The 1,153,433-nt window shown below is 46.2% G+C and overlaps 2 protein-coding genes, 1 long non-coding RNA gene and 1 other non-coding gene across 8 annotated transcripts; all 4 read right to left on the bottom strand.

Moving 5' to 3' along the window:
• Positions 1-40,388: 40,388 nt before the first annotated feature.
• Positions 40,389-45,646, bottom strand: LOC144724937 (uncharacterized). Of its 2 annotated transcripts, none has more exons than XR_013586597.1 (3): positions 45,537-45,646; positions 43,192-43,277; positions 40,389-40,561 (listed from the first exon to the last, which is right to left on the bottom strand). It is a non-coding gene; the product is annotated as an uncharacterized LOC144724937 (long non-coding RNA). The 2 variants fall into 2 exon arrangements; XR_013586598.1 differs by lacking the exon at positions 40,389-40,561 and adding an exon at positions 40,658-42,912.
• Positions 45,647-232,354: 186,708 nt separating this feature from the next.
• LOC144724936 (CUB and sushi domain-containing protein 1-like) lies at positions 232,355-916,548 on the bottom strand. Its single transcript, XM_078604260.1, has 70 exons — positions 915,816-916,548; positions 821,855-822,071; positions 754,263-754,375; positions 695,103-695,297; positions 668,094-668,301; positions 644,902-645,014; positions 620,992-621,069; positions 619,628-619,715; positions 618,762-618,886; positions 602,207-602,328; positions 600,975-601,078; positions 580,519-580,631; positions 573,517-573,699; positions 567,496-567,822; positions 564,919-565,113; positions 559,997-560,135; positions 547,670-547,857; positions 540,187-540,375; positions 533,973-534,089; positions 517,700-517,918; positions 515,801-515,989; positions 511,588-511,757; positions 510,049-510,205; positions 490,623-490,814; positions 483,098-483,224; positions 472,540-472,742; positions 457,714-457,908; positions 455,863-456,001; positions 448,318-448,505; positions 446,002-446,196; positions 441,455-441,571; positions 439,166-439,279; positions 436,892-436,987; positions 417,273-417,476; positions 411,510-411,676; positions 402,533-402,629; positions 397,176-397,280; positions 391,128-391,246; positions 390,308-390,377; positions 383,076-383,192; positions 380,235-380,444; positions 374,197-374,385; positions 346,082-346,259; positions 341,896-342,041; positions 336,106-336,186; positions 335,315-335,428; positions 331,526-331,714; positions 330,362-330,508; positions 327,616-327,804; positions 324,459-324,644; positions 321,832-322,026; positions 318,424-318,597; positions 315,944-316,117; positions 305,718-305,891; positions 303,247-303,432; positions 301,535-301,708; positions 293,731-293,913; positions 292,053-292,232; positions 289,554-289,733; positions 273,184-273,357; positions 270,510-270,683; positions 269,083-269,156; positions 268,197-268,308; positions 257,280-257,459; positions 254,604-254,669; positions 252,337-252,495; positions 250,791-250,897; positions 248,958-249,039; positions 240,915-241,053; positions 232,355-235,013 (listed from the first exon to the last, which is right to left on the bottom strand). The coding sequence occupies exons 1-70, from the start codon at positions 916,546-916,548 to the stop codon at positions 234,854-234,856; spliced, it is 11,403 nt and encodes a 3,800-aa protein (XP_078460386.1). The 3' UTR covers positions 232,355-234,853.
• Positions 646,948-647,029, bottom strand: TRNAS-GCU (transfer RNA serine (anticodon GCU)). The gene has a single exon. It is a non-coding gene; the product is annotated as a tRNA-Ser (tRNA).
• Positions 916,549-1,111,474: 194,926 nt separating the features above from the next.
• ATRAID (all-trans retinoic acid induced differentiation factor) lies at positions 1,111,475-1,151,699 on the bottom strand. Of its 4 annotated transcripts, XM_078604255.1 has the most exons (9): positions 1,151,543-1,151,695; positions 1,136,078-1,136,214; positions 1,134,178-1,134,249; positions 1,133,532-1,133,709; positions 1,132,617-1,132,668; positions 1,124,523-1,124,594; positions 1,119,837-1,119,940; positions 1,113,817-1,113,923; positions 1,111,475-1,113,068 (listed from the first exon to the last, which is right to left on the bottom strand). In XM_078604255.1, exons 1-9 carry the CDS (start codon positions 1,151,645-1,151,647, stop codon positions 1,113,023-1,113,025), a joined length of 873 nt encoding a protein of 290 aa, XP_078460381.1. In that variant the 5' UTR covers positions 1,151,648-1,151,695; the 3' UTR covers positions 1,111,475-1,113,022. The 4 variants fall into 4 exon arrangements, with proteins under 4 accessions (XP_078460381.1, XP_078460382.1, XP_078460383.1 ...); XM_078604256.1 differs by lacking the exon at positions 1,113,817-1,113,923 and having other exon boundaries at positions 1,151,543-1,151,699; XM_078604257.1 differs by lacking the exons at positions 1,132,617-1,132,668; positions 1,133,532-1,133,709 and having other exon boundaries at positions 1,151,543-1,151,691.
• Between the last annotated feature and the right edge of the window lie 1,734 nt (positions 1,151,700-1,153,433).

The raw sequence follows: 1,153,433 nt of genomic DNA, 5'->3' as shown, positions 1-1,153,433 counted from the left end.
TCGGTAAGGGGTACGCGTCCGCTACCGAAATTTTGTTCAACCGGCGTAAATCAACGCAAAACCTCGTACCACCATCTTTTTTCTTAACCAGAACGACGGGCGCGCCCCAAGGGCTGTTGGACGGCGAAATAATATCCGCCGCCAGCAATTCATCTACTGCCCCGCGCACGTGTTCCCTTTCCGCCGGGCTCATGCGGTGAGGGTGCATACAGATGGGAGGTGCCGCACCGGTGTCAATATGGTGTGACAAAAGCGACGTGCGGCCGAGGTCCAAATCATTTCTGCTGAAAACATCAGCGTATCGTAGCAATAGTGAACGCAGGGCGTTCCTATGTTCATTCGACAAAGAAGAATTCTCTCCGCATAAACCTGTGATCCAGCATTCCTGTGAACGATCGTGCGGAGATCCACCTACGGGCATCCGAGCGCGCGGCGTTTTGTCACAAGAGGCGAAATCAGTAGTGGCGTGAGCCAGCACCGATCGCTCCAGAACAACAACGCTGTCAGGTCCCCCATTCAACACCTGTATGAAAGGTGCCTGAGCTGGTCGCACGATCGTTTGTGCCGCCGCCAAAGAAAAAGATTTAGATACCGAATTCGATGGGGATAATAGCACGCCCTTCGCATCCCTTCCCATTTGAAGGGGTTTTCGGTAACGCAGCGGAATGAGTATTTGCGCTCCCGACGGAACCTCCACCGTAGCAGCAACTACGGCGGTAACTGCGTTACCTGTAGGCGCATTGGCCAGCAGGGAAGGCAGGAACGCCATCCTACGACCCCCCGGCATTTCCAAACAGTCCTGGTCGACCCGTATTCTCAGCGGCATCCGGCGCAGGAAATCAGTACCAAGCAAGCATGGAACAGCTAGCGAGCGAGAGATTAACACAGGTCCTGCGGCGGTAATATTTCCGATAGCGATGCTCACATCTACCTGACCACAGATACCCATGCTACCCCCATTTGCGGCAACACACGCATCATTAACCCTGCGTATCCGCGACGTAGGAATGGACAACAAATGAAAAATAACATCTGAAATGATGGTAGCAGACGCGCCCGTGTCTACCAAGATACGGACGTAGACGAGCCCGACGCCGCAGCCACAACCCTGCGAGCCAATTTCTTCCACTGTGTAGCAGAACGTGTAAATGGAGCAGGAGAAGTAAAATTATCCTTAGGAGTGTAAGAATGAGTGCGAGTGGATGAGTGATGTGACAAGACCTGCTGGGTGTCCGATTTGTGCCGACTCGCCCGAGGTTGTTGCAGCTCCGCAGCAGGTGGAGGAGATGGAGGTCCCCTTGGCGGAAGAGGCGACGGCAGAGGTCGGCGCGGCAGTCACGGGCGAAATGGCCCCATCTGCCGCACTTGAAACACGCGGCCGACGTCGGCCGGCAATCGGACGACCCGGCCCTTGCGCGTGGACGGCCCGTGTAGTCGCCACGCTGGTCGCGCAGCCGCCGTCCCGGAATCCTATGCGGAACAGCAGCAGCCAGCATGTCGTCGCCCGAGTCGTCGGAGCAGTGGACAACCAGTCGCGGAGACCACCCCAAAGGCGGCCCGTCGATTTCAGGTTTCCCCGTCCACGCCGCCATCTGGTCCCAACGCTTAATATTACACTTAGCGTCCAGGCAGCGCGCCACCCATCATGATGTAAGCGGTTTGTGGCCGCACACTGGTAGAGAAATGTTGAGCTCCTGAGACAACTCCAGCATACGGGAAAGGATGAGAGGATCCAAATGATCGTCCGTCGCGTCGGGGTAGGCAGCCATGGCCAGCGCCATCAATGCCCCCCGATAAGCCAACGGCGATTCCTCCGATGCTCGGCGACGGGACATACATTTTCTGGTGGCTGACGTCGGTGGGTCATAAAATTCCGCCATCTCTGCGAACGCATCCCGCAGTGTCTTCTTCTTGGACGCCGGGATGGAGCAGAAGACCCCCAGAGAAACATCATCAAGCAGTGTAGGTAGCGCTCCCAGCGCTTCATCCTCCGTCCAGTTCACGGATCTAAAAGCTGACTCGAAGCGCCACGTAAAAGCACTCCAATCGCCCCCGGCGATAAATTCTTTAATTTGTGGAAGGCGATGTCCGCGGTGGCAAGCGCGTGCCGCGGGCGTCTCCGACTGCCGTTCCCGCTCTCCACCCGTTGCAGGCAAAATGGCGTCCGGCGGCCGCGTGGTGGTAGGCGCGCCCAAAATGGCGGCCGACGGCTCCGGCGCAGCCGCCCCACCCAAAACGACAGCGTCCTCCCGCGTGGCAGGAGCAATGGCGGACTCAGATTCCTTTGCAGGACCCCTTCCCGCGGCGTCCAGCTGATCGGCGATCTGCCGACCCACGGCTGGTGAGGACGCCACCGCGGTCACCAGGCTTAGCAGAATAGCGCGTAGCGACTCGATCTGCTCCGCCATCAGCCGCCATTCGTCTTTTGTTCCTGCGGTGATCGCATCTTCCCCCGGTCGACGCTGAGAGGCGTCGAGGAGAGTATTATCAGCAGGCGGCATCGGGGCTGTAGCTCCCAACAGCTCATCTTCATCCGTCTCGACCTCTTCCTCCGATAGAGGCACGGGCAGGTTATTTTTTCTGGGGTGTTTAGACATCTTGACGATCGTCCAAACAGTCGCAGAAGCACTTCTGACACCAGTGTAATAATCCTTCTTGAGACGGCTTCGGAATCAGTCCTTTTTATCTCCACTTCCACAAATACACTTTACTCACACACTCTCCGTTGCTGGCAGACAACGGAGAGAGGGCAGACTTCACACCAAGTCCCCACCGCGCACGTGGCACCCAGAGCCCCCGTACGCGCGTGACCCTGCTCTTGTCATTCCCAAGTCTGCTCTCGATCATTCCCCCTCTTTCTCTCTTAATCCCTTCGTCACGTGGTACCCCCCAGCCAATCCTCCATGGACAGCCTTGACCGTTCTCGATGGTTCCCTGTCAATCCCGGGACCACGCCTCTGATCCGGCTCCCCATTAGCTGGGGCCCCGAATGGCCAGGCCAATCACCCCTGCTGACATGCCGTGATCACGCCGGGGCCATGCTCCCTGTCTCAACCCTTATTGGCTACAAAGCAGGACCGGCAAGCCAATCCCCACGTGAACCCTCTATGGCTGTTATTACAACCGTAAAACAATTGCAAATGACAGATTCATGTAACAGGGACAAATTTCTCAAAAAGATTATTTAGATTGGCTACTATAACATCAACATGACAAGCCACTTCGTTGGGCTATCATTTGTGGCCAGGTCGCTTCTGACGAAGAAGCTAATGATTCAGTGGGCTTTACCTGGCCAAATATAATAGTTTATTTTTATTTTATTTTTCATTTAATGTTGTTTTAACTTTCTGACCCGCCCCTACTGGTCGTCTGAGTAAAGGAGCTTTATAGCTCATCTCATTCTTCAGCAGTAAGACTCCTTCCACATAATGAGGCAGAGATGACTAGACACGAGGTTGCCAAAATAATTGAGAATAGTAAAGTACCAAAAGTAAATATTAGCTCGAACGAGGCAAAAGCCTTAAGAGAGCTTCGTCTAAATAAAGATATTCAAATCCTAGCAGCTGATAAGGACCGCACTACTGTAGTGATGTCACGAGCCGATTATGACAATAAAATTAAAGATGTATTAGATGAAAGTACCTACATTAAAATTAAACGAGATCCAACTAATACTTTGGAACGTAAGACTACTGCAATCATTGCAAATTCATTAATCCCAAAAAATGAGCAATTCCTAATTAAGCCAAGGGCTTCAAAACCACCTAGACTATATGGGCTACCAAAGATCCATGAAATCGGCATCCCTTTACGACCCATAGTCAGTACAATTGGCTCTGCCACATATAAATTAGCAAAATATGTAACTTAACAAATACAGCCCTACATCGGTAGGACATCATCTTTTATAAGAAATTCAGAACATCTTGTGAATATGATCAAATATATTAAACTTAACCCTAATGATATTTTGGTGAGTTTTGATGTGATTTCGCTATTCACTAAGGTTCCAGTGAGCGAGTCGCTTAAATTACTTGATACACTGGTAAAGAATACAGGTTTACCAAAAAATATTCCGAAACTCGCTGACCATTGTTTAAATAACACTTACTTCTTACGGAGAGGCAAATTCTTTAAACAAAGGGAGGGAGCAGCAATGGGCTCTCCTTTATCTCCTGCTATAGCAAATTTGTACATGGAAAACTTTGAAACCAGAGCACTTGCCTCGAGCACATTAAAACCATCCTTTTGGTTTAGATATGTGGATGACACTTTGGTTGTCTGGCCACATGGTAAAGATACACTTAACGATTTTCTAAATCATCTCAATGCACAAAACCCGGCCATTCAGTTCACCATGGAAATGGAGGTGAATAACACACTCCTAGATATTTTACTTGGGCATGGCCTAAATGGTAAAATAACACACAGCGTTTACAGAAAGCAAACACACACTGATGCCTATCTGAATGCAGATTCACATCATCACCCAGCTCAGAAATCCTCTCTTATCAAGACGCTCATACATCGGGCTAAAACAGTGTCAGATGGTGAAAGTCTAGTGAGAGAGATTAAACATGTTAAAGAAGCACTAAGACAGAATGGCTACAATAATGCTCAAATTAACAGAGCACTAAATGCCAAATCACGATCGCAAAGCAACACTGCTGAAAGCGATCAGATTATCACAACAATAAAAATACCATTTATCTCAGGAGTAACTGACAAATTAGCAGGTGTTTTACAAAAGCAAAACATTACAGTAAAATTTGGTACAGTGCACAAAATTCAACAACTGGTAACGTGCACTAAAGACGAATTACCTAAATTATCAACAGAAGGTGTATATGGGATTACTTGTGTATGTGGCAGATGCTATATTGGACAGACAGGGCGTAACGTTAGTGTAAGACTAAAAGAACACCAGAAAAATATTAAACTATCGCAAACACAATTGTTGGCAGTGGCAGAACATGCATGCCAACAGGGACACTGAATTGATTTTGATAACGTTGAAGTATTGTGTAAAACTAGTTACTACTGGCAAATCCATTGAAATTGAGAGAAACAGAAATAACTTTAATCGCTCAGACAGCTACAGGCTTAGTGCGGCCTGGAAGCGTATTATTAAAAGATACATTACAATTCCTTATAAGGGAAACAAACACTAACTGATTACTAATGTAGCATAATCACAATAAAACACATGCCAAATGATTACTAATCTACAACTCGCATCGTAACAATAGCCTGATTACTAATCTAGTGTAATAAACGACTGGACCACGATGTCTGGCTCAGTGTCCTTTATTCGGTTCGTGCTGTACACCCACACGGCTGTCTTTACTCTGTAGCTTCTCCACGGTGCTGACTCCAATGTCGGCCCGATCCACAACAGCAGCCCCGCTGCTGTTTCTCTCACACAGCCCCCCTTGGCTGTACTCGCTGCAACTCCTCTCTCTCCACAGCTCTGACAGCCTCGTGCTGTCTCCCTCTCTCCCTCCGCAGCTCTGACAGCCTCGTGCTGTCTCTCTCTCTCTCCGCAGCTCCTCCTGGCAGCCACACCGCTGCCTCTAACACGCAGCCCTTCTGGCTGTCTCCTCTGCAGCTGCACCCCACTCCGCAGCTTCCTCTTGTCTTCGGGGTTGGCTCCCGATGGCCGTCGGCGCCCCCCCCTCTTCTCACTCGCCCGCGTGGCCTCACTCTTTTCCGCTCACACCCCGACTGACTTCCCCTTCCGGTTTACCCGCTTAAGGACCCGAACCTTCCACCCACGTCACATGACTCCACCCCCCGTGACGTCACATCCGGAAGGTCGCTTACGCCCGCATTACACTAGTATATAATTACAATAACCCCCCCTCAAATCTTTGCACCTGACGAATTAATGAGTTAATGATGACGTCACCCTGCTGCTGCTCTATATAAGAACGGGAGACACAGCAGAGCCTCACCATTCTGGCGAATTGCCCGATGAGGGGGAAACTGCCCTGGCTCGCCAGGGGAGACACCAGGAGCATCGAGGTGATCCTTCCAGCCCGTCCGGATCTCAAGTGAGACCTAGCCACCAGCCCCGAGGCCTGCGAGGGCCCTGACCGTGTGGCCAGGGATGACCACGCTGCCAAGAAGCGGGGACTGCTGGAGAATGGAGACGGAAATCGCAACAGACGAAGAGGGGAAACGGCGAGAGTCAAAGACCACGAGGGCCACCCGAGTTGCTGAAGGAGACCGGGATGACCGTGCCGCCCAGCTTATGCTTGCAGCAGATGAAAAGGAAGCAGGGAGAGCGCCAAGAGAAATGAATGCCACCTGCACTGCTGAGGGAGCCAGGGACGACAGAGTCGGCCAGACGGTGACTGCAGGAGACAAGAAGAAGACGTGGCGAAAGCAGAGGGCCACCGACACCACCTGTGCCGCCGGAGGGGACTGGGGCAACCAGACCGACCCGCTGGCAGCAGGGGGATGCGTGGAGGAGGCACGGAGACGGATGGAGGGGAACGTGGCGGAGGCACGGCAGAAGGAGAGGATGGAGGAACTGGATGGGATGGTGGGAGCTGATGGAGTGGGTGAGGGAGGCCGAGGATAAAAAGGTATGGCGTCCGGAAGCAGAGAGGCGGGCGCCCCCGAGCGGAGGGTGGGGAACGAAGCCAGGGAGACGCCAGCAACCCTGGGGCAGGGGGAGGCCCGGAGGGAGAACGCGACAGTGGACGCTGGACCGGTGGGAGCTGGGAGGCCCCGGGAACGAGACGGGAAATGGCGAGGCGGGGCAGGGGTGAGTGACACCACCTAATGTCAAACGACATAATTGCGTCAGAGTAATGATGAAGGACGAGGTAGCAGAAGAAGTGACCATCGACCGAGCAACCTTTGTACGGTCAATAATGATGGGCTTGCTACAAATAGAGCCGACAGACTTGTACTGTTTGATAACTCTGCCGGGAGGGAGGGCGTTTGATGTAAGCTTCAACTCAAGCCCACTGCTACAAAGATTTATGACCCGCTTCGAGGAAAAGGCGGAGGAGAAGCCATTGATATCAATGAAGCTACAACTGTTATCAGAGCTGGACACGAAGGTGGTGACTATTTTCCTATACAATGAAGCCCTACATGACCACGACGTGGAGGTCTGGCTAAGACAGCACTGCTCGGTACTGTCGGGCTGTAAAAAGGTGAGGGACTCAGTGGGGATATGGACAGGGGCAAGACAATGGAGGGTGCGGCTGAAAACAGAGGGAGGGACCTTGAGACACATCCCGAGTGCCCTGAACATAGGAGGCAACCGGGGATATGTTGTGTATGCCGGACAACCTAAACTGTGTAGGAGGTGTGGGGGCAGCGGTCACCTGGCCGCAGTGTGCAAGACAAAAGTCTGCTATAGATGCAAGGCACTGGACCACGAGGTAGAAGAATGCAGTGTTCCGGCACAATGTAACCTCTGTGGTAGCCGAGAACATCTGTACAAGAATTGTCCGGAGTCGTACGCCAACAAGGTTAGGGCGTATAGGGTAGGAGGAGCGAGGGATGAGGAAGGGGGTGGGACCAAACTGGACCCGGATAAGGAACTGGTGAGGGAAGGACGTGGGGAGGCGGCTGAGCAGCAGCCACCAGCAACGGACGGAGGGGGAGAAGGGGAGAGGCATGCAAAAAGAGCAGAATCGACATCGAGCGAGCAGGAAGAGGGGCTGGCGGGGGAGGGAAGCGACGGCATGGGCAGCATCTCCGAGACGACCGTGGAAGACTGAGCGGAGGCGGTGGAGGAGGATGAAGGAAAAGGGGAACGACAGCAGGAGGAAGGCGGTAGCGAGACATGGGAGGGACCAATCGGAAAAAAAAGGAGGATACGGAGAGCCCCAAAAAGAGGCGCCCCTTCAGGCAGCACAGAATCCTCGGACTCCTCGCCGGACGCAGAGGCCTCGAGGGAGGGGATGGAGGAAAGGGTGGAGAGCCGGCGCAGGGGGAAACCCTTGAGAACAAGGGGCAAAATGAAATTGCGGGAACTGGCGAATGAAGACGGTTACGGAGGGCGAGCGGAGAAGGCCACTTCGGACTGAGACACATCCCAACATGGAACTTTCCGTGGCGTCCGTAAATGTGAGGAGCTTGAAGGGAAAGGGGAGGAGAGGAGCAATAATACAACTGCTACAGGCTACCAAGTGGGAGGTGGTCTTCCTCCAGGAATGCCACCTACCATACACCCTGGGCCGGGAGGAGCTGTTGGAGAGCTGGGATGGCTACTACTTTTGGTCCGGGAGTAATGAAAATCGATGCACGGGGGTGGTTACCCTCCTAGGCAGGAGGGGTATACAGATAGTCGGGTCCCAAGAGGTGATCCCGGGCCACCTCCATTATGTGGACGTGTCTTACGGAGAGGCAGACCTGAGACTAATAAATGCGTACGCCCCCACGACGTGCACAGAAAGAGTGGACCTATGGAATAATGTAGCGACCCTACTCGTGACGAGACGGCAAGTCATAATGGGGGGTGATTTTAACTGCCCGTTGTGCCTGGCAGACCTATTATCGGTGGCTGGGAGGAGGAGGCTCGACCCTTCCTCTAGGAAGTTGAAGGAGCTGATAGAGGATTTTAAAATGACTGACACCTTCAGAAAGGTACACCCGGTGAGACCGGGATACACGTGGTCGGATAAGGGCGGTAGAAGGCAATCACGAATAGATTTCATCTTTGTGTCTGCCAATATGAAGGTGGATGGAGCAGACCTGGAACCCTTCCCCTTGTCAGATCACAATTTGGTGAAGGCAAAGCTCGGTATTCCAGGTGGCCTGAAGATGGGGAAGGGAACCTGGAAAATGAATGTGAGCCTCTTGGAAGACAGAAGGGTTGTGGAAGACTTTGTAAGGAAGTACGAAGACTGGACGACCCTGCAGGAATGCTTTGCCACGAGGGTGGAGTGGTGGACCATGGTGAAGGGCCGGATAAAGGCCCTCTTCCAGACACATAGTAGAAGGAGGAGTGTAAACAGGGAACTGCAGCTGTGTAACGCTAGAATCGAGAAGAAGCACAGGTTACTTGAGCTGGTATTCCCGGTGGGTGAGGATATACGGAGATTGAAGGGAAGGTTATCCTTGGTATTGGAGAAAAGAGTCAAACAAATGGCATACAGGGCAAGGGTCAGGGCAACGGAACAGGGAGATAAATGTACGAGTCTCTTCTTTAAGAAATGCAAGGCAGGAGACAACACACTTAGGGAATTGGTGAGTCCGGTCAAAGGCAACGACAGAGGGTATGATAGAGATAGCGGAGGAGTACTATGGGGAGTTGTATGGGAGGAAGGGAACAGATAAGGGAATAAGGGAGGCACTACTAGGGGAGCTAAGACATGAGGTTAAGAACCCAGAGGTACTGGGAGGGAGGATCCAGATGGAGGAAGTGGAGGAGGCAGTGAGGAGGCAGAATAAGAATAGGACGCCAGGACTGGATGGAATTCCAGCAGAATTATATATTACATTCTGGGATTTAATGAAAGGGGACATGCTGCAGATGTATAGGGAAATGCTGGAGGGCGGACTGGTGCCAGAAGAAATGTGAGGGGCTCATCATACTGATGTATAAGAAGGGGGACCGGAGAGAGTTGGGAAACTGGCGTCCAGTTACGCTCCTGAACTCAGACTACAAGATTATGGCAAAAATAGCTGCGACGCGCCTGGGGAAGGTGGTGGAGGGAGTAGTCGAACCCGACCAGACGTGTGCGGTGCCAGGAAGAAGGATTTCGGACTCCCTGATTTTATTAAGGGAGGCAATAGAGGTAGAAGGAGAGAGGGGATGCCCCCTAGGGCTTCTTAGCGTGGATCTTGAGAAGGCTTTCGACCGCCTCTCGCACGAGTATATGTTCGCAGTGTTGGAAAAAATAGGAGTGAGGGGACCCTTGGTCGATTGGGTGAGGCGTCTTTACCAAGGGCTCAAGACCAGACTACTGATAAATGGGGAGCTCTCGGGGACAATTCCAGTAGAGTCAGGGGTGAGACAGGGGTGCCCGATGTCTGCGGTTCTATTTGTAATGTGTATGGAACCCCTTGCACAGGCAATGAGAAACAATGAGGAGATTAAGGGAGTGACCATCCCCGGGAATAAGGAACAGGGGAAGGTGGCGCTATATATGGATGCCGTAGTCGTGCTCTGTAGGGACGTGGCATCAGTGTGGGGGGCCATGAAGGAGACAAACCGCTTCGGCCTGGCCTCCGGCTTGAAGGTGAACGCGAGGAAGAGTGAATTGATGGCCTTCGGGGACCCGAGACTATTTGAGGGCCGGCCGCCTGAGTTGGGGATAAAGACGGAGGAAGTCAAGGTCTTGGGAGTGTCCTTTTGCCGAGAGAGGTCGGTGGAACGAAACTGGGACGGGAAGATAAAGCAGGTAAAGGGACAGTTAGGCAAGTGGGCCGGGAGACGGCTCACGATGGAAGGGAGGATTCTGGTAGTGAGGGTGGTGGTTTTACCAACACTCAACTACCTCGCATATGTGTACCCGCCAGGTAGGAGGGAGGCAAGAATCCTGGAATCGCTGTTGTTTCAATTCATTTGGGGAGGCGGGATGGATAGAGTGAAGAGGGTGGTGATGTGTAAACGCGTCGAGAACGGGGGGAAGGGTGCCCCAAATATTGCACGTGTGCTGTCCTCAATTTTTGTGTGCAACACTTTGAGGTTATTCTTTTCCGAAGAGCCCCGGGGGAAGGCCGCTTGTTATTTAAGGTATCGCCTGATGTGGCTCCTGAGGGGGCTTGGGATAACCCAATTACCGGCGGGCACGCCCTTGGCATGGCCACAAGGATGGCTGAATGCGGCGGTGGATGACTACATAAAAGAGTACAATTTGAGTCAGAGAGGGGGACCGTGGAACTCCAAGGAGGTATTGGCCAAAGTAAACGAAGGGGAGGCCTGCGAGGGGGTGATGGGCGCGAAGAGGACTATGTACCGTCAAGTGTGGAGGAACACTTCATCAACGGCGCTCACAAAAGAACAGAGAGATCTGTCCTGGTTGGCGGTGTGGGATAGATTGGAGACGAGGGGCTTCATGTTTTCTCGCCGAATGGCACGTTCGCCCAAATGCCCGAGGGGCTGCAACACAGATGAGGACGCGGTGCACGTCATGGTGAGGTGTCCCTTCGCACAGGAGGTGTGGAGACTGAGCAGTCCGCTGTTGTCCTGGTTATACCCGTCGAAGGTGATAAGTCGGGACATTATGTGGGGAGTCTTAAGGGAGGTGCGGGGAGATGACAGAGATCGAACGTGGGCCATAATAGGCGCGACAAAGGAGGCCTTGTGGGGAGCTCGCAGAAAAGAGTTGGATGGGTCCCCTATATCACCATTGGAGGTGTGCTACTGGGCGAGGAGGTTGCTAGAAAGGGTGATGGAAGTAGACCGGGTTAGGCTGGGATACAAGGCCGCAGGTGTGAAGTGGAAGTGGCCCCTACCAGGGGTGGGGTAGCGAGGGGACCGGCGGGTATAGGGAAGGGATAGTGAAGGATGGCCACGCACATTTTAGCCGGCCTGCTAAGTCGTGTGGGCGAGGAATGTACGTGTTCGATCGGGGGAAGGCGATGTGATGGAGCAGCGCATGGGTGAATGGTGGTGATGAATGTGAATAAGGGGAACGGGGCGGTGTGCTTTATGGCGGCGAGCTTTTTTTGTTGCATTGTATGTGGGTGGAGTCCGCGGATGTGACGGAGACTCGAAGGGGCCAACCGGGGCGCCCGGGAAGGAGTGGTTTTCAGTACTCTCTTTGGTTTTCCTTGTACCCGCTGAGAAGTTAATAAAACCTTTAAATCGCAATTACCAGCGAAACGTCGTACTCAAATTGTAAATTGTGGTTTCACGCTTCAACACACCGGTGGGCTAAAGCAGTAAACTATTTGTCTTTTGTCAACGTGACACTTTTTTACTGATTGGCCGTGTCGGGTGGTGGAGGGTTACGACACATTTATAAATAACGCGATCTAAACCCAAAAACGTTGATTATGGATTATGAAAGATTCTGATTATGAAAAAGGATGACCACATTATTTGGATCCCCAAAGTATTACTTATTGAACAAGGTGGGATGATGTGCTGGTTTAATCCCAACCAGGACTTGAACTCATGAGCACACATACGGCGAGTTGAGCATGATGGAAATGTATGTTTTATATTATTTGGGTCTATTGGTAAAGCCACGTAGATAGAAAAATAATAAAATATCACGACGTTTTGATCGCAACACAAGCAATCGTCATCAGGTGAAAAAAATTAGCGGGAGAGCTACTTACGCACGAAAAAAATATAGTGGGAGAGCTGCTGAGGCAGGATGTTATAAAGGTTTGAGATGGATGTAGCCCAAGGGTCATAAGCGAAGTGGGCGGGACTAGAGATGAAATTTGCATGTAAATGTAAGATCAGAGAGCTGAGCTACCTCCATGACGACGAAGCTGTAGAGGTGGCCATTGTAATGTGAGAGATTAGCATGTCAATGTAAGAAAAACGAAAACCACCGCCACATCGAGGAAAACGAGCAACGGTGGATGTGTTAGTGAGATATTTAGCCTGTTAATGTTAAGATAATTAACCTGGTAATGTAACTTAGAGTCGAAAACAACTGATAACATTGGCAGGTAGGATGGGAATAGTGTCCTTCCATTGATTGCTCAGTTTGTACCCATCTTCTCGGTTGAAATTGTGTCTGTGTTTATATATCTGGATGGCTTCATGAACGAATCTTCGCTGATAGCCAGTGGGTTTGCAGAGTACCTTCGTCTTGGACAAATCAATTTCGTGTGTGCCCACAGCGTTAAAACAATGATCAGCCATGGCTGAGGTATTGGTCCTACCGTGTTCAGATCTGCCTTATGTTCATGAATACGGTCCGAGACATGTCGCTTAGTTTCCCCAATGTAACTACTGCCGCAGACACAGCTTAGTTTGTAGACACAGGGGTATTGCATGTCAAGGATCACATCCTTCACAGATGGGATCAGATGATGAATTTCATGTACTGTGTTGAATCAAAACTGGATCTTGTTTGCTCATGATTTTAGAAATCTCTTTGGCAACCCCTGCTATGTATGGCAAGGTGATGGCTGTGATTGGGTCCTCAGATTATTCTTTCCCAACGGTTGGGGTGATAGCTTTACGGATTGTGTAGTCTGAATATCTATTCATCTTGAGGGCTTGGTGTACGTGCTCCAGTTCACTGGCTAGGTGGTGATGGTCTGAAATACAATGAGCTCTATGGTGTAGAGTTTTGATGAGGGAATTATTCTGGGATGGATGGTGGTGGGAGTCAGGTTTTAGTAGGCATCCATATGGGTGGCTTTCCTGTAGACCAGGCATGTCCAAAGTCCGGCCCGCGGGCCAGTCACGGCCCGCGGTCAGATTTAAAACGGCCCGCAGCTTCGGTCTTATAATGTGTTATTTATGGCTCGCTAGTGCTGTCAGAATAAAAAAATCATCAAACTTTAAAGATGTAATTCCTCCTTTCACCACACGGTGGCAGCACCATTCTAATGTTCTCTGGCTCTGCATCCGTGCCGCGAACCCTTCTCGAATCATTTCTGCCATGGCGACTGCAAAAAAAATAGAAAAGTTGACAGTGAGGGCTGCCGCTTACAGGAGCGGTGGGAATTACAATACTTCTTCACTGAAAATGGAGGCAATTGTGTTTGTCTAATTTGTAAAGAGACGGTTGCCTTGTTTAAGGATTTCAATGTAAAGAGACACTACGAGACTAAACATGCTACAACATATGACAAGCTTACAGGGAATGACCTGCGCTGAAAAAGTGAAGCAACTCCAAGCTGCTCTGGCATCGCAACAGCGATTCTTCAAGCGGGCCTGTGAGTCAAAGGAAAACATCACCAAAGCCAGCTACGAAGTGGCCATGTTAATAGCTAAACATGGCAAACCTTTTACTGAAAGTGCGTTTATCAAATACTGTGTCATGAAAATGCTGGAGAACATTTGCCCCGAGAAGAAGCAAGAATTTATGAATGTTTGCCTGGCATGTAACACTGTGGCATGGAGAGTTGAGGACATATCGTCAGATATTCAGAGACAACTGGGGGACAGCTTTTGACTATTTCTCATTAGCCTGCGATGAAAGCACCGATGCATCTGACACTGCACAACTACTTATTTTTTAAGAGGAGCTGATGACAACATGAACGTGACAGAGGAGCTGCTTGACCTCAAAAGCCATAAAGGGCAAACCAGAAGAACCGATGTATGTTTCTGTTTGTGAAGCTGTTGATGATATGAAACTACCATGGAGTAAAGTTTCTGGGATCATTACCGGTGGTGCGCCTGCCATGGCTGGTGAGCGAAGTGGATTGTCCACACTGATCTGCAATAAAGTCAGCGAAGAAGCAGGTAACGCTATTCAACTTCACTGTATCATTCACCAGCAGGCTCTCTGCGCCAAACAACTCAAATTTGACGATGATATGAAACCAGTGACAAAGGCAATCAATTATATTCGCTCTAAAGCTCTATCCCACCGACAGTTTCAGCAGTTCTTGCGTGACATCCAGGCTGAATACGGTGACGTAATATATCACAACAATGTGAGGTGGCTAAGTCGGGGGTCCACACTGCAGCGATTTTTTTCTCTCAAAGAGGAAATTGGAAATTTTTTGGGTGAGAAGAGACAACCAATGGAAGAACTGTCCGATCCTGTATGGCTGTCAAATCTGTTTTTTTTGGTTGACATAACGAAGCATCTGAATGCGCTGAATGTTAATATTCAAGGAAAAGATGCACTGGTGAGCCAGCTATACGCTCACATCAAGGCCTTTGGAACCAAACTGCAACTTTTCCAGACACTTGTCCCAAACAGAGCCCTGCACCGCGCACTTCCCAGCTTTGAAAGAGGTCATTGACAGTTTCCCACAGGACAACATCGGTGCGAAAATGAAGAGTTATGCAACAGCTATCACATCTCTTTCTGTGGAATTTAACAAATGCTTTCGGGACTTTGCAGTTATTGAAAAGGACGTGTTGCTTTTCTCTTCTCCCTTCTCCGTGGACCCTGATGATGCTCCTCCACAGCTGCAGCTGGAGCTCATTGAGCTGCAGCGTGATGATGAGTGCCGCAGAAAACACCAGCAGTGTTCTCTTGTTGACTTTTAACGGCAGCTGGACAAAAGCAGGTTTCCAGAAATGCGGTCATTCGCTAAGAAAATGCTGAACTTATTCGGCTCCACATATTTGTGTGAGCAAACATTCTCAGTCATGAACTTAAACAAGAACCGATGGAGGTCAAAGATGAGTGACTCCTACTTGCGTGACATTTTACGCATCTCAACTACTGCCCTCAAGCCAGACCTGGTCTCTTTACTGAAATCTAGATCTCAGTATCACCCTTCTCATTAGTGTCAGCAAGTTATCTGTTCCTTGATCAATCTGAAATTTAGTGTTTTGAACGGTAACATCTGTCACTATTAACAGTGAAAAGCCTAAAGCACACTAATGCCTTTGGACTTATGGCACTTGTTTGATTAAACTCTTGAACAAGATTTGGTTATAACTATTGATGTTATGTACATATAGATGTGACACAAACTATGGCTTTCTGAAAGATCTTGTAAAAGACAAGGGCAAAATTCACTTGTTTTAAAGTTTAATGATAACAGACCACTTTGCATTACTTATAACTCCTGTTTAAAATGTTCATGAGGCAAAGATATTTAACTCATGAAAATTTAAGGTATTCTATACAGTTTGTTCAATGTTATCCGACTGAATGAAAGGCAGAATTGTGTTTTTAGAGTTGTTCACGTCTGCCTGAGTGGCTTATATTTGGTTATGTAGTGGTGGTGTTGACGCGCGCCGACTGTGACAGTGATGGATCACGGGGCGGCACGGGGTGCGGGGTTGGGCACGCGTTGTGGGCGTGGTATGGACGCGCGCGCCGGGAGTGACGGATGACGGGGCGGCGCGGCGTGGGTGGTGAGGCACGCTGAGATGTGGGAAAACAGGATCGTAGCCAGCGCCCAGTGATTGGTCAAATAGGATGGGTGCTCTCAGCGACGTCCGCAGGTGGGGTATAAAGGGGGACGCGCGAGAGCACTCGGGGTGGTTAACCAGTTGAAGATCGAAGACGGAGTTGAAGACATAGTGCCCCGAGACCCCTAGTCCCGCTGTCCTTGTAGGGACCGGGGCCCTGTGCGGCTCGGAGGCGAGACTGTGGGACCCGTAGTTCGACGCCCACGTGGGTCGGGACTGGGGGACCCACAGTCGAGACGGACACCCCGGCAGGGTGTGTCCCGAGTAGCTCAGTGGGCGTTAGTCGCCAGAGTAGCTCAGTGGGCGTTAGTCGCCAGAGTAGCTCAGTGGGCGTTAGTCGCCAGAGTAGCTAAGTGGGTGTTGGTCACCCGAGTAGCTCAGTGGGTGTTTGTCACCCGAGTAGCTCAGTGGGCGTTAGTCGCCAGAGTAGCTCAGTGGGCGTTAGTCGCCAGAGTAGCTCAGTGGGCGTTAGTCGCCAGAGTAGCTAAGAGGGTGTTGGTCACCCGAGTAGCTCAGTGGGTGTTAGTCACCCGAGTAGCTAAGTGGGTGTTAGTCACCCGGGTAACCAAGTGGGTGTTAGTCACCCGAGTAACCAAGTGGGTGTTAGTCACCCGAGATACTACAGTGGGTGTTAGTCGCCTGTGAACCGAAGTTGGTGAAATAAAGAGTGTGCTACCCGTGAAGTCGTCTCCCGCCGAGTTACTACATTACAGTTACATTGTCATTTGAAAAATAAAGGTAATTGTGACAATGAAAATTGTTTTATAACAGTGTGTATTTTCACGTAACTTTTGTGGTTAAAAAAATGTCAGAAGGAACTATTGGCCCCCGGGCATCTTCACTTTATCAAATTTGGCCCTCTTTGCAAAAAGTTTGGACACCCCTGCTGTAGACAGTGTCCCATTGAGCCATATGGTCTCTTTTCGATTAAAACATTCAAGAATGGTAACTTGCCATTCTTTTCCACCTCCATGGTGAATATGATGGCTGGGTGACTAGCTTCTTTGCCCGTCCTAGGACGGAAGCTGTAATATTTACGGGAACAAATTAGCAAGAGTATAATTGTATCTTGTGTAAATTGAATGGCAGTGAATCTTGCACGAAAGTAAGTCATAAAACACTTCACTGCATTTCACTGTAGCAATGTATATAACTGACCTTCAATTTGTTCTAATTCACGGCTCAGATACTTTATTCTCTTCTGCTTTCGGTCGCTGGGGTTCAAATAATTGGATTGCAATACAATATCTGGAAAATCACCGAGAAATGTCGATTTAACCAAAATGTAGAAGCATAAATTAGACTTATCTTTTGTCTCAAGTGCTGAAGAACAAAAAGAAAAAACCCAAATCCACGTTGTTGCTGCGTAGAATTATTTATTAGATTCACTTTCAATAAAGAAGCATGAAACTTAAAGCGAATTTGCGAAAAAATATTTCCGCTCGGCCATCTTAATGACTGAGGGTGCGGCATGTGGAGTGACGTCATGCGTGGGACACAAACCCCCTCATTAATAATCATGAGCTGATGACGTCACTCATGTGCACCACACCCCCCACCCTGAAAAATCGAGAGCGGATGACGGAATTCCACATGGAGCCCCCCCTCATCAATAATCATGAGCTGATGACGTCACTCATGTGGACCCCGCCACCACCCCCTCATTAATAATCATGAGCGGACGACGTCACTCCACAGAGCACCATCAATAACTATGGGATGATGACGTCACTCATGTGGACCCCGCCCCCACCCCCTCATTAATAATCATGAGTGGGTCATTCTTTTGGATTGAATATTTCAGATGAACTGCAATACACCCGTCCTAGGGCGGGATATAGGCTACTTTTATCATAATTTAGAAGCAAAAAACACACTTACCTTTTGTTTCAAGTACTGAAGAAATAAATAAAGACACAAAATACAATTTGTTGCTGCGTAAAAATATTTATTTGATTACATTTCAATAAAGAAACGTAAAATTTAAAGAGAATTTGCGTAAAAATGTTTCTTTCCGATCGATCTGCGGGAGTGTAAAAATGCACCCGCTCATGATTATTAATGAGGGGGGGGGGAGTCTCTTTTGCAGTGACGTCACGTACGGATGTAGCACTGTGCTGCGTCGATTTATTTTGCACTTTATGTAAAGAAATGTCATATTTGAAGCGACTTTACGAAAAAAAATTATCCTTCTGCTCGACCTTCTTCCGCGTGAGTGTAAAAATCCACCCGCTCACGATTATTTTATTATTAATGACGGGGGGAAGGGGGTGCGGCATGTGGAGTGACATCACGCATGTTACACACATTTCTGGGCTATTATAGTAGTTAACATTAAATTAACAACATGCACATTAGACGTGTATTTATACCAGGCTACATGCTTTCAAAGTTATCCATAGAAACTATAACAAAAAACTGCCCCAAATATTGTATTGGAGGAATGAAGGCACAAACATAGATTGATATTTGCTCACATTATCGTCATTTTGTGTAAGTGCAAAACTAATAAGTGCAGAATATTTAAAAAGTATATCCATCAAGATTGCTGCGGAAAGTGTTGTTAGCAAGCACTTATTTTAAGGCCTATGTGCATGAGAGGGAGGTGTTGCCAACAACATGTCTAGGCACCTTATTTTCCAAGTGTTGATGTTCACACACTGAGCCAAATTCTAATTTAAAGACGTTAGCCATGCCTGGGAACTAAACTAGTTAACAGGGTTCATAGCGTAAATCACTTCACCTCTGCTTCCTACAAACATAACACACATACACACAGGAAGGCATATGCACACACAAACAAACAGGAAGGCATATGCACACACAAACAAACATGCACAAGAGCAAGCAGATTACAATTGTAGTCCTATTAAAGGGAAAATATGGCACAAATGTGGATAACTTAATTCAGATGAGGTTGGAAGTTCCATTGTTTATACAACCGGAGGGTCATTATGGCTTTCATAATCAATGTAAAATCAACATATGGTGGCTACTGCCAACTGCTCACATAATGGAGTGATAATATATAACCAGTGGCAGGGTTTCAAAGATGTGGACAAAGTAATTTGTTTCGCGTGTTGTTAAGTGACCTCACATGTCCAAGTACTGTGCGAGCCGCTCGCAGAGCCTGGCCTAGAGGAATAGAATATTGCCACATCAATTGATTGAGACACATATTTTTCCCCATGTAAATTGCCAAGATCCATAGAGGCATCAAAAAAGAGTATTAAAAGCTGAAGGCGTAACCCCCCCACCATCACCCCCACATCGCCTCCACCACCAACCTCATTGCTTAACTGCATGTTGCCGCAATTATCTTATCAACATCAACCAAGGGTTTACCGCTGGGGCTCAAGGTGAAAGGCCTTGGAGCGTACACTGCTACCAGCGTTGAGGAGGGTACCGACTGCAGGTCAGCCGGTGACAAAGAGAGTGACCCGCCCTGAAATCCAGTGCATCTTCTCTGCCACTACAGCTCTGGATTGCTCACGTCAGTGTTGTGTGCCGCAGCGAGTTGCAAGACGTGAGTAGACATTCTCAAGAGAGCTATGAAACTCGCAGTGTGGTATAGCGCGCGTGTGTGTTTTGACATGTTTGTTCGGATCTACATTAATTCGCCTACCTCGCGACTTTATTGTGACGATTTGGATTTAAAAAATGTATCTGAAAATCGATAGTTTTTTTCAATACTGGATATGAATCGAGCACCCCATGTGACTGTAAGGGTCATGCGAACACACTACACCACATTGGGATGGAAATGGATAGATTTTTACACAATTGAACAAACGTAACAAAAACAAAATATCCCATCTCATTTGAGTAATAAGTGAAATCGGACCGCTATATGGAAATTGATGATTACATTATGAGGTCAAATTGGTGGTAAGTACCGCTCATTTGTAAAGGTATAAAAAGGAAGATAGTAATAACACCGAAGTCAAAATGTTTCCATGTTATTAAAATGAGTGATAGCCGGTGAGTTGTGTTTTAAGAACATCAATGCAGTTGTCTTTTCCCCCATTATCTTGTCATATAATTTATATTGGCATCGACTTTGGAGTGAATTTCGCTCACTTTCAGATTTAAAATTTTCAGTCATTTGCTTGGAATTACACGGAGAGGCTGGAAGATGCCCACACTCCCCCTGGACCAAACACAAAGCGGTGACATCTTCATAGTGACTGTGAAGGAAGTAAGTGGGCCTGAGCAAGACATCATCGGTTGAAGGGACGATGGCCCAGGAACAAGCATGCTGATGGAATGGTAACCACAGCAAAAACTATGCCTGGCAGGGTGACCGCCATGGAGATTAAGTTATCACAACAGTTCATATGCAGGAATAAGATTAACTGTGGACTGCAGGAGTTCAATTCTGGAAATTGCCTAATCATACTCCACATCAGTACCAGCGAAACGTTGTACCCTCATTGTTAAATGTTGCAGATTGCTCTCTATCCGTGTGCTGAAGAAAAAACAAATTGGCATGTTTTTCACGTGACAACCTTATTTATTTGGCTGTGTCGTGTGGAGGGTGTATGGCACTCATTGGCATTGTGCTTGCTTAGACAGATACTGCTTAATAATATTGGCTGATGAACTAAACAGGTACAGTATATATATTACTCTTTGGATCTTTCGGCAAAGTCACGTAGAAAGAAAGTAAAATAAATAACAAAATACGTTTCGATTGCAACACAAACAACCACCATCAGGTGTGAATGAATGCAAGCTTGGAGAGAGACACATGCAGAGAGAGAAACAAACACAGACACAGAGAGAGACACACATGGTGGAGAGACACACACGCAGAGAGAAAGACACACAGAGACACAGAGAAACAACGCCTCTGTGACAAGGCATTATATAGAGAGAGGGGGGGGGGGCGCAGAGAAATTAGCATGTCAATGAGAGTGGCAGGGGGAGAGAAATTGGAAGTATGAGAAAACAAACCTAGTAAATTTAGAAATGTAATGCAACAAAGAGAGTTGGCTAACACAACAGTTAACACTTTACCTGGTTTATTACGTTCTTCCAAACATTGATAAATTTGAAGTTAAGTATGAGTTGTGTGGAAATCCTCCCCGTAGAGGTGGTTCAAACTTGATTTGTCTCTCTCCTTGGAAGCCTCACGTGCCTCTGAGACCCGTTGAAGGGTAAATCGCATGGGTTCCGGAATAGTGACCCTCGGCTTCCTCGGCCCCGTGTTCAGCTGGATGTCAATGGGGGGGGGGGGGGTTATGTTTTCTACCATACATTAACAAGGTAAGTAGCCGGTGGAAGCGTGAGGGGCCATTCTATAGGCTGCAAGCACCCCTGGAACATGCAAGTCCCAGTCGTTCTGGGATTCACCGACCTGCTGACTCAGCATGGAGGTCAGAATTCTGTGGAGTCGCTCCACCATACCGTCCGTCTGGGGATGGTAGGGTGACGTGGGAACCTTTTTCGTGCACAAAAGGTCGCACACCTCCTGCAATAGTTTGGATGAAAAAAATTCCCTTGGTCAGTAAGGAGGCGTTGTGGGGCCCCCTTATTTAGCACATATCCGCGAAGGAATGTATTGGCGATGGCCGCGGCTGATTGGTTGGGGAGCGGCCAAGCCATCGGCCAGCGGGAGAAATACTCCATGCCCACCAGCAAATATTTATTCCCTCGGGCTGTGACGGGAAAGGGCCCGAGTGATACTTCAATTGCAAGGGCGGACAGCACTTAGTAGAAGGTGGTTTCCGGCGAGCACACTGCGTGCAGCCTTTAAGTACATTTTTGACATCCCCTTCCATTCCAGACCAGAAAAAATCAAGTTTCAGAGTAGCTAAGGTCTTAAGTACCTCAAGGTACATCAGTCGCTCGTGTACCACCAGGATAACTCTGAGGCCCATAGGCACCACAACACTGTAGCGACGCAAGCTGCCGTCCCAACACATCAAAAGGTCGTCTTTAAGAATGACAGTGGCCACCCCGCATCGGGCCAACACGTTTCCCGCATCACTGACATGGCGCCATAGCTTCAAAAGGGAGGCGTCCTCTGCCTGGACGCATCCCCATTCATCGTGGCTCAACCCAAGGGTGGAATCACGCGCGACGAGATCGTCAGGGCTATCCGGTGTGGAAGCCCCCGCCGACGCTACAACTGAAGGGGCTGCGGTAGCCAATTTGCAGGGGCCCGCAAAAGCGCGTGCAGCGCAGACCTCTGGGCGTCGGTCAAGTCCAAATTTTCAGAGCAGAGGGCATCCACCCAGCTGTCGACCTGCCCTGGGTCCGTGGCTGACGCGAGCCCCACTCCCCCCACAAATGTTACCGTCCTTCGCAGCTGACGTGTGGGTGAGCACCGTGCCCGCCTGTATGACCGACGCGTACGGCCCGACATTGAGGATTTAAATTAATGACTGTTGGTCCCTAGAGACCAACGTCTGAGCCCCCACGAGAATCATCCCCCAAACTGCCCTGTGAGAAGGTCCCAACACGACCCCTCCCACGGTTGCCTCCCAATCGAGCGGTTTCCGCAGCCGCAGGGGAACAAGCATTTGCGTTCCGGGGGGGAATCTTAACTGTAACGCTAGCTAGCGCCTGGACAGTCGCGTTAGCTGTGCGCAATCGAGTGGGAGAAGATAATAACGTGATGCGATGGCCCGAAGGCAATTCCAAACATCCTTGATCTATCAAGATCTTCAAGGGCATTTCACTCAATCGGTCCCTAACAGGCAGGGCACGGCCAGGGAGGTGCAAACTAGGACCGGCCCTGTCAACTTAATGTCGCCAATGGATACCTCCACCGACATCTGGCCAATAATGCCTAACGAACCTCCGTTAGCGGCAAAGTACGGAACCATGACAAGGTGTAAGGAACGACATCCTCGGGGTAAAATATAAAAATCAATTAGGAAATAATAGTGGCGGATGCCCCCATGTCGATGAGCACCTCTACCCGCTGTATCGTTCCGATGACCGCCGACGATCCCGCCACCGCAGCAACAACACAGTAGGCCAACTGCGACCAGAGTGGCCAGCCATCACCCGACACGACCGACCCGTCACGCGCCACGATCCGGTGAGGGTGAACAACAACCGGACGCGAACCGACACGAGAATGAGATAGGTGAGGTGGGAACAAAGTTCGAGTGTGTGGTGTGCCGTGACTCGCCTTAGGGCCACTTGAAGTTGAAGGCATCTGGGAAGGCGACGACACCAGCCCAGAGTCCTCGACGTGCAGCGTGGCACCCTGACGAGACGTGTCATGGCAGGCCGCAGTTGTAGCAGATGATGGGGCTGCTGCGAGGATGAGGGAAAGTCCCTTGATGACGATCGCGTCTCCCTCGCCACTCTGAATCGCGTCTCTGCCAACCTCCATCGTCGACCGCGGCGCAGGCATAGGCGGGCTTGTCCTCTTCCGATGCACCGAGCAACTCCGCGGGTGCTGTGCATGCCACCAACCCCGTACGACGCTTGAGATTCAGGTGAGCTTAAATACACCGGGCAATCTTGAGGGACGATGGGTCATCCTCCGTAGCTGGCAAGGCGATGTTCAACTGTTCACCAGTGCCAGCAACCGCTCAAGGACCAAAGAGTCAACTCCTGCCTGCTCCATCTTTGGGTACGCTGCTGCGCCAGGGACATCAGAGCAGTGCAGAAGGAGAGGGGCGTCTCGGCCTCCCCCTGCGAATTTGTGTCGAACGCACGACGGTGTGTTGTAGACCGCAGCCATCTTGTGCAAAGGCCTGCAATAGCGTGGTCCTCTCTCCCGGTGGGATCGCATAAAATGCCACCAAAGCATCGTCGTCGAGGGTGGTGGGAAGCACCTTTAACGCCTCCGCCTCCGTCCAGCCCGCCAGCGAGCAGTTTGTGGAGAAGCGTCGTTTGAACGCCTCCCAATTCCCGCCAGCCGCCGCAAACTCCCTGACGAATGGGAGTCGACGTTGCAGCGCCGCAATCTCCCGCGGCGAATTTGATGGGAAGGAGGAAATGTGCGGGCTCCGCTTCCTGCGCCCCCACAAAAATGGCCGCCGCGCGGACGGGCGGACGGCAGCCGCAGCGAGGTCGGCGCCACCAGGCTCCGGGGCTGCATCCTCCGTTGCTGGCTTCCCCGCTTTGAGCTCGGTGACCAGCACGGCCGCGGCACTCAGCAGCTTGGCGAGGCAGGCGCGGACAGGGCGGCGATCTCCCCACGATGGCGGCAACACGGCTGCTTGATTCACGCGGCAAAGCCTCGCCTGAACCTTCCGACAAAGCTATCCCCGTGGCTGTCGGAGGGATGGTCTCTTCATCGTCTTTGTCGCCCTAGGACGTTTTGGTGGGTTGTCTGCGACGCGTAAGCATACTTGCTCACTGATACAAAGCCTACAACTTAGAAAAGTTTTTACCACTTCTAACACCAGTTGTAATGGGTTCGATTGAGGCGCACACTCAAACTGAAGGCAACACTATTCATAAACAACGTAACAAACAACTTGAACACTATACATAAGGTGGTGACCACCATTCCTAATTTAACTAACACTCAGGGGGAATACTACATAACATGACCAGGGCAGGTTAACAGGCTGCCTGGTCATGGACGAAGATCGGAGACTCAAGGACCGCTGATGGCGTCTTCATCCTGGGGTTGAACAGCCATGTTCTCTCTTCACACCCTGCTTATAACTGCTGCGGCGTGGCCGGCCACGCCCTCGGCCACGTCCCCCCCCCCCTTCCCGATCCTTCGGGAAGGTCCAGGCCCCTTACCACGTGACCACCAAGCTCCTCCCTGGGGCCCCTGGCCCCCCTTTTGTCCGGTCATGTGTCCTGTCGGGTTCACGCAGAGTGTCACGGCCTGACACGACCTCAGTGACACCCCGCCTACAGTACCCGTACAGACCCAATACAGTAGTGACGTTATATGTCACTACACAGATATATGGAGTGCATGTGGAATATAAAACAAATGCAATGAGGTACTATTGAAAAAACTAAAGAATAATGTATAGAGACGTCTCAATCCACTGTAGTATGAAGGCTCCCCATGCTGCGTTGGTCATGGGGAGGGTGGTATTTGACTTCATGTTGGTCAGTACAGGTTGGTGAAGCGGGGCCCGGGACAGGTAAATCTAATAACTTGACTCCACAGGGGAAGCCTTGCCAGGCCTGTTAAACGGAGAGGATTGACATATTGAGAGCTCTTGTTCGATTCCACAGGTGGGGAGTGCATGGCTGTCTGGAGCTGGTGGAGCGATATGTCTGGTCCATTGTGGAATATGTTATGGGGTCAATAATAAAACCGCGTTTTCTCTCTTAACCCCACCGCTTGCAGTTGAATTGAACAGGGGAATGTAATTAAAACGTGCGGTTAGCGTGCCTGTCTTTTATCCAGCTTTAATTTAAAAAATCCAGCGCTGTATAGGATAGCAACTCAATGGTTGGACTTGGCCTGAAACAAAACAGTCCTTGTCACTCGAAAAATGTGACTCATGATGAAAATGTTTAGTTAATTTAATTTTATATATATATATCATAATTCATGCAAACTGCATCTTACAATCACTGAGGAATCACAAACACGCTGAAAAGGTTGCCGGGCGTTGAGCAGACATGAACAAATGCACATGCTGTGCGGTCCTCTATAGTTTAAGATGTTTTAAGCCAACTAATGAGTATGTGTGTATACATGTGGGAGGAAACCGTATTAACTGGAGAAAACCCCCGTGTGCGAGGGGCCAACACTATATCCCCATACATTAGGGACAGATGACATTTGTCCACGTTTTGTTGTACCACTATCTCCTGGCAGGCCAGAGTATGGCACCTCGTCGCCCATCGGAATGGAGCTTTGCAGCATCTATGCAATCCACTAATCTTCACCTCCACAGTTCTGGAGATATATATATATGGCATTTGCATTGAATGAGGATTGCCCAAAACGTCACTTACCATATTTATTTCCTCTTTTAAGGAAGTGTTATTGATGTTTTTTTTTATTATTAATTGTGCTTGTGCACCAGTGCCAACGCAGAATTATCAAATAATTTGGCTCTACACTTAGCTGCTCCGTGCATCCTGGCCATTTTCAGGCGAGGTGAGGAACGTGCTCTCCAGGTAGTTTGGCCAGATGCATCGGCCCTTGCCGTCTACATGCCATGCTGAAATCGAGGTGGAATTTGGACAATTCTGCATTCTAGGCAGCGTATTTCATTGGTATTTACGGCTATTCTAATTCGACCACATTAACCATTCTAGCCAGCGAATGCACAAATCATCCATGGCAGAATACCTGGAATCCCATTCAACCGAACGGAGACTTTAACGTGTGTAATTTTCCCAGGGAAGAATAATTGTGAATGCGGCAGGAATTGTCTGTGGTGGAAATAAAAGCATCCAATGTGATTGCTGCAGGAGGAAATATGCACCTCTACTTGTGGGCGGCCAGAGTCGTTGTGTGAAGAGACTGGGCCCTGCCACAGTGATTTACAACTGACACAAGTGGCCCAGAGAGATGCTATCCAGTAAAGGCAATAAAAAATGATTGTAACTTGTAAGGTGCACAGTCTTCGCTCACTCATTCCATGTGCTATCGTTTGTCTGAAACGTATTGTATTATGTATTGCTATTCTTAAATAAATAAATAATGATTCACATGCCTTGCTCTTTCAACTTCATTGATGAGCAATTACTAAAACAAAATTACGTCTTTATGTACCTTAAGAGTGTCTCAATGAGACTCAATACCGTTTTCCAAGGAGGTTCTTACTTGAGATATCTGCCCAATTTTTATTTGGCTATTCGTGTGTGTGGGAATCGAAGTGTGCGAGCAAAGATCACACAGAGGGAGGCAACAGACAAACCTATCATCAACCTACCTTCTGTCTTACGTCCCTAAAGAAACTTAGGTGCACTACAGAGGTTGACATTCAAGGTTGTGGTCTCACAATTGTATGCCACCATATCTGGAATTTCTAAAATAATAAACACAGTGTGTGTGTGTACGAGGCAGGAACCCTTTTATGATATTCTTTTATGGGGGGGGGGGGGGAGGACAATTAATCTAAAAAAGGTTGTTGTCACAGTCTTGAGTTAATTAGCGATAGGGTGCAGTGGCAGTGTTTGGAAAGTTGTACAAGTTGCAAGAGCGATATCCATTGTTTAAGTAATACCCCTTAATACACAGCACGCAACATTAACCGCACCACCGAAAATAAGTGTCGAATATTTTAAAGTATGAATAACACCCACAGTTATTTTTGGGTTTCTTATTTATTATGGCTGCTGTAAAGTTGAGTCATCATTTTTTTTAATTATCACCCTTGTGTGCATTTCTCCCCAACATGCATTTGAGATCAACACAGGTACAAGCTGTAAGTATTGTCATTATATATATTTTTTTATTATGCCGTATATATGTGTAATGTAGTTATCAATTGTGAACTTAAAATTGGCTAAGTGCAAACCTAAAAGTTCTGTAATGGAGAGTTTGTTCTTGGTTCTATCACGGAAATAAGTCACGTCGTTTTTTTAATTGCTTAAAAAAATTGTATTTCTTACATTTTTACAACAAAATGCAATGAACTACTTACTATTAAATTATAGTTAAACATATTGATTAAATACAGTACAATTGTGTTATAGAATATCACAGACATACATTTTCAATGTAAAAATCGTGTAACATGTATAAATACATAAAACATGTTTTTTTTGTGAAATGCTTTTCATTTGTGTAGATACAAGGAGTAGTAAATAATACAACATGCAAGTACAGGTCCTACTTTCTACTACCTGCTATTATTACAATGCAATACAATTTGAAATTGACAATATTATAATTACTACTGCTCCTGAATGGACAACATCGAATACAGGCAAAATCGTAATTCACGTGTCCATAAAAGTGTTAAAGTGAGAGAGAGTGTTAGCGCCCTGAGACTGGCTGACCTATGGGCAGAAGGTGGCATATTGCCTTATGAGGCTCATGCGACCAAGTGAGTGATGATGATGGGCTTTTCCATAATCAACTCTGTTGTTTACAGTAAAAAAAGATTAGGATCTTTTATTCGGAACGGCAAAGAAAAATGACCGTGTATCTAGTGGCGTTGTGACACGGAAAGCATCGCGAGTGATGCATCCGCGCACGAGGACACAGAGACGAAACACACCTGCATACAAAAAACAGACTGAAAAAAACACATCCACCAACAGACATCACAGACGCAACAATAACCGCCGTTTGCCACTAAGTGGAGGTGACGTCACCACGGTGCTTGTGCCAGGCTAGGTGTAGTTTGAGCCCACATGAAGGGTCGCTGGCAGGAGGTCAGGGAACAGACCTAGGTGCCATAGGCTGACTGACTGAGATGACTGGCAGATGCATCAACTCTGCTCCCCACTGAGCCAACTTGCACACATGCACAAAGAATGCTCCTGGCCATCTACATCAGTTTCAAGTGGTATGTGAATCAGTCTTGGACTACCAAGACTGATTCATTACCTTGCCTGGTATACAGGAGGTCGCGGGTTCGATCTCGACTATGGTGCCTGTATATTTGGACTATTCATGTTCTTCCCGTGGTCGCCTGGATTCTTTTCTCGGTTCTCCGGTTTTCCCCCCCCCACATTTAAAAACATGTATTATAGAGGTTTTTGGGTTATAACCCAAAAATATTTACGTAAATATTTACGCCATCTAACCCAAAAACCTCTATTATGGATGATATTGGTCGCGAAAGCCTACGTGTTAAAAACATGTGTTTAGTGTATTTGGCCGCTATGCATTTCCACGTGATAAGCCACTTTAATGAGCTATCATTTGTGGCCAGGTCGCTTCTATAAATAAAGCGCTATATAGCTCAGTGGGCTTTACCTGGCAAACTTAAAAATAATTTCGTTTCAGTTTTGTTTCAGCTACAAATCATGAATTAGCTTGTAAAAAATTAACACTCGGGAAACAAAGTTATCACCGATCCTCGTGTGTCCTGTTTTGCTCGCCTCGCGAACAGCATTTGCACCTGAAGGCCGCAGGGCAACATTGTGTAGAACACACTACTCGAACCGACAACATGTACGCAAGCCAGCAGACACAAATTATTTGGAAATGTGTTTTGGTTTTCACGATGAAGTAATTTTTTAAGTGATGTTTTGTTCGACAGAAAATTGTCTTTACAGGATAAAACCAACATGCTTGCAATTATCTTTGAATTACCGCTGTATGATATGTTTAGCATCAACTAAATTAGCGCACGACAGAATTAGAAAGACTATGATTCAAGATGCCAGTCGTATTTATTTCAAAATGTGTTTGGTTCATGGCTTGAAATCGTGTGATAAAATATGCAGGACATCGCTCGTCATAGGAACTCAAAGTTAAGTATATTTAGTTATTTTTTAATAATTATTATTATTACTATATTCAGCCATTTCCAATCCACTAATGGGTGAAGACCTCCCTGGAAGCGTGTTGTTCACCTCACTGGTCTGCGTGTTGTCATAGCCAGGGATCGAACTCAAGTCGCCAGGTTGTAAGCCCGCTGTGCTAAACCACTGTGCTACTGCTTCCATATAATTGCTTTAAATATAAATATCTGTATATTCTAATAACGTTGACTTACCCTTATGTCAATCAGTACAGGAATTATACGTTTATTTTTTGTCCAGTGCAATTACAATTCTCTCTGTTAGAATACCATGCAACTATTTGGAATGCCCTTCCTTCCGATATTAGTACGCCACTGGAGCTATGCACTGTAAATTGAGATTGAAAACTAATATCTTTAGAACTGATCTTTGTGTTTAGTTTGTTGTCCTTCACCCACACCAAAGATAATCACAATTGGCTACGTATGGTGCAAAATAAGTTCAAGATACATATATTTACGTGTTTATGAAATAAAATATGTTCATACTCTTTAGCTATTTCGTTAAAGTCACGTAGGTAGAAATAAAATAAATTAAATCACAAAGCAAGTGTGATTTGTTTTATTTTATTTCTACCTATGTGACTGTACCGAAATAACCAAAGAGTATGGATTCCTGCAGTCACGAAAGCTTCAAATCAAGATTCAAATATGTTTAAACGACTGACATGGCATGGTGAGGCATTCATTCAGTAGCAGAATGACAAAGAGCATCAAATTATTTAGCAATTTATTAACTCTAATGCATATCCATTACATATGCGTAGCCTATGACCATATGTTAATGTATGTTTTTCACAAGTGGCCTTTCAGAGACGTTTTAGTAGTGGCACTGGCAGGAAAAGCCAAGTCAAAAATAATATTTCCTTCTCGAACAACATTGAACGTAGCCAGGTGTTAAACAAGTAAATGTTACTAATCACTCCGTAAACATTGTTGACAATGCAAAATTAAATTCTGCCTCGGTTGATTAAAGTTATAAATCACAATCTTTGAGCCATGTCACAATTTTATGCCAGCATTCAATTCATGAGCGTTATCGTAATTATGATCAATTACTTTCCATTTGCTTTGCTGAAACAACTGCATTAGCCTGGGGTGAAATGCGGAGAGGCCTCTTAAACGTGGTGAAAAATGAACAGTTTTGGCTGCACACGTTCATTGCATCATGGTGATATTTACATGGCGCAATCACAAGGAAATGTAGAGATTCAATAATGCATTTTGGAATCTGAATGACATTTCTCGCCAAAATGTGTTATTTGTTTCCCCAAAAACAAATGAGCCTATGCAAAGGAAACATGTTGGGCATATTATATTTTAATTCGCTTCAAGTCACGTGAACGTGTCCTGAGGTTCAATCAATTTTGAGGTGGTCCTCGTCTAAACTGGAAGCCCTGAACCAGTGGTGTAAATTCCACGTTTCTATGTTGGAGGCGATTCACCCCACTGTGAACCCCACATGAAGTGATAGTTTAATCGAATGTGAGGATGATTGTAACACTGTTTGCTCTGTATCGAGTTTGTAAACTACGTATAAGATGATGACGTTTTAATGATACTTTTAAAAATTTACGTAACATATCCAAAGTGTTTTTGTAGTCTTAACGTTTGAAACTGTTGAATGCCTACAACATACCATTTTGAAGGTGATATTAATGGTATTGGAGCATTCATTATACATCTGCAGATCTTCAGAGCTAAGAGATTGCCTGCAGATTGCAGTACAAGGATAACCTCTAGATTTGAAGCTTTCGTGACTGCAAGGATTCATACTCTTAGGTTGTTTCGGTAAAGTCACGAAGGTAAAAATAAACATGAATAATAAAAATAATAGAAATAGTAATATAACTTAATTTTAGAACTTTCGTGACTGCAGGAATTATTATTTGGTTCTTTCGGTTAAGTCACGTCTAAAGATAAAATAATAAATTAAATTAAATAATAGAATACGACGTTTCGATTGCAACACAAGCAATCATCATCAGGTATAATGAAATAGCGACATAAAATCTAACCAGAAAACTATAGCCAGACATATTAGCAGACAGATATCACCAAGATACATAGAGAGAGCAACACAGGTAACAGAGAGAGGTGGTCGTCTCTGTGGGGTGGCCTTAAATAGACAGAGGAGGGCGGACGCAGAGAGAGGGAGGGGGGTTAGAGACAAAAATTAGCATATCAATGAGTGGACAACAAAACGTGGTGCTGCAAGTGCGATGACACGGCAAGCAAGCCTGAAAATCATGAGAACGACACACTAAAATTAAATAACCTAGTAAAATATCGAAATGTAATGTAATACAACACAGAGGGTCGGTCAACACACAATTAACGCATAGCCTGGTTGATTACGTATTTCAAAGATTGCTAAGTTAGAATTTAAGTGTGAACATTCCAAAGAGAGGACACAGGCAGAGAGAACAAGTAGTCAGAGAGAGAGAAAAAAGAAGATAAGTTTAAAACTTCCCCGTAGAAGTGGTTCAATCTTAATTTTAGAACTTTCGTGACTGCAGGAATTATTATTTGGTTCTTTCGGTTAAGTCACGTCTAAAGATAAAATAATAAATTAAATTAAATAATAGAATACGACGTTTCGATTGCAACACAAGCAATCATCATCAAGTTCTAAAATTAAGATTGAACCACTTCTACGGGGAAGTTTTAAACTTATCTTCTTTTTTCTCTCTCTCTGACTACTTGTTCTCTCTGCCTGTGTCCTCTCTTTGGAATGTTCACACTTAAATTCTAACTTAGCAATCTTTGAAATACGTAATCAACCAGGCTATGCGTTAATTGTGTGTTGACCGACCCTCTGTGTTGTATTACATTACATTTCGATATTTTACTAGGTTATTTAATTTTAGTGTGTCCTTCTCCTGATTTTCAGGCTTGCTTGCCGTGTCATCGCACTTGCAGCACCACGTTTTGTTGTCCACTCATTGATATGCTAATTTTTGTCTCTAACCCCCCTCCCTCTCTCTGCGTCCGCCCTCTGTCTATTTAAGGCCACCCCACAGAGACGATCACCTCTCTCTGTTACCTGTGTTGCTCTCTCTATGTATCTTGGTGATATCTGTCTGCTAATATGTCTGTCTATAGTTTTCTGGTTAGATTTTATGTCGCTATTTCATTATACCTGATGATGATTGCTTGTGTTGCAATCGAAACGTCGTATTCTATTCTATTATTTAATTTAATTCATTATTTTATCTTTAGACGTGACTTAACCGAAAGAACCAAATAGTAATATAACTATTTTTTATTTTTACCTACGCGACTTTACCGAAAAAACCTAAGAGTAAGGATAACCTCGCCAAACGCGGGGGTTATGTTCCGAGAAAATTCCGTGTTGGTTGAAACCGCGTGGGCCATTATGGGAAACAGGGTTGCATTCCAGGGTCCGAAATTGTTACCCTACCTGTTTGTTCAACTAATTCTACATTGTAATAAAGGATGTGTTGTTGCCGCTCTCCATTTCTTGGGTGTACACTCTTTATGTTTCCACACAAACCCCCGTCTCAATTCCTCCTCGCGGTACACATGTAGTGGTGATACGCGCTGGGTGTATATGTCGTGTGCCAGCGCGTATGTACGGGTGTGTGTGTGGTGACGCGCGCTGACGGGGAGGAGCAGGCGTCAGTGCGCGGGTGGGGGTAGTGCTGCTGATTGGCTGTGTGCCGGTGACGCGCCCAGAGGGAGTGATCGGGTAGCAGCGCGGTGTGATTGGTCGGGGAGTGGAAACACGCGCTGAGCGGAACCGGATCGTAGGGATAGCGCGTGGGGATTGGGTAACTGAGGAGCGGTGCCGACGTTGAGGTCCGCATCCGCTCCGTCTCCCGGGAAGAAGGGGTATATAAGGTGATGCACAGAGGAGCAGGGGCGGAAGTGGAACCATCTAAGAATGAAGACGAAGGTGCAGAGATAGAGCCCGGAGAGGAGAGTAATGGAGAGTAGAGGAGAGTAAGGTATAAGTGTGTAGCCAGCGAGAGAGAACGGTCTACACGAGCTGAGTAATGTATAGTGTGTAGCCAGCGAGAGAGAACGGTCTACACGAGCTGAGTAATGTATAGTGTGTAGCCAGCGAGAGAGAACGGTCTACACGAGCTGAGTAATGTATAGTGTGTAGCCAGCGAGAGAGAACGGTCTACACGAGCTGAGTATGCATACGGTGTAGCCAGCGAGAGAGAAAGGTCTACACGAGCCGAGTATGCATACGGTGTAGCCAGAGAGAGAGATGCAAAGTCTACACGAGGCGAGTGGAGAGTGTAGCAGAGGCGCAGAGTCTACACGAGGCGAGAGAGGAGTGTAGCCGAGGCGCGGAGTCTACACGAGGCACAGAGAGCCGGCAGCACAGAATCCAGAGTCAAGAGAAGCGCATTGTGAAGAAGAGAGGCCACGCGTTGTATTGTTACAAGTCAAGATTTAATAAAAGAAGTGTGTTCCCGTCAAGGAGTTTCCTGCCGTCATTTTCCAATACTTCATCTGGCGTCAGAAGTGAAACGGGCTTCCAAGTATGGAGACGAGGAAGACCCGTAGGACCCACGGGATTGACCGCGAGGAAGACCTGGACGACTCGGGGCCGCTGGTGGCGGGGGGTGAGGAAGAGGACTTGCCCACGCTGCAGGGTCCGTCGACGGCGCCGGCCGAGCGACCGGGGACAGACGCCGGGCTTCGTGAGGCGCACTCCCGACTGGCGGAGCTGCTGCTCGCCGCCGCGTCCATCTTGGCGGAGATCAGCTCGTCGGGAGGAGCGGGGACGGTGGGGGACATTTTACAAGGTCGCCCCGCAGATTCCCGCCAAAACGAATGGGGGATTCCCGCCATTGCGCCTGGGCCTACTTTTGGCGGGAACGGCGAGCGCCACGTGGTGGTGGGTTCCCAAGCGCGCGCATCGACGTCATCAGCGCGCGAGGGGGTCCGCCATCTTACGTCTGCTGCTGGAGCCGCCATCTTAGACACCGACGGACAGGCGGAGAGGAACCACGAGGCGGATGACTTCATTTTTCAGCAGCGCCTGCCCACGTTGTCAGCCTTCAAGGCGGAAGGCGGAGACTGGGGCCAATTTCAGCGAAGGTTTTTGGCCCATCAAGAGATGTCAGCGTGGTCCGAAGCTACGGCGCTGCGGGCATTGCCCGCCATGCTGGACGACGATGCGCTCGCGGCCTTCAGGGCTGCACGGAAGTCGGACCGCTCCACGCTGAAGGATGCGCTGGGGTTGTTGGCCAGGGTCTACGGGCCTCCCTCTACGTGCCGCCATCAGTTCTACGCAAGACGGAAAGCGGCCACGGAGACCGCGCTGGCCTATCGCACGGCGTTGTTGGCTCTTGCTGATGCTGCGTTCCCTCGGATGGACGAGGAGGGCCAAGACGCGATGGTTTTGGAGCAGCTGCTCAAGTTGGCGCAGGACCTGGGGGTCCCTATCAACACAGCTGACGAGATTGATATTTCTTCTTTGAGAGTCGCCACGAGTATTCAAGCGCACGAGGCCCTACAACGGAAGCAAGGCGTTGGTTGCAACGCTGCTGTCGTCGCAGCCCCGGGTTTGGTGGTCGCCGAACCCCAAGTCGTCAGCCCACGAGAGGAGGCGTTCGCCACGGGACGACCAGGGGACTGGAGGCCGGGGGCCCGGTCGCCTCTGCGATCGGGCCGAAAGTCGGAGCAACCAAGATCTACTCCGACCCTCGTCACGTGCTATAACTGCGGCCTCCGGGGCCACGTGGCGTCCGGGTGCCGCGCTCCGCGGCAGCGCGCCATGGGAGCTCGGCTGGACGACGACCGAGAGCCCAAGTCATCTCTACAATCCCCGGCAAGTCGCGGCACCTCACACGCTCGGCCTGTTTATTCGGCACACATGGGACGCCGCGTTGCGGCGGAGGAGGGCCGGTTAAGGTTCGGGGATTCGGTTCGGCGAGGGGGGTTCGGCCGGGACCAGGGAGACATTGAATGGGCGGAATTGGGGCATAGAATTGTGGCTGCTTCGGCGGGTTCGTCCGTTGTTACGGGATCTATTGATGGGGTTGAGATTAGGGTGTTAGTGGACACGGGGGCATCGGCAACTATTATATCGGACCTCATTTATAATATTCTTCCGGTCCAATGTCGTCCGCTGCTTCCAGTGGATGTGCCATTTTACGCCGCTAATGGGGGATCGTTGGGCATTATCGGTCAGGTTAGGGCGTCCATTTGCATTGGAGATATCAAATTGTCGGGACCCGTTTTCGTTTCGTCTTCTTTGGCAGTTCCGTGTCTTTTGGGCACTGACTTTTTGGCTAAAATGCCCATTAAAATTCTTATCGATCAACGATGCATTGAACTGCCATCGGGTCGCCGGATTTCATTTTTGACGGGCCCTACTGACATTCGGACGGCGTGCGCTACGATACAAGCGGTGGCGACGCAGACAGTGCAAGTGCCCCCGGGTTCACAGATGTTGATTCCCCTCCGGTTGCGGAAACCATGGGTGAGGGAGGCTTCGGGACAGAGTATGCTTTTGGGTCCTTCTAACAAGGCTGTCGGGGGTCTTGATTTATCGGTGGCTCACACTTTGGTGCGGGCTGACAGGGATCCGTTTGTGATGGTTTTGAACGCGGGGTCGCGACCAGCTGTCATTCCGCAGGGCACCGTGCTGGCTCACGCGGCGCAGGTCCCTGGGGATGATGGGTTGGTTGCGCAGGTGGGCTCGAGCCCCGCGCGGAACGTTGAGCCAAGGGAAGACCTTGAGTGGGTCCATTCGTTATGTGCCGCCTCGGACGATTTGTCGGCGGCGCAGTTGGGTGCGCTGCGCGAGTTGCTCATTGAATTCTCTGATGTATTCAGTAAACATAAGTATGACATTGGGTGCACGGATTTGTTGCACCATCACATTGAAACGGGCGATGCGGCGCCGGTCAGGCTAAATCCCTTCCGACTGAGTCCCGTGGAGAAGGAACATGTTCAGTCGGCTGTTAACGATATGCTAGAAGCCGATATTATTTCGCCCTCCTCTAGCCCGTGGGGAGCGCCTATTGTGCTGGTTAAGAAGCAGGACGGGTCCCTGCGATTCTGCGTTGATTTCCGTCGCCTGAATAAGATCTCTGTGGCTGACGCGTATCCGCTCCCCAGGATGGATGAGTCCCTCGATGCATTGTCTGGTGCGCGATATTTTTCGACTCTTGATTTGTTATCGGGGTTTTGGCAGTTGCCGCTCGACGAAGAGTCGAAACCTAAGACAGCATTTCGGACTCCAGGGGGGCTGTTCCAGTTTAACCGGTTACCCATGGGACTTCACTCCTCTCCAGCGACGTTTCAGCGACTTATGGAGCTGGTTTTGTCGGGCTTGCAGTGGGATACATGCTTGATTTATATGGACGATGTCATTGTTTTCAGTAAAACGTTTGAGGAACACCTCCGGCGATTGAGAGGGGTGTTCTTGCGAATGCGATCGGCTAAGTTGAAATTTAAACCGGCCAAATGTCACCTCCTTCGTAGGTCCGTTAGATACTTGGGTCACATTGTCGATTCTTCGGGGATCTCCACCGATCCCGCGAAGACGGATTGTGTCGGTTCGTGGCCGACACCTACGTCCGTTTCCGACGTGCGTAGTTTCATCGGGTTTGCTTCTTATTATCGGCGGTTCGTTGAGCACTTCGCCACTATTGCAAAACCCTTGCACGCTCTAACGGCGAAGGGAGTGAAGTTCAAATGGGGACCGGAGGAGGAGGCCGTGTTTCGCTCCCTCCGGGACGCCTTGGTGGGTGCCCCACCCTTGTGTTATCCCGATTTTGCCAGTCCCTTTTTGCTGGACACGGATGCTAGCAACACGGGCATTGGGGGGGTGCTATCCCAAGTCGTTGGGGGTGTCGAAAGAGTTGTCGCCTACGGTAGTAGGGTGTTGTCTCCGGCGGAGCAGCGCTACTGTGTCACCCGTCGCGAGCTGCTTGCCATTGTTTTTTTTGTGCAGCAGTTTAGGCCATATCTTTATGGTCGTCACTTTACAGTCCGAACGGACCACGCGGCGCTACAGTATTCATTGAGGGTCGCCCAGCCCTCGGGCCAGTTGTCGCGTTGGTTGGAAGTCCTCCAGGACTATCAGTTTACGACTACGTACCGTAAGGGGTTGCGACACACGAATGCCGATTGCTTGTCGCGGTTGTTGCCTTGTGATGAATGCGCGTGTTTGTCGGGATCGGCGCGCTGTAAACCGACGCTTGCGGGGGAGATGGGGGCACTGGCTGCGACAGCGGGCGCACCGATCGGGGATGATTCCACTGCCTCTCAGGGTCGGGACTCGCTGCTCTCGCTGTCGCTCAGCGAATGGGGCCGCCTCCAGATGGCGGACAGCTCGCTGCTAGCATTGCGCCGCAAGGTTGGGGGTCCCGAGGGGGACCAGGAGCGTACCGGCTCCTATGTACTTGAGCGGGGCGTGTTATTGAAATGGGACAGTTTGTCCCGGCGGAACGCACTCGTGGTGCCTTCCGCTGTGAGGGGGAGGGTTGTCTTGGCGGCACACGAACGCCTCTTGCACTTGGGAGTTAACAAGACGCTTGCCCTGCTTCAGCGTGACTATTACTGGCCGGGAATGGGAAGTGATGTGGTGCATATTCTGAAGGGGTGCGTTGAGTGCGCCAGGCGTAAACCACCGGCCGTGGCAGCTAATCCACCGCTGCAATCTATTCAGGTCTCGCGTACCAACGAGCTCGTTGCACTCGATATTTTGGGGCCCTTCCCAGTCACGCCGAGAGGGAATAAATATTTGTTAGTGGGGGTCGAATACTTTACCCGATGGCCTATGGCGTGGCCTCTCGCTAACCAGTCGGCAGCGGCTGTGACGGATGCCTTCGTCCAGGGCTATGTCCTGGACAAGGGGGCTCCCGAACGCCTGCTGACCGACCAAGGTAAAAAATTTTCGAGTAAATTGTTGCAAGAGGTGTGCGATCTGTTGGGTACCAAGAAGGTGCGTACCTCCCCGTACCACCCGCAGACTGACGGGATGGTGGAGAGACTCCACAAAACCTTGACTTCCATGCTGTGCCAGCAGGTGTGCGAGGCACATGTAGATTGGGACCTGCAGGTCCCGGGAGTCCTTGCCGCGTATAGAATGGCCCCCCATGCAGCTACGGGGTTTTCCCCATTCTATTTGATGTACGGTCGGGAAGCTGACCCGCCAATAGAAACGCAACTTGGCCTGTCCGCTCCACGAACTAATTCTAATTTGGCAGAACATATTAAGTTTAATATTCACAAGCTGACAGAGGCGAGGGAGGCCGCGCGGCTTAATTCGCGGGCTCGCCAAATTGCTAATGAACGGTTGCGGGCATGGAAGGTGTCCATGCACGAATGGAAACCAGGTGACAAGGCCTGGCTGCATTGCCCTCAGGCACCCTTGGCTACGTCGCCTAAATTGTTGAGACCGTGGAGGGGACCCGTGGAGGTCGTGCGCGTTGCACGGCCCCAGTGCGTTCAGATAAAGTGGGGAAAGCGCCGGTGGTACGTTCACCCCTCCCGACTGAAACCGTTCTCGCCTCCATATGGCCTCCCCTTGTGTCGTGATGGCCGGGCGTGTGACGTGACCGGCGACCCAGGGGGGGAAATGTCTCTGCCTGATCCACACGTATTTTCGCCTGATCTGCTCCCAGGTGTCTCGGAACTGACAGCTGCCGATCACCGGCGGCCGGATCTCCGCGGCGGGGCCGGCCCTTTCAGGCCCGTTCCGCGCCGTCTGGAGCAGCCGGAACCGCCGGACGGTCGTCAGTGTCCCGCCCCATACGATGGACCAGCCAGATGGACTCGCGCCAGGTCGTGCTACTTTGCATGACCTGCCTCGTGAGGAGTCGGGGCAGTTGGAGCGCCTCGTCACTGCGTGTAGTCGCAGGGACGTGGGGCGCGTTCGTTTCGAATTTGCTCGTATCGTGTTATTGTTGACTTTTCGGGTTCATTGTCAATCTGTACATAGTTATTCTTGTTGTTGTTGTTGTTGTGTTATGTTACGGGGCACACTCGGGGGGTTACGGGGTTTTTTTTTGGTTGTCGTTTTATCGTCGCGGTTGGTTGTTGTTAGCAGCCGGGCCGGCTGCGAGCTATGTGGGAGGGGGTGATGTAGTGGTGATACGCGCTGGGTGTATATGTCGTGTGCCAGCGCGTATGTACGGGTGTGTGTGTGGTGACGCGCGCTGACGGGGAGGAGCAGGCGTCAGTGCGCGGGTGGGGGTAGTGCTGCTGATTGGCTGTGTGCCGGTGACGCGCCCAGAGGGAGTGATCGGGTAGCAGCGCGGTGTGATTGGTCGGGGAGTGGAAACACGCGCTGAGCGGAACCGGATCGTAGGGATAGCGCGTGGGGATTGGGTAACTGAGGAGCGGTGCCGACGTTGAGGTCCGCATCCGCTCCGTCTCCCGGGAAGAAGGGGTATATAAGGTGATGCACAGAGGAGCAGGGGCGGAAGTGGAACCATCTAAGAATGAAGACGAAGGTGCAGAGATAGAGCCCGGAGAGGAGAGTAATGGAGAGTAGAGGAGAGTAAGGTATAAGTGTGTAGCCAGCGAGAGAGAACGGTCTACACGAGCTGAGTAATGTATAGTGTGTAGCCAGCGAGAGAGAACGGTCTACACGAGCTGAGTAATGTATAGTGTGTAGCCAGCGAGAGAGAACGGTCTACACGAGCTGAGTAATGTATAGTGTGTAGCCAGCGAGAGAGAACGGTCTACACGAGCTGAGTAGGCATACGGTGTAGCCAGCGAGAGAGAAAGGTCTACACGAGCCGAGTATGCATACGGTGTAGCCAGAGAGAGAGATGCAAAGTCTACACGAGGCGAGTGGAGAGTGTAGCAGAGGCGCAGAGTCTACACGAGGCGAGAGAGGAGTGTAGCCGAGGCGCGGAGTCTACACGAGGCACAGAGAGCCGGCAGCACAGAATCCAGAGTCAAGAGAAGCGCATTGTGAAGAAGAGAGGCCACGCGTTGTATTGTTACAAGTCAAGATTTAATAAAAGAAGTGTGTTCCCGTCAAGGAGTTTCCTGCCGTCATTTTCCAATACTTCACACACTCCGATGCTCGCCCCTGACACAGAATCTTCCATACTCACTCCCCATTCGTCCATATCGAGATGAGCCGATCAAACGGCCCGAGTTTGGCGTCTGTCCGGAAACCTGTCACTCGAACGTCAATCCTTCGACCATCTCGGCGTCCGTATGACTGACGTCCTCAATGAGTGGACGGCTAGATGCATGCAGCAATGTGTGAGCATTTGCGTTGTGCGTGAACACACACACACACAACACCCTTAGTGGTAAATAAACTGTTCTCAGAGTCGATTTAGTCACATCTTGCCCAGCACGCAGCACACTTCAAATCGCGGTATAGCCAAAACATAACCCCCACATTTCGAAAAACAGACCTCATTAGCTAAACTGTGTAAAACCACGCTACTCACCTTTCTGTACATATTTTGGCTGACGCCCATTCTACATCCCTGGGGCATACTCGAGAAGGCTGAGGCCCATTCGTTAATGAGTCCCGAAAATATTGACGGGGACCTGCGGCCCTTCGCCAGCGAGTCCCAGGGACAACCAGTGCAACAAGTAATCTAGAATGAACAAGTAATGAGTTCCACCACAGCCCTGGTAGCAGACAAGACAGACAGGGCCGGTGGTTTTGGGGACTGAGGATGCCGAGGTTAGGCAAGGGTCAGAAGATAACACGGGGGTTAGACCAAGAGATGGAGAGGGAGGTAGAGGGGATGAGCAAAGGAAGTTTGGATCAGGCAGTGGGAATATCATCGGTGCACAGCTACAGTATGTAAACCCAATTGGAGGTCAGGGGTGGGATATAGGTAAAACTGGAAAGTGACCATCTTACTGCCTCTCTATATGATGATTCTTTTTTTTTAAACAGGCTGAACTGTCAAATTCCTTTATCAGTACACTGGTGCCTGTACAAAGAAATAGAAGAATATTTAAAGGTCAAAATTACTGAGAATTTCGTGGAAATGTTGCTGTTACGCCTGATGTTCGGAATCTCAGGACATTGGGTAAATGTGGGCACTATGTAGCCTGATATGTCTTCTATTACTTCAGACTGTTGTCAGCAATACAATTGCAGTATCATAGGATAAGTTGAATGTGTTATTTAATACTATTAAAATGACAGCTCAGGCATTTATCATATCAAACATCACACTGGCATTAGCATCTACAAATGCTCAAGGCTGATATGCTTTATGATAACCTTTATATGACTTTGCCAAACAAAATTTCACAAAATTCAAAAGACCATTCTGAAATTCCCCAAAACACTTTTACATTGTCGAATCTGTTAATGTACAAAATAACTTTCTTTCATCTCGTGTTTAGCATTCCAAGTTGTATGTGCGTACCAACACGAATATTGTTGATGAACGTATTTCAAATACACGTCATTAAAAATACATAGCTGAATTATATGATGGGGGAAACCAATGTAATATTCGACAATTATCTTAACATTAAAGCATATATTTTTGTGCCCTAAAGTTTCATTGTAATGGAATATGCTCCCAGTGTTGATCTATTTGTGTGATAGCATTTCCAATCATCGTTTCTTTGCGGCGCAATTTTAGTGTCAGTCTAATAATGATTTATTATGAAGCATTCACTCGCTGCAATTTCACGGAAGAACATGGGAATTCGGAACATAATGACGGGAAAGCATGAGATAGATGTAATCATGAAAATAAGATTGAGATGAGGGGAACGTGTGTGTAAGATGGAGTAGGACAGAGGTTACCATGACAGTCATTGGTGGGATTGTGAGGTCGGAAGACCTGGAGTGAGTCGGTGTGATGCTACAAGAACAGACCTTGGAGGTTACGTTGTTTACTTTGCAACAGTTGCAGAATGTGGCTTGAAGAGTGTGGGGGAATCAATGGCATTGGCTCTGGTTACTTTTTTGATCATGATTCTAATCACACACCCATCGTTACCAACAGTGCATATTAATAGAAGACAATTATGCAGCCGTAGGCGAACGGTTTAGGGGAAATGGCTGTTCTTCCGAGAAAGCATTTCAATGTAAGCATAATAATTAACCACCAGTATGAAATCTAGTTTTTGTTTTGTTTCATCATCATCAGTAGCAACAGCAATAGCGTTGATAATGAGTTTAACCCGAAACTTCTACACACAACTCAGTGAGAAGTTCTTTGTCAATGTAAAAAAATATCAGCCTTCACTGGTTCACAATTATGAAGAGAGTTTTTCACACCAATGGCTTGATATTTTCTTTGAAGTTTTTGAAAGTCAAACTTACTTTTTTCCTTCGTCACAAGCATGGACAATAGATTTTCTCATTTATAACAAGCAGAGACTACTCAATACAAATTATAGTAATTTTGGTTATGCTTTAATCTTTTGCCATTATTTCTTCACCTAATGCTGCATTTTTATAAGTTAAATCCAGATTACACCAGTGACCTAATTATACATTGGAAAGTAAATGTCTACTTGCTCAAACGAGTGATTGAGCAGCAGTGGTGGCCCTCAGCAGTGGGAATTCCACATTCCCGTGGCGAAGGGCAGCTTCTCCACAATTTTCTGAGGATTATAAAATGAACCACTATTTTATGGGATTTCAGAGGAATGTGCAATTTACACAAACTGACTAAAAACCATCCACTGAAAGCGAACAACTCTCGTTCAATTGTGCAGTCTTGAACGAGTTGCTCCTAAATGTTTCTTGACAATGTTAACACATTCCGCAATTTTGTCAGAGCAAAACTTAGTCAAAATCCAAGTAAGTATATATATGTATTTTCGTGAAAGCACAACAAGGCGATGTAAATAATTGTATTGGGCATTCTATTTAACCCTTACCATGGTAATCCAAATCAGCTGGGTAGTACTTCTTCTTCTTTCGTATGGATCCCTGGGTTTGATCGTCCACGAAGCTCATGGTCTACCTAAACCGCATCCGCACAAACCATGGCAGAAGCGAATACCTGATGCATGAATGGAATATTTAAAACGCTTCAGTAGTGTGCGACTGTGGTCATCCAGAACAGACCGCACAACACATATGGACGCAATGCCCAATTCAGAAATACGAAGGAGACATCGTCTCAGCGACAACACTCCGCTGCTCCTGACACGGTTATCTGGTTTGACCACCTAAATGTGAAATTGTAGTTGTTGCTCTCAATCTGCATCAGCCGTACGATATAAGCTGGGTTGCACTCTGATTTGAGCACTTGACTCACGGTAAAATTCGGCTTAGCCCTGCATTCAAAGTTGATATGAGAAAAAAGAAATACAATTTTGTATTAAGTATGTAAAGACTGAGAGAAGGAGTGGTCCAATGGTTGGCGCACATTCCATGATCGCGGCCACCTGAGTTCGATGCCCACTCAAGCCTCTTGATGTGAGTGGTGAGTGATATCTGAATCAGTTATTTCGTCCTCCCTTTTGCAACCGGCGCTCACCAGTGTGGTGAAGCGTGGTCAAATAACCAATAGGACCGACATGACTATTGGAAAGCCTTCATTCAGCAGTGGATTGACTAACAGCTGTAAACAATATTCTATATCTAGTATATAATGATTAACACGGTTGGCTACTACGGTGAGAAAGAAGTTCAACATACATACGTCAAGAGAGAAGGCTGGCCCCTACCATCGGCATGTGGAATGTCCAACCCTGCTCACGGACACCTTTGGAGATGAGTACTTCCCAAGTACTAATTTATAATTGGAGACACTCTAATTATACTGAAGTGCAATGGCGCAAATTTTCCCAATAAAAAAAGGAAAGGAAAAATAAAATCACCATAATGCAGTATATTAACATTGAGCTTGATAGGGTAGGACGTCTGATTCACTATTTACCAAACTCCTGCTATGCCGGCATTGATGTGTGAATAATGCAATCATTATTTAGTCGAAAAAAAAAATCACAGCGATACATGTTTTCAAGTTTACAATGTTTTCGCCGTTTACATGTTTTACTGCGTTGTCTTGTGGGCTAGGTCTCTCATTAAAATGAGACCCATGTTCTATGGATATTTCGGTAAAGCCACGTAGATAGAAAAATAATACAAATATAACGACGTTTCGATCGCGACACAAGTAATCGTCTTCAGGTGAGAGAAGACGATTGCTTGTGTTGCGATCGAAACATCGTGATATTTGTATTATTTTTCTATCTACGTGGCTTCACCGAAAGACCCATAGGATATGTATTCCTGCAGTCACGAAAGCTTTAAGTCAAGATGAGACCCATGGTTTCAGTGGGATTTTCACGTGGGTACACATAAAGGAAATATGCATGCATACATCGAACACATTATAGAGTTGCACTCGATACACACACAGTGCTTGCCGCAAACTAACCACAATTACCTTGCCGTATGTGTGTATGTTGAACTGTGCTAATGGGAGGTGCGGAGAAAGGACAAACTATTACTGGAACTCCGGTCATCCTCGCAGCGGCTTTTGGCTGACCATCGAACAAACACGGTCCCCGCTCAGCGCGCTTTCAGATGCGCTTCTGCGGCCGTATGGAATTGTCTCCCTTCTGATATTAGGAAGCCGCTGGAGGTATCAACTTTTTAATCATCTGGATTGAAATCTCATGTCTTTAGAACTGCTTTTTGTGTTTCGGTTGTTATCCTTGCCCAGCACCTCCGATTAGCGCGGTTGGCTGTATACAATGCAAAATAAGTTCAACATACATACATGAGCTCACCTCTTCTCCATTGCTCATTCTCTTCCTCTGCCCTCCCTTCACCCCCTACACCTCTTCTTGTTCCTTCCCTACCCTTCCGGAACCCCAAAGTACCTCTTTTATTGCGGTCACTTATTCCTCAGCCCTTGCAATCCCATGCCATTTGAATAATTATGATATTATGCCGTTTTTTAACTACGTTCAAGCACCTTGAGCAAAGGCGTGCTATACATATGTAGTGTCTTTACAAATTACTCACACCAACACGTGGTAAAAAGTCACCTGCTTACACTTTATTACTCCTGTTGACGCGCCAGTTGTAAGCACTCCTATATCTATCTTTACTGTTACATACGCTTAACATCTCTCCGCTCTCACCTATTCTGCACCTCACCTATCCTGCACTCAGCAACTTCGCACTCAGCGGCTCTGCACACAACAACTCCGCGAACCCTGCATCTCCACCATTGCCCTACCTACGTTGCCTCATACCCGCTCACCCGTCTGTCCCGGATGGGAGGTTCAGCCAACACCCGCCCGGCGACGGTGTGAGGGTTAAGGCTTCGTTGATGGCTTGAGCGGCAGCGATGAAATGTCTTCACTCTTGGTTCCCAGGCAACTTCCCCCGCTCACGCACACTCCCGCTTATATCCCCTGCTCATTCAAAGTCCTCACGTGCTTCCCCTTATGCAGCCACCTGCCTGGCGTCTGGTGTCCTCATTAATCCCTTATCATCACCCCCATCTCCCGTCACCCCGACGCCAACCTCCGGCCTCAACATTCCCACCTGTTCGACCTCATTTGCATCCACTTCTCTCCTTAATTACTGTCGTTTAGTCGGTGCAAACATCATGTTGCAAAGCGCACACCTGTTTGTCCTCAGTCACACCCGCTTAACTGTGTGCACCGCATATATCTCTCTACACATATAAAATAAGAATGTTTTATATTCTTTGGGTCTTTCGGTAAAGTCACATAGATAGGTTCAAAGAAAATAACAAAAAATAACAAAAAACTACGACGTTTCGATCACAACACAAGCGATCGTCATCAGGAGGAAAACAAGGGGGAAAGCTGCTGAGTCAGACTGTTTTAAAGGTTTAAAATGGGTGTAACCCAAGGTACATAAACGAAGTGGGTGAGGCTAGTGATGTTAATGTGAGAAATTAGCATGTTAATGTAAGATCAGAAAGCGGCCTCCACAGATCGCATATTTTTTTAGGCCCAATTCTGAGTTAATTTCTTACAATCTCCAGATTTCCCATTGCAGTCCAGACATCCACGCTATTCAAAGACACCCTGTTCATTCTTATATACTGCAGAAAAAGAGTGCTGTAAGGGAGCACCTATGAAGGTCAACACAGTACACGAAGGTCAACACAGTACACGGGGGAAGGGTATGGCCATTCGCCACTAAGTGATGGTGACGTCACTACGGTGTCTGTGCCAGGCCAGGTGCACTTTGAGGTCACGTGAAGTGTCGAACGCTCGCTGGCAGGAGGTCACGGGACAAACCCAGGTGCCATGGATTGAATGACTGAGATGGTTGGCCGATGCGCCACCTTTGCCCCCTACTGTGCCAACTTGCTGTATTTTAGCCACCCAGCACTCCACTCGTTGTTGTGATCATCGCTCATCTGCCCTCTGTTGTTGCTGGAGGGTGACTGCCTCCAACTACCCAGCAGCATCCATCACGAGCCTCCTCTACAGAGGCCAATCTTGACACCGCTCGTACCAATCTTCAGCAAGTCCACTCAACTCCACATACTCCCGTACCGCATCAGTCCATCCTTCTACAGCCCATGCCGTGCCCGTTTCGCCCCCTCTATTTGGTCAAACAGAAGCTGCTTGGGCATGCGGTGGCTGGGCATGCAGGCTCCATGATCCAGCCAGCGCAGTATTGCCTGCTGAAGGAGCTCACTGAAGGAAAATGTGTCCACCGCGCTCCCACACACACACAAAATACTTAATGGGCTGTTGGGGCAAGTGCTGTGAGCGAGCATCTATTAAGGATGGTATGACACACAAGGGAGTGGGTGGCCAGCACCACTCCTGGCCGGCTTGGTCTCCCAAGTCTTGATATTTGCACACCACACCAGGTACTCATATGAGGCTGAATCGACATAAAGGAGGCTCAGGACCGGTTCAGATAACCGTCACTGGTATTGGCTGTGAGTGGGACTCAAAACGCGGGTTGCCGGGTTTGCAGTGCTGTGCACTAACCGCTGAGTCACCTCTCCCCACCCACACGCACGCACACGCATGCACACACTTACATCTGTAAATAAACCAACGCATATGCCCAAGTGCAGAAAAAAAGCTAAATTGGATCCAGTGATGTTGCTGACCATAGTGATTAGATGCAAGGTCAAGCCTTTAACCTGCAATAACCTGAGTGGGCTCAACATAAATTAGGGTGTTCGAGCCTCATCAGTCACCTGGCCAAATCTTTGAAAGGATGAGGCAAGGTCACATGCATCACTATGTCGCCAAAGAAAGGCCACATCAACACGTGCCCTGACAGGCCAATGAAGACGAATGGAAGGCCAGAGTCCCTTCACAACCCTGTTACCTGAACTTTCATTGGCTACAAGACAATGCTTTGTGGATGTAAGTTTTGTGTGTGTGTGAAAGCTTGTATAGTCACAATGGAGGATACAGACTGCTTGCGATCAGTCATGTGAAGGCCAATTTAAAAGTCTGCCATCTGCCATAGAAAGCAATGACTGACATCATGAGGAAACGTTTTTTTCTGAATAAAACCCTTCAAGTGCAATGCACTGCAAAATTGGACTCGTAGATGTCCCAGAGATTTCACCTTCAAGCAGAATAACCATTTGTCTTGATCCTCAATGTACGTATGTATATTGAACTTCTTTCGCACCGAACGTAGCCAACCGTGCTAATCTGAGCTGCGGGGTAAGGACATCAAACCAAGCACAACCAGCAATTCTAAAGAAATTAGTTTTCAATCTAGATTTAAAAGTGCACAGCTCCAGTAGCTTCCTAATATCAGGAGGAAGAGCATTCCAGATGGCTGCAGAAGCACATCTGATGTAGTAACCGTCTTTGTTCAATGACAAGCCAAAACCCGCTGCGAAGATGGTGCATAACATCATCCTCCAACTGTGTATGTTATAGATACTGTATATATATAAACACTGTAAATGGCAAGTACAGACATGTATTAATTCGGTTACGGCAAACATAACTTTATTGTCAATGTAAATTGTGTTCCCCCCTCTCCAAAGTGATTATTTCTGGATGAAGGCCTCACCAAATTGTCACCATCATTCAGGATGCTGCGATGTAACAAACCACTGAGCACCTGCACACGAGGTGATCTCATAGCTCATCTCCTCAGAGGACTCTTAGGACATGTTCACTCTATCGGCTGCGTCTTCCATATTTAGTTTCGGCCACTGGCCATCATCCCCTTCGTTTCTGCCCAAGCCCATTCATCTCAACCTTATCCCATTCCGATGACGTACACGTCCATGCACGTCTTCGGAATGTCATCGGAAGTAAAAGACCATGCGGGAGAGTGCGTGTGGTAGAGTTTGACACCAGCTATCATGGAGTGCGGTCATGTCGCTACAGTTCTCTGCGGTGAGTACAATGTCTGTAAAAACAGCAGCACTACGCCTCTAAATAAAATTAACACTAACGGCTTACAGGTTCCGAGATTGGGCGGTGAGCGGGACTGGAAAGGGTTAACAGTTACGATGATGTGAATCTGTTTTTTATTGGTACGCTTTTCTTTCTGAAACTGCTAACATGCTAATTCTTCCAGCTTCTTAATGCACTTTTAAGTTAATGTTCCATCTCCTTCATCAGTGTCCATGTCACTGATATGTATGTCATAGCAGGTTGTAGGTATTGATTAAGAACTTATTTAAGAACTTAGTTATTTCGGCAGAGCCTGCTATTGTCAGCTCTTTGGCGAGATTGTATCTACCTCGTCTGGTATACAGAAGGGCGTGGGTTAAATCCCAACCCTGATGCCTGTCAATTTGGAGTTTGCATGTTCTCCTCATGGTTGCATGGATTTTCTCGAGGTCCTGTGCCCCTACTGTTCCCTCCACATTTAGAAACATACGTTAAGATTACATTAATTTCCACATGATAAGCCACGTCGTTGAGCTATCATTTGCGATAGACAAGTCGCTTCTGAAAAAGAGCTATAAAGCTCGGTGGGCCTTTCCTGGTAAAATAAATAAAGTAGTTTAGTTTATAGTTATATAGTTTATCTCTGCCTGCAAGAACCACCCGAGGTGCCAGGCAGCATCCAACCTCTTTATAACAATCCAGTGTACCAAAGTTTCAAGACTGAATAATCATAGTCATCGGAATGCTCTGCAATTCTGGGAAGTTTCAGTGAAATTGAAAGTTTTTTCACTGTTTCATATCGGAGGAGATTAATATTCTTCCACCTGCAATGTGCATTGCACCAGCAGCATCAAACGCGAAACAGGTTGCCACACAAACACACAGATAATTGTTTTGTTTTGCTTTCATTTCAATTTTCATTGCCACATATGCCTCTGATAATAAAATTCCCAAAACACAAGGCCACTGCAAATTGTTTAAACAATGCCTCAGACGTGAAAATAAATATTTACAAAGGCGTTGACGTCACGGTTTAGAAGTATTTTCGTTGTACGAACTAAAAGGTTCAGCTTCATGTCCGATGTTGTTTCATTGCTATGAATAAAACATAATTTAAACTTATAAAGCGCACAGTATTCACTGGCTCCCGATGACAGAGAGAGAGAATGACTCGGAAGCCTGAGGACCCACGGACGAGCGGGAAGGCAACCAAGCAATGAGCCCGCGCCAACAATTGCCCAACCTCTGCGGTTCTCTATGCGTTGAGGTGATATCGGACAATGAAGGGGTGTTTACATGCGGGAGGAAACACGGAACACCCAGACAAACCCCATACGTGCTAGAGGGCAACACTATCCCAGATAGGTGGATCAGGTGGAGTCCGCAGTTGCTATACCGCCTCCTTCTGATGAGCCAGGAGAACACACTCTCATGCCCAATGATGAATATATATCGGACCAACCTGAGGTACAATGTACTTTAGAATATCGCTGGGCTCTTCGAAGTTTTAAGTAATCGGTTGCTGTACTAATTATCGGTTCGATCGCGAAAACAGTTGAAAATATTTTTCTCACTCGTGTTCCCAGTGTGCCGCTGGATGGGAGGTGATGGGCGGAGTTTGGTGACGGACAGTGCCGACATCATCGGTCACGTTGCGCCGCGAGCAGACAGGTCCTGCTCTGTGCTTGTCTGACCGTGGTGATGCTGACTCTGGTTTTTCAAAAACTTGCGCAACGCACACGTAGTGATTTCATCGAAACACCACTGCCATCCACTACGCCCATGATGGCATCTGCATGCCCCCCCCACCCCGGGACATTTTTTTTTTAAGTTAACCTGGTGGTTCGCGTTTTGAATTGCATGCTAAGGCGGGCACCGACACGTGCGATAATAAAACATGAAAACTTTGACTGCTCGTATCTTAAATGTAGCAGATGGAGATGTCCCAAATATCATAAGTGTTACAGAGAGCAGATGGAGAGCAGGAAGGAATCTCGACAGTGGAAGGGAAGATTTTGTCACGATATATATTTTTTACCATAGAACGTACTGCATATCAGAAAGCGAATGTCACAGAAGGCAGGCTATTTTTTTGTATATGTAATAAACGACTGGACCACGATGTCTGGCTCAGTGTCCTTTATTCGGTTCGTGCTGTACACCCACACGGCTGTCTTTACTCTGTAGCTTCTCCACGGTGCTGACTCCAATGTCGGCCCGATCCACAACAGCAGCTCCGCTGCTGTTTCTCTCACACAGCCCCCCTTGGCTGTACTCGCTGCAACTCCTCTCCCTCCGCAGCTCTGACAGCCTCTTGCTGTCTCTCTCTCTCCCCGCAGCTCCTCCTGGCAGCCACACCGCTGCCTCTAACACGCAGCCCTCTCTCTCTCTCTCTCTCCGCAGCTCCTCCTGGCAGCCACACCGCTGCCTCTAACACGCAGCCCTTCTGGCTGTCTCCTCTGCAGCTGCACACCACTCCGCAGCTTCCTCTTATCTTCGGGGTTGGCTCCCGATGGCCGTCGGCGCCCCCCCCTCTCCACACTCGCCCGCGTGGCCTCACTCTTTTCCGCTCACACCCCGACTGCCTTCCCCTTCCGGTTTACCCGCTTAAGGACCCGAACCTTCCCCCCACGTCACATGACTCCACCCCCCGTGACGTCACATCCGGAAGGTCGCTTACGCCCGCATTACACCACCCTCCCCCGTAGAAAAATCCCAGCCGACCTCGGCTGACCAATAGCAAATCGTAATGCGGCGAACCGAGCTTCCCCCCCTAAAGGACACTAAGCATACAATGTAACAGCAAGAACAACAACAACAACGCAATTAACATCAACGAACGTACAAAAAGCATGCAATAAATACAACTGTAAGAAAAAAATAACAAGACAACAACAATCAACGAAACGTAAGCGATTTGGAACGTGTGCGGGTCGCCGGCCCGTCCCGGACGGTCGGCGGCCCACTCGCAGAACGGGAACGCGATGAAAGTCGAGGAATGACAGGGGGTAATCCCCCTGTCGCAGCTGGAAGTCCACCGCCGTCCCGTGTCTCTAAAGAGTTAGTCTTGGGCTTGTCCTGTGACCGTGCCCGCAGCTGGGTCGGAAGGGCTGCAGGGCTCGAAGGTCCCGCAGACCTGGCAGGCGTCCTCCGAGCAGGGCCCCTCGTCCCCCGCAATGTCACGGCCGGCCTGTCTGGAACAGGTACGACAGGCGCTCTAGCAAGATCAATGGACGCAGGCAGGGGAGAGTCAGCAGCAACAGACCCCGGCAAGGCAACATTGGGGGATGACGCATCATGTAAGGGAGCAACATATGGTTTCAAGCGCGACGTATGCACAACCCAGCGACGAGACCCAATCTGGACGCGTGCTGACTGTGGGTTGGGAACCGCAATGAGGCGTACGGGACCATGCCAGGGTTTGTGCAATTTCGGCGAGGTCCCCGGACGTACCTGTGGACAATGAAGCCAGGCTAGGTCCCCAACCTTCCAAGGGCACTCCCCCTCAGACCGTCGCGCATATCGCTCGTTCCGGGCCTGGGCTTTGGCCGTAGCCACGCGGGCATTCTCCCGCGCCTCCGTGACTCGGCGAACCGTGTCCTGAATGTATTCAGGAAGTGGTTTACGAGGTCCCTTCACCCCAGTTCCCAATTGCACATCCACCGGCGGCACGTTTTCCCGACCATACATAAGGTAAAACGGCGAATATCCTGTAGCCGCATGAGGCGTCATCCTGTACGCCGAAAGCACCCCGGGGATGTGCAGATCCCAATCTGATTGTTGTTCACTCACGGTATGGCAAAGCATGGCAGACAATGTCCTGTTCAGCCGTTCAACCATACCATCCGTCTGCGGATGGTATGGGGATGTCCGTACTTTCTTAGTCCCAAGGCCCGCGCACACTTCCGCCAACAATTTAGAAGAGAAATTCCTGCCCTGGTCCGTGAGGAGTCTCTCAGGCGCCCCCTTATCCATAATATACCCAAACAAAAAGGCGTCGGTAATGGCCGCGGCCGACTGATCGGGCAACGGCCAGGCCATCGGCCAACGGGAGAGGTACTCAACCCCTACCAGCAAATATTTATTACCCCTCGCCGATGGTGGAAAAGGTCCCAATATGTCCAGTGCCACCAATTCATTGACTCGAGACACCTGAATCGACTGGAGAGGCGGCACGTAAGGATGTTTCGGCGGCTTACGTCGTGCACACGCAGGGCACGCGCGCACGTGCCCTACGACATCTGTCGCCATGCCGTGCCAAAAATAATGACGTTGCAACGTCAACAAGGTCTTCTGCACCCCTAAATGTAAGAGAGTGTCACAATGGAGGGTTCTAATCAACTCGAATCGCAAGGACGTTGGTACCACCAGGCGCCAACGTTCCTGGAACCCCTCCCGCCACATAAGCAGACCATCTCGGAGAGCGGTTTGCGGCCCCACAGCCGTACTCGGACTCCCATTGTCCTTAGCAGACCGCTTCCGCAAGGACACCAATGACTCATCCATCATCTGTTCCCGGATCCAGACAGACCGCGGCAGATTCAAAACCCCGTCAGCCGGTCCCGGTTCCATCGGAGTGTCCGACTTCTCGACGGCCAACGTAAGCGGCTGAGGGGGGTTTGGAATCGGCGAACACCTATGCGTCCCCGACTCACATTTACAAGGGGCGCGCCGCGGTAATCTGGAAAGTGCGTCAGCGTTCGCATGGCGCACTCCCTTCCGATGTTGAATTTGGAAGGAAAATTCCTGTAGCGTGTCCAACCAACGTGCCAACTGTCCGGATGGCTGGTCAATTTTAAGGGCATATTGCAAGGCCGCATGATCCGTACGCACAATAAAAGAACGACCGTAGAGGTATGGTCGAAATTGCCGTAGGAAAAAAACAACCGCCAATAGTTCTCTGCGAGTGACACAGTAGCGGGTTTCCGCAGGAGACAAGACTCGGCTACCATACGCCACGACACGCTCTACACCCCCTTTAGACTGTGATAACACCGCCCCAATACCTGTGTCACTCGCGTCCGTATCAAGAATGAATGGGTGATCGAAATCGGGATAATCCAATGTTGGGGCCGTGGCCAATAGATCACGCAGACTCCGAAAGGCCGCCTCCTCCGGCTGTCCCCAAACAAACTTCCGTCCTTTACCCGTAAGGAGATGCAAGGGCCTCGCAATCGTCGCAAAACCCGGCACAAATCTTCGGTAATACGAGGCAAATCCCAAAAACCGCCGAACATCCCCCACGGTGGCCGGAGTCGGCCAATCCCGGACGCACGCCGTCTTTTCCGGATCCGTGGACACTCCCTCAGCACTCACAATGTGCCCCAAATAGCGGACGGACCGTTGCAGTAGGTGACATTTCTTTGGTTTGAATTTCAATTTGGCAGAACGCATCCTCGTGAACACTGTCTCCAGCCGCGTCAAATGTTCATCAAATGTGCGGCTGAAGACAATGATATCGTCCAAATATATAAGACATGTCTCCCACTGCAACCCCGTCAAAACGAGCTCCATCAATCTTTGAAATGTAGCAGGGGCCGCATTCAATCCCATCGGGAGACAGTTGAATTGAAATAACCCCTGCGGCGTACGGAATGCGGTTTTCTCCCGTGAGGACTCGTCAAGGGGAAGCTGCCAAAATCCCGAAGAGAGGTCCAGTGTGGAAAAGAACTTAGCCCCCGACAATGCGTCGAGGGAGTCATCCATACGCGGCAGGGGGTACGCATCTGCCACCGATATCTTATTCAATTTGCGGAAATCAACACAAAATCGCAATTTGCCATCCTTCTTCTTAACCAAGACGACTGGAGCGCCCCATGGGCTGTTAGATGGCGATATAATGTCCGCAGCCAACATGTCTTCCACTGCCCCCCGTACGTGTTCTCGCTCCGCAGGACTCATCCGATGCGAATTTAATCGAATAGGGGCAGCATCGCCCGTCTCAATGTGATGGTAAAGCAACGAAGTGCGGCCCAAATCCAAATCATCGGAGCTGAACACATCGGAATATGTCAACAACAATTTACGCAGCGCACCACGTTGCTCCATGGACAGGGAAGAATTTTCGTCACATAAATGAGCAACCCAACGATCATCCGAACTCCTTGGCTCGGAAACCCCAGCAACAACTCCCCGGCTATGTGGACAATCATGGGTCGCAAACGCCGTAGTGGCATGTGCCACAACCGTACCGGCCGGGACACGGACGTTTTCTCCCCCCGCATTAAGCACCTGTAAAAACGGTAATTGATCCGGCCGGACGATGGTCTGTGCCCCCACTAACGCCAACCCGGTTGTTATCGCGGCGGACGGTGACAACAAGACCCCTACTGCTCCTAGCCAATCAGGCAGGGGCTTCCGATACCGCAAGGGTATAAGCATCTGTGTACCAGGTGGGATGTCCACAGATGCGACGGACAGCGCCTGCACTTGTACGGCCGAAGCAGGTCGCCCCCAGGGCGACGGCAGAAACGAGATTTGACGGCCCCCCGGGAGTTCAATACAATTCTCATTGATTTTGATCAAAATGGGCATCTTAGCCAAAAAATCGGTGCCTAACAAACAAGGAACCGCCAAAGATCTCGATATCAACACAACACCCGAGGCCGACACATCCCCAATAGATATCTTAGCATCCACCTGACCCACGATACCCATGCTACCCCCGTTGGCAGCGACGCACGACCCATAAACCGGACGCACAGCCCCCGGCGGGATGCCCAACAGATGAAAAATGACATCCGAAATAATAGTCGCAGACGCGCCGGAGTCGACCAAAATGCGTACGTCCACCCCTTGTATAGACCCCGGTACAGTGGACGAGCCCGTAGCGGCCGCGACGACTCTCCGTGCCAACTTGCGCCATTGCGTGACCGAGCGACAAGGCCCCGTCGAAGGGCATGCTTTAACCACAACGTTAGGATGGCGCAACGACGGTGATGGGTGAGGTGTAAAGCCTTGCCGAGTGTCTGGTGCGTGCCGACATGCCTGTTTCGGAGGATCATTAGCCGACTTGACCGGTGCCGAGGCCTCCTGCTGCGGCGGAGCCGGGAAGCGGGCCCAGCAGTCTCTGGCGTAGTGGCCCCTACGCCCGCAGCGGAAACATTCGGCCTCGTTGCGCCGAAGCGCAGGCCTCGCCTCCTGACGGCCCCGTTCTGGTAGCGCCGCGCGCGGTCTCGGCCCGCCGCGTCCCGTCCATGGAGCGGAGGCGGCCGTCAGTTGTTGAGGGCCCCGGTCATCCGGAACATAGACAGCCTGCGCAGGGTTCCACCCCAGCGCATCCCCTTCTTTGACGGGCCCCCCCGTCCACGCCGTCACTTGTTTCCAGCGACGGAGGTTGAATTGCGCATCGAGACACTTAGCAGCCGTCCGGGAAGTTAGCTTCTCATGCCCACACACAGGCATGGGGATCCCTAGATCCCGAGACAGCTCCAACATTTTCCCTAATATGAGAGGCTCGAGCAGGTCCTGTGGCGTCTCAGGATAAGCTGCCATGGCCAGCTCCAGCACCGCACCCCTGAACGCCACGGGCGACTCCTCTGGTGCTCGTTGTCGTTGAGCGAATCGCCGATGCGCATCATCTGGTGGCTCATAAGCATCGGCCATTTCTTGAAAAACACCACATAAAGTTGCCTTCTTATCGGTCGTTATGGAACGGAAGAATCGGACAGATTCGTCGTCCAGGAGAGTCGGCAACACCTCCAAAGCCTCCGCATCGGTCCATCTTGCTGTGCGTACCGCCGCCAAGAAGCGGCAGGCGAACGCGCTCCAGTCCCCACCGACGGAAAATTCTTTAACCGTTGTAAGGTGGCGACTCCGACTCCTCTTCCCGCCGTCTTCCAATGGTGGTGGTTGTGATGGCAAATTCAAAATGGCGTCGGCCCGCGGCGTGGCCAAGATGGCGGTTTGGCGCCACGGAGCGCGCAAAATGGCGGCCTCTTGCCGCGTGGGCAATGGCGGCGGCAGGACAGGCAACGTGGCGGCCCGCGGAGCACCACTTGCATCATCCATCGTCCCTGGCGCGACGAGATGGCATAGATGCGCCAGGACGTCCTTAAGTGCCTCCAGTTGTACCGCCATCGCTTGCCATCGTTGATCCGCGTCTGATGATGTCGACGGACCCGCCACCGCGCCAACATCCTCCACTCCCGTTCCCGTGGTCGCCTCAGCCGGGCTCTCCTCCACCACCCCAACAGGATCCGTGGTTGGAGGGAGTTCGTCGTCGTCGGACGAAGAAGCCGATGCAGGCGCCGGATTAACTTTCTTCCTCACTTGTTTCGACATGCCGTTGCACTTCCGACACCAGTGTAATAAACGACTGGACCACGATGTCTGGCTCAGTGTCCTTTATTCGGTTCGTGCTGTACACCCACACGGCTGTCTTTACTCTGTAGCTTCTCCACGGTGCTGACTCCAATGTCGGCCCGATCCACAACAGCAGCTCCGCTGCTGTTTCTCTCACACAGCCCCCCTTGGCTGTACTCTCTGCAACTCCTCTCCCTCCGCAGCTCTGACAGCCTCTTGCTGTCTCTCTCTCTCCCCGCAGCTCCTCCTGGCAGCCACACCGCTGCCTCTAACACGCAGCCCTCTCTCTCTCTCTCTCCGCAGCTCCTCCTGGCAGCCACACCGCTGCCTCTAACACGCAGCCCTCTGGCTGTCTCCTCTGCAGCTGCACACCACTCCGCAGCTTCCTCTTATCTTCGGGGTTGGCTCCCGATGGCCGTCGGCGCCCCCCCCTCTCCACACTCGCCCGCGTGGCCTCACTCTTTTCCGCTCACACCCCGACTGCCTTCCCCTTCCGGTTTACCCGCTTAAGGACCCGAACCTTCCCCCCACGTCACATGACTCCACCCCCCGTGACGTCACATCCGGAAGGTCGCTTACGCCCGCATTACATATAACTGAAATTGAAGCATTGATTTAAAAGAACACAGTGCTGTACCCAGTGGTGGAAATTCCACATCCCCATGGTGCCGGCCAGTCTGTCCAGAGCACAGATGGGAACAGCCACTTCTGGCTTCACACGTGGTATTCATTTATCATCAGCAGATAGAAGATGAAGTCTAACTCAAGCCAGGCATTGAACTGGTGACCTTCAGGAATATAATAAAATTGACCTTTGTCCATCGACTGCTGGATACAGGACTCCCCAAGCGTTGTTTTCACGAAAATTTCTTGTCCATACTTCACCATGCTGGTCATATTTAGAGACGTTAAGTTGTTGTAGAAATGTACAAAAATAGTTTTTCCATTCGCAGGGTCAAGGTGTCTATTATATTTGTAGCAGAGGTGGGACAAAGTCATTGTTATGCAAGTCCAAGTCGAGTCGCAAGTCATCAAATTCATGACTCGAGTCTGACTCGAGTCCAAGTCACATGACTCGAGTCCACATCTCATAGGTGGGACAAAGTCATTGTTATGCAAGTCCAAGTCGAGTCGCAAGTCATCAAATTCATGACTCGAGTCTGACTCGAGTCCAAGTCACATGACTCGAGTCCACACCTCTGATTTGTAGATGTTTATGCTGCCCATACTTGAACATGTGAAGGTGAATTATCGTAATTTACTAAAGTGTGCCCTATTATAAGCCATCGTAAAAAGGCCAAAGTAAGTGCCACATCACAATAACGCAATGACAAAATGAATACGAAATGTTAGCAAGTCAATCAAATCTGAGTGTTTATCAAGTGTATTATTTTTATAATATTTATTGCATGTAATAGATTCCCCCCCACCTCCCCTCTCACATCTCTGAGTGTAAAACTGTGGTAATTTCAGTCATGAAAAAAAAACCTCTTTTTCTTTTGTATTCCACAAACTGATTGTCCTTTAATCTCCCAAAAAGAGATGTATGTTGAACTTCTTTAGCACCATACGTAGCCAACTCTGCTACGTACAGTGCGAAAGAAGTGCGGGGGAAGGACAACAAATTAAAAAGCAGGTTCTAAAGAAATTATTTTCAATCGAAATTTAAAAGTGCATAGCTCCAGGGGCTTCTGAATTATCAGAAGGGAGAGCGTTCCAGACGGCCGAGGAAGCGATAACATTAGTTGATCATCCCGATCAGGATTTAAAATTCACAATCGTTGCTAATAGTGAGGTGACCACTCTTAGCACATCACAATATATACGTTTAGACAGCCACGATAACCTACCTGTGAAATTCTACATCAGAGTGCTGGCTTGACAGTAATCGTGGCGAATGAGTGTATATGACACATCGTGACCTATTCCTATTTTTTATTAGACGATTCACTGTGGAAACTGACCAAGCCAATTACTTTTCAACTGTGACAATCGTACCACAGACTCAATTTAAACAGTCTGAAATGTTTTTAATTATTATGATTATTGGGGGAAATATATATTACCATTTCGTATAAAAAAAGTGCTCAGTCAGACAAACCGTGTTATTGCAATGCTTGATATATGCATTGTGATGATGTACTATCCAATTTCAATACATTATGCAACTGAATTTCAAAAGCAGCATTATCTAAAGTGATGGATTACTTTGAAAGAGAAACAGTTTTGGCATATCGGATTCTGAACATAAAGCGCATAAACCGTTCTGGATAAAATTATCTGCCCTATTGTTATATCCAAACCATTAACCTTTCACTTGGTGATTTAAAATTATGGAATTATCTTTGCATACATTAACCAGTCATCCTCTGTGTTAGACTGGGCGCCAATTATAGCAATGTGGAATTTCCACGTTTGGCTCAGGGTCAGCAATGCATATAAACATCACCCCATTTAATAAGCAGTGAAACACCTATATTGCCTTGATAATATAATAGGGACCTTCACAAATTAATATATACAACAAAAATTAACTTGACATTACGTTTAATAGTTTGAGTTGTTAACTACCTTGCCTGGTATATAGGAGGTCGTGGCTTTGATCCCGACCTTGACGCCTGCTGTATATTTGGAGTTTACATGTTTCCTCGTGGTCGCATATAGTTTTCACTGGGTCCTCGAGTTTTTTTCTCCATATTTATAAACATACGTTTAGAGAATGTGGTTGCTATAATATTTCCATGTGATAAGCCACTTTGTTGAGCTATAATTTGTGGCCAGGTGGCTTCTGAGAAAGAAGCTCATCGCTCAGTGGGCTTTACCTGATAAAGTCAATATATATGTTGATTTCATAGTTTAATCGCATAATACGAATACCATTTGCCACCCAATTGTAATAAAAGACTCCGTCAGGCACTGCTGGTCTCCGTCTGTCTTTATTCGGGTTCTTCTCCGCACCCCCACTGGCCTCCTCTCGGACCAGTGTCGTCTCACATGCGCCCCGCGCACGCTCCCTCTCACGTGCCATGCATGCTCCTCCATTAGCTCCTCTATTCCCGCACTCCGCACACCGCTGGCCGACGGCGTGCAGAGGTCCTTTGGCCACGTGGCCGATGGCGCGGATCTTTCCTCACCACCCAACGTGGCTCAGCCTCTTAACTTCCCCGACTCGCCATTCTCTTCCCCCGCCTCCCACTTATATACATTCCCCCCACGTGACCCTGACTCCTCCCCTTCCGGATCCTCAGATCCGGCCTTCCCATACTACCCCGCTGGCTCCGCCCCCATTCACCTCGCCTCCCATTGGAGCCGAGGTGAACGGTGGCCCCTCCCACACGCCCCGCAGACCAGGCTCTGCCCCCCAATATCCCGCCCGTGTGATTGGACCCGAGCCCAGCAACAACCCCATTTATGCTCTCATTGCACAATTATACGCCTACTTTTGCAATGCAGATTAATTGGCATCATAAGTAATTCAATCACATTCTTTGGTTCTTTCGGTAAAATCACGTAGATCGAAAATACAAATTAAATAAAAAATAAAATTAAACATAAAAGCAAAAATCCCACGACGTCTCGATCGAAACACAAGCGGTCTTCATCAGGCAGAGAAAAAAGAAGGGGCAAGCCTCCAAATGCAACTGCTTATAAGGGCTTCCAAATTTGTGAGTGGGTGGAGGACTATAGTTGCGAGGCAGCAGCAAGGAAAGCTGTGCGGCGTAAACAGCATGGGCAGGGCAGCCAATGCTAATGTCGGAGTAAAGCGCGAGGTAGAGGTGGAGCTGAAGGTGAGGGGCGCAGTCCAATTGTGTTATACAATGGGGGGAGGGAGGGGGTAGAGATACGGGGAGAGAGAGCGGTAGAGATAGGGGTAGAGAAGGGGAGAAAGTGTGAGATGGAGGTGGAGGGGAAGGGGAGGGGCGAAGTCCAAGTGTGTTAGACAATCGGGGGAGGAAGAGGGTAGAGGTTGACAAGAAAACATAAATCAAGTTATGACCCAAAGTGGTTGATGACATCTTTCCAATGATTTTTTTATTTTTATTGAATTTTATTTTTATTTTCTATCTACGTGACTTTACCGAAGAACCAAAGAATATGAATTCCTGCAGTCACGAAAGTTAAGTCGAAATTTTATTTAATCATGTTTATCAACAGCAAACATTGGTATCCATGCCATATATTGGGTTAAACCACACATCCGCATGCATTGTATAGACTGAATTGAAATTTGGGCGGTTAAGCCATCTGTCACTGTAATGCAATCTCCAAAAGTTCCAATGGTCTGTTCACTTTACAAAGATCCTGCACAGCAATGAAAGTTGAGATTTTGATTAAGCAAGGCGACTTGAGACGCCTTATGCTTCCACTGAAGAGATTCAAGGCGTAAAAAAAAAATGCCCTTTTTCCATCAAATGGCGTTCGTTATTAAACATTCAATGTAACTGACAGGCATTCAAAATTCATGCAGATAACAGGAAATAAAAACTTACTCCAAAGATTAAAATAAAATAAGAAAAAATCGACGCCTATCGTCATGACTATAGTGGTAAAGGAGGATATTTCAGCACTTGCAGGGTGGTCATCCCACAGACGTTAATTAATGAAACCTATTAGTTTATTATAAATACATTTTCGGAAGCTCAAAGGGCTTTGTTGTAATCTTTGTAGCTGGTTCACTCTAAGTGCCCGACTCGCAATCAACAAGTTGTGAGTTCAATACCCAGTTAAGGATCTTCCCAATAAGCATGGAACGTTCGGCCTACGCTTCCCACAAGAATGCCAACGTTGACACAACTTTGCATAATAAACCATGTATCAAAATTAACCGTGGCCATTACATAAAAATAATCGCTCGCCCCCATCAAAGCAATGGAGAAATGCCCAACACTGGCCCACGATTTACTCTTTAATGAAAACAATCCTCCATATGACCAAATAATCTTGTCAGTTTTCAGAAGCTAAGCGGGTGCGAGGCTGGATAATGCCTGGATGAGGGACGACCATGCAAACGAACATTGTGGAGAGCATAGGGGAGTATGGTAAACATTTGTTGTTGTACTGCATTATGTTGCCAGGTCTATGCTCCCAGCTTTTACCACTTTGCAATGACCAGCGTGGTGGAGTAAAGGCAAATAACTCTCAACGGTGGATTGGCAAAGGGCTGTCCATGTGTAATAAAAGACCCCGTCAGGCGATGCTGGTCTCCATTTGTCTTTTATTCAGGTTCTTCTCCGCACCCCCACTGGCCTCCTCTCGGACCAGTGTCGTTCCGCGCGTGCTGCGCACGCGATCTCTCTCGCGTGCTGCGCACGCGATCTCTCTCGCGTGCTGCGCACGCGATCTCTCTCGCGTGCTGCGCACGCGATCTCTCTCGCGTGCCGCGCACGCGATCTCTCTCGCGTGCCGCGCACGCGATCTCTCTCGCGTGCCGCGCACGCGATCTCTCTCGCGTGCCGCGCACGCGATCTCTCTCGCGTGCCGCGCACGCGATCTCTCTCGCGTGCCGCGCCCGCGATCTCTCTCGCGTGCCGCGCCCGCGATCTCTCTCGCGTGCCGCGCCCGCGATCTCTCTCGCGTGCCGCGCCCGCGATCTCTCTCGCGTGCCGCGCACGCGATCTCTCTCGCGTGCCGCGCACGCGATCTCTCTCGCGTGCCGCGCACGCGATCTCTCTCGCGTGCCGCGCACGCGATCTCTCTCGCGTGCCGCGCACGCGATCTCTCTCGCGTGCCGCGCACGCGATCTCTCTCGCGTGCCCCGCACGCTCCTCCATTAGCTCCTCTATTCCCGCACTCCGCACACCGCTGGCCGATGGCGCGGCTCTTTCCTCACCACCCAACGTGGCTCAACCTCTTAACTTCCCCGACTCCCCAATCTCTTCCGGGCTCCCACTTATATACATTCCCCCCAAGTGACCCTGACTCCTCTCCTCCCGGATCGTCAGATCCGGCCTTCCCATACTACCCCGCTGGCTCCGCCCCCATTCACCTCGCCTCTCATTGGAGCCGACGTGAACGGTGGCCCCTCCCACACGCCCCGCAGACCAGGCTCCGCCCCCCAATACCCCGGGCCGTGTGATTGGACCCGAGCCCAGCAACAACCCCATTTACGCTCGCATTACACATGTACAAATGGCATGTGATCTACGAACCGAGTGGAGTTGTGGGAAAACAAAACACAAATAAACTTGAAAACCAAACAAATCTACTTGTCCATAAATTATGATGTTGTTTATAATAGAGAAAAAAAGCAACAGCCAAAGCTCAAGGCTCACCTGTTCAGCCTCACTCATCCAGCCTCGCACCCATCCAGTCTCCCACCCGTGCATGCGCTCACCCGTTCAGGCACTCGCACACCCAGACTCTCACCTGTTTCAGGCTCTCATCTGGTAAGGCTCTTATCTGATCAGGCTCTCTCTAGTTCAGGATCTCATCTGGTCAGGCTCTCACCTGTCCATGCTCTCATCTATCCAGGCTCTCTCACCTGGTCAAGGTCTTACATGGTCAGGCTCTCACCTGTTGATGCTCTCCTCTTTTCAGGCTCTCAATTGTTCAGACAGGCATATGAGGGACTTTGAGATCTAATTCTATGCCTCTGAGTAATCGATCAAACAATGAGTCCAATCCATAAAATATGTGCACTGTAGAAATTGTGTTTATGAATATGATTGTTAAGTGTATGAAAACTGTGTGTGGGGAGGTGATAATATGAGGATTATTGACTTTTCCGCGGATATCCCTTCGTTTAACGGCGTAGAGCTGCACACAGCAACGTGCCACCAATACACACAGCAAAGGCCATTTTCAGGTCAGGTTTGTACAACAAAACCAGACAGAATCTCACAAGGTGGAACTGTATAACCCAATTGACTGGTGATGATGACGACGACGATGATGACATTCACAATGAGCTCCATGGGGACAACAGCTGTCATTTAGCCACAAGGATAATCAGGTCCAAAAGGATACGATGACGCTGCTGCTTGCTGCTGCTTGATGCTGCTGCTGCTGCGACTGATATTTTCAGGTCTGTGTTCAGATCCCTTAGCAGCCTGGTGATCAGTGCCATTGTCGACGCGGATCTCGTGGGGAAAGGAAGCTACTGCGTGTGGCGGCGGCGACAACAGCGACGCCCCAAGGAAGGGTCACTGTGACATTTTTACAGAATTCATGTGGTTTTCTCGAAAGCTTGAAAGACACTACGATAACAACAATAATAATAATAATTTAGAGGCCCTTGTCATTGCAATGCTGGATGATGATGATAATAATCATAATGATTTGTTTTGGATACAGCCGCCCTCCTTTACACCGGGGCTTCTCAGAGCGCTTGTCCACGCTGAAATGGCGCCCACCCCATCACCCTCCCCCCACAGCTGCCCCTGTGGGAATAAGGTGGGCGCCACTGTGGTAAGATGCTGACGACCACACCTGGTATACACGAGGTCGTGGGTTCGATCCCGACCCTGATGCCTGTATATTTGGAGTTTGCATGTCTCTCTCGCCTTGTGGTACGTGGATTTTTCTCCAGATCCCGCAGGTTTTCCCTCCACTTGGAAACATTGCGTTTAAAGCAGTGGTTCTTGACCTTTAACTGCAGCCTTGCACCCCTTTGGTTCTCAATAGTAATTCAAAAAAACGAATAATGCTAATAAATACATAGGTTTGATGAATCAAAGCAGTTGTACTTACGTGCCCGTTGGCCTGCTGGGTTCTAATCGAGAACGCCTCCAAAAAGTGGCAAATGCGCTGCCGCTGGGTGATGGATGAAGGCCTTCTGACGCCTTTGTTGTCACCATATTGGTAAGCGCGGTTTGGCGAAGGGGTGACTCGGAACCGATTCAGATGTCACTCATCACTGGTGGTTTGGCTCACAAGTGAGACCATCACATTCACCCCCCCTCTATTTAAGACCGAAACATGAGGAGGATTTCTCCACGAATATGACTGTCGCCTGATGAGGCCGGTTGTAATTACCAGTGAAACGTCGTACTCTAATTGTAAATGTCGCGGGTTAACTCTCCAAGACACTGTTGTGTTGAACTAGTAATGAATTGACATGTTTTTGTTTACGTGACAAACCTTATTAATTGGCTGTGTCAGGTAGAAGCGGGTTTAACGACACATTTATATTAACACGATCTAACCCCAAAAAACCTCTAAACTGATGTTAGCCATTGCCAATAATTGATACACACTAATCATACATACTTATTTCAAATAAGAATATTGTGTGTAGAGGAGTAGTGTGAGCAACCTTGAGGGGGCGAACAGAGGGAGGTGCGAGGGAGTTGACAGTTAAGGATCACGACATGTCACGGGGGGTGTACGAGGTACCTTCAGGAACAAGGGCAGGTCCGAGCTAGGGGGAGGAGCCACCAAAAGGGTACTTAAGGGGGACCCCTGACGAGGGCGTGGTCATTGTGGGAAGCCAGCGCAAGGATCGGCTGCAAGGTCTCTCTCCCTGCTCGTCACTGGGCAGTGTTGGATGAACCCCCGTTCCGGGTAGACAAGTGGGAGAGCTAAGGGAATAGCCGAGAGTGGGGTCCGGAGTATTCAGTAGGGATTGGCTGAGAGAGGGTTTCTCTCTCCTCGTCGCCAGACGGTGTTGGATTAACTCATGATCCGGGCAGACGAGTGATAGAGCCCTAAAAGGATAGCCGAAAGCAGGACCAGATACTGTTCAGAGTTCGAGGTAAAGGACCCAGAAAGAGAGCACCTACATCTGGTGTGAGTTAAGAGTGTTGAGTTCAATAGTGTTTAATAAACGGCAACAGCCCTTACAGCATTCCTCGTCTCCACGTGGTTCTACAGCACAACATATGCAAAGAAAGTTCCTGGTTTGGAACAACTCGCTAATTTATTTTTTGTATGTGAGAGGAATTGGATATTCCCAGTAAAATCCCCCGCGAGGGAAGAAAAACGCTAAATAAAGTATTACCCAGGATACAATATTAGAACCAAAAATCCCTTAAACTCGGTGTCCAAATTACCTTTAATTCGCATTCGAATTTCTACATTTGTCGGGCTGGCGCTAGTCCAAGCATGAGTTGTTATGTTACCTACTGTATCCTACTTCCATATGTAATTTAGTGCATAATAAAACGAGTGAACACGAGTAATAATAGAACCAAATGTTTAAGCAAAATGACAAAAAATAGTGAAAATTAATTAAATAAACCTCAATGAGCCTCAAGACTTTGTCACGAGGGCTGTGCCTTAGGATGTTTTGTCCACTATCCTTGACGGATGTTGGGTTTGCAGGAGGAAGCAAACATCAAAGCCACTGTTCTGAGATCCGACAAGATCTGGCACATTTTAGGATTAACTCGTTATCGGAAATACTTTAAGCAGCACTTTAAAAAGAAACCTAACTGTACAGAGTAATGTTTCCTTAATGCGTTCAAATGTGATGGGTATTTAATGATCAAAATATCAATTTAAATGTCCAAAGGAACGCACTAATATTCTGCAATATATTAACTTATAGTTACGGCAATTTGTATTTCAATTGTCATGTCCTTCAGCAACCTTGTGTCCTTACAGCGTGTACCTTTGTCATTCAGCATACTGTGCGTCATCGTACAGTGAATGGCACTACATTGTCCAAGTTGTAAGTCTGCCAATGTCAAAACATGGATTTTTCTGACGAAGTTTAAACGCAGTTTGAAGTGCAAGGTCACACGGTCTGGGCAAGTGTGTTTGTTTTTTAATCAAGTATTATCAATGTGTCTGAAAAAATGCATCTCTTATTAATACGTTTAAAATTAAGGTGATGATCCATTTAGTTACGAGCATAGAAAAAAACAAAAAAAATAAGATCACAGCAAATTCGTGTACAAGTATAAATCAAATTATTGTGTGAGCACGCTGCACAGCTCCATTATTTATTTGGTAATATTCCATTAGCCTCAGGAAACATAATTAGATATTTCTATGCAGAATGTTCAACAACAAAAAACATAATGATGTTAAATTAAACAAATTATATTGGCCTCTGTCTTGCTGGAAACTTTTAACGGTGCGCAAATTTATTTGATGTATAAATACATCTGCAGGAAATTTTTATGTGCAATATAACGTGCTCGACCAATGTCGGTGTCTCCAGGCTCGACTGAACATGGGGTGGTGCTCATTTCTTCGTCTTTTATTACACATTGTGCCATTGGTGTTATCTCATTAGACTAAATGTCCATACAGACATTTTTTGCAGAGCAGTGCATGTGCTCGTGTTAGAGAATGGCCCTTTGGTAGCGTATTGAATACAACTGCTATTTTTAACCACGCACTTGCTGCAACTTTACTTTTTTTTCAATTTATGGTCGACCCAAACTGTTTCATTCTCGGAGCTGCAATGAGGGAAAACGTAGGTGCACACCCAAATAAAGTATACTGTTTAGATCATTTGGTTACTTTGACTTGCCAAACAATGATGGTCCGCTTCGATGAGCTATGTGTGGCTAGGTCACGTCTGAAAAATGACTAATATCTCGGTGAGCTTTACCTGGTAAATATAACGGTTTAGCAGTGTATTTGATTGTGGTGGTAATTGTTGAAGATGCAAGTCTGCCAATGTCAATATCTGCATTTTTACGACAAAGTTGAGTGTACTAATTCAGAGACACTAGTAGGAGGAACTCTCTCTTGTTTATTTCTACCTTCACAGCCATAGGAGATAACTACATACTGGGTCAGGACAGCCAACATGCTTTCAGACCCACAGCTAGAAGAGGCGAAGACGAGTTCCACTCCAGATGGCATTAGCCCCGACTGTGAGTCAGAGCTCGCCGTTTATCCTTCCCAGCGTGGCCAGGCTCCGCCCACGGTCACGCCCCCTTCTGGATCCCCCAGAAGGCTCCAGCCTCGTCCACCTATCCCACTGGTTAGACTGGGCTGCTCCCCATAATCCTGTTCTACCAGTCCCCAGCACAACGCGCTCCAGTGACTCATTTTATGCCAATACACCAGGATAAAGTGTAAGACTATACAGTATTGATAACATTTTGAAAATAAAGGCACATAGATATATCTAAAAATATGCGTTCCCAGTGAATACATTATACATTAAAGCAATAATTACTTTACTTGAGGACCCAGTTAAAGCACGGGTGGCTGCTCTCACCGACACACGTGATCTCTGTTGTGCAGTGGAAGTGCTCTGACCTCTCTGTATTACCCGAACTTATCTCTTGGTGGCCATGAATCCAGCAGTGGGCAGTCTATATATGGAAAACCTGGCCCTCCAATTAGAAGAGGGCCAAGTTTGGTGCAGCCTCATCTCCGGACTGCCCAAGGTGTCCTCCGGGTGTAATACACCATGACGAAAATGCTTTCTGGTCATGTCCGACTATTGCCGAGTTATTCTTATATATAAAAGTCTCCGCGCGCTCGCGCTCGTGGGGGATTTGGCTCTCGGACGGTGGCCTTCACGTAGAAAAAGATTTGCCGGGCGGCACGCCCCAAGCCCCGCGGTGGGAATAGGCTATTCTGTTTTCCCATCAGTAAGCATTAAAGTAGTTTAATTAACAAATTTGTGCCGTTTTTATTATTAATTATTTACTTATTGCACGCCGTCGACCGTACCAACTGACGCCAATTGCTTGGGGGGAGCGGACCCTATCAAGTGAAGCGTGTTCGCTCCACCTCACGGAGGACATTTCTTTTTACGCGTTTAACATGGAATAAATATCCACATCACGCTGCCGATTTCTCTTTCCCCCCCACCACCACCCCAATGCGTGAAGTTACTGCTATAAAGTTTTTAGATATTAACTTAATATTCTTACATAGTATTATTCTGCCTCAGGCGGGGGGATGGTGGGGGGGCGAGGGTAGCGGCCCAGCTCGCAGCCTGGCAACGTCTCACCTCCTCCGGCTTGCCAATCTAGACGAGGCCGCGGGCTCTACACGGGACGAGGCGTCACCACGCCAATGTAAAGTACAATTTTATTGCATCTTTCGCTAAGAATTGAGGTTTATTGTTTACTATTATTAAACAAATAAGTTTACAAATTTACAATTATAATGTTCGTGTGCAGAAACTACATGTGTGTTCCTAAAGTCGATGTCTGTGTGAGTCCATATGTGTTTATGTGCGTGTAAGTCGATGGGTTTCTACGTGTGTGGGTCCATGCCTGTGTGTAAGTCCATGTGTGTGTGTCTTTTTCGAACGGACAACGCCCCATGTGTGCGTGTACGTACAAGTGTGTGTGTCAGTCCATTTGTGTGCGTATGAGTCGCTGTGTGTGTGTTAGTCCACATGTGTGTGTAAGTCCATACATGTGTGTGTGTCACTCGATGTGTGTGTGTAAGTCAATGCGTGTGTGTGAGTCTATGTGCCTGTTAATCCATGTGTATCTAAAGTACATGTCTGTGTGTCACAGTCCATGTGTATGTGTGTGTAGGGCAATGTGTGAGTCAGTCTATGTATGTGTGTGTAAGTCCATGTGTGTGTGTCTTAGTCTATGTGTGTGTGTGTAAGTACATGTGTGTTTACGTCAATGTGTGTGAGTGCACATATGTCTCTGTGTGAGTCGATGTATGTGTGTGAGTCGCTGTATGTGTGCACGTCCATATATGTGTGTGCAACTCCATGTGTGTATATCTCAAGTGGATGCCTGTGTGACAGTCCACATGTGTATGTGTGTGTACGGAAATGTGTGTGTCACTCTATGTATGTTTGTGTGTCGCTGTATGTGTGTACGTCGATATGTGTGTGTAACTCCATGTGTGCGTATCTTAAGTGCATGTCTATGTGTGTGTGAGTCCATATGTGTGTGTGTGTCTGTAAGTCGATGTGTTTGTGTGTCAGTCCATATGTGTGTGTGTGTGTTTCTCAGTCCATGTGCGTGTATGTTAGTCGCTGTGTGTGCATGCCTCCATGTTAGTCAGTGTAACTCCATTTCTTTGCGTGTCTGTAGGTCCATATTTGCATCTTAGTCCATGCGTGTGCTTTATTGACCTGCTCAAGGCCTATGATACCATCAGTAGGCCTGGCCTCTGGGTTGCTCTTCGTGCTTTCCGAGTCCCGAACCCACTCATAATCATCCTTAAGGACCTTCATGATGGTGAGCGGCCCCGCGTCTTAACTACGTGGCCGTGAGTCACAGCCATTCCCTTTACATCTTGCGGTGCAACAGGGATGTCCTCTGGCTCCCACATTGGAACACGTAGTTCGTCGAGCCTTCAATGCCTGTACCGGAATAATTCCCATCTGCTACAGATACAATGGGAGGCTGATCGATGCCCGGGTGCGGTCAAGGGATGGCTCCCTATTGCTCAACGACGTTATGTATGCCGATGATCTGCTAATGGCTGCTCACTCGGAGGAGGAGTTCGAGGTGCTGCTGCTGAACCTGGAGCTTGCCACCAACAGGTGGGGCCTTACCATCAGCCCAAACAAAACTAAGCACCTGCCTGCCTATTTTGTACCATCAGACACTCCACCACCACAACTCCCAATTGATGATGGGGCAGTTGTCGAGACAGTGGAGAGTTTCCCATACCTTGCCAGTGTGCTAATGACCGGCTCCGGTATAACAGCAAAGGTCTCACTCCAAATTAGTCGAGCTGCAGTATCTTTTCATTGGCTGCGTAACGCTGTGTGGAACCTACCTGGTCTATCACTCCGCACGAAGCTTCAGGTCTTCTCGGCCACAGTCATTACCTCCCTTCTCTACGCTTGCGAAACTTGGACCCCATAATGGAACATCTTCGCCGGTTAGAAACATTTAAGATGGCCTGCCTACGATCCATCCTGAGTTTAACCAGGCTGCATTGTGTGAGGAGCTCACAAATCCTTTAAAGATGTGGACAAAGTCCCATCGGTGACCTCCGGCAGGCAAGGCTGCATTGCCTGAGTCATGTAGCCCGCATGGCCAGCCACCGCATGCCTAAACAGCTTTTGTTCCGCCGGATCGAGGGGGCTAAACGGGCGTGGCACGGGCTGGAGAAGACATGGAGTGATGTGCTACATGAGAACTTGGAGCTGAGTCCACTTGCGGATGACTGGTACCAGCCGTGTCAAGATCGGCCACTATGGAGGAGGCTCCTGAAGGACGCTACTGGCCAGTTGGAGGCAGTCACCCTCCAACAACAACGGAGGGAGGAGGAGCGACGCTCACAACAACGAGCGGAGCGCCGGGTGGCTAAAGCACAGAAAGTTGCCACAGTAGGGGCCTCAGGTGGTGCATCAGCCAGTCGTCTCAGTCAGTCAACCTGTGCCATCTGGGTTTGCCCCGTGACCTCTTGCCAGCGGGCGTTCGACACTTCACGTGGCCTCAAGGTGCACATAGCCTGGCACAAGCGTTGTTGTGACGTCACCGCCACTTAGTGGCGAATGGCGATTGTTGCTGTTCAGTCTATGTATGTATGTATGTGCGAGTCCATTTGTGTGTGTAACTCTACGTGTGTGTGTCAGTCCATTTGCGTGTGTAACTACATGTGTGTCTGCCTTTTTCGCCCGGGCAACGCCGGGTAATAACCGCTAGTATGAACATATAATGGGTGTATTCAATAAGATTAAGAATACATCTGTAAAAATAATTGTGAAAACTACCCTGTGGGACCGAAGAGAAGTGGGAGTAACTGGAGAACAGAACATTTTGTTAAGGTATTTAAATATAGCAACCGTAAAAACACATATTGAGTATGTTGAAGAATAACGAACCCTCCTCCCATACTCGATGGTTGCATTTATTAGGCCCAATCTCAGCACTGGAGCATCTGAGCTATGATCTCAGAGACAAGGAAGAAGAATGCAACACTTACATGGGGTTCATTCTTAAACTCTAGAACATCCTTAAATACCTGAGCCCAGAATGGCAATGACCTGGCTACCCCCCTCCCCCAAATAAAATCTCCCCCCCCCCAGCTTGTTGTGATGAGTCCGGTGTGCCTGATATCGTTGATGCAACTGGTAATACCGTCCAGAATGCCAGGATGTTGCAATGTATGATATGAGGGAGGACGTGGAATAGACATATTTTATCTAAAAAAAGAAGTGTAATGTCTTTATAAATAAAGCGTGGATACAATCTGTGCTCCATTGAGTCTTTATCCTGATTGAACTTGGAACCGTCATATAATGAGTGGATGGTTCTAACTGTGTACTAGCACGGCAGACCCATACACCCCATATATCTTTCCATGTCAAGGGTTAATTGAAAAATGCTTTCGTTGTTTGAATTTAGATTTAAAAAAATTGAAATAAGTCTAACAGCAAGAAGGAATACAATAAAAAATGATTCATAAAATAACCGGGTATTTTTTGTTCTAATCCTGTGATTAAAACTAAAATGTAAATGCAGCATTGTTTCAGTGAAATTTCAGTTTAACATAGTCTGATATCTACAACTTAATTTTTTTAAAATATTTTAACAGCAAATAACATTTCGCAGCAAAGCTGCGATTTAAATACCCCCAGCATATTAAATCGCTGTATTCATAGCAGCTTGCATCAACATAAAAGGTCAGCTGCAGATAATAGCATTTTCAGTTTCAATTAAAGAGAAACAAACTTTCAAAGAGCAGCACAAATCAACGCAGCCTCAGTATTGTGTCAAACGTAGTCATCCGCCCTCAACACCACCAAAGACAAAAGTATCCCATATAGGCTACATATAGATTAGAGTCAAGTGCTGTTCTCAAACTAATTTACTATTTCACGAAGGGTCCGGCTTTATTTATATAGCTCTCTTTTTTCAGAAACGACCTGGTTACAAATGATTGCTCAACGAAGTGGCTTATCAAGTGAAAATTTAGAGCAACCAAAAACTCGAAAATCATGTGTTTTTTTTATGTAGACGGAATAAGTGGAGGACCCGGAGAAAAATATACACGACCACGGGAAGAAAGATGCAAACTCCAAATATACAAGCGTCAGGGTCGGGATGGAACCCCAGTCAAGGTTGTTAACATCTCGCCACCGTGGCACACAGAGGGGTGGTGTGGTCAGCACTAAACTCGACGTCATTTGTAGTTCTAGTGCTGATGTTTACACAACTGCACCAGGTACTCATTCAATGCTGAGTAGACAGAGAGAGAGGCCCAGGACTGATTCAAATATTTGCCGTTGATGTTAGTCGTGGTCGGATAATGAACCCAGGTCTCAGCACAGTGCACAAACTAGCTATTAAGCCGCCACATTAACCAACACCACAACCACCTCCCGCATTTTCTGAAATTCAGATACAATCGACACTTTTTGAATCCAGCTTAGTAGCGCTGCTCCGTCATCCCATAATGGGATAACGGCACAATCCTGTTACTGTAGTTCCATTAAATTTTTCAGAACTGTCTCGTAAATTGGTCTTGCTTGCTACCACGGTGTCAACACTTTGCGTACTTATTTTAACACACACACACTTGGAAACGAGGTTCTGAACAAAAATAAAAACACACGAAAAAATCTAACAATTGTGGACAAACTATCGTTTTTACTCTCACCAACTAAAACAAAAGCATGCTACAATTGATTGTCTTGTGCCATATTAGAGGTAAAGGTGCAGCCCAGCAATTGCTTGCTCATGCCACAACTAATGGCGCAAGGGCCTCCACTAGACCGAGCTTGAGAGAGCCCCTCTACAGACAAGGAAACTGAATTCAAGCAAGCCTGACCATGCTGATGAGACACTGTCTGTCGAAAACCGGTCCAGAATTTGCTCGTCTTGAATCGATGCTGCCAAAATGATGTACTTCCAGAAGGCCGTGCAACCCATGGGTTGTGTCAGATATCCTTTATCTTTTGTGTCGAGAGGGAGACATGAATGATACATCGTCGGTTTATTTTGTTACGTGCTGTAAAGAAGGACCGATGCTCAGAACATCACCTATTATATATTTGTATATTTCAGATCGGTATTATTGATGAACGCGTTGCGTTTTTTTTTACTATTTGTGCTTGTGCACCACTGCCCACGCAATATTACCAAGTAATTTGCCGGATGAAAGCCTCCAACAAACTTCCTAACTCACGATCCTATGATATGATAATGCAGCTCGCACGATCTGCTCTGGCCTATTTCCCTCCCACCATTGCAGCCCACACCCCATCCAGGGTACTTCGTTCATGAAGGATGGAGCTGCTCATTCAGGGACCGAAATTAAACGCGAGACAGTGGGTGCGCGTGACTTCGCATCTGCAGCTCCCACGGTGTGGAATTCACTCCCACTCCATAATCATCAAAATTAAATCCCTTTCCTCTATTTAAGTCCCATTTTTCTTGTAATAATAATAAAAGGTCGTGCTCACTACAGCCTTTAATTGAGTTGACATTGGTTTGAGTGTGCTATATTGTTTTATTTCTGCGAAGGGCAATATGGAAAAAAATATTGTTTATTGTTGTCTTGCGTTGTGAGATGCAGTTTTGCATGGACGACGTATTTATCTCCTCGGTGAAAGTAATCTCGAATACATTCCAGTTCTTGGCTGGGAGAAAGCTCCGTCTATGACCAAATCACCCGGAATACACCCGGTCTTGTAAGATCTCAGAAGCTGAGTAGTGTTTGAATCGGTTGATTGCCAAACACAACAGGATGTGTTATAGCCTGCTGTGATGCTACGTGGTGGGCAATAGATGGCAGTGCAGCTAAATCATTTGTTGTGCCGTACTCCCATGTGCATGCTATCCATCTTTACCAACCCAGACTGGTGAGCATGCTTCAGTATGGTGAGATAGTACACCCCACTACCAACATGGTATGCCCTAGATTTACAAAAACAGCCGTATATGCGCATGCAAAAATACAAAATCTCAGTAGACAATCGATACACATTTGCTTTACAAAGACTTATCTTAATGCTCTACTGCAGTAAAGTTTAAGATATGGGCTCAACTATACGTCGAAGTATATCTGTGTTTGTAAAAGTGTGGAACTGCAATCGTCGCCACTGGCATTCCGGAGCCATTGGTGGAAATTCCACATCCATATGGCAAGAAGCCAGTGTATCCACAAGACAATGTTGACCAATTAAAAATATAATGTTGTCATAACAATCACACGTTAGGCACCTTCTTTCCTTTGGCTGTGTTATATAACAAAACCATCTTGCCATGGAAGTTCACACACTAGGAATGGAAGTGGCATTAGTTAAAAGTGCAAAATACCTATACACTTCTGGAATACGGAGGATTATATGGGTTAAAAAATCTATTTCACGGCAGGAAGAACCCTTTTGTTACTGCTAGGAGAATGTCTATAGCCCTAAATTTCACTTAATGTGCCATTACAGAGGAAATTGTCAAATTGCAAGAAAGCGGAACGGACTATTGTCAAGATCATCCAAGGCAATGATTTAATAGACGCTTCTCTGCTCATATACAAGTGAGATTCAAAAGAAGGCTAGAAAAAGCGTTTATTTATAAGCATTATGCAACACCCTAAAGTGGTAGGTATGTTGGACTTATTTCGCACCGTACATAGGCAACCGTGCTAATCGGGGTGCATTACAATGTTCACATAAATAGATTAATATAGATAATGATTAATTAAATGATCTATTCTGTCAAAATCGAGTTACAATGCTTCTCAACTAAAGTGGCATAGAGAGCACTCATATTTTGTTTAGAGCCCTCAGCCAGTGGTGGAAGTGTTGCATTTCCATGGTAGCAGCCATATGATAACCACTTATTTTGAACAACAAAAACACACAATCAGTGCTTTGTGAGAAAATAGAATAAAACAGTAATAATACCACTGCTCAAAATCAGTAGCGGATCAGTCCATAAATATATGAATAGATTGTAAGTTCTTAGTCGATAGTGGAAATTATAGATTTTTGTGGCATTTACAAAGTGGCACTCTTTTAATTTTCCATGCAAGCATGATTATCTGTGTTGACCCCTGACCCTGGATTTAAACTTTCAACCTTCTGACTTTCAAATGGGAGTTCATGCCTAAAACTGGCAGGCAATGCATCACATCTAAAACGGGTACTGGCTGTGTATTTCGTAGACATTCAGTGATGGACAGGGCCCACTTACTGGGGCACTATTTGAATTAGAGCCAAGAGCGCTGCCTAGACAAAGTTTGGGATCCAATCTGCAAAACCCCGCGATAAAACTACCAAGTTTAAATGCCTCCCCAGGGTGAACCGCCAGGATGGACACACGAGTGTACCCGTTGCTGCTCTTCAAGGTTTTACCAATTTGATGACTCAATGGAGCAAAACAAAGAAGGACACGCCACGCATGGTTAAGTATGATGGTGTCAAACACGTAGGGCATTATGGGGGGGGGGGGGGGGCAACTGCCCACTAATTTGACCACACTCTGGCCACTTGCCCTCAACTCCATTTCTTTTTACAGTGTACCAATTTAAATTACTCTTACCATATGTATTCTTTTTAACTGCTGCCGATTGCACGGGCATGTGGGGGAAATGTCTAATCTTATCTAATTTGAAATTTATAAAGCGCCTTCACTTAAGGCACTTGTCAAAGTTTTAAAACGGTGACAGAATGAAATAATTTAGATGGCAGGGGCATACAATGGTTGAAGAATGAGTGACAGCGATGGCAGGGTACTCGGAGATCGTGAATGGGTAGGGGAAGGACAGGAAGGAGTGGATGGGTTAGGGGAGGGAAGAGGAACAGAACGGGAAATATAGAAGAGGTGAGGATTAGAAAGAGAAATGGAAGGAGGTTAACGAGGGGAACTGCTTGATGTACAGGGGCAGTATTGAGTCTAGGGTGCAGTGTTGAGTCTATGAGAAGTGCTGAGTCTATGCGCAGTGGTTCCTAATGGACAAGGGAAGTTGATTCCAGGGGAGGGGTGCAAGGAGGAAGGACTGAAAACAGGCTTGGGCACAGGGAGAATGACGTTCAGGGCTCTAGAGACAATGCAACATAGAAGGAGATGAGAAAGACAAGATGATGTGGGGCAAGGCGATGGAGAGATTTAAAGACGATGTGTAAGATATGTGAAAGGACAGCGGTATAGTAAGTGTGAAGCCAGTGGAGTTGAAGGAGGAGAGGTGAAGTATTTTGAATCCGTTGGAGGGGAGACCAAGAATAAGATAATTGCAAAAGTACAGATGGGTAAACATCAGAGCATGAACCAGGAGTTTGGTGGCAGAAACTGAAACAAGTGGTCTGGATTTTCCTGATGTTGAATAGATGAAAGTGGCAGATGCGAGTCGTAGCGAAAATGTGGGTAAAAAAAAGTGAGGCCAGTGTTTCACGGATGCGTCCAACATGACTGTTATATGTGGTGATGGTCAGGTCGTTGGTGTATCAAAACTACCGTGATGTTGTGTCTGGCATGTCACTCATGCAGATGGTAAAGAGCGATGCTGCCAGTGCAGCACCCCTGGGGTAGGCCGTTGTTCAGAAACCAGGGGCGGCTGACATAATTTCCAAAGTGGACGTGGTATTTTCCGTTGGTCAGGATGCTTTCCCCATCAGGTGCAAGATAGAGCAGCCTGGAATGACCTTGGCAAGTGTGATACTAACGCCACTGGAATGCTGATAACAGTTGGGAGTGCATTATATGTCTGTCGCAATATAAACGATATGTTCGACACCAAAGCAAGTTAACGTCAAAGTGCTTTCATGTTCAAAAAAGTGTGGTGTTGCACATCTCTGTTAAGATGCCTAGAGGCCAGTCTTGGAAATTCTGCATTCCCATGGTGGGTGCCACTCTCGTCATTGTAGAAACACAATTGACTTCCCACTATATCGTACCCATCTTATTGACCCCGGTGAGATGATGGACTGAGTAGAACCCACAGATAGGGATTTGAACTTCTGATTATGATTCGAACACTCTAACCACAGTGACTCCCATTCAGATCTAGTTATAGTATCAGGGTTGAAATGTCATGTTATAGCCTGGAAGATGTGTTTCTTTGTAGGGTAGAATCAGCCACACTCTGTGAATCCAGGCTTAGTTGCAGGAGGCTTAGGCTCATAGAAAATCACTCACATAATGTTAGTAAAAAATATCAATCAATCAATTAATATTGGCCCACTTTTATGAACTGAATTGGGTCGTGGGGGCAGCGACTTCACCAAGGCCTTCCATCTTGCCCTATCCTCTGCCAGCTGCATCAATGGTGGCTCCCTGATCGCCAGTCTCTCCTCAGCCAGGCACACCACCTGGTCTTTTCAGCACGATTGCAGGTGTCCTCTATGTCTTTTGCCTGGATGACGTCCTTCGAACGTCTCCCTAGGGAGTCTTTCTTTAGGCATCCTTCACAAATGACCCATCCACTGTAGCTGGCTTCACTCCACGCTCAATAGTGCCGACTGGACATTGAGCCTCTGGCGGATAGCCGTGCTTCTTACCTGATCAGAGAGAGCCCTGCCATCCTGAGCAGGAAGCCTATTTATGTTGCTTGCACCCTTGAGTGTGTTCTTTCCATCAGGATCCAGATATCAGAGCCGTAGGTCAGGAACGAATATTGACCAATAGATCAAGAGCTTTGCCTGAAAGCTCAGCTCCTGTCTTGGAACCACAGATCTGTTCATCGTCTGCATCGCTGTGGTCGCCGCTCTGATCCGGGCTTCGATCTCCTTATCCTCCTTCCATCCCTTGAGAAATGTACCCCGAGGTACTGGAAGTCTTCAACCTCCACCACTACTTCCCCATTGTTGAAGATGGGTTAGGCCACTCTGATATGCCCCCATAGCTATGGTCTTAGTTTTGGAGGTGCTGATGCGCATATCGACACCCTCGAATTCCGCCGCGAAGCTGTTCAGCGCATTCTGGAGGTAGGAAGTGCATTGGGGCTAGGAGGACAATGTCGTCTGCATGAAGCAGGGCTGATACCTACCTTCCGCCAACGCTGATGCCCGTCGCCACCATGCACCATCTCATCAATTGATCCACAAACGGGATAAAGAATGATGGTGATAGCACGCAGACTTGACGAAATCCGACCCGGACTGGGAAGGGTCTGTTAGATATCCGAAATGTTGGCCCCGGCTCTCCGTTTTCTTGTACAGCGACCTGATTGTGCGTAGCAACGAGTCCGAAACGCTACATTTGAGCATCACCTGCCAACTCAATGCGCGACGTACTCAGTCATAAGCCTTCTCCAGGTCCACGAAGCACATGTGGACAGGTTGGGCATACTCCAATGACTTTTTGAGGAGTTGGTGGGGTGAAGAGCTGATCCAAAGTCCCCCACCCCGGACAGATACATCCTTGCTCTTCCATAACTCTTTCCTCAACCACTTTCTGGAGCCTCTTGTTCAGCACCGCAGCATAGACCTTCCCAGGTAGGGAGAGGAGGTTCATGCCCTGGTAATTGCGGCACTGCCGCCTGTCGCCTTGCTTGAAGGGTATGATGCCAGTATGCAATAGAAAATATGTGATTCATAATTATGAATGCTGCATGTATCAATGGTCATTTGATGTAATTATAGGTGTGATACTGTGTATAGAGATACCTCCTTGAACACTGGACTTGCAATGCAGAGATCACCGGTTCAATCTCCTTATGCAGCAGTCCATAAATCCCCCCCCCCCCTCCACTGCTGTCCACCTACAAGTTTATATGGGTGCACCACAGTTAGTCGATCAGTAGGTCTCGTGTGGTGGGGTAAAGCATGGGTACTCACCTCTTCCAATATGTCTAAGCAGCATGGAAGAGTAGGCTAAATTACCTCTAGATGGGCTCCCTCTAATGGAGGCCCTTTCGTCGGCAGGGGCATAAGCAAGAAATTGCAGGGCTTCACCATTACCTTACCCTGTGTATGGCTTTACTATTATTATTGACTGTCCTCATCTGCGCATTTTTTACTTTGCCTGTAAATAAAATGTTCTCCACACCAAGCCGAGATCCGCCATAATTTAATACGACATATGTCATCGATGTTTTTACCGTGAGCTCTTTCCGACTTGCTTCAAAGCACCGAATAATTCCAAATCATTTTATATTATAATTTTCTCACACTGGTCAGATAATATAGTGGAGAAAGGAATTTACCAAGTATTGAATTTTATTCACAGGCTAACACATACATACGATATAAAATTATTCCATTTATCTCACCACAAAGATTGAGAAAATGGCTTTTATAACCGAAGAATATTTAGGCTCTAAGCTATAACATTAAATACGAAATTGTACCAACTTTTGGAGGCTACGTAAAAATACACATTTTACATATTTAATTAAAGGTTTTGGCAGTATATTTTGCAGCTCATGAGAAAATTTAACTTTCGTGAACTTTAAAAATATTATTACACTTTAACCTTTAAGATAATTGTAATCAAATAAGCATAATCTCCATTTATAAAGTGGGCATTGTAATAATCTTAGAAGCATTCAGTTACATTCAGTTAAATAAATAAATACAATACATGATGTGCCATGGGTAAATTAAACGATTCAATGATATAATCGATGAAAAGAGCAAAATTTATTTTAAAAAATACGTGAACAAGAAAGGAGAGAGAGAGAAGATAAATACTTGGAAGTTAGAGGAAAGGGATGAAAAAGGAGTGGAAGACCGGGAACAAAGGGTTAGGAGGAACGGTGATCGGGAGGACGAGGCTACATCAGGGCCTCAATGCTGCTGCACTGAGGAGCGGTGTCTGTTTTTATAGGGGGCGGGGAGAGGTTCAGAGTGGGGGTGGCTACACAGAAGTCACGTGATTTTCGAAAGGCTTGCACTGATTTAGATACATAGATTAGCACACCTTTTTGAAACTTTGTGTGGAGTCGAATTTGCTGACTTATGCACAGATTGACAATTTCCTTACGAATGTAGCATTGCCATCACTGGCTCAGGGCCACCAATGGAGGTGATCCCTACTCGGTTGTGTTTAAGCAGGAAGACACAATGGCTTTTTAATAGGCACTCCTTCATGTAGGTCTATGAACTATCACGAGGCCTTTAAACACAGAGGGTTCAGTATATAATGGCAATAATCTTGAGCTAGTAAAACTAAATTTATATTTTAATAAGTAGATTAGATAATAATTTGGCTTACTTGAATATAACATGTATTTGTATAAGTTGAATAAATTACCGTTTTTTATGTGGAATAATTTATAGGTGGCTTTTGCTTTTTTTACATTATCTTGCAAATTATAACTGTATGTAGGTGAAAAAATTATGTCACGTGAAGAGCTTTCAAATAGAAAATGTATTCCTAAAAGCATATATTAGATTAAATATAGAGGAATATATAGAGAATATTAAATATATACGAAATATTAAAACATCAATGTTCATCCTCTTTATGAGTCGGATACTTTTTGGAGGGACTTTTTTAATGACAAGTACTAAAGATGTGAATTGGAAACCCAGGAAAAAAACAATTCAAATGTTTGCATCATCTCAATTTGTCGATTTTATGGTCACACACTTTACATGTAGAACTTTCAAACGTTGCTATTATTTGAAACAATATTGATCGGGCACGAGTATCTCTAAACTGTCTCAAAACACTGTACACTGTGCTGTGAGTGCGTGTGATTGGTAGATCGTAGCCTTCTTACTCATCTGAGTCGACGGACTGAAAAGTATATGGCCAATGCCAATTATTCTACGGTGTTAGTAATGTATGAGGAATCATATTAATATATAATATTATGGAGCCACATCATTTTGCTATTTATCGAAATAGACGGCTTAGTCCTTTGCTGTATTATCTAATTATTGGCATGAGTAACGTGTTTAATTACCTGAGCATAGTATGCAAACTTAATTTGTTTCGAGATATTAGCCAGTGCATTACAGTATAGTATAGGGAATGTTTTTTTTTATGGCGGATGCATTGAAATACTGTAATAATTCTTCCACAGTATTACTCCAAAACAGTAGCTTAAATATTAAGATTTGTCAAGCAATTCGGCATCATGCTATATAGTTAATTGTCTGGATTCCTTAAATACGGTATATTGCTTGGTATCATAGAGACGTTTCTTTGCCACTCATGTATTTCTTTGGCACACAGACGCAGAAACAAATATCCCTAATTGAGCCCTATAGATAATGAGGGTGAGTGTCGTTAGCCAATTTATCCATTATAAAATCACGTTCACCTAAAATAAATTGGCACTTTTATTGGCCCCAAATGTGATGATAGAATAACTTCTTTAGCCCAAAAAGGATTTGAACTCACAACCTTTCAATTACAAGACAAACGCTTTAGCCACAGTATCGCCCATCGTAACTTACGGGTAGAGTGTACTATTGTCTAGAGGCCAATGGAAGCCTTACTGTGTCACAGTAATATTTCAGGTGGGTACTGCCTCTGGTGTTCAGCACACAATCCAGCGTGACTATATACCTGGGCGAAACCCAGGAGGTCTTGGAGAAAACTCGCCCCATATGACGTAGTAATACTCAAACTTCATGAATATATGTCAGAAATGTACTCGATGTACTGCCTTATAAAATTCAAACTTACTGGCCTACATATTAGTGGCTTGCGACAATTATGGTTCCATCTATGCATGATCCACCAATGGTACATTGAATTTGCTGAGATGCAACTGCATATAAAAATACAGCGATGCTAATCCTTCAATAGTTAACATGTCTTTAACAACTTTATGCAATGCATTATCTGTGTAGGTTATGTGAATGTGGGGTTAGGTATGCTGGTCAGGCCTTCTGCACAAAAAGTAATGTCATTATACATTCAAAAGCGTATCCATCAACCAAACAGATTCGTCAATATTGGTTTATCAAACACACTTTTCCAATTTACAAAGTCTGGGCTCTTTGTTTACGAGTAGCATTCAGCAATACTTTGGGAGCACTGACCAATGTACGCAACCTTCCGATGCAAGAACGAGGCAGTGAAAGAGGAAGCAAGTGGCAGCACAACCTGGTGCTGTGTGTGATGTGAAAACAAAGCATATTACATATGTAGCGGATTCAGCTGAGTCGCAGACTTTCTCTTTGGAGACGACACGTATATATTTTTCACCAACAGATGACACCGAAGGGTTACTGCCCTTCCACCAGATAACCTATGGTGGTGGACCACCAGGCTAATTACGTTAACACACGGGGAGTTTAGCTATCACGAACGAGACCCGGGCTTGGGTCCTCGCCACGTGTTGGTGACTTCTTCTTGGACGACGTAGAACATAGATCGTATATATTCAGATGACACTACCAACGCTGAACCCCAGTCCCCCCTGGGATCCCGCTTATATGCTCCCGGGCCGTGGCCGGCCCCGCCCTTGGACACGCCCACCTTCGAGAGAGCTCTAGCTCTCTCAAGCTTTCCCGTCGGATCTTACCCAGTCACGCGAGCACCCCCTAGCCCCCACTTGGGGCCTCTGTGTAGATTTTACTTGTCACGTGACTTCCAGGGTCAACCAGAGTGCCATGGCCCAGGGTAACATCTACTCATCGCTGACACTCTCTCACTCCTTTCGATAGGAGTCAGCACAGCACGCCACGCGCGGTGCCCATGCACTATCCCAGCACTCACCGAGCCGCCTCTAGGGTTGGTACTACACCCACCTACGGGGTGTCTGCGATGTAAGTACATCGCAGGCCGTGCCCCTCTAGGGCCGGCATCATGTAGTGATAACCACTATCGACTTCCCAACAAAGTGATATCTGTTTTATCAACACAAAGATTCATCTTCTTGGTTCTTTCGGTAAAGTCACGTAGAAGGGAAGTAATAAAATAATAAAAAATAAAACATAATAAAATAATATACTATAATAAAATAATAATATTAACACAAAGATTGGCGAAGGGCTAAGCCAGCTCCATGAGATTTCAACGTTTAACCTTCCAATCCAGAAGTCGACAGTTCGAACCACAGAGCAAGTGAATAACTAAGTGAATAGATACTCTAAAAGATGTACAGTTAATGTATTGCTTCAACAACACGTTGCCATTGTGTGAATTAGATGCGTAAGGAATACAAGTGTTTGTGATGAATACATAAGCTTTAATCTCGTAGAATATTTAACTACACAAGCAAGTTTCGATTTAAAGCTTTCGTGACTGCAGGGATTCATCATCTTGGTTCTTTCGGTAAAGTCACATAGAAGGGAAGTAATACAATAATAAAAATAAAACATAATAAAATAATTCGCACGACGTTTTGGCCACAACGCAAGCAGCCGTCCTCCGGTGAAAACCAGGTCTGTCGAGGCGACAGTGTCTGAATGAAACAGCACCATGCTTGGAGCATATATTTAAGCTGGGTTGGAAGGGAGGGAAAGGGCGCCTTGACGAAAGAATTTGCATATCAAGAGGAATTTAGCATATTTATGGGAAATGCAGGTATGTGATTAGTACTACTTATGCCCGTGCATTATGCAGGATTAGCAGCATCAAAGGGAGGGGATATGGGAAATGCAGGTATGTGATTAGTACTACTTATGCCCGTGCATTATGCAGGATTAGCAGCATCAAAGGGAGGGGATAGGGGTAGCATTAATAAAGGGAAGGAGTGTTAATAGTATGTAGCTGCAGTAACTAACAGTAACTAAAACCACCACGTAAACAACTAAAGTATAAACTACATAGTATCATCAGTATACTAAATATACTCTACAATAAGCTGAGTTACTAACAGTAAGTAATACATTACAATTCTACGTCGTAAAAAATATGATATGCTTCCATCTACACTTTATTCTCTTACATCACACGAGTCTACACCGTACTATATACTACCATAGACAAACCCAACATTAAATTATATACTGTATTGCTATAAACCACCTTATACATTGTAATATTGCACGATGTATTATTCTACCCACCCTAATGTATATCATACTGCTGGATATTCACTATACAATTACAATACCATATATGTACAAAGTAATATATAGTATCGTAATTGTGTAACGGGTTTCGGAGACACTTGTAGAGGTAACTTCTTTATTACAATCCAACACTCCAATTCTCCAACTCTCCAACACTCCTGATACTCTGTTACAGCCTAGGTACACAGCCTAGGTACACAGCCTAGATACTCTACTCTGGCTACGCTCTGGAACTCGCCCTCACAAGATCGTAGAGTCGGGAGTTCCAGAGTCCCACCACTCGCTCTCACAACATCCCAGGGTCTTCAGATGGCTGGTCGTGGGTCTTGGGTCTTGAGTTACAACTCGCCCTGATCGTCCAGGGAGCTCCCCTTTTATGCCTAGTCCAACGAGGGGTGGAGCCGTGTGCGCCACCAGACATCCCACAGAGCACACACAGCCCCCCCCCCCCCCCCCCCGTTGGCTGCGCCAAGAGGCTTAAGCGCCTGGGAACCCAACGCCTGGCGCCAAGAGGCTTAAGTGCCTGGCTCTCCCAGGGTCCCAGAGCCCCCAGCAGCCCCTCCCTTCTTATGTCACTACATTACCCCCCTCTACGTAGCCTCCACCCGACCAGGCTGGCAAAAAAAATACAATTGTACAATAAATTATTTGTTAACCATCAGAATGAGTGTGTGACAAAAAGATATTTTTTTTTTTTTAAGAAAGCGCCTCTCCCCCTCCTGTGGTCACCGATGCAGAACACAACTGTATAAACACATATATGCAGGATGAACGCACGCCCCAATCGCCCACTATACATGATGGCAAGGTGAGTGGCATCGCGTTGGGACGAGAGTTCGTGGGCGGGGGTCATCAAAATCGTTTGAGTTGAGCGAGTCCGAGTGGCAGGTCCATCGGTCGCGACGGAGGCGGGAGGGGACTGACGACCCGCTGTTGCGCTTGTGTCCTGGGTCACTGATCCTGCGGGCAAGCTTGTTCCCGCTGGCTCGGCCGTGGCGGGTTTCATTCCCAAGGCACCTGAGGGCGGGACAGCGGGACCTGCCCGAGAGTTAGAAGCAGCATCATCGCGGCGCGGCTCATCACACATGTCGCGCTCTCGGCCCCGGAGAAGTGAAGGAGGTGTGTAGGGTTGAATGTAAGGTTTTAGACGTGATGGGTGCACAAACCAACGCTGCTTGCCATGCTGGATCCTGACACACTGCGGGCGGAGAACGCGAATAATAACAACCGCGCCTCTCCAAGGCTTAAGCAGTTTTGAGGAAGTAGCCAATGGTACCTGCGGGCAGTGGAGCCAGGCGCGGTCCCCTTCTACCCAAACGTGGCGGGACGTGCGGAGATTCCGCAACCGCTCGTTGGCAAGCTGACGGGCTTCTGAGTTATTTTGAGCAGCCTCCCGGGCATCCACGAGACGACGCACATTAGCACGGATGTGGTCGGCAATCTTAGCCTTAGGTGCGGGCTGTTTAATGTGCAATTGTACGTCGATTGGGGGGCAAACCTCCCTACCATACATAAGATAGAATGGCGAGTACCCCGTGGCAGCATGGGGCGCCATTCTATAGGCGGCCAAGACACCAGGTATGTGGAGATCCCAATCAGTCTGTGACTCAGACACCTGGTGGCTTAGCATGGAGGTAAGTGTCCTATGTAATTGCTCGACCATACCGTCAGTCTGGGGGTGATATGGCGAGGTGCGAATTTTGTGTGTCCCTAGCAGGTTGCACACATCCCGCAACAGGGTGGAAGAGAAATTTTTCCCTTGGTCGGTCAGCAGGCGTTCGGGAGCACCCTTATCCAGGACGTAGCCCTGGAAAAAGGCCTCCGTAATGGCTGCTGCAGACTGGTTGGGGAGTGGCCAGGCCATGGCCCATCGGGTAAAATATTCGACCCCAACCAAAAGGTACTTACTACCCCGAGGAGTAGCGGGAAACCGACCCAAAATATCCAATGCGACGATCTCATTGACCCGGGAAACCTTAATGGATTGGAGCGGCGGGCAGGACGGCCTAGCAGGTGGTTTCCGCCTTGCACATTCTGTGCAACCTTGCACAAGGTCAGCCACATCGTTTGCCATGCCCGGCCAGAAAAATTCCAATTGGATTTTAGCTAGTGTTTTCTGAACACCCAAGTGCAAGAGGCGACTGTGGGTTTCCCACACAAGTCGCCCCCACAGGGAGGTGGGCACCACCAACGTGTGGGATTGGGACCCCCCATCCCAATGCATGAGGACGCCTTCCCGGATGATATATGATACGGGGCCCCCCTGCCCCCTGTGACCCTCGGCATCCCTAGTGCGGCGTCTCAATTTGAGGAGGGAGACGTCTTCCATCTGAAGCAGTCCCCAGTCGTCCAACCCGAGGCCCAGCAATGTGTCCTGCGGAACTTGCGTGGAGGGAGCCCCGTGGTCCCCGACACCATCCCCGGCCGCGGCCGCAAGGGATGGGGGCGGTACCCCGTCAGGCTGCCTACAACGCCCCGCACCCAAAAAACAAGCACAGCGCCCATTGTTCGGCAGTCACGACAACCCGTCGGCGTTCCCGTGTTGAATCCCCTTGCGGTAAATGACAGTGAACGCAAAGTCCTGGAGGATCTCGAGCCAACGCGAGAGCTGTCCAGATGGTTGGTCCACTCGCAAGGCGTATTGTAGCGTCGCGTGGTCGGAGCGTACTGTGAAATGCCTGCCATACAGGTAGGGTCTGTACTGCTTTATGAAAAAAACGATAGCAAGCAATTCGCGGCGCGTCACGCAGTAACGTTGCTCCGCGGGCGACAGCACCCTGCTGCCATAGGTGACGACGCGCTCCACTCCATTGACAATTTGCGACAGCACCCCTCCAATTCCGGTGTTGCTGGCGTCTGTATCCAGAATGAACGGAGTGGTAAAATCTGGATAAGACAGGGTAGGAGCATCGACCAGTGCTTTTTGGACGGCATTGAACGATGCCTGTTCTAACTCTCCCCAACGGAATGTTACCCCTTTGGCCGTTAATGCGTGGAGGGGCTTCGCGATGGATGCGAATCCCGCAACAAATCGTCGAAAATATGAGGCGAAGCCGATAAAACTCCGCACCTCCCCAACAGAGGTAGGAGTTGGCCATGAGCGCACGCAATTTGTCTTTTCGGGGTCCGTGGCAATTCCCGAGCGGCTGACAATATGGCCCAAGTAACGAACAGAGTCCCTCATGAGGTGGCACTTTTGCGGTTTGAATTTGAGGTTAGCCGCTCGCATTTTAAAGAAAACTGCCTTCAAATCGCGTGAGGTGTTCATCAAAAGTTTTGCTGAACACGATTACATCGTCGAGGTAGATTAGGCAAGAATCCCACTGGAGCCCAGCGAGGACCAGCTCCATCAGGCGCTGGAACGTCGCCGGGGCCGAGTGAAGACCCATGGGAAGTCTGTTGAATTGGAACAGTCCCTGCGGCGTGCGAAAGGCCGTCTTTGGTTTGGATGCGTCATCAAGGGGTAGCTGCCAAAACCCCGAGAGGAGATCCAAGGTGGAGAAGTAGTGCGCACCTGCTAAGGCACCGAGCGACTCGTCCATCCTGGGAAGCGGGTAGGCGTCGGCCACAGAAATCTTATTAAGTTTCCTGAAGTCAACACAAAAGCGGAGGCTCCCGTCGTGCTTCTTAACAAGAATGATCGGCGCCCCCCATGGGCTATTTGATGGTGCAATGACATCGGCCGCCAACATAGCGTTGACGACCACCCGTACATGTTCCTTTTCGGCCGGGCTCAACCGGAATGGGTTTTGACGAATTGGAGCGGCATCACCCGTGTCGATGTGGTGGCTTAGCAATTTAGTGCAGCCAATGTCGAATTTGCTTTGACTGAAAACATCGGCGAAATCGCTCAGCAGCGTGCGTAATTTAGCATGCTGTAATGGTGACAAATCGGCAGAAGTGGAGAAAAGCGCGTCGAGCCATCCTGTGTCAGGACCTGGCTTGGCAACGGAAGAGGACTCGCCCCCTACGTGACCCACGATCACATCTTCTAGCGGGGCTGGCGTCGTATGAGCAAGCACCATTCCCTGACAGATAACGGCCGTTTCCAATCCCAAGTTAAGGACCTGGATAAAGGGGTCGTGGTCGCTTCGCACGAGCGTTTGTGCACACATGAGGTCCGACACCCGCTCAGCTGAATGCGAAGGCCCGTTCACAGCACCCCCCATGAACGCGTCATAGTCAAGGGGTTTACGAAACCGGAGGGGAACTAACATCTGAGAGCCGGGAGGAATGTGAATTGTGCAGGCCGCCAACGCCTGCACCGTTGTAGATGCGGAGTGCAACCGAGTTGGTGTGGGTAGGAAGGCCATGCGTCGGCCGGAGGGGAGCTCAATATATCCTTTGTTAATGAGAATTTTAATGGGCATCTTCCCTAAGAAATCTGTTCCGAGGAGGCACGGAACGGTGAGGGTTTATGAGACCAAAATGGGTCCAACTAATTGGACGTCAGCAATGCGGATCTGAGCATTGATCCGTCCGGTGATGCCCAACGAACCCCCATTTGCGGCATAGCATGGCACATCAACTGGCTGCAAGGGACGGCATGTATCGGGCAGAATGTTATAAATTATGTCTGAAATGATGGTCGCCGACGCACCCGTATCGATCAAAATACGAACATCAACGCCCTCGATGGAACCCACTACGGCAGAGAACCCTGCCACCGCGGCAACGACCCTATGGGCCAACTCGGACCATTGACCTGGTCCGAGCGCCCGGTTGTTCAATGATGGGCCCGAATCCCCCTCCTCCGAAGCATGACCCCCCTGTGTGGTGTGAGGGTGTGTGCTTGTTGTAAGTGGGGGCCGAGAGTGTGAGGTGTCGTGACTCGCCTGGGTATGCCGAGGATACGGTGGTGGCTGAGGCGCCGGAGGTCCTGAAGTCTGGCGTCGGGGGACCCGGCAGCCGGACGCCACATGGCCCCGAAGGCCACAGTTGTGGCAGACGATGGACGCCTCGTCCTGGCGCGAGGTTGGCCGGTCCCGCTGGTGGTGATCTCGCTGGGATCGCCAGTTGGACGATCCGCGACTTTCTGTTGCCGCGAAGGCCTGATGAGGCCCTGGATGCACGTCATAGGCTTGTGCATCAGGTGGGCCTGCGCAGGCGGCGATGGTCGTGTCCTCATCGCAATGTAGGTGTGCTTGGATGCACCTGGCAGCACGTAGCGACGTGAAGTCGTCGTCGTCATCGGCTGTCGGCATGGCAACTCGAAGCTGGCGGGCCAAGCTCATGAGCTTCTGCAGCACGAGTGACTCCACAGCATCTTCATCCATGCGAGGGCAGGCAACCCGCGCCATGGCCAGCAGCGCGCTGCGGTACCCCATCGCCGACTCGGAGGCCTTCTTCCTCCTCTCATCGAAGCGGTGACATGCTTCGGACGGGGGTCCATAAATCAGCCGCATCTGATGAAGGGCATCCGTGAGCGTGGCACATTTCGCTCGTGGCACCGCAAGAAGTGCTGCGAGGGCGTCGTCGTCGAGCATGGCCGGGAGGCCCTGGAGCGCTTCATACTCCGACCAGCCGGACGTCTCTATAAGAGAGACGAACCGGCATTCGAACGCTGCCCACTCACCCCCCTCTGAAGAAAATGCCTTGAGTTCCGGCAGGCGTTGCTGGACCTGAGCCCCACGCTCGTTGCCTGGCATCCCGGCTAAAGCTGGCTTCGCGTTTGCAGCGCTGTCACTCAGCGGTGAGGGACGCAGCGCTGATGACGCAGCGTTGCTAGGTTGCAAACGGCTGTCACCCGGCGGTGAGGGACGCAGCGCTGATGACGCGGCGTCGTTTGGTTGGCCCACGCTGGGCCCGGAAGTGACGTCGCTCCCAGCGGTCATTGCTCCCCCGGCAGAAGTGACGACACACCCGGATGTATTTGCGGCGGGAACGGCTGCCATCTTTGTGCTGGAGCCGGCGGAATGGTGCGGCCGCTGCGCCGCCCCTCTCCCTCCTGCCTCCGCCTGTGAGCGACGCATGTCGTCCAGAATGGAGACGGTGGAGTGGAGCAGCTCAGTGAGGCGGAGCAGCGCCTCCTCCATCGCTGCTCCCGACTCTGGAGAGGAGACGGTCGGCGGAGCAGACAGCTGTTCAGCCGGCGGTGCAGCGTCGCTGTCGGCCGGCGTTGGCCGCCCCATCGCTGCTTGTTCCTCGACATCGCCGTCAGGACTGAAGGTACGTGGCTTACTTCTTGTCTCCATAGCCACTTCTGACGCCAAATGTAACGGATTCCGGAGACACTTGTAGAGGTAACTTCTTTATTACAATCCACTCCAATTCTCCAACTCTCCAACTCTCCAACACTCCAGATATTCTGTTACAGCCTAGGTACACAGCCTAGATACTTTACTCTGGCTATGCTCTGGAACTCGCCCTCACAATATCGTAGAGTCGGGAGTTCCAGAGTTCCACCAATCGCTCTCACAACATCCCAGGGTCTTCAGATGGCTGGTCATGGGTCTTGAGTTACAACTCGACCTGATCGTCCAGGGAGCTCCCCTTTTATGCCTAGTCCAACGAGGGGTGGGGCCGTGTGCGCCACCAGACATCCCACAGAGCACACACAGCCCCCCCCCCCCCTGGTGCCAAGAGGCTTAAGCGATCTCCCAGGGTCCCAGAGCCCCCAGCAGCCCCTCCCTTCTTATGTCACTACAATTATATAGTGAATATACAAAACTGTGATATACATTAGGGTGGGTAGAATAATACATAGTGTAATATTACAATGTATAAGGTGGTTTATAGCAATACAGTATATAGTTTAATGTTGGGTTTGTCTATGACAGTATATAGTACGGTGTAGACTCGTGTGATATAAGAGAATAAAGTTTAGATGGAAGCATATCATATTTTTTACGACGTAGAATTGTAATGTATTACTTACTGTTAGTAACTCAGCTTATTGTAGAGTACATTTAGTATACTGATGATACTATGTAGTTTATACTTTAGTTGTTTACGTGGTGGTTTTAGTTACTGCAGCTACATACTATTAACAGTCCTTCCCTTTATTAATGCTACCCCTATCCCCTCCCTTTGATGCTGCTAATCCTGCATAATGCACGGGCATAAGTAGTACTAATCACATACCTGCATTTCCCATATTCCCTCCCTTTGATGCTGCTAATCCTGCATAATGCACGGGCATAAGTAGTACTAATCACATACCTGCATTTCCAATAAATATGCTAAATTCATCTTGATATGCAAATTATTTCGTCAAGGCGCCCTTTCACCCCCTTCCAACCCAGCTTAAATATATGCTCCAAGCATGGTGCTGTTTCATTCAGACGCTGTCGCATCGACAGTCCTGGTTTTCACCTGAGGACGGCTGCTTGCGTTGTGGCCAAAACGTCGTGCAAATTATTTTATTATGTTTTATTTTTATTATTTTATTACTTCCCTTCTACGTGACTTTACCGAAAGAACAAAAAAGACACATAAGCAAGGTTACAATTAAAATAGCTCACCACATGATTAGTGAATAGATGTTTGCAAAGGCTTTAAATGGGAAATTTAGGCTACCAAGCTTGGTGGTGCTCATTTAGACGCTGTCTTTCCGACAGACCTGTTCTTCACCTGAGGATGGCTGCTTGCGTTGTGGCCGAAACGTCGTGAGAATTGTGTTTTTTATGTTTTATTTTTATTATTTTATTCTTTCCCTTCTACGTGACTTTACCGAAAGTACCAAGAAGATGAATCCATGCAGTCACGAAAGCTTTAAATCTCAAATTTAAAGGGCACACAGTTTAGTTAACATTTTCAATCAAAAATATACTTTGGTGATGACATTCAATCTTGCCATGGCATCTACACCAGCCATCACATCCACTGTAGGTGGTCCTCAGATCAGTCATGGGTTGTTTACTTTTTTCAGTCCACGTCTCCCCAATTGGCCACCTCCATCAATAGTCACTGGATAAATTATTGCACCTATGTCAATTGTACTCTACTCTAACCTCCACTCGGGGACCCACTCAATCTCGAAAATTGTTCCAAAACCTTACACATTACAAATTTACTTTTAAATCCTGAGCTGTTGCACCGGGAAGCATCTCACTATGGCGTCACTCTCTCAAAATCTACTCATTTTTCGCTCCCCCCATCAATACCTCAGTTTACTTGAAAATCCTTGCAATCACCTTGGCCTCTAAATTCTCACTTCAAGGCCTTTTTGTCACAATCCGCCCAATGTTGCCTTCAGCACCAGCAAACACTCTAACTTCTAGCATTGTTGGCACTCGTATTGATTATTGCAATGCCATCCTTACTCAGATATCAGAAAAACAATCTCAACAAATTACAGTTGTTCCAAAACAACCTGTAATGCACTGGTGCTTTTTCTGGAAGACTTTGCTGTTTTTTCCCCATATTTTTCTGTTTGCGCGTAGTCACTTTAAGATGTTTCTTGTTCATGTTTTTGTTTATTGTGGTTGCACTCGATTCAAGAGCCGAATGGCTCACATGGCTATACCAAATAAATGAAACTGAAAAATGAAACTGTAAACTGTGTTTGGTATTAGGCACGGTCACATGGGTTTCACAATTTCACTACAAACCTTGCACTGGCTCCCCCATCATGTCAAGGATATCCATAATATAGTTATTTTTTGGATTACATCACATAAATTTAAATGTGTCGTTAAACCCGCCACCACCGGACACAGCCAATTAGTAAGGTTTGTCACTACACTAGTAATTCGTTACTAGTGTAGTGACTGACTTGGAGACGTAACTCGTGGAGGCAATTCTTTAATTAAACACCAAGCAAACTGTTACACACTCTTTGCTGTTACACAACGCTCTGTCTCTCTCGCTTAAACGCAACTCTATACTGGTTGTTAGCGTACAACACAACGCTAGCCGTCTGACACTGACGGAGCTGAACTAAGACAGCCAACTACTGCTAGCAGCGCAATTATAAAGTGGATGATGACAGCGACGAAGGCACAAGATGACAGCGGCGAAGGCGACAACAGCGATGACGACGAGGGGATTCCAATCCAAACGACGGCTCCAATCCCCTGTTAACATGACCTTGCTCCGTCTCGGCCACGCCCCCCTTCTGGAACGTACGAACGGGCTCTCTACCCGTCCCCTCCGAAATCCTTTACCCTAGATCCCTTTCAGGTCTGTTACGTGGCCTGCTATCAATCAAGGCTGCTTCACTCTGCAGATCCCCTTCCCTGCCAGCAGCAAGCGCTCTGCTGTGTAGTGGCCAATTCTATGTCACTACACTAGTACAGCACACCAGTGTGTTGGAGAGCAATTCCACAATCCTTACTTATTGGCTGTGTTGGATGGTGGCGGGTTTAACGACGCATTAATATTTACGCGATCTAACCCAAAAAAACTATATTATGGATGATATTGGTCACGAAAGCCTACATGTTAAATTGACGAACCTCTATAGGGCGGGTACTTTCTTCATTTTGCTATCCGGTGCCACTAAGCTCTCTGTCAAGGTCTCCCGTTCTCACTCCACTGACCAGAGAAAACTGCCGCTGCCGCCGCTGGGCTCATCGCTCACGGGGCAGGGACTGTCGCCTAACGGTTCCCCTCCCTGGGCCCCCCCACCTCGGGTTCGCGAGAGAGGCATGGCTCATCGCCGGCTCCCGAACACCTGTTAACACGGCGTTGCCTATCCTTTAATCAAACGCGATACCTCCCCGCGCACTGCCCCGCGCAGCACTCGCACGCTGTGAGCGTACGTACACACAGCACCGACAATCCAAACGCGATACCTCCCTCACACAGCTCCGCGCAACACTCACACGCTGTGAGCGTACGTACACACAGCACCGACAATCCAAACGCGATACCTCCTCTCTCACAGCCCTGCGCAACACTCACACGCTGTGAGCGTACGTACACACAGCACCGACAATCCAAACGCGATACCTCCTCTCGCACCGCCCCGCGCAGCACTCACACGCTGCGGGCGTACGTACACACAGCACCGCGCGCGTTCACACTTCTCGTCGAAACCACACGAGGCTACGATTAGTTATTAATGATTTATTATCGGCTGCCTGCGATTTGCTGTTAAATCAGTGTGGATCGACAAGGCTGACTGACCTACGCTAACATCCCAAGGGTCTATTCCCGGTTTATCTAATTCGATATGCTCTAAGCGGATTTGGATACTCCTTTACCTCTTTACTCATGGTTGGATGCGCTCGGCGTTCCGTTGGTCTCCTCGCCGCTCACCTCGACGCGTCGCACGGACGTTGGGGTGGCCGAGCTGGAAGCCGTCTTGAGTGCTGACTTTTTGGAGTCAGAGAGCATTTTACCTCTCTGCGTCCTCTTTTTATCCCCCATCTACATCAAAGAATGCCGACCCTAGCGCCTTCTCGGCCAATCAGGTCGCCACGCTCGTTCAGCCCCATTCCCGATTGCTCTAACAATGGGTCCCCCGCCGATTGCGGCGCCGATCCACGGGCGCCTTTGTTATGCCAATCAGCCGCGGTTTCCGTAACAAAGGCTCGCCGCGGCTGCTGCGCTGCGACTGTCCCTGCGCACATCGTCCCCGCTAATCAGCCGCATTCCAAGGTTTCTCTAACAATGAGTCTGCTGGCTTGACTGCGGCGTTGGCGGCGGTCCACGGCGCCTTTGTTCTGCCAATCAGCCGCCCCCCCCCTGGCTTCTCCCTTCGTTCGTGGCTGCGGACCCCTGTCTGTCTTGTCGATACGTGTGTGTGGGGGTGCGTTTCAACCGTGGTGGCTGGACAACCCCCGCCGTGACCATGCAATCTCAACCCAGGTCACAGCGCCGCGGTGCGAAGCAGCATCGGGGGAGGTCGCCCAATTCCCTGGCCGCGGGAAACCATGAAGATTATCCCTATGAGGGCTTTCGGGTAAAAACCGGTCAGCCAGGTGACCGCCCCTCGGAGCTCTATGGGGGGGGAAATGCGTGAGGGTGTGTTTATGTGGGGGGCGGTGAGGGGGAAGCGGGGTCGGCCCCGTCGCTTGGTGGTGGCGAGGTCGTAGATGGGGCGCTCGCCGAGCGGCTTCGCGGCGGCGGCATCACATATTATAGTATTATAGTGTCATATTGTAACACATAATTGATTGCATAAACAGTGAATTATTTATCATATAGGAGTTATGGGTCAATACAGCCCATAATTCCTCTTGGGCAGATAACATGTATAACATATTGTGGAAAATCAACAGTGATTGTGCATTCTTATTTATGAATGCAGAATCATAGCTCCCTGAAGAATGGTCAACCAACATTGTGTTGGTTATTGAGATTGAAAAGGGATTTGGCACAAAGTTTCGAGTTGTCCATAATTAAGGTTTCTGGGTTAGATCGCGTAAGTATAAATGTGTCGTAACCCTCCACCACCCGACACAGCTAGTAAGGTTTGTCACGTAAACAACGCCCAATTGTTTACGTGACAAATGTACCAATTGTTTACGTGACAACCTAACTGGCTGTGTCGGGTGATGGAGGGTTATAACACATTTATAGTTACGCGATCTAACCCAAAAATCTTAATTATGAATATTGGTCGCGAAAGCCTATGTGTTAAACGTTCGAGTTGTCATGAATTGTTCTCCATACTTATTATCCATTTCACTATATATTATGAAGAGCAACAATTTTATGATAACGAAGCAGTATAACACTGCCTTTGTTAATAAAAAAAAATCAGTGAAGGTTTGTTGATCGCTTTACAGGGTGTGCTGAGGCCTGAAATTCTATAGTTAAATGCCTAATAAATAAACACACCACAGCCTTGGCTAATGTTCATTTTTATGTCTTTGTCTCCACACATTACTTATCACTGATGGAAATTTTGTTTGGCTGGAGAGTTTCGTAACTCTTAGCAGGAAGGCTAATACTCTATATAAATTGTATAATAAAAATAATTATGTAATTTCACTGATGGGATAGGTTTTGCTAGCACGTTATGGTAATGCCGTTGCTGCTGATGATGATGATGTTTTATGAATAGCAATGAAACAAACAAAAAATACACATTGGCGATCCATTGCCAAGAAAACATGGTCAGAAAATGATAAATAGTTTTACTGTGAGTAGCCAATGAGGGATGAGCATAAGGAATTGCGAGTTGGTGGAGAGTTATGCGAGGCCAAGGATGATGTTACGTAGGGGGACTTTCGGAAAGCACTTTCGGGAAAGTGGGCGGGGCCGAGCTGCTGGGGGGAGGAGCTGCTGAGAGGGTTCTTAAGGGGGACCGCGTGACGGACACGTGGTCGTCGTTGGGGAGCCAGGGTAAGGATCGGCTGGAAGAAGTCTCTCTCTCCTTGTCGCAGGGCGGTGTTGGCTGATCCCCCGCCCCGGGCAGACGGGTGAGAGAACCTAGGGGTAGCTGAAGTAGGCCCGACGTATACAGGTATCCCAGGTCCAAGTGAGGATGGAAAATAGAGTGCACCTACACTGGTGTGAGTGTAGGATGCAGTGTGAGAATGTGTATTAATAAAAGGCAACCAGCCCTTGTAGTATTTCTCGTCTCCGCGTGGTTGGACTGCACTACACAGGGAATGTTGTTCCACATTTTGTAAACGTGAATAGGCATCAGCAGTGAGTAGGCGCATCAGCAGTGAGTAGGCACATAAGTTACGAGCTGAAAGATGTACTTGTTTTTGGTCTCATTGGCAACTGTGCAACCTTGTAAATGTGGTCACACATCGGCAGAAGTTGCAGAGATGTTGCAGAGGACAAGTTTAATATTCAGCATGAGACACTTACAGACTCTTAAATCAAAGGTATCCCAGCTCAAACGAGCAGCAGGCCAGTGTTCATCTCCACTGGTGGATCAGCGCCAGTAGCGATGGATATTGTACATTTTATCCTGTCTCCACATACAGTGCCAGGAAAAGGTTTGTGAACCCCAATGATAATTATGGAAATTCCATAGTTTTTCCATGTAGCCTTCTTGAATTAAACCCGGTATTTTCTTAAATATCCAATAGGCTTTATGTCAACCAATCCCATGTCTTTTGAAACAAAATGATGTATGAATTAAACAAAAAATGAGTAATTATGGTTCAGGGTATGTGAAAAAGTAAGTGAACCCCTTGTTTCATTAGCTCAATTAAGGGGATAATTAGAATCAGGTGTTTCAATAATTTGGTAGATCTTAAGGGGCGAGTTTCGGAGGCTCCACCCTATATAAAGATAATAAACTTTGTTTGGTCTTCACCATATGGGTGTGTATAAACAAGTCATGCCACGATCAAAATCAATTTCCGAGGACCTCAGAAAAATAGTTATTGATGCTCATCAGTCCGAGAAGGGTTAAAAAACAATTTCTAAGGATTCGGAGCTCAACCAATCCACTGTCAGACAGATAGTCTACAAATGGAGAAGGTTCAAAAGCACAGCCACTCTGCTCAGGAGCGGTCGTCCTACCAAAATATATCCAAGCAGAAACCATAAAAGTATCAAGGAAGTCACAAAGAACCCCAGAGAAACATCCAAGGATCTGCAGGCTACTCTCACCTTGGCTAATGCTAATGTGAGTGTTCATGACTCAACTATCAGAAAAAGACTGAACAAGAATGATGTTCATGGACGAATAGCAAGGAGAAAACCACTGCTCTCCAAAAAGAACACTGCTGCCCGTCTGAAGTTCGCCAAAGAGCACAGTGATGATCCATAAGACTTCTGGAACAATGTTCTCTGGACAGACAAATCAAAGGAAGAACTGTTTGGCCTCAATGAGAAACGTTATGTTTGGCGAAAAAACAAACACTGCTTTTGAACAAAAGAACCTAATCCCAACCGTCTAGCATGATGGTGGTAATGTCATGGTTGGGGCTGTTTTGCTGCCTCAGGACCTGGGCGGCTTGCCATCATTGACACAACCACGAATGCTGCATTGTATCAGATGATTCTAGAGGATAATGTCAGGCCATTCGTCCATGAGCTGAAAGCTGAAACAAAAGTATGTCTTGCACCAAGAAAATGATCCTAAAAATACAAGCAGATCTTTAAAATAATGGCTACAGGAGAATACATTCCGTGTTTTGCAATGGCATAGTCAAATTCTGGATCTAAACCCCATTGAAATGTTGTGGCAGAACCTAAAGCAAACTGGCAATGCAAAGCAATCAAATGTCACCGAGTTGTAGGAGTTCTGTAAGGACGAATGGGCCAAAATTCCTCAAATCCGATGTGATAGACTGACCAACGGTTACATGAAACGCTTAGTTGCAGGCATTGCTGCTCAAAGCGGTTATAACCAGTAAAACACGTTCCTTCGGAGTGGGCAGGTAGAAACTTGGTGGGACAGCGCATTTGTGCGATCCGTGTCACGCGGCGCAAGCTGTGTGGGGCGGTGCAAGCTGCGTGGGGCGGCGCGTCACGTGGTGCTGAGCCCGCCCGAAGCGCTCTATGAAATCCAAATCGAGGGCGTGGCTATGCACGACAGACCGACAAATAAATCCCTGGTGGGCAGTGTGGAACTGTTGTTCCTACCTATATTAATCGAAAGGTTCACATACTTTTCCACACGTGGTTATTGAATGTAGAATCATTTGAGGATAAATACATGTTCAAAGAGTACGATGTTGTTGTGTCATTTGTTTAATCAGGTTATCTTTATCAAAAATGTACACTTAGATCAACATGCAATAAAATGTTATGTTTGAAGTATGTAAAATATGTGAAAATCATAAGGGGTTCACAAACTTTTTTCTCGGCACTAGAAATTTACTATATGCATCAGTTCATGAGACTATTAGCTCTTTCAGACAAATATCAACCATGAAATATTTGTTTGAGAAAGAAAACGCTTTAGATATAAACATATAGAGAGCAGTGATTGTTAAGAGATGGAAGGCCAGCGATGTGGTCCCCTGACAGTGACTTTAACTTAAACCTGGTGATTCTGAGTCGAGCCCTCGAATTATATGAGTGCATGTCCACTTCAAAGTTTTGGAGGATTAATAAAAATTATATTTGATGTCGACAACAGTGTTCCCAACATTAGCCGGTGTCGTATTTTCTTCTAGATCACCAATGTGGTTAGAGTGCTTGGATGGGCAATATTAAGGCACGAGTTTATAGTCCAGTCAGGGTAAAACCAGTCCATCATCCACTTCTTGCCCCTTGGAATCAGATTGTGAAGTTTTGACTTCTGACTAAAGACCACAGATGGAGATAGGTGCCACCCCTTTCGTCATTTGAATCAAAATCATAATATGAATTTGTACTGGAGGAATCCGATGCTATACAGCTCTTTTCCCATAGATGTCCATGAAGACTAATACTTTGGCTTCATCTGAAAATTAATCCATGGGACTTATATGAAAAGTTTGTGTTTAAGGTGTGGGATTTTTGCTCAACAAATATATGAACGAATATCAATATATGCTGCATAGCTTTCAATCTGATAATTATCATCCCATTAAAAAAACGTATTCATATGGTTGTATTTAATGTCCTAAACAACATTGTATTTCAAATGGTGAGAAGGTGTTATTCTTTAAAACAATACGTTTTTGTGGTCTCTATGCACTGGAGCCCATTTTAATAAGGAGCATGTGAAATTTAGTACACGCATATACCTTATTAGAGCTAGCCCAGACTGCTCCCAGTGTGAGTGGGAAAACTAGGGTGCATATTTTCAATTAAATGACTGACTTTACGATATTAGCCTCTTCATCAAAGTATTATTGTCACGATAAGTCCATTTTAGAAAGTGTAATGTAGTTTGTGTGCTCTCCCGTGTCGGTAGAATTAAGATAATGGTTAACTTTGCTACACACACTCTGCAGTTTAAACATTTGCCAACACATCACCGTGCACTTGAATCCTAAAAACAAGGCAAAACATATTTAACGTTTGCAATTACTGAGCTTAGGAATTATTTTGATCAATAACATCGTAAACGGAGGCTTGTTATGTAAATAGCGAATCTTTCGTGCATCGTCCTCTGCTTTTAATAGTTCAAGAAGCATTCTATAATCACATGTTCACAACATCTAAGGTGTGTCAATAATTATTCACAATGAACGAACATCCCACTTTGCACCTTAAAACTGGTTCAGGATCGCGCGAGAGATTTACCTAATGTGCACTTATTTTAGATTAGAAGCAAATGAGAGCAGGTTTAGATTGCTTTTTGAAATCTCAACTATGATAATTAAAAGTAACGTAGCCACGTGACTGAAGCAGGTTTTTAAACGGTGAGGATGACTGCCTGTTATTAAACATGGTACAAAAACATGGTCATTAATATGGGGGAGGGGGGGGGACCAAACGCTTTAAAGTCCACAAAGCAGGAAGGCCATGTGCATGCTTTTAGCTTTGTGAAGGGATACCTTAAGTAATTCATTAATAAACAACAACTGGCGGACACAGCCACGGGGGGGGGGGGGGGGGCGTGGGATTGGTTGATGACTTGGAGAGAGAGAGTTTTGGCAGAAAAGAAAAAGGAATGGGAGAGAGGGGACAGTTAGTGGAAGAGAACAGAGATACATGGACAGGGTTGCTGAAAATGAGGAGGGGGAGAGTGAGGGAATGTGCTGGAAGGTTCTCGAAGAGATGGGGAGGGGGATACGTTAACGGGTGTGCGACCTGAGTACGGGGCTTGGCTGAGAGAAAGTTTCCTACGAGACTGTGTGTGTGTTGAGTTGGGGAGCGGTGGCTTCTAGTTTATAACAGCCGGGTGGTGGTGGCGATACACGTGGCCTGTAACGCAGCACTGTGGAGGCAGTAAAGGTTGGTGGATCACCACACAAAGGTCGTGAAACTCCCTTGTCGTGAGCATCGAGGAGGTGCCGTACCCTCGCTCGCCAGGAGAAAGTGGTCCAACAAGTGGACTAATCGCCATCTGTTTTCATCTGTACGGGGATAGGTGTTGCCTCCTCACGCGCGTGGGTTTTCGCCCGGTGGTGACAATTAGACTGCTACAGCCGACGTTGTTTGTCAGTTGTTGTATATCTGTATGTTGAGAACTTCTTTTGCACCGCACGTAGCCAACCATGCTAATGGCAGGTGGGGGGGGGGGCAACAAACGAATCACAAAAAGCAGCTGTAAAGAAATTCGTTTTCAATCTAGATGATTTAAAAGTGTATAGCCCCAGTTGCTTCCTAATATCGGAATGAAGTTGTTGACTGCAATATACAATTGTGGGCTCTGGCAGAAGGGAGCACTGGCAATGAAGGGGCATTTAGAACATGGGCCGCGATGACCTCTTAACCTTGATATTATGTACGTGTGTTGAACTTCTTTCGCACGTAGCCAGAGGTGCGGGGTAAGGCCAACAAACTACACACAAAAAACTGTTCTGCACAAGACGCTTGTCGCATCACGCGTGGCGGATACGACCGTGACGCACCGCACATCCATTGCCGTCTACGTTTCCACCACGAAATAAACATTGATTAACTTTAGTCTTCTTCTTTCATACGGCTGCTGATGTAGATGCAGAGCAACCACTACAATTTCACATTCAGGTGGGTCAAGCCCAGATAACCGAGTCAGTGTATCGCTGTGATGTCTCCTTCGTATTTGTGGATCGGGCATTGCGTCGTTATACTTTGTACGGTTCCTTCTGGATGACCACGGTTGCACACTGTAGAGTTTTTAATGTTGCATTTGTGCATCAGATATCTGCATCTGCCATGGTTTGTGCGTATGTGTTTTAGGGTGATTCCCATACAGAATTGTTTCTCATTAGTGGCTACTGCTGGTGCCACGTGACTGTGATTTACAGATCGTTTTTAGTATGTTTTTTTATTTAAGCTCTCGGTAATTGGATGTAAGCCATTGTAAGTACCTTCTTTTTTATTTAAATTCATCCTGCACAACCAGTATGTTTTCCCTGTTCGTGAGTAGGATACATTTTCTTTCTCAGAAGAATGTACACATGTCTATTCATCCAGTAAAATTTCCAAGCGTATTTTATAAACATAAGCGGCATTTATCGAAATAAGAAAGTGAAATGTAAAAACTCGATATTCTAAGCTTTCCGGCTACAACAGCTGAGCACCGCCGTTGCCAAGCACCGTTGCCAAACACTGTTGCCAAGCAACATCAGTGACCTCTCTCCAGCAGCAGGAGCAGCAGAGAGAGCCTGGCTATTGACACGAGTGTTCAATTAAAAGTATTTTGCAGTTGCAAAAAAGAAGCGAATTATGCAGGTGCTGAACAACCTTACCGCCAGGGATAGACAGGTCCATGACATTATTGAGGTTGGGCAGCAGGGTGGCGCAGTGGCAAAGTTCGTACCCTCACAGCCAGAAGGACCTGGGTTCGATTCGTGAGTCGGGCGCCTTTATGTGTGGAGTTTGTATGTTCTCCCTCTCTTCTGTTTCTGTTCTCCCTCTGTTCTGCATAGATTTCCTCCAGGTTCTCCGGTGTCCTTTCACAGCTAAAATAATACACAATGTAAACTGCTATAGGCTAACATCGCAAGTCAAACATCACATTTATTCTATTGAGGTTACATTTAGCAAGCATCTCCTCCTACTGCAAAACAAACTTGGCAGGACCCTCCTCAAAGATAACATTGAGACTCAGTGTTGATCTCCTGGGTAAACAAGTGCAATAATAAATAATGATGTGGAGATGACGGTTTAGGTACAGACTGTCCATAGCCTTGGCGTCCACCGGTTTGGCTTTGTGAGCAACGAGGAGATGGCGGAGCGCATCGGTCTGGGCGACATGCCTGGCCCGATCGCTGGGAGGTGCCAGGCTTTGTTTGGACATTTTGGCACGCCACTTTTATGCTGCTGTCAACCTCTGCATCCCTATCCGTTGGCGAGATGTTAACTACCTCGCCTGGTATGGAGGAGGTCGTTGATTCGATCCCGACCTCGTTGTCTGTGTATTTGGCGTTTGCACGTTCTCCCCGTGGTCACGTGGATTTTTCTCTGGGTCCTCCAATTTTTATCTCCACTTTTCAAAACATGGGTTTAGAGTATTTGGCTGCAAGAAATTTCCACGCGAAAAGCCACTTCGTTGGGCTATCATTTGTGGCCAGGTCGCTTCTGAAAAGAGCTATGGAGCTCAGTGGGCCTTACCTGGTAAATAAAAAAAAAACACGTAGTTTTATTTTTAGTTAGAGATTCCATTACCCTCGCTTTTGCAAGTAAGTCGACATGGAGGGGATGCTACGACACTGTGTCGATCAAGCGTTGTCGGCGAGCAAGACGAGGCTGCTGGCTAAAAAGAAAAGGAAATAACAGGCGTCGGATTGTAATGAAATGAGTTATTTCGTGAATGCAGCATCGGCACCGAATGGCTGGTCCATCACAAATATTCACGATAAATATTGGTGCGGCATCGGCGCTACCGGCTTCCTGCAAGTGAGCGACAATGCCATAATTTCATCATAGTTTCCAGTTTCAGTTTTCAGTTTGATTTATTAGGTTTAATCCTGTGAGCCATGCGGCTCTTGACTCGAGTGCAACCGCAACAAAACAAAAACATGAACAAGAAACATCTTAAAGTGACTACACGCAACAGAAAAATACAGGAAAAAACAGCAAAGTCTTCCACAAAAAACACCGTATCTCAACGCTGTTTGCAAAAATTCCGAGTCGAATGCAAGTCAAACAATAACAACCATAAGACAATGTATATTAAAGTTATCAGGCCAACTCTGTACTACAACAAACATATATGGCTAAACCAAAACGTTTTCAAAATCACCAAAATAAAGCTATAAAAACAATGTAACAGTGATCATAGGAACTGTGATTTCAAATTTAACAATAAACGATATACATAACATGTACGACCAAACTTTGCAGCCATAGCTGGCTGCATGAGTCACTCCAAAACAGCATGAGTATCAGTAGCAGAATCAACATTTTTCAATACACCTTTAAAGATCAGACACCATTATTGGTAACATCACATACCTGTCAACCCCTTATCAGTGCCTACCTTATTACAGACCAATTCAGACCTTTATGGTCACACCGCGCCCTTATATATCTCAACATTCATTCTCCTAAGTCCCATAACAAGGGAGAAACACAAACAAATAGACATGATTTTTTTGCCAGTATTGAAACGGCTGTACGCCGTATGGAGCTGAAAACTCAATATCCCTTTACAAGAATACGAGTAAACCGTATGGGTGGACAGGAATGACATCACCATCAGCCAATAAAGAGATGCCATGTTTCATAACATATATAATTAGCGCTGTCGTGAGTACACTGGGAGTCAGTGTACAAGTAGTCAGACGTTGCAAGCTCCCGGGCACCCGAGTTATTTTGTTTGTAATTGAGTCAGTATATCTGCTGCAAAATGGTTGTTAAAAAAAACAGTGAGACTCTTCAATGGATTGTACCACTGTGCATATGAGTGATCGTCCAAATCCCACATTTTGAACACGGGTTACTGGGTTCATCGCGAAGTCTTCTAACGGTGTCGTTACTGTCGCCCGAGTGTTGATGTGTTGATCGCACGTGGTTGTCAAGAAATTATTATCCGCTACAGTTGGTTCATATCCCTGCGCATAGTGTCAATAGTGCATAACGAATCAAGGCATAGTTGATACATTCCAAATATTGTCTTCTGGATCGAGTTATTATCCTTCGTTCTTTCGCCGTTAAAGCAAACGTTTAAAAAAACGCATTGGTGTCCTATACAAATTTTGAGGAAATTGCTTGGGAGAGAAAATGGATCCCAACTCCTCACTCTCCCATCTTCAAAATGAGCAACCCTCACACGAACCATCAAGCCACTGATCCATCACTGGCATGTTTTAGTAATTGGACCGATACTGTAAAACAAAAAACACGTGTGGTAGTGTTGTGCAAAGACAAAGTGACAATTGCAATTCATTAACCAGAACGGCATAATAGGGATGACAAGCAAAAATATAGAAATATCTTACGATATAATTTAACGGACTTTTGTTCATACAAGAGTACGCAAATTTGTGAGGGTGGGGCTGGTGGGGGAGGGGGGGCGTTACATCTGTGGGATGCGGTTGAGGTCATCGCGCAGATGTGCATGGTAACATCACCAAAATCGCGTATTTGCCCGCCCATGCGACAGCCAGCCCAGCAAAACTTGTGTTGTATTTTCTAATAATATAATACGATTCTAATATGATAACTGTATTATACCATGAAGGTCATTAAACTTTGTTCTCATAGATTAAAAAAATTGCTTTTGGATAAGCTATATGTGTATCCGAATCGTTTATTCTTTGTATTTCATGGCCTCAAGATGTGTTTACAGCTTGTCGCTGAACGGATATTAATACATACTAATTTACAATTCCATAATTTAGACATCGAGGTTTAGACATTACCATCAGCCATAACCAATCCACTGCTGGACCATGATCAATCCATCATTATCTCCATCATCATCAACGCCACCTTCATCATCATAATTACCATCATTAATCCATAGGAGGCCACAGATCATCATCATAATTATAATCAGCCATGGTATATCCACTGGTGGATGAAGGCTTACCCAAGCTATTACCATTGCTCACAGTTATCCGATGCAACACATCTAAGATATTAGATCACATTCATATGTAATATCCAATGTTATTCATCCACACACAAAAATAACCATGAAATGCGTAGCATAATTCAATAAATAATTGTGCTCTCGACAAAGAGATACTGGCCACGGGTTAAAATTATTCACAGATAATAGTGTTGAGGTTAAGAGCACAATGTATGGGTGCTGTAGTGTAATTGGATGCAACACATTTGTTTGAAACTATCTACTTTGTGTCCAGATTTCAAGTACCACAAACTAAAATTCGATGGCCCCATTAAGAGCAATCAATAACATGTGTTTGAATATGGCCAGTGTGATGAGGTTATTCCAGGTTATAACAATACAATCGAGAAATCGAGATTCTTAGGGCTACACACCCTTTGATATAGGAATTTATTTCAGCCCGTGCACAAGAAATAAAAAAGTAGCTGCAACGCATATGCAGTATATAAAATAGAAAAGTAGGTTTCTGCCTGGCTATATTCATTTCAAAATAGAATTGGATGGCAAGAAGCCACAATGCCAGATTTACATCTTCATGGAAGGTCAATAGTAAGGACATCACAAACGTTGGAAGCACATACAGAAAGCTGAATAGCCTAGCGATCAGAACATTTGGCACCGAGTCGTTTTACAATAAATATTGTTGCGATGTTGCTTTGTTGGCTGTTTCTCCTGGTGGCGAGATATTAACTGTCTCGCCTGGTATGCACAAGGTCGTGGGTTCAATCCTGACCCTGACGCCTGCTGTATATTTGGAGTTTGCATGTCTCTCTTCCTGTGGTCGTGTGGATTTTTCTCCGGGTCCTCCGGTTATTCCCTCCACATTTAGAAGCATGCATTGAGAGTATTTGGCTGCTATATATTTCTACATAATCCGCTTAGTTGAGCTATCATTTGTGGCCAGGTCGCTTCTAAAAAAGAGCTATAATAGATCAGTGGGCCTACCTGGTAAAATTAGAAAAAAAAGTTTAGTTTTAGTTTAATGGATGCCCTTCCTCTACATAATCCATAAACTTCATCTCCAAGAAAATTATTTTCAGATGAGTTACACACCACCTGCAAACAATTAATTGTCATGACGATGAAAATGTTGTGACTGAGGAAATGATGTAAAGACCAGCTTCCTGCCCTGGAAATGTGGAATTCCCAATGCTGGCTTGGTATGGCCACCACGTAAACAGTTTGCCCCCCTTGCTGGTTTCAGAATGCGCCACAGTCTCAATGAAATGAGTAACATTTTATCGGAATTTAACCATTGATTGTCCCTCACAATGAGAATGTGCACCACTGGTTTATGATCAGCAATAGAGATGAGCACTGCCCCACAATCATATTAAAAATAAAATACTAGATTTTTGTTTTCTTCCAAATGAAATGTGGTTCTCATGTCTCCAATACAAAAGTAATACTTCCAAGTGAAAAAAAAGATTGCTTGCACAACGGATGAAATTTTGAATCGTGTTAATTCCATAATATCCCAAATGTTCGAGTGCATTGACCGAACTATGAATCAGATTACTTTAGATGCTCCATACACTGCTTTGCTTCATTAACTCAACCAACACTTCAACCAAATAATGATATCCTTTCATTACAATTTCACGTCTATCTTGCACTGATAACTAAGTTGGCGAATTCCAACTGCGCTTGAAGCAAACATTTTCACGCAATACTTCCTGTAGGAAAGAACAATTTGTCCAGGACGTTGGCAGAAACATGTGACAGTTACTAAGTGACGGATCCCAGAGCATTATACATGGTTGCTTTTAAAGACCATGGTCTTGTGATGTGCAGAATGTTCACGCGTAAAACTACACTTAAGTGCTGACATTGTGTCAGCACACGGTGAACAGATACACCCCTGGTTGGATTTTTTATCTTAATTTGGAGCTTTCGTGACTGCAGGAATTACTCTTTGGTTATTTCGGTAAAGTCACGTATAAAGATAAAATAATGAATTAAATAATAGCATACGACGTTTCGATTGCAACACAAGCAATCATCATCAGGTATAAATGAAATAGCAACAAAAATCGAACCAGAAAACTATAGACAGACATATAAGCAGACAGATATCACCAAGATACATAGGCCTCGTCACAGAGACGTTCTCTCTCTGTGTGCCTATGTGTTGCTCTCTCTATGTATCTTGGTGATATCTGTCTGCTTATATGTCTGTCTATAGTTTTCTGGTTCGATTTTTGTTGCTATTTCATTTATACCTGATGATGATTGCTTGTGTTGCAATCGAAACGTCGTATGCTGTTATTTAATGTATTATTTTATCTTTATACGTGACTTTACCGAAAGAAACAAAGAGTGGATTTTTAATGTCAGGAGGGTTTCCGCTTTGGGATTAGGATAATCTTCGGAGGAGTATTGCAGTGGCACTCACAGTATCTGTCTATGAGCAGATCTTGCTCAAACTATGGACACGTCAATGAGTCAAAGAGTCTTAGCCCTTCAAAATGAGTAATGCGGTAGTGTTCACCTTTGTTGGGCGCTCTCAATTGTTGGTAGAAATTCCACATTCCCATGGTAAAAACAGGTACATCCACAGATCAACCATTGTTGATGTTCCCACAATATGATATGCATTCTATCAACGCAGAGAAATAACAGGTTAAGTCAGTCTCCAACAAGGATTTTAACTAAAGGTTCTGTCAGATACCTACTTGTTCCACTGCCTTGTTAAGCCACCTCAATTTACTTATACAATTAACTCAAGACATGCGTCAAGAACACGTTTTCATTTTAAGCCAGCGTTTTTGACGAATGTTTAGTTCTTTGTTAATGTTTTATTGTGCATTAATGCCAACCAGTGGCGTCACTGGGTGGGTGCGGGGGGTGCGGACCGTACCGGGTGACACGATCAGAGGGGGTGACGCCAAAATGACTGTCGATACAATTTTTGTGCAGTGTTTCAGCAGAAATGTATTCTATTTTTTTTATAAAAATATCCCTGTAGTTAGTTATAATAACAACAAAAATTTCGTAAGCCCAGCTTACATGTACAATATACCTACAAGCAGAGGTGTGGACTCGAGTCATGTGACTTGGACTCGAGTCAGACTCGAGTCATGAATTTGATGACTTGCGACTCGACTTGGACTTGCATAACAATGACTTTGTCCCACCTATGAGATGTGGACTCGAGTCATGTGACTTGGACTCGAGTCAGACTCGAGTCATGAATTTGATGACTTGCGACTCGACTTGGACTTGCATAACAATGACTTTGTCCCACCTCTGCCTACAAGGCTAAAACTCTATGCTAATTTACTTTTTGAACTTTCTAATGCGCTCCGGTCAGAGCTGTCATTATTACCCAATTACAATGACGCTTCGAGTCACGTGATTTTGTCTGCACGCGCTGCAAGCACGTGCTGTTGTGTTCGTCTCTGCTGGTGTTTTTATAGTCGCTGGTTTTGTCAAATGTTCTGGTGTTTTAGCTACAATATTGTGGTAATTAGTATTTGTGAACATATATCAATAACAGTTTTGAGACTCAAGTAGTAATTAAAGGAAATAGTCATTTAACGAATTTTTATTTTGTTAGTTGTCCATGCCACTACTATTGCCATTATATTCAGTGATATACGGGAATTACGATTTACGAGTAACATTAGTACAAAACCATTACTAAGGATCATGTATGGTCTAGTACGGGTGGAGGTCCATGAGGGGTGACACCATGAGTTACCGCACTGGGTGACACCAACCCTAGTAACGCCACTGCTGCCAACGCAGCATCACCAAATAATCATATGATTTGCGTGTGATTGTTTTCATCTTTGCATGATCTTATCTTACGGTAATTTATATAGTGGCCTTGACTATGGCGCTTTACAGATAATTAACAATGGTACATGTGGATGTAATGGTGAAGATGTGGTGAATGAAATAGATGAGAGGCAGTAATGAACGAACCTGCAAAGCGTAAATTAGGTTAAGGCAAAATTGATGAGAGCAAACGGTGATTCATCGATTGGATGGATGCGGAATGAGTGACAGCCATGGAGATAGATTGTGAAGAAGGAGCAGGAACCGTGGTAGTGGCTATAGGGGAGAAATGAAGGGGTCGTTGGGTGAGCTTGGAAACAAAAAGTGAGTTTTCAGGGAGGAGTGGAAACTCGTGAGCGAAGATGACTGTTTAACGTGGAGGGGAAGTTTGTTCCAGCAAAGGGGGGCGGGAATAGAGAAAGAGCGGTAGAGTTGGTTGAGCACAAAAAGGAGGAGGAACAAAGAGAGACAGCAAAGGTTGAGTGAGGAATTTGAACAGGAAAAAGTAGTATACAGGGAGGCAATGCAGTTGAGTGAGGAGAGACGAGGTATGAGAAGTGTAGGGATGGTTGAATTAGCACAGTCGGCTCGTACGTGCGAAAGAAGTTTAGCACACAACTCTGCCTCAACATTGCTCACCTTTCATCACGTATCACTTCTGTACCAAAGATAAAACCATAAACAAAATTGTTTTAAGTTACCTCTGGGTTACACCGTGTCAGATGGATGTCTATAAAATACATCTCATTTGAAAATGCAGTCATGTATGTATCTAAGTGGGTCACATGCATAAAATAAAACACGTGTATTTAAAAACATAAATATTCACGTGTATTAATGAGTCCGAAAACGTATTTCCAGGAGGGTCCATCATTGCAACTTTGGCCAGTAACTTGTACGGGTATGCTTTCAGAAGGAAGCCAACGTGGCTGGAGAAAAGGCACACATGTGAGGAAATAGCATGTAAACTATCTATATAGTACTATATCATGGGACCTGTTTGCGGTGAGTTTCAAAGGCCCCTGTTTGCACGTGCAAGTGATTTGACACTGGTTCCGCTTTCGATTGCGCTGGGTCGTGCCTTCCGTAATGGGCCAACAAAAGGGAAGAGAGGTCAAAAGAAGCTAACCTGTTGCAGATTGTCACGTCAAGCCCTCCAGCAGCCTAATCGTTTGTAAAAAGTGCACCTAAATGGGCCTGTGTGCAATGAGCACAGACAACACTTTGAAAGTGGGGGGCTCAGTGGTCACGTGCACGCCACCGCGCTCGTCCCCGTAATTACCCCTTCAATGCTTCAATGCCGCGTTATGAATCGATAAGCCACCGCCCCCCCCGATAGATTATTTTCTTGCAGACCAGCCAATGTGAAGTCAAATGTGAAATTGTGCAATATTTACCAATGGATATTTGAATAACAATGGCTCGTGGAGCTCAGCATGCTTGTGCTCTCACCGCAGGGTCCGTCAGTATTGACCTGGGCCAGTTCCCATTGCTGCCCGATAGACTTTGGACTGGAAAATATACGGACACCTTTAAAAAAAATGTGACCAAGTGTGGCCTCAAAAGGGGTTATGGGTCGCATCGTACTCCAATCACAAATTTAACCCGAAGTCTTCCGTACCGCGCTGGATAGAACCTGTGAAGTAGATGTTGAAAACATATTTGTGTCCTTCGCAAGAATAGTCTATTGAGTGCAGTTTCTATATAAAAAAAATATCCCAATCATCAACATAAAAATCGTACAGTATTCCTTTATTTACCATACATACCCTAACCAAAATCTAAATGTTTATTTATCCTGGAGGAATCCGATGAGCTATGAAGCTATTTTTCACAGATGCCCAGTAGGGATGAGTCAGCAAGTTACAACAACAAACAATACAAAAAACAATAGGCGTGGTAATCTTCCTTAAACAAGAATGCATTATTCTAATCATGCATAGCCCACTGCCAATCCAGCAACGGATGAATGGCTCCCCATGCCGAGATGGTCACGGAAGTTGTTTGCTTATACTTCACCACACCGGTCAGTAATGAAGAAGATGAAGGCTGAGGACCGGTCCAGATATCACAAGGCACTCACGTTATCCGTGGTTCGGAATCTAACTCGGGTGGGCAGGTTCACAGCAGTGTGCTAATCAATGCGCCATCACTTCCCCAATTTTTTGAAACTAACTTCCTGTTAAAAATAGATTTTTAGTTTAAATGAATGATCATGAAGACAATTTATGCAATACATGAGAAATAATTATTTCCAATGGACCTCCCATAACGGACTGCCTCGTTATCCGAGTCAACATAATTTGTTGCTAAAGTACACGGTATATGAGCAAAAGTGTTGCAAAAATTGCACTTATGATTTGGATGACGCAGTTCCAAAGATTGGAAAGTGTCTCGGAGAACGACCGCTGAAAAGACGGAGCATTGAAATCAATTAATGTAGAGGTGCTAGGTGGATAACGACATCGCAGGATGAGGGTTAGCAGCAACTTGTAGGTCTTCATCCGGCAGTGGAGTGACCATGGCTGACGACGATAATGCTGGTACCGAAAAATATATGAAGCCCATAAGCTGTTTCATTGAAACGTACTTTATTTTGTGAAAGGTAATGATTTATTCAAAATCTCCAGCCCTATCTCCGGCCCTGATTCAGCATGCCCTATTGGACATCAGCCATCAATCAATCACTCAGCCACTCTTCCCCAGGGATACGCATCCCATAGATCAACGTCTAAGCATTACATGTGCGCCTGTGTGCGTGCGTGCATTGTGTATGAATGTGCACGAGTGCAAAGTGTATGCGTAAACCAAGATCGCGAACAATAGACCCTCACCGTCAATGCCATCGGCGTCGCTGCACCTCGCCGTTGCTTCCGTCTGTGTGAACGTGCAAATGTCGCAAAGTGTGGTCCTGACCTCCAACGTCTGTTCTTATTCCACTCTATGCTCCTTGGTCATCCCTTTAATCTGTCTTGATGAACTGCTCTATTCGGTCTTGCACATGTGCTCCAACCCATTGCAACCTCCATTTCCCGATTACATTGTTTGTAGTGGCTAGCTGTGGAGCACACCCGTAATGCAGCTCTGTGTAGGGGGGAGGTTTTCAGATCGCACAAAAAGTTGTTCAACTTCCTTCCCCATGGGCGTCGAGGCGCCATACCCTGGCTCACCAGGATAAGGGGATACAGCGAGTGGGTTGATCGCCATCTGTTTCAATCTGTATGGGGGTAGAGTGTTGCCCCCTTGCATGCGTGGGTTTTCTCTGGATGCTCCGGTTTTTTCCCAATAGTAAAAGTACTTGATTGGCATTTGTTGTTATCAAAGCCTAATGCGGGACCCTCCTGAAAAAGAGTCATACAACTCAGTGCGGAAATCCTGGATACATAACTCGATTATTACTACGTTTAGAATGCCTTTTCTGCCACGTTCCAGTTAGTCCACGAGCCAGCGCAGAAATTGGCACCACCTAAGATATCAAAATTGTATTACTTCATTGTATGCACAGTGTTATATCCATTTATTTACGTGACTAATCCGAGTGGATTACATGACAACTCACTAATTTCAAGTGGCTATCACAAAATTAACTGTTACTGACCACATTAAGAAATTGGAATCGCGAAATTAATGCCACCCTCAGGTGGTACTGACAAGTAATGTATATGGTCTTGGCTGATGGATTAATGCTGTGCGCACGCATGAGTATGGTATATATTTTTTTTATATTCACATGAATGGCATGCTTAAGCATGTGTGTGTGTGAGAGAGAGGAATATGCAAACATCACCCGTATAACCATGTAGACTGATGGGGCAACTGTTGTTAGTGAGCACCTATTAATTAAGGCCCACAGAGAGGGGATAATGCATACACTGCGCCACAAACTCGGCGATCAGAGTTCAATTAAATTCCGCTGTGTTGACTCAGCATTAAAATCAGTACATGGTGCAGTATGTCATATTCTGCATCGAATAAAAGCTATTAAACGATTTTTACCAGCTTAGGGCCACTGAGTTATATAGCTCTTTCTCAGAAGCGACCTGGCCACACATGATAGCTCAACGAAGTGGATTATTGTGTGGAAATGTATCGCAGCCAAATACTCAAAATGCCACGGGGAGACCATGCAAACTCCAAAATATATAGGTTTTGTCAGGGTCGGGATCAAACCCACGACGTCCTCCATTCCAGGCGAGGTAGCTAACATCTCGTCACTGTGGCACCCGAAGACAAAGCTTGTCCAGCATTATTCTAACCACACCAGAGCTGCTTTCTCACAGAAAATTGCCGAAAAGGTCTGTAAAGTTATAACTGTATGTGTGTTTCCTGTGTAAGAGAGAGCTATGCTGTGGTCTTCGTGGCAGGATTTTAATTATCCTTGTCCAATGCATAATAACACTCTTGGCATTTGGTGTATAGAGATAGCATGTGTCTGTACCGAATTTTCACTTAATATCTAATTATACAATTATGTAATTACAATAATATTCCATTAACAGGGTGGGTGGCAATTACGACAAGAGCTTTCAACTCATAATCGGAAAGTCTTAGGTTCAAAATCAAGTCTGAGGTATATTTGACCCAAGATCCCTCTGTGGTCAATCCAATGCGTACCACATTGTTTTAAGTCAGTGGTGGGCAATGCAATTAATTGACCGGCCCCTTTTTGTAATTACCACGAGCAATCATTGCCCCCGGGCTGTCAGACTAATCCCCAATTGTAGGCCAGTTCCTCGTCACCTTGTGCTGCACAGGAACAGCTGCCACTGGGAGTGCCCTTCGAATATTTGATACGAGACGAGAGGTAACTTTGAGTTGCCGAGGCATGTGAGTGTCATATGAATGCAGATATTCGTATCGAGATAATTGTGTAATGTTTACCACTGTCCTCCCGATGGGGATACGCGTCACTTATTGCCAATTTCATTGTGTGGAGGCACAATGAAATTGGCAATGCTCATTCATTATCCCTGCACTGTTGAGTTTTAATGAGCAGAAAAATAAATAGTACACAACTGCACACGTCGCACATTTACTCAGTGTACGGGTCATTTCTTGGGAGACCTAATTGCAGAAATTACTAAGTAATTAGGTTAATTAAATTATGAATGTGTTTATTTTGCCGACCTTACAAGACTCGGGTGCCATCAGAACACAAACAATGGAGTAGTTTGTTCAACCATGCTTCGCAATCATTGAAAACATCAGTTGCGAGACAATATTGGAAACAAAAGGCGATTTCAATTAACAAAAGGTCATAGCTTCAATTACTGTGTCCTATCATGCCTGCCACGTGCTGAGGTATTACTGTAATTGATGACTAAATAAGTAAACACATTCATTCCAAGCTACTTTCCTGCAAGTGAAGTATCCAGCAAAGCATTTGTTATTTTCAATATGAAATAATGGTAATTTATTATTTAAAATAACGGCAAACAGCATTTTTTTACATTGCATATTAAATGCTATAAATAAGTTAACAGGCTAGAGACGAATATAAGCAAAAATAAATAAGTTATGCACAGCTAGCTCGCTGAATAGAAAATTATGTTTTGAGCGACACAATTGGAAGACAGACCAGAGTATGATAAAGTGTACATCTGGGCACGACAGAAAATGCTGGCCTTAGACTCTCAGGCTCGTTTATCCCAACTAGTGTCAGTAGCGGGCTGCGACACCCTGCTCCCTTCCTCATGGGGAATGAGACCAGGCCCTTCCACTGCCTCCGATTGGTTATCTGCAGGCAGTGCCTTAGCCTTCGCACTACCTGCGAATCATAATTGGCCAGACGGCCTGAGTGGCAATTACTTGATGGAATGCGACAAAGCAGTGAGGTTGATTGATTATCCAACACTTATACACTCCAGTTGCTCGTTCCCTGGCGGTCCATCACCTCCTTATCGCTCTTCTTTCGCTAATACCATGGCTACTGTTCCCGTGAACTTTACTCATTGATTTCACAGCCCATGCGGAGTACTCGGTGTACTAGACTGTTTCATCTAATACATGCGGTGTTCAACCACCACGCCGCTTCTACCTTCGCACCGATCGACTTTAGAATTCCCTCCAATCTTCTCCTCTAAAAAGCTCTCATAACCTTGTTGAATTAATGAAATACGCCAACTCGTATCAGGAGTGCAACTACCTATTTCAACGGGGGTGGGTATGCAAGATACGACTATGCCCCCCCCTTCTCCCGACTCACTTTTACTGAAATAGCTACGGATGTTTTTAACCCGTCTACAAAAATATGTAGGCTACAACTATATGATTATTTCTTTCTTTGGTCTCATTGTTTAAATTAGATTGCATTATATTGTTTTATGTATCTGTCGTTTCGGGGGCCCCTTGTGGCCGACTGGGCCCTATGCGTCTCATACATTGCTGCATACCCCAACGTTGCGTACTTGACTCTTATCAATTACAACGTTATTGACGCTGCTTTTTTACTGCATGGCCAATTGACAGTTTGGGCCTTCGGGCGTACGCTTAGAAAGTTGTTTTTAAAAAAGAAATGCCACATCTAATGCAAAATTAAGGGGTAGGTAGGAAGCTTGTCACCAGACTTGGAACACCCTTCACGGCTTCTCTGCACCAGTGGGCATTGATTTTGAAAATCGTTCATTCCGGCATTTAGGTCCCCCCCAACTCCCCCTCTTCCCCCCATCCGTCCTTCTCTTAGACGGTTATCCGAGTTAAAGAAGTATACACCAGAGATGTAGAATTTATTGCAATGCATGGCAAAGGCAGGTTCAAAATATAAAACGTTGATAATTATCAGTGTACTTCACATTGTGTCTATACAGTACCGGTGCCTATTCCCATACAAGCCCCTCTGTGTGTACCTGAATTGTTTGTTCAATAAAAAATACTTTTAGAAAAAATGAATAAAAGTACTACACTCATCCTGCTGGTGCCGCACCCGTTCTTGATTCGCATTTGGTGCCAAGCGTGTGATTTTTAGTGCCAGTGGCGGTCCTGGCTGGCAGAAAAAAAACCCCACGGCGATTGTGAATCACAGCCAGTGTGTGTACAGAGGGCAGCAATAATGGTTAGAAATGCTTTTGAAGAACAAACTGAACTTGATAATGAAAAGAGCCAAGTCAATGCGGCGAAAGAGTACAGATTTCAATCACTGCGTTGCACCTGCTCGCATGTGGAATTGAACTATGGACATCGGCAAAGAAAACGGAACAAAAACGAAGTGCACACTGAGGCGTGGAGAGGTGCCCGCTGACAAATACAAGCAACAAAGAGGGAAAAACATGCATCAGTAAAAAAAGAAAAAAATTGATGTCATTATAACTGCCATTAGGGTTGAATAGGACACATCGCGAAAGCAGTTGATGGTTGATTGACAAGACTTGTTATGCAATGGAAGGCAAAATAGGGAACGTGCCCCAGACTACCAATGCGATGGGTTGATTCGATTATTTCTTGTGCATAAGTGAAATGGACTGTGGCATTGTATGACGGCAGTAAGATGGTGAAGGCGTGGAGAGGCCTCCATCCAGCAGTGTAGCTGAGGATGAGTCATGCTGTAAATGAGCAAAAGCACTGGTTTGTTTAGGTTAAGTAAAAGTGTATGCATTTAATCAAAATGTATCAATCACGTGGTCATATGCTCTACAATTGTTTGTTTTTAATACCTGCACGATTTTTCTCCAGGCGACATTTACCCATTGATTTTTCACAGGGTCACTGTGAACTTGGCAGACTCGCAGAGCAACACAATGCCATTACACTTTGTATTTATGTTTACCATTCATGACCACATATTACGCAATCGCTTGGAAAATTGTTTTCTTTCCTTTCTCAAACGATGCAGGAAATAAAATGTAAGCGGTACTCAATGAGCTGGAAAGCACTGCCTTCCAAAATAACTTGAATACATTTTTCAAGAGGTAGGTTTACAAATTGCTCCTGCGCACGAAATTTTGGGAATCAAAATTGTATCTGGCGGCAACGTTTGAGATGTTTGTAACATCTGTACTAAGTGTACAAGATCACTCTAGCGAAATAACTTTTGTAGACTAGTCTACCGTATGTACGAAAAGCCTGACACAGAGTCTCATATTTTGACTTCATTGAGATCTACGGATGGAACGCACATTGTAAATGTAAATTATGTTAATTATAATTATAGCATTGCACCTCTCCCCTCCTTTTATTCCTTCGCCCCTGTGATCAAATTCTCCTGGATGGAAGGCACTTCCGGTCGAGTCGGTAAAGATAGAAAACCCCTTTGCTTCCTCCAGTAGATTTCGCATAATAAACACAGAAAACCTTCTTTATTAAGGGGCGCCATAGTGGCGAGATGTTACCTACCTCACCTGGTATACAGGAAGTCGTGGATTCGATCTCAACCCTTACGCCTATATATTAGGAGTTTGCATGTTCTTCCCGTGGTCGCATGGATTTTTCTCCGGGGCCTCCGGTTTTTCCCTCCACATTTAGAAACGTGCGTTTGGAGTATTTGGCTGCTATAAATTTCCACGTGATAAGCAACTTCGTTGAGCTATCATTTGTGGCCAGGTCGCTTCTGATAAAAGAGCGCATTAGCTCAGTGGGCCTTTTCTGGCAAAGTAAAAAAAAATAATCTAATTGAGTAAATAAGCAATCCTGCAGATGCGGAAGAATTTTTCAGTGGCAGAAGACATCTTATGGAAAAAAAAGAGAAGGAATGAGGCTTTAAGGTGGTGCTACCTCTTCAACTCTGCCCAGTACTGTGTTAGTGACCTGTGAGCCTTGAAACTTCCTCCACCTTGTCATTCACAGGTCAAGGGCCCCCACGTGCCTCTGCAATGCTGCCTGGATATTGTGATCCGGTGATTTTCTGCGACGTCTTGTTTTTTCTTCCCACTTCAAGGTCTGGCAAAACTGGAATCTTCAGTCCTGTGTTCAATTAAGTGGTCAATCAAATTAAACAAGATTTAGTTGGGTAAAAAAAGCCTCACCTCCGTTGTATGAAAAATGTGTTGAACTTTCTTTGCACTGTACGTAGCCAACTGTACTACTCAGAGGTGCGGGGTAAGAACAACTAAACACAAAAACGAAATTCTTAAGAAATTAGTTCGTCAACCTAGATGATTTTCAAGTGCATAGCTCCTGTGGCTTCCTAACATCGGAAGGAAGTGCGTTCCAGCCGCTGGACAGGAGGAGGTGAGTGGGGCTTGGTGACAATTGTAAAACGGGCTGCCTCCCGCTGCCTCGCACCTCCTTTAATAGGTACTCACAAACTCTTTAGCACATGCTCATTAATAACACCTGCCCAAACCACGGCCTATACTACATGGAGACTCGAACGCCTGTCTTCACAGCAGCACCTATGCTTCCTCTAAACGTAGATTATTATTCATCCGTGTCATTGCACATTTTCCTTACCATTTCTGTCCAATGCAGCATTGTATTATTCTAGCAGCTCAAATGAGCAAATTACCTTATGCCAGGCTGAATATTGAACTTATTTGTCCAACGTATTCATAGTGAGTCGCGGAGCATTACATTTCCATGACTCAAGCTCTGATTAATTTTCCCTCAGTGATGAGTAAAACTGGAGAGGAGATATGGGAAGGGCATGCTAATAGGAACTCATTTTGTTCAATGAATATAGCCTTCAAAGAATGAGGAGCGTGCGATGACCTGTGTACTTGGGCGGCAAGGTTTCATCTCGGTGTTGACTCGCACGTAAGCACTTGGAGCCGGTGACCGCTGATGGTTACAAAATAAATGTACTTTCTCGGTGCGTCTAACAGTACTGCTATGAGGTGTGACTCAAAGTCAATCGTGAAACATAGCACCTCGGTATATTCAAGCAAAAAAATGTTCGTAATGTTTTTAACCACCAGTGGCAGCCATTTGTCATATTCATAAAGGCACAGAGCTAGAGCATAATACATAATAAAAGGTATAACCCTCTCTGTCAATAATACAGGTGAAAGGATACCACCACAACTGATAATTCAACGAAGTGGTTTATCAAGTGGACATCTAACAAAGCCAAATACTCGAAATGCACGTTTTGTAAATGTGGAGAGAAAAACCAGAGGACCCAGGAAAAAATCCACGCAGTGATAAGAAGAAACACACGCAAACTCCAAATATACAAGCGTCAGGGTCGGGTTAAAACTCACAACCCCCTGTATACCAGGTGAGGTAATTCACATCTCACCACTGTGGCGCCCCTTATATCAACAACATATTTTCAGTTCGGCCCTAAATGACATCACATTGATCTTATAAAATTAATTTGACAGCCATTTTAACAGTGAAAATTTCAACCGGTTCTCACACCAAATGCAAGGTTATCATAACCTCCGTCTCCACTGGGAAATATTGCAACAGCTATATCTGCTGATATATTCCATATTACAGGTGAAGTACCGTTGATGACTCTTGGACACCGTTGGTGAGGCACACGTATTTATTCCGTACAAGTAGTCACAACTGTGGACATACAATACTAGAGGGGGTATCGGCCCCCTCACCCGGCTAGCTGGGAATACACTGCTAGCTATCTCTGACCTACCTCCTAGTCCTCCACTAACGGGCTAGGGGAGGCTGTCTGGCCCGACACTGGTAAGTTGGACTACGGTACCCGGAGTCCCAGAGCACTAGCTCTGGTTCTCGGGACCACGCCGCTGGCTCGGTCCTGCGCAGCCCTGACAAGGGCGGCGTCCCAGGGGAGTCCAGGGCTCTAGCTAGACGATCTTCGGTCTTCACTGGTTTAGCTTTAACATTCTGCCCCGAGCCCTCTGACACATCCCCCTTTATACTCCACCCCCGCTGAGGGGTGGGGCCCCGGGCTGCCTGGTGCGGACGTCGTTGAGAGCACCCCCCCCGTGCACTCACGTAGCCCCGCCCACTGTGTTTGTTTCCCATAAGCTGCCATGCATAACGGCTCTCTCTCTAACACCCCTACACAGGCAAGCAAACATTATTGATGTTAAATTGTGACACTAGGTAAGTAAATAGCAATTTGGCAGCACTCAAAGTAGTCTAATTTTCATTTGTGGGCTCTCTGGTTAAGAACTTGTGTGTGAGCAACAAAGTAGAAGAAATATATATAACAGCTCCAACCAGCAGCTGGCGAATGCACAACAATCCCGCAACCACTAAACGTCTCCATAGCCGGACCGGGCATCTGGAACTCTCTCCCTCCCACCGCACCAACGCAGAATCCAAAGCATCGTCTACCTTTAAGCAACAGCTCAAGGCTTGTATGTTCCGGCTCAGCTGTTCAGGCTCAGCTGTTCAGGCTCAGCTCTTCTGATGAACAGTGAGTTCTGGCTCCACGCCTCTGAGTTATTGGTTGAACAATGCATCCGATTCGTGAAATATGCACATGTTAGAAAAAACATTTTCTATATATATTTATAAAACTGTATTGGCAGTTACATAGAACCACGTTCAAACAAACCTCGCAAGTATTTGCATTAAACACAGCCATTTGACTCTTGTAGTGATCTTGTGTTCTTGGTTATGGCTCTTGTTCAAAGTGGCAAGAGAAGTAGCTGGTGGCAGAGTCCTTGACAGTCAGAACGTTTGTGAGTTCAAGTGCTAGTCACAGTAAACTCAGTGCATCCATCATCCCTTTGAGGTCAATAAAATGATTACTGCACCATGGGATCTTCATGTTAATAATTATAGTTAATAATTATAATTAGGGGTCACACCCTATATACGCACAATTATTATATCATGATTATCATAATCATCATAATCATGATTATAATCATTGTGCATATGTAATGCGGGCGAAAGCGACCTTCCGGATGTGACGTCACAAGGAGGCGGAGCCAGGTGACGTGGGTGAAAGGTTGGGGTCCTTAAGTGGGTAAACCGGAAAGAGAAGGCAGTCGGGTTGTGAATGGAAAAGGGTGAGGCCACGAGGGCGAACGAGAGGAGGGGGGCACCGCCGGCGAGCGGGAGCCGACCCCAGAGTACAGCCAGGAAGGCTGTGTGTTAGAGGCAGCGGTGTGGCTGCAGAGAGTCGCAGGAGCGACGAAGAGAGAGGAGAGTACAGCCAGGAAGGCTGTGTGTTAGAGGCAGCGGTGTGGCTGCAGAGAGTCGCAGGAGCGACGAAGAGAGAGAGAGACAGCACGAGGCTGTCAGCGCTGCGGAGTGAGCAGCAGCGATTACAGCCAAGGGGGCTGTGGGGGCTGCAAGAGCGACAAAGAACAGCAGCGGGGCTGCTGATGGTGACTGGAGTGACATCGGAACCAGCACTGAGAGAATAAGAAGAGACAGCCGTGTGGGTAATACAGTACGGACCAAATAAAGGACACTGAGCCAGAGATCGTGGTCAAGTCTTTTATTACACATATATAGGGTGTGGCCCCATAATTATAATCATTGTGCATATATAGGGTGTGGCCCCTAATGTACTAATATTTACTTCAATCAATGGCTCAGGGACTGTCAATGCATATGAGCACCACCTTAAATGCTCATTTGTATCGGTGCAACAATTTCGATTAAAAATAGCAAATACACAGTACACTGCATAGATTAATGGGGAGGGGACGGTGGTGCAGCGGTTAGCACACTGCACCATTAATCCGGCATCCCAACCTGCACTGACCGGCGTGGTAAAGTTGATTAAAAATGTACCATGACTGACTGTGTTACAAATAGCTGTAGTATATTGTATGCTTTAATGTGCTCTAACAAATCATCAAATAATCGACGTGTAATATTACATTTATATGAGAGCGCCTAAAAGCTTTACTGTTCAAAAGCACCTTGACATTTCACATTTAGATGCTTTGTATTACTTTGCACAGTAATAACTGTGCCCAAGTCCTAAAGGTTGGGAATAAAGAAACGCTTCCATTTATTCTGTGGCAGTCAGACTATAATCATAGAAATTATATTTTTTTACAAGTGTGAAAGAGTGCAGATGTACCCTGTTGCATATGTGTAATGACATGTTGACACCTGTTGGCTGGAAAAGGTAAGCAAGGGTACAGGCACCGCAAAGACAACATGCTATCTGAAAGGGAGAGGTATCTGGGGCAAAGGTAATAGTCGGGGTTGGCCGAGATGCTCCGGGAACCTGCTCAAAGGTTCCACGATAGGGCGTGGCCAGAGGCGGAGCCTTGCGGGGATGGACCAGGGCTCGGGGTTCGTGGAGTCTTGGGTTTGGACTGTGTCACTGCTCCCCGTCATCTCTCTCCATCATCCGGCCACGTGGAAGATCTCCTGCGGGCTTTCATCACCATCCTCGTCACGCCGCCAGCCAGTGGCATAACCGAGTGTTGACGGTGGAACCACGCCGAGTGATCGGCCATGTGTGTGTAGCCAGTAGAGACGCTAATATCGAAGTGTTGTACTCAGAGTGAGGAAGATAAGGTTGGCCTGTGTTGTTTTGTAAAAATAAAAGTACCCTCTTCACCACATCTCGCAGAAGTCGCTCATTACATTGGAGTCAGAAGTGGTTGAAAAGAAAAATAAGATTGAACAGAAGAACTTGTGTTTTAACAGCGAAGATTTCAGTATGTCCAAATATCAGAAGAAACGGAACCCACCTGTGGCGTCTTCCGATGGTGACGAAAATGTGACCCAAGACCTCCTGCCGACCCCGAGAACCGTGGTCCCGGTTATTGAAACCATGGCGGAAGAGGTTGCTGCGCCTGAGGCGATCAATCGAGATGTAACATCTCCACACCAGCAGCCCGAAAACGCCTGGAGGAAGGTATCAGAGCAGCTGGACTTGTTGCGGGCGGTGGTCATACAGCTGGTGTCGCTCATCATGGAGAATATGGTGGCGGGGCCCTCTGCGCTGACATCGCCGGGGAAAAATGATCAGGAGTCCGCGGTCGACATCCTGGCGGGAGCGTCCGCAAGCGCGACGGCCGCCATTACACGGGGTGAGAAGGACGCACAGCCGGATGCCGCCATTTTGGGCGGCACGGGAGAGGCGCGGACAGAGTCCGCCATTTTACGAAGTAAGCGTGATACGCAAGACACGGCACCCGCTGCTAAGAACGTGGTGAGTGGAGCCGATCACACTCGCAGATTACCTCCAATTACGGAATTCATAACAGCAGGAAGCGATTGGAGCACATTTACTTGGTGATTTACAGCGGTTCTCTGATCAGTACATTGGATGGAAGAGGAGGCACCGATCGCTCTGCCGACTGTTTTGGACGACGACGCTCTTGCTGTCTTCAGAGCTATTCCTGCTGCTAAAAAATCTATACTTTAAGGTGCTTATGCTGAGATGGCGGATGTGTATGAACCGCCTTCCTACACGCGCAGCAAATTTCTTCAGCGTAGGCAAGAGAAAACCAAGACGCCTCCCGCCTACCACAGTGCGCTGTTGGCATTGGCGGGAGCGGCTTACCCTGGGGTGAATCCGGAGGCCCTTGACTCACTCGTCATAGAACGAATGTTGGGACTGGCTAGATAAATTGGTGTGGTCTTACCTGTGTGTGACGAATAATCTGCAGCGATGGGCTCAAATGGCGGCATGGACTGGGGACCCCAACCGAGACAAGGAACCAAAGGGATGGTCGCCACGGAAGGTTGTAGTGATTCCGCCTGACGATACGACTTAGGAGGAGGACGTCGCTGCTGCGCTCCCGTTGTGGAACCAGAGAAGAGGGGACGCTGCGTACCGTCAGTGGAACTGGGGACCGCGTCAGCAGGAGGATTGGGTGGCACAGAGGCCATCTCTTGCCTGTTTTCGCTGCAGTCAGCCAGAGCACTTCGCACGAGGATGCCGGAATCGTCCTTGAACACCGACCACGGCTCCGGTGCCTGCTGCTCCTCCGACGGCTCAACCTCAACCCCAACAGGTGAGTCGAGACACAGACACCCGGCCCAATTTGAAATCTCAGACATCTAATGACTCAGGGTTCATCCACACTCAGCATAACACACACATTGACACCGGGCAACGTAATCTGGTTGCTCATGGTTGGACTAGTTCAGGGACGCAGTGGAGAAAATTGGCGCATCGCGTAATTGCGGTGGCTACGGGTTCCTCGGCGGTATCCGGCTCTATTCGGGGTATTGCGTTACGTGTCTTGGTAGACACGGGAGCCTTGGCTACCATTATTTCTGATGTTATTTTTCGATTGTTGTCGATCTCTGCTCGACAAGTGCGACCTGTTGTTAATGTTTGTGTCGCGGCGAATGATGGAAGCATTGACATCATTGGTCAGGTGGATGCCCGCATCGAAATTGGCGACGTCGCTGTGGTCGGACCCATACTGATTTCAAAGACGCTGGCTGTACCCTGCTTTTTGGGTACCGATTTTCTAAACAGGATGCCTATTCAAATCCTGGTTGATCAAGGTTGTGTGGAAATGCCGTCGGGTCGCAAGTTGTTTTTTTTGCCATCTTCGCACGATCGTACGGCAGCGGGTGTCATGGTCCAAGCTCTTGTTAAGAACTTGGTTGAGATCCCGCCAGGGTCACAGAGGCTTGTGCCATTACGCTATCGCAAAGAATTGAGAAATGTTGACCTGACGGCTGGAGTCCTCCTGACTCCGTCGATTACCGTGACTCGCGGATTGGCGCTGGTTGGCGTACAAACAGTCCTTCGCTCCGACCAAGCTCCGTTCTTGCAAGTGCTTAACATGGGTCCGGGTACGGTTGTGGTTCAGGCAGGTACGGTGTTGGCTCACGCCATGGCTGCATTTTATGAAAATGATGTCGTTGCGTCAAAAGGTGTGGTTGGTGCAGTAGAGCAAACTGGATTTGTGAACGGGATGTGGGCGGAAGCGCTGTGTTGGGGGAATTTGCAGTTGTCTTTGGAGCAGCGAAGTGATTTGTGTTCACTCCTGTGCGAGTTCTCCGACGTGTTCAGCAAAAGTGAATTTGATATTGGTCATACCTCCCTGTTGCAACATCGTATCGACACAGGAACGTGTGCAACAGGCGTTCGAAGACATGTTGGTCGTCGATATTATTTATCCATCTACTAGCCCTTGCGGAGCGCCCGTCGTGCTTATAAAAAAAAAAGGACACCAGTCTTAGGTTTTGTGGAGACTTCCGTAAATTGAACAAGGTTTCTGTGGCCGACGCGTTCCCGCTTCCGCGCATGGACGACTCTCTGGATGCCTTGCCGGTGCGCGTTTTTTCTCTACTCTCGACTTGTCATCGGAGTTTTGGCAGCTTCCCTTGACAAGTCATCGAAGCAAAAACTCCAGGGACTCGCCGGAAGCGGGGAGGTGCCTGCTGCCGCTGAGCCTACTGCACCTGTGCCGCCTGTGTTGCTACCCGCTTCTCTGGGGGTTCCGGTGGTGTGCACTCCGCCCGAGCAGGTGAGGAAGATCGTCCCTGTTGACGGACCGGCATCATGAACTCGGTATAAAAGCTTGTGATTCTATTGATCTCATTGTTCTGCGCATTGTTCGGAAATGGCAGAGGAGTTGTAGTTGGTTGTTGCATTGTATTCTCTTTCCTCCGTCTTGTTTCTTTGCACAGTTCGTTCTCTCCTTATTCCATCTTAATTAGGTGCTTTAATTGTTCTGCGGATTGCACTGCCTTTTCATGAAAAATACCCGGAGTCCTGCCTTCATAACTATTTTCATACTTAACTTGTGCATGGGTGCACTTACCTGTTATCTTAGTATTAACTGGGACGGCTATTTTTTTTATTACGCTAAGACAACATCCAATCTGAAAGGAAGAGGTATCTGGGGCAAAGATAATAGGCGGGGTTGGCCGAGATGCTCTGGGAACCTGCTCGAAGGTTCCACGATAGGGCGTAGTCAGAGGCGGAGCGTACCAGGGCTCGGGATTCATATGTGGAGTCTTGGGTCCGGACTGCATCGCTGCTCGCCGTCATCTCTCTCCATCGTCCTCGTCCGGCCACGTGGAAGATCTCTTGCGGGCTTCCATCACCATCCTCGTCACGCCGCCAATCAGCGGCGTAGCCGAGTGTTGATGGTGGAACCGCGCCAAGTGATCGGCCATGTGTGTGTAGCCAGTAGAGATGCTGATATCTAAGTGTTGTACTCAGAGTGAGGAAGATAAGGTTGGCCTGTGTTGTGCCCGTGTAAGAATATAAGAAGAAGTTCCGTCTACACGACGTGTCACGGAAGTCGCTCATTACATATGGGCATGTGGGTAATGGTGGAAGCTTCATGGCAGGATAGATTATTATGATTATTGGGCTGCTATACATTTCCACACGATAAGCCACTTCACTGAGCGATCATTTGTGTCTCCAACACGTGGACCCGGGCCAAAGTCGTTGGTCCCGGTCCATGTAGCAGTTACGTAGTAACTAGTGTAGTTGTCCGGGTGGTCACAACCTTAGGTTGTTATACTGTTTAGGGGAAGTTACCCCTTGTTGGAACTGAATAAATGTGTTGCCTCCAAGTCTACGTCTGCGACTCAGTTGAACCCATTACACATGTGTAGTGTTGTAAGGACGGACTTCTAAACGTCTTTTATGGCACACACCATTTATTATCTTAATAACACAGTTCCTATCACACTAAGGGGTATATGGTCCCCTCACCCGTTTCCCTCGGAAGGTACAAGCCTCCTGACCTTGCAGGCTATCTAATCTCCCTGCTCTCCCAGCGTCCTCTGGCTGGACCTAGGGGATCTATCCCTCTGAGCCCGAGCCCTGATAAGGGCTGGAGGGCTTGGTCCAGGGTCCTAGACGTCTTCGGCCGACTTGGGTCTTCGTGTAGCAGAACTCCTCCAGAGCTCTCAGCAGAGGTGGGACAAAGTCATTGTTATGCAAGTCCAAGTCGAGTCGCAAGTCATCAAATTCATGACTCGAGTCTGACTCGAGTCCAAGTCACATGACTCGAGTCCACATCTCATAGGTGGGACAAAGTCATTGTTATGCAAGTCCAAGTCGAGTCGCAAGTCATCAAATTCATGACTCGAGTCTGACTCGAGTCCAAGTCACATGACTCGAGTCCACACCTCTGGCTCTCAGCGCTCTGGCTTTTATCCTGTTCGTGGCAGGGTTGTCCAATCCCCGGCCACCTTGTGGGACCCTCTGATTGGTCCTTCCCAATCTGGTTTTGGATCCTACCTCACCCCATTTGACCCTGACCGTTTGATTGAGCGGGACAACCTTGTTTACGATCTGCTCTCACAGTTTGTGAACAGCGAGTAGTTAACACCACTACACATGTAAAGCAAAAAAACACATTGCACAGTGGAGTACTACCCTAAAAGAACATCAGCCTTGGATACATTAATACATGAGCACATACATGCAATTACACAATATACCCAATATACAGTCAGCAATTGTCTATTGCAAGAAATGTCCATGGAGGTGTTAATGTAATTTAATATAGTACAATAAACAGTGAATGAACGTGTAAAAACCGTGTTTTTTTTCCCACAAAGCATTTGTGGGATGATTTGCTTTTTGTTGAGCATGGGCAACTCTCATTAACTGTCGCCGTCAATGGTCATATCATAATGTCCTTCTCTGTATTGTCACACCAATAAGCAAAGTCAACCATTTGCAAATCACTCACATGTGCTATTGCCAACTCATTACGCACCATAAGTCCATTCAGAGTACGTTTTAAAATACCAGAATATAGCCATGCCAGCCCATTTACTTTAAATCGTTTTACTTTCTCATTTACAGACGGCGGAAGTCAGATACTAAACACATGCAATGTCACACTAGAAGAAAATATGCTTTTAGACTTGCACACTGTTGTTTAGAAAGCAATGACTACAGTAGAGGCAAGGCATCACAGCATACCTGACCACCTTTGTCTTTATTTTCACCGACGTTTTTCTCATTTAAGATAAAGTTAATGCAGGCGAGGCCCAGGACACGTTCAGATTGCACTCGCCACTGATTTTAGCCATTGCTGGGAATCAAAGCCAGGTATAGCGGTCACGTTATGGTTCTGTAAGCTAACAACTGCACAAAGACAAACACACACACGCGTAAAAACACCCGTAAAAGCATTGCAATTAATGAAGCAATAAAGAAATGTGCCTTTTTGTTAATTGATCTAGACTGAAAGCGGTACAGTCAAACGTTTTACAGGATGGTCCAGATGTATTGTGACGCCCAATTTATCGACCCCTAACATGTTTTCCTTGTGCATATTCATTTCTGTTTAAAATATATCTTACTTTTAAAAAAGTATTACGTTTAGAGAATGAAATGGGGGTCACAAGCCATCTGGACCACCTTGTAGAATTTTTCAGTCCCCTTTATGAAGCAGAATTTGTAAATTCTCTCTGCCCTGTTCTATCTTAGTATACATATTATTATGACTAATTAAATTTGGGACTCACAATGGCAAACTTTTCACCGCAAACTACCTGGAAAGGCTGCATATTCATAGAATAAAAACAACACACACTGGTCGACCATGATGAATAACCTGACATTATTCATTCAATAAAAATCAAAGTGCCTCCCTGCTCAAATGAGCGATGTTGTTGCCACTCATCTCCATGGGCGACTGAGTTCATCATCATCAAACATGGTCAATAGACTGCTGGATGACGGCATCCCCCCCCCCAAGCTTCTGAAATCACTCACACCAGTGCAACAGTTCACCCAGTACCTGCACACGAGCCGATTTAATCTCTCCATCTCCTCTATACATACCATAATCACGTTTATTCACACTGGAGAAGTACGATGAGCTATACAGCTCTTTTTCACAGATGCATTCCATTCCTTGGCCGACAGTCCATCATTAGCACTGACCATCGGCCATCATGCCTTCTAGCCATGACATGGCCGGTGGAAGCCCACTTACTTTTCTTAACAGTTTAGGAATGACGTCTTTAACCTGCGAATGCTCTTTCTGTCCCTCAATCCAATTCCAGGCATGCATCTCTCCACGCTTCTTTGGACACTTTTCCGGTTTCCTGTATTATTCATTCATGACCACGTTTCTCAACCGTACACCACAGCAGATGTGTCCCACCAATTAAATGTATTTTCTTTCAGGAACAGTAACCATCAAGAAATTATCGAGTAATTGTCAAGATCTGACTCATTGGTGGGAATTCAACATTCACACGCAGGGGCTAGTTTCTCTACAGGATGACATCTATTGATATCCCACAAAATTATATACTAATTTTATTGCCTCCAGAGGAATGATGGCCCTGTTTTAACTTATGACTTTCCAAATATGAGTCAAGCACTGTTACCAGTATCATCCAATTGTAATTAATGCAGTATTATTGAAATCAACTAAATAATTATAAACAACATGCATCCACAACCAAAGAAAACAACTTACCATTAATATTGGCGTATATTTCTCCGACCTCAATGCTGGAGTTGTAGACTGGTCCATATTTTTCAACACTACTCATTTTTCATCTCAATAAAATGTACACGTAGTCTACAATAGCTGCTCTTGCGAGTCTTTCACTGAGCATAATCTGCCTCACACCTATTGTGGATAAGCGCGAGTTGTTGTAAATCGATCCAATAGGGCCCCAATGCACTCGCAACGGATCTGAAAGCCAATTTGATTTGGGGCGTAGATGCTTTTCCCTACTCCATAGCTTGGATACCCAGGTGCTCATAGCTGTAGTTCTCGTGATTCCTGTTCTGCAATGTCCACACTGTTCTCCCTGAGTTGTTAGTCCATGAGCCCAGACCACATACAATATTTAACTTATCGGTACCACCTGAGGTGGGGTGGCTTGAGTCGATCCAATTTCTTTTACTCGGTCAAGAGTGAATGATGGGATAATCTTTTGAAATGAGTGGGTTACTAAATCATGCACTCTTATTAGCCGTACGATAAAAATAAGTACGAAAACAGTTTTGCGATTTTAGTTGGTCCCAATTTCTGCTCTGAACCATTGACTATTACATTTGTCCTGCCCCAAAACAATGTGCTCCACTTGGCGATAATTCAAAAATTTACATCCTCGGCTATGAAGGGACTGGCAGTGTGCTTTGAGTGTTTAATTCACAGGTTGTAACTCCAATCCCAGGCAGGGGTTGTCTTGTCTCCAGAATGGACTTCATACGATTGCTCATTTCTGCCACACTGAGATGATTTGCAAGCCATCTTTTCAGGTGAATACTAAAATTGTATTCTCAGAAAAAAAATATTCGCTTTGGTATTTTGTCCCCATGTTCAAGTAAAGCTTAAGGGAAATGCCCATCTTTACTGGTCACCCTGTCTTTTCCATCAATATGCTTAAATGCATTTTCCATCAATATGCTTAATTTTCCATCAATATGCTTAAATGCATTTTCCATCAATATGCTTAATTCCACTGTTGATATGTAAACTCCTTTGTCAAGGCGCTCTCCTCCTCCCGACCCAGCTTAAATATACGCTGCCAAGCTTGGCAGTGTTCATTGGGATGCTGTCTTTCCGACAGCTCTGTTTCTTCACCTGAGGACGGCTGCTTGTGTTGTGGTCGAAACGTCGTGATTATTTATTTTATTATGTTGTATTTTTATTATTTTATTATTTCCCTTCTACGTGACTTTACCGAAAGAACCAAGAAGATGAATCCCTGCAGTCACGAAAGCTTTAAATCGAAAATGGTCACCCTGTGTTAGTGATGGATCTTTTTTGTACTTTCCGATTATGGAGGGAGGTGACTCGAAATAGTTAAATTAACAAGTTTGAAATACATTGCATTGGTACATTGTAATGGTTCACATCGAGCGTGTGTGACTGACAGTATGTGAGATAGTATTCAAGTGAAACATTCTGAGGGATTGTTTTCCAAGAATCCCCATGCCCCCATCAAACATTTTGCAGTGTCACTCGATTTAAAAGAAGACAAAAATAGCTTTGTAAATCGACACGAAGATCATTTTATACCAACGTTTTTTCATGATCTGGACACTCAGGATGCTCTCAAACTATTATTTCTTCTAATGTATGTTGACACTGTTTTCACTGTCCACATAATTGCATGATCATCTGTCCTATCTTTTTTGTTTTATTATCACATGGACATCCAGACAAATGTAATGAAATCAAAATAGGGGACGAAAATGAAGGATGACTAGAGGAGGGCTATTGAAAAGCAGGCATTCATGATGTTAGCCTGATGGATAGATTGGAGTTCAGGGGGCTCAGATGATTGGTTGGATAAGAAATTAATCAGCTGACGGTGCAGACATTGACTGAGATCAGGGTTAGAAGTCAATGTACAGGGAATTATTATGGGGGTCAAAACTTAAGGATGAACACATTCGTAACCACACATCTACGAGGTTGTCACCTCATCATGGTGGGGTAACATATCATGGTGAGGCTACTGCTTATTTCGAGGCTAAGACCAAGGGGTCATCGTGACCAATGTTATGGATGCCACAAAACCATGCGATTGCTTGTGTGCTTCTGCTTATTCCTGAAGCTCTCCTGGTTTCGTGCGACTTGCTTACGCAGTCAAACATGCACTTCCCGACATCATTCCACATGCGCCAACATTCAGAAGGCAGAAGATTATTTTTTGTCATCTATTAAAAACAAAACTATTAGACTTGCACCTAGATGTGTTTTTATTGATGATATGACACCATACGTAGATAATTAAAAGGTGATTGAATGTGTAAATGAAACAGATGGCCCAGCGGCGTGTCAACACAAATTAATTTTGATTAAAATTACACGAATTTTGAAAAAACAAATAGAAATATACAAAAGTTTTAAGATGTGCAAAAGGGGACATAAAATGCCCAGCTGAACTATAGGAATGTTCTATGATCTGTGCCTTCTTGTGATCCACACTGGCCCTGCTGCTTGAAATTTTCTGAATTCACATGAACTGTAACACAGGTAGTAACGCAGTACATAAAGGAATAGTATTTACTGGCAAGTTTGTTTTTACTTGCTGGAACTGCTAATGGTGTTCATGTGTTTAAGGCATCACTAAATTGGGTATACATGGATGCAGTAAAGTTCTTAAACAGGCAGGTGGCAGTAGTTCAATCGCTCGGCTCACACTCATAAACCTAGGAGTTCAGATCCTGGGTGAAGTGAACTTAGCCCATCACTATCCCTCCAAGGTTCATTAAAAACATAATGAGTACCTCTTTTGTAGGACGTGCTATGGAGAGATGGGCACTCGCCATGGGAATGTGACATTTCCACCCCTGACTCACCAATGGATACGAGCAGTGGCCCGCTGCTCATATTGTCACTGGAAAACTGTGCCATTTGACCATTTCCCTTAATTCACATTAGTTTTTCTTTCGAAAATAATTTATTGTTGCATAAATAAATTTCAATGAAAGCTTATGTAATTATAGATTTGAATGAAGACCAATCTTCTCAGAAAAATAAACGATGTAGATGGCACTATAAAATCAACTATTAATAATACACTTAAACACTGATTTATTTCATTGACTCAACGACATATTGATAGCTAAACATTTGTTATTATTTAATGTGTTTTAAAATCATGAATTTAGTCGCATAATAAACGCAAATTGGATCGTCACATGTCTTTCTATTCAATTGCACACAATGCAACAGGTCATTATGCACACATTATAATCAGCACACAATAGTGCTCAAATGAAGAACATTGATTGCCACATTACTGTATTTTCAGCATAATAGTGCGTGCTTTATAATGTTTAAAAACAAAGGGTGCCTGTTTCGTGTAGAGTTTGATTTCACACTGTCACAGAATCCCAGCATTAGCTGGATAAATGGATGCAGTAAGATGTAACTCCCTCGCCTTGTATACAGGGGTCGTGGGTTAGATCCCAACCCTGATACCTGCTGTATATTTGGAGTTTGCATCTCTCTCTCCCTGTGGGCATGCACATTTTTCTCCGGGTCCTCCGGTATTTCCTTGCAGTTTTAGAGACATGCGTTGAGAGTATTTGTCTGCTATAAATTTCCACGTGATAAGCCACTTCGTTGACCTATCAATTGTGGCCAAATTGCTTCTGAAGAGCTATGTAGCTCAGTGGGCCTAAACCTGGTGAAATAAAAAAGCACGCATTTTCACGTACTGTGCGGAATGGGTGGACCCTAATGCCTCGCACAAAACTACGCAACCAACAAGTCATTGGGCATATGGGCCGAGGGGAATCGGGGCTATGCGTGAGTAATCAAAAAGCTAGCCTCGCCAATCGATCCCGCTCACTTTGGGCAATTCTACATTTGCAGCATGAGTAGTGGCAGTATATGTGCCTTTTTTGCTTACTGCACGCTAATGCAAAAATGGAGAATGAGGCTGATTTCATGTAAAAATGGTCATAAGTCTGTCAAAAAGTGGCAGACTGACAGACAAAACAGCAACTTAATAATAAATCACGGTTGCTGAGCACAGGCCCAAAGGCCCATAATGCCAAGTGGTCAGCAACAATCGAAGGTGTAACAGATACGATTCCTTGAACATCTTAACATATTTTTTATTGCCAGAAAGGGTAAAACCTAATACTACTTTTCACACGTAATAGAAAAGAGTTAATACGTTATTTTAATTGAGCAGGGTTATAATGACTTGGGGAAAAACAGATTGATGGCAGCGAAACACAGGACCCACAGTGTCTAAGAGTGAGCAGAACATCCAGTGCAAAAAAAATCACAAGGCGCTCAAAGTCATAAGACGGTGAGAGGGAAACCCCCACTGCTCAAATGGAATTCTCAGCATATAATTAGCTGCACCTGTGAGGTTTCACAAAGACTGCTGTGGTGCCAACAGGAGGGGACAATGATTAAGTGCACAAAGCAGAAAGCATTCATCACTCTGCCGCCCCCTGTACTTTGGTTAGGCCCATGATATTAAGTGAGTGACTTGTGAATGCCACTCAGTATTTAAAAATGGGCCAGGCATCAAATTATACCTGTACCCATGTGCATATGCATATGTTCGTGAAGATAATTGTTTGATTCACCATTTACATGCAAAACTTATGACCAAACGAATTATATTCTTATAATGATGTCCTTGACTTATCCAAAAAGTTTGGCTGGGTGGTGCTGGCGTTAGAAAAGTGGACTCACAATTGGATCGTCCAATATCAAGGTCAATAGGTCATAACGGCCAATGTTAATCTAACTATACCATCTGTTCTTGCGACGTTGCTTCATCGAGCTTTAAGTCTTCCCCTCTTTGCTGATTTCTGTGTGTCAATCCGATGATTGTCTCAGCAACCTGCCCTCCTCTTTCCTTCCTTTCTCGTCAGAGCGTCTTCTTCTTCCTCGATATCGATACCAATACCACTGAAATGTTATTTATTCAGGAAGCTGACCAGGTGGCACTTTGGTAGCTAAGTTCCTCATTGTAAAATCGTTATTAAAATTCCGATCAACAACAATGATGATTTGACGCATAAAAAAATCCCGTCGATTTTTTTTTATTATAATGTAATATATATGGTAATGAAATAAGCTGAAACATGATTGACCCCAACTATGTATTCATTAATTAGGCAGAATTTAAGTGATCGTGGATAATTACATCCTGCGAAGTTTTGGAATCGAATTATATTGGCTGAGGCACATGAAGAGAACTGGCTTTACCAGCCGCTATATTTACAGTGTGGTAATGCTTGCCCTTACTCTCTTGCTTTCCTGTCCCAGGGGAAAATGGCTGATTAGGGGAGAAAATGAATTAAATACACTGACCACAGTTAGCTGACACATCCCACAGAAAACCAATAGAGCCCACAGCCATTTGAATTCCATACTGACTTGAATATTTTTTTTCAATATCTTCTGATCGTTTGAGAAAATCTTTGTTTCATATCATTTACTTATCCATCTTTTTTTGTATTATTCATTTTCATTTTATTGTTCATAGTTTATGCCTGCATTTGCCCATGGAATAATCAAATTGATTTTACAAACCAGAAGATGGTTAAAATATTAATTTGCACGGACACATCGCACCTCTGAAACAGACTAAACTCAATAATAAATAAAAATATGAAGCATACAGAAAAAAGTGCAAATATACATACAATTGCTCTTAAGTAATAAATACTTTATAACACTGCCGTTGTTCGTCAGCAAAATACCCAAACATAGAAGTAGCATTCTATTTTGAATTATCCAGGCTGGGCAGGTATCTTAATGGTCATACCATTACGTAACTTTGAATTGAGTAATGGTCAGCACTCCTTAGATCACCAGTTAATTCTCCCGGCGCTGCAGTTGAAACAATGGGAAAAGTTACTTAAATACCCTCGTGTCTCTCCACCCAGCAATATCAATGGATACAGCATGGTTAGTCAATGGGCAGGTCGGGTGTAGTGTGGTAACATGCGGGTACTCCCATCTCTTCAAAGACATCTGACCTAGTGTGTAGAAGATTAGGCCAATATCCTCTCGCGGAGCGAAAATTAAAGTTCCCACCAGTGGAGGCCTTTCTGTCAGCAGTGGTGTGAGGAAACAATTGCAAAGCCTGCACCTTAAAGATCCCTTATATAGCCTTAACAGACCGTTCGACCAAATGCTGTTGGCGAGCACCTATGAAGGCCGGTACGGCACGCGAGCCAGCGCCATATGCCTTTGTCCCACGAGTGGCGACGTTTACACACCACTGAGTCGTCCTGGGGTAGCCCCAGGACCGGTTCAGATAATCGTCACTGGTGTTGGCCGTGAGCGGGAATCGAACTCGGTTAGCCCGGTTTGTAGCGCTGCGCGTTGACCGCTGCGCCACCGCTCCCCACACTCCACCTTCCTGCCATCCACCCATATGGTACAGGACCACCAGGAGGCCTCCACCCGCCACCCACCGAAAAGCACGCGGTTCACGCAGCACAGCACAGCTACGAAGCAAATAGCTGCGGGATGTGGTACGCCCCCTGCCGCCACGGGACGCATTTGATTGATCGGTCTCCGCTATGCGAACATTTGCTTGTTTTGCGAACAAATTGGGCTAAATTCGAATTGCTCTATATGGCAAATTCTCGTAATAAAAATGCCCGTTAAGCATGACATGCCTATAGAGTACACCGTATCCACAGATCCATTAGCCTCGAGTCATGAGTAATGTCTGCCTTGCTGTGCAGGTCAGAGAGTTGGACTTTTACAAAGCAACTGGAAAATAATCTTACGACCTTTCCAATGCATATGCCTGCAGGATGCTACACATGTAATAACAGGAAACGCTGTGAAGCGTTTAAGTTTGGTCTAGGTAATGAAAGGTCTAGGCAATGAAAGGAGTGATGGAGATGAATATTGTAATCAGGAAAAGAAGGTTGTGATGGGTGGGGGGGGGGGCACGTGTGCAGGATGTAGGAGGACAGGAGACCAATGCAGGCATTGGAATAGCACCTAGGGAGTAGTGACAAAAGAGGAAGACCTAAAACCATGGAGGACACTTTGAGAACACAATTTTGGAGGTATCGTGCCTACTGTGCAGTAATTGTGAAATCTGGCAGAAGGAGGTGATGGCAAAGGTCAGTGGCATCAACATGATTGGCTATAGAGGGCGACCCCCTTCACCTTGAAAAGCTTTAATATAAATATCTGCAAGTGCAGAACAATGAAGATTTTTTTCCCCCAATGCATGTGTTTACTTCCAATCTCCAAGAATAAATGACGAGTAGGGTTGACTTTCGAATAAAAAAAGGATTTACGTTTTTTAAAGACAATTTCGTATTTTTTTTGTACTTTCGCCTCATTTCTATTATGTACTGATGTAAAATGTCTTCGTGCTATTAATAGTGATGCAATGTGACCACCTTTCGGTGGAAGAACAGGGAAGTATTGTGACGTTCATACCACCCAAACATCTGTGAAAAGGAGCTTTATAGCTCATTTTATTCCTCCAGCATGAATAAATATTCTGATATCAGTGACGCCACTTCCCATTTTCAGATTAATTCGGAAGAATTGTTTTTTCGGATCATCTGAAATTTCGTATTTAGTCCTGATTTAGAGATTTTTATGGTAAATCTGAAAGTCAGGAGCACATGCATATAAGAAATTCCGTTGCTATTTGACAAAACACACTTTGATCTCTAAAAACATACAACCTAAATGAAAAACTGAAATATATAAAAAAGTGAAATTGTTCATGGTAACCATTTCTGTTGACGGCCCTGAATGAATGATTTAAATTCCACATTTATGTGGCGGAGCGCCAGTCTATCTAGATAGTCTAATTTGATATCTAGAAAAGTGATACATATTGTATCGACCGATGAGGGAGGCTACTCACCTGTTTTAACCAGTGCCATCTGGCCAGATGAAGTCAAGATATTGAATTGAATATTCTATTTAATAACACTTTCATTTAATTATTCTCTGACAATTTCTGAAGAGAGAGAGAAAAAGATTCTAACAATTACAGCAGATGGCAGCATTCCTCTTATAATGACTTTCAGTTAGCTTGCAAACAAAATGCCGAAATATAATAAAATACAGCCTTGGGTAGAAACAAATCCCTTGGTGTGTTACCATCGTCGAGTTAGAGCCGAAAATAATAATAATAAAAAACATTCCTCGTAACCACCTGGCTTGTTCATTATAGGACAGCTCATTTTGTATGACGAAAGTTCCATCATTTTTAGCATGTGCATAGTGTCGTGTGCTAATTCACAGACACTAGAAGGAGGTACTCTCTCTCTTTTATTCCAGCCTCCACAGCCTTAGGGGATAACTACATGCCGGGTCAGGACAGCCAACACGCTGCCAGACCCACAGCTTGGAGGGCGACGATCACGACGACGACGATCACAACGACGACGATCACAACGAGTTCCACTCCAGATCGCAGCAGCCCTGACTGTGAGTCGGAGCTCGCCTTTTATCCTGCCCAGCGTGGCCAGGCTCAGCCCTCGGCCCCGCACCCCTCTGGATCCCCCAGAAGACTCCGTCCCTTGCCCACAGGTCCAACTAGTCTACCAATCTCCCAACGGCACGCATAACAGTGACTCATTCAATGTCCCTGCAATAGCAACAAAGAAATACCAGAGTGCATTTACAACGCTCGATAGATGTTTGTGCACGCAAAGTAATATTAATGCAAAAACCCAGCAATGTTTTGTACATCACTGCAAACGAGACGTAGTATTTCATTATAATTTCACAACTTACGGGTTCTACTCAACTCAACAACATCCACTCTGGGGGTCAATACAAAAAACGAGTATCACTTTGTAGAAAGTCAGCAACGGTCATATATACAATTGAGACAGCATGAGCATGCCATTTTCCATCACTAGCTCAACACAGCATTGTTGTTCATTTCACAAAGGAGACTCTTTGGCTTTTGACCCAGTGCTTCATATCAGAAACTGTGCTTTGTGCAATAACAAGCAAAATCATATTTTCTGTTGCCTTCTTATGCATGACTCATATTGTCCGTGGGAGTATACTGGATTGCTCTGGCAATAATATAGATTTGAAAAGTTGGTTAAAACGTCAAACGAACACCTATTACAGGGCATCAAGTCTACATTTACCACATGTAGATGAGTACATATATTCCTTGACAGTGTATGCAATATCCTTGAAACTGATTGGCCTATACCAGAGACAGCCTCCTTAATGGCTTTGTGTCACTGGTGCTAGAGACCAAAGTATACCGAAAGGAAAACGGCACAAGGATGATGCAAACATCAAAACATTAATAGCTTGGGTTAGGTAGTTTTATACTGGTAGGAACCTCCTGGTTACACCAGCCCACAGGGGATTATTATGTCCGTCGTGCAGGGAGGGGCTGGGTGAAGAGAGAGGGGCTGGGTGGGGAGGTGGAGGGCGGGGCGGGGCTAGGCGGGGATGGTGGGGCTGGGTGGGGAGCGGAGGGTGGGGAGGTGCTGGGTGGGGAGGGTGGGGAGGGGCTGGGTGGGGAGGGTGGGGCTGAGTGGGGGGTGGGAGGGGTGGGACTGGGTGGGGAGGGGCTGGTCACCCCGCGGTGCCCTTATAAAACTCAACGTTTAACCTACTCACGCCGGCTTGTGCCCGCCCTCACAGTCGGGCATATTTGCGAAATACACCACGCCGCCGTTTACCAAGCAACCCAAAGTTCCTACCAGCTCCCTCCGCAGGAATTAGTTACATGAGATCCTTTTTGCCAGGATTAAGATGATAACAAAAAAATATGCTTTCAACTTTCTGCCAATAAGATGATAAAGCCTTTTCTTATTTTTTTATCGTCTCAATACTGGAATAAAATGGTCCCATGTAGTGCACTTCCTAATAAACTAAAATTCTAGAATACGTGAAATAACTTGGGAAAAAACTGCAATTCAAATGGCCAACGTAAAGGCGAGATGTTTATTGATACCTTTGTCCTATTACCCACAATCATGTAGATAATTATCGACAAAATTATAATCATTTACATATGAAGGGAGATTTCATTCCTCGTAATAGAATGGAATTGTCTTCTTGGTTCTTTCGGTAAAGTCACGTAGAAGGGAAGTAATAAAATAATAAAAATAAAACATAATAAAATAATTCTCACGACGTTTCGGCCACAACACAAGCAGCCGTCCTCAGGTGAAGACCAGGTCTGTCGAGGCGACAGCGTCTAATTCAGCACATCGGTGTGTACGATATTTCACCGGATTAATTGCTCCTGTGGAAAATGGTATGTTGGTCAGACAGAACGAATAATAAGCATGAGACTAACAGAACACCAAATAAATATTAAATACTCCCAAACGCAATTGTCATCAGCGACAGAGCACACGTGCCAACAAGGACAGCGAATTATTATTATCCATGATTATTCACAAATATTTCCCATGAATAAGCGGTGTAAATCCCACAGATAATGTAATCAACTCTACGGTATTGGTAAGGGGAGGTCACCCATACTACCAATAAAGGGCAGGTTTATTCACGGCACCACAGTCGCGAGATGTTAACTACCTCGCCTGGTATACAGAAGGTCATGGATCCTCTGGGTTTTTTTTCCTTACACATTTAGAAACATGCGTTTAGAGTTATTGGCTGCGATAAATGTCTACTTGATAAGCTACTTCGTTGAGATGCTCTCTATAGGAGCTCAGTAGAGCTCCCTCCATTGGTGGCCTTCTTGTAAGCAGTGGTGTGAGCAGGCAATTGCAGGGCTACACCGCTACCAATTTATAAAACTATGGGAATATATCTTCTTGGTTCTTTCGGTAAAGTCACGTAGAAGGGAAGTAATAAAATAATACAAATAAAACATAATATAATAATTCTCACGACGTTTCGGCCACAACGCAAGCAGCCGTCCTCAGGTGAAGAATATGTCTGTCGATAAGACAGAGTCTGAATGACACGTCCTAGGCTTGCAGCGTCTATTTAAGGGAGGAGGACGAGCGCCTTGACAAAAGAATTTGCATATGTCAAGGCGCTCTTCCTCCTCCCTCCCAGCTTAAATAGATGCTCCAAGCCTAGGACGTGTCATTCAGACTCTGTCTTAGCGACAGACATGTTCTTCACCTGAGGACGGCTGCTTGCGTTGTGGCCGAAACGTCGTGAGAATTATTATATTATGTTTTATTTTTATTATTTTATTACTTCCCTTCTAAGTGACTTTACCGAAAGAACCAAGAAGATGAATCCCTGCAGTCACGAAAGCTTTAAATCGAAATATGGGAATATACTTTGAATTGTCATACACCTATTACTATTATAGAGCTAGTTACTGTATATTATTATCCACAGCACGTCTATTTAATTTAGACCCAGCACGAGGTTTCCTCACCAAAGTATGACCGTTAAACATTGGAATTTTTGTTTCAAACATCTGCCTGGACCCACAAGAGTTGCTGCAGATTTCACAGGTGCAGACCTTAGCATAATTATTGCAGTTATTTTTATAATGTATCCTGTCTTATACACAGCCTGTGACCCACCCTCCCGTGACTATTCACCAGTGCACACACTCATCTTCTTGGTTCTTTCGGTAAAGTCACGTAGAATGGAAATAATAAAAATAAAACATAATAAAATAATTCTCACGACGTTTCGGCCACAACGCAAGCAGCCGTCCTCAGGTGAAGAACAGGTCTGTCGATAAGACAGAGTCTGAATGACACGTCCTGGGCTCGGAGCGTCTATTTAAGCTGGGAGGGAGGAGGAAGAGCGCCTTGACAAAATAATTTGCATATCAAGAGAAATTTTAGAAGATGAATTCCTGCAGTCACGAAAGCTTTAAATCGAAATATAGTGAGACAACTTTGTGAACATCTACTCGCCATCACTTATTGTAATCTTCTTGCCACACGAGCTTGACAAATTGTCTAGCACTCTCACAGCGACGCTTCTGGATAACGTGCCCCCGCGTCTTTCGAATTTCGCAATGATATAAGCAGCTACTGTGGTGTATGCAGATGGTGCTCACGAACAAGTTAAAGTATCCATCTGTAATATACTTGTGGAACTTTTGACTTCTTCTGCTGAACTCCGGCAGCATTCCAAAGAAGAGCTGTGTATCGTCTGCCCTTACTCGCAATATTGATGCATCATATTTAAAGCTCCAGCACATGTATATGTGAATGTCAGTGATAAGTGTTTTTAAAACTGGATACTGCAAGTGCACACACGCATGCAGAGTACTACTGAAATAGAATAATTTATGTTTCAATGTTGACAATAATGTTGTGTAAACGACACGATATAAAACTAACCATAAGATTTTTTTAGATTATAATATTAAACACTTCTCTCACACACTCGCCAGCCGACACCTGCAGTGCGCGCTACAGAGTCAGGAACCCCTAAATGAGCATTGTTTTACATATTGGGCTCAGTCAATCACCGACCAGGACTTGAACTATCAACCTTCTAATTTGAGGCGCTCACATTATTGCTGAGCCACCTGGCCAATTTATCTAAGTTTAGCATCGTTTTAGAGTATTGTCTGCAGCCTTCTGAAATGCACCAGCTATACTTTTCTGAGTTTTACATACGGTGACTTTGCCAGTCTCAAGTCTCCACTGGTCTCAAAGTTATCCACGAAACTTTAGTTTGGTGTGGCCAATTCTGGGTAACATGCCAGCTCAAGCCAACTGAGCTATATAGCTCTTTTTCAGAAGCGACCTGGCCACAAATAATAGCTCAACGAAGTGGCTTGTCATTTGGAAATGTATAGCAGCCAAATACTCGAAACGCACATGTCTAAATGTGGAGGGGAAAACCGGAAGAACCCGGAGAAAAATCCACACGACCACGGGAAGAGAGGCATGCAAACTTCAAATATACAGCAGGCGTCAGGGTCGGGATCGAAGCCACGGCCTCCTATATGCCAGGCGAGGTAGTTAATAAAATAGTTATCTTACAAGGACAACCACTGCCCGAGACCTTTATCAGTGACAACAGATTTAGAGCAGTGCAGGGTGAGATTCTGCAAACTTACTCAAAAACTAAATTTCCACGAAAACTGTATTGTACTGTAACATACACACTGTTCCTGTAAGAGACGATCTCCCCATTGTCAGTTGGAAGCTGCATAAGGAGAATTATAGACTCACTGACTACTAGTTCTTAAAGCTCGTTAACAGCTGTGCATTGATCAATACGTTCAAAGGCTTTTGAGAAGTTTTTTTGCTGTGGCGATTGCATCGTGGTAAGTGTGTTTAATCCTTTCAGGATCCTTCCGAGTCAGTTGCAGAGCTAGTTAACTGATGATGAACCATTTCTCTTGATGGAGAATAACCTTATGTACAGTTATATATCCACTGGAATTCAGTGGTTCTAGTCTGACAGATAGTACTATGCTTTACAGCTATGCTAAAGAGATGGAATGCATATACAGATCATCGAATTATCCGGTGTCTTATTTTTTTTTGCACTCTCTTGTATAGTATTATATTTTAGGTGTTGCTGAACGTCTTTTTGTGTTTTAAATGTCATGGGACCTCATTTGACAGTACCAAAATATGATAATAGGGTTTCCCCTTTTTCCTGGCAACAAAACAGGTGTTAAGATGTTAAAACGCCAAACTTAAACATTTGGCAATAGATCATGTATGCATTAACCACGATGCTTGTGGTCAGAATGCAAACACAATCCATACTCTGATAACATATGCAATAGCGTCCTCTGGTCTAACACCGTTTGAGACGAGGCTCAAAAGAAAGCTGTCTCTGGTGTGGACCAATCAGTTTCAAGGACAATGCATATATTATCAGAATATGTTTTTTGTTTGCATTCTGACCACAAGCATCGTGGTTAATGCAGATATGATTCCTTGTAAAAGGTTTCAGTTTGATGTTTTAACATCTTAACACCTCAAACTTGATTTGAAGCTTTCGTAAATGCAGGAATTATTCTTTGTGTGTCTATGTTGTGTGTCTTTCTCTACGTGTATCTGTGTTGTCTCTCTCTGCTTGTGCGTCTGTCTGTGTGTCCCCGTATCTGTGTTTTGTCTCTCTTTCAAATGTAGCAATTTTTGGAAGAAAGTAATCAACCAGGTAAGGTGCTGACTGTGGTCTTAGCCGACTCACTGTGTTGGATTGCATTGTATTCCTAAGTTCACTAAGTTTGTTTTCTACCTGATTGCTTGTGTTGCAATCGAAACGTCGTATTCTATAATTTAATTCATTTTCTTTCTACATGACTTTACTGAAAGAACCAAAGAGTAATCTTAAAACCTTTTTTGTTGCCAGAAAAATGGGAAAAACCTATTATCATGTTTTAAATGTGTTCACGATATGAAATTGGCATAAAAAACACGCACAAATAGACAAAACAAAATATTTAACTTTAAAAAAGTTACCGTATTTTTCTGTACCATTTCATACCACTTCAATCTTGACGACTGCATCACTGGGTGTTGTATATACGTGCAGTATTTTCATTGTTTAAGTTGTATGTAGTGTATAACGTACTGTATATAATATTTAACACTAAAATCAAGCTTCGCTACTTTTTTTGTCATGCACATAGTGCCGATCGCCGGACTGGTTATAACCTTTGGAGCGGTTTCATCAGATCAACCCGAGACAGCCGGATACTGTTGGAAGCAGCCGGTTAATCGAGGCGGTGCTGGATAATCGATGATCAACTGTAATGACAAGCTTGGTGGAAGTTTATTTAGGGGGAGAGGTGTTTAACACGTGCGGTTTCCCATAATTGCCAGAAAGGTTTCCGTTCATTCAAATATGAGTTAAGAGGCTTGGATATATTTTCTGTAGATTCCTTAATCACTCCGATGAGAACTTTCCAAATTCCACAACCGAGATGCATGTTTGGAAAATTATTCAAATGACCTGGTAATAATTAGTGGGAAAAATAATATGCCGAGTATGCTATTTGAATACATATTGAGAGTGGTCAGGGATGTGCAAACATTTGTAATGCGGGCGTAAACGGCTTCGCGGATATGACGTCATGGGGGGGAGGAGTTAGGTCACGTGTGAGAGAGGGGTGAGGTCTTAAGGGAGAGATACCGGAAGAGACGGGAGCGTGTGGGAGATAGAGTTAGAGTGAGGCCACGCAGGGCGGAGGTTGGAGAGTGGCGAGATCGCCACACACGCAGAGTAAGACTCGGCACCGTCGGCCAGCGGTGACCGAGCGCGGAGGAACGAGGAGCAGCGGTGGAGCTGCAGTGAGGGCAGCCGGAGGACTGCACCAGGGATCTGCAGCGGAGCTGCAGGAGAGAGGAGGCTACGTGAGCGAAGGCAGCTGTGGAGTTGCCAAGCGGAGGGGCTCTGAGCGAGGGCCGTGTGGGACAAGTGTAAGAACCCAAATAAAGGACAACGGAGACAGACCCAGTGATCGAGTCCTTTATTACACATTGACTGACACTTTTGCTGGTTTTGAGTGGAGTTTGGCTGTCATGTGTGTAAATAGTAGGCATTGAGGAACATCGACAAAAAGTGTGTCCTTTGATGTCAATTAAGGAGGTTTTTCGAGAGCAATCCATTTATCTGATCCTCTTTGGTAAATGTAGTTTGCACATTCTAAATCCTGTTATTGGCTTCCCAAATACAAATCATATTTTGGGTTGTCACCATTTTTATATCCTTGCCCCTGTTCATGAGTGATGATTTTAATTGTGTTGGTAATCCAAAACTGATTCCACTTCTGCTTTTATTAATTTGAGTGGAAAGGTTCCTAGAATACTTGGCAAGGTTGAGGAATTGAACAAGAAAAAAATGTTGCTTAGAATTTTTACTTCAGCAGTTGTTGGCAGTTCAGCAAAATTGGCCAAGCATACGACTAACACACATTCAGCCAAACACATAGTTAACACACACACTTAGCCAGTCACAAGCTCCACGGTGGCGAGATGTTAACTGCCTCGCCTGGTATACAGGAGGTCGTGGGTTCGATCTCGACCCTGACGCCTGCTGTATATATGGGGTGTAAGTGTTCTCCCCGTGGTCGCGTGGAATTTTCTCAGGATCCTCTGGTTTTTCTCTTCACATTTAGAAACATGCGTTTAGAGTACACTATTTGGCAGATATTCATTTCCACACGGTGACACGCCACTTAGTTAAGCTTTCATTTGTAGACAGGTCGTTTCTGAAAACGAGCTACGTAGCTCAGTGGGCCTTACCTGATAAAATAAGAATTGTAGTAGTAGTAGTAACACACAAACACACACACTTCGCCAAGCACACAACACAGAGCTAAGCGCACAGTTAACACACACAAACGTACAATTAGCCAAGCACACAGTTCCCATAGGTGTAATGGTACTCGATGGGGCTGTGTTTCCTGATCAAAAGTCATCGTGAACATTCTAATATATTAAATTACATAAAGTAACGTACAATTGGAGGGATACGATTGGAAAGGCCATCAATTATCGAAGGTGAAATGAGTGCAAAATTATTATGATATACAGGTAGTCCTCTACTTACGATGGAGATGCATTACGACGACCCCATCGTAAGTCAAAAATATCGTAAGTCGAAGATAGCCTAGCCTACCCAGGAGTCTTAAAGAATGGTGTTAATTTAGCAAAACAGAGCAATTTACAGTACCGTACTGTATAAATGATATACTGTATGTATTTATTAATTACAATACTGTATTGCACAATAAGATGTAAAGAAAAAATACACGTGCTAACACCGAGACAACTTAACTCCGTCGACCGCTGGTGAGAGTGAGGCATCACCACACAAAGCGGGAGATGCGTACAGTACATCCCGGCAGCGTCCCAACGTGCAGTATCGTACCTCGTACGCTGCTGCGTTTGCCTGGCGCGCGAAATTTAAAATATGTTACCATTTTGTCGTATCGCTATCGCCATCGTAAGATCGAAATATCGTAAGTCGGAGCATCGTAACTCGGGGACTATCTGTATATAAAAAAGACAAGTACGTTTGCAATCACTGTACATGTACCTGCAATTGGAATTGATCAGAAACGTGTATATTGACAGAGGATGTAAAAACAAAGGGGTAAAATTGTGCAGAATAAAAGGAGGTACATACTCGGAATCACAAAGAGATAGCACGCATAAGATAGCAAATGCTCGACAGAGACGTTACATTGACGCAAGTAAATGGGATAAGGCAAGACGCAATAAGAGAAGGGATGATGGTGCATGGGCGAGGCTAATGACAGAGAAGGACGTCTGCCGTAGAGATCGAGTGATCAGATAGGCTCGTGTGCAGGTACTGGATAGATTGTTGCTTCGCGAGACAGCGAGAGCAATGCCGATGGCTTGGAGAGGTCTTCATCCAGTAGAGGATAGCGCACAGCTGATGATAATTATGACATCCGCCCGCTTCTGCACGAGCATTTAGCACTCAGGCCGCCGTTGGAGTGAATGCGCTGATCAATGGAAGCGTCGCCTCGAGCAACGTCTGAATGTGCACGCTCGTAATTCACGAGTTGACTTTCGCTGTGGCCTTAAATTCTTAATTTACAGTTATTTTTTTCCCAAGTCCGTGCGCATAAAAATGGCATTGTTTGAGGTGAGATGTGACAAATAAAACCACCGGTACAGTGAGATTATATATGTGAATGTCAACTCTAACAGCAGTTATTCAACCCGAACGAGTATTTGTATATGTTACATTTTATTTGGCTTCCTTCGAAGACTACTACTGGAGGTGCACAGACGCACAGTAATTGCATTCACACAGTTGATGTGCCCGTGAATGGACACGTGTATGCATTCGCTGGTGACACCAATTCACTTAATTCTAGAGAGAGCCTTTGCATATATATCTCGCAGAATATGAAAATTGGCCACCTGATTTAAAGAGGGCATTAGAGACTGCAGCAGCACACTGTGGTGACCAAGTCACTGGGAAAGCTCATAATGCCCATGAAAGTGAACTGATCAAACACTGCTGAGGTCATGGCTTTGAAATTGGACTAGTACTAGACATCCGAGATATAAAACCAACACTTAAAGTGTAGGAAATGAGCCTGGTCATCCGTGGACTGCCCCCAGAAAAATAGTTTTCATGCTCAACTGATGACATTCATCTCTGTTGGTCCAGGTTTAGTGTTGTTATTGAAGGTTAACTGAAAACGAAAAATTAATTCCGAAATGTAAAAAAACATAACATCCAATCCTAAGCAGCATAGATCCAAAAGCGGTAAGGAACTAACAGCAGATTTAAATACTGCAAATGGTAATCACGTGAGAAAGCAGGAGATTAATGAATGTCAGACATCACCAAAGCACAGTTTAAAGGAGGAGGCACTTTGAATGGCGGGTTGACAAGGAGATACACTTCGCGCAGCATGATGATGAGAGGCAAGTAAACAGGTAGGTTACCAGACACTTGGAATCATAATAATAAAGAAGTGAGATACTTTGGAAGATCTCTCACCATAGTAGCAGTGATAAAAGAGAGGTGCAATGAAGTGATGATCTGATAAAGAGGCATGAGAGGCAAACAGGGCTAATGGGGCCTGGCTCTTCCCAAGGACAGGTACTGCTGACTGCGCACCAAGAAGTGCTCATTACATCGACCCAGGTTGATGATGCGCGTTATGACACCATGAGTAGAGTTGCCCTATCTCCGAGATGAAGTTCCACAGGAAAATGCTCCTTTTCCCAAAGGTTGAGGGTTGGGTGTATTGTGAAGACGCTCCCGTTGGAAATATAAGTTTGCTCAAATGTCAATGCCATTTCATTCAAAGATAGGCACAGAGTAAAGCCTTGTTAACATTTTGCCACTAAAACACTTTGGGAACAAGAAGGAAATTAATTGCTGTGTAACCCCAATTGTGCTATCAACATATACGAATGCAGTACTTTTCAATTCACGAACCCATTGCAACACGAAATAATTAAATGTATAAATAACTAAGTTCATAGAATATATTTGTCCGATTTTCCCTCTACCTATGAACCTCACTGTATCTGTCCATGATTGACCGGTTTGCCCTGTGCCTGTCTGTTGAATAATCCTTCGGAGCTAGACAAGCTCTGAATTGGGTTCAGAACTATATTCATACGTAGCTCTTAGTAACAGCATTGAAGCCATTACGCTCACTACACATGAGAACCTGGCTTAATCGCGTGTGTTAGCCTTGGATTTGAACCCAGAATCTCAGTGGTGCCACCTCATTTCATTGAATTGGTATTATAGTCTCTTAAGCCACCTAGCCCAGGAGCATTATCTGGCCCGTGCACACAATTACATCATGAATAGTGAATACAATTACATAATACATTTAGTTTGACGGTAGCCCCAGTCGATATAGACATCACATCTATAAATACAAACTCGAATTAATGCCTCTGATTATACAGATTTACATGTGCAACTTTCTGCAAATGTATCCGGTTAATTCAAATTAACCGATATTAATAGCCAATCCCATTGATAAACATTTATTTGTCGTCTTACACAATTATGTCTCCTTAAACAAGCAATGTATAAATTACGTTTCATTAATATTTAAACATGCAATATAAGGCAATAGAACGATGCTGTAATGTGTTTTGTAAAGTTGCAAGGTTAATCATCGATGGTGTTGATACCATTGCATGGGAGGGCCAATTTCTTTTAAGATCATCTTGCCTAAGCTTGGAGGCAATGTTACCCACACTGAGCCCCACCACAAAAAAAATCGGCATTTCATTCATGTCTATAATTAGTGGCATTATATTTGAGGAATATCATGATTTGATTGCCAGGATTAGGGGTCGTGATAATATAGATAAAAAATGTCCGATTGTTGGCCATTACCTAAAATGCATATAATCTGCATGCATTTTGCATATAAACCACATGTACTCAATGCAATTGCAATGCCGGTATCATGATACATTTTCATTGAAAGAGGCATCATTACGTATATTCCATTCCTTAAATTTGAACATTGAGTTGGAATTAATAGCTACCTAATAATGATGTTTTAGTTGATAATATAAATTAAGGTTTGGTAATGATTACAATTGTATGTTTAACTCTTGCCTGGATGTGTCATGATTACTAAACACTGACTCATCATATACACTAATATTTTAAGTGGTGGGATTTTGTCATTTCAGAATAATAATTGGAAGAGAAAATTAAGCGACATGACTGGTGTAAACATTACACAATGTTGTGAAATTGTTGTCTTGATAAGATCGTGACATTGAATATTACAATCGGGATGAGAATATTTTCTCTGAGCAGAAAATGTGTGTCTTCAAAAGTATTTCCTCCCTACATGCTAAAAAGTGTCATCTTGATAAAAACGTGTCCCTGTTGGTGGCGCTGAACCAGTGGCGAAATGTTCCACATTCCGATGGCAGATGCCAGTTTCTCCAAAGTTCAACATCCGATGATTTGCCACAAAGTGGTACTCATTTTGTAAACCCCAGAGGGATTCATCTAACACATAGGCTTTCGCGACCAATGTTATTCATTTGCCAGAATTGTGGCAAATTATTTGATTAAACTGGTTGTAATCACCAGCGAAACGTCGTACTCAAATTGTAAATACAGTATTGTGGGTTTACTCTCTATCACACCGATGTGCTGAAGTAGTAGCTAATTGGCACGTTTTGTTCACGTGACAAACCTTGCTAATTGGCTGTGTCAGGTGGAAGATGGTTAACGACACATTTATATCATGCGATATATCCCCAAAAAAAACCAGAGGGATCATCATCTGAGGTGATGCCCAAACGAGATTGGAACGTGGAACATTCCATCTTTGAGTCAAGCATGGAAACAACAGTCAATGCAATTTTACTTTTGCATGGCAGAACTGAAAGTAATTACAACTTATGAACACAACTATAGAGAGAGGTTTCAATGGATTAGGAAGGATGATTTTATATTACAAAACTGTAGCATATTTGGGAGTAAGATGGATTGAAGAGGCAGTCGCATCAATAAGGAAAGGTCCTTCATCCATCAGTCGATTCCTAATGGCTGATGCTGATACATAGAACATTCACAACACTGCAATTAACCTCGCAGGGTGTACAAGCATTGGAAACGCGATCAAGAAACGCATGGGCGAATACATAAGTTAATAAACATCTTTGAATGCCTTTGGTATGAAAATTGCAATTTGAATTTGTAACCAATTTGCATTAGCGTTCCTTTTATGTTGTCTTTCAATACCGGTTGCAATGCATTTCTCATTTCCATATTTATTTCCATGACGCGTTAAGACGACCAACATGTAATCAATTTCCATGCATGCAAGGCTCACTGGATTCAATTTTGAGACGTAAAAAGACACCGGCTGCAGATAATAGAGTTCACATGGCCCGAGACACCTTTAACACAAGCAATACCTTGGTAGGATTATATATATTTACATTAAAAAACACAACCATTATTACATCATTCATAGTGTGGGGCAGTAAAAAGCCAAAAGCGCCGAATTAAGGAAATTTGTAATTGCCTTTTTAAAGTAACCTTTAAAGTGGAATATGAACCCACACACTGCTCCCATCACAGTAAAGCTATAAACATTACCAGCATATCACATGCAAGTAAATACCAGAACGCATTGCGAATTAAAATATATCATTGATGAATGTAATCGTGGGCATTTCTTACCTCTGTTGGAGGCTACGGGCCAGTGTTAGATATTACATATTGCTATCGTGGGAGTCAGTTAATCAGATTTCATTTTATCAACCATGAAGGGATGACAGACTGAGTCGATCTCCAACCAAGATTGTAACTCACAGCCTTGCAAATGTGAGTTTTAGTACTTTGGTACACCACTCGGACACACTCTTTGCACACACACGTACATAGGGCCACAGCGATGATCTTGGTCAGCAATAATCGGTCTCAACTATAGGAATATGGAACTTCCACTGCTGGCTAATGCACCACCAAATATGACCACAGTTGCTATTACTCTTTGGTTATTTCGGTAAAGTCACGTAGAAATAAATTAAATTAAATAATAATAGAATACGACGTTTCGATTGCAACACAAGCAACCATTATCAGGTACAAATGAATGAGAAAACAAACATAATAAACTTGGAAGTATAATGCAATACAACACAGAAAGTCAGCCAACAAAACACTCAACACCCTACCTGGTCGATTACGTTCTTCCAAAGATTTCAAAATTTGAGAGAGACAAAACATAGACACGGAGACACACAGACAGACACATAAGCAGCGAGAGACTCACACATAGACAGACAGAGAGACACACAGGCACACAGAAAGACAACTTCTCTGTGTCGAGGCCTTGAATAGAGATAGAGGGGGGGGGGGGGTTAGGCAGAGGGTGAGATGTGTGGAAGATATTCTCCGTGTCTATGTTTTGTCTCTCTCTCAAATTTAGCAATCTTTGGAAGAACGTAATCAACCAGGTAGGGTGTTGAGTGTTTTGTTGGCTGACTCTCTGTGTTGTATTGCATTATACTTCCAAGTTTATTATGTTTGTTTTCTCATTCATTTGTACCTGATAATGGTTGCTTGTGTTGCAATCGAAACGTCGTATTCTATTATTATTTAATTTAATTTATTTCTACGTGACTTTACCGAAATAACCAAAGAGTAATCCTGCAGTCACGAAAGCTTCGAATCACAGTTGCGATGTTTATTGAAACAGAGTAGCATTTTTTTTACTCCACTTGATAGATTGCAAAGATAAAATATTGCAATATCTACATTAGAATGCAAAGAGTTTAAGGGTTGTATCACAATGGAGCAGCATTTATAACACATTGAGTTCTACAATTATCACATGCAGACTTTCATTTAACTTTTATCAAAAGCTGTGCATGATGGCATTCTCTAGGATCCATTGACCTTGAAGCGTCTCGCCATTCCTGCAATCGCTCCGCAAAATAAAAACGAATTCTATTCAATGTTTAGTACAGCGATTGTGCATCCGGTGAATGGTGTATACAACAGCATGTTAGCCATTGTATTGCATCTTCTTTTTTTTAGCAAATGTTAAATGTACGTGGATTCGTTTATATATTGCATTTGAACCACTGAAGCTACATTATACCAGTGGTTATGTAATAGTTGTGAAATTTGAGTTTTGTGAGTCTAACAAGCAGCCTAACGATTTAAAAAACGCCTCTAATTTCCACATTAACAGCAATATTTTTTAAAAACCCTTTTGTGTATTTTTAGATCTGGATATCGAGTAAAAAATGCTAAAAAATATTTCAACATAGACCCATAATGCAGATTTCCACCATTTGGGATTTCGAAAAACTCATAACCTCAAAATCCGCAATTCATCACTGATTAATGGAGCCATTAGTTACAGTACGTGCCTACGCATACCCTGGAATATGAAATTTGGGGTGCCACGATGGTGAGATATTAACTGCCTTGCCTGGTATACAGGGTTCGATCCCGACCTTGACGCATGTATATTTTGATTTTGCGTGTTCTACTTGTGATCATGTGAATTTTCTCCAGGTCCTCCAGTTTCTCTCTTCATCTTTAGAAACGTGCGTTTCAGAGTATTTGGCTGTTGTATATTTTTACGTGATAAACCACTTCGTTTGAGCTATCATTTGTGGCCAGGTCGCTTCTGAAAATGAGCTATATAGCTCAGTGGGCCTTACCTGGTAAAATAAAAATAATTTAGTTTCGTTCTCGGATTCATGGAGTAAGATTCCTCCTGTAATACAGCGCATACCACGTCAGGGGCGAATTGCTTTGTGATTTGGTCACACATAATCCCCATGGATTTGTGGAGTCCTGCTGTCGTAACATGTACGTATGCAATTTGTATTTAAATACATTCTTACTTTATTTTCATTTAATGACTTGCTTCGCCTTCCTATACTTTGCACTCATATAGATTTTTGTATTGTTTGTGATCCGCCCCGACAGGACACCTGTGATAGCTCATCAGATTCTTCTAGTTCGAATTTTAATTATTATTCTCTCATGTACTGTTGAAAAATAGTTCCTTTGTAACTGTTAGAGAAAGTGCTGTAAATGCACCCCTATTAATTGGTGTGATCAGACTCATGCTAAGCCCCCCTTTGTGTCCCCATAAGCAGTGTTCACACACCATACTGTGCTTACATTAGGATGCATTGACTTGGACAGATTAGGGACAAGTTTTTATATATAACTCGCCACTGATGTTAGCCGTGATTGGGAATGGAATTTGCGTCACCGTAGCAGAGTGTGCTTACTACAGCGCCACTACTCACCATTCATCAACACACATCAACACACATCTACAATCACAGTTGAAGACAAAGATCCCCCATCAATCCATAAAGATCTTATGGAATACATATTACGGTTTGGGAATCATTGGAGGGGTTGTGTTGTGTTCTTTACTCTTAGTGTTCATGTTGACAACTATTCCAGTTTACTAGGGGGAGGCCCAGAACAGGTACAGAAACCACTTATCATTGATGCCGTGGCTGGTTAGGAATAGAACCCAGGTCACCAGGATTGTAGAGCAATGTGTGATACCACACAGATGTGCAAATACAAATATGTTCCTTATTGCCTTAAAAGACTGATTGGGCAAGTGCTGTTAGTGTAGTATCTTCAAAAATTACTCACACCGACACAAGTCACCTGCTTACACTTTATTCACCTGTTCTTGCGTCAGTTATAGGCACTCCTATAACTATGTGTACGGTCACATATACTTGACTTCTCCCCACTCCTATCAATTCTGCAATCAGCAGCTCTGCACTCAGCGACTCCGCACACAGCGTCTTCACACTCAGCGACTCCACACTCAGCATCTTCACATTCAGCGACTCCACACAGAGCGTCTTCGCATGCAACGACTACGCACACAGCGTCTTCGCACTCAGCGACTCTGCATCTCCACCGCTGTCCTCACCTACGTTCCCTCATACCCGCTCACCCGTCTGTTCTGGGTGGGGGGTTCAGCCAACACCCGCCCGGCGACGGTGTGAGGGTTGAGGTCCCATTGACGGCTGAAGCGGCAACGGCGAGATGTCTTCACTCTTGGTTCCCCGGCAACAACTCCCCTCGCTCACACACACTCCCGCTTATATCCCCCTGCTCATTCCGAGTCCCCGCGTGGTTTTATTTAAGCTGCTGCCAGGCCGTCGCCAGTTGTCCCATTAATCCCTTATCATAACCTCCCATCCAACCTCTGGTCACAGCGTAGCATCTGTTCGATTTCAGTTGCACCCGCTTCTCCCCTTAATTACTGTCGGTTTTTCTGTGCAAACCTCATGTTGCAACGCGCACACCTGTTTGCCCTCAGTTGCACCCGCTTAACTGTGTGCGCTGCATATTTCTCTCCTTTACATTAGTGAGAACCTATGTATGTATGTTAAACTTCTTTCACACCGCATGTAGCCCACTCTACCTATCCACCTATGAAGGCTGGCACATAAAATGAGGGGAATTAATATGGTGGCCAACACCACACCCAGCCACCTTTGTCTGCTAATGTTTACACTGCACGAGGTAATAATTTAAGGCTGAGTCAACCTAGGGGGAGCCTCAGTACCGCTTCAGAAAATCATCACTGGTGTTGGCTGTGAGCGAGATTCGAACTCGGGTCGCTGGGTTCATCGCGCAGTGCGGAAACCCGGAAACCGCTTACTCTGCTGCTCTCCACGTGTGCACATACACACACGCGCGCACACAGTGTGCTCTTCAGATTCAAAGAACTAGATTTATGAACTCGGTGCGCTCATGCTACTCCTTCCCCTATAGATAACCGGACACTAATTCTCAACCTTGACCCCAGCTCGCACTATCAACGAGGCCACAAGCCGATTGACTGATGCTTGTGCCCCAAGACACCCATGTGACCCAGGCCAAAGATTTAATTTAGCAATCACCAATCAGTTGGCTCTTTACGCTGCCTAACAGCTGTTGGATTTGCCCCTAATGTTTCAAATAACCTCGGCTAAACGTGGCACTCTGCCCAGGGTATCCATCACTCGCTCAATTCGTGGGATGGGTAGGATAGAATTTAATCAAATACCGGGGCTGGACAGCGTTTCACGCGCAGTAAGGTTTACGCATTGCATTCTAGCGTTACTCTTTTCCCCTTATTTAGATCTATGGAATCGTTTTCTCGGAGAAAAATTGGTAATTGAGGTATTAATTTTGCTTACATTTTTCATTGTCAATACATGTTCGGTTAAATCCAGATATATTTTTTTCTGTTTCAGAACATATTTTTTATCCTCCTAGCTTTGGTATTTCTTGTACAAATTGCATTATTAGACTCCACGTTTTAAATGACTCGATCCCATTGCACCAGAGTATCCAGTATAATTGCTTTTTAACTGGTCACAAACGTGCTGGTGGAATTGTTGATAAATAAAAAGGTACTATAAAATATTACCCTTGGAAACCTGCAGGCTGATTAATTAAATGTTATTCCTTTTATGAATAAAAAAAACAGTTAAATTACAAACCAATAAAAAAAATGCATCCCTGATCAAATGAGCAATAGGGCCATAGGTCATCCCGATGGCGACCTTGAAAAAAGGTGGAGATGCCACATTCGTGCAGGCTTATCCATAGGGTACACACTGCTGTAGGACTGCGTAAAGCAGATATAACGAGAACATGTGTGCGTGTGTAGTATCTGATTGGAACTGGGACAGGTTGCAAGGAACATAAATATACTCGGTTAAAGAAGGAATATTAAAAAAAGTTTCGAGTTGAGAAGAGGGCTATTGAGCCCATCTCACTCATTCGATTATGAGTAGCCAATTGATTCTGGAATCTCATTGAGTTGTTTCTTGAATATTTCCGGTTAATTAGCTTCCACAATGTGTAAACTCACACTTGCATAGCAATTTGCGTGTAAAGCGCTCTGTATGTATGTATGTAGAACTTTTTTGCACCGTACGTAGCCATCCGTGCTAATCGGAGGTGCTCTGAGACGCACGGTGCAATCAGTTTCAAAGACAATGCATATTATATTATGCATCTTAGCACCTGTTTAATTGCCAGAAAGGGTAAAACCTATTGTTATTATTATTATTCTTATATATAAAAGTCTCCGCGCGCTCGCGCTTGCGGGGGATTTGGCTCTCGGACGGTGGGGTTTAAGACCGAAATAATTTGCCAGCCGGCACGCCCTAAGCCCCGTGGTGGGAATAGGCTATTCCGTTTTCCCGTCGGTAAACTTTAAAGTAGTTTAATTAACACATTTGTGCCGTTTCTATTATTCATTATTTACTTATTGCACGACATCGACCGTACCAACTGACGATAATTGCGTGGGGTGGACGGACCCTACAAAGTGCTGCGTGTTCACTCGAGCTCACGGGGACATTTTCTTTTACGCGTTTTACAGCCAACACATACACACAAAACACTGCGGACATTTCTTCACAGTGGCATGTCCTCTTCGCCCCCCCCCCAACACAATGCGTCCAGGTTATACTACAGACTCCGTAGATAATAATTTTTTACTGCTTACATACCATTAATCTTGCACGGGCAGGGGATGCTGGGGAGGCGGGGTAGCGGCCTAGCCCCTAGCCTGGCAACCTGCCAACTCCGCCGCCTCGCCAATGTAGGCCAGGACGGGGGGCTACGCATGGCACAAGGCCTCAATACGCCTATGGTAAGTAAAAATGTCCTTGCTTCTTACGCTAACAACTCAAGCCCATTGTTTACTATTGTTAAACACATTATTTGACGAACATTACAATCATAATGTTTGTGCGCTGATCAAAAATATGCTTCATTGCTTACTATTATGAAACAAATACGTCGCCAGATATTACAATATTTATCTTTGTGTGCACATACCAACTCTGATTCATTCTTTACGATTATTAAAGTAATCACTTGCCAAATCTTACTATTATAATGTTTGTGTGCAGATTACAACTCAGCTTCATTGTTTATCATTATTAAACAAGTTCACAGATGTTACAATAATTATGTTTACGTGAAGATAACAACTCAGGTTCATTATTTACCATTATGAAACAAGTTGACAGATGTTACAATAATTATGTTTGTGTGCACAAAACTCTTTTTGCATTTTTCCGTTGCTCAATTTCCCCTTTTTTTGCTGCGCTTTTATGCCGCTGCCACGGTCTACTGCCAGTCTGTGATTTCTGCTTATTTCTTAAATGCATTTCTATTCTTTCCATCGCTCACGTCACGCTATTTACTCATACGTAGTACTGCGATACTCATAGCTGTGCCATCAACGGGGATTGCTGTGCCCGTCGATGTGTGTGTGTGAGTCCATGTGTGTGTCTTTGAGTCAATATGTGTGTGCATGTACAGCCATGCGTGTCTTTAACTATATGTGAGTGTCTTTTTCAAACAGACAACGCCCCATGTGTGTGTGTACGTCAAAGTATTTATGTGTGTGTCAGTCCATATGTGTGTGTTAGTCCACATGTGTGTGTAAGTCTATACATGTGTCTGTCACTCGATGTGTGTGTGTAAGTCAATGCGTCTGTGTGTGAGTCCATATGGGTGTTAATCCATGTCTGTGTATCTAAAGTAGATGTCTGTGTGTCACAGTTCGTATGTGTGTGTAGGGCTATGTGTGTGCCAGTCTATGTATGTGTAAGTTCATGTGTGTGTGTCTTAGTCCATATGTGTGTGTGTAAGTACATGTGTGTTTACGTCAATGTGTGTTTGAGTCCACGTATTGTTGTGTGTGAGTCGGTGTGTGTGTGTAAGTCGCTGTATGTGTGTACGTCCATATATGTGTGTGTAACTCCATGTATGTATATCTAAAACGGATGTCTATGTGTGACAGTCCACATGTGTATGTGTGTGTACGGCAATGTGTGTGTCACTCTATGTATGTGTGTGAGTCGCTGTATGTGTGTACATCGATATGTGTGTGTAACGCCATGTGTGTGTATCTCAAGTGCATGTCTATGTGTGTGTCAGTCCATATGTGTGTGTGTAAGTCGATGTGTTTGTGTGTGTCAGTCGATATGTGTGTGTGTCTCAGTCCATGTGCGTGTGTGTTAGTCGCTGTGTGTGCATGCCTCCATGTTAGTCAGTATAACTCTATTTCATTACGTCTTTGTAGGTCCATGTGTGCGTCTTAGTCCATGCAAGTGTTTTATTGACCTGCTCAATGTCTATGATACCATCAGTAGGCCTGCCCTCTGGGTTGCTCTTCGTGCTTTCCGACTCCCTGACCCACTGCTCACCATCCTTAAGGACCTTCATGATGGTGAGCGGCACCGCGTCAAACTATGTGGCCGTGAGTCAGAGCCATTCCCTGTACACCTTGGGGTGCAACAGGGATGTCCTCTGGTTCCCACATTATTTTACATATATTTCGACCACGTAGTTCGTGAAGCCTTCATGCCTGTACCGGAAGAATTCCCATCTCGTACAGATACAATGGGAGGCTGATCGATGTCCGGGTGCGGTCAAGGGATGGCTCCCTATTGCTCAACCACGTTGTGTATGCCGATGATCTGCTAATTGCTGCTCACTCGGAGGAAGAGTCCGAGGTGCTGCTGCTGAACCTGGAGCTTGACACTAAGAGGTGGGACCTTACCATCAGCCCCACCAAAATTAAGCACCTGCCTGCCTATTTTGTACCATCGGACACTCCACCCCCACAACTCCAAATTGGTGATGGGGCAGTTGTGGAGGCAGTGCAGAGTTTCCCATACCTTGCCAGTGTGCTAATGACCGGCTCCGGTTTAACAGCAGAGGTCTCACTCCGAATCAGTTGAGCCGCATTATCTTTTCATTGCCTGCTTAACGCTGTGTGGAATCTACCTAGTCTATCACTCCGCAGGAAGCTTCAGGTCTTCTCGGCCACGGTCATTCCCTCCCTTCTCTACGCTTGCGAAACTTGGACCCCCCTAATGGAACATCTTCGCCGGTTAGAACATTTAGGATGGCCTGCCTACAATCCATCCTGGGTTTAACCAGCCTGCATTGTCTGAGCTCACAATTCCTTGAAAGATGTGGACAAAATCCCATTGGTGACCTCCGGCAGGCAAGGCTGCGTTGCCTGAGTCATGTAGCCCACATGGTCACCCACCGCATGCCTAAACAGCTTTTGTTCAGCCGGATCGAGGGGGCTAAACAGGCGTGGCACGGGCTGGAGAAGACATGGAGTAATGTGGTACAGGAACACTTGGAGCTGAGTCCACTTGCAGATGACTGCTACCAGCCGTGTCAAGATCGGCCTCTGTGGAGGAGGCTCCTGAAGGATGCTACTGGCCAGTTGGAGGCAGTCGCCCTCCAACAACAACGGAGGGCAGAGGAGCGACGCTCACAACAACGAGCGGAGTGCCGGGTGGTTAAAGCACAGCAAGTTGGCACAGTAGGGGCCACAGGTGGTGCATCAGCCAGTCGACTCAGTCAGTCGACTCAGTCAGTCGACCTGTGCCATCTGGGTTTGCCCCGTCACCTGCCAGCGGGCGTTCGACACTTCACGTGGCCTCAAGGTGCACATGGCCTGGCACAAGCGTTGTCGTGACATCACCACCACATAGTGGCCAATGGTGGTTGTTGTTGTTCAGTCGATATATGTGTGAGTCCATTTGTGTGTAACTCTACGTGTGTGTGTCAGTCCATTTGCGTGTGTAACTACATGTGTGTCTGCCTTTTTCGCCCGGGCAACGCCGGGCACTAACCGCTAGTATGAAATAATATTTTACGGGGGATCTCAAACGCAGCTGTTCTCCTACAGGTGCGGTGACGCGCTGCCCAATGAGAGTTTCGAACGGATTCTCCGTCTCGCGACACGATGTTAACAGCGCCACAATGATGCAGTTTGGAAAAGAAAAATTATAACCGCGCATCATGGAGAAAAATAAAGATCTCATAATATTACACGCGCAATTTTTTGTTTAAACATTCAACGCCAAAATAAACCAAGACCCTTAAGAATAGCACGACGTAGTTATGTTTATCCATTAAAAAGGGTAGATTTAATGTTCCCTTGGGACCGAACACTTTAAACGGCAATGTTGCTCTCCCCCTGTGTACGCCTCTACTGCTACCCATGAGACAGATCTGTCTGATGAGCTCAGAGCACTCTCAACAAATCACCGTTATAAGTGGACATCAATGGAAATGGCTCCTGCCCTCCTTATTTGAATGCCATTGGCACACAAGCATTCAGGTTATAAGTTGTTGTGTTAACCTTATAAGTGTGAGTGTATGCACACGTGTACGAACCTACTTCGCAGTTGCAGGCAGTCACCTTCCAGCAACAACGGTGGGCAAATAAGGGACGCTCACAACAATGAGCAGAGTGCACGGTGGATAAAACATTGCAAGTTGGCACTGTGGGGAGCACAGAGCCACGAGTCATGGGTCAGTAAACCTGTGGCACCTGGGTCTGTCCTGTGACCTTCTTAGCAGCGAGCCTTGAACGCTTCACGTGGCCTCAAAGTGCACACAGCCTGGCACAAAGCACGGTGGTGACGTCTCCGCCACTTAGTGATGAACCGCGGTTGTTGTTGTTCCATTTATATCAGGGGTGGGGAACCTTTTTTCTGCCAAGGGCCATTTGGATATTTATAACATCATTCGCGGGCCATACAACATTTTCAACTTAAAAATTTGCCTGTTATATTTGGTAAAACATTTAATTAACTCACCCCTAATGCGATGGCTGGAACTGCTTCTCTTTGGTGAGACGTGTGATGTTAGCTGGTATTGATGATGTTGCTACTCGCAACTGCTTTTCCAGGTTTGCTCTAAGATTTATTGAATTTCGAGTCACGCCTGCGGTTGCCTTGGCAGGGCCAGACCAAATGATTTCGCGGGCCTTATACAGACCGCGGGCCGGACGTTCTCCACCTCTGATGTATATGATCGTCACGGGCAACATCAGCGGCGAATGTCTGATCCGTGTTGGTGATGTTTACAAACCACCAATACCCTCTCATGCACCAAACCGGCCTTCATAGGTGCTTGCTCAACAGCACTTGCCACAGCAAGGCTATAATGGAGTACGTTTGTCTTTAAATATTGGGATGTGTGTGTGCGTTTGCGCGCTGTAATAGCATCGTGGTTAACACACTCTCCTAGGATTTTGGTGTCGTGGCCATGCACAACGTTAGAAGCCTCTCCTGTTGACTCAACCTTACATGAGTACCTGGAGCAGTGTGTGGCCATCAGCGCCATGGAACACAAACGTGGTGATGTGTGTATGCTGTTGACTACCTCACTCATGTTCATTGCCATGTCAGCCCGCGGTGGCGAGATATTGACTACCTCGCCTGATATGCAGGCGGTCGTTGGTTCGATCCCAACCTTGACGCCTGATGTATATTTGGAGTTTCACCGTGGCTGCCTGTATGTGTGGAGTTTGTATGCCTCTCTCCCCGTGGTCGTGTGGATCACTGCACAGCTCTTAATGAGCTTCAAGAACTTGTAGTCAGGGAGTCTATATTTCTCCTTATGCAGCATCCCTCTGAGAGTGGGGAGACCGTCTATTACAGTGCAATAGTTTTCGTAGAAATGTAGTTTTGGAGTTAAGTTTGCAGAATCTCACCCTGCACTGCTCTGTATCTGCTGTCACTGCCAACGGTATTGTACTGCGGTTGTACTCGTAAGATAACTATTTTGTTAACTACCTCGCCTGGTGTACAGGAGATTCTGGCTTCGATCCCGAAACTGACGCCTGCTCTATATTTGGAGTTTGCGGTGTCTCTCTCTCCCCCTGTGGTCGCATGGATATTTCTCCGGGTCCTCCGGTTTTTTCCCCTCCACGTTTAGAAACATGCGTTTAGAGTATTTGGCTGCTATACACTTCCACGTAATAAGCCCCTTCATTGAGCTATCATTTGTGGTGGCCAGGTCGCTTCTGAAAATTAGCTATATAGCTCAGTGAGCCTTACCTGGTAAAAAAATAAAAAGACCAAAATAAATCGGTGCTCGCAAACAGCCGCTGCCCCAACAGTCTAAAAAGGAAAATACGGGGATCCTTGTCTTCATATACACGTGTATAAAATAACAATGATAAAACACCTCATGATGTTTGATGTAATCTCGAGTGAAACACTATATAAATTGTCAAAATGCCGCTCGCTTTTTTCACATTCCTCCTCCGGTTTTGCTGATAAACCAAATAAATTTGCACATTTCCCCCATTACGTATGACAACTTGATTTGATTGGCTCTGTCAGGCGGTGGATGTTTTGTCGTTACAAATTGGTATCACACCTCCACGACCTAACCCCAAAGAAGTGAATTACGAGTAATAAAAACAAACCCACGTGCAGCAATAATGGCATAAATAAAATGTACGCTTGTTTACAGGCTTCAATTTGTGTCATATTAAAGGATTAGCTATTGATAGGCATGCATAAAAGCGACAAATTAGTAAGCACTTTATTATCTGCATAGCAGATGATAGCAAAGTCTAGTACGGTAGTAGTGTAGGAATTATAATGATAAAAGACTTATCGTTTAAAATCTGGACTGTTTGTATATTAAGATGCGATGCATTTGTACTGTCGGTAATTGCAGTAAACAGCGGTGCTATACCCCAAAAATTATAAAGTTCCCCAATATCACCTGCAAGACTGTTGGCACTAATGCTGTTAGTAAACACGTATTAAGACTGGCACAGCACACGAGGAAGTGATGGGTCCAAGCCCACGCCGAGCCACCTTTGTTTCCCCAGTGTTGATGTTTACACACCGCACCAGGGTATTCGTTATGAATCGAACTACGGGGAGGCCCAAGAGAGATCTGGCCACCAATTTCCGATGTCACCGGTTTTATAAGACCAGTACACTGATCACTGCGTCACGGCTCCTCTGAACACCGACGCGCATTTATGCTTTTATACTCTTCGTGAGCGAACACTTATATGGCACGAAAGAAGTGGGTCGCGTGGTTTGCACCGTGACTGGCAGCCCATGGTCCCCGGTGCTGATATTCACGCGCCACGCCACGTACTCGTATGAGCTTCATCTGTCCTCGGGGAGGTCCCAGGATGGGTTCAGACAGCGCTTGCCACTGATGGTATGCACGGCCGTGAATCAAACCCAGCTTGCCGGGATCACAGTGCAATGTGCAAACCACTGCACCGCTGCTCCCAACACACACACATGGTATATATGTACACAGAGGACAAAGATCCCCCCAATAGCCTTAAAGATTGTTGGGACAAGTGCTGTGAGCGAGCAGCTATGAAGGCCAGCATCCCACGTGACGGGGTGGGTGGCTTGACCTATGCTGGGCCGCCTTTGTCTTCCCAGTGCTGATGTTTACACACCACCGATTGTATTATATGCACACATTTACACACACAGATTGTAATTATATACATGCAGTATATTTTAAGAGGAAACATAGGACAGTTTTTTTTTATGTAACAAAAAACAGACGTACAGAAAATGTACTTATATTGTCCATCCCCTCGGTGAAGATTCATGCTAAGGTTTTAAAACATAATAAAAACGAACGTGTCTGCGTTCATAGCAATCATTTATAATGTGACTATGTGACAAATAACACAATGCCTAATTCATGAGGAGATTTTCAGTGGTATTCTGCTTCACACAACACAGCAGATGGTATGTTAAAACTGCAATGTTCCTGCATCATATTATATTCAGAGCATAATTTCAAATTTGTAAACTGTGGATGTAAAGCGTAGTAAATGGACAACACGAATAACTAGCTACTTTAATGAACAGCTGCGGCGTATTTCCATTCTTATTAGAGTTACTGTTCAACAGATAATGCTGACACCGTCTCAAGATGTAAGCGAGGATTGCTGACATATGAAAACAGTCCGGGTAGTTTAAGTCAGAATTCAAAATGTCTCCATGCTCATCTGCATTTGGGGATACTAAGACAGCGGCGGAAATTCCACAATGCTATATGATGGGGGCCAGCCTCTCTTTGGGACAACCGGCGCTGAATTCCCACAGAGTGGAAGCCATTTTCGTAGATCAAAGGGGGAGTCTGACAATGGGCTGAGTCAACCCTGACTGCGATTTGAATTCATAGCTTTCGGACAGTGAGTTGAGTGTTCTGCCATGAAGATTATATTTGTATGTAAAATGACTTATACGTTACAACGCTTGATGCAAAAGCGAATTGCGCATACATACATTTATAGCCAGTGAAGGCCTTGATGAATGGCATTGACATTATTTCCACGGGATGTGTTTTTTTTACGATTTAAATAACCATGGTGAGTGCTGCACGCGGCGCATTGGCAGATGTCATCGTTTGACACCCATCTGTAGCAGCGCGAACCTGAATGAACTGCTTGAGCTCATCCGTGGGCTGTTACAGCTGGTGCCATGCCCACGCGCTCACACATCAAGCCAGCCATTCATCATCGGCTCGGAAATAGCAAGTCAAGGAGAACCCACCCCATGGCCATTCATTTTACACGACATGCTCAGAGCAATTCACGGCAATGCTAGCACATGCTGGTTGACTTCGTATAAAACTGGGGAAGAGGCGGTTGGATGTCAGAGCCACTTTGCCACTACGATTCGTTGCCGGCATATACCTCGTTGCTCCTGTCACCCCGCACTGCAGCCATTGGTCAAACTCTACACAGCACGACTCACAACCTCTTCCTCTCTGCACCAAAGACCAAGACCACCACTGCCCGGCGTCGTTTCTCCGTGGCAGCCCCGGCCATCTGGAACTTGGTCACCATCATCGTCGTCGTTCCCACTGCATATTCGAAGCAGCAGCAGCATTCATTCTACACCGACTTTTAAGAGACACATAATGGCCCAACCTCTTTCACCTAGCCTTCGAGTGACATTGTGCTTGTCTCCGTGCTTTAGAGTCAGGGTCATTTATGTCTTTGACTTATTGTGAATGTTACAAATTGCATGTTTTGGTATTAAGCGAACCGGCATTGATGATATCCTGAATGTGAATCCAAGTTTGCATGCTCAGTAAATTTGTTGTCGCAGTCTGGCCATCAGGAACTGAACAAATACATACACAATGATTTATGAGCTATTTATATTGTATTTTAAAAGGTAAGGCCCACTTAGCGATATAGCTGTTTTTCAGAAGCGACCTGGCCACAAATGATAACTCAACGAAGTGGCTTATCATGCGGAAATGTATAACAGCCAAATACTCTAAACGTATGTTTCTAAATCTGGAGGGGACAAAAAGCAGAGGGCCCAGAGAAAAATTTATGCAACCACGGGGAAAGTCCAAATGTACAGCAGGCGTCAGGGTTGAGATCAAACCCACGACCTGGTATACCAGGCTAAATAGTTAACATCTCACTACCATGGGGTCCCAAAAGGTTAACCTATGCTTTTACAGAAAATTGTAAAATAATGTAGAGTGGTTGTGAAAACATCTGGCCACCTGGCCTGATTGCTTCTCGTCCAGCTCACCATGGCTGACGCACACTTGAGCCTCCTGGGCCACGCAACCATTATCTCTCCGTGTATTATTTTTATAAAGTGCGCTCACGTCCTTGAGAGATCCCTGCACCTCAATTGTGCAACGGTAAATAACCCACATGGATAATCTAAACCCATAGCGATTTAAAAGGAAGTCTCAGATTCATTTGGGTGGCACAGCAATAGACATGGATACTAGTGAAGCCCATTTGCCAATCCTCCAAATGCCGAGCAGGCAGAGTACTTTGTTGACTCCAGTGAACCTCCAGTAGGGTGCTTTGTTGACTTCAGTGAACCTCCAGTAGAGTGCTTTGTAGACTCCAGTGAACCTCCAGTAGAGTACTTTGTAGACTCCAGTGAACCTCCAGTAAAGTACTTTGTTGACTCCAGTGAACCTCCAGTAGCGTACTTTGTAGACTCCAGTGAACCTCCAGTAGAGTACTTTGTTGACTCCAGTGAACCTCCAGTAGAGTACTCTGTTGATTCCAGTGAACCTCCAGTAGGGTACTTTATTGACTCCAGTGAACCTCCAGTAGGGTACTTTGTTTACTCCAGTGAACCTCCAGTAGAGTACTTTGTTTACTCCAGTGAACCTCCAGTAGGGTACTTTGTTAACTCCTGTGAACCTCCAGTAGGGTACTTTGTTGACTCCAGTGAACCTCCAGTAGAGTACTTTGTTGACTCCAGTGAACCTCCAGTAGGGTACTTGTCGACTCCAGTGAACCTCCAGGAGGGTACTTTGTCGACTCCAGTGAACCTCCAGTAGGGTACTTTGTTGACTCCAGTGAACTTCCAGTAGGGTACTTTATTGACTCCAGTAAACCTCCAGTAGGGTACTTTGTAGACTCCAGTGAACCTCCAGTAGGGTACTTTGTCGACTCCAGTGAACATCCAGTAGAGTACTTTGTAGACTCCAGTGAGCCTCCAGTAGCGTACTTTGTTTACTCCAGTGAGCCTCCAGTAGAATACTTTGTTGACTCATGTGAACCTCCAGTAGGGTACTTTGTAGATTCCAGTGAACCTCCAGTAGGGTACTTTGTTGACTCACGTGAACTTCCAGTAGGGTACTTTGTCGACTCCAGTCCATTCAGAATGAAGGTGCTTGGGTCCTCACCCAAACTCCTTGTTCAGAACAGATCACCTCTGTTCCTTAATCACTTTGCCCGTTTCCAATAAATTCCACAGTAGAATTCAAGTTCCTCCTCGCATTCAAGGGCCTGGATGACCTCGCACCTCCATATATTTGGAAGTTGTTGCGCCCTTTACGTTCAAAAGAGAACTCTGAGGTTAGCAGAATTGTTAAGTTGTTGAGCCACCGGGCCAGGATTGGGAAAACCCTAAGCCCACTTTTTAACCCAGGCAACTGCAGAGCACAGACTTGTGTTCATAACTCAACAATAAAACTAACAATAGCATTCAACGATCACAGTTAATAGACTAACAACATATATGCATATACTATTATAAACTAATATTGATTTGAAGCTTTCGTGACTGCAGGAATCCATACTCTTTGGTTCTTTCTGTAAAGTCACGTAGTCTCTCATTTGTACCTGATGATGATTGCTTGTGTTGAAATCGAAACGTCGTATGCTATTATTTAATTTATTATTTTCTCTTTCTACGTGACTTTACCGAAAGAACCAAAGAGTATTTCCTGCAGTAACGAAAGCGCCAAATCAAGTTTGAACCACCTCTATGGGGAGGTTTCTAAGTTGGTTTTCTCTCTCTCTCTTTGTGTGTCTCTGTGTTGTCTCTCTCTGCTCGTGTGTTTGTTTTTGCGTCTCCGTGTCAATTTCACTAAGTTTGTTTGATTTAGTGTGGTTTCTCTCTTTCTGTCTCCAATCGTATGTTTCGGCCTTATTCCCTGCAGTTACGCAAATTTGAACTACCTCTAAGGGGAGGTTTTAAGTTATTTTCTCTCTTTCTCTGTGTCTCTGTGTTGTCTCTCTCTCTGCCCGTGTGTCTGTATTTGTGTCTCCGTGTCTGTGTCGGTCTTTGTGTCTCCATGTCTGTGTCTTGTCTCTCTCTCAAATTTCACACTTAACTTCTAATTTAGCAATCCTTGGAAGTTGGAAGAACGTAATCCACCAGGCCATGCATTAATTGTATGTTGACCGACTTTCTGTGTTGCATTGCATTACATTTCCAAATTTTACTAAGTTTGTTTAATTTAGTGTGGTTTATCTCTGTCTTTGTCTCCGCTCGTTTTGCTGCTTTATTTCCTGCTGTTGCGTCAGGTCTCTCATTGACATGCTAATTTCTCTACCCCCCATCTCTCTCTGCCCCCCTCTCTATTTAAGGCCTCGACACAGAGGCGTTGTTTCTCTGTGTCCCTATGTGTTTGTCTCTCTCTCTCTCTCGGTGTTATCTCTCTCTGCTTACGTGTCTGTCTATGTGTCTCCAGTTCTGTTTTAATCTCTCTCTTAAATTTAGCAATCTTTGGAAGAACGTAATCAACCAGGTAGGGTGGTGACTGTTATGTTAGCCGACTATCTGTGTTGTATTGCAATATATTTCTAAGTTTACTAGGTTTTGTTTTCTCTCTCATTTGTACCTGATGATGATTGCTTGTGTTGCAATCGAAACGTCGTATGCTATTATTTAATTGATTATTTTCTCTTTCTACGTGACTGTACCAAAATAGCCACAGAGTAATTCCTGCAGTCACGAAAGCGCCAAATCAAAGTCACGTCGGTCTAATTTTATTTTATTTTTTCAATTTAAAATCCGTTCTTTGGATGACATCAATCTGGACAAAAGAATGTAAATGTTCCCTCCAAATGATAAGAAAACAACTGATGCAATACAGTATTGCGTATATATAGAGCGTAAACAGAGACTTGAATTTACTTACCTTCAAAAAGGCCCAAAGGACTAACTCAGAATTTTAAAGTAAGCTCCATGATGGTGTGATCGGACTCTCCTGATGTCAAATGGAAGGCCGCGCTCACAAGCACAATCCCCTATGACTTGGGGAATATACTACCCCGACCTTGAGGGGTCACAGACAATCCTGGGGATTGGCCGGAGCGCTCGCCACAAACCACAATGACGTGGCCTTGGGTGCACACGCGGATGTTTTGTACGTATGTATGTTCAACTTCTTTCGCACCGTACATAGCCAGCCGTGCTAATCGGAGGTGTGGGGGAGAGACACACAACTAAACACATAAAGCAGTTTTAAAGAAATGTTTTTTCAATCTACTGTAGATTTAAAAGTGCATAGCTCCAGTGGCTTCCTAATATCAGAAGGAAGAGCGTTCCAGAAGCACATGTGAAAGCGCACATTGCTTTGACCATCTTTATTCGATGCCAGCCAAAAGTGATGCTGTGAGGATGATGGTCGCAGTTGCAATCATTCACGCGTCACGTTCATAGTGTCGCCCAGTTGGATACTTTTGACGTTTCGTCATTCGCAGTCACGTCCGTTTTGACAAAGGAAGGCAGAAAAAACTAACAGTTGCTAAAGCCCCGTAGAACAAATGGGGGCTTCTCAAAAAGGCCGAAAAATGCTCTAGCAATCTGCAACAACATCAACGGTTAAAGTGCCGTTATGCTCATCTCCATTGGTGAAGCCAAACAGATGGTGGACATGCCACATGAACATGGTGGTGGTCAGTCCCTCCATAGGATGCCCACTGTTGACCTGACACAGAGTGGCACCCATTTATTTATCTTAACGGCATTATGGGATGAGTCGATCTCTGTAAGCACTGAATAATTTACCAAAGTGCAACCAGCTTTTTTATATTTGAACGGACGATTATATATGATTAAAAATCATTCATTGTTGCGTGTTATTTTTGCAGTGGGATTGGATTTTTTATTAAGGCCATAATATATATTTTTTAATTAAAATGTGATACAGTTATCCCGTGAAATAAGATCATGATGATGATGAGTTATTATAGACCAATATATGTATTCTTCTGTTAATATAAAACGTTAACGATCACTTTGTTCATTACTTACAAGCTGCACTGGCCGTTTTCATTGCATTTTGCAATTGCCATTAATGTTAATATTAGTTCAGTTTGTTACGGCCGTTACAATCCAACCGAGTGAGACTGTGGCTAGAGCACTCAACTCACGGTCACTGGGTTACGAGTCAAAATGCCGGCCGTGGGTCAATCACCCAACCACCCCTCAGAGAGGCCGCAGATTGAGAATCCAACACTGGTCAACATATTAATAGATTGATCAATGTCATGGGAATGTGCAAATCCACCACGAGCCCAGATCCACCAATGTACATGAATACCACCCTATTACTTATGAGCGGGCAGATAGTTTTGACCGGACTTTGCTATCGCACACACGTTGCATGAGAACGCAATCGCTAGGCGAGGACTGCAGAGTTGTTATCCGCCAAAACGCCCACCTAAGTGCCCCATCGCCCCCTCGCTCCTCCCCAGAGATCTGGCGCTGCCCCCTTCTATGAAATCTCTCATCTCGCTGCGAGTAAATAACACGACTGTGCATTATTTATCAGTGACCTCACAGCCAGCGAAGGGCTGCGAGGTGAAATCCCAAGCTACTCTTTTGCACTTGGAACACCCAAAAAAAGATAAAAAGAAAAATAACCTCACGGCAACTGCAAAACAACAGTGCGACTTGTCCACAAATACGAATGCACAATGAAACTGTTTCCATATCTCTCCATTTTGACAAGGTTTATATTGCCTTCGGCGAGCGAGCGAGTTTGTGTTTGTTCTTCCTATTTTCATCCACGACTGCTCTGGGTCACCTTGTGTCATTGTTTCGTTATGTCAACACCTGTCACTTTCCGACTGCCATTTACTAATGACACATGTCACAAGGTGGCTTGAACCGTGAGAACAGAACTAAGTGACACGGAACATATTGGTCACGACAAGGTACAAAGGTTCAACTTATTATCATCTCGCCATTCACTTTTTGTGAGCTCATTCCACTTAAAAAATTACATTTATAAAAGAACAGATGTAACCCAACAAACTGTCATTGATTGGGACAACTTTTGTTTTGAATAATGCGTATATATAAAGAAAAAAACCTATTCCAGGTTTATCCAGGCTTTAGTCTCAACCAAATTGAAAATGCTGATGCAATTTCTGCTAAATTGAATATTTGAATAATGTATAAATGTTTCATTTATGTTTGGCCTTGTGCCAGTATGTTGCTCTATGAAGCCTCCCCGTGCCATTTCGTTATTGGGGCTTCTTTGACCATACTTCACCAATGCGGGTTAGTTCAGATATTATTCAGCACCGATTTTTAAAAATATAATTAAATGTAATTAAGCCTTACAATTCTACTTCATTGACATTTAAATTAGAATATTTTTTAAATATCACATTCCTCTCTATATTGCATTTTTTATTCTGCTGTTATCTCGCTATTTTTTTTTCAAGTCATTTGATAAGAATTTCACGCGTTTTGTTTCAATTTGGAATCAATATTTTTTTTCATTTAGCGATCTTGATTGTATGGGTTTATTTTTTAACACATTTTCACAGCTAATCAGAATCAAAATTTGTATTTTACCCGGAGGAATCTGATGAGCTATGAAGCTATTTTTTCACAGATGTCCAGTAGGGGCACGGGGTCAGCAAGTTACAGCAACAAACAATACAAAAACACACGCTAGGACTGAAAAAAAGGAACAGGTAAAACAAGTCACAAAAAGTACGCAAATATAAATGAAGTATATAGGTACAAAGAACATAACGACACACATACCTGCTGATATTTCAATACTAAATGTGAGCTAGGGCAAGGCAGCAAAAAGAAAACAGTCCTAAACCACACCAAGACAGCACACAATCCCTCAACAAAATTGCACATTCAATTTGAACTATCGATACACGGGTAAGAATCAAAGTTAACAAATCACACATACGTCCTGTGCAAAGTCACTGTCCTCTGTTACACAGCACACACACGTACTGCGCAAAGTCACCGTCCTCTGTTACACAGCAAACATACAAACACGCACTGCGTTGACCGGCATATTTAGCCTCGGCCGTCTCACCGCATGCCCCCTCTCGCGACCCCCGATCGACCCCGCGTCTCTCGCGCCAGGCGAGGGGAACGTCGCTTCTCCGACGCAGCTCCGCCCGCTTGTAATTCACTCCCTCCTCTCTCACCGCACCGCACGTCGGCGTCGTCCTTCTGTCAAGACACTGAAGACGTGTCACTGTTTTTAATTCAGAATCAAAATCAGAATATGTATTTATACTGGAGGAATCTGATGAGCTATAAAGCTCTTTTTCACAGATGTCCAGTTGGGGCACGGTGTCAGAACGTTACAACAACAAACACTATATATAAAAAAAAACATTCTTCCGCGCCTCTGAAAGTACATTTTGTGTTCATGTTGTGCACGTTACAAATTGATTAATGATTCAATGAAATTGTATAATCCATAATAGAGGTTTTTTTGGGTTAGATCGCGTAAATATATAAATTTGTCGATAAAATCCGCCACCACCCGACACAGCCAACTAGTTGTCACGTAAACAGAACGTGCCAATTCGTCACTCGTACAGCACACCGGTGTGTTGGAGAGCCAAGCCACAACATTTACAATCTGACTACGACGTTTCGCCAGTAATTACAACTAGCTTCATCAGGCGACCGCTAGATTTGTGGAGAAGTCTAACTGTTTAGTTCCTTATATAGAGGCATAGATGTGGTGATCACGCTTCTGCGCTCTGGCGCCAAGTGGAGTAGGTAATTAATGAAGTCAACGTACATTATGCATGCACATTATGCGAGCCCTTTGATATTGTCTTTCCTGTCTATTGTGTGTATTAAAATAGCCGTACCAACGGTAATCCCTATTGAAGTATGCTGCCCTTTATAGGCATTCATTTAAATAATGTATTATTTGATTATTCGCTTCCGCACAGCACTAAGGCGGTAGCTATCCGAACAGTTAAATGATCTTTATTTATTTCAATAGATTATCTAATTAGTCTTGGCCAGCAGTATATAGTTTTGCACAGAACTTCAACTTTATCAAATTAAATTGAGTGTCCTTTTTGGCATGCGTGTTCTGCTACTGCTGACAGTGGCATTTGGGAGAATGTAATAACACGAGCCTTGGAATTAGTGCATAGTAATCTATTCTTGGCACGCAGTGGTCCATTCTCTAGCGCTGGAAACGCATGGTGCAGTACGCCCGCACGATTTATACCTGGCCATCTTTGTCTCACCAATGCTGATATCAACCACAAGACGTCACATCTTTATGGGAATATGGCTGTTTGTGAGCACCTTTTTACGGCCGTCACACGTTGCACAGGGGGGTGGTATTTCGCGTGGACCCTGCCCAACAAACCTTTGTCTTCACAATACTGATGTTAATTTTACACACCAGGGCACTCAATTAAGGCTGAGCCGACTTAAGGGAAGCCCAGCACAGATTCATACGTATCTTACCACTGATGTTGAGCGTGGATAAATATTGAATCTGGAGCACGTGGATAATAGAGCAGCTAGCCACCACTAACCGCATATTTAATTTACATGTTAATGCGCGTGCACACAGATACACGGGCAACGTTGCCCCGAGGTTTAACGCAACAGAAAAATGCACCGCGATTGATGTTTAACTTTCAGTGCAAATTCAGAATTCATGACAGGCTTCACTTAAGCGTGCAACTCGATTTTGTAAATTAACTCACGTAGAGCTATTCTCAGCGGAGACTGGGTTGAAGCCATCAAATGTACTTTCTTAGACAGAGCTGGCAAAAGCTCTTTTTCACACTTGTTCTCTATGGAGCTTAAGAGCCGGCGTTGCAGAGGTGCTGGCTCAGTCTCCTGACATAGGCATTAAACATCCCTATGAAAGTGAGCCCTCTTTCTGCCAGCTTATGCTCACTCTCCATAAATAATGCATTCCAAAACCTGTGCTAAATAATCCTATAGGATTTATACAACTTCTCGTGGAATCTCAAAGCTGTGTGTATTGTGCATCAGCCATTGATATTTACCAACCATGCTGTAAGATGAACCAAAATACCGTGCACAAAATCTCTCCGAGCATACAAAAAGATGTGTTGGGGCTGTATATTCCTATATGTAGCTGAAAATAGTTTTGTCCATATAGGTTAAGGGGTCTTAATTCACAGAAGTTATTTTATGAAGTATTGAATTTTGAATTTCCACCACTTTTTTGGGTTGCCCAACCAGGCTGAGCTGAAAGCAAATGGTCTTAGGAAAGAGTGATCGGCAAACGTTCTGCTTCCAGTAAGTTTCAAGTTTATTTCGTTGATGCCAGGTGAGAACTCACGAGACCAGAATGAGTCTCATTTCTTTTCAAAACAACTAAAACAAAGTGCAGCGACTAAGCGAACAGAAATCAAACAAAAAAACAACAACTGTGAAACGAGTGATACATTTTTTTATTCATTTAGCGAATGCTTTTACACGTGTCTTTCGCAGAGAGAACAAGATACACAAAATAAATAATTCATTAATCATGGCATACATATTCTTAGGTTTTTTCGGTAAAGTCACGTAGGTAAAAATAAAAATTAATAAAAGTAAAATTTAAATAAAATAAAAATCACGACGTTTCGGAGGCAACACAAGCTTCCGTCTTCAGGTGGAACCGTCACAGCACGAAAGCTGTATAAAGTAAGAGAAATTCCAAGAAAACAGTCCTTGTGTAATAAGAGCCTATGTCAGATTCACGTGGTGATCGGCTTGGCCGGTCCCGCTTTACAGCCAATGGGGGGAGAGCCTGGGAGCATGGTCCCGGCGTGATCACGGGATGTCAGCTAGGTGATTGGTTTCGGTGGTCTTGGCCTCAGCCAATGGGAAGACAAGTCGGGGGCGTGGTACCGGGAGTTGATGGGGAATCTGGAACATTCAGCGCAGGCTATTGAGGATTGGCTGGAGTGTACCACGTGACCCAGGCATTAAATAAGGGGAGAGAGAAGAGACACGGGGTCAGACAGAACTAAGAGAGGGAGAGGCCACGCGTGAGTGGGGCACCTGGGTGCCACGTGGTGGTGGGTCTCTGGTGACTGTCTGCCCACTTCCCGTTGCCTGCCAGCAACGGGGAGTGTTTGTGAACTGCAAAGAAAGTGAATAAAAGGACCGATTGTACAAGCCGTCTCCAGCGTGTTATTACACTTGTATATATACTGGTTGAGGGTGGGAGGAGCCAAGGTAGGCCCTGGATATTATTATTGTGAGGTTCGGTGCGGCTGAAGCACGCTGTTAGGAATGAGCCTTTGTTGTGTAGACTGGTTGAACTCGGAGGTTCCAAGAGTTGTTAAGGTGCGGCTGATGTAAAGGTGCGTGTAAATGGGACTGAGCCTGTTATGTAGAGGTGGTGCGGCTGAAACCGCTGCCAGGAATGAGTCTTTGTTGTGTAGACTGGTTGAACTGGGAGGTTCTAAGAGTTGTTAAGGTGCGGCTGATGTTAAGGTGCGCCTGCTGTGAATGGGACTGAGCCTTTGTTATGTAGATGAAACATCACTTTGCTACGTTGCTGGGATTAATTCTAGATTTGCCAAATATGTGTGGTAAAACTTAAAGTAGGAAAACCAGGGTGTGAAAAAAAAAGAAGAAACTATACAGTAACTGAAGAATAGTGCCTGTCAAATAAGATGGTCCAAATATGCGTAGTTAAATATTTTTTGCATGGTTAATAACATCTTTCCAATGCTTACTAAGTTTGTACCAATCATCACGGTTGAAATTATGTCTCACAATAATAATATCCAGGGCCTACCTTGGCTCCTCCCACCCTCAACCAGTATATATACAAGGACTGTTTTCTTGGAATTTTTCTTACTTGATACAGCTATCGTGCTGTGACGGTTCCACCTGAAGACGGAAACTTGTGTTGCCCCCGAAACGTCGTGAATTTAATTTTTATTTTACTTTTATTAATTTTATTTTTTTACCTACGTGACTTTACCGAAAAAACCTAAGAATATACATCCTTGCAGTCACGAAAGCTTCAAATCTAGAATGGCATACGTACCCACAGAGAAGCTCCCTTAAAAAAAAATACCTTCATTTTTTAAATAAAATCTCCGACAAATCTATCATAACCTAACTACTCTAAAACAAAATAAATAAATAACGCACTCTCCGTGGTATAATGGCTATCAACCTGGACTTTCATTTCCTCGTTTGTAGTTCGATTAAATCTCCTAGCACGGCAGTTTAAACAACTGGGCAAGGTTTATTAAATTGCCCCCCCCCCCCACACGCCTCTGTCCACCCATTATTGTGTTAAACGGGTTCAACGCACTTCGTCGATTGGCAGGTTCTTGTGTGCAAGAGAGTCAAATAGAGGCGTTTGTCTCGCGTCGGGCAGTTGGCGTCCAAATATTATGTGAGGTGGCTCTCTACAGCTTCCTCTAGCCGAGGCCCTTGTATGTATTTTGAACTTTTTTCGCACCATACGTAACCAACCGTGCTAATCAGAGGTGCGCGGGAAGGACATGACCGGAGTTTGCGTGATGGATGAAAACGAGCAATTTCAGGGCTGCGCCTTCACCTTTCACCTTTACCAGAAGGGTATTGATGGGGAAAGATGTGGGCGGGCAGGCGGTGTAAGCATGGGTGGGGAGGGGGGGCTGTAGAGGGGAAAACCCACGGGGCCTCACGAACCACCGGGATGGGGAACCCACCTCACTGGGGTCTCCTCCTGGGCCAGGGACGGAACTAATTACTCGAGGCTGGGTGAGCCCGGATTTTGGGGAGTTGTGGAAGTGCAGCAAAAGGGGCCCACAAACGTAGAGCTTTGGGGAAAGCATAGTGCATGCGTGCATGAGCCTTAGCAAGCCTATCGTATTGCATCAGGTTGAATAAGGTTAGACAGATGAAAGAAGGGAATGTATACAACTGAGACGCAGAGCAACAACTACAATTTCACATTCGGGTGGTCAAGCCAGATAACCGAGTCAGGAGCAGCGTAGTTTAGTATTGCTGTGATGTCTCCCGCGTATTTGTGAACCGAGCATTGTGTCGTTACGTGTTGCACGGTCTGTTCTGGACGATCACAGTCGCACATTGGAAAGCTTACATTTTATATTTGTGCATCAGGTATCCGCATCTGCCATGGTTTGTACGGATGCGGTTTAGGATGGACCATGAGGTTCGTAGAAGATGACAAAGAGGAAATGTTCCAACCTGCATTGAGGCAACTGATCACAGTATGGATGAGTGCAGTTGGCCAGCTGTTTAACCGCGTCTTGAGAGATTAGACGTAGAATCAACACACAGCTCCGGAGAGAAAATGATAATGCGTAATCATCGACGAGGGGAAAATATGATGGAAATGAGTGGCCAATGTAAGTAGAGTGAGGAGAGAAACAAGAACGTGACAGACTGATGATAAGTGTGGCTGTGACAAATGTGATAGTAGGAGTAACAGAGAGATAAGAAGGCAACGTACCCACAATGAGAGAGTGGATGAAGTGAATCAGTAATTGTAGAATCATCGGTCAGGTAGAAAGCTTTATGCTGAATACTTTTTACGAGATACAGATAAATATGAAAAAAACGATTAATAATCTGGGTGAAATTGAGATCGAAGGTTATGATGACACGTTTATTTGGTCATCAAAATTAACACCATCGTGATTTCCCACTCAAATAAGCAATGGGGCAGTGCTCATCTCCCATTCACAGCCCTGACCAAGTGGTGGATATTTGCATTATTATCGAACCCCCGAGGGATTAACGGCTGAGTCGACCTCCCCTGAACTTGCAACCCATACCAATTGGGAGCTGCCCACTCTAAACATTGTGCAGGCATGGCCGTGGCCTGCCTCCATTGCACACAATGAAGAGGATAAATTATTGCCAGATTCAAGGTATAATTAATTAAATCAGTCGTACCGCGTATACAATGCAGCGCATTACCAGCGGCCCCAAGAGTGAAGAGTTGTGATAAAACAACAGGGCAGTGGCATAACGTGGCAGCATGCTTGATCCTCATTCTGAATATTGTATTATGTTTTGTTGAACTTTTTTGCACCGTACGTAGCCAACCGTGATAATCGGAGGCCCGAGGGAAAGTCCTAACGAAATGAGTTTTCAATCTCGATTTAAAAGTGCATAGCTCCAGTGACTTCATACTATCGGAAGGTAGAACGTTCCAGACGGCCACAGAAGCGCATTTGAATGCGTGCGATGACAAAGGTGGGCACCTGTCAAGGCACTACAGATGTAACAGTAAAGAACAAAATCTACATTACATATACAGTGTTAGAGTTAGCCTACTTAACTTTAACTACGTGCAATGTATGTTCTTTACGTTTGGTTCTGCAATTATTTTGGTAAAGCTCAGAGCTGAGAGAGAGTGATCGACATGTATGTAGGCAGCGAGAAAAACACGCGACTTATATGCTCAGCTGCTGTGTAATAGGACGTCTCAATGTCCATGGCAGTTAGCGTGTGTCTCCATGGCAGTTAGAGTGTGTCTCCATGGCAGAGTGTGTCTCCATGGCAGGAGAGTGAGTCTCCATGGCAGTTAGCGTGTGTCTCTATGGCAGAGTGTGTCTCCATGGCAGAGTGTGTCTCCATGGCAGTTAGAGTGTGTCTCCATGGCATAGTGTGTCTCCATGGCAGAGTGTGTCTCCATGGCAGTTAGAGTGTGTCTCCATGGCAGTTAGAGTGTGTCTCCATGGCAGTAGAGTGTGTGTCCATGGCAGTTAGAGTGTGTCTCCATGGCAGTTAGCGTGTGTCTCCATGGCAGAGTGTGTCTCCATGGCGTTAGAGTGTGTCTCCATGGCAGAGTGTGTCTCCATGGCAGAGTGTCTCCATGGCAGTTAGAGTGTGTCTCCATGGCAGTTAGAGTGTGTCTCCATGGCAGTAGAGTGTGTGTCCATGGCAGTTAGAGTGTGTCTCCATGGCAGAGTGTGTCTCCATGGCAATTAGGGTGTGTCTCCATGGCAGAGTGTGTCTCCATGGCAATTAGAGTGTGTCTCCATGACAGTTAAAGTGTGTCTCCATGGCAGTTAGAGTGTGTCTCCATGGCAGAGTGTGTCTCCATGGCAGTTAGTGTGTGTCTCCATGGCAGATAGAGTGTATCTCCATGGCAGAGTGTGTCTCCATGGCAGTAGAGTGAGTCTCCATGGCAGTTAGCGTGTGTCTCCATGGCAGAGTGTGTCTCCATGGCAGTTAGAGTGTGTCTCCATGGCAGAGTGTGTCTCCATGGCAGAGTGTCTCCATGGCAGTTAGAGTGTGTCTCCATGGCAGTTAGAGTGTGTCTCCATGGCAGTAGAGTGTGTGTCCATGGCAGTTAGAGTGTGTCTCCATGGCAGCTAGAGTGTGTCTCCATGGCAGTAGAGTGTGTGTCCATGACAGTTAGAGTGTGTCTCCATGGCAGTTAGCGTGTGTCTCTATGGCAGCTAGAGTGTGTCTCCATGGCAGTTAGAGTGTGTCTCCATGGCAGTTAGAGTGTTTCCCCATGGCAGAGTGTGTCTCCATGGCAGTTAGAGTGTGTCTCCATGGCAGTAAGAGTGTTTCCCCATGGCAGAGTGTGTCTCCATGGCAGTTAAAGTGTGTCTCCAGAGCAGCTAGAGTGTGTCTCCATGGCAGTTAGAGCGTGTCTCTATGGCAGTTAGAGTGTGTCTCCATGCCAGATAGAGTGTGTCTCCATGGCAGTTAGAGCGTGTCTCCATGGCAGTTAGAGTGTGTCTCCATGCCAGATAGAGTGTGTCTCCATGGCAGTGAGAGTGTGTCTCCATGGCAGTTAGGGTGTGTCTCCATGGCAGAGTGTGTCTCCATGGCAGTTAGAGTGAGTCTCCATGGCAGTTAAAGTGTGTCTCCATGGCAGTTAGAGTGTGTCTCCATGGCAGTTAGTGTGTGTCTCCATGGCAGTTAGAGTGTGTCTCCATGGCAGAGTGTGTCTCCATGGCAGTAGAGTGTGTCTCCATGGCAGTTAGTGTGTGTCTCCATGGCAGTTAGAGTGTGTCTCCATGGCAGAATGTGTCTCCATGGCAGTTAGAGTGTGTCTCCATGGCAGAGTGTGTCTCCATGGCAATTAGGGTGTGTCTCCATGCCAGATAGAGTGTGTCTCCATGGTAGTTAGAGTGTGTCTCCATGGCAGAGTGTGTCTCCATGCCAGATAGAGTGTGTCTCCATGGTAGTTAGAGTGTGTCTCCATGGCAGAGTGTGTCTCCATGGCAGTTAGAGTGTGTCTCCAAGCCAGATAGAGTGTGTCTCCATGGTAGTTGGAGTGAGTCTCCATGGCAGTGAGAGTGTGTCTCCATGGCAGTTAGCGTGTGTCTCCATGGCAGAGTGTTTCTCCATGGCAATTAGGGTGTGTCTCCATGGCCGTTAGAGTGTGTCTCCATGCCAGATAGAGTGTGTCTCCATGGCAGTTAGCGTGTGTCTCCATGGCAGAGTGTGTCTCCATGGCAGTTAGCGTGTGTCTCCATGGCAGTTAGTGAGTGTCTCCATGACAGTTAAAGTGTGTCTCCATGGCAGTTAGAGTGTGTCTCCATGGCAGTTAGCATGTGTCTCCATGGCAGAGTGTGTCTCCATGGCAGTTAGAGTGTGTCTCCATGGCAGAGTGTGTCTCCATGGCAGTTAGTGTGTCTCCATGACAGTTAAAGTGTGTTTCCATGGCAGTTAGCGTGTGTCTCGATGGCAGAGTGTCTCCATGGCAGAGTGTGTCTCCATGGCAGTTAGTGTGTGTCTCCATGACAGTTAAAGTGTGTCTCCATGGCAGTTAGAGTGTGTCTCCATGGCAGAGTGTGTCTCCATGGCAATTAGGGTGTGTCTCCATGGCAGTTAGAGTGTGTCTCCATGACAGTTAGAGTGTGTCTCCATGGCAGAGTGTGTCTCCATGGCAGTTAGTGTGTGTCTCCATGGCAGGTAGCATGTGTCTCCATGGCAGGTAGCATGTGTCTCCATGGCAGAGTGCGTCTCCATGGCAATTAGGGTGTGTCTCCATGGCAGTTAGCATGTGTCTCCATGGCAGTTAGAGTGTGTCTCCATGGCAGTTAGAGTGTGTCTCCATGGCAGAGTGTGTCTCCATGGCAGTTAGCGTGTGTCTCCATGGCAGTTAGTGTGTGTCTCCATGACAGTTAACGTGTGTCTCCATGGCAGTTAGAGTGTGTCTCCATGGCAGTTAGCATGTGTCTCCATGGCAGATAGCGTGTGTCTCCATGGCAGAGTGTGTCTCCATGGCAGTTAGTGTGTGTCTCCATGGCAGCTAAAGTGTGTTTCCATGGCAGTTAGCGTGTGTCTCCATGGCAGAGTGTGTCTCCATGGCAGTTAGAGTGTGTCTCCATTGCAGTTAGAGTGTGTCTCCATGGCAGAGTGTGTCTTCATGGCAGTTAGCGTGTGTCTCCATGGCAGTTAGCGTGTGTCTCCATGGCAGTTAGTGTGTGTCTCCATGACAGTTAAAGTGTGTCTCCATGGCAGTTAGAGTGTGTCTCCATGGCAGTTAGCATGTGTCTCCATGGCAGAGTGTGTCTCCATGGCAGTTAGAGTGTGTCTCCATGACAGTTAAAGTGTGTCTCCATGGCAGTTAGAGTGTGTCTCCATGGCAGTTAGCATGTGTCTCCATGGCAGAGTGTGTCTCCATGGCAGTTAGAGTGTGTCTCCATGGCAGAGTGTGTCTCCATGGCAGTTAGTGTGTCTCCATGACAGTTAAAGTGTGTTTCCATGGCAGTTAGCGTGTGTCTCGATGGCAGAGTGTCTCCATGGCAGAGTGTGTCTCCATGGCAGTTAGTGTGTGTCTCCATGACAGTTAAAGTGTGTCTCCATGGCAGTTAGAGTGTGTCTCCATGGCAGAGTGTGTCTCCATGGCAATTAGGGTGTGTCTCCATGGCAGTTAGAGTGTGTCTCCATGACAGTTAGAGTGTGTCTCCATGGCAGAGTGTGTCTCCATGGCAGTTAGTGTGTGTCTCCATGGCAGGTAGCATGTGTCTTTATGGCAGGTAGCATGTGTCTCCATGGCAGAGTGCGTCTCCATGGCAATTAGGGTGTGTCTCCATGGCAGTTAGCATGTGTCTCCATGGCAGTTAGAGTGTGTCTCCATGGCAGTTAGAGTGTGTCTCCATGGCAGAGTGTGTCTCCATGGCAGTTAGCGTGTGTCTCCATGGCAGTTAGTGTGTGTCTCCATGACAGTTAACGTGTGTCTCCATGGCAGTTAGAGTGTGTCTCCATGGCAGTTAGCATGTGTCTCCATGGCAGATAGCGTGTGTCTCCATGGCAGAGTGTGTCTCCATGGCAGTTAGTGTGTGTCTCCATGGCAGCTAAAGTGTGTTTCCATGGCAGTTAGCGTGTGTCTCCATGGCAGAGTGTGTCTCCATGGCAGTTAGAGTGTGTCTCCATTGCAGTTAGAGTGTGTCTCCATGGCAGAGTGTGTCTTCATGGCAGTTAGCGTGTGTCTCCATGGCAGTTAGCGTGTGTCTCCATGGCAGTTAGTGTGTGTCTCCATGACAGTTAAAGTGTGTCTCCATGGCAGTTAGAGTGTGTCTCCATGGCAGTTAGCATGTGTCTCCATGGCAGAGTGTGTCTCCATGGCAGTTAGAGTGTGTCTCCATGGCAGTTAGAGTGTGTCTCCATGGCAGTAGAGTGTGTGTCCATGGCAGTTAGAGTGTGTCTCCATGGCAGAGTGTGTCTCCATGGCAATTAGGGTGTGTCTCCATGGCAGAGTGTGTCTCCATGGCAATTAGAGTGTGTCTCCATGACAGTTAAAGTGTGTCTCCATGGCAGTTAGAGTGTGTCTCCATGGCAGAGTGTGTCTCCATGGCAGTTAGTGTGTGTCTCCATGGCAGATAGAGTGTATCTCCATGGCAGAGTGTGTCTCCATGGCAGTAGAGTGAGTCTCCATGGCAGTTAGCGTGTGTCTCCATGGCAGAGTGTGTCTCCATGGCAGATAGAGTGTGTCTCCATGGCAGAGTGTGTCTCCATGGCAGAGTGTCTCCATGGCAGTTAGAGTGTGTCTCCATGGCAGTTAGAGTGTGTCTCCATGGCAGTAGAGTGTGTGTCCATGGCAGTTAGAGTGTGTCTCCATGGCAGCTAGAGTGTGTCTCCATGGCAGTAGAGTGTGTGTCCATGACAGTTAGAGTGTGTCTCCATGGCAGTTAGCGTGTGTCTCTATGGCAGCTAGAGTGTGTCTCCATGGCAGTTAGAGTGTGTCTCCATGGCAGTTAGAGTGTTTCCCCATGGCAGAGTGTGTCTCCATGGCAGTTAGAGTGTGTCTCCATGGCAGTAAGAGTGTTTCCCCATGGCAGAGTGTGTCTCCATGGCAGTTAAAGTGTGTCTCCAGAGCAGCTAGAGTGTGTCTCCATGGCAGTTAGAGCGTGTCTCTATGGCAGTTAGAGTGTGTCTCCATGCCAGATAGAGTGTGTCTCCATGGCAGTTAGAGCGTGTCTCCATGGCAGTTAGAGTGTGTCTCCATGCCAGATAGAGTGTGTCTCCATGGCAGTGAGAGTGTGTCTCCATGGCAGTTAGGGTGTGTCTCCATGGCAGAGTGTGTCTCCATGGCAGTTAGCGTGTGTCTCCATGGCAGTTAGCGTGTGTCTCCATGGCAGTTAGTGTGTGTCTCCATGACAGTTAAAGTGTGTCTCCATGGCAGTTAGAGTGTGTCTCCATGGCAGTTAGCATGTGTCTCCATGGCAGAGTGTGTCTCCATGGCAGTTAGAGTGTGTCTCCATGGCAGTTAGAGTGTGTCTCCATGGCAGTAGAGTGTGTGTCCATGGCAGTTAGAGTGTGTCTCCATGGCAGAGTGTGTCTCCATGGCAATTAGGGTGTGTCTCCATGGCAGAGTGTGTCTCCATGGCAATTAGAGTGTGTCTCCATGACAGTTAAAGTGTGTCTCCATGGCAGTTAGAGTGTGTCTCCATGGCAGAGTGTGTCTCCATGGCAGTTAGTGTGTGTCTCCATGGCAGATAGAGTGTATCTCCATGGCAGAGTGTGTCTCCATGGCAGTAGAGTGAGTCTCCATGGCAGTTAGCGTGTGTCTCCATGGCAGAGTGTGTCTCCATGGCAGTTAGAGTGTGTCTCCATGGCAGAGTGTGTCTCCATGGCAGAGTGTCTCCATGGCAGTTAGAGTGTGTCTCCATGGCAGTTAGAGTGTGTCTCCATGGCAGTAGAGTGTGTGTCCATGGCAGTTAGAGTGTGTCTCCATGGCAGCTAGAGTGTGTCTCCATGGCAGTAGAGTGTGTGTCCATGACAGTTAGAGTGTGTCTCCATGGCAGTTAGCGTGTGTCTCTATGACAGCTAGAGTGTGTCTCCATGGCAGTTAGAGTGTGTCTCCATGGCAGTTAGAGTGTTTCCCCATGGCAGAGTGTGTCTCCATGGCAGTTAGAGTGTGTCTCCATGGCAGTAAGAGTGTTTCCCCATGGCAGAGTGTGTCTCCATGGCAGTTAAAGTGTGTCTCCAGAGCAGCTAGAGTGTGTCTCCATGGCAGTTAGAGCGTGTCTCTATGGCAGTTAGAGTGTGTCTCCATGCCAGATAGAGTGTGTCTCCATGGCAGTTAGAGCGTGTCTCCATGGCAGTTAGAGTGTGTCTCCATGCCAGATAGAGTGTGTCTCCATGGCAGTGAGAGTGTGTCTCCATGGCAGTTAGGGTGTGTCTCCATGGCAGAGTGTGTCTCCATGGCAGTTAGAGTGAGTCTCCATGGCAGTTAAAGTGTGTCTCCATGGCAGTTAAAGTGTGTCTCTATGGCAGTTAGTGTGTGTCTCCATGGCAGTTAGAGTGTGTCTCCATGGCAGAGTGTGTCTCCATGGCAGTAGAGTGTGTCTCCATGGCAGTTAGTGTGTGTCTCCATGGCAGTTAGAGTGTGTCTCCATGGAAGAATGTGTCTCCATGGCAGTTAGAGTGTGTCTCCATGGCAGAGTGTGTCTCCATGGCAATTAGGGTGTGTCTCCATGCCAGATAGAGTGTGTCTCCATGGTAGTTAGAGTGTGTCTCCATGGCAGAGTGTGTCTCCATGCCAGATAGAGTGTGTCTCCATGGTAGTTAGAGTGTGTCTCCATGGCAGAGTGTGTCTCCATGGCAGTTAGAGTGTGTCTCCAAGCCAGATAGAGTGTGTCTCCATGGTAGTTGGAGTGAGTCTCCATGGCAGTGAGAGTGTGTCTCCATGGCAGTTAGCGTGTGTCTCCATGGCAGAGTGTTTCTCCATGGCAATTAGGGTGTGTCTCCATGGCCGTTAGAGTGTGTCTCCATGCCAGATAGAGTGTGTCTCCATGGCAGTTAGAGTGTGTCTCCATGGCAGAGTGTGTCTCCATGGCAGAGTGTCTCCATGGCAGTTAGAGTGTGTCTCCATGGCAGTTAGAGTGTGTCTCCATGGCAGTAGAGTGTGTGTCCATGGCAGTTAGAGTGTGTCTCCATGGCAGCTAGAGTGTGTCTCCATGGCAGTAGAGTGTGTGTCCATGACAGTTAGAGTGTGTCTCCATGGCAGTTAGCGTGTGTCTCTATGACAGCTAGAGTGTGTCTCCATGGCAGTTAGAGTGTGTCTCCATGGCAGTTAGAGTGTTTCCCCATGGCAGAGTGTGTCTCCATGGCAGTTAGAGTGTGTCTCCATGGCAGTAAGAGTGTTTCCCCATGGCAGAGTGTGTCTCCATGGCAGTTAAAGTGTGTCTCCAGAGCAGCTAGAGTGTGTCTCCATGGCAGTTAGAGCGTGTCTCTATGGCAGTTAGAGTGTGTCTCCATGCCAGATAGAGTGTGTCTCCATGGCAGTTAGAGCGTGTCTCCATGGCAGTTAGAGTGTGTCTCCATGCCAGATAGAGTGTGTCTCCATGGCAGTGAGAGTGTGTCTCCATGGCAGTTAGGGTGTGTCTCCATGGCAGAGTGTGTCTCCATGGCAGTTAGAGTGAGTCTCCATGGCAGTTAAAGTGTGTCTCCATGGCAGTTAAAGTGTGTCTCTATGGCAGTTAGTGTGTGTCTCCATGGCAGTTAGAGTGTGTCTCCATGGCAGAGTGTGTCTCCATGGCAGTAGAGTGTGTCTCCATGGCAGTTAGTGTGTGTCTCCATGGCAGTTAGAGTGTGTCTCCATGGAAGAATGTGTCTCCATGGCAGTTAGAGTGTGTCTCCATGGCAGAGTGTGTCTCCATGGCAATTAGGGTGTGTCTCCATGCCAGATAGAGTGTGTCTCCATGGTAGTTAGAGTGTGTCTCCATGGCAGAGTGTGTCTCCATGCCAGATAGAGTGTGTCTCCATGGTAGTTAGAGTGTGTCTCCATGGCAGAGTGTGTCTCCATGGCAGTTAGAGTGTGTCTCCAAGCCAGATAGAGTGTGTCTCCATGGTAGTTGGAGTGAGTCTCCATGGCAGTGAGAGTGTGTCTCCATGGCAGTTAGCGTGTGTCTCCATGGCAGAGTGTTTCTCCATGGCAATTAGGGTGTGTCTCCATGGCCGTTAGAGTGTGTCTCCATGCCAGATAGAGTGTGTCTCCATGGCAGGTAGCATGTGTCTCCATGGCAGGTAGCATGTGTCTCCATGGCAGAGTGCGTCTCCATGGCAATTAGGGTGTGTCTCCATGGCAGTTAGCATGTGTCTCCATGGCAGTTAGAGTGTGTCTCCATGGCAGTTAGAGTGTGTCTCCATGGCAGAGTGTGTCTCCATGGCAGTTAGCGTGTGTCTCCATGGCAGTTAGTGTGTGTCTCCATGACAGTTAACGTGTGTCTCCATGGCAGTTAGAGTGTGTCTCCATGGCAGTTAGCATGTGTCTCCATGGCAGATAGCGTGTGTCTCCATGGCAGAGTGTGTCTCCATGGCAGTTAGTGTGTGTCTCCATGGCAGCTAAAGTGTGTTTCCATGGCAGTTAGCGTGTGTCTCCATGGCAGAGTGTGTCTCCATGGCAGTTAGAGTGTGTCTCCATTGCAGTTAGAGTGTGTCTCCATGGCAGAGTGTGTCTTCATGGCAGTTAGCGTGTGTCTCCATGGCAGTTAGCGTGTGTCTCCATGGCAGTTAGTGTGTGTCTCCATGACAGTTAAAGTGTGTCTCCATGGCAGTTAGAGTGTGTCTCCATGGCAGTTAGCATGTGTCTCCATGGCAGAGTGTGTCTCCATGGCAGTTAGAGTGTGTCTCCATGACAGTTAAAGTGTGTCTCCATGGCAGTTAGAGTGTGTCTCCATGGCAGTTAGCATGTGTCTCCATGGCAGAGTGTGTCTCCATGGCAGTTAGAGTGTGTCTCCATGGCAGAGTGTGTCTCCATGGCAGTTAGTGTGTCTCCATGACAGTTAAAGTGTGTTTCCATGGCAGTTAGCGTGTGTCTCGATGGCAGAGTGTCTCCATGGCAGAGTGTGTCTCCATGGCAGTTAGTGTGTGTCTCCATGACAGTTAAAGTGTGTCTCCATGGCAGTTAGAGTGTGTCTCCATGGCAGAGTGTGTCTCCATGGCAATTAGGGTGTGTCTCCATGGCAGTTAGAGTGTGTCTCCATGACAGTTAGAGTGTGTCTCCATGGCAGAGTGTGTCTCCATGGCAGTTAGTGTGTGTCTCCATGGCAGGTAGCATGTGTCTTTATGGCAGGTAGCATGTGTCTCCATGGCAGAGTGCGTCTCCATGGCAATTAGGGTGTGTCTCCATGGCAGTTAGCATGTGTCTCCATGGCAGTTAGAGTGTGTCTCCATGGCAGTTAGAGTGTGTCTCCATGGCAGAGTGTGTCTCCATGGCAGTTAGCGTGTGTCTCCATGGCAGTTAGTGTGTGTCTCCATGACAGTTAACGTGTGTCTCCATGGCAGTTAGAGTGTGTCTCCATGGCAGTTAGCATGTGTCTCCATGGCAGATAGCGTGTGTCTCCATGGCAGAGTGTGTCTCCATGGCAGTTAGTGTGTGTCTCCATGGCAGCTAAAGTGTGTTTCCATGGCAGTTAGCGTGTGTCTCCATGGCAGAGTGTGTCTCCATGGCAGTTAGAGTGTGTCTCCATTGCAGTTGGAGTGTGTCTCCATGGCAGAGTGTGTCTTCATGGCAGTTAGCGTGTGTCTCCATGGCAGTTAGCGTGTGTCTCCATGGCAGTTAGTGTGTGTCTCCATGACAGTTAAAGTGTGTCTCCATGGCAGTTAGAGTGTGTCTCCATGGCAGTTAGCATGTGTCTCCATGGCAGAGTGTGTCTCCATGGCAGTTAGAGTGTGTCTCCATGGCAGTTAGAGTGTGTCTCCATGGCAGTAGAGTGTGTGTCCATGGCAGTTAGAGTGTGTCTCCATGGCAGAGTGTGTCTCCATGGCAATTAGGGTGTGTCTCCATGGCAGAGTGTGTCTCCATGGCAATTAGAGTGTGTCTCCATGACAGTTAAAGTGTGTCTCCATGGCAGTTAGAGTGTGTCTCCATGGCAGAGTGTGTCTCCATGGCAGTTAGTGTGTGTCTCCATGGCAGATAGAGTGTATCTCCATGGCAGAGTGTGTCTCCATGGCAGTAGAGTGAGTCTCCATGGCAGTTAGCGTGTGTCTCCATGGCAGAGTGTGTCTCCATGGCAGTTAGAGTGTGTCTCCATGGCAGAGTGTGTCTCCATGGCAGAGTGTCTCCATGGCAGTTAGAGTGTGTCTCCATGGCAGTTAGAGTGTGTCTCCATGGCAGTAGAGTGTGTGTCCATGGCAGTTAGAGTGTGTCTCCATGGCAGCTAGAGTGTGTCTCCATGGCAGTAGAGTGTGTGTCCATGACAGTTAGAGTGTGTCTCCATGGCAGTTAGCGTGTGTCTCTATGGCAGCTAGAGTGTGTCTCCATGGCAGTTAGAGTGTGTCTCCATGGCAGTTAGAGTGTTTCCCCATGGCAGAGTGTGTCTCCATGGCAGTTAGAGTGTGTCTCCATGGCAGTAAGAGTGTTTCCCCATGGCAGAGTGTGTCTCCATGGCAGTTAAAGTGTGTCTCCAGAGCAGCTAGAGTGTGTCTCCATGGCAGTTAGAGCGTGTCTCTATGGCAGTTAGAGTGTGTCTCCATGCCAGATAGAGTGTGTCTCCATGGCAGTTAGAGCGTGTCTCCATGGCAGTTAGAGTGTGTCTCCATGCCAGATAGAGTGTGTCTCCATGGCAGTGAGAGTGTGTCTCCATGGCAGTTAGGGTGTGTCTCCATGGCAGAGTGTGTCTCCATGGCAGTTAGCGTGTGTCTCCATGGCAGTTAGCGTGTGTCTCCATGGCAGTTAGTGTGTGTCTCCATGACAGTTAAAGTGTGTCTCCATGGCAGTTAGAGTGTGTCTCCATGGCAGTTAGCATGTGTCTCCATGGCAGAGTGTGTCTCCATGGCAGTTAGAGTGTGTCTCCATGGCAGTTAGAGTGTGTCTCCATGGCAGTAGAGTGTGTGTCCATGGCAGTTAGAGTGTGTCTCCATGGCAGAGTGTGTCTCCATGGCAATTAGGGTGTGTCTCCATGGCAGAGTGTGTCTCCATGGCAATTAGAGTGTGTCTCCATGACAGTTAAAGTGTGTCTCCATGGCAGTTAGAGTGTGTCTCCATGGCAGAGTGTGTCTCCATGGCAGTTAGTGTGTGTCTCCATGGCAGATAGAGTGTATCTCCATGGCAGAGTGTGTCTCCATGGCAGTAGAGTGAGTCTCCATGGCAGTTAGCGTGTGTCTCCATGGCAGAGTGTGTCTCCATGGCAGTTAGAGTGTGTCTCCATGGCAGAGTGTGTCTCCATGGCAGAGTGTCTCCATGGCAGTTAGAGTGTGTCTCCATGGCAGTTAGAGTGTGTCTCCATGGCAGTAGAGTGTGTGTCCATGGCAGTTAGAGTGTGTCTCCATGGCAGCTAGAGTGTGTCTCCATGGCAGTAGAGTGTGTGTCCATGACAGTTAGAGTGTGTCTCCATGGCAGTTAGCGTGTGTCTCTATGACAGCTAGAGTGTGTCTCCATGGCAGTTAGAGTGTGTCTCCATGGCAGTTAGAGTGTTTCCCCATGGCAGAGTGTGTCTCCATGGCAGTTAGAGTGTGTCTCCATGGCAGTAAGAGTGTTTCCCCATGGCAGAGTGTGTCTCCATGGCAGTTAAAGTGTGTCTCCAGAGCAGCTAGAGTGTGTCTCCATGGCAGTTAGAGCGTGTCTCTATGGCAGTTAGAGTGTGTCTCCATGCCAGATAGAGTGTGTCTCCATGGCAGTTAGAGCGTGTCTCCATGGCAGTTAGAGTGTGTCTCCATGCCAGATAGAGTGTGTCTCCATGGCAGTGAGAGTGTGTCTCCATGGCAGTTAGGGTGTGTCTCCATGGCAGAGTGTGTCTCCATGGCAGTTAGAGTGAGTCTCCATGGCAGTTAAAGTGTGTCTCCATGGCAGTTAAAGTGTGTCTCTATGGCAGTTAGTGTGTGTCTCCATGGCAGTTAGAGTGTGTCTCCATGGCAGAGTGTGTCTCCATGGCAGTAGAGTGTGTCTCCATGGCAGTTAGTGTGTGTCTCCATGGCAGTTAGAGTGTGTCTCCATGGAAGAATGTGTCTCCATGGCAGTTAGAGTGTGTCTCCATGGCAGAGTGTGTCTCCATGGCAATTAGGGTGTGTCTCCATGCCAGATAGAGTGTGTCTCCATGGTAGTTAGAGTGTGTCTCCATGGCAGAGTGTGTCTCCATGCCAGATAGAGTGTGTCTCCATGGTAGTTAGAGTGTGTCTCCATGGCAGAGTGTGTCTCCATGGCAGTTAGAGTGTGTCTCCAAGCCAGATAGAGTGTGTCTCCATGGTAGTTGGAGTGAGTCTCCATGGCAGTGAGAGTGTGTCTCCATGGCAGTTAGCGTGTGTCTCCATGGCAGAGTGTTTCTCCATGGCAATTAGGGTGTGTCTCCATGGCCGTTAGAGTGTGTCTCCATGCCAGATAGAGTGTGTCTCCATGGCAGTTAGCGTGTGTCTCCATGGCAGAGTGTGTCTCCATGGCAGTTAGCGTGTGTCTCCATGGCAGTTAGTGTGTGTCTCCATGACAGTTAAAGTGTGTCTCCATGGCAGTTAGAGTGTGTCTCCATGGCAGTTAGCATGTGTCTCCATGGCAGAGTGTGTCTCCATGGCAGTTAGAGTGTGTCTCCATGGCAGAGTGTGTCTCCATGGCAGTTAGTGTGTCTCCATGACAGTTAAAGTGTGTTTCCATGGCAGTTAGCGTGTGTCTCGATGGCAGAGTGTCTCCATGGCAGAGTGTGTCTCCATGGCAGTTAGTGTGTGTCTCCATGACAGTTAAAGTGTGTCTCCATGGCAGTTAGAGTGTGTCTCCATGGCAGAGTGTGTCTCCATGGCAATTAGGGTGTGTCTCCATGGCAGTTAGAGTGTGTCTCCATGACAGTTAGAGTGTGTCTCCATGGCAGAGTGTGTCTCCATGGCAGTTAGTGTGTGTCTCCATGGCAGGTAGCATGTGTCTCCATGGCAGGTAGCATGTGTCTCCATGGCAGAGTGCGTCTCCATGGCAATTAGGGTGTGTCTCCATGGCAGTTAGCATGTGTCTCCATGGCAGTTAGAGTGTGTCTCCATGGCAGTTAGAGTGTGTCTCCATGGCAGAGTGTGTCTCCATGGCAGTTAGCGTGTGTCTCCATGGCAGTTAGTGTGTGTCTCCATGACAGTTAACGTGTGTCTCCATGGCAGTTAGAGTGTGTCTCCATGGCAGTTAGCATGTGTCTCCATGGCAGATAGCGTGTGTCTCCATGGCAGAGTGTGTCTCCATGGCAGTTAGTGTGTGTCTCCATGGCAGCTAAAGTGTGTTTCCATGGCAGTTAGCGTGTGTCTCCATGGCAGAGTGTGTCTCCATGGCAGTTAGAGTGTGTCTCCATTGCAGTTAGAGTGTGTCTCCATGGCAGAGTGTGTCTTCATGGCAGTTAGCGTGTGTCTCCATGGCAGTTAGCGTGTGTCTCCATGGCAGTTAGTGTGTGTCTCCATGACAGTTAAAGTGTGTCTCCATGGCAGTTAGAGTGTGTCTCCATGGCAGTTAGCATGTGTCTCCATGGCAGAGTGTGTCTCCATGACAGTTAGAGTTTGTCTCCATGGCAGTTAGAGTGAGTCTCCATGGCAGTTAGAGTGAGTCTCCATGGCAGTTAGAGTGTGTCTCCATGGCAGAGTGTGTCTCCATGGCAGTTAGCGTGTGTCTCAATGGCAGTTAGTGTGTGTCTCCATGACAGTTAAAGTGTGTCTCCATGGCAGTTAGAGTGTGTCTCCATGGCAGTTAGTGTGTGTCTCTATGGCAGTTAGAGTGTGTCTCCATGGCAGAGTGTGTCTCCATGGCAGTAGAGTGTGTCTCCATGGCAGTTAGTGTGTGTCTCCATGGCAGTTAGAGTGTGTCTCCATGGCAGAATGTGTCTGCATGGCAGTTAGAGTTTGTCTCCATGGCAGAGTGTGTCTCCATGGCAATTAGGGTGTGTCTCCATGGCAGTTAGAGTGTGTCTCCATGCCAGATAGAGTGTGTCTCCATGGCAGTTAGAGTGAGTCTCCATGGCAGTGAGAGTGTGTCTCCATGGCAGTTAGCGTGTGTCTCCATGGCAGAGTGTTTCTCCATGGCAATTAGGGTGTGTCTCCATGGCAGTTAGTGTGTGTCTCCATGGCAGGTAGCGTGTGTCTCCATGACAGAGTGTGTCTCCATGGCAGTTAGAGTGTGTCTCCATGGCATTTAGAGTGTGTCTCCATGGCAGAGTGTGTCTCCATGGCAGTTATTGTGTGTCTCCATGACAGTTAAAGTGTGTCTCCATGGCAGTTAGAGTGTGTCTCCATGGCAGTTAGCATGTGTCTCCATGGCAGAGTGTGTCTCCATGGCAGTTAGAGTGTGTCTCCATGGCAGAGTGTGTCTCCATGGCAGTTAGTGTGTGTCTCCATGACAGTTAAAGTGTATCTCCATGGCAGTTAGCATGTGTCTCCATGGCAGAGTGTGTCTCCATGGCAGTTAGTGTGTGTCTCCATGTCAGTTAGAGTGTGTCTCCATGGCAGTTAGCGTGTGTCTCCATGGCAGAGTGTGTCTCCATGGCAGTTAGTGTGTGTCTCCATGGCAGCAAGAGTGTGTCTCCATGGCAGTTAAAGTGTGTCTCCATGGCAGTTAAAGTGTGTCTCTATGGCAGTTAGTGTGTGTCTCCATGGCAGTTAGAGTGTGTCTCCATGGCAGAGTGTGTCTCCATGGCAGTAGAGTGTGTCTCCATGGCAGTTAGTGTGTGTCTCCATGGCAGTTAGAGTGTGTCTCCATGGAAGAATGTGTCTCCATGGCAGTTAGAGTGTGTCTCCATGGCAGAGTGTGTCTCCATGGCAATTAGGGTGTGTCTCCATGCCAGATAGAGTGTGTCTCCATGGTAGTTAGAGTGTGTCTCCATGGCAGAGTGTGTCTCCATGCCAGATAGAGTGTGTCTCCATGGTAGTTAGAGTGTGTCTCCATGGCAGAGTGTGTCTCCATGGCAGTTAGAGTGTGTCTCCAAGCCAGATAGAGTGTGTCTCCATGGTAGTTGGAGTGAGTCTCCATGGCAGTGAGAGTGTGTCTCCATGGCAGTTAGCGTGTGTCTCCATGGCAGAGTGTTTCTCCATGGCAATTAGGGTGTGTCTCCATGGCCGTTAGAGTGTGTCTCCATGCCAGATAGAGTGTGTCTCCATGGCAGTTAGCGTGTGTCTCCATGGCAGAGTGTGTCTCCATGGCAGTTAGCGTGTGTCTCCATGGCAGTTAGTGTGTGTCTCCATGACAGTTAAAGTGTGTCTCCATGGCAGTTAGAGTGTGTCTCCATGGCAGTTAGCATGTGTCTCCATGGCAGAGTGTGTCTCCATGGCAGTTAGAGTGTGTCTCCATGGCAGAGTGTGTCTCCATGGCAGTTAGTGTGTCTCCATGACAGTTAAAGTGTGTTTCCATGGCAGTTAGCGTGTGTCTCGATGGCAGAGTGTCTCCATGGCAGAGTGTGTCTCCATGGCAGTTAGTGTGTGTCTCCATGACAGTTAAAGTGTGTCTCCATGGCAGTTAGAGTGTGTCTCCATGGCAGAGTGTGTCTCCATGGCAATTAGGGTGTGTCTCCATGGCAGTTAGAGTGTGTCTCCATGACAGTTAGAGTGTGTCTCCATGGCAGAGTGTGTCTCCATGGCAGTTAGTGTGTGTCTCCATGGCAGGTAGCATGTGTCTCCATGGCAGGTAGCATGTGTCTCCATGGCAGAGTGCGTCTCCATGGCAATTAGGGTGTGTCTCCATGGCAGTTAGCATGTGTCTCCATGGCAGTTAGAGTGTGTCTCCATGGCAGTTAGAGTGTGTCTCCATGGCAGAGTGTGTCTCCATGGCAGTTAGCGTGTGTCTCCATGGCAGTTAGTGTGTGTCTCCATGACAGTTAACGTGTGTCTCCATGGCAGTTAGAGTGTGTCTCCATGGCAGTTAGCATGTGTCTCCATGGCAGATAGCGTGTGTCTCCATGGCAGAGTGTGTCTCCATGGCAGTTAGTGTGTGTCTCCATGGCAGCTAAAGTGTGTTTCCATGGCAGTTAGCGTGTGTCTCCATGGCAGAGTGTGTCTCCATGGCAGTTAGAGTGTGTCTCCATTGCAGTTAGAGTGTGTCTCCATGGCAGAGTGTGTCTTCATGGCAGTTAGCGTGTGTCTCCATGGCAGTTAGCGTGTGTCTCCATGGCAGTTAGTGTGTGTCTCCATGACAGTTAAAGTGTGTCTCCATGGCAGTTAGAGTGTGTCTCCATGGCAGTTAGCATGTGTCTCCATGGCAGAGTGTGTCTCCATGACAGTTAGAGTTTGTCTCCATGGCAGTTAGAGTGAGTCTCCATGGCAGTTAGAGTGAGTCTCCATGGCAGTTAGAGTGTGTCTCCATGGCAGAGTGTGTCTCCATGGCAGTTAGCGTGTGTCTCAATGGCAGTTAGTGTGTGTCTCCATGACAGTTAAAGTGTGTCTCCATGGCAGTTACAGTGTGTCTCCATGGCAGTTAGTGTGTGTCTCTATGGCAGTTAGAGTGTGTCTCCATGGCAGAGTGTGTCTCCATGGCAGTAGAGTGTGTCTCCATGGCAGTTAGTGTGTGTCTCCATGGCAGTTAGAGTGTGTCTCCATGGCAGAATGTGTCTGCATGGCAGTTAGAGTTTGTCTCCATGGCAGAGTGTGTCTCCATGGCAATTAGGGTGTGTCTCCATGGCAGTTAGAGTGTGTCTCCATGCCAGATAGAGTGTGTCTCCATGGCAGTTAGAGTGAGTCTCCATGGCAGTGAGAGTGTGTCTCCATGGCAGTTAGCGTGTGTCTCCATGGCAGAGTGTTTCTCCATGGCAATTAGGGTGTGTCTCCATGGCAGTTAGTGTGTGTCTCCATGGCAGGTAGCGTGTGTCTCCATGACAGAGTGTGTCTCCATGGCAGTTAGAGTGTGTCTCCATGGCATTTAGAGTGTGTCTCCATGGCAGAGTGTGTCTCCATGGCAGTTATTGTGTGTCTCCATGACAGTTAAAGTGTGTCTCCATGGCAGTTAGAGTGTGTCTCCATGGCAGTTAGCATGTGTCTCCATGGCAGAGTGTGTCTCCATGGCAGTTAGAGTGTGTCTCCATGGCAGAGTGTGTCTCCATGGCAGTTAGTGTGTGTCTCCATGACAGTTAAAGTGTATCTCCATGGCAGTTAGCATGTGTCTCCATGGCAGAGTGTGTCTCCATGGCAGTTAGTGTGTGTCTCCATGTCAGTTAGAGTGTGTCTCCATGGCAGTTAGCGTGTGTCTCCATGGCAGAGTGTGTCTCCATGGCAGTTAGTGTGTGTCTCCATGGCAGCAAGAGTGTGTCTCCATGGCAGTTAGCGTGTGTCTCCATGGCAGAGTGTGTCTCCATGGCAGTTAGAGTGTGTCTCCATGGCAGAGTGTGTCTCCATGGCAGTTAGCGTTTGTCTCCATGGCAGTTAGCGTGTGTCTCCATGGCAGTTAGTGTGTGTCTCCATGACAGTTAAAGTGTGTCTCCATGGCAGTTAGAGTGTGTCTCCATGGCAGAGTGTGTCTCCATGGCAATTAGGGTGTGTCTCCATGGCAGTTAGAGTGTGTCTCCATGACAGTTAGAGTGTGTCTCCATGGCAGAGTGTCTCCATGGCAGTTAGTGTGTGTCTCCATGGCAGGTAGCATGTGTCTCCATGGCAGGTAGCATGTGTGTCCATGGCAGAGTGCGTCTCCATGGCAATTAGGGTGTGTCTCCATGGCAGTTAGCATGTGTCTCCATGGCAGTTAGAGTGTGTCTCCATGGCAGTTAGAGTGTGTCTCCATGGCAGAGTGTGTCTCCATGGCAGTTAGCGTGTGTCTCCATGGCAGTTAGTGTGTGTCTCCATGACAGTTAACGTGTGTCTCCATGGCAGTTAGAGTGTGTCTCCATGGCAGTTAGCATGTGTCTCCATGGCAGATAGCGTGTGTCTCCATGGCAGAGTGTGTCTCCATGGCAGTTAGTGTGTGTCTCCATGGCAGCTAGAGTGTGTTTCCATGGCAGTTAGCGTGTGTCTCCATGGCAGAGTGTGTCTCCATGGCAGTTAGAGTGTGTCTCCATGGCAGTTAGAGTGTGTCTCCATGGCAGAGTGTGTCTTCATGGCAGTTAGCGTGTGTCTCCATGGCAGTTAGCGTGTGTCTCCATGGCAGTTAGTGTGTGTCTCCATGACAGTTAAAGTGTGTCTCCATGGCAGTTAGAGTGTGTCTCCATGGCAGTTAGCATGTGTCTCCATGGCAGAGTGTGTCTCCATGACAGTTAGAGTTTGGCTCCATGGCAGTTAGAGTGAGTCTCCATGGCAGTTAGAGTGAGTCTCCATGGCAGTTAGAGTGTGTCTCCATGGCAGAGTGTGTCTCCATGGCAGTTAGCGTGTGTCTCAATGGCAGTTAGTGTGTGTCTCCATGACAGTTAAAGTGTGTCTCCATGGCAGTTAGAGTGTGTCTCCATGGCAGTTAGTGTGTGTCTCTATGGCAGTTAGAGTGTGTCTCCATGGCAGAGTGTGTCTCCATGGCAGTAGAGTGTGTCTCCATGGCAGTTAGTGTGTGTCTCCATGGCAGTTAGAGTGTGTCTCCATGGCAGAATGTGTCTGCATGGCAGTTAGAGTTTGTCTCCATGGCAGAGTGTGTCTCCATGGCAATTAGGGTGTGTCTCCATGGCAGTTAGAGTGTGTCTCCATGGCAGAGTGTGTCTCCATGGCAGTAGAGTGTGTCTCCATGGTAGTTAGTGTGTGTCTCCATGGCAGTTAGAGTGTGTCTCCATGGCAGAATGTGTCTGCATGGCAGTTAGAGTTTGTCTCCATGGCAGAGTGTGTCTCCATGGCAATTAGGGTGTGTCTCCATGGCAGTTAGAGTGTGTCTCCATGGCAGAGTGTGTCTTCATGGCAGTTAGCGTGTGTCTCCATGGCAGTTAGCGTGTGTCTCCATGGCAGTTAGCGTGTGTCTCCATGGCAGTTAGTGTGTGTCTCCATGACAGTTAAAGTGTGTCTCCATGGCAGTTAGAGTGTGTCTCCATGGCAGTTAGCATGTGTCTCCATGGCAGAGTGTGTCTCCATGGCAGTTAGAGTGAGTCTCCATGGCAGTTAGAGTGAGTCTCCATGGCAGTTAGAGTGTGTCTCCATGGCAGAGTGTGTCTCCATGGCAGTTAGCGTGTGTCTCAATGGCAGTTAGTGTGTGTCTCCATGACAGTTAAAGTGTGTCTCCATGGCAGTTAGAGTGTGTCTCCATGGCAGTTAGTGTGTGTCTCCATGGCAGTTAGAGTGTGTCTCCATGGCAGAGTGTGTCTCCATAGCAGTAGAGTGTGTCTCCATGGCAGTTAGTGTGTGTCTCTATGGCAGTTAGAGTGTGTCTCCATGGCAGAGTGTGTCTCCATGGCAGTAGAGTGTGTCTCCATGGCAGTTAGTGTGTGTCTCCATGGCAGTTGGAGTGTGTCTCCATGGCAGAATGTGTCTGCATGGCAGTTAGAGTTTGTCTCCATGGCAGAGTGTGTCTCCATGGCAATTAGGGTGTGTCTCCATGCCAGATAGAGTGTGTCTCCATGGCAGTTAGAGTGAGTCTCCATGGCAGTGAGAGTGTCTCCATGGCAGTTAGCGTGTGTCTCCATGGCAGAGTGTTTCTCCATGGCAATTAGGGTGTGTCTCCATGGCAGTTAGTGTGTGTCTCCATGGCAGGTAGCGTGTGTCTCCATGACAGAGTGTGTCTCCATGGCAGTTAGAGTGTGTCTCCATGGCAGTTAGAGTGTGTCTCCATGGCAGAGTGTGTCTCCATGGCAGTTATTGTGTGTCTCCATGACAGTTAAAGTGTGTCTCCATGGCAGTTAGAGTGTGTCTCCATGGCAGTTAGCATGTGTCTCCATGGCAGAGTGTGTCTCCATGGCAGTTAGAGTGTGTCTCCATGGCAGAGTGTGTCTCCATGGCAGTTAGTGTGTGTCTCCATGACAGTTAAAGTGTATCTCCATGGCAGTTAGCATGTGTCTCCATGGCAGTTAGCGTGTGTCTCCATGGCAGAGTGTGTCTCCATGGCAGTTAGTGTGTGTCTCCATGGCAGCTAGAGTGTGTCTCTATGGCAGTTAGCGTGTGTCTCCATGGCAGAGTGTGTCTCCATGGCAGTTAGAGTGTGTCTCCATGGCAGTTAGAGTGTGTCTCCATGGCAGAGTGTGTCTCCATGGCAGTTAGCGTTTGTCTCCATGGCAGTTAGCGTGTGTCTCCATGGCAGTTAGTGTGTGTCTCCATGACAGTTAAAGTGTGTCTCCATGGCAGTTAGAGTGTGTCTCCATGGCAGTTAGCATGTGTCTCCATGGCAGAGTGTGTCTCCATGACAGTTAGAGTTTGTCTCCATGGCAGTTAGAGTGAGTCTCCATGGCAGTTAGAGTGAGTCTCCATGGCAGAGTGTGTCTCCATGGCAGTTAGTGTGTGTCTCCATGGCAGCTAGAGTGTGTCTCCATGGCAGTTAGCGTGTGTCTCCATGGCAGAGTGTGTCTCCATGGCAGTTAGAGTGTGTCTCCATGGCAGAGTGTGTCTCCATGGCAGTTAGCGTTTGTCTCCATGGCAGTTAGCGTGTGTCTCCATGGCAGTTAGAGTGTGTCTCCATGACAGTTAGAGTGTGTCTCCATGGCAGAGTGTCTCCATGGCAGTTAGTGTGTGTCTCCATGGCAGGTAGCATGTGTCTCCATGGCAGGTAGCATGTGTCTCCATGGCAGAGTGCGTCTCCATGGCAATTAGGGTGTGTCTCCATGGCAGTTAGCATGTGTCTCCATGGCAGTTAGAGTGTGTCTCCATGGCAGTTAGAGTGTGTCTCCATGGCAGAGTGTGTCTCCATGGCAGTTAGCGTGTGTCTCCATGGCAGTTAGTGTGTGTCTCCATGACAGTTAACGTGTGTCTCCATGGCAGTTAGAGTGTGTCTCCATGGCAGTTAGCATGTGTCTCCATGGCAGATAGCGTGTGTCTCCATGGCAGAGTGTGTCTCCATGGCAGTTAGTCTGTGTCTCCATGGCAGCTAGAGTGTGTTTCCATGGCAGTTAGCGTGTGTCTCCATGGCAGAGTGTGTCTCCATGGCAGTTAGAGTGTGTCTCCATGGCAGTTAGAGTGTGTCTCCATGGCAGAGTGTGTCTTCATGGCAGTTAGCGTGTGTCTCCATGGCAGTTAGCGTGTGTCTCCATGGCAGTTAGTGTGTGTCTCCATGACAGTTAAAGTGTGTCTCCATGGCAGTTAGTGTGTGTCTCTATGGCAGTTAGAGTGTGTCTCCATGGCAGAGTGTGTCTCCATGGCAGTTAGCGTGTGTCTCAATGGCAGTTAGTGTGTGTCTCCATGACAGTTAAAGTGTGTCTCCATGGCAGTTAGAGTGTGTCTCCATGGCAGTTAGTGTGTGTCTCTATGGCAGTTAGAGTGTGTCTCCATGGCAGAGTGTGTCTCCATGGCAGTAGAGTGTGTCTCCATGGCAGTTAGTGTGTGTCTCCATGGCAGTTAGAGTGTGTCTCCATGGCAGAATGTGTCTGCATGGCAGTTAGAGTTTGTCTCCATGGCAGAGTGTGTCTCCATGGCAATTAGGGTGTGTCTCCATGGCAGTTAGAGTGTGTCTCCATGGCAGAGTGTGTCTCCATGGCAGTAGAGTGTTTCTCCATGGTAGTTAGTGTGTGTCTCCATGGCAGTTAGAGTGTGTCTCCATGGCAGAATGTGTCTGCATGACAGTTAGAGTTTGTCTCCATGGCAGAGTGTGTCTCCATGGCAATTAGGGTGTGTCTCCATGGCAGAGTGTGTCTCCATGGCAGAGTGTGTCTTCATGGCAGTTAGCGTGTGTCTCCATGGCAGTTAATGTGTGTCTCCATGACAGTTAAAGTGTGTCTCCATGGCAGTTAGAGTGTGTCTCCATGGCAGTTAGCATGTGTCTCCATGGCAGAGTGTGTCTCCATGACAGTTAGAGTTTGTCTCCATGGCAGTTAGAGTGAGTCTCCATGGCAGTTAAAGTGAGTTTCCATGGCAGTTAGAGTGTGTCTCCATGGCAGAGTGTGTCTCCATGGCAGTTAGCGTGTGTCTCAATGGCAGTTAGTGTGTGTCTCCATGACAGTTAAAGTGTGTCTCCATGGCAGTTAGAGTGTGTCTCCATGGCAGTTAGTGTGTGTCTCCATGGCAGTTAGAGTGTGTCTCCATGGCAGAGTGTTTCTCCATAGCAGTAGAGTGTGTCTCCATGGCAGTTAGTGTGTGTCTCTATGGCAGTTAGAGTGTGTCTCCATGGCAGAGTGTGTCTCCATGGCAGTAGAGTGTGTCACCATGGCAGTTAGTGTGTGTCTCCATGGCAGTTAGAGTGTGTCTCCATGGCAGAATGTGTCTGCATGGCAGTTAGAGTTTGTCTCCATGGCAGAGTGTGTCTCCATGGCAATTAGGGTGTGTCTCCATGGCAGTTAGAGTGTGTCTCCATGCCAGATAGAGTGTGTCTCCATGGCAGTTAGAGTGAGTCTCCATGGCAGTGAGAGTGTGTCTCCATGGCAGTTAGCGTGTGTCTCCATGGCAGAGTGTTTCTCCATGGCAATTAGGGTGTGTCTCCATGGCAGTTAGTGTGTGTCTCCATGGCAGGTAGCGTGTGTCTCCATGACAGAGTGTGTCTCCATGGCAGTTAGAGTGTGTCTCCATGGCAGTTAGAGTGTGTCTCCATGGCAGAGTGTGTCTCCATGGCAGTTATTGTGTGTCTCCATGACAGTTAAAGTGTGTCTCCATGGCAGTTAGCATGTGTCTCCATGGCAGAGTGTGTCTCCATGGCAGTTAGAGTGTGTCTCCATGGCAGAGTGTGTCTCCATGGCAGTTAGTGTGTGTCTCCATGACAGTTAAAGTGTATCTCCATGGCAGTTAGCGTGTGTCTCCATGGCAGAGTGTGTCTCCATGGCAGTTAGTGTGTGTCTCCATGGCAGCTAGAGTGTGTCTCCATGGCAGTTAGCGTGTGTCTCCATGGCAGAGTGTGTCTCCATGGCAGTTAGAGTGTGTCTCCATGGCAGTTAGAGTGTGTCTCCATGGCAGAGTGTGTCTCCATGGCAGTTAGCGTTTGTCTCCATGGCAGTTAGCGTGTGTCTCCATGGCAGTTAGTGTGTGTCTCCATGACAGTTAAAGTGTGTTTCCATGGCAGTTAGAGTGTGTCTCCATGGCAGTTAGCATGTGTCTCCATGGCAGAGTGTGTCTCCATGACAGTTAGAGTTTGTCTCCATGGCAGTTAGAGTGAGTCTCCATGGCAGTTAGAGTGAGTCTCCATGGCAGTTAGCGTGTGTCTCCATGGCAGTTAGAGTGTGTCTCCATGACAGTTAGAGTGTGTATCCATGGCAGTTAGAGTGTGTCTCCATGGCAGTTAGCGTGTGTCTCCATAGCAGTTAGAGTGTGTCTCCATGGCAGTTAGAGTGTGTCTCCATGCTAAAGGAATTGTTGAGCGAAGCCCTTAGCAAGTGGTGGAACAAATTCTCATCACGGGGCCCCCTCTCTCCATACTATAAAAATGATGGGCAGAGTCAAACCTCTGATGTATTTGAACTCGGATTGAGATTGAATGCTCTAAACTAGTGCCACCCAGCAGGATAATAGAAAGTGCAGGAATATAAACGAGGCTTGATATTGCAAGCAATCACAGGAGCTATTTTTAGTTTTCTTTTTTTTAAGATATCACTCAGAGTTTGACTTAGGCCTTAATCTCTCCGTTACATTTAGCTGTAGAAATCTTGGTCCCTGGCATGGGGACGTGGAATTTTTCATCGAAGCCACAGACGGCAACAAGCACTTTAGACAAGCAATCATCACGGTCAAGGTGCAGCCCCTGTCAATTCTTGCTCACACCATTCCCGAAACTTTTTAATTTAATTTTACCAGGTAAAGCCCACTGAGCTGTATAGCTCTTTTTCAGAAGCGACCTGGCAAACAAATGATAGCTCAAAGGAGTGGCTTATCCCGAGGAAATGGATAACAGTCACATACTCTAAGCGCATGTCGATTCTAAATGTGGAGGGGAAAACTTAAGGACCCGGAGAAAAATCTATGCCCCCACTGGGAGAAACATGCAAACTCCAAATATACAGCAGGATTCAGAGTCGGAATGGAACCCACACGCTCCTCCATACCAGGCAAAGTCGAGAACATCTCGCCACCATGTCGCCCCTGATAAAGGGCTTCTACGGGTGAAAGCTATCGAGAGGCCCCCTTTTAGAGGACATTTGGCCTACTTTTCCACGCTGGTCCGATGCCTTGGAAGAGGTGGTAGTACTCACACTTTACCCCACCGTACACGACTCCCAGATCCGCTTAACCCTTTACCCGGTGACCAACTCAATCCAGATCTTTCTCCCATACCTACCCCCGCCTCACGCGATACGCTCAAGCTATATTAAAATCTATTTTTTTTAGAACTGCTTTTTGTGCTGTTTGTTGTTCTTTCCCCCGCACCTCCGATTAGCACGATTGGTTACGTACGGTGCGAAAGAATTTCAGCATACATTTTCGTACATACACTACAGTGGGAAGTAAGCAGTGATTATCATATTAAATTGCATTTTTAAAAAATTGGCTAAAGATCTCCATCAGAGATGACCTCCCCCAAATGCTCGTGTCTACTTCTCTACACCACGTAAGTGCAATTCGGATGCAGCAGTATGAGCACACTGTGCTATAAACTTGGCCAATAGAGTTCAATTACTAGTCATGGGCCCACGTCAATGGCGAGTGATTTATGAACTGATCCACGTACCCCCTGTCCCCCTCCACCAACTTGCACTGACCAGAGTGGTGACGTAAGCAAGCAACCCTCGTGGCTTATAAGACGGTTATGTGGATACCTTCATCCAACAATGGATTGTAAAAGGCTCTGAAAAGTCGTATTAATATCATTAAGTTACTGTACATTCAAATTAAACGTTTTAGACACGTGCATTCAATTTTTCTCCGTCACTTTCACGAAAAAAAAATACATTACATTATTTTACCCATGCGTTTATAATTATTTGCGTGCAAATAGCCTGTTTGGTATACCAAGAGTCTCGACTCATTGCCTTCCCGAGCAGGAGCAGTGCATTTCAGCGGCTGCCTCAAGTCCACTTTTGTGGAATTTAACGGCTTATAAATAAACTCGGCGCATCATGAAAATGAGAGGCAGATAAATTGTTGGCTGTCGGTCCCATTCTTGCAATGGCACACTCATTGTAGCTGACTGGCACTTGCATGCAAATCATCGTCCCCCCAGCCAAGCCTTTAGTACCAATAAATACTCAAATGTTGTCAGGTTGTGTCTGTTTATTTCGGTGCTGTGAGTTACACGGCATTCGCGACGTGTTGCTTTTGTATGCGAGGACAATGTAATCCTTTGCGGGATAAATTCGCATCTGTTCGCGAAATAAATTGGTGTCATATTTTGAACGTTAAAGTGCCGTAATTAAAATGCCATGTTCGTCACCATCATTCTACAGATGAACTTGTGGTCTCAGTGGTGGCTGGTGTACGCGTGCTTTGGAAAATTCCACATATTTGATAATGGAAAAAAATACAACTTCAAATTCAGGTCTTTTCACTTTTTCCCACCCAAAAAAAACACCTCAGGGACCACATTTCAAACATCACAATTCTGCGACAAAAATCATCCACAAAGAAGTATTTACAACTTTACTCGGGCAAATCTATGTTAGCAACAAAAAGTATTTCGCAGATTAACTGAACATGTAAAAATAATGGTTTTAAGCTGTTTTTTCTTGTTTTGTTTAAAAGTCTTGTTCGGAGTGAATAATAATAGACAGGGCAGCACGATGAACGTTGCACCGATGGACTAATTGAGTTTTGGAAACACATGTATCTGGTACAACATCGAATTAATCCGTATGTGAAAAAGTAAAAAACGGAGTATATTCCTGCTCAAATTACCAAAGAGTGATGCTCGTCACTATCGCGAGCCTAGAGCCAGTCGTGGAAATGTCAACATTTCCTATGGTGGGGTTCATTTTCCTTCCGTATGATAATTACTCCAGTGTTGTTCTTTTTTATTAACTCTGCAGAAATGATACGTTGAGTTGATCCTGACGAAGAGTGGATTTCACAAACTTTTTACTGTGAGTCGAGCTGTGTGACACATTACCACCTTTGTTCATGAAGAAGTTGGTGAGAGTTTTGTGTTGTCGTTCCCCCCTCCCCACACAAGTTGTATCCTAGTTGGACTTCCGGTGTTATGTCATGAGACAAAGTATATTTCTTGTAAATCTCTCCCAGAGCAGTGCAACCTGTAATGTTAGCGAATAGCCCGCAAAAGTAGATATCACAGAGCTACCTCTAAGATCCCTTCAAGTGACGTCTGGTCTACGCAGTCGAGAGCTGCATGTTACTACCGGTTGTGCGCGGACGATTGATATTTGTTGCTTGACAGTCAAACAGATTTATAGATTTTTATTCTTAGAGCTGGATTTTAGTCAAAGCTCAGAACAAATGATTGGGTTGAGACCATCAGTCAACTCACTAAACTTGACAGTTGCTTGGATTTTAATCCGGGATCTCAGAGATGCCAGCTAGCTCAGTGCCCTGACCACCAGGCAAGATTGGCGTTTTGTTTTTTCCAGTTATATTTCAAACGTGCTCATGGCATCACGTCAAAAGGGGAAAGACAATGCCAATTCGAAACTCTGCAGCCAGCAGTGAATCACCCTATGTCAGAGTGCAGTCCTGGAATCAGACATCAGAATGACATCCGAAGTCGCTCCCATTGGTCTATTCACGGTAGGAATTAAATATTGTGATACCCTTACAAAAAATGTTCACTGCAAATAAATACAAAATACTCAAACATAGAATAATACACGAATTGAGTGGAAAAAAGCTCATTTGTTTTCGTGCAATCACACCACTTGAGAACCCAGTTTAATTACCGGCTACTGAAATGTGGATTGGAGCCCATGATCTCAGCGATGGCAGCTCAAGTGGTCTGACGCCTGAGCCTCCCAGACACCTTTTTGCCCACCTTTTTCTTTAAAGTGGGCTCTTTAAGCCCTAAATGTTATGTTTCGTGGCATTAACCGGCATTAAATTGTTCCAAAATAAAGTATAGCTTGTGAGTCATTGCAGAATTTTTAACAGATCACTATAGGTTTGTGATCCTTAATATAAGCATGAAAAAATATATATAAATACCGTAGTAACATAAAAATATATATTAATTACAATGCACTGTTCATTTATATACATAATGTGGCCAATAGGGTCATAGCATTCGACTCGTAATGGGAAGGTGTCCAGTTCAAATCTGGGCAAGTGGTCGACTCAGCCTACCAATCTTCTATAGTATATAACATTAGTACCACGTTGTATTATGTCACAAAGTGGTATTCGTTTAAGCCGAGAGACACTTCTATTTGACTTTGACACAACTGCAGGCTCTGTGAATTAAAAACACAGTTCCACGGGGGAATTACTTGGCTCAATATATGTATGGCTCTGATAAGCCTGAGCCTGTAAATCAATGTTGTCAATTTTAGGAGTGTTTTCTATCAATATGATTATAATGTGTTTATCTTAAAAACATTTTTACATCCATGGCCAAGTAAAATTGAGGGCTGCTCTTTTATGATAATTGGCCCACAGACAAGACATTATAATTGCGGCGACTTTGCACGATCCAGTAAATCATCGTCCAGAATACCAAAGTCACCTTCAAACAACGGCTTTCTGATTTTATAGGCTACGGTTACAGGAGACTCAATGTCCTCAGGGCTTCTTAGATGTTGTAGTTCTGTGCCTCCCTCCAGAGACGTACCTCCAAGCACAGAAAATCCCTGCTAGGGTCACAGTTACTGAATTGAAAAAGCAGGGGAAAGAAATGTAAATATGGCATATGCCAGATACGTCTGTCTTTCTGTCTCGCTTTGGTAGATCACACAGAGGTAATCGTTTGCTGTGGGACTTTCAAGCATGCTGAGCTGCACAGAACAGCAATATAAGCTGCTGATCTGTCTGGACTGTCGTTGCTTCGAGAGCTGCCCCTTAATATGATCAGATTTTCTCCAGGAACTCTGGTTTTAATGTGTTATGTGCAAAGAGTTGTTGTACTCTGATTACCAATCATGTGACAAAAAATAATTTATGTTAATGACTGACGGTAGTCCTAGACTACAACTAAAAAAATCCAGGATATCCTAACATAACAAAACCAAGACAAAGATCCGCCATGTAGGCTTAACCAGACTGTTGGGGCAAGCACCTCTGTAGGCCGGTACGGCACACGAGGTCATGGCCAGCACCACTCCCGGCCGCCTTTGTCTCTCCAGTGGCGATGTTTACACACTGCACCAGGTACTAATTTGAGGCTGAGTCGACCTAGGGGAGGCCCGAGACTGGTTCAGATCATTGTCACTGGTGTTGGCCGCGAGCACCAATTACGGCCATCAAGGCACAGGGGCTTGGTGAGTCCAGCACAATGCTGGACAGATGTTGTCTTGTCATTGCTTATGTGCATGCGCCACACGAGGCACTTCGATGACATCAGATTTAGTTGAATCCATCTGTTGGTTGAACGACAACTTGCCAGTGTGTGACCACATTCGCCAATCCATTCTTTTCTGCGCTGTGAACTGCCCGGGTTGAATGCAAATCAAAGTGTTTAAAATTGGGAAATTCCACATCCCTACGGTGGAGGTCAGCCTCTCCGCTGTTGTTGAGATCCCGCGGCGTTGGTGCTCGTTGGTTCCAGAGAAAGGATTGCCTGAGCAAACACCTGCCCAAGATATGCGAGTTGAGTAATGGTTACCCAGTAGACAGACTTACTTCCACCATAGAAATGTGGAACTTCCCATTTTCGAGACACTATATTTTAGCTGACAATGGTTCCACATATGGTACCAGAATTACAAGATGCTGTAATAAAAAAGGCAAATATTTGTCAAACATTTAAAACTTGTATTTGATGATGGCAGTTTAACATTTATATTTAAGCAACACTATTTGTCGTGCTGGATATAGACATCATAACAACACTTTCCATTCCGTGCCCTATTCCCTTCACTGTGCACACGAGACCCTTGACCTTCACAACATTGAGACAGTGGAGAGCTCTGTTGATGGTCATAGGTTATACACTGGGCTACATTTTATATTCTAGCCTGTGGCATATCCACGGGTTATGAATTAACAGTGCGGAATTCTTACCTTCTGAGTACGTGTCAAGGGTAAAGTAAAAAGAGAGCACTCTTCTTCCTCCAATAAGGTTGGGCTGTAGTCTCGTTACATTATTGCATAGGCATCAAACTAAGTTTTACCGTAAGAGAGTGAATGGAGATGTGATGTGGAATGCATGATTATTATTATTATTATTTCACAAGTCAAAGTCGAAGCATCTCCAATTATCCCGTTATGCTGCAGTGGCAAGCTCTGTGGTCTTGAGTTGGTGGTGGAAATTCCACATTCCTTTTGGTGGAGGCTGCTTTTTCCCCCCCACAGGATGACCACTGTTGACTTGACATGAAGTGTAAAAAGAGGATAACAGTCTTGCGATCCTCACTCTTGCCACTGCCATCAGCAGAGCGTCCACTGTTCAGGCGGTTACACAGCCGTCCGTCGATAGGGGAATGTTAGACAGAGGGCTTGGAAGAGGTGGGAACAGCCACACTTTACCCCACCACATGCGACCTACTGCTGATTGACTGATAGGTGATAGGTGAACCCTCTGTCCCCACCCTCTACACGCCAACCAACAACAATACAAATCCCATGTGTTGGGGAAGACATGGGGGGGGGGGGGTAAGAAATGTTGTACCATTGTTAAATTGCCATGTCGGAAATGTAAAATCGAACCTAGATACATATAAACTCATCTCTTGAGAACTGTGTTTTGTGTTAAGTTTGTTGCCCCCCCCCCGCACCTCCGATTAGCAAGGTTGGATACGTATGGTGCGAAAGAAGTTCAACGTCGGTACGTACGAAACGCGACCTTTGGATGGCAAGTCGAGCGTGCTGAAACATTACACCACAGCAGCAGCACCCATCAAGTGGTATATACTCATTTTAATAACTCTGAAGGGATGATGGCGCCACGATTAAATTTGAACTTGATACCTTCCGATTGTGCACTAAGCTCTCGAGACACAGCTCTGCAAACAAAAAAAATTATATACAAAGAAGACGAAATTGTGTTTTTTTTCATATCTCGCATATTCCAAATGTACTGAAATTGCATTTAGTGGCAGCTGTTCAAACGTTCACGCATGCATTAGGTCCGCTGGTACACAGTTTAAATCCCGTGTTAACAATTTCCCTTTAATAGTTCATTTCCAAGCTTTACTACCTCAGATAGATCCGCAAGCCCAATTCAACATAACGCCATATTGATTTTAATTCCATTGAGGATTTTCAGCTCGGGGTAATCTATGTGAACACAATTACTCCGTGCCGGCTCCCTCCGCCGTGGAAAATGGCTCCTCAAAGTTACAGAGGCGTACATTTGCGTCCATGACAGCATTTTCTGGAGACTCTTTTTCTGTTTGAAAACGTATAAGACGATTAAATTCGAATTTGAGAATTATGCTCTGATAAGTGACACCTGTGATAAAAGTGCTCGGCTCACAATTAGACTATTGTTCAGATCCCCTCCAGGAGGACACTCTCTGGATCAATAATAATTGAATGTGGAAATTCGACAGACGTGAGCCATTCAGAGAAACTGGCCTCCACCGTGGGAATGTGGAATTTGCACCACTGGATTTGGGCCACCAAGAAGAGTTGAGCGCTGCCCTGTTAGTCTATGGGCTTAGCCAAAATAACTTATTAATCCCACCTGAGATCCATACCAACATCTTTCAATCACCAATAAAAGTGCTTTATGCAATGAGGTCTTTATTCAAAAAAAGATTTTCAGTCGGGGGCGATGTTGCAACGTCTTATCTCAATTGAGTTATTTGCAGGTAAAATACATTTCAACATTTTGCTCAATACTAGTTATATTGTGTGTGGTTATTTTAACCTTAGGAAATATTCCAAGTACCCGGAGGAAACCCATGCAGAACAGTAAAACTCCACACACAAAGGCATCCGAGTCAAGAATCGAACCCAGACCCTTCTTCCTGTGCCACCCTACCTCAATAAGTATGTTATCATATCATCAACTTGTTTCAGCCAAACACAGAAGCTGGCATTGACATTAAGTGTTGCCACCTCTAATAGTATCGAATTCTGCTCTGTATGTGTGCATGCATGTTGAACTTCTTTCACACCGTACGCAGCCAACTGTGCAAATCGGTGTAGCGGGGAAAGGATTACAAACTAAAAAGCTAACCGTGTTAATCTCTGGCCCACGTACTATCACACAGGCAAGTGGTGAGGCATTTGACTTTACTTGAGAATGTAGAAAATAACAAAGTTACGTATTAATTCAAACGAAAGGTACACACCGTGCAGAACAAGCACAGACTCACCACTATTGCATAAAAAAGAGAGACATTCAAAGTAGCACATCTTTGTGGAATTGTCTCTTTTTCACAGTATAGAAGATTGAGGCAGAATTTTACAATATCAAAGAATCTAACACGGGTGTGACCACTCTTACAAGTCCCCATGTATGGGTGCATAAAAACGTGTCACGTGATATCATGCAAGATACTTTAATGCACAATTGGAAGGTTATGAGTGGTGGTAGTGGTGGCTACGCACACCTGTAATCCAGCAATTTAGAGGCGAGGGTTGGTGGATTATACTAAATGCGAAACTCCCTTCCCGTACGAGTCGAGGTGCCATGCCCTAGCTTGCCATTTGTTGCATCTCTACGGGGATACAGAGTGTGTCCTCGTTGCACACACGATTTTTCTCCGGGTGCTCCGGTTTCCTCCCACATGTAAGCACTCATTAATTGGCCGAAAACACCTTCACATATATCGAGGATGGCAGAGCTTGTGGGGTTTGTTTATGAGTGCTGACAGCTCATTGCCTGACCTTTGGATTTTTCTGTTTGCACGCAGTCACTTTAAGATGGTTTCTTGTTCATGTTTTTGTTTGTTGCGGTTGCACCCGATTGAAGAGCCGAATGGCTCACAGGGCTATACCAAACAAATGAAAACTGAAAACTTACTCACACACTTCTTTCCCTCTCGTCTGTGCGGTCCTTACTCGCGCTTCTCGCTTCGAGAGCGAGTGAATACCGTGCGTCTCATTTAAGCCTCAATTATTATTGTGTACCAGGGGCGGTTTCTTCATTAGGGCGATTGGGCGACGCACCACCAATGTCATTCAACCACAGAGTCACGCTAGCCGTCACTGTGCCTCTGGATATAGTCCAATCAGCGTCATGCTACGTTCTGTGGAGTACCGCCTTTTTTTGGGCGATTTCCCTCCAGCTGAGAATCGCCCCGAGTGGTCCCATAGACTTACATTCAAAGATGTTTTTTTTCGAACGGGGGCGATGCAATGCATTCTCTATGGCTTCCGGGAGGGCTCGCACTAACGTGCTAACGTCATCATACGTAAGCACGTTTCATCCAACAATATAATTTGTCGCCACCTAGTGGAATCTTTAATAAAAGAAACTTGAGTGGTTTGTTTTAATAGTGAGTATAGAAACAAACAAGATGTATTGTAAGAGTCACTTTATTTTTCATTAATATTAAAGAAGTGAAGTTGCCTTTAGATGCTTAAGCTGTTAATTTATCCATTGCATGGGTGGACCTTATCCTTATCAATCATCCAGACATTTGCCCCCCCTGAGAGATTTTGCAGGAGCCGCCACTGTTGTGTATACTTCTTCGAGGGGGGGGGGGGGGCGGGATGACTGACTTTTTTTCACTCGCTATATTACGTTGTAACCGTAACATATGGCACTCCCAACATATTTGAATACAGCCAATTGTAATCAATGGAGTTGCCTTCATCATCATCGGCCAGCACCATCTGCTAACGAGTTGCATTCACTGTGGGGAATTACTCAAGTGTGTGGCCTTCTGTAAAGTGATAACACACCTGCAAAGTAATTCCCAAGAGAAAGCGAGTACCTTTGGATGATTTCACGGTCTATGCTTGAATAATGCCTTCAACAATCAACTTGGAAAGAGAAAACAAAACTTTTCTATTTTGAAGCCCGAACGAAATTTTCTAGTTATTGTATTCATTGAAAGAGCACATCATGGCTTCATTGCACAGTGTTGCTAACAAGACATCCTATGAAAATAGAATAAATGCATACATACATCATAATACTCATGAATAACGTATGTTTTGCCGAATATCGTGGGTTTGCGGTCTGCGATATGAAAAGCAAGCGCTTAGTATCACGCAGCTCATTTGTGTGGCAAGTCAACTCCTTGAAGCGAATTGGTGGTGGAGATTCCCACCTTCCCATGAAGGGGGCCAGTCTCTCCATCAAACAACCACGGTTGAATTCCCACAAAGCGGTGCTTGTTTTATTATTGACTTCAGAGAAAAGAATGGCCGAGTCTGCCTCCAACCGTGAACTCCACAGCCATCTGATGGAGAGATGAATGCTCTAGCCACAGCCATCTACAGTATTACATCCTCTTATCAATGTACTGGGAGTGTACGGCCACGAATCCCAAACCGTTGGTCACATCGTAAACACTCCGCTGCTGCTGCATTCACTCATTTAAATGAGAAATGGACGAGATCCACTCTGCTTCTGATCAAACGACTGCGTGGATAACAAATGTAAAAATTATATCTTTAATCTGCTGTTATTAATCATACCAAAGAAGAAGAAGACTGCTGGATGAAGACCTACCCACTCCTCATTATTGGCCATTGGGGTTTAACCATCATTCACCAGGCTGGTCAGTGAGAGTTGAAAAAAGAAGAGGTTTAGGGGGTGGAGTGGGTGGTTCAGATATTACCACCAGGACAGTTCAGGTGTTAAATTTATTGTCCTTCCCCCGCACCTCCGATTAGCACGGTTGGCTACGTATGGTGCGAAAGAAGTTCAACATACGTACACCAGTGATGTTTAGCTGTCGTCGTAAATTAAACTCAGATATACGGGTTGCTATGATTCACTGCAATTCTCATGAGAAACCTAAACCAATATACATCACTGTGTGCTTGCATCCTGTCCAATACCTGCTGAAATGTTTACAATTAAAATCGAATGTAAATTTCAACTGCTGTATCACACATACATACATATAGAGTAAGTTTAAGGCCAATAATTTGTAAATAATTTCCATGATTATACATTTCTTGTGGTCTGACCAAAGTAAAGTGATGTACAACAACCACAATATACCACCTTTAATATTATCGCATTTATCTACAACCATGCACATCAGTAAACCTGCATATATACCTGAGGGAAATCACTATGAAAGAGTTTTGCAACTGAATTGAAATGAGGTATAAAAAAAACTAACAACAACACTGTACCTCTATAAACCATACCAGTCGTTTTTACGTCATTTTTTTAAATGATGATTTTGTTGTTTTAAGACTTGCCTAGAGTGTGACTCCAGTCATGTGGAACGGTATTCTATTGAACCCAGTGTGCCTCAAAGGTTGATGAGCATTCATCTTGCCTGGGCCCTCTTCTCGAGTACATCTTTGTGGATCCTTACCTCTGGGCAGCGTTTTTTTTTAAAACACTCCGTGAAGAAGACGTAAAAAGGTTCCATTTCGTGACACGTTTACCAAAGATACCGCCAGCGCACGTGGCAACTTTAAAATGTGACTATCTTTGGCATGTGTTGCAAAAAAAAGACAAAAACAAAGGGTATGGGCGAGATTAATTCAAATTCTTTGGTTCTTAATCTAAGTTTAGATAGGTGTGCACATGCACACAAAGTCAACGCTAATGTGCACGCAACCGCACTTACAGCGCAGTTGCACATAAGTGCACGAATAAACTCGCACAGTCACGTAGAATAGAGATAATAAAATAATAAAAATAAAACATAATAAAATAATTCTCACGACGTTTCGGCCACAACGCAAGCAGCCGTCCTCAGGTGGAGAACAGGTCTGTCGAGAAGACAGAGTCTGAAGTTTCGGCCACAACGCAAGCAGCCGTCCTCAGGTGGAGAACATGTCTGTCGAGAAGACAGAGTCTGAAGTTCTTCAGACTCTGTATTCTCGACAGGCCCTGTCTTCTCGACAGACCTGTTCTCCACCTGAGGACAGCTGCTTGCGTTGTGGCCGAAACGTCGTGAGAATGATTTTATTATGTTTTATTTTTATTATTTTATTATTTCCATTCTACGTGACTTTAACGAAAGAACCAAGAAGATGAATCCCTGCAGTAATGAAAGCTTTAAATCGAAATTTAAACTCGCACAGGTTAACATGTACACACTGTACTCTACACATTCACCGTGGGGCCAGAGCAGAAATGCTACCTAAGGTGGACATTTATTTACATCGATAATCAAAGTGAATTTCCTGTTGACCATATAGGAAAATTGGACAATTGAAGTGATCCTAACCTAAGGCGGTACCGACAAGTGGGATTTCTGCTCTGGGATCATGAACCAAATCGCGTTTCCCCTGTAATTGTCTTGGAGGCACAGACACACAAACAGAGACAAACAAAAACAAAGATCCCCCGTATAGCCTTAACAAACGGTTAAGGCTATACTATGCGCTAATCTCTCATAGCACCACTGCCGCACACTCAATATACATGAGCACACAGATGCACAGCTTGTGGCTATGCATTTGTGTGCTTATAGCATAGATGCACAGATGCATACAAAGTCGCATCGGCGTGCCTTTATATACGTAGTCGAGTCGCACCGTTCCTCTGATTTTATAACTTAATAAAGTGCAATAATTGCATCCAATGGATAGCACGAGTTGCATGCATTTGCCGACGTTGGAAATACGACACGCACGCTTAATTGAACTTGATTTCGGCAAACATTGAAAATCGTAAGGCTAACGAAAAATAAATCAGAAATTGTGTCAAATGCAGCACCGTTGTATTGTTGGAAAAAGGAAAATGGTAACCCCCCCACGTGTATTCGACTGTGTGCCCTGGAGTCAGGCGGGTCAGCTCCACATTATACATCCCAGCCCATATTTTTTTAAAGCAAGCCGAATGGGGAAGTCATTCCGGTGGGATCCAGCTTAAAGGATAATCTTCCCACAATACGGCACTGTGCATTTCCATAATAAAACCCTGGCTTCCCCGCCCGTGTAGAATGCCTGTGTGTGTCCTTGTACGTGTGCGGGGAGCGGTAGTGTCACGGTTAGCACGCTGCGCTATTAATCCGGCCACCCGAGTTCGATTCCTGCTCACAGCCAACACCAGTGAAGATTATGGGTCTCCCTTGGTTCGACTCAGCCTCAAATGTGTACCTGGTGCGGTGTGTAAACATCACCGCTGGGGCGACAAAGGCGGCCGAGCGTGGTGATGGCCACCCACCCCCTTGTGTGCCGTGCCGGCCTTCATAGGTGCTCGCTAACGGCACTTGTCCCAACAATCTGTTCAGGCTATATGGTGGATCGTTGTCTTTGTTGTACGTGTGCACAAGTGCGTGCGTGAGTGGCATCGCAGTGTGCAAGTGCACTGCACTAAGAACCATAGATCACATAAGTGGGAAGCTGTATCTGAGCCCTATGGATTTCCAGTCCTCAAATGAGGACCTGGTTTATTATATGTAAACATCAACAATATGAGGATAATTGCAGCCAGATATAGTGGTATGCTTTGTTGTTGGCCGGAGGATTATAAGATCTTGTTCGTGTTGCACCAGCCCGAATAAGTTGCTCACGAGCAGCACTTGCTCTGTCGATAAATGCGTCGTCTGGGTGTATGAAAAGTCTCAGCAAAAACAAACATATTCAGTATCGTCTTGCCTAGCATTCTGAGAAGCCCACAGAACAGCCTTGTGGATTATGTCAGGGGCAGCCCTGTACAAAAGGCATATTCTCTGTTTGCTACAGAAGAGGTATAGGCAATTTCAACAGTACCTACAAAGTCTTCTTCATTGATTTTTCTTTGAAGAATTTGGGGTCTCAGTCCCCATAATAATCTTCCCTTGTCCCCATGTTCGTGATCATTAGCAACTTTAACAACGGTTGGTGAGCACAAGTAAAGCTCTGTGGCCAAACGTCAAAGCCAATCCCTATGAACCAGGGAGTCTCCTGGAGGTGCGACAGAGATATCCTCTGACTCATCACCTGTTTAATGCATTTTTTGTATAAATTGAAAAGCCTTCCATGGTTTTAATGATAGTATTTTCAGCGAAAAGATATATAATTCGAGACAGATTGATGCCCAGGTATGTTCATGAGATTGCTACCTTCTGATTTATGATGACCTTATTTTTCAAAGTATTATGAATACAGAACTCATATTATCCGCGGTGATATGGAGGGGGGGGGGGGCAATATTGTGGATCGTATTATCCGTGGAATTATGCATGATTTGAATCCTCTTAACCAGGGGTAAATATTTGCAGATAACCCGTGCAGATTATATAAAAAATAGGGCTGCGTATAACTGGAGTTTTTATGGACCCTACATTTGCCCGTGGATAATCGGAAGTAATAATGCCCGGATAATTGGAGCTCTTCTGTATTATTATCATCATTGCTTTCTATACGTTTCCCTACATATTCTACATCCCAAATAAATGTGTACAAAATAACAAACTCAGAAATGACAATTGTGAACAAAATTAGCTATTATCTATTCGATGAATTGTTATGCAAAATGTTTTCCGGAGTAATTGACACGCACCGATTGTTGAGACGTCGTCCGTGTGTTGGCATTGGGCATGAGTGGGGGTAAAACGGCAAGAATCGAATGCTCTAAGAGGAGGTCCTCAGAGCTACAACAGTCCTGGGCTCCTTTCACGTTGATCTGGCCCCTGAGTTGTAGGGGGGCTGCAGCTGAGTGGGCCTTGCAACGAGGTGTTTGTGTGTATCTAGACCCGCCCAGGTAGCGTAGCGGATAGCAAACCCGGCCATCCGGGTTCATTTCCCGCTCATGACCAACACCAGTGACGATTATCTGAACCAGTCCTGGGCTTTCCCTAGGTCGACTCAGCCTCAAATGAGTACCTAAGTGCGGTGTGTAGACATCGCCACTGGGGAGACAAAGGTGACCGGGCATGGTGCTGGCCCCCTAACTCCCTCGTGTGCCGTGCCGGCCTCTATAGAAAAAAATACTCGCGAACAGCACTTGCTCCAGCAGGCTGTTACAGGCGATAAGGGGGATCTTTGTCTTTGTTTTAGACCCCTGTGCAGGGTGAAGGAGTGGGGGGCTTGTGAACGTTGCACATAGGGGGGTGCAGACAGCTGCCCTCCAGTAAAAACAGTAGGTGGACAACAGTGAGGTGGCAACATCAGGGTTTAAATCAACTGAGCCTTTAATTAGTGATTGATATAATGTAGTCTATCAAACATCAGCATTGGGGAGGATACAAATGTGGCCGGGCATGATGCTGGCCTCACCGAGAGCTCAGGCGTCACTACATGCTTAATAGGTGCTTGCTGACATTCTGTATGGCTATGCATATGGTCTTTTATCTTTGGCTTAATTTGTGTATGTAACTATGTATGTGGGGAGCAATGGTGTAGCGGTTAGATTCTCGCTCACGGTTAAGATGAATGACGATTATCTGAACCGGACCTGGGTCTCCTCTAGGTCAACTCAGCCTCAAGTTGGTACCTGGTGCGATGTGTAAACATCGCCACTCGGGAGACAAAGGTGGCCGGGCGTGGTGCTGGCCACCCACCCCCTTCGTGTGCCGTTCCGGCCTTCATAGGTACTCGCAAACAGCGCTTGCTCCTCTAGTCTGTTAAGGCTACACGGGATATCTCTGTGTTTGTATATGCATATAGCTATGGAAGTATGTACAATATTTTTGCTTGATAAGATACAAGTCTCATATATTTTTTGTATTTAATTCAATTCGATTCACATGAATAATACAGAGAGTGCCGCAGGAATACTGATGACAGTGTCATTCCAAAGTTCTATTCTTTTCTCCCCAGGGTACTGAATACTCACTATGAAGAGCTGACTGCAATCACCTTCCCCACAATATTGCACACAGTGCGTACCAGTAAGTGAAGTCGTATATAAATAATATATATATGCAAATGTGGCCATAAAGTAAAACAGAAAAGCTCTTCAAGATGGGCATTTTGTTGTTTTATCCAAATTCAGGATGTAACCTTGTCTCCCCATTCAAATCAGTGGAAGCGGTGCTCACATCCATTAGTGGCCTTGAGCAAGCGATGGAAATTCCACGTTGCTATGGCAAGGCCAGTTTTTTCTTTATAAAACTGAACCTTATGGCGGGACCCCGGGGTCCCATAAGCCCCCGGCTCTCGCATAAACTGTGTTGCGACGTAATTTTATGTCTGTTGAAGGCGAACGATACGGCAATCTATTCCTCTCGACGAGCTCTTCGCGATGCGCTAATCAATGTTTTGTTTTCTCTGCACATTCGTCCTCGCTGCTGCGCTTGGACGACACGACAACAGAATGATCCGCGCCAGGCGGGTCGCGGTGTTCATGTGGGACAGAGTCGCCAAAAATAAATTAACTAATTACGATTTTTTTTTTTGTTTATTTGGGACCCCGGGGTGCCGCCATAAGGTTCAACTGTTGACTTCCCACAAATCTGTGCAGGTTTTTTGTAATCAACCTTGGAGGTATGATGGGCTTGAGTCACCTAACTCCTGACTGGCATTTGAAATCTTGACTCTACATCTTTATTGGCAGTACTGCCCCAGCGAGGGGACTTAGCCCTATGATAGAGGACCCATTCATTTATTGGACAATGGCATTAAATACACATGCGTAACGACCGAAGTTCTGGAGCACTCACCCGAAGCAATTGTGCAGCCAAACAGACTTCCATGACGTAGGCAAAGGCCTCCTTTTTGCGAGAAGAAGAGGTCCCCGTGATGATTGGCCGGGAGGCAAAGTTTGAAGGGATTGGAGGGAGAGGTTCGAACGGGAAAAAGGCATTACGCAGAAGCTGAACCTGGAGGCGACGGTTGAGAACCGTTAAGGGAGAGAGGACGGGGATTGGCTGGAGGAAAGACAATGACAGCAGGTTCTAGAGAGAAAAGGGGGCTCGAGAGGGATACAAGGGGAGAGAGCACAAAGAGGGGGGGGTCGTTCGTGAGAGAGTGCGAGCTTCAAGCAACAACCAAGAAGCCGGGCCAAGAGTTGGTGCTGTGTTTAATCAAGAGGATCCCGAGTACAACGTGTGTCGGTGTCGTTACACGTGTATTATGTGAGGATTTCAAATCCCAGTTGGGGGTCAACTCGTTCAAACATACCTCCTGGGCAAACAAAATAAGCACCGCTTCGTGTGAAGTGAAAAGTGTTTGTCCTGCGAATAAACTGGCCCTCACCCGATGAATATGGAATTTTAATCGCCAGCTCTGGGCCACCGATGGGGATGAGCGCCACCACAATGCTCTTTTTGGCATTTGGGCATTGGCGATACCGTGAATGAGATTATTATTATTTCCTGTACGACTATCATCACCATAATCAACGATGGTTTTAAAATGTATGCATTTAAACTAAACTATTTTATTTTTATTTTACCAGGGAATTCCCACTGAGCGACAAAGCTCTTTTTCAGAAATGACCTAGTCACAAAGAATAGCTCAACGAAGTGGCTTATCAACGTGGATATTTACAGTGGCCAAATACTTTAAATGCATGTTTCTAAACGTGGAGGAGGACCCGGAGAAAAATCCACGCATCTACAGGGAGAACATGCAAACTCCAAATATAAAACAGGTGTCAGGGTTGAGATGGAACTCACTTACCCCCTGCACACCAGACGAGGTAGTTAACATCTCGCCATGGTACTCCATTTGATATAAACAAATAGTTTTGGCTCAAGCAGTGCACAGGGTGTATTGTGGAGCATGTTTAATCTCAAAAATAAATCATTAGACTGCCAGTGTCCCTTGATCAACCAGACTCCAGGTTATTTCTCTGTGTGTTGACTGCATTAAGCATGTCCCACGGATGGATACCACATTGAAACAAATCAATGTATTATTCGTGTTGCCTCCAAAATAAGCCTGCCGCTGGAAAATGTAGCTCGGAATAACACGGCACATTATAAATATGCGTGCGTGCGTGCATGCAATTTCATTTTTTATTTTGCAGTGTTTAACTTTGTCCATGAAAATGCCGGCAGGTGAATTTAGAGAGTGGCTACTATTGTGTTTTCTAATGCCGGGAAAAAAAAGAGATGTGTGGCATTTATGTCACGTGAAAATGACTCTCTTTAAAGTCGGTGTTGCTCGCTGATAGCAGCTGACTTCAAAAGGGCTCAGTAGACAATTTAATCATTGAGTTATTCTCCAATGGAAGCTTAGTAATTGGGTTTGCAGAGCATGCAGAACACTATAACATACACTATCGCATGCGCGTGATGTATCGGTTACAACATTGCACTGCAATCCTGGAAAACCTGGGTTAAATTCCCAACATGATCTGAGACTCACCCAGTGGTGGATTCTGGAGGGGTAGTGAAGAGCAATGAGGCCAATTGCCACCCACACCCCCACCTCTCACACCCCTGGGTCCCCCTTGAGACCCCGAACACTGGTGTTATCAATATTTACCTGCGAAAATGCATTGTTGCTTTGTTACATAAAGTAGGGGCTATTTAAATAGCGTGGAGTTTAGGATTGTCCGCCGCCGCCCTCACCGGACGAGATGTTTCTAAATTCAACCCTGTGACCTGGTCTGAACTACAGTCCATGCACACACGTAATGTAAAAAATGTAAGAGAATCAAGCTTTGGAGGAGTCCCTATGTTTACATGGTCTGAAATTAATATAACTGCACTGACATCAGAGCATAAGAACAGGAGGGAAAACCTCAGTAAGCGGTACTGGTTCGACCACTCCCTTATGCATCACGCCAACCTTCATAGGTGCTCACTAACACCGCTTTAATTAGCTGTCTAATCTAGCTTTTAAAAAAATACATTCGAGTTTGATGTGTCCGCAATGCAATTATGTCAGATGTGGACAACATTACAATCACTGCACCACCATTATCATCAAATATGCCTTTACAATGTATTCTAACTTCATTTAAACCCCTTTGAAAACCTAATATACAATATGAATGCAAAGGAATAACTGCAAGAACATAATTTAAATATAAAGACTTTCTTTACAACCATTTCACAAATTATTCAATAGCATCAAACAATACAAATGTGAAATTCTGAATTTTATCAGGCTCAAACAGCCAACTGAAACGTGTGTAGTGTAATAGCGCCGTCTGTTGTCCAGCAACGGCAACTGCGGTGGACGAGTAGTACACACGCCGGTGAGCACTTACGAGGGTGTGTCGGCAGGCGGAGGACCTGGGTAAAGGGTCACAGAGACCCTGTCTGGAAGCCCCTGGAATCCGCTAGTGGGTTCGAGAAGGGAGGCGCGGCCAGGGCGGAGCCAGGCCGCACCGAGTAGGATAAAAGGAGTGGAGAGCAAGAGCTCGTGGCTGCCGGTTCTAGGAAGTGGACTCGTCTCGTCGTCGCTGTCGTCTGCGCCGCCTTCGTCGCTGCTGTCTTTGCTAGACAATTGCGCGGCCGGATAGTTGTTGGCTGTCTCAGTCAGCGCCGTCAGTGTAACACGGTCAGGGTTGTGTCTAAGCTAGGCTATATGACTTTGGAGAAGCGAGGATGAACCTGTGAACCTGAAGGTGTTAAATAAAGAAGGTGCCTCCTCAAGAAACCTGTCTCCCGCTCCATTGACACTACACGTGCATAGAATGAGGGTTGTAAAATATCCCCAATCAGGTTAAGTCACTTTGCAAACGGTAGAGAATGTGGTGTGAGCATGTGACGAAAACCAGAGTGCACCCTGCTCAAGTGAATGTTGACCCGTTGACAATCACAAGGCAGTGGTGAAAAATCCGCATTCGTGTAATGGATAAAGCGCCCCATTATTTACTTCAAAGGACAACACACTGCTGACTTTCTGCAAAGTTTTTCTTATTCAATCCCAAAGGGAAGATGATCTGAGTCGACAACCCAACCAGGATTTTAAATCAAAAGCATTGAATGGGACAAAAATATAGACAAAATCTTGACGATCACTTGTGTTGTGCTTGTGTTGTGGTCGAAACGTCGTAGTTTTTTTGTTATTTTGTTGTTATTTTATTTGAACCTATCGACGTGACTTTACCGAAAGACCCAAAAAATATAATACAGACAAAACTCTGGCAAATCGTTATATAACACTTCATTTACATAACTTAATATAACTGGTTAAGGCTTGGTATGTGTAAGAAAAAGGCTTCAAAATAAAAATTCGCTCATGTTGGGAAGATCCTCCAAACTTTCTAAAGTTTCTGCAACTGCAGTTTGATTTAATGGACTGATAGATAAAAATCCAATTACCCAAAACTTCACAGTTACCTGAACAGTGATTTGATCATTGAAATGTCAACACAGGGCCCAAAGAAACCCAAAGCCACTTCAACTTCTACTCAGTCTCTTTATGAATCTATTAAAATGGCAAAAAGGTTACAAAGTTCAGTTAAATATTCATGTAGGCTTTTTTTAACAAGAAGAATAATAGATCACTTACTGAGGGCCTTGTCTTACATAAGCTGCACTGTTGCTTTGCACCATTTATATCAGGTTCAGCCATTGTTTTTCCTACGAATAAATATCAATGCCTGCACGCTGCTCATTGCAAAGTTGCAGGCTGTCATGCTGCCTTCCAACCGATCAATAGACAAATTATAATTGCGAAAGCAATTATATTGAGCGTGCTGCGGTGGTTCACACTTTGGAGGTGGGGGTTGGTAGATCGCTCAGAGATCACCATATATGCGAGGAGTATGTGGCGGCAGTACAGCGAGTAGGCTGCTGACCTGGTAGTGCAGACCGTTTGAGTGTTTTCATCTGGCGTGTGAGGGCGTTCGCTGCCTAACAACATGCAAAAATAATTAACGACAAAATTAGCTCAACATCATAAATTGAACCTCTTAAAAAGTCTTGGCATGCTCCCTCTGAGCTGTCTAAATAATAGACTACAGTAGAGTCAAACTCGATTTACTTCTCCGCCTTTTACGTCGTTTCGAAAATACATCGTCGCGTTATTAACACCGCTACCCGATTGGCGTCACCTCGACCCAACACTCACTTTCCTGTCTCGTTATCCATCGCCTCCTCAGCCTTTGCCTCCTCCACCTACCCTGTGAATTGCTTTTGATTCACGTCGTTATGATATTCGTCGTCGCGCCTTTCAGGAACGCATCCGCGATGCAAACCGGTGTATTACTGCATTATGTTATCTGAATTGTCATATGCTCCAGAACAGCCTTCAATACATGGTGGCTGGTTATAGTATTTTGGAGTAAATCAGAGACGTGGGGGGCAGTGGGGGGTGGGGGCAGTGGTGTAGTTGTTGAGGGAGCCGGTGGTGACCCGCGTTCAATTCCAGCTCACCGCCAACACCAGTAACGATCATCCTGGGCCTCCCCGAGGTTGACTCAGCCTCAAATGACACAGGTGCTGGCCACCCACTGCCTCGGGTGCCGTGCCGGCCTTCATAGGTGCTCGCTAACAGCCCTTGCCCCAACATTTGGGTTAAGGCTATACCGGGCGGATCTTTGTCTTTGTAATAAAGTTTGGTCCCGGGCGTCCCTTTACCAACCCGCACTGACCAGCGTGCTCTACGGTCAAACAGCCCCAATGACTGACACGGTGTGTAGGAAGGCCTTCATGCAGCAGTGTATTAACAAAGGGCTGTGAATTATAACGACAAATTAGTTACAAACACGTTCGTTTAAGACACACACATATGCAGTAGTTAAAAAAAAACAGTAAAAAACATTTAAGATCGACACAATGCGACGATAGCCATCACAACAATTAATTAACAGCGATATGCAAGTGAACACATTTAATTAAATAAAAGCCATATTTTGCAATAATTACAAATATCTCCACAAACATCACTTTCATCTATGCAGTGATCTTTAGCCACTGTTTCACGGAGCTAAAGAAGGAACACATGCATCCGTCCGTGTGAGGCCTTATATTTTCGGAATTAATTGTGCTGCACTCTCAGCCATTAAAATGTATTTTACTCAAATTATTATCCTCTCGTACAATGGTCTCGCTAACTTGAATCTACCCAGCAGCATCTGCAGAAACTTTGAAATCACACAAGCTTAAAGGTCGACTAATTCGCTGACAACTTGCAGTGTGTACCACAACATTTAAATACAATGATGCAGATGTTTTTTTACAAATCTTTGTTCGTATCGTAATTTCTATTTAAATTATTTTTTAATGCATTTACAAGACCTTTAAGGCTTGTGCACACATTGCAAAAGCATTGTGCTTTTATAGCCCTGTACTTTCCGGAATGCTTGCACCTGAAAGAGACAAGAATATAAGATTAAACTCCTATCCTACACCAGTGCCATGCTTGACCTATCTGCTCTCAAATTAGATATGTTTTCGGTCCTGCACCATTTTCTCGGCCCAAACTCAATACGTTTTGCTGCCGGCAGTGGTTTGTGACCTATATGATTTATAGACATTTGTTCCAGAATATTTTTTGTTTCTCTGGTTGTTTTTTTTGTCCCCTCGTCTCTGACGTTCGCAGTTTTGAAAGATGGCCATGAATTGTTTCCTTCTGATTTTGGACACCGTTTATATATATGTCTATATCGATAGAGTAACACATCACACCGAATTTTTAACTTTTCATTTCCCAGTTCACATTGTCTTCTTGTATACAGTAACATACATGCAACGACAGAACTCTCCGTAACCCTGAAATAACCTCGGGACGGGTGCTGTTCGTGAACACCTATTAAGGCAGGCACTGTACATGAGAACTAGTTGTGCCTCAGGCTTGTTCCATCTGGGCCGGCTTTCTCACTGCTACCGTAGGCGCACACCAGGCTCAACATCCCTGGTGAGTCGGTCCAGTCAGCAGCTGCCAACGCCGAACCCCGGGCGGTGGTTAACTAACCCGGCAAACTCAGCTTGTCTGAGTCTGGGCATGTGAAACCCCTGGTGGAGGAAATTACACCAAAAGGGACTTTGGACCTTCCACTGCAACCAGGACCATCTCCAGTCGTCTTGACTACGTCTTTCCACTGGTTACAGATGGGGCTGGTCGAGAGAGTGAGGTTAACGCTGTGCAAATCACACTCACTTAAATCCAAGTTCTCTGCGCAAGTCATGGCACTTTACCATCGTCATTATCCAAGTCCTGTGGCGATAGGTGAGCGACGAGGCAGCAGGTACGGATATGCTGGAAGCTGTAGCCACAAATCATGCAGGTGGCTCAGGATATCGGTCGTTCCCTCACTGGACCGAAGCAGCAGTGAAATCTGGCAGCACCCTGAGCGACTGAGCAGCCCTATTCACGATCACACTGCTCACCTTCATAGTGAGGAAAGGGTTAGAAAAGGTACCCTAAACATTGTCTGCTTCAAAACATCCTGGCCAGCCTACCGCAGCTGGTGGGATCCCATACCTGCGGTCGAAAAACAAATAAAATGAAAAAGACCAAAGTGATACCACTCATTGTTGGCACCTGGAATGTGCGCACTTTGATGGACACATCCGGATCAAAAAGACCTGAGAGACGCACCGCCCTCGTGGGGAGAGAGCTAGCCAGATACAATGTGGATGTTGCTGCCCTTAGTGAGACCCGACTGGCCAATACTGTACAGGTGACTGAAGTGGGTGCAGGTTACACATTCTTCTGGAGCAGACGAGGCTAGGAGGAGAGACGTGATGCTGGTGTTGGTTTTACAGTAAAAAAAGGAGGCCACCATCATCAGTGCCTATGCCCCTACCATGACCAACTCTGACGAGATGAAAACCAAGTTTTATAATGACCTGGGAGTTATTATTGCTGCCACAGCCAGCTCTAACAAACTCCTGATACTTGGTGACTTCAATGCCAGAGTTGGAAGTGACCATCAATCATGGAATGGAGTCGTAGGTGCAAATGGCATTGGAAAATGTAACAGCAACGGCCTTCTGCTGTTGAAAACATGCTCTGAGTTTGACCTGCTCATCACCAACACGATATTCCAACTACCAAAGCGCAAGAAAACTTCATGGATGCATCCACGTTCACACCACTGGCACTTGATTGACTACGACATCGTGAAGAGGAGAGACCGGCACAATGTCAGGGTGACCAAGGCAATGTGTGGTGCTGAATGTTGGACTGACCATCGTCTCATCATTTCCAAACTTAACATCCAGATTAAGCCTCCCAGACGCCCATAAGGAAAAAAACGCGTCAAGCGTCTTAACATCACTCGCCGACAACAGGAACACACCAGACTGGCCTTTGTTGAGGCTCTAGACCAGTGGTGGGGAGCCTTTTTTCTGCCAAGGGCCATTTTGATAAATATAACAACATTCGCGGGCCATACAAAATGATAAACTTAAAAATGTGCCGGTTATATTTTGACAAACATTTAATTAACTCTCCCCTAATGTGATGGCTGGAACTGCTTCTCTTTGGTGAAGCGTGTGATGTTATCTAGTATTGATGATGTTGCTACTCGCAACTGCTTCTGCAGGTTTGCTCCTGGATTTATTGAATTTCGAGTCCCGCCTGTGGTTGCCTTGGCAGGGCCAGACCAAATGATTTTGCGGGCATTATACGGCCTGCAAGCCGGATGTTCTCCACCCCTGCTCTAGACCATCACCTGGAGTCTCTAAGCTTCGAGCATACAGACGCTGAGGCAGACTAGATTTTCCTCAAGACCGTGCTGCATTCTACAGCCCTTGAATCACTTGGTGTTCCCATACATACACATCATGATTGGTTTGATGAGAACGATGCAGAAATCCAAACACTCCTTGACGAAAAAGATCGCCTGCATAAAGCATACTTGAATGACAGCAGCTCAAGCTTAAAGAAAACTGTCTTCCTCAACATCCGCAGGGTTGTCCAGCAGAGACTCAGAGTCATGCAAGACACCTGGCTGTGCGCAAAAGCTGAGGAGATTCAGTCATGCGCTGACAGTAACAACACCAAGTGCCTCTATGATGCACTCAAGCAGGTCTATGGTCCGCATCACTCAGGAACTTCACCTCTCCTGAATGCAGATAGAACAACACTCCTCACAGAGAAGGAAAAAATACTTGCCAAGGTGGGCTGAACACTTCAGCGCAGTCCTCAAACAGCCATCATGCATAAACGAGACTGAAGTCCTGTACCAAACTGCTCCTGGGAATCCCTACACTGAGCCCATTGTGGCCAAAACGTCGTGAGAATTTCATTTTATTATGTTTAATTTGTATTATTTATTATTTCCCTTCTACATGACTTTACCGAAAGAACCAATTATATGAATCCCTGCAGTCACGAAAGCTTTAAATCGAAATTTAATGAGCCCACCATCTCTGTGAATGGGCACAAGCTTTCAGCCGTTGACAAGTTTACTTACCTTGGTAGTACTCTGTCTCGCGCTGTGCACATAGATGATGAAGTTAACATCAGGTTTGTTTAGGCCAGTGCAGCCTTTGGACGTCTACGTGACTCGGTATGGGAAAGGACTGGCATCAAGCAGGAGACAAAACTGGAAGTCTACCGGGCTGTTGTCTTACCAACTCTTCTGTATGGGAGCGAAGCCTGGACAGTCTACCAGTGCCATGCCAATACATTGAACCATTTCTACCAGAGCTGTCTGAGGAAACTGCTGAGGATCAAATGGCAGGACAGAATCCCTGACACTGAAGTCCTCAGCAAGGCCAATATCCCCAGCATCCACACCTTGCTTGCGAAGGAACAACTTAGATGGACTGGCCACGTGACCATAATGCCCTGCGCGAGACTGCCAAAACAAGTCTTCTTTGGCGAGCTGAAAAATGGCAAGCGAGCGCAAGGTGGCCCCAAAAAGCGCCACAAGGACACCCTGAAAGCTTCCTTGAAGAGCTTTGGATTCGACCTGAAAAGCTGGGAACCCCTAGCTCAAGACCGACCTGCCTGAAGAAGAAAAGTACAGGATGGTGCAGTCCTCTGTGAGAGCAGGAGAAGCTCCTGTGCTATCTTGAAGAGGCAGCAGCGCAAATCTACCAAGGAAGGACTTGTGGCTGCACCTCAGAGCTCTACATCCTCCCTGACCTGTCCAGTGTGCCACAGAGAATTCCGGGATCGGATTGGCCTGTTCAGCCATCTGCGCACTCATCAAAACCCAACAAAATGACAAACGTGCCATGGTCATCATTAACTATGATGGACGAACAAGAGAGAGAGAGAGACATGAGAGGACAGTCCGACCAGAGCCACATTTGTATCTCCAGCACGAATGTACACACTTCGGGTATGCATTTAAGCCTGAGTTCACCTAATTCAGGTTTTCAAATGCAAATAAGTTGCAGGAGTTGAACTTTGTCAGACGAAGAAACTTGGTCTGCTAGGGATCTGATGTAGTGGCGACCACTACACCACCGCTCACCACACCTTGCCCACACTTTATCACACGTAAATTGTAAGCACCCATACTAATTTACAGCCCTTGAGCCAGTGGTGGATATTTCACGTTTCTATGTGCGGTGTCAAACTCATAATAGAGTTGTTTGTTTTAGATCACGGAAGTATAAATGTATCGTTAACCCGCCACCACCCGACACAGCCAACCATTAAAGATTGTCTCGTATACAAAACGTGCCAAACCTTACTAGTCGGCTGTGTCGGGTGGTGGCGGGTAAATAACATATTTATGCTTACGCAATATAACCCAAAAACCTTAATTGTGAATAATATCGGTGGCAAAAGCCTACATGTTAAACCGGTGTCAAACTCTCCGTAATGCGCTGCCGACTTCCTGCACAATGGTGCTCATCTTAGCAATTGCAGATGATCGGCTTATTTCACCACCTGCTTACGCACTGAGGAATAAACAAAAATGCAGCGGTGCTGGTGTCTAAGCCAGAAAACTGAGCCAGCACCTCTGAGAAGGTGTATGTCCAAATGAGCCAACATATGATCGAAGTGTCCACAAACACATTTCCCAGCTAAGCAGAGCTGGTGGTTTCAGCCTGGTTATTATTGACTGAATTTGGCGATTGAACTTAATTTTATTAAGATCAACTCTGAATGGCAAATTGAATGCTATTAAATTTCGATTTAAAGCTTTCGTGACTGCAGGGATTCATCTTCTTGGTTCTTTCGGTAAAGTCACGTAGAAGGGAAGTAATAAAATAATACAAATAAAACATAATAAAACAATTCTCAGTGAGAATTGTTTTATTATGTTTTATTTTTATTAAAATAATACAAATAAAACATAATAAAACAATTCTCAGTGAGAATTGTTTTATTATGTTTTATTTTTATTATTTTATTTCTTGTGACTTTACCGAAAGAACCAAGAAGATGAATGCTATTAGTCAAGCAAAAGATATCAGAGCACTGTGACAATAAGCTGTTGTGAAATAAAATATGCTTTCTGTAACAGTGTAACAATTCTGAAAAACACGTTTGGGATGTACTGACAAATGGAGCAAAACGTGAGCAATATGGAATGAGCTTTGAACAGACCCGCGGCATCCATTGTCTTCGGCCCCAGTGTGATTCAGCTTAATGACCTCGATGAAGACTTTCGTTTTTGCATTGCCCCAGCAGCGCGTTGATTTATGCGATCACTTAGCAGCACCAACTGTAGGGACGGAGGAAACAGCAGGAGGTGCCGGTGCGTCCGGAGGTGAGGTGTGATGGACAGAGCGTTGTGGTCAGAACACCAGACGGAGGAACAGGCGTGGTGAGAGATAGTTGGCGAGCATTAGAGAATTCGTCAAACGACTCACACAGGGACCTTCTAAAAAAAGTATTTAGGCTCATATGAGCACATTCTCGACAAGTTCCGTTAAAAATATAGTATGTATGCGTCTATGTATGTTGAACTTCTTTCACTCCGTACGTAGCCAAACGTGCTAATCGAAGGTGTGATCATTGCACATCTCCATTAACAGCTCCGAACCAATGGTGAACATTTCAGAAATTTCATTGTGGGGCCAATATTGACTTTCCACAGTGGGACTCACTAATTAACCTCAGAAGTGTGACTGACCAAGTCAACCCAATTCAACCCTCGACCAGATTTTGAACTCATAATATCTCGTTTGAGTCGAGCGCTTTCATAACAGAGCTACCGACCTATAACTCACATGTTTTAAATACAGTTCTTTACTATTCGTGTAATCCATCGTTAAATATATCAACTAACTAGTATATCAACTCATTATTTAAAAAATGATTAAGCAACGTCTCTTTCACGTGTCCGTCTCTCAATCTAAACAATAACATTATTACTTGGACAACCCATCAGCCACATGGTGCATAATTTAAGAAGCATTTATTCAAACAAGACAAGCAAACTGTGGACTGGTTTCGACACACAGTGTCGCTTCTGCAGAGCCAGGCTTGCTTGAATCAATGCTGCACTGTCGATCTTACAGGCAAGGACTCTCTCCGTACGATATGGGGCCTAGTTTGGCGCGAAATGATATCATGCACAAAACGTATTATCAGTTGTTGCTGAAGAGCTCTTGCCATTAACGTCTAGAAACTGTGCAGCATTTGTTTCAAATGCCTAAACAGTAACAACCCCCATGAGTGGCATAACGTGGAGAGGCTTTCAACCAGCAATGGATGGACAACGTTAAATATTGTCTTTTTTATGGGGCAGCGAGTCCGTTCCCCATCTTTCTATCCCTTACTTTTCATAACCGGGTTGGCTTGTGTTGACGGTGTGTGTACGTGCGTCACAACGTGATGTAACGGGCCTGCACATTGCCTCAATTAAAAACACGTATTGTACTCTTTTTACCATTGTGGGGAATGTAGCACCGTCTAGTGCCTGCAATGGTTACATTAACCGTTTGAATACAACATATACAAATCTAAAAACACCAAAGACCTTTGATATATCGTAAAAATGCCAAGGACTGCAAATCAATTTAAATGTAGGAGTCATTTTTCGTGTGTAAATTGCTTCAGAAAATACCCTGTTGAAATGTTTGTCATTTGTACTTCATTTTATTACTTTTACAAAACATCAAGATAAGTACCATGGAAATGCCTCTTGCTTTTCACACTGCCCACAGGAGAACCCCTCTTATCCGCAGCATCATTATCTGTGAATCCTATTATCCGTTGTAGTTCTGGGATCCAAAAAACATTTATTATCCACGGGCCCTATTTTTCCTATGATCCGCGACATTTCCCATAAGTCCAAGGTTGTCTGTGATTTGTACCCGTGGATGAGTCAAGAGTAAAATGGTGGATAACCTGACAGGTATGATGATGCTCTGCGATAGTGGTTCCCCGCATTACCACGGGTAAGAGGAGTTATCTTATATTGTAGTGTGCCACATTTGGCGTTCCAGCCAGAAAATCGAGGGATGAGGATTTTTTTTGTTACAATGAGCTATGGTTGTGCTGTGCTTTTGGTTTATGAAATGCCACGTGATTATTTTGGATGTGCGATGCGGTGTATTGGTTTATATTGATGAGTTGCATGGATTTGATTGTGTATAGCCCGTGTAAGAGGTTACACATAGTCTAGTGTTATGTAAATAATTTAATAGTAGTGTGGTAGTCGGGATTTTGTTTTACAACCGACAAATGTTTACTGAAGTGTGTCCAACAGACACATCTATTTCCTCATTCTGGCCAACAGATTTGGAATTGGACAGGTTATTTTTTTATTGGTTGAGAAACAGGATATAGAGGGGCACCTGGAGATGAGAGTGGTTTTGGTATTGGCAAACAGCTGTTAATATAGCGTTAAACTGCTGTCAAGTGGTTGTACCATGGGGATGGCATTGTACATACAGGTATCCCTTGATTTACGAAAGGGATACGTTCTTCAAAAAGAAAGAAAACAAGCGGACAACTAAATGTCGTAAATGGGAACGGATTTTTTCCCATAAAGTAAATGCAAAAAGACAGGGACGTGCTTTGGACATTCATTCCAACTATACGCCTAACCTAAAAATATACACCTAAATCACTTTTCACGATACACAAAAAATAATAGAGAACATAAATATTGAAACTATTGAATAAATATTAATAAAAAAAATTGTAAACAAAATTTCAGGGGACTCGCTAAAAGATCTGCATGTTGGAATGACTGGAAGGGTGATGAGGAGGCGTTACTGCCGTCACTGCAGGGATGCCGTGACGCTGTTGCGGAGGGATGACGCAGCCTCCCAGGTGTTTTGTTTTAATTTTGCGGTGTGTACCGTGTGAATTTCGGTAAAAAGTGGCCACAATTTTGGCAATTGCGTGAACATGAAATGCTGTAATCCGAACTTTCGTAAACTGTGGGACCTGTATTGTAAAGTCAACCTCGACAGCTTTTCTACGTGTTGTGAAGAAGGGCCATTGCTCAAAACGTCGCCTATACTTGTTCTTTTATGGGCAGTGTTGTTGACAAATGTCTTGATTTTTTTATCTGCCCTTGTGCACAGCATCACCAAATAATGTTCTATTTTCATGAGTTGGTACGAATCGATATTTTTTTTTAAAAAAATTTCTCCCAACGTGGCTCGCTATAGTAAGCAGGCTGGAAAAAAGCCCATATGGTTAAGACAACGTATTAGACCAAAGAATAATTGAGTCTACGTAAATTCTGTGTTTAAATGTTACAATACCTTGCACGTTAAAATTAGTTTACTCTTCAGACTAACATTAAATATAAGACTGAATATTAGATGAGAGAAGCAGTTATCCCCCCCCCCCCCATTTTTCCATGGAAAAAAGTGAACAATACATGAGAGAATTTAAAAACCTTTTATTACAAGTGCTCAGTACAAAACCATTTCTGTACAGCAAATGTCAAATTCTTAATCAGCTCAAAACAGCATGTCAAATATATCTTACTTTGTTGCAGCAAGTTACTCTTCTATATTAAAGAAATAATCAAACCCACAGATCATCTTTTAAGTTGTATAAATATATGACAATTGAGCTATAACCATTAAAGACAATACAAGGGTTTGTTTCAGAAAATCCAAAACAATTAAACAAAGTTCCAAAGTGTGACTTTTTGTTTCACCTTCTATCAATCCAACACAAATGCGTTTTATGTTTCCGTGCATGTCGAAGAATGATCATCATAAATGAAGCTGTTATTAGTGAGAATTTTGGCACATTATAGACACAGTACAAACCAGTGTTCATTATACAGGCAAAGCCGCAATTGTTTTCTTATCATTTTAAATCATTTAACATATATATTCATTTCTTATGAAGCAACTGACAAGAGCGATTATACAATATTTCATAAAAATATAATCTTTTCTTCGTAACTTTGTCAACCTCATTAAAAAAAGCAACATTCTGTACAAGTAACATTGTGGTGTGGAAATAAGTTAGGGTTTCTCATTGTCTCGAATTGCTCACAAAAACGAAGTGGCAAGTTGCTAATAGGTGTGGCTCACATAAAGTGAGCGCGAAATCAAAATATTTTTTTTTCTTCCACTGACAGTGTGACTGCTAAAAAGTATGCCCTTTGGGGAAATGCATGCACAAGGTGTGTCAAACATTTTTTTCATAAAATTTCCGATTGGTTGCAGAAAAACAAATCATTAAAACTACAACAAAACAAAAGGCCAAGAATATTAACATCGGTGGCGGGTGGAAATATATATTGTTGGGGGGTGGGTGCCTGAATTCAACCCTTGGGGTGCTGAATATATATATTTCTTAAAAGTATACTTTCAAAAGAAATGTTTGTTTCAAGTCCAATTCGTGCACAAAAAAATCTGAGACAGCATTGTTTGCTGCTAGCAGAGCACACGATAGATCAAGGGCACGCAGCTTCACCGATCGCATCAATACCCCTCGCGGTCCACTCATGGACAGTTTGTGGGCGACAGCAGAAATTGGCACAGCTTAAAGTAGCAACGCTTGTGTAGTACCGATGTGTCTATATGGCCGATGAGACTGAGTTATATATTTTTTAACGAATTTCTTTAGAACTGCTTTTTGTGTTTAATTTGTTGTCCTTCCGCTCACACCTACAATTAGCGTACATACATAAGCCCGCTAATTTCGAATGGTTATCACGTAAATCACTGTTGTTGGTCACATGAATACATTGGAAACCACGAGAGTTATGCCCACCTCAGGTGGCACCGACAATTCAGATACCTGTTCTGGACTCATGCACGACGAGGTGACCTTGTAGTCCCTCGCGAAGTCTGGCATCAATATGTGCTCGCGTGCAGGTTGCGTTTGAATGCTAAAGCTGCTAAATAGTGTTTAGACCTAGCAACCCACCGTTTATGATAACAAATGTACACGTTGATTTAGTTTTATGTTAACTATGGTACATATTAAAAAAAACTAAAATATAAAGCAAATTTCACTACAGTGACTTATTCAATAGTTGATGTAATTAAATTATTTTAAATCGTGGCGAATTTTTAACACTGACAATGTAAAAATCAAACATTTATTTTCAATAATTACTTTTTTCGTAAAATACATATCGCTACAAATCTGTAGACGTTACAGTGTAACATGGCAGTGCTTGTGTGTTTCAACGTATCGCATTGTATTTACTGATGCGTTAATTCTGCCCTTAAGTTATAAATTACCTTTAACTTTTTAAGCATTTCCATATCCTTCAAATGAAATCATTTCCATCCGAACAAGTGAAAAAAATGCGATGATTTAAAAAACAAGCTATCAATATATGAAGCAATCATCGCAAATAATGTTCAACATCAACATATATTAATATCTCAACCGAAAAAAATGACATTATAACGTTACATCGACCACTCCTGCGTCTGTCGCAATTAACTCATGAAGATTGTCCGGTGTATATATATATTTGTAATATTAAATAAACAGTTCCTAAACTGTGAAAACCACGACAAAATAACGAGAACAGCATAAAACAAAGCACATTAAAAAAGCAATGTGTACAAAAAAATAAAAAATAGACATTATTTACAAAATAAAATTATAGTGTTGGCAAAAATCTTTAGATATACATGTGCAGATACGTACACATATATGTGATATACACGAATGTACATATCCTCCACGTGGTGGCATAAATTAGCTACATATGTGTATACATACATACACATACATATTATGCATATACACACATGTGTATATAAGTATACTCCATATATACCCGCTTACATATATATACACACACAAATAAGAAAGATAAACATAAAATATAAAAATGATTCATTGCATACAATATAATTATACTTCCTTCACAAAATATATCTATGGCTCCACTCAGTTCCCCCTATACCATTGTGCACACGGTGTTGAGGCTCGGGTCAAAGCGTACAACCTTGGCTTCCCCTGGCCTCAGGTTCGTGTCGTACATCGGATTCTCAAACGCCGCCTGCCCATTCGTGTTCTCGTGTGCCGAGCAGCCGCTGTATCTGGCTTTCGGTCGTGTTCTGCGGGGAAACAAAGGACGTTCAATAATATTTGCGACCACAAGCATCAGCGCCATCATCATCGTTATCATCTTCACCATCATGTAATGGTTGGCACACTACATTTGCATTCCACTGTCGCCAGTTGAAATAACAAGAGCAAATTTCTTAAATCCCCCGCCACTACCTCTGTCGACCCAGCAATACCCATTGATCATGCAACGTCGAGGCAACGTTCAGCTAATGGTTCCCATCACATGTCAACGTTGGCCCAACCTTTGCATGATTTCTGGGTGTAAATGGGTACACCGCAGTTAGTTGACAGGCAGGTCGCGTCTGTGGGGTAGAGTGAGTGCATCTGACAAGACCTCTTTGAGGACATCTGTCTCGGGCTATGTTTAGATGAGGCCCATTCTACAGCTATGGCGTGAGCCGGAAATTGGACCTTTACTTTCGACATTTGAAACATCCGCAGCGTCATCACGATCAGTAATGTGCATTAGTACCCAAGCGATTATTGGTTTTTTTCAATTCCTTATTATAATATCATGCACCAATACGTAGGTGCTATGGCAGTCAGGGAAAAAATGCATAAACACATTTGTCCCTTGATTCGAATACTATTTTAGGACCCGTATTTCTAGCGGTATACAAGCACGGACCAAAAGGTCCTCAAACTCACTCTCATCATTCAATGGTTGATTAACAAAACGTCTCCCTGCTCAGACCAGCAGGGGTTATCTGTTGTGGTGGCCACAACCCAGTGGTAAAAGTCCCAACTTGCCTTGGCAGAAATCAGTTCAATAGTACTTCATTAGAAATATGTTCATAAACATTATTTAAAGATATTAGTTTCCATGTATTATGGTTGATATGTTGGTAAGGAAAATTCAATCAATTCTGGCTACTTAAGAATCCTAATGCTTTGATGATGATTATTATTGCTATGACACTTGTTTAACCAGAGACGCCACCCTGAGTCACAAGACTACTTTTCAGGAGGGTTCTGCTACAATTTCGCAGTACGAGTCAACATTTTGCTATGCATTACCAATCAAGTAATTCGCTTGCAATTCTTCAAATTTGACAAAAATTGGGCCATGACGCCAGCCCACAGTGGCCAACTCTTCTTGGAATAATGTCACGGGATCTTTAACGTCCACTGTGATGCAGAGGCTGCATGTGTTTTCGTGATTAACACGCACCCACCGCGATTAACCAGGGCGGCCTACCAAACTCGAACCATGACCCTCTGTGAGGTTCGGATGCCCTAGCGCCGAACGTCCATAAGTCGGTCTTAATGGATCTAAAGTTGGCTCTGTAATCGAGTGAACTGTTTTGTTCAGGGTGACTGGTCACAGTGACTCACATGCTTGCAAACCATATCCACCAACCCCCCCCCCCCCCCCTTTTAAAGCAAGCTTGCTGCGGCTGCAGTTCATTTTTTCGCTGAGGCTACTAAGTTGCTGAAGCCTCGTGATAAAACCACGTTACAAGGACGAATAAAGTCTGAGGCTGGCCAATCTGTTTCCGTTGCACCCAGAAACATGTCTTAACGTGTGGACGAGGAGACTCCAACGTATTTGTTTTTAAAATCTATATCGTTGGAAAAATGTTTCAGGATTCATCGCTTCACTATAAAAGCGCTCAGGTTTGGAAGCACCGTTTTAGCAGGGGATAGCTACATTCCTCTGGGATCAATTTAAAGTTGAGTTATTCTCCACAGTGATGTATACAATTTGATAAAACGCATTTCAATACCTCCCTCGTGGTTTTTGCGGTGGTTACTGCTATGTTCTTTTGGGACAAACTGTTGATCTGTAATGTGTCACAGGACTAAGTTTTGAAAAAATATATATAATTGGCGTTAAATTACATACTGCAGGGTTTTCCCCAGGATTTACGATCTTGACATTTTTCTTAGAATATAATGATTACTTATTGTACATATCTACGTGTTTTATACATTTGTCATTATTACTGACAATTCACATTTAATAAATACAAAATGTCTACCAATGCTAGCGTGACATTGCATTGTATTGTGCATTTTAAAATAAAATAAGAATCAATGATAAAAAAAGCACACATGAGAATACTTCTTATCTACTGGAAAAATGATCCTTTAAAAAAATAAATGGGGTCAGTACTCATCTGTAGGGCATCCACGAAATTAGTGGTGAAAATCCACATTCAACTGTTGGGGGCCAATGTCTAGATATGATAGCACTGTTATTTGTTGCACTGTAAAACCTCTAGAAGACAAACTCGCAAAACCTAGAATTTAGAATAAGCCACAAAGATAGGAATATTTTATGTATATATATATATAAAAAGAAACATTAAAAAAGAGAGATTTAGCCAAAATTATGTTTGTGTGCTAATTAACGCCGCCGCGTATTATGAGATGGTGTGTGAACGTGCTATCCTAGATGTTCCCTCATTATTTTACGTAAATATTTGTTTACTTTACATATAACAATCGTAGGAAAAAGCACAATTTCTAACGCGTGCATATTCTGCAAAATCGGACGCATTGTTCGATCGAGAAGAGGCGTAGAGCCAGAGCTCATTCCCTCGTGTACACCAGCCGGAACCAATAAACAAAATAAGTTCTCCAAGCAATTAAAAAAATATCTCCGGCACTGCATGGTGATGGTTAAGCATACGCGCATTGCAAACTGTATGCTTGTGTTCGGCAATTGTAAATGTTTAATAGTAAATGTTTAGTTAATTGTCACGTTCTTAAACTTCACTTGCAAATGTAATTTAAATGTAGTGATTATGCATTATGCCAATACTTGCAGTCTGCCAAAACGAGAAATTAAGTGGTGATGGAGTGGGGCGCTAAAATGCTCGTAACGACGATCCAATACGAACGAGCCTGTGGTGTAATGCCATGTCGCTATCAGAGACTTGGGCTCTGAAAAGCCGGACACACCGATCAACGGTTTCATCATAACTTGGGAGACACAAACTGGAGCAAACAAAAAAGGACCCTGATTTGCAATGCACAACATAATTTGGCCCCGACAGCTACCCGGGGTGGGAGACGGCAGCCCCTTCTCGGGGTGGCCCCACCTGTCACGCGATCTTGTGTCACCCGACACACAACCGATATCGTCGTGTGGGCGAAATGGACAGCTACTCGTCCGTCGGCTTGCGTACCATCAATTAGATGATTCACAAGACGCTCACATGTTGGCAAACCGTTGTGTAATCCATAATTTGTACTATTTTTGGAGTGTGGAAGAAAAAAAAACAGAGTACCCAGATAAAACCTACCCTCATAAAAGTATACCACACAACACCTTTGCATGTGTATGTGATAAACCTACTTGATGTACTATCCTCTAATGGTGCCTTATTACCATACAAATGGATATGGCTCCATATTTACATTATCCACCGACCCCAACTTTAAAAGCTTGTGCCATCAAACCCTTCATTTATACAGTATATTAGTATACATTTGAAACAATTCTACCTCTACACAATATGCGTATGCTAATGCAGACAGAAGTAGGCTTGGAATGCATTGATGCACATATCGTCATTAATTTTCAAAGCATCACTTGGACTGAGAGATCTCTATACTGACACCATGGTCTATGGCCCTGTAGAGCTGCAATACATCCCAGCCCGATTAAGTGCCCAAGTTGTATCATCCCCAGTCATCTACTGTCATTCCTCTGTTCACATTCCGTCCCATTCAATCACTGGATTTGTCCAAAAACTGCCCATCCTTTTTGTGACATGTCAAACCCACGACCATTTTTTTTTTTATAATGATAGTGACATCCCAGATTCTTGTTTCATATTCTGTACATTTCTTATCTGCCCTCTCCCAGATATTCCACGTATACATCAATCTTTGTTCTTTGATGTAGTTGTTTTTTTATCATAGTATTTATTATTTCGTTGGTCGTGTTGTTGTGAATGAATAGGTTCATTATCCAGGAATGCTAGCCGTATGAACTGATTGAAGAATGTCATCTTAAAGTTCAATCATGACATGTTTATCTTCACGACTTCATATGATGCCTAAACATTGTCTATTACTTTGTATCGTTGTTACTCAAGTCAAAGTGACTCCCGGCATAAGCAACTGTGGAGTAGCAATCACCTCCAGTGGTGGCCCTGAGACAACGGTGGAAACTCCACATTACCAGTGCGAGGACCAAGTCACTCCGAAGTAAAGCTACAACGCACGTATTCAACGTGCTTATTGGAAGAGTCCAGTCTCTCTGCAGGACAACCACTGTTGACTTTGCATTACGTCGCAGATTCAAGTTAACAAGAGGAAGAGTGATTTGCTGCTCAAGTGAGCGTGGGGCAGTGACAGTGATGGCACGCGAGGTCTGAGCAGACGAGGCAAAAGCTTAGTGCCCCAAGTAGCTAAAGGGGCCACGGCTTTATGAAGACATAGGGGATGCACCAAATATCATATTCGAAATCATATCTAATAATAAAAACCATTAAACGACAATTCATATCTTCTTGGTTCTTTCGGTAAAGTCACGTAGAATGGAAATAATAAAATAATAAAAATAAAACATAATAAAATAATTCTCACGACGTTTCGACCACAATGCAAGCAGCCATCCTCAGGTGGAGAACAGGTCTGTCGAGAAGACAGAGTCTGAGTGTCGTGAGAATTATTTTATTATGTTTTATTTTTATTATTTTATTATTTCCATTCTACGTGACTTTACCGAAAGAACCAAGAATATGAATCCCTGCAGTCACAAAAGCTTTAAATCGAGAATATTCATATCTCGAATCTGTCTTCTCTCATCTCAATGATTCTCTTTCTCTTGTCCTCTGCTAATGTCGTAACCTGCACCTCTCTCTCCTTTCATCTCGTTACCCTTCCATCTATTTGTAAAAAAAAAAAAACCCATATTGCTACACCTCTATCTCGTGTCCATATCCCTTCTGTTATCTCGGCAGGCGTTCATAAATTTGAGTTGAGGGGGGGGGGGCAAAATAATTTATTCCGGACTGGCACTATCACTGGGTGGTGCTCATCTCCTGTTTACAGCACGGAGCCAGTGGTCAACATTCCACATTCCAACAGTGGGGGTGAGTTTATATGTGAGAATCGCTGTTGACTGCCCCAAAAAAGTGATTCTCATTTTATTAATCCCAGAGGCCAAGTCTACCCCCTGCCGGCATCTGAACTCGTGAACTCCTGTACTGCTGGTGCCTGCACCCAACATGTTTATGGGTAGAGGTAATTCCGTAATTTGATTATGATTTTAACATTGCATGGCATTACTGTTGCTTCTTATGAATGATAACTTTATGCATTCAGTAAAAAGAAAATTGGAATTGGAAAATTATATGTTAAAATGTAGAAATTATCAAGCAGGCAGCTTAGGTTGTGACAAGGACAGCAGCTCAATGCTTTTATTTCGGAAGTCAAATATACAAACACATGCTGATACTAAGAAAGTAATAATAATAGTGATGTGTATCAAATTGCATTGCTTCGAAAAAAATCTAAATATGCGATTACATTATCTGTAATTTCGAATCATCAGTAATCGACCACCGATTACTTTTCGAACGTAACCCTTCCAACACTGTGCATGGTCACGGACGATAGATGCACTCAGTTTAATAACAGATGAACGGCACAAACATCTTGGCAGGCTGACACTGAACTAATACCCGGGGCCCTCCCTGGCGATCATGCTAAGCCCATACATCGCACCAAACAGGTCATTAGTCCATCTAATTTACTCTCAGATTATATTTAATCACGTTTTAAGGCCTTACCAGGGAAGCCACAGAGTGAAACATTTTGCGTACAACTGCTAAACGAGTTTGTTAAATTATAAGGTGGATACTGCCACTGACGGACTCTACCAATGTCAGGAAATGTGCCGGAGGGGGTGTGTGTGGGGGGAGGAGTACCGTTGTTTGTAAAGGTAGAAGGCGAATCCAGCGAAGATGAGCGCAAAGAAAGGCACGAGGATGGCGATGGCCACCGAGCTACTGCTGGTGCCCACGTGGGAACCCGGAGGTCGCCGAGTTCCACCGGCCCCACTCATTCCTGTCCGGGAGAGACACGCGGAGAATGTGTGCCACAACGCACGTCACTATTGCCACATCAAAGTCAACATCAAACGCTTATTTTTTCCCACTGGCACATCCGAGTTGTGCCGCATGAACCTCGTGGTATGGGTGGAGTTGTTTTGATACTATTGTAGAGGAGTAGAGGAGAGTGGTGGCGTCGCGTGCGCTGTCCGGTGCTGTGACATCACGGGACGTGGGGTCGCACGCGCCGGGCAGTGCACGTGACGTCTCGCCTCAGGGTATTTAAGGGAGACCCCGTGACGTAAGCGGGGTCACTGGAGGAACGGGGATAGTGGAAGGGGTGAAGAGGGAACCCTTATAGTGATACCTGTTAATAAACCCTGGCGGAAGCCCCTAACTCACCTCCGTCTCCGAGTACCTCCGTCTACAACAGCAACAACTACTTAACACTATTGTTATTTATTGTTTTTCAAGAGCTACAGTCATGAATATCAGATAGAGGGCGAGACGGAATGTAACAAAACGTGCGATTGGCATAGTGAGTCACTACACCCTAGTGATTAGGGAAGGGATGAGCAAGAGCACCTGGGCTCGCCGGCAACGGTTGGGGACACAAAGTATTTCCAGGGAGAGGGAAGGAAATGGTGGAAAAAGAACGGGGGGGGGGGGGGGGGACAATGTAACAGAATAAGACGCAAAATAAAATAACATAAACGCAATGTCTAGGTTTGTCAGTTTTTTTGTATCTTCCAGGAGCAACGATCACTATGTGAAGGGGATGGTGGAATAGCGGTCCGGGTGGTTTTTACGCTGGATATTTTTTGCCAAAAAAACGAACCTGCGAAACTCTGGCCTACTTCACCACGCTGGTTCAGTGTGGGTCGGTAAAGGCGGGGGAGCGTCGATATTCCAGAATGGTACATTACAACAATGGATTTTACTCAACTGCCCTCTCATTCAACATTCCCGTGGTGGGGGTTGGTTTATCAAAGAGAAAACCACTATGAACAGACCAAACGGTTTTCCTTAAAGCCTTCTACTGCTAGACCACCCAGATTATATGGCTTAGCAAAAGTTCATAAAGAAAGTACACCCTTTCGTCCCATCGTCTCCACCATTGGCTCACCCACCTATGCACTGGTCCGATATCTGTCTGAGACCTTGCAGCTATTCACTGGTAAGACCACCTCTTCTGTACTTAACTAAGCTCACCTGGTATCGTCAATTAAAGACATCTCACTGTCCCGAGGTGATTTGCTCGTTAGTTTCGATGTGGTTTCTTTGCTCACCAAAGTTCCTGTGCCCGATACCATTGCAATCATTGAAAATTTGGTCCAACAAGGAATTAATGCTGATGTACCGACCCTGGTGAGACACTGCCTCACCAATACATACTTCACCTAAAATGAAACATTCTATAAACAAACTGAAGGCACCCCAATGGGTTCTCCCTTATCTCCGGTTGTAACCAATATTTTTCTGAAAAAATTTGAGACAGACGCCATCCAGGCATCCACTCTACGCCCGTTCTTGTGGAAGAGGTACGTGGATGACACGTTTGTCATCTGGCCACATGGCTGAACGGCTCTGAACCAATTCCTCAACCACATCAATTCCATACACCCAGCCATCAAATTCACCATGGAGGTAGAAAAGAATGGCATGCTACCTTTCTTGGATGTCCAAATCAAAAAGAGGCCAGATGGCTCAATGAGCCATTTCGTCTACAGGAAAGTAACCAACACTGATGCCTACCTAAAACCTGATTCCCAACACCATCCATCCCAGAAGAATTCCCTCATCAAAACGCTACACCAAAGAGCTCAATGTATCTCTGACCATGAACACCTAACCAGTGAACACAAACACGTACACCAAGCTCTCAAGGCGAATGGATATTCTGACTACACAATCCGCAAAGCCATCACCCCAACCGTGAGGAAGGAACCATCTGAGGATCCTATCAAAAACATCACCTTGCCATACATAGCAGGGGTAACCAAAAATATTTCCAAAATCATGAACAAATACAAGATTCAGGTCCGATTTAACACAGTACATTAAATTTGTGATCTGATCCCATCTGTGAACGACAAGATTCCTGACATGCAATATTCCGGCATCTACAAGCTAAGCTGTATCTGCGGCAGCAGTTACATTGGGGAAACTAAGCGATATGTCTCGGACCGTGTTCGTGAGCATAAGGCAGATTTGAAACACGGTAGGACCAATACTTCTACCGTGGCCGATTATAATTTTAATGCGGCTGGCTCACGATGGTACTTTGCAAGTCTACTTGGCCATCAACAAAGATTTGTTCATGAAGCCATCCATATATACAGACACAGATACAATTTCAACCGAGAGGACGGTTATGAACTCAGCAATCATTGGAAAGATGTCATAAACCACTTTGGGTCATGACTTCATTTGTGTTTTCTTGTCAACCTCCACCGTCAGCAGTCTGGGTGTGTGGAGCAAGGTACAATGATTGCTTGGCAGCCCTTTGGTGTAGACCCACTGCCCGTGTCGTTGCTTTCTCCTACATTAACATTAGCTGCCCCGCCCATGCTGCTGACACACTTGGGTTACGCCTATCTCTAAACCTTGAAAACAGTTTGCCTTTAGAGGCTAACCCCCGTTTTCTTGATGACGACCACTTTTGTTGCGACCGAAACGTCGTGTTTTTTTGGTTTTAATATTTTATTCACTTAATTTATTAGTATTATTTTTCCATCTACGTGACTTTACCGAAAGAACCAAAGAATATGCAGTGGCACGCTTCAATATTTAGACGTGTGTTAATGAAGTCGTAATTTAAGGTCACGATTCAGTCTTATAGACACACTTGTGTTTACTGTCTGTGTTGTTAGTTCTGTCTTTTTCATTTGCGTTGTCTGTCTCATTCACGTTGTCTGCATCATCGATATTGTCACGTTTCTACTGCGTCTCATATGTTGTCTTTGCATGTATGTCTTGTCTATAATGTATCATTTTTAGTGTCTTTAACTGCCTTCTCTGTATTGTTTGTCTCATGAATAATGTTTATCTTATCTCTACTGTCCCCATTCATATGTCTAGTTTATTCTGACCAACAGCCTAAATAAATTATGTTTCATGAATTGAAAAAATCAGTTCCCATGAGTGCGCTTACTGGAAATATATTAAATATATTCGGAAGCCACTGGAAAAAAATATGCACTTTTAAATATAGATGAAAAACTCATTTAGAACTGCTTTTTGTGTTTGATTTGTTGTCCTTCCCCTGCACCTCCGATTAGCACAGTTGGCTACGTACGGTGTGAAAGAAGTTCAACATAATACATATATACAAACATTCAGAGCAGAATTCGGTACCATTAGAGGTGGGAAATACTTAATGTAAACATCAGCTTCTGTATATGGCTAAGACAAGTTGATGATTTGATAACATACTTTTAAAAATCATAAACACTCGGGTCTCTTTAACAACTGGACAATCGCATTCCATTTCGAGTGCCCAACCTACACTCAGAACGTTGTACGTTTGAGTCTGTCGGTGGTCAACTCAGTTCGTCGTTCTTCAGGGGTTTCATAAAATCAGTATCAATTTGTATCGCAAGCCAACAGTAGATATCCCACGGACAGACGAGCCTTGGCCATGGGCATGCGGATCTTCAACTACTGGCTCAGGGATGTCAATGGAGATGACCACTGCCCTAGCATTTAGGATTTGTTTCTATTTTACTTAAAACTTCTAACGCACCAATATATGTAAAGGTCACGTCAAATACAGGAATCCCCCGCTATAGGTTGCCGAATTATGCGTTGGAACACATCTCCTTATATGCGTAATGCGAAACATTACACTAATAAGGAAAGCGGACTATTTGGCGATGTAATATAGCACTGTACACACATCGTGCATACCGCCGAATATCCCTCCGCCTCCCACCTGCCAGCACACCATTTCGTGTGGTCATTGCGCACGTGTTAGGTGGAAGTAGAGTCTAGCATTAGGTGATACGTTTTAAACAAATACGAATGATGATGGTGCCTCTGGAAAAAAGGCAAAGGAAAAGTATTCATCTAGAGGTTAAATGAGAAGTTTTACAGCGTTTTCAAGCGGGTGATATTGCAAGAATGCTTGGCCTACCGACGACCTCCGTGATGACTATTTATGTTAAAGCAGGAAAATAATCTCGAATGTGCTCAAAATGTTGCACCTTTAACTGCCACTAAAATGACTCGTATGGCAGTTGTGGAATTCTAGAAAATGTGGAAAGACGTTTAAGTGTCTGGATTGAAAATCTAAATCAGCGTAGCTATTCAACCATCTCTGATGAGTTTAATCACATTATTTGCATATTTAAACTTATAATCACATCCATATTTGTACACTTCATAACATTTAGTCAAACTTTTTTCTCTCTATAGAAATGTCAGCTAGGAACGCAACCCCCGACTTTAACATTATGTCTTTGGGATATTAGAGTTCGCTTTAAGTAATTTAGAATTAAGTCGCATTTCCCAGCAACGCATCCCTGACGCGGGGTGATTCCTTGTACCCAAACGCATTTTTAGCGAGGTTAAACTTTGCTGTGGGCAGCAGAGGGCAGTGAAGCACAACCCATTATTGTATTGTAATTCTATACTTCCACATCAGGGTGAAGTACGTGAGAATGATCTTATCCATCATCAGGTTGGCAAAAATAGGCCAAATATATGTTGTGGTCACCATGGTGCACATTTGCATGATGTGGCCTGGTCCATGCATGTCGAGCTGGTTTCTTTTTGTATTTCATATTCTTTTTACTATTTTGTGTATCTACAATTGTAATGATGTAATGTTATGTCTACATGTGAAGCGCTCTGTGATGATGTTATTGCGAAGGGCACTATATTAAATCAAGTTTGATTGATTGTCTCCTATTGCTGTCACATTGCATCAGGTCGTCATTTTAGTCTCAATTGACCTAGGTGAAGCCCAGGTCACATTAACATACCGAGCCCTGGCAGTATGAGTTGGCAGAAATAACTAAGTCATCAACTTCCACACACATAAATATCCCCTACATATATATACGGTACATATACATTTATGCTACTGCAAACCACTTTTTTTCTGAATCTGAGACCACTACTCGTTTTCAATGAGACGTCAGTCTAACAAAACACATGGTTGCTTTTTCACAACAATGCTATTGTGCTATGCTTATTCTCTATCCATCGAGCGGAGATGTCTTGTTTTGTCCAAATTATGTTCCAAAGTGAATAAGAACAAATCACCTCTAGACACGCAGACATGCACGATTAGTTAAGGGCGAGAATGTTAGTATATAAGTTTACACGGCGATTGTCACATTCAAAACGTTAAGTCAAATTGTATCCCTGGTGAAATGAATATTCTGGTGTTGCTCGTCTTCACCAGAGGTCCTGAGCTGGCAACAGAAATTCCACATTATTTTGGCAGGGGCCAGTCAAGCCTTAGGACTGCTGTTGACTTCACACAGGTGGTAGTTTTATCATGCTTTGAGGGGTTCATATTTTATTTTACTGGAGAGAAATGAGACTTGCGCCCAAAACCAGGCATGTAATTTCTGTAAAAAATGAAGCCATGTGGATATACATTAAATGTGGTGGTTTAAAATATATCTATATTTTGTCTGAAATCGAATGAAGTTAAATCGATCCACTGAGGTGCATACATATCATTTTACAGGACATCCAGTCCTCTCAGGGGATGAATTATACTTTACTAATTATTCGCATCGGAGTAATTTGGCCAAACAGGAGATGTTATTGAAGTCTCATGGGATTCTTGCCAGGACAATTGATACATCAGTAAGACACATACATGTCCCATTTCACTTAAATAAAAAATAACCCTTGAAATTAAGTCGGTCACTAATTTTTACAATTATTTTTTTACGAGATTACACAGTCACACACTCTGACCTTCAATGCTCCACGTTATTTTCGTCGCTGCATTCATGAAGCACTGAAGGAAAACCATGTTGCAAGTATTTCCAGAGTGGCAATCACAACTATGTGTAATATTAAAACGCATCTATAGTACAGTAAATATGCCAGATGGCAATGTGGCAGAGCACCTGTTATTTCAATCAAGGATCATTCCAGCCCATCATCATTTACAGGTCAATCAAATGAAAGTCAGCAGTGCTTGCACGATAGAGATACTGGATCTATAATTAAAATAATTGGCTCGGTATCATTAACGATGAGGAGCACTTATCCGGGTTGCATCAGGACGACAACAATGATAAAACGGAGAGGAGGTCCCGGCACATGCGGATAGAGATCTTCAGTCAGACGTTTGAGGTTAACTGCCGCGCCTGATATACAGGAGGTCGTGGGTGCGATCCGAACACTGACGCCTATATATGTGAAATTTGCACGTCTCTCTCCTCGTGGCTGTGTGGATTTGCCTCCGAGTCCTCCGGGTTTTCCCCTACACATTTAGAATCAACGTGCATTTAGAGTATTTGGCTGCTATAAATTTCCACGTGATAAGCCACTTCGTTGAGCTATCATTTGTGGCCAGGTCGCTTCTGAAAAGGAGCTATATATCTCAGTGGGCCTTACCTGGTAAAAAAACAATAATAGTGTACTTTATTGTTTTAATGTGACCACGCTTAGACAACAGAGTGAGGAGGCTCCCTCCCCATTAATGGCCATGCATCTATTTTGTGCCCCAATGCCGCTCGCTCTCCGGCAGCTTCTCCCAGCCGTTGCACTTTCAAATTCCCCGGGCATTCACCCTCAAAACCCTTCAGCCAATCTGCCAATCCCTTCATCAGCCTGCGAGCACGTTCGTGGCAGCTCTTACGGCCAAACAGGAACCCGTTCCAGATCGGCGGGCCAACCAATGAGTGAGCTGGAGTGCCCCGATTCAAACTGCCGAGGCGTTACGCAGGTGACGGCTCCATTAATTGATTTATAAGGATCGCCTCTCGACTTGACTGCACTATTTTATCGAGAAAGCATCGTTGAGTTAAGACTTATTTTTTCAAAAGGGCTCCCTGCATTAAAATATTTGGCCAATTCGTTTTTCAGCCAGTGTTTTTCTTGTGGGAGGAAACCCACTGTTCCGTGCCGCTCTCTAATGGCCATCTTGCAGCACATGATGGTGTTTCGATATCGTACTTTGGCTGCAGATGATGTTTCAGTTTTGGAATAGGCCACCGGAGCACATTGAAACCACTCATGTGAACGATGTCACAGGCATCTCAAGTGTTCCCTTGATAGTACATGTCAAGCATCAGGAATTCCCTACAGAAATTACGAGGCCGAAGCTGACAAAAAATAATTGACTAGGTGCAAACTGTCCCAGTTTTAAGCGCTGACCCCTTGGGTATCCAGCTGCTTAAGACTTAATTATTAATTAAAATTAATACACAATGCAGTATTTTTTGCTTGCATGAACAGTTACACAGCACATACACTCTCATGTGAATGATTGCATTACTTGAGGTCTGATGATACTGGTAGGAACCTCCTGGTTACACCAGCCCACAGGGGATTATTGTGTCCGTCCGTCCGTCGTGCAGGGAGGGGCTGGGTGGGGAGGGAGGGGCTGGGTGGGGAGGGTGGGGCTGGGTGGGGAGGGGAGGGGAGGGTGAGGAGTGGCTGGGTGGGGAGAAGCTGGGTGGGGAGGGGCTGGGTGGAGGTGGGAAGGGTGGGGCTGGGTGGGGAGGGGCTGGTCACCCCGTGGTGCCTTTATAAAACTCAACGTTTAACCTACTCACGCCGGCTTGTGCCCGCACTCACAGTCGGGCATATTTGCGGAATACACCACGCCGCCGTTGACTCTGGCCATTGACCGAGCAACCCAACGTTCCTACTGGCTCCCTCCGCAGGAATGTTTTTTTTATAATATTGTGTGTAAGGTAATAATCTTCAATCATAATTGTACTTTACCAAGTCTCTGTACTCCAAACTGTCCAAATCCGTTGGCTTGAATGGACCCTTGATAGACAAAGCTTTCATGTTCAGCAGATACCTGCAAAATACATACATTTCACATGCAATGCAACATTAATAGTAATTCACGAACACACCCCAGATTGCCAGATATGTCTCTATCTTGACCAAATTCAACAGCAAGTAATCGCAGACTGTTGTCATGCAAGTTACACTTCCACGTGGCTAAGGAGGGGACAAGGATACATATATGAAACGGCAATACAGTTGACAATTCAATTATAGAGTGCTTAATAGCCACGGTGCGAGGGGGAGTGTGGAGGGAGTGTCTGTCTGCACATGACGCAGAATAGGCAAATTGTAATTGGCTGCGGGACCCCCTTTTGAGAACGCCCAAGCCACACATTCCAATAGCCACACGGGTAATGGGATGCGTTGGTTCAATTACAAGCAAACGCTTGGCCAAGTTTTGACATTCGGTCTCTCATCAGCAGGCAAGTTTGCTTGCACCACTTGCTGGTGAACTGCCAGATGTGCGTAGGCAAAGAGCTTCTCCGTTTAATATGAGTCCGAATTCGGCGAAAAACTAAATAATGCACAGCACAGTCGGGTAAAGTGGTAGCACATGACGAATTAACCCCAAGTGTGCCTTGACAGCACCCCCATACAGGGATAGTGTACATTTTATCCGTACGTAGTATACATACAAATAAACTAAAATGTATACATACATCAAGAGACGTGCACACTGTAACCCTTGCATGTGAGTCACATATCCTGGCAAGCAGTGTGTGATGAATGCACAGTGCTCTTTTTTTCTTGGCAGGCGATTATGCCGTTGATGGCACTATTTTTATAAGAATTTACATAACACATCCCCATAGTCTCGCATTTAATCTGGAACATATTCAAGGGATTTACATAATGCCGCAGAAGAAATCCCAAGTCATATTATTTCGCTTTCCATTGTCGTGAAAAAAAACATTTCATGCAATGGAATGAACCCATGGATCCAACAATACAACCGCATGCTTAATCGTTTCATGTCTACAGTGCTTCATCATCCTCATCATCGTCAGCCATGGTCAATCCAATCCTGGATAACGGCCTCCTGAAACTGCAACAATCCATCCGGCACCTCCATGGTGGGGGGAAGCACCTCGCAGGTGTCTTCTCTCCTTATGCTGCCACTCCATTATTAGTTTTGACCACCGGCCATTATCCATTCTAGCAACATCTCCTGCCGAATTATATATAAATGTTAAATCCAGGAAGGCCAGACTGAGTCGTCAAGACTCTTTTTCAGGAAGGTCCTGGATTGGGTTTTTATTTCAAGATGCTTTCAGCCAACTAACAGGTGGGAGGAAACCCACGCGTGGAAGGGGGCAACACTCTATCCCTGTGCTAATGAAAACGGATGATGATTAGTCTCGCTTGCTGTACTGCTTTCTTTTCCCGGCGAGCCAGGGTATGGAACCTCGACTCCCAGAGGCAGGGAGTGTCACAACATTTGTGTGATTCACCAACCCTCACCTCCATAGCATTGGATTACAGGCCATGTGCATAGCTAACACCAGCCATTATCCAATGTTGCCAAAGGCCCTGCCCAAGCTCACTTACTCAACTTATTAAACTAAAAGAAATGCCATTGTGATTATAATGCATTGCGTTATGTCGCCTACTTCCTCATAGAAACCACGGTGTTTTCGTTTTTATTCTGTCACTTCATCAAAGTTGTGATATCGGGGTGTTTATATCATGATATAAATATAAATGTTTTCATCATCAATTTACTCAGTAGAGTTGCAGTGCTGCAGTCGGGTTACTCACATATCCATCCATGATCCAGTTGCTGCCCTTGAATTTTGCAGCTGGTGTCTGGCTTGTGATTTGCCAGATCTGCAGGGACAGTCTGGCCTCTTGCCTCTTGTAATTGCCTGGAGGCGATGTGCACCCATCGCATGCGTTAGCGGTATTTAAGAAATCCACTCATTTTGACAAACCATCTCTGTTGTTAACGATCACGTGTGTACGTGAAACAAACGGAAATGTATTGATCGTTATTACAGAAGCTCATGTCATGCTAATCTCTCTCCCTAATCTCTCTCTCCCTAATCTCCCCCATTAACACAACTGACGTGCTTGCGTCCGGGGATGAAATTCCTTTCCAGCTCAGACCCCGCCTGCTTGCCCTTCGCCACATATATAACCTCTCGTTGTAACAGCTCTCTCGCTGGTTCAGCAGTTCCGCTGCTGGAATTTTTTTACACCTGAGGACGACCGCTTGTGTTGCGATCGAAACGTCGTGGTATATTATTTTTTATTTTATTTTATTTTTCTACCTACGTAACTTTACTGAAAGAACCAAAAAGTATGGATTCCTGCAGTCACGAAAGCTTCAAATCAAGATCGTTATTGCTCCTGTGGCTATGTGTGTTGGGTCGCCCTCTCGTTAGTGCCCACCCTATATTCTGAAGGTTATGAGTGCAATACCTCATTGGACTCGACTAATCCCATCATTACGACAACGTTAATACAATTACCACATATTTGTTTTAAGAAATGGAGGGAATAGGACTGCGGAATGGAAATGACTGTTGTAATGTGCCCATCCTAAAATTATTTTGTTAATATATAAGCAATGCAGGAATACCATCGATATTTTAATGAGCAATGCAACTACATTCATAATTGTATATTAATTAGTAATTCCAGCACCACATATCGCAGTTAAGAAGTAACCATTATTGTCAGAGTAAAGTCAGAATGGCTCCATGCTATGGTAAACAGAGTGATTAATGATCGGAGCTGGCATGACTAGTCGGGACGCGTTCCTGGTTTTTGGATTAATCCAAAATGTGGGTCTATAAATTACATTTTGATAATTGGATTTATGTTTGGTGTCAGATTTATCAAAAAATATAATGGTACAGTGAAATAATTTTCATGGCAACACTTCTGTGCGTTTTCCTGCAGAAACGCCATCACGTGATGCAATTTCGATAATACTTGCCATCACTTTTGCTAAAATTATTAACATGTAAAAAATGTTTGCACTCATATGTAAGTTTCACGAATGGATCACTTCGGTTATCACTGACCACTGATGCTAGTCGTGGCTGGGATTTGAACTCAGGTCACCTGGTTCATAGCGTAGTGCGCTACACACTTTGCCAATGGTCGCCCGACACGATAAAAATAATAATTAACGAGTGTTCCAACACACAAACCGTTTTCAACCATGGCCGTCAATCGACATGGGCATGTGCTTTGCACGTCCTTCCAGGTGTCATTATTTACAATCCAAGGAATGCACACATATATATTTCATGGCCCCTATCTGGTCGTATGGAAAAAAAGTTTAGGGACAAAGTACCTGCAAGTTTGAGCATCACACTGTTGTCTGAGAAGGTTATGTTGACCCTTCCAGTGGCCATATTAAAGCCGTTCACCACAAGCGTCATGGGATTTTTCTGTCCGAGGTGATCGTAAAACCCCTTCCACGTGTAATTCTCTGCAAAGACGGTGTCGGGCACTGTGGAGGAAAGTTCCGCGGGTTATGAATTAGTAAACAGAGTGGTGCGGTCACCACTCAAGATTAGCGACAATTTTCTGTGAAGAGGTGACACCCTGCTTGAGGCTTAAGAGATGTACTTTTGGAAATGCCTTTGGATGAGTTTGCGTAGGGGGACCTATCAGTGAGGTCCAAATAGGACTCTCAGTTATCTCTGGCCGGCCCCACATTAGCACACAGACACACCATAGTGCTCACGTGCGAATCGACCGGGTATAAAAGGGCCCGAAATTCTAGAGCGTGATAACTAGAAACGGTGTTCCCAGGTCAAATAATTATCATTCTCTTCTAGTAGCTGATTGGCGCGGCTAAGGCACACACATCGATGGATAAATATCCTCTGTGGGTCGTTTCGAAGTGGTCAGACTCGTGAGATTGGGGGCCGTATGAACTGAGGAATCTGACCCACAGGCCGTAAGGTTCCTCACCCCCTGCTTTAGGATGTCGAAAACTTTATTTGAAAATCATCATTTGTGTAAATGCAAATTCTACCAACGATAATTCTGCAGATAATAACCTATTATTGTTGAGAGAATGTAGGCCAAGGCCAGGAGCATATTACAAATGCCACTGATTTTGTGCACGGTCAATAATTTGGTTGCATGAATTTTAGTGCAGTCTATGCATTTACTTTACATGTACAATAGCCATACGCACACACATGAATTAATTTCAATTCTGAAAGATATACAACAGCATTGCTTATTGAATGTGAATCATGTAGTGATAGTATATCTGTTATAATATGTCGTGGGATCTGCTTTCTGATCAAACGATATATCGAAAACAAAGGTCTGAGCTCACATGAGCATTGCAAATATTTGCAATTATTTTCTATATTATGTTGTTAAGATCATATTTTTTTCATTTTTTTCACGTTCTATTTTTCTCATATGCAGAAAGTGATGTGCGTTTCAGAGGGCTCTTTTCTGTCTTTTTATGCGCTCTCTATCTTTCCACAATTATGATAGGTGAATGTTTACCAGGATGAGGATTTTTTCCTGCCACCCAGAGAACAAACCGAGGCACACAATGACACTTGTAAAAAAAAAACATATATTTGAATCACAAAACGTTCTGAAACTGCAGTCCACAACACAAACCCTTTGCCATCACAGACACAGGGCCTTACAAATGGATTAAAATATACGCTAGAAAATATCAAAATGCAGCTTGCTGCTAAGAAACAAATGTCAATCTGCAAATAGACATGGCTCGGGTTTCCAGGCAGGTGAGTGGGACGTCTGTGGCATGACAAAGGAAGTAGTGCAGCGACGGAGGGTGAATTTCCAGGTAAAAAAGATGACGATTTTAAAGCAAGATCACTAATTTTCACAGATATGGAAGAACTCTGTAATTTTACAGGTATAACAAAAAAATCGAGTCAAACGATCAACAGCAAAATAATCCAATGAAACAATGAACATAAAACAGACGAATGATACCTGGCTCCCAGTGACTTACACAAGTCTCTACAGATAAAAGATTCCACATGCAAGGAAAACAATTTCCTAGTAACAAGTGACATGTGCAATGAATGCATGGTCGTAAGAGCCAAATAAGTAGGTCTTATGGGTGGCGATGAACACCTTGGTACGCCCATCTTGCAAGTACAGTACTCTTCAAGAGCACCATGTGAAAATGTTACCATTTATATAAGTTCAGGCATTGGATTCTACAGCAGGCCACACGCTTTTTGTTTACCGCTCGTATATCTGTGAGGCCTACAGGACTTGCTGCCAAAGACCAAACAATTCCCCATTAGACAAACGGCAAGAAATAAATTTAGTACCACGAGGTTACACCGGTAATATATTTATGGGCCCTGAGCACAATCAACTGTACCTCGGCTGTAAGTTAGACGTTCTGCGTGAAGCATGCATGCAATTGTGTTTCAATTATTGATTTTCTATAATTATTTGTCACAGCAGTGTGCAGGCAAAAAGGTTCGGTGGAGCATGCAGTGTCAAATAAGGTTCTGTGAAAATGTTGGACTTAGTTATATGGCTGATATTAAAAGACCTATACATATTGCTGTTTTCATCATGGAATAATGTATGTTGACATACCTGGAGGTTTTGGATTAAAGTGTCCAAGGTCTGAAGGAGTCACTTTGTCTCTGTACTTCTTTCCAGCTGAAATGTAAACAAAAATGAACAAAAAATGTGATCCGGGAGGCTTTTCATAAAAAATATATACAAAAATTTCACCAGAATGTTGCTATCATTGTTACATCAAGTGACAAAGAATCCACTCGGATCTTTCACAGAGCAGAGCAACACGTGGTGCTAGAGAATGCCCCACTGACCTCTTCGAGTGACCTCTGGTCCACAGTATGGGGCAACACTCCCCCCATCCCGCTTTGCCACTGAGAGTAACGTTGGTCCCATGACAGTCAAATCAATAGATTGTTTTAATTGCCTGAGCTGCAATTTAGTAAATTGAAGTGCAGAACCAAATCTTATAGTGTCTTTGTGCCATCATTGTTGACCAAGCTGAGACCACCAACTCACTCATCACAGGAGACTTTTCTGGATTGTAACCAGGATTTCAGCGGTGCCAGCCAAGCGCTGAGACCTCTCGGGCCACCCGGGCACCTCTCGGTATTTTTTTAAATATTTATCTCATACGTGTTTTCTCTATTGATAGACTTGGCTCCACCATGCAAACATGCAATTTCCATCACTGGCTTATGTCCACTTTTGCAAATGAGTGTTGTTCTCATCGAGCAAGGAGACACTGACTTTTTCTGTAAAATGTGCCTGCTATGTGATTGCTTTAAACAGATCAAGTGATATTTTGTATTATTGTAGTGGGTCCAACTGAGTCGCAGACATTGTTCCTCTTAGAGGCAACACTTTTATTTGCTACGAAGGGTCGATCCCTCACTCGGGTCTCCGACCACGTGGTTGCCTCGTAAGACGGAGAGGTTCAGCTCGAGACGTAGAGATTCCCGCTTGTTGATGTTGTGCTTCCCACTTGTAGAATGCAGCGACCCCAGTCCCTCTCCAGGACCTGCCTTATATCCCCCTACGTTTGGGCCGCTCCGACCTCGGCCCCGCCCGCCTTCCCGAACATTCTCGTTCTCTCTCGATCCTTCTCAAGAGCTCTTTCTGGACACGTGATCACCCCCGAATCCCCCCACCTGGGGCCCCCTGTATAGACATTCCGGATCACGTGTCTACGGGGTCAACCAAAGTGCCATGGCCCAGGGCAACCCTGCCCCTGGGCTGACACTCACCCCTCCCCCTCGGGGGAGCCCCCATCACACGCCGTGCGTGGTGCCCGCACTATCCCAGTGCTCGCCAAGCCCCGCTAGGGTTGGTATTACACACAGCCACCCACACGGTGCTGTCCACGATGTAGGAACATCGAACAGCACGACCCATCCGGGCCGGCACCATACAGTGACATCCCTGATGTCACTACACTATCACCTGCTATTTTAAGCACGCGTGCAAACTGTTATATTCACACATTGAACAGGTGGCAAACACATTATTTAGTAAGATAAACTTATTTTTCAAGTGTTCAGGCAAACTTCATTATTTTATTCTGTTACACTCTGATCTCCCCTCTCCTCCCTGCTCTATATTCTGAAAGAAACCATGTGCGATGGGAACAGATGCCGGGTGTGTGCCACAACACTGTGCACATTTCTATACATCCCATTTGCCCATTACACAGTTACGAGAGCATTAGGCAATCATGAGATAGCAGCCAGCAACGTCCTTTGGACGTATCTGTCCATCCATCCCTCGATCCCTCCATCCAGCCGGCCAACAAGCCAGCAAAACTTTTGTCTTGTATCGTAAAAATATGAGAGTACGATAGGCTATCCCGTGCATTTGTGTGGGATCCACAGCCGGAGTAGGGAGGAGGTGTGATGAGAGTGCAACACACGCACAACTTGCACACCAACCAGCCAGGCAGACAGGAGACCAGGAAGGAGGGCCAGCTAGCAAAACTTATTATCCTAATGCAGCGTAACTAAGGATGAAAATATGCCCAGATCAATAGTTCCAATGTTATAAATTAATCGCTTGTCCACTCCGTGCGAACCACACTCAGTGAAAAGGCAATTATTTTTGCATCTGTAATATACTGCCTTGTTGCAATGGTTAGCTAGCTCGACTCGTAATCGAGAGCTCACCGGTTCAATCTCCCGGCGTAACAGTTGAAATAACGATGCAAGTTTTCTAAATCCTCCTTGATCTCTATCCGCCAAGCAGTATAAATGTATAAACTGGCAGGTAGTGTGTGATAAAGTTAAGCACACGGTTACTCTCACCTGATCCAAGATGCCTGATCAGCATAGAAGAGTAGACCAAAACACCTCCTAGAGGTGCTCTATAAGGCTCTCAACAGCTCCTTCTGTTGGAGGCCTTTGTACTGGCAGTGGCACGATCAGGCAAGTGCAGGGCTGCACCTTTGCCTATACATGTACGTATGCACGTTGAACATATTTCGCACTGTATATAGCCAAGCGTGCTAATCGGAGGTGCAGGGGAAGGACAACAAACTAAACACAAAAATCAGTTCTAAAGAAATGCATTTTAAATCTAGATTATTTAAAGTGCATAGCTCCAGTGGCTTCCTAATATTGGAAGGGCGTTCCAGACGGCTGCCGAAGCGCATCTGACAGCGTGCGATGCAGTGACCCATATTTGTTCGATGGCTAGTCAAAAGTCACGAGGGTGACCGGCGTCCTAATACGATCACGTGAACATATCCAAGCACCTCACCATTGCAGACTGGGGGCTTTCCGGTCCAGGTGCCGTTGGGCCCACAGGTGCGGTGCTCCGACCCCCCGGCCAGGAAGAAGTCCTTCTGGCAGGTGTACACGAGCGTGTAGCCCAACGTCGAGATGTCCAGACCAAGGACGTCCACGTGGGCCGGCGTCTCGGGCTGCCCGCACCTGTGGTCTGTCGCACGGGAACGCTGGATGTAAAATCTTTAGCAAAACGTCGAGCCAAAAATTGTGAAAGAATTTCTGCTCGCCTTACGACAGTCTGGTATTGCTGAGAAATCGAATCAATTGGCATATCGGCCCCATGTGACATCTTGGTTTGATTGGCCATCTCGGGTGGTCGAGGGTTATAGTTGAAAAAATTGTCGTTGTAACAACACGATTGAACCCACGATAAATGAATTATTAATCATATTGGTCGACGAAAGATTACGATTCATAATCTTTCAAATCAAATCAGCACATTTGGTACTCCATTTCGTAATGTGCAAGGCTGTCACAAAGGTGCAATATTTCACAGACGATCTATAGTCTGCAGCAATTTCAGAGTAGTAAGGCGATGTTTCTAATGTGGCTTTATTTGCAGCAAATTTTCACCATTTGGCAAAATTTGGACCGTGATGCCTGCACACATGGATTACCCACTTTATAATGACGTCACGGCATGCATTTTTTTTTGGTCATTACGCCAGCAGTATTATCCAGGGTGACTGCTTGGCTCGAACCGGGAACCACCGTGACAAGTGGCAAACGTGCCATCCATCAGCCGTGTCACGGTCCATATTCATTGCCATGAAAAAAAAAACCTGCCACTTAAACAATGGTGAGTGACCTGGGAGAGACAATTTTTGAGTAAAGATCACAGATTGTGAAAAGAGCTTTGACTGCACACACAGGTGTAACAAGACACGCAAACCTGTAAATAGTACACAGTGTCTGTGCATATGCAAAATAACCATTCGCCTATTTTTAAGAAGTGCATTGTGGTCCATGTCAACATGAATTTGAGACGATGCGACGGACTGACAACAGCAGTGATCTAGGACTCATCAGCACGGTGTGGTCACCAATGCACACTGCTGCAGTGTATGCCTCTGAGATCTATATATAAAGAGTGCTGACACCCACACTATGGGGGCCATCAGCTTGGCTATTGCCAACAAAAATCAATAAGATAGCAGACTGTAAAACTATAAGTTTAAAAAACGACTATTGTTACGATTATTTTTTTACTATAGAGACTATTATTCTATTATGATGGGATGTTGTCATAATTTACAGATTTGGCAGACACACAAGTATAATTTAGTTTTTCTATTTCACTGATATAGTTTATGCGCACCCAAATATCTCACATAGTAATTTTACATTGATGAGACTTCATATTGGATACCTTACATGTATTGTTTGTGCTTGTATTTCGAATGCACTGTTTTTTATGCATTTATGTTGAACTTCTTTCGCGCCGTACGTAGCCAACGATGCTATTATGGTTCACCAGTCCTGTGCAAATGGCTTTGCTCCAGTACCCTGAAATATGTTACGGATTTTTTTGCACTTAAATCATAAAACTGGACGATGATTATGATATGCAGCACGGAATGCGGAAGAGGGGCATATGGTATATGACATAGACACAGAGAAATGCAAGATTAATTGCCACCAGTAATCCACTAATGACAGTCGATCAACCCATAAGCATGTGTACCATGTACATTTGACAAGATTAACACGTTATTTGCAACAGTGCATGCATGTATGGTCAGTAAAGCTATATGGTAGGATCTTGTTTTGTGTGTGTGAGCAGCATTTCAGTGGTTTACACATTGCACTGACAATCACAACACCCTGGGTTCGATTCCTGGCCATACATAACATCAGTGACCAGTGGTGTCAGCACTGCTTCTGGGCCTCTTCTCGGTCAACTCAGCCATACATCTGTACCTGGTGTGATGTGTAAACATTAGCACTCAGGCGACAAAAGTAGCCAGGTGTGTTTCCGGTCACACTAGCATCTCAGGTTTTGTGATATGCCTTAATATTAAAGCACTCTGTGGAGGCAGTGAGGGTTGATGGATCACCGCACACATGTTGTGAAACTCCCTTCCCGCTGGTGTGGATGTGCCATACCCTGGCACATCAAGTGAAGGCAGTACAGCAAGTAGACTAATGACCATATGTTTCCATTTGTACGGGGATAGAGCGTTGCCCTCTCGCACTCATGGGCTTTCTCTGGGTGAAACGGTTTCCTCCCATATGTATGATACACGCTCATCATACTTGTAGGAACCACCTGGTTCCACCAGCCCACAGGGGATTATTGTGTCCGTCCATCGTGCATCCAAAAATGGGTGGGGTGGGGCTGGGTGGAGAGGGGAGGGTGGGGAGCGGCTGGGTGGGGAGGGGCTGGGTGGGTGGGGGTGGGAGGGGTGGATCTGGGTGGGGAGGGGCTGGCCATATTTGCGGAATACACAACGCCGCCGTTGACTCTGGCCATTGACCGAGCAACCCAACGTTCCTACCAGCTCCCTCCGCAGGAATGTGTTTAAATGGCTGAAAGCATCTTAAAATAAAGTACCCAATACAGGACCTTCCTAAAAAAAGTCATGCGATGTAGTGTGGCTCCGCTCGATAGGTAATTAAATTGTAATTAAATTGTTAGCATTACGAGCTGCTCATTGGCAGAACTTGCTCCTTTGGTCTCGAAAAACTGGACAAGGTTCTGTCTTGTATATTAAAAAAATATATAAAACACAACACTGTAAGATTGAAAAAAGAAAAATATAATAACAATTGTAATTCATGTAACAATTATAAACTTTGCACAAGTGTCTGATTGTTAAATTTTACGTACATGAAAGTAGATTTCGTTTCTGTTAATGATCTTAAAACTCAAGACACAAGCAGGTAAACAAAAGACTTGATTAAATCCCGGCAGTAGGCTTTTTCAATGCACTCATTCCCCCCATAAACAATTCCATTCTTCAAAGTTCAATCAACCAACTGTCCCCGTTCCAATTGTTATTCCAGTAACAATGGAAGCGCAATTATTAACATTCGCCCATTGTTGTAGAAGCAGATGCCTACACACAGGCACACGTTTAAAAAAAATTGTAATTAATCATAGCACAGTAAGCTTGTTCAGTCGTAAACATGTTTATATGGATATGGGATCAACACGTAATGACTGCATTATTAACCACATTAAACATGTTGTTGTTGCTTCTAAGTGTTACCACTTCACCACCCCTGCCATCCGAAATATATGCATGCATTTAGAATACATCGTGTAATATATATTAAAATATGTAAACATAAAAACATTATCCATGTGTAATGACAGCAGAGTCAACCTACGGTGTGAGTGGACTGGTGGCCACGGGAGGTAATGACAGGGGAGTCAGCCTGCGGTGTGAGTGGACTGGTGGCCACAGGAAGTAATGACAGGGGAGTCAGCCTGCGGTGTGAGTGGACTGGTGGCAAAGGAAGGTAATGACAGGGGCATCAGTTGTGAGTGCAAAGGGACTGGTGGCTACAGGAATGATCGAGAAGGGAGCGTGGTCAGGTGACGGAAGAGGACGGTGGAGTCTGCCGGTGGAGTTTGCCGGTGGAGCGAGCATCCAGAGTCAGCGAGAAGGTTCAGGAAGGGGGGCGTGGCCTCAGTTGGTATAAAAGGGAGATGCGCGAGAGACTTGGGGCTGTTGCAGTGGAGTCTCCATCTGTGTCAAGTGAACGCGTCTTCAATAAAGTGCCATCTCAAGATAAGTGTGTCAAGTTGTCATTGCACATGGATTACAGCACACACGCAGGTCATATTGACTGTTAAGAAGAGTGGGCTTTGGGACACGTCACCAGAAGGGACAATGAACCAATGGTCAAGAATCGTCAAGGTGTGGCAGCCAAGGAATGGAATACATATGAGGGACGGCCGCCTTGGAGATGGAGCGATGAAATCAGTTCACGTTCGGGTGTTAGATGGATTATTACATCACAGGTGGATCATGAGAGGTGGTGGCTTAGGGTGAACTTCATCCAGCAGTGGATTGAATGTGTCGCTAGAAGAGATGCTGATGATACGTATTGACAAATGATCCGTCATAACGATATGCACGAACGTATTAACATGTATGGGGGAATGTGTGTTGGTGCAGGTATGTGCATGTGTGTGTTGTAGGGAGCTGTACTGTAGTAGTTAGCATGCTGCGCTACAAAACCGGCGGCCTGAGTTTGATTCCTGCTGACGGCCAACACCAGTGACGATTATCTGAACTGGTCCTTGACCTTCCCAAGGTTGACTCAGCCTCAAATGAGTACCTAGTGCGATGCATGAACATCACTACTCAGGAGACAATGGCGGCTGGGCATGGTGTTGGCCACCCACCCCCTCATGTGCTAGCCTTCATAGGTGCTCGCCAACAGTACTTGTCCCAACAGTCTGTTAAGGCTATAATGGGGATCTCTCTGTGGATGTGTAAATATACGTGTGACGGAGCGATGAGATCAGTTCATGTGCAGGAGTGAGATGGATTGTGGTGTCGTGGAACCGTGAACGATGGGAACAGTGTGGGGAGGTTTTACTCGGCAGCGGTGTGAATCAAAGTGCACCGCTGAGTCGGGCAGTTTAAATCGGGTGAGGCCCATCGAGCTTAAGAAGTAATTTTTTTCCCAATGGCAAACCGGCCAAATTAGCTGATATGGTATGCTGTAGATGCGCAAGACTCCGTGACATAATTTACAAGAGTAAGCAATCGTCTGCCAGGTTGCGTACTTGTCAACCCCTTATCAGTGCCTAAAATGGGGGCCAATCTGAACAGTCTGTTCAGGCTATATGGGAGATGTTTGTATTTTTGTGTGTGGAGCAATTGGGAAGCAGTGCCGCAGTAGTTTGTGCACTGTTTTTACAAACCCAACGATGCAGTTTCATTCCCATCCACAGATAACAACGGTGGGGAATTACACGGAGACCTCTTCCCTAGGCGAACTCAGCCTCAAATGAATATCTGGTGCAGTGCGAGAGCATCGACACTGGAGGGCAAAATTGGTCAGATGTGATGCTCAGCACACATCATTTGTACATGTGTTCAATTCCAGCCTTAAGAGGCGCTTGCTAACAGCACTTGCCCCAACAGTCTATAAGGCTAAACAGGATGCCTTTGTGTACGTGCGCGTGCGTGGGTGCAATCGGTGTCCCACCTGTTCATGTGCGTTTTCTGCCTCTGCTGAGCTGTATAAATCACAGTACTATCCCAGGGATGTAAAATCTCATTTACAAGGTAATTCTGGTAGTGACATCGAGTCAAATTCCATTTGCAATAAGATGTATATTACATATTCACTGTGTAATGCATTATCGTGAGAAATAATAAAAAAAAATAAAAGGATGGATACCCATGACATTGTAAATAACCTGTAGGGGGGAAATTGCTTATATTTAATTCCATTCTACTGAAAGAGGCAGCTTTCAATGTTGAGACCAATTGATCAAAAATTCAAGGTAGTTTAATTCATCGCAGGCTCTATCCACTGTTTGATAGTATCATCCAATTTTTAAGCACATTTGATTGTATTCCATTTGGAACAAAATACCTTTTGCACTTTGCACTGATTTTCATCTACGTTTTGAGCAACTTTCCTTTAATAACTAACCATGTCTTCCAAAATCAAACCCTTCGTCCCTGTCATAGTAATTGGTTGACATAAGGAGCAAGAGTCATCTGACAGCAGTGGGTTAAGGGCTCGTGGCACTCCTGCTGCAGTGTAGCGACCGAAGGCAGATGAGGAAAATAGCATGAGGAAAATAGCACTCACATCTCGGGCAGTGTGTCTAGGTACGGAAAGATTCATCATCCCAGGGATTCGATGAATAGTCACAATTCCGGGTTGTGAATTGTTTCAAGAATAACTTAGTTTATGTATAATTTTCATCATCGCATTTGTATTGTTTCTAATTCTTATCTGTCACGTTTATACAGCTGTATGTGCTTCATTAGCTTAAATGTCACATTTGAATATCGTTTCAAGATAATATTCAGAATTCAACGTGTGCATCATGAGTGCAAGTGCATTGCTACGTGTCTATTGGTGTCACAACCACAGCTAAAGTGTCGCCCTACTCAAAGGAGCAACTAAGTGGAACGCATCTCAATCGGTGGCTTTCAGCCAGTGGTGGGAATTCCATATTCCTAAGATGGGGGCCAGTCTCTTCCTTAAGACTTCTTACATGGCGGGAAAAAATAATTCCTATTTTTCGACTATTTATTTTTATTTTTTACAAGGTAAAGCCCACTGAGCTATATAGCTCTTTTTTAGAAGCAACCTCACCACAAATGATAGCTCAACAAAGTGGCTTATCATGTGGAAATGTATAGCAGCCAATACTCTAAATGTATATTTCGAAATGTAAAGGCAAAAACTGGAGGACCTGGAGAAAAAGCCAGTACACCACGGGGAGAGAGACATGCAGACTCCAAATATACAGGTAGCAGGGTCAAGATATAACCCATGACCTCCTGTATACCAAGTGAGGTAGTTGACGTTTCACCATCGCGGTGCCCTCTAATTGCATCCTCCCATCCAGACGATGAGCTGTGTTGATCCACCGGGAGGGATTTGGACTCATCACCTGACAATGTAAAACATTCTCAAACTCCGAGTCGATATCATGGTAATCACCAACAACTTTAGAGGTCGATTATATTGTGGTAAAGGTAACGGTGCATCCATCCCTGCAATTTCTTGCTGGTGACAGAAGGCCCCCCCCCCCACTGGAGTGGGCTTTGAAAAACCCCCTGAGGGTGCATTTTGTCTCTCCACAGTGGAAGAGGTTGGAGTATTCACAATTTACTACATGGGACCTGCCAGACGATTCACTGTGGTGAACCCATTTACAAGGAGCATAAACCATCACGCGAACTCCGGTCATCCTCGCTGCGGCTTCTGGCTGGCCATCGAATAAAGATGGTCGCTGCATAACACGATTTCAGATGCACTTCTGTGACTGTCTGGGACGCTCTTCCTTCCTATTTCAGGAAGCCACTGGAGCTATGCACTTTAAAATCTAGATTGAAAACTAATTTCGTTAGAATTGCTTTTTGTATTCAGTAATGTTGTGCTTCCCCCACACCTCCGATTAGCATGGTTGGCTACATACGGTGCGAAATAAGTTGAACATACATACAATATACACATGTACAGCGCATTGCTTGGCATCGTATCTTACGTTTTGCTGCACATGCGGAGAGCTTCAGGAAATGGGCAGAAGTCATATTAAGCAATGTGAGGAAGGGTTAAATTTAGAGGAGTTTGTGTGAGTTTTAAATAAAAAATAATAATTTACAGCCATTTGTCAATCCACTGCTGAATAAACACCTGCCCACGTTTTGTTGGTGATGAAGATTTTCGACCATACTTCACCACACTGGTCAATGTGGGGGATTTGAGACACTTGCCAAATGTGGTTAACCGCTGCACCAGGAGATCGAAACGGCGTGCCAAACCGTTACACAGCAGGCATGCATTAAATAGTGAACCTTTTCTCAAATACGTCACAACCTACAAAATGTACAAATCTAAATAATGGTGGGGCAGGAATGTTTAAAAACAAAGTGCAGCTCAATTCGTGAATGTGAATTATGAGCAGGTGACCAGAAAACATCATCCAGCTCCTGTGGGAAAGGCATTGATAAGATAAAAGTGGAGAGAGTTAATTAGGTTATTTGTACAGGGAACCTTGGGTATTTGTGTTGAGTGGCATGAATCGTCAAGGTCTGAGGAAGGAGAAATTACTTATTAATGGAAAAATATATTTTATTTGTTTTATTGTGGAGCTCTCAAAACACACCCTACCTCATTTTGACAATTTCCAAATTACCAATCACAGTAAACGTGATTTCCTGCTCAAACATGCATTGAGGTGGTACTCAACTTCTGTGTACATCATGAGCCAGTGAGCAAATTTCAAGTTCATATGGCGGGGGCAAATCTGTCCATAGGGCGACCAACGTTGACTTCTTAACAAAGTGATACCTATTTTGTCGACCCCAGGGAGATGATGAGCAGAGTCAACCCCCAAACAGAATTTGAATTTAGTGATTGCGAGCCGCTCACTCTACCACTGAGAAACCTGGCCGTATAAATTACTAATAATATGTAACTAATTATAGTGATGTAATCTGGCTGCAAATTGCTGAAGCATTGCGCGTGACTTACAATTGGAAGGTGATGAGTACAAATCCCAGTTGGGCATTGACTCTATCCATCATCCCACTGGCTAAGAAAAGATCACTAACAATTTGCAGGTCAACAATGGTCATCCTTTGGAGATATTTATCCCTGATGCTCTAAGAATGTGTCGTTTCCACCACTCAGGCCTACCAACACAGTAGACCTGGAGAAGCATCTTTGCATACGATGGGAAACAATGACATGGGATAGTTTAATGTCTAGATGAACGTACTTATATATTTGTACAGCAGGGTGACACACTCTTAACACTTGTGCCTCACAGCAAGAAGATACTAAGTTTAATTCCCAATTCAGGCACCTTTCTGTATCGAGTGTGCATGTTCTCCCCATGTTCTGCATCAGTTTCCTCCAGATCCTCTGGTTTCCTTCCATCGCTAAAAATAAACATTCACTCTAAACTGGTATGGGCCAAAAAAACACATCTCAATGCTGAAAGATTACTTGCAAATTACTCAATTGGGATGGCACACAGCAGCAGTAACATCACCCACTGCGCTGCAAAACCTTGGCAGGACCGGTGCTTTCCCGAACAAACAAGCGAAACCAAGAACAACAATAAATAATGAGGCACCTTGCTATATATCCTCTCACCGGCACCTCATTGCCATGTAGTTGAGTGTGCCGTGCAAACGTTGCCCATTTCCATCTGTGGACAATCCAACAACGCTGCCCCTTAAACCCCCGATTTTCGTCTTTTCGTCGCGATGGCCACTCCAATGGGCGCATCGACGTACCCCCCTGAACCCTGCGTCATTTTAAACCACGTACGCAGCTTAATGAAGCCATCCTATAACAAAACTTCCCCCCCCCCTCTCCGTAATAAATATAAAATGTACATATCATCATTTGCTCGTGCTTATTAGCATTTTAATTGCTTTCACGCCTTTTTTCTGCAACCTCACAGTGGACCGGCGGTAACGGCAGCGGCGGCAGCTGATGCAAGTTATTTTCCCTCCGTCACCCCATTAAGGCAAATGCGATCCGGGCGTCATGCAGTCACAGGAAGAAGGAGGAGAAAGGCGTTTGCCTGCACATTATTTAATACGAGTACTAATTAGATACGTTATTATAGTATTTTCAAAGGATTTCTCTTGGCGGGAGGGTCTGTGTGATATGGAAATTTCCCCCCTTCCATGTAATTGTGTTGGCGGTACTTGTGGACGATGAGGGTGAAAAAGGTGAGTGATAATTCTCCATAATACATCTTTGCCATAATTAAACCCGTAAAAATCGTGTTTTTTATTAACCATAAATTATTTTACGTATTCATGTATTCCTTAGGAATGTCATCATTAATACCTATGAATTCAGAATGTTCAAAGTAAAACTTCTTATAGAGAGAAGAGGGGTTTTTGTTTGTTTGTCTTGTACAAATACATCATTGCTTCACTCGCATGAAAACCACGCTTAACAAAGAATGTCCATCGTCGAACACTCATGAGTGGCCTTGAGCCAGCGGTGACAACTCAATTTATATGGTTGTGGCAAACAACGGCCTGTCAGACTTTTAAAAGAGTGCAAACTCACCGAGTACGAGTTGACCCCTGACTGAGATTTTTTGAAATCACAACCTTCGCTTCCCGGCGTCAATTGCTTTATGCCAACAAAGCTGGGGCTTTTTCACTGAAAATAAAGGCCCATTTTAATGCTTGCATTATTTTCTTTGCCCCCCCCCCCCCTCCTCCAACCATTAATTCTCACAACAGCCAAAGCCAACGATAAAAGAGTAGTACAACGTGACTTAATTTCAGGCTGCACAGTAAAAAAAACACCCTGCCAGATGGACCCCAGATTGACAGATTTTCCATTACGCTGGAGCCAGGTCAGCTTGTTCAGAATGCAGCTGTTAAAGATTGCTTGCGCAGTTCTACGAGCACATCTCACACTTGTTCTCTAGTCACTGCCCTCGCTACCAATCAAGTTTCAAGTGGGCTATAAGATCCTGCTGCTGAACTACAAGGCTATTAATTGGTTGCTCCACAATATTTGCAGGAACTGATCCGTGTTTACTCTCCAACAAGGTCACCGAGATCCTGGGATCGCCTTCTAAGTACTCCGATGTCAAGGGTCTGCTCTTGGGGTGATCGGGCTTTTGCCAACATAGCTCCCAAACTATGGAATGCTTTGCCTTTGTTAATCAGGCAGAGTCACTAGAGTTATTAACATCTGTCTTGACAACTCACCTCTTTACATAGGCCTTCACCCCACAGTTATGCCCGTTTGGTTATGCTCTATTTCCTGATTTCCATTGATGGTGAATTGCGATCTTTGGATGAAATGTGACTTATTAATGAAAAAAAGTATATTTAATGCCAAACAATAGTAAATTATATAGCATATTTTGCAGACTCTATCCTTTGTAATGTTTTGGATCATGCACGTAATAAAATGTGCCACATGTTACATTGTGCATAATATGTTGGCTGCGTATGGTGAGAAAGAAGTTCAACATACAAACAAAGCGCATTAAATGAGTGGTGTGGAATGGTGTCGAGGAGGATAGGGGAGGGTAATGGGGGAGGGGTGGTAGGGGCGTGGGGAGGGGCACGTCCCCTTAGACTGGCAGACGTCACTACAGTACAGCACACATACCACAAGTAACCTGGCACACACATACATACATGTGTGCGTAAAATACACATGCATGTGGGCGTTTTACTCTACTCACAAATGCACACGGGCTGCATGCCACTCCACGTCAGGTCCTCTTGACAGCTGCGTGTGGTGGAGCCCTGGATGTGGAATCCCTTTCTGCAACTGAACTGCAGCAGGCTGCCGACCTGTTTTGGACGCACGCACGCACATCAGTGCACAGGCAGCATAGAGCAGAGTGATTACCCTCCATTGAGGTAACCTCATCATCAAGGGACCATTTCCCCAATACCGTTGTCCCATTGAAAATGTACAGGGTATTCGTTTTTTTGTAAAGGAAGCCAGTCACACAACTCGCTCTTTGCACTGGAAAGTGAAGTCAAGATTATTATGCGTTATTATAAAATGTTCACCTCTTTAATGTCAAGCTGCTGCTGAATTAAAGCATCCCCCTCCCCCCCATGCCGTGTCAGTTGTTTGACCTAACTTCATCACCACGCTGGCTAGTTTAACTTGTTGAAGGGGCAGAGGGCCACAACCGGTTTACTGCACCTATCGCTCGGCAATGATGACGTCTGTGGCTGGGATTCAAACTCGAATCACCCGGTTCACAGTACAATGCACTGACCACTGCACCAGTTTGACCACATGCATCGGCGTAAATGATGTCAACAACTCCTTTGATGATGACCCCCAAGTGGCACCCCCAATGCTGTGTCGGTGACTGCCCCACCTCCCTCCATCCTGCACACGCGCCTTATCCACCTCATCAACCTCATTGATCTGGTCGTGCCTACAATGTTTCCCAGCCAAACCTCTAAGTTGCTTCTGCTATCCAACAAATCGTTTCCCAGTTTCCTTTGTATGCACATACACACTATTCAAAATATCCATCAATGTACGTACATTTGCACTGCACAGCTTTTGGTACAGATGATTATATAAACCACTGCTGCACTTACCTGGTATCCCATTGTGTAATTTTGTTCTCCATTCACTGGTGTTCCTGGGTCTGTACAAGTAGTATGAGTTGGATCTGCAGAAGCAAAACATGACAAAAGTGCAACAACACAAATAAAAACATGTTTTTAGCTTATTGCAAATGAGCGAACACCATTCGTTAGACAGGCAAAGAGGAATCGTTTTGATAATTGTTTTTTTACCCTTTTATCTGGCAACAAAACTGACACCTTTTTTACAAGGAGTCATGTTTGCATTGACCACAACACCTGCAGTCGTAATGCAAACAAAAAAACACAACTCTGATAATGTATGCACTGTCCTTAAAATTGATTGGTCCACACCCGAGACAGCTTTCCTTAGAGCCTAGTCTCACATGGTGTTGGACCAGATGACGCCAAAAGGCACACAACTCAAAGACAATGCACCATCAGAGTATGAGGGCTCGGGGTAAGTATTTACACCATTGAAACCTCCTTTGCCAGTAGCAAAATATGATGAATCGTTTTCTCTTGACTTTCCAGCAGAGATAACGTAAATGCATAATGTTTGCCTTATCTCTGCCGAGCAACATTATAAGTGAGAATCTGACACTCCTTGGAATTCATCACACGAGCCTAGAAGTTAACTATCGTGGTCAACTTCGACAAAATGTTACTTATTTTATTGACCTCGAAGGGATGATGGAATGGGGACATGCAATTTCTATTACCTATTACTAGGACAGTCTTCTTGAACCCATCATTCTTTTGGGGTCTGTAAAATGAATACGACTTTGTTGGATGTTACTAATGGTTGTCCCATGGAGAAAAAAAAAAACTCACCTTCATCACAGGGGTGTGAAACGTCCACCTATGACTGGCTCAAGGACATCAACAGAGATGAACACCGCCCTACGCGCTCACTGCAGCCATACATTCTCTACTTAAGTGATGTGCTCTTTCTAAGGTTTTGCTGATTGCACACAAAGTGCTCGCCAGAGTTTTACCACAATACCTTGCTGTTCTCGTCAAGGAGCAAAAATCATCACGTGAACTCGGGTCATCATCACAGCAGCTGCTTTTGGCTCACCATTGAACATAGAAGGTCACTGAATCGCGTGCTTTCAGATGTGCTTCTTCGGCCGTCTGGAACCCTCTTCCTTCCAATATTAGCAATCTACTGGAGATGTGCACTTTTAAATCGAAATTGACAACTAATTTCTTCCGAACTTCTTTTTGTGTTTAGTTTGTTGTCCTTCCCCCTGCACCACCGATTAACATGGTTGGCTACATGCTGTGCGAAAGAAGTTATTATTCACTTCGAAAAATATGTTGAAATGATATGTATGTTGAACTACTTTCACACTGTACGTAGCCAACGATGCTGATCGGAGGTGCGGGGGAAGGACAAGATATGATAATAAGGCAAAAGGAGAATTAATATTTACCGATGCACCGTGGCTGGGAGTCGCTCCATCTCCCACTGGCGTTGCAGACCTGTGTCACGGTGCCCACGAGGACGTAGGGAGGGTTGCAGCTGAACGTCACTTCTGACTGGAAGGTGAAGCTTTTGCCCACCCTCTGCCCGTTCGCAGGAATGCCCGGGTCACCACAGAACATGGCTGCAAGGGAACACACGTCCGCGGGGTTTGGGAGCTCATGGGCAGCTCGATTGCGCCCAATGGGCGAAGCTTTGAACTGTCGAAACTAAAACGATTACAAACTATTTTTTTATTTAACCAGGTAAGGCCCACTTGAGCTATGTAGCTCTTTTTTCAGAAGCGACCCTGGCCACAAATTATATCTGAACGAAGTGGCCTATGATGTGGAAATGTATAGTAGCCAAATACTGTAAACCCATGTTTCTGAATGTGGAGGGAAAAACAGGAGGACCCAGAGAAAAATCCACGCAACCACAGGGAGAACACGCAAACACAAAATATGCAGGCGTCAGGGTCAGGGTCAGGATCGAACCTGCGACCTACTGCATACGAGGAGAGGAAGTTAACATCTCACCACTGTGCCATCCCTGCTGTCAAAACACAACCCAATGGGAATCTATGGTATTTTATGCATGTGATGGCTTGTTTAAATTCATGTATTGTATCCTTGCGAATGACAATATATTGAGGAGCTAGAGATGATGGCAATATGTTCCAGAGCTAGACATGGTAATATGTTCAGAATGACTGCAAGCCACAAGAGAGCTTCAGGAGAAAGTTTGTACAGGTTTGTTATTCCTCTTTGAAGGAGTGCAGACCACAGTGGTTTGCTTTCTAGCCCATACACTGAGTTGCATGGCCATCGTTGCAAAAGTGGTCTGTGTCTTTAATTTTCATACTTTGATGGAAATGTGCACATCGGCCTGTTGATGTTCTGATGCGATTCAGTGTTATCACCAGTGGCAGACACTGATGATAACCACCAGCTCAAAACAGCCAGGATTGTGGCATTGTTTAATACAGTCAAATAATATGTACCCACATATATTTTACTCCATTTATTATGTTTGCTTACCAAGGAAAGCCTCACACCGAGTCAGCTGACCCTTTTCAGAAGGGTACGATGATTGCTCTGTAGATTCCAATGTGTATGTGTGTGTACATATATAATTTGTTTCGGGGCTAAACACATTTTTTTAGTTGCTGAATCGCCACTTCGGCTGAAGAGAGTTTCTGACTTTGGCCAATGATTTATCCATCCATTAAATTAAAAATAATTGACTGCAGCTCTTGAATGTGGCATAAAGTATTCATCGAGAAGTGAATGATAAATGGTACGCATACAAAGAATGTTCTCTGCTGAAGGGCTTTTATCTGATTAAAAAGCAAATTGATTAATTGATTTATTTATTGATGGGAACTTATGAAATTAAATTAAATTCTGCTATGTATATACCCGTTCTTTTTTTCCTAAGTTTGACTGATTTGTTCAAACAAAGTATGGTGTGCAAACTAAAAATAAATGTATATAAATGTAAAAACATGAAGTTACCCATTGAGCTGAACAGAAAATGCACGGCTATTGCGATTACTTTGGTGAGAGTTGTAATGCCGATGAATATGCACCTACGATTAGCACGGTTGGCTACTTACAGTGCTGAAGAAGTTCAACATACACAGACACTGTATGTTAATAATGACCAATAAGTCAAAGCATTTACAGGTTAAATAGTATTCATTTAAAATAGATCATAACTTCGTAAATATATCGCTGGATGAAGGCCTCATCATGTCATGCCAGGCATGGGAGTTTAACCATACTTTTCCATGTGGGTCAGTGTCTATTGGCAGAGGGCCACCCGGGACTGGTTAAGACCTCGCTGACTGCTGATGTTAGGTGTAGGCCGAGAATCAAACTCTCGTAGTCCACTCATTGCCATATTTTACAAAACTCAAAATAATAAATGGGCTGTTTCCATTGCAATATGAGGCAAAAATTTAATTAATGAGCATATTAATGATTTGGTTAATTCCAAATGCTTCAAAATTCCTTAATGTTAATTATTCCCATAGTTTTAATTTCCAAAAAAGAAAAAAAGGTAAGAGCGAGATTCAATTAATTTTATACGTAGGCTTTCATGACCAAAATTATAATTGGTAATTCGTTTGTTGTGGGTTAGATAATGGTGTGGGTATAATCTAATATTTGCAAATTGATTTAACACAAAAGAGACTAATATGCAATTACATTATTTTAAACATATCTAGAAGTACTTTTTCCAATAAAATTTTCTCCTGAAAGTGATTCATTGGTTAACTTACTCCAATATTAAAGCAATGTATTTAATTTTCCCCCAGTCATTCTTTTGGTATCACTATGAATGACCACGATCTCAAACCGTTTAGACCTCTCAATATATGTAAAATAATACCAATTAAATAATGTACAGCCTTATCTCAAATCTACTGCTGGATGAAGGCCTCAATATGCCATGTTCGCCCTGGAATTGTTCTTATTTGTTTCACCACACTTCACCACACAGGCCAGTGTGGCTCGATGAAGGAGAGCATGGACCAGCTCAGGAAATCGCTCACCACTGATGTTTGCCATTGCTGGGGCTCAAACGTAGCTCATTGGATCATCGTGATGTGCGCACACGGCCGGCAGGCAGGGACTCACGCAGGCACTGCGGGAGGTCGCCGACCCACGTCCCCCTTCCGTCGCAGGAGAGCAGCGCGTTGTGCGAGAGCTGGTAGCCGGGGGCACAGCCGTAGGCCACGGACGCCCCCCAGTCAAACACCGTGCCCTCGACCCGCCCGTTGAGCACCGCCGGAGGCTGCCCGCAGGTGATGACTGGAGGTAGGGAGCCGCAGAGTCGCGATGTCATTGCGCACACGGCGGGCAGCATGCATAAAACATATCCACTTGGCAACGTTACTTTAAGAGCTTTGAATTTTGGACACAGATTGAACATGGGGTTTTGCTTAGGCGCCTGAGTTTTTGTAACGCCGCTCAGACGTGTTTGCAGTGGCGGCAGTGGAGGAAGCGGCAGCAGCAACATCGTCATTATTAACGCCACTCTCGTCATCATTAGCAGCAATAGTAGAATCATCATCGCCGTCGTCATCGTTATCATCCTCATCATCTTCTTGGTTCTTTCGGTAAAGTCACGTAGAAGGGAAGTAATAAAATAATAAAAATAAAACATAATAAAATGAAATAATTATCACGACGTTTCGGCTACAACGCAAGCAGCCGTCTTCACCTGAAGACGGCTGCTCATTTTATTATGTTTTATTTTTATTATTTAATTACTTCCCTTCTACGTGACTTTACCGAAAGAACCAAGAAGATGAATCCCTGCAGTCACGAAAGCTTTAAATCGAAATCCTCATCATCATCGGAAGCAGCAGCATCAAGAGTTACATCATCATTGTCGTCGCCATCATCAACATTAGCAGTCACAATTTTAAAATATTATATCGTTATTAATGATTTCACCACAAGCAATGTAATGTATACATCTCAATGAATGCTCATGTATGTATTTACAAATTAACATGGCACTAAATCCGACAATATTTGCACCTGACTGACCCATAATACGTAACACTGCACAACAAAGTGGCATAACTTGTACAGACACATGCAGCAGATCAGACTGGTTTAAGTAAAGTGGTCCAGGGTTTTTCTTGAGGAAGAAAACAGGACCACTCTACAAACTATTTATCTGTACAGCCTATGGCTCGATGGATGATATGGTATTTCGTTTTGTTGATAAAACTAAACCCTTGCATTCTTCATCCGTATTTATTATTTGATATAGACTACATGGAGAGTGCTCTCCTCATAAGCAACTTGTGGAAACTTGCTCAACAGTGTTTAATAAAATTGCCCTTGCATAGCTCAAATTAACATAAATGATAAAGACAATGCTTCTCAGACTCTGGTCAACCCAACGGATGATCTTTTTACCATACCCTACCATGCTGCTCGATGTGGTAATGGGGGAGGACCCAGGACCGGTTCAGATACCACTCACCACTGATGTCAGTCATCACCGGGAATGAAACTCTGGTCTCTGGATTCAGAGCACAGTGCACGTAACCAGTGTGCTACTGCCCTCTCCCTGCTTACAAATACGAGAGAAGAATTGCAATTCCAGGCCAGGGGCCAGCGATAACAGCACCACTGTTTAATCTTCAATCATAATCTGGCCCTTGCCATAAAAATGTGCAATTTATTACGCTGCCTGCTAATTAATTTGCATTTAGGCAGCGCGACGAGTAATACGTGTTTTCCCAATTCAGTAAATTTGTGTGTGACTTTTTTTTTTATTAAATCTGGCAAATTTGGACCGTGATGATGGCACACAATGGTCGACTCTACTTCGAATGACATCACGGGATCTTTAACATCTGCTGTGAAGCAGGCTACGTGCATTTGATTGTGAACACACCTGTGGTGTTGATACACCTGCAGTGTTGATATACCTCCAATATGAACCAGGTCTCGCTACGTTACAGGGTCGCGCTCAAAGTGCTTGACACAAAATTAACAGCAATACCTTGTATTCTTGGTTCTTTCGGTAAAGTCACGTAGAAGGGAAATAATAAAATAATAAAAATAAAGCAATAAAATTCTCACGTTTCGATTGCAACACAAGCAATCATCATCAGGTGTGAAAACCACAGCAAGAAAATGTGAAAAAAAGTTATTGTTTCATTTTTATTATTTCATTATTTCCCTTCTACGTAACTTTTCCGAAAGAACCAAGAATATGAATCCTTGCAGTCACGAAAGCTTTAAAGCAATACCTTGCTTGTCTCGCCAAGGAGCATGAACCACCCCACGACCTCTGGACACCCTCGCAGCGGCTGCTGTTGGCGAGCCATCGGACAAAGGCGGCCACTGCTGAGTGCGCTTTCAGATGCGCTTCTGCGGTCTGGAACTCTCCTCCTTCCGATGTTAGGAAGCCACTGGAGTTGTGCACTTTTAAATCGAGATTGAAAACTCATTTCTTTAAAACTGATACAGTATGTGTGTTTAGTTTGTTGTCCTTCTCCTGCACCTCCAATTAGCACGGTTGCCTAAGTACGGTGCGAAATAAGTTCAACGTACATACATATAGGGAAGCCTGCGGATCTCTGTAACAAGCGGGGAACATATTACAGCTCGACTATGTCACTGCCCCAGTTTTGACTTGAGTTTTGACTTCCCATATGGACCCAATGTCAGATAAACAAACCCTTACCATGGCAAAAATGAAGAGAAATAAGAATAAATACAATAAAACGTATATTGTAAATCAGGGTTTTCCAAACTCCAGTTCTCCCAACCCACCACCACGCTACGTTTACTCCCGATACAAAAACAAAATAACTATCGGTATTAATAGAGCAGATTCACATTGAGATTGACATCTCAGTGTGTGTGTGCATGCACGCGTTCCACATGTATGTGTTACACGTGACGCAGACAGCGTTAATTGCTTGGCGCATCACGTGGGATGCGTTTAACAATCATCAGGCATGTGCAGCGTGAGTGTAATTTGTATTCGAACGGGGAGAAGTAAATTGGTAAACGCGGAAAGGCAGAGGGTGGTGATGCGTCGCAAGGGCTGGAGTTTGGGAAACCCTGATGTATGGCTTTGGTTTTAATAATTATTATTTCTATTATCACTGTCATGCACAGTAGAGAGGATTCAGCATACGGAATTATATGCTACAAATTCTTATTAATGTGTGAATGCTAATTTGGCACCCAAAGGTCACTGGAACTCCATCGCGGGTCACCCTGTGGCTAATGCGGCTGAATATGACTACAGTTACTACACGTGCTTTTCCTTTATTGAACACAGAATATGATATGCTCGTAATTTGAACCTTGACCTAGTAGCTGTATATTTTAAATTATTGTAATAATATTATGCAAAGACAAAATGCCTCGCGAAGCCTCAATACTTTTTTTCCAGTAAAGTTCTAATGATGAGATTTTTAAACATTCACATCAATGGATGCTTAGGCGTATTGGAGGAAACCACGGCACAACACGAAAACCCCCCACACACATACGAGGGGCACCACTCTCCATTGCTATACTCTGGGCACCTCACAGCCCCATGCTTGCAAGTAGTGGATATACTAACTGGATTACTATAGCTGGGGCCAGCTTCTTCGTAAGATGACCGTTAATGGGCTGAAAAAAAATCTCAATATATATTCGACAACTACAGAGCTTTGGAAATTGTTGGTGCCGGCTCATGCCTGGTTTCCTATCCGCTTGGCTGTGGTTCGTATGTATGTATGTATGTTGTACTTCTTTCCCATGCTAATTGGAGGTGCGGGGGAAGGACAACAACACGAAACACAAAAAGCAGTTCTAAAGATATTATATTACAATCTATTTCAGAAAGCCTCAGAAGCGCATCTGGTTGCGAGATGCCCTTTGCATGAACAACGTGATATAAAACTAAACATTATTACAGACTTTGGCATTGATTGATGTTGGTCTTCATTCTTTTTTAAAGGCAATCTGAATTCACTACAGCCATTCATATCCGATCTGATGCCACTACTACCACCAGTGATTGCTACAGGGAGGAACTGAATCCCTGCTACTGCTACCATCGCAATCGTTGCTGTCTAGAAACGTGTTCCTAAATTCCGCCTCGGATTTCTAGAATGCAGTCTAAATGGTTGATTGGAGGCATGGGCCTCAACAGAAATTACCCTCTGGATAGTATAGTCCCTGTCATGGTAATGTAGAGTTTAACTACTGCCTCAGGATTTGCAAAGGTAAATGATCAGCACCAAATAGAGTACGCACTTGAGCATTGAGACACTTTAATTTCTGTTTGATGTTGAATAGTTTTGCCAAATAAGAGTCAAAATATCTCTCTCTCTACAAATGAACACGAGGCAAGGATTATTCTAGTTTATCACCCTGAACCAATGGCAGAAATTGTACATTCCTATAGCAGGGGCCAGCACACCCACATGGTTTCTACGCCATCGCAAAAAATCGAATTTTCAGAAGTACCAAACAAAAAAGCATTCATGTAAAAAAAATCCAGTGTCTGCAGTATTTTCTCCCCACTTTTCTTGCACTTAATTTCTGAAAAAGCATGCAGATGTTTTGTTTTTTCAAGTAAAGCTTATCAAGATGTTCGAATGGACAGATTGCAAACACTGAATACGCATTTATTTGCAGCTACAGTTAGTGTCAGTACACATAACGACTATTGACACATCGCACCGTGTGGACTTCGAGTAATACGGAATAATTTTTAAACAGTATTATTCCAGTATTTACTTACTCTTTGGTTCTTTCGGTAAAGGTACGTAGATATAAAATAAAATAAATTAAATCACTGATGTTTATAATCACTGATTTAATTTATTTTGATTTAATTTATTTTATTTTATACCTATGTGACTTTACCGAAAGAACAAAAGAGTATGGATCTCTGCAGTCACGAAAACTTCACATCAGTATTTACTTACTCTACACTTCCAGACGTGAACAGTGCAAGAAACAATGCTCCTCCTAAGATAAGTATTGGGTTTACAGAGAATGTACCATCATCTACAGCAAGTGTAACAAGACCTCGAATTATGGAATAGGGTCAAACATTTCCAGCGGGTGAACCACCAAAGGAATTGCCTTTTCACTGCTTGGGTTCGGGTTTTATCACCAGCCAAGTGGGGCACATGCTGCAAACGACTGCCAGTTTAAATTGTAATTCTTGTCATTGTATAACAGTGCTACACACACACACACAAAGACAAAGATCCCCCGTATAAAGCCTTAACAAATTGTTGAAGCAATTGCTGTTAGCGAGCACCTATGAAGGTCGGCACAGAACACGAGGGGGTGGGTGGCCAGCACCACGCTCGACCGCCTTTGTCTCCCGAGTGGCAATGTTTACACACCGCACAAGATACTCATTTGAGGCTGAGTCGATCTAGGGGAGGCCCAGGACCGGTTCAGATAATCATCAATGGTATTGGCCGTGAGCGGGAATCGAACTCGGGTCGCCGGGTTTATAGTGCAGCGCACTAACCGCTACACTACAGCCACACACACGCGCGCATATGTAGTGGTGGTATTGACGTGCGCCGACTGTGCCAGTGATGGATCACGGGGCGGCGCGGGGTGCGGGGTTGGGCACGCGTTGTGGGCGTGGTGTGGACGCGCGCGCCGGGAGTGACAGATGACGAGGCGGCGCGGAGTGAGTGGTGAGGCACGATGAGATGTGGGAAAAGAGGATCGTAGCCAGCACCCGGCGATTGGTCGAATAAGTGGGTGCTCGCAGCGACGTCCGCAGGTGGGGTATAAAGGGGGACGCGCGAGAGCACTCGAGGAGAGTTACCCAGTTGAAGACCCGAAGACGGAGCTGAAGACCTAGTGAAGCCGAGTAGCTCAGTGGCGTTAGTCGCCGAGTAGCTAAGTGGATGTTGGTCATCCGAGTAGCTCAGTGGCGTTAGTCGCCGAGTAGCTAAGTGGATGTTGGTCATCCGAGTAGCTCAGTGGGCGTTAGTCGCCAAGTAGCTAAGTGGGTGTTTGTCACCCGAGTACTAAGTGGATGTTGGTCATCCGAGTAGCTCAGTGGCGTTAGTCGCCAAGTAGCTAAGAGGATGTTGGTCATCCGAGTAGCTCAGTGGGCGTTAGTCGCCAAGTAGCTAAGTGGGTGTTTGTCACCCGAGTACTAAGTGGATGTTGGTCATCCGAGTAACTCAGTGGGCGTTAGTCGCCAAGTAGCTAAGTGGGTGTTTGTCACCCGAGTACTAAGTGGATGTTGGTCATCCGAGTAACTCAGTGGGCGTTAGTCGCCAAGTAGCGAAGTGGGTGTTTGTCACCCGAGATACAAAGTAGGTGTTAGTCACCTGTAACCAAGTTTGATAAAATAAAGAGTGTGTTACCCGTGAAGTCGTCTCCCGTGGAGTTACTACATTACAACTGGCGTCAGAAGTAAACCTGTCTTCAAGAAGTATGGACACAAGGAAGACTACCCGTACCCACGAGCGAGGTCGGGATGACGACTGCGTACCGGGGACACCGACCTCGGGAGTAGAGGACGAGGAGTTGCCGCCGATGCAGCACTTCGCGGTGATGGCCGACGCTCCGCTTGCCTCCGACACCGGCCTCCAGGACGCGCACGCCCGCTTGGCGGAGTTGCTACTCGCCGCCGCCGCTGTCTTGGCCGACATCTCCGTTCCGGCGAGCGGAAAAAACGGCTGCGGGGGTCGTGGAGGAAGCGACGGTGGAGGATTCCCGCCAAAGGGCGCTTCGCGCCAAAAGCCTGGAGGTTGCCGCCGTTTTTGGGGGGCCGCCACCGATTGGCGGGAAAGACGGACGCCACGTGGCCGGACACCTCCGCGCAGCGCAGCCCACGTCATCGGCGCGCGCCGGAGGCCTCCATTTTGCGCCTGACAACCGAGCCGACATTTTACAAAACTCCAGCGGAGCGCGGGAAAATCTCTCCGACGTCGACGACGATCGGGTCCTCCAGCAAAGATTGCCCGCGCTGTCGGCGTTCAAGGCGGATGGGGGCGACTGGGGAGCCTTCCAACGAAGGTTCCTCGCTCATCAGGAGATGTCGGGGTGGTCCGACACCACTGCCCTGCGTGCGTTGCCAGCGATGCTTGACGACGACGCGCTTGCAGCCTTCACATCTGCTGCAAGGTCGTCCCGCTCTACGCTCCAGGCCGCACTACACCTGATGGCGAAGGTGTTCGGGCCGCCCTCCACGTGCCGCCACCAGTTCTACGATCGGCGGAAGGTGGCTGGGGAAACGACGCTAGCCTACCGCACGGCACTGCTCGCCTTGGCGGACGGGGCTTTTCCCCGCATGGATAAGGAGGGGAAGGACGCCATGGTGACGGAGCAGCTGCTGGTGTTGGCCCACGAGTTGGGGGTCCCCATCAACGTGGCAGACGAGATGGAGATCTGCTCCCTGGCGATCGCCACGAGCATTCACGCGTACGAGGTCCTCAAACGCAGGCCGGGGGTCGTCTGCAAATGGCCGGGGAATGCGGCACTGGCCGCCACGATCGCCGAACCTCAGCCAGCTGCGGTGCAGGAGCGGGCCTTCGCTGCACCGTGTCCGGGGGAGTGGAGAGTGGGAGGTCGTTCGCCCACACGTTCGCCCCGCAAGCTGGAGCAACCGAAACCTACGACGTCCGTCGTCTGCTACAACTGCGGCCTTCGGGGTCACGTCGCAGCCGGGTGCCGGGCCCCGCGTCCGCGCACCGCAGGACCACGTCGGGACGACGACCAGGGCCACAAGTCATCCCAACAAAACCCGGCAAGTCGCGGCACCTCACACGTTCGGTCCACAAACACGGCACATTCGGGTCGCCGCTTCGCGGTGGGGGGTTCGCGGCTGGGTGCCGGGGGTTCAATTCGGCGGGGGGGGTCCGTACGCGGCCCGCAAGCAGTCGAGTGGTCCGAATTGGCCCACAGGATCGTGGCTGCGTCAGCCGGGTCGTCCGTGGTAACGGGGTTCATTGACGGGGTTGAGGTCCGGGTGCTTGTTGACACGGGTGCGTCGGCCACCATCATCTCGGACCTTATTTATAACATCCTTCCCGTCCAAAGTAGACCCCTTCTGCCGGTAGACGTGCCATTTTATGCGGCGAATGGGGGATCCCTGGGGATCATCGGCCAGATTCGGGCGACTATTTGCATTGGGGACATTAAATTAGCGGGCCCTATTTTTGTATCATCATCGCTGGCCGTTCCCTGTTTGCTAGGTACGGACTTTTTGTCAAAAATGCCCATCAAAATTCTTATTGATCAGGCCTGCATAGAGCTTCCGTCAGGTCGGCGGGTTGCCTTCTTGTCGAGCCCTATCAAAGTGCGCACGGTTTGTGCGACGGTGCAGGCGCTGGCGACTCACACTGTACGGGTACCCCCGGGATCGCAAATGTTAGTACCCCTTCGGTTCAGGAAGCCACTCGAGGTGGGTGCGGAGGCACAGGGGGTGCTGTTGGGGCCGTCAAACAGGGCCAGTAAGGGCCTCGACTTAGCGGTTGCTCAAACCATGGTGAGAGGGGACAGTGAGCCGTTCGTAATGGTCCTGAATACGGGGTCGCGGCCGGCCGTAATTGCGCAGGGAACGGTGCTGGCTCACGCCGCGCCGCTGCCCGTTGAGGAACGGCTCGTGGCTCAAGCAGATTTTACTGTCGAGTCGCATCCTCAAAGTGATGAGGGGACTGAGTGGTTGGACTCGCTGTGTGCGGGTTCTGCTAACTTGTCCGGGGTGCAATTGGGAGCATTGAGGGGTTTGCTCATCGAGTTTGCTGACGTGTTCAGCAAACATAAGTACGATATCGGCTGCACTGACCTGTTGCGCCACCACATAGCTACAGGGGACGCGGCCCCTATTCGTCAGAATCCTTTCCGGCTCAGCCCGGCCGAGAAGGAACATGTGCAATCGGCGGTTAATGATATGTTGGCGGCCGATATCATTTCGCCCTCTTCTAGTCCGTGGGGTGCTCCTATTGTCCTAGTAAAGAAACAGGACGGGTCCTTGCGGTTTTGTGTCGATTTCCGCCGCTTAAACAAAATCTCGATGGCGGATGCGTATCCGCTCCCCAGGATGGATGAGTCGCTGGATGCCTTGGCGGGAGCGCAGTTTTTTTCCACACTCGATCTGCTTTCTGGATTTTGGCAATTGCCACTCGATAACGAGTCTAAACCTAAAACTGCTTTCCGCACACCTGGGGGCCTTTTTGAATTCAACCGTTTGCCCATGGGCTTACATTCCGCCCCCGCCACGTTCCAGAGACTCATGGAATTGGTTTTGTCAGGCCTCCAATGGGATACCTGTTTGATTTATCTTGACGATATTATCGTCTTTAGTCGGACTTTCGAGGAGCACCTCCAGCGACTGAGAGCGGTGTTCCTCAGGATGCGTTCCGCTAAGCTGAAATTTAAACCGGCTAAATGTTTTCTGCTTCGGGAATCTGTCAGGTATTTGGGCCATATCGTGAGTCGTTCAGGGATCTCGACGGACCCTGCTAAGACGCATTGCGTCAGCTCATGGCCAACGCCAACCTCGGTCACGGAGGTTCGTAGTTTCATTGGTTTTGCCTCCTATTACCGTCGTTTTGTCAAGCAATTTGCCACCATAGCCAAGCCCCTGCACGCTTTGACGGCTAAGGGTGTGAGATTTCACTGGGGGGCAGAGGAGCAGGATGCGTTCTGCTCCCTCCGTGACGCTTTGGTGCAGGCTCCCCCCTTGTGTTACCCCGATTTCACACAACCGTTTTTGCTTGACACGGACGCCAGCAATACGGGTATCGGGGGGGTGCTCTCACAGTTGGTCGGGGGGGTTGAACGGGTGGTCGCCTACGGTAGTAGGGTTCTTTCCCCCGCAGAACAACGCTATTGCGTAACTCGTCGTGAATTGTTAGCCATTGTGTTTTTTACACAGCAATTCAGGCCGTATCTTTACGGCCGTCATTTTACGGTCCGGACGGACCATGCGGCTCTACAATACGCTATGCGCGTGGCGCAGCCATCGGGCCAATTGTCCCGATGGTTGGAGGTCCTTCAAGACTACCAATTCACGACGATTTACCGAAAAGGGTTGCGCCACTCAAACGCGGACGCCTTGTCGCGGTTGCCGCCGTGCACGGACTGCACATGTTTGTTGGGATCAGCGCGGTGCAAACCCCCGGTCGCCGGCGCCCCGGGAGTTGCGCTCGCCGCCACTGACACCCCGGGAAAGGACGCCCCCACGGGGAGGGATTCGCTGTTGTCGTTGCCCCTCATTGAGTGGGGCCGCCTCCAGATGTCCGACAGCTCCCTACTTACGCTGCGTCGGAAAGTTGGCGCTCCCGAACAAGGGGAGGCGCGGGTCGGTTCCTGGGTGTGCAGACAGGGCCTGTTGATGAGGTGGGACAACATGTCCCGGCGTCACGTGCTCGTGGTGCCTGTTGCTATGCGGGGTAGGATTGTTCTGGCAGCTCATGAACGGCTCATGCATCTGGGTTTTCACAAAACGCTCGCCCTAATCCAGCGAGACTATTATTGGCCGGGGATGGGTAACGACGTGGCGAATATTCTTAAGGGATGCGTAGAGTGCGCCAAAAGGAAACCGCCACCATTGGCGGCTAATCCACCGCTGCAATCCATTCAGGTTTCGCGTATAAACGAATTGGTAGCGTTGGACATCTTGGGGCCCTTTCCGGTTACACCAAGGGGAAATAGGTTCCTGCTGGTTGGCGTGGAATACTTCACCCGATGGCCTATGGCATGGCCGCTCGCCAACCAGTCGGCTGCGGCGGTGGCGGACGCCTTTGTCCAGGGTTATGTGTTGGACAAGGGCGCCCCCGAACGCTTGCTGACGGATCAAGGGAAGAATTTTTCGAGCGTTTTGTTGCGCGAGGTGTGCGACCTGTTGGGTACAAAGAAAGTGCGTACTTCCCCCTACCACCCGCAGACTGACGGGATGGTTGAGCGTCTGAACAGAACGATTACGTCTATGTTGTGCCAACAGGTCTGCGACGATCAGGTTGATTGGGACTTACAGGTGCCGGGGGTACTCGCGGCCTATCGAATGGCCCCTCATGCGGCGACAGGGTTTTCCCCATTTTTTCTTATGTATGGGCGGGAGGCCGATCCGGCCATGGACGTCCAACTGGGGATTTCCCAGCCACGTGCAAAATCTAAATTGGCAGACCACATCAAATTTAATATCGCCAAATTGACTGAAGCGCGGGAGGGGGCAAGGTTGAATTCGCGGTCGCGGCAAATTGCAAACGAGAAATTGCATGAGCGGAGGGTGCATACGCATGATTGGAAACCAGGCGATAAGGCCTGGCTGCATTGTCCACATGCACCGTTGGCTACGTCCCCCAAGTTGTTGAGACCTTGGAGGGGACCGGTGGAAATTGTGCGGGTTGCACGGCCCCAGAGTATACAGATTAAATGGGGGAAACGCCGTTGGTATGTGCACCCCTCCCGACTGAAGCCCTATGCGGCACCGTGTGACCCCGTTCTGTGCCGTGACGACCGGGCGTGTGATGTGACCGTCGACTCGGGGAGGGAGGTGTCGCAGGCTGATCCTCACGTGTCTCCACCTGACCCACCCCCAGGTGCCTCGGGCTTGACGGCTGCTGACCATCGAGAGCCTGAACCCCGGGGCACGCACGAGTCCTCGATGCCTGGCCGATGTCTTCCTGAACCGCCGGCACCACCGGACGTTCAACCGCGTCTGGTGCCGTACGACGGACCGGCAAGGCGGACTCGGGCTAGGTCTCAACAATTTTCATGAGGACGGGTTTTTTTGTGCTCTACACCGAGCTCGCCCGGTGTTCCCCTCTGCCGGGATAATGTCCCGTTGTAGGGACGCTCGGAAGAAAAGGGGACACTGCACGAGTCGAAAGAAAAAAAAAAAAATTTCCATTTATTTTTTTTGTATACACATTGCTATTGTCACTCGCCGGTTTGTATATATTGTTCTGTTGTCGCGGTGGCATTGGTTGAGGGTTGCGGATGGTGGTGTTCGCGTCGTGTTGTGTTGTTAGCTTAGTTGTTGTTCTGGTTGTTGTGTTGTGTTACGGGGCACACAGGGAGGGTTTGTAATTTTTGTAGCAGCCGGGGCGGCTGCGAGCTATGTGGTAGGGGGTGATGTAGTGGTGGTATTGACGTGCGCCGACTGTGACAGTGATGGATCACGGGGCGGCGCGGGGTGCGGGGTTGGGCACGCGTTGTGGGCGTGGTGTGGACGCGCGCGCCGGGAGTGACAGATGACGAGGCGGCGCGGAGTGAGTGGTGAGGCACGATGAGATGTGGGAAAAGAGGATCGTAGCCAGCACCCGGCGATTGGTCGAATAAGTGGGTGCTCGCAGCGACGTCCGCAGGTGGGGTATAAAGGGGGACGCGCGAGAGCACTCGAGGAGAGTTACCCAGTTGAAGACCCGAAGACGGAGCTGAAGACCTAGTGAAGCCGAGTAGCTCAGTGGCGTTAGTCGCCGAGTAGCTAAGTGGATGTTGGTCATCCGAGTAGCTCAGTGGCGTTAGTCGCCGAGTAGCTAAGTGGATGTTGGTCATCCGAGTAGCTCAGTGGGCGTTAGTCGCCAAGTAGCTAAGTGGGTGTTTGTCACCCGAGTACTAAGTGGATGTTGGTCATCCGAGTAGCTCAGTGGCGTTAGTCGCCAAGTAGCTAAGAGGATGTTGGTCATCCGAGTAGCTCAGTGGGCGTTAGTCGCCAAGTAGCTAAGTGGGTGTTTGTCACCCGAGTACTAAGTGGATGTTGGTCATCCGAGTAACTCAGTGGGCGTTAGTCGCCAAGTAGCTAAGTGGGTGTTTGTCACCCGAGTACTAAGTGGATGTTGGTCATCCGAGTAACTCAGTGGGCGTTAGTCGCCAAGTAGCGAAGTGGGTGTTTGTCACCCGAGATACAAAGTAGGTGTTAGTCACCTGTAACCAAGTTTGATAAAATAAAGAGTGTGTTACCCGTGAAGTCGTCTCCCGTGGAGTTACTACATTACACATACACACGCACACGCGCATAAACGCACACACACAATGCAAATGCCGCAACGATGCAGTGAGATTCTGCTTGGGCAGAAAAATGAGGGCCAGACCAAAGGAAAAATAGGGCACATGGCAAACACTGATAAGAGCACTCTCCGTTGTGTGAATTTGAGCCTGGCAGTTTGTGTAATTTGCTTTCAATATTTATAATCCAAGCTTTGTGAGTCCGATTGTCCATTTGTGCATTGGGCTCTATGTTACCATTGAGCATGAGGTGTATATCAGCAATTCGTGCACCACCTTCAAAATACGGGAACCCCCATCGAAATGTCAGGGAGGAGTTCCTGGGACATGTTACTTAACTCTAAACTACTTAAAAAGAACTCTAATTTCTCTCAGATATAATGTTAAAATCAGGGGTTGTGTTCCTAGTCAATATTTACGGATAGGAAATGCATGATCAAATGTCATGAAGTGTACAAAAATGCTTACGATTATTGGTTAACATACATTTCAACTAATAATAAATACATATAATTAAATAAAACTTTCCAGAGATGGTTGAAGAGCTATGCTGATTTTGATCTTCAATCCAGACACTTAAAAGTATTTCCATATTTTTTAGAATTCCACATTTGCTGTAAGAGTTATTTTAGTGGCAGTTAAAGGTGCCACGTTTTGAGCACATTCTAGAAAAAATTATTCCGCATTAACTTAAATAGTTCTCACCGAAGCTGTCAATAGGCCAATATTTATTGCAATATCACCTACTTGAAAACTTCTTATTTAACCTCTAAATGAATACTTTTCCTTTGCGTTTTTTACTTTTACCAGGGGCACTATCATAATTTATAAAACGTAGCACCTTACGCTACATCCACCTAACGCGTGCGCAGTGCCCACACGAAATGGAAGTGGAGCTGCATGGCATAGACATTTTCGGCGGTATGCACTACGCATGTATTACATTGCAAAATAGAGCTGGGCCCAACCGGCTTACGAGGCGTTTAAGTACCTCGGGGTCTCTTTTGCGAGTAATGGTAAGTTGGAGCGGGAGATCGGCTGGCGGATTGGTGCGGTGTCCGCAGTGTTGCGGGCGCTGTACCGTTCCGTGGTAGTGAAGGGCGAGCTGAGTTCTCGAACAAAGCTCTTCGTTTACAGGTCGATCTATGTTCCTGGTCAGGATGCCCCCCAGTAGACTCCCCCTGGAACTCTACCGGGCAGCAGCACGGCCTACTGGGCGAAGACCCCGGGGCCAGCCCAGGACACGCTGTCGCTCGGCTGGCCCGGGAACGCCTGGGAATTCCCCATGATGAGCTAGATAGAGTTTGACGCCAGGGAAAGGGAAGTCTAGACCGCCGTGCACAACATGCTGCCGCCGCGACCCTTACCAGGACAAGCGGATTGAGAAACGAACGTTCCTGGGTAAAAAAAATAGCGAAAAAAATGCGCAATAACAAAAACGCATTTGCAAAACATTACACTTAGAAGAAAATATGTTCCCGAATTAATCAGCAACGTATACGTGATTCCTGTACATTCAAAAGAAAATGTTTATGTAGGCCAAGCAAGTGCATATTTTAACTATTCCTTTTAACGTCAATATGGAAATTCCACAAACCTATGTTAGGCGTGAGTATATCCATGAGGGAACAATAACCTACTTCCCATAATGCAATGGTACCTATTTTATTGACCCTGCAAGACATGTAATAGAGTGATGAGATGAGCATGTGACCCACGGTCAGGATGTGAATTTGAACCCTTCCAATTTTGAGCCACACACTCACCAGAAGGATACCATTGAGAGAGAAATCCAGAGTAACCTTTCTCTGGGGGGTCACTGTAATGTACACAAGGCATACCTATGCATGTACACACAACAACACACATAATGAAACAAATAATAACCATCATTTGGCACTCGGTGAAGCAATATCACCACAAATATGTGTCAAGCTGTGTGCAATTTGAGGCCATGCAGGGTGGCCAATGGCTTGCATACAGAAAATGTGGTCTTGGGACAGGCGTTTGGCGCAACAGTCCACAGCCCAGTAAACATGGGACGTTGAGCCAATGTTAGTCCAACCAAATGCCAATACTGGCCCAACGTTGCATGTTTTACTGAGAGTGACTGGCAGATGGACCACCTATGCGCCTCACTGTGCCAACTTGCTGCGTTTTATCTACTCGACACACTGCTGTTGTCGTCAGGTTCTTTTTCTACACATCCCAGTGTTGCTGGAGGGCCGTTGGCCGCTGCCCAGTAGCATATTTCGTGAGCTCAATCTATAAAGTCTGATTTTAACGCCGCTGGTAACTCGTCCACTAAGGTCTCAGGATGTTCTGTTTTGCATCTGCCAATCTCTTCTCTCGCCTGTGCTGTATTTGTTTTATCATCATAATAATAATAATTACGTCACGTACATCCATTGCAAATCGAAGATCAGAATTATGAAGCAGGTTTAGTCTGTTTAGTGTTTCATTGGTAGCTGATCTGTAAGCAGCATCACAGTCGTACAAAAATGGGTAGAATGATAGCTTAAAAAAATTCCAGGTGCAATCGAATGGGAAAACAATGTTTGTTTCCTTATGAAAAAACACCTTGTATTTCATGAGATTTTCTTTGAGATGTGATAAATATGAGGTTGGAATGTAATTTTTTAATCAATTTGAAACACTCCGTTTGTTCAATGATGTTGTTTCTGATATTCGTAGTTGGTGAAGGGAATGAAACTGGAATATTGTCGAAGAAAAGAGCACGATTTCGTTTTTTGGGGGATTTAGAAGCAATTTCAGTGATGGTAATTCATACTGAATTAAGTCGAAAAATCATGTTGGAGATTTTGTTTGACTTCACTTGGAAATTTACCCGATACTAGCATGACAATGTCATCAGCAAAGAAATGTAATTCTGAGTGATTTAAGTTTAATCCAAAGTTGTTGAGATATCAGGAGAACAGAATTTGACCCAGCATAGAACCCTGTGGACGAGATGTAATCACTATGTACCTTTTGAGAACAGTCTGAAAGGTAACTGTTAAATCACTTTATTTTACTGTCTGAAAACTGAAAATGTTACTTGACCCAAGTCTTGTGAATAGAATTACATGGTCAACAGGATCAAAGGCTTTGGCAGGTAGAGAAATAATGCACAGGAGTAGTGAACTTTATCCATGTTACTGAACAGGAAAAGTAATACATCCATCATTACTGCCGTGGTGCAGTAATCCTCTCAAACAGTTATCGTCTCAAATAGCTGACTGTTTGCTATGCAGGAGATTGTGGCTTTTTCGGTAGCAGTTTATTCATGATTTAAGTATTTTTGGAATATTTTAGCAACTGGTGAAAGAATAGAGATTGGCCTATAATTACAAAGTTTTCTTTGCAGACATTTTTATATATTGTTGACCGATGATAGGCTAAGGGAAACTTGAGAAATCACACGGCATTGATCTTGGCTTTAAATACTGTGTCACCACAGTATGAACAGGACAAACAAACCACAAGCGCACACACACACACACGAAAACTCCGACATAGCTCAAGATGCATACCTTTGCAGACGGCCAGGCTGCCACTCCATCTCCCCTCTTTAGTGCACAAGCGGTGGTTTGGAGTAGCCGGGTCCAGTGCGTAGCCAGGATGACACTGATAGCTCACGTTGTGGCCAAACGTGAAGTCAACACCGATCCTTATCGCGCTGGCAGGTGTGCCGGGGTCACCGCAGCTCACCACTAAAAGCACAGAAGCAAATTCGGAGATAAATTAATCAGGGCCCATGTCAAGAGCTCATTAGAGTGGCCCACCATCTGGCTGTAGCTCATCACCTTGGATACCAACCTCTGGGTGCCACTCCAATGTCCGTCTCTCTCCTCCTTCCACTCATCACAACCGATTTTACGATCACATCTACGACGCCCTCATGGCACGCATCATTCGGAACTTGCCAGTTGTTTCACCCACCCTACCACGATCTCTGCAGCATTCTCCACATGCAACTGCATTCGAGAGACAAATTACATTGGTCATGGTCAACCCATGGTCAACCCACTGCTGGATGAAGGCCTCCCCTAGCCGCCGCCACTTCTCACAATTCTGCAATGTACTCACCCCCACCTGGCATCGCGCAGCAAAGAACTAAATACATAAAAGCAACAAACACTTTTCTAACTGAAAATGGGCACTAGTAATACACTATTACTCCAAGTGATGTATTATATTTAGGTAGAAAAATTGAAAAAACATAATCAAGCATGGCAGTCATTAAGTTATAAATGACCCGCATTAAGAATGGTCCCACCTAATGATAAATTACAATAATATATTGGCAATTAAATGCAATGCTAACACTGTTCATGTTGACTCTTGACCAACCATGATGTATTTCTACACTATCGATATGTATAGAAATATTGTGTGTATACTTTTTTTTAAAGTATATTTTTAATGCTTAGGGGCTGGTTTTCTATTCAATATCAACATTATTATGATCGGCATACATGGTCTACCCAATGATGGATGAAGGCCTCCCACCCTAAGCGGTCACCATCTCTCACAATGTCTCGCATAGCAACAATCCATGCAGCTCTGGCACACGAGCTAATTCAATAACTCCATTTTTGCTGTGGAGCAGGTATCCTCCTTTGGCTACAACTCCATCGACTCACGATTCTCAGCAGTCAATGCGATGTGTCTAACTTGTATATGTCCTCTACTGGGGGAGATGTTAACTACCTTGCCTCGTGTACAGGAGGTCGTGGGTTCGATCCCAATCCCGACGCCTGCATATTTGGAATTTGCACGTTCTCCCCGTAGTCGCGTGGATTTTTCTAGGGTTCCTTTTTGTTTCCTTCACGTTTAGAAACATGCGTTTACAGTATTTGACTCCTATAAAATTCAACACGATGAGCCACTTTGTTGAGCTATCATTTGTGACCAGGTCACTTCTGAAAAAGAGCAATATCGCTCAGTGGGCTTAACGTGGTACATTTAAAAATAGTTTAGTTTTAAGTAGTACTCCATGAATTTAGCTTCCTCAGTGCAATTCCATCCACGCTTCTGGTGCAAGTTTCAGCTTTTCTTCTATATTCTCCGTCGATGTCCATGTTCCAGATCCATATGACATGGCAGGTAATATGCACTTGTTAAATATCAGCTAATGGAACAGTGTACAAAAGGTAATCTATATTAAAATTTGCATGTGTTTTCAAGGCTCCACAATCGAAAAGGCAGTCTATAACGACAAGTCAATCCAGGTGTATTTTTATCTGCCCTTGCCATTAACTGAAACGTTCGCCGAAGATATATACTTCTGTTATGAGGCAGGCAGTGTGTTTAATGATGCAGGTGGTGAGTATTTTGTTGTTGATGTCTCAAGTTTGTTGTTGATGTATCTTTCCCCCCATTGTGCCATCAGTGTCATCGGCATGAGACAAAGCATCCAATAGTATCTCTCACACAGCCATGCAACCCGATGGAAAATAAGAATAGATTTTACCCTCTCTGGCAATAATTCAGGTGTTAAGATGTTCAAACACCCAACAGATACATTCGCAGCAGAGACAGCCTTCTTTATGGACTAGTCTCACCAGTGTCAGACCAGAGAATGCCAAAGGGCGAACACTACAAAGACAATGCCACACGTATCAGAGCATTTATAGCTCGGGGTGAGCAACCATATCATCATGCTAAAGAATGGTTCACCGAAGTTATATATCACAGAGCTAACCCTGTGATCCCTTCAAGTGACTGCTGTTCGAAACACCCCTTTCCCACCCCACTCTTCATATGAGAGAAACATTCATCGCATACAATTAAACCCGACATTCCAACTTTCAGAGCTAGAATGCATTCAACTAGTTAAGTGCGGGGCATTTTTAAGTTACGGTGCTTTGTGGAGTCATTGGTGACTGGGCTGAGACTCAAGAACGCGGTTTAATCGCAGGCAGCAGCCTGGGTTCAAACCGATGATCTCAGCGGTGCCAGCCCATCCCTCTGAAACTCGGGAGCCAATTAACCATTGCAGTACACCGTTGACCTGTGGTTTTTCTCACCGATGCAGCTCGGCAGGACGCCGGTCCAGGTCCCGTTGAAGGTACAGGTGCGAGTGCGTGGCCCCAGCAGCTGGTGACCCTCCCGGCAAGCGTACGACACGGAGGCGCCGAACTGGGTGTTCCCAACTGCCTGCACGATGGCTCCGTTTTGGGGCACGCCGGGGTTCCTACAGGACACGGCTGGCAGCCCACGGAAAAGAGTGACACACACAACAATGACAAAGATTTTTCCCCCCGTATAGCCCATTACAGACTGTTGGGGCATGTGCTGCTAGCGAGTTGGCATCTATGAAAGCTGCCACGGTACACGTGGGGGTGGGTGGCCAGCACCATGCCCTTTGTCTCCCCAGTGTTCGTGTTTTATACACACTGCACCATGTACTCATGTAAGGCTGAGTCGACCTAAGGGAGGCCCAGGACCGATGCCAATATTCGTCACTGCGATTTGGTTGTGAACGGAAGTTGAAACCAGGTTGGTAAGGCGGCGCGCTAACCACTGCACTACGGCTCCCCACATACACAGTCACTTTATACCGGGTGAGACACATTGAACTGAGAAGCTCTTTTTCAATGGCGACATGGCCAAAGTGGCTGATACTGCAGCAGGCAAGTCAACTGGGAAGGGAGGGTTTATAGAGGCTGTATTGAACTAAAGTAGGGAATGTTTTTAAACATGATTAATATTTAATAGAATAAAAATGTTAAACAATCATAACTGCATACCGTGGAAATCTAGTAAGCGATCCACAATAAAGGTATTCATGACACTCGTGAGAGGAACTGGCATATGGCATTTTGCAATGGCATTTATAACACATCCCCAGTTTAGCCTCACGTGGTAGATAAAGGCGCAGCCCTGCAAGTGCTTGCTCACACCACTTTTGGCAGAAGGGCCTCCACTGGGGGAAGCTCTAAAGAGCCCCTTTACATGGTATTTGGCCTCCTGTTCCATGCTGACCAAACATTCGAAGAGGCGAGATTACCCACTTAACCCGTGCTTTAATCATTCATGCCCAGCCGTGATGGAACCTATCAGCAGGTATCCCCATTTGGCAGTCGGATCCCACCCACATAACGTTGATATATGTTTTGGGGTTAGGCCATGTGGTAGTTTTTAAGTCAAAATTACTGTAATGAACCCTCCACCACCTCACAAGATTACGTGGCCAATGTTTTAATTAAAATCTGACGGATAAAGTTCCTCATCGCCGGCGGCCTAAGGCTTCTCATGGCCAAAGTTGACGTCAACATATGGCGACGTTTCACTCAAACCGCTGAGCTTCGACAGGTGGCGAGCTAGGAAACTCACGCACAACTTCCAAAATACGAATCGTTGCATTGGCTGTGAAAAGTCAACGTTTCAGGTCAACATTAAGGTTTTTTTTTTTTTACCAGGTAAGGCCCCCTGAGCTATATAGCTCTTTTTTAGAAGCGACCTGGCCACAAATGATAGCTCAACGAAGTGGGCCATCATGTGGAAATGTATTGCAGCCAAAGACTCTTAAACTCATGTTTCTTAATATGGAGGGAAAAACCGAAGGACCCGGAGAAATATTAACGCAACAACGGGAAAAACATGCAAACTCCAAATATACAGGCGTCAGGGTTGGGATCGAACCCATGACCGCCTGCATTCCAGGCGAGGTATTTAACATCTCGCCATTGTGACGATCTTTACCTTTGCACTCAGGCTGAAATCCAGTCCAGCTTCCATTGGCCAGGCAGATGCGCTGCTCTGGTCCCTTGAGCAGGTAACCCTCCTCGCAGGTGAAGCGCAGGACGCTCTTGGCCTTGAACTCGGCCCCATACCTCGAGCCGTGGACAGGAATGCCCGGGTCTCCACAGAATCCAGGGCTCGTGCCTTCCGCACGCAACGCACCAGCAGGCGGTCACTCTCTGAAACCATCGCCAACCTCGCACAAAGGTCAACGTTCAAAAGCAAAGTTGTCTGCATGCTCAAGGCAGTTCAAGGCGATGCGCGTCTCGCCTGGTGAAGAGAGAGGTTGCGCAGTGGTTAAGCGAGCTGCGCTACAAATCCAGCGAGTTCGATTGCCGCTCATGACCAACAATAGTGATGATTATCTGAACCGGTCCTGGGGCTCTCCCAGGTAAACTCGGCCTCAAGTGAGTACCTGGTGTGGTGTGAAAACATTATCACTGGGGGAGACAAAGGCGACCGGGCGTGGTGCTGGCCACCCAACCCCTCGTGTGCTGTGCCGGCTTTCATAGCTGCTACTCGCGAACAGCACTTGCCCAAATAGTCTGTTCAGGCTATGTGGGAATCTTTGTCTTATGTCCCACGTAGTGGCCCTGAGTTCGTGGAGGAAACTGCAAATTCTCAAGACGGGGCTAAGTCTATCCATAGTCAACAATTTTTACTTGCCACAAAATGGTACTCTGTGATTTATCAACCCAGGGGGATGATGGGCTGAGTTAAGTGTCAAACAGAAATATTTAATATACATTGCCATACAAGCCACATAAAAGTCGACAGTAAAATGAAAAGTTAAATGTTCTCAATGGAGCAAGAGAGCAATTTTCCATTTCCGTTGGATGGCCCTTATGAAGTGGTGAAATAACCATAAGCCAAGCAATGCTAACCTTTCTCAAAGTTAAAATATTCATTTCATAAACTCTGCAGGGATGGCGAGTGACTGACAGAGACGCTCAGCTGAGATATCATTCTGGACTCTGATGTGCGAATTAAACTTGTTAACTTGGAATTGCACTCGGGGACGGAGAGAGGTTGCACGTGGATCGGAAAACAAGTTCGTAAATATATTGATCTGCCTGAGGATGCCTCCAACGTGGGAGGCGATACGTCACAAAGGAGAAAGGAGCAGTGCTCGTCACGGCTATCCTGAAAGAGCAGCTTTCAAGAGAATTTCCCAATATATTGACCGTAAATAAAATTAACCCTTTCCCATTCCAAGAAATCTGCAAGTTGCAGGGTGAGTCCCGTTCACTCAATCTCGGAAAGTGCAAGTGGTTGGCATAAATTTTATTGAGAGGCATAGCACCGTTGTGAAAGACACTGTACTCACCGCAGAGAACCGTAGCGACACGGCCACACTCTATAATAGTTGGTGCCAAACTGTGCCACATTCCCCCCCGCACGGCCTTTTGGGAGCCTCAGCACCGAGAAAGTTATTTTATTTTTTCTGATGAAGTACACGTATGTCGTTCTAATGAACGTACCTCATCAGAATGGAAAAGGGTTAAGTGGGCTTGGGCAGGACAACATCGCTTAGAGAGACGATTTATTGTGGTCGAGACTAATAATGGCGTGGCAGCCAAAGTAGAGTTACACATCCCAGAGGCCATAAGAACATGGAGCTATGAAATCAGCTTACGCATAGGACCTAGATAAACTGTTGTATCGCAATATGATTTAAACTCAATCATTTGTGGATCATGAGTAGTTCCCTAGCTGGCATTTGGTAAGTACCGAGCCCTTGTATTGGCTTTGAAAGAGGGGGCCCAACTATTTCAGCGGCGATCGCTTCCATTTGACATCGCCGTCAACCTCCACTCGCGCATTATAAAATGCTCTGGAGATTCACGCTCGGCAAATTCCTTGAAACAGGTTTCTATTTGGTGTTTGAACATCTTAACACCTGTTTTTATTGCCAGAACGGGTATAACCCACTGTTATTTTTTCATAAGTTCCGCAGTGTTTAACGTAAACGCACGTTTGCTACTCACCGTTATAATGCTGTGCATCGTAACGTCAAGGCTCGTGGCCGTGTACAAAAAAAATGCCACTCCGCATTCTGTTTATTTTTTTGTGCCGGGGCTTGGCCGTTAAACTTATGCTCCTTCAAACATGACTGCAGCTCAAGGCTGGGATTTATGAATTTAAACGTGTTTTAGGCAAAAGGAATGCCAATTGGCAGACGATTGCAACTGTGACAGGGACTTTAATGGGCTCTGCATGTTAGGCAGTTACAACTTTGAGCGACAAGCAAAAGCTTGCATGCAGATTTTAAATGAAAGGCTGTTTCGACGTCTTAAAATAAAAGCACAATTGCAGGATTCTCTTGTCAACACACGTGTTCAAGGCAACGCTCTCAAGATGTCCACTAATTGTTAAAGCTTTCGTGACTGCAGGAACACATATTCTTTGGGTCTTTCGATAAAGTCAAGTAGATAGGTTCAAAGAAAGTAATAAAATAACAAAAAAACTTCGACGTTTCGATCGCAACACAAGCGATTGAAAATGTTGGAATTGAAACGACCGCTTGTGTTGCGATCGAAACGTCGTGGTTTTTTGTTATTTTGTTATTTTCTTTGAACCTATCTACGTGACTTTACCAAAAGGCCCAAAGAATGTTGAGGAAAACTTCACCGAGTTTCAAGACGTTTTCACGAGGGTCGAAATGTTGGAATGTTTCGTAAATGAGCTATTGAATGATGTGCATGAGAGGTAACCGTGTTACTCATAACCAAACCGTCGGGTGATACATTGGCTGCATACACAAAAAGACAACTGAATTTATATTTCTGCCATTTAGCATTAAACATAACACAATTACCGCTACCACAAAAGTTTGTTTTCTTCTTCAATAGCTTCCCCCTTTATAATGCGAGAAATCTCACAATATTCACTGAACCACAACGCTGAGGTCACATTATGCCCTTTTCTCAGAACACGATGTTCACGTTACGGCAATATTTGAAAAACAGATGAAGTGGTTATCGTGGTGCTTATATTGTATGATATATCTTAGTATCACCATACCATGGCAACCCCAGTAAGTAGAAAGTAGATAAATGAATAGTGTATTGCCATTACTATTTAATCACATTTCATGTTTGATTTTTAATCATTATGTCCATCTCCTGTATGCCAAAGCTTTTTTAATATTATTGCACGACTTAATTACATGTCATAAATGTAAATTGGACTCCTGACTACTTCATTTGTACACCAACTGATGAATTGCATTTTCTATTGACCCAGCGTCATCTTCACCGGTGAACCCTTTACAAACAGCGTGCACTTGCACATACGGCCAAACAACATGTGAATAAAAGCGCCTACTGTGTGGGAAGCTGCTTGCCGGGCCATAGGTTCACGGGCAATTGGAAGCCATTATTTATACGAGACCATACGTTCTGAATAACAAGAGTGCACTTACACAAATGTTAGTGTGTGAGTTGTGCATGTGTCATTGTGGGGAGCGGTAGTGTAACGATTGGCGCGCTGCGCTACGAAACCAGAGACCTGAGTTCGATTCCTGCTCATGAGCAACACCAGCCACGATTATCTAAATCGGTCCAGGGCCTCCCCTAGGTCGACTCATCCTCAAATAAGTAACTGGTGCGTGGTGTGTAAACATTGCCACTGCGGAGACAAAGTCGGCCGGCAGTGGTGCTGGCCACCCACCCCCTAGTGTGATGTGCCAGCCTTTCAGAGGTGCTCGCTAACAGCACTTGCCCCAATAGTCTGTTCAGGCTATAGGGGGATGTTTGTATAGTTATTGTGGAGAGGGGTGACACAGTGGTTAATGCATAGTGGAGTAAGCAACACAACTTAAATTTGATTCCTGGCCACTGATAACATCATTCATATAAGAACTTGGCCTGGGGCCTCCCTTAGGCGACTCAACCTTAAATGAGTACCAGATGTAGTAAACTGTGTACATTTTATACATTTATTTATTATATTTATTTATTATATTTCAGCACTGTGAGAGATTGCCAAGGATTGCAAAGGCCTTAATTCAGCAATGCATTAACCATGGCTGATGAAGACAATGACAATGATGGTGATGAGGCAAAGCTTAATTACCATGCACACAGTTTTTAAACCAGAGTTGTATTTTTATATTTGCGGAAGCTTTTACAAAAAATAGCGAATTATATTTTAGCATTGTCCGGCTTTGAGTGGTATTACTGTGTCCACAGCTGTCCTGTGCCTTCCTTCAGTTGACTCACCCGTAAATGTGCACAAGCACACAAGAATAACAACTCAACACTGCCGTGTTGGCGGTAACACTGCCTTGAAATGAAAAATATACATGAGAGAACGTGTTGGCCAATGGTCCATAATTAAGGCACATAAATAATGTGTTTTATGTGCAATTAAGGATGTCTATTGCCCAATACGTCATCTGTTATATACATATGTTTCATTTTAAGCCCACAGTCTTATTGACGAATGTGTTTGTGGGTTTTTTGTTGAAATTGTGCCTGGTTTGTGATGTGAACATCACCGCTGGGCATACGGAAACAAACGGGGGATTGGTTAGTTTAACATGTAGGCTTTCGCACACAATAACACACACACTGCCACCTGTCAATTCTTTCCCAGGACATTAAAATGTAAGTTTTTTTGTCAGTTGCTTATGAGTAATACACCAGTTTAACATGTAGGATTTCGCGACCAATATCATCCATAATAGTTTTTTGGGGGGGTTAGATCAAGTAAGTATAAATGTGTTGTTAAACCCGCCACCACCCGACACAACCAAAGAGTAAGGTTTGGCATGTAAACAGAACGTGCAAATTCGTTACTAGTACAGCACACCGGTGTGTTGGAGAGCAATGGGTGCTTGCGAACAGCACACGTCTCTCTTGTAAATAGGGCTACAATGGGTAGTTCGTGTTTGTGTGCGTATGAGTCTATATGTATGAGTGCGGTGGTGCGGTGATTAGCGCGAAATTCAGCGCTCCGAGTTCGATCAGGGCCAAACACGAGTGATAATTTTCTGAACCAATCTTGGGCCCCTCCTAGGTCGACACAACCGTAAATTAGTACCTGGTGTGATGTGTAAACATCGCCACAAGGGAGACAAAAGCAGCCGCGCTTAATGTTGGCCACCAACCCCCCTCGTGTGCTGTGCTGGCCTTCATGGGTGCTCGCTAACAGCACTTGCAAGAACAGTCCGTTGAGACTAATGCAGGGAATCTTCTTTGTCCTTTGCATGAGTGCATTTGTTACTGAACTTCATGAGCTATTCATGTGGAGTGAGGAGGGCGGAGGGGGGAGTCATTAACGTGTGAATGAAAGCACCAAAAACAAGCACGCAGCTTTGGGTCCATCCATGCGTACGGATGCACTCCCCGTACATTATCCCCAATGTTATGAGCTGACAATTTTGACTTTGAAAGTGTGCTCTGTATTAGCGTTGGCCTTGTAATTTAATGAGCCCTAAGAACACAGCAATTCGCCGTTTCAAGGCTGGTCGCAAGCATTCATGCATGCCACCGACCAAGTTGACAAGCTGCTTTGAGAGACGCAACAATGAGAGGGTGGTTTCAGATTTGCGGTGCCACTGCTGAACGTGATGTGGCAGAACTAAAGTGTGCATTGTGATTGAGCTCCGTTGTCAAAGGGAAGGTCATGAGTGTTTGTTTCATTTGTCCTTGCAGTGCGGGTTTATACATGCGGTTTTGGGGTATGGGCTTAAAAAAAAAGAATTCCAACAAAGTATGCGCATTTCAAGTGCTCGGTTGCGCCTGTGGGAATAAGATCAATGGGCGAGTGAAACGCTCAGGCTGGACCCTGGGCCTGCGCTCAGGGGAAGGGGGCTTTGTGTGCTGCAAGGTCGATGGTCTCGGTGCAGTCACCGATGGCTATGATGCATTTAAGTTGTAGTGAATAATAACAAAAGACAACTGGCAAGTGCGTATAACCTGGCTGGATACATAATCACTCTGTCAACGTCAGTGGTTCTTTGTTCTCGGCACACAGTGAAGCTTTCAGCCATGGTGGAAATTCCACGTTTACTTTTGAAGTGCCATTTTTAGATGTTAGATATCACCGTTGGCTTGTGCATTTCATTGACTTTTGAGGGATGATGAGATGTCAACTCTCAATTGAGATATAAGGCAATAGTGGACATTCCACATTACTATGACAGGGAACATCTCTATATGAGTTTACATTTAAAATATGTCCAACATAGTACATCATAAATAATATAACCGTGCATTGCTGTGGACAGAAAACTTGATTTAAAATTACAAGTTGCAAGTTGAATACACAGTAAATATGTATGTTTAATTTAATTTGCACTGTATGTAGCCAACCATGCTAATCGGAGGTGCGGAGGAAGGACAACAAACGAAACACAAAAAGCGGTTCCAAAGAAATTAGTTTTCAATCTAGATTTAAAAGTGCATAGCTCCAGTGGCTTCCTAATATCGTAAGAGTGTTCCAGACAGCCGTGGAAGCGAATATGAAAGCGCACGATGCAGCAGACAGTCTTTGTATGATGGCTAGCCAACTCAGCTCATGTCTCCAGGGCAAATAAAATAGAAAAATGTTTTCGGGGTGAAGTTAAAATTGTCCGAGGGAGACATTTTGATTGTGCTATTTCCATCACTGCCTTACAAATGCCAATGAGAATGAGTGTTGCCCCATGCTGATTTGAGCATGATGGCACGACGGCTTTTGAGAAGTGAACAAGTGAAGTGCTCCTGCAAATATACTTCAAAAGCAACAATACTTCAACACGTAGGCTTTCTCAACCAATATAATGATTCCTAATTGTTTTTTGGGTCAGGCTGGAGGACATTTTCCCAAGTCTAGCAACTGCCCGATGATACTGGTTGTAACTACCAGATAAATGTCCACACCCGATTGTAAAATGTATGTGGATTGATCTCCAACACATTCATGTGCTGAAGCAGTAATACATTGGCACGTTTAATTATCTTATACCTTTTTAACCCTTTCCTGTTCAGAGACGTCTGCAAATTGTATGTGTGGGTGGCCCGTTCTCCTCTGAATCTCGGAACGTGCAAGCGGCTCAGCCTTAACTTTATTTAGAGAGACGTAGCGTCACTGTTTGTAAAATAAATTATACTCACCGCAGAGAACTGTAACGACATGACCGCACTCTATGATAGCTTGCGCCAAAATATGCCACATGCCCCTCCCGCATGGTCTTGTGGGAACCTCGATACTGATAAAGTTATTTTATTTACATGTTTCTTCCGGTTTTGTTTTAATGACATGCACGTACCTCATCAGAATGGAATTGGAATGGGAAAGGTTTAATTGGCAAGTCAATTGGAGGAGGATTTCCAACTTACGTTTTACTACAAGACCTGACCCAAAAATAAATTATTAAGCAACAGCACTGTCTTAACGAATCACACCAAAATCAGTTTCCAGCAGTGCTTTTTTTCAAACTGAAATTCAAACAGTGGAAAAGGTTTCTAACTTAAAACACGCTTAAAACAACACAAAAGACTGACGTTGAAAAAGGTCAACAGTGAGCTTGGAGGCGCCGCTGAATGAGAAACACGCGTTTGGAGTATATGATTGCTATACATTTCCACGTGATAAACCACTTTGTTGAACCATCATTTGTGGCCAGGTCGCTTCTGGAAAAAAAGAGCTATGTAGCTCAGTGGGGCTTACTGGTAAAATAAACAGAAGTTTATACATTTTTTAGTAAGGCATCGAACCGCAACACCCGTATTATGCTCCGACCCTCTCCCCCCCTGGATAGGTCGGAGAGCGTTACCAGAGCAGTGGGGCGGCGATCCGGACCAATCGCCGTCCACTTGGCAGAGGCGCGTGGGCGAGCCGACGAGACGGTGGGCTCCCGTGCACGCGTAGCTCGCCGTCGCACCGTATGTGAAGCGCGCCGCGCTCAGCACGGAGAAAGGAGGCGCGCCCGGGTGGCTGCAGTTCACAACTGGCGGGGGGGGGGGGGGCAGAAGTGCGGCAACGGTCAACGCGCAATGGAGTTCACGTCCACACGCGTGAGCGTACGTGTGTGCATGTCAAAAACGTCAAAACGCTCGGACGAGTGAAATATTCACATTAATTTGTGCATATTTCACATTCTGATGATGGGGAAAAATTCACACTCGTCAACAACGCTGTGTTAAAATATATATATTTTTTTATAATCGGTGGCGTTTTTGTCAATGGCCATTCTTCATAGCACATACAGCAATGGTGTGTCATTCATTTGATTGATACAAGAAGGAGGAGAAGCCATATTGGCTCACGACTGAAAATAAAACTCATGACCTTCTGTTGTGAATTCGATGCTCCGAGCACAATGCCAGAATCGCCTAATTCATGTTGGGCAACATTTTGTCATATGGAACATTTCAAGGCTTTTAATGTTAGAATTGTTCAGGTAATAACAACACGTTGCCATTATTGTAAACCATAGTGTATGGCCAGTATGTGCTAATGCAGTAGATTGTGGACAACAAATGTGATTGAATAGAAATGTTTCCCTTGACATCTGCAAAAAAAATATGTTTAAGATGATCCACAAATGGGCCATCTAGATTAATAATATAAGAGGAAAACTCTGGACCAGCTTTGACTTATCTGAGTTTCATCAGCAGGGTGTAGCCTGCAAAAACAAATATTCCTGGGTTGCCTGGAGTAATGGGCAGCAGCCCTTCGTGAACACCTTGGAGCTGTAAGCAACATTCCAACAAAATGATAGTTGAGGGATTTAAATGTATATTTTAAATTGTGGTTGAAATATACACTTTCTTCATCAACATATTTAATTACTTATTTTCAACAATTCACCAAGTCAGGAATCAATGAAATTGTAGAACTTTGTGAATTGAATGTGTAACTTGGAGCCTTACAGTATTTGACATTTGAACCTTATGGAGGTACCCCAGGGCTCCATAGTTCCCCGGCTCTCGCATCATGTCCGTGATGCAGTAATTTTTAGTCTGTTGATGGTCGGCGATGCGGCCATCGACTCATCTCGACGAGCTGTACACGATGCACCACTATGATGCATACGAGCGTTCAGGGTTTCAGCGTTTCTACACTGTGGAGTAGCACTGATTTCGGATTTATTGGTACCCCAGTCGTGGAGTTAAGTACACCCCTGGAAAAAATAGTGCCCCAAAAATAAAATACTTAATTGCCTCGGCCATTTTGTATTATTTGGTAACCCGGGGTACCGCCATAAGGAACCTTTGGTCTTGCCATTAACAGGTAACCCCCAGCAGCATTTGTTAAACAAGTCACACCCAGCTGTTGAGAAACAAAGAAGCGAACACTGGTCTAACAATTCTTCAAATGGAGGGTCCTACTAATTACCGCGACCACTACCAAAAAATCAGCAAACACATATCATGTCGGTGTCAAAGTAAATTTAAATACAACGCGTGCACTGCATTATCTACAGCCGGAGTGATCAGCGGCGCTTACTGATGCCACGTCGCGTCGCGCTTCCGAGTCACTCACTGATGCACTGTGGCAGTGGCCGGTCCCAGCGACCATTGGGCTGGCAGACGAGGGCCGAGGAGCCCAGGAGCTGGTAGCCCGGCTTGCAGTGGTACAGCACGGACGTGGCGAACATGAAGTTCTCATTCTTGCTCTTCACCTGCCGGAGCGAGTTTTCCACCTGCCCCGGTTCCGTGCAGTTGATGACTGCGTGGCCACGATAGATGGGGAAAGAGAGAGGGGGATGGATGCAGGGAAGGATATGGTAACCCGAGTCAGGGCTCCAACTGGCATTTTAAAACGTGCAAGGTGTTTACTTGTCACGACAGTGCACCGAGTTGCTCCTGAAGTGTGACAGCGTTAAACATTTAAAATGATCCAATTCGTCATATGGCAAATATCGAAACGTCGTACTCTATTATTTAATTAAAAAAAATTCTACGTGACTTTACCGAAAGAACCAGAGTATGAAATATGTATCAATTTTTCGTGGAAATTAGTGGCAACGGAGAGCGTTCCATTCACGGAACGAAGGATGCAAGTTAAAATTGCAGTTGCAGTTAAATTCACCTCATCCATAATTTTGCTAGTGTTATTATTTTGCTTCTTTACCTAGTAAAGCACGGACATGGGCCCAGACTAAATTACATGCTTTTTGCACCACCTGTTTTGGTAACACTTGAGTCATACTCATAAATTTACATGTACAATAAATTGGGCGATGCTACGGAAGCAAACTTGAGAATCTGGAGGATACCCATGCAGAACAGGTTGAGAATATACAAACTGCGCAGAGAATGGCACCCGAGTCGGACATCGAACCTAGGCCACACTTGCTGCGTGGCACGAGTGGCACCACTCTGCCACCCAAATGGTAAATCAAAGTGGCAACAATAGTAAGGATCACCATCCAGCAATTCGGTGTGCAGTGACTTTATCTCGTGACTGAAAATAATTAGTTTACCACGTAGGCTTTCGCGACCAATATCATCCATAAAAGAGGTTTTTGGGTTACTTTGCGTAAATATATATGTTTCGTTAAAATCCGCCATGATGAAGCGAATCATCATGTAAGTTTTTTTAAATGCATGCCTACAAAGGGCAGCGTACTTCAATAGGGATTACCGTTGGTAGGGCTATTTTAATAAACACAACAGGCAGGAAGGACAAGTTCAAAGGGCACGCATAATGCACATGCATAATGTACGTTGCCTCAGTAATCCCCCCCCCCCCACATTGTGCAAGAGCGAAGGGTGCTCAACACATCTACGCCTCTATATAAGGAACGAAACAGGTGGACATCTCCACAAATCTGGCTGTCACCTGATGAAGCTAGTTGTAATTACTGGCGAAACGTCGTACTCAGATTGTGGCTTGGCTCTCCAACACATCGGATAGTGCTGGACTAGTGACGAATTGGCATGTTCTGTTTACGTGACAACCCTTAATAGTTGGCTGTGTCGAGTGGTGGCGGATTTATATATTTACGCGATCTAACCCAAAAAACTCTATTATGGATGAAAATAATTAGTCACGAATACATTTTCATTGGTGCTCGTTGCTATTGGCAGCCTTGAGCCAGCCATGCAGATTCCAACCTCTATTCATTTCGTAAAAAAGTGGTACTAATTGTATAAACACCAGCGACACGGATGATGTGGTGAATTTACCTTCAGCATTTAAAATCCACGAGGGCGCTGCATGTGGGGTAGAAGGTGGTGCAGTGGTAATATTTGTGCCTCACAGCAAGAACAGCATGGGTTCGAATTCCGACTCAGGTGTCCCTTTGCAGGGGTTGCCTCTGGCTTCTCTGGTTTTGTCCCGTATATATACAAATTTCCCATCGCCAAAAAAAGTACAAGGTAACTGACAGTGGCTAATCATGAAAACGCAGAACCCTCCTGCAAAACGAGTCTTCATTTTCAATGTGTCTCTCGTGGACATGTGATCTGTAACTTTGATCATTGCCTGTGTATCGATAGTTCAATGTTAATGTGGGATTTTATTGAGGGACTACTGCTGTGCGGTGTTATCTTGGTGTCGTCTGGGACTGTTTTGTGTTTGCTGTCTTGCCCAATCTTTATATATCAGACTTACGGAATCTATATATATAAATTAGTCACTTACAATATTCTCTATTTTGCATTCCTATCGTGTTTTTTGTATTGTTTGCTGTTGTAACTTGCCGATCCACCCATACTGGTCATCTGTGAAAAAGAGCTTCATAGTTCATCGGATTCCTCCAGTATAAATAAAAGATTCCGATTCTGCCAATAATATTCCATACAGGTTTTTTGGGTTAGATTGCGTAAATATATAAATGTGTCGTTAAACCTGCCACCACCTGCCACAGCAAATAATTAATAATAATATTAACAATAATACATTGTGATAATAATGTAACATAATAATACATTATTTGTTTTTTTATTATTATGATCGAGGTACGAGTGGCAGCGATGATGTGACGTCGGCAAGGCCCCCCGGCTCACTCGTGCACGTGGGGAGAGGGGCACTCCACTGGCCGCTGGGCAGGCACTGGATGCGCGCGGGACCCTGGCGTGCGTGGCCCACGTCGCACGAGAAGTCCACCACATCGTTGAGGTTGTAGCCGTGGCCGTGGAGCGTGCCGTGGGCAGGGCTGCCTGGGTGGCCGCAGCTGATGGCTGAGATGGGAGGGGAGGCGGGGGGGTTAAGGGGGAGAGCCCGACGCACAGAGAGGGAGGAGGAGCACACACCCACACAGAGGAATAGAGGTGTTACGGCTAGTCGTTGCTTAACGTGCGTGGTGTGTTCACACTACGAAGCGTTTTCGCTGTAGCGCGGTCCTGCCATTAGGGACCACTTTTCGCAGAATGCGGAACGCTCCCCCTCTACTCACCCCCCCATTACGCGGAACGTGCGCTGCTATATGCGCTCAACGACGAACTACTTTCTTGAGTTGGGTGGCTGAGCGGTGTGATACAGAAGGTGGAATGATACAGTGACGCAGCAGCCTACCCTCAGTTATTTGTCATGCCATCTCACCGTAAGTATACATACATCGTTATCTCGTTAAACTTTATCGTGACATTATTTTTTGGGGAAATTGTTTACGCCTGACGTGCTTTTTGCTGAACGGGGCACTTTTCAAGAACGCATCTACTGCGTTAAACGAGGAACTACGGTACATACGGAGGAGGTATTTAACCGTTTCTAGCCAAGGGAGGCGAGCGTGATATACAGTAGTAGCGTTCAGAATATCTAGTCAAATTTTCTCCATACTCGAAGGGAAATCGCGTGGTCCTGGTTGCCCAGAGCCAGAAGTGCAAATTCCACATTTGCATGGCAGGAGTAATCTTTTACCACTTGGCAGCCACTCTTGCCTTTGTGCAAGTGATATTTTATTTTATCCACCCCAGAGCGATGTTGGGCCATTTTTTTTCCCCCAAGTATATTAAATTATGACCTGATTAAGTCAAGTGCCCAATCACATCATCACCCGTGCGCATTTTTATCTCCAATTATTTGACGATTTACCTTTATGTCCTGTAAAATACTTCAACATCATGAGTTGTATATTTTTAGAAACGTTATATTACATGTATGCAAGCATTTGCTGTTCCCTTATACATTGCATTACCTACATTCGTACCGCTGAGGACAAATGCATTCTAGATTTTAATACAGGTAGGAACAATGTTCCACACTGCCCACCAGGGATTTATTGTCTGTCTGTCTGACTGTCAGTTTGTGTGTCGTGCATAAATAAATATATAACATAAACAGCTCTTTGATTGGTGGAGACCTACTTCCGGGTACGGAGAGGGGAGGTGCCTAAGGGAGGAGGGTCAGGGGAGGGGCCTAAGGATATGGGGGGGGGTGTTCAGGGGAGGGGCCTAAGGGAAGGGGGGTCAGGGGAGGGGCCTAAGGGAGGGGGGGGGTCAGGGGAGGGGCCTAAGGGAGGGGGGGGCGATAGTTAAGGGGGCTGTCTGCCTGGCTACCTAAAGTCAAGTTATTTTTTATACATACAGGTAGGAACAACAGGTTCCACACTGCCCACCAGGGATTATTTGTCTGTCTGTCGTGCATCTTATTCGCTGCGTTAACTCTCCCATGCCACTCGAGGCCATCTTGGTGCCAGTCCTTTCCCACCCCACCACCTCTGTGCTCTCTCCCTCCCCCACCGATGGTGCTTCAAACAATGGCGAATAGGCTTCAACGTAAATATTAAGAGTCTTCAAGGCGGTACGTGAGTCCACAGATATTTGCTTTATCACTAAAAACACCATGAGTATATTGATAAGCTTTTTTCTCGTATCTCTTGACGCAGAATAAGCTGCCTATGCACATATAATATCGTATTGTAAGTTAGAGTACTGGCGAAGCGTACTCAGTGTTTTGTATATCCTGCACTTTTATTATCGATTTGTACCGTTTGCTTATGGAATATTGTATTGATTCCTAAGTCATGGAATCTATAATCTTCTACTTTTTGAGTACTTTATCAAACTGCTTGGCGCATGGCACGCATTTTTACAGACGCATGTTGCAATGGCATTGTTCTGATCATTATAGATACAATATAAACAATATAATAAACGTACACCACTTGGTCAAGCCACTGCTAGATGAAGGCCTAACCACGCCATGTCAGTCATTGAGCTTGTTTTGACCATATTTCACTCCGGTCATTGTGGGTGTGCTGAAGATTGGTAATGCTTTTTTTAATAGGCTTTTGTGCATGCAATTATCGCAACACCCTTAAAAATTCAATGAACATCCATAACTGGACATGTGTGCATGGTGGCAATGGCTGCCTGTGGCCATGTTTACGATTCAACTGGAGTCCCCCCCCCACTCCCAGCACACTTTCCAGTTTTTCAATTAATTGTGATAGATTTACAGTCATTATTTAATTTTTTTTTTCATTTTGACCATCTCTATTTTAATTCATACAGTTATTTTTTGGTTACTTTACTTTCTCCTCAATGCAACATTGCAAAAATGCAAGTAGAGTTTTAATTAGGCTTGGCCAAGACATATCGTGACTAAAAGGGATAATAGCAAGTGGACAGAACTTGGGATGGAATGTCAATCGATGGAGAAAACACGTGTGAGAAAATAACCACCACAGAGATGAAGCAATGAGATCATCTCATGCGCATGAGCTGGGTGGACAAGATCATGAGGGATGGTGACAATATCGGGGAAAATATTGGGGAACCTTTTCTCCCAGCAGTAGATTGAGCATGGCTGATGATGATGAACATTGGCATGTAATGTACATGCATTGTAAATAATCTAATCTCACGTGACTTGTTTATTTGTCAGGAGCATAATCAATTTCAGTTGATGAATTTATTTTACGTGCCTACTCAACGCTTTGGGTAGTTGCTACATTTGTGGGTAAGACACGAGGTTGCCATTTCTTAATTTGAAAAAAATAGGTTTGGCATTTCTTATTTATAAATTATTCTGACATGATACATACATCGTGAGTGTGAAAAAGGATAATTGACAGTATTTTATTATAATACAGCTATTATTGACAGTATTTGAATCTTATACAGGGAGGAACAACAGGTTCCACACTGCCCACCAGGGATTATTTGGCTGTCTGTCGTGCATATTTGTCTGTCGTGCACTCTGCGCAACCGACGTTCAGATTGTCATCGGCAACATTCTCGACAGTACGGCTTGTACACACCTGGCTCCTGCTGTACGCGAGTGGTGCGACGGGATTGTCGCACAAGACAGCAACGTCGCGCGCCCGCGCGCTGCCGACCTGAATGTGCCGGATGCGATGACCCACTACGGCGAGTTCGTCGCCGTGGGGCAACGCAAGTCCGCCCTGTCGCAGCACCACAAACATGGATTTTCCTGCGAAAAGCTACCGAAGGGCCTGTATATGTGCCGCTTGTGCATGCCACGTGGCGTTCATGAGGAGCATACCTGCCCTCTCATGATTGCTATGCACAAGCGCCCGGAGCACAAGGACAATCAGCGTGCCATTCTGGTCGGCCTGCCCGTCGATCAAGCAACGCTGGACATGATTGACGACCCGTACGACCCGTTGGGTGGCCAGCTCATCCGCCCGCATCCTGTTGGCCCGATCGTATGGGAAATGCGGCGCCCTGCGACCGATGCGATGCTTGTAGAATCGAACCTGATCACGACCAGTCTGGTCGGTTGCCACAACAACTCGTCCGTCATTAGCGGTCAGGATGCCGGCGAAGCCGTCGAGGAGTACGAGGCGGCGTATATGACGAAAGAGGGCGCTCCTTTGCGCCAGGCCGCTGCTGTGCTCCTGTCCGCCCTGGACGACATTGCGCAACACCCAAGCGTGGCCGACGACACAGGCACGGCACACCGCACGGGGAAGCACTTGGCGTCGCGGACGGTCAACGCGTTCACCGGCGCCCACCAATGGTCCATGCCCTTGATGGTACATGCCCTGCTGGGCGCCACGTCAGAAGTCCAGACGGAAACATTCCGGTACGTCTTCCCACACGCAGCTGTCGCTTACGTCGATCGGCAATTGGATCGCGCCATCGACAAGGACGGCGAAAACGACGATCCTCCGGCGCCTGACGTTGACCCGCCTGTCGATGACGACCAGTTCGTCGACGAGGCCCTGGACGCCCTGGTGTTCGCTGTCCATCCTGATGATAAGGGCGATGGCAGCGTCGGCGGCGCGACGGCGTACAAGCTGCCGTCCGGCAAAGTCGTCTTCATGTCGCAGGCCGAATCGTATGATAACCGCGGGATTCGCTTTGCCGAATACTCGGCGCTCGAGTTCGAGAGCATCGTCGAGCTGGTCCCTAACAAGCAGCGCCTTGCTGCGGCTCAGCCTGCCGGGGCGGGTCGACCTGATCGGCACGTGTTTGATCTGGGGCCCAAACATCCTCTGTTCGCTGAGTATAACGCGGTCATTCGCCTCAAGATGCGTACCGCTGTTCTCGCCGGCCGACCGCCGCCGTCGTTTCCGGGGAACAAACCCGACGATCCCGCTCGAGTCTCTGCATGGAGGCGCGATCTCGAACCATTCGCCAAATACGTCCTGGATCTGCTCGTACCATGGCAGAGTGCCGACGAGCCACGGTTCGCCCGCAACAGCGACGGTCTCGCCGAGATGATTCATGCATGGGATCGGCGCTCGGAGTCCGTCGTCAATCGACAGCACTTCCGATCTCTTTACCACCTGATGTCGAAGTGGCATCGGAGCAGTCGTAACGAGCTGATCACCAGTCTCTGGAGGCAGCGCAATACCGACTACTGGGCCACTGTCCGCATTGGCAAGTCCAGGGGCCCTGGCCTGCGACCTGACAACGCCGACGGGGACGGGGATGCCGAGCACGCGGGTCGTCTCTGTCCATCGGAGATGTACGAGCTAACCGCAGCAGCAGCCAGCCCCGATGTTCAGCGACGAGCGTCCCATGTGGAGCTGACGGCTTCGTGCGATGAGCTCTTCAACGATGCCGTTCTCGTGAGTGCCCACCAACTCGCGGCTTGCCACGGACCGGTGCCGTCGGTGCCGGTGTACGCCCCGCCCGACAACTACGATTTGCTGCACGGCGAGGGGGCCGTTGATGACGTCCGACTGTCGCTGAGCGACATGCGCAAACAGATCCATGCCCTCGAACCGCACCAAACCGATCACGGCGACGTTGGTGCCGCCAGTGGCCATGGAAGAAACGGCGGCCCTGTAGATCCGATGTTCCATGACGAGGCCATGGTCAAAATCGGGCCGTGCTTTCTGACCGATGGCCAGTACTGTGTCGCATCGGAAATCGTCGACGTGCTCGGACAGAAGTTGCTCATGATGCACGACGGTGGTGGCGTCGGGAAGAGCGTCTGCATCCACAAAACCGCCGATGAAATCGCCTCACGCGGCGGCACAACGGCCTGCTGCTGCTACACCGGCGTCGGCGCCTGCCCGCTGCCCCAGGGGCAGACTTTTGCTGCCATGTGGAAGTCGTTCGTCAAGGACCTGAACGCCGGCCAGCTGGTGGACTTGATTTTCAACGTCATCGGCGGCGACAGTTTGCGCCTCGTCGTCATCGACGAGGTCAGCATGCTGCCGGCTGCCTTCCTCGTACTGTTGGACCAGCGCCTGCGCTCAATGTACAATCCGCGTGTGGTTTTCGGGGGCATCTCCATCCTCCTGGTGGGCGACTTCATACAGCTGCCGGTTACATGCGGCCACGATTTATATCGCGTCATGTACGGCGCCGTGTCATCGGAAGACCTGATTGCGCGCTCCCTATTCGAGCGATTCCATGTTTTCGAGATGACTGAGCATCTCCGGGCCGCTGGCTGTCCGGATCATTGCCGGCGCCTCCAGGGGATGCGGGCGCTACCGCGGCGTTACCCGACGGGGACCCGCTGGACGGATGCCGACTGCACCTTCCGCCCCATCACCGACGACATAATCGATGGCCTGACGGCACCGATTACCAAGATCGAGATCGCCGCAGATCCGGCCTGGCTCACGGAATCCACGTGCCTGACGACAAGCAATCGCGATCGGGCCGTCATCAATGCTGCACGTGCTGTACACGTCGCCGTCGCCACGGGTCGACACGTTCTGCGGTGGTGTCGGCGCCTGAAGCGCGACGTTCCTGTCTCGCTGCAGTCACTGCTCTACCAGGAGAAAGACAATTCCGAGCTGTTCGGGTACTTCGTCGCTGGCTGCCCTGCCCAGATCCTCGACAATGGCAACGGCAACGTCGTCTACAATGTCGCGAATGGCACGCCCTGCACACTGGTATCCGTCGCGTGGGACAATGCGGACGAACGCCGCACCACCATCGCCGCCATACGTGCTCAAAGCGACAGCGGCAACGATGGCGTCCGCCGTGTCATTGACGTGCCGATGCCGCCTGACCATATCGTCTCCGGGCATGGGGTCGATGTGGCCGCATGGCCGCGTCATCTCAACGTCGCCCCGCGCAATGCTGACGGTGGTGTCTACGCGGTCCACATCCCGATCGGACTGATCAAACGCAAGCCGAAGACAATCCGGATCGGCAAGGTCACGGTCACCTACGAGATGCACGCGGTCGACCTGTCATTCGCAATCACCACATGGAAATGCCAGGGCGCGACGTTCGCGTGCATCATCGCCCTGCTGGAGCCAAGTCGCGCCAGCCCCAATCTGTCATTCGAGTTGCTGTACGTGATGTTCAGCCCCGTACGGCAGGCGTGTCGATTCCGTTGTTTTCCTTTGGCGCTCTCGTTCCGGAAGGCGCACCTCAAGACGTTGCGGCCAAATATACATTCGACGAAATGGCGAATGGACATTGCCAAAAACGGCATGTGGCAACCACGTGCGGGACCACAGGCTCGCAAGCCACTCGTCCCGCGCGGGAAACGGTCGCGGCCGGAGGAGCCAGCTCCGACGCCGCAAGAGTCTGCTGTGGCGGTGAAGCGGCGACCAAGCCCGCCTCCAACCGGCGTCACTCCACGTTGTCCGTCCCCTGTCTCGGTCGAACACGTTGTCTTCGTTCCGGGGTACGGAATGCTGTTCCCGAACGACTTCCGCTGCTTACAACCTGGCCAGTGGTTGAACGACACCATCATCAACCTGTTCGGGCAGTTCTACTGCCTGCCGCGAGCGGCATACGTCCACCTGTTCAACACGTTCCTGTACACAAAGTTCTTGGCGGGCCATCTCGACGACTTGAATTGCGTCTTCGATGGCGTGTCTTTCAGGCCGGTGTGGATCATACCGATCCACGACCAGTCGCACTGGCAGATCTTGGTCATCGTCAACGCCACGTGCCCACCAAGGTCGACTGCCATGCTGTTAGACTCAATGGCAGCGTGCGGGCAGTCGCGCAACGCCAAAAACATCGCGGCCTTCGCCAGCACGGTGGTGGACTGGGTCGTGCGCGCCGAATCAGTGAGCATGCCGGTGGCGATCACCACCGTGGCAATCACCACGGTGCTTGTGCCGCAGCAACCGAACGGCTACGACTGCGGCGTCTACGCCCTGCTCAACATCATGCACCTGGTGCGCCATTACGACAACATCGTGGCCGTTCAAGGACCAGGTCAGGTGGATTGGCGCGCGTGGTACACGCAGGAGGCGGCGTCACAGCACAGGCGCGACCTGCTGCAACAGCTACATGAACTTAAAGACCTACACCAATAAATCAACAATCATCATCTGATGCAATAGTAACAGCTACAACTTCCAACACGACTACGGCATCCAACACGGATCGCACGAATGCGCTGTCCAACCAAGTTCCTACCTGCCCACTCCGAAGGAACGTGTTTAATATTCCTTCTGCCACGATGTCTCGACATTTTGCAAGGTATAGATAATTTGAGCATTAGATGTTCACTGCATGTTGCCGGTTATCTCTCCGGAGGCATTGAGTCAGTGGATTTTTATGGTCGTTTCACTGAATACTTTTTTTCCACAGGGCATTCAGCGTGCACGGACGTTTTTGCATTTGGACACGACTCAAAAAAGAATAAATTGTAAATTATAATCAACGTCAGACATGAGTGGCATTCTCACATGATTGCCATTCGCTTTATTAAATGCAAGGCTGCTGCTTGATTTTTGTCGAAATGAAATTTCTCGTCTTTTATCTCGAAATGTCTCATCCATGAATGTGTCATTGCACCCGTGTTGCTAATTTAGGTAAAAGTGTTTCCATGCTCACACACATGGGATTTGGACGGTTTTAATCTCCAGTAAATGCATTAAGACCGCAATGTAAATTGCACATTACTATGGCAGTTGCAAGTCTATAGTTAGATGACTGCTGGTGACGACGTCGTACGGATTAAATTAATCCAGGAGGAAAAGTGGCCTCCTAAAGCATCAACCTGTCGACGATATATTGGGGCCTATTGTGATTTGAACATCTAACTGTAATGATTAAATAACAGTTACAATTTAAATAACTTTGAAAGTATACTTCTAGATGAAAGCCATACCATAGAGACAACGTAACACATTCGTCAATAACAATGTGGCCTTAAAAATGAACATTTTAAATAGGTGACGTTTTGGGAAATGGCCCTTCATTGAACATAAATAGAGATGCCACAGAGACAGTGGATGATAAGAGTTTGAGACTGCACTCTCTACAGTGGCACCTGATGAGAATTACACACTATTTTACAATTTTTTATTTTACCAGATGAGGCGCACTGAGCTATATAGCTATTTTTCAAAAGCGACCTGGCTATCACACATGATAGCTGAACGAAGTTGCTCATCAAGTGGAAATTTATAGCAGCCAAATACTTTCAACGCATGTTTCCAAATGTGGAGGGAAAAAGCGGAGGACCCGGAGAAACATCCATGCGGTCACGGTGAGAACATGCAAACTCCAAATATACAGGTGTCAGGATCGGTATTGAACTCAGGACCTCCTGCATAACAGGCGAGTTAGTTAACACCTTGCCACGGTGGCACCCTTACTTCACCACGGTGCTAAGTGGTAGAATAGGAGCCCTCAGGAACAGTTTGGATGTCACTCGCCACTCACATTAATTGTGGCCGGGAAATAAATTCCGGTCTCTTCTTACTAATTAGCATACGTAATTATCTGATATTTAGTTAGGTCAGGATTATTCTGTGACCAATGTTACACATAGCATCTTGTCACCATTAACTACACAGTGATAGGGCAATTAGACATTGCTACCAGGAAAATGTGAAATAATTGCCCAGGCATTACCATGGTTCAACCTTGGAAGAACAGAAATATTTTAATGAATAAAAAAAAGTTGACATCATTACATTTAAATATTTTCTCAATTAATCACTGTGTTATACCTCCAGCTTTGTAACATTGCAAAAATAAGTGTCAGTACACAGTCATAGTGCACTATTGAGTGATAGACACAACAGTCGTGAGTCTGCACCCCCCTTTACCATGAGTAAAAGAGCATGAGGAGCCTTCATCTAGCAGTATAGCAGTAGAATTACTAATATTATCAAGTCGACAGCACAATGGTTCATACAATTCCTCAGTGAGGACTACCCGAATCCAAGAATAAAAAATGTGCCTCATAAAGCATACGTGCAGGTGCACGCTATGGCTGTACACTTTCTTGTCTACATCATGAACCAACAGCAGGAGCGAGAGGTCACCGTGGCCAATGCTTGTCGATGCCACCACAAACCTGCCATCGCTTCCTTCTGCCAGATCCTACAGCTATTCATGAAGCTGACACCTGAACCACCAACGCCTGTCCCTTACAGTCGCATCACCACAGACGGGCATTCTAGTCTCCTCTCTCGGCCACCTGCCCTCCTCTAACCTGCACGTGTGTCTTGCCCATCGCAACCTTCGCAACCAAATCCGTCACAGGCACATTTGTAAAACATAATTTAAATCATAATTTTAAATTGTACGTATGCATGTATGTCGACACACTGTCGTAGACAGCTATGAAATGACATCACGAGCGCGTGCGAGTTATACATTCTCACGGAATAAATGACGCAGCGCGAGGGTTACAGCGCTCCACTCGTGATCAATCGTAATGTTGTGAGTTCACACACCATAGGGATTGTGCAATTTCTTACCATGGCTTTGGGCTGCCAACATTGGTGAACACCACTACTGCCCCTCGCCCCATTGCGTGTGGAGACACTGACCTTGGTTTTCGTGGCGATGGGTTCCACAATACGAGGAGCAGACACAATTGTTTTTTGCATTAGCATGGTAGGGGGGGGGAAGTGCAGACTGGCACTGCCACTTACGCACGCAAGCTGGGAAGTGCCCGGACCACTTGTGGTCCTGCTGGCAAATGCGCACGGATGAGCCCACGAGCCGGAAGCCCGGGTTGCACTGGTAAAGCACCGTGTCACGATAGCCGTAGCTCTCGCCGATCACCTGGCCATTCACGATTGGCTCCGGCGCGCCGCAGTGGCCCGCTGCGACGACAACAAAAGGGACGTCATCGCAATCGACGGAAGTCGTGAAGCATGTTTGTGTGTGTGTAAGTTTTACTGCTTTCGCACCGTACGTAGCCAACCATGCTAATCAGAGGTGCAGGGGAAGGGCAACAAACTAAACACAATCCCGCAAGAGACTTGCCAAATAACTCGTCTTTAGTGGCCACTCACCTACGCTGGGTGCAGCAGTGGTGCTGGCCTATTGGGGGTCCTAAGCAAAGCTCATTTTTGAGGGGCCCCCTTTTCAATTCATTAACTCCCAGTGAGGTGACAGAGAGTGCTGAGACAACAGAGATATATATATATATAAATGATATAACAAAGGGCATGCAGACCACAGAGATGCATTGAGACGAGACAAGAGAAGCAGATGAGAGACATGTAGAGATGAAAGGTGAGAGACATGCAAACAGAATCAGACCAAACTCTGTTCTTTAGACTGGATGAATCCGATGAGCTATGAAGCTCTTTTTCACAGACGTCCACAACAAATGACATAGATATATAGATGAGAGAAGACCGTGGACAGCGTACAGATGGAGTGAAATAAGATACGTAGGATGGAGACGTAGTGATAAATGGTGCGATAACATGAATATTTGATGCACGTCACCGATGCAGTATCTGGTGCATACCTACTTTTTGCGTTACAATTCGAGGCCCTTGAGTTGCTTGGGACTCTAAACGTTAGATGTTCTCATACCTAAGGCCACCACTAGCTGAGCATCATGGACTACCCAGCATTAATTAGAATATTCATTATGGTGAGATAAAAAAAACCTCAAAATCAAAGTTGGGCGCTCCATCAAGGTGCTCTAGTAAAGTAATTGCGTCCGCGTTGCACACCGGTGTGACGAGACACACGCTGCTTGAAGACAGCTTTTGAGGTTAATGTTCTCATTTGGACTTTTGAAACCTGAGCAAGAGAGCAGCAGACGCACAGTCGAGGTATGGTTCCACAAGATTTAGTATTCTTATATGAGTTGTCATCTTTCAATCCACTTGTCAAGTGCTTATGTCAGAACATGCTGGGCTGAAAGGACAAAGGAGGTGGTAAGATGTAAATTTCCTTCCAAATGCACGACTACTGAATAAATGAAACCCCTGCTCACAGAGACTACAGAGCGCCGACTGACACAACAAGAGGAGGGTGGCAGCCATTTCCTCCGGCAAGCCAAAATTCAGCGGTGGGAATTCCAAATTCCAGGACTGCCATGGCAAGGTCTACCCTCGCCATTCGATGACCCCCCACTGTTGATGTCTCACAAAATGGTTCTCGCCCATCCGACCAGGGCTGCACTGTGGCTCGAGCATGGAAGGCCGGTGCTTCGCTCGACCGCACGACACCAATTGGATGGTCTGCGAGATCAAATCCCTTGGTCGGATCCAACTCATTGCTCCCTTCCGCGTCAATGGAGTTCGTTCGCGGCAGTTTGTGAGAAGTGGCGGTGGTCGCCTACTTGTATGGCGAGATTGACCCCACGGTGGGATAGTTGCTATTTCCAACACTGTGCAAGTTGTACTTTTGAGTAAATTTGACATGACACAACCAAATATTTATCTCGCAGAGATTGGATTGCTACCTCCGAGGTACAGAAAATTGGAATATATAACGGGAACAAGAATATCTCACAATGCCGGAAGAGGGGAGAACCACACGTCTAGGTGTCATTCTTCAAAGTAATCATTCTGAAATGTAAACATTTCCCAGGGCGACCACACCTCAAAGATAATAAATTATTTAGCGATGCTGCTGCTGCTGCGCTGGCAGTGGTGCACAAGCACAATTAACAAATGAACTCAACGCATCAGTCAATAACACTGTCCTGAACAGGAAACAATGTATACATTTCATATAAAATATATAATAAGCGATATTTCGGACAATAATGGGCCATTGTCCCAAAATATCACCGACTAAATATTTGGTTTCTCCTAAGGCCATGGTGTTATCGTATGTGTGTTGAACTTCTTTCGCAGCGTACGCAGCACCTCCGATTAGCACAGCTCACTACGCACGGTGCGAAAGAAGTAAAATATACATATACACACAATCGCGATAATTGGAGATGTGTTGAGCGTTCCTCAAAACGAGCCACAATCTTGGGAAAACAAAGACAAGTGGTAACCCAAAGCGCGGCGCCGTCTCCGCGTCACCAACCGCACGGGCAGCTGCGTGCAGTCGCAAGGCCGGGGGGCAGCGACCGGCCGGCCGGCCGGCACACGAGAAAGGGCGAGGCCCCCCACCCCACCACCACTCTCTCCCGTCGTCAGGCGCTCATTACCGATGCACGAGGCGTCCACGCCACTCCAGAGGCCGCTGGCGAGGCACTCACGCCCGGGCGAGCCCACCAGCGTGAAGGCCGAGTTGCACGTGAAAATGGCCGTGGAGCCAAACCAGGTCTGGGTGCCGATTTTGTTTCCGTTGGGAGGCGTCGGCAGCTCGCCGCACGATATTACTGCGTTCAGGGGAAGGCGACAGTGGGAGAAGAAAAAAGACAAGAGCTGGAGCGGACGGGGGGGGGGGGACGTGTAACGTTGCGTCGCTTCGTGTCGAGTGCGTTAGTGAAGTACGCTCGACCGTTTTGGGAGTACGCGTTAAAGGGCCCCCCGGTTCTTTGCGCGCCGGTTGAGTGACCTAAGGAGGCTCACAGTAGCCGTGTGAGAGCTGTGAGCCCGGCATTGCCGAGGGGCTCCTGCATTGATTTGTGCACTGTGCTCTGATCCCAGTTACCCGAGTTCGATTTCCAGTAATGAAAAACAGCAGCGGCACGTGGTTATCAGATCCTGTTGTAGACCTACAACTAAGTCCGCCTCGCCTTAAATTAGTAGCGGTGCGGTGTGTGAATAGCAGCATTGAGAGACAAAGGTGGCCGGGAATAGTGCTGGCCACACAATACAGTTGCCCCTACGCAAGGATCTTTGTCTTCATGTGTATGCACACGAAAAGACAATTATGGGGAGTAAATGCATTACTGCAATCAGATTGATGAATACAGGAAATGGTCATCTGTTACTTAGCGTCGGACTGGGTGATTATTTACGATTGATTAAGTCATTGGTTTTAATTTGAAGTGATTCAACAACCAAAAAACGTTAACATTTTGTAAACGATGGTGCGACCGGTTTGGGTGACAATGAGGACGGCGGTGGCAAACGCATCGGGCAGAAGCGCCTAAAATAATACCACGGGTGTTGTTATCTTTGAGAATAAGTCAACCGAATGAATGTGTATTTAAAGAATATAATCCGAGAAGTAATCAAGCGAACAAATTTCATTACTTAGAAGAAAAAACCCAAATTTCGCATGATATTGAATTAATTAATCATAAAACAATTATATAAAAAATCGTGCTTCGAAAACTGCACGTGCATGTATTCAGTGTATAATTAGATTTATATATGTGATGTGCATATTCATACGTATGTATGTACAACTATTCATGTACTTACACGTTAGCATATGCCATACACAGTGCATAACGGTTTCTCCCGAAACTAAAGCAAAAGCGTGCCGTTTATCCTTACAACAATAATACACAGAAGTGAGTGACGGGGGGGGGGGTTAGTGTCCTTCATTGGGGAGCCCATGAATGGCTTTAATGGATAAAGACATCAGAATACCAATCACAGCCATCAATCTCGAACGAAGCCGCATGGCTGTGATAACACTCCGCAACAAAAAAAAAACCACTGCACTGCCTGCAATTGCAGCCCTGAATCTTAATTTCTTCACGGTGGCCCTTTCGCCGTTGAATGCAAGTCGGATTTTACGCGGCGTCTAAAAAAGAACCGCATCTGAAGGCGCTGCACGGGAACAGTGGTCATGATTCATTCCACAGAGAGGCAGAGAGAGGGGGTGAGGGGGTGAGGGGTGGCTGCCAGTCATGAACTTGAACATGGGGAGCCCCCCCCCCCCCATAGGACAGATAACTGCAGGAAGGGATTCCCAGACTAAGGGTGGGGGGAGAAGCAGAGGGGAACGAGCACCAAGTTAAACGCGTTTAATTTTGCAGCCTTTTACGCAGATTAAGGTGGTGAGCCAGTTGCATGTATCACAGTGTGGCTAGGGATGACAGTCGGCTTGATAGTCTTAACAATGTAAGCTCAAACTTAAAGTGTCTTTAACGCTCACGTCAGCATGCAATAATTCTCATCTGAACTAAACAATTTTTATATGACCTGGTAAGGTCCACCGAGCTATGTAGCTCTTTTTCAGAAGTAACCTGGCAATAAATGATAGCTTAACGAAGTGGCTAATCATTTCTAGCAGCCAAATACTTTAAACACGTGATTCTACATGTGCAGGGAAAAACCGGAGGACCCAGAGAAAAATCAACGCGACCACGGGGAGGACACACAAACTCCCAATGTCAGTCGGAATCGAACCAACAATCTCCTGCATACCAGGCAAGAGAGTTAACATCTCACCACCGCAGCACCCAGACATCTGCATTGGCGACCCCAAGTGAATGGGCTCAGTGTTGGCTGAAGACAACCACCGTTGACCTACCACAAATGTGTACATGTAATAGAAATCCTGACGGAGTGATGGGCTGAGTCAACCCATGATTGTCAGTCATTTGTCTCCAGGTAGCTTCTCAAAAAAGAGCTATATAACTCAGTGGGTCTTACCTGGCAGAAAAAAATGTTTGTCTTAGATTCACATGTTTTGAAGGATATTACAGGTAGTCCTCTACTTACGATGGAGATGCGTTACGATGACCCCATCGTAAGTCGAAAATATCGTAAGTCGAAAATGGCCTAGTCTACCCAGGAGTCTTAAAGAATGGTGATAATTTAGCAAAACAGAGCAATTTACAGTACCGTACTGTATAAACTATATACTGTATGTATTTATTAATTACAATACTGTATTGCACAGTAAAATGTAAAATAAAAAAAAACAAGGTCAATTCTTAGCCTACCTATATGAACTGCAATTTAACAGAAAGTTTTTTCAGAAAACAATTCTATCTGCTATAAAAGCTTTTAACATGCATTGGACGTATCGTATCGTGGTAGCCTTAAAATGAAATCGCTGAAGCTACATATCATACAAGCATTGAACGTATCATAACGTATCATATTGTACTGTACTCACCAAGATTCTGTCCGTCGTCTGCATACTTGAACGTTGTTAGGTTGTTGATGGCAATTTTTTCGTATCGCTATCGCCATCGTAAGATCGAAATATCGTAAGTCGGACCATCGTAACTCAGGGACTACCTGTGTACGTACGATTGCAACAGCCCATGTTGGCAGGTACGTCTACACTGACCCATGCGGTGATTTCTCCTGTGTCATTAAAATGAGATGTCAACAGTGATTGTCACGTAGGGATGCCGGCTTCCATCATGCAAATGTGAACTGCCACCAGTGGCTCAAGGCCACCAAGGGAGATGAGGACTGCCGCATTCATCAATCGAGCAGAGGTGCTGAGATTTACTTGACTCTTTTAATCTTCACGCGGCAACTTTAGGCTCCAGTCGATTAAGTGAGATGGGCACGCACATTTTGCAAACGTAAATCATTGGCGATGCGTTCGTGGCATGGGGTACACACTCACGGTAATTACAACCCCACTGTGGCTGCAATATGCTGCCCTCCTTTACATTTTAATAAGCACAGGCGAGTGACACTCCACGACGCTGACAGGCAAGCGGCGTGATCAAGGAAGGGGCAGCACTTACTTTCGCAGTACGGCCTGTCGTTGTCCCAGTTCCAGGACCCATTCATTCCACAGGTGATGACTCTGGGTCCCTTCAGGTGGTATCCGGCTTTGCAGGTGAACAGGATTTGTGTCCCGTAGGAATTCCTGCTCTCGCCCAAATATCTCCACTCTCCATTCTTGAGAGAAAAGCTGTCGAGCCTTTGGCACATTGTCACTGTAACGGGAGAAGGGGGGGGGGTAGATGATTAGCACACACTCGTGTTAGTCGTGCACCTCGGAGATAAACCATGCCATTTGAGGCAGACGGGGTCAATGAATGTGACTCGGAACAAGGTGGTTACGTAACAGGCCAAACTGTGCTGATGAGGATTACCTAAGTTGAACCCGGTCTAGGGTTTCTCTCGTTGACATAAAGCTACCGGAACACAGCCCCAGCTGTATCATGGGTACACCGCAGTAAGATGACCCGCCCATACTGGACATCAATGAAAAAAGAGCATCATAGCTCATCAAATTCCTGCAGTCTAAATAACGATTATGATTGTGATAGTTGATCGACAGGTCGCGTGTAGTGGAGTAAAGTACGGACCGCTCCCATCTCTTCTTCCAAGAGGTCTGGCAGGGAAGAGCAGGCCAAATATCCCCCCTAGAGAGGCTTTCTCAGGGTGTCCTTTAGAGGGAGGCATTGATTTAGAAAGAAACACCATTGGCCGTTGCATAACTGGCAATTAATAATTTCATGTTGGCCACGAGTTACAAAAATTCAGCTCAGGGATGCCGCCGTCGAAGAGAGCTCGACTCACATTCAGAAGGTTGTGAGTTCAAATCCTGGTTGTGGGTTGACTGCCCATCATCACTCAGGTTTGGATCAAGTGAGCAACACTCACGATTCATAACGTTTCTTTTTAGTAAAAATCGTGCAGGTAAAACGTCTATAATCCTGCACCATCCAACGCGGGCAAAGAGTGCCACTTGATTTGGTTTTTCAGCAATGTTGAAAAGGTTAGAAAAATGTTGACAACTTTGTATGACGTTTTCGATCGAGATTACAACCAGCGTCATCAGGTGTGAGCAAAAGTTCAGCTATCACGTGAGATCCAACCCATTGGAGACTGATCATGAATAATATCGGTGATGAGAGCCTGCGAATAAAATTAAGTCACAAATATTTTGGGAATAAAACTATTCAACCATAGAGGCAATGGTTTTTAGTGAGCACCTATTAAGGCCCCATTAGCTTTGTAACCGTAATAGATATTTTACGCATTTTAAGGCTGGGTCACACTAGCAGAGGCTCGAGATCAGGGGTCCCCAATCCCCAGGCCGCGGACCGATACCGGTCTGTGGCCTGTTAGGAACCGGGCCGCACAGCAGGAGGTGAGAGCGGTGAGTCCGCGTGCGGCCCGCCCCCATTATTTTATTTACCACTTCCATCCACGCTTCTTTCCCGCACTGTGCACTTGTCTCAGTCACGGTTTTGGTAAGCCCACAAGCTAACCCCTAGCCAAAATGAGTAAAAAACAACGTCGCTGGAGAGCTTCTTTGAAAAGGGGGAAAGACCCAATGTCTTCCACGAAACCGGTCCCTGGTGCCAAAAAGGTTGGGGACCGCTGCCCTAGATAGATGCAGATACCACTGTCCACCGATTATGTGCATGACTGGAGATTAACCCCAAGTGGCTGGGCTCGTAGCGCAGTGCCTGAGCCAATGCGTCACTGCCACTCGAGATACTGAAGCACACAATCACAACACATTAGGATTGGCACCTGTCAATTCTTTCCCAGCACATTAAAATTTCAGTTTTTTTGTCAGTTGCTTATGAGTAATACACCAGTTTAACACGTAGGCTTTCGTGACCAATATCATCCAAAATGCAGTTTTTTTGGGTTAGATCGCGTAAATATATAAATGTTTCGTTAAATCCGCCACCACCCGACACAGCCAATTAGTTAAGTTTGTCACGTAAACAGAACATGCCAATTCATTACTAGTACAACACACCAGTGTGTTGGGGAGCAAAGCCACAACATTTACAATCTGAGTACGACGTGTCGCTAGTAATTACAAATATCTTCATTGGGTGGTGGCAGGTTTAACGACACGTTTATATATTTATGCAATCTAACTCAAAAATCCTGTATTATGGAGTAAAGCACCACTAAGGCCGATGCATTTCGTCTTCTATTACTGTGAGATAATCTTATTCCCAGAAAATGTTCCAGTTGCTTTTGTACCTTGGAGGTGGGCAAGCTTCAACGCACACACTCAACCGCATGCACAGCTGTACACACGAGTTGACGAGGGGGGTGGTCTCGTGGCTGGCTTTAGTTTAGATTATATTAGTGCTATAAACGTCCAAAGGATGGGGCAATTTGTTGGGCTATCATTTATGGCGAGGTCGCTTCTGAAAAATAAATTAATACCTCAGTGGGCTTTGCCTGGTATGATGGGGATGGTTTAGTTTCATTTGTATGTCTTTGGGTGATTTGTTTACCTTTCTTGTACTTTGCGCTATCATGTTTTTGTACTGATTGTAGCTGTAACATTCTTTCTCACCCCGACTGGACATCAGTTAAAAATAGCTTAATAGCTCATGGCATTCTTCCAGTATGAATACATATTCTGATTCTGATTAGTGCATCACACCTCTGCAGCTCGGAGGCTGGTTCAAGTTGCTCCACTTGCCCGAGCTCTGGCACACAGCGAACGCCGTTTCACCTGGAGCCAGGCTGTAGCCCGGTCGGCATCGGTACTCCACGCGAGCGCCAACCACCAGCTCACGGCCCACCACTGTGCCATCTGCTGGGGGCCGTGGCACCCTGCATGAAATGGCTGCAACCCGGGAAATGAACGACAAACGACGGCAAATTCAAAAAGTTCCACTCCTTCATCATCTACACCACGACTTTTAGTAATAATAACCACACTCTTTATCTCAACCACTACCACAACACCTTGCTGATCTCGTCAAGGAGCATAAACCATCACGCGAGCTCCGGTCATCCTCGCAACGGATTTTGGCTGGCCATTGAACAAAGACGGCCAATGCGTCGCGCGCTTTCAGATGCGCTTCCGTGGCCGTCTGGAACGCCCTTTCTAACGATGTTATGAAGCCAATGGCAGCTTTACACTTTTAAATCTAGATTGAAAACGAATTTCTTGAGAACTGCATTTTGTGTTTTCGTTTTTTGTCCTTCCCCCCGCGTCTCCATTTAGCACGGTTGACGAAAGAAGTTCAACATACATACATGCATATTATAGGATAAGATCGTTCTGCAGGAGTGCTGTGAGGGTGTGGAGACATTGCACGTGGGGCAGTAAATATAAGGCAAATGTGCAGCCCTGCAGTTGCTCGCTCATGCCATGGCTTATGGAAGGGCCTCCACTAGAGGGAGCTCTTGAGAGTCAAACTCTTGAAAGCTCCCTCAAGCTTAGTGGTCTTCATTGCAAGGCCCCGTGGGCCATTGGCGGCCCCCTGTTGCCTTTTAGTGCGGGCCCCTGACGTGCGCCACCGCGCCCCCTACAATGCACAAATGTGAAACACATCCCCCCATCATCATTATCGTGTTGCTGTAAAAACCCACAATGGTTTCAAATGTGTGCCGGCCCTCGCACTGATGATGTCTTATTGGCTAAAGTGCCCCCCCCCCTGCCTCTGAAAATTCGTAAAGAACACTAAAGCCCAATACAAGTTATGAATTAATAAAAGCGTGATTTGGATTAAGCATGATGTGCTAATAATCATTGTACCAATACATACCACGTTATTTTCCCACGTACCATTGGTTATATTGGCTATCAAGTGCAACAAATTTGCACACGATAAAAAAAACTACTCAAAGCCAAGTTATATAATAACTTGAGGAAAATATACATGCAAATTAACACAGCACATAAATCATCCTAATATCGAAGTAACTATCATGAATTGCTCACCTCTTCTCTACAAGTACAAATACGTAAAACAAGAATGTTGTGAAATGGAAGAGCCGCATGCGCACGTTAATTTATGCAGACTGAGCGGGCCTCTCAGTGCTCTGTCCCCCGGGCCATGCCCCCAAAATCACAATCCCGCACAGTCGCAGGAACTCTGTCATCACTGGATCCACTCACGCACCACAGCCCACATTTGGACATCCAACAATCGTGGCAAGGGAAGTGGTGGAATGGGCGAGTTTTTGTCGGGAATCGGCTGCATACAATTTACAAAAAATATATATATTTTTTTTATATTCCAATTTTGAATGAAAATCGTGTTGATAAAAAAGTGGCCGAGTGAAGACAAAATAATTTCACGAGAGTAGAGGAATGCCTTTCTCAGGGAAGACCGCTTGGAGAAGCGTTACGCTACTTTTGGTCAAACACATCATAGCATATTTAAAATATATCAACACAACTGCTTACATACTTTCGATTTTACTTTCAACAAAATAACTTTAAATTCGCAAGTAAACTTAAGCCTTGATGAGAACAAACTCTAAACCATTATTATAAGAGAGTCTTTAATAATTCCAAGGTCAGGGTTAATGGGAAAATTTCTCTGTACGCCGAAACGTAAAACAGATCGCATACCGAATTTTTCTCACCATGATGCAAATCTAATTAATATTAAAAGCTAATTAAGCACATAATCAGCTTTGTAAATATTATATTACTCAGCATATTAGGAACGCGACAATGATGCATTGCTTCATGGCATTTCACGTTGCTTGAGAAATAATTACTTCTCAAATATGAAACTCTGATAGAGAATGCAGGGAGATGAATGCTCTAAATAAATCTAACAGACAGCTCATGAACTGGAGGGATTTAAACAAGACATGGTACAACACAGATTAACAATTAGCTGTTGAGCTACGGCTGTAAATGAAAGTGAAAATGTCAAATCTCTCTCTGCTCACATGAGCACAGGTACAGCACTCATATCTATTGGTATCTCATAACCAGAAGTGGAAATGCCACATTCCTATGAGAGGTTGGTAGAGTTTTCCAGATGGAAACTGTTGACAGTCCACTAAATAGCACCTATTTTATTGACCCAGGAGGGAGGATTGGCCCAGTCGGCTGCAAACCGGTATTGAAATTGCAATCATTCGATTGTGAGTAACAATGCATTCCTGTATTAAACCACTTGAAGTTAGTTCGGGCTGGCAAAGTGATGCAGAAGTCAGAGCACTGACGCTTGTGATAAACCGGGTCATCAAATTGTAGAATCTTGATGGTTAGAGCTCGGCCACAAAATGGCTGCACAAATATTAAAATATTAGATTTTCACCGAATTTGTATTTCACTATCATACACAGTATGATAGGAGAAACTGCGACCCCGACTGTGGATTTTTTGGGAACGGTTCCTGTGGAAACTCTTCTGCGTCATTCTATGAAACACAGGGCGCACTGCTCTGCGACATGTCTCAATGGAGGATCCCTTTGTCTCATGACGTTGTTGATACCGACAATTGGAATAGGTTAGAACAAGTTGAAACAAAAGATATTCTCATAAAAAGGTCCAAATTCATTGAACAGTTTTCATACTTGCGGGTCAACACCATGGGTAAATCGAACAAACCAATGAGGTAGGTCGGTTAGGGTGCGTGAACTCCGGCACTTTCTATCCAATCATTAAAAAAAATTATAATCTATATCTAAACAAATGAAAACAAAAATGTTGGAAAAAAAATCACAGTTCAATGTCCCCCTGCACGTCCATATTTTGCATGCGCATTACACTTACATGGAACGGCCAACCGCGATCCAAACGAGTCGCGCGTTGACTTCTGGAGCGCACCTCGCCCATCACTTACCCTGACACGCAGGCACCGGCGCGTCCCACAGGTGCCAGCCGGCTGGCGATCGGCGACAGGTGGCGGCACTTTGGCCAATCATGCGGTACCCAGGGTGGCAGGCCCAGCGCACGACGGCGCCCGCATGTCCCCCCGTCTGGCTCTGCACACTCCCTTGCCGCGGTGCAGCTGGTGTGCTGCAGTACGCAGCTAGTGCACACACACAAAGACAAAGATTCCCTGTATAGCCTGAACAGACTGTTGGGGCAAGTGCTATTAGCAAGTAGCACCTATGAAGGCCGGCACGGCACACGAGAGGGTGGGTGGCCAGCACCACGCCCGGCCGCCTTTGTCTCCCGAGAGGCGATGTTTACTACACACCGCACCAGGTACTCATTTGAGGCTGAGTCGACCTAGTGCACACACATACACACAAAGATCCCCCGTGTAGTCGTACAGAGCGCTGCAGCAAGGATTGTTATAGTAAGCGTCTATTGCAGCCGGCACGGCGCACAAAGCAGTAGTGTGGCCGGAAAACATCATCGGGACAGCTTTGTCCCCCCCCCAAGTCTACCACAGCAGGCACACATTTAAGGCTGAGCTGAGCTAGAGGAAGCCCAGAACCGTTTTAGACACCGCTCGTGAAATGATGGTCGCCGTGACAATGGGTCACTGAGATCGTAGCACAATTTGTGAACTGCTTTGCCCAACGTTCCACGCAATGCTAACCCATCCAGCACAGTGATCAAAACAGACATGGATATGAAGAAATTATTTTAAACATTGCTTTGCGTGTCCCCTCGATATCCGCTGTCTATTGCTTGCTGGAGTATATAAGCCTGCTGACGGCAGTGTCGGGTGGCGTGAGGGAATAGACGCGTGACAGAAATGAGAATGAAGCTTCACAAAATCCCTACACACCCGACTGTTTAACGGCTCACAGCTCACCAGGGAAACTTAAATGTTCTAGCTCTGCTATGTCATTTTTAAAGCATGTCTCCCACGTGGCGGGTAAAATTAAAATCATGCCCCACTTCCGAGTGAGTTTTATGCACTAATGTGAAACGCCTACAGATTTCGGTGTAAGAAACGTATTAGAATAACTAGGTTAACTAAAATGATTAGGTCAAAAGGCAGTGTTCGCTCATACAAAACAATCTTTTCTGCACATTAGCCTGAGCCAGAACAGAAATGTCACGTTCTTTTAGGCTGCGACCAGTCTTTCCTCATGACAACCAGTGCTATTTTGCTAAATCATAAATATGCAATTTTGCTCGAAGTACCTCAAGGTATTGCATGGCGGTAACAAGATACTTCAGGTAACTTATTCTTGTTATTTAAACATTGCATACTCGAGGTAAAACATCCGTACCTCTAAATGCCTTAGAAGAAATAAAAGAAAATAACTGGAAAGTCCACGAGCATAGATTTACACACTTGATTTACTATCAGCGTCGCATACATTTAAGAACATACATAAAGGTGTGCATTGCATTTGTAGTGACATCGCCTGATGTCAACATGCTGGGTGCAGAGCCGGCCCTAGAGGGGTATGGCGTGCGGTGTAGCGACATCGCGGATACCACAGTGGTGTGGGTGCAGTACCGGCCCTAGAGGGGCCCGGTGAGCGCTGAATGATAGCGCTGGATGGCACCACGCTTTGCGTGCAGTGCCAACCCTACAGGACAGGGTGTGTGAGTGGCGGCCGAAGGATGAGGTTACTCGAGGCCATGGCACTCTGGTTGACCTGAGAAGACACGTGACCAGGTAAGTCTACAAAGGGGCCCCAAGTGGGGGCTAGGGGTGGTCACGTGGTTGGGACCCAGATCCTTCCCGAGGAGTCTGGAAGGTGGACGTGGCCAAGGGCGGAGCCAGCCACGCCACAGAGAATATAAGCCGGGTCCCGAGAGGGACCAGGGTTGTTGTTCATCCTGGAAGAAACCTTCGTCTACGTTCTCCGTTGACCGAGTCTCCAACACGTGGACCTGGGACAAAGCTGTTGGTCCCGGTCCATAGTAGCAGTTACGTTGTAATTAGTGTAGTTAGCCTGGTGGTCACCACCATAGGTTGCTATTCTGTTAAGGGGAAAGTTACCCCGTGTGTTGGAACTGAATACATGTTTTGCCTCAAAGTCTACATCTGCGACTCAGTTGAATCCATTACACATTTCCAAAAGGCTCTCAGCCTTATCCAGACAACCAGCTAAAAATAACTGAACATGTGGACAGTAAAAACAAAGACAACTGTATACCGGGTTTTCCCTCATTCATGACCCATCAACACAGTGCAGTCATGAACGTTCGTTGCTGTCGGTTGGGATGGCTCCGTTTGAGAAGTTCCCGACTCGTCGCGTTGGTGGGCTAAAGAAGCTGGTGGTCTGGATAAGACTGCCTAGCCTACCGTACGTGCAGTGATGCACACCTTTGTGTGTGTGTGTTGTTAAAGGTTTCCAGCCTGCATTTTTCAGAATGCCTAAGGCTGACGTCCAGTGTACTAACCATTAGACCATGGTAGTATCTTGATATATATATTTTTTTATCAGTGGGTATATGTCGTCCCTTGCTGCATATATTATGATGATGCAGCATTTATGTGTTTCTCTGCTGCAACTGCTGTATTTCTGCTTTCAGGTCACACTGCGTACCCTGCAGAATATCGTAAGTCCCAGCCAGTCACGGGCAGCCGTAGAATACGACCGGAGCATTACACAGAACGAAACCGAGACGCATATTTTGCCTCCTTTAATTAACATATGTCACGTCTGTACCTCCGTATTGTAATTTAAATCCCCGTCTGCTTGTGGCTTGGTCTGTGGACCAGCGCACATGAACCTGGTGGCCCCTGCTCCTCACGCTAATTGGGGATGAGATGTTGCCACTCAGGGTTAGGAGACGTGGACTTTGATTGGTAGGTCCTGCACACAGGCACACGCAGACACACACACGCACAAGACAAAGATCTCCCTTATAGTCTTCACAGAATTTTGCATGTATTTAGAACTTCTTTTACTCCGTACGTAGGCAACCGCACTAATCAGAGGTGCGGGGAAAGGACAACAATCTAAACACAAAAAGCAGTTCTGAAGAAATGAGATTTAAATCTAGATTTAAAAGTGCAGAGCTCCAGTGGCTTCCGAATATCGGAAGGAAAAACCTTACAGAAGGCCACAGAAGCGCATTCGTCAAGCAAACGTTTTCAATGAATATAATAATAATTTACCTGAAATGATTATTTAACAATTTGTATCTATGATCAGACACTAACTACTTAAAACATTTGTATTTTTCCGCCAAAAAAATAGAATTGTTGACGACTTGTTTCAACTTGTTATATTTAAAGACGTACCCATCGGAAACCGCTCAAATTAAAGATTCTGATCTTTTTTATGAGAAAGAACTAAAATTTTAATTTTAATTAATTAACTTAATACTCTTCAAGGGGAAACTCCTATTTTTGACCGTTTTTTATTATTCAGATTCGAACATCATAAAATGCCAATTTTTTCATTCAAACTGCTTTGATCCGAAATATCTCAAAAACAATAAAAGATAAAACAATTGCTTTCGCTTGAATTTTAATTGCTGTTTAACGAAAAACCTGAAATCATATATATTTTAAGGATTCTGAAGGACACGCACAAACATGTTTATGGGGCACTTAAAATCTTGGAGGCCTTACAATGAAAAATCTTGGATTTTCAGATTGTTCCTGTTGTTGGCTTCCTAAAAGCTACCTGTGTACCAAATTTCAGCTTTCTACCTTATTGGGAAGTACCACAGAGGTTTTTGAGATATACATAGATATATACATACAGATTAAGGTCTCTATCTATACAGAAGATAGTGATTTTCATTTTACATATTATGATAATACTAATGAAAAAAACTAGTTAAAACTTTCAATGCCTCATTTTTTTTTAGCAAGTACTCACCATCAAACATCTCCAGCTCATCGTACTGCTTCTCACTCTCGAAGAAGTCAATCAGCAGAGACAAGTTGTACCCCTTCTCCACGACGATAGTCCAAGTGCAGGTCTGGTAGTTCGGGTAGCTGGCTGGGAAGTCCGGGCTCAAGATCACACCCGTGGAATCCTTTCGAAATTCACCCTGCGGACATTGCGCTACAGCGAAGACACGCGTTATTTTGCGTTACATATTCTTGGTTCTTTCGGTAAAGTCACGTAGAAGGGAAATAATAAAATAATAAAAATAAAACATCATAAAATAAAAGTCTCACGACGTTTCGGCCACAACGCAAGCAGCCGTCCGACAGCTCTGTTCTTCACCTGAGGACGACTGCTTGTGTTGTGGCCGAAACGTCGTGAGCATTTAATTTAATGTAAAATTTGTATTATTTCATTATTTCCCTTCTAGGTGACGTTACCGAAAGAACCAAGAATATGAATCCCTGCAAGTCACGAAAGCTTTAAATCGAAATAGTTGCGTTACATGTTCACACACGTACGGCAGGTGAACATGCATGAGAACAAAAATAGTCGAGTCAACGTCTTAGCGTCTCTCACTGCTCCATTGGCAGCCCTGAGACAGTGGTGGAAATTCCTCATTCCCACGATGGGACGCTGTGGACCTCCGTAGGTGGAGCACTGCTGACCTCCCACTAAGTGCTACTCGTTTTGATTGATGGGCTGAAGTCGATCCTCAACATAGATTTGAAATGTTCACCTTCCCATTGTGAGTTAAGCACACTTAACCAGAGCACTCCGTAACATTACACAATTGTTTGTAGTAAGAATTATGTACAAACAACAAACGTATCACGGCTTTTTTTTGTACAGCATTGCTTATAATGTCTGAGCAGATTCGCAGCTGTCTTTGAATTCGAAAAACAAATTGGAAGGCCTAGAAAATTCACAATGCATGATGGTATACAATTCAAACGTAGCACCAACCTACTTGCTGCACTGCCCCACGGGAAATGCCTTGCTTCATCCATTGGAGGGAAAACCGACAACGGGGAAATCATGCAAACTACAAATATAATTCATAATAAAGTTTTTTGAGTTAGATCGTGTAAGTATAAATGTGTCGTAACCCTCCACCACCCGACACAGCCAGTAAGGTTTGTCACGTAAACAACGCGCCAATTAGTTACTACTTCAGCCCACCGGTGTGTTGGAGAGTAAATCCACAACATTTATAATCTCTCCCCTCAGACTTTCACCATCTGACACTGTTTTAGCCCGATATATGTGTCTTGATGAGAGATGATTTCTGTGCGGGGTGATGATGTGAATCTGCATTCAGATAGGCATCAAGTGTGCGTTTATTTTCAGTAAACGCTGTGTGTTATTTTTTTTCAGAGGAAGACTCAAGGTGGTAGAAATCACAGAGAAGATGAGAGAGAAAAAGGCTGGTGTGGTTCGGTCATTTGGAGAGACAACAGGAACATTATGTAGGTTAGAAGGGGCAAGTGATGCAAGTGGAAGGAAAAAGATCAAGAGGAAGGCAGAAAAAGAGGTGGGGGCAATGTGGTGCCATCGGACACGGTGGCCCGAGGAGCGGTAAGAGAGATGGCGCAGGACAGGGCAGTGTGGAGAAGGTTGGCAAGGACAGCGTGGAAGAAGAAGACATTTTACAATGACAATTCCTTATAGAGGAAACACATCCACGACTGCCTGCGTACCAGACGAGATGTTGCCTCCGCAACATCTGACATTCAGTTGAAAAAGGAGACACTTTGGCTTCAATTTTTTTTGTTTCTGCAATTATGGGCGACTCAAACCAAAATGGGAAATGAACGCACATTTGTGAACATGGATATGAAGACAGGTTCCCTGTGATGCTGCCTCTCAGCTCTGACAAGGCAATTGTTACCCCACTAAAGCGCAGAGCCACGTATTAACCGCATGAAAGCAGGATAAGGACTCAATCAACCTCATGCAAACTGCTCCATTGTGGAGCACACCCAATTCCTTCGCTGTCCTAAAGGTTTATTTTGTTATCTTATCAACACAATATAGATCCACAGCGATGTGGCAGTTGATTTGCGCCTCTGTAAATACAAAATTAAATGATTAAACCTCTAAAATTACGACCGCTGACTATAAGAGGGTGTGTGCTGCCATTATGACCTTAAAAATTATCTGCGGTGTAACGGGTCAGCACACTAAACACGCCATCCGGAGGCAGCTGGCTCATTGACCAGGCACAGCAGTCAACACAATTTGTGAGTTTCTTAAACGCACCGTCTCTGTCCGCCCAGCATGATGAATGAGAACACCACAGTCTATCGCCAGCCCACCTGTAGTGGGGCGGAGTGTGGGCACTCCCATCTCTTCGAAGATGCCTAATCAGTGTGAAAGGGTCAGTCAAATGCCCTTCACTAGAGGCAATGCTCTAGAGCTCCCTCGAGTTGAGGCCGTTCTGCCAACAGTAATGAAGGCAAAGTATTGCAGGGCTCCAACTTTGCCATGGCCTTTAACATTTTTATTTCAAGCTAACCTGAACATTTTTTTTTATTTTACCAGGTAAGGCCCACTGAGCTATATAGTTCTTTTTCAGAAGCGCGATCTGACCACAAATGATAGCTCAACCAAGTGGCTTATCATCACGTGGACATTTAGAACTCTAAAAGGCATGTTGATTCTAAATGTGAAGGGAAAAACCGGAGGACCCGCAGAAAAATCCACACGATCACGGAGAGAGAGGACATGCAAACTCCAATATACAGGAGTCAGGATCGAACCCACGACCTCCTGCATATCAGGCACCCTACGGTCAAGCAGCAGCTCCCAGAATGCACCGTGATGTATCCAGGGTCAAGGGTCGGCCACCTTGTGCCAGGAGATGATTTACTTCGCCTGTGATGTCACCAGGGCAGCACCACTGCGTTGCGCCACAAAGCCGTGTGACCGTGACCTTTAATTATATTGAATCCGTAATCACGCTTCAATCTCACGTTGCTCATTACGCGGAGCCTAGATGAGGTTCTTCACTTCGTGGATTGAGATTTGCCTTAGAAGAACAACGTGGAATATTTCCACGGTTTTATATTACAGACCGCAGACGTGGCCATTACTAAGAAATAATACGAGAGCTACGGGCTTTGTCTTCAATCTACACATAAAAGTATTGTTCGGGTTAAGTCAAAGAGGTAGGTTTGGGCATGAAGAATGAAAAAACTCATCGATGCTGCTGTTAATTAAAAAAAAAGTAAATCTAGCATAAATGGTTAGGGCACGACGTGAGAACAACTGCAGAGGAATGAGAGACAAATCTAGCAGCGGACTGGAGACCAAGGCAGAAGGGAAGAGAAGCAGAGGAAGAGAGCGGAGGAGATCTTATCTTATGCAGATTTATACATAGCGCCTGACTGCAAGACGCTTTACAACAATTATAACATTTTACATGAGATGATGGGGGTTGAAATAACGAGTGGGGGTTATTTAAAGTGGCGGGTGCAGCCGTGGTAAGAGCAGCGAGACGACCTCACGGGGTTCTGAGGCCTGCACCTAGGCAGGTGCAACTGGGGAGAGGACGGATCAGAAGAGAAAATGGGGGGGGGGGGGGCGTTTGCCCTCCAGTGGGACGTTACAGACTGGCAACAACAACAAGTTACAGGTTGATAACAACAACCATAACTACAACCATAACAACAACGATAACAACAACGATAACAACAACGACACAAGATGGGTGTCTCCACAACACTCGCTGTTTTGTGTGCCCCAAGAGGAGGCGTCGTGAAGACACTCGCTCACCTTGACAGGCGGGAGGAGCGCTGTTCGCTTGCAGGCGGGTATCCAGTCGGCACGTCAACGTTTCATTTCCGATGAGCGTGAAACCAGCATGGCACGTGTACTTGACAATATTACCTGCATCATCGGGAGAGACAGAGAGACGTGTGTGTGTGTGTGCGTATAGCACTTGTATATAAAATACAACCAGAAAATAGGTTTAAGAGGCTTTCGGGGCAAGTTCCATTAGCGAGCGCCTGTGAAGGCCGGCACGATGCAGGTGATGGGGTGGGCAGCAACCACGACGAGCAGCCTTCGTCACACGAATGGCGATGGTTACACACGACGCCAGGTACTCATTTTTAGGCTGAGTCGATTTCAGCGAGGCTCAGGACCGGTTCAGATAATAAGTCCGTGAGCGGAAATTGAACTCGGACAGCCGCGTTCGGAGCACAGCGCACTTTTCGCTGCACGAACGCTCCCCACTGTGTGCATCAAAGATCCAAGAACAGAAGTGCACACGAATACCTAAAATGCATAAAGAGGCATCCCTAACATTAAGCCAATTGTCTCCGGTATAGGCTCACAAAGCACGAGGCATTCATTTGGGTTGAGGTAACCCTAGGCAATATCTGCGATAGGCTCAGACACCACTTGACACACATGCTGTTCATAGCCCCGGTATCAAACTAAGGCAGGAAGGATCAGAGTGCAGTATACAGGCCACTGTGTCACCTCTCCCAGGGTATTGTGAATCAGCACGTTCAAGCATCCCAAGACGTGTACAAAACAACGGTGATAAACAATCCATTTACCAATCATGAAGTTTTCACTCTCCATTTGCGTCTCTGCATTTGGCACCTCCGCGGGTGTCTGACAGGCCCTGAGTGGATAAGCTAAGCAAGGAGAGAACGCCACAGTCACTTGGATAATCATGACACGTTATACGCAGATTGCCAGGCAGCAGCTGCAACTTTAAATTAGTCCACCAAGGTCACGCAATAATACGTGACCACATTTATAAGCAGACTTCGGCACACACACAACAACATAAACACACACATTAAAAGTCTCCCATTTAGCCATATATATCGGAGGGGCATGGACAATTAACAAAACAACCGACCAATGCATCAGAAAGGGGGAAAAGTGAGGCTAGCAGTACACCCAGCTCTCTGTGTCTCCCCCAAGTCGAGGTCCATACAACACACAAGGAAATTGTGGAGTTAACTATGGGCAAGAACATATTCCGATACCACTCGCGACTGATGTTGTACATGGCCATGAGTCTCAAACAGGGGTTAAAGGGAGCGTAGAAGCAGTGCGCAAACCATTAAAACACCGCAACGCAAACACTAAAGATAAAAATCCCCCATATAGCTTGTAGCAGACTATTTGGCAAATTTTGTTAGCGAGTACGCATGAAGGATGACACGGCACACAAGGGGTTGGGTGGCCAATGCCATGCCCGGCCGTCTTTGTCTCCCCGGTGTTGATGTTTACACACAGTACTAGGTTCTCATTTGAGGCTGAGTCGACCAAGGGAATGCCCAGGGAAATTTCAGATATTCATCACTGATTTTGGTCATGAGTGAATTGAACACGGGTAGCCGGCTTTGTAGCACTGCGTGATTCCCACTGCGCCACCACTCCCCAAACACAAAGACAAAGATAAAGATCCCCCGTATAGCCTTAACAGGCTGTAGGGGCAAGTGCTGTTAGCGAGCACCTATGAAGGCCGGAACGGTACACGAACGAGGGGGTGTATGGCCAGCACCACGCCCGACCGCCTTTGTCTCCCTAGTGGCAATGTTTACACACCGCACCAGGTACTCATTTGAGGCTGAGTCGACCTAGGGGAAGCCCGGGACCGGTTCAGATAATCGTCACTGGTGTTGGCCGTGAGCGGGAATCGAACTCGTGTCGCCGGGTTCATAGTGCAGCGCGCTAACCGCTGCACTATCGCTCCCCAAACACAACACATATACACACACACATAAAATATTTACACACACGTAAAAACACATTCACACACGTGCACACACGCCAACACAACACACACGGGCACACACACAACACACACGCACCATGATCATACAAAGACCAAGGACAAAGATCGCCCATTTAGCCTTTTAGACTCTTGGGGCAAGTGCTGTCAACAAACACCTAAGGCCGGCAACGGCACAGGAGTGGTGTCGCCAGGACAAGGCCACACACCCTCTCTTCGTCTTCCAAGTGCTGATGTGTACACAGCACACCAAGGTAATTATTTAAGGTTGCATTGACTCAGGGAAGGCCCTGAACAGGTTCACACATCGTCTACCAATGATGTGAGATACACAATAAGGTTTGCATTAATATCCCTCCCTTAGTGTGGAGGCTTCCTCACATGACTTGGAACAGAGTTTCAGAGGCAGGGGAGCATACGAACTAAAGGAACCATGGCCCTCCTGATTCTAGACGACTTCTAGTAACTTCCAATAAATATGAATGGAGTAAGACCATAAGTCGTGATCAGAATTGTTGAATCAATGGAAGCTAGTGCAGTAGTCTGAAAACTTGAGTGACATGTTGTGAATGGTGAATGTGAGTAAGCACCCTGGTGGCAGATCTTTTTAAACAAGCTGAAGCCGACATAATATAATATATTGAAATGGAACAAGCCAGAAGAGGCAACGTCAGCAAAAGTAGCAGCAGAGGGGAGTTGGGCTCCAATCGCCTCTATTTTATCAGTGCAAAATGGCCAGGAATTGAACTCTTGTCGCTGTATTTGCAACACAGTGCATGAACTACGGCAGCACTGCTCCCGACAAGACCAAGACAAAGATCCCCCGTATAGCCTTTAAAAGATCATTGGGGCAAGTGCTGAGTGGCGAGCACCTTTGAAGGTCGGCACCACACACGAAGGGGTGGGTGGCCAGCACCACATCTGACCGCCTTTGTCTCCTGAGTGGCGATGTGTACACACAGCACCTGGTACTCATTTAAGGCTGAATATTAGTCATGAGGGGGAATTTAACCCGAGTTAACGGGTTCGTAATGCATTGTGCTAACCAGTGCACCACTGCACGTGAACACACGTGCATGTGAACACACACACACGGATATATACTTCTAGATTTGAAGCTTTCGTGACTGCAAGGAATCATCTTCTTAGGTTTTTTCGGTAAAGTCACGTAGAAAGTAAAATAAAATAAAAACAAAAAATCACGACGTTTCGGAGGCAACACAAGTCTCCGTCATCAGGTGGGACCGTCACAGTGACGGTCCCACCTGATGAAACGTCGTGATTTTTTGTTTTTATTTTATTTTACTTTCTACGTGACTTTACCGAAAAAACCTAAGAAGACGGATATATACTATCATTTATGTCAAGGTTCGGTAAAGCAATAGTTGAGAACTTGGTATGACTTTAGATAGTAGTCTTGACGATGTGTTCTAGTAATTAAAAATGTTTGCACGCTCATTAATCAATTGCCTACTTGCTCATGTTATGTATCCAAGTGCACGATGCAGTCAAAGTCAAGTAAAAATGTCTCCCAAACTCAAATGACCATCTCCACATTGAAACGAGCATGGGGCATTGCTCACCTCCAAATGACAACCACAAAGCACGGTGCTGATGGATGGGGACAGGACAAATTTACTGTTGACCAAAATTTCTACTGGTGACCTTCCAATTCTCTCAATATTCCAATGTCACCCAGGTAAGAATAATTTTATTCATTTAGACACAAATACGTGTCCTACAGTCGCTGTGGCACACACTAGGGATTCCCAAACGTAACCAATTGCAACAGTGAAACACGTTATGCAGAGCACTATCAAGTGCACATTTAAATGCGTCGTTACCTAATGTGCTATTTCACACATTCCTGGCATTCGGCAGGGGAATTGGGGCTCAGTGATCCACACCCACTCACATCCATATCCATTAGTATGGACAAGCCTGAGACTTAATACTCGAAAATTGGCAATTCTTCACCTTGTAAACATTTCACGTTCTCACTTGCCCTGCCGGGAATTACCATTAAGTTGTGATTGCAACAAATACATTTTTGTGTGACGGTCCTGATAAATGTATTATGCCTGGCTTTACATTCTGTATGCCTATCTTGCCATTCACTATGTGTGGACAACTCTAGATGTTTCACAATAACTTTAAAAAAATGTCCTCTGTTGACTGCAATAAAATGCACATAAGCTCACATTACAGATGGGAAAAGCCTCCAGGAATCACGTTTGATTTCCATGATTCCACCTGGAATGATTCCTGCACAAATCATAATTCTTCCTTGGCCAATTCCTTTGTAAAAGCATACATTTGAATGGGATTTTAACAGTGCTTCTGCTATAGAGCTTCAAACAATAGAATTACAAATTGTATTGCAAATCTATTTCAGCCAAGCTTTCCTGAATGTATCCAGCCAGAATGGTGATTCTGGCCAATTTTAAGCAGCCAGAATTCCGATTCAAACATATGACTGGTTCCGAGTGTGCAGAATTGGCCTGATTTCAGCACGGATAGTCAGGCAAAATAGGTACCGTATTCTCATTCATATGTCTCAGTATTTTGTACCTCAGAGTTAGCAACCCAAGTTTAGGTGGTGTTTCCACGAGGCCAGGAGTCGACAACCAAAATAACAAGAAGAGACATTTTTGTTTCAAGAGCCGCAATGCACTGTGGTGAAAATAAGACAGTGGTCCTTAATAAACGTCACGAAGCAGTTCTTAAAGATCCGCATGCGGCTCCGGAGCCACAGGTTGCTGATCCCTGCACTAGGCCAAACAGGCTTGCCAGGCCCTTCCTTACCTAACACTATTCTGCGTGCAGCCCAGTCCTCTTATGATAAACATATATTTTGCGGGTTTCACCACCCAGCTGGGAATCAAGTTGTATTCGACGAGGGGACTCATGATTCCATATCAGCAATCAGGAGAATACCCCCCGCTGTAGCTCACATACGAATGGTCAATGCCAATTACGGGTCTAAAGAAATTAAATGTGTTAACTGTATTTCGAATTCTTACCATGACTCGGTAGCATATTCTCTTGATTTATACTGATTGACTACGCATGATTGTGGGGATGCTCCTGCAGTGTAAGCGTTATCAAGCTGCACTTGAAATGCAGAGGTCACGGTATGATCTCCAGGCACAGCAGTTGAAATAATTGGCAACTTTGTCAAATCCGTCCCCCCTAACTACTGCCTCCGTACACGCAGCAGCATAAACGAGTTCACCACAGTTCGTAGATAGGTAGGTCACGTGTGTGGTGGAATTATGTGCAACTACTGCCATATCTAAAAACAAGTAAACAAAAAAAATACGCAGGCATAGAAGAGTAGGCCAAATACCCTCTCCAGGGGAGCTCTCGAGAGCTTCCTCTTGTGCAGGTCTTTCGGCCCGCAGCGGGGTGAGTCAGCAACTGCAGGGCTGCACCTTCACCATTCCACGATTATATTGTGACTAAGCCACCCCTCCCGCCCCCCACCGTACGTTCTGATGCCCTGAGTGATTGTGTGATCGTATCGTCCCATTTGTCAATGGATGACAGAAAAATAATTGTAACAATGTATTTTTTGTGTTTCATTTGCTCTCGGCTTGCTGCGTGTGACCTAATTGATGACTGAGCTAAGATAGCTAAACTTTCCACACTTTATAACTTCCCAAACAGGAGCACGGGGTTACATTCTCTGACACTGGAATGCCCATTATTTATCTCAATTTACCTACTCACATACTCTTTGGTTCTTTCGGTAAAGTTACGTAGGTATAAGATAAAATAATATAAATCACGACGTTTCGGGCACAACACAAGCGTCCGTCATCAGGTGGGAAAGCATGCGACTTTATCGAAAGAACCAAAGAGTATGGATTCCTGCAGTCACGAAAGCTTCAAATCAAGATTTACCTACTCACCTACTGCAATCTTAAATGATAACCCAAATAAAAATTAAAGGACTACATGGCCAGCATTGTACAGGCACAAACTAACTCACTGCTATTTATCATCGATTCTGGGCAATGCCCGTTCTCCATATCGTGTTCTCTATGTTGCACTCCTATCGTTTTTGCATTGTTTGCTGTTGTAACTTGCTGACCCGCCCATACCAGACATCTGCGAAAACGAGCTTCATAGCTCATCGGATTCCACCAGTCTAAATAAAGATTCTGATTCTGAAATAACGAGGAGACAGACTGACCGGTTGATTAAAAAACAAAATATATTTTTTCAGAAGCGTGACCTGGCCACAAATGATAGCTCAACAAAGTTGCTTATCACATGGAAATGTATAGCAGACAAATACTATAAACGCATGTTTTTAAATGTGGAGGGAAAAACTGGAGGACCTGGAGAAAAATCCACACGACCACAGGGAGAACATGCAAACTCCAACCATACAGGCATCAGGGATCGAACCCACAACCTCCTGCATAAAAAGCGAGGGAGTTAACAACTCTCCACCATCTTGCCCCCACAATGATTTTTCGCTCAAGGTCACTTGCATCCACTTGTTCGTTCTACGGGACGAAACAATGTTGGTATTAATTTTGTCTCGTCGCAGTCCACCACGTTGGTCACAGCTTCTTGCCACACTGACCGTTGTAGTTGAGAACAAAAAATCCGCTGGTGGAGAAGTCGCTGTGGAACTTGATGAGCACCTGGTCGGACGTGCTGTACACAGACTCCAGCGCCGTATTGCCACTGAAGTGGCCCAACTTAGGCGAATCCTGATCGGGGCCGTCCCTGAAACACACGAGCACCGCCACCGGGGATAAATCAGTTAACGGTGTAATGATTCGGTGATCCATTGATCGGTATCGGTGGTTACGCTAGTGGTGCACGATTTGAATTGCGTGTGAAACATTCGTTTTGTTCCACTTGTATGCAAATGATTTGCTAATTTTACAGATTAGGCTAGCGGAGTAAAAATAAATTGCACAAATGAAGAACGATGAAAGTGATGTTTGAAAAAGAAGACAAAAATTATTGATTCTTAAATTAAATCACAACACTTAATCACATCAATTGTATAGATTTTTTGGCAGGATGAATCGTTACCTGCTTAATAATTAGCCAGCAAATAGGTTATGTGAGGTCAATTGATTGAATTTCCAGGTACTTATTCTGAAAAAAATATATTTCAGCTTTTTTCACCCCACAACAATTACAATGCATCCCAGCTAGGTTCTTCCCACAATGTGTAATTAATTATCATAGACCCGAAGATTATACGAGTCTCAGCTAACGATATGAGTCTCATATTCTTGGTTATTTCGGTAAAGTCACGTAGAAGGGAAATAATACAATAATAAAAATAAAACATTATAAAATACAATTCTCACGACGTTTCGGCCACAATGCAAGCAGCCGTCCTCAGGTGAAGAAACAGATAATTTAATTTTATTATGTTATTTTTATTTCCCTTCTACGTGACTTTACCGAAAGAACCAATAATATGAATCACTAGTCACGAAAGCTTTAAATCGATATATGAGTCTCAGTTAACCAACAACCAGGGTTTCAACTCAAAGCTCTTCCGGTTGCCAATTGGGCAATGTATCCCAATGCCACCAAACCACATAATGGAAAAAAAGTCAAAAGTGTCCATCGACAAATGAGTGCAGGACACTGCTCATCACGTCTATGGTGAGCCCAGACCAAGTAGTGGGAGAACGACACAACTCCCTACTGCTAGCACATTGGGCGAGAATGCAGAGAATTGTCTAAAGCATCTCTCATGATGCCCACAGGCTGTGATCGAACGTCACGCGAAACAAGTGACCGTCACACATTCCATAGACGTCCATGAACCTCGGCTCAAGGCCTTGCCTCAATGAAACAAAAGTGTGAACCTGCAAAGTGGCACCATATCGTCAATGGCTACTCCATAGCGAACATCAGCTGATAAGATATATATGTATCCTCATTAAAATTTGAATAACAAAATCTTTACCTTCGAGCGACATATTTGTGTTTGTACAATCAGTCTGTTGGGAAGAGGGTGGGATGCCACGAAAATAATTGAAAGGAAGACCGATTGATTGAAATTGTATAATTCCAGGAAAAATATATAAATTGGTATTTTATTGAGAATCCCGATTATAATGACTTTGATAAATGCATCAAGGTCAGATGGCATGGACGCTGCTTTGCATTCTATAATGAAAATAATGTTGCACAAGTAAATTTGAGCACAGGCTGTTAGCATTTAGATTAAATACAATTATGAAGTTGCACGGCATCAGTGGCCTTTTATACCAGATCCAAAGTCCACACGTAAACACAAACCCTCTGTTCCACCTCAAATAACTGTGAGGGCAAGTGCTGTTAGTGAGCACCTATTAAGGGTTGGTCTGCGTGGGAGGGGATGGTGTGTTGCCAGCATCATGCTCTCCACTGCTCACCCACTGCACGTAAAGCACATGACTGCAATTTATGGCTGAGTCGAGCTAGGGGTATGCAGGCCATGTTTAGATACCGCCAGCTCCTGAAGCCAGAAGTCAAATCTAACTCGCCAGGATTGCAGTGCAGTGTATGATACACACATTCACAGAGACAAAATTCCCCCATGTTGTCGTACTATTAAGGGCAACACAGAACACAAGGCTCCATGCCCGTTTGACTTCGCATCTCAAATTGCACACGAGGGGGGCGGGGGTGGTCAGAACCACCCACAGCTGCCTTTGTCTACCCAGTGGCGATGTTTACATATCGTACCAGGTACCCGTTTGAGGCTGAGTCAACCTAGGGGAGGCCCAGAACATATTTAGATAATCGTCACTGGTGTTGGCCGTGAGCGGGAATCGAACTCGGGTGGCCAGGTTCGTAGCACAGCACGCTAACCATTGCACTACCGCTCACTATCGCACTACCCACAAACACATATGTACATATTCTTAGGTTTTTTCGGTAAAGTCACATAGGTAAAACATCAAAATTAATGAAAATAAAATAAAAACAAAAATCACGACGTTTCGGAGGCAACACAAATCTCCATCATCAGGTGGGACCGTCACAGCCAGATTAGCTGCATCAAGTGAGGCAATGATTCAAGATGTAATCCCTTAAAAGCGAGTTGAGGGGGGAGGAGAGGGAGGGGGGAGCTCATCAGAATATGGTAGCCAATGAATGGAACGTATTGGGAGGGAGGGGGGCGGGGCCAAAAGGGTGGGCGACGGCGTGGAAGCGATTGTGCGCAAGCGACAAACTACTGCACACGCCAACACAATGGACAGAGAGGGGGAGGGGAGGTCTGATACACATGATAGACAAAAGAACGAAAATGCCCATGTTTATACCAATGCTGGCTGAACAATGAAGAGAGTACTGTTAAAAAATAACTGGAGATGTTAACACTCGGTAAAATAAGTAAAATAGTGCCTGTCAGATAAGATGGTCTAAAAAATTGTAATTAAGTCTTTTTTGCGTGGTTGATAACATCTTTCCAATGATTACTAAGTTTGAACCCATCATCACGGTTGAAATTATGTCTGTGTTTGTATATTTGTATTGCTTCGTGTACAAAACTTTGATGGTAGCCGGGAGGTTTGCAGAGAACCTTGGTCTCGGAAAAGACAATTTCATGAGAGCCCACCGAGTTGTAGCAATGATCGGCAACGGCAGAAGAATCAGTTCTGCCGTGTTTCAGATCTGACTTGTGCTCGCGGACACGATCAGAAACATGACGTTTCGTTTCTCCAATGTAGCAATCACCACAAATGCAACTCAATTTGTAGACTCCAGGATACTGTAAGTCAGGAACGACATCCTTCACAGATGGAATCAGATCACGGATTTTATGCACTGTACTGAATCGGACTTGGATCTTATGTTTGTTTAGAATTTTGGAGATCTTTTTGGTCACGCCAGCTATGTATGGTAACGTGATGGTTTTGGTCGGAGTTTCATGTGGCTGTTTCTGTGTGGTGGGAGAGACAGCTTGGCGGATAGTACGGTCAGAGTATCCGTTCATCCTGAGGGCCCGATGTACATGTCTTAATTCACCGGTCAGGTGGTGTTTGTCAAAAATGCCATGGGCTCTGTGGTATAGCGTTTTGATGAGAGAATTCTTTTGAGATGGGTGGTGGTGGGAATCCGGTTTCAAGTAGGAATCTGTGTGGGTGGCTTTCCTGTAGACAGAATGTCCCAAGGATCCGTCAGGCCTCCTCTCAAACAGAATATCCAAGAATGGTAGTTTACCGTCTTTCTCCACTTCCATGGTGAATCTGATGGATGGGTGTCTAGAATTGATGTGGTCCAAGAAGTGGTTCAATGCTGGGAGGCCATGTGGCCAGATGACGCAAGTGTCATCCACATACCTCTTCCACAGGGAAGGACGCAGGGTGGATGTCTGGATGGCGTCTGATTCAAACTTTTCCATGAACATGTTGGCTATAACTGGTGACAAAGGGGAGACCATAGGGGTACCCTCATTCTGTTTGTAGAAGGTGCCATTCCAGGTAAAATAGGTGTTGGTGAGGCAATGCCTAACCAGCGCAGGTGCATCAGAATTCAATCCATGTTGGACTAAGTCCTCAATTATTGTTAGGGTGTCCGATACTGGGACATATGTACATACAGAGAGACATACGCGCAAGAATCCACCAAATTACACTCTCAAAAGCAAATTTTTCTTTGAACATTGTCAGCGTTTAAAAAGTGACTTTCAAATCAAGCACGATGAAAAAAAAAAGTTGAGTTTTAAATACATTCCCATCAATTCAAGATAAATAGGGGCTTCTTGGCACTGAAAGCCTTCGAATGGGTCAATTCTCTCTACTTACCAGACGGTGATGAAGTCATACACGGGTTCCGTTTTCAGCTGTGTGAAGTTTATATAAATTCCATTCCCCGGTGGAACGTGGATGTGCCAGAAGCAATCTTGGAAGTCGGGGTAGTCATCGGGATACGCTGGCGAATAAATTGTCCCATTCAGCGCCGTGATGTTCTGCCCGCAAGGAGCTGCAATGCATAACAGCATACATATTAAATGTCGGCCAGGGATTGAAACTGGTTCGTATGAATTCTAATGAAGTGCGCTAACCGCTACGACACCATGTCATACACAGCACAGGCAAACATACAGCTGTCATTGTGCACAACAAGAGCTGAAATTCACGCGTGTCACTGCAATCGTGTGTGCCAGGCTAGGTGCACTTTGAGGTCAAGTGATCCGTTGAAAGTTTGCTGGCAGAAGGTCAAGGGACAGGCCCATGTGTTAGGAGTTCATCACCGGCATTGTCCCCTCAGCCATTCGTTTGAATGTACCACAGGAACCCACCTCTTCTCTAGCTTACACCATGCCCTTTGAAGTCACCTCTATCTATACAATCAAAACCTGCTTGGGCATGTGAAGACTGGGTATGCGGTCTACATGACCAAAAATGCCCAATCCTTATTTACATGCACACGTACATATTGTGTGTACGCACATACATATTTTACTTAAAAGTTTCTGCTATTTGGCACATTCCTTTCAAATATTCTTGGAAGTCCGGGTACAAAAAAAAAACTTTAACGGCAAATATGGTAAGAAGTGCAATGTTATACATCCACCGTCGATTGATCTGTGGGACATCCAGCTGCTGTGAGTACACAACACACACCTGTGCAGTCATTCCCCTGCATCCTGGGTAGCCTGGTCCCCTCCCACATTCAACATTCTTCATGCGAGATCTTCTAACCAAGAAGTATGGAGGCTCATTGAGGTTTTCCCCTCAGTAGTGTAAACAAATATTTGACATTGCCAGAGGATGCATAGAGAAATATCTCACGCTGAAAATAGCATTGCTAACTTAGAATCGGAGGGAGAATTTACCATGTTGGTGACTTAGGCCGTCGTGCCATTTGCACGTCGACGCCTGCCAATCAGTGCATTTGTTATTAAAATTCGGCTGGAATCGATAACCGGTCCGCTGCTTCCAGAACCGGTAACCGATTATAACAGCGGTTACCGGTTCACCGGTTGTCGTTTAGCAACCCTATCCTCAACATTACTGTATTGTGCTACACCTTGCAAGTAAACGGTCCTCCTCTCTGATATAGACCATGAATTAAGTTATACGGGTGTACTTCCATCACCCCCAAATCAGCACGCAAAAAAAACCTTGCTGTGTGACAACCTCCATTTTATTCATCATAAAACTTCACTTCTCAGAATTTAAATGTGTGAAATCGCCGTGCAAATTGGCTGGCTGGCGAGAGTTCACAACGGCTACGGAACAGCAAGAGAACAATGATCCAGCACTGCTGCTGGGACGCTGAGTTACATTTCAAATTCCCAGCGTATGCCAATAAACCGTGCACTCTCGTGCAGTGAGTTCATAACCTAGTTCGATATAAAAAAAAAACTTGAAAGTTGATTCATATTCTAAAACCAAAACTTAAAGCCAATGCACATGTTGTGTTCATCCCTGGCTGTTGTTTTTGCAAGACTTTCGCACATGTTCTCACATGATTGCGCAGTCTGAGCCTGTTCCAGTGGCATTCAACATACACAGAACCTGATTGAAATGGATTGCCAGATTCAAGATGTAACATGTCTTCGTGATTTGAATGTTAAAAATGGAATTGAAGTGGCGGTGTAGCTATGGTGCATTGTCTATAATAAATTAATCTATACTCTTTGGTTCTTTCGGTAAAGTCATGTAGGTATAAAATAAAATAAATCACGACGTTTCGGGCACAACACAAGCGTCCATCATCAGGTGGGAAAGCATTGACATTTTGCAATAACTGCAGAAACTTTTGTTTTTTTTTTACCAATTACGAGGTTTTTACTTCAGGGATTAAAGTATTGTTTTCATATATTGCAAAGTACACCATACTTTGTGTTCACGAACGAAGGCGTTGCAACACTCCTCGTACGGAATCTAAATTGGCCAGTTGGCAGTCTGTATGGCTGAGGCAGTCATGTCACTATGATGGAAAGCGAATGGCCAACACTTTGCCTATTCATATATTATTTTTATTTTAAGGCAGTGTTCTTGACGAATGTTGTTATTTTCGCACTTGTGCACCGCTGCCAACGCCACATCAGCAATAGCGGCAGCATCAACAAACAATATGTATGGGTTTATTATTGCTGAATCCTACCACTGTCCAGTCGTGCCATTACCCAGCAGTGAAATATGAATCACCTCCACACTCCTGTGTTACATCCTATGTGTAAATACGTTTATAAATACTGATATCGACCCATATGCTCCTCATGCACAGCACAATATGGTTAAAATGATTCCCTTCCAGCCAGTTTCAAATGGACAATTGCCCTCATCAATTTGAATGCAAGCGCTTTGAACAATACCTCATTTAAAAGTGTATCTTCCTGAGATTTAAATATCAACAATAATAATATTTGTTTAACCAGGAGAGCTTCGGTTATTTTTAAGACTCCTTTGCAGGAAGGAGTATTGGAATGTTTGGCTTATGCTGTTCACGAGCGTTTGGCTTGCGTGAGGAAATCGAGTCGCGCGATTTAACTGCACCCGGATAGATTCGACAGTTTACGTTTAAAATAGTTTACGAATAAATCAATCAAAGATCAATTTGAAAACAGTATACGCAACTTAATTGTTTTCTGATGGTTGAATATTTACTGTAAGTCTCTGTGTTTTGATTATGATTATCACACTTTTCACTGTCGTTTTTTGTTTACTTTCCTATTTCGCATATACTCTAAATTGATTTCGTGAGCCAGGCGTCACCCTTGAAAAATTAAGCATTTTTAATCTGAGGGTTCTCTCCAGATGTTTGCATGCACTACTACTGCTGCTGACTACGACAACTGCACATAAAAGCACAACCTGTGGCGCTAAATAGGGGTGGCCACAAATCACCGTGAACTAGATTGACAAGTGTAGGCCATGTTCCAGGATGTTGGTCCAAATTCTAATTTGAAAGCTGAGGAGGCCAATGTGGCTCGGGAGGCGGAGGGGGGGCCCAAAACAACATGTGAGAACTGAGTCACATCCACGAGATGGAATGTGGATAACAGTCACCGTGGGTTCAAATTGGGTTCCCAAGTGTAGCTAACGGTTTCCATCTCGCCACCAATGACTGGACACAAATCTAATAATATTACTTTTTGGTTGATTTTGACTCCTTCGAGCTCCGAGACTTTCGCATGTTGATCGATTTGCACACGATTACCACTATTTGTAGGACATCTAATTGAATGGTGTGCACAAAGGGGGCGAATGAAGTAATTTATGATGACGCTGTTCTGTGACACCATCCTCCTGGGTAAGTCCTCGACATTTTGGTGCAACTGCTAGCTACGAGTTAAGAATGGAAATAAATTTGTCTCGTGGCCTCATACCAATAGTAAAAATAAAATAAAATTGGGCGATTTTTTTCTAATCTTTATCTAGTAGCAACCGAAAACAGAACTCGAGTTTTCTTGCAAAACGCATTTCATTGGGTCGCATATATTTTAAATTATTAAATTATTCACGTTGAGATGTCATTGTAATGTGGTATATTGTGAGCAGATGTAAAAAAAACCTCTAGCTTTCAGAGCTCCATAAGGATCATTTTTTATGCAAAGAAAGCAACAGTAGCATGGATGGAATATAATGACTTTTGCTTTGCATGGCAATTGCATTCATCGTGCTTTAATAATGTCACGTGTTATAAAAATACAAATCATATTCTAGATTTGAAGCTTTCGTGACAGCAATGATTCATATTCTTAGGTTTTTTTCGGTAAAGTCACGTAGGTAAAAAATAGAATAAAATAAAAATAATCTTCTTGGTTTTTTCGGTAAAGTCACGTAGAAGGGAAGTAATAAAATAATAAAAATAAAACATAATAAAATGAAACAATTCTCACGACGTTTCGGCCACAACGCAAGCAGCCGTCCTCAGGTGAAGAATGCGACACTTCAAGCTAGGAACTTACATATAAGCTGGGTTGGGGGTGGTAGAAGAGCGCCTTAACAAAAAGAATGTGCATATCAAGATGAGTTTAGCATATACATGGGAAATGCGCATATCAAGATGAGTTTATATGCTAAACTCATCTTGATATGCACATTCTTTTTGTTAAGGCGCTCTTCTACCACCCCCAACCCAGCTTATATGTAAGTTCCTAGCTTGAAGTGTCTCATTCTTCACCTGAGGACGGCTGCTTGCGTTGTGGCCGAAACGTCGTGAGAATTGTTTCATTTTATTATGTTTTATTTTTATTATTTTATTACTTCCCTTCTACGTGACTTTACCGAAAAAACCAAGAAGATGAATCCCTGCAGTCACGAAAGCTTTAAATCGAAAAATAAAAATAACTAAATTAAATGACGACGTTTCGGAGGCACCACAAGTCTCCGTCTTCAGGTGGAACCGTCACAGCCACAGTGAATTTGGCTGTGACGGTCCCACCTGAAGACGGAGACTTGTGTTGCCTCCGAAACGTTGTGATTTAATTTATTTGTTTTTACCTACGTGACTTTACCGAAAAAACCTAAGAGTATACAAATCATACTTGATTTACACACTATCCAGCCTCGTGGCACTGCGGCATAGCGACAGCTCACAAATCAGAAGGTCACAAGTTCACATCCTGGTTGGAGATCGACTTAATCCATCGACCTCTTGAAGGTTAACAACACCGTGAGAAGTTAACATTGTTCAAGTTCTCAAGTTTACTAACCAGGTTTAAAACTCAAGAGACCAGGATCGTCTCAATTGCAAGAGTAACCCGGCTCGCAAATATTCCAAAGGAATAATAAAAAAAAGTAAGTACAACGATGAAACGGATCAAAAACAACACATGAAAATTAACAGATTCGTCAATAATAAAACTGTGGCTTTTAAAGAAAAAACTAATAATAGGTGATGTTTTGGGCAATGATCCTGATTCAGAGCACATAGAAATAGAGCAGTGGAAATTTCGAATGGGACTATGGCATGTCAGAAGCCACTGATGGCGATGAGCAATGCCCCCACACTCGTCTGAACAGGGGAACTGTGCCTTTGGCACTGTGAAAACGCCACAAGCTCACCTTCCTTCAACGACTGGAACATAATGTAATTTTGGACCTGTCGTTTTATGACTACGTGACGTAGATATAATGACAAAGCGTACACACGGGGGATATAATTTAAACGTGTTTATTCTCTTGCGATCGAGGCATGCATAAGATATATCTAAATGAGGAAAAATTATTTTATTCAAATGTAACAATTGACTATTTAGTCTCTGCCCTTCTATCCCATGACACTTACAACAAAGCAACGGCAAGACCATCGCTACATAAAGTAAATTGTCTGAACATGTGAGAACACCACTCCCGATCAGATGTTTTTAAAGTGATCTTGAAATGTAAATCACTGACGGCGCAGCTCGAAATAAATTCCGAAGTCCCGTTAATATATTCACTCGCTCGTTCGTTTACGCACACAGCCAAGTTAGATGTTCGCGAGCCAGCAAGTGTCGAGCAGTGGAGGCCTGTGCCTACAGAAACAACGCCAGCGAACATTTGCTGCGAAGTGGAGGTGCTGCCACCACAGTGCTTGTGTCAGGCTATGTACACCTTAAGGCAAGTTGCTACAGAAAGATTTACATGTTAACCTTATACTGCTTTCAGTGTTCAGTTTTTGTCCTTCCCCCGCACCTCTGATTAGCACGGCTGGCTACGTACGGTGCAAAATAAGTTCAATATACATACAAAGAGGAAAGCGCTACTCAAAAGTCAGTCACTCTCTGCTCAATTAAGCATTATACAGCTAAAACAAATTCTTGATCATGGTTCTAAGGTGGCAGCGCTGAGCCGGGGATGGTTATTTCCACTATCCTGTGGCATAGGCAAGTCTCTGCAAAGGGAAACTGTTGTTTATTTCCAACAAGATTTATATCAACGCTGGAGGGATGTTGGGCTAAGCCATTTCCACTACTTAGAATTGTACCAGCGATCTTCCAACTGTCAGTCCAGTGCTCTGCGCACAGCGCCACACTATCGGCAGGCTTTTGACTCTACTGACCGCTGGATGAATTCGTATGACTCCACCACATTCTCGCTGGTGAAGCGGTGGAGTGTGTAAGCTGCCTCTATCAAACAGAGTCACACACTTTACAAGCACTGCATAATCCCTGCCGACGTTTCAACACAAGGACCACCTGTTCTGCACCAAGATTGTAAAGCTCTGACTTCCCACCCTCCTGCCTCAGACATTCCCCATGACCAAATGTAGGCCTTTATCCGTGTCAGGGCAACACGTGTTTGCAGTCAGCATTTCGGAGGTAATGTTAGTGGGACAAGCAGATATGGTTGTGTGCTGTGAGATTGCCAGAAGGTGGTAGCAGAGTAAGTGGGTTTTAAATCTTAATCTTTGCAGATTTTTGGGTGACTTCTCCGAGTACTGTACCCCGTTTGATTTTCACGTGCAAAAATAAAACCAGACAGTTTGGACCAAGCTTTCTGAAACAAGTATTGAGACTTGGTAATGCTTTATTCATTATTATAATCAATTATATTATTTGATTAAGTTTCTATACATGTTTTCATATCCATAAGAGGTTTCTTGGGTTCAGATCGTGTATATATAAATGTGTCGTTAAACCCGTCACCACCAGACAAAGTCAATTAGTAAGGTTTGTCACATAAACAAAAACAAATTATTGGAATTTCTCTCACTTGATACAGCTATCGTGCTGTGACAGTTCCGCCTGAAGACGGAAGCTTGTGTTGCCTCCGAAACGTCGTGATTTTTATTTTTATTTTATTTTACTTTTATTAATTTTAATTTTTTACCTACGTGACTTTACCGAAAAAAACCTAAGAATATGAATCCTTGCAGTCACGAAAGCTTCAAATCTAGAACATAAACAAAACATGCCAGTTGGTTACTAGTGTAGAGGTGTAATTGTGTAGATGTATGGGCACGGATGGGTAACAAACACAAGGGGCGTGGTTAGGGCCGTACACAGAGGAGGTGCTCACACCGACGTCCGCACCTGCATCCCCCACGGGCTCCTCACGGGGGCCGAGTGCTATAAAAGGTGGTGAGCCGGAGGGCTCGAGGTCGAGTGTTAGCTTTAACCAGCGAAGAGTGAAGACCAGCTAGAATAGGCCCCGGAGCTCCCCTGGCTCGCTGTCCTTGTCAGGACCGACCAGGGCAAGCCGGTGGCGTGGCCCCGAGAGCCCAGACTGACGTTCTTATAAGAGCCGGTCTGGAGACTCAGGGTGCCGGGATCCAAGCTTGACCAGGGCTGGGATAGGTAGCCTCCCCTAGCTCCGTAGTGGAGGACTCTGCGTAGGTTAGCGGGGTTAGACGTTGTGTCTCCCTGTTAGACGAGTGAAGGGGACGATACCCCTTCAAGTGCTGTGTGTACCCGTTACTGTACACAAGTTGGTATTAATAAATAAGTGTGCCTCCAACCACGTCGTCCAAGCCTCCTGCAACTTACTACATCTGGGGTCAGAAGTGATCGTGCAACAATGGACACACGAGGGACGACACGTACCAGGGAGTCGGAGATGGAGGACACCTCGGCCGACTCGGCACCAGAGATGGCCGAGGTTGGATCCGAGCAGCCGGGGCCGAGTACACCCGCGCCGCTACGACAGGAAGGGGGGGATGCGTCGGCCGAGGGACTTCGGCTGGCTCACTCCCACCTGGCGGAGTTGCTCTACGCTGCGGCCGCCACGTTGGAGGAGATCACGCGGCTGGGGGCTGGGGGGGCTGCGCGGGACGACGACGGCAGCCGATGTGCGGCGCCGTTTCCCGCCACCCCGACGCGGCTCGCAGTCAAATTTCCCGCCATCGCTACAGTGGGAGCAGAGGGCGGGGCCGGCCTGCTTCAGATGACCGCCGAGGGCCAAGCAGAAGCCGTGACATCATCAACACCGGCCAGGGCGTCGACAACGGAGCGACCGGCGATGCCATACGCGCAGCCCACCCGCACTGTACAGAGCGCCGGGAACAACGGAGCGCGATCCACAGCCACGGACGTCGCGTTACAGCAGCGACTGCCGCCTCTCAAAGAGTTGGTGGGCGCGGACGGGGACTGGGGCGGCTTCAAGAGACGGTTCCTCGCTCATCAGGAGATGGCGAACTGGACGGACGGCGAAGCACTACGCGCGCTGCCGGCGATGCTGGACAACGACGCCCTGGCTACCCTCACCTTGGCGCCTAAGGAAAAGCGCGCCACGCTGCACTTGGCGCTGCAGCTGCTGTCCGCTGTCTACGGCCCACCTTCGGACTGCAGGCAGCTGTTCCACGATCGCCATCGAGGTGCCAACGAATCGCCTCTGGCTTTCCGGACGGCTCTCCTGGCCCTGGCGAAGGCAGCTTTTCCGCGGATGGACGAGGAGGGAGTGGACGCTATGGTGGCGTAAAAGCTGTTGCTACTCGCGGACGAGCTGGACGTCGCCGTTTTGGCTCAAGACGACACAGAGATGTCTTCCTTGCTGGTCGCGCGGTCCCTGCGTCGCAAGGCCGCCAAGGGGGTGGCTGGCCATGCCATGGCGGCTCCCACCCTCCCATCGGAGGAGGTCTGCGGGGTGGAGCGGCGGGGGGAATGGAGATCTGCGGGACCACAGGCTCGGAACGGACCGAGCCGCCAGGAGCAGCCCAGGCCATCTGGGGCGCTCACACGCTGCTACAACTGTGGCCTTCAAGGCCACGTGGCTTCGGGATGCCGGCCTCCTCGTCAGCGCGGGGCGACACCTCGTCAGGACGCCGCGCCGCCTCCACCCAAGCTCCAGCAGAGAAATACGGCGAGTCGTGGCACCTCACACGTTTGGCCCATGCACACATCTGTCACACACTCACTCGCTGAAACAAACAGGGCTCGAAAATCGCCGGGCGTTGCGTCAGATTGTTCTGAAATGCGGCGAGCGCTCCAACCGGGCCAGTGGTCGGAGCTCGCCCATCGTGTCGTTGCAGCATCGGCGGGGTCGTCGGTCATGGTTGGTCACATTGATGGGGTTGAGGTGCAGATTTTAATTGACACGGGAGCATCGGCGACCATTATATCTGATTTGATTTATAACATCCTTCCCGTTCAAAGCCGTCCTTTGCTCCCCGTTGACGTGCCATGCTATGCTGCTAACGGAGGCTCACTGGGCATCATTGGGCAGATCTGCGCCAAAATTTGCATTGGGGACATTAAATTATCCGGGCCTGTATTGGTTTCCTCTTCGCTGGCGGTTCCGTGCCTGTTGGGGACGGATTTCTTGGCCAAAATGCCTATCCGTATATTGATCGACCAGGGGTGCATCGAACTCCCGTCGGGCCGACGTGTAACATTTTTGTCTTCCCCCGCCACGGAGCGTCGGGCATTTGCGACCGTGCAGGCGCTCGTGGCGAGAACTGTACGCGTACCCCCGGGAGCTCAGATGCTCGTCCCTCTTAGGTTGCGTCGGCCGTTTGCTGAGGGGGTTGCGGATCGGGGGGTCTTGTTGGGACCATCTCGAGCCGGGGTCAATGGACCCGATTTACTAGCGGCTCAGACCATGGTGAAAGGGGATGGGGACCCCTTCATTGCAGTCCTTAATGTGGAATCGCGAACGGCCGTGGTTCCTCAAGGGACCGTGCTTGCACACGCAACGCCGGCACCCTATGAGGAACCGCTCGTGGGTCAGGTGAGCACCGATCCTCCGTCGTGACCGCATTCGGACTGTGATGACGGATGGCTGGATGCGCTTTGCGCGGGATCGGTGGACCTGTCCGACTCACAGCGTGAGAGGCTGCGAGTTCTCCTGAAAGAGTTTGCCGACTTTTTTAGTCAACACAAATTTGATATTGGTTGTACTAAATTGCTGCGACACCACATTGACACGGGTGACAGCGCGCCAATCCGCCAAAATCCCTTTCGGTTGAGTCCCGCCGAAAAGGATCATGTCAAATCGGCCGTTGACGACATGCTAACCGCCGATATCATATCCCCTTCCAACAGCCCATGGGGCGCACCGATCGTTTTGGTGAAAAAATACGACGGCTCACTGCGGTTTTGTGTCGACTTTCGGCGGTTGAACAACATTTCAGTAGCCGACGCGTACCCGCTTCCTCGAATGGATGAGTCACTTGATGCCTTGGCGGGGGCGCGATTCTTTTCCACCCTGGATTTACTTTCTGGATTCTGGCAGCTTCCTCTGGATGACGAATCTAAACCTAAGACTGCTTTCCGTACACCGCACGGCCTTTTCCAATGTAACCGCTTGCCGATGGGCTTACATTCTGCGCCGGCAACTTTTCAGCGGTTAATGGAACTGGTCTTGGCGGGCTTGCAATGGGATTCGTGTTTAATTTACTTGGACGATGTCATCGTCTTTAGCAAAACATTCGATGAACACCTCCAGAGGTTGTGTGCTGTTTTTCTCAAAATGCGGGCTGCCAATTTGAAATTTTAACCGCAGAAGTGCCATTTGCTCCGCGAATCGGTGCGGTATTTGGGTCATATTGTTGGACGCTTGGGGATATCCACTGATCCCGCCAAAACGAAATGCGTCAGCTCCTGGCCGACTCCCACCTCGGTGGGGGAGGTCAGGAGTTTCATTGGGTTTGCGTCGTACTACCGACGGTTTGTGGCTGACTTCGCTACGATCGTGAAAGCCTTGCATGCCTTGACGTCCAAGGGAGTCAGGTTTCGTTGGGGGCCGGAGGAGGAGGCTGCTTTTCGCTCCCTCCGGGATGCCCTGGTGGCGGCTCCGCCATTGAATTATCCCGATTTCTCACAACCCTTCTTGCTCGATACAGACGCAAGTAACACGGGCATTGGGGGCGTGCTGTCCCAGCTCATTGGTGGCGTCGAGCATGTGGTGGCTTACGGTAGTCGGGTGTTGTCTCCGGCGGAACAACGGTACTGCGTTACCCGTCGTGAACTATTGGCGATCGTTTATTTCATTCAGCAGTACCGCCCGTATCTGTACGGTCGACGTTTCACCGTCCGTACAGATCATGCGGCGCTGCAGTACGCCCTGCGGATTCAACAACCATCGGGACAGTTGTCTCGATGGTTGGAGATTCTCCAAGACTACGACTTTGTCACCACATATCATAAGGGCGTCCGCCACACGAACGCTGATGCTCTGTCGCGGTTGCCGCCCACTTCAGAGTGCGCTTGCCTCTTGGGTTCGGGGCGTTGTAGGCCCCCGAACGTGACCACGGATTCGGTCCTTGTGGCCGCCGCCGATGCGCCTTCAGCTTCGGGTCCTATCGAGCAAGAAGGGAGGGATTCCTTGCTGGGGTTGTCCGTTGCGGAGTGGGGACGCCTCCAAATGGAGGACACCTCCCTCCTCGCTCTGCGCCGTCGCATCGGGGGGGGTTGGTCAGGGGGCGGCGAACGTTGACTCGTGGGGGTTGTTCCAGGGGCTTTTAATGCACTGGGACGGGAAATCCCGCCGCCAACGGCTGGTGGTGCCTGCAGCATTGAGGGGTAAAGTGGTGTGGGCTGCGAATGAGCGGCTCGTGCACTTGGGGACTCACAAGACCCTTGCCATGCTCCAGCTCGATTTCTTCTGGCCGGGCATGGCAAAGGACGTGGGGGATCTCCTGGGGTCGTGCACTCAATGCGCGCAGTGGAAGCAACCAGCGAGGGGGTCCAACCCTCCGCTGCAGTCCATAAAGGTTTCCCGGATTAACGAGCTCGTTGCTCTGGATATTCTCGGGCCATTTCCCGCTACACCCAGGGGAAATAGGTACTTATTGACAGGGGTCGAATACTTCACGAGATGGCCCATGGTCTGGCCCCTGGCCAACCAGTCGGCAGCAGCCGTCGCAGAGGCCTTTGTCCAGGGCTACGTCCTCGACAAGGGTGCTCCGGAACGGCTGCTGACTGACCAGGGTAAACATTTTTCGGGGAAACTCCTCCGCGAGGTGTGCGACCTCTTGGGTACGGAGAAAATTCGGACCTCCCCATATCACCCACAAACTGACGGGATGGTGGAACGGCTGCATCGGACTATCACGTACATGCTGTCCCAGCAGGTATCGGAATCCCAGACAGATTGGGACCTTCGCATTGCGGGTGTGTTGCAAGCCTACAGGATGGCTCCCCATGCGGCCACCGGATTTTCACCTTTCTTCTTAATGTATGGCCGCGAGGCTAACCCGCCTGTGACGACTCAGCTGAAGCTTTCGGCGCCTTAGGCGAAGTCTAAATTGTGCGACCACGTTAAATTTAACATCGGGAAATTAACAGAGGCGCGGGAAGCGGCCGTGCAAAATTCTGAACTCCGCCAAAAGGCGAATGAGAGGCTTAGGCTGGGGTGGGCACATGTGTTCCAATGGAAACCGGGGGACAGGGCATGGTTGCACTGTCCCCAGGTGCCACTGGCGACCTCGTCGAAGCTGGTGCGGCCGTGGCGGGGGCCCGTGGAGGTCATACAGGTCTTGCGGCCGCAATGTGTACGTGTCAAGTGGGGGAAGCGTCTGTGGTACGTGCACCCCTCCAGGTTGAAACCGTTCATTGCGCCGCCCCGGGGTTCTCACACACACACGCATGGCCAAACGTGTGAGGGGTCCGCCGACTCCCCGGCTTCGCTGCTTTCGCCTAACCTGACACCGACTGTTCCATCTCCAGGTGCACCAGGAGTGACGGGTCCACGACCGGCAACCCCTTCCGGGGGGGTCGGGGGTCACTCAGCAGCGAAGCCAGACACTCTCGCACCCGGACTGTCGACACCCGCCACTGGGCGAGCTGGGGCGGCCCGCCGCGAGAATGCGCGCCAAAACGCGCAGACTTTTGTGAGGTCGGCCGTTGGGGGGCCCTTGCGGAAGGAGGGGGGGGCGTCCGGAGTGCGTGTATATATGTTGGTTTTGCGGAATGGGGTATTTATTCAGGGGGGGTGCGTCGGGTTATTTTTTTTTCTGTTTCCTGTTGTTATTATTGTTGTTCTTGTTAAAATGACGCGAGGCACACACGGTTTTGGGGGGGTGATGCACCTTTATTGTGATTTTGTTGCAGCCGGGGATGGCTGCGGGCTGTACGGGGGGGGGGGGGGGGTGATGTAGAGGTGTAATTGTGTAGATGTATGGGCACGGATGGGTAACAAACACAAGGGGCGTGGTTAGGGCCGTACACAGAGGAGATGCTCACACCGACGTCCGCACCTGCATCCCCCACGGGCCCCTCCCGGGGGCCGAGTGCTATAAAAGGTGGTGAGCCGGAGGGCTCGAGGTCGAGTGTTAGCTTTAACCAGCGAAGAGTGAAGACCAGCTAGAATAGGCCCCGGAGCTCCCCTGGCTCGCTGTCCTTGTCAGGACCGACCAGGGCAAGCCGGTGGCGTGGCCCCGAGAGCCCAGACTGACGTTCTTATAAGAGCCGGTCTGGAGACTCAGGGTGCCGGGATCCCAGCTTGACCAGGGCTGGGAGAGGTAGCCTCCCCTAGCTCCGTAGTGGAGGACTCGGCGTAGGTTAGCAGGGTTAGACGTTGTGTCTCCCTGTTAGACGAGTGAAGGGGACGATACCCCTTCAAGTGCTGTGTGTACCCGTTACTGTACACAAGTTGGTATTAATAAATAAGTGTGCCTCCAACCACGTCGTCCAAGCCACCTGCAACTTACTACACTAGTACAGCACACCCGTGTGTTGGAGAGCAAACGCAGAGCATTTACAATTCGAGTGCGACGGTTCGCTCGTAATTACATCCAGCCTCATCAGGCGACAGCCAGATTTGTGGAGAGATCCTCATGTTTCGGTCTTAAAGAGAGGGGATAAATGTGATGTCGTCACCTGTGAGCCAATCAGGTGCGAAGGCCAGAGAGGGGAGGGGGGTAATGTATTAATACAAATTACAATGGATATAAATTTCCGTTTGTGTTTTCATATACACATATTTACATTCACATGGACAAAAACATACACGAGTGTATACCTGCCATGTAAATAGACACTAAAGTGTTACCTCTCTCAAAATGACCAATTGGAGGTATCCCAATTCCATTGAGAGCTCTGAGCTTTCAATGTGGCAGCAATGCCACATTCCTATAACTTCAGCGACCCATGCAAAATTACGACTGCGCTTTCTGCTCAAGAGACTGACACACCGCTTGTGAGAATTACTCTGAGCTGAAAAACAAGCACGTTTTAGAGCAGAAAAGATTTTTCAAATGGCGCGTAGCACGCAAACAAATAAATATAAAGACCACCGCAGAGAATTCCACCTTCATGACGATGACTTCTGGAGAGCCTTAATTGTGTTTGATGACAAGGTCTATTGGCAATGATAGAGGAGTAAAACTAAAACGTATACCCAAGCACAGTATGAACACCGGAATCACTCAACAGCAATGTACGGTGCAGGGGAACTTGTGGGAAGCAGACTTAGCAATGGGTCTGGTCAGTTGGGAGTGCAGCGAGGCTGCCCAACTTCACTGGTGTGTTTTCAACTTTTACTTCAAACAAATTACTTCGGATGCCCCGAGGTTATTGAAAGGTACAGTGTCTATTGGAGGCAGGGCCCTTAGGCACTTCTGTTTCGTAGGCCTTCAGTGAAACTCTCTGCAGTTGGTGCTGCTGCTGCAGCATGATGTTATTATCGCCGCTCTCACTCCGCTTGCTTCACACGTAGGAAGCAGCGCCTTGTCTTCCCTTGAACTACTCTCCATTGAGAAGGGGATTGTGCGAAAAACACCATTTGAAGATGTTGCTAATTTTGCAATGAAAAAATCTCGAAAAGTGTATCTCCTGTGTTATTGTCTCTCACCTTATGAACAACAACAACAAAAACCGCTTGACATTAGACTGCCCCTTTGTATATACACTGTGCCTATCCTTACCATATAAATATATTAATGAAATAAAATATCTTAGTTAAATGTTTCATTATACGAACAAAAAAACGTGGTCAAACGTTTTTTCGGTAGGCCCTTTGGTTTTCGTAGGCCCTGTGGGGAATGGTATTACTTGCGATATTAGGTTCACACGTGGCACAGATATGATTGCAGTAACAACAGATCTAATGTCCACGATTGAACAGATTATTTGGTGATGCTGCTGCTACTGCTGCTGGCAGTGGTACACGAGCACGATTAATGAAACAGCTCAACGCATTCCTTATGATCGCAAAGAACTTGGCCATTCCTACGGCATTGGAAAACAAAAAGTTAATGATAACAGCAAAAAATGGATACAGCCCCATAACTGGAATCTACATAGGTGGGGAGCAGTCGATTAGAGTAACTCTTTCAAATGCTTCGGGGAAACCATCACTGACGATGGAAGATTAGACAACGAGAGTTAAGAAACGACTAGCTGTTGCAACTGAAAGATTAGCAAACCTTAAAGGGTATGGGCAGACAAGAGTTTATCATCCGCACACACAATCCGACTGCTACAAGCAAGAGTTATTCTGCAGCGTTGTATCCATGGATGTCAAGCAAGAACACTTACAACAGAGGCAGAAAAAACAATACGAGCATTTGAGATGAGATGCCGTAAAATATGAATGCCACGCAAGTACAAAGATCCCCTCTATAGCCTTAAAAGCATCTTGATACAAGTGCTGTTCACGAGCACATTTGAAGGCCGGCACCATGTTTGGCCACCCTACTGGCAATTTTTACACACCGCACCACTTACTCATTTGATACCGAGTCAACATACGGGAGGCCCAGGATTCGTTCAGATAATTGTAACCGCTGTGAGCGAAAATCAAATGTGGGTTGCCAGGTTCGTAGCCCAGCGCGCTAACCACTACACTTCCACTCACTTATTTCCATTCTAGATGAGATTGCCGTAAAATAGTGATTATGAATGCCACACGCAGTTCACTGCAGAAACACGCGTGTTCACTCTGAAACCGCCAGTGGTGGGAGAACGTGACCCACCGTTTGTCAAACAGTGGCAGGAAACTGCAGTTGGATTGGACACGCGACAAGAAAAGGGGGACAATCAAACACCGTCCTGCAGGGAGTGGTATAAGACAAACTAGGGAGCGAACTACCCAAGATCGATTGGATGACAAATGTGATGACATATACTGATAAGCCCGGGCAGCACCTGACAAACACTGAGAATCACAGGAAACAGAGCAGAGAGTGGACAGCCGAGGCAGCATCAGCGTTCAGAATCAGAATCTTTCTTGAGACTGCAAGAGGAATCCGACGCGCTATTCAGTTCTTTTTCACAGATGACCAGGATGGGCGGGTCAGCGAGTTGTATCGTGGTTAGGGAATGGAAGCCACGCGGAGCCTCATAGGCTCTCGTGTGTGACAGGCGCTGTTAGTGAGCACCTATTAAGGCTGGCGCAGCACACGAGGGGGTGGGTGACCAGCACCACGCCCGGCTGCCTTTGCACCCTCTCTTCACCCCCCCTCCCCATATATATTTAAGCCCAAAAAAGTAATATTTGTTATTTGTTTATTAATATAACATAGGTAGCATTTACTTATTAATATAGTTACATTTTATTTTAATGATATTAATTCACGTGTTAAACGTTGCGTGTTACAGCGAACGTGTGATTATGTTTGCACGTTGCTTATTGTTCGGGCACGGTTTCTGGAGCGGCATTTTATCGGTAAATATGTAATATGTATTACAATGTCTGCTCTTTATTTCCCAATGGATATTTGCAAACAAATGTATCCCCACTTAAATACCGGCCGTTCATTATATTTAATTTTCCACATATTGACTGATTATGTATGGTATCTGTCCTTAGAAGTTGCTTGAAAATGTTTTAATTTCATATATTATTCTTATTTTAACACGCAAATTGCCTGCAAAGCTGTGGCACTTCACCAGATAAAGCCTTGCATTGTTTTTTTTTTATTAAGGCACGATGCAGCAGATCAGGGGAGTGCCTGATGTTAAACATAATTGCCTCCTGGGCTTTTGAGGAACATTGCAGGCAGCGTATTTAATTTGCTTGTGAATGTGCTACATGTCATTCACAAACATTCATGGACGATTCTAGAATATCTCCAGGAAATTCGAAACATCTCCACTTATACCATTATGGTCATGGGCAAATGGCTACATATGTAGCTGATTCGGTTGTGATTTCAAATCCCTCTGGACATCAACACAACCATCGGTTTTCATCGACGTTCAAGCATTGTTCGAGTGTCCGGCGCAACAGCCCACAGCAATCAACGCCAGTGTAGCCAGTGCCACACTTAATATACACCACTACCACGGAAACATTGAACATCCGACGTCTGAGACGCCGCTGTACTCCCTGCGATATTACAATGAGATCACGGCCGATGTTGACTCACGGATGCATTGATAACATCAAGGCATCAAACTACTGCCACCACCCCAGCTGCGTAAAGTCGAGGGAGATCTTGCTGGACCCATCCGTCAAGTCCTGTGTCAGCCAGGAAAGGCATCAATAGCCGCTGAAGAGACAAGTGGTTAACCTGCGATGCCCCTAAACTAACCTGGCATCTCCTTATATTGAAGACATTGGACTGCACCTTAATCATGTTAAGAGGTGAACGTGGGAGGTGTGGACACCTCCCTAGTAAGTGGTGAATTAAGGAGTCACCTAATTGTGACTATGGCGAAGTGTGATCCGTCACTCACAGCACCGATCATTGCCGAGTACACCCTTTCGCCAGAGGTACAAATGGATATCCATCTGGTGACCCCCAGATGTCATCGAATGGCTTTCCAAGTTCAACATACAGTTTTAAACTCGTCAAGTACCTTCCAAAGGCCATACCAAAGAAAATGACATGGGAATGGCCCCATCATAGGAATGTAGATTTTCCACTACTCATTCAGGGTCACCAGTGGAGATAAATACTGCCCCAGGAGTATGATGCGATTTTAATTATTTTCCTAACATTATTGCTGATTGAATATCAGTTATTAAATACAAATGTTAAATTACCCTATGGATAATTGTTAATGCAGATGCATTGCAGAAGACGGTAAAAGCGTCTTCACGCTCAAATGAGCATGGGCCAATGCTCATCTTTGCAGTGAGTCTATAGCCAGTAGTGGAAAGTCCACATTTCCAGAGTGATAGATAAGTCTCTCACTATTAAATTTTCACAAAAGCAGTACTTATTTGATCAATGTCAATTGGGATGACCCACCGAGACGAACGACAATGACGCAAGTGTAAATTCTGCAACAACAACAACCACCACCACCACAATAAATAACTCTGCAGCAGATCATTCAAATTTCAACTTGCCTCAAGCGTGGCTTTAACCTGTGGACCCATGTCGCACAGAGATAGCAACTGCTGTCAACGCCCCAAATGAATCACCGCTCGCGCATGTGACCCCCCCCCCCTTCCCAACTCCCTCTCACAGCCATTTAATAAATGCCCCCATTCACTGCTGCCTTTGAGTTCAACAGACGCAGCCTCTGGTGATGAAAAGGTGCTATTTCGCTGACAGGTGGTGACATGGATGTCTCTTGATTCTATAGTACACTGGCCGTGTAATAAATTTATGTCGTCAAAAAATGTCAAAATTCCACTATGGGCAGTGCTTCAGAAAGCTGTTGGGGTCTTCCAGCCATTCACCCACCGACGTGAACACTACTTGAGGAAAATGTACATCCAGGCAGTAAATTACGCAGTTGCCTTGAGGCCGTTGAGTAATTTCAATAAAATAGTGTACAACTTTTCAATGGAAAATTATGGGATATGCATTAACTAGAGCCTCACATTCAAAATCCGACGTTCATTTCCATTATTGTACCAAAGCGTAGTTTCACAACTGCTATTCTCCATGAGAATGAATATCTCGGTGAGAATCTTTCAAAAACATTTGATTCCAAACGAGATTTAAAAGCAGAGATTCGTGGTCCACATTACTTAACTCCTCCTCATCAAGGGCCTGGTGGTCATGCGACAATTCCTCTATCACGCATGAGTCGGCTTTTTCTCAAATTGGGCAACAATGCTGCTCCGTGTATTATTATATTGTAACCTTTAAAAGTGATATTATTTGTTTTCGAAAGGTTTGCCTGTTACTTAATAGCCACTATTACGTAAGTATTCATATGCCAATTAAAAAAGTTTAGCCATCAAAAAACATTTCAAAATAATATTTGTCATCATCAGAATCTGTATTTATCCTGGAGAAATCCGATGAGCTACGGGGCATCACGCCTCACGTTGTCACGCGCAGTCTCCAACTCTTCTCGTCCACTCTATCATCTTCTCCACTCTATCTTCTTGTCCACTCTATCTCTCTGGCTTCTCGACGTGCTATGAAGACGGGCCATTGCTCAAAACGTCACCGATTATAGATTTTATTATTTTATTTTCAGGCACTGCGTTTTTGACAAATGTATTGGGATTCTTGTTATTTGTGCTTGTGCACCACTGCCAACACAGCGCCATGAAACAATGCGTTACATTTAAACGTCAGATGTCATTTGTGTTTTTTTATTCATAAAATACCCAGTAAGCAGCTTATCTGCAGCTAGGACCACAGGAAAGAGGAGGTTTTTTTTACAACTGGAATAGAGCCATCCATGAAAATTGATACTGCACGTGTCTGAGGAAGGATAGCGACACTGAGTTTATTTGATTTGTTACACGGATGATCACCGTTCATTCAGTTGCCCGGCTATGGTGTGTGAGCACAGCTGCTGCAGCAACAACAACAAAGACAAACATATCAACATTGCAAAGAAAAAGTACAGTGGTCTTTGACTTTGTTCTCTTATTACCAAGTGAACGAACTGTTGTTCTGAAGTACACCTGCTCATGTTAAAAATGTAGCATCTGTTTATTTCCGCGGCGGTAGAAACCAGAGTGTGTGGAATAAAACCAATGCATTAGAAGAGAGAAAGAAATTGTTTGAAATCTGCATACACACACACGCGCACACCAGCATACGTCACACCCTGCAATCTCAAATCCACCTCTTGACCTTGAACATTATTTGGTGGTTCAGCGTCCGCAGTGGTGCACAAAAAAACAACATATCTTCACACATCCGTCAATAACACTCGATTAAAAACAAATATTTTAGGAAACGTTTGGTGTAATAGCCCTTCAAGAGGTAGCGCCCTGGCCTCTATGTGCTGTGAAGGGTCATTGCCCTGAAACATCACCTACTGTTTACTGTACTTATTTAGAATGCAGTGCTCTTGATGGAAGTGTTCCAGATGTTTTCGTCACGTCGCAGGTGGAATTCACGCAGAAAAAAATAATAATAATCTGTATGCGTGTGTTGATCTGCCAGATATTCCACTAAAGTGCTTTGACATTTTCAGCCCTGGCTTAAAGAGTAACTATTTTAGTGAGAGAAATGCACCTCGGCGATTCCCTTTGAGACGAATATCCTTTTCACCACCAGAATTTGCAGTGATAAGCCCAATGGTTGAAATGATGTATGAGAGCAGAATGTTATAAGCATATGGATTTCAAAACTAGATTGTATCAATCGTCTGTGTTCTTTAGAAAGAGCTCATTTTTTATGTAAATTAGATTATATTTCTCGCCCAATTTATTCCTGGATGTTAATGTAGTCTTGGATGTATGCAGATTACATGATATGTTCTGTACTGCCCGTGCGGTGATTACAAAGGCACTTTTCTGAGTAATGGAAGCAAGTTGCAAGATTAAGTCAGGGTATACGGGGACATGGATGCCTTAGGATAGACCAACAATCACTCCACAAATGTGTGAAGCAATGTTTGCCCATCTCAGTCCATCAATATCAGCTGAAAAAGGGGTGCTACGCATTGCATTTTATCAAACTGGTTTACATGGTTGCCTTGTCATAGTTTGTCATATTTGCCAAAACAAACGTGCACAATTAAATCTAACACATCGACGCATTGTTTATCATATTTCATTTGCAAAAATTGAGTACGATCGTTCGGTCAAGTTAAGTATAATCAAGTGTATCCCTGCTCAGCAAACGGGTGGTTGCTGTTTTCAGTTGGTGGCACTGAGATTGTGATGGCAATTCCACATTCCCATGGGAGGGACCAGCATTAAGTGTACAAAAATATTGAATTTCCTTCAAGTGGCACCCATTTATTTCTTACGAAAAGGGTTATCGGCCTCTCACTGTCTACGGTTTGACTAGTGATTTGGGAAATGATGTCGTCCAGGTTCACGGTCTTATAATTTGTTATTCATTCAGAACCTTGTAAATCCACTTACATAAAACTGAAACAACTTAAGTTTCACGTCTGGCCATGGTGCACATCAGTGGCCCCTTATTCTGGGACTCTCCCATAGGGCGACTCCATGGGTGCCATGATGCAGGGTGCTCTGTCAAGGTTAAGGGCTGGTGGGTAACCACCAGACAGGGATTGGTGTTATTTGGGTGGATTATGGGTTGGTGGCTCAACCCATAACCATCATCATTACCTGCATTTACCACAACAATCGATATAACCATCAACTTAATTTATCATTACCACCATCATCATCTTCGTTTCTCTTTATAAGAGCCACTGTCATCCTATCATCATCACCGTCGTCATCATTATTATTATCAAGTAGCAACAAAGGCGTCTTTGGCAAAGCGCTATGAATCTGCACCTCAGCGCAGGAAGAAGCAAGACTCGCGTACATATCAGCACGCGTGTTTGTGTGTGCACGCGTGCGAGACTGACGAGGGCTGATTGGTCAGCAGAGACCACGGAGGGCCGAGCGTGTTGATGCCAGTACGTACGGCCCAGATTCCGATCAGCGCTCACGGAGCTACTGATTGTTTGCTAGATTTTTTTCTTTTTGGAAGGATGCCCCAAGGCATCCTTCCAAAAAGTGGGTTCGGCAGTTACAGGACATTGCGTGGCAGGAATGTGCAAATTTTAGCAAGAGCAAAAAACATTTTATTTGCAAAAAACCCACACCAAAAGTGACTGCCAAAACAGGATAAACAATAAGCAGTGATTAAATACGAATTAAAAACAATGGCATGGAAACCAAGACAATCACTGCTGCAAGAACAAGGCCGAACTGCATTTGCAGTAGCTCCAGTTAACAGCAGAATTCTGTCAAGGGCTTAAAATCAAACTGGTCGTGACTCGGGATTTTCATGACATTTCTTCAACGTGCAACAATGGTATGCACTTGCCGTTTGTCTTGTGTATATTTTACACAAATCAAAATCAAGCCTCTTGGCATCGCGGCTCCAGCCCTTCACTCAGATGTGGAGTTTGGATCATTTGAAGCGCTCAATTAACACCAATTAACCTTCCTGGCTGAATAAACTGAGTTGCCACGTAGCTCTTCGACGTGTTATTGGGTCATGCTGCCCGTCACGATGTCCGACGTTCCCCTCCACGTACTGGGAGCTTGTTAAAATGCCCTTCCTAAAGGTGCACCCAGCACGTGGAGGATAATCTCAAGACACTGCACTGAACGGCACGTGGTACAAGCTGGACACGCATCTTAAAGTTGTACAGTGCAACGGCGAAGACTCACGCAAGCTGTGAGCCGAGTATCACTTTGTTGGAAGTCAGGTCGTCTCAAGAAGGGACTGGTACCTGCCAATGGGAATGTGTAATTTCACCGCAGGCTAGGGACCGTCTAGGACAGTGGTCTGCAACCAAAGTAACAAGAAGAGGCACATTTTTTTCCGAATTCGTTAAAGACAACTCAATATATCAATTGCCACAATGCATGTAAATACGGAGATGGCCGTCCTTATACTGGTAGGAACGAAGTAGACCAGACCACCAATAGATTAATGTGTCCGTCCGTCCGTCCGTCTGTCCGACAAGATGGCCGCCCGCTCCCCCTGCAATCTGTGAACTAAACAAGATGGCCGTCGCTTCCGGCGCCTCACGGCGAAACATTAAACTTCGCTTCAAAATTACTTTACTGAAACGCAACACGTTTTAAAAAAAAATTACTTTACTGAAACGCAGCACGTTTTTTTAACACAGAGACAAGAAACATTTATTAACACAGAGACGAGATACATTTAATCGCCTTATTTGTGCACGAAAAGCACGGCACGAGGCCTAGTGCGGCAGGCTTCGCGAGGCCTAGTGCGGCAGGCTTATTAACACAGAGACGAGAAACATTTAATCGCCTTATTTGTGCACGAAAAGCGCGGCTTCGCGAGGCCTACTGCAGAGGCTTCGCGAGGCCTAGTGCAGAAGGCTTCGCTAAGTCTACTGCAGAGAAGGCTTCGCGAGGCCTAGTACAGCAGGCTTCACGAGGCCTAGTGCAGCAGGCTTCGCGAGGCCTAGTGCGGCAGGCTTATTAACACAGAGACGAGATACATTTAATCGCCTTATTGGTGCACGAAAAGCGCGGCTTCGCGAGGCCTACTGCAGAGGCTTCGCGAGGCCTAGTGCGTCAGGCTTTGCGAGGCCTACTGCAGAAAAGGCATCGCGAGGCCTACTGCAGAGAAGGCTTCGCGAGGCCTACTGCAGAGAAGGCTTCGCGAGGCCTAGTGCGGCAGGCTTCACGAGGCCTAGTGCGGGAGGCTTCGCGAGGCCTAGTGCAGAAGGTGGTGGTCAATTAATCTCAGATGTGATCGTTTGGAAATGAAAGACTACGAGTCTTTAAATCTCACAGCGTTTCTTGTCAAAACAAACACTTTTAATTAACGTTACATTAGAATACAGTATTTTTTTCTTTAACTCCTCTATACCCGGTCGATATCCCTGTACCGGTACTAAGTATTATTCCAGACCAGCCCACCCGCAGGGTCCTGTTTAAATGACGTCACAAAGCGGTCCAATGGAGAGCCGCACGCGGCTCCGAAGCCGCAGTTTGCCCGACCCCTGGCCTCAGAAGATGAGGACCAAGCCATCGCTAGGGTGAGCCGAGAGACGCTGACTTACAACTTGACTTGTGTGTGTGTGAAATAGATAGTGTATTTCAGTAGGGTTTTACATGGTTATAGATAAAGGACAGATTTACTGGCTGATTGATTAACATGGGGTGCAGAGATGAGTATTTGTATCAAGTCTCAGATCAGTGAACCTGTGGCCTTTGGCACAAATGCACTGAGTCACTGAAACATGTGGCCACATCATTTGATTGATGGAAGCGATTTTGGTCTATGCTCCCTTTAGCAGAAACAGTACATAGCGGCCGTGGTGTGTGTGCTTGCATTTCATGTGTGTCTGTGTGTTTGGGCGTGTTTGTGCCAATGTGCGTGTATGAGGAGAACGGTGGTGCAGCAGTTAGCACGCCGCGCGACAAACCGGGTGACCCGAGTTCGATTCCCGCTCATGGCCATCACCAGTGACTATTATCTGAACCGGTTCCTGGGCCTCCCCTAGGTCGACTCGGCCTCTAATGAGTACCTGGTGCGGTGTGTAAACATCACTACTGGGTAGACAGAGGCGGCCGGGCGTGGTGCTGGCTACCCACCCCCTCGTGTGCAGTGTCGGCCTTTACAGGTGCTCACTAACAGCACTTGCTCCAAACGATCTGGTATGTCTATATGGGATATATTTACGTTATGAAGAGCAATTGCAGAGTGGTCAGCACAATTAACTACAAACCCAGTAGACCAGGTTCGATTCATGGTTATCGCTTAGCCTCCCCTGGGTTATCATAGAACGTTCCTCAAATTCCGCATTGGGCATTTTGCTAAAAGAATGATAATGTAAAGCTTATTGGCAAAACACTGCTTCATTAGAGCCTCACTGTGCTGTGTCAGTCATGGCGGTTGCATGACCATACTTAACCACGCTGGTCAGTGCTGTTGCCAAGACCAATTAAGACATCGATTTTACTGATATGAGCCATGGTTGGGAGTTGAAACCAGGTCACCAGCCTCACAGTGCAGTGGAATAGGAGCTGGTAAAATGTAATAACCAACGGAAGATGACGAACAATGAGATCCAGTAATATTTTCATTTTAAAGCTAGAGTGTACGTATCTCATCTCCAGTGATGGAAATGATAGATTGCGGTGGCATGGGCCAGGCTCTCCATAGGACGAACACTGTTGATGTCCCACAACATGGTACTCGTTTCAATAACCTCAGTGAGATGATGAGTCAACCCTCATAATCTGGATTTCAGCTTTCAATTGTCCCATTGAGAGTCAAGCAGTCTAACCACAGCACTGCATCATCTGACACAAACATACACACACTTGGAGTATTTACACAGCATATTACTGGTACATTCATAATCTCAAGAAAACAAATGTAAACATTCAACTTTGTTCAAGCACAATTTTCAACAGGTAATCCCAAGGTGCTTTACAATATGAAAAAAACCAGTAAAGCTACAATTATTTGTAAAATAACGAATTAAATAATCAAACATCTTTTTGTAAACAACATATTTATAATTAAAGTAGGGTTTTTTTCCACAGATATACGTTGATGGAAAGTCCTATGTCCCTAAAAATGTGTTTAACTTAGAAGAACGAAATTCAAAGGTCGGACATTGGCCACACGGCAGTAGTAGATTGGCTGGTCCACGTCGCGTAACGGGGTAAAGTGTCGGTACTCTGACTTCTTCCAACGCATCAGAGCAGCATGGAAGAGTAGGCTTTGTGCTTTTTGTTTTGGTGCCTTTTGTTAAATCGTTCTTTCATTTTTATTTTGCTTGGTAGTAGTATGGGTTTCATTCGCTTGGTAGTGGCTGTACACGGGAATTGGTCCCCTTATATATAATTAACATACAGCGTTATGGGATTCTATTAGCATGAATGACGCGATATAAAATTTAAGTAGGATTAGTATGCCAAAATAAACTATAGGGGATGTTCTCTCGAGCTCCCTCTAGAGTGGCGGTGAGCGAGAATTGCAGGGCTGCACCTATACATTTTATACTAATCCATGAGTGTCAATGCACTGTGTACATACAAGATTTAAACAAAACTATGAAAACAATCTTCTTGGTTCTTTCGGTAAAGTCACGTAGAAGGGAAGTAATAAAATAATAAAAATAAAACATAATAAAATAATTCTCACGACGTTTCGGCCACAACACAAGCAGCCGTCCTCAGGTGAAGACCAGGTCTGTCGAGGCGACAGCGTCTAAATGAAACACCACCACGCTTGGAGCGTCTATTTAAGCTGGGTTGGAAGGGGGGGGAAATGCGCCTTGACAAAATAATCTGCATATCAAGAGGAATTTAACATATTTATGGAAAATGCAGGAATGCGACTAGTGCTACTTGTGAAATGCGTAGGAGGTGGGCGGGGGGTTTTCAAAGTCATATTATGCCCATGCATTATGCAGGATTAGCAGCATCAAAGGGAGGGAATAGGGGTAGCATTAATAAAGGGAAGGAATGTTAATAGTATGTAGCTGCAGTAACTAAACAACCACGTAAAAAGCTAAAGTATAAACTACATAGTATCATCAGTATGCTAAATATACACTCAATAAGCTGAGCTACTAACCCTAAGTAATACATTACAATTCTAGGCCGCAAAAAATATAATATTCTTCCAGCTAAACTTTTAAACTTTTTCCTTACATCACACGGGTCTATCCCGTACTATATGCTGCCATAGACAAACCCAACATTAAATTGCATACTGTATTACTATACACTACCCTATGTCTTAGAATAATGCATAATGGTAGCCAGATGGCTTGCAGAGATTCTCTGCAAGCCATCTGGCTACCATGGGAGATTCGTTCATGAGGCGATCCACATATACAAACACAGAGACAATTTCAACCGAGAAGATGGATTCCGGCTTAGTAATCATTGGAAGGACGTAATAAACCATTTCGGATCTTAACTGATTGTGTCCACGTTTACGGTGACTTTCAGACCGCGTTCCACTCACTGACATTGACTATATATCTTGTATTCTCCGCAGGGAATGGATTCTTTGCCCCGCTGCAAGCTTCCTATCACCACTCTCCCATTGACATATTTCGTTGCTTCCTCGTAGTACCTTTCACGCGACGGTCAATGGTATAGTGTATAGCATATTGTATAATAATAAATAGTATTAAAGTGTAATGTTTAATACAATGTATAAGGTAATATATAGTATCGTAATTGTATAGTGAATATACAGCAGTGTGGTATACAGTTGGGTGGGTAGAATAATACATAGTGTAATATTACACTATGTATTATTCTAAGACATAGGGTAGTGTATAGTAATACAGTATACAATTTAATGTTGGGTTTGTCTATGGCAGCATATAGTACGGGATAGACCCGTCTGATGTAAGGAAAAAGTTTAAAAGTTTAGCTGGAAGCAAATTATATTTTTTGCGACCTAGAATTCTAATGTATTACTTAGGGTTAGCATACTGATGATACTATGTAGTTTATACTTTAGCTTTTTACGTGGTTGTTTAGTTACTGCAGCTACATACTATTAACATTCCTTCCCTTTATTAATGCTACCCCTATTCCCTCCCTTTGATGCTGCTAATCCTGCATAATGCATGGGCATAATATGACTTTGAAAAACCCCCGCCCACCTCCTACGCATTTCACAAGTAGCACTAGTCGCATTCCTGCATTTCCCATAAATATGCTAAATTCCTCTCGATATGCAGATTATTTTGTCAAGGCGCATTTTCCCCCCCCTTCCAACCCAGCTTAAATAGACGCTCCAAGCGTGGTGGTGTTTCATTTAGACGCTGTCGCCTCGACAGACCTGGTCTTCACCTGAGGACGGCTGCTTGTGTTGTGGCCGAAACGTCGTGAGAATTATTTTATTATGTTTTATTTTTATTATTTTATTACTTCCCTTCTACGTGATTTTACCGAAAGAACCAAGAAGATGAATCCCTGCAGTCACGAACGCTTTAAATTGATATAAAAACAATGTTTTATTTTACCACTGAGCTATATTGCTCTTGTTCAAGATACCTGGCCACAAATGATAGCTCAACGAAGTGGCTTATCACGTGGATATGTATAGCAACCACGTAACTCTAAACGCATTTTGATTCTAAATGTGGAAGGAAAAACCGGAGGCCCCAGAGATGAATCAAAACCTCGCATATACAACAGACATCAGGGTTGGGATCGAACCCACGACCTCCTGTACATAAAGCGAGGTAGTTAACATCTCACCACCGTGGTACCCCTTCAGGAGGATGGCTGCGTCTCACCTTCACACTCGGGGATGGCGTGGTCCCAGTTCCTGCTGTAGCCATGCAGGCAGGTGAGGACAGTGTGCCCGATGAGCGTGTAGCCCGGGAAGCACTCGAAGGACACCGATTTGCCAACACCAAAGTCGTTGCCGATCACCAAGCCATTGCGGAATGGGTTAGGGTTGGGGCAGGAGCTCAGCTGGTACGCTGCAACAAGCCAAGACAGTCGTTAAAACAATGCCTTATGTACGGAATGCACATGGTGTATTTACAATATAAATATGGAAACAAAAATCCCCCATATAGCCTTGACAGACTGTAGAGGTAGGTGCTGATAGCGAGCCCCAATGAAGGCCTGCACGGCACACGAGGGGGTGGGTGGCAAGCACCATGGCAGGCCGCCTTTGTCTCACTAGTGATGATGTTTACACACCGCACCAGGTATTCATTTTTGAGGCTGAGACGATCTAGGGGAGGTCTACGACTGGTTCAGCTAATCGTCATTGGTGTTTTCCATGAACGGGAATATAACTCGAGTGGGCCGGGTTTGTAGCGCAGCGCGCTAACCATTACGCTGCCGCTCCACCACAACATAAATAGGCGCATACATACACAGATTTGTGTACTTGAAAGTGCAATCTCCCCAGCGAAGTTCATCTCTCTGCTCTTTCTCTACTTTGAAGAGGGCCATTTCCTGAATTGTAATTGTACCATGAGTGTCATGATAATTATCATTTGATATGTGAACAACATCGAGAGGCCTGTTTGTGAGCTGTGAAGGTGCCATTGCCAAAGCTGTATCGCAAACTAACGTGTTATAATCAGGGATTGGTGAAGGGTGCGGTGTTTTGTTTCTTGTGCGTGTCTAACATTGCTAACACAGTCCCATGCATTAGTTTTTTTTCTATTATTTTAAAATATTAGAAATGCACATAGATGAACACACAAATACACGTGCGAACACATGAGCACACATACATACGAGAACACGTGCACTACTCACCCATATAATCTATATAAACCAGTGGGGCAAGTAGTGTTTGCGAGCACCTATTAACCATGTCATGGTGCATGGTCAGAACCATGTCTGGCTGCCTTCACATATTTTCATTGCTGATGATTACATCCTGCAAAGTTTTATTCATTAAGAAGCAGAGTCGACCCAGGGAAGATCCCATGGTTAAGTTCAGCTATCACGTGCCACCAATGCTGTCTAATGGCTGGGAATTTAACTCGTGTCGCTGTGTTGGTGGTGCAGTTGTGCTAAACATAGTGCAACTACTCCCCATACGTAAAATGCACTCATAAACACAAACATTGAGCATGCATGGACACGTATACAAGTGTAGTGACATAAAATCGGTCACTTAGCAGCATAGCGCTGGCTGCTGGCAGGGAAGGGGATCTGCAGCTTGTAGCGGCCTAGACCAGGGGTCGGCAACCAAAATAACAAGAAGAGCCATTTCTTTCCAATTCGGTTCAAAATTCAGTATTTCAAGAGCCGCAATGCATCTGAGTACATACTGTACATACGTACATATCGTCAAGAAGCAGCCCGTAAAGAGCCGCATGCGGCTCCGGAGCCGTAGGTTGCCGACCCCTGGCCTAGACTGACAGCAGACCACGTGATAGACCTGAGAGGGATCTGGGGCAAAGGTTATGGAAGGGACACGTCAAGAGCCCGCTTGTAGGTTCCAGAAGGGGGGCGTGGCCGGGAGTGGAGCCAGGCCACGCTGACAGTATAAGAGGGGGCCTGGGAGGGGACCTCGGGGCTATCGCTTGGAGTGGGATCCCATCGTGCTGCTGAAGATCGTCACCATCATCGCTGTCATCTCGCCGCCTTCGTCGCTGTCGTCGTCACTTGATATTGCGCTGCTAGACGTCTTAGTTCAGCGCCGTCATAGTTCAGCGCCGTCAGTGTCAGATGGCTATTGTTGTGTGTAGCCGAGCAACCAGTGTAGAGTTGCGTATAAGCAAGAGACAGCAGAGTGTGTAACAGTGTAGGGTGTGTATTGTACAAAGTTTCCTCGGTGTTAATTAAAGAACTGCCTCTAAGAACTTACGTCTACAAGTTAGTCACTACGCAAACATGCACGGCTTACACAAATGAGACCCAGAGGCAAAGATTCAACATTTTGTTTCAAGAAGCTGTATCAGTCAGCTAGCCGGCACATGTATTCAATCCGGGATTGCACATGAAGGGGTGGTATGGTGTTATACAAACCATATAATAAAGACTTTACAAAATATATATATATGTATGGGAACTTGGCAGTGGTTTTCACAAATGATCCAAAAAGCATCTGGGGTCACTTCCGTGTTTCAATAACTGACCGAACCTTGAGGCAATAAAAAAATCTATAACGTTTATTATGAATTAGTATGAATGCATGCTTGACCAACCAGGTGCAGACATATGACCTTCTCACGAGCTCTGCGAGGCCATGTTTACAGAATGCGTTAAATTTCAAGATAAATGTTTGTTCATTTGCCATTGTGAAAAGGAGAAAGGTAATGAAACGATGCTGAAATATAGCACAAAGCAAATGGCACAAGCATTATGCTTAAAGGACAAGACGAGGAGGCTTTGTCGGTCACCGCGCAGATGTCAAGAATATTGATTTGGAGAGAAAAAAATGCATTGAATTTAGCCATCAAACGATATCTCACACCACATTTAAGGAACACGCTGGGCAATGTCAAGAGAATTGCTCGGACACTGATGAGAAAATTAAGATAAAGGGGCAAGATAAATAAATAAGTAGCCAATAATATTGCATTGAGTTATTTTGCATCCGTATAGGCTGTATACGGAATTATTACTGGCTGTATGAATGCTTAAGCTTCTGTTTAACATTAAGAACTTAAAGTTACGACCGACATTAGTCTTTCTGAATGACAGGGACAAATATATTGGAATAAAATAATTAATTAATCAGGGGGCCTCTTGCTGCATACGATGACCACTGTTGGCGTTTCACAAACTGGTACTCTATTTTATACATGTCACAGGGAGCGATAGTGGGCCGAAAAGTCCCATGGTCGGTAATTTCACATGGCGACCCATGAGTTGCGAGGTGAGAATTCTATCAACAGTTGGCATCCAGCTAGAATTTACTGCCACCAAAACAAATCCATTGTAGTTTTCCACACAAACAAGTGGACTTGCTCAAATGCTTAGGTGGCCTTGAACGGGCGGTATAAATTCCACATTCGCATGGTAGGATACAGCCTCAAAATGATGACTCACAATGTGGTACCACATTTATCAACCCTATAAAGATGATAGGCTGGGTTGTGGACCCCTTAACGAGGATTTGATCTTATTGTGGTCCTCTAAATGCATTTTGAGCAAACTGACAATGCCATCTCAACCTGATTTTTGCAAGTATGTAAAATACAAATTAAGCAGGTTGATTATTGTGTTGAATTCCAAAGCCTTAGGAAATGGGTAACAACCATTGCCTGGTCGTTTAGAGAATGATTTATTTTACAAAATAATGGGTTGTTTGAGTGTATCCATATGTAAGGGTCGCTGAAGCCCCTTAAATAAATGTTGCTATAGGACAGCTGTCTGGGGAGAAGCACGGGATTGGTTAAGCGAAGAGGGCAGCAAAAGGGAACAAGGAAATGAAGGACGGTTAGAGTTGGTTAAGCCAGGTTTGGTAAGAAGGAGGAAGAGGAGACACTTGTAGAACCTTCCAGGAGGGATGAGAAGAGACTGGGAGACATGATGAAAATGGGGGTGTAACTTGAGCGTGGCGCTCCTGGAGAGACGGTTTCCTACGAGTGTGTGTACATGTGTGCGTCCGGGCGTGGTGTTGGCCACCCACCCGTCGTGTGTCGGCCTTCATCAGTGCTCGCTAACAGCATTTTCCCTAAAAGTCTGTTAAGGCTATATGGGAGATCTTTGTCTTTGTGTCTATTAAGGACCCAGTCAACGCCTATGATACCACAAATAGGCCAGGATACTGGGTTATTCTTTATACTTTCAGAGTCCCTGACCCTCTGCTCACAACCATTAAGGACCATCATGATGGTGGCCAGGCCCGGGTAAAGCCGTTTGGGTGAGAGCTAGAGCAATTTTCTGTTCACATTGGGGTGTGACAGGGATGTCCTCTGGCCCAAGTAGTTGAAACAGCTTTCCGTGGATGTATTTTCATCGGACACAGATACAACGGTAGGCTGATCGATGCCCAGGTGCAATAAAGGGATGGCTTCCTATTGGTCAGCCATGTTATGTATGCAGATAATTTGGTAATTGCGGCCCACTCTGAGAAGGAGTCAGAGGCGCTGCTACTTGATCTGGAGAGCGTGCTACTGAGAGATGGGGCCTTACCATCAGCAGCACAAAAACAAGCACCTGCCTGGGTATTTTACGTAATCAAATGCACCCTCCACTCGACTTAAATGATGGGGTAGTTGTGGAAAGAGTGGAGATGTTTCAGTACCTGGGCAGTCTGCTTATAAACAGATCTGGTTTGGCAGCAGAGGTCTCAACTCTAAATTAGTTGAGCAGTATTATATTTGCATTAGCTGCGTAATGCTGTGTGGAAGCTATCTTGTCTATCGCTCCACACGAAGCTCCGGGTCTTCTCGACCACAGTTATGCCCCCCCTTCTCTATGCTTGCAGAACGTGGAGTATTTTAAATTAACATCTGCGTTGCTTTGAAATATTTAGGCTGTCTGCCTATAATCCATCCAGATTGGATTGTTAGAGCTCACAGATCCTAGAGAGATATTCATACAGTCTCATCAGTGAGCTCCTCTGGCAGGCAAGGCTGCCCACATTCCCAGCTACCACGTACCCACACAGCTTCTGTTTGACTGAATAAATAGGGCTAAACGGGTGTGGCATAGGCTAGAGAAGAGATGGACTGATGTGGTACAGAAGGATGTGGAGCTGATTGGACTTGCCAATGACCAGTACCAGCGGTGTCAAGATCATTCTCTTTTGGGGGATGCTCATGGAGAACGCTACTGAGCAGTTGGAGGCAGTCGCCCTCCAGCAACAGTGGAGGGTGGAAGAGTGATGCCCACAACAATGAGCGGAGTGCCAGGTGGCTAAAGCGCAGCAAGTTGGCACAGTTGGGGGCACAGGCGGTGCATCTACCAGTCATATCAGTCAATCAACCCATGGCACCTGGGTCTGTTTCATGACCTCCTGACTGCGAGCCTTCAATACTTCACGTAGCCTCAAAGTGTACCTAGCCTGGCACAAGCACCATGTTGACGTTACCGTCACTTATTGGCAAACGGCAGTTGTACGCGAGGGAAAGGAATAAAGCCGTTACCCGAAGTTCACCCTTATGTGAACTCAGTTAATCTATGCGCATGTATTTTCCATGAAATCCTCTTAGAGCACTCAACCAATTGCAATGAATCTGTCACGTTTATCATACATTGATAATGTGAACACGGTTTAAAATACACGCAAAAAAGACAATTGACCCAATAATTTGTCTTATTGGCCCGGGGAACTGCTGATCTGCTCTACACTTGACAATTACCTGGTCCTATCAAGGCTGTATTTCAAAAGAAAATTCAGCCATGGTGTAAGGGTGTGTGTGATGACGGGTGAAGCCACTAATTCTCGACGGCCACCATCTTTTATAAACTGGTGCGTGGTGAGTGTCATGTAAGTTGATGTCTGACGAGGGGCATTGAGTGCCATGTGTCTCATCACACTGCCCATAGGATGGGCCACCATCTTGCATAATATACACAACATACTGGTGGATCAGTAATTTGTAGTGCAGTGTGCTAGTATGACGGCGACTCGAGTCCAATTCCCAGTAGTGACTATCTAAACCAGTCTTGGTCCTTCCCGCATGTCAACATGGCCATAAACGAGTGGCCGGTGCGGCGATGTGTTAACATCAACACTGGGGATACACGAGCTGGTTCGGGAGTGGTGTTGGTCACATTACCCCCATTCTGGCCATCCCAGGTGACCACTGACAGCGATTTCCCCCAACAGCATGTATAGGCTACATGGAGTGAAGGATCCGCGTGATTTATTTCGTGCCCTCCAGGAGGCGGTGAGTGCACGTACCCTGGTACGCGAGCCGGAAGCCCTGCTTGTTCTGCGAGTAGTCGCTCTGGAAGTGCACGACGGTCTCGTGCGTCGTGCTGAGTGTGGAGGCCGGTGCTTTGGTGCCGCTGAATCGGCCGATGACCCCGCTGACCTCCGAGGGACCACTCAGGATCTCCACAAAGTCGTGCAGGGGTTCCATGGAGAAGTTGGCAAACTGGAAGTATGCCCCTGCGAGACAACGCAGTGGCAACCCGGGCGCTTCCACAGTGCCTCCACGCACACTTGACGCCCAGAAAGGCGGAAATGTTTCCGTGTGGCCGGCTGCACCTTAAGATGCATTACGATTAAGGGGGCACCTGATTCGTATGTTGCAGAGTGGAAACCCATTCAATGTACGTATGTTGGATGTTCTTTCGCCACCACACGTAGTCAACTGTGCCAATCAAAGGTGCGGGGGAAGGGCAACAAGCTAAACACAAAAAGGAGTTCTTAAAAATAAGTTTTTAATCTCGATTTAAAAGTGCATAGCTCCCTGTGGCTTCCTAATAAATCCAACGGCAAGACGAAGCATTTGCCTACTCCAACATCAGCCCTGGGGGGATGATGGTCTGAGTCAAGCCTATGCTACTATTTTTTTATTACTACAATCCTGGCAATAAAAAAAATATTCACAAACTTTCCTATACTAAACTGAGCAATGTCCTTTGAGGGTCCTGAGACATTTGTGAAAGTTCCATTTCACTTGGGACTAGTATATCATGGGTAAAATGAAGATTAGAATTTAGAAATGTTACTCAACAATCATTAATGTCAAAAGCAGCTTCTATTGCAGGCGGACCTCAGCTAAATATACATTAATATTTATGTTTTGCAAATGTACTAAGCAGTGGAAAATAAATCAATGCGAAGCAACATCAGATTGCATAATAATAGAACAACTGTGCTTGGAAATTCAATTAATGGAAGAAAAAAAGCCATGCCGTATAATTAGGTTTATTGTTCCCTGAATATACAACATACCCTGAATGCAGGGTTTCTCAACTGTTGTCCCCTGAGCCACACGATACAATTAGCAAACGGCTGGCAGGCCGTGTGGCGTCACATTTACGCACGTTATGACGTCAGATGGCAACGTGACGTCTACGTGACCACGTACCTCTCGTCTCTGGTCTCTCGTCTCTCTTTTTTATGTCGCTTTAATCTCACACATCTGTATGTGTTATCAGCAGCCCTCTCATCTATATCTGTTGTTTACCTCTATCTCTCTATCTCTCTCTGACCTCACTAATCTGTATCTATTTATGTCTCGTGAACAACAATCCTCAACGTGCCGCTCCAGTAGTATTTACAAAGGGCCACCATTGGCCTTGCGTGCCGTCAGTTGAACAACATTGCCTGAATTAATGAACAAGTTCAAGCGTCATCATATGTCAGCAAGCATCCGGAGGTGTTCTAATATCATTGGTGGCCCTGAGCCAGGAGCCAGTGGTGGAAATTCCACGATTAAATCACATCGACCATTCGCTCTTTCTATTGTATAACCACAGTTGGCATTCTACAATGTATGGAACTAGTCTTAATTTTTGGAGCTTTCGTGACTGCAGGAATTATTCTTTGGTTATTTCGGTTAAGTCACGTCTAAAGATAAAATAATGAATTAAAATAATAGCGACGTTTCGATTTCAACACAAGCAATCATCATCAGGCATAAGAGAAATAGCAACAAAAATCTAACTAGAAAACTATAGACAGACATACAAGCAGACAGACATCACAAGGACACACAGAGAGAGGACACATATCGGCACAGAGAGAGGGGTCGTTTCTGTGACGGTCCCTTAAATATAGGGAGGGGGGCAGGGACGGAGAGAGGGAGGGGGCAGAGAAAATTAGCATATCAATGAGTGGACGGCAACGTGTTGCTGCTGCGCAAGTAAGATGACGACGTGGCACGGCACGCAAGCTTGAAAATTAGGAGAAAGACACACTAAAATTAAATAACCTCACAAAATATCGAAATGTGATGTAATGCAACACAGAGAGTCGGTCAACACACAATTAACGCATAGCCTGGTTGATTACGTATTTCAAAGATTGCTAAGTTAGAATTTAAGTGTGAAAATTCCAAAGAGAGGACACAGGCAGAGAGAACAACTTAAATTCTAACTTAGCAATCTTTGAAATACGTAATCAACCAGGCTATGCGTTAATTGTGTGTTGACCGACTCTCTGTGTTGCATTACATCACATTTCGATATTTTGCGAGGTTATTTAATTTTAGTGTGTCTTTCTCCTAATTTTCAAGCTTGCGTGCCGTGCCACGCCGTCATCTTACTTGCGCAGCAGCAACACGTTGCCGTCCACTCATTGATATGCTAATTTTCTCTGCCCCCTCCCTCTCTCCGTCCCCGCCCCCCTCCCTATATTTAAGGGACCGCCACAGAAACGACCCCTCTCTCTGTGCCGATATGTGTCCTCTCTCTGTGTGTCCTTGTGATGTCTGTCTGCTTGTATGTCTGTCTATAGTTTTCTAGTTAGATTTTTGTTGCTATTTCTCTTATGCCTGATGATGATTGCTTGTGTTGCAATCGAAACGTCGCTATTATTTTAATTCATTATTTTATCTTTAGACGTGACTTAACCGAAAGAACCAAAGTATGGAACTAGCTTAACATAACCCAGAGAGATGACAAGCAGAGTTAACATCCCTCTTTTTGAACTGACAACCTTCGGATTGCACATTGAGACTAACTGTAGCACCATGACAGGCAGAATGTTACCATACACAACGGTGACATATATCTCGTTAATTGTGAATTTCGCACACGTGCTCAGAAACGTACACTGCCCATAACTCACCGAACCCGACGGGAAGCTTTATTCGCCACACACAGTCCTGGTTGCTGGGGTAGTTCCCGGGAAAGCCAGGGCTCAAAATCACGCCACCCATGCCAGTCAGTGTCCCTCCACACTGGGCTAAGACACAGGGGAACATACACGCAATGTACACCACAGAATAGGGGTCGATATGCAATCGGAATATATCAGTTCAGGGGAACCTGCCTCTCTGAACCAGTCTTGGGCCTTCCTGCATGTTGCGGTGATAATATGTTAACTTCCCCGCTTGATATGCAAGAGTTCGTGGGTTCGATCCCGACCCTGACGCCTGTATATTTGGAGTTTGCATGTACTCCCCGTGGTCACGTGGATTTTTCTCTGGGTTCTCCGGTTTTCCCCTCCACAATTATAATCGTCATGCGCTTAGAGTATTTGGCTACTATAAATCTCCACGTGATAAGCAACTTCGTTGAGCTATCATTTGTGGCCAGGTTGCTTCTGAAAAAGAGATATATAGCTAAGTGGGCCTTACCTGGTAAAATACAAAGTTTTTTTTTGTTTAGTAAAACCTTCGTACTTCTGTGACTCAGACTTGAGATCAACTCAAGTCTGAGTCGCAGTGTCTCCCTATTCAGCTGAGTGTCAGGTGCCCCTCATGTCGATTGTTGGCCCTGAGCCAGAAGTGGAAAATCCAACATTCATCTAACAGGGTCATCTAATTCATTACCCTTTGTACATAAATGACCTGCGTCCACTTGTTTGGACAGTGCGAGCAGAACACGTAAATTGGCATCATGGGTGATTTTCGCAAGAGAGTCAATCAGACAGGGTTATTGCGAGACAAAGAGATCAGCACGTGCTGTGGAACTCTATCCGTGCTGGGCTGTGAGGAGCCCAGCTGATGGAAGTGCAAAATTAGGTTCTTGACTTGTCTGTGCACACTTCTGAGTGTAATTCTCTGAGACGCGTGCAATTTTCTTTAAGCATTACTGTTTCTTCCCATGACCAAACTGTCCATGAAATTACGAACCAAACATCCTAGTGGAGGATCCCTTCATGAAAAAAAGCATTTTGACACTCAACGAGGTTTTACTGGAGGAATAAAAAGTCAAATTGAAATCATCTCCATGCCCAAATGAGCATGGGGCAGATGGCCCATTCCCTATGGTGGTGGTCAGTCTGAACATTGGACATCTGTGAAATTACTGGACATGTGTGAAAAAAAATGTGATAGCTCATCGGATCCCGCCAGTATAAATACATTTCCTGATTTTGATTCTCACATATTCTGATTCTGACAAGCGCTGTTGGCTAACTACAAGCATTTTCAATGCATCAGAAATCATTGTCTGAGTAAAATCCAAACTCAAGTTTTGCCGTGCACAGAATATTTGTGGGAACTGTAACGTCATCGTGGCATGCAGGGCATTCTTGTCCATAAAACACGTTTTTTGGGTTAGATCTAGTAAATATGTAAATGTGTCGTTAAACACGCCACCACCCAACACAGCCAATTAGTAAGGTTTGTCACGTAAACAGAACGTGCCAGTTCGTTACTAGTACAGCACACCGGTGTGTTGGAGAGAAAAGCCACAACATTTACAATCTGAGTACGAGGTTTCGCCAGTAAATACAACTAGCTTTATCAGGCGACAGCCAATATCATCCATAATAAAAACCCTGTATTATGGATATTTGTTGCGATAGCCTACGTGTTAAACAGAGCATTCTCAGATGTCCTGTTTTGATGTTGAAGGCAACTCGTTGCGTGCCCATCACGACTGGGATTTGAAGTCTGAACCATGCAACCTTAAGTTGAGCGGCACAACCACGGATCCCACCAGCCGAATAATGTTATAGCATGCACAGGTTATGTTGTCACATTACATTCTAAGATTTTATTAAAAGCTCAACAGCACATCGCCCGATCGAACGCTTAATCAAAAAAGCAAGCGAGCCATTAAATTAAAAAAGACAAAGTACCCCCGTATAGCCTTAACAGACTGTAGGGGCAAGTGCTGTTAGCGTGCACCTATAAAGGCCGGCACGGCATGGCACGGCACACGAGGGGGTGGGTGGTCAACACCACGTCCGGCCAACACCACGTCCGGCCAACACCACGTCCGGCCAACACCACGTCCGGCCAACACCACGTCCGGCCAACACCACGTCCGGCCAACACCACGTCCGGCCAACACCACGTCCGGCCAACACCACGTCCGGCCAACACCACGTCCGGCCGCATTTGTCTCCCGGTGTTGGCCGTGAGCGGGAATCGAACCCGGGCCCACCAGGTTCATAGCGCAGCGTGCTAACCATTACACTACCCCTCCCGGTCACACACTCATACACGCACATAGGTGCAGACACAATTGAACACAGCCCACCTTTCTGCTATGGCCTCCAGCGTGTTGGGCACAGCCTTACAGCCAGCAAATGTATCTCTCTATTGATTAACTTTGAGTTGCCTTTGCCTCCGTAGATACGCTGAAGATCCACTGGCTTCAGGAGTTGTGGCTGGACACTCGCAAGTGCGACATATTTATTTATATATTCGCTTTACCCTCCGTCCTGCCACTTTTATTAACGCAACTTTGGTCGGGGGTTTCTGGCGTCTTCCCTCCGGCCCTGACAGCGTAGCTCACAGTGCAATTTGTCAACGGTGTCACCAGCCGGCAATACTGCCGGCAAGAAGCAGCAATCATTGTCCTCCTACTCCCTCTTTTAGTGTGAAGGCGCGAAGGAAGCGCACAGCCGCGGCTGTCATACCGCAATTGATTGTTGAGCACAGCGGAATGTGAAGTATGAAACAACACCTCATTTGAACCCCGGGCTTTGAAATCTCGTATCTGGCCGGGCGCTTCTGCAGTTAAATAGCGATGTGGTCACAGTCGTAAGCGCGCGAGTTAAGGCTCCCCAGTCAGAGGTCCACTCAGCCTGTTATCACAATAATAATAATGTTCGACTTGTATCTCGCCGCCGCTCAGTGTTCGCTCACTCTCAAATAAGGGGAAAAGACTCGGAGATGCGAGGAGCCACAGTCAAGTGGAAGGGCAGCAGCCAGCCGGCACCAACAATTGCCCAACACTCTGTTGAGATGTTTCCAGCGAATTCTCTTTCCATTAATGAGTGCTCGTACATTAAACGAGCTTCTCAATTATAGAGAGATGATGGCATTGGACTCTTCCGGTGAACGCACGTGATTTGAAATGAAGCGTCAGCATTGGTGTTACTGCGGCGAGAGAACTCGAATCACAGATTTGCCCATTACTGCATCACAGATTCGCCCATTACTTCCTCTCATCTAGTTTATTCACCTGGGCTTCACATTCATATGCACCATTCTTAATGATCTGTTAAGCGCCTTTGTCAAGGCGTATATGACTTAAGTTAAGATAAGAAGAAACGATACGTTGGGAGGTTCAAATCCTGGTTGCTGACCGAATTGGCTCAATGGTCCCTGCCATGGTAATGGCTCAGGGCTGCCAATGAAGATCAGTGTTGCTGAAATACTAGTTTGAGCATGACTGTGCGTTGATAGCTGAATTAATTTTAACTGTATAAGGGCACAACATTTCCCACGAGAGGCAAAGTATATAATACGAAGGTGTTACAGGCCAATTAACGAGCTGGAGAAATCTACATCACCCAGAGAAAACTCACGCGTGAGAGGGGGAAAGACTCTATCCCATACAGGTGCTACAGGTGGAGTCCACATTTTGCTGCACCGCCTTCTCCTGTCGAGCCAGGGGTATGGAACCTCCTTGACGCCCATCAAACCCTCACTGCTGCCTCCACGGAGTGGGTTCACAGGCCAGGAGCATAGCCACCACTGCCTGGTCGGTTTCATAATAGTTGTTCTATAGATAAACATGCCCCCCCACCTTCCATGATAATTTGGAATATCTCTCGCTGGTTCAGCTGGGTCGGGAGGGAAGTGCACAACCAGAGAAAAGCACTCCAAAAATACCACTTTAAGTATGGCACAATTTAATTAATTACATTGGTCTTAAAATTAATTGACTCCGTTTTTGAGTATTCACAGTTTTAAACTGTAAAATATACCATCTAGCAAATGCACCCCGAGTCTCCCTTTACAAAAAAAAAACTGTGTTTCAATGATTCCTCAAAGGCGTCTATGTGAAAATTAACAAAATTAGAGAAAAGCACTCCAAAAATACCACTTTAAGTATGGCACAATTTAATGAATTACATTGGCAAGCCTGCGAAACACTTCGTTAAAAGGCGACTCACTACATTTTTCTTTCCTCGTCATTTTATTAGTTAATTGCGAAAACTTTTGAGCCACCCATTCCCACAAACGTTTAGGTCTTTACACACATTTTATGCGAATACAAAACAAGCCACCAGAACGTACAATAAAATTCGCACCAAACAGAAAGTAATCAGGAGCCCCCTGCACATATTGAATTAATCTTACATGAGTGCGAACAAATCCAAAAATTCTCCACAAGTTTAAGATTCCCCAAATTACTTTCCTGCCTTTTAACAAAATGCATTTCATGTTTTTTTTAATATGTGATGTTAATAACCGCTGCAAAGTTTGGATTTGAAACAGGAGAATACTAAATAGCAAAAATAAAATAGAATGTAAATATAATACCCCTCCCCACCCCCACTCCCATGTATTCCGAATGTGCTATCGGCAAGTTTGTCATGGGATGACGAATATATATTCAGAACACTCACAGAGAGCAGCCGCACCAAGTGTCGGAGAAGAACGACCCACATAACGAAAGTTTCACGGGAGTTCAAACAAATCCTTTAAGTGGTCTTTTAATTGTTTCCACAACAACGGTAACCATTGCCACAAGCTCTGTCATGAGATTATCAGTTGCATGATAGTCAAACTGATATTTATTGTTCAAAAAAATATCTTCGAGCTCCAATTTTGCCGACATTATGAATCAAAAACCAAATTAAACGTTATGGGTCTTTTGTGCAGTCATCAATTCGCCACACTTGAGAACCCGGTTTAATCACGGGTGGCTAAAAACACAGATTCAATCACGAAATATCAACGGTGCCGGTTCAGCGCTCTTGACCTGAGCTACACAGCCACCTGCGTAAGAATACGGTATTTTCGCACCACAAGACTGCCTTTACAAAATAACCGGCTGATCCACATTTAATTGCCAACACTTACATGGCTTCATAAGACCTGGTTGTCAGATGAACAATTGTAAGCACTGATTGTGGACTGAACCATTTTTTTTGCATTGGCGAGGGGGGCAGGAGGAGATTTATAATTTGGTCACCACCACAGAAATGTGAATTTTCACCCCCAGCTCAGAACCACCAACAGGGGATAACCATTGAAACGCTTGGATTTTCTGTTGATATTTTTTGTTGTTATTTACACGTTCAATATATAGGTTAGATAAAAGTAAAAGGCAAAAAAGCCCAAGTGTCTCCATGCTCGATTGAGCATGGAGTTGTTGCACTCATCTCCAAGAGCATCCCTGAACAAGTGGTGGGAATTCTGCATTCATAAATTCGAAGCCAGTTTCTCCAAAAGGTAGCAAAACTGTTGAACAAACTGTATTGGGATAGAGTGTTTCACCGTCGCACGTGTGGGATTTCACAGGGTGCTATGGATTTCCACCCACGTGTATTAACATTCCTTAATGTATTAAAAACATCTTAATATGAAGAGGACCACAGGAGCCTGGAGAATTGTTAGGTGGCAGCTCCCACGTATCTGTTGTTCCTCGCCGATTGGGGAGATGCACTTTGCATGAACGGCATCATATGAAACTAAACATTTATTATTTAAAGTTGTACTTATTTCATCAATTGCCAATGATGAAATCATGCCTGGCTGCCGGGATTTTGTCTCACATAATGTGCTCTGTGGGCACCCTATTTAATGTGGCACCCACATTCAAAAACACTTGTTTCATATACCGATTTCAAATATAAAATATTCCAAAGGTTCCAGATTATGCAAACCAGTTGTCAAATTAATTAGTACACATGTAAAGCTCGCTCGTGCAATTATTAATAAAATAGTTACTTTGTAAAGTATGTAAATACAGTACTTTTCCAATTATGAAATTTTGCAACATTTCTGAGCAGGTTATACAAGTAAAAAATTGGTCCGGTGAACCAAAACAATTTTTTATTCCAGCACAAAAATAAATGAACCACCAAAAATTGTTTACTTTGGGGAGGTTTTTTGCTGGCCCCATGCGCCCATGTCAACATGCAGCATCCAATGATGTACCATAATGGGAAGATACACCATACGATGTGCCAGTGTCCCCGGGGACTCGAGTCTGAATTTGTCCGATACACAACTAATCCTTACTCCCAGCTGTCACTTTGTCTATAATCCAGCTACTCACAAATTGGGCTAAGCGAGGGTACCCAAGCACACACTTCGACATATCCATAATACTGGTAGCAACCTCCTGGTTACACAGGGGATTATTGTGTCCGTCCGTCCGTCGTGCATCCAAAAATGGGAGGGGTGGGGCTTTTGTGGAGAGGAGAGGGTGGGGAGGGGTTGGGTGGGGAGGGTGGGGAGGAGCTGGGTGGGGAGGGGAGGGTGGGGAGGGGCTGGGTGGGGAGGGTGGGGAGGGGCTGGGTCGGGAGACTGGGTCGGGGAGGGTGGGGAGGGTGGGGCTGGGTGGGGGGTGGGAGGGGTGGGGCTGGGGAGGGGCTGGTCACCCCGTGGTGCCCTTATAAAACTCAACGCTTAACCTACTCACGCCGGCTTGTGCCCGCCCTCACAGTCGGGCATATTTGCGGAATACACCACGCCGCTGTTGACCCTGCAGGCCATTGACCGAGCAACCCAACGTTCCTACCAGCTCCCTCCTCCGCAGCAGGAATGTGTTTTGATCCATTCACACTCGCAGACAGCTGTGGCGAGTGACGTTAGCGAGCTCCCATTACGAATGGCATGGATAAAACAAGGGGTGATATGGTGAGCGCCACTCACGCTCAGACACCTTTCTTCCTACCTTCCTAGTGTGATACCAGGTACTCATTTTAGGCTAGGACTAAGGTCCAGGCCAAAGCCAGATTCGAAACTGATACTGGAATTAAGCTCAAGCTGGAAACAAACCGAGGTCACTTGGAACATTGCACAGTACTCGATTGCACCTCCATAGCAATTCGACTCACGGACCTTCCGCTTGCGAGACAAGAACTACAATACTGCAAGACTTGCGTGGATGCAGAGAAATGAATACAATAATAGCACAAACACAGAGGTGTAAACGTACCTATGCAGAGTGGAGGAGGGTAGTTCCATCTCCTTACTGGGCCAGGCATACACGCGATATGCGAATGACCCTGAAAAAAACAAAGCGCAGCAGCAACGCTTGCTCATTCGCACTGCATTCGTTCTCAATATTGGCACTTCATAACTCCGGGTATTAAAGCTACACTTAAGGTGAGAGTGTATCTGATTGCAAGTGCTTACATTAAACGTTGGGGATACATTGCAGTGTTGAATGTTTCTATTTTAAAAAACTTACTATTGGAATGCAGATGATTTTCATTATGAATCAGAGTCCAATTCTTTCCAGGTTGATTGGAGTGTATATTGTTTTCTAATCTACATATACATCTCCAAGCCAATGATGGAGACCAGTCTCTCTATGAGTCAATCACTTTCGACTTCCCACATAGTGCTGCTTGTTTTTTGATTCACCAGAGAGATGGCCTGAGTCAACCCATGACCACGATTTTAACTCATGCCATCTGATAGTGAGTTGAAGACCCGAACCCCTGTGTTACCTAACCAGATGTATCTGACCTGGATGATTTATGATTGCATTAAATGGATAATTTGAAGAAAAAAATACTGTAATAAAAGATTATATCATTCGACCTCCCAAGAGTAAACTGATTAATTAAAGACACAGTGGCAAGAAAAAAAACTTTGGTTTATTTTGTTTGCTCTTCCACCGCACGTCCAATTAGCACGTTTACCTATGTACAACAAAAACACCTGATCATTTAATACGAACGAAATACGATTTTACAGGGCAATGCACTTGATTCGTTTCTTTTTTGTGATAAAATGTCTGGATTTATTACCTGTAACGTGTATCCCAGTTCACACTGAAATGTCACGACATCGTTCACGAGATATCTCTCACCCAAACGGATTCCGTTTGAAGGAATTTCCGGCTCGGGGCACGAAGCCAGACCGACGGCTGAGGGAAACACCAAACACAACAAATGTGTTAGCACTAAAATGTTACGTACATTTTGAATCGGTGCTCATATGCAAGTGAATTCTTTGCAGAAACTAAGCTGGAGAAAGGTTGTTGCTGCAGGTGAAAAGACAAATTGGAACCATTGAACATTTGTGGCGGAAAACAAATCTAAGTTTAACCTCAATTAGAATGCAATATCCCAAGTCCAGTTATAACGCATCAGCCAGTAATAACCGCCAAACATCCCAGTGCAAGTAGTTTCTGAAGAAATAACTTTGAGGATTGAGTGAGTAAATGAATCACACAAATCAGTGCCTGTCAACCTCAAAGGTGCATTGAGTAGCTGCTCATTCCTTACAAGACCACATCCGTACAAAAGATACTTTGCGTTCAATTGCACAACCGTTGTTGGTTTCCTTTAAAGGAGTACGAATTGTATTAGCCCTACACAGCGATGGGCTGAGTAGACCTCCGACTGGGATTTGAACTGAAAAGCTCCTGATTGTTGGTAGAGTGCTCTGCAGCAGCAGCAGCATTTCCAAGCCAGATTAATTTCGAATACATATCGACTGTAATTTCTGGTTAAAATAACATCGCAACACAATGAAGGTGTACATTTTTTTTCCATGGGTGCATACTAGATTTTTTGCACGAAATTTTCAACACACATACATGGGGAAAACACACGTGGAAAAGCACAACTCCAGCGTTTTTTTACGTGAATAAATATGAAACATTCTTTCCCTAATGTAATCTGTGTTTCAACGAGCATTTAAGTACATGTGCAGAGATCCCCAGACAAAAAATGCGATACTTTTGTTCCAACAGACAGCTAATTTCGTTCATACGTATGCACATTGCAATTGCATTCATCCCATAGTCATTTCGTGCTGTCTCGAAGGACGGTGAGCGAATTAGTATCTCAATCATATATCTAAATTTACGAAACACGCTGTCAGATTTAGTTGCAAATTGCAACAATTTCTCCGTGAAAAAATATTCAGCATTACAGAAAGGTTAAATGCCCCTAAATAACCAATGAATCTACCCACCATAATACATTATTGCCCATTTTCCACCCATGCCTATTTTGCCTTTCGCTATCGCCCCACAATGAATCCACTGTGTTCCATTGGCGCGTGCGCTATCTTTAACGAGCCACCTTGAAGAAGGAATATTTCATTAAGAGCACATGGAGCGACTTGATTAGGGCTGCCAGAGTCAGCTTCAAAAAAAAAGTAGCCCGCATCGAATAGGAGGCTGGTAATCCGTGATAATTCTATGGGAACTTAAGTGAACTCAACCCAGTTTGGTGATGGGAAAAATATGATAATGGTCTACTCCGTTGCTGGGCTGACAGTGAATGTAAACGCGTTACCCATCCGTACGCGAGGTGGCAATGTCTACATTATCAATGACCGAACCCACATTCTGGCATGAGGTGTGGGTGAAATATCTAAGAGTTATTAGTTCGAGGTCTGACTGACTTGTCTGACTGACTCAAAATCTAAGCAGGACTTTTGAGCCTGGTTTAATGCTTCGATGAGTGACTATCAGGGCTGTTGAGGTAAGCATGGGGGCTGGCTGCAAGGTGGACAGGAGGTGTCAGTGCTGCGTGTCAGCTGCTCACACGCACAATGCCCTAATTCTTCCATGTCAAACACCTCTAAATTGGATTGGCCAAACATCCCAAAGCAAACCCTCTTGACTCTACAAGGTTTTCCTCGGTAAACAATTGGAATTTTGTATTACATATCAATGTGCAGTTCTGAGTAAGCATTAAGTTGCACATGTCTATGTTCTGGGCCAGTTAACTCCTTTTAGACAACCACTGTTAACGTTTGAAAAAGTGGTACAATTTTATTCACCATGAAAGATGATGGGCCCAGGCGATATCTGACCTGAATTCAGAGCCACGACTTGCTGATTGCAATGTAAGCATCAAACAATATTATTATATAGAATGGTACTCACTTTATCTATCACAGAAATATCATGGGCTAAGTTCACCCCCAGTTCCGGATTTTAACTCATGCAATCTGTACTCTTTGGTTTTTTCGGTAAAGTCACGTAGGTATAAAATAAAATAAATTGTGATTTAATTTAAATAAAATAAATTGTGATTTAATTTATTTTATAATATACCTACGTGACTTTACCGAAATAACCAAATAATATGGATCCCTGCAGTCACGAACATTTTTAATCTAGATTAATGCAATCTGATTGAGAGTTGAGTGCTGTATCCACTGTACCACCTGGGTTAGATTCAGTAACGTTAATAATAATGCATTATTACTGCGGCTGCAGAGTGCGGTGCTGAATACATACAGGCACATATTAGGAGCTACATTTGCTGGGCTGGCAAATGTGTTTGTGGAAATGCATGTAGGACTGTGTCAGGAATATTTAACGCATTGGCTCTATCACATACAACACAGACAGCAACGAAATCGCTTTACGTAATTGAAGAATATATATATTTTTACAAATGGAATTTCTCACAACAAGGCTATTGTATATGGATTAACCTCTAAAGTAAGCAACACATATCAAAGTTGACTCTTTTTTTATAAGACAGCAGATAATGTACCCAAGGTTAAGAATTATTAATTAACTCAAGTGGACTCAAGAGGGATGCTGTGAATGCAAATTTAATCTCCTAAGGAATTCACAGTCAAATTAGCATGTAAATGAATGCCAACATCTATGAAAAATATCCTAAGTGAAATCAAATAAAAGTATCACCTTGCGCAAACAAGTGTGGGGCATTGCTCGTTTCCACGAAGAGCTCTGAGTGTGCAGTGGGAATGATGCATTCCCATGGCAGAGGCCACGTGGACAACAGCTATACACTTCCCAGGATACGGTAGACGAGGCCATTAACCGGTGATAAATAAATGGGCAGAGTTGATCCAAACCTTTATTTGAAATGACAATATTCTGATGGTGGATCAAGCGTTCTGGTCAAAATGTCACCTGGCTAAACTGGGAAATAGTTGGTGAAAAACAAATACAAAATATACATCTAAAAATCTAAAACAAACCCCAGGTATTCTGCATATGCAAAAAAATCGAATTGTCAATGTTTTTTTTTTAAGAACACAAATATTGACTGGCCTTCGAATGATAATGTACACTTGTAAGGCGCATTTTATCCATAGATCCCAATCCACCGGCAACGTTACGCTTCAGTAAGTCACCAAGCCACAAGGCAATGAGCCCAGGCGTGCAGACGGTGCGCTGTTTTTCGCGGAGAGAGATAGCCAACGTCCCGTGCAAATGCACTCAAGCCACACCAATATTGAAGCGGTCCATGAAGCGGACACTTGAAGGCACAACACGGTGCACCTTGCAAGTGCTCTCGGGAAAACGGCAGTGTTTAAAATGTTGACCCCCTCCCCCTGCAGAATACAAACAAGGCGCTGACCCACGCCAGATAGGAGATGGCCTGGAGGATATTATGTCAGCCTCGCGCAACCACCGCACGTCCGTCCGTCTCTTGCGGGATGTCTTCACGTCCTTTCCCGTGGCAACAGGGGGGTTTGGAAGCGCATGCACCGTTCCCAGAGTTGGAACTCAAAAGTGAAAGTGTGTCTCCCCCTCCACTATTGAGCACTGGCCAATGATCCCCTCTGTTGGTGACTGGGACAGAGGTGGAAATGTCCACATTCCTATCGTGGGAGCCGGTCTCTCTGGAGGACAACTACTGTCTGCCTTCTCATGAAGTAGTGCTCACTTTTCCTATTTACATTGTTAGAATCGTCAGCAGGACACAGGCGTCATATTATCTACTCATGACGCAAATGTTCACAAATTGTATGATCTCCCATTTCACGAGCGCATGTCAGCATGTGCACGGTACTGTGACTGAGATGACAGAATTATGACAGTCTTGATAAAAAAAATAATTACCAATGTCGCACAACTTAAGCCAAAACAAATGCAACTATTCCCACAAAAACCCACTGAAAGTGTGACACAATGGAGCTTAGAAGAGTTCACCAAACACACCCACCGATTATCGTATGGATATTAAGCTAAAGTTTGCATTAATACATTACCCTACAGTTTAATTCTTAAATTAGGTGACTGCCTTTTCACCTGCAAAATATGCTATTTTTGAAAGCCAATTAATACAATTCACTGAACATACATACATTATTTCAATATTGGCAGGTGTTCCTTGTAGCCAGAACAAAGCAAACGTAATGCATTACAGCTTCTAACGCAGGACTCATGCAACTGCAATTCTAGGTAGCCAATTAATGAATGTTTCACCACTTGATAACGAACACACAAATTAGCAGAGCATTGTACTGCTTCAAAGATACAATGCACCGCACCACCTAATTCACTATCGTAATAACTAGGTTGAAACCGTACTGTGAGGGTGTTTTACACAAAGCTGCGGGATACTGTCCTACATCTATTGCAGCCCAAATGCTTGTGACATCATCATAAAATCTGGCGAGAGGAGACAAAACCTCAATCACAAATGTGGATCTCCCAGGTTGACAGGGATTAAGGTGCAATCCGTCACAGGACATGCCCCTATAATCTGTCTAGATTTCAGTCCGGGGAAAGAGAAAAACATTCTTAATGCTGCTTCACGGTTGTACAATGGAAGGCCATGAACATCACTGGGATTTCACAAGATAAGGAAAGAGAGCCGCTTATTTTTTCTCCCTCTGCATGTGCACAAAATACATATATAGCGCTCTGTAAAATGTTGTTGCTCAAAGTCTATTCAAAGTCAAGTCACCTTGTCTCCTTGCTCAAGCGGAGCAATGGGATGCTACTCATTTCCATTTGGGAGCTAAGAGGTAGTGGTATAAATTCCACATTCTAATGGCAGGAGACAGTAACCTCTTCACAGCAGAGTGACTACTTGACATCTGTGAAGAAACTACTGGACATCTGCAAGGAAAATAGCTTTGTAGCTCATCGGATTCCTCCAGTACAAATAAAGATTCTGATTCTGAACTGTTCACTTGAGTCCAGGGGAGTGCGGGGCCGAGTCCAAGGCTCGTGAGGTAACCGCTCTGATCACAGCGCCACCCGTGCGGACGAGGGACTCCTCCACGCCATGCAGGTCATGGGGGTTGTTCGACCGCACTTAGCCTCGTTGCGTCAGTGCGGGTGGGTTGGTGAAGGCGGCGCGGAACATAGACGTGGGAGCGTAGAATCGCAGGGCGGTACAACGGTGCATTTTGCTGCACTGCCCTTCTGCTGACCGCGAATTGTCGCTCGAAAATGGCTGGTAGGTAAACGTACTGGGCAGGCTTCCCTTGCGTAATGTGTGTCCGCCCCCCCCCCCCCCCAGCACGAATTCGCAGTTATGTGATTAATCTTTTAGGGACGTACTTTACACTTACGCTGTGCGCTTCACAGTTACGCGCAAAAGAAAATGAATCATACTAAAATTAATTGTAAAACTAAATGTTTCCAAATTTAAAATCTATTTTCAACGATAGAAATACAAAGTAAAAAAAAGTATTTCTCGTGGTGTCACTGCCGCATCATGGCAGTGCCCAGCGTCACGGGCTGGGCATGTTCATAATATTATCATTACTAAGTATTGCATGTATACGTATTTCGTAAATCCATGGCTAAAATTACTATTCTTCGGGAACGCATCCCGCTGCATAACATGTATGTCTATAGGAAATTAGACATCATAAAGCGCAATTTGACTTACGCTCCGTTTTTCAGGAACGCGTGCCGCGTGTTACCCGAGGGACCCATGTACATTGAAAAGTGGCTCGTGAAATCACGTGACGAAAATATCCATACAAATCAAATGCACAACAGTCGTGTTTGTAAACAGCTGTGAAAACCTCTGTCGCGAATAGTTATTTTTCAAGAGTGTCAATGCTTGCGTTATGTTAAGAGGTACGCGTGACAAATGTGATATTTTTTAAACCTGTGTACTCCAAGTGGAAGCCGGCTGCCGAGACACTGATGTCGGAATGGAAATGTAAGAACAGCTGGTTCGACGTGCTGTTAATTAGGGCTGGGATGGATGTACCTGTGGGTGTAAAAAAAAATCACGTGTTATTAAATTACAGTGAGAAGGCATTTCATCTTTCAACATGGACGAAATACGAGTGGAATGCTGCCCCGTGGTATAATGGTTCGTACATTGGACTTGCAATCCGGAGACCCCCACATTCACATCTCGTTTCCATCCATTTGTATCAAGGGGGTACACCGCAATTAGCGAAACGGCAGTTTGCGTGTAGAGGGGTAGAGTTTTGGTAACTCCCACCTCTTCGAAGACGTCTGCCCAGCGTTGAGTGGGTTGGCCAAGTTCCCTATCCAGGAGATCTGTATAGCTTCCTCTAGCGCAGTGGTTCTTAACTTTCACTGCAGAACTGCACCCGTTTGGTTCTCAATCGTAATTTGTTGTTTAAATGTTAATACATAGAGGGTTTGATTAAACAAAGTAGTTGTGCTTCATTTGCGTTTCGATGATTTACCTTCGAAAAAAATCTGGCCATGTCTCGCACCCCCAGAGGATGCATGCACGCCAGGTTAAGAACTACCGCAGTCTAGCGGAAACCCTTCCACAAGTATAAAGTGTTCTGTCTAGATGGGATAGAGTGTTGCCCCCTCGCACATGTCTATTTTTGCTAGGTGCTCCGCTTTCCTCCCACACGTAAACACTAATTTCATTGTCTGATAACACCTTCACATGTAGAGGACCACAGAGCTTGGGGAAGGGGAGCGGGGAAGGATTTGGAGCCTGATTACCACCTTGCTTGCTGCCTTCCCCGCTTCCCTGTGGCTAATTACGCATTTGAGTCGTTCGCTCTCGTTACGAGTGGACGAAAACTATGTGGCGCGTCACAAGTTGTTAACATTTATATTATTACGATTATTATTCAGAGGAGAGAGTGTAAATGTCACGATAGTACATTTCCACAGATGGATAACTACAGCAGGCCCAGGGGAGATGCTGCCAAAGCAAAATTAACTCTCAGCTCTCAGAGACTTGATAGTCGTATAAATGGTGTGCCTGACATAGCTATTTTTCAGAAGCGACCTGGCCACAAATGATAGCTCAACGAAGTGGCTAATCACGTGAACATTTATTGTAGTCAAATAATACTCATGTTTGTAAACGTGGAGGGAAAAACCGGAGGACCCGGAGTAAAATACACGTGGCCACGGGGAAAAAGACATACAATCTCCAAATGTACAGGCGTCAGATTCGGGATCGCACCCACGACCTCCTCCATACCAGGCGAGGGAGTTAACATCTCGCCACCGCAGCGCTCCTCACACAAACATGTACTAAAACAATGGTCCACAATAAAGCCTGTGTAGACTATTGGGGCAACTTGGGACAGCATAGCACCCGAGGGAGTGAAGTGGCCAGCACCATTCATGCCCAACTATATCTTCCAAGTGCGAATATTTACACACCGCACCAGCTACTCAATTTAGGCTGAGTTTAACTCGCGGAAGCCTAAGGACTAGCTCAGATATATGCAGCATAGATGTTCCCCATGGCTGGGGATGGAACTCAGGTAATAAGGTTTGTAGCACAGGGTGCCAACAACTGCACCACTGTCCAAACGTGAACATATTCTTGGTTCTTTTGGTAAAGTCATGTAGAAGGGAAACAACAAAAAATTCTCACGACGTTTCCATTGAAACACAAGCAATCATCATCAGGTGATGATTTTTATTATTTTTATTGTTTCCCTTCTACGTGACTTTACCGAAAGAACCAAGAATATGAATCCCTGCAGTCACCAAAGCTTTAAATAAAAAATTCACGTGAGCATGTTAAAGAGGATCTATCACGCACACTAAAACGTATTTCCGCACACATTTTAAAATAGCAATTGTTTTGCGTCTTCAGTGTCCGCAAGAACTGGCATCATGGTTCAGTCCAACTCGGCCCAGCATCCATTCTAATCTTTAGGGCACATTACAGAATAGATATCAGCAAGTGCATTCAGATGCTAACCATTACGCTCTGCATCGTTGCAAACAGCTCTAATCGGAGTGGTATGCTTAAACGATGAACAGAGCCTATGCACTTAGGATACATACCCTGGGCAAGAAGCAGTTATGGTAATGATTATCGGAGGTTTGAATCTGCAGTGTCTGAACGCTAGACACAAAGAAAAGCCACGTTCGGCTATATACAACAAAAAATCACATGTTTAAAATTCATGTCATGTTCCCCCCTCTCCCTGTTCCAGTTTCATGTAATTCTAACAAAAGAAGCAATTTGTGTGCGCGTGTGTGTATGTGTGTGCGTGCGTGCGTAGGAAATGGCATCTCAAAACCTGATCTGGGCTTCCCCTAGGTTGACTCAGCCTTACATCAGTAAACTTGGAGCTCAATGTGAAAAACGGCACTGGAGGTGACAAAATCGGTCAGGGCGTGGCGCTGGCGACATCGTTCCTTTGTGCGTTGCTTAAGGGCTCGCAGGTGCTTACTTCCCAACAGCACTTGCCGAACACTTTTCTGCAGTGGTCTCCAATGCTACAGAGCGGGGGGGGGGGGGGCTTTTGTGCTTTGTGCTGTGCCCATGGTCCCTCTGAAGCAGACAGGCGGCCCACCTTGCACGTGGGACTGAAGGGCCCAACCCAGATCCCCGTGGCAGATCTACTGGGCCATAGCGACTTGTGGGCAGAGAGTGCTTTTCCGACTTCAGAATGCGTATAAATATGAACGTGAGGTCAAGGTGCAGCCCTGCAATGGCGTGCTTAACCAACTGCTGGTGGAAGGGCATCCACTAGAGCAGTGTTCTTCACTAATTATTACGGGGCGGGGGGTGTGGGACTTTCGCCGATAAGACATCATCAGTGTGAGGGCCGCCACACATTTGAAAACATTGGGGTTTGACAGCAGCACGATGATGATGGGGGTGTTTTCACGTGCTGCGTATTGTCGGGGGCTGCACGTCAGGGGCCGCACTAAAGGCCACCAGGGGCTGCCAGTGGCCCGCCGGCCTTGCAATGAAGACCGCTGCTTTAGAGGGAAGGTCAAGGCAGCCCCTCAGCAGAGTATTTGGCCTACTCTTCAATGCTGGCAAGACATCTAGGAAGTGGTGGGGGATACCCACGCTTTACCCCACCACACACGAGACCTGCCCGTCGACAAACTGTGGTGCGCCTATTTATACTGCTGCGGGAGGACAGAGATGGGGGGATTTAATACATTGTCACCTTGGTTTGTTCCTGCTGTGCTGGTAGATCCAACCGTGATCTCTGGATTGCAAGTCCAGTTTGTTGACCATTTATCCCATGGCAACATCGCAATATTTTGAGTATAAGTATAGTTTAGAAATGTGAGTATGGCTGGATGTGTATGTGTGCGTTTCTATGAAGGCCTAGTGCATGTCCTGCGTGTGAAGATATGTGTGACATATGTGTTGCATAAATAGGTATGCATGGCTGTGTGTGTGTACGCGTAAGTGTTCCCAAAGATTCACTATTTGGCCTCTGACTGAATAGTGGATCTTTGGGGAGCAGTAGTGTAGCGGTTAGCGCTACGCTACGCTACGAACCCGGCGACCCGAGTTCAATTCCCAGTCACGGCCACGAACACCAGTGACGATTATCTGAACTGGTCCTGGGTCTCCCCTAGGTCGACTCAGCCTCAAATGAGTACCTGGTGCGATGTGTAAACATCACCACTAGGGAGACAAAGGCAGCTAGGCGTGGTGTTGGCCACCCACCACCTCGTGTGCCGTGCCAGCCTTTCTAGGTGCTCGCTAACAGCACTTGCCCCCGTAGTCTGTTAAGGCTACACGGGGGATCTTTGTTTCGTCCCAAAGACCCACTATAGAGCCTAGGACTGTTGGGGAAAGTGCTCTTAATGAGAACCCATTAGGGCTGGTACAATACACAACTGGGCAGTGACAGCAGAATTAGAATGCGCACCAGGCTGCCTTGCCACTTGTTTATGTGGAGCACATTGCAAAAGAAACGTTTTCATTTTTACACTGAGTTGACCTATGGGAGATCCAGGACAGGTTAATCAATTGTTACTGATGTTGCCTATCATACCAAACAACACAATAAATCGATGGGAATAACAAAATACAGTATTCTTACCCATAAAACACCACTCAAAATAAAAAAATGCATGCATAAAAACTTTAAAAGATGCGTTTCACTTTCAAAATGTATGCTTTCCACATATAAATTGCGTGATGTTGTAATATTAACAGCATATTTTTCGACGTGTACTAATCCCATGGCAGAAATTTCACATTCAGAGGGTTCCCTTTCCAATACTTTATTGGGAATACAACCTAATTGATAATAAACACCAATGTGGGGCAACAGCAGCCAAAATGAAGGCGTTTCAATACTCAGCGGAGCAATGGAGTGACTCTCTTGGTGACCCTGAGCCAGTGTTAGAAATCACACGTTCCTATGGCAAGGGGGATTTTAATTGTACGATTACCACCATTTACTTCCCATAAAGAGATAATCTCATCGTACTAACTACATAAAGCTGCGTGAACTCTTGCGCAGGACTGTAACACGAGGAATCAACAACAGACTTAATTTACTAAAACCCAGCCAAAGAAAACATTGCCACCGAACAATCATGAACACAATCCATAGAGATAAATACACTTGCTTCTGTCTGTCTTAAACATCTGCAATTCAATTGCCGAACAATTTAATATTTAGTTTAGGTGTCCAGTAGCACAATGGCTGACCTGGAACGTGGAATGGAGGGCTTCACCCTACGCTGATTTGAGAGTTCACATCACAAAGGAATGCGCGTTATATGATTTAACCAAAAATACCAAATTACGTGCCAATTTATGGAATTATCAAACAAATAAAGGGTGTACAGCAATGTGGCAGGTGAAACCTGATTCTGCAATTCGAAAATTCAAGTGTCAAATCGCAGATCCTGGCTACAGCAGCGTGTTACAATCACGGCTTTCACTCCACAGACCCACGTGCACGCACTCCCACAATGCACTGCATATCGTGCCGTGGCTGCGATTTTGGGTGTCTAACACGAAGGCTCTTTTGCGACCAACATTATATTGCATTGCGATATTTGTGGTAAACTGACTCTGGTGTGGGTGTGACGTCACGAGTGGGCAGTATTGGCAGTGAGCACGGAAGTCAAAGCGCTATCCTAAATCTCATCAGCCTGCGATGCACAACTTTGGTATGAACAACTGATTAAACTAATGAGTCGTCAACTTTTGTTTTTATATATTGTATTGCGAGTTCCTTTAGGTTAATAAAAAACCCTGAGAGCGTAGCAAAAATGTGTTGCTCTTACCGGAGAAGCTCCCGAGACGTGGAGAATTGGCATCTGGGCCATCATATATCTCTAGAGCATCCCAGTTTTGTTCAGTAGCAAAACTGTGCACGTGTACCTGTGGGAAACAAAGTGGCAGCAGGCAAAATAGAAGTCAATGCCTGGAAATGTCTGTGCAGTGCAGGAAGGATTAGAGAATGTGTGAGTCACCAGTGAGTCTGGGGATGAAGCGCACAGGGATGGCATTGAACACCGAGCTCTCCACAGTACAAATATATCGTTGGTGGGGGTAATAAGATTATCAATAAGGACATTTGTTCTGCCACTAGATCAATCGCAGTTTACTGCTCCTTGTTAAACCAGATGAGAGCCCGCAGGAGGAGTTCTGTTTCTTAAACTGAAATGCAAGTGTATGTTCTTAATGATTGTCTCTGCATGTTATTTATTGGGTCTGCAAGTTATAAAATGTGTCATTTTGGCTATGAGACTAGCCCACTATGACTTGTGCTTGTGAACAATATAGCAGAGTTTAACTGCCCACTTTGGCAATAACAGCGGAGGGAAATGACAAGTCGAATTGACGTTACAATGTATTCATGCTGCACTGACTATGAAGGAGTGCTAATGTCTGACAGTGGCCCTGAGACAGTGAGGCAAATTAAACATTCACATGGCAGGGTCCAGTTTAACTACAACTCTTGACTAATTGCCAAAGTAATATGAATGTTATTGATCCTGGAGGCATGAAGGGCTGATTCAAGTCATGACTGGAATTTTAAATCAAAGCCCTCCTAATGTGAGTTGAACAATATAACCATGGAAACAGAGTAAGTGTCCTAACTACATTTAAAACACATCTTAAAAAAAAAACTTTCCACGCAATCCATTGTTGCAATCAAATCGAATTTTTAGATATCAATGCATTGTTGAGAATGTTTCTGCCCCCATCCTTGGAGTTACTCCAGCTGGCAGGGTTGCCTCTCACGAGAGCAATGCACAGTGAGGAAATTGCCAAACATCTCAGCGCAGGAACCTCCCGAAAACGAGTCTTGAGACTCAACTAGGCCTACGTACGTTTTGGTTATTATTTATCTGCGCATAGTTTCGTTGACGTTTATCCAGGTCTACTTTTCAAACGTGAAATATCATTTATACATCTCTACAAATTAAATCGCCCACGTATGTGCTCCGTGCTTTTCCTTCATATGAAGGTGTCCCCATGCTCCACTCAGCACGAGGCAATGCTCAGCTTGATTTGCAGCACTGAGCCAGACGGGCTCTGGACTGCAGACCAAGTGACGTCACACAGTTATCCTTCGATCAGATTGGAACGTGGCAGCCTTCGAATTGACAAAACCCCCTCCCCCTATTCCAGCTGTATTGACTGTCAACGCAAGTGTTTCTAGCTCTGCATACTTAAGGCACGCAACATTACAAAGATGTCCATATCTCATTCGGCTTCACGACACATCGGGAGAAGTGCTGTTGGTGAACATGCTAGGCCAGCATCGCATATGAGGGTGTGCAGTGGCAAGCTCCATTCGCAGCCACCCATGTCTTCCCAGTCATAATGTTTACATATCATGCCGGGCACTCCGCCTCAGAGCAGAAGTAACACGCCACGAAGGAGCATGTCCAGGAATTAAACTATTGTCTGTTAACGAGTGTGCCACGGCTCCACACAAACAGATCTGCCACGATAGCCATTCATGGACTGCTGGGGCAAGTGCTGTTAGCGAGCACATATGTAATAAACGACTGGACCACGATGTCTGGCTCAGTGTCCTTTATTCGGTTCGTGCTGTACACCCACACGGCTGTCTTTACTCTGTAGCTTCTCCACGGTGCTGACTCCAATGTCGGCCCGATCCACAACAGCAGCTCCGCTGCTGTTTCTCTCACACAGCCCCCCTTGGCTGTACTCGCTGCAACTCCTCTCCCTCCGCAGCTCTGACAGCCTCTTGCTGTCTCTCTCTCTCTCCGCAGCTCCTCCTGGCAGCCACACCGCTGCCTCTAACATGCAGCCCTCTCTCTCTCTCTCTCCGCAGCTCCTCCTGGCAGCCACACCGCTGCCTCTAACACGCAGCCCTTCTGGCTGTCTCCTCTGCAGCTGCACACCACTCCGCAGCTTCCTCTTATCTTCGGGGTTGGCTCCCGATGGCCGTCGGCGCCCCCCCCCCTCTCCACACTCGCCCGCGTGGCCTCACTCTTTTCCGCTCACACCCCGACTGCCTTCCCCTTCCGGTTTACCCGCTTAAGGCCCCGAACCTTCCACCCACGTCACATGACTCCACCCCCCGTGACGTCACATCCGGAAGGTCGCTTACGCCCGCATTACACCACCCTCCCCCGTAGAAAAATCCCAGCCGACCTCGGCTGACCAATAGCAAATCGTAATGCGGCGAACCGAGCTTCCCCCCCTAAAGGACACTAAGCATACAATGTAACAGCAAGAACAACAACAACGCAATTAACATCAACGAACGTACACAAGCATGCAATAAATACAACTGTAAGAAAAAAAATAACAAGACAGCAACAATCAACGAAACGTAAGCGATTTGGAACGTGTGCGGGTCGCCGGCCCGTCCCGGACGGTCGGCGGCCCACTCGCAGAACGGGAACGCGATGAAAGTCGAGGAATGACAGGGGGTAATCCCCCTGTCGCAGCTGGAAGTCCACCGACGTCCCGTGTCCCTAAAGAGTTAGTCTTGGGCTTGTCCTGTGACCGTGCCCGCAGCTGGGTCGGAAGGGTTGCAGGGCTCGAAGGTCCCGCAGACCTGGCAGGCGTCCTCCGAGCAGGGCCCCAAGTCCCCCGCAATGTCACGGCCGGCCTGTCTGGAACAGGTACGACAGGCGCTCTAGCAAGATCAATGGACGCAGGCAGGGGAGAGTCAGCAGCAACAGACCCCGGCAAGGCAACATTGGGGGATGACGCATCATGTAAGGGAGCAACATATGGTTTCAAGCGCGACGTATGCACAACCCAGCGACGAGACCCAATCTGGACGCGTGCTGACTGTGGGTTGGGAACCGCAATGAGGCGTACGGGACCATGCCAGGGTTTGTGCAATTTCGGCGAGGTCCCCGGACGTACCTGTGGACAATGAAGCCAAGCTAGGTCCCCAACCTTCCAAGGGCACTCCCCCTCAGACCGTCGCGCATATCGCTCGTTCCGGGCCTGGGCTTTGGCCGTAGCCACGCGGGCATTCTCCCGCGCCTCCGTGACTCGGCGAACCGTGTCCTGGATGTATTCAGGAAGTGGTTTACGAGGTCCCTTCACCCCAGTTCCCAATTGCACATCCACCGGCGGCACGTTTTCCCGACCATACATAAGGTAAAACGGCGAATATCCTGTAGCCGCATGAGGCGTCATCCTGTACGCCGAAAGCACCCCGGGGATGTGCAGATCCCAATCTGATTGTTGTTCACTCACGGTATGGCAAAGCATGGCAGACAGTGTCCTGTTCAGCCGTTCAACCATACCATCCGTCTGCGGATGGTATGGGGATGTCCGTACTTTCTTAGTCCCAAGGCCCGCGCACACTTCCGCCAATAATTTAGAAGAGAAATTCCTGCCCTGGTCCGTGAGGAGTCTCTCAGGCGCCCCCTTATCCATAATATACCCAAACAAAAAGGCGTCGGTAATGGCCGCGGCCGACTGATCGGGCAACGGCCAGGCCATCGGCCAACGGGAGAGGTACTCAACCCCTACCAGCAAATATTTATTACCCCTCGCCGATGGTGGAAAAGGTCCCAATATGTCCAGTGCCACCAATTCATTGACTCGAGACACCTGAATGGACTGGAGAGGCGGCACGTAAGGATGTTTCGGCGGCTTACGTCGTGCACACGCAGGGCACGCGCGCACGTGCCCTACGACATCTGTCGCCATGCCGTGCCAAAAATAATGACGTTGCAACGTCAACAAGGTCTTCTGCACCCCTAAATGTAAGAGAGTGTCACAATGGAGGGTTCTAATCAACTCGAATCGCAAGGACGTTGGTACCACCAGGCGCCAACGTTCCTGGAACCCCTCCCGCCACATAAGCAGACCATCTCGGAGAGCGGTTTGCGGCCCCATAGCCGTACTCGGACTCCCATTGTCCCTAGCAGACCGCTTCCGCAAGGACACCAATGACTCATCCATCATCTGTTCCCGGATCCAGACAGACCTCGGCAGATTCAAAACCCCGTCAGCCGGTCACGGTTCCATCGGAGTGTCCGACTTCTCGACGGCCAACGTAAGCGGCTGAGGGGGGTTTGGAATCGGCGAACACCTATGCGTCCCCGACTCACATTTACAAGGGGCGCGCCGCGGTAATCTGGAAAGTGCGTCAGCGTTCGCATGGCGCACTCCCTTCCGATGTTGAATTTGGAAGGAAAATTCCTGTAGCGTGTCCAACCAACGTGCCAACTGTCCGGATGGCTGGTCAATTTTAAGGGCATATTGCAAGGCCGCATGATCCGTACGCACAATAAAAGAACGACCGTAGAGGTATGGTCGAAATTGCCGTAGGAAAAAAACAACCGCCAATAGTTCTCTGCGAGTGACACAGTAGCGGGTTTCCGCAGGAGACAAGACTCGGCTACCATACGCCACGACACGCTCTACACCCCCTTTAGACTGTGATAACACCGCCCCAATACCTGTGTCACTCGCGTCCGTATCAAGAATGAATGGGTGATCGAAATCGGGATAATCCAATGTTGGGGCCGTGGCCAATAGATCACGCAGACTCCGAAAGGCCGCCTCCTCCGGCTGTCCCCAAACAAACTTCCGTCCTTTACCCGTAAGGAGATGCAAGGGCCTCGCAATCGTCGCAAAACCCGGCACAAATCTTCGGTAATACGAGGCAAATCCCAAAAAACGCCGAACATCCCCCACGGTGGCCGGAGTCGGCCAATCCCGGACGCACGCCGTCTTTTCCGGATCTGTGGACACTCCCTCAGCACTCACAATGTGCCCCAAATAGCGGACGGACCGTTGCAGTAGGTGACATTTCTTTGGTTTGAATTTCAATTTGGCAGAACGCATCCTCGTGAACACTGTCTCCAGCCGCGTCAAATGTTCATCAAATGTGCGGCTGAAGACAATGATATCGTCCAAATATATAAGACATGTCTCCCACTGCAACCCCGTCAAAACGAGCTCCATCAATCTTTGAAATGTAGCAGGGGCCGCATTCAATCCCATCGGGAGACAGTTGAATTGAAATAACCCCTGCGGCGTACGGAATGCGGTTTTCTCCCGTGAGGACTCGTCAAGGGGAAGCTGCCAAAATCCCGAAGAGAGGTCCAGTGTGGAAAAGAACTTAGCCCCCGACAATGCGTCGAGGGAGTCATCCATACGCGGCAGGGGGTACGCATCTGCCACCGATATCTTATTCAATTTGCGGAAATCAACACAAAATCGCAATTTGCCATCCTTCTTCTTAACCAAGACGACTGGAGGGCCCCATGGGCTGTTAGATGGCGATATAATGTCCGCAGCCAACATGTCTTCCACTGCCCCCCGTACGTGTTCTCGCTCCGCAGGACTCATCCGATGCGAATTTAATCGAATAGGGGCAGCATCGCCCGTCTCAATGTGATGGTAAAGCAACGAAGTGCGGCCCAAATCCAAATCATCGGAGCTGAACACATCGGAATATGTCAACAACAATTTACGCAGCGCACCACGTTGCTCCATGGACAGGGAAGAATTTTCGTCACATAAATGAGCAACCCAACGATCATCCGAACTCCTTGGCTCGGAAACCCCAGCAACAACTCCCCGGCTATGTGGACAATCATGGGTCGCAAACGCCGTAGTGGCATGTGCCACAACCGTACCGGCCGGGACACGGACGTTTTCTCCCCCCGCATTAAGCACCTGTAAAAACGGTAATTGATCCGGCCGGACGATGGTCTGTGCCCCCACTAACGCCAACCCGGTTGTTATCGTGGCGGACGGTGACAACAAGACCCCTACTGCTCCTAGCCGATCAGGCAGGGGCTTCCGATACCGCAAGGGTATAAGCATCTGTGTACCAGGTGGGATGTCCACAGATGCGACGGACAGCGCCTGCACTTGTACGGCCGAAGCAGGTCGCCCCCAGGGCGACGGCAGAAACGAGATTTGACGGCCCCCCGGCAGTTCAATACAATTCTCATTGATTTTGATCAAAATGGGCATCTTAGCCAAAAAATCGGTGCCTAACAAACAAGGAACCGCCAAAGATCTCGATATCAACAAAACACCCGAGGCCGACACATCCCCAATAGATATCTTAGCATCCACCTGACCCACGATACCCATGCTACCCCCGTTCGCAGCGACGCACGACCCATAAACCGGACGCACAGCCCCCGGCGGAATGCCCAACAGATGGAAAATGACATCCGATATAATAGTCGCAGACGCCCCCGAGTCGACCAAAATGCGCACGTCCACACCTTGTATGGACCCCGGTACAGTGGACGAACCCGTAGCGGCCGCGACAACTCTCCGTGCCAATTTGCGCCACTGCGTAACTGAATGACAAGGCCCCGTCGATGGCCTTTCTTTAACAACAACAATAGGATCGCGCAACACAGGTGGTGGGTGAGGTGGAAAGCCTTGCCGAGTGTCTGGTGCGTGCCGACATGCCTGTTTCGGAGGATCTTTAGCCGACTTGACCGGTGCCGAGGCCTCCTGCTGCGGCGGAGCCGGGAAGCGGGCCCAGCAGTCCCTGGCGTAGTGGCCCCTACGCCCGCAGCGGAAACATTCGGCCTCGTTGCGCCGAAGCGCAGGCCTCGCCTCCTGACGGCCCCGTTCTGGTAGCGCCGCGCGCGGTCTCGGCCCGCCGCGTCCCGTCCATGGAGCGGAGGCGGCCGTCAGTTGTTGAGGGCCCCGGTCATCCGGAACATAGACAGCCTGCGCAGGGTTCCACCCCAGCGCATCCTCTTCTTTGACGGGCCCCCCCGTCCACGCCGTCACTTGTTTCCAGCGACGGAGGTTGAATTGCGCATCGAGACACTTAGCAGCCGTCCGGGAAGTGAGCTTCTCATGCCCACACACAGGCATGGGGATCCCTAGATCCCGAGACAGCTCCAACATTTTCCCTAATATGAGAGGCTCGAGCAGGTCCTGTGGCGTCTCAGGATAAGCTGCCATGGCCAGCTCCAGCACCGCACCCCTGAACGCCACGGGCGACTCCTCTGGTGCTCGTTGTCGTTGAGCGAATCGCCGATGCGCATCATCTGGTGGCTCATAAGCATCGGCCATTTCTTGAAAAACACCACATAAAGTTGCCTTCTTATCGGTCGTTATGGAACGGAAGAATCGGACAGATTTGTCGTCCAGGAGAGTCGGCAACACCTCCAAAGCCTCCGCATCGGTCCATCTTGCTGTGCGTACCGCCGCCAAGAAGCGGCAGGCGAACGCGCTCCAGTCCCCACCGACGGAAAATTCTTTAACCGTTGTAAGGTGGCGACTCCGACTCCTCTTCCCGCCGTCTTCCAATGGTGGTGGTTGTGGTGGCAAATTCAAAATGGCGTCGGCCCGCGGCGTGGCCAAGATGGCGGTTTGGCGCCACGGAGCGCGCAAAATGGCGGCCTCCTGCCGCGTGGGCAATGGCGGCGGCAGGACAGGCAACGTGGCGGCCCGCGGAGCACCAATTGCATCATCCATCGTCCCTGGCGCGACGAGATGGCATAGATGCGCCAGGACGTCCTTAAGTGCCTCCAGTTGTACCGCCATCGCTTGCCATCGTTGATCCGCGTGTGATGATGTCGACGGACCCACCACCGCGCCAACATCCTCCACTCCTGTTCCCGTGGTCGCCTCAGCCGGGCTCTCCTCCACCACCCCAACAGGATCCGTGGTTGGAGGGAGTTCGTCGTCGTCGGACGAAGAAGCCGATGCAGGCGCCGGAGTAACTTTCTTCCTCACTTGTTTCGACATGCCGTTGCACTTCCGACACCAGTGTAATAAACGACTGGACCACGATGTCTGGCTCAGTGTCCTTTATTCGGTTCGTGCTGTACACCCACACGGCTGTCTTTACTCTGTAGCTTCTCCACGGTGCTGACTCCAATGTCGGCCCGATCCACAACAGCAGCTCCGCTGCTGTTTCTCTCACACAGCCCCCCTTGGCTGTACTCGCTGCAACTCCTCTCCCTCCGCAGCTCTGACAGCCTCTTGCTGTCTCTCTCTCTCTCCGCAGCTCCTCCTGGCAGCCACACCGCTGCCTCTAACATGCAGTCCTCTCTCTCTCTCTCTCCGCAGCTCCTCCTGGCAGCCACACCGCTGCCTCTAACACGCAGCCCTTCTGGCTGTCTCCTCTGCAGCTGCACACCACTCCGCAGCTTCCTCTTATCTTCGGGGTTGGCTCCCGATGGCCGTCGGCGCCCCCCCCCTCTCCACACTCGCCCGCGTGGCCTCACTCTTTTCCGCTCACACCCCGACTGCCTTCCCCTTCCGGTTTACCCGCTTAAGGCCCCGAACCTTCCACCCACGTCACATGACTCCACCCCCCGTGACGTCACATCCGGAAGGTCGCTTACGCCCGCATTACACATATACCGAGACTGGCATGGCACACCAGGGGGGAGCTGGTACCCGTGCACATATTTGGCATCGATGTTAGCCATGGCCAGGAACAATGCTCAGGTGGCTTGGTTTATATTGCACTGTGATAACCATTAAACCACTGGTCCACGCACTCACAAGCTCATACGTGCACACACGGTTACTTTAAGTAACGTATGAAATGGTCAATTATAGAAATCGGCCATCATTATGTCAATGTCAGAGCATATTAAGCCGAGCTCTCAAACATAAGTTAAACTACACTTTTTTCGCTAATAATTTTTTTTATCACCTCTGGGCACTGCCGTTTTTAGGATAATTATGCCTACGACCATCTGCGAGATCGGAGATTGTGTTACACGGGATTGGCGGATTCACGGTTAATGTGGCAATTCCAATTCCGTTATACAAATTAGATGGGAGACTTCTTCGGAGAGATCTTACCTGCACCCCTGAGCCCTCGGGCACAGTAATTTTCCAAACACAATTCAAATTGTTATCGTACGGTTCTGGGAAACCAGCGGAAAGAATGGCGCCTCTTTGATCTGTGAGGTTTCCTCCGCAAGGCACTGCAACACATAGTTGGTCCATTAGACAAGCGTGCCAAGCAGCTGGTGTGGACAGAAAACACAGCACAAGTGAGACGAGGCACCGGGGAAGCAAAAACACAAACATTTACTTTCTTGATTTTGATTTACTTTCTCGGCAGCATTTCAACCGCAACACTACCACCATGCTTTGCTATTATTAGTATTGTTAATTCACCTGTTCAATCGCCCCCCAACAAACAAAATACATGAGCGAGTGCACAGAAAAAAACAACTAACCGTTGTCGTCATTCAAAAGTCCAAAGTTAGCAAGTGCTCCATCTTGCTCGAATAAGCTTATGTCTGTTAATTAGCCCAAGCTCGTAGAGGAAATTTCACATTGTCATGTTTTTTTAAAGATTGTATTTGAAATGTAATATTACCCCCCCCCGCTACGCCGACTCAAAGGGGGCATGAACACGTTGGTGGGGGCACAGTCGGTCCAGCGGACGACCAGGATCAGTGTGGGGCTGCCTACTGTACGTGAGACAAAAAAAATGTGGAGACTGACGCTGCAGTTAAGAGGCGCTGAGCTCTCAAAAAGGAATGTTCAGAATTAAATTGCAGGGGGCCAGGATCATCATCGCCTCTCTGGGGTCGATAAAATTGGCACTACTTTCTCATAATTCTCTACAGGACATAGTATGTATGGAGAGACGGATCCCTTACCAGAGGAATGTGGTACTTTTCCACTACAGGTTCAGGAATACTAAGAGAAAAATGTTCTCTCCCACACTAGTATATTGCTTAAAAATGTAAATACAATATTTATAAATTTTTTACTTAGAAAATTACAAGAGAAAATTATACAAACGGCTAATGCAGAGCAGAGTAAACCATCCTTCACAATGCCACATTAGCCTCCTGCATACATTTATATCAGCATTAATGACAACAGAGGTGAGTTGTTTTCAATCTGTGCTTGCATACAATTCCGATTATACGATAAGATATCTGCTATTTACACATTTATTTATGTTTGTAAATCAGATGTGCTCATGGAAAATATTGATAACCCACATTTATATAGTTTACATAACCCATGCAAGCTTCATTGGAATAATACAACTTTTCCACACATCTCCCCACAGACGACCTAATAATGAACTAATCATTCACTTTTTCTCAGGCACTTCATCTGTTAACTCTGAACAAAAGGCTCCTTTCAGTGCAAAGAAACGTGTGTATTATCAATATTTGCCAAGGCACTCGTCAAAATGCTAAACGTTCACACGTATTGTAATACTCATACACAAAGATATGTTTAAAAATATATCACAATACTGGAAGCAGCTTAAAAAATGCTTTTTAGATCCTGACATTTACATCCCTGCTGAATCATTGGCATGGAGAAAGAGTGCGAACCATCATATGGCATGACTGTGGATTGCTGCATTGTACCAGAGCCGCACGTCTTAATGGGATACAACCTGTACATTGTTAGTCCTCAAGGTTCTATCTTACACAACCACCTGATTACGTAAGAAGTTGGACAGAAAGCGCCGGACAAATTCTGTCAAAGTCCAAAGTGAAATGTTTCCCACCATGCTCAAATGTGCAATGGGATGAGGTCAACAGTGGAAATTCTACATTCCAACAAAACCCATCCTGGCAGGCGTGGTGAAGTTTGGCCAAACAACCCCTGTGGTGAACACGGCACGGGGAGGCCTTCAGCCAGCAGTGGGTTGACAATAAGTGTACTTTGTATTATAGACGATTAAGTAATTCACTCAGTGTCTGTCAGCCAAAACAAGGTGAAGCCCCACCTTCAGAGTTATAGGATTCAACACACTACATCATCAACAGCCGTGATCTCTCTACAGCTGCATGGTCCTCCCACTTTGTCACCATCCCTCGTGGTGTTGCGATGCATAATCCATCTCCACTGCTGCACATATCTCATTGCTCAATGTCAGTGGTGGTCATCCTCTTGTAGATGTTCCCTCCATTAGCCGCCGTTCTATCTCCAGTCTCATACATCACCCGTTACCCCTTATAACGATGCATTTTTCTTTCCCCCAATTCCCACTTACTGTTTTTAACCGTCAAAATTACTTATCTGACCCGTGTGTTCTTTATTCTGTCTGTTACTGTAATTCCCAAAACACATTTCGGTTTTTTATTTAATGTTTTGTTGTTGTCAGTGACCGTGTTTGTCGATCCACATACCATGGCGGGAAATAGACACAAAATGAAAGCACTCTTCTTGAGGCACATTGGTATAATGAGAATAGGTTTTCCCCTTTTTTCTGGCAACAAAACAGGTGTTAAGATGTTAAAACACCAAACTGAAACCTTTTACAAGGAATCATGTCTGCATTAACCACAATACTCGTGGTCAGAACGCAAACCAAAAACGTACTCTGATAATATCTGCATTGTCTTTGAAACTGATTGGTCCACACAAGAGACAGCTTTCTTTTCGAGCCGAGTCTCAAAACGGTGTTAGACCAGAGGACGCCAAAAGGCGTACATCACAAAGACAATGCATATATTATCATAGTAATGAGGGCTCGGGTGAGCATCTACATCATGGGACCTCCTTTGCCAGTACCAAAATATGAGAATAGGCTTTCCCCTTTTATCTGGCAACAAAACAGGTGTTAAGATGTTATAATGTTTTTCACTATCAATATGTTATATTATTATTATTATTATTCTTCCAAAGCACTGCAACATGCCCTGGATCTCACCTACTTTGTTCACCACAGCGATCCCAGTCCACCTTCAATGATTGATTGTTTTTCCAACTATGTCCACCCCCGGGGGAATTGTTTTCTCTCTTTCAGATAACTGGATCTCTTCGTGGCATTTGTTTTGCTCAAATTCATCTTTAAGCCAAACTATGCAGCCTTTCTTGTTAGGTTCTTGAATATTTTTTCGTAGCCCTATTCCATTTGTTGTCATCATGACTATGACATCAACACACCGGAGACGATTTATACTTTTTCTATACTTCTATAATTTTATTTCTCCAACACAATCTATGGAAAACATCATTAATATTACTTCAACTAGTGTTGAAGACAGCGTGCATCCTATCTTGACATTTGTTCTGATTTGTATCATTTTGGAGTATGCTTATGTCAGAATTCCTATGAATATTTCAGTTAGGCCATTGATTTAATATAGCTGGAATGAAAACGTTTTTTTTTACTGAATCAAATGCCTTCTCATAGACCCCGCATGCCTGTAATCCAGCACTGTGAAGTCAAGGGTTGGTGGATCACTCAAATTTCGTGAAAGTCTCTTTCTGTGGGCGTCGAGGTGTCATACATTGTGGCTTGCCATCAGGTGTGGACTAATCTCCATTTGTTCTATTTATATGGGATAGAGTGTTGCCCCTCACACGGGTCAGTTTTATCTGTATGATCTGGTTTCCTCCCATATATAAAAACTCATGCATTGGCCGGTAACACTTTAATAGATCGAGGACTGCAGAGTTTTGGGGGATGATTCTGCATGGTGCCGGCTCACAACCTGGCTGCCTTTCCCACTCGTCTGTGTTTCCCCTTTGCATCTCAGAATCGTTTTCTCTCTTCGAGAGTGAGTTGAATGCTGTATGGATGTTACAAGCTGAAATTATTATTTTAAGGCCAAGCAGAATGTTAATGACGTCCATTTTTCATTTGTAGAACGTGAATGGGAGTATGCGTCAATAGTAGAAAAAAACATTTTCCAAATACAACTACTTTTTAAATCCTTTATATTAAGTTTGCTTGCTAGCTTAGGACCGTGCAAATCTTTCGGTCGTTTTTTAACCCACTTCCCGTGATCCAATTCGCTGCGATATTTTCCACACAGACTCGTTGTGCGTGAGAATTAATGTTCGTGAAAATTTTTTTCCAAAATTTTACACTTTTTAGGACAAAAATATTATATTTAATTACCAATTGCTTAATGGTGCAATGCAATCATCTGACCCATAGGTGGCAGCCATCTCAAGCCAGAGGACGAGAGGACTCTAGCCGCCACGCATATAAAGGATTTATAGTGAAAAACTTTGTTTTTACGGGTTATACTTATCATGGTTTAGTTGGCCTCTAATATACGTTTAATAAACGGATAATACGTCTGTTCTTTCTTCAAATCAGTTTGGTCTCAAAATAGATACAAAAGCGAATTTATAACGGTGTGTTAATTAATCTCACCATAATCAGGGACCAGGCTTAGACCATCAATCACTCTAGTTCACCAGGAAATCCTGGTTTATTCGTGGTTCTAATAAGCCAGATGAGAACCCATGCTTTAATAAGTGCTGGCCCAAAGCTTATAGATGCCCATCATGAGTGCCATGGGCCTAACCTTCACCTGATGTATTTGTAATAGAGTTGAGTGAACTGGATTTTACATCAATAAAATACTAATTCCATCGGACAGCATGAGAATACTTTATTCTCACAAACATGTATTAAGCTGCTTCCATTAATTAATGAATTTATTATCTTCTTACTTGAATTCAGTGACCATAATACTTGCACATTGCATTATGTTGAATGCCAATTAAATACTGGAAGGGCAATTAGTAGCTAGCCCCCAGCCAGTGGTCAGAAATCCAAATTCCTAGGGTGGGGTCAATCCATCCATGACAATTAACTACTGCTTAAAATGTTTTCTCACTTTCAGTTGTGACCATAGAATGCTTAAGCACTAATTATCACCGGAAGAAATATATTAACGTGGTATTTCCAAAGTGGTGAAGACACATTTTCAACGTAAGAATTCCCAAATGTTGCCGTTAAAGAACTAATGTTCTTTCATTCGTACACAGTTGATGAATATGTTTACAATTTAGAAATTTAAAGGCATTCTGACGTAAAAAAACAGTCACGTGATAATGTTCACTCTCTGTTCAGACGAACAATGGGGGGAGAAATCACCTTCAATGTCAGCCTTGAGCCCAGATTGAAAATTCTACCTCATCATAGCAGGGCCTGGTCACTTCAGGGAATGATCACCGCTGACGTCCCACAGCATGATACTGATATTATTGACCCCTCTTGAGTCACTGGCTGAGTCATCCCCCCAACCAGGATTTCAATATGCAACCTTCTGATTGCAAGTCAAGTGCTTTAGCCACTGAACCAACGAAACAAGCCTGGACAATCACAAAGGGCGATCGGAAATGCTATGGCCTGGATGGAAATGCAATGACTGATATTTATAACATTGGCTCCAACAAAAAAACTAATCTGACAGTGATGCTTTAACTGTGTATTGATGTGTCACTATCCTGGGCAGTGTTAGATGGGCAGCGGCGGGGGTTCTGCATTTCCCAGGATTATCTCTCTTTTGTTAATCTCTCCAAATTTCTCTGGACTTTTGATCTTTCCAAAAGTTTCAGTGAACACACAAACAAGATGCATTTTGCACCTGTGTAAGACATTACAGGGTAGATCTACTGCTGTGGAATGTGTTAATGCTTTTAAGAAGCAAAGCAGTTGTGACTAGTACATTGGAATAAAAATATGTATCCTGGAGTAATCGAATGAGCTAAGCTCTTTCATCACGACAATTTAACGTCAGGCCACTGAATTTCCGACTACCCATCGTAAATGAAGATTAACATAGAGAGAACGTGAGAGAAGTAGAAATGGAATTAAATCAAACGAGAACTTACCAACACAGGCGGGCAGGGAGCCATTCCACTGAGCAAGGGCGTTTGGCACCCTTTGGCACACGATAGCCTTCGCACCTTGAAGAATATATCCAGAGTTGCATTCGAATCTGAGCAAAGCTCCAGCACTAAAATTGCTGCCCATCCGTCGGCCAAACTTAGGCTCAGGAACGGAGTTGCATTGGGTGGCGCTGGTCCGGGGCACAGCTGTTTAGATACAAAAAAACGGGCACACGGGTTGTGATAGCGGCAGGGAAGTCCTTTGCACAATGTATTACAACACAGCCAACCTAGGTTTGACTCCTGGCAGTGGACAAGATCAGTTGCTCATGTTATATGAACCCACGCGTGTAATTGTTGATCATGTGTGTTCAGGATTACCAAGAACAACATGCATCCTTCGTCATCCACGTCAGGTCCATGAACTTTATGTCCATGATAGTCATCAATTTGATAATGCTCAACTCGCCATGAAATACAATGTCTATACCTAGCTCATTAATATACATACATTCCTTGCTATGCGGCTTGTACAAGCACACGTGTTTGAGATGGTCAGGTGGCTCGGGGAGCTCGCACGATGTCAAGGTAATGAGCTGGCACCGCTAAGATTCTGGAAATCAAACCAGTTGAAGGTGAACTCCATCCATGCGTGTCTGATCAAGGAGATAATCTGACTTATTACTATCTGGTCCACACAACCAGGGGCAGAATTTTCCCACAGACTATGAGCACAGAGCAACGTTCATTGCATGATAGTCAAACCGATATATATTTTTTTTATTCTCAGAGCTGAAATTCATCCAAATGCAATGCTGAGCTTCAATGTGATGGATTGTTGGACACAGTCATTGATAGTCAGGCTTAGGCAATCAAATCACGGAACTTGAGAGACCTATTTAATTACAGGTGGCTGCTTGGATTCAAACCCAAGAATTCAGCCCTGCCATATCAACACTTGGTTATTCGACATTATTATTATAATGAAACCAAGTTGGTCACGCCAATTTCATTTCACCCGATTTCGAATTTGAAATAACATTGCAGTTGAACAGTTGTTTTTAATGGAATTTTGATGACATAAAAAACACTTTTCAGGTTCCCAAAAAAAAGTTAAACTAGAAGTGCAAGCACACATATATATTATTTAAATGCCATGGTTACTTTTGTTGGTACGGAAAGGAATTAGACACAGTGGGATAGCTGTTGTTTTTTAGAGAGACATGTTTTTTTTTCCTTTACAATTTTTTTTCCCACAAAGAAAATCACAGTCGATAAAGAACACAGCGTGTTCAGCGTTTTCTGAATTGTTTTTTTTTTTCCCCGTGGCGCCTGGAGGGGTAATTTCACACTTCCCGACATGTGGAGACCATGTGCAGTCACATTGCTCTCCTCCCATTCTGGAACTTACAAATTGCCGTGTTGTGATTAATCAGAACTTTGTGAGACGATGAGGCTGGCTGGGTGGCTCATGGCCATGTCGGCACAATGAGGCCAGTTCAGAGTTCACCGTAAACCACACCCACTTTACACACCGTTTCAGATTGCGGGTACCTGGTGCACGAATATAAATAAATAACACTCTCCAGTAATGTGCGACTGTCCTTGTCCAGGACAGACCGTACAACATATAACGACGCAATGCCCGATCCACAAATATGAAGGAGACATCGTGGTGATAAACTCCACTGCTCTTTTTTATGGCCACATATTTACTTGCCAATGGACCAACCTTCCTACCGCACAATTCACCCACTACCTACTTACCTGTAGTAGCCACTCTCCTCACCAACACACGGAGACAGGTAAGGGTTCGAGTCGCTTAATTCTACATTTACCACACATAGCGCCCTCTTTCACCCACAGCTCTCTCTCCTTCACTCACAGCTCCCTCCTTCCACCGTCACTCCTGCCGACGTCCCCTCTTATTCCCACGGCTCCCTCTCCCATTCCCTACCCCTCCCCTCATCCATGTCTTCTCATCTCCAGCTACCAATCCCCTTTCTTCATACCTCGAGGTTACTGCAAATTAACTCAGTGCAAGGATTGACGTCAGTGATGTTGTGGGGACCGTTATGGAGGACTGTTACATGCCTACCCCGAAGGCTGCCTACCTACTCACCCACCTACCAATCTGTTCACCTGGCTACCTACCAACATCCCTACCTAAAAAACGCACCCACCTACCTAGACACCCACCTATCTATCTATCTATCCACCTACCAACCTACTCACCCATTAGTCTACCCACCCATCACCCACTTGTTGCATGCTGTTGGTGCAGGTTAATTCATGATAAGTTCATACAATGCTCATGTATCCAAAATAAAGGTTTTTTGGTGAGATCGCGTAAATATAAATGTGCCCTTGAACAAATTCCACCACCCGACACAGCCAATTAGTAAGGTTTGTCACGTGAACAAAACGTGTCAAATAGTTATTAGTTCAGCACACCAGTGTGTTGGAGAGTAAACCCACAGCATTTACAACCAAAATGAGACCAGTTGAAGCTGGTTGCAATTACCGTGTGTCAAGTGGTGGCGGATTAAACGACACATTTATATTCACACGATCTAACCCAAAAACCTTCATGGATAATATTGGTCGCTACAGCCTACATGTCAGATACTCATATATTCCACTGACAACACAACTCAATTGTATAATGGGGGCTTACTTTGATATTCGTTTTGGCTTTGTTGACTTATCCGCATTCCCCCAGAGCAAATGCCACACACACTATTCTATAATGGGCCACCGATGTCACCTTCATCAAAGCTCCGACAATCAGAAACACGTTGGCTATGTACGCCTTCAAAAGCGATTACTCGCCCGCTGCTATTATCGGCCATGGCAGGGTTGACTTTGCAGGGGCAATTTATCTGTTCTTCTTTTTTCTCACAGACTTGTCAGGTCTGCGTGCCCTGACGCCTGCAATTGATGCTCCCAAACCATGTAGGCGCACCTCTAATGAAGACGGTTGGCTACGTACGGTGCAAAAGAAGGTCAACATACATAAGGCACACAGAAATATTGGTGGTATTTGTCATTAATAGAGGGTGTGACTGGGTTGCACCCCCATCTATCATCACCAATCATCCGAGGTGAACCCCTATGCAACTGATTGCAATGCGATCCGAGTGCAATACTGCCGCAGAGAATGGGCATTGGAGCTATGCAGTTTTAAATCATCTAGATTTAAAACTAATTTCTTTAGAACAATTGTTTATGTTCAATTTATTGTCCTTCCCCCACACCTCCAATTAGTATGGTAGATTGATGAGCATTGTTCAGAATAAGTTTAACATACACACACACTGTACATATGTAATGCGGGCGTAAACGACCTTCCGGATGTGACGTCATGGGGGGAATTACCGGAGGGGCGTAAAATTACATTTCTGCCGTCGCCCTGGGGGCGACCTTCTCCTGTCGCCCAGGTGCAGGCGCTGTCCGAAGTATCTGTTGATATTCCACCAGGCTCACATATGCTCATTCCCTTGCGATATCGGAAGCCTGTGCCTGGTCGTCAAGGAGCTATTGGGGTTTTGTTGTCGCCGTCCACCACCATCACGGGCGGATCGGCGCTCGTTGGGGTGCAAACTATTGTCCGGCCGGACCAGCAGCCATTTTTGCAGGTGCTTAACGCAAGTACCGAAAGTGTGTGTGTACCGGCTGGTACGGTTGTGGCACATGCCACTACTGCGTTTACGGCTCATGATCATCTGGCCAGCCAGGTTATGGTTGGTGGTGTTTCAGGCCCTGAGGCTGCAGATGATCGCTGGATCGCCGAATTGTGTGGGGAGAATTCTGCCCTTTCCGGGGAACAACGTTGTGCGATTCGTAAATTATTATTGAGTTATTCTGATGTGTTTAGCTCCGACGATTTGGACTTGGGACGCACCTCGTTGCTTTACCATCATATTGACACAGGGGACGCTGCCCCTATTCGGTTGAACTCGCATCGGATGAGTCCGGCTGAGCGAGAGCACGTTCGTGGGGCAGTGGATGACATGTTGGCTGCGGACATAATATCTCCATCTAACAGCCCATGGGGCGCGCCTGTTGTTTTGGTTAAGAAAAAGGACGGCAAATTGCGATTTTGTGTAGATTTCCGCAAATTAAATAAAGTGTCGGTGGCAGATGCGTACCCCCTGCCGCGTATGGACGACTCTCTCGATGCCTTGTCGGGGGCTAAGTTCTTTTCAACGCTGGATCTCTCTTCGGGCTTCTGGCAGCTTCCCCTTGACGAGTCCTCGCGGGAGAAGACTGCTTTCCGTACGCCGCAGGGGTTATTCCAATTTAACTGTCTTCCGATGGGGTTGAATGCGGCCCCTGCCACTTTTCAAAGGTTGATGGAGTTGGTATTAACGGGGTTGCAGTGGGAGACATGTCTGATATATTTAGACGATATTATCGTCTTCAGCCGCACATTTGACGAGCATTTACTGCAACACTCCGTGCGTTACTTGGGGCACATCGTTAGTGCGGACGGGGTGGCCACGGATCCAGAAAAAACAGCGTGCGTCCGTGACTGGCCAACCCCGGCCACGGTGGGGGATGTGCGTCGGTTTTTGGGGTTTGCCTCATATTATCGGAGGTTTGTTCCGAATTTTGCGACGATCGCGAAGCCCTTGCACCTCCATACGGGTAAAGGACACAAATTTGCTTGGGGACCGCCAGAAGAGGCGGCATTTCTGGGCCTGCGCGATCTATTGGCTACGGCGCCGACGTTGGATTATCCAGATTTTGAACATCCTTTCATTCTGGATACGGTCGCGAGCGACACGGGCATTGGGGCGGTGTTGTCTCAGTCCAAAGGTGGTGTGGAATGCGTTGTGGCGTACGGTAGCCGGGTTTTGTCTCCCGCGGAAACCCGCTACTGCGTCACTCGCAAGGAACTGTTTGGCTATTGTTTGTTTTCTCTGCCAATTTCGACCGTATCTGTACGGCCGTTCGTTTATTGTACGCACGGATCATGCGGCCTTGCAGTATGCTCTTAAGATGGACCAGCCATCCGGCCAGCTGGCGCGGTGGTTGGACACGCTGCAAGAATTTTCCTTCCAAATTCACCATTGGAAGGGGGTGCGTCACGCCAATGCGGACGCGCTTTCCAGGCTGCCACAGCGATCCCCTTGTGCGTGCGCGTCTGGAACGCATAGATGTGGGCCGATTCAGCACCCCCCTCAGCCTGTCGCGCTGGCGGTCGAAGTGCCTGAAGCTCCGAATGAGCCGGGGCCGGCTGATGGGGGACCGGCTGATGGGATTTTGCATCTCCCGAGGTCTGTGTGGATTCGGGAACAAATGTTGGACAATTCATTGGTGACTTTACGTAAGCGGCCTGTGAAGGAGGGTGGGGGACCGGGTACGGGGGATGTGTCGGAAACCGCTCTCCGTGATGGTCTGCTGATGTGGAGGGAAGGGATACAGGAACGCTGGCGTCTGGTTGTACCGGCATCTTTGCGGTACGAATTGATTAGGACTCTGCATTGCGACACTCTTTTACATCTGGGGGTGCAGAAGACCCTATTGACGCTGCAGCGAGATTACTATTGGCACGGCATGACGACAGACGTCGTCGGTCACGTTCGCGCGTGTCCCGATTGTGCCCGCCGGAAGCCACCTAAACATCCATATGTGCCGCCGATACAGTCTATTCAGGTGTCTCGAGTTAATGAATTGGTGGCGTTAGATATTTTGGGACCCTTTCCGCCATCTGCTAAGGGAAATAAATATTTGCTAGTTGGCGTGGAGTACCTCTCCCGCTGGCCGATGGCCTGGCCCTTGCCCGACCAGTCAGCGGCGTCCATTACAGACGCCTTTCTATTTGGGTACGTTATGGACAAGGGGGCGCTGGAGAGGCTCCTCATGGATCAGGGCCGAAATTTTTCTTCTAAATTGTTGGGGGAAGTGTGTGCAGCTCTCGGAACTAAGAAAATACGGACATCTCCCTACCACCCACAAACGGATGGTATGGTTGAACGGCTAAATCGGACCTTGTCCGCCATGTTGTGTCACACGGTGAGTGAAAAACAATCAGATTGGGATTTGCATATCCCTGGCGTACTTTCGGCGTACCGGATGACGCCGCATGCGGCTACAGGATATTCGCCGTTTTTTCTTATGTACGGTCGTGAAAACGTGCCGCCGATTAATGTGCAGTTGGGAACTGGAGTGAGGGGACCTGTTAAGCCTCTTCCTGATTATATTCAGGACACCGTTCGCCATGTTACTGTGGCGCGGGAAGGGGCCCGCATGGCTACGGCCAAAGCCCAGGCCCGGAACGAGCGGTGTGCTCGACGCTCTAAGGGGGAGTGCCCCTGGAAAGTGGGGGACCTGGCCTGGCTCCATTGCCCACAAGTGCGGCCAGGTACCTCTCCTAAATTACATAAACCATGGCAAGGGCCGGTTCGCCTCATCGAGGTTCCCAACCCACAGTCAGCGCGTGTTCGGTTTGGATCCCGGCGTTGGTTCGTTCACACATCTCGCTTGAAACCATACGTGGCCCCTCGACCTGATGCGTCATCTCCTGATGTTGTCTTGCCGGGGTCTGTTGCTGCCGACTCGCCCTTGCCTGTGCCTGTTGACCTTGCAAGAGCGCCTGTCGTGCCTTTTACAGACAAGCCGGCCGTGACGCCGCAGGACAAAGGAGGCTCTGCTCGGGGTGTGCCTACTACGGCTGCGAAAACTCTGAGACCCGCAGCCCTTCCGACCCCGCCGCAGACCCGATCGCGGGACACCTCTGACGCTGGGCCTTCGGGAATACGGGACCGGGACGTTGGCGGGCCTCCAATAGCGACAGATGAACTTTGTTCTGTCGCTCCTAAAACCCTGTCACGTTCCCGCTCGGCGGGTGGGCCGCCGACCGTCCGGGACGGGCCGGCGACCCGCACCCGCTCAAAATCCCTCACATTTCGTTGAATGTTGTGTTGTGTTCTTGTTTTACTGTTATATTATTGTATGCTTCGTATCTTTTAACGTGTTCGGTCGTGTTCGCTCGCATTACTTGTTGGAGTTGTTGTTCAGCCGAGGTCGGCTGGATTTTCTCTACGGGGGAGGGTGGTGTAATTCGGGCGTAAACGACCTTCCTGATGTGACGTCATGGGGGGAGGAGTTACGTCACGTGGGGGAGAGGGTTCAGGTCTAAAAGGGGAGAAACCGGAAGAGGAGAGGAGGTTGTTGGAGACTGGGCTAGAGTAAGGCCACGCAGGGCGAAGGCTGGGGAGAGTGGCGAGATCGCCACACACACAGAGTACGGATAGGGCACCGTCGGCCAGCGGTGACCGACCCCGGAGAAGCAGGGAGCAGCGGTGAGGCTGCAGCAAGGGCAGCTGGGAGGCTGCACGAAGAGAACAGCAGCGGGACTGCTTCGGAGAAGAGAGAGCAGCGGTGGGGCTGCAGCGAGGGCAGCTGGAGAGGCTGCACGAGGAGATTAGCAGTGAGGCTGCTACGGGACAGAGAAAGAGCCATGTGGGAAAAGTATACGAACCCGAATAAAGGACACCAAGCCAGATACCGTGTCGAGTCCTTTATTACACATAGATATACATACATGCATAGCCAAACATATATACACATGTATTATACATATGTAATGACAATAGAGCCTACATGCGGTGTGAGTGAACTAGTGGCCACGGGAGGTAATGACAACTTACAGTGCGAAATGCACTAGTGGCCACAGTAGGTAATGACAAGGGAGTCAGCCTGCAGTGCGAGTGCACTAGTAGCCACAGGAGGTAATGACAGGGGTATCAGTTGTGAGTGCCAAGGGACTGGTGGCTACGGGAATGATCGAGAAGGGAGCGTGGTCAGGTGACGGAAGAGGACGGTAGAGTTTGCCGGTGGAGTGAACCTCCAGAGTCAGCGAGAAGGTTCAGGAAGGGGGGCGTGGCCTCAGTTGGTATATAAGGGAGATGCGCGGGAGACTTGGAACTGTTGCAGTGGGGTCTCCGCCGATGTCAAGTGAACGCGTCTTCAATAATGTGCCATCTCAAGCGAAGTGTGTCAAGTCGTCATTACACATAGATACACGTGGACACATAGCCACGCACACACATTCACATGCACGAAAAACAATGACAAAGATCCCCCATATAGCATTAACAGACTGGTGGAGCAAGTGCTGTTCGCGAGCACCTATGAAAGCCGGCACGACACACGAGGGGGTGGGTGGACAGCACAACCGGCCACCTTTGTCTCCCAAGTGGTGATGTTTACACATCACACGAGGTAATTATTTGAGGCTGAGATGGACCTCACACATACACACAATCATACATGTGAACAGGGGCGGTTTCTTCATTAGGGCGATTGGGCGACGCACCACCAAAGTGTGAAAGGGACTTTTTCAATCACATTAACAATCTCATTCAACCACAGAGTTACGCTCGCCGTTACTGTGCCTCTGGATATAGTCCAATCAGCGTCATGTCACGTTCTGTGGAGTACCGCCTCTTTTTGGGCGATTTCACTCTGGCTGAGAATCGCCCAGATTCTTCCCATAGACTTACATTCAAAGATGTTTTTTTTCGAAAGGCAGGCGCTGCAATGCATTCTCTATGGCTTCGGGGAGGGCTCGCACTAACGTGCTTACGTCATCATACGTAAGCACGTTTCAGTCAACAATGTTATTTGTCGCCATGTCTGTCATTTATGAGAGTCCAGAATTCAAGGGCTGCTGTGGTGCATGAGCGCTGTACCAGGTTTTGCTGAAGTACAACCTGCAGGATACTTTTTCAGAGACTGTTGCTCTGTTGAACATCCTCATAACCACTCCCATGACAACTGCTGAAGCTGAGAGGTGTTTCTCAACCTTAAAGAGAATCAAGACATTCCTGAGAAATGTAATGGGACAGGAACGTCTGAATGCAATGGCTATGCTCTCCATGGAGAGGGAACTAGTCAGGAACATGCCTGCTTTCAATGAGAGAGTAATTGATCACTTTGCTACTTTGAAAGAGAGAAGAGCAAAATTTCAGTATAAGTAAGCAGTGTATTAAGCGAGTAATGTGATGTAAGTAGTGTAATAATAGTGAGTATAGAAACAAACAAGGAGATGTATTGTAAGAGTCACTTTATTTTTCATTAATATTAAAGTAGTGAAGTTGCCTTTACATGCTTAAGCTGTTAATTTATCCATTGCATGGGTGGACCTTATCCTTATCAAGCATCCAAACATTTGCCCCCCCCTGAGAGATTTTGCAGGAGCCGCCACTGCATGTGAACAAAAAGCAAAGACTTTCCAAATCGCCATACAGACTGTTGAGCCAAATGCTGTTAGCAAGCACCCTTGAAGGTTGGCATGGCGCGTGGGGGGCTGGTGTGTTCATCATCAAACCCGGCTGCTTTTGTCTCCCCAGTGCTGATGTTAACCACATGATACACTCAAGGCCGATTTATCCATGGCTGGTTCGTAGTGCAGTGCACTCACCATTATGCCACTGCTCCCCATAACACATAGACGGTGCTAAAATCACACGTATGCATGCGCGCGCACACACACGTACACGTACACACCATCTATGCCGTCAAATGTTTCACCAATTGAATAAGTGATTTCTTGTGGCCGTGCTTGATTGCAAAAAAATTGAGAAGGCAGCTCGATAGGGGCGCGACAGGGCACGAGCGTATCGGGACATATGGCGCGGCGCAATAGCAGCGGGGTAGTGCGTCAATAGGGATGTGATTCCAGCCCTCAGCAGGCTCACACCTCATCAACTGCACCGAAATTGCATCGTGCACCTAGGGGCCGTCCATAAATGACGTCACGCACCTAGCGGGGGGGGGGGGGGGGTCAGACATTTGTGACGATGTGTGACGATGGGGGATCGGGGTTTGAGAAATGTGACGTCACATCAAAATGCGCAACGTTAAATAAATATAGTCAACACGTTCTACTTAATTAAATAGACGTTTTAATAAGTTTTTCTCCTACAACATCAGAGTGCAGCGCCACATTAAATACGCACTACAATAACAATAGTTTCAAGTGATTTTAAGCATGTTTTTTTTTGGGGGGGGCAGAGCTTTGTGAGGTCATATTTGAGGGGGGGGGGTCTGACTTTTTGTGACGCCGTGTGACGAAGGGGGGGGGGAGGGTAAAAAATCGTCCAAAATCGCGTGACGTCATTTATGGATGGCCCCCTAGGCCTTCAGTCACGACCGCCTTATCTTATATGTTTCTATCGCGCTTTTATTGAAGGCGCTTTTACAAGGGTTATGAGTGGTACCATGAGGGTAGCTAAAATTGATACGGTGAATATGGATGCGGTATGGGGAGGGAGAGAGGTTAGTGGGTGCGGGAATTATGAGGGTACCTAGGGATGGATGGAGTGATGTGCCAGGGAGAAGGGGTGGGTGTTGAAGGAGGAGCGGAAACTAGACAGGGAGGGTGCTTCTTGCTTAATGTGCAGGGGAAGTTTGTTCCAGTGCAAAGTGGGCGAGTCGGGAAAAGGAGCGTAAACGGGGATTGTGCACAAGGAGAGGGGGGGACGGAACGGTGAGGAGTAGTGGGAGAGATTGAGAGCGGAGCGGGCAAGAGGGGACATAAAACCAGACAAGAGAAGCGGGGTACGGTGGAGCAAGGCCATGAAGAGATTTAAATACCAGCGTGAGGAGCTTGAACAGACACCGGTAGTAGATGGAGAGCCAGTGCAATTCTATAGGGTGGGTGGAGGTGCGGGAGCAGTGTTATAGGTCGTAAAATGAAGGGTGCAGGTGCATTTTGGATATGTTGTAGTGGAATTAATGGATCGGCTGGCATACCGAGTAGGAAAGAGTTACATACGTACATAGGCTCCCAGGTCTATGAACATACGTATGTTGAACTTCTTTCGCAACCGTGCGTTGCCAACCGTGCTATTTTTTTTTACGTGACTCTACCGAAATAACCAAAGAGTATGGATCCTTTCTGTTTGCGCATCGTCACTTCAATATGTTTCTTATTAATGTTTTTGTTTGTTGCGGTTGCACCCGATTCAAGAGCCGAATGGCTCACAGGACTATACCTAATAAATGAACTGAACTGAACTGAAAAAATGTGATAATAGGTTTTTCCCCTTTTTTATGGCAACAAAACAGGTGTTAAGATGTTAAAACACCAAACATCTTAACACCTGTTTTGTTGCCAGAAAAAAAGGGGGAAAAACCTATTATCATATTTTTGTACTGGCAAAGGAGGTCCCATGATGTTAAATGTGGGAGAGAACGAGTGCAGGGTCCTCAAGGAATAATGGTACAAATATAGTCAGTCTGTAGTGGCAGTGGTTCCCAACCTGTGGTCTGTGGTGATTCTTAGAGAGCAACACAAAACAGCAATGAGTGCTTGTCGCACACATCGCTCTCTATTCAAACCAGAGACTGGCCGTGTCATGCAAAGCACCCCACTGAGCCTAGAGGTGATGATGACAGCACTTCTTGTGATGTCACTTCCTGGTAATGTGAACGAACAGCCAAAAGGGTGGTGGAATATCACATCATACTTTGTCTCTAATTGGTTATTCGACAATGACATGCCTTTACTGTCAAAAGTTAAGTAGAAAATCTATATTCCCATGGCAGGCACCAGTCTATTCTTTGGAGAATTGATGCTGACTCATATTACCATTTTAATGATGTCTGACCTCAAAAGAACGATGAGCCGAATCAATCCTCAACCAAATGGGAAATTTACATACAAGTTCAAACGGGAAATTACATACAAATTAAAAATGAATCACCCACCCAATATCTTACTCGACGTCCTGGTGTCACATAGGCCAAAAGAGCAATCGGGCAGTGTTCATAGTCATTAGCAGCTCTGAGTCAATGCTGTACATTCCATATGACAGGAACTGGCCTCTCCATAGGATGACCCATAGATCTGGTTTTAACTTCAGTTAGTCTAATCAGCAAGAATGTTATGGATTAAGTAAAACCAAATGTTGCACGTATGGTTCTGATCCATAGCATCATGGTACACGGTAACAGTAGCTTACAACCTCTAAGTAAGTAACCAGTTCAAGGTTCCACAAAGTAACCAGTTTAAGGTTACTTTGCTTTTTTATATATTTAGAAACATTTCTCCAAATTAAGCTCGATTGTGCTGCTGGTACTATTTCATGAGACGAAGTGTCCAATCGTATCTCTTACACAACAGTGGAATTATTCGGGCCATGGAAGCGGATATCACAGAACTACTGCTGAGATCCATTCAAGTGACCTCTGGTCCACACAATCATGGACAGCATTTTCCCACCGACTATGGACACAAGAGCAACGTTCATTGTGCAATGGTCAAACCAATATTTGTTTATTCTCAGAGCTGAAATTCAACCAAATGTCAATGTGATGGGATTGTTGGACACAGTCATTGATGATCAGGCTGAGGCAATCAAATCACTGGACTTGAGAGCCCGATTTAATCACAGGTGGCTGCCTGGATTCAAACCCAAGAATTAATCCCTGCCATTTTAGCACTGTGACCTCCGAGCCATCTGGCCACCTTCATCTAGCCAAAGCAACAATGAATAGAAATTGGCTCACAACACTTCTGTACGCAAATTTTTTTTCCTATCACTGACAATATACCTTAAGTCAAGCAGGTAACTGGCATAATCACTATGGGCAAATCCTACATGCTCGATCGCAAGCATCCTCTTATGCATATGTAGTGACATAGAACGGTCACTACTGTGTCGGCCCGTACGAAGGCTGGGGGCCCCAAGGGGGTGCCTGGGGGGTCACGTGGTGAAGGGATCCGGACCTTCCCAGAGGTGGGGGAAGTGAGGCGTGTCCTGGGAAGGGAGGCGTGGCCTGAAGAGAGCCAGCCACGCCGGGGCGGAGCCAGCCACGCGCAAAGCAGATATAAGCGTGGTGTGAACGCAGAGCGGGGCTGTTGTACTGTACTCCGAAGTGAAGACATCATGGGTCGTCGTCCTGGGCCAGGCAGGCCGTTGCCTGCCTGGTCCAGTCTGTGTCGCGTTCCAGAGTGTTAGTGAGTTGAGGAAGGTGGTCACCACCTCATGTACAGAGTTATGTTACTTACCGTTAATAAATAGTGTTGCCACCAAGCTGCGTGTGTGTGCACCTAATTCGAACCTACTACATTTGGCGTCAGAAGTTGTGGAAAAATAAATATTGCTAGGTGTTATCCTAGGGAAGTAAAATGGGCACACGAAAAACAAATACAAAACTCACCTGGACGCCTTCGTACGACGGGGACGGTGTGACGACCATCCTTCGGACAGCCCCGGGGATGGCAGCCCCGGTGACAGAGAGAGAGAGATGGCGCTGCACGCGGAGCGGTGGGACTTGCATTGCACTACTGCTTCGCCGCCATCGGGAACGGAGCGACGGAGCCGCGGGGAGAGGACACCATCGTCGCTGCGGGGGCTGGCGGGGGAGGCCCGGGCATGCGGGCCACGCGGTGGGACCGCCATTTCGGCGGCGGGTCGGGGCGCTGTTCCCGCCAAAGCGCTGCTCCCGCCATTTCGGCGGCGGGTCGGGGCGCTGTTCCCGCCAAAGCGCCGCTCCCGCCATTTCGGCGGCGGGTCGGGGCGCTGTTCCCGCCAAAGCGCCGCTCCCGCCATTTCGGCGGCGGGTCGGTGCGCTGTTTCCGCCAAAACGCCGCTCCTGCTGCCGAAATGCCGCTCCCGCCGACATCAACGCCTGTGGAGGGGGAGTTCCACACGTGCAGGTGGCGCCCCCATCTTGTGGATGGGGGTTCGCAAGAGCAGGCCGTGTTCACCATGCAAGATTCTTCGGGGTGTCCCAGTGCTCCACCTTGCCGCCCTCCGCTATTCACAGTTTGCCAGGCGAGTCGTGACATGACAAGCACCCGGCCTGAAGAAAAATAATAATAACTTCACCCATCTTGCGTGTGCCGGGTTGCGATCGCGGGTGTTTTTTTTTAACTCGCTGGTTTGCGGAGCATGTTCGTCCGGTTGTGTGCGTGATAAAGTGACGCGGCGACCATGCGGGTTTCTGCTTGTAACAGTGTTGTTGTTAATTACGGCGTCGAGATCGGTATCTTCTGGGTGTAGTTAATGATTAATTCGTTGTTGGTGTCCCGGGCTCCGTTGATATCCTGTATGTTGCCGTGTTAATGACTCGTGTTGTTACATCGTTGTGTTGCGAAATCGCCCTTGTTATTGTGTATACTGTATGGAGTTTCGCTCGTGATTGTCACTTGTAACTGTTAGAAACTTTGATCGTCATTGTTGCCAATGTACAGACCGTATGGAGCTTTGCTTGAAATTGTTAACAGTGTATGGACTGTTGGGTACTTGCTTGTGATTATTTACTATGTACGGATTGTCTGGAGTATTGATTGTGTGTGTTGCCATGTGGGGACTGGATGGAGCATTGCGCCAAATGATTGACTGTACGAACTTCGTATACTGCATATACTGTATTAATCAATTCGGCGATTTTGGACGTTTGTGTCTAGTTTTTTTTTTTGCTCTCAAAATTCGAATGCCCTGAGTCCCATGGTTAATGTTGAAGGGGATTTTGAAATGACAGGTTCGGTTTGTTTCAAACTCACTGGTTGGTTCCTGTCCGTTGTTGCACAGATGATGTCTTTTGTGCGGGAATGCTCCTTGTGTTCTACATGGATCGGGGGTGCGTTTCCGTTAATTGCCGTCAAATTGCGTTGCTCTCTCCACTCGGTTGGTACAGCTGCATGCTGCAATGCGAGTCTCGGAGATGATGTGTACGGATACGGGATGTGAGGTGTATTGTTGTGACCATTGAATATTCGGGATCGTCACAAATTGTGCGTACCTGTTCGGCATTGGATCAGTTCTGTGGGGGATCATAATTCAAATTGTATGTGTTGTGATGGTGTTAAATTGTGATGGTGACATGCTGCCAGGGATTTGGAATTGTGGTGCTGGCTGTCACTTATCTTGGGGCACAGATCCTGACCAGGATGGCCCAGTGAGTGTTGCGTGTCTAATATGAACGTTGTGGTCCCGTCATGCTATGGCTGACGGCTTGACCTGACAGCCCGGAGATTGAAACACTCCATGGTATGTCTAGCCTAGTGGGCTGTGCGCTCACAGGGCTCGGAGAGTGTGGTCCTGTCATGCAATGGCTGACGGCTTGACCTGACAGCCTGGAGATTGAAACACTCCGTGGCATGTCTAGCCTAGTGGGCTGTGTGCTCACATGGCTCGGAGAGTGTGGTCCCGTCATGCTGTGTCTGACGGCTTGACCTGACAGCCCGGAGATCGAGACACTCCGTGGCTTGTCTAGCCTAGTGGGCTGTGCGCTCACATGGCTCGGAGAGTGTGGTCCCGTCATGCTGTGTCTGACGGCTTGACCTGACAGCCCGGAGATCGAGACACTCTGTGGCTTGTCTAGCCTTGTGGGCTGTGCGCTCACATGGCTCAGGGAGTGTGGTCCCGTCATGCTATGGCTGACAGCTTGACCTGACGGCTCGGAGGTTGAGACCCTCCGAGGCGCGTTGAAACAGTGGGCTGGAGATTCGTAAGGTTCAGGTGGAGTTGTCCTGTTACGTTGAGACTGTATCCCTCAGTTGTTAGGGTGCATGTTGTGCAGTGAGTGAACGATGGGTCGTCTCAGCTCGGTCGGTACAGCTATATGCTGCGATGCGAGTCATGGAGAGAGACTGGGTCGTCTCAGCTCGGTCAGTACAGCTATATGCTGCGATGCGAGTCTTGGAGAGAGACTGGGTCGTCTCAGCTCGGTCGGTACAGCTATATGCTGCGATGCGAGTCTTGGAGAGAGACTGGGTTAAAATCCCACCGATATGGCCGACGCGTGCTACTGGTTGTGACGCCACGTCGGAAAGGCGGGGGGGTGCTAACGGGTGACTGTCATGTCCGAAGAGCGGAGGCGAGTGTTCGTTGAGTGATGCCTCAGGAGGGTTTGGTTCTCGTCACAGGAGGCAGTATCTACCTGGCACCTTGGAGTCGCCGGTTATGCCGACCGGCTATGGACTGGGGGGGGAGTGGAGCATGCGTCAGCTACTCCTGCTCCTCCTGTTCTGACTCCTGGGGGGAGGGGTCGTGCCCTTTGGGCCGCTTCTGGTTCCCCAGGCCCGGCCACATGGACTCGTTGAAGACTGGCTGCTCTACATGCCCCTCAGACTCCTTGCTCATTGCCTACGCCGTCGTTCCAATGGCCACACTCACATGTCAGTGCATGCGTGATTCTCACGGGGGGGGGGGGGGGGGGGCTGTGCTGGAGCGTAAGTGGGTTAGCCAGTTTTCACGTATATTTGTTGTTAATTCCCCGTTTTCTATGCGGTTCCCTTGTACCCTCGTCGATTCTGTATATATTACGTGATTGTATTTCTTATTGGTCGCCGGTCATTTATTGATGTTGCTGGTTCGGAGGCACACCTTTTCGATGTTTCACAGTTGTGTTACAGCCGGGGACGGCTGTGTGTTTATACAGGGGGGGTGATGTAGTGACATAGAACGGTCACTACTGTGTCGGCCCGTACGAAGGCTGGGGGCCCCAAGGGGGTGCCTGGGGGTCACGTGGTGAAGAGATCCGGACCTTCCCAGAGGTGGGGGAAGTGAGGCGTGTCCTGGGAAGGGAGGCGTGGCCTGAAGAGAGCCAGCCACGCCGGGGCGGAGCCAGCCACGCGCAAAGCAGATATAAGTGTGGTGTGAACGCAGAGCGGGGCTGTTGTACTGTACTCCGAAGTGAAGACATCATGGGTCGTCGTCCTGGGCCAGGCAGGCCGTTGCCTGCCTGGTCCAGTCTGTGTCGCGTTCCAGAGTGTTAGTGAGTTGAGGAAGGTGGTCACCACCTCATGTACAGCGTTATGTTACTTACCGTTAATAAATAGTGTTGCCTCCAAGCTGCGTGTGTGTGCACCTAATTCGAACCTACTACACATATTCGATGGGAAGTCTAAGTGAATATTTTGATAATTATTACATGTCCAGCATGTTGCCAACTGGTGCCATGATGAGTTAATGGTATCGGCCCAGTCACCACTGACTGTACGAGTGTAACTATTATGTTACATTGGCAGGAGCACTCGTGACATCCCGCAATTTGGTGATTGTTCTATTAGCCCTAAAGAGAAGAGCTACTGAGATGGTTTCGTGATAGATTTTCCCAGTTTCAAAGACAATGCATATATATTATCAGAGTACTTTCTTTTGCATTCTGACCACAAGTATTGTGGTTAATGCAGACATGATTCCTTGTAAAAGGTTTCAGTTTGGTGTTTTAACATCTTAACAACTGTTTTGTTGCTAGAAAAAAATGGGAAAACCTTTTCTCATATTTTGGTACTGGCAAAGGAGGTCCCATGATGATGATGGTGGTTGACCATTGTTCAGCCTGTTGTGTAGGTGGCGATATCTTAACTACCTTGCCTGGTATACAGGAGGTCGTGGGTTTGGTCACAACCCTTGACAGCTGTATATTTGGAGTGTGCGTGTTCTCACCATGATCGTGTGGATCTTTCTCCGGGTCCCGCGGTTTTTCCCTCCACATTTAGAAATATGCGTTTAGAGTATTTAGCTGTAATACATTTCCATGTGATAAGCCACTTCGTTGAGCTATCGTTTGTGGCCAGTCGCTTCTGAAAAGAGCGACATAGCTCAGTGGGCCTTGCCTGGTAAAATATAAATTCATAATTTGGTTTGTTATTGTTTCTTAACTGCACTCCCCTGTGCTTTGCACTTCGATTTCTATGCAGAATTGTCTCCCACTGTTATGCCTTGCAAGAGGAATTTAAATCTCAACAGCCTGTTATAAATGTAAGTATCTTCATACGTGGCGCTATCTCAAATTTGGAAGGTCATGAGTTCAAATGCACATCAACATCCTTCCAGATGCAGATCCATCCCATGGCTCAATAAACAACTACTTTAAGGAAAAGTCAACAGTGAGCATGCTGTGGAAAGACTGGCCTCTGCCAAAAAACAACAAGGAAATTTAACATCACCACCACCACCAGCTATGGCTACCAATGGAGATGACTTCCACCCTAATGCTCAAGCAAGGGTGGAGGCCTGTGACATTTTTAATTTCAAGTGCAAATCTGTTCTAACAATTACGTCCCTTGGCTGTACACAGATGTGTTTTTAATAGGAAGGGGCCAAAGTAATTTCATGCTCACACAAGCATATAGGGTGGTCCTCAAATCCAGTTTACAGCCTTGAGTCAATCATGACACGTCCACATCCCTATGGCAGAATTGAGTTGATTCATAGGTCAACTACTGTTGCCTTTCCACACGCTGGGACAAATATTTATTGACCATGACCTGGGTAAACCCCTAGCGAGAATATAAATTTGAGACCTGCCCATTGCGAGATATGTGCTCTAACCTCTACACCACCTTACCAGGTTTATATTTTATTGGTATTAAAAGTGTGTCCATGTCATATGATATTACAAAAAATATATTTTCTGGCTGGATTCCTGCCCGGCTTCCTGGCTACCATGATACACAACAACAGCGGTGACGTCAGCACCGCACACGTCTGCGAAGATGACGTCACCATCATCCACACATCGTCGATCGCTGTTCGTGCATTGCGCCGACGTCATCACGCCTCTTCCCCCACCCACCCTGCACCCCAGCCGTGAATTCCACGCGATAGAGATAGATACGGAGTGTAGAGAGTGACAGGGAGTGAAATGGAGAGGAAAAGGGAGAGCAAAACGGAAGTAGGGGAGCGAGTGACAGCAACAAGCAGTGCGAGGGAGCAATTAGGGAGAGGCAAGAGAGACTGAGCTGTGAAAGGGAGAGTTGAAAATAAGGAGAGCGAGGGTGAGAGAGGGATTCGGGGGAGGGAAGTGGGTGAGATGCAGAAAGACGAGAGGAATTTCGGGGGAGGAGAGGAAGAGAGATACAGAGACGGACAAAGTAAGAGATCGAGATGACTTGGGATTTACGGCACAGAGAGAAAGGTAGAGAGAGAGAGACAGAGTTCTATATCAACGTAAACGTTCTGCTGGCTGGCTAGGAGGGACGGACGGACGGATCATGTCAAAAGGTTGCTAATTATTGTACAAAGTACTTTTTTCTTATAATACAAATTTTGTTACCGCCAAATCTCCAGCCCAAGTGTTCCCTGTAATTGTGCAGTTTAAAAAAGAAAGTGCTCTAATTGAAGCCCCTTTTCAAAGTAGTGACACGCACACACGTCTAATATGCACCATCACAAACCTGCTTTCAGACTAACAGCAAAGAGCGATGGAGTTTGGAGTGGAGTTGAAGTGATCTTTTCATTGCAGAAGTTTTCACAGGAAATAATGCATTTATACACTTTCATCTTTCAACAATGCTTTCACTCTCTTTTGTAAGATTTAAAAAGTTAGCGATATTTTCTCTCTCACAACTTTGCCACGTAAATGGACAACAACAAAAAGAACAACCAAGCAATGTGCTGGGTACGTTGGGCAATGCATCGTTACGTGTACAAAAGACTTTGTGCACGTTCTATAAATGCAGCGGCTTCATTTATCACAACCAAATATGCACATTGTAATGCAAGAAGGCATGTGTGCACATTTACACAGTCGTTCGTTGATATTTATATATCTAGCATGCATATTCATGTAAAAAAAAACCCATGGCGTTTGAGAGCAGTCATACTTTTAAACACATCTACAATCTTATGCAAATAGACTGTGTTTACCTTGATAGACAAAGTGGAATCCTTTGCCAGTTGAGTCTTTAGTGGATTTGAATTTTAATGAAATTTGATTTGTGGAACTCAATGGCAGGGTTTCACCTGCGGTGAGAGACAAGGAAAACGCAAAACAACGTTACATTAAAAATAGATTAAATTCACACGGGGTGTATGTAATGTATTTAAACGTGCTTGCACTGGTCTCGATTCACATTCAAGATCGAGAGGTCATCTCGGCAAATGCGATTGACGCACCACTCCTCGTAATCACTTCCCTTGTTCTGTTGCATATCTACAATGTCCACGAATCCCGACCTACGAGGCCAGTATTCCACCACCGCGCTTTGGGGTTTGTGTAACATAGCCGTGGTGGGATCTTATGGCGGTATAGCGTGAGAAGCAACACGAAAGTTCAGAAAAGAATGTCGCGGACGTATTCAGCAAAGGGAAGGACGCATACAATGAGTGGGGCACCATGTGCAGAATGGCGGACGGGTTGCTGAGGTCGGCATACCAATGGGAACCTATGGATTAGTAATGAAGGGGAAGACCTAGAGTGAGAGAAGACCTTTGTGGTCCGGTGTCTACTGTGCAATAGTTACAGGTTGTCAAGACACCACACAGCCAGTTCTGCGAGAACGCATCTTTTCACAATGCGAATTGGACATAACGCGATGAATGTATTGGGGGACACACGTTTTATAACGTGGATGCAAATTGGATATAACGCGAGTAAGTGAACGGAACGGCGTCGCGCGTAGTAGGAATAAGCGGTTGTGCGGCTGCCTCGGCGTAGCGTCACACGGGGCGGGATGCTGCTGGATGCTTCTAGATGCTACCCACGCGTTTTGTCCAGCCTGCGTATGCATCTCATGCTTTGTCGCGGACCGTGCTTTATCCCGTATTATATATTATTTATATTATCACGCGATTTTTTGAGAAAGCGGGTGTTGTTCAGGAACGCAACTACCGTGTTATAGAAAACACTGCGCTACGCACAGATACAATTATACCTGTAGACATAAAGACAGTCAGATGCCTGATCAATCATATGTATCCATCTTTGTGGCTGTGTTGGTATCCGTTTATCTCTCTAAAGCAATGGCAACAATATCCAAACTAGATCAATAGTGTACAACGCAGGCTCATGTAGACGAAGAGACATAAACCTTTAGACTAAAAAGCTGAAGAATTGATAGGCAGCCATCATGGGAAGACACACGCATACACAGGTACGCAATCGACATTAATCTGCAGAGACAGATGAACAGACAGTGACAAAATGCAGAAACGCGTACGCAAAACATTCGAATGTTCAGATCAACACGACTTAACCTGTAACCTTCGTTACGTAAAGTTGATGAAATTATATTGGGCAAAGTTGAAATTAAATCTAACTGATGTACGGCACTGCTCCTGTCAAGGCGACAAAATATGTCTGCAGCTGTCACTCAGGGTCACTAACGGTCACTCACGGTCATTAATGGTCACTCACCATCACTAACGGTCACTAACGGTCACTCACGGTCACTCACCGTCACTCACCATCACTAATAGTCACTCACGGTCATTAACAGTCACTCAGGGTCACTAACGGTCACTCACGGTCACTAACGGTCACTCACGGTCACTCACCATCACTCACAATCATTAATGGTCACTCACGGTCATTAACGGTCACTCAGGGTCACTAACGGTCACTCACGGTCACTCAGGGTCACTCTCCATCACTCACGGTCACTCACCATCACTCACGGTCACTAATGGTCACTCAAGGTCATTAACGGTCACTCACGGTCACTAACGGTCACTCCCCATCACTCACGGTCACTAACGGTCATTCATGGTCACTAACGGTCACTAACGGTCACTCCCCATCACTCACGGTCATTAACGGTCACTCACGGTCACTAACGGTCACTCCCCATCACTCACGGTCACTAACGGTCATTCATGGTCACTAACGGTCACTAACGGTCACTCCCCATCACTCACGGTCACTCACGGTCACTAACGGTCACTCCCCATCACTCACGGTCACTCACGGTCACTAACGGTCACTCCCCATCATTCACGGTCATTAACGGTCACTCAGGGTCACTAACGGTCACTCAGGGTCACTAACGGTCACTCACCATCACTCACGGTCACTCAGGGTCACTCACCATCACTCACGGTTACTCACGGTCACTCACCATCACTAACGGTCACTCAGGGTCACTAACGGTCACTCAGGGTCACTAACGATCACGTGCACACGGTGTGCGGCGTCTAGGATACCGGAGTGGGCGCCGGAGAACGAGCTGAGGAGCACGGCCTGCTGGCTCGACCCGTCGAACACCTCCACCACGTCGTTCAGGGCCGTTTGGAAAAACTTGAACTGACCGAAGACAACTGCAACAAAGGGGTGAATCAAAGAACGCCGGAATCGTTAGCCGGAGTCGGACTGCGGGCTGTGACACTTTATACCGACTCATGAACGCGTGGCCATGAACTTGTAAATTGTTTGTTTTCAGGAGTATGTACGCTGAACTTCTTTCTGCACCATGCGTAGCAAGCCTCGTTTCATGTTGCGTGCGATTTATTTATTGGCATTTCCGGTTCACATTCCAATGTCAAACACGCGGCATCCCAGCAGCGTTAAGGTCGCTGTTCTTATTCACGGGGCTCATTTGTTGGGAATGTTTTTTTTTTACAGGGGGTTGGTGATTCTCGTCTTTAAAAAACAACACACGGTGGGAAGGAGGGAGGAGGAGCGGCTTAGCGTTGGAGGGCTACGAGCTACGCGTGTATTGGCCCTGCGGGAGGGGAAACTCACAATTAACAAGTTGTGGTGCATCTTTCGTGACACCTGAGTCCCAGCATCGCAGGAGGTGAGGGGAGTTCAAATGAGTTATTCACGAATGGCCCCCCAAGTTATTTTAAGTCTGCCTCCTTTCCTTGGCAATTATAAAAAAAAATAACTTTTTTTATTGTTTTACCAGGTAAGGCTCACTGAGCTGTGTATCTATTTTTCATAAGCGACCTGGCTACAAATGATAGCTCAACGAAGCGGATTATAACTCTAAACGCACGTTGATTCTAAATGTGGAGGGAAAAACCGGAGGACCCGGAGAAAAATCCACGCGACCACGGGGAGAGAGACATGCAAACTCCAAACATACAGGCGCCACGGTCGGGATCGAACCCACACTCTCATGCAGAACCGGCCCTAGACCTTTGGGGGCCCTAAGCAAAATTTGGTTGGAGGCCCCTTTGATGTATGATTTTTTTCACCCACGAGCTAGCAGTGACTCTAGGGGGCCCTCTGCTGGCCACGGGGCCCTTTGCAATTGCAAGGGTCGCTTAGTGGCTGGGCCGGCTCTGCTCTCATGTATACCAGGCGAGATAGTTAACACGTCGTCCCCGCGGTGCCCTTAAGCATGTATCCCAGATGGTCCATAGAGGCCGCAGCTGACGTAGGGAAATTGTCCCATGTCACGAAGGATAGGGTGCCCTTTTCGTTAAGGAGACAAGCGAAAGTGTCTCTTACACTCAGACGTATGTTGGTGCCCTTCAAACAATTGTGGAAATGCAATATTCACATGGCGGGGGGGGGGGGCAGTCTTTCCATAGGTTGACCACCGTTGAGATGTCCCACAAAATGGTGCATATCCTAATGAATGGACCGAGTCTACCCACAGCCTGGAATTGAACCCCGTAAGCTGAGCACGCACAGCAGTAAAGTATTTGCCTGGCATAGGGTGTTTAATTCCAATGCAATCTTCTAGCTTGACTGAGATTTCTGGGCTTTAATGCAACTTTCAGCCACTGGTGAATACTGTGCGCTGTATTTTCATGGAAGCATTAAGCAATAGTAATGAGTTTTTGTGAGCGTGTATATGTATTTCAAATGATTTTCTGTCATATGCCGAGCATGGAAACAGGTGCCTGCAATTCCAGCACACTGCTGGAAAGATTGAACAATCACGCAGAGATCAACAGATTTTCAACCTGCAGGGTAATGAGTCGGTTAATACATGGAAGTACAGCAACTAGGCGACGTACCAGCCTGCACTCACATTTTGGCATTGTCTCCCATGTGTGCATGGCTAATCGTTGTGTATTACGGTTGCCGTGGACATTTAAGGAGCCGGCCAATACATTCCAATGTAGGACCCTTCCTGTAAACGATTCTTGAGATTCGGCAACGCTTTTCTGGAGAGATTAAGTTGTTTCTCACCTCGAATTTGCAACGATGACCCCATAGATGAGGACATGCCACATTACTGTGGCAGGGGTCAGTCTCTCCATAGGGGAAATTATGGTTGTACTATTTTTATCAACCCTAGAGACACGATGAAGATGATCACGGGCTGATAAGGATGATTAACTTGCAACAATGGCCTCAATGCCATCCAGAACAAGTTAATCCGTAAGCGAATAACTACCCGTCAGTATTATCACGAAACATGCGGACGGCATTCATGGGCCATTTAAAACACACACAGTCACGGCAGTATGAGACGGTCGGCACGCCAAACAAGGTGCGCGGTGGACGCATTAATTGGGATGCGCGTGTCACCGTACCGTATTCCTTGGGAACGACCACGGTGTAGGCGCACGTCTGGATGCTGGAGTAATTGGACGGGAATCCTGGGGAGAGCACCGCTCCCTCCTGGCCCACAGAACGGCCTCCGCACGGAGCTGCGTGGTGGCAACAGTGACGGCGTTAGCGGCGCAAGACAATCACCGCCGCCCCGGAGCTAAGCCGCAGTGGGCCTGGCAGTGCAGCAGCATATTCACGGGGCTCTATTTACAGAGTGGCTCCAGTAGCTTGGCTCCAGCTCTAGGCTGGCTCCCTGCTACAAGCGAAGGGCTGGCTCCACCAGGACCTCGCTCCAGCAGCCCCCTGGCTCCAACTCAAGAGCAACTTCATGTGAATGCTCCTCTTCCCAGAGTCACAAACACCGATCGTGAGTCATGTATTTTCCTGATGCTAACCAGATGAAGGTGTCATCATGGCCAAAGCCGTTGATGCCAACCACCACCATGTTACCAACTCTATCTACCCTCCTCCAGATCCCGCAGCTGCTGGACTGTCGACACAGCGACCTCCAAGTCCTGTCCCACCATCTTTCCCTCGGTCGCCGGATTCGTGGAGTTCACTCAGGTTGGCCCAACACCAGCAGTGCCATCAAGCTACGTGCATGCATGCATCTTTTTTTGTTATGCAGTGCAATCAGGTTAAAATGTGTGTTCTAATTTGCGGATGAGAGAACAACATCAGGTTTTGAAATTAAGAACAACGATTTGCTCGGGCCCATCGGTGGGTATGTCACCCGTGCTGAGCTTTGCCACACTAACAGACACAGATGTAGTGTAACACACTTAGGTGACAAAAGGGACGTATTGATTTGTTGCTTGATGTAAATCCTTAAAGTTAAGATACGTGGATCAAACGCGGTGTGTTAAGATTGAGCAGTCTAACGATGCACAGTGTCCACAGGAAATGCATTGAATCGCATTTTTAAGAAATATTTTCATTCAGTGTGCAACTGACATACTCCGTCGCTATTACACTAACGAGCAACCAACTATACAAACAAAACAAACGAAATATTTAAAAAATACGTATAAAAGTGTACAAATATATGACATTAATATAATTGTGCAATATAACTCCAGTTGGCTTCATGTTCAATCATCAGGAAGCCTTAGTTGGTTACACATTTGATCCTTATGGCGGTACCCCGGGTTACCAAATAATACAAAATGGCCGAGGCAATTAAATACTTTATTTCTGGGACACTATTTTCCCCAGGGGTGTTACTTAACTCCGCCATTGGGGCACCAATCAATCCGAAATCAGTGCTACTCCGCGATGTCGAAACGCCAAACATTAGCATTAAAAATCCGGTATCGAAAAATTCAACTTTGAATAGTGCATCGTGTACAGCTCGTCGAGATGAGTCGACTGCCGCATCGCCGGCCATCAACAGACTAAAAATGACTGCATCACGGACATTATGCGAGAGCCGGGGTACCATGGTACCCCGGGATACCGCCATAAGGTTCAATTGCCAAAGCGTGTAATGGTTACATCTTAACATGCAGATATCAATAATGAGATTCCTGGGGCCAATTTGAAAAACATTTTTACTTAATTAATAAGGCAGATTTGTATGCTCATTATACGCACCCAATTGCCACAATACATTATTTATTACTGGCTCAAAAGTGGTTAAGGAAAAATGCAGATTTCCTTTTAATTACAACTGACAATGGGAGTGTCATTCAAACAATTTGGGGATTGAACCAATTTTATATATATTTTTACCTCGACAGGTTGATACCGAATGGTTACCCTTACAGAAAACATGCCAAATGGTCTTTGTATATCAGAAGAGTTATAACATTGTGAGAACAATACTCTAGGAGGAGTATAGCTAATTAAGCTCCCAGCCGTGTGGAGTGAAAGTCAGACATCATTCCGAACAAAGCACGGCACAATCCCGACACACATCGCAGATCAATAGAGCCGAACCGTAAAAAAACACCTATGCAATCGCCTCCCCTGCTCAATTAAGCATCAACGGTGGCACATTAACACCACCGCCGGCGAGATGCCAGTCTCCGTAGGACTGCCACAACGTGGAGCCGCAGTCATCATGACTGCAGAAAGAAGAGGGAAGAGAACCGCCGCCGCCACCAGCAGCGAGATTTGAACTGGCGACATCGAGCTCTCCGTTAACAACAGCGTCCCACCAAGGCGTCGTGTGCAATCCGTACGGCGCATCGCGCAACGTGCCAGCACACAGCCCGCAAGGCTCGGAGGTGTTTTCTTTTTTTGTTTTACATCGGCAGTGTTCACGAAAAAAAAAGTACACTGTCGACTCCACTTAATCGCACACATTCCCTACTTAACATTGGTAAATGCTTAGTATTCACGTGATCGTTGACGTATATTCTCCAGGAGAAGCTAATGTGCGTAGATTTGTTGGGTTGTAAAGGCTGGCTGTTGTTATATGGGCAAGACTATATTGCTATGCGATGGGTTGAAGAGTGATCTGTTTTATGAATTGGCACGATTCAGGGCAATAATGTGATTCGTTTGTTTTTGTTCGCACTGCTAACTTGTTTGTCCTGGGTAGTCCGTAAATTGAATTTGCTCTTAATGAAAATGTCATGTTAACTTACAATTTGCATATATCATAAATAATAATGCATCATCCCTTCGTGCACTATTTGTGAACGTTAAAATTGTACTTTAATTAGCGCATTTAAACTTGACTACGATTCAGCTTTCACCGGAACTGGCCTTTGTTCAGAAGTTGTTAGTCCACAGCTGCTGATGGAAATGAACATGCACCGCCCACACTGCATTAGCACGCACAGACGATTGCGCTTATCACTGGGAACTCTGAGCCAGTGGTGAACATTCCACATTCCTATGGCAGGGGTCAGTCTTGAATAGCACTGAATGCTATTGTAATATTCTATCAAGCACAGGCATTATTAATAAGTTAATGAGTTACAGTCTACTCCTCTGCAGTATGTACTCTCTTCCTGGTCCGTGACACGATGTGGATACATTGAGACTATCTTTTTAATAACACTGCAGGCAAAGCAAACAGAACATGAGAGGACATTCCATTGTTCAGCTTTGTTATTCATGTAATAATAAAATGGGTAATGGCTCAACACTGCAGTTTCTTACTCGCGGGCCTCCACTCTAGAAAGTGGAGGCCCTTCCCACTGGCAGAGGCTGGCCGAACGCCTTTGAAGAGGTGGGAGGACCCACACCTTACCCGACCACACCTGGCCTGCCTATTGACTAGCTGTGGTTGAACCATATTCACACTACTGGGTGGACCGATTAATAACGATCGTCATTGTTTCAACTGCCGCGCCGGGAGATAAAACTGGTGACATCTGGATTGTTCATCCAGTCTGTGAGCAATTCACCATGGCAGTATCCCATACACGTAATGATAATGATTAACGGTTATAAAGCACGTGCAGCATGTTCTCAATCCACTGCTGGTTAAAGGCCTTCCCATGTCATTGGGTTTGTCTGACCATACTTCATCACGCTGGGCAGTGCAGGTTAGTGAAGGGGATGGTTCTGATATCACTCGGCACTGTTCTAAGCCTCGGCCAGGAATCAAACCTCAAGTCGCCAACATCTTTACATTAAGATATTGAAAATGTGTTGATGGTGTTCACTTAGTTTGCTGTAGTAGATTTTGGATTATTCGTTGAAAGTTTGCATCTGTTAGGTAATAGTACAAAGTCAATGTTATGTCTGACGTTAAATCAGCTTGATGTGTTGAAATTCAAATACAGTAATAAGAAAAACAGTCCATCAATCAGATTGATTTGTTACCTCTAAAAGCCAGAGTAATCTTGCAAAGCAAAATAGAACACAATTTTGATTTATATACCATCTAATGCTATCTCAACATACCACACAGAACAGTGTAACATGGAAATCACGTGGGGAAGGGTGCTTATATCTTTATTCATTGTCATCGGAAGAGACAAACAGGAAGGACTTGAGCCTAGACTAGAATATATATGTAAGTATGTTGAACTTCTTTCACACCGTACGTAGCCAGCCGTGCTAATCGTAGGAGCGGGGGAAGGACAACAAACTGAACACAAAAAACAGTTCTAAAGAACAAAAAAGAGTTTTAAAGAACATCAGGGGAGCCTCGTCTCAAACAGTGTTAGACCAGAGGACGCCAAAAGGCGCCTTTTGGCATCCTCTGGTCTAACACTGTTTGAGACGAGGCTCAAAAGAAAGATGTCTCTGGTGTGGACCAATCAGTTTCAAGGGCAATGCATATATTACCAGAGTATGTTTTTTGTTTGCATTCTGACCACAAGCATTGTGGTTAATGCAGACATGATTCCTTGTAAAATGTTTCAATTTGGTGTTTTAACATATTAACACCTGTTTTTGTTGCCAGAAAAAAGGGGAAAAACCTATTATCAGTTCTGAAGATATTAAAATGGGCCAACAGGTCAAGAGCGCGGACGGCTGGGGGGGGGGGGGATAGTTGCAAGCAATGGGGGCAGCGAAGGAGAATGAGCGACGGCGTCAATATCCAACCAACAGCAGGTGTACATACCTCTGCAGAGGGGCACAGGCTTGTTCCACGTGGGCCTTCCATCGTCACCCATAATACAAGTCAACGTTGAATGTCCATGCACCATGTATCCAGTGTCACAGCCATAGGTGACGGTGGAGCCCAACTTGAAATCGCCGCCCAGGCGACTGCCATTCTTAACGTTGCCAGGGTCGAAGCAGGATTCCCGTGGCTTTTCTGTCACAGAAGGTGGCGACAAAAGTTAGGTTTATTGTCACAGCTCGTGAATTTGTGAACAGAGCAAGAAAAAGGAGAGAGGGAATTGTGACAGGACGCGTTTATTCCTCTCGAGTCAACGTAAAACTGTCTCCCTGCTCCAAGAGGCACCAGGGGGTGATGCTTATTTTCTCCGGCAGTCCTCAGTCAATCATGGAAATTCCACAGTCTTATGGTGGTTCCCAGTCTGCCTATTGCATTACCATACCGACTTTCGACAAAGTGGAACTCGTTGAATTAGTCTTGCAGGGATGATCTCCCTAATCAGGATTTGACCTCGAAACCTTCAAATCGTGATTCAAGTGCTCCACTACCAGCATTGCACTGCCAGCAGTTGTACGTTAAATTATTACTTAGATCATTATTCGAATTTTGGTGGCTTAATAGTGGTTGGAAGTTATAGAAAAATATATATTTAAAGGGCCAGTCATTTATCCTGCAAAGCTCCGGAGCTTTAGTTGTCATTATCATAGATCACTAAAGGGATATTGCACTACATTATTAAACATTGTGCATGCCAAACCTAAAATTTGGGTGCCGCGGTGGCAATATATTAATTACCTAGCCTGGTATACAGGAGGTTGTGGGTTCGATCCCGACCCTGACGCCTGTTTATTTGGAGTTTGCATGTTCTCCCCATAGTCCTGTGGATTTTATCTGGGTCCTCTGGTTTTTTTCCTCCACATTTAGAGTATATGGCTACTATAAATTTCCACATGACAAGCCACTTCATTGGGCTATCATTTGTGATAGCCAGACCGCTTGTGAAAAACAGCTATATAGCTCAGTGGGCCTTACCTGGTTAAATAAATAATAGTTTATAATTTGAAGGTCAAGTTCTAACGACACGAAAGTAAAAGGTTCCCTAATGCAGGTTTTTTTGGGTTAGATCACATAAATATATAAATGTGTCGTTAAAGCCACAAACCACCCGACACAGCTAATTAGTAAGGTTTGTCACGTAAACAGAACATGTCAATTCGTTACGAGTGTAGTGGCATAGCGCTGGCTGCTGGCAGAAAGGGAGATCTGTGCCGTACGGCAGTCCTGAGTTCAGCAGGCCAGGATATACACGAGAGGGGGATCGAGGGGAAAGGTCACAGAAGGAGCACACCAAGAACCCGCTGGTAGGTTCTAGAAAGGGGGCGTGGCCGGTGGCTGGGGGCGGGGCGAGGCCACGCTGACAGTATAAGAGGGGCCCCTGTGGGGGACCTCGGGGCTGTTGTTGGAGGGGGATCCCCGTCGTGCTGCTGAAGTCTTCATCACCATTCTTCTCGTCGTGTTCACCATTCTTCTCGTCGTTTTCTCCGACTCTACCATCTCGGGGTGCCACCAGTCAGGCAACCTACCAACTGTCCTGACTGAGTAGTGTCACCGACAATAGACGGATTAAATATTAAGAGTGTTAACCCCGATGGTGCATGTCAATAAAGAAGTGCCTCCAAGTCTTACTGTCTCCGAGTTAGTCACTACACTAGTACAGCACACCAGTGTGTTGGAGAGCAAAGCCACAACATTTACAATCTGAGTACGACGTGTTGCCAGTAATTAGACCTAGCTTCATCAGGCGACAGAAAGATTTGTGGAGAAATCCTCCTATTTCGTTCCTTAAATAGAGGGGTAGTTTCCCTGTTCAAATGTGCATCGGGGCAGTGCTCATCGCCACTGGTGTCCATATTGCCAAGGTGAGGATAACCACTCTGAACTTCTCCCACGGTTGTTCTATGTTTGTATCTATTCCCCCAAGGTTATACCGACGGTGCTGTCGGGGTCATATTATGAAATGAAATAGCTATTCAGATCTCTCAGAGCCATGCAACCCTTTGTGTACGTGGACACAGATATCACAGAGCTACTTCCGAGATCCATTTAGGTGACCACCTCTGGTTCAGACAGTAGGGCGGCAGCACTTTCCCAGCCACTCTGCTACAGAGAGTCGTGTTCTTCGCATGCCAGTCAAAGCAAGACTATTTTTAAATTGTCACAGCTGGAAATTAGCTAAATTACGTGCAGAACTAAAGTATAAAAGCTACGCATTTTTTTTAGCGTGTTCGTGATTGTGCAGTCGTCATTATGGATCACCTCGGAATTCGATGTGGAAGCCTCCCAGGCTGACGGTGCTGTCACTGGCGAAGGACAGGAACAAGCTGTTGCCACTGCTCTCCACGCGGCTGGGCAGCTGCGGGCCATGGTAAGAGCCAATCAGAGCGGCACTGCCATCCAGCCCGTCGTGCACGCTCAGGAAATCATAGTTGGCTTCAAGGCTAAAGCTGTAAAGAACGATAGAACGCGTTAAAGCTTACGCAGTACGCACATGCACAGACAGTAGAAAATATAAATGTGCAGCACTGAATTTGTTCCTGCTCACTCCGTTACTGGCTGAAGGACCTCCACGAGAGGGAGGGTACACAGCAGAGAATACCGCTAGAGAGTATTTTGGCCAATTTTTGGAGGAAGTGTGAGTTCCCACAGCCTGGCCCACCGTTCGCGACCACGGGATCGACTGCGGTGGACTCACGCACACTGCTGGGTGGACACAAACCGTTGGGAGGTGGGGGGAGGGAATAAAAAAAAAACTTGCCCCAATATTTCAACTGCCCCGCCGGGAGAACAAATCGGTAACGTCTGGATTCCAAGTCGCATTTGCTCACCACTACCACCATGGCAGGATCCCACAGTGCACGCACACACACACGTGAACGCTATTCTATCCCAATTAGCCAAGTAGCCACTGAGACAAAACGATGTTTCTAGGGAAACCTGGGGCACTGTGTGATACACAACAATGCACACTATGTATATACATATGGTACAATGAGGGAAATCCAGACAGATCTTCGTGTAATATTTATATATGTGCAATAAGAGTCCATGGGGTCGGTAATGCTTCAAATTAGTTTGGTCTCCCTCTTTGAATAAAATGATTCAGGGCAAAATTCCACAAGTTAAATATTTCACTTCTGAGGAAATATTTAGGCGGCAGATGTTAAAACAGAAATGCAACTTGCTTCACCAATAAACACCAAACAGTATCGAGATTTTGTCACAGTGCCATCATGCTCCCGTCGATTAATTCTAACGAGGTGTTTTAATTATTTCGATTAAAAGTCAAGCGCCAAACCTAGTATGAGGGTGAGGCCTTTGTATCATTCGATATCTTGATACTAGCGAACTGCTCAACCCGAGCTGATAATGCTTCGGTGTTTGCATTGTCCTTGTACTGCTCATCATTTGGCAACCTTAGGTCTCGCACTGGTCAGAAGCAATGCTATAAAAGAGGATGTCTCTGGTGCAGGCGAATCAGTCTCAAGGACAGTGCATAACTTGTCAAATAATTTTTTTGCGCGAGCAAGTACGTGTGATTAAGCAGACATTGATGCCTTGTAATTGATGTCTGTATGGTGTCTGAACATCTTAACACCTTTATTTACTCTCGACAGGGCAAAGGCTTTTAATCGTTTCCATATGAAAAAAAACATGACTGAGCTGCAGCGTGTGCAACATTATTTGGCACGTCTCGTGACGGGTACCGCAAGATGCGACCATGTCCGTCCAGTGGTCGCTGAGCTGTATTGGCTTCCCGTTGCCGAACGAATATATTATGAGGTCGCACTTATTACACACACAGAGTGCTTGTTACAAATGAGTTACGACACCTTGCTGATTTTGTCAAGGAGCATAAACCATCACGTGAACTCCGGTCATCCTCGCAGCGGCTTTTGGCTGGCCATCGAACAAAAACGGTCACCGCATCGTGCGCTTTCAGATGCGCTTCTGCGGCCGTCTGGAATGCCCTTCCTTCCGGTAGTAGGAAAATAACTGGAGCTGTGCACTTTTACATCTAGATTTTTGTTGCGTTTATTTTGTAGTCCTTCCCCTGCACCTCCGATTTAGCACGGTACGTTGCGAAGAAAGTTCACCATACATACAACTAGCAAATTCATCCAGATGCATTAATAAACACGCATATCATGTGAAAAAAAAATCCACCATGATCTTCTTTACCACACATTGCCATGGAAACCGTTAACTCCATGCAGCCTCATTTAGCCAATAACCACACTTTCTCCTGCAATATGGAAAAAAAGCTATATATAATACAAATGTATATTTTTGAGGAAGAAAAGGGAAAATCGACTTCATTTCCCCGGTGTTGAAAGCCCCTTGTCAAATGCGGGAACAGAGATCGAAGAAAAAAATTAAGCGACAAAAGCGTAACTCCGGGCCTCATCCTAACGACCTATGATGTGCTGATTTTTATAAATATAAAAAATGAACTCGACGCCTGCTTCACACAACTGGCCTCAATTATTTTGCTGAAATATGCTGCATAATTTGCATGCGGGTTGGACGGGCTACTCATGAATGTAAAATATTGGCAAGCATTTAAATATGTCGCACGGTTCATATGGAATGTAATTGCCTCGCATAACAAGAATGATATATTGACTCCCGAGTGATTGCCTGAGTGTGCATGCTTGTATTTGTAAACCGTACAAACATCACGACTGCATAAAGAAATATAAAATAAAGACCATGTTTATTCCTAAGCAGTCAAAACTAAAATTGTGCACTTTTTGTAATGACCTTAATTGATATTCAATGTAAATGTTCTACTTGCATAATTGGCTTCTTTGAATTACAATATAGATTGTGTGCAGTAAATCCTCCTTCAGGGTTATTTTAATGGGGTTGCATTGCTACACTTACAGAAATTAAACAATGATATGATATGCTAAATGAGGCAATTGAAATGTGGTACTGTATTAAGCATGTGGCTTCCGAATAAATTAGCACATATGAATAAACAGTATCTGGTGGGCAGATGATATCTTTCTATAAACACATGATGATAGATCCCTCATTAACCTCATATCCTCTTTAAGTAAGCACTTTTCGTGCCATCTGTTATGTGAAGTAATGACATCTACAAGGCACAAGTGTGGCCTGCATTACCACCAGCCACCTTTGTCTCCCCAGTGCTGAAGTTTCCCACCACATCAGCTTCTCAATGCGGAGCGAGTCAAGCTGGGGGAGGACTTCATATGGGTTCTGATATCACTCTGGGCCATTAATCAATTAGTGGCATTAGCTGTGGTGAAACAAGTGTGGTTTGTACAAAATCACTGGCACAGAAAGAGCAGATTTTGGAATGGGGCAATTTTCTTGCAGGAAAATCGCCCCATTCAGCCAACAAGGTGGGGAAATTATAGGCAAAGTGGCCAAATGTTTGCGACTATTTTCGTCTCCGTTGACAGCCCTGAACTAGTGTTGACATCAGTTGATAGCCAGTCTCTTCATCAGAACAGCCATTGTTGACTTCCCACAACGTGATGACGGGCTGAGTTGAGACCCGAGCCAGATTTCAACTCGCAACCTTTTAAACTGCAAGTTGAGTGATCCAACTGCAGTGCAACCTGACTGCGGATCACATGCGCGGAGGGAATTATTGAAAAGACATAAGACGAGTGAAATTGAAGATGTAGGGATTATGGTGACGATGAAGATGAATGACACTTTTAATGACAACACCACAGTTACCAGGTTCCACCCAGCCAACAGGTTAAACTGAACTCAGCCACATCATCATCATCATAACCACCGCTGTTTGATATTTAAATCATCTCAAAAGGGTTTTACGTGTTGAAATGGGATGTCAGCTCAGTAATTACGTGAAAAGCGCACGTACCAACCGTCAACGTTGTAACACCGATGCTTTTATATACGAAAGACGGGACACTCGCTTCCTCTACGGCGCCACGGTGGTGAGATGTGAACTACCTCGCCTGGTATGCAGGAGGTTGTGGGTTCGATTCCGACCCTGACGCCTATATATTTGAAGTTTGCATGTTCTCCTTGTGGTTGCATGGATTTTCCTTTGGGTCCTCCGGTTTTTCCCTGCATGTTTAGAAACATGCGTTTAAAGTATTTGGCTGCTGTACATTTCCACATGACAAGTTACTTTGTTGAGCTATCATTTGTGGCCAGGTCGCTTCTGAAAAGAGCTACATAACTGAGTGGGCCTTAGCTGGTAAAATAAAATAAAATATTTCTAGTTTACTATGAATCTAAATCCCTAATGTGACATCTAACAACATCTAATCAGAAAGCTTGCTGGTGAATGAGCATCGACCCGAGGACCTCTACAGTTGACGTACACCAGCCACGACAACACACCTCTTGTGGATACGCGTCAAATGGCAAAGTGCCCACAAGTAACACACAGCGGACAAATTTCGCAGAGAACACATTCGCGTCAAGTTATTTTACCGCAATAGGAACAAAAAAAACTACTTAAAGCTAACCGATATCCTGCAGACGTGATGAGAAATTTGACACCGGCTGAAAACGGTGGTCTGAGTCTGTGCATCTCTTTGATGAAATAAGCACTGCTCCAGCAACTAATCTCTGCTAATAGCACCCTGAACCTAAGCTGGAAATGCAAACATACTCTTTGGTGGGGCTCAGTCTGTCCATACACAGAACGACCAATGCTTAAAGCGATATTTCAACAGACTGCAAAATGTACATTTCATTAAAAGTATTCATCCATGCAACTATTTACGATGTTTCTGAAGCTTGTTTAACATAGGTCTTCACATCGTGGCTTACTACAGATCATGGCCCACTCTTAAATCTCCTTTGACCATGGCAGACTTCTATTTGCTACCATTCCCACCTTTGTTTTCCCCAATTGTTGAAAAGCAATTTGTGATAAATAATCTCTGGATCATCATCATCAATATCTCCCTTTCCAGATGTAACTGATGATCCAAGTTCCTGATTGCAGGGAGATCTTTCCATCCAAACACAAAGGCAGTAAACTAATTTTCCAACCAAACAAGAACACGGTGGTATACATTTACAGCGAGGGAAAAAAGTATTTGATCCCCTGCTGATTTTGTACGTTTGCCCACTGACAAAGAAATGATCAGTCAATCATATTAATGGTAGGTTTATTTGAACAGTGAGAGAAATAATAACAACAACAAAATCCAGAAAAACGCATGTCAAAAATGTTATAAATTGATTTGCATTTTAATGAGGGAAATAAGTATTTGACCCCTCTGCAAAACATGACTTAGTACTTGGTGGCAAAACCCTTGTTGGCAATCACAGAGGTCAGACGTTTCTTGTAGTTGGCCACCAGGTTTGCACACATCTCAGGAGGGATTTGTTGAACTCTTCTTTGCAGATCTTCTGCAAGTCATTAAGGTTTCGAGGCTGACGTTTGGCAACTCGAACCTTCAGCTCCCTCCACAGATTTTCTATGAGATTAAGGTCTGGAGACTGGCTAGGCCACTCCAGGACCTTAATGTGCTTCTTCTCGAGCCACACCTTTATTGCCTTAGTCGTGTGTTTTGGGTCATTGCCATGCTGGAATACTCATCCACGACCCCTTTTAAATGCCCTGGCTGAGGTAAGGAGGTTCTCACCCAAGATTTGACGGTACATGGCCCCGTCCATCGTCCCTTTGATGCGGTGAAGTTGTCCTGTCCCCTTAGCAGAAAAACACCCCCAAAGCATAATGTTTCCACCTCCATGTTTGACAGTGGAGATGGTGTTCTTGGGGTGATAGGCAGCATTCCTCCTCCTTCAAACACGGCGAGTTGAGTTGATGCCAAAGAGCTCCATTTTGGTCTCATCTGACCACAACACTTTCACCCAGTTGTCCTCTGAATCATTCAGATGTTTATTGGCAAAATTCAGACGGGCATGTATATGTGCTTTCTTGAGCAGGGGGACCTTGTGGGTGCTGCAGGATTTCATTCCTTCACGGCGTAGTGTGTTACCAACTGTTTTCTTGGTGACTATGGTCCCAGCTGCCTTGAGATCATTGACACGATCCTCCCGTCTAGTTCTGGGCTGATTCCTCACCGTTCTCATGATCATTGCAACTCCACGAGGTAAGATCTTGCATGGAGCCCCAGGCCGAGGGAGATTGACAGTTCGTTTGTGTTTCTTCCATTTGCGAATAATCGCACCAACTGTTGTCACCTTCTCACCACGCTGCTTGGCGATGGTCTTGTAGCCCATTCCAGCCTTGTGTAGGTCTACAATCTTGTCCCTGACATCCTTGGAGAGCTCTTTGGTCTTGGCCATGGTGGAGAGTTTGGAATCTGATTGATTGATTTCTTCTGTGAACAGGTGTCTTTTATACAGGTAACAAGCTGAGATTAGGAGCACTCCCTTTAAAAGTGTGGTCCTAATCTCAGCTCGTTACCTGTATAAAAGATACCTGGGAGCCAGAAATCTTTCTGATTGAGAGGGGGTCAAATACTTATTTTCCTCATTAAAATGCAAATAAATTTATATCATTTTTGACATGCGTTTTTCTGGATTTTGTTGTTGTTATTCTGTCTCTCACTGTTCAAATAAACCTACCATTAGAATTATAGACTGATCATTTCTTTGTCAGTGGGCAAACATACAAAATCAGCAGGGGATCAAATACTTTTTTTCCCTCTCTGTATGCTGGATTCCCTCAATTAGCAATCTTTATAATCCTGTATCTCTAGAAAGCAACCCGTTATTTGGTGGTGCTGTTTCTAAATTGGCAGTGGTGCACAAACACAAGTAACAACAACTCAACGCAGTCGTCAATAACACTGTGGCCTTGAAAGGAAAAAAAAACACAACATATATCAACATATATTTTTTTAAAAATACAATCGGTGACGTTTTGGGCAATGTCCCCATTATGTTTTTCCACAACGTCGACCCCCACCTAGGATTTTAGCACACAGACCTCTTACAAGTCAAGCACTCTGACATAGTACTGCTCGGTCATAGAAAACGCACACACAGAACTAGGAGCAGGATACAAAATGTGATGTCTTTAGAACTGCTTTTTGTGTTTAGTTTGGTGTCCTTCCCCCGCAACTCCAATTAGCGTGGTTGGCTACGTGTGGTGCGAAGAAGTTCAACATACTTGCACTGCACTATGTTACATTAACGTCCCTCCGTATTGCCCCCAACTAGTGCAAATTATCAGGTGTTTCCTTGTTTTCTAATTATTTTTGTATTAATTCAACATACATAAAGACCCGATGTTGCCATTCGGCAATGGTGAGCACACTGGACTTGAAACCCAGATATCGCCGGTTTTTTATGGAGATATCCCGGGCATGGCAGTTAAAACATTGAGCAAGTTTCCTACATCCCCCCACCTCTGTCCACCCATAAAAAAAACAAATGGTTGAACCACAGTCGGTTTATGGGCAGATCGCATGCAGTGGGTTAAAGTGTGGGTAACTCCCGCCTCATCCAAGATGTCGTCGTGGAAGCATAGGCCAAACGTCCTCTCGATTGGCTCTCCGGAGCTCTCTCTCTAACAGAGGCTCTTCTGCTGCCAGCAGTCGCTTGAGCAAGCAATTGCAGGACTGGATATTTAATTTTACCTTTTGTAAAATGAAATTGTAAGTGCGAGGCAATCTTAGTTCCTACTCAAAGCGGCAGTGAGGCAGGCTTGAACCAGTGGCAAAAAAAACAACTCTACAATCCATTTTCAAAGCAGAGGTGTCAATTTAAATGTCTCATTTAGGGGGCCCACTTGACATTTACGAACCTCAGATGGTGAATTTAATTAAAAAGTGTCACAAAAGAATTGTACGATCAGACACTTACCTTAGAAAATTCAACGCCACCACGTAATCGGAATTCACCACCACCAGCCAGTCACAATCCTTGCCTGGCGGGTACGGTTGTGGGTAATTGGGTGAGAGTATAAATCCAGCTGGCCCTGTTAAATTTCCTCCACATGGGGCTGTGAAAAAATAATTTAAAATAAAATAACATGGTTAATTAAATCAATGCAGCTAAGCTTGCGCTTCAAGACGGCCTATCAGGTTTTATTCATGATTAGCCAGCAGTGCTTACCTATAGCAACACTAAACAGAGAAGACGCACGTATGACTTCCTGGGCTGTATCAGGCACATATGGCATTCACTACAACCTTGCCCGCAACGTTAAATTATTGATAGTCGGGGGAACCCGCTTGGAAGAAAGTTGGAGGGAAGTAAAACGATAAAGGAGCATTTTATTTGGAATATACAAATTTTCATTCGCATTCACAATAGTGCAACGAATCTCGTACAAAAGGCAAATGAATTGGCATGTCTTGACAACTGCCTGGCATCTCATAATTGTGTGTGCTTAGTGCAGTGGAGGGTGTGGGGAGCGGTAGCAAAGAGATTAGCATACTGCGCTACGAAGCTGGCGACTAGAGTTGGATTACCGCATTGTCAGCTTGTGTGAAAATATGTGTGCGTACGTGTATGTGTTTACACATTTTTGTGCACGTGTATGGATATGTAGAATACAACGTGGATTCATAAAACATTGAAATGAAGCCACATCTAAAGATGCCGGTAGAGACTAGGACGCCATGTGCACTGAGATAACTTCGGAAAGAAGAACAATATTTTTTATTTTCATTTTTTATAGTTTAGCAAATGTTCCATCTTAATATTTAGTATCGTTTGCACAGATTACCGTAAATACAGCATTTCCATATCATTTGCATCACGTATAACTAATCCAGTCTCAGACGTACAATTTGGTGCACGTGTTTGCGAGTGTTTCTATGCACGTTCATTGGCAATGTGTGCATGTGCACGTTAGTTACGGCTGCCGCCCAAACAGAATGAGTGTGGATGCTTCCTATTGAATAAATAGGTATCCTCACCACTGTGTTCACTCTTTAATCGCTTGCGCAATTTGACGCTGTTGCCCCAAAGAAATATTTATTTTTCTCCAGGATATACGACTTGAAAGTGGCGGGGCGACGTTATCGGCGAAGGGAGAGGAGCTCAACGACTTCGATCGTTGTGCTGTACTCCTATGCTCCCCGCCCTTTACCAAGACGCGATAAACGGCGTGGTAGACAAAGACTTAGTCAAATGAAAGAAGACATGAAGACGAAAGATATAGATGCAGTGAGATCAGTGAAACGGAGACAAACATAGAGATGTTAGTGAGGTGAGAGAAGAGAGATACTGACACAATGGAGATGAGGTTAATTGCCATTTTATGATAGTAGCATTTATTATGATTTGAATTTGTGCTGCTTGTGGCCCTATGCGGTATGTGACAGCAGGTTAGGGGTAAAGTGTCCCTCTTTTCAAACAACGTGAGCATGCTCATTGTACGTGATGGTCCTGGACCAGTGATAAAAACTTAACATTCATATGGCAGGGCCAGTCTTACCAAAGAATGACCACTATATACATTGACTTCCACGTTGTGTTTATTAGGGATTGAATTAGAGCTGATGTTTGATGCACCGATATATTTCACGAATCAACTTCATCAGTGAACTTGAGCCCCTTGAGACACCCAAGATTTCGCTAGGTTTTGTTTACGCCTAACGCCGCTACTATTCACGCGCCTAGCGCTACCACTATTCACATGCTTATTGTCACCGCTTTGTTTACATCCAGAGGCGGTGGCGACCGGGCAACAGCGGCGGTGCTCACCGAGGCATGACGGGGGACTCGGCGTCCAGAAGAAGCGGCTGCCGTCCTGCACGCACGCGATGCGCGCCGCGCCCTGCAGCTCGTAGCCCGGCTGGCACTGGTAGCTCACCGTGTCGCCGGGCCGCCGGCCCAGTGCCCCGCTACGCGTGCCGTTCATGGGCACGCCGGGGTCGCGGCACTCGGACGCCATCGTGGCTGCGAGCGGGCACGGTGAAGGGGGAGGGAGGGAGGGGAGTGGTTAGCCTTCAAAGATTGCTATTTCGCGTCAAGAAGCATAAACCATCACGTGAACTCCGGTCATTCTCGCAAGCGGCTAATGGCTCGCGATCGAACAAAGATGGTCACTGCATTGCGCGCTTTAGGATGCACTTCTGCGGCCGACTGGAATGCTCTCCCTTCTGATATTAGGAAGCCACTGGAGCCATGCACTTTTATGGCCACAACGCTCCCTTTGAAGCCAGGAGAAAACAACTAAAACTGATCAAGATGTGAATATTCACATTCAATGCCATTTAAACATTGCGTAAAGGCAATAGTTAAAATGAGCACGTGTTTGCAGTCTTGTACAGAATGTGAAATGCTGGTATTCAGGTTAAAGACGCCTTCATGGGGAAACATAATCAATAACAGTTAGAGTTATGACCTCAGCAGCCACAGGACAGAATGCGCTTTTCAATGTCTCAACAGACTGCATTCAAGGTTGCAATTCTTTATTAAACCTGTTTCTTCACCTGTTCTGCACCGGTAAATAGGACACATTCAACTGCTCTGTGCAAGTAATGGGATGTTGCGGCATTACACATAATAAAACACGTGGGGCTATTTTATACATAGGCTTTCAGGACCAATGTTACAATTCGTAATTTTTTGTTATTTTTTTCAACTATAACCCTCCACCACCCACATAGCCAATCAAATAAAGTCGTCACGTGATGGGCAAATACACCGATTGATGTTAGGGTTCTCAGAAAAAGCGGAGGAATGTTGAAACCATAAGCACATTTTTTGGTAAAAAAATCTAACCCAAAAGAAATGGTTATGAATCTTAAAAATGTATGCTTGGCTTGCGACGTGGCACTGTTGGTTGAGCAGCACCGAACGGAAGGGTTGTAAGTTGTCTCGTCGGCGGATTTCAACTTTGGGAAGGCAAAGTGAAGGTCGTTTAGAAAGATTTGCCCTTCTGCCATAGGAACGTGGAATTTTCACCACTGAGGTAGGGGTGGTGGCAATTGGAGATTAGTACCATGCCACAATTACATGAGCAGAGACAACATTTCCCTTCATAAGCTGTGCAATATTGCGTATCATCATGGCTTGGCTTCGCGAACGAAGATCTAGGAAGGACATCCACATCTTCTGCAGGCACGCTGGTGGCTGAAGAGGCCTATGCGGGACAAGCAGGTCCTGCCACAACAGCTGCAAGTATAGGTCTCATCTGGGATGGGTGCTGAGGGATCATGATTCTTCCTCCTTCTCCTTTTGTCCTCCATACGGGCCCTGCGGGTATCTTCGAAGAAGGAGGTGGCCTGGTGGACTGTGTGCCGCCAGGAGTTGCGATCAGCTGCTTGTGTTGCCCACTGACGGTGATCGATGCAGCAAGCAGTGAGGGACTTCTTCAGGGAGTCTTCGTATCACTTTCGTGGTGCCCCTATGTCGCGATGGCCAGAGGACAATTCCACATACAGCACAATCTTAGGTAAGCGGTGGTTCTCCATCCTGGCGATGTGCCCTGCCCAACGAAGCTGTGTCTTGAGGACCATGGCCTCGATGCTGATGACCTTCGCTGACTTGAGGACTTCAGTGTTTTCGACGAAGTCACTCCAGTGAATATTGAAGATTGTGCGGAGGCAGCGCTGATGGAAACGCTCGAGGAGACTCAGGTGACGACGGTACGTGACCCAGGACTCAGCGCCATACAGGAGAGTGGTCAGCACAACAGCTTTGTAGACGTTGACCTTTGTGGCTCTTTTAAGGTTTCTATTGTTCCAGACACGTTTGTATAGTCTGCCAAATGCACTGTTTGCCTTGGCCAGCCTGTTGTCGACTTCGTTGTCGATCTTGGCGTCAGACGAGATCACGCATCCCAAGTAGCTGAACTGGTGGACAGCTTTCAGTTCTGTTTGTTCAATGAAGATGCTTGGTGGATGGTGCTCCTCATGGGGTGCGGGCTGATGAAGAACTTCAGTCTTCCTCAGGCTGACTTCAAGGCAGAAGATCTGAGCTGTTTTCGCGAAACAGGACGTAATTCGCTGCATAGCTGCCTCTGTGTGAGCAAGGAGGGCGGCATCGTCAGCAAAAAGCAGCTCCCTGATCAGTTGCTCCATGGTCTTTGTGTGGGCATGCAAACGCCTCAGGTTGAACACGCTCCCGTCGAGATGAAAACGGATGTATACGCCATCAGCGTCGTCGAGGTCCTCTGTGACCTGCTGGAGCATCATGCTGAACAAAATGGTGAACAGCGTGGGAGCAAGAACACAGCCCTGTTTCACGCCGTTTGCAATAGGGAAGGGCTGCGAGAGATTGTTGCTATGTCTGACTTGTCCAAGCTGGTCTTCATGAAGCTGGACGATCATGGTGAGGAACTTCGGTGGGCAGCCTAGCTTGTCCAGGATTTTCCAAAGTCCCTGCCTGCTCACGGTGTCAAACGCTTTTGTCAGGTCCACAAAGGTGACGTACAGCACTTTGTTTTGCTCCCGGCACTTTTCCTGAATCTGCCTCAGGACAAACACCATGTCTGTGGTTCCCCGGTTGGCTCTAAAGCCACACTGGGTCTCTGGGAGGTGATCTTCAGCTATTGCGGGTACCAGTCTATTCAGCAGTACTCTTGCGAGGATTTTGCCGGCGACGGACAGAAGTGTTATGCCACGATAATTGGAACAGTCTGATTTCTCCCCTTTGTTCTTGTACAGGGTGATGATGACTGCATCTTTGAGATCTTGAGGGAGTTTACCCTGCTCCCAGCAGCAGACGAATAATTCATGGAGTTTGGTGTGCAGTGCTGGGCCTCCGTTCTTCCATACTTTAGGAGGGATGCCATCAACTCCTGCAGCTTTACCACTCTTCAGCCTGTTAATGGCTTCCTCAGTCTCTTGTAATGTTGGTGCCACATCCAGTTCGGTTTTCACTGGTTGTTGTGGGATGCGGTCAATCGCTAATTCTTGGACTGAGTGGCTAGCATTGAAGAGCGTGTAGAAGTGCTCAGACCAGCGGTTCAGGATTGAGTCCTTTTCAGTGAGCAGTTCTTTCCCGTCTGCACTCCGCAGGGGGCTCAGGATTTGGTACGAGGGGCCATATACCGCTTTTAGAGCTTCGTAGAATCCCCTGTAGTCGCCAGTATCAGCGCAAACCTGAGTTTTTACTGCGAGGTTGGTCCACCACTCGTTCTGAATCTCTCGAAGCTTGCGCTGGATGGTGCTGCATTCCAGGCGGAAGGCTGCTTTTTTGTGCGGGCAGGATGGTCGGGCCAGGTGGGCCTGGTGTGCTGATCTCTTCTTTGACAGCAGCTCCTGGACTTCTAAGTTGTTCTCATCGAACCAATCTCTGTTTTTCTTCGTGGAGAATCCGAGGGTATCTTCAGATGTTTGCAGAACAACAGTTTTGATGCGGTCCCACAGCACTTCAGGAACCGGAGGCGAGTCTCCTAGGCAGCTCGGTTCCTCTAGCCTAGATCGTAGGCTTTTCTGGAAAGCTGCTTTGACCGCGGCAGACTGAAGGCTGCAGACTTTGAGCTTCTTCCTCGGGGCGCCACCGTTCCTTGGTCTGGGTTTAAAGTGAAAGCTGAGTTTGCAGCGGACAAGACGGTGGTCTGTGTGACACTCGGCGCTGGGCATTACCCTGGTGTGAAAGACATCTTTTAGGTCACACTGGCGCACAAGAATGTAGTCTAGGAGATGCCAATGTTTTGACCGAGGGTGCATCCAGGTTGTCTTCAAACTGTCTATCTGCTGGAAGATGGTGTTGGTAATGGAAAGCTGCTGTTCCGCACAGAGTTCAAGTAACAAGCGTCCATTGTCGTTGCAGCTGCCCACGCCGTGCCTTCCAAGTACGCCTCTCCAGGTTTCCGAGTCTCTGCCCACTCTGGCGTTGAAGTCGCCAAGGATGACAATCTTGTCGTCAGCTGGGATATCCTGCAGAAGGCTGCGTAGGTCGGAGTAAAACTTGTCTTTATCAGCGGGATCTGCCTGGAGAGTTGGAGCGTACACACTGAGCAGCGTTGCGTGTTGTTGGTCACGAAGTGGTAGACGCATTGAGATGATGCGGTCAGAGTGACCAGTTGGCAGGCTTGCAAGCTTGGTAGCGATAGAGTCCCTGATCATGAAGCCGACACCTGAACAGCGTCTCTCTGTCGCTGGTTTACCTGACCAGTAGAGAGTGTAACCTGAGCCATGCTCCCTCAGACTGCCTTCCTCTGAAAAGCGGATTTCGCTGAGGGCGGCGATGTCAACATCCAGCCGAGCGAGTTCGTGTGCAATTAAAGCAGATCGTCGCTCAGGTCTAGCATGGTTCTGATGTTCCAGCATGCGAGTTTGAGTCCTTTCCCACCTTTTAAGGTGAGTGGGATGCGCCGTCGATTCTTTGATGTAATTCGACCGCATATGAAGATGCCCGTTGACCGCGGTAAGCCAACTGAGGGAGGAGGAGACGAGCTTTGTTTAGGCCACCTTTTCTAGGCCCCTCTCCGTGTGGAGCAAGCAGTGCTGTCCCTAAAAAAGGCTGCTTGGTCGCTCAGGGTGCTGCCGGGTGATGATGTCGTTTCCAGGTCATCATCAGACGACCACTTGCGCCTGAGCCGCCTGCATGCAGGATTGAGACTGCGGCTGCCAGTGTCATCTTACACCTGCCGAGTTCGCCCCTTTCCCATCGCTACGGGACTTAGTGAGACCGGGGGCGGGGGGGGTAGACGTGAAGATTTCCTTCTTGCCTGCGCAAAGGAGCTTTCAAGTGGAGTGCAGTGTGCGCAGAACTGACCCCACCCTTTAAACCCGGGGTTCGTCTGCCATGGCCTAGCAAGCTGGGACGGTGACAGCGAGGTCCTCGTGCCATAGGTTTTACATCAGAGTTTCCTTCTCCTAGGTAGACGGCCTTCCAAGGCTGAAGAGATCCACCTTCCCTGCAATATTGCGTATAATGAACACAGAAATGGCCACAATAGTTTTCTTTAAAAAATGCTGACGAGTACATTTCTGTGGAGTTCTAAAGGGAGAATGCTGGAAAATCACCTCGGGTTGACAAAATGACAAATGATGAATTCTTACAAAGAGCAAAGTAAACTCAGCAGCTTACGAAGGTTGCGGCGAAAATAAAGGACGTGGTATTTTGGGGGGAAATGTGATGAGACGACAGGGCTTGGGGGCACCTGTGCATTGCTGCGAATAATGAGGAAAAAGAGATGGAAAAGAGAGACAAAAAGTAGATTTGAAGTTTTCGTGACTGCAGGGATCCATACTCTTTGGTTCAATCGGTAAAGTCACGTAGGTAATCTTAGGTTTTTTCGGTAAAGTCACGTCGTGATTTATTATTTTATTTCTATTATTATTTTTATTTTTATTTTATTTTTTATTATTTTATTTTTTACCTACGTGACTTTACCGAAAAAACCTAAGAGTATGAATCCTTGCAGTCACGAAAGCTTCAAATCTACTTTTTGTCTCTCTTTTCCATCTCTTTTTCCTCATTATTCGCAGCAATGCACAGGTGCCCCCAAGCCCTGTCGTCTCATCAGTCAAGTAGGTATAAAATAAAATAAATTAAATCTTGTGTTGTGCCCGAAACGTCGTGATTTAATTTATTTTATAAATATGTGACTTTACCGAAAGAACCAAAGAGTAGAGACAAAGTAGTAAGTACCTGGACAACCTACTGAGGTGGTTTCCTTCACAAGGACAGATGTAAGTGCGGCACTGTACTCCTACAAGGATCCACCAATTGGCGATAACGTGCCAACGAGTGCAACGTCGTAAGTTGGCACATACGATATGCATAAAATGTAATTGCTTGCATGAAAATTAATGATGTTACGATGAATACACACTTGTACGCTTATGCAGTTACATTTAAATAAACGGAGGGAAGAAAACTGTACAAATGAGACGTAATAAAATTAAGCGGAGATTTCTCCTTCAAAACCTGGGTATCTCCCACGTGCACAGCACTCTTTCAAAACGAGCATGGCCAAACATTAGCGCGCTGGACTCTCCTGAGAGCGAATCTTGAGATTTCTGTGAGAGGATTAATGGACACGGAATGAAAAATTATCTCCACTAAAACTTTTTTTGCAGCTAGGAAACACGATAAAGGAGGAATTACACTCGATTATGACTAAGTAATTTCCCACGGATCAATAAAGGAGGGGTAGAAACTCATAAACATCTGTCAAAAATTAACTGTATTGCTGTGTTGTCATAGAATTACTTAGTTTAAATGCACCATATATTTTCATATCTGGAAAGCTAAGCAGAATTATTGAGCCTGGTTAATAATTGGGTGGATCACCAACATGGATTGAAGGTGTTGTAAAATATTTATTTTAACAGGTAAGGCCCACTAGAGCAGAACAGCTCTTTTTCAGAAGTGACCTGGTTACGAATGATAGCTCAACGAAGTGGCTAATCATGTGGAAACATACAGCAGCCAAACATTCTAAGGGCATGTTTCTAAACATGGCGGGAAAAACCGGAGGACCCGGAGAAAAATCCACGCAACCACAGGGAGAATATGCAAACTCCAAATATACAGCAGGCGTCAGGGTCGGGATTGGACCCATGACCTCATGTATACCAGGCGAGGTAGTTAACATCTCACCACTGCGGCGCCATTGTAGGCTTGGGCCTGCGAGGTAGCCAGGAGGTGACAGTGCCGAGTGTTATGCCCTGGTATGCGTATGTTGCATCTGGTGACTAAAATGTCCTTCAATAACTCACACACACTTCATCAACGGCCATTGGCTACTTATTGCAATGGAAGACCCAGTGATTAATTCCTGGGTAAGTGATTAACGTTACGAAAAACTCAACACATTAATCAACAAGAATATGAAAAATGTATAAGACGCAACGTCTCAGGCAATGGCACGTTTCATTCATAGCACATTCATAGCACATGCACAGCAAAGGAATGGCCGTTGCCCTGAACGTCGCCTTTGATATATTTTTCATTTTAAGCTCGTGTTATTGACGAATGTGTTGAGTTCATTTGTTAATTTTGCTTGTGCGCCACTGCCAACACAGCAGCAGCACCACCAAATAATTGCAATTATTATTATTACCGCTTTCAGGAAAGCAAGGTGAGTGTGAATAATTCTAGCCCACCTTATATCTCGTTCGCCTAAAGCACTGTTTCACGCACATAGACACAGTGCCTGAGTATATGAATAAAGCAAACCCATAATGCCGCTGTGTTCCTTTAATTTGGAAAGAGCCCGAAATAAGTTCACAGGATACCCATGATGAATGGACACTCTAAATAAGGCATTCTAGATGATCAAATGAATATATGAATAAAGATAAATAATTCACCATTAGCAGTTTTCAGTATGGAAGTGTGTTATTGTATATGTGTGTGTACGTGTATGTACAGGTGTAATTGTGCGGCTGTGTTGAATGTGTGTGTGCATGCGTGGAAAACGGTGGTGCAGGGGTTAGTGCTACGAACCTGGGTTTGATTCTAGGTGACAGCTGACATCAGTGGCAATCATATCTGATCGGTCATGAGCCTCCACTAAATAGATCAATTCAACCTTAAATAAGAATGTGGTGTGATTTATAATAAATCAGGACTGGGGAAACAATGGTGGCCAGGCGTGTACTGCATGTGCCTTAATAGATGCTCACAAACAGAACGTACTCGAAACGTCCATTCATGGACAGGCAAATCGTTGTCTATTTGTGCACACGCTTGTCTCGTTATCATCAACAGCCAGTGGCTATTGTGAGGAACGTTGCCTTCATATTTTGTGCGCGTGGGATTTGTGTGTGCGACATTCATCTATAATAGAGGAACAATACAAATATTGGTGGAATCAACTTGCAAAATAATACAGTGTACATAAAACGATTAATTATTTATGGATCATAAGCTCAAAGATTACATAATAAATATAAGTTGTATTATGTCACAAAGCAATTCAGTGTCTTCATAATGGCTGTGGGTGACATGCAAGTATATATGCTGAACTTATTTCGCACCGTGCGAAGCTAACCGTACTAAACGGGGGCACGTATCAGTCGCGTGTGTGTAGGTGTGTGCGTACACGCCGCTACAGCTCATTAAGAAGCTGCATATTACGCGTTAATAGACACGATGCACAAGCAATGAAGGATTGGTTTGACAACGTACAATCTATCGCCCCTCTATCATGACTCGGTCAATACTCTGCATTGACAAGAGGTATTGTAAAATGGTAAAATAGATGTATAGTTCCACCCTGTCTGTGTAACGATGTGGATGGTTTTCTTACTGGCAGTATGCATCACAAATGACAGTATTTGTAAACTAGATGAAATAACGCATTATTAAGCAGTCCCATTAAAAAAAAAGCACGTGAAATCAAAACTCAAAGTGCCTTCTTAGATCCTGACCCTGACAGGCATCAGAATCTGGATCGAACCCACTATTTCTCTTGTATATCAGGCGAGGTAGTTAACATCTCGTCACCGAATCCATAGTGATGCATCATTCATCCTTGACCATATCCTTCACACTAACGTAACATGACCATTTTTTAAGGTAAAATCACTTATCAATGTATATCCCTTGTGTAACCAGTGAGTATACCAAAACGCTTTTGCATGAATCGATGTGATGAAAATACTCTCACTGCCATTAGAATGTTGAATTCCCACCGATGGCTCAGGAACACCAATGCCTCCCCAGTGCTCGTATGAGCGGAGAGAATGTTTGGCATTTTAGAAAGCTTTTATTAAATTAGTACTCTCTCTAGGCGTGCAGGCATGCGCACTGTAATTTTGTATAATGTATAAAATATATAGTGCCTGAAACATATACTTGCCATGCATTATCTAACAGTCGATTACATTACATATGAAGGATGTGCTTATGCATCCTAGCAAAGCTTGGATCAGGTGCAATGTAATATCTAATCGCAAAATGAAATCGCAGATGCCACAGGTTGCCTTTGCAACATCTACCGGGTTTGATGTTGGTTTACTTACAATGCAAGACAATCCTCCCGTAAGGAATTGGACCAACATCCGAAGCAAAATTGAAGATTACACGGTCAAGCCAACCATGTGGCACTGTTGTTGGATCACTTGACCCACAATAAAATCATGTTGTAAGTTCAAATGTCAGTCAGGGGTCAACTTAGACCATCATTCTTGAAAGAGCGATAAAGTGTGTACGATTTTGAGGTAAGTCAACATCGCTTATCAATTCCGATTTAAATGGCCTCTGCCATGTAAATAATGGAATCCCCACCACTGAATCAACGGCAGAGTTGAGCTTGCTTGAATACACCGACAGACAACTTTACCTTTCATCAATCTTGTGAGTATCAGTATAACATCAAGTGCATTGGCGTCATAATATTTTCATAGTTTTTTTTCCCATTCACGTGCATGAATAAATATGTTCAGATACTACACCATTGCAGTGTTTTAAATTGCTCTTCAGGAGCCTACATTACAATGACATTCCATATTTTGTGCATAATAGCCTACGTTGGAATAAAATACATGTCGTCATGAGTTTACCCTGGTGAAATAAATGTCACGTGATATGACAACTGCTTTTACATGATCCAGAGCTGCTGGGAGCTATGGGTCGCAGTTTGCGTGCATCGGCCATGGAGGATATTTCACCATACTTCACCACGCTGGTCAGTGTGGCAAGCGAAGGGAGCACATTTTCACCTTTCCTCTCACTGAGTACGTGATCGGTATGGGTGCCCCTATCTCGTATAGCTCCTCAGGGGGGGGGAGCTCCTGAACATTACCACAAAGTGCCATAAAATACAACAAATGCACCACAAATTGACACAAACCACGGCAAATTTACCACAAAGTACGGCAAATGCCTCCCCATCTCACCTTAACCAACCCTGCCAGCCGCCGCTTCTCACTCCCCCCCACCAAGTGCCGGAGTAAGCTAGTGCGGGGCCTGTAGCATATGTTATAAAGGAGCCCTAAATAAAAAAAACACGCAAATATTAAAACACGAAATTTTTACTTGCATAGTAAAGTAATTGTATTTTTTCATTTGCTATACAGCAATATAATATGACAACTCTCTAACCTTAAATACCCAATCGTTCATAAAAGTTGAAGGCAGTATAATACTATAGTAATAGAGCAAGTGCAGAATCACTGAACCGGAATTTATAGCTTGAAAGCATTTAGCGCGGGGCCCGGAGCATATGCTACTTTTGCTACGAGGATAATCCGGCACTGCCCCCACCCCACTCCGGGATGCCCCCCGCCCCAATTCCCTTGCGCCCCCATACATGGGCTGGGTTCCTATGAGCCCCCCACCCCCGCACGCCCACCAGCCCGCGTTCTGATTCGCCGAAGAGCACGCGTGGGGGTTCACCTTAAAGAGTATCAAAAACTGTTGATGTCGTCGATGGTTTTCGGCGAAAATATCCTTCATGCCATCGGTTTATCTCGTGCGGTATCGACAGGTTACATTTTTACAGTCGCCCATCACTCGGCTCAACCCTCTAAAGTCGAGCAAACGAGTAAATGCTTCCCCCCCCCTCTCTAAGCCCTTAACAGCGGTCTCAATACAATCAGGGCTCGAGTTTTCCCATTAATATTGACAGCACCGTCACAGCGAGAAACACTCGACTCGAAATCGTCCTTCCAGGCGCGAGAGATAGAAGTAAAAAAAAAAACCTCAAGAGAAGAAAAAAACTCCGCACGACATAACGGAAATGGGCGACAATTACTGGTATCAGGTCTAAGCCAGGCCACCGGTGCTTGTTCAGCTGATTGCTCAGAAATGTGTGCTGGCAGAGAGCATTGATTGAAGCCTGGTCAAGCTCATGATGGGGTTGCCGACCTACAACTCTTCGAGCTGCCTATGATCTGTTTTGGTTTCCCACGATGCAGTGGGTGAGATGGGTCAGTGTGGAGGAATGGAGGGCTTCTTCCACGCCTGCAGCAGTGGTTGCAAGGGTAAATACGAAGAAAATACAAGTGGAAAGACATTTTATGAACGCCAGTGACCACGATTTATCCACAGCCTTTACCTCCGATGAGGTTTGCTGCAATATAACTTTTGCAATTTTATATGATATCAAATTTCACGATAATACGATATATCACATTGCCAGTTTCCTGGAACTTTATGAATGTATTTCACATTTGTATTGTATTGCTCTTGCGCCTTGGCTGCACTTCTCATGTTAATAAAGAATATTTTGAAGTTGTTCGCCTGCAGTTCAACTAAGAGTAACCCTCCCTAATAAAAAAAAAAAATTTAGGTTAGATCGCGCAAATATGAATGTGTCGTTAAACCTGCCACCACCGGACACAGGCGATTAGCAAGGTTTGTTCCGTAAAACTAGTAGAGCACACCGGTGTGTTGGAGAGAAAATCCACAACATTTATAAATAATTTGCAAGGATGTTGTGGGTTTACTCTCCAACACACCGGGGTTTGCTGTACGAGTAACGAATTGGCATGTTTTGCTTATGTGACAAACCTTACTCATTGGCTGTGTTGGGTGGTGGCAAGTTTAACGACAAATATATATTTACGTGATCTAACCATAATACACGTAAAAAAACGTGTATCATGGATGATATAGGTCACGAAAGCCTACGTTTTAAAATAACCCTGCGTTCATAATTCCGCCGGTTACGGTGTCATACGACTTGCACTTTCCGTCAATTACTCGCGACAAAACGCGCGAGTCGAGCAGCGGACAACCCAAATAGATTTTCCACGTTCGTCTTTTGAGCATGGAAGACGCTCTGACTTCCATTACGCTAACCATCGAACGACAGCGTGACTTATTTTATGCTACACTTTATCAAAAGGTGTCGGTTCTGGCCTGACCCTCTAATGGGGTGAGGGTATTACTTTGATCAATTAAAGAAACAGATACTGTATCACCACTGTGCCGCATAGAATTAAAAATAAACGTGAGGTTGTGTCAGTTGAAAAGGCAATGAATAAAATTAAAGCGTCAATTAATTGATTTATCTTTTTTTACCAAACGCTAAAGACAAAAGTATTTTTTATTAAAATTATAGATAAACAAAGCAATATCTTGAATGGTATTCAAGGTTATAAAATCAAGATGAGAATATCTCACAATTACAATATTTCCTTTCGACCGATGCTGAAGCTTTTGCACCCTCAGGGCACAAGCCTACAAGGTCTACAAGGTTTCCTACCAGCTTGGAATCTTCCAACCCTTGATCACCAACCTTCACTGCCTCAATAATAGCCATCTCTGTAACTAGCCCTCCGGCCCATCCGTCATACATTCTCTACCCGTCACAACCTCCTTATTCCCATTATTAGCAATGCTATCCGGCCAGTTCACATATTTCATTCCCTGAAATTAGAAAACGAGCCTCCACACAAGAAGCAGTGAAGTGGCTGCTGTTCAGCGAACTACCGGTGACTACCTGCCACGTTGACATGTGCTCTGATAACATGTCCTACATCAGCCCAGGTGTCACCAAAATTCACGCCGTATATTCAGTCCAGTCAGGTACTAAGGTGGTTATATATATGCAAAACGTGTGTTTGCAGACGGTGATTAAGGAAACATAAAATTATGAAACACCATTTCTAACAAAGATCTTGGATTGCCAACAAAGGCCAGACCAAGCGCATGGCAGTGGGAAGGGCAAAACTTGCCACTAGGCAGGTGAAGAAGGGCAAGCACGCTGGCCGGTGTGCGTACACACCAACTGACGTTCCTTATCATCTAGCAAGTGGTACGCCGTGAAACAACCCAATAAATATAAATTCACCAATGTCAAAGAAAATGATCTAGGAGCGGTGTTTCCCAAACATGTTTGGCCGCCGGACCACTCAGCCGGTTCAAACATTTCCGTGGACCACCCACCCAGCCCCCTACTCCTGGTGAAGGAACGTATTCACTTATCTCTCTCAAATACCACTCACACATAAATTATCCATATTACCGGAACATTTAGATCTTTGGCTAAGGGTAGTTTAATCAGGCAAGTTTACCTAAATTCATTTTTTAAAATTAAATAGAAGTCAAATATAAATTAATGTTCGAAATAAAATGTGTAATGAACATTGTCGTTATTATCCGAATATGAAACTGCGACATTTGCATCACAGTGCCCCCGGGACCTACCTGGAGGACCGTCGTGGACCCCCTGGCTGGTACCGGGGACGACACTGAGAGCCACTGCTCTAGACCGGTCATAAAAAAATTCACTGGCTTGGGAGCTTTGACATTGCACTCGAAACGATGGTTGTGTGAGAAAAATGTGGAACTTTAAGATATTAAATCAATTAAGTGTGTCAGTTCAACACGTAGGCTTTCGCGACCAATATCATCCATAATACAGGGGTTCTTTTTGGGAGGGGGGGTTAGATAACGTAAATATAAATGTGTCGTAAAGCCCGCGACCACCCGACACAGCCAATTAGTAAGGTTTGTCACGTAAACAGAACATGCCAATGCGTTACTATTACAGCACACCGGTGTGTTGGAGAGCAAAGCCACATTTACAAAGTTAATATTGGATAGACGTATAAACAGCTTCTCTTAAGTGGACATTGAATAGCAGAAAAATCCCTTAATAGGTCAAACATATATATGTAGTATAAACTGGTTTAAATGAAAAGGATTGATGAGTTGAGTGCACCCATTGTAATGACGTACTCTTTGATCAAATGTCGCCAGGTTTTATAACGATTACCGCAGGGAATAAATTACAACCAAAACATCAATGCATTTAAAACCTCTTTAAGGAAAGCATCTTGATGCATTGTTCCTCGAATCAATTGGGAACTGTGTGGTCAGTGCAATAATCGCCTCCTGCACACGAACAGCTAAGGCCACATTAACATATTGATGAAACAGCTGAATTGCATCACCTTGGGGATTTGCCTGATTGTTGGTAATTGAGACATCAGCAAGTTTTCATCAAAAAGTGAACAAAGGAACAGAGTCCACACGTGAATAGGACCCTCGATGTGCATACATTATTACTTGCTGAAATTTGAATCCTAAACTATTCCAAACGTGCATTTCAAAATGTTGCACGTATCTAATATGGTAGTTATTTTTTAAGTATTTTTTTATATTATGATGGCGGAAAATAACATACGCCAATTTGTCAATGCACTGCTGGTTGAAGGCCGCCCCATGTTGTGCTGGTCAGTGCGGGTCGGTGGAGGGGGTGGGGGCAGGTCAGTGGCATTGCCTGTAGCCATCAATTGGTGCATCAACCACTGCACCAGCACTCTCCCACATTTCAAAATATAAAAATGTATCTCATTAAATAAGGTGTATGTCGGATTTCTCATCAACATATTACCAAAATGATGGGCATTGTTCTACAAGACCACGTTTATTAAATCCCTCCACTGCCTCTGTCCATCCAGCAGTATAAATAGATTCAGCACAGTGATTTGATCAGCAGGTCGCGTGCGGTGGAATCAAGTGTGCGTACTCCAACCTCGTCTGAGACGTCTGGCCTGCGTGGCCTGGGTTGGCCAAATCGCCTCGAGAGGGGCTCTCTAGAACTCCCTGTAGTGATGCCCATCCACTGACAGTGGTTGTGAGCGAGCAATTGCAACAGCTGCTGGTGAAACAAAGGCGATGCGTGAACGACGAGACTCCGCGCGCGCGCCTTGCGGCATGGCTCACTGGAGAAGTGGATGACGAAGCCGGACTTGCTGATGAAGAAGTCGGTGTCGAACTGCACGGCGATGGCGTTGAGCGTGCTGTGCACGGGGCTCGGCAGCACGGAGCCGCTGAGCTCCTTGAGCAGCAGCTGCCCCTCGGTGACGCCGTCCCACACACGCACCACGTCGTGCGACGCCTCCGTGTCGAACGCGCTGAACTGCAGGCTGCTCCCACGCGCACGTGCACGCACGCACCCAACGCGCACACACGCACCCCATGCATACGCGCGCATACACCGCCCATGCACACGCGCGCACAGAACCCACGCACCGCATCCACGCACAGCATGCATGCACCCGCGCACCGCACCCGCACAGACCCACACATCAGATCCAAGCACAGCATCCACGCACCCATACACCCACACCGCACCAACGCAGCGAAACCACGCAAACATGCATCATACATGCACACGTAAAAGTCAAGTTAGGAAGAATCGTACAGATACTGCAGAACTCCTGTTATCCAAGGCGACTCCTATTATCCACGGCAGCTGTAGGATTCTCGATAAACTCCAATTATCCGTGGCCCAGTTTATTTATCTTACGCAAGATTTTGCCCATAATGCACAATAAAGCTGCTTCCCAATACCAGCAGGTTATGCACATTAAAAAAACAATGTTCCGTATCAAAACGTGTGCACTGGCAGCACTTGCTTTGATCACGAAACAACACAGACGCGAAAACACTTACAGATAGATGGAGACAGAGGGGCATGGAGAAAGACGAGGAGACACACACAGATAGGGAGACATGTAGACATGTAAACAAACAAACACGGAGACAAACACAAAGACAGAGAGACATACACACACACATGGACACTGAGACGAAACTTGCTTATCACCGCGGGCATCGTGCAGAAAATGAATAATTATATCTGCGGTTATCTGCAAGTTTTTTACCCCACGAATAAGAGGAGTTAAAATCGTGGATAACCCCGGGGATAATTGAACCTGGGATATTGGTCCCCTGCATCATCGTAGATATGTGCATTCACGTTCGCATTCACATGAACACATAATACATGCAGCATCCCAGATCAAAGATCACGTCACGATTAGTGTTATAGAAGCCACGACAGCACGCCATCGCTCCCTTCCTTCCGCAATATCTGCTGAGAATTGCACAGTCAATGCCTGACCTACAAGGTCTGCTCTCACAAAGCGAGTGGTGTATGAGCATCCGGCTGTATGTCACCCTCCTGGTAACAGGCATCTACGTACCCACTCACGTGTCCGTCTCGGTAACGCGACACCCCTCCATGATGCGAATGCGTTTATTGGGCTATGGCTATGTTCTATTCCAAATGTCTGAATTCAGGAGAGATCTTCGAAAAGTCTGACCTCAAATTGTCCCACTTACGTGGACATCTAATGTACGCGCTGACAACCGTGACTGACTGATATAAACCCTAAACGTGCTGGAAAAAAATGAAAGATGGCACAGATATATTCACGTACATTCTTATAAATATGAACTGCTGAAAACTAGGATCTTCAAATTTGGGTCCCCAAAATCATGGCCCTAAGGCTGATTGGTTGTAGGGAAAGGTTGCGGTAAAGGTCTAAAGTGCTTTAAATTTCACTGTAATCACTTAAAAATATGAGATACACATATGCACGCAAATGAGCATGCATTTTCTCCATTTACTTGAGCAATGGTGACAATTCTATAGCAGGGCTACACTCGGAATGGTAATAATTGTATGGACCTTCAGGCATGGATGTTATGGTGTGTTGAACATTTACTGAGATAGGAACTAACGACCTTCCAATCGTGAGCAGAGCGCTCTAACCACTGTGCTACCCATTCTGAGATGATACTCTGGCTCGTTCATTTATTTAAATAAGGAATGTAATTATGATTACTAATGACGTCCAATTTTAACACATTGATTATGAGGGTGTTTTCACTGTTCTCAAAGCACCGTAGATTTTCAACATCGTATTGAAGCGGACTGCAATGCCCTTTGAGAATTAGCCACGAACTTATTTAGCGGTTTTCAATATTAATTTTGAGACTAATCTCCTCGACACTAATTGCAGGGCATTAAAATGTGATGGGTCTGCTGTGGTTTACAGTTTAAATTCAATTAAGCTCCCTTGACACAGGCGATGGTGTGTTACACGAGGCTGCTAAAACAATGTTAAGATGTAGTGGTTCCTTTGTGGGGTTTTTTCCCGTAACACCCTACTTGTAAAGTAGGATTGAATGCCGCTGTCTCCTTGATTTCAGAAATCACAAATCAAATATATTAGCATTCGTGTGTTCTTTGGAGAAAGGTGGATTGTATGGGGGCTTAGATAAACTGGGTCTAAAGGATGCTAACACAGGGTATAAATAACTTGGAGACATCAACATTATCTGGCCGAGTGGTGCGGCGATTAGACTGCCAGAGTGTGGTTTTGTGGGTTGAAATACTTTGCCGCAGGTTTACTTTGCCCTTTCATTCAACAGCAGTTGAATGGAGAGACCGAAACCTGTCAAGGGTACGTTGAATTTCCAACTCTGGCTCAAGGTCACTAAATGGAAAACAATACAAAATTCTAATTTTAACAATCAAGACAAGTCGATCTTGATTTGAAGCTTTCGTGACTGCAGGAATCCATACTCTTTGGTTCTTTCGGCAAAGTCACATAGGTATAAAATAAAATAAATCACGACGTTTTGGGCACAACACAAGCTTGTGTGACTTTACTGTAAGACAAGTCGACTTGACTCTTGTTGAGTGGCAGTTTTGACTTGGTGCTCACAACGAGGAGAAAATTCAAAACACCGTGACCAAATTCTAGCACTTTCTCGAGCTTAAGAGGCAATTTCTCAATTCAGTGGCCAGTGAATTGCTTCTTCAGTGAAAGTACCTCAATTTGATCTTGTTGCCCTCAGGCTGTGACAAATCTATCCCTAGGGTCAAGGCAAAGGGCCACTCTCCTCAACTGAAGTCTCTCGGGGCAAAAAATGGTGAAGTACTCATGTACGGTAAAGTACGATGATGTCTGTACGGTCAAGTACTCGTTTTACGTTGGGAATGCGTCTCCGGCAAAGGCGACGTTAGGCGCGATGGCGTCAATTGCAATCTATTTTACCACTTGACTTAATTGTTTAAATTTAGGATACCTTCCCGGGGGGACATTTTTCGGTGACTATTTTTTTTAAACAAGTGTAATGACCGAAAATAACCGCAAGCCAAAGTTCAGTTTAACGGTTATTCAAAGATAGACCAAGGTCTCCGATTAGTGGAAAGAGGCCTCCACAGGGATTGGTCGGGAGGCAGGCTTTTGAAGTGATTGGAGGAAAATATTTTAATGAGAATAGGCGGGAATCAAAGTGGAACCCAGAGGCGACGGTTGAATCGATTAGAGGGGTAGGACAGGGATTGGCTAAGGGAAATAGAGTGAGGGAACATTCCAGAAAGGGAACTGGAACAATATAAACGGGCAGAGGACAAGGGGAGGAGGAGTTCGAGGGAATGTACAGCTTGCAGATCAAGCACAAAGCCCGGATCTGGATTGTTCTGTGTTAATCAAAGTGGCTCCTAGTATTTCGAGGTCCGAGTCTTTACACAAGTAGCAAAAAAAGAAAACAAAATATATCCAAAAAATCCATGAACGTATATCAGAATCTTTATTTATACTGGAAGAATCCGATGAGCTATAAGGCTCTTTTTCACAGATGTCCAGTAGGGGTGGGTCAGAATGTTACAACAAGAAACAATATGAAAACACCATATGAGTTCAATGTATATGGGAAAAGTAAGAAAATCACGCAACATCTAAAATTTTGTATATTTTACCATGTAAAGCCCACTAAGCTATTAGCTTCTTTTCCAGAAGCGACCTGGCCACAAATGATAGCTCATGAAGTGGCTTGTCACGTGCAAATTTATACCAGCCAAGTAAACTAAAGTCACGTAGATAGTAAAATAAACAATTGTTTAGTTTCCTATCTATCGTGACTTTACCAAAAGAACCAAAGAGTATGAATTCCTGCAGTCACAAAAGCTTCTAATCAAGAAAGTAATATAAACAAAAGAAAATACAGAGTACTCTCCAGAGATGGCGGCGGAGATTGTATTGAGAGAGGGTATTACAGTGTGGCGATGTTGTAAACACTGAGACTTGAGTGCCCGCTAGGGGGCACTGTGGCGTAGCGTGTTGCAGTACAAACGACAGCTTTCTCTCACTTTACACGGGGGCGGTAGCAATAGATGCGGAAAAAAATGGCGGCACAATGCGAAACCGCACGAGGAAACAGCTGCCTGTAGAGTAGTGTGCACAGTACACACACAATGTGAATTCAAACCGCATACTGTGGAGCGAATTTCGAGGCCAAATATATACTACGCGAAATCGTACCAAACCGAACCCGCCTACAGCAAGGGAAATATATACTGCGATATTTTCTTTAAAATCTTTCAAAACCACGTTGATGTGAATAGGTGCATTTACAAACGAATTACGATCCCTAATTCATTGGCGACGTTATAGCCTACAACAAATAAGAGCAATGTAAATAGAGGACTTACTGAACAAAATTAACGAAAAAGCTTGCTTGGTGTTTGTCTGTACCTACATTTAGGATTCAACAAATCTCAACTCGTTTAGGCTGCTGGTTATAATAATGACGTGGGGATAAAGAAATCCCGATAATGGCGATATCATATTGCAGTGGGTGAGTGAGTACATGTAGATTGTCTGCTAGTCACTACAGCCTATTCACTTGTAATGACCTCTTGGTGGCAATGCTTTGCCATAATATGTAGCTTCAGAGCACACAGCCTGACACATGGGCTGTGGTTACACCACTATCGAATAGTGGTGCATGACAGCTGCAGTAATTACAAATTATATGTATGTCTTAATCTGTCATTACACTCCTACTATGCTGCATAGTAGGGGGTTAATGGTTCACACCCTTTGCAATTCAACAAATTGTCACAATTCAAGGCCACAATTCAATAAAATAATGCATTCCTTTATAAAGCTTGCCAACGGCAGTTGGCAGCATTAATGTAATAGCTCTGTCTATCCATCTGTCCTGTCTCTAGTGGGTCGTCTTGATAACTCTCGTGAAGATGATACAACATATTTAAAAATTTACAATTAAGTTGTGCTGCTACTATATAGAACAGCCCAAAATTGACCAAAGAGTTTATCAAAACTTGGTAAAGGAAAAAAATAAGTGACAAAAGAAAAAGCCTTTTCGACCAGAGGGGTCAAATAAATGCATTGCGTACAACAGTGCAATACACAGTTTTTAAGGTGACCAGCCAAATTGAATATTAGATGAAGTAAAAATGTTACATCAGGGAAGAAGATTTTAATTGCGTCATTATGGATTTTTTTTGGGGGGGGGGCATTAGGTGATATGGGAAAAGGCACAAAGTGGGAATGTTTATCATGAGGTGCACACCTTTTGGGAATAAAATCAAGAATTATTGCAAGTTGATCCCTTACCTTACATGTATCGTGAGCTTAACCCATTCCGATGATGTACACGTATGTCACGTATGTCATCAGATGACGTACGTGTACGTCATCAGAAAGTCATCGGAACAAAATCAGAAGTAAAACGCCATGCGGGAGGACGTGTGGCACAGTTTGGCGCCAGCTATCATGATGTGCGGTCGTGTCACTACAGTTATCTGCGGTGAGTACAATGTCTTTAAAAACAGCGGCGCTACGCTTCTCGAAATAAAATTTACGTTGGCCACTTGCGCGTGAACAGGACACCTACCCTGAAACTTGCAGTCGTCTCGGAATAGGAAAGGGTTAAGAGTCAATGATGCTCAGTTGCATGTCTGCAGCATGGCAAAGGGAAATTATATTGTATTATATTGTATTGTCGTTACATTTGTAACAAATAAATTCTATGAAACATAATTTATATTCTTGGTTCTTTCGGTAAAGTCACGTAGAATGGAAACAATAAAAATAATAAAATAAAACATAATAAAATAATTCTCACGACGTTTCGGCCACAACGCAAGCAGCCGTCATCAGGTGAAGACCAGGTTTGTCGGGGAGACAGCGTCTGAATGAAACAGCTGGGTTTGCAGGGGGGGAAAGGGCGCCTTGACAAAATAATTTGCATATCAAGAGGAATTTAGCATATTTATGGGCATATTTATGGGAAATGCAGGTATGTGATTAGTACTACTTATGCCCGTGCATTATGCAGGACTAGCAGCATCAAAGGGAGGGGATAGGGGTAGCACTAATAAAGGGAAGGAGTGTTAATAGTATGTAGCTGCCGCAACTAGAAACCACCACGTAATTTAGCATATTTATGGGAAATGCAGGTATGTGATTAGAACTACTTATGCCCGTGCATTATGCAGGACTAGCAGCATCAAAGGGAGGGGATAGGGGTAGCACTAATAAAGGGAAGGAGTGTTAATAGTATGTAGCTGCAGCAACCCAAAACCACTACGTAAACAACTAAAGTATAAACTACATAGTATCATCAGTATACTAAATATACTGCTATATATTCACTATACAATTACGATACTATATATTACTTTGTACATTGTATTAAGCATATAAATGTTATACTATTTATTATTATACACTGTACCATTGACCGTCGTGTGAAAGACACTAAGTGTTTATACTTTTGTTGTTTACGTGGTGGTTTTGGGTTGCTGCAGCTACATACTATTAACACTCCTTCCCTTTATTAGTGCTACCCTTATCCCCTCCCTTTGATGCTGCTAGTCCTGCATAATGCACAGGCATAAGTAGTACTAATGACATACCTGCATTTCCCATAAATATGCTAAATTACGTGGTGGTTTCTAGTTGCGGCAGCTACATACTATTCACCCTTTCACTTTATTAGTGCTACCCCTATCCCCTCCCTTTGATCCTGCTAGTCCTGCATAATGCACGGGCATAAGTAGTACTAATCACATACCTGCATTTCCGATAAATATGCCCATAAATATGCTAAATTCCTCTTGATATGAAAATTATTTTGTCAAGGCGCCCTTCCCCCCCCCTGCCAACCCAGCTTAAATAGACGCTCCAAGCATGGTGCTGTTTCATTCAGACGCTGTCTCCCCGACAGACCTGGTCTTCACCTGATGACGGCTGCTTGCGTTGTGGCCGAAACGTCGTGAGAATTATTTTATTATGTTTTATTTTATTATTTTTATTGTTTCCATTCTACGTGACTTTACGGAAAGAACCAAGAAGATGAATCCCTGCAGTCACGAAAGCTTTAAATCGAAATATAATTTATATTATTGAAAAACTGATGGGGAAATCACAAATAAGATGATGACAATCTAATACTCTAGGGCACGATTGCGATATCTGTAAGTTTGGAATTTATTTAATGGGGTAATTACAATTTGCATTGTTTCACGATGCTACTTTTAGTCGCGCTATTGACATATAATTGGCAATAAAATAAAAAAATGCACGTTAATAATTAACAAGTAAAACTTTACCACCACAGCCGTTGTCAGGCGAGATTATTACATTTGAAAATGGGTTAAGTGTTATTTGAAAGTTATGTGATAGAAATAGTTCTCACACGCACACAAATTATAATTCTAGTGAACTTTATTAAATATGCAGCGCAATAGTATGCCCATATCTATCATGAAAACCAAGAGCAATACTTAAAAAGGCCCTAATAAGAGAACTTTAAGCAACCTTCAGCATCCCAGTAGCAACTACACAGGCCATTCACACATTCACGTTTTCACCCTTGGCAAAAAAAAAAAATTGAACGTGGAAATATAATAAAAAATATATACTGTACATCATTTCAAACAGTTTTAAGGGCAGCATAAGCGTGAACCAAATTATGCAGGAATGTCCCCATTTATTTGGAAAGCAACTTTTTAATATATATTTAATGTGAACAAATATATTACTCCCCCTCCCCAGATTGTGCCATTTACAGGGGATTATCACAGTGTCACAGATGTACTATTATTACACTGTCTCATGCACAGACAGGTCGATTAATGGTCAGAAATAAAAGGTACGTCAATTGAAACGTAGACGGAGCATAGGAGTAATGTTGTGTTGACTTAGGCTATTCAAAATTCACTTAGATAAGTTACAAAGTTATAATTCTAGCTATTTACTACCATAATAAACAGCGTTACTCTGCCATATGCTTAAAATTACACTGGATGCAGGAATACGTGAATTTGACCATTTTATTTCTAGTGCACAATTCGTATAAGTTGGGCAGTGGTGGCTATGCATACCTGTACTCCGGCACTATGGATGCGAGGGTTGGTGGATCATGCAAACGTTGTGAAACTCCCTTCCCGTGGGGGTGTCAAAGAGGAGCCGTACAGTGGCTTGTTAGGAGACGGTAGCAGCAAAAATGTGCAATCCACTTGTTCCCTCTGTATGGGATAGAGTGCTTCCCCATCGTACGCGTGGGTTTTCTCGTGGTGCTCCAGTTTCTTCCCACAGGTAAACACTCATTAATTGGCGGATAACACCTTTATATATATAGAGGACCGCAGAGCTTTGGCAATTATTGCCGCCGGTCCATCGCGTGGCTACCTTCCCACTTGTCTGTGGTTCCTCCTTGAGCCTCTGAGTCGTTCTCCCTCTCTCTACAAGAGCGAGAGAATGATGTGTGGCGGTGCGTTTTAAGTTGACATTATTTTGTAATAGGAAGAAGAAATGTCATTCGGAACTCTCACGGTGAGCAGTGGATCACCTTATGTTCGAAAACAGCTTTGGAAGATGACGTCACAAATCCATCTCTGAAGTCCCTTCCATCAACCTCTTATGCACACTTGGCATAGCTTTTGACAAACCCTGTAAAAAGTATGTGTCGTTTGGCAATCAAACCAAATTAAGTGTGATTAAATATATTCACCTTCATGGGCGTGTATGCAGTAATTGGTCACTGAGCTCACATACTACACTTGGAAAAGCAGGGTTTAATCATGGACGGCTGCCAATATTCAAACCCACGATCTCAACAGAGCCAGTTCAGTGCTCTGGCACGATAGTAGCCCCCTTGAGCCATCTCCACACGCTTAGTTTGATAAAAAAAAAAATTGCCGATAATTTGCTGAATCTTTCAGCATTTGCGTACTGACCAAGGGCAAGAGGTAATGATCACTTTTTAGTTTTCGCACGACAGATGGCATTTCTTTGCTACACACTAAGGAGGAAAGACCACTGACGTGCATGAATCATGGAACGCTTCCCCACATGCATTGACACTCGGGAAGTGTATAACGAGCAATACAAATTGCAGCACTCGCATCACACGCACAGGAAGCAGTTTGTCTGAAGGCCACGATTAAAAAATTGGCTTTTTTTTCCACAGGGTAAACCCCAACTAGCACTATGCCCCCCCCGTATTACAGACAGATCGACAGAGGTAATGCACACGTGCTTCCAACCATAGTTGGAAAGCATTAAAAATACACGCAAACACAAACGAGCTGTCAAACGAGGCCACAGTTGACCTATAGCAGAGAGCTTAACTTACAATCGGAAGGTCATGAGGTAAAATATAATTCAGGTGGTTAATGGAGTCCATTGTCATACCAACTTTGATAAAGTGAGTACCACAAGTCAATTGTGGGTGCCCTCTTGGGTAAATGGCTCCTGTCACATGAATGTGGAATTTGCGGCACGGACTCAGGGCCACCAATACAAATGAGCACTGCCTCATACCAATTTGAGCAGGGATACCGTTTGACTTTTAATTTTAACTTGCGAATTGTCATTAATTATATCACAAGCGAGCTTAGTTAAATGAATTTGATTAATTGATTTCAGTCATAGGCGGAGTTTCACTTCTATATTTTTTTTGGGGGGGGGAGCAGGGGATCGCTTTGTCCCTCACATTCGGAATCGCGAGTGCATATAATTACAATTTTTTTTCACCTTCATTGTAAACTTCTGAAAATAAATGAATAAAGGTGTCCAGTGCACCCCCTCCCCCAAACGCTGCCCATGATCTTATCTTATATTTATATCGCACCTTTATCCAAGGCACTTTTGCAAGGGTTATGAGTGGTACAATGAGGGCAGCTAAAGGTGATACGGTGAATAGGTATGGGGAGGGAGGTTAGTTGGTATGGAAATTATGGTGGGTACCTAGGGATGGAGGGAAGGATTTCAGTTGCCCATTAAAAATAACTCAACAAAGTCATGAATAACAATGCCTTAAGGAGGCAAAACATATATAATAGGCAACGTTTGGGGCAAATGAGCCTCCTTCATAGCACTTTTTTGTTCCATGAAGAAGGGCCATTACCGAAACGTCACCTATAATTTTGTTTTTCTTTATCAAGGCCGCGGTGTTATTGACGGATGCGTTGACATTCATCAATACTTGCGCTCGTGCACCGCTGCCGATGCAGCGTCGCCGAATAATCAGATGCTGCTGGATCAAGATCGTATGGATTCAGCAGCTGTAACTGATGCACGCACAACACACGTACTCAACACTTCAACATGACCCACAGAGTCCAGTGGGACCTGGAGGTGCCTACAATTCACGGTGCAGCACCCACCTAACAGTGTAGCCAGGGTCGACCTCCACGGCCCATATGCAGCGAAGGTTGTGGTCGTACGGGGCTGGGAACCCCGGAGAAAGGATGGTTCCCGTCGACTCCCCGCGGATTTGTCCTCCGCACTCGGCTGGGCAAAACAAAAACAAAGAAAAGAGGGATCCGCTTAAATTCGACGCAACCAAAGAGAAGCGAGCTGTTTTGCACGTCTTTGTGTTTGGGGAGGGGAGAGCGGTCGTGTTGCGGTTAGTGCGTTCACGGCCAACACGAGTGACGATTATCTGAACCGTTCCGGGGCCTCCCCTAGGTCGACTCAGCCTCAAATGAGTACCTGGTGCTGTGTGTAAAAAATCTCCACTACGGAGACAAAGGCGGCCGGGCGTGGTGTTGGCCACCCACCCCCTTGTGTGCCGTGCCGGCCTTTGTCGGCGCTCGCTAACAGCACTTGCCCCAACAGTCTGTTCAGGCTATATGGAGGATTCTGACTTAAAGCTTCCGTGACTGCAGGAATTCATATTTTTTGGGTCTTTCGGTAAAGCCATGTAGATAGATAAAATAATAAAAAATAATAAAAATAATAACAATATCATTATTTTCGTTTTTATTATTTTTTTATTATTTGATCTACGTGGCTTTACCGAAAGACCCAAGGAATATATGGGGGATATTTGTCTTTTTGGGGCGTTGTTCTTCGGGATTCCTGGGTTTTTCCGCACATGAAGCAAAAAACCTTCACGGGATTTAACCCAAATTTCCCAAACGCAGGAACCTCCTGAGAAAAAAAAGAGGAGCGGTGAGACTAAGCATCCCTGAGGATTTTCTGGGTTCATTACTTTAACGTGCAGTTTTATTCCCACAAAAACAAGGAGGTTAACACGTTTTTTTAGCTGTTTTAAGTCTACGAGCATTGCGTACACATTATTACGTGAATCACTGAAGTCGATCACAATCGGATCCAGAGCAAATGGGGATTGCGTTGGATTGGCTGTGGATCCGATCTGAACCACACGACCACTTGTTACAGTATCGCGCCCGTGGGCTCCGAATGCGTGCCACACTGCGATACATTCCGTTGTTATGTTTGTTCTGTTTTGTTTCTTTCGTCGATTTTCCATATCTGCCACGGTTTTGTGAGAAAATAGTAATTATTGCATCTGCACGTTAGATAGAGGATTCACCCAGAAAGACCACCACAGTCCTTCACCTCGCATGACACAACTTAATCCTCTATTTTACTCCATCCTGGACACCATTGCTTGTCGTGAATGTTTTTAATCCTTTAAGAATACGTCCGCTGAAATGTGCATGGGTTATTTTAATGAAAAATTAAATAAAATAAATCAGTTTTTCATTCAGTTGTTGTTGTTGTCGTTTATCTGCCTTGAAAATCGGCAGGAATTTGCACGTTGGACTTACAACCGTTATTTATTTATTTATTTGTGTGACTCACTTACCTTTCTCACATTCCTGTCCGTTTTTTGTGTTGTTTGTTGTTGCAACTTTATGACCCGGAGCCCCTACTGGGTATCTGTGAAACAGAGCTTCACAGCTCATCGGATTCCTCCTACAGTCTAAATAGAGTTGCTGACTAATTATGATTCAGTCATTAGAGGCGGACGAAAATACATGTTTGCCACCCACAAGGGAACTTCAGTTATTACTTTGTGGGAATACATCTGGGGTGAACCCTGGGATATCAGTCATGGTGTTTCAGAGTTCTGAAAAATCAATAGCTCTGTCCAATGCGCCACCTATATATTATAAGACATTTCTGAAGAGACCAGCACCTCCTTCCCTTAATGCATCTTTAATATGCTTGAGCACTAACGTACATTCGCCTTCACTAACCTCCGCCTTCACCGCCATTCCCATTGCATTAAGGGACAGGCTAAGTTTCTGGTCTCTTCAGAAATGTTTTATAATATATATACACATGTACGTAGCACCAGCATATTGTGCATTTCCCACGTTGAGAATCATCGATGACATTAGCAAGGTTTTCTTTAATTGGGTTACAGATCCAGCAGTGCTCCTTAATAATAGCGCCACAATATTACGTCTGAGATGACGCGAGCAGTTCCTCCAGGCCAATGGTTAGGTTAGTTTTGCTCTCAAGCCTTAGCGCACGCGTTCAACGATTCCATGCACCAGCTCCGCTCTCACGGCTTGGCTCGCCCGCGATTGTTCGGCGTCAGGCAAATCCGGCCTACGGTGTTGAACGAGGTTTTTTCTTTTTAAAGCCAGAAGCTCAGGGTTACACGGCGCATCCTCGCTGTGTTGCAACCATTGCTGCACCCTCCGAACGCTGGGGCAAAAGCCCCCGGCTGTTCAGCGTTGCAATCCCCCCCCCAACCATAAGCATCGCTTTGAGTCTCCAATGGAGCTTCGCGTTGTTGACTTTTGCAACATTGGGTTTTGGCCGTCGTGGAAACACTCGAGTTCAACGGGACAATAATTTATTATATACATAGGACAGATACGAGTCTAAAGACTCTTATTCTCAGGTTTTTTCGGTAAAGTCACGTAGGTAAAACATTAAAAGTAATGAAAGTAAAATAAAACAAAACAAAAATAAAAATAAAATTCACGACGTTTCGGAGGCAACACAAGTCTCCGTCATCAGGTGGGACCGTCACAGCCAGATTAGCTGCATCAAGTGAAGCAATGATTCAAGATGTAATCCCTTATAAGCAAGTTGAAGGGGGGAGGAGAGGGGGGGGGAGTTCATCAGAATGTGGTAGCCAATGAATGGAACGTATCGGAAGGGGGGGGGTGGGAGGGGGAGGGAGCCAACAAAACATTTGGCGACGGCTTGGACGCGGCTGCTGCGCACGCCAACACAATGGGCAGAAAGGGGGGAGGGGAGGTCTGATACACGATAGAACAAAGGAACGAAAATGCCCATGTTTATACCAATGCAGGCTGAAAAATGAAGAGAGTACTGTTAAAAATAACTGGGGATGTTAACACTCGGTGAAGTAAATTAAAATAGTGCCTGTCAGATAAGATGGTCCAAAAAGTGTAATTAAGTCTTTTTTGCGTGGTTAATAACATCTTTCCAGTGATTACTGAGTTTGTACCCATCATCACGGTTGAAATTATGTCTGTGTTTGTATATTTGTATGGCTTCGTGTACAAACCTTTGATGGTAGCCAGGAGGCTTGCAGAGAACCTTGGTCTCGGAAAAGACAATTTCATGAGAGCCCGCCGAGTTGTAGCAATGATCGGCAACGGCCGAAGAATCAGTTCTGCCGTGTTTCAGATCTGACTTGTGCTCGCGGACACGATCAGCAACATGACGTTTTGTTTCTCCAATGTAGCAATCACCACAAATGCAACTCAATTTGTAGACTCCAGGATACTGTAAGTCAGGAACGACATCCTTCACAGATGGAATCAGATCACGGATTTTATGCACTGTGCTGAATCGGACTTGGATCTTATGTTTGTTTAGAATTTTGGAGATCTTTTTGGTCACGCCTGCTATGTATGGTAACGTGATAGTTTTGGTCGGAGTTTCATGTGGTTGTTTCTGTGTGGTGGGAGAGACAGCTTGGCGGATAGTACGGTCAGAGTATCCGTTCATCCTGAGGGCCCGATGTACATGTCTTAATTCATCAGTCAGGTGGTGTTGGTCAGAAATGCCATGGGCTCTGTGGTATAGCGTTTTGATGAGAGAATTCTTTTGAGATGGGTGGTGGTGGGAATCCGGTTTCAGGTAGGAATCTGTGTGGGTGGCTTTCCTGTAGACAGAATGTCCCAAGGATCCGTCAAGCCTCCTCTTAAACAGAATATCCAAGAATGGTAGTTTACCGTCTTCCTCCACTTCCATGGTGAATCTGATAGATGGGTGTCTAGAATTGATGTGGTCCAAGAAGTGGTTCAATGCTGGGAGGCCATGTGGCCAGATGACGAAAGTGTCATCCACATATCTCTTCCACAGGGAAGGACGCAGGGTGGATGTCTGGATGGCGTCTGATTCAAACTTTTCCATGAAAATGTTGGCTATAACTGGTGACAAGGGGGAGCCCATAGGGGTGCCCTCATTCTGTTTGTAGAAGGTGCCATTCCAGGTAAAATAGGTGTTGGTGAGGCAATGCCTAACCAGCGCAGGTACATCAGAATTCAATCCCTGTTGGACTAAGTCCTCAATTATTGTTAGGGTGTCCGGTACTGGGACTTTGGTAAACAAAGATACTACATCAAAGCTGACGAGAATGTCATCAGGAGATAGTACCATGTCCTTAACCATAGAGACTAATTGGGTTGAGTTGAGTACTGCCGAAGAGGTCTTGCCTGTGAAGGGGAGCAGAGTATCTGATAGAAAACGGGCTAGTTTGTACGTTGGAGAGTTTATCGTCGACACGATGGGTCGTAGCGGGGTGCCTTCTTTATGGATTTTAGGAAGACCATAGAGTCTGGGAGGTCTTGCCGCCGATGGTTTTAGAGAGGGACGTTTGCTTGGTTCGATTAGGGAAGTCGAACTCATGATGATACTGTTGGTTTTTGTCGTTAGGCTTTTAGTGGGATCGTTTTTAATTTTGGAGTAACTCCCATCATTAAGAAGGTCCAGGATTTTGTTGTTGTATGAATCTTTATCCATAATGACCGTGGCATTGCCCTTGTCTGCCGAGAGGATGACTATATCATCTCTCTTTTTTAAATTCGCGAGTTCAGAGCGTTCGTTTTTGCTGATGTTACTAGTGGGTTTCTTAGCATTCTTGAGAATAGTAGCTATTTCAGCTCTTGCTACATCAGCATGGATGTGTCCTATGCCTCTGAGGGCTACATCAATCTGAGAAATCATATCCTCTACTGGTATATATTTAGGGGTGACGGCGAAATTTAGTCCTTTGGCCAGTACCGTTTTTAGATTGTCAGAGATTGGAATGTTACTCTGATTAATCACGGTCTTGTTAACATCCAGCTTTGCGATGTGTGGCTCTGGTTTCTTTTTAGATAGGGAGTTGTACATCGGGCCCTCAGGATGAACGGATACTCTGACCGTACTATCCGCCAAGCTGTCTCTCCCACCACACAGAAACAACCACATGAAACTCCGACCAAAACTATCACGTTACCATACATAGCAGGCGTGACCAAAAAGATCTCCAAAATTCTAAACAAACATAAGATCCAAGTCCGATTCAGCACAGTGCATAAAATCCGTGATCTGATTCCATCTGTGAAGGATGTCGTTCCTGACTTACAGTATCCTGGAGTCTACAAATTGAGTTGCATTTGTGGTGATTGCTACATTGGAGAAACAAAACGTCATGTTGCTGATCGTGTCCGCGAGCACAAGTCAGATCTGAAACACGGCAGAACTGATTCTTCGGCCGTTGCCGATCATTGCTACAACTCGGCGGGCTCTCATGAAATTGTCTTTTCCGAGACCAAGGTTCTCTGCAAGCCTCCTGGCTACCATCAAAGGTTTGTACACGAAGCCATACAAATATACAAACACAGACATAATTTCAACCGTGATGATGGGTACAAACTCAGTAATCACTGGAAAGATGTTATTAACCACGCAAAAAAGACTTAATTACACTTTTTGGACCATCTTATCTGACAGGCACTATTTTAATTTACTTCACCGAGTGTTAACATCCCCAGTTATTTTTAACAGTACTCTCTTCATTTTTCAGCCTGCATTGGTATAAACATGGGCATTTTCGTTCCTTTGTTCTATCATGTGTATCAGACTTCCCCTCCCCCCTTTCTGCCCATTGTGTTGGCGTGCGCAGCAGCCGCGTCCAAGCCGTCGCCAAATGTTTTGTTGGCTCCCTCCCCCTCCCACCCCCCCCCCTTCCGATACGTTCCATTCATTGGCTACCACATTCTGATGAACTCCCCCCCCCTCTCCTCCCCCCTTCAACTTGCTTATAAGGGATTACATCTTGAATCATTGCTTCACTTGATGCAGCTAATCTGGCTGTGACGGTCCCACCTGATGACGGAGACTTGTGTTGCCTCCGAAACGTCGTGAATTTTATTTTTATTTTTGTTTTGTTTTATTTTACTTTCATTACTTTTAATGTTTTACCTACGTGACTTTACCGAAAAAACCTGAGAATATGAATCATTGCAGTCACGAAAGCTTCAAATCTAGAACTAAAGACTCTTGTTTAAGTGAGGTCCCGAGGTCCCCCCCTCCCCTGCATTGGGACGTTTGGCCAACACCATTGACATTCTGCGTTAGTATCAATGGAACCTTTTTTTGCCAGTATCAAAATGATGAAAAATAAGAAAAATGATGGTGTAGACCAATCGGTTTCAAGGACAATGCATATATTATCAGAGCCATCCAAAAGGTACCTATTTGGTTTCTGAACACCTCTGTTTTATTGGCAGAAAGAGTAACACCTATTCTCATTTTTTTTTTATCAGTGTGTGTTTGGTTTGGTTTTTTTAGATATGGGAGTAAACTGGAAAACTCGGAGAAAACCAATGCAGAACAGTGGGGGGGGGGGCATACAAATTCCGTATATTAAGGTGTCCGGATCAGGGATTGAAACACAGTTTTTATGTCGCTGTGAGGCACAAGTGTGACCACTGTGCCTGAGAACTTATGCTCCATCCCTGCCATCTCACATCGATGGTCCAGTCTGGATACCTCACTCAAATCAGGCAAGGAAACTAAGAACACAAACATTTGGCCTACTCCCAACTATGACTATAAAGTAGAGAGGAAAAGGTAAAACAAATAAAAAATACTAATTGGTTTCATACGAAGTAGATTTAAAAAAATTCTTCTCGCCATTATTAATAAATGTGAGTATCTTACCTCATTTTTGGTTCACGTGCACGTTTTAATCAGATGTGTTGCTAAACGGTGATGGTGTGAAATCCATGTGTTTTTTTTCTAGTCAAATTAGAGCGATATTTGCAAATAGATTGTAGTTATTCTTTACCGTAATTTTCCGTAGAAAAGTCAAACGTAATTACATGTAAGCACTGCAGCAGTCCACACGAAGACACCGTGCAAACAAGGATTATCCCTGGACAGATCATTATGTTTGAAGTGACAAAACAAATGTACCATTAGTATGTTTTTGGTGCCATTAGTATAAGTGTAATGAGAGCCTATGTCCGGCTCACGTGGTGATTGGGTCTGCCGGTCCTGCTCTACAGCCAATGGGGAGAGAGCCTGGGAGCATGGCCCTGGCGTGATCGAGGGATGTCAGCTAGGATGATTGATTCTGCTGCTCTTGGCCTCAGCCAATGGGAAGACAAGTCAGCGTTCATTTTATTTAGAGAGGCGTAGTGCCGTTGTTTTTTTTATAGACACTGTCCTCACCGCAGAGAACTATAGCGGCACGACCGCACTCTATGGTAACTGGCGCCAAACACTGCCACGCTCCCTCCCGGAGGGCCTTGTGGGAACCCCGGTACTGATAAAAGTAATGTTATCTTAGCTTTTCCATTTTTAGAACGTACATATGTCATTGTAACGAAATCGGAAGAAAATCTGGGAAACAGTTAAGCAGCAAGAGATTTGATAACCACGACGAAAGCTCCATACCGACGCAAGACGGCAGAGGGTAGTTCCAAGCTCGACGCTCGCCAGTCATGCAGGAAAGGACGCTGTTCCCATGCAGCATGTAGCCTGGGTTGCACCCGTACGTGACGCTGCTCCCAGCAAAGTTGCCCTGCTCCGTGAGCTTGTAGCCGAACTGTGGCGTGCCAGGATCCTCGCATTTTATGAGGTCAAAACCTGCAACGTAAACAATGCGATACGGACGACACAATGCGGATGGTCTCACCCTCCACAGCATATGACACTTCACTCACCAACCATCAAGAGCCCTCCATTGCCTCACATCTGACCCTGGATCTAACGCAACATTGGCTTCACTGTCTTCAAGTTTTGCCGATAACTTTTCCTCCCGTGAATCTCCCTTCTCGTCTCACTCTCGTCACTCCCCCTTTGTCCTCCGCTCGAGCCACCAATGTCATTTCTTGATTCAACAATTTACCCTACCACACAATGGGAGATTACTATTTTGCTTCTGCTGCCCCCACTGTCTGGAAGTCTCTTCCTTTCATCGTCCACAACTGCTGACTTTTCCCTGACCATTACCAGGCTTCAGTGATTTTACTTATCCTCTGCTCTGATTTTTTTCTCAGGTTGTTATTCCTTTATTCTTTTTATCTGCAGCCTCTTTACTGCAGCCTCTTTACTCCCCAATTCTCACCCTTTAGCCTCAAATGTCCTATTCTGCTGAAAGCCCAACTAACTTAGCGAGTGAATAGGCATGCACACAAATGTACTTAGGAAGGCATAGAAATCCAATTTCACTATGTAAACTGTTTGGGCCAGTGATTTTATTAAGTGCCTATTAAGGATGGAAGGACATATAAGAGGGTGGTATATGCAGCATAATGCATGACCACCATTGTCTCTCCACTACTGAGGTTAGCCACACCACACAAGGTACCCATTTTACACCAACTCAACCCAAGGAGATGCACATACTAAGTTCAGATAACAATTGCCACTAGCGTAGAAGTCAGATAATTTGGATTGCAGGGTGGTATACAGTATATAGTTTTTTTTATTTTACCAGCTAAGGCCCACTGAGCTATATAGCTCTTTTTCAGAAGCAACCTAGCCACAAATTGGTAGCTCAACAAAGTGCCTTATCATGTGGCAATTAGTAGTAGTCAAATACTCACAACGCATGTTTCTAAATGTGGAGGGAAAAACCGGAGGACCCGGAGAAGAATCCGCGCGACCATGGGGAGACCATACAATCTCCAAATATTCAGGTGCCAGGTCTGAGATCGAACCCACAACCTCCTGTATACCAGGCGAGACAGTTAACATCTCGCCACCTTGGCAAATTAACCACGGCACCATCGCTGCGCACTCATTGAAAAAGCGCACGTGCACAGCTTAGGGCATGAAATGGGCGTGTGGTCAAATGCTGTTAACGAGAACCTATTAAGGCCAGCATGGTACAGGGCAGTGTGGTGGGGTCAGCAGCCTGTGCCCCAGCATGGAATTGGCACGTGTTTATATGCATGGATACATCTGCCACCCCACAAGGACACACATAAAAACCCCCGTTATTAAATTATATCCATGTACGTCTTATGTACCGGAAAATAACAGCCATACTTATTGCATCTGTCGTAGGAGCTATCTACAGGAGGATGCATATATCGTAGAAATTATTACTCACAATCAAATCTAAGAAATTGCTTAATGTACAGCATTTCCACACAGCTACTCATTCATCTCACTAGGTGTTTATTGAGACATGTAATTACACTGAGATTTATTAACATTTATTGCAACCCTAAAACCCTAGTCAATGTGTCACACACACACACATACGTGTATCATGCTGCATTAACAAAGCATTACGTAGCACCAGGCATTAAAGTCGATGACAAATTACACAAACGCATTTTTGAAAGCCAGATTTGATAATGCTTATATTTACGCGGAAAGAAAATTCTACCATTGTATGATTCGAAGAATGTAAGTTTCATCATCATCGTCATCAGCCATGTCCCATCCACTGCTGGATGAAGGCCTCCCCCAGGCCGGTGCCATGCCTCCTGCGGTCCTGCAGTGCCTCAATCCGCCTTGCTCCCGTACGTGAATTGAACTTTCTGAAGAAATCGACCTCAATGGGATCGTTCCCTCCTTTGGCTACCATTCTGGCAGCAGTCTCGTTCGGTAGCCAGAGACGATGCGCCCTGCCTGAGCCCACTCACTTTCCCTCAACAGTCAATTTGACCTACCGGTCGAGAACAGCAGACAAAAAGTTGGTATTGTCGTTGACAAATATAAGCTTCAAAAAATCAAACACTATTAAGAATAAATTTTGATTTAAAGCTTTCGTGACTGCAGGGATTCATATTATTGGTTCTTTCGGTAAAGCCACGTAGAAGGGAAAGAATAAAATTTTAAAAATAAGAAAAATATAAAACAATAACATTTTATATTTGTATTATTTTATTGTTTCTCTTCTACGTGACTTTACCGAAAGAACCAAGAATACTATTAAGAATAGTTAGGTTTGTAAAACCCATGCACACGAGCAGACGACGCTTAACAACCCATGCAGATGCTATACGGTAGGAGCCTTCTTGCTGTGCTCCCTCACGCATGCGGCCACCTCGTCAACCTTTGGGCAGATGCCTCGCGCACAATTGTCCCCGCGTGATCAACCCCTGCTGCCAACTCCATCGTGCAAACCGTTAGCGAGCATACGCCACCGACAATCGTATGCGCACGTTTTTTACAAGATGTCCTGACAATCTTATTCATAGATTACCCACGCTTAACTAAACATTCAAACAACACAAAAAAAACAAATCAATGTCTCGTAAAAAAAATGTCCACTTGAGAAATTGCCAAAATCATTAAACAAAGAAACAGTGTGTTCCAAATTCCATAATTAATTGTCCAGCAGATATTTCTGTATTTCAATAAATGTCAGGCCACTCATGATGGAGAAAGGGGAGTTTTGCTTTCTGGCCGCTTAATTACACTTGCTGGGGAGATTCATGGCGTTGTGTCGTGAGCCTGCTGCAATGAATGGCATTCACAGACATAAGCGTGCATTCATAGGGTGGTCATGCTCTGTAACAGTGCACGAGAGAGAGCCACTAGCTCCTGGTTAAACACTTGCGAGTGGATGCCTGAGAAGAGAAACTTGATTATATAAACAATTATTTTGAAAACTGTCATTTTTTTATGTGGTACCGAGGCAGTTCACCACCACAACACCACCTGATTATTTGATAATTGTAATAATGAATAAGATAATACATCAGGATCTGGCTCGAAGCCTATCCCTTAGGTGCAAGGCCAGGTGTGCTTATATCTGAAGTCGTGTGCTTATATCAGGTTGGCAATTGCCTTCCTCCTCACCAGAAATTACATTCCTAGCTTCCTCCACATGCATCTCGAACCAAAGGCAAGAAGATGTTCTTATAGTGGCTGTGTTAAACTCAAACTTTCTGACGGCTGCATTCACGTGGACTTTCACCTTCATAGTTTTATGGAAGTGCTAAATACGCATGGGTGGTGGAACGGTGGCGCAGTGGTGAGCACACTGCGCTCTGAACAAGGTGGCCGGAGTTAGATCCCCTGCCACGGCTAACAATCGGTGACAAGTTCCTGGGAACATCCCCCCTTCACCAATCCGGCACTGAACAGTATGGTGAAGTATGGTCAAACAACGACCTTGATCAACAAGGCATGGGGAGGCTTTCGTGCAGTAGTGAATTGACGATCGTTTGGGGTTCATCTCATATCTTGGCAGGTGTGCATGTGTGACCAGATTTCTATAACCTTATTGATTCCTTCCAGCACATCTTAAAATCTGGAAACTACAGCATTCATCTTTTAAATGTGCATATGTAGTACAATATCACTCAATGGCACAGAGCATTGCACATTCCCTGCACGCTGGACGTGACTCAATACCTCCCCAGTAAGCCCACTTGCTTCTGCGACAGTATGGATGGCGTCTTCAGACAATGAATGCTCGAAAGGTCGTGGGGCGAATTGGATTATCGCTGGCATATGGAAGGCAGCCAGATTAAGTGAACCGGCCACTGACACTAGCCACGGCAGTCACCGCTCAATCACTCTGAGGTAATGATACTCGCTGTGCAGATATGGCAATCGCTGCCCAGCCTGCGCGCACACACACACACCCAATGCCCCATAGTCTTTGGGCTGTAATAATATCAACGTTGTTATGTGCTCAAGAAAATACTACAGTGTTCGAAATGGTGAGAGCTAGTCATAAAAAACAATTAGTCTCTGAATTTTTTAAATATCGACGATAATTATTATTTTGAGTTACGTGTTATATAATGTCACGTCAAACTGGAACCCCATATCATAGAGATGGTCCTTTGCTGTAAGATTAGCAGATCACCCGAATTAATTCAAGCAAGCTAAACTCTGCTGATGAGACACTGTCAAAACCAGTTCAGAGTTTGCTCGTCTTTGAACCAATGCTGCTGAAATTATGCACTCCCAGAAGTCCATGCGGCTGATGTTTTTTTTTAAAGAAATACGTGTATGTTTTTACGTGGCGACACGGATCCGTGAAAACTGATTGCTGGACATTTTTGAACCAACTTAATTTAATCCTGTGTTAAGTATTTTCAAACAAATGCCATCAAATTCAATCATTGTCTCCATTATTCAAAATCAAAATGTATAATTTCTCAGAGCATGGTAAAGCCATCATTTATGTTGGTGGCCCTGAGCTCAGTGGTAAAAATAAAATACACATTCTGATGATAGGGGCCAGTTTATCCAGAGGATGAGTACTGTTGAATTCCCACAACGCGGTACTAATTCGCTAATCCCAGACGGATGGTGGGCTCAGTTGACCTCCAACCGCGATCTGATTTTCGTATCCGCTTGAGAGTCGGGAGTTTAACAACAACCGCCATTCGCCACTTTGTGGCGGTGACGTCACCACAACGCTTGTGCCAGGCTATGTACACTGTAAAGCCTTAAAGTGTACAAAGCCAAGAGTTTAAACAAAACAGCCACCTGGAAGGATTGCTAATTACCAGGGTTTTCGATGAAGTGTAACATAATATTTTATTTTATATTTTCAGCATGATGTAATCTTATTGTTGGATTCCCTTCGTGGTGATTTTCTTCAAATTCACATGTTACTTTAATCTCAGAAGAACAGTAATGCTGTGATGATAGACTTTGACTGCTACAGCCATGGTTTTCCAAAAGCAACTCAATCCTGTTTTTCATAACCTCATTCTGAGCTGCCTTCAATAACTACCCTTTTTTATATCCACCAAATTAATTCATCTTGATCAGCAAGCTCACCGTGCTTGACCTTTGCTTTGATCATATATCTGCAGTCCAACGTGGCAGCCTTCAAAAGCCCTCGGGATCATTTTCTGCATTTCCATTTCATTGGTTGTCACACTGTGACAAATAAAATGCATCAAAGACGAACATCTGCCGAAAGGAGCGGGGGAGAGGTGCGCTCTTAAAAGTGCTACTGAGACAAACAAGAGGAACACAAGAACCTGGAAACAAACGCAAATGAAAAAAAAAATCACATTGCCCATTGTGGGGAAAAAAGTGGAATTCGACAAGACGCCAGAGGGAATGACGGCCGATGGATAAGACGGATGACAATGCCACATGATGATAATGATTACTATATTTTGTACAAGGAAAATATGTTTTACTCGATGCCATATACTGCACAACAACAACCATTACTCCTCTCTCAAACACTCAACTGCTGACAGCTAATATACGTTGAGTTCTTCTAAAATGGTTGGATGAGTCCGTAAAAGTGTGCCTTGCCAATGCGACGCAGTTTGTATCTGCGCCCTCCTCCTCACATTGCTGCCTGTACACAGAGTGTCTAAGACGGTGGCAATTGGCATTATGTTCACGCCATCAGCAGTGTCAGCCACGTACTTGCTTTTTTATTTAAATGAGCGCTGTGATATGGTGACGTAATAAATATGTGCATGGTGCATATGTCCCGATATGCTACAGATACCTGCAGGGTGCACTCCTTACACACGTAAGCACGGCAAGGTTTGCTTGAATTCAAATCTGTTTGGTGATGCCGAAACTTAATTTTGAAATTGTGCTATGAACGGGCGAGGGACAATCTGCCCAAGACAATTGGCTCCACCCGGAGTTGATTATTCGGTAATGATTTGTATTTGTGCAGTGGATTTTCTTCGAAGAGGGCATTTTTTTTAGTTTTGTGCTCCGATTTCCGTTCGCTTCTTTGCCGTACTTTATTTTAGTTTGTTTTCCACTTGTGTCATTTCGGTGTGCCGTGTTTGCTCTTGCAAGTGAGACTCCTATCCTGGTCTCTAACCTGGCTACGCGAAAATATCGACTTGAATCTTGCACTTGGGTATCTTGCAGAAGTGGCAAGAATGTATGGTAAACGTAGAGCGTGTTTTTTTTTTATATAGAGGAGGGTGAGGGCCACAAGGTAAGAGGTGCTCCAGGAAGAGGATTTTAGTGCCACACTGGACTCCCCCACTGCTCTGTAGTAGCTGTGTGTGAGTGGGGAGTGGTGGCGCAGCGGTTAGCACACTACGCCACAAACCCGGCCACTCCAGTTCGATTCCCACTCGCGGCCAACAGCGGTGCTAGTCCTGGGTCTGCCCTAGGTCGTGCCTGGTGCGATGTGTAAACATTGCCATAGGGAAACAAAGTCAGCCGGGCGTGTTGCTGGCCAACCACCACGATGCCGGCCTTCATAGGTGCTCACTAAGAACGCTTGCCCTAACAGTCTGTTAAGGTTCAATTGGGGAACGTTATACTTGTGTTTGTCTGTGGGTGCAGTGGTCGTTTGGAGGGTGGTGTTGTAGTGGTTGACATACTGTGTGTGCAATTGACCCGGTGGCCTGAGCTTGAATTCCGGCCGTGGCTTACAGAATCAAATAGGACCTCTCCTAAGTTGACTCAGCCTTGAATGAGTGGTGTGCATGATAATCGCTATGTGCTGTGCGGACCTTAATAGGTTCTCACCAACAACACTCATCTCAACAGTCTGTGACAATAATGTAAACTATTGATTGGTATTGTACAAATGTGTATGACATTATGTATCCACGCATGTACGAGTTGTCAGGAGCATTTATATTTTTTATGTAAGATTACAGTTGATTTACGACTTCAAACAGTCTAAAGTGTCTCAAACAACCATGCTTATAACCATATGTTGCCCAAAGCTATATATATTTGGCAGGAATCCGCCTATCCATAGGACAACCGCCCTTTACGTCCCACAAAGTGACAACTCATTTCCTGTGACCCCCAAAAGAACAACAGGCTCGGTTAATCTCTGCTCACAAACCCTTGCACTCACGAGGCAAGCCCTCTGAGCACAGCGCCACCCAGACGGATTGCCACAACATAAGCGTGGGGGTTTATGACAATGTTATTTTTTTTAATACTCCACACATTTGCAAGTTGTTGACACCACATGTAGAAACACGCCCACAAGTCCACCGAAATCCCGATTGATTGGAACAAGCTGATCCGTACCCATGACGTGGGGAGAATTGATTACCTGTGGACTGTAGCCAATCAGTCACCAATGAGACAGCCCTTGACCCATCAATCCACCACCAATAGCCTTCCCTCGATAGCATCCGCGCATATACTATTACATGCATGGTGGTGCATTCTTACTATCCGGGCATTGGTGGGCCATGCAGAGAACATTATATGAGTGCGACACCCACCTTTAAAGCTACGAGGTTGCCTATGCAATGCAGTACAGCAACATGCAACTTAGATATTTGTGCGAAGTTTGTTGTTTTATTTTTCCCTCGTTTGTGTGGATGTGTTCTCCTGGCATTCAGAAGGCAGTTGCCCAACAGCTCAAACAAACCTTTTTAGACAACGAGTCTAACGTTCGGTGTAGGAAAATGAAGGGCAGTGATTATTGTAACTTTGCCACGTGGAGAGCATAATATGGCTCTGTTCTCATCCGATAATGCTAAAGTCAAGCTTAACATGCGTTGATATTATTTAGATGATTTCACTTCTGTACATTTCCACATGATAAGACACTTCGTTGAGTTATCATTTGTGAGCAGGTCGCTTCTGAAAAATAACCTAATTGATCAGTGGACTTTACCTGGTAAGACGAAACACTGTTAGGTTTTATGTGTGTATATACATATTTTGAGTGATTTGCTTACCTTTCCTAAACCTTTCCCTCGTATAGTGTTTTTCTATCGTTTGCAACGTTCTGACCCCGTGCCCAGACTGGACATCTGTGAAAAAGAGCTTCACTGCCCATCATATTCCTCCAACATAAAAACATATTCTCATTCTGAAATAAGCACGGGGTAATGCTAATCTGGGTTGGTGATCCTAAGCCAATAGGGGGAAAACAATCAATTCTTCTATATTGGGAGCAGGCTGTACAAATGCATACCATTGCTGACTTCCCACATCGTGGCTAACTGCAGTTTATAATATCCTTGCGTAAGGCAATACGTTTAGGAGCTAAATGTCAATGTTGAGGTCCGCTAGTCATGACAGGGCTTCAGAGGAGAGTTTGAGTAGTTTGCTATTACCTCCTTGAAGGAGCGCAGGCTGTGGCGGTTTTATATATGGTCAACAGTTTGGGTTTAATGGCCACAGTCACATTGTGGCTTGTGTCTTTACATTTTCCAATTTATCAAGGAGATGTGTGCATTGGCCTGTTGATATTTCGATGCGGTTGATGGTTCCACCAGTGTCTCCGAGGAATGTCAAAGCCAGGCGACGAGATGGTTGTGTCTCAATAGAGACATTTATTCTGAATGTTCACATTGCTCCACTGTCCCCTCGCATTCTTCGGGATCTGGGTGAGATTCTAGGTTGGTGGCAGCGCGATCCCAGAAGTAGTGATGGGGACTTGAGCCGTTGGCGAGGTACATTGTAGAGGTCTTGAATGATGAGTAAATTGCCGCTGGTAAGAAAGCGTGTGAATCTCCTTGCAGTGTGCACGTCTCGACCGATATTTGGTTCGCCGCAATAGGGAGCCAGGGGATTCACGTCGGTAAAAATAAAATAAAATAAAAATCACCAGGGGATTCTTGTCGGTTTTAGTGTTCCGGCGTGGCACTCATCTCTATCAGTTACCCTAAGAATAATTAGTGATGTATCAATATATATGTTTTAAATCATGCACATTTAAGAGACATGTATGGTACTTAAAAAAATAATCAGACTTGCCCTTTGAGCTACAACAGGAGCACACTGTTCAACTGCTCCTGTGACTTGTGTCTTTGAAAATGTGTCGAGGGGCAACAAGGGACATCTCAAAATCCAAGCACCGGCTGCAAAATATTCCTCAAAAAGTAACTGGGGAAACATCCCAGTGCCAGACACTTCGGAAAGGGATTGTTGAGACTCAGTGCATGTGTCCTGGATGAAGGGCGGCACATGTATCTACGTATCTAATTACGCGAAGTATCTGTGCAACTGGACATTGAAGGACACGACAGAGGAGAAGCTACTTTGTCCAATTAAGAAGTAAGCGCTCGCTAAAGTCATCTTCTTAATTCCGGGGGGGGGTGTCTCTTTGCCGCCCCCAATGTTAACAAGGTTTAATACTGGCGCGCTAATCCATCAACGTGCGGTTAGTGGCGCTTATCGGCATATTCTACGAGCCAGATTTGTGTGTCACCGTGTTACACCCCCCCCCCCCCGTCTGTGATAATACGTATTGACTCATGCCACTCAGTCACGGAGGGGGGAAGTGGGGTGCTGGTGAATACGTGTCTCACTCAGCAGAGCGCGACATACATACACGAGCTCAACGTCGCCGAGGTCGCGTGTACACAACAATGGGGGTGGTCCGATTATAATTGGAATAAGTAAAATGCGAGGTTTTAACATAGGACGCCTTTTACGATATAGATTTTCTTTCTCCATAGATTTCCAAAGAGCTCAAGAACCAATGCTGGCTCAGTGGTCTGACACTGGCATTAGTACATGAGTTCACCGTACGATACCATCGACCATCTATTTCGACGAATAAAACACGAGTTTTGTCAGTGGTAGGTCCTGTACACAATTTACGTGCATCAGATGTATACGAATTAATATTTCTTATTTATCCATAATAGATGTTATTTGGGTTAGATGGCTTAAATATAAATGTGTCGTTAAACCAGCCACCACCCGACACAGCCAATTAGTAAGGTTTGTCACTTAAACAAAACATGCCAAATCGTGACTAGTTCAGCACACCGGTGTGTTAGAGAGTAAACCCACAACATCTACAAATCATTTGCAAGTATCTGCAGAGTATCCCTTGACTAATACTTGGCACGTATACAAAAAAATTGCATTGCAGCGTTGCCTTGATTTTTACCGCACCACCTCGTAAAAATTTCGTTGAGAAGTTGTACGTTGCAAAGTCAAAGCATCTGCCTGCTCAACATCTCCGAGGACAACTACCGGTGACTTCCCACAGTTGTATGCAGCGTTGTGTCGATTCTGTAAGTATACCAATTGCTCGGATCATAAAACGCACCGAAGAGTAAGACGCAGCACCCCAAACTTGTGCCCGACGTCAATAAAGTCATACAAATCTGGTCACACATACATGCACCAATATACACGATCACAGGAAGTACCTCCAACGTTTGCTTAACAATATAGAAATAAAAATGTGCGTGTTTTAGAAGATGAATAATATTCTTTGGGTCTTTCAGTAAAGTCGCGTAGATAGGTTCTTTTTTTTTAACCTATCTAAGTGACTTTACCGAAGGACCCAACGACTATGAATTCCTGCAGTCACGAAAGCTTTAAGTCAAGATATTGAATAATACTGGAATATACCGAGTCTGTTTCCAAATAAGATTTGAATTCACAACATTACAATTGTGAGTGCTACACAGTACCGATTCATATCAGAGTCCTTTATTTATCCAAGAAATCCTCACTGAGTCTCGACAATCTCTTCCCTGAGGTTGTAGGTTTGGGTTGGTTAACATATTACTTAACTTAATATTATGAATGTGAACTGAAACCACAACACCCAGAGAAAACTCACACACATGAGTTTAGTAGAGAAAAAAACACATTCAGCAACCTACTTACAGTACTGCCTTCTATAAACCACCGCAATAAGCCAGAAACGATTTAAAGTTATATACAAGAAAAAAAAATCTGTATTATATTGCATTCCAGGGCAGTGGACGGTGCTATGCAGAACATCCTGGGAAAACAGGTCACCTTTGCAATGCTCTCTGCTTTCAATTTACAGCTTAGGATTTAATGAAAATTCATTTGATTTGGAGTGACAGACTAATTAAGTTTCCCTAAGCAGACACGTTGACTCGAGATGGTACGACGACGCTGAGAGGTGCTGCCACTGCTGTGACGTGCACACATTTGCATTTCACCGGAACGATCCATGCTACACGCGCGACAGAGAGGTCCCCATCCGTTGGTTCTTTTTTTCAAAACGATGTAATTTAATGGTCACTGCATGTGTATGAGAATAGGTTTCCCCTTTTTTCTGGCAGCAAAACAGGTGTTAAGATGTTAAAACACCAAACTGAAAACTTTTACAAGGAATTATGTCTGCATTAACCACAATACTAGGTATAAAATATAATTTTATTTTATTCCTACGTGACTTTACCGAAAGAACCAAAGAGTATGGATTCCTGCAGTCACGAAAGCTTCAAATCAATCTTAACACCTGTTTTTTTGCCAGAAAAAATGGGAAAACCTATTCTCATATTTTGGGACTGGCAAAGGAGGTCTCATGATACTGCATGTGTATTAGAGCACCGTTACCATTTTTCACAGGCTAATTGCTTGTTTTGTTTATCCGGCGCAAAAAAATTAACAATAAAATCCAACTGAGTATGTAGATGCCGCAGAGGACTTTTGTTTATTTAAACATGAACGCGCACGATGCATGGTGCTGTGAGAAGGTGGTACTGAAAATGTTGTGTTTAAGCAGGGTGGGTGTTTGGTGTATTGGTGTACTATCACTATCTAAATCGCTGATGCCTCCCGTAAATCACGTGATTTCTATGTGGCCACCCCAACTCTTACCCCCCCCTCTCCCCAGCATCCCCTGTGCAGTGTCGAGGCTCTGATGCAGCCCCTTCCTTTCCATCATTTTCCTCTCATTTCCCATTCTCTTTTCTTCTCTCTTCCCTCTCCCATTCCTTTATCTTTTTTCCATGCGTTACTAAAATCCACACCTCCGATTCGAGTGGTTGTCTACGTATGCTGCGAAAGAAGAATATACACAGATACTTGACTCAACTCCCCTTCCCCGTGGTGCGTCATGGGGAAAAGCTTGTGAGCACAATATAATTTTGAAGCGGTAATTTTTTAAATCCGGGTTAATGACGACGACTGTACGGGCCAGATAGGAGGACTTCCTGCTCTTTAACTAGTGCTAGAACCATAATATCCTCAGAATCTGATTGCAGGTTTGGACGAGCAACTTGCAGGCTCCAAACAATCCAGGAAATCATTGTGGATGTAACCAGCAAGAGGAGGTTGCAAAGGATTGATACCATCTCTACTGACATTGGCATTGGATTTGCACCCAGGGCCAGAGACTATAAGAAAAAATCTTGAGATTAGCTTTCAACTGCACATGGTTGTGGGATTTAGTACAAAAATAAGAAATGATGAAAGGATATGGTAGCAACAACAGCATTGGCACTGATGATGTCTTGAATTATATTACTGTAAAGATTCATTAATTGACCATAGCTGTCTGAGAAGAATGTTAGTAATTTCTTGGCAAGACAGCATACGAAATATAGATGGCTGGAAGAGAAAGTGACAGGCGAGTGTTGAAGATACAATTAGACAACAAATGTTGCGCTGGGTGGGACAAGTGGGCACGATGGGGGGAGGGCCGAATGGTGGCCCTGAACCAGCTTGTGTAAATCCCAAATTCCTTTGGTGGGGCAAGCAGCCTTTGCATAGGAATACTCGATTCATTCTGTGATGTCAACTGGAGTGTAGGGAAGAAAGGGTTGGTGAAGTGTTGGCCACAACACCCTCTCATGGGCTCTGTTGTCTATACTAGGCGTTCGGAATGGGTGCTCACTATGATAATGTACGGGACTAAATTCGTCGTCTTTTTGTTCTATATTAAAGAATGTGTGATGTCAAATGGCAAGAGGCGGTAATCGCATATTGCTATTTTACATCACACCTCTGATTAGTGCCACACACCTCCGATAAGAGCGGTTGGCTACGTACTTTGCGAAAGAAGTTCCACATACTTATATACGTAACAATAAAATGTTTTCGTATTATTAATTTATTTGAACACATTTTTTCACAATGATGTCTGTGCTTGACTTGACATGCCATTTTTTTGTTATATAAATCTGTTATGTCAACACCCCTGAATTGATTTATGTGTTATGGGCACTTTACCACAATTCTCTCAAACTTTGCTTTAAATATAATTACATGAAAATATTTTGAAAAAAATGTCTTTCATTAAACTCTCTGATGGAACATTAGGAAGGTATGCATGACAATCTTGCAGTCAATGGCATGAATATACGTTATATCGTTGTCACATTTCTGCTAAAACAGTTGTGAAACTAAATGAAGACTGCTGTTTCACAGAATCCACATTTTATAATCACTGTGCTAACTTTGAACATGCAAATACCATGAGGTAAAACGGCATTCCCATTTAATCTATTCATTGTAATACATTTCTGAGTCATTTTCAGGCCAAATGCTTTTGGAAGTTGAGTCAGCCCATCATCCCTCTAGGATTATTAAAGTAAGTATCCACTTTCCTCCAGGAGTGGGTGGCCTATGAGAGATTATATCCACCACTAGCACAGCATTAATGGACTTCATTACAACCCCACGTTCATTTGAGGATGAATAACTCTTAGATTTTGAATTCACAATAAGAAGTTTGAGATGATTGGCCAATTTTGTTGTGCTATTTTTGACCGTGAATACATTAGAGAAAACGTAATCAAAGGCACAGAAAGCCCTATGATGTGAACGAATATGCGCACTATAAACACGGTGCCGAGATGTCAACTACCTCGCCTGGTATACAGGAGTTTGTCAGGTCGATTCCCGACCCTGATGCCTATGTATTTGGAATTTGCGTGTCTCTCTCCCCGTGGTCGCGCGGATTTTTCTGCGGGTCCTCTGCTTTTTTCCTCCACATTTAGAAGCATGCGTTTACAGTATGTGGCTGCTGCAACCTCGATTGTAACTCACCACCTGCGTATTGCGAGCAGATTGCAATTAGGGCATGCAAAAATACGTCAGTGCACTGTCCTGGGCACGCTTACGAGAGTCAGCGCGGTTCGATGCGCAATAGCGTCGGTGAGCGTCGGTAAAGCGTGGCCGTGGCAAAGCGCTCGCGCCAAGCCAGCGTGAGTGCAGGTGAGCGCACGCCGCGCAGCGTGGTGAGTGTACGCAGGCGTTAACGCCCGCGGCGTGTGCGAGCACGCAAATGCGATGGAGCAACATGTCGAGCGACAAGTGTCAGAATGTGCGAGTTGCGAGCGAGCGTATGTGGGGAACACGCAAAGCACGAACTCCTGCATTCATGCACACGTGCAGCGGTGCTCAGCAAGGGATTGGTGAGGCAGCATTTCTGGAACGCCTGGTAGTGGCGTGAATTTCAGAGAGGAGAAATGGGCAGCATTCATTTTTGACGGTGGTAAAAAATTCCACATTCCCATGAAAGATCCAGTACTTTCATGGGGTATAAATAACTACAAAGTGCAAATACATCTCCTGCATGTATCTGTCCCCCCACAGAAAAAAAAATATAGAAGAAATATTCTTTATGCTTCCATAAACCACAAGGCCTTCTGAGAGTGCATAATTTCAGCAGAATGTGTTCACTACATGCAACCTCTAAACCGGCTTTGACATACACTGTCTCATCCGCGGAGCCAAGCATGCTTGAACCGCTAAAGCTGCTCCACATTACAGGCAGGGACCCTCTTCATTTTAGATATGGCTCCTGAGTTCAACACAAAATTATATCAAGCGCAACACGGCGTAATAATTTGTGTCATCGTTTGCATCCTCCGCAGTGACCAGAACCATTAATTTATGTCATGCATTCAAAGAGTGGTCACTGTTGACATTCCACAAAGTGGCACAACTTGTTTAACCATGCCCGAGGGATCATGGCCAGAGTCATATCCTGACCGGGAATCGAATTCACAACCCCTCGCTATGGAGCTTGACCATGTGCAGTTTTTGTTGTATGTTTTGTTCATGTTTTGTTCATGTTTCTTTGGTTGCTTTTATAACCACGTTTATGTAACCCCCCCTGCCCCCGAAGAAAAAGAGCATTTCTCGCCTAATGGGTTTTACTCGTGCCACAATAAAACCTAAAACCATGGTGCCACGTAAAAAAATGCAAATCACTATTACACTCAAGAAATCATCATCCCCGCATTAACCGGTTGTGTTGAGTGCACGGACCGCTCGTCTACACAGGCACTCAATTGAATAGCAGTGAGCCCGGGGGCACAGCTTATAAGGATGCTACGGCCGTCGTCAGAACACCGCTGAGCGTCTCTTAGTCTCATGCTGACAAGGGCACGAGACTCAGCCTTCTCAGCCTGACCCCCTGAGGATTCTAAAAGGCAGGAAAATAATGCCGTTGTCTCTACGCCAGTGGTGGCCTTCGCTAAACCGCCCCTGCTGGCATGAAGATAGCGGAATGCATCCGGCATCCACTTTTCACAATGGTGCTTGTGAATTCCCTCCACACAGCGAAAGCCAGAAAGAAGAAGACAAAAAAAAATGGTGAGGCTATTCCACTCTCGCTTTTGCGGGCCACACGGCGAGTTGGCGGCCCGGTGCAATGCGAGGGAGGGTAACGACTCACATTTAAATGTGCGGGTGGCCACAGGAGTCAGGCTGTCACAAATTCAGACCCTGCGCAGGGGTACGACTCATCGCCCCTCTGAGGAGGAACACTTTAAATACAAAACTGTCCCTTGATTATCAAATGTATTTCATGTAATGCATTTATTTACTAATTAACTTCCTCATGCTATTCGTTGTGCGCGGTTGCAATTTGCTTTGCTCGGTCAGTGTTAGCAGCTGAGGGCATGACGGGTTTCATATTTTATTCCTGTTGCTTTGTGCCCCCCCCCCCCACCCCGGTACCGTCCCGATTCCATTGTAAGTTGGACCAATGGCCGCTTTATTGAGGGCGATATTTGCACGTAAAATAAAGACTGACTGACTGATTGATCAAACGAGTGTCACGTTGTCAGAATTTCCTGACCGCCACCATAGCAATGTGGGATTTCCTCAAAGTGATCAAGTGTGTGTGTTCTTAATTTAGGAGCTTTCGTGACTGCAGGAATTATTCTTTGGTTCTTTTCGGTTAAGTCACGTCTAAAAATAAAATAATAAATTAAAATAAAATAACATATTACGACGTTTCGATTGCAACACAAGCAATCATCAGGCATAAAAGAAATAGCAACAAAAATCTATTGTTTTTTCTAGTTAGATTTTTGTTGCTATTTCTTTTATGCCTGATGATGATTGCTTGTGTTGCAATCGAAACGTCGTAATATGTTATTTTATTTTAATTTATTATTTTATTTTTAGACGTGACTTAACCGAAAAGAACCAACGAATAAGTGTGTGTGTGTTTTTTTTTTAGATAATATGACTTTAAAAATGCAATGTTTTTAGCATCAGAGCAGTGACGTCTTGTTCATGTTAAAAATAAACTCTTATGGTAGGGGGCTCTGGCGGAGCCAGTGGGGGGTGGGGTGGCACGTGCCCCCCCAATGATCCGATCGAAATCCCTAATTTCGATCGGATCATTGGGGTTTATTAGTAATACATCGGCATTTTGCGAACCCAACTGCCACTGCGTAGCATATTATTACGTGCCAGGGACTCTATGAGATGATAGGACAATAGTCTGAGTCCATAATTGGCAATAAGTAACGGCAAAGCAGTTATAAGTGACTCACAGAATTGTGCGCAGATGCGTATACAGTACACGACTTCCCTGAAGGCATTCACCTTCAGCGAGCGCGATGCCGATCACACCACACGGTTCTAATTCGACCCTCGATCGATGGCTGCGCAATAGCCGCACACGGGTCGAATAAAAAGCAAGAGACAAGTCCTGCTACCTGAAAATCCTGGCTCCGCCATTGGTAGGAGGTTATTTGTGTGTGTATGTGCAGCCAATGGGTGATGAAGCTGAAACCATGAATTCACTACACTCCAGAAACCTTGTTAAAACAAAGGTGGCTCAAACCTGGATTGCAACAAACCCAAGTTATAAGCAGTGCTGACTCATTCCTAAGTAACACACACCCACTTCAACAGAGTTGACATCATTGACAGGGGACTGTAACAAATTGAGCGATGTTACCATTATTTCGCCAAGGTTTCTCCCCTGTATGACAGTAAACCCAGTGTCACCTGATTTTCTGGGCTAGAAATAAAAGTGGCGTGCACACACAACTGGAATATAAAATGCTTTCCGGCACACTGAACTTGTTTATCATACATAAGAGGTTTTTCGGGTTAAATCGCGTGAATATATAAATGTGTCGTTAAACCCGCCACCACGAACTAGTAAGGGTTGTCACGTAAACAGAACGTGCCAATTCGTCACTAGTACAGCACACCGGTGTAAATGTTGTGGCTTGGCTTTCCAACACACAACCGGTGTGCTGTACTAGTGACGAATTGACACGTTCTGTTTACTTGATAACCCTTACTAGTTGGCTGTGTCGGGTGATGGCGGGTTTAACGACACATTTATATATTTACGCAATCTAACCCAAATAAACACTATTATGGATGATAACCGTTTATCATACATCACCAATTGCGTGTTATGCTGCAATCGCGAGGATAAGCTTTTGATGGTTTAGTACAATGAATTGCAAAATCCGAGTTCATTTCCTGAATTGGGTCTGGGCTTCGCCTAGGTTGACTCAACATGAATCAAGTACCAAGGTGCGGTGTGTCGAAATACTAGTCGCCAGAAAACAAAGCCAGACGGGCACACACGGTGTGCTTGGAAGTACACCGAGAGACAGAGTGGATAAGAGAAAATGCATGCAAATCACAGATATCCTATTCAGATATAAAACATGCAAATCACAAATTCAATGTGAACAAAAAGTTAGCAGCTCTGATAGTATGCGCGCTGTGACTCTAAGGGATGATGGATACAACTGGGAATGAAATGGCAGACACACAACGTAAGTGGATTCAGCTAGGTGGATGACCACCTCAGAGATGGAGCAGATGATATCAGTTCATGTACGGTAGTGAGCTGGATTGTGGCAAACAGGATCATGAAATATGGGGGGGCAGCTCTTTATCCAGCAATGGATAGACAACGGTTGATGACAATAACATGTATCTCGTCACAGAGTCTCTTCGGAAAAAAATAAGTGTGGAAGCGATGGCCATCTCCGTTGGTGACCTTGAGCTATTGTGTGGGCCAATGACGTGTGTACTCATATGGGATGTATAAACATGCATTAATTGGATGAAAACATCTTCATATATAGAGGACTGCAGAGCTTTGGCAATGTTGGGGCCGGCTCACTGCCTGGCTGCCTTCCAGTTTGTATGTGGTTCCTCAGTGAATGTGAGATGAAATTTGCATGAATTAAATGAAAAAAATCTAAACATTATTATACGGGGTGAATAAGTGCCTATTAAAATCAACAGAGTTGGCCTATGGTGAAGAACATTTGGGGGTGCTGCGGTGGCAAGATATTAACGACTTCGCCTGGTATACAGGAGGTCATGGGTTTGATCCCGACCCTGATGCATGTATATTTGGAGTTTGCATGTTCTCCCCGTTGTCGCGTGGATTTATTTCCAGGTCCTCCGGTTTTTACTCCACATTTAGAAACATGTGTTTAGAGTATTTGGCTGCTATAAATCTCCATATGATAAGCCACTGAATTGGGCTATCATTTGTGGCCAGGTCTCTTCTGAACAAGAACTATATAGCTCAGTGGGCCTTAACTGGTCAAGTAAAATTATAGTTTTAGTTAAGTTTAATTTGCATCATAAACAGAGATTTACTGGAAGGTTCCTGCGGATGATAGGCTGACTAACCCCAACCTTCTTGCAAGGCTGCATTTGTGGAAAGCCAATAATGATCAACACCAGTGACGATTATCTGAACTGGTCCTGGGCCTCCCCAAGGTGGACTCAGCCTCAAATGAGTACCTGGTGTGGTGTGTAAACATCGCCACTGGGGAGACAAAGGCGGTTGGGCATGGTGCTGGCCACCCACCCGCCCGTATACCGTTCTGGCCTTCGTAGGTGCTCGCTAACAGCACTTGCCCCAGCAGTCTGTTGAGGCTGTACGGGGGCTCCTTGTATTTGTCTGTGTTATTGTTCAGAGTGACGAGTTCAGAGTTGCACCGTTCGCGTGCGACTCGTGTCTCACTGGTATAGATGAGTTGAAAGCCCTGGTCGGTGCCATCTCCGTCGCTGTTGAACTCCAGCCACAGGTGGTTGGAGGTGCTGTTGAGCACCAGGTCCTGCATGCTCGTGTCCGCAAAGGCACCCAGCAGCCTGGAGAAGCTGTCCTCACCGTCGTACACCTGCACGCACCGTCGGTCACGACAGCCATGGGGAAATGAAGAGCAGAAGCACTCTGAGAGTGATTAATCTGAATGGCTGAGCTGAATCACATTCAATACTGTCTCTATAGACACGTTGTGATACTTAGTTTCCCGCAGCTCCGATTAACACGGTTGGCTAAGTACGGTGTGAAAGAAGTTCAAGTGGCGAAGTTTTCACATTGCACCAGGTGCTCATTTCAGGCTGAGTCGACGCAGGGGAGGCCCAGGACCAGTTCAGATAATCGTCACTGGTGTTGGCCGTGAGTGGGATTAGAATTCAGGCTGGTGGGTTCATAGGGCAAAGACGGTCACTGCATTGCGCTTTTTCAGGTGCGCTTCTGCGGCCGTCTGGAATGCTCTTCCTTTCATTATTAGGAAGCCACTGGAGCTGTGCACTTTTAAATCACATAGATTGAAAAGTAATTTCTTTAAAACTTATTTTTTTGTTTAGTTTGTTGTCCTTCCCCCGCACCTCCGATTCGTACGGTTGGCTATGTATGGTGCGAAAGAAGTTCAACATACATACCATTTGTTTCATATATATATAAAAGGAGCGTGACCAATTGTAAAAATATGTAATCCAGCACTTTGGGAGTCAGGTTAGTGGATAGCTCAAAATAACAACGACATGTGCACGAGTTAGGAGCATGACAACCCTTCCGTGATAGAATGCACTGTGAATCGAGGTCATTATATAATTGGCAAATCATGATATTTTGAATGACGAAATTAATTAACCCATTCCTTTATAAACTCTAAACGCATAATAACTGAAAATTACCCATCATCAACAATGCAAATGGATGTATTAGAAGCATATTGCGGTCATTTATTTAGTTGATTAATTTAATAACAATCATGCCTTAAATTTCCATTTAAAGCTTTCGTGACTGCAGGGATTCATATTCTTGGATCTATCGGTAAAGTCACGTAGAAGGGAAATAATAAAATAAGAAAAATAAAACATCATAAAATTCTCACGACGTTTTGGCCACAACACAAGCCAGTCTGTGACGAGTAGAGAAAATAGGTTGTCACCTATCCATATGAATTATTTAGTGCTATCCCGTCTTGTTTCTTAAACACAGCACGTAATGTACAGGAGTAGCATACTTTAAAGCGTGGTCGCTCTTATATCAAGCTTTAGCGACGCACGACTACGGGCATCTTCAGGAGCTTGGATGAGGGGCTTCCCTGAAAACGGGGGAAATGCCCTACGCGTGGCCCGACACCGCACTCGGATTACAAGTGTCTGTGAAACGAGAGCGCGACGAGCGAACGATTTCACCAACGTTGCGAGAGACACACGGCCGCCAACGTCCCGTCACGGCGCGCGCCCGGGCAAGGTTGAGGAATCGAACCTTGAGCAGGTCGCCGTGGCTCAACTTGAAGGTCCTCGCCGTCAGCTGCGCCCCGCGCCCGGCGCTCACCTCCACGCTGTACATGCACTCGTGGTGCCGCCCGTAGTGCCGCGGGTAGTTGGGTGACAGCAACACGCCCTCGTTGCCCCGCAGGGCCACCCCACACTCCGCTGTCGTTCGCACACAAAGACAACGATCCCCCGCTTTAGCCTCTCACGGACAGCTGGGCGCGAGTGCTGTTAGCTAGCTGCGCCTATGAAGGCCGGCACGGCGCACGATGAGGTGGGTGGCCAACACCACGCCCGGCCGCCTTTGTCTCTCCAGTGGCGAAGTTTAACACCTCGCACCGGGTACTAATTTGAGGCTGAGTCGACCTAGGGGAGGCCCAGAACCGGTTCAGATAATCGTCCATGGTGTTGGTCGTGAGCGGGAATCGAACTCGGGTCACCGGGTTTGTAGCAGATCACGCTAACCGCTACACCACCGCTCCCCACACAAACACATGTACACATGCACTCACAAATCTACCCACCTCTCGCCGCGTACATAAACACAGACACACAAAGCATGCAAACACAGACCAGTGTATAGGGTAATCGTGTATTCTCTCTAGACAATGGTTAGTTTTTTGCTGTCATGCTTATTAAGCCATTAGCTATTCTTCTACGTAGCTTGTGTTCTATCCAGTGATGCGTGCGTTTACCTTGACGTTGCCTGTGAAGACGACGCCATAGAACTGCTTCTGGAATCAATTAAATTCGCGTCCCCAACACAAAACAAAGATGGTACCTCTTCACGCAATGTGCCAGGTATCATCCGCCACCAGATCAACAAGGGCTAACATTGTGTCATCTTCACTTTAGGCCGGCACAATAAAGCCCCGAGATGGTGCGTAAGATCGGTGATGTCATCCTTGTATGCAAACGCATGCTGTGTGGGATTCCTGCTAAAGTTGGTTGTTTTAAGACACCTTCGCATGTACCATGAAGGGTGTCCATATACGTGTGATCCATTTTTGTATTATTATGAGACAGCAGCTTGAACTATAAATAAAGGAATATCTCGCCAACATTTTAACCATGCAGCTCAAACTGCCGTCTAACTGTAATTCTTGAATAAGAGATGATGTTATTTCGGATGCCCTGTAATATAATTTGTTTATGGCATACACACATTTGCATAACAGGTAACCCCTTATCAGTGCCTACCTTATTATAGACCAATTCAAACCTTATTGGTCACCCTGCGCCCTTATAAATCTCAACGTTCATCCTACAAAGTCCCATCACAAGGGAGAAACACAAACAAATAGACATTCATTTTGTTTGTCCGTATTGAAACGGTTGTATGCCGTATGGACCCGAACACTCAATTTCCCTGTACAAGAATACGGGTAAACCGTACAGGGAGACACGTATGCATTTGTATCTGGCTGTTGGCACGCCTCCTTAGTTCGGATAGAGTGCTCCAATGTTGTGTCTAAGGTATAATTATCCCTTAAATGTTGTGCATAAGGGAAAATTATCCCTTCGACACAACATTGAAGCTAATTATAATTAGACCTCAATGCTGGGCTCAGAGGACTGGCACGACTGTTTATGTTTTGTTGTGCGTTTAGTCACTGACGGCTACACTTGAGACCCCGGTTTAACCACGGGTTAATTAAAACCAGATTCGTGCTCACATTTCAGTGGTTGGATATGGCCACCTGATGAACCAGGCCTCGTCAGAGGCCCAACCCTTCCAGAGCCTCTGATATGTCTGTGCCCTTTGAAGAAGGTTCATGCCCAAAACGTCAATTCTGAATCCATATGTTACCTTTCCGGGCAGTGTTACTTGATGATTGCATCGAATTTATGTTCTGTGTGCTTATGCACCACTGCCAACGTGGTATCACCATTGGCATGAATATCACTTTTAAGAGACAGTATCATAGACAGTCACAGAAGCCTTATTTATTAAAATAGCTTGTGAACAGATACTTTAAACCAGTGGAAAATAATACATGAGCAATCTGCTTCTTGAATCTTTTTGGAAAAAAGAAATGTGAAATGTACTTGTGAATGGCATTAATACGAACTATGAGGTTTGTGCTTATGAAAACAATTCAGAGGCAAACGGTATTTGTGTGAAGAGTGATACGATCAGATTTATTATTGCTATTAAATGTGCAGTTACCTTATGTTCTAATACATGTAACTGCTCTGTTCGATAGGAAATTCATAATACGTTTTACAATGTGGTTAAAAAAGGGTAAACTTGTTCAGTTACAAATATATAACTTTATTCATGATGTTTAAATGCATTTTAATGTTTAGTGTGAGCGTGCGTGACACCTGCTGTTTCTGTAAAGAGGAAGCATCGTCGTTTTATGTGGTGGTATTATAGTGATCACATTGAATGTGTTATTGTTGGTGTGTGCGTGATGTTGCAGCTTGTATACCAAAATATGTTAAACACATTTCTTTAAAAAAAATAAGCTTTGATAGATCCACTGCTGGATGAAAGCTTTCCCACACCACGTCAATCGTGGGGGTTGTTACACCATAAATCTTGATATAAAGCTTTCGTGACTGCAGGAATTCAATTTTTTTTGGTCTTTCGGTAAAGAAACGTAGATAGGTTCAAATTAATACAAATGAAATAAACAAAAAACACGACAATTCGATCACAATACAAGCGATCGTCATCAGGAGGAAAGAAAATACATCGCTTGTGTTGTGATCGAAACGTCGTGGTTTTTGTTTGTTTCATTTTTATTAATGTGAACCTATCTACGTGACTTTACTGAAAGACCCAAAAAGATTGTTAAACCATACTTCACCACGCTGAACTGGTGGAGATAGAGGAGTGCGAATGGTTCAGATACAAATGCCACCGATATAAGGTCACAGAAGTTGAACTCACGCAGCCATATCTCATCGGCCAGCAAGCTACACCCTGAGAAATAAAGTAGGGCAATTTGGTTAAATGATGTGCAGCTGCAGAGGCATGGGTTCACATGCCGCCAAATATTACTTCTCATGGGAATTCTTCATGGAAATGGACCGGATCTCACTCTCAATAGCCGCTGGGTATGTCACCAAACAGAAAGTGTAAGATTTGCTCGTGCTGTGTTATGGCCACACTGCTCTGTTCACGACCATCGTAATATAAGCGTCGTATCCATCGTATCGTACCAATGGCATAATGGCCACTTTCATTCTGACTCCAGTGTTGTCCGGTTGTAGTGTTAAAGCGCACTTGACAATCCTACAATTTTAAGCGGAAGGCTGATGATAAAAAAAAAAAATTGCCGCTCAAATATATATTTTTAACATTTTATAAGCTTTGAAAATCGGTCTGTGGTAAAAGGGTTTAAAGGAGATTTGGTAAGTATGGTAGAGAACTGCCTCGGAGAACTCTGGTTAGGTTGCTTAACTCAATACTTCTTCACTGCCGTGACTGGATATCTATGAAAAATAGCTTCATAGCTTTCAGGATTCATCGAGAAAAAATACATTTTCTTCTTCAAACTCGCAATCATATTGTATAAATTCAAATCTGGATCGGGGGGTTAAGAGCCCATTATCCCTCTTTGGTTAAAAGAATGTGTACCTCTTCATGTGTAGTTCAACACATTACACACAAAGAGATACGCATTACACAGGTAATTTCATGGGGTCAACCCAGCCCATTATTTCTCTGGGGTCAATATAATGTGTACCTCTTCGTGTGTAAGTCTACGCAATACACATGGAGAGGTGCGCATTACACAGGTAATGCCATGGGTAGACTTGGCTCCCCCCACACCACCCCTTCCCTATACAAATGTGGAATTTTCACCACAATCTCTGGGCGACCAACACACATGAGTGCAACCCCCCCCCATCGCCCATTTGAGCAGCGGAGTCGTAAAGCCTCTAAACCTGTTCTGGCCATACTATCACCGCATTCTCCAGTGGGTTGAGATGCTCAGGAAAAAGAGGCGCACCCCCCCCCCAGCTTTTGTTTTGCTTTATAACACGTGTCAAAAAGCGAGTCTTATAATCCGGAGCAATACGGAATACGCGTCGGTATCATGGCTAGCGTCGCGGCCCTGGTAGCGGTGTAGCCCCGGAGCGAACTATCGTATGGCAGTGTTTTCGCGCGTCAGGAGAGCCTTGCACGCGCGCTCTCCCCCCGAACAGCTGTGAGTCGTGCGGGCAAAGGAATGAAGCTGGTGACCACCTACCCACACACCTTGGGAGTGGAGCGCTCCAGACCCTGCGGCTGCCCCCGAGGCACACGAGGCGTGGCGAGCCCTCGAGCCGGTAGCCCGGCGAGCACTCGAAGGCCAGCGCGTCGCCCACCAGGAAGCTGTCGCCCGAGTGGCGGCCGTACGGAGGCATGCCGGGATCGTCACACGGCTCCAGGTCGTACTCTGATTTTGGTCGTCGTTCATGGTATAAGGAACAAAAAGTCAGGGGGGAGAGGAGGGACGGTCATCGCGATCATTGCCAACAATGCCATAAAATAACGTGCCTTTCGCGACCGTTGGTTCCTCCTGCCAGATCGTGCAAATGTTGACCTCATCATCACCATCATCTGTCTTTTAGGGTTTATAATTTGTTACGCTGAGGGTAATCTTCAAGGACCAGCATATCTGACAGCTGCTCTTCAAGGACAAGCGTATCTTTGGATCTCACCCTTGTTGCGTCGTTCACCTAACCTTCTAAGTCTGTTTTGCAGTCTCATCACCACCATCCGGCTCGAGGTCTCTTTTGTCATTGGCTTCCAGCTGTGACTCCACACCCAAAGCCTTCGTCCTGTACATGTGAACCCCATGACTCAACCATATCTGCCTTAATATGCCGACAATATTTCCCCACTTTGTTCTATTATGTATTTCTAAGTTGTGTAACCTATCACGCCATGAGCTTCCTAGAATTCTCCGCATGCACAACTTAAAATTCTTCCACCAACCCAAGCGCCCTGTGCAGACTACAAAGAATAAGTGGAAATGTTTTATGAAAGCTCATACAATTCGCAAGTACAGCAGCAGCACCAAATCTGCAACATTTGGTTTGAACACATTTTTATTACAATTTGGCACTGTTGTAATAGATTTTCTGAAAAACTTTGCTACTAAAAGTTTAAAACTTAATGTTTGTTTTGCAGATTATATTTAATACACATTTTATATTTTGTACTGCATGCATTTTTTTTTACTTTTCCGCCAATTTGGTTTTAGTTTACACCTAAGTGTTTCACGAAATGTTATGGTTTTCTATTTTATCCAGTCACGTAAACCCATTCGCGTGCAATGCTATCCTCTTCGTGGGCACGGTTTGTGCCACGTAAAGAGTGCAGAGCCACGAGCGAGTAAACATGTGCGTATGTAAACAAATTAAACGTGTTAAGACGACAACAGCGATGATGGAGTTCACAGGTGCGGATGTTATATGCGAGCGCCCGTGGATTCGATCTGTTTTTTTTCCCGCCACCATAAACATTGCTTTGCAATTCACTAACTTCTTCTTTTCTATCCAATGGGAATACTTTTAATTAACACCCCCACCCCCCAACTCAGAGATTAGTATTTTTTGCTAAACTCTAGTTCTGGAGCAGCCATAATCTACAATGCTTCGGATTTTGAAACACTGCGACTGTGGAATGCTTAAACTTTATATTTGCATACGATAATTATGTTCTGTCTTTGTAGAACCCCTGCCAAGCGAATGTGGAATCCCTACCACAGGCACAGAAGCCTGGCAATGCACATTGATGCATTGCTCCGTAGAGCAGGGAAACACTTTCACCGTATGTATTTTAAGCGAGATGTGTACCGGACAGCATTTAATCTTGGACGTGATCAATGTATATATGTATGTATGTTGAACTTCTTTCACACCATACGCAGCCAACCGTGCTCATTGGGTTGACTACATTCAGTGCTGAGAATAAAAAAAAAACTGATCAATGGGGACCAGCTTATGAATGTTATTATCATAGCATTCAATAGGAAGATAATGAGTTTAAATCAATCATCATCGTCCAATGTCCAGCCTCACTTTCCGAAACTCAAACGTCGAGTTGACGCCTGCGGATCCACCGCAGAGGCCTCAAGTGGCAGCAAAGCCACGGCGCTCACCCCGGAAGGTGACATTGAAGCCCTCGTAGGCCATCGAGAAGTCGGAGACGAAGCGCAGCTGCACACGGGGGTTGCTGGTGTGCAGGCCGGCGCGGAGGGGGGCCGGTAGGCCCGAGCCGGCCAGCCGTGCCACGGGCTGGGAAAAGCTGTCGTTCTCGGTGATGAGCAGGTAGTCGTGCTGGCTCTCCAGGTGGAACGTGTGGAAGGTGAACTCCACACCTGCGAGGTACGGGGGAGGGGGGAGGTGTCGGGGGCCTGCCGTGAGAGACCGCCACCGAACGCCCTATCGTCTGTTCAAACGGGTGTCACTACACGGGAGGTCTCCGTCCAGTGAAGGCCATGCCCCCCCCCCCACCCCCCGCAGCAGAGCAATATGCTCATTTGACACAATGAGACACTTTTGATGAAGATGGTGTAATTCTGCCGGGTTGCACTGTGGTTGGAATGCTCGAATCTCAATTGTGGTTGCATGTGCTATGAACAAGGGCCTCTTAATGTTGATATTTCGCACGATTTATTGGCAGCCGTGCTAATCTGAGGTGCTGGGGAAGGATACAAAAAACACACAAAAAGCAGTTTGAAAGAACTGAGTCTTCAATCTAAATTTAAAAGTGCATAGCTCCAATGGCTTCCTAATATCGGAAGAGCGTTCCAGACAGCCGCAGAAGTGCATCAGAAACCCCGCGATGCAGTGACCGTCTTAGTTCGATGGCTAGTCAAAAGCCGCTGCGAGGATGACTGGAGTTCGCGTAACGGTTTATGCTCCTTGACGAGATCAGCAAGGTAAAAGGCAGTGTTATTGATTAATGCTTTGAGTTTCTTCCCAATTGTAATGTTCCAAGGTAAAATGCCGGTCAGGGGTCAACTGTGATCCTCAAATGTGTCGCCCTTTGTGGCAAGTCGACGCTGATAATAGTGTAGGGGTGTTACGGAGGGGCTGTATACATAGGATCACACGGGAAACAAACACAGTGGGCGGGGCTTCGTGAGTGCACGGGGAGGTGCTCTCAACGACGTCCGCACCGGGCAGCCTGGGGCTGACCCGGAGTCGTGATCCCCCGGGGCCCCACCCCTCAGCGGGGGGTTTTGGTATAAAAGGGGATGAGCCGGAGAGCTCGAGGCACAATGTTAAAGCTAAACCAGTGAAGACCGAGGATCGTCTAGCTAGAGCCCTGGACTCCCCTGGGTCGCCGCCCTTATCAGGGCCGCGCAGGACCGAGCCAGCGGCGTGGTCCCGAGAACCAGAGATAGTGCTCTGGGACTCCGGGTACCGTAGCCCGACTTACCAGTGTCGGGCCAGATAGCCTCCTCTAGCCCGTTAGTGGAGGACTAGGAGGTAGGTCAGAGATAGCTAGCAAGCGTGATCCCAGCTAGCCAGGTGAGGGGGCCGATACCCCCTCCCGTGTTGTATGTCCGCGGTTGTGACAACTGTTGCGGAATAAATACGTGTGCCTCAAAGCCTCAACCCCGGCGTCCAAGAGTCCTCAACGATATTACATCTGGTGTCAGAAGTGAACGATCACGAACATGGACACGCGCCGGACAGCTCGAGCCGGGGTACCGGAGGCGGAGGACACCACTGCAGTTGTGGAGCCCGAGACGGCTGAAGAAGGCATCAAGCAGCCGGGGCCGGTTGCATCCTTACCGCAGCATCGGGGTGGAGGGGAGCCGTCAACAGAAGGGCTGAGGCTGGCTCACGCGAGACTGGCGGAGCTGCTGTATGCTGCTGCCGCCACGCTCGAACAGATCACACGGCTGGGGGCTGGTGACCCGCCACGGGGCGACGACAGCCAACGACCGGTGCGCCTTCCCGCCATTTCAACAGAGCCCAACTTTGAATCTCCCGCCATCGCCGCAGCAGCTGCTGAGGGCGTGGCCGGCCTGAACCTCGGGTCCGACGACGGCCGTACAGTGGCTGCCGCGTCATCACCAGGGGACAGAGCATCACCACTGGTGCGACCGGCGATCCCATCTGTCGTTCGCGCCGAAGCCCAGCCGAGTGACGGGAACAGCGGAGTGCGAGCTTCCACGGCGGCCGCTGCGCTGCACCAACGGCTACCTCCACTCAAGGAGTTTGTGGGCGAAGAGGGCGACTGGGGCGGCTTCCAGGGGCGCTTCCTCGCACACCAGGAAATGGCGCAGTGGACAGATGCCGAGGCTCTCTGCGCGCTGCCGGCGCTCCTCGACAGCGACGCCCTCGCCGCTCTTACATCGGCGCCGAAGGACAAACGCTCAACGCTACAGATGGCGCTGCAGTTGCTGGCTGCGGTCTACGGACCATCGTCGGAATGCAGGCAGCTCTTTTATGATCGCCAGCGGGGTGCAAAGGAGTCGCCCCTGGCGTACCGTACGAGTCTCCTGGCGCTGGCGAAGACGGCCTTCCCACGAATGGACGACGAAGGCGTGGACGCGATGGTAACGGAAAAGATCCTCCTGCTGGCGGACGACCTGGACATCGCCGTCGTTGCACAGGATGACACAGAAATGGGTTCCCTCCAGGCTGCGCGACTCCTCCACGCCAACCTACTGTCGCAGCGACGGAAGGCCAGCAGGGCAGCGGCCGGGCGTACTGTGGCTGCAGCCACCCTCCCGGCGGAGGAAGTTTGCGCCATCGACCATCGACTGCAGCAGAGGGCGGGAGTACGGGCGGGCCGGGACGGATCGAGCCGCTCCGACCATCCGTCATCGCCGCCTGCGCTCCCGCGCTGTTACAACTGCGGCATCCGGGGCCATGTCGCCTCGGGGTGCCGCTCTCCTCGGCAGCGCGGGACGACGCCTCGACAGGACGCCGGCCCTCCTCCCAAGCTCCATCAACATAACCCGGCGAGTCGCGGCACCCCTCATGTTTGGCCCACGCACACACCCGTCACACACTCGCACACCGCAACGAACGGGGGGCCGACATTGCGCACCGTCGCGCCAACACGCACCACTATGGGGACTCAGATCGAACCCGGGCAGTGGTCCGTGTTGGCCCATCGCGTTGTGGCTGCATCGTCGGGGTCGTCAGCCGTGGTGGGGCACATTGACGGGGTTGAAGTGCGCATCCTGGTCGATACAGGAGCATCGGCGACCATCATTTCGGAACTAATTTACAATATTCTCCCTGTCCAGAGCCGTCCTTTACTGCTGGTTAACGTCCCATTCTATGCTGCTAACGGGGGCTCACTTGGCATCATTGGACAGATTCGAGCACAAATTTGTATCGGTGATATCAAATTGTCCGGCCCGATTTTTGTTTCCTCCTCGCTGGCGGTTCCGTGCCTGCTGGGGACGGACTTCTTGGGCAAAATGCCGATTCGTATTTTAATAAGACCAGGGCTGCATTGAGCTCCCGTCGGGCCGACGCATGGCGTTTCTGCCGTCCCCCACTGCGGTTCGGACGGCGTTCGCGACGGTACCGGCGTTCGTCGTTAAAACGGTTCGCGTACCACCGGGGGCACAAATGTTGGTGCCTCTCAAACTTCGTCGGCCCTTCGCTAAAGGCATTGGGGACCAGGGAATTCTGCTGGGGCCATCTAGGGCCGGGGTTAGCGGACCTCATTTAATTCCGGCCCAGACCATCGTCAAAGGGAACGGGGACCCTTTCATCGCGGTCCTCAATGTGGGGTCGCAGACGGTGGTGGTTCCTCAAGGGACCGTGTTTGCTCACGCAACGCCGGTGCCCTGTGAGGAACCTATCGCGAATCACGTAGGCACTGTCCCTCTGCCGCAACCACATTCGGACACCGATGAAGGGTGGCTCGAGGCGCTTTGTGCGGGATCGATGGACCTGTCGGATTTAGAGCGTCAAAAGCTTAGAACACTGCTGCGTGAATTTTCCGACGTTTTCAGTCAGAACAAATTCGATTTGGGCTGTACCCATCTGCTGCGTCACCATATTAATACAGGTGACAGCGCGCCAATACGCCAAAATCCTTTTAGGTTAAGTCCCGCCGAAAAGGACCATGTCAAATCGGCTGTTGATGACATGTTAGCCGCCGACATCATTTCTCCCTCTACCAGCCCGTGGGGAGCGCCGATCGTCCTGGTTAAGAAACAGGATGGCTCGTTGCGGTTTTGCGTCGATTTTCGCCGCCTCAACAAAATTTCTGTTGCCGACGCATACCCGCTCCCACGGATTGACGAATCGCTAGACGCCTTGGCGGGAGCACGATTCTTCTCCACATTGGATTTGCTTTTGGGATTCTGGCCGCTTCCTCTGGACGATGATTCAAAGCCTAAAACTGCATTCCGTACACCGCACGGCCTCTTCCAATTCAACCGGTTGCCGATGGGACTCCACTCGGCGCCGGCGACTTTCCAGCGATTGATGGAATTGGTTTTGGCTGGATTGCAATGGGACTCGTGCTTAATTTATTTGGATGACGTTATCGTCTTTAGCAGAACATTTGACGAACATCTCCAGAGGTTGCGGGCGGTTTTCCTCAAAATGCGGGCTGCTAATTTGAAATTTAAACCCCAAAAATGTAATCTGTTACGCGAATCTGTGCGTTATTTGGGACACATCGTTGGACGCTCAGGTATTGCTACCGATCCCGCCAAAACGCAGTGCGTCAGCTCCTGGATGACTCCCACCTCTGTGGGAGAGGTCAGGAGTTTCATTGCATTCGCGTCGTATTACCGACGCTTTGTCGCGGATTTTGCGACAATTGCGAAGCCCCTACACGCTTTGACGTCAAAGGGGGTCCGCTTTCATTGGGGACAGGAGGAGGAGGCTGCTTTCCACTCCCTTCGGGACGCTCTGGTTAAAGCTCCTCCCTTGGTTTACCCCGATTTTTCTAAACCCTTTGTGCTCGACACCGATGCGAGCAACACGGGTATTGGGGGCGTGCTTTCCCAGGTGGTTGACGGCGTAGAACAGGTAGTCGCGTACGGTAGTCGGGTGTTGTCTCCAGCGGAGCAAAGATATTGTGTCACCTGTCGGGAACTGTTGGCAATTGTCTATTTCATCAAACAGTACCGCCCATATCTGTACGGTCAGCGTTTCACCGTCCGTACAGATCATGCGGCACTACAGTACGCCCTGCGAGTTCAACAACCATCGGGACAATTGTCTCGATGGTTGGAGGTTCTCCAGGACTTTGATTTTGAAACCACGTACCGTAAGGGCGTTCGCCACACCAATGCGGACGCTCTGTCGCGCATGCCAACCACCCCCGAATGCGCATGCCTCCTGGGGTCGGGTCGTTGCAGGCATCCGGGTGAAATATCTGTTCCGGTCTTGGCGGCCGCCGACGATGCAGCGTCGATGACGAATTCCATCGCACAACAGGGAACAGATTCCCTGTTGGGGTTGCCTGTCACTGAATGGGGGCGCCTACAGATGGAGGATACCTCCCTCCTCGCGTTGCGTCGTCGCGTCAGGGATGCTGGGCGGGGGAGGGGTGATGCCGACGCATGGGAAATGGTCACGGGTCTGCTGATGCATTGGGATGGGAAATCCCATCGACACCGGCTGGTGGTCCCTTCTGGGTTACGGGGTAAGGTGGTGTGGGCCGCTCATGAGCGCCTCCTCCACCTGGGGACCCAAAAGACCCTCGCCTTGCTCCAGCTTGATTTTTTTTGGCCGGGCATGACGAGGGATGTCGCAGATCTGTTGGGGTCATGCCCTCGGTGTGCGCAACGGAAACCACCAGCACGGGAGTCTAACCCGCCTTTGCAGTCTATCAAAGTCTCCAGAATCAACGAACTTGTCGCGCTGGATATTCTGGGCCCATTCCCCGCCACCCCCGGGGGCAATAGATATTTGTTGACCGGGGTGGAGTACTTTACGCGCTGGCCTATGGCCTGGCCCCTGGCCAACCAGTCGGCAGCAGCCATCGTGGAGGCCTTTGTCCAGGGATACGTCCTGGACAAAGGTGCTCCGGAGCGGCTGCTGACCGACCAGGGCAAACATTTTTCCGGCAAACTGCTCCAACAAGTCTGTGAGCTCCTGGGCACGAAAAAAATTCGTACCTCTCCCTATCACCCGCAAACTGACGGGATGGTCGAGCGTCTGCACCGAACCATCACGTCCATGTTGTCACAGCAGGTTTCGGACTCACAGACCGATTGGGACCTGCAAATTCAAGGGGTCCTGGCAGCATACAGATTGGCCCCCCATGCGGCAATGGGATTTTCCCCCTTCTTCCTCATGTATGGCCGCGTACCTGACCCACCTGTTCGGGCCCAGGTGCAGATCCCCGCGCCGCAGGGTAAAACTAAATTGGCCGACCATGTTAAATTGAACCTTGCTAAATTAACAGAGGCACGGGATGCTGCCATGCAAAATTCCGACCTCCGTCAGAAAGCTAATGAGCGGCTCAGACTGGGTCGCGCGCACGTGCTACAGTGGAAGCCGGGGGACAAGGCATGGCTGCACTGTCCACAGGTACCACTCGCGACCTCCTCTAAACTGGTGCGGCCGTGGCGGGGCCATGTCGAGGTGGTTGAGGTTTTGCGGCCTCAGTGCGTACGCATCAAATGGGGGAAGCGCCGGTGGTTTGTGCACCCCTCCAGATTGAAACCCTTCGTTGCGGTACGAAGTCCCTCTCCACACACGCGTGGCCAAACATGTGGGGGGTCGACCGACTCAAAGGGTCCGTCTCCGCTGCTCTCGCCTGACGTGTTGCCAGCTGTCCCACCCCCAGGTGCACCAGGAATGACGGGCTCACGCCCGACAACCCCTACGGGGGATGCCGAGGGTCTCGCGACATCGAGAAGAGACTCACTCGGAAATGGACAGTTGCCACCCGACGGCCCGCCATCCGGGGTTGCCCCGTGTGACGGGCCTGCTGCAAGGACGCGCGCAAGAATGCGCAGACTCTTGTGATGCCCAAAAAGAAAAAAAAAAAAAAATATTTTTCACATGTTATGTTCACTGTGTGCTGCGTGGGTGGTGTGTTCCTGGCACATTGGATTGTACGTATGTTGTGTTCACTGTGTGTTGTGTGTGTGCTGGGGTTCCCTGCAAATTGTATATACGTTGGTTTTACGGAATTCGTATTTATTCGGGGAGGGTGCGTCGGGTTATTTTCCCTTCTTGCTTTTCTGGTTCTTGTTGTTGTTCTCGTTCTCGTTATGGTTGAAAAAATTGTGAGGGGTAAATAAACTTTTATTGTCATTTGTTGCAGCCGGGACGGCTGCGAGCTGTACAGGGGGGGGTGATGTAGGGGTGTTACGGAGGGGCTGTATACATAGGATCACACGGGAAACAAACACAGTGGGCGGGGCTTCGTGAGTGCACGGGGAGGTGCTCTCAACGACGTCCGCACCGGGCAGCCTGGGGGGCTGACCCGGAGTCGTGATCCCCCGGGGCCAAACCCCTCAGCGGGGGGTTTTGGTATAAAAGGGGATGAGCCGGACAGCTCGGGGCACAATGTTAAAGCTAAACCAGTGAAGACCGAGGATCGTCTAGCTAGAGCCCTGGACTCCCCTGGGTCGCCGCCCTTATCAGGGCCGCGCAGGACCGAGCCAGCGGCGTGGTCCCGAGAACCAGAGATAGAGCTCTGGGACTCCGGGTACCGTAGCCCGACTTACCAGTGTCGGGCCAGATAGCCTCCTCTAGCCTGTTAGTGGAGGACTAGGAGGTAGGTCAGAGATAGCTAGCAAGTGTGTTCCCAGCTAGCCGGGTGAGGGGGCCGATACCCCCTCCCGTGTTGTATGTCCGCGGTTGTGACAACTGTTGCGGAATAAATACGTGTGCCTCAAAGCCTCAACCCCGGCGTCCAAGAGTCCTCAACGATATTACAATAGCATGGGGGATCCTGCCTTGGGAATGTAGAATAGTCTTGGAGGGACTGACTCTGCCCATCAAATGTCCTTGTCCAAAATAATGAAAACCAATATTTTAAAAGTAAATATATGGGTGTCATACGGAGGAGCGGACCTTGCCATGGGAATGTGGAGATTTCACCAATGGTTTAGGATTCATAAGGAAGATGTATGCTACCCAATGACTCATCGATGAGATGTTAAAACAATTTCATGGGATGATATTAACCCATCATTTATGACTCCAACAGGGCATAATTTCACTCCAGCTCAGCTCTTGATCTGAACCGAGGTGGTAGCGATGTACACTTACTAAAAAAAAAACTCACCTACAGACACATTTGTCTCCCTCTACGAATGCGTTGATGTTGTGAAACGTACCTCATTGTATGCTGAAAAAGCCTAGACATTATCCTACGCTGGGTTCAAATAACGACTGCCAAATGGGTTTCGCAAGGCAAAAATAATCAATAGAGAAAACCTGCATCACTGGGATTAGAATGCAGAACAAAATAACCACTATGCCACTGCTCCCCATACACACACACACTGAGAATGGAGGACTGAATATTGTTAAGCTGTGCAATGCAAGTTTTTTCTTTGCAGTGTGAAGAATAAAAAGGAATTTTGCACATGACACGCACATATTTGGCGATAAAAAGCCCAGCGTGAACAAACAACAGGTGTTGCCAAATGCCAAATCCTGGTCCCTGTTGTCAAGCCAACGTGCTACGCTTTATATGCTTGCCTTGTGAAAAAGCACTCACTATCCACTAAATTTTCCATCCATGTACTGCAAGAGAACAATGCAAAACTCAACTACTAAACGTTATATAGAGCAAAAAGAGCTGAATATGAAAATCGCAAATGTTAGGGGTAAGTGGACATTATTAGAAGGAAAGATGGTTATGGCCACTCCTGGTCACTCCATGCATATGTAATAAACGACTGGACCACGATGTCTGGCTCAGTGTCCTTTATTCGGTTCGTGCTGTACACCCACACGGCTGTCTTTACTCTGTAGCTTCTCCACGGTGCTGACTCCAATGTCGGCCCGATCCACAACAGCAGCCCCGCTGCTGTTTCTCTCACACAGCCCCCCTTGGCTGTACTCGCTGCAACTCCTCTCTCTCTCCGCAGCTCTGACAGCCTCGTGCTGTCTCCCTCTCTCCCTCCGCAGCTCTGACAGCCTCGTGCTGTCTCTCTCTCTCTCTCCGCAGCTCCACCTGGCAGCCACACCGCTGCCTCTAACACGCAGCCCTTCTGGCTGTCTCCTCTGCAGCTGCACACCACTCCGCAGCTTCCTCTTGTCTTCGGGGTTGGCTCCCGATGGCCGTCGGTGCCCCCCCTCTTCTCACTCGCCCGCGTGGCCTCACTCTTTTCCGCTCACACCCCGACTGACTTCCCCTTCCGGTTTACCCGCTTAAGGACCCGAACCTTCCACCCACGTCACATGACTCCACCCCCCGTGACGTCACATCCGGAAGGTCGCTTACGCCCGCATTACACCACCCTCCCCCGTAGAAAAATCCCAGCCGACCTCGGCTGACCAATAGCAAATCGTAATGCGGCGAACCGAGCTTCCCCCCCTAAAGGACACTAAGCATACAATGTAACAGCAAGAACAACAACAACAACGCAATTAACATCAACGAACGTACAAAAAGCATGCAATAAATACAACTGTAAGAAAAAAAATAACAACACAGCAACAATCAACGAAACGTAAGCGATTTGGAACGTGTGCGGGTCGCCGGCCCGTCCCGGACGGTCGACGGCCCACTCGCAGAACGGGAACGCGATGAAAGTCGAGGAATGACAGGGGGTAATCCCCCTGTCGCAGCTGGAAGTCCACCGACGTCCCGTGTCCCTAAAGAGTTAGTCTTGGGCTTGTCCTGTGACCATGCCCGCAGCTGGGTCGGAAGGGCTGCAGGGCTCGAAGGTCCCGCAGACCTGGCAGGCGTCCTCCGAGCAGGGCCCCTCGTCCCCCGCAATGTCACGGCCGGCCTGTCTGGAACAGGTACGACAGGCGCTCTAGCAAGATCAATGGACGCAGGCAGGGGAGAGTCAGCAGCAACAGACCCCGGCAAGGCAACATTGGGGGATGACGCATCATGTAAGGGAGCAACATATGGTTTCAAGCGCGACGTATGCACAACCCAGCGACGAGACCCAATCTGGACGCGTGCTGACTGTGGGTTGGAAACCGCAATGAGGCGTACGGGACCATGCCAGGGTTTGTGCAATTTCGGCGAGGTCCCCGGACGTACCTGTGGACAATGAAGCCAGGCTAGGTCCCCAACCTTCCAAGGGCACTCCCCCTCGGACCGTCGCGCATATCGCTCGTTCCGGGCCTGGGCTTTGGCCGTAGCCACGCGGGCATTCTCCCGCGCCTCCGTGACTCGGCGAACCGTGTCCTGAATGTATTCAGGAAGTGGTTTACGAGGTCCCTTCACCCCAGTTCCCAATTGCACATCCACCGGCGGCACGTTTTCCCGACCATACATAAGGTAAAACGGCGAATATCCTGTAGCCGCATGAGGCGTCATCCTGTACGCCGAAAGCACCCCGGGGATGTGCAGATCCCAATCTGATTGTTGTTCACTCACGGTATGGCAAAGCATGGCAGACAATGTCCTGTTCAGCCGTTCAACCATACCATCCGTCTGCGGATGGTATGGGGATGTCCGTACTTTCTTAGTCCCAAGGCCCGCGCACACTTCCGCCAATAATTTAGAAGAGAAATTCCTGCCCTGGTCCGTGAGGAGTCTCTCAGGCGCCCCCTTATCCATAATATACCCAAACAAAAAGGCGTCGGTAATGGCCGCGGCCGACTGATCGGGCAACGGCCAGGCCATCGGCCAACGGGAGAGGTACTCAACCCCTACCAGCAAATATTTATTACCCCTCGCCGATGGTGGAAAAGGTCCCAATATGTCCAGTGCCACCAATTCATTGACTCGAGACACCTGAATCGACTGGAGAGGCGGCACGTAAGGATGTTTCGGCGGCTTACGTCGTGCACACGCAGGGCACGCGCGCACGTGCCCTACGACATCTGTCGCCATGCCGTGCCAAAAATAATGACGTTGCAACGTCAACAAGGTCTTCTGCACCCCTAAATGTAAGAGAGTGTCACAATGGAGGGTTCTAATCAACTCGAATCGCAAGAACGTTGGTACCACCAGGCGCCAACGTTCCTGGAACCCCTCCCGCCACATAAGCAGACCATCTCGGAGAGCGGTTTGCGGCCCCATAGCCGTACTCGGACTCCCATTGTCCCTAGCAGACCGCTTCCGCAAGGACACCAACGACTCATCCATCATCTGTTCCCGGATCCAGACAGACCGCGGCAGATTCAAAACCCCGTCAGCCGGTCCCGGTTCCATCGGAGTGTCCGACTTCTCGACGGCCAACGTAAGCGGCTGAGGGGGGTTTGGAATCGGCGAACACCTATGCGTCCCCGACTCACATTTACAAGGGGCGCGCCGCGGTAATCTGGAAAGTGCATCAGCGTTCGCATGGCGCACTCCCTTCCGATGTTGAATTTGGAAGGAAAATTCCTGTAGCGTGTCCAACCAACGTGCCAACTGTCCGGATGGCTGGTCAATTTTAAGGGCATATTGCAAGGCCGCATGATCCGTACGCACAATAAAAGAACGACCGTAGAGGTATGGTCGAAATTGCCGTAGGAAAAAAACAACCGCCAATAGTTCTCTGCGAGTGACACAGTAGCGGGTTTCCGCAGGAGACAAGACTCGGCTACCATACGCCACGACACGCTCTACACCCCCTTTAGACTGTGATAATACCGCCCCAATACCTGTGTCACTCGCGTCCGTATCAAGAATGAATGGGTGATCGAAATCGGGATAATCCAATGTTGGGGCCGTGGCCAATAGATCACGCAGACTCCGAAAGGCCGCCTCCTCAGGCTGTCCCCAAACAAACTTCCGTCCTTTACCCGTAAGGAGATGCAAGGGCCTCGCAATCGTCGCAAAACCCGGCACAAATCTTCGGTAATACGAGGCAAATCCCAAAAACCGCCGAACATCCCCCACGGTGGCCGGAGTCGGCCAATCCCGGACGCACGCCGTCTTTTCAGGATCCGTGGACACTCCCTCAGCACTCACAATGTGCCCCAAATAGCGGACGGACCGTTGCAGTAGGTGACATTTCTTTGGTTTGAATTTCAATTTGGCAGAACGCATCCTCGTGAACACTGTCTCCAGCCGCATCAAATGTTCATCAAATGTGCGGCTGAAGACAATAATATCGTCCAAATATATAAGACACGTCTCCCACTGCAACCCCGTCAAAACGAGCTCCATCAATCTTTGAAATGTAGCAGGGGCCGCATTCAATCCCATCGGGAGACAGTTGAATTGAAATAACCCCTGCGGCGTACGGAATGCGGTTTTCTCCCGTGAGGACTCGTCAAGGGGAAGCTGCCAAAATCCCGAAGAGAGGTCCAGTGTGGAAAAGAACTTAGCCCCCGACAATGCGTCGAGGGAGTCATCCATACGCGGCAGGGGGTACGCATCTGCCACCGATATCTTATTCAATTTGCGGAAATCAACACAAAATCGTAATTTGCCATCCTTCTTCTTAACCAAGACGACCGGAGCGCCCCATGGGCTGTTTGATGGCGATATAATGTCCGCAGCCAACATGTCTTCCACTGCCCCCCGTACGTGTTTTCGCTCCGCAGGACTCATCCGATGCGAATTTAATCGAATAGGGGCAGCATCGCCCGTCTCAATGTGATGGTAAAGCAACGAAGTGCGTCCCAAATCCAAATCATCGGAGCTGAACACATCGGAATATGTCAACAACAATTTACGCAGCGCACCACGTTGCTCCATGGACAGGGAAGAATTTCCGTCACATAAATCAGCAACCCAACGATCATCCCAACTCCGTGGCTCGGAAACCCCAGCAACAACTCCCCGGCTATGCGGACAATCATGGGTCGCAAACGCCGTAGTGGCATGTGCCACAACCGTACTGGCCGGGACACGGACGTTTTCTCCCCCCGCATTAAGCACCTGTAAAAACGGTAATTGATCCGGCCGGACGATGGTCTGTGCCCCCACTAACACCAACCCGGTTGTTATCGTGGCGGACGGTGACAACAAGACCCCTACTGCTCCTAGCCGATCAGGCAGGGGCTTCCAATACCGCAAGGGTATAAGCATCTGTGTACCAGGTGGGATGTCCACAGATGCGACGGACAGCGCCTGCACTTGTACGGCCGAAGCAGGTCGCCCCCAGGGCGACGGCATAAACGAGATTTGACGGCCCCCAGGCAGTTCAATACAATTCTCATTGATTTTGATCAAAATGGGCATCTTAGCCAAAAAATCGGTGCCTAACAAACAAGGAACCGCCAAAGATCTCGATATCAACACAACACCCGAGGCCGACACATCCCCAATAGATATCTTAGCATCCACCTGACCCACGATACCCATGCTACCCCCGTTCGCAGCGACGCACGACCCATAAACCGGACGCACAGCCCCCGGCGGGATGCCCAACAGATGGAAAATGACATCCGAAATAATAGTCGCAGACGCGCCGGAGTCGACCAAAATGCGTACGTCCACCCCTTGTATAGACCCCGGTACAGTGGACGAGCCCGTAGCGGCCGCGACGACTCTCCGTGCCAACTTGCGCCACTGCGTGACCGAGCGACAAGGCCCCGTCGAAGGGCATGCTTTAACCACAACGTTAGGATGGCACAACGACGGTGATGGGTGAGGTGTAAAGCCTTGCCGAGTGTCTGGTGCGTGCCGACATGCCTGTTTCGGAGGATCTTTAGCCGACTTGTCCGGTGCCGAGGCCTCCTGCTGCGGCGGAGCCGGGAAGCGGGCCCAGCAGTCTGTGGCGTAGTGGCCCCTACGCCCGCAGCAGAAACATTCGGCCTCGTTGCGCCGAAGCGCAGGCCTTGCCCCCTGACGGCCCCGTTCTGGTAGCGCCGCGCGCGGTCTCGGCCCGCCGCGTCCCGTCCATGGAGCGGAGGCGGCCGTCAGCTGTTGAGGGCCCCGGTCATCCGGAACATAGACAGCCTGCGCAGGGTTCCACCCCAGCGCATCCCCTTCTTTGACGGGCCCCCCCGTCCACGCCGTCACTTGTTTCCAGCGACGGAGATTGAATTGCGCATTGAGACACTTAGCAGCCGTCCGGGAAGTTAGCTTCTCATGCCCACACACAGGCATGGGGATCCCTAGATCCCGAGACAGCTCCAACATTTTCCCTAATATGAGAGGCTCGAGCAGGTCCTGTGGCGTCTCAGGATAAGCTGCCATGGCCAGCTCCAGCACCGCACCCCTGAACGCCACGGGCGACTCCTGTGGTGCTCGTTGTCGTTGAGCGAATCGCCGATGCGCATCATCTGGTGGCTCATAAGCATCGGCCATTTCTTGAAAAACACCACATAAAGTTGCCTTCTTATCGGTCGTTATGGAACGGAAGAATCGGACAGATTCGTCGTCCAGGAGAGTCGGCAACACCTCCAAAGCCTCCGCATCGGTCCATCTTGCTGTGCGTACCGCCGCCAAGAAGCGGCAGGCGAACGCGCTCCAGTCCCCACCGACGGAAAATTCTTTAACCGTGGTAAGGTGGCGACTCCGACTCCTCTTCCCGCCGTCTTCCAATGGTGGTGGTTGTGGTGGCAAATTCAAAATGGCGTCGGCCCGCGGCGTGGCCAAGATGGCGGTTTGGCGCCGCGGAGCGCGCAAAATGGCGGCCTCTTGCCGCGTGGGCAATGGCGGCGGCAGGACAGGCAACGTGGCGGCCCGCGGAGCACCAACTGCGTCCTCCATCGTCCCTGGCGCGACGAGATGGCATAGATGCGCCAGGACGTCCTTAAGTGCCTCCAGTTGTACCGCCATCGCTTGCCATCGTTGATCCGCGTCTGATGATGTCGACGGACCCGCCACCGCGCCAACATCCTCCACTCCCGTTCCCATGGTCGCCTCCGCCGGGCTCTCCTCCACCACCCCAACAGGAGCCGTGGTTGGAGGGAGTTCGTCGTCGTCGGACGAAGAAGCCGATGCAGGCGCCGGATTAACTTTCTTCCTCACTTGTTTCGACATGCCGTTGCACTTCCGACACCAGTGTAATAAACGACTGGACCACGATGTCTGGCTCAGTGTCCTTTATTCGGTTCATGCTATACACCCACACGGCTGTCTTTACTCTGTAGCTTCTCCACGGTGCTGACTCCAATGTCGGCCCGATCCACAACAGCAGCCCCGCTGCTGTTTCTCTCACACAGCCCCCTTTGGCTGTACTCGCTGCAACTCCTCTCTCTCTCCGCAGCTCTGACAGCCTCGTGCTGTCTCCCTCTCTCCCTCCGCAGCTCTGACAGCCTCGTGCTGTCTCTCTCTCTCTCTCCGCAGCTCTGACAGCCTCGTGCTGTCTCTCTCTCTCTCTCCGCAGCTCCACCTGGCAGCCACACCGCTGCCTCTAACACGCAGCCCTTCTGGCTGTCTCCTCTGCAGCTGCACACCACTCCGCAGCTTCCTCTTGTCTTCGGGGTTGGCTCCCGATGGCCGTCGGTGCCCCCCCTCTTCTCACTCGCCCGCGTGGCCTCACTCTTTTCCGCTCACACCCCGACTGACTTCCCCTTCCGGTTTACCCGCTTAAGGACCCGAACCTTCCACCCACGTCACATGACTCCACCCCCCGTGACGTCACATCCGGAAGGTCGCTTACGCCCGCATTACACATACATGGGCCATCTCCTACTTTTGATCCAAATTCAGGGAAATTCCACATTATTACCATGTTGGGAGCCAGGCCATCCATATTCTGACCACTATGAACTTCTTAGAAAGATGCAACCACTTTGTTGAACCTCCAGAAAGATGATTGACAGAGTCACCCCTCGGCTGAAATGTGAACTCTCAACCTTTTGTGATCATCTTTGGGAGTCGAGTACTTGCTCAGGTCCAATTACAGCTCCATTTGTTTGACAGGTCAGAATTAATAGGCAAACACCAACGTAAGTTAAGCTTCCTGTAGAAATCTCAGTTTTTATATTTGCCAGCTCAGCATTAATAGAGGGGCACCAACTTAGTTTACCTTTCCGTACAAATCTAAACTTTTGAGGTTTGTCAGACACATGAAGCAAGTGAAGGGTTAACTAGATAAGCAAGTGCCCGTTCGCGAGCACCTATGAAGGCTGGAACGGTACACGAGGGGGTGGGTAGCCAGCACCACAGTGCCGATGTTTCCACATCACACCAGGTACTCATTTAAGGCCGAGTCGACCTAGGGGAGGCCCTGGATCAGTTCAGATAATCGTCACGGCTGCTGGTCGTGAGCGGGAATCAAACTCGGGCGGGCGGGGTTCGTAGAGCAAAGACAGTCCCCGCGTTTAGTTTGTTCACCTTCCCCCGCACCTCCGATTAGCACGGTTGGCAAGATACGTAGCGAAAGAAGTTAAACACACATACATACATGCAAGTGATCTACCCACAGTACTGCCCAGTGGGGTGAAGTGCGTTACCTTTCCCATGAGACACCTCCACCGTCCATGTGCAGTTGAGAGAATTTTGGTAGAAGTCAGGAAACCTTGGGGACAAAATGGTTCCCTTTGATGCCTGGATGTAGCCACCACACAGCGCTGAAATTAAACAAACAAAATCAACAGGGTATCACAAACAGCAATATGACATTTAAGCATGGTAGTATATCAGAACTTAAGATCAAGGAATAAATGACACTGATACTGCTAAACCATATATATTATGGTGCTTTTTTTCTGGAAGATTTTTTTGCAGTTTTTTCCTGGATTTTTCTGTTTGCGCATAGTCACTTTAAGATTTCGATTTGAAGTTTTCGTGACTGCAGGGATTCATCTTCTTGGTTCTTTCAGTAAAGTCACGTAGAAGGGAAATAATTAAATAATAAAAATAAAACATTATAAAATAAAAATTCTCACGACGTTTCGGCAGGTGAAGAAACACAGCTGTCGGAAAGACAGCGTCCCACTTTAAGATGTTTTCTTGTTCATGTTTTTTTTCGTTGCGGTTGCAACCGATTCAAGAGCCGAATGGCTCACAGGGCTGTACCAAGCAAATTAAACTGAAAAAAAAAAATGAAACCACCCCATCACGACTTTAAATGTTATCACGTGTTTCTTTTCACGTATGTTGTTTATAATCTGTTGTTGTAACTTGCTGACCTGCCCCGACTGGAGATCTGTGAAACAGAGCTTCGAAGCTCATCAGATTTCTCCAGGATAAATAAAGATTGTGATTCTGTTACGTCTCACAGGTTATTTTCAACACAGATCTCCCTCGCAATTGGCTCTCACCTCTAAATAACTCGATGTGACGTCTGTTAAATCCCAGCATACACGTTGTTCCATATAAAGCATCAATAAACCGAAACTTTTATTTTATTTTATTTACAAAAGCAAGGTTGCTGTCCACCTATTTTAAAGACACGCGGGATTTACAGAGTGCATGGGCCAAGCTGCCATTCAGTGGAAGCTTTGCAAAAAAAATAGTTGCATTAATTTATCAAGCTATTTGTGCTGTGAGAACGCTGCCCGGGATGTTTGACACTTTGTTGTGCTCAGAATAGACTGGCTACTGAGTCACGAATGTGGAAGAAATACCCGTGAGTTCAGGTTCCCCAACAGAGATGAGCACAGTCTCAATGTTTGCCGGTGCATTGAGGCAATTTAAACTAAAACTACACAATGTTTTATTTCACCAGGTAAGGCACACTGAGCTATGTAGCTATTTTTCAGAAGAGACCTGGCCACAAATTATATACCAACGAAGTGGCCTATCACGTGGAAATGTATTGCAGCCAAATACTCTAAACGGATGTTTCTGAATGTGGAGGGGAAACCCGGAGGACACAACAGGTGTCTGGGTCGAGATCGAACCCACAACCTCGTGTATACAATGCGAGGTAGTTAACATCTCGCCACCGGGATTGGTGAGATGCCTCACAATCAGGGCAAATTTACTGAGCTGAAATATTAATGACTAACCAGCACCAAAGCCAGCCTTTATTTTTTGGGAAACGCAACTGAGTATATCATGGTTCTTAATGAGTTTGTTTGATCTTTAACAATATACACATTACATTCATTTCCAAATGTTCCCACAGAACACTATTTTTTGTGCAGATTAATTCACTGTGTGTACAATTAAACTATCTGCAAACATTGCAAGGCATTCCTCTGTGTCCAATTATGCTCGAGTGAAATTTTAAAAAAGATGCTACAATGAATTATTTAAAGTGTTTGTGAATGGTCTGGTGATACGTTCTCTGTGATTTATGAAGCCTTGCTATATGGCCCATTCAGGGGAATTACCCAGAAAAAATATATTTGTTTAATTCCTCACTGACTTTTCCCGACCAAACAACCTGTTGCAACAAATTAACAACTATGTGTGTACACATATAATATTAATACATCGGTGGTGCAATACATTATGGGTAACAACAAGTAGAGATTGTTTTCATTGAATGTTTACATTTATTTAAAAAAAAAACTGTGGGGAAACATTACTAGTGTACTGAGTTGCAGGGAGACGACGACGGAGTTGAGGCACACTCTTTTTATTAACTCAGGGACAGACACAATAGTTGAAGGGGTAACGGCCCCTTCACCCGTACTAGCTGGGCAACCACCCCTAGTACTAAGTCCCCTGTCCTGTTCCCAGTCCTCCTCTAATAGGCTACGGGAGGCTGTCTGATCTGGCCCTGGTAAGCACAGATCCCGGCACCCAGCTAAGCCGGCCTTGCCCTTACAAGAGCAGAGGTCCTAAAGCTCTTGGGCCACGCCGCTGGCTTACCCAGCTCGGCCCTGACAAGGGCAGCGAGACAGGGGAGTCCCAGGGCCTTAGTCTGCCGGTCTTCAGACTTCACTGGTCAGCTTCTTGTTCAACTGGCCCCGAGCTCTCTGGCTCCCCGCCTTTTATAGGAATCCCCTCGGAGGGGCGGGGTTATGGGGGATCACAGAGCCCCTATGGCCCCCCAGTGGTTAACGGATGCGGACGTTGGTGTAGACACCCGTGTGTGTGGGTGCAGACACCCCTGTGTTTCCCGTCCGCCTTTTCTCCCGTAATAACCCCCACACTAGTAATAACGTTGAATATGTTGACTATTTTGACAAACGATGTGTAAAATCCGGTCAAGTGGTACTGTGGCAGAACACATAACTTAGGGTCAGTCACCAAGTATATCTGTGCAGGGGAAGAAATGTCTCTAATCATCATCATCATTGGAATAAAGACCTCATTAGAGACCCAAACATCACACATCCGTGGCTCTGACATTCCCCCCTCGACGACACCGGTGGTGTAACCATCAACCGCATAGAAACATCAACAGGCCGATGCACCATATCTCCTTCGTGAATGGAGAATTAAAGACACGAGCCAGAGCAGTGTGACTGTGGCATGCAACCCGAAACTACGGGGCTGTAGCGTAAACCCACCGTAGTTAGCACCCCTTCAACTGACGAGTATGGTCGAATGCCCCCAAGATCCGCGCGTTGTGGTTAGGTCCTTAAGGCAACCGTGGATTGACAGAGGATTGTAGTGAATCTTAAATAAGTGGTTTTTTTTGTGTGAAGTCAACTTATGGGGCGTTCTACGTTCGACAAAGACTAAAGACCAAGCGGGTAAGAAAATCAGTCCTAGAAAATTGTATACCCCAAAGTGTTTTCTGTCCTTGGGAATCGTTTAGATAAATAAGCTGTGGTGGATAAAAACCGCAGTGACATAGTTTGTATTTAACGTACAAGGAAAGGTTGGATTTTATTACTCCAAAAAAATTGAGCCCTTACGAAAATCATTCATGAAGGCGATCATTATTCAAAACCTAGACTCTATTAGTTTAAGTTATGGCTCTGATGTGCTTCACACAAGACTATGTTTTATCATCATTTCCATCTGTCATGAATACAATCTACTCAGATTGTGCCTATAGATTTTGCTGGATAATATCTCTCTGTATACTTGTGCATGCGTTCATGTATGTACACATTTCTCATATGCATGCATGTATGTGTGCATTAATTTATGTGAGAATACATGTGTTTTTGTGCGTGTGCATGTATGTGCAGAGGCGGTAGTATCGTTCACTGCGCTTCGAACTCGGTGACCCGAGATCAATTCCCGCCCACGGCCAATACCAGTGACGATTATCTGAACTGGTCCCTGGCCTCCTCTTGGTCAATTTAGCCTCAAATGAGTACCTGGTGCGGTGTGTAAACATCACCACTGGGGAAACAAAGGCGACTGGGCATGGTGCTGGCCACACCACTCCCCCCCCCCCTTCGTGTGCTGTGCGGCCTTCATAGGCCCTCGCTATGAAGGCTATACGGAGAATCTTTATCTTTTGGCGATTATGTATGAAAACACTGTAGATTTCATTGCCAATTATTACTGCCGTGCAAAAAAGACTAAACCAGCCATTAATGTCACATAGTCTCACTAATGGATGGGAGAGCAGATTCTGGAGTCATCGTTGTCTGGCTAAAGTGGTAAAATTGCTCAATGCTCAAAGCTGATGAAAGTGGACACGCATTTGTCACTTAAAATGTGTAATTTGTTTTTTTTTACTTACGAGAGGCATTCATCTATGAGCAAAAGAAGCACACGTTAAATATAATGACCACGATCATACGAGTGATTGAAAATAATAATACACTTTGAAGCGCATTCATATTACAATCATTCTAAACAACTCACAGCCGTTTCATTTATACACCGATGTAACCATATTGTACCACAGTTGTTATCTTACAAGAACTCCCTCGCTTTATTAGCAATGCGATAACTTTTTGAAGCACCAGCATTGATTTATTTGAGGGTTTCATGTCCACAAGGGCCTGTGGAATAACACACCCACTTACGGATACCCTGAGGATGCATATGAAAGTCGGTTTACCCGCACGCTCACGCAAGCAATGGGAAATGCTCATTGACATGGGTAGCTCGAACCCATTGGCGGAAATTCCACATTGCCCATGCAGGGGTCAGTGTCTCCATGACAAAACCACTCCTGGCGTCTCACGCACATGAACGTGTTAATTTTTTGGTGCCATTCTTTGACACAGAGTGGCAATGGAAATATTATGGCCACCACGATGATATTATTTGAAATGGGCGCCACGGTGGCGGGATGTTAACTACTTCGGCTTGTATACAGGAGGTCGTGGATTCGACCCCTACCCTGACACCTGTGCATTTGGAATTTTGACGTCTCTCCCCGTGGTCCCTTGGATTTTTCACCGGGTCTTCCGATTTTTACGTCCACATTTAGAAACATGCATTTAGAGCAGGAAAAAGAGCTATATAGCTCAGAGGGCCTTACTTGGTTGAATGAAAATAGTAGTTTAGTTTATTATTTTATTAACATAATCATTAGACGGTAAGCATGATGTTCGACGGACCATGGTCAATCCACCTCTGGATGAAAACCTCCCCCAAGAGTAGCCCACGCCGCCACCATCTCTCACAATTCCACGATGCTGAAATCCACCCTTGCACCAGCACGCAAACTGATTCCATCGCTCCATCTCCTCTGTGGACGTTCTATTGGATGCGTCCCAGCCCTTGGTGGTCACTCCATTAGTATTCTTTACCACCGTCCATCGTTCCTTCGAGCGACGTGTCCGACCTAAGCCCGAGGCACTACCCTGAAGAGGTCGGATGATGCCAATGACCTGCGCATGCTTAAACATCCGCGTGTTCCTCTTCTTGGCTATCAACGTGATTCCAAGCACACATCTTTCCATGCCTCATTGCGAACGTTTAAGTTGTTGTCCGATATTTTTTTTATCGTTCAGAATAATATTATTTCGGTACATGAAAGCAAATAAATGCATGACAGAGAGACATCTTTGAACATCCGCATCATGCAAACGCAACAAGCGTTACATTGATTCATAATTCGTTCCTTTTGGGTTTTATCGCGTCAGTATAATGTGAAAAAATAAAGTAAAAACCCAAAGCAGGAAGTTCGTTCACGTTAGAGCCGAGCTTTAGTTAACACCTGATGATGATGGCTATAATCTCCAGCGAAACGTTGTACATAAACATATTAAGATCTTGGGTGCCTTTCAACATCCTGGTTTGCTGCTGATACACCAAATCAATTTGCATGTTTCCCCACGTGACAACTTGATTCGACTGGCTGCCGGGTGGCGAAGCGTTATCGTTAAAAAATTGACATTCGTACGTACACGACGATCGAACCCAAAACACGGAACGAATGACGAATCGCAACATTGGCGGCGAAAGCCAACCTATGTGTCAGGTTTGGATTGTTGGTCAGCCTTAACTCCAAGACATCCATTGCTTTACACCAACAACATCTGCTTAATGTGGTATTTGTTTTCCTAGACCTTATTCGATTGGACCACTTTATTTTTGTGAGTGCATGTTTATGCTTTTTTTGGTTTTGACGTGGTGTTTCGGGTGATAACTATTTTCGGATTCGCTTCTGCGGCCGTCTGGAACGCTCTTCTGATATTAGGAAGCCACTGGAGCTATGAACTTTTAAATCGAGAGTGACATTTAATTTCTCTTAAACTGCTTTTTGTGTTTAGTTTGTTGACTCCCGCCCCCACCCGTGCCTCTGATTAGCATGGTTAACGACGTACGGTGGGAAAGAAGTGTCAACATACACACAAAGACCCCTTCGCATGGCTTTCTCCCCCCCCCCCCCCCCCCGCTGGCTCTGCTCACCTTCGCAGAGCGGCAACGGGTGGGTCCACTGGTTGTTCTCCTCGCAGGTGAGGGGCTCCCCCTGGCTCAGCGTGTAGCCCGGCTCACACTCGATCTCTACCGAGGCCCCCACCGAGAAGTTGTCGCCATGACGCGAGCCGCTCACGGGAACTCCGGGGTCCGGGCACGAGTGGGAGTCCCAGGTCACACCTGCGATAGAGGACAAAGATTCCGCCCCCCACATATGTAGACTTAACAGACTGTTGGGGCGATTTGCTGTTAGGCGAGTGGCGCCTATGAAGGCCGGTACAGCACGAGGTGGGTCGGCCGGCACAACAACAACAACAACAGCCACCACTACCGCTCACCACTAAGTGGCGGTCACATCACCACAGCACTTGTGCCACCAGGCTTCGGTGCACGTTGCGGCCACGGGAAGTGTGGAAGGCTTACTGGCAGGTCATGGGAAATACGCAGGTGTTATTAGTTGAGTGGCCAGCACAGTCACTCACTCACACATGCACCTGGGTGCACATAGACACGCCCCACTACGGTTTACTTCTCCAAATGCAACTGCAAACACCACAGGCTTAACAGACTGTTGGGGCGACTGTTGTTAGTGAGCACCTATGAAGTGTGGCACGGCACACGAGGGGGTGGATGGCCAGCACTATGCCCGACTGCCTTTGTCTCCCCAGTGTCGATGTTTATACACCACACCAGGTCCTCATTTGAGGCTGAGTCGACCTAGGGGAGGCCCAGGACCGGTTCAGATATTCCCCATTGGTGTTGTTGGCCGTGAGCAGGAATCGAACCCGCGTCGGCGGGTTCGTAGAGCTGTGTGCTGACCGCTAAGCTACCACTGCCACAACCACTCACCCACGCATGCAACTGCTGTTGCAAAATTATATACAGCCCAAAAGTGGTGCATGGCCAGTTATGGACAATCCACATTCTTATAGCAGGGACTGGTCTAGGATAAGGACAACAATTGTTAACTTCCCGCCAAGATTTGATCATGTTGATGATCCCAGAAGAATGATGATTATAATTATGCTCATAATATTCTGTTTCTGCGACTTATGATAGATGATTACTCCTGAAGCCGATTGCTGTTGTTGGTGTTGATCATAATAACGATACGCTTGATGTGGATGCTGCTGTTGTTGTTGATCATGATAATGATAGGGTTGATGTGGATACTGCTGTTGTTGCTATTGCTGCTGCTGCTGATTATTGATGATGCCGGATGTTTTATGTCGATTATAAGGATCCTGCTCATGAACAAATGGCAAAACACAATATCACGCAGTAAGATTCTTATCTAGTCTGGACAGGATGTCAATGTGTTATTTATGCAATGGACAAATGACGATAACATTTTACATCAGCTCGTGTAGTTGTACACTTAGGACAGCCACCTCGAATACCGTTCATCCGGTCAGTGGTGGCTATCCATGTGGCCTGCAATCCAGCACTGTCGAAGCGATTCGCGTACATTTGTTGTGCTTTTTTCAAACTCAATACATATTTGAATAGGGTCAGATTGGAATACGGAACCTCGGCTGAAATTTGTATTGCATTGGAATTGGCTCGAACCCCATCGAATGTAGCACGCGAGTTGCAGACATCACATTCGGCCTCGAGACAAGAGCCGTTGTATCCTCCCTCTTTTTTTTTTACAAAAATGCTTTTGAAAAGATGAATAATAGCGAGAACGTACTTAGATTAGATAGCTATCGAATTCCCCTGCCAAAAGGAGCCTTGCAATGTACGCACAACGGCACGGCCTCTGTGCCCCGTGGCAATGCACTTTGGCGAGCAGCATTAAAAACCCGAGCGTTTTTTTTATTTATTGGCACCAAGTCACCTGCCACCAGATGCCCGAAAATGACGAGATCATTTGCACGTGATGCAAATGAACACGTGCGAGTGTTTTTAATGAGTATGCTTTGCACGTGTAGATTTAAAAATATATATATATTAAGAGGCATTCACTGCGTCCCTCTCAATAAGGAATCGTCGAACCGTTAAAAGCAACGACCAAAAAGAGGCATTCACTCACGCGATCGGTGCAGCATGCACGGTATACCATAGAGATAAACGGTAGTGCAGCACAACGTTGGGGTGGTGAGCATGCCGCACTCCGACGCTGGCTCTCTGTCTTCCATTTTGTGGCCATGGCTAAAATCGATGGTGAGCAATATCTCATCCGGCTCTGTGGTCCTTCTCCTTCGCCTAATCGGCACTGGCCAATTGTAGTGAAGTGTGGTCAAACAATGCCCATTGGGTGGGCCTTCATCCAGCAGTTATTTAAAGGGATGTGAATTTTTACAGTGGTACCCCGGAGATCGAACTTAATTCGTTCCAGAAGGCCATTCGAACACTGATACGTTCGAACACCGAATTAATTTTCCCCATAAAAATTAATGTAAATGACATTAATTAGACTCCAGATACAAGCAATTTCTCATTATAAAGCATTTTTACACGAAGTTTACAGTGATTACATGCATAAAATCATACAAAAAAACAAGAAACGCAATAAATAAATGGAATAAATGAATAAATATATGGAATAAATGAAATAAATGAACATTGAACTTCACTTTACCTGTAGTAAGGAGAGTTGATGGCTTGAGTGGAAGGTGGTGAGGAGGAGGAGGTGGTAAAACCTTTGTCTGGGCAAGCGTCATGCACGCTGGCCATACGCGTCTCAGCCGTACAGGTTCTTTCAAGTCGCGATTGACCGTTCGACCTCCGAATTTTGTTCGGTTTCCGGGGCAAAAAATGTTCAGAAATATCGTTCGAACACCGGTGCATTCGATCTCCGAGGTTCTACTGTATTTGTATAAATATGTACACCACTGTTTACTATACTTGGAATTTCATATTTTTATTTTAAACAGGTGAGCAGGCACAGACAACAGTCAAATCACAATTGGGGGTCACCTCGCACATCATCCTTGCCGGGTCAATAAAATATTACCACGTTATTGTCTCCTGTGAATAAAATGGCTTGTCATACCATCTAAAGCTCATTTGAACAACTATGCACTTTGAATGGACTCATTTTCGTTGTTATTTTTGAAGTCAGGCTTTTCAAACGAAAAAATAAAAAATGTTACGGGTTAAAAAACATAATGAAGAATTTAAGTGGCATTCCAAATACATTTTTTTTTCAGATTTTGTCTCTCGAATGCTTAAGCCATCCATTTTTTTGGTCTGGATGCTCCATTATCCGGAGGTGTTATTAACTCGAGCAATGTGTTTTTTGGGATGGGAAAATGTGAGTTAAAATTAAAAGAAAAATATATGCGATTCTGCTAATTGAGTAAAAAACACGAGGGACTGAAATATATTTCCTTTTAACTCTTCAAGCTAAGAAAACACATTCATTTTCAAACGCACATTTGAATTCAGTTGAAGGTCTAAAATCACCATTGGAACCTCATTTGCCAGTAAAAAATTTGATAATTGTTTTTTACCCTTCTATCTGGCAACAAAACTGACACCTTTTTTTTTTACAAGGAGTAATGTTTGCATAGACCACAATACCTGCAGTCATAATGCAACTTCAAGGACAGTGCATACATTATCAGAGTTATGTTTTTGTTTGCATTATGACTGCAGGTATTGTGGTCTATGCAAACATGACTCCTTGTAAAAAAGGTGTCAGTTTCGTTGCCAGATAGAAGGGTAAAAAGACAATTATCGGTCTAAAATCAATCAACTATTAAGATGAGGAGGTGTTTATAAGCTGCTCAGACATCAGAGGAACTGAAACATGGGTTCGAATCCAGATAACCAAGTGTGATTCGACCTGATTCACAAGTGTCGCTCAGTACAAGTCATGGTTTCAGCCCTGACTGTAAGCATAACAACAACAACAGCAAGCGCCATTCACCACTAAGTGGTGATGACGTTGCGATGGTGCTTGTGCCACACTAGGTGCATTTTGAGGCCACGTGAAGTGTCGAAGGCCCACTGGCCAAAGGTATTGTGTTGAACGTCTTTTGCACCATATGTAGCTAACCGTGCTAATCGGATGTCACGGAACAGACCCAGGTGCTATGGGTTGGCTGACTAACATGACTGGCAGATGCACCAACTCTGCTCCTCACTGTGACAACTGTCTTCATTTTAGCCAACCGGCACTCCACTCGCTGTTGTGAGCATCGCTCCTATGCTCTCCGTTGTTGTTTGAGGGTGACTGTCTCCAACTCCCGCAGCAACTTCCTCCACAGAGGCCAATCTTGACACTGCTGCTACCAGTCATTGGCAAGTCCAATCTTTCTAAAGATCTATGAGTTCCTCCCACAATTCAGCCTGGTTAAACCCAGAATGGATCTTAGACAGGCGAGCCTGAATGTTGCAAACCGGCGCAACTGTTCCTTTATATAGTGCTCCACGTCTCACAAGCATAGAGATCGGGGGGCATAATTGTGGCCGAGAAGATCCAGAGCTATGTATGGTCGTCTGGGTCATATCGTAGCGGGCTGACCGCTACACTACCACTCCTCTGTCTTTATTAGAAACAAAACAAAGACGCAGATCCCCCCATATAGCCTGAACAGACTGTTGGGGCAATTGTTGTTAGCAATAGCCTATGAAGGCCGGCATGGCACACGCGGGAGTGGGTGGCCAGCACCACGCTAGGCCGTCTTTGTCTGCCAAGTGGCGATGTTTAACACAGCGCCAAGTACTCATTTGAGGCTGAGTCGACCTAGGGGAAGCCCATGACTGGTTCAGATAATCGTCACTGGTGTTGGCCGCGAGCAGGAATTGAACTCAGGTCGCCGGTTTCGTAGTGCAGCGCTAACCGCTACACTATCGCTCCCAACATACATATATATACACACGCACGCGCACAAACATACCATTTGCTTTCGAGGTTAATTTGGCTGAATACCAGCTGTGAGCATTTTCAAAAGGGCCACTTAAAGCATTTTTCATAAGTTCTGTGAGAAAAAAATATATATAAAAACTGAATAAATTCTCTGACACGCAATGTGCAACGCTGTGCACGATTTCCCATAATGAACGCTTCATCTCATAACAGTATGCCTGCAGCGCATAATTGGAATGCATTCAGATGAAAAAAAGACCAATAAATATATAATCTTAAATCACTTAGTCCTGTAACCTGTTGACGGCGTTTATTTTCGTTGCTTCGACTGAGAACATATTTTCAATATTTGACGATTATCTATGCAAGCAGAAGCTCCTGCGGCCATGACGAAAATTAGTGGATTTGATCAGGGACGTGCGGTCAGGGGAGGCAGGGGAGGCAGAGCCTCACCTATCATACACCAATGAAAATAATAAAATATTTAGATTTTTCCACTGATATGTGTTCTAAATGGCATTTCTATATGATTCCAATAATTTTTATAGTCAAAATATGTCACCAATGTAATGATTACATTGGTGACATGTAATGATTACATTGGTGACATACAGAGAGATAGTAACAGGCACACGTTTATTGCCCGCGCTCCATCCAGTTTCTGAGGGGTTGCGCAATCAGAGGGGAGGCTGAGCTCGCAGCTGCCTCCTCGCCTCTCGTCTCTCCCTGCAATTGCAGCGATTTTGACTATAAAAATTATTGGAATTATACATTAATGACATTTATATCACGGATCCGTGGGAAAATATTAATATTTTTCTTATTTTATAATTTTTTTATTTTTCGTAACAGATATTTTTATTGGAGTATGACAGGTGGCGAGGCTCTGCCTCTACTGCCTCCCCTGACCGCACGTCCATGGATTTGATGTACTCTGGATGATTATCAGATTAATCCTTTAGGATTGTATTATGAAATACATCCGAGTGGTATTGATTTAACTACAACGATATCAGTCCATATATTTGTTCATAAGTAGCAGCTAAGCTCTGAATATTTAATGAGCAGCATGTGACTTAAATGTAACAGTGTTGCAAGACATAACGTGTGTTAAAAACCGCTCAAACAAGGAATAATTAACATGTTAATGGAAATAAGTTGCGCGTAAAATAATTTCCATTTACATTAATTCTCATTTGCATTATTTCAGGCTTTTTGCTTCTTCATAGATATCACGCTGAGTCTCGCCGCTGCAATCCACCAATGTAACAATTGACATCTCCCACTTCAGATCCTTCCATACGGTCATTCTATTATACTGGTAGGAACCTCCTGGTTACACCAGCCCACAGGAGATTATTGTGTCTGTCCGTCCGTCGTGCAGGAAGGCGCTGGGTGGGGAGGGAGGGGTTGGGTGGGGAGGGGAGGGAGGGGCTGGGTGGGGAGGGAGGGGCTGGGTGGGGAGGGTGGGGCTGAGTGGGGGGTGGGGAGGGGCTGGTCACTCCGTGGTGCCCTTATAAAACTCAACGTTTAACCTACTCACGCCGGCTTGTGCCCGCCCTCACAATCGGGCATATTTGCGGAATATACCACGCCGCCGTTGACCCTGGCCATTGACCGAGCAACCCAACGTTCCTACCAGTTCCCTCCGCAGGAATGTGTTCATTGTGAGCAATTTATGCCTATATTGTACACCACGTCGTAGGCTAGCTTAACTGTGAGGCCTTGCAACTATTGCCATGGTACCAAGCAGCTGCACCTCCCCAAACAAAAACAAATTCACTGCCACGAATAGCATTTAACATAAAAAACTTACGTTTAAAATTCCACACAACAATGAGTGCCTGGCTGCGTGGGTTCAGAGGTCATTGTGCTGGGCAGGCACTGCTGAGATCCTAAGTTCGTATCCATGCAGCCACCCACGATTAAACTGCATTCTCTTAAGTTCAACACGTATTATGGCTTCTCAAATCTAATTCATATTTATATAGCACCTTCGCTCACGGCGCTGGGCATAGCTTACAATATGGTGACCTAATGGAATGATGCAGATGGCACAGAACATACACACAGGGATTGAGAAATGAGTGACAGCGACAGAGGGGTTCCTTAGGGATCAGGGAAGGGGTAGGCGAGGGATTGGAAGGAGTGGAGGGGTGAGGGAAGAGGAAGAGAATAGCTGAAGGAGAAGACGTGAGGCTTTAAGACAGGAAAGGAAAGGAGGTGAAGGAGTGGGACTGCTTAATGTACAAGGGTAGTGTAGCGAATTGATTATGTCCATCGTACAACTACTATTTTTATTTTACCAGGTAAGGCCCACTGAGCCATTAGCTTATTTCTCAGAAGCAACCTGGTCACAAATTATAGTTTAACGAAGTAGTTTATCATGTGGAAATTTACAGGAGCCAAATATTCTCAACACATGTTCATAAATGTGGAGAGGAAAACCGGAAAACTCGGAGAAAAATCCACTCGACCACCGGGAGAACATGCAAACTCCAAATACACAGTATGCGTCAGGGTCGGAATCGAACCCAATGAAGTGGCTTGCCGCGTGGGAAATCTACAGCGCATCACCAATGGGCTATTTTTTTTTATTGCGAGCGACGTTTTGTGGGAGAACGAGGTCGGTGCGAGCAACCCAGAGGGACTCACGCTCGTAGCGGAGCTGGAAGCCCACATTGGAGTGGCTGCCGTCGGTGGTGAACAGCAGGTAGAGGTAGTTGGCACTGCTGACCAAGAAGGGCGGCACCTGGGTGCCGTGGAACACGCCGAGCAGAGGCGCCACCGCCGACACGCCGTCGTGCACCGCCAGCATGTCGTAGTTGAGCTCCGTCTGGAACCTGATCCGCCATCGCCACCCCCACCACCACAGGCAACGGGGAAGACGATCGCGTTAACGGAATGAGCCAATTGTAACAAACAAACAAAACACTACCACGAGCAGTTAAGGTCTCAAGAGGTTGCCGCCGCCATTGTTTGTTGATGCCATCAAACGTCACCATCACCTCCTCCCTTTGGCCAAACCCTGTAACTGTTGCACAGCTGATGCCGACCTAATCTTCATAATATGTTGTTCCAGTCTCGTTACCATTTACTGGACCTGGCTTCCAAGCCATCTCTTTGTTGTGGGGTCAGCTCCCAGACAGATCTAGGAGGATCCAAACTCCTAGGTCTGTTCTCAGTCTCACAATTACAATGCGGCTTTTAGGTATTCCCCGCGTACACAGGTGACAACCACACCCCCTTGTTCAGCTCTCATGGTGCATGGCTGCCACCATCTGGTTTCATGTCTTTTCCTTTCATTGCGAGCCTCCCCGTGCCATAATATCTGCCTCAGCAGGCTGTGCTCTTCTCCATCCTGCACACATGTCCTGCTCACCACGATATTGCCTTCGTGTTTATAAACACAATGCTCTCCCATCGTGGTCTAGTACGATTTTCAAAATTGTTAACCTCATTCTGCAATTAAATTTTTTGCGTCCCCCAATACAGGTGCACTCAAAGGTGAGACAAGGACCAGTAAGCGCTGGGTACGCACTTTAATACTGGTCTTTGGTAACCTGCCCTTTTCCACCCTGTCATGTGCCATTCCAAACGTCCAGCTTTAATGATGAAGGGGCCATTTCCAGCCTTGCGGTCGACGGCACAACATCTCACCACCACTGCCTTACTTCTACCAAATCATGCACCGGTATTTTCCTATTTTTACGAAATGTCGTTTTCATCAAACACAACTACCGGGCACCGCATGGAGGAAAATCCGACCCACCACCTTGTCTTGAGCCTGCCATACGTGGCCCACAGACCCACAACAAAACGGACTAAAACTCCCCGCAATAACCTTCTCTTCTGGGCAGCAAAGTGTCGAGAGAGTGCTATTCTCAATACTCCCCATACTGGAGGCCTTTCAACAAGATTTAAGGAGGAAAACGAATGCATGCATCAATACCGGGGACGCTGCCTTGCTCGAGTTAAAGATGGATAAGGCCCACTGGAGGGACCTGGGGATCCGTCCATGCCCGTAACTTCACGTGCCGACACCAGCCACCCCATGCACGGACTGCTCGGCTGACCGTTAGCGGTGATAAATCTGCAGTCTGACTGCTCGCGTTTGGCTTTCTCCGGCACGGCTGTATAATGTCTGTGCTGCCCACAATGCGTATCCTATCATCACCGGCCGAGCCACAAACGGTGTCCACGAAGAGCACAGAGAAAACAACCTGTCACGCACTGTCCTTGGCGTCAAGTGAGGCCACATGGCTTCGCCTGATGCCAAGGACCTAACTCACTGTCAGAGGTTCTGAAGTTAAACACTGGCCTGGGCTAAACTCAGTTGAACTCATTTCTCATTGATAACAACAACAAAAATACTACTTTGTGGGAAATCAAAAACCTTCGTGCAATGGACATACTAACCCCTGACATATAATCATGAAATTAATTTTAATTTACAAGGTAAGGCCCACTGAGCGATACAGATGTGTTTCAGAAGCAATCCGGCCACAAATGATAGCTCAATGAAGTGGCTTATCACGTGTAAGTTTATATTCAGCAGCCAAATGCTCTAAACGCATGTTTTTAAATGTGGAGGAAAAAATCGGAGGACCCAGAGAAAAATCTACGCAACCACAAGGAGAACATGCAAACTCCAAAGATACAGGCTTCAGGATCGGGATTGAACTCCCCACCACCTGCATACCAGGCGAGGTAGTTAACATCGTGTCACCACTATATGACTACAGCATTTCCACAGCACTGTTCGTCCTGACAATGGAGATGATAACACAATATAAATTTTAGCACGATGACAATATTAACTTTTTATCATCATCTTCAGCCATTGTCTATCTACTCCTGGACAAAGGCCTCCCCACACCGTAGCCAATCCGGTACATGAACCGGGGAGCCCAGGGACCGGTTCGGTACATCAGTCACGACTGATGTTAGCCATGGCCAGGAACCGAACTTATTTTGTCGGCTTCAGAGTGCTCCCTCCTCCGGTGCTGTTCGCGAGCACCTATTAAGGTCGGCGTGCCACACAAGTGGCAGAATGGACTATGCCACGAACGCCCAGCTGGCGTTATTTCCCCACTGTTGGCGTTGACCCTACGCTCCAGCAGGGAAACACTTTCAGGCCGAGTCAAGCTGAGGGATGATTCAGAGGACACAGTCACCATTTGGCGTTACCGATAATTTAGCATGGGTTGTTTTGGAGCCAGGGTAAAGTGTGCTCATCACCGCGAAAATACATGTTTAAAAAAGAGTACATCCAAATGTGTCTTCATGTACATGGCACGTAGCCACATATACACACACATACACGTGGGCATATACCTAGCATGTACATGACATGCTGCTCACATTGGGGCAGCGGTAGTGTTGTGGTGAGTGCACTGCGCAACAAACGTGGCAACTCAAGTTCGATTCCTGCTTACGACCAATAACAGTGGGGAATTTCTGAACCTGACCTGAGCCTACCCGAAGTCAACTCATCCAAAGGCAGCTGGGCGAAGTGCTGGCCATCCAATTTCATTGGTGCTCGCTAACAGCACTTGCGCCAAGTCTGTTCAATTCCACATGGGGGAAACTTGTCTTTGTGTGCTGTACACATGAACATTAAATTGAATCACAACGGGTGGCACTGATGAAAATGTAGTGGATGCCGTTCCATACCGTCTCCCCTGTGCATTACAGAGAGTAGCGATAGGCAGCCGAGTGATATTTAACTTCTACTGCAAATAGCAGGTGGATCACATTCACTGGCCTGATATAAAGTGGTTCGAGTGAAATAACTTGAAGATATCGATCAGCAAGTGGCTTCAACCATCAGGTGATGCTGACATTTTCTTGCAATACTACCTAACAACGCAAATAGCCACACACTGTGCGTCCATGCAGTGAGCCACTCAGCAGTGTATATATATATGTGTATGTATGTAGGGGGAGTGGTAGTGTCGCAGTTAGCGTGCTGCCCTTTGAACCCGGTAACCTCAGTTCGATTCCCGCTCACGGGCAACACGAGTGATGATGATCTGAACCGGTCCTGGGCCTCCCCTAGGTACCTGGTGCAGTGTGTGAAAGATCGCCACGACCGAGACAAAGGCAGTCGGCGGCTTGGTGGCCACCCACCCCCAGTCTTAATCGGCGCTCCCTAACGGCACTTTCCCCGGCAGTCTGTTAAGGCTATACAGGGAATCTCTGTCTTTTTCTCTGTGTATATATACAGCCATTTTGTCAATCTACTGTCGGATGATTGGCTTCCCCACACCGAGCAGGTCGCGGAAGTTATTTAACCTGCATGTTGTAGCAGGTGGGAAGCATAGACGTGGGGTGGCATAGTCCAGTAGAATTTATCTGCTGCCCATGATGTAGCCAGACGGCGTCTGATGACATCTCTCTTTTGCGTGGTGGTCACCCAACCAAGCACTATACAGGCTCAAATCTGCTGAGATTGATGGAGTCACAAGACATTAGAGCAATATATGATTATTGCAATGGCATGAGACATAGATACCGAGGCTGACATGGGAATATTACATTTCCACATTGAGCTTGTGGTGGAAACTCCGTTTTCGTACGCAGGTGACCCATCTCTTCCTGTAGGGTGGCACTCGAACCATCCCAGCCATAATGATTTGGACCCCAAAATATGGACGGGCTGGCTGGGTAGTTCCTCGGCTGTGATTTGAACTTATAGCCTTTGCGATGCTAGGTTGAGTGTTGTAGCCACATCATCAAAGCGGACTTACATTATAACATCAACATGCCCAATTTAACAGTGAAGCTCCGCTTATCTGTGTTGATGCGGTACCCTGTCATGTGTGTAAATAACTCCAGATATCCGAGGAGTTATCTGTTGATAAACAATGTAAAGACAGGGTGAATTTGCCATCACTTCCTGGTGTAGAGTAGGGACCTGTCCAGGGTTTGACCGGTATTTCTGCATTGAACTTTGTAAGGGTAATCTGCACACTTTTGATACTTAACCTTGGCTGACTGAAAAATGTGTCTGGTTTTGTTTCACTGTGCAAGAGGTGGCAACCCTATCCTGGTTGGCCTTCTTTTCTGTAAAAAACTACGGAAAATTGCATAAATGTAATGCATTGGGTGACTGTTATCTGAGCAATTGTGCAGATATTCGGAAAAATATCACGAGTTTGGATAACACTGGTCAACACACTTTTTCTGGCATAAGGTATTCCAACGGTTTTAAGTTAATTTTGGGGAGCTGATTCCAAATCTGGCATCAGTTTTTGTCTATCACATCAGGTTTTTGAGACATCAAATATTGCATTTTCAATAAAAACTGCAGAAGAAAAATATTAAATAAATGTGGATATCTACATAAAATTATATTATAAACACACTATCCTAAAAATACAGCACCATATTTTAACACTAAAGCAGTCACTGACTCGCAACAACTTGCAATCATAAGTGACAGAGTTAATTTCAGGTAAAATCAATGAAAATGGGATATGCCGATAGCATACAAATGACGTGATAGAGCAAATCTGAGATCAGATTTGGAATCAGCACCCTGAAATTAGTCTAAAACAGCTGCAAAAGTCCAGGCCAGAATTTTGTTTTTTGTTGACCAGTGTAATAAGAGAAGTGGGTAAGTGGGCCACATATAACAGGCGACTTCACATTACATTTTCAGTCCGTATAATACCACATGTGAATTTAAAACTATCGCTATATAAAAACGGTATGATGTTTTTTTTCCAAAACAGTGTCCCTAGTATTTCTCATCTTCGACTTGTGGCAAGTCATGTACCGTTCATAGACAAATAAACAGTTATGTGCACTTGTGGAAGCTTAATCCATCTCAATGCCCGCTTTTAATAAAATGTACACAGCGTCAATTTACTCGGCGCTCGTAAAATCATAAACATGCAATTAATAATTCAGCTATTTCATTACCGGGAGGTGGAGATTCTGTACAGACACAAATAAATGTGGTAGCGTGAAATTGCCAACATTTTATGACTGCGTTACCAGCACTTTTCACCGAGCAGTCTCAACCATAGCATCCTTTGCAATGTTTTGTCATGCCAATTGTATCCCAATTGAGCTACGGTGTCACGTCATGAACACGAGCGACAAGCAGCAGACCAACTACGAGCCCAGGAACGGCCCTCTCTAGGTGACATCACTCAACTACCTAAAACAAGTCACGTCAATAGTCCTCTCTCACGCATTAAACAAAAAAAGGGGGTGGCACAAGTTTTAAAACGGCCCGGGAAAAAAAAATCCTGTTGATCACGTGGGCTACACAACTGAAACGTGTTTCATCCCTCGCACACTGAAATACGACAACGTGAGCGACAAAAACGGTGCTTTGTTTTGACCGACTGAGGCCATCAACTCGCGACGCTTGACAACGCCGACCTTGAACACTTTAGTGGAGATCTCAAATGGGGGGGACAGTTAACTCAGGGGGATGTATCGGTGCCAGCTCGGCAATGCCATGGATTGTAGCTGACCGAACAAACCGGGCCATTTCATCACGACCCGCTCTTCATGGAGCCTTCTGCTTGGGATCGATTACGGGGTTTTAGGGGGAATAATCGCAGTCTCTCCTGAAAAAGAGTATTTTAAACTCAACTGTGACTTTCCCGAGTAAATAAATATGTATTATTATGAATACGATATCATAATACGACATCATAAATATTTACCATTCTTCAGTGATAAATATTTATGAACGTGCATTACAAACAATGCCTTTCAATTATGTATTACCATTTTGCAATCCAGTGTTCATCTAAGCTCATATCAATAGACACTTGGCTCGATAATCGCAATAATTAATCATCCATAAATACACACCTGTCAACATCATGCAAGGTTAATTCATCATTGTCAAGTTATACGGTGGTGACACGGGCTAACTGTAGCACATTCGCCCATCTGTCGCAGAGGTTTGTGGTTCGAAACCCAGCGGCCCCCCCTGTTTAATACTGCATATATTATATAGATTTGTATAGTGCCTTATATTGAGGGGCTTTACAACAACTATAAAAGTGTACATAAGATGATAGTGGTTGAGATAAAGAGTGGGGCTGTTGAAAGTGGTGGTGTAGGTATGGTGATAGCAGAGCAGGTGGGAGTGGTTAATGAGAGATAGGGGTTGGGGTAGTGATAGGGGTCGGGGTAGTGATAAGGGTTAGGGTAGGGATAGGGGTAGTGGTAGGGATAGGGGTAGTTGTAGGGGTAGTGATAGGGGTTGGGGTAGTGGTAGGGGTAGTGATAGGGGTTGGGGTAGGGATAGGGGTTAGGGTAGGGATAGGGGGAGTTGTAGGGGTAGTGATAGGGGTTGGGGTAGTGGTAGGGGTAGTGATAGGGGTTGGGGTAGGGATAGGGGTTAGGTTAGGGGTAGGGATAGGGGTTGAGGTAGTTGTAGGGGCAGTGATAGGGGTTGGTGTAGTGGTAGGGATAGGGGTTGGAGTTGTTGTAGGGGTAGTGATAGGGGTTGGGGTAGGGATAGGGGTTAGGGTAGGGGCAGTGATAGGGGTTGGGGTAGTGGTAGGGGTAGGGGTAGTGATAGGGGTAGTGGTAGGGGTAGTGATAGGAGTTGGGGTAGTGGTAGGGGTTGGGGTAGTGGTAGGGGTAGTGATAGTGGTAGTGATAGGGCTAGTGGTAGAGGTAGTGATAGGAGTTGGGGTAGTGGTCGGGGTAGTGATAGGGGTAGTGATAGGGGTAGTGATAGGGGTTGGGGTAGGGATAGGGGTTAGGGTAGGGGTTGGGGTAGTTGTAGGGGTAGTGATAGGGGTTGGGGTAGTGGTAGTTATAGTTATATGAGTAGTGGTAGTGATAGGGCTAGTGGTAGAGGTAGTGATAGGGGTTTGGGTAGTGGTCGGGGTAGTGATAGGGGTAGTGATAGGGGTTTGGGTAGTGATTGGGGTAGTGGTAGGGGTAGTGATAGGGGTTGGGGTAGGTGTTGAGGTAGGCCTGGTTGCAAATGTGGTGCTGGGGCAGTAGGATGGGCAAGAGAGAAGAGATGGGGGTAGTAAGATATGAGAGAAGGACGATAAGGGGTGGGGCAAGACCGTGGAGTGATTTGTATAGACTCTGGTGAGCAATGCGACAGTGGACAGGGAACCAGTGTAGTTGGGAAAGTAGGGCAGCAATAAGGGAATTGTGGGGGGGGGGGGTTAACTGATGCGTTATCTGCTTCACCGTGGACGTTAAAGATCCTATGAGGTCATTAAAAAGAGTAGGTCATTGCTTATCGGGGTCCGCAAATGACGCAATTGGAATACAGGCAGTCTCTAGTTTACAGACGGTCCGATTTACGGTGATTCACATTCACGACGTTTCTATAATGCCTAGCCTGGATCAGTTTACATCGTAGAAACTTTATTTACAACCCCTCTTCTGACACGACTCCTCCGAAGTGACTTGGCGTGGAGTTTTTATTACTCTCAAGTCTTTTTTTGTGGATTTCCACCTATCAAACCCTGTTAAATATGGCCGATAAAAGGAACAAAACATCGGCAAGTGATGTTTCTACTGTCTCTACTGTCCATGGGAAAAAAAGTCTAATCTACAATAATCCGACTTACGACGGGGTTTCTAGGAAAGCATTGGGTCGATATGAAAAAAATCGTTTGCTTTTCGACATTCTGCTTTGCAGAAAAAACAAATCAATTGGCATATTTGTCCCACATGACAACTTGATTTGATTGAATCTGCCAGATGGCGGAGGGTTATAGTTAACAATTGGCATGATACCTGCACGATCTAAGCACAAATAAACTAATTACGAATCATAATATTGCTCGTGAAATTATACTTGCACAAGCAAAAATGGCACATGTTTGTTTTCATATTATTGCAGTTATTGGCTACAACAACAATCTCAAATATGTATTTGCCAAATAAAAATGTTTTACACCTCTTAAAAAGCATCAGATCTTTACAGGAATGGGGTTTCCATGTTGTGTTGTGGAAGCGGGCAGCGCCCGTTTATGGTACGGCTGCCTTTCGCCTTACACGGGGGTTGCGTTCTTGAAAATCTGACGCGTAACTCAAAATCGCGTAAAAGGAAACGTATTTTCCCGCAAGAAATAAAGGAAATGGTTGGGGTTAGGGAGAGCACGCTATCGAACCTCACTCTTACGTCTACATATTTCACCGGTTACAGTAACATCTACCTACGATACTACCGTGCATCTATTAAAGATAGTGGCAGCCTATTTGAAGAAGGAAAAATAAAGAAAAACAAAAACATGTTTTAACACGTGGAGAGTTTGCGCGCGCGGAGAAGATGCTGACTTATGCTGCCCGTGCCTGTGGTGGTTGTTGTCAGCACTGCTGCTGCACCTCGGACAGCACCGCCACTGAACTTTGTTACCCGACTAATGATGAGCTCGCAGCACGTTCCGTACACCGTGGCCCAACGCGCTGGAGTGCGCCCATAACATAAAAATAAGTGTAGATTAATCGAACGCGCTATTTCGAAATCGTGCGACGTGAACGCAAGGCATCAATGGTATGGCCGAGTTCCGCGAACACCTGGCAGGACTCCCTCACTGAGTCACACGAGACTCAGAGAGGCTTTCCCGGGTAAACAAAGGATTTTAATAATCATCCCCGAATAAACGTAACAAAAATCAACATTGAAATTATTTTCGCCTTCAAACAACAGCACTCCACAATTCAAATTATCCAATTAAAATCACATTGACTCGTCGATCGAAAACTAAAGGATATAATTTGTATGCGATATAAAATATACCGCACTCGATATTTTAATTGTTGTTATTTATTTTATTAACCTAATTAAAAAATAGCTATTACATTATGTAAATCTAAAGTGTCCCTGCGAAAAAAACAATGGCCCCTCATCTCAACAAGGCAGCACTGAGCATTTGTAACATTTCCATATTCCCATGGTGGGACCCTGTCTGTCCAATAGATGTCAACTTTTGACCTACCTTGAAGTGGCATCGATTGAATGACTTTGAAGGGAAGTGCGGCTGAATTGAAGTCAAGTTAACCGCAGCACCATCCATATGCAGTACTAGCATTTGTTATCGTAGTAATAATACATTCAACGTGTAACGCGCTGCCATCGCCACACAGTATGCAATCGTTTCTCAAGAAAGATAGCAACTCAGGGGCCCGAAGAACCACAAACAGGAAAGGCAGCCAGGTGGTGACCGATGCCAAATTTCCCCCGCAAGCTCTGCAGTCCTCTATATACGAAGATGTTATTGGCCTTTGAAACGAGTGTTCGCTGTAGTTTAAACGCGACTAAACTTTAGGAAAATGCCGAGCTGTACAACTCCAGTTGGCAATTGTCAATCTTTGCCAAAGAAACACCCCTGCCAAATTACTATTCCCTAACCAATAGCTATCAAAAGTCAGCAGAAAATGCCTTTCCAAGAACACATACGTTCCGTGCTCAGCCTTGCGTACGAACAATTTTATTTCGTGTCGCGTCTTTTGTAGTTTCTTGCTTGCTCACTGTCTATTATTGACTCTCGTTTCCTTTTTCTCCGCTGAAGATGAGTACTGCAAATTCCACAACAAAGCGTTTGATTTATCACAGGTTCTCCCCTGCACAATATGTATTATTTCACCTCAATGGGCTCTTACTAAACGTCCTTCATCACCATCGCCACCAGCGCACGTCAAACTCCCGTTGCATATTTTAATGGCAACAGCGCGTAATTGTAATCTGAGCCCAACAGCACAGCTGAACAAAATATGTTGCCGTTATTAATATTTATCAAGGAATAAAAAACACGTTTAAACATTCATAAATGCCACTCATTATTTACGGACACATCCTACTAAAATAACTCCAAACATCGCATTACCGCATATTAAATCTAGCAAATGCAATGATATTCATGCTCGCGCACACACGCACGCGCCTGGAAAAACATAGGTGTACCCACACCAACCGACACAAAATAAATTATGTATATACATGCGGATATCCATTGGGATAAGCACACGTAGATCCGAACACACACATGCATAAAAGACGAGGATTATCCAAGACTTTTGGATAACAGCCAGTGCTGCTATCGAGCACAGTGGCTCGTAAGGGAGTGGTGTGGCCACCGCAATGACCAGCTACCACTGTCTCCCCAGCGCTGATCTTTACACTAATACACACCAAGTGCCATGTACCAATATATGCGAACTTCACCCACGGAAGGCTCAGGACAGGTTCAGACACGACTTGCCACTGCTATTATCCATGAGAGGGATTTGAACTCAGGTGGGCCTAGTTTGTGCAATACACAAACCACTATTTCAACCCTTCCCCACCGCCCCTGCCAGACAAAAAAATCCCCGTATAGAGTGAACAAACTGTGGCAGAAATTACTGTCAGCACCTATGAAGGCCAGCACAGCACACGAGGGGATGGATAGCCAGCACTATGCCCGACCGCTTTTGTCTCCCCAGTGGCGATGTTTACGTACCACACCAGGTACTCAATTGAGACTGAGTCGAGCTAGGGGAGGTCCAGGACCGGTTCAGATAATCGTCACTGGTGTTGGCCGCGAGCTGGAATTGAACTCGGTGGCCCAGAATTCGTAGCGAAGCGCGCTAACCATGACACTACCACTACTGCGCCCCCCCCCCCCCCCCTTTGTGCGCACACACACACTCAGTGATGCAGTGCTGTCCACCTACAACCCAGTCTATTACCAGCAGAGTCGGTAGATTATGCATATCTTTTAATGGCAGACTCCAAAACCGCAAGGCTAATTCTCGGTGGCTTTTAAAGGTGGCAGTAAATCACGAGGGAAGTTTGCATTATCGTCTCATGTGGATATATATGTTGTTTTTTTCTCTCTGGACACTCTCGTTCATTTCACAGGCTAAATATACACATATACATTAAATATACACAAATATTAAAGCATGAACCGAGCAAAACGCTTGTGAAAAATTATTTTGAGACTCAGTGTGATTTTATTGGGTAAATAGAGGAAACATTTCCATTATTTATCCAGTAATGTACTGCAGGTTACTTAAGGTTTGTTAAACGTGAATAGGTAAACCAGCACCTGCTTTCAGAATAGAAAACTACAGTGGTGGTGTCGAAATTGGGGAAGCGGAAACATCGTTTCCAGTGCAATGTTTAGGAACGACTCCTCTGATTGGCCCAATGCACAGATACAAACCGCACGGTGGCCCAAGTCACCACGTGGTAGACCTGCCATGATTTCTCAGTTAAAAGTCGAAGGTGCAGCCCTGCTATTGATTGCTTGCTCATGCCACCGATGGTGGAAGAGCTTCCACTGGGAGCTATAGTGGGTATTTGGCTTACTCTTCCGCCCTGACCAGAAATCGTGGAAGAGCAAACCTTACGCATGTATGTACATTGAATTTCTTTCGCACCATACAAAGCCGATCGTGCTAATCGGAGGTGCGGGGGAAGGACAACAAACTAAACACAAAAAGCAGTTCAAAAGAAATGAGATTTCAATCTCGATTTAAAAGTGTATAGCTCCAGTGGCTTCCTAATATCGGAAGGGAGAATGTTCCAGACGGCCGCAGAAGCACATCTGAAAGTGCGCGATGCAGTGACCCACACTCTATACAACCGCACGTGACCTGCCGATCGGCTAACACTGCTCAGTGGACTGAGGCAGCATGGGGGATTTAAGATACTCAACCCCATGGTTTCAACTTCCACCCAGGGGAGAGGGAATTGAAGCGGGCGACCTCTGGATTGCAAGTCCAAGTGTGCTGAGCATTGCACCACAGTGGCGGTTCCCTTAATTTTTCAGTTGAAAAGGTAAACACGTTACGTTTTGTGAGCAGACTTTTCTATATGTTCCACAAACCGGTAACCAAATATCAAATGTTTTTACAGTTTTCATTGTTACCGGCAATGCAAATTAAAAATGTACATTATAACGTATATGAGAACACACGACAACAAGGCAAGTCTTACAGTCATAACAGTAGCACTCAAAAGGAAATGAGTGCTCACGTAATTACCTGTCAAACGTGACTTTGATTGAATTTCCACCGTTTGCTTCAATGATCCACTCGCAGCTCAGAGAATCCTTGTAGAGGCCCGGCCATCCAGGCGAGAAAATGGTCCCAGTTTGAGCGGTGAGGTGACTTCCGCACGGGGCTGCCAAGGCATTCACATCAATTCAGTCAGCCAATCAAAAGCACTTTGTTTCCATGCTAGAGCACGCCGAGACAAGCAGACTGTTCTGTGTCTGAACCTCAGGGAGAGAGAGCCTTGTAGTTCAGGCACTAGGAAATGCATTAATTCAGTCCAAAAAAGCCACCGAAACAAAACTGCAAGGGCAAGTTCAGCTCGAAAGTGACCTGCAATACAAAAGAATACGTAAAAAAAAACCATGAGCGAATCGTATTAAACATATATATTTCATTGATAGAATTTATGTAAAGTTTGACTAAAAAACTTTCGTGACCGCATTAATTAATATTATTGGATCTTTCGGTAAAGTCATGTAGGTATGAAATAAAATAAATCACGACGTTTATATTGCAACACAAGCGGTCGTCCTCAGGCGGAAAAAATATAATCCAGCAGTGGAACTGCTGAACTCTAAATGCATGTTTCTAAATGTGGAGGGAAAAACCAAATGACCTGGAGAAAAATGCACGTGACCACGGGAAGAACAAGCCAACTCCAAATATGCAGGTGTCAGGGTCTGGATTGAACCAACGACCTCCTGTATACCAGGCGAGGTAGTTAACATCTCGCCACCGAATATTCATTAAATGCTGAACGTGTCGATGACAACCATTCCACAACTCAACATTTTAAATAGCGTATGCCAAAACGAGGCTATACGTGTCCATGGAAACCGACAATCAGAGCTGAAAAATATAGAGCATGTGAATACGCTTTGCCTGCAAAGTAAACACGCACCTTTGTGGTTAAGAATACTATACATGTATGCATATTGTTTATAATGAAGTTAAACAGTGAGTGTGCTTGTGTTTGCTTTGCAGTTAAAGCAAATTTAGAACATTGCAAACGATCTAACAATGTGCATTCATCGCTGTTAATTAGCAGGGACACTGGAGCGTCGCCCGATGCGGTCGGCATTCAGACGGAGTCGCCTGGAAAAAAAGGGTGTCGCTGTGCTATACATCCAAAATTTCGGTTTCATGCTGGAACTATATGACGCATAAAGGACGTGTTTATAAATTGTCACGCGATTAAATTCTGCGACACAATGCTGGCATCGACAGAATGCTCCCGAGAAACCCTTTCCGTGCCCGTGCCTCATAAACCAAAGATGGTAGGAATACGCCTCTCAGAAATTGTCTCTCGGATTCACCGTGCACGGTTTCCGTACGCAGCATTGTATGACAAACGCTTATTGCCAGTTAGTGCGAAAGAATAATCATGAAAGTGAAGTAAACTAATGTCGTGGGCGATTGCCTTTCATCTGAAGCCCTTCACTTCCAATGAAAATAAATTGCTGCGAAAAAAAACATTCCTTTGAGCTTCCACTGCGCGCAGCGTGGCATTTCAGCGAAGGCATTGCATTCGTCACCCGGCTATTGCATTCAATGGGATGCTACTCTACGTTAAGCATTGATAATGGACGGTTGGAGAGCTGAATTGAAAACAGGTGAAGCCCCACTGGGATAGGGTGTCTGTCTCTTTTGCGCAGAACATCTGGGGATCTGATGGGAGCAATGCATTAACGTACACAACTAAAACTAAAAAGTGTGCGACAAATCGGTAAACAACGCGTTCCTTTTGTCGTGTGAAAATTCTATTTTACGCAAGTCTTCTTTTTTTTATGCCGAGAAACAAAAAAAATAACTAAAAGAGGGAGAAACTGGTAAAAAAAAACATGCATAATGTAGAAACCGTTATGGTATAAATTAATAGGTAATTGTTGTGAAGAGGCATTAAATACTCTGTATAATTAATTGGTTTAATTAATCGCTCAGGGCATTTTGAATTCTATTAAAAAGTAAACATTTACGATGCCTCATAGACTGCATTCGATGTGCTTACAACTAATACCTGAGTGTTGCGTGACACAAAGTGGTCAAGTGAAAAGCCAAACGGTGTCCCAATGCTGAAATATGCATTCAGTTGTACTCGCCTCCCATTGGGGCTTCTATTTTGGTGGTGGAAATTCTATGTTCCTATGCCGGGAATCTGTCACCTCTCATACAACTTGTGATAATCTTCGAAGCAGTGAGTCTAACCCAAATTGGGGCAATGCGGTTATCGCAATCGGGTGTTCAGAGGTCACCAGTTGAACCATCGATGCCAGGGTTGACTCAGCCCATCATCGTCATCATCACAGTATGGCCCGTAACGTAACCTAAGCACCACGTAGAAACATGGGATTGCTCGTGCATATATATATCTACTATAATCACCCAGGAAGTCCTTAACGCTCGTGACGTCACTCCACATCAACCCCCCCTCATTAATATTCATGAGCAGGTGACGTCCTCCAAATGGACACCTCCACCTCCCCTCCATTATTATTACCTACTATAATGAGCCAAGAATGTCTGTGTGCAACGCTCGTGACGTCACTCCACGTCGACCAGTCCCCCTCACCAATACTCATTATAAGGTGGCGTCCTCCAAATGGACACACCCCCCCCCCCCCATTCATAATAATTAGCGGCTGACGTCACTCCACATGGGGGGGCGAGGCGCCTCCTCCCCCCTCCTTGGCGTCAACTTATAACCCTCACTACAAAGACAGAACCCTCACGCCACGCGATCTCTGTAACGCTGTTGAGACATCAAAGTAAAAAGGACGTCTTGATGAACAAGGGATTATTACCTTAAAATGAAATAGGTCTGTGTCACTGCGCCCTTACAAACTGCACACGAATTGATACAATGAATAGTATGTCGTGGTCTGCTTTACGCTTGCAAGTTTCAGATTTACTGCAATACACCCGTCTTTGGACGGGCAAAAGGCGAGTTGATTATAGTTGTACAACGGTTTATTTTATTTTATACATTTCAATGAAATCTATGTATGTCAGTGACTCATCTCGACATAATCACGAAATTTTATTTTCATGATTATGAGATTATAATTAACTCAGCTTGTTGAACTGAAAAACGGAAAGTAATTTCGAGAGATTCGTTATATAACTAAACTATTGCATGCATTTATAACTGTGTAAGAAACCACTGAAAATAATGTTGACTTTGCAAGTGAGGTCTGGGGTACAGGGTTGAGGATGCTTCAGTAAAGAGAATGCTAATGCAAATAATAAAAAATACGTAACCGATGTCTGACATTGCGATTGAAACATAATGCTCGCAGTCGTTCGGCAAAGTGACGGACGTATCATCTTTAAGCTTCGTCTGTTGTCTTCCCCCCGCACCTCCGATGGTTGGCTACGGACGGTGCGAAGAAGTTCAACATACGTATGTGTTATCAAAGATGGCGGTGCCCTTACTAAGTAAACATTAGAACGAGGGGATTTGTTTCGTGTTGTTGTCCTCCGAGGGAGGGCGCAGACAAGTGAACATTGTCAAGGAATGAAGCTGCAACAAAGATATGGTAGCAACTGCGTAGTGCTCAGAATTTCTAGTGAACGGGAGGTGAGCGTACATGTGAGATAGCTACAGAAGCGGGCAAGCCAGCTGGTGCTTCAACTGCTATGTTGCCTGTCAATTGTATACGATCTGAACTTAGCAAATATCAGTGCTCGACAGGGATAAGAATTAAAGCAATAATCCACAAAAAATATATATAATCGCCAACAGCGCGTGAATGTTGGGTGTCAAAAATACAAATAGGAGACCATAGAAAAAATAGAATGTTATCTTGTGATTCCTTGTTGGCCAGAAACCAGCGCGAAGGCAAGACATCTTTGGCTCAATGCCGCCATTCCATATGTCTGCAAATGTTGGCACGGTTCATATAAGTAGTCGTGACCATATTGCAGCTTTACTCCGCAATAAATTACACTTGCATTTAAATCAAGAGAGAAAAAAAAAAAGAAAAACAATAATTGCACTTCTTATTTAAGGTTGTCCATGGGCACTGTCACCATGATCACATGGTACACCTGTCGTCCAGCGGCAAAAATATGACAAATTACGGCTGCACGGGAGTAACAAGTGTCATGCCGCTTTCATCAGATATATCACTGAAATCACGCTAACAGAGATAACAGAAACATCAAGTTAGTTTACTCATTCAAACACTATTGTATCCACTAGTTCTAGTACCAAGTGAATTTCAAAGCACGCAAATTCGCATCGACGGGGCGCTTAAAAATGCCCCCGCAATTTAAAGTGCTTCGAATCACATCTCAACCGTTCCAACAATGCCCTTCCGCAGTCTAGCCAAGAAAACCCCCAGTGGCAGCTGCCTCAATATGACAAAAGATGTGTAGGGGTGTCCGGGGAAGGATTCCCACCAATAGGAGGGGGAGTGGGATGGTGACAGGAGAAGGGGGAGAAGCAGGTGAGGAGATATAAGGGAGAGAACGGGCGGGAAGAGGGGTTTGTTGGCGGGAACGGCTAGAGACAGGTGTGGATGGGAGAAAAGGAATAAAAGACGAACCCCTGCAACCTTGTGTCGGCTCTCCTTTACAGATGTATGCAGCCCTTGTCTGCAACTGGGTATTCGTTTGCCGGTAGGGAAGGGGAGCCGATGTTCTCCCCAATTAATTAATTTGCCATAATTTACCAAAATGTTGATTGCGATGGTGGCACACATGGCCTATTCTTTTTCTAATAACGTCGCGGGATCTTTAAAAGTCCACTATGAAGCAGACGGCAATGCAGTCCGCATGAAGCAGCTCCAGCCATGAATGGAATCAGAACCTCCTGGAGGAATCCGATGAGCTATGAAGCATTTTCTTTTTTACCAGACGTCCAGAGATGTCCAAACGTGAGCGGCCAAGGGGGTTTGGCTTTGCGTTACCTTCGCAGCGCGGAAGCGGGGCGCTCCACCTGATGATGTCGCCCTGCCGCACACACGTGACGCTCTCCGTGCCCTGGGAGCGGACGAAGCCGTTCTCGCACACGAAGAACACCGAGCGCCCCAGCTGGAACTCCTCTCCGAAGCGGCGGCCATTCACTGGTGTGCCGGGGTCGTGGCATTCGTTGTAGCCAAAAGCTGCGGACACGCGAGACAGTAAATTTTGTTTTGATGATTGGCATGAGCAAGGGGCAATGCAATGTTAAACGTAACACAGCACAATGTGTGTATGGTGAACTTCTTTTGCACCGTACGTAGCCGACCATGCTAATTGGAGGTGCGGGGAATGACAACAAACTAAACACAAAAAGCAAATGTCGCACATCCGACCATCACGCATCTGCCCTGACCATTGTGCAAGGTGAAACTGCCATTTTCTAGAGGTGTTCACAACCTCGACCATTTCGCGCGTGGGTACGCATTCCTAATCTCGCGTGCATTCGCTCACTTCTCAAGCACGAGAGAGCATCTCTCACGTTTTGAGAAATGCGCGCTATATTTCCCGTCCAGTAACCTGTTCGTCCACGGTGGTGCAACTGTCATTGAATATGTATGTCAAAAAAAAGATGAAAACAAATTATGTTCAAATATTCAACTTTTCAAATCTCGGCTTACAACTCAGTCCCCAGCGGGTCGGATGTGCGACATTGTACCTAATATCCAGCGGCATAGAAATTAATGAGATACATTGGGAAGAGGTCATGTAGCAGTCGCCTGAGGCATTGGACAGGGCTGGTGGTGGTGGTGTTGCACTGCAGACTACACATAGCCCGCAGGCTATAGGTTGGATGCTTGACGAAGCAAATACCTGTGTAAAGATTTACTTAGTGCTGAGGACATTTCAGTGGAAACGTTACAGGGGGCTGGGTTTTGTGTGTTATGTAGTGCACATATCTGCCTCTATAAATTAATGTGGTCTTGTAGCTGGGCTCAAATATTAGCTCTGGCACCAATGCACGCACTTAAAGGCCATGGGATCGAGAGGCAATTTTATCTACGTCCCATAAGGCATTGCGTGTGGATGAAAACTAACTTTTTACAAGCGTGTTCTTGCCCTTTGTTTTACCAATGTATTCCAAGTATCCTCTTGGCATCACATCCAGCGATGGAATGTCAGTACAGAAATCACTCAGAGTTTCGCAACACCCTATGATCGAGACCAGTCCATTGAAGCTGATATCACAGAACTACAACTGTGGTCGCATTCAATAACCTCTTATCCACACTGCAGGTGCTTTACATTCCCACATGCTTCTTGGAAAAGTACAGACCTGAGTCAGTCGTGAAAATTCCACATTCCTAGGGCGGGGGGGGGGGGTAGTCGGTCTATCCATTGGACAACCACTGTTAACTTTCCCATTAAGTGGTACTCATTTATTACAGACCGTGTATCGACCCCCGGAAGGATGATGGACTTAGTTAACCTCCTACAAGGAGTTGAACTTGAAACCTGCCCATTGCGAGCCACTCACTATACCACTGAGCCGCCTGGCCGGACACTGCTCTACACCTCAGAAGAACAGCAGCTGCTGCTACATCAGTGGAAAACACCACACAAGCATATCAGCATGATACATATTGCTGGGATCCCTATTCCTTCATCGAGAAGACACTTAGTTGAATGTGGCGGTTTTGTTTTTGTCATTCATTACGTTGGTTGTGCACTTTAATCCTCAAAATTTATTTAAGTTGGGCCAAGTGCCGGACCAACTCTCGTTGCCGACAAGAAGCACAGTGGTGCTTGCATTCACAGGATAGCTACTATGATGATAGCAGAATATTTAACGGTCAATAATAGTGATCATTTTTTAGATATTTTTATTTATTTACAATATACCGCCATGACAGTGGTGTATTGGATACAGCAGGGTATCTGTAACAGTATAGCTCTATTAATGGCATACCTTCTCCGCAATAAGCAGATCATCTCCTGGTCTATCACCATGACACTGGTTTAACAACAGGACACCGACTGGCATATCAGTGTGACATGTGGTATCTGCTTCATGGGCACACTTGGCATATCAGTGTGGCCAGAGTGTATGTGGTGTATTAGTGTGACACGTGGTATCTTCCTCACTGGTACACCCACTGGCATGTGAGCGTGTGAGTGTATCTGCTGGATCTGATGCACCACCTACACTCGTTTTTCTGGTGTATAAACTAAACTAAAATGAAAATGTTGTTTATTTTATCAGGTAACGTCCATTGAGACAAATAGTTATTTTTCAGAAGCGACTTGGCCACAAATGATAGCGCAATAAAGTGGCTTATTACGTGGAAATTTATAGTAGCAGCCAAATGTTCTAAATGCATATTTCTAAATGTGGAGGGAACAACCGGAAGACCTGGAGAAAAATCCACGCTACCACGGGGAGAGAAAAAACACGCAAACTCCAAATGTACAGCAGGTGCCGGGGTCAGGGATTGAACCCACGACCTCCTGGACACCAGGTGGGCGAGTTAACGTCTCGCCACCACGGCCACCATGGCTAACGTGTACACTGGTGGGACACCTACTGGTGTAGGAGATGTTGAACCCCCGTCCCGACATGGAGTGGTCGCTCTGGAACTCGAGGCGCACGACGTGGCTGCTGCTCGACAGCTGCGTGGGCACGGCGCCGCCCGTGAAGGTGCCCAGGATCGCCGATTCCGAGTCCTCGCCGTCGCGCACCGTCAGGAAGTCGAACTGCGTCTCAACGTCGAAGTCGTTGAAGATGACGTGGATGCGGCTGCCGGCCGCAGTGATGATGAGCCACACGCAGTTGAGGTTCCCGCCGTAGCCCTCGGGGTAGTTTGGCGATAGCACCACGCTCGCCGCGGCCGTGTAGTTGAAGAAGCAAGAGACTGTGACGGCACAGAGTTGCGTTGGCAATGGTCAGCAGAGCGATAAGTTATCACCGCCATTGCTGTGAACATTAGATCGCCAGGTGGCACAATTATTAAAATAATTTGGCTGCTGTGATATGCCACTTTCTTGAGCTATCATTTGTGGCTGGGTAGCTTTTGAAAAATCATCTAATAGCTAAGTGGGATTGACCTGGTAAAATAACAAAAGATTATTTTATTTTGTGATTTGTTTACCTTTTCTATACTTTGTACTCGTATTTAGTATTTGGTATTTTTTGTTGAACTGTGACTTTCTGACCCGCCCCTACTGGAGGTCTTTAAAAAAAAGCTTGAAAGCTCGTCGGATTCCTCCAATATGAATAAACACTGATTCTGATTCACAATGGGAAGCCCGGCGAGGTTAAATCCCAGTCAGGGATCAATGTGAGTGATTGTCTGGCTGCATATAAAATTGGTACCACTTATTGGGAGGTCAACAGTAGCTGTTCCACTTGTAGGAACTGGTCCCCCGCACTGAAAATGTGGAATTCCATCTCTGGCTCAGGACCAGACTATTTAATATTGCTAACATCACTAATCATAAATCAGCAGCATCAACAATCAATGGCACCTTTCATATACATCACCATGGCTCAGAGATAAGAAAAGCAAAATAATACTTTTTGGCTACAGAAGTAAATTTTCTGAGTCCTTTATAAATGAGGATGAGTCTCAGTAAATATCATTAGACTCTTTTCTCACAAGGGAGCTTAAAACCAAGTTTGCATAGGGTGGTGCTCTTCTCCCCAGTAAACACAATTTCACATTCCAATGGAGTGGGCTTCTGTATCAATTGGACAGTCATTGTAAATTTGAAGCTTTCGTGACTGCAGGAATCCATACTCTTTGGTTCTTTCAGTAAAGTCACGTAGGTATAAAATAAAATAAATCACGACGTTTCGGGCGCAACACAAGCGTCCATTATCAGGTGAGAAAGCATGGTCTGCTGCTGAGGCAGACTACTTTAAAACGTCGTGATTTATTTTATTTTATACCAACTCCAACCGGAATGACAATGGCCGGAATCCACCCCTGACTTTGAATTTTTAAACGGGTGACTTTACAAGCCGATTGCGTTATTTGCAAGGCTAGGCGCAATTTCACGAGAATTTTACGTCCAGAAACACACGCATTTACAAGGGCAGATTTATGCACGAGCGAACTTCAGACCGGCCGTATCCCTACATTTCAACTGAGACACATCGGCAATAATTAATGCATGTGATGACATGCGGTTAGAAATTAATGTTTTGACACACATTGTCTCTAGCGCTCGTCACAGATGGCAAGGAGTTGAATCCAATAAATGTGTCAAGTTTCACTATTGTTACCTTGGCAAGCCTTCCTTTTTTTCCCCAATGGCAAATTCATTATTCCACTTCAACCTTCTTATCGTAAATGTCACTTAAAGATCAAACGAAAAGGTCCATACGAACCAAAAACCCTTTCTACAGTTATATTGTATGGTCACATCATTTGAAGAACATACATACAACATACATACACACCTAATTTGAAGCACACTACACACGTACTGAATATCACATGCAGATACACAAGCTTACAACACTTAGTAAGCACATGCATTAACTATAAAAGGACAGTCGTAATAAAAGAATTCAAACTTGTGATGCACCGCCCAGTATGCGCAGATTCTCTAAGAGATAGAACGACTCAGAGGAGCGAGAAAGCACAGACAGGCTGCAATGGAAGCCACGCGGGGAACCGGCATCAAATTCCACCCCAAGCTCTGCATTCCTCTATGTTAAGGTGTTATTGGACAATTAACCCTTTCCCGTTCTTTGACATCTCCACGTTGCAGAGCGGTTGTCTCATTCACCTCTGAATCTCGGAACGTGCAAGTGGTCAGCGTCAATTCTATTTAGAGAGGCATAGCGCCGTTGTTTTTAAAGTCGCTCACCGCAGAGAACTGTAGCGACACGATCGCTGTAATCTACGATAGCTGGCGCCAAACTGTGCCACACGCCCTCCCGCATGGCCTTGTGGAAGCCTCAGTGCCGACGTAGTTATTGTAATTTTAGTTTTTCTTCGGGTTCCGTTACAATCACGTACACGTACGTACACGTACGTCATCAGAATGGGAAAGGGTTAATGAGTGTTATTACATGCGGGTGAGGGGGCAACACCATCCCATACAGATGGAACAGGTGGAGTCCCCCGTAGCTGTACCGCCTTCTCCTGCCAAGCCAGAACATGGCAGCTCAATGCACGTGGGAAGTGAGTTAAGCAACATTTGTGTGATCTACAAACCCTTGCTTCCACAGTGCTGGATTACAGGCATGCATGGCCATCACCATGCAGCTTTTATGTCATCTAGCTTCATAGACCGCCGTGGGCAGCATGAAAATTAATCAAATCCAGTCTTCCAGTATTGTAGTACATTGCGATAACTGCTGCATATCCAATTCTTGCCCACAGTTATTCTTCAAAACATATATGCATAATATCGAGAATAAACTTAACTACAGTCACAATAAACAGTTGCTATATGGTAATAAATATGGCACTAAATTATAAAGTGAAAAGTCAAAAAGTTATTTCCTGCTCAAATCAGCCTTCAGGTGTTGCTCATATCCCATTTATAGCCCTTCGCCAGGAGGGGAATTCCACATTCCTATGGCTGGGGGTGAATCTATCCATAGGACAAAGACTGGTGACTTCCCAACCAAATAGTACAAATTGTTTTGATCCCAAGAGAGATGATGGCCTGAGTCAACACCCAGCCACGATTTGAACACGCAACCTTCTGATTGCGAGCCGATCACTCTTCTGCTGAGGTAGCTGATCAGTGCATCATACCTGGCCGGAAATATTATCATCATTATCATATTACGTTTTACACTGCCGTGGTTATTCTATGAAGTGACTGACAGTCAAGGCGTGTCCAATCAAACAAGCAATGAGGTCACACTCATCCTTTAGACTGGCGACCCCGAGCGAGCAAGTGAAAACATTCCACACTGCCATGGCCAATGCCAACCTCTGCATAAGATGACGACTACCACATTTCAACAAACCGGCGTTGATTTTATCAACTTAATAAAGATGATGGGCTTGGATTTGAAATCACAAACCTTTCAATCCTACGTTTGTGTCTTATAACTGCAGAGCCATCCACAGTAGGATGGCTGCCATAAATGATACATTACAAACTCAGTAACATTTTAATACGTAGGCTTTCACGACCAATATTATCCATAATCGAGGTGTTTTGGTTAGATCGCGTAAATATAAATATATCATTAAACCCGCCACCATCCGACAGCCAATTAGTAAGGTTTTCACGTAAACAGAACATGCCAATTCGTTAATAGTTCAGCACACCGGTGTGTTGGAGAGTAAAGCCACAACATTTGCATGCATTAACGACTGCGAATTCAACATTGCCAAGCATATTTACCCAAAATGAAATAATGGAACATTTGCCCACATTTTTTTTTTAAGATGGCTCTATGTACATTGTTGTTTTTGAACCTCTTTCGCACCGCACATAGCCAACCGTGTCAATCATAGGTGCTCTCATGCAATGAATGTTAAACTTCAATGGAATACGTTTTAGGCAAAGGGAATTGATGAAGGCTTGTTAAGGCTACTCACATGAGCACAGCAGGAATTCCATTTTCACCTATCAAAGGACCTGGGTGTGCTTATACGCACCACGTACGAGCAATGATTTAAGCTCTTCTCAAGAGAGTTGAAAGAATTCTGCAGGCAATCCGAGTTTTTTGCCAGTGCATCTAATTCACGCCTACCACTATTAACCCGTTCTTTGCCAGAGTTCTTCGCTGTAATCCAGCACTTGGGAGATGGGGTTTGTGCATCCCTTGACACATCATCATCGTCATGTGCAAAAGGATGCTCTGTGGTGGCTGAAATTCTGTACGGCCAAACGCTGTTAGAAAGTGACGACTAATATCATCATGGCCCACGAGGGGTGGTGTGGGCAGCACCGTCCTGAGTCACCTTTGATTATCGATGTTCTCGTTTAAGACTAAATGGATCTAGCAGAGACCAAATGCCAAGTTGAGATCACTACTTTTGACAGATGTGCATGGTCAGGAATGGAACCCAATGTCACTGACGTAACGGAGCGATGTGCTCATGATTGCTGCATCGAGACATACACAGAGACTCCAACAAGCGCACATACACACACACACAAGCATACATAGAAACAAAGACAAATATCCCCCATATAGCCTTTAACAGACTGTTGGGGCAAATGCTGTTAGCGAGCATCTATTAAGGCCGACACGGCACACAAGGGAGTGGTGTGGGCAGCACTATGCCTGGACGCCTTTATCTCCCCATGTTTAACACAGCATCCCAAGTACTATTATATGGCTGAGTCGACCTATTTATTGCTCGTGAGCGGGAATCGAACTTGAGTTGCTGGGTTTATAGCGCAGTTCGCTGACTGCTGCTCTCCATAGATTAAAAAGACAGGAACATGCGTGTGCGTATAAAAAAAGCTCATTTCAGGGAGTTGGATGGGTGCCTAAAGAGGTTAATGCTGCGCCGATATCACAGAACTGATCTAAGCCGTTGAAGTCCTGGGTTTCAATCCCACAATCCCATTATGGGATTAAATCCCAATTCCCAAGCCATGCTGAAGTGCAGCAAGTCTGATAACTTGTGTTGCCAATAGACTGCACAAATGGGACGCAATTATATATAGGTGAACACCTAAACATATTTATAAATGGATACTTAGCCAATAACACATACATATGCAAGTCTATTTTTGTTAGTTTGTTATGGGTAAACACACATTTTTCCACGAATTAATGAAAAATATGAGAATTTACATCCGGGCTTCACACAATGGTCAGCGCTTCACATTATGTCAGTAACTGTTGCAGGATGATGATACAGAATTTATTCTGAAGTAATTTCTGATTAGTCGTTTTTGTATTACAGTGACATATTGAAATCGTCGGGTTTAGACATAACCAATGTGAGCAGTTTTGTTTTACATATTTCACGTGATTGTTTTTTGTTGTTGCAAATATTATTATCGAGGCAGTGACCGTCAACTCCCCACACACGACAGCCGGCGAGATGTTAACTCCCTCATCTGTTTTCAGGAGGTCGTGGCTTCGATCCCAACCCTGACAATGCCTGTACATTTAGAGGCTGTATATCTCTCTCCCCGTGGTCGCATGGATTTTTATCCGGGTCCTCCAGTTTTTCCCCCACATTTGAAATCAACAAGCGTTCAGAGTATTTGGCTGATATAAATTTCCACATGATGGCAAGCCACTTTGTTGAGCTATCATTTGTGGCCAGGGCACTTCTGAAAAAGAGCACTATAGCTCAGCAGGTTTTACCTGGTAAAAATAAAAACTAAATTTAGTAGTTTTAACCATATGTGACTGAATCTCAGAAGAATCGGCTTCATTACTTTGCCAAGATTATTTTCGGCTTGCCGAGCCACCCACCGTCCTGTTATGTTTTCAATCCTATTCAGATCACTGCCACACACTTGTTGGAAGTACGATACGGTGGCACGCAGACAAATGCCGGCACGGTCTGCCAGCAACAAAAAAAAACAAAGCCACGGATGTGACCCCCGCCCCAACCCCAACCACGCACGTTTCTTGGGCATGCTGTCGAGGTGGCAGCACTCACATATGCATCTGGGAATGCTGGCTGTCCACTGGTTGTTGCTCTGGCAGGTGATGGCCTTCTCGCCAATTAGCTCGAAGGCCGACTGGCACTCAAATGTCAGCCGGTCGCCGTGGGCAAATCCGCCGGCGTCCCTCCTGCCGTAAGGAGGCACACCTGGGTCTCCGCACGTCCCGGCTTCAATCTCTGACGAGGGGAAGGGGGAGAAACAAATGCAATTGGGCGACGGGATAAAAGTCAAGCGGTGATGCCCAAGGGGATGGCAGCACGGCTACTACTTCGGCTGTCCCATCTATAATACGTCTGTCTGTCTTATCATCATCATTGGGGGGGTGGGGGAGGGGAAGATGCCAGCATTCACACGCCCCACTCTGTTTAGTGAAAAATCACGAATTTCATCGTCAACCCGGTGGCCGAACATCGATCAACGATCTCTCGGTCTCCAGAGTGACAACTCACCCATCGTCAGGGGTGCCGCTGTGGTGTAAAGGTCAGGACACTGAATGTACAATCCAAAGGTCACTGGTTCGATCTCCCGGCATGGCAGTCAAGACGACGGGTACATATTATTAAATTTCCCCAGCCTCTGTCCACCAAGGGGCATAAATGAGTTCGCCACAGATAGACTGAGAGGTCACGAGTGGTGCGGTGAAGCGTGGCTATTTCCAACTCTTTCAATATAGATAGACTGGCATGGAAGAATAAGATAAGTACCATCTAGAGGGCCTCTCTAGAGCTCCCTCTCGTGGACATCCTTCTGCCAACAGTGGCGTGAGAGAGTAATTGTAGGGCCACGCTCTCACCTTTTCATTGTCGTCATCATGAACGTCACAACCAGGAGTGCCAGCCAATGAAGGCAAAGGTCTCGTTTTAAGGTTCCACTAAGCACTTGAAGGGAAACCCTTCAGGGTCGGCTTTCAAAACAGGGAGAGCCAATTTTTTTAGAACTTGGTATGCAAAAAAAGATCTATATTTCAAGAGCTGCTTGTTGTGTATCCCCCACACCTCCAATTAGCGCGGTTGGCTACGTACGGTACGAAATAAGCTCAGCGTACACACATTCATACATGCATGTGAGAATACGAGATGGTGGTCCTTCATAAATAACGTCACGAAGCAGCTGTCCTTAAAAAGCCTGCCACACGCGGCACCGGAGCGGCAGGTTGCCGATCCCCTGATCGTGGGGAATGTTCAAAGCGGATGTTTTACGGTAGCTGTAACACTCGGGGTGTGAGGTGCGAAAGAATGTCATCCAGTGCGGAGAAACAACGAACAAAACACAGGTATAGCAATTAAAGAGGAGACAAAAAGATACAACACGCGCTCTGACTAATGATTCACGAGAGAATTGGCGCGTAAATTAACACACGGCTCTAAGATGTGTTGCATTTATTGTCTTGTATATTAGTGGTTTGCTCAATGTCTGCTTAAGTCCCCCCCCCACCCAAAAAAAAATCTAAGAGCTAATATTTGAATTAACACTGAAGTGTTACTGGTTTCGGGCAATGCACATTCTGGTGATTCAGTACGATATGAGGCTCACAAACCCACAGGCCCATCGGCTGTCAGAGGCGAGTGATGCAGCATTGTGTGCTCCCGTACACGGCGAGGTGCTGCTCACCTCGATTCGGCCAGTCATGAAATTCCCACATTTATACTAGATTTGAAGTTTTCGTGACTGCAAGGATCCATACTCTTTGGTTCTTTCGGTAAAGTCACGTAGGTAAAAAAAAATAGAAAAAAAAATACAAATAAATTTACTTTTTTATTTTTTTTATTTTTTTTTATTTTTTAACCTACGTGACTTTACCGAAAGAACCAAAGAGTACACATTTATACTGCCCGACACAACTCAATCCGATACTTGGAATGGTCGATGGTTATATCCAATGGAGGTACTTTATTCAGCTTATGGATAGAAGCAGAATGGTGAGCTCACATCAGTTATTAAGTGCTGCGTTTTGCAGGCCTCCCCGTCCGGACTTTGCCAATACAGTTATATCATTAAATGCGTTTTGCCAGTTTTATTTTATTTCTCAATATTTCACGTAACGTGCCAACATTACCTCCTCTATGGCCAGGTCGCCCGTCTTGTAACTCAATGGGCCTCTTCTTACCCGTCTCAGTAAAGGTCCGGGCTCTGGCTCCTTGACCCCCACCCCACCTCGCCAGGATTTTAAACCGGCGACTTTATTAGTTTAACGACGGTGGGTTCAGTGATGACGTCGTCCTGCTCTATTTCGGACCGGAAGCAGGTGGATTGCTTAATTTTTCTGGAAAATCGCCCGATTATGCTGGATGTAATTACCAGCGAAACGTCGCACTACTCAAATTGTAAACGTTATAGATTTACTCTCCAACGCACCGGTGGGCTGAAGTAGTAACTAATTGGCGCGTTGTTTATGAGACAAACCTTACTGGCTGTGTCGGGAGGTGGAGGGTTACGACACATTTACACTTACGCGATCTAACCCACAAAACCTTTATTATGGACTTTCTTCGTGTGACTTGGAGCGCTCCAACCGCGAGAATCATGCAATGTGAATGAGGGAATAACTTATTCATGAACTATTGAGAATGTATTCTGCATGATTCAAACTTTAGAATTATGTATTTAAGGGATGCCTGTCGTTAGAGTGCACGATTCATAATTGTGATTTCAAATGAAAAATGTGGGGAGGTTAGCCGCAGTGTATCATTTCACTACGGCAGATACAATATTTCCGGGACGAGAACGTGAACTGTTTTCCCGCCATTGGCTCTGAGCCACTGACGCAGATGAGCGGCTGCCCCAATGCCTATTTTTTTAGAACCATTTGCTACGGCTCACATGTCATTCCAACTCTAAGAATACCTTCCAGGCATTCGCAATGTGTCGTGGAACAGTTTCGACCCTTCTAACTTGACCTCTGCTGTTCGTGTAATGTTGTGATATAAAAAAAAATCTAACAAACTGACGGCAAAATGGCGAGGTCGTCATCCACTAGAGACGCGCAAAACCTGCCAGCTGCAACAGCTGCCTTTGTCCCTGAAATTACTATCCACTCCAAGAGCACGCTCTGCTATTTGTTTAGAAATGTCAATCTGTATTTCTCAATGAGACACTCATAGGTGAGAACATATATATACATATATAGCCGCTCGTTGGTTCTTTCGGTAAAGTCACGTAGAAAATAAAATCAATAATAATAGAATACGATGTTTCGATGGCAACTCAAGCAACCATCATCAGGTAAGAATGAATGAAAAAAAAACATAGTAAACTTAGAAATATAACGCAATACAACACAGAGAGTCGGCTAACACAGCAGTGAACGCGTCACCTGGTTGATTACGTTCTTCCAAAGATTGCTAAAAACACACTGTTTGTCTTGGTGTGTGTCTCGCTCTGTGTGTCTCTCTCTGCAAGTGTGTCTGTCTACATTGTCTCCGTGTCTGTGTTTTGTCTCTCTCTCAAATTTAGCAATCTTTGGAAGAACGTAATCAACCAGGTAGGGTGTTGACTGTTGTTATATCCGACTCTCTGTGTCGTATTGCATTATATTTCTAAGTTTACTATGTTTGTTTTTTCTCATTCATTCTTACCTGATGATGGTTTCCTGTGTTGCAATCGAAACGTCGTATTCTATTATTATTTGATTTTCTCTTTCTACGTGACTTTACCGAAAGAACCAAAGAGCAATTCCTGCAGTCACGAAAGCTTCATATATCTATCTGGTTGTGGTCAGAGTATCTGACTCACAATTTGACAGTTACGAGTTCACAACCCGGTTCAAGGCTAGACTCAGCCCCTCCGGAGTCAATGCTACCATGTGTAAATCGATTGTCTGGAGTGACCCCCCTTTTAGCCCCAAGAAGGTGGAACGTTTTCACCACAACAAAGCAGGGATTGGTGGCACAGTGGTTCGAGCAATGCACTGGAGACCCAGCCACCCAAGTTGAATTTATGGCCATGCCAAATGAGCGGAATCAAACTGAACCAGTCCTGCCTGCGCCCCAGCGTCGTCAACACACACACTGACCAGAGTGGTGAAGTATGGTGAAACAAAACCTGCACAACTGACACCACACGGGGAGGACTTTATCCAGCAGCGGATTGACAAAGGACCGAAAAGTATTATGAGTGCATTTCCTCTTCTATATATATGCCTGCACTAGGAACGGTGATGCAATGGTCTTCTCGATGAATCTGTCGACCTGAGTTCAATCCCAGTCATGGCTAATATCGGTGGCCAGCGATATAAGAATGATGAACATATCGTAAGCTACCGTGCATTAAGGCTAGCAACTGAGTGCTGTGAACGTGCAGTAGCACAATCTGAGCATCTTTCTCATTCCAAACGATGGAGGTGATACAACCTACCGGGTGCTCATTTTTGTCTGAGTGGACCCGTGAGAGACACAGCCAGGATGCTCTTTGTGCTGTGCGCGACCAGGTACTTACACCACTGGCTCAGCACCACCAATGGAGAGGAGCAACTTGCCTTATACACATTTAATTTTGAAGAGACGTTGAACGTTCACAGTACGTTCAGTATGTACGGTGTATGACCAAACTCGACTGCGTTCAATCCCTAGGCTGTAGGCAAGTTACAACAGTTCTTTCTGCTTAATCATTCGCACAACGCCATTTGGCGATTCCCTCCATCCCACTGCCTCTTTTCCAAAGTTCTTAAAACCTGCCCCGATTCAAGAAATGTGTTAACTCTCATCTGCAGCATTACAACTTTAAAAGTGCTGTTTGTTGTTGGCCGCTTGGCAGTTTGGGCCTCATTTGGCGGGCTGTGCTAAGCAATCGTGAGTAAGCAGCAATATATAAACACACACACACACACGTGTTCTAATTACATTTTGTCTTCAATGTCGTAAAGTTACTATAAGCTGCCTTTCGTTCAATTTCAATATTATTCAATAACTTTCTAAGCCTGCCACATTTTTCGAGTATTACTTTTTGTTATTAAATTTGCATTTCGAATTCTACACATGAGTACAGCAATACGGCATCCAATGTAACCTAATTCAGTGCTCAACTACGTGCAACTGTTACATTTCAAGCAACAAATCTGTGCTAAAAATTGGCAGCTGTTGTAAGGATTGCAATATAAGACCGACAGCCTCAAACACCACAGATGATTACTTTGTGTTGGGCTCTTCAGGTGGCATTGCATTTAGGGGGGGAATTTTGAGGTCAGGAAGGTCATCCCATTAAAATTTAGTTTATCACAGCAAAGGTATGTGAGAGACGCATCTATATTTAAACTGAAATAGAAGCTAATGCACACGACATATTTCCCAACTGGGCCTCAATAAAGTCTGAGTGTGTGCACGCATGAGTCTTGGTGGATCGGTGTGTATATGGGGAGCGGTGGCGGAGTGGTTAGCGCACTGCGCTACGAACCCAGTCACCCAAGTTTGATGTCCGCTCAGCCTTAAATGGTGCAGTGTGTAAACATCAGCACCAGGGAGACAAAGGCGGCCGGGCGTGGTGCTGGCCACCAACCCCCTCATGTTTTGTGCCTGCCTTCATAGGGGCTTGCCGAAAGCACTTGCCCCAACAGTCTTTGTTAAGGTTATACGGGGCATCTTTGTCTATGTATATGTTGTATGTTTACAGTACGTGGAAGAGTGTGGCAGGATGCTTTAAAATACACGTCGTGTGTGTTAACATTCGTATTGTCTACCATCAAATCACTCTAAATGTTATTGGTCTCGTAAGCGAAACCAGATTGCTACTGGTGAGTACTGTGATAACTGAATACATCTACAATGACAATGCTACATATTTTCAATGATTGCAAGAGATTTTTTTTTCTCCCATGACTACATTCACTCCACGTTGCCGCTGATCACGATTATTTTCTGACACAGTACTTGCTTTGTAAAATGTGCCCTGTAAGTGATTTAAACAAAGCAACTTACGAGCAGAATGCGACGATTCGATTCACACAATGAAGCCTACGTGTTAGGCTGACAATGAAGGTCTACATCTGTTGGAGGATGGAGTTTTACATTACCGTCTGCAGCACAGCATTGCAGACAAGGCAATATATATAACTGGGCAGTGGCTTTAGGAGTGACGATTGGCACACTGGACTTTCAATTCCGAAGTGGCCGATTCAATCTGCAAACAGCGGTGCAATTTTTATTAAACCCCCCTCTCCTCTGTCTACCAAGCAGTATAAATGGGATGCACCGCAGTTAGTTGATCGGCAGGTGGTCGCATGCGGTGGGGGTAACGTGTGGGTCCTCTCACCTCTTCCAACAACACGTCTGGTCCCACGTGGAAGAGTAGGCCAAAAGCCCGTAGTCTAGCGGCTCCCCCGAGTGGATGCCCTTCCACCAACAGCAATGTTTACAATACAAGGTGGCGAGATGTTAACTACCTCGCCTAGTCAGAGGTGTGGACTCGAGTCATGTGACTTGGACTCGAGTCAGACTCGAGTCATGAATTTGATGACTTGCGACTCGACTTGGACTTGCATAACAATGACTTTGTCCCACCTATGAGATGTGGACTCGAGTCATGTGACTTGGACTCGAGTCAGACTCGAGTTATGAATTTGATGACTTGCGACTCGACTTGGACTTGCATAACAATGACTTTGTCCCACCTCTGCGCCTAGTATACAGAAGGCCGTGGGTTCAATCCCATCCCTGACGCCTGTATATTTTGAGTTTGCGTGTTCTCCCCGTGGTCGCGTGGACTTGTCTCCGGGTCCTCCGGTTTTTCCCTCCACATTTAGAAACGTGCGTTTAGAGTTATCTGGCTGCTATAAATGTCCACGTGACAAGCCACTTCGTTGAGCTATCATTTGTGGCCAGGTCACTTCTGAAAAAGAGCTACATAGCATAGTGGGCCTTGCCTGGTAAAGTAAAAAAGAATTGTTACGTTTTTAGGAACTGCAGGGCCGCACGTCTTTGCTCGTGACTTTAAAGTGCCGTGTGTTGGCACCGTGTGTTGGTAATGCGTGCCGGTACCGTGTGTCACAACTGTGGGCCTGTTACCTTCATAGATGACCTTGAAGCCCAGCGAACCCACCGTCTCGTCCGTCTGAAGGTAAATCCACATCTGATTGCTGATGCTCACAATCAAGTCAGGCACGTCTGCACCAGTGAGGCTGTACACACACGTGCACAAAAATACATTATAGCAGCAATTCATCATCAGTCAGTGAATACATCTATTGGAAAAAAACCTGATGTGTTTTTTTGTCATATTCATTATTGCACAAAGACTAATTACACAAAATATGAGCATGTTCCACGTTAGGTTGTCGGCATTTTTCTCAAGCGAACAATATTTACGAGAACTGCTCCAACTGGGATAACGTAACACCGGGTGAAAAAAACGAGACAGATGTTGCACGATTGACACTATCACGAAAGACAATTAAAAGCACGCACACACACGCGCAACGCGTGTACAGAAGCTTAATTAAAAATATGCTTGGTTTAGCCATCTGTGAAGAATAACTTTGCCATTAGCCCCGAAAGACTCAACACTCAAGATCACACATGACGCTTTCATTTAACCCTCTGAAGCTCAAACTAAAAACAAGCAATAGTCTGAAACAACAATTACCGTACAATATTTTTTAAATTATAATCATCACAGTATGCTTGTAATCTAAAACATGGTAGTCTTTTGACTCGCAAACAGAAGGCTAGCCCACGTTGAGGTGGACTCAGCCCATTATGCTTATTCAGTAGATAAAACAGATACCACTTTGTTGGTGGTGGTGGACAACATGAATGTATGTTGAACTGCTTTCTCAACATATGTGGCCAACCGTATTAATCGAAGGTGCAGAGGAAGGACAACAAACTAAAAAATTGCACCCAAATCCGATGTGGAAATTGTCCTCTCAGCTCAGGGCATTTAACGAGCATGGGCACCATCCAACGGAAGTTTGTGCGCACGGAAAGCTTACGCTTTGGACTCTTCACGTATTTTCCGAAAGGATTTTGGACAACATTTGATTTCAAACATTCAAATGGCAATTAGCGAAGTTTTATTTTCGCATGGAAGAAAAAAAGTGTTATTTTATGTCGTTAATATCAGAAGCATGAGTGAAATGGATTATACTTACAAATGAGTGGCAAAGAATCACAAGTGAAATTGACCATCTGCCTTCGTGATTTCCCAGGTATTGTCTCAATGAGCTGGCTTCTTGCCCCGTTGGCAACCCTTTATGATCCCAGGTGACTGATCTGTGTTTTTTTTTATTCATCCAGTACAATTGTGACCACCGCTCGATTAAAGACTGATTTATCTTTGAAAAGAAGGGATTTCCACAACAAGCTGGCTACATTTTTTTTTATCGTTTTAAAATTACAATGCCCCCTTAAGTAGTGCGTGTGTGTGTGTGAGTGGTATTCACAGTGTGGAAAGTGGTGGCGCAGTAGTTGGCACACTATGCTAAGATTCTAGCGACCTGAATGCGATTCCCCGCTCACGGCCAACATCAGTGACGATCATCAAAACTGGTTCTAGGCCTCCCCTAGATCGACTCGGCCTTAAATGAGTACTTGGTGCGAAGTGTAAATATTTTCCCTGGGGAGACGAAGGCCAGGCATGGTGTTGGCCACTCACCCCCTCGTTTGCTGGACCAGCCTGAATGTTCGCTAACTGCACTTGCCCCAACAGTCTATTAAAGGCCGGACTGGGGATCTTTGTCTTTGGTTTCCATACTGAGCACACCATGCTCTAGTTGATGAAGAAGCGTGTGCCTGGGTACTGGTTCAAATACCGCTCACCACTGATGTTCGCCGCAGCAGGGATTTGAACTTGATATGTCACTACCGGATTCGGAGCGAGCGACAATCTCAATAACGCGAAGCGAGTCGATCGCAATGGGTTAGAAAGTAAAACAAGCGCGAGATAACACGACATTCCGTCTAAAACACTCCTTCTAAAACCCTCATACAGTCAGCAGCGAAGACGACGCTTTTCAAGAGGCGGTGTCGCGTCAGCATGAAAATGACTTGGGTGCAAAACACATGTTCAGCAGTTCTTCCTGCACGTCTAGATTTCGTTGAAAGGTACTTAAAGCGAGCTTCGACTCAAACGTGGCGCAGGTGGTGAATAAGGTAACCGTGAGTGATCGCGACGGCCGGGGAAACCGACCTGAAATGTCACGCGCCGCTGCCTTGTTAGACCTTAGGCCAATTGAAAGCAGCAAGCACCTTGAGTGGGTGAATGTTTTCCGCTGATTATTCTGAATCAAACATTTTTCCCCCCTCACAAGGTCACCTTAAAAAAAGATATCCCATGGTCTTTGCTTGCATCGGCGTCCTCTCTCGCACATATCCACATTTACAAAATCTTTGAATGTACAATTTTGTATAATGGGCTATATATATATGTATAGTTTTAGACCGTGTACAAAATGCAACGTGGGCTCAGCTGACAAAATAAAACGTAACCTTGGAACGTCCTTTAATGTGGCACCATCGACTTGCGAATTCCCAAAAAGAGTATTTTCCTGAATGGTGACACTAAGCTGTATCCATTCCAATGAATCGGAGCCAATCATTTCAAACAGCGCTGTCACGAAACCTTAACTACACTGTAATTTCAGCGCCGTTAACATCAATTTAAACCATTCTCTTGCCTCCCTAAATATTGAATGCTCCACCCACTCAACATAAAAACACAACAACACTCAATCAATCAATTAAATGTATTGTATTACATTAATCAAAGCCACTCTATTGTTATGAACAATTATTTTTTTCTGGCTGGCTGTGGGACCCAGCTGAAGGTATTCACTTTAGGTGGAATAAGCAGTTGGCTCGAGCACACGTGCTCTTACTGCGGTGAATAAAATAGCAATAAAGCACAAAGCAATATGTGCCAGCTGTTGTACGTTGCCCCTGAAATATCCGTATAATTCGTTGCAAACCATATAATATAATGGTGCTCATTTCCATGACAATTGGCGCTTTGAAATGTAGTGTTAAGGTGCGGTGAGTGCACCGCAGTGGTGGGGAGATGTTATCTCCCTCGCCTAGTATGCCAGGAGGTCGTGGGTTCGATTCCGAACCTGACGATGCCTATATATTCGGAGTTCATGTTATCTCCCCATGGTCGTCACGTGGTTTTTTCTCCAGATCCGCCGGTTTCCCCCCCCCCCGCATTTAGAAACAAGCGTTTAGATTGTTTGGCTGTGACTATAAATTCCCACGTATGATGATATCAGCCACTTTGATGAGCTATCATGTGTGGCCAGGTCACCTCTGAAAAAGACGGAATAGATCAGTGGGCTTCACCAGCTAAATAAAATAGCTTAGTTTTAATGTCATTTTTATCGCTCACTATTGAGGTTGAAAGTGTAAATGCATTAGCTCTGTCTCTCTATCACGTGGGGTCACGATAACTCTCGCAAGGACCATCCAATAAAAGAAAAACTCGTTTTTATTATATAGAGGTGCGTTGCTCATTTGGGACTTACTCAAAAGAAACCTGGCCAAATTGATCAAAAGTTCGGCCAAAACTTGGATATGAATGACTAAAAAACAGTGCTAAGGATTCACTCTTGCCGTCCAAGGTAATGGGCATGCGCATCACGCACGCACGTGCCTCGCATCCCCCTCACGACTATGCGTGAAGTCACATTGAGACGGCGTGCAATTTGAAACATGTAAGTGTAGTGGAATAGCGCCGGCTGGTGGACAGCAGCGGCAACTGTGGTGGACAGACAGCACACACGCCGGTGAGGGTGTGCACGGTGTGCAGGCAGAGGGGAGGAACTAGGACAAGGGTCACGGAGGACCCCGTCTGGAGGCCCCTGCACCTGCTAGCGGGTTCGAGAAGGGAGGCGCGGTCAGGGCGGAGAGCCAAGCCGTGCTGGGAGCATAAAAAGAGGCTGAGAGCGGGAGTTCTAGGAATGGACTCGTCTCGTCGTTGCTGTCTTTTCGTCGCCGTCGTCGCTAAACGTCTCCACGAGATATCGCGCGACTAAGGATAGTAGTTGGCTATCTCAGTCAGCGCTGTCAGTTTTAGACGGCCAGTGCAGTGTACAGGCTCGGCTGAGCACCTGTGGAGAGTGTGCGGACGAGACTGTGAAAGTTGTTAATTGAGAAAGTGCCTCCTAGAAACTGTCTCTGAATCGTTGGCACTACAACAGCATTCTGAATTAAACGCCTCCGCAGGACAAACGCACATTAGAATGCGTGATGGGATCTATGCATATGCATGATTTTTTTCATTTTTCGATGCCGATTAGGCGTGCAGTTACCAAATCATTTACTGAATAAAATGCATACTTAAGTTCATGATAGATATGTTTAATAATGCCTGCAAGCATAACTTATTTATCATTTATGAAAATTACACGTAAATGTTACTTTTATGCTCATGAAACAAACGATACAGACAACATAAATTAAAATGAAAAACTATTTGATTTTTTAATCACACCACCAATGACATGACCGATCCTCGCAGCCCCCCAACCAGCCAGCAAAACTTTTCATCATATATAGAGCCCTGTCACTCTCCACCTTTAGTTTGCCTTCTCTGTGCTGTATATAACAATTAAACTCTCACTTTGCCCGTTTCTGTGTATCCCTTTCTCTGTCCCCTCTTAAACCACTCCCTCCCTCTGTATTCCTCTCCTCACTCACTGCATATCACCTACTTCGCCCCCCCCCCCCATCTCTCTCCCTGATTCTCTCTCTCACCTCTCACCCTCGCTCTCCCTATTCCTCCTCTTTAAATTTTGCTCTCTTTCCCCTCCATTCCAGGCCCTTTTCACTCTCTCCCCTAGCTCCCTCCTCTATCGCATTTGTGTGGAATACACGGCCAGTGTGAAGGGTGATTGGGGGTGAGGCGTGATGACGTGGGTGAGTACGACAGACGAACCCAGATCAACGCTGTGGGATGCAGATGGCATCATCGCGTAGATCTGCGTGGTGATGTTACCAGCACATACGCACACTTGCCAGCGTGCCAGGAATCCAACCAGGCAGGCAGGAATCCAGTCAGCAAAAGTGTTTTTGTTCAAATGTAGTATGACTAGCTTTACTACCCGGCTTCGCCCGGGACTTGGATTCACCACGCCCGGCCGCCTTTGGCTCGCCAGTGGCGATGTTCACACACCACACCAGTTACTTGTAGGGGAGGCCCAGGACCGGTTGAAATAATCGTCACTGGTGGTGGCCATGAGCGGGAATCGAACTCGGGTCGCTGGGTTCGTAGCGCAGTGTGCTAACCACTACACCACAATGCGTTATGCTTCCGCACGCGCGGGTCACATGACAGATTTGACGTCACAGCTCACTTGCCGTGGAAAAAAAAGATGCATTATTGAGCTCCCCCCTCCCAAAAAATGTTTTATTTTTTTATTTTTATAATTCTTGCATGGTGTACAGTCTGGAAAGTACCCACATGGCAAATTTGCACGTGCATGTCGGGAAGTACACTAAACAGGGTTCGGCAACCAAAATGACGAGACATTTTTTTTTCGAATTCGGTAAAAAGCTCAATATTTCAAGAGCCGCAATGCATGTGAATATGAGATGGTGGTCCTTAATAAATAACGTCACGAAGCAGCAGTCCTTAAAGAGCCGCATGTGGCTCCAGAACGGCAGGTTGCTGACCCCTGGTCCTGGAGGATGCTGAATTGGTCCATGTTAAATGATGAGTGATTCATAATTCGCTTTATTTTTGGGGTTAGATCGTAGGCTTTCGCGACCAATATCATCCATAATTACAGATTAGGTTTAGATCACGTAAATATATAAATGTGTCGGTAAACCCACCACCACCCGACACAGCCAGTTAGTAAGGTTTGCCACGTAAACAGAACATGCCAATTCGTTACTAGTACAGCACACCGGTGTGATGTCAATGTTTAAACTATAAACCTCCACCACCCGGAAAAGCCAATCGAATCAAGTCAAGCAAGTGGGCAAAATATTATAATTGGTCTTGCTTTTTCAGAAAACTGGTTGAATATTGAAGAGTAGGCAACATTGCAGATGCTCCGACGTTTCGGACGCTTTGCCTGAGATCACAAGCCCTCACGGGCGGTGAGCTTTTGTCAAAATTGTACAAAGGTTGCTTGCTTTGTCAACATCCTCGTGTTTTGTGGCATATTTGCCCCCCACGTGACAACGTGATATGATTGGCCCTGTTGGGTGGTGGAGGGTTATAGTTAGATGAGCACGGTCATCTACGTATGGTGCAAAAGAAGTTCAACATACATGCATACATAAACAACCAAAAATAAACCAATCATACTTACACGATCTAGCCCATAATACACCAATTACGAATCGTAATATTGGTCGTAAACAAGTAAACCCGTAAAAACAAAGTTTTTCACTATAAATCCTTTATATGCGTGGCAGCGAACTTTATATAAAGGATTTAAAAAAACATATTCGCCTGTGGAGGACGCGGGGATCGATCCGCGACCTTTGGCATGGGAAGCGAGGGCGCTACCAACTGCGCTAGTCCGCCACGGCCTGTGGAGGGGTTACGCTCTGGGCTCTTATACTGTGACGTTCAGCCAAAGCCAAGAATGAGTTCTATTTGAAAATATGTAAAATATTTTTTTTTTGCCTAAAAGTGTAAAATTTTGTGAATTTTTTTTCACGAACATTAATTGTCTGTCACAACGAGTCTGTGTGGAAAATGTCAGCTCGATTGGATCACGGGAAGTGGGTTAAAAAACGACCGAAAGATTTGCACGGTCGTAAGCAAGCACGCAAGCAAGCAAGCACGCAAGCAAGCGAACTTAATATAAAGGATTTAAAAATATATTCGCCTGTGGAGGACGCGGGGATCGATCCCGCGACCTTTGCATGGGAAGCGAGGGCACTACCAACTGCGCTACTCCGCCACGGCCTGTGGAGGGGTTACGCTCTGGGCTCTTACACTCTGACGTTCAGCCAAAGCCATGAATGCGTTCTATTTGAATATATGTAAAATAATTTTTTTTGCCTAAAAAGTGTAAAATTTTGGGAATTTTTTTTCACGAACAATAATTGTCTGGCACAACGAGTCTGTGTGGAAAATGTCAGCTCGATTGGATCACGGGAATTGGGTTAAAAAACGACCGAAAGATTTGCACGGTCCTAAGCAAGTGTAATAAAAGACTTGACCACGATCTCTGGCTCAGTGTCCTTTATTCGGTCCGTACTGCGTTCCCACACGGCTGTCTCTCTTATTCTCTCTGTGCTGGTTCCGATGTCACTCCAGTCCACATCAGCAGCCCCGCTGCTGTTCTTGTCGCTCTTGCAGCCCCACAGCAGCTCCGCTGCTGTACTCTCACACAGCTCCCTTGGCTGTTCCTGCTGCAGCTCTGACAGCCTCGTGCTGTCTCGCCTTCTCGTCGCTCCTGCGACTCTTGGCAGCCACCCCGCTGCCCCTCACACACAGCCTTACTGCCTATCTCTATCTGCAGCTTTACACCTCCCAGTAGCTCCCTACTGTTCCCAGGGTTGGCTCCCGCTTCTGACGGTGCCCCCTCGGCTCGTACGCCCGCGTGGCCCCACACCTTTCCATTCACACCCCGACTGACTTCTCCTTCCGGTTTCCCGCTTAAGGACCCCCTACCTTTCCCCCACGTCACCTGGCTCCGCCTCCTCGTGACGTCACATCCGGAAGGTCGCTTTCGCCCGCATTACACCACCCTCCCCCATAGAAAAAACCCAGCCGACCTCGGCTGAACAACACCAAAGCGTAATGCGGTGAACCGACCTTCCCCCTTAAAGGACACTAAGCATGCAATATAACAACAAGAACAACACACAAGTAACATCGACGAACGTACGAAAGCATGCGATAAATACGACGGCAAGATCAAGAACAATAACAACATACAATCAACGAAACGTAAGCGATTTGGAACGAGTGCGGGTCGCCGGCCCGTCCCGGACGGTCGGCGGCCCACTTGTAGAACGGGGACGCGATGGAACACGAGAAATGACAGGGGGTAATTCCCCTGCTGCGATTGGAAGTCCACCGACATCTCGTGTCCCTGACGAATCAGTCTTGGTCGTATTCCGCGAATGCGCCTGCAGCGGGGTCGGAAGGGTCGCCGGGCTTGAAGGTACCGCAGCCCTGGCAGGCGCCCTATGAACAGGCCCACTCCTCCCCCGCGGTGTCACGGTCGGCCTGTCTGGAACAGGTACGACAGGCTCTCTAGCAAGATCAATGGACGCAGGCGGGGAAGAGTCAGAGTCAGCAGCAACAGACCCCGGCAAGGCAACATTGGGAGATGACGCATCACGTAGGGGAGCAACATATGGTTTCAACCGCGACGTATGAACAAACCAACGGCGAGAACCAAACTGAACGCGCGCCGAATGTGGATTGGGAACCTCAATGAGGCGCACAGGACCATGCCAAGGTTTGTGCAATTTAGGAGAGGTCCCCGGCCGCACCTGCGGGCAATGGAGCCAGGCCAGGTCTCCCACCTTCCAGGGGCACTCCCCCTCAGACCGCCGAGCATACCGCTCGTTCCGGGCCTGGGCTTTGGCCGTAGCCACGCGGGCGTTTTCCCGCGCCTCCGTAACCCGGCGAACCGTGTCCCGAATGTATTCAGGGAGTGGTTTACGAGGTCCCTTCACCCCAGTACCCAATTGCACATCCACCGGAGGCACGTTTTCCCGACCATACATAAGGTAAAACGGCGAATACCCTGTAGCCGCATGGGGCGTCATCCTGTACGCCGAAAGCACTCCGGGGATGTGCAGATCCCAATCCGATTGCTGTTCACTCACAGTATGGCAAAGCATGGCAGACAATGTCCTGTTCAGCCGCTCAACCATACCATCCGTCTGCGGATGGTATGGAGATGTCCGTATCTTCTTAGTCCCAAGGCCTGCGCACACTTCAGCCAATAATTTAGAAGAGAAATTTCGGCCCTGGTCCGTGAGGAGTCTCTCCGGCGCCCCCTTGTCCATAATGTACCCAAACAAAAAGGCGTCGGTGATGGCCGCGGCCGACTGATCGGGCAACGGCCAGGCCATCGGCCAACGGGAGAGATACTCAACCCCTACCAGCAAATATTTATTTCCCCTCGCCGATGGTGGGAAGGGTCCCAATATGTCCAGTGCCACCAATTCATTGACTCGAGACACCTGAATCGACTGGAGAGGCGGCACGTAAGGATGTTTAGGCGGCTTACGCCGGGCGCATTCAGGGCACGCGCGCACGTGCCCTACGACATCTGTCGCCATGCCGTGCCAAAAATAATGACGTTGTAACGTCAACAAGGTCTTCTGCACCCCTAAATGCAATAGTGTGTCACAATGGAGAGTTCTAATCAACTCAAATCGCAAGGACGTTGGTACCACCACACGCCAGCTTTCCTGGAACCTTTCTTGCCACATAAGCAGACCATCTCGGAGAGCGGTTCGCGGCCCCACAGCCGAACTCAGACTCCCATTGTCCCTCATAGACCGCTTCCGCATGGACAACAACGACTCGTCCATCATCTGTTCCCGAATCCAGACAGACCGCGGCAGATTCAAAACCCCATCAGTCGGTCCCGGTTCCATCGGAGTATCCGACTTCCCGACGGCCAACGTAAGCGGCTGAGGGGGGTTCAGAATCGGCGAACACCTATGCGTCCCCGACGCACATTTACAAGGGGCGCGCCCTGGTAATCTGGAAAGTGCGTCAGCGTTCGCATGGCGCACTCCCTTCCGATGTTGAATTTGGAAGGAAAATTCCTGCAGCGTGTCCAACCAACGTGCCCACTGTCCCGATGGCTGGTCCATTTTAAGTGCATATTGCAAGGCCGCATGATCCGTACGCACAATAAAAGAACGACCGTAAAGGTATGGTCGAAATTGCCGTAGGAAAAAAACAACCGCCAAAAGTTCTCTACGAGTGACACAGTAGCGTGTTTCCGCAGGCGACAAGACTCGGCTACCATACGCCACGACGCGCTCTACGCCCCCTTTAGACTGTGATAATACCGCCCCAATACCTGTGTCACTCGCGTCCGTATCAAGAATGAAAGGGCGATCAAAATCGGGATAATCCAATGTCGGGGCCGTAGCCAATAGATCACGCAGACTCCGAAAGGCCGCCTCTTCCGGCTCTCCCCAAACAAATTTCCGTCCTTTACCCGTAAGGAGATGCAAGGGCCTCGCAATCGTCGCAAACCCCGGCACAAATCTTCGGTAATACGAGGCAAATCCCAAAAACCGCCGAACATCCCCCACAGAGGCCGGAGTCGGCCAATCCCGGACACACGCCGTCTTTTCCGGATCCGTGGACACCCCCTCTGCACTCACAATGTGCCCCAAATAACGGACGGACCGTTGCAGTAGGTGGCATTTCTTTGGTTTGAATTTCAAATTGGCAGAGCGCATCCTCGTGAACACTGTCTCCAGCCGCGTTAAATGTTCCTCAAATGTGCGGCTGAACACAATAATATCGTCCAAATATATAAGACACGTCTCCCACTGCAACCCCGTCAAAACGAGCTCCATCAATCTTTGAAATGTAGCAGGGGCCGCATTCAATCCCATCGGGAGGCAGTTGAATTGAAATAACCCCTGCGGCGTACGGAATGCGGTTTTCTCCCGTGAGGACTCGTCAAGGGGAAGCTGCCAAAATCCCGAAGAGAGGTCCAGTGTGGAAAAGAACTTAGCCCCCGACAATGCGTCAAGGGAGTCGTCCATACGCGGCAGGGGGTACGCATCTGCCACCAATATCTTATTCAATTTCCGGAAATCGACACAAAATCGCAAGTTGCCATCCTTTTTCTTAACCAAGACCACAGGAGCGCCCCATGGGCTGTTAGATGGCGATATAATGTCCGCAGCCAACATGTCTTCCACCGCCCCCCGAACGTGTTCTCGCTCCGCTGGACTCATCCGATGCGAATTTAACCGAATAGGGGCAGCGTCGCCCGTCTCAATGTGATGGGAAAGCAACGATGTGCGTCCCAAATCCAAATCGTCGGAGCTGAACACATCCGAATACGTCAGCAACAATTTACGCAGCGCATCACGTTGCCCCACGGACAGGGAAGAATTTTCGTCACATAAGGTAGCGATCCAACGATTATCCGAACCCCTTGGCTCGGAAACACCAGCGACCACTCCCCGGCGATGCGGACAATCGTGCGTCGCAAACGCCGTAGTGGCATGTGCCACAACCGTACCGGCCGGAACACGGATGTTTTCCACCCCCGCATTAAGCACCTGTAAAACCGGTAATTGATCCGGCCGGACGATGGTCTGTGCCTCAACTAACGCCAATCCCGTTGTTATCGTGGCGGATGGTGACAACAAGACCCCTAATGCTCCTAGCCGATTGGGCAGGGGCTTCCGATACCGCAAGGGTATAAGCATCTGTGAACCAGGTGGGATGTCCACAGATGCGACGGACAGCGCCTGCACCTGTACGGCCGAAGCAGGTCGCCCCCAGGGCGACGGCAGAAACGAGATTCGACGGCCCCCCGGCAATTCAATACAATTCTCATTGATTTTAATCAAAATGGGCATCTTAGCCAAAAAATCCGTGCCTAGTAAGCAAGGAACCGCCAAAGATCTCGATATTAACACAACGCCCGAAGCCGACACATCCCCTATAGATATCTTAGCATCCACCTGGCCCACGATACCCATACTACCCCCGTTCGCAGCGACGCAAGACCCATAAACCGGACGCACAGCCCCCGGCGGAATGCCCAACAGATGGAAAATGACATCCGATATAATAGTCGCAGACGCTCCCGAGTCGACCAAAATGCGCACGTCCACACCTTGTATGGACCCCGGTACAGTGGACGAACCCGTAGCGGCCGCGACAACTCTCCGTGCCAATTTGCGCCACTGCGTAACTGAATGACAAGGCCCCGTCGATGGCCTTTCTTTAACAACAACAATAGGATCGCGCAACAAAGGTGGTGGGTGAGGTGTAAAGCCTTGCCGAGTGTCTGGTGCGTGCCGACATGCCTGTTTCGGAGGTTCCTTGGTCGGCTTGTCCGGTGTTGTGGGCTCCTGCTGCGGCGGACCCGGGAAGCGGGCCCAGCAATCTTTGGCGTAATGGCCCCTACGGCCGCAGCGGAAGCAATCGGCCTCGTTGCGCCGAAGCGCAGGTCTTGCATCCCGGCGGCCCCGTCCCGATGGCGTAGCGCAAGGCCCCGGCCTTCCGCGTCCCGACCATGGAGAGGAGGCAGCCGTCAGCTCCTGTGGACCCCGCTCATCCGGCACATAGATCGCCCTTGTGGGGTCCCACCCCATCGCGCCTCCTTCCTTGACGGGCCCACCCGTCCATGCCGCCACTTGCTTCCAGCGACGGAGATTAAACTGCGCATCCAGACACTTTGCTGCCGCCCGGGACGTGAGCTTCTCATGCCCACACACAGGCATGGGGATCCCCAGATCCCGAGACAGCTCCAGCATTTTTCCCAATATGAGAGGCTCGAGCAGATCCTGTGGCGTGTCAGGATATGCTGCCATGGCCAGCTCCAACACCGCACCCCTGAACGCCACGGGCGATTCTTCGGGTGCTCGTTGTCGTTGAGCGAATCGCCGATGCGCGTCGTCAGGTGGCTCATAGGCGTCGGCCATTTCCTCAAAAACTCCACATAAAGTCTTCTTCTTATCGGCCGTTATGGAACGGAAAAATCGAACAGATTCGTCGTCCAGTAGAGTCGGCAACACTTCCAAGGCCTCCGCATCGGTCCATCTTGCTGAACGAACCGCCGCCAAAAATCGGCAGGCGAAAGCGCTCCAATCGCCCCCGATAGAGAATTCCTTAACTGTAGTAAGGTGGCGACTCCGACTCCTCTTTACGCCGTCTTCCAATGATGGTTGTTCTGGAGGCAAATTCAAAATGGCGTCGGCCCGCGGCGTGGCCAAGATGGCGGTTTGGCGCCGCGGAGCGCGCAAGATGGCGTCTTCTTGCCGCGTGGCCAATGGCGGCGGCAGGGCAGGCAACGTGGCGGCCCGTGGAGCACCTTCTCGTTCCATCGTCGTCCTTGGCGTAACGAGGTGACATAGATGCGCCAGGACGTCCTTGAGTGTCCCCAGTTGTTCTGCCACCTGTTGCCATCTTTGGTCAGCGTCCGATGTTGTTGACGGACCCGCCATCGCGCCGACATCTTCCACGCCCGTCCCCGTGCTCGCCTCAGCAGGGCTCTCCTCCACCACCCCAGCAGAATCCGTGGTCGGAGGGAATTCGTCGTCGTCGGACGAAGAAGCCGATGCTGGCGCCGGGGGAATTTTCTTCCTTACTTGCTTAGACATGCCGTTTCACTTCTGACCCCAGTGTAATAAAAGACTTGACCACGATCTCTGGCTCAGTGTCCTTTATTCGGTCCGTACTGCGTTCCCACACGGCTGTCTCTCTTATTCTCTCTGTGCTGGTTCCGATGTCACTCCAGTCCACATCAGCAGCCCCGCTGCTGTTCTTGTCGCTCTTGCAGCCCCACAGCAGCTCCGCTGCTGTACTCTCACACAGCTCCCTTGGCTGTTCCTGCTGCAGCTCTGACAGCCTCGTGCTGTCTCGCCTTCTCGTCGCTCCTGCGACTCTTGGCAGCCACCCCGCTGCCCCTCACACACAGCCTTACTGCCTATCTCTATCTGCAGCTTTACACCTCCCAGTAGCTCCCTACTGTTCCCAGGGTTGGCTCCCGCTTCTGACGGTGCCCCCTCGGCTCGTACGCCCGCGTGGCCCCACACCTTTCCATTCACACCCCGACTGACTTCTCCTTCCGGTTTCCCGCTTAAGGACCCCCTACCTTTCCCCCACGTCACCTGGCTCCGCCTCCTCGTGACGTCACATCCGGAAGGTCGCTTTCGCCCGCATTACACAAGCAAGCACGCGAACTTAATATAAAGGATTTAAAAAAAGGCTATGTGTAACATAAATGATAACCATAATATACTGCTCAAATACACGCCTGCTGACCTGATTGCCCCTATTTATGCTTGAGCCCAAGAATAGCACCGGAGTTAACAGCACACGCACTCGTGCTGGCTGTGCAGTTAAGCGATCTATGCAACAACAACAATGACAACAACCACACAACATGTCCGCCAACAACCCCTGTGGTATCAAATGGAAAAAAAATGTAAAAAGCGATGTTTTTGACAATGGCCCCTCTTCGTGGCACTTACGTAGAGAGGCCAGAGAGGTAAGACTATATATGTGTGCTTTGAAGAAGGGCCCTTGCTGTAAAACGTTGCCTATTGTGCCATTTTCGTTTTAAGGCCACAGTGTTATTAACGAATGTGAGGGCTTTGTTATTTCAGCAATGTTAGGTTTATAATGGTAGGGATATGAAATGAACAAATCTTATGCACCTTGGAAAATTGTACATCAGAAAGGCAGTCAATTGTGTACAAGCAACCGTGCTCTCGTCACATTAATTCCAATAAAAAACAACTTTTGCAAATACTGCAGCAGCAAAGCATTTTATTAAAAATGTATAGAATGGGGTTTTTTGCACTTGTTGTGACACATGCAAAGCGCATTACAAATGAAGAATAACAATGATATGACGATGATGCTGAAGACATTTGGATGCACATATGCATAAGGACACGACAAGGCTATAACTGATCACATCTTAAGACATTATTAATGTACATAGATTATATTTTGGTTAACCAAAATTTACTTTGCATACATTTAAAACACAAAAGGACAACATAAAAATGTATATTATAATTAAATTTTATATCTAACTTTGTCTTTGTTTAATCTTTGGTAAATATCAAATTGCACTTTCAATGTAACGCATCTATGTATATCTCATTTTCATTGACTATTGTGTTGGTCTTGTAACAATTTATTTAAAAACATGATAATTTTTTCTACATCCATACTTCATTAAACATTCTGTTTTATTTACCGATGTCATTTATAAGTACTGGACATCTGTGAGAAAAAAGGAGCTTCATAGCTCACCGGATTCCTACGGTATAAATAAATATTCGGATTCTGAATTGCTATTCTTACAATTACGTCCACCCTTAGGATTAGCCTCTCCAGCCCACGCCCCGCCCCCACACTCACCCTGCCCTCGCCCCCCTCCTCAGCTATATAAACCCTTGTCAAAGCCATCTCTTCGGCATACCTCAGCTACTGTTTTCGCTGTGGTGGTCCCCACCTGATGAAGGACGCTTGTGTTGCGCCCGAAACGTCGTGATTTAATTTAGTTGTTTTCACGTTTTTATTATTCTTATTTTCATCTATGTGACTTTACCGAAAGAACCAAAGAGTATGGGTCCTTGCAGTCACGAAAACTTCAAATCTAGAATTATTCTTACAATTGTAAAAAAAACACACACGCAGACCTTTGCTCACAGTTGGCCCTCACCTGGTTATAAACAAAGTGCATTATGCAGCACGAGTTCTTTCCCGCACGGCACTCACCAAAATAAAAGGCCAATGAGTTAGGAGTTGCCATATGTGATATGTGCAAATATGTCAGGAGTACTTGGCAAGTGGTTGCGTAATAAATGAGAGACAGGGGACTGAGCGGCGTAGACATTATCGCGGCGTCTTCACGAGGACCAAGGGGGGGTTAAGTGTCCAGATGAGTAGTTGGCATTGAGACCGGCGACGCGCCAAGGCAGACGCAATGCTGCCCACCCTCCCCCAAGCCTTGGCTGCTGTCATGCCACGTCAATTTGGGGAAAAATCGAAACGCATGAAAATGTTCCACTACTTTACAGCCTAAACCCATTTCGCAAGGTTAAAGTTGCACATACGTTTGTTCTTCTTTCGCACCGTACGTAGCCAACTGTGCTTATAGGAGGTGCGGGGGGAAGGACACCAAACTAAACACAACAAGTTAAATTATTTGGGTCTTTCGGTAAAGTCATGTAGATAGGTTCAAGGAAAATAACAAAAAACTGCGACTTTTGATCACAACGCAAGTGGTCGTCATCGCAACGTCGTAGTTTTTTGTTATTTTCCTTGAACATATCTACGTGACTTTACCGAAGGACCCAAATAATATTAATTCCTGCAGTCACGAAAGCTTTAAGTCAACAACACAATGGGTTAAATAGGTAGCCTTGGGATAATATCATTCTCCATAAGAGGTTTTTTGGGGGGTTAAATCGCATGAATATAAATGCGTCGCTAAACCCACCACCACTCAACGCAGCCAATTAGTAAAGTTTGTCACGTAAACAAAACGTGACAATACATCACTAGCACATCACACCGGGTGTGTTGGAGGGCAAAGCCACAACATTTACCATTTGAGTACCGTGACGTTTCGTTATTCTATCAACTCGCTCCATTTCTGTCACCCCATCTACTATCAGCAGACAATTCCCACTGTGAACGTGCTCTCCGTCCCACCGGCAACACCACCCACTCGCCCACTGTACGCGCCATCTCCGCTCTTATCTCACGTTCACACCACCGACGATAAAATTTGTATATTTTTGTAACATCCATTTGCGCCTTTCTCCGGTTGTGCGTTTAAATATCCGTCAAATGTGGCTTTGCGGAAAAGAACATATTTTTTTGACCGCTGTCTGTGAATATTTTGGCTAACTTTACTCTCTGTCGTGCTGTGGACTGTGACATTCATATTTGATCCACCATCCATCGTTTCAGATGGCATTAGTCTGATAATTCATGATCATAATTCACTCGACCTCTCCCGCCTCTCTGTGTGTGATGAAGAAGGACCATTGGCTGAAAGGTCACCTATTATATAGGTTTTTTTTCCTTTTCAAGGCAGCATTATTGATGTCTGTGTTAAGTATTTATTTCATTATTTATGCTTTTGCACCACTGCCAACGCAATATCACCGAATAATCAGTAAAATCATGATAATCGTCATTTGAATCATCATCTTACAATTTTGGTCGGTAAAATAAAAACTAGCTGGGTAAAACTACACCACTTGGATAGACTCGTTCTTGCCATACAAATGTAAAATTTCCACCAATATCTTTAGACCAGTAATTAAACATGCACAAACGATTTATACATTATGAAATTATATTTTGTTAATTATTATTTGTTTGTTTTTAACTAGGACAATCATTATATGGCATTGGAATTATGAAAGTGGCAGCCTAGGGAGGAAACTCACTTGAGAATCCATCAACAGTGGAAATGAAGTGATGAAATCATCGCATGCGCAGAAGCCAAAGGGAGCTTTGCACTGAGATGTGCCGGACAGCTTGGTGAAGCATTCATCCAGCAGTGGATAGATCTTAGCAGGTGAGATTATGGCGGTCATCTCATCTTTGCGTTGAGAGTGGCAACAAAGTTGTCAAGAGTATTTCCTGCTCAAATGTACAACCCTGGGATCGCACTCGCCTCGACTGGAGACCCCTCGGTCAGCGTTGGAAATTCCACATTCCCATGGTGGAAATGTGCTAGAGGACAACCACAGTAGACATCGATCATGGTGATACTAAGCCCAGATGGGCGGTGGGCTGAGCAGACCCCTTGAGTGGCATTTAAATTTGTCACCCCCCTTTGATTGCGAGTTGAGCGCTACCATCCAGCCTGACATCTGGTATAATATAAGCAGTGTGTACGGCTGTTTTACAAGAGATATATGCTACACACACAGTATTAAACACTCCATATCCCTCGCATACACACAAAGCAGAACACCATCACACATGAGTGCCAATTCTGCTCGCAGCCACAACATGCACATGGACATTAAGAGACCAACAGTTTAATCTCAAAAGGTCTTCAGACCCATACACCATTCCAAATATTCCCCAATCTTCCCTGCTCCACCGATCCCCATTCCCTGCGCTCCACCTCCGTGAAACTCGTATATTGAGGAGGAGGGGGGGGCTGTGTTTGTAAACTTGGAACTCACCAACTGCAACAGTGACTCTATATGATATGTCGTACCAATGTGCCTGCAGAATATGTGAATATTGCCTGATATTACAAAAAATATATTAACAAACTCAACAAACATGCCTTTTGAGGAAAAAAAATGTATAACTTGCGGCATTTTGGGAAATGACCCTTCTTCATAGTGCATACACCGAGAGCGTTGGAGTTAACAAGGGTTGTAAAATGCATCTAACAACACCATGGGGTCTGAAGAAAATCATATGTATTTTTTTATTTTTATGATCACAAGCTTTTAAATAGGCATATGAATGGTTGCCTAATAGTAGCTACTGAATGCCAGACAGACCCTTCAATAATTATCACAGGTACTACTAAGTAAACTCTTTTATATTAAAAGCTAAAATATAAAATGTTGCTGGCACAGTGGGTTATGGGTAATGCTTTTTTTCTGGTGAGGACAAACAAGGCACAACCCCTTGGCAATGCATTGCTGAGGCCAATTTCAACAAAAGGAATGTAACTGTCATGCTTTAATGAGGCAAAAATGTCGTAGATCCGATTAGCGCGGTTGGCTAAGTACGGTGAAAAACTACGGTGAGATAGAATCTTGACTTAAATCTTTCGTGACTGCAGGAATTCATATTATTGGGTCTTTCGGTAAAGTCACGTAGATAGGTTCAAAGAAAATAACAAAAATAACAAAAAACTACGACGTTTCTACTGCACCGCAAGCAATCGTCATCAGGAGAAAAAAGAGCAGGAAAGCTGCTGAGGCAGGCTGTTTTAAAGGTTTGGAATGGGTGTAGCCCAAGGGTCATAAATACATTTCTAGAGCCAATATCTTATCTTTGTCAGTCTTTTTCAATACCCACGTCTCGCAGGCATAGAAAGCTGTACTGAACACGCATGCTCTTAATATGTTCAGTTTGGTCCTTCAGCTGATTTGCTTGCTTCTTAAGATGTTATTGAATCCTGCCATTACTCCTGTTGCCTTTGAAATCCTTGCTCTGATGATGTCAGACTATACAAAAATACTGTCTTTGTGTAACATTTGGCTAAGTCAAAATCTATTAGATTTTACTTTCCATAAAGGAGACACTATCACCCAGATGTCATCGTAGTTAATACTGCTGATAACAACACACCACAACAATGCTTCCTTCTGACACATCCTGTAGTCGTTGTAGTCAATATATGACTTACGAGGTCTGTCCTTGCCATATCTCACCATCTGGCTTTAAGTCACCAACCTCTGGGTGCCACCCTAATGGCCACGTTAGAAACCTGCGCCCTCCTCCATCCTGCACGTGTGTCCCACCCATCACACCTCCTTCCTCCTCCTATCACCCTTTCCTATTACTTTTCTTACGTAAATAAAGCCATGAAATTCCAGGCATGTTCAATGTTAATTTATATACAGTCAGTAAAAGTTTTTTCCGACTTTTTCTATTATAAAGAAATACATTTCTGCTGGCTAAAATACTTGTTTCTTAAAATGTAATTTAAGTTTTAGTTTTTTTTTGTTTTCCAAAGTGAATTATTCAGCCATGGAAGTCAGCCCTGCTCGAGCGATAACACGTTTTTACCTGCCTCTACGAACCCCAATTCACTGTTACCATCGGTCAAACTGTAATGGTTGATCAAATAAGTCTTCCTATTTATCCGCGAATATCTCACAAGTTGTCCAGACTGAGTGCATGGATTCTCTTTTGCACGTAAGAAGAATAACAAACTCTCAAGGGAGACCCCACATGGTGTAAAACTGAAAAACACTCAACAAGTTGGATGGATTGGTCAACAAACCCACTTTTTCTACCTCCTGATTACCCATTTAGGTGGGCATCTAAAACATGTGAAAATCTCTGCGTGAGCCACCAACCCCATTTCCATAGCACTGGATCCTGGACATGTGCTGTTGCGTGCAAAAAGTAATATTTTTTTACTTTTTATTTCCCCCCCCATCCTCAGTGTTTTATCTGTATTGAATGATGGGAGTCACATCAAGAGACACATATTCTATTTGAATCTCTCACAGAGCAGCAGAGCAACCCTGCTTGCTAGAGAACTGCCCGCAGAAGTGGATATCGCAGAGCTACGACCTCTGAGATCCCTGCAAGTGACCTACAGTCAAATTTTAAAAATGCTGTTTATTCTCTCTTCAACACACCGGTGGGCTAAAGAAGTGAATTATTTTGTCCTTTGAAAAACGTGACACATTTTTTACTGATTGGCCGTGTCGGGTGGTGGAGGGTTACGACACATTTATAAATAACGCGATCTGACCCAAAAACCTATATTATGACCTACAGTCCCACACAGTAAGGGATAGCAATCTCCCGTTCGTTCTACCTCACAAGATAAATATCCGTCGCTTGCCAGTCAAACCATTATTTTTCACTCTTACAGCTGGAATTTAGCCAAATTGAGTGCAGGACATAATTTAATGCAATGTATTGTTTTTAATTTGTGCATTGATTAATGACCAGGTTTGCAACCATCAACTACACAAGAGAAGCCGGTTTAATAACCAGCAGCTGCCTTGTTTTGAACCTATAATCTGAGCGGTTGCCAGCTCAGTGCTCGGACCTCTGAACCACCCGGACACCTCCTTACGTGACGTTTGGTTTGTGCGGGCATCTGCTATTTGCACGATGTGTGAACAAGAATCAGGTCTTTGCTTACACATGCAGGACAGAGCGGGGATCTCCTGGCTCGTCTCCATCCCCGACCATGACCGTGTCGTAGCCCCGCTCAAGGTCAAACTCCTCAAACTTGACCTGCATCACCTGCCGGGCACACGGAGACACAAACAAAATGAGAGTCTCCCTACTCACACGAGCGATGGGGCAGCACCCGTCTCAATTGTCCCCCCCACCCCCCCATTAAGAAGCCACTGGAGCTATGCACTTTTAAATATAGATTGAAAACGAATTTCCTTAGAACTGCTTTTTGTGTTTAGTTTGTTGTCCTTCCCCGGCACGTCCGATTAGCACAGTCGGCTTCGTACGGTGCGGAATAAGTTAAACTTACATACCCCTGAGCCAGAGGTGAAAATGCCACAATCCTAGGAACAGTCTGTCTCATTGTGTGAGACAGACTGTTGTGGCTGTGCTCACACACCATGGACCTCTCGTGTAAAATAGCCAGGTAACCGACGAAACAGGATCGTCCTTGTAACAAATCAGAATAAACTCAAACTGGTATTGGCCAAACATCCCAATGGGGAATGAAACATCACCTGTAAATTACTCAAATAGATTTACAAGCAGCAACATCGCCCCCTACTGTGAAAACTTGTCAGGACCCTCCACGAACGTCTTAAGACTCGGTGAGACAATGCCTTGGTAAAACAAGCAAAAAGATGAAATCAAGTTGGCAACAATTGAGAACCTAGTTAAATCACCTGGATTTGAATCAAGAATCGCAGGCTTGCCAGATAAATGCTGTCAAAGGTTCTGTGAGATCCTTGACTACCCAGCCACCTCGACCTCTTACAAATAAAGTCTATATAGTATGACATTAAATGCTTTACCTTTGATGATTGTACGTAACAAGTGAATCACAAATCACCGCATTAAAATGACACGCAAGTCCATTGACCATGATGCCTTCTGGACCAATCTCTTCTGAGAGTATGTGTTTAAACAAGGCCAACCATGGACTGGTTTTGACATCTTTGAGCCTCATCAGTAGGGTGTGGGCAAGAACCATCCACTAACGCAAGTGATATTTATAGAGTACAGGAAAAATGTCTAAAACCATTTTCTGCCGTCTCGCAGGTCAGGGGAAATTGAGAAATATGTTTTCATAAATAAATAAAAAACAAGAAATCCATCTATCATTGTATGATTCTTGTCTATCTATCTCATCTAATGACAGTAAACAAAACCACCCAATATCGTATGGCATCTCACCTTATTGGGATTGACTGCCGTGATGATCCAGACGCAGTGGGAATTTCCTTCATAGAAACCCGGGAAATTTGGGGACATGATGGTTCCACTGGGACCAAACACATTGGCGCCACATGTCTGGGCTGCAAAAACAACAACAACAACAACAACAAAAAGGATACTTGTTATAGCCCCATGAATTGAGTGATTGACACAGACGCATGTGTATAATCCATGCATTCAAATAAACAGTCTTGGCCAGGTGGCAAGAGTTTTAACTATCTCTCTAGAGTTCCCATCAACAGGCCAATCCACACATCTTCATGAGTTGAAAGTTAAAGACAAGCCACAGTTGTGCGATTGTGGACGTGCAACCCCAAACCACGGAGCATATAGTGCATCGCTGTAGCCTGCACTCCTGCAACGGAGGAGGAATAGCAGCAAAACTACACTGACTCTCTCATGGAGCCATTTTGCCATTTTATCATGGCTAGTAGACCTCGACATTGGTATTCAGCTCCTGAAAATCTATAGATATAAAAGGGAAATTCATGGATGTGTGTCTGTTCGAAATGTCTAGCATACTTCCCAACATGCAACAAACTTGAAATGTGGCATGTGGGTAGCTTACAGACTGTACACAATGTAAAAATTATAAACATTTACTTTTGTATTTTGGGGGAGGGGGGGCGCAATAATGGATATATTTTGCATGGCAAGCGAGAGGTGACGTCACATCTGTGATGTCACCTGCATGCGGCAGCGTTACGCAGTGTGCCTGCTGACGTCACGCATCCCCCCCCCACCCTCCGCGTAGGCCATATGCAAGAATAAGCAATCATCTCTCCAGAGTTGTAACCTATGGTTCTAACGTTTGATCCATTATCAATACTTGATCCATGATCCAAAGGTTGTGAGTTAAAATCCCACCAGTGTATAATCTCTCCAGTGTCGTCTTGTGAGTGTTTTCATCCTTTTCCCTCCCCATCAGCGTCTGATCATGAGACAAAGAGTCCTTATGGACCTCTCACAACACAGCAGTGCCACCATCTGCATTAGAGAACGGCCCACGGAAGCAGACATCACAGAGCTACCTCTGAAATATCTTCCAAGTGACCTCCGGTTCACATAGTAATATTCTTGACATTAAAGTCAAATATATATAGAGAGTAGTTTTTTTCAGTGGTGGAAATAGGCCGGAATACCCCAGAAAGCCGTGGTGGGAGTGACAATTTTAACCCGACTGCATTCCGGAAGGCATTAAGGATTCATAAAAAATTATATATATATTTGACTCACAGATTGATCCCATGAGTAACAGAGAGACCCACAGACATGCACAGAGACACACACATAGAAGCTCCTCCTCCCCCTCCTCAGACCTAGTGGGGATGGGGGGAAACTATTGATGAGTTCCCCTGGTAAATTTCTTGCCATTTCCAGTCCTGGGTTTATTACAGAACTGGAAATGAGCAACATTCATGTGGAGAAACAAACTCAACGAAACGTAGATTTTGTGTGTGCAGTCATTGGTGATCGGGCTGAGACAATCCTCCAACGTAAGAACCGAGTAAAAAAAACTCAGTTAAGAACCCAGTTTAATCACAGCCAGCTGCCTGGATGGGAACCCAGGAGAGCTCACCGATGCCCAGCCCATCACTCTTGAGCCACCCGGCCACCTCGCATCTCTGTATACGCCACACAATCTGTTCCTCTGAGTGGCGAGTCAATAGTGGTAAATCCAATTAATCGTCTGGCCCCTTAAGGACATTTTGAATTTCCGCCATGGTATGTTGTGAATAATAAGAATTGGTTTTACTGTCTCTGGCAATAAAACGGGTGTTAAGATGTTCAAGCACCAAATAGAGACCTTTTGCAAGGAATCAAGTCTGCATTAATCACACGTACTTGTCGTGAACATACAAACAATACATGCTCTGAAAATATGTGCATTGTCTTTGAAACTAATTGGCCTTTTGGCGTTCTCTTGTCTGACACTGGTGAGACTAGGCCATAAAGAAGGGTGTCTTTGGTGTAGGCCAATCAGTTTCAAGGACAATACATATATCATCAGAGTTTGTTTGCATGTTCACTACAGGAACGTGTGGTTAATACAGACTTTATTCCTTGCAAAAGGTTTCTATTTTGTGTTTGAACATCTTAACACTCGTTTTATTGCTAGAAAGGGTCAAACATGTTCTAATTGTTCCTGGTAAAAAAAAAACGTCCCATGATGAAAATGTATGTTGCCGCAATGATCATGCAAGTACATAAACACAGGTTAAATATCAACTACTGTGGAAAACTGACACAGGTGGTCATGTTTTGAAATAAAACCTAGTGATTGTTGAAAGAGCAAAGTCAACACAAAAGCGTATTTACCTTTGAAATACCATGCTCCCAACTTTATATGAGGAAAGGGCATATGTGCAGCTGTGAAGGGCACACACTGCTAAGCTGTAAAAAAAAAACTTGGCGTCTACGAATAACATCTGCTAATACCCTTGTCTGAGATCAGTGCTGACTTTATTTAATACGACACCGTGTTAGTGGCCTGCCTTTTCTTGTGTGTGTGCGTCTTTGCATGGACGCAGCAAAACGGACTAAAGTTCCGGTGTATAGCCTCATGGACTGCTGTTGAGGAAAAGTGATGTTAGCCACCATTGTCTGCCTTGCGCAAAAGCGGGAAGTGGAACTCGTACCGTGCACGTAGAGCCCTCTTCTTTCCCTAAGTGGTCATATTTACATACCACACCGGCAACTCATTTATAGCTGAGTGAAACAAGCTGCTGGAGGCCCAGTACTTCTGGCTCAGATATTACTGAACATTGACATCACTTGTTCATTTATTAGCAACAACACAAACACACACACCAACGCGCGTCTTCAAAAATCACTGCTGCCGTTGCTCCCATGGAACCTATATGCAACACACTGACACATGCCCCAGCTGAGATAAAAAAAATCACTGAATTGTAAGACTTCTAAAATTAATCACATATTGGCTGTTATATTAATTATAAATATATAATCAGCGGCATCTTTACGTGACATTCTAAACCACAAAAAACAGCAGCGCATTTAGCTCTACCGATCAGATCTGGATTCAAATTAACGGCGTCCATTTCTCTTAGATGGCGGTATTACGTTGAAATTATTGTGCACCGTAGGAAGTCAACTGTGCTAATCAGAAGTGTGTGGTTTCAGGCCAGGGCAGTTCTGAACAGATGCCATATTTTCTGTCTATCTGCTATAGCAGAGGTATAGGGAATTCCAACAGGACCTACATCTCTACTTTATTGACCTGGTCATGACCTATGATATCATCAATAGGCCTGGGCTCTGGGTTGTTCTTTGTGCATTCGGAGTCCCTGACTCTGCTCACAAAAATTAAGGACCTTCACGATGGCGAACAGGTCCGGATAAAGTTGGAGCCATTCCCTGTTCACCTTGGCGTGCGACAGAGATGTCCTCTGGCTTCCATTTTAACATATTTTTCGACCACAAAGCTTGTGAAGGCTTATATGGCTGTACCGAAGGAATCTCTATTTGGTAAAGATACAATGGGAGGCTGATTTATACCCTTTCGGGTGCAGTCGAGGGATGGCTCCCTATTGGTCAACCATGTTATCTATGCTGATGATCTGGTGATTGCTGCTCACTCAGAGGAGGAGTTGGAGGCGCTGCTGCTGAACCTGGAACGTGCCACCTAGTGGGGCCTTATCATTAGCCCCACCATTTTGTGCAATTAAACACTCCACCCATTGGTGGTGGGGCAGTTGGAGAAACAGTGGATAGTTTTCTATACCTAGACACTGTGCTCATAACCAGCTCCGGTTTGACAGCAGAAGTCTCACTCCAAATCAGTCGAGTGGCATTATATTTTCATCGGCTGTGTAACACTGTGTGGAAGCTACCTGTTCTGTTGCTCCACACTCGAAGCATTGGGTCTTCTCGGCCATGATCATGCCCTTCCTTCTCTATGCTTGTGAAACGTGGCCCCCCTAATGGAACATCTTCGCTGGTTAGAAACATATAGACTGGCCTGCCTACTATACATCCTGGGTTTAACTAGGGTGGATTGTGTGAGGAGTTCACAAATCCTTGAAAGATCTGGACAAAATCCCATCAATCTCATCAGGCAGGCAAGGTTGCATTGGCTAGGTCATGTAGCCCGCATGCCCAGCCACCACATGCCTAAACAGCTTATGTTCGGCCAGATAGAAGGAGCTAAATGGGTGTGGCATGAATTAGAGAATAGATGGAATCATGTGGTACAAGAGGATGTGGAACTGAGTGCACTTGCCAAGGACTGGTACCAGTGGTGTCAAGATCGGCCTCTGTGGAGGAGGCTCATGAAGGATGCTACTGGGCAGTTGGAGGCAGTCGCCTACCAGCAACAATGGAGGGCAGAAGAGTGATGCTCATAAAAAACGAGCGGAGCCCTGGGTGGCTAAAACATAACAAGTTGGCACAGTAGGGGGCACAGGTAGTGCATCAGCCAATAATCTCAGTCAGTCAATCCACGACTCCTGGGTCTGTCCTTCTGCCACCTTCTGCCAGCGGGCCTTAGACACTTTGCGTGGCCTCAGAGTGCACCTCGCCTGGCACAAGCGCCATGGTGATGTCACTGCCACTTAGTGGTGAATGGTGGTGTTGTTGTTGTGTTACAAAATTGCATTTTGATTATATTTATGAAAGAGGCCTATGATTAAGAAATGCCTGTTGAAGTCAAAGGTGACACGAAAACCGTAGCAAGTTGGGCCACCGCAAGAAAGGGCCACTGTCTTCTACCCAAACGAGACCCAAACATTGCACCACCTCCAAGCTTTGACATTCCTTCTCCAGAACACTTGGTGGAACCATCAACCGCATCAGAACATCAACAGGCCAACGCGCTCATCTCCCGACAACAATGTAACGTTCAAGACACAAGCCACAGTGGTGCAATTGTGGTCGTGCAATCCAAACTGTGGACCATACAGTAAAGCGCTGTGGTCTGCACTCCTTCAATGGAGGAATAACAAAACTACACAAACTCTCTCCGGAAGCCCTCCCGCGGCAAGCAGACCTTGACATTGGCATTTAGCTCATGAATGTATTTTTGTCGTACGTAAGGATTGAATAGCGGTGAATTAAGCGATGCAAATGGTTTGACTGTCCACACACGGCTAAAACTTGCCATACAAATGCACCCGTTGAGGAGCAATACTCACGGAGTTTTCCGTCTGAAGCCCTGTCCTATAAATCTGAAGAAATCAATGAATGGAATTGTGTTAAGGTCATGGCATGGCTTTTTTGCAGATTAATCAGTGTTTAAGCATGCACTAAATCGATATATATATAAATCGTATACAGGTGATGAGGTCACGCGTAGACACACACACACTTCCTCCACTTGCCCTCAAAGCACGTGGAATTAAAAAAAGACCAAGAGGTCACCGTGGCCAATACCATCGATATCATCACAACGAGCCATAGATGAATTCCTTCTGCCACTTCCAAAGAAATGTTGTGCATCTTCTTGGTTCTTTCGGAAAAGTCACGTAGAAGGGAAATAATAAAATATTAAAAATAAAACATAATAAAATAAAATTATCACGACGTTTCGGCCACAACATAAGCAGCCGTCCTCAGGTGAAGAAACAGTGCTGTCGGAAAGACAGCACTCTATGGCTCTGTTTATTCACCTGAGGACGGCTGCTTGTGTTGTGGCCGAAACGTCGTGAGAATTTTATTTTATTATGTTTTATTTTTATTATTTTATTATTTCCCTTCTACGTGACTTCACCGAAAGAACCAAGAAGATGAATCCCTGCAGTCACGAAAGCTTAAATCGAAATGTTGTGCAGTTGACACATCTCCGCGATTCTGCTCTTACAATATGTCCCAACCATTTTTTTTATTTTTGATTAAACCGAGTTTGTTTTGAAGTTGTCTAACTGCCTTAAACCAATTTTTTTTCATTGCATTACATTTTGTACCAATTTTCTTCAATTGCCTCTATTTGCCTAATTTATTAAATTACATTTCCAGACATTTTGTATTTCTAACATATTTAACAATTACAGTGCAATTCACATTTTCTTTGCTTTGTTTTAATCAAAATATTTGTTTCCTTGTCAAATTTAGTGTGGATTTGTTACGCCGATTGCCCGTTATATAGGGCAATCGGCGGTGGCGCTGGAAGCTACGTCCAGTTGTGAGCTGCTGTCTCGGCGAATTCGTGTGTCGCCCACCGCCTCCCACCCCTCCCCTCCTCCACGTGTCTTTCGGCCCTGCTGAGAGGTCGACGTCAGGAGGAGCGTGACGGACGGAGACGGCGTCTGGCACGCCGGTGTCCCCCTCCTCCTGTACTGCATCGTGCGGCGCTTTCAAATGCGCTTCTGCAGCTGTCTGGAATGCTCCTCCTTCCGATATTCAGAAGCCACTGGAGCTACGCACTTTCATATCGTCTAGATTGAAAACTAATTTCTTCGGAATTGCTTTTTTGTGTTGAGTTTGTTATCCTGAGCCCACACCTCCAATGAGCACGGTTGGCTATGTACGGTGCGAAAGAAGTTCAACATACATATATATGGCAGAGCCGGCCCTGCTGGGTAGCTCGTAGTCATGCGACCAATTTGTCAAAGTCAACACCAATATTTTTCAAACCCCTTTTTCTCGTTTTCACATTTTTTGATGTACCGATGAAATTTCTGTTGAATCACAGAGGAGGCGACCTGGATTTCAACCCTGGATCTCAATTTTACTCTCTCAGTGCCAGATGCATTCCAGCTGTGTGAGAAGTCGGTAACCCAAGCATTGGTTAATCATGAATAAAATATATAAATGCATTTACTACTTTCAAAGTTAGTGCCCATTATATAACACAAAAGCTATAACGGAGGGGCTATATTTCACAAACAGGCATAGTCTGACCAGTAGAAGGCGGTGCATCTGTGTAGTGTTAACCAATTAAGCTAATTACAGTTAAATTTTTCACATTTGGAAAATCTGGACCATGACCAGCACGCACGGCCTATTATTTTTCGAATATCAGTCACGGGACCTTTAACGTCCACTGTGAAGCAGATGGCAAGTGTCTGCGATTAACATACTGGCAGTATCATTAACCAGGGAGCCACGAGGCTGGAACCGCGAACCCCTGCAAAACAAATGTATTTAAAACGGCTTTTTGTGTTTAATTTGTTGTCCTTTCCCCGCACCTCCAATTAGCACGGTTGACTACATATGGTGAAAAATAAGTTCAACATGCACACATAGAAGTGGCAATCGTGCTATCATTTGGCCGTATGACAATCCAGTCGAAAAGAATCAGTGTCTTCCAGCTCAAAGGAGCAGAGGGAATTTGGTCATCTCCACTGGGGGCCCTTGAACCTGTGGATGGGATTTACAAACTATGGAAATTACAAATAATTGAGGCCAATTCTCCGAATAACAACTACAGCCATCTTCCCAAAAAGTGGTGATCATGAGACCGGGCGGGTTTTGAACGCATGAACTGATTGTAAGTCAAGTGCTCTAACATCTAAATGCAGTGCCACTTTGCGAGATATATTTTTTCAATAAACTGTGGCCCAAGGCTCCTGTAAACGTGTGGGTGGTTGCCGAGCAAGAGCTGTACCGTACATCTAAAAACAAACGCAGAATTAAATAAAAACCCACGGGTGGCATTTGCAGGTGCATTTACATAAAAGCAAATCTCACGGTTCATTAAAAACTATTGTCTTGGAGACTTAAGAGCCAGCTTCGTCTCTTTACGACTTAAGGAAACAAGCAGTCGATTTAAGGCTTAGACAAATCACACCTGAAAAGGTTACGACGAATTTGCGAAAGTGGCTAACTTTTTTTACGGCAAACGTGTTGTAAATATGGTAATTTTAACATTTATATCGGCTTTGAATATTTATTTATAAAAATGTGCTTTACGTACGTAAACCACACACACACAAAGAACATCTCATCCCATGTAGCTCTGTAGACGCCAGTTGCTGCCACTTAATGACGCTGGACGGGGGAGGGAGGGGATGTGACCAATTTTGCTGCCTGACCTTAACATCCATCCTCTTGAGTGTTGTACAGACTGTACCCACTATGCACTTGTTTAAAGTCGAGTCAACTTACGAGGGAAGCTCAGGATAGTTTTAGATGTAATGCGCCAATAATTGCATTTCCCATGTTTTGGGTATTAAACCTAGGTATCTGGGATAAGAGTGCAATACCCTGACAACGACGTCGCCGTTTCGCACGTACACCGCACAGTCACATATACGCAACAGGCGTGTTGTGATTCATCACTCGAAATTAAATTGTCACGATGCAGCGTGCCAATTCGATTAATAAAATTATAAACTAAACTTTTTTTTATTTTAACCAGCGCTTTTTTCAGAAGCAACCTGGCCACAAATGGCAGCTCAGCCCAGTGGCTTATCGTTGGGGGAAATGTAATCGCAGCCAAATACAGTAAAACCTTGGATTGCGAGCATAATTCGTTCCGGAAACGTGTTTGTAATCCAAAGCACTCGTATATCAAAGCACTCGTATATCAGTTGTGATCACGTGACGCTCGGCAGACAAAGCGTATACAAGTACTACTCGTATTGCAAGACCTCGCAATCCAAGGTTTTACTGTACTCTAAACGCAAGTTTCTAAATGTGGAGGGAAAAGGGGGAGGACCAAGAGAAAAATGTACGCGTCCACAGGGAAAAGACACGCAAACTCCAAATATACAGGCGTCAGGGTGGAGATCGAATCCAACACACCGTGCATTCTAGGCGATACCAGGCGAGGTAATTAACATCTCACCACCGTGGCGCCATAATAATCTATTATTGAGAGGCCTCCACTGGCTAGAGGGAGTTACGTGAACCCATTATGTAGACTATATACAGTACAACATTGAAAAACATCCAGTCATGCACACACAAAGACGTATTAGCCTCTAACAAACACCCACACACACACACTTCAATAAATGTGTCCTACAAGTGGCGTTTTCTTTTTTTGTGTGTAACTCATCACGCCTAGGCAATCTGAATACCAGGTTAAAATTGAATAATACCAAAACAACTCTATTAAAATTTCATATTAATGGTATGCTGCATGCAGCAAAAGCTCATCTACCCACAAAAGGTTAGTTGTGCGAAATAGTACTTGCAGAATGTCAATAAACATTTATCACTTTTAAAATGAAAGCCTCTACCTCTTTCTCATCCCTTTTGTAAATTCTCACGAAGCAAAAGTGGGCAATTGCGTTAACGATCGTCGAACGGATGCCTGACCCCCATCGTAAAATATGTAATTACCGTTACATCACGGCACGGTGCACATGCTACTATGATTACATTATTAGATCATCCTAATTGGCACGCAATCAGTTTGCAATTTTACTCACAGGAAGTCGAAATACAATCAATAGAGTCCATCACTTGTCTGTTAATGAAGAGCTAACAATGATACTCATAGTTATTGTGACTCGTGAAACAATGATGAAACAATGAGATAATTGTGCCGGCGGTAGTAATACGTGTTAGCCTCGTGGCTGTATTCCCAACTTTTCCACCGTGTGCAATGTTTAGTGGTTAAATTGTGGATCGTGACAACCTCATACCTGTCAACCCATACGGATTACCCGTGTTCTTCAACAGATCAATTGAGTTTTCAGGTCCATACGGTGTACGGCCGTTTCAATACAGGCAAAAAATGTTTTACTTGTTTGTCTTGCTCCGTTGTGATGGAACTTTGGAGGATGAACGTTGAGATCTATAAGGGCACGGGGTGATCAATAAGGTCTAAATTGGTCTGTGATAAGGTAGGCACTGATAAGGGGTTGACAGGTACGCAACCTGGCGGACGATTGCTTACTCTTGTAAATGATGTCACGGAGTCTTACACATCTACTTCATACCGTATCGGATGATTTGGCCGGTTTACCATTTGGGAAAAAAATAACTTCTTAAGCTCGATGGGCCTTACATGATTTAAACTGCCCGACTCAGCGGTGCACTTTGATTCTCACTGCTGCAGAGTAAATTCTCACTGCTGCAGAGCACCTATGAAGGCCGGCGCGGCACACAAAGGGGGGCATGGGTGGTCGGTACCACGCTCAAGGCCGCCTTTGTCTCACTAGTGGTGATGTTTACCCATTGCACCAGATGCAGTGCTTATTTGTGATGGAGTCGACCTAGGGGAGGCCCAGGACCAGTTCAGAGATCACTCTCTGAAGTGGTGGGGTAGCTCATTGAATCTGGCGTAACACGACAGCCATGGGGAAAACCTGTCCTCGCACATCGTGTATTTAATTTACTCAGTTCATTTTCATCAAGTTCAAAGTCAGTGTTCCCGTACTAAAATGAGCTCGGGGTTTTCGGCTAATCTCCTCGGCCCTGCAATCAAAATCCCACATTCCCATGGGAGAGAGCAGCTTCGCCCAAACGATGGCCGAGGTCGACTTTCAGGAAGGTCCTTCGGAGACGTTGGGGCCAACGTTGCACGTTTACTCGTTTCGCTGAACCCAGACGCATTGACCCTTGACTGGCACTGAACTTGCAAGGTTACAAATTTTGAGCCGAAAAAAGAAAAGCATTGTTGCGTGCAGCGCAAAGAATATAAATGCTGTTCAACAAGCGAGTATTTTACACTGATTATAATGTAAACCCGATGGACAGCATTAAGGAACTCATCCACAAACCATTTAATTAATATTAATTACCCAATAAATGGACGAGTGAATGAATGAACATAAAACGCCATTGTATTTGCATCCCTCTTAACAGACGTACGTGCACGAGGGAGAAATCTTCTCTATATAAAGGTAATGGCACACCGTTCGTATGAACGTACTACTGAGGATTCATCTCGTTATCGTTTTGCACGCCGAGGTCCTGATATTTTGAGGGTCCAAACGAGTGTGAAATGATACGTTCACAAAGCCATAATTTACAACAAGTCGAGCATGAACGCAGTTGGCTTAGTAGTGACATCCTCGTTTACGAAGACAAAAAAACAAGGCAGAGTTTACGTGCTTAGCCACCTTCCACGCCACCCTTCCTCGCCTCTCATTCTCCCATCGTTGCTCCATTCCCTCCCTTTGCCCTCCCCACCTTCTAACCGTACTTCAATGGTCGATGCCCTCGCCAAGTCTCGCATTAGTCCATCTGTCAGGCAGCTCGTCCTCCTCCGCTATGGCGACTGACTAGGCCTGTCTCCCCTAACCCTCTCCGGCTTCTAGCCTCTCTTCACATCGCGCGCCAAAGCAAAAGCTGCGTTTCCTTGCCAAGCCTGCCGTGCAAAGACACTTGCCTCCTCCCACAAAGCACGGGCCTCATTATAATCTGCGGCAGTCAAAGACTATTCATTTCATCCATTCGCCAGTCTCATGTCCACGTTGCCGACAGCGGCGATATTCACGAAAGCCTTTTGCCATTTTCACCTTCCGCCCCCCCACCGCACTACAGCAACTCCGCAGTTCGCCACTCCTTCACAGGTTGCTCGCTAACAGCACTTGCCCCCAAAAAGTCCCTTGAAGGCTAGACCGTGGGCTACGTGTCTTGGGCGTTGTCTTTACCGATGGACCAGGACCGTCGCTTGCCAGGTTTCATTTCTCCGTGGCAGCCGCCCTCCTCCCCCAGCCATCTGGAATGCCATCCCCGGCTGGACATCATCAGCAGCAGCACCGCAGTTCGGTATTCTCACAACTTTTAAGAGAAACGTCAAGGCCTTGCATCTTGTGTCTGGCGTTCTCCACTCATCAAGGGTCACGATCACTCATGTCTGTGAAATACTCTACGTGCGTTACGAGTTGCACCGCCCTTTTCATCATCATCAACAGCAGCAGCAACTTTGAGAATAGCAATAATACTGGGTTTTTTTGGGGGGGTTAGATCGCGTAAATATATAAATGTGTCGTTAAACCCGCCACCACCCGACGCAGCCAATTAGTAAGGTTCGTCACGTAAACAGAACGTGCAAATTCGTTACGAGTACAGCACACTGGTGTGTTGGAGAGCAAAGCCACAACATTTACAATCTGAGTACGTAGCGTGCCATGCGCGAGACGCTTCAGCGCGAGGCTGATTCGCCCTCCACCGGATTCCTTTCGCCGTCGTTGCTGGCACCTCGCCATCCACTCTTGCCCTGCCCTCTCTCCCTCGATCGCCTCGTTTCTACTCTTGTGCCCCCCACCCATGCATTCCCCCACGCTTAGAGATGTATATCTCTCTCGATGTGTCTTGACCAGGGCTGGAGATGAAGGTAGAGTTTGCCTTACATGTGCTTTAATGTGCTGCGGTGGCGAGATGTTAACTCCCTCGCATGGTATACAGGAGGTTGTGGGTTCGATCCTGAACCTGACGCCTGCCCAATGTTTGGAGTTTGCATGTTCTCAACGTGATCGCGTGGATTCTTCTCCGGGTCCGCCAGTTTATCCCTCCACATTTAGAATTAACATGCATTTTCATTATTTGGCTGCTGTACATTTCCACATGTTAAGCCACTTTGTTGAGCTATCGTTTGTGCCCAGGCCTCTTCTGAAAAAAAGCTACATAGCTCAGTGGGCCAGACCTGGTAAAATAAAAAGTATAGTTCATTAAGGCTGTCGCGTTTTTATGCATTTTTCCTATATCTGTTGTGTTGCTTAAATTTGCTTAAATTTAAATATCAAACACTTGCGTTATAAAGTAGTGAACCTGATAGGTAGCACCTGCCTGTAATGCATTTAAACAGGACTCAAGCATCACGCCGAGATAGAAGCAGTGGTGACATTTGATTGGGGCCTGTACCCCGCTTCACTAAATGGGAGGTACTCATCCAGCAGTGGATTGACAAACGGATGTAAATTATTATATCCCTCATATTCATCCAATAGTCATGCATCTTTAGCCTAAGGGCAATACACTTACAACATATCCCACTTGTTTAGAATCACACGAGTTTTATATTTATTTTTGCAAAAGCAACAATTAAGGAAATGTAAACATTGCCACAGGCAAAACATTTTTTAACGAGACCTTTGGAACAGTGAGTGACCTTGATTGCAATTCAGAAGCCACCCTTTAAAATTTTGAATTTTTTATTACGTGAAACCTGGCCACATTTCATGATTCACAGATGGCCACATTAAGGGGTGGTTAACCCATAAGCGGTCAAAACAACACCCAGGTCTATCTCTTGCATACCACTTCAGCCCGTTTCTGGAATGTTAAGCCACTGTGTTGAGCTTTCCCTTCATTTCAAGATTCAATTACCTCGCCCGGGTTCGATCCCAACGCCCGATGTATATTTGGAGTTTGCATGTTCTCCCCATGGTTCAGTGGATTTTTCTCCAGGTCCTCGGGTTTTTCCCTCTACATATAGATTCAACATACATTTGGAGCATTTGGCTGCGATACATTTCCATATGGTAAGCCACTTTCTTTGAGCTATCATTTGTGGCCAGGTCGTTTCTGAAAAAAGAGCTACATAGCTCAGTGAGGCCTTACCTGGGAATACAAAAACTAGTTTTATAATTTTCGTTTATTTTTGTCCCTCAATTTAGTTTATTTTTTTTTCAAACCAACACACAGAGCCCTACTGCCACCTTTACCTAACTTTTTTGGCAACCTCTCGCTCTCATATTATATTAGAACCATTGTTTTTATTTGCGTGCATTTCCTTCGCAACCGTCAAATACATCGTTTGTTGGCTGTGCAATGTCCCTTAAGGACTCCACCACTCATTCTCTGCAATGTTGATGTGACGTATTTGTTTTGTTGCTGCTGCTGTGCTCACGCAGCCATGGATATCCCTCGTAAAATAGCCGGGCAAGCTTGCTAAACGGAACCGACATCCACATGACAAATCAAATAAACTCAACAGTCAAACGAGGCAACGTTAAAGGGCCTCCCTACTTTAACACTATTTTATATAGTTCCGAGTCTGTGGTGAAAATTCCACGTTGAGGACACGCTTCACGACAGTACAACCACGATTGTGATGTCTCAAAAGTGGCACGTGTTTTTTTATCGACCTGCCAGAAGGGTGATGAGACCAGTTGCATCCCTGACTGGGATTGGAACTCGCTGTACAAGTGGTATACACAGGTGGTTTTAATAAACATGCAACAAAATACGAAATCAAATGTGTAATATTAATATATTAAGTATGTGAATTTTAATTAACCAGCTGAGGGGTCTACCTCTCAGACAACATTCTCTCCTTCAAGGGTGGCGTAACCTGCCATCGTATATATCCTACAAATCATTTTAAGCTGCGTAGTGATCTGAGAGTATGTGTCACCTAAGCCTCGAATCTTCGGACCGCGGCTGTTATCATGCGGAAAGCGTGGGCGAACGAACAGCATAGAGTTAAGGCAGTGTTCAGTTAAAATTAACGGGCCTTGAAAACACGGCAACCTTTTGAGAGCTGGCGAGAGAGATGGAGGCATGGGGAGAGACTGAGAGAACATATGGCCATATTGACGAAGGAAGGCCCCCTGTGTGCTGTTTTTAGAAGAGGTTGTTTAAGAAATTAATGTAAGTGGATGAGAGTGGATACCAGGAATTTTCATGAGAGCACAGGGTAAGCGACTTGGACATTCAGAATACGATTAATGTTGGAAGAATCCAGAGATTAGGGTTAGTGTTCGGAGACGGGGACCCGAGGAAGGGGCAATGCCCATTACTCCCATTGGTCAGAGTGCTGGGCTTTAGCAAGAAATCAGGAAAGAGGATTCTGGCATTTGAAGTGAGGACATTCGGACATCAATCGCAGGAAGAGCTAAGCAACTTGAACATTGTGAACAGAGCAAAGGCAGGCAGAAGGCATTGTAGAAATAATAAGAGGTTGCCATAGGTTGGGCACGCGTGTATCATGGAGGTTGGTGGGTGACTGAGATAAGTATTTAAGTGACACCGAGATAAGGTTGTTGATGAGCCATTAGGGTCTAATTTCTGACCAAAGTGTTGAGACAATTGTCAGCCTGGAAAGGATAGGCCAATCTTTTTTATCTTTTTAATGCCATTCTATTAGCAAAAGAAGAGGACATTGTACGGACATCGCAGACAAATGTAGCCGTTTAATGGCCCATACATCTCCTTCTGTAGAGAGTGCACCAACAGGCTTGGTATATTCTAAATCAATCAATCAGTCGATGAAATTCCATTAATTTAACCACAGCAGAGCTCATTGAGATGAAATGTGCTGAGCGTGGTGATGCACGCCTGCAATTGTGTTTCGCAGAGCAGGTTGGTGGATTACACAGAGATTACTGAGACTCTCAACTGCTCAGGGCTATGAGGTAGCCCGAGGGATGTGAGTGACATCTCCTCCCGCATGGGGGGTTGCCTCTGGCCACTCTGGCTTCCTCGCACATACAAAACAAGCCGGAGACTTGAAACTCAATTAACCTTTGCCGGATGACTAATGTTAATGAGTGCGTGGTTAATGATGCCGTGGTGGCGAGATGTTAACTACCTCGCTGGTATGCAGGAAGTCGTGGGTTCGATCCCGACCCTGAAGCCTGTCTATTTGTAATTTTGTATGTCTCTCCTCATGGTCACGTGGACTTTTCTCCAGGTCCTTCGGTGTTTCCCTCCACATTTAGAATCAACACGCGTTTGGTGTATTTGGCTGCAGTACCTTTCCACATGATGATAAGCCACTTTCGTTGAGCTATAATTTATGGCCAGGTCGTGTATGAACAAAGAGCTACATAGCTCAGTGGGCTTTACCTCGTAGAAAAAAAAATACATTGGGATCGCTCAGGACCAGTTCAGATATCACGTGCCACTGATATTAGCCATGGCCGGGAATGGAACACAATGGAACACGATCACAAGGCAGTGAACTGACATTATTATTTCCAGAATGTCGCAACTTACATGGAGACAATATCTAACAGAGATGTTTATCATGTCCGGACAAATCCTTCCATGATGCAAATATTTGCCCCTTGATGCTTTTATGAACACACACAATAAACAATAACCATCCACAGAGCTATCAGAGATGTACAGGGTAAGTCATTTATACTCCACCCTGCATGATTTAATACTGAACATGATTAGCTATAGTCTAACACTAAAGGAATTCATGCAAAGATAACCAAAATAGGCAAAGCTCGATATTCAAGCGAGCATTGCGTTGAACCAAGTAGTGACTTTGCCAAATTCCTATGGCAGGAGCAATTCATACACAGGACAACCACTGTTGATGTTTCACAAAGTGGTAACTCGATTTATTCACCCCAGTGAGATGATGTATTGAGTCAACCACATCGTCATGATTTCAATTAGCAACCTTATGATTATGAGGATCCCATTTTAAATTAACACACGTCCAGAAATCATATTATGCTACTCAGGAATTTCCAAATGTGGGATTATTTTTCACGACGAATGAAAACCAACGCATTTATTACACTATCAAACGTCACCCTCCCATCAGCGTATGCGTGTAACGGCTACCGCATGCTTGCAGCCACTGGACATGGTTACCGCCATCCAGAAACGAACAAACATTCACCAAGTTCATAAGGAGGAGCATTGCCCAAAGCTGTCCCGTTGACTGGAATATTGACTCCTTAAACGGACGAACCTTTACACTGTGGCTTTTGGTCGCTCCAGGCTGCAAACACATCCGCCACCCGCTGACAGATGATGCTCTTCGATCCAAGCAGAACGAATCCCTCGTCACAGGTGAACTGGATGGTGGCTCCAAGTCTGTATGGGGATCGCCACCAGATTCGGTTGTGCGTTCAGACAAAGACAAGGGTCCACCGTATAGCCTCAACAAACTTTTGGGGCAAGGGCTCTTAGCGAGCACCTAGCCCAGCACACAAGAGGCTGGGTGGAAAGCACCAGACTCGGCCGCCTTTGTATCCCTGGTGGTGATGATTACACCCCATACCAGGTACTCATTTGAGGCTGAGTCGAGCTAGGGGAGGCCCAGGACTGGTTCAGATAATGTCCACTGGTTTTCGCCATGAGCAGGTATCGAACTCGGCAGCCAGGTTTGTAGTGCAGCACGCGAACTAGCGCATTCAAACACAGACAAACACATGCATGGCTGCACACAGACAAAGACATATATATACTGGGGCAAATGCTGTTCGTGAGCACCTATCAAAGCCGGCACTTCGTACGAAGGAGGACGTAGGTGGCCAAATCAGCATTAAAGTTGAATTTATCAAAGTTGGAATGATCCAAAATTGATTGTCAAACAAAATTTACGATGAGTTGTTTTTGACGAGTTGCTTTTTTGCACTCATTATTGACCGGCTTGAAAACTCCCACTTAATCAAAAGGTGCCTGCCGGGAATCGAAAGCAGGACATCGCCGTTACAATCTCAGCCGATATTGGCAACCTGAAGCCACGCACACGTAGGCAATATGCGGTGAACGGATCCCAGCGTCGCGAGCCGAGCGTAACGCCATCACTCTCTGCCATCTCCCCCCCGTCACCTGAAATCGGAGCCGGTTCTCATGCCACGTTCCAGGTCTCCGGGGTCTCCGCATGAGTTTGACGCCTGTGTGAGTCCCCCTTCGCTGGCTGTGAGAGACAGAGAGAGAGGAGATCACAACGGCGTGACGCCCACAGGACATCGCCACTCCCTCCCCTCCACTAGATCATGCAGCAGTTGCGCAGTCGACAGTGAACCTCCAGGTAAGTGGCAACAACAAAAAAAGCACGGCGATATGGAACCGTAAATGCTTCACGAAGACTCACACATTGTACAATCCACTGCTCTAGATTTAAAACGAATTTCTTTCGAACTGATTTGTATTGTTGTTAGTTTGTTGTCCTTCCCCCGCACCTCTGTTAATTAAGGTTGGCTACGTAGGGTGCGAAAGAATCTCAACATACGTACACTGCAGAATGAAGGCATCGCCACGCGAGTGGTTCTTTGACTACGCTGACTAGCGTGGCTTGGTGAAAGTGAGGAGCATTGGCGTTGCAGAACGGTAGGGTACAACAATAGATATTTCTGCACTGCAGATCTGATTAAATCTAGGTGATGTGCATTCTAGGTGATATGTCATAGGACGATTTAATATTTAAACAATAGTCGATTAACATATGGATAAAATACAACTATAATATCATTCCGGACCTCTGGAACACCTTAAAATAAGCATTGATCTCCTCTCGTCATAGAAGCTTCAGATCCCGGTAAAAATTGGGATCAATGTGTGGTAACTCAAAAAGGGTCAATTGATGGAGAGTCTGACCTCTACCAATGGAATGTGGTATTTCCACCATGACCAAAGAGATTAGAATCAGAATCTTCATTTTGACTGGAGGAGGAATCCGATGAACTATGAAGCTCTTTTTGTCACAGATGTCCCAGTATGGGCACGGGGTCAGCAAAGTTACAAGAGCAAACAACACAAAAAAAACACAATATGAGTGCAAAATAGATAAATAAGTCATTTAAAAAATATTGTATAAGTCCTATTTATCAAGCTTGGAAAAGGCAGCAAAAACAAGATTAAAACAGTGCCAGACCACACCAGGATAACACCACACAGCAAGTAGTCCCTCATTAAAATGGCACATTAACATGTTACTATCGATACACAGGGGGTGAGGATCAAAGTGAAGTGTTGCCACAGTGCTCATGTGAACAGGGAGACAGCATGACTTGAGAGCTAAAAATGTCGCGCGCAGTAGGCGATGATTTATCAAATTTACCTCATTAAAAAAAAATTCTTCAGTTCACGACAACGTGCATCGAGGCGTAAAAATCAGGATTTGCATTTATCGGGCGCTTAACAAGGACACTTTGTGTTGCCATCGCTGTGAAGTGTTTAGAATACAAACGTACGAATTGAGAACTTTTGTCCACCATCCTTGCCAGGATAAAGCTTCACACCACTGAACTTCAGGTCTTTTGCCTTTTTCACTGAAAGAGAGAAAAACGGAACAGAGTGATCATTATGTACAAAGGAGAACTTCAATATCACATACTTTAACGACACATCATCTTGATTGTGCTCTCAGCATTATGTCATGAGAAAAAGTGTCCATCATATCTATCGCAGTGTAACCCTTTATGTTGTACGTCCCCCCAACCACCAATTAGCACAGTTGGTTATGTACGGTACGAAAAAAGTTCAACACACATACAAGGAAGCAAATATCAGAGTTACCTTTGACACTTTCCCACCTCGAGTAATGTTCGATACATGAGAATCAATACTTTTGTTTTATTCTCAGAGCCGGAATTTAGCCAAGATAAGTGCAGAAACAAATTGAACGCGATTATTTTTTCATGCTATCATTGGTAACTGGGGTCAGACCATTATTAAGTCACTACACTTGAAAACCACGTCAAATCACACATACTCGAACCATGGGTCTCAGCGGAACAAGAAGTTGTAACCTCCCTAAATATTTGCCAATCACGGCACACCACTCATGCCCTGCTCAGCAAAGTATAATAGATCAGGTTGAGTGAAAATGCAAAATAGGTTATTTTTCTTCTCCTAATCATTTTTTACACAAATAAAGGAATGCTCGAATTATAACGGCAAAACTGTGCCAAGAGTTTATCGTATTTAGGCAATAACGCAACGGTTATTTGACTGGGGGAGAAAAGCAGATTGCACACTCATTACCAGTTTGCCACGATCAGGCCCACTCTTCTGCACAGCCAGTGAGAGGTTGTATCACAAAGGCCCAGTGCACGCCCACACACCGGTATTAAATGCAATTGCAAGAGTCCTGATGAGACATTCTATTGTAATTACATTTCGGGGGGAAAAAATACTTTATAGTAAATGCCTCCCAAATGTGGTCGACTGAGACAAAGCAAATGTAAAAAAAAATGACAGCAGGTTTTTTTAATATATAAACTCACTTCCGTTCTCATTACTACTGCTGGCATATGTGTGCTTGCCCGAGGCAGGCCACAGCATAACTCAGTGCTCTCCTTTCTCATTATCACGACCGGGTGGCTCAGCAGCATGGCGAGGTTGGATTGCAATCGAGAGCTTTTCGAGGTTCAAAACCCTGGGTCGCCGGTTTGACTCAGCCACATGGTCCCCTCAGGGGTTAACAAAATGAGTACCATGCTGTGGGAAATTCAACAGCGGTTGTCCAGTAGAAAGGCTCACCCTGCCATAGGAATGTGGAATTTCCACCACTGTCTCTTGCAGGGCTGTGAACAGGAGATGAGTGCCAATGCCTCCAATGCTCATTTGAGGAGGAAATCACTCTGACTCGATTTATTAAAAGGGACTTAGGATTACATTTTCTAGGAGGCACAAATTTACAGTGGAAAATCTTGCAAATTCATGAGTCAATTAATATGCAGATTAATATATTTAAATAATGCGGCGTGTGGTATCTTGCACAATTTAGAAAAGCAAGATTTGCCATCCTTTGACGTTGTTGCATTTCCTGACATATTTTGTCCACCATCTGGTTTTACTGCTTCTAAGCCTCCCTCGGGAAAAGTCTCTGCATCTGCAAGCTGCACCTCCGATTTGCATGGTTGGCAACGTACGGTGCGAAATAAGTTCAACGTACATACATACATACAAGCCGACCCTCAAAAGGTGGTTCATGTAGCCTGAAAACACCAATTGATTTCATTCGTGACACGGATGACCCCGTTTAGCCATATTCCTGTCTTTTTTTACACGGGAGATCCGTGGTGTGCATGAGCAGCAGCAGCAGGAGCAACAAAAACAGAAGACAAAAACCATCAACATTGCAGATTATTAGTAGAAGGTCCTTTAAAAAAATGTTGCACAATAAGCGAGGTATTCAATGGTCGTAAACGAATGACACGTACAATAGGAAAAAAGGTTAAAACATAATATGAGAGCAAGGGGTGTCCGAGAACGTTCGGTACATGTCCAAGTAATCTCCGTGATTTGTTTTTAATAGGGAGAGAAAGAGCGGATGTGAAGGGAGGGAACAAAGCGGCGAACGAAGGCGACCAACCAAACTGAAAGAACGAATGAGTGAGTGCACGAAAAAAACCCCACAAAAATTGAAATACATGTTTTAACTAAATTGTCCAAATTACCCACAGTAAGCGTTTAACCACTGGTGGGGTGGACAGAGGTGAACGGGACATGCGAAACTTGCACACACAACGCAATGTTCGGTCGCTCTCCGTTAGCGCGAGTTTTTCAATTGGGCATTTTTTGTTTTTTTTGTTTTAACAAGCATAAAAACACAGGGAACACATAATCAGTGTCTTTCCCGAGAACAAGATGTCAACTGGTGCACCCAACACACAAAGTATGTGCTCAAATGGCTGAACAGGCCAAGGCAAAACGATGCTCTGCCAACAAGGCCAATTAGAAATGCTATCCAATACAGGGGGGGGGGTGGCTTGGTGATGTGTGCACACAAATATCAGTACAATAACAGCAAATGTAAGTGTGGTAAGTGTTTAAAACAATCATCCCTGTTTGCTTATTAAAAACAAAATATTTCACGTAGTCATCAGCAGTCACAACACTTTGGTATGTAAAAATGGAGAATGCATTCCAGTTATTATCTAAGTGTCTCTCTGCCAAAGTGACCCAGGCATAATGCTCACCTCATTTGGTAGCCAGCCCTGTTGTAAGACAACCACTGCTGCATTTCTACAACATTGCCAGTACTTTATAGACCCCAGAGTGTCGACCAGGGGTCGTTAACCTGCGGCTCTGGAGCGGCATGCGGCTCATTAAGGATCGCTTCGTCACGTTTATTTATTAAGCAACCACCGTCTTCATATTCACACGCGTTGCTGCTCTTGAAATATTCAGTATTTGATTTTTTTTACCGAATTCGAAATAACAAAAAATGGCTCTTCTTCTTGTTTTGGTTGCTGACCCCTGGTCTAGAGGGATGATGGGTTGAATGTATTCCCTATAAAGAAATGTTATTTGTAAGCTTCTAATTGTGAGTCAACTGCTCTGGCACAACACTACCCAGCTTGTTATCCTCATCATCATCATCAACTCGAATCCACTGCTTCGTGGAGGCTGTTGACTTTGTCTCCCACATCGTCCCCCGCAATGCCGCATAATCAGCTGATCTCATCTCCACATCTTTGCTGTCTTCACCCTGCCAGACGGCAGTCTCACCTGCATTGCAGTGCGGTGCACCGAGCAACGCTCCCAACGCTGTTCATACGAATACAAAAAAACAGCCCGTATAGCTAAAAGGAACGAATTATATTGGCGCACACGATGCGCATATTAAAGCTGACGCAGCGTATAGGATGGTAATGATTTATTATTATTCATCAGAACGCTATGTTTATGTCTACCCAAGAATGCCTCACCCCAAGTCTCAAGGACGCTATTCAGGAGGGTCCTGTGATGTTTTCACAATAAGTGGTGATATTCCTACGCGTAATCCCAATTGAGTAATTTTCAGGAAAGTTTTAAGCGTCGAATGACATTGCATACATTTTTTTGTAGCTATAGGAGGAAATCTGTGAACCCGGAGGAAACCCGTATAGAACAGGTGGAGAACATATAAGGGGCCGTCCATAAATGACGTCACACACCTAGTGGGGGGGGGTCAGACATTTGTGACGATGTGTGACGAGGGGGGGGGGGGTGAGAAATGTGACGTCACATCAAAATGCGCAACTTTAAATAAATATAGATAACACGTTCTACTTAATTAAATATACTTTTAAATACATGTTTTCTCCTACAACATCAGAGTGCAGCGCCACATTAAATACGCACTAGAATGACAATAGTTTAAAGCGATTTGAAGCATTTTTTTGGGGGGGGGGGGCAGAGCTTTGTGACGTCATATTTAAGGGGGGGGGGTCTGACTTTTTGTGACGTCGTGTGACGAAGGGGGGGGGGGGTCAAGAATCGTCCAAAATCGCGTGACGTCATTTATGGACGGCCCCTAAGTGTCATGTAGAAAGGCGCCCGGGTTTGGAATCTAACCCAGGACTTGTTGCTGTGAGACACATTTGCTACCACAGCGCCACCATCCTGCCGCACAAGCGGTCGGTTCTACACCATGACTGGCGACTTCTTCTCCCCATTGTTGATGATCTTCCACTGCCTCAGGTTCTTCATAAAGTTCCGATTACCACAACCCTAAACCGCATCCACTCGAACCATGGCAGATGTTGGACACTTAATACACGGGTGCGGGGGGAAAAATACAGTGTGTACGACTGTGGTGAGTCAGAACAGAATCGTGAAACATATCGCGACTCAATGCCCAATTCACAAGTACGAAGGAGGAGGCATCATCACAGAGACACACTCTGCTACTCCTGACGCAATTATTTGGCCCAACCACCTCAATGCAACATTATAACTGTTGCCCTATATCAAAAAGGTGCATTGAAAATGTTTGATACTCCTACTGATACTCCTGCTGTCATGGAGTGACTCATGCAACCAGCTATGGCTGCAAAGTTTGGTCGTACATGTTGTTTATGTCGTTTATTGTAAAATTTCAATCACAGTTCCGATGATCACTGTTACATTGCTTTTATAGCTTTATTTTGGTGATTTCGAAAACGTTTTGGTTTAGTCATATTTGTTTGTTGTAGTACAGAGTTGGACTGATAACTTTAATCTAAATTGTGTTATGGTTGTAATTGTTTGACTTGCATCCCACTGGGATTTTTGCACACAGCATTGATATACGGTGCTTTCTCCGGAAGACTTTGCTGTTATTTCCTGGATTTTTCTGTTTGTGTGTAACCACTTTAAGTTGTTTCTTGTTCACGTTTTTGTTTGTTGCGGTTGCACCCGATTCAAGAGCCGAATGGCTCACAGGGCTATACCTAATAAATGAAACTGAAACTGAATATCAGCCGTACGAAGAAGAACACTGCAGCAGTTGTGAGTTGGCCACAAAATCAAGCCTAGGTCGCCGCGATAGTAATGCGTTGTTGAACCGCCACATCGCTAAAAGTCCCACGGCGTCAATACGCATGCACACGACGTCCACATACGGCGAATGGAAATTCACGCGGAAATTGTGGATATCAGCTGTCAGCTCTGCAAATACCGCCTTGATCACATACGCACCGACCATTCTCGCAATAACATTAACACGACAAAATGCACTTGCTTTTTTGTTCGCCGGCATTTTCCGTATCAGCCGTGCCTCATCGATTTCGTCTGGTTTTCTAACATTAAAAGAAAAAATGGACAACTCTAACTCGCTCATTCAGACATATGGAACACACCGTCTCCCACTCGCGGACGATACAAGATCAGAGGGTAAAAGCTGAGGGCGTGAGGAGAAATGCTTAAAAACTCATCTGTAACCCTTTCCGATAACGTACACGTACCGAGGCTCCCACAAGGCGATGCGGCACAGTTTGGCGCCAGATACAGTGAGGGAAAAAAAGTATTTGATCCCCTGCTGATTTTGTACGTTTGCCCACTGACAAAAAATGATCAGTCTATAATTTTAATGGTAGGTTTATTTGAACAGTGAGAGACAGAATAACAACAACAAAATCCAGAAAAACGCATGTCAAAAATGTTAGAAATTGATTTGCATTTTAATGAGGGAAATAAGTATTTAACCCCTCTGCAAAACATGACTTAGTACTTGGTGGCACAACCCTTGTTGGCAATCACAGAAGTCAGACGTTTCTTGTAGTTGGCCACCAGGTTTGCACACATCTCAGGAGAGATTTTGTCCCACTCCTATTTGCAGATCTTCTCCAAGTCATTAAGGTTTCGAGGCTGACGTTTGGCAACTCGAACCTTCAGCTCCCTCCACAGATTTTCTATGGGATTAAGGTCTGCAGACTGGCTAGGCCACTCCAGGACCTTAATGTGCTTCTTCTTGAACCACTCCTTTGTTGCCTTGGCAGTGTATTTTGGGTCATTGTCATGCTGGAATACCCATCCACGACCCATTTGCAATGCCCTGGCTGAGGGAATGGGGTTTTCACCCAAGATTTGACGGTACATGGCCCCGTCCATCGTCCCCTTGATGCGGTGAAGTTGTCCTGTCCCCTTAGCAGAAAAACACCCCCAAAGCATAAAGTTTCCACCTCCATGTTTGACGGTGGGGATGGTGTTCTTGGGGTCATAGGCAGCATTCCTCCTCCTCCAAACACGACGAGTTGAGTTGATACCAAAGAGCTCCATTTTGTATCATCTGACCACAACACTTTCACCCAGTTGTCCTCTGAATCATTCTTTGGTTCTTTTCGGTTAAGTCACGTCTAAAAATAACCGAAAAGAACCAAAGAATAATTCCTGCAGTCACGAAAGCTCCAAAATTAAGATTGTCCTCTGAATCATTCAGATGTTCATTGGCAAACTTCAGACGGGCATGTATATGTGCTTTCTTGAGCAGCGTGACCTTGCGGGCGCTGCAGGATTTCAGTCCTTCACGGTGTAGTGTGTTACCAACTGTTTTCTTGGTGACTATGGTCTCAGCTGCCTTGAGATCATTGACAAGATCCTCCCGTGTAGTTCTGGGCTGATTCCTCACCGTTTTCATGATCATTGCAACTCCACGAGGTGAGATCTTGCATGGAACCCCATGCCGAGGGAGATTGACAGTTCTTTTGTGTTTCTTCCATTTGCGAATAATCGCACCAACTGTTGTCACATTCTCACCAAGCTGCTTGGCGATAGTCTTGTAGCCCATTCCAGCCTTTGCAGGTCTACAATCTTGTCCCTGACATCCTTGGAGAGCTCTTTGGTCTTGGCCATGGTGGAGAGTTTGGAATCTGATTGATTGATAGCTTCTGTGAACAGGTGTCTTTTATACAGGTAACAAGCTGAGATTAGGAGCATTCCCTTTAAGAGTGTGCTCCTAATCTCAGCTCGTTACCTGTATAAAAGACACCTGGGAGCCAGAAATCTTTCTGATTGAAAGGGGGTCAAATACTTATTTCCCTCATTAAAATGCAAATCAATTTATAACATTTTTGACATGCGTTTTTCTGGATTTTGTTGTTGTTATTCTGTCTCTCAATGTTCAAATAAACCTACCATTAAAATTAACGACTGATAATTTCTTTGTCAGTGGGCAAACGTACAAAATCAGCAGGGGATCAAATATTTTTTTCCCTCACTGTATGTTGTCGCTACAGTTGTCTGCGGCGAGTACAATAGAATGTATTTTAAAAACAACGGTGCTACGGCTCTCTAAATCAAATTTAACTGGGGGAAGGAAAGCTGTGTTCCAACTCTCGAAGACGAGAAATGCCCTACTGCCTCAGCGTATACACCAGCGCCATATTTTCGCTGAATGGGAAAGAAATAATCAGATTGTCAGTATGCAATCAGACAATGATGCCTGGAAATATCTCACAAAATGAATAGACAATTGCGTACATCACACCTATACACATATTAAATGTGAATAGGGGCCGTCTATAAATGACGTCACACAGCTAGGAGGGGGGTCAGACATTTGTGATGATGTGTGACGAGGGGGGAGGGTTTGAGAAATGTGACGTCACATCAAAATGCGCAACTTTAAATATATATAGAATTGTTATAACAACACTAATTGTTATAAAAACACACCTACAACATCAGAGTGAAGCGATGGGAACGAAAGCTGGCGAGTATGCGAATGCGGATTCTAAGGAGAATCCTGAAAGTCAGCTGGGTCGCAAAGCAAAGTCAACCAACGTATGAATACCAGAGCGATAAGGAAGATAAAATGTTTGGGACGTGTGATGAGACCAGAGGGCTGGAGCGAATTTGTGCATTGTGGTGAAGATTTAGAGAAATAAATGGAAAAGAGAGACAACGTTGTGACAGCACACTGAAGCAGTGGCGGTCTAAGACTGTGGACCCAAGATTGGAGATGACTAATGATGATGATGATCTACAACCCTTTTGGAAATTCCACTGCTGGATGAGGGCCTTCCCACACTGTGTGGGTTATGGGATTTTCTAAATATATATATTTTTTGTATCATACTTCACCACACTCGTCAGTTTGGGTTAGTGAAGGTTGGGAACATTGCCTTGAGAGCATAGGACAGCACAACAATGGATGCTGTAGCATCTCCACACTGCTGCCCTCAGCATAGCCCCAGAGAAACCTGTAACCGAAGCCTATAACGACAAGCTGATTTTATGGATCTCGGTCGCCCATACAAGCACTATCCAGGCTCAACCCCACCGATCTTCCGAGATCTTCCGAGATCAGGCACATTCCACGTGAATTGACCTCAGGCCACATTAGCAGCACGTGTGCCTCCATTATATCCGTGCAATAGGAGCATGGGCTGTAATTACACATGAACACCACACTAATTTAAAAACAATGACTCACATTATGCACTGTAATAAACTCACTTTACGTAAATGTATTATATTCACTTCTGCACGCAAATTGTAATTTGCCTTGCTTTTTTCTTTACAATTTCAACACTCCCCGGGGGGTCTCATTAGGCCCTTCAAGAGGAGTCTTTTGAAACGAAAACTGCAGCTTACAATCGTTTACCGTCATGAAAACCCTACACTTCATTGCCAAGGACTTTCCAAAAGTATCATCCAGGGCGTGCATCTCTTGCTGCGCTGAAGATACTTTTTTATTTTGTCCAAAAGTATTATATTGAACAAACGATTCGGGTTACACACAGAGAGGTAATGGTTGGAGAATAACAGACACAGCTATAGACATAATGCGAATTACAATGATTATAATCGGTAATAATTATTGTACGTTGTTAATAATTTTTACCGACGTTTATATTTTGAACCTGTCTGTGTCTTTCAATAAACTCTACATCTCTGGTGTCTACTTCCTTAATTCGGATAAACCGCTAGGGGGAAGGAGGCTGAAGTTGCGTTTTAGTGAAAACATTGCATGGTGGGCACGACTTTGGCGCAGTATCACAAACATCGTTAGGCGATTTCGATTTGAAGCTTTCGTGACTGCAGAGATTCATCTTCTTGGTTCTTTCGGTAAAGTCACGTAGAATGGAAATAATAAAATAATACAAATAAAGCATAATAAAATAATTCTCCCGACGTTTCGGCGACAACGCAAGCAGCCGTCCTCAGGTGAAAAACAGGTCTGTCGATAAGACAGAGTCTGAATGACACGTCCTGGGCTTGAAGCGTCTATTTAAGCTGGGAGGGAGGAGGAAGAGCGCCTTGACAAAATTATTTGCATATCAAGAGGATTTTTTAGCATATTTATGTATATTACACTATGCATTATTCTACCCACCCTACTGCACACCACACTGCTGCATATTCACAATACAACTACGAAGTTTAACATATTTATGGGAAATGCAGATATGCGACTAGTACTACTTGTGAAATGCAGCAGTGTGGTGTGCAGTAGGGTGGGTAGAATAATACATAGTGTAATATTACATAAATATGCTAAAAATTCCTCTTGATATGCAAATTATTTTGTCAAGGCGCTCTTCCTCCTCCCTCCCAGCTTAAATAGACGCTCCAAGCCCAGGACGTGTCATTCAGACTCTGTCTTGTCGACAGACCTGGTCTTCACCTGAGGACGGCTGCTTGCGTTGTGGCCGAAACGTCGTGAGAATTATTTTATTATGTTTTATTTTTATCATTTTATTATTTCCATTCTACGTGACTTTACCGAAAGAACCAAGAAGATGGATCCTTAGGCGAGTCTCACAAGCTGCGGCTCCACGATCACAATAAACGTGACCCAAGCAGGCGCGGCTCGTCCACTAGGGGCGCTGGGGCGGAGCACCAACAAGCAGCTGGAGATGAGAAAATTCAATTTCGAATAAGAAAATACTTTTCCAGAAGAAAAAATTGGCTGTGTTTAATGATTCTTTCAACGTGCATTTTCCTTCGTTCATTGCGATCGGCTTCGCGTTTTAGACACGCCGTCTGAGACCAATTCAGGGCGGTGAAAAAGGCGCCCATGGCTGTAATGAGACGACGTCACAACGCGAGGTGGCACTGTGCCAATTGGCAGTGTCCAAAGGGGTTGCGTAGTGTGGACTTGAGAGTCATTGAGACAGCATTTGAGTGCGTTGTTTTGTTTCGTATTGTTTATAAGTGCCTACCGTGAGTAGATAAGACAGTTATATCACTTTCAATAGAATACCAATAGCATGAGGAGGTTTTTCTTCATGAGAACACCATATTTTCAGAGGTCACTCACAACAGCCCCACCTCGTGGAAATGTCACGTCCAGCCACTGGACCCAAGGCGTGCCGAGCTATTCCTGTTACGACCACCATGGCCTATTCTGTCCCATCGCTTTGGCTCCATAGGCATAGCCCCCCCTCCACTGTCCTCTCTTCCCCGCAACTAGGATTGTATGTTGTATGTACATTAAACTTATTTCCCACAGTACGTAGCCAACCATGCTAATCGCATGTGTGGGGGAGCAACAACAAAATAAACACCAGTTGTAAAGAAATTCGTTTTCAATCTAGATTGAAAAATGCTTAGCTCCAGTGGCTTCCTAATACCAGAAGGAAGACCGTTCCAGACGGCTGCAGAAGTGCATCTGAAAGCGTGCGATGCCGTGACCATCTTTGTTCGATGGCCAGCTAAAAGCCAATGAGAGGATGACCGAAGTTTACTTGATGATTTATGCTCCTTGACGAGATCAGCAAGGTATTGTGATTAACTTGTGGCGAGCACTGTGTGTGTAATGAACACGACCTCGTAATTTATTCGTTCGGCAACCCGAAACCAACGCCGCTTGGTGACCATTGGACGGACATGGTCGGATCTTGCAGCACCAGTCACGACACGCGCCAGAGAACGTTGTAGATGCTGCAGATTGGTAAGCTGTCGTGGAAACCGTTGTTGATTTTGTAAACGTTGCAGCTTAAGACTCTGCAGCTTGGTAAGCTTGACAAACTGCAGCTTCTGTTTCCACAACATTCTTTTTCGCGATACGTTGCATGCTCTGTTGCTCTGGAAACTGGGAGATCATTGATCGATGTTCGGACCCCGGGTTGGTATCCTACTGGACATCTGTGAAAAAGAGCTTCATAGCTCATCGGATTACGCCAGTATAACTAAATATTCTCATTCTGGTGGCATGAGTCGTGATCTATCACGTGACAGGGGCCCGTTGAAAGCTGCCATCTTCTACTGTGATATGATGCGATACCATATACATGTTCACCCTATGATAATCATTGCGAAATCAGTTTTCTATAACTTTGTAATCTGAATAGGGTTTACCCTTCCTGATAATGAACCATGTGTTCAGATGTTCAAACACCAAATAGATACCTTTTGCAAGGAATTAGGTCTGCATTAACCACACGTACTTGTGGCGAACATGCAAACAACACATGCTCTGACAACATGGCATTGTCTTTGAAAGTGATTGGCCTACACCAGAGGCAGTCTTCTCTATGGCCTAGTCTCACTAATGTCAGCCCAGAGAACGCCAAAAGACGAACATGTTCACCAAAAGTACGTGTGGTTAATGCAGACTTGATTGCAAAAGGTATATATTTGTTGTTTTAACATCTTAAAACCTGTTGTATTGCCAGGAAGGGTAAAATCTATTCTTATTTTTCATTCTTTGATATTGGAAAAAAGGTCCCATTATATGTCGTTGTCATTTTATTTAACAATTTTAATTCATAATTTATCTTGCATTCCTTTACCTACTGTGCGAATAAAATTGTTTCAACTTGCAGTTCAATCATTCCAAATTGATATCTATAAGACGTATGATACACATGCTGTCAGCTACACGATAAATAATTAAGCAAAAATTGCACTCATAGCCATCGTAGATTTTATTACTCCAGAGAACATTTTGCAAAGTACGAATTTAATGGTTAATCGGGATGGGTAATTGACGTGATTTATAACTTTAATCACTATTATTATGTTGTATTTTTATTATTTTATTATTTCCCTTCTACGTGATTTTACCGAAAGAACCAAGAAGATACTGTACTCTTGTTATGTCAGGAAATACTATATGAAAACAATTCAACGAGCAACAATTACCATGTAAGTTATATTTAGCAAAACGGATGATACAATTAATGTGGATTTTATATCTTACAATACATTGCCAAATTATTTTAAATGTTTGCAGTTTTCTGCTATGTTTATATATATATATACTTTTAAATCAAAACTGAAAACGCATTTCGTTAGAACTGCTTTTTGCGTTTCGATTGTTGTCCATCTCCCGCGCCTCCAATTAGCACGGTTGGCTACGTATGGTGAGAAAGAAGTTCGCCATACATAGACAGTTATCAATCGCCACATACATTGTGTACAACATCTGTCGAGCAATACTTTGTATTTGTAAAAGCAGACGTGGGTTGTAGACAATTCACTATATTCGAGAATACAGTTGATTTTACATACACAGCAAAACTATTGGATTGCTGCTGACTGTTCCAGCAGATAACGTGGGGGACAAAGAGGAGACGGTGGGGTGGGTGATAGATGTGGAACCGGTGGGACAAAGAGGAGACGGTGGGGTGGGTGATAGATGTGGAACCGGTGGGACTAAGAGGAGACGGTGGGGTGGGTGATAGATGTGGAACCGGTGGGACTAAGAGGAGACGGTGGGGTGGGTGATAGATGTGGAACCGGTGGGACTAAGAGGAGACGGTGGGGTGGGTGATAGATGTGGAACCGGTGGGACTAAGAGGAGACGGTGGGTGGGTGATAGATGTGGAACCGGTGGGACTAAGAGGAGACGGTGGGGTGGGTGATAGATGTGGAACCGGTGGGACTAAGAGGAGACGGTGGGGTGGGTGATAGATGTGGAACCGGTGGGACTAAGAGGAGACGGTGGGGTGGGTGATAGATGTGGAACCGGTGGGACTAAGAGGAGACGGTGGGGTGGGTGATAGATGTGGAACCGGTGGGACTAAGAGGAGACGGTGGGGCTATGTGAACCTGTACACAGACCCGGGCTGCCCCCCCCCAAACCCCCGAGTATCCATTCACAAAGCACAACACCTGACGTTGGGCCTACGCGACAGACGCCTGCGACCGTGTCCAGGTGTGGCCAGCATGGAAGTGAGGAGCTCCCTTTCACAGAGCGAGCCACACGGCGACCCAGCACAGGCGGACCGCACCCTGTATCATCATGTTACTGACCCTGACTGCGTGATGGGTTGCGTGTACGGTGTCCCCATTCAGCACGCGACCTCACAACCTTCCCACTGGCGAGTCGAGTGGCTCTGCCACAGCTACACACGTGACACGATCTCGGAGGGTGCCTCTTGAGGAAGGCATCAAAAGCCATCGTGACAGCTGGCGGTGAGAATTACATGCTCCCTTCGGTTAAGTAGGGGCAATCTGTTCACTGATCATCACAGCCAAAACTTCATGCTGCAACCTTAGAAAAGTTATGATTGTCACGAACATTGTGCAACGGTGGGCGAGCAGTTTCTGCCAATAGGAAAACAACCACATACTTTTTCAACGTGGATATATTTTCAGCTCAAGGGTACTGAATGGACGAACGGCCAAGCGGGATATTAAATAAATGGCACAAGGTCGCTGTCAGGTGGAATGACAAATGTCAAAACATGAAGGGGACAACATAACTTGTGAGATTAAACATGGCATACACCTGTGGCTGGATGGCTCAGGAAGACACAATGGCCATGTCAGCCTCTTGTTATTAAGTTAGGTTATAAACTGCAATCAGTTGATATACTCAGCCCAATTAGGATTAACTGTAGGAAAGAAAAAGAAACGATCAGCTTTGAGGATTGATATTTATAAATGTCACACACGGTATGAAAAGTTGTTACCCACTCTTTGCAGGACATGAAATATGCAAGGTGACTTTAGAAGTAGTCATTTGATATCGTATTCTGAAGTTGTTCAGAATCAACATCAAAATTTGTATTTATACAGGAAGAATCCGATGAGCTGTAAAGCTCTTTTTCACAGATGCCCAGAAACGTATTTGCATCTAGTCATGACTACATTTGTAGATAAAGCTACATTATAACAGTAATTATTATGACGATAACAATGATGAAAAAGACAATGATGGTAGTGGTTGTAATACCGATCTTAACTATGATGAAGATCAGGGGGTTGGTGATGATGATAATGATGTAGGGATTATGATTGTGGTGTGCATGACAACGATGATGTTGGTGATGATGTTGGTGATAACAATGGCATTGATGTTTGCATATTGTGAATTACATGCAATACATTTATTATAGTAATAACAACTTTCCTCATGTCATTCAAAAAGCAGGCATCTGAAGAGTGCACGACTCATAAGTAGAAGTTTATGAGTTACCATCACGGTTGGGGGGAAATTAACTCAGCCCAGTATCCATCAGAGGTGGGACAAAGTCATTGTTATGCAAGTCCAAGTCGAGTCGCAAGTCATCAAATTCATGACTCGAGTCTGACTCGAGTCCAAGTCACATGACTCGAGTCCACATCTCAGAGGTGGGACAAAGTCATTGTTATGCAAGTCCAAGTCGAGTCGCAAGTCATCAAATTCATGACTCGAGTCTGACTCGAGTCCAAGTCACATGACTCGAGTCCACATCTCATAGGTGGGACAAAGTCATTGTTATGCAAGTCCAAGTCGAGTCGCAAGTCATCAAATTCATGACTCGAGTCTGACTCGAGTCCAAGTCACATGACTCGAGTCCACACCTCTGGTATCCATCGATTGCCAATCACAGCGAGAGCCACCATTAACAGTTTGTGCTGCAGAGTGACTCGTCCCTACCATAGGAATGTGGACATTCGACACCTGGGATTTAATTGAATTATAAACGAACAAGCTGTAAACTAGTAAAATGGAATTTATTTGTCAACATGAAAATCAAGAGGGAAGAGTGAAAATGCCTCTTCTTACGGGAGCATTCGGCCATTTTGATAAACAGGGGAGCAATGGAGTGCTTTTACATAACGGTTTGATTTTTTTGTGATAGGCAATGGCATTAAAAATGAAGCTAAAGTGGCAATTTCCTTCGTGTGATGGGAGCTAAAACGTTTCGATTGCTTAATGAGTGTGGTGCAGCCTGAGAAACCAGGTGACCAGTCATATGAGGGCATTGTGAAAACCTTGCAAGCACTTTTTTGCCCCAAGCCACTCGTTATTGTAGAGCGATTCAGATTTCATAAACGTAACCAAGAGGAGTGTGAATCTATTGGCCAATATGTGACAGTGTTAAAGAGACTGACTGAACATTGTGAGTTTAATATAATTGAATGACACTATCCGTGATTGGCTAATGTGTGGCCTAAGAAGTGAGGCAATACAGAAGCGCCTACTCTCTGAAGATAAACTCACCCTACAAAAAACAGTGGAGGTGGAAGTATCCATGGAGCTAGCTGAAAAATAAGCACAGCAGCTGTAGGCGGCATCAAGAGTGTACAGTGTAGCGGCAGCACAGGATAAAGAGCACAGAGAAGTGTTACCGATGTGGAAAACAAGGTCATTACCCATCTGAATGTTGGGCAAAGGAGCTAACATGTCGTCATTGTAAAAAAAGAGTACACATTGAGCGAGCTTGTAAAGCCATGAGAGAGAGACCAGTTAAGGAAACCCATAAGGAAAGGTCGGGAAAAGGGAAAAAATATCTGCATGCTGTACAGCAGGATCAGTCAAGTGATAGTGACAGAGACTCTGAAGATGAGTTACTAAGCAAGGTATTAACAGTAATAGCCAATGAGGTAACGCCATTGTTGGAAGGACAGCCGATCAAGATGGAAATCGATACAGGAGCTGGGGAAATTTGATTTAAGAAAATACTAAACCATCTTTCCTGACACATGCAAAATTCATGTTGAAGACGTATGCTGGAGAGACCGTTTTCATCACTGGAAAAGCAGAGGTCCTGGAAGAATTAAACGGACAAAAAGATAAACTTCCCATCTACGTGGTAAAAGGAGACTATCCAGTGCTGATGTGCTAGCCTTGGTTGGAAAATGTTCGTCTGGACTAGATGAAGGTGAACATATTGGCATAAGAAGGAACAGGGTTGCCAGCTTTGTTGCATAGGCATGCCGCTATCTTTAAAGATGAACTGGGAAGTATGAAGGGGATTGCAGTGAAACTACAGCTCAAGCCAGACTCTCACCCCAATTACAGGAAGGCGAGAAACATTCCCTATGCTCTCAAACCAAAGGTGGATGCCGACTTACAACGGCTAGTCAAGATAGGAGTCCTGGATCCAGTTCCACATTGCGAGTAGGCAACACCTGTAGTTCCAGTGATAAAGTGTGATGGCTCTGTTCGCCTGTGTGGAGTTTTCAAAGTTATTGACTTAAACCAAGCCTACCTGCAGATGCATGTAGGTGAGGAGTCACAGAAGTACATCATGATCACTACCCACAGAGGACTCTTCAGATACCACCGCTTGCCTTTTGGTATTACTTTGGCACCCGCCCTGTTCCAGAGGGCCATGGATCAGTTTTTGAGTGGTCTTCCTGCGGTACAGTGTTACCTTGATAACATCCATGTCACAGGAAAAGATGAGGAAAAGATGATGAGGAACATCTGCAGAACTTAGAAAAGACTCTAGAAAGACTTGAAGTGTACGGTCTGCATGTTCCCAAAGAGAAATGTGACTTTTTCAAGCCTGCTGTGGATTACTTAGGCCATGTGATCGATGCTGAAGGTCTCCACACAGCCCCATCGAAGGTAACAGCCATTGCAGAGGCTCCTGTTCCCCAGCATGTCAGCTAGCTGTAGTCTTTCCTGGGTCTCCTGAACTATTATGGCAAATTTATTCCACAGCTGGTGACACAGCTGAAGCCTTTGCATAGGCTTTTTAAAGAGGGCAAACCAATGGTCATGAACCAGTGAGTGTGACCTTGCTTTCAAGAAGGCAAAGGCAGCGTTGATCAATGAGAAAGTGTTGACTCACTTCGACCCATCCTTGCCAATTCAACGGACGTGCGATGCCTCTCCATATTGAGTTGGGGCTGTTTTGTCGCACATCACACCTTCTGGAAAAGAAGGGCCCATCGCGTTCGCGTCAAGGACGCTGAGCAAAGCGGAGGTGAAATACCCGCAGATGGAAAAAGAAGCATTGGGAATTAACTTCAGAATCTAAAAGTTGTATTCCTACCTGTTCGGACGGAGATTCACCTTGCTGACGGACAATCGTCCTCTGGTCTGTACTCTGGAAAACCAACTCTTGCAGCGAGCAGACTGCAGCGTTGGGCACTCCTCCTGAGTGCTCACAACTATGACATCAAGTTTCAAAGGTCTGAAGAACACACCAACACTGATGGCTTGTCACGACTTCCTCTGCCTAACTGCCCTAAAAGTAGCAAATGGAAGGTTTTCTACTTCGATATGGTAGAGAACACACCTGTGACCGCTCAACAAATAAAAAAGGAAACAAAATGAGGTCCAACACTGTCCAGAGTGTTCGACCAAGTGATGAGAAGTGACCTGCCACGTGTCCCTGACACGCCACCTGATCTACTCCCTTACCTTTCTCGGGGAAAAGAGTTGACGGTGACTGCGGGATGCCTACTGTAGGGTATGCGTGTCATCATACCACCTTGACATTGTGGCATTGTCCAGATGAAAGAGTTAGCGTGTATATATTTATGGTGGCCGGGGCTAGACCAGGTTATTGAAGCCACAGCCAGATCCTGCACTTCATGTCACATCAACAGAAAAACACCAAGCTTGGCCCCACTGCATCCTTGGGATTGGCCAGCGAGCCCGTGGCAGCGTGTTCACCTAAGTTTTGCAGGACCAGTAAAAGGAACGATGTTTCTGGTTGCCGTTGACACCCATTCAAAGTTGCCAGAGGTCTCAGTTATGTCCACCATAACATCGGAGACGACCTTCGAGATTCTGAGGGAGATGTTTGGACATCTAGGACTGTTTGAGCAGATAGTCATGGACAATGAGCCATCTTTTGCATCTAAATAAATGCAGAATTTTCTACAGAACAATGGAATCAAGCACATCCTCTCATGTCCTTATCATCCATCTACGAATGGACTTGCAGAGAGAATGGTTCAGACAATCAAACATGCTTTAAAAGCATCCACAAGGGAGGCACCACTGAAGCAGCGACTCGACACTTTCCTGCTCAAGTATCGCAACACTCCGCATGCGATAACTGGAACATCCCCTGCTTACCTACTCATGAAAAGACAGCTCCGGACTCGCCTTGATCTATTGAGACCAACACCCACCAAAACGTTGGTCCAAGACAAGCAGCAAGATCAAGTCAATGTACGAGCAAGGCAGTCTCAGGACAGACAGTTCTCTGTTCGAGATCCTGCCTATGCATGGAAGTACACCACTAAGCAAAAGTGGGTTCCTGCAACTGTTCTTCAAAAAACTGAACCTGTCTCATACAGAGTCAGCACCCAAGACAACCAGACCTAGAGGAGACATGTCGACCAGTTACTTCCTCGTGAACCTGCGGCTACAACCTCTGAAGTACATACGCCAGCATATACCTTCACAAGTGAGCTGAAACCCTACTGGAACATGTCAGCACCTACGCCAGCCCCTTCTACACCACTTCCAACGGAGACCACTCCTCCAAGTACACCTGAGGCTCAGCCTGAGTCTACATCTACACCTGAGCATGTTCCGGTGTTGCAGCGCAATCCACCCAAAGAAAGAAAACTTCCAGTACGTTATAGTTAGTGCTAACCCTGGAAGCGAGGGGCAGAATAATCCCTTTTGGTTTTAACAGAATTTTGAGGCTGTCTACCCTCTCTTCCAAGTTAGAGAAAGTTATTGTTTGTGTTAATGTGGACATTACCATTTAAGGAGGAAGATGTGTTATGTTTTGTTGTTTGGTCCCTAACGTTATGTCAAGCTTCACTAGGAGCCATAAAGGACCGCGGTCTCTGGGGTTTGGGGGGCACTTCCTGGAGTCGTTCAGTAAAGCACTCGTTCATGTTGAAGCTTCTCTGCCTCTGGTTTGATTAAGGCGTGAGTCCGGATTTGCTCTGGAGGGTCAACACGACCTTTAAAGCGCAGCATGAGCATCGTTCAAATGTACTTCTGATGTTCGAAGGGCCGACGCTTCTTCTCGAGTTCCTTTGTTAGAGTTTAGCTATGAATATATACAAGAGACGCACAACGTCTCTTGCTTTTGTATCAGGCAGCTAAAGGGTACCCAGCGTTCCGAAACGTCCCAGTTGCGAAGGAGCCCTTTTACTGTCGTTGGCAAATGGTCGAAGTTGACGTCGGACCAGCCAGCTCTAGACGAGTGTGGTGCAGCATCATTTCCCCGAGCGAAAAAAAAAGAACGGCTCAAACCGCTCAATTGTGGAACTCAGTGTGCGCACGCCTTGCATTTAAACATCTTGAGGGCAAAGCCGCTGTGGATAAGGTTTGATCCAGTCTGGCAATTAACGCTCAAGGTTGTATCCTCATCCATCATATGCCGTCTGGGGCGAAATTCTCCGGAGCCAGAATTACAACGTTGATGCCAATTTAATTCACACCAGATGTCATTGACACTTTAATCGACCACTCCTGAAACAAACAATTTATTTTCTTATTAAATGGAAAAGTAACATTTACGTTCGAACTTATTTACCTGAAAAGTTGGCTTATTTTGATGCTTTATTTAATGGCTGCTCTAGTTTTGTTAACTTTAGAGCTCCCTCAATTAAATGATTACTGCTCCTGTGAAAATGCAACAAAGTTGAGAGGAGCTTTGCACCGAAGGCCCCATTGTACATGATTATGTAATTTAGATTACATTCAACTAAAATTGTGAGTAAAGACCAATACTCTGTGCCAACGAACTGAAATGTAATGCAACAGGGAATGGACTGGATTATTTTTCAGCAAAATAAAAACAAAATCCTGGGATAACATAAATCTAATTAAATAACCCGAACAAAACAACATTGTGCACAAGCCGTTCCCACCACTGTGACGCCGGGCAGATGCGTAAATTGTGCCATGCTTCTTGGTTCTTTCGGTAAAGTCACGTAGAAGGGAAATAATAAAATAATAAAAATAAAACATAATAAAATAATTCTCATGACGTTTCAGCCACAACGCAAGCAGCCGTCCTCAGGTGAAGAACAGGTCTGTTGAGAAGACAGTCTGAATGAAACACCCCAGACTTGGAGCGTCTATTTAAGCTGGGTTGGAGGGGGGGAGAGCGCCTTGACAAAAGAATTTGCATATCAAGAGGAATGGTATAGTCTTGATGAGGGAATAATTTTGGGATGGATGGTGGTGGGAATCTGGTTTTAGGTAAGCATCCGTATGGGTGGCTTTCCTGTAGACAGAGTGGCTCATTGAACCATCAGGTCTCCTCTTAATTAGGACATCCAAAAAGGTTAGCTTGCCATCTTTTTCGACTTCCATGGTGAATCTGATGATACACCCAGCCATCAGATTCACCATGGAAGTCGAAGAAGATGGCAAGCTTATTGAAGAGTATATTTAGTATACTGATGATACTATGTAGTTTATACTTTAGTTGTTTACGTGTTGGTTTAGTTACTGCAGCTACATACTATTAACATTCCTTCCCTTTATTAATGCTACCCCTATCTCCTCCCTTTGATGCTGCTAATCCTGCATAATGCACGGGCATAATATGACTTTAAACCCCCCGCCCACCTCCTATGCATTTCACAAGTAGTACTAATCGCATATCTGCATTTCCCATAAATATGCTAAATTCCTCTTGATATGCAAATCCTTTTGTCACGGCGCTCTCCCCAACTCCAACCCAGCTTAAATAGACGCTCCAAAGTCTGGAGTGTTTCATTCAGACTCTGTCTTCTCGACAGACCTGTTCTTCACCTGAGGATGGCTGCTTGCGTTGTGGCCGAAACGTCGTGAGAATTATTTAATTATGTTTTATTTGTATTATTTTATTATTTCCCTTCTACATGACTTTACCGAAAGAACAAAGAAGATAAATCCCTGCAGTCACGAAAGCTTTAAATCGAAATTGTGCCATGCTGCGTAATGATCAGATTGGTGATGGCTACGCCGCTGCCTGTAATCCAGCACTGTAGAGGCAGCGAGGGCTGGTGGATAACCCCACGGAACTTCCTTCCTGTGGGCTGTCGAGGTCACCGTTATTCACAGTTGAGATGAGCGTTGGCATTAGCCAAGCTAATGGGCCCCAAAGTGTGGGAGTGGGGAATCCACACGTGTGGTTTCCAGGGGCAGGCTTTGCAGCAGTCAACACTGGTGACTATACAGCGATAATGAGGCGAGTTAGGTTGACACTGGTCCACAGTTTTGTTTGTCTCTGCATCACTCCTGCCTGTCAATCAGTCAAATTTGCTAAAGTTAATTTCGACGTTGACCTAAGACACGATGACCACAATGCACCTCTGCAGGAATTACTGATGATTTTTTGCATTTTGCACAAAGGCTGTGTGCTTCTTACACGTTTATGTGTGCTGCCGAAATTCTATTTTACGTGATTTTAGTTAGCTTCAAACATTTTAAAGTTATCCGGCATAACATAGTAAAGATAGTAAAAATACTGTCACTTGACATGAAATGTCTGCGTGAAATTATTTTTTCACTCTTTTTAATTTAGTTGTGTGTGTGATAAAAATAGTATTGACCGTTTCTCATCCTTATTTTATACTGTTAGATTGTATTTGTGAAGTGCCTTGCAACAATTTATTGTGAAGCACGCTATATCCAATAAAGATGTATTGATTGGAAAATACTGTAATGATGACAAAAAACCATCGCAGCAGAATTAAAGCACAGGCCCAAAAACCATGAGTGTCATTACGTTTATAAACACACACTGATTTACAAAAATCTAATTTCAGGTGTATGAGTAAATATCTTCTAGCAATGCAAGGCAATAATTAAATGGTGTACCCCTCCTCCACGTTTCCTCTATTTCCTTACTTAAGTTATTCCTCCCTCATCTTCCCTTCCCCGTACAAAGAGTTCATGTACCCTGCTCGCCATCTCCACTTGGGTGGGGCAGTGTGCCCAATCCCCTCCCTCATCTAAACCCAGGAGATACAGAGTTTCAGGACGTGTTTCCCGCGGAGTTTCTGTACCCCCGTTCCATGCACCGCGGTTCGTGCTCTGTACCACGCACTGCTTTTTGAATACAATAAAAACGACATGTAAAATATACTGCACTTTTTTACATGAATGAAAGCACACCTGAAAAAAAATCTCCGTAAGATCACAGCATGCATGTATGTATGCTGAACTTCTTTGCAGCGTACGTAGTCAACTGTGCTAATCAAAAGATGACTCAGGGGGCGAACTCCTGAAGAAGGGGCGCTGAGGCAACACTGCCGACATCCTGGGATTCGAATGTCTGGCACCCGTCCATGAATAAACCAGCTTCTCAAGTGCAGCAATTTCCTTCACCAATACATGAACACATATTTTGTTTTACTTTGGCATTGGCTGTCTATAAGACATATATACACAAGATGTAAATGTACCCGTGCAGAGTGCACGTGTGCTTGTAGTTAGGAGACAAAGGCCATTATCGTGTGGCGGGTGTGAGGGTCCATATTTGCCAAACTCGAAAATTACTCGCAAATTATTCAATTAGCATCATACATATTGTAGCCCCGTCTGGCAGACTAATAATGCCCCTGGCCACTCTGGCAAATGAGACCATCTTAACCTCTTGAGCTCTCATCTAGTTAAACAAGATAATCTTGAAACTTGAACATCCGTATGCTAGAGCCATTGGCCGTTGGAGAGTTTTAAAAGATCCCGAAGCATGGGTTTAGGTCTCTGCCTTGATCACCGGTCCTGCGGTGCCACTCCAATGACACGCACAACCCACCCATCGTAACCTCCACATCTTCATTACATCGACAGTGTATTCCTTGCCCGTTATATACAACACTCACAAGCTGTCTTCTTGGTTCTTTTGGGAAAGTCACGTAGAATGGAAATAATAAAATAATAATAATAAAACATAATAAAATAATTCTCACGACGTTTCGGCCACAACGCAAGCAGCCGTCCTTCCCCCCTCCATCCCAGCTTAAATAGTCGCTTCAAGCCTGGGGTGTGTCATTCAGACTCTGTCTTCTCGACAGACCTGTTCTCCACCTGAGAACGGCTGCTTGCGTTGTGGCCGAAACGTCGTGAGAATTATTTTATTATGTTTTATTTTTATTATTTTATTATTTCCATTCTACGTGACTTTACCGAAAGAACCAAGAAGATGAATCCCTGCAGTCACGAAAGCTTTAAATCGAAACTCACAAGCTGCTTCACCCAATCTTAAATAATCACATTCTCAGTGATCGGTGTTGGTGTTTGGCGCAGACGCAGGTGTGTGTTCTTTCATATTATTAAGTAGCAAAACAGGAGGAACTGCAACACAGACTGTGGTTCATTGGACCATGCAGTTACGTGGTATGAACGCACAATCAGTTCCATAGAATTAACGCTCATGCAGCGACTGTATGTAAGTATGTTGAATTTCGTTTGCATTATACGCAGCCAACTGTGCTCATCGGTGGTACGGGGGATGCACAACAAACTAAACACAAAAAGAAGTTCTAAGGAAATGCGTTTTCAATCTAGATAAAAAAAAAATGTTTATCATCCGGCTAAGTGGCTCAGCGGGAGAGCGAGCGACTTGCAATCAGAATGTTACGAGTTCGAGTCCTGGGTCGGGGGTTGACTCAGACCATTGACCCCTCTGGGTGTCAATATGACGAATAACACTGCATGGTCAAGTCAACGGTGGTTGTCCTATGGATGGACTCGCCCCTGCCACATCAATGTGGAAGTCCCACCACAGTCTCAGCGGTGTAAACAGGAGATGAGCATTTCAAAAGCTCGTTCCCACATGAAATCACTTCGACTTCTTTTGACTTTGAGTGATGTTGCTCAGTCTTACCTAGGTATTGGAGACTGAATCCCTTGCGCCGGTGATTTCCATCAGACGTGAAGTGCAATCGCAGCCAGTTCTTATTGCTGATGAGTGGAGCAGGTAGATCCATGCCCGTTAACCTGTAAAGAAATACAATTGAATGACACTTGGAGTTAATGTAAGTTACGAGTTAACGTTTTAGAAATTCACTTCAAGAAATCAATGCATCAGCTCGACTGATCTTATATGGATACGAATTAATGGCGTCCATGTTGCCTTGATGATGGTGTGAGTTGTTTATAAAAGGTGGACACGAAAACATGGAACAGGTGGGCCACTGCGAAAAGGATACCTCAGCGTGATTGTGGTCATGAAACACCTTACTCTGCGCTCCTTTAACGGAAGAACAGCAAAACTCAGCGCATGGATGAACTCATAATTATTCTTTCACGATCAATACAATGAGTTGGTGTAACTAAACTAAACTCTCCTGAAGCCCTCTTGTGGCGAGCAGACCTCAACATCGGTATTCATTCATCTTCTGAACATATATACGCAATTAGTCATGGTGAATTGGTTATAAATCACACGGAGGTGATTTACGTTAAAGCAATGGTAAGAAGTAAACAAAATATCACTACATTTTTCATTTCTCAATCTCACCACATTCCTAATTTCTCAGTGTCACCACATTGTTCTTTGTGCCTTCAGCAGAATCAGTGCAGGAAAAAAAACTGCCTGGCATAATTACAATCACATCACGCTGGCAGGATGATGTCGCTCGGCTGGCCTGGAAATGCCTGGGAATTCCCCAGGAAAACCTATAGTCTGTGTATAGTAGTGTATAGTGTAGCAGTGCAGTAGTGCATAGTAATGTATAGCAGTGTCTAGTCGTGTATAGTATAGATTAGTAATCAGTTCATTAACATGTGTTTCCTCTGTAAGGGATTGTAGTTGTAAGATGTTTAACTTAATAATACGCTTCCAGGCCACACTAATCTATCATATAATTACAATAACCGCACTCCCCCCTACGCCTCTGATCTCTGCACCTGATGGGTTCAGTGATGACGTCATCTTGCTCTATTTAAGACCGGAAGCTGGTGGATTGCTTCACTATTCTGGCAAATCGCCCAATGATGCTGGTTTTAATTACCAGCTAAACGTCGTATTCAAATTGTAAATGTTGTGGATATACTCTCCAACACACCGGTGGGCTGAAGTAGTAACTAATTGGCGCGTTGTTTACGTGACAAACCTTACTGGCTGTGTGATCTAACCCAAAACCTTTATTATGAATAATATTGGTCGTCAAAGTCTACGTGTTAAACTTGCGATGCAAAATATAAATGTTCAGCATGAGAATAACGAGTGTCACAATGTCCACGGGATGAAACAGTGTCTACTTGTGTCCATTCTTTATTGAGCAGATGGCAGCATTGGCGGTTGTGATACAACAGTGGAAACTTTCTTTCTTTCCCGCACCTCCGATTCGCATGGTTGGCTACGTACGGTGCGAAAGAAGCTCAACATACATATTGCCCATAGACTAACAATACCCATAGACTCAACACTGCACCCACAATTAGCACGGTTGGCTACGTGTGGTGCGAAAGAATATCAACATACACATACATTCATTGGCTGTATCGAATGGAGGAGGGTGTACGACAACACAATTGACGTAAGTAAACCTGACACAAAACTCAATTTTGAATCGGTCAAAAATTAACCTGTAAAAACAAAGTTTTTCACTATAAATCCTTTATATGCGTGGCGGCTAGAGTCCTCTCGTCCTCTGGCTTGAGATGGCTGCCACCTATGGGTCAGATGATTGCCTGCCACCATTAAGCAATTGGTAATTACATATATTTTTTTTTCCTAAAAAGTGTAAAATTTTGGGGAAAAAATTTCACGAAAATTAATTGTCACGCACAACGAGTCTGTGTGCAAAATGTCAGCTCGATTGGATCACGGGAAGTGGGTAAAAAAAACGACCGAAAGATGTGCACGGTCGTAAGCGTACAAGCAAGCAAGCAAGTGAACTTAATATAAAGGATTAAAAAAAAATCGCGACGAAGGTGGGATTCGAATCCACGCGTGCAGAGCACAATGGATTAGCAGTCCATCGCCTTAACCACTCGGCCACCTCGTCTCACGCACTCACACACGCAAGCACATACAACCAGAACCAGGATGAAGACTTGCACGCACATACATACAAACAGACCCCCCCACACACACACACAGTAATACCATTATTTTTTCCTAAAAAGTGTAACATTTTGGAAAAAAATTTTCACGAAAATAAATTGTCACGCACAACGAGTCTGTGTGGAAAATGTCAGCTCGATTGGATCACGGGAAGTGGGTTAAAAAACGACCGAAAGATTTGCACGGTCGTAAGCGCGCAAGCAAGCAAGCAAGTGAACTTAATATAAAGGATTTAAAAAAGACATTTCCCGTACCTCAAACATCACCTCCGAGCCCTATCGTTAATGAACACAGCATCTCTATACTCCGTTACACCCAGATTTTGTAGCCTGTTTTGTGTTGTTGTATAATGACTAATTGTAGCAAGTAAGCTTCTTTTTTGTTTTTCCAAAAAGCTGTAACATGAGACAAAGAGGTCATTCATAACCGCAATCTGAGTGTGTGATATTAATTAAATGTGAAACCTGGAGGATGAGAGTTCACACTGCGATGTCAATACCAATGACTCATTAGTACAGAGTTCAGTAAGCTAAGTATGCCGACTATCCAAATATCTATCACTGGCAGCCCTCATCATAAGGTTATTTTTTATAATATCCCCATAATCCATTGAGCACTGGGCAGTACTCTTCTCTGTAAGTGAACCTCTAAGCTAGTTGTGGGAATTCCACATAACTATGGCGAGGATATCCATGACACTTAGCTACGTAATAATTCACTCCTCGACACCACTCCCCTGGCGATCCAAGCGTGCGTGATTCATGGAAGTAATTTCATTCAATTGTGAATTCGTTTGTTTTCTCCTCTACTTTTTATTGTCTAATTCTTCTTGCGTCTCAGTTGTATTGCACTCGCCCCATTAGCTTAAATGTAATATTGGCATATAATTTGGACAAAAAATAATAAACCAAAATAATTTACAGCCCTTTGTCAATGCGTTGGTGGCCTCGAACATTCCGTGCCAGTAATGGGGGTTGTTTAACTATACTTGTGGACGCCACGGTGGCGAGATGTTAGCTACCTCGCCTGGTATACGGGAATGCGTAGGTTCGATCCCGACACTGACGCCTATATATGTGGAGCTTGCATGTTCTCCCCGTGGTCGTTTGTATTTTTCCTACCACATTTATTAACACGTGCTTCGAGTATTTGGCTGTTATAAAAAAAAAATGTTCATACTTCAGCATGCTTGTCAGTGCAGGAATGCAAAGTGGACCTGTGACTGATTCAAATAACCGTCATCACCGATATTAACCATTGCTTGGAATCAAATTCAGGTGACATGCACGGTGCATTAACCACTGCGACACCACCTCTCCCGATAACCTGCATAACGGTATTTAAATAAAAAATATATTTTAGAATACATGATTAGCATCTTTACATTGTAAGTGCAAGAATCAATTCGAATGAACCGATGAATCAATGCATGGTTAAGCACCATTACTCAATTCCACAAACCGGCATTAATTTTAACAACACCTAAGGGGTGATAGGCTGAGTCAACCACCGAACAGCTTCAACTTATCCTCTCTTAATCCAAGTATGATTGGCCTGCATATTAACTTATTTCTTTTCCCGAGCTTCCACCGCGCACTCCTGCGGTGCATCTGCAGGAGTTGAATGAGGTCACCTCGACAGACCTGGCGTAATTACCTATTTGAAACCTCACACTTGGACTTACAAGTGGCTCCTGCAGCGTTCGCATTGCACGTCAGGAGATATAAATGTGCAGCCCAACTGGCAACAGCGGTAAAACATTGACAAGAAGTGCGATGTCATCAACTGGAAGCCCTGCCCATGAGACACTTTGAGCAGCAACATGAACAATAACAAAAACATCCATTGGCATGCCGGAAAGTCCAGCAAAAGTTTATCGGGAATAAAAAATACATTTGCGCTAAACGTCAATAGAAAACAGAGACAATGGGTTTTGTTTTTGTTTTGCACTGCTTTTTTTCCATGAATGTTTCTTCATTGCAGATATTCCCAAGGTCTCTGGATCCGAGAACCCATTGTCTCTCCAAGGACTCACGGATGGTCAGTAAAGCCATTGACAGACCAATCAAGGAATACGTTTCATGATTGATTGAGAGGCATTACGGCAAGGCACTTTCACGTCGTTGGATATTCCAACGTTAATAAAGTGGAGCTTCTCTTCTTCATGACCCTATCGTCCATGACTCCAATTAACCTTGGCAGCTGTAGGGTCCACAAAAGTTCCTATTATCCGGCTCCAAATTTTAGAATGTGAAATTTCAGCCACTTGGCCAGTGGCTGTTGAAGGAAGATTGTTCTGTTTGCACCACCTTTGGTTCTGTCGTTACCCGCTACTCACTCTGGGCCGCCACATGAGCGGTGGGACCGGTGTGTCACGTGGCGTTGGCTGGTGTGTCGCGTGGCATTGGCCTCGTGTGAATCACCAAACGCGGGAACGGATCCGATTTTATGTAAAAATGGCTGGAGCACAGCGAACAAGAGGTGGAATGACAACCAAGATAGCCGAGTGAATTGGGCCCACTGACAATAAGAGCATGTGCTAATTTTCTAATTGATTCCAAGGAACCACTTGCACCATTTTCTTAACACCTTTTAATTACTGGCAAAAAGGTACCATAGATATAACTGCTCAACCCAAGCTATAAGTGCCCTGATACTTGCATTGTCTCTGTACTGTTCGCCCTTTTGGAGTTCTCTGGTCTAACGCTGGTGAAACAAGTCCATGAAAAAGGCTGTCTGGTATAGGCCAACCAGTTTAAAAGAAAATGCATATATTATCAAGGTACGTTTGTTTGGATTTTTTGCCACATATGTGTGGCAAAAAAGGTACCTATTTGGTGTATGAGCATCTTAACACCTCCTGTTTTATTGCCAATAGGGTAAAACATATTCAAATTTTTAAAGATTTTTTGATACTGGCAAAAAGGTACCATTAATATAACCGCACCGTTATGTATCCACAGCTCTCTTATTTGGCTTGCTCCGCACTACCCCAAGTGAAATTATTATTTCCTGACCCTCAATACGATCTATGCCTGTTCTCGTTTTTCATCAATGCAGCATTCCTAAACACACACGTTTGTTACCCGTCTTCCGGCCCGATGTCGTGCACACTCACTGGACCATGAGTGCAACTTCTGCACAGACAACACCAAAGGCAGTAAAACACACTCCCAATAAAGCCATACATAATACTTGTAACATCACACCTATTTTGACATTTCCACAACTGGTTGCATATACACATTTCTGACTGCCATGTGGCACTGCAGTGTAGAATGTTCGACCCACGATCAGAAAGGGTCACACGATATAAATATCCCGGTCTGGGATCGGCTTATCTCATCACCCAATTCAGGGTCTATAAAATAGACACCGCAAAGTCGGGAATCAACAAGTTGCTTGTTCCGTGGAGAGAATCGCACAGCTCCGAAAGCGAATGCCTTCGTTCCACCAGTAGAGATCAGCGTCAGAAAGTCATCGGAGATGAAGGCCTGTTTGAGCCAATCAGAGAACAGGAGAACCCTTATACTCTTATGTTTTTTCGGTAAAGTCACGTAGGAAAAAATAAAATTAATAGAAACAAAATAAAATAATGAATGATTTATTATTTTATTTTGTTTCTATTAATTTTATTTTGATTCATTATTGTATTTTGTTTCTATTAATTTTATTTTTTACCTACGTGACTTTGCCGAAAAAAACCTAAGAGTATGAATCCTTGCATTCACGAAAGCTTCAAATCTAGGAGAACCCTTGTCAACGACGGTAATTGGTTCCACATTTTAAAGGCCTAATTCGTTCAGATAGCATCGGAAGTTACCCCTTTTTAACCCACAAAACGTACTTTATAATATTTAAACAATGGATATCAACACGTAAAGATACCAACAACATTACAAACACGTAATATAAAAGAAGCATGGTTAATCAATAGATTAATTAATATATACTGTACTAACAGCCCGTTGTTAACAGAGGAATGGTTGATAAGCGAACACACTGGACTCTACGGAGGCTCATCGTTAAGCGTTTCGTCGCTAACAGGGGTGGTCATTAACAGGGATTCTACTCTACGAAATTATACACTACACTATACACTACTATACACGACACTATACATTACACATTGGGCTCTATGGATGCCCGTCGTTAAGCGATTAGTTGTTAACAGCGGTGGTCGTTAAAGAGGGGTTCCACTGTATTGGAGTCCACGCTCCACCGCCTTGTGCACAGAGGCCTCCTCCAAGATTGGGCCGGTGTCACCACCGTTCTGGCGAACCCACGGGCTCCTCGGATGGCCTGCTGGAGGGATGCACCGATCACGATCAATGCATTTTTTTGCATGTTAATATGTTTTTGTTAAACAACAAGTGTGCACCTTTTAGCAATTGTTCGCCTTGTATATTTTTTATCCCAGATCTCCCTTCAGAACGAAAAACTTGTTCTGTAAATGGGCTTTAACATAATAATCAATGAGAGCCCATTTACACGTATAAATCCTACGTGTTGTGAAGTTAAGGAAATGTAAATTGGATGTATTCGCATGAGCCGACACTTTCACTGTTGCAATCATTGCGGAAGAATCGTGGATTTGTGTAAAAAATAACAGTCTGTTCTTGACGCTTCACTTTGTATAATTTTTTCATCATATGTTAGCCCATCAAGTCTTCCAAACTAAGCACGGTGAAACCAATGTTGTATACCAGCAAAGGTTAAGCAAGCAAACTCTGGCCCCGTTTGAACTCTATGATGCTCATCAGCGGAGTGTGTGACCTTTTCATGAATGTATAAAATTATAATGAATCCACGGCAGGATTCGAGGTCTCTCTGCACCTCTCGTTTTGTTAGAATGTATTTCATAACGCTGCCCGGTGCGGGATGGTGAATAGCAGGCCCAGGATCGATTTAGGTAACACAACGCCACTGATGCTAGTCATGAACGGTAATCAAACACAGGATGCCAGGTGAACCACTTCGCAATTGTATCCCCCCCTCCCATGTTAAATCGGGACTAAATTATACATTTATATTTTCTATGCAACGAAAGACCATGTCCGTTTATAGTGTCGTAATTACCTCCAATCCAACAAGATAGATAATTATAATTTTAAAAATGTCTGCAGAGCAAACTAAAAAGTCACGTTTATTTAAATGTGTGTGCATATGTATGCACATGTTACCCCTGTGTTCAGATGTTTAATTTCCCAATGATGAAGTGCAACAATGTGTTTACAGTGGGTTCGATGAGAAGAAAATCAATGATTGGAAAATGAACCGATTATAAATATAAAAGGGGTGATTTACACACCCTGCAGGAAAAAAACACAGCAACAATACGATCAATCAGTGTTTGCTTGATTACTTACTGCTCAACCAATGCAGCAAGGAGCAACCTTCAGGATATTTTCAACATCACAAAAACAGCAAGGTCATAGCCTCGTTCCTGGGGCAACGAAAAACTCAGAGAGTTTGCAGAATAATTGCAGAATAATTCTCAGCCATGCAGAAACTCACAGTAAACAACTTCAAATATCCATGTAACATCTAATTACCTCCACACTCAAACAAGTGTCGTGAGTCCAACTAAGTCGCAGACGTTGTCTTGGGAGCAACACGTTTTATTAAACTCTTAGGACAACATACTCCAAGTTATTAACACAACATACTCCAGGATATTAACACAACACAATCTCAGGTGGTGACCACCCAACTAACCACGCTACGGCGGAACTAGACACGGTTCCGCTATCCCGGTCCGGACCACAAGCTGTGACCCGGACCGCGTGGCTGGACGCTTCTTCAAGCTTGACGTGGATTCATCTTTTTGGTTCAAGCAGCCGTCCTCAGGTGAAGACCAGGTCTGTCGGGGAGGCATCGTCAGACGATGTCTCCCCGACAGACCTGGTCTTCCCGACAGACCTGGTCTTCACCTGAAGACGGCTGCTTGCGTTGTGGCCGAAACGTCGTGAGAATTATTTTAATTATGTTTATTTTTTATTTTTTTATTACTTCCCTTCTACGTGACTTTACCGAAAGAACCAAGAAGATGAATCCCTGCAGTCACGAAAGCTTTAAATCGGAGCTTGACGTGGATCTCCTGCCACTCCAACAGTAAGAACCCCGAGCCCCTCTTAGAGCCCCCCTTATATCGGGCCAGGCTGGAGCTGGCTCCGCCTCTCGCCCCACCCACCTTCTCGATCTCTCTCAGCCTTGCCCGAAGGCTCTCGAGAGTTCTTCTTGGACCATGTGACCACGAATTGCCCCCCTCCACCGGTGGCCCCTCTCCAGTATCATCCGGTCACGTGTCCCCAGGTCAGCCAGAATATCATGCCCCCAACGTAACCCCAGCTGGCTGACACTCTCTCGCTCTCTCAACGGGAGCCCACACTGCACGCTGTGCGTGGTGCCACCGCGCTTAACCAGTGCTCACCCAGGCCCCCACTAGGGCTGGTACTACACCCCGTGTCCGGGGTGTACACACAACAGTAGACATCCCGCCGTGGCTTCGCAAGCCCGGCATCACACAGTGACATTCCCAGTCACTACACAAGCAAAGGGACATATTCATAGGCCATTGACAGCTCTGAGTTTGTGGTGGTCTGATTGTGTAAACTCCACATCCCTATGGCTGAAGTCAGCCAGAAAACATCTGCTTATTTCAACAAAGTGATATAAATTTTAATTATTCCAGAGGAATAAGGGTCTTGAGTCAACCTCTGAGTGAGATTTGATTCTACATCAAGTGGTATATACACAGCTGGGTCCCTGCAGTGTATTGAGCAACACAAACACAAATATACAACATTCTCCACGTGGCATTAAAGACTAAATAGCAATTTCCCAAGGTCAGCAGAGCCCACAAGAGGATGGAGTGGCCAGCATCGTGCCTGACCAGACAGTTCGGAGATCCCCATGCTGGTGGTTACATAATACCACACAAATCAATCTAGGGCAGGGTTCTTCAACTGGCAGGTCACAGAGCGGATGTAGCCCTTGAAGGCTTTTGGGAGTGGCTTTGCGAAACTATGCCCCCCTGAGAGAAAAGCCTCGCCGAGACATACGCAAATAAAGAGATGTATCTATGTACGTGTATGTATGTTCAAATTATTTCGCACCATATGTAACCAACCGCGCTAATTTGAGGTGCAGGGGAAGGACAACAAACTAAACACAGAAGGCAGTTCTAAAAAAAAAATCTATTTAGATTTAAAAGTGCACAGCTCCAGTGGCTTCCTAATATCAGAAGGAAGAACATTCCAGATGGCCGCAGACGCGCATCTGAAAGCCAGGCAATGCAGTGACTGTCGTTGTTCGATGGCCAGCTAAAAGCCACTGCAAGGGTCGCCGGAGAGATAGAGTTGATAGAGCTGCAGACAAGAGATTAGTGAGAAGAACGTGGCATAAACTGCACACATGTGCAGCGACGAGGGATAGAGATTTAGTGGCCATGTGCGAAAAAATGCCGACGTCACGCCGCCATACGTTGTCATAGCGTCCACACAGGCGACACACTACGTCACGCGGTCTGCCAGCGCGCGTGATTTGTAATGCGGGGCCGTCCATAAATTACGTCACGCTATTTTGGACGATTTTTGACCCCCCCCCCCCCGTCGTCACACGACGTCACAAAAAGTCAGACCCCCCCTCAAATATGACGTCACAAAACTCTGCCCCCCCCTAAAAAAAAAAACATGCTTCAAATCGCTTTAAACTATTGTCATTGTAGTGCGTATTTAATGAGCCGCTGCACTCTGATGTTGTAGCAGAAAACATTTATTAAAAAGTCTATTTTATTAAATAGAACGTGTTTTCTATATTTATTTAAAGTTGCGCATTTTGATGTGACGTCAAATTTCTGAAACCCCCCCCCCCCTTCGTCACACATCGTCACAAATGTCTGACACCGCCCCCCAGGTGAGTGACGTCATTTATGGACGGCCCCTGTGCGGCCCGCTGGGAAATATAGTGAGATCATCCTGACCTCGGGGGATGCCGAGGAAAGATGCGTGGGCACGACGCACTGCAGCTGGTGTGCATGGCCAGGAATGGAACCTCTTTCAGGAGGATGGCATGTGGGGTGCGCACCCCTCTAATCCTGCATGTCCATCCGCACACACCTAACGGCACAGTATGTCCTGAGCATGTGACTTCAAAATAATCACGTTCCAGTTATTTTACGTTCAATTCATGACGCAGGATTTGAAAGGCGCAGCTCTTGAAATGCAATTGTCATTCGATATTTGACCAAATGCACATAACGGAGGACGCCAATGTTGTTGGGCCAAGAGCAGAAATAAAATTGTCCAGATATTGTCTGAATAGCCATGAACTACTAAGACCCATTCACGTGCACCTCATCGAACTGCCCAATGCATGTGTTCTACCGTGATGTGATCACAAGGCAGTAGACTGACAGACCGGTCTCTGATGGGATCTCTAGGCAATATACTGGCATAACAGTCCCTAATGGGGTCTAAAGGCAGTAGACTGACAGACCGGTCTCTGATGTAAGACTGACAGAGTGGTCCCTGATGGGATCTCCAGGCAGTAGACTTACAGATCAGTGCCTGATGGGATCTCTAGGCAATATACTGGCAGAACAGTCCCTAATGGGGTCTAAAGGCAGTAGACTGACAGACCGGTCCCTGATGGGATCTAAATGCAGTAGACTGACAGATCAGTCCCTGATGGGATCTCTAGGCAGTAGACTGACAGACCTGTCTCTGATGGGGGCTTTCAACAATAGGGTTTCTGCAAGAAATGTTGACAATATCGAGGTAAACCAAGAGAAAGTACAAAGACAAAGACACCCCTATGTTAGCGAGTAGCACCTATAAAGACCGGAATGATACATGAGGTGGTGGGTGGCCAGCACCACGCCAAACCGCCTTTCCCTCCCCGGTAGTGATGTGTACACACCACACCAAGTACTCATTTGAGGCTGAGTCGACCTAGAGGAGGGTCGCCGACCGCTTCAGATAATCGTCACTGGTGTTGACCGCGAGCGAGAATCGAACTCCAGTCTCCGCCGGGTTCGTGGCGCAGAGCGCAGCGCGCTAACTGCCGCGCCACCGCTCTCCAAGCAAGAGTAAGTGCACGGGCACTTGAATATACGATGCGCACACACTGGAGCGAGACTAGGCACACACTCGTCAATGTACCCCGCACAAAAAAGAAGCGGCAATGCAGATTTATGGCCTTCATTCGTCTTCATTTCCACAATCCTCCTGGACTGTCAGTGTGGCGTCTACATCGCTGGCAGCCTCCAATTTCGTCTATACCTGCGGTAGCAAACTCTAATGGCCAGATAATTCATCACGCACGCATTGTATTCATGAGCCATTGACGAGCAAAGCTTCGGGGCTTTTCTTTGTTTAATTACAGTCGCCTTCTTTCCTCCTCGTGCCCCGCGAGTTACAAACGCTACGGCGATGAGCAAATACTTGCACTCGGCAAATTCCCACCAGCGGTCTCACCAATATTCGCAAAATTGCACCCACCCTTACGAACTGTTTGCAAAAACTTCTAATATTATTGAAGCCTCGTGTGACTTACGGCCATGGGGCCGTCCATAAATGACGTCACGCACCTAGGAGGGAGGGTCAGACATTTGTGACGATGTGTGACGTTTGAGAAATGTGACATCACGTACAAATGCGCAACTTTAAACAAATATATATATAGACAACACGTTCTACTTAATTAAATAGACTTTTTAGTAAATGGTTCCTCAAAAAATCGCGTGACGTCATTTATGGACGCCCCCCATAGCACGTAGCCACCTTGTCACCGTGCCCTGTGAACAAGCGTGCACTTTCATTGCACAAGTTAATCTAATGTGCAGCTCAGCGATGTTGGCATGGTCGACTTCGTAAGGTATGAAAGAAGTTCAACATACATACATTGGTGTCATATATGAACATGGAATATGGATGCATGCATGCATACATCACAAGCAAAAACTGAGATCCCCAAGTATAGCCTTGACAGACCGTAAGGGCAAGTGCCATTAGCGAGCACCTAAGGCCGGAACGGCACACGATGAGGTGGGTGGCCAGCACCATGCCCGGCCACTTTTGAATCCCCAGTGGCGAAGTTTATACACCGCACCAGGTACTCATTTGAGGCTGAGTCGACCTAGGAGAGGTCCAGGACCACACAAGTCTCCGCAACCGACACGGCATGCGGAAGCCTCCATCCGTCGGTGGCTTGACGAAGGAGTCTGCCATTATGAGTTTAAATAATTATCATTATTTGAACCTGTCTTGCAAAAAATAGGATAAGATTAAGGCTGACAGGGCAACAGCAGCAGGAGGGAAGCTGGCTCAGTGTAGCACCGGTGATTGATGAGCTCAGCCCAGAAATCCTCAACCGAACCTCACTCCACCATTAGGCCAGATTAAATGGACACTGTGATGAACGCCACTCGGCTTATTCCACCGCTTCATTCAAATTCCAACGAGGGCGCGCCATCAGACTCACCAACGTTCGAATGTAATCTATCAGCGTGCAAGTCAGCGAATATACACGTTGATTAAGCTAACCGAGGGGTGGCTACGCTTCCGCGCGTGCTCCTCACGATCGTCCACGTATGCCAAACCAATCTAATGCACGGCGCGAATTAATCTTGCAGGAGGATAAACATTCGTCTCGCTTTAATCGTGTTCCCTTTTTTATTTCAAGTAAATTGATAACGGCTTTTGTACACGATTAAAATAAAGTGCCCTCAGTGAAACAACAAAAATGTCAAGTGGGGTAAAAAAAAGAAAGTCTAACAGAAATGAACACTGGGAAACTACACTGGATAGATAAGAGGTAAAATTAACTCCATTGAGAAATGCATTCCTTATCGACGAGAGTGTGCTTAGTATATGTGTGTGTCCATGTATTTCGTCAAGGCGACAAGCAGGGAGCGGTGGCACAGTGGTTCGCGCACTGAACTAAGAACGTGACAACTTGCGACCGATTCCCTACCACGGTTCATCACGAGCGGTGAGTCATATCTGAGCCCATATCTTCATTCTAGGTTGACTCAGCATGACATTGGTACCGAGTGTGTGGTTTATAAACATCAACATTGGAAAGGCCAAAGGTGGCAAGCCATTCGATGGCCACAGAAATCACCCCAACAGTCTATAGGTGTACAATGGGGAAGATCTGTGTGTGTGTGTGCGTAATCAGTCTGCCACTTTGGACTGCGTGAAGATTAAAACGCATTATGGTTACAAAATGGAATAACGTCGTCCTATCTCGTTTTTCCGCTTCCTCGTGAATACATTCTCCAGCCGCTTGTCGAGCTCGAAGACTAAAACATGTCATATTTATCGCGTTCAATAATTCACCATTTGCATTATTTTCAGAAAAAATTTCGACTTGAGGGCGAGGCTCGCGGCTCATTTGCCTGACGGATTTGCCACCTGCTTCGACGGAGACGACGAGCCACTTCGCTGAGCTATCATTTGGTGGCCAGGTCGCTTCTGCAAACAGAAGCTGACAGCTCAGTAATTTGCTTTCCTGAACGTTGTTCTCATGTCGTGTTTTTAATATCGTCTGTTTGTTGTCACTGGCGGAGCCAGTGGGGGTGGTACGTGCCCCCCCCCCCCCCACCCAATGATTCGATCGAAATCCCTCATTTCGATTGGATCATTGGGGTTTATTAGTAATAAATCGCCATTTTGCGACCCCCACTGCCACTGTGTAGCATATTATTACGTGCCAGGGACTCTATGAGATGATAGGACAATAGTCTGAGTCCATAATTGGCAATAAGTAACGGACAAACAGTTATAAGTGACTCAGAATTGTGCGCAGTTGCGTATTCAGTATACGACTTCCCTTCAGCAAGCGCGATGCCGATCACACAACGCGGTTCGAATTCGAACCTCTATCGATGGCTGCGCCATCGCCGCACACATAAAAAGCAAGGGTCAAGTCTTTACTTACTAACAATTCCTCTATCATTTTTCATTGCTGGAGGGGTTGCCCCCCCTACCTGAAAATCCTGGCTCCGCCATTGTTTGTTGTTGTTACTTTCTGACCTGCCCCTGCAGGACATCTGTGAAAAATAGCTTTTAAGACTCATCGGATTCCTCCGGTATTAATACAACTCCTGATTTTGAATACTGGACGGGCGGGTGAATTCCAACAGGTTGCATCGCAACAATCACTCTCATCCGGTACACCCACAGCAATGTTGAATTTAAATTGTCCGTGACTGCAATTGGATTTTAGTTTGCGTAGCAGCAGCAGGGACGCAGACTGGCGACAGCACACCACAGCGGCTACACGGTACGACCAGGCAGCGCTGTGCATTGCCACCCACTGCTCCGGAGGCAGTGTGGGTTAGATCATCCACGGATCGTCGTTGTCAGCGAAAACACTCGGAAACAATCGCTTTGCGACCAGGTCGATTGCAGAATTCAGCACAGCGAGAAGGCTGATGAAGCTATTTGTGAGTGGGGTTTTTTTCTTCTTTAAGTATTATCCACTTGTATTCATGGGTTTTATCTGAGCATCCAGTCTCCTCCCACATACAAGAAACTCATTAAAAATCAATCAGCCAACGATCCTATTGCGTTCCTTGGATAAGCACAATTTTAAAAATAGATATTATTACAAACATGCATACATTATTTAACGGGTTAAAAAGCTGAATGCCAATTTAAAGTTCACAACCGAGAAGCGATAGTCAAGGGAAACGTCTCGCCCTCCAACGACCCATCGACGCAACGTTCATCGATTCCGTGGGCGTAGAGGTCGGCTGCATAAATTCCACGTCGTCGCAATGAAGGGACCAGCCTCGCCGTAGCACAACTGTTGTTTAGCGGAATCGGTTCCTCTGCCCCATGGCTAACGGCCCCCATTTAAACCTTCGCACGCGCACCACGGAGAATGCTGCGGTGACGCGATACGTTAAAAGTAGATGCAATGAAAGCAATGTCCTCGCGAACGCGTGGCGCGCTTGCACACGACTTCAGACAGAAACGCCTCGCCGACACCGCAGACGCGTTTTAACACGTAGGCTGATGAAGCTGGTTGTATTCACTGGCGAAACGTCGTACTCAGATTGTTACTGTTGTGGCTTTGCTCTCCAACACACCGGTGTGCTTTACTAGTAACGAATTGGCACGTTCTGTTTACGCGACAAACCTTACTAATTGGCTGTGTCGGGTGTTGGCGGATTTAATGACACATTTTAATATTTACACGATCTAACCCAAAAAAAAACCTGTATTACCGCAGATGCGCTTATGCGACCGTCCGGAAACGCTCTGCCTTCCGATGATGAGGAAGCGGTTGGATGGAGCTGTGAAACTTTTAAGTCACCTCGATGGAGAAAGCATTTCTTTAGAACCGCTTTCTGTGCACAGTTTGTTGTCCTTCCGCCGGCTTCTATGATTAGCGCGGTTGGCTACGTACGGCGCGTAAAGAACTTCAACGTGCGTACATACACTGTTGACTCGAGGCATGGACACGTGAAATATCTGTGCATTGTGATCGGAGTAACATAGTACAGTGTTCTTGATTGGGGGCCGTCATACCAAAAAAATGACTGGCTTAGAGGATGACTGCTCATGACAGTACAGATGGTGTAGCCATGCATAGCGCAGCTTCAACCAGGAGCAGTATTACAATGTATGGGCTCTGTTGGGTTAGGGTGTTCGACTTTGAAAGCAGGAGATATTGCAAGTTCATTCGCAGGTCTGAGATAAACTCATCACAGTGTTTGTCCGGAGTCGATAAAATACGCACCACTGCACGGTAAGACGTCAGTGGTTTAGCCTATGAGGAGACATGGCCCCCACCACAGCAATGTGGACATTCCACGACTGGTGCCTCAGGGTAAGAGAGCGGGGATGAGCTCGGGTTGAATGATTAATCGAGTTCAAATCGAAATCGCAAATTGAAAAATACGATTTGCCAATCGCAAAGGCTGTCATTTTTTTGCGATTTGAAAAGTCCTATTACTTTGTTAATGGAATTGTGATTTTTTTACAATTATAACTTTATTTTTTTAACTTAACAATTGTTATATGTTTGATTGTTATATTTCCATTAAAATGTTTTAATAAATACATGTTGGAAGCAATTCATATCTTTTAAGTTCTCATCCTTGCATTAGAATATATCGAGCAGTTCATATTGTGATGGTATCATGTGGTAATGCTCCATCACATGTTTTAAATCTATTACACAGTGAATATTGAACTGAAGCTTGGCTTAAAAAAATGTAATCACAATATCTGTCAGAAAAATCGCAATTAGATATTTCCCCCAAATCGTTCAGCCCTAGGATGAGCCCTGGCCCATTGCTGCAGACCCGTTTTAGCAGAATCTCACCGATTGGTGAAAATAAGTATTTACGTATGCTCGTGTGAAATCCGTCGAGACCCAACGAGCTATCATTTGTGGCGAGGTCGCTTCTGAAAAATAAACGAATACCTCAGTGGGTTTTGCCCGGTAGGTTGGGGATGGTTTAGTTTCATTTGTATGCCTTTCCAGTACTTTGCACTGCTATCATGTGTTTGTGCTGTTTGTCGTTGTAACGTCCTCACCCGCCCCGACTGGACATCTGAGACAAAGAGCTTCATAGCTCATCGAATTCCTCCAGTGTAAAGAAATATTGTGAATCTGAATAAATCACTTTGAGGTGGGAGCTGCTATCTCATTACCCTGCCTCCCCACACAACCCCATGCACACACATCTCCCCAATGCCCCGTGCCTGTCCATTCTATGATTTTGAACGAGACTCGCATCACGTGCCAGGGATATTTGTAAATAGCAGAGTGCCAGGACCGACGGTAGGAAATACCGTAGCAGGTCAGGGTCAAATGAAGCATGCGTTTCATAATTTATACCGCGGCTGCATAAATATCTTCCAAATGACTCCTCGTTCATTGCAATTGGCTGCGGCTTGTCTCGCATTTCTCCCAGGCATACATACAGATGAGCCACTTAAATAGGAAATGCTCGTGCAAAATGGTAGAAACATCAGCTTGAGAGTCGAAATTGTGCTCTCTTTAAACTGTACAGCCCAGCATTAACTAACAATGAGGTGAATAAATAAGCATTACAATTGGATATGATTGCAATTCGCTTGGGGTGATGACAGCGCCTTTTGTCATTGCGGCACTTAAAGTCTTGACCTCGTCGCCCTTCGAGGTGACGACTTCCAAGACACCGCGACATCTTAAAAGCTCGACTCGAAAACAAATCTATTTTAAAATGGCTTTCTCTCTCTGTCGTTATTCTCAAACGCCCTTCTAACTTCTTCGCCTTAAACTATTGCCGCCTTTTCACGCATAGCGCCCTGACAATGACCGTTTAATGGAGCTTTATAAATTAAAATGATCATCATGAAAATGAGTCGTTCGTACACTGACCATATTAAGTGTAACCTTTTTCAGGATATAACGTAATATTTCATAACTCTTGGCCGTGGTCATGATTCTTACGATTGCCCAGTGCTTTATTTCGAGGGGCTATTTTGCGGACACTGAGTATTATACAGATCGCCTGGAGGAGGAAGGAGAAGATATTAAAACAAACCCACGCGTATATTCGAGGAAAAAAACTTACGTGCCACACTTCTTTTTTTAAAGAGAAACTCAACGGGTTATATTCCCAGTCTTGATAAAAAATTCACAGACATTGCCGGGCTACGGTGGAAACGTGACGAACAAAAAAAATGAGCGCGCTCAGAACTGCCTGTCAGCAGGACAGCTTCAGAACTCCGTGTCATGAAATGCGTCCCCATAAGCAGAGTGCCAAGCACGTGCCTGGAATGCAACACGTGCCAGAGAAACTGAGACCTTGGCTGGCAGAGGCAATCGTGCAAACATCCACTCTCTTTCTCAAAGGTCCCTTTTTTTAGACATTCAGGCTTTTAGCATGCAGCGAGTAAGTTATGGGGTGGGAGGGGGGCATATTGATTAGCGCACTACCCTATGAACTTGGCGACGCGAGTTTGATTTGTGGCCACTGCTAATGCACAGTGACGAGCGATAATGCCCCCGAACTTCCCGAACCCGAAAAGACCAGCGTGGCGGAGTGTGGTCGAGCAATTTCCACAACAGGCACGGTGTGGGGGAAGGCCTTAATAATAGCAAGGTGGTGTGGCCAGCTCCACTCCTGGCCACGTCTATCTTCACAGCGTTGGTGCTGATACACAACACATATTCTTCTAGGCTGAGTCAACCATTGGGGATGTCCAGACCCGGGTTCAGATGCCACGTGCCACTGATGGTTTGTGGCCAGAATTTGAATCTGAATCATCAGGTTCTCAGCACAGTGTGCTAATCACCATGTGGCTGGAAAAGACAACATTCCTTCCATATAGCCTTACAGACTGCATGGGCAAGTGCTGTTTGTATTCTATTCTGGCAATATGTTCAGGAGCCCAATGCCAATGGGTGGGAGAATGATAGCATTCGTACGGCCTACCTGTTACGTATAATAGAGTTTGTTGCGTTAGGTCACGTAAATATGAATGTATTGATAAACCCACCACCACCCGACACAGCCAATTGGTAATGTTTATCACGTACACTAAACATGACAATTTGTTACTAGTTCAGCACACCGGTGTGCTAGAGAGTAAACCCACAACATATACAATTCTGGCCACACACCATCAAAAACCTCTATTATTGATATTGGTTGTGAAAGCCTACGTGTTAAACCACCTATTATGTGTTTTCGTGTCATCTAAAACACAACCAATGATGTAATTCAGGCCGGGTCTTTGAGTGTCCCCATCTAAATATTGAAGGACTCTCAAGAAACCTGAAGGTGACTTCCTGGCCAGAAACCTGAAGGGAATACCACGTTGACGTCATCGCCTTACAGGAGACAAGCGCTGTGAATGAGCACTCTGCGTGGAGCCGGGAGATGAATGGTTCACACACTGCAGGAGCATCACAGCAAACCTGGGTTCGAACCCCAGTCATGGCTAACATGGTATTCACATCTGTTCAGGGTATTCCCTCGTTTGAATCGAGTAGTTGATGATGAGTTAGAACATCAACAATGGAAAAACAAAGATAGTCGGGAATGGTCCTGTCCACACCGCCCCCTTGTTCATTTATACCACCATTAATGTTTTGTTCACTTAAAAGCCTTGACTTTTTTACAGGATATGGCAACATCAATCAAACATACAAAGAACATGTCGCTTTACCCACCCTTGCATGAAGTTTGATTGATACCTTTGGCGACCTTGAAAGATTACCCATTTGAATATGAAACATCGCCGGGGCAGTTTTATATATAATGATAGATACACAAAAAAGTTTTACCAAACTTTAATTGACCAGGTGAGAATCCTCTAAGACAAAAAACGTCTGTTCTGCAAGGGTCACCTAATTCAACAAGCCATTCGACGTAGAAACTTGATATCTTAGTTGCTTCTTCTTGGTTCTATCGGTAAAGTCACGTAGAAAGAAAATAATAAAATAATAATAATATTAAAACATAATAAATCATTCTAGGTGACTTTACCGAAAGAACCAAGAAGATGAATCCCTGCAGTCACGAAAGCTTTAAATCGAAAAATCTTAGTGGCTTTTCGATTTAAAGCTTTCGTGACTGCAGGGATTCATCTTCTTGGTTCTTTCGGTAAAGTCACGTAGAAGGGAAGTAATAAAATAATAAACATAAAACATAATAAAATATAATAAAAATAAAACATAATAAAATATGATGTTTTATTTTTATTATTTTATTACTTCTCTTCTACGTGACTTTACCGAAAGAACCAAGAAGATGAATCTTAGTTGCTCTCTCTCTCCAATATAGGTATAAACAAATGTACATCAATGTCAAACAAGTAACATTCAACGGAGTGTGCCACTTTGAACGTTAACAGTTATATGGTAAAAGAGCCGGATCGGTTCAAATTAACGTGGCCCTCATGGCTTCTTTCAGGTGCAGTGGTGGCGAGATGTTAACTCCCTCGCCTGATACGTAGGAGGTCGTGGGGTTGAGCGCGAGGCTGACGCCTGCTGTATATTCTTGGTTCTTTCGGTAAAGTCACGTAGATAGTGTTGCTTGTGTTGCGATCGAAACGTCGTGGGTTTTTTGCTTTTAATTTAGATTTTTGTTTTCTATCTACGTGACTTTACCGAAAGAACCAAGAAAATGAATTCCTGCAGTCACGAAAGTTTTAAGCCTGCTGTATATTTGGAGTTTTCCTGTTCTCCCCGTGGTCACGTGTCTTTTTTCCCGGGTCCTCCAGTTTTTCCCTCTAAATTTTGAAATACAATTTACAGTAATTTGTGCTGTTATACATATCCACCTGATAAGCCACTTTGCCGAGCTATCGTTTGTGTCCAGGTCGCTTTTGAAAAGGAGCTATATAGCTCGGTGGGCCTTACCTTGTGAAATGAAAATAGTTTAGTTCATGAATCAACCCCTCAATCCTTCACATCATCCACTTGCCTGCACACACCACAGACTGTTCTTTAGCTGGTGCCATTGATTCTATTTACCATGGAGATCATCCCTCTCAACGTGACCAAGTCCAACTATCCCCATTGGACGACCACATCAGCGCCACCACAAGCCGAGGTCCCAACCACTGCTCCTGCATGTTGAAAGAAACTGTCCGCAAAGTATCGGACGAAGCTTCGAGAGTTGAACGGAGTTCAAAAGAACTCACAAACAAACAGCATCTTGTCGTAAAATACTCAATGCAGAAGACCCCTGGGTTTCATCTTCCACCAAGCTCATGGTCGACCCCGAACCACATCTTCTGCACGCAAACAATGGCAGCTGCGGATAGCTGATGCACAAATCGAAAATTAAAAACTCTCCAGTGTGTGACTGTGGTCATCCAGAACAGACCTTACAACACATACCGACGCAATGCCCCAATCTACAAATACGAAGGAGACATCGTCACATCGGTGATACACTCCGCTGCTCCTTGCACGGTTAACTGGCACGACCGCCTGAAAGGGACATTCTAGCTGTTGCTCTGCATCTACATCAGTCATATGAAAGAAGAAGATTGTGCTTTTTAGGATCATCTGGATTCCCATCGCTTCTGGTGGGTGGATAACATCCGGAAGTTCCAGTCGCTCACTCACAACCACTTCTCTGGCTCCTCCTCTGTTCAAAATTGTCATCGAGTGTGCGTGCTTCACAGCAGGATGCGTCCTGTTACAGGTCTGAGTCACATCTCGCGCCAGATCAATATTGATTCGAAGTGGGCATCTTCGCAAACAAAACAGTGATGTTAAGTCGTGGAGGACGGTGTGGATATGATGAGGCCACAGTTATCAGATGTGTTGCTTGCCACCCATATATCCACGATTGTTCCTCATCATTTTGAAAATGTGAATAAATCAGTCCATGGGCCATGAGGTCACGTGGAATTTCACCAACACATGTTTTTACCAGCACGTGCTGTTCATGATCGAAAACAAAAAATCGTGGTTTCAATTGGAGCATCACATTCCACGAAGGTTCCTTGTGAGCTGTGAATCTGGCGGCTTGAAGGCTTCAGGGCACTACGAGCGGTGAATCGCTCAAAGCGACAACACTCGCAGTTGGTACCACGCGTCCACGCGGTGTGCTCCGCTCTTCAACGATAAAATAATTTCAATTCATACGTATATCTATATTTAACTTATTTCGCACCATACGGAGCCAACTGTGTCAATCGGAGGTGCGGGATTTAATGTAAGTTAATTTATAAACTAACTATGATTTATTGCTTTAATGACATTGTATTTACTTTACGTTTATCATCACCAATTTCTATTTGCTTTACTATTATGAAAGATTTCATGTATTTAATAGCTAATTTGCGGATTTATTTGAGGTAATTCAGGAAACTTATTATTTACGGATTTATGTAGGCCATGTAGCGTCATCAATGCGAATTGCATCCAACAATGCCGTTTGTTTTCAGCTCCGTTCCTGGGCCTCCCAGAAGTCGCCGCTGACTCATTCGGGCGATTATTTTAATTATCCAGCTCCTCGAGTGTTAACTATTGCACAGATTTACTTCCCTCCATACATGCGCGGTTGTAGATATCGATGTAAGCAACGTGATCATTGCATTTATATGTTGCAACGGTGGCTTTTGGCATTCAAACGTGGGAGTAAAAACAAAATGCACCATTTCATTGATTAGCATTTGCTCTTCAAGCTAAGCATATGCGTCGTGTTTTGTGTGTACGAATCAATGCTTTTCTATTCAAACGCACTGCGTGTAATGGGTTCGCATGGCCCCACTGGAACCTGCTGCATTCACCTAAACGTAAAACATTTATATCGATAACTTCATGAAATCGCGATCCTGAGTTTGGGCCAATTCATTGACCCGCGAGTGAGGTGAAGCATTACACCGCTATTAAAATGGAATGAGCTTCGAAAGTTGGAGATTTTACATTCAAACTTCAGCCCTGCCTTACACACGACCTACTTCCACGGGTCAATGGCAAGGGCATGCCACTGCACACACAAACAAAGACAGAGATCTCCCGCATAGCCGAAGCAGACTGTTGGGGCAAGCACTGTTAGCGAGGGGCCAATAAAGGCTGGCACGGCAACAAAAAGGTGGTGGGTGGCCAACACCACGCCCGGCCGTCTTTGTCTCTCTTGATGGTGGTGGTTACACACCGCACTGGCTACTGATTTGAGGCTGAGTTTACCTAGGGGAGACCCAGAGCTGGTTCAGATAATCGTCACGAGTGTCGGCCTTGAGCGAGAATCGAACCCGAATCGTCAGGTTCGTAGCGCAGCGCGCTACCCGATACACTATCCGATAATGCACGCTCACCCACGCACACAAAGACAAAGATCTCCCGTATAATCTCAACAGACGGTTGGGGCAAGTGCTGTTAGCGAGGAGCACCTATGTAGGCCGGCACGGCACACGAGGGGGTGGGTGGCCAGCACCACGCCCGGCCGCCTTTGTCTCCCCAGCGGCGATGTTTACACACTCGTTCGAGGCTGAGTCGACCTACACGCACACACACACACGTGCGCTCACCAGAGCGAAGGCGCATCAGAGCCGGTGACCTCGAGGAAGTCGTATCCACTCTCGAGCTGAAAGGAGGTGAAGACGAGTGACACGGTGTCGCCCGGCTCGCCCAGCACCAGCCACGTGCACTCGCCGTCGTTCTCGTAGTCGCCGGGGAAGCCGGGGCTGCTGATGACTCCGCTCGGCCCGAGCAGGGTCCCACCGCACGCACCTTCCTCTGCTCGCACCGCAGAGACGTCGACGCAGCAGCGTTAACACAGGGGGATCAACGCAGTGAGGTCAACGCAGCGGGGTCACAACAGCGAGGTCAACGCAGTGGGGTCAACGCAGCGAGGTCAACGCAGTGGGGTCAATGCAGCGAGGTCAACGCAGTGGGGTCAATGCAGTGGGGTCAACGCAGCTAGGTCAACACAGTGCGGTCAATGCAGCGAGGTCAATGCAGTGGGGTCAATGCAGTGGGGTCAATGCAGCGAGGTCAACACAGTGGGGTCAATGCAGCAGGATCGACGCAGAGGGGTCAACAGCGAGGTCAACGCAGCAAGGTCAACCCAGCGGGGTCAATGCAACGGGGTCGATGCAATGGGGTCAACACAGCGGGGTCGACGCAGCGGGGTCAACGCAGCAACAACATTAATATGGCAGATTAACGCAGCAGAGTCAACACAGCAGCATTAACACAGCAACGTCGTTCGACGCGAATTTGATGCTTAAGTTAATTAACACAACTAATTGAATTACAAAGAGGCATGGCGTCATATCGTCGTCACTCGTGGGTGAAGGCCACCCCAAGCCTCCGTCCAGGCCTAGGGACGCATCAACAATACAAGCTGATTCTTCACAATCTCGCGACGCAACAATCGCCACTACAAACAAGCCGACGTTGTTGCTCCATCTTCGAGGTAGATTCACTCTCGGTATATTCCCTGCTTTGGCTGCCTCTCTGTCGTTAGTCTCAACCACCTACTGGTGAAGTGTCTTGCCTGAGTCACCTCGCTTTCCTTAACAGTCGATATGCTGTCCGCCCCACGGACAGACGCGGGGGAAATCACTGCTCTACAGGATTCATATCGATGATAAATTCGTTTGGCGCATGTCATCATCAGCATCATCATCACGATGCATGGGCAGATAGGTCGGAGGTGTCCACTGCGCATTTAGCAATTTGTTTCCACTTTCCTCTGTCTTGTGCCAATATGCTCAAGCAATTCTCTTGGCACGAGTAGATTATTTAAAATGGTGTGGCTTTGCTCTCCAACGCACCGGTGTGCTGTACTAGTAACGAATTTGCATGTTCTGTTTACGTGACAAACCTTACTAATTGGCTGTGTCGGGTGGTGGCGGGTTTAACGACACATTTATATATTTACGCGATCTAATCCAAACAAAACCTCTATTATGGATGATATTGGTCGCGAAAGCCTACGTGTTAAACTAGATTATTTATTTGAGAAATCTTGTTTTTTTTCTCCTTTACGTTGTTCCTTCTCTCTTACCTTCCCTTCCTCCTATTTATTTGTTTAAAAAAAAAATCTGTAATCCTGCTCGCAGTCTCTACGCAAGTGAGGCAGTGAGTCCAATGTTCTCACTCTAGCCCCAACCCGTGAGCTTTGTGTTTCGGGCTTCTGCTCGCAGAATTTATGTGACCCCTGCCCCCTCCCCTGCCCCTGTTATTGTCCGCGCTCTGTGCCGGGCTCTTGTCGAATACGAAAAAAAATGAAGAAAAACAACAACAGTCAAGATGAAGTCTCTAACTTATGTACTTTCTCGAATCATCGTGTTCCTCTTTTCTGTCACTCAGTGGTAATTCCAAGCGTAGACATGCTCCATTACTTGTGTTTTATTTGGCAAAACGTCCACGGTTTGGTTCCATTGTTTTTGTCAGTGCCCACGTTTCTGATTCATGTCACAGAAGCTGATATACGCCGGCGGCATAACTCCCACCGCGTGACTCAATACGTCAATGCAGTAAAGTCGCTGAACGCCGCCAAAGCGACGAGCCTGAAACGTCACACTCCATGTCAGACAGCCCGGAGATACACAGCCTAGCTACATATCAACAACATGAAATCCATTTATTTTTCGTTTTATTGCCGATTTCCTGGATGGACTCTGCGGCGTAGTTCATGCTTCTCCCTGCCACACTCAGTCCTCACGTTAACAACTGGGCAGCGACGGGTACGGGCACTCTACTCTTTGATTCTTTCGGTAAAGTCACGTAGGTATAAAATAAAATAAATCACGACGTTTCGGGCGCAACACGACGTTTCGGGCGCAGCCTCAAAATGTGATTTAATTTATTTTATTTTATACCTACGTGACTTTACCGAAAGAACCAAAGAGTATGGATCCCTGCAGTCACGAAAACTTCAAATCTTCGTACGGCACTCGTACGCGATACCCCACGGCTGCTCGCCAACGAATCCATACTTAATTTACTCACCCGCCGAATGGATAATAATCTGAATCAGAATATGTATTTATCCTGGAGGGATCCCATGAGCTATGAAGGCAAATTTTCCACAGATGTCCAGCAGGGGCAGGTCAGAAAGTTGCAACAAACAACAAAATAAACTGATACACAGGCGTCGCTAACAGCCCTTCTCCCACCCAGAGCAGCATCGGAACTCTCAGCCTTCTTATTCTCCCTTAGCGGCGAGCTATAAGAAGAGCTATAATCTCGGTGTCAACCCGCTGAGTCCCTCAAAGGATGACGGCCCATAAATCAGAGTCGAGGACTTCAGTGCTGCCAGTTCACGTCTCCCGACATAGGCCCCGGCGTTCTCCCTGGAAGCTGCCCTGCCACCCCCGCACCCCCCCTGAGCACGATATTATATGGTCTTCACCTTTTGTCAATGCACCCACGGCTGTGAACGCAGCACACCGCTGCCGATAGTGGTAAAAGGTATTCAAGGGGTATGCGCAGTCCTTTGAATGAAAAAAAGGTCCCGTTCCCGTAGCGTTCCACTTTATATTTCTACAGCAGCATCGTATTTGTTGATTTTTAAAAAAAATGTATCCCTCTACTTGGACGGGAGTAAATAAATATATAAAAAAGCTGAGGCAATAGATTCGTCATAAAAATTTTAGCAGCTTTATTTGGCATGCGCGCGTGTGCACGAGTGTGTGTGTACAAGTGCGTACGTGTCTCTGTATATTTTATTTTATCGGGCAATCTCTTTTTTTACCCCAAGATTTTATTACAAATCGTCCTCCGTTTTAAACAATCTTAACGGGTTCAAAGTTTCCTTTTGTGTGACAAACAATGTTCTTGTTCAATTTGTTTCTCAGACATTTTGGCAGGCAGGCAAACAGATCTATTGACACACGTTGACATCAATGCCCCCACCTACCAGGGCCAGCGATAATGCAGCCCTGCATTAGCAATGCAACGGATGAACAAATTCCATGTCGTGCAGAGTGTGCCGGCGTTTGCGTGTCAGCATCCGGCGTGACGGGAGGATGGCTTTGGCAGCTCATGAAAACAAATGAGCACTTGCTTGGGGCAGACAGATGCTTTGGTATGGGACTGGGTTGTAGAATGCAGTACAGCAAGTAGAACATACGTGAATAAATACAAATTTGAGCTGAGCGCTCATTCCAAGCAGGGCTTTTCAAACAATAAGCCCTGATATTCATATTGTTTTGATCTTTCGGTAAAGTCACGTAGATAGGCTCAAAGAGAATAACAAAAAATAACATTACTCTTTGAACCTATCTACGTGACTTTACCGAAAGACCCAAAGAATATGAATTCCTGCAGTCACGAAAGCTTTAAGCGCTGATACTCAGTGAGACTTGTTACGTATTATTGTTATTTACAAGTGACTTAGAATGCAGTGTTCATTTCTATATATGTTTTACGGTGCTAAATTTTACTTTATAAGTTTCGTATACAGTATTTCAAAGATTGTTGAACAAGCACATCCATAATCGAGTTTCTACTGCAATCGATCTACCTCTGTCACGTCAAATATTCACCAAAAAACCATGAAAGTCATCACTGTGGGTCGAATCATTAGTTCCTTGAAGCTCCGGTAGGGCTGAGATAAATTCTACATTCCTATAGAAGGGACTATGTTTTATTCCATGGGGGGTGGTGGGGAAATCACAGTTAACTTGTCAATAAGTACACAGATAGAGTCTCAACAACAGGTGGTGCGTGGCCGACTCCAAAGGGTTGTGAAGAAGACGATGACCTTGAATGAAAGTGGTAAGAACCAGGCTAGAGTCTACATAAGTGTTTTTTTGTTTTTTATTATTTTTTATTTTATTTTTATTATTTGTATTCACTATATTTTTATTATCATTTTTCTATCTACGTGACTTTACCGAAAGAACCAAAGAATAGTGGCAACATCGTAACATGATGTCGATCTTATCCTTACGGAATTTATATAGCGTTCTAAACGAGGGGCTTTAGAAAGCATTCACAACAATGGAGACGAGGTGAATTACATATATTATAGGAAGCAATGGGCTCATCTGTGATGCGTGAATTCTGTGAAATGCGAAATTGTTGATGGTAAATGATGATGAATGGATTGAATGAATGGGGAACGAGTGAAAGTCATGAGAATATGAAGAGGGAAAAATAACGATGACGGTGGTTATGAGGGGGAGATTAAGTGGGGTCGTGGCGTGAGCTCGGGAACAAGAAGTGAGTTTTGAGTGAGGAGCGGAAACTAGTGAGCGAAGGTGACTGCTTAATGTGGCGGTGGAAGTTTGCTCGAGTGAAGGGGAGAGAGAAGAAATAGAGAGAGAGGGAAAGCGTGAATTGAGCACACGGAGAAGGAGGAACAAAGAGAGGGACAGCCACGTTTAAGAAAGTAGAGGGCGAGAAGGCGACACGTAGGAAGATACAAAAGTGGCAAGATGTGGTGGGGCGAGATGAGGACAATGATAGTGAGTGGAGGCACACGACGTTGCGATAACAAAATCTTCACGATATTTATACTATGAGACCTCCTTTACCAGTGGCAAAATATAGTAATAGGTTTTTACCCTTTCAACTGGTACAAAAACTGACACCTTTGTACAAGAGATCATGTTTGCAATAACCACAACACAAGCAGTCAAAATGCAAACAAAAATAACTCTGATAATGATAACAGTGCATATCATTATCATTATCAGAGTTGTTTCTTTTTGTTTGCATTTTGACTGCTTGTGTTGTGGTTATTGCAAACATGATCCCTTGTATAAAGGTGTCCGTTTTTGTACCAGTTGAAAGGGTACAAACCTATTACTATCTTAGCGAGAGCTGAGCTTGGCGACGCGCAAAGTTGTCGCATCTTTTGGCGTGGGCTTTTCAAAGTTCTTCCGATGTAGTGAAAAACGAAATCAATTGGCACATTTGCCCCCACGTGGCAACTTGACTAGATTGGCTCCATCGGGTGGTGGAGGGTTGTGGATTAAAGAACGGCCATTGCACCTTCACGATAATCCGACCCGAAATCTCAACTAATTCTGAATCACGATATTGGCTGTGAAAGCCTACACGTCAAAAAGACTGAATAACAACAAATATTGCGTTTTAGTGTGGTGGTTGATAATGGAACTTTTAAGATAGGAAATTGTGATGATGACGAAAATGATGCAGGAAGTTGCATCTGAGGAAATTATGATAATGATGAAGCCAGTGCTGGTTACGATGACAATGTAGCTAATATTTGAGATCACGGTCACAATGCTGTAATTGGAGGTACACTGTATACCAAGAAATATAAATTCCAGACACATACTATTCAGATATGGATATAAAATACACTCTATATTCATATAATCAGTAAAACAGTTATTCGACTATTAATGCAATCCCATGAGAAATCAATACTATGCTCGCCGACATATCAGAACTAAGTGTGCTATTAGCACAAAGGGCATTCGTTATTTCAAAGCAGTCACCAGAGTCTGCGGGCCATAAAAGTTCCTCAAACACGTTTGGAGTTACGAATCCACACTAGCCACAGTGCATATTAAATATGGTTACATTCGCAATAACTTCAATTTACAATTTTGTTTCTCTCAACCTACGTGCGCATGTTTGTTTCTCGTCAATTTTGTTCACCTAAAAATTTAACTTAATTGCCTTTGTTTCCGTTTAAACGTGGGCGACTTCACAACAACGAAGCTCATCTCGAGCAACACACATTTCTTCGCGGTGCTGTGTTCGTTCGACAGGCTATGCACTTTGTTCCTTCGCAATCTCTTTCTCCCTGTCGAACGCATGGCGAGCGCATGCAAACCGCACGTCCAAGTTGAAGTCTTCGTGCCAATGCGATCGCTTCAGGAGTTGACGTGACGAACACTGCTCAGTCCAACTTGGGGCGGGGTGTAGGATTATGGTGGCATTGTCCGGCTCGGGTGACCAAGGGCACATTGTGGGTACGCAATGTAATTGCTAAACAACCAAACAAAATCAACCTTATTCTCAGAGATAGTGAGTTGTCTGTGAACCCATACATAGCCAGCTTTCACACATACAAAGTGTTCCCCTTACAGATGTTGTACACAATATACGTAGCTATTGATAACCCACATATGTATGTATGATGAACTTATTTCACGCCGTACGTAGCCTTCCATGCTAATCGGTGGTACGGGGGAAGGACAACAAACTAAACACAAAACGCAGTTCTAGAGAAATTAGTTGTCTCTGACATGGCTCGTGCTTCGGAAAAGTAAAAAAAAAACTGGGCCCCGACTATGAAAATAATGAATTCCAATCGCTGTTCCAGGACCCTCAATGTAGACGAGCACTTTGTCGACGAGCTACATCGACTACCCAGTGCAACAGAGAGGCATATTTACGAACCACGCCTGCTCGCCTGCAAGGGTCTGCACCGATCAACTCCGCCCGATCTCGCTGAGCAGTGCTCAGTGCCGGCCTCAATGAGACCCCCGATCGACGCCGTCCCTTCTACTACGATCCTCAGCCGACGATCAACCCTGCTGCTGCTGGACCCAGCGCGCAGGCCTTGTGCGATGATACGTGCAGTGCAGCAGTATCACCGCGGTGTCCACGAACCCGAAAAGTTGGAACCAGTTCCTGGTGCCAGATGTTCTGGATCTATCGCCGAGTCTTCACCAGTCTTTCGACAGCCTTACAACGGTGTCGTTGTTCCACAGAGCGTGCCCCGTGTGATCATCGCGCATTCCCGATGGACTGAACTCGTAAGAGTGCGCAAGAATAAGTGTTCTAAATAACTTTACTCGACTTACTAAACCTTTGGAGGCAATTCGATTTGCTGAATGCCCCATCAAGGTCAAGGAGTTACCAGGACCAATGGTGTTGATGCCACTACAACCTCACAATCCCTTACTTACTTGTGTTCCCAAGCGACACTGTTTATTTGTAGACAGAAACAAAAATGGATTAAACAAAAAAAATGTATGGTAAAAAAAACATTATGTGGTTACAAAACTGGACTCACAATCTGATCTTGAATTGGATGCACATACTGAAGATTGTGAGTTCAGGTATAGGTCAGGGGATGTTGGCAGAATTCCATCATTCAGATTGCAAGGTCATTAAAATGATTACCAATTTATGGGGAGTCAACATTCCTGTGAAATGTCCACGTGTGGCTTAGGACTACATTACATGAATGTCATGCTTTATTGTAACCCTATATGACACGTGCGTTTACATGTGTAACATTTAACGAAATGCGCGCCCTTTATAAATAAGTACGTTTTTTATCAGCCGTGACAGGGATTCAAACGCAGGCGAGGTTCACGGCAAAACGCGCGAAACGCACAGCACTGTCGTGTGTTAGCGATAAAGAACAAAACCATATACATGAACGTGGTATTTTAATAGATAGTGCCTTTTGTTTGATTATTTGCTTCCACATGCTGAAATGTATTCACTGACCACGAATATCAAATTGGACGGCTGTGCGAATCGGCTGGGGAACTGGCAGCCACTGACACTGCGTGAACCATAACACCATCACCCCCATACCATCACCACCCCATACCATCATCACCCCATACCACCACCCCCATACCACCATCACCCTCATACCACCACCACCCCCATACCACCATCACGCCCAGATGTCACCGGCTGCTGCTGCCCGAGGAAGCCGGCGACACGAATCCAACCACGGGCTGATCACGCCACAACGTCACTGTTTGCGAGCCGTGCGGGGCGGGGTGCACGGCGCAATTTCACTTCGAGTTACAGGAAGATTCATCCCGAGTCCAGCAGCAGTCACGGTGCGCCCAAGACGCGCCTCGGCTCCACAGCCGTAGCGAGACATGGCCTGTGCCCAGGGCACAATGTGCCGTGCCGTCCTCATGCCCCCCCTCTTCCTCCCACCCCCACTAGGGTTAGTGGGTGGCCAGCCCCACGTCCGTCCACCTTTGTCTCTCCAGTACTCATTTCTACACACCACCGCCACCCCCCCCCCCCCCCCCCCCATCGCACACGAGGTATTATTTGTGTATGTAGAACTTATTTTGCACCGTACGTAGCGCGCGGGGGGGAGGGGGGGAAGGACAACAAACTAAACGCAAGGTACTCATTTGAGGCTAAGTCGACCTAGAGGGAGGTCTATACGACCGGTTCAGACAAACTGCCACTGTCGCTGGTGGCCGCGAGCGGGAATCGAACTCGGCTCCAGGCATCGCACCACCCCAAGATTTCAGCCGCCACTTGGTTCGTGATGCACCCCCCCCCCCCCCCCGAGGCTATGCATCGTGGGCTGCCCGGCACAACGCTAGAAGCAACAATAATATATAGATGCGACTGGCCTGATCCTGGCTTCTGCACAAACACGTTGGGTGGGGGGGGGGTCCACGCTGGCGGCTGATCCAGGTCGGTATACGAAGCCTACAGCTGCCAAGGAGGGGATTTTGAGAACTGCGGCGTTGGCCCTCTGCACTGGGGAGTCCAGGCGGAGGAAACTATACACAGAAAACGTAACTTTTTCATTTTTCCAGGCAAGGCCCACTGAGCTACGTAGCTCTTTGTTTCGGAAGCGACCTGGCCACAAATGCCAGCTCAACAAAGTGGCTTATCACGCCAAATGTATATCAGCCAAAGATGTACTCTCAACGCACGCTTGTAAATGTGGGGGGCGGGGGGGACACCGGAGGACCTGGACACAGATCCAAGCGACATTGGGGAGAACGCGCAAACTCCCAATATGCAGGAAATCTAACTCCGGATTGTACTCACGACCTCCTGCATACCAGGCGAGGTAGTTAACATCTTGCCACCGCGACACCCCCATGTTAGGGGCAACTTCACAATGTATTATGTGCAGGTGCGGCGTGGGTTAGTGTGGGTGGGTGAAGGCTGGGACGTGCGCATTCAAAGTGCAGCACGGTGATGTTTTTTTTTGTTGCACTGACCTCTGCCGCCCACCATGCCTATAACACCTATTATTAAGCATGGAGATCGCCCATCCGAGCATTGTGTAGGCTCAAACCCCGCTCAGCTTCTGAGGTCTGACAAGATCGGGGTGCAGTCCTGGTTATTTGGTTATGGACACGACGCTTTGTCATATACAGCAAAAGCTTAGAAGCGCCATGTTCAGGTTTTGAACAAAGTCGATCTTGATTTGAAGCTTTCGTGACTTGCAGGAATCCATACTCTTTTGTTCTTTCGGTAAAGTCACGTAGGTAGAAAAAATAATAGATCACGACGTTTCGATCACAACACAAGCAACCGCCATCAGGTGGTAAACAAACACGACAGGAGGACTGCTGACGTCGCTTTGCTGTTTTGCTCGTCCCTTTAAAATGGCCGCACTCTCGTGCAAACTGGCGACCTGATCCATTTCCCGAGGATCTGCGGAATGACGCCGCTGAATGTCTCAAACGCTCCCGCGTCAATGTCCCACTCCAATCAGGAGGGTCGCTCCGTATCCCATGCTGCCCACACTTTGTGGACTGTGCGCCCGCTGACTCCGTTATGCCCCCTGCACTTTAACGGATCTCCTTCTGCTTTTGTAACCACTGCGGATTATATTGCATCACTACATTGGAATTCATGCAATAGCCCAATTTTGGTCAACATATGCGGAAACTGGGTAAAAATGGCACGAGTAATCATGGGCAATAAGTTTAAATAAATTCACCCGGCAAAGACGCAATGTTGTTTTCAAGAGCATTCCTGCTTCGGGATTTTTTTTTTGGGTCAGAGCGTTTATTTTGCACGTGTAAGGAAAGTGGAGAAACCTCTAAACAGAGAAGGTTATCACATTTACGATATTCACATTGACTGGTCACCAACCAACTCGCTACTCCTTGCGTCTGTGCCTTTACAGGCCAACATCTCGTGCATACGCTGGCTCCACCCCAACGTGATCCACCAACCCTGACAACCGAGGCACTCAGCGGATCTCAGCGGATCCATGTAAAAAAAACTATATTTATCCTGATGTGACCTTGGTGGGAGAGGCTGGTGCGCTTGATAAGGGCTTGGTATTGGCGACCTACAGCCAAACAGGCTGTAATGAGCTGATAATGATGATGAATACGATTATGATGGCGATCTCACGCTTACGTGCCAATTCGTCATACATTTTAATATTTATAACGCTGCCTTCTCTTCCTCCACAAAGCTTTTTTTTTATCTACCTAGGCAACAACACGCTCATTCAAATTTCGCTTCAAAGGCACGGCAGTGGATGTCCTTTAATTAGAAACTCCAATAGGATAAAGCGGGTATTTCGTGAATTCGTACATGTTCTGTAGCACGTGGATGCTGAAGCTATCTCTCTCCTTAGTTTCCTACATTTCGTCTGGGTCGATGGATGGCCGTTGCGGTTAGAGTTGTCAACAGATAAGCAGGGGTCAACTCAGCCCATCATCCCGCGGTCGATACAGTGACTAACACTTTGCAGGGAAGATCACCTCTGTTAAATATGAACTGGCCTTTACAATGGCAACATGGAACTGAGCACAGCCCCAAAATGGGACACTTTGCTTTGACTGCCTGCCTTTAACGGCGTGATTGCAAAGTGATACAAAATAACCCGTTAGTAGAGGAAAGTTGGTGACAGTGTTACCACGGATGGGTTGCACACGTGCATGTCAATCCACTGCTGGATGAAAGGCTCTCCAACGATACAGATCGTTAGGTTTAATTGGCCATACTGCATCATTCAGAAGCCTATAAAAACCGTGGTGGTGGGTTACCCATTCTAGTAACGTATGCCGGCTGGACTCTGTATATCTTCGAAGGATGTGACGAGATCGAGCGCATTCCGGCTGCTTTGTTTCGTAGGCAGTGGTGACGACATGGTCCAATGAAGTGGGGTCGCACCCCTCGTTATTGACATCTCACAGCCAGCTGTGGCTATTTCCCGACACAAGTTTGTTGCCCTGATTAGATTAGGTTTCTTTTTCATGTTCCGGGATGGCACTGGAGCAAATACGCTCGACTCACGTCGAGAAACTCGAAAGTTTCAATCCCAGCCTGCGAGATGACTCAGGCAATCATCGTCGCCGTGGGGATAATTAAATTAAGGGCAAAACGACGCGCCGATTGAAACCGGGCGATCTAGCAAATGCACGATAATTGCGTTGTGTGTGCTCAACGAGGGACACACGTACATATTTATGAAAATTTAAACTTCTAAACTCTTTTTGTTGAATTTTATTTTACCACGTAAGGCCCACTGAGCTGTATAGTTCTTTTTCAGAAGCGACCTGGCTACCACAAATGATAGATCATCAAAGTGGCTCATCATGTGGAAATGTAAGGCAGTCAAATACTCCAAACGCACGTTGATTCTAGATTTGGAGAAGAAAAACTCGAGGAACCCGGCGAAAAATGCATGCGACCACGGGGGAGAACATGCAGACTCCAAATATACAGGGGTCAGGGTCGGGATAGAATACCACGACCTCATACATACCAGGCGAGGTAGTTAACATCTCGACACGGCGGCACAATTAACAAACCACGGTGTAATTTTCTTCCTGCGCGTATGGCAGCAATGTGTTCAATCGCTCAATGGCAATGTCGAGGTCTGCTCGCTGCGACCGGAGGGTTTTCAGGGGAGGGAGTCCTTGTGGATTTGGGTTGGGGACGGTAGCCTTCTTGCGTTGGCCCCACCTGGTTGCGTGTGTTCGTGTCACCTTAAACACGACGAGTGTCGCCATCGAGACGGATTGGGCGTCATTGCTTTTATGATTAAAGGTAATAATAAAAATGCAGGAATTCACGAAAGTGCATGTTGAGAGTAACTCGTCACCATTAGTTGCTGGACAAATACAATGCAAATACAGGGACACCTCTACTTAAGAAGGAGTTATGTTCCAGAGGTCTGTCCAACTTTACTCCTGACGATTCCAAACATATTGTACGGCATGTACACTAAACATGGGGAATGGCTTTAAAAGTCGTATAATCTCCTGTAGATGTACAGTGAGAGAAAAAAGTATTTGATCCCCTGCTGATTTTGTACGTTTGCCTACTGACAAAGAAATGATCAGTTTATAATTTTAATGGTAGGTTTATTTGAACAGTGAGAGACAGAATAACAACAAAAAAATCCAGAAAAACGCATGTGAAAAATGTTATGAATTGATTTGCATTTTAATGAGGGAAATAAGTACTTGACCCCTCTGCAAAACATGATTTAGTACTTTGTGGCAAAACCCTTGTTGGAAATCAAAGAGGTCAGACGTTTCTAGTAGTTGGCCACCAGGTTTGCACACATCTCAGGAGGGATTTTGTCCCACTCCTCTTTGCGGATCTTCTCCAAGTCATTAAGGTTTCGAGGCTGACGTTTGGCAACTCGAACCTTCAGCTCCCTCCACAGATTTTCTATGGGATTAAGGTCTGGAGACTGGCTAGGCCACTCCAGAACCTTAATGTGCTTCTTCTTGAGCCACTCCTTTGTTGCCTTGGCCGTGTGTTTTGGGTCATTGTTATGCTGGAATACCCATCCACGACCCATTTCCAATGCCCTGGCTGAGGGAAGGAGGTTCTCACCCAAGATTTGACGGTACATGGCCTCTTCCATCGTCCCTTTGATGCGGTGAAGTTGTCCTGTCCCCTTAGCAGAAAAACACCCCCAAAGCATAATGTTTCCACCTCCATATTTGACGGTGGGGATGGTGTTCTTGGGGTCATAGGCAGCATTCCTCCTCCTCCAAACACGGCGAGTTGAGTTGATGCCAAAGAGCTCCATTTTGATCTCATCTGACCACAACACTTTCAACCAGTTGTCATCTGAATCATTCAGATGTTCATTGGCAAACTTCAGACGGGCATGTATATGTGCTTTCTTGAGCAGGGAGACCTTGCGGGCGCTGTAGGATTTCAGTCCTTCACGGCGTAGTGTGTTACCAACTGTTTTCTTGGTGACTATGGTCCCAGCTGCCTTGAGATCATTGACAAGATCATCCCGTGTAGTTCTGGGCTGATTCCTCACCGTTCTCATGATCATTGCAACTCCACGAGGTGAGATCTTGCATAGAGTGCCATGCCGAGGGAGATTGACAGTTCTTTTGTGTTTCTTCCATTTGCGAATAATCGCACCAACTGTTGTCACCTTCTCACCAAACTGCTTGGCAATGGTCTTGTAGCCCAATCCAGCCTTGTGTAGGTCTACAATATTGTCCCTGACATCCTTGGAGAGCTCTTTGGTCTTGGCCATGGTGGAGAGTTTGGAATCTGATTGATTGCTTCTGTGAGCAGGTGCCTTTTATATAGGTAACAAGCTGAGATTAGGAGCACTCCCTTTAAGAGTGTGGTCCTAATCTCAGCTCGTTACCTGTATAAAAGACACCTGGAGCCAGAAATCGCTCTGATTGAGAGGGGTCAAATATTTATTTCACTCATTAAAATGCAAATCAATTTATAAAATTTTTGACATGCGTTTTTCTGGATTATGTTGTTGTTATTCTGTCTCTCACTGTTCAAATAAACCTACCATTAAAATTATAGACTGATCATTTCTTTGTCAGTGGGCAAACGTACAAAATCAGCAGGGGATCAAATACTTTTTTCCCCTCACTGTAGATGGCACTGGTTCTTCAAGTTCTGCAGATGGAGATGCCACCACCGCCATTTATTGCGAGGTGGTTAAACTTACGACTCTCGGTCCGAACAGGCAACTAGACATATGGAAGGATTTGTTCATATGATCCTTATGGCGGTATCCCAGGGTACCTAATAATACAAAATGGCCGAGGCAATTCAATATTTTTTTTCTGGGACACTATTTATTCCAGGGGTGTAGTTAACTCCGCGACTGGGGTACCAATCAATCCAAAATCAGTGCTACTCTGCGATGTCCAAAGGCAGCGAGGACGATTGCGCTGAAATCCTGCACACTCGTACGCACCATAGTGCATCGTGTACAGCTCGAGATGAGTCGATAGCCGCATCGCTGACCATCAACAGACTAAAAGTACTGCATCCCGGGGTACTGCCATAAGACTCATATCTCTGAAAGTTCGTAAGTCGAATGTTGGTAAGTAGAGGAGTCTCTGTATATGTTTCTTAGCATTTGGTGACACATTGCTCCCGAGATTCTGAAAGCCCGAGTGAAAACATCGGTGAAATGTTGAAAGAAGCGTCAGAGCTTAACACAACTAAACACAACGCAAAGCACGTGCACTTGGAATACCAAGATGACGATGGTGGCTGAAGGGAGGTCAGTTATTCATGAGTGAATAAAATCGCTCTTCAAAGGGAAGCAACGTTTATATTTTGCATGTGGCCAAGGTTGAAATTAGGATCTCAAAGGAGAGATGTTGTAGTGAAGCAGCTGGCATTCATACCTGGAATATCAGCAGCCCAGCGGCTGACGCACGGCAGAGTAACGATATTACGTGTGGCTTTGTCAAAGGGTAAAGGAACATTGACTCACAGCGGAAAAGATTGAGTTTCTAAAAAGGCTGTGTTCTCTCGCTAAAAATAAGCGATGGCTCCTCTCCATTGGTGGGTGAGATCCAGAGGTGGAGATTTGACATGCCTATGTAGCACATCCACTCTTGACTCCCCGTGAAGTGATACCTATTTTATTGACCCCAGGGGGATAATGGGATAAGTCAACCACCAAAATGGGCTTGAGTCAGTGGCTCTTAATTCACCATTATTATCATCACCATACTGGAATAAAAATCTATACCATGTCTCCCATGCAGGGCATCATCTCCAGGCACTGAAACAACGGTATGTGAGACCATTACAAATTAATAGTTTGAGATAATTCATTTTTGGGTTAGGCCACGTAATGATCAAACCAAATATGTATCTTCAAAACTCTCCACCACCCAACAACATCAAGTAAATGAATGTTTACATCTACAGGCATTGAATTTACTAATTATAATTAGTTTCAGTTTACGGATAAGCTGAAGACCAATCTACACATCCGAATATTAGCAATTACGTTCTGCATATCTAATTGCTAGTGTATAATTGCTACATTTTGGACAATAATTGGCAACGTAAAAAACTTGTGCACGTCACAATTTCGTTTGGCTGTGGCAGGTGGGGGAGGGCTCAAAACGACAAAGATTTGGTCGGCTGGTAACGTGGCCTAATCCAAAAATCTAATACCAATCATATTGGCTGCAAACACCTACTCGATGTCACGGTCGGAGGAAAGTGATTATGGACTAAATATAACGTGTAAAAAGAACAACGCAGCATCGACAATAACACTAAACATGTTTTTATTTTTATTTTACTAGGGAAGGCATACTTAAACTATGTACCTCTTTTTTAAGAAGTGACCTTGCCACAAATGATATCTCAACGAAGTGGCCTATCACGTGGACATTTATAGCAGCCAAATACTCTAAATGTATGTGGAGGGAAACACCGGATGAGCCAGAGAAAGATCCATGCGACCAGGGGGAGAACATGCAAACTCCAAATATATAGGCATCAGGGTTGAGAGCGAACCCACGACCTCCTGTGTACCCAGCGAGGTAGTTAACATCTCACCACCACGGCGCCCAAACACACAGATAAACAAGAACGACCAACATTGGAAATCTATGCTGTGCCTCACAGTCGGTTCTAATCCTTATGGGATGCGACACACACATATACACGCAGCATATACGAGAATGATATCCGACGCAAGATAGGTGGATTGTTTTGACCAGGTGAAAACGACAAGCTCTCGCCAATTTAATTCGCAAGAAAGGTGAAACTTTTATGAGACTACCCACTCCCCTTGTGATTTAGGCCAATGATACCGTTAGACGAGGTTGACTTGATTTTGACCCGCATCTTCTTAGACTCACTTTTTCACTCCTGACAAACAATCATCGTTCGTCACACTTGCCTGGCGATTCTGTCTTAACACAAACCAGTGTCTCAATCCATTTGCTGTGTATCGTAATCGTCAAGAGTGAGAATACAATTGCGCCCGCACATCTGATGCCATTACAGGTCGTAATTAAATCCCTGATTGATTTCTTTCGAGCCTGATTTTTGCTGTCTAATTGGATAGGTTCTTTATTTTTTTCTCTCGGTTTGCAGTTTTGTGAGCCCCACCGGTGTAAATGGAGTGAGCATGCAATGATGGTATCGTGGGATTGAAAATTAATCAAACAGACGCATCCATTGCATGGCTATGTACTTCGGTCAACAGTGGTGATCCAGTATGAAAAAGATAAGAATACCAGGGTGACCCAAAAAAAAACGGGCCCCGTGTACACTTTATGTGATATCTCCTTTATTTATTCACCGATTGCCCTTATTTTACAGAACATGGCAGAATCAACGACCGTGAGTACACCAAGACCCCAGTGGGAGCTGGGACAAAGAATACACTGTGTTAAATTTTACTACAAGACAGGCTCGTTTAAAAAAACCCAGGACAGTTCCATGCGTCAGTTCGAATGTGTTAAGGCTCCATCCAAAAGCAGAATTCAGAACTGGGTGGCCCACTTCGAGAAGTATGGGACCGTGGAGAACCTCAACGCTGCCAGTGAGAACCGTCCAAGCCACTCGGGACGTCCCAAGAAGCGAACAGCCGAGCTGGTCGAAAGTGTGAGAGAGTCTCTCCAGCAGAGTCCGAAACGCTCTGTGCGTAAGCGAAGTCAGTCCCTCGGTATGTCCCGTGAGACTTGCAGGAGAGTGCTGGTGAACGATATCAGGGCTTACCCATACAAAATACAGACGCTGCAGACCCTTACAGCCTCAGACAAGAAGCAGAGGAGCGCTATGGCAGTCAAGATGCTCGAGAAGATCGAGGAGACACCAAGTTTCCTTAACCTCCTTTGGACCTCAGATAAAGCCCACTTCCATCTTGACGGAAAGGCGAACTCCAAGACAAATGTCTTCTGGGGGTCCTCCAGACCCAATGAAGTAGCCACCAAGCCCTTGCACTCTCCTAAGTGCACGGTGTGGGCTGCAATCTCGGCCAGAGGCATCATCGGACCAATTTTCATCGAAGAATCTGGCACAGCAGTGACAGTCACCAAGGAGCGGTATGTGGAGGTCCTCAAAACCTTCAAGAGTGAGCTCCAGACCCTCTACCCGTCGCTCATGAGCAAGTTCTGGTTCCAGCAAGACGGAGCAAGTTCTCACACCTCAAACCTGTCCCGAGATTGGCTGAAAGAGAACTTCGGAGGCCGAGTGATCAGTCTCAAGACTGATTTTGAGTGGGCACCCCAGAGCCCGGACCTAAGCCCCCCAGATTTTTTTCTTTGGGGATATCTTAAGGACAGAGTCTACGCAGGGAAACCCAGAACCATCACGGAACTCAAGGAAACCATCAGGGAGGAGATGAGAGCCATTATCAATTCAGTCTGTAAGAACGTCATGGACAACTTCGTGCTGCGCCTCAAGAAATGCACGGGGCTAAATGGAGGCCATCTAGAACACATGCTGTAGAACGGAGAAAAAAAGGCCAAAGACCCTAGTGTTTTGATTTGATGTTTTGAATATAATAAACTAGTTATGACCAAAGTTTCATTTCATTCGGACAAAACACTAAGAAACGGGGCCTAATTAGAGTTGGGGCCCGTTTTTTTTGGGTCACCCTGTATATCTTACGCTTCCTAGCAATAAAACAGGTGTTAAGATGTTCAAACACCAAATAGACACCACTCGCAAGGATTCGTGTCTGCATTAACCACACGTACTTGTGGTGAACATGCAAACAAACATGCTCCTGATAATATATGACATTGTCTTTGAAAATGATTGGCCTACACCATCGACAGCCTTATTTAGGGCCTAGTCTCATCCATTGTCAGACCAGAGAACGCCAAAAGTGGTGTTTGACCATCTTAACACCTGTTTTATCGCCAGAGAGGGTAAAACCTATTTTTATTTTCTTCACACTTTGATACTGGCAAAAGGTCCCAGTGGTGATCCAGTGGGAATTTTTACCTCCGTCATGGTCACGTGGAATTTCCACCACTGGCTGAGGAACACACTTCAAAAATAAAACATTCCTTAATTTATCTGGAATCCTCAAAGGACTATTTTTTGCAAGAGAGCCTTGCTTGGGGCAATGTTGATCTGGCGGCGTGTCGGTGCGGGATTGAATGTGAATGTCAACAGGAAAGACATATACGAGGAGGATTGCTGCCTCTCCTGACCGAGTATCATGAACCGACGTGTACACTGGTGTTCCACACGTCATAGCCTCCTGCATATATACAACTTGCCTGCCAAGATCAATTGCGTTACATGCTTTGTGTGCGATAAGAACAATTATGATAATAAAAAAATATATACAGACCTGTGCCAATCTGCCTCAATCCAATCATGTGACTTGCCTCTCTCTAAAGGCTCAATAACAAGAGGTCAGCGCAGGTTGGTGAAGGTTGGGGGAGGGGCGGAGGCGGGGAGAGATGAGAAAGAGGTGCCCAGGGTGAGTTCAGAGGTCAACCTTGGCCAGGAGTTGAACTCGGGTGTCTGGGACTTGCGGTACAGATGCCACCCACTACACAGGCACTTCTCCCTCTACTTACCCTCCAGTGGCATCACATTTACAAGAGCCACCACAAGCACCTATAATCATCTGCAAATGTGATGCACAAGAGTGTAGGCTATTTGTTGTTGTTGTAAGAGAGGCCTTAAAAGGGAATTAAGGAAAGGAAAGATACCAATGTTACCCTTTAAGATTTGTGGCTGCACGAATGAAAAGTTAAAACATTTTTATTGTGCCTCTAACTCCAAAACACAACTGAGCTTGCATTGTTAAAATGTAAACAGCAACTAATAAATACGATTTTATGTACCCGGAACAACTTTAAACATAATTAAAACGGAATTGTTGTTCTGCTTTATATTCCAAGCTCGAACAAATGCAAGCGCAAGTCAAAACATCTTTCCGTGACAAAAACACATTAATAAAAGTATTACGTGCCATCTTTGTAAATTGTGGAAAATCATAATATTATAAACCACAAACACATGCTTAAGCAATTCGCTGATGTCTGGTGAGATGTAAAACGCACACAGTTTATTTTACCACCATATAAGGAACACTGCCTTCTCAGCCAGACTTGTTTAATGGAGCAAAATTTGAACCGGTTTCAAATGCGCGGGTCTCATCAGCAGGGTACGGGCGCATCAATGATATGTTAAGACGTTAGACCAGAGGACGCCAAAAGACTAGTCTCAAAAGAAAGCTGTCTCTGGTGTGGATCAATCAGTTTCAAAGACAATGCATATATGATCAGAGTACGTTTTTTTGTTTGCATTTTGACCACGAGTATTGTGGTTAATGTAGACATGATTCTTCGTAAAAAGTTTCAGTTTGGTGTTTTAACATATTAACACCTGTTTTGTTGGCAAAGGAGGTCCCATGATTTAAAAACCATTATATTGCTTACAATGTGTATCTACTGTGGTCTCACAGGGTATGTGGGACGGCATTTGCCTATGCAGGCTGACCCATGCTGTGATGAAACTCAGAAAGCCAAAACCGGTCCAGGGTTTTCTGTCTAACAAATTCTGCTGAAAACTAGATTTGGTCAAGACGATCCCTACTCTTTTATTTTTACAATACTAGCAACCTGCACATCCTTGAGACATGATCGTCTGCGCCTCCCAGCCAGCCAGGAGAACTTTGAATCATTCATAGAGCGCTGTCTCTCTTCACCTTTCTCTCGATTTCTCTGCGCTGTTTTTCCCAAGTTACCTCTCACTCCGCCCGCCTCTGTTTCTGTGCCTCTCTTCCTCTGTCCCCTCTTCTACTTCTTCCTCCCTGCGCTCGATCTCTCTCCCTGGTTTTCTCTCAACCTCTCTCCCTCTCATATTTCCACGTCTCCCTTTCCCATCTCAATCTCTCTTGCCCGTCCATAATCCGCCTTTCCTCTCCCTCTCTTGGATTGAAAACGGGCCGTAAATTATTGTTATTTATTAATATTAATCCACCAATGCGATGCTATCATGATTTTATATAATAAAGCACTGCAATAAGCGGGAGGAGAATAATGACGGCTTAAATGTTGAGGCATTTAACAGGAATGAGAAACATGGTTCATGACTGCATTTGGAGATAACCCTGCTGAGAATGCTGCTGCTTTCATCGTGTCTAATTTCCTTTGCACGGGAATTTACCATCCGAGAAAGATACCGTAGAAAGTTCAATAGCCAAAACGCGTATATCTTCAGCAACTATTCTCATGAATGTTTAATACTTCCTTAACGAAATATAGGGCTGCGTTGGAAAACTCATTTTGAATTCTGAAACTTGAGAAGCATTCACTTGCATATTGTGACCGAAGTGATGGGGAGAATGGTGTGCTACTTTCATAACAGATGATGAGATTTGTGTTCCAGCATGAGTCATCAAAACCACACACAGCATGACAAGATTATTCCTTGCAATGAAAACTCAGGAACTACATTTTTTTAAAATGTGTTTACATAGTTGTTCGGCTTTACTCAGGAAAAAATTAATAAACGTATTTTGTGACGTGAGTATTGCTCACATTTGATCAGCGACAGAGCAAGGCCAATTTGCATCCTCAATTAGGCCTGTAATTAGAAATATGTTTTTATGGTTTCGTCTGTGTTTAGAGAGGTAACAGAGATGACAGTGTTAATTCCATTGACATACATATACAACATATACATGACATGACAACCTGGATGAATATTTTCTTGTAAAATGAACTAAAAAAACAACAAACTGTAAAAACGCACCATGCAGTTTAACACGTAGGCTTTCGCGACCAGTATTATTCATAATACAAGCTTTTGGGTTAGATCGCGTTATTATGAATGTCACAACCCTCCACCACCCGACATGGCCAATCAGTAAAAAATGTGTCACGTTAACAAAACTTCTTCAGGTGTTTGAAGAGTGAATCCACAACATTTAGAATTTGAGTACGACGTTTCGCTGACAATTACATCCAGCATCTTCGGGCGATTTGCCAGAATAGTGAAGCCATCCACCAGCTTCCGGTCTTAAATAGTGCAGGACGACGTCATTATTGAACCCCATCGGGTGGTGGAGGGTTACGACACATTTATACTTAGGCGATCTAACCCACGCACCATGCAGTCGGTGTCTTGTGGAAAGAAACAGCAATCTCCAGAGTGTCAAACAGAAGCTGCCATGGCATTCATCATGGCAAGCATTGCCCCTGACCCTAAACAGCTAATCATGTGGCGTCAGAAACAGGTGGGGGGCGGCCTGAATAGGGCGGGGGGGGCGCAGTCTCGTTCAACCAATGGAACGTCGTTAGCTCATTCGTGATTGATGAGCCGAGCCAATCTGTGGGTGACAATCTCAAGGTAGTGCGAGGCAGGAGACACGGGCCACTTCAAACTCCGGGGTGCGCTAGTGTCGAGTCGAGTCACGCCTGAGTGTCTCCCTTGCCTGAGCGAGCGATGAGGCGGTGCTTAAACTCCATTGGGCAACGCTGGGCCATTGGTGGAAATTCCATGTTTCCGTTTGTGGGGGGCCCCCGGGGCTCCATGAAAGATTGACCGCTGCAGACTTCCCACGAAGCAGTATTTATTTTGAGTCAGCTGGATAGATAATAGTTTGACATATATTTGAATGGATAACGTTGTTCCCCATTGTGCACTTCCGATTAGCACGGTCGGCTACTTATGGTGCAAACTAAGTTCAACATACATGTGTAATAAAGGACTCTTAGGCGATGTTGGTCTCCGTCTGTCCTTTATTGGGTTCTTGTCTCGCACCCCGCGATGTCCCCGGTCGGACCCGCACCTCTTCCGCCGCGTGCCCTCCGCACGCCGTTCGAGTCCTCCGCACACTCTGCAGCCACTCTGCTGCTCCGTGTGCTCCCGCACACTCTGCAGCCACTCCGCTGCTCCACGTACACCGATGGTGCCGTGACTCCGACCACGTGGCACTTCGTGCCACCCCTCCGCCAGCACCCCGCATGGCTTCTCCTATCTTCACTCTCTCTCGACTCCCAATCCCTTTCCGGTTCTCCCCCTATATCCTCCTCACGTGACCCTGACTTCTCCTCCTCCTCACGTGACCCTGACTCCACCCCCACTCACCCCGACGACCAGGCTCCACCTCCCCTAATACTCCGGCCCGCGTGAGTTGTGCGGAGGCAGCGCCCACCCTGTCCTTGCTTGCATTACACATGTTACATTATTCGGAAAATCCCATAAGTGAAGCAAAAAATTGTCGTTTGAAAATGTGATTAATTTCATCAACATTACTTCACTGCCAAAATCCATTGCTGGATTCAAGCCTTCCCACATCGTGTCAGTCATAGGGGTTTCTTTTGACTATACTTCACCCTTCTGGTCATTGCGGGTTGGTTAAGGGGGACTCAAGTTCAGTTTAAATATCATCATCATCATCATCGTGACCCATGGGCAGATAGTCCGCAGGTGTCACACTGCATAGTTCATCATTTGTTTCTAATTTCCTCTGCCTTGTGCCACTATATGCTCAAGTAGTGGCCACATCAACCTGGCACCAATCTCTTGTGATGTCGTCGTCAAGCCATTCTCTGTTAGGTCTTCCTCTGTTAGGTCTTCCTCTCTTTCCGGTTCCTTCCACAACAACAACACACTTTGACTTTTCCTGTTGTTGTCCATCCTACACGTGTGTCCTAATAGTGGTGCCAGTTTCCTTCTCATCACTCCCTGCATCATCGCCGTCATCAGGTTGTCTTCTTCTACGTGCAACCTTCGTCTTACGTCTACGTTGGTCACTCTTTGGGGTCCAGCTTAGACGCAGTATCCTCCTATAGCAAAACATCTTGAATGCCAATATCTTGTCTCCGTCAGTCTTTTTCAATGCCCACGTCTCGCAGGCATAGAAAGCTGTGCTGAACACGCATGGTCTTAATATGTTCAGTTTGGTCCTTCAGCTCATTCGTTGCTTCTTAAGATATTATTGAATCCTGCCATTACTCCTCTGTCTTCCGTTCAGCCGTTGTCCCATGTCAGTAGACTTACAAAGTACACAAACTCCTTTACATTCGCAATCTTGCTGATTTATAGTATTACTTTTATTTCTCAAAGTCCTCCCTTCTGAATAACATCGTCTTTGTATTTTCAACGTTAATCCTCAATCCTGCATCCTTTCCTGACTTATTCAACCTATGAACGCTTTACCGCTGTACTACGCAGCTTTTTTTAATCAGATCTATATCGTCCGCGAATCTCATGTTACGTATTATTCTCCTTGTACAGATATTCCAGTGCCATTGTAGTTTAGATATCACTTGCCACTTATGTTTGGCCGTGGCTGGATATTGAACTTGGATTGCCAGGTTCACAGCCCAGTGCACCACAGCTCCATGCATCTGTGCGTTACTTGAATTGATAACCCACGAAAGCACCTTCACACCTCTTTGAAATGTATTCGCATTGTATAGTTGTGCTGTATTGTAAATGAAACGTTATCAATGACAATAGTTCATATACGTATATAGATCTCACTGCACCTCAAGGGTCATTGCAAGAAGTTTCTATCAAAGATATTATTGATGAGTTCCCAGAGGGAAAAGAAACCAGTCATGCACAACAAAGTGGAACGATACAAACTCCACACAAAAACGTCAGCAATACACAAGCGGCAGCGGAAAAGTTTGCGGAAAAACAAATAAATCGATGGCCTCCTCATCGCCGATCGCTTCCCACATTCTGGACGTTGCAGCTCTGATGACTTCCCAGTAACACGGCGTATCTGGGCAATACACTTGGGGAGGATCTCAAAGGGAAATTACCTCTGTTGTTCATAATAATAAAGTTTTTTTTGGATTAGATCGCGGAAGTATAAATGTGTCGTAACCCTCCACCACCCAACGCAGCCAGTAAGGTTTGTCACGTAAACAACGCGTCAATTAGTGACTATTTCAGCCCACCGGTGTGTTGGAGAGTAATTCCACAACGTTTTAGACTGGCTACCTCCGTTGTATTCTCACATGAACCGCGTTTATTTTATTTCAGGAAAGTAATGATCGACCTTGATGAAAACGTCTTTCTTCTTCTACGGAGTCTTTCTTGAAGTGATAAACACTTGGGCAATCCGTGTGTTCCAAGGCTTCAGTCCCTGTCTGGAAGAACTCTTTGTCTCACCTCTCCAGCCACTCAATCACAGAGCACATTTACGTCACTACTGTTAATTAAAACATTAAAACGCTTAAACCAAAAAGTTATTCTTCATCTGCAGAAAACATCTGTAAGGCACTGGGCGCCTTACAGACGTTTTCTGCAGTTAGTATAAATTGTCTCCATAACTCTGAATTTGTTCACATTTTTGGAGCAATGGAAACAACATGTGTACCACATTTGCAAATTGCTCATTTGTATGAAATGTGGTAAAGTTGCTCAAGACTATGAGACATTTAACTTGCGCTTAGAATATTCCACCATCCTCTCTTCCCCCCAAACCAAGTCGACAACGTGTCACATGAGTCACAATGCCACGCGAGAGTGCACGCTTTGGTTCTTTCGATAAAGTAACGTAGAAGGGAAATAATAAAATAATACAAATTAAACATAATAAAATAAAAATAAAATTATCACTATTTTTATTCTTTTATTATTTCCCTTCTACGTGACTTTACCGAAAGAACCAAGAATATGAATCCCTGCAGTCACGAAACCTTTAAATCGAAAAAAAAGTGCACGCTTTTTTAACTCTGCGAATATAGTGGCCTCTAGTGGCCACACATGTCATTTGAACCTATGACATGCACCTTATCAGCGTATCATTACGCCCCGAGGTGGCAATATGTTAACTACATCGTCTGGTATGCAGGAGGTCATGGGTTCAATCCCAACCCTGGCGCCTGCTGTCTATTTGGATTTTGCATATTCTCCCTGTGGCCGCGTGGATTTGTCTCTGGGCCCTCCGGGTTTTCCCTCCACATTTAGAATCAACGTGCGTTTATAGTATGCCGCTGCTATGAATTTGCACGTGATGAGCCACTTCCATGAGCTATCACTTTGGACCAGGTCACTCCTGAAAAAAAAGCTGTATAGCTCAGTGGGCCTTACCTGGTAAAAAAAAAATGGGTGAGATGAACTTTTTTTTTTTACCCTTCGCTGTAGTACCACTTGTTTCATGAGACCAGGGAATGTTTTGTTCATCCTTCCTATCCGATGCACTGCGTCTGGATGTATGTATCTATGTATGTATGTACAATGAACTTCTTCAGCACCGTACATAGCCAACCTCGCTAATCGGAGGTGCAGGGAGAAGGACACCAAACTAAACAACCAAAGCTGCTCTAAAGAAACGAGTTCTTCAATCGAGATGATTTAAAGGTGCAGCGCTCCCACTGGCTCCTTGATATCAGGCCTGCGTCCCATTGCCCCCGTGGACTAATGCACCCCACGGGGTGGGGGGGGGGAGGCACAGCGTTCAAAATGTACTCACCAGGACTAAAGCAGGACTTGATTTTTCCCCAATTACATTCAAAAGATAATGATCAAATAGCGCAAGTCAAGATCTATAAGTATATTGGGGTTATCCTTGATTCAAAACTGAATTTTCAAGAACACATTGATTATATTGCTAAAAAGGCAAACATATAAATTGATTTTCTGTATCGACACATACACTGTTTTCCACCTATGTTCCGTTTGTAATTGATAAAAGCAACCATAATGCCTCTACTTGATTACTGTGACATCGTTAATGAATCAGCACCCAGTACTGTTCTGAAGAAGCTTGACTCAATATAGCATTCGGCCTTAAGATTTGCATTGAACTGCCCATATAGGACCCACCACTGCGATCTCTACATTTAGTCAAACTTAACATCTCTTAATGATCGACGTCTTATGCATCAGATATTATTTATTTACAAAATACTTACAAAAAAATCTGCATATTATCTCATGGATCTCCTTATTGTTTCGGAAAACAAATATGAGCTAAGATCTTCGCTCATTTACCAGCTTCGCATTCCTAATTGCCGTACCAATACTGGAGGAAGGGCTTTTGCTATAGTTGCCCCCAGGGTCTGAAATGCTATCGCAAATAAACTCCAGCTTGGATCGTTACCAACAAGACCATCACTCAAAAATGCTCTAAAGGGGTCGTACAACCATAGCTGCCACTGCTATCCTGTGGCCTGAAATAAAAAAATATAGCTATAGATGACCGATGTATGAAATTAATATGTATTTTGATTATAGTGCGCTGCTACTGCTATTGTTAATTCGGCTGTTAAGGATTGACTTATGCAGCTAGCGAAGGATGCTAGGTTTAGTGATGTGTGTTGTGTGTGTCGCTATTGTAAACCTTTAATCACATTTGTTGGGAAAACTGTTACGTTGTTTACATAGCATTGTTTTAGTACGTTTTAGAGGGGCTTGGTTTGGCCCGATTTTTTTTATTTAGTATAGATTTATACTTACAATTTTGATCTGTATTGGGATCAAACATCGAAATTTAATTTTTTGCACTCTTTGTACGCAGCATGGACAGGTGGTGCTTTTTCTGTAGAATGTAATGTTTATGTTTGTGATGTTTAGATTTGTGTACAATGAATTTTAGGTGTTACTTGTAATTGTATTGTTTGTTGCGGTTGCACCCAAATCAAGAGCCGAATGGCTCACAGGGTAAATCCGAATGAATCAAACTGAACTGAACTGAAACTGACCTTTACAGTGAGGCACCGGGAAGTCCCACGTGGCCTTCTCCTCCTGGTTGGTGATGCAGGTCAGGGCCGACTGGCCCTCCAGCACGTAGCCCGCCACGCAGCCGTACTGCACCTGGTCGCCCAGGTTGAAGCGCGAGCCCCGGATGAACGCGTGGGGAGGCACGCCTGGGTTTCCGCACGCCCCGCTCTGCAACACTGACAGGACGGACACGACCCGCTTTGCGTTAACAGGACCGTCATCGCATTGAATCGGTGTACCCATTACAAACACGCCACGGTGCGACTATGGCCATGCAATCACAATTATGGACCAATGCAGTAAACCACTGGTAGTCTGCGCTCCTTCAACGGAGCAAAAACGACAGCTCACAGGCCTCCACATTACTATCTTGCTCCTGCACCATAGCGCTGCCATCGAGCGCAAGAAGAGACATCAGAATCAGAATATGCAGGAGGAAACCGATGAGCTACAAGAGGTCTTTCATCACGGATGTCCGGTCGTTTTCACAGATGTCCAAATCCCGTCGACGCACGTGTGTGCATCAGCGGTGCTCGTCTCTGTTGTGGGCCCTGTGCCAGCAGAGTCGATTCCACATGCCCAAGGACAAGCCCTGCTGAATTTCCACAATGTTGTGCAACGTTATTGACTGGAGGGAGATGATGGGCTGCGACACCAAAATGTAATTTTAACCCCAACTTTCCGATGGCGAGAATTGAGAGCCGTGCAGCAGCAGCGGCAGCAGCAGCAGCGGCGGCAACACCCTGCAGTGATCAACAGCGAGGAGCTGTGATTGACGGGAGACGAGCAATTCACGATACTGGAATTGCAAACAAATTCAAGTATTAACTCTCTCTGTCTCTCGTCTCGTTTTTGGCAATCTCGTTTGAAATCGTGTCTCCACTTTCCCCGTCTCGACTGTACAGTTGTGTTCACCCTGTGAGTCTAACATGTAACATTCGCATGCCATATTCTTGTGATTTGTGTACCCTGAAGTATAGTAAAAACCTCTCAAAGCTGGATTCGAGAAATCTGGGAGGTTATTTAAATAAAATAATAAATAATGCTTAGAAAAAATAATCACAAAAACAACACTGTCTGGCCACAGATTAAATTGGGCATGGTGTGAGATGACACGTCCATGAGTGCTTGCCATTCTAAAGCGACGTTTACATGATGTGCTTATCCGCTTTGTGGCATTTTGGTAAAACGTTCCCTTGGACACCACGTGCTCTGTTAGTCATCTCTGTATCTCTCTCTCTCAAGTCTTTTTTCATGTATATTTCACAAACAAACAAAATACATTCTTCAAACCCTGCAGAAAATATATTCAGCATTCCACATCCCACAAAAACGTCAGCGTCCCCCCCCATTCTCTCAAGGTGACTCAAACTATACCGTGCAGTGGGGACCTTGTGTTAGTGCATTGTAAATTGAACATTGTTCACATATTTGACTTTGTTGTCATTCGGTGTTAATCGAACGCCTTCAATGTTTATTGCGCGAAAGTAAAACACTGCATTTCCCCCCCTATAAATGATTGTATTATCTTTCCGTATCATGCGGGAGATCCTTCATAACCGGAAGGGCTCTCCTTTCTCAACCGGTGCGGCTTTGCAAGGCTTTTTTTTAAACTGTGCATTGATGCTCACACGCACGCGATTCGTGCACCTATCATGAGCCTGAGAAAAAAATCAATACTGATGAATCAATGCATAATTACACCCCTAATTAGTAACGATTGCCAGCCTCCATAACTCCTTAATTAGGAATCTATAAAGGAAGTACTACTCTGCGGCACGTCAATAGCAATCATCTCACGGAGACTGTCCACGGCGTTTTTCAGAATGTGGCAATTTGACCACTTGGTTGTGAGCCACGGATGGGAGGATGAGTTGGGTGCCCCCTCGCTCATCTCAGCAGGGAGACACGTTGTGATTATTTTTTTAAATACAAACCACCAGAAATGTCAAGGATAACTGCAACCCCCCCACTCCCACCGCCCCCAGCCCCTCCATAGACCAAAATAAAACGACGCTTTCGCTGTGTGCCGGTGGCAGCACGCGGCTCCTAGCTACGGTGGCGACCGACTCCACCACCTCTCGGCTGGTTCCAGTCCCGGGTCGAAAACGGGTTAACACGGGCAGCGTACGACGACGCGATGGCCGTGGCCTGATTCAGCGAAAACGTTGTTTATGCCCAAAAGCACGGCGAACGCTGGACCCTGCCGAGGAAGCGGAACGGCGACACGGCGACAACTCGTACCCACGAATGAACGACGCCGTTAATTATAACGGCATCGGAGGTGTTCTCAAAGCGGCCGGTCCGTGCGGTCCTCGCGAGCGTGACCAGCGGGAACCGGCGGTCAGTTGGGAAAGTGGCACCGTGACCAGCACTGCACGCTGCCCTGGGGAAAACGCGAAGCGGACCTTTTGTAGCCTCCTCAAATTGAAGCCACCACTCTGTCGACGTTAACTGAGTCAGCCCTGAGTCACGCGTGGAAGTTTCACATTCCCGTGGCGGGAGGCAGTCTCCCCTTAACCACTGTCGAGTCAGAACAAAGTGGGATCTTGTTTTTTGAGTCTAGCGAAAAAACTCTCCCCCTTCCATTCCGCCCCCCTCCCTTCCCACACCCCACATATTTTACAAAACTAACAAATATATATACGTGGCGGAAACATTGCAGTAATTGATCACAATTGTGCTGAATAAGGAATCTCATACGAGAGCGAACTCTGTCCACGCCGATGATCGCGTGCACATTCGCATGAGAAGAAACAACGCCACCGTGGGCAACGGGCCCCCTGCCTCCCCGTGCTCATCATCGAAAACGAACCCACAGCCACAACTCACAGCAGCGCAGTCGCTCGGAGCCGCAGATTCATTGCCTTTGAGTGCACCCACGAGAGGTGAAGTTCTCTCTCTCTCTCCGGTCGAGCTCTCCTCTCTATCTCTCTCATGGTCGCCATTTAGAGGCAATAAGCAGTCCCTAATTATCGATGTAAAACCATTTTGCAGATTGAATGCTTTTGTTTACAGAAGCTCAAAAAAAACATACAGTCACGCTCACGTCGCTGCACCAAACGGCGTGATTTTTTTTTGCGGATTACGAAACAAAGAACCGCACGCGCGCCGATCGGAGCGTCGGTTTTGGCCGGCCGCGCATCGTGCACGGCCGAGGGAGTCGAGAGGGCCGGGCGTGGAGGCTGGCGGCCCTCTTGCTGCTATACGAGAGGTGGGTGGGGGTGGTGAGGGTTGGATCGAGGGGAGGGTGAGAGGTGGAGGGGGTTGGTGGTGAGGGCTGGATCTGACCTCGTAACTGAATGGTTGCAAGTTAGAGCCCGGTCACAGGTCAACTCGGCACACCATCAATTCGGGGTTGCTGACACGATTGCCACTTTGCGTGGTGTTTAAATCGACCAGTTCCCACCGTGTGTGTCATTCCCAGGGCCATCTATGGAGATGAGCACCGCCACACGCACATAAACATGTGTAATTATCATGCACAGCAGGAGAACTACGTGATCAGTTCTCCTGCTGTGTTTGTCTCACCTGATGACGGTTGCTTGTGTTGCGATCGAAACGTCGTGATCTATTAATTTTCTATCTACGTGACTTTACCGAAAGAACCAAAGAGTATGAATTATCATTCTTACGTAACAATTATTCTCACAGAATGAAAATTAGACAGCAGTTTGTTTTAAATCCACGGCTGAAATGTTGGCAAAATATTACTTATGAATCTGTATTATATTTCTTTTAATTCAAATCTTCAGTGACCTTCAAGAGACAGAAGCATTCGATGCAATCACAGCCGAGACGGTGGCTCTCTCGAATCTCGACACGGTGCGTACCGCCAACGGCACGGTGGACATGGAGGGCCAGAGGGATCTGGAATTCATGCCACAAATCGCTTGTGTGGGTGGGTTGGATGAGGTGGAGGCGGCTGCCCTCCACTAACAACAAAGAGCGAAGTGACACCACAGCGAGAAGAGTGCTGGGTGATTGAAGCACTGGGGAGCATGTTTGGTGCATCTGGCAGTCATCTAAGTCTAGATTTGAAGCTTTCTTGACTGCAAGAATTCATACTCTTAGGTTTTTTCGGTAAAGTCACGTAGGTAAAAAATTAAAAAAATTACTAAAAGTAATAATATAAATATTTTATTTTATTTCTATTAGAACTTTAGAAAATTACTTATTTATTTATTTATTTTACCGACGTGACTTTACCGAAAAAACCTAAGAGTAGTCACCTAAGTCGTTAAAACTAAAATAAACTATTTTTAAAATTTATCAGGTAAGGCCCCACTGAGCTATATCACTTTTTTTTTTGTCAGAAACGACCAGGCCACAAATGGTAGCTCAATGAAGTGGCTTATCACGTGGAAATGTATAGCAGACAAATACTCTAAACGCACGTTTATAAATGTGGAGAGAAGATCCCAGAGGACCCGGAGAAACATCCACGTGACCATGGAGAGAACATGAAATCTCCAAATATACAGGCGTCAGGTGAGGGATCGAACCCAGGAACCCACGACCTCCTGTATACCAGGTTAGGGAGTTAACATCACACCACCGCGGAGTCCCATATATTGACCCATAACACTTGAGTCTATCCCTGTATATTCGCAGTTTCCATGTTCTCCTTGTGGTCGTGTGGATTTTTTTTCCGGGTCCTCCGGTTTTATCCTCCACAGTTAGAAACACGCGTTCTGAGTATTTGGCTGCTATTCATTTCCACACGATAAGCCACTTCGTTGAGCTGTCATTTGTGATAACCAGGTCGCTTCTGAAAAAAAGAGCTATACAGCTCAGTGGGCCTTACCTGGTAAATTGGCAATAGTTGTAGTTTAGAATAAGCGGGGTGTGTGTGTGACCACACATAGACGTGTGCTGCTCGTTGTTCAATTCATTGAGAAGGCGCGATAACGCGCACAGGTATGGGTGGATTCGATGTGGCACTGCCCCCAAGTGAGGCGTCTTGAAGACGGGAGGAGTTCTGGAGCAAGAGCGGGGGAGAGGCATCAGACACACAACGTGGCCGATGCTGCTTGCTACCGGTGCCCTTCCTGCTGCTGCTGCTGATGATGATTGTTGGTGGTTACCGCTCACTTGCTCTTCACGAGCTGTCTGGAGGCAAGGGGACTTGGATGCCGCGATCCTCCTCTGAGTGAGACCCAAGTCCATAAATAAATAAATAAATCGGAAAATCCAGGAGCAAACTAAAAGTTGCATCCCCTTCTGAAGTCGCCTGCAGTCTCTATCTTGGCTCGGCCTTGAAAGAAGACGGGATCGATGTTGTTTGTTGTGATGCATGGTTTATGATGTTCTGTAAACTTCGTGTTTGTGCGTCTTTGCCCTCTACCTTGAAGTTGTCCCATGCCTCTATGGGTATGGAATGCGGTTTGCCAGCGCGTGAAGCTGGCGTGTCCCAGTGTTGGGATCTATTCCAGGATAAGACGCGAGGCTCTGCTTGACTCGAAGGAGTTCCCATGGAACATTCATTCCCTTGCAAGAAATTACCCGGGAACAAGAAATGGTGATTACAATCGAAACAAATACATGTTTGAGTGTGAGGTTCGCGCCTCTGAGCCAGCGATGGAAATTCTACAATCCTATGGCAGAGGCCATTCACGTCCACTGATTAGTATGGTTGCCATCGTCCACTGGGGAGACAAAGGTGGCCGGGCGTGGTGCTCGTGTGCTGTGCCGGCCTCCATAGGTGCACGCTAAGAGCACGTGCCCCAACCGTCTGCTCATATTATACGGAGGAATCTTTATCAGATGCTGGCAGTTAGGAGCGGTGGTGTAATGGTGAGCGCGCTGCTTACGAGTCCCGTGAACCGAGTTCGATTCCCGCCCGACAACGGTGACGAATATCTCTGCACCGGGGCTGGGACTCTCCCCTAGGTCGACTCAGCCTTAAATGAGTATCCCACCCGGTGCGGTGCATAGACAGTTGGCATTGGGGAGACAAAGACGGCCGAGTGTATCGCCGGCCTCAAACACTCCGTGTCTTGCGAAAGAGATTCAATTTACACATGAGACAAAGTGGTGCCTATTTTATTCAACCCAGAGAGATGATGGGCCTGGATTGGAACTCGTGAACTTCCGATGTTATAGCTGAGTACTGCCTGAATCGCACTTCTTGATTAATAGAGTCGCGCGTAATTTAATATAAATCCCTCTAACTACGTCCAAGCTAATATGTATTAGGATTCTAATCCTCAAGTGCCGTTCTTAACAGCCAATTAGGGATCTGTGTTTCCCCCCCACCTCTCCTTTATCCGGACCGCAAGTGATCACGGCATATGCAATTACCAAAGCAATCGCATTACGTACCCGATCACACCAATGACCACGGGAAACTGCATCGAATTTTTTTTTTTTTGCCGCGACACGATTTCTCATCGCGCAACCGCGCCAGGTGCGATCATTGTGACGGGTTGCACGCATTGCGCAACGCGGGCAACTTGGCGGGCGGGGCTGTGGTTAACAGCGCCCGACTCGCGCGACACCAAAAGGTCGCGAGGTCGCAATCGGTTGCCGCCGTCGCCGCTATACCTGCCTGGAGCCCATGGCAGAAGTCCACGTGGGCTGGAGGGGCGGTGGGTGGGGCCCAGGGCAAGTTGCCGTCTTCACGTTCAACTTCTTTCACACCGTACGCAGCCAACTGTGCGGAGAAGTGGGAGGACCTCCGGGTACGGCCCTCCCCGTCTGGGTGACACTGCCACCGCTGGTCACGTTATGGGGAGGCTGCCCCCACTCCCCCTCCCTTCCCCCCCACTATCGACATTTGGAATGTCCACTCAGGGTCTAATATGCTAAAGCATACATTAAAAACAATTTACTGCATTTCTCAACATGAAAATACTTGTTCAGCCTAAAAAACAAGCCCCCCATGAAAATAGCTGTTTGGCGGGGACATTCGATGCATTGATGCGGAGCAATTGAAATGTGTCGCCGCAACGAACAAACTCGAACGTCCGACAATGTCGAGCGCTCAGTGCCACGAATTGACGAGCAAGGCAATGGCTCGCTATGGTACACACGCAACGACGGCTCTCCATTCGGCATCGAGTAATTGCTCGTTATTCAAATGAAACGTTACCACAGCTGTTTCTATGAGAAAGACTGAAATTGCATTCCAGTACTCTTACCTTGTGGTGGTGGGTGCATCTCAGGACAAATGCTTTTTTTTATCTTCTTCGAAAGCCTCACGTTCAGAGGAAATGGGTTTCTTCAGCGTATATTATGACACTACCTTATTTAATCAGCACAGCTTCGTTGAGTCTCAAGAGTATTGATTGAAGCATGTCACGCCTGGAAATGTTGAGCTAATTCCTCTTGTGATGAAAGCTGAGCGCCTGGAGAAACGCCACCGTTATGTGGGGACAATGCGGAAAACCGCCATACGTGCAGCATTCACGTTTAGCAAGTGCACAGAGGTATGCAGCCCTGCACGTGTAAAGGCTCGCAGCGTTATCCAGACCACCAGCTCACGAGAACTGAATGCGTGGGATTTTTTGTTATCTTGAGTTGAGTGCACGCGGAAAACCTGAAAGGTAGCAGTGAGACGAAGACGCAGCTGTGAACCAGTTTTGTTCTCATTGGGATTCTTCGATGGAGTCACGAATGTTTTCCTTTTCGGCTATCATGTAGCTCTGGGAGCCTAGTATGCAGTCGTGTGTCTATTGTCTGTAGACACAATGGGAGACTGTCTCGTCAGTCTATTGTCTAAAGACACAATGGAGGAATGTGTTGTCAGTCTATTGTCTAGAGACCCCCATTCGGGATCAGTATATGAGTCTCATATTTGGGAGAGAAAAAGAAGATCAAAGACCAGTCTGTTAGTTTTTTGTCTTTCCAATGTTCCATCGAAGAAGGCTGGGTCTGTTAGTCTATTGTCTAACAACTGCATCAGAGCACGCCCGTCAGTCGGTTGTGTAGAAGCCAAGCGAGATGAATTATTTGCACCACCACCTCTCTCGAAATTAAACACAATTGTCACAATTGGAGGTCGTCATTTAATTGAAGATGAATTGTCTTTTTGTCTTCACATTGTGCTGAATGTTGCGCCTCTCGAAGCTGTGAAACCCGTGGCATACGCATCAAAGATAATTGATTCTAGCACAGACACATTTGAATGCATGCATCGTGAGGGCAAGGATCTATTTTCATTCGATGAATCAACCCCATGGCTTACATGTCTCGTAGAATCCCATCGGAGACGACTCTGATAGTCTAATGACTCCATCAAAGTGTCCCATCGGTCCGTTGCCTTAAATTGTCTCACTGTCTAATGTACACCTCACATTGTTTCAGGATGTATTGTATACAACTCCTTTAGCAATAAAACAACAATTCTGACAGCAATAGAAGTGATACGCAAGAACGTCTAACCTTTAATTCCTTGGTGTTAAAATCGATTGCAGACTCTGTAAGTGTCATGATAATAGTGTTCCTTGAGCAAGTTTTTGTATTTTTAAAATACTGTCACAGGGAAACGATAATTGGAATTAATGACGGTGTTGCACATTTACTTTCAAAATAAAGAAAAAAACGTTAACTGGTGCAATATTGGCTCATAATTACAATTACGCTACTATTAATCATAGTATCGCTTGGCTGTCGCTGCCTATTCTGTGGAAATAATAACTTTTTTATTAAACAAAGAGAAATTACATTTTTTTACATATTTTACACGAATACACATCTTACCAAGATTGCAGGTATAAAATAAACCAGGATTATTTCACATTGTTTTCTTGAACTCCACATGAGTCACATATACTTTGTTCAGAGATGGGCATATATTTTTTTTATTGACATAGCTAACAGTTTTATCATTAAATTTTGCTTTTCATAATGCTTTAAAATGCATGATTACACTCAATTATGGTTCCATATCTTCTCACAACCTGCCAGACATATTAGAGTAACCTTCTTGTGAATTGTTTGGATCATTGCCGGCTGGGAGATTAGAGATTAGGTATTACTTGTTGAGGTCTGCAATAACACCACAGAGCGGTGGTCTGCATGCTCACCAAAGAGCCAGTGTACCATACAGCAGACTTCAATTCTGGTGGGAAATTGCCAATGTATTTCACTTGATGGAACGTGAAGATTTAAAATGCCTTTACTGCAGAGGTGGAATGGTGACAGTAGGCTAATAACGGTATTGTCCGGCACACCAAACCACCATCACTGAGAACCTGGGTTTGAATCTGATTAAACTACGTGAAATAATAATGAAGCATCGTTGTGGAGATTGTTAATAACAAACCATATATATATATATTTAATCTTAAGCATGTTTGTCCCTCCACATAATTTGTTTAACCATTGTGTACACAGCACTTCTGGGAGTGCATCTCATCAACAGAATTGATTCAGTATAAGCAAAACACTGGACCAGTTTTGCAAAAAAGTACTTTTTGTAACATGGAAAGATAAATATGCTATATAAATGAAAATTGTAATGCACTGATGGTTTTAACCCATTTAGATATGATTTCCCTGCTCAAATACATGGCTGAGATATTAATGTGGGCCACTGCAATTGTAACAAAGTGCTAACCACCAGTGGTGGCTGGTCATTTGGGACTGGTGGGGCCTAGCCTCGCGAGATAAGTAGGGAGATAGAAAAAGGTAAACAATCTTTGGACATGTTATGGCTTGTAAACGGCATACTATGTTATATTATTTGGTTCTTTCGGTAAAGTCACCTAAATAGAAAAAATTATAATAAAATAAAGTGAATTAAAATATCACGACGTTTCGATCGCAACACAAGCGGTCGTCATCCTGATTTTCATTATTTTATTTTCATTATTTTTTCCACCTACGTGACTTTACCGAAAGAACCAAGGAATATGAATTCCATGCAGTCACGAAAGTTTTAAGTCAAAATATACTATGTTATGTCGAAGACTACGGAAAGTATTGTTTCATAAAGGCATCTGCTTTTACCTATAAGTAAATATGCCAATCTATTAGAATCTGATAAAGATTTGGAGGTGGTCCTACTAGATTGATGCTATGGCACCAGATACTACCCCTGCTGTCAAGCAATTCCACTGTAATAAAAACCATGCTATATTCTGGAGATAGACTGGACTCCACCATAGAAATATGGAATTTCTGCCACAGGCTCAGGGTCATTGAGACAAATCCCACCTCATCCCTACACAACAACAAAATTAGTGTGTGGAGAGACAGAGAAACGGAGACATCAGAGAGAGTGGAGAAGAGGTATAAAGACACAAACGGAGAAGGGGCCTGCACATGCGCATTATTTATATTTTTTTAATGGCCGATATAGGGGCATACATGCCTGGACTCGAACCTTGGCTGTGCATGCACAAGTCAGTTGCTATGCTGAAATATTTCAATAAAATACATGACCCCCACCCCTTCCTGAACAAACCGATCCAATAGTCGAAACCTGGTCTCAGAATCTTGAGTCAAGACTGGGTCTCAAAGTCTTAAGTTGAGACTGGGTCTCAGAGTCTTACGTTGAGAACGGGTATCAAAGTCTTAAGTTGAGACCGAATCTCAGATTCTTGAGTCAAGACCGGGTCTCAGAATCTGAAGTTGAGACTGAGTCTCCGAGTCTTGAGTTGAGACCAGGTCTTAGAGTACAGAGTTGAGACAGGGTCTTATAGTCGAGAGTTGAGACCAGGTCTCAGAGTATAGAAGCTCTCTACGTGCCCCTCATTTAATGCCCAAGGCTCAGTGGCGATTCTTTGGGCTTGAGCTTCCACAAAACTCATGGTCCACCCGAAATCGTATCAGCACAAACTATGGTAGATGCAGATACCCGATGGACAAATGAAAAATCCAAAACTCCCCAGTGTGCGATTGTGGTCATCCAGAACAACCGTACAACAAATAACGACGCAATGCCCGATCCACACATAGGAAGGAGGAATCACAGCAATACACTCCACTACTCTTGACGTGGTTATCTGGCTTTGGCCACGTGAGTGTAAAGTTGTAGTTGATGCTCTGCATCGACATCAGCCGTACGGAAGTTAGAAGTTGGTAGAGCATCGTGCGACAACGGCAACGTTCCAAACGAGGGCTCGATCGCCGACCCCCACACACAAACTTCCCGCCTTCCGTTCGCCCCACGCCCAACGGCCTGCGCCGAGTCGCATCGTAACACTGCACGGCAGCTGCGGCTGTCTCCTCACAACGACGATTAATAATAAAGAGTAGCCAACGGTGCGACAGCGGTCGCGCAGTCTCAGACCGTGGGGCGCGCAGCAAAGCCACTCCCAGCGTTTCAGGTTGTCACCATGAGGCCACTCCTGAAGCTGTCCAGATGGCTCGCCGTGGACATGTCAACGTTGCTGATCAACGCCCCGCCATGTCAAAGGAGATCTGCGTTCGGTGGCTTTAATTGTGATGTAAAGTCCACATTTCCATGGCAAATGCCAGAAATATTACAAAACTAAACATGATTTTTTCTTTTTTTTACAAGGTATAGCCCACTGAGCTATATAGCTCTTTTTCAAAGAGACCTGGCCACAAATTATAGCTCAACGAAGTGGCTTGTCGTGTGGAAATTAATAGCAGCCAAATACTCAGAACGCGTGTTTCTAACTGTGGAGGATAAAACCGGAGGATCCGGAAAAAAAATCCACACGACCACAAGGAGAACAAGGAAACTGCGAATATACAGGGATAGACTCAAGTGTTATGGGTCAATATATGGGACGCCGTGGTGGTGTGATGTTTACTCCCTAACCTGGTATACAGGAGGTCGTGGGTTCCTGGATTCGATCCCTCTACCTGACGCCTGTATATTTAGAGATTTCATGTTCTCTCCGTGGTCACGTGGATGTTTCTCCGGGTCCTCTGGGATCTTCTCTCATTCGTAACGCACGTTTCTAAATGTGGAGGGAATAACCGGAGGACTGGAGAAAAATCCAAGCGACCACGAGGAGAGAGAGATACATGCAAACTCCAAATATACAGCAGCTGTCAGGGTCGGGATCGAACTCATGACCCTGTATACAAGGCCAGGTCGTTAACATCCTGCCAAAAAGTGAAATTCATTGAACTCAAAAGGATAAAGTAAAGGTCTGAGTAACCCCCCCCCCCCCCCCCCCGAATGCTGACGCGGATTTAAGTTCAGAACCTGCTTTGAGACAAGAATTCTAAGAGTAATACCCGGCACAGTTACCACTTACCCCGTAAATATATACACACACAAGCAGACATCTACAAGCACATGAAATGTTAATGACTTTCTTTCTGAAATATGTCCGTAAAAGTGAAATCTGAGTTAAAAGCTGTTAAAATATTATGGAGCAGTAATTCTTCCAAGTGGATTTTTTTTTTGCTGCAATGGCAAAAAGTAATGTTGAAAAAAATGTCTGCGATGACTTTTTCAAATGAAAATGTCCCCAGCTGTGTGTTTGTTCGTAGAGATATGGGCGAAATGTAAATTCGGCAAGAAAAAAACTTTTTTTTCTGCTGATATGTCTAAAGCGTAGACATTACATCATTGGACGCTCTGCTAAAATTATCTTCTCTCAAAGCGGAGGTAATGTGACACGTAAAAATATATATGTATTTTTAACAGGCTCACAAATCATAATCAACTTTAAAATCACTGTCATCATCATCATCGTCATCCTCACTTTAGCCCTTTAACCACACATTCCTGCGGAGGGAGCTGGTAGGAACGTTGGGTTGCTCGGTCAATGGCCAGGGTCAACGGCGGCCTGGTGTATTCCGCAAATATGCCCGACTGTGAGGGCGGTCACAAGCCGGCGTGAGTAGGTTAAACGTTGAGTTTTATAAGGGCACCACGGGGTGACCAACCCCTCCCCACCCAGCCTCACCCCTCCCACCACCCACCCAGCCCCACCCTCCCCACCCAGCCCTTCCCCACCCAGCCCCTCCCCACCCTCCCCTCCCCACCCAGCCCCACCCTCCCCACCCAGCCTCTCCCCACCCTCCCCACCCAGCCGCTCCCTCCCCACCCAGCCCCTCCCTGCACGACGGACGAACGGACGGACACAATAATCCCCTGTGGGCTGGTGTAACCAGGAGGTTCCTACCAGTATTAATTGTATGAGTACCGCAATGTTGAAAGTCAGGAGTGGTGAGTCCTATAAGGGACTGCCGCTCCTGTCATCGGGATATGGAAATGTCACCACGAGCTCACGGCTACGAAAGGGGCATGGGCACCACCCCATACTCGTTAGAAAATACACTTGACTTTGGCCTTTGCGAGAATATATACTATTAAACTTAACTTTACTTAATTGGATTTTACTAGGTAAGGGTCACTGAGCTGTACAGATCTTTTTCAGAAGCGACCTGGTCACAACTGATAGCTCAACAAAGCGGCTTATCACGTGGAAATGTATAGCAGCCAACTACTCTAGGCGCATGTTTATAAATGTGGAGGGAAATACCGGACGACCCTGAGAAAGATCCACATTGCCACGGTGAGAGACATGCAAACTCCAAATACTCCATACACACGTCAGGGTTGGGATCGAATCCACGACCTCCTCCATACCAGGCGAGGGATTTTACATCTCACCACCGCAGTGCTTAATCATCACCATGCTCATCATCATCCTTTTTATCATCGTGACTTAATAACTGGTTTCAAAACCCATTGAATCAACATTATCAGAAGCGTTGAATTATACCGTGATGTAGTTAATTTAAGATTGCCCCTATACTGATGTTTTTACATTGCAGTATTCATTTTATTTTCATAACAGCAGGACACTCAGTGCACCTTGGCGACGGATGACATGCACACAATGTGGTTACCTAATGTCAGCAACCAGCTTGACCTGCTGCCCTGTAAGTGAGCGCCACATGCCAATCTTCCGTTTTGATACATTACCAAAATACTGGTCGTGATGATGAAGGTGATGAAAAGGGCAGTGCATCAAGTAGGTTGTTGGAGGTATCTATGTGAAATGTAGAATTATATCTCCATGTGCTGTATATATGGACGAATTAAGGTGATTGTAGGCACTCGGCGCTTGTGTTCGTTCATAGGCCTTCAGTGATAATGCTATACAGTTGCTGCCCAATGTTACTACCGCCGCTGTCACTCCGCTTGTTTCACTCGTAGGACAGCAGCGCCTTGTCTTCCCCTGCACTACTCTCTATTGAGAATGAGATTGTGCGAAAAAACACCATTTGAAGAGGTTATTGATAATTTTGCTATAAGAATAAATGAAAAAGTTCACGTCTGGTGTAAATATTCTCAGGTTTTTTCGGTAAAGTCACGTAGGTAAAACATTAAAAGTAATGAAAGTAAAATAAAACAAAACAAAAATAAAAATAAAATTCACGACGTTTCGGAGGCAACACAAGTCTCCGTCATCAGGTGGGACCGTCACAGCCAGATTAGCTGCATCAAGTGAAGCAATGATTCAAAATGTAATCCCTTATAAGCAAGTTGAAGGGGGGGAGGAGAGGGGGGGGGGAGTTCATCAGAATGTGGTAGCCAATGAATGGAACGTATCGGGAGGGAGGGGGGTGGGAGGGGGAGGGAGCCAACAAAACATTTGGCGACGGCTTGGACGCGGCTGCTGCGCACGCCAACACAATGGGCAGAAAGGGGGGAGGGGAGGTCTGATACACATGATAGAACAAAGGAACGAAAATGCCCATGTTTATACCAATGCAGGCTGAAAAATGAAGAGAGTACTGTTAAAAATAACTGGGGATGTTAACACTCGGTGAAGTAAATTAAAATAGTGCCTGTCAGATAAGATGGTCCAAAAAGTGTAATTAAGTCTTTTTTGCGTGGTTAATAACATCTTTCCAGTGATTACTGAGTTTGTACCCATCATCACGGTTGAAATTATGTCTGTGTTTGTATATTTGTATGGCTTCGTGTACAAACCTTTGATGGTAGCCAGGAGGCTTGCAGAGAACCTTGGTCTCGGAAAAGACAATATCATGAGAGCCCGCCGAGTTGTAGCAATGATCGGCAACGGCCGAAGAATCAGTTCTGCCGTGTTTCAGATCTGACTTGTGCTCGCGGACACGATCAGCAACATGACGTTTTGTTTCTCCAATGTAGCAATCACCACAAATGCAACTCAATTTGTAGACTCCAGGATACTGTAAGTCAGGAACGACATCCTTCACAGATGGAATCAGATCACGGATTTTATGCACTGTGCTGAATCGGACTTGGATCTTATGTTTGTTTAGAATTTTGGAGATCTTTTTGGTCACGCCTGCTATGTATGGTAACGTGATAGTTTTGGTCGGAGTTTCATGTGGTTGTTTCTGTGTGGTGGGAGAGACAGCTTGGCGGATAGTACGGTCAGAGTATCCGTTCATCCTGAGGGCCCGATGTACATGTCTTAATTCATCAGTCAGGTGGTGTTGGTCAGAAATGCCATGGGCTCTGTGGTATAGCGTTTTGATGAGAGAATTCTTTTGAGATGGGTGGTGGTGGGAATCCGGTTTCAGGTAGGAATCTGTGTGGGTGGCTTTCCTGTAGACAGAATGTCCCAAGGATCCGTCAAGCCTCCTCTTAAACAGAATATCCAAGAATGGTAGTTTACCGTCTTTCTCCACTTCCATGGTGAATCTGATAGATGGGTGTCTAGAATTGATGTGGTCCAAGAAGTGGTTCAATGCTGGGAGGCCATGTGGCCAGATGACGAAAGTGTCATCCACATATCTCTTCCACAGGGAAGGACGCAGGGTGGATGTCTGGATGGCGTCTGATTCAAACTTTTCCATGAAAATGTTGGCTATAACTGGTGACAAGGGGGAGCCCATAGGGGTACCCTCATTCTGTTTGTAGAAGGTGCCATTCCAGGTAAAATAGGTGTTGGTGAGGCAATGCCTAACCAGCGCAGGTACATCAGAATTCAATCCCTGTTGGACTAAGTCCTCAATTATTGTTAGGGTGTCCGGTACTGGGACTTTGGTAAACAAAGATACTACATCAAAGCTGACGAGAATGTCATCAGGAGATAGTACCATGTCCTTAACCATAGAGACTAATTGGGTTGAGTTGAGTACTGCCGAAGAGGTCTTGCCTGTGAAGGGGAGCAGAGTATCTGATAGAAAACGGGCTAGTTTGTACGTCGGAGAGTTTATCGTCGACACGATGGGTCGTAGCGGGGTGCCTTCTTTATGGATTTTAGGAAGACCATAGAGTCTGGGAGGTCTTGCCGCCGATGGTTTTAGAGAGGGACGTTTGCTTGGTTCGATTAGGGAAGTCGAACTCATGATGATACTGTTGGTTTTTGTCGTTAGGCTTTTAGTGGGATCGTTTTTAATTTTGGAGTAACTCCCATCATTAAGAAGGTCCAGGATTTTGTTGTTGTATGAATCTTTATCCATGATGACCGTGGCATTGCCCTTGTCTGCCGAGAGGATGACTATATCATCTCTCTTTTTTAAATTCGCGAGTTCAGAGCGTTCGTTTTTGCTGATGTTACTAGTGGGTTTCTTAGCATTCTTGAGAATAGTAGCTATTTCAGCTCTTGCTACATCAGCATGGATGTGTCCTATGCCTCTGAGGGCTACATCAATCTGAGAAATCATATCCTCTACTGGTATATATTTAGGGGTGACGGCGAAATTTAGTCCTTTGGCCAGTACCGTTTTTAGATTGTCAGAGATTGGAATGTTACTCTGATTAATCACGGTCTTGTTAACATCCAGCTTTGCGATGTGTGGCTCTGGTTTCTTTTTAGATAGGAGGTTGAATTTAGAAATCAGGTTAGCTTTGCATTTGGCTGACATTGAGTCAGCAGAAGCAGAAGTCATGTTATCAACGTGGTTCCAATCAGAAGGTGACATTTTTTGTGTTAACATTAGATGTGTTTGTAAGAGAGTCTTGTCTAAATTATCGAGTTCAGATCGGAGTAACCTTATTCTCTCCGAGATTAGTGATAGGCTAGCTTTAAATAAGATCTGTTTGGAGTTCGGTGAGGACACAGCAGCGGATGTGAGTGTGAAAGCGATGGGTATTACCTTGTTATCGCGGCATCTCTTGAGGAAGGCCAGCGTCTCGAGAAGCTGTGACTTCTTGTCTCGTTGTCTGTTAAAAACTCTAACAGATAGGTGGAATTCCTCCCCGTAGAGGGCATTAATTCTAGATTTGAAGCTTTCGTGACTGCAATGATTCACGGTCATCATGGATAAAGATTCATACAACAACAAAATCCTGGACCTTCTTAATGATGGGAGTTACTCCAAAATTAAAAACGATCCCACTAAAAGCCTAACGACAAAAACCAACAGTATCATCATGAGTTCGACTTCCCTAATCGAACCAAGCAAACGTCCCTCTCTAAAACCATCGGCGGCAAGACCTCCCAGACTCTATGGTCTTCCTAAAATCCATAAAGAAGGCACCCCGCTACGACCCATCGTGTCGACGATAAACTCTCCGACGTACAAACTAGCCCGTTTTCTATCAGATACTCTGCTCCCCTTCACAGGCAAGACCTCTTCGGCAGTACTCAACTCAACCCAATTAGTCTCTATGGTTAAGGACATGGTACTATCTCCTGATGACATTCTCGTCAGCTTTGATGTAGTATCTTTGTTTACCAAAGTCCCAGTACCGGACACCCTAACAATAATTGAGGACTTAGTCCAACAGGGATTGAATTCTGATGTACCTGCGCTGGTTAGGCATTGCCTCACCAACACCTATTTTACCTGGAATGGCACCTTCTACAAACAGAATGAGGGTACCCCTATGGGCTCCCCCTTGTCACCAGTTATAGCCAACATTTTCATGGAAAAGTTTGAATCAGACGCCATCCAGACATCCACCCTGCGTCCTTCCCTGTGGAAGAGATATGTGGATGACACTTTCGTCATCTGGCCACATGGCCTCCCAGCATTGAACCACTTCTTGGACCACATCAATTCTAGACACCCATCTATCAGATTCACCATGGAAGTGGAGAAAGACGGTAAACTACCATTCTTGGATATTCTGTTTAAGAGGAGGCTTGACGGATCCTTGGGACATTCTGTCTACAGGAAAGCCACCCACACAGATTCCTACCTGAAACCGGATTCCCACCACCACCCATCTCAAAAGAATTCTCTCATCAAAACGCTATACCACAGAGCCCATGGCATTTCTGACCAACACCACCTGACTGATGAATTAAGACATGTACATCGGGCCCTCAGGATGAACGGATACTCTGACCGTACTATCCGCCAAGCTGTCTCTCCCACCACACAGAAACAACCACATGAAACTCCGACCAAAACTATCACGTTACCATACATAGCAGGCGTGACCAAAAAGATCTCCAAAATTCTAAACAAACATAAGATCCAAGTCCGATTCAGCACAGTGCATAAAATCCGTGATCTGATTCCATCTGTGAAGGATGTCGTTCCTGACTTACAGTATCCTGGAGTCTACAAATTGAGTTGCATTTGTGGTGATTGCTACATTGGAGAAACAAAACGTCATGTTGCTGATCGTGTCCGCGAGCACAAGTCAGATCTGAAACACGGCAGAACTGATTCTTCGGCCGTTGCCGATCATTGCTACAACTCGGCGGGCTCTCATGATATTGTCTTTTCCGAGACCAAGGTTCTCTGCAAGCCTCCTGGCTACCATCAAAGGTTTGTACACGAAGCCATACAAATATACAAACACAGACATAATTTCAACCGTGATGATGGGTACAAACTCAGTAATCACTGGAAAGATGTTATTAACCACGCAAAAAAGACTTAATTACACTTTTTGGACCATCTTATCTGACAGGCACTATTTTAATTTACTTCACCGAGTGTTAACATCCCCAGTTATTTTTAACAGTACTCTCTTCATTTTTCAGCCTGCATTGGTATAAACATGGGCATTTTCGTTCCTTTGTTCTATCATGTGTATCAGACCTCCCCTCCCCCCTTTCTGCCCATTGTGTTGGCGTGCGCAGCAGCCGCGTCCAAGCCGTCGCCAAATGTTTTGTTGGCTCCCTCCCCCTCCCACCCCCCTCCCTCCCGATACGTTCCATTCATTGGCTACCACATTCTGATGAACTCCCCCCCCCTCTCCTCCCCCCCTTCAACTTGCTTATAAGGGATTACATTTTGAATCATTGCTTCACTTGATGCAGCTAATCTGGCTGTGACGGTCCCACCTGATGACGGAGACTTGTGTTGCCTCCGAAACGTCGTGAATTTTATTTTTATTTTTGTTTTGTTTTATTTTACTTTCATTACTTTTAATGTTTTACCTACGTGACTTTACCGAAAAAACCTGAGAATATGAATCATTGCAGTCACGAAAGCTTCAAATCTAGTCTGGTGTAAATTTTTCTCACCTTGTGAAATAAACAACGCTTTACATGACTCTGCCTCTTTGTATATATACTGTACCTATTCTCGCTATATATATATATCGAAGTATATTTATTCAAGAAGATAACTTGGTAAAAAAAATTATCATACAAGAAAAACATGGTCAAATATGTTTTTTGTAGGCCTTTTAATTTTCGTAGGCCCGAAGCACAGTGCCTAATGTGCCTATTGGATAACACGGCCCTAGCTGGGTATATATATGTGTGTGTGGGGTTTCTCCGGTCATTATGGGTTCCTCCCACATATCACAAAATGAAACTCCATTTTCAGTGGCCCAAACATCCTAAAGCAGGCACGTTTTGAAAATAATCTTGGGTCAATAAAATATTATCACAACTGTCACAACTATCGCTTACTAAATGCTACATTTAAATCATATATGATATTCATTTTCATTAAATTATAATTTCGACATCATTTGTCACTGGTTATATAATGCTTTTTTCTAATTTAATCCATTTCATGACATCTCCTTGGAAACCCATTACAATTTCAAGAAGGATTTAGTTTTATTTTTTATTCCCTTTCCATCAGAATCCCATAAACCTCAACAAAGGACATTTTATTGAAGTATCAGCAGTTCGTATTACATAACATTGCATATTAGGTGGTAGGGGATCCGATATATTTTACTGACCACTTAAGCAATCCGTGGGAAGTCGACGCCGAGACATGGTGTTGGCTTAAAGGTGGACTATGGATGCAGTGAAACCATTTACAAATGTTGAAATGCCAGCGTGAGTTATGTTATCAAATTAAAATGTTTCTCTGTTCAAACAACATGGGGAGGCACTCATTTCTGCTTTTGGCAAAATACAGTGGCAACACATCCACATTCCTCTGACAGGAGCCAGGATGTCCACTTGACATCTGACGGAGTGAAACTCATTATATTGATCCTGGAGGAATGGATGGGCTGAGTCGACAACCAGAGGGGGAGTTTTAATTCGCAGACTTTTCCGATTGCAAGTCGAGCGGTGTAACCGCGGTGACACTCAGCTGGGTCCTAACCGAATCAACATAAATCGATTTTAGACTGGATTTCTAATTGCTTGAAAAAGAGACGTTTCAGATTCAGTAGTTACTTAAGGGAGATATCTGCACAATGAGGCATCGCATGGGTTTGTCAAACCACGTAATAAGTGTGATCTGCTTGGTTTATATTAACTCGCACTCCTTTCAGTATGTGGCAGAGTGAAAGTCAAGGAGAAGGGGCAATTATAAATTAGCATGCACCTTCCTTTGTAAGGCGAGGTAATTGTGGTTCTGAGGGGAGCAGTGCCACTGTACAAATGGATAAGGTGGCATTTCAAGGATGACAGTAAGATTTATGAGAGTCTGGGAAAAAAAGATCAGCCCATCTACTATTTGGTCACACACGATGTCACTTGTATTGGCCTAACAGTAACAGATGAGCATTTTTACTGCCTGTGGGTCCAATGCATGTACAGGGCGAATGCGATATGCAGCAAGATTACGATTATTGCTGCACTGTACAGTTGCTTAACAACATCAGCACCATGTGTGACCAGGGTTCAATTCCCAGTCATGTGTTACAACAGTGACAAGCGGGGTATCAGTCTGTACTGGACCCCTAATAGTTCAACTCAGCCTAAAATGAATACCTGATAAGGATATACCATCAGTTTGGTTCTGTATCAGATTCAATTCCGGTTGTTGAATAAAATCTGGAATCTAATTGATCGAGAGTGAATTTGGTAGCCCCACAAAAATTGGGTAACGACCCGAACGTTTTGGATTGATTAAAAAAAATAATGGTGGATTTAAATGGCTTGATTCGATTATTCAACAATTATGATTTTCATTATTATTATTGACAATTGTGAACCGTGTAGGCTGTAGTGGTCATAATTTGATTAATCAATTAATTATTTGAGATAATCATGAAATGTGTGGATATGGGGGCTATAAGGGTCATGAATCAATTATTGAATCAATTGGTTCTTTTTTTTACAACTGTGGATAATAGATTATGGCTCCATGAATTACTCATTATAGTGAAGCCACCAAAAATATTGTAGACTCAACTGGGATGTGAGGTGAGCTATAAGCCCCTCCTTGCATCAGCCCTACCCACTTTTATATCGCCACACCCACTAAATCACTATCCCCACCCACAAAGCAACTGGATTGGCTCTTTCAAATGCTGCCCCACCCCCAAACCGTACACTTCTTAGAAGCTTCACCCACGACTCAAGCAGCCTTCACCTCCTAAGGTAGCCCCTCCCGTTGCTCAGATAGCCCCAACCACTAAGTTAGCCCCACCCACTTCTCAGGTAGCCCTACCCACCACTCAGGTAGCTCCACCCACTCAGGTTGCCCCTTCTATTACTCAGATAGCCCATCCCATTTCTTCCTGCCTCAGCAGTCCGCCTGCTGTATTTTTTCACCTGAAGATGACTGTTTGTGTTGCGATCGAAACGTCGTGATTTTTTTTATTATTTTTCTATCTACGTGACTTTACCGAAAGACCCAAAGAGTATAGCCCCTCCCATTGCTCATGTAGCCCCACCCACTAAGGTAGCCCCACCCACTTCCCAGGTAGCTCCACCGACGACTCAGGTAGCCCCCTACCATTGCATCTGTATCATGAGTCGAGGAATGAAGCCAGACATTTTTCACCCGGAATGGAATAGCAAACCACAGCAACAACAAAAACCTTCACAACACCAGGAAAACCTTCGTAAAACGGGGGACTGTCCTGGTCAAACCGGGACACGTAGTAGTCTTCCTTAGACTGTGCACCGATCGTACCTCGGCGCTGTATATGAACATATGCACTGGGTTGTTTTAAGTTGTTAGTGTTAATAGCACAATCAGTCTCTGAGGCTAAATAGGAGACCGGTGTTCTTGCTTGTTGGTAGCACGCAACCATTTATACATGAAAGAGTACATATCGTAGAGTGTAATGGCCCTTTTGATGGCAACATGGACGTTCTACCACTGGTCTAAGGTCATACAAAACTGAGTGCAACCCAATAGGCTCGTTTGAGCCAAGGAACACTCGAATTTCACTTCACCATAGAGAACACGTGTCTAATTGCTGCTATTTAAGTCCTTCAAGTTTCCACAAACAGGAACACAATGGTCGGATAGAAGAAAGTGACAGAATAAACGTCTCGAGACTGATGAGGCCCAAAGGGGGAAAAATGAGTCCAACTTCATAAAACGGGGATGAAAAACCAGTCAAATCCACAAGTTCTCGCCAACCACAACGACCACTTAAACCACTCGAAAACCACCAGCCACACACACCACAGTCCCAGGATCCTTGCTTAAAACAATCCCAGTGGAACTTGCCATAAGGCAGCACTGACAAGCTCCTGGAGTAGCTGCTCACCAACATGACATGGCTGGCCACGAGGATCGCTACAATATGGTGATGCAGTGAGTAAATCGCACAATATAAGGTCCACGATCGTTGTACCATCGGTTTAGCAAAATATTTTCATCCATAATAGAGGTGTTAGATCGCGTAAATATATAAATGTGTCGTTTAAACCCGCCACCACCCGACACAGCCAACTAGTAAGGGTTGTCACGTAAACAGAACATGGAGAGCCAAGCCACAACATTTACAATCTGAGTACAACGTTTCTCCAGTTATTACAACTAGCTTCATCAGGCGACAGCCAGATTTGGGGAGAAGTCCACCTGTTTCATTCCTTATATAAAGGCGTAGATCTGTTGACCACATTTCTGCACTCTTCCACAAAGTGTGATTCTAAATGATCAGCACGAGACTAAAAGAACATCAGAGAACTATTAAATACTCCCAAATACAGCTATCAGCAGTAGCAGAACACGTGTGCCAACAAGCACACCCAAATTATTTTGATAATATTGAAGTTATGCGCGAAACTATCTACTACTGGCCTAGACTAATTAGAGAATCGTTTGAAATTTAAATCAATAAAATAATTTTAACCGTTCGGATAGCTACCGCCTTAGTGCTGCGTGGAATCGAATGATCAAATAATACATTATTTAAATGCATGCATATGAAGGCAGCATACTTCAATAGGGTTTACCGTTGGTACGGCTATTTTAATACACACAATAGGGAGGACAAGCTCAAAGTGCTCGCATAATGCACATGCATAATGTACGTTGACTCATTAATCCCCCCTCCACTTGGCGCAAGAGCGCAGAAGTGTGGCCACCACATCTATGCCTCTATGAAAGGAACGAAACAGTTCGACTTATCCACAAATCTGGCTGTCGCCTGATGAAGCTAGTTGTAATTACTTGCAAAACATCGCAGTCAGATTGTGAATGTTGTGGCTTTGCTCTCCAACACACCGGCGTGCTGTACTAGTGACGAGTTGGCATGTTCTGTTTATGTGACAACCCTTACTAGTTGGCCGTGTCGGGTGGTGGCGGGTTTAACGACACATTTATATATTTACGCGATCTAACCCCAAAAAACCTCTATTATGGATATTAGTCGCGAAAACCTACGTGTTAAACCAAAATATTGTCAGATCACAATAATCTTTTCTAATTGTCCATTTACAAAATGTTTAATTTCCTGACAAAAATATTCATGACATTACAAACACAATAATTCAAGTGCTGTATTAAGTAAATACCCCCGACACATTAAATTAGTGCTTAGTAACACCTCTTGCGGAGTAATTCATGGCATAGCTGTCTTGTGACATCATCATTTTCTTCGCGAATTTCATTTTTCGCGTGATATGCGTGACCGTGTCTGGGAATAAGACGGTGTGAGTGCTGGAAACGTAATTCATTTTATTATACCATTTGAATTAAGAGCTCACGTTTTATGCTTTATATACACCTGCATGCAACCATCACATTCCCGTGAGGGAAGTCACTGTGCCTTTATTGTCTAGCTCAAAGCAGATAATGTGCTTTGGTAATTCCTGAAAGAAAGAAATGACCGGGGCGTCTCCGCATTTTGAATTCAATTACTGCGTAAATTAATCTAACGCTGCAAACCGGCTAAGTCAGTGGCGAGCCCACCTCTGATTAACCTCGCCCCACTCAACCAAGACGGTGATACAGCCCAGCGGTAGTGGCGCGTTCGCCGCTTGTTCTTGCCCAGAGGTTCGTTGTTCAAACACCCAGCGGCCACCCTAGTTAATACTGCAGCTGTAATAATATTATTACTGCGGGCCATCTGCTTCTACTCGCAGTGTGCGTTAAAGATCCTGCAGGACAACTGTGTGCCAATTCAAGGTCCACGTTTGCCATCGTTTGAAAATTCCCTGCCAATTGCTTTATTGGGATTATACTTGGCAGCGATCATCGTCCCCACCCCCATACTGGCAGACCAATGCCGCAGGTCAATCTCGAAAATGAGACGGTCCTGGTTCTCTTGAGTGCCCCACCTGGTTTAATAAAACAATTTAAGTGGGGAAAAAAAACCATGTCACTCATTGAAACGTCCTCGTGAGACCAAAAAGCATTGTGCTTCAAACTACCAGATCGTCCAGGTGGCTCTAGTGGAACAAGGGGCTCGCAATCAGAATGTTGTGACAGTTCACATTCTGGTTGGGGGTTGACTCAGCTCATCATCCCTCTGAGCTCAATAAAATAGGTGCCACTTTTTAGGGAAGTAAATGGTGGATGTCCTATGGATAGACTTATTCTTGGCCATCTGAATTTGAAATTACCTCCAATCGCTCATAAACTGGAGATGGGCACCACCCTCAATACTTTGACTTGTTTTACAAGACTGGTCGTGGAGCGTGCAGAGCAGCTTGGCTCATATGGTCCACTCATTCCACTTGATGCCAACTGTTTCCCATCATCACTCTGAGGTTGACGAAAACGAGAACCATTTTGTGGGAAGCCAGCGTCCATTCTCCTACGGAGGAGACTGTTCCCTGCTACAGGTACGTGGAGTGTCCAGCGACGGCTCACGGCTGATAACAGAGACGAGCACTTCTCCACTGCTTGCTTGAGCACAGAAACACTGAATGTTGTGGGCCTGGTGTGCTAAGGCCCCAAGTGTTGCAGTAGGTTTCAGAGCAGTGTGCTTCGCATAAGTCCCCGAACAACAACTAAAAACTCAAGGCATAAATTCATGCGGTGATGTGGAGGAGTGGTGAGAAGTGAAGTGATTTATTTGAGTGGGGGGTGCAGGGACGTAATAAGCTGTCGGCAGGAAAGAGGTAATGTTGAATGATAGCAACATAGATAAGCAGACGATACGTCTTCTTCAAATATCCGTCTCTCCAGGTTTGTTTTTATTTTTTTTATTTCAGATGTCGACCGTATAGCCTTCGGGAGTGCATTAATTCAGCAGCATTGATTCAGCACAGGCAAACTCCGGACCTGTTTTGACATACAGCGTCTCATCAGCAGAGGCATGCTTGCTCAATTCAATGCTGGTGAACTGCAATGCACTTCTACAGCCACTGATCCTCTCTTTGAGGAACGACACAACAGAATGCATTAATATATAGGGTCATATTATGAGGGAGGAGAGCTGTACTTTATCAAACAGTTACATGGGTCCCTGTACACCTTTACCCCTGCAAGTAAACACAATAGGGCACGTGGAATTGTCGTTTACCCTACAAAAATATGCGGCTGACCTTTGAGTCTTGATACTCAGCATTTCTTGAGAGGATGGGGTAAACAACATGGAAGCTCAGACTGGAATGTGGCATAAACTTCGTTTGTCGCGAGCAACAGGGACGAGGAGGTTGTAGCGAGTGAGGCACGTGTGCAGGATGCTGGAGAATACGTTACCAAGACGAAACGTTACCAAGAGGACACGTTACCAAGACGACACGTTACCAAGAGGATACGTTACCAAGACCGGCTTTTCTCCTATCTCTGTCGTCTCTATATTTTCTGCACGCATATCACCTATAATCTACATTTTCTGAAAACATATAATGCATCTTAGTTTTTTGTCTTTTTTGGTTACTTTTATCGACTTCATTCAATCTCAAATTAATGCATCTCCCTCCTATCTTTAGTTTTTTTCTTCAAATAAAATTTAAAAGTGTGGTTAGGGAGCAAACACGAACTGCTGATGAGGCATCCCAAAGGGCTAGCACTGCCATACTTGGTAAAGAATGATATTCATGTGTCATGGTAAGGGGGCATAATGACTCCACCAGGGACTGGTCTGTCACTATATTGCCTTGGGACCCATGAGCGATCGGCCCAACCACCTATTGTATTTAGACTCCGAACTGCCTGGCAGTCTATTGTCTAGAGACCCAATCAGAGATATACTGCATTTGTCAATCTACTGTCTAGACTGCCCTGTGAGTCAATTGTCTAGAGCCTGGTCTGTCAATCTAATGTTTAGCGACTGGTCTGTCAGTCTATTGTCTGGGGAAAGGCCTGTAAGACTATTGTTTGGAAAATGGTCTGTAAGTCTAATGTCTAGAGACTGTCCTGTCAGTCTATTGTCTGGATACTGGCCTGTGTCTGGATACTGGCCTGTCAGTCTATTGTCTAAAGACTGGTCTGTCTATGTATTGTCTAGAGACTGGCCTGTCAGCGTCGTGTCCAGAAGCCAGTTGTGTCGGTATTGCAATAATATTGTGCAAATCAAAGTCAGCAACCTCTGAATAGAAGGTGAGCAAATGCTTCTGCATCTTCGAAGTCAACTTTCCCTGCAAAGCACCCAAATGCAGTGGCGTTCACTTCAAAGGGTCACGCCAATTCTCAGTTGTGCAAATGCGAATACATTTCTGAAATGAGCGTATATGTAATCGTTACTAAAATTTGAATTTTCCGAATTAAATGTCGCATTTACATATAGATGCACGCTGTGCATTAAATAGCGCAGAGTGAGAGAAATGCAGAGCCATTGTCAGCTAGGATCTCGGATAGTGTCAGCAATTTGGACAATGTAACAAAGACGATGCTTTACATATGAATATACATCGGTCGCTATGAATTACCATCACAAAAGGAACTCTTAAAAAATGAAAACTTAAGACATTACAAAGCGAGTATTTCCAAACATGGGTTTGGGAAAGACCCTCAACCCTTTTAGAACAATCGCACTCACAGAGACAATACACATTTACCATACACAGAAACATCCTATTTCCATAATCATCTCATTGAAATATAATTACATAATGACGTGTCACAGTATGCATCCACGCTGCAAACACCTATGCGCTTGAAATGTACTAATTAAACACACAGTAGTGCGATTCCCTGTCGCCCTGAGCTCCTGGAAGTCTGCCACACACAATCTGCCTTTTTTTGGGAGGGAATCCTCTTAGGCAGAAAGCAGGTGTCCAACAGCGAACCCACAGAGCTGACTGATGTTAAATTGTTGCAATGGGTGAGTAATCGGCATGCTACCTGCATTGTGGGGGCCCTAATTACGTTGCAAGGGGCAGAGCCCAGGAGATTGTGGAATTAATCACAAAGTGAAAAACTCTAGGCTTGCTTACATCGAGTTTACAATTCGACGCCAGTACCAATGCTGGCTTGTGCCGTATCTCCCTGTGATCGTAGACTGCACTAAACTGCCCTGGGGAATGAGTTCTGTTTCAATGAAAGGATTTGACACGACTTATGGTGTCCATTTATCCAGGAAAACCTCGTGGATAGTCCTCGATTGGAATGTTTGGCCAACTCCTCTTCAAGAGAAATACGGGAGTGTGAATAAACACAAAGGGGGTTTCTATTCAAAGGTCCGCACAGATGGGTTCATGATCCTACTTGTTGTACTGCCATCTCATGTCCACCTCGCAGCTCTGTGGCTTTCAGAGCTTCACATACTTGCGTGATCCACCAACCCTTGCCTCCAAAGCGCTGGTGTAAATGTTATCCGAGCTTTTGGGTTTAACAATGCACTTTAAGAATCCAAAAGGTATTTGATCCCACATCTCTGAGCATTAAAATCACGCGAAAAACGGATTTAAGTTATGGAAAGTATTTCACTTTGGAGCTTACAATCACATTGGGCAGGTTGGTGGCACTCTGGCATGGCATCTTTCTCACAATTGGAATGTTGATTGGCCAAAATCCCGGTCGAATGTCAACTCAGTCAATCATCCGTCCAGGATTTTATAAAATAAATGTGTTGAAAGTCAACTGTGGACTTCATATGTGTAGACGTATGCAATGTGGAATTACCACGCCTTGGCACGGACCCACCAACAAAGTCTGAGCGTCGCCAATGCATGAATTGAGCGGGGAGCTACACTCTGACTCAACAGATTTCTGTGCACAAGCAGTAAAGGTTTTCAATAACAGCACGGCAAAAAAAGACAAAACTGAAACACGCTATTAATAACAAAAAAAGAATGCCACAGTTAAAACTGGAACAAACAAAGGCGTCTAGTTTCGAGGGCTGTTCTCTCCGCGGCCAGCTTGATTGATGTGTCATCGCGAGCATGGAGAGCACCGTTTTTCACGTTTATTCTCTCCACCGAAAAAAAAGGTCAGCGTTGTTTTGTTTTCGCGCGGGGCTGACAAACGGTTTCTGTGGCAGAGCTTTACGGCGCAAACTAATTTCAAGCTTCCGTTCTCAACCGATGCCGCCTTTAAAAATAAGAAATATAACACCCAAACACCGGGCATGCCCCCCCTCTCACCTCCACCCCCCCACAAAAACGAAAATAAATACCGCATATAAAAACCACACCACTACGATGGCCAACAACTTTGTAAAGTTTGCATGAAGTGTGTGGGCAGAGCAAGGTTTATTCCCCTGAAATTTCAACAACGAATGAGTTGAAAGTAGGATTGGTGCATCGGGCATTGAATGGGTGATGCAGGGGCATTAGCATGTAGGGGGCATTCTGGCGACGATAGAGACCAGCCCATGGTCTGTAGCAAAAAATAGGACTGACTTTACTTCAACTGTTATTTTGCTACTTCTAAAGGCCCCGTTGAAGTGCCAGGCATTGCATATAGGTCCCTCGACGTTCCAGCGATTGAATCCGTGCCTGGACCAACTCTGCCCTTGATTATAATCAAACGATATGGTCAAGCACCGGTCAAATGGCACTGGAAAAAAAAATTCCTCACAAGGGATTTTCTTGAAAAGTGCCAGCGTCTGGAGTGTGGGGTAAAAGCGATGAAATTCTCAAACTGTCTGCTTCACTGGTTTGGCTGACGTCTTGTAACTCAAAGTCAAATGAAAGTTGTACCGTTACATTTGAATTCTGCGAATGTCAATACTGATTTTTCCGTGTTTTTATCACGTGAGTGAAACGTTCTCCAATTAGATTTTAAATTATATGTTCCTGTTTATTAACCTAATTCAGGTCATATTAATGTATCGATATTGGCAGCAATGATGATAATGATGGTAATATTAATTCATTATTTTAACGTAACAAAAGTCAGTTGTTGCGTTCCCGCGCTCAATAGAGCCAAGGGCAAACACTAATTTCTTATCGGCCCTAAACCAGTGTATACAATCTCACGTTTTTACATGGTCCTCACATCTTTTGGCAAGGGTCAGTTCCTGATGACGACAATGACATGTCACAGTGGCATCTGAATAAACTTAATAAACGTTGACATGAAAGTCTACATTAGAAGACAGACTTGGAGATATATTAAAAAAATCTACAGTCCCAAAAAAAATCAGCCAAGAAGGACAAATGACGTTGCCAGCTGCAACACTGTCCTGTGATTGATGACGGTGTTGAAGATGATGTTGATGATGATGTTGATGATGATGATGCGACATATACCGATGACGACAATGATAATGGCGATGACGATGGATGACATGACGAACACTGCAGCATTACCTTGCAATTCATGAGGCCATTTATAATAATTGTGTCGTGATTAATGATGTGGATGATGATGATGTGCTGGTGGAGGGGGGAGTGTAGACCATCAGGCCCCAGTGGGATGTGACCGCTCCATGTGATTAACGTCCCTTCGATACTAATAACCTGGCTGTACAATGCTGTGAGCAACAGTGAATGTGCTTTATAAGTATGTATGTTGAACTTCTTTCGCACCGTTTGTCGCCAACCGTGCTCATCGGAGGTGAAGGGCGGTGGGAAGGACAACAAACTAAACACAGAAAGCAGTTCGAAAGAAATTAGTTTTCAATCGAGATTTAAAAGTACAGAGCTCTAATGGCCTCCTAATATCGGACGAAAGAGCGTTCCAGACGGTCACATGAGTGCATCTGAAAGCGTGCGATGCGGTGACCGTCTTCGTTCGATGGGCATCCAAAATCCACTGCGAGGATGAGCGGAGTTCACGCGATGCTTGATACTCCTCGACGAGATCAGCAAAATCTGGCTGTGCGTGGCTGTGAGCCTCAGTGAACGTGCACTGGATGGGGTATCGTGTAATGATAATACTGGTAGGAACCTCCTGGTTAAACCAGCTCACAGGGGATTATTGTGTCCGTACGTCGTGCAGGGAGGCGCTGGGTGGGGAGGGAGAGGCTGGGTGGGGAGGGGAGGGTGGGGGTGGGCTGGGCTGGGTGGGGAGGGTGGGGCTGGATGGGGAGGGGAAGGTGGGGAGGGGCTGAGTGTGGAGGGTGGGGACGGGCTGGGTGGGGAGGGGCTGGTCACCCCGTGGTGCCCTTATAAAACGCAACCTTTAACCTACTCACGCCGGCTTGTGCCCGCTCCTCACAGTCGGGCATATTTGCGGAATACACCACGCCGCCGTTGACCCTGGCCATTGACCGAGCAACCCAACGTTCATACCAGCTCCCTCCGCAGGAATGTGTTGTAACCCGCTTGCTGTCAAAACAAACCGCTGGGGAGGTGAACGCATGGGTGGACAACAGGCACGGATGCCTGTGTAGATGGATGGATTGATGGGTGGATTGGCCATTGAACGGGCAGACAGATGAATGAGCGCATGGACGAGCGGTCACATCGAGATGAGTTGATAAATATGTGGATGGCTGGATGAAATATATAGTCCACGGTGTATGTCTGTGTGCGTGTTTAGAGATTATAATTTATAGTCCCAAGGGGCACCTAGCCTGGCACACGCGCCGTGGTAACGTCACGACCACTTAGTAGCGAATGAATGTCGGCTTTTACTGCTGTTGTTTATAGCCGCTGTCTCTACTCAACAGCAGGTGCCAAATGGACACTCTTACTCCCCCCCACCTATGAAAATGCTGAATTTCCACCGAAGGTTCAGGGACTGTTCAATTGAGCAGGAGACGTTAGAGTCCACTACGGGGGGCCGTACCAATTTGGCGGCAGAGGTCAATGCAGCAACCTCCTTTGTTGTACTGTAGTGTGCTCCCCACGTCTACGCTCCCCGGAGTTCGCCAAAACACCGCGCTGACCGGTGTGGCGAAGTATGGTCAAATGACCACACAGTGGGGAGGCGCTCATCCGGCAGTGGATGAGTGACATAAGGGCTGAACTTGCACACAAAAACAAAGACAAAGACCCCCGTATAGCCTTAACAGACTGTAGGGGCAAGTGGGTGTTAGCGAGCACCTATGAATTCCGGCACGGCACACGAGGGCGTGGGTGGCCAGCACCACGCCCGACCGCCTTTGTCTCCCCAGTGGCGATGTTCACTACACACCGCACCAGGTACTCATTTGAGGCTGAGTCTACCTAGGGGATGCCCAGTACCGGTTCTGATAATCACCACCGGTGTTGGCCGTGAGCAGGATACGAACTCGGATTTCGAAGCGCAGGGCGCTAACCGCTACATGACCGCTCCCACAAGCTTGAACATGAAGAAACGCACGCACACACACACACACGAGTTGGCTGTTTACAAAGCATCTTATTGACTCCCCAGGGGGCTCGGATTTTAACAAGCAAGTTTGTGATTGTGAGACACATAAACTAAAACAGAACATTGTTTGCATTTGGCCCACTGAGCTATAGAGCTATTTTTTCAGAAGCGACCTGGCCATCACAAATGATACCTCAACAAAGTGGCTTGGAGAAGAATCCACGCGACCACGGGGAGAGACACACAAACTCCAAATATACAGCAGGCGTCAGGGTCGGGATGGGATCCATGACCACCTGTATACCAGGCGAGGTAGTTAACATCTCGCCACCGTGGCACCCCCGACATTACTGCACACGCGTTCTCTCTCACCACTGTCATTCCCTGCCGACTCACGCGATCACGATGCACGAGACACATTTTTACGCGACCGCGCTCATTGATTAAAACAGGGTTTCTCCAATCACGGCCACCAATCAAGAGGAGCAGCAGCGTCCTCTTTTCCACACCACTTAGTTGTTATGCACGCCACTATTTATTGGCCACTAAATTTGGCCGCTGGTTTATTTATTTTTTTGCGTGCGGCAATTTGCGGCGCGTTTGAAGAGTTTCTCGGTAAGGATTTACGGTCAACGAGCACCGCGTAAATTTAAGTGTAATTTTATTACCTGCTGCTGCTTACATGAAGGAATCGGGCAGGTATACGAGGGTGTTACAAGCAGGCGAATAAATCCAATTTGTCACTTCCCATGCAAATCGCTAAAGTGCAGTTTGCTTAGCGCACTTTGGCCACTCTCAAATGTTCTCACACCAAAGCTGAATTCTTCCCTCCCTACCGGTATCATCGCAGCCCAGCATACCTATGGGAACGTTAAACGAGTTCCACTTTTCGATTTAAAGCTTTCGTGACTGCAGGGATTCATATTCTTGTTTATTTCGGTAAAGTCACGTAGAAGGGAAATAATAAAATAATACAATAATAAAATTCTCACGACGTTTCCATTTCAACACAAGCAATCATCATCAGGTGTGAAAACCACAGCAAGAAAATTTGAAAAAAAAGTTAAATCGTATTTTTCTTGCTGTGGTTTTCACACCTGATGATGATTGCTTGTGTTGCAATCAAAACGTCGTGAGAATTTAATAGTTGAAAAAATATTATTTTATTATTTCCCTTCTACGTGACTTTATCGAAAGAACCAAGAATATGAGTTCCACTTTGTTGGAAGGTGATGGTCTTTGCTCGCAGGTTCCCTGGCAGGTGACGGTGTCACACAACTCATCGGGTGAGACGCGAGCGACAAGTTCGTGTTGATGACTTTCTAACTAGGGGAGAACTCCAGGGATCAGGAATGAGTCTCATTTGCAAGAGTGGCCTGGGTCACGCAAATTGACGAAAGCTTAAAGGGCAAACAAAGCCAAGTACAGCAGTGAAGTGAAGTCAAATAAAAAAGTGTATTGTACCACACGCAGAATCAAATTGATGCAAACGTAAATCTTCGTTCAAATTACCTACAGGTTGACCACAGCACGAAATGTTAGAACGTCATCGAATTGCCCTAAAAACCTAATTCATTATAGCTGGGATCCCTTTTTGCCCAACGCTTTGATAGAGATACTTTCCCCCAGTTATCTTAACAACAAAACAACGACAATTAAAAATGTCTTCCTATCTGATCATCTTTCCCAGAGTTCTCAGGTCTCCCCTTTACAGACAGAGGGACAGAGCTCATGCATTCACGCTTTCACCCTCGGTCAGAAAGGGTGAAAAATACAACACACACGTTATTAGCATAACATTTATACCAATCGCAGCATTGACTCGTAAAAGGCATGTGTTGTATAAGGTCACAAAATGATAGCTCAACGAAGTGGCTTATCATGCAGAAATTCACATGCAGCCAAATACTCTAAACGCACGTTTTAAAATGTGGAGGGAGAAACTGGAAGAGCTGGAAAAAATTCCACGCGATCACGGGGAGAGAGACACGCAAACTTCAAGCATACAGGAGGCGTCAGTGTCGGGATCGAACCCACGACCTCCTGGAGTTTACATCTTGCCACCCCGGCACCGCTATCACTCGGAATGTGCCCGATCTCGTCAAATCAACGAAGCCAATTGGGCTTTGAGCCTGGATCTCGTTTTTTTATGGGTGGCCACGTGACCAACAGGTTTGTTATAGGCTGCGGGGGCCTCGTGGTTGCCAGAAGATGGCAAAAAAACGCCATTGCTGTACTGTACTTCTATGCTCCTGGGTCTGCGCTCCCCACCTTCAGCAACCCACACTGACCAGTGTGGTGAATGAGTTAAATAACGGGTCCCACGACCCATCAGGGCTTGCCGAGGCCGCCATCCAGCATCGGACTGACAAAATGTGCTGCACGTGTACATTGGCACATGTCATCGCCGTTAATGTCGACTCCTGTGTGTGTATAGCAGACAGAATTTGACTGACATTAATGCACCCACTTCAAGCTGCTGATGAATGTAACCGCATTTGAGTGATAATTAGGGCCTTAGAGTCTGTCAGTGGTCAACGTCACAGCACTGGCATGCGGGTGCACATTATCCACTGTGTTCTCAATACATCAAGTTTATAACCACACTGTTCGTTGATAAAACACTCCGAGGTGCTTCACACATCACCCTATAACACACTCAATATACATGTACAACAACTGACCATGCGAATAACATTCCCGTAAACCTCATAAACCATGTTGATATTGGAAATTGCTTATGAATAAAGTCATGTTCTGAAGGAAGACTTGATAGAAACCAGGCATTGAAGTCTATGGGTAATATGGGTATGGGATTTATTATATTCCGTGGGCCCAATATATTTCACTGGGTCCTTTTTTTCGGCCTGACCTAAAACCCAATGGAGAAAGTGTATGCTATTGCGCGCACATTATATTATTCTATCTACATGTCCGATCTTATTCTCGGGCCCTTTGTAAAGTCCATGGGTCCCATAAAAGTCAGCCTACTCCTACGATTAGCACGGTTGGCTACGAACAGTGCAACATATGCTCAACATACATACAAACATACACGTCTTAATAGTCCAATGTTTTAAGGCCAGACTTAAAACCAGACTAAGCAGTGCGTATGACAAAGTTGGTTCCATGTGGGAAAATAAACAGTCACCAGTCCCCAACCGGATAGATTGTTGGAAATTCATCTTTCGAGATGGACTGTGCAGTGTGACGAGGTAAGCGGCGTGTTCTAAGTACAAGCCCAGTGATCGCCTTCGACATCGGCATCAATAATGATCACACAATGGTGTTCGGTGTGCACTCACGGATGCACCTGCCCATGGCTGTTTGTGCGGCTGTACACATGGAAGAGAGAGAGGGCCCCCCACTTGGAAAACAAAATAGGCTTGAGATATTTTTTTAAACTTTCCCGGGTGATAAAACAAATGATGAAAAATAAGAATAGTTTTTTTTTTACCCTTTCTGGCACCAAAACAGGACGTGTTAAGATGTTCAAACACCAAACAGATACCTTTGGAAGGAATCAAATTTGCATTAACCACATATACTAGTGGCAAAACATGCAAACAAACATGCCCTGATATAATATTAATTGTCTTTCAAACTGATTGGCCTACACCAGAGACGGCCTTCTTCATGGACCTTATCTCACCTGTGTCAGACCAGAGAACGCCAACAGGCAAACGGTACAGAGACAAAACACGTATCAGAGCATGTATAGCTCGGCTTGAGCAGTTTTGACATCTTAACACCTCCTGTTTTATTGTCAGAGAGGGTAAAAACTATTGTTATTTTTCCATCATTCTTGATCCTGCCAATAAAGGTCCCATAGAAATTAAAACAAAATGACTTTGTCACACTATAACAGCGCCAAGGTGGATATTCGCTGTCATCGTTTGTTCATCTCATTGGATGAAGGCTGGCTGAAATATTCGTTGGCCAATGTGTGTCTGGGTGTTTCCATTGACGGCTGAGCAGCCCAATCCTCGAACACCAGTCGGAGCGCTCCCACAACCCCCGGACACTCATCCTCGTCTCCCCCAAGGGGGAAGATGCTGGCCGGTGTTGCCAAAAGGCAATTTTTTTTTATTATTAAGTACAGGGTGCTTCAAAAAACATTTACACCTATATAGGACTATCGTTTTGATTTAAAGCTTTCGTGACTGCAGGGATTCATATTCTTGGTTCTTTCGGTAAAGTCACGTAGAAGGGAAATAATAAAATAATAAACATATTAAACAATAAAATTCTCACGACGTTTCGACTGCAACACAAGCAATCATCATCAGGTGTGGATTTCACACCTGATGTGTGGATTTAACACCTGATGATGATTGCTTGTGTTGCAGTCCAAACGTCGTGAGAATTTTATTGTTTTCTATTTTTTTTTTCTACGTGACATCACCGAAAGAACCAAGAATAGGACTATCGTTTTTAATGGGAAAAAACATGATAACAAATGTATGTTAATAGCTTAAAAAAGTCAAAGAGTCTCCACTTGTTTGCCGTCATTGTCAATGCGTGCCTGGGATCTTCTCCAAATGATCTCCAGAGCCCGGAGGCACATTGCTCTTGGTATTGTTGCAAATTCTCCGAAGTATTAACATTCTTTTGAAGCACCCTGTATGTTTTTGATAACATTTTCAATCGTAACGGAAAACACACAGGAATGCTTTCAACTTAAATGGACTTGCTCCTCCCTACATTCATGACTTCGTCTCAGCCATACACTCCATCAAGATCACCAAGATCCTCAGATTGTGCGTTTCTCACCTGCCCCATGGTCTCTAGGCTTCACACTTGCGGGTGGCGGGCGGCGCCTTTGCAATTGCGGCACCACAACTACGCAACTCATTTCCCCTTCGAGGTCAGGACTTCCAAGACACTGCAAATCTTCAAGTTGCGACTAAGAACTTATCCGTTTAAAATGGCTTTCTCCCTACATTCTAGATTTGAAGCTTTCGTGACTGCAAGGATTCAAATTCTTAGGTTTTTTCGGTAAAGTCACGTAGGTAAAAATTTAAAATTAAAATTAATAAAAGTTAAATAAAAAATAAAATTAAATCACGACGTTTCGGAGGCAACACAAGCTTCCGTCTTCAGGTGGAACCGTCACAGCACGCTTGCTGTATCAAAATATTTTTTATTTTACTTTTATTAATTTTTCTTTTTTACCTACGTGACTTTACCTAACAAACCTAAGAATATTTCTCCCTACAGTTATTTTCAAACGTCTTTCTCGCTTCTCTGCTCCTTGGTTGATGTTGAACTATTTCTGCCTTTCCATGTGTAATGCGGGCGTAAACGACCTCCCGGAAGTGACGTCATGGGGGGAGGAGTTACGTCACGTGGGGGAGAGGGTAAGGGTCTATAAGGGGGGTAACCGGAAGCAGTCGGGAGTGATCGGGGACTGGAGAAGTGAGAGGCCACGCAGGGCGAAGGGTGAGGAGAGAGTGGCGAGGTCGCCACACACCCGAGCCACGAGGATCGGCACCGTCGGCCAACGGTGACCGACCCCGGGGCAGGAGGAGCAGCGAGGAGGCTGCAGAGAGCAGCGGGTCTGCAAGGGAGGAGTCGGGCAGCGGGGGTCTGCACGACGTGACAGCAGCGGGGCTGCTAGGAGGGAGTTGGGCTACGTGAGCGACAGCAGCCTGGGGCTGCAGAGTGGAGAGTATATAGGGGAGTACCGTGAGGGAAAAGAGATCGAACCCAAATAAAGGACACAGGACAGAGAGAAGCGTCCGAGTCTTTTATTACACATGCATAGCGCCCTGAGAACGATTGTTTATGGGCGCTTGCAAAATTGTAATATTTGTTATTAACTGAATCTCAGGACTACTTTACTCTTTAAGTGGCTCCTGGCTATACACATGCATTTAAAGAAATTCAACACAGAAAGGTGATCACAACCTACTTGGCGTACTGCAATTCGCTATCCACCTCACAGCCACTTCCCATGCACGTTTCCCATGTGCATGGTGACCTCTGTGACCCACCAACCCGGTTAGCGAGGTCGGCTTACGTTGCGGTGCGAAAGAAGTTGAAGATACGAACAGTGTCGAAAAAAGTTTGTGAACCCCGATGATATCTCGCCTTTTGGCGTCCTCTGGTCTAACACCGTTTGAGATGAGGCTCGAAAGAAAGCTGTCTCTGGTGTGGACCAATCAGTTTCAAGGACAATGCATACATTATGAAAGTATGTTTTTTGTTTACATTCTGACCACAAGTATTGTGGTTAATGCAGACATGATTCCTTGTAAAATGTTTCAGTTGGGTGTTTTAACATCTTAACACCTGTTTTGTTGCCAGAAAAAATGGGAAAACTTATTCCCAAACCCCAATGATAATTACGGAGTTCATAGTTTTACCATGATAGCCTTCTTGAAGCAAATCCGGTCTTTTCTTAAACATCCAATAGGGCTTATATTAACAAATTCCGTATCTTTTGAAACAAAATGATGTGTGAATTAAACAAACAATGAGTAATTAAGGTTCAGGGTATTGAGAAAGTAAGCGAACATATTGTTGCATTAGCCCATTTAAGAGGATAATTAGAAACAGGTGTTTAAATAATTAGGTAGATCTTCAGGGGCTAGTTTGGAATGCCCCACCCTATACAAAGATCAGCAACTTTGTGAGTTTTGTCTTCACCATACATGTGTGTGGAATCAAGTCATATCATGATCAAAATAAATCTCAGAAAAATAGTTATTGATGCTCATCAGTCCAGAAAGGGTTACAAAACTATTTCTAAAGATTTGGGGTTCCACCAATCCACTGTCAGACAGATCGCCTACAAATGGAGAAAGTTGAAGAGTACAGCCACTCTGCTCAGGAGACAAATGTTGTGGATTTGCTCTCCAAGACACCGGTGTACTGTACTAGTAACGAATTGGCACGTTCTGTTTACGTGACAAACCTTACTAATTGGCTGTGTCGGGTGATGGTGGGTTGAACGACACATTTATATATTTACCCAAAAAATCTATATTATGATTTTTTTTTTACAGGTAAGGCCCACTGAGCTATCCAGCTCATTTTTCAGAAGCGACCAGGCCACTAATGATAGCTCAACAAAGTGGATTATCAGGTGGGAATTTATAGCAGCCAAATACTCTAAAACGCATGGTTGTAAATGTGGAGTTGAAAACCGGAGGACTCGGAGAAAAATACACGTGGGAGAACATGCAAACTTGAAATATACATGCATCAGGGTCGGGATCGAACCCATGACCTCCTGCATGCCTGGCGAGGTAGTTAACATCTCACCACTGCAGCACCCCTATTTGACCATTAATACGACTGGCTAAGTACGGTACAAAAGAAGTTAAACATACATACGTACTTCACCATACTGGTAAATTCAGGTTGGTGAACATTTCACTCGTCACTCATAATAGCCATGACCAGGAATCAAAACTCATGGGACCAGCTTCATCGGTGAACCATTGCGCAATCACTCGACCCAAAAGACACAGGAATGTGGAATTTACATTCGTGGTTCAGGTCCAGGAGCGGGTTTTAGCACAAAACAGTGCTCATTTGAGCATGGAGGCACTTTGAGCTTAGACACCCGTGAATAGAAGAAAAGTGTGAAGTGGTCGCACAGTGGTTGGCATCCTGTGATCTGAACCCGACGGCGTGAATGTGATTCCAACATTAGCGGCGAATAATATCGGAGTTGGCCATGGATTTCCCCATCTTCACCAACCTGTGCTAACCATGGTGGTTCAGTAGTGTTAAAGTAAAGCCACGATCGACATAATTTAGGAAGGCCTTAGTCGAGCAGTTCATTGACAGAGAACTGCAAATGATTATCAATTATGTTTAATTAAAGAACGCAGCTTTATCCAAGGAAGAAAACTAAATAATACTTGGCTCAAAAGCTGCAAAGCGCAGGGCGTTTGTGCGGCTCGTGGGGGTCCAACTCGGCGCGTGGGTGAATCCCGCCGAGCAGAACACTGCCCGGTGCGATCACCCACGCGGGCACCCGAGGGCGCACAAAGAAGAGCGCCATCGGTGCCTCCCTCCGAATTGCTCCGAATTACGACACAATTTGTCATTTCCAGCGGAAAAATTGCAACTTTCGGGTGAAAGCAGCTGGCATCTGGAGGAAGGCGGTGGGGTTGGGTGGCGGCGGGGGGGGGGTGGTTAAACGAGCAGCCCTCGTCCGCTAATTTACGACGCGTGTGCAGCGCGCGTCACGTTCCTGCGAGGGTGCTTGAAGAGAAGCGCATCCCCCCCGTGAACAGATGCAATCGTCGGTGCCTCGAAAGGCAGACCGCGCGGGCGGGCGCGCCACGCGTAAAATACGCGAGCACAAAACGACGGCATGTGAACGCGCGAGCACCGCTCGACGACGCGTGTCGGCACTCCACCGACTTGGGAGGCATTCACTTGAAATATGGTTTTGAATGCGCGTGCACGCACACGCACACACACACCAGTGCAATGACGGCAATTCGAGCGCGCCTTAATTGTGCGAGTCGCGAATTAAGAGGGGACATGTCCGGATGCGAAGACGCAGGGTGGATGATGGATGGGGAAGTGGGGGTTGTGTGGGTGCGCGCAACATTTCACCGTTCATATTTATATTTCGCGCGGCTTTTGTTGATTTTTTGGGGTTTGAAAGAAGAATTGGTGGCATCGGCAGCCCTGCGCCAGCACGGCTAGGGACCGTTCCGTGTTTATTAAAACGCAAATAATTTGCTTCTCCACAACAACGCAGTACCCATTTTACATGCCAGAGAGGAATGATGAAGCAATCGGAGGGAAATATTCCTGCAGCTTACTAAACCGGTTTTTTTTCGTCTTAAATAATTATTTTGTTTTTTTCTTTCAGGACGCCCACAGTACGGAACGCAATCACCAAGGAATGTGTGCGCCTTGCGTAACGGCCTCTCTGAGATGCAGCGGGAAGCCCTCCTTTCCATAATTGGATTCGTTAGGGTAGAAACGTGTGAAACACCTGTTTCATTCCGTTATAATGGGGTTGTTTCCTATTGTACTTGCGTCTTTCTTCTATCGCACGTACATGCGTGCATAAGTGCGTACGCTTTGTTCAATCAACAGTCTTTCACAAATACACATTTTATTAGCTTTCCCTGAAACAATATTTAACTTTGTTGCACCGTTCAGAGGCTTGCCACCCTTGTCACAGTAGAAGGCACCTGTCAAAACCGGTAGGCCACGAGTTCAACTCCCAGTCAAGGTATCGGCTACGATTCATCGTTCTTCGAGCACCGATATAAAGCAAGCAGCACCTTATACTGGTAGGAACCTCCTGGTTACACCAGCCCACAGGGGATTATTGTGTCCGTCGTGCCGGGAGGGGCTGGGTGGGGAGGGAGGGAGGGGCTGGGTGGTGGGGGGGGGTACTGGGTGGGGAGTGTGGGGTTGGGTGGGGAGGGCAGGGTGGGGAGGGGCTGGGTGGGGAGGGGCTGGGTGGGGAGGGTGGGGAGGAGCTGGGTAGAAAGGGTGGGGAGGGGCTGGATGGGGAGGGTGGGGCTGGGTGGGGGGTGGGAGGGAGGGGTGGAGCTGGGTCGAGCTGGGTGGGGAGGGGCTTGTCACCCCGTGGTGCCCTTATAAAACTCAACGTTTAACCTACTCACGCCGGCTTGTGCCCGCCCTCACAGTCGGGCATATTTGCGGAATACACCACGCCGCCGTTGACCCTGGTCATTGACCGAGCAACCCAACGTTCCTACCAACTCCCTCCGTAGGAATGTGTTTTGGGACTCCAACAGTGCTTCTTCTCTGGAGAGCCCGTTCCCTCCCTGCCCTCGTAACGAGAAGCATTCACTAATTGGCTAATGTATGTAACTCGTCAGGGGGGTAATGAGGCATCGATCCGTTAATTAATATCAATGCTAAAGCTCCAATACACACGCGGGGAATTGTTTGTGTGAAGAATCTAACGTCGTATTTAATATTCGTACGGAGCATTTTTAAGCGTTCGCTGAGCTAATGGAAATAATTGTTTTGAAGACGTAACCGAAAAACGCAACGTCAGAATATCTGTACCGAGGGCAATTATTGAAGGCCGGCTTGGATCAAAAGTATTGACTACTGTCGAGAGGAGAGTAGGTCGCAGTGATTTTTTTTATGGAAAATTTTATGGAAAATTGAACCGAACAATGATTAGCAACGTACCAGTGTGTTACGACACGTGGGCCATCAACAAGGAAAATGAAACAACCACCGAGATGCGAAATGTGCGAAGCAGCTTGGAGAGGTCCATGCCGGGAGTCGCAGACAGACGCAGAACGAGGGTCACGTGGACAGCTACGCGGGTTACAGACTTCACATCAAGGCCGTAGCCATTGAGTCAACATTGGGGGGGACCAAATCTTCCAGGGGGTCTGGGGGTCCCCCCCCCAGAAAAATTTTTTTAATTTGAAAACGAATTTCTGTGCCATTTCCTGCCTAAAATATTTTAAAAATTCACTAACACATAGGATGGACTTTTTATATATTTTTTTACAATCATATCTAATAGTGTATTGTATTTATTACATTGCTCTGTTTTTCTCTTTTTTACCTTTTCTTGTTTCATTTTATATCATGGCAGAGATTAGGGATTAATAAAGTACAACCATAACCACAATCATATGAACAGAAATCTATTTTCTAGCAATATATTGTGGGGGGGGGGGGCATTTTGAGCATATTTGAATATTGGGGGTGATGTGTGTCCCCCAATATATATATTATAATTACGGCCTTGCTTCACATTGACGTGCTAAGAGCGGGTATTGTAGTTGAGTAATGCCTAGACACAGGTATCATACACGATCTACGAAAACGGTTACGGAACGTCAGCCAAAGGGTAAAACACGCCCAAGAGAGCGACCATCACAGAGACGGGGCAATGCATTCTGCTCGCATGCAGGAGTAAAAATGCCTTTCTTGCGTAGTAGCATCATCACAGCATTGTGAGGGATAGCAACAACATGCAGTGGATAGAAAATGGATGATTATTAATTCAGAGGCACAGACCAGGATCAGATGCCAACTTCCTCTCTTATTGTGCAATGTGCAAATGGAATCCTATGTTGCCAGGGTGTCATGTCAACCACTATGTGTGCATACATCCCGATTAGCACGGTGAGAAAGAAGTTCAACATACATACGTACATTTCAAAACGGACAAACATATTAACAGGCAGGTACACACACACGTGTATAGTAGATGCATATAATGTACACACCCAAAGGGCAGAATACTGGACAGATGATGGATCGTGACTTAGCAGGGCGGTGAGTGATGGATACATTGGGATGCCTTTTATGCAACCGTGGAAAGATCATGATTACAATGGTAAGTATGTTAGAGGTGCACGTGGCCATTGCATCTCATCAGTTTAACACGTAGCCTTTCGTGACCAATATTATCCATAATGGAGGTTTTTATTTTTGGGGGGGGGGGGGTTAGATCGCGTAAAAAATACATCTTATGGATTACAGATTAAAGATGCCGTTTCTTTCACCGAAACGTAAACACAAATGAAAAAAAAGATATCGATTCTTGAATTGAATTCCAACCCTGAATCGGGCCGATTTAGCACATCGCGTAAACCGATAAATTATCTTCTCTGTTTACCAGGCTCGATTAAACAGCCGCTCTGACTTTTGATAAACTTACGTCTGCTTTGCATCAATAGCAGGCATCTTCAACGCATACCCTTCAATCGTGAGTTGTCAATGAGCCTCAATTAGAGGGGATTTATAACGCCGTGTTTTTGTTTTTTAAGACTGCAATTCTTTAGCGCCTTTGCATTGCTTCTGAAGCCGGTCATATCCTTCAATTACCACGGGCCGTCGGTAAAAGTCTGCGTCGTGACAAACGGTCAAGACAGACGCAGTGGGAGCGAAGGGAATGCCACTCTGTAGAATCTGTGTGTGGGTGTGGGTGTTGTGCATTGTCAATTCGAGTTCAATTGCTCTCAGGCAACGCAGCATTGCGAGATTGTCGGTGTACCAAACCGGACACAAGGTGATGATGGCTTCAGCCGTAGCGTTACAATGCATTCAATAGTTTTGTTTATTATATCTTGACTTAAAGCTTTTGTGACTGCAGGAATTCATATTCTTTGGTTCTTTCGGTAAAGCCACGTAGGTAGAAAAAATAATAAAAATATCACGACGTTTCGATCGCAACGAAAAAAAATATATTTTTCACCTGATGATGATTGCTTGTGTTGTGATCGAAACGTCGTGATATTTTTAAATTATTTTTTTCTATCTACGTGGCTTTACCGAAAGAACCAAATAATATTTGTTTATTATATCAACATTTGCTACAGTCACAAAGGCAGATTCGAGTAAAGAACCGGTAGGGGTTGACTCAACCCATCATCCCTCCGGGGTCAAAAAGTAAGTACCATTTAGTAGGTCAACAGAAAGTGGCCCTTGCTATAGCATCGTGTATGGACTCGTTCTTGCCTACCTCTCCACTCTCAAATTGTCCAAGGTAATCAAGCAATTCTGTCCATTGTTAATTTAGTCACCGTTTTTATTTTAGTCAGCACTGACTTGACTGGATTACATTTAGTCATTCTCTTAGTTTATATTCTTTGGGTCTTTCGGTAAAGTCACGCAGAACAACATTTTGTGCAAAAAAACTATGACGTTTTGATCGCAACACAAGCAATCGTCATCCTGATGTAAACAAGTTTGTTCTACGTGACTTTACCGAAAGAACAAAATAATATTAATTCCTGCAGTCACGAAAGCTTTAAGTCAAGATCTCTTAGTTTAGTTAACTAAAGCAGTAAAACATTTCAAATGAGTTTCGGTGCGAGGTATACGCAGTGTTGTTTATCCCCAAAATATGTCCATGTTAGGCAATCAATGAGCCTGGCAAATCTCTTGAAATCCGGTACGCAGTGGCACTGCCCGTGCACGTGCGTGGGAAACACGGCCGGTGTGGAGTGTGCGTGGGTGGGTGGGCGAGAGGCGTGACGTCAGCGCGCAGGAACCCGGCGACGTCATCGCACAGATGTCCGCGGGATGACGTCATCGCGCAGACGTGCGCGGTGAAGTTACAACCGTGCCCCTGGACCGTCCGTCCTCCAGACAGCAACACTTTTTAAAATATATATATCTGCTGTATCGTATTTTGAGAGCAAATTATATAATTGTTGGTATGCGGATATATATGTGTATATGTTGGTCTCTCATTTGCATAAGAACATTTTGAGATTAGCACCACCCAAATGACTTTTAAGCTGGGAGTCTCACCCGGATTTGATTCTTTGAATTATAAATGTCTATTTTTAGCAACACATTCTCAAAATGCTGTGGTCTTCTCCTTTCTAATGGAACAGATTCCAATCTGTATTGCAGCATGACCCGCCCTAGACATTACGGCTCATATATTATTAACCACAAGGAACGCATTTAATGGAATGTATTAATGTTTAAAAAAAAAATGTGCGAACGAAAAAAAACATCACAACAAAATAACTCAATAAAACTTCTTCTTTGATGCAGAGTACGTGGTCAAATATTGTTTGAAAGCATTAATGACCATATTCAAGGCAAAACCACGTTTATAAAACTTGCAATGACAGCCTTATTGCTTTTTTCCCATCTGATGAGTAAACCGGGGCGGCAGAATCGGAGGCGCTATTTAATTTGACTCCTTCATTGTTGATGTGTTGTGCCTGTCTGCGTGTGTGGCAGTAGTGTAGCGGTTAGGGGCCGTCAGACATTTGTGACGATGTGTGACGAGGGGGGGGGGGGTTGAGAAATGTGACGTCACATTAAAATGCGCAACTTTAAATAAATATAGACAACACGTTCTACTTAATTAAATAGACTTTTTTAATAAATGTTTTCTCCTACAACATCAGAGTGCAGCGCCAAATTAAATACGCACTACAATGACAATAGTTTAAAGCGATTTGAAGCATGTTTTATTTTTTTGGGTGGGGGGCAGAGCTTTGTGACGTCATATTTGAGGGGGGGTCTGACTTTTTGTGACGTCGTGTGACGAAGGGGAGGGGGGTCAAAAATCATCAAAAATCGCGTGACGTCATTTATGGACGGCCCCTTAGCGCACTCCACTACGAACCCGGCCATGACACGAGTTCGATTCCCGCTTACGGCCAACACAAGTGACGATAATCTGAACCGGTCTTGGGCCTCCCCTAGGTCGACTCAGCCTCAAACGAGTACCTGGTGCGGTGTGTAAAAACCTCGCCACTGGGGAGACGAAGGCGGCCGGGCATGGTGCTGGCCACCCAAGCCCCTCGTGTGCCGTGTCGGCCTTCAAAGGTGCTCGCTAACGGCACTTGCCCCAGCAGTCTGTTAAAGGCTGTACTGGGGAAATTTGTCTTTTTTTGTAAAATCACACGAACGACGCATGGAGATTGCTGGTAGCAGGGGGGTGGGGTGGGGGCCAGGGATCCTACCCCTTTGTACAGCACAGGGGCGAAGGGAGGTAGGGGGTGCTGTGCTAGAATTGTCTGCGAGGGCTTTACATTTTGAAATAAACGCACGGGGGGGTGGGAGGGGGTTGGATTGCAGCCGTACCGTGATTTTACAAATTGATGGCTTGACCCTTCAGGGGGTGCAATGAGATTCCCCAGAGGGCAGTTCATTGGCGCTGCTTCCACCAGCAATGAACAAGTCATGCTCGGGCCATCTTCGTATTTTGAGCAACCCTTACATTCAAGTGGTTGTCCTTATTCATTGGGGCCGTCCATAAATGACGTCACGCGATTTTGGAGGATTTTTGACCCCCCCCCCCTCGTCACACGGCGTCACAAAAAGTCAGACCCCCCCCCTCAAATATGACGTCACAAAACTCTGCCCCCCCCAAACCATATTTCGCTTTAAACTATTGTAATTGTAGTGCGTATTCCCATAGACTCGCATCCACCCCACTATAGAATGTGGAATTCCAACATGGCCCCAGGCTTGTACACACAGGGGATGACGGAGAGGCCAAGTTGAATTTATTAAAGCATGTATACACAAGGTCAGCAACTGAAATGCTGATAAAATGAGCATTTTATGTACATTGGTACATATGATGTACAATGGTTATATGACTCCTGTATGTCTGCATTATCACAAACGTTTCGTTATGTAACAGAATAGGTCGCACTGTGGTTATGCGGCTTGATTCACAATAGGTATACACTAATTCAGCCCATCATGACTCCAGGGTTGCTTAAATGAGTGCCACGTTGTGGGCTGTAAAGTTGGTTGTCCAAGTGATCGACTCGTTTTCACCTTGTGCAGGGCGTAATGTCGACCACGAGTTAAGGACCCCCCCCACACACTCCTAGGAGCGTGAAGTCACTCCAACTTTGGACATTTAACATTCTCTGCGGAGCATCCATGAACGTATCATCCATTATTATAAAACTGAAATATTAGCAAAATATTATTTGTAAAATTAGCTTGCCATCTGCAAGCAGCAACAAAACAAACCGCACGTGAGCCATTTCAGTGCGCACCAGAGTGCGTAACAGTCGCACGTTTGGGCAAAGGGAATATAAAAATAATAAGTAATATTTTTAAAAAAACTTTTTTCTTTAAACACGCTTTTATGAAATGTACTAGTAATGGCAGAACTCCACGACTCCAGGAAGTGGCCCCGAAGCTTGGACCGTGGCCAATTACAGCCAACGTCAGTTGACCGTGGACAATTATACCCAAGCCGAAACATAACATATAAACAAAAATAAAAAAATTTCCATGATAGAATATAGTATTGTCATCAGTATGGCATAAGTATACCAAGTTTGCAGTCGATACCACATTGGGAAGTGGGTTAAAATTGAGTTACAAGATTTGAGGATACAACAACGCCAACAACGACAACAACAACAACACCAGACAGAGTGAGTTTAAAGAAAGCGTGTAATAATAACAAAGTTGGGGTTTGCATGCCATTATCATCCGACCATCGCAATGAATGAACACTTACTGTAGACACAGCCGCGCCAGTGGGGCTGCGCCTTAAGCACAAACAAAACAACGTGCGGCTTAAACATAAGCAACTCAATTTATACCCGTGCCACGACCCCATCAAGTGCAGCATAAACATTTACCAAGCGGAGAAAGCTTAGCTCAGTGGCTGAGTTTTATAACTATCGTAGTTCTAGATTAAGCACACAAAGCCATCTCCGAAACGGAAGTATAATGCGCCCACACACCCATTGTATGGCGGTGAACCGGTGAGAACGGACATCAGTAATTGAATGGGGCATCCTCGCGCACGCCAAATTAATTGGGATAGACACGCAGCAATCCAATCCAGTTGAATAGCCACCTGCCACCATTGCCACGCGGGCTGAGAGAGGGCCATTGTGAGTTGCATTGATTAAAAGGCGCGTGCCAGAGTTTCCGGTTAATTTAGGCGCATGCGAATGCTAACGATCGGGCGTCTCGTGCCAAAGGGATGGGTGTGGGTAGGGTGGGGGGTGTGGGTAGGGTGGGGGGGGGGTTCATTGGAGATGTGGGCTCAAGTCCTCTCCAATGATGAATTGCAACGTGCCAACGCCGAATTGCCACAAGTGGACAAGTCAGGGCGTGCCACCTTAACACCCCACCGCACCCCCTCCGCGCAACGAGGTGGTGCGGTGAGCCACGTGTCCCGGTAGGTAACCTGGGGAGTTTTATTGTCAACGACAAAAGGTGAATCCCGGCACGCGTGGGCTTTGAGGTGGCGCTTGCTCATCTCCCGTTGAGACATCTGAGCCAATGGTGCAGACTCCACATTGCGATGGCAGTGGCGAGCCTATCGTTTAAATACGATCACTCTTGACGTCCCCAGAATGCGGTACGTATTTTATCGACCCCAGGGGGATGATGCCAGTTTCATTTCAGTTTCATTTATTAGGTATATAACCCTGTGAGCCATGCGGCTCTTGACTCGGGTACAACCGCAACAAACAAAAACATGAACAAGAAACATCTTAAAGTGACTACCACCACTCAACGCGCTGTCAGGACCACAAGCAGGACTTTGAGCTCGCAAGCATCCCCACTGCGAGCCGCTCTCCCTTGCACCGAGCCACCTGCCAATCAATGCACGCGAGTGGAGAGGAGCGCGAACAAGCTGCTTTGGTCCTCTGGGTCAACTGGGTGCACAATAGAAACTTTCCACAGGATAGATGTCTTGTGACCGCCCTCACTTTTACTTGAAAACAAATATTACGTTTTTAGAGAATTAAATAGGAGTCACGAGACGTATGGACCACCTCGCATCGTGCTGGCCACTGTGGCGATTTACATACGGCCCTAACAGGGCAAGCCATTCGAAGGCTGAGTGAGCCAGCAGCAGGAAGATGAAACGTCAGTCACGAGTCAATTCCAACGAGGAATGGACGCAGGACCTGCGGTGTCGCTCGCGGGCGAGCGACGAGCATTTTGAAAGGCTGCGGCGGACTTAGTGGCACAGACCGCCCTAGGATGGGTGGTGAGAAAGGTGTGAATGCCCAAGCATCGTTGCCGTCTAACGGACACGCGGGTCACCACCACCACCACTTAACCTCCCGAGAGCATATGAGGTTAAAGAGGGGATCAACTGCTCAACGGGTATTGTGGTGAGGTTTTTTTTTACGCAAGCGTGTGCGTGCGCGTGTTTACCAATGTACTTTTGTGCGATGCGCTACGGGTTTTTTTAGTTTATGAGATGCCAGCAACGCAACAGCGTGCCGAGCGCTGGCCCAGACCTTGCGACGCTGTGTTACCACCAGCGTTGGGGAGACAAAGGCTGTGCTGTGCACAGTGCCAGCCAGAACCACAGATTGCTAACACCGCTTGCCGTTGTGAACAAGTGCTGAAAATTGCAATAGAGTACGCGGTTGTAATGCAAATGTGCAAAATGTGATGCGTTTAACACTTGGCCGTGTTAACGTACAATGGATATCGCAGGGTTGTTTCATGTATGCGTGTATGTTCAACTTCTTTCGCACCGTACGTAGCCAACCGTGTTAATCGGAGGTGCGGGGAAAGGACAACCAACTAAACACAAAAGCAGTTCTAAAGAAATTAGTTTTCAAACTAGATTTGAAGGTGCATCGCTCCAGTCGCTTCCTAATGTCGGGATAAAAATGCTTTTCGGACGCCCGCAGAAGCGCATCTGAAAGCGCGCGTTGCAGTGACCGTCTTTGTTTTACGGTTAGCCAAAATCCGCTGCAAGGATGACCGGAGTTCACGTGATGGTTTACGCTAATCCTGGCTCCTTACAAACAGAGACATCATCAAGGATTTACAGTCGGGCTCCCTATGCCTGAGCTGGCTCTGTGATGATTTAAACTGGGTTTTTTCCAAGGTGGCGGCTGGTCGTTGCGACTAACACGCTTGCCTCTCTCAACTCAACACGGAGGCTATAAACCGGCTGCAAGCTAGTGGCTGCCAAAATGTCATGAAGATACACCTTCAGGATCTCCTTGAGTGATTGATACTTTCCTGGGTCATGACTCAAAGTGTCCGGCTGCATTGAGGCAGTAAATATCTCCATTGAAGGCTCGAAACTGGCAGAGGGGAATTGCATGTGCTCATGGTGAGAGCCAGTCTATTAATTAGATAACCAATGTTCACGAAACACAAAGTGATACTCGTTTTATTGACGCGGTAATGAGTAACTGAATTGAATTTCGCGGCACGGTAATGACGATGCCAGCATAAGCCCCTGACGGTGGCCTTACTACATTCATACTAGAGAACAAGGAACCATTGTTGTGATTCATTTCATTGGGCGGTGAACCACAGAAATCACGGAGGACCTGGCTCAGCTTAAAACAAAAACAAAGTCACCTTTACTATTATGCAGTAGTAGTAAGTAAAACAAAACACATTTCTGTTGGCGATTGTGAATAATGTGTATTATACACGCCACTCGAAAATAATCTATGGAACAACATTGTCTGGAATTGTTTTAATTCCCTGCCTGCCCACCCGGCCCCTCATGCGTCAGACACCGCCATCTCGGTAATGGCGCTCACAGGAGCAATAGCACGTGGCCTTTTGGCTTTTGAACCCGCGAAAGCAATCTCGTGCGCGCTATTGTACTCGAGGACCCAGTCACAGACGTTTTTCACGAAATTGCTCGAAGGTGCAGGTCAAGTGATATCAAGGGTACGGATGATAGTTAGAGGGACATTATTGCCAGATTGAACACTCTCCCGGCTGCTTTCCCGCAACGATGCAGTTAACCGAACTAAGCAAATAAAACACTCGGATCTTTTACCATCGCGTTCGCGTCGCTTGGGGGGTAGAATGCTACGCCAGCGTCACAGCGCTGAGCCAGAACAGCTTAAAAACCCGGGTTTATCCTCAAGGCAGTCGCCAATCGGTTGCATCGGTTTCTAAATTGTGGCGTCCCCATAATCTGGGTCGAGCATATGCCTGCCACTATGCGCGCATCCATTTGACCTCTTTCAGTGCAGTGCAGTCCTTAGAGCTCGATGTTTTAGAGGGATTATATCTCAAAGTATATTCAACCTTACGTCATCTCTCTGACCAAAATAAGGAATGGGCATCGCTGATCTCTGGTCGTGATTCCAAACCTAGATTTGAAATTCCACATTATCACGGTGAGGCCCAGACATTCCATATAATAACTATAATTGACCTCCCACAATGTGGTACTTATTTTACTGACGCCAGAAGGGTGATTGGTTGAGTTTCCCCCCCAAACTGAGATTCAATCCCCTTGTGGGTCAATCGCCTTTACCAAGGCGCTCTCCAGGCAGATCATACCAATACCAATACTAAGGGGCGGTGACGTCACCACGACGCCAGTGCCAGGCCAGGTGCACTATGCAACCATGTGAGGTGTTGATGGATCGCAGACAAGTAGGTCACGCGACAGACCCAGGTGCCATGTGTTGACTGACTGAGATGACTGGCAGATGCACCAGCTGTACCCTCTACTGTGCTAACCTGCCGTATTTTTGCCACATGGCGCTCCGCTCGTTGTGAGCATCGCTCCTCTGCCCTGCATTGTTATTGGAGGGCGACTGCTTCCAATTGACCGGTAGTGTCCTTCACGAGCCTCTTCCTCCGTAGAGGCCGTTCTTGACACCGCTGGTAACCAGTCGCCGGCAAGTCCACTCAGCTCCACATCCTCCCGTATCGCATCAGTCCATCTCATCTCCAGCCCGTGTCGTGCCCGTTAGGCAAACCATGTGCACACACGCGCAAGCATTGCACTGGTACTGCGTGCAATGGCAAGTAACAATCGTGTCCTTTTACTTTTCTTTTTTATCATTTTGGACCACATCAGGAAGGTGGCCAAATTCGTTGCTATTTGCGCGCGGATGCTGCCCGACCTACCTCTGTTTAAGGATCAATCGCGTTGCCGCGTCCTGACTCGCATTTGCCGTGGCTGTTGACTCGCGCTGGGAGGGGTAACGAGGGATCGTGGAGCGGGTCAAGCGGACAAACACGTCTGCAGGTGGGCGGTGTCCTCGATTGCGTCAAGAACATCGGCAAATCGTTCTTTCCATTTGTCGCGTTTGCTATGTGGCACAAATATTGGATGTGAGAAAATAAACGATCCGCAAGTGTATTTTAGGAAGCCACTGGAGCTATGCACGTTTTAATCTAGATCGAAAAATATGATTTCTTAAGAACCGCTTTTTGTGCTTCGTTTGTTGTCCTTCCCCCGCACCTCCAATCAGCACGGTTGGCTATGTATGGTGCGAAATAAGTTTAACATACGGACGTATTACGAATTTTGAACAAACAAAAATAAATTACGAAAGTGAAGAAAGCGTTGCGGAGTGCACTGCACCGTTCATCGTTATCCGTATTTACGATGCTCCGGTAGCAGCTATGGTCGGAGTGGTTGGGTTGCCTGAGAGTTGAAGTAATGGCTGGGAGCCCCCCCGCTCATCATCCAGGGTTTGATGAAATGTATACTGAGAGGTAAACAGTTTCTCTTCTATGACTTAGACTGCTTGTGTGGGCACAGAGGCACTCTGCCGAAATACATACATTCTGCAGTCGGCAGCTCTGAGAGCCGTGCCAGTTTGAAATAAGTGAAATGTATTTGTTTGAAGCCAACTGTAATTACGAATCATTTGGTAAGCAATTGGGAAATGGACGCGGTTCAATGGCACCCACCTTATCTCGGTTAATGTATTGGTCGCCGCAGTGTTATCTCGGCCCAGGAGACCAATGACCCAATGCAGTGGCAAATGTAGGAGAGAAGAAGAAAGCGATGCGAGTGGAGATCTGGTGCCATCCTTTGAAGATGAAAATTCCCAATGTCATTTAAATTATCTCACGTTATACATTTTTTTGGTCATAATTAGAATGCCATTTTTCAAAGCATATTATTTTCTTTGCATATTAGGGGCTTATGCCTGCAATGGTACAACAAAATATATATATATAGGCCTCGTACTCAAATGAGCATTGGAGCAGCACTCATTTCTTCAGGATGGCTTTGAACCAGCAGTGGAAATTGACGAACCCTCATCAACAGAATAAATGAAAAACCCAATGCCGGTTGTCAGCTAAATGATCTTGAGACTCAGCTTTTCAGGATAAGGGCATCGTTATGAATTTAGCATGATTACAAATTATTATGAATTAGAAGTGTCGATGGTGACGAACAGTCACTAGTCCAGGTGGAAGAATGGTTCACTCAAAAAAATGTGTGAGCAGGACGAATCGATAATGTACACTTCGTGCAAACGATATGCAACTGTTACTCTCAGGAGGAAATGAAGCAAATAAGACCGCACAGACAAAGTTAAAGCACATTGTAAACAATACAAATGTGGTGGCAAGCAGGCGAATGTAGAAAATATTCTCAAAGTGAATCACGACACTGAACGTAATTGTATTGGTTGCATGCATGTATAAGCAGCAGTACCGGACACCCTCAGCAATGTATTCAATATATGGTGTGGACTCAAGATGCGGTCAAGCATTCAAACGAATTTGCTCGGTTGAGGCGGAGCGGTGGCATTGGTTGGCGCCCTGCGCTCTGAACGCAGCGACCTGAGGTGTGTTTCCCCACCACGGCTAATATCAGTGGTGATATCCTAACAGGTCCTAATCCCACCCTCCTTCACCAACCTACGATCGCCAGCGCGGTGAAGTATGGTCAAACAATCCCTGCGACCGGGGGCTCAGAAAGCAAAATAATTCCGTGAAACAAAATCCATAAAAAAACCAATATTTTTCATGAGCCGCAATGCGCGTGAATGCGAGATTGTGGTCCGTAATAAATAATTGTCACGAAGCGGTCCCCTGAGAAGAGCCGCTTCATGAGCCGCAGGTTGCTGACCCCCTGTCTATGCCGAACAATGCCATGGGGACACTTTCATTCAGCAGCGGATTGACAAAGGGTAGTGATTTATTATATTATTATTATGCTGCTTATTTTTTCCCCCCAATATAAAATGGATGCAACTGCTAGGATTACATCTTTACTTTGGATATGTTCAAGGCAAGCACATAGGTCAAACAAAAAAAAATATCGTTGAAAATTTCCATTAAAACGGAGATATTCTTCAGATAAACGCAAGTGAATAACAAAGCAGCCATTGTATACCGACAGCAGTTATTGAAGGCGGATCGACATCAGACAAGTGTGGGTTAGAGTGTTTTTGGGAATATGAACTCGCCAATGTATCGGAAGAAAAGCGTTTTAATTGACGCATATAGTACCTGCTCTGAAATATGGATAATACATGATGATGATGATGATAATGTTTCCGCAGAGGCAATGGAAAAAAACTACGAGAGACGCCATGAGAGAATTGAACCTCTAATGGATCAGAAACTGGGACACATCTGACAAAGATGGAACAAAGGTGCGCAGAGATGCTTGCCATCACACTGGGAGACCAAAAAAATGGGAAGCACTTGGATTCAAGAACATGTGCAGATTAAATACATGATTCTGTTGAGACACCAATTGGACTTTGGCAGAACACATTGCTAGATTAGACATTGGCTATTGGGGAGAGTAGCGATCGGATGGAGGCCACAGGGAGAATATTCGTGGAGCCACATTCAGTCCACGTGATTGGCTGCCCAGCTTGTTATCACGGTCAACGTCAGCTCTTTTATATATAAAGAGCCCCGTATAGCCTGAGCAGACAAATGGGACAAGTGCTGTTAGCGAGCAGCACCTATGAAGGTCGGAACGACACACAAAGGGATGTGTGGCCAGAACTACGCCCGCCGCCTTTGTCTCCCGAGTGCCGATGTTTATACATCGCACGGGTACTCAATTGAGGCTGAGTCGGTCTAGTGGAGGCCCAGGACAGGGTTCAGATAATCGTCACTGGTGTTGACCGTGAACAGAAATCGAACCCAGGTCGCCAGGTTTGTAGCGCAGCACCGCTCCTCTTGACATTTATATGCACACATGAAAATAAAGTGTTCCAACACCACAGGCTGAATTAATGTTCATGTTTGTAAAGAGGGTCATAAATCCAACATCAATATCACGGAGCGAACCGAACAGGACTGAATAAGCGAATGTCATTTTCAAAGTTAGGATCGCACAAGAATGCAGGCTGAAGCAGACCAAACTAAGCTTTTATTCGAACAGGTTAAAATTATTTAAAAGAAAGCCATTAGTTTAACAATGTAAAATGATATTCAATGGAACAGCCTAAAATTAAAGTAACATTCTCATGGTATTATAATGTGCATTCAATCAAGTAGATTTTTTTTTTATATATCACAAAGATTATTTCCTTTTATTTAAAAAAGATGTAGAATTTGCTTCCAGTGTTCCTCAAAGATAATTTAATGCACAACTGAGCTTTAAAGTGAATGGATGTATTCTGAAAGATTACTGTCGTTTGATCGGAATATTGTTTAAAGATAATTTGTTACAGGAAGAATGTCACGCGTTCAAGTCTGTCCAAGCATAAGCGATGCAGTTGGAACTTTTAAGGGCCTTGAACACATTACCAAACTTGAAGAACGTAATGCATATATTTTTCAACAAAGGGGGTCTCTGAAATTATACGTATACATTTAAATGTCCTCGTTAGTGGAGGCAGTCAAAGTAGGCCAATTTAACAATGCCAAAAGGGGAGATATCTAACAAGTACTCGCGGTCGACCAAATAATACATCATTGACCCAGGATAACCTTCGCTGAGTCTCAAGGTTCTCGGGCTCAAGAGGACCGGACATTGAGATGTTTGGCCAATGCAATTCCTTCAGAAGAAAACAAAAACTGCGCACAGACAACCCGCTTGCAGTACTGCTCTCCCCACCGTGCAGTCCAGCGAGTTTGGGAATTGTCTCAGATCTCTGTGTGGTGATCCACCACTCTTGCCTCCAAAGTTCTGTGATAACTAAGAGACGTGCACCGCCAGGCTAGACACTTTCCTTCCGACCATGCATGTTTTTTATATATATATTAAAAAACATCACTCTCTGCCACGCCACGTTTATTAAACACATTCCCGCGGAGGAAGCTGGTAGGAACCTTGGGCTGCTCGGTCAATGGCCATGGTCAACGGCGGCATGGTGTATTCCGCAAATATGCCCTACTATGAGGGCGGGCACAAGCCGGCGTGAGTAGGTTAAACGTTCAGTTTTATAAGGGCACCACGCGGTGACCAGCCCCTCCCCGCCCAGCCCCACCCCTCCCACCCCCACTCAGCCCCTCCCCACCCTCCCCAACCAGCCCCATCCCACCCTCCCCTCCCCACCCAGCCCCTCCCTGCACGACGGACACAATAATCCCCTGTGGGCTGGTGTAACCAGGAGGTTCATACCAGTAACATGCGACTTGAGAGAATGTGGTAGCCGTGGAAGTCCATTATCCTCATGAATACATTTGTCCAGGCATACGCTGGAAAATAGTAATTTATATGAGGGTCCAAATGGCTCGTAACTTTTTGGCCACTCCACCACCCTTCCTGTGAAGATTCTCCTAAATCCGACAAAATGTTGGGATTGTGGGTGGGATATGGAAACTGGACGGATTTATTTTAATGTATTTTCTCTGTGATGAGCATTTTCTTGTTGTGTGTATTTTTTTTCTCGTTATTTAAGTATTCATGTTTTAGTTTTGGATTTGATAAGTAGTGGGTTTTAGTTTTTGTATTAACTGCGTGAGGGACTGGCTAATTGATGTGCAGCGTTGTGGAATGCAATTGCATGAATGACGAGATATAAAATGTAATTATTATGATTATCAGGAGTGAGATCCTGGGTTCATATGAGGGGTTTCGGGCACCCATGATTAAACCGTCTCTTCCCAGGAACCAATGTCTAACTAAATGATAAGCCACTTCATTGAGCTGTCATTTGTGGCCAGGTCGCTTCTGAAAAAGAGCTATATTGCTCAGTGGGCCTTACCTTCCAAAAACATTTTTTTGTTTAAAATAAACACAGTTGCTGTAACGTAGTTAGATCATGATGGGCTGAATTAATCACTGACTGGGATTTTAACTTGTGTGTTGCTGCTTACGAGGCAACCCTGACTATAGCGCCACGCTAGCCACTTAACTTGTTCTCTCTTGTAACATTGAATAATGTTCAGCTCTTTGTTAATCCACTGCTGGATGAAGGCCTCCCCACGCACTGTTGGTCACGGGGGTTGTTTGACCAGACCATGTAAATTATTGCAGATTGGTGAGGGGCCAACCCATGACTGGTGACGAAATCACTCCCTTTTTAACGCAAGTCATGGCCGGGAATCGAACTCAAGTCATTCAGTTGATTTCCGCACCAGAATTTCCCTTTCAGTGAACTCAAAATTCCAGGCTCTTCGCTACGACACAAGCAACCACATTGGCATCATTGGTTTGGTCATGTACATCACGTGACCACGCAAAGATTACAAAAAAATATACTTTACGTACTTTTATTTCGCATTCTCTTGAAGCGTGTGCCGAGCCATGCAATGTCACTTACTTGCTCACGGACAGATTGTCGGATGGACGAACGTGTGATTTCGATTGTGTTTATCATCGTGGACCATAGAAGGCCATAAATCTGGTGCCCAAACTCTGAGCATTGGAGCCAGAAAGTGATTTCTTCAAGGTACAGCTTCCATGATTTAAACTGCAGTCTATCAAGCAACCCAACATTTTTTGCCCACCATTTACACTGCCTGTCAAAACTAGTGAATAATTAAAATCTAAATACGGTACGGGTACAAAAAAACTGAAGTCGGGCCGACAAGGAGGACGTTTTGTTTATAAATAAAGAGGGACATGGCGAATGAGCAATGATTGTGAGATTCCTCCCTGCAAATCGTCTGTAAGACCACACCGATAGACTCCTCAATGAAGGATCATAAAAACGGCTCACCAAATGAAACTTCAATCCCAGTAATTCCGTTGGAGCTTCTCGACCAAACTTCTCCATGAAGCTTCTTCGTGAAGTTCCTCTGAAGAATGTTCCCACAAATACTTCCCCAAGAGCCACATCAATTAGGCATCTTATTGTGGCTATAATTCAAACGTGAACAGGTTAACTAGTTGTAGACCGTACTGCATACATTGTGTTTCCGCTTTATTCGTGTTCCACAACAAACAAAGGCACAGATCCACCGTATAGCCTGAGCAGTCTGTTGTCCTGTTAGCGAGCACCTACGAAGGCCGGCGCAGAACACGAGGGGATGGGTGGCCAGCAAATCGCCCGCCCGCCTTTGTCTCCCAAGTGGCGATGTTTACACATCGCACTAGATACTCATTTGAGGCTGAGTCGACCTAGAAGTGGACCAGGACCGTTTCAGACAGTATTCACTGGTGTTGGCCCTGAGTGGGATACATAATCGGATTCGTATCGCAGCGGGCTAACCGCTGCACCCGTAACACTACATGCACGCACGTGCACACACACACACGCACGCACGTGCACACACACACACACGCACGTGCACACACACACACACGCACGTGCACACACACACGCACGCACGTGCACACACACACACGCACGCACGTGCACACACACACACACGCACGTGCACACACACACGCACGCACGTGCACACACACACACACACGCACGTGCACACACACACACACGCACGTGCACACACACACGCACGCACTTGTACTTACTAATGCATTCCTACCCAGGAGATGTCAGGATTAGGAACAACAAACCTGGCCCGTTCCCTGACTAAGGCGAAGGCGTTGCCAAGACTCAACTGACCTTCATAGAGCAACTTGAAGCCTTGCCCGCTGATCGCAAAGTCACTCGTGAGGCGGAGGCCCAGGACGTTTCCAGAGCTGATGATCGCGGCCGGCAGTTGGAACCCCGTGAGCCTGCGGGCAGCGGAAAAAAAGAAGAGTGGGCAAACAGAGCGAGGCATTAATCGCGGTCCATATACTCGCAGTGTTATTGAACGCGCAGCTTGGGCAGCAGAACCCCGTAGTTCCTTGAGCCGTTGGCCAAACAATTGCTTATGGGTACCATCTCAAGTGGCAGATGCTAATAATGCGTTTCTTCAAACATCGTGTCTCTTGGAGGGCAAATATGTGTGCTAGCAAAGTCGTCGTGGGAGCTTGTTAGAAAAAATAATGAAAGGGTATTGTAGTTCGGGGAAGAATAAAAAACGCATTGACGTGAAACATCTACGGAATATGAGAATAAATAGCGTGTTTTTTATATAAATATAAAAAACTACAGACGGTATAATAAGCTTTCTGTCCATGGTAGATACTGTCCGCAGTGAGTACTAGGAGCATTTACCACCTTTGGTTGGTACCCGACAAGCCCCTTGGCGAATGGGGTAAACGGCTGATGCATTGATATGAGGCCGTTCGTAGACACTCTTAGCTGTGTAAGTTTGCACAACAGCACTTAGGACATCATGTGTAAGTTTACATCATGGAAGAGTGGAATAGTCTGCAACCCAATACCACACTACCTCAAGGCACAACGCAAAACAAAAATGCAATAAAAGCAAACAGTATGTTCGCAAACACATGCAAACATCCTACAGCATAGCAACATCACCCAAACACACAGCACAATACAATACCAACACACACCCAACACACTACGCTCGCATGCTATTCTCACATTTCATCAACAGACAGGTTATGAATTATTATCCGATGAAACTGGATGCATCGAACCACAGACAAGCAGGAAGGCAGCGGCCAAGGTGCTGAGCCAGTGCCAACAATCGCTGACAGAATCAGAATGTTTATTTACACTGGAGGAATCCGATGAGCTATAAAGCTCTTTTGTCAAAGATGTCAAGTCGGGGTGGATCAGCACGTTACAACAAAGCATGGTACCAAAACAAGTTAGGTGTGCAAAGTATAGCAAAGGTAAGCAAATTATTAAAACAAATAAAAAATGTATTGATTTTAAGCTTTCGTGACTGCACGAATCCATACTCTTTGGTTCATTCGGTAAAGTCACGTAGGTATAAAATAAAATAATTTATTTTATTTCATAAATAATTTATTTTATTTCATAAAATAAAAATCAACTATTTTTTTTTCTTTCAGGTAAAGCCCACTGAGCTATTAGCTTATTTTTCAGAAGTGACCTGGCCACAAATGATAGCTCAACGCAGTGGCTTAACATGTGGTAATTTTTAGTAGCAAAATAATCGAAATAATCTATCAATTAAAATGTTTTCAGACAATTAACGAGCGTTCATATCGGGGTGATTACACATGAGACGATCATTCATGGTGATTTGATCATAGACAACTTGAAACTTTAATCGCAACACAAAGCGACATACATCACACAACTCAACCACACAACCATAACAAATATAATTTGCTTACATCCCCCGTACAGCCCTAACAGTCTGTCGAGGCAAGTGCTGTTAGCGAGCACTTACAAAGGCCGGCACGGCACACGAGGGGGTGGGTTTGCGAGCACCACGCCCGGCCACCTTTGTCTCCCTCGTGGCGAAGTTCTTTATACACCGCACCAGGTACTCATTCCTGACTGAGTCGAGCTAGGGGAGCCCCAGGACCAGTTCAGATACTCGTCACTGGTGTTGGCCGTGAGCGGGAATTGAACTCTGGTCGCCGGGTTCGTAGCGCAGCATAGCACTAACTGCTACACCACCATCTCCCCACCGCACACAGCTTAACACAATCTGAACGCAACACGCCGCGCAATTCCGACGCGAAACTCACCACAAATCAACATTTCCCCCACCACGCAGCACATGGACACACTGGCCCCTGTCATGGAAACGTTGATTTTCTACCAACTGAGAAGACCATTGCCCCCTTGCTCTGTAACCAATGAAGACACTTTGACGCTTTCACCAAATTTCTTGGCTGTTTTTATTGGGGGTGCAGTGGGGGGGGGGGTATCTTCAGTTATACATCTGCGGTCATTTTAATTCCACCACATTCCCAACAATTACGCTGCAACCCCACGCTACGTCTTCGTGTGAGGGCACCGTTCGGTCGGTGAGTGGCTACCACACGTCATTTTCCGGCCTCCCCACACGGTCGAGATTGACTGGTCACATCACCCCTCTGGGGAGGTGTTCCTTGAACAAATGGGCATTTGCTATAGGAACGTGGAATTTCCAGCACAAGCTTCGGACTAAGAATTATCCCACTGATTGGTTAAGCAGGACAATACTCTGACAATCACTTGAATAAACACTTCTTAGCAATGTTGGGTCCGAATGCTGACCGATGTGGCCATTAAACACACTTTCCATACGCTTTGTGTTGTGTTTTTTTTGTATTCCATCACATTGCCAACAATTATGCTGCAACCCCGGAGATGCGTCTCTTCCGTGTGAGGGCACCGTTAGGTCGGTGAGTGGCGACCCCACGTGATTTCCCAGGTTGCCAACCTCCCAGCCTCTCCAAACAATCGAGCGCAGTAGCCACCTGGGCATCCCTCTGGGTTTAGCCCCGCGTCACGGCCTCACTCCACTCTCACCCCTGCCTGCAAGGGTCACAGGCTCGGGACACTACACTATTTGTATGTTCGTTTATTTATTTTTTACTTCTTCCTCTATGCGTCTGACCTATGACTTGCCCTGCAAAAACGAAATTAATGATTTTTCGCGAAAAAATAAAAACCTAATATTTTGGTTTGCATCTTTTTTTAAGCGCTGGAAATTGCAGTCGCACGCAGCTAGCACAGACGACGTGGACATCCCAGGATTACCGTCTGTGAGGCATCTAAAGGCGTGTTTTTTGTTCACATTAGAATCATCTGCACGATATATATGGGCACACAAACCTATGACTGCGAATCACAAATGTTGTGCAACAGCAGAACCCCCAAAGCGTGCGAGCGTTTCATGAGTATCAATTTTTATTTAATTTTATTATTTTTGTTTTATTTTTTATCTACGTAACTTTACCCGAAAGAACCAAGAATATGAGAATCTAACCACCTAGCGCAATGGCAACAGAGCTCCACTCACAATTGAAACGTTTCAAGTTACAGTCTGAGTCGGAGATCGATTGACTGGTTCCATCACCCCATGTTGGAGGGGGTTCGATAAAATAGGTACCACTTTGTGAGAGGACACAGTTGGTGGTGGTGGTTCCTCGAAGAGATCGGCATCTGTCATGGGAATGTAGAATTTCCAGCGCGAGCTTCGGAATAATAATTATTCTGCTGCATTATTGAGCAGAACAATATTCTGAAAACAATAACTTCAAAAAGCACTCTTCTTATCATCATTGGGTTCGAATGCTGGCCGAAGTGGCCATTATAAACACTGACTCCCACAACACAGGCCCCGAGGGGTTAGGGAGTGGGAAATTGGTTCACTGGTCCAGTGAACTTAACAGGGCAGTGGGAGAAGAGCTGTCCTACATTACACAGCCGATAAATTATATTGTATGGGGATTTTCAAGCACCCATGATCCATACAACATGATTAATGATTTGATATATATACACACACACAAACACACTTCCATACATATATCCAATGTTAACATGATTAGAAAAAAGTGTACTTCCACAAGAACATTATTCTTTAAGATAAGCGTGACTATAATGTCAGTTAGAATGTACCTAAAACGTGGAATAAAAAAGTAGTTTGTAACTATTATTAATATTATTACGTGTTGAATCATAACCAAAAGAATCGCCGGATGAAGGCCTCCCCCATGCAGTGTGGTGAAGGAAAATGTTTGATCAAACTTCACCAAGTTAGTGAAGGTGATTTTGGGGGAGTGCCCAGGGCTGATTCATATAATCACTCGTCTCTGATAATAATTTCAGTATCCAATTACGACGAGAGATAGCGACACGGAGACACGAGACATCACGGACAAGAGGGTAGGCAGCCACACCGTGAGATGGCACCAACCAATGCCTGAGCTCTGCGGTCCTCCGCACATTAAGGCATTCGCAGACAAATAATGAGTGTTCACATGTGGGAGGAAACCGGAGCGCCCTGAGTAATCACACGCATGTGAGGGGGAAACACTCTATCCCCGTACAGACGCTACAGGTGGCGACCACATTGTTCTGCCTTGCCGCCTTCTCCTGGCGAGCCACGGTACGGCTTCTCCTCACCGAGCTGAGATACAGGCGTGCACCACCAACTGACGTTATCAGAGGCCAAGCATCAAACTCAAGTCACGTGGGCTTGTGACGCAGTGTGATCACCACTAAGCTCCCACGCACTTATATATGATTTTAAAATAATAGTTTTAAGATGTTTAAAGTCATGGGGAATATGCGGCTGTGTGGCCTAGATGTCAAAGTTATGTTCTAGTCTCAGCCTCGTCAACAAATGTTTTATCGATATATATATAAAGTCACGTGCAATTTGTGTTTTCAGTTGATTTGGCAGGAAGATTTAAACATTGATTTTGCGACAATGCGTACTGCATGGTGAAGTTTCCCCCCTCCCGTGTGAAGCGTAAAAAAAGGCATTTGAAGGATTATTTCTGAAGTCCCATGACGCTAATAAATTGTCTGGCTAAGGCCAACAAAAAATGGGCAAAATTCAATCCGCAAATTATAAAAAAAAGATCTAAAAAGTATATGTATAGCATTTACAAATATGAAATCCCAATATCTAATTACGTTCATTTTTTCGGGGAAATTAGGTTCAAGTCTTATGGGAAATTATTCATAATTCTTTACTCATCCACAACATCCTGGGCAAAGTCTCTTGTTTCATGGGGGAATGTTTACTCAAATCTTCATTGTGTATTTTGTCTTGTGGGAGGAAACCAGAGTAGCCGGAGAAAACTCACATACATGCGGCAATAGCACTCAAACTTTTACAAAGTCATTTCAGGAGCCCATTTGCTGCCACTCAATTCTCCAGGGCATCTTCACAGTCCACTGGGATATGATTCTAGCGGCATAATCTATGCACACAACTCACTTGCCCTGCCTCCAGAACTGCTGCATTACTCGCAACGTTTCATCAGACCTGGAAAATTCGTCTCAATCTCGTGAATTACGTGACGGCATCCTTGATGTGTCCACACTAAAGGTGTTTTTTTTGGGGTTAGATCGCATGAATATTAATGTGTCGTTAACCCACCACCATCACCCGATGCAGCCAACTATTATTATTTCTATTATTTGTATTTTTTTTTATTAGCTACGTGACTTTACCAAAAAAAACCTAAGATTATAACTAGTAAGGGGTTTGTCACGTAAACAAAACGTGCCAGTTAGTTACTACTTCAACTCGCGAACCTAAAAAAGAGAGATGATATAGTCATCCTCTCGGCAGACAAGGGCAATGCCACGGTCATCATGGATAAAAAAAAATCATACAACAAAATCCTGGACCTACTTAATGATGGGAGTTACTCCAAAATTAAAAACGATCCTACTAACAGCCTAATGACAAAAAACTAACAAGATCATCACGAGTTCGACTTCCCTAATCGAACCAACCAAACGTCCCTCTCTAAAACCATCGGCGGCAAGACTTCCCAGACTCTATGGTCTTCCCAAGATCCATAAAGAAGGCACCCCGCTACCACCCATCGTGTCGACGATCAACTCTTCTACCTACAAACTAGCCCGTTTTCTATCAGATACTCTGCTTCCCTTCACAGGCAATACCTCTTCGGCAGTACTCAACTCAACCCAATTAGTCTCTATGGTCAAGGATATGGTACTATCTCCTGATTATATCCTCGTCAGTTTTGATGTAGTATCTTTGTTTACCAAATTCCCAGTGCCTGCCACCCTAACAATAATTGAGGACTTGGTCCAACATGGATTGAATTCGGATGTACCTGTGCTGGTTAGGCATTGCCTCACCAACACTTATTTTACCTGGAATGGCACCTTCTACAAACAGAATGAGGGTACCCCTATGGGCTCCCCCTTGTCACCAGTGATAGTCAACATGTTTATGGAAAAGTTTGAATCAGACGCCATCCAGACATCCACCCTGCGTCCTTCCCTGTGGAAGAGGTATGTGGATGACACTTTCGTCATTTGGCCACATGGCCTCCCAGCATTGAACCACTTCTTGGACCACATCAATTCAAGACACCCATCCATCAGATTCACCATGGAAGTAGAGAAAGATGGCAAACTACCATTTTTAGATATTCTGTTTGAGAGGAGACCTGACGGATCCTTGGGACATTCTGTCTACAGGAAAGCCACCCACACAGATTCCTACTTGAAACATGATTCCCACCACCTCCCATCTCAAAATAATTATCTCATCAAAACGCTATACCACAGAGCTCATGGCATTTCTGACCAACACCACCTGGCCAGTGAATTAAGACATGTACATCGGGCCCTCAGGATGAACGGATACTCTGACCGCACCATCCGCCAAGCTGTTTCTCCCACCATACAGAAACAGCCACTTAAAAACTCCGATCAACACTATCACATTGCCATACATAGCAGGCGTGACCAAAAAGGTCTCCAAAATTCTAAACAAACATAAGATCCAAGTCCGATTCAGTACAGTACATAAAATCCGTGATCTAATTCCATCTGTGAAAGATGTCATTCCTGACTTACAATACTCTGGAGTCTACAAACTGAGTTGCAGCTGTGGTGATTGTTACATTGGAGAAACGAAGCGTCATATATCTGATCATGTCCGCGAGCACAAGTCAGATCTGAAACAAGGTAAAATTGAGTCTGCCGCCATTGCCGATCATTGCTACAAAACGCTGTGGGCTCTCATGAGATTGTCTTTTCCGATACCAAGGTACTCTGCAAACCTCCTGGCTACCATCAAAGGTTTGTACACAAAGCCATCCAGATATACAAACACAGACATAATTTCAACCGTGATGATGGGTACAAACTGAGTAATCATTGGAAAGATGTTATTAACCATGCAAAAAAGATTTAACTACACATATTTGGACCATCTTATTTGACAGGCACTATTCTTTAGTTACCATACAGTTTACTGATCGACAGCCAGTTTTGTTTTATCATGTTTAGCTTCTTTTTTCACACACTGGTTTCTCACCCAGCAACATAGCAAGGGGCTGTTTCTTCCATGACCTGCTTTTCTGCTTCTGCCATCTACATAACAAAGACTCAGTCCCATTAGCAGCAGCCGCACCTTAATAACTCTGGCACCTCCCAGCTCAACCAGTCTACATAACAAAGGATCAGTCCTAGCAGCAGCCTCAGCCGCACCAACCTTACCATAAAAAAAAAACTCCTATCCAGGGGCCTACCCTGGCTCCTCCCCCCTCAACCAGTATATATACAAGGTCGGGTCTCTTGGAATTTCTCTTTACTTGATACAGCAATCGTGCTGTGACGGTTCCACCTGAAGACGGAAGCTTGTGTTCCCTCCGAAACGTCGTGATTTTTTATTTTACTTTTATTAATTTTTAAATTCTTTTTTACCTACGTGACTTTACCGAAAAACTAAGAGTATGAACCCTTGATCAGGGGTTGAGCTCCCAACCGTTCGATTTGGAGATGGGCACTCTAACCACAGTGCCACCCTAATTCACAAAACACGGAGCATGACAGCACACGTAAGGCAGCTGTGGAGACTGAATAGTAACGCTGATGAAACTGAGTGGAAAAGCACACTGGCCGCTAGCTATCCCAGCAACCATGGACAGTTTTATTTATTGTGCCAATGCATTTCAGTCTTACAAAACTGGCATCCAGCTTTTCTTTGGATCTTTCGGTGAAATCACGTAGATAATAAAATAAAATAAAAACCACGGCGTTAGGATCACAACACAAGTGATCAGCATATTTTATCCTCCGGATGACGGTCGCTTGTGTTGTGATCGAAACGCCATAGTTTTTTGTTCATTTTATTTTCATTCATTTGAACCTATGACTTTACCGAAAGACCCAAAGAATATGAATTCCTGCAGTCACGAAAGCTGTAAGTCATGCCATTCAACTCTTTGCACTCACACACACACACCAGTGACAATGCCCAAACAATGATACAACATTATTACAACTTTATCTGAATCCGTGATACAACATAGGCATGGGGAAGCCGTCAAGAGATGCCGCAGTCTGACCATATGAGTGCAGCCAGCTTACACTGTTACGTGCCAATGAATGCATAGTAATCTATCACGGAAAGTCCTTTACCGGGATGAATTTACAGCCAGTTGGGAGGCTGCCCTTTGGGCAATTGCCTGAATCTCGGCTGTCGGAACAGCCCAACTCAACACCACGGGGATAGAGACTTTCATTCCAGCCAGAGATGGAATGATCAGCGAGCATCCCACCGTGGCCACTCTTGAGGATGTGCGGCATTTTAAGGCATCAGCTCAGCAACTCACGGGTAATGCTCCCCAGAGCTGAGTAAATGTCTGTGGGCAGTGGCGTTCGGCATCCGCGAGCACACGCAGTTCGGCAACTTTTAAAGGTGTACGGATGTTGGGAAACTACACAAACTGGTGTCTACAAAAAATATATTTCTGGCACCAGTTCTGGGCCAATAGCCGAGATGAGCACACACTCACGTGAGCAGACGAACACTTTGGCTGGATACAATCACATTTTTCAGATGCGCTACTGCGGCCGCCTGGAACGCTCTTCTTTCCGATATTAGAAATCCACTGGAGCTATGGCACTTTCAAATCACAGATTCAAAACTCATTTCTTTAGATCTGCTTTTTGTGTTTAGTTTGTTAACCTTCTCCCGCACCTCCTATTAGCACGGTTGGCTGCCTACCTTGCGAAATAAGATCAACATACATACATATGTTTGCAAATGTGATTTGTAACATTGATCCTTACTCGTGTATCAATAGTTGCATTTTAATGTGCAATGTTATTGAGGGACTCTGTGTTGTCTTGCTGTGGTCTTTGACTGCTGTTGTTGTTGTTGTTTTGCTACCTTTCCTAAGCTTGCAGTTGGTGTTTAACACTCGGCAGGAATATATATATAGATACTTTTGCAATTGGTACTTACATCCTTTGTTAATACTTTGAATTTATTTATTATTTCTAATACTTTATTTCGCGTACTTTTCCTATACTTTGCCCTCCTAAAGGTGTGTGTTGTTTGTTGTTATAAATGTGTTAACCCGCCCCGACTGAACATCTCTCAAAAAAGCTTTATAGCTCATTGGATTCCCCCAGGAGACAATTGAAAAAAAGCGTAAATAACGCTGAAAGTGTGGAGCTGAAGGAAAACGGTGAGCGAAACAAAAGTTAGGTAACAACAAGCTCGAAGAGGACGAGGGAATAGCTGCTGGAGAAAACACGGCTGTAGACACAACGAAGTGCGTATGTCGAGGGTAACTTTCGATGGTGAACCGAGATCAAACTAATAACTATCAAGAAGAGAGCAAGAGCGTGTGGAGTTGTTTTGGAGACTCGCGTTTGATAATACGAAGCAACACACCGATGTCTTTGCAGAAATAATGTTCGCAATCAGCCCACAGACAAACATGGGCCTTGGGCAGGGCACATCGCTCAAAGGGATGATGTCCGGGTGGACGAGATTCGTGACAGACGGGCAGCCAAGGGAGATGGAGAGCTGAATAGGTCAACCGCCGCAGACGTGGTGCCATGAGATCACCTCGTGCACGTGCGGGAGCGAGATGCATTATTAAGTGTGGGTGCCCATGGGTTGATGACTGAGATGACTCGCAAATGCACCACCTGCGCTCCCTACTGTGCCAACACGCTGTGTTGTAGCCGCACCGGTGTGCCGCTCGTTCTGAGCGTCGCTCCTCCGCCCTTCGTTGTTTGCAGGAGGACGACTGCCTCCAACTACCCAGTAGCGTCCTTCATGAGCCTCCTCCACAGAGGCCGATCTTGACACCGCTGGTACCAGTCATCGGCAAGTCCACTCAGCTCCACATCCTCCAGTACCACGTCGCTCCATCTCTTCTCTAGCCCGTGCCGCATCCATTTAGCCCCCTCTATCCGGCCAAACAAAACCTGTGTGGGCATGCGGTGGCTGGGCATGCTGACGATATGACCCAGCCAGTGCAGCCTTGCCTACCAGAGGAACTCACCGATGGGACTTTTTCCAGATCGTTCAAGGATTTGTGAGCTCCTCACACAATCCAGCCTGGTTAAACCCAGGATGGATCGGAGGCAGACCAGCCTGCCTAAAATACTAACATGCAATCACATACACCACTATCACGTTTAGTTGTGTATAATGTGCATGTACTCAGTTAAAAACACATAGAGACAAGTGGGCTCATTAAACCCATCTTGCGCGGAGCACGCCTGTAATCCAGCACCATGAATGAGCATGAGTGCTGCCCAACGATCACCTGAACTGTGCCTGCTTTCTATTGGCTCGAATGAGCCATACTGAGTCGTAGGTATCGTTTTCGGGTGAGTCATGACTTTGGGTTTTATATTAAGTACGTGTGTTTGAACTTATTTCGCACCGTACGTAGCCAACCGTGCCAATCAGCGGTGTACCTGGGAAGCACAACAAAATAAACACAAAAATCAGTTCTAATCAAATTCGTTTTCCATACAGATGTAAAAGTGCATATCTCCAGGGGCTTCTTAAGATCAGAAAGAGCATTCCAGACGGCTCGTCAAAAGCCACTGTTGTGAGGATGGCCAGAGTTCACGTGATAATGGTTTATGCTCCTTGACGAGATCATAAGCATATTGTAGTTAAATTGTGGCAAGCATTTTGTGTGCAATGAGCGTCACTTTATAATCTACTTTAATCTATTATTCGGCAGCTGGCAGCCGATGCAGCCAATTTCTGATTCGCCATACAAGTGGGAGGAAACCGGAGCACCCGGAGAACATCTACGAGTGTGAGGGGGCAACACTCTATCCCCGTGCAGATAGAAACAGATGGCGATTAGTCAACTTGCTGTACTGCCTTCTGTTGAGCCAGGGTATAGCACCTCGACATCCACGGAAAGGGAGTGTCACAACATGTGTGCAGTCCACCAACCCTTGCCTCCAGAGTGCTGGATCACAGGCCACGTGCAGAGCCACCACCCAGCCACACTACAAAAGCATAAATCGGATTCTGGCAGCTTTGCAGAGTGGCCTATGGTCGGTTAGTATAATATTTATATACCGCTTCGCTGTGCTGATTTACGTTTGATCAATAGGGGCATTTCACCTCTGCACCTATTCCAAGCAGCGTGACGCAATGCAGATCACGAACGCCGAGTCCACGAGCTGATGAAGACCTCGCTATTTAACGACGTTATCTCGCAGGTGATGAAGCACGGTGAGAATCAATCAGGCGGGCAGCATGGATGAGAAGGCCTGGCTGCGCGTTCCAACATCTGTCTCCGCTGCCACCCGATACCACTCAGCTGCCAATTAGTCACGCAGAAGGAGTAGCCAATGGCTCCCCCCTCTCATCCTCCTCTTCTCTCTAAAAAAAAAGGAAAATCCACAACTACCATCCCCACAAGGCCACCGTTTGACAGCGATGGCACTCGAGCTGCAAAAACCGACTGTGCCGAGCAGCAACAGCGACACAATTTAGGAACTGGTGCACGCTATGGTGAGATGTTGACTACCTCGCTCGGTATGCAGGAGGTCGCGGTTTCGGTCCCGAACCGAACGCCATTTATTTTTTTTTGTGTGTGTCTCTCTCCGCGTGGTCGCTTAGATTTTTCTCCGGGTCCTCTGGTCTTTCCCTCCGCTTTTTTGAAATGCGCGTTTAGAGTATTTGGCTGCTATAAATTACCGCGTGAACCACTTCTTGAGCAATCATTCGTGGCCAGGTCACTTCTGAAAAAGAGCTATATGGGGCCTTACCTGGTAAAATGAAAAAACATGTTTTAGATGAGATTTTATGTTTGGTGGGAGCCTGGGAAACGAAACCAATATCTTGTTGATAATGGCTCAGTTACTTTGACAGCAGAACAACATTTGTCCTCAGGCTCTCCACTTATCGCCACACTTAAGCATTGTGTGTAAATATATTAAAGTTGTCTACAAATATTAATAACATTTATAGTTTTGGAACATGCGGAGGAAACCGATGAATTTAAACCTATGGTTATTCCACGTGAGATGTTCTTCTCCGAGGATATGCTGCACACATTTTGCCGACGTACAATTTCAATATAACGGATATTTTTTTGTTTTTAATGAGGCTGGGTTGCTCGTAGGGTTACGCAGCCCCCCTGCTATTTCGGTCCTGATAAAAGTTCACCGCTCTCTGCTTAGCAGATGAGCTGCCCTACTACCATCAGCTGTCAGAACGGGGCTGAGATTTCAATGAAAGGAAGATGTGAACCCTACGGCTGCTACGATTGCGCGGGAAGCGGCTGGGTTCTGCGGGAAACTTTATTCTCCGTGCCTTTTTACCCATCTCAGGATGCTCCTCAATTCACCCTGCCATTAACATGGCGAGATTACGAAAGGAAAGGGGGGGGGAGAGATGGTAATTATAAGTTCAGACTGAGTAGGCTGCGATCGTTTGGTTAACATCGAGTCCATGCCTTCAATTTAACTTTTATGAAAATGTATGCATGTATGTTGAACTTCTTACGCACTCCACGCAGCCAACCGTGATAATTAGAGGTGCGGGGGAAGGACCATGAACTAAACATAAAAAATTGTCCAGAAATATGTCTTCAACATTGAATTAAAAGTGCATAGCTCCAGTGGCTTCATAATATCAGAAAGAAGAGCGTTCCAGACGGCCGCAAAAGCGCATCCGAAAGCGCGCGGTGACCGTCTTTTTAGCAAAGTGCATCAGTTCGGATATCAGGAGACAGATGTATTTCCAGCTGCAACGCTTAGATGGAGATGTCTTATCATCTGGCATATTTCAATGTCCCCCCAGAAGATAATGTCATGCACTTTTAAATAAGAAAATCACAATTGTCTCCATCCTCAAACAATCATTGGGCTGTACTCATCTTCACTGGCGGTTTGGAGTCAGTGGCAGATATTCCACATTTCTATGCTGGGCACAACTTTATTCACGTGGTAAGCGTTTGTTTGTGATTCTCACAACGCGGTGTTTAGTTTATCATCCCATGAGGAATGATGGGCTGAGTAGACCCTGGTCCCATATTTTTAACTTACAACCTTCAACCACACTGCGAACGGGCCGGCTCACTGCAAGTTGAAGAGGCCATCAGGAACACCACACCTCGACATTATTTTCTTCCATCCACTAGTTCTCAGAACTCTCTGCGCACTCGAGACCCAACTTGGAAGGCCCACTCTGTCAGCCTTCCACCATCTGGCTTCGGGTCTTCCCCTCAAATCGCTGACCTCCTGGATTCCACTGCAATGACCATTTCCCCAATCCGGCACATCCCGCCCTGTACATGCATCCTGCCACATTCAATTGTGATTTTCTGATTTGCTATTTAACATTAGGGGTGTGGGGGGGTATATAAATAATAGTTCTGCCATTCCTGTTTCCTCATCGTAACAACGATGTATTTGCTAACAATAATACATACTTCGTGAAGCAGTGGAGAGAGAATGGAGTCGGTCGATTCAAAGTACCCCCAGCCTGAAGACTGAGGTCAACACTTTGAGCAGAATCCCTCAAGTCCCTCTTCCTGATGGAGAATTTGTCAACATCACTCAAAGTGCAAGACTTATACCATCAGATCTATCCAGACAAGATCACTCAGTAAACACAGGGGCCTGCTCTCTTCATTTCTCCACTGGTGGTGTCCCGGCTAATATGGCCCCAGGGATTGCATTCGAGAAGCAATCTGGGTATGTGGCCAGCTCTTGTAAGCAAGTCCGCCTGCCATCCTGCATTACTCCACTGAGTAATGCCTGCTCTTATCTATTACACAGTTCATTTGCTTGATGCTTTTCCACCGTCATGTGAGATTATGGATCGTGTGCAATTTTGGGTGATTTGACGAATTACAGCAGCAATTAAGGGGCATGCCGACCCAATTGTTTTTTGTTGCTTTTGAACAAAAAAAATTACTTTGGTGGATCCTTGGGTGGCTCGAGTGATTAATAACACGCGATGGCACTCAACTTAGATTCAATTCCAGGTTGCCAGCCACCTGTGGTGGCACTGGGTTGCGAATTGTCGCAAGCCGTTGGTCGCTTACCCGGCCACCAACAGCGTTGCCCATCTGTCCAGAATCAGCACGGGAAGCTGCCGTGGCATCGTGGCTAGCAGCAGAGGCGACCTCTGGACAACCCAGACGTCGCCGGTTGGATCCCTTCTCCCGCTGTGGCAGTCGAAGCAATGGGGACGTGTCTCACCCCACCCCACCCCCAACCCCCTCGTGCTTTAACCACCTCCCCCCCACCCAGCAGTAGAGAAGGGTTCAACCACAGTTGATTTGGCAGGTCACATTTCGTGGGGTAAAATATGGGGACGTCGCACCTCTTCCAACACTTCCGATCAATGTGGAAGATCGAACCAAATATCGGCCCCTCTCGACGTTTTCGCTCGAGTGGGGGCATATCGGCCAGCAGTGGCGTGAGCAAACACTGAGTTTAGTCATAACGATCATTAATTCAAAGTACTCTCCACCGCCCAGTGTCGACTCTTCTTCATTTGACGCCGTTGGCAATAAGACCTTGCGCCAGGATGTACGACTCTGAAGTGAAACGCATTTGTTCCTGATGTGCGTTATACAAAAAAACAAAAAACTCAACACGTCCGTCCGTAACGCTGTGGCCTCAAAAGGAGAGGTATGGAATTGGCGGTGTTCTTGGAGCGAATGAAGCCAGAGAGATACCTCTCTGTTTTATATATGTGTACTTTTCCTCTCAAGGCCACAGTGTTATTGACGAATGTGATGAGTTGTTGCCGTTTTGTTGTTGTGCATCCTTGCGCACCACCGCCAATGCAGCATCACCAAACATTCTACTTGTTGTTCAGAGGGGGCAACCCGAGTCAACAAATGGCTGCAAAGATTCGTCGTATTCGATTCGGCTTGTCGCTTAATTCGCAACATTCCAGCTTCAATGATTTCAAATGCATACCTGCCAACTCATACGGTTTACCCGTATTATTGTCCGTCGAAATTGAGTTAAAAAAAAATACATTTTAAATTGTTTTGCGTTTCTCCCTTGTGATGCGACTTTGTAGGATGGACGTTGAGATTTCTAATGGGCATGGGGTGACCAATATGGTCCAAATTGGTCTGTAATAAGGTAGTGCGCTGATAAGAGTTTGACCGGTATGCAAATGTGTTGGTGTTCTTGTCACGGATGAACTATATTTGCAAGGCATATACACAGGTTGCCCAGTGTGGATAGATGGCCACTTCACGAGTTTTCAGCAGTAGTTCTGTGATATATTTTAGGGGGGGGGGGTGGCATTGAAAAATAGATGATGTGACATCTCCCACCTCTGTCTCCTGATATCCGAACTGAAGCACTTTGCAAACGCGGTACCGCACGGGCGGATTTGAGACTGGGGTAATGAAACGCTGCGAGGCTCCCACACTTCTGAGTTGCGAGGCAGCGCCCTGGTCGTGGCAGAAAAGCAAAGGTGACTTGTTGACACGTGTGAGGGCCTCCCTGAGCGTCATGTACAGCGAAGTGCACGCCTGTGCCCGAGGGCATCCGCCAGATATGGAAGAGAAATCCGCAACTTAAAATTAGTTGGACAAAAATACACGGTGCTTCAAAAATATGTTAACTCTTATATGGGACTGTCGTTTTTAATGGGAAAAAACGGATAATACACTGTAACATGATAACAAAAGTATGTTAGTAGCTTCAAAAAGTCAAAGAGTCTCCACTTGTTCGCCATCATTGTCAACACAAGCCTGGAATCTTACTCTTAGGTTTTTTCGGTAAAGTCACGTAGGTAAAAAAGCTTGTGTTGCCTCCAAAACGTCGTGATTTTCATTTTACACAAGCTTGTGTTGCCTCCGAAACGTCGTAATTTTATTTTACTTTTATAAATTTAAATTATATTTTTTACCTACGTGACTTTACCGAAAAAACCAAAGAGTAAGATTCCTTGCAGTCACGAAAGCTTCAAACCTGGAATCTTCTCCAGGTGGTCTCAAGGGCCCGGAGGCACATTTCTTGTGGTATTGTTGCAAATTATCAGAAGTGTTAACATTGCTTTGAAGCACCCTGTATATTCCTGGACAAGCAATGGACCCCTTTCTGTATAAATATTAATACTAAAATTATTCACAATTAATTTAATAATAGCAAGTATTTTTTTGGTTATATCGTGCAAGTATAATGTTTGTGTTGTTGACTGTAACCCTCCACCACCCAACAGAACTAATAAAATCAAGTTGTTACGTAGGAAAGTACGCCAATTGATTCGATTTTTGTCACCAAATCTAAATGTTGGGAAGCAAGCAATTTTTTTGTTCCAATTTCGACGCAACATTACGCTGGAAATTACACCAAGCGTCATCAGCTGTTAACAAAAGGTCAGTTATTACGTCAAAAAGCTTCCTGATCAGAGTCCTTAAGTGACTAATTACAAATTATAATATCTGCTGTGAAAGCCAACGTGTAAATTATTACGATGTGTGTGCACGTGAACCCCCTTTCAATCAATAGGCACGCATAAGTGCCAAACAGCTCCTCTGACTGAAAGCAACAGGTCGATTCAAAGGCTTGGAATTAACTGCTTGCGAGGGTGACTTAATTCGCATTTCCACACCGAGCGCCCTCTCTAATCAAACGCTACATACAATAACGCTGCTCGCAGAGACAATTTGCCCCAAAAACGAGGCGTGCCAAGCCAGTTTCTGTTACCTTCTGTCGCGAAAAGGGGGAAAGAGAGAGAGAGAGAGAAAACAAATCGTGAAACATTATTAAAAGAGACACTTCATTGTATCCAGCAGAGGCCTGAAAGTGATGCCAAGTTCCACAACGATTGATGGGGGGGGGGGGGGTATAATGGCAATGGTAACATGTCTAAATGTCATTTATTTATTATACCCCCCCCCCTCCCTCATATTACAAATGGAAAAGTCCACAATTACAGTATTAGTGATAACGCACTTGTGATGAATACGGTATTAAATTAAATGCTCCATTTGTCACAGAGGTATATCCAGAAGGGTGCATTTTCAATCATACCTTGATTAGGACATTGAAAGGGACCACATGTGGCTGAGCCTTGATGCCACATGCGAACATCTCAAGCACTATACAACCATGGTATAAAATTACAGCCCTTTGTCGATCCATGCTGGGTGATGGTTTGCCCATGCTTTGTTGGCCTACGGTGTTGTTCGATAATACGGTACGAATTAGTGCGGGTTGTGAAGGGACTGGGGGTTTTAACTCGCCGCACGTAGTGCGCTTGCCAGTGCTCCACAGTACTGTAAACTGCAATGTAGAAATACAACAGCTTCCTAGCGCCTGATTGAGACCAGGAGGGCTGTCAGGAAACCTTCCCCAAGAGTCTGACTGCAAGTTTAAATGTCGACCAGGGGTCATCATCTAACTTGGCTCAATTCAACCATTACACTCTATGGGAAGTCAACGGTGATTATACAAAGCAAGTAATGGCCTCTGCCATGTGAATGTGGAATTTCCACCAACGCTGACTCAGAGCTGTCGAAGGTGTCGAGCGCTGCCCGCTATTCGAGCATGGAAACAGTGACGACGAGTCTCAATGTACTCGACCTAGTTCAGAATCACAATATTTATTCAAACTGGAGTAATCTGATGAGCTATAAAGCTCTTCATCACACATGTCCAGTAGGGGCGGGTCAGATAGTTATAACAACAAGTCATTAAAAAACCGATAGGAGTGCAATGTATAGGAAAGGTAAGCATATCGCTAAAACAAATAAAAGTATCAATATTCTTTGGTTCTTTCGGTAAAGTCACGTAGGTAGAAAAATGAATTAAAAAATAATGCATCACGATGTTTCGATCGCAACACAAGCGGTCGTCCTCATGCGGAAAAAATAATCCAGCGGGCTCCGAGCCTGCTTGACCTTGGCCAACAGATATAACGTCGTGTTGTAACAGCTCTCTAGCTGTGTTCTTACTGGTTCAGCAGTTCCACTGCTGGATTATTTTTTCCGCCTGTGGACGGCCGCTTGTGTTGCGATCGAAACGTCGTGATATATATTTTATTATTTAATTTAATTTTTCTACCTACGTGACTTTACCGAAAGAACCAAAGAGTATGGATTCCTGCAGTCACGAAAGCTTCAATTAAAAAGTAACAATGACGCAGAATTGTCTTTATATTACCGGGTAAAGCCCGCTGAGCTATTAGCTTCTTTTTCACAAGCGACCTGGCCACAAATTATAGATCAACGGTGTGGCTTATCGCGTGGAAATTTACGGCAGACAATCTAAACAATCTAATTAAGCATGCTGAGCTAAATTCACTGAAATTCGAACCCATGTTCATTCTAAAATAAAACACCACCAACACGCCAACACATACGCCATTTTTCCATTCATTAATGTATAATTTGCACTTAATCATTTGGATAAGTGACCTCATTAAACCCACCAGTGTAGACCATTTTGTGTTCTCCTCTCATATGCGTGAGTTGTTTTCTGGGTATTCGGATTTCCTTCCACATTTCAAGGTTCTCATGCGAAATTAATTGGGAAAATGTACCACGACACAGGATCCTTCGGAAAATAGTCACGAGACTCACACAAGGATTTTCTGGATGAACATGATGATTATTATTATTCATGTGTTTCAATCAATCACTCAATTTATCGACACTTATAATGCGCTAGTACAAATGGCATTTTGAGAGAAGATGTAATATTACTGATTATAACCGAGGCATTATGCTTAAAAGAAGCTGTTTTGTTGGGGGGAATCATAAAAATAGGAGCAAGTGCTGTTAGCGATCACCTATGAAGGCCGGCACGGCACACGAAAGGGGATAGGTGGTCACCACCATGCCCGGCCGCCTTTGTCACCCCAGTGGAGATGTTCACACATCGCGCAAGGCACTTATTCGAGGCCGAGTCGACCGAGGGGAGGCCCAGGCACGGTTCAGATAATCGTCACTGGTGTTGGTCGTGAGCTGGAATCGAACTTGGATTACCGGGTTCGTAGCACAGCGCATTGCTAACTGCTGCACTACCGCTCCCCAAATCTGTTCACATGCACACACACACACAAACGCGCACACACACACACACATGCACATACACACGCGCACACACTCATACACCTACCAGATTATAAGATGCACTCCCCAAACTTTTTTTCTTAAAAATTCAGGTGGGGGGGGGGGAGAGCGTCTCATATTCTATAAAATGATAATAATTTGGGAGAATGCTTATGAAAAGTTGGTTTAAATCAATTACCAATGAGACAGACGCTCACATTACCAGCTCCAAATAACATAACTACACAATTCGATATGTAGCCGTTAACATGCATGCGCTCTTCTCGTGCGCTTCGTCTTGCGTGAGTTCTAAAGCCACTTCTACCATTCTAAAGCGCTGACTTCTTTTTACAATTCAATATTTTAGTTTAATCTACAGTTAACAGCGTCTGCGAAGCAACGTTAATCGATTATTCAGTTGACTTTGTGAATTCGATGTGAAGCTACGGAACAACTTGCCGTCTTAGCTCGGACCCCGCTTGTAAATGTGCCGTGAATCTTAAGTGTATATCCTCATTAAATAAAGTATATTATAAACACCTTGTAGAATTTTTCCTACGTTCTGTCCTTTTAAAAAAAGATTACATACGTTAATTATCCATGTGCCTCTCTTTTGTCTCCCCTTTAATCACATTGTCCCACCATTGTCTACAGCGTCGTTACGAGCAGTCACATTTACACGCTATAGAAATCCGTAATTGTATTGTATTAGTACCAATTAAATGAATAATTATGATGGCCAAAAAAAGGCGGAGAGAATCACTGAAACCTAATGGGGTTTTTTTTGCAATGAGACAGCAACAATTTATAATGTAACTTTAATGTGACTTTTATTTATTTAGACAGTCATGCGCTCTAACCAGTGCCAGATTAAGCTAGTGCGGGGCCTGCAGCATATGTTATGAAGGGGCCCTAATAAAATAAAAACACAAAAATATTAAAACACAAATTTTGTACTTGCATAGCAAAGAAATTGTATTTTTTTATTTGCTATGCAGCCAGATAATTCGACAAATCGCTCACATTAAACATCCAGTCGTTCATAAAAGTTGAAGGCAATATAGTACTATAGTAATAGAGCAAGTGCAGAATCGCTAAACCGGAATTGATAGCTTGAAATCATTTAGCGCGGGGCCCTTGAAATCATATCTAGCTATTTTTGGCTACTAGGATAATCCGACACTGGCTCTAAACGTGTCAATATGCACGTCTTCGTAGCTGTTGACGCTGGTATTTCAATAACTGCTGTTATCGATAATCCTGGTGCCACGCGTACATCTGTGGCGAAGATGCTCACGGCTATAAATGGAAATGGCACTTAAATGGAAATCGAACCAAGTATCTACGCGCCACAAGTTCAGAGGACTACCCACTAGACCACAGCCGGTTGGCCCTGTACAAGGGGGTAACCAAAGTCCACGCGCAGACACTCTCGTTGAGCGTTACGTTCGCCTTATAATTGGATCTCGAGGGAATTAGGCAATCCGTCACCTGTGGTAGCCTGGAAAAGGGCAGTAAAGAAAGTGCTTAACATAGCACGTCTAATTACCGCAAGCAAAAAAAAAGACAACGGTTCACACCACCCACGTTTCACGGAATTCATTCAGCGCGTTGTCTCCGCTGCTATGCCAGCCAAACGGCTTTTACCGCATTGCCACCAAACGAGCTATGACGGTTCACCTACTTGCGTCATTTTCTCTTCGTTTGTGTTGAAAACTGAGCACGCGTTATTATGTTTAACAGCCCAGGGATTAAATAAACAAAAAAAAACGCGGCGGTTTTGAACATCACAGCATTAAGATGCTTGCTAACAGCTACGCGCTAGAAATAACAGAACACGCTGTGGTGATAGGGTTCAGGGAGGGGATGGCCGTGTTGAGCCACGGTGGTTGCTAATTTCGGCGTCTGTGCTCTAATGGGCTACAGACATTGTTTATCTCTGTCGCATAAGTACGGGCACTTAAAGCCACAACATTAGCTGCCCGAGGTTATTCCAATACACGGGATGCAACTGAGTTCATCGCGACGCCATAATCAGCCGTGCGCTTTCAGGCTTCAGCACAGCGTCGCCATTCCTCGCGGATTCGCGACACCACGACCCATGACGCTCACCGCAATGCTCTCCCGTCCCTGCAGCGGTCGTCATTTCGGGCACGGCTCCCTCCTTTGACCGCCACTCGCCAAGTCTCGTCCGCTGGCCATCATCCACTCGAGTGATGCGTCCTGAGCCCAAACCCACTTCAGAATCACAGTATGTATTTATACTGATTTGAGGCGTTCGTGACTGCAGGAATCCATACTCTTTGGTTCTTTCGGTAAAGTCACGTAGGTATAAAAATAAAATGAAATAAAGCACGACGTTTCGGGCGCAACACAAGCGTCCATCATCAGGTGGGAAAGCATGGTCTGCTGCTGAGGCAGACTGTTTTAAAAGGTTTGAAATGGGTGTAGCTCAAGGGTTATAAAGAAGTAGCCGGGGCTAATGATGTTGATGTGAGAAATTAGCATGTAGCTGCAAGATAGGAGAGCGGCCTCTTAGACGAGGGCACAGAAGTGGCTATGTTAATGTAAGAGATTAGCATGATGTTAATGTGAAAAATTAGCATGTCACTAGAAAGTTACATGCTAATTTCTCACATTAACATCACTAGCCGCGGCCATTTCTTTATGACCCTTGGGTTACACCCATTTCAAACCTTTTAAAACAGTCTGCCTCAGCAGCAGACCATGCTTTCCCACCTGATGATGGATGCTTGTGTTACACCCGAAACGTCGTGATTTATTTTATTTTATTTTATACCTACGTGACTTTACTGAAAGAACCAAAGAGTATGCATTCATGCTGCAGGGGGAATCCGATGAGCTATAGAGCCATTTTCACAGATGCCCAGTTGTTATATCATGCCTCTTACTTGTGTTTAGTCATGTGATGATCTCTCGGTGTAATTCCAAGAATGCATCGTTCTATGCTTCCTTTGTGCACCCTGCAGCATTTGTTCCATTTTCTCTGCCCAGCATCCACGTTTCCCGTCCATGGCGTCGCAGGCAATGGGCAATGCGTGAAAGCTTTTTTCCTCCAGGCACACTGGAGATGTTGCTGAGGCTCCTCAAAATTCTGTCTTCCAAAAAGCACTCCATCCTGCTCGTATTCTCCCTCGTATTTACACATTTTGATCCCAGTTCTCCTTCAACAAATGCTGAACCAATTTGTTTTTTTTATAATTGTTGGAGGGATAAAACTGGAAAACATACACTGTAATGTGTAGCTAATTGCAAGAGATTGATTCGTGCAAATTTTTTGTTTTGTTTTGACCAATCAGCAAGAAGGCTCACAAGACACACATGGCGAGTCGTCTGGCGCTACACACGCAGGAGTTGTCGATGCTTGTCGGCCACGTATGACCCCGTGAGCAAAATTGTGCAAAGAGACCTGGTCAAAAAGAAACATTACAGAGCAAACGGGGAGAAATGCAAAAACAATGTGAATGCGAGTCAAACTGGGATCTGTGTCTCACAGCGCGCATTTTTGTCTCGCCGTGCCGAGATGCGGCAGAAATTAATCGTGCCCAACGCCTCTGATGCCAGCCGCTCCTCCGTCGCTTCCTTCATTCTGCCAGATTCCACAACCGTTGCTCGATTGACGCCCAGCCTCCAGTCAAGGCCCCTTTCTTGCAGCATTGGCAGCAACCGACTTCAAGTCTTCCCCTTGACCACCGACCTCCGGGTGCCACTTCATCAGTGCCCATCTCGGCGATTTTCCCAAACCCCCCCCACCCATCCTGCACGCGTCTCACCCATCACGACCTCTTATTTCCCCGGTTGCACCCCCGACGCGTCCTCCTTACTGTGTTTCCGCTCCAAATGTTTACCCTGCCTTTTCGCATCCTAGGAATGCTATGCATTGTTAGGATCCTCTACGTGCAGGTGTATGACGGTGTATTCGATCCGCGTGCACTCCTCAATCACCCATTCAGTCAGTCATTTTGACCGTTCGTTCAATAATTTATCGAGCATCTTTTTAATGAGCACACGACGCAATTATGCGTGCTCTTTACTGTCGGCCCTGTTTGTGAATACGACGTGCAGCTGTGGGATGCACCGACTGCCACGTTCGGAACGCTGCTGATGAATGCAACTGGAAGCCTGCTCAACTCTATCCCACTCAAGACAATACAAAACCAAGATCACAGCACTCCTCGTTAGCACGCGCCCAACGTCACTATACTCAAACTTGATTTGAAGCTTTCGTGACTGCAGGGATTACTCTTTGATTCCTTCGGTAAAGTCACGTAGAAAGAGAAAATAAATTAAGTAATAGAATACCACGTTTCGATTGCAACACAAGCAATCGTCATCAGGTAGAAAACAAACCTAGTGAACTTAGAAATACAATGCAATCTAACACAGAGAGTCGGCTAACACAACAGTCAACACCCTACCTGGTTGATTACGTTCTTCCAAAGATTGCCAAATTTGAGAGAGAGACAATCGGCCAGGCTATGCGTTACCTGTGTGTTAGCCCACTCTCTGTGTTGTATTGCATTGTATTTCTAATTTCGCTAGGTTTGTTTTCAACCTGATGACGATCGCGTGTATTGCAATCGAAACGTTGTATTATATTTATTAATTTATTTTCTTTCTACGTCACTGCACTCCTCTACAACATTCGATCACCTTCGTCCTTCAGACTTGGCTGAAGAGCCCCAGCGGGGTTGAACACGGGCAAGCACCGCGGCCCATTTGCCGCCGATTCGCAGCTTGGGCGAAGGCGGGAGTGAGTGTCAACGCAACGTCGTTGGACCGCGGCTTATTATAATTTCGCAAATTATTGAGATTTCTGCTGCCGGAGGTGGGTACGTAGTGGGTAGGTCGGTAATGTATTTGGGTAGGTCGCGCCGGGTCATTATGTGCCTGGTCTATGATAAAAACCGGCCTAGAGCCCATGAAGGACTGTGGTTTGATGTACTAACTCCACACCTCCAATTAGCACGGTTGGCTACGTACGGTGCGAAAGAAGTTCAACATGCATATAGTTGCGCTTATTTTGTTATCCTTGCTCCGCATCTGCAATTAGCACGGTTGGCTACGTACGGTGCGAAAGAAATTCAACATGCATACATGCATGAAGCAATGGGCTTGCGATTGGCCAGGGGTTGATCAAATGTAAAACCACTGTGTGGGCAAGTGAACAGCGATAATGCGATGTGGAGACCGGCACCTATGGAATGTTAATGTGGAATTTCTAGCACTTACTCGTGGCTACCATTAGAACCACCATGTCTGTGCTCGTTTGAGCGTGGTGACACCTCGACTTGAGCCTGGCACAGTGACTGCACCAAATCAAACTTTGCTTGGTCTTTGGCGCAGAAATGTAATTCTCCATTGCCTCAAAACCACAACACGTTGCCGCTAATTGACCATGAAGAAGGGTGTTTGGCGAAAAAAAAATCGTGCAATAAAGCAGTGCGTAATAATGTTTACTCCTGGCTGAGTAATAACCCTCAACGCAATAAAAAAAAGAGATAAAGTGGCTGAGAAAATATCTTTAACTGTTAACGACTTTTGTGGCAATTAAAAGTTAAAAAGCAAATGAGGATCGACTGCCTAGGACAAATATGGGGAAAAAAGATGTGACGATTACAATTTTAAGAGTTTTGAACCCGATGCCTTCCATTTCACTCCATTGTTCCCAAATCCACATTCTCGTTTGCCTTTCCCATCAATAGCCAATCAACAAAGACTTCTGACAAGTGGACATCTTTGTTGGAGTCCTTATTGTTACCATTATGTTTGATGCACACCATTGCCTTTACATGATAATTGATGGGCGGTAATCGATACATTTTTTTCAATAACCGGCAAAGCACTTTCTATTTTACAGACCGGTGTGTGTGTGTGTGTGATTTTGAGGGGTGGGTCAGCGGTTAGCACACTTCTACTGACCGTGTATACTGATGGTATCTACTGTATATGTGCTTTCTTGAGCAGGGGGACCTTGCGGGCGCTGCAGGATTTCAGTCCTTCAAGGCGTAGTGTGTTACCAACTGCTTTCTTGGTGACTATGGTCCCAGCTGCCTTGAGATCATTGACAAGATCCTCCCGTGTAGTTCTGGGCTGATTCCTCACCGTTCTCATGATCATTGCAACTCCACGAGGGGAGATCTTGCATGGAGCCCCAGGCCGAGGGAGATTGACAGTTATTTTGTGTTTCTTCCATTTGCGAATAATCGCACCAACTGTTGTCACCTTCTCAACAAGCTGCTTGGCGATGGTCTTGTAGCCCATTCCAGCCTTGTGTAGGTCTACAATGTTGTCCCTGACATCCTTGGAGAGCTCTTTGGTTTTGGCCATGGTGGAGAGTTTGGAATCTGATTGATTGATTGCTTCTGTGAACAGGTGTCTTTATACAGGTAACAAGCTGAGATTAGGAGCACTCCCTTTAAGAGTGTGCTCCTAATCGCAGCTCGTTACCTGTTTAAAAGACACCTGGGAGCCAGAAATCTTTCTGATTGAGAGGGGGTCAAATAGTTATTTCCCTCATTAAAATGCAAATCAATTTATAACATTTTTGACATGCGTTTTTATGGATTTTTGTGTTGTTATTCTGTCTCTCACTGTTCAAATAAACCTATCATTAAAATTATAGACTGATCATTTCTTTGTCAGTGGGCAAACGTACAAAATCAGCAGGGGATCAAATACTTTTTTCCCTCACTGTAAGTCTGGTTTGGGCCTCACCCTTGGCTGACTCAGTCCATAAAAGTAAACATCGGTAGAGCTGGTGCCGACTGATCTCACCACCGCCTTACCTAGCCCTGCCAAATAGGTGCTCACTAGGAGCACTTGTGTGACACAATGTTGCATCAAACGGGGAGCGGGAGTGCAGCAGTTGGCTCGCTGCGAAACGAATCCGTCGCCTCGAGTTCGATTTCGACACCGGTGAAGATTATCTGAACCGGTCCATGAAGACAAAGGCGGCTGGGCGTGGTTCTGGCCACCCAGCTCCTCGCGTGCCGTGCCGGCCTTCGTCATCAGTGCTCGCTCACAGCACTTGTCCCAACAGTTCGTTACAGGCTATACGGGGGACATTTGCCTTTGTCTTTCTTAAAAGGAGCTAAGAACAAGTCCCCCCCCTCCTTTGAAATCCTTAAAGGAATAATTAATATTCTTTGGGTCTTTCGTTAAAGTCACGTAGATAGGTTCAAAGAAAATAACAACAAAAAGAACAAAAAAATACTTTTTGTTATTTTCTTCGAACATATCTTCGTGACTTTACCGAAAGACCCAAAGATTGTGAATTCCTGCAGTCACGAAAGCCTTAAGTCAAGGAATAATGAATGCATTAATAACCGGCAGCGGCCATAACGTGTCGCTCCTTAACACTGCATTACTGCACGGTTCAGGTGCTGGCAGTCGTTGGTAGAAGGAGGCACCCCTCTTACGGGCAAACGTCGCTACATGCAAGCCCATTCGCAGCATGCACTCCTGAGAAGCTGAACAACGAAGCATTATCGTATTTTATTGTTGCTGGCAACATTTTTGTAATTAAATGCGTGGCATCTGGAAATGGTTCCCACCTCACCGTTCGAGGCATGCAGCATTTCGGTCGAATTATTGTTATTATTTAGCAAATTGTTTAGAATGTATGTTCGTAGATAGGCACAGCGTTAATATGCATTCTTAATAAACATGCAAGGATTGTTATACAAAAAAAAACATTCGATGAGAAAACCCGTTTCGTAAAAATGATTTGCTCGCCCATGGGACCCAGTCCATGAATACCCGTGGGAAATTAGCAGATACCTAAAGAGCCTAATGCGTATTGCAAGATTTTGTTAGTGCGCATCTTAATAATTAACACACCAATGTATGCATAGCCAAAGACCACCTGTTTATCTGTTTAGCCTCACATACCATTCAGATCAATCTTGTTAGCAAGCGCCTATTAAGGATAATATGTCACGCAGTGGTGTTCTCTATAGCCAACACCACACATGCCGAGCCACCTCTGTTAGTGCTACCCCTGTGCTCATGTGAACCGCACCGCCCAAGGTGCGGTTTTAATTGTAGGCCAAATTAACTCAGTTGCTGAGTTAGGACAGTTTCAGACGCCATTTGGCACAGGTGTGTTTCATGGGCGAGAGTTGGACGCAGGTCACACGATCGAAATAGCATCTTTCACCAACCTCTGTATTTACCACTCCTGGCAGCAGCTTGGATCATAACATCAGTGTGCTAAACATTATACAAGCATTCCTTATATTTTGACAACTGTATACACATGTAATAATAATAATAATCAAGTTATGCCATCTGGAACGCTCTTCCTTCCGATTTTAAGAAGCCACTGGAGCAATGCACTTTTAAATCTAGATTGAAAACCCGCTTCTTTAGAACCGCTTGTTGTGTTTCGCTTGTTGTCCTTTCCGTCCCACCTCCGATTATCACGGTTGGCGATGTACGGTGCGAAAGAAATTCAACACACATACATACTGAGTTTCAATAAATATGTTTTCCGGGATGTTTGGCTGGATCTCCACCTCCTGGCAATCTTGCAAGCCAAGTTGAGACTGCAAGGTATTTCAACGGCAGTCTCAACTTGCAAATCCAGAACTGGCCACCCTCTGCCCCTGCCTAGCTTCTGCGATTTGATGACATCCGGCATATTCAGACTAATTGAGTCACACAAACTAGGCCTGTGGGCCCATCTGCGGCATGAAGGGTGTGCTGCCTACCGCAGTTATTTGATTCCTTACTTTAATTACATTTAATCAACAGGGAAGTTCCACCTTCTGTTTAGGTCCTGCGCCACAGTGGCGATGTGTTAACTACCTCGCCTGGTATACAGGATCTCGTGGGTTTGATCCCGACCCTGATGCCTGTCGTATATTTGGAGTTTGCGTGTTCTCCTCGTGGTTGTGTGAATTTTTATCTGGGTCCTTCGGGTTTTCCCTCCACATTTAAGATCAACATGCGTTTAGAGTATTTTGGCTGCTCTAAATTACCACATGATTAGCCACTTTATTGAGCTATCCTTTGTGGCCATATAGCTTCTGATAAAGCTCAGTGGGTATTACCTGGTAAAAATAAATGTTCTTCCCATTTATGCCCCACCAAACCATTCCCTGATTGGCCCCAGTCTATTGCTTTTTCAGCTTCGACACCTTTCCTGTTTAGGCACCGCCCTTATCTGTTGAGACTTCACCCCTTCCCCTCCCACCCGATCTCGACACAGGGTTGGACTGGTGTGGGTCGTGGTACCTGCCTACCACCATCACCGCTGTGCAATATAATAATAGATGTACTCACATGTTATATCATACGCAGCTAAAAACAACAATTAGCATTATCGTGGATAAGAAAAAATATGTAAAATAATAAGCAGACAATATGCTTTCACATATCCATCTCGATGGAGAAAATATTTATTACACAAACTATCAGCCGCACGCTCTTCTGGCAGTGCATAGCATCAGAATTGTTTCAAGATAAGCAAACTAATGACCAATTTCAACATAACAGTGTCTCATTAGCAGGGTTGAGCTTGCTTAATTGAATGCTGGTGTACTCCCTATCTTACAGGCTAGTTCAAAATTAATACTCCTATGCAAAACAAGACAACCTCTCCGAGTTAGCCTTATGCAATGTCATAATAATTCTATTCATCAAGTGCCTTTCGTCAGAGATCTGAAAGCGCTGTACAAAACACAGCAGCAGACACTCAGCATGACAATAACTCGTGAAACAAAAACTAAAATAAGAAATTTAAAAATAATGAAACAAATGCTAAAACCTGTCTGGCCAATTAGTTAAAGGTTCTATACGCTGAAGTGTACATATGCGTTTTGAGGTGAGTTTAAAAATATCCAAACTCAGAGATTGTGATATATTTCGAGGGGTGAGTGCGGGGGGCTGCTGCATAGGGAACAGCTTGTTCGCCGGTAGACGGAAGCCTCGAGCTGGGAACGCAGAGAAGATCTGCATCCCCAGATCTTAGAGGCCTTGAGGGGACATGTGGGTGCAGCAGCGTGCCTCTGATGTAGGCTAGAGCAAGGTGGTGCAGAGCTGTGTAAGTTGGCAAGAGGTTATTGAACTGAATCGGATGAAACATTGCACGGAGGTCAACACAGACAAGTCCTCTTGTTAACACTCTAGCGAATAGTGAAAGCGAGATTACATGAAGGCGTCGACCAGCTTCTCTACATCTGAGGGCACAGAAAGGGATCGGATATGAGATATATCCCTGAGATGTCAAAGGCTGCACGGGAAGCGGCGAACAAAAGATCATTCACCATGTTCACCGGAGCTCTCTCGTTGCTGCTATGACCAGCCCTGAACCCGGACTGCAACAAATCCAGATGGTGATTCAACTACAACGCATCCAGGCATTCAAGGACCTTGAATAGGAAGGATGGATTGGAGATCGGGCATTCATTTTTGAAACGGGGCCAGTCTTTTTCAGGAAGGGAGTAACAGCTGCCAGTTTGAGGGTGGAATGGACAATACCAGAACCGAGACATTTAGTCAAGACGTGAGTGACAAAAGGGCCAAGTAATTGTACATATTCCTGAATTTAAATTTGATAGGGAAAGGATCAAAGCAATAAAAGGTAGGTCGGGACTGAGCGATCAAGTAAGCAACCATTGTTGGGGTGACCTCGAAAAATCCTCACAATGGATTGTCCAGGGGATAGGGGAATGTGACAAGATGAGCTTGAGAAGGATGTTGTTAATTTTGTCAAATCATAATTCGAAAAATGTATCTGATGGGAATGGGAGGAGGCAATTGGCGCAGTAAAAAAACACAGCCAAATGGTCAGAAAGGCTGAGGCCTACAGGCTGCAGATTCAAAACGCCAATCCCATAAGAAACAATGAGGCCGATAGTACGGCCGCGACCGTAGGAGGCATTCACACGTGGGGAGCGGTGGTGCAACGGTTAGCACGCTACGCTATGAACCCGGCGCCCCGAGTTCAATTCCCGCTCACGGCTAACACTAGTGACGATAATCTGAACCGACCCTAGGCCTCCTCTAGGTAGACTCAGCCTAAAATGGTGCGGTGTGTAAACATCAGCATGAGGGAGACAAAGGCAGCTGGGTGTGGTGCTGGTCACCCACCCCATGGTGTGCCGTGCCAACCTTCATAGGTTCTCGTTAACAGCACTTGCTCCTAGAGTCTGTTAAGGCTATACGGGAGAACGTTGTCTTTCTCACACATTGAGTGAGACCAAAGCAGTCTCGTAAAGGCAAGACGCCCCAGATAAGGAGCAATTCTGGAAATTGACGTGGATAAGAAAGTATCTCAGAATAATCATCCTGACGTCGGATGGGTACAGCACTGTGAGCTGCTCAGCAAAGCAGATGTGCTAGTGAGTGCTTATTAAGGACAACATATAGCACACGAGAAGATTACCAGTGCTGCCTATGCTCATTTAATGCTGAGTCGACCTCGCAGAGGACCAAGCCAAAGATATGGATATCAATTATTATTGGTGTTCTTGCACCGTTGGCAGCCTCTGTAGGCACTGCACATTTGTCTGACCCCTCCCCCCCTTTCCAGAGGGATCATGAAGATTTGGGAAGATTGATGATGATAGACTGACACTGGTTGGAATTTCTCACCGCAAATGTCCACAGCGAGATTCATGCTTTTCTCTAAAGAAACGTCGAAGTGTGTCCAAAATTCCAACGGGTCATGCAACGCAGCAGCAGTAAACATCTCCAGCAGCGGCGTTGAGCCAGCGATGTAAATTGCATGAGGCCTGTGTGCAGGGGACTGATCTAGGGCATGGGACAACCACCCACGATTTCCCTCCCAGCGGCCCTCACCTTGCAGAGCGTGGAGGGACCTAGTCAAAACAAGAGGAAGCCGAGCATGAATTATCGTTTCCCATAAGCGGCTTATTTTCCTCTAATTTACAGTTATTGCGCCAGGCTTAATCCGAGACCTCGCATATGGCCAAAACTAGTGCCAGTTTAATTAAGATTATGGCCGTCAGCAGGTGGCTGTAGGCCCCCGTGCATTCGCTGGCTGGCTCAACCGTGCCAGCAGCGTCCTACTGTGGCACAAGTCACAGGGGGGGAAAGGGGGGCATCGTTGAAATCCAGCTCAACCAAGATGATCCGACAATGCCCATTTTGCCTGGGTTTCTGTTGGCTATGGAGGCGCCGTGGTGATTCAAAGAGTATTGGCGGGCAGTGCGTTACAAGTAACAAGTACTAAACTGGTAACAACGTACAAGCAATGCTATTGTAATAAGATTACACGTATGTTGAACTTTTTTTATCACCTTACGTAGCCAACCGTGTTAGTCGGACGTGTGGGATACTGGTAATCCTGTATTATCCCAAAGGTTTCAGTGTACAATAAACGTATTGTTACTTAGCGTGTACCAGATTATTTCACGTGTATGTTCGTGACGTGTTGACTTTTAAGCTTTCGAAATTATTCTAAAAGCAATACAAACAAGGAAATGATGGTGTCAGCATCTTAGGTTTATGCAAGGAGACCAGCAATCAATGCCTATAGCTCATGGCAGAAAGTCTACAATCGCTTACATTGTGTTATTATTTATGATGTTAAAAATAAAACTTGCTGCATTTTGATTTGAAAAACAAACAATAAAGGGACCAAGCAAAGATATTTCATTACTTGAAAAATAACCCGACCAATATGGCTTGAAAACAAATGCCATGGTTTCAGAAGCTCTTTAACGACTTCTGAGATTCACCGAAGCTCTCTATTTTTAATCTTTTCTTGGAAATATTCACTAAATTACCTCCAGGTAGGCTCCATTGATGCTGCTGTCAGCATCGTGATCTGGCACGAACAAATGTCCATCGATGACTCTCACAGCGACCAGTCCAACAACTGCAATGGCTCATACCAGGGGATATGGCCCAGAAAGATGTTATGACTGAATACATTCAGAAAACACTTCGATAGGCCTCGTACGCCTATTAAGTGGAACATCTTCATATATGTATGGATGTTGAACTTCTTTCGTAGCCAACCGTGCTAATCGGAGGTGCTAATCAGAGGTGCAAACATGGTTCAGCGCATGGACATCAAATATTTGAAAACAAACTTCACGATGTTTTGTCGTAGTCACTGGTGGCCAAAAATAATTTCCAATTAGCTGACTACAGCCTGCTTAACCCTGCCCGAACAACACGGTGGTAGTAAATGAAAGAGGAGTCACCCTCGTGTGAATGTGGTGAAGTGCAATCTGTTCATCGCCTAACCAACCAACCAACACTAATTTTTTGGTTACACTGGATGCATGAACGCTATATGTCAAGAAACCCCTTATGCCTGCCATAGGATGTATTAGAGACGTGACATACAGATGTAATACATGTTGCTCTTCAAATGCCACGCGAACGAGTGAGGGAGACACAAGATTTCAAAACAGGGTCGAATGAGTGGTGGCTGAAACTCAAATTTTAAACCCAGGGCTATTCGCGGTGTCAGCTCGGTACGCTGGGATGGCCATTGTGAGACTACTGTGCCACTTCAGATTAAGCACTTGTAGTACAATTACATTGTGGTACGCGACAATACCTGGGCCCACCCAAAGAATGTCGAAATACCACACCAAGATCAGGCCCAAAAAACAAGAACGTTTATTTGACTAGATAAGCATTTTTAACATTTTCTAAACGACGACCGTACTGAAATAATTTTTAGTTGTGATGCAATTTATTTTGGCAGCAAGGTGCCTGCAGGAGGCAACACACAACGGAGGTGTTCGCTAGAAATCTGTGCAGTTTTTTTTTATTTTATTTCAACTATCCCCTCTCGTGTGTGCGATTTATCTGGGCATGCTGGGATGTGTGTGTGTGTGGTAGGCATATTTGTTATAAACTCAGCAATCTGGGTTCAATACCTGAGCATGCACAACACCAGTGGAAGCTTGTATCTAATGAATGGGCAGCTCGTTGGAAACAACACAACTTCTTGTGCTGTGCCAATCTTCATTGATGCTCGCTAATGCCACTTTCCTCTATGGGAAATGAGGCTAATTGAAGAGAGTGGTGGCACAGTGGCAGTGCACAAATAACCCAGCGACCCGAGTGCTATCTCATCAGATTCTGGTTCCCCCCCCCCGCCTGCTCATCTCAGCCAAATTGAGTACCTGCTGTGGAGTGTAAACAATAGCACCTGGGGAGACATGGTCCTGGAAAAACTACCCCTTCATCCACCGTGCCAAACTTAATGGGTGTTCGCTAACAGCACCTGCCCAAACAGTATGTTAAGGCTACACATGGGATCTTTGTCTTTGTATGTATGTGTGCACATAAACGCTAAGTAAATAACCAAAATTCAAATCTCGCAACACTCACGAAGGTGTAGGCATCATGGGACATATTTGCCGGTATTAAAGTATGAAAAATAAGAAGAGGTTTAACCCTTTGTGGCAATATAACAGCAGGTGTTAAAATGTTCAAACACCAAATAGAGACCCTTTTTCAAGGAATCATGTCTGCATCAACCACGCGTACTTGTGGTGAACATGCAAACAAACATGCTCTCATAGATTTCGATTTAAAGCTTTCGTGACTGCAGGGATTCATCTTCTTGGTTCTTTCGGTGAAGTCACGTAGAAGGGAAATAATAAAATAATAAAAATAAAACATAATAAAATACAATTCTCACGACGTTTCGGCCACAACGCAAGCAGCCGTCCTCAGGTGAAGAACAGGTCTGTCCGAAAGACAGCGTCAGACAGACCTGTTCTTCACCTGAGGACGGCTGCTTGCGTTGTGGCCGAAACGTCGTGAGAATTGTATTTTATTATGTTTTAATTTTATTATTTAAATTATTTCCCTTCTACGTGACTTTACCGAAAGAACCAAGAAGATGCTCTGATAGCATATGCATTGTCTATATAGCTGCTCACCTCGAGCTATACATGCTGTGATACGTGCATTGTCTTTGTACTGTTCGCCTTTTAACATTCCCTGGACTGACACACTGGCGAGACTGGGGCAAAAGAAGGTTTGCCTCTGGTGTAGGCCAATCAGTTTCAACGACAATGCGTTTGTTTGTTTGTATAATCACCACAAGTACGTGTGGTTAACGCAGACTTGCTTCCTTGCAGAGGTTTCAATTTGGTGTTTGAACATATCTCGTTAAAAGAAGCTTGATTCATTTCAAAGTCACCTTGCAAATAGTCACCTTGCAATATCTATGCAAAATATAACTATTTGGTGTTTGAACATCTTATGAGAGTTAACGAGAGTTAAGATGTCACCGCGCTGAGAATGATGTACAAGTACATTTTGGGATGTGCAAAAAAAGACAGACTCTATATATACAATTTGTATTGACACTGGGAAAATGTTGTTGCTATTGAGTTCTGGATAAAGAAAAATGAGTCCTGCGAGCATTGGGTAAAGGAGGCGGTGTTGTTAATGCAGACACCCTGGTCTCTCCACACAGTGTCCACAAAAGCCAGACAAATTACCAACATAATGCATGCAGTCATCATACATCACCGCCGTTGTCGGAGTGTGCCGCGTGCGCATGAAAGCAACTACTTAGCATATTTGTGTCCCAATTCCAGGCATTCTTGGTTTCACGTGGGCTGCACGATTGTGAATGCAAACATTGCTTTTCATTCTGCCATTCGACTCGTGCAGCATGTTTTCAAAGGAGGATTTTAAAGAAGAATGCGCTTTCACTCATTGATCTGTTATTATACCAGTCTGCCTGTCTATTAATTAATACAGATACACAGAAGAAGAAACAAGATCCAAAGATAATTCGTGACTAATCTCCAGTGCGTTTAGTCCAATCTTAGAAATCGCACATTTCTACGAAGGGGCCCAGGTTATCATGTAATAAACCACATGTGTGTTCTCAAAAAAGTTATATGTAGTTGTATTAACCACTTACGAATGGGAATTTAATTCATAACTTTCTGATTGTAAGGCAGGCACTCTTTGCATCACGCTACCCGGCTGGATTTAAGTCAAAAGTGTCTCCCTGATGAAAAACAAGCAATGAAGTCGCACTAATATCACTTTACAGCTAAGAACCAACAACTTTAAAAGTTGTATAATCTCCCGTAGATGTAGATGCCACTAGTTCTTATTACGACCACCATCAACACATTCATCACTTTTACACTTCTGAGACATGATGGGGGTTGACGATGTCCGTGAAAAGCAGAGAACTTCGTAGTGAACCGCACAGAGACAACACAACAACAGGCAATGGCGGCGGCCCAGGAAGAAATTCTGGGAATGCTGGGTAATGACACCGAACAACCGCCGCATCTATTGCGCGGGGCAGTTGAACTTACGACTCTCGGTCCAAACAGGCAACTGTACATATGGGCAGGTTTGTTCGTATTTCTGAAAATTCGTAAGTCGAATGTTCGTAAGTAGAGGAATCCCTGTATAGAAAGCAAAGTTAAGTTTTCACTTCACTCTGTCAATACGCATCATGAGTGGGTTCATAGTGTAAGGGATTCTGAGAGGCAACCCCGAGTAGGAAATGAAGAGGTATACACCGGCCGGGTCTAACAGCTCCTCGCGAGTTTGAATAGCGGCGCTCCGACTCTCACTGGCGAGGAGCTATCACAGGGGGAGGAGCCGATGTAGGGGCATGCCCAATCGATTAGAAGATGGAGAGCCAATCAGAAAGACACTATTGACTTAAATCCAGCTGGGTAGCGTGATCCAAAGAGTGCCTGCCTTACAATCAGGAAGTTATCAATTAAATTCCCATTCGTAAGTGGTTAATAAACTACATATAACTTTTTTGAGAACACACATGTGGTTTATTACATGATAACCTGGGCCCCTTGAAATCGGAATGGTCATTACACGAAAAAAAACTATATGGAAATTGAGGAGTCGGTTGGAAGACTTGTATAAGGAAAATGTACATGGGATTGGTGAAGAGTGGTGGAAAGTTCAGAAAACATGGATTAAGAGAATAAAACGAGGGATGGGAAGAAGGTTTCGGGGCACCTGAACGGAGTGGTTGCCTGAAGTTTGATGTGCTGTGCAGAAGACGTAACGAAGACCAAGTTCAAGACGTACAGTGAGGGAAAAAAGTATTTGATCCCCTGCTGATTTTGTGCGTTTGCCCACTGACAAAGAAATTATCAGTCTATAATTTTTATGGTTGGTTTATTTGAACAATGAGAAACAGAATAACAACAACAAAATCCAGAAAAAAGCATGTCAAAAATGTTATAAATTGATTTGCATTTTAATGAGGGAAATAAGTATTTGACCCCCTCTCAATCAGAAAGATTTCTGGCTCCCAGGTGTCTTTTATACAGGTAACGAGCTGAGATTAGGAGCACACTCTTAAAGGGAGTGCTCCTAATCTCAGCTTGTTACCTGTATAAAAGACACCTGTTCACAGAAGTAATCAATCAATCAATCAGATTCCAAACTCTCCACCATGGCCAAGACCAAAGAGCTCTCCAAGGATGTCGGACAAGATTGTAGACCTGCACAAGGCTGGAATGGGCTACAAGACCATCGCCAAGCAGTTTGGTGAGAAGGTGACAACAGTTGGTGCGATTATTCGCAGATGGAAGAAACACAAAATAACTGTCAATCTCCCTCGGCCTGGGGCTCCATGCAAGATCTCACCTCGTGGAGTTGCAATGATCATGAGAACGGTGAGGAATCAGCCCAGAACTACACGGGAGGATCTTGTCAATGATCTCAAGGCAGCTGGGACCATAGTCACCAAGAAAACAGTTGGTAACACACTACGCCGTGAAGGACTGCAATCCTGCAGCGCCTGCAAGGTCCCCCTGCTCAAGAAAGCACATATACATGCCCGTCTGAAGTTTGCCAATGAACATTTGAATGATTCAGAGGACAACTGGGTGAAAGTGTTGTGGTCAGATGTGACCAAAATGGAGCTCTTTGGCATCAACTCAACTCGCCGTGTTTAGAGGAGGAGGAATGCTGCCTATGACCCCAAGAACACCATCCCCACCGTCAAACATGGAGGTGGAAACATGATTTGGGGGTGTTTTTCTGCTAAGGGGACAGGACAACTTCACCGCATCAAAGGGACGATGGACGGGGCCATGTACCGTCAAATCTTGGGTGAGAACATCCTTCTCTCAGCCAGGGCATTGAAAATGGGTCGTGGATGGGTATTCCAGCATGATAATGACCCAAAACACACGGCCAAGGCAACAAAGGAGTGGCTCAAGAAGAAGCACATTAAGGTCCTGGAGTGGCCTAGCCAGTCTCCAGACCTTAATCCCATAGAAAATCTGTGGAGGGAGCTGAAGGTTCGAGTTGCCAAACGTCAGTCTTGAAACCTTAATGACTTGGAGAAGATCTGCAAAGAAGAGTGGGACAAAATCCCTCCTGAGATGTGTGCAAACCTGGTGGCCAACTACAAGAAACGTCTGACCTCTGTGATTGCCAACAAGGGTTTTTACACCAAGTACTAAGTCATGTTTTGCAGAGTGGTCAAATACTTATTTCCCTCCTTAAAATGCAAATCAATTCATCACATTTTTGACATGCGTTTGTCTGGATTTTGTTGTTGTTATTCTGTCTCTCACTGTTCAAATATACCTACCATTACAATTATAGACTGATCATTTCTTTGTCAGTGGGCAAACGTACAAAATCAGCAGGGGATCAAATACTTTTTTCCCTCACTGTATCTGGCTTGGAACTCCTTTAGAATAGCACAGCAAATGCAGACTTAATTTGCCCTCATTATGGCTCATCAGCAAGCCGTGCACAACTACTGACTGCGCAGAGTTGTGTGTCGCAGTAAGATGATGTTTTTTACATTAATGACATATGAAATTATACTTGGCAAAATTATCTATGATAAAACATTATTCGTGAAAAAAGTTAAATTGAGGTTTTTTTTTGGGACAAATAAATAGCGTTGCTATTATTATTATTGTGTACATTTCAGGAAAACTATATTAACCGGATCTGGTTCCCATTAAATGTAATGTTTGCAGAGAAAAATAATAATATCATTTGAGAATCAAGACGAATAATTCATCTTGGTGGGCATTAGAACCAGCTGGATTTGCTCAGCCGAGTATAATTATATTACGATAACAGTATAAATCAGCTGTGAGCTACCTGCGGGCTGCATGCATCCCGTGCAGCCCCTCGTGGTGGCCTAGTCTCAGTGTGTCCCGAGGGTGATGCGTTTGGTCATGATTAGTGCATAATCACGATTTAAAGCTTGCAGTCCACGACATTATAAACTACACTGTACACCACACTATACCGCACACTAAAACTGTACATCACACTGCACACTCCACTATACACACTATACACTAGTTTCCTATAAATTACACTTTACAAACTACACGATATACACTACACTATACACACTACACTATACATTACATCATACGACACATTATACTATATACCACAATAAGATGGCGTCACTCCGCAACGTGTGCAAGATGGCGGCTTCCCGCGGCGGAAGGCGCAAGATGGCGGCTTCCCGCCGTTCCTCCTCGGCCACGCCCAAGATGGCGTCTTCGTGCCGCGTGGTCGAGAGGGCTGATGGCGACGGCAAGGCCCCGGCCCGCTGTTCCCCGCCGGGCCTCCCCGAAGTCGTCGCCGGCGTCACAAGGTCGCACAACTGCGCCAACACCGTCTTCAGCGCCTCCAGATGGGCCGCCACCTGTCGCCATCCGTCCTCAGCGTCCAGTCGCGTGGATGGGCCCACCGAGGTGGCCACGTCCTGCACGCCCGGATCCCCGCTCGTCCCAGCGTCGCTTTCCTCCTCCATTGTCGGTAGCGCCACCGCTGGAGGGAGGTCGTCGTCAGACGATGCTGCAGAAGATGGTGCAGGGACGTTCTTCCTTCTGAGCTGTTTTGACATGTCGTTTCACTTCTGACACCAATGTAATAAAGGACTCTCTCTCATATGTCGATCTCCGTTGTCCTTTATTGGGTTCGTAGAATCTCGTTACCAAGGCGTCCTCGCTCAGGCCCGCGTCTCTTCCGACGATCACTCCACAGCCACTCTGCTGCTCCGATATGCAGTCTCCCTGCTGCTCCGATATGCAGTCATACTTCCCCCACTCGTCGTCGACGCACGGGAGGGGGCCCGATTGGCTACTGCCAAGACTCAGGCACGAACTATTGGCTATTGTCTATTTTCTCCGCCAATATCGGCCGTATCTATACGGCTGTTCGTTTATTGTGCGCACGGACCATGCGGCTCTGCAGTATGCCCTGAGAGTTGACCAACCATCTGGCCAACTTGCACGATGGTTGGAGACCCTGCAGGAATTTTCCTTCGACATTCAATATCGGAAGGGGTCGCGTCACGTGAATGCGGACGCGCTCTCCAGATTACCACAGGGGTCCCCTTGCACTTGCGCATCGGGTATGAATAGGTGTACGCCGGTTCAGCTAGCCCCTCGGCCTGTAGTGTCAGCTGTCGAGGTGCCTGGGGCTCCGGTGTGCCCAGGACCGGCCGATGGGGTTTTGAACCTGCTGCGCTCGGTATGGATTTGCGAACAATTGCTTGATGACTCGTTGGGGGCTTTACGGAGTCGGGCTGCAAAAGGAGCGGGGGGATTGCTGTCCGGTGGGACGCCGGGGGCCGCTCTCCGGGATGGGTTGCTCATGTGGAGGGAAGGGTTGCATGACTGCTGGCATCTGGTTGTACCGTCGTCGTTACGGTACGAATTGATTCGGACTCTGCACTGCGACACTTTATTACATCTCGGGGTGCAGAAGACTTTGTTAACATTGCAGCGAGACTACTTCTGGCACTGCATGACGACGGATGTCGTCGGACACATTCGGGCGTGTCCCGAGTGTGCCTGGCGGAAGCCGCCTAAAAACCCTTATGTGCCGCCGGTGCAGTCTATACAGGTGTCTCGAATCAACGAGTTGGTGGCGCTGGATATTTTGGGACCTTTCCCGCCATCCGCTAGGGGTAATACATTTTTGCTGGTCGGGGTGGAATATCTTTCCCGTTGGCCGGTGGCTTGGCCCTTACCCGACCAGTCGGCGGCGTCTATCACGGACGCCTTCCTGTTTGGATATGTGCTGGACAAAGGGGCGCCGGAGAGGCTATTCACGGATCAGGGGCAAAATTTTTCTTCTAAATTGTTGGCGGAAGTGTGCGCTGCTCTGGGAACCAAGAAGGTTCGTAGGTCTCCTTACCACCCGCAGACGGATGGCATGGAGGAATGGCTTAATCGGACGCTGTCGACCATGCTATGTCACACGGTTGATAAGAAACAAGCTGATTGGGACTTGCATATACCTGGGGTACTCTCCGCGTTTCGGATGACGCCTCATGCGTCCACAGGGTATTCCCCATTTTTTCTAATGTACGGCCGCGAGAAGGTGCCGCCGGTGGAAGTACAGCTGGGTACGGGGGTGAAGGGTCCTGTTAAACCTCTCCCCGAGTACATTCAGGACACTGTTCGACACGTCGCCGAGGCACGGGAGGGGGCCCGATTGGCTACTGCCAAGACTCAGGCACGAAACGAGCGTTGTGCCCGGTGCTCGACGGGTACATGCCCCTGGCGAGTGGGGGACATGGCATGGCTGCACTGCCCGTAGGTGCGGCCGGGGACCTCCCCTAAGCTTCACAAACCATGGCAATGGCCGGTTAAGCTTATTGAAGTCCCTAACCCGCAGTCCGCGCGGGTTTGGTTCGGATCGCGGCGCTGGTACGTCCATACGTCTAGGTTGAAGCCCTACGTGGCCCTGCGGACGGATGCACCATCCCCTGATGTTGCCTTGCCGGTGTCTGCTGCACCCGACGCACCTCTGCCCTTGCCTGTTGACTCTGCAAGCCCGCCTGTCGTGCCTTCTACAGACGAACCAGCCGTGACGCAGGCAGATGTGGCGAATCCTGCTCTGGGGGGGCCTACCATGGCGACGGGGCCACTTGACCCCGCTGCCCCTCCAACCCCACTACAGACACGGTTGCCAGAGACCCCGGACTTGGGTCTCTCTGGGGAACGGGACCTTGGTGTTGACGGGCCTTCAACAGCGGCAGGCGCTTCTACTCCCGTCGATCTTAAAACCCCGTTGCGTTTTCGGTCTGTGGGGGGACCGCCGCCCGTTCGGGATGGGCCGGCGACCCGCACGTGTTCCAAATCCCTTTCCTTTCGTTGATTGTTCTTGTTGTTCTTGTTATCGTTGTTATATTCTCCGTTGTCCAGTGATGCCAGATGGTTAAAATGTTGCTCGCGTTATTTTATTATATTTATTGCAGCCGGGGACAGCTGGGTTTTCATCAGGGGGGGGGGGGGGGTCGTATAATGCGAGCAAGGATTGAGGGGGGGCAGAGTCTGGGTCACGTGGGGAGAGGGAGGAGTTAGGGTCACGTGGGAGAGAGGATTTAGGGGGAGAACCGGAAGGGAAAAGGGGGTTGAGACGGATTGAAACGGGAGGAGGCCATGCTGGGCAGTACAGAGAGAGTGGCGCGGTCGCCACGCGTTGGGAGACGTCGACGCCGTCAGCCATCGGTGTCAGACGAAGAGAGCTAGCGGGCTGTGGGAGGCTAGTTGTATACGGGGCCGCAGTGAAGCTAGAGAGCGGAGCAGCGATGTGGCTGACAGGCGGAGCAGCAGGGAGACTGCATATCGGAGCAGCAGGGAGACTGCATATCGGAGCAGCAGAGTGGCTGTGGAGTGATCGTCGGGAGAGACGCGGGCCTGAGCGAGGACGCCGTGGTAACGAGATTCTACGAACCCAATAAAGGACAACGGAGATCGACATATGAGAGAGAGTCCTTTATTACATATACACTACACTATACACTACAATATAAACTACACGCTACACTACACTACACACTGCACCAGTGGTGGGAAACTTGTGTCTCGTGGAGCCCCACGTGGTGGGCTGGTCTCAATGTGTCCAGGGTGATGCGTGGGGCCGTGGTTCGTGCACAAGGGCCATGTCTCAAGCTTGCGGCCCACTCAGGGGAAGGAAGGCCACCCACGTGGCCCACTGACTCGTCTGGGTTGCCCATCGCTGGTCGAAATGAAGTTGTTGACAAAAACATTCCACTTACAATAGAAAGAGAGCCATTATGACATATCCTAAATATAGGTTTTGGGTTAGATCGCGTAAATATAAATGTGGCGTTAAACCCACCACCACCCGACACGGGCAATAAGTAAGGCTTGCACGTAAACAGAAAATTCCAATTCCTTACTAGTACAGCACACCGGTGTGTTGGAGAGCAAAACCACAAGATTTACAATCTGAATTTGCTCTCCAACACACTCGTCTGCTGTACCAGTAACGAATTGGCATGTTCTGTTTACGTGAAAAGCCTTACTAATTGGCTGTAACGGGTGGTGGCAGGATTAACGACACATTTATATTATGGATTATATTGGTCCCAAAAGCGTACGTATTAAACATTCTGATATTTTTTTGTCAAATGCTATTGCAAATTCAGCCAAACCGCGTGGCACACACACCCACGCACCCACTCTTTAATATGGTGCCGTGAGCACAATGCAAAAAAAATGTTGTCATCGCGATGAGCATCAAATCTGCTTTTGTGCCGCACGTTTATGATGCGTTTCGTATTCCAAGCATGAGGCAAGCGCTTGGTAAATTACAATTCATTTTATATCAACGTCGACCGCTCGCTGATCTCACAACAAATGCCGCCCTAAAATTGCCCCACTGGAGAAAACGCGAAAAAAATTAAGCGGATAAGAGTTAGCAATAACGGCGGAAAGGACATTCGCTGTATTTTTTGTTTGTTGGATTTATTTGTGAAGGCTGTCTCGATAAAGGTGACGTAGCCTGCCATACAATTATACAATGCTTCTCTCCGTCGAACGAATTGGGGGTTTAAACCCAGTGGGCGCCATTGGCTAGCACGTTCTAGCCACAACACACATGCTGGTTGGTTTTGTGCGTACTCACAGCAATAAGCAGGTTTTTTTTGCGGCAAGAGTATGTAGTACTTGCATTCATTAATTGCGCACATTTTGCACAAAGAGCTCAAGTAAAAATTGAACAGGATTTGAGACGCTATTTTTTTCCATAACAGCAAGGAATGCTAGGATGAAGGCTTGCATTAATGCAGATATGAAAAATGAGTGTGTGTTTATATGTCATTGGTACAACGATGCATCGGTCCATTAATTAGGACTCTTGAGTGCTCACAATAGGTGCGTCGAATTGCGCGTGTGAGAATCTGTTTTAAAGTGCATGTGTGTTGCAGCCACTGCTAGAGAAAGCTACATTCACTGATATTAAAAATATCCATTCCTGAATCCAGTCGCCAGCAAAGAGGGATTCAACTATTTCTGTTCTGCCCTATGAGCTATGTAACTCTTTGTCAGAGGCGACCTGGCCACAAATGATAGTTCAACGGAGTGGCCCTTCAGGTGGACATTTATAGCAGCAAAAAACTCTAAACGCACGTTTCAAAGTGTGGGGGGACAAAAACGTAGGACCCGGAGGAAATCCACACAAGCACGCGGGGAACATGCAAACTCTACATATACAGCCGTAAGGGTCGGGACATAACCCACGACCTCATGTATACCAGGCAAGGTAGTTAGCATATCGGCTACCGTGGCACCCCAAATCTTTATCCTCGATTAATTGTCATATCGATTACATCGTTATTCTCCTAACATGCGCGTTGAGGGAGATCTTATCCTCATTGCCCATCTTAAGTTCTTCCGGGTTGCGCTCTCGATGGTACGAGGGTGATGGCTGAATGTCTCGTGGTCTCCTAATAATGGCTGTGTCAGAGCACTCAGGCAGGACCACCGGCATACATTGTGCACATCCAGATTGAGGCACGTATGATTAAACCAAGCTCTCAAGAAAAGTTGTGTCAAAAGGCTCAGCTCAATGAGTCATATGCTACATATGCATATATAATAAATTCAGAATATTGTCGTTGAAAGTATGCACATTTCAGATTATTAAAGTTAAAGTATATTCAAAGTGTCTCCCGACTCAGTGATGTGTTGAGCACTGCTCATCTCCATTGGCAACCTCGAGCCTGTGGTGTATATTCCACGTGATGATGAGGCCCGGCGAGTCCATCCATATGGTAACCATTGTCAACTTCCCACAAATTAGTACTCTTTTATATCGACCTAGGAATGATGATGGGCTGGATCAGCCACCAAACAGGATCTGAAAATTGCCGGCTTCTGATTTGTAAGTCAATAACTCTAACAACAGCACCGCCCATTCCACAAACCATGCTTTACGGCTCATCAATGAGCAGGGCAATTTGGTGGCTAAGAGAGAGACTGATTGTAAGAGATTCCAAAGGGGCTTGTGTGGCCTCATCTTCCGGGACAATTTTTTTTCCAAGCTGAGTTGAGGCACTTCTGATGGGAGTTTTTTTTTTTAAACCACATCACTCTAAGTTTATTTCCGCATTTCATCATCATCATCACGATCCATGGGCAGATAGCCCGTAGGTGTCACACTGCATATTTCATCATTTGTTTCTAATTTCCTCTGCCTTGTGCCACTATATGCTCAAGTAGTGGCCACATCATTCTGGCACCAATCTCTTGTGATGTCGTCATCAAGCCATTCTCTGTTAGATATTCCTCTCTTTCCGGTTCCTTCCATTTTTCAAAACAGCAACAAACTTTTTCTTTTCCTGTTGTTGTCCATCCTACATGGGTGTCCAATTCGTGGTGCCAGTTCCCTTCTCTTTTTCTGTGTGCAACCTTTTTCTTCTACACCTGCCACTCTTTGAGTTCAGCTTAGATGCAGTACCCTTCTGGAGCAATACATTCCGAGGAGCAACACATCTTATCTCTCCATCTAAATTCGGACGAATTCCAGCTCTGAGAATAAAAATATTGGGTTTTCCTGCCATGTGCCCAACACCGCTCTCACATACAGAGCAGGTAGAAATGCTGCCCCTTCACCATGTGGACCACAGGTTTCATTAACTGGTATCAGAGGTCACCCTTCGAAACCCACCTCTATTGGACAACATTTGACATGAACATTTTCAATCTGCGTGAGATCCGAATGTAGACGTCGTTTCATAACACGATGCCGATAGGCAAATCAGAATAAAAAAATGCGGATAAGTCACGCAAAAAAGGGAAATGAATGAAAGATGAATGAGCAGTACTTTACACAAAGGCTTCTCTCCATCTTGTGACTTCAGTCACACTTTGTGCATATCTGGTGGGGGTGGGGTGGGAATAAAATTAAATAAATAAAGTATTAACAAAATACCAAGAAGCATGAAGCGGAGAGTTTTTCGGAGACGGCGTTGCAATTCGGCTAGCAGCCGACGAGGTTTTCATGACCTTGAATCCCACTCTGTGGTGATTCGGTCGGATGTGTTGTTAAAATACATTTTCAGCAGCAAAGCTAATGGTTGTGCTCTGCCAATCCCACGGCCGAAAAAGTTGAAAACGAGAGTTTTCAACTTTTGCAATGCAGGCGGCCCTCGCTTTTACGACGTCACAATGCGTTCATAAAAAAAAAATCGGTATAAACAGTAGAAAAATCACCTGCTGATGTTTTTTTTTTTACATTTTATCAGTCATATTTAACAGGGTTTTAAAGGTGAAAATCCACAAAAAGACAAAGGCTCTGCGCAAAGTCACATGGACACCACGCTGACGACTGTCCAAGTGCGTTCGGAGTCGTGCCAGAAAAAGTCTCCGTAAAATCACGTTTCTGCGTCGTTAAATCGATCCACAGTGACATCAAATAAACGTCGCGAACGTGGAGCGCCGTAATTGGGACCGTTGTATACCGGACACAGCTTGTTGCTGTTATTTCTTGCAAGTAGGTGCATCGTAACAAGAATGGACAAGCGTTTTGTATTTTTTTCATTGAGCAATTTCATGATTTAGAGAACGTACTATCATTTGGCAAAAACATCGTGGACACGTTTTTTCTTGCCGTGGTATTACCACCTGATGATGATTGCTTGTGTTGCAATCAAAACGTCGTGATTTGTTTTGTTTTATTTCTAACCACGTGTCTTTAGCGAAAGAACCAAAGAGTATAAAAAAAATTAAATACAGATCGATTTAAATGTTAAATGTCACAGTCTCTCTGGTAATCTCTGTCGGTATCCCTAAGCTGGTGGTGTTAGCCCCATATTCCCTTGCCAGGTGCGAGTCCATCCGTGCGATTACCATCGTGGATGTTCAACAACCTGTTACTACGCTCGCTCTATGGAACCCTTTGAGAAACGATGTCTCAGTAACCCCCCCCCCCCCCCATAGGGATTTGAAATCACAGCCATTTCTGAGTCGAGGGCTCCAACTGCATCACCACTGAGCCGAGATAACACAGTTATGTAAGTACAGATGTTTTTGCTCATGAGTGATAGGTTTCTTTTTTAATCCACAGCAATGTAGGATATGAAACTGCGTACGCTATGGTTAGCAAGCGTATATTTAGTAGCACATTTTAAGTTGAGGTCAAAAATTGTTCGGCAATAAATGCCTTGGTGTCATTATAGCAAGACCTTCTTCTCTGAATGTGCTCTTGCTCATTAAAATTGAGTAATGAGGAGGTGGTTTTAGACGAATATTAAACTCAGTCCAGTACATTAGAGCATGTGTTACTAATGAAAGGGCTCTGGAGGAATGTGCTCGCAGGCTTTTTGGATACTGTGCATGAATGACACAATGCCTGTTAATTTAACTGTTGTTACTACACGCAAGATGTGGCTTATTTAAATCAACATATGTGTGCAGTTTTTTAAGCTTCATTGATGCTTTTCAAAGAACATCATTTTGCTATTGTGTAGGTGTCTCGTGCAAATATTGATAATTCATATTTACCTAAATTGGAAATATATTAACATCACATGAGCTTGCAAATGTATGTCAATGATCGAGTGTCTTAAAAGTTTACACAATTGATAACTGTTTACAAAATACGGAAATTGAAAACATATTTCTGGATTTAAAAAAACTGATTTGCTATCAGTGATTTACAAAGTTACATTTTTATTACGCCTCATAACGTTTTCATATGTAGTTTTTGAAGGTTACATCACATCCAGAATGTAATTTACAAAAGTTGCTATCTCAACATAACCAAGGAATGTCCCTTTGTTTGATATTTTTATCCAATTTCCATTCTGATTGTGCTATCGGCATCATGCCGTGAGACAAAGTGTCTGTACGGACCTCTCGCATTGTTGTGCAACCCTTCAGGACACAATGGCCCACAGAAGCGGGTATCACAGAGAAGATTATTTTAAGTGACCTCAAATCAACCAAAAGTAGAGGAAAACACTTTGCCACTTAATCTTCCCTTCTGAGAGCAACGTGCATTGAATGGCATTCAACTTGGTTTTAATTCTCAGAGGTGGAATTCATCCCAAATGCTGGTCTAGAAATACAATGTAAATTATGTACTCCCATGGCAGAAACCCATCTATACATAAAGTAACCCTACCAACAAGCAGTAATCAATGTAACCACCCTGAAAGGCTAAGAAACAAAGTCAACCCCTCCTACTGGGATTTGAACTCGTAACTTTCAAACCATAATTTGAGCGCTCTAACCACAGCAGGTGGTGAGGCTTTGGTTAGAATGTATCACCGTATATAACGTGTGTAGTGTGAACTGACAAAAAATAAGGGCCAGTATAAATGTAAACGCAGTGTGTAAGCCAATGTACAACTCTAATACCGCCAAATACATTCACCTGGAAACTACCGGGTCAATCTGCATTTTTAATATGATTCATGGCAGCTATGTGGCCCTGTCCATCTAAAACCCCCGTAACGTCAGAAGGTGTGTGGGTGGTCAATCAAATGTGAGGAGCGGGAGGGTAGCCGGTTTGCGTGCTGCACTACGATCCCGGCGATCCGAGTTCGATTCCCGCTCATGGCCAACATCGGTGACGATTATCTTCACTGGTTCTGGGCCTTCCCTAGGTCGGCTGAGCCTCAAATGAGTACCTGGTACAGTGTGGAAACATCGCCACTGGGGAGACAAAGGCGGCCGTACGTGGTAGTGGCCACCCACCCGCTCGTGTGCTGTGCCAGCCTTCATAGGTGCTCGCTAACAGCATTTGCCCCAACAGTCTGTTAGGGCTACACGGGGGATCCTTGTGTTTGTTACGTATGCACGTTGAACTTCTTTCGCACCGTACGCAGCCAACCGTGCTAATCGGAGGTGCCATTACATCACAAACATACAAGTGATCGTATGTTTGTGATGTATGCAGAAGCACTATTACATTTGACAATTTGCATATTATTGAGATTCGTGTGAAATGTGAAATACAGCTGAATGGATAATATTCGCTTTAATTAAAAACACCAGACAGGGGAGAACAAAAAGGCTTTTCAGCAATGGAAATCAATTTCCAACATTATAACTTTAGATCGATCAATGCTCTCTCCAAAATGAAGCCATGAAATGTAATATCTCATTTTGATGTGTCGTTTCTTCTCAGAGGGTTTGAATCGCAGCATTTTAAGGGCACATTCTGTGCTGACGATGGCCACTGTTGATTTTTGCACTAGGTGGTATTTTATTTTGACCTGCAGGATTGGAAGTCAACACCCAACCGGGATGTAATCCCAAAGCCTTCTGTGTGAAGCACCCCAGCCACATCACAGTCGCACCAGATTACCATTTTACACCACGTTTATCGGTAACGGTCTGTACGGTAAAGGTCTATGATAAACAAAAAAAAACACGTGGCCTTGTAAATATTAGCGATGTTATTTACATCCAGATGTCTCCGGGTCATATAAACAAAGACAAAGGTGGACTCACATTCCAAACCGTAATCGGTTCACCTTGTGGGCTGCGCACCGTTTATCTATTCGAATCGTAATCAACGGAATTTATATTGTTCATACTCTTTGGTTATTTTTCTGACTTATATAAACCTCTTAACTCCGGCATCTCTCCCACTTCAGTAAAAAAAATATTGCTGTGGTTGTCACACCTGATGATGATCGCTTGTGTTGCAATCGAAACGTCGTGATTAATTATTATTTTCACCCACGTGACTTTACCGAAAGATCATTCCAGTCACGAAAACTTCAAATCTAGAATGTCTATTGTTCGTTTATTACATTCTAAGTTGATACATTGATCTGTTTTCTCTGTAAGTGGCCGTACTGAGTCGTCAAAGTCAGTTGGGGGGGATTCCACAGTCCCATGACGGGTGCCAGTCAATATACGACAACGAACCCTGTCATATACAGTCAGCAACAGTGACTGTTTCAACATAGACGTCGTATAGCACCCACCCCACCGTTTGAATGAGCAAAAGCGAGGCATTTTGACTTGCCTGTAAATCGTTTTAAACAGATTATATTTTTCCTGCGTAAACTTGTTTTCAATGTCCCTTCAATAACCGTAGGATTGTTTTTTGTTCATACAAAAAGATAAAAATCATAAAATAATTCACGCGTGTGATCACATCGTTACACACGTCAGTGTGCAATTCACGCACGCATTGGTTTATGTTCGTCTTCGTGCATACATCGTGTAGCCTAAGTGCATCACATTGGGCACAAATTAGCACTGCAATATATAATTCCGCCCCACACTTTCCTGAGAAATAGTTTAATCTTCCAACGCAGATTTCGCACCAATCTAACACCATTCTTTAAGCATCGCCTTCGTGATCGATGCATTTCGTCGTGACGTTAATAACAAGTGTCTTCGGAACGACGATAAGTTGCAAGACTTCGTGGGACCAATGGGAATTTAAAAAGTAGCTTTAAAAAAAACAATTCCAAACATCGTTCGTGACGTGTGTCGTCAGAGAAATGCTTCATTGTTGGAATGATCAAATTTGTTTCCCAAACCCCAGCCGCTGTGCTGAACTATCCCACAAGTACAGTATCACCTCTTTTTTGTCTTAACAGTCTGCACCACTTATTGAACGTGAATGTACTGAACCATGGTTCACAATTTATGGCATTGGCAAATGTATATACAGTAGATGTACGTGTGTATATATCCACTAGCAGAAGTACCCGGCGTTGCCCGGGTGAAAAATATATTTCTTAATAACCTTGCATATATACACAGATGGGCTGATACCCCCCCCCCCCCCAGCCACGATCTCCTCGGCCGCTGTGCAGTAATATGTACGGCCTATAGTGTGGTGGGGTGTCGAGGCCTAGTACCGTGCAGAGCCTCCGGCCTCGCCTAAATTGCCCACCCGGCTGAGGCTGGGTACTGGGGCCGTTACCCCCCCCCCCCCCCCCGCGCTACAATAAAACTGTCTAATCGCTATAATTTTATTATCTACCGACCCTATAATAGTAATTGCACACATTGGGGTGGGGGGGGGAGTGAAGAGGACGTGAAACTTTGATGAATTTACCTCAGAGTCGCGTGTTAATGCGTGCGCATATTTTTAACGGGAATTAAAAATGGCGTCCACCCCGCAGCGAATGCGTCGCTACCCGTTGCCAGGGGCAACCGCCGTGGAAAACCAAACGGACCAATCGTGTCTCGCAAATCCCTCACATTTCGTCCAATGAAACTGCGTATGGTCCGGCGACACACAGACAGACAGACAGACACACACACAGACAGACAGACAGATTTGCGATTTTATATATATAGATTACAGTTATTAATGGTTCAATAGCACATATGCACATTCACTGAGCCAAAAAGTACCGAGGGAAATCCCACAAATGAGAGTGGATAGCACTCAATAATTCGCAAAGATGTTGGTCACACAATTTTGTGCCTTGTGTGTTTCATTTACATCCGTTAAACACCTTGTCTGTGAGTTGTACAACATTCCTTTAATAAACTATACTCTCAAAAAGCCTTGGTCTTTCCCCTGCACCTCCGATTAGCACGGCTGGCTATGTACATAGGCACCTCCAATTAGCACGGTTGGTTTACGTACGGTGTAAAATAAGTTCAGCATACATACACACACCACGGATCTCCCATGCAAAATAGCCGGGCAACCGTATACACAGGATCATCGTCCACGCTGACCAGCCACTCAAGCTTCCGATCGACTTGTCTGTGGTTGCTCTCGCATCTGGGTGGACAGATGTGGTGGGAAGAAATTAAGAAACTTGCCCCATTGTTTTAACCGATGTCACCGGTAGATTTAATTGTGGATTCCTGGTCCAGTGCGCGGACCGTTACACGGAGGTCATACCTGATTCTGTGTAACGCTTACGTGACGTTACTGTATTTGTGCTTTCTCGACGCGTCTGGCTGTCCCATCGTGTTGAGTGCAGGCTTCTGTGAAACTGGCACTTTCAATGACACCAAGAGATGTCATTATAAACAAATATAATAACATCACTTTAGTGAATAATGCCAAAGATATTTTATCGTTCCGTAGAACACATTCTGGTGGGTTGGTGACCAATTGGGAATCATTCATAGACAGCGGCTTGAATTACGGGGCAATGAATCGGCCTCACTCTGCTGTGAGGTTCGTTGTTGTAAATTGTGATGGTGTCTATGGCTGGCAGTATCTAACGAAACGTGCCCATTGGAGAGTCCTTCAGAGGATGGGAGGGGGGGATGTCTCAGCTTGAGATCAACCGTTGAGAGCACAGACATAGATGGTTGGCAATGTCGTTGGAATATTCTACTCACAATCACAACTGCGAGATCTGAAATCACAGTCCGAGGTTGACCCAGCCCTTCATTGTGATCAGCCATGCTGGTCGAAGGGCCTCGCCAAGCTGTCGGCACAAGTAACGGCCCCACAATGCGGCAATCCACCCGCTTCCCGTGCACGAAACTACTTCCGGGAACCTTCAAGTGACCTCCATCCACGGTTCGGGGAAGTTCCTCACCTGCCCGCTCATCCCAACGGTCAAACTCACATTTTGGATTCTCAGTTCTATAAGCTGGAATTTTCCCAAATTAAGCGTAAAACAAAAAAACGAATTGCCACGATCGTCGGTGACCAGTGTGAGCCCGTCAAGTCACTAGATTTGAGAACCCGGTTTCATCGTGCGCGGTTGCCTTCCTTTCGAAGCCAACAATCTCAGTGGCGGTAGCTCAGCGCCCCCTGACCTCCAGAGCCAGCCGACCACCGCCCTCCCGGGAACGTCGGCGGAGAAGACCATCGCCCCCGAAGTGAGTCGAGGAAGTCGGTGCAAATATGAACTCGTTTCTTAACGCTGCACTTACCATGCTGTGTACGTCCACATCAGAGCCAGCAAAGCCTCTCGTAGGCAGTCGGTGATATTATTGTAGTAATATTATTACTACGACTGCTATTGTTTGTGTTTTATGCAGTTCAATGCAATGATAGTGGTCCAGGCGACATGCCTCCACTGGTGACAGTGCTGGCTGATGGAAGGATATTTAATATATTTTTTTGTATTCTACATCACCGGGTTACTCTCACAGATTTATGACACTGCTGGTCGTGCAGCTCATTGGAACTGTAAGGCCAAGGCGAGAAAGTGCCTTTGATCATCGCTCGTACGCTGGTGATAAAACACAAGACAGTGTTGTAACAGCGTAAAATATGAACGGCGGAGTGCACTGCGCAAATGCCAATATGGAGGATTGTTTTTATTTCAACGAGATCCATCACCTTGAAAAAAAAAGTCACATTCTGGGCAGCAGCAGCCAAAATGTGAATCTAAATGTGAATTCAGAGAGAGATTGCCACATTGGAATTCCGGCTGTACCACGGCTCTACTATGAAATGATAATTGAATGCAATGCGCATATCATGATGATGATGACGATTATAATGATTTGTCATGGTCACATATCATATGGTGCAATCTTAATATCATCATCATCTATTTTGATGTTGCCAGTTTCATTTAATAGCATCCATGTTCTTATATTACAATCGTATAATCATCATCACATAACCATGATCTATTCTGAGATTAGAAGTACCATGCAAAACGATTATCATGGTCATCATCATCGCTTCTTGTGTTCAAAACTCCATTCATTATACGCATTAAGATTATCGTCTCATATCTTATAACATTCATTCAATAGCATCATCATCATCGTCGTTACATTTTCTGATGTATGCATCAAACTTCCATTATGGCATTTCCTAAATCACATGAAAACAATTCGACCGATATATTTTAAAATGCTGTTGGTTGTTTGACGTATGCAATGCAAAGTTATCGGTTGTTACATAACATACTATATATATTATATATACTCTTTTTTTCGGTAAAGTCACGTGGGTACAAAATAAAATAAATGAAAACAACTCAATGAAATCACGATTTATGATATTAATTTAGTTGTATTCATTTATTTCGTGATTTAATTTAGTTGTTTTCATTTATTTAATTTAATTTTTTACCTTCGTGACTTTACCGAAAAAACCAAAGAGTATAAATCCTTGCAGTCACGAAAGCTTCAAATCTAGAAATACTATATATACAATAACATGTATACAGCTGTATATTTGATACTTGTTTTCTTAAAGGCATGGATCACATACTCAGTCACGAATTCATTGGATTGCTTTGCAATGAGCATCAGCAAGTAAATGTACGAGTCGTGCGGAGAGATTATGAGCGAGACTTTACCCATTACATTTTATGCCTAATGTAAAAACAAACCTCTCCGCGTGTCTAACTGTTACATTTCTTCGAACACGAAACAAAAACCTCCATGTGTATCTAAAAAATACAATTAAAACGAAACCCATCCACGAAAGCACAGTGGTCCGTTCCACGCGCGCGAACTCGCTGATCAAAAGCCCCCATTTGCAGGGAGCACAGGCGGATTCGGTGAAAACCTCCATCGCGTATCTCTCAAGCACAATTAAGACCCCCCCGCCTCCTCGACGAAAGCAAAGTGGCACGTTCCACGTCTGATTTACACGCCATGCGAACTCGCTGATCAAAAGCCCCCATTTGCAGGGAGCACAGGCGGATTCGGTGAAAACCTCCATCGTGTATCTCTCAAGCACAATTAAGACCACCCCCCCCCCCGCCTCCTCGACGAAAGCAAAGTGGCACGTTCCACGTCTGATTTACACGCCATGCGAACGCGCTGATCAAAAGCCCCCATTGCAACGTGGACTCGGTGATCTCACCGAATTGTCGGGGGGGGGGGGCGTTGCACGCTTTTATATCCTCTTAGCCGGGTTACCCTGATGCTGTGCTTTTTTGTAGTTGTTGTAGGGACGTACAAAAATGACGTCACGCGATTTTGGACAATTTTTACCCCCCCCCCCCCCTTTCGTCACACGGCGTCACAAAAAGTCAGACCCCCCCTTAAATATGACGTCACAAAGCTCTGCCCCCCCCAAAAAAAATGCTTCAAATCGTTTTAAACTATTGTAATTGTCGTGCGTATTTAATGTGGCGCTGCACTCTGATGTTGTAAAAGAAAATATTTATTAAAAAGTCTATTTAATTAAGTTGCGCATTTTTATGTGACGTCCATTTCTCAAACCCCCCTCGTCACACATCGTCACAAATGTCTGACCCCCCCCCCAGGTGCCTGACGTCATTTATGGATGGCCCCTGTTGTGATGATGATTAAAAATATCAGCAAACGAAACAGTAAATAAATAGGCGAATAAATGGATCAATGCCAACAGCGGCGTCATATGGTATTTGTGTACAATCTAGAATAATAATACTTTCATTTTATATCGCGTTGTTCATGCCAATAGCATCATAAAACGCTGTACATCAATTATACACACACGGACCAAATCCCAAATACAGCCACTACCATGCAAAGGAAAAACCATACAGCTACAAAGCAAAATCAAGAATTAATTTTAAAAAACTAAGATACAAAAGTCACGAAAACAAAAAGCACGAACAACAAGAAGCAGTGATCGCCACAAAGGAATGAGGAGGACATTGGGTCTCCACCTCGCAGACCACGGAAACTGGACGAGCACTCTCGCTTCCACTGCTGGCCTCGAGCAAGGTGATGGAAATTCCACATTCCCATGTCCGGGAGTCAGTCTCTCCACCGGACAGACGACCACTGACTGACTACCCGCACAAAGTGTTGTTTTATGCAATAATAATAATGATGATAATGTAAAAACGTTTTCACTCCACTGCTGGATGAATGCCTCCCCACACCTTTCGATCGTGGTGGGGTTGTCTGACTATATTTGACCACCCTGCGATGTCTGCGGACTGACAAGGTATCCGCTTAACCCTCGTGCGAGCCAATCAAAGCTTCAGCAGTCAAATTGAGCGACACTTCGACCGCCGGGTTTCGTAGCAGCGAGTGCGCTCATCAATGCGCCCTATTATTTAATCTTGACCACGAATTGATGATGCGTGGAGTCGATTCCCCAGCCAAGAATTCAACTTGCAACCTTCCGCTTAACGAGTCGATCGCGATAATCACCGCGATGCACGGCCAGTTGTTTTAGAATAGGCAGCCTAAATCCCTGGAATGCAATCCCCCTGCAAGATTCTGGAGCATTTGATGTGTGTGTTTAGGCATTAAACACCCCAAACACCAGTAAATTGCAAACGCAACAAAAAGAATGTGCTTCCTCCCAATTCTCCCCGAGGCAGCCCTTGCTGGCAGGGAGACTGAGTGTGCAATGACTCAAGACGACTATCCAAGACTGTGGTTTGTGCGTTCGTAACCAATCTAAAATTAAGCTTTTGGAGCATTAAGAAATTCACACTGGCTCTGTCGAATCTATGGAAATGCCATCACGCCTGGCGTGGGTTATGAAACGGCGGCTCACCGGTGTGTGTCCGCTCACCTGCTGTGTGTCCGAGTGTGTCTCTGCTCGCTGTGAGCTCTCCCTCCTTTTGGTAAATAAGGATAAACGAGACACTCTCACTTTTGTGTGTTTGTGCGTGTCTGAGTGTGTGCATGTATGGGGAGCGGGAGTGCAACAGTTGGCACGCTGCGCTACAAACCCGGCGACCCGAGTTCGATTCCTGCTCATGGCCAACACCAGTGACAATTGTTTGAATCTGTCCTGGGTCTCCCCTCGATCGACTCAGCCTCAAATGAGTACCTAGCGTCGTGTGTAAACTTCGCCACTCGCGAGACAAAGGCGATCGGGCATGGTTCTGGCCACCCATCCCGGCTGTGTGAAACAGTATTCGCAACCAGCACGTGCCAAAACAGTCTACTAAGGCTACACGGGGGATATTTGTTTCGTGTGCCAAACTGACTTTTTGTGCACTCTGTTGATGCCACTGAGTGTGAATTCCAGTGTGATTGTCTATCGCGTTATAGGTACTCACTAACAGCACTCGCCCTATCGTTGTGAAAGAAGTGCAACATACGTACAGGTAAATTCAGCCTTAACTAGTTACAGAGTGTCTAGAAGAAAAAAATCCCCAGTGAAATTAATGGACAACGTTCAGCATCGAGTCCACTACTTTTCGAAATAAATTGCACGTGAGAGAAAACCTGATTGCCTGGAAAGGAACCCAAACACGTCCAAATATTAGTATTCGTGGGTCAGGAACCTGCTTGCTGTACTGCCATCTCCTGGACACCCCACGACCCAGCGGGTGTTAATCTCAGCTTCATGATGTTCTTTGTTCGATCCACCAACCACACGTCCAGAGCAATGGATCCCACCTAACGCATCATTTTCATGGTTCAAAATGTCAGCTTCAGGGTGCAAGCTAAACGAAGTGGCTTATTATCATATGTACATTTAAAGCGGTCAAATACTCTAAACGCACGTTCATAAATGTGGAGGAGAAAAACCGGAGGACCCGGAGGAAAAAAAAACACGCGACCAAGTGGAGAGAGACACGCTAACTCCAAATATACAGGCGTCAGGGTCGGGATCAAACCCACAACCATCATGTATACCAGGCGAGGGAGTTAACATATAGCCACCATCTTTACTCAGTTGAGAAGTCCTGAGACCAGGACGAGTCTAATTTGAATGAGTGACCTGAGTTACCAAAACGACAACACCAAAACATGTGAACATCATTACAAAAACAACGTGTATCACATGAGGAAGTGAAAGTACATTGCAAAATCGCCTCATCTTAGGTCAATGATAATATTGTTAATATTTAGTTTTCCCAACCTCTTTGCTGCTCATCGCAGCTCAATGAATATTACAATGATTCAGAAAGGAAAGTAAGAGTGGCGTGTTTTTTTGAAGGAGGTTTTAACGCTCGGCCATGTGGTGCTGTGGTGAGAGCACGAAACATCGCAACAGGAATGCCACAAGTGAAAATTCTGCTTTGGGGACTGCCTACGCCTATCGCCAACACAATGAGTAACAGTTTGTGCAAGTCGACAGCAGTCGTGATATCGAAAAAAAAACTGTCCCCTTGCCATTGGAAAGTGAAATGTCCACTTCTGTACTGTACTAGCTTCGGGCCTCGAGTAGACACGATTGCCAGCTCTTGCTCATATTTAGGAGGGAGACCACTTAAGCTTCTGCCTTTCCCATTACGAATTTAAGTGGGGAGCTATGCCAGACGAGCACAGCTTACATCTGCCTGCCTTGTCAACAACGCTCTCATCTCCCTCCCTCCACGCCTCTGAGATTCGCGAGCTCTTTTGCAAGCGTGAACATTTGATTTACTCTCACCGACGGCAATTACCGTGCAAGCTAATTGAGTAGAATCACGCTGACCTCGAGGCAGGCGACGTCGCTGGGAGTTCAAAAATCAATTATGACTTCCCTGTGCAGGCTGGGTGGGTGGTATGCAGGATGCCACAGTGGCCGTGGCCTCCCAGGATTTTGCAAACGCCAGAGCCCGCAGCAACCATCACGACGGCCTTGACGCGCGCGAGGTATCCGCCCCCTTCGCTTCACTTCACACACGTGGCAAGCGTAGGGGCAGGACAGCGGGGACGTGAAATTGCGATGCTTTTGACGAAAATAATAGACGGTATTTTTTTTCTTTCTTCTAACATCAATCGCATTACCAAACTGATGCATTGAAGAACGATGAATGTGAAACAGCCAGCAAACAATGGAGGGGATATAATGCGCATTAGCTGGTTAGAGCTGAGAAACGTCGTGGGTTTCAGGTGGGTTCTTATTATTGTTTTTGTTATTATTATTGATGTTATTATTATTTTGCCAGCGTGCACAGGCACAGTGAAGAAGCCCCAGTGGCTTTCTTCCACGGGCGATCTGCGTGAGGAAAGACCAGAGGAGGAGAACGATTTCACCTCACAGGGAGGCCAGCTGCAGATGAGGGGAGTTGGCCGAGCGATAAAAACCACGAGGGCAGAATTTGGGAAATAATTGAGGGTTCATATTCTTTGGGTTTTTCGGTAAAGTCACTTCAAAGAAAATAAAAAATAACAGCCCAGGTTCCACTTGGCACGCATTGGTTACTAACTATTCAGTGTTGAAATGTATAATGAAGGTCGCAATGCCCTTCACACATGAACACGTGAGTTCACCTGCAGCAGTGCTTGCAGTGCCATGCGTGTGATGCCGAAGACCTGCCAACGATACCACGTTTCATAGAACCAGTTGGGCAGGTCTCACATCTGGCTGGGTGGCACTGTTTTTAGAGTTCAGATATTTGTCAACCCTGTTGTCCGTGAATGGGAATCCCACTCGGGTTGATCGGTTCGTAGCCCAGCGCGCTAACAACTGCGCCACCACTCCGCAACACACGCACGTGCACATGCACGCTCGCATACGCACGTGCGTGTTTGTAAAGAAACACACTTTGTGCAAAAATACACGAAGACAAAGATGCCCCCCGTATAGCCTGAACAGACTTTTAGGGCAAATGCTGTTGGCAAGCACCTATGAAGGCCGGCACGGTTACACAAGGAGGTGGGTGGCCAGCACCACGCTCAGCTGTGTCAACCTAGTGGAGGCCCCAGAACCGGTTCAATTAATCGTCACCGGTTTTGGCCATGAGTGGGAATCGGAGTCGGAATCGAACTGGGATGGCCAGGTTTCCTAGAGAAGCTCGATAACCACTGCGCCACCGCTCCGCACAAATACACAACAACAACCGTCATTCGCCACTAAGTGGTGGTGACATCACCACGACGCTTGTGCCAGGCCATGTGCACCTTGAGGCCACGTGAAGTGTCGATCGCCCGCTGGCAGGAGGTCACGGGGCAGACCCAGGTACCACGGATCGACTGACTGAGATGACTGGCTGATACAGGGTGATTCGGAGTGAGACCTCCGCTGCCACGTGCACTGCACTCAGTGCTTACTCTATCGGTGTGGCAGTTGGAAACTCCAACGGGTGCCGAGTGACCGTGGCCTGGAGGACGTGCAATGTTTGGCGTTCACTTCCTCGAGATTTGTCACAAAACCGACGCTGGGATCTCATCCACCAGGGCGCTCCCCAACTCTGGGCATCTTCTAGAAACCCTGCTGGTGGTACGGCAACAAGAAGCAACAAAGTTAGCCCGCTACGAACTTCAATCATGATCTACTGAAGCACCCGCAGCCTTTCGAGAGCAAAATCAGCAAATGATGGCAGCAGTAAGCGACGGCAAATTCTAGCTTTCAATTCGGTGGGACATTGCTGAGACTTCCGTGTAAGTATTCCGCACCGGTGCTATGTAAGAGATGGCCGCTAAGACGTTGAGGCAGTGGAGAAATTTGCACCAAGCCTGGAGGCTTCAACCGATGGAGGCAGAGGCATCTGTTGTCCTGCAACTTGAGGAAGCTGAGATAGGGCTCATGGGTCTACGAATGAGACAAGCCAAAATGCCTCTATGCAGTCAGTGGTCATGTTCCCTAAAGAAATTGACCCGAGGTTCGGATACTTCATCAATAAATAAACCACACGTGTTCTTCTCCCAAATGCATTCAAATCGTGCTATTCGCATCACCTCACGGGGACATTGCGATTCCCATCGGGACTCTCACGGTGGGCGGTGCACCACTTTGTGTCAGAGAATGGCCCAGCAATATGACAATACAGCACCGCTCAACTCGTCTCGCCAATTGCCCTCGCAATCCACGCTTACGGGTCACCTTTCATGAACCCCGCAAAGAGACTGTTCATCGCACGGTGATCACAATTACGAGTGGTTTTTTTGTTTCACCTTAGAGCTGGAATAAGCCAAATTAGGTAAAAACGCACGTAACTGACACGTAATTGCTTTTGTGCACTCTTCGTGTGACTGTGCCGAGACGTTGAAGGGCACCGCGCTCGGCGACCCGATTTAATCGTGGGTCGCTGCGCAGATGTGAACCTATGATCTCCTCAGCAGCCACCGGATCAGTGCTCTGACGCGACACTCCTCCTCCCCGAGAAACCACCAAGCTACCTCCAACTCTCGATTTGTATTTGCCCTTGGGAGGAAGAGGGGGAGGAGGAGGGCGGGAGGGAGGGAGAGTAAAGCCAAAACACACAGAAGTGCCCGTAAAACCGAATTGCCTGTAAACACGAGAAGTGAGGCTCTCTGCAGAGGAACCGGCCACGCTTCAGCAAGTAGGCGTGAGCTCTTCCATTTCGGAAGTGTTATTTTTTGTTTCGCGAGTAAGGGACGACTCTTCTCACTCGGGAGGAACTGTGCAGAGGCTCGGTCGGTATCCACCACGTGAGCAAGGACGCTCACTCACCACAACAACAATAGGGAGGGGGGGGGGGGGAAGCAGTTGAGTAGTTGGCATATTTAGGGTAAATCATTTGTTGTTTTTTGGCAATTGTCATTTTGCACAGTCACACCCTGCAATGTTCTGTAACGGCCACCACTGAAGAGGATCTTGAGCTGTGGCTGCCCGTGTAGCAGAGCTGCTTAACATTTCCAGCTGAGCTCATGGCTGAGTATGAAGCCACAAAGGCGCTGGGAAGTCACAATCACCAGGGCCCGGTCAGTCAGACATCAGAATTTCACGCTATTTTCTGAAACGAATTGACAACTTTACAGCGGTACTGAAAGAAATATTAGAAGAACGGTGAAATTCGCATGACATGAAGGCTGAAAAAAATGATTTCACCTCGGTCTCCCTCTAAAAACGAAACTCTTGATTCTCAATGAACTCTCACTTGGGTTCCAAGTAATGCAAGTGCTTTTTTTTCTTTCAAAAGTATTTTATCGAACAAACTATTCAGAAATTGACACCAGTATAGAAACGATGCGAAGCATAGTGATTATTACCAACGTTCTATATGTTGAATCCGTCTATGCCATCAATAAACTCTACATCCCTGGTGTCGACAGTCTGGTCTCCTAATTCCACGGTAGTTGCGTTCCTGAAGAACACAGCGTCAGGTAAAAATCGCGTTATAATAAATCATAAATCACAATGGCGTAAAGCGAGATGCGTGCGCAGGCCAAACACAGACGGATGTGCGTGGGTAGCATCTAGAAGCATCCAGCAGCATCCCGCCTTGGTGATGCTAAGCCGAGGCGGCCGTACACCCGTTTATTCATACTCACGCGACGTAGTGCCGTTCACTCCATCGCGTTATATTCAATTCGCGTTGTGAAAACACGCGAGAAGGAACTGCTGTACTTCCTTAACTCGGATAACCCTCTATGGTAAGGGCAAGGGTGGGAGTGGAGGGGTTGGAGAAAAAAGAGGAGGAGTGAAGTGGAGGAGAGGGGCAGGAGTGCCTAAATGCCCGAATGAACGATTTGAAAAATGCATTTAGGAGTCACTTATTTAACAAACAAACAAAAAAACTGTCAGGGAGGATCAGAACTCAACGCCAGTACATCAAGCACTGGTGAGAGCACTGACTCAAACCCAGCGATTTTACGAAGAAATCACACAACGCAACAAGTCCTCAGAGGATACCAAAATAACGACAATCTTCAGAAGAGATCTGCTTACCGAATCAAAAGATCAAAACCCATGTAAGTGTACCCCCCCCCCCCCGGTCTTTCTGAAGAGGGTCGACCAGAGCGACGTCATCTACGCGGCAATTGGTCTCGTCCACCATGACACGGGGGTGTACGTGGTGGACGAGCAACAACGGCACGCATAGCACCCGTGCCGAATAATGCCAGAGGGATTTAGCAGGGATGCCTCCCCCCCATTGTATGCCAACTCCACCCTGCAACCACCGAATCCTTCCAGCGTCTCGTGAGAAAAAAGCTCGAAGGGACAGACTCTGAAAAAAAAATGAACACGTTAAGATCGCCCTGTCTGCCTCCGCAGAAGAAGTCCTGTTTATTGTCCAGTGCCTGGGTAGACATCGGCGGAAATAACGCATGAGTCATCCCTTGAAGATCTATTCAACAAACTAAACTCAACAATTTCTTTTTTTTATCAGGTAAGGCCCACAGAGCTATGTAGCTCTTTTTCAGAAGCAACCTGGACACAAGTGATAGCTCAACAACGTGGCGAAATGTATAGCAGCCAAATAATCTAAACGCATGTTTCTAAATTATGGAGGGAAACACCGGAGGACCCGGAAAAATCTATGCGACCACGGGGAGAGACGTGCAAACCCCAAATATACAGCAGCCGTCAGGGTCTGGATGTAACCCACGGCCTCCTGTATACCAGGCGAGGTAGTTAACATCTCCTTGCCACAGCGGTGCCCAACAACTCGGAGTGAAAGACATGGAGCGTCCAGTTCAATTCCGGTACGCAACCCTATGCCCGGATGCAACAAAGAACGCGGCGTGGAAGAAAGGACCCAGGAACGTGACGAGAAACGTTCACCAAGACCCGGCAAAAAGGCTTACCTGCAAACAAATGCAATTGTTAAATACCAAGACAGTGATCCCCTTTTTGTATTCATCCTTGGGGCACGCAACGTGAGCAAGCACCGAGCAAGGCGAGCAGCACATCACAGGATGAGGTGGTTGTGACCAGCAGCATGCACGGATGATGACACCTTTGACCCCCCCCACTGCCCCTCCCCCACCCCTCCACCAATTGTGACGTTGGCTTGAGGTCCACCAATGGGAGACCCGGGACGGGTTCCAGATACCCATCTGCCACCAATGCTCAGCACTGCCAACGATCTGACAGAGAGAGAGAGCGGGATCCGATAAACCGACCAACACGTCAACAAACTCGTCAACAAACTCAAGCACACACGAACAAAGACGCCCCCAGAGAGCCTTGAGCGGACTATCGGGGGCGAGCGCTGTAAGTGAGCACATTTGAAGGCCGGCATGATGCAGTGGGAGGTGGGGTGCGGCCAGCACTACGCCCGGCCACCTTTGTCTCCCCAATGCCGGTGTTTACTTACCGCACCAGGTGATAATATCAGACTGAATTGACATAGAGGAGGCCCCAGGTTAGGTTCAGGTTATCTTTCACCGTAGTCGTAAATAGAACCCAAGTTGCTAGGTTCTTCGCGCAGTGCTCAAGCCACTTACGCCACCACACACACACAAGCCATGCACCCGTCCTCCCAATGCATTTTGTTTGCAGCTGACATAGGCAAGGTGCCTTGTGCTGAACTATTATTGTACCGGCACCCTGCCTCTTTGCTAAGTGGTCATGTTACGACGCGACACACTCCCGACGACGAGACACCATCACAGATTTGAAACGAGACCAGGTTCCAGCTGGCGAGCCTTGGGTGCCGACAGCACGCTGTTGAATTCACGCGCTGCATACTGTGGGCTCTCCGTGCGCACACGCACAGGTGTGTGCACTGGCAACAACAAAAACAACCGCCATTCGCCACTAAGTGGCAGTGACGTTACCACGACGCTTGTGCCAGGCCATGTGCACCTTGAGGCCACGTGAAGTGTTGAACGCCCGCTGGCAGGAGGTCACGGGGCAGACCCAGGTGCCACGGGTCGACTGACTGAGATGACCGAGATGACTGGCTGATGCACCACCTGTGCCCCCTACTGTACCAACTTGCTGTGCTTTAGCACTGGCAACGCACGTACACACACACACACACAGGGCTTCGCGCTGGCAGCATAGGTCAGCTTTCAGCGGAGCGCGTTAGGTGGCCTTCGGCTATCGTTCTATTGTTATTGTGACCACTGACCTCTCGTAATTAACAAACAAATCACTCTGAGTTCACCCTGAACATCTTCACTGCCAATGGCATATACGTAACCAGGCTACTGGAAAGAGCCACGTTGTGAGGCCTTGCTTAAAACCAGACGTGTAATTTACGTGACCCAACTTTATTGATTGTTTGTTTGCAATGTCGGAGTGAAATTGACGAGAGCTGTCATCAGGGTTGTGGCCAAGGGGCGGGCTGGTGTGACTGCCGGGGAGATAAGAGTCCACTCGTCACAATGATCGAGGTGGGATGGAGAGGTCTGGGGGGGGATATTTAGCAGCCAGTGCAAGCCTGCCTTCGCCCTTACCGTAAAGATGTCAACGTTGATGCACTGACGTCTATTTTGACGTGAATGAAAATGTTCAAGAACTGGAGTGACTTAGAAACATTCTATATATGTATATGTTAACTCTGCAAACTAATCAAGTCAAGTGGAGTTTGAGGCAGCTGCAATTGGTACAAAGGCAAGTTCGTCTTCTTTGCGTGTCCTGCCACCACAATAATATATTCACGCAGTATCGAGCACGAGATATTGCCCAGGTTTGTAGCCCGGGTGAGGTAGAGTATCCATAATAAAATGTTTTTTGGGGTGGTTAGATCGCGTAAATATAAATGTGTCGTCAACCCACCACCACCCGACACAGCTAATTGGTAAGGTTTGTCAAGTAAATCAAAATGCGGCAATTAGTTGCTACTTCAGCACACCGGTGTGTTAGAGATTTCAACGTACAACATGTACAGTTGGAGTACCGTGACGGTATCGCTGGTGATTACAGCAACCAGCGTCATCGGGTGCTTTGCAAGAATCGTGAAGAAGTCTTCCAGGTGCGCTACGTGGCTCCTCACCGAGGCGACAGAACAACGAATAGCTCCATAGGTCTGTGCTTCACCATCAGAACCGAGTCAAGTTATGAAGATTTGCAACAACGGCGAAGTAACGGTCTAGGTAAAATGTAACGCAGCCATTGTTCTGGTCATGAAGCAAGCCACATGGTGTTGTTGCTTAGAGCGATCGACTCACGGTCGGAACGAAACCAGCTCGCTCGACTCCACAGCCAACGTCCTCTGCTGCAGAAACACGGGGCTCTGGAATCACCTGGCCAACTTCCGCTCAATGGGAGGTCTCTCCAACTCCTCTGCTGTCCCTGAGTCTTGAAATACCTACTCCAGTGGCTGTCCGTACTGTCAACTGCCTCATCTTACTCAAGCCCGGCATTGAGACGTCTTCTGTCGATGAACAATAGCGGCTATGAAGTCCGCTCTGTTTCCACTCCCATTGTTTTTTTGAAAATATCGCCCACATTCTATATTTTCTCGACGTGCAAGCATCGATTCCTTGCACGGCACGTTCACATGCGTTTGAATGTCGGCGTTTTGCATAAGGGTTAATTGGAAAGTCTGTGGTGGCTTGACGTAGCAAAGAATGGATTTGATTAAACTGTCACATTCTTCCCCTGATGTGCAGTGCACGTGGGCCATAATCGGTGCTCTAGGGTGGCTTTAATCTCCACCGAGAATAACTTCTGTCTGGCCCCTAAACCCACTCATTCACGGCAGCCTTAACGTAATTGGTGCCCTCGGCAAACTCGGATTCGTGTGCCCCTTGTAAGGGACCGTCTGGTAATAACCCTGCCGCGTGCTGTTATTTGTGACCCTTCACGTGTCCCGTGTATGTCTGTGTTACCCATTGTATCCACTGTAACACAATGCAACACAGACATGCACGAGACACGCGATTAGCATGGTTGGCTACGTGTAGTGCGAAAGAAGTCTAACATACATACATTGTATGCATGCTTAATGCACACAATGTGGGGAGCGGTAGTGTAGCGGTTAGCGCACTGCGCTACAAACCCAGCGAAACGAGTTTGATTCCCACTCATGGCCAACACCCAGTGACGATTATCTGAATCGGTCCTGGGCCTCCCCTAGGTCGACTCAGCCTCAAATGAGTACCTGGTGTGGTGAGTAAACATCGCCACTAGGGATAAGGTGGCTGGGCGTGGTGTTGGCCAGCCACCCCCTCGTGTGCTGTGCCGGCCTTCATAGGTGCTCGCTAACAGCACTTGCCCCAAAAGTCTGTTATGGCTAGACAGGGGATCTTTGTCTCATGCATGCTTTATGGTGCATCCAAAACGCTGAGTAAACACCCGTGAGTTCTGATTTATATTTAGCTTATTTTGATGGGGGTAATCGTCAAGGTATTATGTCAATGTGTAACCATAGCCCTCGACTACCTGACAGAGCCAGCCAATCCAGGTTGTCACGTGGGCAAAAATGTCAGTTGATTTATTTTTTTCAGCAATACCAGAAGAACATTGAAAGGCGGGAATTTTTTTCTACAATGTTTATATCCGGCGTTTCGCTGGATATTACAACTGGCATCATCAAGTGTGAATCAAAAATACTATTTACTATTTAGTGCTATTTGGTTATCACTGCTCATGCCTTGCTTGCGCCTCTTAACAGCGTTGCACCCTGGGCAGCCACCACACTTAGCCCACCCCTCGCCCCTCCACTCCATCCCATCTCTCCCCAAACCTTTCGTGATCCATAAGTAGCTCAATCCTCAATTCTTGCACCCTCCTGTTGTCTAAATCATTCCATTCTGCCACCGTTGGTTTAAGCTATTGCCAAGCGGCGTGCATGAAGGGGCTATGTAAATATGAAATGAGCCAAGACGCACTGCATGAACATCAGACGTCACTTCTTTATGGGTGGCACATCGCTTTCCTTGCAAGGGATTCTTCCGTAGATTGTCCAAACATGTGGAATTCCCTGAGAGTCAGGTCCAGCGAGGATGGATTTCTATACATTTCACCAGTTAACCGATTTTCTTCTTCACATTTTTCCACAATGTTCAGTTAACGCACGCAATCATTTCAAACATCTGAGTTAAGCCATTGCCGTGAAATTTAATTTATAATTTTTTTCCTCCCAAAATATCCAGGACTTTAAATTTGCTCAAGCAGCACATTCCTGTGACATGGGTCAGAGACACATAGACCTCCCCCCACCCTCCCCCCCCAACAAAGGACATGGAACAAAGATAATGCGTGCTGGGAATCACACGAAGAACGACCACAAAGCTTCAGTGTGTCTCGAGAGCAGTGTGCTTGGGCTGGACGCCTCGCTTGAAGGGACGAGGTAGGAATGATGAGACTGGTCATGGAATGGCAGCCAAAAGGAGGGGATACGCCCGAGGGAAGGGGCTCGTGCATCGCGGCGAGCCTGTGAGCCATTGGGCTAGAACAATGGAGGGGCCCTTGATCCAGCAGTGGATAGGACATGGCAGACATTGATGATGATGACGATGATGATGACGATGATGACACTATGACCGATGACGATAATTATGATGATAATGACGACAATGATGATGACACTGACTATGACGACAACGATGATGACGATGACGATAACTACAATGACACTGCCGATGACGTTGATGACAATGAACACGACGACGACGAAGACAACGGTGACACGCCGAACTTAGTTCCTTGCCGGCGGGACGTGACGGGGGGGAGAGGAGCACTCACTTGACGCGCAGGTTTCCCTGGTTGGGGTGGCCTTCGAAGACGGAGAGGAAGTCGTAGTCCTGCTCCAGTGCGAACGACACGAACGCGATCTGGATGCGGTCTTGCTCCGCCGCCTGCAGCGCCCACGTGCAGTTGGCCCCGTTGGGGTAGCCGAAGGGAAATCCGGGGCTCTCCACGCTGCCATTGAGCCCCTTCAGCAGCCCGCCGCAGCCGTGGCCTGCATGCACGCGTACACCAGAAGCAAAACGACGCTTCTTTTTAACCGGGTAAGGCCCCCACTGAGATGCGTAGCTCTCTGTCCGGAAGCGACCTGGCGGTCACGAAATGATCGCTCGACGAAAGTGACTCATCGCGTGGAAATGCGCAAAGGCCGAATGCCCTGAACGCGTGTCCTTGCCCCCCCACCCCACGCGCCTCCAATTAGCACGGTTGGCTACGTACGGTGCGAAAGAAGTCCAACGTACATGGAGACATGTCGATTCTAAATGTGGAGGGGGGAAAAACCGGAGGAACTGGAGAAAACTAAAAAAAAATCGATTGCGACCACGGGGAGGAGATGCAAACTCCAAACATACTGTGCAGGCGTCAGGGTCGGGATCGAGCCAACGACCTCCTGTATACCAGGTGAGGTAGTTAGCATCTCGCCGCAGACCCACCCCACCCCACCCAAACCCCGCCCGCTAAGCCATGCAGACGGTTGGGGAGGGGTTCAGAGAACGAGCATCCAGTGGTGGCCCTTCGATCCTGCACTGTGGAGGGAGCAACCAGGGCTGGTGGCTCACCACACGAATGCCATGAAACTCCCCTAGGGGCCGTCCATAAATGACGTCACGCACCTAGGGGGGGGAGGTTCAGACATTTGTGACGATGTGTGACGAGGTGGGGGTTTGAGAAATGTGACGTCACATCAAAATGCGCTACTTTAAATAAATATAGACAATACGTTCTACTTAATTAAATATACTTTTTAAATCCTTCATATTAAGTTCGCTTGCTTGCTTGCTTGCGTGCTTGCGTGCTTGCTTGCTTGCTTAGGACCGTGCAAATCTTTCGGTCGTTTTTTAACACACTTCCCGTGATCCAATCGAGCTGACATTTTGCACATAGACTCGTTGTGCTTGACAATTAATTTTCATGAAAAATTTTTTCCAAAATTTTACACTGTTTAGGGAATTTTTTTAAAATATTTAATTACCAATTGCTTAATTGTGGCAGACAATCAGAGGACGAGAGGACTGTAGCCGCCCGTTTCATGATGACGCAAATGTTGACTAACCACATGGCATGAAATCCCTGCCCCCACGCTGTACAATGGAGACTATTTATAGAGCAGTTAAATTGAAGCCGCCAGGTTCTTGAAAGTGGTAAAACGGGTCAACGCTAGTGCCTTCGGGAATATACGGGGCATGTCAAGAGGTGATCTTTCATTTTTAAATCCTTTATATTAACTTCACTTGCTTGCTTGCTTACTCAAAAAAAACAGAAATGAATAATAAAATGAAACCGATGCCACGCATAAAAAGGATTTATAGTGAAAAACTTTGTTTTTACGGGTTCATTTTTTTAAGTATTAAATACGCACTACAATGACAATAGTTTAAAGCGATTTGAAGCATGTTTTATTTTCAAAATGGAAATATGGTTTTGGGGGGGGGGGGGGCGGCAGAGCTTTGTGACGTCATATTTGAGGGGGGGTCTGACTTTTTGTGGCGCCGTGTGACGAGGGGGGAGTAAAAAATCGTCCAAAATCGCGTGACGTCATTTATGGACGGCCCCCTACCGCAGGCATCGAGGCGCCATAACCCCGTTTTGGTCACGAAAATGCGGTACAGCAAAAAAGCGGACCCCACCTCTTCCGTCCGCATTGGGATAGTGTTTTGCCTCTCGTACACGTGGGTGTTTGTCTGGGTGTTCCGGTTTCCTCCCACCTGTAAACGCCCATTGATAATCGGATAACACCTTCATATGTAGAGGACTACAGAGCTCGGTGCCATTGTTAGTCCTGGCTCATTGCGTGGCTGCCTTCCCGCTTTGTCTGTGGTTCCTCGCGCCTCCGAGCCGTTCTCTCCCTTCGAGAGCGAGCGAGTTCCCTGCAGTGGCAAGCTTCGTCACCATCATCACGATCCACGTGCAGGTAGTCCGTAGGTGCCCACTGCATCCTTCGTCATTTGTGGCACGTCACAAAGTCGGCATTATAATATGTAATTAAGTGTGGCGCGGCACGCGATGTAACGGTGAGGGCCAGCACCACGCCTGGTTCACCTTTGTCTCCGCAATGGCGCTGTTTGCGCACTGCACCAGGTACTCATCTTAAGTTTCAGTTAAATTAGTGGAGGTGCCGAACACGAGCTGGGGCCCGGGCTGGAAATGGGAAAAAATTGCTGTGGGGGGACGACTCATAAATGATTCGCTCCACCCCTCTTATATGCGTGTCTATGAGTCCCTGTGCATGTCTATGGGTCTGTGTGCTTGTCTCTTGGTCTCTGTGTGTGTCTGTGGGTTTATGTGTGCGCCTCTGGGCACACACATGTGTCTTTGGGTCTATGGGTGTGTTTATGGGTCTGTGTGCTTGTCTGTTGGTCTCTGTGCGCATCTGTGGCTATATGTGTGCGTCTGTTGGTCTCTGTGTGTGTCTGTGGGTCTCTGAGTGTGTCTGTAGGTCTCTAACTCTCTATGCATATCTGTAAGTCTCTGTGCGTGTCTATGGGTTTCTGTGCGTGTCTGTGGGTCTCTCTGTTAGTCTGCGGGGGGGGGGTGTCTCTCCGTAAGTAAAAAAAAATAATGATGAATCTTTAATTCTTTTCGGAACACATTTTCACTCCCACCACGGCGTTCCCGGGGCGTTCCGGCCCATTCCCACCACTGGCCGTGACCAGATCATAGAAACAGTGGGTGAACCGCTTACTAGCACACGCACGAGCGAACACGATGCTCGCTCTCGATCATTCGTTAGGCGCGCTCTTTCCGGAAGGGAAACTCCAGCCTGCACCATCTCCACGGCCACACACACTCACACGCTAGAGTGTTCCGTCGGGCAATTGCTCTTGACTTTTTTGATTGGGTGCACGTGTGAGCAATAGCCATATCAGAAGTGAGTTCATCTGATCGGCGGAATCATTGATTTCACCAGCTGCTGGTGACCCTCAACCAGTGCTCATGTCGTCACACGTCATGGTGCACGTGCTTCTGACTCCGAGAGGAGTATCACCTCCGATCAGGACGGTTGGCTAAGTACAGTGCGAAAGCAGTTCAACGTGCATACATACATACATGCGTACGCAACTGTATAATTAAAACAAAACATTGTAGGGTTTTGTCCTGTAAATGGGAAAAAACACCTATCTGTGTCACAAACAGCTCGGGCCTTGTCGCAAGGGTTTTTGACTGGGAAATGTTTGTGGCCTCATTGCGCACTTAATTGGTCTCCAGAGGTCATTTAGCTCGCGATATTATTATCCCCCAGCAGTATGTTTGGCGAACTGTTATGAAGCTGCAAAGTGCCTCCACGTCTCAATAAGTTGAGCAAAGTTGCGCCAGTGGTTGGAAATCACTATATTCCAGTAGCAGGAGGGAGGGATTTGAAGATGATCATAAGTAATATTTAAAAATACTTTTTTAAAAACACGCTTTAATTAAATGTATCGTTCTCGTAATGACAGAACTCCACGACTCCAAGAAGTGGGCCCGAAGCTTGCCATAACGTAAGGGGCCGTGGTGATTTACAGCTAACGTCAGTTGAGCGTGGACAATTAGACACAAGCCGAAACATAACATAAAAGAATAATGTTTAAATCTATATATATAAAATCGTGAATCTGTCTGTGTGTGTGTGTGTGTGTCGCCGGACCAAACGCACTTTCATTGGACGGCGGTTGCCCCTGGCAACGGGTAGCGACGCCTTTGGCGCTTTCATTGGACGGCGGTTGCCCCTGCCAACGGGTAGCGACGCCTTCGCCGCGGGCTGCAGTTTCATTGGACGCCGGTTGCCCCTGGCAACGGGTAGCCACGCCTTCGCCGCTTTCATTGGACGGCGGTTGCCCCTGGCAACGGGTAGCGACGCCTTCGGCGCGGGGTGGACGCCATTTTTAATTTAACTTAAAAATAGGCGCACGCATTAACACGCGACTCTGACGTTAATTCATCAAAGTTTCACGACCGGGTGGCCTATTTAGGCGAGGCCGGAGGCTCTGCACGGTACTACGCCTCGACACCCAGCACGCGACTCTCAGGTAAATGCATAAAAGTTTCACGTCCTCTTCACTCCCCCCCCCCACCACAAAATCTTATGAAATCTTTTAAACATTACATAGCAATGACAAAACAACTTCGATTTAAAGCTTTCGTGACTGCGGGGATTCATCTTCTTGGTTCTTTCGGTAAAGTCACGTAGAAGGAAAGTAATAAAATAATAAAAATAAAACATAATAAAATGAAATAATTCTCACGACGTTTCGGCTACAACGCAAGCAGCCGTCTTCAGGTGAAGAATGAGACACTACCAAGCTAGGAGCTTATATATAAACTGGGTTGGAGGTGGAAGAGCGCCTTAACAAAAAAGAATGTGCATATGAAGAGGAATTTAGCATATTCATGGAAAATGCGTAGGAGGTGGGCGGGAGGGGGGTTTCAAAGGCATATTATGCCCATGCATTATGCAGGATCAACAGCACCAAGGGGGGTGCAGGGAGTAGCATTAACAAAGGAAAGGAATGTTATTGATATGTAGCTGCAGTTACTAAACAACCACGTAGAAAACTAAAGTATAAACTACATAAAAAACTAAAGTATAAACTGCATAGCACCATCAGTATACTTACTATACTCTACAATAAGCTGAGTTACTAACAGCAAGTAATACATTACAATTCTACGTCGTAAAAATTATATAATATGCTTCCATCTAAACTTTATTCTCTTACATCACACGAGAATATACCGTACTATATACTGCCATAGATAAACCCAACATTAAATTATATACTGTATTACTATAAACCACCTTATACATTTCAACATAACACTATGTATTATTCTACCCACCCTAATGTGTATCGAAATGGTTTATTACGTCCTTCCAATGATTGCTAAGCCAGAATCCATCTTCTCGGTTAAAATTGTCTCTGTGTTTATATATGTGGATCGCCTCATGAACGAATCTCTCATGATAGCCAGATGGCTTGCAGAGAACCTCTGTCTTGGAGAAGTCAATGTCATGTGAGCCCACTGAGTTGTAACAGTGATCTGCCACGGCTGAGGTGTTTGTCCTACCGTGTTTCAGGTCAGCTTTATGTTCACGGATGCGGTCCGAGACATGTCGTTTGGTTTCCCCAATGTAACTGCTACCACAGAGGCAACTTAGTTTGTAGACACCAGGGTATTGTATGTCTGGAACCACATCTTTTACAACGGTACCAGATCACGGATTTTATGTACTGTATTGAATCGGACCTGGATCTTGTGTTTAATCAGGATTTTGGAGATCTTTTTTGTGACCCCAGCAATGTAGGGTAAGGTGATGGTCTTGAAAGGCTCCTCAACAGGATCCTTCTTGATGGTTGGAGTGATGGCTTTGCGGATTGTGTAGTTGGAGTAACCATTAGCCTTAAGAGCTTGGCGTACGTGTTTGAGTTCACTGGAAATGTGTTCATGGTCGGAGATGCATTGGGCTCTATGATATAGAGTCTTGATGAGAGAATTCTTCTGGGATGGATGGTGGTGGGAATCCGGTTTTAGATAAGCATCCGTATGGGTGGTTTTCCTGTAGACAGAGTGCCTCATTGAACCATCAGGTCTCCTTTTGATTAGGACATCCAAAAAGGGTAGCTTGCCATCATTTTCGACTTCCATGGTGAATCTGATGGCTGCGTGTATGGAATTGATGTGGTCGAGAAATTGGTCTAGAGCAGGCCGGCCATGTGGCCAGATGACAAAAGTGTCGTCTACGTACCTCTTCCATAAGGTCGGACGTAGAGTGGCAGTCTGGGTGGCGTCCGTCTCAAATTTCTCCATGAAGATGTTGGCTACAACCGGAGATAGGGGGGAGCCCATTGGGGTGCCCTCAATTTGCTTGTAGAAAGTTTCATTCCAAGTGAAGTATGTATTGGTTAAGCAGTGTCTCACCAGGGGGGGTACCCCAGCATTCAGTCCTTGATGAACCAAGTCTTCAATGATTGCGATGGTGTCAGGTACAGGAACCTTGGTGAATAAGGAAACCACATCAAAACTGACAAGCAGGTCGTCTGGGGACAGGGCAATCCCCTTGATTGTCGATACCAGGTCAGTAAAGTTTAGTACTGCAGAGGTGGTTTTTCCAGTGAAAGGCCGTAGAATTTCTTCATATGCACATTCTTTTTTGTTAAGGCGCTCTTCCACCTCCAACCCAGTTTATATATAAGCTCCTAGCTTGGTAGTGTCTCATTCTTCACCTGAAGACGGCTGCTTGCGTTGTAGCCGAAACGTCGTGAGAATTATTTCATTTTATTATGTTTTATTTTTATTATTTTATTACTTCCCTTCTACGTGACTTTACCGAAAGAACCAAGAAGATGAATCCCTGCAGTCACGAAAGCTTTAAATCGAAATTTAACCGCCTCTACGGGGAGGGTTTCCACATAACTTTGAGATCCTTCAACAAGCTCCGTGATAAGAAGGCTCAGCTAATCGAGTCTCTCACCTTTCTCAAGAGATGCCGCGACTCTAAGGTAATACCAAACGCATTTACACTAACATCTGCTGCTGTAACTTCTTCTAATGCGAAACGAATTCTGTCTAGAACTAGCTTAGCTCTTATCTCAGAGAAAATCAAACTTACGCGCACCGAACTAGATCAGTTAGACAAGACACTCTACAAATCACACTTATCTTTGAGTGCAACAATGTCCACATCGGATTGGGAACATGTGGAAAAAATGACTGCCTCTTCAGCTGCCGCTATGTCGACTAAATGTAAGGACAACTTGATTTCCAAATTCAACCGCCTCTCAAACAAGAAACCGGACCCACACATTGAAAAGCTAGATGTTAACAAAGTCGTAATTAATCGCAGTAACAGTTCTATTTCTGAAGGTTTGAAATCCGTTTTAGCTAAAGGACTAAACTTTGCAGTCACACCTAGACACATACCAGTTAATGATATAATTGCTCGAGTAGATGTAGCTCTCAAGGGCTTGAGTCACATCGCTGCAGACGTAGCAAGATCCGAAATCTCTGCAACCCTCAAAAACGCTAAGATGCCAGCTAGCAACATCAGCAAAGATGAGCGTTTTGAATTAGCTCAATTAAAAAAGTGGGATGACATTGTCATCCTCTCAGCCGACAAAGGCAATGCCACTGTCATCATGGACAAAATAGAATACAACAACAAAATTCAAGAACTACTCAACGATGGCAGCTATACAAAAATAAAAAGAGACCCCACCAACAGCCTCGTCACTAAAACCAACAAAATCATTTCTGATTCAACCGCATTATTTGATCAGACCAAACAGTTCTCGTTGAAACCTTCTGCAGCCAGGCCACCAAGATTATACGGCTTGCCAAAGATACATAAAGAAGATACACCTCTTCGTCCCATTGTTTCTACTATCAACTCCCCCACCTATAAATTGGCTCTTTTTTTGTCTGAAATTCTACGGCCTTTCACTGGAAAAACCACCTCTGCAGTACTAAACTCTACTGACCTGGTATCGACAATCAAGGGGATTTCCCTGTCCCCAGACGACCTGCTTGTCAGTTTTGATGTGGTTTCCTTATTCACCAAGGTTCCTGTACCTGACACCATCGCAATCATTGAAGACTTGGTTCATCAAGGACTGAATGCTGGGGTACCCCCCCTGGTGAGACACTGCTTAACCAATACATACTTCACTTGGAATGAAACTTTCTACAAGCAAATTGAGGGCACCCCAATGGGCTCCCCCCTATCTCCGGTTGTAGCCAACATCTTAATGGAGAAATTTGAGACGGACGCCATCCAGACTGCCACTCTACGTCCGACCTTATGGAAGAGGTACGTAGACGACACTTTTGTCATCTGGCCACATGGCCGGCCTGCTCTAGACCAATTTCTCGACCACATCAATTCCATACACCCAGCCATCAGATTCACCATGGAAGTCGAAAATGATGGCAAGCTACCCTTTTTGGATGTCCTAATCAAAAGGAGACCTGATGGTTCAATGAGCCACTCTGTCTACAGGAAAACCACCCATACGGATGCTTATCTAAAACCGGATTCCCACCACCATCCATCCCAGAAGAATTCTCTCATCAAGACTCTATATCATAGAGCCCAATGCATCTCCGACCATGAACACATTTCCAGTGAACTCAAACACGTACGCCAAGCTCTTAAGGCTAATGGTTACTCCGACTACACAATCCGCAAAGCCATCACTCCAACCATCAAGAAGGATCCTGTTGAGGAGCCTTTCAAGACCATCACCTTACCCTACATTGCTGGGGTCACAAAAAAGATCTCCAAAATCCTGATTAAACACAAGATCCAGGTCCGATTCAATACAGTACATAAAATCCGTGATCTGGTAGCGTCTGTAAAAGATGTGGTTCCAGACATACAGTACCCTGGTGTCTACAAACTAAGTTGCCTCTGTGGTAGCAGTTACATTGGGGAAACCAAACGACATGTCTCGGACCGCATCCGTGAACATAAAGCTGACCTGAAACACGGTAGGACAAACACCTCAGCCGTGGCAGATCACTGTTACAACTCAGTGGGCTCACATGACATTGACTTCTCCAAGACAGAGGTTCTCTGCAAGCCATCTGGCTATCATGAGAGATTCGTTCATGAGGCGATCCACATATACAAACACAGAGACAATTTTAACCGAGAAGATGGATTCTGGCTTAGCAATCATTGGAAGGACGTAATAAACCATTTCGATACACATTAGGGTGGGTAGAATAATACATAGTGTTATGTTGAAATGTATAAGGTATAGGGTGGTTTATAGTAATACAGTATATAATTTAATGTTGGGTTTATCTATGGCAGTATATAGTACGGTATATGCTCGTGTGATGTAAGAGAATAAAGTTTAGATGGAAGCATATTATATAATTTTTACGACGTAGAATTGTAATGTATTACTTGCTGTTAGTAACTCAGCTTATTGTAGAGTATAGTAAGTATACTGATGGTGCTATGCAGTTTATACTTTAGTTTTGTATGTAGTTTATACTTTAGTTTTCTACGTGGTTGTTTAGTAACTGCAGCTACATATCAATAACATTCCTTTCCTTTGTTAATGCTACTCCCTGCACCCCCCCTTGGTGCTGTTGATCCTGCATAATGCATGGGCATAATATGCCTTTGAACCCCCCCCCGCCCACCTCCTACGCATTTTCCATGAATATGCTAAATTCCTCTTCATATGCACATTCTTTTTTGTTAAGGCGCTCTTCCACCTCCAACCCAGTTTATATATAAGCTCCTAGCTTGGTAGTGTCTCATTCTTCACCTGAAGACGGCTGCTTGCGTTGTAGCCGAAACGTCGTGAGAATTATTTCATTTTATTATGTTTTATTTTTATTATTTTATTACTTCCCTTCTACGTGACTTTACCGAAAGAACCAAGAAGACAAAACAACTGTCTCATTACTTTTAAACCCGACGCGCCAAGAATCTATTCTTTAAATGTTGACTGTACAAATAGTCATTAAGCTGGCTGAGCGCACTGCCAGTATATAATGTACACTGTAGCCTGCTTATTAAATTGGCTCAGTGTACTGGCAGTCTATAATGTAGACTGTAGCCTGCTTATGAAGCTGACTGGGTGTACTGCCAGTCTATAATGCAGACTGTTGCCTGGTTCTTAAGTAAAGTTAATCAATTGGTAACACGTAGGCTTTCGCTAACATTATTCATAAACACCGTTATTGCCTTCAGATCGCCTTTTTTATTCATGTGTTGTAACACTCCACCACCCCACATGGCCAATCAGTAAAAAAGTGTCCCGTTGATCAAACTATAATAGTTTACTGCTTTAGCCCACCGGTGTGTTCAAGCGTTAAAACACAACAATTAGCATTTCTGATTAAAAAACAACTCTATCATTATGTTTAAACCCCACGCGCCCATAATCGATTCTTTAAATGTTCACTGTACAAATAGTCATTAAGGTCAGGTAAATGCATCCAACTTTCACGTCCTCTTCACTCCCCCCACAACACAATGTGTGAAATTTATATTATACGGTCGGTACATTATAACATTATAGCGATTACACTGTATTATTGTAGCCCGGGGGGGGGGGGGTAGGGAACGCCACCCGTACCCAGCGTCATGCCTGCGAGGCAATTTAGGCGACGCCGGAGGCTCTGCGCGGTACTACGCCTCCACACCCCACCCGTGTCAAGCGACGACTTTGTCGTATAAACTCGATATTACCCAGTCTTGCCCGGGGGGAAAATACATTTAAAATCTTATGAAAACTTTACAACACTACATAGCAATGACAAAACAACTGTGTAATTATTTTTAAACCCCACGCGCCAAGAATATATTCCTTAAATGTTGACTGTACAAATAGTCATTAAGCTGGGTGAGCGGACTGCCAGTATATAATGTACACTGTAGCCTGCTCATTCAATTGGGTGAGTGCACTGCCAGTCTATTATGTAGACTGTAGCCTGCTTATTAAGCTGCCTGAGTGTACTGACAGTCTATAATGTACACTGTTGCCTGCTTATGAAGCTGAGTGCGTCTACTGCCAGTCTATAATGTTGACTGTAGCCTGGTTCTTAAGTAAAGTTAGTCTATTTGTAACACGTAGCCTTTCGCAAACATTATTCATAAACACCGTTATTGGGTTTAGATCGCCTTATTTCTTAATGTGTTGTAACACTCCACCACCCCACACAGCCAATCAGTAAAAAAGTGTCCCCTTGATAAAACAATCATAGTTCACTGCTTTAGCCCACCGGTGTGTTCAAGCGTTAAAACACAACAATTACCATTGATGATTAAAAACAACTGTATCATTATGTTTAAACCCCACGCGCCAATAAGCCATTCTTTAAATGTTCACTGTACAAATTGTCATTCAGCTGGGTGAGCGTACTGCCAGTCTATAATGTACACTGTAGCCTGCTTATTAAGCTCGGTGCTTGTACTGCCAGTCTATAATGTAGACTGTAGCCTGGTTAATAAGTTAAGTCACTCATTTTGTAACACGTACGCTTTCGCAACCATTATTCAAAAACAACCTTATTGGCTTTACATCGCCTTCTTTATTAATGTGTTGTAACCCTCCACCACCCCACACGGCCAATCAGTAAAAAAGTGTCCCGTTCATAAATGACTAATAGTTCACTGCTTTAGCCCACCGGTGTGTTCAAGCGTCAAACCACCAAAAATTACCATTTCACAGTAGGACGTTTCGCTTATGCTGGATGCAATTAGCAGCCAAACGTCCTACTCTACAATTGTCTGTCCGTCTGTGTACGCTCGCTTGCGAGGGATTTGCCGGGAGGCACGTCCCGTGCCCCGCGATGGGAATAGGCATGTCAGTTTTTTTTATCCGTCACCTTTAAAGTGCTTTAATTTCGGATTTTGTGATATTCTACTTTCTTTCTAAATTTCACCGTGCCGCTCCGCGCTTCCCATGCCAAAAATTGCGGGATCGATCCCCGCGTCCTTCACAGCCGAATATATTTAAAAAACTTTTCTATTAAGTTCGCTGCCACGCACATTAATAATTTGGAGTCAAAAACTTCACTTTTACGCATTATACTTATTCTTTATTCATGTGCATCACCATCCCAACTCACGCGCCTTTCGTGGGGGAGACGGCTCATGCCAAGTGGCACGCTGGTAGTGAGGGCAACATTTTTTTTCTTCTTAAAAATGCTTTTCAAATACACCAAACGCTCACCTAAATACTTCACTGCCTCATGTCCTGCCACATCAACTTCTCCGGAGGGGGGTGCGGCCAACCGTGCGTTTTCTGTACCATGGCTTTGACCACATTTACCTTCCGGACGTACGGATATCTCAAGGATCCCGAAGCCGGTACACACTCATTTTCCATGTGTCCGCGATTTTTGTGTTGCGTCGCTCTATAGTTTCCTGTAGCGAACCGGACTTCACCTAAAGCTAATGATCCGAGCCAACCGTCTACACCTTGAGTTGTATGGCCAATGGCAGAGACGTGTTAACACCGCAAGCTGGAAACAGACTGGTCATACCGAAAGGCGTCAGGTAAACGTTTCGTTCGGAACCCCATGAATGGGGGGCACGCAACACTATTTTCACAGCGCCATAGTCGTGTTGCCCCATCGGAAGGGCCCCATTGGAAGGGATCTCCAACACGACTTGAGAGCGCCACAGTCGTGTTGCCTCATTGGTAGGGAACTACAACACGACTCTAAACTACAGTTGGGTTTCCCCATTCGTACGGATTTACAACCCGACTGTCAACCGACAATTAGTGTTGATGCTTTTGCGTTCAGCGCTATTGGTGGTGTTTTCCCACGCACGTGTCAACTTGCTGGAGTTAATTCTAAGTTCCTTTCTATTCCATAGAAACCAAGTATCCATGTCTACATCAAGCAAGGGAAAGCGTAAAGCGCAAACCACGACAACTCAACAAGCCAACAAGAAAGCCCGTACAACGACCGACGAAGCAGCCTCCATACCTGCACCAAAGCGCGTTATGACCGAACACCAAAAAAAGCTAAAACGTGAACGGGCGGCGTTTATACATGCGACGCAAACGGCAGAAGCGTTGCAACAAAGCTGCCAGAATAAAGCAATTGGCAAGGCGCGCTTGCGCACCCAAGCTACTGCAAAAGAACTTGAAGCCAGACGCCAATGCAACCGAGAGCTCATGTCTTACGCACGTGCCAACGAAACCCCCGAAGAACGCGAGGCACGACACCTACGCAACCATGAGGTTACGTCGGATGCACGTGCCGCGGAAACCGAGGAAGAACGCGACGCGCGACGCCAACGCAACCGAGAGCTCATGTCGGACGCACGTGCCGAGGAAACCGACCATGAACGCGATGCGCGACGCCAACGCAACCGAGAGCTCATGTCTTACGCACGTAGCAACGAAACCCCTGAAGAACGCGAGGCGCGACGCCACCGCGACCGCGAGGTGACGTCGGACGCTCGTGCTAACGAAACCGCTGAAGAACGCGATGCGCAACGCCAGAGCGACCGTGAAGTTACGTCGGCCGCACGTGCTAACGAAACCGCTCAAGAATGCGACGCGCGACGCCACAGCGACCGGGAAGTTACGTCGGCCGCACGTTCTAACGAAACCGACGAAGAACGCGAGGCGCGACGCCTCCGCGACCGCGAACTTACGTTGGACGCACGTGCCAACGAAAGCACCCAAGAGCGTGAAGCGCTACGCTGAGTGGATTGCGAGGCAACTGCCGTGGCACGGCAAAATGAAGATGAACGCCAACTCTCAGCATGACGCGCTGACGATGCGCAGCGCAGAGCTGTCCGGGTCTCGACAAACTATCGAGACCTAATTGGCGCGGCATTCGTCTATTCACCCCACGACCCATATGCCGATATGCGCGTTCTCCAACTTGGTCTCATGGACAAGCGGTGTGTCCAATGCACTGCTTTAACTTTTGCAGGAGAACCCAAGGGTCTATGTTGTGCAAGTGGCAAGGTCGTATTGCCTGCTTTGCCACAACCCCCTTCGCCGTTGATTCAACTGTTGTACGGGAATGCAGACTTGGATCGGCATTTCCAAAACAATATCCGGCGCTTTAACTCTGCATTTCAGATGACCAGCTTTGGTGCAGACGTTAAGGATCAGGGGGGCTTTATGCCAACGTTTCGCGTCAAGGGTCAAGCGTACCATAGAATAGGGTCATTGTTGCCTTTCGGTGATAATAATCCTCAGTTCTTGCAGATTTATTTCTGCGATGGTATCGACACCGCCACCAATGCTCGATTGAGCTTCACAGTTCAGAACGAACGAGATCGGTCCAAGGACCGTGAGGTGGTTGTGATGCTTCAAGACATGCTTAATGACCACAACGAGTTGGTGCGGCAGTTCAAAAACCATCTTGGGAATTTGACTACACCAGGCCAGCGCTTGATCATTCGTGGGGACAAAACACCTGGGGATGAACATCGTGGGCGCTACAATGCACCAACGGCACCCGACGTCGCAGTCATCATCTGTGGAGAAAATGGAAAGAAAAGGGACATTGTGCTTGAGAAATCAAGCGGTGTTCTGGTGCGGATTTCCGAATTTAATCCAACGTATGATCCACTGCAGTACCCCTTGATTTTTTGGAAAGGCCATGATGGTTATCACTTTGATATCTATCAAAACGGAGGGCAAAGTGCTAAAAAAGTGTCATGTATGCAATTCTACTGCTACATGCTCATGATTTGCGACGGTACTAAGAACATATTGCTGTACTATCGTGAATTGTTCCATCAGTTCGTAGTCGACATGTACGCCAAAATTGAATCTGAACGATTGGACTTTATCCGTTACAACCAAACAAAATTGCGCAGTGAATCTTACTTCCATTTGTGTGACGCGATGAATCAGGCAAACACGGATCCTACTCAAATTGGGAGACGTGTCGTCTTGCCTGCAACATTCACTGGTAGCCCCAGACACATGCACAAATACGCTCAAGATGCCATGGCGTATGTGCGCAAGTACGGGCGACCTGATCTTTTTGTTACGTTCACATGCAACCCCAAGTGGGAGGAAATACAACGTCATCTATTCCAAAACCAAAAACCTACACATCGTCACGATGTCATCGCTCGGGTCTTTCGTCTCAAGCTTAAAAAAATGATGGAAGTCATCTCGAAGGGCAAGATATTTGGTGACACCATTTGCCACATGTATTCGGTGGAATGGCAAAAGCATGGGTTGCCCCATGCGCACATCTTGGTTTGGTTGGCAAAAAAAATACGCCCGAATCAAGTGGATCTCATTATCACTGCTGAGATCCCAGATTCCAACATCGACCCTGCTTTGTACACAACTGTCACTACAAACTTGCTTCATGGTCCATGCGGAAGGGGCAATCCTTCCTCACCGTGCATGCTAAATGGCGTTTGTTCCAAGCGCTACCCGAGGCAATTCATTGTGGAAACACAAACTGACAAAGAAGGGTATTCTTTGTACAGAAGACGAGATTCCAACCATGGTGGTCATACATTCAAAAAGACTATCCGTGGGAAAGAATTTACGTACGACAACCGATATGTTGTGCCATACTCGCCGATTTTGTGCAAAATGTTCCATGCGCACATCAATGTCGAATATTGTCAGTCTGTGAAGGCTATCAAATACATTTGCAAGTATGTCTACAAAGGCAGCGACCAAGCTGTGTTTGAGCTCACTGGAGGCACTGACAATTTGGACGAGGTTCGACAGTTTCAACAGGGCCGCTACATAAGCAGCAACGAGGCTATATGGAGAATCTTCAGCTTTTCGATCCATGATCGGTTTCCTGCCGTTGTCCATCTTGATGTGCATCTCGAAAACGGTGAACGCGTGTATTTTACAGCCGGCAACGTCGACAGAGTCCTTCAAGTGCGTCGCAATACTACGTTGACTGCATTCTTCAAACTATGCTAAAGCGATGAGTTTGCGCGTACGCTACTGTACTCTGACATTCCGTCGTATTACACTTGGAAGAACTACACTTGGAACCGTCGTCTCAAGGGGCTACCAGTGGAAGGCTGGCCTGGCGTTTGCAAGGACCACGCATTGGGTCGCCTGTATACCGTATATATGTCCCAAACGGAATGCTATTATCTCCGTTTGCTTTTGATTAACGTTAGAGGCCCAACATCCTTTGACTCCATTAAAACGGTCGATGGACAACTTTGTGATACGTTTAAACAAGCGTGCCAAGGTTTGGACCTTCTGGAAAGCGAACATCATTTGCACCAGGCCATGCGAGAAGCAGTAGACTGTCGAGGACCATCAAAAATACGCGATCTATTCGCTATTATTTTGACTACGTATACTACAGCTAATGCGAGGGACCTGTGGGATGCTTACAAACATCACATGGCTGAAGACATTCTGTTTCGCTTTCAAAATGAGTCCAACGACCAAGGACTTGAATTGTCCGATGCTATGACTAATGAGGCTTTGATCTTGATTGAGAACATCACTTTGTCTATGGCGGGCCGGCCGTTGGACCACTTTGGTCTGGATCCACCTCGACGAGACCTTGGAGTGCCCCTTTGTGCTGAAATTGTTCGGGAGCAGAACTACGATACTATTGCTCTCTCACGTTTAGTGGACCACAATCTGCCTCTATTGCAGAATGTGCCTGCGCAACATACGGCATATGTATCATTGATAGAGAAGATCTACTCCGGACAAGGTTCCGTCACCTTCCTCGACGCACCTGCTGGCACTGGGAAGACGTTCCTCATCAACACCATATTAGCCTTTGTCCGGTGCAAAGGAGATATTGCGTTAGCAACAGCTTCTTCTGGCATTGCTGCTACTCTTATGGATGGGGGACGCACAGCTCATTCCACATTCAAGCTACCTCTGAATTTGACACGTGAAGATGCCACTTGCAATATCTCCAACCAAAGTGGTACTGCCAAATTGTTACGTGCTTGCAAAGTCATTGTTTGGGATGAATGTACCATGGCACACAAAAGAGCTGTAGAACTCCTCGATGAGACTTTACGCGATATCCGCGAACACGGTCAAGTCATGGGAGGAGTCTGTGTCATTTTATCAGGGGACTTTCGTCAGACCCTGCCTATCATTACCCGGGGAACCATGGCGGATGAGGTCCATACGTGCTTGAAGAAAAGCCGGCTTTGGACCCAGGTCGATAAGCTAAAGTTGACTACTAACATGCGCCTATTGACCAGTGGCGATGTATCGGCTCAACGTTTTGCCGACACATTACTCCACATTGGGAATGGGACTATGCAGCCAATCCATAACGATGACGTTGCACTCCCTATCGACTTTTGTCATATGTTGTCGTCTCCTAGCGACTTAAAAGACAACGTCTATCCTGATATCGCCACCAAACCTATGGGAGATGAATTGTGCACTTGGCTTTGTGCACGAGCTATACTGGCACCCCGGAACGATGATGTCAATGCAATCAATGCTCATATTTTGGGGTTGCTGCCACAGCCTGCTGTGACGTACAAGTCGTTCAACAAGACACTTGAAAATGACGATGCAGTACGCTTTCCCACTGAATTTCTTGACTCTCAAGAATTGCCAGGCATGCCTCAACATAAACTGGAGCTGAAAGTTGGCGCACCTATACTTTTGTTGCAAAACCTCAATGCTCCAAAACTCTGCAATGGTACAAGACTTTGTGTCAAGTCTTTGTTTCCTAACTTAATTGAAGCAGTTGTGTTGACTGGCAGTCACAAAGGGGTTGAAGTGCTATTGCCACGGATCCCCATTATTGCCGAAGATGTCCAATTTCCCTTCAAGCGAACGCAATTCCCCATTCGTTTGGCTTATGCAATGACCATTAACAAATCTCAAGGTCAAACATTGCTAATTGCTGGGATCAATCTACAAACGGCTTGCTTTGCCCACGGCCAACTATACGTGGCCTGCTCTCGCGTCGGATCCGCCAAAAACTTATTTGTTTATGCACCTGTATACACTTTTTTTTAGGGGAGGGGGTGAGCTCAATAATGCATATATTTTTGCACAACAATTGAGCTGTGACGTCAAATCTCTCATGTGACCCGCGCATGTGTAAGCGTAACGCATTGGAGTGTCGTGGTTAGCGCGCCGCGCTACGAACCCGGCGACCCGAGTTCCATTCCCGCTCACGGCCACCACCGGTGACGATTATTTGAACCGGTCGTGGGCCTCCCCGACGTGGACTCAGCCTCAAAACGACTAACTGGTGTGGCGTATGAACATCGCCACTGGGGAGACAAAGGCGGCCGGCCATGGTGGATCCAAGTCCCGGGCGAAGCCGGGTAGTACAGCTAGTATATATATATTTATTATTTTTAATGATAGAACATAGTATTGTCATCAGTTTGACATAAATATGCAATGTTTCAGTGTGAAAAGCCACTGTCGACTTCACGTCTCTCTGAGAGGAGACAGAGAAACAACGCGAGCGAAGGCAATGATGATGCGCGTAACAGCATCGCCGTCCACGGTGATGTCAACACAATACGCCCGGCCAATGTTTGTTTTTAGTTAGGTATTATTTTATTCAAGAACCCCCCCCCCAAAAAAAAAAAACACACAACGCAGAAATCCGGGATGGAAACCTGACCGCTGACCATATTGGGTGTCTCCCTCTCATTAGCGAAGCTTCGAGCTGGTGTGCGACAGCCCCTGAATTAACAGGCCAAGATGACAAAACCACGCTCATGAGATAACACTACGTAAATAATTCGCGCCGTTCTCGAGAAAATATGTAACAGATTAAAAAAATATGCAGACAAAACATCTCCTTCCACGTACAATTCGTTGTGTTTTTTTTTCAAACATCCCATTAGCCGCACGGCCTTCTGACTGCTGATGAGACGGTGCATGTTAAAACGACCCTGAGTTTTGCTTTTGAGTTGCCCATTGATGCTGAGATTACGCACTCACGGAAGGCCTTGCGGCTGACCGAAATATGCAGAGAACGACGTCCTTCTTTTCTTTCCACGCATTAAAGGCAGAGATGCAAAAGAGGCGCAATTTGCCTGCTTATTTATTTTCTACATCTCCGCGATAAGAGCCGCATTATTTGTTTCCCGTGCATGCTTCGTCGCTAAATAGGCGTGCTTTCCTTAAATAGTCGAACGCTATCTCGGATTATGCGACGGACAATAACATTTACACGGCGGTTGTCACACGTGTAAACACTCGCACACCTACGCGCATCAGCGTGACAAATGCAGCCCTATTAGCAGCCTTTAACACAACTTACATGGTCAATAGCATACCAATGGACCCAATACGTCAATGACACGGCCACACTGCGCTGCACAAACCATTTATTCTTTTTTTTCCTACGGCCATTTGATTGAACTCATGGGAATGATGCCTCTTCACGCAGAATATGAAATGTACGCCCTTTGCTTGTGGCGCATCTTGGATGGTGGTGTTGGTGGTTCTTGTGGAGGCTCTGAGAGTGTTGTGTTGTCTTCGTGCCTGTGTCTCGGTGAGTGTGTGTGAGTGTTCACGCGTGTCTGTGTGTCTGCATGTTTCTCGATATTTATCTCCGTGTTTCTGTGTCTCTGTGCGTGTCTCCATATCTCTGTGTTTACCGGAGAGCACACATCTAAATGCCTCCGCATCACAACAGTGACATCGCTGTTATATTCTAAAAACGAAACTAAACTATTTTTCTTTTAGCAGGTAAGGCACACTGGGCAATTTAGCTGAAACAACCTGGTCATAAGTGATAGCTCAACAACGTGGCTAATCATGTCGACATTTATAGCAGTAGTCAAACGCTCTAAACGCATGTTTCTCAATGTGGAGGGAAAAACCGGAGGACCCGGAAAAAAAATCCGCGCGATCACGGGGAGAGCATGCAAACTCCAAATATACAGGCGTCAGGATCAGGGTCCGAACCCACGACCTCCTGTAAAACGGCGAGGTCGTTAACATCTCCTCACCGTGGCACCCCAATCAGTCTCCAGCTAATGATTCATATTCAAATGAGCACAGGGAAGTGCTCATCTGTCGTGCCATTACATAGGCAGTGGTGGCAAATCCTGACTTCTATATTGGGGCCAGTCTCATTATTACAACCACTCTCTTGACTTCTGCCAAAGTGGGTCTCATTTAACTCACCCATAACAGGAACGAGGGGATGATCTAACTCATGACTGGAATTTGAACTTGTAACCTTAGCGTGAGACGAATGCTCTGCCACTACTCTGGCATTTTTTGTCCATCAACCAAGTAAAACAGTAAAAACGCTATTTTAAAAATGTCAAATTGCCACTGGGTTTCCGACCATTCCCATCAATGATTCTAATCCATTGCCACAAATGTTTCATTCCCAAGAAATGGCTTACCTCTCAACCCCCCCCCCCCCCCACTAACCAAGCAGCAGCAGTGGCTGCATCGGCCCACAGGCTCTGCCTTTTCTAAAACTTGTCACGATTTTATATTTAAGTCCCCCCCGAAAAAAAAAAGTCAAACACACGGCCGAGAGTGCGAATGAAATTTGCTTGCATTTGGCATGAAATGTGTCAAGTTGCGGCAGGAAACATGAGCGCTGCTGCCCAGCCTTCGGCCACTAACCAGACGCTCAGCTTTGTGTCTCCGCACAACACAAGCTGTCCAGGACAGCTTTTCCAGTCAATGTCCGCTGGCTGTAACGGGAGAGTGTCCATCAAGTCGGCGCAAGGATAAACAAGTAAAATGGGCGTTTCTTCGCGCGGCGTGCGCGTGTGAACACGAGGCAGTATTCATCTCCGCTGGTGGATCTGAACCAGCGGTGACAATTCCATATGCGCGGTCGGCCACCGTACGGTGCGAAAGAAATTCAACGTACGCATATACATACAAGGCAGGGCTGAGGCTCTTTGTTAAACAACCACTGTTAAATTTTGACTTAAAACTTTCGTGACTGCAGGAATTTTCTTTTTTCTCTTTTCTCCACCTGATGAAGACCGCTTGTGTTGCGATCGAAACGTCGTGGGTGTTTTGCTTGTATTATTTTCTATTTATTTTTATTTTATTTAACTATTTGTATCCAATTTATTATTTTATTATTTTTATTTTTTATTTTTTTTGTTTGTTTTCTATCTCTTCGACTTTACCGAAAAAACTAAGAATATGAACCACTGTTCACTTAACATCACCTCGTGCGGCATCACTCGATCTGCCTGTGATGCTGACGCTCGCCTGGTGATGTAATTTTATCGAACCATCTTCCCCTCTGGGAGATGATTTTCCCGGTGTAACAGGCCATAGTATACCCACAGGCCGTAGTATACCCGGGGTTAATACGGCCTAGGCTAGATTATACCCGGGTATATTATGGCCTAGGCCAATTTATACTCTGGGGTATATTATGGCCTAGGCCAAATTATGCCCCTCTAGGCCAAATCATACCCCCATTATAGTAATAGTGTTGAGCGATATACACATGAATTACTAAATTTTTCCAACATTTTATTTAAAACTGTAAACACATAGACTTTGATTGCTTCAACCAGAAAAACTTTAATAATAACCCTAACCCTAAAAATGCTTCAATTGATCAAATTGAGATTCTTACTTCCATTTATACGCGTTTTAGATATCGATTGAAGTTCGTTGTCGGCTGTTCTCTGTATGGATAATTGCCTTTGAACTTTCACACGGGGCATCTTCTGGCCTGGAGGAGGGGTATGGTCTGGCCCAGTTTAGTTTAAACCCCCGGGTATAGTTTAGCCTCGGACACTTTATCCCCCCGGGTATACTCTGGCCTGGGCCAAACTATACCCGGGTTTAATCGGGGCAGGGGTTATTTTAGCCTGTTACACCGGGTCGACCACGAACCGAGATTTCAACTCGGAAGCTTCTCAAGTTTTTAATTTGTGACCCGACGTCTCTGTCATGGAACCACCATGAAGCATTTTACGTGACACTCAAATGCTCAATCAATTCAGATTAACACTCAAACATCAACTGATGAATGCCAGGCAGGTGTGCAGCCTATCACGTGACGCAGCACGTTTATCTATACTCGCACCAATGATTTTCCATTTCGTTATTGGCTTCTATATTTCGAAAGAGAAAAATTCCCAAACGAAAAGAATCCTGACAGCAGACCCACGTGCGATCTTTCCAGACGCTATTTTATACACCAGTAGACAGGACTTAGTTCAGCGGGCTGCCCAATTACACGGATTTGCTCGTTGTCTCTTTGTCACGTGGCGCTCTTTCCTACACGGCACCTAATCTAATAAAAAAAAACAAATCCCATTTACAGACATTTCACATTCGTATCTATGTAAGTTTAACTTATTTTGCACTGTGCGGGGGGGGGGGGGTGCAACACAAGGAGCAGTTCTAAATGAATGAGTTTTCAATCTCGAGTATGTCGTGGCAGAGCGGTTACCGCACTGCTTTGTCAACCTGAAGCAAGCTGAGTTCAATTCCCAGCCGCAGCTAACATCAGTGGCGAGTGACTCAAACAGTCTTAAACACTCCCCCCCCCATTCCATTTCCAACTCAGAGTGATGAAGTATGGTCAAAACAATGCTCGTGACAGACACGGTGTGGGGCATCCTTCATCCAGCAGTGGATCGACAGAGGCATGTAAAATATGTTTTATTTAGTGATACTGAATACGTAAAGAATATGGGCCGTTCTGCCATGGCAGTTCGATTTCTGGCCACGGCTAACCCCAGTGAGGAGTGATATCTGTAACGGTCCTGGCCCCACCGTCACCTGCGGCCGTCTGGAACGCTCTTCATTCTGGTACTTAGAAGCCACTGGGAGCTATGCACTTTTAAATCATCTCTATTGAAAGGTCATTTATTTAAAACAGCTTCTTGTGTTTAGTTTGCGTGTCCTCCCCCCGCACCTCCGATGAGCATGGTCGGCTATCTACATTGCGAAAGAAGTTCAACATACATACATACGTGCACACCTGGGACGTGCGGTCAGGGGAGGCAGGGGAGGTACAGCCTCACCTGTCATACTCCAATGAAAATAGCTGTTACGAAAAGAAATAAAAATGAATAATCAAATAAAATAAATATTAAGATCTTTCCACTGATCTGTGTTATAAATGTAATTTCTGTACGATTCCAATCATTTTTATAGTCAAAATCGCCAAATTTGCGGAGCTCCGCTGCAAATACAGGAAGAAACGAGAGGTGAGGCAGCGACGAGCTCAGCCTCCCCTCTGATTGCGCAACCCCTCAGTAACTGGATGGAGCGCGGGCAATAAGTGCCTGCCTGTTACTATCTCAGTATGCCACCAATGTAATGTTTGTAGACCCCTTCATTTCATGTCCTCGCCTTCCATACCCCAGGTAACTTATTTCAAGTATGTGTATAAACAATATATTTCGGCTCGCTGGTCTCGTCATGAAACCGCAATGAAAAAGCACCAGGGGAGGCAGCTATCACATCTGCCTCACTGAGGGGGACGTGTCTAACACGCCCCCCTCAGTGAGGACACGCCCCCTCCGTGATGTCACGCCCCCCTCAGTGTGTGAATCTGGCTCTGACACTCACCAGTGCCTCCCCAGCCATTGACCTCACAGCACATCACTGGTGCACACACCTATCCGCATTGACCTGTATGCTGAAGGATGGCCAAACGAAGCCTCGTGAACAACAACGTGTGATGCAGCCATCATCTTGGATTATAGCACTTGGCAAAGTTTGACTCTGACCACTGCCAGGTTTGAATGACTCAGACCATCACGTGCCTGAGCCAATAAACAAAAAATAAATGACAATTTATGAGAAGACAACAATGTGCATGCTAAAAATGTCGCCCCATCATCATCGTCAGAATTAGGCAAATACAGACCACTACATCAATACTGACACTTCCGCTCATGGCAATTGCTGTCAAGAACCAGTCACTGCATCTTTAACTCATATTCGTCTGTAGGTAATCGATTTGCTTAAAACTTTGCAGCCAATATAGATTCTACAGGCATCGTGTGAGGGTGGGGGGAATTTAGTTTCTTTCCATTTATTGAAATAAAACTGTGACCCACAAATTCTGAAAAAACACATCGTGACTGGAATTAATTATTGTTCTTCCAAATAGGAATCTGAAATCATCTTGGTTCTTTCGGCAAAGTCACGAAGAATGGAAATAATAAAATAATAAAAATAAAACATAATAAAATAATTCTCATGACGTTTCGGCCACAACGCAAGCAGCCGTCCTCAGAGCAGGTCTGTCGAGTAGACAGTCACTCCACCTGAGGACGGCTGCTTGCGTTGTGGCCGAAACGTCGTGAGAATTATTTTATTATGTTTTATTTGTATTATTTTATTATTTCCATTCTACGTGACTTTACCGAAAGAACCAAGAAGATGAATCCCTGCAGTCACGAAAGCTTTAAATAGGAATTTGAAAGTTGCACTGTGCTTATATTTATGTTTGACCTGGTTTGTTCCATCAAGCAAACGTCTCATCTGGCTGTCGCCTGATGAGGCTGGTTCTGGTTACAGGTGAAACGTAGTACTCGAATTGTAAATGTTGTGGGTTTACTATCCAACACGCCGGTGTGCTGATCTCGTAACTAATAGTCATGTTTTGTTTACGTGCCAAACCTTAGTAATTGGCTGTGTCGGGTTGTGGCGGATCTAACGACACAATCATATTTATGCAATCTAACTAAATAAAACTCTATTCTGGATAACATTGGTCGCGAAAGCCTAAGTGTTAAACTGATCTCATCTGCTGCAACCCACCTCAATTAATTTTCTATTCCAAACTTCCAACTTGCTTAAGCTGTGCTGCGATTAATTCCCACACGCGCCTATACTCGACGGGCAGAAGGTTAATTTCCAAACATTGGCGGAGTGTTTTCATCCCGTACTTCTGTAATGCGGGCGTAAGCGACCTTCCGGAGGTGACGTCACGGGGGGTGGAGTCATGTGACGTGGGGGGAAGGTTCGGGGGCCTTAAGCGGGTAAACCGGAAGGGGAAGGCAGTCGGGGTGTGAGCGGAAAAGAGTGAGGCCACGCGGGCAAGTGTGGAGAGGGGGGGGCGCCGACGGCCATGGGGAGCCAACCCCGAAGATAAGAGGAAGCTGCGGAGTGGTGTGCAGCTGGGGAGGAGACAGCCAGGAGGGCTGCGTGTTAGAGGCAGCGGTGTGGCTGCCAGGAGGAGCTGCGGAGAGAGAGAGAGAGAGCAAGAAGCTGTGAGAGCTGCGGAGGGAGAAGAGCAGCAGCGAGTACAGCCAAGGGGGGCTGTGTGAGAGAAACAGCAGCGGAGCTGCTGTTGTGGATCGGGCCGACATTGGAGTCAGCACCGTGGAGAAGCTACAGAGTAAAGACAGCCGTGTGGGTGTACAGCACGAACCGAATAATAAAGGACACTGAGCCAGACATCGTGGTCCAGTCGTTTATTACACTTCTATAAATACTTGCAACAAATTGCCGGATGTGTCTGCTTCTAAACTGCCACATCACGACGAACGCTGGACCAATGACAGAATAACGATATGACAATACAATGATGCGGGGGGGGGTAAACTCGTATGCAAATGTAATTATTAAGGCCACAATCTACCTGTCGAAATACCTTGGTTTCGGAGGCATTTCTGTTATTGCTGTTCATATTGGCATCAATCACAAACGTAATTACTTTGGAAAACATTGCCGGATGGATGAGTGATGATCTCGCTGACTGTTTGAGAGGCACGGCTTTAATTCCCCGTGTAAGATTTAGATTCTACTTCCACGGGATATTCCCCGACAAAAACAAAGACAACACGAAAATAGAGGCATCAACAGGTGTCAGTAAAAGTTGCCACGTTTGCAGATAAAACAAAATCTGCGTATTAAAATTTCCACCCAGTGCCCTATTTTATATAAAAGTCAAACATTTTTCTGATGCCTCGCGATAACCGGACTTCATTTTATCAAAGCATGGGGCTTGTAAAACATTTGACAGTTCCATCAATCACGCTGACATATTTATTATGAGTCTAATCAAGAGCAGAGGGTAGCGATGGGGTACTGGTGATGTTGGGCAGGGGAAAAAAATGCTTGCCTGTGCTTTATGACTTCGTAGGAAACATATTATTGCCAAGGTACAGTATATCCACACACGTTTATATGATACGCATTATAATAATGATTAACACGAATATGTGAATTTTTTAAAGATTAACCTTGGAGTGCTCAGACCAAGAGAGTCAAGAGAATAATTTTCCTCTTGGGGGCTGTTGTATACTCGACATAACCATTGCATGCTCTACAAAAGTCGGGTGGTTTATTTTGGTGCGCGTGGGAATCTGTTTCCCAATAAATCCCCAGCACAATAACTAACTGTTCTTTCCTTACGCAACACATAAGAGATAAAAAAACGGACGGAGGTCTTCTGGCGTCATTCAGGAGTCTCGCACAGCGGAAAAACGCGTGGCGTTTACGTCGCTTCCACTGGGGGCTCGTCGGAGCTCGTCATTCATCCGCACGCAATTGCCTCGCGAACATTTGCAAGGTAAGCACAGTCAATGGTGGCTGGGCTGAGACCATCAACTCCGCTTTAAATGAGAACCTGGTCTCAATCACTGCCAATGTTAACTTGGATGCGAGCTCCACTGAGCCACTTGGTCAATCTTAACCCTCTCAAGGCTCCATCATTGAGCCACACCCAGCTACAGATCCACAACGTAGAGACCGCAGAATTATACAGGACAGGGAGACCAGAGCTAAGCAACAGTGTGCTGACGTTAACGACAGTGGACAGGGAAAATAGTGTGAAAATAATGCGGTAATTATGTTTTTGATCAGCCATTGAATAGATAATTATTATTATCCTGAATACTTAATTTGAGCCTTTACATTCTAATGCTGACCTCAAATAGTAATCTAAATGGCTTTGTAGTGCAGCTCAAAGAGTAATTCATCACAGTTTATTGTCAGAATGATTTCCTCGCTACATTCAATTGAAAAATTACGTAATTATAGGCGTGAATGGAAACATGGAATTGCCGCATTTTTGTGAGTGGTACTGCATAGGTGATGTTTGTGCGACAATTACTGTGTTCAACATCAATAATGGCAAGCATTGCAAGTAAAAATATTCCTGCAAAATGTTCACCCAAAAACGTGCCCGTTGTATAGGCCAGTTCGTGCACATTTATCCCAATTCGAAGACAGAATTTACAATTATGATGATTAATTGTTAAAAGTAACACTGCATTCTCGCTGACGGGCGACGCCTGTCGCTCGAGGGCTCAGCACAAGTTCGTTTCCTGATTTGGGTCTCTGACTCAGCCCAATCGGCCCACGGTGATTTGAATTCGAAAAGCGCCACCGGGGCCGAGATTGGAAGAAGAAGAAAAATATATACACCATGCAATCAGGCCCACCCACTCCTGCGTGTGTGATGGAGAACCAGCAGATGCACCGTGGCAATGGCGTAAGGAATGGCTCAATAAACAATTCAATGAGAAATGTAACTCCGCAGGCATTTCCGTTGCTCCGACATTGACCCGTTGGTGTTATCCCTTTTTGTTTAAATGGTATCAAAGTGGTTTCCCAAAGCACCCACTTAACGCGATGATGATGATGCGTTTCACTTAAAAAAGGAAGACGCCGAAGCGACTGTTTGGCAACCGGGTCCACTGCTCCCTGATATCAATCGCGTTCGGGGTTTGCCACGGCCCGTGGACTTCTTCATCTCACTTTGTCCACCCACATCGCTGTGAGTTAAAACATTTTTTTATTTTATTTTACCAGGTAAGGCCCACTCAGCTACATAGCTCTTTTTCAGAAGCAACCTGGCCATCACAAATGATAGCTCAACGAAGTGGCTTATCACGTGGAAATGTATAGCAGCCAAACACTCGAAACGCCACGCCTATTCTAAATGTAGAGGGAAAAACCGGAGGACCCGGAGAAAAATCCACGCAACTACGGGGACAACATGCAAACTCCACATACACAGGCTTAAAGGTCGGAATCGAACCCACGACCTCCTTCATACCAGGCGAGGTATTCAATATCTCAAGATGCGACTACTCACATCTGTCACTTTCATCCGTTCAATATCACTGAAATCCGCAATCGCATTTCACTTTCGGCCACCAAACTCCTGGTTAATGCCCCGATATTCTTGGGTCTTTCGGTAAAGTCACGGAGATAGGTTCAATGAAAATAACAAAAAACTACGACGTTTCGATCGCAACACAAGCGGTCGTCTTCAGGAAACTGGGGGGTTAGCTTCCAAGGCAAACTGTTTACAAGGGTTTGAAATGGCCGTAGCCCAAATGTCAGCAGCCAATGATAATGCAAGCGGTGGGCAGCCAACCCGACGGTGGTTGGTTTTCCACCAATCAAAGGGCTGCCAGGTGAAAATTAGCATGTTAATGAGAGATTAGAATTCCTACTTTCACGAAAGCTTTAAGTCAACAATGCTCCGACCTTTACCCGGTCTGGACTACAGCAATTATCTTCCTCTTGGTCTGCCTGCCTATGCTCTCACTCCCCTCCCAACAAATTTACAATGCTTCCGTGCACGTAAATTTCAATCCCCCATTTAATTGTCACACATCGCCTCTCCTCCTTCAACTCCACTGGATTCCCGTTAGCCACGCTGCTGTCTTTTTAAATATCCGACGGTCGTCTTCAAATCACTCCGTGGCTTCGCCCCACTTCATCTCGCCTCTCTCATCTCCATCCGGTCCCCTCCTCTCGTCATCTTCGTTCCCAATCTCCTCCCTGTCTCTGTCTCTCCTTCTCCCTGTGCCCAATCCCCTGTACGGTCCTTCTCCTGTACATTGAGCAGCACTGCGCATAGACTCAGCACTGTCCATAGACTCAACACTGCCCATAGACTCAGCACTGCACATAGACTCAGCACTGCGCATAGACTCAGCACTGTCCATAGACTCAGCACTGCGCATAGACTCAGCACTGCGCATAGACTCAGCACTGTCCATAGACTCAGCACTGTCCATAGACTCAGCACTGCCCATAGACTCAGCACTGCACCATAGACTCAGCACTGCGCATAGACTCAGCACTGCCCATAGACTCAGCACTGCCCATAGACTCAACACTGCACCATAGACTCAGCACTGCGCATAGACTCAGCACTACCCATAGGCTCAACACTCCACATAGACTTAGCACTGCCCATAGACTCAACACTGTCTATAGGCTCAACACTCCACGTAGACTTAACACTTCCCTTGTACGTTAAAGCAGTCCCCGCTCCTTAACCTCCGTCCGTTCCTCTTTTCAAGCCTCGCCTCTTCTCTTTCGCCAATTCCCTTCCTCTTCCCTCCCCTCACCCCTCCACTCCGTCCCGGCGCTCCCGTGACCTTATGTGACCCCACGATGCCCTCCGTTCGGGTCACTCATCCCGCGGCCCTTGCACGCCCCCTGCCATGTAAATTTCGCTGTTTTGTGTTGCCGCTTTTAAATTATGTAAAGCGCCTTGAGCTAAGGCGCATTATCTCTATATATAAAAGGGATATGTGTGAATATGTGTGTCTGTTCGAAATGTTTAGCATACTTCCCGACATGCAACAAACTTGACATGTGGGTAGCTTCCAGACTGCACACAATGCAAAAAGTATAAAAATAGACTTTTGTATTTTGGGGGGCGGGGGGGGCGCAATGATAGATATATTTTGCACGCAAGTGACCGGTGACGTCACATCTGTGATGTGATGTCACCCGCATGCGGCAGCGTCACGCAGTGTGCCTGCTGATGTCACGCATCCCCCCCCACCCAATCAAAGACAAGAATCCAAGACTCGGACGAAGCCGGGTAGTAAAGTAAGTATATAGATATAAAATAAGATAAGATATGCCCTCGCAAGGACATCAAACGTCTCACTCGTAACTCCTTTGCAGGACGTGGCTCACTCAACGGCTGCGTCAAAAAGGCAGCGAGGCAACGCACACTCAAGTATATTCTTGGTTCTTTCGGTAAAGTCACGTAGATAGAAAATAAACAGAAAACGAAAAAATAATACATTAAAAATAATCAAAGAAAAAAACCCACGACGTTTCGATCGTAACACAAGCGGCCTTCATCTCCGCCTGATGAAGACCGGCGCACTGCAAACAACAACACTTTTATTCATTCAGCTCGTTCACTTTGGAATGCATTTTATCCAGTTATCTGGGTCCCCGAAGAATGTCTATGTGATAGGAGGCTAATAGGTATAATTGTTCAAATTGGGTTTTGACTCCATATTTAAATATAATAATTATTGTGCCATCAAATCCACAATTAACATACAGTGTTTAATGTGTGTGTAAATATTAATTGAAATAATGTGATTACTTTACGCGGCCTTTGTCATTCCACCACCGGATGAGAAACCTTCCCCACACACTGCCTCAGTCACGTTGGCTGTTTGACCATACTTCACCGCGCTGGTCAGCGTGAGTCAGTGAAGAGGGGTGACCCAGGACATCGTTACACGCGTCTGGTCCTGATTTATTTTCGTAACAATGTCCACAAGTTATCCCATCACCACCGTGGGAGGATGGTTTAGGGGGGCTCACGTACAACAAGTGGCGGTCGTTGCTTTCGCAAGCGCCACACCTAGAGCATCTGCCTCTGCGGAAATGAATCGTTTCACGGGGTGTACGATTTGAGATCTTCATAACATCCCTCTCCTAGTTTTATGGTGATGTCTCTACTGCACATCGAAGTCCCATCTCGCTCTCCGAGCGAGCAATTGCGATGTATCCATCATCAACAACCGTTTCGCTGCTCCCATGCTCCCGTCACTTCTTACGGCCTCTACAATCACGTCTTGTGTTGCGTTTTCTGAGTTTATATCGCCACCATTAAAACATTTTTTTTTACAAATCATAAGTCTCATGGTTTAGATTGCAGCGAGTGGTAGTTTGCCAAAAATTAAACGAAGAACCAAATTATGCACGTGTTTTTTTTTGTCTGTGCTGTCGTTGCGAACTCGTCTCAGACCATCGATTCACAGAACTTGAAAACCTGGCCTGAATGTGGGCAGCTAACACCTGAATGCAAACCGAGCGCCTCAGCGCTGCCAGGCCATTGTTCTGACCCCCCCTCCCCCGGGGTCACCTGACCACCCTGTGCATAAATTCGCAAGCGATAAGTGTCCACGCTTGGAGCTCACAAGAGGTTCGCTGTGGCGCGTTTTTTTAAGATAATTTAGGCACAATATTATGGGGGCGAGGCGAGGCTCACCCAAAGACGACGCCACGAATGCCAGGAGCCCCAGACAATGCAGACTCAGGAGTGGTTGCGATCAGTTCATGCGTGGGGGGGGGGCAATGGCGTTGCTCGGCTGCCAACGAGCTAAGTTGAAGCTTCACCCAGGGGGCCACGTCGGGCAGCGTTTGACGGATCATCAGGCGGCGGGTGGAGCGATGACACCAGTCGTCCAATTAAGGTGGCAAGATTCTGCTGACAGCCCAGAAGAAGCCATGCGCGGCACTGCCCAGGTATGGGATTCCCTCCTCCGCCCTTGAAGAGCAGCCCATCATCCGAGGAGAGGAGAGGATGGCGAGAGAAGGGATATATAGATATGAAAAACACATAGCGGCGGTACAGCAAGGAGGTTGCTCGTCTGTTTCCGTGGGTTGTTGAGAATTTTCCCTTTGCGTATGAGCAGCGGTTCACCATGGTGGAGAGCTTCAACAAGGAATACGGAAAAGCATCCCAAGCAAGGGAGCTAACAACCGTGGTGATAACTCACCAAGGTGATAACTCACCAAGGCTGTCCCTCTGTAATGTGTGTATGATATAGGAGCGGTGAAGCAATGATACAGTGGTTCGTGCACACGCTATGCATCTTGCAGACTGAGTTTGATACTTCGACGTGGCTAACCTCAGTTGAAAATGGATATCTCAACCAGTCTTTAGTTACCACCCCCTCCCCACACTGCATACAGACCAGAGTGGTGAAGTATGCTCAAAATAACCCGCATAAAATACAGCGTGGTAGGCCTCCCTCTAGCAGTGGACTGACAAAGAGACATAAGTAGTCATCGTCATTTACAATTGTAAGGCGCATTTCGTCCGCAGATCCCAATGCGTTGCCGTGTATGGAAAGCAGGAAATATACAGAACGAGAGAAAACGGCCAGACCGAGAGGGTGAAGTCCAGATTAAAGAGGTGAATTTTCAAGACAGACTTCAATCAATATGTGTACATGTGAGAAGCGAAAGTGGCTATCTCACGGAGTGACTGGCTCCTGACATGAGAATGTGGAAATCCCACCATTGAAGATGAGCCACCCACCCCTGCCATTACTCCTTGAGCAGCGAGATGCCTCGACTTGACGAACCCAGGACGACGTGTACACAGCAATTACCCAGATTGAACCAGCGCCGAGATTGTATTCCCAGTGTGAATGCTGATTTGCACTGTAGTTAATTGTGCCCTGCCAACATTTCTGCTGAGTACACCAAGTGGGAGAGCAGAACGCGGTGACCTAACCTGAATTAATATCAAGAGGGGATGCAAACGCCATCTGCCTTGATGAGCAACCCTTCTCAAGCTTCAACGCTCTAAACAAACGAACGCTCTTCACGTTGAATGAGGCATTGGTGGCCCTAAAGCCAACAATACAAATTCAAAATTCCATGGGACTACCGCTGTTGACTTCCCACTGTGGTACTTATTTAATTGTAAACTTGCTGACCCGCCCCTACTGGGCATCTGTGGAAGAAAACAGCTTCATAGCTCGTCGGATTCCTCCCGTAGAAATAGACATTCTGATTATTGATTATCGACCATAGTGAGATAAGGTGTTCAGTTGACTGTCCTCATTGGAGCACTTTTTACCATATGAAGAAGTCAAGTGCTCTGACAACCGCAGCATCGCCTACCTCCCGTGACCCACGCCGCGATAATTTCACGAGGTGTTGGAACGTGACCTGATCTTTTTTTTAAACGGAGCAAAATCACAGCAACGAATTGAGCAATAATTTTAAAACAGTTCTTATTCGGCACGCATCTGAAATGAAAATGCATTGTAAAAATAGAATGGCTCATTGCCATTCACACAGCTGAGTTTACAGTCGAAAGAAAAATCCATCACATCATTCTCCGAATAATTCGCTGCTCACATATGCATCTCGCTTCTTAGATGGACCGAGCGAACAGCTTGAATTTCAATCGGAAGGCTGCGAGATTAAATGCCCTCTTTGATATTTAACTGAAGCCCATCATGCCTGCATAGCTGCTAAAACGAGAACCCGCTTTTGGAGTTCAACAGCGACTGTCTTTATAGGGCCGAACTACCATTCCCACTCGCTGTCCCAGGGGTTGTCATTATATATATGTTGTATGCATGTATGTTTTATGTATGCAAGTTGTATGTGCTCGCTAACAGCACTTTTCCCAACAGTCTGTGGAGGCTATACAGGGGATATTTGTATTTGTATGTATCTTTAACTTTTTTCGCACCGTACATCGCCGACCGTGCTCATCGCAGGGGATCGGACGACAAGCGAAACACAAAAAGCAGTCAAAACATAAAATGAGTTTTTTATCTGGTCTCCGTTCCCAAAAACCGACAAAATAGAACCGAGGTCCCATTCCATCATTCCCAGCTGGCGTGCGACCTGCTTTGAAAGCTCCAATTGTCTCAATGAGCACTGCCACCCCTCACCCCCCCAAATGCTGGTTTGAGCAGGGGAACTGCGCACTTTGAAATCTAGATTGAAAACTCATTTCTCTAGAACTGCTTTTTGGACTTTAGATTTTGATGTGCTGAATTCAAATATGGAAATTAAGACAACTGATTAGCAACTGTTCCCAAGATATTTACGTTTGTATATGTGTGGTAACCCTCAGTGTACATTCTAGATTTGAAGCTTTCGTGACTGCAAGGATTCATATTCTTAGGTTTTTTCGGTAAAGTCACGTAGGTAAAAACATTAAAATTAATAAAAGTAAAATAAAATTCACGACGTTTCGGAGGCAACACAATCTTCCGTCTTCAGGTGGAACCGTCACAGCTACGACAGCTGTATCAAGTAAATGAGAGATTGCAGGAGCTACCACTCCGTTTATATAATGGTTGGAGAGGGGGGAAGGGCCAAGTACAGCACACTTTTTATTCATATGGTAAGGTGAGGCTTAAGAGGGTGAGCCTTTGTTATGGTTTGTGACAACTAAACATGGTGAACATGGTAAACATGGTACACCTGTAATAGTTGTCTTTCAAATAATAAATAAGATTGGTCAAATAAGTGTAGTTAAATCTTTTTTGCATGGTTAATCACATCTTTCCAATGATTACTCAGTTTGTAACCATCATCACGGTTGAAATTATGTCTGTGTTTGTATATTTGTATGGCTTCGTGTACAAACCTTTTATGGTAGCCAGGAGGTTTGCAGAGAACCTTGGTCTCGGAAAAGACAATTTCATGAGAGCCCACCGAGTTGTAGCAATGAACGGCAACGGCCGAAGAATCAGTTCTGCCGTGTTTCAGATCTGACTTGTGCTCGCGGACACGATCAGAAACATGACGTTTCGTTTCTCCAATGTAGCAATCACCACAAATGCAACTCAATTTGTAGACTCCAGGATACTGTAAGTCAGGAACGACATCCTTCACAGATGGAATCAGATCACGGATTTTATGCACTGTACTGAATCGGACTTGGATCTTATGTTTGTTTAGAATTTTGGAGATCTTTTTGGTCACGCCTGCTATGTATGGTAACGTGATAGTTTTGGTCGGAGTTTCATGTGGCTGTTTCTGTGTGGTGGGAAACAGCTTGGCGGATAGTGCGGTCAGAGTATCCGTTCATCCTGAGGGCCCGATGTACATGTCTTAATTCACCGGCCAGGTGGTGTTGGTCAGAAATGCCATGGGCTCTGTGGTATAGCGTTTTGATGAGAGAATTCTTTTGAGATGGGTGGTGGTGGGAATCCGGTTTCAAGTAGGAATCTGTGTGGGTGGCTTTCCTGTAGACAGAATGTCCCAAGGATCCGTCAGGCCTCCTCTCAAACAGAATATCCAAGAATGGTAGTTTACCGTCTTTCTCCACTTCCATGGTGAATCTGATGGATGGGTGTCTTGAATTGATGTGGTCCAAGAAGTGGTTCAATGCTGGGAGGCAATGTGGCCAGATGACGAAAGTGTCATCCACATACCTCTTCCACAGGGAAGGACGAAGGGTGGATGTCTGGATGGCGTCTGATTCAAACTTTTCCATGAACATGTTGGCTATAACTGGTGACAATGGGGAGCCCATAGGGGTACCCTCATTCTGTTTGTAGAAGGTGCCATTCCAGGTAAAATAGGTGTTGGTGAGGCAATGCCTAACCAGCGCAGGTACATCAGAATTCAATCCATGTTGTACTAAGTCCTCAATTATTGTTAGGGTGTCCGGTACTGGGACTTTGTTAAACAAAGATACTACATCAAAGCTGACGAGGATGTCATCAGGAGATAGTACCATGTCCTTAACCATAGAGACTAATTGGGTTTAGTTGAGTACTGCCGAAGAGGTTTTGCCTGTGAATGGGAGCAGAGTATCTGATAGAAAACGGGCTAGTTTGTACGTAGGAGAGTTTATTGTCGACACGATGGGTCGTAGCAGGGTGCCTTCTTTATGGATTTTGGGAAGACCATAGAGTCTGGGAGGTCTAGCCGCCGATGGTTTTAGAGAGGGACGTTTGCTTGCTTCGATTAGGGAAGTCGAACTCGTGATGATACTGTTGGTTTTTGTCGTTAGGCTTTTAGTGGGATCGTTTTTAATTTTGGAGTAACTCCCATCATTAAGAAGGTCCAGGATTTTGTTGTTGTATGAATCTTTATCCATGATGACCGTGGCATTGCCCTTGTCTGCCGAGAGGATGACTATATCATCTCTCTTTTTTAGGTCCGCGAGTTCAGAGCGTTCGTTTTTGCTGTTACTAGTGGGTTTCTTAGCATTCTTAAGAATAGTAGCTATTTCAGCTCTTGCTACATCCACATGGATGTGTCCTATGCCTCTGAGGGCTACATCAATCTGAGAAATCATATCCTCTACTGGTATATATTTAGGGGTGACGGCGAAATTTAGTCCTTTGGCCAGTACCGTTTTTAGATTGTCAGAAATTGGGATGTTACTCTGATTAATCACGGTCTTGTTAACATCCAGCTTTGCAATGTGTGGCTATGGTTTCTTCTTAAATAGGAGGTTGAATTTATAAATCAGTGTACATGACTAGTTTTACTCTCTGGGTTTAACATTGGCAACCAAGAGGTGGCCAGGTACACCAAGACACTCACAATGGTCGCCTCAGAGCACTGAGCGAGCACCCCTGAGAACCCTGGCTATGAGTTCAGGTTGTGTGACGTGGTTTCATGGTCTCAACCCGACCACCAAGGACTGAAATTAAAACCCACCTTTGTAAATGAGCTTGCACGCACGAATACAACTGCATAGGACCGTCAAACAGAAATATCGAAAAAATTAATCCGTGAAAACAAAGTTTTTCACTATAAATCCTTTATATGCGTGGCATCGGTTTTATTTTATTATTCATTTCAGTTTTTCTTGATTAAGAGTTTAATTTTTATCACATTGGTATTTTAAATTAAATATGACTTTTTTTTTCCTAAAAAGTGGAACATTTTGGAGAAAAAAATTTCACGAAAATAAATTGTCACGCACAACGAGTCTGTGTGCAAAATGTCAGCTCGATTGGATCACGGGAAGTGGGTTAAAAAACGACCGAAATATTTGCACGGTCTAAATATGAAATATATAGGTAGGATGAGCACAGCCTCAGGAAATTATTTGACTTGACTTTAGTAAACGAAAAATACGATGTATATATATCATTTTTCTTTCTCAAGTCATAATTGACAGGTTGCGATTTCCAATCACAGTCAGGAGTAAACTCTCAATATTAGGTAAATATGTGATTTTATTAAAATACAACTCCCAGATATCAAATTGGCGTGATTAGGATTCATAATTTGCAAGGGGGACCTTGGATTTGCCTTTACTATGAAATAATTAAATTCATATTGTTCTCATATTTCTGATTGAAAGATCTCAATCAATAAACAGATATCTAATCTGCTATTAATAGCAAATCAACAACATAAACATTACGAACGTATATATTTTTTTGTTATTGCGTATACTAAATGCAATGATTGTGTATACTAAACTTAATGATTGTGTGTACTAAATGTAATGATTGTCTATACATATGTAATAAACCTTCTTGAGACAGCTTCCGGAATCCTTTTTATTTTCAACTTCCACAGTTACACTTCACACACTCCCCGTTGCTGACAGACAACGGAAAGTGGGCAGACTCCCCGCTAAGTCCCCACCGCGCACGTGGCACCCAGAGCCCCGTACGCGCGTGACTTCTGCTCTTCTCGTTCCCAAGTCTGCTCCCGACTTCTCTCTTTCTCTCCCTCTTAATCCCTTCGTCACGTGGTACCCCCCAGCCAATCCTCCATAGACAGCGTTGACCGTTCCAGATGGTTCCCTGTCAATCCCGGGACCACGCCTCTGATCCGGCTTCCCATTAGCTGAGGCCCCGATTGGCCAGGCCAATCACCCCTGCTAACATGCCGTGATCACGCCGAGGCCATGCTCCCTGGCTCACCCCTTATTGGCTACAAAGCGGGACCGGCAAACCAATCCCCACGTGAACCCTCTATGGCTGTTATTACACATATTTTGAGTCGAAATTTTGAAGTCTCTCCCTGCTGAAAGCAGCGACGAGACATTACTCATCACTGTTGGCGGCAACCGAGCCAGTGGTGAAAATTCCACATTCCCACGTTGAGGGTCAGTCTGTCCATAAAGGTGGCCGCTGTGGACCTCCCCACTTGGTGGTGCTGTACTCACTCTATTGACCCCCAAAGGAATGATTGGAGCTGTTTTTTTGCCCCCCCACCCACCCTCCGCTTCACTACCACTACTCTGCCAAATTGGCCGAGACACGCATCGCTAAATGACGCAGCAGGCATCGCCACTCGGGAGGCTCGTCGACGTAGCAGTTGACAGCAGACCTCCATATGCTAATGAGGGTGCATTGATTAAAAACATATATATATATCTCCCACTTGTTTTCCATGGAATTCTTGGCAGCTGATAAATGTGATTTTTGCTTTTGAATACCAGACACCCACGCGTCTGCCACCCAGTCTGGCGTTGTTTGCAGTCCACTGAGTTGCTCATTAAAAAAGAGCTCTTCGTCCCAGGGTGAAACGGAAAGAAGCAACGCGTAATGTTTATGTTAGAGCAATGCAATCGTGGAATTATTTTTTTAATAAAACGAGTATTTTTTGTTTGTTTGGGCAGGTTATTTGTATTCACAATTTTTGCCTTGGGCAGAAATGTCCTGCTTGGAAATCGGATAGTGAGCAGTCAATCGTTGCGTCAAAGAATGACCCTGGACTATGACGTCACAATACCAGCTGCACCCAGCCAGATTAGACGTGTTGAAGAGTGGAGTGCTGACGTCAGGTCACACTCGCCTCGGGGGAATGCCGTCAGGGTAAAGTGACGTCATACCCCCCGGGGTATTTGAGGGGAGACCCGTGACGTAGACGGGGTCTTCGCCGTGAGCCAGGAGAGTGAGTGTTAGGGGAGTAGGGGGTTCCGGGATAGAGGGTTGAGAGCCAGGCTAAGGGGCTACTTTACCCGGCTGGCCGAGTTGGCTGAACCCTCGGTCAGCGCTGTGGGAAGAGCCCGATAGCCTGGTGGGGTGTAGGGAACTCCCAGTACCCTTCCCCTGGGGAGCTTAGTTAATAACCGTTATGTTAACCCCTTCCCCTGGGGAGCTTAGTTAATAACCGTTGCGTTAACCCCTTCCCCCGAGTTATGCGTAAGCCCTAAATAAACAGTTTGGCGTCAGCCCCTACACGACCGGCTTCAGCGTCCTTTTCTACTACGCAACAGACGTAATAACAAACAACTAGCTACCGTTCATATTTCTTCCTCAGCACATGAATACTTACGCAGTCTTAAGGATATTGCACTCGGGATGGCCTCGTAATTAAAAATCTGTTTTTTTTTTATCAAACAACTTTGGAAGTAACAAACACAGCCTTTCAGCAACAGCAGCAACAACAGCAACAACAATATGTCTCTCAACTGTGAAAATTGCATGCCGTTTAACTCGACCCCCTGTCGACGTCACGCGCGCACGCAAGTTTTCTACACTCGGCACAATCTGACAATTAAATCGGCCTCCAATTTAGAATCGCTCAAGAACTGTCGTTCACAAATAAAGCCAGCATTCATGCCATATATCGGCAGCTAAACCCCTCTAGAGGTATCATGTTCACGCTCCGATTAAGCGGACACAGCCCTAAAAATGTTCTCTGGGAAACGACGACGCGGACGCTTGAGCCGTACATCTAATGGCGCAGGGGCTGGATTCTCTGCTGCAATGTCCGCGCAAATCCACCGCCTCATCAGCACTGCCGTTGCTGATGTGCTGCTGTTGGGATGGTGATTCAGGTGACACCGCCTCAACTGGAGCTGTCATTTTCTTAGGTTTTTTCGGTAAAGTCACGTAGGTAAAAAAAATAAAAAAAAAATTAATAAAAGTAAAATATAAAAAAAATACAAATCACGACGTTTCGGAGGCAACACAAGACTTTACCGAAAAAACCTGAGAATATGAATCCTTGCAGTCACGAAAGCTTCAAATTTAGAATGGAGTTGTCATTCTCATATCCCCGTCGACGATGATGCCGCACTTCAGTGAAGGCACGTAGCATGTCGAGATGACGTATCTTTGGTTGGCTATGTTACCCAATGTCTCAACACGACGCTTGTCGGCAGGTCATACCTCAGCAACCACCAATGGTCCCTTGTGTTAGTGCCACCTGCGTCTTGATTGCCCTCTACGCGTCGGTCGGCTCCATTGGCGTGATGATGACTTTGCCCGCGACAAACGTCGTGTTACCATGGTGACGCTTATCATTCGCTGACGTGACGTGCAACCGCTTGAAGCTCAGCTCGTGGTTGCCAAGGTTCGACACCATCCGTGGCCGTCAGCATGTAGAGGAACTCCATCTCTCGAAATGTGGTGCATCGCCTTGGAGCGTTTGGAAGGGGGGCTGTTCCCGGATTCCGTTCGGTGATCCGAACGTCGTTATCCCAATCACGATCGTCTTCCCGCTGGGTCGGGATCACGATGAAAAGTGTGGCCGATCTGCTAGCATGCTGCGCTTGTCCATCACCTTGTGGCTGGTTGGTCGAGTTGAGAGTATGCGGTGAACTCCTTTGAGGCATGACAGGAGCCTCGGTTGCTGATGAGCAGGTAGTCAATGCTCATTGTTTAAAAATGTCCTGCTCCCCATATTTCTACCTGCCGCTTTTCTTAACCTGTTAATCGAATGCTGATTATTTGTGCGCACGATACAACCTCATGTAATGGGCCCGCGTATTGCCTCAACTAAAAACTGTAACTTAGTGTCGCGGGCAGAATATAGTCAAGTAAAACCTCGGCAAGTGAATTATCCATGATGCAGAGGTGCTCAATTTTGAACTGAGTACTCATCACGTTCGGGCCCAGGTGATCCGTGTGCACCGCCCCAAGTGGCCATTGGCCCTGGTGCAGTGCCCCCAAGTGGCCATTGGCCCTAGTGCAGTGCCCCCAAGTGGCCATTGGCCCTAGTGCAGTGCCCCCAGGTGGCTGTGCACCCAGTACCTTGCGAGGCACCCGAGGCAGTAGGCCATCGGTCCACGCGTGCGATGGCGCATTCCCATGAACCAGTAGAGACCCTGAATTGTAACAAACTCTGCGATCCGTGGAGAGATGGCCACGGAGGTCATGGCAGCAGCATACAGCGATGCTCCTACCCATTGGTTTGTAGGAGTTTGCGGTGTGGCATCGGAGTACTGACGTCGTGTTCGGCAATGAGAGAGGAGACGTCCATCTCTAAGCACAAAGCCTTGTGCATGATTGTTGCCCTTGCGACGTTCACTCTTCCTCTGGTGTTTTAATAACGTTGAGCATCTGGTGCATTTCAGAATCACCCCGTTGGTACACCAGAACTTGATCCTAGATCCTCACAGTCGGCAGCACGTGGTGGTCTGGCTTTGTTGCTGCTCACTGTGTCCACTCGCAATTCTGGCGAGGGCACAGTTTGTCTCTTGCATTGGACAGACAGCTCGCTCGAACCAACGTTTTCAAATCGTCTTGATGAATTCCCTCCTGCATGTTCATCAGCATGACGGAGCACAGAATCGGCCTACCAGTGGCAATAAGACATGGAGACGCCGATTGCGTCTTAACGTTAAAGTGCGAAGGCGGTACACTCATAATATCTTCGAATAATGGAGACGTTGAACTGCCGTGATGACAGAGAATGAGGACAAAGTGCTGATAGCGATAAAGCGCAGTGGCGGTGAACTTCAACTTGTCGCAATGGATAGAGTGCGAAGACGTCGAGATAATGGCGGTTAAACGTGGAGACTTCTAGGTGTTGCTCATAGCAGCTAGCGTAGACATGTTGAACTTGCCGGAGCGCAAAAACAGTGAACTGATCGCTATGCCGCCAAGTCGGTGTGCTTTCCACGATGGCAGCGCACGAAGATAGCACCTCTGTGTTCAAGCTGCCTCCACACTCCGTTGTCACGACGGAGTGTAGAAATGGCACGCTAATGGCGGCATAGCGCCGACAAGTCTAACTGCCACGATGAAGATGGAACGCTAATTGGGTCTACAAAGTGGTTGTCTGTATGAAGTTCTTGTTCTTTAACTTCTGTGTTCGGCGTCGATCCCACTTCTGACATGTTATCCATTTTTCTTCCTTGGCACTTTACTAATTACGGAGTCTAAGGTGAATGCACTTACAATGGTCTCAAACAAATTTTCTGGCACGTGACGCGACGGGTATTGCGAGATTCGACCGTGTCAACCAGTGCTCACTGAGCTGCATTGGCTTCTGCTTGCCCAACAAATACATTACGAGGTTCCACTTATTGCACACACATTATCCACGATACCTTGCTGATCTCGTCAAGGTGCATAAACCATCATGCAAACTCTAGTTATTCTCACAGCGGCTTTTGGCTGGCCATCAGACAAAGACGGTCACTGCTTCTGTGCCCGTCTGGAACGCTCTTCCTTCCAATATTAGGAAGCCACTGGAGCTATGCACTTTTAAATTATCCCAGGTTGAAAACTAATTTCTTTAGACCTGCTTTTTGTGTTTAGTTTGTTGTCCTTTCCCCGCATCTCCGATTAGCGTGGTCGATGACGAATGATGACAAAGAAGTTCAACGTAAAATATGTAACAATAAATACTGTACGTCTTTACCAAGCATATTTTAGAGCATCAAAACAAGCACAGCCTTTCAGCAATAACAACTGTCTGCGTCTCTCAACTGTGAAAAGCGCGTGCTGTTTAACTCGACCACTCACTGTGGACATCACGCACGCGTTGTCTACGCTTCCCACCGAGTGGTGCAGCAGCATCAGCTGCAGCAGCAGCAGCACCGTAGAGTTCTAAATTTAAACATTATGCAGGCAACAGTGGGGGGATGAGCAAATGTTGGATTTGAATTTGTAGCCTCACAATTGGAACACTCGATGCTCAATTTATTTGATGGGCAGCAAAGTGGCCGAGCGCTCGACTCACAATGTTGAGAAACGTGAGTTCAATTCCCGATCCATGAGGCTGAATAAACCCCACTGGTGACCTTTAGTGCGACCCCTGCTGTGCGGCTCCCCCGACAATACACAACAAGTGAAAACACCCCATCATCATCATCGTCGTCGTGCTGTCAAACCCACAATGGTCTCAAATGTGTCGCGGCCCTCCCACTGATGATGCCTGATCCATGAAAGTGGCCCCAACTCTGAAAATTAGTGAAGAACACTGGACTAAGCCAATCCGCACCGCGGTGTGAAAAAAGTCAACATACATACATACATACAATCATCCTGTATGTTAAATAAATTGACTACTACTTTGTGGAAAGTCTTCTTAATAATGGTAACCAACAGTGGTCATCAAATGAATACACTGGCCCCTTGCATAGTAATGTGGAATAATCACTTCTGGCTAAGGGCTGCCAGTGGAGACGAGCGTTGCTACAATGTTCGTTGGAGCACGGAGGCGGACGATATATGGTCTGCTGCTCTATTAAGTGAGTTATGATCAGCCATGTTCAATCCACTGCTGAATGAAGGCTTCCCCAAGCCGCCATAACCACTCATGTTTCTGCAATCCACCCAGTACCCGCACACGAATAGATTCCATCACTCCATCTCCTCGGTGCACTTCATAGATGGTGCATTCCATTCCTGGGTAAGGTGACGAATTCTTGACATGTCAAAGTAGCTGAGGGTTATTCTCATGCAGATAAGTAGCTTCAAAGTCAGCCAACTTCATGAAACCAAAATTCAAGATTCATATGCATACATTACCCCCACCCCACCCCTGACCTTCGCACCTGATTGGCTCACAAGTTAAATCACATATATCCCTCTATTTAAGACTGGAAAAGGAGGATTACCCCAAAACTGTGGCTATAGCCTGATGATGCTCATTGTAATGACTGGCGAAACGTCCTTCTCGAATTACAAATGTTGTGGGTTTACTCTCCAACACATTTGCATGTTTTGTTCATGTGATAAACCTCACTAATTGGCTGTGTCGGCTGGTGGTGGCGGGTTTAACGACACATTATATTCATGCGATGTAACCCAAAAACCGCTATTATGGAAACAAATTCAGGATATTTTTAATTCCGAGAAAAAAAATCAGCCTCTTTGAAATGTTCCCTCAGACCGATATATTACCAAGTCATTGACTTCACCCTGCCAGCGTCACTATTTTGTGTTCTTTTTCTTGTCAAATGCATTGTGATTTTTTTTGTCTGCTAGTGATTCGGCAATTATAATTTACCGCCACACAGCTGAAGGCAATTACCAATTTTTCACGCCTGCTTATGAATAAAGAAAAAAATATGGATGTATTTATGTTTCCCGCACAAATTGTTTAAACATTACCATAATTACAATGCGCGTGCCAATTTTTTTTGCTGACATAATTATCAAGCATAAGTGTGTGTGAATTAGGGCCCGCGGTGGCGAGATGCTAACTAACTCGCCTGGTATGCAAGAAGTTGTGGGTTCGATCCTGACCCTGACGCCTGTATATTTTGAGTTTGCATGCTCTCCCCGTGGTTGCGTGGGATTGTATCTGGGTCCTCTGATTTTTCCCTCCACATTTAGAATCAACATACGTTTAGAATTTAGAGTATTTGGTTGCATTAAATTTCCACATGATAAGCCACTTCATTGGGCTATCTTCTGTGGCCAGGTCGCTTCTGAAAAAGAGCTATATAGCTCAGTGGGCCTTAGCTGGTAAAATAAATAATAGTTGAGTCGTTTGAGTTTAATTCACTGTTTTTGTTGGGGGCTGGGGGGGGGACTGTGATTCAACAAGAAATATCCAAAAGCATCCGAAATAAATCGTAAAATTACTGAATTGTATTATTTATAGGAAGTAAACAGTGGTTGCCATATGGATGGATTTGTCCCTCTGTCATAGAAATGTGGAAATGCCACCACTAGCTCAGGAACACGAATGGATATTGAACGAATCAAGCTGGGAATAACACTGGGCTACTCTGAAAACTCGCGTTATCAATAAGGAGACAACTGCCAGCTATTCAGAAGCCTACCTCCCTAACACTGAGCACAGCACGCGTTAGGAATCGCTGGGATTAAACGGACTCAGTTAAACAGATTATGGCTTGGAACAACACAACTTTAGAGCAAGGTAATTTACCAAGATAACGGGATTATTTTCTCTTGAATGTTTTGTTCAGTGCCTTACAGGATTAACACTGTAACTTACTGCCAAGGCTGTCCAAGTGTTAAAGCATCAGTGTGAATTTAAACATCTCCTTAATCAAACATTCCGTAATGCCATCCAATGTCCTCCCCCCCCAGCTCCCCCATCAGCTGTAGAATGTGAATGCAGTCCAAGACAAATTAACTATACCGAGTGAGATTCATTAGGCTACAGAGATTGTCAGCGCCTTTAAATAAGCCTGTGGGCTGCGCCAGAACCAACTTCAGATGCGTTATAACGCGCCCCAGAGTGCAGGAGAATCGCTATCCTGTATAACGATCGCAGACGGGGTTTTTTTTGGTATCTCACAGTGGGGGAAACAACAAACGGGCAGCAGTAAAATAAAGTGACTCCGCTGACGTGTGCCTCCTTGCTCCAACAGGTCTTTGGCACACTCACCTATATTGATTGCTGAGTGAGTCGTAGAAATTCCACATTCTTCTGGTAGGGACCACCTATAGCGGTGTTCTTCACTCATTTTCAGAAGGCGGGGGAGGAGAGGGGGCTACTTTCGCAGATACGACATCGTCAGTGCGAGGGCCGCCACATGTTTGAATCCATTGGGGGTTTAACAGCAGCACTATGATAATGGTGGGTGTTGTCACGTGTTGTGTATTGTCGGGTGCAGCGCGTCAGGGGGCCGCACTAAAGGCCGCCAGGGGCCACCCGGTGGCCCATTGGCCTTGCAATGAAGAGCACTGGCCTCTAGTCAAATTACAAAGAATGCCTCCGGACTTGTCAGATCTGGGAAGCTAGTCAGGCTCGAGCCCGGACATCGCCTGGATGCGTGACCACCACGCATGCACAAGCTGGTCGCAACGGGCCGCCGTGATGCTACGCGGTGGTCATCGGAGAGAGCAGTCCAACAAAATCTATTATTGTACTCTAATCCTATGCTCCCGTGTTGATGCTAGCCATTTGGAGCAACCCGTACCGACCAGTGATCAGATTACCCCCACGACCTTCGGCGGAATGGGGAGGCTCTCATCGAGCATGCATTGACACAAGAGCTCTAAACGTGCGCGTGATAGGAACCAGTCCATTCATATGACAAAAAAGCTCATCACACACGTCAACAACACTGCCTTGAAATAAAAAAAAGATGTACAGTTTGAAAAATATATAATCCATCACGTTTTGGACAATGGCTCTAATTTCATAGAAGATGACAATGGCACCATATTCACAGTAGGGCCATTGCCTGAAACGTCGTCCGCCAGCCCTTGGGATGTCGCGACAGCAGTTGCGATGTAAACGAATTCTTTCGTGGTGGTGGTGATCCTGCTGCTGCGTTTGGCAGCGGTGCACAGACACCGACACTGCCCACCTTCACCAACCAGCGATAGACGACCCTGGTGAAGTATGGTAACACTACCCCCATGACCCAAACAGCAGTGGATTCACAAAACAGGGGCTGCGTGTGTATGGAGAGGCTACGCGTCTTGCTTTCAGTGCCTCTACTTCACGGACGCAACTATGATAGTGGCATGAAACATGGCAAGCCATCCAGGCAGTGTGTGATAACGCTTAGCACATCAGCGGATAAGAGCCAGCCCCGATGGAAGGTGTTGATGGCCGATGATTGCACGTGGCCGAACCTTCCCGTCGGCTCGTTGCTGAGGTTGCGTACGCATGTGGTTGCTTCGTGCTCTGACGTGATTCAAAATAGATTAATGCCCTGGATTACCACGTCTTTTCCACACGTGCACACGTGCCACTGCTCAGAGGGCGTCGGGGTGGCGAGATGTTAACGACCTCGCCTGGTATTCAGGACGTCATGGGATTGATCCCGACCCTGACGTCTGCTGCATATTTTGGGTTTGCATGTTCTCCCTGTGCTCACGGGGATTTTTCTCCGGGTCCTCCGGATTTTTCCCTCCATATTTAGAAACGTGCGTTTAGAGTATTTGGCCGCGATACATTTCCACGTGATGATAAGCCACTTCGTTGAGCCATCATTTGTGGCCAGGTAGCTTCTGAAAAACAGTTATATTGCTCAGTGGGCCTACCTAGTCTAATAAAAAATTGCTTACTTTAGTTTTTAGAGTATAACAGCGATATCACTGCCGTGATGCGGACACATGCAGAGACACACAGACACACATGAATACGCACACACAGACACGGAGACACGGAGACACGGAGACACCGAGACACGCAATGCTCTCCGGAGTCTCAAGAAAAAACAACTATCTCTGCAAGATCCACCAAGCCCGCGACCCAAGTGCTGCAATAAGGATGCATGCCATCGGATATGGCCGTGCAGGAAGATCAGACTCAAGGAAGAGTCTTCATCAGTCATGGCGACAAGTGGAGACAGCATCAACTAACAGGTGCTCATTGAGTCTGGCCACACTGAGCTCCGTGACAAATCCCTCGAGTGGTGACAATGACGCCGCCTCAACCCACCCAGGGCACCTCCTCGACGTTGCGATCGAGGCGGTCGAACGACGGTGAACGATAGTCGACGGCGTCGATGGCCGCCCGAAAGTTCATCGAAAGCGTTCGAGTCACGCACCCCGAGCGCCCGCGTGCACAGTAGGGTACGAGGCACGCCCCCAATTTAGATTTTGACGGACTTGGTGCTGAGAAATTGAGCTGAGGTGTCGCTATTGGAGCAGACACGCAATTTGCCCTACTGAAGAAGACTTTGAAATAAAGTTTTCGCCGTTTCACAAACCACTTGGTACCCCACTTCTCTGCTGGACAGAACACAATGCAGAGTCACTACTCATCATCTCCGAACTTTATTCTTTTTAATGTAGTTGTTGTGGTCTATTGAGCCGACCATTCCCCCTCGCTCGGATTAACGACACGGGAGGAGAGGAACAGCGTGGATCGGCTACATATCGAACAAGTTTGATAAACCAGATATCTCTCGGAGGGACGAAATTGTAAAAAAACTTTCAGAGTGTGTCTCATTGGGCAGTTATTTAAGGTAAGGATGGTATCATAATGATAACATCAACGGGGAGTAGTGAGAAAGCAGGTCGGAGTGCATTTGGAAAAGGGAACTTAATGGAAAGAAGCAGACCAATGTGCCTGAATAATTAAGTTCTGAATCAATATGCATTAGCCGCTATGAGATAGGGATCAGAAGCACTGGCACAGAGAATGGAACAAAAGCTGAAAAGTATGCAAAGAAGTTTAGCAAAGGCACATGCTTGGAATAACACTGAGCGACATGAAGAGGAGCCTTGTGAATTAGAGAACATATGCGAGTCAGAGACATCGCGTTGATTAATTGTTAATAATAGCAAGTGGGCTCCAGATGGACACGTCATGCCTAAAAAGGATGGTGGCCAATGGTTGAAACCAACGATGGATCAACGGTCACCTTGAGACCGTCATAGATAGTGATGATGATGACGAAGTGGACACCTTGACATGACAGGTATACGGCAAAACTCGCCTTGGCTGTGGTGATATGTAGGGGGGGAGGCGGAGGGGAGGGATGCGATTATAAGTATGTTAAACTTACTCTTGGTTTTTTCGGTAAAGCCACGTAGAAGGGAAATAATAAAATAATAAAAATATTAAACAATAAAAATTATCACGACGTTTCGACTCCAATACAAGCAATCATCATCAGGTGTGAAATCCACAGCAAGAACATTTTCAAATTTACTTGCTGGAACCAAGAATATGAATCCCTGCAGTCACGAAAGCTTTAAATGAAAATTTATGCTAAACTTCTATCACACTGTACGTAGCCAACCGTGCTAATCCAAGGTGCAGGGGTAGGACAACAAACTGAACAACATAAAGCAGTTCTTATTGGAAGGTGGTATTATCTGAGTTTATCTGCAAGACATTTCTCCTGTTATCAAAGCATCTCTTGGCCAATAAGGGTGGTGATCAAATGATTAAATATGTTCCACTCGTTGTAGAGGCAGGCAGCCCTGGTTATCACTGCTGGTTGTATCAACCTTAAAACACGTGCCATCTGCTTCACGGTGGACGTTTGAGATCACCCCTGACGTCATTCGAAACGAGTGGGGCCCATCATGTGCTGCCGCCAGGAGGCAAAACAAAAACAAAAAAAACTCACAAATGACTCCATTGGGATTACGCAATAGTGACCATCGACCCCTCACTGGCAGACTGATGCCAGTGCGGGCCAGGTGGCAAGTCACCTCAGGGACAGCTTCCACTGGGGATGCCTTTTCCAAAAATGTGTTGAGACGAAACGTAAGTTGCTTATCACGTGCAGGGCATGCTGTGGCGCCCCGGTGTATAGGAGAGGGACTAGAAAAAAAAGCAAATCGTTCTTTTCATTATTCAGTTTGTTCTCCTATAAAGTGGTAGTTGCATTCCTGAAGAATACCGCATGAGGGGAAAATGGCGTTATAATGAATAGTATGTAATATAGGGTAGAAAGCACAGTCTGCGATATCACGTGAGATGCGTACACAGGCTGAACTGAGGCGCGTGGGTAGCATCTAGAAGCATCCAGCAGCATCCCACCTTGTGCGATGCTACGGCGAGGCAGCCTTACAACCGATTATTCCTGCTCGCGCGATGTAGTTCTGCTCACTCGATTGCATAAAATCCAATTCATAATAGTAGTTGTTGGGTTAAATCGCGTGAATATTGATGTGTCGTTAAACCCGTCACCACCCGACACGGCCAATTATGAAGGTTTCTCGCGTAAACAAAACATGCCAATTTGTTACTAATACAGCACACTGGTGTGTTGCATATTAAACTCACAACATTTACAATTCGAGGACATCCAATTCTCATCCACGTTATAAAAAAATGTTTTCCCTAATAGATGCATCGAGTTATATCCAATTCGCGTTATGAAAACAACACACGTTACAGGAGAACAGACTGTCCATGGAAGGCCAAGGAAAATAGGGTAAATCTGACACTTCTGCTAACTCGTTATCCGATGATAATGCGCAGATAATCGGAATTATTTGCGACCACCCCTGGGTTGACTCCTGTGTTCTGTGGATAGGTGTGGATGCACGTGCGGATACACGGGGTGAATGTAATCGCTTCCAGGATACCTAGCCCACGTGATTCATCTGCAGATAAGCCCAGCTAACACGAAACCTTTGTCAACACAGCCGACTTATTTTTTTATTTGCGTGGGAAAAAGTGCGCAGGTACAGTGGTAGGATTTCTTTCAAAGGATTTTGTGCGAATCAGTTCACGAGCGGCGATAACAGAGAGAGAGAGAGGGTCACAGGGGCACGGATTAGGGACGTTTGATTGTTTATGGGAAAGTCCATGGCCTAGCAGAGAAGGCAACGAGTGACCTTGATGGAGCTGTTAATCTCTCAACGGCTCCCTGGATGTGTAATGCACGTCATCCATCGCTGTCCAACTCCATCCTCTTACTCCTCGGTCCACCCACTCACGTCCAATGCATTGTCCCATGGAATCGCCATTCCCTTACAAGTAATTCCATAAAGAATCCACTGGAAGCACAGCTGTAGTGATTTTTGTGGATTTTACGCAGATGTTTCACTTTGTTTTTATCAAGTATTTATAGTGTTTTGATGAATATGTAGATGTTTCACATTTCTCTGTGTTCAAGTTAACGCATCAGCAAGATCATTTAATAGACATGTTTATCACATGCTATGACATTTGGGATTTTTTCAGAGCAATGTATTTGTAACTTCCCACAGACATTTCGAACACCCCCCCCCCTCTGCTCCACCCGTATTTGGGTGTGGATTCGACAACTCAATAAACATTCAGGGTCAACTCATAATCATAATAACAATGCCCTTAATTTACACTGAAAAGGGTATGTGACCAGGTCCTAAGGCAACCTCCTTCGCCAACCCTCACTGACCAGTGTGGTGAAGTACGGTAAAAAGCCCACATGACTGACACGATGTCGGGAAGCCTTCATCATCCCTCAGCCAATTAACAAGGGGCCCTTTGATTTGATATTTTATTTTCTTCCCCCGGACAGGTTGGCAGATTGTCTTCAGCCGAGCGTGAGACCTGACCTCTGCATGACCCCTTGCGAAGCTCCGCACTTGTGCACAAGACGTGAAACACAGAAACGACGCCCGACAGCGGTAGCCATCACTGATATAGTAAAGTCGGTCTCTGCGCCATTTTCATAGCCCAAGGGTATCACGAAGTCGCACTGTTCAAATATGGCTATTGTTCATAGAGGGGTATTGTTCAGAGAGGGTATTGTTCATAGAGGGGTATTGTTCAGAGAGGGAATTCTTCATAGAGGGTATTGTTCATAGAGGGGTATTGTTCATAGAGGGTATTGTTCATAGAGGGGTATTGTTCATAGAGGGGTATTGTTCACAGAGGGGTATTGTTCATAGCGGGGTATTGTTCATAGAGGGTATTATTCACAGAGGGGTATTGTTCATAGAGGGGTATTGTTCATAGAGAGTATTGTTCATAGAGGGTATTGTTCATAGAGGGTATTGTTCATAGAGGGTGTTGTTCATAGAGGGGTATTGTTCATAGAGGGGTATTGTTCACAGAGGGGTATTGTACAGAGAGGGTATTGTTTACAGAGGGGTATTGTTCACAGAGGGGTATTGTTCATAGAGGGGTATTGTTCATATAGGGTATTATTCCATAGAGGGGTATTGTTCATAGAGAGTATTGTTCATAGAGGGTATTGTTCATAGAGGGTATTGTTCAAAGAGGGTATTGTTCACAGAGGGGTATGTTCATAGAGGGTATTGTTCATAGAGGGTATTGTTCATAGAGGGTATTGTTCATAGAGGGGTATTGTTCATAGAGGGCTATTGTTCACAGAGGGTATTGTTCATAGAGGGTATTGTTCAAATAGGTATTGTTCACAGAGGGGTATGTTCATAGAGGGTATTGTTCATAGAGGGTATTGTTCATAGAGGGTATTGTTCATAGAGGGGTATTGTTCATAGAGGGCTATTGTTCACAGAGGGTATTGTTCATAGAGGGTATTGTTCAAATAGGTATTGTTCACAGAGGGGTATGTTCATAGAGGGTATTGTTCATAGAGGGTATTGTTCATAGAGGGGTATTGCTCATAGAGGGGTATTGTTCATAGAGGGGTATTGTTCATAGAGGGGTATTGTTCATAGAGGGTGTTGTTCATACAGGGGTATTGTTCATAGAGGGGTATTGTTCACAGAGGGATGATGTACAGAGAGGGTATTGTTCACAGAGGGGTATTGTTCATAGAGGGGTATTGTTCACAGAGGGGTATTGTTCATAGAGGGGTATTGTTCATAGAGGGTATTAATCCATATAGGGGTATTGTTCATAGAGAGAATTGTTCATAGAGGGTATTGTTCATAGAGGGTATTGTTCAAAGAGGGTATTTTTCACAGAAGGCTATTTTTCATAGAGGGTATTGTTTATAGAGGGGTATTGTTCAGAGAGGGTATTGTTCACAGAGGGATATTGTTCAAAGAGGGTATTGTTCACAGAGGGGTATTGTTCATAAAGGGTATTGTTTATTAAGGGGTATTGTTCATAGAGGGGTATTGTTCATAGAGGGGTATTGTTCAAAGAGGGTATTGTTCATAGAGGGGTATTGTTCATAGAGGGCTATTGTTCACAGAGGGTATTGTTCATAGAGGGTATTGTTCAAATAGGTATTGTTCACAGAGGGGCATGTTCATAGAGGGTATTGTTCATAGAGGGTATTGTTCATAGAGGGTATTGTTCATAGAGGGGTATTGTTCATAGAGGGCTATTGTTCACAGAGGGTATTGTTCATAGAGGGTATTGTTCAAATAGGTATTGTTCACAGAGGGGTATATTCATAGAGGGTATTGTTCATAGAGGGTATTGTTCATAGAGGGGTATTGTTCATAGAGGGGTATTGTTCAAATAGGGTATTGTTCACAGATGGGTATTGTTCATAGAGGGGTATTGTTCATAGAGGGGTATTGTTCATGGAGGGGTATTGTTCATAGAGGGTATTGTTTACAGAGGGGAATTGTTCATTGAGAGTATTGTTCACAGAGGGGTATTGTTCAGAGAGGGTAATGTTCACAGAGGGGTATTGTTCATAGAGGGTATTGTTCAAAGATGGTATTGTTCAAAGAGGGTATTGTTCATAGAGGGGTGTTGTTCATATAGGGGTATTGTTCATAGAAGGGTATTGTTCATAGAGGAGTAATGTTCATAGAGGGGTATTGTTCATAGAGGGGTATTGTTCATAGAGGGGTATTGTTCATAGAGGGCATTGTTCATAGAGGGATATTGTTCATAGAGGGTATTGTTCATAGGGGGTATTGTTTATAGAGGGGTATTGTTCATAGAGGGGTATTGTTCATATAGGATATTGTTCAAAGAGGGGTATTGTTCATAGAGGGGTATTGTTCACAGAGGGGTATTGTACAGAGAGGGTATTGTTTACAGAGGGGTATTGTTCATAGAGGGGTATTGTTCACAGAGGGGTATTGTTCATAGAGGGGTATTGTTCATATAGGGTATTATTCCATAGAGGGGTATTGTTCATAGAGAGTATTGTTCATAGAGGGTATTGTTCATAGAGGGTATTGTTCAAAGAGGGTATTGTTCACAGAAGGCTATTTTTCATAGAGGGTATTGTTCACAGAGGGATATTGTTCAAAGAGGGTATTGTTCACAGAGAGGTATTGTTCATAAAGGGTATTGTTTATTAAGGGGTATTGTTCATAGAGGGGTATTGTTCATAGAGGGGTATTGTTCAAAGAGGGTATTGTTCATAGAGGGGTATTGTTCATAGAGGGCTATTGTTCACAGAGGGTATTGTTCATAGAGGGTATTGTTCAAATAGGTATTGTTCACAGAGGGGTATGTTCATAGAGGGTATTGTTCATAGAGGGCTATTGTTCACAGAGGGTATTGTTCATAGAGGGTATTGTTCAAATAGGTATTGTTCACAGAGGGGTATGTTCATAGAGGGTATTGTTCATAGAGGGTATTGTTCATAGAGGGGTATTGTTCATAGAGGGGTATTGTTCAAATAGGGTATTGTTCACAGATGGGTATTGTTCATAGTGGGGTATTGTTCATAGAGGGGTATTGTTCATAGAGGGTATTGTTTACAGAGTGGTATTGTTCATTGAGGGTATTGTTCACAGAGGGGTATTGTTCAGAGAGGGTAATGTTCACAGAGGGGTATTGTTCATAGAGGGGTATTGCTCATAGAGGGGTATTGTTCATAGAGGGGTATTGTTCATAGACGGGTATTGTTCATAGAGGGTATTGTTCATAGAGGGGTATTGTTCATAGAGGGGTATTGTTCACAGAGGGGTATTTTTCATAGCGGGGTATTGTTCATAGAGGGTATTATTCACAGAGGGGTATTGTTCATAGAGGGGTATTGTTCATAGAGAGTATTGTTCATAGAGGGTATTGTTCATAGAGGGTATTGTTCATAGAGGGTGTTGTTCATACAGGGGTATTGTTCATATAGGGGTATTGTTCACAGAGGGGTATTGTACAGAGAGGGTATTGTTCACAGAGGGGTATTGTTCATAGAGGGGTATTGTTCACAGAGGGGTATTGTTCATAGAGGGGTATTGTTCATAGAGGGTATTATTCCATAGAGGGGTATTGTTCATAGAGAGAATTGTTCATAGAGGGTATTGTTCATAGAGGGTATTGTTCAAAGAGGGTATTTTTCACAGAAGGCTATTTTTCATAGAGGGTATTGTTTATAGAGGTGTATTGTTCAGAGAGGGTATTGTTCACAGAGGGATATTGTTCAAAGAGGGTATTGTTCACAGAGGGGTATTGTTCATAAAGGGTATTGTTTATTAAGGGGTATTGTTCATAGATGGGTATTGTTCATAGAGGGGTATTGTTCAAAGAGGGTATTGTTCATAGAGGGGTATTGTTCATAGAGGGCTATTGTTCACAGAGGGTATTGTTCATAGAGGGTATTGTTCAAATAGGTATTGTTCACAGAGGGGCATGTTCATAGAGGGTATTGTTCATAGAGGGTATTGTTCATAGAGGGTATTGTTCATAGATGGGTATTGTTCATAGAGGGCTATTGTTCACAGAGGTTATTGTTCATAGAGGGTATTGTTCAAATAGGTATTGTTCACAGAGGGGTATATTCATAGAGGGTATTGTTCATAGAGGGTATTGTTCATAGAGGGGTATTGTTCATAGAGGGGTATTGTTCAAATAGGGTATTGTTCACAGATGGGTATTGTTCATAGAGGGGTATTGTTCATAGAGGAGTATTGTTCATAGAGGGGTATTGTTCATAGAGGGTATTGTTTACAGAGGGGTATTGTTCATTGAGAGTATTGTTCACAGAGGGGTATTGTTCAGAGAGGGTAATGTTCACAGAGGGGTATTGTTCATAGAGGGTATTGTTCAAAGATGGTATTGTTCAAAGAGGGTATTGTTCATAGAGGGGTGTTGTTCATATAGGGGTATTGTTCATAGAAGGGTATTGTTCATAGAGGAGTAATGTTCATAGAGGGGTATTGTTCATAGAGGGGTATTGTTCATAGAGGGGTATTGTTCATAGAGGGCATTGTTCATAGAGGGATATTGTTCATAGAGGGTATTGTTCATAGGGGGTATTGTTTATAGAGGGGTATTGTTCATAGAGGGGTATTGTTCATAGAGGATATTGTTCAAAGAGGGGTATTGTTCATAGAGGGGTATTGTTCACAGAGGGGTATTGTACAGAGAGGGTATTGTTTACAGAGGGGTATTGTTCATAGAGGGGTATTGTTCACAGAGGGGTATTGTTCATAGAGGGGTATTGTTCATATAGGGTATTATTCCATAGAGGGGTATTGTTCATAGAGAGTATTGTTCATAGAGGGTATTGTTCATAGAGGGTATTGTTCAAAGAGGGTATTGTTCACAGAAGGCTATTTTTCATAGAGGGTATTGTTTATAGAGGGGTATTGTTCAGAGAGGGTATTGTTCACAGAGGGATATTGTTCAAAGAGGGTATTGTTCACAGAGGGGTATTGTTCATAAAGGGTATTGTTTATTAAGGGGTATTGTTCATAGAGGGGTATTGTTCATAGAGGGGTATTGTTCAAAGAGGGTATTGTTCATAGAGGGGTATTGTTCATAGAGGGCTATTGTTCACAGAGGGTATTGTTCATAGAGGGTATTGTTCAAATAGGTATTGTTCACAGAGGGGTATGTTCATAGAGGGTATTGTTCATAGAGGGTATTGTTCATAGAGGGTATTGTTCATAGAGGGGTATTGTTCATAGAGGGCTATTGTTCACAGAGGGTATTGTTCATAGAGGGTATTGTTCAAATAGGTATTGTTCACAGAGGGGTATGTTCATAGAGGGTATTGTTCATAGAGGGTATTGTTCATAGAGGGGTATTGTTCATAGAGGGGTATTGTTCAAATAGGGTATTGTTCACAGATGGGTATTGTTCATAGTGGGGTATTGTTCATAGAGGGGTATTGTTCATAGAGGGTATTGTTTACAGAGGGGTATTGCTCATTGAGGGTATTGTTCACAGAGGGGTATTGTTCAGAGAGGGTAATGTTCACAGAGGGGTATTGTTCATAGAGGGGTATTGCTCATAGAGGGGTATTGTTCATAGAGGGGTATTGTTCATAGAGGGGTATTGTTCATAGAGGGTATTGTTCATAGAGGGGTATTGTTCATAGAGGGGTATTGTTCACAGAGGGGTATTTTTCATAGCGGGGTATTGTTCATAGAGGGTATTATTCACAGAGGGGTATTGTTCATAGAGGGGTATTGTTCATAGAGAGTATTGTTCATAGAGGGTATTGTTCATAGAGGGTATCTTTCATAGAGGGTATTGTTCATAGAGGGTATTGTTCAAAGAGGGTATTTTCACAGAAGGCTATTTTTCATAGAGGGTATTGTTTATAGAGGGGTATTGTTCAGAGAGGGTATTGTTCACAGAGGGATATTGTTCAAAGAGGGTATTGTTCACAGAGGGGTATTGTTCATAAAGGGTATTGTTTATTAAGGGGTATTGTTCATAGAGGGGTATTGTTCATAGAGGGGTATTGTTCAAAGAGGGTATTGTTCATAGAGGGGTATTGTTCATAGAGGGCTATTGTTCACAGAGGGTATTGTTCATAGAGGGTATTGTTCAAATAGGTATTGTTCACAGAGGGGTATGTTCATAGAGGGTATTGTTCATAGAGGGTATTGTTCATAGAGGGTATTGTTCATAGAGGGGTATTGTTCATAGAGGGCTATTGTTCACAGAGGGTATTGTTCATAGAGGGTATTGTTCAAATAGGTATTGTTCACAGAGGGGTATATTCATAGAGGGTATTGTTCATAGAGGGTATTGTTCATAGAGGGGTATTGTTCATAGAGGGGTATTGTTCAAATAGGGTATTGTTCACAGATGGGTATTGTTCATAGTGGGGTATTGTTCATAGAGGGGTATTGTTCATAGAGGGTATTGTTTACAGAGTGGTATTGTTCATTGAGGGTATTGTTCACAGAGGGGTATTGTTCAGAGAGGGTAATGTTCACAGAGGGGTATTGTTCATAGAGGGGTATTGCTCATAGAGGGGTATTGTTCATAGAGGGGTATTGTTCATAGACGGGTATTGTTCATAGAGGGTATTGTTCATAGAGGGGTATTGTTCATAGAGGGGTATTGTTCACAGAGGGGTATTTTTCATAGCGGGGTATTGTTCATAGAGGGTATTATTCACAGAGGGGTATTGTTCATAGAGGGGAATTGTTCATAGAGAGTATTGTTCATAGAGGGTATTGTTCATAGAGGGTATTGTTCATAGAGGGTGTTGTTCATACAGGGGTATTGTTCATAGAGGGGTATTGTTCACAGAGGGGTATTGTACAGAGAGGGTATTGTTCACAGAGGGGTATTGTTCATAGAGGGGTATTGTTCACAGAGGGGTATTGTTCATAGAGGGGTATTGTTCATAGAGGGTATTATTCCATAGAGGGGTATTGTTCATAGAGAGAATTGTTCATAGAGGGTATTGTTCATAGAGGGTATTGTTCAAAGAGGGTATTTTTCACAGAAGGCTATTTTTCATAGAGGGTATTGTTTATAGAGGTGTATTGTTCAGAGAGGGTATTGTTCACAGAGGGATATTGTTCAAAGAGGGTATTGTTCACAGAGGGGTATTGTTCATAAAGGGTATTGTTTATTAAGGGGTATTGTTCATAGATGGGTATTGTTCATAGAGGGGTATTGTTCAAAGAGGGTATTGTTCATAGAGGGGTATTGTTCATAGAGGGCTATTGTTCACAGAGGGTATTGTTCATAGAGGGTATTGTTCAAATAGGTATTGTTCACAGAGGGGCATGTTCATAGAGGGTATTGTTCATAGAGGGTATTGTTCATAGAGGGTATTGTTCATAGATGGGTATTGTTCATAGAGGGCTATTGTTCACAGAGGTTATTGTTCATAGAGGGTATTGTTCAAATAGGTATTGTTCACAGAAGGGTATATTCATAGAGGGTATTGTTCATAGAGGGTATTGTTCATAGAGGGGTATTGTTCATAGAGGGGTATTGTTCAAATAGGGTATTGTTCACAGATGGGTATTGTTCATAGAGGGGTATTGTTCATAGAGGGGTATTGTTCATAGAGGGGTATTGTTCATAGAGGGTATTGTTTACAGAGGGGTATTGTTCATTGAGAGTATTGTTCACAGAGGGGTATTGTTCAGAGAGGGTAATGTTCACAGAGGGGTATTGTTCATAGAGTGTATTGTTCAAAGATGGTATTGTTCAAAGAGGGTATTGTTCATAGAGGGGTGTTGTTCATATAGGGGTATTGTTCATAGAAGGGTATTGTTCATAGAGGAGTAATGTTCATAGAGGGGTATTGTTCATAGAGGGGTATTGTTCATAGAGGGGTATTGTTCATAGAGGGCATTGTTCATAGAGGGATATTGTTCATAGAGGGTATTGTTCATAGGGGGTATTGTTTATAGAGGGGTATTGTTCATAGAGGGGTATTGTTCATAGAGGATATTGTTCAAAGAGGGGTATTGTTCATAGAGGGGTATTGTTCACAGAGGGGTATTGTACAGAGAGGGTATTGTTTACAGAGGGGTATTGTTCATAGAGGGGTATTGTTCACAGAGGGGTATTGTTCATAGAGGGGTATTGTTCATATAGGGTATTATTCCATAGAGGGGTATTGTTCATAGAGAGTATTGTTCATAGAGGGTATTGTTCATAGAGGGTATTGTTCAAAGAGGGTATTGTTCACAGAAGGCTATTTTTCATAGAGGGTATTGTTTATAGAGGGGTATTGTTCAGAGAGGGTATTGTTCACAGAGGGATATTGTTCAAAGAGGGTATTGTTCACAGAGGGGTATTGTTCATAAAGGGTATTGTTTATTAAGGGGTATTGTTCATAGAGGGGTATTGTTCATAGAGGGGTATTGTTCAAAGAGGGTATTGTTCATAGAGGGGTATTGTTCATAGAGGGCTATTGTTCACAGAGGGTATTGTTCATAGAGGGTATTGTTCAAATAGGTATTGTTCACAGAGGGGTATGTTCATAGAGGGTATTGTTCATAGAGGGTATTGTTCATAGAGGGTATTGTTCATAGAGGGGTATTGTTCATAGAGGGCTATTGTTCACAGAGGGTATTGTTCATAGAGGGTATTGTTCAAATAGGTATTGTTCACAGAGGGGTATGTTCATAGAGGGTATTGTTCATAGAGGGTATTGTTCATAGAGGGGTATTGTTCATAGAGGGGTATTGTTCAAATAGGGTATTGTTCACAGATGGGTATTGTTCATAGTGGGGTATTGTTCATAGAGGGGTATTGTTCATAGAGGGTATTGTTTACAGAGGGGTATTGCTCATTGAGGGTATTGTTCACAGAGGGGTATTGTTCAGAGAGGGTAATGTTCACAGAGGGGTATTGTTCATAGAGGGGTATTGCTCATAGAGGGGTATTGTTCATAGAGGGGTATTGTTCATAGAGGGGTATTGTTCATAGAGGGTATTGTTCATAGAGGGGTATTGTTCATAGAGGGGTATTGTTCACAGAGGGGTATTTTTCATAGCGGGGTATTGTTCATAGAGGGTATTATTCACAGAGGGGTATTGTTCATAGAGGGGTATTGTTCATAGAGAGTATTGTTCATAGAGGGTATTGTTCATAGAGGGTATCTTTCATAGAGGGTATTGTTCATAGAGGGTATTGTTCAAAGAGGGTATTTTCACAGAAGGCTATTTTTCATAGAGGGTATTGTTTATAGAGGGGTATTGTTCAGAGAGGGTATTGTTCACAGAGGGATATTGTTCAAAGAGGGTATTGTTCACAGAGGGGTATTGTTCATAAAGGGTATTGTTTATTAAGGGGTATTGTTCATAGAGGGGTATTGTTCATAGAGGGGTATTGTTCAAAGAGGGTATTGTTCATAGAGGGGTATTGTTCATAGAGGGCTATTGTTCACAGAGGGTATTGTTCATAGAGGGTATTGTTCAAATAGGTATTGTTCACAGAGGGGTATGTTCATAGAGGGTATTGTTCATAGAGGGTATTGTTCATAGAGGGTATTGTTCATAGAGGGGTATTGTTCATAGAGGGCTATTGTTCACAGAGGGTATTGTTCATAGAGGGTATTGTTCAAATAGGTATTGTTAACAGAGGGGTATATTCATAGAGGGTATTGTTCATAGAGGGTATTGTTCATAGAGGGGTATTGTTCATAGAGGGGTATTGTTCAAATAGGGTATTGTTCACAGATGGGTATTGTTCATAGAGGGGTATTGTTCATAGAGGGGTATTGTTCATAGAGGGGTATTGTTCATAGAGGGTATTGTTTACAGAGGGGTATTGTTCATTGAGGGTATTGTTCACAGAGGGGTATTGTTCAGAGAGGGTAATGTTCACAGAGGGGTATTGTTCATAGAGGGTATTGTTCAAAGATGGTATTGTTCAAAGAGGGTATTGTTCATAGAGGGGTGTTGTTCATATAGGGGTATTGTTCATAGAAGGGTATTGTTCATAGAGGAGTAATGTTCATAGAGGGGTATTGTTCATAGAGGGGTATTGTTCATAGAGGGGTATTGTTCATAGAGGGCATTGTTCATAGAGGGATATTGTTCATAGAGGGTATTGTTCATAGGGGGTATTGTTTATAGAGGGGTATTGTTCATAGAGGGGTATTGTTCATAGAGGATATTGTTCAAAGAGGAGTATTGTTCATAGAGGGGTATTGTTCATAGAGGGTATTGTTCATAGAGGGTATTGTTCATAGAGGGTATTGTTCATAGAGGGGTATTGTTCAGAGAGGTGTATTGTTCATAGAGTGGTATTGTTCATAGAGGGGTATTGTTCATAGAGGGTATTGTTCATAGAGGGGTATTGTTCATAGAGGGGTATTGTTCATAGAGGGTATTGTTCATAGAGGGTATTGTTCACAGAGGGGTGTTGTTCATAGAGGGGCATTGTATGCCAGTAGGGAAGGGTTACGTCGCTTAACAAAATTAAAAAAGCTGGGACTGTGACACCGGCACACGTGGTCTAATCTTTATTGAATGACCTCAGGGTTCTTTAACGTGCCACTGTGAAGCGGTATTTTCACAGCTTATACGCACGACAGTATTAATCAGGGTGGCCCCCAGGGATAGAGGTCGTGAATGCTCCCGCTCGGCCATGTCCACTGAAAGCAGTTTAGTGGCTTCCCATTTATGTAAAAAAAACGGTCAAAGTCAAAAGGTCGAAGGAAAAAAATTAATTACGGCCAAAACTACCGATGCCTCCGCAAATAGCAATTTCAATCCTTCCTCCCAACAGATTGAACGACAGTCGATGCAGATCCACAGGGTCTGCTCTTGGTCTCACTGCCAAAATCTGGCTTCAGGTTTTACCCCCTCGGATGCCAAACCCTGGGGTGCCCCACTCCAACGCTTCTCTTAGTTACTTCCCCCTCCGCTGCACAGTCATGTACCACCCAGTTTAACACGGCAGTCGTAGGGCTTTCGCGACCAATGTTATCCATAACAGAGGTTTTTTGTTGGGTTATATCGCATAAATATAAATGCGTCGTTAAACCCGCCGCCGTTACCCGACGCATTCAATTAGTAAATATTAAGGCAGTCCCTATCGCTGCTCACACTTTCGCGTGCCGTGCGTCAGATAATATAGTTTATAGCGCGGTCGCGCATTGATGCAATCAGTGGCGCATTCGTGAACTGAGCGAAAAAATGTTGCCGGGTGGACACAGCTGCAAAATACACTCGTACTTGGCACCAAATTCATTAGGGAAACTTAGAAAAATCAAGTAATTCTCATGACGGCCACTATCCGGTGCTTCAGGAGGGGTGGGGTGCCGGGAGGAGGGGGTGATTGCATCGGATTGCAGATCGATGTTTGGAAGCCACTGGGAGCTCTGCACTTTTACAACTATATTGAAAGCGGATTTGTATAGAACGGATTTTTGTCTTGAGATTATTGTCCCCCCCCCCCCACCTCCGATTAGCACGGTGAAGCTCGTTTTCACAGATGTCCGCGGAGTAAGGGGCAGGTCAGAACATCACAACATAAACATTACTAAATACGACAAGAGTGCATGGTATAGGGAAACGGGAAGTGAATTACTGACAAAAATATACAAATGAAACTAAACGACTTCATCTTACCCAGGTAAAGCCCACTGAGCGCTTAGCTTCTTTCTCAGAAGCGACCTGGCCACAAAAGATAGCTCAACGAAATGGCTTATCAGCACGTGGAAATGTTTCGCAGAAAAACAATATAAGTAGCCTAAACGCATGGTTCTACGAAATAAGAAGTAAAAAAAACCATAGGCAAATGAAAGCATCGAGGTATATATTTAAAGCACTGACTTATTTACTTGAGGAGAACGGTGGTGTAATGGTTAGCTCACCGTGCTATGAACTCAGTGTCCCTGCCTACCCCTGGGTTCGATTGAAAGACCACGTGCTCACGTCAGTCAGTGAGGTTTGATTTCTGAACCGGTCCTCCGCACTCCCCCCCCCCCCCCCACTAATCTGCACTCATCAGCGTGGTGAAAAATATACGGTCAAACAAACCACCAAGATTGATATTGCATGGCTGTAAATTATTACGTCTCATTATTATTAATATATACTAGGGTAATGTTGTGGGTCAGAGCACTCCAGTAATGAAAGGATGTGTTTTTTATTCCGATCGGGGGGTTGACCCAGTTCGGGTTATTTCTTGGGTAAACTTTGAACCGCAAGCTCTGTACCCACAACTGAGACGTGTGGTGTTTCCAGTTGCCCGTGAGGGACATAAGGACCCTGGTGTTTTACTGCACGGTGAATCGAGGGCCAGGCACAATCGTCCGTATGTAGCCCAGCAGGAGAAGCATTCGACTTGGGTTTTAATCCATTGTCCCCGTACTCTGTGTAATTAAACTGCCTGATCGATATAGATGAGCAAATACTCAATGGGAATGTCCCCAGTTTAATCACACACACACAGACACACAAAGCTACAGGAACACAGGACCGTTCTGTGCCCAGAAATCTAATGCCAGGAGACCGGGTTTAAGGCCGCGGTGTGGACGGACAATGGGAAATTTGTGGCTCTGTCGCATCCAATCAGAAGAAGACCCAAGAGGTCCCAAGAGGTCCCAGCAGGTGAACACCACAACACAATACAATCTGGATTTAAAAATCGCCTTCAATAAAATGTAACGAAAACCGGGTGCCGCGGGAAACAGCTCTCACGCTGACGTGTTCAACTAAAATAACTTACCTTCGATTATTTATTCTGGAACAAAAAAAAAGTAGCACTCTGAGCACGATCGATAGCTGTCGTACTATATGCATAGATTGGAAACTGCCACGGTAATGTGAAATTTGCACCAGCAGCTAGCTAGTGCTGTCAGTGAATAATGAGCACTGCACCACTCGTTTACATCGAGGTTTCATTATTGTAGTTTCACTCATCGCCTGTGCACATTCTAGCGGTACAATAATGATCAAATTGGGGGGCTGGAGGTGCTGGGGGGGTGGCGGAGTGGTGGCGTAGCAGTTAGCAAGCTCGGCAGTGAAGTGATTCCCGGCTATGGGTTCCTTCGTTCGCGAGTGATATCAGTGCATTTACTTAGAGACATTTTATTTTATTTTCTTGATTCACATTTCCGACTCCCAACAATAAACGTCACGGCCCGGCGTCACGGGACAGGTCGGGCTCCTTCTCATTTGCAGGGCCCATTGTTGTGATTTTACAAGTGGTGGCTGAACGTTTCTTAAAATTAACACGTGGGGTGGGGATAGAGGAGGGGGGTTAACATATGGGAGGGCTCGGAGCTGCGCATGTTGGGTGGGGGAATTCACGAAGATCCATCGTGTTTTGGATCGTCACCTATTCTGATTACACCCTTTAAGTCCGATATGTGGTGTGGGATGTCACATCGGGGCAATCGTAATATTGCATTGGGTCATCACGTATGTTCATTCGCAAGAAGCGGAGTGGTTTCGCAATATTTATCGCCCATTGCATAACTCACGATGGTCGCTTTCAATTTGGCTGTGATTCCCGAAACCGTGAACCATATCACTTCGCAATGCCCCAAATAGATACGTGTGGGAAGGCGGGGTGGGTGGACGTCTTTGCAATTCGCCAACTCTCAGACAAAACAATTGATCGGCTCAATCACTTACGACCGAGTTTCTAAAGGCTGCTCTTCATAGGTCACAGGAGCAAAAAAAAAAGAACTGCAGATGCCTTCTAACATCGGATACCATATCTATGGGACCTTTTTTGCCGGTATCCAAGATGATGAAAAATAAGAATAGGTTTTATACGTAGATATGGATACTCGACCCGAGCTATAGGTGTTCTGAAACGTACATTGTCTTTGTACTGTTCGCCTTTTTGATGTTCTCTGGTCAAGGTCATAAGGTAGGGTGGTGTCTCTGCTGTAGGCCAATCAGTTTCAAAGACAATGTAGATATTATTATCAGAGCATGCTTGTTTGCATATGTGGGCCACAAGTACGTGTGGCTAATGCAGACTTGATGCCTTGCAAAAGGCATTTATTTGGCGTTTGAATATCTTAACACCCATTTTATTGACAGAGAGTGTAACGCCCACTCGTGTTTTTCATCAACATCGGATGCTTAATGCCACTCCAGAGTGCAAATGTGGTGAGCAACATAACACCGTGGAACGTTCTTGATTTGAAGCTTTCGTGACTGCAGGAATCCATACTCTTTGGTTCTTTCGGTAAAGTCACGGAGGTATGAAATATTTTATACCTTCGTGACTTTGCCGAAAGAACCGCGGAACGTCTCAATGTGACCGCCACCTCGACGTTCATTGTTCTTGTGCTGTAGGATGACGCGCTCGAAGGTCATGCCGAGTTCATCTGACCTCAACTCCTCGTCGGCACCGCACAGCGTGGGCTGCTTTTTGTAAGAATTGTCCAATTATCAACTTATTGTTGCGTTCACTCGTCTAATCCGTCCCTTTATCTTCTTCACAGTTCTAATCCGTAGTAATTATTAGTTTGGCAATTTGCACTCCATCGCCTTCTCTTGCTGTGCACGCAAAATGTCCTTTAATCGAGTATGGAATGTTGGTGGGGGGGGGCGGCGATAATTGTTCCTTGCATAAGGTTCTGGAAGATTCATCTGTTGTGAGCTTCGCAGGTATGCGCTGCCGTGCCAATACATTGTTCAATGTGATTTTCAGCGTCCCAATCTGATGTTTCGGCAGAACAAAAACCTCACAATGTATGTGATTTTCAAGGCTTCTTCCAATTACTGGTCCACATTTGTGTTTGGGTTCGGCCGCATTGTAGTGGTGGTAATGGTAGTTTTTATGCCCAAAATTATAATAATAAAACTTCCACGAACTGACAAGATTGTCAAGTTGACAAATATATTATTCACACGTGGCCAATCTATCGATTACATTCTGACCGATGAAGCTCCTCCTCTTCACTGAAGGCTTCAGACTTTTCACGACCGAATTTAACAACAATATACCGTGTTCACTATTGGAACCTCATTTGCCAGTAAAAAATATGATTATTGGTTTTTTTCCCCTTCTATCTGGCAACAAAACTGACACCTTTTTACAAGGAGTCATGTTTGCATAGACCACAATACCTGCAGCCATAATGCAAACAAAAAACATAACTCTGATAATATATGCATATATTATCAGAGTTATGTTGTGTTTTTTGCAAACAAAAACATAACTCTGATAATATATGCAGTTATGTTATGTTTTTGCAAACCAAAAACATAACTCTGATAATATGTGCATATATTATCAGAGTTATGTTTTTTGTTTGCATTATGGCTGCAGGTATTGTGGTCTATGCAAACATGACTCCTTGTAAAAAGGTGTCAGTTTTGTTGCCAGATAGAAGGGTAAAAAAACAATTATAATATACCGTGTTGTTTCACTCCAACTGCCTTGAAATTCACCGGGTAATCAACTTAATTGTTCTCATCAACCAAACATATTGTTCATGCTCTGTTGCACTTTTCAAAATGTCACTTCCCTTTATGTCATGGCACGGAATTCGGATCTGGTGTTTGCGACTTGTTTTCACACATCCTCTTGTTTAACATCTGGTGCTTAGAATGTATTTGGGTGATATACTAATCAACTATACCTGGTAGCCATTCAAAGTACTCAAAGTGCTCAAATGAGGCAGTGCTCATCCTCCTGTTAACATCCCTGTGCACGTCATGTAAATTCCACATTCCTATGATAGGGGTGGATATATTAATAGGACAACCACCACTGACTTCCCCACAAATTAGTGCCCTCGTCAAGGAACATAAACCGTCAGGCGAACTCTGGCCATCCCCGCAGCAGCAGTGGCTTTTGGCTCGCCATTGGTCACTGCATCGCGCGCTTTCAGATGTGATCTTAGGAAGCTACTGAAGCGATGCACTTTAAATCTAGATCTAAAACTCTTTCTTTTAGAACTGCTTTTTGTGTTTAGTTTATTGATCTTGCCCCGCACCTCCAATTAGCACTGTTGGTTATGTACGGTGGGAAAGACGCTCAACAGACGCACATATTTTATTGACCCCAGAGAGATGATGGGTTGAGTCAACCCCCAACCAGGCTTTGAACGCGCAACCCTCCCATTGCGAGCCAGTCGCTCTACCCCATGGCCACCAGGTCAGTTTAATAAGTAATACATCGTTATTATGCTTTGCCACCAGGAGCCAGTCACTTCACGCCTGCGATCGTGAAAAAAGTCAACTTGTAATTCCTAGCGCCAGATATGCTCGCAACGTTTGACCAACCCTTGACCCCATTAAAAGCCTTAAAAATTGCTTTTTTTTAACTTGAAAAATATAGTGTGGATAATGCATGTGGCTTCTCATGGGCCTTATTCACGCTCATACCATACACGGGGCTGGATTACACCCATACACCCATTGCTTAGATAGATGCACTGTGTGCCGGGCAGAAATACTCCATCATGGCGCACAACGAGATTCATACACGGGGGGGGGGGGGGGGGTGAGGCAAACGTAGCACAGTGGCCAGAGTGCTTATCTCAGTAGGAAAGGTTGCGAGTTCATATCCCTATCGGATGCCAACTCAGTACATTATTCATTACTAGTGGGGTCACCCCATGCGCTTACTGGGCCCCGAGAGGAATGCAACAATTGGCTGTACAGACTTTCAATGAACCGTCACGATTTCCACTTAAGGGTCATGTTTTGCACCAGCTCATTTATATTGTTTTTCATTTGTTCCATCCCATTTGCACAGTCGCATTTGCTCCGTGAGACTGAATGTAACGTCGCCGTATCATTTACGCATTACTTGCACGGAAAATATCTTAAACAATCAATCCAGACTTGCGCGATACAAATGCACCTACAATGTGCATCAGAATTCATTCCCACCGATGCAGCGATGCAACGACTGCTCCAGAGGTCAATCGGGGGGCCCGTGGAGCGAGATGGAGCGCCAACCCCCGTTGCTCGTTGGAGCAGAGGCGGTTTCATTTGCATTGACAACCTGACCACGTGATGCCCTCGTCAAGAAAGCAACGCGCCACCGCGGCTCGATGCAAACGAGCGCACGTCACCGTGAAGTCGCGGCGGCAAACTGCTCATCGCCAAGTGCGCCAACTTACGAATCTGGAAACAGCTGCCCTTCGCTAATAACATCGTCGTGTGTTTATGTGATCGCTCCACAAACAAAGTGTGAATATGCAATCCTCATCCTGCTCAAATAAACGAGTGCGGTTCTCCAATTGATGGCCGTGAATAAATATATTTTTTTTTTTGGGGGGGGGGGGGAATTCCACATTCCTATGATAGGAGGGGGCGTGGGTGTTGGACACTGCATGCTAATTGATTTTCCAGAAATGGTTTCTCATTTTATCCAATACAGGAGGGATACGGTGTGAGTGCACGTGAGCAGCGTCGGCTACCCAACCCAGAGGATGAACCCAAACCCTCCTCGTTTTCATTCAGGGCCTCTAACAACCAGGGCATGAACCGATGCATCGAACCCTCGACTCATATCGATTCAATATGCTCGCAATTCCGCCATCAAATTCGAAGCGTCTAAGGAATAAATTATTGACAATTTGCGTAAATGCCAGCGATTGACTTACTTTCACAAAAATGGACTGACGAGGAGTGAACACGACCGTGCGAGACAGGAACAGATGAGAATCGAATCGAGCAAAGGAGATAACAATTAGACTAGAAAAACAAAAACAAAAAAATATTCTCGAATCGAATCATCGACATCGCTTCGTTCGAATATCACCACGTGCGTTCTCAACACAGCACCGCACGGCCGAATGGGATGAGGAAACTACTTCATTCATATTAATTCTGCGTGTGTTGAGCCTCCGTCGTCTCCGTGTTGCTTGTAATACGGATGACAGATTATATTACACGTCCTGCATCTGGGCTGTGAATCCCAAGAGAGGATGTCTCTCTCTCTCTGCCCCCTACACCCCTCCTGCCTCCACCCTCCCACCCTCGCCATTCTCCATTCCTGAGCGAGCCAGGTGAAAGTCTCACCATAATCGAATCACTAGCAGCTCATTATGCGAGTATTGAATTGTAAATTCCACATTTTGATGGAGGGGTCCAGTATTTTCATATAAAAGAAACGGTTGGCTCCCCGCTATGATATTTTTCTCTATCCCGGTGGGATGATGGGATAAGTTGACCCCTAACTGACATTTTAACTGGTGTCCTCTGCTTGCACTGCTCCTAAATAGCAAAATTAAAATCCTCTTTTACATATAAATGTCCCTGCTCAACTAGGAATCCCTGCACCTCCGATCAGCACGGTTGGTTACGTTCGGTGCGGAAGAATTCCGTCGTACATACATACGCACACACTCACCAGTGTGTGTGTGTGTCATATCTGGGATGGGGCACCCAGTTCCTACCTCACTGCCCTTCATACAATTCAACGTAAAGCAGTCGATGTATCAGAATATACAGCACCCACCGATGCGCTGCAGTGACTCGCCTCCGTATCACTCTTCTATCGCTCCTGCCATGGTTACTGTTCCCGTGAATTGATGACTCCACTCACGTTCAGTCTTCCAAACTGACCGTTTCGTCTCATCCATACTGTTCAACAACCATATTGCAGGTCACAGCCACGCACTCACTCACCAACTCAGCCACTAGCTCACGCGGTCATCCACTCACTTACTCATTAACTCGCTCACCCACTAATTCACCACACTCAAGGTGAAAACACGCAAGACTCTGCCTTGGAATTCCCTCCCATCATACTCAGTTTACAAGTTGTATTAACCTGGCTAAATGCAAGCAAGGCATTAACTTTTACCGATTTCAACACGTGTTGTGCCTGTTTGTTGCTGGCCACTTGCCGTTTTGTACCTTAGGGTCCTGTGCTTAGGAACCGTGATGACAATAAAAAAACAACGTGAATCCCTGGCATGGAAATGTGGAATCTCCACCACCAGTTATGGGCTGTCAGTGGTGATCGGCACCATCCCAAGATGATTCAAGCCCGTGGAAACACGCTACTTGAGCGTAACTGTCAAATAATAACAAAGTAATCGAATTGACGTTTCATGTTACTATGGAAGAAACACCCATGAAAACCTCAATGGCAAAAACCTAAGAAATCAAATGTAAGGGACCGTCTTGGCAGTGGTGCAAAAAAACACACAAGTAAAATCTATAAAACGCTCACGACTCTGCCAATGGCACTCCTTCAGAGCAGTGGAGAAGACGTGAAGCCAGAAACATTGGTGTATTGTATGTTTCCAAATGTCAGGCAGTGTTAATGACCAGTGTGGTGAGTTTTGTTTAGGTGATTCGATTTATAGAAATAAATGTAGAAATAGAATATTGATAGGTGGTGAAGGACACATTCAAATCCTTCCTGGGTCCACTTCTATCGATGATTTCTCTAGAATCAGTCCAATGAGTCCCACCTCGCTCCAATACTCTCACGTGGAGAAATTGGCTATGGCTAAATGAACGTGGAATTTCCACCCATAAATTAAACTTTATTTTCATTTACCAGGTAAGGCCCACTGAGCTGTATAGCTCTTTTTCAGAAGCGACCTGGCCACAAATGATAGCTCAACGCAAGTCGCTTATCACATGGACATTCATAGCAGCCAAATACACTAAATACACGTTGATTCTAAATGTGGAGTGAAAAACCGGAGGCCCGGAGAAAAATCCACGCGACCACGGCGGGAGAAACCACGCAAACTCCAAACATACAGCAGGCGTCAGGGTTTGGATCGAACCCACGACCTCCTGCAAACCAGGCGCGGTAGTTAACATCTCGCTACCGTTCATATGAAGGGTGCGGCATCGGCACTCTGAGTCTGACGCCCGTGTGTGACCACGCATGCTCGTGACCCACCTTTGATATCGCACTCCAGTGCCCCGCAGACCTCAAAACCCTCAAGATGAAAAAGAGCAGCCTTTAAACCCGACAGCAGGTGCCATTAAAGACAAAGACAGCAGGAGTAATTCGAATAAAGACACAGTGTTGTCAACAGGCAAAGTCTCAATAAAAAAACGCTTTTGGAGAGAAATATACGGGACGCAATCGATCACATCAACGGCTTATTAAAGTGTGGCGTGAGACCGCTGGGATGTAATGCCTCTTGTGATGGTGGGAAGATGAAAGCATTGCCACCACAATATTTGAGAACGGAACTACCGCGGCTATTCTTGTCTCTCCTTCTGTTGACTTCTACAAAGCGGTGGGAATTCATATTCTTGGTTCTTTTGGTAAAGTCACGTAGAAGGGAAATAATAAAACAATATAAATATAAAAAATAAAAAATTATCACGACGTTTCGACTGCAACACAAGCAATCATCATCAGGTGTGAAATCCACAGCAATCATCATCAGGTGTAGATTTCACACCTGATGATGATTGCTTGTTTGCAGTCGAAACGTCGTGAGAATTTTGTATTGTTTTATATTTATATTGTTTTATTATTTCACTTCTACGTGACTTTACCGAAAGAACCAAGAATATGAATCCCTGCAGTCACGAAAGCTTTTAAATCAACATTTTTCGGTGGGAATTAGTTTTTTCACAGTCACACAATCGGGACTGGTCCCTTCACGTGACTGACGGCAGCTCTTGGCGTCGCCTCACAAAACGGGTTTCTCGTTGCAGTGGCCACACGTGCATTTGTTAATCACCCTCTTAACTGACTCATCTGGCTCGACGGAACCACAGTTAATAGATTTAACTCGCCATTTCGGCATTTTGGGGAGGGGGGATGAAGTGGTGGGTGAGTCTCCATCCGGGGCCAGGGGTAAAAAATGTACCCGTAAAAACAAAGTTTTTCACTATAAATCCTTTATATGCGTGGCGGCTTTCGTCCTCTCGTCCTCTGGCTTGAGATGGCTACCACCTATGGGTCAGATGATTGCCTGCCACCATTAAGCAATTGGTAATTAAATATTATTATTTTTTTCCTAAAAAGTGTAAAATTTTGGAGAAAAAAATGTCACGAAAATAAATTGTCACGAACAACGAGTCTGTGTGCAAAATATCAGCTCGATTGGATCACGGGAAGTGGGTTAAAAAACGACCGAAAGATTTGCACGGGCGTAAGCGCGCAAGCAAGTGAACTTAATATAAAGGATTCAAAAATTAACCCGTAAAAACAAAGTTTTTCACTATAAATCCTTTATATGCGTGGCGGCTAGTCATCTCGTCCTCTGGCTTGAGATGGCTGCCACCAATGGGTCAGATGATTGCCTGCCACCATTACGCAATTGGTAATTAAATATAATTTATTTTTTCCTAAAAAGTGTAAAATTTTGAAAAAAAATTTCACGAAAATAAATTGTCACGCACAACGAGTCTGTGCGCAAAATATCAGCTCGATTGGATCACGGGAAGTGGGTTAAAAAACGACAAAAAGATTTGCACGGTCGTAAGCGCGCAAGCAAGCAAGGAAGTGAACTTAATATAAAGGATTTAAAAAATTAACCCGTAAAAACAAAGTTTTTCACTATAAATCCTTTATATGCGTGGCGGCTAGAGTCCTCTCGTCCTCTGGCTTGAGATGGCTACCACCTATGGGTCAGATGATTGCCTGCCACCATTAAGCAATTGGTAATTAAATATTATAATTCTTTTCCTAAAAAGTGTAAAATTTTGGAGAAAAAAATTTCACGAAAATAAATTGTCACGAACAACGAGTCTGTGTGCAAAATGTCAGCTCGATTGGATCACGGGAAGTGGGTTAAAAAACGACCGAAAGATTTGCACGGGCGTAAGCGCGCAAGCAAGTGAACTTAATATAAAGGATTCAAAAATTAACCCGTAAAAACAAAGTTTTTCACTATAAATCTTTTATATGCGTGGCGGCTAGTCATCTCGTCCTCTGGCTTGAGATGGCTGCCACCTATGGGTCAGATGATTGCCTGCCACCATTACGCAATTGGTAATTAAATATAATTTATTTTTTCCTAAAAAGTGTAAAATTTAGGAAAAAAAATTTCACGAAAATAAATTGTCACGCACAACGAGTCTGTGCGCAAAATATCAGCTCGATTGGATCACGGGAAGTGGGTTAAAAAACGACAAAAAGATTTGCACGGTCGTAAGCGCGCAAGCAAGCAAGGAAGTGAACTTAATATAAAGGATTTAAAAAATTAACCCGTAAAAACAAAGTTTTTCACTATAAATCCTTTATATGCGTGGCGGCTAGAGTCCTCTCGTCCTCTGGCTTGAGATGGCTACCACCTATGGGTCAGATGATTGCCTGCCACCATTAAGCAATTGGTAATTAAATATTATTATTTTTTTCCTAAAAAGTGTAACATTTTGGAAAAAAAATTCACGAAAATAAATTGTCATGCACAACAAGTCTGTGTGCAAAATGTCAGCTCGATTGGATCACGGGAAGTGGGTTAAAAAACGACCGAAAGATTTGCACGGTCGTAAGCGCGCAAGCTCGCAAGCAAGTGAACTTAATATGAAGGATTTAAAAATGGTCAATCCTCATTTGTTGTCCTTCCGATTAGCACGGTTGGCTACGTACGGTGCGAAAGAAGTTCAACAAACATAATATTATTTTTGCAGCCAATAAAGTAAGTATGTCTCTGTGGGTTGTCAGCAGCGGTTGTTCTGTGAATAAACTGGCCACCCGTCATGGGCTCAGGGTTACCAACAGAGACGAACTAGAACACTGGTTGGGGCATGTGGATACTTCTAACGGACTTCGGTTGAGCCTCTTCCACTCGTTAATGACGCAAACCAAGGGGAAACTCACGTGGAACAAACCAACAAGCGTACATTTGAAACTCTTAAGAGAAAGAAATTGGTGACCGCACTTGGGACCAGCGTTCATAATCCACACGCATACGCGCGCGGACGCAGACGCACGCACGCACGCGCCCGTTGTGAAATTATTTTATCGCGGCTGCATCGTGCATCCAATCCATCATTCCATGAGCTGACTGACGCACCCAGCCTTGAGGTCCAGTGTCATTTCCATTCAGTCGTTCATTATTTTATTCGCAAAGGGGGCTTTGCTTAGGCGCAGCCAACACAAAGCACCACCACAGTGCACAAGCAGAAACAAATAGATCCCCCGTCTAGCCTGAACAGACTGTTGGGGCAAGTGCTGGTAGCGAGCACCTTTTACGGCCGGCACCGGACACCCCACCGGGTCACGTGGGTGGCCAGCACCACGCCCGGCTGCCTTTGTCTCCCCAGTGGCGATGTTTGCTACACATCACACCAGGTATTCATTTGAGGCTGAGTCGACATAGGGGAAGCCCAAGACCGATTCAGATAATCGTCAACTGGTGTTTTCAATCCCGACTCGGACGCCTGTATATTTGGAGTTTGCATGTTCTCCCTGTGGTCGCGTGGATTTTTCTCTGGCTCCTCCGGCTTTTCCTTCCACGTTTAGAAACTTGCATTTCCAGTATTTGGCTGCTATAAATTTCCACGTGAAAAGCCACTTCGTTGAGCTATCAGTTGTGACCAGGTCGCTTCTGAAAAAGAGCTATATAGGTCGGTGGGCCTTACCTAATAAATAAATAAAAAAGTTTAGTTCATGTTTTTTTTGTAACATAAATTTTATTTTTTTATGAAGTTCATAGAGCCGGCGCTACCAAAATTTGCCGAAACTCTGCAGTGCAATCAGCCAAAAAAACACATTCCTGTGGAGGGAGCTGGTAGGAACGTTGGGTTGCTCGGTCAATGGCCAGGGTCAACGGCGGCGTGGTGTATTCCGCAAATATGGCCGACTGTGAGGGCGGGCACAAACCGGCGTGAGTAGGTTAAATGTTGAGTGTTATAAGGGCACCACGGGGTGACCAGCCCCTCCCCACCCAGCCCAACCCCTCCCACCGCCCATCTAGCCCCACTCCTCCCAGCCCCCATCCAGCCCCACCCTCCCCACCCAGCCCCTCCCCACCCAGCCCCTCCCCACCCTCCCCTCTCCACCCAGCCCCACCCCTCACTTTTGGATGCACGACGGACGGACGAACACAATAATCCCCTGTGGGCTGGTGTAACCAGGAGGTTCCTACCAGTATAAGTATTTCTACTTGTGGGAGGAAACTGGAGTCCCCATGTGAGGAGGCAACTCTCTGTCTCATGCAGGTGATATGACACCGCACTGCACTGCATCGCTGTCCACTGGTGAGCCAGTGGATGCATCTCCTCGATGCACCACAGGGAGTGTCCAATATGTGTGCGATCCAACCAATCCACCAGCCCTCGGCTCCACAGTGCTGGATTACAGGCGGGCACCACCACCACCACTCACCGGAATTAGTTGCAGATGGCGCTATAGCTAAGGTCGTGCCTGGGCTCATAGTGCCGTGCGCTAACCCCTGCACCAATAAGTTACGACCAATTCATCCAAAAATCTGCCTGATCTAGTGAGGAGATGACACATCGGAGCGTCATCCCCTTGTACACGTGGGCTTTTTCTTCCGTTTTCCTCCCACAAACCAAACACTTATTCACGTAATTGGCCAAACATCCAAATGTATGGCGCTCCTAAAAATGGATGTATGACTCAACAGGGCACTGAATGCCAAAACCAATTTAATAGCACGAGCATTGAAACTAATCAAGCAATCAAACAATTAAAATACCGATACACTGCCGGAGTAACTGATTAACTAGCCAGATTTTTGGAAAACTAAATATCTGAGTCTGATTTGGCACAGTGCATAAATACAGAAACTAATATCTGGTACTAAGGATGTATTACCGAAGTTAGCAACAAAAGGTGTGTACCGGTGAATTGCTCTTGTGGCAAATTATATGTTGGTCAGACAGGACGAATGATCAGCATAAGACTAAAAGAACACCAAAGGAATATTAAACACTCCCAAATACAGCTGTCGGCAGTAGCAGAACATATGTGCCAAAAAGGACACTCAAATGATTTTGATGTTGAAGATCTGTGCAAAACTAGTTACTATTGTCCGAGACTAATTAGAGAATCTGTCGATATTAACCGTTCTGATAGCTACAATATTAGTGCTACTTGGAAGCGAATTATCAAGTAACACACTGTTTAACTGCATGCCGAGATAACTCACCATACGTCAGTGGTGATTAACTGTGAGCAGGTACTGGGATTTTCGCGCACGCAACAAACGGCAGCATGTACAGGCACAATGTGCATATATAATGCATGTTGATTGCCATATGAATAACCCAAACGGTAATGGTATCCATTGTCATTTATATGAATACATTAACCCCCCCCACTCCTCCTGGCATTCGCATCTGATTGGCTCACAAAGGATGGCATCACATTCTCTATTTAAGACCGAAGCAGGAGGATTTCTCCACGGACCTGGCTGTCGCCTGATGATGCAAGTTGTAATTATTGGCGAAACGTCGTACTCGAATTTTGTATGTTGTGGGTTTACTCTCCATCACACATGTGTGCTGAACTAGTAACGAATTGGCGTGTTTTGTTTCCGTGACAAACCTTACTAATTAGCTGTGTTGGGCGGTGGCGGGTTTAGCGACACCTTTATATTTATGAGAACTAACCCAAAAACACCTCTATTATGGACTCAGTAATGCCTTCGTGGGTGAACAATTGTCATTATTGACACATGTCTGCTCAATCGAGTTTTGAGACAAAACTCCTCCACTTTGGTGATCCGGAGCCAGCGGTGAAGTTCTACATTCCTATGGTAGGGCCCAGTTTATCCATAGGGTGACCGCCTTTATGCTTCCCACAAAGTGGTTGAGTACTTGCAAAGACGTAAGATGGAAGATATTCTGCGTCGACCTGTGACCAGGGTTTGAATTCTTGACCTTATAATTGTGATTCATCTGTCTCAACCGCAGTCGGTGCTTACATATATTTTTTTAAAAACGCGTATCTCGGCAGTAATTAACGTCAACGCAAGTATGAAAATTGTATCCGAATGCTAATGGGTTGCAAAGGCCTAATATTTTAGGTTGGTTAAGTGCCATGCTCCGCATATGGCCATGTTATTATTCATCAGATGTCTAATGTTAAACTACCGTTGTAATTATCATCGCGTGTCAAAGGCAAGTCTGACCATGATGAGACGACATTCGTACATATTTTATCATTTCTATTGGAAGCAGCAGCTTCCGCAAAGATACGTATCATGAACTTTTACTTTTGATTTTCAAACGGCCCTCTGCAAACTTATTTTGACACCAGGCGAACACTTTTGGCAGCCCAGACAATCACAATTCAATCACATGGGCTTTCCTCTTTGTGTGCATTGGCACAGAAGAATAAAGCACTGCTGCGAGTGTGATGGCATTCTCACATCATAAATGCACAATAATCTCGACTAAGAGAGCTTCCCCTGTAGACAATTCGAGGAAAATTATCGAATGTGCGGGTGCTGGTGGCATTTCTCCCTCTGCCTCTGAGGGTATCTCTCTCTCTCTGCTGCACACAAACAATAAAAGCTGCCATTCACCGAAACAGCGGTGGTGACATCTCCACAGCACTTGTGCCGGACTTCCTACACTCTGAGGATAAGGAGAGAGATCACAGGCAGGTCGCAGGAGGCACCAGGTACCATTGTGGCTTTTGCACAATAGACGCGGCTGTCTGATGCATCTGCTCGCTGTCATGAGAGGTCCTCCTCCGCTCTGCCTCTTGCGAGCGGCCAATTAGCGTCCTCCACGAACAGGAAGAGGCGATCGCGACACACCGCTGGATCCAGCGGTGACAAGTCCACCAAGCGCCAGGTCTTCCTGTGGAACATCGCTCCACCTATTCTGAAATCAATCAACGAGCCAGAGCGCGTCTCTAAGCCTCAGCATGTGTGGAATAGTGCTCGTCTCCATCAGTAGTCCTGACACACCAGCGAACATTCCAAATTGTTGTGGTGTAGACCAGCGCCGACCTATTACGACCTCTGCTGACTTCCCACAAAGCGGTACTCACTTGATTAGTCCAGGAGGGATGATGTTCCGAGTGGTTCTATTTACACGCACGTATTTGAACGCACGCCGTTTGCAGAGCAGGTTGAGTGCTCTGCGATGACACACACACCATACCCATCACTTCCTTCCTTGTGCCAGGTCCTGCGGTTGTTTGCAGCCAACATCTGACCACCAAACTCTGCTCTTACAGAATCCCACCAACGTCACTTCACAAACTTCCCCTGTGTCACAGGTCTCTGAGTGCCACTGTAATTCGGACTTGCTCACCTGCTCTGCTCCATCCTGCAGGAGTGCTCCACAACCCCAACCCTTACTTTAAGTCTACAACGCTTCTCTGTCACTCTATAACCTAAGATTCCTAAGTTGTTTAGCCTTTGGCATCGTGAATATTACCATAATGAAAAATGTATACTGGAGGAATCCGACGAGCAATGAAGCGATTTTACAGAGATGCCTAACAAACATTAATCTCGCAATCAGAAGGCCAAGAATTCATGTGAAAAAAAACGGCCTTCTGTGAATGCATAATGTCAGGGGTGAGATCATAAATAGGGGAAACCGCTTTTGTTCTTTCTCCCTATAACACAAATGGGAATTAATGAGTAGCTAATGCACGCTAACGACACATGGGCTGGCAGCCATTAGTGTGCCAGATCTAACAGTGGCATGGGAATGGCACCCCATCTCCGCACAACTCTCTAACCCCGCCCTCATCCCTCCCTCACGCGGATAAATGGAACGCGCCAATACCCTAAGCTCCCTGAGACTGGCGCAGAGCCCCACGACAATTATTGAATAAAACATTCCACGCCACCAAAAGCGCACGCAGGCCAACCTCGTAATACCAAAGCGCAATTCCAGCGAAGGGCATTAGGAAGCCGGGTCGTTTGTACATGTATACTGTATGCAAGTCAGCAAAGATGGTACATTAGCTGGCAATAATCCAGCAAACATATCATTCGACGATCATGATTTGCTCCTAATTGCCGAGTACATGGAGGGAGGCGTAATGAGCTGTGTGGGTGTGTACGCGTGTGCGTGCGAGTGCGTGTGCATGCGTGTATTGCGTTTCAAGCATTTATGCGCGATGGTGCGTATGAATGTGTACATGCATGTGTAGGTGCATGTGTGATCATCCGGTTAGCACTGTTGGTTATGTACGCTGCGAAAGGAGTTCAACATGCATCCTTTAAACGTAATTATCTTCATTTTATTTCATCACGTAAGGCCCACTAGGCTATATAACTATTTTTCAGAAGCGACCTGGCCACAAATGATAGCTCAACGAAGTGCGCAGCAGATTACCACGCAGAAATGTATAGCAGCCAAATACTCGAAACGCATGTTTCAAAATGTAGAGGGAAAAACTCGGAGGACCCGTAGAAAAATCCACGCAACCAAGAAGGGCCCATGCACACACAACATATACAAGTTGCAGGGTCAGGATCGAACACACGACCTCCTGTATACTTGGCGAGGTAGTTAACATCTCACCACCGTGGCACCGCATGCAGACAACGGGAGCGTATGAGACCAGTGGTTAGTGAACTGCAGTCGGGTGGTGGGGGCCATGCTGCTGATGAACGCGGCCTGTAATCCAGCACCGTGGAGGCAGAAGCGAGGGATGCTGGATCACCGCACGAATGCCGCACAGCTCCCTCGCTGTGGGAGTCATCACGGTGACATACCCTGGCTTGCCAGGAGAGGGCGCTAAGGCAAACTGGCTTCATCTCCATCTGTCCCTTCTGTATGGGATAGAGTGTTTCCCCCTCGCATGCGAGGGTTTTCTCCGGGCGCTCCGGGTTTTCCCTCACATTGATTGGCCGATACCATCTGAATACAAAGTGCACCTCTTATGTTTATGAATTGTGCGGCGTTTGCATGAATGATGCTACTTTCTTAAAAAACTAAAAAAACACTGGTTGTCATGATATATTATTATTGTTACGACTGCGTTGTGATCCAAATGGTCTGAATTTAACTCAGTGATATGTCCACCTGATTTTGGCCTCCTCTAGATTAACTGAGCATAAAACGAGCGAAGGATGCAAGGTGTAAGTAAAAAAAAAGCAACGGGGTAGACAAAGGGAGTTGGAATTCACCCTGGCCATACTGCCCCCTTGCGTGCCACGATTGCCTTGTATGTTGAACTTCGTTTGCAATGTACGGAGCCAACCGTGCTAATCGGAGGTGTGGGGGAAAGATAACCAACTCACCACAAGAAGGAGCCTTAGCAGATCCTCCCTGACGTCAGAGTCTACGGTGTACGGTGAAACATTAAGTGAAACAAGTACTCTCTGGTTCTTTCGGTAAGTCACGTAGATAGAAAAAAATAATAAAAGAAACACGACGTTTCGGTCGCAACACAAGCGTCCGTCATCATCCGTCATCAGGACACTTGTGTTGCAAAACGTCGTGCTTCTTGTATTATGTTTTCTATCCACGTGACTTTACCGAAAGAAGCAGAGAGTATGGATTCCTGCAGTCACGAAAGCTTCAAATCAAGACTGAAGTGGAACAAGGACGACGCATTGCATGATGCGTGCTACAATCTCAAGTGACCTTAGTTCAATTCCTGGCCATGTACACCGTTGCCAATGAGTGTCTGAACCTGGCCTGGATTGTTCCCTGGGTTGGCCAAGCCTCAAGACGAACACTTCCCTCAAGCGTTTGGTGAAGCGTCCGGCATTGCTCACGCGTGCAGTGCAATGTAGCGGGCACGTGCGCGCGATCCGCGTGCCGATCGACTGCTGGATGAGGGCCTCCCGCTTCGTGTCAGGTCGCCGGGGGTTATGACCACACTTTGTTTGGTGATGTTGTGGAGCGGAGCTGACCACTGCGTATCAGCAAAGGCTCGCAGACGCCTTATAACACCTTGGCATGCATGGCGGTCACTCAGTCAAGCATTGCCCAGGCTCAAAGAATCCAGCTTAGCTTCAGACATATCATGAAATCGTGCACGTCCCAGGTGATTTGGTCATGCGCGAATACACGAACGGCAAAATAGAAAATGTAAAGGCTGTCATTGCAGAGTGATGTTATGTGTCCGTGCCGGCAGCTATATCCGTTGCCCATGAGCACGCGCGATGTGCATTGCTCGAGAGAGATTTTTTTTGCGCTGCTCGTTGTCCGGCAACGATAGCTCGGCAATTTCATCACATCTCTCAAACATTTCGGAACACAGCGATTACCGTGAGCGGGACGGATCGCGACGCTTCCTCAAGGGGCTGCATGCGGCAGGCTCGCTAGGCGCACCACGTTTCACGCAGCCTCCAATATCCAATCTCAGGGTGTGCCATCTTCATAACATCGATGACCGTCGGGGGCAATAACCGTTTCGAGTGCAAACAACAGCGCGTGTCCGTTCGCGTGTCGCTCATCTCAATGTTTGCTATTTGTGCCTCGTGACCCTTGTCGCTGAGAGCACTTCACTCACAATCAGGAGCTACCCAGTTGAAATCCCGGTCAGCGCTCGACTCAAGTGAATCATCATTATCATCTCTGCAGGGTTGATAATATGTGTGACCCGTTTGTGGGCAGGCAATATGTTACAGTGATATGGTTCAACCGTCCCCTAACAACAGATGTGTGGAATTTCCACAACTGACATTTGCTTTCCAACAAAGACAATAAAGATCCCCTGTATAGCCTCAACAGACTGTTGGCGCAAATGCTGTTAGTGAGCACCTATGAGGGCAGGCACGTCGCATGAGGGGGTGGGTGGCCAGCGCATTTGTATCCCATGTGACGATGTTTACAAACCGCACCAGCTACTCGGTTGAGGCTGGGTCGACCTAGGGGAGGACCAAAACCGGTTCAGATAATCGTAACCGGTGTTGGGCGTGAGCGGGTATCGAACTCGGGTCACCGGGAGCCACATCCAACCAGTTAACGCTGAAGCTGCATTCATTGTTCCCGGTCGTACTTAGCAATAATTATTGACAACAATTGTGCAATTTGACATTTACTATTCATTTGTACTGCAGTCTATGCTATTACTCATAACCTTCAATATCCTGATCCCAATTATGTCGACTGGATATCTGTGAAAACGAGCTTCATAGCCCATCGAATTTTTCCAGGATAAATACAGATTCTGATTCCAATATTGTTTTTTTAAATGTCAAACTCGGTGGCAGGCAAATTATTCGGTTCACTGACGATGAGGATTGCGTGCCTCTGCGCGTCTCGTTCAGGACTCAGACCACTGTTCAGGTTTAGGCTGACCCTGGCCCATTGCGTCAAAGAAATTAACCTCAAAGCTTTAAAATATATATTTGTTTCAATCTGAAAACGTGGGGGATTTGTTTTCCCGTTTATTTGTCTACCTTATAAAGCGATGCCTTGTCTACGTTTGTACAGGAGAACATCGTAAAATAATTGACATCAGTCCGTCACGGTTGTTCACGTGCGTTAGATAACGTGGCCATGCTGCCAGGTGGCGCTGTGGCAGAATGTCCCTTGGCACAATCGCAGGGGGCCACACAAATTCAAATGACGGTTGAGGGTTTGTATAAACACCTCATCATCATCACATCTCCTCTTCCAACACTACAAATGCATACTTCATGGGACCTCCTTTGCCAGTACCAAAATATGCTAATAGGGGTTTTACCCTTTTTTCTGGCAACAAAACTGACACCTTTTGCAAGGAATCATGTTTACATTAACCACAATGATTGCAGTGAAATGCAAAAAAAAACAATACTCTGATAATGTATGCATTGTCTTTGAAACTGATTGGTCCACACCAGAGACAGCTTTCTTTAGAGCCTAGTCTCATATTGTGTTCGACCAGATGACGCCAAAAGGCGCACAGTTCAAAGACAACGCACTAACACAGTAATGAGAGCTCGGGGCGAGCAGCTACATCATGGGACCTCCTTTGCCAGTACCAAAATATACTAATAGGGTTTTTACCCTTTTTTCTGGCAACAAAACTGACACCTTTTGCAAGGAATCATGCTTACATTAACCACACTACTTGCAGTCAAATGCAAACAAAAAACAATACTCTGATAATTTATGCATCAAAGACAATGCAGGTTTGAGAAATGCGACATCACATAAAAATGCGCAACTTTAAATAAATATAGAATTGTTATAACAACACTCCTACAACATCAGAGTGCAGCGCCACATTAAATATGCACTACAATGACAATAATTTAAAGCGATTTGAAGCATGTTTTATTTTCAAAATGGAAATATGTATTTTCTTTTGGGGGGGGGGGGGCAAAGCTTTATGACGTCATATTTGAGGGGGGCTCTGACTTTTTGTGACGCCGTGTGACGAGGGGTCTAAAATCGTCCAAAATCGCGTGACGTCATTTATGGACGGCCCCCTAACCAAATCTGAACGCTGCACGCGTTGCCTTGCTCCCTGCAATGGCCAGCGAGCGCACGTGAACACCAAACGACACGCTGTGCGACCGAGTCGCGGGGAAACCACCCCCGACTCGATGTTGCTGGCACGCAGTGGCTCGCAACCCCCCTTCTGGATTACGCCACGAAGGCGAGGTAAGAATACTGAGCTGAATTTTGATTTTAAGCTTTCGTGACTGCAGGGATTTATCTTCTTGGTTCTTTCGGTAAGGTCACGTAGAATGGAAATAATAAAGTAATACAAATAAAATATAATAAAATTATATTATATAATTTTATTATGTTTTATTTTTATTATATTTTATTATGTTTTATTTTTATTATTTTATTATTTCCATTCTACGTGACTTTACCGAAAGAACCAAGAAGATGAATACTGAGCTGGTTCTGATGGGCCGAACCATCCGCTAAACTGAAGCGATGCACTTTTAAATAAGCGCGCGCGTATATATGGTAACATCTTTACTAAAATCCACACTGAAGCAGAACTGATTTTTACAATGCAACGCGCAGCATCGGGCACCGCCTGTTATCCACGTTGGTACGTTGTTTGGCAGATGAGCAAAGTCATGGGTGACGGGACTTTTCATCATCTGCAACAAGAAAAATATACTCGTGTTCACGGCACAAAGTATCGTTAATAAAAGTGAATGACAGGATGCGTTTTCTGTACGGCTGCTCTTCTCACGCGCGAAATTAAGCAGATTGATAGGGGTGAAGTCTGTGTGTCTGCTGAAACCACATCGAGTCCAATCCTCTTATCCACGGATATGAGGACGACTTTGCCACTGACTCCTATCTGCAACAATGCGGAGAGCAGAGATGCATTTAGCCACCCGTGGTTACCGCTTCTGGGATGGACAATGGGGATTGCCTTTGCACCGGCGGAAACCACTTGTGCGGTTTTGTCCCCCTTATCCGTGATAAAAGGAGACGATACTGGAAGCAAAATACAGCGAGACATAACCAGCAGTTCCCATTCATCGGTTTGGGCCGACAGATGATTGGAGTTTCTATGCACATTGTTAATTTACGGAGTGTGGAAAACAGGTTCATTTTGCAATTCTACACAGCACTGAAATGCAGGTTGTGGAAGAGAGGAATGTTCATGATAGCGAACATTATTATGATATGCCGGGTTACTGAGGACATTATTAATAACATAGAGGACAATTGTCATGGCAGGCTGTGAAATTGTTAGCAGAAGAGAAAGGGCAATAGTTCTTGAGCAAGGAATTTCTGTCCATTCCAGAGGCGTCCCAATCCACGTTGTGAAAGTCCTCCACTCCCACCCCATTGGTCAATCTCTTCTCCCCCTCACCATCCTCTTCTTTTTGTTTCTCTGCTACCCCTTGCCCCCCCCTCCCCCCCCCTTGTATCCTCTCTCCCACGCTCTCTCTCGCTCTGAGTATAGTCACGTCCACACGCGCGCACGCACACACACAACACAGAAATAGCTTGCGGGTAGCAAAACAAAAAACCGACTCGGTAAAGTAAAACGCCCGGCAATAGGATTGCGACTTCAGTTTTTGTTCAGATCCGCCGTCGAGGCTTCATCGATATTTCGGATGCCATCACGGCCAGTGCCGCCGTTGACCACCACACCTCGCCACCTCTCTAGCGCTTCTGTCAAAATGACACGGACACAGTCGACAGGCCCGCACCTCCAGGCTCTGCCCTCAAAGTCTACCACCACGTGGCTGCAGGTCTTCCCCTTGGTCGCTGGCACTTGGGGGGTGGGGGAGGGTGGCGACGGTGAGGGTTGCCCTCCAATGCCCGTCTTGGTAGACTGACGCTCCATCACCCTGCACACGTGCCCCATCAGTCGCAACCCCCTCTTGCTCGTGACAGCTGCAATGCAGTACCCGTCGTACCATAAACAATTCAGAATTTCCAAATGTCTCCCCCTATTCTGCCGTGAAATATATAGCATCCGCTGAGTAGCCCTACTCGTTTGCCAAGCCCCACTGAATTAATGTGGAACGCTACCCATTTTTTTCCCCCACATGCGAATTTCCAAAACAAAAATTGCACTGATTCGTTTTGTTTGCCCCGAATGTTTATTTTTTTGCAAAGCGGTACAATTAGCCTTTGAAATCATTAGGCGACGTATGGGTTCAAACATCGGCAGACGACCGCTAAAATCGTTAGGGTTGAAATTAATTCCCTAATAACAGCATCATTTGTGTCACTAGGTCACCTCTTGCCAATGAGACTATCCTGATCTCTCGAGTAAGCACCTGGATTCGACAACATCAACTTAAACTTATGCACCTTCATCATCATCATCATCACAATGGTCCATCGGCAGGTAGCCTGTAGGTGTCCACTGCACATTTCGTCACTTGTTGTTTCTACTTTCCTCCCTGCCTTGTGCCGATATGCTCGATGCAACTTGCACTGCTACGAATACAGTACTTCACACGAACACTCGTCACATCAACAACCCTACATGCATTCCGTTAACCATGGTTAAACCATATTCCTACCCCTAACTCAATTAAAACTATTTTTTTTATTTCATTTTTACCAGGTAAGGCCCACTGAGCTATGCAGCTCTGTTTTCAGAAGAGACGAGGCCACAAATGATAGCTCAACGAAGCGGCTTATCACGTGGAAATGTATCGCAGCCCCATATCTCTAAACGCGTGTTTCTGAATGTGGAGAAGAAAACCTGACGACCGGAATAAAAATCCACTCAACCATGGGGAGAGAGACACCGCAAACGCCAAATATACAGCAGACGTCAGCATCGGGATCGAACCCACGACCTCCTGCATACCAGGCGAAGTAGTTAACATCTCGCCACGGTGGCACGCCCGATTGTACATCCCCACGCCAGGATGATCTTCAGCAAGCCACGGTTTGTGTTTGTCTTGTGTCCAGCTCAGTGGTTTGTGCACACACACACCACTGTCTCGCCCCCCCCCCCTCACCCACACAAATCAGCCCACACTCGCTCACTCACACCGTCAGTCTGACACACTCTGTCACACACAGCAGCGTAGTGATGGTCGCGCGCGCGCATATCAAGGTCTCCCCACTTCGCTGTACTGAATTACTGGGACACGTGCTATTTTTGCGAGCATCCCTTAAGGGCTGGCATCGCAGGCTCAGCTCACCTTTGTCTGCCCAAATGGCCGATGTTGACAAAGCACGACCAATGCTAGGGCTCAAATTGACCGACATGGCACGAAAACATGCTGAGACGTCACACGCCACTGACAGTAGCCGCTGCTGGGAATAAAACTCGAGATGCAAACACGTCCGCGTACGCGCGGTGTCCTGTGTTGCGCCCACGCTTTGGCAACACACTCGCACCGCCACACCACTTGCGAACACGGTCACATCCACACAAACACCGTAATCAGATAAAAGATGATCACCCGTATAGCCAATGCCAGGCTGTCGGGGAAAGTGTTGTTGGCGAGCACCTTTGAAGGATGGAACGGAACACGAAGGGTTGGGGGCCAGCACCACGCCTGGCCGCCTTTGTCTCCCCCATCGCTGATGTTTACAAACCGCAGCAGGCACTCATTTAAGACTGCCTCGACCTCGGGGACACTCATAACCTCAGATATTCGCCACTAATATTTGGTCGTGAGCCGAAATTGAACTTGGGTCGCCGGGTTCTCAGCGTCGTGCGCTTTCCACTGCAAATACAAGTCACCCCCGTAACGCATTCACAAAGCTATGCATTCACAGACATTCAATCACACGCAGATACACAGTCTGTCATAACATCTATTTAGGTGAGAACACACTGAGAATTCAACACGTGTTCCTGTTACTGTAAAGTAAATACAGTAACATGAATCTTATTTTTTAACGGACAAAAGGAAATTTAAGATATAATTTACAAACAATCCTAAATTAGCGCAAAATCGCGTACCGTACACTAATATCGACACACAAACAGTACGATAGACAATCACACTCAGAGGCATCAAGAGAGTGCACATGGAATCAGTTTGACACACAAAACAAAGGTCCCCCGTACAGGCTGAGTAAACGTGTGGGGCAAGTGCTGTTCGCGAGCACCTATGAATGGTGGTCAAAGGGGTGGGTGGCCAGCACCACGCTGAACCCCCTTTGTATCCCCAGTGGTGATGTTTACACACCACAGCAGGTACTCATTTGAGACTGAGTCGTCCTAGGGGAGGTCCAGGATCGGTTCAGATAATCAGCTGTTAGCAGGAATCGAACTCGGGTCGCCGGGTTTTGTAGCGCAGGGCGGACACCGCTGCACTACCGCTCCCCACAACACATTGACACACAAATACAAAGATCCCCGTGTAGCCTTAACAGACTGTCGGGGCAAGTGCTGTAATCGAGCACCTATGATGGCCGGAACGGCACACGAGGGGGTGGGTGGCCAGCACCACACCCGCCCGCCTTTGCCTTCCTACTGGCGATGTTTAGAACACACCGCACCAGGTAGTCATTGTGAGGCTGAGTCGACCTCTGGAAAGCCCAGGCACGGTTCAGATAATCGTCACCGGTGTTGGCCGTGAGCGGGAATCTAACTCCGGTGGCCACGTGAATAGCGCTAACCGCTACGCCACCGCTCCACCACGTTGACCCACCACGCACAGACACACACACACGCACGCGTGCATTGACGCGCGCGCACAGTCGCAGGGGCACACAAGCGATCGCGTCGCATGCGAGTGGCCCGCCTGCATAATGGGCCATTTGTCTCGTATTTCACTCGGAGCGGACGTGCCGAGGAAGTTTATTCCGAGGCGCGGACACAGCGGAGAGCGCCTCCCGTGCGCTCTCCGCCCGGCACCGCCCGAAGCCTCCACGGCACAGAGCAAAGACAGAGATCCCCCGTCTAGCCTTCAACAGCGTCGGGGGCAGGCGCCGTTAGCGAGCACCCCTCGTGCGTATAAGCGGCCACGGCTCGCGAGTGAGTGGGGCGGTGGTTAACAGCACACGGCCGGCCGCCTTTGTCTCCCCGTTGCTGATGCTGACGCGCAGCGCTGTGTACTCCTTTTAAGGCTGAGTCGACCTAGGGGAGTCCCTGGACCGACTCAGATATTCGACACTGTTCTTGCTCGTGAGCGGGCAGTGAACTCGTGTGGCCGGGTCCGCTAACCCACTGCGCCACCGCCCCCCCCCCCCCCCCCCCCCGTGGTACAGAGCGCAAGCACGCAACAGCACCCTGGGCGGACCTGTGACTTACATATTATACATCACTGACAATTGGCTGGCTGCCTCGGTGGACTGACCAGTTCCTGTAATAGGAAGGTGGAATTTCCACTACTGGTCTCGTACCATGGTGCTTGATGGTCACTGGCGGCGCCTGATCCTTACTTTAAATCCGAGTTTCAACCAAGCTGAGATATTGCTACAGTGCAGACTGTCTCGGACTCGACTATTAGAGCCCGCATACTGTTACACATTGGTCGCCCTGTGGATAGACTCACCCCGCTGTAGTCGTGTGGAATTCCCACGTGGAATTCCTCTCCCTGACCTCGTAACAACTATTATCATTCCGGCTATGTTAATACGGTAATGAGGTGCTGCCAACTTTCAGTTTCATGGGATTGGAGGTGTCTCAGACAATCATCTTCCCAGGGCCGCTAAAATGGATACTGTCGCACGATTTTTTCGTGGGAGGGAGAGATGCTTTGTTCAGTTCTGTCTCTGTACCAATGTATGGCTGGGATTTATAGCGGCTTCTTTCATTTGGTTTAGCAGGTAAGGCCCACTGAGCTATATAGATCTTTCTCGGAAAAGATCTGGCAATCACAAATGATAGCTCAACAAAGTGGCTTATCACGTGGAAACGTAGAGCCCCAAATAACTCGAAACGCCACGTTGATTCGAAGTGAGGAGGGAAAACCGGAGGACCCGGAGACAAATCCACGCGACCACGGGGAGAACACGCAAACTCCAAATATACAGGCGCCTGGGTCGGGATCGAACCTGGCTAGGTAACTAACATTTGGCCATCGCGGCTGCCCCGTGTCGCAGCAGCAGCTTGGCTTCAAACCTCGAGACCACGAGTTCCAATGGAGTTCAGGGACCGACTCAGTGGCATGCAAATCATCATCAGCATCATCCCACCGGGGTGAGTAAAATAAGTATCGCCTGATGGGGCTGCACCGCTTGGTGCGTGGAAGTCAACAGGTGATCCATTCATGGTTTGAATGTTCCCCGCCTCGAGAGCGTGGATTTTCTACCACGGATCAGATCCGTCAACGAAGATGATCTCTGCCCAGTGCTCGCTTGACTCCCAGTAAAGCGGCGGATTGTCTTTGTATACTCGACGCATAAGTGTGTAGTGCCCCCCTTTAAACGAGCAGCCAAGGTATTCCTCATTACCTCGATATACGAGACTAAATACCCATCAGCACACGCGCTCACGTGCGCTCATACAGCCACGCTCACAAAGACACGTCCAATATAATCACGTTTCAAGTTTGTTTTCTCTGACGAGGTGAGACCTCAAGAGACAAGGACAGTCCCCATCGGGCACGGATGACCTGGGTAATGATGGCATCGGAACATCAGCACGGTGACTCCTCTCGAGAGGGGGACCCATTCGCCTTATCTCGCGCGTCAGGGCAGGAAACCAAAGGCACACATTGGGAGGAGGCCAGCGACCAGTGCCAGCCATTGCCCAAGCGCTGTCGTCTGCCAACAGATTGCTACGTGGTCTCGCCTAGGGCCCCCCCAGTGGCAGCTGTCCCTACCAGCATAGGGAAATATTACATTGATACCGTATATAATTCTATTTGAGGCATTTGCTGCAACATTTAGACCATAAAGCCGGGCGCACAATAGCCTGCTCCTGCAAATACGTCGCGTGACAATTTGAACTCCCAATTAAGCAGATGGCGCGGGGTTTTTTTTGTTCGTTTACGAAAAGCCCCGGCTGTATTAATCAGGGCGGGCCGTTGCTATCCGCGCGCTAACCGCCGAGCTTGCGTCGCCGTCCGAGTCGCGTTTATTGTTTGGGGAGCCCCCACGTGCTCTCAGCGAGAACCCGTTCGAGCCGGCACCTTGATCGATAGTTGACGGTGGTTTCTCGTGCGAGGCCGATCTAGGGGGAGACCCAGAAGCGATTCGCATGGCACTCGCCGCCGACGCGAGATCCGTGGCCCGATATGAGAACTCAGATCACCGAGTTCGTATCGCGGTCTGCGAACTCCACTGCGCCAACACCCAGTATAGCGCGTGCATTTCACACGCGCGCGTGGATAACAAGGCAGACCCCCTCCCCCCCTACATAGCCTTTTAACAGATAATGTTTGGACGAGTGCTGTTAGCAAACAACTGTTGAGCCCGGCAGGGCACGCAAAGGAGTGGGATGCAAGGATCACGCGCGGCAGCCTTTGTCTCCCGAGTGCTGATGTTCACACTTCCCATCAGCGTTCACGTTTAAGGCTGAGTCGATCTAGGCGAGGCTCATGACCGGTCCCGCTATTCCTCACTGTTATTGGTCGTGAGCTCGAATCGAACTCGGTTCGCTGGGCACGTAGCGCAGTGCGCCAACCGTGACACTACCGCCCCCCCTCCCCGACACGCACATTTATTATTCACAGCCAAACATTCACATCGCTTTAAGACCACGTCAAGTTCAAAGTCCCAAGCTGTAATGTTGGCGCACGGTACTCATGAACGAATCCGGCTGTGGTTGCGGCACCGTCTCGTTCCGTGTTGTCGGTGCATGATCATGATGATGGTGGTGATGGTGGTGGTGATGATGATGATGGTGGTGGTGGTGGTGATGATGGTGGTGGTGATGATGATGGTGGTGGTGATGATGGTGGTGGTGGTGATGATGATGGTGATGGTGGTGATGATGGTGTGTGCTCGAGTCTATGAACTAACAACATTGCGGTGCGGGGCTGCTACTCTATACACTGCGGGGGGGGGGGGGGTGGGGTGCTAAACGCGGAGACATCTCCCGTGTCTGCTCCATTCATCACGGAGCCAATGGCTCTTAGGGGCTTTTGATCAATGGGGGATCGCTCGCTGCTGCGTGTAACCCCAACTGCGCGCTCGGACAGGAGGGACGTCGTCTATAATTCAGAGCAAAAACAAACCAAAAACAGGCATCGGTACATTCCTTTCGTTGATTTGCCCCGTGCAGATAACCGGTGGCCATGAGTTTCGTTCTCTTCGATGAGCTCCGAGATGATTTTTTTTGAGCGAGAATCGTCGAACACGGAGTTCGCGAGTGAAGAGGCTATCTGACCGATGCACCTCGCAGTCCTATCGTGTCTGTGTTACTGTTCGCCGTTGGAACGTTTTGATCCGCCCCTAAGTGGACATCTGTGAGATTGAAAAAAACCTTTAAAAGCGCACCCGCTTCCTCGGGTGTCAATACAGATTCTGATTCTGATCAGAACGGTGCGTGGTGTACACCAGCCTCGCCTGTATAGAGAAACAAGACAGAGACCCCCCCCCCCTACTCACCCCATGTTTAAGCCGCGCAGATTTTTGCTGCAAGCGTGCGCGCCGTTGGCGAGTAGCAATGAAGACCAAGGGATGGGTGCTGAGTGTGAACAGCGGTGGTGGAGCGGTCAGCGCTACGCTGCGCTACGAACCCGGCGACCCGAGTTCGATTCCCGCTCACGGCCAAGACCATCAGTGACGATTATCTGAACGAGGTCCTGGGTCTCCCCTAGGTCGACTCAGCCTCAAATGAGTACCTGGTGCGGTGTGTGGTAAACATCACCACTGGGGAGACAAAGGCGGCCAGGCGTGGTGTTGCCCAACCACACTTGTGTTTCCCATGCCGGCCTTCATATGTGCATCGCTAACAGGACTGGCTCCAACAGCCTGCTAAGGCTATAAGGGGGATCTTTGTTTGGACAGCACCACGCCCGGCCGTCTTTGTATCCCCAGCCTATATGCGAGGCACCGAGAGCGGTGTTCCGATGACTTTCCACCAACGCTAAAATCCGTGCCTGGCAATTCAACTCGCGATCTGCCGAGGGTTCATATTCGCGATGCGCTCGCAAGCACTGTCGCCACCGCTCCTCTCAATCTCTCTCTATTCGTACCGCGTATGGGTCCGCATCACACGACGTGAGTTAGGTCGGTGAGATCGCACCTGGCTTATGGGCTCCATCGCAATGCCCCATGCCGCAAATATATCCAAATATCCGGTGTCTTGTGCGTCGCTACAAGAGCGTGGCACATGTCAGACGTCTTCGGTCAATACAGAGCGGTCACTTTCAAACATGCCGATGATGAGACAATCACTTTATAACGACACACACACACACTGGCGCACGTGTAGTAGTCGTAGCGCAATAAGCAAACTGCGCTGCGCACCTGTGCCTACGCCATCGGGTACGGTAACAGGTAGGCAAGAGCAAGCGAATACGGAAAGCTCACATCCTAGTGTACGTATCACATTACAATGTGAACTTGCGTACAAAATATAACAGGCGTGTGTGTCTACACACATACACACGTTTTTAATGATGCGATTACAATGAAACGTCATTTAATTAGCACCCATCTGGGTGTCGATTGACATTTAAGTGTCTATTTTGTCTACAGAGACCTCGTTAAAAGAGATGCGGATATAGCAATGGCCAATTAGATCAATTATTAAAAGCAGTAAGCATTCTCAAACGGTATATCCGCACTGTGGATGCCGTCTAAATGACACGAACATGTCAATTCATTCACGCACAACGCGCGCATCGGCTCGTGCCTGTGCAATGCGCAACACGCGCCATGCGATATTCATAGCGGCTGTGTGTTTTTCTTTCTTTTTTTAACCGGGGCCCCGCCGTAGCAATGTGGAATGGCCACCACTGCCTCACAGGGCTGTCGAGCAAGGCGCGCACCCGTGTCATTACCGTCGTGTGCACACGTGAAGTGTGCGGAGCGCACTTCACGTGCATCGTCTGCGCGTGTGTCCGTGTGGCTCGACTCAACCGACTACTTGGCAAAGGTGTGTCAACATCGCCGCTCGGGGGAGACAAAGACGGCAACCCATCACCTTCGTGCGCCATTCCGGCCCCATAATAGGTCGCTCGCTCACAGACGTTGACCGACCCCAACGTGCTGTTAACAGTCTACGTGGGGGGGCAGGGGGGACCGCTGTCTTTGCGTGTACTTGTGTAAGGCTATGCGCGTGTGCACACGCGCGCGCACATGCGTGTTGAACTTTCATAAACACGCACGCACCTCGCATCGCCCGGAGCTCCAAGACATCGCCTGCCGATCGCAGCCCGTGGGAACAGAGCGCGCGGGCTATTGCGCATTCCACAGCGTGCACCAGCACGAGCACACAGAGACAAAGATCCCCCGCGTAGCCTTTAACAGACTGTTGGGGCAAGTGCTGTTAGCGAGCACCTATGAAAGCCGGCACGGCACACGAGGGGGTGGGTGGCCAGCACCACGCCCGGATGCGTTTTATTCCTGAGCGGCGATGTTTACTAATCACACGGGGCACTCAATAATTGAGGCTGAGTCGACCTAGGGGAATCCCAGGATCGGTTCAGATAATCGTCAACGATGTTGGTCGTGAGTAGGAATCAATCTTGGATCGCTGGGTTCGTAGCGCAGCGCGTTAACCACTGCGCCACCACTCCCTCGTACTAACTCGCCGAAACAAACAAAAAGACAAAGATCCCCCATATAGCCTTTAACAGACGACATAATTGGGGGAAGTGCTGTTAGCGAACACCTATGAAGGCCAGGAGCGCACACATACATACATACAGACACACATTCATACATACAGACACACATACGTCCGCACCTCCGATGAACACGGTTGGTTACGTACGGTGCGAAAGAAGGTCAACATACATACAGACACAAGCTCAAACACAAAACAATACAAAGCCTCTTCGTCTCCCATAGAAATCTCTGTTTCCTAGCAGCTGGCTACTAAAGCCGGCACCACGCCCGGACGCCTTTGTCTCTCCGTGCTATAAAGCTCGCACACTTGGACCTGGTACTAATTTAAGGCTGGATCGCCTTTGGAGTCATCATCATCATGTTGTCTCTATCACAGAAGAATATGTAATCGTACCGGAGGAATCCGATTAGCTGTAAAGCTCTTTTTCACATGTGCCCACACCAACGTATAGTCAGCCAATCGTGCACGACTTTTTGAGTGGGAACAGCTTCAGATACCGCGTGCCGCTGTCAATAGCCGTGACCGGGTATCGAAGCAAGCCATGAACGCACCGCGCGGATCAACGCACACAAGACGTACGCGGACGTGAAAGTGCCTCGCAACTAATACAGATGCGTCCCCGTGTCACTTGCGCGTGGTTATTCTCGCGCGACCCAACAACAAGGCACCAACCCTGCGAATGCGCATCTCAATCACTCGCTTACCGAGCGCCGGTGCCGATATGAAGAGGAGGCACACGAAGGCTCCTATGAGACCGTGTCCGTCCCTCATCAATACAGAGTTGATATGCTGCTGCCGCCGACGCCGCTGCTGCTGTTGCTGTTGTTGCTTCCTCGTGTGATGGGACACCAATGATGTGTCACTCTTCGTGGTGCTACCCGTCATCACCGCCACCACCATCATCATCATCCTCATCATCACCACCATCATCATGCTCATCATCCACGGCGCATCGGTAAGAGCCCCCGGGATGACGACGGCGGTGAGGTGTGAGGATCTGTGCAGGGCGGTCGAGGCGTGCATTCGCCGGCGCTTGACGAACCTCAGGTCCCCACCTACACCGCCAATATCATTACTCCTGCTGCCGCTATTACTACTCTTACTACGAATAAGATTACTGCTGCTGCTGCAGCCGCTGCTGTGGCTACTGCCGCTGGCGATCTCCGCTAGAAGTGGAAGCCGGGCTCCCGTCGTTGCCTGCCCGGGGTGCGTTTGCGTTGGGCAGAAATTGTGCAGGTGACGATGTCTCATCCTTCTCTTCAGCGACCTCGTCCGTGCAGCCCGCTCCACGCAACGCTTTAAGACGATAATCATCGTCACCACCACCATCATCATCATCACAGTGATCATCGTCGTCGTCGCAGTCGTCGCATTCGTGTTGGCGCTGAAAGAGCGTCCATAGGCAGCGAGCCCTTGCTCCAGGCTCGTGTGGCTCATGTGCTGGTGATGAGGAGAGGAGGAGGAGGGAAGGGAGGAGGAGGAGTTCCCTCGGCCGTTCGCTCAGGACGCACGCCAAGCGGAGAGTGTCTCCCCTCCTGAAGAACCCGCCTGTGTGCAGCAAGGGGATGATGGGACGAACCATTGCGATGAGGAGGAGAGGGGGGAGGAGAGAGTTGTGGATGGGTGGTGGGGGGCGCTGGCAGAGCTTGTGGCGAGGGGGCTGTGTGTGTGGTGTGTTCGGCTGCGTGGCGGGGAGCGCTGGTGTAGAGCCCAGCGCGCCGCGCTACAAACCCCAGACGACACGAGTTCGATTCCAGCTCACGACGTTGCTGGGCCTCCCCTAGGTCGACTCAGCCTCAAAATCAATGTTCAAATATCGCCAGCAGGGAGACAAAGGCGGTCGGCCGTGGTTCTGGCCACTCACCTCCCCCCCCCTCGTGTGCCGTTTCGGCCTTTATAGGCGCTCGCTAACAGCGCTTGTCCCAAACGCCTGTCAAGGCGAGACGCGGGGGTCTTTGCTGTGTGGGGGGGTTTGAGTGGTACGCAATGACCGCACGCGAGTTGGCATCGAATACGGGGGACGGCGGTGAGCCCACAGCGCTATGAATTCAGCCGCACGCGATGAGTTCGATACCCGTTCACGGCTTGCATCCTGTGGCGAGTGGATACCTGGACACGACCCCGGGACTCCCCGAGATGAACTCAGCGGTGTTAAAACAAGAACCTGATTCATGTAAACCTGCAGTAGTATGGTGAGACAAAGGCTGCCCGGCATGGTGCTGGCCACCCATCACCTCGTGTGCCTCGCTGGCCCTGAGGTGCTCGCTAACAGCTCTCGTCACATACGTCTGTAACGGCTACACGGGGATATTGTCTTGTGTACTATTTGTGTATGTGAGGAGTGGTGGCGCAGTGATTAGCGCGCTGCGCTATGAACACGGCTACCTTAGTTCGATTCCCGCTCACGGTCAACACCAGTGATGATAATCTGCACCGGTTCTGGGCCTCCCCTAGATCGACTCAGCCTCAAACGAGTACCTGGTACGATGTGGGTAGACAAAGGCGGTCGGGCGTTGTGCTGGCCAACCCACTCCCTCGTGTGACTATCCAGCCTTCTTAGCTGCTGCTCGCTCACAAAACTGCCTGTTAAGGCTTAACGGGGGATCTGCATATTTTGTAGGTGTTGTGTAAATGTGTATGTACGTTGAACTTCTTTCGCACGACACGTAGCCAACCGTGCGAATCAGAGGTGCGGGGGAAGGACAACAGACAACACAAAGGCAGTTCTATGCGTCTCTGAATGATCTAGTCTGTGAGTGTGCGTATCCCGGTGTGATGAATGCCAATTTCGGGAATGTGCGGAATTAGCACGGCCGTGACCGCGTATAGATTGGTGTGTGTGTGTGAGTACGAACAAATGAGAATGTCAATTTAACACGTAGGCTTTCGCGACCAATATCATCCATAATACAGGGGGGGGGGGGTTGGGGGGGTGGTTTATTTTTTTTTGGGGGGGGGAGGTTAGATGGCGTAAATCTAAATGTGTCGTTAAGCCCGCGACCACCCGACACAACCAATTGGTAAGGTTTGACACGTTAGTAGAACATGCCAATTCATTACTAGTTCAGCACACAGGTGTGTTGTATATATGTCTGGCTATGCGCCTGATGATGCTAGTTGTAATTACTGGCGAAACGTTGTACTCAGATTGTAACAGTTGTGGATTTTGTTTCTGTGTGCGTGTGCCTATGACATGGAAATCATTTCAAGCTGACCCGACCCTCACCTTGATCGACTCAGCCCAAAATGAGTACCTGGAATTGTCAATATCAAGACCAGGAAGACAAAGGCGTTCGGGCGTCCTTGATCCTGACCGCCCCCCCCCCCCAACTCCATTATTTACAGCACCTTATAGTTGCTCGCTGACGGTCTTAAACGTGGGTGCTGAGTTCATATACTCTTGGCTTAAGAGCTGCTACGTACTCATATACTGTACTTGGGTCTAAGTCCATCAGAGTTCATCAGAGGGGGGGCCACTTTCGTCTACATTAGTGTGTGAGGGCCGCCACATATTTTAAACCATTGGGGCTTGACAGCAGCACGGTGATGTTTCAAATCTGTTGCCGCACTCAAGGCCACCAAAGGGCCATCAGTGGCCCGCGAGCCTTGCAATTAAGATCACTGCTCCAAGACCTAAAATTGCTTGTCCATGCCACGTATAATCACGTGCATAAGTGTGCCGTAAACAAAGCAGCGACGAAGAGTTAGACGTAAGAATTCCCACCGCCCGTTGTCAAACGATCGCTGGACGAACTCCCAGCCGTGCCGCGGTAATCGTCGTTGCTTTGTTTCACTATACTTGACCATACTTGACCATACTTGACCATACTTGACCATACTTGACCATACTTCACCACGCCGAGCCTGTCGGCACGAGTTGGGGTGAAGGTGGTGGCCCAGGTTTACCAACAGCCACCGATGTTCGGCCGTGGCCTGGAATCAAATTCATGGGACGCCGGGTCGTTTAATCGCATTTTGCGTTAACCACTTCGCCCACCGCTCGACCCCCATTCGCCAATTGAAAAGGAAAACGCACGGCGTTCCATTATTCCGCGCGTTATGCGCTTATAATGGGACTGCCGTTCGGGAGGTTAAAACAGCTTTGCTTCTCTTGACGATGATGATGGCAATTTCGTAGGGCCAATGGAGAGCAACTCTCTACGTTTCCACGAGTATAATCAAACGAGCTCGAAATGCGTTATCACCCCGTACCGCACTGCATGCTGAATCGGCCGGCTAAGGTGCATTGTTATCGCACGCGTTCGCAAACAATCTTGACTCATTAGCTCTGAACCAGGTAGACATTGCAGCGACAACCAATTACATTATCGTCAGCCATAATTGAAGCACATTAATGTGATACGGGTGTAGGTGACTGCATCTGAACACGGACCAATAATAATGATAAATAGATCGTGTCACGTAACCAGGCGAGAGTTCAATCAGGTCAACAACTCTTTTTGCAACTGATAACTCATCACGAGCTGATATCCAAACTGCGTATTATCCAAATTGCTCATTTGTTCCATCAAACACTTTAACTGCATTGATCTTCAATGCCCACTTCATAGCATACGGATTGCCTTGGTCATTAGCCCCTGTATATATTTCCGTGCACAGTTAATTTCCAAACACGCACGGTGTATCGTTTTAGTTTTTTACATTTCCGTACTTTTATCAATGGGCAATGTCTCACTGAGCTTTCAAGTGCTCCGTTATCTTTGAGGAGGGCCCTGCTCTGGTAAAATACTCAATTCCTCGTCGAGTATTTATCGATGCGTTTGCTTGCCACGCCAGGATATATCTCGGTTCGTTTCAGCAACCCCCCAATGCCGTGCCATCATCGCCTTCCAGGCCTGCCACATCGCAGGCCCAGTGTGGGGTTTTGATGCTCACAGACATCGCGATCGCTGGATTACTAAAGTGCGCCGTCACCACGCCCTGATGGCCTGGACTCGTTCATCCCTGGCGTCACGAACCGCGCCTGCTATGTACGGGCACGCAATCGCATGGCTCCATTGATTTAAACATCCAAAAGGGGGGTGGGTGGGGGGGGCGATATGCCTTCGAGCCCAATCGTTCACTTCCACGGTCTCTGTGGCACGAGTTGAGCGTTCGTCACTAAACGGTCTTGTAGCGCCACCCCGTGCATGTTACGTCGGATTATCCGCAATAAGATATAACACACAATTCCCATCGTTTGCCGCGGGAAAGGGTTATCATTTAAACAACTGGAATTTAATTATGATACCAAGAGCACGTGTTTTAATGAACCTACACATTGCAGTGTCCGCTAATTAGTTCATGAGTACAGGACTTGACTCAAGTCGCGTTCAAATTGAGGTGACACCAGCTGCCGTTCTGCTTTGTGCAGCCCTGCGACAGTGATGGAAATTCCACATTACTCTGTTAGGGACCAGTATTTTCATAGGACAGGCAGGGCCGGATTAAGATCGTGTAGGCTCCTGGGCGACAGATACTGTGTGAGGCCCCCCAGTAATATATTAAAAAGGAAAAAAAGTTTTAAAAAATACAATTTATTTTTACAAGGCTAACAACAAATAAAATTCAGCATTCACGAGTGAAATAACTTTTCACTTAATCTCTGGCGGCACCTGGGGTGCAGCCCATGCCTTAATCCGGCCCTGAGGACAGGTACTGCTTCCACAAGGTGGAACTCATTTTAGCAACAGGGAGATGAACTCGGCCTCATCATCATCGTCCGAGATTGGAACAAGGAGCTATATTAATTTACATAAAATAAACTAAATAATGCATGTTGTATTACATCATTGTGCTGTAGATAGACTTGTCTCTGCCATAGTAACGTGGTAGTTACACCACTAAATTGACACTGTAAATTAAGACTACTTCATGATTGTTTAAGTACTTACCTTCCAAAATCTAAACATATATAATGCGTAAAAAGTGTTATGTAAATCAGAACACTTTTTTACCCATGGCACAGGACAGGAAAGGGAACAGGAACAAGGCTTCTGCTTGCCAAACGAATGCATTACGAGGTCGCACTCATTACACACAAAGTGCTTGCCACAAATGAACCTTGCCGATCTCGCCAAGAGGCATAAACCATCACGCCAACTCCGGCCGCTGCCGCAGCGGCTTTTGGCTACTGGCGATCGAACAGAGACCGTCACTGCATTGAGCGCGTTCAGATTCGCTTTTAAAATTGATTTCTCTAGAACTGCTTTTTGTGTCTATCGTTTTGTCCTTCCCCCACACCTCCGATTATCACGGTTCAATACGTACGGTGCGAAAGAAGTTCAACATGCATACGTACACGCGAGGGTGTAATGAATGGAAAAATGAAACAGAAGGGCAAAGAGAAGAGAAAGAAATGGAAAATCAGAGGGAAAGGCTTGAAAGGGAGCGGAGAAACTTTGAGCCAGAGGGCCAGGAGAGAGATAAGGAGATGAAGAGGGTGCATCAGAGTCTCGGCAACGCTGCTGGAGGGAGGAACGGCGTCTGTTTTCAGAGGGGGCGTCAGTTAGCGGGGAGGGATAGGGAGTCAGGGTGGCCACACAGAAGCCTCGTCGTGGCTTATGGGGGGGGGGGGCTTGCGCTGATTTGGATATATTGATTTATTTGTGAGGAAACGTAAAAAAAAATCCTTTGTACCATGACAAATCAGTGTTCCCCCGGTAAAACACAAATATGCAAAAGTCAAGCATTCAATTGCAGTGTGGTATGTGGATCAGTTCTTTTTTTCATAAATAGGAATTAGTAAATGAGAACAATTTCTGGGAAATTAATAAAACAACATCGGGCATCTGCACGTGACCCGCAGAGTGACAATGGCCACTGCGTACTGAAACTCGCTAGAGAGGTTTTAATTATTTCGTGGAGTACTATACGTTATAAGTGAATTGACTCTTTCGACGAAACAATTTGTCTCTTTTTTTAACAGGCAAATGCCACGTTTTGCCAGGGCAGAAACGCCAATGACACACGACGGCTTTTTGCACGCAACATCGCATATCAAGTCCTCAACGAACTACCAGGGTGTTTGGACGTTTCTGTGGACAGTTTCAATCGGTCTAACACGGAGGCTTTCGCGACCAATATTATTCATAATAAATGTTTTTTGGGGGTTAGATCGCGTAAGTATAAATGTTGTCTAAACCGTCCGCCACCCGACACGGCCAATTAGTAAGGGATTTGTCACGTAAACACAACGCCCAATAGTTACTACTTCATTACGAGTTTAAATCGAATATGTGCATTGTAATCAGGTGTGGAGCGGCTGACGCCAAGTGGTGAGCGCCTCCAGCTATGGACCCAGCGACCCGAATCTCCATTCTCGGAGACTCGGGTCGAGGGCAATGTCTCCCCCAACCGGCCCTGGTCGCCACCTTCACCAACCAGCATCGAACAGCGTGGTAAAAACGAAACAATAACACCAACAAAAAGATACAAACAATCCCAGCTGTTTCTGACAACACGTGGTGGTTGATGCCCTTTGTCAGCCAGTGGATTGACGAAAAGCCGTTGCACTTTTGTTTCAGCGAAACCTGTGTACGTGTTGCTGATTTGAAGACCCTGCCTCCTCACTCCACCGTTGCGCTGGCTTTCCCTGAGACATTCTTGGCTGTTGAATGGGTGTAATTTTCAATGGTTCTCGCTTTGCTTAATTAATATCAGCTTATTTTGAGTCAAGGTCACCGTGATCCCAAACATTGGCTGCTGTGTGTATCCGAGTTGGTTGTCACTGAGTTTTTGTTTTCGACATCTTTCCACGTAAAAAAAAAATAATCCGCTAGATGCCGTTGGTCACAACGCACACGGATACGTCTGTGTGCTCATTAATGGTGATTAGTATAATCGTGATTGCTTTCATGTCCACTTGGAGCTATCTTATCAGTGGCTGGTTGTTGATGTTCTATCCATTAAGTTTCTTGCGTAGCAATGTTGCATTTGTGTTTTGGTATATACGTGTTGGCTATTGCTACTCTCTGTCTCACCAGATCCCCGAGGTGAAGAGCGACGTTCATTAGCGCCCGAATATTCCAGCATTAATCTACAGCTCTGCGAGCGAGTGTCAGGTGCGACTGGACCAACCACAGGACAAACGCGAAACTACTGGACATCTGTGATGAAATAAGAAACAAAAAACAATCTTCGTAGCTCATCGGATTCCTCCAGTACAAATAAAGATTCCGATTCTGATAGTACTGGTAGGAACCTCCTGGTTACACCAGCCCACAGGGGATTATTGTGTCCGTCCGTCCGAGGGGCTGGGTGGGGAGGGAGGGGCTGGGTGGGGAGGGTGGGTGGGCAGGGGCTGGGTGGGGAAGGTGGGGCTAGGTGGGGAGGGTGGGGAGGGCAGGGTGGGGAGGGTGGGAGGGGCTGGGTGGGGAAGGTGGGGCTGGGTGGGGGGTGGGAGGGGTTGGGCTGGGTCGGGAGGGGCTGGTCACCCCGTGGTGCCCTTATAAAACTCAACGTTTAACCTACTCACGCTGGCTTGTGCCCGCCCTCACAGTCGGGCATATTTGCGGAATACACCACGCCGCCGTTGACCCTGGCCATTGACCGAGCAACCCAACGTTCCTACCAGCTCCCTCCGCAGGAATGTGTTGTATTACTCCACGAGTAGGACTTGGGATTGGCCAGTGCCGTGCCGTTGGTTGCCCACACTGACGCGTAACTTGTGGTGGGTCCCCTGTGCTGGTTGGGGGCCGTCCATAAATGACGTCACGCGATTTTGAACGATTTTGACCCCCCCCCCCCCTCGTCACACGGCGTCACAAAAAGTCAGACTCCCCAACCTCATATGACGTCACAAAACTCTGCCCCGCCCCTCTCCCAAACCATATTTCCATTTTGAAAATAAAACATGCTTTAAATCGCTTTAAGCTATTGTAATTGTAGTGCGTATTTAATGTGGCTCTGCACTCTGATGTTGTAGGAGAAAACATTTATTAAAAAAGTCTATTTAATTAAGTAGAACGTGTTGCCTATATTTATTTAAAGTTGCGCATTTTGATGTGACGTCAATTTTCTCACCCCCCCCCCCTCGTCACACATCGTCACAAATGTCTGACCCCCCCCCCACCCCAGGTGCGTGACGGCCCCTTGGCAGCACAGGGGATCACTTCTCATTCCTTGGCCCGAGCCCTCAGGGTTTGCCGATGTTTGGGCGAGAGCTCGGGGCCCTCCCAGGCTTGTTGAATATTTACTACTTTCACTGTTGCCTCCCTTTCAGGACAAAGACTTTAGTGTGAGGAGTAAGAGTGATGCTCTTTAGTTCTTTCGGTTAAAATTCACATAGGTGAAAAAAAAAATAATAATAGAAATAAAAATGAAAAAACTAAATTCATTTTTATTTCCATTTTTATTATTATTTTCACCTACGTGACTTTACCTAAAGGACCAATGAGTATATGGATCCTTGCAGTCACAAAAACTTCAAATCGAGAGTGAGAGTGATTTGTTTACGAGTCTTCTCCGGACTCAACTTGGGCAGCGCCTCTTTTTTTAGATCCTTTATATTAAGTTCGCTTGCTTGCTTGCTTGCGCGCTTACAATCGTGCAAATCTTTCGGTCGTTTTTTATTTAAATCCTTTATATTAAGTTCGCTTGCTTGCTTGCTTGCGCGCTTACGACCGTGCAAATCTTTCTGTCGTTTTGCAAAATGTAACACTTTTTAGGAAAAATATATATATATTTAATTACCAATTGCTTAATGCTGCCAGGCAATCATCTGACCCATAGGTGGCAGCCATCTCAAGCCAGAGGATGAGAGGACTCTAGCCGCCACGCATATAAAGGATTTATAGTGAAAAACTTTGTTTTTACGGGTTAATTTTTTTCCCTTCAGAATTTTTTGCGAACTCGACTGTTGTTGTGCAATACGTTTGCTGTCCTTCCGACACCTCTGATTAGCGCGGTTGGCTACGTACGGTGCGAAAGAAGTTCAACACATACATGCAACAGATATCTTGGCAGGAAAAGCATTGTTTTTTTCCACTTGCAATCGAAGTTATTTTTTTTTCTGTTTGTGGTCTTTATTGTTGTATCACCAAATGCACAAACGATTGTGCCATGTAATTCGCTTCTTGTTTTGCTCCTGCCACTTGCATGACCACACACGTCAGTTCATCCGATTGGTGTTATTCACACGTGACGAGCTTTGACACGTATGTTTGGCGGTAATATTAATCTTGACAGTCGCAGTTTATATCTTTGTAATGCATCAGGCATCCGGGTGAACGATTCTCATCTCCTTCACGAATGATAAATGCACGTTTGGTTTGCCATCACGCGTTAATTCGGACTGTGTGTCTTCCTATAGGCGCTGTTTATATTCTTGATATCAATTTGAGAACGCTGGCAGCGCAGTGGAGTTGTGATCCAGAGTTCGCCGGTTCCAGACAATTTCCCGGAGCGGCAGTTAAAACAATTGGACAGATTTCATGAACCCAGCCCCCCGCACCTCGCCCCCACCTCTGTCCTCTCAGCAGTTTCAGTTTCATTTATTTGGAAAAGCCCTGTGAGCCGTTCGGCTCATGAATAGATGGGTAGAGCACAGTTAGTCCATCTGCAGGTTGCACACGGTGGGCTAAAGCGTGGATAGTACTCCCACCTCTTTCATGACGTCAAAGCCAGCGTGGAAGAGTAGGCCAAATGCCCTGTAGAGAGGCTCTGTGGATTTCCCTCCAGTGGAGGCCTTTCCGCCAGCAGTAGTGTGAGCGAGCAATTGGACGGTTGGTTTCACCTTTGGGGCGTCACGGTGGCGAGATGTTAACTACCTCGCCTGGTATGCAGGTGGTCGTGGGTTCGATTTTCTACAGGTCCTCCGGTCTTTCCCTCCACATTTAGAAACATGCGTTTAGCGTACTTGGCAGCTCTGCATTTCCACTTCATTGAGCTATCAATTTGTGGCCAGGTCGCTTCTGAAAAAGAGCTATATAGCTCAGTGGGCCGTAGATGGTGAAATAAAAAAAAAATTAGTTAGTCATCTTAATTTGACATTCCTCATACCGCATGCCGTGGAATAGTAGCACTCTCCCATAACCTATCGTGGTGTTCTGACGCGAGACACATCTACTCACGGCTCATGTCAATTCTGTACCGATTGGCTGGCACGTGCGTTCTGCTGCACCGTCGACCATTGGAATCTGTTGGTTCTCTGTCGAGATGTGTTGCACCACGTGTGTCTCGTTTGCCAGTTTTTTGCCATTTGTTTAACATTGTCTTCTGAACTTTTGGTTTATTACTGAAATATATATTTCTTACGTATCTATATTTATTATTTTCATTACCTTTGGCTTTGTTTTAAGTGCGTTTTAGAAGATAATATGCACTGAATTAAAAACGTATTACTCGAGGCGCATTGGGATGTTGCTTTTTATTGTTATTATTACGTTGAATTCTCCAAAACCACTCGCCAGCCTCCTTATTTCATAGTCGTGATTCCGCGTTCAATAACTGCACTCGGTATGCATACTGCCACTTTGATGTGTCTTCCAGGGACACCGTTGAAAGTGTTCCTTCAGCAGATACCTTCGATTGGATCAGCAAACTTCAACGCTTGGATCAGAGGACAAAAAACAGGCCAGGGCAGCATTGTCAATCGTTAAGAAAGGCGCGTGGGCTCGGGCAGGATGCGTTGCTGGAAAGCAACGATGCTTGGATGGCTGGCGGCCGAGACTACCGGTGGAGTGGCAGTCAACGGTAGAGAAACCACCTCGGAGGATGTACAACACAGAGATGGAGCGATGATTAAATCTGCTCGCGTGCAGAACCTTGGTAGATTTTCCGCATTGCGAAACCGTGATGGTGGGGCAACTGCCTTCGGAGGCCTTCATCCAGCGGTGCATCGACCATCGCGCAGCGCTTTCAGACGCGCCTCTGCGGCCGTCTGGAACGATCTTCATTCCGATGTTAGGAAGCCACTGGAGCTATCCACTTTTAAGTCATCCAGATTGAAAATCTCATTTCTTTAGATTTGCGTTTTTGGGTTTAGTTCGTTGACCTTCCCCCGGCACAGCCGATTACCACGTTTGGCTGCGTACGGTGCAAAAGAAGTTCAATGCACACACACATGGCTGATGGCGGCCACACTATCGAGAGACTGGTCACATGCATAGGAATGTCTTAACTCACCTCTGACCTCCCGCAGAACTGAGAGCCGCTCCATTAGTTGTTTTCAGGGGACCTCATTGGTTTCATAAAACAAAAATGAGAGTTAAACCAGCATTGCTTTGCATGTCATGATGACCATTCTGGCACGCATTCTGAAACAGTCTTGCAATAGCGACCAGCAACACATTGCTAGGATTAAATGTAATGATAAAATAAAATAGAAAAAGAATATATTGCCACTAAGAATAAAGGAATATGTTCATGCCTTTAGTATATATCATGATTACCATGATGTATCACCTTTACTTTGACGGAACTCGTTATTTACTGCGCAAGTTAATTTTCAAAGCAACTTTGAGTTAATTCCTTGGTCAGAGAGCTGTATCGCAACCAAAAGACTCGTAAATAAGCTTCTGGCCTTCCAATAAAGACGTGGGCCGCGGGCGCTGAAGTGCAATATCAGTACAGGTCGCATCGCGTTCCACGCGTGCGTACACTGAATTTTTGGTGTAGGCGCGCACGATCATTGGAATAACGGGCTCCTCCGGCGCGTTGGCCAGGACGTACGGACCTCGCTGCAAGCAGCTCATCGTTAACGTGAAGTCGGGCAGCAAAGTTCAGTGGCAATGCCAGCCTGAGGTGCGGCAGCAGGCACAAGAGCAGCTGCCACGAGCACGGACAGCAGCATCAGTCAGCATCTCTCCTCCCCGCCGAGCGATTCTTGAAGATACTTTTTGATCTTGTCCGCGCGAACTCTGCCTTGTGCACACATTTTGCCTTCATACAATGTGCGTTAAGCATCTCACGGCGTGTTGACAATCTTGTTGTTTTACTTCATTTATTTAAAATGTATTTCTTTAAACAGGCATGCTACTCTCCTTCATACGTGTATGACGGTATTGTAAATTGAATGTGTCACTGTTACGATAACCAGTGCTCTCCCTTGCTCCAACCGTTTCCTTTATTTCTTACGGGAAAATTACGTTTCATTGACGCGATTTTGAGTCGCGTGCCGCTTTTCAAGAACACAACCCCCGCGTAAAACGAGAGGCAGCCGTACGAGGCATAGCGACTTGGATGCTCAGATGAAACTGCAGCAGGAGAGAGCCGTGATGCAGTCAGCTGGAGGTTGGCGATGGAGTGGGGGAAGGGGGGGGCGTGTGTGAGCTGCAGGAGGGCATGCTGCCCAGGCAGACGTAGCAGGCCAGACGTGGGTGATGCTCAGTAAAATGCGAAGAAGACATCAACGCCGGTCGGCTGGATGCTGGAAAAGTAAAACGAGCAAAGTGCAAGGCTTTGCAACAACAACAGCGGTGGCTGCTGGCAGGAGGCAGCGACGGTGGCGTCGATGATATCGACTGTGTTGAAATGACACAGGCAGACTCCTTCCCCGCTTCACTCGCGAATGCCAAAGCAACGCGAAACGTTGCATCTCAATGTGCAAGTCGACTGCTCAAACGAAGGCCGATTGCATTGGGCGAAGGATGTTTTTTTTCCGTTGTAATTATTTTCTCCCAGCGCTGTGCACAAACTTCATGCCACTTGAATTTGTTTTAATAATGATGATGATGCATTCCCTTGCCAAGCATTTTGCTCAGCGATTAATCACGTGTCCACACGCCTTTGAGAACGCAGATCACCTTTGCCCGCATCACGGCGCTGCTCTCGCTCAGCATTATTGTTTTTTGTTCGTTAAATATTTTCAGATAGCAAGGAAAACAACAACAACAACAAAGTACAACATAACCCTGCAATGATCTTCAATGCTGCGGGAACAAGAGGGAACGAGACTCGGCGGACACGTGAGCACCTCTTCGTGGCAAGTCAACAGCAGCTTGTCCGGTGGAGTCGACTGGAACCCGCCATGGAAATGTGGAGTTCTCACAGCCAAAAGGTGCCCGTTTCTGTGCCACGCCTGCAAATCCGCCACTCGTGGGGGGCGAGTGGTTGGGTGGATCGCAACAAAATGCCGTGGGACTCCTCTTCCTGTGGGGCGTTGAGGTTGCAGTACCCTTGGCTCGCCAGGAGAATGCAGTACAGCGAGTGGATTTGCATTTCGTCCTGAATCCTTTAGGGCAGGGGTCCCCAACCTCCAGGCCTCGGGGCCGGTACCGGTCCGTGGCCTGTTAGGAACCGGGCTGCACAGCAGCAGGAGAGAGCGGTGAGTCTGCACGTGGAACCCGCCCCATTATTTTATTATTTACCACTTCAGTCCACGCCTCTATCCCGCACTGCGCACTTGTTTCATTCACAGTTTTGGGAAGCCCCCACGAGCTAACCCTTAGCCAAGATGAGTAAAAAACAAACGTCGCTGAAAAGCTTCCTTGAAAATGGGGAAAGACCCAATGATGAACCCCATCCGTGAAAAAAATGTCTTCCACGAAACCGGTCCCCGGTGCGACAAAGGTTGGGGACCGCTGCTTTCGGGGAACGGGGCGTTGGCCAATCCCCCTCCTACGCGTGGGTTTCTCCGGGAACTCCGGGGTTTTCTCCCACTTGCGGTCACCTCTCAATTATGATATTTAAATAAAAACCAATGCAGGACCCTCTCGAAAAAGGGGTCCTTGAACTGAGTGTGGCTTACCTAGATAAGTTATTATTATTAAGTAGTTATAATGCAGTACTGTGCTAATAGAGTTGGGTCTTTTCGATTGAAATCGAATTTATAGATTGAAAACTGGTTTCTTTATCACAGCTTCTTGCGTTAAGTTTGTTGTCCATCCCCCACACTTCCGATTAGCACGGTTGGCTACACACATCAAGATAGCCCTACCAGACAACCCCTAAACCGGCAGTGTTTGCGGGGGCTGTTAATGCATTACTGCAATGGGATAATTATCAGAGGCAGGTAGCAGTAATCCTGAATGATTACACTTTATTCAGATATTAGCGAATACTCGGATTACCATAATTATAATCAGCTAGTGATCATTTTCTTTACTTTTTTATAGATTATGTTTTACTAAAAAAGAGACATTGCTTGAATGATCACGTCACTAGCTCGGGGTAGAGCAGCCAATGCATACAGATCGTGCAAAAAGCCCCGATCACAGCACAATGTCGCTATTCCAACACTGCTATTACGGAATTGTATTTTTTTTACAGATCAAATTACCTTGCATTGCTGTGATATAAAAAAGAAAATGGGATTCTGCTGTTAGTTATTGGCCATCAGACACTGATTGCCCATATTGTATTTTTCTGTATGTTGAACTTTTTTCGCACCGTATGTAGCCAACCGTGCCACAGTTATTGTCATTAACCCTCCACCACCCGACAAGATTGTCACATTCACGACGATATTGTTTATACATTTGTAAAGGAGAGCCGACACAAGGTTGCAGGGGGTTCGTCTTTTATTCCTTCCTTCAGTTCACACTCGTCCCCACAGCCTTCTCGATCTCGTTCCCCCCCAAATCTCCCTTCTTCCGGCCCGTTCTCTCTCTTATAACTCCTCGCTTGCTCCTCCCCCTTCCCCTGCCACTGCCCCCCTCCCCCTCCTTTTGGTGGGAATCCTTCCCCTGACATCCCTTACACATTTGTAGTGGACGTAACGTGCGGGGTTTGCAAACAGCGGGTGCAATTGAGGGCGAGCAGGTGCAAGCGTCAAGACATGGAGTAGCCCCCAGAGAGGCGCCAGCAATTAGGGGGAGAAGCAGTAATGAAGCGGGTGCATTTGGGGACAGGCAGGTGCGAGCGTGGGAACACGGTCTAGACGCCGGAGAGGCGGGAGATGGAGGCGATAAGAGAGAGAGAGAACACGTGCAGGAGGCGCCGCTGAGGCGCCAGCTTAATAGGGGGTAGTGGAGGACCCTTACTGAGGAGGGGGATATAAGGGTGTGTGCGGAGCAACACGGGGGGGTCGTTGGCTGGAGCTGAAGGAACGAAGAGGGCAAGAGTCGGGGAGCAGAAGCCTGGGACCTCGCCCTCCAGACCGCGTCCTGGGGGCAAGGACGAGGGTGGAGGTGTGAGCGGCGTACAGAGTGACAGGCTAGTGGAGTGAAGAGTGACAGGCTAGTGGAGTATAGAGAAAGGGAGTTTGGAACAAGGGTGCGTTGTGTTAGTGTGAGGAGCATCTTTCACAGGATGCGAAGTAATAAAGTAACAGGAGAAAGGCTAAAAGTGTCCGTGTGAATGCACCACTACACATTCAAGCTGCTGATCACGTTTTGATGAATAAAGCTCCTTAAGAATTGGCATGACCGAATTTAACGTCAACATTCGACGTTTTGCCCGCGCTGCTTTGATCTTCATCAGGCATTGCACTTCATCGCCCAAAATTAGTCAAGCACGTTGTGTTTGCATGTTTGTTGCACTTTTCAGAGTACAACAATATTTGCGAGAGGGGCGAGTCACGTGAAGGGCACTGCTCACGAGACCGCAGGGAAACATCTCGTGTCTTCACGATGAGTTCCTCTCCCCTAGACACCAGACGGCCACGCCGCTTTCAAGGAAGGCTTTGCCATACACACCCAGCGCTTCATTTCTCGCTCAGAACTTTCCAGAACGTTGCCCGGCTGGCTCGGTGTTCTGACACGGCCACTATGAGAGAGCTCTGAGGCAACGCTGCCTACCCACACGAAAACCCTTTACGCACAATATTCTACATTCAGATAATTACATTTTGGTTCAGTGTCTATTATATCCGACCTTCTGATTACAACATTTTTGTTTGGCGTCAATTCAACAGGTATGAACAAAACATTAGGCGGCAGCGGTAGTGCAGTCCTTCGCACACTGCACTGGTGAACCCAGTAGACTTGAGTGCCATTGCCGGTCACAGCTAAACGCAAGGAGGCAAGCAATGATTGGCCGTGGCACGTGCACAGCCTGAATGTGGACGGGTCAATCTGATGGGCTTTGAAATGGCGACCAACCAGGTAGAGCTGAATCAAGGTGGCAGTAATGATACTACAAGACCAGACTGTGGAGGTCAGGTATCGGCTGTGCAACAGTGGTGGGTTCTGGCAGATGGAAGGAAGCAATGGTGAAGTTTCGGGCCATGGATAGCGTTGGCCACGTTTGACCTTTTGACCTTGACGAAGCATTAAACATATGGGAGCGTTGACACGGTGGTTCACACAATGAGCCCGAGTTTGATTCCTGGCCACGGCTAACATCAAGTGGCGAGTGATAGCTGCACCTCCGATTAGCACGGTTGGCTACGTATGGTGCGAAATAAGTTAAACATACTTATCCGAACCGGTTCTGGGGGCTCCATGATTCACCAAACTACGCTTACCAGCACGGTGAAGCACGGTCAAACCCCCATGACCAGCATGGCCGAGGGGAGGCCCTCATCCGGCAGTGGCATTGCTGCGGCTACAAACCGCCTCATGGTGAACTTCCATTGCGTAATGCCACAGGGATGCTTCTAAGCCCCCGCTATCGGATATTATTTGTAAGGCGATGTTGAGCCCTGACACGGTGATGGAGTGCTCACGTAGAGTGCAGTGTCCGTATATATCTCTCTGTCAGATTCCAGCCTGCCCAGTCCTGTTACAAAGATTAAACTGCATCACAGTGTAAGCAGCCCAACATTTAGTCTCCCCTTTGTCTCTCTATTCACAGCCGTCGACAGTCCTGAAGACACAAAGCAATGAACCACAATACCTGGCTGATCTCGCCAAGGAGCATAAACGATCACACAAACTCTGGTCACCCTCGCAGCAGCTTTTGGCTGCTGGCCATCGAACAAAGACGGTCACCGCATCGTACGCTTTCAGAGTCGCTTCTGCGGCCGTCTGGAATGCTCTCCCTTCCGACATTACGAAGCCATTGGAGCTATCCACTTTTACATCTAGATTGAAAACTCATTTCTTTAGAACTGCTTTTTGTCTTTATTTTGTTGTCCTTTGCCCCGCACCTCCGATTAGCATGGTTGCATACGTACAGTGCGAAAAAAGTTCAACATACAAACAAGGGGACTGAGGTCTGAATGGGGAAAATATCACAAATTGATATTATCACATCTATGCTCTTAAATTAAATCTTGACACTTGCTGTTAAACCTGAACATTGCAGGTCCACCGTAACTATAGTTACTATTCATAAGTCCATCCCTACATAAGAAGATTCAACAACTAAAATTTAAAACCCAACGTCGTTCATTAAACATATCAGTCCACCTATCACTTTAAAGGTGTGACACTTGGAGGTGCAAAGGATTTGGCGTAATATTATAAGTTGGATCAACTCCATGCATCCTCATGCAAACAGTTTTAATCCTCTGATGTCAAAGGTCAACAAATCAATTGCATTGCCTATAACCATTCGATGGTCAGTCTGGTTCTTGGTCAAGTCTGTAGAAGTGGGGAGCTTGTTCACACGTAAATAACAGATGTTACAAACTCATATCAATATTCTCCTCCATGACCCTTAATAACCATTAGCGTCGCGGAGAATTTAAAGGACAAAATCAATAATCAGACAGCACATGCGCTTCATATGTCCGCCTCTCCAAAGAAAATGATATATTAAAGCATTGCTGACGCAACCCATCAGCCACATGGCCTTCTGGGAGTGCACAATATCGGCGGCATTGATTCAATAATGTATGGAGTTGAATAGAAAAACGTCTCTGAGTTGGCCACATGTCGTTAGTGGAAGACTCTTCTCGATAAATGACGTGGCATTTTTTTTTAAAGCCTGAATTTACCGATGAGACCCAAAATATGTCAACCAGTCTCACTTTATTCTTGGTTCTTTCGGTAAAGTCACGTAGAAGGGAAATAATAAAATAAACATAATAAAAATTCTCACGACGTTTCGATTGCAACACAAGCAATCATCATCAGGTGTGAAAACTACAGCAAGAACATTTTTGCTGAAGTGAGAGAGATGCTGTGTAAGGGGTTATATAAGTTAGAGAGGGGGAGGAGAAAGCTAAAATCTTATTGCTGTAGTTTTCACACCTGATGATGATTGCTTGTGTTGCAATCGAAACGTCGTGATAATTTTTATGATGTTATATTTTTATTATTTTATTATTTCCTTTCTACGTGACTTACCGAAAGAACCGAGAATATGAATCCCTGCAGTCACGAAAGCTTTAAATTGATACAGTCCCACTGTTTTACAGCTTAAACAAATGGTAACTGGCGATCTTGAATACCTATATACTACTAATCGTTTGAAAAATATGTGAATAGATGGACTTTGTATATGCTATGCATTTATACAGCGTACACTACAGTAGTAATAGCAATGTACAGCCTCTATGCCAATCCATTGCTGGATCAAGGCCTCTCCCATCACCTGTCAAGAATATTGTTACATAGCACTGGACAATGATGTTAAACAAATCTGACTATGGCTGGTCACACTTTGCTGGAAAAGGTTAAATGGCATTAGATGGTTCCAGAAAGTAAATTATAAAAGCTTCACTGTAATTGTTGACAGTGCCGCTGTGCGCGCCTTAGAGGCTGACCGTTGGGATGCAATTGTGACTCTGGCGGGTTGCTGGTGGCAGCTCATGACAGCAGTGTTCCCCAGAACGAAAGGCAGGATATCTAGCTGTTATCAAAATGAGATTGGAACTCTTGCCTAACTTGAGGCGCTGCATGAATTATTTAACACATCAAATGCACAGCAATGCAGAGTGTAACCTTTGCTCCGGCAGTTTCTTGCACAGCGAAAAAGCCAAATGAGTTTTTTGTTATTTCATTTATTCGGGGTGGTTTACACTGATGCCTTGCAGGGATATCTTTCGTTCATTCATTGGATTCCTGAATCTGCGTGCTACGTATTTTCACGTGATGAAAATAAATATTCGATTAAACGAATACCCTTGTGACCATTGTTCTATAGGAAGTTATCATTGTTATTTTGAATACGAGATGCGAAAGTAAAGGCAATTGCAGCCCTGCAATTGCTCGCTCATGCCATTGTTGCCCAAAGGGCTTATACTAGAGTGGGAAATCGGCAACCAAAATAACACGTTGAGACATTTTGTTTTCTAATTCGGTAAAAAAAAACTGAAATCTTTCAAGCGCCGCAATTCCACGTGAATACGAGACGGCGGCCATTAATAAATAACGTCACGGAGCAGCGGTCCTTAAGAGAGCCGCACGCGGCCCCTGTGCTGGAGGTCGCTCTAGACAGCACCTTTTAAAGGATATGTGGCCTACTCTTCCAAACTGGCAAGACGTGTTGGAAGCGGTAGGACTGACAATGCATTTTATTCAGCCCCAACGCGCGACTTGCCGATGGACAAGCCGTTTAACCATTGATTCTGCCGGGTGTGATGGCAGCGGAGAGGATTTGAGAAATGTGAATCATCGTTTCAAGTGAACGCACTGGAAGATCGAATTGAACCGGCCGACCTCTGGATTACAAGTGCAGTGTGCAAGCCGTTGCTACCGCGGCAGCATCCCTCGTAAAATAATACAGTCAAGTGGCGATAACAGACCAGGATTATAGTTCTTTGTTTATGCTCGGTTGAGTGAGGGTGGTATGGATCTATTTTTGTTGCCCTGGGCCAATGGTGGATATTTCATATTCCGACAGATGAGGCCATTACTTACCTAGGACAAGGTGTTGACTTCCCACAATTTGCTAATCAACGTATCACCCTTCAAAGGATGACGAGCTGAGGTGGTTGCCTGATTGGGATTTGCCAGGGGCCAGTCTCCCCATGAGACAGGGGTGGAGAACGTCCGGCCCGAGGGCCATATAAGGCCCGCAAAATGATTTGATTTGGCCCTGCCAAGGCAACCGCAGGCGGGACTCGAAATACAATAAATCTAGGAGCAAACCTGGAAAAGCAGTTGCGAGTAGCAACATCATCAATACCAGCTAACATCACACGCCTCACCAAATAGAAGCAGTTCCAGCCATCGCATTAGAGGTGAGTTAATTAAATGTTTGACCAAATATAACAGGCAAATTTTTAAGTTGATAATTTTGTATGGCCCGCGAATTGTGTTATAAATATCCAAATGGCCCTTGGCAGAAAAAGGTTCCCCACCCCTGCCATAAGACAACGGCTGTTGATGTCCCACAAAAGCAGTACTTATATTTATTTAACCTGGAGAGATGATGCACTCGGTCAACTTAATCCCATTCAGCACTTTTCCACCACGTCCCCCGGCCACATTTAATAAGAGCAGAGTTCAAACTCTTCCTCTGAAAAGGAGTCCAAACGCGGTGATCTTCCCTTCAATTCCTCACACTACAAGACATCATACACGTCTAGCCCAGTGTAAAATACATTGTTGCGTGTTACAAAAGGTTTTGCCCATCGATATCTTCATTTCGAACGTGAAAGCTACCTTAGCAGCTTTCCCGCTATTTTTTCTCCTGATGACGATTGCTTGTGTAGCGATTAAAACGTAGTAGTTTTTTTATTTTATTTTCTTTGAACCTATCTACGTGACTTTACCGAAAGACCCAAGAATTTGACATATTATTATTAGTTTAACACGTAGGCTTTCGCGACCAATATCATCCATAATAGAGTTTTTTTGGGTTAGATCGCGTAAATATATAAATGTGTCGTTAAACCCGCCACCACCCGACACGGCCAACTAGTCAGGGTTGTCACGTAAACAGAACGTGCCAATTCGTCACTAGTACAGCACACCGGTGTGTTGGAGAGCCAAGCCACAACATTTACAATCTGAGTACGACGTTTCGCCAGTAATTACAACTAGCTTCATCAGGCGACAGCCAGATTTGTGGAGAAGTCCACCTGTTTCGTTCCTTATATAGAGGCGTAGATGTGGTGACCACACTTCTGCGCTTACGAGTCAACGTACATTATGCATGCGAATTATGTAAGCACATTGATCTTGTCCTTCCTGTCCACTGTTTGTACTAAAACAGCCGTAACCAACGGTAAGATGAGAATTGAGGTGACCCGATTCAAACAATGAATGCGTTCGACTCAATGCACAGCAGCCATCCACCGGTCTGACATCGAGCCGAGCACGGCGACCAACGGGGCACTTCGCCATTAAACTTTAAGTTCCGAATTGAAATGTGAATCAAACGGCGTCCTCACGTTGGATTCGCCCATCATTAAACGACTTAAGACGACCAGATGCCCCGGTCATGGTGCCCATTCCCTTCGGGTGTTGGAAGCGGCCCAAAGGCTGAGCTCCAAGGGAGAAGCTGTCCAGTGGTGTAGAACCTGTGCCTACACCCAGTGGTCTAGAACCTGTACCTACACCCAGTGGTGTAGAACCTGTAGTTACACCCAGTGGTGTAGAACCTGTACCTACACCTAGTGGTGTAGAACCTGTACCTACACCCAGTGGTGTAGAACCTGTACCTACACTCAGTGGTGTAGAACCTGTACCTACACCCAGTGGTGTAGAACCTGTACCTACACCCAGTGGTGTAGAACCTGTACCTACACCCAGTGGTGTAGAACCTGTACCTACACCCAGTGGTGTAGAACCTGTAGTTACACCCAGTGGTGTAGGACCTGTAGCTACACCCAGTGGTGTAGAACCTGTACCTACACCCAGTGGTGTAGAACCTGTACCTACACCCAGTGGTGTAGAACCTGTACCTACACCCAGTGGTGTAGAACCTGTACCTACACCCAGTGGTGTAGAACCTGTAGTTACACCCAGTGGTGTAGAACCTGTACCTACACCTAGTGGTGTAGAACCTGTACCTACACCCAGTGGTGTAGAACCTGTAGTTACACCCAGTGGTGTAGAACCTGTACCTACACCCAGTGGTGTAGAACCTGTACCTACACCTAGTGGTGTAGAACCTGTACCTACACCCAGTGGTGTAGAACCTGTAGTTACACCCAGTGGTGTAGAACCTGTACCTACACCTAGTGGTATAGAACCTGTACCTACACCCAGTGGTGTAGGACCTGTACCTACACCCAGTGGTGTAGAACCTGTACCTACACCCAGTGGTGTAGAACCTGTACCTACACCCAGTGGTGTAGAACCTGTACCTACACTCAGTGGTGTAGAACCTGTACCTACACCCAGTGGTGTAGAACCTGTACCTACACCCAGTGGTGTAGAACCTGTACCTACACCCAGTGGTGTAGAACCTGTACCTACACCCAGTGGTGTAGAACCTGTAGTTACACCCAGTGGTGTAGGACCTGTAGCTACACCCAGTGGTGTAGAACCTGTAGCAACACCCAGTGGTGTAGTACCTGTAGCAACACCCAGTGGTGTAGAACCTGTACCTATACCCAGTGGTGTAGAACCTGTAGCTACACCCAGTGGTGTAGAACCTGTAGCAACACCCAGTGGTGTAGTACCTGTAGCAACACCCAGTGGTGTAGAACCTGTAGCAACACCCAGTGGTGTAGAACCTTTACCTACACCCAGTGGTGTAGAAGCTGTAGCTACACCCAGTGGTATAGAACCTGTACCTACACCCAGTGGTGTAGAAGCTGTAGCTACACCCAGTGGTATAGAACCTGTACCTACACCCAGTGGTGTAGAACCTGTACCTACACCCAGTGGTGTAGAACCTGTACCTACACCCAGTGGTGTAGAACCTGTACCTACACTCAGTGGTGTAGAACCTGTACCTACACTCAGTGGTGTAGAACATGTACCTACACTCAGTGGTGTAGAACTTGTACCTACACCCAGTGGTGTAGAACTTGTACCTACACCCAGTGGTGTAGAACCTGTACCTACACCCAGTGGTGTAGAACCTGTAGCTACACCCAGTGGTGTAGAACCTGTAGCTACACCCAGTGGTGTAGAACCTGTACCTACACCCAGTGGTGTAGAACCTGTAGCTACACCCAGTGGTGTAGAACCTGTAGCTACACCCAGTGGTGTAAAACCTGTAGCTACACTCAGTGGTGTAGAACTTGTACCTACACCCAGTGGTGTAGAACCTGTACCTACACTCAGTGGTGTCGAACCTGTAGCTACACCCAGTGGTGTAGAACCTGTACCTACACTCAGTGGTGTCGAACCTGTAGCTACACCCAGTGGTGTAGAACCTGTAGCAACACCCAGTGGTGTAGAACCTGTAGCTACACCCAGTGGTGTAGAACCTGTACCTACACTCAGTGGTGTCGAACCTGTAGCTACACCCAGTGGTGTAGAACCTGTAGCAACACCCAGTGGTGTAGAACCTGTACCTACACCCAGTGGTGTAGAACCTGTACCTACACTCAGTGGTGTCGAACCTGTAGCTACACCCAGTGGTGTAGAACCTGTAGCAACACCCAGTGGTGTAGAACCTGTACCTACACCCAGTGGTGTAGAACCTGTACCTACACCCAAACACAACTTGTGTTTGGTTATTATTCAGGATGGCTCACATGACGATATTATTCCGATTTTTGTTTTCTTAACATAGGGTAGAGCATGATATCTGATCATAAAAACAAGGATTGAAAACGCATGCATGATGTACATGTATTCTGCTACATCTTTCAGTCTTTCCACATAGTTTTCTATGAAAGATTAAACTTACATGAATGTGTATGAAGGCATTCTACCTGCCATGACATTAATTATTAACAAAGGACCTTAACACAGGCAATTGAAAGATAAAGTGTCCGGATAAGCATTCATATAATTACTAAATTAAGAGACTTCCCACAATTTGCTAATCACTGTTTCCACGAAGTTGAGTGTTGAACAGTCAACCCCGATCGTTCCCACTAAGTTGAGTGTTGAACACTCAACGCCGATGCTTTCCACTTAGTTGAGTGTTGAACACTCAACCCCGATCGTTTCGATCTCGAACAGTCGGCCCCGATGTCGTCCACCTCTGGTCGCCGATCAGTCCCCGAGCAAGCGCCCCGATTGCGGGCCTCGCTCCGCCTCATATACATACTCGCCTTCCTGCCACCTGTTCTCAACAATCTCAACTCCGCCATTCCAGAACATTCTCTTGCGCAGTCCCCTACATATGTACGCAGGGTCGGGTGAAGGTTCTTGCAGGCCCAAGTCACTTGTCTTTCGTAGGCCGTCGGCGATAACATAGTTGGTACCGCTCGCTGCCCCAGGTTACTGCCGACCCTGTCACTCTGTCTGTCGCACGCGTTGGTACTTCGTCAGGCCGCTGGACAGATGTCGCCACTGCTGACACGTTCATTATTTAGACTGTGGCATTGTTCGATGGGAGCGCGCTGTGTGCCGCAGATAAGCGAAATTTAACTTGAAAATATTGAGAGGAAAAAAACAAGGTGAGCCTACAAGTGTTTAAAGCTAAACAATCGTCTCACCTGAAGACGATTACTTGTGTTGCGATCGAAACGTCGTGATCTATTGTTGCTATTTACGTGACTTGACTGAAAGACCCAACGAGTATGAATTCCTGCAGTAACGAAAGCTTTAAATCAAGATTTATTCAACTATTTTTTTTGTTATGATTACACTATGTAACAGGCATATTTTTTTGTCCCTGGGTAGTAAGTGTTATATTTTTATTGCTTATGCCGAAAGATTATAGAAAATGGCTATAATTCCCAGCAAACGTTGCTTTTGTGACAAAGACTTTATGTGAAGGAATGACACAATTGCAATCGTTTTCTCATTTAAAATATGTAACTTTCTAAATATCACTGCCCTGGACACAAACGAAAAGTTTGTGAGGGATAATAGCCATTTTCAGTACTTTTGAGCCATCAGCAATTAAGAAATATCACTTACTATCCAGGGCCACAAATTGTTATTGTTACACAATGTTATCATATCGGATGACGCAGCAGCTTTAAAAGGATGCCGTTCATTTTCATCGATAACATTCAATGTTCTGACAGGACGACCGCATGGTGAGCCCCAGATTGCTTTTCTTTCATTTAAGATTAAAGATTTGTTTGACCGTTATTTTAGGTGTAATAAACCTTACAACGAGTCAACGACGTATTACCGCTGCAAAGAAATTTAAACGAGCAGCTATATAAATGTATTTATTGAAGAAAACACTTGGTTACATTTTTTTAATGATACACACAACCAAAAAATGGTCACATTTTTTTTTCGTAGGCCCTTTTAGTTTTCGTAGGCCCTAGACACAGTGCCTGCTATGCTTATTGAATAATACAGCCCTGTATATATGTTAAACTTCTTTCACACCATACGTAGCCAACAGTGCTAAGCAGAACTTGCGGGTGGATACAAACGCAAAGTCCCGAGCCACGCGCCCTGCCACGCCGCAGGTGGACAATCCAGCAAAGGAGGACAGAATTCCCCTTCTGCTCAAGGAACGTCGCATTTCCTTTTCCTTCATTCTCGTTGCCTCCTTTTTGACAGAAACACTTTTCCTGAGCCACTTCGTGTCTCACCTTGTGCCGCAAGAGACAATAATAATACTTTCATTTTATATAGCGTCATTCATGCCAAAAGCATCCCACGAGATCTCGTCGTGTGACCTTTCAAAAACCAAAGCTTCCCAAGCTTACATTACTCACGTCGAAGAGTTCTGGTTAAACAAAAAAATATATTCGAACTTAAAGGATCTTTTCAAGGTTCACTTGCAAACGCATCCGTTGAATCTGAGGCGAGGTACAAGCGGTGGACTCAATGCATTTTCGAGTTCACAAGAAGATAGATATCTGAGAATTCGTACCATCGCCCATCCCAAGCAGGTGATGAAGACAGCAGAGATGTCAACGTTTAAGTAAATTGAGTCCTGACTGGGTGACTTTACCTTCACAAGTGCCTCGGTGACAGGAACTTTGATTTGTCTCGTAGATGTGTGGAAGACCCCCGCACCTCAGAGGGAGCACGACACAAGTCAGCACTCAACAAACGGCGAAAGTGGATTCGAAGCTTTCGTGACTGCGGGAATTTTTCTTGTTCTACGCGTTAACTGTGTGCTAACCGACTCTCTGTGTTGCATTGCATTACACGTCCTAATTTTACTCAATTTTATTTCTACCGTGCTTGTTCCGTGCTTGTTTATGGGTCCATTCTCTCCTCCGGCCGCTATGGGCAGAAATTCCACACAACGCTCCGTGCTTGTTTGTTTAGATGTTCAGTGCCCAGCTCGTCCGTCCGCTTTGGGCAGGAATTCCACATAACTCCCCCCCCTCCTCTCTCTCTATTTAAGGCCTCGACACAGAGACGCTGTCTTTCTGTGTGCCAACGTGTGAGTCTCTCTCTGCTTGTGTGTCTGTCTGTGTGTCTATGTTTTGTCTCTCTCTCTCAAATTTAGCAATCTTTGGAGGAACGTAATCAACCAGTTGGGGTGTTGAGTGTTTTGTTGGCTGACTCTCTGTACTGTACTGCATTATATTTCCAAGTTTACTATGTTTGTTTTCTTATTCATTTGTACCTGATGATGGTTGCTCGTGTTGCAATCGAAACGTCGTATTCTATTATTATTTTATTTTATTTCTTTCTACGTGACTTTACCGAAAGAACCAAAGAATAAAACGTCAAAAGCTAGACAGAAATCAGTAACGACGCAATGTGCATCTTGACTATCACGCATCCCTGCTCTCTCTCTCGCCCGCTGCGATGTACGGTCGTACGATGATGCCAAATGAAGGCGCCACACGCTGAGGCCACGTCGTGCCCTGGAATGAGGACAAGGCGAACAGCTGTGCACACGCTCTCTTGCCAGCTTTCCACCAGGGTGGTAATTGCTCAGGATGGGTGGGCTACGTCTCTCTCCGAATTGCAATGGTGGCTTCAAGCAACACATTCTGGCAGAATTTTCGTAAAAAAAGGAGACGTGTGCATATACAATGCATGCTATGTTTTAAAACGATGTCGATTTTTTTTTTTGTCCAACATCGAGTGTGTATAACAGATCATGTGGACTGTGGCTTTTTTACATTTTTGTTTCGAATGGCTAATCGTATGATGACCAGTCAGCCAGATTGCCTGCCTGCCTGATCATCTGCGCTTCTATCTGCCTGTTATGAATGTCATCCTTGAAGAGCTGAGCTACGTTGAATTTCGTTACATTTAATACAAATGGAGCTAATGACGTATGAGAGTTATAAGAGTTGCGCGTTCGCAAACGCAGTTCTTACTCCGGTGCAGTCGTTAGTAACAGCCATACGTTTGAGAACACAGTGTGCTCATGGGCGGCTGAAACCTGGGATATGACTAGGGGTCGGCACGGTTTGGCTCAAACCACCAAACCGCGGTTTGAACCGAACCAAATCGGTTTGGTTTGGCTCTGTTTGAACTGGTTCGGTTTGGTTTGGGGCTACGAAAACCGACTCGGTTTGGCTCGGACAGGGTGGAACCGGCTCAAACTAGTTTGGTTGGTTGTAAAGGCGACACGAAAGGACATGCTGTAGTTGCCTTTGCCTGCGAATTCACTTTGCAATTGCATCTCCATGGCTCGAGCGGCTCAAGACGGCGCCATCCCCGGCGGCTCCAGCATCACAAGGTATCTCATCCACGACGTGGAAGAGACCAAACACGCCGGTAGCGACGAGGAGCCGATGGCGAGCGAACGTGAGAGCCCGGACGCCACGCGCGGCGACACGCGGCAGAGCCTCATGCGCACCCTCGGCGCCGCAGCGCTGCAGACCGCGACGCAGCCCAAGCCCAAGAAGGCCCGTGTGTCCCGAGCGCTGTGGCACGACGAGTACTTTGAGACGAGCCAGGCCGCGGGCGACGTGCAGAGCCGGACCTGCAAGATCTGCACCCTCCAGTACGCGGGCTCCACCTCCTCGGGCACCCGTATCAAGCATCTCAAGACCCATGGGATCGTCGACCCCGAGTCGCCCACGGTCGTCACGTCGCCGCCGACGGGGAAGGGTTTGCTCGTGCAGTCCAAGATGGCCACGCCCATGTCAGCGCACGCGAGCAAGGCCATGGACAGCTTTGTCGCCGAGTACATCGCGACGAGTGGTCTAGGCCATAAACACGTAACATCGGATCCCTTTACGACTCTTCTTCAACGAGCTGCCCCGGGTTACGAGCCCAAGTCTGAGCGCACGGTCAAGCGCCGCATGCTCGAGATGTATGTCGTCCTCAAGCTACTCGTGCTACAGTACTTTACTACTTTTGGCTCTTGTGTCTCCTTGACCTACGACGGTTGGACAAACGACGCCATGACCGGCTTCTTCTCGGTCACCCTCCACTGGATGGACCCGGCGTCGTTCTCCATGTGCAACTGCATCATTGACTTCTTTTGGGTGGCCCCGGGCGAAGGCGTGGGCAAGCGCATGGCGCAGCGCCTGCACGAGCTGCTCGACGACTTTGGCGTGTGGCCGCGCCTGCTCGCCGTCGTCACCGACAGCGGTTCTGACGCCGTCGCATCCGCCAAGTCCCTCACGCTCCTCGAGGGGAGCAACCTGCGCTCGACGTGCTGCTTGCGGTGCATCGCGCACTGCGTCAACCTCGGCGTCAAGGCCTCATTCGGCGCGTTCGAGACACTGCTGCGCAGCCTCCGCGCGACGCTCGGCGCTATCCGCAAGAGCAAGACGAAGAGGGCGGCCTACACGTCGCTCACGCGGCACTACCTCAAGTGCCCGCTGCAGCTGCCTTGCCTCGACGTGGTCACACGTTGGGGTAGCACGTACGTGATGCTCACGGCGTCGCTAAGGCAGCGCCAAGTGATCGACGCCATCTGCCTTGAGCCCGGCTGGTCGCGGAGCCAGGCCGGCTTGTCGGACGAGCAGTGGGAGCAGGCGGCGCTGCTCTGCCAGTTCTTGGAGAAGCCGGCGGCCATCTCCGATGCCATGGGCGCCGAGGAGTACTGCACCATCTCGAACGCCATCACGGCGCAGGAGGCTCTCTTAAACCACTGCATGACCCACCGCCCGAGTCCTCATGTGGTCGTGAGCTCGGCCGCCGTGACCATCTCCGACTACATGGTCAAGTACAGCGACCTTCTCTCGTCCGAACCAAGCCGCGTCGCCCGCTTTCTCGACCTGCGCCACCCCAAGCCCGCGGCCTCGAGCACCGAGTACAGCAATATCAAGGACATGATGACGGACATTCTCAACCAGCGCTACCCAGCGTTGACGACGGACGCGGCGCCGAAGGCGGCGCCGCGTGGCGGCATTAACATCCTCTTTGACATGGTCTACGCGCCCAAGCTCACGACGGCGCCGCCTCCGAGGTCGACCGCTTCCTGCTTGAGCCGACTCAGGACCTGAGCATGGACGTCGTCGAGTGGTGGAAGCTGTACGGCGGCAAGTACCCGCGAATACGACGCATGGCCCTCGACTATTTGCCTATCCCGGCGTCGTCCGTGCCCTCCGAGAGAGCAAACTCGGCCGCCAAGCGCTCCTTTCTCGACCGACCAAACCTGCACAAGTGCACGTTCAAGGCCGAGATGTGTGTGCGCTCGTGGGCGCGGATGTTGCCTAGTGTTGGGGTTTCACTGCCATTGAACTACCACACTGCGTTCAAGGACATTGGGCGTGCCAAGCTTGAGGAGATGGCTGTGGACGACATCGTCGTCCAGTACTTGCTAGTGAATCTCAATATGAAGAAAGCCTGCGTAGAAATTAGCGATTAATACACTTGATATTTGTATTTAATGCGAATATTGTTTGCCGCGCATCTTTTCGGTTCAAGCCAACTCAAGAGGTTTGGTTTAGCTTAGTTTGGTTTGGTTTTGGTTTGGTTTGGTTCAGTCGTCGCTGGTTTGGTTTGGTTTGCTCAATTTGAAACCAGTTTGAGTCGGTTCAAACCGTGCCGACCCCTAGATATGACGTGGAACACGTACTTATAGACTGTGCAATTTATGTAATCTACAGCTACTGTGACTTACCGTACTCACAAATGGACGACTCTGCTGCAAATCTTTTGTTGGGTGTCAAAGAAAACTGTCGTAATTTTGGAGAAAATGAAATGAGTCCCACTTAGTGATCTTGTTCATGATGTTGTTCAACCCCATCATATAAATCTAGAATTTCCACCAGTGACTCAGGAATAAGAGACACTTTTACTTTGTGCATATATATACAAAACTAGACGTTCGTATTGAAAAACATTACCAAACACGAGATATTGATATGTCGGTGGTGGATAAAAGTGGTCAGCCTTTTGTCAAATGAAGTAATTTATTTCTACTCTAAGCAAAATGGCACTGGATAATAGGAGGGGCATCAATTCATGGCATCTGTCATTTTATTTAAACGCCCTCGGCTCTTTAAAGTTTTGCTTGAGCAACGTTTGCAATCGTCATGGCTAACAAAAACAAAAACATCCCTCGCGGTTACTTCACCGTGAGCAATAACGCTCCATGGTTCTACGCAGTCAGTCTCATTGCCATTATATTTTTAAAACTCTTAGCTCTTTAAAGCTCTCAGCTACTGTAGAAAAAAAACAAAGCTCCCCCATGTAGCCTTCACATACTGTTTGGGCAAGTGCTGTTAGCGAGCACCTATGAAGGCCGGCACGGCACACGAGGGGGTGGGTGGCCAGCACCACGCCTGGCCGCCTTTGTCTCCCCATTGGCAATATTTACACACCACACCAGGTACCAATTTAAGGCTGAGTCGACCTAGGGGATGCCCAGAACCGGTTCACATAATCGTCACATAATCCAACTCGGGTGACCTGGTTCATAGCGCAATGCGCTAACCGCTACACTACTGTACAACAACAATAACAATTGCCATTCGCCACTAAGTGGCGGTGACTTCACCACGGCGCTTGTGCCAGGCTAGGTGCACGTTAAGGCAAGCAATGATGAGATTATCGCTTGCAACTTTCCTAAGCTAGCTAAGATCAGACCACTATGGGTTTGAATGTGGGCCTGCGTGTACACCCACCTCCTGAGTGGAAGAATGGCAAACGCATCTTACAGATGACAAGCCGATTGTCAGTGGGCAGATCAGCTCCACGGTAGGTGTCAGAGACATGGACCCGCATCCGCTGTTCCATCACTATATAGTCCAGTAGATGTTCTTGGTTGGACTCGGCGTGCATCCATGATGTTGTGTGGATGTGCCGATGCCAGAACAGCAGCCTCCTACCGTTGTTATTGAGCTGATCTGGCCCATGCCTTCCAATCACTCTAGACCAGGGGTCGGCAACCTACGGCTCCGGAGCCGCATGCGGCTCTTTACGGGCTGCTTCTTGACGATATGTACGTATGTACATAGATGCATTGCGGCTCTTGAAATACTGAATTTTGTACCGAATTGGAAAGAAATGGCTCTTCTTGTTATTTTGGTTGACGACCCATGCTCTAGACCAAGTGCCAGCATCATGACCAACTCAGGCATTAAAGTCACCCAACAGGATAACGCTTATCCCGAGGGGCCACTTTAGCTAGCACATGTAACAGTAGGTCATAGAAGGCATCTGACTCATCGGCCTTTCCTGCATCCCTCCACTGATGTTCATCTTCGGTGGGGGCATAAGTAACCACAGCTTACAGCTTCCCACACCTCACCGCTACGCTCCCACGCCCCTTCATTCATTTGTTCAGAAGAAGAGCCACTCCCTGTTGTTTGGTAGTCTCCTGCCCCGAGTATAGAACTGTCCACCCCTCATGGTGGCAGGAGCCAGAGCCGGTCCACCGGACCTCCTGAATACCGCAAACATCCAGGCGGTACCGTCCAGCTCCCGACAGAGGAGTGGCAGCCTCTTCTCCGCAGTGAGAGTTCGAACATTCCACGTGGTGGATTTTTGTTGTTACTGGATGAATCCCGAGTGTAAGGATTCAGTCTCCTGATTCTGCCAAATGGGGTTTGGCCAGGAGACGTCATAGACGCCTGTTCCCCCCGGAGCCTCCAGCACAAGCTTAGCTGGATATTGTTTAGTCGTTTAGTGGTTATTAATTGAAGGTGGAGGGAGTACCAGCCCCTCACACTCGTCCAGGGCCCCCATTGGCCGCTGTGGTGGCTACAAACGCTATGAGGGGAATGACCAATAGAAATTCGCCATCCCCCCCCCCCCCCCCATGGTACTGCTCACCCACAGCGTTATCGTCCGGCACCAACGAGGAGGTAGAAGGTTGTTTATCCAGACTACTGTACAAACACACACTCGCATGTGTAACCAACTCGCCCTATCCCTCTCCTCCCGTGATCGTAAAGAGGGGACAGGCCGGTTGATAAAGACAACAATAATGAACGAGTACGGAGGCGATGAGTGGATACTCTGCGTTGTGTTCTGCCCTCCTCTTGAGAATCGAGTGACTCCACCACCGAGGGACACCAGACGGTTGTGGAATGGCAACTTTTTATTTCAAAGTGTTCTGAGGAGCATTCGTGCGTCTGTAATTATGACCAGATGCACAACAATCGACCCCACGTTACACAGCACCTCACTACTCAATCCCTGTACAGCGTCCATCCAAATCAGAATAGATGACCTGTACTCTGAATTGATTACTCCACTGGTGGGCGTGGCCTACTATGCAGTCACGTGAGTCTATCGGTCCAATCCATGGTCACCATTAACTCCATTGATTATTTATACATACGTGAAATAAATTACATTAAGCCCATACCGGCTACACACGCTTGTGCCATTTGACACCATGGTAAAGACTACGGCTGATCGTAAGCAGCTATTGGCAGCACGAAAGCGAACGTAACTCATAATACCGTGAAGTAAAATCACAATTGTACAAATAAGTCGCAGCCATTGCAATGTGCAACATTTTGCAATTACGTTCGTGAAACATTTCTCCCGTGAGACGGCCACTGGAGCATATTGCGACAATGTAATCGATATACACTGTGGTTGCACTGATAAGTTTTTTATCATTGAAATTCTCGTGCGCTGTCGTGTTAGAAACTAAACAACACAAAATACATAAACCAAATACAAATGCGTTTCTCTTTTTTGTGCAGCCATTGGTGGCCGAACCGAGGCTGTAAACTCACTGCACTTGACGTGCCAGTTTAAGCTTTACAGTTTAAGCCGTAGTCAATTGCTGCCCCCATGATCAATCTCGTCCCTTTGTTTTTTGCTACTCGATTATATATATACAGTATTTCCAATTGTGCCATTGTGTCACACGGTTGACTGTGCGGATATTTCCCCTTGGACCTCTCGCGGTGAGCAGTGGTGGAGAATGGCCCCTTCGGGGATAATCTTGCCATAGAGCGGGACTGTGTTTGAAAGGGGCCATACGAACACAAACAGTTTACTACATAATATAGGTTTTTAGCAGGGGTTGTCACTTAAAAAAGCGGGCCATTTAGTTACTAGTTCAGCAGAAAAGTGTATTGGAGAGTTATCCCACGACATTTCGCTGATAATTGCAACCAGCCTCATCAGGCGACAGCTAGAATTGTGGAGAAATCCTCTGTTATGGATAATATTGGTCGCGAAAGCCTAATGTGTAAAACAATTTATGTTTTGATATTTTACCAGATAAGACCCACGGAGTTATGTAGCTCTTTTTCAGAAGCGACTCTGGCTATCACACATGATAGCTCAATGGCGTGGCTTATCATGTGGACATTTACAACAGCCAAATACTTTGAACAAAATGTTGATTCTAAATGTGGAGGGAAAACCCGAAAGGCCTGAAGAAAAACCCACACGATCACGGGAAGAACATGCAAACTCCAATATAAAGGCATCGTCAGGGTCGGGATCTAACCCACGATCTCCTGTATACCAGGCGAGGTCGTTAACATCTCGCCACCGTGGCGACCAGATGGCGGGGGGTGGGGTGGGGGACGAGGTGTGGCACGGTCAATGTTAGGACTTTAAACAAATGTTGAATGCGAAACGTACATTCCGCTCTTCCCCCCCAGTGCATCACGATGTTCCATGAATAGGCAGCTCGTCCAAGTTTGTCGGTCGTATAAGACCCTGAGCCTGGCTTCTGCGCCTTCGAGGTGCGACTGAAAATCGCCTTGGTGAAAATGAACCTTATTGTGGGACCCGGTCCCATAAGCCCCCGGCTCTCGCGTAAACATACTATTGTAATGTAAACAAAAAATTTGCTCTTTTTCACCAATGGGTTTGAAGGATGTTGGAAAGTGTTGTCTTGTTAAACTATGCCTCTAAAGCGGAAAACTACTTACCTGCAGTACCTCAATTTAAATACACTATAGAATAAATAATTTACACCCCTCTGTCAATCATCGTGTTTCTCAGTGTGTATTTGTTAACGCACTTTGTAAACAGTACATACATATTGCAACAAGCGTTTATACCAATGTTAATCTACAGAGCAGTGGGTCGCCCACTCACTCCTCTTATCCGCATTGCTACGAGCGGTATGTGGGGACGATGGCTTAACCGCATAAAAACTATCTGCACAGATGCATACGGACAAGAGAAGTATTATCAAACAGGAGGAATTCACGGTGCAACGCATCTCATCTGTTAAATATCTGCAGCTAATAGGATTGTCATCGATTGATCCTGGCTGAAGACATTGGTAAGTCATAAATAATAATGAAGATAAAAGAGCAGTTTCACTGTATAATGCATCCCGTTGTGACAAATAAAGGACTTAAGTCGTCGTGTAGGCAGCTTGAGCAGCTTCGGATGAGACTTATGATCCTGCCCAAACCCGAGCATGGAGTGCATTCGCTTGTTCAGCTCTTCTGCGCATTCGTCCTCGCTGCTGCTGCTGCGCTTGGACACGACACGACAACAGAACGACCCGCACCAGGCGGGTCGCGGCCTTTATGTGCGTGGTGGGACGGAGTCGCAAAAACATTTTTTGTTAATTAATTACGATTTTCACTGCCGTTAATTCGGGACCCCGGGGTCCCGCCACAATTTTCAAATGTGTTTCATTATTATTACTTCTTTACGCCTGAATGTTTGACTTAACAGTTGTAATTTATCGGGGGGGTAGTTAGAGCCTTCACCAGGGAATGCAACTCCCTCCATTCCCCCACCCCCCACCACCACCATCACCCACCCAGTGCTACGGGCCTGCAGACAACTTCTTCTGAAGTCACTTCAACTGGCCTCACTTATCCAGACTCTGGTGGAAACCCTCATATATGGCCCTGTCGAGAGCGTGCCTTCCACGTGTGCAATCCTTCACACCTCAAATGAAGTGGAAATAACGTACGCGCAATATATTCGTTTTTGTTGCAGCCGTCGGTGGCTGAGACCATCACACCCGATACATTTCAGTAAGCGGGTTTAGTCAGGGGTGGCTGAACCCTGCATACAAACCCAGGCTCCTCAGTGATGTGTTATTAGTGACAGCCCCTCTTCCGCCTTGAGCCGCCCAGCTTGATCTCAATAACAAACAAACAAAGCGGGCGAGTGCTGACATTAAAGCAGCGTAGAGTCCCATCACACCGCTTCCCTTGTGTGGGGAACTGTGCCTCTCACGAGTCGCATCTGTGATTATATTTATCCTCAATTTCACTCCACCACATTGTTTGGCATTGCGTGCAGCGTAATAAGCCCAGAGCAAGAAGGAGGCGTGTAAAGATGAGAGGGATCAGCATCGTCAAAGAGGGTATGTCGAGTAGTGGTGATATGCAATATGGCATGTAAGTGTTTATAATAAATTCGCATTGTCTTTGATACCGGTTTGCCTACACCAGAGACAGCCTTCTTTATTACTCTTTGGTTCATTCGGTAAAGTCACGCATACAGAAATGAATTTAATAATATAATACGACGTTTGGATTGTGTGTCTCCGTGTCTGTGTTTTGTCTCTCTCTCAAATGTAGTTCTTACCTGATGACGGTTGCTTGTGTCGCAATCGAAAGGTCGTATTATATTATTTATTTATCTTTCTAAATTCCCTAGCCCCAACATGCGTCAATCCCTGCACCGAGTTGCCCGGGAGTAATCCCGCGGTGTGAAGAAAGGGGATTTATCTTGTTTCATATGCTATGGGGTGGGGGGGGTGCAACAGCGTGTGTCAAAGTTTAATGTTAAGGTCCAAGGCTGCAGTAGACGCGGTATTGATTGCAGCGATACCGCCAGGCTGTGCGCGTGGATGGCGCACTCGGCGGTGATGCGTTTGACGGTTTTGGCTTCATGGAAAGGGGATTGGTGGCCGAAGATGAGGAGACACGGTCTGAGGTTAGACGATGTGCGATTGGTGGCTGGGGAGTGAGGAGACAGGGTTGAAGGGAGGGGGAGGGAATGGGGGTAGGGACCGTTGGGATGCGAGGGGATGGAGTGACAAGAAGAGAGAGCTGTGGATGAAGGAGGGAGCCGTGTGTGACGGCGGTGGTTTAAACGGACTGGAACGTCACCAGTCTCCGTGTGTTGTTCGGGAGAGTGCCCGCTGTGCAACAGAATCAGAATATGTATAAAACTGGAGGAATCCGATGAGCTATGAAGCTCTTTTTCACAGCCAAGCACTCTAACCACATTGCTACCCGGATGAATATACTGTAAGCGTGGTGGTCAACTTAGAGTATGGCCAACTTTACATAGCAGTGGTGGCTACATCCCTTTTGAGACCACCGGTTTCCACTGCACACCGGTTCGCTCGATGGAGCGTGCTCATCTCCATCGAAAGCTCTGAGAGCCCATGGTGAAAAGTCCACATTATTCTGTAAATGCTGTTCGAAGCTTGCACAACTGCATTTAAACAAACGCCGCATTGTTTTCCGTAAATAGTTCAAGAAGGATTTCCTCTCCAGTGTTTGTTGTTGTCCTGATGACAGCAAGTCATGAAATAAAAATGAAAATTCACAGCATTACATCACACTAATGGGCAACTCCCAAGCTATTGAGCCCCGCAGAAAGTAAAACAATTTCCGCATGGAGTGTGCAGCCAAACCTTCCAGATGATGCCAGACTCGTGCCAGACGTCGCCATTCTCGGCGGTCACTTGTCACGCAGCGAGCGAGCGAGAGACACTTCACACCCGGGACGATTTGTTAGAAGAGGTAGGCCATCATGCAATGTTCAGTAAAAGCAGACCCGTTTCACTCAGTCTATCACGACAGGCAGTGTTCCACTACCCCCCCCCCGGCCCCCGCTGATTCTTCCAGAACAAAAAGGTGAAAACAAGGCAAGTGGGATAACAGCGCACAGTGCAAGACCATGTGCGTTGTATATTATAATCGATAATCATTTATTATTATTAATTATCGATTATCCCGAGGGCTTTTTTTGCACATTCTTGTATGACATATTTTTTGGTGTTTTTATATGTTCCTTGATAGTGTCTTACATTTATTTACTATGTGAAATTGGCATAAATAAACAAAGAATGAGAATAGGTTTTCCCCTTTTTTCTGGCAACAAAACAGGTGTTAAGATGTTAAAACACCAAACTGAAACCTTTTACAAGGAATAATGTCTGCATTAACCACAATACTTGTGGTCAGAATGCAAAACAACAAAAGTACTCTGATAGTATATGCATTGTCTTTGAAACTGATTGGTCCACACCAGAGACAGCTTTCCTTTGAGCCTAGTCACAAAACGGTGTTAGACCAGAGGATGCCAAAAGGTTCAGATGTAGATGTCACTGGTTCTTCACGTTCTGCAGATAGAGATGCCACCACCGACATCTATTGCACGGTGGTTTAAATTACGACTCTCGGTCCGAACAGGTAACTAGACATACAGACAGATTTGTTTGTATCTCTGAAGGTTCGTTAGTCGAATGTTCGTAAGTACAGGAGTCTCTGTACATATGTAGTGTCAACGATTCGGAGACGAGGGTTTCCAGGAGGCACCTTAATTTTTACACTTCACAGGTTCACCCTCACGCTCTCCCTAGTCGTCTAGCCTAACCTAAGCACAACCCTGACCGTGTAACACTGACGGCGCTGACCGAGACAACCAACAACTATCCGGCCGCGCAATATCTTGCAAAGACGGCAGCGACAAAGGCGGCGAAGACGACATCGACGACGAGAGGAGTTCACTCCCAGAATCAGCAGCCCTGAGCTCCCGCTCTCAACTCCTTTTATGCTACCCAGCGCAGCCTGGCTCTGCCCTGGCCGCACCTCCGTTCTCGAACCCACTAGCGGGTTCCAGGGGCTTCCAAACAGGGTCTTCCATGACACTTGCCCCAGTTGCTCCGCCCTGCCGACACACCCGTGTATATGCTCACCGGCGTGTGTACTGTTTGACCACCGCAGTTGCCGCTGTCGGACGGCAGTCGGGGCTATTACACTACACTTACATACAAGTAATGGAACATATGCACGAGCACTATGTACTCTGAAGACAGCAACTGATGTAAGAGCATACCTACTAGCCGTTACCTATCAAGACAGCTGTGAAGCGTGAGGAGAGAATCTTTCAGGAGGAAAAAGGGCCAATGGTGTGAATAAGTGTGTAACATATACAGAAGAAGAGTATTTTTAGACTTCTTATGATAAATTAGCATTCATTGTTGATAGCCGGGACAAAGGGATCATTAATAGGTATGTTATAATTAATACCCACCTATGGAAACTCCATAAATTGTCACAAAAAGTGGGGATTCTAATATTTTACAAATGTGTATCATGAATTAATCTCGTGTATGAAGTTTAATTTATCTGATTAAACCTCATGCAATAATAGCATAACATTTGCATAAACCATAAATCATTGTTTCTTACGAGAAATTTGATGCGTGACTTATCACGTATATGTTTTGGAACTGTAAATTATGAACTTAGACTAAACTATTTTTTTATTTTACCACTGAGCTGTACAGCTCTTTTTCAGAAGCGACCTGGCCACAAATGGTAGCCCAACGAAGTGGCTTATCACGTGGAAATGTAAAGCAGCCAAACACTATGAACGCATATTGATTTTAAATGTGGAGAAAAAAACCAGAGGACCGGGAGAAAAATCCACTCGACTACAGGGAGAGGGACACCGCAAACTCCAAATATATAGGCATCGTCAGGGTCAGGATCGAACCCATGACTTCTCTATTCTAGACGAGGTAGTTAACATCTCGCCACCATGGTGCCCACACTTGAGGCAGCCTTACGTTGCCACGTGACTCATGTCCCATGTTAATGGTTAGATTTAGGAATGGCGTCCCTACACAATTCCATCTCCTGCTTGCAAGGAGGGTTTGTTCTCAATTGTAAGCGGTAATAATTTCTAGAGAAAATGATCGATTCTCAAAAGTCAGGAACTGGTAATTGAGCCTAGTGGAATCTTAGTGCAGTAATGCAATTACCAATTGGCGCACGCAAATGTACGAACCGCACGGCGGGCGGCCTAAATTTCCCCATGGTTACTCATTGCAAGGTTAAGGTGCAGCCCTGCAATTGCTCGCTCAGGCCACTGTTGGAGAAAAGTGCCTCCACTGGAGAGGGAGCTCTAGCGGTTATTTTGTCTATTCTTTCGGGCTGAACTGATGTGTTGAAAGATGTGGATGTAGCCACACTTTACCCACACACCAGATACAGCCCGTTGATGGACTAACTGTGGGTGGTGTATCCATTAATACTGCTGAGTGGACGTAGATTTGTGTGCGGGGGGTGGTTGGGGGTTATTTAAGAAACGTGCAACATTGTTTAAACTGCCACGCCGGGAGAATAAACCGAACCGGCGGTGACCTCTGGCCTGCTAGTCCAGTGGACCGGCCATTACACCGTGGCAGCTCCCTTAGTTTCTCAGTCAAAAAGCGAGAACGTCTATTGGGTGAACATTTCTATGCATGCAGCAATAGCGGTATTACATTTTTGTTGTTGTTACTGCTGTTGTTCATGCGATTGACCACGACAACTTCAACTCGTAACGCGCAACCACCGCCGCCACACAGCATTCGCTCGCCCTCGACGAGAGAGAACGGACGACTCAGAGGCACGAGGAGTAACTCCCTTCTCCCTCGCCCCACCCAAGATCTGCAGTCCTCTATATATGAAGGTGTTATATCGGCGAATTCATGAGTGAGGAAACCGGAGCACCCGTAGAAACCCCACGTTTGTGAGGGGGGGAAACGCTCTATCCCGGTGTTCTTCATTGCAAGGCCCCGCAAGCCACCGGCAGCCCCTGGTGACCTATAGTGTGGCCCCTGATGACAATACACAACATGTGTAAACACCCCCCATAATCATCATCGTGCTGTCAAACCCCCAATGGTTTCAAACGTGTGGAGGCCCTCTAGCTCATAGAGATGGCACAGCTGGAGTCTACCCCCAGAAAAAAAAATCTAAATTTGAAAACAAATTTTCTGCCATTTCCTGCCTAAAATATTTTAAAAAAGTCACTAACACATAGGATGGACTTTATCGTTATTTTTTACAATAATGTCTAATAGTGTATTGTATTACATTGCTCTTTTTTTTCTTTTTTACCTTTTCATGTTTCATAGTATTTAATGGCAAAGATTAGGGGTTCATAAAGTACAACCATAACCACAATCATATGAACAGAAATCTATGCATTGATTTCTATGAAGACAAGTCCAGATATTGTGGCCAAGGTTTAGCAAATTGTTGTTTTATTAACATAGCATTGCAATTATTATTTTTACAAATATTTTTATAGCAATATATTGGGGGGGTGGGACATTTTGAGCATATTTGATTATTGGGGGGGGATGTGTCCTCCCCAATATATATTATAATTACGGGCTTGGCGCTAACCACTGCACCCACCGCTCCCCCATATCAACACTCACAGTGGGAAACACACAGAGCCACCGCTGTCCAGTCACATTTCTCCAGCAACTTCCACTTGCTTAACGAACCAAAAGTAGAGAAGACACACCGCTCTTAGGATGTCTGCTGGCATTTATGACACACGAGCAGCATGACACACAGGGGTGAAACCCCTCAGGGGTAAAACCCCCTTCGTACTGTGTGAGTGCACAGGTTTACTGAACTAAACAAAACTATAATTATTTTATTTTGTGTTACCAGAAAAAGGCCCATTGAGCTGTATAGCTATTTTGCAGAAGCGACCTGGCTCCCGCAAATGATAGCTAAACGAAGTGGCTTATATATATATAACAGACAATACTCTAAACGCGTGTTTCTAAATGTGCAAGGAAAGAAAACGGAGGACCCGGAGAGAACACGCAAACTCCAAAAATGCAGCAGGCATCGTCAAGGTCGCGATCGAGACGACGACCTCCTTGCATACCAGGCGAGGCAGTTAACATCTCCCAGCCACCGAGCTCGTGAGGCGGGGACTGTCATGGGGTGAGCGAGAGGCGAGGCGGACGATCAGGGACAGGATGCGCGCAGGGCACCACCCGCACCTCCGGCTTGCACGGTTGCCTACGTACGGTGCAAAAGAAGTCCAAACGTGCATACGTTACTGCGTGCATCGAGACCCACGCACGGCGTACCGCACGGAACACTCTCAGATAGCGCAGATACCAACAAGCAGCTCTGCGCGGTTCTTTGGAAATGTTTCTGCCCCGTGCCATCGTTGATACATCCACCAGCCTGCCACCACAAAGGTGGGCAATCACCCCGTCGTTGCGATACGTGTTAACGATGTTCTTTTTTTTATTAAGCGGACGATATCTCGGTGTAATGATGACGAACGTATCGGAGTTGCCTCATCTAATTGAATGTGCAGCGGCGCTCACCTCACAACCCACAGACAATTGTGAAAATTCCACATTTCTGTGACCGGGGCCCAGTCCCCTTTTGTATGTACGTATGTACGTTGGACTTTTTTCACACCGCACGTAGCCAACCGGCGATAATTGTTGCCTTATGACAACAATCCGGCAGTGACGTGTGGACAAACGTGCACGCATATATCAAAGCGAAGAGACACACACCCGTGCCACGTGATGCAATTGTTCAGCCAGCTGTTGTAGGTGTGTGTGTGTGGGTGTAGACGTGGAGGAGACTCGTGAAGGACGCTACTGGGCCGTTGGAGGCAGTCGCTCTCCAACAACAACGGAGGGCGGAGGAGCGACGCTCACAACAACGAGCGGAGCGCCGGGTGGCTAAAGCACAGCAAGTTGGCACAGTAGGGGGCACAGGTGGTGTGTCAGCCAGTCATCTCAGACATCTCGGTCATCTCAGTAAATCGACCCGTGGCACCTGGGTCTGCCCCGTGACCTCCTGCCAGCGAGCGTTCGACACTTCACGTAGCCTCAAGGTGCACATGGCCTGGCACAAGCGTCGTGGTGACGTCACCGCCACTTAGTGGCGAATGGCGGTTGTTGTTGTTGTGTAGACGCAAGTGTTGAAGCGTTTGTCCCCTCGTGCACGTGATGTTTCTCCGGGTATTCGCTTTTCCGGCGTTTCTCCAGCCATTCTCCGGCTTCCACGATCACGAAGTCTCAGAACACTCCGTAATTGTTCTCGGGCAAACATCACAGGTCAGGACCTTTGTGACACAGTCTTTACACTCTTCTGGGAAAATGTCACTGTTATCATGATACTAATTATTAGCAACAAACCCTGAAGCACACGTGTGGACTGTGACCCGAGAGTGATTTAATGTTCGGGATGTGATTATCAATAGTGACTCAATATAAACTAACGACTCCTCACCAATCTACTTAAAATGCAGGTTTTACTGTTACGGTAGATGTGGGAAATGTTTTGCTGTGCTTGAGGAGTAATTGAATGTACAGGAGATGAATGGAATGTGATTGCGTGAGAAAGGAGTCGGATTTGTGATGGTCAGATGCGCGACATTATACCGTATAATAACACAGAATTGGTCGCGTTACGCACAATAACTGTGACTATGCGTTGAGTATTGGAACTAAAATGACATCAGACGATGAAGTGTCTTTACAAAAAATGGAATCTGGTGCAGAATGCATTCTCACTCTCAACACCTAACTTGTGTGAAGCTGCAAGAAATCCACAGATGCAATGCATTATGTGCTCAATGCGCCACTGAATAATAAATGTACCTGCGTCTAGAATGTAAATTAGCAACATTAATAGAAGCTAATTACACCAGAATCAATAACATATTATGGGGGGCAATAGTTTAATTAGCCAAGCTAGTAATGACCTTTTGGATATTTTAACATAATTTGTAACAAGAAAGAAAACCTTACGCGTGGCGAAAGGTTTTGGCTGTCTTGAATTTTTAAAATGTTCATTTATTAAACGGCGAGAGATGTCTGTGAAAGCTACCCAATGACCTGCGGGTGCACGCGGTGTGTTTACTCCCAATTTGTTGACAAATCAATGGCTGCTTGGCAAAAAAAAAGCAATGCCCGAGGAAAAGTTACACAAATATAAAATTTCAGATACATTCGAGATACTGAAAGTGCGTAATTTGTTTTAATACTGTTGCTTATTTTGTTGAGATTGTATCACCGCTCGAGTCTTGATCTCTTGTCAAAATTAAATAAATAAAGTAATTGCCACGATGTTATGAAACATCATTTCTGGAACTCTCGCACAATTTCGGGGAAATGTGGCACCACAGGACAGTGTGATGAAGTCACTCCAACAGACGTCTCTTACAAGACTTCTCGCTCCCAAATCAGTGCTCATCGCCACAGTGGCGAGATGTTAACTACCTCGCCTGGTATACAAGGAGGTCGTGGGGTTCGATCCCTACCCTGGCGCCTGTATATTTGGAGTTTGCATGTTCTCCCCGTGGTCACGTGGATTTGTCTCCGGGTCCTCCGGTTTTTCCCTCCACATTTATAATCAACGTGCGTTTAGACTCTTTGGCTGCGATACATTTCCACGTGATACGCCACTTTCGTTGAGCTATCATTTTGTGACCGGGTCGCTTCTGAACAAGAGCTTTAGAGCTCGGTGGGCCTTACCTGGTCAAATAAAAATATAGCTTTTTAAGTTAACAACCATCGGCGGCCTTGAGCCAGCATTAAGACACGCGCATGCATACGACAGGGACTATTCTCTCCATGGGAGGACCACTGCTCACTTCCCACAAAGCGTGACCCGTTTTATTTTACCCCCGCAGGAGGTATGGGCTGAGATGGCCTCTGGCTGGCATCGAGACGAGCACTTTGCCACACCAATACCTTAGCTGGAGAGGTTGCTCTGAATGGCGCAGGAGGAAATGTGCCCATCGCGACGCGTAACACCTGTTGGGACGGCAGGTCTGTTCGGTACGGCGCGTGAGAAGCGTCACGATTTCGAGCTTCAAGTTGTATTTCATTACACCAGGTGGGCAGTCAAGAGACCAGGATGAATCTCATTTGTAACGGTAACTTGGGTCACCATAATGACAAACGCAAAACAAATAAAAGTAGAGCGATGAAGCAAATTTCGCAATCGAATCCAGTACAAAAATCAACCGTGTCCATTGAGAAATCAAAAGCATTGCGCGAAAATCTGAAACCCTGTGTTAAATAATTGATTCCCTGTCGCGTAAGTTGCCCTTAATGACGTGAATAATTCATCGGCAAGTGCACTGGAACGTCGCGGGGCGTCCGCCGGCTCAACTGAGTTGAGATCAAAAGCTGCGGAGGAGCCGCTGTGCCGTAGATCGCGGAGAAAAGGACCAAAGCCCCCTGGCGAGGACACTCGCGCTCGTCGACCTGTGCAACAGACGTTGACCTCTGCAACAGACGTTGACCTCTGCAACAGACGTTGACCTCCGCAACAGACGTCGACCTGTGCAACAGATGTTGACCTCTGCAACAGACGCTGACCTCTGCAACAGACGTTGACCTCTGCAACAGACGTCGACCTGTGCAACAGACGTTGACCTCTGCAACAGACGTTGACCTCTGCAACAGACGCTGACCTCTGCAACAGACGTTGACCTCCGCAACAGACGTCGACCTGTGCAACAGACGTTGACCTCTGCAACAGACGTTGACCTCTGCAACAGACGTTGACCTCTGCAACAGACGTCCGAGGGGCCCAGACCGAATGTTTTACTTTTCGGTACACCGCCTGGGAGTGGCAATGCTCGAGTCGTACAGAGAGGTCGAAATGACCCCCCCCACCCCACTGCCCCCCCCCCCCAAAGTGAATTTTGCAATCACCTTAAGAAATGTGTGATCACGTTTCATGCAATTGCTCTTAGTCACGTACAGCATCTGAGATGACAATGTATGTGCCAATTCTCCAGGTACCGAATATAGCTCTGGACCATGGATTATCCCTCCCAGAGATCACACGGCGTTTAGAGAAAGTGAGTTACCGTCCACGAGGAGACTGACTTGGTGATGCACGCTTGGCCACCAAAGCAACCCAACGTCTATCCGAAGCACCGACCACGTGTTGCGTGACACCACATAGATGTTGCTTGATCACCACGGCGGCGTGTGATGTCGTATCGTCTAGAAAAGGCTCGATTATTGCAACTCACTACTCTACGGGACGTCTGGCAAAAAAACATTACCAACATTCTCTGGCACGTCTCGTGACGGGTACTGCAAGATGCGACCATGTCCGTCCAGTGCTCGCCGAACTGCATTGGTTTCCAGTTGCCAAATTAATACGTTGTTATAAGATCACACTCATTACGCACAAAGTGATTGCATAAACCATCACGTGAACTCCGGTCATCCTCGCAGCAGCAGATTTTGTGGCTGGCCACTACATTGCACGCTTTCAGAGGCGCTTCTGCGGCCGTCTGGAACGCTCTTCCTTCCGATATTAGGAAGGCACTGAAGCGATGTCACTTTTAAATCTAAATTGAAAACTCACTTTCTATAGATTGGTAAAGCGTCACAGAAGCCATTCGTATGCACGAGTTGCCTTCCTTTGTTTTTCACCTTATTGTAATCTTTACTATCCGGCACGCACGTTGATCCGACTTTATGCGAAATATAAATGCGACCGATTTTCTTTTTTTCGACATTCCTTAACGCGAGGATCATTTTTTGCACGCATCGATCGACAAATCTCGCGGCCATAAAACTGAAGGGGAAAAACCCCCTACAACCGGAGGACGCAATCGTTCGGCGGCGGAGGGTTACGGGCTGCTCGAATGAAAATGTGCCCATTGCACGCCGTCGAATCGAATGCACAGAGGAGCGAATTGGAATTGCTTCAGCCCGACCGCATCACCGACTCCTGCGGCGAAAGCATTTTTCTTTTTTCACCGCACTCATTCGGCACCAGCATTGCATCTATCAGCAATGGGCATTCGCCGCTGCCAGCATCAAATTGCTATTTCTGACACGAGATCAATACAATTGCATTGCATTCGATGACGTCATGAGCAAGCATTTCAGGTAAGTTCACGTGGCAAAATACCACTTCGCTTTAAATCTCCCGTGCATTCGCTGCGTTCCATTTACTAACACCCAACGTCATGTCGCGAATAAGTAAACGACTTACAAAAGCGCGCGCGACAGCTGCTTATGGATTCGTCAGCCATTTTTTGTCCACTGCTGGATGAGGGTCCCATTATTTCGGTGGCGTTACCTGGACGACAAGATTTCACAGCTTTGATGTCATTGTTTTCAACATCAAAGTGCACTTCCAATGCTCATTTGAATGTTTTAGCTGTGTATACGTGGACAAGCGTGCCTTCACGCGTGAGTGTTTGCAGGAGGACACTGCTCAGCTCGCTGCCCTGTAACCTCAGTGACCTGGGTTTGATTCCCCGCCATGTAGCCACATCAGTGGCCAGTGGTATCTGAATCTATCCTGAGCCTCCCCTAGATGAATTCAGCCTGAATGAGTACTGGTGCAGTGTGTAAGCATCAGCAACGAGAGAGACAAAGGTGGTGTACTGGTACTACATTTATTACACAAGGCTCAGTTGATTTTTGAGTCACACGGTGCAGTATTTATGTGACGGATCTGTCAATCGCTGAAGTCTGTGAACCGATAACACCTACAACATGAAACCCAGTTGCATGATTCTGATTAAATTAAAATGATTCATTTTCGAGATGCCCATGGAATGGAGCGAGATGGAGGGTGAGATGGGGAGGACGCGGTGGAGCGAGGTGCGAGAGTGGGCTGGATGTGACGAGCCCGTTTGGCGACGTACGGTGCGATAGAAATTCAACACACATACACGTGACTCGGGTAGGGGGAACGGAGGCGCATGAAGAGAGCCAACCCGAGCTGCCGACCCCACATAACAGCGGGACATTTCGTTTGCAGGAAGATAACATTATCCTGTATTGGTCGTCATCTGACACTGCGCTTAGAGTACTCAAAGGGAAGGCGATGAGTTCAAATCCCAGTTGGGGGCCAATTTAGCCGATCATTTTTGCAATGGCAATACGAAGAGTGCTAATCTGTTGGCACTTCAGGAGTGGCCCTCCGATGACATACCGACAACTATCTCCAGGCTGCGGGAATGGCCACCACTGGGCAATGGAGATTCTTGTTGTTGTTGCTGATGTAGATGCGGAGCAACGACGACGAATTACCATTGTGGTGGTGAAGGCAGACAACCGCGTCGGGTGAAACGGAGCGTATGGCTGCGATGCCTCCTTAACACTCCCCCGCGCTCTACTTGAGCGTCGGGAAAACTTGATTTTCTTTTTTTTGAATCCTAGCTACACAAATACTGCGAAGATACGAATACAGACCAGAAAAATACGTGCGCATTTCGTCAAAGGTAATTTATTGAATTATAGACAACGATGATTGTTTTTGTTGTATAAATGAATAGTTCATGACCTTGACTTAAAGCTTTCGTGACTGCAGGGATTCATATTCTTTGGTCTGTTCTTCAGGAAGACGACCGCTTATGTTGCGATCAAAACATCGTAGTTTTTTGTTATTTTCTTTACCGAAAGATCCAAGAATATGAACAGTTTATGGTCAAGGGGCAAACAATTGAGTGGCTTCCTCCTGTGGTGTCATTGCTGCCTGAGCCGGCTTGTCTGCGCGACAACGGCTACGACGCGGGTGGACGTTTCAGTCGAGACGCGGCTTGCCTTGTTCACGAAGCCAAGCGACAGGCCTAGCTCTAGTCCACGATCGGCGGAGAATCGTGAGCCCGAGTCTGTGTGGGCCGCACCCAACGTTCCTGTTTGCTGAGTTGTGTTTGGGTTGTTAAACTACATTGCTATCCTACCTGTTTTTTCGTCCGTAAATTAACATAGTAATGCCTTGTATATATTTCTTTGAGATTATTGACCGATTCCTTATTTCTGTTACATGTGAAGTGCGTGGCGATACACGCCGTTTGCATTGCGACCGATATAACCATGATTGTAACCAATATCTGTATCGTCTAACATCTGTACCGTCGCAGCACGCCAATGAAATAGAGCTCACTGGGCCTTCCCTGCTGAAATAATAACCTCTGAAACATAAAACTTCATTGCGTACTCCGTACTGCGTCTAAAATCTGCCCTGTAAGTTTATTGCAAATACGCACAAAATGTAATTATTTATCTTCCTCTTAGGGAAAGAAAGTCCCGTGGTTTTCAAGTGTGTCGGATTTTTGCAGAATGAACGACAACTATTTGTGTATCCCACGTCTGTGGTGGTGAGGAATGCGTTTTTCTTTCTCTTCCTCCCAATTTTTACCTGGTTAAGTCACAAAGCCATGAGCAGCTTTGAGAGGAGGTCAACATGGCAGTATATGGGGAAGGATTTGAATTCAATGCCTGTCTGCCTGTGATGTTTCCAGAGTGTCAACCGACGATCTTGAATCTACCAATAGAAGTTGTTTTTTTCCCACTAGATTGACAGTTTCACAGCAATTCAATTAAACCTGCCGTAGAGTCAAGAGACGTAGCTCAATAGCTGCATCGAAAACATTCACGTACAGAGGTGGAAAAATGTTATCATGGCTTTATGCAAATGTTACCAGACACACTTTTAACCATTTGAAAAAATAATTTACGTGGGCTTTGGCAATGACGCGTCGCTGGCACGTATGATGGGCCCCCTGTGGCCAAAGAATGACAACGACGGCCCCCAAGCAGAGAAACATCCCTAGAGGACGTCCAAACCGCGGAGATGGAGTGATGGATTCGGCTCGTGTGTGCGCTGCAGGAGCTAGACGAATTGTTCCACCGTTAAAAATAAAAACGTTATCCACTTTCACGGGCTGGGGAGGCCGGCCTTCATCCACCGGTGGATCTATCCGTGGCTAATGATGAATGTCATTTTCGTCAGATGGGCCATCCTAGTGCATTGGATTGTACGTACGTATGTTGATCTTCTTTCGCACCGTACGTAGGCATCCGTGCTAATCGGAGGTGCGGGGCGAAGGACAACCAACTAGACACAAAACGCATTTCTAAAGAAATGGGTTTTCGATCTAGACCTAAAAGTGCATGGCTCCAGTGGCTTCCTAATATTGGAAGGAAGAGCGTTCCAGACGGCCGCAGAAGCGCATCTGAAAGCGCACAATGCGGTGACCATCTTTGTTCGATAGCTAGCCCAAAATCACTGCAAGGATGACCGGAATTTGCGTGATGGTTTATGCTCCTTAACGAGATCAGCAAGGTATTGTGGTTCATTTGTGGCAAATATTTTGTGTGTAATGAGTGCGATCTTTTACTTTAATCTTTCGGGAACTGAAAGCCAATGGATGGACATGGTCAGATCTTGCAGCTATTTCACAGTTGCAAGGTCTGAAGTTCAAGCGCCAATCGACTCATCCCATCAAGGTTGCTAAAATAAAATAAGGTTGCTAAAATAAGTATCCCTTTGTGGGAAGTCAAACGTCGTCATCCCACGACTATTGTGACTCCAACCACGGTAATTTTAGATTGCGCACCGCTGCTTCTGGGCCACTAATGAATATGAAATTGCTCGTGGAGTGAGGGGACAATTTTGCCGCTGAGTTTGTCCGCTGAGTTTGTTGCGCGTTTGCCCATGAGCGGGCTGAAGTGATGCCCTAAGCCGTACTTAAGAAGCCAGCATCATCATCAGAATTAGAATATTTACTTAGACTGGAGGAATCCGATTAACTATGAAGCTCTTCGTGGGTGACAGCCCAGATTTAGGCAGCTGTCCCAGCTGGTGCCGACTCAGCTCTCAACCACCAGCACCAAAAGCCCCCTGAGCCACGTAGCTATCATCATTATCATCATCATCACAGTAAAAAGTCAAAGGCAACAAACACCGTCCCCATACTCAAACGAGCACCGGGGGCACTGTGAAAATCCAACATTGCCATGGGAGGTGCCGGGCTTTCCGAAGAGGGACGAATGTTGACTTCCTACGAGGAAGCGGTACTCGTCAGCCCAATGGTGGGCTTCCCCAGCGGTTGGCAACCTGCCGCTCCGGAACCGCGTGTGGCTCTTTAAGGACTCTGCATTGCGTCTCTTGAAATATTGAGGGGGGGGGATCTTCTTGGTTCTTTCGGTAAAGTCACGTAGAAGGGAAGTAATAAAATAATAAAAATAAAACATAATAAAACAATTCTCACGACGTTTCGGCTACAACGCAAGCAGCCGTCTTCAGGTGAAGAATGAGACACTGCCAAGCTAGGAGCTTATATATAAGCTGAGTTGGGGGGGGGGGGAGTTTACGAATTGGAAAAAAATGGGTCTTCTTGATATGACCCCTGGCCATGGAAGTCCAGTTTACGATAGAAATCCAGTTTACTAATGGAATCCAGTTCACCATGGGAGTCCAGTTTACCATGGGAGTCCAGCTTACCATAGAAGTCCAGTTTACCATGGGAGTCCAGTTTACCATAGAAGTCCAGGTTACAATGGAGTCCAGTTTATAATGAAAGTCCAGTTTACCATTGGAATCCAGTTTACGTTGGGAGTCCAGTTTACCATAGAAGTCCAGTTTACCGTAGAAGTCCAGTTTACCGTAGAAGTCCAGTTCACCATGGGAGTCCAGTTCACCATGGGAGTCCAGTTCACCGTGGGAGGGCAGTTTACCATGGAAGTCTACTTTTTCGTGGTAGCAGTTGCAATGCTCTGTTTTCTTGCTTTAAAAGTTAGCCGACACATGCAACGCAGGTCGTTCGTTCTTTACTCGGAAAAGAAAAAAAAAGTTCCTAAACTTTCTCCTACACAAATTCGATTTGTTGTCGGAATTTGGACATTTATCCAAATACTCCCGTAAATACTGACAGGCCGTCACGAAGGCTTGGCTGCGACTTTCAAAGCCTCTGCACCTCCTGTCCCTCAAGTGGTGTAAATGGGTCTACCACAGTTAGTCGATCTGAAGGTCAGAATCTTTCTCATAGTCAGAATATTTATCCTTTTTTTTACAGATGTTCAGTAGAAACGAAACTAAACTATTTCTGTTTTATTTCACCACGTAAGGCCCACTGAGCCAGATCGCTCTTTTTCAGAAGCGACCTGGCCACAAATGATAGCCCAACGACGTGGCTTATCACGTGGAATGTATAGCAGCCAAATAATCTAAACGCATGTTTCTAAATGCGGAGAGGGGGAAAGCCGGAGGACCTGGAGAAACATCCACCCGACCACGGACAGAGAGAATATGCACACTCCAAATATACAGTAGCAGGCGTCAGGGTCGGGATAAAACCCACGACCTCCTGTATACAAGGCGAGGTAGTTAACATCTCGCCACCGCAGCGTCTAGTAGGTCGCGTGTGGTCGGGTGAAGTGTGGGCGAGCACGCCTCTTCCAACACGTCCGGTCAGCTAGTGGAGGTCCTTCCACCAGCAATGGCATGAGCCAGCACTTGCAGGGCTGGCCCTGTGAACCCTCACGAATGAAGCCAAGTCTGGCACCAGACGGCAGGTAAAGGGTTCAAATCATGGCGAAGGTTTGTAAATATTTTTAAAATCTACCACTTTGTTGGTCGTTGGCAGTGGTTTTCATACGGATAGACTCGCCCTCATCATAGGAATGTGGAATTTCCACTCATAGCCTAAAACTGTATTCTTGTTTCTTTCAGTGAAGTCACATAAAGAGAAAACAAAAATAACAAAATAAAATATAAAAAATGTAATATGATTTTCAATTTCTGTTTAATTAAAATTTTATTTTACTATTTTTATAGTTTTTTTTGCTTTTACAGTATTATTTTCAATTCATTATTTATCTTTTTTCTTTTTTTTCTATCTACGTGACTTTACCGAAAGAACCAAGAACATGAATTCCTGCAGTCACGAAAGTTTTAAGTCAAAATTTAACAGCTATAAAACTGATTTTTGCGTTAATTTTTTGTCCTTCCCCGCACCTCAGATTAGCACGGTTGGCTACTTACGGTGTGAAAGTTAAATATATATATATGAAATGAGGGCCACCCAACACGAATTTGAACAGTGAGACACGCTGACAGGGGTATTATTTGTTTGCTTGTTTACCCACGAAAGCCTCGCAGAGTCTCCAGACTTCTTTTCAGGGGAGTTCTGCCCAGTTTTATTTTTTTACAGAAGGGAGCGATGTTGCTATGTATAATCCCAGTTGAGTGATTTACAGGCAAATAGTCATTGTTAAAATCATTATTTTTTTATTACCGGTAGCCAAATGAAAATAGAAATGGTAAAACACCAGTTACTTGTTTGCTATATGGAGAAAAATGCGTGTTGACTATTTGGCTGCACAAAATTTCCACGTGATAAGCCACTTTGTGGAGCTATCATTCGTGGTCACTTCTTGAAAAAAGCTATAGGAGGGTGTTTGAAAAAGATGGACCCAACTTCAAAGCAGTATGTTTCATGATGGCAACGTTACAATTACACAAAGTTACAAATGGTTTAATGAGTTATCAAGTTTTACTAACCATTTCAAAAATGCTCTATGCTGTACGGACAACATCGAGACGATAGTTGAATTCGTCCCAAACGCTTCTCAAAGTGTCTTCTTCCACTGAAGTCACCGCTGCCGTGATTCTGTTTTTGAGGTCATCCAGATTAGTCGCTAATGGTGGCACAAAAACACGGCCTTTGAAGTATCCCCACAAGAAAAAGTCGCAGTGTGTGATGTCTGGGGGGGATCTTGGGGGCCAAGAGTGTAGCGCCAAGTCTTGGGGTCCCGTGCGACCTATCCAACGTTGAGGCAGCGCGTCTTGCGAATGACTGAGGCTAGGGGCTGTTTGTGCGCTGGGAGAGGCACCTCGCGGTAATCATTCGAAACTCTATGCCCCGCCCTCTCTATGCCCCGCCCTCTCTATGCCCCGACCTCTCTATGCTCCGCCCTCTCTATGCCCCGCCCTCTCTATGCCCCGCCCTCTCTATGCCCCGACCTCTCTATGCCCCGCCCTCTCTATGCCCCGCCCTTTCAAGTGGTAAGAGTTTAATTCATGGGCGCTTCGTGTTTGCAGAGATAGAGCGATTTCAAATAGGGTTGATATTAATTCTAGATTTGAAGTTTTCGTGACTGCAAGGATCCATACTCTTTGGTTTTTTCGGTAAAGTCAGGTAGGTAAAAAATAAAATAAATAAAAATGAAAACAACTAAATTAAATCACGACGTTTCGGGCGCAACACAAGCGTCCCTCTTCAGGTGAGGACAACGTAGCGAAAGCACAAGTGCTTAAGTGAATTATATATATATATAATTCCTCATCACAGCCATATCTTAAATTAAATCACGACGAAACGTCGTGATTTAATTTAGTTGTTTTCATTTTTTATTTATTTTATTTTTTACCTTACGTGACTTTACCGAAAAAAACAAAGAGTAGGGTTGATATTTTTGAAACACCCTGTATATAACAGTGGGCCTTACCTGATAAGCTTTTAAAAAAATAAAAGTTTCGTTGAAAAAGTTTTAGTGACCGTTATTCCATTATTTTATCTTTGAAAGGTTGAGAAATCAAAAGCAAATTTTAAACAGAACCTGGAGTAAAGTCAGAGAAACCTGAAGAAAATTTATACTCATCAAAAGATGCAACACATTCTTCACTAGCACTGCTTTAAAAGTATCTGTATACTCGGTGACATTACAGGAAATGGCCATTCTTCTTCTTCTTTCACGACGAAGGGGCGCACATCATCACCTGTTGCATACTTTCCCTTTGAAGGCAGCGTTATTGGCGAATGTGTCGGATGTTGTTGTTGTTGTTGTAAATTCGTGCTTTGTGCACCACTGCCAATGCCGGCATTACCGAGAAAATTCATCCTCACCAAGGATTGCCCCCAGTGCCTTTCCTCGTGTCTCCATATTAACGGCATCAAGTACGGAGGGTGATCATTTGTTTCCCAATTAGCTCGTTCTGCGAACACCTGATTATTTTTTTTCATAGATAAAAGACAACAGGTTTTCTCCTGGAACGGGATGAAGGGGGGTTCAAGTCCTGGAACACAGAGGGACTGACTGACTCTGCTGACGTTGTGGGATAACAGCTCTCGCTCTGTCTTCGTGAGCTGCGTTCATTCTGATTCACTCATTAGCAATAGCGATGCCTGTGCGATGTTTCTCTGCATCATTAAATTACAGAAACATTTTTACGGATTGACCTACGGCTATGCTTAAATGAACATTAATAAATAAATAAAACCCTGCGTGCGAACACGGACAATGACCAGTGGGATTCGGCAATTTTGGCGGCGTTTATGAATACGGAAGGCGTTGGGCAACAATTGGCTGGGCCAGTCGCACGGGGTAACGATGGTAACGATGGTAATCATCATTTTTTGCGGTGCGAGGAACTGATGGGTCGCCCCCTGGTCATTTGCAATGAATGTTTCTTTTCATGTCGGCCCGAACGGGAGGAGGTAGAAAGCTTCAAAGCGGGGCAATGTTTTGCGGCGGCTTTGCGTGCAGGTGGCGGGTTCGGCAGCGCCGCCGTGGTTGAACACGTCCGACAGCGTTTGCGTTTGGGCGAATAGAAGAAGAAAAAAGTCCAGATTTTAAAGAGTATATGTCACAGTGTCTGTGTGTGTATATATGGTGCGGAGCGGTAGTGTAGCGGTTAGCGCGCTGCTCGATGAACCTGGCCACCCGGGTTCCATCCCCGCTCACGGCCAACACCAGTGACGATTATTTGAACCGGTCATGGGCCTCCCCTAAGGTAGATTCAGCCTCAAATTAGTACCTGATGCGGTGTGTAAACATCGCCACTGGGGAGACAAAGGCAGCCGGGCGTAGTGCTGGCCACCCACCCCATCGTGTTCCGTGCCGGCCTTCATAAGTGCTCGCTAACAGCACATGCCCCAACCTTCTGTTCAGGTTATACGGGTGATATTTGTCTTTGTGTATATATAGTGTGGGGAGCTGTAGTGTAGCGGTTAGCGCTTTGCGCTCCCAACCCGTTGACCTGAGATCGAGTTCCGCTCAGAGCCAACACCAGTGACAACTATCTGAACTGGTCATGGGCCTCCGCTAGGTCGACTCAGCCTCAAATGAGTACATGGTGCGATGTGTAAACACTAAGGGAGACAAAGGCGGCCGAGTGTGCTGCTGGTGACCTCCCTCGTGTGCCGTGCCGGCTTTATTAGGTGCTCACGAACAGCACTTGCCCCAAAAGTCTGTTAAGGTTATAGATGTGTTTGTTACTGGTAGAGAACCCCCTTATAAAACTCAACGTTTAACCTACTCACGCCGGCTTGTGCCCGCCCTCATAGTCGGGTATATTTACGGAATTCACCACGCCGCCGTTGACCCTGGCCATTGACCGAGCAACCCAACGTTCCTACCAGCTCCCTCCGCAGGAATGTGTTTACATATGGTATCTATGGAGTCTACAGGGAGCAGTGGCGCAGTAGTTGGCCTACTAAGCTACGAATTTGGCAAGTTCATTTACTGCTTTTTTCATTATTATTTGACGCAATCTTAAATGAGTACCTGGTGCAGTGTGTAAACAACAGCATTGGGGAGACAACGGTGGTCGGGCCTGGTATACCGTGCCTGCCGAAATAGGTGATCGCTAACATCACTTTCCCCATCAGTCTGTCAAGGCTATATGGGGGACCTTTGTCTATTGGTGAAGTCCAGTGGTGTATTGCTTAGTTTAATGTTCTACAATCCTACACATGGGTTGTCAGGCCACACGGAAAAGATACACTTGACTTAACGAATTTCTAAATCATCTCAACTCACAAAACCCATCCATCTAGCTGACAGAAATCTACCATTTCTGGATATTCTGCTCGGACGGGGTCGAAACGGTAAAATAACACAGCGTTCACCGAAAAAAAAAACGCATACTGACGCCTATCTGAAAGCAGCCACACCATCACTTCGCACAGAAATCTGCTCTTATCAAGACGCTCATTCAACGAGATAAGAAAGTGTCAGATGGTGACAGTCTGAGAAGTGAAATTCAACATGTTAAAGAAGCGCTGCAAATGAACGGTTACAACGATATGCAAATAAACAGGGCATTGAATGCCAAAACCAAATCAAATAACACGAGCATTGAAACTGCCCAAGTAATTAAAATGATCAAAATACCGTACATTTCGGGAGTAACTGATAAACTAGCCAGATGTTTGTAAAAACAAAACATCCGAGTCAGATTTGGCACGGTACATAATTGACAGGAAATTATATCTGATACATAAAAAAGAATGTATTAACGCAGCTATCAACAGAAGGTGTGTGCAGGATTAACTACACTTGTAGCAAATATTATGTTGGACAAACAGGACAAATGATCAGCACGAGACTAAAAGAACATCAGAGAAATATTTAATTCTCCCAAATGCAATTGTCAGCAATAGCAGAACACGCGTGCCAACAAGGACACTCAATTGATTTTGATAATGTTGAAGTTCTGTGCAAAACTAGCTACTACTGGCCAAGACTAATTAGATAATCTATCGAAATTGAAAGAAATAAAAATAATTGTAACCATTCGGATAGCTACGTACATAGTGATGCGTGGAAGCAAATCATCAAATAATACATTGGTTAAATGCATGCCTAAAAAGGGCTTCAATAGGGATTACCGTTGGTACGGCAATTTCAATACACACAATAGAAGGACAAGATCAAAGTGCTCGCATAATGCACATGCATAATTTACGCTGACTCATTCATCCCCCTCCACTTGGCGTAAGAGCACAGAAGCGTGGCCACCACATCTACGCCTCTGTATAAGGAACTAAACAGTTAGACTTCTCCACAAATCTAGCTGTCGCCTGATGAAGCTAGTTGTAATTACTGGCAAAACATCGTACTCAGATTGTGTTGGGTGGTGGCGGGTTTAACGACGCATTTTTATATTTTCTCGATCTACCCCAAACAAAACCTCTATTATGAATCCTACATACTGTACTTATATGTATGTTGAAAGAAGTTGAAAGAAGTTCAACATACATACATGAACAAGGAAATTGGTAAAATAGTTCCAGACTAAAGGGGCAGCATAGGAGAATGCGTGAAATCTCAACTATTTTAAAACTAAACTATTTTTACCAGGCAAGGGCTATATATGAAATTTTCTGCGGGTCCTCTGGCTTTTTTTCCCTCCACATTTAGAATAAACGTGCGTTTAGAGTATTTGGCTGCTATAAATGTCCACATGATGATAGGCCACTTCGTTGAGCTATCATTTGTGGCCAGGTCGCTTCTGAAAAAAGAGCTACATAGCTCAGTGGGCCTTACCTGGTAAAAAAAAAAGAGTTTCGTTTCAAGTTTATGATGACCTCTTGGTCCATGGCACAAGTATTGCCGCATCGCCATTATAAAAGATGTAATGGATATCCACGGGGCTCTCACCTGGTGAGATAAAGGACACCGCTATAATGATGCACATGCATCATAGGTGTGTGCGTGTGCATGTTTCTGTTACAATGACTTAGCAACGGGCAGAGCAATTCCAAATGCAGTTAAGTTAATTTCGTGTTTTCCCAAAATCGATATAACCACAAGTCACTGCACAGCACATGTCATTTTTTTAATTACCTTCAGGTTTTTTTTCGTGCTTGATTTGCAAGATCGCAGTGTTGGTTAATTGGGCTGAAAAGTCGAAAAAAGGATAGAGGGTCGTGGTGAATATTCCATTATTTCTTGCGCTAACGATACGGCAATTAGACATGCTTGGTGTTGTACAATATAAACACCACGTGTGAGTGTAACTGTGTATCCTTTTGTGCGCAAGTGCGATCCAAACGTGTTATACAACTTCTCTTAAGTCGATTCGGCCTTAAATAAAGGGCCGTCCATAAATGACGTCACGCGATTTTGGACGATTTTTGACCCCCCCCCCCCCATCGTCACACGGCGCCACAAAAAGGCAGACCCCCCTTCAAATATGACGTCACAAAGCTCTGCCCGCCTCCCCCCCCCCCCAAAAAACATGCTACAAATCGCTTGAAACTATTGTCATTGTCATGCGTATTTAATGTGGCGCTGCACTCTGATGTTGTAGGAGAAAACATGTATTTAAAAGTCTACTTAATTAAGTTGAACGTACTCTTTGTTTTTTTCGGTAAAGTCACGTAGGTGAAAACAAAATAAAATAAAAATAAAACAACTAAATTAAATTAAGTAAAAAAATATATTTTTATTTTATTTTATTTAGTTTTCACCTACGTGACTTTACCGAAAAAACCAACGAGTATGGATCCTTGCAGTCACGAAAACTTCAAATGTAGAATTAAGTAGAACGTGTTGTCTATATTTATTGAATGTTGCGCATTTTAAGTGACGTCACATTTCTCAACCCCCCCCTCCCTCGTCACACATCGTCACAAATGTCTGACCCCCCTCCCCCTATTTATGGACGGCCCCTAAGTACCCGCTACGGAGCTCCAACATCCGCAGGAGGGATGTGAAGTAGGCCATCACCGGCAGCATTTGCCCCTGTGGACTATAACGCTCTCTGTCTGTGTGCGTGTGCACGTACGATCAAACACAGCTTAAATGGCTCTGGCATCCGAATGTGAATACATCGCAAGATGCCGCGGGGAAACGGTGGCCGTATTCACATTGTAGAGCAAATCGGTCATTGGCAGAGAAGAAGAGGGAGGCCTTGAGCCTAGAGTTGACCAGGGCGAGGGGGAGATCCAGACATTGGGGACACCAAAGGAGAATGAGCGACCTCCTACTGAGGACAGTAGATTGAGATGATAAGGGATATGAGAGTATGCGTGGAGGGGAGTAGAGTGAGATGAGAGGGGAGAGGTAGGAGAGTGCGTGGAGGGGAGTGGAGTGAGATGAGAGGTAGGAGAGTGCGTTGAGGGGAGTAGAGTGAGAAGAGAGGGGAGAGGTAGGAGAGTGCGTGGAGGGGAGTGGAGTGAGATGAAAGGAAAGAGGTAGGATAGTGCGTTGAGAGGAGTAGAGTGAGATGAGAGGGGAGAGGTAGGATAGTGCGTTGAGGGGAGTAGAGTGAGATGAGAGGGGAGAGGTAGGAGAGTGCGTGGAGGGGAGTAGAGTGAGATGAGAGGGGAGAGGTAGCAGAGTGCGTGGAGGGGAGTAGAGTGAGATGAGAGGGGAGAGGTAGGAGAGTGCGTGGAGGGGAGTGGAGTGAGATGAGAGGGGAGAGGTAGGAGAGTGCGTGGAGGGGAGTAGAGTGAGATGAGAGGGGAGAGTGCGTGGAGGGCAGTAGAGTGAGATGAGAGGGGAGAGGCAGGAGAGTACGTGGATGATCTGTACGGCAAGCAGCTGCACAGTTACACGGTGACACAATCCCTGCAACTGTTGCTGTATGGATAATTTTGGACGCATATTCTCAATTAGTAATTTAAATTAATCTGGGACTCGCGTTGGTCAGCTCGGCTTGAAGAGAATGGCCACGTGGTCTAGAGTATTAACGTCGACATTTAGCAGGGCATGGGCTGCCAGGCACTGCCCATCTCTATTGCCATCCCTCAACCAATTAGTGGACGTTCCACGTTTTTTGTTGTTGTATATAACAGGGACCCAGTCTATTTAGAGGAAATCACTTAAGACTTCCCACAAAGGAACACTCATTATATCGATCCTGGATCGATGATGGGCTCAAATGACGTCTCGCCAATTACGGCAACTGCTTCAAGCATAGCACCACCAGGCTGCAAAATGAGACGTTTAAAAGAGATAATGCATTCGTATAAATTATAAAACTCCCTCTCATTTTCATGGCTTTCTATTGTGCTGTATATTAATGTGTCCAAAGCACAACGCAAATATGATATTGGTGGGACAAATATACAGGACATTCGTAAATGTCTCAACCATGATGACAAAATTATAATTGGGGCAGCAGTTCGAGTGGGTTCCATCAAACTACACACACACACGTGACACTACACACACACACACACGAAACTACACACACACACTCGTGAAACTACACACACACACGTGACACTACACACACACACACACACACGAAACTACACACACACACACGTGACACTACACACACACTCGTGAAACTACACACACACACGTGACACTACACACACACACGTGAAACTACACACACACACGCGAAACTACACACACACACGTGACGCTACACACACACACGAAACTACACACACACACACGTGACACTACACACACACACTCGTGAAACTACACACACACACACACGTGACACTACACACACACACGTGAAACTATACACACACACGCGAAACTACACACACACACGTGACGCTACACACACACACGCGAAACTGCACACACACACGAAACTACACACACACACACGTGACACTACACACACACACTCGTGAAACTACACACACACACACGTGACACTACACACACACACGTGAAACTACACACACACTCGTGAAACTACACACACACACACACGTGACGCTACACACACACACGCGAAACTGCACACACACACGTGACACTACACACACACACCCGTGAAACTACACACACGTGAAACTACACACACACACGTGACACTACACACACACTCGTGAAACTACACACACACACGTGACACTACACACACACACGTGAAACTACACACACGTTAAACTACACACACACACAGTGAAACTACACACACACATGAAACTACACACACACGCGCGAAATTACACACACACGTGACGCTACACACACACACGCGCGAAACTACACACACACACGTGAAACTACACACACACACGTGGAACTACACACACACGCGCGAAACTACACACACACACGTGACGCTACACACACACACGCGAAACTACACACACACACGTGAAACTACACACACACACACACGTGAAACTACACACACACGTGAAACTACACACACGTGACACTACACACACACACGTGACACTACACACACACACGTGAAACTACACACACACACGTGACACTACACACACACACGTGAAACTACACACACACACGTGAAACTACACACACACACACGTGAAACTACACACACACGCGCGAAACTACACACACACGTGACGCTACACACACACACGCGAAACTACACACACACACGTGAAACTACACACACACACGTGAAACTACACACACGTGAAACTACACACACACACGTGAAACTACACACACGTGAAACTACACACACACACGTGAAACTACACACACACACGTGAAACTACACACACGTGACACTACACACACACACGTGAAACTACACACACGTGAAACTACACACACACAACTACATCTCGGCCGTGTTCGTTGAACCGCTCTCGCTCCGTGCTTCTGTTGAAGATCCCCCAAGGTTGTGTTTGTTTGTTTAAGCCCACAAACCCATATCTTTCGCATAATTCCAACATGCAAGCGAGCTGTCCAAGCCACTGTCTCCGAATTGTAATGCTTCGGTAAACGACGACACTTTTACGAACACCCTGCATTTATTCAGATGTTATTGCGCATATGAACGTGACAAAATGCACGGCATTTGAAACGCTTCAAACTTGTGAGCGAGAAAACCCATCATCACAGCGAGGGTTGACGGTGCGAAACTTTCTTCCCGTGGGAGTCGATGAGCTGTACCGTGGCTCGCCAGCAGAAGGCAGTGCAGCGACAAAAAGTGCTTGGTCCGTATGGGATCGAGCGTTTCCCCATCGCACGCGTGGGATAACTCCGGGAGCTCCGCTTTCCCGTCACGTGTAAACGCTCATTAATTGTCCCGGTAACATCTTAAAGTATGGAGGAATGCAGAGCTTGGGCAATTGTTGGTGCCGGATGGACGCGTGGCTGCCTTCCCACATGGCTATGGTTCCTTCTCGAACCTCCGAGTCTTTCTCTCTCTACGAGAGCGAGCAGAAAGAATGCGGCGCTACGTTTCACATTTAAATTAATATTATTATTGCTACTGCCTGTAGGTTTGTCCACATTTTCTCAATGCATTGATCAGGATGGGGGCGGGGGGTCTAAGACAAAATTACCGCAATGCAGTACTTATGAACAGGTCGTTTTGCATAATGCATGAGGCTCACGAAAGCTTTCGTTGTTGAATATGTAAATACTGCAGCATTAAAACTTTAGAGTGTACCAACTGTGAGTCCAGTATTTAATCATTAAGAGGAGGGAGGGGGGTGTTTAAACAATAAAATGTAGTTACAAGGCAACTGAGTGACTCGTAATAAAAACATTATTTTGTAGCACTGAGCCAATACTGCTGAGATCGAGCACATAACGTTTAAACGGGGTTCTCCAGCGTAGCGAGTTCATGCTCTCAGCCTGTGGTCACCAATGACACGAAAAATCCCACCAAATTTAACTTGGTTTCATCACTCTATTTGCCTTGGAATTATAAAAATCGTATCAACGTGAGAGTCCACATATCACCACGCTCGCAAAGCTGTCGGGCAGTTTTCCTCAACCTCAGACACTGTCTTTCCGACAGACCTGTTCTTCGCCTGAGGACGGCTGCTTGCGTTGTGGCCGATACGTCGTGAGAATTGTATTTTATTATGTTTATTTTTATTAGTTCCCTTCTACGTGACTTTACCGAAAGAACCAATAAGATCACCCTCCTACTGTGTGCAAGTACATTCCGCATTTCTGCGACGGAGACAAGTATGTTCCCAATGTTGACATCCCACCAAAGCGGAGTCGCCTCAACAGGCGCTGGTCACTGGGCTGGTGGCCGTCGATGATTCATGGCTTGACTGGTGACTGCCAATGATGACAACGATAATTCCGGTGATGATGGAGAGTTCATCGATTGCTACAACGTGCAGTGAATTTCCACGAGGGCGTGATGAGTCGAGGTGTCATCGAAATAAAGGACGGAAGTTCAGCGTTTTAAATTAGCTTCATCCACTGCAAAGCCTTTTGCTAATTAAGCGAGCATTGTGAATGATATGCACAGCCCAGAGCCCTCAGCATAGTAATTGAACCATAAATTAAACCACTTTGAAACTTAAAAAAAAAACTACTTTAAAATTAAGGAACAATAAAAAGTCAGCGTGCGATCGCACGCGCAGAATCCCACGTTAATGAATTCTTATTAAAAAATATACACTTGAAGAAATTGAACACCTTTATGGGCGTTCCATGAGAGAGCATTCGGACTAATTACCTCGTGAGTGGTCATAGGCGTGTTGGTATAATGGCATGAAATGTGTGTGAAATTAAATCGAAACTTTACTTACACAGCGCAATTCGTGCAGCGAATGCGATACAAAGCGCATTACTGCACTAAAAGGAGCGTCTGACACAATGTAAACAACAATAAGAATGATACATGTTTTTTTAAATGGCATCGCATTATAACGAATTAAACGTATCACAAAATGCACAATAACACACGATAAATAGCATCCTAGCTAAAAGCCGATCTAAAAAAAAAGGTACGGTTTTAAGATTTCGTTTCACCTATTCTGATGCCCTCAGATCCTCAAGCAGGCCGTTCCAAAGGCGAGGACCGCCGACGCTGAAGGTTGCCTGCCCATAAGTCTTAGTCCTGGCCTTTTTCATAACCGAGATACTAGTGAAGTATTGGAAAATGACGGCAGGAAACTCCTTGACGGGAACACACTTCTTTTATTAAATCTTGACTTGTAACAATACAACGCGTGGCCTCTCTTCTTCACAATGCGCTTCTCTTGACTCTGGATTCTGTGCTGCCGGCTCTCTGTGCCTCGTGTAGACTCCGCGCCTCGGCTACACTCCTCTCTCGCCTCGTGTAGACTCTGCGCCTCTGCTACACTCTCCACTCGCCTCGTGTAGACTTTGCATCTCTCTCTCTGGCTACACCGTATGCATACTCGGCTCGTGTAGACCTTCCTCTCTCGCTGGCTACACCGTATGCATACTCGGCTCGTGTAGACCGTTCTCTCTCGCTGGCTACACACTATACATTACTCAGCTCGTGTAGACCGTTCTCTCTCGCTGGCTACACACTATACATTACTCAGCTCGTGTAGACCGTTCTCTCTCGCTGGCTACACACTATACATTACTCAGCTCGTGTAGACCGTTCTCTCTCGCTGGCTACACACTATACATTACTCAGCTCGTGTAGACCGTTCTCTCTCGCTGGCTACACACTTATACCTTACTCTCCTCTACTCTCCATTACTCTCCTCTCCGGGCTCTATCTCTGCACCTTCGTCTTCATTCTTAGATGGTTCCACTTCTGCCCCTGCTCCTCTGTGCATCACCTTATATACCCCTTCTTCCCGGGAGACGGAGCGGATGCGGACCTCAACGTCGGCACCGCTCCTCAGTTACCCAATCCCCACGCGCTATCCCTACGATCCGGTTCCGCTCAGCGCGTGTTTCCACTCCCCGACCAATCACACCGCGCTGCTACCCGATCACTCCCTCTGGGCGCGTCACCGGCACACAGCCAATCAGCAGCACTACCCCCACCCGCGCACTGACGCCTGCTCCTCCCCGTCAGCGCGCGTCACCACACACACACCCGTACATACGCGCTGGCACACGACATATACACCCAGCGCGTATCACCACTACATCACCCCCTCCCACATAGCTCGCAGCCGGCCCGGCTGCTAACAACAACCAACCGCGACGATAAAACGACAACCAACAAAAAAAAACCCCGTAACCCCCCGAGTGTGCCCCGTAACATAACACCACAACAACAACAACAAGAATAACTATGTACAGATTGACAATGAACCCGAAAAGTCAACAATAACACGATACGAGCAAATTCGAAACGAACGCGCCCCACGTCCCTGCGACTACACGCAGTGACGAGGCGCTCCAACTGCCCCGACTCCTCACGAGGCAGGTCATGCAAAGTAGCACGACCTGGCGCGAGTCCGTCTGGCTGGTCCATCGTATGGGGCGGGACACTGACGACCGTCCGGCGGTTCCGGCTGCTCCAGACGGCGCGGAACGGGCCTGAAAGGGCCGGCCCCGCCGCGGAGATCCGGCCGCCGGTGATCGGCAGCTGTCAGTTCCGAGACACCTGGGAGCAGATCAGGCGAAAATACGTGTGGATCAGGCAGAGACATTTCCCCCTCTGGGTCGCCGGTCACGTCACACGCCCGGCCATCACGACACAAGGGGAGGCCATATGGAGGCGAGAACGGTTTCAGTCGGGAGGGGTGAACGTACCACCGGCGCTTTCCCCACTTTATCTGAACGCACTGGGGCCGTGCAACGCGCACGACCTCCACGGGTCCCCTCCACGGTCTCAACAATTTAGGCGACGTAGCCAAGGGTGCCTGAGGGCAATGCAGCCAGGCCCTGTCACCTGGTTTCCATTCGTGCATGGACACCTTCCGTGCCCGCAACCGTTCATTAGCAATTTGGCGAGCCCGCGAATTAAGCCGCGCGGCCTCCCTCGCCTCTGTCAGCTTGTGAATATTAAACTTAATATGTTCTGCCAAATTAGAATTAGTTCGTGGAGCGGACAGGCCAAGTTGCGTTTCTATTGGCGGGTCAGCTTCCCGACCGTACATCAAATAGAATGGGGAAAACCCCGTAGCTGCATGGGGGGCCATTCTATACGCGGCAAGGACTCCCGGGACCTGCAGGTCCCAATCTACATGTGCCTCGCACACCTGCTGGCACAGCATGGAAGTCAAGGTTTTGTGGAGTCTCTCCACCATCCCGTCAGTCTGCGGGTGGTACGGGGAGGTACGCACCTTCTTGGTACCCAACAGATCGCACACCTCTTGCAACAATTTACTCGAAAATTTTTTACCTTGGTCGGTCAGCAGGCGTTCGGGAGCCCCCTTGTCCAGGACATAGCCCTGGACGAAGGCATCCGTCACAGCCGCTGCCGACTGGTTAGCGAGAGGCCACGCCATAGGCCATCGGGTAAAGTATTCGACCCCCACTAACAAATATTTATTCCCTCTCGGCGTGACTGGGAAGGGCCCCAAAATATCGAGTGCAACGAGCTCGTTGGTACGCGAGACCTGAATAGATTGCAGCGGTGGATTAGCTGCCACGGCCGGTGGTTTACGCCTGGCGCACTCAACGCACCCCTTCAGAATATGCACCACATCACTTCCCATTCCCGGCCAGTAATAGTCACGCTGAAGCAGGGCAAGCGTCTTGTTAACTCCCAAGTGCAAGAGGCGTTCGTGTGCCGCCAAGACAACCCTCCCCCTCACAGCGGAAGGCACCACGAGTGCGTTCCGCCGGGACAAACTGTCCCATTTCAATAACACGCCCCGCTCAAGTACATAGGAGCCGGTACGCTCCTGGTCCCCCTCGGGACCCCCAACCTTGCGGCGCAATGCTAGCAGCGAGCTGTCCGCCATCTGGAGGCGGCCCCATTCGCTGAGCGACAGCGAGAGCAGCGAGTCCCGACCCTGAGAGGCAGTGGAATCATCCCCGATCGGTGCGCCCGCTGTCGCAGCCAGTGCCCCCATCTCCCCCGCAAGCGTCGGTTTACAGCGCGCCGATCCCGACAAACACGCGCATTCATCACAAGGCAACAACCGCGACAAGCAATCGGCATTCGTGTGTCGCAACCCCTTACGGTACGTAGTCGTAAACTGATAGTCCTGGAGGACTTCCAACCAACGCGACAACTGGCCCGAGGGCTGGGCGACCCTCAATGAATACTGTAGCGCCGCGTGGTCCGTTCTGACTGTAAAGTGACGACCATAAAGATATGGCCTAAACTGCTGCACAAAAAAAACAATGGCAAGCAGCTCGCGACGGGTGACACAGTAGCGCTGCTCCGCCGGAGACAACACCCTACTACCGTAGGCGACAACTCTTTCGACACCCCCAACGACTTGGGATAGCACCCCCCCAATGCCCGTGTTGCTAGCATCCGTGTCCAGCAAAAAGGGACTGGCAAAATCGGGATAACACAAGGGTGGGGCACCCACCAAGGCGTCCCGGAGGGAGCGAAACGCGGCCTCCTCCTCCGGTCCCCATTTGAACTTCACTCCCTTCGCCGTTAGAGCGTGCAAGGGTTTTGCAATAGTGGCGAAGTGCTCAACGAACCGCCGATAATAAGAAGCAAACCCGATGAAACTACGCACGTCGGAAACGGACGTAGGTGTCGGCCACGAACCGACACAATCCGTCTTCGCGGGATCGGTGGAGATCCCCGAAGAATCGACAATGTGACCCAAGTATCTAACGGACCTACGAAGGAGGTGACATTTGGCCGGTTTAAATTTCAACTTAGCCGATCGCATTCGCAAGAACACCCCTCTCAATCGCCGGAGGTGTTCCTCAAACGTTTTACTGAAAACAATGACATCGTCCATATAAATCAAGCATGTATCCCACTGCAAGCCCGACAAAACCAGCTCCATAAGTCGCTGAAACGTCGCTGGAGAGGAGTGAAGTCCCATGGGTAACCGGTTAAACTGGAACAGCCCCTCTGGAGTCCGAAATGCTGTCTTAGGTTTCGACTCTTCGTCGAGCGGCAACTGCCAAAACCCCTCTTCTTGGTTCTTTCGGTAAAGTCACGTAGAAGGGAAGAAATAAAATAATAAAAATAAAACATAATAAAACAATTCTCACGACGTTTCGGCCACAACGCAAGCAGCCATCCTCAGGCGAAGAATGAAACACCCCAAGCTTGGAGCGTATATTTAAGCTGGGTTAGAGGGGGGGGAGGTGGGAAGAAGAGCGCCTAAACAAAATAATTTGCATATCAAGAGGAATTCAGCATATGGAAAATGCGTAGGAGGTGGGCGGGGGGGGGTTCCAAATCAATACTATGCCCGTGCATTATGCAGGATTAGCAGCATCAAAGGGGGGGGGGGAAGGGGGGGAGCATTAACAAAGGAAAGGAATGTTAATAGTATGTAGCTGTAGTTACTAAACAACCACGTAAAAAACTACAGTATAAACTGCATGACAAACTAAAACCCCGATAACAAATCAAGAGTCGAAAAATATCGCGCACCAGACAATGCATCGAGGGACTCATCCATCCTGGGGAGCGGATACGCGTCAGCCACAGAGATCTTATTCAGGCGACGGAAATCAACGCAGAATCGCAGGGACCCGTCCTGCTTCTTAACCAGCACAATAGGCGCTCCCCACGGGCTAGAGGAGGGCGAAATAATATCGGCTTCTAGCATATCGTTAACAGCCGACTGAACATGTTCCTTCTCCACGGGACTCAGTCGGAAGGGATTTAGCCTGACCGGCGCCGCATCGCCCGTTTCAATGTGATGGTGCAACAAATCCGTGCACCCAATGTCATACTTATGTTTACTGAATACATCAGAGAATTCAATGAGCAACTCGCGCAGCGCACCCAACTGCGCCGCCGACAAATCGTCCGAGGCGGCACATAACGAATGGACCCACTCAAGGTCTTCCCTTGGCTCAACGTTCCGCGCGGGGCTCGAGCCCACCTGCGCAACCAACCCATCATCCCCAGGGACCTGCGCCGCGTGAGCCAGCACGGTGCCCTGCGGAATGACAGCTGGTCGCGACCCCGCGTTCAAAACCATCACAAACGGATCCCTGTCAGCCCGCACCAAAGTGTGAGCCACCGATAAATCAAGACCCCCGACAGCCTTGTTAGAAGGACCCAAAAGCATACTCTGTCCCGAAGCCTCCCTCACCCATGGTTTCCGCAACCGGAGGGGAATCAACATCTGTGAACCCGGGGGCACTTGCACTGTCTGCGTCGCCACCGCTTGTATCGTAGCGCACGCCGTCCGAATGTCAGTAGGGCCCGTCAAAAATGAAATCCGGCGACCCGATGGCAGTTCAATGCATCGTTGATCGATAAGAATTTTAATGGGCATTTTAGCCAAAAAGTCAGTGCCCAAAAGACACGGAACTGCCAAAGAAGACGAAACGAAAACGGGTCCCGACAATTTGATATCTCCAATGCAAATGGACGCCCTAACCTGACCGATAATGCCCAACGATCCCCCATTAGCGGCGTAAAATGGCACATCCACTGGAAGCAGCGGACGACATTGGACCGGAAGAATATTATAAATGAGGTCCGATATAATAGTTGCCGATGCCCCCGTGTCCACTAACACCCTAATCTCAACCCCATCAATAGATCCCGTAACAACGGACGAACCCGCCGAAGCAGCCACAATTCTATGCCCCAATTCCGCCCATTCAATGTCTCCCTGGTCCCGGCCGAACCCCCCTCGCCGAACCGAATCCCCGAACCTTAACCGGCCCTCCTCCGCCGCAACGCGGCGTCCCATGTGTGCCGAATAAACAGGCCGAGCGTGTGAGGTGCCGCGACTTGCCGGGGATTGTAGAGATGACTTGGGCTCTCGGTCGTCGTCCAGCCGAGCTCCCATGGCGCGCTGCCGCGGAGCGCGGCACCCGGACGCCACGTGGCCCCGGAGGCCGCAGTTATAGCACGTGACGAGGGTCGGAGTAGATCTTGGTTGCTCCGACTTTCGGCCCGATCGCAGAGGCGACCGGGCCCCCGGCCTCCAGTCCCCTGGTCGTCCCGTGGCGAACGCCTCCTCTCGTGGGCTGACGACTTGGGGTTCGGCGACCACCAAACCCGGGGCTGCGACGACAGCAGCGTTGCAACCAACGCCTTGCTTCCGTTGCAGGGCCTCGTGCGCTTGAATACTCGTGGCAACTCTCAAAGAAGAAATATCAATCTCGTCAGCTGTGTTGATAGGGACCCCCAGGTCCTGCGCCAACTTGAGCAGCTGCTCCAAAACCATCGCGTCTTGGCCCTCCTCGTCCATCCGAGGGAACGCAGCATCAGCAAGAGCCAGCAACGCCGTGCGATAGGCCAGCGCGGTCTCCGTGGCCGCTTTCCGTCTTGCGTAGAACTGATGGCGGCACGTAGAGGGAGGCCCGTAGACCCTGGCCAACAAACCCAGCGCATCCTTCAGCGTGGAGCGGTCCGACTTCCGTGCAGCCCTGAAGGCCGCGAGCGCATCGTCGTCCAGCATGGCGGGCAATGCCCGCAGCGCCGTAGCATCGGACCACGCTGACATCTCTTGATGCGCCAAAAACCTTCGCTGAAATTGGCCCCAGTCTCCGCCTTCCGCCTTGAAGGCTGACAACGTGGGCAGGCGCTGCTGAAAAATGAAGTCATCCGCCTCGTGGTTCCTCTCCGCCTGTCCGTCGGTGTCTAAGATGGCGGCTCCAGCAGCAGACGTAAGATGGCGGACCCCCTCGCGCGCTGATGACGTCGATGCGCGCGCTTGGGAACCCACCACCACGTGGCGCTCGCCGTTCCCGCCAAAAGTAGGCCCAGGCGCAATGGCGGGAATCCCCCATTCGTTTTGGCGGGAATCTGCGGGGCGACCTTGTAAAATGTCCCCCACCGTCCCCGCTCCTCCCGACGAGCTGATCTCCGCCAAGATGGACGCGGCGGCGAGCAGCAGCTCCGCCAGTCGGGAGTGCGCCTCACGAAGCCCGGCGTCTGTCCCCGGTCGCTCGGCCGGCGCCGTCGACGGACCCTGCAGCGTGGGCAAGTCCTCTTCCTCACCCCCCGCCACCAGCGGCCCCGAGTCGTCCAGGTCTTCCTCGCGGTCAATCCCGTGGGTCCTACGGGTCTTCCTCGTCTCCATACTTGGAAGCCCGTTTCACTTCTGACGCCAGATGAAGTATTGGAAAATGACGGCAGGAAACTCCTTGACGGGAACACACTTCTTTTATTAAATCTTGACTTGTAACAATACAACGCGTGGCCTCTCTTCTTCACAATGCGCTTCTCTTGACTCTGGATTCTGTGCTGCCGGCTCTCTGTGCCTCGTGTAGACTCCGCGCCTCGGCTACACTCCTCTCTCGCCTCGTGTAGACTCTGCGCCTCTGCTACACTCTCCACTCGCCTCGTGTAGACTTTGCATCTCTCTCTCTGGCTACACCGTATGCATACTCGGCTCGTGTAGACCTTCCTCTCTCGCTGGCTACACCGTATGCATACTCGGCTCGTGTAGACCGTTCTCTCTCGCTGGCTACACACTATACATTACTCAGCTCGTGTAGACCGTTCTCTCTCGCTGGCTACACACTATACATTACTCAGCTCGTGTAGACCGTTCTCTCTCGCTGGCTACACACTATACATTACTCAGCTCGTGTAGACCGTTCTCTCTCGCTGGCCACACACTATACATTACTCAGCTCGTGTAGACCGTTCTCTCTCGCTGGCTACACACTTATACCTTACTCTCCTCTACTCTCCATTACTCTCCTCTCCGGGCTCTATCTCTGCACCTTCGTCTTCATTCTTAGATGGTTCCACTTCTGCCCCTGCTCCTCTGTGCATCACCTTATATACCCCTTCTTCCCGGGAGACGGAGCGGATGCGGACCTCAACGTCGGCACCGCTCCTCAGTTACCCAATCCCCACGCGCTATCCCTACGATCCGGTTCCGCTCAGCGCGTGTTTCCACTCCCCGACCAATCACACCGCGCTGCTACCCGATCACTCCCTCTGGGCGCGTCACCGGCACACAGCCAATCAGCAGCACTACCCCCACCCGCGCACTGACGCCTGCTCCTCCCCGTCAGCGCGCGTCACCACACACACACCCGTACATAAGCGCTGGCACACGACATATACACCCAGCGCGTATCACCACTACACTAGTGCCAGAGGACCTGAGGGATTCACTTGTTAGACATGGATTCAGGTGCCAGTATCGATCATTGTCTGCCTGCCGAAGGCTGTATTAGCTCGAAGGGCTTTACTCGGGAAATGAGGAAGTAAACTACTGACTTCTGAAAAGTGGCATTTCAAGAGACGCTAAATTAGAACTACTGGAAGTTTCGGTACAGACTGAAACCTCTATGCAACTAACTAGAAGGCGACGCAGTGGTGAAATGTTAACTACCTCGCTGGTATGGAGGAGGTCGTGGGTTGGATCCCAACCCTGACGCCTGCTGCTGTATCTTTGGAGTTTGCGTGTCTCTCTCTCCGTGGTCGTGTGGATTTTTCTCCGGGTCCTCCGTGTTTTTCCCTCCAAATTTATAAACGCGCTTTTAGAATATTTGGCTGCAATACATTTCAACAAGATAAGTAAGCCGCTTCGTTGAGCTGTCATTTGTGTGGCCAGATCGCTTCTAAAAATGACGATAGATTTAGATAGATCCCCAATAAACAAATGCATCACAACCATTACCCTTTCCGATTGGAATGTTACGAGTTGAAATTCTGCTTTCGGGGTCATCTCAAACGCACGAACCCTCCAGGGGTAGACGCCACGGGCAGCCGCTCTGTGCGAGGTCGTCCCGTGGAGACGATGGCCTCGACAAAGAGGAACGGGGGGAGATCCGGAGCCACCGATGGAGACGAGCAGCGCCCCATACGTGTATGAGTCGGGAGGTGCTGTCCTTCCTTCCCACCGCACCTCCGACTAAACACGGTTAGCGACGTACGGCGCGAAAGAAGTAAAAAACAAAGATCCCCCGTGCAGCCTTAACAGACTGCAGCGGCAAGTGCTGTTAGCGAGCACCTATAAAGGCCGACACGGCACACGAGGGGGTGAGTGGCCAACACCACGCACGGCCGCCTTTGTCTCTCCAGTGGCGATGTTTACACATTGCACTAAGTACTCAGTGGAGGCTGAGTCGACCGAGGGGAGGCCCAGGACCGGTTCAGATAATCATCACCGGTGTTTTCCATGAGCGGGAATCGAACCCGGGTCGCCAGGTTCGTAGCGCAGTGCGCTAACCACTACACTACCGCTCCATGCTTACACGCACATGCACTGCGCTACGAACCTGGCGACACCGCGTTCGATATCTCGCCCACGCCCAAACGTCGGTGATAAATATCCGAACCGGTCCTGGGCATTTCCCCAAGTCAACTCGGCCCTAAAATGAGCACCCGGCGCAGTGTGTCAAATATCTTCCCTTGGGGCCGGCCTTCATAGGCGCTCGCTGACAGCCCTTGCCGGAACAGTCTGCTCAGGGTATCTGGAGGGATCTCTGCCTTCGTCTTTTCTCCTTGAATGAACTTTGGATTCCCAGTCACGATTGTCACGCATATTGCCGCCTGTGTGACAAACGCGAAGTATTTCAGACGAGTCAAAAGAGTGATCGCTGTGCTGTTTATCTCAGCTGTGCATAGACTTAAGAGGTAGGTAGGGAAATCTGGACAACTGTTATTCGGCAAAGCTTGGCGCCGCATGAGAAATCGTCTGTAGGTGACATACGTGGCGTCTGATGGATAGACATGCTCGTGTGTGTGTGTGTGTTCAGCAAAACTGCTTCTTCAGAGCAGAGATGAAGGAGGTAGAACATCACGAATGCTACAGACACACGGAATATTACAGCGTCGAGCATCGACCACCGTTCAAATATGTTTAGGCTGGGCCCTTGCCATAACCACGTGGAATTCCCAACCCCTATCTCAGATCGACCAATGAATATGAGTGCAGCTCGAAGCTCATCTGGAGCAGGCAGACACTTTGACCTTAACGTGACTCTCAGTCTCATACGTCAATCACCAGACCACATTGCGAACAGAATCCATTGACTGGCTAGAAACAGGATTCACAGAACGCGCAATGTCACCAACAGACCACCCAGCCTCGTGTGTTTTCATGGGCTACATCATTTCACTGGCGCAGCCACAGTTTATCAAAGGCACACGCAGGTGTCATTTAATACTGCCAGCTACGGAAAGCATTCCGGCAATGACTTACATTACAGAAGGTTCACAATTAGATACTCGATGATTTGTCTGCTGCTCTTGTTATTCCGTTTCATCCGAGTGCCACACTGAGACAGGACGTACCGAGATTACCACCTTAGCAAGCCGTGCATTTGAATTATTACATGCGGTGTCATAATGTAAAAAATCGAGTGTGTTAAAATGATCATTTCACAGGTCATAAAACATTGTTAATGCATTTAGAGTAGAAAGGCAGTGAAGGAGAGGGCGAGGGAGTGAGGTTTACGCTATAAAGTACGTGTATAGATATATCTCGTGTATTAGCACTGAGAAAATCCTAGCACGAGGAAAGACTGCCATCATTTCAACGAAGTCGTTAAAGAGAGGAAGTTATCATTTTCTCATTGCGTAGATGATTGAACATTTATTGAGTGCGTGGGGTTGGTAGAGGTGCAGTGATTTGCGCATTCGGTTAAAAGCACAGCGATGGGAATTCGATGGCTAGTGATGACATCGGTGGTGAGTGATGACGTCAGTGGTGAGTGATGACGTCAGTGGTGAGTGGTGACGTCAGTGGTGAGTGGTGACGTCGGTGGTGAGTGATGACGTTGGTGGTGAGTGGTGACGTCATCGGTGGTGAGTGATGTCATCGGTGGTGGGTGATGTCGTCGGTGGTGAGTGATGTCATCGGTGACGAGTGATGACGTCGGTGGCGAGTGACGTCATCGGTGGTGAGTGATGTCATCGGTGGTGGGTGATGTCGTCGGTGGTGAGTGATGTCATCGGTGGTGAGTGATGTCATCGGTGACGAGTGATCACGTCGGTGATGAGTGATGTCATCGGTGGTGGGTGATGTCATCGGTGACGAGTGATGACGTCGGTGATGAGTGGTGTCATCGGTGACGAGTGATGACGTCGGTGGTGAGTGATGACGTCGGTGATGAGTGATGTCGTCGGTGGTGAGTGATGACGTCGGTGGTGAGTGATGTCGTCGGTGGTGAGTGATGACGTCGGTGGTGAGTGATGACGTCGGTGGTGAGTGATGACGTCGATGGTGAGTGATGACGTCGGTGGTGAGTGATGACGTCGGTGGTGAGTGATGATGTCAGTGGTGAGTGATGTCATCGGTGACGAGTGATGACGTCGGTGGCGAGTGACGTCATCGGTGGTGAGTGATGTCATCGGTGGTGGGTGATGTCGTCGGTGGTGAGTGATGTCATCGGTGGTGAGTGATGTCATCGGTGACGAGTGATCACGTCGGTGATGAGTGATGTCATCGGTGGTGAGTGATGTCATCAGTGACGAGTGATGACGTCGGTGACGAGTGATCACGTCGGTGATGAGTGATGTCATCGGTGACGAGTGATGACGTCGGTGGTGAGTGATGTCATCGGTGGTGAGTGATGACGTCGGTGATGAGTGATGTCATCGGTGATGAGTGATGTCGTCGGTGGTGAGTCATGTCATCGGTGACGAGTGATGACGTCAGTGGTGAGTGATGACGTCGGTGATGAGTGATGTCATCGGTGACGAGTGATGACGTCGGTGGTGAGTGATGACGTCGGTGGTGAGTGATGACGTCGGTGGTGAGTGGTGTCGTCGGTTGTGAGTGGTGTCGTCGGTGGTGAGTGATGACGTCGGTGGTGAGTGATGACGTCGGTGGTGAGTGATGACGTCGGTGGTGAGTGATGTCATCGGTGGTGAGTAATGACGTCGTTGACGAGTGATGGCTGAACTTACTGGGGTTCCCCTTTCAACCACCTGGCAAGCGTGGTAGAGTTTGGTCAAACAACTCCTGATGGTGTGGGAATGCCTTAATCCTGCAGTGGATTGATAAATAGCTGCAAATATGTTTTCTATGATGATGATTAATAGTATGAGTGTCAATAAGTAATTATCTCCGCATCACTCCATTGCATCGCGCTGCAACGGAAAGAGGTGTGAAGTCGCAATCTTCGATGTCGGTCAACAGCCACGCATTTCCTACACGTGGCGGTTGAATTCTCCTTCACAAGTCACGGCTGCTCGTTCGGTAACCTCCCGATGGTCACCGAGTCGGATGAGTCAACGTGTGCTCTTGACAAAGGGGAGCAGAACAACTTCGCGTGCAGACACACATCTCGGCCGGTGCTCTTGGGCCATGGGCATCCCACGCGTTCGCTTTCGCAGTATGGATCGCTCATTGGTATTCACGGTTACGCGTGTAATTGTTGCAGCGGGCGATAATGCTGGCCACTGAAATGGCTATTGTAGTACTCTTTCATTGGAATTGAATTAGTACAAACTGGCACATTCTTCAACTTTAATAAGCTAAATGTATTTCTTTTTAAATAATGCCTTAATCTACTTTTGAATATCTGTCCAGGCGGTCCTGTGGTTCAACCACCCAACGCACGTTCAGAAGGGCACGGAGTCGAACCCTCAATGGGAGTCAACTCAGCCCACGACATCTCCGGGGTTGATGATTCGTGCATGACTTTGAGGGCAGTCAAAAGCAGTTGTCCTCCTCGGGGCAGTCGTCCCCATCACAGGAATGGGGAATTTCTGACACCGGCTCTGGATTGCTCACAAGAGATGAGCGCCACACCAAGCAAAGACGTACGGATTCACTTTCTTTTTGGTTTTGTTTTGCGAGAAAATCCCAGCACACAAGCGGTGACTCTCAGCATCTACTGGCCACTTCACTGCCCCACAGCTACCCCACGTTGCATACAAAGCGCGCCACGGTGGATAGGAGATGTTAACTCCCTCACCTGGTATGCAGGAGCTCATGGGTTCGATCCCGACCTTCACATCTGTATATTTGGAGTTTGCACGTTTCTCTCTCCCCGTGGTCGCGTGGATTTTTCTCTGGGTCCTCCGGGTTTTCCCTCCACAGTTAGAATCAACATTATTTCGAATCAATATGCGTTCAGAGTATTTTGCTGCAATACATTTCTACATTATAAGCCACTTTAGAGCTATCATTTGTGGCCAGGTCGCTTTTGAAAAAGAGCTATGTAGCCCAGCAGGCCTTACCTCCAAAAATCAAATGAGTTTAGTCATACCATTGGAACCTTCTTTGCCAGTAGCAAAATATGATTATTGTTTTTTTACCCTTTTATCATAGTTTAGTAACATTCTGAAGCACTTCACGGATTGATTTCCACACCTCCTCGTTCGCGATCGGACAACAATTTTTACGATTCATGGAATCTGTGGGGTTATAAATATTTTTTGTTTTATATATAATTGTTCTTGTTGTTAAATCCACTCGCTGCACGGTCTCTTCCTGATCACTGTGCAAATCCAGCAAGTTTCAAAATTTCCCAAATTTCCATGATCAACCAATCCTCGCCTCTTAAAGCGCGTGATCAACAGGCATACACGCCGTTGTGCCTGGCGCATAATAAAACGCGCTGTCCCAATGAGCTCCAATTCTAAGCCGTTAAGATCTGGATTATTGTACATACAATGAATAACTATAGCAAGATTTGTAAATCACTTTTAGTTTATTTATACATATTTCGGCCTTCCAACATATAGTGCAGCCTGTTTAGCAGCATGAGCAGCGGGAAAGTTGCATGCTACCGCCAAGCTACCACGACTGTACGCTCGCGGAATGAACCACACTGAAAGTCCCTCCACTGACGGCTTGGGGAAAACTGCCGAACAAGGTTCTAAATAATGCACGATTTGGTCACACTCTGTGAGTGCGCAGGGAACGATGGGCTAACAGCACGCTGCGCTACAAACCCAGCGACCCGAGCTTGATTCCCGGTCACGGCTAACACCAGTGATGATTATCTGAACCTGGGCGTCCCCTAGGTCGACTCAGCCTACATTTTTTTGAAGGTTATACGGGGGATCTTTGTCTTCAGGAGCAAATTGGCGCAAATGCATACATGCCATGCTGCTGGACGGCTGGGCAGCGGTCAGAGTGCCCGCCGCTGAGCACCTTTGCATGGAGTTGGCAATTTGATTTGCACGAAGACTAAAGTCCCCCGTATAGCCTAAACAGACGTTTGGGGCAAGTGCTGTTAGCGAGTAGTGCCTATGAAGGCCGACACGGCACACGAAGGGGTGGGGGGCCAGCACCACGCCCGGTCACCTTTGTCTCCCCAGTGGCGATATTCACACACCGCACCAGGTACTCATTTGAGGCTGAGTCGACCCAGGGGAGGCCCAGAACCGGTTCAAATAATCGTCACCTGGTGTTGTTGGCTGCGAGCGGCAATCGAACTCGGGTGGCTGGACTCACATCGATGCGCGCTAACCGCTGCGCCACCACTCCCCATGATTTAATTTGCAACACCACCACCATCTGCTCAATGGTTTACTCCGAGAATAACCAATGCTCGTTCATCCGCTCTAAAGCCAAACAAAAGTTTCTCCCCCTAGCCAAGCTGGTGGATCTCGGCCCGGCAGTGGTAAATGGCGTGCCTCTACGGCGGGAGACAAACTTTCTCTCCACAGGGCCACCACAGCGGTTGACTTCCCCAAAAGTGGGACTTTTCTTTTTAATTGGGCCCCCCTAACCCGCAAGGTACAACGGGCTGAGCTGAATGTCCACTGGCATTCTGCTGACACCAGAACGGTTTATACGCCGTAAAACAGCGGTTGTTAAAGACAATCCCCCCCACACACACACACCGAGACGCTGGTCATAAGGGTACCACCGTAAATTGCGTGCCCATGTCATAGCCAGGGCCCGTAGCAAAACATTAAATATGTATTTGCTACTAACGTTGTGGAGAACATTGACTGGTTACATAACTGCAACTTCACACGGGCCCTTATGTAACTAAATTTCCCCCGGATTTATTTGCCTGCCAAATAATTCCTATTAGGCAACGACTTCTCAAATTCACCCATTTTTCTACTTAATGACCCAAGGAAATAACAGAACATATCACATCATTAACCCCTGTGTCATTATCGAAATGGTGGTTGCTTAAAGACGAATTTTTGCCCAAAAATCCCGCAACGAAAACAAATGATTAGCCATCAATTATTGCTTTAATGATGTCCTTTGTCATTAACCCTTTGAGGTTTTGCCACGAGACGCTGCGAAGCTACTCGATTAGCCGTCGGCGTCACGTGAAGCGAACGAGCTCCTTATTCAGGAACTGAAGGAGGAGACACTCCGGACAACACGGAGCGAAATGCCGGACACCGTGCCGAACATCTCGTGGTGCGACCCCGAAGTCCGTGGGTTTGATCCCGACCCCGACGGCTGCTGTACATTTGGAGTTTGCTTGTCTCTCTCTCCCTGTGGTCGCGTGGATTTTCGCCGGCTCGTCCGGTTTTTTACTTCACATTTAGAATCCACGTGCGTTTAGAGTATTTGGCTGCTATAAATGTCCACGTGACAAGAAACTTCGTTGGGCTATCATTTGCGACCAGGTGACTTCTGAAAAAGAGCTACATGGCTCATTGGGCCTAACCTAGCCAAATAAAATTAGCTCATTAGTTTCTTAGCTCATCTGGTTTTCTGACAAGTTTATTTCCATGCATCCCATCGTGACGACCCTAAAAAAGCTCAAGGGGCCGTCCATAAATGACGTCACAAAAAGTCAGACCCCCCTCAATTATGACGTCACAAAGCTCTGCCCCCCCCCCCACATTAAAAAAACATGCTTCAAATCGCTTTAAACTATTGTCATTGTAGTGCGTATTTAATGTGCCGCTGCACTCTGATGTTGTAGGACAAAACATTTATTAAAAAGTCTATTCAATTAAGTAGAACGTGTTGTCTATATTTATTTAAAGTTAAGCATTTTGATTTGACGTCACATTTCCCAACCCCCCCCCCCCTTCGTCACACATCGTCACAAATGTCTGACCCCCCCCCCCCCCAGGTGCGTGACGTCATTTATGGACGGCCCCCAAGAAAAAACGCACTGACTCAACATATTCACGTGGCAAACCTCTGCACCAAAACTAGTCAGAACTCGGGAAACAATCCAAGCTCACGTCCAAATTGAGAATCAGTAAAATGAGTGACTTTATTGATCAAATCGAACATGAGGCTGCACTTGTTGAAGCGATAGTGTCCCTAACTACCTATTGTTGAAATGCAATGAACGATCATGTAAATCCCTTTTGCTGAGCCCACAACATCGGCCACCATGCACCGCTAAAGTGACAGTTGACATCACCGTGACACTTTTACCAGACGAGGTGCACTCGGAGGCCGTATGAAGCGTTGAAAGCTTCACTGGCAGGAGGTGCTTTGGGTTGACTGACTGAGCTGACTCGTAGATACACACCGTCGCCTACCCTCCCAAAAGTGCCAACTCTGTGGTTTTAGCCACCCAGCGCTGCGCCCGTTCTTGTGGGAATCGCTCCTCCATCGCCCGTTGCTGGAAGGTGAATGCCTCCAACTTACGAGTAGCGTCTCTCACGATCCCCTCCAAAGGGGCTTTTTCTGGCAACTCCTGGTACCGGTTTTCGGTGAGTTCGCTCCGCACCAAATCCTCCCATGCCACATTAACGCAACTTCTCCTGAACCCAATCTCCGTTTATATCCTTGCGTCTGGCCAAATATGAACTGCTCTCACTCGCGTGGTGGCTCGGAATGTGGGGATATGTGAATCGGCGTGGGGCCTAAACAACACCCACCTTTGTCTCTCCCTTGCTCATGCTTTTTTCACGTGGAATCCACTACTAATTCAGGACTAAGTTGACAAATGATGATAAAAGAGGATAGAATTCAGATACGACTGGTCACTGATGTGCATCCACACACATTGAAGGCAGGTCACAGGGTTTGTTCGCAGAGCGCATGAACCATTGTTACACCACTCCCGCGCATTCACACATATAGACGAAACAGACTTTTGGGGAAAGTGCCTTTAGTGATCATCCATCACGACCGGCATGGCACACGATGGGGTGGATGGCCAGCACTACGCCCGGCCGCCTTTGTCTTCCTCGTGGTGATGTTTACACACCCCAGCAGGTGCTCATATGAAGCTGAGTCGACTTAGGGGACGCCTAGGACCCTTACTCTTTGGTTCTTTCGGTAAAGTCACGTAGGTATAAAATTAAATGAATCACGACGTATAGGGCGCAACACAAGCGGCCATCATCAAGTCAAATACACGTCACTGGTTTTGGCTGAGATCGGAAATCGAACTCGGGTTGCCGAGTTCGTAGCGCAGCACCCTTTCCGTAACACTAACGCTCCAAATATAGAAAACAAAGAAAGATAAAGATCCCCCATGTTGCCTCTACCAGACTTTTGAGGCAAGTGCTGTTAGCGAGCACATAGGAATGCCGGCACGGCACACAAGGGGGTGGGTGGCCAGCAACACGCCCGGCCGCTTTTGTCTCCCCAGTGGCGATGTTTACACATCGCACCAGGTACTCATTGGAGGCTGAGTCGACCCAGGGAAGGCCCAGGACCGGTTCAGATAATCGTCGCTGTTGTTGGCGGGAATCGAACCTCGCATCGTCGGGTTCATAGCGCAGTGCGCTACTGCTCCTCACGTGCACACACACACACCCAAAATGCACCTTTTAGCCACAATTCTCGGAAAGTACCGATAAAATAAGTGCATCCCTTCGCACTTTTAAAATAATTGCACTTCCACAATGACTTTCCTCCAGCCCAAAGTTTAAAATGACTGCTATGGAAAGAGCCGCAGAGGCCAGAACAAAAAAGAAGTTGAACTGTGTGAGTTGGTGGCTTCCCGAAATCTGTGAAATAACACACTTTTGACATGGGATGCATAATACATGACTGGAATTGCAAGGTCAATATTAAAATATATAGTTTTTTATTGCACCTAAACTGGATTTTTGCCAAGAACACATCGAGTGATGATGTGTTCATCGAGCATCCAGGTCACATTGGGGGGTAAGAGCAGAATGACCTCCAAACCGCTGCATGTGGTGGGTAGGGTCGGAGGATCATGCAAAGATAAAATAAGGTAAAACTAAACTCTCGTTTTTTTAACCAGGCAAGGCCCACTGAGCTATCAAGCTCTTTTTCAGAAGCCACCTGGCCACAAATGATAAACTCAACGATATGGCTTATCACGTGGATATGTATTGCAGCCAAATACTCTAAAAAGCATGTTTCTAAATGCGGAGGGAACCCCCGGAGGACCCGGAGAAAAATCCAAACAACCACGGGGTGAACATGCAAACTCCAACTATCTATATATATATCCATCGGTTGGGATTGAACCCACGACATCGTGCATACCAGGCGAGGAAGTCACATCTCGCCATCATCAGCACAGGACACTCACCTGCAAGTAGAAGCACAGCGGCTTTTGGCTGGCCATCGAACAAAGACGGCCACCGCATCGCGCGCTTTCAGATACGCTTCTGCGGCCGTCTGGAACACTCTTCCTTCCGATATTAGGAAGCCACTGGAGCTATGCACTTTTAAATCATCTCGGTTGACGATCTCATTTGTTCAAGAACTGCTATTTGTGATTAGTTGTCCTTTCCCCGCACCTCCGATCAGCACGGTTGGCGATGTACGGTGCGAAAGAAATCAAAACAACATACATAGAGTTATGGGGGCTGTGTCTAACAATAATTTAACACTCGGCTCATTGCAAGTTGAAGATGGGAAGAGGGGGGGGGGGCGTGGGCATGTCTGGTTCAGGTTTGACTCGCCACTGATGTTAGCCATGGCCAGGAATGTAATTGGTTGACGAGAGCAGTGTGCTAACCATCGTGCCTCCACTCTCACCCATATTTAATACGAATTGGAAAAAAACCCTCAATATTGAAAGACGCAGCGAAATGCACCGATGCTTCAGCCCAATACCCCCAAAGTGATCAACATTCACAAATCCCTCCAAAGTGATCAACATTCACAAATCCCCCAGTCACAAGCCGGCCGTGGGAAGCTGCAAATACATTTTTGGAATAAATTTGTTTTACTCAAGGCTATGCTTGCTCATTAAAATCCGAAACGATATTACGTTGTGCTCTTCGTTATGTCTCTGCTACTGAAGCCAATAAAACGCTCTGCGTCGTGAGCTATGATTTGTGAGCAATGTTTTTAACGATGCCGCGTTTGCTGCGAAGCGTGCGCTGTAGCGGAGAATGGCATCGCGTGTGTGTGCACGTGTGTGTGCGTGCGCGTGTGTGTGCGTGCGTGTGTGTGTGTGCGTGCGTGTGTGTGCGTGTGTGCGTGTGTGTGTGCGCGTGTGCGCGTGTGCGCGTGTGTGTGTGCGTGTGTGTGCGCGTGTGCGTGTGTGTGTGCGTGTGTGCGTGTGTGTGTGCGCGTGTGCGTGCGCGTGTGCGTGCGCGTGTGTGTGTGCGTGTGTGTGCGCGTGTGCGCGTGTGTGTGCGCGTGTGTGTGTGCGCGTGTGTGTGCGTGTGTGCGCGTGTGTGTGTGCGTGTGTGTGTGCGCGCGCGTGTGCGTGCGCGTGTGCGTGTTTGTGTGCGTGTGTGTGTGCGTGTGTGTGCGTGTGTGTGCGCGTGTGCGCGTGTGTGTGTGCGTGTGTGTGTGCGTGTGTGTGTGTGTGCGCGTGTGTGTGCGTGTGTGTGCGTGTGTGTGTGCGCGTGTGCGCGTGTGCGCGTGTGTGTGCGTGTGTGTGCGCGTGTGCGTGTGTGTGTGCGTGTGTGCGTGTGTGTGTGCGCGTGTGCGTGCGCGTGTGCGTGCGCGTGTGTGTGTGCGTGTGTGTGCGCGTGTGCGCGTGTGTGTGCGCGTGTGTGTGTGCGCGTGTGTGTGCGTGTGTGCGCGTGTGTGTGTGCGTGTGTGTGTGCGCGCGCGTGCGCGTGTGCGTGTTTGTATGCGTGTGTGTGTGCGTGTGTGTGCGTGTGTGTGCGCGTGTGCGCGTGTGTGTGTGCGTGTGTGTGTGTGTGCGTGTGTGTGTGCGTGTGTGTGCGCGTGTGTATGTGCGTGTGTGTGTGCGCGCGCGTGTGTGTGTGTGTGTGCGTGTGTGTGTGCGTGTGTGTGCGCGTGTGTATGTGCGTGTGTGTGTGCGCGCGCGTGTGTGTGTGTGTGTGCGTGTGTGTGTGCGTGTGTGTGCGCGTGTGCGCGTGTTTGCGGTTACCGCACACACGCGCGCAGTTCAATGGCAAATCGCTAAACAAAATGCATCGCAACTGACCTAAAAAAAACCCTACCCTTAGGAAATATTACATTATATTTGACAACAAAAAATGCAAAGGCATTGGCTCGCATGGTGAACAATTTAAACGAAGACCGTTCAAAAACCGTTGCACGTAATGACTTGCGGAGTTCTACCAATGCAGGTATGTTTGATGAAAACTTTTTTTTTGGGGGGGGGGGTTACATCGTGTAAAAACAAAACAAACCTGTATCATGCACGATATTGGTCGCGAAAGCCAACGTGTTTAAAGTGACTAATAGCTTTGTTTTAGTGTTGTTTGTTTGCAGAGCGTGAACTGGATGGGATTCACTGTCGGTGTTCGAGGCCAGCCTTCCTGTCAGGACGTGTCCCAGCTATTGTTGTTCACATCGCTCCTTCGCGGGTACGGGCGGAGTGCCCAGATGACATTGGTGGAACTTTGATCTTAACTCGTGCGTTTGAGAGCTGTCTCGGGCGGCCATCTCTCACTTTGTTTCTCGATTGAAGACGAATGTCTTTAGAACTGATTTTTGTGTTGAGTTTCGTTGTCCTTCCCACGCACGGGTTGGCTAGGTACGGTGCGAAAGAAGTTCACCGAAATACTTCCCACCGTTACATTAACGTGGAATTTCCACGACTGCCTTCAGTGCTGCCAATAGAGATGAGGGACGATTAGTCATTGTGAATTTTAAATAAATCAACGGAATCACATTTGTGCTCAACAATCCATGGGGGAAAATACTTATTTAAAAATGACTATACAAAGCATGAGAATTTACAGCCCTATGCTAATATATTAATATTATTATTCATATTTGAAGGCCTCACCCAATGAGTGTCGTATGGCTCGGTGTGGTGTAAATTATGGGGGTTAAGAGTGTGGGCATTGGAGTGATTGGGAGATGAGCTTACATGGGATAAATCATTGATCCCAAGAGCGACTGGTAGGGCACTGATCTGCAACTAAATGGATCGTGAACATGACTGTTAAAATCATCAGGAAGAATGAGCGGAGAGGAAGAGAGAGCGAGTAAGGGGCCGTCCATAAATGACGTCACGCGATTTTGGACGATTTTTGAACCCCCCCCCCCCTCTCGTCACACGGCGTCACAAAAAGTCGGACCCCCCCTCAAATTTGAAAATAAAACATTCTTCAAATCGCTTTAAACTATTATCATTGGAGTGCGTATTTAACATCGTCACAGATGTCTGACCCCCCCCCCCCAGCTGCGTGACGTCTTTAATGGACGGCCCCTAATGAGATAGTGAATACGAGAGCCAAGTTTGGATTTGGCTTACAGAGACAACAGAGGGTTTGAGGTTGGAGGGTCACGCTTCAGAGCAGTGTTCTTCACTGCCTTTTCAGAATGTTTTGAGAACATTTATTCATACTGGACGAATGCGATGAGCTTCAAAGCTCTTTGTCACCGATGTCCCGTAGGGCCACGGGGTAAGAACTTTGCAACAACTCACGACACAAACACACGAGAGTAGCGCAAAGCGCATTAAAGGTAAACAAATCACGCAAAAAACATACAAATAAAATCTTGATTTGAAGCTTTCGTGACTGCAGGAATCCATACTCTTTGGTTCTTTCGGTAATCCCATATCTGCATTTTCCATAAATATGCTAAATTCTTCTGTTGATATGCAAATTCGTTTGTCAAGGCGCTCTTCCTCCCCTAACCCAGCTTAAATATACGCTGACAAGCTTGGTGGTGTTCATTCAGACGCTGTCTTTCCGACAGACCTGTTATTCACCTGAGGACGGCTGCTTGCGTTGTGGCCGAAACGTTGTGAGAATTGTATTATTTTATTATGTTTTATTTTTTATTATTTTATTATCTCCCTTCTACGTGACTTTACCGAAAGAACCAAGAAGATTAATCCCTGCAGTCACGAAAGCTTTAAATAGAAAAATATTTCGGTAAAGTCACGTAGGTAGAAAGAACCAAAGAGTATACAAACAAAACTCAACCATCCCCGCCATACGAGGCAAAACCGTCTGAGTGGCTTCCACACATTTGAAATTATTTGGGTTTGACAGCAGCACGATGATGGGGGGGGGTCACATTTGTGCATTGTCAGGGGCCGCGCTTAAGGCCACCGGCGGCTGCTAATGGCCCGCGGGCCATGCAATGAAGAGCACTTAGCTGGAGGGAGAGAGATGTTCAAAAGAGATGAAAGTTTGGAAATGTGTGGCAGAGAATCTAAAGCCCACTTCAAGAGTTGCGCTTTGCTCACGGAGGTGACGGTGGCCACTGGAGACTGCTCCAGAGACTTGAGTCGGGCTCAGAGGGCGCGTGTCCAATCCTCCGTGAGGTGGAGGATGCCAGAGCACACACTTCACTGTCGCGAGACAACTGCCGTTGCCGCAAGCAAGTCTGTACGTTGTGGGGTCATGCGGAAGGAACTAGGAGCCAGTTCTAGAGAACATTGGCTTATTCACATTTATCAAAGTAGGGTTTTTTTTTTATTTGAAGTTTTCGTGACTGCAGCGATCCATATACTTTAGTTCTTTCGGTAAAGTCACGTAGGTATAAAATAAAATAAATTAAATCACCACGTTTCGGGCGCAACACAAGCGTGACTTTACCGAAAGAACCAAAGAGTATAGGTTTTTTTCCATATTAATCTGGGGCTGTCTAAAGTTGCACATTTTTCACTGAACACACAAGTTATAAGTTATCAGACACCTGCTAAAAATGTAAATTGTGAACAAATGTGATATTTTTTTAATGAATGTTCCATCTGCTTACATCACGACTCCATGTCAGGCCGGATACTTTTTTGACTTGTGATGTAATGTGGCCAACGAAAAGAGTTCCGACATCATTGACTTAGCAGCCTTGATCTCGAGACTGCCACATGTACTTGTGTCAAAACTTTAAAAAGTGCCGTAACGATATCCACAGCACAGTGAATTGAAGGTTACAGTGTATTGCTAGTAGCTGCCACTGTCATGGGATGCTAAAAAACACACACACTTTAACATCTTTCAAAGGATCGGGTCATTGTGAATAAAAATAACAACCCCAAATCGCACATCTTCATATTAGCCAAGGCAAACTTAACAGAGAAGAATATTCAGAGGTCAAAGGCAAATTGTCTCACCGCTCAAACAAGCTTAATAGTGCAGGTCTCAGCTTCATCTGTAGCCCTAAGCAATACTAGTAGACATTGCTACTGTGGCGCCAGGCCTCCGTGCTCACCACAACCACTGTTAACTTTCCAAATAGCGGTCATCAGTACCGTGCATGAATCGATCAAGGCCTGAGCTGAACCCCAGTCAGGATTGTAACTTGTAGCCTTGTTGTTGTCTACCGCTATGCCACAGCCACACTCGCGTGGAAACAAATTGAATTGGAAGCTATTTCAATGCTTTTTTTAGCACTACAAAATTACTGGCCACACATCGAAATGAAACAGCTCTCACTTGGTCAAATCAAATACACCGTGATCGAATAAAGTCACGATTCTTTCAACTTAGGCACGGCCACACGCATTGTGCCAATGCTGGGATATTGGCACACTGCACACGCATTTATACCACATGAGACTTATTTGTGTATTTTATTCAGTTGTTTTCATTTTGAATGTATCTTATTTGTGTCATTTGTGTTATCGTTAAGTTGAGACTCCAATGTTGTGCTAATGGAGAGATGTGTTGCTGCAAATGAGAAAGATCTGTCCAACCACGTGATGTGTGTGTGTTTGGTTGTTGGTGATTCGAGGAGAAGGGTGTTTTGGTTGAGGAGCGAAGTAATCTGTTGAGTTGCTTGGTCTGTACGAGGTTTCTGATGTTTCAGTTTCATGTATTAGGTATAGCCCTGTGAGCCATGCGGCTCTTGACTCGGGTGCAACCGCAACAAACAAAAACATGAACAAGGAACATCTTAAAGTGACTACACGCAACAGAAAATTTAAGGAAAAACCAGCAAAGACTTCCAGAAAAAGCACCGTATATCAATGCTGTGTGCAAAATCCTAGTGGGATGCAAGTCAAACAATAACAACCATAAGACAATTTATATTAAAGTTATCAGTCTAACTCTGTAAGGTGGAGCTTGTTTGTGTATTGCTTTGTACGTTAATGAGATGATTTTGAAGTGTAGTCTGTATTTGATTGGTAACCAGTGCACGTTTTTTTAGAGTTTCAGTGACGTGGGATGATTTCTGGAGGTTTAACGTTAGTCGAGCGGCATTAATCTGGATGATTCGAAGGCGTTGTGGGTGTATTTGAGGTACAAGCCATGTGACTCAGGCCTACAGATCTGGCCAGATAAGCTGCCATTTGGTGTAATTTGGTAACTGTACTGGCTGCTTTAGCTTCAAAGTATTTTTTCAGGGCTATACCACGTGTTGTTCGACACGATGTCTGCGTGTCAGAAGCTTAACCACGCTCCTGAAGAAGCACCCAGCACCTGGAGTAAAATGTCAGACATAACGCCATACAACTCTATACGTACAGCACAACTCTGCAAACCTATAAAAAAAGGCTGGCCTCGTCCAGGAGATTGTGGAACTTCCAACGTTGGCTGAGGGCCACCAATGGGAATGAATAGCCGACCCACCCTTGTTTGAGAATGAGGAACACATTCGCTTTGGGTGTGATATCAGCCTAGCTTCGCTTTGCCTTTAACATCCACCCCAATATCACACTATCCTGCAGGGGGTGTGGGGGGGGGTTGTCTTCACTTTTCGGGGGCCAAACAGCACATAGCTGAAATCAATCAAGCAATTTGGCAGGCACGGGAGCTGTAATCTTGTGAAACAACCCCTGCAGTGGTGTTTGTGGGGCGTGACATTATTGATGGCAGGCGGGAGATGTCCTCGCCAAAATAACATACGCAAGTAGTTTGCTTAAAAACTTTTTTTTCACTTTTAAACAGAACCCCTACCTTGAACTGCTTTGCTCTCGCACAAAAGTTGAACTGTTGACAGATGCATCTGAAATGACTCGGTGGCTCAAGGGACTCCTGACGATGAGAGCGGAAGCCCTCTAACGACCACCCCTGTTAATGACTATTCGCTTAACGACGGGCCTCCATAGAGCCCAATTTGTAGTGTATAGTGTAGTGTATAGTTATGTAGTGTATAGTGTAGTATATAGTAGTGTATAGTGTAGTGTATAGTTGTGTAGTGTATAGTTGTGTAGTGTATAGTTGTGTAGTGTATAGTGTAGTATATAGTAGTGTATAGTGTAGTGTATAGTTGTGTAGTGTATAGTGTAGTATATAGTAGTGTATACTGTAGTGTATAGTTGTATAGTGTATAGTAGTGTGGTGTATAGTGTAGTGTATAGTTGTATAGTGTATAGTAGTGTCGTGTATAGTGTAGTGTATAGTAGTGTATAGTGTAGTGTATAGTAGTGTGGTGTATAGTGTAGTGTATAGTTGTGTAGTGTATAGTGTATAGTAGTGTCGTGTATAGTGTAGTGTATAGTAGTGTATAGTGTAGTGTATAGTAGTGTAGTGTATAGTAGTGTATGGTGTAGTGTATACTAGTGTAGTGTATAGTTGTGTAGTATATATATGTGTAGTGCCTCCATAGAGCCCAAAGTGTTCGCTTACCGACCATTCCCCTGTTAACGATGGGCTGTTGTAGGTACAGTAAATATTAATGAATTGCGTTGATTAACCACGTATATTTTAATATTATGTGTTATAATGTTTTCAGTATCTTTATATTAATATCCATTTTTAAATATTCTAAAGTAATTTTTGGTGTGAAAAAGGTTAACTTTCAATACAATCGGAACGAATGAAGCCTTTAATGTGTTTTCCTATACTCGCTTAACGACCAAATCACTTAACGAACGGTTTCGTGGAACCAAATACGATCGTGAAGAGGATGGCCTCCACTGGATATCAGAGTAATACTCCAGCACCAATGAGATCCTTGGTTACATTTTTTGTACTCCCGCAAGAAGCAAACAGCGGGTCGTCCCGATGTTTCCAGCATACGGTCGCCAAATATTCGACACATAAAATAAGCGCTGCTGTGATGATTGTTTGCACTCAGGATTTGGACAAAGCAAGCTCTCTGATGGCCACAGAGTTAAAAGTGAGGGATTTATTTGTCTGGCGTCCATCTCTCTCGGTGGTAAAAATCAAGTGGTGGAAATTCCTCACCGCAGGAAATGCAATAATTCGCGTTTATGTTGGGGGGGGGGGTAATCCTGTAATTCGCGACGCTCCGCAGAGGTTAGGCATGTCATGAAGAAGCAACGTTTCGCACCGATGGGGTGTGTGGCGGATAACAAGAGAATTCGCTGTGCGATTCCGTTAACCAGGGATGAATATGCCGATCACAGGGCAAGCATGGCACGTGCCTGGTGGCGATATGAATCTGCGATACATGAACGCATTGTCAGGTTTACGAGGCAAACGGTGCAATCTGTCACATGAGCCTTCACCAAAGGTATTGTTTGAGAGTGTTGCAGACTTGATATCCAAGTAAAAAAGAAACAATCCAAAGGTTTGTCTACGAAACAAATCACACGAACAAATACAATAAAAAAAATCACCTTTCCCTGCAGCTTCCACGCGCGCATCGCACAACGTCAACGGATCTTGTTTTGGGGCTCCGCGAAGCGATTTTCAAACCCACCACAGATTACCGGATCCGACGCGAGCCGACAAAGCGCCCGTGAATAACGGGTTTAGTGTATGGCTAATGATTGGATTCCTGCTGTATTCATCTGGTTTAAGATTAATCTGACTTCGCGCAAATTGTTGCTAATTGTATCATTTTCAGAGGGATGACTGACCGAATCAACATCTGACCGGGTGGTTGAGCTCATGATTTTCCCCGTCGGCGAACCTGTGACACTGCCACCCAGTCGAGCCGTATGCACATAGTGTCGTTGTTTGGGTGATAGATTCGGTGATTCAAGGGATGGAGATGCGAATCCGGAGCAGAGTCCGTGTGAAAAGTGCGTCACGGGGAAAGTCAACTGAAATTTCGACAGCCAGCCAATGAGAATAGAATCACAAGGGATAACATCTATTCTTATGTTTCGTCATTTTGGCTACTGTAAAAAGAAAAATGTCCCATAGACCAGCGGTCCCCAACCTTTTTGGCACCAGGGACCGGTTTCGTGGAAGACAATTTTTTCACGGACCGGGAGGCGAGGGTTCATCATTGCGTCCCTTTTAAAAGAAGCTCTCCAGCGATGTTTGTTTTTTACTCACTATGGCTAGGGGTTAGCAGCTTGTGGGCTTACCAACAGTGTGACTGAGACAAGTGCGCAGTGCGGGGAAGAGGCGCGGACGGAAGTGGTGAATAATAAAACAATGGGGGCGGGTTCCACGCGCGGACTCACCGCTCTCACCTCCTGCTGCTGTGAGGCCAGGTTCCTAACAGGCCACGGGCCGGTACCGGTCCGCGGCACGGGGGTTGGGGACCCCCTCCAAAGAGAATAAATAATTTCACGAACATCCATGTACACACCGGTTGGGTAGGATCTCGGCTCAATGTGTTGAGTGAAATCCAATGCGAGGGCGTGAATTTTGGCTGCGTTTTAAGAATGTAAGAATTGGGGTGAAAACCGATGATGGAGGAGGAGGCGAGACGCGTGTGCGCACTCAAGTGGCTCCAAACGAATGCGATTGCACCGTGAGCAGCGCAGACGTTACTCCACATGCTCGAGACGACGGCTGAACGGTGCGGTGGGTTTAACGACTGCATGTTAATTCAAATGCGGTATGTGTGGCAGACTTTCCTTCATAACTGCAAAAGCTCCCCCCCCCCACCTATTTAATTAGTCGAATGTAATGAGATGTTTTATATTCCATGTTCCCAATTGTGTTGTTGTAATGAAGACAGAAGTGCGGAGAATCATCCTGCCTGCAGTGCATACAGTGCACGGGGCGTCACCTCGTGTCAGGGAATTACTGCAGGCGACAATAACCCTTGCCGCACAGGGCACACACCTGGAGAACATTGTCAAACACTGTTTAGCAGCTGATTTAACTTCATTGGAGGCATATTTGCGTCGCTAGAGACTCCGAACAAATCCTTGCAAAGCCACGCCAAGCACTTTCCGCCTGAACAAGCATGCAGCAAATGAACCTCATGGCGGGACCCCCGGGATTACGAATAAACGGAAATCTAAATCGTAATTAATACATTTATTTTTGGCGACTCTGTCCCACCGCCTGGCGCGGATCGTTCTGTTGTCGCGTCGTCCAAGCGCAGCGGCGATGACGAATGCGCAGAAGAAACGAAACTTTGATGAGCGGATTGTGTAGACCTCTTCGAGAGGAACAGATCGCCGTGTCGTTCGCCTTCAACAGACACAAAATGACGTCGCAACGCAGTTTATACGAGAGCCGGGGGCTTATGGGACCCCGGGGTCCCGCCATAAGGCTCAAATGTCACCCTTGATGTGTTCTTCCATGGTAGCCCAGTGCGCTATGAGCCCCACTCCAAGATACCTGATGGTGTACAGCATGGTGAATGGACTTACCCCGGCCTATCTGTCTCCCGTTATTGCAGCCCTACACGCCATCCAGGGAACTTCGTTCATCCAGCATAGGGCTGCTCCCTCAGACCCGCAACTTAAACGCGGAACAGTGCGTGTGCGTGCCTTCACATCTTCAGCTCCCATTGAGTGGAATTCACTCCCGCTCAATATTTGCCAACTATAAGTCCCTTCCACGATTTAAGTTCCATTTTCAAACCGTGCTGTTTACTCTGGCCTTTCACTGAGTCCACCTTGGGTTGGGTGTGCGATGTTTCTTGCGAGGTGAAATATTCCCTTGTTTGTTAATTGTATTGGTTTTCTGTCTTGTACAGCGTTATAAAGAGCGCTGCTGTGGCGAGATGTTAACTACCTCGCCTAGTCTACAGGAGGTCTTGGGTTCGATCCAGACCCTGACGCCTGCTGCTGTATATTTGGAGTTTCCGGTGTCTCTCTCCCCCGTGTTGGTTTGGATTTTTCTCCGGATCGTCCGGTTTTTCCCTTCATATTCATAAACATGCATTTGGAGTATGTGGCTGCTATAAATTTCCACGTGAGAAGCCGCTTCGTTGAGCTATCATTTGTGATAGCCAGGTCGCTTCTGAAAAAGATATATACAGCTCAGTAGGTTTTGCCTGGTAAAGTAAAAAAATAATAGTTCAATAAGATGCAGTTTTCGTGAACGACGCTCTATAAAAATACATTATTATTCATATCTAGGTGTTATGGATAGAAGCCTGGCCTTCAAACCCCACATGAAACAGATCTGTGAAAAGACCAAATCAAGAATTGCCCCGCTACAGAAACTTGCGAGAACAAGTTGGGGCGCTTCAGCTGATGTGCCGAGCCACTACATTCCACCCTTGTCTGGGAGCTCGAACACAAAACGCCGTCAGGTGTCACTCTTAAACAACGCAATGCACAGCGCAACCAGAACACCGAAATCAACACCCGCCGTCCCCCTGGCCCCGTGTTGTGGCGAACATTTTGCCACCAAATATCCGGAGAGACAAGGGAAGTTTACATCTTCTTAGGTTTTTTCTGTAAAGTCACGTAGAAAGTAAAATAAAATAAAAACAAAATCACGACGTTTCGGAGGCAACACAAGTCTCCGTCATCAGGTGGGACCGTCACAGCCAGATTAGCTGTATCAAGCTCTTGATACAGCTAATCTGGCTGTGACGGTCCCACCTGATGACGGAGACTTGTGTTGCCTCCGAAACGTCGTGATTTTGTTTTTATTTCATTTTACTTTCTACGTGACTTTACCGAAAAAACCTAAGAAGATGATTCCTTGCAGTCACGAAAGCTTCAAATCCGGAAGTTTACATGTTTGTTGCGTTAACAATGACAACCGACCCATCAGCCAAAACCTCAAAAGTGTTCCTCACCAACGACTCCAAATCCCGATCCCCCTTCTGGGATCGCGTTGTCATCATCCTAGAATCTCGCCCAGATCCGGCAGAACGCTGGCGTACAGAGTGGAACAACGCGGACGTCCAGAAAAAAAAACAGCTGCTGCTCTATTCGTGACCCAAACATCGTGCGGCCTCGCTTTGACATTCCTCGAAGATACCGGTGGTAAGAACCATCAACCACATCAGAACATAAACACGCCGATGCACACATCTCCCTTCACGGATTAGAAATTCAAGACGCAAGCCAGAAGTGTGACTGCGGCCATGCAACCCAAACTATAGACGATATCATAAACCATTGTAGTCTGCGCTCCTTACAGAAACAACCTACACACGGACTCCCCCCTGGCCAGCAGACCACGACATTGCCATTTAACTCGCGAACATATTGCTGCCATAGGGAGGAATTGAATAGGACATTACTCTGGAAGATGACACCAACCTACGACTCCTGGAGCTTCATCAATAGGCCTTGAACACCCAACTGAGAGCACTGCCTCATGCTCAGCAAGGAGTGATTTGCCACGTGTCAGTCATTCGCTAAGCAAAGCATCACAGGGGCCAGTGGAAGGAGTGACATTGACCGGTGGAGACACACAACAGCATGAGTTGGCAATAATAGAATAAATCTTGACTTAAAGCTTTCGTGGCTACAGGAATTGATATTCTTTGGGTATTTCGGTAAAGTCACGTAGATTGGTTCAAAGAAAATAACAAAAAAACGACGTTTCAATCGCAACACAAGCGGTCGTCATGATGACGACCGCTTGTGTTGCGATAGAATAATGATAATAGAATAATGTAAATTTCCAATATATCCAATTATCTTGCTGATAAAAGGCGTTCACTTTGGAAGTGCCATTGTGTCTGAGCCACGCAGCAGGGGCGGTTTCTTCATTAGGGCGATTGGGCGACGCACCACCAATGTGTGAAAGGGACTTTTTCAATCACATTAACAATCTCATTCAACCACAGAGCTATGCTAGCCGTTACTGTGCCTCTGGATATAGTCCAATCAGAGTCATGTCAGGTTCTGTGGAGTACCGCCTCTTTTTGGGCGATTTCACTCCGGCTGAGAATCGCCCCGAGTGGTCCCATAGACTTACATTCAAATATGTTTTTTTTCGAACGGGGGCGCTGCAATGCATTCTCTATGGCTTCCGGGAGGGCTCGCCCTAACGTGCTTACGTCATCATACGTGCTTACGTCATCATACGTAAGCACGTTTCATCCAACAATATAATTTGTCGCCACCTAGTGGAATCTTTAATAAAATAAACTTGAGTGGTTTGTTTTAATAGTGAGTATAGAAACAAACAAGATATATTGTACGAGTCACTTTATTTTTCATTAATATTAAAGAAGTGAAGTTGCCTTTACATGCTTAAGCTGTTAATTTATCCATTGCATGGGTGGACCTTATCCTTATCAATCATCCAGACATTGCCCCCCCTGAGAGATTTTGCAGGAGCCGCCACTGCCACGCAGTCATCTTAATGCATTCAACACTCCAAACATAAGCCTTGCGGAGCAACCGCGCCTTCATGGGGAGGGGGCATGGTGGCAGGCCAGCCACATACAGCTCATTGATATGAAAAAATGCAGCTTGATGATGTAAAAACTAAGGTGGTTTGCAGGGGGAGAGCATGCTTCGCGCAGCACAACGCAGACCGTGTGAATCCCGGCATTCCAAGGCCACCGCACATTATTTAAATAACACACGTTGACGTTCTTATCTTTTCACCTTAAGTAGATTTACAAAGCGCTTGAATCCAAGCCGCCTTACAACAAATAAAACATTCCACGTAAAATGATGGTGGTTAAAATAAAGAGTGGGGTTGATTAATAGTGGTGGTGTAGTTGTGGTGACAGTAAGGACAGGTGGGAGTGGTTAACGAGAGGTTCGGATAGGGGTTGGGGTAGTGATAGGGGTTGGGGTAGTGATAGGGGTTGGGGTAGTGATAGGGGTTTGGGTAGTGATAGGGGTTGGGGTAGCTATAGGGGTTGGAGTAGGAATAGGGGTTGGGGTAGTGATAGGGGTTGGGGTAGTGATAGGGGTAGTGATAGGGGTAGTGATAGAGGTTGGGGTAGTGATAGAGGTTGGGGTAGCTATAGGGGTTGGAGTAGGAATAGGGGTTGGGGTAGTGATAGGGGTTTGGGTAGTGATAGGGGTTGGGGTAGTGATAGGGGTAGTGATAGGGGTTGGGGTAGCTATAGGAGTTGGAGTAGGAATAGGGGTTGGGGTAGTGATAGGGGTTGGGATAGTGATAGGAGTAGTGATAGGGGTAGTGATAGAGGTTGGGGTAGTGATAGGGGTTGGGGTAGCTATAGGGGTTGGAGTAGGAATAGGGGTTGGGGTAGTGATAGGGGTTGGGATAGTGATAGGGGTAGTGATAGGGGTAGTGATAGAGGTTGGGGTAGTGATAGGGGTTGGGGTAGCTATAGGGGTTGGAGTAGGAATAGGGGTTGGGGTAGTGATAGGGGTTGGGATAGTGATAGTGATAAGGGTTGGGGTAGTGATAGGGGTTTGGGTAGTGATAGGGGTTGGGGTAGCTATAGGGGTTGGAGTAGGAATAGGGGTTGGGGTAGTGATAGGGGTTGGGGTAGTGATAGGGGTTGGGATAGTGATAGGGGTTTGGGTAGTGATAGGGGTAGTGATAGATGTTGGGGTAGTGATAGAGGTTGGGGTAGCTATAGGAGTTGGAGTAGGAATAAGGGTTGGAGTAGTGATAGGGGTTGGGATAGTGATAGGGGTTTGGGTAGTGATAGGGGTAGTGATAGAGGTTGGGGTAGTGATAGGGGTTGGGGTAGCTATAGGGGTTGGAGTAGGAATAGGGGTTGGGGTAGTGATAGGGGTTGGGATAGTGATAGGGGTAGTGATAGGGGTAGTGATAGAGGTTGGGGTAGTGATAGAGGTTGGGGTAGCTATAGGGGTTGGAGTAGGAATAAGGGTTGGGGTAGTGATAGAGGTTGGGATAGTGATAGGGGTAGTGATAGGGGTAGTGATAGAGGTTGGGGTAGTGATAGGGGTTGGGGTAGCTATAGGGGTTGGAGTAGGAATAGGGGTTGGGGTAGTGATAGGGGTTTGGGTAGTGATAGGGGTAGTGATAGGTGTTGGGATAGTGATAGGGGTTGGGGTAGTGATAGAGGTTAGGGTAGTGATAGGGGTTGGGGTAGCTATAGGGGTTGGAGTAGGAATAGGGGTTGGGGTAGTGGTATGGGTTGGGGTAGTGATAGGGGTTGGAGTAGTGATAGAGGTAGAGGTAGGGGTTGGAGTAGTGATAGGGGTAGTGGTTGGGGTCGGCCTGGTCATAGCCGAGGAGCGGAGTCAGGGAGTTGCAGGTCAGTGGCAGGTATATTTCACCTAACCGTGCGCTGAGCCCATACCGTTGCCAAGCCAGCCAGCCCGGCGTGGGTCAGGGTGGCGAAAATCGTTTTTTTCCCCGCTGCAAGAAGCTGAGCCAAGCTGTGCCGCTGATGTCTCTCTCTCACACACACAGACACATGGGGCTCTGACGCACAGGACATAATACGTTTTGTTCTGTTTTTTAGGTGCAATGGTGTCAGACGCGTTGAAATCCCCAGCCCCTCACCCTGCTTGGCTGCAAGGTAGATTCAGTTGCCTTGTGAAGTGGTCAGCGTAGCACATTTCGGTTCTGGCACGTTATAACAAAATATCCGGTGAAAAAATCCACGGGTAAACGTGATGGCACCGTGCTGGCACGGCTCGCGTATGCCAGTGGAAAATAGGTATTACCTGAACTCGCCACACCGTTCAAACTCATTTAGCACTCGGCAAATCAGCTGCTGACACAGTGGCAAGATCTTCACTACCTCGCCTGGTATGCAGGAGGGCGTTTGTGGTGTGGAGTTTTCTCCCGGTCCTCCAGTTTTTCCCTCCAAATTTAGAATCAACGTGCGAGTATTTGGCTTTTAATTTCCACATGATGATAAGCCACTTCGTTGAGCTGTCATTTGATTTGTGATTGTCAGGTCGCTTCTGAAAAATAGTTACATAGCTCAGTGGGCCTGACCTGGTAAAATAGAAAAATAGTTTTATAGTTTAGTTTTAGCTAACTCCCCCCCTCGGCTACACTTCACATGTCTATTAAACAATATGGCCAACTCTGTGAAATTTCAATCATGGACAATATAATTATGGACACTTAATTACATTGAAAACTTACAACAAATATCAGTTAACTTTTACCTTCCAGCCGTCCAACGAGCCCGCGTGTCAAGAGATGGCCACAGCTGTTCTAAAGGTATCCCTGACTGCTCTACACCGCCCCATTTGTCAGCCGTAGCCGCGATTTGAACTTCAGATCGCTGGGTTCACGGCACAGCAAACTAACCACTGCGCAACCTCTCTCTGCGTTAGCACACGTGGAAAGATGCTCAATTCATTTGTCAATAACACTGTGGCCTTAAACGGAGAAGCTTGTAGCAGGTGACGTTTGAGCCAATGCATCTTCTTTATAGGACATGCAGAGAAGTAGTCATTGCCTGAAACGTTACGGATTTAGTATTTTTTCCCTCTTAAAGCCACAGCCTTATGCACCCTGAGCAAAACGTATGTTTGCTAAACACATAATAGCGTGCTCATTTAACGTTTCTCAGAAGAAGAACAAATAAGGTAGAAATAACAATGATAATACTGTTGTTGCTGATTCGCGATATCAGGGGCGTCACGTTGGGTTGAGTGTTGGTTTTGGTTATCAGGGGGCACTGGGGGGGTAGCGAGGTCTGTTGTTCATTTGCGGGGGATGCCTTAGTTGTAACGAGATTGTGGGGAAGTTTTTCTTTTCCTTTTGTTGATGTTAAGGTTGTTCCTTGAGGTTAGGGGGTTGCCCTGCCTGCTTATCGGTTTCGGCTGCTATATTAGCGTCTGAAAAAGCTGTTTTCTAACGAAGGGGGGGGGGGTGATGTAGTGACACAGCATTGACTGCTGTACATCAGCTGCAACTGCAGGTGGACATTAAGCGCACACGCTGTTGAGCATATACACGGTGTGTGTGTGCCGGCAGGGCGGAGGAACTGGGGCAAGGGTCACGGTAGACCTCGTAGGGAGGCCCCTGGAACCCTCTGGTGGGTTCGAGAAGGGAGGCGCGGCTAGGGCAGAGACAAGCCGCGCCGAGGGGAATAAAAGCAATGGAGAGCGAGAGCTCCGGGCTGCCGGTTCTGGGAGTGGACTCGTCTCGTCGTCGCTGTCGTCGTCGCCACCTTCGACGCCGCCGCCTTCGCCCGATCAATGCACGGCTGGAGAGTAGTTGGCTGTCTCGGTCGACACCGTCGGTGCAATGCGGACAGGGTGGTGTCTGGGCCGGGTCGCACGGCAGCGTGGTCGTGAGAGAGAGATGGGGGGTGGGGGCGGAGATGGTGGCATGAAACGTAACAAAGGAAGGACGGTGCCCCCTGCGACTACCCCGTCTCCCTCTGAGCGCCACACACCACCCGCACACACAAGGCCTCGACAAGGGAAAGGAGACCTACGACACGACACTAGTAACAATTATCATTCAACTTCCTACAAAATGAAAAGAAAGAGGTACGAACCTTAATGGTTGAATATGGTGTGGGGGGGATACACACGAGAAGCATTTCACCTCAACACCTCGATGGTCACGCCTGCAGCCCAGAGAGAGGAGCTCAGCAGCCGCCGATCACTGAGAACCACCCATGGATGTTTCGGGAAAATCGTGGTGTAAGAGGGATATATCCAGTGCTGGATTATCCTAGTAGCTACGGGCCATGCACTTTCATGGGCCCCGCGCTAAATGCTTTCAAGCTATCAATTCCGATTCATTTATTCTGCACTTGCTCTATTACTATAGTACTGTAATAAAGGACTCTTAGGCAATGTTGGTCTCCGTCTGTCCTTTATTGGGTTCTTGTCTCGCGGGTCGGACCCGCACCTCTTCCGTCGCGTGCCCTCCGCACGCCGTTCGAGTCCTCTCTGCAGCCACACCGCTGCCCGTGTGCCCCGCACACCCCGCAGCCACCCCGCTGCTCCATGTAACTCCGCACACTCTGCAGCCACTCCGCTGCTCCACGTACACCGCTGGCCGACGGTGCCGTGACTCCGACCACGCGGCAATTCGTGGCACTCCTCCGCCAGCACCCCGCGTGGCTTCTCCTATCTTTACTCTCTCTCGACTCCCGATCCCCTTCCGGTTCTCACCTTATATCCTCCTCCTCACGTGACCCTGACTCCTCCTCCTCCTCACGTGACCCTCACTCTGCCCCCACTCACCCCGACGACCAGGCTCCACCTCCCCTAATACTCCGGCCCGCGTGAGTGGTGCGGAGGCAGCGCCCACCCTTTCTTTGCTCGCATTACAGTACTATACTGCCTTCAACTTTTATGAACGACTGGGTGTATAAGGTTAGCGATTTGTCATATTATCTGGCTGTATAGCAAATGAAAAAATACAATTTTGTTACTGTGCAAGTTAAGCATTTGTATTTTAATATTTATGTTTTATTTATTTATTTAGAGCCCATTTATAACGTATGTTACAGGCCCGCACTAGCTTCATCCGGCACTGGATATATAACCCGGGGTTTATGCCATGCGAGAGCTTGAAATCAACATGATCAGATACAGGGAGCCAATGCGGATTCTTGAGCAAATATCGAACGTGCCCTGAACAGCAACCTTGTTCGCTGCATGCGGGAGAAGTGGACGTTTGTGCACATGGCCATGCGTTGGCCTCAATAGAGATGAGTGTATACGATTGTAATCTGTGTTCCTGACAGACTCCAGCCCAGGATTTTATTTCATGATGTTAAAGTAAGAAGAGTTTACAGAGGCTGGATAGAAAACCGTGTTTTTGGTGGGGGGGGGGTTCCCCATTATATTCCAATTGTCGGTATCGGCATCCAGATGAGAAAAGATAATCAGCGTGTCATGAGATGCAGGCACGTCAGAGCTCTCGTCGAGCAATGCGTCACCCCGATTAAAGAAAATAGACAACGAAAAGAGGAATCTATATTCTACTTCTGAGATCTCTTCCAGTGACCCCTTCATCTCTCCAACGTGCTCGTCGCCTGGCAGTCAAAACTGATATTGTTTTTCATTCTTACAGCTAGAATTTTCATTCTCACTGCCAGAATGTTCATTCTCACACCTAGAATGTTTTTTTTTGCCCGACAGCTTTTTTGAATAGTTTATTTCGTTCTGCAGTCATTGGTGAATGCGTTGAGACCAATCGACTGACCTAAACTTCGTCCAGAATTGCGGCCAGAGCATCTCAACATAAGCCGGCCTTAGAACGTTGGCTTCTGAAGCCACGGCACCACGTCAAATAACGTCAACTTATGTCTCATCCGGGTAGAGAGAAAAAGAGAGAGAGAGGGAACGGCTCAGAGGCGCGAGGAGGAACCACAGGCGATCGGCAAGGCAGCTGCCACGCGGGGTGAGCCGCTGCCAAATCGCCGCCCTCGCTCAGCGGTCCTCTGTGTTCAGGTGTTGTCAGCCCATGAGTGATCGTCTTTAGGTAAACGAGAATAAAAGTCAGACGCAAAAGTCGGCTCTGGTAACTTGATTTGATCTGATGTGGGACTAATTAATACGTTGCACTTTTAAAATGCTGATATGTCTGGGGTTTTTTTATCGACCAAGGTATAAGTACTAAATGTATTATTATTATTACGTGCCTGCACAAATGAGGAGGCAACACGTGGGACTTAGTGAAGTACTTACACTTTTTTTTTATAATTATTTTTGCGAGTATTGGTTTATCGTTGGATTAACATCGACACACAGCGGACAGCATTGTAAGTACGGAGCTTTTTGCAGAGATGTCGAGTTCTCATAATTTCAACACTCAAGTAAACCCATTGACCCAATTAAACCAATTAAGATCGTTCGCCATCATTTTTTGTAAATAATTTCCGAGAAGGGGCTCTTTACCGCCTCCAGATTCCTCGGTAATGGAGGATGTGGTGGGTGGTGGATGTTGACGGAGTAAGGATTTCAATCGTATTGGCTTTAACCCCTTTCTCGCCAAACTAAATGGTGTAACAACAATGCATCTATCATGGGAGATTCGTTTTGCCAGTATCAAAGTATGCAAAATAAGAATATGTTTTACCCTTTCTCATGATATAGCCGCTCACCCCGAGTTATACATACTCTGATACGTGTGGCATTGTCTTTGTAGAGTTCACCTTTTGGCGTTCTCTGGTCTGACACTAGGCCATGAAGAAGGCTGTCTCTGGTGTAGGCCAATCAGTTTCAAAAACAACAACGATCTCAATACTGTCCCTCACCACCACCGCTTGAAGTCACGTAAGGCCTTTTACACACATGCGCTTAACCTTCAACGATGCGACTTCAACCCCGGTGATAATGAGGCTTGGGAAACCGAATGAAGTTGACAAGCAGTCACAAACAACCACCTTGTAAAAGACCAAAAGCAAAATATGTACTGTATGTATGTTGATCTTCTTTGGAACCATATGTAGCCAACAGTGTTAATCAGAGGTGCAAGGGAAGAACAGCAAACTAAACACAACAAGCAGTTCTAAAGAAATGCATTTTCAATATCGATGTGAAAGTGCATAGCTCCACTGGCTTCTTAATATCGGAAGGAAGAGCGTTCCAGACAGCCGCAGAAACGCAATTTGAAAGCGTGCGATGCGGTGACCGTATTTGTTTTATAGGAAGCCAAAAGCCGCTGCGATGATGGCCGGGGATCTCAGATTCCATCTTCCACAAAGCTCTTGGGCCACAACTCTAAACCACATTCGCACACCAACCATGGCAGCAGCAGATGTGAATATTTGATGCACAAAGGGAAGTTGTAAAAGTCTGAAGGTTTGCGACCTTGGTCACCCAAGGCAGACCGTAGAGCACGTAATGACTCAATGCCCGATTCATAAATACGAAGGAGGCATCGTCACGGCGATACGCTCCGCTGCTCCTGACGCAATCATCTGACTCAACCACTTCGGTCTAAAATTTTAGCTGTTGCTCTACCATGAACATCAGGCATACGAAGAAGGATGGCAAACATGTCCAATATCTGAACCAGTCCCAGGCCCAACCTGGCCTGACCAGCGTGTTGAAGTATGTTCAGTGAATGAACAAAGTACACCGTCTACGATATTCTGCACAGGTGGGGGGGGGGGTTCACACGTGACGAGCGTAGCTTGTGATCCAAGACGGACGGTGGCCTACGCCGCTGAAGACTGTCGCTCTGCGAGCCTTGCGGCACAGCGAAGGACGATGTCGCAAACTCTGCAAATCATGGAGCTGCTCGCCCGGCGCAGCGTAAAGTGCGCACGCGAAATAAATACATAACCTCGACCTTCCACATCCTTACATTTGTTTTCACTCCCTCCTCGGTATCCTCTGTTCTTCTCATTGATTCACCTTCCTTGGCCACTGCATCGTTCTCCATAGCTTGTCAGACACCCATGTCTTTTAATTCTTACCCCACGCGTCAACGTTTTAAACAGGGTTCAGTGAAGTCATTAATTGCCCGCATTGCCCCGTAACGTGCCAATTTCATTCAAAGAGCCTTTGGCCTTCGCCTGCTCCGTACAAACTCAACGGCTCTTACCTGGCATTATCAAAATTCACACGAGGATGAAAGCGGAAATGAAAACGTAATCTTTGTCACTTTAATATTCTCGAGATTTTAACAAGGCCACCTTCTTCGGCCGCTCGTGTCCCCGGTATCTGAAGCCGCGAGGGTTGTGTCGCGCCCATTCCTTGTTCATTTCTCGTCTGCCAAAGGCAACAATAAGTGAAAATGCGCGAATTTCACACAGAGCACAGCACAACTGTTGGCCTCTCGCTGTTTAACATCACGCGGGGTGGATTAACGGCAAGGGCAGTTCAAGCGAGAAGCAATGCAAACATACAATGGTGGGGCATATACCTGCAAGGCAGCGATCTGGATCTAAGACATGACAGATGCATGTAGATCAGGATCTAACACATGACGGATGCATGTAGATCTGGATCTAAGACAGATGCGAGTGGTCGGCACGCTGCTCTACGAACCCAGCGACTCGAGTTCGATTCCCGCTCACTTCCAACACCGGTGACGATTTTTTGAAACGGTTCTGGGCCTCCCCTAGGTCGACTCAGCCTCATCTGAGCTCCTGATGCGGTGTGTAGCAAACATCGCCACTGGGGAGACAAAGGCGGCCGAGCGTGGTGCTGGCCACCCACCCCCTTTGCGTGCCGTGCCGACCTTCATAGTTGCTCTCTAACAGCACTTGCCCCTACAGTCCGTTAAGGCTACACGGGGGATCTTTGTATTTGTTCCCCGGTGTCCAGTCCCGTAACCGAACAATCCCCGATGCAGGTCCCTCCTGAACGATAGCATCTCGAGCCTCGGGCGAGGCTTTTTCTCCACGAATTATATCGCTGCCATTATGTTTTTTTTATTCCCTTCGTCTGACATTGTGTGACAATAAAATGGATGTGTTCTGCCGGGGCTATTGGGTTGTGTTGCCAATGGGAGCAGGGGGGGGTGCCGTCACTTCTTTATAGGACGGCGTGACCAGGATAATGAACTCCATCAAAGCAGGCGGGGCTGTAGCATTCCCTACGCAACTCGTGATAATAAAAAAACAACTTTGTTGAAATGAACTAGCGTCTATAGATTTCGCATTCTAACTTAAAGTCATTGAACAATGCATATTTTACTGGGTTTTTTAGTTAAGTAAAATATATCTTTGTTCATTCACTGGAAATAGCTTCTGTGGCCCATTCCCCGATGTGCGCGCTCGCCACGAGGGAAACGTGAACGCAGCCACTGCGCCACTGCCCGGGACACCGAATCAGGCGTCTGTGAATTCAATGGAAATTTCACGACCACGCAACGCACTCGCAATAAATGGGGAAACCGACTACATTGACAGTAATGAGACGCTTTATTGAACGTTTACAACAATCGCAGTTGCAGCCTCCAAGTCCCCCTAGCACCCCTCCCCCCAGCCCCTCGCCGTGGGAGACTTAGATCAAGGAACGCAATTAAAGTTATTTTATAATATAGCATATAAAAGAGGAGCGAGCACAACACGTTAATAATTTCCATTGCTTCGTACCGGGATCGAGGGCCTACTTAACGGAGCTTCTCGCATACCCCACGCGCACGCAAGCGCACATAAAACACACACACACACACTTCTGATTAGTCTTGCGAACTGTTGGGGAAAAGTATCGTTGATGAGCTCCTCTTAAGGCCCCCTCGTGTGTCACATTATTGAAGTGGGTGGTGGATTGGCAAGCACCCCACTCGCTGCCCGTGTCTCCTCCAATGCATGTGGTCATACGCCGTGCAGCTGCTGTTTTGGTTTTAGGCTGAACTAACCTAGTGGATGCCCAGGCGCAGTTCACATAGCGGGTGGGACTCCGATCTGAGTAACTTCGAAAGGCAAAGACGAGCACAGCAGCTGTGGATGTGCACACACTTTCACTTTCGTTTGTTGGACGAACCATTAGTTTGGAATGTCCGCCACCACCTTTGCAGCTTGGCACACTCAGATGCGCGGGTGTGACCTTGTTAAAATATTGAGAACATAAATGCTTGCAAGGTTGGAATATTTATTGTTGTTTTTACTCCGTTCTGCATTTTTGCTTATATATGTGTATATATTTTTACAGGTAAAAAAACAGTGTGCCTGTGAACTGAAGACGAAAGTTCAGAAGCTATTTAAACTAAACTCCCCAAAAATAAAAATAAATTCCTGCTCAGTCCAAATGCGTAGCTTCTTCCGTCCGCGAACAATTGCACGCATGAATGGTTCTCGGCAGGGGGGTGAGCAAGAGGTGTGGGCAGGAGCTGGAGGTTTGTTTTGTTTCTGAGGACATACCTCGGTGGTACTGGGCAGTATATAAAAAAAAAACTCTATATATTTTTTTTTACCAAGTAAGGCCCACTGAGCTATGTGACACGTTTTCAGAAGCGACCTGGTGGCAAATGATAGCCCAACGAAGTGGCTTATCATGTGGAAATGTATCACAGTGAAATACTCGAAGCGAATGTTTGTTCTAAATGTGGAAGGAAACACCCGGAGGACACGGAGAAAAATCCACGGCGGAGAAAGACACGGAAACTCCAAATATACAGCAGCAGGCTTCATGGTCGAGAATAAAGCCACGACCTCCTGTACACCAGGCGAGGTATTCAACATCTCGCTACCGCGGCGGTCACCATGGCTGAGACGGTGTTGGGGTGGCGACGAGCTTGGTTTTCGTTTCCCAGAGGCCACAGTGAGGTTCTGGGTGTCCGGTGGCTCGTGGCTGGCCCTGCATGACGGTGCTGCAGCGAGAATCTGGACTGATCATTTGAAGTCAGAAAACCTTTTGGCCATATTAGAAAACCTTTTGGCTGTGCTAATTATCAGTCCAAAAGGTTTTCTAATATGGCCTAAAGATTTTCTGACTTCAAATGACCATTGAAGTGGCACCGATATCCCGTAGTGGCTCTGGTTAAATGGTGTAATGTGCCACGATCCCATCGCAGGAGTCAGTCACTTCATTAGGAATATAATTCTGCTGCTGTTGCATAAAAAAGCCAAAGTGATGCCCCGCTCAAGTGAATGTTTGAGCACCACTCATTTCAACACCTTGCTGATCTCGTCAAGGAGCATAAACCATCACTTGAACTCCGGTTAACCTCGCAGCAGCAGCAGCGGCTTTTGGCTAACCATTGAACAAAGACGGTCACTGAATCGCACGCTTTCAGGTGCGCTTCTGTGGCCGTCTGGAACGCTCTTCCTTGCTATATTAGGAAGCCACTGGAGCTATGCACTTTTAAATATTCTAGATTGAAAACTCATTTCTTTAGAACTGCTTTTTTGCATTTAGTTTGTTATCCTTCCCCCGCACCTGCGATTAGCACGATTGGCTACGTACGGTGCGAAAGAAGTTCAACACACATACACACACACACTCATCTCCACTTACGTCCCTAAGCGAAACGTGGAAACTCCACGTTCCGATTGTGCGACTCGCCCTTTTGCGCAAGTCAACCGCTACTCTACGACAGCTCCCGCAAGCAATAGCAGCATCAGCAGAAGCAGCAGCAGCATCAGCAACAACCAGACCTTTGGCCTTGTCGTCACGCTCTTAATTTCCACATTCCAGCATGTGGCGGGGATGTGGCCGCCGCTATCCCTGCGGAGATCACGGCCCAGACCACGGGGGAAATGGGACTGTCGGCCTTCCCCCCCCACACCCCAAACACGACGAGTGCTCGACAAAGCGCCGGGTTTGCTTTTTTCAACGTGTTCCCCACCCATCCACCCACCCACCTCCTCCTCCTCCAGCCACAGCCTGCAATGGCCACGAAAGGGCGAAGAGCCCCCGACGTGCAGGCGAGGCCACACGACACCGTCGGAGATGCGGAGGGTTCGTGCGATGGAGTTGAGACTCACGCCGATTGCGCAGCCACCGTCGCCGTTCTACCCCCCCACCTGCTGACCGTACAAACACGAGGAACCCTCATCCTAAAAAGTCGTATTTTTGAATCTGTCTTTGCTTGGCCCCGCTCGCCGCGTGGAGAGTTGTTTTATGTTTTTTTGTTGCCAATCAAGGGATGACACTTCAGCCTCGGGGAAGGCGACGCTACTTTTCTCAAACTTTCGTTTTCGTTGCCGTTGTTGTTGTCGATGTTGTTGCGGAGGGATTTCGGGCGAAGTTTTTCGCTCAAAATTGAGTTTTCATCGCCAGCGACGTCTCCCAAGAAGAAGAAGAGCAATTGCAGCCCGCTCACCTTTCTCGTGAGCTCTCTGACTCTGGCTCCAACTCATTGGACGTTTCGATGGACGGAATCGACAAGAGCCTCCTGGTGCAAACCCCCTCATCGTCTCGTGGACGTCCTTGCCTTCTTCAGCTGTGACGAACGTGCTTACGTATCTACAAACACGAGCAAAAAAAACCACAGTATCTCTCTCCATCTCTCTCAAATGGGCATGGGGCCGTCCATAAATGACGTCACGCACCTGGGGGGGGGGTCAAACATTTGTGACGATGTGCGACGAGGTGGGGGGGTTGAGAAATGTGACGTCACATCAAAATGCGCAACTTTAAATAAATATAGACAACACGTTCTACTTAATTAAATAGACTTTTAATAAATGTTTTCTCCTACAACATCAGAGTGCAGCGCCACATTAAATACGCACTACAATGGCAATAGTTTAAAGCGATTTGAAGCATGTTTCTTTTTTTATGGAAATATGTTTTTTTGAGGAGGGGGGCAGAGCTTTGTGACGTCATATTTGAGGGGGGGGTCTGACTGTTTGTGACGCCGTGTGACGAGGGGAGGGGGGGGATCAAAAATCGTCCAAAATCGCGTGACGTCATTTATGGACGGCCCCCATGGAGACACTGCCCCGTCCAGCTGGGCTCCCTCCGTACGGGACCGAGCTTGTCCCTAATGAGGACACGGATCGGGGTGTGTAGTAGGGGGTGGGTAGCAAGAGTTGACGAGCGCGCAGCCCTTACTCTGATCTGTAGAAGAAGATTTTTTAAAAAAAGACTGCCACTGTGCAATCGGCGGTGTGGTTGGGACCCATTCGTCTACAGAGCGATCAATGTAGCAGCCGGAATCCTTGCGATGCTGTTCTGTGTGTGAGTACGTGTGTGAGCGCTTGTATTAGTAGCATGCGGGGAGCAGTAGCGTAGTAGCGGTTAAGCGCCGCTGCGCTACGAACCCGGCCACCCGAGTTCGATTCCCGCTCACGGCCAACACCGGTGACGATTATCTGAGCCGGTCATGGGTCTCCTCTAGATCGGCTCAGCCTTATTTTGAGTGCCTGGTGCGGTGAGTAAACATCACCACTGGGGAGACAAAGGTGGCCAGGCGTGGTGCTGGCCACCCACCACCTCATGCACCGTGCACGTATCAATTCAGCACTTGCCCCAACAGTCTGTTAAAGGCTATACGGGAGATATTTGTCGCTGTGTGCATCGCGCATCTGTGAATGTTCCCGTGAGTATGAGCCTGTGTGCTTGTGGCGATTGCCTCGCAGTGTCTGTGTGTGTGTGTGCGGTGGTGTAGTGGTGAGCACCACGCTGCGCTACGAACCTGGCCACCCGGGTTCGATTCCCGCTCACGGCCAACATCAGTGACGATTATCTGAACCGGTTCTGGGCATCCGCTAGGTCGACTCAGCCTCAAATGAGTACCTGGCGTAGTATGTGAACATCACCACTTGGGAGACAAAGGCGGTCGGGCGTGGTTCTGGCGACCCACCCCCTCGCGTGCCGTGTCGGCTTTCATAGGTGCTCGCTAACAGCACTCGGCCCAACATTCTGTGAAGACTATACGGGCATCTTTGTTTTATAAATCGCTGTAAAGTGATTCATGCACTGCGCTACAATGCCAGAGCCAGGTTTCGATTTTAGGCCAAAGACATCAGTGCAAAGTAAGATTGGAACCTGTTCTCGGCACTGTTTCTTCCGAGAGCGAGTACATTAAGACACCATCAGCTGTAGGGAGACAAAGGCTCTGCCACGTATGTACAGAACTGCCCTCAATGCCACTTGATGCTGAGTTTCTGGTCTCGTGTAGCCGATTGCTAACAGCACTTGCTCCGACGTGGGTGGCATTTTCTTTTTTATTGAATTAAATTGTTGTAAATGAAATAAATGTACAGATAGTCCCCGAGTTGCGATGGTCCGACTTACGATATTTCGATCTTACGATGGCGATAGCTATACAACAAAATGCATGTTAAAGGTTTTTATAGCAGATAGGATTGTTTCCTGAAAACACTTTCTATTAAATTGCAGTTCATATAGGTAGGCTAAGAATTTACCTTGTTTTTTTACTTTACATTTTACTGTGCAATACAGTATTGTAATAAATAAATACACACAGTATATAGTTTATATAGTACGGTACTGTAAATTGCTCTGTTTTGCTAAATTATCACTATTCTTCAAGACTCCTGGGTAGGCTAGGCCATCTTCGACTTACGATAATTTCGACTTACGATGGGGTCGTCGTAACGCACCTCCATCGTAAGTAGAGGACTACCTGTATACTATTTGGTTCTTTCGACTTTCTACCTACGTGAAAGTCACGTAGGTAGAACATTTATTTCTCTACCTACGTGACTTTACCGAAATAACTAAAGAGTACGGATATCCTGCAGTCACGAAAGCTTCAAATCAAGATTGAAAGAAATGTAGTTAATGTTTGACGTGAGCTCGGCTGGCGCGTCCAATCTTCTTCTTCCGTACGGCTGATGTGGACGCAGAGCGACAACTGCAACTTCACATTTCAGGTGGTCAATCCCAGATAACCGCGCCACGAGCAGCGGACTGGATCACCGTCGCTGTGATGTCTGTGTTTTTTTTTATGGATCGGGGCATTGCGTCGTTATACCTCGTACGGTCTGTTTCTGTATGACCACAGTCGGTGGACCGTGAGCTTCGTGGAAGATCAAACCCCCAGAGATCTTCTGCCTTGGGTCTTTCACCAGGCGGCGTTTGTTTGTGAGTTCTTTTGAACGTGACCAATATTATCCATGATAGAGGGTTTTTTTTGGGAGGGTTAGATTGCGGAAATATAAATGCGCCGTTAAACCCTAAACCCACAACATTCACCATTGTAAAGTGTTGTGGATTTACTGTCCAACACACAACCGGTGTGCTGAGCTGGTAACGAATTGCCACGTTTTGTTTACGTGTCAAACCTCACTGACCCACGGTGTCGGGTGGTGGCGGGTTTAACGACACATTTATACTTACACGATCTAACCCCACAGACCTCTGTTATACATATGTAATGGAGTAACTCGGCGGGAGACGACTTCACGGGTAACACACTCTTTATTTCACCAACTTCGGTTCACAGGCGACTAACACCCACTGTAGTATCTCGGGTGACTAGCACCCACTTGGTTACTCGGGTGACTAACACCCACTTGGTTACCCGGGTGACTAACACCCACTTAGCTACTCGGGTGACTAACACCCACTTGGTTACTCGGGTGACTAACACCCACTTAGCTACTCGGGTGACTAACACCCACTTGGTTACTCGGGTGACTAACACCCACTTAGCTACTCGGGTGACTAACACCCACTGAGCTACTCGGGTGACCAACACCCTCTTAGCTACTCTGGCGACTAACGCCCACTGAGCTACTCTGGCGACTAACACCCACTGAGCTACTCTGGTGACAAACACCCACTGAGCTACTCGGGTGACCAACACCCACTTAGCTACTCTGGCGACTAACGCCCACTGAGCTACTCTGGCGACTAACGCCCACTGAGCTACTCGGGACACACCCTGCCGGGGTGTCCGTCTCGACTGTGGGTCCCCCAGTCCCGACCCACGTGGGCGTCGAACCCCGGGTCCCACAGTCTCGCCTCCGAGCCACACAGGGCCCCGGTCCCTACAAGGACAGCGGGACTAGGGGTCTCGGGGCACTATGTCTTCAACTCCGTCTTCGATCTTCAACTGGTTAACCACCCCGAGTGCTCTCGCGCGTCCCCCTTTATACCCCACCTGCGGACATCGCTGAGAGCACCCATCCTATTTGACCAATCAGTGGGCGCTGGCTACGATCCTGTTTTCCCACATCTCAGCGTGCCTCACCACCCACGCCGCGCCGCCCCGTCATCCGTCACTCCCGGCGCGCGCGTCCATACCACGCCCACAACGCGTGCCCAACCCCGCACCCCGTGATCCATCACTTTCACAGTCGGCGCGCGTCAACACCACCACTACACATACACACAAGACTGACAACTACTGGAAGTCGCGTTGTACTTCTTGAAATTGTCGACTCCACCCATGGCCATACAACCCCGTGTTGTGTCTGCTCCTCTGTCCGCACTCCAAGCCGACACGTGTCAGTGATCTGCTCTGAGTGCGAGAGTGAATAACGGGCACCGGTAGTCAACCCCCCAACCAGCATTTGAATCACCCGGTCCGATAACAGCTCACACAAACTCTTCCCGCTTGTAGGTTAATTCCCCTCGGCAATGAGCCATTCTTTTACAAGTTTTGAAAGTTTTATATTTATCACGGTGACCCTGGTGAACCAATCACAAAGCTCAGTTTAAAAGTATCCCTTCCCGGTCGATGTTTACGTCGAAGTTTCATTTGTTTGTCGTGAGGTTATTATGAAACGTGAATGAAAAGCTTTCGTGACCGCAGGAATTCATATTCTTTGGTTCTTTCGGTAAAGTCGCGTAGATAGAAAATAATAAAAAGGTTAGAAAAAACCACGACGTTTCGATCGCAACACAAGCGGTCGTCCTCAGGTGAACAAATATACAGCTGGCGGATCGTTGTGAGAAATATAGCGAGAGGGCTGCTTGAGCCAAATGCAGAGCCACCGCAACCAAATGTAAATATGCAAGATCGCAGAGCTAGGAATACCTCGGCTAATGATGTCTGTATTAACCACAACACTTGTGGCCGCGACACCAAGGTAATACACCGATCGCCTTGTTTTTGTTTGCATTCTGATCACAAATATGCACACGAATAATTTCCTTTTTTGTAACCAAACCCTTCGTCTGCAGCTGGAATGCACCCGACTGGAAAATAACGTCGTAGTTTTTTGTTTACAATGTTTATCAATTCATTGTTATTTTTTAATGTATTGCTTAAAATCGTTCTGCTGTTTACAACTATCTGTGGCCTCGAGTTTCCTGGCTGGCTGCTGCCTGGGCTCCTCTCCACAAAATAAAGCTGAAGAAGAGTTCGGGAACCGAACTTGCCCCCCGAACATTCGGACCGTGATGTCGCAGGCCAGGTGTCAGAGTCCGGCAAGTAGACACGGAGCCCGGAGTCTGTAATAAACACGTTCGTTTATTCACTACTTCAGTTGCACAAATTAAACCCCGAGTAGCGCGGTGGTTGCGTTCCTGAAGAACACCACGTGATGGAAAAATGGCGCTATGATAAATAATACAACAGGGATCAAGCACAGTCCGCGATAACGAGTGTGAAGCGTACGCAGTCTGAACAAAGACTTGAGGCGTGTGGAGTGGCATGTAGGAGCATCCAGCAGCATCCCGCTTGCCTGATGCTACGCCGAGGCGGCCGTACAACCGCTTATTCCCACTCGCGCGACGTCGTTCCATTCACGCAACCACGTTATATCCAATTCTCATCCGCGTTATATAAAGAAAAAATGTGTTCCCGGATATATTCATCGCGTTATATCCGATTCGCATTGTGAGAACAACACGCGTTAGAGGAGAACAGACTGTACACACAAAGCCAACACACTAACACGAATCGATATCGTTGCTTTTGTACATATGTTGAACTTCTTTCGCACTGTACGTACCCGGCGGTGACAGGCGGAGTTGCGTGGCAAGGACAACAGACTAAACGCAACAGGCAGTTCTCTGTTGGTCAGCTTTTCATTGTATCGCCGTTGAAGGATTCTTAGAGTTCAATCTCTGCTCCTTGACCTAGACCAAGGCACCGCTTTGTATGCACTGATGTTTACTCTCCAACACACACCGGTGTGCTGAACTAGTCACAAAATGCCATGTTTTGTTTATGTAACAAACCTTACTATTTCATACCGTGTCAACCCATATGGGTTTACCCGTGTTCTTGTGCAGGGAAATTGGGTGTTCAGGTCCACACGGCGTACAGCCGTTTCAGTGCGGGCAAAAAAAAATGTGAATCCATGTATTTGTGTTTCTCCCTTGTGATGGGACTTTGTAGGATGAACATTGAGATGTATAAGGGGCACGTGGTGACCAAAAAGGTCTGAATTGGTCTGTAATAAGGTAGAGCACTGATAAGGGATGCTAATTGTCTGCTTCGGGTAGTGGCGGGTTTAACGACGCATTCATATTTAGGCGCTCTAACCCGAAAAGATCTCTCTTAAGGAGTGATGTGCTGACGCAGAAGGCACATTTCCCGACACAAATCGCATGTTACATTTTTTGTTCCATCGTAAAGCAACACGGTGGTATTGACGAATGCGTTCAGTTTCTTGTTGTTGTTGTTGCTAATTGTGCTCGGGCACCAACGCCAACGCAGCAGCAGCAACAAACAGCACCACGTGATGTGTTTGCTACATGGGGTGACTCGTTCATGCATTATGGATACAGGGCGGCGCTTATAATGGCCCTCTCTTCTCTCTCAACGGGTTCTGGCATATGCTGAAAGCTACGGGCTCCGTAAGTTACGGAGGATGGGAGTGTCACAGGAATTATCTTTGTCAATTGAGACTGGTGGAAGACAACGGGCAGAAGCTTTCAATGTTGTTTTCTCATTCATTTCTATCTAGACTATGGCCAACGAATGCATCAGCCCGTATTATTGTCGTAAGGCTTGTCGAGGAATATTGCGAGGTCTTGGATTTCGATTTAAAGCTTTCGTGGCTGCAGGGATTCATCTTATTGGTTCTTTCGGTAAAGTCACGTAGAAGGGAAATAATAAAATAATAAAAATAAAACATAATAAAATATAATTCTCACGACGTTTCGGCCACAACGCAAGCAGCCGTCCTCAGGTGAAGAACAGGGCTGTCGGAAAGACAGCGTCTGAGGACGGCTGCTTGCGTTGTGGCCGAAATGTCGTGAGAATTGTATTTTATTATGTTTTATTACTGTTATTTTATTATTTCCCTTCCACGTGACTTTACCGAAAGAACCAAGAAGAGGTCTTGGATTGTCTGTAATAACCCCATCAGTAACTGCGTTGCTTGTGGCCACGGCCGTCGCCAGCGAAACTCGTTGGGTGACTGGCTAAACGGGATTTCCCGTGAAACAAATAAACGTTGAAGAAGTTCCGATGACTTTTAATAATATTAATAATCATAGATAGTGACACCCAAGAGGTGGGAGTAATGGATAAAGAAAACTGACCACGGTTCGATTAAAATTGCTCTAACTTTCTAATGTGTGCTCCTACTAATGTCATTATTTTGCAAGAATATTATTTTAGTCCTAGAGAATGAGACAATACTTTCAGTGCTCCGTGTACATGATTGTGACAAGAGTATGAACATAACAGCTCTCTCTCTCTCATCTTCCTACATTCATGTTGATCTCAGGTTACTGTTGTTAGCCGTTGTGACCATTTGCTTACGTGTTGTTTGGTGGCCTCTCCGCTGTTATAAATAACACACGAGGCACCTGCGTTTGAACGCTGGCCACCCGCGTTTGAACACATCAACTCAACAATGTTTTTTTATTATCACCAAGTAAGGCCCACTGAGCTATATAACTCTTTTTCAGAAGCGACCTGGCCACAAATGATGGCTCAAGGGAAGCGGCTTTTCGTGTGGACATTTTTAGCAGCCAAATACGCTAAATGCATTAATATAAATGTGGAAGGAAAGGCTTTAGGACCCGTAGAAAAATCCACGTGACCACGGGTAAAACACGCAAACTCCAAATATACAGCAGGCACCAGGGTCGGGATCGAACCCACGACCTCCTGCATACCAGGCGAGGTAGTTAACAGCTTGCCATCAATAATTTGATCATGAATTGAGTAACTCCCATCGGTAATTCTGCCAATCTAATCTGGATCAGTGTTTTGATATGATCCTGAGCAACTAAGATAAGAGTTTTTGACTTAAAGCTTTCATGACTTCAGGAATTCATATTCTTTGGGTCTTTCGGTAAAGTCACGTAGATAGAAAGTCTATCTACGTGACTTTACCGAAAGACCCAAAGAATATAGGATAAGAGTTCTATGATTGCATAATAACGTGACTATACATATTATACGTATTATAACCAAACAACGGAATTACGCTGCTTTTGGAAGAAGCCATGTCCTTAAGTGAGTTAATATTGGTTGATATGTGGTCCTTCTGACAATTACCGGCATGATCCGATCTCAATTCCGATCACAAACAATGCTGTCTGTGTCCATTTGATCATCCAAACTGTTCCACGTGTTGGGCAAAGCTAAACCCTACGGCGCTCGCCTAAAGCATCCATACGAGGGTGGCACAAGTAGTTTAGATCACATACGTCAGGATCAAGGCAACTCACGTAACAACATATTGTCAATCTGCATAAATGCATATTTCCCACTGCGCAACACTCACAGAGCCAGCAAATAGAACTGTCGCACTCCGAGCCACCACACAAACAAGCAGGTCTCCCACCGGTGCACAAGCACCCACGGTGTCCCTCCATTTGGGCCTCTGAAGGAGGAGGGCTTGGGCTGGGCAACGATTCCAATCGGAGGAAGAAGTGAAGTCGTCTGTCCTGCAACGGTTCGAGCAGAGGCTGTTGCGTTCTACGCCGCATGGGGCGTTGAAGTGCGGGGACGACTTGAACCACTTTCGTACATAGCTCGGTGCCAGTAGCCGGGAGCTTTTTCCACGGAAACCCGGCCCAGCTAAATCGAAGTGAGATCCAGAGCCCCACGCTCATCAACCCGTGCCCCGCGCATATCACACACACACGTGAGATGATTCTTAAACCACGTGATGTTGTACATGAAGCATAACATTATTTTGAGGTGACCAGGTGACTCAGAGGTCAGAGCGTTGAGCCGGCACGTCGGAGAACCGAGGTTTGGATCCAGGGAGCTACCTGTGATTTAAGCAGGTTCTCAAGTAGCGTGAGTGAGCGTATCGTCTCAGTCCGGTCGCCAATGACTGCAACAACAAAAACACCCCATCACATCTCAGTTGGTTTCAAGCTGGAAAATGCCTAACAAGCGGATCAGTTTGGGTGATCAGATGGGCACAGACGGCCTCACGTGTGATCACAAGTGAGTGAATTGACATCAGATAATGCCGATGTTGCCAGATGCACCACATCTGAACTGATGTTAAATAACGTCAGCAAATGAGCGGGGCATCCATCCAGAAGATTGGTTTTAGTGAGGTATTTAATTTTTTCCAGAAGCCGCGTGATTCTATCTGTCGTTATTATTTTTGTGGCCATTCGTTTGCTGACACGCTGGTAATTTTGTCAGAAACTGCAGGACCACGAACTCTTGATTGACATCAAACTGAAACCTTTAATCACTGCAAACATGTCACACATTGATTAATCGCTGATTGGTGATTAAATTGTGTGATTGTTTCATGTAATTATCTAATTCTAAGCAATCAAGTTTCCTTCCAGAGTATATTTATTAATTTTTATTGAACTTCTGAATTCTACATCTTTGAAATGAATCTAGATGTATTCATCAGTTATCACTCTCTGCTTGTGTGTCTGTCTGTGTGTCTCCGTGTCTGTGTTTTGTCTCTCTCTGATATTTAGCAATCTTTGGAAGAACGTAATCAACCAGGTAGGGTGGTGACTGTTATGTTAGCCGACTCTCTGTGTTGTATCGCATTATATTTATAAATTTACTAGGTTTGTTTTCTCTTTCATTTGTACCTGATGATGATTGCTTGTGTTGCAATCGAAACGTCGTATGCTATTATTTAATTTATTTTTTCTTTCTACGTGACTTTACCGAAAGAACCAAATAGTAATTGCTGCAGTCACAGAAGCTCCAAATCAAGTATTTACAGTAAAGTGCCGTATATGATCCTGAAACAAAGTTAACACTTAATTGAAAACAATGTGAAATAATTGCAATGTTACACTATATTGTAGTTAACCTTGCAATATATTTGTGTTCACGTGTCTCCTGAACCAATTGTATTACCTTTAAAGTCATTTATATATTCATCCGTTCATTTTCCCATTTCCCCCTTCAAAAGAAATGTGGCCTATCAATGGGCTCTCATCAGGATTGCATTCCACCTGCCGAGCTGCTTAGTGACGCCTCAATCTATTCACACTCCTGGTTGATGTCTAGCTTACTAGCACGGTTGGATACGTACGGTGCGAAAGAAGTTCAACAAACACATACATAGAACTACCTCCCTCACACCGAAGCCTCCAACCATCCCTCATTATCTTCTTGGTTCTTTCGGTAAAGTCACGTAGAAGGGAAATAATAAAATAATAAAAATAAAACATAATAAAATAATTCTCACGACGTTTCCCTTGTACGTGACTTTACCGAAAGAACCAAGAAGATGAATCCCTGCAGTCACGAAAGCTTTAAATCGAAACATCCCTCATTACTTCCCTACCTACCAACCAAACCACCTATCCTCCTCGCTGTCCGCTTGCCCTACGAATAGAACAATGCAGTCATGATCGCTGTTCACGTGTGCTCATCTCGTACTTGAAATGTAGCGAAACATACAAAGCAAAGTCAATATATATCCATAATTAGGTTTGGATTGAGAGGAATTCTGGGTTAGAAGCCAGGATACAAAACGTGGGTCCCCCCAACTATTTGCATGTTTGGGTCTATGCACCAAGTTATTGGCAGTTGCCCCTGTGGGCTGCTGGTTTATCCCAATCCTGGCAGATGAGGCTCCTAGGAGCCTCAGCGCAGCCCTGGGCCAATCATGGCGAGCGGCGAGAGAGGCACTTTAGTGCCGCCAATGTGAGAACTGGCTCACGTTACGCTCATCATTCTATAACAGATTGCCTTGAATGTTGACCTTATACTGCGCCGTGCTTAATTGAGAAGTTGGTCATTTTGTAATTATGGCTTTCCTGAAAACCATTTTCAACTCAAACGCCCCGTGACGATGTGTGGTCTCGTGGGAGAAAGTCAGGACAAAAGTACTAAAGTGTTTAATAACAATTATTATCTTTCATATAGCGCCATTCATGCTAATAGCATCCCACAACGCTGTGCATTAATGACATATATATAAGGACCAAATCCCATATACAGCCACTACCAAGCAGTGGTGGAGTGCCAAAAGGTTACGACTCATTAATAGCAATCGGACAAATGGACAAACAGTTTTTGCCTATTTTACACGCTTTCTTTTAACTCACTCTGTTGTTGTCGTTGTTGTATCCTCAAATCTTGTAACTCAAATTTGAACCCACTTCCCAATGTGGTATCGACTTCAAACTTAGTATACTTATGTCATACTGATGACAATACTATATTCTATCATAAAAAAACATATTTTTTTAACATTATTTTTTACATGTTATGTTTCGACTTGGGTCTAATTGTCCACGCTCAACTGACGTTGGCTGTAATTGGCCACGGTCCCTTACGTTGTGGCAAGCTTCGGGGCCACTTCCTGGAGTTCTGCCATTACCAGTACATTTCATAAGAGCGTGTTTTTAAAAAAGTTATTTTAAAAATTACTTATTTAAGCATTGCGCAGTGCTCATCTCCGTCGGCAGCCAGAAGAACAAATCATGGATTTTTCCAGACTCACCAGAGGAAAACAGTAACACTAATTTAATGTTACAACCGTACACACCTATTATTTGCTAATTTGCGGAGAGAGGGGAACAGGTCCATGGATAACAGGATTAAATCATGGATTGGTCTGCCACCTTGGATAACATGAGTGAATCAGAGGAGTTTTTTTTCTTCCTGTAATTATTGTGTAGAAGTATATTATGTTAATGCAATTATTTTTTATGCTTGTTTACTCAGGAAAGCATCGCTGAGTATCAAGATCCTTCATAGGGAGGGTCCTGCACCGTGTGCGGTGATGCTGCTGCTGCTTCGTGTGGTCCCAATTGAGTCACTTTGCAGGGAAATCTTCAGCATTTGGATATTTGGCCAATTCCAGTATTGTTGTATGGCAGGGGATGGGGGGTAGGGGGTGAACTATGCTACTTAAAGAATTGCTTACAAACAAACACGTGTATTTGGTATCTTTTCAAAAGCCATGGAGGTAACAAAGCACCTGAACACGCAACCAGCCCTGCTGTGATCCGAGTTTCACCCATCCTTGATTCAAACTGAGTTCTCAAATGAAGCGAGCTTGATGGTCGATGTTAGCCTGGTCACACAATAAGGAGGAAAGCCACCGGCTGCGCAATGTATGACCGAGGAGGCTCAATGAGTCGAGCCGTGGCCGGAGACTCCTGCTTGTAACGTGTCCACAACCCCAGCTGTTCACCGCCTGCTGTAACAGACGAACAGATCGCTGCGAACACTCGCAAACAGGGAGCCACTGCTCTGTGCCAATGGCAATGCAACGACAAAAAAAAATTCAACAATAATAAAGTAGACGGATAGATAGATTATATTTATTTCGGCAGAAAGGGGCCCCAATCGGCCATTCGGCTCCATTTCATGGGCGTCCTGTGGGCGGTACAGACGCATTGGATAAAAGTTCACGGTGTGGCCCTGTAGTTGCTTGTTCAGCCCATTCAACAGTCTCCACGAGAGAGAACTCGAGGGAGCCCCTGTACAGGATATGTTGGCCGACTCCTCCACACTGGCCAGATGTCGTGGAGGTGATGTACGTACCCACACTTTACCCCATCACAAGCGACCCGCATGCTGATCAATGTAACAGTGAACCAATGGGGGCGCCGCGGTGGCGAGATGTTGTCTCCCTCGCCTGGTATGCAGGAGGTCGTGGGTTTGATCCCAACCCTGATACCTGCTGCTGTATAATTGGAGTCTGCGTGTCTCTCTCTCCTCGTGGTCGGATTTTTCTCCGGGTCCTCTAGTTTTTCCCTCTACAACTATCAACTATTTTTTTATTTTAGCAGGTAAGGCCCACTGAGCTGTACAGCTCTTTTTCAGAAGCGACCTTGCTATCACAAATGGTAGCTCAATGAAGTGGCTTGTCATGTGGAGATAATCATTTGTGGCCAGGTCGCTTCTGAAAAAGAGCTAAGTAGCTCAGTGGGCCCTTAATTGGTAACATACAAAAAGATTGTTTTTTGGCTTTGCACACTGCATAGTGGATGGAGGCAGTTGGGGGGGAATTGAAGAAACTCGTCACATTGAATCAACTCCACCCGAAACCTTCCCACCGTCACTTCCACAGCAACACACAAATCAAGACCACGTCACTTACATCTGGGTTCTCCCTCCTGATGGCGTCGTGAGGACGCTCCTCTCCCCGTGATTATTATTCCCCCGCGTTCTGTGCCCCAGGAGGTGGCGGCCCCCGTTCGCCTGCGCGTGACATCGGTGTGCACTCGAGCTGAGCGCGTCCGGAGGCGCCCTACATACCCACAACTGCATCCGTTCCTGCACCGCATTAATAACGAATGCGTGTTTTAGTCGGCGCAATATTCAATCCATCAAGAGAATATTCAGCGGTGTGAATGAAACCGGAAATGTAAAAGGCAAACCGTATATGAGAAACCAACAACATTACTGTGGATTTGTATTTTTTTTTTACAATTACCAATATACCAGTGGCCTCTCATTTGTAACTGTGGCACATTCAATAGAACCCACGCACGCACTGCCCACAGCTGTGTCCTGGGTTATTACACAAACACACACCCTCAGGTCGAGCACATACATCAAGCGAGCTCCACGCTGGAACACAGGTTGCATCCTAGCGGCAGGGTGGTTACGATGATGATAGAAACGCGCGCAGCCCCCCGTTTGCCACCGTATCACTAGCCCGGAGCCCGCTGGCAGATAATGCGTGTCCACTGAACAGCAGTCAGTTTGACAGTCAAGTCTGTGTGTACTGCTCAAACTAGTCTGGGCTGGCGCTCATCTGCACTGGACGTACCGAACTAGTGGCTGGAATTCCATATTCCCATGCTGGTGATCATGGCGGCTGGTCTATCAACGGCAGAATCGCTGAAGACTTGCGACATTTCACTGATGCTGGAGGTGGTGATGATGGGTTGAGTCTACCCCTCCCCTGAAATGTTTACCCGAGCGTTCTGATTGTGAGTTGAGCGCTGCAACGACAGCACCAAAGCAGTCAGTTGATGTATTTTATAATTAGTGTCGTGAGCGACTTCCGAGACGTGACGTGTAGAGGGCTTCTTGTTTATTTCTCACACTTTACAGGCACAATCACTGAGCAACACATATATACTGGGCTATGCATAGCTGACCCACTCATACAGGCCCATCGCCTGCATCTAACTATATATCTGGCTCAACTAATACAGCGATGACGATGATGGGAGCCGTACAGCGGATCGGCCATACGGCCGGACGAGAGATGACGGCGACGAAAGCGACGGCAGCCAGGACCCAGACCCCCACGACAGCCTCGAACCTCTGGTTTGCGTCCCCGCCTCCGGCCACGCCCCCTTCTAGAACCTTCGAGCAGGTTCCCAGAACTTCCCGACTGATCCCTGCCTCTGACCTTTATATAAATATAACGCACCCATACCCATAATTATCCCTCCCGGTCAGCAGATGGCACCCTGTCACTACATTAGCATAACGCAGTACATTTAATTCTCATGCTGTTCTGCTGTCAAAGCACTGAGCCATTACCACCGAGATCCTGGGCTCGTGTCGCAGGCTCCCACCAAACATGAAAGCTCAACCAATTATTTTATTCAGAAGCTAACTGGCCACAAATGAAGGCACAGCAACGTGGCATATCACGTGGCATTTAGAGGCGTCAAATGCCCTCAACGCCACGTTGATTCTAAATGTGTAGGGAAAAGCCGGAGGACCCAGAGAAAAATACACGCAACCACGGGGAGAACATGCAAACTCTAAACATACACAGGTGTCAGGGTCGGGATCGAACCCACAATCTCCTGTATACCAGGCGAGGTAGTGAATATCTCACCGCCGTGGCGCTCAAGTATAAGTTGATATTGTTTAAAGCGGGAGAGAACTCAAGAGACGCAGATAAATAGTCTCATTAGCACGGGTGACCTCGGTCTCTACAACATAAAAATAACATGAACATCAATACAAGTGCAACAAATAAGCGCATATAAATCGAAGCAAAAGTAACCAAATAGAAATCGGAGTAAAACAATTTCATTAGAAAATTAAGTGAAAACAGTGCACCAACATCAACGTCCTCAAATCGGATTAATTTTGACTCGGACAAACGCTGGTTCTGACAAACTGCTTTGACTCGGTGCGATTCATTTGCACTCCTATTCAAAATAGACAACTTGGAGGTGGCGTTGCCGGATCGTGCGGAGATGCGGCATACTCCGATGCACCTCCCTGCGCAGATGCTTGTGGGTAGGTGTACGTCACGTGGGTTTGTGAGAGCCACTTGCTCACAGCCTTTGGGAGTTCAAGCGTTCTATTCTCATTTGCGTGGCTCTTCACTCGGCACTCCAGCATCTCTTCTGAGCCGTTCTCACGTCTACTCAAGAAGTTAATACCTCAGTGGGCTTAACCTGTTAGGAGAAACCAAACAAGCAGTTGTATTTGTATATTTTTCCGTTATTTGTCTACTTTTCCTATACTTTGCACTCACTTCGTGTTTGTGTGTTGTTTGTTGTAACGTTCTGACATGCCCCCAATTGAACGCTTATGAAAAAGAGCTTTATAGCTCATCAGATTCCTCCAGGATAAATAAACATTCTGATTCTGATTGCATTGGAGGGAAGGCTTGGTGGATCACATAGATTCATGACACTCCTTCAACCTGCTGGGCTGTAGTTGAATCTCGAATTTAGCTGTGGCCGTTAAGGTTGAGCACGTGATAAATCTTGAGTGATTTGGAATTCCTCTCACGGGAAAAAAATATATATCTTCAACATGAGTGTGGCTTGAAGGAACACGACCTCGTCTGCATCATCATCATCGCCGCCGGAAAAAGCGACAGCGGCAACTGCAACATCAACATCGTTGTCGTCTAACAACATCGTTATCGTCGACATCACCATCACCACCACCATCATCATCATTGATTGTGCAGGAAAATCCATTGTCGGACTGAGCGTCTAAGCTGCTACGCCTCGCGACGCCAACCTTCACGAACCCAACACCGCGGGGAGGCCCTCGACCAGCGGTGGATTGACGGACGGACGTAAGGGGGGTCTGTAGACGTACGGTGTGCACTCCATGGACACCGTACGCGTGTGTGTGTGTGTGTTGAACTGCCTTCGCATCGTACAGAGCCAACCATCCTAATCGGAGGTGCGGGGTAGAAGGACAACAACACTAAACGCAAGAAGAAGCAGTTCTAAAAGAAGTGGCTCAGCAACTGGGTACGATCTAAAACCGTTTGATGCGAAAGGGCAGACCTTGAAGGTTGGCTTATGGCTGCGCAACAGGTCACGTTGTGGAGATTCAGTCATCGTCATTTTGGCGAGGACGCTCCGACCATGGGAATGTGGAATTCACTCCCGTCGCCAAGAGAAGTGAGCACAACACAGTGCGCCATTGAGTAAGGGGTCATTCATTTAATCTTTTGCGTTCAATTTGTTCCCCCCCCGCACCTCCCATGAGCACGGTTGGCTACGTACGGTGCGAAAGAAGTTCAACGAACATGCATGCGTGGGATCAGAGCATCGAGACGCTGCTCCCAAGTTAAATTGGCATTCGGTGGAGTTGCCACAATACAGGGCAGCACGACAGAACGTGGACAGTGTCACGGCACGGTTTATCGGCAACGTACGGATCTTGTTAAACAGCGAGCCATCCGAAACCTTGCATTCTCTCGAACTGCAGATTGCATTTACATCGAGCGGTAATTGCTGCCTATTACATCAATGGGCAATCATGGCAAGTATTATCTCGCAATCTTTGGATGTGTCACATGTGTTCGAGTCCTTTTTAAATTGCACTTCCGAGTGTGTAGCTGAATAGCCCCCACACTTAGTGCTAAGCACGTGAATCAGGATCGTCTAATGTGCGCGCGTGGCCTGTAATCCAGCACAGTGGAGGCAGTGCAGGGTTGATGGATCGCCGCACGAATGTTGGGAAACTCCCTTCCCGTGGGAAGTCGAGGTGCCGTACCCTGGCTCGCCAGCAGAGGGCAGCACAGCGAGTGGACTAATCGCCAACCTGTGTCCATCTGTACGGGGATCGAGTGTGCTGCCCTCTTGCACAAGGCGTGAGTTTTCTCCCACTCTTGTATGATAAACACACAACTTGTCGTTAGTTGGCTAAAAACCTCTTCAAATACAAACGAAATGCAGGACCCCACTAAAAAACACATTCCTACGACTCAGCGTGTCTTTCCCGGATGAATAAGTAAAGTATTATTATAAAGTTTGCGTATAAAGATATTGAAACCTCGTACCATTTGCTGTGCACTAATTTGTGCCTGTAATAGCCGCAGGCTGACAAGCTGTTAACGAACACCGCCTCATCGCCAACACATGTGTAAGCCAACGTGCTTGGGCGAAATGTGGCTTTCTCCTAAGAGAAAAGAAGGTGGAGGCCAGGCGAGTAATTTAGCCGAGGTCACGAGGATTTCAAACAGACTCAAGGTGGAATATGATTCTGACATCGTGCGGGGTTACGATGTCAATTCGAGCTATGCACCCTCCACCGCCGAGCGGTGGAGGGTGCATGTTTCCAAACTTGGTACATGCACCCTCCACCGCCGAGCGGTGGAGGGTGCATGTTTCCAAACTTGGTACTCACACTCCGCTGGAGTTTACAAGCCAGCATTATCATCGGGCATTGGCGAGAGCTCAGCTCGCGAGTGAAGGCACTTCGCGATCCGGGTCCTTACGTTGGTGCCGTCCATGGTTGTCATCAGACGTGCAGGTGAACCGATTGAATGATTGGAGTAGATTGCCGCTTGAATGGTCGGAGTAGATTGCCGATTGAATGGTTGGAGTAGATTGCCGATTGAATTGTTATTATTTATAGGGTTTGTTACAGACCGATTTGTGGAAACGGTGGTTTGTCATTTGAACTGCGGAATATTTACTTCCAGACGATTTGAAAGGCCAGCTCGGATATCACTCGCCGCTGATGTTAGCCATGGCAGATAATAAAATTCACGTTCCGAGATTTAATATCAGAGTGCACAAACCATTGGGGCACGACCGGCTCCCCTCTGATTTAAAATTATGAAACAACAAGAATAGCTTAAATCCTTTCTGGCAATAAAATAGTTGTTAAGATGTTCAAACCTTTTGCTAAATATTTTCGTTTTAAATAACCAAAGTGTAACGTTATATATAATATTCTTCTTATTTTTACACCAGCAAATTACGTTCCAAACTGACGCGTGCATTAGCTGCGTGCCCTCCCAGGAATCGATCCGCATGGTGATGTGGCAATGCGCTCGACTAGATACATACCTGTCAACCCATACGATTTACCCCTATTATTGTACAAGTTTTCAGGTCCATACGGCGTAGAGCCGTTTCATGAGGGCAAAAAATGTGTCTGTTTGTGTTTCTCCCTTGTGATGGGACTTTGTAGGATGAACGTTGAGATTTATAAGGGCACGGGGTGACCAATAAGGTCTGAATTGGTCTGTGATAAGTTAGGGCACTGATAAGGGGTTGACTGGTATATGAAGAGTCGTTGTAGATCTGAAGAGTCGTCGAGTAAAATCACGCTTGGGGGGTGACCTTAACTCATCGGTATGTCGATAAAACGTGTTATCTCTCTGCGGGAAGTGAACAGCGGCCATCCTCTCGAGATGCCCCCACCTGAGTGGAGTGGAATTTTCTACTCCACTTTGGGGTCACGTGCCCCCCACCCCCCTGGATGCCACAGTGGCACCCACCTCACGAGCCAGATGCCCCACCATATCTTGTCACTCTTGTATCCCTTCTATGTCACTTCTCGCCCTCTACGTTCTCAAGCTTGGCTGCCTCTCTCTTCTTCTCATTGTGCTCAATCCACGCTTTTGCTCTCTCTCTCTCTCTTCTTTCTCCCCTTCGCTGGAACAAACTCCCCCTTCCACGTTAAGCGGTCTTCTTCGCTCACTAGTTTCCACTCCTCGCCCCACGACCCCTGAATCTCCCCCTCATTACCTCCACCACCGTTACTGTGCCCTCTTCATATTATCATGACATGACTATCACTCATTAACCCCATTCAGTCAATCCATGCATCATAATTTACTTGTCATCAATTTCGCTTTCACCGGATTCACGCAGCATCATCACAGATTCGCCCCCATCGCTTCCTCCCATCTATTTCATTCACCTCATCTCCACCGTTCCATTCACGCGTTGCACAGTTGTTAATGCTTTGTGAAGCACCTTGATTAGGACACTATATGAATTCCGTTAAGATAAGATTCATCAAAGTGTTGCACACTCGAAATGAAGGACGTGGGCAGGTGCTCCAAATCGAGGGCAAGCACATTTATTTATTGTGGTTAATATTAATCTTGGGAAGAACAGCACCGTCACTCTGTAAAATGCAACAACACGTGTGTTACAACCAGCCTTGCGCCCGAGTCGCCATTAACCATGTGACTGGTATACACGTACGGTTCTTCATTAACCCTTTCTCTTAAACCCAATTTTACTACTTATAAACCATCCTTGTCTTTGACAATCACATTTGCACATCACTATTCGACTATTACTTTAATCCTAAGCTGTATGTTTATCTATACCATCCACTTATATCGGTATATTACACCCATTATATGTACTGTATGTGTACAGTATACGTACTGCATCGCACCATTTTACAGCTTACTACTTTACATGTGTTCTATTCTCAATAACATTGCAAGTAGTTATACTCTGGGTACATGGGCATGGTTATAGACTAAACAGTATTAGAGTTAGAGAATTACAATGACAGTAACTAATTACAGTGCGTCATCCCTTTACAATGCACAGTGCTAAAACGCCTCTAATTGCATATAGCACAAACGAACAATTCAAAGCCAAGCTTAAAGTCTAGAACAAGTCTAGAACAAGTCTAGAACATTTATATAACGATCAAAAACAACCTTTGGGTCCTTTACCTGTAAAATGCAACAACACGTGTGTTACAACCAGCCTTGCGCCCGAGTCGCCATTAACCATGTGACTGGTATATCCGCGTGGTCAATCAATAACCCTGCCAGCCACCTACAGGCCCGACTCAGTCATCACATGCTGCTGTACACACATGCATTGATGCACTGCACAGCACATCAGGACTTTCACAGAACCACACTTTATTCCCTTGCTGTACAAGGACATACTTAAAAGAGTGATCCATTCCTAATGTGCCACAAAAGCAACATGTAGCCTATACAATGCAAACAGCCCCTTTCCTTGTGGATACATACCAAGGCTGTACAGTCCCTGATTTGTCCGACGCAAGCTTGAAGCAATCGGTAGGAGTGAGGTCTGCCACGTCGTTGCCGGATCTCTCGTGGTATCACCGCGATGTCCCTCCCAGTACCCTGCATTGCGTCAATGTGGTTACATCAGAGGGATGCTGTCATACAACACCGGGACCACAATTTGACAGCGCACATTCTCACTGACCAAGCTTCAAACTCACGTTTGGAAAGCCTAGAACACAGGGCCCTGTCTAACTATCTACGAGATAAGAGCAATTGACTTGTTTTATGGGGTTGGGATGTCCTTTCATAACAAACTTTGGAGGTCGGGTGTTGGCTGTCAACAGCTATAGTATATGGAAGAGAGAGAATGCTGGCAGTGAGATATGATCTTGTCCTTTTGATTTCAATCTCTGGCACGCAGATACGCATCACCATCCATACGAAAGTATAGATGGCGTACGGTGGTGGTGGTTGCGGTGGTCGAAAGTAATTGGTAATATATCAGCGTCATTGACTTCGATGACCTTCCGACCAAAATATTTTCCATAGAGATTTGGATCACCATGAATTTCAAATCATAGGTGGCATGCAGCAGTGGCTGGAAGCGTTTGCATTGTTTTAGATTTGAATTGGAGATACATTACAACGGTGCGTTCACGTTAACTTCAGCCACCGTCACAAGGTTTAATTATTTACTGCTTGCGGCTTCAATCTTGGCGGAGGGTATCGACAACGTAAAAAGAAAAGGACCGAGTGAGCCTAGGCAAAAGAAAGTGGGGGCAACGACAATAATTACCCCCTGCATTTCGGTCTCCGTAATAGTCACAGTGACGCTGGAGGAAGTAACGTGCGCTGGTTTCATCGTCCGCATAGGGGACAGCGAGCTGACAACATGGCTTTTGTCTGACTTTGATTTTCCCACAAAGCCAGTACGGTGGAATTGTATTTGTCCCCTTCCCTGCCAACGAGCACTACAGGATTAAAAACGTCAATTTTTAGTCGAGAGATTGTCCTGTTAACTCTTCACATTCTTCGTGGCCCAACCTTCTTCTTCACAGTTTTACTTGTACGTATGTACGCTGAACTCCTTTTGCACCATACGTAGCCAGTCGTTGCTAATTGGAGGTGGAGTGTTGAGTTTATGGGCAGTGTTAAGTCTATGGATAGTGTTAGTCTATGGGCAGTAAGCATGTACGTATGTTGAACTCCTTTCGCACCGTACGTAGCCAACCGTGCTAATCGGAGGTGCAGGGGAAGGCCAACAAACTAAACACAAAAAAAGAAATCAATTATCCCTTACTCAATGAAGCACTGTGCTGTGCTCACTTCACTTGGCGACGGCAGTGAATTCCACATTTTCATGGTTGGAGCAGCCTCACCAAAACGATATTGACTGAATCTCTCCAATGTGATCGTCATTATTTTGGGAAACTGCCCTTTTGGGAACGCGGGGCAAGTACGCTCCTGAATGGGAATTGAACTCGGCCTCTTCCACTCGCAAGTCAAGCTCTACGCCACCGGTGCCACCATACGAGGGCATCGTACTTGGGAATCCACAGATGGGTCAGGAGCCTACTTGCTGTACTGCCATCTCCTGAGCACCTCATAGCCAAGCAAGTTCTATAAGTCTCCTAACGCATGTTGATCTCCGCTTGATCCGCCAACCCCGCCTCCGCAGCGCTCGGGAAACAGACATGCGCCATCGCGCCCTGCAGCAGGTGCCGCCATGGCGAGATGTTAACTCCCTCGCCTGGTATGCGGGAGGTTGTGGGATCGATCCCGACCGCTGTCCCCTGTATATTTGGAATTTTCATGTCTCTCCCCGTGGTCGTGTGGATTTTTTTTTCCGGGTCCTCCGGTTTTCTTCCCAACGTTTTGAAACGTGCATTTATAGTATATGGCTGCTTGGAATTTCGTTGAGCTATCATTTGTGGCCAGGTCCCTTCTGAAAAAGAGCTACGTAGCTCAGTGGACCTTAAGTGGCAAAATAAAAATAAAAGCTTGTTCTCGTCACAATTCTAATCTCCTTCAATATATTTCACAAGCGTCCACCCGTTGGCCCCACTGATCAAGCTACCGGTCATGCGCAATTTTTTATGACGTCCCAGTGGCCAACTCAAATTCACCAGGACAGCAAGAGAGAGGCCGAATGGACCGGTACATAGTCTAGTCAGATTAAATCTGCCCCACGGGTTACCCTAAATCCTTCCCTTAAACCCAAGCAACAGAACTGCACATTGGCCCACAGGCAGATAACTCCGTCTGAGAAGCACAACCTTAAAATCTACAGCCCATTAACCCCAAAGTTTCCAAAGTTAGCCTGGAGCACCATTCACAAGATTTGCCGGCTCAGACAGGGAACATTACAGCATTTGTTTGCATTGAAGTTCTAATTCAGCAAACTTTTGTGCCGTGTCGTTTCTCATTATTTTTCCTGCAAGAGGGAAGACTACCATACTAAACTCAGTTCAAGGTAGAACTATATTAAAACTGGATTTCTCTGTAAATCGCTTAGTGATTTTGCCAGGTGAAATATTTAATGTCAGGTCTGGGGAAGGGGCAGGATTTAAAAAGTTCCTCAAAGTGGTATTCTTCACAGTGGCCTTCGTAACTCTCGCAGTGCATGCTGGGACATTTTCTTTGACTCCTGCAGCGTCCATGGAGAATGTCAGCATTTATATCGACCCGCGATCGTCTCGTCGTTGTGTGCCATGACGCCAATATGCACCACATGCTTAGCATCGCAAACACGGTGAACATGATCCAGGACATTTTAACCGCGTCGACCGAGTGCCGTTTGTACTCGGGTTTGCAATGATACATTCTGGCATCGTCACCGATAAATAAACCACCTTGTAAAACTTGTCCCAGTCTGCCCCTACGAGGCCAAGATGGTCGTGGGACGTTATCGGACGCTTCCTCTTGTTGTCACGTGCCAAGAATCTGGGGACCCGACCATGTCCATTCCTAAGTGCCCTTGCGAGATTATTGCCACGAATGTGTAATAAAGGACTCTTAGGCGATGTAGGTCTCCGTCTGTCCTTTATTGGGTTCTTGTCTCGCACCCCGCGATGTCCCAGGTCGGACCCGCACCTCTTCCATCGCGTGCCCCCGCACGCCGTTCGAATCCTCCGCTCTCTCTGCAGCCACACCGCTGCCCGTGTACCCCACACACTCTGCAGCCACCCCGCTGCTCCGTGTGACTCCGCACACTCTGCAGCCACACTGCTGCTCCATGTGCTCCCGCACACTCTGCAGCCACTCCGCTGCTCCACGCACACCGCTGGCCGACGGTGCCGTGACTCCGACCACGTGGCAATTGGTGCCACTCCTCCGCCAGCACCCCGCGTGGCTTCTCCTATCTTCACTCTCTCTCGACTCCCGATCCCCTTCCGGTTCTCCCCCTATATCCTCCTCCTCACGTGACCCTGACTCCTCCTCCTCCTCACGTGACCCTGACTCCGCCCCCACTCACCCCGACGACCAGGCTCCACCTCCCCTAATACTCCGGCCCGCGTGAGTGGTGCGGAGGCAGCGCCCACCCTGTCCTTGCTCGCATTACAGATGTAGTCACACTCACCTTCGAGTCGTTGGCTCACTGCGTAACTGTAACACGGCAACTTGAAGGTAGGTTTCCGTGGCCAATATTGTACAATGATCCATGTTTTGCTCTTGAAGCTCTAATACATTGTAGCGAAAACGTCGTCGTACATTGATGCTTATTTCAGTAACGAGAGGTATTAAACCACCAGCGGCTCTTTAATCCACCATGTGCAGCTCTATCGAAGGGGCCTCAAGCAGAACGTGCTATCACAGTAGGAGCAAATATTTTCTCCTGTGCTGTGCCAGAAACTGTCAATATATAAATAGACTTAAATATAAACTTAGCTTTTGTAGAACTCGCGGCTCTTGGTCTCTTACAGGTTGGCCACCCCTGGATTAATACATCGCCACGTACAAATAATTAATTTGTAAACCGGACGATTTTGTCAGGTGGTGGAGGATTAAATGAGAAGAATGTTACTTTTGGTTCTTTCAGTAAAGTCAAGTAGAAGCTAAATAATAAAATAATAAAAATAAAACAATAAAATTATCGCGACGTTTCGATTGCAACACAAGCAATCATCATCAGGTATGAAACCCACAGCAAGAATTTTTTTGAAAAAAGTGGCAGAATAAAACGCCACTTTTTAAAAAAAAATTATTGCTGTAGTTGTCACACCTGATGATGATTGCTTGTGTTGCAATCGAAACGTCGTGATAATTTTTATGATGTTATATTTTTATTCTTTTATTATTTCCCTTCTATGTGACTTACCGAAAGAACCAAGAATATGAATCCCTGCAGTCACGAAAGCTTTAAATCGAGACAAGAATGTTGGCAATAGCTACCGAGAAGCGCAGTAGTTTTACATACCACGTGCATCAGGCGCATCTTACAAATAACAAGCCAATGGTCAGTGGGCAGATTAGCTCCACGGTAGGTCCTGTTGTCAAGGACATGGGCCCGCATCCGCTGTTCCGTCACTATATAGTCCAGCGCTCTCTGGCGTCAAAACAAATCTGAATTTCCTAATTTTCAGTATTCACCACGGTCTATGTGCTATAGATGAACCGTAAGTAAGTTGCAAAGCAATCTATGATAGTTATCACTGTCTGTATGAGACTACAAGTAGTTGCAACATCATTGACCATTCGTGTTGCTTCTTAATCGGATCTAATATAGAACGCGATGTACTTCGTGGAAACGGAGAATATTCCGGAATAAAAATAATATCACACTATTGTTTACCAAACTCGAGTAGGCACATTAATAGTCTACAAGCATGTGTAATAATTTATCGAAGTAAGTTGCTTAAATAGACTTTACATGTTTAATTGTTAATTACCTTCACGCACAACTGTGTAATTATTTCAACTTTGTATTATTATGCTCATTAAATAACAATGGTATTCCCAACGCCATTCGCAAACTACGTCTGCATAGTAACAGTGACTGTAATGATAGGGTTGCTCAAGTTCAAACGCATTGATCCACGTGAAATGGAGAACAGCCGTGTGTGGTGCTTGAAATGCTCCTTTACTTAGCCAGCAACACAGAAACACACTCGTAGATCAATGCACGTACGTTGAACTTCTTTCACACCGCACGTAGCCAACCGTGCTAATCGAGGTGCGGGGGAAGGACAGCAAACTAAACACAAAAAGCAGTTTTAAAGAAGTGAGTATTCAATCTAGGTGAATTAAAAGTGCATAGCGCCCAGTGTCACTTTGCTAATATAAGGAATACTGGAACACGAATTGATGTCTTTTTAATCATCCAAAGCTCGATTAAATGGAAGCGACTGATTTTTAACAATGCAAAGCTGCGAACACTGCTTGACCCATACTCGAACACAAATGCACCTATTCAAAGTGAAGAATTGTGGACGCGTGTGATTTCCGGATCGAAAGAGATGATTTGCAGATCGAAAAAGCCCAAATGAGTCCGCCCCTTGACGCTGATTGGCTTCGCTGTGCATTAAGATCATTCGTAATTCAATCTAAGCCAATCAGAACGAACCTGCTCCGCCGTACCAATCCGGTGTGCGCTGGGCACTCAACCAATCGGTGTGAGCGTCACCAGATAGGCTCGGCTTGCCAAGAGCCGCTCGGCAGACAGCAGCTGGCCAATGGCAATGAAGCCCAACGGTTTCAAACGGCCAAGTCGGTGGGACTCGATGGGTGGGGAATAGTTCATGAATGATACACACATTTTGATATAAAAGTGTAATAATAGACTCCGTCAGGCACTGCTGGTCTCCGCTTGTCTTTTATTCAGGTTCTTCTCCGCACCCCACTGGTCTCCTCCACGGACCAGCGTCGTTTCGCACGCGCCCAGTGCACGCTCCCTCTTGCGTGCCACGCACGCTCCTCCGTTAGCTCCTCTATTCTCGCACTCCGCACACCGCTGGCCGACGGCGTGCTGAGGTCCTTCGGCCACGTGGCCGATGGCGCGGATCTCTCTCTCACCACCCAACATGGTTCAAACTCTTAACTTCCCCGACTGCCCCGATCTCTTCCAGGCTCCCACTTATATTCATTCCCCCCACCTGACCCTGACTCCTCCCCTTCTGGATCGTCAGATCCGGCCTTCCCATACTACCCCGCTGGCTCCGCCCCCATTCACCTCGCCTCCCATTGGAGCCGAGGTGAACGGTGGCCCCTCCCACACGCCCCGCAGACCGTGTGATTGGACCAGAGCCCAGCAACAACCCCATTTACGCTCGCATTACAAAAGCTTGAAACCAATAGCTTCGAGTGGTTTAGCATTTATTTAAGAACTGCTCTTTGTGTTTAGTCTGTTGTCCTTCCCTTCACACGTCCGATTAGCACGCTTGGCTACGGTGGGAAAGATGTTCATACATATGTAATGACAATAGAGCCTGCATGCGGTCTTAGGGGACTAGTGGCCACGGGAGGTAATGACAGGGGTATCAGTTGTGAGTGGGAAGGGACTGGTGGCTACGGGAATGAACGAGAAGGGAGCGTGGTCAGGTGACAGAAGAGGACGGTGGAGTCTGCTGGTAGAGCGAGTGCCCAGAGTAAGTGAGAATGATCGAGAAGGAGGGCGTGGCCTCGTGTTGATATATAAGGGAGATGCGCGGGAGACTCGAGGTTATTGCAGTGGGATCTCCACGTGATGTCAAGTGAACGTGTATTCAATGAAGTGCCATCTCAAGAGAAGTATGTCAAGTCGTCATTACACATAGATACAACACATGTTCATGTTTTCTGGTGGGCTGTTCTTCATTGGGTAGGCATTTGTCCGCCTACATATCATCATTTTGATTCCAGGATGCCGGCAATAGCTGCCCTAGATAGTCTTGAAATCAGTGGAGGTTTCCTGCTATCTAATATGGATCAGAAACATGGACATTGACACGTCAGCCACTGCATTAGCTGTGATTTGACGCAGTCGGTGCGCTGTGAAGAATTATCCAGCTGAAGGGTCCGCGGTTGAGTCCATTGCTCTGTGGCTGGGAATGTGCCAAGTTAAAATCCTCAACTGTTTGACGCCGGGCTGAGTGACAACGATCGCAGGAGTTGGTCAGCTTCCTCTCCGTCGCCTTTGCGTTTGGACTCGGCCCAGAAGTGCCTCCGTTTGTGAGGACCCAACACCGGAAGTACAGGATTTTTGATGGCCTTGGTGTGTGTTATTTGTGGCAGCCCCTTTGATGGGGCATCTTAACTTTTTTCATCCTGGTTTTCTGGAGGTTGTGGGTTCGATCCTAACCCTGATGCCTGTATATTTGGATTTTGCATGTTTGCCCCCGCGGTCGTGTGGATTTTTCTCTGGGTCCTCTGGTTTTCCCCTCTACATTTAGAATCAATGTGCGTTTAGAGTATGTGACTGCTATACATTTACACGTGATAATCCACTTCATTGAGCTATCATTTGTGGCCAGGTCGCTACTGAAAAATAGTTATACGCTTCAGTGGGCCTTACCTGGTAAAATAAATAAATACAATTTTAGTTTGTGATTTAACAGAAGCTGTCAAAATTCTTTGAGTCAGGTTCAAGGGCTATCGATATTGTCTTCAATTTCGCAAGTATTTTATTTATTTACCCAAGTGTTCTCTGGAAATTCCATTGAGGCCTCGGCTTTGACGATAGCACACGAAGTCCGATCCCGATGTGAATCCCGGCCGGCCGATGCTGGCTGCGAAGGTGTTGTATATTTTGTGTTTTGAAAAAAAAAATGTTAAATGTCATTGTATGAAATTATGCAAATTTGCGAAATTATACAAATGTATGAAATTATGCAAATTAGGCTCGATTAATAGTTTTTATTATGATAAACAGGTGTGTGTGTGTGTAGTTACATGTGTAATGCGGGCGTAAGCGACCTTCCGGATGTGACGTCACGGGGGGTGGAGTCATGTGACGTGGGGGGGAAGGTTCGGGTCCTTAAGCGGGTAAACCGGAAGGGGAAGGCAGTCGGGGTGTGAGCGGAAAAGAGTGAGGCCACGCGGGCGAGTGTGGAGAGGGGGGGCGCCGACGGCCATCGGGAGCCAACCCCGAAGATAAGAGGAAGCTGCGGAGTGGTGTGCAGCTGCAGAGGAGACAGCCAGAAGGGCTGCGTGTTAGAGGTAGCGGTGTGGCTGCCAGGAGGAGCTGCGGAGAGAGAGAGAGAGAGGGCTGCATGTTAGAGGCAGCGGTGTGGCTGCCAGGAGGAGCTGCGGAGAGAGAGAGAGACAGCAAGAGGCTGTCAGAGCTGCGGAGGGAGAGGAGTTGCAGCGAGTACAGCCAAGGGGGGCTGTGTGAGAGAAACAGCAGCGGAGCTGCTGTTGTGGATCGGGCCGACATTGGAGTCAGCACCGTGGAGAAGCTACAGAGTAAAGACAGCCGTGTGGGTGTACAGCACGAACCGAATAAAGGACACTGAGCCAGACATCGTGGTCCAGTCGTTTATTACACTGGTGTCGGAAGTGCAACGGCATGTCGAAACAAGTGAGGAAGAAAGTTAATCCGGCGCCTGCATCGGCTTCTTCGTCCGACGACGACGAACTCCCTCCAACCACGGATCCTGTTGGGGTGGTGGAGGAGAGCCCGGCTGAGGCGACCACGGGAACGGGAGTGGAGGATGTTGGCGCGGTGGCGGGTCCGTCGACATCATCAGACGCGGATCAACGATGGCAAGCGATGGCGGTACAACTGGAGGCACTTAAGGACGTCCTGGCGCATCTATGCCATCTCGTCGCGCCAGGGACGATGGATGATGCAAGTGGTGCTCCGCGGGCCGCCACGTTGCCTGTCCTGCCGCCGCCATTGCCCACGCGGCAAGAGGCCGCCATTTTGCGCGCTCCGTGGCGCCAAACCGCCATCTTGGCCACGCCGCGGGCCGACGCCATTTTGAATTTGCCATCACAACCACCACCATTGGAAGACGGCGGGAAGAGGAGTCGGAGTCGCCACCTTACAACGGTTAAAGAATTTTCCGTCGGTGGGGACTGGAGCGCGTTCGCCTGCCGCTTCTTGGCGGCGGTACGCACAGCAAGATGGACCGATGCGGAGGCTTTGGAGGTGTTGCCGACTCTTCTGGACGACGAATCTGTCCGATTCTTCCGTTCCATAACGACCGATAAGAAGGCAACTTTAAGTGGTGTTTTTCAAGAAATGGCCGATGCTTATGAGCCACCAGATGATGCGCATCGGCGATTCGCTCAACGACAACGAGCACCAGAGGAGTCGCCCGTGGCGTTCAGGGGTGCGGTGCTGGAGCTGGCCATGGCAGCTTATCCTGAGACGCCACAGGACCTGCTCGAGCCTCTCATACTAGGGAAAATGTTGGAGCTGTCTCGGGATCTAGGGATCCCCATGCCTGTGTGTGGGCATGAGAAGCTAACTTCCCGGACGGCTGCTAAGTGTCTCGATGCGCAATTCAACCTCCGTCGCTGGAAACAAGTGACGGCGTGGACGGGGGGGCCCGTCAAAGAAGGGGATGCGCTGGGGTGGAACCCTGCGCAGGCTGTCTATGTTCCGGATGACCGGGGCCCTCAACAACTGACGGCCGCCTCCGCTCCATGGACGGGACGCGGCGGGCCGAGACCGCGCGCGGCGCTACCAGAACGGGGCCGTCAGGAGGCGAGGCCTGCGCTTCGGCGCAACGAGGCCGAATGTTTCCGCTGCGGGCGTAGGGGCCACTACGCCAGAGACTGCTGGGCCCGCTTCCCGGCTCCGCCGCAGCAGGAGGCCTCGGCACCGGTCAAGTCGGCTAAAGATCCTCCGAAACAGGCATGTCGGCACGCACCAGACACTCGGCAAGGCTTTACACCTCACCCATCACCGTCGTTGCGCCATCCTAACGTTGTGGTTAAAGCATGCCCTTCGACGGGGCCTTGTCGCTCGGTCACGCAATGGCGCAAGTTGGCACGGAGAGTCGTCGCGGCCGCTACGGGCTCGTCTACTGTACCGGGGTCTATACAAGGGGTGGACGTACGCATTTTGGTCGACTCCGGCGCGTCTGCGACTATTATTTCGGATGTCATTTTTCACCTGTTGGGCATCCCGCCGGGGGCTGTGCGTCCGGTTTATGGGTCGTGCGTCGCTGCCAACGGGGGTAGCATGGGTATCGTGGGTCAGGTGGATGCTAAGATATCTATTGGGGATGTGTCGGCCTCGGGTGTTGTGTTGATATCGAGATCTTTGGCGGTTCCTTGTTTGTTAGGCACCGATTTTTTGGCTAAGATGCCCATTTTGATCAAAATCAATGAGAATTGTATTGAACTGCCGGGGGGTCGTCAAATCTCGTTTCTGCCGTCGCCCTGGGGGCGACCTGCTTCGGCCGTACAAGTGCAGGCGCTGTCCGTCGCATCTGTGGACATCCCACCTGGTACACAGATGCTTATACCCTTGCGGTATCGGAAGCCCCTGCCTGATCGGCTAGGAGCAGTAGGGGTCTTGTTGTCACCGTCCGCCGCGATAACAACCGGGTTGGCGTTAGTGGGGGCACAGACCATCGTCCGGCCGGATCAATTACCGTTTTTACAGGTGCTTAATGCGGGGGGAGAAAACGTCCGTGTCCCGGCCGGTACGGTTGTGGCACATGCCACTACGGCGTTTGCGACCCATGATTGTCCACATAGCCGGGGAGTTGTTGCTGGGGTTTCCGAGCCAAGGAGTTCGGATGATCGTTGGGTTGCTCATTTATGTGACGAAAATTCTTCCCTGTCCATGGAGCAACGTGGTGCGCTGCGTAAATTGTTGTTGACATATTCCGATGTGTTCAGCTCCGATGATTTGGATTTGGGCCGCACTTCGTTGCTTTACCATCACATTGAGACGGGCGATGCTGCCCCTATTCGATTAAATTCGCATCGGATGAGTCCTGCGGAGCGAGAACACGTACGGGGGGCAGTGGAAGACATGTTGGCTGCGGACATTATATCGCCATCTAACAGCCCATGGGGCGCTCCAGTCGTCTTGGTTAAGAAGAAGGATGGCAAATTGCGATTTTGTGTTGATTTCCGCAAATTGAATAAGATATCGGTGGCAGATGCGTACCCCCTGCCGCGTATGGATGACTCCCTCGACGCATTGTCGGGGGCTAAGTTCTTTTCCACACTGGACCTCTCTTCGGGATTTTGGCAGCTTCCCCTTGACGAGTCCTCACGGGAGAAAACCGCATTCCGTACGCCGCAGGGGTTATTTCAATTCAACTGTCTCCCGATGGGATTGAATGCGGCCCCTGCTACATTTCAAAGATTGATGGAGCTCGTTTTGACGGGGTTGCAGTGGGAGACATGTCTTATATATTTGGACGATATCATTGTCTTCAGCCGCACATTTGATGAACATTTGACGCGGCTGGAGACAGTGTTCACGAGGATGCGTTCTGCCAAATTGAAATTCAAACCAAAGAAATGTCACCTACTGCAACGGTCCGTCCGCTATTTGGGGCACATTGTGAGTGCTGAGGGAGTGTCCACGGATCCGGAAAAGACGGCGTGCGTCCGGGATTGGCCGACTCCGGCCACCGTGGGGGATGTTCGGCGGTTTTTGGGATTTGCCTCGTATTACCGAAGATTTGTGCCGGGTTTTGCGACGATTGCGAGGCCCTTGCATCTCCTTACGGGTAAAGGACGGAAGTTTGTTTGGGGGCAGCCGGAGGAGGCGGCCTTTCGGAGTCTGCGTGATCTATTGGCCACGGCCCCAACATTGGATTATCCCGATTTCGATCACCCATTCATTCTTGATACGGACGCGAGTGACACAGGTATTGGGGCGGTGTTATCACAGTCTAAAGGGGGTGTAGAGCGTGTCGTGGCGTATGGTAGCCGAGTCTTGTCTCCTGCGGAAACCCGCTACTGTGTCACTCGCAGAGAACTATTGGCGGTTGTTTTTTTCCTACGGCAATTTCGACCATACCTCTACGGTCGTTCTTTTATTGTGCGTACGGATCATGCGGCCTTGCAATATGCCCTTAAAATTGACCAGCCATCCGGACAGTTGGCACGTTGGTTGGACACGCTACAGGAATTTTCCTTCCAAATTCAACATCGGAAGGGAGTGCGCCATGCGAACGCTGACGCACTTTCCAGATTACCGCGGCGCGCCCCTTGTAAATGTGAGTCGGGGACGCATAGGTGTTCGCCGATTCCAAACCCCCCTCAGCCGCTTACGTTGGCCGTCGAGAAGTCGGATACTCCGATGGAACCGGGACCGGCTGACGGGGTTTTGAATCTGCCGCGGTCTGTCTGGATCCGGGAACAGATGATGGATGAGTCATTGGTGTCCTTGCGGAAGCGGTCTGCTAAGGACAATGGGAGTCCGAGTACGGCTGTGGGGCCGCAAACCGCTCTCCGAGATGGTCTGCTTATGTGGCGGGAGGGGTTCCAGGAACGTTGGCGCCTGGTGGTACCAACGTCCTTGCGATTCGAGTTGATTAGAACCCTCCATTGTGACACTCTCTTACATTTAGGGGTGCAGAAGACCTTGTTGACGTTGCAACGTCATTATTTTTGGCACGGCATGGCGACAGATGTCGTAGGGCACGTGCGCGCGTGCCCTGCGTGTGCACGACGTAAGCCGCCGAAACATCCTTACGTGCCGCCTCTCCAGTCGATTCAGGTGTCTCGAGTCAATGAATTAGTGGCACTGGACATATTGGGACCTTTTCCACCATCGGCGAGGGGTAATAAATATTTGCTGGTAGGGGTTGAGTACCTCTCCCGTTGGCCGATGGCCTGGCCGTTGCCCGATCAATCGGCCGCGGCCATTACCGACGCCTTTTTGTTTGGGTATATTATGGATAAGGGGGCGCCTGAGAGACTCCTCACGGACCAGGGCAGGAATTTCTCTTCTAAATTATTGGCGGAAGTGTGCGCGGGCCTTGGGACTAAGAAAGTACGGACATCCCCATACCATCCGCAGACGGATGGTATGGTTGAACGGCTGAACAGGACATTGTCTGCCATGCTTTGCCATACCGTGAGTGAACAACAATCAGATTGGGATCTGCACATCCCCGGGGTGCTTTCGGCGTACAGGATGACGCCTCATGCGGCTACAGGATATTCGCCGTTTTACCTTATGTATGGTCGGGAAAACGTGCCGCCGGTGGATGTGCAATTGGGAACTGGGGTGAAGGGACCTCGTAAACCACTTCCTGAATACATTCAGGACACGGTTCGCCGAGTCACGGAGGCGCGGGAGAATGCCCGCGTGGCTACGGCCAAAGCCCAGGCCCGGAACGAGCGATATGCGCGACGGTCTGAGGGGGAGTGCCCTTGGAAGGTTGGGGACCTAGCCTGGCTTCATTGTCCACAGGTACGTCCGGGGACCTCGCCGAAATTGCACAAACCCTGGCATGGTCCCGTACGCCTCATTGCGGTTCCCAACCCACAGTCAGCACGTGTCCAGATTGGGTCTCGTCGCTGGGTTGTGCATACGTCGCGCTTGAAACCATATGTTGCTCCCTTACATGATGCGTCATCCCCCAATGTTGCCTTGCCGGGGTCTGTTGCTGCTGACTCTCCCCTGCCTGCGTCCATTGATCTTGCTGGAGAGCCTGTCGTACCTGTTCCAGACAGGCCGGCCGTGACATTGCGGGGGACGAGGGGCCCTGCTCGGAGGACGCCTGCCAGGTCTGCGGGACCTTCGAGCCCTGCAGCCCTTCCGACCCAGCTGCGGGCACGGTCACAGGACAAGCCCAAGACTAACTCTTTAGGGACACGGGACGTCGGTGGACTTCCAGCTGCGACAGGGGGATTACCCCCTGTCATTCCTCGACTTTCATCACGTTCCCGTTCTGCGAGTGGGCCGCCGACCGTCCGGGCTGGGCCGGCGACCCGCACACGTTCCAAATCGCTTACGTTTCGTTGATTGTTGCTGTCTTGTTATTTTTTTTCTTACAGTTGTATTTATTGCATGCTTTTTGTACGTTCGTTGATGTTAATTGCGTTGTTGTTGTTGTTCTTGCTGTTACATTGTATGCTTAGTGTCCTTTAGGGGGGGAAGCTCGGTTCGCCGCATTACGATTTGCTATTGGTCAGCCGAGGTCGGCTGGGATTTTTCTACGGGGGAGGGTGGTGTAATGCGGGCGTAAGCGACCTTCCGGATGTGACGTCACGGGGGGTGGAGTCATGTGACGTGGGGGGGAAGGTTCGGGTCCTTAAGCAGGTAAACCGGAAGGGGAAGGCAGTCGGGGTGTGAGCGGAAAAGAGTGAGGCCACGCGGGCGAGTGTGGAGAGGGGGGGCGCCGACGGCCATCGGGAGCCAACCCCGAAGATAAGAGGAAGCTGCGGAGTGGTGTGCAGCTGCAGAGGAGACAGCCAGAAGGGCTGCGTGTTAGAGGTAGCGGTGTGGCTGCCAGGAGGAGCTGCGGAGAGAGAGAGAGACAGCAAGAGGCTGTCAGAGCTGCGGAGGGAGAGGAGTTGCAGCGAGTACAGCCAAGGGGGGCTGTGTGAGAGAAACAGCAGCGGAGCTGCTGTTGTGGATCGGGCCGACATTGGAGTCAGCACCGTGGAGAAGCTACAGAGTAAAGACAGCCGTGTGGGTGTACAGCACGAACCGAATAAAGGACACTGAGCCAGACATCGTGGTCCAGTCGTTTATTACACATGTATTATTATTATTGGCTCAGTTTCGTTGTCTAGGGGTGTGTTACCAATCGTGATAATACAATGATTCTTGCTGTAACTTTTACTGATTATGTTTTAGTGTAATTATATCCGGTCTCAGGATTCAGATCTCGCCACAGGATACAGTTCTCATAATTAGGATTATTACGCATGAACTTAGGAAGGAACCACTCAGACCCTTCTGTGTTAAGCAACTTTAATATCTAAAATCACTCGAATATGCGAACACACTTATGATCGGAATTGCCATCACAGTACTCCTGTAGATGTCCTACTCATCGATCCGTGCAATTAACCCTCAATGGTTACGTTGTTAAAACTGAGCAATAAAAGAACAGGCAAACTCCTCGGAGTCGAGTGAGCAAACACGACGATAGGAAAAGTCCTTAAAAATGACAATATTCATAGAGAACCGTGCTAAAGAAACATGTGCCCAATGGCAAAAGAAGACATCAATGAATTCATTGGTAAGATTATGCAATTCAATAAATGTCCCGAAACAACAGAACAATGCTCTTCATGATCAGCGAATAGTTAAGACACCACCTTGGGATGGCAACCCTTTTCTAAACAAACAAAACACTTCTTGGAACAATCTTATTCGTGCCAATATGCGTGTTATGTGTGTGTGTGGGAGGGCAGTCACCACGAGGTTCAATAATTATAGCGGGCAGTCTGGTTTGAGTAGTCCACCTCCTATTCCTGCTAACTGTGGTTCTGATGAATCAGTGGAGTAAATACGCGGTGCACACTGTTAACCGAGGGCAACCGAGGGCAAGCAGGTGCGCGTGTGCAACATGGGGTTGCACGAACAAACCGCCACCTAATTAAGGGGCTAAGCGGGTGTAAACCGGGTCGACCGGTTGTGCGCGCTGACACAGGAGGTGTTGCCAGGGAGGCAGGAGATAAGGGTTGATTCATGAGCTGACAGGCGCCAGCCTGGCTCGCCTTAAAGATCCACACGAGAGCTCTCGGATAATTGGCAGGAGGATATAAGGACGTGTGCGTGAGCGGAGCGCGGTTAGTTGTTGCTGGGGACAACGGTGAAGACATCTCGCCGCTGCTGCTCAAGCCGTCAACGGACCTCAACCCTCACGAGTCGCCGGGCGGGTGATGGCTGATCCCCCCACCTGGGACAGAGGAGTGAGTGGGTCTGAGGGGGTGTAGGTGAGTGCAGCAGTGGAGTGTGATAAGCTGCTGCGTGCTGAGGTGCAGTGTGCGAAACCTCTGTGTGTGAAGACGCTGAGTGTGACTAAGCTGTGTGCGGAGTCGCTGGGAGCAGAGCTGCCGAAGGCAGGATAGGTGAGGTGTAACGTAGAGACGAGTGGAAGAAGTTCGATCTAAGTGACCGTGTAGATTGTTCTAGGAGTGCCTACAACTGGTGCTAGAATAGGTGAATGAAGTGCAAGCAGGTGACGTGTTACAACGTGTCCGTCCGAGTGATGCTTCAAGACGCTGCACTTGTTCCGAAAATGCATCAGGTCCCCAACAGAGGCGCTCGGGTCGGCGTGTGTGTGTCGAACACGCGGTGTCTCGGCTGCGCGTCAGTCTCTCTCCGCCGCTGGGGTGGTGGTTGCTGAGTCGGCACGCTGCTCACGCTGGTGACGGTGCCCGTGCTGGCAGGGATCAAGGCCGTAATTATAATATATATTGAGGGGGGCACATTCCCCCCCTCCAATATTCAAATATGCTCAAAATGCCCCCCCCCCAATATATTGCTATAAAATAGATTTATGTTAATATTATTGTGGTTATGGTTGTACTTTATTGATCCCTAATCGCTGGCATTACATACAATGAAACAAGAAAAAATAAAAAAACAGAGCAATGTAATACAATACACTATTATACATTTTTACGTGACTTTACCGAAAGAACCAAGAAGACTATTAGACATTATTGTAAAAATAAATAACAAGTCCACCATATGTGTTAGTGAATTTTTTTATATTTTAGGCAGGAAATTAGTTTTCAAATTTAGATATTTTTTTCTGGGGGGGGGGGGGGGGCCCAGACCCCCTGGAAGATTTTCTCCCACCCCAATGTTGACTCCATGGCTACGGCCTTGGCAGGGATGATGGATCCTGCTCCATCTGCGTCGATGTGTACGATGGTCACGTCGCCAGCTAGCGCTCGCAGCTCATCCGCTGGCTGCAGCGTGTCACCCACCTTGACACCAGCCACTGTTGATCCTTGTAGACTGTGGAACGGCTTGGAGAGACAGCGCCCGTCGCCTCTTCCCCTCTCCACGATAGTCCTCCGGCAGCTGTCTGTACGACTCGTACGCTGCTCAGTGGACACGCGACAGATCAAGTTATATCGTTCCGTGTCAGTCTCTGATCCAACCCTCAACTATCCTTTGCCTGTGGGTATGTGAATTCCTGGGCACTCTCACGAATAGTGGTTGCTCCAGGTTTTCCCTCGAAGGGGGTTGACTTTGATCGGAGCACAATCGGAACGACCGTCACACTATGATCGTGCGTCGGCTAGAAACAGCAACATCACCACCGGGGACAGCCTGGTCCACAGCACTCTTCGCCACGTTTTGTATCGTGATACTGCGAGTACAAGCCTTGGCTTGCAGTCTCTCCAAATGGCGCGTGTAAAAATAAGGTTAAAAAAAAACCTCTCCGTGATGCGTCGCTTCTGCCGATACAGAGCTCCCTATCAATTGCCAGTGACGAGGTTCAATCCCCGGAGCCTGCCAGTCGCAGGACTCCCTTGAACTCGACCTTTGCTGGAGAGTGCTCGGAGCTTCCGAGTCAACACGCTCGTGGTGAGTTGTGAGCCACTGCTGCGCTGCTGGTCCTGTGAGTAGCAGCCTGGATTTGTGCGGCCACCACCTTTCACCAGGAGGGCTCCTGCTGTGAGCTGCTCGTCACCGCTCCTCACTCATTCTCCAAACACTCATCAAATGTATTCGCACACCTCTTAGCGTCTCACAACTCTTATAGCTTAGTACAATACAACTTCTCGCAGTGCTTGACTGCCAGCGACTCAAAACATCAGTATGAACGTAGAATACAACTTTCAGCGATACTCCGTCTGTCAGCGCCGAACACAATACTTAGAAACATACCGCCCCTCTCCTCTGCAAGACTCGACTCCCATGGTTGATTTCGAGGACCATAACGCAGAGCTTGCCGTCGTTGCAAGACTGATTTGGGTGGTTCGGCTTCTTTCTTATATCCGAAATCGTTTTCGCCTCCGTCTCGTCTTCTCGCAAAGGACCGGAATTCCTTTGATTTCGCTCCTCGGCCTGTGATTGGTCAGTTTCCTCTCGCGACGGAACATTTTGATTGTGACCGTTTGTCCGGTGTACGTGCGTGTGTGTGTCTGTCTGTTCTAATTTATTGAAGTCATTTCCTAAGTCACATCAAGGCCTGGCCCCCCTCTCCCCTTCGTCCAGTCATCTCATGGCCTGTGGACACAGGATGCTCTCAATTGACCCTAAGTGTAGTTATTCCAGTTTTACAACTTTCCGCAGTAATTAACCTCCAGATGTATTTTGTGTGGGCGAGGAGGGGGGGGGGCTTTTGACCTTTTGTTGTCTCGAGGGAGAAGTTCGCAGGTATGCGTCACTGCATTTGTTTTGGGAACTCGCGGAAATCTATTACATTAAAAATAGGCAATATCACTCTTAATATGTTTTTGGAAAAGGCATACAGTATATACAACAATTGGGAATTGGGAAGGATTTTTTTTTTAGAGTTGCGTGCAGGGGGTGGTCCGTTCCTTGTTTGTGGATGTAAAACATAGATCAGGATCGAATGCCACACAGAATAACAGACTCGTGCTACCGAGTGTGTTGGATGCATGAGTTGGAACACGAATAGTCAACAAAGACACAATCACGCCGGTGGCCATCAACCCCCCCAACCCCCAGATCCCCGCATATCGATCAGTAACCTATTTTGCTATACTGTCGTCTCCGATTAGCACTCGCGCCTCCGATTAGCACGGTTCGGCTACGTACGGCGCAAAAGAAGTTCAACATACATACTCTGCATACGTCTCCTGGACACTTCACAGCCCGGAGGATTAGGCGAATCACAGCACGTGGTGATATTTTTGTGATCCACCATCCCGCTTCGAAAGCGACGGATTACCGGTGTGTGCCACACAACGTATACGTTCGAGTCACGTTCGTGACTCCTCTCGATGTTTCTGCGCATTTAATTTAAATAGAAGCTGTGAATGCAAGAGTTGGGAGGCGGGGGGTGACATTTTTACTTCAACAAAATATATACGGTCAAGTTTTGTGTCTGTGTTGTGTTTCTTTTTTACACTCAGTGAGATTACAGGACACGGCTGCTGATCAATAGTCAATACGGCAAGACAAACTCCGGGTCAGAATGAGCTGTTTGCGCTCGATTCAGTCTTTAAGGCGATCAAGGAACATAAACAACTGCAGGCAAAGTGGCTGGCTGCAGTGCGTGCACTGCGGACGCAAAACAGCGGGCACATGAATCGCAGGAGATGGGCACACGCCAATGATTGTGATGGCGCGTGAGAACTTTATACGCGTGAGTGTGTGTGGAGGGGGCCGGTAGTGGGGAGTGGTAGTGCAGTGGTGACCCGAGTTCAATTCCCACTTGCGCCTAACACCAGCGCCGATTCATCTGAACCGTTCCTGGGCATCCCTGAGGTCGACTCAGCCTCCGATTAGCACAGTCGGCTACGTACAGTGCGAAATAATTTCAACATACAGTACATACATGTGAGTATCTGGTGGTGTGTGTAAACATCGCCACCAGAGAGACAAAGGCGGCCGGGCCTGGTGCTGGCCACCCACCCCCTCGTGTGCCATACCGGCCTTCATAGGTGCAATCTAACAGCACTTGCCCCAACAGTCTGTTAAGGCTACACGGGCGATCTTTGTCTTTGGAGCCCGGGGGGGGAGCAGATCTGCAGAGGTTGGAAGACTGTTATAACCCTTTCAGCCTGACTATCATTCCTGGCAATGATGAATCGTAGGTCAACTCAACGTTAAATGAGAACCTGACCTATTGTGAAAATAGCAACGAAGTGACGAAGGTGGCCAGGCATGGATGGTGTGGATCCCCCTGACCCACTCGTGCTGTGTCACACTGCACGTGTCTACGTCCAGCAGTTCGCATTGAGCTCTATCAGACCACATCCCACGGCCACCACCATGGATCTCCGCGTGAGTCTATGGGTCTCTCTGCGTGTTACCACTGGCTTCTCAGTCCTATCAGACCACATCCCACGGCCACAACCATGGGTCTCTGCGTAAGTCTATGGGTTGCTATGGGTGGCTTATCATGGACATTTATAGCAACCAATTACTCTAAACGCATGCTTCCAAATGTAGAGAGAAAAACCAGAGGAACCGGAGAGAAAAACACGCGACCGCGGAGAGAACATGTAAACTCCGAATACACAGCAGGTGTCAGGGTCAGGATCGAACCCACGGCCTCCTGTACACTGGCGGAGCCAATGGGGGGGGGGTGGCACGTGCCCCCCCAATGATCCGATCGAAATCCCTCATTTCGATCGGATCATTGGGGTTTATTAGTAATAAATCGGCATTTTGCGACCCCAACTGCCACTGTGTAGCGTAGCATATTATTACGTGCCAGGAACTCTACGAGATGATAGGACAATAGTCTGAGTCCATAATTGGCAATAAGTAATGACAAAGCAGTTATAAGTGAATCGCAGCATTGTGCGCAGTTGCGTCTACAGCGCACGACTTCCCTGAAGGCATTCACCTTCAGCAAGCGCGATGTCGATCACGCGCCATCGCCGCACACGCGTCGAATAAAAAGCAAGGGACAAGTCCTTACTTACTATACTCTTAGTTATTTCGGTATAGTCACGTAAGTAAAAAATGAAATTAAAATTAATAAAAAATAAAACAATAAAAAAAAATCACGGCGTTTCGGAGGCAACACAAGTCTCCGTCATCAGGTGGGACCGTCACAGCCAGATTTGCTGCATCAAGTGAGGCAAGGATTCAAGATGTAAGCCCTTAAATGCAAGTTGAGGGGGGGAGCTTATCAGAATGTGGTAGCCAATGAATGGAACGTATCGAGAGGGAGGGGGGGCGGAGCTAAAAGAAGGCACGAAGTGCTACGTAGAACGTATCGGGAGGGGGGAGGGGGCGGGGCCAAAAGAATGAACGAAGTGGTACGCAAGAGCCGGCGATGTGGACGTGGTTGTGTGCAAATAAATATTGTTGCATATGCTAACGTATTGGATGGGGAGGGGGGGCTAAAAGAGGATATGGGGTGCAAGTGTACGTGGACATGTGTATGTACAAGCACCTGTTGATACACATGATAGAAAAAAACGAAAATGCCCATGTTTATACCAGTGTTGGCTGACAATAAAGAGAGTACTGTTAAACAATGGGGATGTTAACACTCGGTAAGTAAAGTAAAATAGTGCCTGTCAGGTAAGATGGTCCAAAAATGTGTAATTAAGTCTTTTTTGCATGGTTGATAACTTCTTTCCAATGAATACTAAGTTTGTACCCATCATCACGGTTGAAATTATGTCTGTGTTTGTATATCTGAATGGCTTCATGTACAAACCTTTGATGGTAGCCAGAGGGTTTGCAGAGCACCTTAGTCTCGGAGAAAATTAATCTCATGAGAGCCCACCGCGTTGTAGCAATGATCGGCAACGGCGGAAGACTCAATTTTGCCGTGTTTCAAATCTGACTTGTGCTCGCGGACACGATCAGAGACATGACGTTTCGTTTCCCCAATGTAACAGTCACCACAGCTGCAACTCAGTTTATAGACTCCAGGGTATTGCAAGTCAGGGATGACATCCTTCACAGATGGAATTAGATCACGGATTTTATGTACTGTACTGAATCAGACTTGGATCTTATGTTTGTTTAGAATTTTGGAGATCTTATTGGTCACGCCTGCTATGTATGGTAACGTGACAGTTTTGATCGGAGTTTCAAGTGGCTGTTTCTGTATGGTGGGAGAAACAGCTTGGCGGATGGTGCGTTCAGAGTATCCGTTCATTCTGAGGGCCCGATGTACATGTCTCAATTCACTGGCCAGGTGGTGTTGGTCAGAAATGCCATGAGCTCTATGGTATAGCGTTTTGATGAGAGAATTCTTTTGAGATGGGTGGTGGTGGGAATCCGGTTTCAAGTAGGAATCTGTGTGGGTGGCTTTCCTGTAGACAGAATGTCCCAAGGATCCGTCAGGTCTCCTCTCAAACAGAATATCTAAGAATAGTAGTTTGCCATCTTTCTCCACTTCCATGGTGAATCTGATGGATGGATGTCTGGAGTTGATGTGGTCCAAGAAGTGGTTCAATGCTGGGAGGCCATGTGGCCAAATGACGAAAGTGTCATCCACATACCTCTTCCACAGGGAAGGACGCAGGGTGGATGTCTGGATGGCGTCTGATTCATAAAGAAGGCACCCCGCTACGACCCATCGTGTCAACGATTAACTCCCCTACCTACAAACTAGCCCGTTTTCTATCAGATACTCTACTTCCCTTCACAGGCAAGACCTCTTCGGCAGTACTCAACTCAACCCAACTAGTCTCTTTGGTCAAGGACATGGTATTATCTCCTGATGATATCCTCGTCAGTTTTGATGTAGTATGGCCAGTGAATTGAGACATGTACATCGGGCCCTCAGGATGAACGGATACTCTGAACGCACTTCCGCCAAGCTGTTTCTCCCACCATACAGAAACATCCACTTGAAACCCCGATCAAAACTGTCACGTTACCATACATAGCAGGCGTGACCAAAAAGATCTCCAAAATTCTAAACAAACATAAGATCCAAGTCCGATTCAGTACAGTACATAAAATCCGTGATCTAATTCCATCTGTGAAGGATGCCATCCCTGATTTGCAATACCCTGGAGTCTATAAACTGAGTTGCAGCTGTGGTGACTGTTACATTGGGGAAACGAAACGTCATGTCTCTGATCGTGTCCGCGAGCACAAGTCAGATTTGAAACACGGCAAAATTGAGTCTTCTGCCGTTGCCGATCATTGCTACAACGCGGTGGGCTCTCATGAGATTGTTTTCTCCGAGACTAAGGTGCTCTGCAAACCCTCTGGCTACCATGAAAGGTTTGTACACGAAGCCATTCAGATATACAAACACAGACATAATTTCAACCGTGATGATGGGTACAAACTTAGTAATCATTGGAAAGATGTTATCAACCATGCAAAAAAGACTTAATTACACATTTTTGGACAATCTTACCTGACAGGCACTATTTTACTTTACTTTACCGAGTGTTAACATCCCCAGTGTTTAACAGTACTCTCTTTATTGTCAGCCAACACTGGTATAAACATGGGCATTTTCGTTCTTTCCATCATGTGTATCAACAGGTGCTTGTACATACACATGTCCACGTACACTTGCACCCCATACCCTCTTTTAGCACCCCCCCTCCCCATCCAACACGTTAGCATGTGCAACAATAGTTACTTGCACACAACCACGTCCACGTCGCCGGCTCTTGCGTACCACTTTGTGCATTCTTTTGGCCCCGCCCCCTCCCCCTTCTCGATACGGTCTACGTAGCACTTCGTGCCTTCTTTTAGCTTCGCCCCCCCTCCCTCCCGATACGTTCCATTCATTGGCTACCAACTTGCATTTAAGGGCTTACATCTTGAATCCTTGCCTCACTTGATGCAGCAAATCTGGCTGTGACGGTCCCACCTGATGACGGAGACTTGTGTTGCCTCCGAAACGTCGTGATTTTTTTTTATCGTTTTATTTTTATTAATTTTAATTTCATTTTTTACCTACGTGACTTTACCGAAAGAACTAAGAGTATGAATCCTTGCAGTCACGAAAGCTTCAAATCTAGAATCCTTACTTACTAACAACTCCTCTATCATTTTTCATTGCTGGAGGGGTTGCCCCCTCTACCTGAAAATCCTGGCTCCGCCATTGCTCCTGTTTATATCTCGCCACCATGGAAGAATCCGTCCTATCGGCCACATGGCCTTCTGGGAGCGCATCTTAGCAGCAGCATTGGTTCAATAGAAGAAGCTCTCTTCTGGGCTAGTTTTGACATTCTCTGTCTCCATCAGCAGAGTCGGGATTTGCTTAAGCCGATACCGGTGAGCTGCCCCCGATGTTTGAAAGCAAGGGGCCTTCATTATTGAATCGTGTGGATGTTTCTCCCGGTCTTTTCGAGTATTTCCCTCCACGTTCAGAAACATGCGTTTGTAGCATTTGGCAGCTATACATTTCCACATGATAAGCCACTTCGTCGAGGTATCGTTTGTGGCCAGGTGGCTTATGCCTGGTAAAAAAAAATAGTTTTGATTTCATTTCAATTGATAGCCATTGGTAGTGATACTGTTATCAGGCTGACCAATGTGCGATATAATTCTTCCGAGGATGAGAATGTTGTGTCTTCTGCGCACGCGTTCAAGCTCGTGCAGCCTGCCCTGCAATGCAATACGTGGGTCAGAAGTGAATAAAAAACAATTTTCCTGCATGACAAAGGACGGGGTAGGCTTCATGAGTGCTAAATAAATTATAGAGTCCTTAGCACGAATAGCAAAACAATGAGATTGGAATTCAGGAGGGGAGGCTCAAGATAGATATGTAATTACTTGGCATGGCGCTGCAGGGTGTAAAGGATGAATGTATGCACACGGGGACGCAGGCGCGTGCACACAAAGCCAAAGAGCCCCCGTATAGCCCTGCAGAGACTTTGGGGCAAGCGCTGTTAGCGGCACGATACACGAGGGAGGGGGTGTTTGGTCATCACCGCTCCTTTGCAAGCCCTCGTAGCGATGTTCACACATCGCACCAGATGCCCATTTCAGGCTGAGTCGACCTAGGGGAGGACCCAGGATCGGTTCAGATAATCGTCACTGGCTGGTGTTGGTGGCCGTGAGTGGGAATCGAACTCGTGTAGGCGGGTTCCTAGGGCAGCGCACGCTGACCGCTGCACTACCGCTCCCCACAAAGATAAAAAGACAAAGATCCCCCGTGTAGCCTTAACAGGCTGTATGGGCAAGTGCTGTTAGCGAGCACCTATAAAGGCCGGCACAGCACACGAGGGGGTGGGTGGCCAGCACCACGTCCGGCTGCCTTTGTCTCCCTAGTGGCGATGTTTACACACCGCACCCGGTACTCATTTGAGGCTGAGTCTACCTAGGGGAGGCCCAGGACCGGTTCAGATAATTATCATCACTGGTGTTGGCCGTGAGCCAGAATCTAACCCGGGTCGCCGGGTTCGTAGCGCAGCGCGCTAATCGCTGCACCACCGCTCCCCACACACGCGCACACGCACACTTGTCCAAGTTGATTCCTGCACGATCCACAAACCCTGCGTCCACAGCACTGCGTCCGGCACGTAGGGGTCGCCTGCCACCGTGTCCACTGGAGAACCAGCCACGGCGATGGAATTTCTCAGTCCGCACAGAGTCTAGAGCAGGGGGTCGGCAGCCTGCCGCTCCAGAGCGGCATGCGGCTCTTTTAAGGACCGCTCCGTGGCTCCCGACAATAGCGTTGCCAAGTAAAAAAAACAAACAACCCTCCTCATTATTTTCGATAAATGGGTGAAACGTCTAAAAGGCCAACAATGATTCGCATACGCGGCATTACAAATCGTTGTGTGCGTGCGCCGTTCGTAAAACAGTGAATACAAAAAAATCAGGTTTGACGTTATTCATCAAGAACCGCATTTTATTCCCATGAATTGCGGCTCTCGAAATATTTGGGGGTTTTTTTTACCGAATTCGAAGAAGATGGCTCTTCTTGTTGCGTTCGTTGCTGACCCCTGGTCGAGATGAACACTGCGCAAGTGGACCGTAAGAAAGTCCAATGCAACACCGGTACCAGGTCACGGTACAAACCAATTCCTGTAAACCAAACTTAGAAAGGCAATTCCCAGACTTTCCGGGTCAAACCAGGATAGGTTTAGACCTGACCGGCGCGGTGTCTGTGGTGCATCCAGAATTGCAATTCTCTCTCTCTGTGCAAGCTGCATTCGCTCGCGCGTACATATACGTGTTGAACTTCTTTCGCACCGTACGCAGCCGACCGCGCCAATCGGAGCTGCGGATACGGCACCACGGCACGCCAGCACAGACTCCTCCACGTATTCCAGCCAAAGCACGCTGTGGATACGCATCCCGACACACAGACCACGTAGCCTCATCTCGATTGACCGTCACGCAGCCGCTTTGTTCATTCTCTATCAGGGCAGCTGGCCCCTTTGTAGATGTCTTAAATAATCCCGACGTGATTTCTGTTCAGGGCTGTGCAGGTGAAGGTCTTCCGCTGTTTAAAATATATATAAGTATAACGCAATACACCCTTTCATAAGCAGCGCAACTCGGGCACAGCGACACTTCGCACTTAAATCGTCGCTACGTTGCGAATGTCACGCATGCACTGGCAAGCGACGGCTCGACGTCAACAATCAACCGGTCCTTGTTGAATGCGGTGAGGTGGCTGATCGCTGCCCTCGCAATGGCAGGAGATGCGGATTCAACTCCTGTTTCGGGGGAGATTGCCTCGGCCCATCATCTCTCCGGGGGTCGATATGATGAGTCAACAGTTGGTTGTCCTCCTGGGTATATTGCCCCTGCCATAGGAATGTGGAATTTCCGCCACCAGCTCAAGGCAGTTAAACGGGAGATGAGCACCGCCCCAATGCTCATATGGGCAGGACATCACTTTGAAATGTCACTCAGGTATCACAGAACGCTGGATATTAGAATACATTGTAGCCAATTAACAAAGTGAACAAACTGGATTTTATGAAGGTTATGTTTTATTTACCTTACCATTGACCACACGCATACCGTCACTCAGCTTCTAAAGAAGACAATTTACTGTCACGTCAAATACCATAACGTCGGGCCATATGAACTCTGCAAAGCGTTTGATTTTGTAGGAAACTGCTGCAGTCATCCAAGTTCTCCCAAACTAAAGCCTGCATTAAAATAAATATATACAGTATGTACAAATGAACACACAATTGAAAGAGGTGTGCCAGCTTTACTGATATTTCGTGAAGAAAGAACAAAACGCATCTCAGAAAAGGAGACAATGAGACATTGTCTAACCCTAACCCTGATACGGACATTTGGTCGTCGATACGAAGGCACAGATTTAAATGGAGAGAATATTAACCATTTATTCTAGATTTGAAGTTTTCGTGACTGCAAGGGTCCATACTCTTTGGTTTTTTCGGTAAAGTCACGTAGGTGAAAAAGAGAAAATAAATTAAATCACGACGTTTCGGAAGCAACTCAAGCGACCATCATCAGGTGTTGACTGCTCCACCAAAATTACTGAGGCAGTCACAACAGCTGATGACGGTTGCTTGTGTGTTGCTTCCGAAACGTCGTGATTTAATTTATTTTCTCTTTTTTACCTACGTGACTTTACCGAAAAAAAACAAAGAATATTAACCATCTCAGGTGTGCGCTGATGACGATCTCAATATTATTACAACCAATGGAGCATTTTCCGCAGGACAAAGAGATGGAATAATGTAACCAGGTAAAGTGGAAAGCTGGGTTAAACATAACTGTGGGTAGAAGAGAGTTTGCCTACAACAAGTTTGCTGTCCAAATAATTGAAAAACACGAGCGAGAATATACCGTATTGTTATCTGAAGCAATTATTGAAAGTGGACCGAGATTGAAACGATGAAATAATGATGTGAACAAGAGCCGGCGGTGTAGAGTGCTTTTGGAATATTAAATCTGATAATGAAGAGAAACGGACCAAAGTCCCCGTTGCCTGCTCACGAGACGTGCATGGGAGGCATTGACTCCGACACAGAAAACATGGAGTAGAAGCTGACGAGCGCGCAAATGAGCGCGGGGAAATATGCACGCTGGGAATTGACACTGAGGGACAGAAGGACAAGCACGTGGCTTGGAAAGCCAGGCGCAAATTAGAGGAAATTAGACTCTTAAGATGTGTAAGTACGCTCGGGCGTGATGCATCACTGCATGATACGATGGCCAGTGGATTGAGCTCGGTGATGGAACGCAAGTACGTAACCGCTAAATGGAACTCGATTTTATCAACCGGAAGAGGATTATGGCCTGAGTTGACACCAATATGGATTTGAACCCGTGACTTTCAATTACGATGTATTGCTCTGGTACAGGAGCCACCTCCCGCATATCCTTTAACAGACCATTGTGACTGACCTCCGATGAAGGGGGTGGGTGGCCAACGCCACACTCGTAGATTTTTTTTTCTCTGGGTCCTTCGGTTTTTCCCTCCACGTTCAGAAACATGCGTTTAGATTATTTAGATTATTTTGCCGCTTTAAATGTCCTATCGATGATGAGCCACTTCGTTGAGCTATCATTCGTGGCTTCTGAAAAAGAGCTACATAGCTCAGTGGGCCATGCCTGGTAAAATAGAACAAATAGTTGATTTGATTCCTCCAGTATAAGTATCATAATCTGATTCTCATTCTGATAATTTAGTGGACAATTCTTCTTCTGGAAAGAGTCCTCATGAATCGTGCTTCTTTAGGTCCGCTGTGCGGTGCGCACGAGGGCGGCTGCATGGGAGCATTCACCACAAGGGAACTCCACGTGCACTGCTCCCAGAGTCCAAAGCAAACAGTTTACAATTAACAAAAATTGTAAATGCTGTGGATTCACTCTTCAACACACCGGTGGGCTAAAGTCGTGAACTATTTGTCTTTTGTCAACGTGACACATTTTTTACTGTTTGGCCGGGTCGGGTGGTGGAGGATTACGACAATATATAAATAACGCGATCTTACCCAAAAACCTTTATTATTAGTTTACAATTATCCAGCTCCGATTTGCAAAGTGCGTACTCAAACAATATCGGTTGTACGCGTGCACGTTGAACTTCTTTCTCGCCGTACGTAGCCAACCGTGCTAATTGGAGGTGGAATGGCAGCCGAAGGCGGGAATGAGCTTGAGACGACAACCACATTATTAGACGTTGCGTTGGAGATCAACTCGTGGCTGAGAATCAAACTCAACTCGTCAGGTGCATCGCGCAGATGAGCAAACGTTGAATTTGGACGAAACATGCAAGGAGCCACAACTCTTTTTCACAAGCGCGTGAAGTTTGTTCAAAATCAGCAACGACCCCCTAACCATAGTCAATACGCGCAGCAATTCCAGCCTTGATTTGTCGTTAGGGTCAATGACCCAGCATATTGCATATTGACAAGGGCGCCAGATGAATGCCCTGTGTGTCTACACACACGTGTGTGTGTTCTTAACACTGAGACCTTGCGCACTGGCCACTGCTGTGGTCTCCGCATTATGCTTATTTTTTATATGAAGGCAGATTCATTGTTTTCTTTTATCAAGAGACTGAAAAGCCTAGTTAGTGGTTTGCGCGCTTACAACCGAGCCAGTCTGTGCCTGGCCCACTGATGTTAAATTGTCCCGCGGTATTGTTCGTAAATACATAAGCCAGTGTGTGCAGGGGTCATAGTCAAGGCAACTAAACATTTGAAAAGTAGCCACCACCTTTGTGTGCAAGTTAGCTCTTCCTCTGCACGTCATTATGACATCAGTGCACATCACTCTGGCAGCCCAGCCAATTATATTTAATAATAGCAATAATGATGTCAACTTGTAACCCACCGCCGGGCAGCTATTGGCTCGCTCCCGTAGAGAGAGAGCGAGCGACTCAGAGGCACGAGGAACCACAGACACGCGGGAAGACAGCCACGCGGTGAGCCGGCGCCCACAATTGCCCAAGCTCTGCAGTCCTCTACGCGTTAAGGTGTCATCTAAACAATGAATGAGTGTTTACATGCGGGAGGAAACTGGAGCACCCGGAGAAAACTCGCGCGTGCGAAGGGGGAAACATTCTATCCCCGTACGGACGATAAAGGTGGAGCCCACATCTTTTTGTCCGTGCCGCCTTCTCAGGGCCGTGTTACCCAATAGGCCACAGTCACCACCGCGTCTAAGGCCTACGAAAACGAAAGGGCCCACGAAAAATGTTGACGGTGTTTTGTTTTTGTTTTGTTTATATGATTTTTTTAAATGTAGCCAAGATATCTTCTCGAATAAATATAGAGATAAATGATTAGGCACAGTGTATATACAATATCTTTTTTCACAAGGTTAGAGAAATTAACACCAGATATGAACTTTTCGATACTTTCTCATAGCAAAATTAGCAACAACATCTTCAAATGGTATTTTTCGCACAAGCGGAGTGACAGCGGCGATAGTAACATCGGGCAGCAGCAGCAGCACCACCAACTGCAGAGAGTTTTCACTGAAGACCTACGAAACGCAAGTGCCTAAGGGCCTACAAGAACCTTAATCCGGTTCTGCACCTTCTCCTGGCGAGCCAGGGTACGGCACCTCCTCGACTTCTCACGGGAAGGGAGTTTCCCAACATTCGTGCGGCGATCCACCAACCCTGCACTGCCTCCACTGTGCTGGATTACAGGCCACGCGCGCACATTATACGATCCTGCTTCACGTGCTTAGCACTAAGTGTGGGGGCTATATTCAGCTGCACACTCGAAAGTGCAATTTTAAAAAGACGCGAACACACGTGACACATCCAAATATGCGAGATAATACTCGCCATGATTGCCCATTGATGTAATAGGCAGCAATTACCGCTCGATGTAAAGTCGTAAAAATGCAACCTGCGGTTCGAGAGAATGCAAGGTTTTGGATGGCTCGCTGTTTAACAAGATCCGTACATTGCCGATAAACCGTGCCGTGACACTGTCCACGTTCTGTCGTGCTGCCCTGTATGGTGGCATCTCTGCTAAATGCCAATTTAACTTGGGAGCAGCGTCTCGATGCTCTGATTCCACGCATGCATGTTCGTTGAACTTCTTTCGCACGGTGGTGCTAGGGTTCAGGCCATGTGCAGTGTAGCCACCACCGCCCAGCCAATAACGATGTAAAGCAATCATCAACGAAACTGGTCTCAGATTCATAATTTGGTTCATTTTGGGTCATGAGAGCCTACATCTTAAAATAACTGGTCTACATCATGGGACCTCCTTTTTTCAGTACCAAAATATAAGATTAGGTTTTCCCCTTTTTTCTGCAAACATAACACGTGTTAAGATGTTAAAACACCAAACTGAAACCTTTTGCAAGGAATCATGTCTGCGTTAACCACAATGCTTGTGATCAGAATGCAAACAAAACAACATACTCTGATAATGTAATGTTAGGTTACAACTGTATTAATTGGTTACACCTGGATGATAATGATTGACTCTGCCGGCCTCAGCCCACAACCAATGGGGAGTCGAGCCAGGGGCGCGGCCCTGATGTAATGCGAAGGTTACACCTGGAAGAGGATGATTGGCTCTGCTGGCTTCAGCCGCAACCAATGGGGAGGCGAGTTAGGGGCGTGGCCCTGGGGCCGTAGAATGGACTCTGGAAGATTCCAGGGAGGTGACCGAGGATTGGCTGCGAGGCACCACGTGGGCCAGGGATTAAAAGGGGTGTAGACGGACAGCACGGGGTGAGAGCTGGAAGGAACGAAGGTGGAAGCCACGATGGTGCGGAGGTCCGGAGCGTACCACGTAGTGGGCCGCGGCAGTCTCTCTCTCCCTCTCACGCTGTCTGCCAACAGCGTGAAGGAGCCATAGAGCAGAGGAACGAGTATAGTGAGAAGCTGTGAAAGAAACTTAATAAAGAATACTGAATTCCAGAAGTTGTCTCAACGACCTTCATTACACGTATATTATCAGAGTACGCTTTTTGTTTGCATTCTGACCACAAGTATTGTGGTTAACGCAGACATGATTCCTTGTAAAAGGTTTCAGTTTGGTGTTTTAACATCTTAACACCTGTTTTGTTGCCAGAAAAAATGGGAAAACCTATTCTCATAACTGGTCTAGCGTCCCAAACCAAGACTCCTGAAAAAGAGGCGTGTGGCTCGGCAAGGTATCCCTGTGTACATGGGGCATTACAGTATTATATAGCCGATGGTGGAAATTCCACATGCCTATGGTTCAAAGAAGAATCTTGGACGTTGAGAAACGAAGACATTTGAAGACTGAAAAGGTTTGAGACGTGGAAATTATGTGAAATAGTGGAAGTCAGATGGATTGGGAGAAACTAAAATGAGGAAGTTTCCGAGCCAGGCCTTGGGAGAAGTAGTCCCATTAGAAAAATCCAAGAATGTGCAAAATATGTGGATTGGGCACAACCTGATAGGTGAAAGCTCGTTGAAGGAAGCTGATAAAGGGTTAGAGTTGTTGGGAGTACAGTGAGATGAAGAATAAAGTTCAGGATTGGACAGGACAGACTTTACCCCAAGACCTGACATTAAGCACACGATACACTGCACCACTACACTACTATACACTACTGCATACTATGCACTACACTACTATACACTCTACTACATTGAAAACTAATTTCTTTAGAAATGCTTTTTGTGTTTAGTTTGTTGTCCCACCCCCACATCTCCGATTAGCACAGTCGGCTATGTATGGTGCGACTGAAGTTCAACATACATACATACAGATGGTTGATGCTGGCCTCTATTTCGAAAAAAAGCACCATTAAATTACGTAAAAATGGCATGCAATGGGTACCAATATGTGGGAGGACAACAGTTTTCTATCCGATGGAGTCAAAATCTTAACTTATCCTGGACGAATCCGATGAGATGTGAAGCTCTTTTCCACAATGTCCAGTAGGTGAGAGTGACTGGCCCTTGCCACGCGAATTTAGAACTAAATGTGCTTTCTACAAATGTGCTTTCTACAATGCTCAGATGAGCCCTGCCAGCGGTCAGCTGATTACCACCGGCACTTTGATTGTTTTTGTTTTAAGCAAGGCGAGCCACGGCAATCAACGAGCTACGCTTTAGAAACCGTTGCCACCACCTTGGGTGGCTTCTCGCATTTGAAACCAAGAGTGAAAGTCAGCCACGGCGAAAACGTGCATCTGCTGCTGCTGCTGCTGCTGCTGCAGAACACTCTACAACTAATTGTGCTTCAGAAGCTGCTAGGTAATTGGGGTCGTATTGGTGACAAGACATGCAATTAAAGGAGACGCAAAAAAATAACATTCTTATGCTATTTAATTATAGGTCATATGTGTATGTTTCTGTAAATTGAAACGACAACTAGCATTTCGGGTTTAAAGGTCTTGGTCGGAAGACTTCTTGCATAACGGATCCCAAATAGCCCTCGATGCGCGCGTTCTCAGGAGACCAACGTGCATGCATCTCACAGGTGGCTGATCGCTAAACTAAATACATGTTTTTGTTGTTGTGGATCTCAGAAAAAATCCGAGAAAACACTCACATCATGAGTGGACAACAATTCTCGTTGCAGCTGACGACAAGCAAAAATGCCCGACTGAACATTCGTACATTTCACAGCGTAATAACTGCGACCAATAGACAGGCGTAAGTAGTTGATGTCTGCAGCAGGGACGTGCGGTCAGGGGAGGCAGGGGAAGCTGAGGCTCACCAATGAAAAAAGCTGTTACGAAAAGTAAAAAAAGAATATTTAAAAAAATATTACGATTTTTCCACTGATCTGTGTTATAAATGTCATTTCTGTACGATTCTAATCATTTTTTATAGACAAAATCGCCAAATTTGCGGAGCTCCGCTGCAAACACAGGGAGAGACGAGAGGTGAGGCAGTGACGAGCTCAGCCTCCCCTCTGATTGTGCAACCCCTCAGTAACTGGATGGAGCGCGGGCAATAAGCGCGTGCCTGTTACTATCTCAGTATGTCACCAATGTAATCTTTGTAGACCCCGTAATTTCATTTCCTCGCCTTCCATACTCCAGGTAACTTATTTCACATATGTGTATAAAGATATTTAGGCTCGTTGGTCTCGTCATGAAACTGCAATGAAAAAGCACCAGGGGAGGCAGCTATCACATCTGCCTCACTGAGGGGGACGTGTCTAACACGCCCCCTTCAGTTAGGACACGCCCCCTCCGTGAGACCACGCCCCCTCAGAGTGTGAATCTGGCTCTGACACGAGCCAGTGCCTCCCCAGCCATTGACCTCACCGCACGTCACTGGTCTACAGGATATCACTGTACAGGGTTCAATCCATTGGGGTAATTGTTGGTCAAAGCTTTCTGATGGATCGGGGAACCCGGTGAGATCCACCGCAATGAGATGACAGCGCTCGGAGTTTCGGGTCACCAATCACTCCGTCTTTTGGCCGAGTGGCTCACCGCTTTGAGAATGGAGGTCACACGACTCCACCAGAGGACCTATTAGGCAGCGCAGTGGAAAATCGCTCGGCTGCGACTTGCACATTATTGGACAGTCTGAGATACATACAGCCTGAGCAGGGATACGTTTTCCAAATGTAACACTGTCAGATCTGCATGGAACATTTATGATTCATGTGTATTATAATTTTGAATCATTCGCCATGATGTACGCGTGTCACCTTGTCTTCTTTCTAAACAGTCGCGATGTCACGCAACGCCACGTGAACGCCGCTCTGAGAGGTAAAAACGCGTAGGTCTACATCATATTGGCAACGTCAATACGGTTTTCGAATGAAATCTGAAACAAACAAAAAATTCGGATCATTTGATATTCCACATCTTTGGCTTGATTTTCTGACTTTTCGAGTTGAATGCAAACATCGGAAGCACGTGACCACATAGACCACAGCCTGGACAGACTTTTGGTTTTGTTTTGGGGTTTTCCTTTTAGGTCACTCGAGGCCACATTTAGCTCCCTCAAAACTGACTCATTCCCAATTTTTGGCAAGGGGAAAGCCCCTTGATTTTTACTGTTTTTGTGTTTGTTTCACTTGCTCGCCCAAAGGGAACCCCCGGCTATTGCAGAATTAACTTAAAAACCGCAGATCTCTGCTTTCTGTTCACTTAAAACTCGCGTCGAGCTAAGTAGACATCTTTAAACAAACAAAATAAATGTCCTCCGGTTCCCAGCGGGTCCACTTGTAAGGGAAACCATCTCCCTCACATAACCCGGGGCGCGGGGGGGTGGATGGAGCTGTCCCTCCGGCTCCCATTAAGAGAATAACGCGACGCGAAATCCTGGCTCGCACTCCCCCTCCACCCCGCTTCTCCCGTCCTCAGCATGTACGGAGGGGCCACTCCCGTAACGCCGCTACAATGCAAACCTTTTGGTGTTGCCCCCCCTACATCTACATGGTGGGAGGGGGTGGGGAACAAAAATAGCTCTGCCTAGGAGCAGGGAAAGCCAGCACCCCCCCCACCTCGCCCCGCCCCCCTTGGAGAGATTAATAACTCATTTCTTGAAGATGTCGATGTTGTAGGTTTGCTCTCCAACACACCGGGTTTGCTGAACTAGTAACGAATTGGCAAGCTTTGTGACACACCTCATTTATTAGCCGTGTCAGGTGGTGGCGGGTTTAACAACACATTTGTTTATTTACGCGATCTAACCCAAAAATAACTCTATTATGGACGACACATTTATATTTATGCAATCTAACCCGAACACTTCTATTATGGATAATTTCTATAGAACTGAAATATTTTTGTGTTTAGTTTGTTGCCCTTCCCACCCGCACCTCCGAAGACTTCAAATCATAGTGAAGGTTTCTAAATATTTATAAAAACAAAAACTTCCACTTTGTTGGACGTTGGCAGTGGTTGTCATATTGATAGACTAGCCCTCATCATAGGAGTATGCAATTTCCAGCATCGAACAGATTTTTGTGTTTAGTTTACTTTCCTTCCCCCGCACCTCTGATTAGCACGGTTGGCTATGTATGGTGCGAAAGAAGTTCAATGTACATACAGCGGCCGTCACCCAAAAGCAAGAAGAGCCTCCGACTTAGTGTGCAATGTTTAAGAAGACAAATAGCAAATGGCACTTGCGGTTTGTAAATGTTTATATATTGTTTTCCTGAAGCAAAGAATCAGGAAAGATTTCTGCGCCGTCGATCGCGACACAAACTGCCAATAAGATTCTGGAACAGACTCGTGAATGGAAAATTAAAAATTATCTATGCCTAGCCACTTTTGTTATACCGTGAAGAGGCATTTGACGCGGTGTGAACTGATGTGGCTCTACCAAAGCTGTCACAATCCGAAGCCTAACTATTAACAAATGTACGTACACATTTCGAAATACTGTAATATAAATAGTGGAGCTATATTACTGAATTAAAGAGCGGGTCGACAAGGAGACATATTTGCCTGGAATTCACAGCAACATTAAAACAAACTAATTCCAAAAATGGTATCACAGAAATAAAGGCAAAAACATTAATGCATAAAATATTGACCATCTCAACCACCATTGAAAATGAACTACATGTCTCTTACCGAATCCGTGAACATAAAGCAGACTTGAAACACGGTAGGACAAACACCTCAGCCGTGGGAGATCACTGTTACAATTCAGTGGGCTCACATGACATTGACTTCTCCAAGACAGAGGTTCTCTGCAAGCCATCTGGCTACCATGAGAGATTCGTTCATGAGGCGATCCACATATACAAACACAGAGACAATGACAACCGAGAAGATGGATTCTGGCTCAGTAATCATTGGAAGGACGTAATAAACCATTTGGGATCTTAACTGATTGTGTTCACGTTTACAGTGACTTTCAGACCGCGTTCCACTCACTGGCATTGACTATATATCTTGCATTCTCCGCAGGGAATGGATTCTTTGCTCCGCTGCAAGTCTCCAACCTCCACTCTCCCATTGACATATTTCGCTGCTTCCTCTTAGTATCTTTCACGCGACGGTCAATGGTATAGTGTATAGCGGATTGTATAATAATAAATAGTATAAAATTGTAATTTTAATACAATGTACAAGGTAATACATGGTGTTGTAGTTTTATGGTGAATATGCAGCAGTGTGGTGTGCAGTAGGGTGGGTAGAATAATACATAGTGTAATATTACAATGTATAAGGTATAGGGTGGTGTATAGTAATCACAAGTAGTACTAGTCGCATATCTGCATTTCCCATAAATATGCTAAAAATCGTAGTTGTATGGTGAATATGCAGCAGTGTGGTGTGCAGTAGGGTGGGTAGAATAATGCATAGTGTATATTACATAAATATGCTAAAATTCCTATTGATATGCAAATTATTTTGTCAAGGCGCTCTTCCTCCTCCCTCCCAGCTTAAATAGACGCTCCAAGCCCAGGACGTGTCATTCAGACTCTGTCTTATCGACAGACCTGTTTTTCACCTGAGGATGGCTGCTTGTTTTGTGGCCGAAACGTCGTGAGAATTATTTTATTATGTTTAATTTTTATTATTTTATTATTTCCATTCTACATGACTTTACCGAAAGAACCAAGAAGATGAATCCCTGCAGTCACGAAAGCTTTAAATCGAAAGGAAATATTCCCTTTAACACGTATGCTTTCGCGACCAATATCATCCATAATAGAGGTTTTTTTGGGGTTAGATCGCATAAATATATAAATGTGTCGTTAAACCCGCTAGCACCCGTTGACTCATTAATACCCCCCCCCCCCCCCCACTTTGCGCATGAGCACAGAAGCGTGGTCACCACATCTACACATCTATATAAGGAACGAAACAGGTGCACTTCACAAAATCTGGCTGTCGCCTGATGAAGCTAGTTGTAATTACTGGCAAAACGTCGTACTCAGATTGTTAATGTTGTGGCTTGGCTTTCCAACACACCGGTGTGCTGTACTAGTGACGAATTGGCCACGTTCTGTTTACGTGACAATCCTTACTAGTTGGCTGTGGCGGGTTTAACAACACATTTTTTAAGTTACGCGATCTAACCCAAAAAAGACCTCTATTATGGAGCTGGGGCTTGTCATCCGTGGAATAGTTGTACCCCCCCTCCCCACTATCCGGTCACTCGTGCTTTGTACTGACCTCTTGTTCAATAAAAACAATAAAAAATAAAGCGACAGGAAACATTACAAGGTATGGCAGCCGCCGCAAGCGACCTCAATGCAGCGAACGTGTAATGCTTGCGTCTAAACCGCGACTTTAGTTCTGCTCGTTAACAAAGCTGCGTGGCCATTTCATACAGACTGGGACACGGGCCAGGATATGCAGACTCAGTTTCTTCCATGAATGTTGCTTTCTGACAATGTGACGTGTATGCAAGTATGTATGCATGAGTCATAATCACTATTCTGTCAAATCGCCCGATGATGCTGGATGTAATCACCAGCGAAACGTCGCACTACTCAAATTGTAAATGCTGTGGATTGGCTCTCCAACACACCGGTGTGCTGAAGTAGTAACTAATTGGCGTTTTGTTTACGTGACAAATCCATTACTAATTGGCTGTGTCGTGTGGTGGAGGGTCACGACACATTCATACTTACACGATCTAACCCAAAACCCCTTTATTATGAATAATAACGGTTGTGGAAGCCTGTTATGTGTCAAACTGTGTGTAGGAGTGTTGCTTCTATTGAACCACTGCTGCTGCTAAGGTGCGCTCCCAGAAGGACGTGCGGCTGACTGGACGTATTCTTTACTTTAATTGATTGCCAATAGTATGCTGAACTTCTTCCACTCCGCATGCAGCCCACCGTGCTGATCACTCGGCTTGACGATAGAATGTCCTCAAAGCTGAAAACGCGTTTCTGTCCCTTCGGTGTGTTACCGCTGCGTGCCAAATTGATAACAGTGCAGAGCCATGAATGCAGGGAGCAATGTTAACAATTTCTGCTGCTGTTGCTGTTGCCTATATAGAGGCGTAACGGGGCTGTCTACAGAGTCGGAAGCACACGAATGAAGGCTGCGCTGCTGCTGTAACAAGGAGCTGCAAATTCTGCTTGCAAGCTTGTTCTTCCTGGCTCAGCAGTTCCACTGCTGGATTATTTTTTCTGCCCGAGGACGCCCGCTTGTGTTGCGATCGAAACGTCGTGATGTTGTTTTTTTTTCTTCTAACTACGTGACTTTACTGAAAGAACCAAAGAGTATGTGTTGCTAAAAAATTCATGTTTTTTTTTATTATCCCTACTATTCTTGAACTCAAAGAACAGGATCCACAGAGAAGTGGGAGGGGGGTATATTCCGCGTGTGCATCACATCCTTGGTCCAGCCACAACCTCTGAGCGGGCTCGATTAAAGTTCGCCGGGTTCACTGACCACACAACGGGTGGGGGATAACGGTCGGGAGTAAGTGGCCTAACTAGGGATGGGAGGGGGGCAGAAAGGGGAAGAAGGGGTTGGGGTAATATAACCGAACAATACTTTGTAACACAGACAAATTAAACACAAACACGATGTCCGGATCGGCCTTTTACATTTCCTTTCCTTTTCCCCTCCGGGAGCAACAGCGACAGTCAGATTTTATTTTATTTTTTGTTTGCTCCGGTGGGTTCGGCATCTGATATCCGTCCCGGTTCCCCCCAGGCCCCCATCATCCGGCCCATTCGTACCCGGTGCTTGGCAAAACACGGGGAGGACCACCTCGACTCCGATTCCAGTCCCTTCGCGTTTTAGCTCACTGCTGAGGTTGTTTCTGTCCCTGCCAAGGCGAAAAGAGAGATCCGTGACAGAGAGTATATATTAATTAATGCATAGATTAACCATATTTATTTTAACATCATGCGTGTATAATGTTGTTAGTATCTTCATGTATTAATATCCATTGTTTAAACATTATAAAGTACGTTTTTTGAGTGAAAAAGGGGTGACTTTCGATGCTATCGGAACGAATTAAGCCTTTAACGTGCATTTCCTATACTCGCTTAACGACCGGTTCTGTGGAACCAATTTCCCTGGTCAAGAGGCGCTGGTGCACAGGAAGAGGCTGACACAGAGCCTCATCGCAAGCATTCGCCCCCACGATTTTTGTTTTATCCGAAGGCAAAGGCGCCTGACTTCACACGTTGCATGTTAGTATTATTATTGAATTATCATCAGAACATTCATAACCATAATCACACAGCAGACTGCCCATCTATCTTGTGGGATGACACCCACGTTACCTCCGTTGCCGTCAAAACATTCTCAATGGAAGTCTCCCGGATTGATTTCGCAACACGCCGCTGGCACAGGTGCATGCTCACCCGTCAAGAGTCTTTAATCATCTTTAACAAGCCTTGGAGCTGAGCAGAGACCTTTTTGATCAACGTTTTTTGTGTGCGCGTGTGCCATTTTGTTTTGGATGAAGGGGCCCATTGAGTTATTCAGATTTGTTTCATTTGCCAAGCCGATCAATAACCTAGAATGGGTGGAGTGCTAAATGATTTGGGAGAGGATGAAAGGAGCAATCGGATGGATCTCAAGATTTCTCAAAGGGCCTAATTTTTTTTGAGAATGTATCATTACGTGTGTGCAGCAGAGAGATAAATTAGGACACTGCACCCTAGCCAGGTCTTCTCTATCCCAAGAGTCCAGTGTGTCTATGATGTGCGATCCGGTAGAATGCTTTCCAACTTTAAATACCAACATTACCATCGCCATTAACACTGTCTAATAATACATACAGTATATATATTTTAAAACATGTAATGTGTAGGATGGTAATGTTGTTTGGGTGCAAATAAAAAGATGATCGATTCGTATGACAGTGCACCAGCCACGACACCACCTCCTCACACGCACAAATATAAAGATCTCCCGTATAGCCTGAACAGACTGTTGGGGCAAGTGCTGTTAGCGACCACCTATGAAGACCAGCACGGCACACAAACAGGTGGGTGGCCAGTGCCATGTCCGGCTGTCATTGTCCCCCACGTGGCGATGTTTATACACTACACCAGGTACTCATTTGAGGCTGAGTAGACCTAGCCAAGGCCGAGGACTGGTTCCCATAATCGTCACTGGTGTTGTTAGCCGTGAACGGGAATCGAACTCGGGTCGCTGGCTTCACAGCGCAGGGCGTCAACCACTACGCTACTGCTCAATCCAAACTCAGAGACTTTAATGGCAGAAATTGTTCCAGGGGAAGTTCTGTTAGCCATCGCCTGCCTTTGTCTCGAGTGCTCGTGCGAACCGCACCCAGGTGAAACGATTTAGGCCGAGCTGACCCAGGGCACGCTCAAACCAGGATCAAACGTTCATTGCTGTGGGGGAAGGGCACGGCTGGTAATTGTTTAATCCCAGGTCATCTGGATCATAGTGCAGTGAGCTAACTGCTGTAGTAACCACTCCCTATCATCTTCTTTCATAGGGCAAGGTCAAATTAGCAACATACGCGCAAGCAAAATACCCACGCACACATACATCATATATACATACATCCACACACACACATCATACATACATCCACACACACATCATACATACATCCATGCACACATAATCACATCATACATACATACATCCATGCACAAACACATACATCCACATACATCCACATACATACACACACATCATACATACATCCACATACATACATCCACACACATCATACATACATCCACACACACATCATACAAACATACATCCACACACACATCATACAAACATACATCCACACACACACATCATACATACATACATCCATGCGCACACCCACACATCAGAGGTCAGACAAATTTAGCCAATTTACTTTTTGACAAGAGCTGTTCCTGGGCACCTACTAAGGCAGGCATGAAACATGCCTGCTCCTGTCCAACCACATTTTGCCATCCTAGACAGATCAGCAATGATTGCACATAGATATCTGTTTTTCAATTAGTTCAACATCGTCCAGGAAATTGGGCTAAATTTGTAAAATTTATATTGGCTGGCTGACATTCAGCAAACTAGCCTTTAGAGCGTGTGAAGGAGGACTGCCGATAATTGGTTAGGAGAGAGGCGTGTTGAAGTGCATTCAGAGGTACTTCTGTGGTGTCATCTTCCATAGCCATTCCGTGACGTGAGGCTCCGTTTACTGAAGTCGTGTCAGACGCATGCATCTTGACCTCACGTCCCAGCCAGCAGTACCGCAATTGGGGTATCATTATATAGACACACTCGGTAAAAAAATTAACCCGTAAAAACAAAGTTTTTCACTATAAATCCTTTATATGCGTGGCGGCTAGAGTCCTCTCGTCCTCTGGCTTGAGATGGCTGCCACCTATGGGTCAGATGATTGCCTGCCACCATTATAAAAAACATTTCTCCTAAAAAGTGTAATAATTGGGAAAAAAAATTAATTGTCACGCACAACGAGTCTGTGTGCAAAATGTCAGCTCGATTGGATCACGGGAAGTGGGTTAAAAAACGACCGAAAGATTTGCACGGTCGTAAGCGCGCAAGCAAGTGAACTTAATATAAAGGATTTAAAAAGTCAAAGTGACTTTCTGCTCAGGCGAATGTTTGATATTGTTCGTGTCAAAAAAAAAATCTGTTTTATTTCGTTATCGTGTATATTTCATCCGGAAAATCCCTTGAAATTGAACATCTCATTTAAAAGGGTGTCTAGAATTGCCAACACCTAAGCCGGCAGTGTACATTTGCAATCTGTTGATTATAGGAAGGTGAGTGTCTATCCTTAGCACTGCTGTGTTTCACAAACTAATACTCGTATTTTTGTTATTTGTATGTGCCTTAGAGACGATGTTCTAAGTCAGCAGCAGGCCAGGATTTAGATTTCACAACTTCGAAATTAATTGTGAGTCACCCCCGGACCGGGGCACAACACCGGCTGCAGTGAATAACAACTGGCGACTACAAAAACTAAACAACAACAACAGTGAAAACAACAACAACAGCACATTTAACGTACAGCCATGGGTATGAATCATCTCCCTGGCACGAAGTTTTCCTGGTCCAGTTCAAGGTTCGGTGGCGAACAACGCTCGGCGACTAGTTTACCAAGGGGGAGAGAAAAACATTACTCGCCAGCACTATCGATTGGGTCAGCGATCTCGACTACGGTCACAAATAGCTCAATTTGATACAGCGCTCCCTGCAACGCGATGGCCACAACCGCCTTGAAGGGCGAGTGAAAAATGCGGTGCGGCCGAGAGCGCAAAAAAAAAAGAGAATGACCGCAAAAAATAACAAACGAAATAAATTACATTTAACCAGGCCGCGCGCTGTAAAACAACTACAAGTGCACTGCTATTGAACCTCGCATTTTGGATCGATTGTTTTTTTGGCGCCTCGGTCAATACCGGAGGGCGAATAATGTTTGCAAGTAGACAACTAGTTGCGCGCGTATGGTGTTCATGCAAGTCCCGTTAAGGATGGACGTGCAGCTTCGGGTGCAATTATGTGGAGCAGGGTTTATGCTTAAAGCCATTTAAATCAACATCTATTCAAGATAGAAACCGGAGGATTTCTCCACAATCCTGGCTGTCGCCTGATGAGGCTGGTTGTAATTAGCAGCGAAACATCGCGCCACTCGAATTGTAAAGTGTTGTGGGTTTGCTCTACAATACACCGGTGTGCTGAACTAGGAACTAATTAGCATGTGTTGTTTACGTGACAAACCTTACTAATTGGCTGTGTCGGTGGTATTATGGACAAGTTCACTTTATTATACCCCATTTATCCAACTAACACACTTTTTAAATAAATCACTGCAATTCTTCATCAGCAGCTTTGCCCAATGAACTGTATTCTCTTTTAATGTCGAGAACAAAAAATCCCCATTCTTTACGTACGACATTATTTTTCTACATTTTATTATTTTACAACTGTGCATTCGGTTGTAATGTCAAAAAATGAAGAGGGAGTTGCGGTGGCACAGCAAGCAACGCGACATCCGAACGCATCTCCTAACGGTGCGCAGGAGGTCGCATCACGGAGCGGTCTTCTGGCCTTTCATCCCGACCACGGCAGCGCACCGTAGTCGACCGTTTCTTTTACTCTTCGGCACTTAGAATACGCCGAATTGAATGAACAAACTACATTTCACACCGCTGGGCATTTTGTTTGCGCAGGTAACTGGTGCTCAGAGCGCCAACTAGCGGACGACCGAGTTTTCGATCCGAACTCGGGTTTCGTGCGACGCTTCGCCATTCAAGGGCATCCCCCGTAAACCCAACCTCGCCTCGTCCGCCGTATAGATGGAGCTGCTCATGCATCGCGTGGCTGTGGGAGACGGCGACGGCTTTGCCAAAGGCCGTTATCCCAGCGGTGGAGAGGGCATTGGCAAAATGATGAACCACCTTTTCCACTCCGAAATTGCACTTTGTCCATCACGCCGCCGCTCTTCATCGCGATGTTTGCAACGCTAGTGATGCACAGTGGCACTGAATTGATGAGCGTTCAGTGTGACTGTTTGAAGGCGGAGTGATTTTACAACAGTGAGGAATTGTCGCAAGCTATGTTTGTTTTTGTCCACTGTAAACCCATATGCTCATGATGCTATTGTTTCATAACTATCGAGTCTACGTAAAGTTAAATCGATTTCTACTCTTTGGTTCTGTCGGTAAAGTCACGTAGATAGAAAAATAACTAATAGATGAAATCAAGATTAAATCAATTGAAAGTGCCCTGCTATGACATGCATTGATGCGTTCATCCTTTGTTTGGTATCCCGAGCCACGAGTGGACATTCCAGATTCCTAATGACATGCGCCCGTCGCTACATTCGAAGGACGCCCATTGTTGACTTCTCGCAAAGTTGTACGTATTTTATCGACTGCTAATTAATATTTGTGGCATAGTCAAAAAGCTAAGTATTACCACTGTAGGTCTGCACTCATTCAAATGAGGAGGCACAGCAAAACGACACGAACTCTCTCTCTCTCTTTTTTACGATCAGTGAAAACAAGAAGATGCTCGGTGTAGACGGCACTTTGCTTCGTTCATCATTTCGTATTTTTTTTTTATAATAACTTTGCTTTATGTAAACCCCCACCTCTCGCTCACTCTCTCGCTCTCTCTCGTTCTGCACGCAGCCCTTCTCGCAGTCCGACGGCCTCCATTCGACAGACACCCATTGTTGACTTCTCGCAAAGTTGTACGTATTTTATCGACTGCTAATTAGTATCCGTGGCATAGTCGAAAAACTCATTATTACCACTGTAGGTCTGCACTCATTCAAATGAGGAGACACAGCAAAACGACACGAACTCTCTTTTTTTTACGATCAGTGGAAACAAGAAGATGCTCGGTGTAGTCGGCACTTTGCTTCGTTCATTATTTCGTATTTTTTTTAAAAAATAACTTTGCTTTATGTAAACCCCCACCTCTCGCTCACTCTCTCGCTCTCTCTCGTCCCCTCCCTCTCCCCTCTCTCTCTCCCCTGTCTCTCTCCCCTCTCCTTTCTCTCCCCTCTCTCTCCCCTCTCTCTCTTGATGTCCTCTCGCCTTGGCCAGCAACATTGACATTGGCATCTAGCTTCTAAACACACCGCTGCTGCTGCTGCTGCGATCATGCGCAAGAATATCATTTTAAAAACACACACAACTTTAAAATGTTGCCAATTAGCAAACTGTGAGCCACCAAGCGATGCCCAAGGATTTCATGGGATTCTTTGGAAATGTTCCAGAAACTCCAAGAGGTAGAAACTAAAAGCGATTTCTTGAGAATGTTAATTCGGTATTTGTGGGAGACGCAGCCCATGTCAACGTGTGTGGCTGTCCTGTTAATGTATGCTTTCTCGGTATAACTGAACCAGAGCGGATTGGCTGCATAACTCACCCTAAGTGTGAATTGCCAAACATTTAAAATTAGTTTCCTGTACGAAACTCCATAAGCGGACAGAATGTCCAAATAAATTTTGCCTTTCCAATTATTTTGTCTGAAAATAAGAGATTGGACCTAAAGGACAGAGCGCGCTCAAACGCATTTGAGAAACAAACAAACGCCTGCGCCACATCTATACATTTTTCATCGTCGCATGAAACATTTATTTTTCGCGCGAGAGCCAAAAGCGTCCACGCAGGTCTCTCGTTTTCGCCGGGGCCAATTTCGTCCAAACGGCCCGGCCCCCCGTTGTTTATATCCACGAACGCCCTCTCATTTTATTCACCCGTTCGCTTATTTATTTAAAACGCCGCTTTTCGAGCACGGACGCACTCACCTGGCCGTGCCAGACGAGGACAACGGGTGGCAGCGGCAGATCGATGGCCGGCAACGCTTTGTGCGGCCGGGGCGGCCGGATTGATGCGGCCGACAGGAGGGGGTCATCCGTACGATTCCTGCACGCCGCCAAATCCCCCGCGCGTGACGAATGGGGCGCAAACGCGCATCGTAATCGCGCGCCATCGCTCTCGTCATTTAAGAGCATTTAGGCAGATTGAGTGGTGGAATTTGGAAAACGGACAAGCATTGCAATTAGTTCCAAACAACCTTGATTCAATCGCGTACGCGGGGACCCGTTAGACGTTTTAACGATGTGCAGCAATGGTGTCTTGGCCGAACCCTTCAAATTACAATTTTTGGAGAACCCAGTTTAACGTATTTCTTATAATTCTTATAATTTATTATAATTAAACCTAATAAGTATAATTACTAAAATGTATTATAATTTAACGTAATAGTTTTAATTATTATAATTATTACTATCAATGTAAATATTGTGGGTTTACTCTCCAACACACCGGATGTGCTGAACTGGTAACAAAATGGCTGTCAGGTGGTGGCGGGTTTAATGCCACATTTATATATTTATGCAATTTAACCCCCAAAAAATTATATTATGGATAATATCGGTCGCCAAAGCCCTTTCTCCTGCGTCAGCAGTTTCCCTGCTGTGTTTGTCTCACCCGATGACGGTTGATTGTGTTGCGATCGAAACGTCGTGATCTATTAATATTCTATCTTATATTCTTAGGTTTTTTCGGTAACGTCACGTAGGTAAAACATTAAAATTAATAAAAGTAAAATACAGCTGTCGTGGCTGTGACGGTTCCACCTGAAGACGGAAGCTTGTGTTGTCTCCGAAACGTCGTGATTTTTATTTTAATTTAAATTTTTTTTTTACTTTTATGAATTTTAATGTTTTACCTACGTGACTTTTTCCGAATAAACCTAAGAATATGAATCCTTGCAGTCACGAAAGCTTCAAATCTAGAATATTCTATCTACGTGACTTTACCGAAAGAACCAAAGAGTATGAAAGCCTAAGTGTTTAACTGAATTAATATTATTCTAAGTTATATATCCAGGAAAGCCACACTTTTCTTTTCTTTCAGGAATGTCCTGCATCGGGGTCTTTAATGTGCACGTGGATTCGGCCAGGCTCCGAGTGTTTACACATCAGGGGTGGCTTAAACCTGGATTTGAACCCAAGATTCGAGTCGTTTTTTGACCCAATGATGTTGACATCGGCATCGATTCCCTGATGAGACATGTTTTTTAACAGCTGCTTCAGTTGGCAGAGCTGTGTTACGAGCGGATGAATTGCCATTGCGATGTTCTCCCTTGTAGCATTTTATAATTCCAGTGCTCAATTTCGAGACGGAGCAATCCGGAACGATGTTCGGGCAATTATTCTTTGGCACGACGCACCCACCTCACCTTGTTGTGTTTCTTGTCATCGTGATACTGCAGCTGAATGTATACGGTGCAACAACAATAATAATATACAACACGTAATTACTATGGGTAACAATACTCTACCGTGTTCGCTACTGGTGGTGCCTGAAACCAAATAATCGCTTTACGAATCCAGTAATGTTCCAGAAGCATTTTTTTGTGAGAAACGAAGCTCTACATAGTCCCCACTTAATGACTGGGTGAGTAGATTAAGCAAAATGCCCCGGCATCTACACGCAAAACAAATGTTGCCAACTCTGTGAAACTGTAAATCACCATGATTAAGCATTATAACAGAACTTCACAACCACTAAATGTGTAATTGTTAAGTAATCAATATAAATCAATTCTCAACAAGCCCTGTAAAACCAGCAATCATTCGTCATGCTTCGGCATACAGAAAATCCATTCCTGTATTGTCTGAAGGGAAGGCCACACACTGCTATGATTGACGGATCTGTCCAAACATTTTTATTCCTTCCAGAAAGTAGTAGTTTTTCATTAATCATGCGAGTACTGCATAGGTGTTGCGCATAGGACGCTATGAATGCCATGCCGTGATCGGGTAAGCAACTTGAAAGTCCGAAATAGAAAATGGCAGGAAAAGACACAAAGATGAAGGAGGGCTGTGATGGTGGGACGTGAGTACAGCATGCTGGAGGAGGGCAGGTGACCGAGACGAGCACTCTATGTACAGTATGTGTGTTGAACTTCTTCAGCATCGTACGTAGCCAACCGTGCTCATCGAAGGTGTGGGGAAAGGACAAACTAAACACAAAAAGCAGTAAAAAAATATGAGATTTCAGTCTAGATTTGAAAGTGCATAGCTCCCAGTGGCTACTAATAACGGAAGAAAGAGCGTTCCAGACGGCCGCAAAAGCGTATCTGAAAGCGCGCAGTGCGGTGACCGTCTTTGTTCGATGGCCAGCAGCCAAAAGCTGCTGCTGCGAAGATGACCGGAGTTTGCGTGATGGTTTATGCTCCTTGACGAGATCAGCAAGGTGTCGTGGTTCACTTGCGGGAAGCACTTTGTGTGTAATGAGTGTGACCTTATGATGATGAGCGCGACCAGCGGCACCCAGAGGCCAGCAACGAAAGGAACAACAGAGGTCCAATGGCGCGATGATGGCTGTTTGAGCAAAACTACTGAGGTCTGGTGTGGCCTTTACAAAATCAGCGGTCGCGGAAGGGAGAAATATCAAGGTTTGGCTGGCATTAGCACCGACAACCGCCGAACCATTCAAACGAAATTATTTCAAATTGTCGATCAAAAATGTTTATATTTGCATCCTCAATTATATATACATTTTAAATGTCTGTGGCACATACTTGGAGTGCAATTATATTCTTGCAGTATGGAGTGCAGCAAGTAGGTGGCTGGCAGGCTACCTGTGCTGATTGCTGAATGCCATCGCCCCCTTGTGTGTGTGCTGCCGGTTTCCCCGCTCGCATGCATCGCTATGAACCCCTAATCAGTGCCCCCTAGCTTATTACAGACCACTTCAAACCTTATTGGTCACCCAGTGCCCCTTATAAATCTCAACGTTCATCCTACAAAGTCCCATCGTAAACAAATAGATACAAAAAAAACATTTGCCCGCATTGAAACGGCTGTACGCCGTATGGACTGGAAAACTCAATGTCCCTGCACAATAGTACGGGGCGAACCCTTTGGGGTTGACAGCTCTGCGCGTGCAAAGAGAGACGGCCGAGACGTTGCTCACGATTCTAAACAGGAGCCCCGCCAAATACGAGTGGGGCAGACGCGGCGGTGTCTGGCCGGTAATTCAAACGGAGCCCTGACCTGTTGGTCTCTAGGAGGCGGATCACCGTTATTAGGGGAGGGGGGCTGGCTGAGACAAGGTCAGAGATTGGCGGTGGGGGCAGTAAATTGCCTCTCCAGTCCAGATACAGATACTCAGACACACAGGGGTAATGGACATTCGCACAGAGAGGGACACAGGCAGAGACAAAGATCCCGTGTAGCCTTAACAGACTGTTGGGGCAAGTGCTGCTAGCGAGCACCTATGAAGGCCGGCACGGCACACGAGGGGGTGGGTGGCCAGCACCACGCCCGGCCGCCTTTGTCTCCCCAGTGGCGATGTTTTTATACACTGCACCAGGTACTCGTTTGAGGCCGAGTCAACCTTGGGGAGACCCTGAACCAGTTCAGATATACGTCACTGGTGTTGACCGTGAGCGTGAATCGAACTCGGTTCGCCGGGTTGGTAACGCAACGTCCTAACCGCTCCACTACCGCTCCTCAGACAGCAACGGGCACGTACAGAGGCACACACATTCTGAGAAATACAGAGACACGGAGAGCGACAGAAGACATTGGCACGGCGAGCGACAACAGAAACGAAAGCATTGATAAGAAGACATATTGAGGCTCGCACTGGAATACGTAAAAATAACACTTTACAGTGGACCATTATTCATATTGTTGACTTCATATTCAGCGAAGAGCAGAGTGCCTGGGCTATAAAGGGTTAGTGGGGGCCCCAGTGCACTGCAACACTGGACCCAGGCTTATAGGTATAGATTTCAGCCACCATTGGATTTGTGAACACGGGTCGTTTGCGATAAAAACCGGTGGAGAAATTGACACACACACACACAAAAAAAATTGACATACACACAAAAAAAACATTGACTCGCAAAAAATTGACGCGACAAAAAAACCCGCAATGGCCATCCGAACTCGGGGAGTCAACAGGGCAAAGTCATCGGCCCACGGTAAAGATTTTACACCTTGGGGGAACAGGTTGCCAATTCCTCATCCCAGGCTAGAGGGTCGACTGTGCCCCATCACTCCTCCAGCGTTGTAACAACAACAACAACCACAAAAGCCGTACAGCGTGGTTGGGGGTAGCCAACGGCGAGCGGTTGTCCTGAAGAAGAGAGAAGATACCCCGTCATAGGAATGTGGAATTAACACTCACCAATGGCTAAGTCGTCGTTGGCAAATCTGCGCTGTATTTTTGCTCGTTCACTAACCCCATTGGCAAACCCAAGAAGCCTAAGACGTCCACCTAATTGCCTTTTAACTACTTGTGCAATTGCTGTAGTAGTGCTTTATCCCTTCTCTCTGTCTTACACTCATGTCGGGTTTTCTCGTACTCTTTGTTGATGTAACTCGTTGGACCCGCCCCGATTTGGCATCCGGATTCCTCCAGGAATAATAAAGATCCTGATTCTCATAGTCAGGACTGTGAAATGGGGATGATACTCTTAGGTTTTTTCGGTAAAGTCACGTAGGTAAAAAATAAAATTAAAATTAATCAAGTTAAATAAAAAATCACGACGTTTCGGAGGCAACACAAGATTCCGTCTTCAGGTGGAACCGTCACAGCACGATTTATGTATCAAGTAAAGAGGTCATCAAGTAAAAAGGTCTTTACTTGATACAGCAATCGTGCTGTGACGGTTCCACCTGAAGACGGAAGCTTGTGTTGCCTCCGAAACGTCGTGATTTTTTTATTTTACTTTTATTAATTTTATTTTTTTACCTACGTGACTTTACCGAAAAAACCTAAGAGTATGAATCCTTGCAGTCACGAAAGCTTCAAATCTAGAAATGGGGATCAACTCACTCCCTTGGACACCCATGAGTCTGGTGGCACTTCACCTTTTGCGCCGCGCAAGGATGTTCCACGAATCGGGCTTTGCAATCCGACTCGCTCAGTCGGCCACAAGAATCGACTATTTTATTTCTCCACCACCATAACGGCAGCACGAGAGGGAGATGGGGGGGGGGGGGTTACGCTCGCCGTACACAACTGTCAAATAATCGTTACCTGAGCGCGAGAATCACGTCGAGGTGACGAGCCAACGCGCCGTCACGACACTGCTGTGGACGTCGCTGCATTCGCGTGACGCGTCCGGAGCTTTCCTCTCTGTCCCGTCTTAGTGCGTCCCGTAGCCACCCGCGACGGGGTTGGCCAAGGGCCTCGTGGGGCTTCGTGCCGTTCAGACGTACACAAGCGGGGTGCAATTCGACCGCGGGCTTCATCATAAACGGCGAACCTCTTGACACGGGGGGACTTGGGCAAGAGAGGCGCGCGCGGTCGACCACGAGGGGGGGGGGGGGATACGGCGCACGCGGTCGACTGTGACGCGGCGCGCGTCACCGCGTGCGCTCTGCCTCGTGGCAACCTCGCGCTGTCCCGCTCGTGAGACGTTCACTTTTTGCTTCGTTTTTAAATGTTCAACATTTTATTCTTCTTACGTGTAAACAACAACAACAAATCAGACACACGCGCAAAAAAGAAGACGGCGTTTCATTCGATAATTCACCCGCTACCCTATGTTTATGGGCGACAAGAAAAGCGATAAACATCATCGCGAGATTATCCACAGAGCATTACCAAGCTCAGCTGCAGATGCCCCCCGCAGTGCGTGAGCGATGGAGGACTCGACAGTGCGCTTAGCCGCGTTTGATCACAGAGCCCCCCCCCCACCCAGTGAATATCCCGCTCCCCAATGCGTCAACTGGCAACGGGAAAGTGGCATTGATGAAGGTGCTACGGTCACACACGGCGGCCTACAGTGAAAATGGCGGGGGGTTGGTGGGTTGTAATTTACGGGCCCAGCCAATATGAACCTGCCCAGAGCCTTAAGGTGGCTGTGAGAAGTGGGTGGCAGAGGGACAGCAGGCTGTACTATTGACCTCACATGCAACACACTCACTCTCTCTTAGAGGGCGGTAGGAGAACTGCAAGACAACAACAAAATCCTTCCAGGAGTGAAAGTTGCACATGCCTACAGACACAAAACCATAGCTCGCCCAGCACACAACCGGTATGCTGTACTAGTGACGAATTGGCATGTTTTGTTTACGTGACCAACATACTCTTTGGTTCTTTCAGTAAAGTCACGTAGATAGAATATGAATAGATCACGACGTTTCGAACTGCTGACGTCAGAAGTTCTCCTGCTGTGTTTGTCTCACCGGATGACGGTTGCTTGTGTTGCGATCGAAACGTCGTGATCTATTAATTTTCTACCTACGTGACTTTACCGAAAGAACCAAAGAGTATGGATTCCTGCAGTCACGAAAGCTTCAAATACGTGACCAACCTTACTAATTGGCTGTGTCGGGTGGTGGCGGGTTTTAACGACACATTTCTGTTTACACGATCTAACCCCAAAAACCTCGATTATGGATAAGACAAAGGGTGCCGAGCCCGGCCTGTGACTCAGGCTGGCAGGCCCGACCCGAGGGGCTCCGTGGTGGCGAGATGTTGACTACCTCGGGATCGAACACACGACAAGAGGTCGTGGGTTCAATCCCGACGCTGACTCCTGTATATTTGGAGTTTGCATGTTCTCTCTCCCCGTGCTCACGTGGATTTTTCTCCAGGCCCTCCGTTTTTCCCCCATAGAGCTTATAAACGAAGTGTTTGGGGGCAGGTGCTATTCGTGAGCACCTGTTAAGATCAGTGAGGCAAACAGGGGGGCGATGTGGCCAGAACCACACCTGGCCCTGAAATGTCACCACCACGCTGGGTGATAATTTAAGGCTGAGTCGACCTAGAAGATGCACCGGACCGGTGCTGATATCACTCTCCACTGTTAGCCATGGCCGAGAGTGAAACTTGGGTTGCCAAGTTCGCAGCACTGCGGTGATCACGAGGCCGCAGCACCCCACAACGCACTCTCACACACAAACACACACATGACGTGCACAAAGCATTGACATGTGTGTGCCAAAAACGCATGCTTTATATGGAAACTCTCATTACCAATGTTGTGATTCGCAATTCGTTTCTTTTGGTGTGACCTTTCTTACCAGTATTTAAATATATAAGAATATGTTTTACCCTTTCTGGCAATAAAACAGTTGTTTTAAGATGTTAAAACACCGAACAGAAACCTTTTGTAAGGAATCAATATCACGCAAGCCCACAGCATTATTACAATGGTCAGTTGCGGCAGAGGTATTGGTTCTGCCATGTTTCAAATCTGCCTTGTGTTCACGAACACGGTCCGAGACATGTCGTTTCGTTTCCCCAATGAAACTGTTACCGCAGGTACAACTCAGTTTGTAGACTCCAGGGTATTGCATGTTTCATCTACAAAGTCGCTGGAGATTACAAACGGCATCACAAGGTGTCAACATTTCGCTTGCTTTTCAACATTCAAATCACAATAATAATATAACAGATCATTTACCATATTTTGCCACAAGACAACTTGATTTGATTGGCACTGTTGGGTGGTAGAGGGTTACAGTTAAAACAAAACTTTCACTATACATACATGACAATCTAACCCCAAAGTAAACAAATTATTCATTAAAAAATGTTATGAATTTTATATGTAAACTCGAAAGACGGAGATGTCCTTTTTAGCCCGAGAGTCTGGAGAAACAAATGTTGTTCGTGAGGTCCTATTAAGGCCAGAGCAGCACGTGGCGGGGTTAGCTGTGTCCCATCCTGCCACTGCCGATGTGCGCTCAACACCTCACCAGGCATTCATGTCAAGCAGTCAGCCGAAAAGAGGCCCAGGCCAGGTTTGCCGATACCACTTGCCCATTGTGTCATTGCCTAACATCGAATCCGCAATGACACGCAGGTCACGGTGAGCCACATGTCGACTGTGTGTCTCCCCTGTTCACCTGCACGATGGACGGTCCCCATTCGTGATACAAAGCAGAGGGAAATGGCGAGGTCACTTCTTCTCTCCTTTGGAAAACATTGCCTTTCCACTCAATGGAACTCAATATTATTGACCGGAAGAGAGTATGGGCTGAGTTGACCCCAATACGTATTTGAACCCATGACTATCAATTATGATCCATTGCATCATTAGACCTCCTTGGCCAGTACCAAAATAAAATAGGGTTTTTCCCCTTTTTTCTAGCAACAAAACTGAAACCTTTTTATGTCTGCATTAACCACAATACTTGCAGTCAAAATGCAAACAAAAACATACTATGATAATATATGCATTTTCCTTGAAACTGATTGGCCGTCCCTTGGTGTGGACCAATCAGTTTCAAGGACAATGCATATATTATCATAGTGTGTTTTTTTGTTTGCATTTTGACTGCAAGTATTGTGGTTAATGCAGACATGAATCCTTGTAAAAAGGTTTCAGTTTTGTTGCCAGAAAAAAGGGGGAAAACCCTATTATTATATGATCCATTGCTCTGGTATAGGAGCCACCCCTCATATAGCCATTAACAGACCATTGGGGCAAGAGCTGTTATTGACTACCTATGAAGGGGGTGGGTGGCCAACACCACACTGGTGGAGATGTTTGCTCTGGGTCCTCCGGTGTTTACCCTCGACATTTAGAAACATGCGTTTAGATTATTCAGACTGATTGAGTGCCGCACATTTCCACACGATGAACCATTTCGTTCAGCTATCAATCGCGGCCAGGTCACTTCTGAAAAAGAGCTCCAGGATATAGCTCAGTAGGTCTTACCTGGTTACAAAACAGAACTAGTTGAGTTGATTCCAAAAAATACATATTTCAATTCTGATCATTTAGTGGACACAAATTCTTCTTCTGGAAAGACTCCTCGTGAATGGTGCTAATTTGGGTCTGCTGTGCGGCGCGCACGAGGGAGGCTGCATGGGAACATTCACCACAAGGGAACTCCACGTGCACTGCTGCCCGGGGTGCGAAGCAAACCGTTTACAATTACCCAGCTCCAAATTTGCAACGGGCGTACTCGAACAGAATTGCTTGACTGTATGCAGCTTGCATTTCTTCCATGCCGTACATAGCCAACGGCGCCCACCGAGAGATGCGTGGGAGGGATGACAAAGTAGCCGCACAAAAAAAGCGGTTCTGAAGAGACGAGTTTTGAATCTGGATTTAAAAGTACATCGCTCCGGTGCCTTCCTCGTACCTTTACCCCCATGTTCACCGCGAACGTTCTTGGCGAAACAAAGCGACTGCTTCTGGTTTCGCCCGTTCAAACAACTAAACAACTACATGTACACGCACGGCTTTTGTGAAATCTACCGCTGGGCGAGCAGGCGAGTAGCGTCGTGACCGGCGGAGGCTTCACCGGGACATTCCTGGAGTTTCGTGGAGCCCGAGGACAGGCGATCGCTGTTCCACGCTGCGTCTTGAGATGCGGGTTGCATTTAAACGCGATAATGAATCCACACGTCGCTACATTGTACAATATCAATTGTAATTTCTCGCATCTAATTTATTTTTTAATTCAAGGCAGGAGAAGCCGATGCGTGAATGGAAGAGGGAAAATATTTGCAAGTTGTTTGCAATGGGGCAGGCGACGTCGAACAAAGTAGCACGCTGAGAATGTGCCAATGCTGGTGGCATAAAAGTGAAATCGTCTTCAATCTGGTGGGGGGTGGGGGGTGATCCTGGGCTCAGATTCCCCTTGAACGAAACAGGGGCTCTGGAACGGAACCTCAGGCTGCTTTTCAGCAGCATCACAAGGACCAGATGGTTTGCACAGTCGGGGGGGCTGTGCTCTGACATTGACTCCTCGCTATTCCATGCCGCACTTTGATAATAACAGGCAGAGTGAGAGAGAGACACACTCACGCACGCAACGGGAGGGTATTATGGCAGAGATGTTTATTCATGGCCATGCTATTTTCCCGCAGCTCACCGTAAATTATATACGTGAAGCTTCGCTGTTATCTAAAACTAAAATTATTTTTTTACCAGGTAAGGCCCACTGAGCTGTAAAACTCTTTTCTGGCCACAAATGATAGCTCAATGAAGTGGATTGTCACGTGGAAATGTATCGCAGTCACACACCCTAAACGCATTTTGTTTAAATGAGGAGGGAAAATGTGGAGGACCCGAATAAAAAAAAAAATCCACGCGACCACGGGGAAAACGTGCCAACTCCAAATATTGCAGGCGTCAGGGTTGGGAGTGAACCCACGATCTCCTGCATGCCAAGCAAGGGAGATAACATCTCCTAGCCACCGATGTAGAATTCCCACCAATAGATGAGTGCCACCAACCATGATGAGCACTGAAAAAAACACGCTTGCTTGTTGGAGCAAAGGGACAATTTTCAGTTCATGGAACAGAGATAGGCAAACTCGCACGGATCATGTGAAACTGCCTCCTCTGCTATTTCGCGATTAAATTGTTTTGCTGTACTTTTTTTGTTACAGTTCGTGTCACAATGAGAAAGCGGAATATTCGCCCGTTGAAGTTCGGCAGTTACATACCAATTGTCATTGTGGCTCGTGGCTTTAATTTTGTCTGGAAAATCATATTTACATACCCGTGTCTTTTGAGAGCCCGTTTAACTGCTGTAAAACAATATTTTTGTCTTATAATCGTCAGCCCTTTTGTCAATTCACTGCTGGATTGAAGGCCTCCTCTATGCAGTGCCAGGCGTGGGACTTGCTTGACCAGACTTCATGGAGGTCAGTGCTGGTTGGTGAAATGGTGCCTGGGACCAGTTCACAATTCACTCTCCGTTGATTCATAATAAAGGTGTTTGGGTTAGATCGTGGGAATATATTTACGCGATCTAACCCAAAAAAACCTTGATCATGAATAATATTGGTCACGAAAGCCCACGTGTTAAATTGACCCTCCACTGCAGTTCACCATGAACGGGAACGAATTCAGGTTGTCGGGTTCATAGCGCAGAGCCCTCACCACTGTTGCCACCACTCAACCCCAGATTACTATGGTCGCTCACATAAAAAAAATGACAAACTCCTTAACATCCATTTTCACTTTGGAAATAACCTTCAGTGTCAAATAAATGCCCAAGACTGAATTCATCGGCACTTAACGTTGCCCGGTTGTGTGAAAGGAGGGGAAAAAAACCTCTGCTCTCCCATTAAAGTGCAACACACATCAACCGTATGCCAGTGAACTTCTACGTTGCGTGTGGCAGTGCGAAATGAGGAAATGAGATGAGGGGGTAAGGTTTATTTGTTTTACGATAGGCCCGGGATTTGGCGAGCACAGTGTGTGGCTGAGAAAAAGGTTATTCAGAAGATCCTCAACCAGTTCGTACCTCGAAGACGGCGATTGTACAGCTTTGACAAACCGGTGTAACGATAATTCAAGGTGTCTCCCGGCTTATACCTGTTCGTGGCTGTTAGCCAATTGCATACGACAACCACAAAGTGGCACTTGCTTTATGAACCTCTATTTTACACGTTGACCCTGTGACATCATGATTGGTTCGAGTGTGCAGGCTCTGCAGCTGCACTCAGAACCCATGGGCCTGAGGGGCCCATGGGCCGGGCTAGGAAGAGCGGGGAAATTGGACCGGTAGCCCCATTTAATTAAAACTAAAACTACGGAGGGGGGGAAAAAACTGGAGAACCTGGAGAAAAATCCACGAGACCACGAGGGGGGGGGGGGGGAGACACACAAACTCAAAATATTCAGCAGACGTCAGGGTCGGGATTGAACCCATGCACTCCTCCATACCAGGTGAGGTAGTCAACATCTCACCACTGTGGCACCAGGGCCAGCCCACGCTAGGCGTGCCGGGTCAGCCTGGTAGGGCCGCCATGGACACTCTATTGTTACATAACCTTCATATTCACTTTTTTTTACCAGGTAAGGCCCCACTCAGCTAAATGGCTCTTGTTCAAAAGCGACCTGGCTATCAGAAATTATCGCTCAAGGAAGTGGCTTATCATGTGGAAATATATACCAACCAAATACTCTAGACGTGTGTTTCTGAATGTGGAGGGGGAAAAACCAGAAGACCTGGAGAAACCACGGGGAGAAAGAGACATGCACACTCCATGTATACAGGCGTCAGCGTCGGGATCGAACCCACGACCTCGTGTCGTGGGTTCGATCCCGAGGTAGTCAACATCTCGCCACCACGGAGCCCCTCGGGTCGGGCCTGCCAGCCTGACTCACAGGCCGGGCTCGGCACCCTTTGTCTTATCCATAATCGAGGTTTTTGGGGTTAGATCGCGTACATTTGAATGTGCCGTGAAACCCGCCACCACCCGATGCAGCCAATTAGTCAGGTTTAGTCACGTAAACAAACATTCCAATTCATTACTAGTTCGGCACACCGGTGTGTTGGAGGGTAACCCTACAACATTTACAATTCGAGTACGACACATTTATATTTACATTATCGAACCCAAAACCTCTATCATGGTTGTTATTTGTTGCGAAAGCCCGCATGTTAAACTGGCCCTTTGTCGTCGTTATCATAAATCTGTTGAATTTTTCTGTAACCGCAATACTCTGACAGATTCCATGGGCATTTGTCCCAGTTAACTTCATTAAAACAACGTTTATATACACGTACATTTTATTGCAGTTTTTTCGATTTCTCATGCACTCATGCAGCTGCTTCGTTCTCGTTTCTATTTGGTTGTTTTTGCTCCGATTCCTGTGGCCTTTTTATTTGTTGTACTTTTTTGTTGTTGTTGTTGTTTTTTGTCATTTTAGCAACCCCCCCAGGTCACCCTTACGAATTGATACCATCCTGTTCCCTTGATTTATCAACCTGGTTAAACAAATACACTTGAAGAACGCTTCCCAGGGAAAATGCGAGAATGCAACTACAACCACAGAGACAGCGGGGAGTTCAACCGATTTCCACCACACTCAAAAAAAAAACAGCGTCCACTTAATGAAATTTTCTGTCTAGTCCAAAACTCCAGCTGCGGCTGTGTCAAAGGTCAGCCAGTTGCTTTTTGCCAGCAGGAGTCCAAAATAATGCAAGCAAAGCAGAGAAAAAAACATCATGCAGTCACATGTTTGGGGCACAAATCCGACCATATGTGCAAAGTAAGAGGTATTATTATATTTTTTTCTGCCCCTATGGGCATTGCTGACATTTCCACAGCAATGTATTTCCTCTCCGATCCTCATCTTCCACCAAAAGAAAAGCGAGATTGGTTTCTGTTCCGGTCCATCGTAGGTTTAATTCACATTTCGATGCCACAGGCTTAACGGTCGTTGAATGGGTGCGGCGTTTTTTAAATTATTTTTTCTGCCAGTTCGATGTCTTGTTGCTGTCGTCCTGGTAGGAACGCATTCAGATTGTGTGTTCATTTTGCAAAGGACACTCGGATAATTGGAATAAAATAGAGCAACGCATCTAACAATTTCGTTTCCATTTGGCCTGGGTGGTGCTGCGTATGAGGACAGCGAGCCTCAATGTAAGAACCTCGCAAATTCCGATTGAATCAGCAGTGAACTCAGCTCATCGTCCAAATTGGTCTGGTAAAATCAGAACCACTTTTGTGGGACGTCAACTGCGGTTAGTCCTGTGGAGAACTGATCCCACCACTAGCTTAGGACCAGCGACACTTGAGTGTGGACACAATGTGACTTTGGACTTTGAATTAAGTTAAATAATAATAAACATTTGTGATTCTAGTCGACAACGATGGTGGACCATGGCCATATCATATTCTTTGCGAATACTCATGAAGGAAATGGCGATTCATCCAAGGCAGGGCCTTCCGGAAAAAAAGTCACGAGACGCAACGCGCCCAGCCCACATAACGAACAAATCAAATCTCATCTTTGGATGTGGCCCAAAACCGGTGGTGGAAATTCCAGTCATAGAATGGGGCCAGATTATCCAGAGGAAGACCAACATTAACCTGCTATACAACGTGGTCGCATTTTTTTTTTATCAGCCCCAGAGGGATTATGGGTTGCATTGATTCCACCAACTGGATAAATAATTCTGGTCAGATTATTAATGTTTATAATCATTAATGGCGGAGAGATGGTGCAGCGAGTGGCTAACAAACCACGCTACGGACCCAGGCGATTTGAATTTAATTCCCAGCCGTGATATTCTGAACCTGCCCTCCCGTTACACACTCACCAGCAAGGTAAAGCATGATGCGGTGTGGGGGGAGGAGGGGGGAACTTCATTCAGATTGACAAAGGGTTGTAGATTAATTATGTCATTCAACATTTACAAGAACTGTGTGCCTATACAACACTCCGAACAGCATAAAATAAACAGAGAGGCCAGAGAGGGAGAGTCAATCAGGGTTGAAGGCTGCACCTTAGACACCATGGGACCTGATGAGAATAACATTTCTAATTCATGGGACCTCCTTTGCCAGTACCAAAATATGAGAATAGGTTTCCAAGATTCTTCTTTGAACCATAGGCATGTGGAATTTCCACCATCGGCTATAATAATCCTGTAATGCCCCATGTACACAGGGAAACCTTGCAGAGCCACATGCCTCTTTCCAGGGGTCTTACTTTGGGATGCTAGACCAGTTATGAGAATAGGTTTCCCCCTCTTATCTGGCAACAAAACAGGTGTTAAGATGTTAAAACACCAAACTGAAACCTTTTACAAGGAATCATGTCTGCATTAACTACGATACTTGTGGTCAGAATGCAAACAAAATCCATACTCTGATAACATATGCAATTGGCGTCCTCTGGTCTAACACCGTTTGACGTGGCTCAAAAGAAAGCTGTCTCTGGTGTGGACCAATCAGTTTCAAGGACAATGCATATATTATCAGAGTACGTTTTTGTTTGCATTCTGACCACAAGTATTGTGGTTAACACAGACATGATTCCTTGTAAAAGGTTTCAGTTTGGTGTTTTAACATCTTAAAACCTGTTTTGTTGCCAGAAAAAAAACCTATTCTCAACATTTCTAATGTTTCTGATAACCGGTTTGAGTTGCTTTGTGTGTATTGTGCTCGTACACCGCTGCCGGTGGAGCATTATAAAATAACGGTGTGCTGTATGATCGGCGACGTTTCAGGCAACGGGCCTTCTTCGGAGTACATTTGTGCTATTTAAGAAGGCAGTGTTCATGCCACGCACGCCGTGCATATCTCTTTTCAAGGCCAAAGTGCTGTTGACGAATGTGCTGAGTGGTTGTGGTTGATCGTGCACCACTGCCAATCCAGCAGCAGCAGCATCGCCAAATACGACAAAACCCCGATGCTTACATCGTTTCGCAAATACGTCGTCACTTTATAAACGCTCAACAATATACATCTCATCATCATTGAATTCACATTTATAGAGCACAGTCGTTCGCTAAAAGGCATTCTTTATGTATTAATGCAAGTGTATGCATTTATTATTTCACTTAATTTTGAGCCTCCTGTGCAAAAATAATGGATAATACATACAAAGCCCAATCTTGATTTGAAGCTTTCGTAACTGCAGGAATCCATACTCTTTGGTTCTTTCCACGTGACTTTACCGAAAGAAGCAAAGAGCATACACATCTCGTTATATTCGGCAACTTCGTTTTACGAATATCCACGCGTCGATGCACTGCCGTGCAAACCGCTCATCCATTAGAACAAGTATGGCAGTGCCGTCGTAGTAGTAACAATCATAATAACGATGCAATTTATGACGGCGTGCAATGTCGTGGACCGAAGACGCAATTCTAGGGCGCTGCGCCGAGCTCGGCGTGGGACGGCGTCGCGCAGTCTCGGCGAGACTCGGGCGGTTCAGTGTCGAGCCGAGGAGATGCGCCTCGAGACGGTTGTTTTTTTTAACGAAGAAAATTGTTGATCGTCGCCGATTTTAATAGGGAGGATGGCGTTCCAGATGACGCGGTGGGGGGGGGGGGGTGCCTGCGACGGAGAAACGACGAGAAGCGACGGTGGTCCTTTGTCCCAGGGAGTTGCAAGGAGGTTCCGCGAAGCACTGTGAAAGTTGTCTACGATGAATTTAAATTGAAGTGTTCAGGCGTCAGCAGGGATCTTGGGCACGGCGGGTAGCCGGAGGATTTCAGAGGCCTGCAATCAACAGGGGAACCGCCATGTGCTGATGCATAGCCATTTGAAGTACTATCCAAGCTCTCCTTAACTTTCCAGATCAGGATTGCCATCGGTTTTGGCTGCAGGCGTAATAACAATGCAAGCAAAGTAAATGTGATGTTCCCGCTCAAAGCATGGAGGTGATAATCGGCTTCCGTTTACAGCCCTTCGGGGGGGGGGGGGGGGGTAGAGAGACTCCACATTCCTATGGTGGGAACGGGTGTCGATGGGGCAACCACTGTCGACGTCACCACGGAGTTGTGTACTCGAGTCGTAGCTCCCACGAGAATGGAATCAACACGTTGTTGGGGGAAAATCGATCTCAAAAAGTAGTCCGGTCATGAGACTGTGTGTCTTCGAGAACGTATCCCAATATGGGGTTAATAATAATAATTCAATTTGTAACGCGCGCAAATTTGCAGACGTAGTGGCCCCAACTCAGAGGCACGGAGCCAAGCTCAGAGTCGCTCGAAAGCATGATTGTAGAGGTGAGTTTTTAAGTCTCTCTTGAAGGAGGCGATTGAGGTGATGCTGCAAATGTGCAGAGGGATATCGTTCCAGACTGTTGGGGCTGCCACCGAGAAGCGGCGCATAGACATGACCATCCTGGATCTTGGTATCAAGAGGAGGTCGTGAGTCGCGCTGCGCAGGCATCTGCCGTGTGCTGAGCTGCAAGTTGTCAATAATGAAGAAAGGTACGGCGGGCAGGCGGATATGAAGGCATTGTGGCAGAGGCAGGCGGTCTTGTATGTGACCCTACTGGCGATGGGTAGCCAGTTGAGGGCACGGAGACAAGCTAGTGAGTCGAGACGGGGATGAGTGTGGGCAATGACGACAAGTGCTAGGTTATTTTGTAGTCTTTGAAGTTTCTTTAGGTTGCCAGCGGAGGTCCAGACTAGGACGTAGTTGCAATAGTCAAGGCGAGACCCAACTATGCAACATGCCAATGTGTTGGCAATTTCAGTAGAGATGAGAGGACGTATGTGTCTAAGAGCCTTCAGGTGAAAGTTGCATGAGCTGATGATATGGTTGGTTTGACGGTCGAAGGATAAAGTTGAATCTAAGATGACACCGAGGTAGCTGAAGTGGTCGGTGAACTTGATGCTGTGACCGAAGATGTGTATGTGTGTGAGGAGTGCTGCTGAATTGAGGCGTTGCTTGGTACCTAACATGATGGCCACTGACTTTTTCGGATTAAGGGCTAGGTTGTGTGCAGTGAACCATTGTTGCACGGCGGTGGTACATTCTGAGAGCCTCTCGAATCCAGATGCATTGCTAGAATCGTTGGCGGTGAATAGAATCGTGTCATCCGCGTATGAGTGATGCTTAACACCGAAGCTTGCAATGAGCCGGCCGATCAGGGAAGTGATGGCATCGACTTGCTTCTGCACTGATACATTAATTTTTTTAAACTCGTGTTTGTATTTGATGGCTCCGTTGCAAAGGGGGGGCTCAGAATCCAGAATCTCAGTGGGCTGGCTCAGCGAATTGATGTCTTTATTGTCCAACCCTCCAACTACAAAGCCACCGGCCGCTTCTCGTCGCATGTCAATAGCTCCAAGCTGGAACAGCACTTACTGCAATTGTAACATCCTTATATAATGCATCGTGTTGTATCCCTGGGCAAAACAAGTCAACGTGACTGTTTGCTAACATCCACGGTCAACACAAAATAAAAAAGCACCCCACAGTAACAACAAACAACGATAAACAAAAACCCCACGGTTCCAGCCTCAAGACTTCATGAGGCTCTCGCCCAGTTTGTTTCAGGTACGAACTTGCGGCGACTTTCCAGGCTGCCCTCAAGAGCCGTCCCTCTTGGGGGTGAAGAGAGCGAGAGATGGAGAGCGAACGAGTGTATGTGTGTGTGCGCGCAACACTTCAAGGTCTACACATCTGAATCGTGATGGACTGTGGCGGTTGGCAAAACACGCGAGTTCGCATCATTACAGGTCTGAGGTCCGTCCGTCCCCTAGGGGTACGGCGAATCGGTGCGGCCGCCCCGGGCCCCGCGCTTTGGGGGGGGGGGGGGGTGGTCAGTTCGAAGGCGTTCGGAGGAGGGGGGGGGGGTCTCCACACGGTGCGGGATTTGTGAGCCGAGCTCGGCGCCCCACCGCTACCCGCTATGGACGGCCCTGATGACAGTCACCCAAATCGAGCAAGTCGACCGCATCACAAAGCCAATTTGAAGGCCGTCAAGCAAACGGGACAGCTTAGTCGAGAAGCCACCGGCGTGGACCGTTCCTGCTGCCGCTGATTATGACGACGACGACGCGGGCGTGTTGCACGATTCGTCTCAGCGTCGGCAGCTTCAAATGAATGTCATCTGAACCATCCTGAATGTGACATCCGCGGGTTTGGATGTATCCGACAGTGCACAGCAGCGGAGTTTCACCCCAATGGCCAAAATACGCGACACAACATGGAGTCGTGTAATTTTTTTTGCCGGTTTCATGTCGATATAATTAACGCCGTGTCGTTAGAACGAACTCTGCATCATGATTACAAGTTTTGGCAACGTTTCGGGCAATTGCCCGAACCCGCGTCGCTCGCATTCCGCTGGGAAGGGTCGGAGGAGGAAGATGACCCGGCCTGGCCCCCCGTGAACCCCAGGCTCGCTACCTGTCCACATCACGCAACATCGTCCCTCCGTATGGCCTGTATCAATCTGTTTTTGTCTCCCCCCCGTGGTCGATGTTTCCCACACCTCCGATTAGCACGGGTGGCTACGTACGGTGCGAAAGAAGTTCAACATACACACGTTTGCACACCGCACCAATGTACTCGTTTGAGACTGAGTCGACCTAGGGGAGGCCCCGGGACCGGTGCAGATCATCATCACCGGTGTTGGTGGCCGTGAGCGGGAATCGAACTCGGGTCGCCGGGTTCGTAGCGCAGTGTAGCGCTAACCGCTGCCCCACCGCTCCACACCACAGCGAACACCATCACACACACCAGTCTTGCTCCATTCTACATGTTCCTGTTTTCCTTTTTTCTTCTCATTGTTGTAGGCCTTTGTCCCACCCCCCAAACCAAATGTGATCTCGGTTGTACAATCGGCATCATGTCACGAGACGACCGAAATCCCCTCCGAAGTCTCACAGATAAGTGCACGACCCACCTGTGTCGCAGAACGGTTCGCACCGAAACAGATATTATTAGAAAATGTTACACTGGAGCACGGCAATATCCAGATGTACGACTCCCCCGTTCTTTTTTACGTCGTTTCGCAAGCACCTCGTCGTCGTCGTCGCGCTATCAACACCGCGACCTCAACCCCGCGACCTCAACGTCGCTGACAGCATCGTCCGTTCTTTCTCGTTATCCGTCGCCGACTCAGCCTTCGCTTCCACCTAGGCCTCGGCAAGGTTAGGTAATTTACCCTTTTTACCGGGTAAATGTGTCGACATGCCAAGGTTAGTAAGGTAAAGGGTAGGGTAAAGGTAGCGCGAAGTATTACCCGGTAAATACATTGTGTTTACCGCTTACTAAAAGCTCCGTGGCGCAGTCCGTGGCCTCCATTTAAAATTGGAATCATCGAGAGTATTCTATATGAATAAAGGGTAAAAGGTAGGGTCAAGGTAGGCTCGTTGCTTTTGACCTTTTACCTTTAACCTTACCTTGCTAATGGGTAAAGGTAAGGGTAGAGTGATTGTATTGTGGTAAGGTAAACGGTAGGGTAAAGGTAGGCTCGTTGTTTTTATCTTACCATGCCGAGGCCTACTTCCACCACCTGCCCTGCGGATTGCTTCGACTCACGGGGCAGGCAGTGAGATTTACGTTCCGCCATTGGGTGACCAGCTTGACGGCATCGACTCGCTACACTTAAAAAAAAATCACATTTTATTACAGACAGCTGCCTGGGTATGAACTCGACCAGTGGCCCACTTAGCATACCGATCTCACGTCTCCATTCAGTGAAATCACTGAATGTAAATGGAGAGGGGGCAGTGTTGATTCCCACTGCTGCATTGCCACCTCCTGGTCAACCGTCAGCTTCTGTGCTCGTGTTGAACCTCTGAGACGCACCAACTCGCGGTGGCTATGAGATGTTAACCACCTCGCCTGGTATACAGGAGGTCGCGGGTTCGATCCCGACCCTGACGCCTGCTGCTGGATATTTTGAGTTTGCGTGTCTCTCTCTCACACCGTGGTCCCGTGGATTGTTGTCCATATGCTCTGGTTTTTCCCTTCCACATTTAATGAGCACGTGTTTAGGGAATTTGACCGCTATGGAGTTGCACGTGATAAGCCACTTCGTTGAGCTATCATTTGTGGCTTCTGAAAAAGAGCTAAAAAGCTCAGCGGGCCTGACCTTGTAAAATAACAAATAGTTTACTTCATAGGTTTAACTCTCGGTTCTTATAGTTAAGAGCCCTGACAGTCTGACAGTAGCATGTTGTTGGGGAAGTGGGAGCAGGTTTAATTAGTGGTAGTAGCCTATCAGTGCCTGTTTAAATAGTATCATACCTTGCCGCAACATTGCATTACGCGTAAGGGAATGCTGTTTGGGATTAAACACGCAATGACTTTGATGACAATTGCATCTGTGTGATGTCGCGTTCTTGTAACCCATGTTGTGTCCAATGTACTCCAGTAGGTCTCATCGGTTTGTTGGTTTGGTGGCCCCCCCGAATCAAAGAGTATGGGGCCTTGTGCCTGCAACCCCCCCCCCCCCCCACCTAAAAATGATAATCTTTTGCCATACATGATTTGCTCAAGTAGATCAGTCAAACTGCAGCAGGCATTCTCTCCAGTATTTTTTCCATCTTCCTTCGGCTGCCACTCCCGGCATTATTCTGGACCACTGGCGATCGTACCTTAAAACGACGTGTCCTGCCCAAGGCGGTTCATTTGAGGCCTTAGTCCAGCAGTGGATCGAACCACGGCTGATGATTAATTTGAGTATCCAATAACTGTGGCTAAGATGGATAATTTTTTAATGATCCGAGATTGTCTTTAATGATCCACCTTAAGAGTGTTCCAGATGGCCGCAGAAGCGCGGCCAAAAGCGCGCGATGCAAAGCGCGCGATGCAGTGACCGTCTTCGTTCGATGGTTTGCCAAAACCCGCTGCGACGATGACCGGAGGAGCGGTGATGCAGTGGTTTACCTGAGAGCTCAGTGATGTCCCTATGGTTTCCTAGCCTGGACTCTGAAATTTTCGAGCAGTGAGCGTGGGGAAGGCCAGGTGGCATGGAGTCATCCCATTGTGACATGGTCAGCCAAGCAGCATTTTCCATTGAAACCTATAGCTTGCGTACAGGAATGATTTTCAATAACACAATTTGTCTCAGTATTCAGCATGTCAATTCAAACTCCCATCACGTCCCCCCACCCCTCTCTCCATGCAGTTCCGCAGGAATATAACAAAACATTAACACACGTCGGAGACTTTGCCGTGTGTATGCGTGTGTGTGTCAGCTCAGTCAGTCGACCCGTGGCACCTGGGTCTGCCCCGTTACCTCCTGCCAGCGGGCGTTCGACACTTCACGTGGCCTCAAGGTGCACCTGGCCTGGCACAGGCGTCGTGGTGACATCATCGCCACTTAGTGGCGAATGGATGGCGGTTGTTGTTGTTGTTTTTGCAGAGATAAAGGAATTCACGTGCTCCAGGACTGCAAACCCAAGGCCAGTGGACAAGCGTTGCAGATCGAACCAAACCCTGAATGTTCACAGCAATGGGGACCTTTGCTGTGAACATAATAAAGAACCAAAGAGTATATACAAGGACTTGTTTCAGCAGTCTGTTTCTCTATCCAACCTGAGGACGATCGCTTGTGTGGCGATCGAAACGTCGTGATCTATTATTATTTTTCTACGTGACTTTACCGAAAGAACCAAAAAGTATACATGGTTAAAGTTTAACACGTAGGCTTTCGCGACCAATATCATCCACCTCTTGCCTTTCTACAGGCCTCTCCGTTACTACCGGTGTCGTACCTTGTCCCTGGGGCTTGCCTAGGTTATGTTGCAGCGCCAATCGCGATGATGCAGTTCACCAGAGTTTAGCGGAACGACGTCGCAGCGGCGCAAGTTTGGCGGTTACTGGGGACGGACAGTGGCGATTGGGTGGGGTGCTTACACGGTGGATAGGGTCAGCCGCTTCGTTTTGTCGTGCTGCCGGACTATGGGCAATGGGAAAAAAGCTTCATAGCTCATCGGATTCCTCCAGTATAAATACTCTGATTGTGGCTGCTGCGCCCATGGTTGTTCGTACGCCGGTCGTCGTTCATCCCTGCGTCGTCGGCGATGTCATTCAAGTGTTTTTTCCCTTCCGAAGAAAAATATTTTCCCCCTTTTTTTTGTCCTTGTGATATTGTGGTATTGTTATTGTTGTGTTTTTAGGACAATTGTCGTGAGATGTCGTGGCATTTATCTCCAATTCCTTTAACCCAAAAACACACATACACGCTTCAAGGACAAACGAGAAACTGATCACAACACAGTTTATGAATCGCCTACAAACGGAATGTAGACATTACATAGTGGTTGAGTAGTCTATAAAATTGTTAACGGTTCAGAGCTGATGTCTTCAACCACATATACTACACTACAGCGGTGTGCAATATAAACACTGATAGGTGCATTGATACATCAGTGCTCCACAAGAATATAAAATTGCTATTAAAAACGTGTGGCCAGTTATCAAGCATTATTCAGATAAAAAATGGTAAAGGTGCAGCCCTGAAATTACTTGCTTACGCCACTGCTGGCAGAAGGGCATCGACTGGAGGGAGCCACTTCGAGGTGGTATTTTCACCTCCTCTTCCACGCTGGTCAAACATTTTTGAAGAGGTTGGAAGCACACCACCCTTTGCCCTGCCACACGTTACCTGCCAATCAGCTAACTGTGATCTAGATTTGAAATTTTCGTGACTGCAGGGATCCATACTCTTTGGTTCTTTCGGTAAAGTCACGTAGGTATAAAATAAAATAAATCACGACGTTTCGGGCGCAACACAAGCGTCCGTCATCAGGTGGGACAACGACAGTAATTGTTTGTTGCTGTGGTTGTCCCACCTCATGACGGACGCTTGTGGTGCGCCCGAAACGTCGTGATTTAATTTATTTTATTTTATACCTATGTGACTTTACCGAAAGAACCAAAGAGGACAGCTAACTGTGGTATCCGGCTGGGTGGACAGAAGCCGGGGAGGGAGGGGATTTAGGAAACGTGTTTAAGAAAATACTTTCAACTGCTAAGCCAAAAGATCGAATCAAGGTGTCGGATCTCTATATTGCAAGTCCAGTGTGCTAATCATTACAACAGAAACATCTCATTAATTGTTTACGGCCGCACACACTGCCACCCCACATCTGAAAGCATACACGAAACCTCGCATCTCCCATTAGCACGGTTAGCTAAGTACGGTGCGAAAGAAGTTCAACATACAGACGCACACAATCTGATATATCGACCAAAAATCCACCGAGTATTTCAGAGGAGTGCCCCGTTTGAACGTTTGGCCAATTCATTATTTAATTGTGTGTTTTGAAGCAAACCATAGTCACCGAAAAAGTGTACATATAGGAGGAAATGACAATCATCAATTTATTCAGAGGTTCATAACCTTCTGGTTCTACTGCCATCTACAGGCCACCTCATTCAAGCCAGTGGGTGTCCTAAGCACTCCATGATCTCTGAGACCTACAAACCCTGAGACCAAACCTGGATTAAAAGGTGAACTCCAACCACACTTGGCACAAAAGTCAATTCAACTGTACACACGAAGCTCACTCAACACATTAATTAAACCCAAGAAATAATTTACAACTCAACGGTGGCCTCGAAAAAGTGCCGAGTGCGTTAATGGATGCGAACACATGGCACTCTGTCAAGCGCTGCATTTGACAACACCATTTAGCAGAGCCATTGCCAGCGGTGGCAAAAGCTTGCACATGGAATGTGCAAATCAGGCCACTAAAGGGTTTTTGCCTTTCTCCGCTGAGTGGCCCACAGAAAAGCTGAGAGCAAAAAGGTCACCGCTGTAAGCAGGCCGAAGAACAGCGCCATCGGGAAGAATCCCTACGGAAGACACAGAGAAGGAGGCAAATGTTAAAGGGTAAGGCAAGCTATTATAAAGTTACAAAAGCAGACACTTTGGTGAAACAACAACTGTAAAAGTAAACAAAAAACACTTAGTTTACAGTGTTTTCATCCCATTTATTTTGATGCCGAATTGCTTCCCTCACTTGTTATGTTTTTTTACAAAGTTATACTTTTGTTTTTCAAAGAAGAGTATTGTCAAGGGGCAAATATACAATAATAATCCCAATAAGAACAATGTTTAGTGCGAAACAGTCATTCATGCAAATTTCATCTCACAACCGCCGACGGAAAATGCGCCGGGCGGGTTGTTCCTCGAGCCAGAGCACTCACGCCACGTCAGGAAACCCTCCCCGGAAGATCAAATCACAGAGCTCCCTCTGCAGCCTAACGTCACGTGACGACTTCTTGGTGCTATCTGAAGGGCGGTTTTCCCGCACGTCAGAAATTTGATACTTTTTATAAAGTTGATTCTTCAATGTCAGAATAGATGAAAATAGGTAAAAAAAAAACTAAAATTTGTTTTGTACGGTCAATGGTGATTTGGTTGAAAGCATCACTCTCTAACTTGGGAACATGGTTCGATCATGGATAGCCGTGACAGGAATTCAAACTCAAAACATCAAGGCTCGCTCAGTGGCACACCGCAGGTTATACGCCTCCTCCGAAATATGGCCCCACCTCATACACAAATCAAATTATGCCTCATTTGATGAAGCAGAATTACCTCTCTAACGCACTTGTATCCATGATGGGTGTCCTTGCAGTCACACTTAAAGAGGCCTGGACCATCTGGGTGACAAACAGCCTCCTTTGGGCAGTGGTTACTCGATTCTGCAAGTGATTGAAAACAAAGCCACACAGTGTAATCATGAAGGCTTTATCTCATCTTGCAGTATCACAATTATTCCAAACTAGTAGCGAAAATAAAGGAAACAACCTTTCAATAACACCATGGAGAAGCGGACAATACATTTCTTTCATATATTTGTCCCCCCATATGAAGCAAAAATACACACAAGCACAATCGGTATGCGTCCCTGAAAAAAGCGAGACATCAGACGATACAATGTAAATCTAAACCCATTGACTTAACATATCTCAATTTAGGTTTCGTTCCCGGGGGGTATTTTTTTTTGGTCAGACAATAAGTAACAATAACATTGTCGATGCGTTCCAAGAAAAGGGGCGCGCGAAGCGGAATCGCACGAGACAGCGGCCTGCTGAGTAGCGCACACGGTAACACACACAGTGTTGTCTTGCGTACTACCGCGTAGCCGCGTATGGGTGAATTCAAACAGAATATAGCGAATTTTGGATAGAAATAGGTTAGCCGCGCATACATATTTCACAAACCAAACCCGCAGAAAGCGATAATGAAAGATACATAAAAAGGTGTTATATAACACGTTTAAATAAATGACATGTCCATACACCGTAGCCACCACAGATGGAGGTAGAAATTGCATTTAGAGGCCTGGTATGGGATGAAGGGAAGTTGAGGAGTTACATCATGAGGCTTGAGCACCCAAACTACTGAGTTATTTTGTTAAAATCTTTTAAAACAACGTTGGAGTGAATCAATGCATTGTAAATATAATTATGTTCCCCAATTCGTTGGCGGTGTTATGGTGAAACAATGTGAATAGGAGCAGCATAAATAGTGGACTTACTGTAATGTTTTTTTACACATCCTGCCAACCACAAGGCCTTCTTCTGGAAGTTCATAAATTCATTGCTTCAAAAACACATTACTAAGGAAGAGGTCAGAAGGACATCATGGAGAGTCGTAATGAAAATATGTACCATGCAAGAGGAGTAATGTCTCATCTAAAAAAGCTGTCAACAATTTTTCTCAGCCCCAATATCGGGGAGTTTAAGAAATGTTATTTTAGAATGTCTTTGGTAAGGAGAACGCCACACCACGTCAGTAAATGCCCCAGAAGATGACAGCCAGACCTCAGACCGCAATTACTACAATAGGCCTATCTAAAACGGATCTTTTTATTTGAACTAAAACTAAACTATTTTTCTTTTACCAGGTAAGGCCGACGGAGCTATATAGCTCTTTTTTCGGAAGCAACCTGGCTATCACAAATGTTAGCTCAATGAAGTGGCTTATCAAATTGAAATCGATAGCAATCAAATGTTCTAAACACACGTTTATAAAAGTAGAGGGAAAACCCGGAGAAAATATACACGACCAAGGGGAGAACATGCAAACTCAAAAAAAAATACAGGTGTCAGGGTCGGGATCAAACCCACGACCTCCTGTATATTAGGCGAAGTAGTTAACATATTGCCACCTTGGTATCCCTATCTTGCCCTACACAGAGCACCGTGTAGTGCACTGTGTGCGTGGTGCACTATGTATCTCACTGCATGTCAAATCACCCAACAGGCAGTACTTAAACACATTCCCTCAAAGCCAGGATACACCAAATTAGGTACATTTTTACATTCATGAAATGAACCTTAGATAGATAGATCGTTTATTGTCATTGTCACCAGTACAACGGAATTTAAAATGCTCACCAGTCAGGGCATCATTCATAAATTTATGGCGTGACCCCAGGGTCCCGAATAAACGGAAGTCAAAATCACAATGAATTTATTTATTTTTGGCGACTCCATCCCACCGCGCACATAAAAGCCACGACCTACCAGAAATCCATCCTCTCGTTCTTCACCAAGCACCCGTCGTTGCCAAAATTTCCATAGCCATAAACTAAATTTTGAAACTTTGATTAGCGCATTGTGTAGAGCTCGTCGAGAGGAATAGATTGCCGCGTCATTTGCCTTCAACAGACATAAAATGACGTCACAACGCAGTTTATGCGAGAGCCGGGGGCTTTTGGGACCCCGGGGTCCCGCCATAAGGTTCAAATATTAATTGCAATTATTGTTGACTGGATTATGACAAATTACTTACTAATTTTGACAAGCTGCCAAAATTCACTTTGCTACTAACAAATGTCTGCCAACGAGTAAACCGTTCATCAATCTCAATTATTATCATCTAACTCCATACACATTTTAAAATAGACTCGAGATATATCTCAGCCAATTTTTGTTTGCCCTCGCATGCTATGAAACGGGCCATTTCCCAAGACATTAACCTAATGTGTGTGTGTTTCTCTTGTCCAGGCGGCAGTCACGAGGCTTGTACGACATTCGGTTGAACACCTTCCAACACAGTCCCGTAAGGTGTACACGTATTCTTAAACTTTGGGCTCATGATTTAAGTCATACAAATGTGTCTTGAGACAAGATCGATCACAAGCATCTATGTAATCTGTATGTTTGTATGCATGCATCTTTATCTGGGAAACTCTTCCAAGACGGCTCTACCAATCTCAGTGAATGAGGTGTCATTTGAAAGATAATGGAAAGCAGCTTATATGAATCACGTTGCAATTGAGAAATATTGACCTTTGACCCAATAATGCAGCTTATTAATCCTGAAAATGCTTCCACTCTACCAATTACAATCAGCCTGCATGTGACAAAAGCCTTACAAACAAAAATACATACTTGCTAAGAAAACTGCCTTACAAGGAAAAGGAAAAAAATCGTCGTTGTGTTTACATTTCTTTACGATTGAACCTCATGGCAGTATAAATCTTGACTTAAAGCTTTCGTGACTGCAGGAATTCATATTCTTTGGGTCTTTCGGTAAAGTCACATAGGTACAGTGAGGGAAAAAAGTATTTGATCCCCTGCTGATTTTGTACGTTTGCCCACTGACAAAGAAATGATCAGTCTATAATTTTAATGGTAGGTTTATTTGAACAGTGAGAGACAGAATAACAACAAAAACATCCAAAAAAACGCATGTAAAAAATGTTATAAATTGATTGGCATTTTAATGAGGGAAATAAGTATTTGACCCCTCTGCAAAACATGACTTAGTACTTGGTGGCAAAACCCTTGTTGGCAATCACAGAGGTCAGACGTTTCTTGTAGTTGGCCACCAGGTTTGCACACATCTCAGGAGTGATTTTGTCCCACTCCTCTTTGCAGATCTTCTCCAAGTCATTAAGGTTTCGAGGCTGACGTTTGCAAACTCGAACCTTCGGCTCCCTCCACAGATTTTCTATGGGATTAAGGTCTGGAGACTGGCTAGGCTACTCCAGGACCTTAATGTGCTTCTTCTTGAGCCACTCCTTTGTTGCCTTGGCCGTGTGTTTTGGGTCATTGTCATGCTGGAATACCCATCCACGACCTATTTTCAATGCCCTGGCTGAGGGAAGGAGGTTCTCACCCAAGATTTGGCGGTACATGGCCCCGTCCATCGTCCCTTTGATGCGGTGAAGTTGTCCTGTCCCCTTAGCAGGAAAACACCCCCAAAGCATAATGTTTCCACCTCAATGTCTGACGGTGGGGATGGTGTTCTTGGCGTCATAGGCAGCATTCCTCCTCCTCCAAACATGGCGAGTTGAGTTGATGCCAAAGAGCTCCATTTTGGTCTCATCTGACCACAACACTTTCACCCAGTTGTCCTCTGAATCATTCAGATGTTCATTGGCAAACTTCAGACGGGCATGTATATGTGCTTTATTGAGCAGGGGGACCTAGCGGGCGCTGCAGGATTTCAGTCCTTCACGGCGTAGTGTGTTACCAACTGTTTTCTTGGTGACTATGGTTCCAGCTGCCTTGAGATCATTGACAAGATCCTCCCGTGTAGTTCTGGGCTGATTCCTCACCGTTCTCATGATCATTGCAACTCCACGATTTGAGATCTTGCATGGAACCCCAGGCCGAGGGAGATTGACAGTTCTCTTTGTGTTTCTTCCATTTGCGAATAATCACACCAACTGTTGTCACCTTCTCACCAAGCTGCTTGGCGATGGTCTTGTAGCCCATTCCAGCCTTGTAGCCCATTCCAGCCTTGTGTAGGTCTACAATCTTGTCCCTGACATCCTTGGAGAGCTCTTTGGTCTTGGCCATGGTGGAGAGTTTGGAATCTGATTGATTGATTGCTTCTGTGAACAGGTGATTAGGAGCACTCCCTTTAAGAGTGTGCTCCTAATCTCGGCTCGTTACCTGTATAAAAGACACCTGGGAGCCAGAAACTCGTTCTGATTGAGAGGGGGTCAAATACTTATTTCCCTCATTAAAATGCCAATCAATTTATAACATTTTTGACATGCGTTTTTCTGGATTTTGTTGTTGTTATTCTGTCTCTCACTGTTCAAATAAACCTACCATCAAATTTATAGACTGATCATTTCTTTGTCAGTGGGCAAACGTACAAAATCAGCAGGGGATCAAATACTTTTTTCCTTCACTGTATATAGGTTCAAAGAAAATAACACAAAAACTACGACGTTTCGATCGCAACACAAGCGGTCGTCTTCAGGAAAAGGGGGGTTAGCTTCCAAGGCAAACTGTGTATAATGGTTTGAAATGGGCGTAGCCCAAATGTCAGCAGCCAAGTGGTGGGCAACCAACCCGACGGTGGTTGGTTTTCCACCAATCAAAGAGGGATTAGCATGTCCCATTAACATGCTAATTTTCACCTGGCAGCCCTTTACCAAAAAACTCAAAGAATACTTATGGCGGTACCCCGGGGTTCCACAGTACCCCGGGGTACCGCCATAATGTCCGTGATGCAGTCATTTTTAGTCTGTTGATGGTCAGCGATGCGGCCATCGACTCATCTCGACGAGCTGTGCACGATGCACCACTACGGTGCGTACAAGCATTCAGAGTTTCAGTGCCATCGTCCTCGCTGCGTTTTGACATTGCGGAGTAGCACTGATTTCAGATTGATTGGTGCCCCAGTCGTGGAGTTAAGTACACCCTAGGAAAAAATATTGTCCCAGAAATAAAATATTTATTTACCTCGGCCATTTAGTATTAGTTGGTACTCCGGGGTACCACCATAAGGATCAATTGCTAAGTGCACACCATCGGGGAAGCTGGTTGAATCTCAATGGCAACGCCACTACATTGTGTTCGCTGACGGTCAGGTGACTTGATGATGAGGGTCAGGTGTTCGTTCATGTGTCACACCACCCTGCCCAGACGACAGGCTGACCCCGACTCTTGGTATAAATCATTATTTCAACTTGTAACGGGCTGCCGCACAGCATTTGCCGCACAGCAAGAGAGCGGCTCGGAGGAGCGATGAACCACAGACAAGCAGGGAGACAGCCACGTGGTGAGACAACTCCCAAATCACCCCCAAAGCTCTGTGGCTCTCTATAAAGGCTTTTTGAGCCACTTAACGACATCCAATTGTTTATGTACGTTGAATAGACAACAAACGTAGAACGTTAACGAGACACGCACACACGTACTTGCATGCATCATTTTTTTTTAAACCCATGCATGCATTGCAATTGCTTTTTAGAATCAATGTTGGTGTAACATAGAGGTCTTCACGTGTCACAAGAGATTCTCAAACCCACCGGGGCTACAAGGGAGCGAAGACTGGTACAGCAAGAGGCTTTGTGAACCCATCCAGTGTGGACTTGTGAGTGTTATATTCTCACGTGAGTGACGTTTCACCTATTTTGTTTTTAAGGAATTGGTAAAACATTTGAATGCAGGTCCCTCGGGAATAAAATGGCTTGAGAATTTCCCGTATAAAAAAAAACACCATTTGTAATAAACATACTATAAATTGTGAACAGAAAGCTGATCACACTAAGACCTTTGCCAGGGGTACAATGTGATTAAAACAGACACCACATGCAGCTCTCGACCGACAAGTCCCAACCCCTCCCACGTCGCTCATACCGTTGCATGCATTCTGCTGATCTTGGCAAATCCTGCTGTGGTTGACATATATCCTCTTCCAAGCCTTGTTCCCTCCAGGGCATTCGACGAGATGAGGCAGCTCGCTGAACAAAAGCCACCACGTATCAACACCATAGCCTTTCAATCTGCTTCATATTCGATATACAGTTTGCATGCAAGTGGGTGTGTGTGTCTATGTGGGTGGTTGATGTTATGGTTATGTGCAATGCACTATCGAATCTGGCAAGCCAGGCTCATTTCAAAATGCCAAACACATAGGGGGACTGAGAGAGACAGGATAGACAGAGGGAGACAGAGTGTCAGATGGATACACAGAAAAACAGTGGGAGATTAGAGAAACGTGCCAGTTTGTTGAAATGAATATATTTCAAAGGACTGTCTGCCTTCAAATTCCACATTGCTGAATCTATAAGAAAGATATGTGGGTTTGGGACACATTCCTGCAGACGTGGAAAGATCGGATATCGCTGCAATCCTCAAAAACGCTAAGACACCTATTAGCAACATCAGTAAGGATGAGCGCTTTGAGGTTAATCAACTAAAAAAAAGAGATGACATAGTCACCCTCTCAGCCGACAAGGGCAATGCCACCGTTATCATGGACAAAACCCATAGAGTAACAAAATTCAGGACCTACTTAATGATGGTAGCTATACCAAAATCAATAGAGATCCCACCAACCGCCTGGTTACGAAAACCAACAACATCATCACTGATTCAACATCTTTAATCGAACCAACCAAGCGGCTTTCTTTAAAACCCTCTGCTGCTAGACCACCCAGATTGTATGGCTTACCAAAAATCAATAAAGAAGGTACATCACTTCGTCCTATCGTCTCCACCATTGACTCACCCACCTACAAACTGACCCGATTTCTGTCTGAGACCTTAAAACCATTCACTGGTAAGACCACCTCAGCTGTACTTAACTCAGCTCACTTGGTATCGCTAATTAAGGGCCTCTCACTATCTCCAGGTGATTTGCTTGTCAGTTTCGATGTAGCTTCTTTGTTTACCAAAGTTCCTGTGCCTGACACTATTACAATCATTGAAGATCTGGTCTAACAAGGACTGAATGCTGATGTACCAGCCCTGGTTAGACACTGCCTAATCAACACTTACTTCACCTGGAATGGAACATTCTACAAACAAGCTGAAGGGGCCCCAATGGGTTCTCCCTTATCTCCAGTTGTAGCCAATGTTTTCATGGAAAATCTTTAGACAGATGCCATCCAAGCATCCACCCTACGTCCTTCCTTGTGGAAGAGGTACATAGATGACACGTTCGTCATCTGGCCACATGGCCTACCAGCTCTGGGCCAATTCTTCAACCACATCAATTCCATACACCCAGCCATCAAATTCACCATGGAGGTGGAAAAGGATGGCAAGTTACCATTCTTGGATGTGTTAATCAAAAAGAGACCAGATGGCTCAATGGGACACTGTCTACAGGAAAGACAGAGTATTCCATTCGGATGCCGACCTAAAACCTGACTACCACCACCATCCATCCCAGAAGAATTCCCTCATCAAAACTCTACACCATAGAGCTCGATGTATGTCCGACCATCACCACCTAGCCAGTGAGCTGGAACACATACACCAAGCCCTCAAGACGAATGGATATTCAGACTACACAATCCGTAAGGCTATCACCCCAACCGTTGGGAAAGAACCATTTGAGGACCCAATCAAAACCATCACCTTGCCATACATAGCTGGGGTCACTAAAAAGATTTCCAAAATCATGAGCAAACACAAGATCCAGGTTCGACTCAACACAGAACATAAAATTTGTGATCTGATCCCATCTGTGAAGGATGTGATCCCTGACACGCAATACCCCGGCGTCTACAAACTAAGCTGTGTCTGCGGCAGCAGTTACATTTGGGAAACTAAGCGACATGTCTCGGAACGTATTCGTGAACACAAGGCAGATCTGAAACACGGTAGGACCAATACCTCAGCCGTGGCTGATCATTGTTTTAACGCTGTGGGCACACACAAAATGTATTTTTCCAAGACGAAGGTAATCTGCAAACCCACTGACTATCAGCAAAGATTCGTTCATGAAGCCATCCAGATATTTAAACAGAGACACAATTTAAACCGAGAAGATGGGTACATACTGAGCAATCATTGGAAGGATGTTATTAACCAATTTAAAAGTCACAACTGGCTGTGATGTTTCCATCCTACCTGCCGATGTTAGTAGTTATTTTCGACTCTCTGGTATTACATTAACAGGTTAAATGTCTCGCTAACACAGCCACCGTTGCTCGTTTTCCTCGATGTGGCAGTGGCTCTACGATCTTCCATTGACATGCTAATCTCTCACAATACAATGACCACCTCCGCAGCTTAGTCGTCGTCGAGGTGGCTCTCCGAATTACCCGATCTTACATTGACATGCAAATTTCATCACTAGCCCCGCCCACTCCCCTTATCACCTTTGGGCTACACCCATCTCAAACTTTTATAACATCCTGCCTCAGAAGCTCTCCCGCTATTTTTTCACCTGATGACGATTGCTTGTGTTGCGATCGAAACGTCGCGATATTTTTATTATTTTTTCTATCTACGTGGCTTTACCGAAAGACCCAAAGAATAAGATAGGTGCGATTCAGAGAAATGGTAAAAAGTACTATTAACCTTTGGGGTACTGACTCCCTTCATTGGAAACATTGGAAAATTATATATTACTACTATAATAAGCGAAGAATGTGCGTGTTCCGCACGTGACGTCACTCCACATGAGGCCCACCACCCCGCGTGATGTCACTACATGAGACCCACCCCCCACTCATTAATATTCATGAGTGGGTGAACTTTTACACTAACGCAGAGGAAGGTCGAGCTGACTTTAATAATTTATTACGGAAAGTCGCTTCAAATGACGTTTCTTTACAGAAAGTGACGGTAAAAAATAAATATACGCAGCACACTGCTACATCCGTACGTGACGTCACTGCAAAAGAGCCCCCCCCCGTCATTAATATTCATGAGCAGTTGGATTTTTACACTCCCGCAGAAGAAGGTCGAGCGGAAATAAATATTTGTACGCAAATTCGCTTTAAATTTGACGTTTCTTTATTGAAAAAGTTAATCAAATAAATCATTATACGCAGCACCAATGTGTTTTTGGTGTCTTTATTGATTTTTTCAGCACTTGAAGCAAAAGGTAAGTCTAATTTTTGCTTCTAAATTATGATAACATTTCTACATTTCTCCGTGATTTTCCAGATATTGTATCGAATTCAAATTGATTACAACCCCAGCGAGCGAAAGTAGAAGAAAATAAAGTAGCAGAGCACTGATTTTGAACTAATTGAAGGGGAGTTAAATGCAGTGCTACAGTGACATTAAGTGAGGTGTTTTATGACAGTTTTGTGCAAAAATCACTGCCATTAATACAGTACAACAGTGAAATGCAGTTAAGTGTTTGATTACATCGTTTTGTGCAAGATTCACTGCCATTAAATTTACACAAGATACAATAATACTCTGGTCAAAACGACGACAAATTCCATTAATTCCTGCGTATGCGATGACGATCAACAAGTCCCAGGGTCATACTTTTCAAAATGTAGGTATTTATCTCAATGAACTCGTATTCTCCCATGGCCAGTTGTACGTGGCTCTGTCTAGATCTAAAAATCCTCAGCGGATCAAAGTGTTTATCAAGAGTAGTCAACTGCAGGGAAACCTGATAATTGTTTTTTAACCCTTTTATCTGGCAACAAAACTGACACCTTTCTTTTTACAAGGAGTCATCTTTGCATTGACCACAATACCTGCGGTCGGAATGCAAACAAAAACACAACTCTGATAATGTATGCACTGTCCTTGAAATTGATTGGTCCACACCTGAGACAGCTTTTCTTAGAGCCTAGTCTCACATGGTGTTGGACCAGGTGACGCCAGATTCACACACAAAATATCGTATATTGAGAAACCTTCCAAAGTCCTTAATTTCATTTTTTAAGTTAAGAAAATTTTATTTACGTGCAACAATTCCTAAAAATATGTACAATCACACAAGAAAATGTAAATGTACATCTTTAATATTACAGATTCCGTCCTAGGACGGGCAAAAGGCTAGTCTTTAAATAACAACGCTGATCTAAAGAAGGGCTGTTGTCAATATATCATCTTTATGTAAAATATAATGTTAGGGTGAGATGACCTAGCAGAGGTCCAGGAAAAGTTCATGCCCAGAAACCAAACCTTTTTCTCTATGTCCCTCTGTCGCACTCTTGTCCATCTCTCTCGGTCCCCCCCCCCTGTCTCCCTCTCTTTGTGTCCTGCAGTTTCCCTGTATGTCCCGCTGCTTAGGTCTGTCTTCCTGTCTTTCTCTCGTACGTCTCTCTCGGTCTCGTCTCTCTCCTTCACCATGTACCCATGACGAGAGTTGTCGTCGCAGCTCCCGTTCCCGATTCTCCACTCTTATTTCAGACTAAACTCATATTCAGATTTGCATATTTCCATGCTTGAATCAACTGAATATGAATACTAAAACAAATCAGCCAATATTTGGAGACGGCGAAGTTAATATTAAGTGTATTATTAAATGTAGGAAGTGTTGGTGAAGTGTTATTCGTCTGTGCCGCTACTTAAAAGTGTAATTAAAATACTGCGAAAAAAATTCCACAGCCAACTTACATGTACGCCAGGCTTGTAAATCCAAGGAAGGTTGCGCTTGATATGTTAGCGAGTGGATTGTCCGAGAGGTCCCTAGAGTTGAAAACAGAAGAAAACAATGCACAATATTTACAAACATTTCACAATATTATAAAAAAAAAAGCCAAAATAACTACGAGCTTTGTGGCCTAACTGCATGGCACACTGACGAAAAGAAACCCACTGGCTACAGTCCAACAACCCAATATCCACCATCCCATCACTGGCAACGCACGAGGCAGAACTCAAGGGTATGATTATTACATGAAGGCAAGGCCTCCACACTGGAGATTGTCTTTCCACACTTCTCTATGATGGTCAGTGCCGGTTTGTTGAAGGAGGCACACAGGACCAGATCTAGGTATTATTCGTCAATGCTCGGTCAGGAATCAAACTCAGGTTGCCTGGTTCATGGCGCAATGCGGGCTAACCACTGCTGCCACCCTTAATCAGGCACATAACAATTCACCTACCACCCCCAAACCCCCAATAATTTGATGAATTGTCACCGTCATTTTTTGGTCTTGTATTTATAATACTTGTTATTTACATCTCGTTTGTACAATTTTCTTTGGTAAATACCCTAAATGTAACATAATATAATTTACACAGACCTTAATGGATTTTTAATACACACCCCATAGTATTCATTGATAGAATAATAATCACTTTAAATCGATGCACTGTTACATGCATAGTGCATGGGTTTTGGATGAAAAAAAAACACGATTTACTTGTGTAGAATGTGTTAAATATGTATTTCGTCTTCGGACAAAAAAATCACTGGATACCACGTGAAACTATTTTTGGCGGAAAAATAATTTGTTTGGATTGTCTTGAATTTCACTTCTGATTGGCAGGCCTGATTTTCAGACTTTCCAGATGGATATAAAATTTGTCAAGCACATCCTGAGTACATGTGGTATGGCTGGCAATGGAAATTCTCATTAGGGCCTTGCAACACCATAGCCACACACAAGTAATGAAAAATAAAGAAATCCACTGGATGGAGATGCCAACATTCTGAATACACAGGCACTCCCACCCAACACGAGACCACGATGCATCCAATAGCAATGCCACAGCTATTGGCATTGCATCAACTCAAAAGTGGGTATCTCTACAGAAATAATTATAGTATGGTTATTGCCTGCATTGGCAGTGAAATGAATTCTAAGAAAAAAACAAGTATTCCTGAATGGGTATTGCTATCTATTTCAATGAGGCAATAACATTTCTCAGATAGAATGAAGAACATTACAATTGTAATCAGAAAGAGGAGATTGTGATGGTTAGGGCACATGTGCAGGGTGGAAGAAGGAAGGCAGGTTATCAAGACAAGAACTGGAGTGGCATCCAGAAGTCAGTGACCAATGGGAATACCTGAACCCAGATTCTGGGATACTCTAAGATTGGGCCATAGAGGTCGCGTTCTCAGCAGTACAACAGCTGTGGGTTTTGGGAGAAGGAACGGAGCAGTGGCATCGAAGGCCATTACCACGATAACCTCTCGATCTTCAAGGCCACAGTCTGTCCAATTAGAAGTTTCTCCCTTTGGAAACGAGCGTTGCATGGTTTTCATCTCCATTTAGTTACACCAAATCCATGTATATTTTTGATACCGAAAATATTTGTCAACAAAGTGTTTTTCATTTTAGTAATTCACGACTGAGTGGATGAAAATAATTAAGTGTGACGATGACTACACCCACCAAATACCAAAGGTGACTGCCCATGACCCGACAGAATTAACGAGTCTGCCTGATGAAGACGCAGACCGAGATAATGCACATACTGAGGATAACCAAAACTGATCATTGGATTTATAAGGATATATACCGATTTACCGAGTTCACCGATTGGCTGACCTGTTAATATTTGAAGGGGGGGGGGGATTGCATGCCCCTCACACCAACATTGATTAACTAACAGTGGACAGCTTTGACTGCTTTAGGGGACTTGAATAACGACTCAAGTAAACAAAAATCCGACTAAATTAACACCGCCCTGAGCCATTGGCAAAAAGCTGTCCATTTCCATGACAGGGGCCAATATCTTGAAAGAAACAAGCATTGTTGACCGCACACACATTACACCAGCGCTAGTTTGTCAGCTGCAGGAGGGATGTGGAGCCACGTTTATCCCCAGCTACAATTTGAACTAATTACCTTCCAATTGTGATTTGTGATGTTCTAATAACCCATTGCCACCGGACAAATTACGTACGCACAATTATTTGCAAATACAATCACGCGTGATGCTCTACAGTTATGTGATTGCAGTGGTTCTCAACCTTTACTGCACCTTTGGTTCTCAATCGTACATTTTTATGTAAAAAAATGCATAGGTTTCATGAAACAAAGTAGTTGTACTTACGTGCCCATGCTTAATTTGTGTTTGATTATTTACCTTCTAAAAAAAAAATCTGGCCATGTCTCGCATCCCCAGAAAGGGCATCTTGCACCCCCAGGGGGTGGGTGCACCCCAGGTGAAGAGGCACTGGATTAATGTAAGTTACTTCATAGTCTCAAAGGTTTTTTACATCACAACGATTTCCATCAGCAGATTGTGCACAGCCCCACTCCCCGCACCCATGCACTTTCAAACCCATTGAAAAGGCTTTGTTGAAGAAAAAAAATTACCGAGCACCAATGGAGACAGCCGACTGAAGGCGCTATTTGCAGCAGACGTGACTGGGGGGCAAGGACAACAGCTGAGAGTGAAAATTACAAATATGCAAATGTGGACGAAGGTGCAGCTGGCACACCCGGATAACGCCGAGGGTTAAAGCCATGGCCACGGAGAGGCTTACTCGGAAAGATTTATTGTAAGTGAACTAACGGATATACGATTTAAAATCAGGCAGCAAAGCAGGGATTATAGCTGGTAAATATGCGCAAAGCAAAAGTCACATACAACAAGTTGGATTAACAATGGGATGCATCGGTTAGGAGGCAAAGAACTGGTAAAATCTAGAGAATATGTATACCACTGATAGTCACTGAGATCAAAATGATGAAATAGAGGCAGGTGAGAGCAGGTTGGAGCACTTTTGGAATGCCAAACTTGATAACAAGAAGCATGAAGGAAGATGTGTTTTTTTTAATCAGTGTATATTACCTGCAATGATACACAGTTCAGAAATATATAAGACACTGACCAAGAACTTGGAGCAAAGCAGAAAATTGCGTGCACAGAATGGAGAGATGTGTGCTCATAATTATGTGCTGGCTCGGGCAGTACCCTGCCGTGAACAACGTGCACACCGCACAGTGGGTGTACACCCAGCCAACCACCACCAAAGAATCACAGGCAAGCAACGCTTTCCCGCAAGTAAGCATCAAGATCACGATGACAGGTTATTCACGTCGAACAAAAGTGCGTGTATTGGTGACGACGCTGCCAAAGAACACTTACACCGCAATTAAGATTGGAAGAGTTCACTGAAGTCATGCACACTTAAATAATAAAAAATCCCCCGTCGTGTCATTTTTCGCATTACCTTTAATCATGCCAAAATTTTCGACGTGCAGTACACTCCTAGCTGTCCTTTTGTAGCAAATTCCAAATGGCAACATGACCTGGCCAGAATGAAGCCTCGTCTTAAAAAAGATTACGATGAACCTCATTTAAATTGCACCGCTACCTTTAGGCCAAGTCAACTTAGAGAAGGCTCAGTTTAGATACAGATGCCAATTAGCCATGCCCATAATGTGCTTGGTCAGGAATCAAACACAGGTTGCTAAAATAATACAGTGCGGTGTGCTTCCCACAATAGCATCACTCCACCATACACATCTGTCATTCACCACTTGGTAGCAGGAGCATCACCACAGTGCATGTGCAATGCTCAGTGCACTTTATGAAAATATGCAATGGTAAAATCTGATCGGCAGGAGTTTATGGGACACGCTCTATAAAAAAGTGTGGTTTGCACCACCTGTGCTCCCCAGTCGCTGTGTTTCAGCCGTACGATCCTCTCTGCTCGTTGTGTCATTCCTTTGCCTCCTGCTGGTGATAAAAGAGCAACCGCCACCAGCAGTGAGGGAGCTTTTTCCATGAGCCTCCTTCCATTAAAAGGAGCCTCCTTCCATTAAAAGGAGCCTCGTGAAGGGGATACACATACACGTGTAATGTAGCACTCAGAGACGGTCTTGTCCAGGTATGTATGTATATTTTTTGTCTATTCCGGTCCGCGCGACTCGATGGCATGCTAGCGGGCGGACGCGAGTTGACTATGTACAGTGGGTAACTTTCTGTAACTGCGACACGGCGTCACCTACGTAGCTGGCTGACTATATTGGAGCCGACCAAGTAACAGCTACGGCGACGATATATATAATCTACTTTAGTCGTTCTAGACAATAAGGCGACCCGCTCCCAGACGGTGAGAACGATCCACTTCCTGATGACGACATCGACGATGGTCCAACTTCGGATCCCCGCAGCAGCCCTGAGCCCTGCTCCGCGCCCCCTTTTATCCCCCCTCCGACTCAGCCATGCCCCTTTTCCACGAACTCTCACCTCATTTGGCCCTGTCTGTCCCTGTCTCTTCAATTATTAATTACGGCCACTAGGCCCCATACTGTCCTTACACACGTACAAACACACACACACAAATATCCACCAAGAAAAGTGAATAATATCCATTGCAAATGTTTTTCCTTGGCTTCAATAAGAGGTCATGAACTGCTTAGGAGCCTTCACAATTTCCAGAGAACGTCACAACATATGTGTCCCGCCGCACATTACTGGGATATGCACCCCAATAAGGTCAGCCGCTATTTTAAAGCATTCTATTGCTCCGAAGGCCCATTACAAAACTCTACATGCCGGGCTGCGCCAGTACCATCATCCTTCATTTCGCCTCGCCCATCAATTACTCGCGAATGCCGTGTGCCGGCAGCACAATCAGAGCAGAATGACGCTCACAACGCTTTCTTTTTTTATCCCTCCCCCTCTCTCGCACTACGTAGGATTCAAACAAAAAGGCGGCACAAGGATTCACGAGAGAACTTCAGAAGGAAGCATTAGATGGATGACGACTGAGCCAGCCATCCTTCTTTGGGATAATTTCCTTCATGCCTTAGAATAAACCGATCCATAAAAAAGCTCACGCCCCTCGGTTTATGTCGGTGCTTTCATTTTTTAAAGTCTGATCCTTTCCACCTGTCATCCAGCCTAACTGGATTTCACAGACTTTCCAAGGCCATGAGTGAAAGGACATCATGAATGGAAACCCAACAAGATAAAATACGCCGTTTATTAGCATTCTTCATGACTGACGTCAACAGTAAATTAATGACTTCTACTAGTTTACAGCCATTATCAATCCACTGCTGGACAAAGGCCTTTCACACCTTATTGATCATGGGGGTTGCTTGATCATACTTCACCACACTGGTCAGTGTGGATTGTGAAGGTGAGCGGCGAGTCCCAGGATTGGTGCAGATATTATTCATCACCACTGATGTCAGCCATAGCCGGGAAAATCCAACTCAGGTCGAGAAGTTCACACAGAACGCAGCGCACCAAGCACTGCACCACCGCTCCCACCCATATCACACCAATCAATTAACACACACGTCAAGTAATTGAACATTTAAGAAAGACAAACATTTTGTCCATCACAAAAATGACCAGGGGTGGTGCTCATCTGTGCCGTACTAAGCTTGTTGTAAATTCAACATTCCTATGATCAGGGTCGGACCATCCATACAACTGTTGCTGACGTTGCATAAAGTAGTACACATGATCTACTACAGGGGACGTGCACATCAAGTGGGTCTCGGACCTTCCAACTGTGAGTTGTGTCCTTGGCCACGTTGGCACTCGTGTCGATATGCTCAAGAACAAATGAGGAAAACAAATCGTAAACGATATTCGCTGCTCATAATGTACGTTTTATTTTTATTTTACTTACAATTAACGTTACAAGTGTCTCCCTGTGCCGTAAACTGATCAACACTCAAAAGGCCACTGCCAAACTGTGGCAGAACATCTTCGTAGTTTACAACAACTCAGGGTGCAAGCTGTTTTAATATATACAAGCCACAAGCTTTCATTATCTCAATAATACCTGCACATGTTGCTGCCCTTTGAGAGATCACGCAAATTATTCAACTGAATCACTAACTCCTTAAGACATCATGACCTGGGGCACCGTAGCAGAATATATCATAGAGGATAGTTGGCATCGAGGGTGGGGGGAATGGATGGGGATGCTAATCTCCTTTTTTTGCAGTGTTCACAATGCCTGACACATAAATCTACGACTACTAATTTTATTTTACCACGTAAGGCCCAATGAGCTATATAGCGCTTTTTCAGAATTGACGTGGACAAAAATGATAGCTCAAAGAAGTGGCTTATCATTTGGAAATGTATGGCAGCCAAATAGTCTAAAAGCACGTTGATTCTAAATGTGGAGGGAAAAACTGGAGGACCTGGAGAAAAATCCATGCCACCACGAGAAGAACATGCAAACTCCAAATATACAGGCATTGGGGTTGGGATAAGGATCAAACTCACGACCTCCTGCATAGAAGGAGAGGAAGAAAACATCTCGCCAAATATACCATCTGCACCTCTGGCATTTACAATGCAAAAAAATGTGTTGGCTGTGTGATTGCCAAAGGGACTTTGTCCAACACGACTTCACGCATTGGCATTTCAATACATTGCACATTCCTTTGCCAAATAATGCACAACATGTCTCAAACCTCCATCCCAAAGATTCTGCATCAGGCTTCAGGAGGCACAAACTCATAAGGGTTCAAATAAAATAAAATAAACCCCTGCATTCAATGAAACACTGCCTCAAAACATTTCGTGCATACAAGGAGTCCTTGCTTAACGTCATCATTGCGTTCAAGCACAGTGCGACTTTAAGCGGAACGACTTAAAAAGAACCTATGTTCCCTATAAGATATAAAGTAATATCGAAGGTTACGTCAAAATGTACATTTTTACCAGACCAAAACGCAGTTACACGTTGAATTACAGCAATATAATATAAAAGAAATGCGTATACATTTAAATAAATATTAATGTAAAGAAATATACATTTCAATAAGATGTTTCCTACCAAATCTACCAATATCAAACACTTGCTGGCCATTTTTGACTCATGGTTCAGAAGGAGTGTACCACAATAGCAAGATGAAACGATATCCAAATGTCGGTCCACACAATAATATGGCAAAGAATGAGAAGGGGTCCAAGGGATGCTGGGACCACGTCACATTGTGCTACGTGCGGCTACGCTCTGCGCCCCACGTCGTGACGTTATAAAGGAATAGATTTCCGATTGTATTGGCGACGGTAGAAGGAAACAACGTTTATTGAATCAATGTTAAGTGAGGACTCTCTGTATATTCAATTACAAGCACGGCACACTGCTCTATTTCAACATGTAAGTCTTTGTCGAGGTTTTTGTTGTGTAAAAGCTGCTTCCGCGCACACATACAGACCTTTTGTCAAACCACTTTTGGACCAGGGCCTCCCCACGCCGTGTGGGTCATGTGGGTTCTTTTTTTGTTGTTATCATACTTCGCCACGCTGGTCAGAGGTGGCAGCAAATAATCCCAACACAGCAATGGATTTTTTTTCCTGCACTGCTCTCTGCTGACCAGTACGTAGCACAGCCTTGCAGTAGCCTTTGTCAACCGAGCATGCATTGTACCAAGCACGATCCAGGCTCAACACCGATTAATCACCAAATATGCCTCTATACTTATCCGTGTGCATGTATCAGGAGCTGTTTGTCAACCCACTGCTGGACGAGGGGGCCTCCCCACATCTTGCGGGTCTTGAGGCTTATTTGGGTATACAACCAACCGTACTTCACCATACCAGTCAGAGCAGAATGGTGAAGACGTACCGCCCTCTACTGCCCACAACACCGATTACACCTCTCCGGAGATGCCCCATGTTGTAACCGCAACCCTCAAGAGCAAATGGTTATAAAAGCACATGCTATGTCTGATTAATGCGTACATAAATAAAGTGCAATCCCCTCCCGCCCAGCCCCCCCGAAGATGTTTAGACTGAATGAGCCAAATGAAAGCAACTCACCGAAGACCCGAAGATAGGATGTGAAATGTCTAAAGCTGTCTTGCCTGGCAACCTTGGTTAATAATCAAAAAGAAAGGCACAGCACCTTAATAACGAGAAATTCAGTATACATATACAGTTGAATAAATGTAAATGTATGACATGGGTTGACAAGAAGCGGAACTGATGACCGGACCAAGATCACCCCACACACACTCTACTTGAGAATATCATTTTAGATGGAACCTGGGATTTAAGGCCAGGACCTCAACCTTGCTTGGTCAAAATGCAAATATTAACAGATACAGTAAGATGGGTGTTTTATCCCACCACCATTTTTTTCCTTTGAATGGAATATAGATCTTCTCCCGCAAAAAAAACACACACGCCTGGTCACGAATGGAATAGTACTTTATATTTGGGATGGGATGGGATGGAATTTTCTCTGGTAGATGATAATCAACATTAATCTGTCCTTAATCGTGATTCTACACTCAATTTACAAAAGCCATTTTCCCGTCATCAATCTTGTTTTTCTGCTCATGATTATGAGCCAAACACCAATCCATTGCTGGATGAAGGTCTCCTCAAGCTGTCACCATCTCCCAAGGTCCTGTGATGCAATAATCCACCTCGCACTCCACACGAGCCGATTTCATCGCTCCATCTCCATAGCAGACGTTCTCTCGAGCATGTTCACACCCTTGGCCGCCACTCTGTCATTAGTCTCAATCAACAACCCAGCCCCACCTTTACGAACAATTATAATGTCTTTTTAAGCAGCGTATGTAGTCTAACATGTTCTTTAACGTCTCTGCAACCGCTGTTATATTTGGTCATTACTTCAACCTTCCTCTCCTCATCAATCTGTCTACTCCTTGCCTCTCTGCTAATGGTGCCCTTGTGTTTCGTTGGTCTCCAGAGACATGATCCCACCTCCAATTTCCAGGACACGGTCTCCACGCTTGGCCGACTTCTTGCATCCACACTGCGTGCAGCCGTCATGCTGCAGGACTGAACATCGCTCCTCCTCTCTCCTCCCGAGCCCAAGCGGGAAGTCACCATGGGATCGGTGGGTGACACCCGGGTCGGCTGAACTGTCAAGACCCTGACCCTGATTACCCAGGTGAAGAGCCAACATCAGGAATTCCTCTGTCATCACTGTAGGAAGGGACATATCTCCTTTTTTATATCCTCAGAGCATGGCGTGGAACTCCCTTCTAATTTGAACCGACTCAATTCAATCGTGTACGATATTCAATTACAAGCTTTCTTAGTGACTTGTGGGTAATGATTAAAAAGCATGTATCCAGGCAATGGTGTTTCACTACTAAAAAGCATAATAAAGTATAATTAGGTCCAGCAGCCTAACAGCCTTTTGAATCAATGTTTCCCAGGCGAATTTGTTTACATCAGCAAACTCTTCTTCAGTTGACATTCTGGAGTCTCATCAGCAATTCGAGACGTGTGTCAATTCTCACTTCGTATCTACACTCCAGTTTCTCTGTGTTGCCGGTGCTGTGTATTAAAAATCATACGGCATCTGCTTAGCAACGTCGATGATAAAAGCGCATGCACTTACATCACTTCAGCTTTGGACGCATTATCCAGTAGTCCTTCCACAGTCGTGATTTGACAGAAGCTGAGGTCCAGCCTGTAAATAATGAAATGGCAATAATTATACGGAAACGAGGATAACATTCAGGTCCACCCCAACTTTACATCCAAATCACACAACTTAGAGCCACAAACTAGCAACAGAGACGATGCTATGATAAGATGACGAAAACAGACCGACAGAAGAATCACAGAGAATAACTCTGTAGGCAATACCCCAAATTGGTCTCCGATGGATTCTTGAGCTAAAAATATTTAAAATAATGGTCTCTTAATTGGGTAATTAGATCTGCCTTTCGGTTTTTTATCTAAAATCATAATTTTAAATACGATTAGAGTGCGATTTTCAAACAAAACACAAACAGGTTTCTGGTGAAGTATTTTGCCGATAAAATAACAAACAAAAAAATTCAGTTTTTTCTTTTTCCAAAAATGTTATCCCAGTGGTCCCATTGGGTGTCACATCATGAAATGAAGTATTCATTCGGACTTCTCACAGCAAGTGGATATCACAGAGCTACTTCCAAGATCCCTTGAAGTAATCTGTGATCCACACGGTATGCGGAAGCACTTTCTCACTTGCACCGCCAGAGAGTAATGTTTGAACCCATGACCAGAGATCCGGCAACCAAAATAACAAGAACGTTTTTTTTGGAATTCGGTGAAAAAGCTCAATATTTCAAGAGCCGCAATGCACTGTGGTGCATACGACACGGTGGTCCTTGATAAATAACGTCACGAAGCAGCAGTCCTTAAAGAGCCGCATTCGGCTCCAGAGCCTTAGGTTTCTGAGCTGAAATCTATCCAAAATAAGTATAGAAGCAAATGTAATGTGGTGGGGTTCTTTTGTGTGCAGCCATTGGTGGCCGGGCTGAGACCAACTCGCTACACTTGAGAAGCCGGTCTAATGGCTTCGCACCCAGAATCCCAGTCACGCCAGCTCAGCGCTCTGATGTCTGAACCATCCAGCCAACATTGTCATGAGCCCAGTATAGGATGTTCTCCGATAACGCGGTAGTTGCTGTCCTGAAGAAAAACGTGTTATGGAATAATTGCGTTATAATATATATGATGTAATACGAGAGTTCTCCAGCGGTCGCCGATCGGTGGGATAGGCTCCGCCGGTTCAGCCATCAGCCAATCGGATGGATGCGCCAAGTTCAAGGGCGGAGCTCAGGGGTTCTTGTGGGTAACCATCTAGAAGGTTCGTGAGGGGGCGTGGCTATAGGCGGGGCTTGGTGACGTGGATGAAGGGTTATAAGGGGAAGCAGGAGGCAGCTCGGGGTCAGCGTGTGGAGTCTAGAGTCGAGACCACGTCTCGCGCCTCCGGCACGTCAGCGAACCGGAGGCCGTCTCCTTGCGCGCCGTCTGCCAGCGGCGCATGGGAGCGGGAGCGGAGCGTGAGCGTGAGCGAGCTGTGCGCGAAGCGGCAACATCGAGCGCACGGAAACGAGAGTGGAGCGGGGTCGGTGCAAAGAGAACACGGAGCTGTCCGGCCGACGAGAGATAAATAATAAAGAAGACCCGAACTAAAGATCGTCGTCGAAGTGCTTTATTACAATAATATAGGGTAAAGCATAGTCCGCGATATCACATGAGAGGCAGGCTGAACAAAGACTGAAGTGCATGGGTCGCATCAAGAAGCATCCCGCCGTGTGATGCTACGCCGAGGCAGCCGTACAACCGCTTATTCCTACTCGCACGACGTAGTGCCATTCACTCGATCACGTTATGATCAAATTCGCATCCACGTTATAAAAAAATGTGTTCCCGAACACATGCATCGCGTTATATCCAATTCGCATTATGAAAACATGCGCTACAGGAAAACATGCTGTATTAAACATTGACAATCACGGACTCACCCCAAGATGGTGTCGTGGATGTCCCCGGCGCTCAAGCAGCACCGTCCGCTGAGTCTGCGCGCCAGCGTGGCGTTACAGAACCCAACCACGGCCGAGGACGTGGCCTTCCCGGGGCACCTCGTGCACACGGCGAGCGTCTGGAGCAACACAAATAACAAAACACAATTGTGCATCAAATCAACGTTTATCTCTTCATTAAATATTTTAATCGCAGTCTAGTTTTGTACTTACGGTTTTGAAAAAATAGTGGTAGTATGAGTTATTCACGATTTGGGCTGCTAGGAAGTTTACACGCTTCTTGCCAACGACAACCTACCCATCAACCAAGACACCAACAATGAGAGTCCCCATCCCCCTTCTGGGATCGCTCTGTCATCATCCTAGAATCTCACCCAGATCCGCAATAATACTGGTAGTCGTGCAGGGAGGGATTTGGTGGGGAGGGAGGGGCTGGGTGGGGAGGGTGGGGCTGGGTGGAGAGGGGCTGGGTGGGGAGGGGCTGGGTGAGGAGGGTGGGGCTGGGTGGGGAGGGGAGGGGCTGGTCACCCCGTGGTGCCCTTATAAAACTCAACGTTTAACCTACTCACGCCGGATTGTGCCCGCCCTCACAGTCGGGCATATTTGCGAAATACACCACGCCGCCGTTGACCCTGGCCATTGACTGAGCAACCCAACGTTCCTACCAGCTCCCTCCACAGGAATGTGTTGTTGTCGAAACAGAGTATCACAACGTGGACATCCAGAATAAATGCTGAATTCGTGACCCAAACATCGCACCTCCCTGGCTTTACTCGAAGACACTGGTGGAACCATCAACTGTATTAGAACTTCAACAGGCCGCTGCGCAGATCCCCTTCATGAATTGAAAAATAAAGGCAAGCCACAGTGTGACCATGTAACCCAAACTATGCACCATATTGTAAACCACTGTAGTCTGCTCTACTTCAATGCATGAATAGCAAAACGACACAAACTCTCTCCTGAAGACCCTCGCAGCTAGCAGAGCCTTCACATTGGCACTTAGCTTCCACAAATATTGCCGAAAGCAAAAAGAGAATTAACGGTTTGGACACGGGCGCCCGGTGCTATTATCAGAAGCATGCGTTCAGCACGAGCTGTTTACAACGCTAGGCCAAAGTTGGCAGCTTGATCATGACAGATCTAACTTAATGGCAGCGTTGGCCCAACGTGAGCGTGTTTACTGGGAACCCAAGTGATTTGTTGAGCAATTATTCAAGCATGTGAGCTAGTTGAGAACCCATTTAGTCAGGTGAGAATCCATTTAAGAGCGGGTGAGAATAAAACTTGACCGGGTGAGAAACCATTCACCCAGGTGAAAACTCATGAATCCAGGATAAACCCAACCGTGTCATGTTGGAGTCTGTTAATTGGGGGGCACATAACAGACCTTAAGTCGGTACCCATCCACTGCTGGAGAAGAGCCCCGCTGCAATGATGCTACTACCATTAGCTCAGTGCATCTCTTGTCCGAACACTCATCTACTGCATGCACATGCACTTCTCGATGCTGCACTAAGGCAGGGTGGTGCCGTGGTTACAGAGCTAGACTTGTAGTTCAGAAGGTTGCGAGTGCAAATTGTGGTTGAGGAAATTACTCAACTCATCACCCCTTCTGGATCAATGAGTATTCCAGTGTGTAAAGTCAACACAGGTCATCCTATGCACAATGGTGCAACCTGGAGAATGTAGAATTTCCAATGCTGGATCAGAAATGCCCACTGCTCATTAGAGCAGGGAAACACTTAGTGCATCCATATATTAACCCTGTCCAATGTCCTCCAGTGTAAGAGACCCATTGAATTAACTGTTAATTAGGGATCCTCTTTTTTGTTGTCCATTACTGAGCTTTTCCGATGACCAAATCACCCAACGATGGGTGACCACCAAGCACAAACCGGTTGTAACAGACGGCTGCCAGGGCTATGTGGTGGGCAGCAGAGGACATTGCAGCAAAACCAATGACCAATATGCTTCTCAAAATCACAATCAGAATATGTATTCTTACTGGAGGAATCCGATGAGCTATAAAGATCGTTTTCACAGATGTTCAGTAGGGGTGGGTCAGAACGTTCCAACAATATACAAATAAAACTAAACTAAATTTCGATTTAAAGCTTTCGTGACTGCAGGGATTCATCTTCTTGGTTCTTTCGGTAAAGTCACGTAGAATTGAAATAATAAAATAATAAAAATAAAACATAATAAAATAATTCTCATGACGTTTCGGCCACAACGCAAGTAGCCGTCCTCAGGTGGAGAACAGGTCTGTCTCCTTGACAGAACAGGTCTGTCTCCTTGACAGACCTGTTCTCCTGTTCTCCACCTGAGGACGGCTACTTGCGTTGTGGCCGAAACGTCATGAGAATTATTTTATTATGTTTTATTTTTATTATTTTATTATTTCAATTCTACGTGACTTTACCGAAAGAACCAAGAAGAAAAAAAACTAAACTATCTTTTATCTTATAAGGCAAAGCCCACTGAGCTCATTTTCAAAAGCAACCTGACCACAAATGATAGCTCAACGATGTGGCTTAACATGTGTACACTTATAGCAACCAAATCATCTAAAAACACGCTCTTGTATCTGTGCTCCACACATTCACTAATCCGCACTGACGTGCACGGTGAAACCATGGTCAAATAATCCTGATGGTCAAAACAGCATGGGGAGGACCTCACTCAGTGGTGGACTAGCAGTCGCCGCCCGCTTCGCGGGTGGTGTGTATATGCTTGGTTGGTGGGGAGTTGAAAGTGGCTGGACACAATAGACATGTTTTGGTGATTGTTTTATGTTTATTTTTGTGAGGTTATATGCATTTTTATGAGACGCTCAATCGACAATATTAAAGAATGCAAGTTATTGAAATATAGAATGCAACTTATTCAAATATCTGGCAATACACGATATTCTTCGTGTACACTCCGTCTTCCTCCTCGTCGTCAGGTCCCTCAATAAGCGCCTTGATGTTGGATCTTGCCGTGACTCGCGATAGTGCCACGTACAATTGGCCGTGCGAGAAGCATGGCGTTGGTAGATATAATCCCAGGTTGTGAACAGTTTGCCCTTGCGCCTTGTTGATGGTCATCGCGAAGGCTAGGACAATGGGGAACTGTTTGCGCCGAAGTCGAAATGGGAAGTCCTTCGTGTCCAATTCGCGGCGGATATGGTTCTCAAGCAGCGAGTCCAAGACCAAGTGTGGGTACTCGGAAAGCTGCGGGAGGGCGTCAAAGTCCGACAGAGCCATCCCACCTGCCGTGAGGAACTCGTGGAGGCTGTGAAGGGTCTTGAACTTTACCATTTCTTTTATTTTCTTTGATGCTGCTAATCCTGCATAATGCACGGGTATAAGTAGTACTAATCACATACCGGCATTTCCCATATCCCCTCCCTTTGATGCTGCTAATCCTGCATAATGCACAGGCATAAGTAGTACTAATCACATACCTGCATTTACCATGAATATGCTAAATACCTCTTGATATGCAAATTCTTTTGTCAAGGCGCCCTTTCCCCCCCTTTCAACCCAGCTTATATATATGCTCCAAGCACATGTGTTGTTTCATTCAGACACTGTCGCCTCGACAGACCTGGTTTTCACCTGAGGACGGCTGCTTGCGTTGTGGCCAACACGTCGTGAGAAATGTTTTATTATGTTTTATTATTATTATTTTATTACTTCCCTTCTTCGTGACTTTACCGAAAGAACCAAGAAGATTTACCATTTCTTCTTTGTTGGGTCAGCTGGCGGTACTGGTACTCGTAATCGCGAGCCAATTCGTCGTAGAATTTATCCCAGACAGCCTTCGTATCTGCTGGCATGGAATACAGCAGAATCGTAGCGAAGAGTTGACGAAGCTGGTACGGCATCTGAAAGAGCGAGGCTTCTTCCAGACACGCAACCCATTCGCGATTGCTCTCAAGGTAGCCTGCTCGCATGGCTGCTTCCAGCGGTTTCTTTTATTTTATTCGTAACGCACCATCCATATGCGCTCCACCATCCACCATGCCCTTGCATCGCAAAGACACAGCTCCGGTGAGCGTGTGCGCCATCCACAGTGACATTGGTCAGCAATTGCACCGTTCTGATCGCACACAGGTTGGCCCCTGCATCCTCCGTCTGTATTTACACACACAGACAGATCCGCTATGGGGCCACCTATTTTTTTCGTATAAAAAATTTATTTTGTTGGTGTTTTTACGTTTACGTTTACGTATTCCCATTGTGGGTGTTTTACGCATGCATCAGATTTTTGGGTTCCTCACATATGGTATCAGAGGTGTGGGTCACTCCATTTCTCAATCGAACAATAACGGGGATCGTTTCAGTTATGACAGCTTGCAGATAGAAACATAGCATGATCGTATACTAATAATGACAGAATTGCATGTCGCAAATTGCGATATGGCTTGTGCAACGGCCAGAGAGTGACAGCGGCGGGGGCCGGGCTGCAACCTTTTTAGACAGTTTATACATTTCAAAGTGCATGGGATTGGCACTCCAAAACATGATAAATGTACAGTAACGCCAACTGCATCCGTGCCAAACATGATACGCGGACACATGCTGCATATTATGCAACACATGCCCTTAGCAGCAGCAGCATGCACAACATCTCAATTACACAACCGAAGTAGACAGCAAGCCGTCCATGGAGACGTGATCAACGTCAATACATAATAATGGTAATAAGCCGGATAAACCAAAAAGTACCCATTCTACCCATCAAACAGTCAGCTGGGTTGCCCCATGGGGGTATTGACCCATGGGCGAAACTGTAGGGGGCGCTACGCAACTGGCCGTGGTCCCGGCAGGTGAAGCTGCCAGCTCAGTCCGCTAAGACTCACTGTATAGCGACCCCTGCCTACTCGTAAGGTAAAGTTGTTTGGGGACTCCACTAATCGCAGCACGTAGCACCCATTTTTTACATAAATATACGTAATATTAGCGTAACTACCATTCGCACACTTGCATACACACCACACTCACACAGCGCAGGGTCTGTGCCCACAGTGCACTGCACCACTGCGGCGCAGACCTTGGCAGACCTATGCTATCACACAGCACTTACCTTCTGTGTGCTTCTGCATGTTTGGAAATGGACAACTGACTGACTGACGCGTGCTGCCGCCACAAAGTACGCAGGTCACTTTGAGGCAATTAAATGTAAGGGATAATTAATTAGTCCAATGAGATTGAAGGCAACACCGACAGAATTTCTCGAGCGCTGGTTTGATATGTAGGGCGGGGAACTGTGCAGGGCCACTTTGCACACACTTGTTTCGGCCCAATGAAAGATTAAGCACAGTGGTTTCAAGAGAATGGGCGCAATATTGATGGAGCTGCAAACGAAAGAGTGGTCAGTTTTGGCCACTGGGGCGTCGAACCGAACCCCACCAATAATGAACAGATTTGATTGAAAGTTCTGGAATTGAAAATGTATGCGGCTATCTGATTAGTGGAGGGTTCTTGGTTGCACCCGCGGACGTTCTTCGTTGGGGAGATATCGCCACCAGAACGCAGTGTTCGGCGGGTGCAACAGCAACACTGTACCTACAGTAGATTTTGCGTTGCGACCATCACTGTGAATATGGTGTTGCGTGAAAGTAGGTGCAATTGTTGACCGAAGAGACGCTGTTGTGCGGCAGGTTTATTTATTTATATTTGTCGAATGAAAGTGAGCTGTGGCTTTTTGCCGGCTGTTTTATAAATTTTTATCGACGAATCAGAGCTAGCTGTTTGGGCGGGTCCGTAAATAAATTAACGTCCAGATACGCACGCAGACGACCAAACCAGCGTAGTTGTTTAAGAGATTGACGATAGGGAACATTGTTTTGCTCATCAGCTGGCACCTTCTTCCAGCAGCATGCTCTGTAATCCATATGCTTACTGGTCCCAATATGAAGGCCCGATACATGGACAAATTAAAATCGATTGCAACAATTGAATTTGCCCATGAGGAGATTTAACTGCTCGGGGACGGAAGCAGGTCGATGTGAAATAAACGTGCGCTTGAAAAAGGTTTAAGCTTAAAGGAAACTCGGCTCAATCTATTTCAAACAACTTTTTCTTTCATATGACAGAAGGGAAAAGCTAACGTTTCGAAACGTCTTATAGTTGAATGCTAAGTTCTTTCAAGGAGACAGTAGACCCTGTACGGATTGCAGCGACAACGCCAGGATGTGCGTTCGTCGGTGACTCATTGGGTGGTTCTTACTTCACCACAATCGCTGTACGGCGATTCTTTGATCATCCATTTGCGGAAGGTGCACTCGCATCTCCCATGCTGCATTCGAGTGCGGTTTAAGCGAGGTCCATAATTTTCGAAGGAGAGAGAAACCCGGTGATCCCAGTCAGGTCCTCAAATGAGGTTTTTGTCTGCCACGTCCATAGCCCCCCGCGATTGCATCCAGCCGAGTGCTTGAAAACGGGCAAAACAGTTAATGGGTTACAAAACCACAACCGCTAGCACAATACAGAAATACACACAGTTATTTGACGGACCTTACATATCATATTAGGCAATGAATCTGCTTAGTTGACTGCCCTTTATTATTTTTGGGAGCTACAGCTGCCTCAGTTTTTACACATAACCTCAGGACAGCTGGAAGGTACGCATATAAGCAGAGAGCGCAGCTCACCGCAACTCAAGCCATTATCATCATACGTTACACGGTATGCATGTAATCATTCACCACATAGTGCGCAGTTGGATGGATTGTTAAGTTTCAGGATTGTGATTCAATTCAGTTCTTCATTTGCATCATCTCATTTGGACTGTTATTTTGTTTGGTTAGTCTCAATTGTCCAGTTTAGTTTGCTTTATTATCTGAAATGTAAACATTTGCAGGTGAACTGCAAATGTTTGCATCAGGACAGCAGGTCTCAACCTGTGGGGCATGCAACCCAACGACCCCCAGAAAGATTTTCATGGGATAGGGGGTACCGGCTGTGGTATGGGGAAAATGCAGGAAAAATTGTGTAGGTTTATGTGTGGGGAAAGTCAGTGCCACATTGTGATCACTCTGTATTGAGGTCATAATAAGATTATAAATATTGAAGTGGTGGAGGGGGGTGGCATGGAGACAAAGTGGTCTTCGTTGGCATGCCACTACACCAAAAAGGTTAAGAACCAGCGTTTAGAGTAAGACAGGAAATAAAAATGTGCAGTTAATTTGTAACTCATTTCCATAACATATAAATATGACCGAGGTTTTGCACCAGCTTCTCATGAACCTCAAAGACCTCCTCCATCCCGGCAGCAGCCTAGCACCCAGCCAGTGGCCCACACGCTTCATCGAAGCCCGCAACCTCCTTCAGCACGTACGTCACCAACAAACTTGCCAACACGTCACGGCCCCCACGGCCCCCACCCCCCCCCCAACTCATCCTGCTATATTGCAATCCTTTTCTTCTTGCCGATGCTGCCGAAGGATGTCTTCGCCCTAATCCAAACTATTTACATCTGGTCGTCTCCGATGAACACCCTCACAAGTTCCATATTCAAACAGTGTTCCACAGAATACTCCAGAATTCTCGCCAATCTCACCAATGCCTCTTGTACAGTTGGGCTTTTCCAATCCTCCTACAAAATTGGTCAAGTAACCCCGCTCGAGAAACCAGGATCTGTTGTTTTAGTCATCATGCGGCAATATATTGAAAAACTTTGTTAGCTTTTTTATCTTGATTTTAAGCGTTCGTGACTGCAGGAAGCCATACTCTTTGGTTCTTTCGGTAAAGTCACGTAGATATAAAATAAAATCAATCACGACGTTTCGGGCGCAACACAAGCGCCCGTCATCAGGTGGGAAAGCATGATCTGCTGCTTTATAAAACAGAGGTATTGGAATTAACCAGCAAATACAGGGTAAACAATGGCAAGCTTTGCTGTAATAATGCAAATAACTTGTATTACATATATAACAAATACTAATTTCTAAATGTAAATGGATACTTTTCTAAATTCTCAAGTATTCAAATGTAACGCTCATGAGAAATGGCGGAAATTAATGACTTAAAAAAAAACCTACAGCACAATAGTCCAACAGACAATTCTCTTCCCCGTTTCACACATGGAGTCTCAGTTTTGCTTAACACATCATAGGGTGTCTGCCCCCTGTCGGAGAAGCAGGTTTTCAGGTTTACCGAGAAGTTGGTGTCGGCCCTGTCACCGATGACTGCACAACGACACTTAGGAGCCATTAATGCAGAGCCTATCACCAAATCACCCAGAATGGGGCCAACCTCAATAGATATCAGAAACCAAGCAAGGCTGAGCCTTGACGGTGCTGGGATTATTCCACTCTTGGTATGGCAGTAATATGTTCAATGCAAATGGCGAGTTCTGCTAGCCATGAGAGCTTCAGGAGAAAGTTTGTGTATTTTGATCTTCCTCTGTTGAAGCAGCGCAGACTACATTGGTTAAATTTTAAAGCTTTCGTGACTGCAGGGATTCATATTCTTGGTTCTTTCGGTAAAGTCATGTAGAAGGGAAATAATAAAATAATTAAAAACCATTATTTCCCTCCTACGTGACTTTACCGTAGAAGGGAAATAATAAAATAATTATTCCCCTTCTACGTGACTTTACCGAATGAACCAAGAATACATTGGTTTACTCATAATAACGTTTTTCTTGGGGTTACATCGCGTAAATATAAATGTGTTGTTAACCCACCACCACCACCCGACGAAGCCAAACAGTAAGGTTTGTCACGTAAACAAAACATGTCAATTAGTTACTACTTCAGCACACCGGTCTGTTGGAGAGTAAATCCACAACATTTACAATTTGAGTGCGACGCTTTTCTGGTAATTACAACCAGCTTCCCCATAGCACGTTATTATATGGTCCATAGTTAGAGATGCATGACCACAATCACACTATTCTGGCTTGTTTTTAATTTTCCTTTTAGAAAGGAGATGTGTACATTGGCCTATTGATGTTTGTGATCCGGCTGATGGAGGAATGCAAAAGCCAGGAGGTGCGATGTGAGCATGAGGATGACTAATTGACATGCATTAAACAGATGTTGTAAGCCGTTAAAGAAGAAGTCGCTCACATATAGTAAACGCTGCAGTAGAAGATGTAATCTGTCAATGTAAGTCTCTCGGCAAAACAAATCTGAAATGAAATGCTACTCGTTGAGGATGGATAGATGATGATACAATGATAGATGAGACAACCAAGAAGTAATGACTCCGTGGTTTGATGAAACTATTAAGAGACTGAATGACGCTGACAGGAGCTGCTGATAAATGATACTACACCAGGTTGAACGCTGACCACATAACTGACGATGCCCACAGACATGACCCTCAGCAGTTACAGCTAATTTGATTTAAGGCAGCTGGTTGACTACTTATCGCTATGCCATGCAAATATTGGTCACCTGCTTGAAATGCCTCCTAAATGCAAAGAACAAAAGAATTGCCGATACAAACTCAGAACACATTCTCTTCTAATGTATCACATCAAGACGAAACTTAATTCTAAACAGCAATCCCCTTTCTTATTATTCATAATTGCTGTCTTTCAAGTAATTTTCCAACTCCCTTACCTGTGCTGATCAAGATATAGGGGCGCCACAGTGGCAAAATGTTAACTATCTCACCTGGTATACAGGAGGTCGTGGATTCGATCCTGACCCTGACACCTATATATTTAATAGTTAGCATGTTATCCCCGTGGTCATGTGGAATTTTCTCCGGGTCCTCGGGTTTTTTCCTCCACATTAGAAACATGTGTTTAGAGTATTTGGCTGCTATAAATGTCTACATGACAAGCCACTTCATGAAGCTATCATTTATGGTCAGGTCGTTTCTGAAAAAAAGCAATATAGCTCAGTAGGACTTACCTAGTAAAATAAAAGTTTTGTTTTAGTTTCAGTTTTTTTGTCATAGAAAAATACCAAATCCCATTTATAACAGTGCTTTCCTAGTTCGTGCTGACCATAACATTAACATCCAGCACCTCCGATTGGCACGGTTGGCTACGTACGGTGCGAAATAAGTTCAACATACATACTAACATTTCCATCTCTCTGCTCTTTCCCTGTAAACTAATGGTAACCATTCAGGTCCTATGATTGGTCAAGCTCCCCTCCATGTCCCTTGCACATAATTGGCTGCCCTTGCATCTGTATCTATGAATCCCCCGCCTCCCATCACGTGCTCTCATTGGCTACCTGGGCGGAGTTCGTCCTGCAGACAGCCAATCAGCATCGTTAACGCAACACGGACTACAGTAAAAATAATTCAAATGTACAATGCACATTCAATCCTAGGATCCCAATGTGCAATGCATGAAAAGCAGGAAATAATAATCAGAACCAGGGCAACCAACCAAACTAAACAGGGAAGACCAGTTTTTAGAGATGAGTTTTCAAAGCAGACTTTAATATATCTACCGAATTCAATAACCTGGTTTCAAGTGGCAAGGTCGTTCCATAGTTGTGGTGCCACGCTAACAAAAGCCCAATCACCGAAAGAGTGCAAACTAGACCTGGGAGTGCTGAACAGTTGGAGATCGGAAAATCTTCAGGACTGTGATGTAATATATAAATGTATTAGTTCCTGCAAGTAATGTGGGGTAAGACCTGTTAAAGCCTTATAGGTTATTAGCATTATCTTAAAATCCACTTGGAATTTTACTGATCGCCAATGAAGAGAGAACTGGTGCAATGTGTTCACGGAATCGTGTATGTGCAAGCACTATAGGAGCTGCGTTCTGAACAAGCTAAAGTCTGCCCAGTATTTTGCTCGGAATCCCAACAAGTACTTCGTTGCATTAATCAAGTCGGGATAACACAAAAGCACGGACCAGTCTCTCCAAGTCAGCCTCAGAGGATAAAGACTGATCAAACTGAACACCAAGGTTTCCGTGCTCACCTGTGGGGCAGACATCGTGACCATCCATCAACACACGAGGCGAACCAATTTTAGAAAGATGCAGAGGGGAGGCGATGACTATGACTTCAGTTTTATCGGCATTGAGTAGCAGAACGTTTTGGCGCAACCATGAATGCACGACTCTTAGTGATGCAGACAACGCAGAAGAAGCTGCTGCATAGTCTGGTTCTAACCAGATATAAATTTGAGTGTCATGTGCATAGCAATGGTAGGATAAACAAAAATATTGGAGCAAAATACCCAAGTGCCATGTAGATGATAAAAAGTGATGGGCCAAGCACAGATCCCTGCAGAACACCACAGAGAACCAGTCTAATTGACGAAGTACCTTCGACTTTGTAAGTTAGAGTGGAACCACAACAAAGCTATGCCAGAGATACCCATTGAAACTTCCAGTCGCTCAAGGAGAACTCTGATCAATGGAGACAAATGCCACACTTAGATCTGGCAGAATGAGGAGGCTGACAAAGCCTTTATCTGCTGACAAAAGTAAATAATTGACCACCCTTACCAGATCAGTCTCGGTGCTATGTGCTGGTCTGGACGCCGATTGAAAGTGGTCAAATAGATCGTTTGAGGACATGTGCTGATGTAAAGGAGTGACGTCCGCTCGTTCCAGAATCGTAGACAAATACAGAAGGTGAGATAATGGGCGAACATTTTCCATAAGCTCGGGATCAAGACCCGACTTTTAAAAATTGGGGTGACCGCAGCTTTCTTAAAAATGTCAGGAACTGTGCTGGTTTTGAGGGACCTGTTGAGAAGACTGATGATGAACGGCCCCATTGCAGCCTAGAAGGGAAGGGATCAAGTGGAGAGCTGGTCAGTCGGAGACCGCAAATAAAGAGATGAGTTCCGCAGTTGAAATTGCGGGAAACTCAGTCAACAATGTGCCCTCGAACTGAGCCAGAGGCAAGTAGGAAAGAGAGGGGACAGAGGGAAGAAACAGTAATTTGGACTGGACCATTTAATATTTATCGTGAAAAAAACTGTTTAAGATATTTAGTACAGAAATCAGCAGATAAGTGGGAGATTACGTTTGGTTCCTTACTCAACTAGTTGACTGGTACATGAAAATAATGTTTGTTACCACTGTTTGCAATGCGACCTGCAATGTAGGTGGATTTAGCCAAGGCAATGTTGTTAATGCATCGACAATCAGAATATTTATTTATAGTGAAGGAATGCGATCAGCTATGAGGCTCTTTTTCACAAATGTTCAGTAAGGGCGGGTAAGAACTATACAACAAACAATGCATAAACACGATGGGTGCAAACTAAAGCAAAGGTAAACAAATCACTTAAAATATACAAATAAAACACAATTTTTGTTTTTATCTTACCCAGGTAAAGCCCACTGAGCTATATAGATTATTGTTCAGAAACGACCTGGACACAAATGAGAGCTCAACGAAGTGGATTATCACGTGGAAATATATAGCAGCCAAAACACAATAAACGCACGTTGATTCTAAATGTGGAGGGGCAAAACCCGGAGGACCTGGAAAAAAATCCACGCGACCACGGGGAGAGAAACACGCAAACTCCAACTATACAGCAGCAGGCGTCAGGATCGGGATCGAACCCACGACCTCATGTATACCAGGCGAGGTAATTGCCATTCGTCTGTTGAAGGGGGCACATACTATAGTGGTTTACAAAGTGCCACAGTTTGGGTTGCAAGACCACAATCGCACTACCGTGGCTTGTACCTTAAATTGTTTCATTTATGAAGATGTTGCGCAACGGGCCTGTTGATGTCCCGATGGATATTGATGTGGAATCCCGGAATGGATTCCAATAATTTCTTTGTTAAGTTACTGAATCGATTCTATTTTGGTACCAATTGGGGTCACTCACACCCCACGATAGATGCCCAAATCTTTTGATCGAAATTGCACATTTATTTATTTCATTAATTCGACACGTAACAGTGTACAGTATTTAATAAGCATCTTAAAAAATCCGTTGTTGAATGTACACTCGACTACAAGCGCCGTCGAGTCTCATGTCAACGTCAGGTATCACAACACATTCAGAACATTCGGCTCGTTCTAATCACTTAATTATTGAAATTGTCCATGCTGCATTAATCGAACGATAATATATTTTAAAGCTAAATAAATGCTCTGTAAGACCTGTTTAGTTGAAATCGAAATCCGAATCGATTCCATCAGATTCGATATTATGAATCGAATTCGGAATCGAAAGCACAGGGAGGTCCAGATGTTTTATGACCCCCATTTAATTCTCTAAAACTTAACATTTGTTAAAGAAAGGTTTATTTAAACCAGAAGTTAATATGCGGGGGTGGGGGGGGAAGAAACATGTTACGGGTCAATTAATTGGGGGGGAGGGGGGGTCACAAGACATTGGACCGACCTGTACTACAATAATCTAGTGATGAGCCACCACCGATGTCCAAGGCAGGAGGCGGGTGCGACATTCAGGAGGGGCTCGAACAAGCACGCCGCTGTTGTTGTTTATTCTGGCCTCACTCTGTTCGCACAGCAGCGTTCTGCCGCCCGATCTGTGCGAGTGAGATCTGATCCTTGGATTTGGTGGTGGTCGTGGTGAGGCAGAGATTCCGGGGTTGACGAGTAAAGTTGTTTTCGTTGGTTAAGGGGCCGTTCATAAATGACGTCACGCGATTTTGGACGATTTTTGACCTCCCCCCCCCCCTTGTCACACGACGTCACAAAGTCAGACCCCCCCCACTCAAATATGACGTCACAAAGCTCTGCCCCCACCCCCCAAATTAAAGTATGCTTCAAATCGCTTTAAACTATTGTCATTGTAGTGCGTATTTAATGTGGCGCTGCACTCTGATGTTGTAGGAGAAAACATTTTAAAGTTGCGCATTTTGATGTGACGTCACATTTCTCAACCCCCCCCCCCCCCCTAGGTGCGTGACGTCATTTATGGACGGGCCCCTAAGAACCCCGCGTACCCCCAACACCGTCTCGCAGTTCGGGGGGGGGGGGGTTGTGGATTGGTGTCAAAGTGTCGACGTTCCGGTCCACAAGCCACATGGCTCCCACCATCCCGGCCACGTCACCGCGGCACTTGTGCCAGGCTAGGTGCACTCCGAGGCGTCTACGCGAAGTAGCTCCGAGCTCGCGTGGCCGTGAGCGTCCTTGCCGCCACCCGCGGGGCGACAGCCTTCACAGCTCCACCACCAGCACCACCACCACCAGCAGAGCCGGCCCAGCCACTAAGCGACCCTTGCAATTGCAAAGGGCCCCGTGGCCAGCAGAGGACCCCCTAGAGTCACTGCTAGCTAGTGGGTGAAAAAAATCATACATCAAAGGGGCCTCCAACCAAATTTTTCTTAGGGCCCCCAAAGGTCTAGGGCCGGTTCTGACCACCAGCACCACCAGCACACCACCACCAGCACCACCACCCTAGCACCACCACCCTAGCACCACAACCAGCCCCACCACCACCAGCCCCACCACCACCACAAGCCCCACCACCACCACCAGCCCCACCAGCACCACCACCCTAGCACCACCACCAGCCCCACCACCACCACCAGCCCCACCACCAGCACCACCACCAGCACCATCACCAACAGCACCACCACCACCAGCACCACCACCAGCAGCACCACCACCAGCCCCACCACCACCACCAGCACCACCAGCACCACCAGCCCCACCAGCCCCACCACCACCAGCCCCACCACCACCAGCACCACCAGCACCAGCACCACCAGCAGCACCACCACCACCTGCACCACCACCACCACCAGCCCCAGCACCACCACCACCAGCCCCACCACCAGCACCACCACCACCAGCCCTACCACCAGCACCACCACCACCAGCCCCACCACCAGCACCACCACGACCAGCACCACCACCAGCACCACCACCAGCACCACCACCACCACCACCACCAGCCCCACCACCAGAACCAGCACCACCACCACCAGCACCACCACCAGCACCACCACCACCAGCCCACCACCACCACCACCAGCCCCACCACCACCAGCACCACCACCTGCACCACCAGCATCACCACCACCAGCCCCAGCACCACCAGCCCCAGCACCACCACCACCAGCCCCACCACCAGCACCACCACCACCTGCACCACCACCACCAGCCCCACCACCACCACCACCTGCACCACCACCACCAGCCCCAGCACCACCAGCCCCACCACCAGCACCACCACCACCTGCACCACCACCAGCCCCACCACCACCAGCACCACCACCTGCACCACCACCACCAGCCCCACCACCAGCACCACCACGACCAGCACCACCACCATCACCACCACCACCAGCCCCACCAGCACCACCACCAGCACCACCACCAGCCCCACCACCACACCACCACCAGCCCCACCAGCACCACCACCAGCACCACCAGCACCACCACCACCACACCACCACTACACCGGCGTGTGTGTGATTGGGAGGCGGTTGTTGACGGCAGGGTTGGAGGAGGGGGTAGTGGCGTGAGGCGATTGTGGTGGTGGTGGGGAGTTGAGGAGCGGTGCTGCGAGGGGGTCTCACTTCGGCATGCGCCATCGTCGTCCAGTGCCCTGCGAGCGCGACGTAGCAGAGAAGAAGCAGCAGCGAGGAGGAGGAAGCGGCGGCGGCGCTCTCCGTTGCGGCCATTGTCGGCGCGTCTCGGTGTTTAGCTTCGCGTCTCACGTGACTCGCGCTCGGGTGACGTCACCCCCCCCCCCTCAACAGCCTCCAACAGCTCCCCCCTCCCACAGCCCCCCCCCCAACTGCCTCCCCCCTCCCACAGCCCCCCAACTGCCTCCCCCTCCCACAACCCCCCCCCCAACAGCCTCCCCCCTCCCACAGCCCCCCAACTGCCTCCCCCTCCCACAGCCCCCCCCCCCAACAGCCCCCCCACCCCAACTGCCCCCCTCCCACACCCTACACCCTCCCGCAGCCCCCCCCCAACTGCCTCCCCCTCCCACAGCCCCCCCCCCCAACTGCTTCCCTCCTCCCGCAGCCCCCCCAACTGCCTCCCCCCCCCCACAACCCCCCCCCACCAACAGCCTCCCCCTCCCACACCCCCCCCCCCAACTGATTCCCCCCCCCACACCCCCCCTCCCCACCAACAGCATCAGTCACGGCGTCATCCCCGCTCGTCATTCTCTCCACACGAGGAGTGGCACCGCCGTCGATCTCACGGCCCACTCGTTTAGATCCAAGCAGTGGATTCAACTGCACTGACCTTTTGCAATGGAGTTGTATTTCTCCCTTTTGTTTTCGCCAGGCGGTAAAACAATATCCACACGGACCATCGCGGAGAAGTATGGTCAGAGAGAAATAAACTCGGCCCTTATCCAGCAGTGGGTGGACAAAAATATCTCTACGGTACACATGTTGATTAAAAATCAGGGGTGTAATTGTACATTAATTAGACCACTGCAGCCACGAGAGAGAGGCACTACAAAGCACCACACTTTTAAACACAGTATTGTAGATATAAGGACTGTAATCAAATCTTGAATTGCTGTCCCCACTGTGATAATCGAGTGTGACAGATCCATTGTTAAAAAGCACAGGACGTCACTCTGTCTATTTTGTATTGTATCGTGTAAGTTATTAACATGACAACACCATACTCTTTGGTTCTTTCGGTAAAGTCACGTAGGTGAAAATAAACAAATCAAATAAAAAATGAAAACAACTAAATTAAATCACGACGTTTCGGGCGCAACACAAGCGTCCTTTATCGCGTTGCGCCCGAAAGGTCGTGATTTAATGTTTTCATTTTTTTATTTGTATTTTATTATTTTCACCTACGTGACTTTACCGAAAGAACCAAAGAGTATGGATCATTGCAGTCACGAAAACTTCAAATCTAGAAATGACAACACCACCTTCACTCTCATTATAGATCATCAGTACAATATCGCCTAAATATCCCTCTGTTATAAATTGTGCCTTTGAATCCTCGAAAAAAGATGAATTGGCACAGTGTTATACTTGGAATGTGTTTACTTCTGCACTCGCTGATAATTACCATAAAACATGCCGACCGAGCTAGATATGTAAACGCAACATTATACTGGTAGGAACCACCAGGTTACACCAGCCCACAGGGGATTATTGTGTCCGTCCATCCGTCCGTCGTGCAGGGAGGGGCGGGGGTGGGGAGGGTGGGGCTGGGTGGGGAGGGGAGGGGCTGGGTAGGGAGGGTTGGGCTGGGTGAGGGGTCGGAGGGGTGGGGCTGGGTGGGGAGGGGCTGGGTGTGGAGGGGAGGGTGGGGAGGGGCTGGATGGGGGGTGGGAGGGGTGGGGCTGGGCTGGGTGGGGAGGGGCTGGTCACCCCGTGGTGCCCTTATAAAACTCAACGTTTAACCTACTCACGCCGGCTTGTGCCCGCCCTCACAGTCGGGCATATTTGCGGAATACACCACGCCGCCGTTGACCCTGGCCAT

Source organism: Lampetra planeri, chromosome 22 (genome assembly GCF_965212315.1).
Source record: "Lampetra planeri chromosome 22, kcLamPlan1.2.h2, whole genome shotgun sequence".
NCBI classification, from domain to species: Eukaryota; Metazoa; Chordata; class Hyperoartia; order Petromyzontiformes; family Petromyzontidae; genus Lampetra; species Lampetra planeri.
The sequence above is the reverse complement of the archived record's forward strand: the minus strand, read 5'-3'. Positions and strand labels throughout refer to the sequence as shown.

Bases quoted from the DNA above. Each gene is read 5' to 3' on its own strand.
- LOC144724936 (XM_078604260.1), bottom strand. From the start codon at position 916,548: ATGAGCCACACGAGCCTGGAGCAAGGGCTCGCTGCCTATGGACGCTCT. The intron at 822,072-915,815 runs GTAAGCGAGTGA...GCGTGCATGCAG, and splicing joins CATATCGGCACCGGCGCTCG to GCCACGGCTGCGGCGGGCTG. The intron at 327,805-330,361 runs GTACAGACGTGA...TGTGTGCACTAG, and splicing joins ATTTAAATTACAATACGGAG to CTGCGTACTGCAGCACACCA.
- ATRAID (XM_078604255.1), bottom strand. From the start codon at position 1,151,647: ATGGCCGCAACGGAGAGCGCCGCCGCCGCTTCCTCCTCCTCGCTGCTG. The intron at 1,134,250-1,136,077 runs GTGAGTCCGTGA...CATTATTTACAG, and splicing joins ATCCACGACACCATCTTGGG to GCTGGACCTCAGCTTCTGTC. The intron at 1,124,595-1,132,616 runs GTGAGTTGCTTT...TTTCAACTCTAG, and splicing joins ATCCTATCTTCGGGTCTTCG to GGACCTCTCGGACAATCCAC.